Here is a 1153433-nt window from a genome sequence, read left to right as displayed (position 1 = left end):
AAAAGGGGCTGAAACTTTTGACCCTTTTGGCTAGCTACAGGAAAGGGCTGGAGTAAGGAAAGGTGGACCATGGTGATGAGTGTGGGCAATGGGGCCCCTCTTCCTGGGCTCAAATCCCACCCTGCTGCTTGAGCTGTGGGACCTCCAGCAAGTTACTGACTCTCTCAGCCCTCAGTTTCCTGACTGCAAAATAGGGATAATAAAAAAACCCACCTGATAAAGCTTTGGAAGAATTAAATAGAAAGTACAGGTAAAAGGCTTACAACCATGTATAACTCATAATAAGCTTGCACTAAATATTAGCTATTATTATCATCTGCCTCTTGGAAGTTTCTTCTTCCCTGCCCATCCCCCCTCGTTTACATGTGGAATTTCCTAACCGACAACCCCTTCCTCCCAGGTGCAGCATGTAAGCTCAGGTTGATTCTCTCACCGCCCCATGTCTCCATCGGGGTCTGGCTCAGCTAGGCCACGCCCAGTTTCCATCCATCCCAAACACCTGTGTTCACTGCAGACCAGCAGCTCACACATCCTAGTTAGGTAATGTGCTCCCCCAGGCTCCTCGTGAGCAACGCTGAGCCTGGACAACAGAACTGATCTGAATTCTCAGGTTTGGAAACTTGAGCCCAGGGTTTGATTGTCAAAGGGCAAACTCTTGCCAGCTCCCCAGTTCAGGATTATAGCATGTGCTAGGGCATCCCTACGAGACTTAGGGAACACTGGGTCATCTATCGCTTTTAGGATCGCTGCGGGAGGAGGGTTGCTAATGTCCAGGAGAATTTCCTCCGTTTTTTAGCCTTTTTAAAAAAAAAAAAAATCTGCATAGCAATACACATTATCTGAAGTGCACTTGCCAAGATGATTCTCTGACATAAAATCCTTGCACTCTGCCCAGTAACACTGGAAAAAGGAAACCTCCTGGATAGGAGCCTCCTTAGAAGCTCATGAAAATCCTCTTCCAGAAAGCACACGTACAAACGTGGGCTTGAAGTTTTGCATAGAATCTCAGAAGGTTCACATCACCCCTGAAACTGCCCAAGGACCACAGGTTAACTCCTAGTCGTCTGTTAAAAATCGTTTTCTTTTTTATTATCCTCTAATTTTTCTTTCACTTTTCTCCCATCTCAATCACTTATACTTCCTGCCAATTTTGTAATGAGTAGACCACATACAAACATATCTGTACATATTCTGCATCTTGATTTCTAAACAAGTATCAATCCAAGAAATTCTTGAGCATCTAATTGTAGGCTCAATACAGGGCTACTGGACAGATAAAATAGTGAATAAGAAACGTTCCTTGCCATTAAGGAGCTTGCAGAGAATCCTACTTATCAGTAGCAGATATCCCTCTATAAGAAGGGGATTGAGAAGAGATAATAGGTTCAGAAGCATATTCATTTTGGCTGATTAAATGAAACTTGATTTAATGATGAGCAGCAAGGGAAGAACATCTTGAAATGATGCAGATTTCATGTTGGCAACGTTGCTAGTCTGACCTCACTTTGCCTTTGGTTTATGTTAAATTAAAATTAACTTAAGCCAGCATCGATATATTTAAAACTATTGGAGTTTTCCTTTGAGCTGAATCAGTAAAAAGGCCTAATGGCTCTAGAACAAATTGATCAAAATGTTATTTCAAGCCTAACATTAAAGAAGAACATGACAAGTAACTTACTTGCCCTCAAGGAAAACTTAGACATAGAAGTGCTGTAATTTAAACTGTTCTTCCAACAGTGAGAGAGCTTGTTTATTGAAGTAATGATAGTGATGATGACAAGATCTGTCATCCATTGAGCATCACCCATACACCAGACACCATGGTAGGTTCTCCACATGCATTATCTCTAGTCCCTGCAACAACTCGGAAAGGTAAGTCTATTACTTTATTTTATATATGAGAAATCTGAGATCAAGTAATTTGCTTAAAATCACGTAGATAATGTACGGAAGAATGCACATAAATGTGCAGTATTTACATGAAAGATAAAAGTCATTTTGATTTATTCACGTATTTTATACTGTGCATTATAGAAAGGCCACGTATTTCTGTTTTCTCTTACTCTTGCAACTTATATTTTTACTTTTAGATATTAAATCTCTATGTAGTAAAGTTCTGAGAAATGATAGACAACTGTTGTTTTTGCCTACCCACCATTCACACATCCTTCAGATAATAGTACCTCTAACCACTTTCATTCCATGTGATTGGGTGGGCCTGACCCCATCACCTGGCTCCAGATTTAGGCATGTGGGTCATGTCTAGACAATCAAAGCACTGGATTACTGACTACAGGGTGTCTGCTTTTAAGATGGTCATATGACAAAGCAGGGCAACTGAGAATTGTCCTCCAAATGTTTGTTGGAACACTTGAGAAAGAAAACCTTTCTTTCTACTGGCCTTGCTAGAATGATAAGGCAAAAACCTAGAGACAGAGAAACAACCTGCCTGAATTTGAAATTAGCACAGAGGAGTGAAGTGTCATGTGATAAAGGCAAATTCCTGGATCCATCTGTGCCTGAAGCCATCTGAACTTCTCCACTTAACAATTTAATGAATATCTTTTTTCCGCTTTATCTCAATTTCTTAATTCAATCAAAGTCATCTAATACAGAGCATAATTGCCGTCTGTAACTGTCTATTAGACACTAGTCATGTTTTTTGGTAACACTAATACAATAAGAATCAATGAGCAGATTCTGTGGCAAGCAAACTAATGACACCCCCCCAAAGATATGCACGTTCTGATCTGTAGAATGTTGTCTTACAAGGAAAACTATCTTTTGCAGGTGTGATTAAGGATAAGAACCTTGAGATTAGATGGCCCAATCTAATCATGTAAGTTCTTAAATGCAGACGTTGGAAGCAGAAGAAAGGTCAAAAAATGAGATGTAAGAAGAGTAAGGAAAGAATCTAAGCATGAGAGGGACTCCACCTGCCATCATTAGCTTGAAAGACGGAGGTAGCAGGCCATGAGCTAAAGAATGTGGTGTGCTCTAGAAGCTGGAAATGCCCACCAGAAGGCAGCAAGAAAACGAGAACCTCAGTCCTACAACCACAAGGAACTGAATTCTGCCAACAACGTGAGTAGGGAACATAATCTCCCCATAGCCTGCTGGCACCTTGATTTTAGTCTGATGAGACACACACCAGGCTTCTGACCTACAAACTGTAAGATAATAAACTTGTGTTGTTTTAAGTCACCACACTTGTGGTCATTTGTTCCAGCAGGAATAGAAATCTAGTATGGATTCTGATCACTGCTTTTGCCTTGGAGAGTCTGGGGAATCAGACCATAACACGAAAGGTTCTATTAACAGGATCTCCTGGGTTTGGGGGGAGGGAACTTTGGGCCTAATCTTAGCACCCACACAAAGAGGGAGAGTAGGAGGAGAGCCCTCAGAATCAGAACATAGAGAAGGCAGAGATCTTAGGCTGATAAAACACATGCCTCATTTTGTGTAACTCAGCAATCATTGAACAGAAATATATCTGCTGTGCTAACCTTGGGCTTTGGTAATCATATCCCAAATTCCTAATACAGAATTAGTAAGGAAAGAGCAGCCACGTGGAGCCTTGGAGATCTAGAAAGCATTCACCAGCGACAGAGAAACTTCTCTCCATCATTGTTAGTACCAACGTCAGAAGTTTTGACAACAGGGGAAAGTAACAAAAGGAAGAGAAAGCAACAAGAGTATTGAATGGGAGTAGCAATAGCAGCGACACTTACAGGCCTGGAATATCTAGGCATTGGCAGCAGCAAAGTTGTAGCAGCCACTGAGAAAGAATATGAAGTCCCCAGAACCCTGGAAGTGAGAGAGGAAAGAAGAGAAAGGGCGGTGGTTCCCATGAGAATTCTGGGGAGGGAGCAGAGAAATTAAGGAGATACTATTGCGATTATTGTACAAGACCTCAGTGGTCCCAAGACCCCGCAGTCTGACAACATACGGGTTACCGTGCACACAAGTTTATATATTCAGAACCTTCTCAGAATATATGAAATGAACTCATGCCGGCTTTTCCAAGGATGTTGCTGCCTTTGCGACGATGCTTTGGAGACCCTCTCAAGGTCCACCATTCAAGGTGCACCAGTCTGTTCGTGACGGTTTTACGCTGCCATGGCAAAGGTTCCAAGGTTCCAAACTCACGACTCCCTTGTGCTGATTTGACACAATGAAGAGAAGGCTTAGGTACTTAAGGAAGAATGTTCCTTCCATTTCGCAGTTTACCTGCCTCCTGAGGTCTCCTGAAGGGAATTAATCAAGGAGTTCCTTAGTCATAAATCTCTGAAGATAGTACTCAAGAGAAAGAAACAAACCTTAGAAAGGTTTGTTTCTTAGAAAGGAACTCTTAAGAAACATATTTTCTCCAGTCAACGAAAGTAGCACTTATAACTAAAGCATTGAAACCAACTTTCTCTCTTACATAAATCACCATTTTCTTTTCTTTCTTTTTTGTAATGTGCTAGGATTATACTCTTAAAATGAAATGTTGTGTCATATGAAAGATCAGCCTATATTAAAAGAATCCTAAATATTTGAATTATTCATTTCATTTTTCAAAAATATGCAAACACGATTTAAAGACACTTCTAGCTACTTGGACTTTGATATTACGTGGGTCAAGAAAAAAAAACAACCGAGAAAATAACAATAGTAATAGCAGCAAGAATTCATTAGGTCTATGCTTACTTTGTACTGAGGAATTAAGGAATAAACACTATATTTTTTAAAGTTATGGCCAGAAGTTTTATGTGTTCTTTTACTTCTCTGCTCATATATAGCTACAAAGCCTTTATTCATTAATGACTCAGTTGGCTGATCCTAGATAATCTGTTACATGGGGGCCATTGGCTTCTCAAAATACACAACTTGGAAGAAAGGATTCTGGTTCATACTTCTTATAGTGGTCCGAGCTTGGGAAATTTTAAAGAAGACAACTGGAAAGAGTTTTTTCTGTAATACTATATTTAGTTGTATTTGTTTATCTTCCTTGCTGCTTAATTGAAATGTGAACATAAAATAATCTGATTTCTGGTTAACCAATCTACATCTACTGAACAGTAAACAACAGCATGTCCTTTGTAACCTCCAGGATTCTCAGAGTTGGGAAGGGTAATTAACTGTCCTCATACAAGTTACCCAATGGTAAAGAGCAATGCACTGCCTTTCTTTGATAATTAAGATTCATTATTCTTTTTTTTAAAAACATCTTTATTGGAGTATAATTGCTTTACAATGGTGTGTTAATTTCTGCTGTATAACAAAGTGAATCAGCTATACATATACATATATCCCCATATCTCCTCCCTTTTGCATTTCCCCATGATTCTTTGTAATTCTCAGAAATGGCTATCTGTAAGGTTAGTAATATACAGTAGCACCATGTGGATTTTTCTGCTCTTTTTCTTAACAAAAAACATTAAACTCATGCACTGGATGTACTCAAACAGAAAACTATTTTGTGAAACCCTGTTTTTCTATGAATTTTGTTCCTGGGTTTATGAGAAGTCCTTCTCTGTATCAGGAGATTGGATTTTGAAATTATTTTTAGGAACTCTGGGCAAGGAACATGCCTGGCTTTTTCTTCACTGAACTGCATCACAGAAGAGGAAGTTGAGGCCCAGTGACCATTATCACTCCACCAGCCACTAAGAGAGCAGGGCTCCTGACTTCCTGTCCATTTTTTATTTCCTGCATCCAGGGTCCCTGGAGGAAGTGAAAGTTCAGAACAGTAATCAAAATAATGATGCTGATATGATATTAGAGCTGAAGGAAGGTAGTCATCTAGTCTAGCTCCCATATTTTCTAGATGAAAAGTACAAGACCCAGATAGATTGCAATTTGTCTGAGGTCATATGCTTTGTCAGAGGAAAAGCAGAACCCGATGGTGTTGCTTTCTGGCCCCCATCACCATCAGAAGTCAACATGTTCTTTGTAGTGGGACCTGGAAAAGTGAGGCCAATTCCTGGGACCTCGATAGCTCTTTCATCTTTCTGTCTCTCATAGATGAGTCCTGTGTAGGTGACTTTCTCCAAATGGAGTTAGTAAAACTACTTAAAATGCCAAAATAATGAAGAGCCTCAAGACATTCCTAAATACCTTGGGTTAATGATGCCATACAACTGGCCTTTGAAAGGAAACACGTTAACCTGCCTTTCTGTCCACTCTTCTTGTTGTACGTCAAGAACAGAGCCATCTTCTGCCTAATCTGGGGCTGAACATCATAATTACATTCTGGATACGCTAATAGTAAATAGAGGTTTTCAGGTGCCATTGGAGCATAGATCCAACATGTCACTTTTTTGCTAAAAGAGAAAACATGTCTTAGGTGAGGGGTAGTGTTTGATGGATCAAAAGAAGGAGACTTGCTTTTAATTGTACTTTTTACTTAACCTATTATAATGCATTGAATTGTACTTTTTACTTAATCTATTATAATGCGTTGAATATTTGTTTCCCCCCATGGTTCATATGCTGCAACACTAACCCCCAATGTAATAGTACTAAGAGATGGTGCCTTTGGAAACTATTTGGGTCACGGGATAGATCCCTCATGAATGGGATTAGTGCCCTCATACAAGGGACCTCAGAGAGCTCCCTTGCCCCCTTTCCATCATGTGAGGATACAGCAAGAAGACAACTGTCTATGAACCAGGAAGCAAGCTCTCACTAGACATCAAATCTCCTGGCACCTTAATCTTGGACTTCCCAGCCTCAGAACAGTGAGAAATAAATATTTGTCATCTATGCCAGTCTTAGATCTGTATCTTCTTCCACTTACAATGGGATTACATCTGATAAACCCATTGTAAGTTGAAAATATCACAAGTTGAAAATGTATTTAACACACCTAGTGTATAGAACACCGTAGCTTAGCTTAGTCTACCTTAAATGTTCTCAGAACACTTACATTAGCCTACTTTGGGGCAAAATCATCTAACACAAAGCCTATTTTATAATAAAGTGTTGAATATCTCATGCAATTTATTGAATACTGTACTGAAAGTGAAAAACAGAATGGTTGTAAGTGTATTGGTTGTTCACTCTCATGATCTCATGGCTGGCTGAGAGCTGTGGTTCACTGCTACTGCCCAGCATCATGGGAGTATCGTGCTGCATGATGCTAGCCCAGGGAAAGGTCAAAATTCAACATTCAGAGTATAGTTTCTACTGAATGCATATTGCTTTCATACCACCATAAAGTCAAAAAATTGTAAGTTGAACCACTGTAAGTTAGGGACAGTCTGTATTTTTGTTATAGCAACCTATAACTGAGATACCTATTTACGTTTTCAATAGGAAGAACAATGAAGTCCACATTACTAGACTCTCAGACTTGGCAGGTCATTTGGGGACCTTGATGAGGAAAGCATTGAGTGAGTTTATTAGGGATGACTTTCTCATTGGGTGAAGACAAATGTCACAGCCAAGTTCTCTAGACTCCCTCTCTTATTTACTTGATACTCCAGAAGTATGTGTTTGCCACCATGGCTCTGAGAATTTTAACTGTTTCTTAATTCATTTATAAGCCCTGCTCTCTCTGAAGCAAAAAATAATAACAAAAGCTGCCATTAAATGAGCTCTACTTTTGTGTAGGCACTGTGCTATGTGCTATAAATACATTATGCCTGTTCTTACGATCAATTACAAGATAGATCTTACGACTCTCCCTTTACAGATGGTAAGTCTGAGAAGCCCAGAACTTTTTCTTTCTTTTTTTAAATTTATTTATTTATTTTTGGCTGCGTTGGGTCTTCGTCCCTGTGCGTGGGCTTTCTCTAGTTGCAGTGAGTGGGGGCTACTCTTCCTTGCGGTGCGCAGGCTTCTCATTGCGGTGGCTTCTCTTGTTGCAGAGCACGGACTCTAGGCACGCGGGCTGCAGTAGTTGTGGCACGTGGGCTCAGTAGTTGTGGCTCACAGGCTCTAGAGTGCAGGCTTCGTAGTTGTGGCATAAGGGCTTAGTTGCTCCGTGGCATGTGGGATCTTCCCGGTCCAGGGCTCAAACCCGTGTCCCCTGCATTGGCAGGTGGATGCTTAACCACTGCGCCACCAGGAATGCCCCCCAAATTGTTTTCAACAGGTAAGCTAAGGATATAGTTTACTTCCACTTGTGTCTCGCCTGATTCAGGTGTTCTTTACAGATTCCTCTTCTCCTCTAACTTAATTCTAGTTTATAATCTTCTAGATGTATTACACCTAAACTGAAGGTTTGGAAATGATGCCCAGCCTTGGAGAGACTGCCCCTGCTCTGGCTTGCTTGCTTTCTGTTGTTAGGGTCTTAGTAACAAAGAGGAACTGGGGAAGCCCAAAATGAGATTGTTGATTTAGTTGTGCTTTTTACTTAACCTATAGTCTACATTTTCAACAGGAAGAACGGTGAAATCCACATTACTAGACTCTCCAACTCAGCAGGGCATTTAGGGACCCTGGTGAGATAGGATTTGAGTGGGTTTAAAGAGATGTTTGAGCAAAGGAAAATTTGGAGATTGAAGCTTGACACTTCTTAATCAGAATAATATTCAAATCCAAAAAGTGGAGCAAAAATAAGTACTAACTATGGGACAGAGTGGGAGAAGGAAACAATAAGATTAAAAAGGTTTTAGAAATACTCAGTAAGATAGAAGGAATGTAGGAGGTGATGAGGATGATAGTGTGGTTGGCAGGGGTGGAGTTTGGGCATAATTTTCAGTGTATACCTAATAAGATTCAAACGTGAGCTGTCAGAGGAGTAGTTTCTAGCTTAGAACAAGGTATATACAAAGACATGAAGGATCAGAGATTTATTACTGTCTCTTAACTTTTGTAAAATATTACATAATTATGTTGACTCCCCCAGCAATAAAAATTGACCTACCCTTCACATTAACATAGAAGTTCAATCTTGTCCAGAGTTATTCAACAATCTTGTAACATTGAGATATGGCCCAAGAGGACTTAGGCTTTATGTTTTCAGTAAGACTAATGATTGAGTTGTTTTATATATTAAATTTGTGCAAAAATAATTTTCCTGAATCCAGTGTCTTTCTTCTGTTCTAGTGATGAATGGATCTCTCATCTGTACCCAAATAGCAGTGGAATATTTATTCTCAAAGGCAACAGTGGACCATAACTGACTAAAGGTAAAGAGTACATGATTGTAACCCATAAATAAAGAGTGTATTGTCTCTTGTTTCCTAGGACTCAGATAGGAAGCAACATATGAAAGAGGAAATCTTATTACTATTCACCCTAATGTGTACAGGTCTCATGTCTATGGTAATCATATTGCCAAGAACTTCTCTGATCAATAGATATTCTTATAGAGCATCTAATCTATCTATAATCTAATAGGTAGGTAGGTAGATAGATAGACAGAGAAAGATATGCATATGTCTGTGTCTCTGTGTGATGTATGTGTACTTAATTATTTTGATCAAATTTGGTTAATTGAAATATTTCTAGACTTCAAAATTTTTAAATACCCATTACTCAGCTTATATATGACTATTTGTAGTCTCTGGGGGGTTTATTATTAGAATATGTTGTAAATTACAAAATTAACCTATGTTGCCACAATCAGAGAAAACTACAAAAAGAAAAGAAAACAAATACCCTTGCCCCATAGCCCTCCATTCCCATAGACCATCCGTACCCTGGGGTAACCTTCATTGTCTTTTCACCTCTTTGTGTGGTGGTGAGCTCAGGTTTGGGCTGAGTCCATTTATCTCAATGTTCCTGAGAGTTTTTAATGCTATTTTGTAGCCATTGGATGACAGAAATGTGGGCCACGTATCCCCAGGTTTATGTGTGTGCATAAAGTTCCAAAATTTAACATCGAAGAATTCTCTGTACACTTCAGGAAGCTCTATGAAAGCTGAGATTTCTCTGTCATCAGATCACTAGAGTATCTGAGGAATAGTTCATCAATTTTAAGTCTTCCTCCAATGACACCCTAGGGGTTAAGGAGGCCCATCTGGGGAGCCTCCTAAAAAGGAAACATTTTAAAATGTTTGTTCTCATCCATTTCAACCTCTGTGGGTTAGTGATGTCACTCAACCAGTCCAGAGTAAGACATGTCTTTCTCACCATTACTAAGTGAGGTTGTTTTATACCTATTTTTATATTAGCCGTTTATATATTTTTATGTTTTTAGATAAGAGATGGAACATAAAGTGTCACTCCATGTTCCATAGATCTTCCTTTTCTTATTAATGATTTTGTTGCTAGACAGTACACTCTAAAATCATTAAAAGTGCTGTAGAAAACCAGTGGGTATTTTATTCTTATCCCTTCGCCTACTTTTCTGTTTCCCATGATGCCATTTCTGGGCTTTTTGCCCACTCTGAAGACTCTCCTTTAATGAGCCCTGAAGCATTTACTTGTACAGAAGTTGCAGTTAAGATGTAGGTACATATCTTCCAAAGACCTTTACGCTCTACATAAAATACCTACAACAAAGTCTCCAGAGGTCACCTCTGTTATTCTTGATTTACGATGAGTTCAACAAGGTGGCCCTTAGCGTAAGGGAGGATCAAGGATAAGTTGCGGGAGAATCCGTGAGAAAAGTCCATATTTAAGAAAGCGATGTGGACAGAAATCTTTTCCATCCCAAGAGAGAACTCTGCTGGGCATCTTCACCTAAGTCAGCAGTTGGCAAACATCGTCTGTAAAGGCCAGGATGGCAAATATTTCAGGCTGTGCGGGCCACACAGTCTTTCACAGCTACTCAACTCTGCCACGTTCCAATTAAACTTTCAATTTACAAAAATAGGTGGCAGCCAGACTTGGCCTGAGGGCCATAGTTTGTTAACCCCTGATATAAATAATCACAGTTTCAAACTGATATCATTAATAGAGAAGAAAACAGAAGGGAAGATAGATGTCATGAGAAAAAAATATGAGTTTGGTACTAATAAACATTTGATTGAATATGACAAATATTTCCTGAGTACTTACTATATTCTAGGTGTGGTGTTAGGTGTAAGGGTTAAAAAAATGGACCAAATATGAACTCTACTCTCAAGAAACTCACAGTCAATCATACAACGTGATAAGATCATATCATGGAACCGCAACATCAGGGAAGTTCTGTGTCTTGAAATAAGCAAGCCATGTACACGGCCTCAATAAAGGGCCTCTGTTCAAATCACATTAATCCTCAAAACATGCTCGTGGCTCAGTGAGCTGGGCTGAAAAGGGCAAGTTGAAAAATTTGCCAGGGAGTGTTGGCTAAATGAAGATAGGAGTGTTTGATGACTTTTGAATCACGTGGATGGAAATGCGATTTAAAAATTCAGACAGACCAAGCCTAAATTGTTGCTGATAGATGAAGTCATTTTTATTCCTTTAAGAGGAACAGCGGAAGCGGAAACGGAACATGACACTTTAAGTGTAATAATATCATAAGGATACTGACGTGTGATAGGTAAACATATCATCTACTTTAAACAGGATGTGTTCTGTGTACCACAAACCACCATTATAAAAAGAGAAAAGGATGCACCACTGATGTCACCACAGGTTCTGAGTGTTCACTCAGAAGAGTTTGCCTACATGTCAAGTTTGTGGATTTGATGGAGGAAGCAATCCCACTCCTGGAGAAATTGAAAGAAAAAGGGAAGTACCACTATGATTATCTAGTACAATGATTTTTAGTATTTGACAAGTTTACAGACCCTTAGAAAATGTAATAAGAAATAGAGGTAAGATTACCCCTAAAAAAAAAAAAAGTGTGTTTATACATACAAACAAAATCTTGCATGTAGATCCAGAGGGTCAGAGATTCACTGAATCCTATCTGTGGATCCCCTGGAAGTCTGCCTACCATAAGCCTAATGCTTTTCATATTTATCTCAGATGATCCTCAGACAACAGATAACAACACTTGACGAAGGTCCTATTATCACCATTTTACAGAGATGAAAGAACTAAGGACCCCAGACGCTGAGCAATTTGCCCGAGATCACAGGCTAGAAAGTGGTGAGGCTGAGTGTGAACACCCTGCTACCCAGCAAAACGGAACTCACGCGTGCCTTCTTGTTGTAGCAGCCTATCTGCGAATTGGAAGAAAGTAAATGAAATTTTTCTTTTATAAAACAACTTCTACGACACTCCAACTGAAGCTTACCCCACAGGGAAATAAGTTCTTTGCTCTTAAATACTGAAAAAGTGTGACAGGGTGAAAACTTGCTCCCTACCTCCCCCAAAGATATTCACAGCCTAATCCCCAGAACCTGTGAATATGGTCCCTTACGTGGCAAAAGGGATTTTGCAGATGTGATTAAATAAATGATTTTGTGATGGTGAGATTATCCTGGATTATGCTTGTAGGCCCAATAAAATCACAAGAGTCCTAATGAGGGACTCAGGCAGATCAGACAGAGGAGAAGAAACTGTGATGATAGAAACAGAGGGTGGCGTGATTTGGCCACAAGCCAAGGAATGCCAGCAACCTCTGGAAGCTGGAAGAGACAAGAAGCAGATTCTCCCCTAGAGCCTCCAGAAAGAACTAGCCTGCCAATACCTTGATTTTAGCCCCATAATTCTCATTTCAGAACTCTGACCTGCAGAACTAGAAGAGATTACATCTGTGTGGTTTTAAGCCACTAAATTTGTGTTACTTTCTTACCATGGCAACTGGAAACCAGTACCAAAAGTAAAACCAAGCTAAGTTATAATATAATTTCATTTTTTTCCCTGAGCTCCATAAGGGCAGGGAGTTTTCTATCTTAGCACCTAGAACAGTGCCAGAAACAGAGTATATGCTCAATAAAAACACAATGAAGCAATGAATGTTCATAGTGGTATCATGTACACTTTACAAAGATAGGAGAATTAAAAGTGAACCTAGAGGAACATTCCTACAAGGAGAAAAAAAATGTTTAAAACTACTGTTGGAAACTATAGTATAAAAATAACTATATCTTTGCCATGTGTTCGCACCCAAAAGGTACAGGTACAAGAGAATTATTATATAAATTTTAAGGTGAATTGATTAATTATTCAGCCAAATTCCCTAATACACAAGTCCTTTTCTCACATAATCTTTTGTTATTTATGAATGAGGTGGTCCAAACTTCAGTTCTGTTTAGTAAATAATTGTATTTTTCTTTTTCTTCATTCCTGTTCACTCGGACTCTTCTTGGAAGTGGGCAGGGAAAGAATTAGGGAATAATGAATCAGTTAGGAGTTGCTGTAGGGAGGAGGCTGAAGCTGGTGATTCCTACCAGCCTTGAACTTCATGTCCTTACCTCTCAGCATCACTAAGACAAAAGGTGATTATCCCCCTTCTCTTTAAAACAAAAGCTTTCAGATTGATCTTCTGTGGCCATTTTCCTTCTTTAAGGTTTTCCCTCCAAAGGGGGGCTGATTGGCGGGAGGGGGGGAGATATAAGATAAAGAATGAAGCAAAGAAAATGAACTCAAATATCAAATTCAATAGATGCCTCTTTTCAAGCCCTACCTACTAAAAACTTCATTAGAGTCACTGGCTGCTGGCGATGCCTGGAATTGTAGCCATTAGAGGCAGCAGCATTAGATAGACAGTGTAAGTGTGGAAGATTTCCAAGGGCAGGAGAGAAGAGGATGGAAGAGAATAACTCCAGATCTTGTGGCTTAGCATAGTTAACTGTATTTTTTGTTTATACAAAGTACAGAGCAAATGTTCCCTGTCAATGAGCAGTCTTCCGTGTGCTTAGTTAGGGATGCCGGACTGCTCAAGGCCTTGGAGTCCTCCATGAGACTGGAATCAGAGAGAAGCGGGAATCATGCAGAACGTTTATGTGAGTAAGTCTGGGAGTAGTATACAGCATTTTTACCACATCCCAGGGGTTAGAACTCTTTCATATGGCTACGCACCCCTACCTGCAAGGAATTCTGGGAAATAGAGTATGGCTCTGAATGAGAGAAAACAACTTTGGTAGAGATAAGTGTTCCATATAACTGGCCTCTGGCCGCTTCTACCAACTCATTTGCTGTCGTTCTTCCCCTCATTTACTGTACCCCAAACGTTCTGGCCTCCTTGTTGATCTTTAAACATACTAAGGCAAGGTCCCTGTCTCAGAACCTTTGTACAGGCTATTCCTAGTAACTGAAGTGCTGTTCCGCTAGATATTCACACAGCTGGCCCTCTAACTTTATTCCACTCAAAAACACTTCTTCAGAGAGGATTTCCCTGACACCCACCCCCATCTAAAAATAGCACCCTGTCACTCTCTAGTCCCTCACCCTGCTTTTTTCCCTATATGTCATTCATCACGATCTGACATTATAATATATATTTATTTGTTCATTCCATCTTTCCTGTTTTTCTCACTAGAATGTAGCCTCCTGAAAGTCAGAGACTTTTGTCTGTTTTGTTAGCTGCTGTATTTGCAGCACCTAGAACGTTGCCCAATATGTGATAAAACACTCAGGAAGCATTTTATTGAATGAACTGTGTTTCTTAACAAAGACTTCAAATACGTCATAGTGCAATGGCCCTATTTTCTAATGACCCATTTTGAGCACAGCCCAGGATATCCTCTCTCACAGATATCTCCTGTTCATTCCACTTCTTCATCTCATTAACTCCTATCCATCTTGGATTTAACACGTTTCAAGGATCCTCTCTTTTCACAAAACTCCAGCTGCCCTGTACTCCACAGTGCTTCGTGCATAACTCATTCCTATATGGAAATCAGCTGATTATGTGTCTGTCTCCCTTACAGAACAATGAATTCCTCCTGGGCATGGCTGTGTATTATTCAACTTTGTATCCTCGTTGCTTAGGGTAGCATCTGGCATTTGGTAAAATCTTAACAAATATGTGTTCATCAGAACGGTTCAATAATTTTGAAGACTTCTTGCTGCAGGAAAACTTAACAAGAGAAAAAAATATCAACCCCTCAAACTTCCCTAAGCAGTTTTAATAAGGATTTGGCAAAACATTATTCTTCTCAACTCCTTCCAAATTGTAAGATTGCAAACAAAATTGTTCCTTAAATCATATATAATTAATGCAATGGTTATTAGAGCTGGATTGTTCATTTTAGGTAAGTCATTAGGATACAGTACAGTTATAATAGTTTTATTACTATATATGTACTGTAGTACATTGAGATCCCATGAATAATTGATGTACACAACCTATTTATGTCATTTTATAAAATTTAGAACATAATCTTATTTTAAATGACTGTAGAGATTTTAGTAGTTGTTAGTTTTTAACTTTGAGTCGTTTTGTTGTTGAATTCATGATCAGAGAAGCCAGGCCTAATGGTAACATTATTGTTATAGGAAAAAAAGATCCATTTCACACTGACATGCTTTACGATATAGCTTCCAGGAATGTCTTATAGAGAAATGTGGAGCTTGCTTATAGTAAATGGATAATTAGAGAGACAAATTAATCCTGGAAATAACAAGCAGAAATAATAACCCATTAGATGATTAGGAAAATCAAGTATTTTTCTTAACTAGAGAAGTCTTTTTTGGCATTCATCTTTCATGTGCATAAAAGGTTTCCAGAAAATATGGTAACATTTGGAAAAATGTAAATCTTGTCAGAGACACCTTCAATCTATAAAAAATAAAACATTATCTATGTATCTAGACTTTGTGGGTCCCCTATGTACATGTATATATTTTCTGTGATACACACATTTATTCATATACATCTGTATTTGTACATAAAGCATTTTCTTTCTCTCTCTTCATATATATATATATATCTTCTCTCTCTTCATATATATATATATATATATATATATATATATATGGACCTAATATTTAATCTTAATCTTAATAATATTTAGCATGCTTAATAACCATGCCTCTCGGGGTAGGGAATCATGACTTTTAGAAACCCTGTTCCACCATGTTATTTGCACTTCATGGACTGATTAGATGTCTGGTTCTGCTTTCACCCATGCCAGAAGAGCAGGGTTAAGACACAGCAGCCAAATTGGATGTGAGTTTACAAAATGCATTTGTCCCATTTCTATTTTGATACTCACCTAAAAATCAATCATGTCCCGACTACCACCTCGTGGTGAAGACCAGCCATAAGAACTGAGCCAACTGGATGTCATAATATTAACACAGTTATCAATGCCTATGAGTCTATAAGACCATAAACACCAAATATAGCTTAAACTTCTCTGGAATCTTGAGTAGGCATCAACCCCATTAACTCATCAATAATGTGTGCTGTAGTGATTTCAGGTATCAGAAAGTAAAGTGAGATACCTGGTACAATTCTACCCTTGGGTGAAGGAAGAGGAAAGATAGCGTATAAAGAACCACTTTTTCTTTGAGGTTCCAGGTTTTCCTACCATTCTAACAAATCAATCAGATTTTCCATTTTGTTCAAATTTGGAAAACACCATTTACATAGAAAACAAGTTAAGTCGTATTCCTTGGGTTGTGCAATTTCATGATAACTATATAAACTTAACAAATATGGGGCAAACAGGATACATTCGTCAACCTACAAACAATATTCTTATGACATGAGTCTATTCATTCATTAATTCCGTTCTGATGACTGATGTAGTGGTGATGTTGAATGCCAAATCACTGTTTATTCTTGCCATGGTTTCACATCCATTCCAGAAGACAAAATCAAGAACTATATCTTATTTTTCATTTATTTTTGGTTTATTTTTCTTTTGTGATACGATACTGCACATTCCCAGCAGGAATCTTTATAGTTCTGCACTGAAAAATAATATTCCATCTAATTTATTGTAGCTGAGACCTGTCAGAAAGAAAGAGCAAGAGGCCAGCTGGCTTACTGGAGAATGATTTTAGGGAGGGTCTCTTGGGGATTCAGTACCTGTGTGAGGCTGACACAGGCCAGGGGGTTAGCTTTGCGGTTTGCTAAAATTAATTATATCAGTTCATCCCAAGTGTGATCAAACTCTGGGGAAATTATTTGGACTGGAAAAATTCACAAGAGATGGGCATGCAAACCAGAGTATCAGTTTATGTGCATGGTTACATATTTGGCAGGGTAAGTATCACTGATTAGGCTAGAGCACTAAGGAAACTGAATTAGAGGTGAAATCGTCGTTTGTGTGCTCGGCCTTAGAATAATGGGAGTGAAGAATTCTCAGAAAGTATTCCATCAGTCTAAACTAGTTGTTAAAGTAATATTTTTAGACAGCTTTACTGACATATAATTTATATGCCATCCAATTCACCCTTTTAAGTGTACAATTGAATGTTTTTAGTGTATTCACCCCTATCTAATTGTAGAACATTTCCATCACCTCAAAAAGAAATCCCATACCCATTGCTCGTCATTCCCCATTCTCTCCTCCCCTCAGCCCTACATCCCAAGGCAACAACTAATCTACTTTCTGTCTCTATCGATTTGCATATCCTGGACATTTTATATCAGTGGTATCCTACAATATGGGATGTTTTGTGGCTGGCTTCTTCACTTAGCATGTTTTCTAGGTTTATCCATGCTGTAACATGTATCAATACTTTGTTACTTTTTATTTCTGAATAAAATTATATTTTATGGATATACTGTAAATATAGAGTATATGTAAATATACATTTTATTTATCCATTCATCAGTTGATGGATATTCAGGTTAATACTATTTTTTGGCTACTATGAATAATGCTGCTATGAACACTTACATACAAGTTTTTGTGTGAATAGATGTTTTAATTTCTCTTGGGTATACACTTAGGATGGAATTGCTGGGTCATAGGATAACTCTCTGTTTAACTTTTGGGGGACCTGACGAATTCTTTTCCAAAGGAGCTGCACCATATTTAATTCCCATCAGCAATTATAAGCATTCCAATTTCTCCACATCCTCACAAGCACTTGTTATTTTCTGTTGTTTGTTAGTAGACATCCTAATGAGTGTGAGGTAGTTAGTATCTCAGTGAGGTTTTGATTCGCATTTCCCTAATGACTAATGATAGTGAACATGTTTTCATGTGCTTATTGACCATTTTATATCTCCTTTGGAGAAATATCTGTTCAGATCCTTTGCCCACTTTTTAATTGGAGCATGTATGAATATTTCATTCGTTTTATTGATGGGTAATATTATATTGTATGGATATACCACATTCTATGTATCCATTTATCAGTTGATGGACATTGTGGAATAATGTTTGTATTTTTATGGAGAATGTTGGTGATGTCAGCAGGATAGAGAACCAGGGAAATGTGTACTATGGAAATGAATTTGGTTTATAGGCCTAACTCAGAAAAAAGTAATAGTGCCTGCAAAGAACACAGCAAATTTATAACATACAGCCAACATCTTTAAGGTGGGGGGAGGGTGGAGAAGTCTTAGGAGTCTCTGCTCCCCTAAGAAGGTAGAATAGTCTTAGGCAAGGCAGCCAGTTTCTAGAGAGTGGTTATACCTGAAGCCACGTGCTAGTTGCATTCTCTTTCCAGGAGGTCCATCCAATTTAGAGCTGAACTTTACCCAGTTACTGGAGAAAGTTGCACCAAGTACCATTAGCCCATTGCCCTTGGAGAAGGAGTGGCAAGGGATAAGAAGGGTCGGGGTCTTAAATCAGCAGGCTGAAATGCCAGCAAATGAAGCATTACTGAGAAGTCAGGCAGAAGTGGGACCGTATGAACCAAGAGAACATGGTGGAGAACAGAGATGAAGGTTGATCATCATTGTAGACATGGTGGCTCAGGGACCACCTCAGTCGTTTCACGTTCAAGGTGGAAATTTAGTGAGCTTATTTCCATATTCCACCAGCTGGAGAGTGAGAGTCTACTGCCTGTCTTTGTTAGACTTGGCTTTGGATCTGAAAACTTGAGTATACATGGCGAAAAGCCTGAGGTCTGTAGCAACATGGTGCAAGAGAAAGGCAGGGACTTCCAACCTCTGCAATCAAAAGATATATGCAACACTAGCTCATCTATCTGTCTGTCAGTCTGTCTACCTATCAATCATCTATCAATTTTTCTCGGAAGAAAGTAGTATCTCCTCTTTTGAACCCTTTCTTCCAGCATTGGAACAGATTTCTGAACCTTTGGTCTAATACCAAAGCAAGTCGTTGATTGTGTTCAGGGGCCATAATTTATGGGAAAAAAAGGACTTTAAACACCAGAATACTCCCCAGTCTATCAAGAGAACTCTGCTACGAGAACCTTACTGAGGGGACAGCAGGTTTCTGTCTCTTATCTCATGCTAACCCCGGGTCAAATGCTAAATGGTGGAATGTCATGCCCTAATGCCTGTATCATATGAATTGTTATTGCTGTATTTCTCTCACATCCCTCCCTAATACTATGTGTTTATATTTACATAAGTTAAATGGTCATATGAACTTTCAACTCACACTACAGTTTTCTTTACATTCGTTGTATTCCAGTCCTTTTCCCGATGTTACACCTTGAACATGTTGAGTGAACTAATTCTGGAGATCCCTTGCTGTTTTGGTCAATGGTATTTCTGATAGAGACTGGGGAGACACCCTAATCTGTCAATTATTTTATTCAATAGTTAACAAATATTGTTTTTTTGTATCGACTATGTGCTACGTACTATGCCAGGTGCCACTCATAAACCAAGAAAAAAGTCCTGTCCTCGAAGAAATTACAGTCTAGGAGTTGTGGTAAAGAGGCAGACAAATAAATAGGCAATGTAATACCAAGTGATGAACAGGTAGGTGCTTTAGGAACACAGAGGAGAAGTACTTAACCCAATCCCAGAGTCTCAGATAGCCTTTTTAGAGAAAATGGCTTTACCTAAGACTTGAAAGATATATAGACATTAGCCAAAAAAATGGGGGGGGAGGGGCAGATCTGGGGCAGGACATCATGCCAGAGGGAACGACCTACAAGTAAGCACTTCATACATTTTAAGGGAATGTATCAAGTAGTCAATCAGATTCTCTTTCTTGGGAAGCTTGAACGCAAGTTGTGCAGTTGTGCAGAGAAAAAGAAGAATTCAGGGAATAGTGGTATAGACAGGGAAACAGAAAGAAAGACAGTTACAAGGTCCTTTGCAGGCTTCAGAAAAAGAAGCAACAGCAAATGGCTGCTTCTTAAGGAAGAGTGTGATTAAGTCACCAGAGCTTCTTGTTGGACCCTAAGCACCATTGCCAATCACTGCATCTGCTGCTCTATTCTGAGGGACATATGAAGTCTTTCTGTGCAGCTGTTATAAGAGCCTATAAGAACTCTTCCCTTGAAGGAGACAAACCCACCTTGAATATGACTGAGCAGTGTAAAGTTCAACGGTAGAACTTGAATTCAAGGATGGCTGAATGTAGAGGTTTAAATGATATCACCAGAAATAGAACTCTATCTCTTTCTCTCCATCTCCCAGCCCTGCTTTCCTTTCTTTTGTCTTCACGTCTCCCTCATGCAAGCTTCTTGCAAGTGGTCCCCACTAGCAGCCTCAGTTTTACATTTTTCTAGGCAGGAGACCCCATCTTTCCCAAGAGTTCCAGCCATAGTTTGGACCTTGCACATATCTGTGAACCGATCACTATGGCCAGGGACAGGTGGTCCTCCTATTGTTCTGTCCTAGGTCACATATGCACCCTGGATCAAGGTCAGCTCTACCGAATCACATGGACTGAGGTGTGGTTCCTCAGTGGATACTCCTCAGTGGAAGTTTAGAAGACAGAAACAGCTGCTCTCTTCCATAACTGGGTCCCTGTGTGTCCTTCCCTCCCTGCATCTTTCAAACAAGTTCACAGTAGCTGATGTCAACTCAGTATATTTCTGTGTGTGTGTGTGTGTGTGTGTGTGTGTGTGTGTGTGTGTGTGTTTTCTTCTCCTCATACCCTAAAAGTTCCTGGGAAAAATAATCACTTGAAAAAATGGTCCTGTGTGAAATAGATTTTTTACGTGTGTGACATGTAATTTTTAACTGGAAGGTGACGGTTATCCTTAAGAGCATATGGCAAAAATGGCCAAGTACAAACCAAACACTGCCCCACTGTGGAGCCATGACCATGTTGTCAGCACAACCACAGTTTTCAGAGCCTAAAGTAATTCAGGACTCCTCCTCTGTCTTAAAGTTAGCTGGATGTCTTTTGTTGTAAAAGGATCATTCCATCTTCTCTGACTTTAATTGAATAGAGTAATAAACTTTAAAATGCCTGGCACAACAACTGAAGCAGAGTCAGTCCTTTTAAAAATTTAGCCGGCCTGAAATTCTACAAATGTTAACAATCAATAGGCAATGTGCCAAGTTTGACAACAGAAAATAATATAATACAAAGACTTGTCCTCATGGGACTCAAAGTTTATTCAAGGAGAAGAACAAATAAAAACACAAATTCTGGTACAGTGCTTTAACCAGAGCAAAGACTGATACCCGGTGCAGACGTATCACAGAGGAAGAAGTAATTAAATATGGAACTGGGTGGTCTGGGCAAGGGTTCCTGGAGGAGGGGATAGCTAAACTAGATTTTGCCAGCGGAAGAGGAATTTGATAAGTGTCTCTGAGGAAAGGGCGTTTCGGGAGGTGGGTAAGGGGCGGGTAAAAATCAAAACAAAGTCATGGGCTGTGGGAAAATATACTCGTGTGCTTTACAAACTACTGGGGCAGGAATGGAAAGTGTGAGCTCGGGGAGCAGCAAGAGAGACACTGGTGTGACAAGCAGTGATCTGCATGTCTTTTATCCAATCAACTGAACAAGCCTGTCTTAAGACTATTGCAGATGGTGAGAATCTAAACCTTTGACAATAGGGCACTGATTAAATATACAGTAGAATACTAAATATGACTAAAAATGATGCTGCAGAGGCCATTTAGTATTAGAGGAGGGGAGGGAAGGAGGGGTGGGGGGAAAGAAGGAAAAAGAAAGAAGGAAAGAAAGAAGGAAAGAAAGAAAAGAAAGAGGAAAGAAAGAAAAAGAAAGGAAGAAAGAAAGGGGAAAGAAAGGAAGAAAGAAAGGAAAAGAAGAACAAGAAAGGGGGGGAAGGAGTAGGGGCGGGAGAGAGAGAAAGAGAGAGAGAGAGAGAGAGAGAGAGAGGGTGAAGGGAGGAAAATAGGTAAGAGCCTGACTTATATGACTGGCCCTCATTTTCCAGAAATCCAAAGGCAGTTGGGTGACATCAAAATGGACCTTACCGTGAGTCTTCAGTATTTCTATACTGATTCTGTGTGAAAGACACTACTAAGGGCTGATCCTAGAGCCTCCGTTCCTTCTCTCTTAATAACAGAACTTGGTTATGATTGGGGCGCCAGGACAACTAGCCTGGAACAATCAAAGCAAGGCTGTTCCTCCCGGCTAGGGGCTCACTTTCACAGCCTCCTTGGGTGATTTGGTGACTGAATTCTGGCCAATGACTTGGGAATAAGAGAATGGGTTCTGGAAAATATTTTTTTCTTCCATAAAAAGAAGAGGTTCCCTTTTCCACTGGAATTCTTTTCTTCCTATTATATAGGAGAGGAAAAATCCTTTTTCCTCTATCCTCTTAGGGTCTCTAATTGGGGCCCTGAAAATTAGACGGTCAAAATACAGATTAACAGGAGAAAAAGAAACAGAGTTTATTAATACGTATGTACATCAGGCGTAGATGCAGAAGAAACTCAGTGATGAGTAACTCAAAGTGGTGGTTAGAACTTGGGCTTATATAGCATCTTCACAAAAACAGTAAATTTGTATAGAGATAACAAGACAAAGGAAAAAGGGGTTTCGGCTTTTAGGGGCAGCAAACTGCGGGAAGGCAAATATATAGGGGGAAACCTAATTAAAGATGAGTTATTTTAATAAGATTTGTTTGCAGACTTATCTCGGTGCCAGCTTTCTGTTTTCTTCATGACCTTAAAACTTCCCCGGGAGAGGGAATTTATGGTAATCCTCACTTCTCAGAAGTTTCTGGTTTTAGTCAGATAAGGGAAACTCCAAGAAGGCTCCTATCTGCATCTGTTGGTCCTCGTTTTCCTCCAGCTCAAAATAATCCCTATGCCAAAGTGGCATACTTTGCGGTAGCATATTTGAATTCCCTACACTGTCTTGAACGTGGTCTGTAAGGATACGATTTTTAAAGCAGTGGCAGCCATTTTGTAACCATGCAGTGATAAAATCTATTGAGGGTCCAGTACTGGGCAGAATGCATGGATATTAAAAAAAAAAAAAGAAAGAAGTTATAGTCCCTGAGCCCAAAAAGTGTAATACAAAGTGTCAAGACACACATATGAATTAACCAGAGAACAATTACAAAACAACGTACAGTATTACTCAGTGCCAACTAATGCAGGAGTGATGACAGCCCTCCAGAATCTACCACTGCTAACATCGCGCCAATGCCTCTTGCCAATCCAGCTAAACTGATGAAGGTTTTAGGAAAGATGTGACATTTAGAGAAGATTCTCATCGCAAATTCTCATCTTTTTCAAATACAGTGCTGCCCCTGTCTGAACAGCCCTGAGAGCTTTCACTCAGAAAGGAAAGAGACTATCAAAAAGGCATTTGGCTGGATACGGGGCTTCAGTCTTGGTAAAGGAACTGAACAGCTGTGGAGCATAAAGTTTATTTAAACATCTGGGATTTGATTCCCGATTTATAAATTGGGGGTCATGACTCACTCCACTTACTGAGCCCTCACTAAATGGTGTGTACTGTTTTAGGTGATAGGGATTTAGCAGAGAACAAAAGACACAAAGTTCCTGCCCTCATAGACAGCAGACATACAATAAACAAATAAACGCAGAATGCAGTAGGAAGTCTGATGGAAAAACATAAAGCGGGGTAAAGGGGATAGGAAGAATGACAGGTAAGTGGGGAGGGAGCTGCGATTCTATATAGAGCAGTTGAGAACACCTCTTTGATAAGAAGCTTGCACTTCCTTCCCCATGCGATGTGAGGGGTGTATGTGTTCGTGTGAGCATGTTGGCCTGCTTCTCTGGGGGCAGAGGGAGGGAACTCAAATAACTGAAAATATGTAAAAAGCACTTGGTAAATTACGCGGCACTATGTGAACATAAGGTATTATGATTCTTGTTATTATTTCAGGTTAAGTCTAAACTCTGTAACTTGACATTGAAGATCCTTCACAACACACCCTTCTAACCTACCTTTCCAGTTTTATTTCCACTGCCCTGTATAAACCTAACTTCCAAATAAAATATTCACTTTACCTAATTCACTTGGCAGTTAACCATGTACCATCTCACGTTGCTTCTCCTATTTCTTCTGTTTAAATCCTTTATTATTTTCATTTTCCATAAATTCTGTGCTCCTAATGAAATGTTAAACTTGTGCATGTCAGAGTCTTTCTATAAATTCCTTGAGGCGTTCAATAATACGATTTGGCTTTGTTTCACATACTGGTTTAATGTTTATCATCACTCTGATAATTATTACCCTTTGGAATTTAGTGTTATACTCAATTTTGTATGAGTTTTGAATTGCCTTATTCATCATAGAACAATGTACCTTTGAGAAGCAGAATTTTTTTTAAAAATTCTGTATTGCTAAAGTGAGCCTATAACTGTGGTTAGGACTTCCCCTAAGGATTACCTCAGTGCCATTCAGACCAATAAGTATCTCCTAATCTTATGTGTCCACTTCATGGCCACAATCCTAGGCATCCTCATGGCTTTTTCATGGCCTCGGGATATTTCCTGCCAGTATACATTTGTTATTGTCTCTTGAATGACTTTCGAGTGAATATTTCCATTGAAAGAACTTCCTAGCAGTCTGAGAAATCAAACAGAAGAGAAGGATGAGTAAAATACAGTAGAAACTATAGGATAAGCACTAAGTGACGTTTTGGTAGATATAATGACCCTCACAAGGTATCTACATCCTAATCCCTGGAACCTATGTATGTGTTACCTTGCATCGCAAAAGAGCCTTTGCAGATGTGAATAAATGAAGGATTTTGAGCTGGGGATATTATTCTGGGTTATCTGGGTTGAACCAACATAATCACAAGAGTTTTAATAAGAGGGATGCAGGGGGCTGCCCTGGTGGCACAGTGCTTGAGAGTCTGCCTGCCAATGCAGGGGACACGGGTTCGTGTCCCGGTCCGGGAGTATCCCACATGCCGCGGAGCGGCTGGGCCCGTGAGCCATGGCTGCACGTCCGGAGCCTGTGCTCTACAGCGGGAGAGGCCACAGCGGTGAGAGGCCCGCGTACCACAAAAAAAAAAAAAAAAAAAAAGAGGGATACAGGAGGCTCAGAGTCAGAGTAGAGGATAGAAACAGAAGTCTGAGTGATGTGGTCACAAGCCAAGGAATGCAGGCTGCCTCTAGAGGCTGGGAAAGAAGACGAAGGAACAGATTCTCCCCTCAGAGCCTTCAGAAGGAATGCATAGCCCTAATGACCCTTTGATTTTAGCCCTGTAAAACCTATTTTCAGGCTTTGGACCTCAAAAACTATAAAATAATAAATTTTTGTTGTATTAAGCTACTAAATTTGTGGTAATTTGTTACAGCAGCAGTAGGAAACTAATACAGTGGTATAATAAAAAAAAAGTCCTGAGCTAGGGATCTGTCACAATCTAGTCCCCACCACATGTTTATTAATTGTGTAATATCAGGAAAATCACTCTACCTCAGCTTCCTTTCCTGTAAAGTAAAATTATACCTGCCTTACAGCGTCGTTATGAAGACAGATAAAATTATTCATGTGAGCACCGTGCAAAGTGTTTTGTGTTATACAAATGTTAGGTGTAAAACTTTGACTTAATGTTTTCTAAACAAGGGAGAAGACTGGAATGAAGACGTCCATCCTTGAATGTTACATCGTAACCACCCTCAGTAACTGACGTGTTACTTTAGCAGTGGTAGAAGTGGCCACCTGGCACCCTGGTCACAAACTTCCCTCCCTTAACAAAGTTGAACATGGCTAATGGACTGCAACATTCTTTGCCCAAAAGCCAAGACACAGCCTTAGAATCCTTCTTAACCCACCTTTAGGAAGTTGCTGTCAATCACCTAGAGCTGCCGTGAAAGAAGAAACTTATTAAAATCCCTGACCTAGTGGTTTAGAAAGTTTGTCCCTTGGCCAGCATCACGGGCACCCTCTGTGCGCTTGTTAGTAATGCAGATCCTCAGGCCCACTCTGGGCATACTGAATCGGAATCTACATTTTAATAAGATCCCCAGGTGATTCCCATGGGAGAGAGGATATATTTTGCAGCGTTTTGAATCCCAACTGTGCAGGTCACTACTGTGTGACCTCAAGCAAAGTGTCTGAATCATCAAAGCCTCAGTTTTCTCATCAATAAGGTGGAGAATAATACCCACCTCACTGGGTCGTTATGAGAATTACAGAGGTTGCATATAAGGCGTTTCGCACAGTGCCTGCCAACAAATACTGAGTGAATATGATTTCTTTTCATTGACTCATTTGCACCATCTACAGCTGCTAACCATACTACACATCCATTCAGTGTTGCTGGAGCCGTTTTGAGTGGACACTTTCCAAAGCCATCCACGCCCAGGAGAGCGCAGTGGGGCGGGGGGACAGGAACACTAGCAACAATGCCATCTCCAAACACGCAGGTACCGTACGTGTTGCAACACACAGGAAACGTTGGGTGGTCTCCCTGCTTTCAGGTCTCCCCGGCCCGTGGCTTTATGAGAAACCGTCTGCTGGAGTCTAGACACAGCATGGAGTCTGGTGACCTGCGGGAGGGAGCAACAGCCAGAATCCCTGCTGCGTCGCTCTCGGCCCCAGCCCTCTACCTTAATCCTTTTCTTAACTTTCCATCTGCTGCCGGTCCGCCTGCAGGGGCTCCGCAGCCCGCCAGCCCGTGCCCGACTGCCCCCCGGCCCGCCGTAGCAGCCGCCTCAAGCCCCTCCCCAGGGACGAGCGGGCCGGGCGGGGGCGCGGCGGGGGCGGAGCTCGGCGGCCCGCTGCCGCCACCGCCGCCGCCCCCCCCTCCCCGCCCCTTCCTCGGAGTCTCCGGCGGAGCAGCACTGCGGCCGAGGACAGATGGCCGCAGCCCGGGCCTGACGGATGAGCAGTTGGGCACGTGAACTCCCACCTCCAGTTTGGCTCAGTGCCCGGCGGCGGCGGCGGCAGCCCCGCGGTGCCCCCCGCCGTCTCCGCCCGGCTCCTGCGCGCCGCCTCTGCTCTTTGCGTAGTAATTTCAGTTCCTGCTAACACCCAGCTCGCTCCCGGAACGCGTCTGAAGAGGACCGCCGCTGCCGAGCCCGCCCGAGCCATCGGTGTGGCGCCGGGAGCCGCTGCTCGGGATATGCGACGGGAGGCCGCCGGCACAGCGCAGGCAGTGGCCCCGCCGCGCCGGGGAGAGCCGGGCCACAGCAGGTAGGCGACCGGCGGCCGCGGGAGGAGCCGCCCCCCCGAGCCACCTCTGCCCGGCGTCCAGCCCTAGGGGACCGGAGCTTTGCGGTGTGCTCAGTACCGATGGGAGGTGGATTCGGTCCCACATTTTGCCAGGTGGTCCTTTTTGCCTGTTGCTCTCGTCCCCATCCCAGCCTGAGCTCCAGGAGGGGCCGTCTTTCTCGCAGGTGATGAATTTCTCGGCAAGGTCATTGCTCCCTTAGGCTCTGGCTTTGAAGGTAAAAGAGAGAAGACGCCTGCTGTCCTTGTTCTTGGGAGAAGTATTTATAATCAATCAGGTCTGCACACTGTGAATATCCAGATAGGAGTGTGTGTGTGTGTGTGTGTGTGTGTGTGTGTGTGTGTGTGTGTGTGTGCGCGCGCGCGTGTTTGGCAATACTACACAGGCATTTTTCTCATTTTCCTACGCTTATTCCCTTTAAGGGAAACATACTATCGTTATATATAATATACATGCGTTTGTGTGCATGTGTATCCACGCATTTACACATATACAGTTTTTCTTGAGAAAGGCGGAGAGAGAAGGGCGGGCAGAGGTTGATAAAGGGAAATCATTGCAGAGACCTGTTTAGTATCTAGAGGTGAACTTTGGAACCACATTGAATAAGGGTAGAGACTAGAGGCTATAAACAGTTCTTCGGAGATGGATTTTAGAAAAGAAATCACTGCAGAACTCTGTCAGCCAATACACAGACAGATCCTTATGCCAACCAGGCAGATCTACAAGATACAGGCAAAATTTCAGACGCAACAATGGACAGTGAAGGCGGGTCAGGGTGGGGGGGAGAAGAGAGGAATTTAAACACTGGAAAGTGAATTTTGGATGGTGGAAGGCAGCAAAGCCCCAAAGGGTTTCAAGGGCTTTTCGGAGGGGCGTTGGGAGAAATCTCAGCTTGGGGTGTAGGTAGTTCAAGGTTAAGATGATGTGAAGGTCCAGAAAGCAGCACAGGTGGTGGGAAAAAGGCAATGATTTGGAGGAGGGGAGAAACGAAGCTCTGAAAGTCACCAAGAAGCTACCGCCTTTTTTTAAGGTATCCTCTTCTTCCTGTTCAGGCAGTACCTTGGATATGCTCCATGTAAATATTTTTCACAACACATTGGTTAAAGAGCCATTGGACCATGTTTTCATTTTGTTTTTGCAAAGAATCTGGGTCATGGTGGGACTGGAAGAAACTGAAGCGTTTACAGCACCAGCAAGATTTGGAGAGAGAGTTGATTAAGGCTTTAGCTTCACGAAGTATTTACACATCTCTTGCGTGGGCTTTTGTTTGCTCTTGTTGGTACTGCTACATATTTTACTTTGATAATGCTCTGAGTGTCCTTCTCCCGAATGGGCCTATTTTCCAGTTATAAACTATTCGTTCTCTTCCATTGTGTTCACCCCTGGCCTGCCCTGAGTAACAACTGTGGGAATAAAGATACATGAGTCACAGCTTAAACAAGAAAATCTTCTCTGCTGTTATCTGGGAATGGCAGGAATTTATATTAGAGAATATTCTTTTGAAATAGGATCACGAAGAACATTTCTCAAGCTTTTTGGTGCGTTTAGTGGAGGGGATAGGTGGTTGATTCATAAGCGGAAAAAAAAAGTAGTAATTGCCACGGCAAGCCTAGATGTTATATCATCGGAATTTATTTTGGAAACAGTGCAGAGGAACTCCTAGAGATCCCTGTAAAGTGTGTTTTGGTGCGGTGAGCCTTCACCCTCATCACTAATTAGACTTTTATGAAAATGATGAGGGCAAAATTGCAAGTGTATAGCTTCCTATTGGAAACAGAGGACTAAGGCATGATATGAATCAGAAGTGCCTCAATTGGAGGGCAGGGTGGGCTCCAACAAGCAGTTTTAAAATCTGGGTGTTTTTTTTAAAATTGCCCTAAAACAAATACACTTGCCCAATACGCTTAATTATTTGTCCTTTCAACATTTCCTTGGTTGTGCCCTAAATGAACTTGAAAGAATGTATTAGACACAGCTGTCCTTCACTGTATGAATTTCCAGTCACAAAAGCTGCAGCCTTCAGGGAAGCATTGAAATATTGATCATAGAATCACAAAATCATGAATAGGGACCAAAATATACAGAGGCCCAGGAAGAACAAGCAGCTCTAGGTGGTTGAAAAACTGTGAGGATGGAAAGATGGAAAGATGGAAAGATGGCGATGGAGAAGGAAGTGGTTCCACCCTCAAACTGAAGTCCAGAAGAGCTGCTAACTCATCTGGCCAGGAGACCATCTGATCCAGACAAGTTAGGTAAATACATTCATATTGAGGCTCTATGTTGTTCATATTACCCAAGTTTATCTCTTGCAACTATCTAGAAACCATGTTTACCTTAATTTACAATAGCCTGATTAAAAGGGAGATATGTCCTTGAGAAAGTCAGAATTCCCTGTGCCTCAATTTCTTCATCCACAAAATGTCTACCAGCTACTGTGCATATTGTGAAAATAAAAGAGAATGAGGGAATGGAGATTTGAGTATTATAGAAATGCAGGGAATCTTTATGACAGCATTGCTCAGGGCCAAAGAATAGAAAATACTTGTATATTCCAAGCATTTAATTGTCCCAGATGACTCCAAAAGGCAAAAAAAAAAAAAAAAAAAAAAAAAGTACTCAGGAAAAGCCCAAAGGCCACAGATAATTATAAAATTATTTAAAGTGAAGGAAATTATATACAGCAATCCCAGAGTAATCAGTAAGTGCCCTTCTAGAACTGGTCACAACCCGTTGTGAAGTCAGTTTACTGGGTCTGATAGCACTTTTATTTTTGAAAAACAAAATACAGTAAAACAGAATAGGCGAGTAAATAAGTATTGTTCTTGGAACTTTTAAATAGATATCTATATGTATAAACACATCAGACTATGATAAAACGTATATCTTATTATACATCGTTTCAGAAAGTCCAAAAGCTACTGCTTTAAGTGATACAAAGAAGAGATGCTTCCAGTTTGCAAGAACCTGAGAGTCAACTAGAGATCTACTACACAAGCATTTATGCCATATTCTGAATAGCAAACTGGTCTTGAGAAAGGCAAGGGATCATAATTTACCAGTAAATTCATGGCAGTAAAGTCAGAAGAGAAGGAGATCCTTGGGGACTGAATTAGTCTAGAAAAAGTTCAAAGTGGAGGTGGAACTTGAGGTAGTTTCTGAAAGATGGATGGATCTGGGTGGGCAGTGAGCAAGGGGTGGTGATACAGGAGGAGGAAGTAAAGGAGGAGGTGGGGTAATGTGAGGTTTATTTAAGTCACTTAGAAACGAAAAACATGATTATTGAGTTGGGAGGGAGAGAATTACAGCAGAATTTCTGTTTAGACTAAAATATGACTCAAAAATCACTTATTTCTATAATTTATTTTCTATCTAAGATTTCTTTTCCTAATCCTGGTACTTGAGGAAAATCTAGCCAGAAGGGCCACAATGTCAGTCATTAATCTCTTATTTCCTGCCATCTTTTTATTTCTTTTGCAATAATTTAATGGCTAAGGCTTGTTTCAAATGAATTTAATGGTTTAATTATTGAAGTTATGTGATACACCACATTACAGCTTGATTATTTCATTTCTCAGAACACAAGTATAGTCATTGGCACAGAGGGTCAAGGGTGATCAAGTGATTGCCATAAATAGAGCAAACCGCTTCTATCGTTTTCAACAAGTCTTCTTTCTTGAGTGCCTTGTAGGTGTAACACCCCGTGCTAGGCACTGGCAGCTCTGTGAAGATGAATCAGACCACTTGGTGCTCAGAATCCCAAAAGGAAGGGCAGAAACTGCCAGATTTTCGCCTTCAGTTGCTCTATGACTTGTCCATCATTTTAGCTAAATATGTAAATACGTTTACATGCATTTTGAGAAATTAACATTAGAATGTTTTGCTATAGCGAAATAGTTATTTTGAGGAGGTAGAATCAGAGAAAAAAGTCATTACTTGTGTTTCTGAAAACTTTTGGGGGGCTACTCTCAGCTCATGCCGTCCTTCCTAAGCAATAAAACAATCTTATGATACTGATATCCTCTCGAATAAAGCTGTACCTTTAAGCAGGAGAACCACTGCCAGTTAAAACAGAGACTCATGTGCGTCGATTAATTGATTTGAAAGGCAGTCAAATATGGAAATTCACTTTTTTGTAAAGATGTCCTGGACTCCTCTTTCATCTTTCTCCACATCAGAATGTTTAGACTAGCGATAATCTAACTTTTTTGCATGAGTCAAGTGTGGAATAATAAAAACATTGAGAGGCTGCATTTGAATTGAAAAGGCATTTGTTGAATTTCATGGAGGAAGATGTATATACATATATATACAATCTCTTACAATTCAGATTACAGTCTGGAATGCCGGTGAGAAAAATTTTCACAGCCTTTTATCTGGGCATGTTAGAGTTGGCAATACAGTAGCAGCGTTCTAATTTTTCATGTCTGTAATTAGACTGTCAGCTTTACTTTGAAGCTAGCAGTGTAACTGAGGGCCCGAATTATTATTTTCAGTCAGTAATAACTGACCCTTAGCTGGAGGGTTAAATGCTATGACCTGTGGAATCTGAATCCAAATCTGTAGGTAGGGCTTGAAATCTGTATTCTATGATGGTCTCCAAAGGATGTCAATAGCCAGCCTTGGACACCCCTGTTTAGTCCTGCTTTTATATACAAGGAAGTAGACAGATTACAGGTGAGTCCCAGACAAGTTAATAAATTGTCCTAAATCACTCTTAGAACTGGGGCAAAACAATCTAGACCTCCTCTTTCTAATTCTCCACTAACGGGAGGAGGGACAGACCTGAAGTGAGGGTCTGGGGGCTCCTCAGTGGTAGGGGGAGGGAAGTCAAATTTCTCCTGCAGTCCTTCCTCCCAAATTGCGAGTCAATGCAGTGAGCTCTGTCTCAGGGGTCTGATGTGGCAGAAAAATTGTGGCGATCAGCTGTGTGATCTGAGGCCAGGTGCTTTCTTGGCCTTACACACCAGATTCCATTTTAAAATATTAATTCTTGGGTCCTAAACCCAGTGGGTACCCAAGCCATCCCTAGGAAGACTGCTTGAGTCAGTAGTCACAGCCTGTGACACTGGCAGAAGCAAGCAATCCCTGAAAAAAACTCAAGGCCAGAGAGTAAAAATCCACAAAGTAACAAGTGCCTCTAGGGACCTCAGGACTGTTGCTAATTCAGTAACAGCTGGACAGAGAGCTCCAGAGCTCCTTAAAAAATCTAATTGCGCCTACTAATTTTCTGAAGGCATAGGAGTTGCAGAGAATCCTTTTTTTTTTACGGTACGCGGGCCTCTCACTGTTGTGGCCTCTCCTGTTGCGGAGCACAGGCTCCGGACGCACAGGCTCAGTGGCCATGGCTCACGGGCCCAGCCGCTCCGCGGCATGTGGGATCTTCCTGGACCGGGGCACGAACCCGCGTCCCCTGCATCGGCAGGCGGACTCTCAACCACTGCGCCACCAGGGAGGCCCCGAGAATTTTTTTTTTTTTTTTTTTTTAAAGCCTGAATTGCAAATGGTCCAACAAAGTGAGAGATCTAGTTTAGGGGGGAATACTCAAGATGTTTTATGTGGACAGATTCTTGATTGTTTTTTCAAGATACTGACTTCTAAGTAGACTCAAATTAAACTAACCATATTGTGTCTATGGGAGACTCTTTATAACATAAAACTTTGGGTAAATGAAATGCTTGAGGGAGTTAAATGTTTGTGTTCAGTATATTTTCTGAGGAATCAGAGAATCTTTTTGTTTCAATTCTTGTTGACAATCTTTCTAAAATCTAACACCCTGTGCCTGTATGTCTGCCTTAATAAGGACAATATGGCAAATACCAGGATTCAGAATTTTGCCTCGCCTCTGGGTGTTTGTTCTGAATTACACCTCTGTAGGACAGGGCTGCCGAATATAATATAGAATTTTTAAACTGCTTTTCTTGTTTTTTCACTCAGTTGCGAATGTGCCTTCTCATGAGACACGTTTAAAAAATTTGTTATTGTTCAAAAATGCAAAAGATATTTGAATCATTGTGGGTTCCGCTTTGTTGGACTTTGGTCTTTGCCTTTGCCATTGCCTCACTTTGGAATGCTTATTTCTTCATCTGAAATTAGTTTCTCAATCCCCTCAAAAGATGGTTTAAAGCTCAGTTATTTCAGAAACGCTCCATGCTTCTTTAGACCTGTATCTAACTACTGTTTTATACACAGCATGAATTTTAAAAAAAAACAAATTATTTATTTGGTTGCACCAGGTCTAAGTTGAGGCAGGCCGGCTCCTCAGCCAGGGCTCCCAGGCTCCCCAGTTGCGGCATGTGAACTCCTAGCTGTGGCATGCGTGTGGGATTTAGTTCCCCGACCAGGGATCGAACCCAGGCTCCCTTCATTGGGAGCACAGAGTCTTATCCGCTGCGCCACCAGGGAAGTCCCCATGGCGTGAATTTTTAATTTATCCTTACTTGTGTTGTTTTCTAAGCATGCCTTTCCTTGAATCCTATACATTATTTCTCCTTGAAATATGCAGGCAAGAATGAAGTGACTAGAATTTTAATGCTAATGAGAATCTTAACCAGAGCTAAGGTTAATAAACAGATGTACATTTCCCCCTGCATCCTTGAATATGTAAAAATTGCTTATGACAAATGGGTGTGGAGGATTGGTTTTGTTTTTCATGTTGAACAAGTTCTGAAAGCCGTCAGAGAGCAAAAATCTGCCAATGTCAGGGTCAGGGGCTAAGCTCCGACTGAGTGAAAATGGCTATGCCTTCTCCTTTCACATGGGGGATGATCTCTTGTCTACATATGTAGATTCTCAGAGCAAAAGAACGCTTTGCCGTGAGCATCTGAGGGATCTGCTGCACTTCACTTAAACTGCCCAGACAGGTTTGAGGATGCATGCTACAGATCAGAAGTTGAAAACTGGCAGTCTGTGGGCCCAGCAGGAGGATCATGTTCTACTTGGCCTGCAGGTATTTCTTTTTAATTAAGCCAATATTTAAAAATCAGAAGATCTATTATAAAAATGAAACACCAACCCACATTTTCTAAGCTGGAATTGAATAACCGTATGTGCTACCTCTTTATTACACTTCAGACCCCACTACTCCCTATTGTCTCCCTGACATTGAGACTTCATATAAGTCCCTTGTACTCAACAGCTTCCCTTAACTGTGAGAGCTACCTAGAAGCCGTAGATACTGAGTTCACGAAGCCTGGACTAGATGTTTTCTAAGTACCACTGAGCTCTCCGGTGCTCTGAGTGTACTCATGAAATTGATGGGACTCTACACAGTAGAGAGATCATTGTGCTGAATGTAGTTAACCCCCATAAACTGAACAGTTTTCATCATCAAAATATGTAGCTTCTGTGAAAGGGTAATGAATACAAACTGAGTTGACCTGGTCTGTTAAGAAGAGAATAGTGGAAATTTTTGTTTGCTTGCTTTTTACTCTCCCACGTGTTGCAAAAAGCAAAACAAACAAACGAAAAGTTTGATCAATTATCTATTCTTTAACTTGACCAATGATTACAGTTTTACATTGGATTGCTTTTTTTTAAAATTGAGGTATAGTTGATTTACAATATAGTATTAGTTTCAGGTGTACAGTAAAGTGATTCAGTTATATATATGTGTGTGTGTGTATATATCTGTACATATATGTATATATATATTCCTTTTCAGATTCTTTTCGCTTATAGGTTATTGCAAAATATTCAGTATAGTTCCCTGTGCTCTACAGTAGGCCCCTGTTGTCTAGCTTTATATATTTTTAAATGCACCATATCTGTTTTACGTACAACTCTTTCCATAGACACTACACGTGCATAGCCTCCTGAAAGCCCAAAGCATATCTCGAGCTTTCGGTAGATGGTACATGCTGTTTGGTAGGCAGGGCAGTTGAGAATAAACGGTCAGGGCTGGTATCGACTCGTATCCCAGTCTGTAGCTGTGGTCTGCACACCTGAGGAAGGGTCACCTGACGATGGTAGCTGGCTGTGCTTCCAGCCCGTGGCTGCCGCTGCCGAGCTCCCTGTGCAGTCTGCCTACTTGATTGTGTGGAACTGCTCTGTTCATGTGGCTGAAAATGAGGTGACTCTGTCAGGGTTGATGTATTCGTGTTGTAAATAAAAACAAATGCCCTTCGGAGACAACAAGATGGAAAACGCAGGCAGATCCCTAAAGTAGAGAAGGCGCTTCCCAGCTCTGACATCTCTCCCACTTTCTCAACTCCCGCTGCCACTCTCCTTCCTCGTGCACACTTCATGCCTGCCACCTCCACATCGTGCCTCCCACTTTACTTCTAAAAGCGTCGTCGCACCTAATTATTAAGCCCAAAGTATCAGTGCTTCAGCAGCTTCACTCCAAGAAGACAGTGCTGAGAATAGTATCAGTGGAAGCCAGCGGAGGACACAGTGCTACATCGACTCCGTGCTTTCTCGGGACAGAGTGTATTTCCTTCTAGAATAATGTCCAAATCTTTAAGCAGTAGGCATCACCTGAAGTGTATTGATAATATATACAAAACCAGAGGTGTTCAAATTCTTTAGGGATAAACTTATTTTTTTCTTAGCGATTTTCAGTACCTTAAATTTTGTTACACTGAAACTTTTATGCTCTCTTATGAAACTATTCTCCTATTCCCCTGATGGTTGTTTTGATGTTTAAAATTGCAGTGATGGGTTTTTAAAGATCATCCCTCTGGGGTTTGTGGCTTTTGAGTGGTGAGTCCAAGTCTCAGGAAGGGATGATCAAAGTTAATAACCTGAACTGGACTGGGTTGAGGGTACATCAGTACTTCTGCCTGGTAAATCAAATAAAAGCATTCCTCAAACTGGAAGTAGGAATTTATTTAGGAGTTGAAGGATAGAATGTGAGAGAGGGCTGGCAGAAGGCCCTGATTTAAGGAGGATGGATGCTTGGATCGTTTAATAAGTTGGTGTTGAGTACTTTATATCTTAGACCCTGTGCTATGTGCTAGGGATTCAAAGTTGAATAAAACATAATCTGAACTTTCAAAATAATTCCCAGACTACTGGATTAGATAAACTTATTGATAAATGTGGCTCAGCAAAGTTACAGTGGACTCTTCTCCTGGTCAGGATCTCTGGGATTTCCCCAGCAGCCTAACGACCAGGCTCCTTTCTCAGTCCCAACCAAGCAACCCCTGTACCTCCCTCTTCCTTCCTCAGGCCCTAGCAATTCAGCTCAATTTCCGTCCGTCTTCACAGCTTCACCACCTTCTCGCCACACATGGGTTCCTTTTTTCCTAGCCAGGCCAACATGAAAACTAGAAGAAGTCTTTCCCACACTGTACTTCCTTCATGCCATCAAAAATAAAAACATAGACACATGTATTTTCAACTTCATCCTGCTAAAAACAACTAAGAAACAGAGGGTCCCAAGAGTGACTAAGATGGGGCAAATACAAGATTAAGAAATCTAAGTTTCTGCTGGTGGCTAGTCTGAATACTATAGGACGTTTCCTCCCCATGAGTATACCAGAAACTCTGTGTAACTTCATCCCCTCTCTTTCTTTTCTATTCAAGAAAACATCTACAAATGCAAGTGAGATGAATGAGAGTAACATTATTATAGAAATGAGTATTATCGAGATTGGCATAGCTGACATTAGAGAAAACTGCTCTAAATTATTCTTTTAATAAATCATTTGTTGTCACTGGTACTTTATCATTGCTCATAAACAGTTTGTGCTACACTAGTGTATTATTAGATGGTTTAAAGGTCAGGGTTTTACACCATTACTTAGACTCTCAGGGATAACCTCCACCCTAGGGGGGATGATCTTGAGTCAGATCATTATTGGGTAATGTACCCATTTCAGGGTACTGAAAATACCTGGCTGTTTTCATAGTTGCTCAGTGAAATGCCCCATGCCCTCATACTATCTCTTTTTTTCTAAGGTGGTGCTCATCACTTTACCCTGGTTTTCCTCTCCAGGGTTAGGACCCTGAAAGTTCAAATGGTAATTCATGTCTCTGCAAAGCCCTGGTGAATGACTGCATCTCTGTGTGTTCACCCCTACTTAGAGGAGAACTTCCTAGCCTTGCTGCCCAGAAGGTCGTGGCAGAGGGAGAAGGGGGGAGGGTACCTGGATTACAGAACTAATGATGATGAGTGGGAAAGAACAAAAGACCAGCCAGACACATGAGGGAAGAGGAAGTAAAGCGGGGTAAATGGGTGCAAGAGACCAAAGGACCCACTCAGGCCACTTTGCCGTCTTGGTTCTGGGGCGCGAGAGAACGGAATACATGTCTCTTTATCTATCTGCTTTCCACTGTAAGGAAACTGGACATGGGTAGATTATAGGTGTGTATAATTAATGACCTCTGACTCTTTCAAAACTTCATTCTTTAGGCTCCTCTGCCAGTAGCATCTGCTAAACTCATTTCTCATTTAAACAAATCTGTGAGGTTTGTACTATTACTTTCCGCATTTTAGAGAGGAGGAAACAGATTCAGTAACTTGCCCAGAGTCCCTTAGATACTGATTAATAGAGCTGTGTGAGAATCCAGAGTTGTCTACAACTTCAAAGGCACTGGGCTACATACACTGCAATATCTGAACATTACTAACTTCAATACTATGAGTCAAAACATGAGGAATGGGCAGGATTTTACAGACTGCTCTTTCCTATCTCAGATTTCATTTCATGTTGTTTAAAGAGCAAATGTGAAAGCTTCTAGATCAGTGATAAGTCATTCTTTCAGCAAACAGGGGGAGCTCAAGGACAAACATTTTAGGTTGAAACTTTATAAATCTTTGTATAGGTGGTAAACTTGCAAAACAAAACATTTTATCAGAATATCCAGGTGACACATATGTCCTACAAACAACATGTCTGCTTCTTGAAAGAAAAACCAATTTCACCCTGTCACGTGCACACACATGTGCACATTCACACATATAACAAGAAAGAAAACCAGGCATGAGTCTGTGTTTAGCTTTCCCAATGGACTTTGGACCTAGAAACTATTTATAGCACTAGTGTTTCCGTGATTGATGTTTTAATCACAGACATTCATTTACTTATGAAAGTGAGCGATTCCTTATTATAGCTTGCAGCTAAGTGTTCTGGTTGCAAATTGAAGGCTGAACAAAAGGTAATCTAGGTATAGGAGGCCCATTTAAGACAAATTCCTTCTTAAAACTCTATTTCTGACAAACTAATGGTGCTTGACAGGAGGATGGATAGACATATATTTGTCCATTTCAAACATGAAAATCCACTAATTGTTTTCAAGTAGTGACTTCTGCCTTAGTATTTTTAAGTAATAAGTGATTGCTTTTTTTTCTAGTTAAAAAGAAAGAAAACAAAAGCCCCCTACAGGCACTAGGCTTGTCACTGGACTCTTGTCATCAATATGGAATGTCTTTACCACTTTGTGTTGTTTCAAAATACAAACTCTGTTCCAGAGGGTAACACAGTAGAATGCACTGCTTTTCAAAGTGAGGGAGATTTCCATCAGTGACCTGTGAGATGATCTTAGGTCGTATACGGATTTACTTTGTATTGAATAGTTATGAATTTCTTTTAATATAAAAATACTTAGAATAAATTTTAAAGTATATATTTTAAAATATGCTATATGAAAAATATATCACTGGCACAACAAACCTGTGATCTTACAGGTATCATTTCTTAAGGCTAGGCTAATATTTTTAACTAGTGCACCAGTTACAGTCAATTGAATGAAAAATAGTAAGTCAAAAATCATTTAGAGGGGGCTTCCCTGGTGACGCAGTGGTTGAGAGTCCGCCTGCCGACGCAGGGGACACGGGTTCGTGCCCCGGTCCGGGAAGATCCCACATGCCGCGGAGCGGCTGGGCCCGTGAGCCATGGCCACTGAGCCTGCGCGTCCGGAGCCTGTGCTCCGCAACGGGAGAGGCCACAACAGTGAGAGGCCCGTGTACCGCAAAAAAAAAAAAAAAAATCATTTAGATAAGAAGTACATAAGACAGAAATCATGAGAGAGGTACACAGGTGTCACAATCTGTGAAAGTGGTACATGAAATCATGTCATTGCCCAAGGCTCCTCAGGTTCTCTCTAGAAATGAGGTTAGTCCAGGAATCCCTAAGATCAATTCTAGCTCTAATGTCCAATTATTTTTAACAGTCTATTCTTGGGCCTGTTTTCTAAATTTGGGTTCTCTTCAGCCTTTTCTGGACTTTAAAGATACCCTTCTTATCTTCCCCCTCCGTCAGCAGGCCTTCATTCATTTACGCCACATACTCCTGAAACAAACATTCTGTGGAGAACTTACAAACTAGGTAATGTGGGCAAACAAGAAAGCTACAGAATTGTGTACCCCTGACTTCAGTTTTCAATGAGTATACAAGTCCGTTATTCCCATTGAAGTTAAAGCCCTCGAAAGCCCTGGACTTCCGCCATCATCTTTTTTTTGTACTTCCTGAACAACTAAAAGATCTTCAGTGGAAAGTCCCTTCATTGATAAAAACACATTATCAAGGCTCACGTTACAAATTTAAAACATGTGTTGTGCAAACCCTGAATAGGATTACACATGAGAATGGACAAAAAGGCCTTTCTGTATTTCACAGCTAGAGTGGCCTAATGCTTGGGATCTTTTGAACACAAAGGGGGAAAAAAACAGTACTTTCTTGATTTTTGAGTTGAGAGCAATGCAGTTGGTCAGCTAGAAATTTTTACAGGTCTGAGTGAAATGAGGCTTACCTCAGGTGTTTTTTTTGAACTCAGTTACATTGAGGGAGGAATTGAGTTTCAGTGGTGTTTATTGTTTTTCTATATAATTTACCCCCAAACACATGGTTAAGGTATAACTATCATTATGACTATATTTCTTTGGGAATTTGTCCTTGAGAAACATTGCAAAAATGTTGTAAAGCACCTGAGTGTTGTAAGTAGAAATTGTCACAAACATCTGTGTAATGTCAATTGAGCTCTTTTATGCTTGCCAGCAATTCATAAGATTCTCCTATACTGGCAAAAAGGATATAGCTGTGGTTTCCTGCTGGAGTTTCTGTATAATAGTGAGAAAAGCATCAGAGGATGCAGTTGCTTGTGGTCGTTCGTTCATGCACTGCTGTTCTTTTCTTTCTTGTAAAAAACAGGAAGCTGAAGTTTGTTTTTTACTCAGTTCAATTGATGTTTAATAAGGACGTATCCGTGTACCGCTATGGGAGGATGTAAAGATGAAAAATGCATCCCTGCCTTAAAAGACCATAAAATCTTAACATTAAGAATAAGAGGTTGAAACATTCAGGGCAGTATTTATCTACTTTCAGTGCACATACATTGTGATAAAAATTAATTGAAATTGTTTTCAAAATGTTAATGTTTATGTTTTCTCATAGCAGGTATAACATTCCAAGTGTCACATTAAAACATATTTTGAAGAAACAGCTAGTTAGTGCGGGTGGTTTTTCATGCTAGTAATTGCACCAAAGTTCAAATTAGTTTGTTAGTTTTTCTGTATTCTCTGGTGATGCATCAAACTTCTAATTCCCCAGCCCAGTAGTTCTGAGGGGAATCGGGCAAAAGAGCATATTCCAAGTCCCGTTCTCAAACAGAAGGTAAAATAAAATGATATACTTAGGCTTAATAAATCAGGACGATTGCATTTGACACTATCATACATTTCAAAGAAAGAAAGCCATGCACAAAAAGAATATTTGTAACCAAGTGTGTATTCTGAATAGAAATGATTTAATGGAAGCCATATCAGGAAAGCAGAACCACTATGGTGATATGGAATAATGGATTTATTATAAGTTTTAGACCTTGCACAGTTGTGGGAGCTTATAGAAAAGTTTATGAGCAGTGGTTGCTTTTGCATCTGGTATTGGGTCTGAAGTCATCATAGGTTAGCAGAGCTGGCAGTGGAAAGAAAAGCTGGATGTGAAGTGGAGACAAGGACAGACTAGAGCCTATGTTGGACTCCTGTCTCCTCCAGCCTCAGTGACCTGGGAGAACTGTGGAAGGAGCTGGCACTCTGCACTGCAAAGCTGTTTGTGCACCTGGGCCAAAAGGTGACGATGGGGATCTGGTGGGAGGCAAAGGACCAAAGCCTGGCTGCTGCCCGACTCCACCAAAGTGAACCGGAAGATCAGCGCCCAGCACCTGTTGCACCACACTGCCCTTCTGAAAGTAGAAACACTGCCGCTTCACTTCTGCCTTCCAAACCTCACCTAGGTTTCCCTTGTTACCAATTGTAACGAAGAGCCATTTAGAGAAGGGAATTCTGGGAATGGATTTCCATCTGAGCTAAACTGACAGCTGGTACAAAATCATCACAGAAACTAGCCACTAGGAAGAGAAATGTCTCAGGTCAGACAGTCCCTTGTTTTTGAATTCTGCAAGAATCCTTCCTGCTAAAGGACTCAGAATCCAATCTGCTCGTGGATTACGTTGCAGACATTTTATTCTATTTTATACAAATTTTCTTCTATATACAACTATAAGTTGTTGGTTTACTTACACTAAAGCTTCAGAAGGAGTATTTATAAAAAAAAGTTCCAAGATTTATGTCATTTAAGCCATTGAGCTCATCTCTTCAAAATATATATCATCTTGCAATATAAAAGTTAATGAGATTAACTCAGCACATGTCTGGGTGATATAACGATAAACATATTTTCTGCCATAGTAGATTCCAAACTCCATTTTTAGATTTCTGTAGGTGCTACAGAAGGTTCGTATAATATCATGTTACAGAAAAGCAAAAGCTTGTTTAGAGAGAGAAGCTGCCTTCCCGATGTTTCTTTTATTTATTTTTTGTTTTTCTTTGAGACTCTTTTTTCTTTTTTAACATCTTTATTGGAGTATAATTGCTTTACAGTGGTGTGTTAGTTTCTGCTTTATAACAAAGTGAATCAGTTATACATATACGTATGTCCCCATATCTCTTCCCTCTCGCATCTCCCTCCCTCCCACCCTCCCTATCTTTGAGACTCTTTTGCTTGTAAGGATGTATACAGTGGTGCTATATGAAGTGGTGAGCTTATTAATGGTAGAAGGATTCAACCAGCTGCTATAGCCAGAATTCCTGCAATGACTGGGAGGTTGGCCTTCAGAGCTTCTGAGACTCATTCCACTTTTGAGATTCTTTGAGTCATTATCAGTGACTCTCAACCCCTTTTTTTTGGCCCCCAACTCACTTGATAAATGATGTCTACCGTTGGGTACCCCTTGTAATTCCAACTTTTTCTCTCTCACTTAAAAAACACATTAAAATGCAAGTAAGTGATCTAACTCAAAAAATAAATTATAAATAAATATGCATTGTCCCTTACTTAAGTACTAGGAAGAAAAATCTTGTCTTTCATGTACGCACGAGAAATCCGTCAAAAAACAGATCACAACCATATTTTGCCATGCTAACCATATTTTCTGATTTACTGCTTAGTAAAGCAAGAAAACAAAAATCTATAGTTTACACAAATAAAAATGGAAATATCCATAACAAGGAAGAAAAATGCATAGTTTTATAAAAATTCCTGTAGTATACAACAACTGATGAAATGAGGCAATACTATCTTACGTTTTGGATGCATTAGTTGTGTTGTTGTGTGTGTTGATCTGATCTGAGCATAGAGATGCATTTATTGAAGAAGCATGTGGTATTGGCCTATTGTTGCAAATCTCTGCACTTGGGCTAGGGTAACGGTGCATCATACGTACACAGGTGGCTAGGATTTACTCCTTATCCACTAATGAATCTGCAGTCTAGTAGGAGAGAGAACACAGAGGTTCAAGCAAAGGGAGAGGAGGAAGTGTTAAGTGTGTGCTTACTATGGAAATGGAAATATTATGGTTCTAAAAAGATGAAGTTTTACAATTCTGGTCCACACTATACATCTAGAATGACAAAGACAAAACAAACAAAAAAACTTGACAATACCAAGGGTTGGCAAGAATGTGAAGCAGCTGGGGCTCTCGTATGCTGCTAGTAGGAATACAAAATGGTACAGCTACTATGGAAAAGTTGGCAATTACTTATAAAGCTAAACATTCATTTACCATTTGACCTGGCAATTCCACTCCTATTTACTTAAGTGAAATAAAAACCTATGGTAACACAAAGACCTATTTCTATGTCATAATCACCCAAACCAGGAAATACTGAAAATATCCCTCAACTAGAGAATGAGTAAACAGACAGTGGCACACCTGTGCAATGGAATACTATCCAGCAGTGGAAAGGAACAAAACTATTGATATACACAACACAGATGAACCTCACATATATTATGCCAAATAAAGAAGGCAGCGGGAACAGTTCTATACTTTTATCGTCACATGACAATCGGGAAAAAGCAAAACCAGGAGTAGAGCACAGATGAGTGGGGGACAGTTTGACTACAGTGGAAGAGTCAATTCCCAAAGGAATTTCTTTGGGGGATGATAGGATAGTTTTATATCTTGATTGTGGTGGTGGTCATACAACTCTGTATTTGTCAAAACTCATAGAACTGTATACCAAAAAAAGAAAATCTTACTGTACATAATTTTTTTTTAATTCTTAAAAAATAAATTTAGCCTTGAATCATGGTCCAGATCTTAGCATCTTCCTGGTTCTGAAATCAGAAAAGCAGGCCATATGGAGAAGATGCTAATCCTATTCTCTGTTTATTGACACAGAAAAATGTGCAAACTGAACAGATTTGTGCTCTGATGTCCAGAAATCTTGGGTTAGTTTAGATCTCAAAACTCTCTTTAAATGGATGGAGGCCCTGGATATCCGTTGACAGTTCTGTTGCTTAAAATGATGTTATGTTAACCATGCGGTGGGTGTGTGTGGGAGGAGTGTGAGCTTTCGGTGTCATCTACTGTCTGTGTGTCAATGGGCTTGCGCCCCCCTCTTTCCCCAATCTCATATTCACAGACCCTGAAAGTAATTATTTACAATCTGATTTGTTAAGGTCTTATAATATGAGCAGTGCTGCTCTACATGCTGTGAGCACTAATACCAAGCTACTTAGAATCTGTGTCAAAGATGGAGCCTACAACCTAGGGTGAGAGATAAGGCATGTGACTCAATAACTATAATTCAATCAGATTATGATAAATCCTATAATAGAGGTTTTCTCACTGTACTATGGCTGTTGAGAGGAGGAAGTCGTCACTTCCTGCCAGGAAACATCAGGAAGGGTTATTTTGCGGAGAGGGTGGCGTTTGTCCTGAACTTTAGGATTCTTAGTTCCTAAGCTCTTTGAGAAATGGGTCTTTTCTGTCTTGTTTACTAGTTTTCCCCCATATCTAGTCCAGTCCCTGATACACTACTGATACATCAATATTTCTGAATTAATTAATAAGAGAAAGAAAAACCAGAGACAGAGAACACACTCCATGGGTACATGGCCTGAGCACAGGAATGCAGGCAAATGCTTGAGAAATGCATGTTTGAGAAACTGAGACTTGTTCAGTGTGGCTGGAGTGTAGGGTGCTTGGGGGAAGCAATGTTCCAAAAAGGTGTTGAAATCAAACCGGAAGTGTTCTTCTGCACATTTTTCAGTATAGGAAGCCACTGAAGGATTTTGAGCTGAGAATGATATGATCAGTCTGTTTTAAAACAATGTCATTTGACAGTGATTACGAGACAGTGACTATTAGTGATTATATAAGCTCTACTGGAGCAAAGCAGAAAGACCACACCTGAGGCACCTACACCAGCTCAAGCAGGACTTGGAGAAGGCAGGGGTTGGAAGAGTGCAGAAATCAGAAGCCCTGGGATCAAGTCCTAACTCTGCTACTAAGCTATGGGACAAATCACATATGTTTCTGAAGCCTCAGTCTTTGTATCTAGGAGGTTAATGTGGAAGTTATAAGAAAGAACATCTGTGGGAGCTTTGTATATTTTAAAGAGCTATATAAATGTGAGTCTCGGCTATCGGAAAGAAAGTTGCAAATATTTCTGGCAGAGATGTGACACGAATTGGTGACCGCATGATTATAGGAGATAAGGGAGCTGAAACTGTCAAATCACTACAGGATTTTAAGCCAGACCTGGGTGGGAGACCGTTGGTGCCATTAACAGAAACAGAGCTGTCAAGAGGGAAAGTGCATTTTGGCATTGATTGACTGATGTCCAATCCTAGGTTGGATGTTAAGTTTGGGATACTGGCATGACATGCAGGTGCACAGCTATAAAATGGAGAAGGACGGCGATGTTGGGGGGAAAAGCGGTACCTGAAATTACAGCCATTAGGTCAGCACCGTTAGATACCCTAAGTGTGAAAGAGATTTCCAAGGACAGGAAAGAAGAGGACTGAGAGAAGAATTCCTAGTAAAACCCAGGTACAGGGGTCAGAAAAGGAAAAAGTTTGATCTAAGGCTACAAAGGGACCATCCAAAGCGGAAATGAAAGTCAACAAGGAACAGGGGCAGGAAGAGGCGGGCGTCAGCAGGGAAAACCATCCTCCAGACAGATGAGGAATAAAATTCAGTTTCCTCACTTTGAACTTAATATAATACTTTAAAATAATTAAAATTTTAAATTTTAAAATTTTAAATTTAAAATTTTAAAATTAAAATTTTAAAATAATACTTTAAAAAATAAAATTAAAAAAAGAAAGAAAATACTACTTTCTTTGCTGGCTTGTTGTGGAGAATAAATAAGAAACAGTATGTAGTGCAATATACATAACAGGCTTAAAACAGGAGCTCTTATTAGCATTGCTACTGGAAATTAATTCCCGTTTTCGATATCCTTTAGGGATTTAAAAAAATGTAAACCAGGCCTTGTGAATTTGGCATATGTGTGATGTTCCTTTCTTAAAAGTAAGTCATAGGCTAAATTTGCTGCATAATAACATCTCCCACCCTTTAAAGTGTAAAACCTAGTTCCACCCCGGTTTCAGAAGAGCTCCATACTGTTCTGACAAGAGCATATTGTTTTTCAGTAACTCATGAAAGTGCCCTGCATGAAAAACATTTCTCCCATCCCTGCCAAAGTTAAATCATAGCAAAGGTACCCAGGGTAAGAAGAGCTTTCCCATCTGCTTCCCGCTGCCCTAATGTGGAAGGTATCATTTATACGCCATTAATGCAACCTTTCAATCCTGAAGGTGGCAATGGAGAATAAACTTAGTTGACCCAGAAAGTCACTAGTGAAGGTAAAAAAATTAAAAGAATATTGGTTTGATGTATACACTTTTACTTTGTCTTAATGAATAAGTGATCAGGACAGCATAGACCAGTCATAAAATCTATCTGTGCCATGCCAATTATTTTTTAAATGTTTATCTAAGAGGCTGAGCATCTCTGCTTTGAGTCAGGTGAAAACCAGTTTGCTTTTAAAACAGGAAAACAAAAACAAAAAACAAAACAAAGAAACCCCTGTCTTCCAGGATCACATCTTGCATCTCATCTCAAACCAGCCACCCTGAAAATGTACAAATGTACACATTTAAGGAAACGTAGTGAGAAAGCAGAAAAGGCTCAGGGACATCTGCAGTAACTCTGGGGAAAGCTATCCAAGGCAAGGCGCAGGATGCTGTGGTCTTTCAAGATCCTTGTGGCTCTGAAATTCAGTGGCACATTATTCCATGTGTTCAAATGATTAATCAAAAACTGTAGAGGGAAGGTGGCCAAGATGGCAGAGCAGGAAGACCCTGAACCCGCCTCCTCCCACAGACACACCAAACTTACAGCTACTTACAGAGCAACTATGTATGAGAACTACCTGAAGACTAACAGAAAAAAAAATTTCACAACTAAAGACACAAAGAAGGAACCACAGCAAAATGGGTAGGACAGGTAGACACACAGTGTAGTCAGAACTCACATCCCTGGACTAATGACCCACAAATGGAAGGCATATAACAATCATAGGGGTCCCCCCCAAGGAGCAAAGGGTCCAAGCCCTACAATGGGCTGAGCTTGAGGGTCCTGCACCAGGAAGACAAGCCCCCAGAACATCTGGCTTTGAAAACCAGGGGGCTTATGTTCAGGAGAGCCCAAGGGCCATAGGAAACAAGAGACTTTGCTCGTAAAGGGTGTGCCCAAAATCTCATACTCTTGAGTCCCGACACAGAAGCAGTAGTTTGAAAGGAGCCAGGGTCAGACCCACTTGCTGATCTTGGAGAGCCTCCTGGAGAAACAGGAGGCAACTGGGACTCCCCCTGGTATGAAGACGCTGGCAGCAGCCATTTTTGGGATCTCATTCTACCGAGATAACACCAGTGCTGGCCAGCACTATTTTGGAATTCTCCCTATAACCTATTAATACTAGGGACACAGCCCTGCCCATCAGCAGGCCAGTGTCAGCCCTGAGCACCATGGGGTCATGCAGACAGCTGCATAGGGACCCAACTCCACCCTCCAGCAGGCCAGCACCAACCCCATGGCCCCCTGTGCCGTGTAGCCAACTGCACAGGAAGCCTACCCCACCTACCAGTGTGCCCACAGTAGTCAGTTCTGCCATAACAGGAAGGAGCACACATTCCACATAGGGAGCACCCCTAGAGCATATGGCTCTGGTGGCCAGAGTGGAGCAGGCTGCAGGATCCCATAGGACATCTCCTACATAAGGCTGCTTCTCCAGGATCAGTAAATATAGCCCACCTACCTAACACGTAGAAATAATCACAGAGAATTGGGCGAGATGAGGAGACAGAGGAATATGTTCCAAATGAAGGAACAAGACATAACTTCAGAAAAAGAACTAAACAAGTAGAGGTAAGAAATCTGCCTGATAAGTAGTTCAAGGTAATGATCACAAAGATGCTAACAGTCATGGGAGAAGAATGGATGAACACAGTGAAATTTCAAGAAAGAGTTACAAAACGTAAAGAGCCAAACAGAACTGAAGAATACAACAACGGAAATAAAAAATACACTAGAAGGAATCAACAGTAAATCAGATGATACAGAGGAACGTATTAGCAAACCAGAAGACAGAGCAGTGGAAATCACGGAAATCAAACAGAAAGAAACAAGAAACTAGGACAGTTCAAGAGAACTGTAGTGGAAAACACAGAAACCAAACAGAAAAAAGCAAGAAGCTAGGACACTTCAAGAGACCTCTGGGACAACATCAAGTGTACTAACGTTCGCATTATAGGTGCTGGTAAGAGAAGAGAGAGAGAAATGGGTGGAGAACATATTTGAAAATATAATAGCTGAAAACTTCCCCAACCTGAAAAAGGAAACAGACATCCAGGTCCGGGAAGTACAGAGTCCTAAACAGGGTCAACCCAAAGAGGACCACAACAAGACAGTCATTAAAACAGTATGTTACTGGCCTAAAAACAGGCACATAGATCAGTAGAACAGAATAGAGAGTTCAGAAATGAACCCACACTTATATGGGCAATAACTCCACAACAAAGGAGGCAAGAATATACAATGGGGGAAAGACAGCCTCTTCAATGAATTGTGTTAGGAAAACTGAATAGCTACATGCAAAAGAATCAAACCGGACTGCTCTCTCACACCATGCATGAAAATTCAAATTGGATTAAAGACTTAAATGTAAAACCTGAAACCATAAAATTCCTAGAAGAAAACATAGGCCGAACACTCTGACATAAATCATAGCAATATTTTTTTGGATCTGTTCTCAGGGAAACAAAAGCAAAAATAAACAGATGAGACTACATCAAACTTAAGAGCTTTTGCACAGTGAAGGAAACTATCAACAACACGAAAAGGCAGCCTACCAACTGAGAGAAATTATTTGCAAACGATACATCTGATAAGAGGTTATTATCCAAAATATACAAAGAACTCATACAACTCAGCATCAACAAACAAACACAAATGACAAATGGACAGATGACTTGAATAGACATTTTCCCAAAGACAACGTACAGTTGGCCAACGGACACAAATCATTAGGGAAATGCAAATCAAAACCACAGTGCGATCACACCTGTAAGAATGGCCATCATCCAAAAAACAACAAGTAACAAATGTTGAGGAGGATGTGGAGAAAAGGGAGCTCTTGTGCACTGTTGGTGGGAGTGTAAATGGGTGCAGCCTCTATGGAGAACAGTACAGAGGTTCCTCAAAAAATTAAAAATAGAATTTCCGTATGATCCAGCAATTTCACTTCTGGGTATTTACGCAAAGAAAATGAAACACTGATTTCAAAAGGTAAATGAACCTCAATGTTTTTTGCAGCATAACTTACAATATCTAAGGTAGCAACCTAAGTGTCCATCAGTACATGGATGGATAAAGAAGATGTTATATATACAGTTGACCCTTGAACAAAATGAGAGTTAGAAGGCTGACCTCCCCACCCCCGTGCTGTTGAAAATCTGCATATAACTTTATGGTCAGCCCTCCTTTGCTTCAAGTTGTACATCTGTGAATTCAACCAAACAGATTGTGTAGCACTTTATTTAATGAAAAAAATCTGCATGTAAGTGGACCTGAGCAGTTCAAAGCAATGTTGTTCAAGAGTCAACTGAATATACAATGGAGTATTAGTCAGCCATAAAAAATGAAAGCTTGGCATTTTTGACAGCATCGATAGATCTAGAGGGTATTTTGCTAAGTGAAAAAAGTCAGAGAAAGACAGATACCAAATGATCTCACTTATATGTGGGAACCTAAAAAGCAAAACAAAAGGAAATGAAAACACTCATAGATACAGAGAACAAATGGGTGGTTTTTAGAGGGGAAGGATGGGGGGGGAATAGGTTAAGGAGATTAAGAGGTACAAACCTCCAGTTATAAAATAAATAAGCCACTGGATGTAATATACAGCATAAGAATATGGTCGATAATATTGTAATAACTTTAGTGACAGATGGTTATTGGACTGGTGGTGATCATTTTATAATGTATGCAAATGTCGAATCACTGTGTCGTATACCTGAAACTAACATAATATTGTAGGTCAGCTATATGTCAATTAAAAAAATTGTGGGACCTCCCAAGGAAATTGATAACACCTTTTTGTCATCATTTGATATAAGTTGCTGTCCCAACACTGAAACCAAGGCAAATTTTCTTCTATCTTTACAGTAATCAGTAAAAATCAGTATTATCATGGAATCGGCCCATCAATCTTTCTTAACTTTAGGATTTATTATGATTTTCTAAATTTTCAAACATTTCTAAACATACACATTTCTTTCTCTACTTTCGTTCCACATTTCAGTTAATGGAGTCATTTATTTTTCACTTACTCCAAAGTATGGAACTTTGAAGTAATTCCTAGAATAAAATTCAGTTTCTTAACTGGCATTGAAGTCTATTCGTAATAGACTTGGGCCTAGAGCCATGTCTCCCAATGAGTATCCCAACCCATACCCTGTTTATACACTACTCCCAGCTCTCCTCTTTCATATACTCTTAAGTTCCAGGCATAATGGACCACAGTAAGTCTGTAATTTCCCATCTTTGAATCTTTGCTTAGGCTTTCCCTTTTTGGCCCCAAAGCTCAACTTTAAAAGCCCAGCTCAGATCTTTACCATGTGCTAGGAAATAGCACACAGTCCAATTTAGTCAGTTTAAATATATAAGCCAGAGTAGACTAACTTCTAATAACATATAACCCCAAAATGTCAAGGCTTAAGGAAATAACATTATATGTATGTACTTTAAAAAATCTTACCCAGCACTTCCAAAAAGCCTTTGAAGTTCACTCTCGTGTCAATTGAACATTTGCCCTCCTGTACTCCCACAGCACTTTCCTTTACATGCCTAGTATTATAGTTGTCCTTAGGGGTATATCTTCCCTAAAATGGTCAGTTGTGGAGCATATCAGCCAGCTTTTCTATATCTTTCTATATCTTTGCATGGCCCCCCAACTTAACATAATGCCCTATACACAGGAATCCCCAGTAAATGTTTATTAAATTCAGTTCAGTTTTCCATTGAGTTCAGTACCGAATTCTTCAGGAATTTGAGACAAGAGTAGTAGATTAAAAAAATAATAATTTGCTTTGTAAGTATTTTTGTGGTACTACCATTCAAATCCTTATAAAATTAACAGTTGAGTTTTTTTTTTAAGTGGCTTTATTGTATCTAAGGTTTTTACTGTATTTAAGGTATCTTTAATGAGATAAAGCATATATTTCCCTGTCAGTACTTGGTGATATTTCTTCCTTGAGATTTTTGTTTTCTACTCATTATGAAAGTAAAAAAGCTCCTGGAACCAATGATAAGGGATAAAATAAAAATAGGAAATTAATGTAGAAGAGGAGATGTACATAGGAAATGGAAATACATTTAAATCGGACCCACACTTCTAAAACATGAAAAAAAAGACAAAAGAACGTTAGTATTTTTTAAAGTAAGCTTTCCAAATATGAGGTAGATTCTCAGTTGAAAAGAAAGTATATCCCATGTGATAAAGACAGAATATAGAAAAGCACCAATGAAAGGTGAATTTGGCTGAAACAGAAATATCAAAGCTGTTCTGAAGCCAGCCCCAGCCAGAGCACGAGGAGTCAAAACGTTGAGGGCAAGATTTTTGGGATCATCATTATACAGTGGTTATAATGAGCATGACCCACCCGATACTATCATCTGTATAACTTTAACAAGATGATCAGCAAAAACCAGACTTTTGTTGAAGCAAGTTCAGCTTTTGAAATGAACATCTTCATATTTTGCAAACTGGTGTCCTTCCTGACTTCTCCTTCTTTTCATTGCTCTTGTTCAAACATTCCGAGAATACGACAGCTACTCAAGCATCATGTCCTCTTAACTGTTATGTATATTTACATAAGGAAAACATATTCCTTCTATTCAAAAACATGACTGTAATTGAGCAACCTCAACCACAAAGTAAAATGGACCTCGTACGGCATTTCCCATGTGATAAAGACAGAATATAGGAAAGCACCAGTGAAAGGTGAATTTGGCTGAAAGAGAAATATCAAAGCTGTTCTGAAGCCAGCCCCAGCCGGAGCCCAAGGAATCAAAGTAAAATGTCTAAAAGTTAAGGAAAAAGATATATTTTGCAAAAGGAAAAGGGAGAGAGCTGAAAAGATAAGCGACTGATGAAGTCAAGCTAGAAAATGATGAATCTAAATGGCGAACCAATGCATGACCTCCTTTTCCACTGAGGGTAAATTAAGCAGTTGGAGCATCAGAGTTAGAGATTTAGGCAAAGAGTGGATGTTCTAACAGGCTACCTGTTCATAGTGTTTCCCTCTCAAGCACCAGTTCCTCCGCCAATTCTTGGATGTTGACTTACTTTCAGTTTATGTACAGGGAATCTTGAGTAATTTCTTTTAGGAATAATTATGGAGAAAGGACATAGTAAGATCTGAGAAAAGTAAAAAGAAGTGCATCGGATAACAGAGTAGAGAACTGAGGTCTTTGCAATGCAGCCTGAGGTTGCCAACGCATTTTCATAATTAAAATGTCAAGTTATGGACCATGATCTTTCTGTTGTTCTGTGATTATGGAGTGGATGGAGTGAGAGAAGGGAGGTGGGGAACGGGCAGTGGACATGGAAGGTCACCTGGCAGTGAGTTTACATTAGTAAGAAAGTACAAGCAATTGTACTATGACCATCACTAGTACTACTTATGCTGCTGCTAGCCAACGCTGTGTGCCAAGCTGTCTTCTAAGAGCTCACAACAGCCTCTCTTTCCATCCCTGTGTTATAAGCCTCAGGTACAGAGGAGTTAAGTCATTTTTACCCAAAGCCATGCAGCTCCTAAGTGGCAAGCTGGGTGTGAATCCAAATCATCTGATTCTGGAAGCACACTCTAAACTACTGTGCTAATGTAGGCTCTCACACAGAGAAACGTTTCCTGCAGGTAAGGGACACAGGAACTCCGACCTGCTAGTACGTTCTCTAATGTGTTGTGTTCAGTCTCCTGCCTCTGCTTATGCTGTTTCCTGGCCTTGCGTGACCTCCTTCCATCCATCCTTTCCTTCACACGGCTAACGCTTCACCCTTCAGGTCTCAGCTCAGGGGCCATCCTGCTCAGCACAGCTTTCCAGAGCCCTCCTCAAGGTGGGTGGGGTCCCTTCCCTCACAGACGTATGTGGTACCCTATGAGTACATCCATAGTAGCATTTACCATAGCATCCTGATAGCACCCTTCTGCCGCATCTTGACACCTTGGATCCCCCTGCTAATTTGTCCTTCACCACATCTAGTCGATCATGGTGCACAGGAGATTTCACCTCTTCTAGTATTTCTAGACCAATCCCTTCCCCTCTATTCCTGTGACCACTACCCTGGTTCTCTCAGTACCTCCTGCAGTTGCCTTCTGAGAGGTTCTTCTGCCTCCAGTCTCCACACACCTGTCCCGTCAAGCCCTCTGTGACCTGGGGAAATGCCGTACGAGGCCCAGAGCAGTCTTGTTTTGTTCCTGCCTTTAGCCTCCTCTCTTGACAGATGGCTGCTTTGTGCTATCGGCCTTGGATCTGGAGCTCCAGCAATGCTCAACTACAAGTTGTTCCAACCCCATCCCGCCCTCAATCACTCCTCCCAACAGACTGTCTCGCTTCTGTCCATCTGTCTACATGTTGTTGTTCATGTGCACATGAAATGCCCTCTCCCCTTCACTGACAACTCCTGTTCAACTTCCTTTTTTTTAAAATTGAGATACAGTTGATTTACAATATTATATTAATTTCAGGTATACAGCATAGTGATTCAGTACTTTTTACAGATTATACTCCATTAAAAGTTACTACAAGGCAATGGCTATAATTCCCTGTGCTATATAGTCTATCTTTGCTGCTCATCTATTTTATACATAGTAGTTTGTATCTGTTGATCCCATACCCCTAATTTCCCCCGCTTCCCTCTCCCGAATAGTAACCACTAATTTCTTTTCTATATCTGTGAGTCTGTTTCTGTTTTGCTACTTATATTCATTTGTTTAATTCTTTAGATTCCACATATAAGTGATAACATATAATATTTGCTTTTCTTGTCTGACTTATTTCACTAAGCATAATATTCTCTAGGTCCATCCATGTTGCTGCAAATGGCAGAATTTCATTGTTTTCTGTGCTGAGCAATATTCCATTATATATTTTATATATATATATACACACCACATCTTCTTTATCTATTCATCTGTTGATGGATCCTTGGGTTGCTTCCATATCTTGACTATTGTAAACAGTGCTGCTATGAACATTGTGGTGCATATATATTTTCGATTTAGTGGTTTTGGTTTTTTTTTTTTTTTTGGATATATACCCAGAGTGGAATTACAGGATCACATGGTAGCTCTATTTTTAGTTTTTTGAGGAACCTCCATACTGTTTTCCTTAGTGGCTTCACCAATTTATATCCCCACCAACAATGTACATGGGTTCCCTTTTCTCCATATCCTCACCAATATTTGTTATTTGTAGACATTTTGATGATAGCCATTCTGACAGGTGTGAGACGATATCTCATTGTAGTTTTGATTTGCATTTCTCTAATAATTATCTGTTTTGATCATCTTTTCATGTGCCTGTTAGCCATCTGCTTGTCTTATTTGCAAAAATGTCTATTGAGGTCTTCTGCCCATTTTTTGATTGGGTCGTTTGGGTTTTTTTGATATTGAATTGTATGAGCTATTTATATATTTTGGATATTAACACCTTGTCAGTCATATCATTTGCAAATTTTCTCCCAGTTTGTAGGTTGTCTTTTTGTTTTGCTGATGGTTTCCTTTGCTTTGCAAAACTTTTTAAGTTTAATTAGGTTCCGTTTGTTTATTGTTGCTTTTATTTCTTTTGCCTTAGGAGACAGATCAAAAAAACTATTGCTATGATTAATGTCAAAGAGTGCTCTGCCTAATGTCACTTCCAGGAGTTTGATGGCTTATGGTCTTACATTTAGGTCTTTAATCCATTTTGAGTTATTTTTGTATATGGTGTGAGGAAATGTTCTAATCTCATGGTTTTACTTGTAACTGTCTAGTTTTCCCAGCACCACTTGCTGAAGAGACTGCCTTTTCTCCATTGTATATTCTTGCCTCTTTTGCCCTAGATTAATTGACCATAGGTGCATGGGTTTATTTCTGGGCTCTCTATTCTGTTCCATTGGTCTATTTGTCTGTTTTTGTTCCAGTACAAAAACACTGTTTTGATTACTGTACCACACTGTTTTGATTACTGTAGCTTTGTAGTATAGTCTGAAGCCTGGGCGGGTGATACCTTCAGCTTTGTTCTTCTTTTCCAAGAGTGTTTTGGCAATTCAGGGTCTTTTGTGATTCCATATGAATTTTAGGATTATTTGTTCTAGTTCTATGAGAAATGTCATGGGTATTTTGATAGGGATTGCATTAAATCTGTATATTGTTTTGAGTAATTTTAACAATATTAATTCTTCTACTTCAAGAGCATGCGAGATCTTTCCATTTCTTTGTACCATCTTCGATTTCCTTCATCAGTGTACAATTTTCAGAATATAGGTCTTTCACCTCCTTGGTTAAGTTTATTCCTAGGTATTTTATTCTTTTTGATGCAATTTTAAACAGATTTTTTTTTTACTTTTTCCTTCTGATAATTCATTAATGGTTTATAGAAAAGCCGCAGATTTCTGTATGTTAATCTTGTATCCTGCAACTTTTCTAAATTCATTTATAAGTTCTAATAGTTTTTGGGTGGAGACTTTAGGGTTTTCTATATAAAGTATCATGTCATCTGCAAATAATGACAGTTTTACTTCTTCCCTTCCAATTTATCCATATTTTATTATTATATTATTATTATTATTACTTTTATTTCTTTTTCTTGTCTAATTGCCATGGCTAGGACTTCCAATACTATGTTAAATAGAAGTGGAGAAAGTGGACATCCTGGTCTTATTCCTCAATTTAGAGGAAAGGCTTTCAGTTTTTTACCACTGAGTATGCTGTTAGCTATGGTTTGTCATAAATGGCCTTAATTATGTTGAGATATGTTCCCTCTATATCTACCATGATGAGAGTCTTTATCATGAATGGATGTTGAATTTTGTCAGATGCCTTTTCTGTTTCTATTGAGATGCACATGTGATTTTTATCCCTCCATTTGTTAATGTGGTGTATCACATTGATTGATTTGCAAATATTGAACCATCCTTGTGTCCCTGGAATAAGTCCAACTTGATCATGGTGTATGATCTCTTTTATGTATTGTTGGATTCAGTTTGTTAATATTTTTTGAGGATTCCTGCTTGACTTTCAAGGCAACTTTGCTGTCACTTACACTCAGAATCCCTAGGTAGGCCCTCACTCAGTTGCACCAACAGTGTGCTCTCTTCATGCCCTGTACCTTATTCTTGCATGGAGCTCATTACTTTATATTCCAATCATCCCTTTGTGTTTCTGACTCCCCCCACTAGAGAGGAACTTCTTGAAAGTGAGGACTGGTATATACTTATCATGACATTGTCAGTGCCTGGGACATAGCAAAAGCTTGATAAATGTTTGATGAATTAATTAATGAGTTAATATACATGTTTAAATGTCACATATATAAATAACATTATTTCCACCTTTTATGCCTCATGCCTTACTATTTCTCCTTCCCCCTCACTGCTCATTAAACTTGGAGCTGTCCTTGTGTGTAGCATGATCTGTGTGGTTATTTACACTGTTCCTGATGTTCCTCTTGGGCGGGCTCCTGTTGACATCTCTGGCACTGAAATTGCCTCTCTCCCCAGCAGATGCCAACCCCTATAGGCAGGGATGGAGTTTTGCTCATTTTTGTGTCTCTCTAGTACCTACCAGAGGCTCAGCACTAGTATATGCTAAACAGTTTGGAATAGCTAAAAAGAAGTAATATGCGGCTTCCCTGGTGGTGCAGTGATTGAGAGTCTGCCTGCCGATGCAGGGGACACGGGTTCGTGCCCCAGTCTGGGAAGATCCCACATGACGCGGAGCGGCTGGGCCCGTGAGCCACGGCCGCTGAGCCTGCACGTCCGGAGCCTGTGCTCCGCAACGGGACAGGCCACAGCAGTGAGAGGCCCACGTACCGCAAACAAAACAAAACAAAACAAAACAAAAGTAATATGTTTCATGTTTAGTACTTCAGGCCCTTTATTTAGCTGTGTTGAGTTGAGTGAATACAAAAAATAATTACTGTGAAGGCCCTGCTTTAATCTCATCTCATAGCCTTCAATTAAGCAAGAGGTTTTACAAGCAACACACTAAGGCCCTTGGCAAGCTTTGCTAATCTTAATAACAGGTGGTCTTATTAGGCCTGAACAGATGTAGGTGATGTTTTTCTCACTTTTAGAAAAACAATGGCCTCCATTACCATCCGAGAGTAATATAATTGCATAGATGACAAATAATCAGATTAGTGAATTCTTAAAAGTAAACAAGTCCAGCTTGTTATATCTTTTATTAGGCGAATTTCCACAGATTTGTGGGATCTTTGATGTAAATTCATAGTTCCCATGATAACCAAGTGGGAATAACCCACTAAGCCACTTCAGGCCATGAAGAGGTCATTTTTAATTAAAAGTGCCAGCACATCTGACAGGTAAGTTCTCAGGCTAGCACCCTACACACTTTGGATTGATCCTTTCTTGATGAACTCTCATAAACCTGTGGGTTTATCCCAGTGAAGGATGCACACTGCTGAAGCCAGAGAGAGACTGCAACTGCTCATGGTCAGGCTGACAAGGCGTGATGTAAACTTTCCTGGCTTCCATTTATTTTATTGTTTAAAAAGCATATTTCTATTACCTAGATAATCATATAATATTTATTTTTGTTATAAACTGCTAGTCAAAGCAGTAAAAAAAATGCAAAGCAAACAATTCATGATTTGAGATAGCATGGACATAATTCTCATCATTGCTAGTGAATAAAATTAACTTCAATAATAGAAACAGCTCTTCCTTTATGCTAAAGTAATTTTGTTGGCAATACATTGCACATGGTTGGTCTTATGTGAGATCTTATTTTTCCCATTAATTTATATCCACTCTACTTGATGATTTGTAACTTTCTATTTGAAGGAAATAAAATCACACTTCTTTTGAGGCACGTTAACTTTTACCAATATTAACTGCATGTATTGTTTCTCTTGTTAGTGCCATGCAGGATACTGGAGCTGCCATGTAGGCACGCTCTCTATACTCTCTCAGAGCTTACTGCCTAACAAAGAAACACAAAGGAAAAAAACAACAACAACAATGATGGACAGCATAGCCATGCATTATAATGGAGATATGCACAGATGCAATGAGAGAACAGAGGGGAGATATCTAAAGCAGGGACTGGGAAAGGCTTAGGGTGGGAGAGTTCCAAGAAGGCTTCCCAGGGGAGGAGGTGCTGAGCTGAGCTGAGGTTCACAAAGGAGTAGAGTTAGGAACAGTTAGCTTCCTAGAGCTGTCGTAACAAAATACCACAAACTGGGTGGTTTGAAACGACAGGAATTTGTTCTCTCACTGTTCCGTAGGCTAGAATCCAAGGTCAAGGTGTCAGCAGGGTTGGTTCCTTCCAGTGGCTCTGAGGGAGAATCTGTTCCATGTCCCTCTCCTAGCTTCTGGTGGTTGCCAGCAGTCCTTGCTCTGTAAATACATCATTCCAATCTCTGCTCCTATCTCTTCACGGGACATTCTCCCCTGTATTTGTGTCTTTGTTCCTATTTCCCTCTTCTTATAACACATCCTAACTTGATTCTATCTATTAAGACCCCAGTTGAGAATTAAGGTCACAGTCACAGGTTCTGGGTGGACCTGAATTTTAGGGGACAGTATTCAGCTACTATAGAGGGCATTCGAGAAACAGGAAGCAGCATGGATAAAGCCACGTGGAGACCTTGACATGTTGGAGCAACCGCGGATGCTTGTCAATGGTTGGATTGAAAGGCTCTGGGAATCCTAACAAGTTATGAGGCTTAAGAAGTCACAGGAGCTTCATCACAAAGAGTTTTGTGTGCCAAGCTCAGGAATTTGAATTTCCTCATGAAATGTGTGGGTGTCACAGAAGGATTTTAATTCTGGAAGGTACATGATCATATTTGCATTTTAGAAAATCTCTCTGGCAGCAGTGTGGAGAATAGAAGAAGGTACAGGTTGCAGGCAGAGAGATTATATAGGAAGTCCTTGAAATAACTCTGGCAAGAAATGATAAGCGCCTACGTTACATCAGCAGCAGGGAGACTAGAGAAGAGGTGGTTCATAGAGGAGATATGCAGAAAGAAGGACCTCTGAGACAGGGTGGCTAGTTAGATGTGAAGGAGGGGAAGAGAAAGACAAGCATGGCTTTGAAGTTTCTGGCTTACGTGAGGAGTTGGAGCTGACATTCGCTGAGATAATTAAGGAGGAGGAACATGCTTAGAGGTAAAGGTGGATGAGTTTGGGGACCTATTTGAGGTACCAATAACACTGCTAAGTGGACAGCTGCTATTTTGGCGATCAATAGGCAGTTCTGGCTTGAGATTCGAGGTTCACGAACATATACGTAATCGCGTCCCTCAAGTTGAGTGCAAACAGTGAGAGGAGCAGAAGGTCTGGGAAGTGACAACATTTAGGACATTAACTGAGGAAAACAGAACCGAAGCATGCATTACAGAGGCGATTCCTGTAGAAAAAGAGGAAAACCCAGGGAGAGCATACCACAGATAAGAGAGCTTCCAGAAGGACACGGTGCTCAGACTGTCACATGCTACTGAGAAGCCAGCAAAGATAAGGAGAGGAAAGTGTTCGTTCTGGCGGAATCCAATCATTGATGGCTTTAGCAAGGCCAGTTTCAGTGGAGTGGCAGTAATGACAGAGGAAGAAGCACGACCATAGTAGATCTGGGAAAAGGGAGGCGCGTAAGGATTGTGGACTGTCTTTTCAAGAAGTTGGATTGTGAGGGAATCGAAGATCTATTGGAGTCAGTAGCTCCGTGGGGTTAGGGAAGAGGTTTCCCCTAATGATGGGGATTTAAGCATGCTGTGATCCAACTCAAGTGGGAAAATATGGGTTCTACAGGGTGGCCTTGGGAAGAGGTGGAAGGTGGAAAAGTGTAGGGGTATCTCTTACAAATAAAGGAGTCTATGAGGACATGTTCTTAAGGCAGTTGAGGGGTTTCTCATACAGTTGCTATGTGGACATCTTGTTAATAGGAATAAAAATCTTTCCTTCATTCTCCATGAAATGGGCATTTTTTGCTGGCTACCTTTCCCAACTCCATTCCCTGTCCTTTTGGAACAACGCTCCCATTTCCTCTTGGGGAATTGATTGTTCTGCTGTGTTTGCAGCCTTAGAACTCTTAGACAAGATACCCTGTCCTCTCCAGGCAAGGGTCAATTGTGCCTCTCTCCTAGGGCTTTGAATCTGGTGCCTTAACTGGTACAGGGGGTTGGGGGATGGGGGAGGGGGTGATTAGAGTTAACTTATCCCAGTGACAGTTCTTTACCAAACCCTGGCTTCTACCCTCTTCTACCTTGCTTCTGTAGCCTCTCCTTCAATTCTATGACTACGCCATATCCTTTGATAGGCTATAGTGCCAAAGACTGTGAAGCCACATGGCTTGGGTTCAAATCCACATCCTACCTGCGTGACCTGGAGCAAGTTATCACTTAGCTCCTCTGTGCCTTGGTTTCCCTATCTGTGGGACTAGTAATGGTGCCTATATACAGGGTTCTCTAGGAATTCATGAGTTTAATGCTTAGAATGGTGCCTACTCAAAGTAAGTGCTATAGGTGTTTGCTATTATTATTCCAATAAATCCCCCTTCTCTGTAAGCTAACCAGGATCATCTGTTGCTATGTGGCACGAAAGAATCTTAATGGATACCTCTTTCATTCCAAAGGCGTAACATTATATTATACTGAACTTGAAAATCACATGTAATTAATACTTTCATAGGGATTGACCATTCACAATGGTTTAGAGAGAAAGAGAATTTGAATATGATAGTATAGTTGTGCAAATGGATGAAAGCTCTCATTTAAGTATCAAATAAAGGAGGTTAACAAGAGACATTAATGGCATGTTTGTACAGCGTTTTGGAGAACAAATATGGGTGAGTTTTAAAAAATTATTTTGAAATGTGGTAACTCCACACTGGCTGTTGGTAGAAATGAGATGGATATGATTGTTCCTTTCTTTCTAAATTCATAATACGGTAGAAAATGCAGCGATCCAAGAATCAGATTTGAAGGCTTATGTCCCTTATGTCCCCGAAAGGTAACATTTCTCAATGAGTCTCAATTTCCTCATGAAGAAAATGCTCACTGCTGTCCGACACTGAGCTCTGGCGTAGTTTGTTACCCAGCAATACTGCAGCTAAAAGTAACTGATAAGATGGGTTATAAAGCTGTGGGATTAGGTAAGATCCCCTTTAAGGAGAAGGGGGAAAAGGCCGAGGAATAAATCTAACAAACTCTGGCAGTTAGAACTAAGGAGGAAAAGCTACCCAAGGCAGACTGCAGAGAAATACAGAAGAAAACGAATAAACTGCGGGTCATGGAGGCCAAGAGAGGCACACATTTCAAAGAAGAAATAGTCACGTGTTGAATGTGGCTAAGAGGTCAACTAAGATGAAGGATTCATCCACATCGAGGTCACCAGTGATGGCAGCGTGAGGCTGGGTGGAATGCAGTGCTGAAGGTTGGGCTTTATGGGTCAAGTAATGAGCAACTAGTGACAAGAAATTATACCCAGGAGCCTCAGACACCCAAGGACAGAGGACGGAAAAAAGGAGTTTGGAATGACTAAGGCCCAGCAAGTGGCCCAGCAGTGAAACATGCCAATTTCCTCTCTGCAGACAAGTAATCTAAGGTCACCGTTGTGGACTGACTCTCCAAGGTCCCATGACACAAGGGGAAAAGCCAAGTTGTAGATCTGATAGGTGGAGCGGTAATGGGCAGGCAGCCACGTAGAGCAACATCTGGGTCAGCACGAGAAAGCACAGTGGTTTGAAAGTAGAATATAGTTCAGCCTGTGTTCCCTGGGGTTCCTGGTCCCTCCCTGGCATGCACAGTGTGTGGACTACAGACTGCCCCTTGCAGACAGATGTTCTGCCCTTGCAAGTCTCTTGCGTCTTCCCCTGGGATCATCTCGCCTCCCACCTAGACATAGGCCCCACAAGGGCGGGATCTGCCACTTCTCCTGAGAAGTTAGCCCACAAATAGAGGTAACACTGGCTACTCTTTTCACCGTCTGGGCTGGAATCTACAATTCCTAAGCCATTTTAAGAATTCAGCTGTAACCTCAAAAGCCACTGTGATGGAGAATGGACACTTCTGAGGTCATAACACTCCCCAACTTAAATGGTTTTAGGAGAAAAATTCTTTGTTTGGGCTGAAGGCCCTTCCCAAAATGTGTGAGAAGCTAATGAATCAGAATGAACTGTTGAAAAGGAAAAAAAGACATTAAAAAAGCGTTATATTTAGGTCTGCCCAAACAAGCATACTTGACCCATATCCTTTTTTTTCTTTTTTTTTAAGTGATTCAGTTATACATATACACACACATATATATTCCTTTTCAGATTCCTTCCCATTTAGGCTATTACATGATACTGAATATAGTTCCCTGTGTGATACAGTAGGAACTTGTTGTTTATCTGTCTTATATACAGTGGTGTATATCTGTTAATCCCAAACTCCTAATTTATCCCTCCCTGCCCATCCCCCTTTGGTAACCATAAGTTTGTTTTCTATGTTTGAGTCTATTTCTGTTCTGTAAATAAGTTCATTTGTATCATCTTTTTAGATTCCACATATAAATGATATCATAGGATATTTGTCTTTGTCTGATTTATTTCACTTAGTATGATAATCTGTAGGTCCATCCATATTGTTGCAAATGGTATTATTTCATTCTTTTTTATGGCTGAGTAATATTCCTGTGTGTGTGTGTGTGTGTGTGTGTGTGTGTGTGTGTATGCCACATCTTTATCCTTTCATCTCTTGATGAACACTTAGGTTGCTTCCATGTCTTGACTGTGTACACCATGAACACTGGGGTGCACATATCTTTTCTAATATTAGAGTTTCATCTTTTCCAGGTATATGCCCAGGAGTGGGATTGCTGGATCCTATGATAACTCTATTTTTAGTTTTTTAAGGAAGCTCCAGACTGTTCTCCATAGTGGCTGCACCAATTTACATTCCCAGCAACAGTGTAGGAAGGTTCCGTTTTCTCCACACCCTCACCAGCATTTATTATTTGTAGACTTTTTGATGATGGCCATTCTGACTGGTAGGAGGTGATATCTTACCAGTAGTCACAAAACCATGTATTTTTGACATGCATTTCTCTAATAATTAGCAATGTTAAGCACCTTTTCATGTGTCTGTTGGCCATCTGTATGTCTTCTTTGGAGAAATGTCTATTGAGGTCTTCTGCCTATTTTTTGATTGGGTTGTTTGGATTTTTTTGTTATTGAGCTGCATGAGCTGTTTGTGTGTTTTGCGAATTAATCCCTTGTCAGTTGCATTAATTGCAAATATTTTCTTCCATTCCATAGGTTGTCTTTTTGTTTTGTTTATGGTTTCCTTTGCTGTGCAAAACCTTTTAAGTTTGATTAGGTCCCATTTGTTTACTTTTGCTTTTATTTCCATTACTCTAGGAGACGATCCAAAAAAATATTGCTGCGATTTATGTCAAAGAATGTTCTGCCTATGTTTTTCTCCAGGAGCTTTGTAGTGTCCAGTCTTACATTATAGTATCCAGTCTTACATTTGACATGTATTATTATAACCTATCATTTTATGAATGTATCCCTCCTCTCCCCATTATGGGAATATTACGTATATGTTCAGACTAATGCTGCAGGAGCCAAACTCCTCCTGCTGGATTCTTGGCAGGCAACCAACATACCCAGCCAACGTACCCACTCTACAAATGAGAGTAGGAGAAATGATGATACCACCACCTTTGAATTCCCGTCATGTGGGTAATAGAGAAAAGGCTGGGAAACACTGCCAATATGCCTGACAATAATAATAATCTGAAACTGTTCTTTCCCTGTTTCTTTACAGATTGCAGTGCACTCACATTATTTTCTAATACATTTATGTTTCTTCTCTTTTAGTTTTAGAGACTTTGGGATGAGTGAGGGGAGGATATACTTCTCATGTGTAACAGATTATTTCTGTAGAGAAACATAAGAGTGATGTCTAGTTTTTCAAAAGAAACTAACCACCATTTATGTTAGCACCCCCCAAATGAAATATTTAGGTATAAATCTAACAAAATATGTACAAAATCTATGAGGAAACCTACAGGACTCTGGTGAATGAAATCAAAGAAGTAAATAAAGAAGAGATATTCCATGTTCATGGATAGGAAGAGTCAGTAATGGCAAAATGTCAGTTCTTCCCAACTTGATCTATAAGTTTAATGAAAAACCAATTGAAATCTCAGCAAGTTGTTTTGTGATCTTGACACTGATTCTAAAGTTTATGTGGAGAGGCAAAAGACCTAGAATAGCCAACACAATATTGAAGAAGAACAAAGTTGAAGGACTGATGCTACCGAACTTCAAGGCTTACTATAAAGCTACAGTAATCAAGGCAGTCTGGTATTGGTGAAAGAACAAATAAATCAACGGAACACTGAAATGTCATTAGAGCCAGATATAGGCCCACATAAATATAGTCAACTGATCATGAAGAAAAGAGCAAAGGCACTACAATGAAGCAAAGATAGTCTTTTCAGCAAATGGTACTGGAACAACTGGACATCCACATGCAAAAAAGTTAGTCTAGGTACAGATCTTACACTCTTCACAAAAATTAATTCAAAATGGATCATAGACCTAAATGTAAAATGCAAAAGTATAAAACTCCTAGAAGATCACATAGGAGAAAACCAAGATGACCTTGGATATGGTGGTGACCTTTTAGATACAACACTAAAGGCACAATCCATGAAAGGAAAAATTGATAAACTGAACTTTACTAAAATTAAAAACTTACGCTCTATGAAAGATGATGTCAAGAGAATGAGAAGGCAAAGTACAGATTGGAAGAAAATATTTTCATAAGACAAACCTGAAAAAGGACTCTTAATTCAAATATGCAAAGAACTCAAAACTCAATAAGAAAAAAAACAACCTGATTTTAAAATGGGCCAAAAATCTTTAACAGATATTTCACCAAAGAAGATACACAGATAGCAGATTAGCATGTGAGAAGATGCTGCACATCATATGTCATCAGAGAAATGCAAATTAAAACAACAACAGGATATCACTACACACCAGTTAGAATGACTAAAATCCAAAAAAATAATAACACCAAATGCTGAGGAGGATGTGGAGCAACAGGAACTCTCATTCATTGCTGGTGGGAATGCAAAATGGTACAGCCACTTTGGACAACAGTTTGGCAGTTTCTTACAAAGCTAAACATACTCTTAACATACAGTCCAGCAGTTGCACTCTTTGGTATTTACCCAGATAAGCTGAAAACTGATAGTCACATAAAAACCTGTACATGGATGCTCACAGCAGCTTTATTAGTAATTACCAAAACTTGGAAACAACCAAGATGTCTTTCAGTAGATGAATGAATAAGTAAGCAATGGTTTATCTGGACAATGGAACATTATTCAATGCTAAGAAGAAAAGAGAAAACATGGAAGAACCTTAAATGCATATTACTAAATGAAAGAAGCCAATCTGAAATGGCTACATCCTGTATAATTCCAACTGCATGACATTCTGGAAAAGGCGAAACTATGGAGACAGTAAAAAGATCACTGTTTTGCAAACTATAAGACACTGATGAAAGAAATCAAGGATGACACAAACAGATGGAGAGATATACCATGTTCTTGGATTGGAAGAATCAATATTGTGAAAATGACTATACTACCCAAAGCAATCTACAGATTCAGTGCAATCCCTATCAAATTACCAGTGACATTTTTCACAGTACTAGAACAAAAAAATCTTAACATTTGTATGGAGACACAAAAGACCCTGAATAGCAAAAGCAGTCTTGAGGGAAAAAAAACAGAGCTGGAGCAATCAGACTTCCTGACTTCAGACTATATTACAAAGCTACAGTAATCAAGATAATATGGTACTGGCACAAAAACAGAAATATAGATCAGTGGAACACAATAGAAAGCCCAGAGATAAACCCACACACCTGTGGTCAACTAATCTATGACAAAGGAGGCAAGGATGTACAATGGAGAAAAGACAGTCTCTTCAATAAGTGGTGCTGGGAAAACTGGACAGCTACATGTAAAAGAATGAAATTAGAACACTCCCTAACACCACACACCAAAATAAACTCAAAATGGATTAGAGACCTAGATGTAAGACAGGACACTATAAAACTCTTAGAGGAAAACATAGACAGAACACTCTATGATATAAATCACAGCAAAATCTTTTTTGATCCACCTCCTAGAGTAATGGAAATAAAAACAAAAATAAACAAATGGGACCTAATGAAACTTAAAAGCTTTTGCAAAGCAAAGGAAACTACAAACAAGACGAAAAGACAACCCTCAGAATGGGAGAAAATATTTTCAAATGAATCAACAGACAAAAGGATTAATCTCCAAAATATATAAAAGCTCAAGCAGCTCAATAGTAAAAAAACAAACAACCCAATCAAATAATGGGCAGAAGACCTAAATAGACATTTCTCCAAAGAAGACATACAGATGGCAGAGAGGCATACGAAAGGATGCTCAACATCACTAATTATTAGAGAAATGCAAATCAAAACTACAGTGAGGTATCACCTCACAGCGGTTAGAATGGGCATCATCAGAAAATGTACAAACAACAAATGCTGGAGAGGGTGTGGTGAAAAGGGAACCCTCTTGCACTGTTGGTGGGAATGTAAATCGATACAGCCACTATGGAGAACAGTATGGAGGTTCCTTAAAAAACTAAAAATAGAATTACCATATGACCCAGCAATCCCACTACTGGGCGTATACCCAGAGAAAACCATAATTCAAAACACACATGCACCCCAATATTCATTCCAGCAGTATTTACAATAGCCAGGTCACGGAAGCAACCTAAATGCCCATCAACAGACGAATGGATAAAGAAGATGTGATACATATATACAATGGCATATTACTCAGCCATAAAAAGGAACGAAATTGGGTCATTTGTAGAGACATGGATGGATCTAGAAACTGTCATACAGAGAGAAGTAAGTCAGAAAGAGAAAACAAATATTGTATATTAACGCATGTATATGGAATCTAGAAAATGGTACAGATGAAATGGTTTACCGAGCAGAAATTGAGACACAGAAGTAGAGAAAAAACGAATGGACACCAAGGGGGAAAGCAGCAGGGGGTGGCGGTGGTGGTGGGATGAATTGGGCGATTGGGATTGACATGGATACACTAAAATGTATCAAATAGATAACTAATAAGAACCTGCTGTATAGAAAATAAATTTAATTTAATTTAATTTAAAAAAGAGAAAACACAGACATCAAAAAAAATTTTTTTAAAAAGGATCAGTGTTTTCCAGGGATTTAAAGGGCAGGGAGGGTGCTCACTCAGGCAGCACATGTACTAAAAAAGAAGGGCAGGGAGGGGAGGGGTGAATAGGTGGAGCACAGAGTGAAATAGAACGCTGAAACTACTCTGTATGGTACCATAATGATGGGAACACGTTAGCATACATTTGTCCAAACCCACAGAATGTACAACACCAAGAATGAACCCTAATGTAAACTGTGGACGTTGGGTGATAATGCTGTGTCCATGTTGGTTCATCAGTTGTAACAGATACACCACTCTGCTGGGGGACGTTAATGGCGGGGGCTATGCATGTGTGGGGTTAGGGGTATATAAAAAATGTCTCTATCTTCCTATCAGTTTTGCTATAAACCTTAAACTGCTTTTTAAAAATAAAGTCTTAATTTAAAAAAAAAGTTTAATGGTATTTCCAGAGTGACATTAGGAATTTTTAAGTTTCTTCTTTAAATTTTTTATATTCTAAAATTTACTTATAGTTATGGTTGGTGGTTGCATTAATCATATTTCTCAACTCAGTTTATGAGCACTGGTCTGTAAAGGACACTATCTTGTTTAATTATTTAAATAATTAATTGATTTCTCTTTATCCTTTTCCCCATGGGTCACCGAGGCCTGTCATGCCATTTTTATATGTTCTTATAAAAAGGATATTATATCAATATGTCTATTTCTATTGTATAAAATTTTTTTAAAAGAAACTACTGAGGGTATCTTTTTCAGCTAGTCTTTTACATGTATAAATAAGGAAAAGGAAAATCTAAATTCTAGGCAATAACAGAAGTGTCTAGTGCAATAGTAAGTAATGAAAGGGATCTATAATTAAGAAAGATTACATTAAAATGTGAATTAGAATATCATTAGCAAAACTATAATAATTAAATTAAAATAAATATTCTGAAAGGGACCTAAAGATCAGTGTATATTTTAACTTATATGTGGAATCTAAAAGACAAATAAATGTAACAAAACAGAAACAAGAATAGAACAAAGTGGTGGTTGCCCTCTGAGGGGAGGGGGGTCAGGGGATGGGCGGAATAGGTGAAGGGAATTAAGAGGTACAAACTACCAGTTCTAAAATTAAAAAGTCATTGGGATGTAATGTACAGCACAGGGAATATAGTCAGTAATATTGCAATAACTTTGTATGGTGTGTAAGCTATAAAAATAATTGAATCACTATGTTGTATACCTGAAACTAATGTAATATTGTACGTCAACTATACTTGGATAAAATTTTTTTAATTAATTTTTAAAGGATCAGTGTATAGACAGTTGACAGAATAAATTAGAGGAGTAAAAACTGTATAAAATACAATTATACATGTTTATACCTGGTGCACAGTAGGTGATCAATAAATATTTATGAAAGAATGGTTGGTAATTCATTGTTAGTATCAAGAAATACTCTATATTATTTGCTATACGGCAGAGGGACAAGATAGCTCTGAGCTCCAAAACAGGTAATTCTGTTTTCAAGCAGTAATTTCCTGGAATTCAAGTCTCTTGAGACAGGTAAGGCTCAGAGGAACTTCCCTTGAAATTAAGTCTGCCTGGCCTAAGTAAATTGTAGACATTATTTATTATGGAACTGAGAGAACCACATGAAACTGACCCACTGTTAAGATCACTTAGGCAGATTAGGATTTTGTTTTCCTTTTTTTCTTTATGAAATGTGTGGGCAAATATTAACCAGTCTGATTAGGATCCCAGATTGCATTATGGTGACGACATTACAGTTCGTCATTACTGGTGACGTTGACAAGGGAGGCAAACAAAGGTCTATTTCATTAAGGAAGAAATAAATAACAGCCAATGAAGGAGTTGCGCAATCATTTTCCTAGGGCTCTTTGCAGGGCTGGCCGGAAATGAGTGAGGACTTAGAAGGGCTGCATTCTGCCCCTCCTCCAAGGATGGACGCAATTCTCAGCATGTCAGCAGGGGCACAGAGCTGCCAGAGCAAATCTAGTCCAACTGTTGGGGAATCCGAATCTGTTCTGAAGAAGGAACAAGAAAGCTATCCTGTTGTCTTTTATCTCTGTTTTGATTCCTTTTTTTCCGACTGATTCCAAAATACTCAAATACCACCTGAGGTCCAAGAATGTGCTAACCCCGTCTAGCATGGAGTGGCTGCTGACTGTAGGCAGGTTGCTATTATTTTATTATTGATGAGAATATCTTGAAATGGGACTTCCCTGGCAGTCCAGTGGTTAAGACTTCGCCTTCCAGTGCAGGGGATGTGTGTTCCATCCCTGGTCGGGGAGCTAAGATCCCACATGGCTTGGGGCCAAAAAACCAAAACATAAAACAGAAGCAAGACTGTAACAAATTCAAGAAAGACTTTAAAAATGGTCCACATCAAAAACACTTCAAAAAAAAAAGTATCTTCAATAATACAATGTAAACATCATTGGTAAAACTTTAAAGTTAGATATCTAGCTTTTGTTCTATTACTCAAATCACGGGGCCAAACCTGTCTTCTATTTGAGTTCTCTTCTCAGACAAAGGCACTGCTTTACTCTTAGGTTAGTTGGTTTCCTCCCCCTACACCCATGCGTGAGTGTACCCACTGCACGCACACACACGGACACACACAGTTTGCCTGGCCCCTTCTTGGAAAATGCAAAAGTCACCAGGACACAGTGCTTGCCAAAGAGGCTGCAGCTCCTTTTGCCACACCTATAGCTCCTATGCCTGTCCATGACCTTCAGAAGATTTAAGCTCCAATTTGTTGTAGCTGTTAGATTAATGCTATAGTTGGGATTATCTGGGACTTGGGAACACATTTACTAAATTTGCAGGTGGCATAAACAGAGATGGTCATGCAATGAATTTACCAGATATTTCTTAAGAGAAATAAATGATCTACCAAAAAGATGTGATACCTTCCCTCTTTCTTGTCTGCAACATTTCTAAAGCTCTACGTGTTAGATTCTGTGCCGGGCACCAGAGGCCCAAGCTGAACACGTGGTTACCTCTTATTTGGCGCTCTGAGTTAAACTCTCTGTTTTTCAATCTTTGGGTCACTACAGATATCAATTTGGTAGGTTTTAGTCAGCATTTTTTTTTTAATTTACTTTATTGAAGTATAGCTGATTTACAACATTGTGTTAGTTTCTGGTGTACAGCAAAGTGATTCAGTTATATGTGTATGTATATTCTTTTTCCTATTCTTTTCCATTATGGTTTATTACAGGATATTGAATATAGTTCCTGTGCTATACAGTATGACCTTGTTGCTTATCCATTCTATATATAATAGTTTGCACCTAGTCAGCATTTTTAAATGGAATGGAATTGAATAGAAATATCAGAACTATTGTTTTTAGTACCATTTTATTTTAGTGGACTAAACAGTTGGCTACAAATGTGTGTACTGGATTGTGAGGTATTTTTTTAAGCTGGATTGTGTCAAAATTTGAAATCCACTGGTATAGCTAATATATCGACAGAGAAAAATTTGTCGTAGCCCGAGTATTCCACCGAAGCAAAAATCCCATTAACCACACTTCTTTTCAAACAATTAGAAACATGCCATCAGAAGAGTACCAGGGGCAATGGAAGCTTGAGTTTAACGCCCAAAGAGTGATTGAGAATGTGAAAAGAAAATGTTCTTTTTATAAATCTTAAAATAGGAAGTGCTAATATAATCATGACTGCCATAATGGTATGATTGAACATAAAACTCTGCAAGGAAACTCCTTATGGGATTAGCAGAGCTCTGTGTGCTGTGGTAAAGTGTAACTCGTCCAATACCCAACACCAGCAATCGCCACGCTGTGACTGCACCGCCTTCCCCTTTCCATCCACTCCCTGCAGGCTTATATTAAAGACCTAATTTTTACAGCCTTCCCACCAACACGTAGGCCCAGTCTCCAGGTTCTTGTTTCCTCCATCATCCCCTCTAACCAGTTAGAGTTTCAAGTCCTGGTAATTCTTCCATCAAAAGATGTATTGCATCCATGATGTCTTTCTCTTTCCACTTTCCTTCTCACTGCTTGTCCAGACTGTTGTTTTAACCACCTGTCCATTGCCTCTACTCCACTCCCCCCAGCGTTCCCATATACCCACGTACTGCCCACTGCCCTTTGATGCCACCACCCCTGTCCTGTGTGCTCCACTCCTAGTCCAAGCACTTCAATGAGCTGAAAGAATCTGAACTCTGAACCCAGCGGTATCGCTTGTTAGCTATTGACTTTGGGTAAGTTAATTAAATTTTATGAGCTTCAGTTTCATCAACTATAAAATGTGAGTTAAATGAGTACTACCTCATAGGGTTATTTAAATGAGATCATGCTTAGGAAGTCTTTAGGACATAAGAACACCTAGAGCATAGTATGTGCTCAACAAAATACGTTTCCACATCATGACATATTGCTAACCTGTATGATGGGGTGCACACTCTTCAAAACAATACTCAATTTTCCTTAGTCTGACATTGTATTCATAGTGTCAAATCCTTCTGATTCACAGACTCACCACTGTAGCTGTCCTTCAGCATTGTAGCCTCCCTCAATTGCCACTTCCCCAATGCGCTCTTATCCTTCTCTGCTGTGCCACATTCCAGCATCTGCATCATGCTGCCTCTTGTGTTCTGTCATTCACTTGGCCCTTAGCAACATATGTGATGAGTTATTGTTTCTCCTATGTGTATCTCCGTGCATGGGATTTATAGGAAAGATGCCCTAGCAAACGAAAACGTAAAAATGCCAAATATGTTATAATACGTATAAGAACAAAATGTGTTTGAAAGAGTAAGAAATAGGTGAACCATTTGTATTTCAGTGTACACTCAGTGAGGCCTACCTTTGTCTGGCAACTTTGATAAGTTAATTTGATTCTAGTTAACTGACCTTTGTTTTCTTAGCATCAAAGCAAATTGCGAGGTGACTGACTTAGTCACAAAGATTTGATGTAGACCCCAGAGGTTATCAGTGTTAAGCTCCTTCTTCATCCCTGAGAAGCTGTACTAAGACCACCAGATTATCTTTTTTTCTCCCACTCCTTTTGTCCTTTTTATGGTCAATCAATTTATCATATCCCTCTCCTCACCTCCTTTATGTTTTTCCATGTCACTATGTACTCTGCTTTGGTAACTTTAAAATGGTAATTAATCAGCAGGTCTCGTGTAATAGTTTTCTCCCCGAATGAGAATTAAAGATACTCAGGTTGACTAAGAGAATAAATAAATGCTCAAGATTTACATGCTATTGGTTGGCTAAATTAAGCTGACAGTTCTAAAAGTGTTTTAAGTGAAAGGGACACGTATTACCTTAGTTCCTCAAATATTTGATTTAAAGCTTAGTGCAATGAGAATCCTACCGCTACAGAAAAATATTCCTGTCTCTCCACAACTATTTTTGATCACCAATTATGTATCAAACCACATAGCAAAAGGTTGGATTCTTTGATAGTGCCTAATCATTGCCTTGAAAACGGGAATCCCTGTTGCTTAATCTGTAGTTTTTTCAACACCTGAGTAGGCTTGAAGAACTGTGTTTTGTCCTGTATGGGAGAATATGGTTCTAAATAATGGGTATCTTAAGCTTAATCCAACCAAAATGTCATTTAGGCATAATCACCTCTTGTATCCTGCCTGCTCTGGTTAACAATTTCTGTAATAAATTTCACAGTTGAGGGATTAAGCCTTAGAAATGATTCATTATGAAAAGAGTGAATACCAACGACACTAGCCTTTTGGAGGAGGGAGGAGAAAGGCCAGGCTGATGTGCTTGCAGAGAGATGGGGTGGACATTTCAACACAGACCTACTTCCAGAAAGGTACCCTCAAAGAGAAGTCTAGTGATATACTATTGAGGTGAACTGTTATCTTTTTAAACACTGCTACACGTTAAGCACCCTAGCCCACTGAAAAAAGTCATTGTTGCTCAGCTGAATAATTAACCAAATTTGCAGAGGAAATCCAGCAGCACCACTGCCACAGGAAGGATGAGAAGCAGGTCCCACCTACAATGGCCATCTTTTTTTTTTTCTTTTTTTTTTTGCGGTACGCGGGCCTCTCGCTGCTGTGGCCTCTCCCGTTGCGGAGCACAGGCTCCGGACGCGCAGGCTCAGCGGCCATGGCTCACGGGCCCAGCCGCTCCGCGGCATGTGGGATCTTCCCGGACCGGGGCAGGAACCCGCGTCCCCTGCATCGGCAGGCGGACTCTCAACCACTGCGCCACCAGGGAAGCCCTACAATGGCCGTCTTTGAAAAACATAATTTGTACTGAGGTCTGAACTATTGTCTTAAAAATCAGAAGAAATTTTTCTCTCGAGAAACTAAGAACTAACTGAGCAATGGTTAGGGATTCCTTCCAGGTGGGAATAAATCCTGCCATCCCACCTTCCGTGTATATCCAGCATACCTCAAAATCGTATGCTTCTCCCTTCCGCCTTCCAACTTATTTGCCTTACAATCGTTCAAGAGCTTCACTGTTTTCCTTACTTCCATAGCCAGCTTCTCAAGAATGGTATAAATATTTAACAACTGGCTCTCTGGGAGAAAAATACCCCTCAGGTTTGGAGTTTGCCGGTGATGTCACTGATTACAGAGATCCGGCACACGACTGCTTGTAGACCTGCTGGTCCCACCTTTCACCACTTGGGTACCTTAGTAGTGGCTCCAGAGTTTCTATAAAAGGGAATTGCAGGGCCATTGTAACTGCAAAGGGAGGCTGCATAGTAAGTGCACTGTTTTTATTGGATTATATGGTTTGGAGTGAATTCAGGGGCATAGAGAGAGCAGTGGGGAGTAGCTAAAGCCCCAACCCCCAGTTCATGCCGTTCACCCACCTTTGGCAACAGTCACCCATTAAAAGTCTTCCGGTCCAGCCTTGGTCCCTGTTCTTTAACCGTCTTGTCAACCTTCCCGACATCCTCCCAGTCACTCTGATTGGAGATCTTGGAATCATCCTTCATTCCGTCCCTCACCTTGCTTCCCACATGCCACCTCTGCCATAGTTTTCTCATCTCTTTTCTCTTACTACCAACGACATCGATGGGCTGCTCCCCTACCTCTGACGTGGCGGTAGCCTTGTAATTGATCTCCCTAATTGTGGATTCTTTCCGACTAGTCAGTGCAACTCGAAACCTGCTTCCTTTGTAAACTTTCTAATTGTCTCACTGGCCTGTTGGAAAAGCTCTGGTAGCTTCCTACTGCCCACCAAAAAAACCCCAAATATGTCAACAAAGCCATTAAAGGTTTTCCAGTCTCACCTGATCTACCACATCAGCTTTTAGCTCCCGATGGCCACCTTAGTATTGGTTGTTTTACAGATAGCATCCCATCTGACAAGTCAGGTCCACGCAGGCGTGTACTGGCTGGTAAACATTCTTAGTGACACTCCTGCACATGAGTACACTATGTTTAAATTTTCAGGACAACCCACTCTTCCTCGAATAACTCGTATATTTTCCCCATGCCTGCGTCTTTCTTTTTGTGTCTGTGTCTTTGCCCTTTGTACAGTTGAAATCTTCCCTGTCATTCAAGGTCTGACTCAAATTCATGTAGCACGTTCAGACGTTAACAAACAGAAAGAGGAGGTAATACATCTTAGAACAAGAGGAGAGAAATGACTGTGGCATGTAAGTGGCTTAAAGCAGAAGCCAGAGACTGGCTGGAGCCCAGGCAGGAAAGAAGGTCCAGGACTGCACAGGAGCAGCGATAAGCAACTCCTAGGAAAGGCGTGTAAATGCTGTTGAACCAGAGACGTCAGGGCGACCGTAATCCTTCTAAGGCAGCAACATAGAAGACTACCTCAGTGGGGCAGGTTTAACCCCAGATTTCTTCCCAGGTATCTAGTGGAGTCTAATTGTATACTGGGGACTCGCGTGCAGAACTGGTTTAGACAAAGTAAAGAGCTGGTGTAATATCTGAAAACCCGGAGAGTGCATCAGGATAACACAAGGTCTGAGAGTGCAATGTACGAGAAAAACATCCTTCCCGTTTTTACACCATGAATACTCTTAGCAACGGGAAACCCAAGATTTTCTCATAGGAAGAAAGGGCCATAGGAAGCCTCAGGGCTATGGAGTTTGATTCGGCAGTAATCGTGTTTCTCCATTCTTACTCTTATTTACATGTTTTGCTAAGGTTTACACAGCTGAGCTAAGACTATGTTTACAGGGACTTAAAAGTACAAAAGAATAAAGTTTTAAAAATCACCCATAAAACTACTATATATTGACTCACCATTTTACACATTTCCTTCTAATATTTTTTTCTACATATGTATTTTCTCTACATAGTATATTAGATATAAATTTCTCGCAGCCTGTAGCATCACAACTTACTGATACAATTGATCAAAATTAGAGAAAATGAGGAATTATGAAAATGATACATATATTCCTAAGATTTTTTTTCCTTCCAGCTAAAACGTTTGAATTCGCATCATTCACTAGCCTTTTGATACAGGGCAGATGTTTTCTTTGAGAACAGAACCACTGGTTGGAATTTTGTAACCTCTTTCTTATGTAAACCTATAATGGACGCTCAATATTTTTCTACTTCAGTTTTGTTAAAGTGAAGCAAAGCATTTCTAATTAAGAATGTTAAGTGTTTACAATTATTTTCCCCTTTTATAGCTGTCTCACCCATTCCTAATTCAATCGCTCCTTTTTTATAGTCACCCACCTTTGTCAAGTCTTACCAAAGCATTCAACTTAGTTTCCAGGAAGCAAAACCACCTTTTCCCTCAAGTTATCCTTTTAAGGCAATACAGTTGTAGTCAAATGATGGGGTGACAAGAACAAGGGCAACTGGCACGGGCAAGTTCAGGAAGAACCGCTGACTCTCGGTCTTAATACGATGTAAGTGATAGAAGCAGAACCCGGCAGGACCACCAGAGAGAGGGCTACCAGCTACAAGGTTCCATCACCAGTAAAGCCTGTGTTCAGAGTGGAAAGCTCTTTAGCTGGGCGGGGTTATGCAGAGAGCTTCTGATGTATAACCCTCCAGTGAGCTTCGCGGTTCACAAACACTTACCAGTCATTTTGTTTACTTCCTTAGGCTCAGGTCCCAGAAGTAGAATTATAAGTAAGCTTAGTAGGACTTCAGAAGTGACAGAGAGTGGAAGTCAGAGGATTGGCGATTTAATAATAGGCTGGTCTGGAGGGACCTCATTGGGAAGGCGACCCATGAGCAAAGACCTACAGAGGCCCTGTGCGATCCCTCCACCTGCTGTCACTCCCCTGCCCTCCTACTCAGCTCCCACTGCCACGCTAAGCTCGTCGCTCTTCCCCACAGGCTCCTGCCTCTGCACTAGTTGTGCCCTCTGCACCTGGAGGACAAAGGATGAGGCACAATGTACAAGGTGCCGTTGGTACAACAATGAACAATCTACTGCCAGAGACGAGAGGTGGGACAATCACTTTGGGTTGATGTGATCAGAAGAGGTCTTAGGGAGATATTATCTTTCCAAAATGCTTTGCAGATTCCCCCCCGCTTGCTGTCTTTAATGTGCACGCAGCATGAATTCATTTTTACCTCACATTTTGTGCTCTTGGACGCAGTAGAGTGTGGGTTCAGACTCACCTGGATTTGAATTCCAACTATGCCACTTACTGAATGTGCAACTTTGGTGAGCTGGATTTCTCTGAGCCCCAGTTTTCTCATCTGTAAAATAAAGATAATAACCCTCTTTGAAGCTGGCTGGAAGAAAAGTAAGTAACCTACAAGGTCTGACAGATGATGAGAGAGGATATCACTGTTACAAGAGAAATGGATCAGATAGTGAAGGACATTTTTTAAACGGCGCTGAGGAGCATGTGTCTTATTTTATAGGTAATGGGGAACCATTAAAATTGTTTTGCACAGAGACGTGACATAGTATATGTTTGTTTTAGAACGACAACATGAACAGCTAGTGCAGGGTGCGTTTTTCAGAACTGGCTCAGTGAGACCAAGGAGTGGGATATGGCACTGTTGTGAGATGTGATAAATTCAGTTAAGCCTGGTAGAGATAGAAGAGGTGGATTTGATAACTGGTAATTAAAATGTTTTCTAAACTTTATGTCTTAACATGTAGTCGATTCTCAAAATATCGGCAAAATAAATAAATTTTCCTTAATCATTTTCATTGATGGTTTGACCCAGTTTCCCAGAGTTTGGCTTTAGGTCATCCTTGGATTTATTGTTTGAGGTATATATGATTTGAGGACCAACTGCTCAAGCTACCAAGAATAGGAAAGGAGGGAAAAAAAAGAAATCAACTGATAAAAAGGAGTCAGAGAGTCTGGGAAAAGAAACTTAAGTAAACTTTATTTTGTGGCCCAACAGACATCGCTTTAAAAAGCATTTGTCAGCTCTTGACTTTGAAAAATAATTACATCATCTAGCTTGAAGCTTGTAGATAACAAAAATGGATAAAGAAATTATGGTTTCTTTTTAACTGGTTGCGTTCTGGGCTGATCTCCTTGCAGAGCAAAGAGCAGATGGAAAGAGTGTGGAAGGACAGATCGGCACAAATCCATCAGCAACAATAGAAAAGCTTCAGGGCGCAGGCTTGTTCAGTTTTGCCAGGCAGCGGGACACCAGCTTGTAAATTTTCAATTATTTTTGAATAGGTAATACATTCATATAGTTTAAAATTCAAAAAGTACCAAAGGATATAGAATGAAAAGTCTTCCACCCATCCTACCCCCCAGGCACCCAGTTACCCTCCTCTGATAGCAATTTCTTACTTATCCTTGCAGAGATATTTTATGTATATACAAGCAAAAGATATTCCTTTTCCCCTTTTTAATACAGTTGGTAGCACAGTAAACATACTGCTCTGTATCTTAGGGTTTTTTCTAACTATGATTGTGTTTTTGTTTTGTTTTATTTGTTGTTTTACTTAACAATATATTTTGGAGGCTATTCCATATCAATACATAAAGAGTTTCGTTGTTATTAAATCGGGCTGCTTGTATATCGTTATATGGAAGCACCATAATTTTTGTAACTAACCACTCCCTATTCATGGACATTTACATTGCTTCTAATCTTTTGTTATTTCATGCAGTGAATAACCTTGTACCTATATCAATTAGTACACTTATTTATTTATTTTACTCATAAGGTTACCTAGGTAGTACCTAAGGTGGAATTGTTGAGTCAAAGTGTATTTGACCTTGTATTTTTGACCCATAGTGCCAAATTGTTCTCTATAAAAGTTGTATAAATTTACATTCTCAAAACAACATTTGCATTCTCACAGGTAGAGTCTGAAGAACACTATCTTTAACTTGAGAGCAGAAAACTGTATCGTTAATTCATGTGTACCTGGAGTAAATTCAAAGGGTCTCACATCAACTCACAGGTGTCCATCCGGAAGATGTTGCTTTCTATCCAAGGTGATAAGTTTGTCTCCTAGATCAGTGGTTCTCAACTGGGGACAGTTTAGCCTCCCAGGAGACATTTGGCAATGTCTGGAGACATTTTTGATTGTCACCACTAGGAGGTGGAGGTGCTGCTGGGATCTAGTGGGTAGAGGCCAGGGATGCTGGGAAACATCCTAGAGGCACAGGACAGTCACCTGTCTTTCCTGCCCCACAAAGAGTTATCTGGTCCAAAATGGCGGTAGCACAGAGTAAGGACATCTGCCCTCGATCAATGTCTACATCCCGCTGATGGTATTAAATACATCTTTTACAAAGCTGAGGATCCCTGACCCTGAGACCTAAGGTCTGTGCCAAATAAAATAACGAGTCCTCTGTGCTTCTATAGTACATTTGGTTTTTGTTTCTTCTCCAACATTTATATTGTATTGAAATTAATGATTTATAGGAACTGTGAGCTCCTCAAAAACACGAATGTATCTTATTTATATCTATATCCTGAATATCTGGCACAGAGAAAGCACTCAGCTTATTAAATGAATGAATGGATGTTAACAGTACTTTCTAGTTGTCTCAGTGTGACTTAAGGGATTATTTTATTTTTCTCTCGTTTCTTTTTTTTTATTAATTAATTAATTTATTTATTTTTGGCTGCGTTGGGTCTTTGTTGCTGCACGCGGGCTTTCTCTAGTTGCAGTGAGCGGGGGCTACTCTTCGTTGCAGTGCGCGGGCCTCTCATAGCAGTGGCTTCTCTTGTTGCAGAGCACGGTCTCTAGGCACACGGGCTTTTGTGACACGCAGGCTCAGTAGTTGTGGCTCGCGGGCTCTAGAGCACAGGCTCAGTAGTTGTGGCGCACGGGCTTAGTTGCTCCACGGCATGTGGGGTATTCCTGGACCAGGGCTCGAACCGTGTTCCCTGCATTGGCAGGAGGATTCTTAACCTCTGTGCCACCAGGGAAGCCCTATTTTATTTTTAATCAAAGGGCATTTTTTTTGCTCACGTTCTCCTAATTTCAAATGTCCACTTTTCTTTAGACTTAACGCAAGTAATATTTTCTGGCTGACAGAGGAATTGTACCAGGAAGTGTCAGCTGAATAAGAAACATGGGCCTCTCCCCTGACTTAAACTTCTGTAAACCGTGGTTTATTACCACAGCATTAGTCACTTCATTATACACTAGCTTGCTCATTTATACCTTCTGACTGAATTTGTCTCGTCTCCTCCCATAGATTGAAATCTCCTGAAGGGCAAGAATCAAAATCTGTAAGAACTCAGTGAGGCCTAACGCAATACTTTACAGTGTAGAAAGCAGGAGAGCGACGGGCTGTTTAAATCTCTGTCTCTTTTGTTAATCACAACTCGGACCAAACCCAGAGAAGATCCTGACCTCAGCAAAGAAACTCTTCCATGCCTCTCTCTCGCCCTGTCCCAGCTCACCCTTCCCCCTCCCCGTATCCTCAGGTCCGTTCTCTAGTAGGGCTGTGTCTTTATTCCCGTCTTACCCCTAGGTTCCTCACGACATTTTTTTTTTCTTAGATCCCATATATATGTGTTAGCATACGGTATTTGTTTTTCTCTTTCTGACTGACTTCACTCTGTATGACAGACTCTAGGTCCATCCACCTCACTACAGACAGCTCAATTTCGTTTCTTTTTATGGCTGCGTAATATTCCATTGTATATATGTGCCACATCTTCTTTATCCCTTCATCCGATGATGGGCACTTAGGTTGTCTCCATCTCCAGGCTACCAAACATAAGGTAGATAGCTAGTGGGAAGCAGCCGCATAGCACAGGGAGATGAGCTCGGTGCTTTGTGACCACCTGGAGGGGTGGGATCGGGAGGGTGGGAGGGAGGGAGACGCAAGAGGGAAGAGATATGGGAACATACGTATATGTATAACTGATTCACTTTGTTGTAAAGCAGAAACTAACACACCATTGTAAAGCAATTATACGCCAATAAAGATGTTAAAAAATTTAAAAGAAAAAAAAAAAAGAAACTCTTCCTTCTCAAGAGCAGAGCACCCCAGATTCTCCCAGACACTCGGGTCCTCCTTCCTTACCAACAGCAGAAGAGCCAGGCGCAGGGCCCTGAGGGGTCCGTCTGCTTCCTGACTTAGCGTTCTCCCACCTCCCCACCTTGTTCTCTAGGAGAGAAGAGCCCCGACTGACCTGTTCGTGCACAGCTCTCTTTTCACATCTGTGTCCATCACTGCACATGCTGCTACCAGACACTTTCCCAACTCAGCAGGACTAAAGGCCCCAGTGTGACTTGAGCTAAACACAGAAATCACTCAAGCTTTCCTCCCACTGCCCGCTAGCAGGGGTCCGCGCTTAGCGGCTCCTTCCTCCCACTGCCCGCTAGCAGGGGTCCGCGCTTAGCAGCTCCTTCCTCCCACTGCCCGCTAGCAGGGGTCCGCGCTTAGCGGCTCCTTCCTCCCACTGCCCGCTAGCAGGGGTCTGCGCTTAGCGGCTCCCTCCAGGCCCACCACACCTGGGCAGGCACGGGGCTTGAAGGACAGCGGGTGGAGCGAGGCCTTGATTTTAATGAGAAGCCCCAGGTGTGGGTGGGGAAAAGGCATCAGCGGACCAGCAAGGTCGGAGAGAACTAAGCAAAGGCAAGAATCCTTGTTTGTAAGGCTCCGTGGCGCTAATTAGATCCTGCAGAAAATTGGGTTGCGGGCAGCTTTGATCCTAGCTGAGTTTAAAATGCAAATACAAAAACAATGCAAAAGCCAATCTGCTGGGTTTATTTCCAGTAGCTTATTGTTTAACTACCATTTAGCCCTGAGATCCTGTTGCTTTCTCTTTCCAATTAAAATAAGCTTGCAGTTGAAAACGTTCAAAGCTGAATTGTGAGAGAAAAGGAAAGCATTCAGATTTGAATATCTATCAGGCAAACCGAGTAAATGATAAGAGACAGCTTGATGAGGGAAGGTAAAGAAATAGCAAAACTTAAATATTTTAATCATCTCTTCCCTAGAAGAGTTCAAGTTTAAAATATACCGATTTCAAGGCCTTTTTAAAACAGCAACTTTGATATCTAGCTATGAATTATCTCCACAGGTAGGAAAGTGGAGCTCTTGAGGGGTTAATTTTTGAAGATTACTAAAACCTGAGTCGACTTTGCTGCCAAAGAACCCAAAAGGTCACCTTTCCCACGTGATCTAAAAAGAATAGAGCTCATTATTGTGTTTATTTTCAAGTTAGCTAAAACTTTCCTCTTCAAATGACAGTCTTTGGGCAGGGGTTTGGGAGAACGTATAGTAAACTTATTTAAGCGTTAGAACGTTTAATTTGGACTCTCTAGAAAGAGGTTGCGTAGTTTCTACCTTCTTAGGTAAATGAGGCCAAAATAATAATTTTTAAGTAATAATTCCCGATTGTGTATCTGTTATTTTCCAAGAACCATGCAGAGTATTTAACTTACTTAAGCTCTATAACAACTCTTTGAGGCAGGTACGTTCCATTTTGTGACATTTTCCAATGCCTTAGACGAAAGGATACTAACGTGCAGTCTTGGAAATGTTTCCAGACATGAACCTCCTGAAATGATCTGCAAACATGTATGTGTGTGTGCACATGTGCGTTTCTATCAAGAGTCCATGGTTTTCATCAGCTTCTCAGAAAACTCTGTGGCCCTTAAAACATCCAAATTGGATTAATCGTTATGAAGAGCAGGCACTCCTGTGTTGCCTAGTCTGCCTCTATTAGCGTGAACAAGTAAATGGTTCCAAGGCTATGTTTTCTGAGTTTTCTCTTGTTTCCTTCATTGTCTGATGATGCTTCTTGCCCAGGTCCCTGAGTTTGCCTCCAGAAAAAAATGCCCGTCTCTGCCCTGTGTACAATTGGTCAACAACTTGGACTCTGGAACCAGATGGTCTGGATTTAAATCTGGTCTCTCCCACTTACTACTTGCATGACTTTGCCTCAGTTTCCAGCTCTGCAAGGTGGAACTCAGAGTAGGACCATGCCCCTAAAGTTGTTCTGAGGGTTAAAGAAGTTCATATAAAGAACAGTGTTTGGAATATAGAAAGCAATAAGTGCTTGCTGTACTGTGTGCTTCTAATCTGTTGTGAATTTAGAATATTTGACGAAAAGGGAGGATATATTTGGGGTCTTCATGCTTCTTAAGGCCCTTTTTACTTCTTGGTTTGTGTCCAGCCCTGCTTACCATGGAATTCAGTGAGATAGCAAGCCATGTATATGTTTTTCCAAAACACTGTGGAACAAAAGAAGAACTGAATAGGGAAGGGATGCAGTGTGTTTCTCACAAGCCTTTACTAAAGTAGTCGTTATAACTGAAAGTCCACGACACTGTTGTTGGCACTAAGCAAAGCAGCCCGCCTGTCTCTTCAGCCCTTCTGATTCGCTTCAGATGCAGTTCGAAGGGAAGAACCAGTGTCTCAGCTGGCGTCTTTGAAGAGTGCATCTGAGGCAGCTATTCGCATGAGGGTATGATTTTTTTTAAAGAAAGAAGAAGCAACTGCTCTTCCCAGCCTGTGGGTGTTTCCTGGGATTGAATCACCTCCCCTTAGGACTGAACTGGCAGGATCTGCTGGGTTCAGAATGCAAATGATCCAGGCAAACGTTCCCCATTAAAGGAGGCAAACAAAATTGGATTAAATAGGATAGCAGGTGACATTTTTTTCTTTATCCTTTTCTCGAGGATTAATAGTCTCTTATGTTTCACCTCACTCTTTTCTAAGGGTCTTTGTACCATCCATCTGAAGGCTGCTGTCCGATGATGGGTGGAGACGGGGATACCAAGGTCCCTAGAACACTTGCCTAATATGACTAAAGCGTTCTGATGGCATCCTGGAGCCAGGGCAGCCGTTGTGAAGTGGGCGAAGGTAGCTGCTACCCTCTGGATCATCACCATCACCTGCAGGGTATCAGCATCTTGCTGGTCTGGAACTGCCAAGCCTCTCTCCATCCTTTCTGTCTAATGCTCTTCCCACCGGAGCAGCTTTGGAGAAAGACACAAAGGGCTGAGATTCCCCGCTACCTGTCTTATTAATCAAGGGTGTCTGTTATGAAAATAGGTAGCGTGGCAGCCTAGTGGAACCTACTGTTTTCAGAATGAGCAGAGGTGATGTCAGCTTTCAACAAGCCGGGCTTTTCATAAAGTGACCAGTTACGAATGCCATTGTAGTCGGTGTTAGTACCATCCAGGCTGCTGCTAAGTTGCAAACGACTTACAAAAAGAAGTTTCCCTCTCCTTTGAAGATAGATGGATGATAGGTGATAGACAGATAGATAGATAGATAGATATACTATTTTTTCTTTCCATTTTCTTTGCAGAGTTACAGATAACATGGAAGGGGCCCAGGCATTACCGTTCATTAGAATTCAGTTCAGCTGGAATTAGATGTATTCAGCCTTGAGTAGGTGACTTAATCTCTGAACCTCAATTTCCTTCCCTGTAAAAAGTCGTTAATGTGTACCCTGCAGCCTTGCTGCATTGCTGGAACAAGCTTTAAATCTTTGCTCACAATTTTAAAGGCAAAAGCGCCGAAGGGACCTGCTGTCAAGCATCCAGTTCCCATCAGACTTAAAGACAAACTCATTTAGAGATACCATGAGCTTCTATGGGATCCGTGCCCAATTCAGAAAGAAGTCATAATGCTCCAGAGACTCTTATAAGAAATTCCATATTTGCTGGTGCTGATGAGAAGATGAGGACTCCTTCCTTTACCGAACTTCAGTCAGTCTCTTCTGAGCCCACTTCTTAATCAGGCTTCAGTCTTGGGCTTCCCTGTCTGTCCTTGCAGAGCAAGAATCCTGCTAAGCCAGTTTAGAGACAATACTCCTACCCATCGTATCTGATCATTTTCAATATCCAATCAAATTCCTCCTCCTTCACCATCCCGCAGGTGATATCTGATCACCTGACCTGCCTTCAGCAATAATCCCCCTATCCTTGATGTCTGTTCTTTTTTTTTTTTTTTTGCGGTACGCGGGCCTCTCACTGCCGTGGCCTCTCCCGCTGCGGAGCACAGGCTCCGGACGCGCAGGCTCAGCGGCCATGGCTCACGGGCCCAGCCGCTCCGCGGCACGTGGGATCTTCCCGGACCGGGGCACGAACCCGCGTCCGCCGCATCGGCAGGCGGACTCTCAACCACTGCACCACCAGGGAAGCCCTTGATGTCTGTTCTTAATCATTTTCCATCCACTGACAAACCTCCCCAACACAAACCTACCCCTTGGTTGTAAATCCCCACACATTCTTGTGTATGTATGTGGAGTTGAGCTCAATCTTTCTGAATCTTCCTTATCAATTTTAACAAGTATAAGAATAATTTTTTCTTTTAACAGAGATCAAAGCTTAAATATGAGGTTTCTTAAAGAGGCTAACACAGTGCCAAACTGTCCTCAGAGGACTGAAAATTAGGTTGGGAAGTCCACTGTGTCAGTGCACTTACAACAGAGCTCTCAAACTGAGCTGCGCATTGGAGCCAGGGTAAGTTATGTAAAGGAGTGAAGCGGGCTAGGTGAGAAATGGGCAGTCTGGAGTCGGGAGCGTCCCTGCCCTCTAGAGGGACTGCCCTTATCTGCGCCACCTAGTGTTGCTACCTGGAAATGACCTTCTGAGTGGTTTTTTTTTTTTAAGAGAAGCAAGAGAGAAATCTGGATTTTTATGAAAGATCAATTCAATGGACAAAGAAAGAAAAGAAAGGAAAGGAAAGAGGAAAAGGGCAAGGAGAGAGGGGGAAGAGGCAGGGGAGGGAAGGGAAGGGAAAATCACACAGGACACACACACAGACCTGCAGAAGGAATTTATTCAGTCTGTGGATCACCTGTTTGCAAGCTCATTTTTAGGTGTTATTAAATCTTATCACAGTGGACTCCCATTGCTTTTAAAGACTTTTACTCCTCACTCTAAACCACCAAGTAATTACATTTTTTAAATGACCTATTTGTCCAACCCATTAGAGGCTGTAGATTTCTGCTGTTTGGCCGGAGAGGCGAGGGGCAGATGAGGGAGGGCTGCTTCCTGAGCTCTAGCAGTCTTTCCGGGGCTCCTGGAGGTGCTGTGACAATTACAATAGCAGATATGTTTTGAGTAGTGTTGATTTCCTATCTACCCTTGAATCAAGAGATTTCGAATTACAGGTGATAGCCAAGCAATCTGGGCTTTTCTTCTTGATTTTTTTAAAAAATAAATTTATTTATTTATTTATTTATTATTTATTTTTGGCTGCGTTGGGTCTTTGTTGCTGTGCACGGGCTTTCTCTAGTTGCGGCGAGCCGGGGCTACTCTTCGTTGCGGTGCACGGGTTTCTCATTGCGGTGGCTTCTCTTGTTGCAGAGCACGGGCTCCAGGCACGTGGACTCGGTAGTTGTGGCTCGCGGGCTCTAGAGCGCAGGCGCAGTAGTTGTGGCATACGGGCTTAGTTGCTCCGCGGCATGTGGGATCTTCCCGGACCAGGGCTCGAACCCGTGTCCCCTGCATTGGCAGGCGGATTTTTAACCACTGCACCACCAGGGAAGTCCGTCTTCTTGATTCTTGAATTGATGGATAATTTAGCCACTATTCACAAAGCAAACAAAAGAAAACATCCTTTCCAAAATAAACCAGTCCAATCAGCTCTCTGTGGGAAATGGGGGTAAACTCAGTGACTCCTGAGAGTTTAATGGAGTCCCTCGTCTTTTCTAAGTCTTTCAACTTTCAGCTGCTGAACTCTGAGGTGCTCGTGTTTTACAGTCGCCTTTGGCAAGCCAGGCTTCTTGGCTCCAGCCGAGTAACACGGGAGATGTTCTGTCCTCCTGGGTTTATTAGACCTTCCAGCGTTCTGTAGCAGGTGGCCAATGTACTTGTTTTTAATTGTCTAAACCTGGGTTACAGATACATAAAAATCTCAAAAATAAGATACAACCATGTTCTTATTTTTAAAAATAGCACTCTTTTAAATTGTGTTTTCATTAATATTTCATGCCATGGGTTAAATTTTTTTATTATTTTGAAGTTCGGCAGGGCTTAATAATGGCCATTTTGGAGGGAAATGGAATCAATGAACACCTTTTTTGTGCGCAGGACCCTGCACTGTGTCCTGTGGAGTGAAGAGAAAAGAATCAATAAGCTAGTTCCCTTCCCTCCTGAGACTTGAAGGACTTTGGGAGAAATGAGGCATTTATACAAGTAACAGCGGTACAAAAACAGTAAAAAGCACAATACAAAGGACGCAGATGACCATAGCTGTAGGATTTTGAAAAGAGAGACTTTATGACTTGAAAGGCCTCAGAAGGCTTTCAGAAAGGATATGGGATTTAAGTGGGGCTTTGAAGAATGGGTAGGCTGTTTGAGGATGAGGGGCTCAGAGAGAGGACTAAAGGTATAATAAAGACAGGTACGAAAGAGCGAGAGGAAAGATGGGCTGGCGCCAGAACAAGTGATTGCGATAGAAAACTCCAGAAAGGAAGAAATGGAGTATAAACCTGGGGACATGGTTTGAATGAGCAGAAAGCTGTCAAGACCAAGCACATTTAACCCATTAATATAAATAATGAAGTTAGAAGGAAGAGCTGGTTTGGGGAAGAAGATAAGTTGGATTTATTGTTAGATGTCATATGATAGATCAGCCAAATAACATTGAACCAAAATATAAAATTATTTATTTTCAAAATCTGGGCTCAACCAGATTTGCCTTTGCCTTACTTTGACCCTAAAGCTGAAGTTAAGATTGTGCTGTTTGATTTATTATCCAACACATGCAAAACAGTAGGATCTTTGATTTTTGGATCTGGAAGAGTCCTCAGAAATCACATAATTCATTTCACCGATGAGTTAATTTGGGGTGCAGAAAGATTAAGTGATTCCCATGAGGTCACAGAACCTATGAGTGATAGAGGTAATATTAAAACAGTCATCTACTAATTTCTGAACCATTGCTGGAGTCTGGTTTTCCTTTCTAAAAAATGTTTATGCATAAACTCACATGAATAAATTTTCATAAATACTTAAAAAATTCAGATATACTTTTTAAAATGTACTTTTAAAATCCAAAATACTTTTGGATACCTCCATCTCTTTTTCCCTGTTTCCAAAGTCATCACACTCCCTCCATTTACCACCTAGTATGTCTCATTCTGTATATTTTTAGAATTTACATAATCATACACAAACACATCTGTACACACCCACATAACACATACATATGTAGTGTTTTAGGTCATTGTTTTACAGAAATGAAAACATATATATTCTTCTCTGTACCTTGCTTTTCTCATTCAGCCATACCTTGGGGAAATTTCTCCGAAGTGAAAAGCTATAGTCTAATTAACTGTTTATTTTAATGGTTGTATAATGCTGTACCGTAGAGCTTTGTCATGATTTATTCTGCCTTCCCACCTAATCAAGGAGATCAGTTTATTTTGAATTTTTTGTCTCTACAAATAGTACTTCATCAAGGAGATCAGTTTATTTTGAATTTCTTGTCTCTACAAATAGTACTTCAATAAACATACTTGTACGTATATCTACATATGCTGGTATTTTATTTCTATGGATAGGATCACTGAGTCAAGGACGTGTGTATTTTTAGTTTTAAAAGCAAAACTGATTCCCTAAGAAAGCTGCAACAATACACATTTGCACATACAATTAATGAAAATACTTCCCTTCACTAGATCTCCCCAGGCCATGGTGTTATAACATTGTTTTTTTAAGTTTTTGCAAGTGCAATTGGTGTAGAGTAAAATCTCGTTGTTACTTTATTTGCATTTCTTTGAGTACAAATGAATTTGATCGTCTTTTCATAAGACTGTTGGCTATTGGATTTCCTATCTTGCACACTGTTCCTTCATATTCTTTATCCATTTTTCCAGTGAATTATTTTGTCTCCTTGTACGTTTTTAAGAGCTTCTGCTATATTACAGATATTTTTGCCTGTCCTCCAGGGTTGCAAACGTTTTTAAACCTATCGTATCTGTTCGTCATCTTTTGCCATATGCAAAAATTTTGTCATTTTTAAGTCACCTATGCTGATGTTTTCTCTCATAGATTTTGTATTTTCTGCCTTTGCCAGAAGAAGCCTTCCTACCCTGCCCCTGGGTTATATTTATGATCCTACATGTTCTTAACAGGATTATTTCTTTATTTATTTTCCATTTTAACCTTCAATCTCTCTAAGTCCATCTAAGATTTATTTTTGGAATTGGTGTAAGATAAAGATCTGGTTTTCTTTTCTTCTGGTTGAATAGTTTGCCAGCCCCTTATATTAAATAACGCATCCTTTTGTCACCAAATTGAAACGCCTTTTTTATCATGTATTGAATCCTCATTTATATCTGGATCTATTTCGAGATATTCTATTCCACATATCTGTTTAGGCCCATTTCAATACTTATTCATTTGATTACAGTAGCTTTATAGGATTTTCTGATACCTGGTAAATCGGATTACTCAAATGAGGTAGTTTTCAAGTGCGTAGGTAAATACGTTAAAAACCTATTCACTAGACAGCGATGGGATGCAAGCAGAAACTAATATATCAAAATAATACCTGTATAATTAAAATAATTTTTCCAGAATCTTTCTTCCCAAGATCTATTTTTATATCAAGAGATATGGGAAGAGAAGTTTTCATGGGCTTATGAGATCTCATACAAGTGACAATTTGGTGTAGTTTCAATCCGCAAATACTGTATTAATGGTACTGTTTCCTTGATTCACAGATTGGTCCTTCAGAGGAATCATCTCTGACTGCATCTTCACTGTGAGCTACGACTGCTTCCCAGTGGGAGCGCTGCTCAGGGGAGAGCTCTGAGATTTTCCCAAAGAGAAGTTCCATGGGGACTGTACCTGACCCTCTGAGATCGGCTAAAACTTCCCTGATTGCAGCTTCTGGAAAAGAAGAGGACCTGGGAGAGGTTCAGGCTGCTTCACCTCAGCCTCAACCAGCCGTCCTGGGTAGGAACACCAATGGCCTTTCTGGCACTCCTGCAGAGCCAGACCTCAGTCCCAGGACAGCTGCTGAGGCCCTGATGCAGGCCAGTGAGGATGAGGCCGCGCAGCCAGCCATGTCGTCTGCTGGCATTGTCAATGAGGTGGGGAAAGCATCTCCCACGTTCAACTCTCCTGGCAATACCCAGCTGCCAGGGAGCAGGGAGCCCGCAGCGCCAGCCCCGTGTTCTGCGGCAGGAAAGGATCTGATACACGTAGCATTCACCATACCAGCCAATCAGCACACCCACCCGGCCATCCCAGGGGACCAGCCCAACTCCAGCCTCCCATCAGGACCTGAAGACACCCTGGTGAAATCACAGAGAACTGCAGACGGAGAGCAAGCTGAGAAGTCAAGTTGTCCGGTGGGAGGGATCCGTGGCAAAGATCAGGTGCCCCCTTATTCTCCTTCTCAAGAAACAATCCAGGGAATGCTGCAACCTGCAGATACAGCACCCAAGGCGTTCAGTCCCGCCTCCGCTCCTGTAGGTGGACCTGAAGGGGCAAGGCAGCAAGCCGTCTGCGATTCCCAGACAAGGTCCTGTGAATCTCCAGCCAGAGAAGTTAGATGTTCGGAGAACAGACCACCCTCTCCCACGACCTCAGACCCCCAGGCCGTGACTTCGGTGGCACCCCAATCATCCCACCTCCCTAGCGAAGGGTCGGTGTTTCCTCCGGATCCAGAGAAGATGCTGCCGCCAGCACAGCCTCAGGGGGCAAGGTTCAGAGAAGTGAGTACGATGACCAGCCAAGCTGAAAATGAGATCAAGGAGGTTCCCCCCAGGGCTCAGCAAGATGCTGAGGTGCAGGCAGTGGCCAGTGTGGAGAGCAGATCGGTGTCTACCAGCCCCAGCATTCTCACTGCGTTCTTAAAGGAAACCCCCGCTCCAGAGCAGTTCGAACAGGAGCAGCTGCGTGTCGTCTGCCGCGGCAGCGGCCGCGTAAGCCACACGTTGGAGCTGTCTGCAAGCACCCCAGCCCCCCGGGAGGCGGGTCAGTGCCTTGGCATCATGCCAGAGGTGCACATCCAGTCAGCTGCAGCTGTTTCTGCAGCTTTCCGGGGGGAAGGTAAATCAGTGAGCCTACCGGCTGAGGTCCTCAAAACCTCATCAATCCACGTGGCATCCAGTAACGCTCAGGCTACATGTAAAGAAGATGGGAGGGCAGCGGGAATGACCCAGGTGGGGCAAGAGCCCGCCTCTAGACAGCTTTTAGGTACTAATTCTACCTCCCTGAAAGCTAGCCTCAGTGACCAGATTTCTATCAGTGCAGGATGTCAAGCGGAAACAAGTCACGGATTAGGGAAATTTGAAACGAAGCCATCTGAGTTTGCAGCGGAAGCCACCAATGGCCACAAACCGGACCCAGACTGGAAACTCTCCAATTCTTGTGGCCCTGCCAGCAGAGCTGACCAGTCCGGGAACTCGGATCTCACGAATCAAGGGGACACAAGAGAGAAGAAGCTTGCATCTCCTCAGATAGTAAGAGAACAAGAATCTTCTGTCACCGATATCCTGGATCCGAGGGCAAGGGCAGAGGCCAAAACTGTTCTGCTCAATCCTAAATCTCAAGAAAGTAGAGGCACCGCCTCAGCTGCCAGCCCTACACCCTCCCCAGTTAGGAGGAGCCAGGAGGGCGGCGTGGAAGAAAACAGACAGCCCAAGACAGCCACCAGCCTAAGCCTGCCGTCTGATTCCATGGGGGACTCCAGTCCCGGTTCCGGCAAGAGAACCCCTTCTCGCTCCGTCAAAGCCAGTCCCCGCCGGGCCAGCCGGGTCAGCGAGTTCCTCAAGGAGCAGAAGTTAAACGTGACGGCAGCGGCCGCCCAGGTGGGACTCACTCCGGGAGAGAAGAAAAAGCACCTGGGTGCTGACGCCAGGCTGCAGTTGAAACAGTCCAAGCGTGTCCGGGACGTGGTGTGGGACGAGCAGGGCATGACCTGGGAGGTGTACGGCGCTTCCCTGGACCCAGAGTCCCTGGGCGTCGCCATCCAGAACCATTTACAACGACAAATCAGGGAACACGAGAAATTAATCAAATCTCAAAGCAGCCAGAGCCGGAGATCCATCTCCTCGGATACTTCTTCCAATAAAAAGCTCAAAGGCAGGCAGCCCAGTGTTTTCCAGTCCATGTTGCAGAACTTCCGACGGCCCAACTGCTGCATTCGTCCTGCTCCTTCTTCTGTATTAGATTGAAAAGGAACATGTACGGGAGCCCTTGTATGCTTTCACGGTCTTCATAGATAGCCCTCTGTCTATGTCAAAGCTTAGTGTTTTCTGAGAGACCAGGAAGAGAAAGCATTAACTTGAGGAAACTGCTATTAAGGATTGTGGCGTCCTTGGATTGGGGGTCCATAAATAATACATCATTTCAGTTTGAAAGAAAGAAAAGAAGCAAACTTCACCGAAGGTTTACGACCTTAATTAAGAGGAAATAACATTCAGTGGGTTTTTTACTATGATGTTGCTTATAGAATAACATGATCATTACCCGTGTCATTTTGTATTACTCAATTTATCACACTGTGGTATTTCCATTAAAATCCCTGCTTTATATTAAAAATAGCAAAAACACTCTTAGTGAAAACACGGTTATGCTTTCTAGTCCATTGCAATAAGAATGCTGATACCACACAAAACTCAAGTAGGTGATGAGAAATACCACGTAAAAAATGGAAACAGGGCTTCCCTGGTGGCGCAGTGGTTGAGAGTCCGCCTGCCGATGCAGGGGACTCGGGTTCGTGCCCCGGTCCGGGAAGATCCCACATGCCGCGGAGCGGCTGGGCCCGTGAGCCATGGCCGCTGAGCCTGCGCGTCCGGAGCCTGCGCTCCGCAACGGGAGAGGCCACAATGGTGAGAGGCCCACGTACCGCAAAAAAAAAAAAAAAAGAAAAAAGAAACAAATTTGACTCATTCCTCGGCCAGAAGATATTAAATAAAAGCATTTAAATGCATAAAATGCCAAATATGAAGTAATATTTGTAAACATCTGCAGATTACCCTTTTGATGAACCTTGTTATACCCGTTAATAAACGTAAGAAAGTCATATTAGGAAAAAAATTAGCACAGCATTTGACTATGATTACTGCCCACATAAAACATGAATTTATATCTACACATTTTCCTGCACTGAAGGAAAGAGTCATCTCTGTGATTGTAACTAGATTAAATTCATATTTCCTTACCCTAGAGGAAGGACGTGCGACTGAATTCTTGAAGAGAGTCCTCAAATTATTGATAATGTTAAATCGTATGTTGTTCAGGTGTTCTCCGATGACATTCTACTGAGAAAGTTACGGTTCTGGTAAGGAATTAGAAATAGCCAATTACCAAACACTTTTTTCTGTGTTGAAAAAAAGAAAGCCTCCTGAGTAACAAAAACAACAGGTTTAACTGAAACTCCTGTAAACAGGATGCGTTTTTTTGTTTTGTTTTGATTTGGTTCGGTAGCTTCTCATAGAAAATGGAGTCAAATAGAAATGAGCTCGCTTACTGTTTTTGTATGTAGACTGATATCGTCTAATTACTTACGTCTAATCTGTGGTAAAAAGGTAACCTCTGCAAGCCTCTTGATTTTAAGAGAAATACCATCATATCTCGTCCTTCAAACCCAATAAAAGAAGCCGCCTTTACAAAAACATGCTTTGAGCTTTGGGTGGGCTTGGTCCTTGAGAACACAGGCACCTGTTTGAGCTGAGCCCTCTCCTGTCTCCATAAGGGGAGCGTGTCCCTGGGGCCCATGAGTGCTGTGCAGGGCACTGGGCTGGGGTGACCAACAGTGGCTTGAGTCAGGGTAGTGAGGAAGAGGGGAGTGAGCGAGGGTCCTTGAAAGGCTTCCCCTCCTGGACTTGCAGGGAGGTTGCTGGTTTCCACCTTGCTTCTAGAAAATCACTGTTAGAGGTTGGAGGGACATTGGCTGCCTTCTCTAAATGCACTGCCCTTGATGAGCAGTATTCTCTCTCCAGAGATTCATAAATTCCATTTGTGCAGTAAATGCACAGTTTCTGTTTCGGCTTTTTTTTTTAATTCTCTTTTGAAGATTCTGAATATATGGTGGTGCTTGGATCTCATACGTAAGCTTTAACACCACAAGCTACACTGGACATAACCTAAATTAGTAAATAGACATTGATTCCTTTCAAAGCCATTGGACTGTCGATGAAGCCTGTATAAGTGGACCAGTCACAGCATTCTCAGAGCCGGAGAATGGCAATTAGAGTTGTTAGACTTGAAACTTACAATGAATTTTTTAATAAAGCACATGTTTCAGTTTCTCACCGATTGGCCTCTAGTAAAAAGGCTATCTAAAGTAGAAATTACCATCAAATTAGCAGCCAAATTATTATTAATGAATTGAGTCTAAAACTCTCTCTTTGGGCCTTAAATACCCATGTGTCGTGGTGTTCATGTCACTTCTGTAGAAGATGCCTTTGCCAGTATGTAACCTCCCCCTGTCTCGCTCACTGGCTGTCTCCCTCACACGTGCTGTGTACACACGGAGAACACCTTCTGTACACAGTGGCAGCTGTCAGCAGTACCCATTCCAGATGGGCGGGCCCCAGGTCACCCTCTGCTCTGAACTGGCTGGAACAGGCTGTTCCCTGCATTAAAATAGGAGGAGAAAAGGAAGAATTCAGCATCTGGTAATAATATTTGTTTTCATGAGTTTGGAGTAACCACATGATTTATATAAATAGTAAAAGGAAACAGAGGCTGAAGAGACTTGTAGGCACTGGTCACACATGAAAAATAAATTAAGAAAATTCAATAAATTAAAACTGAATTTGGTGTTGTAGTTATACCCCTCAAATGAAAGCTTAATGGGTGATGGAGTCACTGTAGCTGGTTTTCTTTGGGACTGAAACTAACCTTGACTTCTTCACCTTTAATTTTTTACTTTCGATCTTTACCACGCTCTAAAGACTGTCACAAAATGTTATAAAAGCTCTCTTCTCGCTTACTGAATCTTATAGAAGGGACAGCTTTGAAAAACAAGTCACAGAAGTAGCTCTTCCAGTGAACAGGAGCCCATTTAAGACGGCAGCGTTTCCGCATTATGATCCCCTAAGGACCCTCAGGACAAAACCTTGATTTGAAAACGTTCTTTCACTTCCATCTGTGACACAGCGTACACATTCAGGACATCATTTGTGGTTCCTTAGTTTCATTCAACAAATGAAGTTTCAAAATAATTTTCATGGCACAGTCTTTGAACTTGCTCTTCTTTTGCTTACCTGCATGACACACATTGGGTTAAAAGCTGTTTCTCTCCTTAATTTCTTTTAGTTATGTTTTGGTCCTTTTAAATGCATTTTAGTTGTTGATATAAATGGAGGAGATATTTTATTAAGTAAATAAGTATAAGATATTTTTTAAACCAGTAGCAAAAGAGAGATGAGTTCGAACATCTAAATGTTTAAAATGTGAAGATGCTTACCCAGTGAATATTAGAATTTTTAATTTAAATATTGATTTTTCTATCTTTATGACTATACGAAAAATGTGATCCCTTCAACTGTCATATCTATGTATCTTCAGTACTTTTCTAATTATGTCTTTCTGGATTATTACCCGTGATGCCACAGACCAACTACTTTCTATACAGTAAAATCCTAATTAAGCTTTGTGTTTTGAATCAGTGGTATAAGTTACACATTTTGTTAACCAGAAAGTTAACCAGAAACCTTTTTGTTTGCATCCAAAATTTATAAAAATATTTATAAAAATTATTACTGTGTTTTCCTACCTTGACAAGTCAGCTATATTGACTACAATTTGATTTTTGATGATGTTTAATCTATAGAATTGTCTAATATTTATTATTTTGGATACCATTGTTTTCCATGTTATAGGTTAAATATCATAATTGAAGTAAATTGGACCAAATATGCATGTGTAACGTATACCTAGAGGTTGAATTTTGGAACCAAATTCTTAATAAGAGCTTATCTGAAAGTAGACAGCAGAAGAGGAAAACAGCTTTGGGTTGCATTTCAGAGTATTAAGGTTTTATAGTTCCTAGCTTATTCTAATGTTCTTCCTCTCATCTCTAGGAGTTCCTATCATTCGGGGAATACCTGTATATATACCACGTGAAGACTAGAATACGATGTGACTTTAAAATTTGTTTACAGAGGACATATATGAGTATGCTGTTAATGTAAATTGTTTGGTTCTGTTGTATCCACTTCGTTACCGTTTTGCTGCCAAAATGTGAGAAATTGTCTTCTCTTCCTCCTACATATTGTGCAAGTGTTAAAAAATGTGTCCATTTCTAGTACCACATAATTTACCACATCCCTTGTCTACTTTTTAAGAATCAGTATAAAGAAAAACAATACATTAGGGTAAGATTTGCATAAATGTGTTTTTACTGAAAATTGGGCCCTTGTAGCCTTGTGTAGGCCTCTACCTGTCTGACTTACTAATCGTCTACAATGCTGCCATGGAGATGGCGCTGTTTACTCTCTCCAGCTTTGTCCTAAGTGGTATTTGAGAAATGAAGCCTGTGAACTTCCCTTTGTGATAGTAATACAATGAACTCAGCAGTATCTCGGATAACTGAGCTGACCGTCTTGTCTCTACCCCTGTTTTGTCTACACCGTGACTCGGAAGTCTTGCCCACGTCTGCCTTAGTGTTTGCTATTTTATATTCATATCTGAGCATTTTGTTTTCTGTTAGCAATGTTCTTTGATTCCATGTATGGCCCCTTTGGTTGAATCTCTCCACAGGTGGGTCAGCTGCTGCCACCTGCAAATAACAGGTGATATGCCGAATCTCCTGTCCATCTCTGTAACTATATCCTTCTTAATGAAATTCTGCAACCGGCTGAGTAATTATAAATGTCATCTGTGCAGACACATGGGCTTAACGATGTCTACAAAATTTTAGACATTTTTGCAAAAGGGAAAAAAATAGTCTAGGAAAGACTGAAACAGATTTCCTTAAACTTTGTCCTATGCTTGGAAACAGCAAATTCTCCTTGGCTACAGAAATAAACTTGATTTGCAATAGCCAAGGACATAAATGAAGTTGGATGGAGGTGGAAAAATTCTGTCTCGCAATCAGTGACATCTGCCCGAGGTCATTACAGCTGCTCTTAACTGTGAACATTCACCAGCTAAACTACTCACTAGCCACAACCAGTTAACCTCTCTCAAAGCAAATCCAATACATCTGTATATATGTGTAGATTAAAAACAACAACAACAAACCCTGAAAAATTACTGTTAGCTATTAGGTAAATCAAGGTGATAATTACAAAGGACATTGAAATAACAGCAGGCCTTGGTGAAATGACTGTGGAGGCCAGAATGGTGCAACAAGATGTTATTCCCAAGTTTGGTGTGTTTTTTTTTGAGACCCAGATATCTCAGTTACTCATCATGAGAATAAAGACTGTTGATAATGAAATTAAAGCCAAGCAATAATGTGCCCAAAAGAGGCAGTTATACCAGCAAGTGCATCTATCATGGGCGCACCATTATATAATTATGGTTTGCTCCATTAAGACTGACCGTAACCCACAGGGTAACATAAGAAAAGGCATAATGTCTGCTTTCTTGCCGGAAAAACTCGTTTAGGAGCTCCATAAAGAGGTACAGCACTCGTGAGCGTTAGATTTTATGGTTAACAGCTCTGTCTTAACACGAGCCAAGACCGAAGGAATCACCAAGAATCTTGCTAGCTTAAAACTCAAGACAGCTCCAACCTGAAACTTGGTTGAAATGGAGGGTTAAGTGTCTGGTAATTACTCTTCCTGGACACTAGCCTGTAGGAAAGGAATTCAGTTAACTCTGCCTAGAGGATTACCAGCCTTAGCTATGGGAAAAAAAAAAAAAAAAAGTGTTCTCAAATGCAAAATAACTAAAATGAGAGTACTCATATCAGAAGGGGCCTGAAATAATGCCTTACAGAAAATGAAGTTCCAGATGGGCGTTTCTAGATACTAATTCTTCATCAAGTATCCTTTTGGGTTCAAGCTCAAAATCGATTGGCTGGAATAAAGATCACATATTTTACACTTCAGGAAAAGATACTGATGATCAACCGGCCTGGTGATAATTACGACGAGAGATACCCTGGTGACTTAAGCATGTTGAGGAGAATTAAATGTGGGAGAGATGCTAACTTCTCTCTCAGTCTCTTAAGATGTGGGTAGGTCATCGTCTTACTTCAGGGTGAAAATGATAGCTTGATTTTTAACATTGCTGCTAGCGTGACCCTTTGTTCCTCTGAAAATCAAATTATTCTTCAGCAAAACTTCTGAGCAGTTAAACTTTTTTTTTTTCTGGTTCATATTGCTTTTGTGTTATGTAACAGAGCAAACTATGAAATGAGCAAAGGGGGCTTACCCATGTTTATCAGTATCTCTTAATGATTTCAGTTTAGACTTCTTGGCATTTATTTTAACCACAGCTTTGAGTAAATTATTTTCCATAATGCTTTCTGTCATGTCTTAAGATGATGTTGGTAGATCAGGAGATTGCAGTATTACAATCATACTCCTCAGTCCCTACAGGGGAGGAAAGACTAATTCTTGTTTTTAAGGGCATCTGGAAATACCTTTGCCTGAGGTCGAGAAAGGTCAACAGGGCCTGAAAACTCAAGAAGGAAATATACTAACAATTACTACTACATTTCTAAATGTATTTATCTCTGCTGTACTAACGTGCGAACGCTATGTTGTGCATTATTACACTGCAGTGGTTGTGGTACGTCAGTACATTCTGTAAGTGTGTACAGTCTGTAAGTCGTTGGTTTTCTATTTTTATGTGTAGAAAACAATAACATACTGTATCCCATTTTAAGGCCAAGCTCTGTCATTAGGTAGGCACACAGCTGAAAGTGAATAAAACCAACAAAAGTGTGTGTGTGTGTAGGTGTGGGTGTGTGTGGGTGTGTGTTAAGTAACAGAATTTGTCCTTTCATTTTTGAAGGTCAGAAATGGCTGTTGTTTTTTTCTTTGAATCCTCCCCAAGAGTAGATAACATAATTATCACAAAGGTTGAACGTAGTCATCATTTCATTGGCATGTTACTAAATATGCCAGGGCTAAGTCCCCACCATTAGTCACAGGTAAGGTCAGTTCTTTGACCACTGGGTTGATTTACATTGCTCACACATCTTCTCTGTGTTAAGTGTGTGATTAGGGTGTACATACTATGGGTGTGATTGTGTACATACCTTGTATGAATTAACTAAATCTTCAAAGCAGTGCAGGAAAGCAGGAAGAAGAAACAGTTGTTCAAAAGCCTCAAAAGGGCTAATCAATGTGTATTTTCATTTTCTACACATAAAAATGTATACGTAACAACTGTAAATAGCTTACCCACATATACATGCACACATAAATGCATTTTATTCATACTGGTATATTTAAATCAATCACGAATTAAAACAACTAATTGAAAACTGCATCTTTTCATGACTGTTCTGTTTTACATATATTAACATCAGATCAGATCATTAAATGGTGTTACTCCCTGGTAGCAGATTTGGCGCTTAGGAAAGCCCAGACCCACTGAGTCACGAAAATCTAGTTGGTATCTTACTGAGGCACAGACAGGTACTTGAGCGGCTTCAAAGATTGAATGCTGTTCTTTAAGCACCTAATTTTATATGTGGAAATGTCAAACACCAGGGAAAACCAATTATGTTTCATAGACTTCATTTGTGCATTTATTAGTATGTTTATTTGCACAGGCTGATAAAAGCCCTACATTTTAGAGACGTATCCCTAGATTTCAAGAGCGTATAATCGAAGTGAAGCATGGTTGCAGGCGTTACTCTCTTGAGATCAGCAAAACAACGTTTAGCAACGCCAAAGAGAAGTCATAGAGTAAAAATTTTATTTTTTTAAATTATAGATGATGCTGGTAGAATAACAGGATACTAGCAATTAGGATTTCCTTAAGATGGACTCAAATGAATTACTATTATTGACAACAGGTGATACTGTATGGACTGGATAACAAGATTAGAGTCATTAGCCAGCAAATGCCAACACTGGATGACGTTTGTCAATTTATCATAATTCCCATCAGTGAATCGATGTTGTTTTAGCTTCTCTCATTTCTTTGAAAAGGAAGTACTCTACTAGACATCAAAAAGTCTGATCTGGTTCCTAAAACCTAATACGATTTGACCCTGATCCCTTGACACTAAAAATTATGTTGGCTGGATATTAGGTTGAAGTTATGAATAGAAATATCAGAATTGCCCATTAATAGAAAATTCTGTGTGGCAAAGTACAAATATAACCACTTCTCAGTAGAAAGTTAATAATACCATTTAATACATATTCATATTTTAAAGACTGAATGTGCCATCTTTATATCTTAGATTTAAAAAAAAAAGGTTAACAACCATAAGGACACTACGTTTACAACTATAGCTAGCTGTGTTTTTTAACTACTAAAAACATTCTTCTTTATAAGAGCAGCATACATGAAATCTTGATGTCAATATCTACTGTTGCTTAAAAGATAAATTTATGTAATTATTTTGGAAGATAGGTATTAATTTAAGTGCCAACCAGAAAAATTATAGCTGTCAATATAAGAATCATTTATGTGTGTAAATACTCAAAAGAGAAAGACCAAAACTGTAGTGTGATGTTAAATCACTGAAGAAACGGTAATATTTAAAATGAAATTCCATTTATGAATGTATCAATATTAGAATCTAAAGTTATGTCTTTTCATGATGTTGCTATACAAAGGTCGTTAAATTGCTTATTTAAGAAAGCCCCCATCTCCAGAAGGAAATTGACCTACCAATAAAATTTCATTTGCTAGAAAAGTTGGAATGTTATGATAGATCAAGATTTTGAAATTACACATCCACCCTCATTTTGGATTTGATTTTTGAATAGATGAATGAATGAAATTCAAGTGATGACTTAGTTTTACCCTTGAAAAAAATGTCAAATATGATTTTTTTGCATTTTACTTTCCAAAATAAATGTAATATAGATAAAAAGTTACAGTCTTTGTTTTTTGTTGTTATTGTTTCTGCCACTGCTGTCAAAATTGTTCTCTTAGCCCTAGATGTTTAGAATCAGTTGATTTTCAGTGTGACACACTTCTGCTAGGTATCTGCAGTGGAGCTGCAAGTATTTACAATGAACGGGTTTATTCCTTTGATTAAAATAGAATTCCTATGGAATTAACAGTGCCTGCAGGTCATCAGAGGCAGTGGTTTTCCCTGCTCTCAATGGCACGGTGGTGTGTGTGTGTGTGTGCACGTATGAACTTTTGCTTTTGCTCCGTGAGAGGTGATGAGAGGTTGACATCCATGGAAATACGGGGGCGGGGGGGTGGGGGTGTTACAGGGTACATCTACTCCTGTGGAGGCATGGAAACCTATATTCAGGCTTATATGGTCTCATGCCTCTGCCCATGGCCGCCCAGGTGTGTTGCTGTGTGATTTCAGCTTTTTCTGCCCACTCCTGGGTAAATAAATCTGGATCCCACAGTTTAGGTTCCTAGAAGGAGACAGAAAACCTAGCCATGGCCTCCAATCCAGATTAGTCATTAATAAAACTAATAATATATTTAGATCCCCTTTTGCCTCCTTGAATCTGTGTTCAATTCACTGAATAACTGGACAGCTGTATAGATATAAAATTTATTAACCCCAAATCTCAAAAAATGATGTAGTGAATTTTCCATGAACTTTAAACAGTGACTGTTTCCAAACTTCCAAGGGCCATGCTCTCCCTCCAACAACTCTATATGGATACATACAGACCATTTCAGCCTAAAACAATGTCCTGAAGCTGCCATTACCTGACTCTTGCCTACTTAGACATTCATTCTGGCAAATTCAACTTCGTGCATTTCCAAAGATATAAATGCTATTCGCGGAGACGTCAGATGACGCAAGGGTCCTCAGGGGAGCTGAGATGGTTTGTCTTATGCCTCTAGCTGTTTATGTCCCACCAGCAGGCACTCCTATCATTAGGTGCTATTTCCAGCCAACGGTTCTCACTCACCCACATCTTTAATGTTAAGTAGTAAACACAAGAACAGCCTTAGCATAATCCAGTTTCACTGGACTGATTGTGAACTCAAAATACCTCTTATTTCTTGTGAAGCCTATGCCTTTTGTAAACCATATAGGATCGCTTTCAGTCTAGCATATATTCTTAATGAACTCATGAACACCAACATTGTTTGATTTTCCTCCACACCATTCTAGACCATCAGTGGGCTAAGTTACAGAGTTCTAAATTGTTTAGACCCTTTGAATTATCTTAATGTCCCGCAGCCGGTTTTTCTAAATATATCATGCAGGACTAACATAGTAGAAATTCGTATTATCAGGATGAAAGCTGCAAGCGCTCAGAGATTTCTGGTGGGAGTATTAGCTTCCAAGAGAGGATATCTTCCTACGCCTTTTTTTTTTCATTCCCACTTGACACCTCTCAATCAAACTGCACAGGAACCTTGGCCTGTCATTCAAAAAGAAAAAAAGAAAAAAAACTAAGCAGAATGTCATTGTCGACGATATTCTAGGTGTTTCGAAGCAAGATAAGACTTCTTAACATGTTGGAAAGAATTTGCTTATTATCCGTGTTCTTTTTGCCTAAAGTCAATACAAAGAGGAATGGCCAAGGGCTAAGTATTCTGTTGGGCACTTCCACATATATCTCAACCCTGGGAGGTATTGTATATAAATGCACGTTTTTTTCAGGCAATAGTTTTTCAGTGTTGACTTGAGACGGAGTCTCAAAAAGATGTAGTGGTAATTACCCGGGCTTAGAACTGAAGAATCCTGGGTTCAAATTTCAGCTTTAAAGCTAAATTCCTTGGCCCAGGCCCTTAATCGTTTTGAGGCTCAGTGCATTCACCTGTGAATTGAGGCTAAACAACACATACTTTGCAAATCTGTGAGGATTAACTGCCACAGGTAAAACAGATTTTAGTTCCTTCCCCTATTCCTTTGAGCTTTGTGTTCTTTGCTTGAACGTTACCGTTCTATTATAAAAAGGCTGGCATTTTGCTATTTTCTTCTATTTAGTAAGCTTTTTATAAATCTAGAAAAGTACTAAGAATGGTTTTAAACATGACTATGACATACCTAAATTGTCACTTTAAGCATATTTCCCTTTTTTGTTTAAAACAGAAGGATAACACTATTCAAACGTTTAGCGTTATCAGATCCTTAAGAATTAGTAAAAGATTTTAACTTTGTCACATCAAGTATGATTTTTTAAATATAAAGTTAAATGCTAATTAAAATATTACCAATTCAAAAAAGGAGGGAAAAAATGGGGAACAACTGGTAACTTTACTCAAATATTTAAAACTGAGAGATGATAAAAGATTCCATATGCAAATTAAAAGAGAAGTGATATAACTGACAAAATATTGGAATCTAGAAAAATAGGAAGAACACCTACAAATCAGTTACAAAAAGATGAATACAACAGAGAGATTTGTCAAACTGCACAAGCGAGCATCAGAAACGTATGAAAATATGCTCGACTCCACTAACGAATCTCTGTCCACCACAGCTGCATGCTGTTGGAGGAGACAACAGGTTCAGATTCACAGGGTTTGAGTTAGGAGCTTTACATCCAAGAGTTGGAAGAGAGTACTTCACCTGCCTAAAAAAATATGCAAGTTGGAGATCCCTGGTGAGGTGTGCGTGGGCAGAAGGGAGCCAGGGTGTGTGCGCATGCGCCCAGGAGCAGCGCGTGTTTGCACGCAGGGGAGGCGGAGGTGGGCTCTCTAAAGAATCCACAGAACGCACGTGAGGGCGGGTTCGATGTAACCCTTGCGAGAGAGTGCAACGCTCGGGAAAGTATGACCTTTCCAGATCCCATCCTTTCCTGTCTCTCCCTGGTCTTCATCCAGATTCTCTGGCAGAAACAGAATCTTTAAGGGGTGGAAAGAAACAAGAATCCAAATCACAGCCGCCTTCTTCATGTGGGTCTGTGGGTCTGGCTGATAAGGAGAGAACTTTCAATTGTAAACAGAATAGTGCTTATCCCATGAGACTGCGCATTTGAAATTTGCGTTGAGACTGCATTTGCAATTTGAATGGCCTGTGCCTGCTGAATCAAGGAGGGCTCCCCAAATTGAAATAGACGATATCACCAATGATGACCTTGCCACCTGACATAAAGCTTTGTGTGCACAGAAAATACTGGAAGTTCATGTGACTGAGCCCTGCTTCCTGCTTGGCCCCTGAGAGCATCTGCATTTGCATTTGCAGCTAGTCCAGAGGCCCCAAAGCTCCCCAGGTTTTAGAGGTCAGCAACCACACCAGACCTTCCACGGCTTTTGGAGACAGAGTCCCAGGTAATTCCTCTTCCATTTATTCAGACCCACTGAGGCAGGCAGAATTCTCAGATGGCCTTGGAGATTCCTGGCCTCTGATACTCACGCACCTTCCCCCAGTTATTCAATCAAGCACTGCTGTGGGGTGATTTTGTAGATGTAATTCAGGTGCCAAGTCAACTGACCTTAAAATAGATTATCTGCCTGGGCCAGACCTAATCACGTGAGCCCTTTAAAAGATACCTCCCCCCCTCGCCCTACGCCGGTCCCAGAAGTCGGAGAGACGCATTCCATCTGGCCTGGGAGAAAGCAAGCATCCCGTTTGGCTGGCAAGGAGGAGGCCACGTGGCAAGGAAGTGGGATACCCTCGAGGGGCTGAGAGGAGCCGCCGTGGGATGACTGGAAGAAAACAGCGACTCAGCCTTATGCCGGCAAGGAAATGGATTCTGCCAACAGCCAGTGAGCTTGGAAGGGGACTCCCAAACTCAGGTGAGAACTGCGACACCTTGATTTCAGTCAGACAAGACTTGGAGGAGAATCCAGACACGCTAGGCCTATACTTCTGACCTACAGAAATTGTTAAGATAACAAATGTGTACGGTTTTAAGTGGTTGAGACCCTGGTAACTTGTTACATAGCAATGGAAAACGAACACAGCTCTCACTTAGGGATTCGAAATTGCCAAAGATGAGTTGCTCAATCAAGGGTTTGTTTCTTTCTTTGCTATCCAAACCAGGAAACAGGAAGCCTTCCATGCTGAAGTATCAATTTTCCTGAAACATCTGATGGTAGCTTTAATGGGTGAGTACCTGAGTCACTTTAACACTGAAGCGAACATAGATGTTTGTAGTTACGCTGGATATCTCCCCTCTGCTCTTACCCATCCACGATTCACCCTCACTCGTCCCGTTCTGTGCACTTGGAGGCTGACTTGGAGGGGTGGGTACCACAAGCCCCCTTGCCGTGCTTCTACCCACTGCTTTCAGCCTGTCCACTTGCTGGCTGGAGATGGGTGGCAGGGAGAAGAGACAGTAAGGCTGGGACGTTTATTTCCCGGCTTGGCCCCATTGGTAGGCCTTGTGTTGGCTGTGTCACGCTCAACCAAGCTGAAACCCCTGCCAGACAGACCTCTCCGTTAGGCGGGCTCCTGGTCATCGCTCCTGCCCTTGACCTCAGGCCTAAGAGGGATGTCCTGGACCCTACCCCGTGTCGAGACCCCTGGTACTGCACAACTGTTTTGCGATTGCCCTAAAACCTACCTACATCCGTGTAAATCTCTTTATGGAATTCTCCTCAATTACCCAATTTGAAAATGCCAACTGTTTCCTACCAGAATTTGACTGTTTGAGGAATCAAAGGACAGAGTGCCCATTTTTAAATGATAAAACATGGGACTTAAGATAAATTTCTTTCTCTTTTGGCTGGCTACATCCAGCTGTGCTGCCTCACCTTCCAGTATTATTAGTTTATTATTCTCACCTCCCTTTAGGGAGGATACTCCATAAAATTGGAAAACCATTTGTTGGTGTAAATAATGTAGCTCATAGGCAGGTAGGATTTTCTATACTGTATGATAAAGTGTCATTTTAGTAAAGAAGCTTCCTGGTATGAAATAGGCACTAGGTTGTTACAAGATGTCTTCAGGTACCCGTGCTTCCCAGGGCTCTTAGGATAAAGGTTTAATGAAATTATGTGCCTCATCTTCCCCATTCACAAAATGGGACAATTAGTATTATTTGTCCCTTGCTCACAACTAAATTTATATATACATGATTATACTTTAGTGTGTTTTTTCCAGACTGTTGCTGTTAATAATAATAGCTCAGGTATATTGAGTGTTTACTGCATACTGGTCATTATTCTAAGTTTCTTATATACATTTCTTATTACTCTTCACAATAACTCTGTGATGTAAGTAGTAGTGTTACGTTGCTCATTTTACCTATGAAAGCTGAAATGCAATTTACAGATGAAATGAAATGCAGGGAGATAAAGTGCATATAGCTAGTTGGTGTTGGCACCAAGATTCAAACCCACTCAAGCTCAGTGTTATCATCTACTTACGTAACTAGTTCACTAAGGCTGCCTTACTGTACACAAAATGCTGATGACAAAAAAAATAGGAATTACCAGGATGTTAGATACTACTTCAATAAAACCTAGTGGTTTTCTCATTATGACCTAACTCATTCTTCTATTACCCCTTACAAAGTTTTATTAACTCAGGCTTCTGAAGTGTTATGTGATACATCCCTCATAAAGGTAACAAATCTTCTCAAACCAAGGGTGGAGTATTAAAAAAAAAAAGGGGGGGGACAATTATTTCTAGAAGACAATGAGGGTCACTTAAATATATTTCCTCCAAGTAGTGTGGAAAATAGGAGGAAGAAAAAAACAGGTTAAGTTACCAAAATATCCATTCATACTCTATGCAAATCTCATATTCACAATCACAATGAGTAATTTTATGCCAAGACTGCAAAAAAAAAATAGAATACTTACTGAAACTGTACAAAATTACTTGCCCTTTTCTGGGAAAAGGGGAAAAAATAGATCTGGGTGTATGAAGGCATTCTCTGTGCAATCTGAATTACAGTTACACAAATTGACCAAAAGTTATTTCTTGTCTCCTAGCAAGTGAGATTGCTTTCTACCCTCACAAGTGTTTGTAATAATTAAGTTAAATTTTTATGAGCTTTATAAACGTAACTCATGAAATATATGAACAAGCCTTGAGCACATTTTGAAATAATTAATATAATTATTGGAAGGTATAAATTTTAAATTACATCCTCCATTATGACAGAACCAAGGCCTGGTACAACTTCTTTTTTCACTTGAAGGTGAAACGTTCATGTAAAGATACTAATCCTAATAGCATTGGCCAAATGTGGGCTGAGACATTTAAAGTAATTACGAATTCGTACGTGATATAATCATTTCATTTTGAGGTTTTTGATTTATCTTCCAAGGCTGTATATTGCAACAGAACAGAAACCATCGGCATTTTTGATGTGCCGAAAGAAAGAAAGGAAGGCAGACACAGTGTATTAATACTTCCTCTCTGGGAAAAACATTAGAAATACTAAAGAGATAAGCACAGGGACACAAATGACTTGGCAGGTAAATTCTCAATTTTAAAAAAGCAGAAACAGGCCATATCTCCTTCTGAGAACTTTCCAGGGCATAATAACCAACTCTGTCCATAATTGGGGGACTTTTTCTCCACTAAGTCAAATGTCAACCAGAATCTTAACCTAAGAAACCGTAATAGATTTTTTTCAAATGACATCAGAAGAGCCACCCTTTCAGTAAACATAAATTAGGCACCTGAACCAACCACATATGTGACACGCAGGTGTTGAAAATGTGAATGGACCCACACTCTAACCTTTAATAGGTTCCCAGATATATAAACCACAAAACACAACAGTATCAAAAAGGCCACAGTGGAGCTATTATCAGTTAATATAGGAGCCCAGAAGATGAAGCTCTGACCCTGTTTCTAGAGTTCAAGCTAGAAGTTAGAGGATGGAAACAGGAAAACGCAGTGCCTAGAATGTCACAGTGTATATTTGCACTCCTACGTATTTATAGTATCTTGTATTATGTCACAAATTATTTGTCACTAGACTATCACAATATTGGTAAACTTGAATGTACATTTTCACACATTCATTGATGAGATGTGAAAGTTTTAAGTGGGTAGTACCATGACAAATAATTGAGTGAATGAACACTGAAAAGAAAAATAGTAAAATATATAGTATATAAAATCTGTATATACAACATGAGGAGATGATATATGGTGAGATACGATATATAGAAATGAACCTCCTCCTTTATCCAAAACCCCTAAATCATGTTTGGAACCAATAGTTGAGGGAAGTACAAGAAAATGCTTTTTTTCCTATGAAACATGGCAGGCTGTTGTTTCCTTTCACTTTGACCTATTGTGTTTGTGATTTCTGCAACATGAGCATGACAAAGAATACCAGATGTCAGTGCAGGATAAAAAATAAGTCTACCAGTGTTCAATGTTTATCAATACAAAACAATAGGTCACATGATATTCTTGGCTGGAGAAGTCATGTGGGTCCAAATGGGTGTGAAACAGGAGTGTCAACTGCTCGTTGAGCTCAGCTTGGGGTTCTCTGATGTAATTCATCCTGAGGTGCTCAGATTGCCCCCTAGGAGTTACAGTATGGGGGGAGAGGGCGTCCTCACACAACCATCAGGAATTCAGTATGTGAGGATTGGAGGTGGAAGCAACTTAATGGCTGCGCTCCTGTGATAGACAACACTGGTGCCTTTCAGCAGTCGGTTCAGACCACAGGGCTCTTCACTGTCCGTATCTTGCCTGGTGTTGATGACCCTCAAAATGAGATGCCAAAGGCAACAGGAGTAAATCAGAAATTATTCCATTAATCAAAAACTCTCATACACATCCTTTCACGTTGAAAGACAGTTATTTTCCAACCTGGAACTAAAGGGTCAGAGGTTGCCTGGTTCTATCTCATGATATTATCTCACCTGTAAAGCATGTCTTAGTCACGGAGAAAGGTAAGGTTACTGTGGTCTGGGTTTTCCTTCTGTCTCTACTTCCACTCTTGGGATATTGGAGAGTCTTCAAAATGAAAACTCTCTCAGTTTAGTTTAAAAAGGTCAGGGAGACGCAAACCTCCTCTTTTCACTATTGACTATTCAGTCTACAGATTTCAGAGTTTCTGTTCCCATTACATGAATAGGATTAAAATCTAAGTTCTCTGAGCCCACATGCTGCCTGTAGTATAAGACGGCACCTCAAAAATGTTGGAGTTTGTAGCTGTCAACACCACTTCACCCTCAGTGCCCCCTCCATCTGAAAACACAACCCTATATTCCTTCAGGATAAGAGTGAGAGGCAGAAACTGCATCCTTTTTATGATTTAGCATTGGCAATCACATAGCATCACGTCTGAGATCTCCATTAGTCAAGGCCCAGATTCTAGGGAGAGAACATAAACCCCATTGAGAGGAGTGTCAATCATCTGGTAAGAAAAGCATATGAGATTGAATAAACATATTGATGCAGCCATCATTAGAGCATGTAATCTTCAATCTGTCACACCCTCCCTCCAAGGTAAGGAGGGCCCAGGCCTTAGAAATATAACGGCCTTTCTCTCCTGCTCAAGGATAGGGAAAATAATTTTATTCATTCTCTTGCAAGAATGGACAAAATATTTCCTCTAAAAAAATGAAAATTATATATTCATGTCCAGTTGGGTGTATATAAATGTGTTTCTGCCAAATAAATCCATCAGTAGGAATCTGTAAACCAAGGTTCATGTCACGAATTGTCAGGAGAGAGATTGTGGACTCAAGTTTCTGACTGGGTTATTGTGATCTGTAATAAGAAGTATATGTTTGGTCTTGATCCTGTTTCTAGCATAGAGCTAATACTGTTGGCGTTTCCTAAGTGATGAGAGCTATAAATGTGTCTTTTATTATGTTACTGAGTGAGTTTTGGACCAAAACCTAAGAATGGGGGCTGGTTGCCAGGGGAACTAATTGTGTAATTAGGGATTTCCTCAGGTGAAGGAAGAGGGGCTGGAAGTTGGATCAATCGCCAATAGCTAATGATTTAATCAGTCATGCCTTTGTAATGAAGCCTCCATAAAAGTCCCAAAGGATGGGAGTCAGAGAGCTTCCAGGTTGGTGAACACATGGAGTTTCAAGGAGATTGGTGCATTTGGAGAGGGCGTGGACACTTTGTGCCCTTTCCCCATACCCTGCCCTATGCATCTGTTCCATTTGGCTATCCCAAATTATATCCTTTTATGATAAACCAGTGATCTAGTCAAGTAAAATGTTCTCTGAGTTCTGTGAGCTGCTCTAGCAAATTAATCAGGAGGGGGTCATTGGAACCTCTGACCTGTAGCCAGTTGGTCAGAAACACAGGTGGCAACCAGGACTTGGTGCCCGAAGGAGGGGTGAGGTGGGGCAGTCTTGTAGGACTGAGCCCTTAAGCCCCTAACCTGTGAGATCTGACACTATCTCCAGGGAGAGAGTGTCAGAACTGAGTTGAATTGTAGGTCACCAGCTGGAGTCCCAGAATTGTTTGGTGATGTGGGGAATTGTGCCCCCCGACGCCCGCCCGCCAACACACACACACACACACACACACACACACACACACGAACTGGATGTCGACCCTTTGAATTAAAATATATTACAATATGGAACCAAAGAGTTACTTTACTAAGTTGTAACATCAGTAACTAGTAACTTTATATTCATCGTGAAAATATGGCAAAAAAGTACACAGTTAAGAATGCAATAGGTAACACAACATTGTAAATCAACTGTACTTCAATTTACATAAAAGAATGCAGTAGGTAAAACTTTATTATAAACTACTTGGCAGTTTATTGGAAGGTGAGTCTCTTGAATTCACGTCCCTGTAGGAACAGAAAAATAGTTTAGATGATTTGGCTAAATATACTTTGAATCCCAAATTCAAATGAAAGAAGAGAAAGAAACAACGCTTAATTTAAAACATTTGTAGCACATATGATCTAAGACTTGGTTGTTAGTAAGAACAGCATAGCATTCCATTTTCCTATTTTTAAATACAGAATTAACAGAGTTGTAGACTATGGACTTGAATAAATTATTGTAGAGGAGGAAAAATAATTTTTCCTCTACCTTTCTGAGTTCTTAGCTTAGACCCCTTTAGTAAAAATACAGATTAACAAGAAAAAACAAGCAGAAGGTTATTAACATGTATACCTCATGTGCACACGGGAGAAACCCAGGAAAAAATTACGCCACTCTCTGAGGTGGCTTAGAATTCAGGCTTAAATATCATCTTAATAGGGAAAGGGGAGAGGGAATGTAGGCCTTTTAGGGGAGAGTAAATGATTTTTAGGAAAGATGAATCATCCCGTAGAAGAATAGATAGGAGGTATGATAGTTTGTGATGGAGTTTGTCTGGGTGTCAAACAGTCCCCTCTCCTGTAATGAGACTCCTGGGGAGAGGATTTACGACAGTTGAGTTTCTTTTGGAGGATCTGTCTTTAGGCAGATAAGGAGAGTTCAGAGAAAGCCTTTCTCTGCATTTGCTGCTTTTCAAGTGCCTACAGTTCAAAATAATCAATATACTAAAGAGCGTATTTTGAGGTGGTGTATTCTACCCTTCGTTATCAAGAATCACTAGTAAAATAATTATTTGAATATAAGTACCTGTCTTCAAGATGTTTGAGGTCCCTTAAATAGGTGGGTTTCTTTTTTCCTCATACATTTCTGAAGTCTGTTAAATACTTTAGATTTTCCACCTTCAATCTTCTATATTTTTTTCTCTTTGGCAAGAAACTTTCAGTTAAGCAACAATAACTTCAGTCAAGCCTTTTTTTTTTAAATTTATTTTTTGGCTGCACTGGGTCTTCGTTGCTGTGCGCAGGCTTTCTCTAGTTACTGCGAGCAGGGCTACTCTTCGTTGCGGTGCGCGGGCTTCTCACTGCGGTGGCTTCTCTTGTTGCAGAGCACGGGCTCTAGGCGCGCGGGCTTCAGTAGTTGTGGCATGTGGGCTCAGTAGTTGTGGCTCGCGGCTCCAGAGCACAGGGTCAGTTTCTCCATGGCATGTGAGATCTTCCCGGACCAGGGCTCGAACCCGTGTCCCCTGCATTGGCAGGTGGATTCTTAACCACTGCACTACCAGGGAAGTCCCCTTCAGTCAAGCCTCCGTCTAAATCATATTCTGAACAGATATATGCTAAAGAGAGAACTGATCAGACTTGAGAGCAGGGAAACAAAAAGAAAATCTATGTGGATGGACCCTCAGGTCTGTGCCCTGAAGGAGAAAATGTAGCTAGATTTCCAAGGTCCCCTCTGGAATTTGAGACCTCAGTAAATTTTCCCTTTCTACAGATTGGGGAAGACTTCCCCTGCAGAAGAGAGGGAGCTGTCCTACCCCATGCTTGGGACCCCAGAGTTAGCTCAGACCTGGCAGGGAAACCCAAGGAGTGAAAGCATGGATCGCCTGAGAAAAACCAAGCTGTGACTGCCCTCTGCTGGAGAGGCCTAGATGACCAGCCTCTCTGAGGCTCCTCCGTAGGACCCAGACGCCAGTTCCCCTTGATACTCTCCTGACAGCTAAGCTCATGAATACTCTCTCTAGGCTAGTTGCTACAGCCTCCACTGTCCCTGCTCCAGCTCGCCGCCATGCTGGTTCTTTCTCCTCCTGAGCTCTGTACTGTGGCCTCTTACGTAGTGCTAAGTAAGTAGGCCTTGTATTTTTGCTTTCCCCAATGATTAACCAAGGTGACATTCTGCCACAAGCCTGAGACATCTTTCCCTTCCCGGTTCCACCCAAAACACCAGAGTGTTAACCGACCAGGGTTCTTGGTCTTCCGCAATCAACAGAAACTGACTAGAGGCCAGACAAGAAATTCAGCTGCAGCACGGGGGAGCGAGAAAGCAAGGTTCCCTTGCTTGCCCACTGCCTGAGGAGGGGCAAGCTTGTTCCTAATATGGGGTGAGGGTACGGGTGTGTCCATAGGGGCGGCTTAGGTATTTTGCAAACCCCTTAGGTGGTGGTGTGTGCGGGGAGCACGCTCAATACCCTGCTTTTGCTCCCGGCATCCTGTTTTGGCTCCAGGCTCTTCAAAAGTGGCAGTTGGGGGCTTCCCTGGTGGTGCAGTGTTTGAGAGTCCGCCTGCCGATGCAGGGGACACGGGTTCGTGCCCCGGTCCGGGAAGATCCCACATGCCGCGGAGCGGCTGGGCCCGTGAGCCATGGCCGCTGAGCCTGCGCGTCCGGAGCGTGTGCTCCGCAAACGGGAGAGGCCACAACAGTGAGAGGCCCGCCTACCGCAAAAAAAAAAGTGGCAGCTGTTTTTTTTTTGGTCTCTTTGTATCTTTTGGGTCCAGAATTTGCCCCAACTGCTGCATGCACGCAGCTATTTTAGTCCCATAGGGTTTCTTTGTATTTTGTTGCTTGAGGAGAGATGTGTCTAGGTGCGAGCATTGCCGCACTGCAGCAAAGGGTCCCGGGACCCAGATACCAGCCTGTGTCAAAAGTACTTTATCTCTAGAGTGAAATGGACTCCCAGCATGTGTGAGCACTTTATGATTCTCTAATTGCTCTGTATGTTTGCTGAGTTCCCTTCTTGTATGTAACACACGACTATGGGCTAGTGATATTTAAAGTGACTAGGGGGGACAGAGGATAAGAATAGAAAAACACTGAGTTAGAAAAAGAGAGCTGAGTTCTAATACTAACTTTGTCACTCCAGCCCTTATTTATCCCTATATGGATGGAAAAAGATGAACTATAGCACTGTTCCCAATTTAAGGTCCTTAGACCCCTAGAGAGTCTAGAATGTAATCGAAAGGATCTGTGAACTACAAGGGGCCTATGCATGAAGGACAACACACATGTTAGCTAAAACATCACATTTCTAAAGACATATAATTATTAGTAAAAATATATAATTATAATAATTATTACTTTGGTCCTAGATTAATACGTTTGGTTGGTTAGTTTTGCTTTAATTTGTAAATCATTATCTACATAATTCAAAAATCTTGGGACCTCTCTGTGGATTTAAATGACTTTATGTTATCATTTAAGCCAAAATTTATCTGATTCATCACCCTTATCTGTATAACTATCAGGTAGCTCCTTAATCATTTCTCCCATAGTTTGTTCTGAGACTACCTGGGAAGTTACACAGATGCCCATAGATCAGTGAAATCCTGTTTTTGCCCTCCTGTCAGCTAGATGGTAACTGTCCTCTGCAAATCCGAGATTGTAAACACCATCACCTTGGTTGCAGACACTGTCTACGGAGGTCTCCCAAGCCCATGAGGTTGTCTCCTTGACTTTCCAGTGCTGTGGGACCCTTGAGTTACTGACAAGCTCATGTACCCTATAGTTTCTGCTACACTTGGCTAAGCCAGATTCAGCGCAGAATGAGGGAGGTTAGCTTCTCTATATAAAGCCCAGTTACAGCCATGGACCCTAGCCAGGTTGAGAGCTAGGGAAGGGTCCACGTGCTGTCAGCCACTATCTTACGATCTCTGAAGACCCACCCCACCCCCTCTTCATTATCTCAGAGAGGAAAAAGGGGGAAGAATCATTCTCTTCTCCAGACTCTGTTCTCCCAAACAATAGTTCATTCATGGGACATCAGGTCTTTTGGTGAACAGATTAAGTCAATGGAGGAAAAAGTAATAAAAGAACATCTTAGTGGTGATAAAATTTAAGAACTCTGAGCTACGTAATGCTTAAGTCCCCTTTCAGGACTCTCTTGATGGTACACCCCTTCTGGCGTCAACTTGTCTCAACAGGAATGTGGGAGTTTTCCTTGTAGGCGTTCCTGGAATACTTCCTCCCTGTCACCGTCTTCACCACTACCACCTCCCACCCATCCAATACTGGTTCTCAATTCTTTCCTCCCTTGTCCTAACAAGCCTTACATATCTTATATAAGACGTACAGTCTTTCTTGTCGGTACTGTTTTTATTTTTACTACTCTCGGATGTCACCAAAGAACAGTTGGAGACCTTGATATTGACACGCCATATTATGAAAAAGACAGGATCCACACATCTGAATGCTTCGAGATAGATGCTTTACACACATCATCTTATCTTGTGCTATCATATTATATATGTGATAAAGGCATTCCTCCCCATTTAGAGAATAAAGAACATGGAGTATTGTGTTCATAGCCAATAAAATGGCAAAGCAAAGATGCAAAACCAGATCCGTCTTTAAACCCATACTCTTAAATCTCCGCTCAGAAAAAAGCTAAGAGAAAAGAAGGAAACAAAAAAAGGCCTCTGCAATCAAAATAAATTTCACATAATCCATACTCTAAAGCTTATTAACTCATCTCCAAGGGAATCCCTCAGGCTCTTAATCAGAACCTAAATCAGTCACTCTAATCCTAACCACAATTCTAGATGATCTGTTTTCTATGTCTGTGTCAGATAGAAAACAACCTGTTGAAAGAAGTGAGAGTAGTAAAAGATGTAATTACCAGATTCAGAGAAAAAAAGAGACAGGAAAGTTATCAAAATTAGTCTCACAAACTGAAAAATTCCCAGGAGGATAGGACTACTTAGAGGCAAATAGCTCTGCGTTCTAATATCAGATTAGTGCAATAGTTGATGTTCATAAATTCTGGGGGCTTTTTGTCACCCTTATACCCTATTTATAGTAACTCCATTAAATTTTCCAAAAGACAAGAATCAGCAGCTGCATGTTCTCATTTACACACTTTATTTTTAAACTTAAAGATAACTTTCTGCATTAAGTATTCTAGCACCACTGTTGGAAAACAATTGATTTTATCCAACATGAAAATTGGATTTTTGAGAATATTCAAGATTCTATTGATGGAGACTGCATACAATATAAATCCATTTTTGTAAAGATCGAGAAGAAACAAAACAAAACGATGTTTTGTTTAGGGACATGTGATAAAATTAATTTTTAAAGCCATACATTATTAAAACAATTTTTTACACAAAGGAATAATGGTCCTAAAATTTGAGATAGCGCTTTACTTCAGGATGAGACAAGAAAATGGAATAAGCAAGTAACCCAACTCAAAAATGGACTAAAGATTTGCATACACATTTATCCAAAGAAACTATACCAATAAACAGAACCAATAAGCCAATAAGAATATGAAAAGATACTCAACATCATTACTCATTAGGGAAATGCATATCAAAACCACTATAAGAGGGCTTCCCTGGTGGCGCAGTGGTTAAGAATCCACCTGCCAATGCAGGGGGCACGGGTTCGATCCCTGGCCCGGGAAGATCCCACATGCCACAGAGCAACTAAGCCTGTGTGCCACAACTACTGAGCTTGCACTCTAGAGCCCGCGTGCCACAACTACTGAGCCTGCGAGCCATAACTACTGAAGCCCGTGCGCCTAGAGCCCGTGCTCCGCAACAAGAGAAACCACTGCAATGAGAAGCCCACGCACCGCAATGAAGAGTAGCCCCTGCTCGCCGCAACTAGAGAAAGCCCGCGCACAGCAACGAAGACCCAACACAGCCAAAATAAAAACAAACAAATAAATAAATTTATATTAAAAAAAAACATGATAAGATACCATTTCTTACCCACTAAGATGGGTATATAAAAAAGACAAACAATAACAAATGTTGCCAAAAATGTGCAGAAACTGGCACTCACACATTGCTGGTGAGAATGTAAAGTAACACAGTCATATTAGAAAACAGATTAGCAGTTTCTTTAAAAGAGTTAAACAGACTTACCATGTGACCTAGCAATGCCACTCTTGCGTATCTACCCAAGAGAATTAAAAATATACGTCCACACAAATGTGTGAATGCAAATGTTCAGAGCAGCATTGTGCACAATAGCCAGAAAGGTGGGCATGGCTCAAACGTCCATCAACTGGTGAAAAGCTAAAATGTTGTATATCCATAGAATGGATAACTTCAGCAACGAAAAGGAACGAAGTACTGATACAGGCTACAACACGGGTGAACCTCCAAAATGTGCTCAGTGAGAGAAGCCAGACACGAAGGGACACCTATTGTGTGACTCTATTTATATGAAAAAGAATCCTAAAAGGCAAATATATAGGGAAGGAAAGAAAATCAGTAGTTGCCTAGGGCTGGAGTGACGAAATGGGCACAGATTTCTTTCTAGAGGGATGGAGATGTTGTAAACTTAGATTCCAGTAGATGATTGTATCACTTTGTAAATATACTAAAATTCATTGACTTGTACACTTAAAATGGGTCAATTCTATGATATATATAAATCTCAAAAATATAAAAATCTCAATAAAACTTTTGAAAAGCATAACAGATTTCAACTTTTTCCCCTAACATTTTAATAGACTACCCACATTGTTCAAAGTCCCCATGAAATTGTTCTTAATTGAAGCAACACATGACTATGCTGTTCATCTTCTAGTTTGCGTAACTGACAGGTGGAAAGGAGAGGCTTAATTACCCCCAAATTACTCTCATTATCATTCCTTCCAATTTAAACAACCAAAGCACGGTTATGAGTAATGGCACTAAGAATGTGCCAGTTTGCAGTCCCGACAACAGCAGGAAGTATTGACGACTGGTGACCTTTGAGTCACTGTCGGTGATGACGTGGGCACAGCCAGCTTGCAGCCCTACCTCTGCCTTGGATCGGCCAGAATATGTCCCATGTTTTACCTCAAAGTCAAAGAAAGGGAGATGATAGTGACTTTTATTTTTTTAAAAAATGATTCACCTTTCTTGAGTCACCTTTAAAATTATATATGCAGTTGATTATCTGGAGGGCAAAATAGAAAAGTAGATGTACATGAACATGGCTGAAATGCATCAAATCCAATAAGCAAAAAAGAAAATTAACTTGGAGACATGTTTGCTATTCCTCTGAGAAAGTATTCTTTTGGTTCTTCACATAGAACTTGGCAAGGTTCAACATTTCCTATCATTCATATTTCCCCAGAGACTCAGGTAAATGTTTCTGTGATGGTTGTTTTTAATGGAGACATAGTGTTTAAATTTATGTCTAGTGTCTTGTTGCTCTATGGGGTTTATGGTGGTTGTTTTTTTAATATGGCTGTTCTAAAAGCCTTTTAGAAGAAGGCGTAGGATGAACTTAATGGCTTTGTTTATGCTTTTTTGGAGAGCAGGTTCTTTCTACCCTGCAAAATGAAAAAGTTATTTCGGGAAATACAGAATAGACTGGCATATTTTTCTCAGATCTGTGGTATGTCACAATGAGGCCAGAACTGTCAGACCAAGACGGCAAAGCCATTGAGAGTGCATTAGCACTGAAATGCACACAGCCTAATGTTCTATTACTGGTGCTGCAAAAGGAAAATACGTCAGAGCAAGAAGAGAATAACAGGAATTATTTCCCTTTTTGTTTATCACTATATGTTCAGCCAGACAGAGCTGAAAATTCTCCATTTGCTAATAAAGCGATTTAGATTCCTTAAACATCATTGGTCATCTCAGAAGAAGTATCCTGGGCTTAGAATTTGTTTTCACTGTTCAGGGACTTCCCTTTTTCTGGAATATATTCCTCTTCGATCTTCTCCTGATAAAATTCATTACATGAGCCTGGAACAAGGACATGTGGGAAAAATGGGGAAAATCTGAGTAAACCTGTCATTTAGTGAATAGTATTGTATCAACATTAATTTACTAGTTTTGCTTCTTGTGCCATGAGTATGTAAGATGTTAACCTGAAGGGAAGCTGGGTGAAGGGTACAAGGGGACACCCTGTGCTATTTTTGCAACTCTTCTGTAAACCCAAATATATTTCATAATAAAACCACTAGAGAAAACAAGGAGAGTTACTAAACTTAAGGAGAGTTACGAGAGCTGGATCAGATATCTTCCCCATTATGTCTGCTTTTATCCGTCCCCAGTGAGAAGGAAAACTTTATATTACATGCTCTCATGGCCTTTTGTTCGTTTGCAGCATATATCACATTCTGACTTTTGTAATTGATGTACATATTTAATCTCCCCTGCTAGGAAAGCAGAATGGTTTATAACCAAAAAAAATATGAGTTTAAATCCTAGTTTTATCAACCTTGGGCAAATGACTTAATCTCCCTAAGTCTCAGTTTCTTCATCTGAAAAAGTGAGAATAACAAGTTAACCATAGATTCGCTGACCTTATATGTGTAAAGATCTTTGGACAGAGCCTGGCACCTAGTAGATGCTCAAAATATGTCTTTACGTCATTGATCCCATCACCCTTATTATTAGACCAAGTTTCTTGGTATCAGAGACTTTCCTGCTCCAGTTCACAGAGACTTGAAATGTGGGTGCTCAGAACTGGGTTAGTGAATTGCAATGATTCCAGAATATGTTTTTTCAGGTTGGCATGTATGTCAAACATTCTCATTGAATCCAGTATTCTAATAATTGAATTCTCTAAATTATTATTTCCCTCTTTACGGTGTTCTAAATTCTCAAAAGTACACATTTATATTTTATTTTCTCATGAAACTACAATAGGAGAAAAGGGTTTTTTTCCCTGTAAAGTGACTGAGTAAACCCTAAACGTTTCACTTTTCTGTTTCTCTCTCTGAAGCAAGAATTTACCTCTCGCTACAGCTCGGTAGCCCATCTCACATTCTTGGGCCTGTTCGTGCCTCCTTGAGTGGACCCTGCTCAAAATCTGCAGTGCTTGCCCTGGTCTGTTAATATCTTCGTTTCCAATCATAAAGCAAACTCTACGTATTCTAACCCTTACTCGTACCTATGTGCTTTGGGACTTACCAGAAATGAATAGTGCTGGCGTAAAATAGGATGACATTTCATTTACTTTTTATATGAATATTCTGAAGACGTTTATTAGCGTAAGTTGTGTTGTTTTCTCCTTCAGTCTCTTTCATGAAGGGTGATTGATTGTTTAGTACCTACCAGCCACCAAGCAAAATACTGAAAATACAAATTTGGAAAAAGTTCTTACCCTAAATAAGTTCCTATCCTCTAGAGAGACAGACTCGTAAATGGCTCATATAATGCATTGTGGACTTGCAATAAAACAGATGCTACAGAACATTATGGGATTATAAAGGAGCATTTCAACCTGGAGAGAAAAGGAGCATCGTGACTCCAAAGCATCATTCTCAGCCTGAGCTGCCATGGAAATCACCTGAGCAGCTTTAAAAATACTAAATCAAGACTACAATGAGGGAGCACCTCACACCAGTCAGAACGGGCGTCATCAAAAAATCTACAAACAACAGATGCTGGAGAGGGTGTGGAGAAAAGGGAACCCTCTTGCACTGCTGGTGGGAATGTAAATTGATACAGCCACTATGGAGAACAGTATGGAGGTTCCTTAAAAAACTACAAATAGAACTACCATATGACCCAGCAATCCCACTACTAGGCATATACCCTGAGAAAACCGTAATTCAAAAAGAGTCATGTACCAAAATGTTCATTGCAGCTCTATTTACAATAGCCTGGAGATGGAAACAAATCTAAGTGTCCATCATCGGATGAATGGATAAAGAAGATGTGGCACATATATACAATGGAATATTACTCAGCCATAAAAGGAAATGAAAGTGAGCTATTTGTAATGAGGTGGATAGACCTAGAGTCTGTCATACAGAGTGAAGTAAGTCAGAAAGAGAGACAAATACCGTATGCTAACACATATATATGGAATTTAAGAAAAAAAAATGTCATGAAGAACCTAGGGGTAAGACAGGAATAAAGACACAGACCTACTAGAGAATGGACTTGAGGATATGGGGAGGGGGAAGGGTGAGCTGTGACAGGGCGAGAGAGAGGCATGGACATATATACACTACCAAACATAACGTAGATAGCTAGTGGGAAACAGCCGCACAGCACAGGGAGATCAGCTTGGTGCTTTGTGACCGCCTGGAGGGGTGGGATAGGGAGGGTGGGAGGGAGGGAGATGCAAGGGGGAGGAGATGTGGGAATATATGTATCTGTATAGCTGATTCACTTTGTTATAAAGCAGAAACTAATACACCATTGTAAAGCAATTATACTCCAGTAAAGATGTTAAAAAAAAAAAAAACAACTGAATCCTGGGAGCCACTTGCCTAAATTCTGTTGTAATTGGCCTGGGGTGTTTCTTAGGGAACAGGGTCTTTTCAAGCTCTACTGTTCTAAAGAATGAGAAGAAACTAGTCAGGCTGAGGAGTGGGAAGATGGGGAAGGGCATGGGGAGATGATATGTCAAGCAGAGCGGCACGAGCAAAGGCACTGAGGTAGGAAAGCTCGGTGTTTGACAAGTGTTTCAGTTTTGTGAGAGGGCAGTGTTCTTAAGAAGGCCTTCAGCGTTCTGAGAGCAGTGGTGGGACATGAGACAGGAGAGGAGAGCGAAGAAGCCATGTGCTGCTTTCAGGATAACAGATTTGGGGCAAAGAAACGGCACGGTCAGATTTACGTTGTAGATAGCTTCCTTTGCTCGCTGAGTAGAGGGGGGGATGTTTAGATGGACAAGACTGGAAGCAGGGAGATGAATCAGGATGTCCAAATGAGACATGATGAATCCTGAAGCAGCATTCGGAAGAGATTCCTAAAAATTGTTCAGGAAGTCATATTAACTGGCCTCAGATATTTTTGGGGTGTGGTGAAAGAGGTGGAAGAAATCTGGTGAACGGGTGGATGGAGATTAACACCTACTGAGACAGAGAAGGTGGTAATGGCAGTAGGTTTGGGAGGAAGTAGGATCTGCTCAGCTTGGAGCACAGTACATTTGAGATGCCTGTGGAGGCTTGGGGTGGAGATATTGTACAAGGCCACCTGTGCCAGGTTTCAGGATGGATAAGAATATGGACTTGGACTCATTCAAGCTTGCTTTTGCTTTGGCGGGTTCCTGAAGCAGCAAACAAGCAATGCGAAGATAGGGATGTGAAGGGCTGACATAGGTCCTCATTGCCTCCCTTTTATCTTAAGGAGACACGTTGCAAATGTGGTGTCTAGGCAACGTATATGAACAATTTGTCCACGGGGACAGAAGGATTACAGATCTATGGGCTTTCCTGACTTTTATACTCTCAGTCAGTATGGTACCATTTGAAGCTATAGTTCTGTTATTCAGCAAACCACATTACACAGGCCTACTATCTGGGTTCTGAGCCTCGAAATTCTTGTTCTGTTAGTACCGGGGGAAATGCCTTATCTCCCCAAGTCAGTTTGGTCACATGTAACTCATAGGTTCTTTTTGTTATATCTCAGTAGGCAACAGTATTTGGAGGTGGGTAGATAAGGGATAAGCTTCAATAAGCTACAACTTCAATACCAGGTTATAAAGAAAGCAAGTTGCGGACCAAATTCTGCCGTAAGCACAGGCATTTATTAGTGTTCTGCTATCTATCCTCATAACAAACCACCCTAAAACTTAGTAGACTGTGTCAATGAAAAATTAATCAGTCAATCTAAGAAAGAAATGGAAAACTTTCTTCGAGCCAAATTTGAGGATTATAACCCAGGAAGAGCATTTCAGAAAGCTCTGAGAACCGCTCCGCCCTTTAGAAATCAAGGTGCAGTTATACAAGTTTTTTGAGGCAGAGGGCTGTACATTAGATGACATATTATTGACAGTTGACATAATCCAAATCTAAGTGTCATGTGAACCCTTCCGAGATCAAGAAGGAATGCTGTCTTTAAGGAGCTGTCTTGATGCTAGGAGAACTGTGCTCTCTACGGTTGAGCAGGTATTCCTGCCGATGGGGAAGGATATACAGTGCACAGTGAGGGGAGAGAGGAGGCCGAAGGGCAGAGAAAAGTTTTGTTTAAAACTTTTCTTGTCTTGCCCTAAAATACAAATTTTGTTTCACAGCTGAAATAACGATCTTATTGTCAATCTCGCACAGTTCTGAGGTATAACTGATCTCAGCTGGGTGGTTTCTTTCCCTTGGGATCTCTCAGTTGTCATGTCTGCCGGGGTTCTGGAGGACAGATGGATTGAACGTCCATGGCGGCTACTCACAGGGCTGGTTTGTATGCTGCTTTGGTCGGGAGCTCAGCCGTAACACCTGTGCATATCCTCTTTATGTGGCTTGGGCTTCCCGCAGCATGGTGGCTGGAAGAAGGACAGTTAAGGGCTATACCCAGAACTGGCAGAGTCATTTTGGTTATACTCTGTCACCAGTGCAGCCACAGGGCCTATCCATATTCAATGGAATGAAGAAACTAGCTCCTATAGCTTGATGGGAGGGTGACAAGGTTACCTTGCAGAAGATCCTTTAGTCTGTGAAAATACAATCTGCCACAGTTAGAAAACTGGCACAACACGGTCGTGCAACCTGTTCGTTAAAGATGGTGAAGCCTCAGCTTTTCGTCCTTTTTGTTGCTCCAAAAATACTTTTCATAAAAAGTGTCGCCTTAGGCAAGTGTAATACCATGCCACAGACAGGGTTTGACTGCCCCCTTTTCTTAATATATGGCATTAGAGAATCTGGACTACTTGAGGCCCGTGGGACGCTTCAGGGATTAAGCTCAGCACGCTATCCCCAAGGTTACAGTCTACAGGGCTCATTACATTCATGTTCTCTATGTATCTGAGGGTGGTGGAATGTCTAAAATATTCAGCACATGTATACTTCCACACTATTAATGAGATTGTGAGACCAATGAATATTTTTAAGTAATATGTGAGTGTCGTCACAAGGCCCTGGGAATCTGCCACATGTGTCTACATAGAGGTTTTTTTTTTTCTTTTTTTTTTTTTTTGCGGTATGCGGGCCTCTCACTGTTGTGGCTTCTCCCGTTGCGGAGCACAGGCTCAGTGGCCATGGCTCACGGGCCCAGCTGCTCCGCGGCATGTGGGATCTTCCCGGACCAGGGCACGAACCCGTGTCCCCTGCATCGGCAGGCGGACTCTCAACCACTGCGCCACCAGGGAAGCCCCTACATAGAGGTTTCTGAGAGTAAGTTTGTTCCTCACCCAACATAAATGCCCAGCAGACCATTAGATACGGAAGTCTGAGCATTTGAAGAGACCTCAGGGTTGGAGATTTTAGTTTAGGAGACATCAGATACAAATTTTTAAGCCTTTTTTTTAAGCTATTAAAAAAAATATGAGGGTGGATGAAATCACCCAGGAAGGGTGAGTACAATGAGAAAAGTAGTGATTCTTGGTCAGTTGCTGGGAATCAGCAACATGTTCGGGTCCCCAGAGGAAGACGAGCCCTCACAGGGCCCAGAGGAAGATTGTGGGTATCAGGAAAAACAGTTTAGGCAATTTCCAGAAAGAATGCAAATCAGCAATTTAAAATGCAGTGAGGAGGTCTGACAAAATCAGAATTAAAATCTCTTCACTGGCATTGGCAACTGGAAGTCACAAGTGACCTTAGCAACTGTAGTTTCAGTGAATTGTGGTCAGAAGACAGATAGCTGGGGCTTGAGGAGTGAATGCAAGATGAGGAAGCGAAGACTGACTCCTTTGAGGGTGTTTGGCTCTGAAAGAGAAGAGAGATGGACAGTACTCAAGAGTGACACAGGGTTGAGCTTCCCAGGTGGCGCAGTGGTTAAGAAGCTGCCTGCCAGTGCAGGGGACACAGGTTCAAGCCCTGGTCCAGGAAGATCCCACATGCCGCGGAGCAACTAAGCCCGTGCTCCATAACCACTGAGCCTGTGCTCTAGAGCCTGCGAGCCACAACTACTGAGCCCGTGCGCCACAACTACTGAAGCCCGCGCTCCTAGAGCGCGTGCTGCGCAACAAGAGAAGCCACCGTGATGAGAAGCCCGCGCACCGCAACTAGAGAAAGCCTGCACGCACAGCAGCGAAGACCCAATACAGCCAATAATAATTAATTAATTAATTAGCTAAAAAATAGAGTGGTACAGGGTTGAAGGACAATTTGCAGATAGGGAGAGACTGACGCATGTTTCTAGGGTGAGCAACACTGAAGATGCTGTAAAAAGAAAAGTCATTCCTGATCAAGGTTTCAGAGGAGAAGAAACAGAATAGATGAAAGTCAGGGTTAAGGAATTACCTTAAACCTAAAAAAAGGAAGGATGTATATAGATGCAATTAAGAGTGACAACATAAGCAACTAAGTTATAAATTTGTGTTTTGTTCATATTAAAATTTCTCCTTTCCAAGGGGGTGACCAGGCATTTGTGTCCCATTCCTCAGGGCATTTGCTTAGTGGAAGCAGAGAGCAGAAGTATTTTATATATATATATATATATATATATATATATACACACACACACACACACACACACACACACACACACACACACACACACATATTTATTTTTTTGCTTTTGAATGTAATCAATTTATTTTGTTTTTGAAAGTCTCATAATTTTAAAATTTGAAATAGTCTTGTTAAGAAAACCGTACAATGTGGTGAATAATAGTGGAATATAAATGTGTGGCCTCACAATGAATTTGCAACCAAGAATAGAGAACAACATATTTTTCTAATACTCATAAGTTAAACTTTCACGCTTACTAAAAAATGATTCATATAAATGGATGACATGAGTTAGTTAGGTTTTAATCTAAGCTGTGATAACAAAAAGGCCCTAAAGTCAAGTGGCTTAAACCAAGGGCACACTAATCTTTCTACTTTTTAATTGAGATATAAATGACATAGAGCATTACATTCGTTTCAGGTGTCCAACATAATGATTCAACATTTGTATATGTGACATGATCACCACATTAAGTCTAGTTAACATCCATCATCACACATAGTCACGAATGTTTTTTCTCACGATGAGGACTTTTAAGATCTACTCGCTTAGCAACTTTTAAATATACAATACAGTATTACTAACTATAGTCACCATGCTGTACATTACGTCCCCAGGACTTACTTATTTTATAACTGGAGGTCTGTACCTTTTGCCCCCTTCACCCATTTCAGCCACTCCCCACCCCCTGCCTCTGGAAACACCAATTTGTTCTTTGTATTTATGAGTTCCAGTTTTGTTTTGGGGCGGGGGGCTTCCACATAAGTGTGATCGTATGGTATTTGTCTTTTTCTGTTTGACTTATTTCACTCCGAGTAATTCCCTCAAGGTCCACCCATGTTGTTGCAAATGGAAAGATTTCCTTCTTTTTGATGGTTAAATAACATTCCATTGTATGTATATGTGTGTGTGTATAAATATATATATCATATCTTTATCCATTCATCCATCCGTTGATGAATGAAACACTTAAGTTTTCTTCTATGTCTTGGCTACTATAATAATGCTACAGTGAACATGAAGGTACATATATCTTTTCAAGTTAATGTTTCTCTTTTCCTCAGATAGTTACCCAGAAATGAAATTGCTGGATCATGTGGGAGTTCTATTTTTAATTTTGGGGGGAATCTCCGTACTGTTTTCCATAACGGCTGCACCAATTTATATTCCCACCAACAGCATGAGGGGCTCCCTTTTCACCACATCCTCGCCAGCATGTTATTTCTTCTCTTTTTGGTAATAGCCATTCTGACAGGTGCGAGGTGATCTCGTACTCTTGATCTGCTCGATCTGCATTTCCCTGATGATTAGTAACGTTGAGCATCTTTTCATGTGCCTGTTTGCCATCTGTATGTCTTCTCTGGATAAATGTCTATTCAGATCTGCTACCCATTTTTTAATTGGATTTTTTTGCTCTTGAGTTGTATGAGTTCTTTATATATGTTGATTATTAACCCCTTATCAGATATTTGATTTATAAATATTTTCTCCCATTTTGTAGGTTGTCTTTTCTTTTTGTTGATGGCTTCCTTTGATGTACAAGAGCTTTTTAGTTTTATGTAATCCCACTTGTTCATTTTCGCTTTTGTTGCCTTTGCTATTGGTTTCAGATTCAAAAAATTATTGTCAAGACCAATGTCGAGGAGTATACTGCCTGTTTTCTTCTAGGAGTTTTATGGTTTCAGGTCTTACTTTCAAGCCTTTAATCCATTTCAAGTTATTTTCTGTGTATGGTGTAAGATAGTGGTCCAGGTTCATTCTTTTCCATGTGGCTGTCCAGTTCTCCCAACACCATTTATTGAAGAGACTGTCCTTTCCTCATTGTATATTCTTGCCTCCTTTGTCTTAAATTAATTAACACGTGTGAGGTTTTTTTTGACTGTGTATACACTTTTTATTTTAAAATTGTTATTGAAGTATAGCATACATTCAGAAAAGTACACAAACCCTAGGCTTATAACTTGATGAATTTTCCCAATGTAAACACAACCGTGTAACCAGCACCCACATGAAGATACAGGACATTAGAAGCCCCTCAAAGCCCTTCTTGTGTTCCCTCTCAGTGAGCTCCATCAAGGGTAACACTACCCTGACCTCTAACACCATAGATTAATTATGTCTGGTTTTGAACTTAGGTGTCTGGCTCTTCCACTCAACACTACCCTTGTGAGAATCATCTATACGGTGTAAGAACTGTCATTCATTCTTTTTTTTTTGCTGCGTCACGCGGCATGTGGGATCTTAGTTCCCCGACCAGGGATCAAACCCGCACCCCCTGCACTGGAAGCACGGAATCTTAACCACTGGACAGCCAGGGAAGTCCTATAATTCATTCATTCTTTCTCTCTGTAATATTCCATTGTGTAATACATCACAGTTTATCCATATCACTCTTGAGGTACATGCATTCTTAATTTTAATGGATATCGTCTGCTCTCCATAGTTTAGAATCCTACCATTACTAAATGGAAGTAGCTATTTCTCTACATCTTAGCTACATTAATCAAACTTTTTTTCTCTTTGCCAATCATATATATTAAAAATGCTTTCAATATACTTTCAATTTGCTTTTCTCTTATTATGATTGAAACTGGGGATCATTTCCTGTTTAAAATTATTTGTTTTTACTTTCAACTGTCTTTGAATGTCCTGTCCCACTTGTCTATTGAGTTGTTAGTCTTTTCTGAATTGATTTAAAAGGACTCCCAGGGGGCTTCCCTGGTGGCGCAGTGGTTGAGAGTCCGCCTGCCGATGCAGGAGACACGGGTTTGTGCCCCGGTCCGGGAAGATCCCACATGCCGTGGAGCGGCTGGGCCCGTGAGCCATGGCCGCTGAGCCTGCGCGTCAGAGTCTGTGCTCCGCAACGGGAGAGACCACAACAGTGAGAGGCCCGCATACCGCAAAAAAACAAACAAAAAAAAAAACACAAAAAATCAAAAAAAGGACTCCCAGGTCTTTGTTTGTTTTTCTTTTTAAGGAAAATTAGCTCCTTAAATATGATGCATAGCAAATTTTTTTTCCCAGTTTATCTTTGGAGTTCCAACTTTGTTTTATGCTAGTTATTGCCACGCATAGGTTTTGTCTGTCTTTATGTGAATTCATTAACTTTTTTTCTTTATGGTTTCTGGGGTTCTGCAACACTTAGGGCAACTGGAACTGTCATATGTTGCTGATGGGTATAAGCTGGTACAGTCACTCTGGAAAACTGTTTGGCAATATATACTAAAATTAAACATACACATATCCTATGACCCAGCATTTCCACTCAATTCCAACAGAAAATGAGCACTTGTGCTCCCCCCACAAACATGTACAAGAATGTTCTCAGCAGTTTTATTCATTTTACCCCCCAAAATAGAAACAACCAAAATTTCTATCAACAGTAGAATAGATAAAGTGTGGCATATGTGTGAGTTTATTTCTGGGCTCTCTGTCTGTTCCACTGATCTATTTGTCTGTTTTTATGCCAGTGCAATACTGTTTTGATTATGATAGCTTTGTAATATAGTTTGAAATCAGGAAGTGTGCTGCCTACAGCTTTGTTTCACTTTCTCAAGATTGCTTGTCTATTTGGGGTCTTTTGTGGTTCCATATAAATTTTAGGATTGTTTTTTCTATTTCTGAGAAAAATGCCATTGGAATTTTGATAGGTATTGCATTGAATCTATAGATATCTTAGGGTAGTATGGACATTTTAACAATACTAATTCTTCCAGTCCATGAGCATCAAATGTCTTCCCATTTATTTGTGTCTTCTTCAGTTTCTTTCATCAATGTCCCATAGTTTTCAGTGTGCAGGTCTTTCACCTCCTTGGTTAAATTTATTACTAGCTGTTTTATTATTTTTGATGCAATTGTAAACGGGATTGTTTTCTTAATTTCTCTTTCTGATAGTTCATTATTAGTGTATAAAATCACAACAGATTTTTGTGTATTAATTTTGTATTCTGCTACTTTACTGAATTTGTTTACTCTAACATTTTGATGGAGTTTTTAAGGTTTTTCTATATATACTATCATGTCATCTGTAAATAGTAACCATTTTACTTCTTCCTCTCCAATTTGAATTAATTTTATTTCTTTTTTTTTTTCTAATTGTTCTGACTAGGATTTCCAATACTATGTTGAATAAAAGTGGCAAGAGTGGGCACCCTTGTCTTGTACCTGATCTTAGAGGAAAAGCTTTCAGCTTTTCACAGTTGAGTCTGAAGTTGGCTGTGGGCTTCTCGTATATGGTCTTTTATTATGTTGAGATATGTTCCCTATTTACCTACTTTGTTGAGAGTTTTTATCTTAATTGGATGTTGAATTTTCTCAAATGATTTTTATGCATCTATTGAGATGATTGTATAATTTTTACTCTTCATTTTGTTAATGTGGTGTATCACAGTTATTGATTTGTAAGTGTTAAGTCATCCTTGCATCCCTGAAATAAATTCCACTTGAACGTGGTATATGCTTTTTTTAATGTATTGTTGAATTTGGTTTACTAATATTTTGATGAAGATTTTTGCATCTATGTTCATCAGGGATATTGGCCTTGTAAATGAGTTTCTTTTCTTGTGGTGTCCTTGTCTGGTCTTGGTATCAGGGTAATATTGGCCTTGTAAATGAGTTTGGAGGTGTTCCCTACTCTTCTATTTTTTGGAAGAGTTTGAGAAGGATTGGTATTAATTCCTTTTTAAATGTTTGGTAAAATTCACCAGTGAAGTCATCTGGTCCTAGACTTTTGTTTGTTGGGAGGTTTTTGAGTACTGGTTCAATCTCCTTATAAGTAATCTGTCTGTTCATATTTTCTATTTCTTCATGACTCAGTCTTTCTTGGTTGTATGTTCCTAGGAATTTATCCATTGCTTATAGATTGTCAAGCAGAAGTTTCTTGAAGACAGACTGCCCCCAAGTTTTTGTGTTTATAAGCTGAAAGTCACTGAGAGGGTTATGCTAGCTCATCCCTTTGGGGAGTGGAGTGAGAGTTGAATAACTTTAAGAGGAGAAGCTGAAATAGTCATAGAAGAAAGGACATGGAATTCCCTTCAACTAGGAAGGCGTAGAGGTCTTGACATGTCCTGTGAGAAGCAGAGACTAGTGTCTCCAGTCTCTGAAAGCATCTCAAGAGATAACCAAACTCAAAGAGGAATTAGATGTGAACCATACAGGAATGCCAGACAGCAGGCAGAGTGGTACCCCACCTCAGAGAAAATAAGCAGAAAATAGGCACTGCATAGTAGAGCTGCCAGTCTTTGGGTGGGCCCACAGGTTTGGACCCTGAAGTATCAACATTATCCCATAAGAGGTGGGGGTCGAGAGGCCTTTTCCCCATGTATCAGGCCCCACACAAGCTCCCTAGATCCTGTACAACTTCAAAACAAGGAGGAAATTGAATTTCTTACAACCCTGGTGGTGAGGACTCAAAGGTGGGCTTAATTTCTAAGGTAATTATCTAAGGTAATTTAATTCAGAAAAACAAAGGAGAAAAAATGTAAAGGATGTCAACTGGAAAAAATGCACAGCCTAAGAGTTGAGAGTTATGTTTTGTTCAGCAGACAAAACTGAGGACTTCAAGCCCAGGAGACAGGACTCTTGGGTCACTCCTAGGGACTGCTCCAAAGAGGCAAGGAGGGGAGCCAGGATATATAGGAGTTCATGCAACAAAGGCCAAGTAGTCAGAACATCAAAAGAGTACTGTTAATTAAAGAAAACCAGACATCTCAAGGAATTTAGCACTTTTCTATGTGTGGGAAGATGCAAGAGTCCGGGCTCACTGAAATCACTCCTTTGATAGGCACCTCAGCTATCTAGGGCCAGTATCCTGTGCTTTCTCTCCCTGAGTCTCCTCAGGGTGCACAGTCAGGGGTGGCTGCAGCAGTTCACTGCTAGATGGCAGGCATCCTGTTTGAGTTCCCTCAGGGCTCACCATTGGGGCAGCTGTAATGTGATGGCTTGATGGCTGTACAACGTCCTTTGTTTACTGGAAGAAAACATTTTTCATTCACAAGGGGAAAAATTATCCCTTCAGCTCTCTTGAGTACTACCCAAAGTTGTATAATTATAAAGTTGGAGGCAGGTTCTGTCTATAGTTTTTTTGTTTTGTTTTCTGGAAGAAATAAGTTTCCTGCTAAGATTAGGATAAGGACTGAGTAGAGAACACGTAGAAACAGGTGAGTCTGGGAAGGGTTGTTGAGGTGATCAAGGAGGGTTCTGAGCCAGAACTTCCAGGAAATGCTAAAGACCTAGCTGAGAATGGAAATCTGACTTTGGGGTGGTATTAGTCAGACAAGTGGTTGTGATTGTCTCCAGCAGTACTGAGCCATTCTAGTCTAGGAGAGGAAAAAATGGATTGCTGAATTTCTCTGGAGTTGAGGGTTGGCTGAAAGGGCACAGCAGGAGAAAAGTGTGCAAAGCAAATAAAGGTGTAGGTGAAAGATTGTTTCTCACGATCAACTGTGAGTTGCAGATTGGCTTGGGAAGGCAGATGGCTAAGAGAGGCTGAGAGTCTGGAAGAAAAGCAGAAATTAAGAGCCTGAAGTTGATGTTTTTTGTTCTTTGTTTTTTTTGAAGTGGAAGAGCAGTGTTTTAGTCACTGTCATCACAGTGGTAGAGGCAGCTGTCTCTGAAAGATCTACTCCAAAGATGACTCACAGACCAAGGCAGCTTCTATCCTGTAACTCTGCCATCTCAGAGATCTTTACATCCAACCTATAGAAAATAAAAAGAGAGTGTGAGAACCCACATCCATCCTTAATTGTCTCAGATAGGAAGTGGCACACTATATCCATTCACACTTCTGTTGACAGGGACTCAGTTTCAACTTAAATACGTGGGAAAGATAGTCTTTCTTTGTCCCAAGAAAGAGAAAATTGTGTGATGAACGTATTGAGTCAGCCACAGCAGTAGGAGTGAGAACACGACGATGTCTAAGGTAAAGCAAGTCCACACAAGGACAAAATGCCCAGGAATGTTTTGAGGTTATTAGAAGAATGACGTCTGAAGAGCTAAGGGCAAAATGGTTGAACGGGTAGCTGTAGTGGATGCTGTGGTGTGCCACCCAGATTCCCCCAGCTGCTGAGAGATGGCCCTCAGCTGTAAGCTCTCTTTGGAATTTCCTTGGATGAAAAGAATCAGCTCTCCGAGCTGTACTCCCCTCTCGACAGTTAATGCAAAGCCTGGCTTTCTTGCCTTCACACAGAACGACTCTAAAGACCACGCTAGTATCAGAGCTCCCCATGGACTTGGAGAGGTCTTCGCTGAGACTGCGTCAGAACTCAGCTTCTCGCCCTGCCCAGTACTCCTTCCTTTTTCCCACTTCCACAGGTGGTGATACCAACAATCTCCAATAAACATCCTCTCCGCTAATCTCCATCTCAGCATCTGCTTCTTGGGAAACCTAACTTATAACAAAATCAGGTCTGCCTAGAAAATTTGCGAGGCCTGTTGTAGAATAAAACTTGTTCAGAAACTGAGGACTTCAAAATGTCAAAAGCAGAATATTTAACCAACTGTTGGGCCCTTTTAATTGTGGAGCTCTGTGTGACAGCATAGATCACATGCCCTGAAGCTGGCCATACAACAGTCTACATATTCCTTGAAATTTCCAGTGGCGGAATGGGGGTGGATGGGTCAGCTAGGTCCCAAGATGTTGGATAAACAAGGGGAAGGGGTGAGAAGGTCAGGTCATTGACAGAAAAGGGATTTTGAAGACTCTAGCTAGACACCTAAACTGCACAAAGGTTGGGTTGCCAAGGTCTGGAAGCAACGGACAGCCAGTGCTTCGGCACATGACAGCTGGAAGAACAAGTTCCTGCATAGAGAGTAGCATCGTCAGGAAGCAAACTCTAGTCAAGACAACGAGGGAGAAAGAGCACTGTAATAGTTACATGTATTTTTAAAACATGTATAGACATTATCTCAGAAGATAACTGGCTAAAGCATGCTTAATTTTGTCCAGCTCCATGGTGTCTGTTTTTGACACTGATATCAGTGTAATAATTGCAATGCCATCCTCCCAAAGACTTAACTATGAGACTGTCTACTCTAATAGCCTCAGATCTATTCATCTTATAAACCACTCTTATCCAAAAGACCTGTTAATTTTTCTTAATAAAAAGGGACTTCATTTTATTTTATTTTATTTTATTTTTTTGCGGTACGCGGGCCTCTCACCGCTGTGGCCTCTCCCGGTGCGGAGCACAGGCTCCGGACGCGCAGGCTCAGCGGCCATGGCTCACGGGCCCAGCCGCTCCGCGGCATGTGGGATCTTCTCGGACCGGGGCACGAACCCGTGTCCCCTGCATTGGCAGGCGGACTCTCAACCACTGTGCCACCAGGGAAGCCCGGGACTTCATTTTAATTACAGGATTGTATTTCATTGTTAGGGGAGTTTTTAGAGATCAGTGTTTTATCAGTTCCTTCCAATATGGTTGTCCTAGCCTCATCTGTTGTTTACTTTTTAGGAAATGTACAATATATTAAAATTGCCGCTTCCAAGGACTGCTGTTAAGTTAATTATGAAAACAGTCTGTATAATACTAGAGCGTTGCCTCTCTGTGTGTCTTTCATTTAAATTACAAAATTGGTACTCCCTTGAGTGCCTTTGCTTGGGCTAGACCACCAGTGCCTTTGTGAGAGACATTAGGTGAGCAGTAAGCATGATTTTCCATCATTTTGAAGATGAAACAAGGTGATCAACAACTAAATGACTTGTCTGAGGACAATTTATGACAAGAACTCCCGCAGTGCTCAGAATCTCAAATTTCTAATTCCTTTAGCCAACATTTACAGCGTCTGCTTGGCAAACTTTTCCATTTCTCCTCTACCAGAAGGAAGGGGAAAAAATTGACTTCCCTTTTTTCCCAAAGAAAAGATCTATTTGCTGAATATGCTACCTAAAATTCATGCAATTTTTTTATTTGCTAATAAGGACAACATGGGTGAAATTTGTACACAGCAGTGCATGAGTGTCTATAGACTGCACTCTCGCTAAGCCTGGGGTCTATTTAATTTTTACATTTGGGACAAACTGACATTATGTACCCCTCATAGGATGCTCTAAGGATATAATACAATTAGGTAATATTTCTGCAAAAATGATTGCAATGGACTGAATGTGACCTCCAAAATTCATATGTTGAAATCTTAACTTCAGTGTGATGGTATTTGGAGGTGGGGCCTTTGGGCAGTGATTAAGTCATGAGGACAGAGCCCTCGTGAATGGAAACAGGCCCCAGAGAGCTCCCTCGTCCCTTCTGTCACGTGAGAACACAGTGGGAGAACAGCTACAAAGGCACTAGGGGGCAGTAGTAAGTAGGTCCTCAGTAGATTCGAATCTGCCAGCATCTTGTTTTTGGGCTTCTAGCCTCCAAAACTATGAGAAATAAATTTCTATCATTTATAAGCCACCCAGTCTATGGTGTTTTGTTATAGCTGCCCATATGCAATGGACTGTTATTACAGCCTTGAGAATGAAGGAAATCCTGTCACGTGTAACACCACGGATGCCCCTCAAAAACGTTACGCTAAGCGTAATAATCCAATCACAATGGATAAATCCTATATAATTCCACTGATGTGAAGTATCTAAAGTAGTCAAAATCCTGGAAACAGAAAGTGGAAAGGTAGTTGCCAAGGACTGGAGGGAGGGGAAATTAATGTTTACTGGGGATAGAGTTTCAGTTTTGTAAGATGAAAAAGTTCTAGACAACTTTTCTGTTTTTCTGTGTCTGTCGTTACAACAATGTGAATATACTTGATGCTACTGAAATGTTCTCTTAAAAATGGTTAAGATGGTAACCAAAAAAAAGAGAGACAGAAAAAAAAAGAATATCAGATGGTAGTAAGTGGTACAGAGGAAAATAAAACCAGTAGGAAGGGCTTCCCTGGTGGCACAGTGGTTGAGAGTCCACCTGCCGATGCAGGGGACACGGGTTCATGCCCTGGTCCGGGAGGATCCCACATGCCGCGGAGCGGCTGGGCCCGTGAGCCATGGCCGCTGAGCCTGCGCGTCCGGAGCCTGTGCTCCGCAACGGAAGAGGCCACAACAGTGAAAGGCCCGTGTACCACCAAAAAAAAAAAAAAAAAAAAACCAGTAGGAAGTTCTAGGAAGTACCCACTGGGAGGTGGATGGAAGTTATGTGGTCCAGAGGACGGGGCTGTGGAGGAAAAGGCTTGCTAGACTCAAGGCGTCAGCGACGTCCTCACTGACATTTGAGTGACATTCAACTCACATGGATAAATGAGGGGAGAGTGTTGCAAATAGAGGGAACAGCAAATGGAAGGCCCTGAGGTAGGTCATGTCTGATTTGTTCTAGAAACGTCAAGGAAGTCAGTGTGGCTGGAACAGAATGAGTGCTGGGTGAGGGGTCAGTGATGAGGTAGCAGAGGGTTGAGAAGAGAGAATGGCACAGATCATGTAAAACCTGGAAGCCATTTTGAGAAGTTGGCTTTATCTGAGTGTCACAGGAAACCATGAGCAAAGACAGAAACAGGCAGAACAGTCCAAGGCTATTAAATAAACCAGGAGAGAAAAATGGATTTAGGGTTTATTTTGGGATTTTTGTTGTTTGTTTGTTTGTTCTTTTCCGGTACGCGGGCCTCTCACTGTTGTGGCCTCTCCCGTTGCGGAGCACAGGCTCCGGACGCGCAGGCTCAGCGGCCATGGCTCACGGGCCCAGCCGCTCTGCGGCATGTGGGATCTTCCCGGACCGGGGCAAGAACCCGTGTCCCCTGCATCGGCAGGCAGACTCTCAGCCACTGCGCCACCAGGGAAGCCCTGTGTATATCTTTTTAATATTCTTTGGCAGTCATACTGAGGTGATACTAAACGCTACATGGAGAGCAAGTGGAGATGCACCACTGCTATAGACTGGCCTTTCTCTTATTATTTCTAGCTATTCCACTTGGCCCCAAACTAACATAGCCCACTCAGCACAAAATAAAATCTTTCGTGCTACCAGGACCACCCTTCTGAAAGGCAGCCTGGCACGTGCAACTATGCATTGCTCCTGGACAGTGTAATAGCAAAGTATTCCTTCCAGTTGCATACAGAACACTCCCAGGAAGAATTCTGATAAATATCATGAGTATCATTTTCTCCATTTCATTATATTTCTGGGGAAATTTCATTGCATCAGTGATAGTGCATTGTCCATGATAAGCTGGCATTCTAGTCAGAACCTTAATCCCAATTTGAGTTAAATAATCAAAGTTTGTATGAGGAAGCGCAAAAATGGTGCAAGAAACCAAAAAAAAAAAAAAAAATAAGTGAACAGAGGGAGACCTTAGGCTGCCATTTTCTGGTGATCTTGCTGAGCTACCTGGTAAGTTTGTTGCACATGCGGGTCTACTGTTTGCAGAAGTATTAGCAAAACCTAAATGGAAAGATCTCCTTACTCCAAACGTGCTTAAAGCAAATATGCAGAAGCACCTATGTTTTATTATAAGCAAACATGCATCAGGGACTTATATTTTACTAACACTATTGGAAGCCATAGTAACCCAGATTTCTGCATCTAAAAATGCAAAATAGGTAGGAGGCACAGAATGCTTGATCAAGTGGTTGCCTTGTCAAAGGCTCCCTTTATTCTCTTTTCATATGCACAGACACCCATTTTATATCCGCTTTTCAGCATGAGCAGATAATACTGTAACATATTTTCCTTCAGGCCAAATAACTTATTTAAGGAGACAGACATCTACTGGCAGATCACTGAAAGTCACACCAGCTTAGCTATATTGCAAGAATCCTGTTTTTACAAATACAAGCTTCACTCTTGATAGGAAACGATTTAAGCAGATGCAGAGCAGAGTCAGAAGGAAGTACTTTTTTCCTACAGATACCATTCTGACTCAGCTGCCTAAAGACTAAAACATACCCTCTTTCCCTCAAACCATTTGCCTTTGATGGTGTCTTTGGAAAGAAGGGAGGAACATGGATGAAGCCAGTGCCCTTACAGTGTCCTTCTATGCAGCAGTGTTTCTTGATAAGGGGAGGAGTTGAGGAAGCTGTTTCTCTTGGACGAGTTTCAAGTTCAAAAAGTTCTACTCAGATGTGAAGGATACCAAGGTGAAGGGGAGGAAAAAGTTTTCCTCGGCCCTCTTAGGGTCTCTGGCTATGTCTGAAAATGAAACTGACAAAAACAGATTAACAGGCAAAAAGTATACACATTTATTTAATTTGGGAGCATTCTTGAGGAAACAAAGACAAAGACACTTTAGCTTTGATGAGTGAACGGTCGTGGAGGAGTTTGAGAGGCTAAAGATTATGAGTAAGTATAGTAAACTGGGGAAATTTGCAAGGCCTGTTTGTTCAGATTCTTCTTGGCATCCTTTGTCTTCAAAGGTAAGGATGCTCCTATCTCCAGATATAGGCAAGACAACTCTCACATGAGGGTTTTATGATCTGTTTTAGGGAAGAGGGTAGGGGCAAAACCAGAGTGTCCTTGCTTCTGCTGTTTTCTCCAGCTCCTGCAGCTGAAAATATTTAATATGCCAAGGTGCCATATTTTGGAGTGGCATGTCCTGAACCCCATCAAAGGGAATCCTGCAATGTAAACTGACACGTGCAAGCCACCAAGCTACTGGTCCTCCTCTTGTCTCCTACAGATCTTCCTAAGATTGAGTTTCTTTCTGCAAGGTACTACATCCCCAGCATTCTCTCTCCACTGAGGGAAGACTGCTTGGGCTCACAGAGGTGGAGCCCTGAAAACCCCGATCTGGGGCCACAGTCATGGCCTCATCAGGGCTCATGAGGACGCTTTCAGGGTGGTGTAAGCGGCCCCTCCTTCTCCATTGACATCATTCTGTGCTAGACCAACTCCAGATTTACAACAGCAATCAATGAGGAAATGAAATTTCATTGGGAGGAAAAGGAATATGGAGTTAAATGTGGTTTCATATCATTTCTTTTTCAGAGTGTTATGTTGTTTTCACTTTTATCTCAGAAGGGTATACACTTTGCTTCTTTAGTTTGCTTAGGTGGTCGTAACAAAGTACTTCAGACTGGGTGGCTTAAACAACAGAAGTTTATTTTCTCACAGTCCCGAAGTCTGGAAAGTCCAAGGTCAACGGGTTGACTAGGCTGGTTTCTTCTGAGGCCTCTGTCCTTGGCTTGCAAAGGGCCGTCTTCTGTCTCTTATCCTCGTATGGTCTGCCCTCTGTGCATGTCTGTGTCCAAGTCCCCTCTCCTTTTAAGGAAACCAGTTATATTGGATTAGGACCCACTTGAATGATTCCAGTTGATCTAGTCACCTCGTTAAAGGCCCCGTCTCCAAATGCAGTCACATTCTGAGGTACTGGGCATTAGGGCTTCAACAAACGAATTTGTGACGAATACAGTTCAGCCCATAACAATTTCCAACAACTGATGTCTAAAATACTTTCATGTGCTTTAAAGCAATGAGTTTAGATGTTCTCTCTGTTGTTATCCTCCTTCCTCTTACTTTTCTGACATTTTTGCCTTCCTCTTCAAATTTTTTTATTATTCTGTCAACTAAAGTTATACTGATACCATCACACTAGGAGATCATAACCCCACCCTCCCGTCGTGCTAGGAGGAAACCACATGTACCTCCTTATTTTTCTAACTGAAATAAATGCACTTTAAATGCTGACTGTGAGCCTTTTACCCCCAACTTCCGTAAACGCATATCCGTCAATCAAAATACCGTAAACGCTCTGTTGTTTGGCATGATGGCGCTGATTATCAAAATTTTCAGGAAATTAAATGAACTGAAGTAGACTCTTCCAGATTTTTTTTTCTTCTTCCAGGGTTTATAACTAGATGAAAGGGCAGCCATTAATCAAAAAACCCAGAAATGTATCCATTTATCTGGAAATTGTCAATTTTCTGAGAAGTCGAGCTCTAAGTATTCCTTGACGTAATCCACTTCTTCACCCTCTCACCCCTTCTCCTCCCCAAGAGAAAGTAAACAACAGTCATCTGGCTACTTCCTATAACGGAATGCAATGGTCTGAATGTTTATGTTCCCCCCAAATCCACATGTCGAAATTCTAATCCCCAAAGTGATAGTATTAGAAGGTGGTGCTTTGGGGAGGTAACTAGGAGATTGGGATTAGTGACCTTATAAAAGAGGTCCCACGGATCCCCCCAGCCCCTTCCACCACGTGAGGATACAGGGAAAGGATGGCCATCTCGGAACCAGGAAGAGGGCTCTCATCAGACACAGAACCTGACCACGCAGGCCCCCTGATCTTGGACTCCCAGCATCCAGATCTGTAAGAAATAAATTTCTGTTGCTTATAAGCCACCCAGTCTGTGGTATTTTGTAGCAGCCGGAATGGATTAAAACACTGAATAATCTGACAACTGTATTGCAGCTAGTCTCACTAACATAGATAACTAAACTAGACTTAGAATTGGAATGAGCCGTCAGTAAAAGACAACCACGGGCGGTGTCTTGGAAAGTGCTGGCTAACTCAGCCTTTATTATGTCAAGGTAACAGACAGCTTGCCTGACAGAATGACTGATTTAAACTTCAAGCAACAGTTAAGAGGATTGAAGACGTCCATGAAATTTTCATTTCTCCAAGCGAATACTACACTTTGTTTTCATTTTCTTTATAAAACATGATTCTTGCTGGAAAAAAGCAGTTTTCACTGTGTTTGTTGTTCTGTAGGTTGAAGACTTAGTAAGCTCAACCGTTTTAAATTTCTGGGTGCTTTGTTTTAAAGGCCCATCCAAGTGCTTGTCTCAGGAAATTAGCCCCCAGATAGTTACATTCAAAGCTATTCAATACATAGAAAACGTATATAGCTCAGATTTTTGTAAGTCAGATTTCCTATTTCACTTATAATTTCAGAATATCTGTCTTTTCCTTCTAATTGATCAAAAATTAACTCTAAATATATAATCAATTATTTAAATCACTTTACCTGAAACTATTTTGTTAAGAGGTTTATGATTTTTTACATGTTAAAAGGAGCTACAGGAAATTTTTTTCTTTAAAACCCTTGGACTTCCCTGGCGGTGCAGTGGTTAAGAATCTGCCTGCCAGTGCAGGGGACACGGGTTCAAGCCATGGTCTGGGAAGATCCCACATGCCACGGAGCAACTAAGCCCACGAGCCACAACTACTGAGCCCGCGTGCCACAACTACTGAAGCCTGCGCACCTAGAGCCACCGCAACGAGTAGCCCACGCACCACAACGAAGAGTAGCCCCTGCTCGCCACAACTAGAGAAAGCCTGCGCAGCAACAAAGACCCAACTCAACCAAAAATAAATAAATAAATTTATTAAAAAAAGAAAAAAGGTTTAAATAAAATAAAATAAAACCCTTAAGTCTCACAGTATATTAAAAGAACAATATATCTTGTCAATGTGGGGTTCATTCTAGTAATGTGATAGTTCAAGATTATAAGATATATTAATATTACTTACTAGACTTTTCAAAATACCAAAAGATTCAGCAGATGAACAACTGGAATCATGCAGTGGTGAACAGCTGAAAAGTGATTCTTAACCACAGCCTCCCAGCTGCCAGAGTCTTTATGATGGGGGTGGAGTCGGAAGGGAAAGTGACATCGTTTGAAAAAATATGTATGCAGTCGATTGTTTTGTTTGGGTTTTGGGGTTTTTTTGCCTGTGCTGCGCAGCCTGTGGGATCTTAGTTCTCTGACCAGGCATTGAACCTGGGCCCTAGGCAGTGAGAGCACAGAGTCCTAACCACTGGACCGCCAGGGAACTCCCTATTTTCATACTCTTAAAAAAAGCACCAGTGATAAAGAAAGGAGGAGAGGAAGGAAAGAAGGAAGGAAGGAACTTATAAAAGCAAAAGTTAAATATGCTTTTTAGTGTGTCAAAGGCTGATAGATATTGACTTAAATATTTTTAAATAACAAAAAATTTTTAAAACCTTCAAAACACATAAACAACGTAGAAGATAAAGAACAAACTGGGGCAAATGTTTGCAACAAATATACGTCAAAGGTTTAACGTTCCGGGAACTTTACATATTTCTGAGGACATGAGAACAATGGGGAAAGGACACGAATAAGCAACTCAGAAAAGTGAAACACAGGTAACAGTCAGCTCTGGTTGAGATCAGACCTCTGGAGACAGAGCTTTGCCAGGTTTAACCATGTGACCTTAAGCAAGTTACCTCTCTGTGCATCTGTTTTCCCGTTTGTTTATTAGTTCAGATTTTTCCATGCTGGACTTTGTTAAATTAAGAAGCAGTTCTATGGAAGAAAGAAGAGATTTTACTTTAACATGAAGCTTTTTGTATGTTCATTTCAGAACACTTAATAACTTTGAAACATTCGGTAAAGTGACATTTCTTGGTACTTTAATCAGGTCCAATAAGGACACAGAAAAGTGTTCAAAAATAGTAGTTTGAGCATTATTGGGGATAGAGCTCTTAAATTTTTCTTTTTGAGAATTTGGATGTTCGAACTGTTGGTAATTCCATGTTAGCAGTGCCAGAGCCACTTAATTTCACTTCTTTGTTTCTCTTCCTTGGGCACCTGGGTGAGGGTGAGAGATGAGTGCTGACCGTACAGTCTTCAGAAGGGAAGAGCTTGTCAGAATCTAACGTTAATGAACTCAAGGCTGGCTGCTCGCTGCTCAGAAGTCAGTGTGAGAGACAGATGTTGGTAGGAATGGAAAAATTTGCTTTAATCAGAAAGCTGACAATCTGGGGAGAAGGCAGACTCGTGTCCCAAATCCAACTCTGAAGATTCTGTCCAGCCGTGAAAGTTTTTCAAGGGAAAATGGAGAAGTAATCTCAGTTAATCAATGAGATAGCGGTCAGATTTGTCACCATCTCCCATTGCATGAAGGCTTGTTGATTCCTTGTGATTTTTCTTTGGATGTTATATTGTTCACACAGTTTGTGAGATTACTGAAGGGAAGGTTGGGGAAAAGATCTGGTCATCTGTTAATTACTTATTCTTAATTCTTATTTCTTTGATCTGAGGAAAGAACCAACAGGTTTCGCAAGGCTTTGTGTGATCAAAAGATTTGAAAGTTGTGCTTGGGCCAGAAGTTAGTTAAAATAGAGCTTTGCTAAAGTGACAAGACAAGAGGGGCCTCCTGCAGAGAGCTCTTTCCTGCAAAAGCTGCTCACTAATGCAAAGATCTGCAAGTTAACTGAGTTGTTCTGTAGCTGAATTAGACTTGGACTTGGTTAGAACCTCTGTGGATTTATTCCATTCCCCCCAGATAATAATTTTTGTGCCAGCCTCAGGCCTCAGAGCTCAGTTATATGGCCGGAAAGACTGGAGAAACACAGATCTTATAACTGCTTTGTCTGGAAATTTTCAGAACGCTGACTCATTAACATCAGCACATGAACAGGAATCTTAGCTGACAATGAGGTGATAGCTCCAGATATCTGACAATTCCCATTCCATATCATAATTTTTTTTTTTTTTTTTTTTTTTGCGGTACGCGGGCCTCTCACTGTTGTGGCCTCTCCCGTTGCGGAGCACAGGCTCCGGACGCGCAGGCTCAGCGGCCATGGCTCACGGGCCCAGCCGCTCCGCAGCATGCGGGATCCTCCCGGACCGGGGCACGAACCCGTGTCCCCTGCATCGGCAGGCGGACTCACAACCACTGCGCCACCAGGGAAGCCCCCCATTCCATATCTTAATGTACACTCTTGCTGTGCTACAACCTGGATGTTACATCCATTCTACAATACATCAAAGCACATGAACTACTCAGATGTTGGTGGTTAACGTAGTAAAGAAAACTTAGCAAGCTTTCTAAACAGCTAGTACTTTAGAAGGACTAAAGTAATAAGAATGTTTTCTACAGAGATTAGAGATGCCATAATAGTAAGTATTATTAAGTGCTTACTATTTGCCAGGCACTGTGTCGAATGCTCTATATACATGAACCTGATTTAAAAAAAAAAAAAAGTTGTGTATCTTTATCACCTTTAAATCACATTAAATTATATACCAAACCCAATCCTGTCAAACTGGCTAAGAAATTCAGTCTCAGTTATTATTCCTTGCTGGAGTCACCTAAAAGCATGTGAGGTTTATGTGCTTTCGGAAAATAGGGAATAGCCTCTTTGTTCTTTGGTCCCCTTTTATTGCCGCTATCATAAACTCTCATAAAGTTGCCAAACAGGCAGTCTTAGCATTTTTGTGCCAGGCCTGATTGTGGAGATATTTCAAGGCTGGAAGTCTGGGTGGCTGGATCCAGCCTATGGGGAACACCATAAAAGTACCTCCCAAGACCATGTCACCTCTGGCCACGGCCATGGATCTGGGCTCAGGTTCCTGCTCCTCTTGGAACCCACAATCTCTGGGCCCTTCCAGCCTGGGAAAAAAATCTCTCTCCTTCTTGCTACCACTGTTTTCCCTTTCTCTAGTATATTTCCAGCAATGAGCTAAAGTTTACACACATACAGAAAAGGCAAAAAAGTTTTTATCAACCCTCTTGGGGTCAGTCGCTGGCTGGGTCTGAAAATTGAATGGACAAAGATTAATAGGAAAAAAGCATACAGATTTACTTAATATAAGTTTTACATTACACCGGAGCCTTTGTAAGGAAATGAAGTCCCTAAGAAAGAGTTACTCATTTTTCTTTTCGGTGCGCGGGCCTCTCACCGTTGTGGCCTCTTCCGTTGCGGAGCACAGGCTCCGGACGCGCAGGCTCAGCGGCCATGGCTCACAGGCCCAGCCGCTCCGCGGCATGTGGGATTTTCGCGGACCGGGGCACGAACCCGTGTCCTCTGAATCGGCAGATGGACTCTCAACCACTGCGCCACCAGGGAAGCCCACCAGAGAAAGAGTTAGACCTGAGTATTGTGTGCTAGGTTTGATGAAAAGTGCATAGTCATGGAGGAGTACGCTAAGTTAAGAAGGTGAGTGTGGTAACTGAGGGAAACTTGACAAGGCCTGTTTGTCCAGGTTCTTCCTTGGCATCCCTTTGTCTTCAGAGATGAAGATGTGCCTTCCCTCCGGGTACAGGAAGGGCACCTCTCACGTGAGGGTTTTTTGACCTGTTTCAGAGGAGAAGGGTTGGGGAGAGTTCGGCGTGGCCTACCATTTTCTCCAACTCCTTCAGCTTAAAATATTCATTATGCCTAGGTACCATATTTGGGGTAGTGTGTCCTGAGCCCCAACACCGTAAAAGGAAATTGTCTTCATACCCCATCTCACCCTCTCCACAGAAATAGAGGGATTCGATTCAGGCTACCTTGGAGAGGAAGAGGAAAGGGGAAGAGGAGAGGGAAGGAGGGGCAAAGGAGGAAGAAAGGAAGGAAATAAAACAGTTACAGTCCCATTCCTGCTGATTTCTATACCATAAGGAAAATAAAATATAAATTAGTATCTTTATGCCGCATATATTATCTCATTTAAACCTCACAATAACCTTATGAGACAAGTGCAATTTTAATTCTCACTTTACAAATGAGCCAACTGAGGCTTAAACAGTTTGTGTCCTGCTCTAGGATGTACAGCTGGTAAATGATGAAGCCTGAATTAAAAATCAGATCCACCTGACCCTAGAACCCATTTTATTAACCACCACAAACACACCTCTCTAGCAGAAACACCATATCATTCTTTGAATTCAGCGGTGTATTTAACAACACGCCCAGCTCCTAGAAGGGACTAAATAAATATTTACCGAGTAAGCCATAGTTTCTTAACACAGTTTTATTTTCCTCAGATGTATTTGTCCTCAGTATGATTTCCAAGAAGAATGCACCCAAAATAATATTTTGTCAGAGAACAACCTGACAATATAAAATGTATGTAAAACACCTTTTCCTAAAATTTGAGCACTTTTTAAACCATCAACTAAGGGTCAAAAGATTGTCCTGTAAATTCATTTTAGCTGTTAAAAAGCGTACAAAAAAAGTAATCATTTGCCAAAGGTCACTGCAAGGTTGACCAGAATGAAATCAGAATTGAGTTCAAGGCTATATTTACCTGTGCACAATGCAATAAAGGGAGGATTTTGTTTATTCGAGGAGAGAGGAAAAGATATGGAATGGTTCCAGGCTTGTGGTAGCTGTTCCCTTTCTTCCTTCTTTAATTAATAAGTACTCATCTTTTGACTTGATAATTTTATATATTAAAAAGGTAAGGATTGACAAGAAAAGTAGAACCCTGCTCTTTGAATTTTCTGTTCATTTGTCCTGTCTTGGGAGAATGCCAGCAAGTAACAAATATATGCTGTTCATTGGTTGTTACTCCTTTCTATAAATCGGGTTTCTGACCTAGCAGGAAAACTCCTTCTCCCTTGGCTCTGCTGAGACCGCTAAAGTCCAGGTGACCCTGGGGACGGCTTATCGTTCAGCTGCTTCTGACTGATGAGCAAAGACCGAAATTGTTACTGTTGGTAATTTACAAGGCATGGCCTACAGATTTCTCAGAAATTCTCAGTACCTATTCCAAGAGTTGTGTGTCAAACACATCCCGAACATCAAATGTGTTCCTGCTGATACCATGCAGCACTTAAACCAAAGTGCCTAGCAACTTCTGTAGCACCTTTTTAATTTTAATCTTGCTTTTCACATTCTCAGAGATGGAAGCCAAGTACAAAATGTTAATAAGAGCTCACTTGCTTTCAAGACTACTCTTGGGCTAAAGCCTAAATTTATGCCAAGAAAGGAATTAGTAATAATCTACCCTTTGCGCAAGGAGTTTAGGGGCTTTGCTGTTGCTTGTTGTGTTGGATGCCTAGATTGAGAGAATTCATTCTAAATTTTTTGGAATCAATACTTACCACATACTTAACACACCAACAGTAACACAGTTTGTAGAGCTGCCGCATTCAGTTAGTTACAGCCAGAGCTAATATTTATCTTTAATTAATCTGACACTCTTTAACTCAGGTTACTATAAAAACAAAAAATTTAGAGGAGAATGACCATTAGTTAAGAATTGACCATGACCTTTATGCAACTGTTTATTATATTAATTTTAGAATATATATATGTGTGTATATATATACACATATGTATGTAACAAAGAACAAAGAATATAGTATAATTCTGGAATTAATTTCCAATCTTGTATCGTAAGGATGGTAGAGAAATCCTTTGAGACCAAGGTTAGGAGAAAGATTCATTTATGTCTATGTCTGATTCATGTATTCATCCATGTAGACATAGATCCAGATCCAGATATATAGACACAGCTGTTGGTGGTGTTTTTTGTTTTACTGTCCTGTAGTATTTTGCCCATCTTCTCATGACTCTTGTTCATAGACCCTAATGCCTATTGTTGAGATATTAATTCTTTGCATCTCTCTGATTGCAGTTTCTCAAAGTTCACTTATCACCCTCACTTCCAGTGGCATTTGATGTCCTTTTCCGAAATAGTCTGGTTGTGACTGCTACCCAGAAATTCTCGCTCTCTCTTTCTCAGCTGTGATGAAGTTATAAGTGGCCTACACGGAGAGTATAGTAATTATCCAAACACCAAAGAATTATGCCTACTACCCAAAATCATTGGAGTCTAACTTATACTATTAAAAAGTTAGATTGGTTGAAGATCCTGGGTTTTTATTACTTGAATATTTCATATTCACTTTTGTAGGCTGAATGTGTTAACATATATTTTAATTGTTATTTAAGATTAAAAAAACAAAATTAAGAATTACTCCATTTCCTTCCATGCATACTGGGACTCCTCTAATTGACAATTGTTCTCCCAGTTCCAAGAAAATGGTAAAATTGGGGATTCATGAAATATGGTTTATAGAGAGTATTAAAGAAACAAGTAGAAGAAAAATGACAGTAGTTTGTTTTCCTTCTGCTAACTAAAATCCCATTGCTAGAAATCTCACAAGCTGTTTCTAACCATATCTTATTAAACAATTCAATTCCCATTTTCCAAATATTGTACCAAGGACAGTACTAAGGGCTTGGAAAAGAAAGATGAATAAGACTCAGTTCTTTTCCTCAAGGAGATGAGATTCTAACAGAAGAGAAAACAAATAAATACTAAAAGATAATTAACTCATTTAGAAAACTTAATGTGTAAGGGAGTATTTAATAGAAATAAAGGCTATATTTTATTATGTATGATCATATTTATAAAACAAAAATAACTTACTTTCAATTTCTTCAAAGCTTTGCTCAAATGAGGCCTGCACTGGCCACTCTGTTTAAGAACTGTAATCTACTTCATCCTTTATGCTGCCCTACTTTTTCTTCTATCCATTAGTAATTGTTACCTTCTACCATACTATGTAATTTGGTTCTTCGTTATGCTTATTGTGTATTGTCTCCTTCTGCTAAAATGCAAGCTCCACTAAGACAAGGATTTTTATTTGTTCACTGATGCATCACAAGAGCCTAGACACTGCCTGTATTTTGTAGGTTTTAAATAAGTGTTTGTTGAATGACTAAGTGCATGAATGCTTTGTGTTTTGGATTACACTATATATATATATACATATACCTATAATTCAAGTATATATAAATATATATATGATTGCTTTGTGATTTGGATTAGATGATACATCTATTATATATATTATATATTAATTGTCTAAGATTCATCATAAATTCTTATATGATTCTATATTATAAAACCAGTTTGTTTCCTGGTTGAGATTTTCTCAGGAATTAGAAGACTGAGGAAAGCTATATCAGAAGGATAAAAATGAAATGTATGTATTTTAAGGCAATTAAAGTCCCAATTCTTCATGTATTAAATGGAATCAGGATATTAGGTTCAAATTATTGCAAATTTGACTAGATAGCAAGATTAATTTTAATGTGAATAGAGCTAGGTATCCATTGCTGCTGATAGTAATAATAATCTTATGAAATAATTAATCAGTTAGTAGTTGAGATTCTTTAGGAAGAATTTAAGATATCCACTAAAATATTGTACCTTGGAGTTTCTTTCTTTATAACAAAGTTGAATTATTGAATTTTAGAGTTACTGTGTAGCCTGGGATATTTGTAACTTAGTCAAATTTTCAGAAGCCAAATGTCTAAGTTGTATATCACATATTACTCTTTAAATATATCACCAACCTGAAGAAGCTTTGTCATCTTTTTCTCCCTGAATCATCCTTTTTTGTTTTGTTTTGTTTTGTTATAATAAGAATGAGACAAATAAATGTATTTTTAGGAATTTTTCAAACACAGTAGAAGACATAGCCTATATAAACAAATAGTTTCATAAACCTGATGATTGAAAGGAGTATGTAAGAAGCATATTGGGAAATGTGAGATATCATATATGATGTAAGAAATAAACTAGAGAAATATGAAAACCTTCAGTCTTTAAGATCATGTAACATAACCAAAGGCTTTAAAAATAACCATTCATGGGCTTCCCTGGTGGCGCAGTGGTTGGGAGTCCGCCTGCCGATGCAGGGGACACGGGTTCGTGCCCCGGTCCGGGAAGATCCCACATCCCGCACGCTGCGGAGCGTCTGGGCCCATGAGCCATGGCCGCTGAGCTTGCGCGTCCAGAGCCTGTGCTCCGCAACGGGAGAGGCCATGACAGTGAGAGGCCCGCGTACTACAAAAATAAAAAATAACCATTCATACTGAGAAAAAAATTTTTGAGATAATATAAAAGTGTTTGAAGTACATGAAGATAGAATGTTAAAGATTTAACATTTGAACTTTCCTAGTTCTTTCTTTTTTACATAGTGTTTTGATATTTCTGTACATCACAAAATGATCACCAAGATAATCTGGTTACCATCTGTCACCATACAAAGATGTTACGATACGATTGACTGCGCTCCTCATGCTGTACGTTTCCTCCCCGTGACTCATTTATTTTGTAACTAGAAGTTTGTACCACGTAATCTCCTTCACCGATTTTATTCGTTTCCCTATTCCCCTTCCCTCTGGCAACCACCTGTTTGTTCTCTGTAGTTAATGTTTCTTCACTTGTTTTGTTTTTGTAGATTCCACATATAAGTGAAATCCTATGGTATTTTTCTTTGGCTTTATTATCTCTGAACTAAGGTTCTATACAGAAAAGAGTAGGTTGTTTGGGTTTGGTGGGTGTAGACAGGGATTGTGGGTTTATTTTTTCTCCTTTGGTCAATTTGTTTTGTTTTCCTTTTTGAAGGAAAATTATTTTAGAATAACTCTTGGTAAGAGAGTTAGTATGACCAAATACAGAACTACTTTAAGTTTGTCAAACATTAATGTGCCTAAGAATCTACTGTGGAGCTTGTTTCAAATGCAGATTCCCAGGCATTGCTCCTAGAGACTCTTACTAAGGCTGTCTGAAGTGAGGCCTGTTTAACTTCCTAACAAACTCCCCAAATGATTCAGAGAACATGCTGAGAAATATTGGTTCAGTAAAAAAAAAACCAAAAAAAAACCCACATAAACCTGAGACCAAATATCATGAATCTATATTGGTTTTGTCTAGTTTAGATTAAGCAAATTATATTTTTAATTGATATAGCCCAAATTCTTAATATTTAGTATACATACTAAACATATAATATATATACTATTTATAAATATATGGTCCCATATTTATGTTGATTGGCGTATTTCATTTATTTAATGGTTATTTAATCATTTTTATATCTGAAGTAGTGGAAAGGCCAGGGGAGTCTGGGAGAGCTTGGCTCAAATCTTGGTTCTGTTGCTTAATTAACTAAATTTTGGGAAAATTACTTAATCTCTCTGATCCTTACATTTTCTGTTTTGTATGAATAATAGTGCCTAAATCCTTGCTGAGATTAAAAGAATTAGAGGATGTAAGGTACTTAACTCAATATCTAATGCAATAAAATCCTGGAAGACACTCAACTGGGCTATGATACTTCTGCTTTATGAAGTGTTTCATTGAATACACCTACTCTGGCTTAGTAAGCGAGTGTTTTTGCACATACAAGAACTATTTTGCATTTTTTCAGCTTTATTTAGGTGAAATTTACAGATAAATTGTAAGATATTTAAAGTGCACCCTGTGGGCAATTTGCTATACGTATACACTGTGAAAGGGTCCCCCGGCTGGTTAATCAACACATCCTTCACCTCACATGGTTACCTTTGCGTGTGTCTGTGTGTGAGAACATTTAAGTTCTACACTCTTAGCACATTTCAATTATAAAATACAGTGTTATCAGCTATAGTCGCCATGCTTTACATTAGATCCTCAGAGCTTATTTATCTTAGAGCCAAAAGTTTGTGCCATTTTACCAACCTCTCCCTATTTTCCCCACCCTACCATACGATCCAGCAATCCCACTTCTGGGTATGTATATCCAAAGGGAATGAAAACAGGATATCAAAGAGATACGTGCACTCCCACGTTCATTGCAAAGTTATTCACAATAGCCAAGATATAGAAACAACCTAAGTGTTCTGATACCAATGGACAGATGAGTAAAGAAGTTGTGGTGCATGCAATGGAATATTATTCAGCCATGAGAAAGGAAATCCTGCCATTTGCAACAAATGGATGGGTCCTGAAGGCATTATGTTAAGTGAAATAAGCCAGACAGAGAAAGACAAACACTGCGTGGTATCACTTGTGTCTGGAATCTGGGGAAAAATATCAAATTCGTAGAAACAGACTAATTTATGTGTTTCAACTGGGAAACTGCTTTGTTCTATGACTGTGCCAGTCACACCTATTTGCTCTCAGATCCGTTTGCCTTCCCCCCCAGCTCTGCTCTGCCCACAGGCAGCAAACTCCTGCTAACTATTTCCCAGACTCCCTTGCCACCTGGCTTCTGCAGACTGTGAGAGGCACTAAAGGCAGATTAAAAGGTGAGAGGAGGAGAGAAAGGGATGTGACCATTCTAGCAGGATATCCCCTGGGCTCCATCTGCTGGGTTCTGGTAAAACACCTCTTCCCTATGTCCCCCAACCCTTGGGCTAATAACAGCTTCTTACATGTTGCCTCACCTTTCCCTGTGTGCTCTTTCTACTTGAATGGACTATAGTTTTTCTAGTATAAGTTCTGATCTGGGGACTGAGAAATACATTTAAAAATTTTATAGTAACTTTTTAATAGTAATTAAGTTTCCAACTTATAATATTTTGTCCTATTAAGGGGGTTTCAAAAACAAATTACTCTCATAAGGCAGAGAAAGTTTATAGAGTAAGAATTCAGGAAATGTTAGTTTCTTCTTTTTCTCGAAACAAAAAAAAACAATGGCACAGTCACTCCACTCTCTAAAATCAAAGTTTGTTTTTCGATCACATGAGAGAGTATGTTTTTTGTTATAATGTAGAAATAAAAAACAATTTTCTAACTTCGTATTATATAATCTTTGAAGCATATGGGGGGGTGTTAAAAAGACATGAAATTGAATAGATAGATCATCATAATATTAATTAGATTATGGTGACTTTTTCCAAATTGTACTCTCGGTACAATCTTGGACATTTTTAAATCACTTTCTGGCTTGCTGGACTTAGCTTAGAGATTGTGGACTGAACCTCAGTCAAGGTTGATATCTGCTGGGTTGTCTTACAGTTGTGGCATCCAACCATTCACAGTTTGATCCTTGCATTAGCCCAATTTTAACTGAAATTGCTACTATCTAGGTTTGAGATGAAATTTCTAATATTTTAGAACATTTTGAAAAGTAACCCAACACATTCAAGAAGTACAGTATGTACTTCCTATAAAATCGTCCTGCAAATAAACCATACAGATTCCATACCAATACTTCTGATAAATTTTTCATAAATTTTCATAATTCTAAGTATTTTAAGAAAAACATCAAAACTACAGTAGGCATTTATACTATCCTAAGAGCTTAAAAACCTATGAACTTACATAACTTCATGAAGGTAGGTATTCTTACTCTCATTTTTTTCTTTTTTTTTTTTTTTTTTTTTTTTTTGCGGTACGCAGGCCTCTCACTGCTGTGGCCTCTCCCGTTGCGGAGCACAGGCTCCGGACGCACAGGCTCAGCGGCCATGGCTCACGGGCCCAGCCGCTCCGCGGCATGTGGGATCCTCCCGGACCGGGGCACGAACCCGTGTCCTCTGCATCGGCAGGCGGACTCTCAACCACTGCGCCACCAGGGAAGCCCCTTATTCTCATTTTTAAATGAAGAAATAGCTTAGAAATTTTAACTTGTTTGTTGCACTGGTTGTAAAAAGGGGAGTAAGGATTCAAACTCACATCTCTGAAGTGGTTCCAGAGTTCACGCTTTTTATCACTGTATGGCTTCTGGCTACAGTAAGTGCCCTTAAGAAAATACTTCAGCATTGCCCAAGTCAGTGTCATCCACTACCGTCCTGGTATCACCAGGGTGTTCACTGAAGGCTGTAATAGACTGGGTTTTCTCCGAGCTCAGACCTCCTACTTGTCTTTCTTCCAACATTTTCACTATAATTTCCATTTCCCTGCAACTTATGAGGTTTAGCATCTTTACGTATATTTTTTGGCCAATTGGATTTGTTCTTCTGTTAATTGTTTTATATATCCTTTGTCCATTTTTCAATTTAGTTTTTATCTTTTTCTTATTAATTTATAAGAGCTCACGGTATATTATAGCAAACCTTTTACCTATCATGTAAATTACAAATATATTTCCTCAACAGTTGCTATATCCTCACTGGACCAAAGTTCTTAATTATTATTATATAGTCAAATATGTTTGATTTTCCTATTTTGGATTTAAAATTCTTTTTCAACTTCTGCATTATGCATATAATCTCATAAATTCTCTTTTAAGATTTTTATTCTCTTAATTTTTTACATACAAGTTTTTAATTGATCTGGTGTTTACTTCTGTATATGGTAGGAGATATAAGTCCAATTTTACTTTCTTCCAGATGGATAAACAATTATGCTAAAAAGAAAACAATTATTCATTAACTATATATCACTGCCCCTACAGAGGAAGACCCACCTACATACAAGCTTTTGAATGGCATTGTTCTCATAGAAAGCAGCTAGTCCATCGGGTATCATGTAGCTAAACTTAACTCTAAAACACTAGGGTTTAGAAAGGAGACAGTTGTTGAGTAGGGACCTGGTTTTCTTGGCCAGCAGAATCTGGTATTCAAGTGACTCTGTTGAGTAATATTAAGTGACACTTCTATCTCTCCTTAATTTATCAATTCAATCCATTGATTTATATAAGAGCCCAGAGGCCTCCTGGAGAAACAGACTTTAACTCTGCCCTCCCAAGAGTTCAAGCACTTACACGATTATGTTTGAAACAATAATGAGACACCACTATACATCTATTAGAGCATCGAAAATCCAAAACAATAACACCACCAAATGCTGGCAAGAATGTGGAACCACAGCAACTCATTCATTGCCGGTAGAAATGTAAAACGGTGCAGCCACCTAGGAAGACAATTTGTCAAATTCTTACCAAATGAAACATACTTTTACCGTATAATCCAGGAATCACACTCCTTGGTATTTACCCGAGTTGAAACTTTTTATCTCCACAAAAACCTGCACATGGATGTTTATAGCAGCTTTGTTCATAATTGCCAGAACTTGGAAGCAACCAAGACACCCTTAGTGCGTATCAATAAGTGAAAGAGGCAAATCTGAAAAGGCTGCATGCGGTATGATTGCAGCGATACGGCATTCTGAAGGCAAAACTATGGAGACAGTAGAAAGGTCACTGGTGGCAGGGGGGCGGGGAGGAAAGAAGGAAGAAAAGGTGGAGCACAGAGGATTTCTGGGGCAGCACAGCTACTCCATATGATATTATAACTGTGGATACATGTGAAAACCCAGAAAATGGGCAGCACCAAGAGTAAACCTTAATGTAAAATAAGGACTCTGAGTGATAATGATGTGTCCATTTAGAATCATCGATGATAACAAATGTACCACTCTGGTGGGAGATACTGATAGTGGGAGAGGCTGTGCATGCATGGGGACCGGGGGTATGTGGGAGCTCTCTGTACCTTCGCTCAGTTTTGCCGTCAACCTAAAACTGCCCTAAAAACTAAATTCTATTGATTAAAAAATATATATAGGGCTTCCCTGGTGGCGCAGTGGTTGGGAGTCCGCCTGCCGATGCAGGGGACACGGGTTCGTGCCCCGGTCCGGGAGGATCCCACATGCCGCGGAGCGGCTGGGCCCGTGAGCCATGGCCGCTGGGCCTGCGCGTCCAGAGCCTGTGCTCCGCAACGGGAGAGGCCACAACAGTGAGAGGCCCGCGTACCGCAAAAAAAAAAAAAAAAAAAATATATATATGTGTGTGTGTGTGTGTGTGTGTGTGTGTGTGTGTGTATTTGATTACTAGAGAGGCCAAATCAGAGGAAATATTTGAAGCTCTTCGTTTTGAAATAGAAAAACGTAGACCAAATTTATGTTGCGTTGGAAGAGAAGGAAATTAACACTTGTTAAAACCTGTTTACACAGTAACTGTACTATTTTTACAACCTTTCTATAAGTCTGAAATTCAAAATAAAAAGTCTTCAAAATCTGTATGCTGGGAAATGCACGTAATAACCCTATGGTATAAATATTATTCCCATTTACAAAGACAGATATGGAGGCCCAGCAGGTTAATTATCGCGTCTGAGGCCTCCTGGAAAATGGTTGGGGCAGAACTGCAGCTATTAGGTCTGCTGCTGAAGCTCCTATTCTCTCCCCTAGACTACACGGTGTCCTTAGGGCAGCATTATACACGCAGCACTGGGGTGGGAGCCTGGGAAAGCAGTAAGGGAATTTCTCTTTTCTTGTTTGTCTTTTTTTTCATTCAGATAGCTGAGCAATAGAAAAAAAAAGCTTCGCGAAGTATTCCTAGAACTTCATCCTCTGTTGAGTAGATATCATGAAAAGATGGTCACTGCACCTTGAATCTCAGAAAGTACCATATCAAGGGCATTTCATATGAGTGAAAATTAGGATGTTCTCTAAAGATAAAACAGATTTATGTTTCTTTTCAGAAACATGGAGCCCAAAGGTAGATATGTGAAAGATACAAAATTAATATTAAAATCTTCCATTTATTTTATCTGTAAAGCAAAAGCATCTACTTTCATTTTCAATACTTTTTAACCTACTTATGCAGAATTCAGGTGTATATTAATTACAGCCTCTTTATTAAAATGTGTCCCATTTGAAGTGTCTTTCATGGCAACCATTAACCGTGAATACTCCTCCTTTAGTATCTCAAATGATACCTTTTACCTAGTGCAGTAATTTTTTCCCCTATTACCCATAAGCTCATTCCTAGGTCTGTCAAACTTTCACGAATTCATTCAAATATTATTCTGTGAGCACTGCTGAGGGCCAAGCATGGTATGTTTCATACAACCATGGTATGTTTCATCCTTCTTAAAATAACCACCAAGCTACTTCCTGTATCTGACAGTTTGAATGATGTCAAGCCCTCTCTGAATTTTTAGGTGTTTGCTATTAAAGCAGATACAAGAAAAGGATTCAACAAAAGGGGCTCTCCCAAGATTTGTAAATGTTAAAAGGATTGGCAGTTGAGTATTTCAAGAAATCTTCATTTCAGTAGCAACTGCATAATAGAAGAGTCATGTGTCTTTGAAGGCACAATGGGTTACTCGGAGAATTCTCCGGTGGTTGGAGAGTGTACGTTCTCATGTGGAGGGAGGTCCCTGGGGAAATTCTGGAGCCTGTTTCAGCATTTGGTATAAAAGCCAATATCTGGTATAGTGCCTTCCACCACGTGGGTGTTCAGTAATCAGAGTCAGAATCTTACAGATAAAAAGGACCTTTGAGATCAAAGTAACTGATTGTGATTGACATTATTCCCTCCTGAAAACATACTGAGAGCATATATTAGCAAAGTGAATTTTCACACATTTTTACCATCACAGTAAAATCTGCTTTGGGGCATAGAGCAGTGGTTTTCATGATACTCCTATAATTCAAACAATAAAGCCTCATCATTTCATGGTCCATTAACTGGAAGCTATTTTGCACAAGTCCAGCATCACTTTCTACAACTTTAGATGAATGCATTCAAATAAGTTATATCACAAAAGATACTTGACTTATTAATCCATACTGTGAATCTCCATCTCCCTGAAATCACTGTTAAAATCTCTTTTATTTCACTAATCAGTGATACTTGAATTTAATGTTCTTCACCAAAAGCTTTATATTGTACTAAAATAGACCTAACATATTGTTCTAACTCAACCGTAAAACAAGATCAGATAATGAGGTATAGAGCTCTGCTGGCTTGTGTGAGTCACGTATTTTCCAATAGATGGAAAATCAAGAGCATTTCTGAAGAGATGCAAAAGGGAAAGGGCAGAGCTTCATTATAGAAGCCCTGAGCCCAAAGACTATATGAGAAATGTCACAAAATCCATTTGCTATGATATTTCATTTATTTTTTTTGTAGCACAAAGGCAGCTAATTTCATCTCATGGTTTCTAATGTTATGCTGGAAAGAATGCATACGTATCAGAGATTAAATTCACCAGCCAGGAGTTTAGAACCAGTTCCCACCGACTCCGTTAGAGGATGAAGTGTCTAAGGAGACACCATTGCTCCCACCCACAATCCTGACGGAGTTTGAATGCCTCTAAAAGACAGATACTTGCGTGAAAGAGTTTAAGCAGGAGGTGCCTAAAGTAATTACACTTTAGGCTGCTAATTTTTGTTTTTTGTTTTTTTGCGGTACGCAGGCCTCTCACTGTTGTGGCCTCTCCCGTTGCGGAGCACAGGCTCCAGACGCGCAGGCTCAGCGGCCACGGCTCACGGGCCCAGCCGCTCCGTGGCACGTGGGATCCTCCCGGACCGGGGCACGAGCCCACGTCCCCTGCATCGGCATGCGGACTCTCAACCACTGTGCCACCAGGGAAGCCCTGCTAATTTTTTTTTTTTAAAGTGGGTTTTTTTGTTTAAATATGTTCTGGGATCCAGCCTCTAATTAAAAGTTGATCTGATCATTTTATTTAGCATCCCACCCCAGCTAGATACTGTTCTAAGTGTTTTAATATTAACTCATTCACACCTCCCAATGACCCAATTTGCTAAATACTGTTATCATGATCCCCAAGTTACAAATGAAGAAATTGAGCCACTGACAGTTTAAGTAATCTGCCCAAGACCACATGGCTAAGAAATGACAGAGAAGAATTTGAACCCAGGAAGTCTGGCCCATGTGCTTACCCATTATGTTGTGCTGACTCTCTCAAACACTTTCCATATTATAGATGCAACATACAGTTTATAATATATCACTTCTGTACTCACTGGGTGTCAGATGCTATGCTGAGCTCTTTATGTGATTAATGCCATTTTTTTCCTATCAATCCTACGAGATAAGACGACATTTAACTGAGGAAGCAGGCTCGGAGAGGCATGGTCCTTTGTTCTTCATCACACTACTAGGAACTGACAAAGATGAGACCTATCCCAGGTCGGGCTGTGGCCAAAGACCACAGTATAACAACTCCACTCACGAGGTTTGCTAATCACCTTTAAGAAAGAGGCCAAAGAATCCTTTGATGAAGTATGGAGAGACAGGACAAATGCCCGAACTTTAGGCTAATTGTGCTCTTACAATGCTTTCTCTATAAATCTTGACGATGAAGTAATTCTAGGGCAGGAAGGACCTTGACACTGTCTAAGCCCTAGCCCCCTCCTTCTCTTGCTGAGGGCCTGAGGCCCAGAGAGGCTTAAGAGCTCTCTAAAAGTCACAGAGATACAAAGCCAGAACCCTGCCAGGTCAAGCTTTGTTCCAGAGCTCCGTGACACTTTTTGGGCAAGGTGCTTCCCAATTCATATAGCAATTTGGATTGTAAGTGTATACAGCTGTATCTATTTCTAAGCTACTTTTGTTACCAGTATGGAGCTCAGTAAGTCTCTTTCCTTTGCTGAAATGGTCCTTTTTGGCTGTATTAGCATAGCTTACAGGTCACTTTATTCATGCTTGCTGAAACATTTTCAGTGACTGGGCAAAAATGTTTATGTTTATATGGTTTCCTGCCTTTTAATGTATCCTTCTGGGTTTTAAAAGAAATTCATTTGCCAGTCCTATTCATCTTTAAAGATACTGTTTTACTGAAGCAAAAAAAGATACCTCCTTAAACAAAAGCCTATAAATCCTCCATGCTTTTAGTTGTGATTATTAATTTAACAAAAGAAAGAAAAGAGCTTTTAACTTGAGACAGTTACCTTTTCTTTTTTCCTATTCATTGTGTGACCCAAGTTCGTTTCTGTGCCAATTCCCCGCATACCTCTCAAGTCTCTACTTCCTGCTTATATCCTTTGTGAGTCTGAGGTTGTCACCTCCTTGTCAATCGTTTCTGGGCCATCTGCCATGTTCTTCCTTACCTTGACCCAGCGTTCTTGCCTAGGTGGGGAGAGTGGATGTGGGGAGCAGCCTGCCCCTTTCCTCAGCATGGAGATTTCTGGAATCCTTCAGCAGTAAACAGAGATGGGAACAGCAACGATAGCCAAGCTATGGCAACTGTAACAAGGAGAGACAGAATTCTCCCAGGTCAACTACCTGACCACTTACCTGATTTTCTTTCTTAAGATTTAAGAATATAGACCAGTGTTCCCTTCATGGAAGTTTGGTTTATTATGACTGGAGCAGTAGAGTTTATGTTTATAGAGTGAAGAAGTCCAGTTTGAGCCCAGGTTGTATATCACCCTTTGAATCCCCAGGTGTCAGAATGACAGAGAGACACCTGGAGGCAGGTGGGGAGATGAGGTTGGATAAAAGGGTCAGTGGATAAACAGGAGGAATGTCTCAGGGCAAAGGACTCAGTTCTTAAGGCCTCCAGAAGTTTTGTGGACAGATGGTGGTGGATAGAAAAGAGAGAAAATGAAGGAGTGGTTGCTCAAGAAGGAGGTGGGGTGGGGATAGAGGGTACCATATCACTACTTGAGGCTAACGTGGTCCCTAGGGAGCTCGCTGCTCCCTTTCAGTGTCTCCCATCACTGGGCCAGTCTTAGTGAGAGGATGCTTCTCCCCCTGGGCCCCTTACAGTGCCAGGACGAGGGGCGTTGGAGGGCGTGGGAGGTTCTGTTCCCTTTGGTATTTTATAAGTAAACTTGGATTTGGATGACTCTGTCTTCAGTATGTCTCTGACTGCCTAAAGTGGGATAGGCAGGGCCGTCAATCAGGTGGCATTTGTCATCGTCACAAATTACCAGCACAGTGCCTCACAAGTGGAGCCTCGTGTTCCCTCTGCAGAGGTGTCCCTGTTTGGGAAATGTGAACTGAAGTAACCTTGTAAGATAAAGTTCTGACATACAACAGATATTTGATCCTTTTTTTGCTTTTTAAAACTTCAGGGATTTTTTTTTCTCCTTCTTCACATGTTCTTGCCTATCACTAAGTAACTGAGACTTTTGAAATGTCATTGTCAGCATTTTCAGACTATGATTTTCCTGTCTGATTAACAAAGGCCTCTTGTACTTTCTCTCCCCGCTTTCAGCAAGGTGAGTGCGCTTGACTTATTCTCGATGTTCGCATAGAGCTTCCAATCTCAACCTCCCACTGCTGACTTTCTGAACTTGACCTTGGGATGGTCCAGAAATGGAATGTGTCTATTTAGATAAGCTAGTGATAAGTTCCTTTTTTGTGGTATTGGTCCTATTGAGAGCATTCATATACAAGGTGGATAATTTCTCCTACATCCCTAATTTTTTTTTTTTTAATTTTGAATGCAACTCTCCTTCACCCTTCAGAATTGGCATTTATTGACATTCACCAAATGGTCTTCTTGCTTTAGTTTGGAACTAAAGCACTGTCAAAGAATAGCCAACAACTGGAAATTTTGACTAAAGCTAATGTCTGGAATACTTTAGGATAATAACAGCTCACTTCTTGGCATACTTACTATTCAAAGTCAATGAGATGAAGTTTTACGTATATTATCTCATTTAATCATCACAGCACCATGAGGTGGGTATCCCATTTTACAGATGAAAAACTAAGGCTTACACAAGTAACATGTGAGGGAATAAGATTCAAATATAGAACTGATTCCAAAGTTTTTCACTGCAGAGCACATGATTCTGCCTCAATTAGAATGTGGATAAATAACATTTTAGGACTATAAAAAGGGAATTCCATAGTAAAATGTGTCCTTTCCTCACACAGCAATGCTCCCTTTCAGAGGAGAGAAATTAAAATGTGAATTGGCAAGATTTCCCAATTTGCTGAATAAGACGCTCCGATTAAAGAACTGTATAAAGTCGTGTTGGAAGTTCAGTCTCTTCTTGGTATTATATAGATATTCCAGAGCAACTTCAAGAGCCGTGGGAACTGAAGGCTTTTCTGTTTAAATACTTCCTTTTTCTGCCTGGCTTGATTTAGCCTGTGTCGAAAATGCAGAACCTGAAGGAAAGGCACTTGCTCCCCTTAAGCAGCCTTTTCTCCTTTGCTTTTCTTCCCGTCGGTTTCTAAAAACACCTGTGTACGTGTGTCTGGTGAGGGTGAGTGTGAGTGTGCCCCTGGAATGGGAGGAGAAAGGGCAAGTAGGGTTGTACCCAGCACTGTGCTTTCCCACGTTCTCTCAATTACACTCCGCATCAACCCCATGAGTTAAGGGATGTTGTCCCCATTTTACAGCTGAAGAAACCCAGGCTCAGAGAAGGCAAGTAGCTGCTAAGTGGCAGCCGTGGAAACCAAACCGAGGCTTATCTGTTGTTGATCAGATAAATAAGTAAATATAAAATGTGGCTCAGAACGTATGATTTTAGATCAGTATTTACACAAGGGTTTCAGAATGCAAGATCTATAACCTCAGGCAATACGTCATAGACTTTGATTTATTTGACATAAGGAGGCCATACTAAATTAATGTTTTAGAATTCATTACCTGGTTTTCTAATATAATGCTTTGCTGTTAAGGCTCTGGAGACCCTTGTTTAAGCTTTAATTAAACAGTTTACTTGAAACATGAATATAGGACATTAAACTTGGCACGGAATATTACAAATGGAAACACCACTAACTATGTTGTTTTAAACCAGGCTGTTTGTTTTGGGGTGATGTTAACATTTGTCAACCATTTGCTGATAAAAAGAAACACCGTTTTATGTGACAACATTGAAATATGTGCAGTCGAGATTTCCACTTTGTCTGTTTCCAGTAATTGAAGGCCACTGTTCATTCATGCGGTGGTTGATAGTTGAGAAAAAATCTTTCCCATCCAAGCCTCAAGTGCACAGGGACAAAATAATTGCAGTTTCAAGAACGAAAGAGCAGTTTGAAACTATCTGAGAGTGGACTTGTTACATCAAAGAGTTCCTACTGGACAAATTTCTAGACGAGACAAAGGCTTCAAAAGGAGATAGAAAGTATCTTTTTTAAACATCTTTATTGGAGTGTAATTGCTCTACAATACTGTGTTAGTTGCTGCTGTATAACAAAGTGAATCACCTATATGTATACATATATCCCCATGTCTCCTCCCTCTTGCATCTCCCTCCCACCCTCCCTAAATAGACATTTCTCCAAAGAAGATATACAGATGGCCAGCAAACACATGAAAGGATGCTCAACATCACTAATCATTATTGAAATGCAAATCAAAACCACAATGAGGTATTACCTCATACCCATACCAGTTAGAATGGCCATCATCAAAAAATCTACAAACAATAAATGCTGGAGAGGGTGTGGAGAAAAGGGAACCTTCTTGCTCTGTTGCTGGGAATGTAAATTGATACAGCCACTGTGGAGAACAATATGGAGGTTCCTTAAAAAACTACAGATAGAACTACCATACTACCCAGCAATCCCACTACAGGGCATATACCCTGAGAAAACCATAATTCAAAAAGAGCCATGTACCACAATGTTCATTGCAGCTCTATTTACGATAGCCAGGACATGGAAGCAACCTAAGTGTCCATTGACAGATGAATGGATAAAGATGTGGCACATATATACAATGGAATATTACGCAGCCATAAAAATAAATGAAATTGAGTTATTTGTAGTGAGGTGGATGGACCTAGAGTCTGTGATACAGAGTGAAGTAAGTCAGAAAGAGAAAAACAAATACCATATGCTAACACATATATATGGAATCTAAAAAAAAAAACGATTCCGACGAACCTAGGGGCAGGACAGGAATAAAGATGCAGACATAGAGAATGGACTTGAGGACATGGGGAGGGGGAAGGGTAAGCTGGGACGAAGTGAGAGAGTGGCATGGACATACATACACTACCAAATGTAAAATCAATGACTAGTGGGAAGCAGCCGCATAGCACAGGGAGATCAGCTCGGTGCTTTGTGACCACCTAGAGGGGTGGGATAGGGAGGGTGGGAGGGAGACACAAGAGGGAGGAGATACGGGGATATATGTATACGTATAGCTGATTCACTTTGTTATACAGCAGAAACTAACACAACATTGTAAAGCAATTATAGTCCAAAAAAGATGTTAAAAAATTTTTTAATAACTCTCCAGAAGTGTTCTCTTAAATGAGCTATTCAAGACAGCCAATTAAGGAAGATAGGGTAAATATCTGTTACTGAAAAGACTATACATAAATAGGGAGAAATGAAAGAAGGGGGAAATGTACAGAAAAGTGGATTCCTTTGTTCTTGTATAGAACTTCGGTGTGTCACAGTATGGATTTTTCTAGATGTTTGGTGAACTGAGGATATGCAGTGTAAAGGGTCTTTTTTTAAGTTGTCTCAGTGGGTGGCTTATATGAGTAGATTAGAATTCATGTAGAAAATCTTTACATGAGGCTCGCTCTCTCTCCCCTTTCACTTTGGCACAGACAAGAACAATGGTATGTTGTTTACGTGCACAGGGACTTCACTTTCTGGTATAATTGTCTTCAGCCTAAGTTTCAAAGTCGAGCTTCTGTACACATACTGAGCTTCTAGTTACACAAAAGTGCCATTGGTAGGTTGATAATAAATTGTATGAATACCTTCATTCTTTATTCTTTCAGGATCATACAGTTAAGGAATCTATAGTCCAGTTAACGTCAACAAGGAAAACTTGGTTATTGAAGTCACTTATATAGGATCACAGGTAGTTAGTGGCAAAGTGGGACTGGAACCCACATATCTTAACACCTGACCAAACTCCATTCAAACCTTCTCTCTCCACCTACTCCTCTGTGTGAACTTACTCAAATCATTTAGCTTCTCTGAACCCGTTTCTTTATATGTGTCATTATAAATGATAAAAATATTGACCTTCTCATATTTCACGATGCTACATAACTTAGAGGGGTTATGGTAAATGCTTATACTGTGCCCAGCACAAATTTGGCACTCAACCAGTAACGGTAGCCAGTGTGATTTTATCGTTATTATTATTCTCAGTCTAACAAGAATAAAATGTTAATAGTTGTATAGGATTTTTATTTCAGAATCGTATTTTGAAGCAATAACTAACACTTTTCAAAGTTACGTAACAGTCCTATAAAAAGGTCGTGGTAGCCAGCCTCCAAAATGATCCCCAAGGACCCCAACCTCCTCATATTCACAGCCGTTAAGTAGTCCCCTCCTGCCTTGTACCGGGGTTGGTCTGTGTGATGAGTATAATATAGCAAAAGTGACGGTGTGTGTGGTAGGAGGATAGTAACTCCCAAAATATGTCTACATCCTTATCTCCACATCCTAAAGCTATGAATATGTTGAATAAATTACATGGCCAAAGGGACTTCGCAGATATGATTAAATTAAAGACCTTACAGTGGGGAGATTATCCTGAATTATCTGGGTGGGTCCAATGTAATCAAAAGGGCTCTTAAAAGATGGGAGGGGCTTCCCTGGTGGCGCAGTGCTTGAGAGTCCGCCTGCCGATGCAGGGAATATGGGTTCGTGCCCCGGTCGGGGAAGATCCCACATGCCGCGGAGCGGCTGGGCCCGTGAGCCATGGCCGCTGAGCCTGCGCGTCCGGAGCCTGTGCTCCGCAGTGGGACAGGCCACAGCAGTGAGAGGCCCGCGTACCGTAAAAAAAAAAAAAAACAAAACATGGGAGAGAGTCAGAGTCAGAGAGACTTAAGAATGCTACACTGACAACTTTGAAGATAGAGAAAAGGCCGTGAGCTATAGAATGCAGATGGCCTCTAGAAGCTGGAAAAAGGCAAGGAAATGGATTCTCCTCTAAAGTCCATGCAAGAAACACAGGTCTGTCAGCACCTTGATTTTAGCTCAGAGAAACTCATTTTGGACATCTGGTCTCTAGAACTGTAAGATAATAAATTTGCGTTGTGTAAGCCACTAAGTTTGTGGTAATTTGTCACAGCAACAAGAGGAAACTAATACCGTATGTCACTTCCAAGATCAGGTCATAAAAGACTGTGGCTTCTGTCTTGGGCTCTGTCTTTTGCATGGCTCACTCTGGGGGAAGCCAGTGTAATGTCGTAAGGACACCTAGGCAGCCTCAGGAGAGGCCCACACGGCAAGGCACTGAAGTCTACCAGCAAACGAGGGAGCTCAGAAGCAGATTCTTCAGCCCTAGTTGAACCTCAGATGACTGCAGCCCCAGCAGACAGCTTCATGAGAGACTCTGAGTCACAACCATCCAGTTCAACTGCTTCTGTATTCCTGATCCACAGAAACTGTGAATAATAAATGTTTATTGCTTTAAACTGCTAAGTTTCAGGGTAATTTTTAGTACTGCAGGAGATAACTAATACAGTCCCCTGTGTAGTTTCCTCCCGCGCACAGTCAGGCTGCCCTGTGTGACCAGTAGAATACTGCACAAGTGATGGTGTGAGACTTCTGAAGATAGGTCCCCAAATCTAGGGCAACTTCCTTAAACCCGTGGAGAGTCCACTCTGGGGAAAGAGAGCTGCCGCGTCACGAGGACGCTCACGCAGCCCTTGGAGGCATCAACTCTCCCCGTACCATGTTGCCCCCACGTGAGAGCCACCTTGGAAGTATATCCTCCAGCTCGAGTCAGGCTTTCCATGCTTCTAGCTCTTCCGCCTTCAAGTCTTCGATCTGAGGCCCCAGACATTGCAGAGCAGAGACCAGCCATGCCAACTGTGCCCTCACTGAACTCTGCACCCACAGAAACCATGAGATAATAAATGTTGTTTTAACCCACTTCGTTTTAAGTGCTTTGTTATGTAGCAATAGATAACTAGTACAAATGTATTAAATATTTACTATCTTCCCACTGCATTTTAGAAAAATACTTTTCATGTCTACAATGTAAGTGTATGAGTACCTTTTCAATATGTCGATTTAGATGTGCGAACGACTATTTTCACACTCCTTTCCCTGTGACCCGTTGATATCGCGTAATGCGGATATCAGAGAGAATTTGTAGCAACAGACAAATGTTGCCGCGTATGCAGGTACGGCTAATGTGTAGCAGACTCTGGATTCTTGGAAAGAAAGTAGCTTGTGTTTTAGACGTGTAGCAGCTTTATTTTTATAGTTGCCGCTCATGAAGGTAGAAATCTCTAGTTTATAACTGAGCTCACTTTGCACACACATTCCTTATGTCACTCGGTTGGACGCGGGGATGGGAGGCAGGGCGTGAGACGTCTTGACAGTAGCTAATTAAAACAATGTAATCACATCCGGCATAACTCCTGGTCTCTTGGGAATTCAGTTGGTCTATTCAAACTCCAAACTTATTTCTGGACGGCGGCCCCTCTGATCTGTTCTTCTCTTCCCTCTCCCTCATTCTCCCCAGACGAGAGGCTGGATCCGGGAAGAATTTTACGTATCGTCTTAAAATGGGGAGGAGGGCGCCCAGCTGATCTGTGCACTGGCCTCTCGTCTTTACTGATCTTCTTGAAGCTGCAGCTCGACCAGCCTCATGTTGGGACATTCTCTGTTCTCACCGCACTGGCTGCTGAGGCTGATGTAACTAGAGGAATCTGTTCTCTTTCACGGTCAGGTCATGGTCTCCCCACCTTCTTCATTGCCTCCACCTTGCTCTTGCCCTTGACTGTCAGTCCCTGAAACTTTGCCATATTATCAAGTCACCCTGGAGCCTCACAACATTATCCACTCTCTCTAAAATAGAAACCCTCGGGCAGGCACAGTGGCTCTCAATTCTCAGACCCCCCCCCCCACACGCATCTCAATGAGCATGGAAATTGTCTTGCTTCCCTTCTGTATGCTCTGGGACTGAGGGGAACTTGGAGGATGGGGACTAATTTTCTCAGTGAGCCTGGCTTCTCCAGCTGGTCTGTCAGAATGCTGCAGAATTTTACAATACCTTCCTGCTATGAAGACAGGAACAACTCCTTCTCTGGCCAAGAGGAAGCCTGGGAAAACTTTTTTTTTTTTTCATATTTCAGCTGTCCTATGTAACCAGTTAAGTATGGGAGACTGAGGGCTTCCCTGGTGGTGCAGTGGTTAAGAATCTGCCTGCCAATGCAGGAGACGTGGGTTCGAGCCCTGGTCTGGGAAGATCCCACATGCCGCAGAGCAACTAAGCCCGTGCGCCACAACTACTGAGCCTGAGCTCCAGAGCCTGCGAGCCACAACTACTGAGCCCATGTGCCTAGAGCCTGTGCTTCTCAACAAGAGAAGCCACCGCAGTGAGAAGCCCACGCACCGCAACAAAGAGTAGCCCCTACTCGCTGCAACTAGAGGAAGTCCGTGCACGGCAGCGAAGACCCAACGCAGCCAAAAATAAATAAATAAAAAGAAATTTATTTTAAAAATATATATGGGAGACCTAATCATCAACAAGTTAATCTTGTACCTTTCAGGTAGAATTAACGTGAGCAATTTGTAACTTCATCCTATATGTATTCAGTGTGGAGCAATGCTAGATAAATGCTTTTAAATACCTTCTTGTTCATGCCTCCAAGTGTACATAGAATTTTGTTTTATGATAGTAAACATGCCTATTCATATCTTCACCAGAACAGCATGCTGCATGTGGCAGTGTGTCATCACGTACCAGACTACACAGCATATACCATCAAGTCTAGCAAGGCTGACGTGATCCTGTTTCTACCCAAAGACAGCTTTTGGGGGTGGGGGCCCAGGGGTCCTGAAACAATTTAGCAATTCGGTCCATGAAAACAATGGAAGAAGAGAATGGAGACCATATTTCAAAGTCCCGTGCAGATCTCCACAGACAAGGTGTCACAGTGCGCTGGGCCTCCAGGGACACCCAGCTTGGAGATGTATCCCTCAGGAGTAAACTCTGAGTCAGGGAAAGCTGGCCTGGGAGACGACAACAGATTCTGATCACCAGCCCTGGGCTCATCCTATAAACCACTTTCTCTTTCCTCTCTCTTTCCCCACCTTCATTTGCCAGTATAAAGTACCAATTAAGAGCACAGCTTCTAGAGACAGACGTCCTGATTCCAATTCCAACTCGGCCACTTACTAACCATGAGAACTTGGTCATGTTACTTAGCCTTTCTTTGTCTTAGTTTTCTGATCTGTGAATAAAATGAGGATGCTAGCAATAGTATCCCCCCCAGTGGGCTGTGGTGGGAGACTAAATAAAATTATATTTGTTAAGTCGTCGGAATGCTGGGAAACCATAATTACGAGTCATCATGACTTTCCCTCTATTTTGTCTTCCCACTTTCTGTTAGTCAACGGAGCTGCCATAACAAAATACCACAGGCTGGGCGGCTTAAACGACAGACGTTTATTTCTCACGGTCTGGGAGGCTGGGAAGTCTAAGATCGTGGTACCAGCAAGGTAGGTTTCGTTCCGAGGCATGTTTTGTAAGCAGCTGGCCTTGCGTTCTCACATGACTCTTCTTTGTGTGCACACAGGGCTTGAGAGAGAAAGAGATTGATCTCTGATATTCCTTCTTACGAAGACAATTCTATGAGAGCACCACCCTTATGATTTTATTTAACCTTAATTGGTTCCTTAGAGCCCTTATCTCCAAATACAGACCCACTGGGGGGTAGGGTTTCAACATATGAGTTTTGCGGGGGACACAAACATTCATATATAACAGTTCCTCCCCATGCCCATACTCAATTTCTTCTTTCACCCCCAGTTCCTGTACCTAGAGTCAAAACTAGGTTTACTAAATGGCTAGAGGCTCTCAGGAAACATCACACAGGCCAAAATAGCTGATGCAATAGAATGCTAGGTATTTCATAGTTTCTACATTTTGTTAAAACGTATCACCTGGGTTGGGCATGCGCTCATGTTCAGTTAGTAATAAAGAATAGTTTGTAACACTTACCTATTCTACAAACAGTTCTGCCTAAAACACTACCCTAAAACTCAGTGGCTAAAAAGAATAAGCGTTTATTGCTCATACAGCTAGAATCAGGTACAGCTCAGAGACTAAGGCTGTGTGATTCTCCCGGCCTCAACTGGCCTCTCTTGTCTGTCTGGGAGCAGACTGGCTGAGTCCTCATTTTCCTGGGCTCTATCCGGCCGGGGCAACTCAGCTTTCCAGGTCTCGTTCTCATGACTCTCACATCCTTCCAGAAGGCTCTTCCAGGCACGTTATTCCCTGAGGTGCCCACGTGAGCTCCATGCCCAGTCCTGAAAAAAGGAAAGCAAAAGGAAACACTGGAGGTATCATGGGAGAAATGAGGCATCACAGCCAATTTTCAACCTATTCCACCCAAGAGCATTTTACCACATCTACCTCCCTGCTCCTTTTGTTTTCACTTAAAAAAAAACTCATAAGTTTAAACCAGAGAGGCTATGTGATTACAAATGGTGTATGCCGGTGGAAAAAGTTTTATGTAATTCACCAATTACCCGTTGGGCACATAGAACATATTAGTGTAAATGAAACCATGGTGCCTATACTAAGAAAAAAGTCTTTCTTCATAAGAGTAGTGTCTTTTTTGGTTCTTTGAATTTTGCTGGGGTTTTTCGTTTTGTTTTTAGGAAACATTTAGAGAAAATCCTGAAAATAATTTAACATCATTTCTTATTCTGTTTCTCAAACTGAGAAACTTTTTTTTAATGTGTGCAATATACCACACACACAAAAAGAGCATACCAATATACATTAGAAGGCTGAAAGTATCAAAGGCTATTTTTTGAAAATGTATTACATCCTAGTCATCTCCTTGTTTACACTGAAGCATCCAGATACCGCCGAGAATGAGGGGATTTGATTTGGGGAAATTAAACTGTGATGTGCTGCCACCTTGTGTACTACGCCTGTAATCACCATTATTTTCCATTCTCATCTCTAGAATACTAACCAGAAAAAAATACTGCAATGAAGGAGACATTTTGTCCTTGCAAAAGGCAGGGTTTCTTAATCCTTTTTGTGCACATGGGACTCTTTGGCAACCTATGTACCCCTTTTGTAATAATGTTTTTAAGTGTATGGAATAAAACACTAGAATTAGAAACTATATTGAAATATAGTTACCAAAAGATTTAAAATGACAAATGTGAAATAGACTAACATGTATGCTTCTTCATCAACACATCAAGGAACAACATCTAGTGGCCAGTCTAATAACTACTAGGATCTCAAATTAGTAAATAGAGTCAACATATTTGAGATATTGACAACATGTGATGTGATTTGAAAATGTGTGTCACAGGCTAATGTTATTGTTTGCTGCCTCCATTCATACTTGAAGGACATGCTAAACTACAGCTAGAAATTATTGGAAAAAATTGTTATTTTTTCCTGTCTAAGTTGACAGACCACTTGAGTTCGAGCCACAGGCCCCTTGGGATTCAGAGACTCCAAAATAATCATTCCTGACCGTTAATATAGTTTATGTTTGATCACTAAACAAGGAAATATTAGACATCAAAACTTCTAAAAATAAATCTTCGTTAAGACCCTACCAATCTGTAGAAATCTTCTTTGTATAAGGTATTTTTAAAGAATAAAACACTATTTTTCTCTCATAACTATTATTTTTCTACATCATGCTATAATGAACATTTATATGATACAGAATATTTCTACTACTTTTATAATCATGGATTAAAGTATAGGTCTACAAAATATATGCTTAGTTTTATTTGATTTCTCAAGGAACTGACTAGATTACCTGGAATCTGGGCCAGGACTTGTCTTTAATTGGTTCAATGAACTTGCACATTTTTTCCCTTTTGCCTCCCTCTCTCTTTCCTTCCTCCTTTCCTCCCTTTCTTTTTCTTTGCTATCTTCCTTCCTTTTTTCTTCCCTTTTCCCTGCTCCCTTGCTCTTCTCCCCCTCTCCCCCTTCTCTCTTCCTCTTTCTTTCTCTCTCCCCTTTATTTTATTTTGCCTTCCACAAATTTTAATAAGAGACAAACATGTGCTAAGAGCTGTGCTAAGCGGTGTGGGTGATGATCTCAGGGACTTCACAGTTAATCATAATAAAGCATGAGCCAGAGGCAGATTGACCACAGACCTAAAGAAGCTTAAGCTTCTGTGTACAGCTGCTCGCCTCCATATCCACAGGGGCCGCGTCTATCGATTTAACTAACAGCAGATGGAAAATATTCAGGAAAAAAATTTTCAGAAAGTTCCAAAAAGCACAACTTGAATTTACCATATTCCAGCAGCTATTTACATAGCATTTGCATTCTATTTACAGCTATTTACATAGCATTTCTATTTCATTAGGTATTATAAGTAATCTAGAGATGATTTAAAGTATACAGGAGGATGTGTGCAGGTTATATTGCAAATACTACACCATTTTGGATAAAGGACTTGAACATCCGTGGATTTTGGCATCTTCTAGGGGTCCTGGAACCCATCCCTCTCAGACACAGAAGGATGACTGTACTTCACTTTCATGGTTCCCAAGAGACTTGGTAATGATTTTACATGTTTAGATAGTTTTATAAAGTTTACAAAGTGAGAAATTTAAACCACAATCAGTTAAGACCACTGTCTCTTTCAGTTCCTACTTCCCTTCAGGTTCATTGCTTTTAGAGTGCCTAGGCATTTTGAGATCCAGCTAAGCAGAGGCTGAGTAGGGGATACATTTAGTTTGAGTTTAGTGAGATATAGTTATGTGGTTCATACTAATTTTCATGCACAGGGAAGTCTCCCAACGTCACGGGTACCTGTCAATAAATACCTAAGAATTTTATCTAGGCATTTTCTCCTACTTAGTTAATTTTGCATACTTATGAAGAAATCTACATATGATTTGTAATTTTAGCCATCACAAGGAAAGTAGCCAAGTCTATGTGGCTGTGAAGGTCAACATTCCAAAGGCCTTTCCTCACCAAGTTAAAATCATCTAAGAAGTGATATTTATCTGGTTTTGCCCACTTGGAGCACCAGACTCAAGTAGAATCGTCAGAATCTACTCCATTTAAGTATTTCTCTCTATAAATACCTAAAGCAGTCTTTGGTTGTTTTAACACATGGCTCTATGAAGTTAACCAGAGATTGTTGCCTGTGACCGAAACACCGTCCCCTAAGGAGATGCTGACTTTGCAAAGTGTCAGCTTGGCCGGGCTGAACTGCATTTCCTAGAGCTCTCTTCCCTGTGTATCTCTGGTTAGGCCCAGGAGAGATTATTGCGTGAGATTTGGAGGATGGAGGTGAAGCCGCAGCTATTTTTGTAGCTCACACACGTTGTCATTTATCTGCTTTCTTACCTCGGTGGTGGAAAGTAGCTGCTTCATCTTTCCCAGGACCCTCTTCCTTACTTCCAGCTCCTGGGCCTGGAGTGTGTTTAGCGACATGACGGAGGCTCCCAGCTTCTGCAAGACACCCATTCCCTCAGCATCAGACACAGAACTGACACAAGGTTCAGTCCCTCCTCCTGAGCTCCCAGCTCCCACAATTGCATAAAATCCAGTCCCTATGACAAATCTCTGATTGTTACAGATATAGTTCCTAATGGTTCTGCTTCTCTGATTGGACCCTGACTGATACAAAGACATATACCAATCTATAGACAACATACTACAATGGCTAAATAACTTCCAGTCTTTCTCGCTGAAGGAACTGGTGATGTGTTTAACCAGCATAGTAAAGTCTCTGTTCTGCTACTACCTGGACCCCTTACCCACCTCCAGGATTCCCACCTGCCCTACTACGTTCGTGCGGGAAGGCCATCAGAGAGTGCCCTCAGCCTGAGCCCCCACTCGTTTATTCTCCCAGTGCACAGTCCCTGGGGTGTTATCTGCATCCCCCCAAGCTGTGATGGTGGGAGGGACACGTACAAACCTAGAAGAGTCCCGCTGAGAATGGAGCCACCTGCTCTGCAGCCCTGCCACATTCCCCAGGTTATACCACTCATCGTGGCCTGGCAGCAGGAGCTCGGGAGTGTGCAGGCTCTACTGTTTAATCCCTTCATGTCTATCACACTGTGGGTTGTAGCAGCTCTAGTTGTTAGCCTGGGATTTCCCAAAAAAACCTGTACATTAGGCCGAGTCATATCCCTAAAACCTGGTATGTGGCTCTAGAATGGTATTCAGTGGATATAGATTCCCAAGTGCAGGCTACAAAATGTGGTGGAGTGTCCTGCCTCAGGTTCAGGGCTAGTCCCAAATGTACCTATACAGACATCAAGAAAGATGAAGCCTTTTATTTCGTATTCCTAGTTCACATCCTTTAAAAATAGCTTTTTAATATAATAGCTCAACTATCATCTCCTATTTGAGTTCTTCCTCAATTCCTCCAGACAGAGCTAATATCTTCTTTGTTTAGTGTATAATCTCATTAGAGCCAAACTCACATTATATAGTGATTGGATACTTGTCCAGCTTATCCACAAGACTGTAATCACTCAGGGTTAAAAAAACAATCACACTTCATTCACTTTTGCCTAACCTAGTGCCTAGCATATTAATGAACTTTTATTAAAATTTTGATAAATGAATTTGTAAGTTATTTTTGTCAGCTCTAAATTTCTTGGGAAAAATAACTCATAGTTCCTTTTATGTGTTACCAAATATCTGGATGTATACTGATAAGCTGTCTAACAACTAAAATATTTACTACCATTTCTGACTCTCTGCAACAGTGTTATCCGGTAGAACTTTCTGCAGTGGTGGCAGAAATTTCTCTCTGCAATTAGGAACTTGAAATGTGGTCAGCACAGCTCTAGATGTTGGATAATATGTAGACATTTCCACAAGGATAATCTATATTATGACTTTGAGTCTTTTAAAAATGCCACAAACAAAGCTCTCTCAGTTTCCTCCCTCTGAAAGTCAGTTTTCTGAACTTGAACTGACTATAGATACAGAGGGAAAATATCTCATTCAAGAACAGATATTGATAAGACAATATTTTCCCCCCAAAATGGTCTTGGAGTTGAATAACATCATTGATTTTTGGCTGTTATTAATAACCTTCAAATGTTTCCCATTCACTAATTATATGTTCTATTTTTAAAGTATTAAAAAAATTTTTTTTAATAATCTAACAAAATGGGATAAAAGATAAGCCTGTTAGACCAATGTTACCTATCGCATAAGCTCATAGTAGTTTTTCAAGCAAGGTTATGACTCTGAGTAGAGAGCCGTTTTATGCACTATAATATATTTTTACTGTAAAATGAACTACTACTGTTGGCTAATAATCTTCATTTTAATCTCTCCTTAAAAAACGTTTTCCTGAGATTCTAGAGCCATTGTGTTAAAAGAACTATGCACAGTTTACTAAACACATTTATACACAGCTGTCTATTAAACATAAATATTGAGTTCTGAGGTCAATGCCAGTTTTGTTTTGGGGTTAGGAAGAGGGGCATTTTTGCCCTTTTCCTCAAAAAGAGACAATAGGTAAAAACAAATCTATAAAACTTATTAATTTATTCAGTATTCCTGGATTGAATACATCCAAAAAACACTCAGCAGTAGTAAGAACATTTCAACTGGTAAAGTTTATAAGAGAGGACTGTAAAATGGATGGTATATCTGACGTTTTATCACATATGTGTTATGCACTTGCATTTATCAAAGAACCCAGGAGACAAGTGGCAAGTGTACATTTTTAAGAAGAGTTTACATTCGGAGATACTAATTTAAACCAAGGATCTCAAAAGAATTAGCTAACCAGCTAGCCTCACGATGACTAAATTAAAAAAGCCACACTAACAAAGCATTTCATCTATTATTTAACTGTAGAATTTTTTTAAGTAAAATGAGATCCATTTTTCCAAAGCATCGGGTGATACTGCGAGTGTGAAAGCGAATTAAGATCCAGAGGAATTGCAGGATAAAAAATACAGAAAATGAAATTTGTTCTTTACATAATATTCAAGATATGTGTTCATATACCACATTTTTGAAAATCTGCTGAATGCATTTGTTTATACAGAGCTGGGTTTGAATCTTAGGCCCATCACTTACTAGTATTCTTGGGCAGATTCTGTGCCTCAATTTCTCCATCGGTAAAGTGTAGATAATCATCATCATGGCTTTTTATATAAGAAGCATTTAGAACTTGAAGTGCTCCATAAATACTAGTCTCAGTAAAGGCAAAGTTGGCTAATAGGAGGGCGTTTTCTGAAATTCCTCATATTCAGGTCTCTTGTCTTTAGTTATTTCTTAAGATGTAAATCTCGATAATATAATCTTCAATAATGTCTTTTAGTGTCTCTCAAGTATAAGCTATAGCAAGATAAATCAGGACAGTTGTACGCCTGCAGAAAGAGCAAGGTTATGAAATTGTAATTGAGTCAAACTAAAATTCTACTTATTGCCTTATAAGTGTCTAAGAACATATGCAAAAATAATTATGAACAGTAAATTTAACATCAGTAGCAAAAGTAACCTTTTGCTAGTGAAGCACAGAAGCAATTGTAATATCATTATATTGCAACTTGAAGTTGCTAGTGAGATTCTCCTTAAAAATTTGAAGCTTTTTTTTTTAATCAGAAATAACAGAAAGAGAGAAAAAAAAGGGAATCTGTATTCTGTTCCAGAATTCTAGTAGGAGATGAATCACAGGAGGGAGAATCAGTGACAGCTGGAAAAAAGAAAAGTAAGCAGACCAAATCCCTAAGGCCTGAAAGAAGAAAGGATTATATTGAAAACTGACCTCAGATGAAGAGAATGACCCAAGTGCTTAACCAGCAGGAGGGCCCATATGTTACCTAACAGCAGGGAGACGGAAAGATGCCCAGTCAGGGATTCTATCAACCTTCTGATTAGATCATGAATGCAAGTGTCATTGGAGTTAGATCTAAGTCTAAATCTTGGCCCAATCATTTGCTAAGAATGCAACATAAAGCAAGTTGTTTAAACTCTCTTAGCTTCATTTTCATTCTTGTAAAAATGAGGATAATATTTGTAGTTTCTTACAGTTTTGTGGCATTAAAAAAGACATCTGTAAGGTAATTAGCATGATTTCTGGCAGAAAGTAAGTTTAATAATATTTGAAGCAAATATTTGAAGATGAGAGGTCCCTAAGTAACTGTAGATTAGTAGATATTAATTAAACTGTTAATTACCAGGTTGAGTCTTCGAGCTATGAATTGACTAATAGCTCTAGACAAAGTCATTTATTAAAGCTGTTATGCCTTTTCTCTTTTTTTTTTTGATCTTGGTAGTTTTACTTAGATTCTCTTTTATTTTGGTTTGTTGATCTTTCTCATGACCTCCTCACCCAGTGCCTCCGAAGTCAGCTATGATGGGATATGAGGTCGTACTAAAAATGTCTGCATGCTTCCGAAACTCAGGACCAGTCTTTACTTGATGCCCCATTTAGAAATATTCCTACTGACTTAACCACCCTAAGGAAGGCTTCTGCCTTTAGAAAACAGTGTAGACTTCACATGCACTGGCTTCGACGTGTTATGGCTATCACAAGGACAGGGAAGTCATATATACCCACATATATACCCACATTCTACTCAACTATTAATAGCAAGTTTGTTTACAGATTCAAGATAACTGGCAAACAAGCATTCTCCCCAATAAACAGTTATCACTTCCCCTTGGTAGGCCACTAATACTACAAGCTATGAAGAGGATATAAAAAAGATCCAGAAGAATCTGATCTTTTAAATGTGATTTAACTTACGTTTAAGTCCTTAGTGATGTGATGCAGAAAAAAAGGTTATAATAAGTAGAGCCTCTAGACTGTGCATCACAAGTCCGAGTTACTTAACCTCTCTTGACTTCAGTTTCCTCCTGTGAGAAGTAAAGCAGTTCAACTACCTGATCTATTAATTCCCTGCTAAATCAATCTATCAGTGTGATGGGTACTTAAGGAGCTAAGGACAGTTTATTTAACAGGTACATTTGTCTCCCAGAATATAAAAGTAGATCATTTGAGAAGATAGCAGTGGTAGTTTTTAAAAAAACATTAATAAAGGTATCCCTTGGAAAGTATATCAGTAGAAAATGGAAATAAATCTAGGCCCAATCACGTTGCTGTGACACTGTTCAGTCACTCACCATCTTGTTTTCCACTCACTGATCAAAAATAATTGCATTAGTTCATTTACACCTAGAAATTAAGGATTTATTTCTTCAAATCCATACTTCATGACCCTTAAGGAAAAAAATGAGGGAATGATTAATTGCAGCCTCCTCAGTGTCTAGTTAGAAAGTAGATAAATCTATATGATACCTGTATTTGTCTCCTAGGGCTGCTCTAACAAAGTACCAAAAGCTAGGTGGCTGAAAACAACAGAAGTTTATTGTCTCACTCTTCTGGAGGCTAAAAATCTGAAATCAAGGTGTCCCAGGACCTTGATTCTCTCTGACAGGAGAAAATCCTTCCTTGCCTCTTCCTAGCTTGTAGTGTTTTCCAACAATCCTTAGCTTTCCTTGGCTTGTAGGTGTGCCACTCTAGGCACATGGCCATCTTCACATCTGCTTCCTTCTATGTGTTTGTATCCAAATTTCCCCTTTTTATAAGGACGCCAGTCATATTGGATTAGGGCCCACCCTCATGAACTCCTCTTAACCTGATTAAATTTGCAAAGACCCTATTTGCAGACAAGGTAATATTCTGAGGTACTGGGGGTTAGAACTTCAGTGCGTCTTTGGAAGAGGACAGAATTCACCCCATGACAATATATATTCCCTTGTAAAAAAAAATCAGTGAATACACAAGATGTAGTTTTGTCAAGGACCAGGAACTGAAAGAAATGTCACACAGGGCATTTATCACATGTATAAACAAGATACAGCTCACCAAAACTATCAGGAAATGTAGAGATACTGACTAAGATGGATTTTTACCTAGCTGACTGAGACAGTATCTTGGCAATAAAATATTGTAAGAATAAATATTCATATTCATAATAGCTTGGATTTTTTTTTAGATCTTACTAGTTTCCAGACACTGTTCTAAATGTTTGACCTGTATTAATACATTTAATTCCTTCTATAACACTACAAGGTAAGAATTATTATCAATATTATCCCCATTTTATAGCTGAGAAAATTGAGGCATAAAGAGATTAAGTAATTGATCAAAGCCACACAACTATTAAGTAGCAAAACTAGGATTTGAACTCAAGGAGTCTGGCTGCAGAAGGTTTGCTGTTAATCACTGTGAATGGTCCCCTCATTTACAGTTTAGTAGTGAAGTAAGTCTTATCACCATGAAATGACTTAAAAACAAATACAGTTGATCCTTGAACAACACAGGGGTTAGGGATGCCTACCCTCCACGCAGTCAAATATTCTGAGTATATCTTTACAGTTGGCCCTCCTGTCCATGGTTCCACACCAGTGGATTCAACTAACTGCAGGTTGTGTTGTCCTGTAGTACCTATTTATGAGAAAAAATCACCATATAAGTGGACCTGAGCTGTTCAAACCCATGTTAATCAAGGGTCCACTATAGTCTTTTGTGCATATCAGAGATCAAAATGTTAAATAAAAAAAGTGATGGACCATAAAGGTTATTTTTTAAGTCTGACCAGCTTTTTATATCAAAGATATTAAAAGATCATTATGTTATAAAAGGATGCTAATTAGAAATAAGGATACCAAGCACCTGAGAAATGACTAATAAGCTGTTGATATGTTAATATAAGGCTATCTAATACCCAATTTTCATAGAATCTCTGGGTATAAACCATGTTTTTCAAGTAGAAAAACTTAACATGCATTTGCTTTAATAAGATGAAGAAATGAATTTCTCAAAAATGCTAAGTGAATGTCTTTTTTCTTTGGTGGATTTTTTTATCCTAAAGGACACAGTCCTTTTGACCAAAAATTTCCATCTAGTCCTCTTGATAAGATTAAATTATTTAATTTAGGAACAAGTTTAACCAAGGAGATGAAAGACCTGTACGCTGAAACCTATAGGACATTGTTGAAAGTAATTGAAGGAGACACAAAGAAATGGAAAGATATTTTGTGATCATTAATTGGAAGAATTAACATCATTAAAATGTCCATATTACCTAAAGCAATCTACAGATTCAATGCAGTTGCTCTCAAAACCTCAGTGACATTTTTTCACAGAAATAAAACAAAAATCCTAAAATTTATATGGAACCACAAAAGACCCTGAATAGCCAAAGCAATCCTGAGGCGGGGGGAACAAGCTGGAGGTATCACACTCCCTGATTTCAAATTATAACTACAAAGCTATAGTAATCAAAATATCATGCCATTGGCAGAAAAACAGACACACAGATCAATGAAACAGAACTGAGAGCCCAGAAGTAAACCCACACATATATGGACAATTAATTTTGACAAAGGAGCAAAGAACATACAATAGAGAAAGGAAAGTCTCTTCAATAAATAGTGTGGGAAAACTAGACAGCCACATGCAAAAGAATGAAACCAGACCACTCTCTTACAACATACACAAAAATCAATTCAAAATGGATTAAAGATTTGAATGTAAGACCTGAAACCATAAAACTTCTAGAAGAAGCATAGCAGCATGGCCTTTGACACAGACATCAGTTTATGCAATATCAATGCTCAAGACACTTGTCTTAGCAATATCTTTCTGGATATGTCTCCTCAGGCCAGGGAAACAAAAGTGAAATAAACAAATGGGACTACATAAACTAAAAAAATACTTCTGCATGGCAAAGGAAGCCGTCAACAAAACGAAAAGACAACCTATCAAGTGGGGGAAGATATTTGCAAAACATATGTATGAAAAGGGGTTACTATTCAAAATACATAAAGAACACAAACAACTCAACCACAGAAAAACAAACAACCTGATGGGCAGAGGATCTAAATAGACGTTTTTCCAAAGAAGACATACAGATGGCCAACAGGCACATGAAAGATATTCAACATTATTGATTATTAGGGAAATGCAAATCAAAACCACAAGGAGTCATCACCTAACACCTGTTAGAATGGTTATTATCAAAAAGACAAGGATTAACAAATGTTGATGAGGGTGTGGAGAAAAGTGAACCCTCCTACACTGTTGGTGGGAATGTAAGTCAGGGCAGCCACTGTGGAAAATAGTATGGAGATTCCTTGAAAAGTTAAGAATAGAGCTACCATGTGGTCCAGCTATTCCACTTCTGGGTATTTATTCAAAGAACACAGAAACACTAATTTGAAAAGATACATGCACCCCTATGTTCATCACAGCATTATTTACAATAGCCAGGTTATGGAAACAACCTAAGTGTCCATCAGCAGATGAATGGATAAAGAAGATGTGGTATATGTATACAGTAGAATACTACTTAGCCATAAAAAAGAAGAAATCTTGCCTTTTGCAACAACATAGATAGACCTTGAGAGTATTATGCTAAGTGAAATAAGTCAGATGGAGAAATACAAATACTATATGATTTCACTCATACGTAGAATATAAATAAATAAATAAATAGGAAGTGAACAAACCAACCAAACAGTAACAAACACATAGAGAACAGAGTAATGGTTACAAAGGGGAAGGGGGGTTGGGGGGAGGGCAAAATACGTAAATGGGGTCACCTATATGGTGACAAACGGAAACGAAACTTTTGGAGGTGAGCACGCTGTAGTGTATAATGAAGTTGAAATATACACATGAAACTTATATAAAGTTATAAACCAATGTTACCTCAATGAAAAATTTTAACTAAATTATTTTTTAAATTGTATGTACTTTTAGCATATAGGCACAATTACACATAAACATCACCATTTATTGATTTAAATATTCCTTTTAAGTGGCCTTTAAAAATGGATGTGTCATTATAACATCAATGCTTTAAACAATTATCAAATCTTAAAATTGCAATCATAACTCGGGCTTGTTTGTTTACAATTGGGCCATTATTTTAAAACTAAAAAAAAATGTTAAGATATATAAAGCCTTAGCACAGATCATCTTAGGGAAAATTTTTAGACTGTATGTTTAAAGGTTGTATCTGTGACTGGAACTGAGAGTCCCAAAGGCGTTGGATTGCACGTATTCTCCTTGTAATCAACAGTTTATGTCTAGTTTCTTGGTTTTGTTTTATACATATATTGCCAAACTGCTTTGCAAAGTGCTGTGTTTTAAGACCTACTTAGATTAAATTTAATTGTACTAATCTTTTAGCTTCATTGTTTATTCTATGATAAGTGGTATATTTTCACTTTAATGCAATCTTTTCCCAGAAATGTTTTATGAGCAATTATAATTCATGCTTAAAAAGTAATATTCATAAGTGGATGGTAGTTAAATTTCACATGCAATGCTATAGGTAAAAAGAAAAATCTTCGATGACTGTTGTCCTTGAAAGCACCAGGACATTACTGACAGATACTATTTTTAGCAATGGCAACATGTCAAAGTCACCAAACTTTTCATAATATATTTTTCTAACCGAATGCACATAATAAGGAATATTTCTAAAGAAGCCATATTTTAAGCCCACAAGTGCTTTCTGAATTATGCTCAGTATTAAGGATATACTTAATACTGTACTCTGCAGATTTCCTCCAGTAGTTCATTATAATTATTTTATTATTACATTTCTGATTTTTCAAAACACGTAGATGTGTCAAGAAAGTATCATATAATGAAACTGATCATTGTAATACTATTACACACCCAGTTAAGCCAGTTAGTGATTTTCTGAGTGAAATAGCTTTATTACTTGATACCAAATATTATTTTATTTTATATCAGAAAAAATCTTTGTTTCATTAATGCTAAATGCATGAGATAATCACATCAAAGGCTTATTATGGAAACCTTTATGTAGATTCAAAATGATTTTTAACTATTTATGCTTTTGTTCATAAAACAGTTATCTGTCAACTAGAAGTATAAAAAGGCCAGCTTATAAAAGTGTGTTCATTACATATGACAGCTGGCGTGGATATCACTTGAGGTTTTGGGTCATTTTTCTATATCTGATAGCAGATGTAGGCTGAAAATATGAATTGAAATAAATCTTAAAGTTGGACCAGAAGGGGGAGAAGGGAAGGGGAGGCTATTATTTTAAGTGAGAAAATTAATTAATGATGCTGTTACCATCATTGGCAGATTTGGCATTTTTAGATAGTTTTAGAATAGATTATCAGTATATAAAAAGATTTTCATTAGTATGGATAAATCTGATACACTATAAAGTTGAAATATAACTGGACACCTTAAAAAAACAAGTAGTTCTAATGGCTACTTCTTTAAGTTTCTGTCTAGAAAACAACACTGTCAGATCAGTGTGATTCTGAGTCCAGCTATATTTTGAGAAAAATTCTTACCTTGATGTTCAAAAATCTTTGTGAGTTCACTGTCACCATAATCTCCTATTTTTGATGAGTCAGTGGCAAGTCCAGAATATTCTTTCCTCCAGACCCTCTCCTTTTTGCCCCTAAAATTTTGTCTGTTCCAAGAGGTACGAACTTACTGTACTTTTAAAGGCAGTTGGAGATTAAGTATTGGTCATTATGATCATATTCTGTTAAGTGTTTGAGTTTAAATAAACAGAGATTCCCCCCATTTCAGAGGACAGTGGTGATAAAAGTCACAGAATCCTGTCCTGCCACTGTATGACCTGAAGAAAGTCTTCAACCCCTTTAAGCCCTAGTTTACTCATCAGTAAAATTAGGGTAATAACAATGCTTATGTTACTGAATTATTGTGAGGACTAAATGAGGTAAAGAAACTGAATCAATCAAAACATAAAGTGCTTATACAATACAATTATCTCATTTTAAATGTCTTATTTCAAATTATATAAATAAAAATGCAAAGTACAATTCATTTGCATTATTAAGCATGCACTGGAAAACCAAAACAACCCTTGCTCAAAGTCTTTCCCCAATTTTAATTTGATTCTAAACTCTGAAGTGGGGGCCACGGGGTAGAAAGAGTCCACGATTCCAGTTCAGGCACCGTCACTTTGTAGCTCTTGGTCTTTAGCTGGCACCTACCAACTCACCATCCCCGTGTAAGACTTTTTAACCTTGCCTATGTGTTCAGCTTAGAATCTCTTGTACCAAACTGTCTCTTTAAAGAGAGGTTTAAGAATCTATAGCAGAGTTAATTTTATCATCTTGCACACATTTTATTTATGCAAAGGCTTAGAAGTTCAGGGAAAAAAGCACAAGCATAAAAATTAACAAATAGTATGGGTAATTCCACTTGCCATGCCCATATACAAAATTATGTTTCCACAGGTGTATAAAATGGGAGTACTACCCCTGTGCCTAAGGTCCCATGTGCCTCTCAGAGTAAAAACATCTCACCAGGCTGACTAGGATTCTAATTTTTTTTTTGCGGTATGCGGGCCTCTCACTGCTGTGGCCTCTCCCGTTGCGGAGCACAGGCTCCGGACGCGCAGGCTCAGCGGCCATGGCTCACGGGCCCAGCCGCTCCGTGGCACGTGGGATCTTCCCGGACCGGGGCACGAACCCGTGTCCCCTGCATCGCCAGGCGGACTCTCAACCACTGCGCCACCAGGGGAGCCCGGGATCCTAACATTTAAAGATACTTTTCTTTCCATACTATACGAGTTCAAGATTAATTTTGTCTAAATGCAACTTTCACCTTATGAACTGATCTTAGAATCTGGCATCTACTTCAAGTTTAAAAAGAATGATTGCCACATGTGTTTATCTTCTCTCCCAGTCCTTCAATTCTTCCTGAAATGATAGGTCAGGAATTTTTTTAAAAAGTATTAACACACAAGGACCAAAAGAATGGTAGGGAAAACTACAGAAAACAGTATATTGCAACAGATTTTCAGAAGATGCCAAGTAGGTGGAGGAACAGTAATAAATTTACCAGAGTGGAAGAAGTGACCACCTGAAAGTTGGCAGAAGGGATTATCCCGGACGAGAAGTGAGTGCATCGCCCTGTGCAAGCGGAAGCACCATCTACTTCAGAAGGGCGTGAGGTCCAGGTCTGGAAATGGAGGAATGACTGAAAGCATCTGAAATGCTTGGATGGCCGGGGCCCCTCTCCTATCCAAGCAAGGCAGCAGCTCCCCTAGTTCCCAGCAACCTCCTATCCCTTCCCCTCCTGCCCAACAACTATTCCCTGGAGAAGATGGGTGGAGAAGCTCCAAGCTTAAGGACACCATGGAGAACTGGAGTGAGATGGTGGACATCAAGGATGGGCGTTAAGTGAAAGTGTACGTGCTGAACTGTGGGAACCTCATCACCCTTGATTTGTTTTGTACTTTCCTGTACTTCTTTTATAACAATAAAAGTTAATTTACCAAAAGAATTTGATCTCAATGCAAGATGCATAGTGCCTAGATAGTATAGCACTCAGATGAAAAATTGTACAAGTATCCTTACTAGTGATGAAAACCACCCTTTATTGAGTGGTTACACTGCGTCAGGTACAGTGCTAGGCACTTTACCTATATTTTTGCATTTGATTCTTCTACGCACGTTTTATCATTCCGATTTTCGTAGATAAGGAAACTAGAGAGGTAACGTGACTTGCCAAACATCCTATGGTTAGTCAGTGATAGAGCCAGGTTTCAAGCAGCTTGATAGCAATACGGGATATTCTTAAATACTACACTTTGCTCTCCTGTACCTGATCTTGAGTGCCAGTTATAACAATTGGGATTTTTGCCATGTTTAATACCCAAATTTTGATGTTTTTTCTCCCCCTAATCTGTGAACTCTAGTCCTATAACGCCCCTGTACATAAATTTTGTCTTAATAACCTTGTAAAATTGTGTAATCCCCCTAGGACTAGAGTCTAGCCTTTTAACTCTGCCATACAGCTAGACGCTATCGGAGACTCCATAAATCACATCAAGAGGGAGGAAACAGGAGATGGCTTTTAGGATGGGCTTCTGTGTTGGCAAGAATTGGACTCAGCTACTTTGAGCTGCCAGGTGAGAGCAAAATATTTCAGTTTCAACACAAAATACAACACCCAGAGGATCAAGGAACGAAATGAGAGTTGAAGCCTGTCAGAAATAGGCTTGAGTACTCGTTTTGAATCTTTTTACCCTAGAGGAATTCTTGAAATAATTTTCAAGTCTCAAGGTATTCCTACATAAATATTCTTATAGCTACAAATCCCAGAATGTTAATGGGATCACTAAGTTACAGACATAATAATCCAGTAACAAGTGTCAATCATTGTCATAGAAAAAGAGAATGATATTTTTCTGTGAATCTTGGGGATAAAGTATTGATGTGTTTCTCTCTCCCCACAAAAGACACCAGCTCTAACATAAGTTGGTAGTGTAGGTAGAGAAAATTTAGTTTTCCTTTTTTATTTCCTACTTGACTTTTTAACCACATCTGGTGTGTTAGTGCAATTCCTGCAAGACACCAAGACAGGATTAAACACGCAAGGATTTTATGAGGGAAATACATTCGAGAGAAAGAGACTGGGAACACTGGTAGAGCCATTGGACCATGAAGCACGCATGACTCTGGATGAAGGAGAGGGGAAAGAAGGTTAGGTGGAAATAGTCTCCATTGCTGTGGAGTCTGAGAAAAGGTCTGCAGTGCTGTCAGGGAGTCTTCGAATCAAAGGTGGCCATCAAAAGGGTCTGATGAGGGCTTCCCTGGTGGCGCAGTGGTTGAGAGTCCGCCTGCCGATGCAGGGGACACGAGTTTGTGCCCCGGTCCGGGAAGATCCCACATGCCGCAGAGCGGCTGGGCCCGTGAGCCATGGCCGCTGAGCCTGCGGATCTGGAGCCTGTGCTCCACAACGGGAGAGGCCGCGGCAGTGGGAGGCCTGCGTACCGCAAAACATAAATAAATAAATAAAGATAAAAAAACACTTTTCAGACATACAAAAGCCAAACGATTTCATCAGCAACAGGCCCACATTACAAGAAACGATAAGGAAGTTCTTTGGTCAGAAGGAAAATGATACCAGATAGACATATGAATCTATACAAAGAAATAAAGATTATTAGAAATTGTAACTCTGTGGTTAAACATAAGAATTTTTTCTTTTAAATTTCTTACTATTAAAATCTGTAGTTAAACAAAACGAATTACAAGGTAGTATGTGGTTTATAACATGTAAAAGTAAAATGTATTACAACAATAAGTGCAAAGGTAGAGAACGGAGAAATGGAAGTAAACTATTGAAATGTTCTTATACTATACATGAGGTGGTATAATATCATTTGAAGATATACTGTGCTAAATTAAAAATATACATGAGCACCCTAAAACGACTAAACTAAAAGAGAGTTATAGCTAATAAGCAACCAATAAGATAAAATAGAATCAGAAAATATCTAATCCAAAAAAGTCAGGAAAGTAGAAAATGTAAACAAAAAAACAGGCTGTCTCCTATTAGAGAACAAATTGCAAGATTATATATTTAAACTTAACCATATTAATAAATACACTGAATGGAAATTATCTAAATACCCCGATTTAAAAACATAGATGGTCAGATTGATTTCAAAAATAAGATCCAATTACATGCTGCATACAAAGAAGCCCACTTCAAATATAGAGACAAATAGGTCAAAAGTGAAAGTATGGGGGCTTCCCTGGTGGCGCAGTGGTTGAGAGTCCTCCTGCCGATGCAGGGGACACTGGTTCGTGCCCCGGGCCAGGAAGATCCCACACGCCACGGAGCGGCTGGGCCCGTGAGCCATGGCCGCTGAGCCTGCGCGTCTGGAGCCTGTGCTCCGCAACGGGAGAGGCCACAACGGTGAGAGGCCACAACGGTGAGAGGCCTGCGTACTACAAAAAAAAAAAAAAAAGTGAAAGTATGGAAAAAGGTATACTATGCTAATACTAATCGAAAGAAAGTTGGAGTGGCTATATTAAAATCAGAGAAAACGAATTTAAGAGCAGAGAATAATACCAGGGATAAAGAGTCATTTCCTATGGATAATGGGGTCAATTCGTCCCGATGACATAACAATCCTAAATATTTATGTACCTAAAAACAGAACTTTAATACGCATGGTGCAGAAAGCTGACAGAACTGAACAGATAAGTCAACAAATCTAGAATTATTGGGGGAGATTTCAGTATGTCTATTTCAATTATTGATAGAACAAGTAGACAGAAAGTCAGTAAAGGTACAGAAGATGTGAATAAATCTATCAAACAACTTAGTGACATTTATAAAACACTCCACCTAACAGCAGAATATACATTATTTTCAAGTACACACAGAACATTTACCAAGATAGACCATATTCTAGGCCAGAAAACAAGTCTCAATAATGTTAAGATGAATCAATGCGTACAAAGTAAGTTTTTTTGAACAAAATAGAATTAAATTAGAAGTCAATAACAGAAAGATCTCTGCAAAAGCACCAAATATTTGGAAACTAAGTAATACACTCCTAGATAACTCATGGATCATGGATAAAAATCAAAAGTGAAATCAGGAAGTATTTTGAATGGAATGAAAATTGAAAAACATCAAAGTTTCTGGGATGCCACTGAAGCAGTACCTAGTGCCATCTAGCAGTGCTAAATGCATATATGAGAAAAAGAAGCTTTCAAATCAATAATCTCAGCTTCCACACTAAGAAAATAGAAAAAGAAGAGCAAATTAAGTCCCAGCTAAGTAGAAGAAAGGAAATAATAAAGACCGAGGTGGAAATCAATGAAGTAGAAAATAGAAAAACAATAGAAAAAAATCGGTGAGACTAAAAGCTAGTTCTTTGAGAAGATCAGTAAAATTGATAAGCCTCTAACCAGACTCATAAGGACAAAAAGAAAGAAAGAAAGCACAAATTGGTGATATCAGGAATGGGAGGAGGGACATTGTTAGAGATTTTACAGATATTAAAAGGAAAATGAGAGAATATTATTAACAACTTTATGCCAGTGAATTTAACACATTAGATAAAACTTGCAAGACATAAATTACAAAGCTCAGTCAAAAAGAAATAGATAAGTTGAATGGCCATATATCTACTTTTTAAATTAAATTTCTAGTTAAAAACCTTCCCGCAAAGAAAATCCCAGGCCCAGATGGCTTCTCCAGTGAATTCTACTGAATGTTTAAGGAAGAAATAATACCTTAGTCTACACAAATTCTTCCAGAAAATTTAAAAGTAGGGACTATTTTCCAATTCATTCTGTGAGGCCAGCATTGACCTGATATAAAAACCAGACACAGACATTAGAAGAAAACAAAACTACAGACCAATGTTCCTCGTGAACATAGGTACAAAAATTCTAAACAAAATCTTAGCAAATCAAATACAACAGTGTATAAAAAGGATACTACATCATGACCAAATGGGGCTTATCTCAGAAATGTAAGGTTGTTTTAATATTTGAAATCTTTCAATGTAAATCACCATATAAACAAACTAGAAAACAAAAACCATATAATAATTTCAATAGATTCAGCAAAACCATTTGACAAAATCTAACATTCATTCCTGATTTTTTAAAAAAAGTTCTCAGCAATCTAGGAGAGAGAGAAAATTCCTCAACCTGATAAAGGGCACTAATAAAATCCTACCATTAATATCATACCTTAATGGAAAGAGACAGTTTGCTTTCCCTTTTAGCTCAGAAATAACACAAACGTCCACTCTCACCATTTCCATTCAACATTGTACTGGAGGTTTTAGCCAGTGCAGTCAGGTAAGGAAAAGAAATAAAAGGCATTCAGATTGGAAACGAAGAAGTAAAACTGTCTCTATTCACAAATGATGTGATTGTCTATGTGGACAGTCCAAAGGAACTGACAGAAAAGCTAACAGTACTAAAAAATGAGTTTAGAAAGGTTTGTATGATACAAGATCAATATACAAAATCAATAGCATAACATATAAAACATTTAAGAATAAATTGACGAAAGATGTGAAAGATCTGGACACTAAAAAATAAACACTGCAGAGTGAGATTAAAGGGGACCTAAATTAATGGAGAGATATACTGTGCTCATGAGTCAGAAGACTCAGTATTGCTAAGATGTCAGTTCTCCACAAATTGGTCTATAGATCCAATGCAATCCAAATCAAAATCTCAGCAGCCCTTGTTTTTAGAAGTTGGCAGACTGATTCTAAAATACATATATGAAAATGCAAAGGACCTATAATAGCCAAATCAATGATGACAAATAAGAACAAATTTGGGGAACGAGGACTACCTGATTTCAAGATTTATCACAAAGATACAGTATTGGTGTCAAGATACACAAACAGATCAGTGGAATGGAACAATCAAGTTCTAATTTCTTTCCATGCCTCCAATTGAATGGTCGGTCTATATCCAGTGCCCCTGGATTCAGGTGGGCATATGACCTCCTCAACCTATAGAATGAAGAGGAATAACATTGCACAAGTTCTGAAGGTTGGTTGGAAGAGGTCACGAAAGATCCACCTCGTTCTCTTGGGATGCTTGCTCTGGGATCTAGAGGAAGCCAATCACCATGTAAGAAGTTTGACTACTTGACACTGTCATGTCCTAATGGTCACATGCAGACGATCCAGCTGACAGACCACCAGAGCACCTAGCCAGTGGCCAACATCAACGGTCAGCCAAGGGAGTGAGCTATTTTAGACTCCAGCCCAAATAAGCCAGATTATAACTCCAACTCCAACTGATATCTAACTGCAAATGGAGGAGATAACCCATTTGAGAACTGCCCGGCTGAGCCTATCCTGAATCTTGACCCACAAAAGTGCTAAGCAAAATAAAATAATCATTTTAACCCACAAAACTTTAGGGTAACTTATTGTGAAGCAACAGTAACAGAAACAGGGGGCTTTCAGTGAAATAGCCATATGCCCACCAATTACATTTTATATATAGTAAAGTTCTCCTTGGGATAAACCTGCTCACTTAAACAACGCTTCCTCACAGATTTTTAGGATTTCACTCTCAAATATAAGTGGCTAGCCAAAGATAGTAAAACAATAAAATGAGGAAAACCAGAAAAGAGAACCCCCCAAAATCAGAGACAATGTGCAGAATAAGAGGTAACTTAATTTATAAAAAATACCCTCAGAGAGATGGGAAGATATACTGCACATTAAAAAAAACAAACAACCCAGAGTTCTATGAAAAAATAACAGGCTGTATTAGTTTCCTATTGCTGCTATAACAAATTATCACCCACTTAGTGGTGGAAAACAACACAAACGTATTATCTCATAGTTCTGGAGGTCAGAAGTCCGAAATCAGTCTAACTGGGCTGAAGTCAAGGTGTCAGCAGGGCTGAATCTTCCTGGAGGCTGTATGTGGAGAACCCATTTCCTTGCCTTTTTCACCTTCTAAAGGCCACTGCATTCTCTGGCTCATGACCCCTTCCTTGCATCACTCCAACCTCTTGCTTTTTTCATTGCATTTCCTACTACTGACTCTGATCCTCCTACCTTGTAGATAGATAGATAGGTAGGTAGATAGATGGATATATGGATATAGATATATATGTGTGTATATATATATATATATGGATATATATGGATATATATATGGATATATATGAATGATGTTACAGAAAAATCCCGAACGAACTTTTTGGCCAACCCAATATGAGGCCCACTCAGATAACCCAGGACAATTTTCCTATCCGAAGAGCCTAAACTTAGAATCTGAAAGTCCCTTTTACCATGTAAGGTAACATATTCACAAGTTCCAGGAATTAGGATGTGGATATCTTTGAATGTGGAGACAGTATTGGAAACCACCTAAAAAGTGTTGAAAATAATTGTTGGATCTGGGGATAGGGACTAAAGGATAGGAAAGGGAGGGGATTGCTCTTATAAATCTTGTAGTACTCTTTGATTTTAAAATGATGCCCTTTTTACTTTGCATAAATATATGTTAATTTAATTAATTTTCATGAAAAGTTTAAAACATTATATATACCAAAATGTTAACTATGGTTTTCTTTACATATTTTTCTTAATTTTACCTTCATTATTATCCAAGTTTTTATAATAAGCACACAATCATTTTATAATGGGAAAAATTAACCAGTTTTAAAATATATGATTTTTAACTTTTCAAAGTGAATTGTTTATGATGTAAATGAACAGCCACATGTTCATATCTGTCATATAAAAGGTACTTTAAAAGCTGAGGTAGTGGGCTTCCCTGGTGGCGCAGTGGTTGGGAGTCCGCCTGCCGATGCAGGGGACACGGGTTCGTGCCCCGGTCCGGGAAGATCCCACATGTCGCGGAGCGGCTGGGCCCGTGAGCCATGGCCGCTAGGCCTGCGCGTCCGGAGCCTGTGCTCCGCAACGCGAGGGGCCACAGCAGTGAGAGGTCCGCGTACCGAAAAAAAAAAAAAAAAAAAAAAGTAATTTATTTTCCTACAAAGTAAACAAAGCAAATGAAAAACCCTTCCATGAGTCCTTTTATCTCTTATGGAAAGTGTATATTTAAACAGTAACATGGATACAAAAGGCCACTGGAGGATGAAGAAATGATTTTACTTATTTTGATTAATTTGCCACAAACACTTACTTTGTGGTTGTAGTAGTACCAGTTGGGAGCTTAAAAATTTAGGGAATTTTTTTAAGAAATCTGTTTTGGATCAGAGTTTGCCAACTGTTATTCACTAATGGCTTTGATACATTTTATTCTGGGTCACAAAATGAAACTGCAAAGCTAGGACAGATTAGTGAATCTGATAGGACAGATTAGTGAATCTGTCAGAAAGGATTGAATGTGTGCAGAGCACTTACAGCACCTCTCTTGACTCAAAATGGATAAAATATTTTCTCAAGGAACCTGGTCTCAGAAGCATTTATCAACCCCATTTTCACACAGAAGCTTGCATAATATTAACAACCAACTTGTTTTAGGAGGAAAAATATTATGTGGAAAGCTTTTCATCCTGAGTTTTAGCAAAGCAAAGCAAAGAGTATATTGTATTAGATTTCTTTCTTAACATCAATGTTTAATAAAATGTTCACTTTATATAGAATGAGCCTAGATACAAAATAAAAATAAGTAGTTACATAATAAAAATGAAAGAACTATAGGTGCTCACAATGTAAATGTAAAGAATATGCCATACATCAGGTAACCCTTTATTAGAAGTTACAGATTTAACATAATAACTTTGGGTGAGTTATAGTTACTATTATGTTGAAGATACAAACACTAAAATTGATCAACTCCAAGTATGTTCAGAATTTGCTGATAAGTTGCCTTTATAAAGGAGATCATTAGCCTTGCTTGTTAAATAGGCCTTTTCTTATCATGTACATTATTTAATATTTAGTTATGAAAAGAAGAAATATGATAATGTTAATTATAACTATTTTTGGAATCAGGTTGCTCTTTGGGCCTTGAATAGGAACAAATTGAAATATAATACAAGATCTATCAAATCAGAGAATAGTAATATTTTCACATTAAATATTGAATTCAAGTTAAATTTTTTTACTCCAGTTAAAACTAAATATTTTTGTTAAAGACTTCTTGGAATATTTACAGGATAATATTTGCACACAGTCGTGGCTTCAGATGGATTGACATCAATGTCACCTGGAGAGGATATTACTGAAAAGTAAAGTTATTGCTAAACAGGAAAACAAAATAATTATCTTTAGTCTTTTAAAGAAATAGTGGTGAAATGGGCTTCTACTATTACATTTATAAGAGAGGATGAACTTCAGAGTGATTCCAGGACTCCCACAAGGTCAGGTAGCTAGTTGAGGGTTAAAGCAGGTCCACAACATACGTCTCCCGTTTCCAGGCCAGAGCTGTTTCTCTGAACATTCTTTGTGAGCATCAGTACGGGAAGGTCAGGTGCTATTGGCGTTCTGAGCGTTTGAATTTTTATTCTGCAGGACTCTCCCACTCTCTGCAAGACATCTAGCATTCCTATGCCAAACCTATTAAATCTTAGTAGCACCTGCACATTCCCTCCAGCTTTATAGGTATAATTGACAAATGACATTGTGTTGTTTATAGCATCCGTACATTCTTAAACGCCTCTAGGAAGACAGTACTGCCTTAGTGAAGAAATATATATATATTTCAGAATTTCGTGTATTAGGAGGAAGTGATAAAGAAGGAGAGTCCCAGATGTCTCATGAAATTCTTTTACTTTCATTCCTTAATTTCCTAAGTATGCAGTGGCTCTTCCTGAAGCCTAGTGGAAGAGCTTCCTTCTGGTCTTTATACTCCCATTGCCAGTGTGTCCAGAAATGAACAATGAACCCCACTGGGAAGCTGTAACTAGAAATGAAACCTTTTTACTCCCCTTTGTTTTTATGCTACTTGTGCATTTTTTATACCCATTGTGGATTTGTTGAGGAACACACACAAATATGACATTATGTATCACCTATTAAATGTAAGTACACTTAATGGTTCTGGTAGACATCTTAAGCGGAAGAGTTAGAAAATTCACTTGTATGTTAGATATCCAGTCTTATCCTTTAAGTTTGAATAGTCCTCAGTGAATAAGCTAAGTCAAATAAGAAAATATTCCTTTATAGTTAAATAAGGGTATCATAAAGTAATAATCCCAGTTTGACTACACGAAATGCGAGAAATTACTGTATATGTGTGTGTGTTGATTTAACCAAACACATATTATTTACTACGTGCCAGGCATTGTTCTAAGCATTTTACACATATTTATTCAGGTAATCCTCATAGCAATCCTAAGGTAGATCTTATTTTATCCTCATTTTATAGATGAGGAAACAGAGGTGGAGAGTAAAATGACACAGCCAGCGTACCGCAGAATGAGAATTCCCACCCAGGCAGGCAGGACCCATAGTCATTTTCTTCACCACCTCACTATTCTGCCTCTCTACAACACAAGGATTACATGGGAACACAACACTGTGAAAACCAAGTTTAGGATTCCAGCCAAGCAGAAGAAAACCCAAAGTAACCACTTGCAAATCAGATGTTGTTTTGCTGCATTTGAAACAACAAGTCTTCTAGCTATCATTTTCTAGGAATTTCATTAAAATCTGGTTTTCCCAGGCCCTGGTTTTGTAACCTCAAAAATCCAAGGGAAAAAAATAGATTAGTGAAAAGAACTATATATTTGCTTGCTCGTTTGTATTAATATAAAATGGTCTCACATATGTGAATTTTAATTTTTAACAGTTAAGCTTGAACAAGAGATAATAGCAGAGTTATAATTCTCTTCTCCTTAAACAAACCTGTTCCACATTCTAGGAAAACCCTGTTTAGATGCTCCACATCCTTTTTCTGTCAACTACTGGTTTGAGCAGTCTCCACCAGGGATAGAGAATGGTGATGGAAAAAACCTTGAGCACAATTCTGGTCCCAAACAGAGAAACTTTTCTTTCACATTGAGATTTTATGTGTCTAAATAAAAACTAGTTCTTCCTCCTGGGAGCCAGAATATTATACTTGCTACACTGGAAATTATAACAATTTTATATTCATTTACATATATATGGTTCCTCTTTAATTATAATCCATCAAAACAAAATTATCTTTATTGTGGGTATATGATTGGGATTCCACTGTGAGTGATATAATAAAGCATTCGTCTTATATTCCCAACTCCTAAAAGAGTACCTGGAATAGAGGAGGTACTTAGTAATTGCTGAATGAATTAATTATAGGAGAATGGCAAAGGGAAGGGAGAAATGTGTCTTTATCAAAATACACAATATGCTTGCATACTTTTCTTATGTTTATCGTTTAAATGGGCTTATATAAAAATAAAATTCTTGTTGGTGACACTAGATTTCAAATGTCTATTTTCTACCTTCTGGGACAGGAATGAGGATGAAAGATCATATAAATCTGTGATAACTGATGAATAGTGAAAGCTTTTTTGTTCTCCAACAGTTTATTAAGTAACACTTCACTTTACATTAAAGAAATGCTCTTTTCTTCTGAAATTTCAGGGTCAATATAAACTGTTAAAGTGAGAAACCAGTTCTTGGTGCTTATAGATTTTTCACTGACTGACAATGTACTAGCCATTGTGGGTTGGAGCCAAATATACATTAATAATGACCCTCGCCTTAGAAAGCAAGGGTCTTGCTATGCGAGAGTAACATAGAAACTGAACATGGAGGGGGAAAGGTGTGAGAGTGGAAGATCTCGAAGTGAGAGAAAATACCAAAGTTTACTTCTTCGGTATTTTTTCTAGAGCCAACTTTGGCCACTACTTACCCCAGCGATCTGGTTTCCTTGTTGCCAAGCATCCATTCCTCCTCCTAAAATATCAGGTGATCGTTGCTTCAGTTTTATTTGAAAACCACTCTTAGCAATACTGTTTGGAAGGGACAGTCCCTGCCGTAAGCTTGAGAGCTCCGGGCCCTGATTGGATTAAGCCAGGCAGTGGGACTCCTCCACAGTCCAGGCCTAGACGCACACGTCAGCTCTCAGAGACAATAAGAGATGAGAAGACATTTGCTGGGGGTGGATTTGGTGCTAGAACATGGGTCTTGGAGCTCACCAGTACCTTTCTGTGATGAAAGAAGCCAGCCTGGGGGCGAAGCTGACTTACAGGGATGCTGGTAACAAAGATGGACCCTGTGAGCACAGGTAGAGTCCTTAATCAAGCTATACCTAAAGCCATGCTTCCCTCTGGACTTTCGAATCAGTACCTAATAGCCTATCACATTCATTCTGGAAAACCAGTATAACACTTGCTTTATAGAGTCATAATGAATACAACATCCCCAGTCAGGCTACTTTTCAAACAGAAGCAGGAAACGGAGAAAATGTGATGGTCATTCTCAAGTACTTTGTAAAATAAAGTGGGAGAATAATTTACCCAAATTGAGAAATATTGCTTCTAATTATGTAATTATGCTGTTATTTTTTTATTTGCAAAATGCTTTGACTTGCTGTTTTATAAAGAACTGAACATATCTGATTTGTCTAAAACTTATACTGTGCTTTTTCAATATTACCTGACTTTAAACTACATTCAAAGTGTAACAGTTGGACAGAAAAAATGTTTAATCCTTTGCCCTACAAAATCAAGGAGATGAATTCTTTTCTGTTGACCTATGAACCGCAACAGTGGGCTTCTTCTGCTTCCCCTCGCCCTGGCTCTCTGAGAGGCCTAGACTATGTTTTTCTAAAACAAGGAAAAGGAATTCATGATGACAACTGAAAGTCCTACTTTACACTTTTTATTTTTAAGAGGTAGTGATGTTTCAGGGTTTGTAGAGTGGAGCCTGTCACTTTTGGTTAGGTTCGAATCCAGTTCCATAGGTTGAAAATGAAATTAGAGAGGATTAGTTGAGCGTTAAAAGTTTTTTAAGTGAAATTTATGATTTAGAGTGGAAAAAAATTATCTTAATGTTAATTTTCAAGGCAGTTGATTTAGAATGTGCTTCACATGTTCCCCCATTTCTCTCCCACAACTTTTTCTCTGTTGCCATGAAGTCCAGCACAGGGACAAGAGGCTCACTCAATACAGCCATGTGGGCTTCCCCTCCCTCCTTAACCCCTTCAATTCCCCTTTGTTTAATCCTATAGGCATGGTTGGTAAAATCAATGGCCATTGATGATTAACTCAATCTCCACCCCCTTCCTTTACCCCGAGGTTGGGAGGTGGGTCTGAAAGTTCCAAGCTTCTAGTCAAAGCAACCAGCCCCACTCCTGAAGCTATCTGGGGGCCCCCAAAGAGTCATCTCTTTAGAATATCACCCTTAGCACTCAGGAAATTATTTTTTAATTTTTAAAGAGAAAAAATTGAGAAGACACACGAAAGGGGAGAAGCAAAACATACATGTTTGAAGTAAGACTAAAAGAGGGGGACTGGAATGCAGAGAGCGATGAGCAGGTCCCCATCTTTTGAGGGAGAAGCTTAGAGAAGGAGGAGGTACCCTCTATTCTTTTTTCCCCTTTCCTTCATCTTCCCACTCCCCCTCCCTTTTCTCTATCTCCCATTTTCTTTTAGTTAAAGAGAAGGAAGTAGACTTGGCATCTGGGAGTAATGAGATACACTGATGGAGGAAAGGATTCCCTCTGTCCTCATCACCATCACCGTTTTATCACCACTGAAAGGTACTAGAATCAGTTCGCACTTACCAGTCTTATTTATTTCATCTCTCATTATCTTCTATTTAACATTTTTAAATTGTGAAGTATCACGTGCATACAGAAAATCACGGAGCGTGTATTGCACGGTTTATTTACTGCCATTAACTCTTCAACTGCCTGGTACTGGACCCTGCCCTTCATCCCTCAGTGACCCTGCTCCCATAAGGGTCACAGTGACTCACCTGCAATGATTATATTGACAAGTATATTTTATTTTTCAAAGTTCTGTTTAGTTCCTTCTCAAATCTGCTTGATCTTTAAGTCTATTTCTTGCTTATATTTGAAACCTTCTCTTTGTAGAAGCTAAACTTTGCTATGTTTGCATGCTATAGTAATTGCAATAAGTAGAGTCTGAGTGGGTCTGAGGCTGCTTTCAGTTGTTTCTGCTGGCTCTTACGGCGCGTCGTGAGCTCTTTTTCTTTGGAACTTTATCCATGGAATTTTTTGAGGACTATGTTGAAGTTGTATTCCTTCAGAGAGAATTTGTGTCTATTCCTACCAGTCTTCTGCAAGCACAACCATCTTAAATTAAATTGTTGGCTGAATGGTCTGGGGATAGACAGTAAATTCGTATTGCAAACCTCTAAGGAGTCAGGCTCGTGTTTACAAATTCTGAGGAGAGATATTTCTATTCCTCCCACCCAATGCCAGGGTCAAAATGGGAGTTTTCTTGCTGCCCCTCCTGTGCCACAAGTTTATTCTGATTCCTTTTCACTGAAGATGTAAGTCTTTTGTGATCCCAACTTTATGGGAGATTTTCTCCTATCTCTCTGACTTTTATTAAATAATTCTTTCCTGTAATTATTTGCGTAAACAATGCTGTCCACTCCTTTACTGTAAAATGCTTGAGAATAAAACTTTTATCTTAATCAAGAATATAGTGTTCCATATGGCACTGATTCGTTCTGTCAACCAATATTTATTTTATTTATTTATTTATTTATTTTTTTGCGGTACGCGGGCCTCTCACTGCTGTGGCCTCTCCTGTTGCAGAGCACAGGCTCCGGACGCGCAGGCTCAGCGGCCATGGCTCACGGGCCCAGCCACTCCGCGGCATGTGGGGTCTTCCCGGACCGGGGCACGAACCCATGTCCCCTGCATCGGCAGGTGGACTCCCAACCACTGCGCCACCAGGGAAGCCCAACCAATATTTATTGAACATGTTTGTCCCAGGACTATTTTGTATTCTGGATATACAAAAATCATCAAGGCATTTAAAGTCCCTGCTATCCTGGGGCTCAAATTTGTAAGTGTACATCGTAGGTGTTCAAAAAAGTATTAGTGAAATAAATGAATTATCCAGTGATGAGTAACAAGAGAAAAGAAAAAAAGAGAATTGTCAGCCACAAAAGAGAGGAAGGTTACATTTACAGAAGTGTCGGCAAAAAGGACCGAGAGAGTTAAAATTAGCTGTCTAAGGAGGCATTCCAGAACCAAATCTAGGTTGAGTGTCAGATAGGGCCCAAGATGAGAATAAACTGGCTTAACTGGAATAGGAAAGTCTAGAAATAGAAAGCTAAACAATAACCCAACAAACTTGTAGTGTTCTTGAATATCTTGCTTTTTATCACAGCTCTGCTATGTGTACATATGTCATTTAAGAGCACTGGCAAATAAGATGATGACAGTGGCTCTGAGGGGTACCTCCTCCTTCTCCAAGCTTCTCCCTCAAAAGATGGGGACCTGCTCATCTCTCTCTGCATTCCAGTCCCCCTCTTTTAGTCTTACTTCTTCAAACATCTACACTTCTGCTTCTCCACTTTCGTGTGTCTTCTCAATTTTTTCTCTTTAAAAATTAAAAAAAAATTTCCTGAGTGCTAAGGGTGATATTCTAAAGAGATGACTCTTTGGGGGCCCCCAGATAGCTTCAGGAGTGGGGCTGGTTGCTTTGACTAGAAGCTTGGAACTTTCAGACCCACCTCCCAACCTCGGGGTAAAGGAAGGGGGTGGAGATTGAGTTTGTCATCAATGGCCATTGATTTTACCAACCATGCCTACAGGATTAAACCTCCATTAAAGCCCCTAACCACAGGATTCAGGAAGCTTGCAAGTTGGCAAAAACATCCATGTGCCAGGAGGGTGGCCCACCCAAATCTACAGGGACAGAGGCTCCTGTGCTCAGGACCTTTCTGGACCTCACCCTACATGTCACTACATCTGACCATTTGTATCCTTTATAATAAACTATAATAGTAACTGGGGGGTTGTGGGAACCCCCAGCTTTGCAGTCAAGACAGAGAGAAGTGAGGGTAACCTGGGAACCTGATACGTGCCACTGACATGTGAAGTGAGGTCAGTCTTATGGAACAGCCCTTAAACCTGTGCGGTCTAACCCTGACAGTGTCAGAACTGTAGGACACCTCGTTGGTGTCAGCGTTGGAGAAGCTGTGTTGGAAAAGACACCGTGTATTTTGGTGTCAGGAGGGGAAAAATCCTTCAGGCCCCTACCAAACTTGACACCAACACTTGTAATTACACTTTTAATAAACTTCATGTTGAAATCATATTAGTTTGTGACTAGAAGATGACCTGCATTCCTCACAGTCATTCCCCCCATCACACCGCAGACTCTACCAGTTGCTTCAAGGGCAAGAAGCCTTCCGGATCCTCATCAAAATTTACCTCTCTCTCTCTCTCATACTTTTATTTCTTTATAATGTATCTTTTTTTTTTTTTTTTTTTTCGGTACGCGGGCCTCTCACTGTCGTGGCCTCTCCCGTTGCGGAGCACAGGCTCTGGACGCGCAGGCTCAGCGGCCATGGCTCACGGGCCCAGCCGCTCCGCGGCATGTGGGATCTTCCCGGACCGGGGCACGAACCCGTGTCCCCTGCATCGGCAGGCGGACTCCCAACCACTGCACCGCCAGGGAAGCCCGATAATGTATCTTTAATCGTGGCACTTTCACAATCTGCTTTGTGTTAGAGTAGGCAAGGGATGCACAAAGAACAACAACAAATTGTGGTAGAGGTACAGGGTATAGGGACATTGTACAAAATACCTGACCGGTACTCCTCAAAACTGTCAAGGTCATCAAAACAAGTACATTCTGAGAAACTGTTACAGCCAAGAGGAGCCTAAGGAGATATGAAAACTAAATGTAATGTGATGAGATCCGGGAACAAAAAAAAAGATATTAGGTTAAAACTAAGGAAATATGAATAAATTATAGAAAAACAAAAACCTATTATGGTAAGTTACATGGATAGAACATATAAACAAAGAAAACATGCTATTCTTGAACAATCTAGAAACTTCTTAACAGATTAATTCACATACAAATCATTAGAAGTGTGGCCAATAAAAAGCCACTATTTGTCTACACTTCAGTTGCTCTACAATTTATTTTATATATTTAAATGAAATAAAGCAGCATGTCTTTAAAAGACATGCAGTAGTTAAAAGGATTACCCTATCTTTACTCCTAAATTAGTAAAATATAAGTGTGTGTGCAAGAGCAATTAATAGTATCATGAAATAGCACTTCTTAGATTATCTTGTAAATATCTGATTTTTGTATATTCATATGTAACATAATTATAAATGTATATATACTAAATGGAAATTTTTTATGTATGCCATTACTTCTAGTTCTATTTTCAAAAGAAAGGCAAGATTTACAAAAAAATTTATATTTCACAGAACCTAAAAGATATAATTATTTTACATACCATGAAGAAAGACAAAAATGCTGTCAACTATAATTGTAAGATGCTGTTGATTGCAAGAAGTATCCCAATTTCACAGGTATTAAAATGTGTATCTTTAGAATCAATCAAATACAGTAGTTTTTCTCATGGTAGAAACATTTTTAATTATACATTGTGCTAATTTAATTGGTGAGTATAATTTACAGTACTGAATATTTGTACAGTGCAGGAGAAAACCCTTCGTTCTCTAGTTTTTTTAGAAAAGCAACTTAGGTATTTTATGTACTATAGGCTAAGTATCTTATTAATACAATTAGGAGACAAAGACTCCCCCAAATACTAAAGTAAATCAGCAAATGGCCCCCAAAAGCTGATTAACAGAAAATGGAAATACTATTCCCTATATATTGTCCAACTATAACAGTAATTTTAAAAAATACAACCATACTTTGGGAGTCAGCTTTGTGTTGTGATTATTAAATTGAAACAGCTTAAAATATGTTCGTTTGGATTAGATCACATTGATTATCAAGACTCCTATTGAATTCATCTTTTAAGTTACATTTTTAAAGCCAAAAAGGGGGAAAAAATCTGGGTTCTCTGTCATCTTAAATTAACATACCAAGGCTATGTGTATAACCTCAGACATTTCTCATTAAGAAAAAAGAGTATCTTTGTAACTTTATTCTGTTATATGACTTTAAAAAAAATGCTTCAGTGGATGAGGAAAACTGTTTTCCTTAAGTTTACTTTGCCTTTTTTTAGGGTCAAAGGTAATTATGTTTTCTTGGTAATAAGTTCCAGACGATCAACATATTCTGAAATATAGTAAAGAACTGGGTAACATTTTTGTTGGTTTTAGAAGAAATTAGATGTGACTTGGTCGTAAGTTCAGCTATTAAGGTTCCTCTGGAGAACAAAGCACTTTGGGTAGTTACTTCATAGGTTAATGAGGCTGAGTCTTACAATTTTTCTCTTCTAATTTAAGAAAAAAAAGTTAAATGTTCCAAAACCTCACTGATTCCTTTAATATCTGTAGAGTAACTCTAATCTATCATGTCCCCCAGTGATTTAATTAGTTACAGTGGTATTAGCTAATAATCTCATTACCGAGTCACTATGAACATACAAAAACCCAAAGGTCTATGTCTGAAGTTCTAGGGAGAGTCATAAATTACACCTAAAGTTCTATAAAGGAACTACACTAAATATTTTCATATCCATCTTTAGGTTGACCCAAAAATGTGAAAGACAGTATGTATGCCTTACACATGTCATCATACATCTATAGCACCTTTTGTTTCTCACTTTCCAAATTATACTAAACAAGTATGTTCCTGACATGGGTCTGCAACCCAGGCAGGCTTGGTTCTTGGGGCAACCTAGACCAGGAGGAAGAGTGAAGAGCTAGGAACAAGGATAAGCAACCCCCCACCCGCCCAGGGATTTCCATGTAGAAAGGATGTCGGCCACCCCCATAACCTGTGGAGACATGGCTGGATCTACCCTCTAGCCCCGGGCCTGATCTTCTGATCAGAAGGAGATTTCAAAGATGCCCTCGTGATGACTGCATCTGTCTGTTGCATGGAGCTTCACTGAAGGATTTCCTGAGCCTGGTGGATTTACAATGATACTCAGGTGCCTGGGGAACAGCCCTGGTGGAAGCATTCTCTGGAATTGCACACACCCAGCTAACAGTGGTTTTAAGGAAGGTTTTGGCTGACAGCCTCATGGATTCCTGCAGTCTGGATGCCCGTGGGGGAACGGAGGACGGCAGCTTCCTGCAAGGGCTGCAACCTCTGTCCTTGTCTCAGACAGGAGTGTTCGGTTGGTCTCTGCCAGCTCCCTTTGGGAACTCCTTCTCAGACGGGTATCATACTTCACAGGATTGGTGTTGAGGATCACAAAATAGACTTTGCTTTGGGGAACGCCCAGCGTCAGGCCTGGCACATAGCAGACATCCAGCACGTGAACTGGGCGCACCCCCTGTCCTCCAGGAGAGAATTTCACTAAGGGACTTCCCACCTGTGTCGAACAGGCAGGCCTGTGTTGGACTCCAGGACTGCAGTCCGGCCCTGGGAGGCGCGGCCTGGAGGGAGCCCCTACCCTTGGCCACTAGGCCACCACTGTCCGGAGCTGAGAGAAGCAGCTTCTACTCCCTTCTTGGCCCCTAGCGACTATGTGACCTTAGGCAGATCAACTCCCTTCTCTGGGTCAGTGGTAGGGAAACCGCCTAATTTCTCTTCTAAGCTGGGACACATGAGAGTAAAAAGGGCTCTGCAACACTTACTCTGAACAACCAGCGTAAATCAGGATGCTGCTGGGTAAGCCAGGCCCAGTGACCCCTGGACTCATCTGTTAGACGGGGGACCGCACTGATGGCGCTGCGTCCTGGCTGGGCCCGTCTGCTCCTCCAGTTTCCCCTGTGTTTGCACCGGCAGTTTGCATTTCTGCCTTTAGCATAAGAGCGCATCACCTCACAAGGATGCCTTCAGCTGCCTGGAAGAACCCATTTCTCTTTGAGCCCCGTTATCCCAGACTACAGCTAAAGCAGGCCCCACCTGTGCTTGTCTGTCTGTTTACTGATGGGCCCCTGTAATGACTGACAGCACACACTGTAGTCTTAAGGGCCTGAGGGACTCAGCACTGCCCTCTTACCTGTGGCAGCGACCCCAGCCAGCATTCCCAGTGACGAGGCAGTGCCCTAGACCTCAACAAGGGTGCCCAGGCCTCCCGGAGTTCTGCACAGAGTCACCATGAGAGAAGGACTGTGATTCATTCTCCAGCCTAAGCCTGGAGGCCAGGGATTCTCAGTGAACAGCCATAGGGTTGCTTAATAGCTGGTGTTTATGAACACTTGGAGTGTGCCCGTTTAACCTGCCACCCTTTTACACATGAAGAAACTTGAGGTTCAGAGAGGTCCGGAAAGCTGTCAAGGTTATCTAGGGAGAAAGCAGAGAAGCTGGTGTTTGTACTCTAATCCATTACCCTTCCACAACCCCACTCCTTCTTCTGAGCCAGAGTTTCACAAAATGTGCCAATGAGATATACAAGGTAATTTGGGGTTACAGATTGTCAAGTTATAAAAAAAAAAAAGTTTTCTATTTACTTTAACTTGGACTAGAAAGAGACCGCAGTCAGCACACAAGACCTGTGATTTTGCTTAGGGTGGAGATAAAGTATATGTTTAAATAAGACCAGGTGAACTTTGTGAAAATACTAGTAAGTAGACACAGCCGTCCTGAAGGAGGGCTGCATTTGTAGTGCAGGTCCTGGCTTTGATTTGTAAAACGCTGGGGGGCTTTGGCCACATCACTGGAGGCAGAGTGTCTCTGAGATCATGACCTAACTAGCTGTCTCCTGCTTCATGTCAACTGTGCCACTGAGTCCACCACGCGCTTCCTTAAATGCAGAAAATTCATGATGAAGGGACCACAGAGCTCAGTCTGAAGCTAGACTGAAAACAAAGAGAGTCCCAGAACAAGAGCACCATTATAATCCTCTAATCCTACTTGAATTGACTGTGCCTACTATCTGGGCCCTGCCGACTCTGTTGTATTTACTGAGCATTCAAGGTTCTCCAGTCAACCCCGATATTACTCTCTGAAATTAAATTATGAAATAGTAAATATTCCCACTACACAAGTTTTTTTAAAGTATGCTCTCAGTTGCCAAACACTTCCCATTTGGTCTGAGTTGTTTGTCTTTCAAATCCTCTAAAAAATAGGCACTTTTATAAATGGAAAATTTAATAATTTCCATTTATAAATTTATTTAAAAATACATGTGTGGATACTTTCTTTAAGGTGCACAAAGTCAAATGAGAGCACATTATTTTCTGTGCTGCTCAAACTAGGGTACATACAAGGAGCATGGGGTTAACCAAGATAACACAATGCATCTTCCTAGAGGATATAATTAATATAACAATACCTGGAAAAGGAAAAAGATTTTGGTATTACAGTTAATTATGGAATTAGAATGCACAGTTTATATCGGCCTTTATGATAAAACAGGATTAAACCATTTCAACGTCATGACTGAAAGAAGTTTGAGAAGTTTTTGTTAGCAGAAAGCTCTGTGAAAAATGCAAAGCAGTATTCAAATATGTCATTACCATTTCCAGGCTTCAGAATCCCTTTGCCTCCAAGAAGCCAAATAGTTTCAGGACTTATCTGCACAAAGTTTCATTTCCTCAGGCCTCTCTAGTAAGTGAAATTGTGTAAACTGCGAGAGGTGTGTTAATAATAAGGTATGAATCCTTCCAAAGAAAATATTCTTAGAGGTTTTCCGAAAAGGCCTTTCTCGAACTCAAAGCCTCTGCTTTGTCAAAAGGCAGAATTCTGAGCTTAACAGTCCTCGTGAAGGACTGTCAGAGCTTCTAAAATCTCAGGTCAGTCACAACAAAGCTCCCAGTATATGGCTGGACCTAATTACTGTAACCAGTCTCCTGTGATATTTCTTTTACTCTAATTTTCTACTGATCCTGTGTTACTTTAGTTTGGTCCTCCTAACTGCTACCTTGTCTGCTTTAAAGGTATTTTATTACTTCAGTAAACGAGGCCAATATCAGTAACAGATTCTGTGAACAAAGCCAACATCTATGTATTTTATTTGCAGGCCTGGAGCAAAGAAACTACAATCCCATTCCCATTTCCTTTTATAATTCAAACTAAGATGTCTTAAACGTGCCGGCATGCCTCACTGTGCCTAGCAGTAGATGGTCGGGAAATGATTTCTGAATTGGATTAACCTTCCAGTTTTCTTTGAAGTAAATTATTGTTATATTTCAGCTGAATCTAGTCACTTGCATCTCTTTTATCTCACCTCCCTCTAAAGGGTTTTCCCAGTGCAGCAACGTCAGGGATGATTCACACACTGGATCTGTTGAGCACACTTCTGAAACATCGTTTCTGCAACTCGGTAACAGGAGCTAACACTCAGAGGACTTTTTCTGAGCCAGGTCCTGTTCTAAGCCTGTATTACTTAAAATCCATATAGTAACTCATGTACTCCTCAAAACACTCTCAGAGGCAGGTATTATTCCTGTTTTACAGATGGGTCAAGTAACTTGCCCGTGGTCACGCAGCAGCCTATGCTATCCTATAGGGCCTTTCTCATGTTCAATTTAATGTCAGTTCACGTGGTGGCTCCACAAACGCACTGTATGCTTATATTCTCGGTATTAGTTCTCAAGAAAAATACGCTATTATGAAAGCAAATGACGTACTTTAAAGCTTTGAAGTGTTACATCAAATAGCTTATTAAAGAGAAAAAACTACTTACATATCTCTACTAATAAAGGATCAAAATGACAGATAACACAGTTTAATCCTTATTCTCTTCTAATAGCAATGATTTGGAAAATGAAATCTGTTTTTCTGGAACAATGATGGCATTCTTTCCACAACTCTGAAGGAACTCTCCCTACTGCCAGATGAAATAAAAGTGAAGTGCAAGTCCTTTGCCTGGGGACGTTTTAACCTTATTTCTTCTTACTTCATTATACAGAGACAGCCAATCTGAATTTCTGATTGTCCAAATACTATTGGTATAGAAATGCCATATTTCAGGCTTCAGAGTATTTTCCTTCAGTTCTCTGCTTTCACAGTGAAATACATGTACTTCAAGTATAATCTCTGCTGAGTTCTAAAATTTTCGGCAGGTGGAAAAAAACCGCGGTAGAAAGGCAAACTTACCCTCCACGTATTTCAGTTTGGAAACTGAAGTTCAGAGAAAGCCATAAAAATTCAATTTAAGAAAGATTTATTGATTGCCTAGAGTGTGCATGGTACTCTATTAGACAATGAAATTCAGGCACAAAACAGACACAGGATCCCTGGCCTCAGGTACCTTATGATGTAAATTAGTATAATACAGATTAGAAACAGACAAGATACATGTCAATGCTCACTTCCTAGGATGCACATTCAAGCACAGTCATTGAAGTAATCCAAAACAGCATCTACTCCTAAATTCATTAATAAAATATATTTGGCCCTGAAATCCACAGCACTGCAAACACAGTAATTAAGTTCCACTGCAGATAAAGTCACAAAGATGCAAACACACTGAAACCCTTATGAGGATTATTAATGACTTTTGTTATTCTGGGTCTTCTGTTTTCTTCTTATTATTGTTCGAAGCCTCCGCAACACCAGTTTATCAGACAGAAGCATGTCATCCTGTTGTTCTAGATAATCCAGTAAATTTTCGGTCCATTCGAGTGCAGCTTTGTGGCTAATATGCTTCTCCGGGTTCAGTTCTGTTTTTCTAGTCTTATTGGAAGGCTTGTGCTCGGCAGGCTTGGCCCGGTCCTCGGCACCTTCACTGTCAGTCAGCACTGGACAGTTTGAGTCGTTACTCCGAGAGTCAAACCACTGATCAATGTTCTCAAGGTCAACATGTTCACAGTCTTCTGTATTCTGTAAAACTGTTGCTAAGTTAGCTGCTAAAATGGCTCCTTCATCAATATTCATGCCTGAATTCTCTTCATTGCCAGGGAAAAGTTTTTTCCATGCTTTGGTTATGGTACTTGATTTTACCATGTTCCAAGCTCTCGACACTTCATAAATTGCATCTAACACTGTCAAGTTCTTCCAGAACATTTTGGGGTCAATTCCTTCATCCACGTACTTCTGGAGAAGTCCTGCTCGGTAGTATCTTTTTACTGTGGCTAGAACTCCTTGGCTCATAGGTTGAATGAGACTTGTGACATTTGGTGGTAGATATTTCACAATTATTCTACCATCATCTGAACTCAACAGTTCTTCATTTGGATGGGCTGGGGGAAAATCCAAAAGGAGCACTGCTTTCTCTAGAAGCCCCTTGGATTTCAAATGCTTCTGGACCTGTGGCACAAAGTACTTTTCAAACCACTGTCTGAAAACAGAATGTTCTATCCATGCACTTTTTTGACTGAAATAAGTGACAGGAAGGTTCGAGAGGTCAGCTCCTTTGAATGCACGAGGCTTTTTTGCTTTCCCCACAACACAAAGATTAAGTTTGTGTAAACCTGTGGCATTTGCACAACACATGATAATGATTCTCTCTCTGCTTGACCTATAACCAGAAGTACTCCGCTCAGTTTCAAGAGCTAATGTCCTTGACGGTAGACATTTCCAGAACAATCCAGTTTGATCAGCACCATAAATTTGTTCTGGCTGTAGATTCTCTCGCTCAACGAATTCCTGAAAGTTACCACAAAACTCACTGGCGGCAGTTTCATCTCCTTTCAGTTTTGTTCCTTTACCAGCAGCCTTTGGAATACCGTGGCGCTGCTTAAATCGAGTCAGCCAGCCAGACGATGCATTAAAATCACCTTCCATCCCCAGGGCGTCAAAAAAGAACTTGGCTTGCTTTGCACAAATCGTTCCAGACACTGGAATCCCCTCTGTTTTCTGTTGGTTAAACCACTCTATCATAACTCTATCCAGTTCCTCATATGTTGATGACTTCATAGATTTACGTTTGGATACCCCACTTGTAGGATCTGAACTGTTTGCATAGTTTATTATCCTTTCTTTGTTTTTTTTAATATCACGCACTGTGGATTCACCAATTCCATACACCACAGAAAGTTTTTTGAAAGAGATGCCTTCCTCAAGTTTCTTAATAATGTCAAGCTTGTCCTTAATTGTCAACACCACACGCTTTCGTTTCCCCAACATTGTATCTAATATTTTAGACGATTACTAGAACAAGATACGTAACAACTTAGATTTGGACACAATGAGACTAGAAAATGGGGTTTTAAGGTCCCTTTCCTGCCCCCCCTAGGACCTAGATGGACAGTGTGCTGGCCAATTTCCAGACAAGGCCTACATGACTCTCTTCGCTTTGCTGTTTTGAAACTTACAAACTTCAAACAACAAGGACTGGCTCCACTTAATCCTACCTTCTGTCTTGCCTCCTCCTCCCTTAGTTTAAGATCTTTTCATGAACTGCGATCTCAGTGGCAATGACAACCAATATTGTACCAGCAAGGTCTCTAAAACAGTCACATTACATACTTGATTCTTGCCATCCTTATGGGCGAAGCTCTATGTTAAAGAAACTAAGACTCTGGTGGGAGTATTTGGGGCACTGTGCTAGGGAACAAAGAGTTGGAAGAAGGGCTTGCAAACCTGATAGGAAAATACAACGGGAAAACTCGCCCCCTGACTGCTGTCCTTGTCAGGCAGTGCGCTGTATGGAATGCTACCTCCCCAGGCAAGGGCTGCTACACGATGTGCAAGTGAGTGGTTATGGAAATCGTAAGCAATCAGGGTAAGGCAAGCTGAACAGAAGGGAGCGGTGCAAATCAGGTGAAAGGGGACAGGCAGGAAACTGTGTACTTTAACATGACACAAACCTCCACCTCATGTGTTTGGCAACTGAAAAGGAAAAAGGTGGACAAGAAGTGGTGTCACATGATTAAAGAAAGCATCAAAAAACTTCATTGGCAGAAATCAGGACTCATGGTAGAGGGTATGGGGTGGGGGAAGGCTCAGTGAAGATGTTACGATAATCCTGGTGAAAGATGATCCTCGATGGGCCAACAGAAGTAGTTCCTGTCGGGGGCTGTATAGGCACTCGGAGCCTCCGAAACCTAAAGGAAGATACCAAAAACATTTTTCTTTCAATATCAGGGTCTGTGGCATTACCCACATCTATCCTGCGACTGTGTTGAGAAAATTAACGCCTCCTAGGAATGTGATGGCTAAATACGACACAGACTGCTTTCAGGCATTATCTAGAGTGTCAGGGAATGGGACCTGCATTGCCTACCTCCTGAAATTAAGCGGTCAGAGAGGAGCCGCGTTAGCGAGGGCCTCTCCCCGCACGGAGAGCTCCGGAACGCCGGACGTCTTTGCTCCGTGGGAGCCCGGATTCCTCCGTGGACGCCAGCGACCAGGATGTCACCGCCGCAGCCAGCCAGCGAGCGGGCGGGCGCTTGGCCCAGGGGACGCCAGTCCGCGGGCCGGGGGCATCGCTCTCCGCCTGCCTTCGCGGCGGCCAAACCAACCTGAGAGCAAATGGAGTCTCCCGAGGGAGGCTGACACCGGCGGCGGCGGCGGCGGCGGCGGCGCGGCGGCGGCGGCAGCAGCAGAAGACAGCAGGCAGCAAGCGTCGCCGCCGGAGCCGGAAGGCGGGGGATTAGGGGGCACGCGCGCGCCCCCGCAGGAACGTTGTGTCGGCGAGGGGGCGGGGCCTCCGCGGGCGAGCGCGCGGCCCGGGGGCGGGGTCTCCGGCGAGCGGGCGGGAGGGGGCGGGCGCAGCCGCCGCGGAGTCTCTGGGCGCCGCGTGGGTTCTACTAAGGGCCCTGCTGCTCCAACCTGCAGACTGCTTCGCCGGCCAGCAGGGAGCGGTACAAGCTCACCTTGTCTCAGCCCTTTTCCCAGTGTCCCGGTTCCGTGGGCAAGGCTTCCTCCGCTCTCAGGTGCAATAAAAATCGCACCTTAGGAGGGCTCGCGAGAAAGCTGCGCATCCTCAGGTGTCCCGAGCGGGATGCGAATGGGGCAGGGCGAGCGCACGTGGAGCGTGTTTACAAATAGCGGCCCCGGCGTCCGCCCCTCCCAGCGCCGACTCCCGGGTATCCCCAGTCCGCCCGCCGCGGCACGACGAGCCGGAGCAAGGACCGCGAGCCAAGGTAGGAGAGAGCGGACGCGGGTCCTGGCCGAAGGCAGGGAGGCTGGCTCCCCTTGGAGACTGGGGGGAGAGGAGAGGACGTGGGGCTTACAGTCTGCAGCACCCATCCGAGCGAGCCCTGGACAGGTGGGGCGCAGCGGAGGGCGGTCAAACTGGATATCAGGTCTCTCCTCCCTGGTGGGTTGCTCGAGGGTGTGAGTCACGCTTTCCGTAGAAGCTGCTCTGTGCAGAGCTGCCTGTGCCCGAGTCTGTGGGAAGCTCCCTCGTGACTTTCCTGCCGCTCCTTCACTGCCTCTGCTTGTAGGTAGTAGTAGTAAGAGAATTGCAGTTTGACAGAGGCTCCCTTGGTTTGTTTGAAACGGAGATACTGTACGTTTCTATCTTGGCATTTTAAATGGAGGGAATGCGGGCACCTGTGTGCTAATTACCCTGCGTTGAACCGTGTCTTCTCCGCGTTCCCGGACTCGCTTCCCCGCTGGGCCCTCGGAGCCTTCCCTGGAGAAGGGAGCTCCGCCTTCCTCCTGTAGCACCTGTTTACCGAGGAAACGCTTTTCGTCTTTCCTTTATTACCCTTTCTTTTCTGTATAATTTGAAAAAATGGAGAAGCCTTCAGTTAAGTTTCTCTAATTTCTGAACATAAATGTCTAACCTTTTTCGTTAACATAAAGTAGCGTAGTAATTCCTCATTTATTTGCAAAGGCCACGTTGTTGCTACAATGTTTCAAAAGGGAACTGACCTGAGCATTCTTAATGCAGAAAAGATGTTGATTTTAAGGCTTCTAATTATCTGACTTCCTTGCCCAGACTGCTCAATTGCCTTCCTCAAAATCGTAGCTTTCCCCTGTCTGACGTGTTGGAGAATCTTTGATCTCCTAGATACACTGTGAAGTTCTAGTGGTTTTTGACAAATGTCTGCTTTTCCTGAAGGTAATCTCCGCCCTCCCCCCCCCCCCATCAACCACTCAGTCTTGGTTGACTATTTTGGATAAAGTGCAACTTCATGCTAGTTTTGTATCATTTTTTAAAGTTTGCCTCTTTTCTCTGATAGTTGTAACAAGCGTGAAAACAGTTGTATCCGAGGTATGAAACGTTATTCTTTCCTCAGAAGGGAAGAGAACTGACATTTACTGACTGCCAATCAAAAGACACTGGCAGAAGTTGGCAACCTGATTTTCCCCCTACTGGGGTCACTGGTCCCATGATATTTAAATGAAATGAACTCTGCCTCTTACCTCCCTCCTCCACTATCTCTGGGGTTTAATTTTCTTCCAGACACCACTTGGTCCTTTCTGTTTCTGAATCCTCCAGCTTGCTTGTGTCTTACCACTTAGAACTGTTCCCTTTTCATCACCTTGTGTAAGTTCAAATCTGGAACACAGCCCACATTCCTTGATTTCCTCAAAACACCACTTGGTAGGAGGCAGTTGTATTTAGCCAACTTTTAATGAGACTTTACCCAAGGGGGCTTCCCTGGTGGCACAGTGGATGGGAATCTGCCTGCCAATGCAGAGGACACGGGTTCGAGCCCTAGTCCAGGAAGATCCCACATGCCGTGGAGCAGCTAAGCCCGTGTGCTGCAACTACTGAGGCTGCATGCCACAACTACTGAAGCCCGCGCACCTAGAGCTGCGCTCCGCAACAAGAGAAGCCACTGCAATGAGAAGCCCACGCACCGTGGCGAGAAGTAGCCCCCGCTCACCACAAGCAACGAAGATCCAATGCAGCCAAAAATAAATTAAATTAAATCTTAAAAAAAAAGACTTTACCCAAGACAGCTTTACGCGAGATCCTTTCCTCTAACAGACTTGTTCCTTTTTGTTGGGGCGGGGGAGGGGTTGCTAATTGCAGCAGATATACATTAGAGTACAAGGGGGGGATCCTTAATATAGAATGTCTGTCAGTCTTGTTTTATTAAGAGCCTAGCTGGCCACAGGAAACTTCTTATTGCCAATTCTTTTCTTTGGGTCACAGTCTTGCCTCCATCTTGCTTTGCTGTCCTCTCCCTTCTCTCTCCAGCATTTTTCTCAAGGCCCCTTCTCTCCTTCCCTCTCAGCTGCTTGTGAAATCTTAAGATTCTTTTTCCTTTATTACGCAGAGTCATTTCGTATACTGTTCTGTTTTCTAGTTGTCCCTTACCATTCACTGTGGTTTATTCTCTAATCAAAAGACACTTCACTCCTGTGGAGTTCTGCCACCAGTATTTCTTTCCTTCTACATATACACAGTCTCTCTTAATCCTTGTAATAATACTATGAGGCTGATGTTACCTCATTTATGTACAGGGGGAAAAAGGCTAGAAAAGCGTAGGAATCTATCAAACATAGCTTGTAGAATGGAGTTTTATTTGGCTTTAAAACAACATTCTCTGCCCACGCTATCACAATCGAAGTATTTAACTCAAAGACATGAAAAGAAGAAAGTGTATCATGATTACTTTTTTGCAAAATTAAAGTTGCCCTTTATTAAAATGGAACTTTTGACATTAACCTACCAAGAAGGCATTCTAGTTGTGAGAGCCCTTCGAGTCTGCAGCTGTGTTCATCAGACATAGCATTTAATTTATTAAATGGGAGTTTTCTTAAAATTACTCCAAATCACCTGAAAATGGCTCATGTTTCTCACCATTACAAGCTCTAAATTCCTTTTCTGCTGAGATAATATCAGTGCAAGTACATTCTGTGCCTCATTTTCAGTGGTATCCTTTATTCATAATAGTTTTGTAGCAGAATAGAAAACCTCTAGGCAGAGTAAATTTTTAATTTTAAAGGAACTGCTTCTTTGCTTTTGGGGTTCCATTTAGTTTATCATTGACCATCATCTACTTGGAGATTTTTGTTTGATACCTGAATTAGCTACTCCAATAGGCTTAGGATGAGGACATGATAACATTATTCCATATGTATTAAACTGATTTAATATCAAATAGTATTTCTCTGTTAATTGAAAATTTTACTGCCAATGGAAAATCAATGGTTTTCACAAAAAAGGTTTACTGTTAACTATTTTATGGGGCATAAAATATAGAGGGGAATTTTCAGCTAAAATATAATTTTGGGGGTGTGTTTTATGGCAAATAAGCTGTGAAACAGCTGTGATCAGTAAAATGAAAGTTTGTACTTTGAAGTCTCTTTCAGCTGTAAAGTTATTTATATTGTAGACAAAAGCTCAAATTATTCACTTTTAATATAAACATTTTTCTTTTAAATGGTTAAAGGTAGGAACACTTTTCCGCTTAAATTTCTTGACACAAGTAAGAGATCAGATTACTCATTGGAAAGTCCCATTCCTTTAAAAAAAAAAGTTAACATGATGTGGAAAGATACTGATGACTTACACTCTTGTGTCATAGAATCAGGTAGATGCTCAGCAGGGAACTTTTAAACTTAATTTTGTTTTCCATGTTTCTTTGTTGGCTGGCAGCGTAAGTAAAGAGGAGAGAATGAGTTCCTGGAGGGTAGAAAAGATTTAATAGGGTTGGAAGAAGGAAGATTGCTAGTGGAAATGTTAAAGAAAAGTTAGAAAAACGTGTGGATATAAATCGAAGAAACCTGTGAATTGTTGATTGATGTCAGCAATGTGGGTGGGAAACTTGAGTGAACTTTACATAGTACCCACCTTACCTTTCCAAACCTGCTCAGTTTCCAACTGTTCTCTAGAGGAGCCTGCAGTTCCATCAGATGGGTCAAATCAGGTTAATGAGAGCCTGCGGGGCATTACTCTCCCTGTTCCAGGCACATGCAGCTGCATGGTTTCAGGCTACTCATTCTTCTCCTTTAGCCTAAAAAGTCCTCTGCTTCTGCTGTTAATCTGTACATCTTTCAAGTTCTAGTTTGTCCCCAAAGCTGCATATTCAAGGTTCCTCAGACTTTATGGGTTTGTATCTCCTGGGGTCCAACATCCAGATTCTGGGGTCTACCCCAGGGATGAAGCCCAGGAATCCTTATTTTCAGCAAGTATCCCAAGTGATTCTAATATGCTAAAGGTTGAAACCTTTATACATGGACAATCATTGTGAATGAGATTCTTCTCTTAAAACATATTCTTTGGGGAGGGTTTTTTTTGTCTCTTCCCCTCCTCCCTTCTTAAATTATATATGATATTTGAAGGAAAATATGAAATCCAGAAAAACGAAAAGGGAAAACAATCATACCAACATTCAGAGATAACTACTCTTAATAGTTTGGTGTGTATCCATGTTCTTTCTTGTATCAGTGTAACTGTTATATATGTAATGTGTGTGATTTTTATATGCGGATTTCAATAGGAACATGAAGTTATAATATACATAAAATTTTATACATGCTTTTATTAACAACATATGATAAATATTTTAGGTGTTGTTGGTTCCCATCAGCCAGACACCGGCAAGAACACACCCTTGCCCAATTAGGCTTACTACTGCAGCAACGGTGATCCGTACCTTGGAAAACCATGGCCTGTCTCAAAAAGAAGGGTCAGGTGAAGCTTATTATAGGATTTGGATAAGGTGGTTTTTAGAGAAGTTTAATGAAAGTGAAGGGTCTGTTCTGGGCTGCGTGCTGTCAAAGAGCAGAGGCAATGTGACTGTTAGGTATCTTAATTTTTATCCAGGAAGCTAGAGGAACAGGCTAGAGTCATCACTGGAGAAGAAGCAGTAGTCACTCCTGCTAACCAGAAGAGGGGGATGCTTGGTCATTTTTGTGACGGCACAGCATTCGCTTCTTTCCTGGTTACACTTTCAGTTCAGGCAAGATTAGAGAATGCTCTTGTTTTTGTCTTGTTTCACTACAGTCATGGAGCGTCCTCTTCCAATGTCTGAAGTTAATTACATTCCTCAGGGTAACACCATGCCTACCTTGTTCAAAGCTTTCAACCCATACTCAAAGGGTCCAGGATCCAAAAAAGTTTAAATAATAATCATTGATAAATTTAAATAATAATCACCAGCTCATTCAGCCTTGAAGGTATCCCTAACGCAACTAGCTGGTCATAGTATGATGCAATTCTACCTTATGAGACTCCCTTATGCTTGAAGATGACAGTTATTAACACCTGCTGCAATGCTTCTAGATTAAAAAGACCTCATGATAGTGTTTCTGAAACTCAATTTGGATCAACTGTAGAAATTCTCATCACCCAAAAAGAAATACCATACCATTAGTGGTCATTCCACATTCCCTCTAACACTCTTTTTCCTCAGCCGGCAACCACTCATCTAGACTTTTCATATAAATGGAATCATACAGTATATGTCCATGGTGACTGGCTTCTTTCACTTAACAAAATGTTTGCAAGCTTCAGCCTGTTGTAGCATGCGTCGTACATTGTTTCCTTTTATTGCTAAATAATTGTTGTATGGATATACTATATATCCATGTGTTGCTGGTGAATTTCAGGTTCTTTCTTTGTCGTGAAAGAATTCGGAGACGAAGTGATTGGTAAGAACCAGATTTATTTAGAGAGAAACATAGTCCACTGACAGAGTATGGGCCATCTCAGAAGGCAAGAAGCAAGAAGCCTCAAAATATGGTGTGGTTAGTTTTTCTGGGCTGGTAAGTTCATAGGCTAATGAGTGGGAGGAGTATTCTAACTATTTTGGGGAAGGGGCGGGCATTTCCAGGAAATGGGCCACCTCCCACTTTCTGGCCTTTTATGGTTAGCTTCAGTGTTGTCATGGTGATGGTGGGTGTGTCATTTAGCATGCTAATATATTACAATGAGCGTATAATAAGGCTCAAGGTCTGTTGGAAGTCAAATCTTCCGCCGTCTTGGACCTAGTTGATTCTCACTAGTTTTCGTCATGTACTATGGCCGTATCATTCTTTTAAAGGTTGTGCCTTGCCCCCTTCCCTCCTGTTTCACATGTGTCAGTTGGTGGACATTTAGGTTGTTTCCACTGTTCGGCTATTATGCGTAATGCTGCTGTGAACATCCATGCACAAGTTTTTGTGTGGACATATGTGTTCATTTCCCTGAGGTATACAGCAGATTGGAATTGCTGGTTCATGTGATAACTGTGTATAACCTTTTGAGGAGCTGCTTTCTAAAGCCCTTTACAGTCTTACAGTGTGTGAGGACCCCGTCTTATCCAGACTGCTGTAACGAAATACCACAGACTGGGTGGCTTATGAACAACAAATTTATTTCTCACGTTCTGGAGGCTGGGAAGTCTAGAACCATGGTGCCCTCAGATTCAGCGTGATGGCTGGCTAGGACCCACTTCCTGGTTGATAGATGCCTTCTTGCTGGGTCCCCACATGGTGGAAGGGGTGAGGGATCTCTGTGGGTCTCTTTTATAAGAATCTGTTAATGAAGGCTCCACCCTCATGACCTAAGCACCTCCCCAAGGCCTCTCCACCTCATGCCATCACAACCGGCATTAGGATTTCAACATAGGAATTTTGGAGGGACGTGAACATTCAGACCACAGCGGCTCCAGGGTCTCTGCATCCTCACCCACACTTGTTATTACCTGTCTTTTTTTGTTTAGAGCATCCCATTGGGTGTGAAGTGGTATCCCATTGTCGTTTGCCTTTCATTTCTCTAACGGCTCATTGGATCATCGCTTGAGGTGCTTATTTACCATTTGCATATCTTTTTTGGAACTGCATCTATTCAGATCCTGAACTCACTTTATAATTAAGCCATAACAGAGTTACAATGTTAAGTGTCAAGTGTTCCAATTGACTGTTCCTCCACTGGCTTTCCTAGAGGGAAGATATAAGAATAAGAACCTTCTGAGGAATAGCTCTGTATTTAGCCCAACTGATGTTGAAAATACTTCTCATGATATACTGTCACTTGACTTAAGGAGTCATGTAATAAATTCTGGCTATCTTTAATGTCAGAAGAAAAGATTATGACTTCCAAAAGAAATGTGGCTTCGTTTTATGTGACAGAAGAACTAGGTATGTCCATTTCAGCACTGACTTACACAAATCTATCAGCTTTGGTTGGTGCTCAATTGCTATAGCTAACTCCTTTTGAATTCCTGGTACTTTTCTTTTTCTTATCCATTGGTTGTGTTCTTTTTTAGTCTTAATGTTTTAGTGGTAACTCTCTTTTTATATTACAGTTACCTCAACCATTGTTTTAGAAGCATGTAAACAAATTAAGAGACCAGACAGGCAGTACATCTTAGCGATAAACCTTATGAGTTCTAGAAACGCAGTCTCTGATTTGTACATCTGACTGCCACCCACCAGCCCTGGAATCTCCAGCTGGTTTTATAGAATCTTTCACATATCAAAAACGGGAATAAAAATCATACAGATTTTGGTTTTGTTGTAAGGATGAACTGAAATAGAAATTGCTTTGCAAAGTACCACACTCTCCTAGCAAGTAAATACTAGCTGTGATTTTATTATTTCCTACATCTTTTTTTTTTGCGGTACGTGGGCCTCTCGCTGCTGTGGCCTCTCCCGCTGCGGAGCACAGGCTCCAGATGCGCAGGCTCAGCGGCCATGGCTCACGGGCCTAGCTGCTCCGCAGCACGTGGGATCTTCCCGGACCGGGAGCACGAACCCGTGTCCCCTGCATCGGCAGGCGGACTCTCAACCATTGCGCCACCAGGGAAGCCCTCCTACATCTTTTGACTAGAAGGAAACACTTGCATTCTCTCAACTTTTTAAGAAAAGAGACTTTGAAAGGAGCTAAAAGACAGTAGTGCAAAAGGCCAAATGAATTCATACAGATATAATGATATTGTAGAGTATTTGCAAGAGGGGATTGTGTACCTGTGGTTGTCATTATAAGGGGAATTCACAGACCTACCTCAGGATTATTTATTAAAAATTCTCATCTCATTAATTCAAAACAGTTGCACATTTTCTTTCCTTGCTTTAATCCTAAATCACAGCACATTACGTATACTATGTTTCGGACAGATTTTTAGCCTGATTTTAGGTATCTGAAAGGAATAGTAAACATATAAAACGTGGGTATGATGCAATTGACAGTCTTCAGATGGTCATACTTTGGAAATATGTTTGAAATATACCTTATTATCTTTGTCCTCCTTTATAAGGTTTGAAAACCAAAACTGGAGAGAAAGTTTTTAAAATGGAGAGAGGGAAGTCTAACTCTAGTCTTTATAGTTGCATTTATTGTATCTCTCAACCTAAACCCTGACACTGAAATTCTGAAAGGTGGTGGTAGGTGATAATTATCTTTTTTCCTTGGCTTTTCATATTTTTTCCTCCTTTGCTTCGTTTCGTATGTGTGTGTGTATACATATATCATTTTATATGTATGTATAAGTATGTATATATTTTCCCCTACCCTTTTCTCTTTATAATTAAGCTTATAGATCTCACAAATTTCTGTTTTCCCCCTCTTCCTTTTACATTGTGTTATTTTCCTTTGGGGATATAATAGTGGAACTAGCTAGCAATTTGGAAAGTCCCTGTCAACAGTGTGCTGAAATTGATGTGCAATTATGTGATTGCTTATTTAGGAGAAATTTATGGATTCATTAAATCCATCATTTTAATGCTGATTGGACTTTTAAAATTTCTCACTTCAATCGGTAGTTTGTTTCCAGTTGTGTTAAACAGAAACAAACAGAGTGATTTATTTAACAATGATCTCTGTTACTTCAACACAGGAATTAATTTTGCACTGACCTTGTTTGTTCTGAAGTTGTTGGATTTTTTTTGTAACCAGTAGGTGATTTTAATTTATCATTGCTACAGTCACTGAAGAGAAAGTTTTTAGTTTTATTTTTTTCTGACATATCTTTTATATGCAGTATTGGGACTTTAACCAACCTCCCTCCCTCCCTCCCTCCCTCCTTCCTTTCCTTCCTTGCATTTTTTAACTTTTAACTTTTGAGCTGAAGGATTCTCTCCCTTTTGTGTACTTTGAGACTCTCTTTGATGTGCATGACTATGAAATTGATTTATCTCAGGCTGCAGTAGTTAATTGCTTGACCACTAGGTGTTTTACCATACTCCAGCGAAGGGGAGCACACATTGTTATACATAAAATGGGGATTTAATAGAAATGCATATCTGTAAATAATCATTAAACTATTACAGCTATAGTAATGTGAGATATTGCTACTGAACAGTTAGCTGCCGCATGAATACACAAGAATCCTGTAGTAATGCACCTTCCATCTTCCCAAGCAGTCGATGATAGTCTAGCATATTATAACTCATGAATTTTAATGCTTTTACAATTACAAGTTATATCCATAGAAAATCCACTGTTTGCAATAGTACATGGCACATGGTATTCTCTTAGTAATTATTTTATTGTTAAATAAATACATGACATCTTGAGTTTCATTCTGTTTGTACATCTTTCCAGCAGTGGTTGGGCAAGTAAATTGACTTCTGAGTTTCAAATAGTTTTTCATTATAAAATGGGAATGATGGCATTTACATTCTAGGTTTTTTCATGTTGATTGAATGAGATATAATACAGGTAAAAATGCTTAGTAATTAATTTTTCAAAAGATCTCTTCTGCTTTAATTCTCAGTTGTTATTGGTTTACTATTTATATCTTGTAGTTAGCAATGATGTTCATAATATGTCTTTACACTTGATCTTGTCACAATTGGAAATCAGATGTGTTACAAAAAGAGGGATTTACTGATTGTAATTTAATGCATTTGTGAGAACATAGATCTCAGAGAAGCCTGGGTTTGAAACCTAGCGTTGTCCATTGTTGGCTGTGCGAATCTGAACCTTTTCTTGAGTCTCAGTCTCTCATTTGATAAACGTGAATAATACCTATACTGTGGAATTGTTGCAGTAACTAAATGAGAGCATTTGTGAAACACTTTGGCAATAAACAAATGTTAGTGATTATTTCGTATACACCATCACAAGTAAAAAACAACTTTTAATTCCAGTTCTGGGAATTATTCAGTAAATAAGATTTTTGTTTTATTTGCTCATGACTTGTTTTTTCACTTTTTGGATTTTTTTAAAGAATATGAAGCATGTTATTACAGTCTCTCAATGGGTCAGGCACTGTGCCAGCCACAGGTCATATATTTTAAAATAACTTTTTTTTTCATTTCTTTTTGGCTGTGTTGGGTCTTCGTTGCTGCGCTCAGGCTTTCTCTAGTTGCTGCGAGTGGGGGCTACTCTTCGCTGCGGTGTGTGGGCTTCTCATTGCGGTGGCTTCTCTTGTTGCAGAGCACGGGCTCTAGGTGCATGGGCTTCAGTAGTTGTGGCTCACGGGCTCAGTAGTTGTGGCTCGTGGGCTCTAGAGCGCAGGCTTGGTAGTTGTGGCGCATGGGCTTAGTTGCTCCGCGGTATGTGGGATCTCCCTGGACCAGGGCTTGAACCCGTGTCCCCTGCATTGGCAGGCGGATTCTTAACCACTGCGCCACCAGGGAAGTCCCTAAAAAATTTTTTTTAATAAAATTTAACGAACTGGATTCTTATTAAAAAAAAATCAAAAGTAATTGCTTCAAGAATTTTAACTTAACCTTTATTCAGAGTTAAGACTTGAAAAAGTTCAGTGGACTCTTCCTGATAGAGGTTGAAAATGAAGAACTCGGATATTAATGGCCACGAACATATGTTCCCATGAGCACTACACTCCTCCTTGTTTTTTTGTCTTAGAGATTTTATATGCTTGCACAATATAATTACAGAATATAATTTTATATTAATTTCTTACAGAAATATAAATCTTTGTTATTTTTCCAGTTGTCTTAAAATATAAATGGCATATAAACATTGCGTAAGTTTAAAATACACATGATGATTTGATATAGGTAATATTGTAAAATGATCACCACAGTAAGTTTAGTTACATCATCACCTCACATAGTTATACTTTTTTTTCTTGTGGTGAGAACTTTTAAGATCGTAGCAGCTTTCCAATATACAACAGTATTATTAACTATAGTCACCATGCTGTACGTTATATTCCCAGGACTTATTTATCTTACCCCTGGAAGTTTCTACCTTTGGACCACCTGTTTCCCTCATCCTGTATTTATTATTCTTGACTCTTTTTCCTCTTTCAAATCTCTGAACCTTTTTCTCCCAAATCCCTTCGAAATTATATGCGTGCTCACACTTTTCAGTTCTTTGTCTGGTACGCTCGTGCAATCTCTATTTCTTGTCCTCCTTTTAAATGAGTCCCAAAGCACTTCCAGGAGCAACCCAAGATTTATCACCACACATTTAATGTGTTACTTGTGCAAATATCTATGTTATGAAGCTTATAAGGAAATTGAATATGATAATGCCCTATCCCTCAAGGAGTTCTCAATCTAGAAAGATAGGTTTGCAAACAATAGCAATGCCATGTGTAAATATTATACTAGTGGTTTAAACCAGACATGTGTGCACAGAGACAACCCGTCAGGCATGCTAGTGACATTGGTGCTGGACATTGAAGTGTGTGTATTAGTTCCCTAAGTGGGAAGAGGAGACAAGGACATTTCTGGCAAATACAAGACCATGAACAAAAAGGAAAATGTAAGCCTCACTTGATTTCTGGAATGACAATGTATTCGTTTCCTATTGCTGCTGTAACAAATTACCACCAATTGAGTGACTTAAAACAACATAATTTTATTATTTTACCGTTCAGGAGGTCAGAAGTCTGCCATCGGTTTCACTGGGTTAAAATCGGGGTCCTCCTTGCCCCTCTAGAGGCCAGCTTCCTTCCCTGGCTGTGGCTTCCTTCTCTCTCTCCAAGCCATTCGCCCTGAACCTTCAAATCTCTCTGACTACAGTTGCTGTCTCCATCATCACAGCTCCTCCAACTCTGACCCTCCTGCCTTCTTGTAAGGATGCTTGTGATTAGATTGGGCCCACCTTGAGATTAGATTTTGCAGGCCAGTCTTCCCATCTCAATTTGCATCTTAATTTGCATCTGCAAAATCCTTTTGCCATGCAAAGTTACATATTCACAAGTTCTGGGCATTCGGATGTGGACACGTTTGGGTGGTTATTTTCCAGCCTACCACGAGCAAGATATTAGAGTTTAAGGTATACGATGGAAATAAGGCTAGTACAGAATTTGATTTTGAAAAACCTTGAAGCCACGTTAAAGGAGTTTGGAATTTCATCTAGGCCTACAGTTTTTATTCTCATAAAAGGTTAAAAATATTACAACGGATGCTCACTTCAGTGTGAGCATCAGAATCCAAATACAATTAAATGGGTGACCACGGATCCCTCGAGCCTCATCTGTGGAGCCCTTAGACCTAAAGAGAATAAGCAGGAAAGGAACACAGTCAGACCTAGTTCAGAAACGAAGGGGTGCAGTTGTACCAAAGGGACGCTGATGAGGTCTGCATTTAACATGTTTTCATTTTAAAAATGGCTGTGGGAACAGAGAGGAAATTGATTTGAAAAACTTTTATGAGGTAGAGAGAATAGGCTGTGATGATTTTCTAGGCAGGGATTAAAGAATCCAGAGGAGGCCGCAGCAGGCTTTGAGATGTTTACGAAAATGACCCTAACGTACACGTGCTACTGAAATTTTCTCCCACTTCGTGACTGATTTCTAGAGTCTACCTGAAACCAACCGTAACTTTCTGTTCAAACACGTTGCTTGCCAACTAATTAATTTCTTCTATTAGGGTTACCATATAATACGTAGTCCCAACTAGGACAATGATTTCTAGAACCATTTTTTTAATATTTAAATCAAACTTACTTGTAAAACACTAAGGTAAAAATTTTGTGCCTTTAAAGCTTCCGTTGTCAAAGGTACAATCGCTTAAGTAATAGTTTCTTTCTTCCTTTTTTTTTTTTTTCTTGAGGTGGGGGGGGGTCGCTTGACTTGTGAGATCTTGGTTCCCCAACCAGGGATTGAATCCGGGCCCTCGGCAGTGAAAGCGCGGAGTCCTAACCACTGGACCGCCAGGGAGTTCCCAAGTAATACAGTCTCTTAAATCAAAGGTGAAAAAGAATTCAAAATCACTTTTGAAGAGTGACAAAAAGCCTCAAGTGTCTTGTGGTTCTGGATTTATGCAGCAAATTTGTTTGAAGATTGAATCAGTGCTGGCAGTACCTCACTATTGTTTTCAGTGTGTGGGGATGACAGAAGAAAATTCAGCATGGGAGAAGAAGACAAGAAACCCCCCTTGGTGGACAGACATTTTTGATTGCTACTTAAGACTGTGGTGGTCCAGAAAACCCCCAGGGGGAGTGGGTTGCGGTGGTCCACATAGGCCTCCTCGGCCCGCAGCTCATGAACGGGTCCACGGGACCTTGCACTGGAGTTAGTGTAGAGGGGAGTGAAAAGATCTTCCCAGTGCAAGGCAGACATTTGGTGATTCTGGGTTCTTAAGATCCTGGTGGAGAGGGTCCTTCTGACACCCTGGCAATAGCCTTTGCTGGTACCTCGCTTAACCCTAGCTTTCCCAGAACACTTTTAAGAGTCAAGGGGGACCTTATTCGTAAGTCAACAAGCATAAATCGAAACTTTACTCCAGGCAGACTGGAGTTTAAAGTGCCCTAGTTATCAGGCACTGCTCCAGTGTCCTGGAAAACCAGCTCCAGAGCCATCTTGCATGCCTCTCTCACCTTGACCAGTATCGCACGCCTTTTGCCTCTCATGTAAAGTCAGTTATCCATCTTATGAGTTCTTTCTACAGAATTCACGTGATTTTTCCTTCACTACATACATTCAAGACCTGTTCGTCTCAGCTGGATTATTATTGACAGAGTCCATTTGTGTATAATGAGTCTCCTTCCCATCCTAGCACCTTCTGCTTAGACTTCCAGATGAATCTGGCACTAGTTTTCTCAAGCTTTTCATTCTCCTTAAGAACCCACCATAGTTCCTGACTTGCCTAGGTTTCTTTCTTTGCTCTTTAAAACCCCTTGCTTTTGCCGCTGGTATCTGTCTCCGTGCTCATCACACAGACCCACGTTAGATGCCCTTTCCTTCCTCTGTTGTCCTAATCAATGACTTCTGTATGAGTCAGCTCAACACTAGCCTCCTTGCAGCTCTAGCTGCAGTCACTCCTGTCCATCCCATCTTTTCCTGTCTTCTAATTTTAGAATTTTCTCAACTACTAAGGGCACACATTTCAAATTTGATTTTACAGTTGAGTGTATTGTATTTTCTACTTGAGGGATTAAGACTCAAGTGCCTTCAGGGGCCATGGGGTAATTGTAGACTGTGAAGCTGGCAGAATGACGAACAGTAGGTATCAAGTGTTTGTGTTGATTGCTAGCAATAGTAATTCCCATCTCGTACAGGTACATGGTCTTTCAAATCACTCTGCAGGTGAGACAAAATGGTCAAACGGTATACCTTCACAAGATGTGCAACTGATGTCCTTAATATTTTTACATATACTTCATAGTTCAAGTGATACACCATTTCCCGTACCTCTCCTTAGCCATGATTCCTAGAATATTAATAGGTACACATTGTGCATTGTATAAGTGCTAGTGAAATTAAAAAGTTAATTATGGCTTTAGCAAGCTTGTCGGGAAAATGACTAAAACTTTTCAAAAGAAAATCCAGTATAAAATAAATAAGCTACGAGGATATATTGTACAGCACAGGGAATATAGCCAGTATTTCCTAATAACTCTAAATGGAGTATAATCTTTAAAATCGTGAAGCACTATGTTGTACACCTGAAACTTATATAATGTTGTAAATCAACTTTACCTCAATTTTAAAAAAAGAAAATGTAGCTCCTCTCTTGCTTCCCATCTGGGGGATTACCATGGATGTCCATTGCTTCCGATTCCCAAGTCAGCCCTCTTGCCCAGTTCATCGTGGGCTGGGCCCTGCTTTTCTCCTGCCGTGGCGTGGTGTAGTGGATCTGCTTTGGCTTCCGGGGGAAGAGGGAAGGTTAGCAAGCAGTCTAGCCTCAGCCAGGGGGCATGCTGAGCGTTAACATGGAAACTGTAAAGGGGGCTAGAAGGAGGGGCAGCAGGCAAGCTGGTGAGGAAGCAGTAGAAATGCAGGTCAACCACTGTGGCTTGAAAATGACCCACGGAGGGCTTCCGTGGCGGCGCAGTGGTTGAGAGTCCGCCTGCCGATGCAGGGCACGCGGGTTCGTGCCCCGGTCCGGGAAGATCCCACATGCCGCGGAGCGGCTGGGCCCGTGAGCCATGGCCGCTGAGCCTGCGCGTCCGGATCCTGTGCTCCGCAACGGGAGAGGCCACAACAGTGAGAGGCCCGCGTACCGCAAAAAAAAAAAAAAAAACCCCAAACGGAAAAATGACCCATGGAATTGGGGTTTCTAAACTTTGGGTTGCATCAAAGAATGATGAGACCAATACTCAGTACCTGAAATAAAAAGACAGCTGAATTTTTGGTTATTGTGGTAAGGGAAAGCTATGCTGGGCAGGAAGGCTTTCTGAGCAGAGCGGACTGCTGTCTCATACGGGAAGTGTGGAATTAGGATTGGTGGGCTTTCAGGAGGTGCTGACATCATCTGAAGGAGAGCGGTTATTCAAATAAGGTGCTTATCGACTGCTTGGCGCTCAGAGACATGTTTACTAGAGCATTGCTCATTGGCCAGAAGCGATGGGTTGTCATTTATGGGCTGGCTTGCAAAACCAGGTGGTTTACTGAGGCAAGGTGACGATTGAACAGGTTTAAGTTAGTTATTTTGGCTGTTGGTTTCCATGGCTACAAAGAAATTGATCTTTTCCTAGGACTGTGGTCATTTTTTTTTTTTTCCTGAAGTGGGATGGGAAGGTATCTAGAATTCAGAGCAGAGATGAGATCATCAGATTTAAACTGGACCCTTTTCAGGGAAATCTTTCAGAAAATACTCAGGAGAAGGTAAGAATAGGCCTGACCCCACAGAATGGGGCTGTTTTAACGAAGCAGATTCACAAACCAAAGAAAGACTTAGTTCCTCCTATTTTCTAAGGAGCCAAAGCCCATAGACTAGTCTTTCTCTGGTTATATGAGGACTCTCATGCCCAGTAATGTTACTGAATAGTCTAGAGCAAGGGTCAGTAAGCTTTATAAAGGATCAGGTGGTTAATATTTTAGGCTTTCGGGCCACGGGTTCCGTCTGCTGCAGCTACTCATCTCTTCCCTGGTACTGCCACAGTAGCTATATGCATCCTGTAAACAGATGGGTGTGACCAGACGTCATCTAGGGTAGCTGCGTTCGGCACACAGGCTAGTTTGCTGACCCTGGACTAGCACAAGGAATCTTTCAGGTGCGTCTACCGTGAGGGATTCAAACACCAAAGTATCGGAACTCTTCTGACTGAGAGAGAGTATATAAATGCGAAATAGTTGCTGACTAGCTGACTTCTGATATCCTATCTGATTGGAGGTCATTGATTCTGGGCCAGGTTGGGATTCTCATTGAGAAATAGCTGGGAGAGGGCAGGAGCTGGAGTAAAGACTGTGACTGAGTTTGGACCAAAAAAAAGCCTCCACTGTCCCATTTCTAATGGGCCTCAGGTGGTTCATTCTATAGTTGCCGCCCACTGCCACTACCCGCCCTGATACTCGCTGGTGCCTGCTACATGGCTAACAGTATTATATCTAAAGGTACTGCCAACTGTTCTCCTGGCAACTGTTATATCTACCCCAGCTAAAGAGATTTTTTTCCCTTTGAGAGCTCTGCCAGCTGGCATCAGAGGGCTTTGCTTTGAAGCATTTTTTAGCTTTTCTGGAGGCTAGAGGGTAAACCTGGTCCTTTTAGCTTCCTTTGTCAGGCTTCCCCAGGTCAAAGGGTGATTTTGAATGACAGTGTCTTAGGGACCTTGACCACCCATTGTGAAGTAACCTTGGCACCTTCCTCCAGGGTGCCCAGGGATCTTCTTGAAAATAGGACATCCTTTGTCCTGCCGTGGTATTTCAGCATTTCTGGAAGTAGTCATCGAATTAGCCCACCATAGCGGACTATTCAGAAAAGCGCTTTTTAAAACTCCTTGATTATCCTTTCTGGGGGAAAAGCAATAGCTCATATAAGCAAATCTCCTGGCTGTGGCTTGTATGCCTTAAGGTTCTTTGTAAATCAGTACTCAGGGATGTACATGTGTGACAGTTCAGAGACCTTTCTGGAATTAATTGGACTCTACTATCACTTTCATCCATTCGAGGGTCAGGAAAATATAATATTTCAGACTCCAATTATAGATACATTCCATGGAGAAACAAACTTTGTTTGTAGTGAAGAGGGTCTTCTGGTGCTTTTTGTTAAAGGGCCTATTCAGGGTTTCTTTTTTGCACGTGAAATCTAGCCATCACAGAAAAATAACTAAGGATAAAAATTTTAGGTACAGTACTAATTTTACTTTATAATGGTGTATAAAAAGTCACGGAGATTCCTTATGTCATCTTTATATAGTAATATCCAAATCAGAAATAAGATAAACATATATCTATTAGAAACAATAACAAGAGGTATAATTTTTTGGTTCTCTAACTTGTGACATTACTGAATGTTTTTGAAATTCATCGTTAGGACTTGATTAGACAGAAGAGCAACACGGTCTTGAAAGAGATGGATAATGAAAAACTATCTTTGTTAGATATTTAAATGAATATTATAGTTATAGTTGTTCAAATATTATGAAAGTGATATAAAACTAGGAAGAAAAACTAGATAGAATATTTTAGCCTGAAAAATACCCTGGTGTGTGCATGTGTGTGTATGTGTGTGTATGTGTGAATTTAATATATAGTATGGATAGTGTCACAAGTGGGAAATGAAAAATTTGCTCAGTAAATGGGGCTGAGTCTTTTTGTTGAGTATATGAGTTAGGCTAAAGACAGAGTTGTTTTATATACATAACATATATTTACATATAGGCCCTTCAAATATAGTAGCTTATTGGGAGATTTATTTCATCGCCACATAAAAGTTTCCTTGGTCTAGGCTTGTAGGACGCTGTACTCCTCAAGGTCATTCAGAGGTCTAGGTTCCTTCCATCTAGTTACTCCATCATCCTCTGGGACATTGTCCCTCTTCTGCATGGTTGAAGCTAGGTTTCCGGTGCATCCTCATTCCAGCTTGTGATGAAGGGCAAGGAGAGTAAATGTGGAGCAAGGGATTTCCTATTAAGCACATGACACAGAATACTATTGCACATATATTATTGGTACACATTCTGTAATGCAAATCTGGTCACATGGCCCTGTCTGCCTGTGTGAAAGGTTGGGAAATGTAGTCTCCAGCTCGATAACTGTGGGCTCAGCCAACTAAGGGGGAGAAAGAGCTCTAATGTTATCAGAAAGAGATTCCATACTGGAGAGTGTTAACAGTCTGGGCCACAGTAGTTTTATGAAAATAAAGCATCAAGTTAGATCCTCATCTTTTATTATATTTTGAATAATACCAGGTAGATGTATGGTCAAACCATGTGATAAGCATCGAAAGTTGTTAGCATAGCACCTGGCAAATGGTAATAACAATAAATGCCTTTTATGGATTATATCATTTGATCTTTACAATGACCCTATAAAAGAGACTGCAACTGATAGGACCGCAGTTGGTAAATGGACAAAGAAAATGGATCAAAGACAGTTCACAGAACAGAAAATACCAATGACTAATAAGGATTTTCATCTCTTTAATGTTATGATAAAAAAAGAGGTGTAAGTTTTAAGATGAGAAATCGTTTTCACTAATTACCTTAGGAAATGTTTTACAAAATATTCAGACTTGGGTCGGGTGGGTTGTAGAATAGAAACCGCCGAAGCCAGTGTATGTCAGGAGCCTTCGCACAGGTTCATATTCTGTGATCCAGAACTTTCACTTTCAGGAGTCTTTACTAGGAAAGAAAATTAGAATGAGGACAGAGCATTACTTAAAATCATACATACATAAAATCAGAAACCGTGTAAATGTCTAAAAATGGGAGAATGACTCAATGGTTATGTATACAGAATGTAGTACTGCACATGATTAAAATTGTTTATGATGCTGAGAATGTGGGATCCGGCCTCTGATGCAATGTTAAGTGAAAAACATTAGGATTTAAAATGATCAGAAATTAGATTTAAATTATGGTTTTTAAAAAGCATAGAAAAGATCCTGGAAGTAGATCTGTTAAATGTTTCTGGGTGACCTCTGGTATTCTTTTACCACATCTTGGCTTCTTTATTAGCGTCTCGACACTTACTAATGAAAAAAGTTTATTTACTTATTCCTCCCTCTCCCCATTGGATGATCCGGGAATGAAGGTACATACATTGTCAGTAAGGTGTGTAGCATAGGACCTGGCCCAGCGTAGTTAATACATATTGATTGGGTGATGTTGCATGATGGGCCTCGAGGTGACCTAATCTTTTTATTTTTCACCATGGACCAGCAATATTTATATAATCAGAAAAAGACAAATTTAAGTATGAGAAACAGTTTTATTTTATGATTTTCTTTCGTAATCAGCCTAGTTTTCTCATGGGTGAACGAGAAGCAGAAGTGATACAAATCTAGATTAAGGTGGAAGTAGAAAAAGTTTCCTTTTCGCAATAGAGAAGATTCTGTCCATTATCCCATGTCCATTCCCTTGTATGGCCTTGGGATTGTGTTATTCTGTCTCTTGGAAGTAGAGTCTGTGCAGGGTTACGTGTGCACGTATAGACATAAAACGTACGCTGTCACGTTCTGTGGCTTAATACGATCTGCTCTCTTGGGTCTGCTGCAGGTAGCATTGGTTGGCTATCGTTGCGCAAAGAATACTAGATTTGAAGAAAAGTATTGAAATGGGAGATGAGTTCGTTTTTCCCTTTTCCTCCCACCTCGTCCCCTTAAGATATAACATTATTAATATGTTTTGTGATTGGGGACAATTTAAGTCTTTTAAAGTTGGGTCAGGTGAAACTTCCCACGTAATATTCGTCAGCATTCTCTTAAATGTGCCAGTGAAGAAGATTTGACAGAAAAAGTGGTATTAAAAAAATAGGATAGTTTCCTTCTGCCTTGAATGACATGGATATTTTAGCTCTCCGTTTAAATGTTTGGAAATCGTTAAATCAGATTTTCTGATGACACAGCATATGGAGTAGAAAATTCTGGAAAGGTCAGCTGGAGGCTAATTTTCCAGACAGTAAATCACACACGTAGAATTGTGGCTGTCTAGAAACATGTTTTATGTTTATCACCAGTGTATGTAAGATAATTTGAAAATAATTAGAAGCGTTCAGTAACAGCTACACAAAATAGAGCATTTCATTGAGAACAGTGCTGATAGAATAAAGGCGGAAGGAAGAAAATCCTGGTAGAATGTAACTGATTTTTAGGGGGGCAATAGAAGTGAAAACTGCCTCAGAAAAGTGGGAGAGATGCCTGCAGACTTAAACCTGGGTGTAAGTACGTGCATTTTTCTTGGAGATGAGGAGCCACGGGAAGCAGGTATGTTTTCGCTTTGTGCACTTAGTTAAGTCCTGTTAACGAGCACCACCAGGTGATAGGCATTTTCTGAACTGAAGAAGCCTGTGTGTGGCCTCTGACAAGTCAGGTTTAAGGAAAAGATGTCAGCGACTTAAGACCCAGGTCACATGACTCGGTCTGCTTGCCAGTCCTAGACGCTCTGGATCAGGTTTCAACTCCAGGCAGCCCTCCCAGCCATGTGGGTTTAGCCAAATCAGAAGCAAAACCACACTTCCGAAAATGTTGGGAGCCGCTCTCCGCTCACCGTGGGGCCTCTGGATCTGGAGCTGGGTTTCACATCGGAGCATATCGACCGAATGGAATTCTAGCGTTTTGCTGTCATTTTGATGTTTTCCTCCAGTCTTCATCAGATCTACTGGGTACTTCCTGCGAGATGGGAGCTGGAGCTCTCACCATCTGTGTGAGTACAGGCCGCCTCTGTCTCCGTGGACACTGCCAGGGCCCAGGAGAGGCCTCTGCCCCCCCCCGCCCCCCGGACTTCTGAGGAGATGTTTGTGTGACTCTGTTTTTCCTTCTTGGGAGGTGGCGGGAGATGTGCTAACTTAAATTCCTATCTATTCAAATGGACATTAAGCAGTATTTGGGGTGGCATTCCGTATTTTTGTCCACTTTCCTTTTCCAAAAAAAGGTGAAGGAAGATGCGTGCCGAGTTGATTCAGTTAAGTGAACTTGATATCCTGTAGATCACTCTTGAGCGTTTTAGACTCTCTTGTTCTGAAAGAGTTAAATATAAGCTAAATTGTAGTTGTTGGAAATACCTTGTGCCTAGATTGAGAACAAATTAAAAGAACTAAAATAACCATTAATTTATTTGCTTCCGAGAATATATATAGCATTTTTCTATTTCATATTCTTGTTTTCATTTAGTAATTTCTAGAATTTTTATTTCAGCGTGGTTGCTAAAAGTAATGGTGAAAGAGCTAAGTGGATAAATGAATGTGAATCCTTCTGGAAACTTCTGGTTATAATGCAGTGGCAGCAATAAATAACACCGATGTAAAATCCATGGGGAAATTATATTTCTAGGGCTGAAATTCATGAATTTCAAAAGCAGTTCTGTTGGTGCTTACATGTAATCTTTTGCAATAACCGAATATATCTTCAATTGTATAACTTACAGGATAGTGTAATTAAATTTTTTATCTCAATATACAGAAAATGCATAAAGAAATCTCAAGTTGGTATTGTATTCCAAGGGGCATTTTTTTTTTTGTCCCTGGAGGTACTAAATGAGAAATATCTTATTCTGTATTATTAACTGCTCCCTAGTGTTTCATCACATTTAGATCAGATCCTATTTATTAAGTTTCAGAATGAGCTGTATTTTGTTGTAGCTATGATGGCATCCTAAAATATCTAGAAATATCTGGGTAATTTTTGACACATAGGCCCTGAATGGCCACCAGATGGCGCATTAGCCCCACAGGTTGAATCTTAGTAAAACTGCAGGGTGACTCCCTCATTTTCAGCTCAGAACATCTCAGCATCTTGTGTGCAAGTCTTCCCGACTCTCGTCTCTTTTCTGTTCAGCCCCGATGCTTGGGTGCTCGTAGCATCCAGGTGTGCAGTTGGTGATCTTTTTATCACTCCAAAGAGCTTCCTTCAAAATCTGACTTTTCTATGTGGAAATACTGGGTTTTTAATTTTACTGCAGACACAGGTGTGCATTCTTTCAGCTTTATAAAAGAAATACTTTAGAGCTGGAAATGTGTAAAGATTGATCTACTTGTCCTGAGATTTGCAGACATCTGATTGATTGGATCTCTACTACTTGCCCTTGGCCTGCATATATTGATCACTACCTTGACTAAAAAGCAGACTAGCCCATGTATGAAATTCCATCTTTTTCCTTAAGTTATATCCAAAGCACATACAGAATTTCATTTAATGTTGACATAAAAATCATACCATTTAAGAGATCATTCACTCCAATGGATGAGTACTTCTGAATCATTCTTACCCTTCGACTCCAGCTTGGCCTTTGATTGTGCTGTGTCCCAGTTTTACTATAGGAGGAAACACATTTTTAGGAAGCGTAGCATAGTATTTCTGGAAAAAGAGCTATTGAAGAACAAAACACTTTATGTTTGTGGCAGAAAAGTGAGAACTAATTCACACATAAATGAATGCATAGGGGCTCCTATGCTTTTTTGAGTTTGGGACTTTTCTACTTAGACATAGAGGTAGTACTTGCTGAGTATCCTGCTACTGAAGATAGTCATTCTCCAGACAAAATAATCGAGTACCAGGTATTTTTAGAGTGTGTGTATGGCTGTGTGTGTTTATGGATTCTTGAAGTGGGACAGACAGGTTTAAAGATTTTCATTTCCTACTTCCATTGACTAACCAACTTTCTCTTCCTCATTCCTTTTGTTTTTTTCTCTTTCCCAAATTGCTAGTGCTGTGAGTACAACTGCAGTGGACTCACAAATTTACTTACGTTACAAAGAAGAGGTAGGTTCTTTACTGTAACATACCTATTTTTCCTCAGTACATCACCCCCAGGCAGAACAGAAAACTTAAACTTGCCAACCGATGTTATCTTAGTCTCTTCTCGTGGATGACTCAAGCTTTCTCAGGTGAATCCTGAGTCTTTCCGATTCCCTGCCCCTCCAGCTGTTCTGTCCAAGGTGGTGTGTGGTCATTTTGAGGAGAGGTGGGCTGAGAATGGGGCGTTTGCATATTCTGGTGGACGAAGGAAGGGGAGCCTAGAGCGCTTATGTGTATGTTCTTATAGCATACTCTGAACGTCCTGCTGTGTGAGTGAGTTCAGGTAGCAAGTCTGTGACTGGTAAATTTGTGGATCAGTTCTCCTGGTATTGTCGGGACCCAGCGGGCCCCCTGTCCTGACTTAGCCCCAACTCTTGCTGGTGCTGGCAACAATTCCAGGGGTATCCCAGGCTTTGTAGCCTTTGTCCCTAACTTGGGCACCTCCTGGCCTTACCCTCTGGTACCATCAGCTACCTTACACATATCTCATGGTGTAGGCAGGTCACAGTACAGAAAGGCTCACACACCAAATCAAGATACTCTAGTCGCAGATTTATTGAATCAGCCTAAAACATAGCATGAAGCAAGGGGGAAAAAATAGGGGTAGGTTTACCTACTTAGAAGGGTTTAAGTGGGACTGAAGGACCACACTCCCTGAATCCTGTGTTACGTAATATTCATCCTTCCTATCTTTCTTGCCATCAACCTTCCCTGATCATACTGCATTTCATTTTTTTTTTTTGGGTGTGAACTTATTAGGTGAGCTCTTTAAAACACAATGAATCAGAGAGGTGCTCTCCTGCTTTTTTTTTTAAATTTATTTTTTTATATTTATTTTTGGCTGTGTTCGTTTCAGTGCGAGGGCTTTCTCTAGTTGTGGCAAGTGGGGGCCACTCTTTATCGCGGTGCGCGGGCCTCTCACTATCGCGGCCTCTCTTGTTGTGGAGCACAGGCTCCAGACGCGCAGGCTCAGTAGTTGTGGCTCACGGGCCCAGTTGCTCCGCAGCATGTGGGATCTTCCCAGACCAGGGCTCGAACCTGTGTCCCCTGCATTGGCAAGCGGATTCTCAACCACTGCGCCACCAGGAAAGCCCTGTGGCGCATTTCTGAAGACCAGTATTGAGCGTGAGCTGGCTCAGCTGATGGAGTGCATCTGGAGCCAACACAGCTTGCTCTATCATCAGGGGCAAGTGTGCCTAGGTATAATTGTAGCTTGCTAAGACACTGCTGACCAGCTATGGATTTTTATGTGTATATCTCAGGCAGAGAGCACATGGGGCCAGAATGGGTACAATCAATGGGCGACCCACTAAAGACATGAATATTTGGTGTTTCATAAACGTTGGGTGCTTAACTTGGTTCTTCCATCTCTTCTTAATTATCGTTCATCTCTTCTTTTTTTTTTTTTTTTTTTTTTTAAACGGTACACATGCATCTCACTGCTGTGGCCTCTCCTGTTGCGGAGCACAGGCTCCGGACGTGCAGGGTCAGCGGCCATGGCTCACGGGCCCAGCTGCTCCGCGGCGTGTGGGATCTTCCCGGACCGGGGCACGAACCCGTGTCCCCTGCATCGGCAGGCGGACTCTCAACCACTGCGCCACCAGGGAAGCCCTCGTTCATCTCTTCTTAATTATCTATGTTGAATATATCTACCAAGCTGTCCTATATCCTTACATGTTGTCAATACTTCGTTGTATCTGTTCTCCTTATTGTTTCTCTTGTTATCAATTTAACTGAACCAAACTTTCTTTAATACAACAAACAACATGTAAGGTCAAGTTTCAAGGCCATCGCAATTATCCTTTTTGTAGTTTCTAGATTTTTGGTACCAGCTTCCTCCCACAAAGGCTATATTTAGGTTTCTTAAATGTCATGATGAATTTCTTAATTTTTTTAAATCCGTATTTTATTGGGGTTTTAGAGAAACATGGGCCTTGTTTGGAGCTTGGAGTACCTGAGCTTAAATCCTGGTTATGTTAGTTACTACACTCTGATCTTATACGTTATTGAGCAGTGTGGTGTCTTGATAGTAGATTTTAGGGAGTATTTGGCCATCTGTTCAACTTCTTGCCGTAATTTGTCTGTCTGCCTTCTAGTAGCCTATAGTTTTGACAGAGGGGTCATATCTTATTCACATTACTTGCTTCTTGCTCAGGGCTAGGCAATAGTAGTTGTTCAATAAATGTTTGCACAGAACAGCTCAGTCATTCCCTAGGTTTTGCAGTGTCACCTGCTTGTATTTTATTTTTAAAAGGATTTTTGAAGACCTTCAAGAATCTAAAGGTATGTCTGCAAAGGCATTCTATCTTTTTGATGGTGCTTTTCGTGAAAATGGCACAATTTTCCATTTAGCAAAAACTAGCAGGATAATTATAAATATTTTGTACTTTTAATCATTTGAGTTTCCAACCGAATAGCACAGGAATTATTACTATAAAATTGCATATAGTCAAAAGACTCTGCACGCCCATTCCATCTCAGATGATGTTTAGTCTGGTCAGTGCATAGCTTTCCCTCAGGTGGGCGTGTAATCTGCATGGATCAAGGTAATTAACGCTGGATGTCCCAACAGACAGATCCTGAAATCTCAGTAGCTCAAGGAGACAAAAATTAATTTGTAGATTACTCAGAGTCTGATGCAGGTTATCAGAATCTCTCTTCCATCTGGTGGCTGTGGTATCCAGGCTTCCTCCATTCTGTGATCTATTTGCTAGTTTAACATATTACCGTGTATTCCGTCGGTTACATCAGGGAAAGAAAGAAATGGAGGAGGCACACATGCTATTATCTGCCTCATTCTGGAAGTGACTCATTTCTCTTCTCATGGTTCATTGCTTTGAACTAGTCACATGTTCCCACCTAAATGCCAAGGTAGTGGGGAAATGTGTAAACAAACACTGTCTCTGGCCATAACCTAACTTGCTCAAATCACACAAAGAGAAGGACATATGTTCCATGATTACGGTAGCAGTCTGTCTCCCACTCCCCTACTGAATGTAAGCAAGGAATTAAATACCCCAGATGCTGCTGGCAGGCATCTAATCTATGGATGGAGAGGGAAGGCAGCCTAAAGATCTGCCTTCAGTTAATTGATCAATAAATGGCAAAGTAGTGGTGACATTGACGAGCCATTGCATCTACCAACTTAGTCTTTCATTCCCCTGAACTCCTTTGTATTATTATAATGTGTTAATAAATGTCCTTTATTATTTTAGCTAGTTTGAGCTGAAATTTCAATTACTTGCGGTCCAAAACATCTTAACCGATATACCGCATCACGCAGTGGCTTACTGTTCTGTGGTTTGGGGAAGCTTGTCATGCATTAGAATGAGGCAGGATTTGAAGGCAGGAGGCAAGGCTTTGAGTCTTGGGTCAGCCAGTTCCTGGCTCTGTGACCTGGGGCAAGATGTTTAACCTCTCACTTCCTCATCTATCAAATGGGGACAATAGCAGCCTAAATTGTTTGAGATTGTTGTGAGAATCAAATCAAACACTAATGTGAAAATACGTTGTAAATTATAAAGCATCATAAAACACTACCTTTGTCATATGGCTCGCTACTTGCCTTAAGGTGGTTTCCTTAATACTATATCTGTTTTAAATAAAAAAAGGAACTCTATAATCTGAATGGAATGTTTATATTATTAGATTTAGACCAAATTTTAAACAGGATTAAACATTTCATTTTGCCTTGCTTTCTTTTACAGTAAACCAATGATGAGATATGAGAAGACTAGATTAATAGTCAAAGGCATGTCTATCTTCTTCACATTTGAATTGTGTTGCAAGAAGAATTTTCATCTTTGCCATAGAGAATTCAAACATCAAACAAATCGTCCGTAACACAGGAATAGATGAGTGTTTAGAAGCTGAGTTGGGGGTAAAGTCACTTGTATCTAGGTTACTTATTCTACGGTTCATTTTTTTTGAAGCATGGTTGGTTGTGTGGATGGATTTAATTTTAATTCCTGTACAGATTTTGAGGAAGTTTTAGTGACAGTGCTGGAAAGTGCAAACCAGCATGAAGTAGCATATAAAGTGAAAGAATGAGGCAACTGAGTAGGGAAGACCATGCTAAAATGATAAGTTAGATTAATTCTGATCCATATCTTAACGCTGACTTAGGGAAACTAAATTTCAAAGACATAGAAGAAGCTTGGCGTCCAGTAGTTTGTGAAACAGAGACCGTAAGAGAGCATATTTGAGCTGTTCTCTGTAACCACGAATTAGCAATGGTTTATGAAGAGATACTGCAGCAAGCCATAGCGTAATTAAGTTTATATGTTATATAATTATATAAATAACAGGAAGTTTGGAGATTTTAAAAAATTTATCCAAAATGAGTGGTTTATGGGAAAATAATCTATATGATATTATTTTATGACAGCTCTAAATTATTATAGCTACTCCTTTAAGACTAAGTTTGGAGAATTTAGCATATCAGATAGTAAAATGACAGGAATTAAAACAGTTTAATAATGGCTAGCTACTTGAAGGAAAATAATTGCTGGATTTCTTCCTAACTCTTTAAAACTAGAGATGGATCAAAGATATAAATATCAAAGTAAAATCATAAAAATACTAGAAGAACATGTGTGAATTTAAAAATTAATTTTGGATCGAGGAATGTGTTTCAAAGGAGACCCAAGCCGCAGGCCCTAAAGAAAAGGATGGGTAAAGTTTTCTGACAACCAAAATGTCTGCACAACCACAAGTATCATAAACAAATTAAAATGCCAAAAGAAAACTAGGACAGATATTTACAACACACATGACTAAACAAGATTAATTTTTTTTAATATACAAAAAAATTCCTATAAATCAGTAAGAAAAACTACCCAATTAAAATTAGGCAAAGCTTATGAATAGAAGGTTCACGCACAAATAAGAAACGTAAGTGCTAATACACAAAATTGCTCAATCTCATCCACAGTTAAATTTTGGCAAAATTTAAAATTTTTTCATGCTCGGGGATGGTAGAATGGGAAACAGGCACTCTCACGTGCTATCACTCAAGCTGTAACCCACGAAGCGTTTTTGTAGGGCAACGTGGTAATATGTATCCAAATTTATAATTTATATAGTAACAAGTAAAATGAAAATTTATTTTGCTTTCATATATAAGTCTAGTGTCGAGACTACTCATTTAACTCTTGGAATTAGCGGAAAAAAAGTACGATTTATAAACCTGTTGATCTAGCAATCTCACCTCTAGGAACTTACCTTACAGGTGTGTGTACAATTAACGTAGAAATGTTTGCAAGAATGCTTATTGCGGAAATATTTGTAATATCAAGGACTATAAATAACCTAAACATTAGTAAATAAGATTGGTTAAGTCGATTATAGTGTCTTTATAATGTAATATTAACAGGTATATGTGCTACTATGGAAAGACCTCCGAAATAGATTAAGTAGCAAAAGCAAGTGTAAGTATACAAATAGTTACATTTGCCTTTTTCAGAAGAGTATGCATATATATGCTTAATGATGCATACAGAATTTCTGCAAGAAAATATAAGAACTGTTGGAGCTGGGATAAGAAGACTTTTCGGGTTAAACTCCTGTATGTTGTTTGGGTTTTGATCAAGTGCATGTGTTACTTTTATTACATTTAAATTATTAAAAATAAAAGCTGCTCAGAGAGTAGGGAATGGTAGCTCTGTCTGGAAGAAACAGATTGGTTTATAATCATAAAGGCAATGATTATTAAATTTGAATGTGTACAGTACTCTTACAGATATATATTGAAATATATGAATTACTTGAGAAATTGTCTAATATGTGAAAGGAAGTGTACTTTCCCTGTAAATTTCATAAAGCAGACCTAGAGCTGGGTAGAAGGTAATGATGCAGTGTCAAACCAGTAGAAAGAAGCATCTGAAGATTGTCTAAAAATTGAGCTGGTTGCCTTATGAGGTAGTCAGTGCCCCATCACTAAAAGTAAGAAAAGGAAAGCTGAGTGGTCATGGGTCGACTAGTCATAGCCGTTCCACGATGGAATTAGAGTTAATGAGGTGAGATACCCTAGAAGTGTTCAAGGATTCTGTGAGCCATTGTGTATATCCCAGAATTTGTAGTTCTCAGCCAATTATACGTTTTCATTTGTTAGGCTGTTGGGAGTTTAGCATAAACACTCCCCTCCCCCCATCCTCCCTTCATGAGGGCCTCCTTTGTAAGAACGATGGGATGATTAGCCTAAGCTGAAGGCAAGATTCCATGATTTTAAGAATACAAAACTAGGTCCCTAGGGATGGGGTGAGGGTAACTAACGTTTGAATTAGTCTCATTAGCTGTAAAAACAGATTTTCTAAATGAAGGAATTAGAGAGTATTACTACAGGCTTGCTAAATTTTTACTCCATTTCACTGTATGAAAAATGTATGTCACTTAAAATTATACGGTGGAACTCAGTCAAATAGTGTTCATTCTGGGAAAAGTGTAGAGAGTAGAAAAGGTATGCTGGAAGTAAGAGAATTTTGATATAAAATCGTCTTAGCAATTAATTTACTTTTGGTCTTAATTTCCAGCCATTCTTTTAATACTGAAGAAACTAGTTTTAGTCAAAATGTAACTAAATCATCTCATAGAAATGTTTATTTCTGTGGTTTACACTGTAAGTAAATCACGTCAGCCTGCAAGTACTTACATGCAGCATTAGTTTTAAGCACATTTGGCTTTTCTGAAGCTATGCCTTTTAGAATCTTTTGTTTTAACACTCTAGTTCTTACTGTATTAGGTCATTGACCTTAAATGAGTCTTTCTTTTTAAAAAAACGTCCTTCTGTTTCTGACTTCACATTTTGCTAAACTTGTTGAGAACCAATGGTCTTTCCAGGAGTATTTTTCAAATTTGATGACAGCCTCTCTTCCATTTAAATCCTCCTTGACTCTATAAGACTGCCGGCAATGATGAACAGAAGGTTCAACACTAGTGGCTTTAAGAGCTTGTACCCCTTTTCCCAAAATAACCAAGGGATTCTAAGCACACGGACATTTCTGTGCTTTCAGGTTTTTATACATTGGTATAGCAGCAGTCACTTAATAGGGAGCCACCCCAGAATTTACCTATTTCATCTAGAGTTATTGAAGGTGGACAAAGTGTGCAGTTATAATGAAGAATGTGGAATGTTTCTAAAAGCAAATTATTATTCAGTGTATTCTTTCTACTGACGGTCTGGCAGGAAATTACCAAGCACTAGTTGACTTTCTGTTTTTTTAAACCGGTCTTTGAGATGTAATTTACATACCATAAAATACGCATTGAAAATGTACAATATAATTTTTAGTAAATTTACCAGTTGCGCAAACAGCACTACAGTGTAGTTCTAGAACATTCTGTCACTTCAGTAAGATCCCTTGTGCCCATTTACAGTTAGTTCCCACTTGCACCACCACCCCCAACCATAGACAACCACAAATTTACTTTATATTTCTATACATTTGCCTTTTTTTGGACTTTTGCTATAAATGGACTCATACAATATATGTTCTGTGGCGACTGGCTTCTTTACTAGCATAATATTTTTGAGGTTCATCAAAAATATGTATCAATTTTCATTGCTTTTTATTATAATAGAATACCATTCTTTTATATGCTGTATCACATTTTATCCATTCACTAGTTGATGGACATTTGGTTGGTTTTCAATTTTGACTATTGTGAATAATGCTGCTATGAACATTCATATCCAAGTCTCTGTGTGAACTTGTATCTTCATTTCTCTTAGGTAGGTACCTAGGAGTGGAATTGCTGGATCATAGGGTAAATTTATGTTTAACATTTTTAAAAACTGCCAAACTGTTGTCCAAAATGATTGCACCACTTTACATCCCCATCATGGATGTATGAGAGTTCCAGGTTCTCCATATCCTTGCCAGCCGATGGTCTTGTCAGACCATTTTTTTTTTTTTTTTTTTTTTTTACTGTAGCCCATCTAGTGAATTTGTAGTGCTATCTCAGTTTCTGAAAGACTAATGATGTTGGGCTTATTTTCATGTGCATATTATCCATTTGTATATCATCTTTGGTTAAAATGTTCATATCTTTTGCCCATTTCTATATTGAGTTGTTTGTTCTTATTGAGTTGTAGGGTTTTTTTTTTTTATATATATTCTGGATGTAAGTTCATTTTCAGATACATGAACCGCTGGGTGTGGGGTTTTGTCCTGTCTTCTAAATCAGTTCAGCCCAAACCCAAGCTGCTGGTTTTCAGGGCTCTACCAGCCCAGCCTGGAGGGCGGAGGGATTGGAAGCAGGCCCAGGCAGCGTGTCACAAGCTCACACGATTCTCAACTAAACTTCATGAGTTTTTCATCAATAAGTGTTTCTCAGTGTTTTTTGCCTTCAGTCAGTTTCCAAAGCTCTGAAACGGTCATTTTGACAATTTTGTCCAGTCTCTGTGTTGTTTTTTGAGAAGAGGATTTGCAGACCTTTTATTCTACCGTCACTGGAAGTCAGCAGTAGGTCCTGAGTTCTTTTATATAGAGAATGTAGCTTTTTATAATAACCTTTTAATTTTTCTTGGTATAATAGTGATATATGTCTAACATATAAAATTATGAAATACAAATAAGAGGAGAAAATAAGAATCATCTAAGATTCCATAACCCAGAAACATGTACTATATATATTTGCTTATATTCTATAGTTCTTTCTATGAGCATATAAAGTTATAAAAAGAGATTATACTTGACCTTAATTTCATAGCCTTCTTTTTTTTCCCAATTAACAGTATATTGTGACTATCTTGAGTTCCCATTTGCATAAGACACAAGTCATGCACACTGTTACCTCCCCTTCTCCCCTGTTTGGAGACCTGGCTAGAGGCAGGACGGCCTAGAGAGAGGATGAGTACAGCGTTTCTTGGACGTTGCCAAATTGCCCTCCAGATATAAACCACTTTACATTCCACCTTTTTTCTTCTTACCAACATTTTCTTTTAAGGAAAATTTCCATGAGTAGAAGGGATGACAAGTGGTATCACATTATTGTTTTTGCCTATCTTTGATTACTAGGAACTTCACCACCTTCTGAGAAAATCTATTCCATCTTTAGAAGTGACCATTATTTCTTTATACGTCTTAAAATCTGTCTCCAGATAAATACCATTCACTTTCTGGTTTTGTCCTCTGAATCACATGGCAGCTTTTCTAAAATCTGGAAGTGTTTTAACCCGAGTCTTCTCTTTTGAGTGTAATTGTTCCAGGTTCTTCATTCCATCCTCGCATAACATGGTTATACTTTAAAATTTTTACTTTATTTTATTTTTACTTAATTTTCTTAAATTAAAAATTTGAATTTCCTTTTAAAATTTCTTTGCCAGTCCTTTCATCAGAGTCTCCTCAGTCATCTATTAATTGGTTAAAATTTGTGCGCTGGTAGTTTTCTCAAGGAAGTTCATGCGTACAGTATTCTCTTAGCCTATTATTCAAGCTGTAGCTTTTACAGTTGGAGGACAGTTTGATTGGTTATTAGATTCGGCTCATGTGTTCTTAACTATCTTGTGAGCCTTATTCCATTGTCTTCCTATGTTAAACACTGCAGTCAGTAAATTTGAGGCCACTCATGTTTTCTTTCCTCATTATGACATACTTTTTGCCTGGCTGCCCAAAGGATTATTTCTTTATTGGTAGCCTAATAATTTCCTTAGAATGTATCTTTGTGTAGACTGTTCTGGGTATGTTGTGCCATTTCAATTTGTAGATTCAAGGCTTCTATTTAAAGAAAGTTTTTGTGAATTACATCTTTACATATTCTACTTCACTGAATATTCTACTCCAAGATATTATTTGGTTTTCTTCTTTGGGGACTTCAATAACACATATATTGGAGCTCACTTAACTGCTTTCTGTAGCTATCACCTCCTTGTGATTTTGAAAAATGTTTGATTGTGTCTACTTTCTCATTTATGTCTTCCATGTCCCTTACTGGGCTGTCCGTGGTTTCTGTTCTCCCTTGTACTCATCAGAATTGAGGCTTCACTTCTGAAAATGTTCTGTCTTTTCCTCTCCTTCCATTGCTGATTTCTGCCGGTCTCCATTTCACTGTCTCCTTTTGACTGGTTATCTCTCCCCTATATTTCTGTATTTCTGCTTTGTGGTATCCGTTCATCATTGTGATCGATTCATTAACTTCTTAAAAAGTTGTGGTAAAATATATGTAACATAAAATTTACCATTTTAACTATTTTTAGGCTTACAATTTAGTGACATTCGTACATTCACAGTGTTGTGTGACCATTACCATTATCCATTTCCAGAACTTTTTCCTCATCTCCAACTCTGTACCCATTAAAAAATAACTCCCCATTACCCCCCTCCCTCCAGCCCCTGGAACCATTGTTCTGCCTTCTGTCTCTATGAGTTTGCCTATTCTAGGTATCTCATATAAATAGAATCATACAATTTTGGGGTTTTTTGTGTATCTGGCTTATTTTACTTTGCATAATATTTTCAAGGTTTATCTATGTTATTTCATGGTATGAGAATTTCATTCCTTTATGAGAATGAATAGTATTATGTTGTATATATATATATACCACATTTTGTTTATTCATCTGTTGATGGGCACCTGGGTTGTTTCTACTTTTTGACTACTGTGAATAAAGCTGCTGTGAACATTGGTGTACAGATACCTCTTTGAGTTCCTGATTTTAGGGTACATACTCAGAAGTGTAATTGATGGATCATATGGTAATTCTATTTTTAAACTTTTTGAGGAACCACCTGTTTGCCAAAGTGCTGTATCATTTTACATCATCACCAGCAATGCATAAGGGTTCCAGTTTTTCCACATCCTATCCAGCACTTTCTGATTTTTTTTATAATAACTATCTTAATGGGTGTGAAGTGTATCTAATTGTGGTTCTGATTTGCATACCCTTAATGACTAGTGAAATTGAGCATCTTTTTGTGTGCTTATTAGCCATTCGTATATCTTCTTTGGAGAAGCATCTATTCATTTTTGAAATGGGTTTTGTTGTAGTTATTGAATTGTAGGAGTTCTTAAACATATTCTGGATCTTAAACCTATGTCAGGTATATGACTTGCAAATCCTTTCTCCTGTTCTATGCATCGTCTTTCCACTCTGTTGATAATCTCTGCTGATGCGCAGAAGTTTTTCATTTTAATGAAATATGGTTTATCTTTGTCATTGTGGCATGTGTTTTTGGTATCACTTCCTTCTTAACTTTCCTTAGTTATTTTTGTTAGGCTAAGTTACAGTTTTCATTTGTTTCCTGGCAGCATTTTTCTAATGAGTTATTTCAAGAAAGTCGTGGTGCTCTTTTATACTTAAAAAGAAATACTGTCTCTGTCTAGTTGCTGGCTGTGTTCCTTTTTTCTTACTCACATTTCAATGAGATGGCTTTTTGTGGTATCAGTATCAAGAGACGTTCCTGTGAGGTATAGTGATGAGAGGCCAAGGTAGCTTTTCAAGTTTTACAGCCCTGGAACTCCCTGCTCTGTTGCTACCAAAGGACTGTTCTCTTAAGTGTGGCCCTTCTGTTTGCCCATCTCTCCTTCTTCTCTCAGAAGCTCGCCCGGGTCAGGAACGCTCTACTGCCTTTTCTTCAAAAACTTGCCCTCCCAGGTCATAAACTCACTATTAGGTGGTGGATTCTTCTGGTGCTTCCTGATATCTGCCTCTTGGGGTCCCTTGTAGGTACTTTTTGTACCTTCTTTCTCTTCTTCCTCTAAGCAGTTGAGCCCTGTTCAGCTCCTTGCCAAAGTGTGCTCTATCTCGGGCTTCCCTGGTGGCGCAGTGGTTGAGAGTCCGCCTGCCGATGCAGGGGACACGGGTTTGTGCCCCGGTCCGGGAGGATCCCACATGCCGCGGAGCGGCTGGGTCCGTGAGCTGTGGCCGCTGAGCCTGCACGTCCGGAGCCTGTGCTCCGCAATGGGAGAGGCCACAACAGTGAGAGGCCCGCGTACAGCAAAAAACAAACAAACAAAAGTGTGCTCTATCTTTAAAATAATAAATATTTGTAGGAGATTTTAAAGAACATCCACTGCTGGGTCCCTAGTGACTCTCTCCAGACCCCTCATAGTGCTGGTGTGACGTCTGCCGTAAGTGTCCTGCCCCGTCTTTACCTTTAGCAGCCATAATACACAAATTGGAGTTCATAGCTTTTCTGTCTTCTGTTGATTTACTTTCATCTTCTTAATCTGTATGGTTTCAAAAAGAAAGGTGATAAGATTCACAAGATTTTTATTGGATTTGTTTTTAATACTTTCTTTAACATTTCAGTAATACCAGGTAACATAAGGACTCTTTAATAAATGTTTTCTAATCTAAGTGGTGGAAATCAGTTGAACTTATTTGTGAGATAGTCAGTGATCCGAGATATTTTAAGTATATGTTTATTTGGATAGAGAAATCAGTTCTGCTTTTACATCTTAATTAAACCTAACTTTTCTATGCATGTCTAAAGATCCTTAGATCTTAACTTTTCAGATCATAGACCTCTGAGAATATGTTTTCTCAGAGTGAATCAGCTATACATATATCCCCATATCTCTTCCCTCTTGCGTCTCCCTCCCACCCTCCCTATCCACCCCTCTAGGTGGTCACAAAGCACCGAGCTGATCTCCCTGTGCTATGCGGCTGCTTCCCACTAGCTATCTATTTTACATTTGGTAGTGTATATATGTCCATGCCACTCTCTCACTTCGTCCCAGCTTACCCTTCCCCCCTCCCCGTGTCCTCAAATCCATTCTCTACATCTGCATCTTTATTCCTGTCCTGCCCCTAGGTTCTTCAGAACCTTTTTTTTTTTTTTTTTAGGTTCCATATATATGTGTTAGCATACAGTATTTATCTTTCTCTTTCTTACTTCACTCTGACTCTAGGTCTATCCACCTCATTACAAATAGCTCAATTTCGTTTCTTTTTATGGCTGAGTAATATTCCATTGTATATATGTGCATCATCTTCTTTATCCATTCATCTGTCAGTGGACACTTAGGTTGCTTCCACATCCTGGCTATTGTAAATAGAGCTGCAATGAACATTGTGGTACGTTTCATGTAGTTTTAAGGACTCATGATCCTTGGATTTCAGGTTAAGAAACATTGTTTGGATCTACAATACACACTGATAATATATGCTCTAAAGCATAACTATTAAGGATAACTAATAAGAAATCCAGAAAATTCTTTGGGCTTTTAAAATTAATGAGCTAGATTTGGAAAAATTGAGTTATAGAAAGTTTCTGATTTTCTTGACTTAACGATACATTTAGTAAATACTTGTTGACATTCTAACAGAGCATTATTTGAAACTGATTTTTTTTTCATCTCATGTAAAAGAAGCCCATAGATAGGTATTCTGTGATGTCATCATGATGCAAGTCTCTCTCTCTTTTTTTTTTTTTTTTCTATTTTATTGTCCTTAGAGCTTAGCTTCTAGCTTCTGGGTTGCTGCGTAGTCACAGGATGGCTATCAGGCATTGCAGCTGTGATCTAAGCAGAAAACAGGGGTATTGGAAAAAGACTGAGTTGGCCTCCCTTTTAAGGAGTCTTTCTGGTGGTCCTGTTAACAACTTCTGTTTATATCTCATTGGCCAAGCTTAGATATGTGATCATCCATGTCCACAAAGATATGCTGCTACAGAGAAGATGGGGTATATTTTAACTGGGCAATTTGCTCCCCACCCTCTCCAACAAAATCAGAGTTCTGTCAAGAGAAAAGAGAGAAATTACCCATCAATAGGCAACTGTAAGCTCTGTCACAGTGTCCTTTTAAAGAATTGGTTACCACAGAGAAATTCTTAGTGTTTTTCAGTATTGACTGTCTTCTGGTTGTATAATAGATGCTTTTACATATCTTCTACGTTATCTTATTAAACTCTCATAACACTTCAAAGTAGGTAGTGTTATTGTAGCTCAACAGATGAGGACCCAGCGTTGTTGTAGATGAAAACCTGTATAAGGTCAGCAGGCTGAATGTGAGGGGCATCTGGCTGCAGTATTGTCCTCCTGGTGATACATAAGCTTGACTTAGCTCTTGTGGCTGGACAGAGAGCATGGGTCATCCTTCTTTAGGGGTGCATTTGCCCCCCTCCTAAGCTCACACTCAACCAAAGAGGCTGACATTCCCAGGGAAAATACCCAGTGGCGTAACCGTGTGGTTTAAACCCAGGTACCCTAATTTCCGGCAGAGTGCTTTCCCAGTGATGCAACCCTATCCAAGCTGATAGGATGGTCCACGTCTCTGTGTAAGAATATCCCCACAGTTGTTGTTGTTAATCTTTAAATTGCAATTTGAAGAGAACATATTCCTTTCCCTCCTAATTCTGCTGTCAAAAAATGGTATTACTCTTTCTTAGGCATGGAATCTCTTTGAGAGGTCTCTATTCCCCCCCCCACTTTTTTTTTTTTTTTTTTTTGCGGTACGCGGGCCTCTCACTGCTGTGGCCTCTCCCGTTGCGGAGCACAGGCTCCGGACACGCAGGCTCAGCGGCCATGGCTCACGGGCCCAGCCGCTCCGCGGCATGTGGGATCTTCCCGGACTGGGGCACGAACCCGTGTCCCCTGCATCGGCAGGCGGACTCTCAGCCACTGCGCCACCAGGGAAGCCCTCCCCAATTTTTTATGTTATTACTTTGTTAAAGTATAGTTAATTTACAATATTGCATTAGATTCAGATGTATAGCTTAGTGATTCAGTTTTCTTTTTGCAGATTATATTCCATTATAGGTTATTACAAGATATTGAATATAATTCCCTATGCTATACAGTAAATCCCTGTTCCTTATGTATATTAAGTATAGTAGTTTGTATGTTAATCCCATACTCCTAATTTGTCCCCCCCCCCCATGCTCCCTCTCCCCTTTGGTAACCATACGTTTGTTCTCTATGTCTGAGTCTGTTTCTCTTTTGTAAATAAGTTCACTTGTATCATTTTTTAGATTCCATTTATAAATGTTATCACATAATATTTGTATTTGTCTGACTTCTTAGTATGTTAATCTTTAGGTCCATCCATGTTGCTGCAAATGACAATATTTCATTCTTTCTATAGCTGAGTAATATTCCATGGTGTATATATATACCACATCTTTATGTATTCATCTGTTGATGGACAATTAGGTTGCCTCCATGTCTTGGCTATTGTAAATAGTGCTGCTATGAACATTGGAGTGCATGTATCTTTTCAAATTAAAGTTTTCATCTTTTCCGGATATATGCCCAAGAGCGGGATTGCTGGATCATGTGGTAACTCTATTTTTAATTTTTTAAGAAACCTCCACACTGTTCTCCATAATGACTACACCAATGTATTTTCCCACCAACAGTGTGGAAGGGTTTCCTTTTTTCCACACGCTCTCCAGCATTTATTATTTGTAGACTTTTTGATGATGGCCATTCTAACTGGTGTGAGGTGATACCTTATTGTAGTTTAGATGTGCATTTCTCTAATAATTAGCTACGTGGAACATCTTTTCATGTGCCTGTTGGCCATCTGTATGTTGTCTTTGGAGAAGTGTCTTTTTAGGTCTTCTCATTTGATTGGATTGTTTTTTTGATATTGAGCTGTATGAGCTGTTTGTATATTTTGGCAATTAAGCCCTTGTTGTTATTGTTTACAGATATTTTCTCACATTCTGTGGGTTGTCTTTTTGTTTATGGTTTCCATGGCTGTGCAAAGTTTAATAAAGTCACTCGTTTATTTTTGCTTTTGTGTCTTTTGCCTTGGAAAACTGATCTAAAAAAGTATTTCTGCAATTAATGTCAGAGAACATTTTGCCTGTGTTCTCTTCCAGGAGTTTTATGGTGCCATGTCTTAAGTCTTTAAGCCATTTTGAATTGATTTTTGTGTATGGCATGAGGGAACATTCTAGCTTCATTGATTTACATGTGTCTATCCAGCTTTTCCAACACCACTTGCTGAAGAGGCTATCTTCTGATGTTTCACTGTTAGTGTAATGAAACATAACAGATTTCTGTATATTAATCTTATATCCTACTACCTTGCTGCATTATTAGTTCTAATAGTTTTTGTGGAGACTTTAGGTTTCTCAATATAGAGTGTCATGTCATCTGCAAACAGTAAGTTTTATCCCTTCCCTTAGAATTTGGATACCTTTAATTTCTTTTTCTTGTCTGATTGCTGTGGCTAAGATTTCAAATACTATGTTGAATGGAAATGGCAAGAGTAGGCATCCTTGTCTTGTTCCTGAGTTTAGTGGGAAGGCTTTCAGCTTTCACCCTTGAGTATTAGGATTGGCTGTGGGTTTGTCATAAATGGCCTTTGTTATGTTGAGATGTTCCCTCCGACAACTACTTGAATGAGAGATTTTATCATGAATGGCTGTTGAAATTTGCCAAATGCTTTTCCTGTGTCTGTTGAGATGATCATGTGATTTTTGTCTTTCCTTTTGTTAATGTGGTGTATCACCTTGATTTGTGTATGTTGAACCATCCTTGTGACCCTGGTATGAATCCAACTTGATCATGATGTATGACCCTTTATTGTTGGATTCAGTTTGCTAATATTTTGTTGAGGATATTTGCATCTGTATTCATCAAAGATGCTGGCCTATAATTTTCTTTTTTTATAGTGACTTTGTCTGGCTTTGGTATCAGGGTGTTCATTTCTTCTTTTTTGTTTTTCCTTTTGTGATTTGGTGATTTTCTTTTGTAGTACGCTTGAGTTCCTTTCTTTTTGGTTTTTGTGAATCTCTTGTATGTTTTTGACTTGTGGTGACCATGGAGTTCAAGCATGTTGACCCATAACGATATCTACTTGCTTTAAACTGATAGTCATACAGACTCAAACACATTCTAAAAGATCTATATTTTTATACTTTCCTCCCTCCTCATTTTGTGATTTTGATGTCCTATTTTACATTTTTATGCTTATACTTTTACTGTTTATTGTAGTTAAAATTGCTTTTACAATTTTTTAAATTGTCTTTTTATCTACATACTGGCTTTAGTGTTCTTTAATCCTTAGAAATATTTGCCTTTCCTATAGATTCTTGCTACTTTTCTATTTAAAGAAGACCTTTCAATATTCTCTTAGGGTTGGTTTAATATTGCTGAATTCTTTTAGTTTTTGCTTGTCTGAGAAATTCTTTCTCTCCTTCCATTCTAAGTGATAATCTTGCTAGGTAGAGTATCCTAGGTTGCAGGTTTTTCCCTTTCAGGATTTTGAATATAGCATGCCACTTCCTTCTGGCCTGCAAAGTTTCTGCAGAGACATAAGCTGATAGTCTTATGGGGATTCCATTATAAATGACTTTGTTTTTTTTCTCTTGCTGCCTTTATTATTATTTTTTTAACATCTTTATTGGGTATAATTGCTTTACAATGTTCTGTTAGTTTCTGCTGTATAACAAAGTGAATCAGCTATATGTATACCTATATCCCCATATCCTCTCCCTCTTGTGCCTCCCTCCCACCCTCCCTATCCCACCCCTCTAGGCGATCACAAAGCACCGAGCTGATCTCCCTGTGCTATGTATCTTGCTGCCTTTAGAATCCTCTCTTTAACTTTTGTCATTTTAATTATGATATGTCTTGGTGTGGGTCTCTTTGTGTTCATCTTGTCAGGAACCCTGTGTGCTTCCTTGTACCTGGATATCTGTTTCCTTCTTTAGGTTTAGGAAGTTTTCAGCCATTATTTCTTCAAATACATTTTCGATTGCCCTTTCTCTGTCTTCTCCTTCTGGAATCTCTATTACATGTATGTTGGCATGTTTTATATTATCCCATAGCTCTCGTTTGTTGCCTTCATTTTTTTTTTTTCATTCGTCTTTCTGTCTGCTGTTCTGATTGGGTGATTTCCATTATTCAGTCTTCCAGGTCACATATTCATTTTTCTGCATTATTTAGTCTGCTGTTGATTGCATTTAGTTCAGTTTTTATCTCAGCAGTTGAGTTGTCTAATTTTGATTGGCTCCTCTTTATAGTTTCGAGTTCCTTTTTACAGTGATCTGCATTTCTACCCATAGTCTTAATTCCTTTAGCATTTTTACTACCTCCATTTTTTTTTTTTCTCCTTGCGGTACGCGGGCCTCTCACTGTTGCAGTCTCTCCCGTTGCGGAGCACAGGCTACGGACTAACAGGCTCAGGGGCCGTAGCTCATGGGCCCAGCCGCTCCGCAGCATGTGGGATCTTCCCAGACCGGGGCACGAACCCGTATCCCCTGCATTGGCAGGTGGACTCTCAACCACTGCGCCACCAGGGAAGCCCACTACCTCCTTTTTGAACTCAGGCTCTGGTAGACTGGAGAGGTCTGTTTCACTGTTTGCCTTTCAGAGGATTTTTCTTGTTCTTTTAATTGGGAGTAGTTCCTGTGCTTTTTCATTTTACTTATTTCTCTTACTCTCTGAATTTAGGAGAAACAGTTACCCACTGTGGTCTTGAAGGGCTGTTTTTATGTGGGAGTATCCCTGTGCAGACTGTGTGAGTCCAGTATTTCTGGTGCAAGGGCTGTTTTTGGTATGGATGCCTGCCGTGTCTTTCCTCAGGGTGTGCTGGCTGTTGTCCCCTTGATAGGGGTGTGTTTGGTGTTGTGGTGACCAGGGCCTGCACTGGATGTTGAGTGGGGCCTCCTCTGTGCTCTGTGGTTGTCACAGACCTGTTGGGGGCAGACTGTGCTCCCTAGTTGTTGGCGTAGAAGCCCCCAGATCCCATGCTAAGCTGTAGTGTGAGGTGGGTGGGACTGGAGCACTCCCTCTGGGGAAGGAGCCTCTGCATATTCCTCCCCGGGAGCTGTCAGCCGGGACCTATGGCTCTGTGACACCACCTGCCACCCGGTGTGCAGGCCCACAAGGAGCACTGCCCCGACCGCCTCCGCTGTGACAGCTCCGATAATCCGCTTGGATGTCAGTTCTGCCTCCTGTGTATGCATGCTCCCAGAGCGTGAGCTCCCAAAGCCCACCAAAGCTGTGCCCACTGTGAGATCACCAACGCTAGGCTCAGGGGTCGGCCCCACCTCTGCGTGTGCACACCCTCAAATCCCGCCGCTGTGGAATTACACCGAATAACCTTTACAATGATTTCATCTAACATCCAACACATTTACATTTCCCTAGTTGTCTCAGAGACAGTTGGCTAGTTTTTGGTTTTGTTTTTTCAGTCAGGAACCAATCAGTATTCACAGACTACATTTGAACTTTGTATAATTTCTTTAAAATCTGGAGCCGATCTTTCCCTTATGACACTGATGTTTTGAAGAGTGCAGGCCAGTTGCCTGTTAGAATGTCCCTGATTCTGAATTTGTTCGTTTCCTCACAGTCTCTTTTAACTTGTTCTTTTAGCTCCTGTTCTACCCGTAAACTATGAGATTGAGAGGCTAGATTAGCAGCAGCTTAAACATTTTTGGCAAGAATGTAAATGATGTGCTCTGCATGTTGCATCACATCAGGAGCACGTAGTGTCAGCTCTTCGTGATGAGCGGTGATAAATTTAATCTTTTGAGTTAAGCTGAGTACAGCCAGATATCAATTGTAAAGGTAATCTTTTTTTCCTTTGCAAATATCGTGTGATCTTTGACACTGAAAATCCTGTTCTCAGACAACTTTTCACCTGATGTTTTAGCATCTGCTGTCAAATCTTTGACAAAACTCTTTGTGCAATGATTTGTGGGAAAAAGGTGATTTTCTAATTCTGTCGTTCCTTGTGTATTTAGCTGCAGCGTGTTCTGTAAAGCAGCCTTTTACTTGGGTAAGCCCATGCTTCCACTCTTCTTAGTATCACTGTTGATTCAGGGAATTTTATTTACATAATATTTTAGAATCGTTGATAGTTCTTAGTCCTGGTGCTCCAGCTGTCCGGAACTTGGCCAGTAGGAGCCCAGGTAAGATGGCCCACAGGTCTTCTTGACACGCCCCATCGATCCTTGAGCATTTCCACGCCTTCGGGAACAAGCTGTCTCAGGCTCACCTTGTGCTTTCCTCGCACCCGTTTTACGTGGTGGTGAAGTGGCTTTCTAGCCTGCACGTTCCTGCTTGGATGGATCAGTGCTAGCCCCAGCTGCAAAGAGTTTTCAGGTGCGCAGTTCTGAATGTAACCAGTAGTATAACCTGATTGTCCTTCAAAGTACCTTAAATTCATGGTACTTAAATTTCTGGAGGATTGCCTTAAGGAAATACAGCCGTTGAATTCAGTAATCTAAAATAATTTTGCTTTAAACTCTGTAAAGAAAGTGCTGCATGTAGTTTTGTCCCCTTTGGGGGCTCATAGAACCACCAATATTAAAGGTTCTGGAAATACGACAGTCTGTCATGGTTAAGAGCTCATGCGTTAGAGCCAGAGCACCTGGGGGTTACATTCTAGCTATAAAACTTTCTTAGGCAAGTTTCTTTTACTTTGTGCCTTAGTTTTTGTGTCCAAATGGGAATAGTTAAGAGTACCTACTAAAAAGTTAGTTTTGAAATTTAGAGATGTTAATTTTTTTTTTTTTTTGCGGTACGCGAGCCTCTCACTGTTGTGGTCTCTCCCGTTGCGGAGCGTAGGCTCCGGACGCGCAGGCTCAGCGGCCATGGCTCATGGGCCCAGCCACTCCGCGGCATGGGGGAATCTTCCTGGACCGGGGCACGAACCCGTGTCCCCTGCATCGGCAGATGGACTCTCAACCACTGCGCCACCAGGGAAGCCCTAGAGATGTTAATTTTAAAGCACTTAACCACAGAGTCTGGCACAAAATCGACACTTAATAAATGTTAGCTGTGGTAAAAACTCAAGGCTTCTGAAGCTCATCCTGTTTACTAGATTGATGAAAACCTTTTCTATGCAGGTTCTAGTATCAAATATTGTTGTCGCTTCTGAGCATATCTAACTTTATTTTAAGGAGACCAAGAAGCTCAAATAATCCTATTTTCCTCAGCTGCAAGAATAGGAATTTTGTTTTATATTTAGCACGTGGACTGGACTTCCCAGCACATGCTTCTTGAGTATCACTACATCCTTCGTGGAGACAGCATTAATCATGTGTCCTCTGGACTCTGATGGCCTGAGTGTGACTGCTGGCCACACCATATCCTTGATGGGACCTGGAGCACATTACTTGGCTGCTCTGTAAAATGAGGGTCACAAAAGTATCTTCCTTCCTCATGTCACTTTATCAGGATTTAAAGAGTGAAGCCATCTAAGGTATTTGGAAGTGTGACTGACATACTCTATAAACATTCCATAAAAGTTAGCTGTCATTATCATTCTGATTTTCTCATTATCTAAAACCCTGGTTTTCTGTTTGCTCTGATTAGTCTTTTATTGTTTTTTTTGGAGTACTTTTATCAGTTGGGGTGTGTGTGTATGTGTGTGTGTGTGTGTGTGTACACAGAACAGAAATGGGTTCTGGCTAACTTAAGCCCAAAGAAACTTTACTGGAAAGTTACAGAGTGGCCCACCATGTAGAAGGAACAGCTGAAGGACCGGTGTCAGAAAGGGGCAGCTGAAGGCCCACGGCAGCTCCAGTGATGCAGGTGGCAAGAGGTACATCATGGTTAGTTAATCTAAGCATCTTGTGAGAGCACTGCAGCTGGAATAAATTAGCTCCATCCATTTTTCTCAAGCTTCAGTGACAGTCCACTCAAGCTTCAGTGGCCTGCAGGACAAAGGGTCTGATTGACCTGTGAGGGCGCCAGAGCCCAGCTCTTGCTAAAGGCAGGGCAGCGGTTGTAAGTGTCAGACTCATCAAGGATGTTCACGGTGAGGGTGCGGTCATTCCCCCAAAGGCAGTCAGGATTTGTCACTAGACAAAAGGGGAAGTGAAGACTAAGTGGTCCCCACCTTTGTTCACAGTAGTGAACAAATATTCACTACTGTCCTGGTGCATGCATTTTGTGAGCTATCTTAACTATTTTTTATCACAGATAAATATAGAAAAACAAGGTCCCAGCATGCAATTATAAAAATGAATATTGACATAAAATTCAGGTGACATGGGCTCTAGGCTCAACCCTTTCTCTTTGAGTTCACCACAAGTTTTGGGGTCCTGTTTCCTTATTCCTAAGGTGATATTATAAGCACTAACCCCTACAGATTGTTCTAGCAGTAAACCCCAAGGTTCCCTGTCTGTCTTTTTTAATGTGGGAACCTATATTACTTTTACACACACACACACACACACACACACACACACACACACACACACACACACGAGTCCAGTTTCCAAACTCAAGTGATGTATGGCATTGTATGCAAACAAAGGTTTAAACAGTTAAGTTTGACTTAGAATACCTCAATTAGTAACTTTCTTTTTCAACTTATATTAGGTCAAGAAAGGTAAAATGTGTGTTTGAAGGGAAGCTGAAATTCCACAGATATTGACATTTATAAAGAGATAGTGATGTTATCATCGTATAAAGGAAAGTAATTTCAATTTAAATGGAATTAATCATAAATGGCTTTCCACTACCTCAGTTATTTTATTTCTTCTGTGAGTAGGGAACTATAGAATATTTCTTATAACCTCCCAGAAAGGATATTTTTTTAATATTTGTTCTAAGCCCATCAGTGAAGGACTGATTTGGATGTCTCTAAAAATATAGCTGTATTTTTTCCATTGTAGTTGTCTTTAAACAATATTTACGGGCTTCCCTGGTGGCGCAGTGGTTGAGAGTCCGCCTGCCGATGCAGGGGACACAGGTTCGTGCCCCGGTCCGGGAAGATCCCACATGCCGTGGAGCGGCTGGGCCCGTGAGCCATGGCCGCTGAGCCTGCGCGTCCGGAGCCTGTGCTCCGCAACGGGAGAGGCCACAACAGTGAGAGGCCCGCGTACCGCAAAAAAAACCCAAAAAAACAAACAAACAAAACAATATTTACCTTTTTAAAAGTATTAACGTAAATTAGATTACCAATTAATAATCAGATGTTCCTTTATTACTATAATTACGTATAAACTTGCTTTGTAGTACGGCTCTGTACTGAGTAAACAGTTTAATTTGTAATCAGTTCAAAATGTGTGAGGTTAATTACATGTCTCATCCTTGAAAATATTGAGCCATAATGCCAAGGTTGCTTATTTATGCTATTAATAGGAGACACAACAGAGTGACTGTACTTGAGTAAAGGACAGAACATAAAACAGGGCTATTAGCTGAAAGAATGGCACAGGGAGACAGGATTTCTAAGAAAACCTTGAATTTCTAATAAAAACTTGAGAAATTCTGATACTGACATGCAAAATGATTTTATGTTTATCTTTCAAAAGTCATACATATATATTTTAAGAGATTGAGATACACGGAGAATAATTAGGTCATCAGACTATCTACCAACCACGGGCCTAGACCACGGTGGCTTCTTCAACAGCAATCTTTAGTCCACGAAAACATTTGAGTACCTGAGTGGTTAAGTATCTCTCAATTGTTTTGAGAAGAAATCAGAATAATTTCCTGGAAGAACGATGATGATGATGATGATTATAATAACGATCAGTACTTGCTGAGTATGCCAGACACCCTTCTCATTCTTCTATGTATATGAGCTCCTTCCAACCTTATATATTCCTATGAGCTAGGGACTCCTGGTATCCCCATTTCGTAGATGGGGAAACTGGGTGTAAGTGACTTGTCCAAGGTTGCACAGCTAGTGAGATCAGAATGGGATTCGAAATGGAGTCTGGTTCCACAGTCCACGCTCTAAACCAGCAGTCCCCAACCTTTTTGGCACCAGGGACTAGTTTCATGGAAGACAGTTTTTCCACGGGGCGGGCGGTGGCGGGGGGCATGGGGGGGTGATGGTTCAGGAGGTGATGCGAGCTATGGGGAGCGGCAGATAAAGCTTCGCTCACTCACCTCCTGCTTTGTGGCCCGGTTCCTAACAGGCCTCAGGCTGGTAATGGTCCGCGGCCCGGGTGGTTGGGGACCCCTGCTCTAAACGACTCTGCTATATTGTGTCTGTAAGAAAATAAGAAGATAAAACATGTAGGATTTAATCTCATTGTCAGCTCTTTCTGATGCAACATTTGAGACTATTTTCAAGTTTTCATTATTAAAGGTTACTTTTTGGCTGCCTACTCACCAGATAGACCTGGTTGACTGAAATTTCCCATGTGTTCTTTTGAAAGGTATTGATAGGTTTTTAAACTTACACACACAAAAATACTAGTGGTTACAGATTTGACTTAGTTAAGTAAACTTCCTTGGTAACAGAGATGATAGTTCTTGCCCGTACTACTCTGCAGTAGCTAACACTATGCCTTATTTATAATATGAATAGATAACTAAATCTATAACTTTATACATTTGCTGAATTGTCACTAGGGAAATCTGGCTTTCAGATATGACCTATTAAAAGATGAAGAGATGTCCATGAAAGTTGGCCTGATTCTACAGATTGTAAGATTCAAAATCAAATTGAAACTACAGGGAACCTACTAAAAATCACAACTGTAGAATTATCTTCATGTAATTGTCATGTGTCACATGTAGAATTTATCAGTTTGTGTTATACACAAATTGCACTTTAACATTAATATAAATTTAAATTAAGGAAAGGAGCATGGACTTAGAGTATGATGAAACTCTTACCAGTTCCATGACTTTTACCGAATTATTTCTTAACTCTTTGATCTTTCTTTCCTCATCTCTACAGTGGAGATAATGTTTCTTCTTTTAGATTATAACAGCTACATGAGCCTACACTTATAATATTGACACTTAGGTTAGTTGCTGCATTCATTCTCAAAAAGGGTGTGTTTCCCCTAATCTGCTTCCTCTGTCCTCAAATAAAATTTTTGCTTTTCGCCATCTTTTCAGTGTTTAAAGTTACAGATACATACATTTATGTAGGACACATGCTGTTTTTTTTAAAAAAAATCCCTCATTTAGTTTTATTAAACCATATTAAAATTTATCTTTTAAAATACTTCCTTGGGGAAAAATTTTCTATTAAAAGGAAGAAACAAATTTGTATGAAGTTTTCAGCGTGGTGGTAACTTGAATTGATTGACTGTAAATTACATTTCTTATTTATAATATGTACAGTCTCATTGAAATTTTAAAAATTGTGATTACCTGAAACATTGCTATTTCGGAGATTGTAGCATTTTGAACTTCAAAGAAAATTGAGTTGATTTTTATGTGCCAAAATATTCCTGACATATTCAGATATAATCAAATCAGAGAAAGAAATGTTCATTCTACACATACGTATTTTTTTTCTAATCCTTCAAATTAAAGCTCCCTTAAGATGACATTGAGATAAATTTTCGTCTTCAGTAACACCTTACTATTTCAGGATCTGCATGGGGTTTCGGCGTTCTGATAAGTGTCTTATTCTCCTGTTAACGAGGTACTTGTGAGTCACACCCTGGTTACTGTAGTAATATATCTTAGATACTGCAGTGTATTGTTCCCTCTCTTAGCTACGCTGAAGTTGTGGCTTTATGTTCCTCATTATTTTTCACTCCTTTTAACCGTTGTGTCAGTGTGCACCATTCCTAACACTGAGCAGCACGTGAGAGATGTTAGGGATTTGGGTTTGAGCTGAAGTAAAAATAAGTGAAGACCACTACTCTGCAGCCTCCGAACGCGTACCCTTTGATTCAGGTGATTCTGTAGTGACCATGCAGCCTCCTGTGGTAAACATGACTGACTGCTCTTTTTTCTTCTGCTATTTCAAGCAAAGTAACTCAGCAGTTCGGCTGAAAGAAGACATGAAAAAGATTGTGACAGTGCCACTCAACGAGCAGAGGAATTCCACCTACACAAAGTTATTTGGAGTCAGTCTCCAAGACCTCCACCAGCAGGGGCTGACGGAGAACGGCGTTCCAGCCATCGTGGGGCGCCTAGTGGAGTACTTGACCATGCATGGTAAGTCCAGCTGAGTTGCAATTCTGTTGCTTTGTGTGAATCAGTCCCTAAAACACCTTAATTAGAATATTGAATTACGGCATAATACACTTTGCCCCTAGAAAAGGATGTCAAGGGCATTATGACTGCTTAACATTCTTTTGAAAATACTTAATTCAACTTACCATCGAGAAATCACTTTAATTCTTGAGGTTTCTAGTTTGGAATGACTCCTAGTTTGAAGTGCTAAATACACTGTTTTAATATTAACAGTGAGTTCTCTTGATGCACTAAACTCCCACTGAGAGTCAATAATTTTTAATGTCACAGAATACGTTTTGAGTATCTCTTTCAGCTTGAGGTCAGTCATGAACTTACTGAATGCCTTAATTGCCTTCAAAGCTCAGTGAGAATACCAAAAAAAAAAAGTATGATATGTAACCTAGTATGGTGTTGGGGGGGACATTAACTTTGGGAATGATACAATCAATTGTGTCAAATAATTGCAGAGTGCCACAGTACATTGCACGATAAAAAGATGAATTATACCTCTCTTAGTTGCTGAGAACGATTATGTTTTATAGCTTTTTAAATTATTTTATTTAAAATGGAACTTAGAAACCTGGATAATTTGAGACAATGAGGCTTATCAAACTAGGGCAGTATCGTGGGAGAACTCCAAACTATATAATAAATATCAATAAACTTTAAGAGATTTGTGAAGAAGGTATTCAAGGGGAAGAGCTTGGAATTTACATTTTCTATGCTGAAACACCATTTCTATACTAAAACAAGACTCACTGCAGAGTAGAATATAACATTTGCGGGCATTTTTAAACGTGAAACTTGAGACCTGGAAGAAGGTCCGTACTTTGCACAGTTTGCTTCCGCCCCTCAATCTTGCCGTGATTCCGAGTCCGTTCTTCCTGCTGAGAAGGTGGCTGCGTGGGAAATGCCTGAGAGGCATGGTACCGCCTTTCTTCTGTAGGAACATGTGTCTGCTTGTGACAGGGACCATATGGCAAGACAGTTCAGACCTCAGAAGGTTGTCAGGTGTTTTGTGTTAGTTGAAAAACAGCTGTTTTTTCAGGTTACTTGGTATGTAGATGACAAAATGGTATTTTGTTCTGAAAACTGAAGAGCCAGGTTTACATTCTTAACCCGTAGGCGTTGTCTCCTTGTTTTTGGAGGAAGATAGCTGCAGCGGGGTGAGATTCTTAGCGAACAGCTCTGAGTTTGTTCAAATACTTTAAACAGGTTAAATACAAAGGTGTTATATGCAGCATGGCAGGAAGATGGGCCCTTGGCCTAGAAGATCCTGCAGCCAGATGTTGCTGAGATAGAGCTTTGACAGGACTCATTTACACACTCAGTATTGAGTAAAACTGTATCCTACTGACTCAGCTACAAACGGATCTCTAGGTAATGCATTTAATACCTTAAATAGGGTCGTTCAGTATTACTCATTTGGGTGCCAAAGTGTGACCACCTAAAGTAATATTTTGGTTTTAGCATCATTAGTATTCTGACCTTTTATGCAGCAATGATTGAATAATAGCCTTTTGAGGTTACTCTTATGTAAAATCATTTTCACTTTTAACCTTTTTAAAAGTATTGCATATTAATATATTTATGTGGTTCAAAGTTCAGAAGGGTATATAGTGAAAAGTCTCTCCCTCCAAACCCTGTCCCCTGACCATTCATTTCCCCTCCCAGAAACAATAGTACTATACTATTTTTTGCTTTGTTCTTACAAAGATATTTGAATATATAAGCAGATATGTGTATTTTTTCCCTCTTTTAACATAGCACACAGTGTACACCATTTGTGAATCCTCTAAAAAAGAAAAAAACAGAAAAAAACACTTGGGACCTCCCTGGCGGTCCAGGGGTTAAGACTCTGCAATTCTACTTTTTAGGGGGCATGGGTTCGATCCCTGGTCGGGTAACTAAGATCCCACATGCTGCACAGCACGGCCAAAACAAATCACTCTACAGTATATTTTGGAGACTGTTTAATTTTACATAAAGAGCTTTCCTCATTTAATTCTTTTTTTCCCCTGCACGCTATTCCACTTTATGTTTGTATGTGTCACTGCTTTAACCAGTTACATCCTGATCAGCATTGAATTGTTTCCAGTCTTTTGATGTCTACAAACAATGATTCAGTGACTGACCTTTAACACGTATCAAGTACTGTGATGTGTCCGTAGACTTACCTTTTGAAGTGGACTGCTGGGTCAAAAGATAATGTGCATTTACAATCAACCCCAGAAGTTAAAATAAACCAGTTTTTTATAGTCACACCATCAATGTATGAAAATCTGGAAAAAATTTGAATTAGAGATTGCTTTTCTTCTGCCTCTCCTTGGCATACCCTTAGGTGTACTTTAATAGGGTGTGTTCAGGTTATGCAAAACTAAATGTCTTAGTGGGCTCAGTCAGTCATTCTTAACCAGGGATGTGAAATGGTCACTAGCGGAATCTTTTCAGAATACCCATGCAATTGGCAGTACCTCAGATCTACTGAATCAGGACCTTTTTTGAAACTTTATTTATTTATTTATTTTTGGCTGCGTTGGGTCTTTGTCGTTGTGTGTGGGCTTTCTCTAGTTGCGGCGAGCAGGGGCTACTCTTCGTTGCGGTGCGCGGGCTTCTCACTGCAGTGGCTTCTCTTGTCGCGGAGCACGGGCTCTAGGCATGTGGGCTCCGTAGTTGTATTGTAGTGCATGGGCTCAGTAGTTGTGGCTCGTAGGCTCTAGACCACAGGCTCAGTAGTTGTGGCGCACGGGCTTAGTTCCTCCACGGCATGTGGGAATCTTCCCGGAGCAGGGCTCGAACTAATCTTGATGACAGTGTTACTGGATTCCTTCTACTTTATCATTAAGATGCTGTGGGATATTTAAATAGTGTAGGTTTCTCCACTTACCACTAGATGTCAGAATATGCTTACATATTGTCACATGACTGTCAGGGCCAGTGTGCCAATAAGACAAATTCTGACCTCTGGCATATTTCATTTTTGTTGATGTATTCATACATTCATAGATGTGCTCATCAGACTTTGAAATAAATACTTCAGTTGTACAAGAAAGTAGTTGTCAGTGTTATATATTATTTTTTGATATTACTAAACCATTTATAAGTTGCTGTTTTGTGATGATTAACCCATATCTCATGAAATCAAATATGACAGAATCTTAAATGTATGGCAGTAACTCCATAAAGCTTTCTAAACATCTCCTCCCTCTAACGTTTCTGTTATAATCATTTCCTAAGAATTTAGAGTAGGAAAGATTAGAGATTATATAATCTGGTAAACCTCACATGGGTATTGTATATATTATAAGTTCGTAAGGGACTTTTAAAAGCTATGTGGATTCTTTTTGCCAGAGTGTAATATAGCCATGTCCAGAAGTAAACTTCTCCGGATTGAAAAATCACTAAGTATCCTAAGAGTTCTTTTTTTTTTTTTTTTTTCCGCGGTACGCGTACCTCTCACTGTTGTGGCCTCTCCCATTGCGGAGCACAGGCTCCAGACGCGCAGGCTCAGCGGCCATGGCTCACGGGCCCAGCCGCTCTGTGGCATGTGGGATCCTCCTGGACCGGGGCACGAACCCGTGTCCCCTGCATCGGCAGGCGGACTCTCAACCACTGCGCCACCAGGGAAGCCCCTAAGAGTTCTTTGGGTGAGAGATGTTCCTGAGGGAAGAGAGTTGTGCAAATAAATGGCCACGAGGGCAGAAAAAATGGTCGAGAAGCACTGACTTTAATGATTTCCATTTATAGCTTCTCTTTCCTCTAGTAAGGTCTGGGGGGATCAGGAACTTCAAGACCAAAGCCAGTTCTTGGAGATGGGTAGCTCTTTTCGAATAACTGGAAGTATATTTATTTGAGGAAAAGGTCAAAAAACCTTGTTGGAAGAGGGAACCTCAGGTCAAAGCTAGAAAAACACTGTGAAATCAGATCCAGGGGCATCTGCTGGTCCAAAAACAGGCTCTGGAGCTGGGTAAGATACAGGACTATGTCGTAAAATTCTGTATCTTCAGGATCTGGGCCTTGACCAGGAATGGGATTCTCTTTTACTGGATGCTGTCTGCTTGATGCCAGTATATGTCTCTGAAGTTACAGATGAAGCTTTGTAGAGTAGAGGAAACAGAACTTGAAAGCTTTAAAAACGACTGAGGTGAAGTCTCTTGATAGTAACCGATGTTCTGCAGTATTAAAGGGAATGGCATATCACATCAGTTATCTCTTGCTACAAAACGGATGACCCCAAAGCATAGTAGATTAAAGCAGTGTTTATTGTCTCACAGTTTCTGTGGTTCAGAAATCTGAGCACAGCTTAGTTATGTCTTTTGTCTTTAGGGACTCTTTAAGGCTGCAGTCATACCAGGACGTGACTGGGGAAAGGTTCACTTCCAAGCTCATTCATGTGCTTGTTGGCAGGATTCAGATCCTTGCGGGCTGTTGACCTGAGGGTCTCGGTTACTCATTGGCTGTTGTCCAGAAACTGCCCTCAGTTCCTTGCCACGTGGACCTTTTTATAAGGGAGCTTACAAAATAGTAGCTGATTCATCACAGTGAGCAAAGCAAGAAGAGCCAGAGAGAGAGAGAAAACACAAGGAAACAAAGTAGGCATCACAGTCTTTTATAACCCGATCTCAGAAGTGAGTTTGGAACCCAATCACGTTCTCTTGGTTAGAAGCAAGTCACTAGGTCCAGACTGCACTCAAGCGGGGAGAGGATTATACATGATATGGTTACCAAGAGGTGGGGATCATTGGGGCCAGTTGAGAAGCTGCCTAGCACACAAACTGACTGGTGTCTTCTCTGATTACATGGTGCTGTGGCCATACTGGTTGTTAACTATTTTTAATAGCATCTCTGGTTTCACAGATTTTTGTCAAAATTGGAGCTAAAATTCAGGTCAATTTTTTTTTTGTTTTTTTGGGTTTTTTTTTGCGATACGCAGGCCTCTTACTGTTGTGGCCTCTCTCACTGCGGAGCGCAGGCTCAGCGGCCATGGCTCACGGGCCCAGCCGCTCTGCGGCATGTGGGATCCTCCCGGACCGGGGCACGAACCCGCGTCCCTTGCATCAGCAGGCGGACTCTCAACCACTGCGCCACCAGGGAAGCCCAGGTCACTCTCTTCTTAGAATGTGTCTTACACCTTGAGCATCGCTCTGTGGTCTGACTCACTGCTTTTGTGGTGCTCTGTCTCTTTGAATCCAGCACACTGAGCTGGAAATCATTATCCTCTACCTTAAAGCAGCTGCCGCCCTTCCCCCTCAGTTCACCTTATCTTTTACCATGCTTTCTCCTGGATTTCTAGTTTTCAAACCTTAAAGTTATGTTTCAACCCTTCGTCTTCCCTATTTTCTTTTTGTACTAAGTTACCAAATCATCTTCATTCTCTCCTTTTCACTTCCTTCCCACCATAATCTGTCTTACAGTTGACTGTAGTCCCCCTAAGGCAAGCTCTCTGCCTTCTCCATTCTCTGCTTCTTTGCTAACTAGGTCTTCCTTAATCTACGATTATGTTGTGTCTCTCCCCTGCCCGCCCCCAACTCACACACATTTAATGCCCCAGTGATAAATAATGATAAAGTCTTCACTCTTTCCCTTGACACTCATGACCCTCTACTTAGCATTTCTTCCATCTTAGTACCCTATCACTCTTTGACCTAAACACCCCATATTTTCATCTGCCTGCCTTTCTTTACACGCTCCTCTCTCTGCTTCTCTGTTCATACATTTGTTTCTCTTTGTCAGGGGTAGATCAAGTTTTTGTGGGTCTGATGGTTAGTCCTTCTGGGGCCCTCTTTAAGAAAAAGAACACAAAATTAAGAGTATAGAATTAGGGACAGAGCATTGGAAAGGGCCCCAATAAATGAGAGACCCTGAAGCTTAAATTTCATTAGCTTCGCGGTACATCAGCCTCGGTTCCCCAGTCATGCCTGTGCTTTAGCCAGAGATTATGCGGCAGCGCCATGGCTCCTCCGTGAAGCCTTCTCTGCGGACCCCAGCCAACACTAGTAATCACAAATCAATCGGCTAAAGGCAAGGATCTCGTCTTCCGCTACTTTACAGTCTCTGAGTCTTATAATTTGAATTTATTAATTACTAAAGAAGTAATAGTTCTTTATCAAATTATTACAAAGGTCATCACATATAGTTAACATTTTTTACGTACATGTTAGTTTTTTCTTAAATAGTTGTTCTCAAAATGCTAAGCTGCTTTCGGAGCCCAGGGTAAGTTTCTGTTATACACTGTAGAAAATTATATGAATGAAATTTCTTTATAGAGTAGTACGTGTTCTGTGTCTGTATGTGTCCTAACCTTAGTTTTAGACGTCAGCTTTTATAACCACTTAGGATCTTTGTAGTTGCTGTGTAATAGATGGGAAGATGTATTATTCTAAGGAAACATTTTTATAGGACGTGAAAGTTTTCCAGTGCTTGATAATTCTTCAGAAAATTCTATACTGAGATCTATTTACGTCGCTGTTCTTTAGAGTTTGTACCTGTTTGTGAGAGACCTCTGTTATTTTCTGTGCATGTACTTTGCTGTTCCAGGACTCACCCAGGAAGGCCTTTTTCGGGTGAATGGCAACGTCAGGGTGGTAGAACAGCTTCGATGGAAGTTTGAGAGTGGGGTGCCCGTGGAGCTGGGGAGGGACGGCGACGTCTGCGCGGCGGCCAGCCTGTTAAAGCTCTTCCTGAGGGAGCTGCCGGAGGGCGTGATCACCTCGGCACTGCAGCCTCGGTTCATTCAGCTCTTTCAGGGTCAGTACACGGAATCCTTCTAGGAATGAAAGCAGTTTTATTTTTCAGCTAACACTAAGGTTTTAAATATTAAATATTTAAATTCTAAATGTTAAAATAGGATTTTAAATATTTGTGGTCTCTCCATAACCATCGTCTTGCTATTTCACTCTAGATCTTCATCTTCAACCTTAAGATAATGCTAAACTGATGATGAAGTACCATTATATTAAATGTAATTTCTAAGACTATTGGCATTGAAAAGCCCTGATGCTTTGGGACCAAAGAAATTCTTTTCTGACTGGTTAGTGACTGCCATGGAAGTATTGATACTAAGACTAACGCATTAAATTCTATGTAGGAAATATTAATTAATTAAATTGTGTTTGGTTAGTGGCCTTTGAGACCGAGAAGTCACAGGTGGGCTTTCCTTTTCTTACAAGCAAGACTGATCCTAAAACAGTAGTTGTTTTACATAACTGAGGTTAAAATTGATTTTTTAAATGTTCTTAAGCATCTTTTTTTCACTGCAGTCTAGTTCATTTGCAATATTATATTAGTTTCAGGTGTACAACATAGTGATTCAAAATGTTTATATGTTATACTCTATTTAAAGTTATCATAAAATATTGGCTGTATTCCCTGTGCTGTACAATATATCCTTGTAGCTTATTTATTTGATAAATAGTAGCTTGTACCTCTTAATCCTCTACCCCAACCTATCTTGCCCCTTCCCTCTTCCTTTTCCTTACTGGTAACCACTAGTATGTTCTCTATATCTGTGAGTCCGTTTCTGTTTTGTTATGTGTATTCATTTGTTTTATTATTTTAGATTCCACATTTAAGTGATAAGACAGTGTTTGTCCTTCTCTGTCTGACTCATTTCACTAAGCATAATACCCTCTAGGTCCATCCATGTTGCTGTCAAGGCAAAATTTCATTCTTATTTTATGGCTGAGTACTATTCCATTGTATATGTGTATATATGAAATATATATACCACATCTTCTAATCCATTCATCTATTGATGGACACTTAGTTTGCTTCCATATTTTGGCTATTGTAAATAATGCCACTATGAACATTGGGGTGCATATATCTTTTCAAATTAGTGTTTTCATTTTCTTTGGATATATACCCAGGAGTGGAATTGCTGGATCATATGGTAGTTCTATTTTTAGTTTTTTGGGAACCCTCCATACTGTTTTCCATAGTGGCTGCACTAATTTACATTCCCCCAACATTGTACAAGGGTTCCCTTTTCTCCACATCCTCACCAACCTATGTTATTTGTGTTCTTTTTGATAATGGCCATTCTGACAGGTATGAGGTGATAGCTTGTTGTGGTTTTGATTTGCACTTCTCTAATGATAAGCGATGTTGAGTATCTTTTCATATGCCTGTTTGGTGATGTGTATGTCTTTGGAAAAATGTCTATTCAGGTCTTTGAGCCATTTTTTAATTGGTTTGTTTTTTTGATGTTGAATTATATGAACTATTTATATATTTTGGATATTAGTCCCTTATTGGTCATATCTTTTGCAAATATTTTGTCCCATTTAATAGGTTGTCTTTTCATTTTGTCAATGGTTTCCTTTGCTGTGCTGAAGCTTTTAAGTTTAATTAGGTCCCAGTTGTTTATTTTTGCTTTTGTTTCCTTTGCTTTAGGAGACAGATCAAAACAATATTGCTGCAATTTATGTTCGTGTTTTGCCTGTGTTTTCTTCTAGGAGTTTTATGGTTTTGGTCTTACATTTAGGTCTTTAATCAGTTTGAGTTTATTTTTTATATGGTGTGAGAAAATGGTCTCATTTCATTCTTTTACATATAGCTGTCTAGTTTTCTCAGCACCACTTCTTGAAGAAACTCTCCTTTCCCCATTATACTGTCCTTTCCCCTTGCCTCTTTTGTCATATTAATTGATAATAAGTATGTGGGTTTGTTTCTGGGCTCTCTATTCTGTTCCGTTGATCTATATGTCTCTTTTTGTGCCACTACCATACTATTTTGATGACTATAGCTTTGTAGTATAGTCCGACATCAGGGAGTGTGATGCCTCCAACTCTATTCTTCTTTCTCAAGATTGCTTTGGCTATTCAGGATATTTTGTTTTTCCATACAATTTAGAAGTCTTCTAGTTCTGTGAAAACACCCATTGGTATTTTAATATGGATTGCTTTGAATCTTTAGATTGCTTTGGGTAGTATAGTCATTTTAACAATGTTAATTCTTCCAATCCATGAACACTGTATATCTTTTCATCTGTTTGTGTCATCTTCCATTTCTTTCATCACTGTCTTACAGTTTTCCAAGTACAGGTCTTTTACCTCCTTAGTTAGATTTAGTCCTAGATATATATATATTTTTGAAGCATTGGTAAATGGGGTTGTTAACTTCTCTTTCTGATTGTTGTTAGTGTACAGAAATGCAACAGATTTCTGTATATTAATTTTGTGTCCTGAAACTTTACCAAATTCGTTGATGAACTCTAGTAGTTTTTGGTGGCATATTTAGGATTTTTAGTATCAGGTCATCTGCAGATAGTGACAGCTTTACTTCTTCCTTTCCAATTTGGATTCTTTTTATTTCCTTTTCTTGACTGATTGCTGTGACTAGGACTTCCAATACTGCGCTGAATAAAAGTTGTAAAAGTGTGCATCTTTGTCCTGTTCCTGATCTTAGAGGAAATGCTTTCAGCTTTTCACTGAGTGTGATGTTAGTTATGGGCTTTTTGTATACAGTCTTCATTATGTTGAGATTCATTTCCTCTATATCCACTTTGTGGAGAATTTTTATCATAAATGGATGTTGAATTTTGTCAAAAGGTTTTTCTGCATCTATTGAGATATCATATGATTTTTATTCAATTTGTTAATGTGGTGTATAACATTGATTGTGTTATAAAGTGGTTTTAAATGAAGAATCTTCATTTTTAAAGGTACTAATTTTAGACATAATCATTATTGAGTTCTCCCCCCTAAATATAGGAAGAAAAATGATTTAGCTTTGAAAAGCCATTTCTTTCCCTGTTTTTGACAAGTTAGGGTGAAAATGGGAAAATGTATTTATAAGAGTGTTAGATACCAGATTAAGAAGGATGTTACTTAAAGCCACATTCCTTTAAAGCAGTGGTATAACTATTCACATGTAGTATGCTAAAGAATGAGTAAGTGAGAAGGCCATATTGTATTCTATTGAAAAACAGGAATAAAATATGAAAGCAAAAATTGCAGAACTATTTGTCTGTTATGGTTTTCTTCAGTGCTTTTAAGTTTTTTATCAGTAAGCTACATTTTAAAGTAATTGCTACAAAAGCAAGTTGAAGATTTACAATGTTGTGTGCCTAATACAAAATATTTAGTATTACAAAGAATCTTTGTTACTCTTAAAATTATACCTTATAATTTATAATACTATAATTATATATTATTATAACTTATAATACTATAATCATAATATTATCTTACTGTACTACTACTACTTGTGAATACTTGTGAATTTTAAAAGTGTATCACATTTCCTAGAATAGCTTTCATTTGATAATGAGAATGCACTCTTTTATTTTTTTGTTAATTTTTACATTATAGTAATGTGTTATAATTCAAGTTTTCTTTGTAAATCATCATTCATGACATGTTTTCTTTGTGGCTAAAAAAGTTGATACGCATCAGAAAAAGCAAGGGGTATCATTCTAATAGAAGTAAGACTGCTTATTTAGTCAGCCTTGGGGGTTGTGTGATTGTGCACAAATAAATTCTGAATGGGGCAGAAACACTAATTTTTGCTTTATTGGTAGTATTCTCTCATTGCTTGAAAACCTCTGAGGTTAGATCTGAGAACTTCGAATAAGGAAGTACTAATGAAGTACTTACAAGTTAGGTCAGCTGCTAAGTAGAGGGAATAAAGTATGTCTTAGGTGCCAGACAGTATAGCCTTTATAAAATAAACTTCTCTCTTTAATAGTCCAGGTAGAAAATATGCAAGTAGGGCTCCTGTGCTTCTGCTGGTTCACCCTGCACACAGTACTCTCACAGTAGAGGGTACCCACTGCCACTGGTCACTCCAAAGCCAGAGGTTGAAGGCTCTTTGCAGACTCACTAAGGAGATATTACACTTGGCCTGTTATAATATTCTCATCTCTTTTCTGTTAGACAATAATATATAACAAAATTTTTTGATACAGTTTCCCTAGTAAAGACTACACTAGTTTTATATTTCAATCCTTATGACACCAGATTAGTTTTTTTGATAGTCTGTCACAAATCAATGCCAGATTTCTTTTTTTTTTAAATGTTGTGGGCCTTCGAATTGTATCCTGTATAAAGGGCAAGCTATTTGTAATTGAATATGACTTAAAATTTTTCAGCTCAAGCTCATCTCTTCCATACTTTAGAGGATGGAATTCTGGAGCCCCAACTTAATATATTTTTAGACATTTGAGCTAAACCACAGCCCCGAAGGACAGCATGGCTGCCGCCTGTGAGCATACCCATGCTCTAGACCACCCTTTGATCTTGTAGATCAACAGTGGCCCCTTGTGTGCATGGACATTTAGATTCTTTCCTTTTTATAAAAAATCATCAGCTTTAGATAATTATCAACTTTAGACTTTGTCTAGTGTCTAAAGCTCTGAGACTGTGTATATTTTTAGTTAGCAAACCAATACATCTGCATACCACATGTTTATCAAAAAGTTCTATATAGAGTTGATTTCTGCCAGAGCCTTTTGCTTCTGTCAGATGCCTGCTTTAGACAATTCATCTTAAGAGAGAGACTCTAAAGGATCTTCAGTGATTGTCCTTTTCTGTTGTCATGTTAAACCTATCTCTGATTGTACCAACTTGCCTTCCTTAATTTAGGTTTCCAGTATAATTGTCTCAGTTTGGCTATATTCCATGACTTGTGATATTATTTTATCCTTATCTTGGTGGGCCAGTAACATATCTATTTTTTATTTTAATAATTTCAGATGTGTTTGGGGAATAAATATGAATGGCAAGCAATAAAATGATTTTAGGATAGGATTCATTTAATTTAGAATTAACTAGAAACCCCTTTACAGTATTTGAATGCTCTCTATTGAAAAATCTTCTATAATGTAAATACAAGTATTTCTGCCTCATCGTGGAATATTCTTCTTGTTGTTTGAGTTGGATCAATCCATCAATATTTATTTAATACCATCTACTTATACACTGGATGGTCCCAAGAAATAAAAGATTAAACTTCTTGACTTCGAGGAGTGTGCTGATTAATTGAGGAGGTAGAATGTATGTTGTACACCTTCTGTAGTCCTTCAGATGAGCAAGTGCGTTCAGCTGGTGTTCACAAGGAGAGGAGGAAGCCAGTCTGGTTTATGGTAATCAGAGAATGCTTGGTGAAAAAAGTGAAACTGGGGTATGTAAAATTAATTTCAATGGAGAGGAAAATCTTCTAGGTGAGGAAAGGGCGTGAGTAAAGACACTGTCAGTGTAAGACAGGAATGTCTGACAGAGTTGTCCATAGCTAAAGGAAATTTGCCAAATATATAATTTTAAAAGTAGGTTGAGACTAGGTGGTAGAGGGTCTTGAACGTTAGGCTAAAGGAACTAATATTTATCTGTAAGTAGTAAATACTTGAAGAAAGAAGTCATATGATGGAAGCAGTATTTCAGGCTGTGCTGTGTAAGATGGTTGGGTGGGGAGATGCTGGGTGCAGGGGGACTATCTAGAGTACTCGCAGAAATCTTGATCCTAACGACCTGTATCTGATAAGTAATAGGCAATGGAATATTTTTTTAAATCTGGGGTAAATATACATAATGTAAAATTGATCATTTTAACCATTTTAAAGTGTACGATTCAGTGACATTAAGTGCATTCCCAATGTTGTACAGCTATCACTACTACCCATTACCAGAACTTTCTCATCATCCCAAACAGAAACTGGTATTGGAATTTTAAAGGAAGGTTGCCAGAGACAGAAATATGAGAGAGAAAACATGGGCAGAAACATGATAGCTGATAATTAGAGGGTGAGCATAAGAAAGGAATGAAAAACTGTGGGACGAGTAGCGTGGTGGCCTGACTCTGGTGGCCATAACTTTGGTGAAGCCCACAGAAATGGGCCCTGGGAAGGCCACAGCAGCAGAGGGCATTTATTAAACTTTTGTGAATGGAAACAATTAAATTGGGAAGGAAATTTCTGAGGCAAGGTTGACATAGCACTGGGGAGAGCTCCCTGCCAACTCCTGTGCTTTGACAAGGCTTAAAGCAACTAACGTTGTTTTGTCTTCAGTAATTCAAATCTTTTCTATCTCTACCTACGGTGGATCTTAACATTTTATAAAATGCTTCAATCTGTTAGACTTGATCTTTTGTCCTGAAATGAAGAAGCTCAGTCTTCAACTTTCTAGGAACCTTCTGTGGCTGACTAATTCTCCTTCTCTACCTTCAGGTGAAGTTGGGACTTAGCCCAAAGGCTCAGATGCTTGGTAGGATCTGACGATCTCTTTGTGGGGACTTTATTGTCTGTCTCCTATCTCAGAGATCCAGCTGTTGTTATTGAAGAAAGAGGAGAGATCCTGATGTGGCATCGTGGTAATTGGTCTATTAATAACAATAATGGAAGTCAAGAAAGGAAGATGATGGGGCCATGATGAGGAGCTCATTTTATTTTATTTATTATTATGTTTTTGCGGTACGCGGGCCTCTCACGGTCGCGGCCTCTCCCGTTGCGGAGCACAGGCTCCGGACGCGCAGGCTCAGCGGCCATGGCTCACGGGCCCAGCTGCTCCGCGGCATGTGGGATCTTCCCGGACTGGGGCACGAACCCGTGTCCCCTGCATCAGCAGGCGGACTCTCAACCACTGCGCCACCTGGGAAGCCCGAGGAGCTCATTTTAAATGAATAAAATGAACATTAGTGCTTGGGAGAGGGGTATCAGGCTGAAGATGTGAACTTTCTAGTCATCTTTGTAGACTTAATCGTGTTCATACTTAGAACCCTGAGCATCACTTATGTGTGGACAGTAGTGTAGCTGTAAACTGATGAGAGCAAGGGGATTTTATATACCTTTCTTCATGACTTAAGTACCTTTTCTGTGCCAAGATTTTGCCTAGAGGCTTTACATATGTGTGCCTTCCAAACTCCATTACAGCTACTCCTACAAATATTTCATAGATAAGAAAAGTGAAGTTTGGGGAGGGTAAGTTACTTGCCAAAGAGCAAGCAGCTAGAATGTGCAGAGCTAGGACCTGCCTCACTCCGAAGCCCAAGCTTTTTCCATCATACGGTGCATATAAGTCAGCTCAGGCCGCCATAAAAGAATACCACAGACTGGGAGACTTAACCAACAGAAATGTATTTTCTCACCGTTCTGGAGACTGGAAGCCCAACATCAAGGTGCTGGCCAGGGTAATTTTTGGAGCTCTCCTGAGCTTGCAAGGGTACCTTCTCACTGCTGCCTCCCATGGCCTTGCCTGTGTGTGTGCTCTCCTGCCTCTTCCCCTTCTTGTAAGGACATCAGTTCTTTTGGATTAGAGCTTCAGCTATATGACCTTACGCAACCTTAATTACCTTTGTAAAAGCCCCGCCTCTACATACAGCACGTTGGGGGTTAGGGCTTCAGCCTATGAATTTTGTAGGGACGAAATTCAGTCCATAATACTAGTTTTAAAAACTTATCACAGTTTGGTATATGTATGATTAAAAATTAATTAGTAAAATGCCTACAGTGGATGCTAACTAGGTGGTCTCTGGAATAGAAATCATGACTACAGAATTGATGTTTTTTTCTTGGAAATCTTTAAAGATGACTAGCAGAGCTAGGAGTAAGGAATGAGTTTAAAACAAACAAGCTGTGGAAAAAAATGTTACTGGGGTGTGTTTTCAGTTTTTGTATAGATAATTTTCTGTATTTTTGTTTGTATTTTAATATTGATTCTCTTTAAGAATTTATCCCTTTTAGTGATAATAGGTGCTAGTGACTCCTCACTGCATAATACCTAGAAGATATTTTATTTATGTAACCTCTTTTGATCCCAGCATCAACTCTGATGAGGTACAGATAGGATAATCTTCATTCTGAAGAAAGAAATTATAGCATGTGGCTTAGAGCATAGGCTCTGGGTCCGTTCTGACTAGTTACAAATCTGTTTGCCCACTGCCCGCTGCTTTGGTATGGACAGGCTCTTAACCTTTCTGTGCCTTAGTATGTTAGGTATCTATTGTTACGTAACAATTTTCTTAAAACTACTCTAAACGTGTATTTTCTGTCATGGTTTCTGTGGGCTAGGCATTCAGGTGTGGTTTAGTTAGGCAGTACTGGTTCAGAGTCTGTCAGGGAGTTGCTTTCAATTTAGTGCTGGCTCTTGGGGAGAAGCCTCAGTTCCTTTCTCTATGGGCCTCTCCCGATGGCCGCTTGAGTGTTCTCATAACATGTCGCTGGCTTCCCCCAGAGTGAGCACGTCAAGAGAGATGGAAGCTATCTTTTCAATGACCTAGCCCCAGAAGTCAAATAGCATCATTTGCCCCACATTGTGTTCATTAGGAGCAAGTCCTTAATCTGGCCCATATTCAAGAGGAGAGGAATTAGGCACCATCTTTTGAAGGAAGAAGTGTCAGACTTTGTGGACGTTGTGAAACCACCACACTTAGTTTCCCTAACTGTTGTAGTAGTTTGTTCATAGTAGTGTTTACTTCCTGAGTTTGTTGTGGATAAGTTTATCCATTAAAGCGCTTAAAACAGTGTCAGTCATATATGTTTAATAAATGTTAAGTTAGTGCTTCTCAACTGTGGAAGCCCAGAAGAATTATCTGGGAAGCTTTGAAAAATCCCAGAGATCATTACATCCTACGCCAATTAAGTCATCATCTCTAGAGATGAGACACAGGCATCCATTGTTCGAATGCAGTCTTCCTTCCCTGTGCTTATGTCCCAATTTATCCTCAACCCTCACTTCCACCCCTTAGTTTCTTAGTTATACGAAGACAAACCATTTAGTGTGATTTCCCTCAAGTTTTCCACTTTTAAGCTTAAAATTGATTTCTTTATCCTTTCTGTATCCTAACTTTCCTGTCTCTTAAAAAAAAATTACAGAAGAATAAGTGCACCTACCTGCCTAATGATTAAGGAGGAGGAAGGAAAAGGGACACAATGAGTTCCAGTTTGGAGTTAAATGAAGATTTCAAAATTCTTGCCCAAGTTAATTGAAACTACCTGATCTTTTGATTGTTGGTTGAGCTGGTAAATCACACAATATGGACAATATCTTCCAGAAATTCATTTGGGAATATTTTTGGAATGGCTACCAGTTATCAATTTTTATTTTTTAAAATATTTTATATAATTTTAATGAAAGCATAAGCCTGCAAATATGGCCTGTTATATAGAGTGCAGGACTTTTTTTATATTAAATCAGTGATTGGAAATTTTTCAATTATTAAATTGAGGTGAAGGCATTGTTTGGTATTTTATTGATCACATAGAAAAGTAGGATACTGTCCTGCCAACAGTGGGCTTACAGTTTTAGTAGGGAACTAGAACATGTACACAGAGAGCCAGGATACACAGAATAAAGTGGGGTTGACAGCGAGGAATCATTTCTAAGTCAGATGATAAGGAGGGTTTATGGAAGAAGGAATTAGTACCTGAACTGGGCTTTGGAGGGCTGGTAGAATTCCCACAGATGGTGTTCGTTTTAGGAAGAAAGGATTACAGGAGCAAAGGTGTTTGGAAAACAGAGGTACGTGATTTCAGCAGTGAGCATAGAGTGTATGTTCAGGAAGGTGGGGGGAATGGGTGGTTAATATAATTGGGTTTGGTAGTTTGTCAGTAACATTATTAATCAAACACTGAAGAGGCACATTGTTAAGTGATGTTATTACTCTTAATAAAATTCATCATCTTATTGCTTTTGACATATTTTCCTTTATTTAAAGAAATATTTTTGTCAAACTAATACATGCATACGGTTTTATTAAAAAAATCAAATAAAATTAAAAGATTTTTATAGAAAACCCCTACACACCCTTTGGCAGCCCTTAATTTTCTTTCCCAGAGCAAATCAGTTTTCACTTACCTAGCTGTTCTTTTGGTATTTGCTTCCATTTGATAATATAATGTTTTATCTTGATCTCTCACTTTCAGACATTATCTCATTGCCTCCACTTACGAAATATGCAGAATTAGCTATTACATTGTTACTTACTCCAGTATTGTTTTATCATAATTTTAGCTGAATTCGTAATTAATTTTTACCTTGTTAAGACTGTGTGAGGGTGTGTGCCTGTGTGAGGTGCATTGCCTGATGTTAATATTTGTCTTAGGTTTATAGAAAATTATGTGAATGAAAACATATCTGCAATTTTTTTCATATTGCTCCAACAAATCCACCATTACCTATTTTTTTCAAAACATCAAATAATTTATCAATTCTTTATTTCTGGGGTGATTCCTCTTTGGCCCTTTTGCTTCTTCTCCCCAAGTAGTAGGTGTCACCCTGAGCCTCCCACACCAGTCTTCCTGGACCTGCTGTTCCCTGCAGTCCCTTCTCGTCTATTGTGTTGGACACACAGCAGATCCCTTCAACCTGGAAAATATTGTCTTTTGGTCTTGGAAATGTACCTGTCTTATCTTTTATTGTGCCTTTAGAGGTTTAATAATTTTCTTTTAAATCTGTTCTCTGTGAAATTTAGTCAACTTTATTTTCCAACCTTGTTTGTTTGAATTTTAGCTTTTCGATTTTAATAGCCAACATATTTATGCTCTGTTTCAAAGTACTCTGTTTTATAGCATTCTATTCTTATTCTTTCTGAGATACAAATAAGGCTTTTGGTGGTATGTGCTTGTTTGTTTTTGGTTTGGTTTTCTCCCCCTTCTATTTCCTTTTGTATCTCTTTACTCAAACATAGGAGCATCTTTGGCTGCTGTGATTTAGGAATTACATTTTGTATGTGGGCCGCTGGGCTTGTCTACTGGTGTACCTCACTTCAGGAAGATTAGATAGTGGGGATATAGGGAAATCTAGCTGTTTCATTGGGGACCCACAAATGTCAATGTGTGGACATATTTTTCTCTTCAACCATTGAGTTCCTCAAGGGCAGGAGTGGGAGGGACGTGGGAAATAAGCTAATGGACCCGTTAGTTCTCAGCACATTTTCACTAATCTTTACATTTGCAGCTGTGTTCCTTGCTCTAGCCCTTAGCTATCTCAGATGTCCAAGAATTCACTGACATTATGAAGCGCCTAAACGTCAGCACTTCTGCCTGCCCGCACGCTTGCCTGGGTGCTCGGGGTGGCGGAAGCTCCCTGGAGCCTGCCGGGCTTTCAAACAGCCTGTCTGTTTTCAGTCACTTGCATTCACTTCCAAATGGCTTTGAAATCTCATCCCCTTCTGTCTTCTCTGCTGTTCTTTTTTTGCTTGCGGGTGCTTATACTTTTTAAACATCATTTTACCGTCATTTTAGTGGGGTCTTGGGAAGAATATGTGATCAGTTCGTCTCTTTAAATGGACATTCTCCTTTGCCTCCCCCCGCATACTTGATTTTAAATGGGATAGAATTTTACAATAGCAGCTGTTCAAACACTATGTGAGAGTTAAGTACCTGTGAATTTTAGCTTATGAGCATTGGATAATGTAGACAGCATCTGTTTTTCTTAAGAAAACCACCCTAGTAATGCCATTTTAATCAGTACAGAGCCTAATGGTAAAGAAACCTAATTTCGTACACTGACTTGTGCTTGAGCCTTGTGCTGGGTTTCTTCATTACGTGAGGTATTCACTAGATAAGTCTGAGTTAAGGCTGTCTTTTATCTATTCTATTGATATATATCATAATGCCACTTGTATTGTTTGACGTTAGCTGAGTGGTTTGGCCTTGCAAATTTTAAAGTGCTATGCAGATGTTGGCTAGTTATAATACTAGTTCCTTTATTTTTTTTTACATCTTTATTGGAGTATAACTGCTTTACAATGGTGTGTTAGTTTCTGCTTTATAACAAAGTGAATCAGTTATACATATATATATGTTCCCATATCTCTTCCCTCTTGCGTCTCCCTCCCTCCCACCCTCCCTATCCCACCCCTACAAATAGAACTACCATATGACCCCGCAATCCCACTACTGGGCATATACCCTGAGAAAACCGTAATACAAAAAGACTCATATACCAAAATGTTCATTGCAGCTCTATTTACAATAGCCAGGAGATGGAAACAACCTAGGTGTCCATCATCGGATGAATGGATAAAGAAGATGTGGCACATATATACAATGGAATATTACTCAGCCATAAAAAGAAACGAAACTGAGTTATTTGTAATGAGGTGGATGGACCTAGAGTCTGTCATACAGAGTGAAAGTCAGAAAGAGAAAGACAAATATCGTATGCTAACACATATATATGGAATTTAAGAAAAAAAAATGTCATGAGGAACCTAGGGGTAAGACAGGAATAAAGACACAGACCTACTAGAGAATGGACTTGAGGATATGGGGAGGGGGAAGGGTGAGCTGTGACAAAGCGAGAGAGAGGCATGGACATATATACACTACCAAACGTAAGGTAGATAGCTAGTGGGAAGCAGCCGCATAGCACAGGGAGATCAGCTCGGTGCTTTATAATACTAGTTCTTAAGTCATTACTCCTTTGGTCGTGTGAGCTCCAGAGGAAGCATATCCCTAGGTTCATTCCTTCTTACTGAGTTCCTTTTCTTTCAAAATTATTCAACCCTCACAAATTTGTTTCTATGAAAAAGAGAATCATTATATTAAACTCCAAGTTTAAGCCCTTTCCATTTTCAGTATATGCCTTTTAGGTTTTCTGTAAGCAATGCCAAATATTTAAATTATGCATTTTTTCTGGGTAAAGACCTAAACTCAGAGCAGAAAGCATTGCCATTTGCATATCTGTCCCAGCTGCCTGTCAGTCAGATGTGTGAACCCTCCACTGGAATAAATGAGAAACGTGGCGTCAGGAGACCCAGGTTTCCACACATGACTTTATACATTTTGATGACATTCCAGTTTGGTTCTGCTTCCATCCAGATCCATGTGACAGGAAAAGCCTCATTCTTGTTTATAATCCCCTCTAATCTCTAAGATTGTAGATCCTGAGAGCTAGATGATCGTTTGTTTGCTGAGTACACATTTAAATATTTTCCTCTTAATGACCTTTGACACTGTGAGGTAGTATTAGGTAGTGAGTGGGATTATGCAAATTTGGGAAGAGAGGTCATGACTGAGCAAAGTTATTCTGCATTAGAGCAACTGGTCTTGAGGTACGTGTGTGAATATGTGTGTATGTAAACCTACACACATTATGTGTGTATGTAAACTTACACACACTAAAATCTTCCACCTACCTTGTCTTTTCAACCGTGTTCTCTTTATCCTTGATTGATGGCTTATACCTTAAATTCTTGTCATTTTAGTGAGTTATTAAGAGGAAAAGTAGATAAACTCATTTTTTTTTTGGTACATGATAAATGACTGGTATGTATTATTATTGAGGTGATTGTTTAAAAATAGTATATGTGGATGGGTACATGTTTCTGGAAGTACATTTCACTTTTTACTATATATACTTTTTTTTTTAAACAAATGAAAATCTATTCAACATCATTAGTCATTAGGGAAGTACAAATTAAAACCACCATGCGCTACCACTTACACATTATCAGAATGACTAAAATTAAGACTGACCATACAAGTGTTGGTGATGATATAAAGGAATTAGAGCTCTCACACACTGCTAGTATGAATGTAAAAATGGTACAGCACTTTGGAAAACAGTTTGACAGTTTCGTTTCTTTTTTTAAAATGTATCTACTTTTTAAAATTGAGGTATATTTGATTCGCAAAATTATATTAGTTTCATGTGTACAACATAGTGATTCAAAATTTTTATAGCTTATACTCCATCAAGTTATTATAAAATATTGGCTATATTCCCTGTGCTGTACAATATATCCTTGTAGCTTATTTTATTTTATTTTTATTGGAGTATAGCTGCTTTACACTGCTGTGTCACTTTCTGCTGTACAGCAAAGTGATTCATACATATACATATATCCCTTCTTTTTTGGATTTCCTCCCCATTTAGTAGATAAACTCATCTTTAACTGAAAGTTCTCATCTAACTTTTTCCTACACTGGATTTTAGAGCCAACAGAATTTCCTTATTTATTGAGATACGATTTATACAACATAAGATTGACCCTTTTAAAGTGTACAATTCAGTGGTTTTTGTGTATTCATAGAGGGCAGTCATCACTACTATCTGGTTTTTGAACAGTCTTGTCGCTCTGAAAAGAAACTCCAAGGCCATTAGTAGGCACTCCCCATTCCTTCCCCACTTCCCCCCTCCACTGCCACCAGCCCTGGAGAAACACTAATCTACTTTCCACCTATACAGGTTTCCTATCATGGCCATTTCTTATAAATGGAATCACACAATACGTGGTCTTTTGTGACTGTCTTCTTTCACTTAGCATAAATGTCAAGGTTCGTCCATGCTGGAACATACATCAGTACTTCATTCGTTTTATGGCTAGGTAATAGTCCATTGTATGACTATACTACATTGTGTTTATCCACTCATCCATTGATGGACATTTGGGTTGTTTTCACCCGTTGGCTAACAGGAATAATGCTGCTATGAACATTTATGTACAAGTTCTTGTGTGGACATATGTATTCATTTCTCTTGGGTGTCTACTTAGGAGTGGAATTGCTGAGTCAAATGGTGACTTTAACATTTTAAGGAACAGTTTTCCAAAGTAGTTGCACTATTTTATGTTTTCATCAACAATGAATGGAAGTTTTAATTTCTCTACATTGTTGATAATACCTGTTATTGTCTGTGTTTTTTTATTTTCATTATCCTCATAGTACCGACAGTAGAGTTTCGTAATAGCATGAAGATTATGGGCTTGAAGAGGGAAAAAAGAGACCCAGCAGCTCCAAGTCCAAGAAGATAATGTCTGTTGGGGAGTTTTGGAACAAATTATTGCAAACCGAGTGAAATCCTCAGTAAATTCTGCATTTTGCATGAATGCTTTTGTGAGGAGGTCCTGTTTAGATTGAGCTGGAAGAGGGAAAGAGAGAACAGCCCACAAATGAGTTATTTAAAAAAGAAGAAAAACAACTTGTATCAGTAGAATCAGCTCAGATAAAATATTGAAAATTTGTGTAAAGAGTATCAGTTTGAAGGGATGCCAAGTGACGAGCTTGCTAGACACCTGCATCTCTACCTGAACTGAGTTAAGCTGTGTCCTGAACATATGTCCTGAAGCCCTGCTTTGCTGAGCCCATGGGCATAGTCAAGTTTTACACTGAGTCCATAAACAATTTGAAGACTTAAGGGGAAGGAGAAGACATCCAGAACAGTCTTAAATAGCTCTGGGCTTGATGGTTTGGTGTCCTGTGACTTAAACCGATCCAGTCCACTTACAGCTGAGCACAAGTGTCAGCTGGATCAGTGGTGGAGGGTGGATAGAATAGAAGTGGTATGATTTGCACTGAAACTACATATTTACTGTACTTTGCTCGCTTAATATAGCACTAGATTTATGGAGAAAGCCAAGTTTTATTGGCTGGGATATTGCCAGTGCTGTTGAAGGTTAGCATCATTGTGGGAGGCTCCCCCTACTATATGCTATGACGTTTTTTCCCATGCTCCTGTGTACAGACATTCCCACATTATAAACAGGTTCTTCAGCTGTTACATGCTTGTGTCTAACATTTAGCCTAGATGTGAGCTCTTAGTTTTGATATTTAGATAGAATATTTTACATGCTTGTTTTATATATATATATATATATATATATATTTTTTTTTTTTTTTTTTGCGGTACGCGGGCCTCTCACCACTGCGGCCTCTCCCGTTGTGGAGCACAGGCTCCGGACACACGGGCTCAGCGGCCATGGCTCACGGGCCCAGCCGCTCCGCGGCATGTGGGATCTTCCCGGACCGGGGCACGAACCCGCGTCCCCTGCATCGGCAGGCTGACTCTCAACCACTGCGCCACCAGGGAAGCCCGCTTGTTATATTTTTAAACTATGTCTTTGTCCCCACTGACAGGCATGCAGCCCTCAGTGGATGCCCACAGAAAAGATACGCTGATCTACTACTTAGGTGTCATGGAGAGTTAGGTTTTGGCTATAGGACTGAAATGTGAACCTAACTCTTTGCTCTTCTGTGCCCTTTGCCTTTGCTTTAACTTGTGGGTTCCTTCTGGGAGTGGGAGTGTCAGTGTAGATACCAGCTAATTTGGCAATAAACACACCTCTGCATCTTGCAGAAGCTAATCAGCATGATAAGATTTGTCGTTTCATTAATAGCTTCTAAGAATAGGCTGTAATTTATTAATTTTTATTAGTCACTTTATCATCCTGCCCTTTGAGAAATTTGCGTGAGGCTTCTGAGAACGTTGTCAAGGGCAAGGGTTGCGAGAGAGCTGTAAAAATATAACCTTTCCCTTTACGTGGAAAAATACCAATTCCATTAACCGTAAGATATAATTATGTATATAAACTTCTCGTCACTCTAAAGAAGCGATTCCACTCCTGAGGAATGAAATGCGGGGGTAAGATTCAGGCCAATCCAGGGTAGCTGGTGTTTTATGATTATTTTTCCCATTCTTCTGTAAATGCGTATTTAGAAAGAAATATAGTTCGTGTTTTGTTTATTCTTACATGTTGTATAAAACATTCTGTGACCTGACACTCTTGTAGGCTTTTATTAATATGCTGTTCCCCGCATACTCCCCAGCATCTAAGAAGCTATAATTGATTGTAAATGAAGGAAGATTCCCACCCCCGACTGCTCACCAATTTTGCTTGTTTATTTGTTGACTCAAGAAACATTTCTTAAATATTTACGTGTCTGAGACAGTGTGCTAGGTGCTGTGTAATAATGATGCTAGTAACGGCGAGCTTTGTTGGAGCGCACCGATCAGATCATGTGCTCTTGAGGTCAGACTGCCGGCATCTGAGTTGCAGCTCAGTCACGTGGTAGCAGTGTGAACATGGAAGAGTTAATTAATCTCTCTCTTTCAGTCTAGTCATCTCTAGCTGGGGGTGCCTAAGATTCCTATTGCTGCTGTGACAGATTACCAGAAATGTAGTGGCTTAGAACATCACACGTTTACCGTCTTGTTGTTCTATGGGAAGTGTGTAAGCTCAGCTGGGTTTCTCTCCCCAGGTCTCACAGGTCAAAACCGACGTGTCAGTCAGCCTGAGTTCTTGCTGCTTCCAGGCTCATTCGGGTTCGGGGGAGTTTTCAGTTCCGTGTGGTTGTGAGGCCACGGCCCCTGTTTCCCTGCTGGCTTCTCCACTTTTGGAGGCTGTCCATATTCTCAGGCTTGTGACCTTCCTCCGTCTTCAGGGTCAGCAGCAGCTCACTATTCTATCGGATAGATTAGCAAGTTTTCAGAAATCCTTGTGTGAGATTTAATGAGGAAATAAAAAGCTACTTCAGTGAATCTGGCGCCATGAAGCTAAATATTTTGGTTCTTTTCATGGCTGACCTTCTCACGGCCCTGAGATACATCGTAGTAGAGATTAGCGTTTTGCCAGTTGTTGTTTTTTTTCTCCTTGAGGCTAAGATTGTGTGTATAGTAATGCAGTATCACTTCATGGCCACTGAAAAGTCACAGCACATGACAAGCGCTAGGATAAATGTCCAGATTAGAGTTAGGTGCCATCCCGTGATGTGGGTCCAGCGTTACTGATGATGATCCTAATCTCTTTTTAATGAGAGCAAATACTTGTCACATGGTTCAGCGTTTGCTACCTAATCTGGAGCAAAAGTTCTTACGGTACAATCTTCTTCAACTGCTGAGTAGTTTACCTGTATACCACATGTACTGTGTGCTAGTTTCTTGTTTGCGGTTTAGCTTAAAAAATGGGTCAAATTCAGCCAACAGTGAAAATCTTTTAAGAAACATGAATAATTTGAAGTGGCCCTTTTCACTAATGGAAAAAAGTTAGTTCTTGTCCTAGGAAAAGATTGATGTTGAGGAAAATGATGACTGTTTCAATTATTAAACCATTATTCCATCTGCAAAGTTTTCTTAAGCCTTTTGGATTAATAAATTATACACATCCTAATTTTTTATTCCAATTTAATTCTAGAAGTAACCTCAAGTTTAAAACAGTTAAAATATTCTAATACATCCGCAGAGGCGCACTTCACTACTGCTGAGGCCTTTCTGTGGAATTTTATTGCTGAATATCCTTCCTCTCTGACCACCAAAGGATTTCTTATCATTTAAATACTCCCTGTAGTATAATTCCTATGTAACACCCTGACCCAGCTAGTTCTGTAAATGGACTAAATTAGTCCACATCTCTCTTAGACATATTTGATATATAGATGTCTCTTTATTCCTATAGTATTAGGTCTTACTGGGTGGCTTAAAAGTGTGCCTTAAATGTGTATCGATCTATTAAAACTACTTCTTGATCACTTTTTATATGCCAGGCATTGAGGGGCTTTAAAAGATGTTTAAAACTCGATCTCCAACTCTGAAAGAGCTTACATTTGCTAGTTTGTGGATTTTTTTTTTTTTTTTTTTACTTTAACTTCCTCCAAACATCAAATGCATTGTCAACTAGGCCTTCCTGACAATCTTATTTATAATTACAGTCACCACGCCTCACCCTGGCCGGTACTCCCAGTTTCTTCTAGCCCTATCACTATATTTATTTTTTAATGTCTCATCCACGAGCATGTAAGTTCCATCAAGGCAGGGATTTCTGTTTTGTTTACTGATGTATCCCAAATGCTTAGAACTGTGCCTGACATAGAGTAGTTAACTCAATAGCTACCTGTTGAATGACTGGATAACTATTCCATACACATAGTTTTCATGTGTAAAACAAACAGGACACACTGAAACTCTATCCAGAATCTGCCCATGTCTCACCATCTTACCACTGGCAACCTGGTCCAGGCCAACTGGCCTTTCTCCTCTGGGAGTGTCACAGTGGTCCTCTAACCAGAGTCTCCCTGCGTTCAGCTATGCCTCCCACAGTTGGGATTCAGTACGGCAGCCAGAGTGGTCCTTTCAAGTCTCCCCACAGCTCAGAACCCTGACATAGGGGGAGAAAAAAACCCCCATGACTTATAAGACTGTAATGATCTGCTCTCACCATCCCCTGATTTCATGTCCTACCACTCTCCCACCTTCCACCCCTTGGCCCCAGCCCCAGGACCCACTTCGGGCCCTAGCACTTGCTGTGTCCACTGCTTAGAATGCTCTTGGCTCTTTCCTTCAGCTCTGCTCGGTTGTCGCCACAGCCGAGAGGCCTTCTCGACTTCGATAAGGTAAACACAATCACTACCTCATCAAGAGGCCTTCCCCGCCATCCCTCACTCCTGCGTCACTCTGCTTTAGTCCCCCCGACCCTGCTCTATGTTTCTTCGTAGCATTTCATAGCATAAATCCAAAACATTGATTTGATTTTTGTCTGTCTCCCCCCCAAGTAGAATATGCTTAATAAAAGCGTGATGTTTATTTCGTTCAGTGCTATATTCCTGGTGTTAGAGACAGTCAGACACGCAGACGGCATGTGATCAACATCACACGTAGTGTGCCGTAAGTATACGTTAGGAATCAACGTGCCCAAGAGAGAAGCACGGCTGACGCTTGTTCATGATGTGAGACGTTGAGGGAGACATTGTCATGACCGATATAAAGGCAAGAACACGAATGAACACGGCACTGTTTATTATATTTAGGTACCAGTGAATCAAAAAGTAATGCAAGTAATAATAATTATTATGAATTTTGCTTCTGGAAAGCATCAGAAGGCATCTCCTTAGGCACATTCACACCCACACTCCCCCACGGAGTGCTACGCTAGGCATTCTTCCACAGTCCCCCTCTAAACGTGTGGAGCAGTTATTAATCTTACGTGTAGGAGATCTCGTCTGTGGGGTTGCTGTAGTCGGACAATAATGGTGATATTTACCCCATATTTCTGGAAACGCAGTGCACGTGGTAGATTCTCAGTATTACGGTAGCACGTAATTAATCGGTATGGAAAGAGGCCAGTAGAAATGTCATGCTAATAAAGTAAGGTCTTGACAGCCCTGTCGATGTATTTGAACAAATTCAGGAGGTAAATTATAAATATTTAAGGTCCAAACGTGATGTGCTGCTGTCAGAGCCGCCCAAGTAGAGGCCACTCGTGTCCTCACCCAGCGAGTGAACCAGTGAATCTGTCTTCCATCAGAGGCAGCAGAAATGCTCTTGGGTAGAAGGAGATAGATATATTTTTTCCCGCATATTTATTTTTGCTTTTGGAAAACATATCTAGCGATTCTTTCATTCATGCCATAAAGGATTTCATGGTATTTTGTTAAGTTGGAGATTCTCTGAATAGATGTCTCCCTTCCTATTTTTTATTGGTTTTATTTCCTGGGAAATTATTCACTGTATTTCAGAATATTAGAAGTATGATCAAAGTACTGCTTCTTTTTCAAAGATGTCATAAATTCCTAACTATTCTGAATATATTTTTTTGATCTGGTGTCTTCACGCATTGCCTGCTGTAGGATTTGAGGTTTCATTTCAGAGCCAGAAAGAAGGGCAGGGGTGCATTGTCAAGGCTGTTGGAAAGCTGTTGCTTGTACCCTGAAATGCTGGGAATTAATCCACAATTTTAGAATGAGAGCACACACCCATGAAGACATCCAGACTCACTTTGGATTAGTCACCATAAAAAAAGAAACAAAAAAACCAAATAGGAGTACATTTTCTCTTAGTTCATATTTATATGATATAAAGGCATGAGAAATGGGTAGTCTTCAGTTCATTTTTAATCACTCCAAACTTAATTATTTCCATTTCTTACGTATTCCTGGTAGGCAAGGTCATAGTACAGTGGAAAATAATGCCATCATACACAACATGCCACACATGTCTTTATGGATTATCAAAGTATTCGGATATGATTTCTTTTTTAAATGTAACTTAATATGAAAAACTTCTAGAATCAAGAAATCTATTTTGCCCTAAACATTATAGTTTATTGAATCACATTGTTTGTGATCAGTAAGAAATACTTATTCTAATCATAAATAGAATGTTCTCCAATATGATTCTACCAAAGATTGAAATCTACACATTTTTGGCATTGCTATTTTTTTATATATATTTTTTAATTTTTTAATTTATTTATTTTTGGCTGTGTTGGGTCTTCGTTTCTGTGCGAGGGCTTTCTCTAGTTGTGGCAAACGGGGGCCACTCTTCATTGCGGTGCGCGGACCTCTCACTATCGCGGCCTCTCTTGTTGCGGAGCACAGGCTCCAGACGCGCAGGCTCAGTAGTTGTGGCTCACAGGCCTAGTTGCTCTGCGGCATGTGGGATCTTCCCAGACCGGGGCTTGAACCCGTGTCCCCTGCATTGGCAGGCAGATTCTCAACCACCGCGCCACCAGGGAAGCCCGGCATTGCTATTTTTGACAGCATCACTTATTCTCATATTCATAAAGGTTAGGTTTGGATTAGGGTTTATATTAAAAGACATTTCACTAAAACCTCAGTGTGCTCATAAAACCAAATTAATGAAGGTAAAGCAAAACGTTATTTTGTTTGTGTAACAAATACTTAACATAGCACTTAGTATGTGTCAACTACTCTGTTTTAAGTACTCTACGACTGTCAACTCATTTAATCCTCATCACTACCCTACTGGATAGTTACTGTTACCACTTACAGATAAGGAAACAGTTTAGTGAAGAGTCCGAGGCCACACAGGTAGTAGGTGGCTAAAGCAGGATCCTAACCCAGAAAGTGGCTCCCAAGCCTGCATTCTTATCCTGTGCTCTGCAGACACTCAGTAGCAGTCTGTGACTTTCTGTGTCTTTTCTGTGTTTTTGTTTCCTGTGATGGCACGTTGCCTATGTATCTTGTAACGCTGACTAATCAGTGTTAACCATCAGCCCTCTTCCTTTGCATCTTATTTGCTTCACTTTTCTGTTTCTTATACTCTTGACTGGCTAAAGCAGCTGGCCTATCTCAATTAAAGAATCCAATGTGCGTTAAATATAACTGGGTTAAATTTTCATTCTCTTACACATCCGTCTAAAGGATGGATTGTCATTATTCTGCTTAAGTATTTGCTATAAAAGATTTGTATTTTCCTCTGATAGAAAGTAGTATACAAAATTACTTAAGATAGCAACTTCACTGTATTTAAATATTGACAAAACAAACAAATCTTTGAGAACTGAGGAGAACTTTTCACACGTCTGCCTGTGAATTTGGGCACATCGTTGGATACTTTTGGCTTTATACAAGGTTATTAGGCTTTTGTGTGAGGCACATAGCAAATTCTAAACTATATGATGTGGGCGATTAAAAAGCTGTGTAAAAATTAAAAGTTTCCTTCAGTTTTCTCTGTGCACAGATTCCTGATTACTAAGTTTGGTGTCACTCATGGTAATCCTGGAAGGTCTCTTGTATCAAATTTTATTCAACCAAGAGATTCTTGTTTTTAACAGACTGGAAGACAAAAGTCAAATGGAAGATTCCACTATGAATAAAAACCCAACCATTATCTTAATATGTGTCATGAAAACACAGAATTGAAATAGTAACCTATTTTATGCACTGAATAAAAAGCTTGTGGTTTTCAGGATGTCTTGAATAAGTTAGTTATTCTTTAAAGTCAAATGCTTGAGGATCAAAAAAAAAGGCAAAAATGCCTCTTTATAATGCTGTATCTCAGTCCCTGGGAATGATTTTCTGAATTAAGTGTTATAATGTATTGTACCGGTGTATCTTTGTTATTGTTACTGTAAAATATGCCTGAGAACATTTTTCGTTCTTTTTTCTTTCCAGATGACAGAAATGATGCTCAGGAGAGTCGCTTAAGAGCCTTAATAAAAGAGCTGCCAGACACCCACTACTGCCTCCTCAAGTACCTTTGCCAGTTCTTGACAAAAGTAGCCAAGCACCATGGGCAGAACCGCATGAATGTTCACAATCTCGCCACTGTATTTGGGCCAAATTGCTTTCAGTAAGTTAGTGAAGTTTTGCTGTTAATATCATCACATATCGCCTTTTCCTTTACAACTGCCTGAAATCACTGCAATGTAGAAACATATTTCAGACTAAAAAGTCAACCAGTTTATGTTGGAGAAGTTCCATTTTTGGTATTGGGCATTTTAGCCTTTTTTTTCATCCCAATTTTGAAGAAGGAAGCTATGCCTTTTTATGAAACTGTAATTTGTAATGTTCCAAACAACCTTATTTAAAATTCTGGAAATGAGTTTTACTTTCATTAAAATGGACATTTAAATAAATCTAATCTTAAACATTGATTAGAAAAAAGGGAAGGAGTTTGATATAGTATGTAATTTTTTTAATAGTGATAAAGTTCAAATCATTGCTAATAGATGGAAAATAACAAGCAGAATATGTCAGTGAGAGAAAAATGTAACCTCAGCTACATTTATTTACTTTCTAGGAATAGACCAGAAATAAACTAGTCTCCTTGGTAGGTGCTATATTTCTAGACACAGAACTTTGGTAAAACTTTATATTTTCCCTGTTATTCCTTAAAGCTCTTTAATCATTGATACATGAACTATGATTTTGTAAACCAGAGACTTTGCTTTTAACTCTCCTATTAATACTTCTGATATCGGACATGTTCCTTCTACTTATAAGGAGAGAGAAAGAAAGACCACTGACACTTTAAAGCTCTCAGAAGTTCTCAGCAAGTTTTTTTGTTGTTTTGTTTTGTTTTGTTTTTAAATAGTATATCTGCTTATCCACTCCATTTATCTACAGACTCATTCAGCTGCCCGGAACTAGTAATATTACAGTCGTCAGAATGACTCTAAATATAAACTCTGGCTTAGATCGTAGTGACTGTGGAGAGAAATTCTACCTTGAATAACTAATCCCCCTTGTAACCTTAGAGATTTACATTTTAAATAATGGCATAGGATATGTTAGGGTCTTGTGAGTAGCTATCTCAGACACGGGCTCCACTAACATCTTATTCAGGAGCTCTGTGATAGTAAAAAGACTGTATTTGTTCTTTTTTACACTTATCTGCAGAGTAAACCTTGGGTGACCTATGTGTAAGAAATAAAGGTAAGTAGAAAACTGTTCAGTAATTTTGAAACCCTAGATTCTAGAAGAGGTGAAAATGAATTTGTAAATAGAATGCTGATCGAATGACATACAGATCATACTTCCTTGCTGACTTGTATTGGGCTTGATCTGGAATTTCTGCTTCAATTAGTCAATCATAATATCCAGTAAGAAATGAGTTATATGGTCTTTTAATCAATATAGCTTTTCAAATTTTTTTTATTGTGGTAAAATAAACATAATATAAAGTTTACCGTTTTGAGTATGCAGTTCAATGGCATTAAGTACATTCACATTGGTGTGATCTACTAACTGATGTGGATTTCTAAACTTTTGGATTTTGAAGTCACTATTAGGTACTTTTCTCACTGACATAGAGTATAATAGTTATAGCAGGTAGTGTTTATTAAGAACTTACTAAGTACTGTACTCATTTATCTGATTGAGTCCAAAGAGGGAGAGATGGTTTATTTCGAACTTGAAGTTCGCCGATTTAGGACAAGAAAATAGTTACTTCAGTTCCTGTGACCACAGTTAGGTCAATGACCACAGTTAGTCCATAACTGTTACAAAAATCATCAGTAGAAAGCCTGCCATTTAAGGACAGTTCTCTCACCATGAACCACTGAAAGACAAATGAAATACTTTTCAATAACTTAGGTGAATACAATGTATACATTATATGGTCAGTAGAGGAGGATTTTTTTCTGAAAAGGGGAAATCCTCATGAAATGTTATTTTTTTAAAGGCTATAAATTTTAGATACAGAATGATATTGTTATGAGGTATACAATAATAAAACTGGAAGGAAAATACCAATAATCTATGGTTGGTATTCTGGAAGCTGGACTTCTTGGTGACTCTTAATTACCAGGTTTTCAACATGTACTTCCAGTTATGGGTTATTAAATTTAGATGATTGGGGAATATTATCACTGTAAAATATTCAAACAGTGTAGAGGCATATAGAATAAAAATATCGTCCGTTAGTTCCTCCCATTTCAACCGCTTCTCTTTGGAGATAAAATCAGTAAAATACATACCGGTAGATACGTATCCTTTTTTTGGGGGGTGGGCACACTGTGCAGCATGCGGGATCTTAGTTCCCCCAAGAGGGATGGAACCCGTGCCCCCTGCAGTAGAAGCACCTAGTCCTAACCACTGCACCACCAGGGAAGTGTCCCCTGCTTCTTCTTTTTGAACATAGCCATAAATCTTTTTTTTTTTTGGCCATGCTGCATGGCATGCGGGATCTTAGTTCCCTAACCAGGGTTTGAATCCGCCCTCTGCCGTGGAAGGGCGGAGTCCTAACCACTGGACTGAGGGGGGAGTCCCGTAAATCTATTTTTAAATATAAATGAGATTAAGATTCATATATTGTGAAGCTTGATGGTTTTTATGGTAACACTAGAACTTTTAATGACAAAATATTTATATACCTCATTCTTTTAGCTATTAAAAGTGTGAATTTATTCTAACTTAACTATCCCTCAGTTGATGAGCACTGAGGTTGTCGATTTTTTGTTATTAAAACAGTTGCAGTGCACATCTGACTCTTTAGGTACCCTGCCTTATTGCTTTGTAGAAGTTCTTTAGGTCTCTTGTCCGTTATAAAGATTACAAACATTTTCTCCCATTCTGTTGTTTGCCTTTTAGCTTTATTTATGGTGCTTTATAAATTTTTTTGATTTTAATTTACTTAATGTGTCAACTCTTCCTCTTTTTATCAGAATTTAGATCTTTAATATTAATAATGTCTTGCTTAATACTAATAATATCATAAAGGTTTTACAAAACATTTTTCTTTTGTCATATTTATAGGCTTTCATGATTAGGTTTTTACTTTATCTAGAATTTATTTTTTATTTATTTTTTAATTAACTATTTATCTATTTTTGGCTGCGTTGGGTCTTTGTTGCTGCGTGTGGGCTTTCTCTAGTTGCAGTGAGCGGGGGCTACTCTGCCTTGTGGTGCGCGGGCTTCTCACTGCTGTGCCTTCTCTTGTTGCAGAGCACGAGCTCTAGGTACATGAGCTTCAGTACTTGTGGCATGTGGGATCAGTAGTTGTGGCTCGCGGGCTCTAGAGCACAGGCTCAGTAGTTGTGGTGCACCGGCGTAGTTGTCCGCGGCATGTGGGATCTTCCCAGACCAGGGCTCAGACCCGTGTCCCCTGCATTGGCAGGCGGATTCTCAACCACTGCGCCACCAGGGAGGTCCTAGAATTTATTTTTGTATCTATCACATATGGATCCAGTTTGATTTTTCTTCAAGTAGATAGCTAATTGTTACCAAATCATTCATTGAGCAGTACATCTCTTTGCTAATTTACAATGCCAACTCAGTCACATATTAACTTCCTACACATACATGAGTTTGTTTCTGGTGTTTGTATGGCTTCTTTCTGTTTTCCATATTTCTATTATATTTACCCTTTCAGAGGAAGTTTAGAGTCTCCACGGTAAGTGGTATCTCATTGTGGTTTTGATTTGCATCTCCCTGATAACTAATGTCATTGAATGTCTTTTCATGTGCTTATTGGCCATTTGTGTATCTTTGGAAAAATGTCCATTCAGGTCATCTGCCCATTTTTAGTTGGATTTTTTGTCTTTATTATTGAGTTGTAAGAGTCTTTTCTATATTTTGGATATAAGTCCCTTATCAGATGCAGGATTTGCATATATTTTCTCCTATTCTATGAGTTGTCTTTTCATTTTCTTGATTGTGCCCTTTCAAACACAAAATTTTGAATTTTGATAAAGCCCAATGTATCTAGTTTTTTCTTTTGTCACTAATGCTTTTGGTGTTGTATCTAAGACGATTTTGCCTAACCCATGAAGACTTTTTTAACAGCTTTGTTGTTTTAACTCTTACACGTAAGTCTGTGGAGTTAATTTGAAGTTAATTTTTGTGTGATGTAAGGAAGGAGTGCAACTCCATTCCTTTGGGTGCAGTTGTCCCAGTACCATTTGTTGAAAAGACTGTTTTTCTCCATTGAATTGTCTTGGCACTGTTGTCAGAAATTGGTTAACCATACGGTTAGGGTTTATTTATGGACTTTCAGTTTTATTCCATTGATCTATTATATATCTGTCCTTACGCGGTTACCACACTGTCTTGATTCCTATGGCTTCTGAGTAAGTTTTGAAATCAAGAAATGTCCATCTTCCAACTTTGTTCTTCTTTTTCAAGATTGCCTCTTGCATTTCCATATAAATCTTAGGATCATATTGTAAATTTCTGCGAAAGAAAGCCAGCTGGTATTTTGATAGGAATTCTCTTGAATATGTAGGTCAATTTTGGGAGTATTGCCAGCTTAACAATATTGAATCTTCCATTCTATGAACATGGGATGTCTTTCTACATACTTATGTCTTCTTTCATTTCTTTCGACAATGTTTTATTGTTTCCTGAGCACAAATTTCATACTCTTTTGTTAAATCTATTCTTCAATGTCTATTCTTTTAGATGCTATTCTAAATATGTTTTCTTAATTTTATTTTCAGATTGTTCATGGCTAGTGCTAACATAGTTTTAAGTTAATAAAAAATATTAACATATTTTATTATAAATGAAGTGGAACGTCTTATATTTAAGGGCCATTTGTGTATCTTTCTCTCGACGTGTTTGTTCGTGTTTTTGCCCATTTTCCTATCAGGTCCTCAGGGTTTTGTTTTTTTTTTCCTCTTGTTGGATATTTATTTATTTTGCTCTCTTTTTTCCCCTAGTAAACACATTTAAAACTCTGATTATCTCTCAGTCTCATTTTGTCACATCACATTCAATATTGTTGTATCTCTTCTTGTCATAGTTTGGATTGTCCAAGTTCTAAGCCCTGAGACTGAGGTTTCAAGCAGGAGTTTTATTGGGTAGTGCTCTTTGGAACCATACCTGTAAGGAATAGAGGGAAGAAGGATTAGGCAGAAGTTGAACTGCTATACAGTGGTAACAAAGGCCTCACTCAGTCCCAGCATTACTTAGAAGCTGGAATGGCTTTTCAGAGATACCCTAAATTGAGTCAAGGAGGTTGGTCCATTTACCCCATCTCCATCAGTCACTGGAAGTGAGCTGTACCCAGGGAGGTGGTGTAATCTTAGGGGAGGGACTTGGCTATGAGCCATAAGTAGGCGACACTCTCGGCACCTGGGGTAATGAATATTTCTGGTGTGAAGGAGCACGTGAGGCCCACAAAGTTCACTATATTTGTATAATAATGTTATAATAATGTTTTTATAATATACTACGGTACAGTAATACATATTTTTCTATGAAAAATTCAGCAAACTCTGGACTGTAAGTTGTATATGGTTTTTCTAGGGAGATCCCTAATATTCTAGTTTCTAAGACAAGTACACGTCCTCCCAAAGAATGTTATTCTTAGAGATTAGAAGCAATTGCTTTCCTAAGTTTTGATAATTATTAAAATGGGTACTGGATTTTCAGTGGTTTGGATAGCATGACATAATAAAAGAATGTTATTCTAGTCCTTGTTCTGTCATTTGATAGGTGCAACCTTCTGTGTTATTTATTTTTCTGTTAAGTTTTCTGTAAAATGGGACCTATAGAGTTTGCTTTGAAGCTTAAGTGAGACTATAAGAGAAAGCCCTGGTGCATAGTAGACAATTGGTAAAGTGGTGTTGAAATGTGTGTACATTTAACTGAACACATTTACAATTGCATTAAGGGAAAGATCAGGTTTTATACATTTTTGCCCATCATACCGCTTAATGAAGTGAGCTCCTTAGAAATGTGAGATGAGAGACATGACATTTTGTTTACCTCAGTTGTCTTCGTTTTCACTTTCTTCTTACATGTATTATGATCATACAGTATTGAGTATGCCTTTTAATATTTAAAGAAGATATTTTTTCTTGTCCAGTAAAACTTCTAAATACAAACCGACTTCTTCAAATTATCAGACACACATCTTGTGATGTGTGTCTCCCCAGATTGCCTTGGCACTATCCACCTCCCAGACGAATCTGCCACCAGGGGTAGACTGTTCAGCTGCCTTGGGAATGCTGGATCCTTCTCCTTGGCTGCTGCCTTGCAGCTGGGCCAGCCAGCCGCCTGCCCAGAGCTTCCCCCATCACTTTTGGACTCTGGACTAGAATTTGAATTCCTGATGGCTGCCAGAGGGGCTGAATAAGGCAACCTGAAAGTCTAGAACAGTTAAGTCCCTCTGAGTGAACCGTAGCGATGCAGAACAGGAGTTGGGAGGAAACCAGCTAGATCTCTTCTTTCACCCTCCCATGGAATACTGCATGCCATGGCTTCTCTCTCCTTGCAGCCCACCTGCTGGATTCCAGGCCATCAAACAGCGTCTTTCAAACAAACTGTTGTGTGTCTTGGTGTTCTTTGCAAAATAGCTATGCACACTATTCATTGTTTCACATCCCCACTTGCCTCTTTTCCTCGCCCATGTTGACCTGTCCCCTACTTCCAAAGTTATGCACCAACATCCCCATCCTTGCCACAGTCTCTGGTTTTTGTTTCTGTTTTTTGAGCATCTGCTCTAAGGCACTGTGCACCTAAGGACTCAGCAGGCTGCTCCAATACAGGAAGAAATCTAGTTTCTTAAGTTATGGTGAGAGTGTTGTACTTTAAGAATTTTAAAGAATAATGTTGGCTATGCATGATTTTTTTTTTTTACATGCTGACTTTGGAACCTAATTTCCTCATAAACAGCAACTTCACTGTAAACATTTTACCTCCCCGGTATTATTATAGGAGTCCTTTGAGTTTGAAGTTTCCTTTGAGAAAAAGTATTCAAAGCTGAGAATGATGTTAGAAAAAGCTAAATATTTGTATTTACTCTTATTATTAATTAAAAAATCTATTTGTTAAATAGACATTGATGAAGAGACCAAAGACCCCCTAATGATGCTTTAGCTGAGTTTTTTTTTTTTTTGGTTGTTTAATATTCTTGACACTCTGCATTAAACTCATTGTGTAGACTCAGTTTCCATCATTTAATAATATCAATCACATCAAAATTTAATATCCAGTAATTAAAACAAATCTGCTAATTGCTACGGATGAGTAAGCCATTTTGATCAAACTCTGCTTCATCCCTATGCTTCCTTTGCCTTTTGTCTATAGATCAGGAAGTTAATCCTATCCCTTAAAACAGATGTTTCAGTGTTAATAAGGTAATCAGTAATATGGGTATTTCTGAAGCTTAAAGAGATCAATCAATTTTAGATTTTGAATGATAAGGCCTTCCACATGTGCTTCTATCGGAAATATTATGTTTTTGCTTAGAGATACCATAAAAATGGTTTTAAAGCTGCTATTGGCCTCTTTCAAACGTTGAAAACAAAATAATACAGTAAGTGAATGGTACCAAGTCACTGACTTATAACCTGTGGTTACATGATCTGTGTGTGTGTGTGTGTGTGTGTGTGTGTGTGTGTATAATTAGGTATTTGGACATCAGTTAATATTAGATGAGATCAGCTAAATTTGTAGACATAAACAGGATGTGTAACCAGATAAGCCTACAATGTTGCTGTCATCTTACCTGCTAACTGCTACTAAGAAGCTTTGTTTGGTTTGTAGCCCAAACGTTACTTTTGGGAAATTGGTCATTTGGATTGAAAAATGTAGATGGTTGATCTTTTAAAAAAATTAAGCCCAAGCCCTAGTCTCACATACTTATATATTTATAACCTGTTGACGTATCTATTTATAAACTGCAAGTTGTTCAAGTCATTTTTAGCACAATTGTATATATTATCGTCATCCTCCATAAACATGTTTTTGGCAATTAAAGAATGGGTGAGTGGAAAGTTTGGTCTTTCTCTGCTGAAACCCGGACCAGCCCTTTCCCGTGGTTACTTCATTGCCTGTACTTCTGCGTTATCAATCACCCATCACTTCTAATTGTGTTAATTGACTTTCCAGTTGCCTTTTTTTCAAAATGGGTATAAGTTTATTTTTTATTATAAAAATAACATTAATTTAAAAAGAAAAGGTTTTTTCGTACCAAAAAACCGCAAGTATAAGGATGAAAATGAAAATCATCCGTAATTCTACACCCACATTCAGTCATTGTTTGTACTTCGGCTTATGTGCTTCCGTATTCTTTGCTCTGAATGCTCACATATATATTTATATCTGTTCGATTAAAGATGAGGTAGTAAAGTATTCCTGCTTTGTAACCCTTATTTAAAAACTTAATGTCATCTACGGTGGTATTTTTCCATGCTTATAATTTTACCTCATCATTTCTAATGACCTCATAGTGTTCTGATCTTTTGATCAATATCCTTCACTTAAGCCATCCCTATAAATGGCATTTCACAATTTTTTTCTCAGCAATGATAATAGGTAACATTTATTGAGTGCTTACTAAGCTCCTCGCAATGTTCTGGGTGCTTTTCATTTATTTGCCAATTTTATCCTTAAAACCCTATGAGGCAAATACTATTATTGTCTGAACTTTCCTCATGAAGAAACTGAAGCACAGAAAGTTAAACTTGCTGCAGGTCACATGGGTAGGAAGAGGTTAGCATCAGGAATCTGAATCCAGACAGCCTAGTTCCTCAGCTCCAAGCTGTTAATCACCACTCAGTAACTGTTTCCCCTATAAACAGCATTGCAGAGACTATTACTGAACATACATTTTTCACACATCACTGATTATTTTCTTTGGATGTACTTTTAGAAGTAGACTTGACTAGTCAAAGGATATTTGTAGCATCAAATTTTTTCTTCATCGAGAGGTTGTACCAGTTCATGCTGGAGTGTCCACCTCTGAATGTCTCCCCTTTCCCACACCTTCTCCAGTACTGATGTTATTATTTTTCATATTTGCCAATATAATTGAATATCATTTCTTGTTAAAAAATGTTGCTTATTTGATTATTGTGAGGTTCAAAATATTTAAAAACCTGTTTTCCCATATAGTTTTTCTTTTGTAAATTGCCTTTTTACTTTTTTCAGTCTTTCTAAGCTGGTGGGTTTTGTTTTTGTTTTTTTTTGGTAATCAATTTGTAAGAGTTCCCTTTGTAGTACAACTATTAATCTACTGTTATATATTAGAAATACTCGCAGCTTATATATAATTCACATTTAAACCTCATAATTCTTTTTGCCATAAAGAAGTTTAAAATTTTTATTAATCCTGTATATCAGTTTGTGTTGTTTGTGTTTGATGTTATCCATAAAAGACCTTCTACTTCAAGGCTGTAAGAATATTTACTTATATTGTCTCAATATTTTTGCAGTTTCATATTTTGATAATTAAATCTTGAGTATACGTGAATATTAGAAAAGGTATATGGGAATCTAAAAGTTATTAAATATTCTCCTATATTTTATCATAGCATATTTATAATTTTTAAAATAGTTACTGAATTCTAGTGAAATTTACTTTGGAATAAGGTATGCTTTAAGAATGTAATTTTTAAAAAAAATGTAATTTTTCACTGAAATAATTAGCCTGCTAACCAAACACCTAGAGAGTAATTCATACTTTGCCAAGTGATTCAAAAAGTCACTTTTGTCATTACTATATCAAATTTTTAGATATATTTTGGCCTTATCTGGGCTCTCTTCCCCTACATGAATGTACCTGCCTCTCTGGTGCTAGTATCATACCCTTTCTATTTTAATGTCATGAGTGGTATTCTTCCACTTAATTCTTCTTTTTCAGGATTTTCCTGGATAATTATGTGCATATATTCTCCCAGAACATCAGAATATTCTTCTAGATTGAAAAATTCCCATTGAGTTTTAATTTTAATCAGGTAGAGTTTGAAATATTTAATATTGAGTCATTCATTTAGTAAAATGACATATTTCCCCATTTAGTCCAATTTTTACTTACAGATTTTTTCCCTAAAATTGTAGACGTTTGAAAAAAACATGTAAAGTTGTCAAGTATACAGTGAAAAATCATCCAGCAATCCTAGGTAATATCAGAAATACTAACTTAAAATGATTTGTCTATTCCTTTCAGCTTTCTTTTTATGTATATGTTCTTTGGTAAATTTTATGTTTTACATTTTATATACCTTTTTAATCCTTTTTTTGTACAAAACATTAAATTATGTTTCCCATGTCATTTAAATCCTTTAGTTTTACATCTTTTTTGTTTGCTCATAGCCAAGATTTTTTTGTATAGAAGATGACAGACTTGTATATTAAATTCTGTGTGTATACAAAAAGTATATTCCTCAATTATGTATTTCTCAGGGTGAATCCATAAGCATAGTTGGTACTCTCATACTTTTATGGATAAAAAGCTGAAGTGTGCAAAGTATCGATCTTTAGGATTACAGAAGCTAAAATAGAACTGAAATTTATTTTATTTGAAACTCTGAACTAGGCAAGAGAGTAATCGATTGCTTTTCAGAGAGAAAGAAACCACATTGGTGCAGAAAGATTTCTACATTATCATTGTCCCTTGCTCAGCTGAATAGAGGTATAGGTCGAACCATATAAAACTGCCATTTTTCTAGTTCAAAATGGCCAAATATTGCAATTACATATAATTAAATCTAATAGTAAGGTCAAGTCTGTTATTCCCTTTATTATCAGCTAAGAACATGAGTTTGAATCGTAAGAAATCAAATATACATGTTGAAGATGATACTACAAATTCTGTTAGCTGTTCTCTTACGTTTTTCCAGGAACAATGATGGTGTACAATTTTATATGACCCATACATAGTGTTCCTCCCAATATTCTGTGTGAAGGTAGAGTAAAGTTTATTACTCTGGTTAATGGTAATAATGATGGGTCAAGCCTTGATTTTTTTAAACATAAGCAATTAGAAAGGGTGCTTTTTGACCTTGGTCTCACTCAAGAGATGACCATGTACTAACCTTAGATCTGCAAGTGGTTGCAAAGATAGAAATAGATTGCTTGTTTGTAGTATATGAGATAAACAACCAATAGTACTGAAACATGTCCAGGGTAATTTACATCTTTTCTTATGTGAAATAAGAATTTACTTTTATATTGCAAGGAGCAGAAATTTTTTTTTCCCCCCTAGTACTCTTAGGTCAATACATTTAAGGTCAGTGCTGACGTGAGAAAAAGGGTAAAGTAGATGGCTTGTGGGTCTCTTACCCCATCAGTGTGATGCAGTGTTTTTAAAATGTGTGAACCCTTCTCTGGAATATACCTCTTTAGAGAATAACCAGTCTCAGTACTTGAACATTACTGATTGGAGCCAGAGCAAAGAAATTTCTCATCCTTTTTTTTTTTTTAACATCTTTATTGGAGTATAATTGCTTTACAATGGTGTGTTAGTTTCTGTTTTACAACAAAATGAATCAGTTATATACATATACATATGTTCCCGTATCTCCTCCCTCTTGCGTCTCCCTCCCTCCCACCCTGCCTATCCCACCCCTCCAGGCGGTCACAAAGCACCGAGCTGATCTCCCTGTGCTATGCGGCTACTTCCTTAAGCTATCTACCTTAAGTTTGGTAGTGTATATGTGTCCATGCCTCTCTCTCGCTATGTCTCATCCTTTTAAAAATAGTACCTTGAGTCCTTCCGTCTCTGTGGGAATGCAGTAAATAAGCAATAACGTCTGCCTGACCGTTAACGATCAGCTGGGAAAATATATGGTCCAGGGTAAATTCAAGGTCCTTTAAGTCAGTCAGTTATTTCTTAAAGAGAAATGTTCAGCCAGAAGTCATCAACACTACTCTGTTAAATACTGATCTAAAAAATGAAATTGCATGTTTCCCTTCAAAAATACCTTCAGAGGACTTCTACATGCATGACCTTGCTTATTCCTTGTATCAGTATTAGGAAGAGAGAAGGCCGGTTGATTTTATTTCACAAAGGCTGACTTGAGGCTCCATCAGGTGGCTGGAGGCTGAGTGTCAATGATTGGCTTCAAGTTATATAACTTGTAGGCAGGAAGACTAAGAATAGGATGTCTTCTGATTCCTGGCCTGCTGGGTTTTCCACTACATCACATATTTTCTCAGCTACAGAAGTTGTTATGTACCGCACCGTGCTTTATCTCAGCAGTCATGGGTTACGTGCGGGATTAATAACCTTCATTGTATTCTTTGCCTTGACGTCCATACGTGTATAGTCAGTTTTTAAATATAACTTTAAAAAATTGAAGAAAGAATTTAAAATGAATATTCTTCTCTTCGGGAGGAAAAAAACAAACGCAGACTCTAATAATTCTGCTTTCTCATTTCATACCTCTAAAAGAAAATTCAAGTGAAAGCAAGGTCAAACTGCTAATGTAATGGCTGCTGCCTGTAAGATTTCAGGTAAAAACTAGTGCCATATGTCTTGTTCAAGGGTAATCTTAAAAATAGCTATTGACCTTTTAAACTTTTTGACATCATCATCCAGTAATGACAAGCAGCAAATTTAGGCATACGTGCAAAAGTATATAGATTTATACATTGAGGCATGTTACCTCACCGTTGACAAAATCCAGGGACAAGTTTATATTCTCAACATGACATGTGGGCGTGTATGTACACTTATGTAATAATCTCCAGAATTATCTTACACCCCCATATCTGCCTTCTACATTTGCCGTTTCTTTTATTTTCCTCTAGTCTTGGAGGAGCAGAATTCTACTCCCCCCTCTGTTATTAACTAGCTTTGCGACTTGAAGCAAGTCATTTAATTTTTCTAACCTTCTATTTGCTACTAGTTGATCCGTGAATTTCTTTTCTGCATTGATTTTGTTGTGACTTTAGTTTTCTAGAACTTTAATTTGTTTGGCAAATTTATTCATTTAGCAGGTATTTTTTGAGTACATACTGTATGCCAGCAGACAGTGTGCCAGCTCTTGGCCAAACAACATTGTTCAGACCCTCAGGGAGCCCATACTTGTTGGGGGAACAGGGAGATTCCTTAAATAATTACTGAATTACTGTTGAGATCAGCGTTGCGGTGGGGTTTATAGTAGAGATCCCAATCATGTGAATATATGAGTGTGTATGCCAGGGAAGTGGCTTGTGACTCATTCAAATTTAGCTGATGTATAGTTCTCCCTCCCTTTTAATGTACTCAGCATCCCCCGAGTTCTCTTCATTTCCTCTTTGGCTGATTTTGGTAACTTCTTAACTGGTTTTCCTTTTTGCTCTCAAGTACTTCAAATCCACACCGTTGCTAGATTACCTATTTAAAATATAAATCAGATCTTCTCTCTTGTTTCCAAGACTTTCATTCAGGGATGTTTCTTTTCTCCACCATGATATTCAAAGCCTTATAATGACTTGGTCCCTAATTTCTTGTGTAGCCTCACTTGTTCTCCTGCTACTTCCTAAGAATTGTCCACCAGGGATCTACAGCTAGGCAACTGTAACTAGATTAGAGAAAAATCTGGCTGAGCTAGAGTTTGAAAGTCATTCATTCTAATTTACTTCTTGAAGACAAAATGGACAAACTCTCCAAGAACAGTGGCATCTGGGAAATGTCTATACTAAGTAATGAGAAAAAACATTTGGAGAGATCAGAGGAATATAAACTAGTGTAGCATCACCAAAGCCAAAGAAAATGGAATTTCAAGAAAGCGTGAACTATAGAGAGGGATCAAGGAGAAAGAGAACTGAGAAAAGTATCCTGGATTTGTAGATATAGAGATTTTTTTAATCATTAATTGCAGGCACATAATGACACTTTATACTGTTTCCAAAAGAACAGTCATCTGAATAACACTCATTAAGAAAACATTATGAGAGGCATAATGTTACATGGGGAAAAAATAACTACCTCTGAGATTAGGGGAAAAACCCTCTGTTTCTAGAATGAGTAGTCATTTTAAGATGTATTAATATAAATAACGACTGACTCAGTTTTTTTTTTTTTTGCGGTACACGGGCCTCTCACTGTTGTGGCCTCTCCCGTTGCAGAGCACAGGCTCCGGACGTGCAGGCTCAGCGAGCATGGCTCATGGGCCCAGCCGCTCCGCGGCATGTGGGATCTTCCCGGACCGGGGCACGAACCCGTGTCCCCTGCATCGGCAGGTGGACTCTCAACCACTGTGCCACCAGGGAAGCCCCTGACTCAGTTTTTAAACTTGAGAACTTGGAAGTTCTCAATTTTATACCATCACGTACAGTCTTTGTTAAATTTGTCGTGCCTCCTCTAAATTTTCTATTAGATAACAAAAGGGGAAAAATGCACGTAGGTTTGTTCCCAAAGTATCAATAGAATGTAAATGATGGAGGACTTAGTTTTTGATGAGTTCTATAGAATCTGTGATCGAATAATATGTTTGCTATATACACAGTTGATTGGAATGTTTTTGTGTTAGACTGGGCTCAGGTAGAAGGTCATATCCCTTTGGTTTTTAAAGATTTAACTGTTACAATTAGAAAAAACTGAGACCCCCCCCCTTCATTCATAATTAAAGACTAATAGAATATTAAAAGGCAGACTGATCATATGGTATCTCGTTCTCCTTAATGTGGCTAATAAGGGAAAATTTGCCCCCCCGATGAGCCTAGAGAATTACCTTGGTGGGTCATGGGAACAATTCTGTGATAAATCAAAATGAAATGAGACATGGTTCAGGTTTTATATAATTTGGTATCGAAAGACGGCGTAGCCAGACTGTCTTGGTTTAAACTTGGTTTCATTACTCTCTAAGAGTAGGATCTTGGACAAATTATTTAACCTCTCATTTCTTCAGTTACAAAGGAGAGATAATAATATTAGCTATCTTATATAGTGGTTGTTAGTATATATGAATATATATATATGTAAGTGTATATATAGCTATATATCAGTATATATATATTTATATAATATATATGAAGCTTAGAATAGTTCCTGGGACATATTAATATTATATATGATTACAGTTTAGTGATTTTCTAGAAAAGCAGATTCACCGCAGTTTGTAAATTTCCCCATCATGGGGCTTCAACTCAGTTGACAGTATTGCGGCCACGGATTTGTCCTTAAAATAGGAAACAAGTGTATGTCTTGGAAGAAAGACGTCCAGGGACATGTAAAAGGTTAGGCACTATTATTTCCTAGATATAATTATGGTATTCATTTCTAATATAGATCAATGTAACTTCCTTGTGCATGGATTAATCTAGGGGATTAATCTTGCTTGTAGATGTACTTTTAAACATAGATGGCAAATATTCCTTGCATTTATTTCAGTGTATTGCTTTTCTAGGCGTTTTTTGTTTTCAAAGAATTTCCTAGGTTTTTTAAACTCTCTTCTTTTGACAGCCTCGCACTGCATCACATCAAAAGTGTTAAAATGTACCCACAACCCGTAACGTTATAATTTATTTTTAAAATTGATTTCTGTTGAGCTGTAATTGAATAATTAATATATTTTGTCGAGTTTTCTTTTTGGATTTTGGAATCCTGAGATCTCATACTTTTTCATTGTTTTGTAAAAACTCGTCAGCCATAGGCTATCTATCTTTATCCGTTTAGTGGAAATAATGGCCCTGTTTCACATTTTATAAAAATCAAGATGGCTCAAATAGCAGTTCATCTTCAGCTCCGCCTTGACGTCACCCTTCTTTATGCTATGTGGTCAGTCGGGTACTCACTCTAGTTCTCTATGAAAACAGCTTTGCCCAAAGAAATTAAAGGCAGCGGTAGTACTTTTCTTATTAGGAGAATTCACGCGCACCCTGAGACATGGCGGGGTCAGATTAAGTTAGAGGAATATACTGATAATCCTGGACGTGCGAAGCCTAGTCTGCAGTGTTTAGCTTGAGTTTTGCTTAGCTGTACGTACAAGCTGGACGACAGGGACATGGGGTGGACTGGGAGTGTGAAGACTGGCATTTATTTTAAGTAAATATTAAAGCAGAGGAACAAAGTTATGGTTTTGCAACGTTAGCAACTTTTCTCTTGGCAATAACTTCAAAGAGCGATAAAATACCATTGTAGTTATTCAGTCATTTATGTTAATCAGTTTCACTCACTCAAAGACATAAACCTACACATAAAATGAGCAGTTTTTCTGTATCCATGGGTTTTAGTTTCTTGAGTCTTTCCCTTAATTAAGCATAAAACATGGCTTCTATCATCACAGATGTGCTGTCAAAAGTCTCTTAAATTTGGAAGCCAAATAGTAAGATTAGCACAGAACTGGTTGTTAAGAGCACCACACTCAAGTCCTTGCTTTACCACTGCATGCCTCACTTCTTTAGGCAAGTCACTATGTCTCTTTAATAGCTCTTCTCAGGTGTGAAAGAGGAAGTTGAAACATATTATTTCAAAGGTACCTTACGGCTCCAAAATTCTAGTAATTGTAACAAACTTTTCTTAATCCTTGTTCATTCAGCAAATATTTATTGTGCTGCTCTGTGACAGGCACTGTTTCATGGCTAAGGAGAGGGTGATATAACAGCAAGGGACTGGATGGCTACTTTTGATTAGGGAATCAGAGATGGCCATTCTGTTGAGGTGACATTTACGCTGAGATCCGAAGTACGAGAATTCATCCCAGCAAAGAAAAAAATCACGAACAGGTTAGAAAGTACTTCAGAGCGTAAACTCCAGTGCCAGACGGACTGGATTTAGATCCAAGCTCTGCCATTTACTGACTGTAGGGCCCTAGGGAAGTTTCCTTAACTTTTCTGAGTCTGTTTCCCCATCTGTAAAATGGGCTTTATTTGTGGTTTTATATATATATATATATATATATATATATATATATATATATATATATATATATTCTTTCTAATTTTATTGAAGTATAGTTGATTTACAGTGTTAATTTCTGCTGTATAGCAAAGTGATTTATATACACACACACATTCTTTTTCATGTTCATTTCCATTATGGTTTATTGCAGGATATTGAATATAGTTCTCTGTGCTACACAGTAAGACCTTGATGTTTATCCATCCTGTATATAATAGTTTGCGTCTGCTAATCCCAAACTCCCAGTCCATCCCTCCCCACCCCCTTTCCCCCTTGCCAACCACAAGTCTGTTTTCTGTGTCCGTGAGTCTGTTTCTGTTTCATAGAATATGCTCATTTGTGTTGTATTTTATGTTCCGTATAGGTGATGTATGATATTTGTCTTTCTCTTTCTGACTTACTTCACTTAACATGATAATCTCTAGGTCCATCCATGTTGCTTCAAGTGGCATGATTTCATTCCTTTTTATGGCTAATATTCCATTGTATATATGTACCATATCTTTTTTTTCTGAACAATTTTCTTTAACTTTATAACAGATGTAATCATATATGTACACAGATGAAGACAGTATTAATGCATTAAACAATCCAGTATGGTTGGATTTTTTAGAGCTCTTTACAGTCATTGTGCGAAGACCTGGAAGTTCACATCAGTGGAAAAAAACTAGTCTTTCTTTTTTTTTCCTTCTTTTTCCTTTTTTTAATTTTATTGAAGTATAGTTGATTTACAATGTTGTGTTAGTCTCAGGTGTACAGCGAAGTGATTCAGTTATACATGTACATTTATTCATTCTTTTTTAGATTTTTTCTCATATAGGTTATCAGAGAATATTGAGTAGAATTTCCTCTGCTATACAGTATGTCCTTGTTGGTTATCTATCTTATATAGGTAGTGTGTGTCTATTCATCCCAAGCTCCTGATTTATCCCCTCCCCTCGCCCCCACGTTTCCCCTTTGGTAACCGTAAGTTTGTTTTCCATATCTGTAAGTCCGTTTCTCTTGTATAAATAAGTTCATTTGTATCATCATTTTTTAAAATTAGATTCTACACATGAATGATATCATATGATATTTGTCTTTGTCTGACTTAGTATGATAATCTCTAGGTCCATCCATGTTGCTGCAAATAGCATTATTTCATTCTTTTTTATGACTGAGTGATATCCCATTGTATATATGTACCACATCTCCTTTATCCATTCCTCTCTCAATGGACATTTAGGCTGCTTCCATGTCCTGGCTATTGTGAATAGTGCTGCAGAGAACATTGGGGTGTGTGTATCTTTTTGGATTATGGTTTATTCCAGGTATATGCCCAGGAGTGGGATTGCAGGATCATATGGTAGCTCTATTTTTAGTTTTTTAAGGAAGCTCCGTACTGTTCTCCGTAGTGGCTGTACCAATTTACATTCCCACCAGCAGTGTAGGAGGGTTCCCTTTTCTCCACACCCTCTCCAGCATTTATTGTTTGTAGATTTTTTGATGATGGCCATTCTGACTGGTGTGAGGTGATACCTCATTGTAGTTTTGATTTGCATTTCTCTAATAATTAGCAATGATGAACATCTTTTCATGTGCTTTTTGGCCATATGTATGTCTTCTTTGGAGACATGTCTATTTAGATCTTCTTCCCATTTTTTGATTGGGTTGTTTGGTTTGTTTGTTTTTTTTTGACACAGGGCTGCATGAGCTGTTTGTATATTTGTATTTTTTGAAAAGGGCAGGAACATGAGGTAAGAAATATGAAAAAAAATGGGAAGAGGTTGGGACAGGATTAAAACCTCCAAAATACCTTTGGAAATTAAGTCAGTGATTCACCTGCTGTTAAGAAAAGAACTGTATATCCTCTGATGCACATCAGGCAGAAAAAAAAAGACTGAGAACAACTGCCAAGTGAATGAATCAACTCAAAACAAAATGTTTCATTGTGGAATAAGTAATTACTGTATCCTCACTTCATCACGGCTTGATTCTAGGTCAGAGCCAAGAGAAAATTTGAAAGCTTTTTCAAAGAATCAGATTTACGTTGCTTCTGACCCTGGTATTTTTATACTTGCTATGTTGGGGACGCTGGTTGTCTGCCCCCTGCTTCCCGATTGTTTAGAAGTGGTGTGAAGTTGAAACTTTAGAAAGGTGTGTCCTGTATGTGTGTTGTATCAGATGCTGCAGGTAATTCTCACTATCAGCCCTTCTGGGCCATTGGACCCAGACAACCTCCCACCTTGAGTCAACAAACCTTTAGTCAATAGCACAGGCATAATGGCCCCTCCTCTGAAAGGAATGAACAGGAAAAGTAAGTATGCAGTGGACTTAATTGTGGAGAGCAAAGACCTACACCGCCATGGACTCTGTCACTCAGCCAATCCCCTCCATGTGGCAGCGTAAAACTCTTGGTAACAACTGAGTATCAACTGATTTGCAGTCTCTAAAAGAATCTTCCTTCCCTTCACCCCGCTTACCCACCTCCTGCCCATAGTGGGACTAACTGACTGTTGGTTGGAGTTTGGTTTGCTCTTCCTAAAGTTGTGTCGGCCCAACGCTTGTCCCACTGATTTTTCTTTCCATTATTCTTTCCCACGTTACAAGTCAGATGGAAATGTCTCTCATTTCTATAATGAGCAGAGATAAGGCACGCCACTTAGACATCATCTCACAGAGGGCTCATGCTATAAATTAAGATAAATGTGAAGACTTGACAGTATTCGTAGCTAACCCTCTAGAATAGTTAAAATGTTAACATAGAACTTACTGATAAAAGCTCTAATAAGGGAATTTGGTACAGTCTGTCTAAACTGGAGATGGTTACATAGGAAATACTGGTGGTATTGGAGGAAGTGCCTATAAAAAAAAATCAAGTAGATTTTGGAAAGGAATGAGATTATATTCATTCACTGACTTTTATTGAGCACATCCTGTCATAGGCATGTACTGTGCATCAGATATATAGTGGATGAACCGGAGAGACATGCTGCCTACCCTCAGTGAGCTTATGTTTTTGTGGAAGGAAACAGACAAAAACACTGTGCAAATAAATAATAATTACAATAATAGTCACAGGTAACAGTGTTTCTTAGGTGTCAGGCACTGTTCTAACCAAATTACATATATTCATCTAATCCTAACAACAACCCCATAAATTGGGTAATGTTATCCCAAATTTACAAATGAGGAAAGAGACACACGTAGGTTAAGTAACTTATACAATGTCATGCAGCTAGTAATATAGAGAGCCAAGATTTAAACCTGGATACAAGGCTCAGAGTTTGAATTCTTGACTTCTACACTGTAATTAGAAAACACAACAAGGGCCCTAGAGTGAAAAACAAGGTACTGAGTTGGAGAATACTGAAGAGAAAGGATGATGATTTTCTAGTAGGTTAAAAGTTTAGGTTCTACTTTAGTAACTGCAGTGTTTTGTTTTGCATGTATTAGAGATAGGCCCATGATGCTTAATTCAATGTAACATTTCTGATTAACTTTATAAGCATTTTTTTTTTCTTTGTAGTTCATTGGAAGAAGCACTAATGTGATTCCTTTTAACATAGAATATCACAAGTCAGGATGGACTAAAAATAACGAATATTGTAACTGAATGTCGGGGATTCAACTTTAGTTGAACCTACATCCTATAATTAGTAATAAAGCAGATAATAAATTAGATGGAAAAATAAATAGCTTTTTTGTTGGGCATATGAAGATATAGCTCAACCTCTAGGCAGAAGGATCACTGATGGTCCCCCTAATGCTGTAATTCTTTGACTGTTGCAGGAAAAAGGCCAGATGTGAGAGGGGACAGGTGAAAACTTCACTTTTGTCTTGTTTGGTGCCAATGCCTAGCACACAATGCCCAGCACATAATAGACCCCCAGTGCGTATTTGTTGAGTGAATGAATATGAAGGATGAATTCTGTTTCTAATAATCTAGGTAAAGGAGGGGAGGGATGATGGAGCCCACACGAGTTTAATGCTTAATTATTTGAGGAAAAGCAATTACCCAGAATTAATCTAAACTGCACTAATAATCTATTTAATTTGGTTTTAATAAATAGCAGTCCAGTTTGGAAACCACCTAAATCAGAGTGCATGTTAGTTTTGTAACTCACTATGCTTACTAGCTGGTGTGCTCTGTAAAAGAGGTTCTGGAAGAATGTAGTTGTACTAATGATGTTATCCAGACTTAAGTCCTATATCAAATGCCACTTCCCCTAGAAGACCTTTCCTAATGATAATACTTTTTAGCTCCTAAACAGACAAATCACTCGCCAAAACACATAATGCTTAACTCTTGTTCGTACCTTGTGTCAGCTTGTACCAGTCTGTACGTATCTTATGAAAATACTCTGGTAATTATGCCGGTTTGTACCTTTCCTATGGAAATAGTCTATTAATTATGATACATAATTTTCTTCCCCTTCACGCTATTATATAAGCTCCTTTAGGGCAGGGACTATCTTGCCTTTTATCTTGGCATTGTCTGAAGCACTTCCCACTGACAAAGAAAACAGTAAGTGCTTAGTAAATATTTGTTGGATCGAACTGACTGTTTACATATTCATTCAATTAACTGTTCTAGTTGTTCTCTAGCTGGAAGATATGCAAGTGCAGTCCCTCACTACATCCTGTTGCCTAACTAGGTAGACAGGTTGCAGCTACTTTCATTTCTTGTTGACCGTTCAGGAAGTTTTTGTTTGTGTTGAATGCAAGTCAAACCTACTGAGTTTTCTGGCGAAGGGGAAGTTGTTTACAGCTTCTCTTCTTCATTGGTGCTACTGTTCAATGGGACCTGCCCGAGGATTGTACTGTACACCAAACAGTTTAAACTCAGCCCTCATTTATTCATTGGCTCGCCATCAGATCACTCATCTACTGCTTGTCCCTATTAAGTAAATGTGGGTGTCTGCATGCTTGAAATACCCTTCATGTCGGTGCGATCTGTTTCAAACGATAAGTATCCTACCATCTCATCTATACATTTTAGCACCAACTAACAAGACTGTTTGGTCCCTCAAACAGATAAACAAGGAACTATGAAATATAATTATGTTTTTTAAAAGAAAACTTTTGAAAAGAAACCCTGGTCATCGTCTTATTATTCTAGGGAAATTTGCTATCACCCTGTGGAGGTAGAAAGGATACACTCACCCATCAACATTACTTATTCAGTAAAGGCATATATTTTTTAAGGTTAAACATACTGTGTAATGAAACTTTGGTATATAATTAATTTTCAGGGGACTGATTTTAATTTAGTCGAGCTAAGAGTATACTGGTTAAATACATTCCAAAAGAGTCACCTGAAGGAATTCCGCTTGTTACTCACAGGTAGAAGAGGCTTTCTTATCTTTCACATAGTATGTTGTTTACTTTTTCATAGAAATTATTTATGTAAAGTATATAGTTTGATGTTTAGTAATGGCTTTTTACTAATGAAAATTGTTTTTCTAGGTGTCAGCACTGAGGTGAAATTATCCTCTCATCTCTAAGAAAAAGGTTTCAAATGAAACTGTTAAGAGTATTAGTAATCTCTCTCTGGGTGGCCAACGTGTTGCTGTAGAATAAAACCAGCTTATTAAATGTTGTTTGTTTGGTCTGGGTGAGGAAATGATACTGCTATCAGATTGCTAAGCTTCACAGAAGCATATACTCTCATCACTCTAAAATGTTTTTAAGTAACATTATTCCATTAAAATGATACTCTCTCCTTGTTAGGTAACTAAAATACTACCCAAAAGGGCAAAAAGAAAAAGCAAAAATTACCCAGTGACCCATTGCTCTTCACATTTTTCTGAACATCCTTTTAGAAATCTCTACACAGAAATTTAAAGGCATTTGACATAAAAGAACTAGTCATGCTTGCTATTCTGTTACTAACTGTATCATCTAGATGATAAAGATGCCATGAACATCTTTCCATGTCAGCAAACATTAATCTATACACCAGTTGTAACAGTTATTGTAGTATTCCTTTATGCTTTATAATTTGCTGTATTCGCTTTTGATGAATATTTAGGTGGTTTTCAATTTTAGAACGTTACCACTCACACTTCAGTGGCCAGAAAGGTCCAGAAAGGCTGATTGCTATGAGTGAATGGTGTATATCCCATAAATGTTCCAGTGACTGCTAGTTATGTCATAAAATTAAAATCTACATAGTTTTTAGATGACTCTTTCATGATTGACACATATATAGACATATGTATTTATGTACACACACTCAAATAGCAACGACTCCTTGGTGATACAGCCCAGTAACCCCTTGTTCCCGCCACCCTGAAGCCTCCCCCAGCAGCCCACTCCTTACGCAGTTTGCATTTAAACTCCCAATCTTGGAAACTCTGATTCCCAGTGTTTTTCCCACCTCCTTTCTTTCCCCTCTGGAAAACTGTGCAAATGCTGAATTTTTTTTTTTTTTTTTTTTGCTGCGTTGGGTCTTCGTTGATGCGCGCGGGCTTTCTCTAGTTGCTACGAGCGGCGGCTACTCTTCGTTGCAGTGCGCGGGCTTCTCATCGTAGTGGCTTCTCTTGTTGCGGAGTACGGGCTCTGGGTGCACAGGCTTCAGTAGTTGTGGCTCGTGGGCTTAGTTGCTCCTCCGCCTGTGGGATCTTCCTGGACCAGGGCTTGAACCTGTGTCCCCTGCACTGGCAGGCAGATACCTAACCACTGCGCCACCAGGGAAGCCCAATAATTTGTTTTGATGTTTCCCCATTCTTGGCAGATGTAGGTATTGACATTACATGTTAAATGAATGAATGCGTTTTAGGTAAAACATAACTGCTCTTTTATTTTTAAAACGGGTGTTTTGTTTCAAAATGTTCATTCCAACTATATTATTTTCTATTTTTTGGTTTTTCTATTTCAAAAATTCTTTGGGTTATATCAGTTGCTCTAGGCTAATTTGGAGTTAAATCACCAGTTGATCACTGTGTTTATCAGAAAGCGTATTCTGAATTCTAAAACTGACTTAAAGTGAACTTTGGAATACAACTGTAAGAGGGGGGCCTCCTTAAAGAAGTTTTAATAATTAGTACAGATGTACTTTTTGTGCTACTTAACGAGGAAGTTCATCAATTTCCATAAGAAGTACAGTTTTGTTCAAGTTTCTTCATAAAGTTTCTTCTCACTAGCATTTGTGTTCTTCAGTTAGTAACTGTTCCTTGTGTTACAACTTGCACACTTCTGGTTTACAATGTAAATTGTTACATATGTGTTCCACAATAATCCTGTAAATTTTTTCAGGAAGCAGTTTTACAAGAGACAATGCCTACACTTAGCAAGAAACCCTACATTTGGGTTGTAGGTTAAAAAGGGAATTGGGAAAGCCATGTTGAAAAAAAAAATTCAGAAAATCAGCAATAGAGGATTAGAGATAGGTCTGGCCAGGCAACTGATTAAAGAATGTGATAATATATCAAGGTGTATCAAGATGAGTATTCTACTTTTAAAATGTTCTAATAATCATGATAAGGAAGTTATTATTAAAGAAAATAAAATTAAATGTATTGGGGATACCTCTGTATGTTTCTTCCTACCTGCTACTTCCTTCATTCTTCTCTCTCCATGAGAGTACTCAAGTTAGTCATCTTAATACCTTTGTTGTTGTAGAAAAGGAATCGTTTACTGTTTTGCTCTTTTGTGTATATTGTCTTCCTTTGAAGCAGGTGATATTCAGGGAACAAAACCAAAGGATTTTTTCTGATCATTTGGGCAGGCTGGCTTTTATCCCTCTGTTTTTCTCTCTCTATTGTTTTATAGTTGAACTGAATCATCAGTTTTTTTAATATCTTCAGGTACACTTCCACTCAGAACTAGGATACAAATTTTTAAACTGTCTCTCTCACTCAAAAATCAAACAGGCCTTGGGATGTTGAAAATTGTGTTGTTTATTAAAAAAAAAAAAAATAAAGCAAGAGAGGCAGAAAGACAATAACTGATAGTTTATTTTCCTAAAGGACTTCCTGCAGCATTTTCACTTATGTCCTGCAGGGAGGTGGGAGATTGCTCTTGTCTTGTGTAGGTATTTCCATGCATATGAATTGCCAACCACTTAGTATTTGAGATGACTGCCCCTAGAACTCTGGAATGTGAGATGTGTTTTTAAGACCCCAGAATCCTTTCTTTCTCAGTGTCTAGGGTATTTGGGGAAGACATTTCCAGAGCTGTCCCGGGGCCTTCTTGCTGTGGGCCTGGCGGCTTCTACTGTGTACAGTGGGGCGTAGGAATATGGTGCTCCAGCAAGGGACTCAGATGCCTGGGTTTGGATTTGGTTTTAAACCTGCCTAGAGAAGTGACTGCAGTGGAGAGAAGAATTTGCCGTCACAGTTGTCCATATGCTAGTCCTGGAACCAGTGAATATGTTACTTTATATGGGGAAAGGGACTTTGCAGCTATGGTTAAGGAAAAGATCTTACGATGGGAAGATTTGCTGGGTTGCCTGGGTTGGCCCAGTGCAATCACAAAGGCCCTTAGAAGAGGGAGGCAGGAGGGTCAGAGAAGGAGCTGTCATGACAGAAGGAGAGGTCAGAGTAATGCAAGAAGAGGCCCCCAGCTGAGGGATACAAGTGGCCTCTAGAAGCCAGAAGGGTGAGGAAGCTGATTCTGTCCCGGAGGGAATGCAGCCTTGCTGACCCCTTGATTTTACCCCAGTGAGACCCACTTTGGACTTCTGGCCTCCAGAGCTGTAGGATAAGAAATTTGTGTTGTTTTAAGCCACTAAGTTTGTGGTAATTGGTTACAGCAGTAGGAAACTTATGTAGTGACCTTGGGTAAATTCCTTAAACTTTAAGCCTATGTTTCTCCATCTTTTTTTTTTTAATAATAGCTTCTTTGAGATATATTTTTGCATATCATAAAATTCCCCCATTTCAAGTGTACAATTGAGTGATGCTTGGTAACTTTTCTGAGTGGTGTAACCGTCACCAAATCAGTTTTGGAACGTGTTTTTACACCTCCCATAAGACCCCTCATGTCTACTTTACCGTTAACCCAACCTCCAGGCAGCCATTAATCTACCGTCTTTATAAATCTTCCTTTTTTGGATATTGTGTAGAAATAGAATCATACAGTATGTGGTGTCCTGTGTCTTTTTTTTTCCCACTTTGACTAATATTCCGTTATGTCTAACAGACGTTATAGCAACACCCTCCTCCTAAGATTGTTGTGAGGATTAAATCAGATCGTGAATTCAAAGTGCTTTGCATAGTGTCCAACACATAGTAAGTGTTCAATAAAAGTTCTTTTTCTACCACTTCTACTACTTATTATTCTTTCTGTTGCTTTTTTCAGGTTCCTGAAAAAATTCACAAAAATATATTTTGACACACAGTGCTACTGTTGCTTTTCTACTCTTGTTTATGTTGTGAGTAATGTAAATCTTATTTATGTGTTAAATTGATTTTGGAGGGTGACGTCAGAACCTAAATACCATGCTTACTTTTTTTTTTTAATAGGTTGAATATTTTATTATTAAACCGTTTATTTTCCTGCAGGACTGTTGCTTCACTGTATAAAAAGAACACCGGCAAACACAGTATATTGCAAAATTAAGGTAGTAATGGTCTTCATCGGACACTATACAACTAACAAACTTTCCTCCACTGCCACTCATTTCCAGCGGGAGGATCGTTGAGTATTTTGACCCAAACCAGGGGTGGCTGTAAGCAAATTACAATATTATATAAGGCAATGTTATCCTTGAATTACATAATTTTTATAACTAGTTTTACCACAGATAATTTCAGGAATTCTGAATATTATAACTGGAGACTAGCCTGAAAATCATAGGGTGCTGTGAAAAAGATGCATAGTGTTTACCTGAAGTCATTAGGAAGTTAAGGGGTATTTTCTTCAGGAATCATGGTTGCAAGTAGTTTCTTTTGCCAAAAGTTGCTTTTTAAAAATCTATCCACCCCTAACTTAAGATAACTATGCTAGGTTAAGTTGTTTCAAAGTAGTTTATTCAGGGGTTCCATTTTCACTCCTCAATAGATGTTAAATGTTTCTCATATGCTTCTTCACTCATTCGTTCATCTCGTTCTGAAGGGTTCCTCCGTGTCATCTTGATCAGCCAACCCTCTGCATAACAAGATTTGTTGACAAGTCCTGGATTTTCTGCTAGAGCTTCATAAATTTCAGTTACTTCTGTTAGAGGAGAATAGAGTTCACTAGACGCTTCCACACTTTCCAAAGCACCAGATTCCTCTTGTTTGTTCAATTCTGTCCCAACTACAGGCAGACTACAGTAAACAACATCTCCCAAAGCTTCCGTGCAAAATTGCTGGTGTGCACGGTTCCAGCACCGCTTTCTGTTGTTACGCGTTCGTGCTGGTCTGAATTTCCGCAGCGACAGCAGAGCGGGGCCGGTGCACAGCCCCCAAGGCCGCCGGGCAGGGTGCCGCTGGCTCGCGGCGCCCTGTTCTCCGGGCCACGCTTCCTCTCTCCTTTCCTTATGAGAGAATATGTTCTGTATTCTAGCTGACTGATTTGCAACGCGAATTTTTAGAGCACAGTTGTGTACTACTTGGGAACTGCCTGTATGCAGATAGATTATGTGCGTGTTCTGAACTTGCCTTGAACTTAAGAGAGGGCTTTTACCTGCTGCTCTGCTGCCACCAGCATTGAAAGGAAAAAGACTGAGCAGCATCCAGTCTTCAGAAACTCTTTGTGAAAGTCACAAATCTGTGAGGGGTATTAAAGAAGCACTTTGGAGTTTCTTTAATTTTGACTGGCAGACCGGTATCCTGATGGGATCTGAATCAAGAAAATCAGAGCCAGAAAAGAAGAAAATGGTGGTGATGGGAAGAACGAGTAACAACTGCTATGCTTACAGCTGTCGTAGCATTTTGAACATGCTTCTGCTTTGCGGCCCCTCTTGGATAGCTGTTTAAGCCTGTTGACATTTGCTTCTTCCCGACTCCTCCCGAGATTCCACTTGTAAACTTCTTTAGGGCAGGAATCCCATCTCCCCATCTCAGAAGTGTCAGTGCCTTGCCTAGCTTCCCATACTTTGGTGGATGGATGAATGGTTGGATTTACGGATGGATGGATAGCTGACAGTTTAGTGCTTAGAAAAAGTATGGTAGCTCTTTTTGAACACTAGCGTTCTCCTGTGTTCCTCTGGACTGCCCAAAAGAAACAGATAAGAGGAGTTAAGTTAGTTCATGGTCGTGAATCAGTTTTCATTTTTGCTACTCATAAAGTATTTACCTTTTCTGAAAATCAACAAAATGCTTTGGCTGTAGTATAAGAAATATAGTACCTCATAAGGTTTTATGTGTCGTACGAACTGAGTTGTCTTGTTTTGGCTTCTCTTAAGCCCCACTTTGGCTTAGTTGTAGGTAGGTCAGATAAATCCAGCAAGTCTAACATTTTATTTTTTAACTTTTGTGTTTATGTCATTTCCAGACATTTTGGCTCCCTTTGGTTGGGTTAAGGCTGACTTCAGAATTTGTGCGTTATTCTTATTCCGTTCTTTCTTGTCCCGCTGTTTAAACCCTTGGTTGCTGTTTAACACTTCTGTGTAGAAAGAGGCAAGGCACGCTAGCCAAGAGGCAGAAGCAACCCAAGCGTCCTTCAGTGGATGAATGGATAAACAAAATGTGGCATATACATACAAGGGAATACGCAACCTTAAAAAGGAAGGATGTTCTGTCGTTTGTGACAACATGAGTGAACTTAAAGGACATGATGCCCATGTGAATACATACCTTAAAGGACATTATGCCCATGTGAAATAAGCCCACAGAAAGATAAATACTTGTATGATTACACTTACATGAGGTATTTAAAATAGTCAAATTCATAGAAACAAAGTAGAATGTTGGTTGCTAGGGGCTGGGGGGACAGGAAGAGGGGAGTTGTTTAATGGCTATAGAGTTTCAGTTTTGCAAGGTGAAAGTTTTGGAGATCTGTTTCACAACAATGTGGGTATACTTATACTGAACCTCTACACTTAAAAATGCTTAAGGCGGTCAATTTTACGTTATGTGCCTTTACGACAATTTTTAAAAAAGGAGGAAACAAGGAGTTAAGATTTGAGTTAGTCACGTTTGCTACTTGAAGAAACTTCTGAAGTATTCAGTGGGCTAAAGGCTTAGACTAAAGCACACGTGTCTACACGTAGCACAGAATAAAACAAGGATAAGATGGTCATCTTCTTTACATTTTCACCATGTTTTAGCTAGGATTCATGAGACTCTTGTCAGGTAATAGCTAGACTGCTGTCAGATACCATGAAGCTGGGCATAATATTGAAACAGTTCCTTTCAAACTATTATAAGGATGATTTTGAGACTCTGAGAGGTTTTCGTACTCTTTTGATAACCAGTGTTATGTACCCCTACTGGGTCCTGAAACGGGATTGATACTGGAGTAATGAAGGATTCAAGTTTTACTTTTATTTTCAGTACCATTACAGGATGAGCTCTTGGTAAGGACCATATGTTTCTTGGTATTTAGTTCCCTGAAGGCCTTGCCAGTGTTTCATTAGCCCATTTGGAAGCATTCCAGTTGTTCCAACCCAGGCATTATCTAGATTGAAAATGGCTGCTTTTGCCTGTAACTTGCTGATTTGGGGAGTGTCTCTTCCCATTGGAGATGAGATGCATCCTAAATGCTATTTATTCTGATGCTGACAGTAACAACATTTGGGTATATTCTTTACACTATATTTTATACTATACACTACAAGCATATGTGGTACATTTATATACAAAGAGGAAATTAATTTTTTTTGGTGCCATTGACACTTAATTTTTTCCCAGCTATATTGAGATGTAATTGGCATATAACATTTGTAAATTTAAGGTGTACAATGTGTTGATATATTTAAATTTTTCAAAATCATTACCACCATAGCGTTAGTTAACACCTCCATCACGTCACATAATTACCATTTTTTTTGTGGTGAGAACAGGTAAGATCTACTTTCTCAGCAACTGTCAAGTATAAAATACAGTATTTTTAACTATAATCACCAAGCTGTCCATTAGATCCCCAGAACTTATTCACCTTATAACTGAAAAGTGGAAAGTAACTTTTAATTAAATTGAAAGTGAACTGTAAAGACCAATTCTGCTTCTTGGAGTATGCAGATTTTTTAGTTCTTAGCCGTGTGTAGTAGCAGCCTCTGTTGGAAATTCAAGATGATTTGGACAGACTGCCTGCCCTTAAGATACTTACAGTGTAATGCAGAGAAATACCTTCATAGCAAATTATGATACAAAACAGACACTTATAAATGCTATGATAGAAGATGAAATGAATTTCGTGAGGATAAGGAAGAGGCAGTTAATTTTGATGGAGGTGGAGGCCACAGCTTAGTTGAACCCTAGAAGATAAATAGACTTTACTAAGTGAAGAAAGAGAGGAAAGACTTTCCAGAAAAAATCATACATCATGAGTAGAAGCTCTGAGGTTGAAGATGTGTTGTTATGTCACAGGACCTGAAGGAGCAGGGGAGGAAATGATGAAAAATGACTAAAAGTGACATGAGCCATGCAAGTTGCTACCATTCTGATCCTAATCACTTTCGGTGGGTATAAAGTTTATAACCAAGCCTAGGACCAGGAGTGATAGTTCCTGCTCAATGAGAAGTTTCTGTAGGTAAGGCCCTGAAATTAACCCTTTAAATGAAAAATGAGATTTCTCCCCTCCTGCTTTAAAACGAGAACTGGTGGTAAAGTTGAGTGTCTACAAAATCCCCCATGTTTTGTTAATGTTGGTAGAACTCACATGCATACCTGCTCTTCTGTCCAGTCACTGGTGCTCTAAAGCCAACGGGAGTCTACACTCACCTCACCTCATCAGTATACTTCTTCGGAAAAGTACAATTACAGAAATGGAAGAGATCCAAGATACCATTCAGGACAAAACTCAGATTTTGAAAATGAGAAAGTTTCCAGAGAGGTTCAGTGCCCAGGTGACAAGTGTAATAAGTGGCAGCAGCAGCTCAGGGGCACCGTTGCTCTGGCTCTCAGCCCATGGTCCCTGCCACTTTCCAGCACAGCAGAGGAACGGGCAGAGGGCTTCCACCTCTGTGCGTGAGCCCCGCTTCCCTCTGTGTGTCTTGTCATGTTTTAGCTCTTCTGTCTAAAGCAGGTTATCTGAAATGCCGTAGATACCCTAGCTGCTTCTGGGTCTAACAATTTAACAACAGCTGAAGAGCGTTATTAACCCATTGCTATTAATATGCTATTGTAACATCAGCCGCATCCTTGTATAAAAATGGGAGTCATGGAAAATTTCAGTGAGATTTTGAACTGGGGCACTGCTCTTCACCCAGAATCTGTTAGAGCCTTTCTGATCGTAAGCCTTTCAGACAAACAATATCTTTGAGACACCAACACTTAATCTCTGTTAATTCTGGTAGTGGTTTGCCTATACCATCTACCTTTCCCTATACCTCAGTTTTCTCCTCACCTCTAGACTACTGACAGATTTTCTATAAGATACTTAAGGACATATTTTGTTTTAATATAACACGGAAAATTTTTTGAAAACTCTTGGAAATGACAATAACAATATCCCGATCTTCATTTTAAGGATATCAATTTCCATCTGATATTTATCATTGTAGGTTTAATAATAACTATCCTTAATAACAGTCAGTTGTTACTTTTTCACTATTTTGGTTGAAACCATGTATCTAAAATAGATCGAAACATATCGAGTAATCCATTATAAATTTTTAAAAAATTAGTTATCCGACTAAATGATTGGGAACTCAGTTACCAATCGATCATCTGGATATTTTAAAACCTCTAAATAATTGATGTAAATTTTTCTAATTTATTTAAAACATTGATTATTATATAGACATGGTTGGGTAATTGTTGATATAGTAGACTAGAACTTTCATTTAGGAAGTTTTATGTTCTATTAGTGCTTTTAAGTAGAAAAGATTAACTCATCAATTGAATTAATAGTAAATGGTATTGTTTATAAAATCTGCAATATGAGAAGGAAAAAATGGAAGCTGAGATACATACTATAAATTGAATACCTGGAAACACCAACATCTTAGTTCTTAAGAAGGGAAGCATTGCCAGGGAGGTGGGTGGAAGGGCTGCAGGTACAAAAACGATTCTGGAAAATTTTGTTTCCATTGCCTCACCTCAAGCATTAGGAGCTTTATTATTATTATTTTGATTATGGCCATTCTGACTGGTGTGACGCGGTACCTCACTGTAGTTTTGATTTGCATTTCTCTAATGATTAGTGATGTTGAACATCCTTTCATGTGTTTGTTGGCAATCTGTAAACCTTCTTTGAAGAAATGTCTATTTAGTCTTCTGCCCATTTTTGGAGTGGGTTGTTTGTTTTTTTGATACTGAGCTGCATGATCTGCTTGTACATTTTGGAGATTAATCCTTTGTCAGTTTCTTCATTTGCAAATATTTTCTCCCATTCTGAGGGTTGTCTTTTGGCCTTGTTTATGTTTTCCTTTGCTGTGCAAAAGCTTTTAAGTTTCATTAGGTCCCATTTGTTTATTTTTATTTTTATTTCCATTACTCTAGGAGGTGGGTCAAAAAGGATCTTGCTGTGATGTATGTCACAGTGTTCTGCCTATGTTTTCCTCTAAGAGTTTGATAGTGTCTGCCTTAAATTTAGGTCTTTAACCCATTTTGAGTTTATTTTTGTGTATGGTGTTAGGGAGTGTTCTCATTTCATTCTTTTACATGTAGCTGTCCACTTTTCCCAGCACCACTTATTGAAGAGGCTGTCTTTTCTCCATTGTATATTTTTGCCTCCCTTATCAAAAATAAGGTGACCATATGTGCGTGGGTTTATCTCTGGGCTTTCTCTCCTGTTCCATTTTTCTATATTTCTGTTTTTGTGCCAGCACCATGCTGTCTTGATTACTGTAGCTTTGTAGTATAGTCTGAAGTCAGGGAGCCTGATTCCTCCAGTTCCTTTTTTCTTTCTCAAGGTTGCTTTGGCTATTTGGGCCCTTTTGTGTTTCCATGCAAATTGTGAAAATTTTTTTCTAGTTCTGAGGAAAATGCCATTGGTAGTTTGATAGAGATTGCATCGAATCTGTAGATTGCTTTGGGTCATATAGTCATTTTCACAATGTTGATTCTTCCAGTCCAAGAACATGGTATATCTCTCCATCTGTTTGTATCATCTTTAATTTCTTTCATCAGTGTCTTATAGTTTTCTACATACAGGTCTTTTGTCTCCTTAGGTAAGTTTATTCCTAGGTATTTTATTCTTTTTGTTGCAGTGGTAAATGGGAGTGTTTCCTTAATTTCTCTTTCAGATTTTTCATCATTAGTGTATAGGAATGCAACAGATTTCTGTGCATTAATGTTGTATCCTGCTACTTTACCAAATTCATTGATTAGCTCAAGTAGTTTGCTGGTAGCATCTTTAGGATTTCCTATGTATAGTATCATGTCATCTGCAAACAGTGACAGCTTTACTTCTTTTCCGACTTGGATTCCGTTTATATCATTTTCTTCTCTGATTTCTGTGGCTAAAACTTCCTAAACTATGTTGAATAGTAGTGGTGAGAATGGGCAACCTTGTCTTGTTCCTCATCTTAGTGGAAATGCTTTCAGTTTTTTTCACCATTGAGAACGAAGGTGGCTGTGGGTTTGTCATATATGGCCTTTATTATGTTGAGGAAAGTTCCCTCTATGCCTATCTTCTGGAGCGTCTTTATCATAAATGGGTGTTGAATTTTGTCAAAAGCTTTTTCTCCACCTATTGAGATTTTCATATGGATTTTATCCTTCAATTTGTTAATATGGTGTATCACATTGATTGATTTGCATATTTTGAAGAATCCTTGCAGTCCTGGGATAAACCCCACTTGATCATGGTGTATGATCCTTTTAATGTGCTGTTGGATTCAGTTTGCTAGTATTTTGTTGAGGATTTTTGCATCTATGCTCATCAGTGATACTGGCTTGTAGTTTTCTTTCTTTGTGACATCTTTGTCTGGTTTTGGTATCAGGGTGATGGTGGCCTCATAGAATGAGTTTGGGAGTGTTCCTCCCTCTGCTATATTTTGGAAGAGTTTGAGAAGGATAGGCGTTAGCTCTTCTCTAAGTGTTTGATAGAATTCGCTTGTGAAGCCATCTGGTCCTGGGCTCTTGTTTGTTGGAAGATTTTTAATCACAGTCTCAATTTCAGTGCTTGTGATTGGTCTGTTCATATTTTTTATTTCTTCTTGGTTCCGTCTCGGAAGGTTGTGCTTTTCTAAGGGTTTGTCCATTTCTTTCAGGTTGTCCATTTTATTGGCATATAGTTGTTTGTAGTAATCTCTCATGATCCTTTGTATTTCTGCAGGGTCAGTTATTACTTCTCCTTTTTCATTTCTAATTCTATTGTTTTGAGTCTTCTCCCTTTTTTTCTTGATGAGCTGGCTAAAGATTTATCACTTTTGTTAATCTTCTCAAAGAAACAGCTTTTAGTTTTATTGATCTTTGCTATTGTTTCCTTCATTTCTTTTTCATTTATTTCTGACCTGATCTTTATGATTTCTTTCCTTCTGCTAACTTTGGGGTTTTTTGGTTCTTCTTTCTCTAATTGCTTTAGGTGTAAGGTTAGGTTTTATTTGAGATGTTTCTTGTTTCTTGAGGTAGGATTGTATTGCTGTAAACCTCCCTCTTAGAACTGCTCTTTCTGCATCCCATAGGTTTTGGGTCATTGTGTTTTCATTGTCATTTGTTTCTAGGTATTTCTTGATTTCCTCTTCAATTTCTTCAGTGATCTCTTGGTTATTAAGGAGTGCATTGTTTAGCCCCTATGTGTTTATATTTTTTACAGATTTTCCCCTGTAATTGATATCTAGTCTCATAGTTTTGTGGTCAGAAAAGATACTTGATATTATCTCAATTTTCTTAAATTTACCAAGGCTTGATTTCTGACCCAAGATATGATCTATCCTAGAGAATGTTCCATGAGCACTTGAGAAGAATGTGTATTCTGTTGTTTTTGGATGGAATATCCTATAAATATCAATTAAGTCCATCTTGTTTAATGTATCACTTAAAGCTTGTGTTTCCTTTTTTTATTTTCATTTTGAATGATCTGTCCATTGTTGAAAGTGGGGTGTTAAAGTCCCCTACTATGATTGTGTTACTGTCGATTTCCCCTTTTATGGCTGTTAGCATTTACCTTATGTATTGAAGTGCTCCTGTGTTCGGTTCATAAAAATTTACATTGTTATATCTTCTTCTTGGACTGATCCCTTGATCATTATGTAGTGTCCTTCTTTGTCTCTTGTAATAGTCTTTATTTTAAAGTCCATTTTGTCTGATACGAGAATTGCTACTCCAGCTTTCTTTTGATTTCTATTTGCATGAAATATCTTTTTCCATCCCCTCACTTTCAGTCTGTGTGTGTCCCTAGGTCTGAAGTGGGTCTCTTGTAGACAGCATATTTACTGGTCTTGTTTTTGTATACATTCAGCCTGTATGTCTTTTGGTTGGAGTATTTAGTCCATTTACATTTAAGGTAATTATTGATATGTATGTTCCTGTTACCATTTTCTTAATTGTTTCGGATTTCTTATTGTAGGTCTTTTACTTCTCTTGTGTTTCCTACGTAGAGAAGTTCCTTTAGCATTTGTTATAAAGCTGGTTTGGTGGTGCTGAATTCTGTTAACTTTTGCTTGTCTGTAAAGGTTTAAATTTCTCTGTCGTATCTGAATGAGATCCTTGCTGGGTAGAGTAATCTTGGTTGTAGGTTTTTTCATTTCATCACTTTAAATATGTCCTGCCACTTCCTTCTGGCTTGCAGAGTTTCTGCTGAAGGATCAGCTGTTAACTTTATGAGGATTCCCTTGTATGTTATTTGTTGCTTTTCCCTTGCTGCTTTTAATATTTTTTCTTTGTATTGAATTTTTGATTGTTTGATTAATATGTGTCTTGGAGTGTTTCTCCTTGGATTTATCCTGTATGGGACTCTGTGCTTCCTGGACTTGATTGACTGTTTCCTTTCCCATATTATGGAAGTTTTCAATTATAATTTATTTTTTTAACATCTTTATTGGAGTATAATTGCTTTACAATGGTGTGTTAGTTTCTGCTTTATAACAAAGTGAATCAGTTATACATATACATATGTTCCCATATCTCTTCCCTCTTTTGTCTCCCTCCCTCCCACCCCTATAATTTCAGATATTTTCTCAGTCCCTTTCTTTTTCTCTTCTTCTTCTGGGACCCCTATAATTCAAATGTTGGTGCATTTAATGTTGTCCCAGAGGTCTCTGAGACTGCCCTCAGTTCTTTTTGTTCTTTTTTCTTTATTCTGCTCTGTGGTAATTATTTCCACTATTTTATCTTCCAGGTCACTTATCCATTCTTCTGCCTCAGTTATTCTGCTATTGATTCATTATAGAGAATTTTAAATTTCATTTATTGTGTAGTTCATCATTGTTTGTTTGTTCTTCTAGGTCCTTGTTAAATGTTTCTTGTATATTGTCCATTCTATTTCCAATATTTTGGAACATCTTTACTATCATTACTCTGAATTCTTTTTCAGGTAGACCGCCTATATCCTCTTCATTTGTTTGGTCTGGTGGGTTTTTGCATTGCTCTTTCATCCTCTGTTTTTCTCTGTGTTCTCATTTTGCTTAACTTACTGTGTTTGGGGTCTCCTTTTCACAGGCTGCAGGTTCATATTTCCCATTGTTTTTGGTGTCTGCCCCTACCCCTAGTGACTAAGTTTGGTTCAGTGGCTTGTGTAGGCTTCCTGGTGGAGGGGACTGGTGCCTGTGTTCTGGTGGATGAGGCTGGATCTTGTCTTTCTGGTGGGCAGGACCACGTCCGGTGTTGTGTTTTGGCGTGTGTGTGACCTTATGATTTTAGGCAGCCTCTCTGCTAATGGTTGGGGTTGTGTTCCTGTCCTGCTCGTTGTTTGGCATAGGGTGTCCAGCACTGTAGCTTGCTGGTCGTTGAGTGGAGCTGGGTCTTAATGTTGAGATGGAGATCTCTGGGAGCGCTTTCACCGTTTGATATTGTGTGGAGCCAGGAGGTCTCTGGTTGTCCAATGTCCTGTACTCAGCTCTCCCCCCTCAGAGGCACAGGCCTGAAACCCAGCCGGAGCACCAAGACCCTGTCAGACACATGGCTCAGAAGAAAAGGGAGAAAAAAAGAAAGAAAAAAGAAACAAATAAAATAAAGTTATTAAAATAAAATTTTTTTAACTTAAAAGTAATTTAAGAGAAAGAGTGAAAGAAAGAATAGAGCAGCCAAACCAGAAAAATCCACCAGTGATAACAAGCGCTACAAACTATACTAAAAGAAAAAAAATGGAGAGACAGAACCCTAAGACAAATGGTAAAAGCAACGCTATACAGACAAAATCACACAAAGAAGCATACACATACACACTCACAAAAAGAGAAAAAGGAAAAAATATATATATTAATTTAAAAAAAGGAAAAGGAAGAGAGCAACCAAATCAATAAACAAATCTACCAATGATAATAAACTCTAAATACTAAACTAAGATAAACATTAAACCAGAAACAAGTTAGATGCAGAAAGGAAACCCCAAGTCTACAGTTGCTCCCAAAGTCCACCACCTCAATTTTGGGATGATTCTTTGTCTATTCAGGTATTCCAGAGATGCAGGGTACATCAAGATGATTGTGGAGATTTAATCTGCTCCTGAGGCTTTTGGGAAGTCTGAGGTCTTCTGCAAGCATTCAGTAGGTGTTCTGTAGGATTTGTTCCACATGTAGATGTATTTCTGATGTATTTGTGGGGAGGAAGGTGATCTCCACGTCTTACTCCTCCACCATCTTGAAGGACCACCAGGAGCTTTATTATTGAATGTTATCTTTTAAAACAATCTTCCAACTCTTCATTTGTACTAATATTTTATTTATAACATATAAATAAATATAGGTCAATCACAATAGATTCGTTAATAGAACAGAATACATTTGGAAGTTTTTACACCTTTTAAAATGGTTATTAAACCTGGCCTCCAGTGATTGCTTTCAATAAAAATTTTTTTTCCTAAGAACTAAATAAGGGGGAATGTTTCATCATGTCAGGATTTTTTTATTGCGAAATAATTAGTTGAGGACGTACTATTTGCACATAATGTATGTGGACAAGATTGGGCAATGTGATATAAAGATAATGAACTTAGGTACATTCAGGCCTCGGTGAACAAGCGTATTCTAAGGGTATTGATGAATCAGATGATGACAGTCCAAAAAGAGTTTGCAGTTGAAGTATCTCATCATTCTCTACCTACTTAAGCCTTTTGTTAATGATTTAGATTAAGATATAGAAGACTTTATGCATATGAAAGTAGTGAATGAAACAAAGCTGAGAAGGATAACTAATATGCCACATAGCAAGGTTAGAATAAAAGATCTGAAGACCACTACGAAAATGTTAGTTGTTTCTTTTTATCTTATCATAGATGGAAAAAATGGATGGAGACTTAGCAGATTGATGTTTCCAGTAAATAAATGTTTAGTCTTGAACGTTGATTCTCAAGAGAGATCAGAAGTAGAAAGACCTAGTTTAATAGCAATTCCAAAGAAAAGGCTAGAGAATTTTAGGCAATTGCAAGTTCAGTGTAGGCCAACAGTGTTACTTCGAAAGCTAGAATCTTACTCTTCATAATAGAAAGCACTGGCATGATTATTTATCGTTTGCAAGGCACTTTTTTTTTTAAAGTTGGGATATGGAGGTACAATTTACATAGTGTAAAACACATCCATTGTAGTATAGTGTTCTGAGTTTCAACAAAGTCATACTGTCATATTACCACCCCCGCAACTTAGATTGTAGACCATTTCCTTCATTCCCAACAGTTCCCTTATGTCCCTTTTAGTCAGCTATTCCGTTTATCCAATCCCCTCGTAACCCCTGATCATTTTCTAGCCCCATAGTTTTGCAAAGCATTTTTCACATAACTTTTTGCATTCTTATAAGATCTCTACAGCATCTAATATTAGCAATATCTGTTATATAAATGAAGTAACCAGGGTTCAGTTAAGGAACTTTCTGAAAGCTACACTATATAAATAGTGGATCCAGGACTTGAACCTTCATTTTTCTAATTCAGAATCCCAAACACTTCCTTGATCTTTCCATCTAGCCCCTTGCTCCAAGAGCCCCAGCTTCTTTGCATTGTTCATTCACCTGCAGGTGGATCCTATATTAGGAGCCAGCATTCAACATTCACAGTAAGAATGGAAGGGCCAGAGCAGCATTTCTCAACCTTTCTTTCATTATCATTCCCATAAGGATCCTTTTTAGAATTTTTTTCCTAATCGCATACCCTCCCCAATTAAACTTTAACACCATAGATATACTATATTTCTGTGTGTGTACTGTAAATATCTGTGCTTTATATATAAAAAGAGTAGTTTTTTTTCACCCATCCCGCAAGAACCAATATGCCCCACTGGGGGCAATATATCCCTCACTGAGAATGCTTAGAGTAGAACTAGACCAGAATGATCTTCAACCATTGTCCCAACTGACATGCATGACGCATGACCCTTGAGTGAGTATGAGACACATTCAAGGTCACACCCAAATTTTCATAACACTGAAAGTTTAGAAGATAGCACAGCAGACTTTAGGCAAGATGTTTATGAAAGCATCTTAAGAACATGTAGGTAAGTAAAATCAGCCATTAGACATAATCTTCAAATATTATTTAACAGGGGAAGTTAAAATATGGCTAATTTTTAAAAGTAATTTTTTAAAAGTTGGCTTTTAATCTAAATCCTGACTTTAACATATAATAAGGTGAACAGACTAGTTCTATTGAAGAGTAAACATTAGTGTTACTATTGTTAAGTGCTGCAATGGATATAATGTATAGCTTTAATATGTTGTTAATGTGAATATGATTATTGCAAGTGTATCTTGCCTCATCACTTTATCTGCCTTTCATTAAGCAGTCATCACTGAAGGGTCATGATAACCAGATGTCAATGTCCCCAATTGCCTTATATGCAGTACAGAGGAAGAAGCATTCCTTACGTTCCTTTTTTTTTTAACTGTATTTTTATTGTGCTAAAATACACATGACATAAATCTTACTGCCATAACCATTGTTAAGTGTACAGTTCAGTGGTCTTAAAAACATTCACATTGTTGTGCAAGCATCCATCCCCATAACTCTTCAGTGTAAAACTGAAACTCTGTACCCATTAAACACTAACTCCCACCCTCCCCCACAGCCCTTGGCAACCACCATTATACTTTCTGTCTTTATGATTTTGACCATCTTATTAAGTACCTCATGTAAGTGGAATCATACAGTATTTGTCTTTTTATGATTGGCTTATTTTACTTAATATCCTCAAGGTTCAACTATGTTGTAGCATGTAGTAGAATTTCCTTCTATTTTAAGGCTGAATAATATTTCGTTGTATGTATATATAGTTGAAACTTGAACAACCTGGGTTTGAACTCTGCAGATCCATTTATACAGTACCTGGATTTTTTTTTTTTCCCCAATAAATGCTATGGTATTACACCACATGAGTTTCATTGAATCCACAAATGCAGAACCATGGGTTTGGAGGGCCGGCTCTAAAGTTACATGCAGATTTTGAACTACACAGGGGTCCCTGTCTCTAACCCCTTTGATTGTTCAAGGGTCCACTGTATGACATGTTGCTTATCTGTTCATCCATCCATGGACATTTGGGTTGCTTCCACGTTTTAGCCATCGTGAATAATGCTGCTATGAACATTAGTGTACAAATATTCTTCTAAACCCTGCTTTTAATTCTTTGGGGTATATACCCAGAAGTGGAATTGGTGCATCATACGGTAATTCTATTTTTAATTTTTTGAGGAACCACCATACTATTTCACATAGTGGCTATACCAGTTTACATTCCCAACAACAATGCACAAGTATTCCAATTTCTCTGCATCCTGACCAGCACTTATTATTTTCTGGTTTGTTTTTTTTGATATTAGGCATTCCAATGGGTATGAGGTGATGTCTCATTGCAGTGTTGATTGCAATTACTCTAATGATTAGTGATGTTGAGCATCATTTATATGCTTATTGGCCATTTGTATGTCTTCTTCAGAGAAATGTCTATTCCAATCCTTTGCTCTTTTTGAATCAGGTTGGTTGTTTTTTGTTGTTGTTGAGTTTTAGGAGTTCTCTATATATTCTGGTTATTAACTCCTTATCAGATACATGATTTACAAATATTTTCTCCCACTCTGGGTGTCTTTTTACTCTGTTGATAGTGTATTTTGGTGCACAAAATTTTTAAATTTTCATTAAGTCCAGTTTGTCTGTTATTCTCTTGTTGCCTGTGTCTCTGGCATCATATCCAAGAAATCATTGCCAAATCCAATGTCATGAAGCTTTTGTCCTTTGTTTTCTTCCAAAAGTTTTATTGTTTTAGATCCTTGATCCATTTTGAGTTAATTTTTATATATGGTGCTGGGTAAGGGGCCAACTTCATTCTTTTGCATGTGGATATCCAATTTTCCCAGTACCATTTGTTGAAAAGACTCTCCATTTCCCATTGAATTGTGTTGGCATCCTTGTCAAAAAACCATTTGAGCATATATGCTAGGGTTCATTTCTAGCTCTGTGTTCTATTGGTCTGTATGTCTGTCCTTATGCTAATACCACACTGTTTTGATTACTGTAGCCTTCAGTAAGTTAAGTGTGAGTCTTCTATTTTTCTTCTTTTTTTTTTTGAGTTTGTTTAGGCTGTTAGGTGTCTCTTAAGATTCTGTATGAATTTTAGGATGGATTTTTCTATTTCTGTGAAAAATGCCATTGAAATTTTGATAAGTATTGCATCAAATCTGTAGGTTATTTTGGGTAGTAGTCACATTTTAACAATATTAAGCCTTCTAATCCATGAACATTTGGTATGTTTTCATTTATTTATGTCTTCTTTAATTTCTTTCACCAATGTTTTGTGGTTTTCATTGTATAAGTCTTTCACCTCCTTGGTAAATTTATTCCTAAGTATTTTATTCTGTTTGATGCTATTGTAAATGGAATTGTTTTCGTAATTTCCTTTTCACATTGTTCATTGTGTATAAAAATACAATTGAGTTTTGTGTGTTGACTTTGTATCCTGCTACTTTGCTGAATTCATTTGTTATACAGTTTTTTGTGTGATCTTTAGCATTTCCTTACATATATATATATATTTTTTTACTGAAGTATAGTTGATTTACCATATTGTGTTAGTTTCAGGTGTCTAGCACAGTGATTCATTATTTTTGCGGATCATACTCCATTATAGCTTATTACAAGATAATGGGTATAATTCCCTGAGCTGTACAGTATATCCTTGTTGCTTATCTATTTTGTATACTGTTGTTTGTATCTGTTAATCCCATACCCCTAATTTGTTCCTGCACCTTCTCTCTCCCCTTTGGTAACCACAAGTTTATTTTCTATATTTGTAAGTCTGTTACTGTTTTGCATATACACTCATTTGTATTGTTTTTTTAGATTCCACATGTAAGTGATATACAGTATTTGTCTCTTCTGACTTGTTTTATTATGCATAATATTCTCTAGGTTCATCCAGGTTGCTGCATATGGCAGTATTTCATTGTTTTTTTAACGGCTGCATAATATTCCATTGTGTGTGTGTGTGTGTGTGTGTGTGTGTGTGTGTGTGTGTATGTGTGAGTGTGTGTGTATTTGTTGATCATTTCAAAGAACCATCTTTTGGTTTCATTTACTTTTTTGTTTTTCTGTTCACTAGTTCATTTATCTCTGCTCCAAACTTTATTATTTCCTTCCTTCTGCTAGCTTTGGATTTTTTAAAAATTCTTTTTCTATTTCCTTAAGATGTAAAGTTAGGTTTTGGATTTGAGATCTTTTTTGTTTTTTAATGTGTTTATAACTATAAGCTTATTCCTTAGCTCCACTTTGCTACATCCCATAAGTTTTGGTTTGTTGTGGTTTATTTTCATTCATCTGTAAGTATCAATATTTTCTAATTTGCCTTGACAATTTTTCTTTGATCCATTGACTGCTTAAACATGTGTTATTTAATCCCACAATTTTGTGAATTTTCCAATTTTCTTAATGTTATTGATTTCTAACTTTGTCCCATTATGGTCAGAAAAGATACATTGTATGATATCTGTCTTTTAAAATGTGTTGTGACTTAATTTGTGGCCTAACACATGGTCTATTCAGGGAAATGTCACATGTACACTTGAGAAGAGTGGGCTTTCTGTTGTTGTTGGGTAGAATATTCTGTATATGTTGATGGATCTATTTGGTTTGTTGTTTTTTAAGTCCTGTGTTTCCTCATTTATCTTCTCTCTGGTTGTTCTTTCTGTTGTTCTGTGTAGGGCATTGAACTCTCTCCAACTCCTATTGAATGGTCTGTTTTTCCCTTCAGTTCTGTCCATTTGTCTTTCACATACTTTGATGGTCTGTCATTAGATACATAAATATTTGTAATTATAATATCTTCTTGCTGTATTGAAATTTTGGTTAATATATGATGACCATCTTTGTCTCTTGAAACCTTTTTTGATTTAAAGTCTGTTATGTCTGATATTAGAATACCCACCTCTGCTCTCTTTTGCTTACTATAAGAATGGAATATCTTTTTCCATCCTTTTACTTCTAACCTGTTTGTGTCTTTGAATCTCAAGTCTCTTGTAGATAGCATATGGTTGGATCATGTATTTTTATCCATTCTCTGTCTTTTGATTGGAGAGTTCAGTCCATTTACATTTAAAGTAATTACTGATAAGTAGGGTTTTCTGTTGGAGAGTTCAGTCCATTTACATTTAAAGTAATTACTGATAAGTAGGGATTTCTGTCATTGTGTTATTTGTTTTCTATATGCCTTATAGCTTTTTTCTTCTTCTAGTGTTATTGAGATGTAATTGACATATAGCACTGTATAAGTTTAAGGTGTACGGCATAATGGTTTGACTTATATACATCATGATTGCCACAGTAAGTTTAGTGAACATCCATCATCTCATATAGGCACAAAGTAAAAGAAAAATAATTTTTTCCTTGTGATAAGAACTCTTAGGATTTATTCTGTTAAATATATTCTTATAAAACATACAGCAGTGTTAATATTTCTCATGTTGTACATTACATCCCAAGTACTTATGTATCTTATATAATTGGAAGCCTTATAGCTTCTTTGTAGCTCAGTTCCTGCATTAGTATTCTCTCTTGTGTTAAGTTGATTTTTTTGTACTGAAATGTTTAAATTCCTTTCTCATTTCCTTTTTTGTCCATTCTATGGCTATTTTCTTTGTGGTTACCATGGGGATTACATTTACTCTCCTAAAGTTTTAATACTCTAATTTGAATAAATACCAGCTTTACTCCAGTAACATACAAAAACTTTGCTCCTTTACAGCTCCAGTTTTGGTGGAGTCTTCCGGGTTTTCTATATTTGACATCATGTCATCTGCAAAGAGTGACAGTTTTACTTCATCTCTTCCAGTTTGAATGTCTTTTCTTTTCTTGCCTAATGGCTCTGGCTATGACTTCCAATACTATGTTGAATAAAAGTGTTGAGAGTGGGCATCCTTTCTTGTTCCTGTTATTACAGGAAAATCTTTCAGCTTTTCCCCATTGAGTATGGTGTTAACTGCAGGCTTGTCATATATGGCAGTGGTCGCCAACCTTTTTGGCACCAGGGACCAGTTTCGTGGAAGACATTTTTTCCATGGACGGGGGGCTGGTGGTTCAGGAGGTAATGAGAATGATGGGGGGTGATGGGGAGCGGCAGATGAAACTTTGCTTACTCGCCAACTGCTCACCTCCTGCTGTGTGGCCCGGTTCCCAACAGGAACTGGGGTTTGGGGACCCCTGATATATGGCCTATATTGTGGTATGTTCCCTGTATACCCACTTTGATGTGAGCTTTTATTGTAAATGAATATTGAATTTTGTCAAATGCTTTTTCTGCATCTGTTGAAATGATCATATGATTTTTGTCTTTCATTCTGTTAATGACACATTATCACATTGATTTGCAGGTGTTGTACCATCTTTGCATCCCTAGACTAAATCCCATAGTGTATGATCCTTTTAATGTATTGTTGAATTTGGCTTGCTAGTATTTTGTTGAAGATTTTTGCATTTATGTTAATCAAGGATATTGGCCTGTAATTTGTTTTCCTGTAGTGTCCTTGTCTGGTTTTGATATTGGGGTTACTAATAATTCTTTTGAATCACTAGTCTCTTAGATTTGGAGCTACAAGTCAAAGTTATAGTACTACTGGCTTTTAAACTAATATTTTTTTTGTATTTTAAGTGTATTATTCTCTTAAATTAGGTAGAAAACAAAGTGTAGTTACCATTGTTACAGTAACACAAGTTTTTATAATTCCCCATGTATTTACCTTTATTGAAATATTTATTTCTCCATTCAGCTTCAGTTTACTGCCTATTGTCCTTTCATTTCACTGTGCAGGATTCCCTTGAGCATTTCTTGCAGGGCAGGGGTGTTGGTCACTGACTCCCTCAGCTTTTGTTTATCTGAGAATATCTTAATTTCTCCCTCACTTTTGAAGGACATTTTTGCCATAGATATAATTATTGGTTGACAGTTTCTCTCTTTTAGCATTTTGAGTATATCAGTCTCTGGCCTCCAAAGTTCTGATGAGAAATCTGTTGATAATCTAATTGAGGATCCCTTGTATGTGATGATTCACTTCTCTCTTTTCAAAGTTTGATTATAATGTGTCTTAGTGTAGGTCTTTGAGTCCTTTGAGCTTCTTGGATATTCATACTCATATCTTTCATCTTGAAGTTTTCATTAATTATCTTTTCAGATATTTTCTCTGCCCTTTTCTCTTTCTCTTCTCCTTCTGGGACTCTTATGATGTGTAGGTTGGTACTTGCTGGTGTCCCACAGGTTCTGTTTGCTTTTCTTAGATCTTTTTTTCTTCCTTTTCCTCAGACTCAATAATTTCCACTGTCCTATCTTCATGTTCACTGATTCTTTCTTCTGCCTGCTGAAATCTGTCTTTGAATCCTTCCAGTGAATTTCTCATTGCAGTTACTGTACTTTTCATCTCCAGAATTTCTTTTGGCTTCCTTTTTGGGTTTTCTTTCTCTTTATTGATACTTCCATTTTGTTCACACATTATTTTCTTGACTTTTCGACAGCTTCCTTTAGTTTTTTGAGCATCTTTAAGACATTTGTTTTAAAGTCTTTATCTAGTATACCTTCCATCAAATCTTTTTCTAGGACAGTTTCTGTTGATTTATATTTTTCCCTGAATGAGCCATATTTTCCTGTCTCTGTATGCCTTGTGATTTTTTTGTTGAACAAAAGACATGTAAATCTAATAATGTAGTAACTCTGGAAATCAGATTTTCCTCCTTGCCTGGGGTATGCTGTTGATTGGTTTTGGTTTTTGATTTTGATTGTTGTAGACTTTTTTTGTACCAACATCAGCCTTAAGTATGAACTTAAGGTCTTCTCAGGTCTTTTTTGAGCCTTTCCCTGGATATGCACAGTCACTTTCTAATTTTCCCCATATATGCAGTTGTTTTTGAATGTCCTAGTCTTGAATGTCTGACTCCCAAAAGAGGAAAGTGGAAAAAAGTCAAAGTGGCATAAAAAAGGGTGTCAGCCCTTTAAATCCCCAAGAAGTCACTTCAGCTAAGAGGGAGGGGCTTTCAACAAGGAAGGGAGGTGCAGCAGCAATGGCTGCCCACCTTTTTGCACCTGAGAAGCAGCAGTCAGCGTTCAGAGCACAGCTCCCCAATATTTGAAAGACAGGGTCCGTTTTGCTTATGCTGGCTCCCACAAGCTGTGTGCAAGCTGCTCAAGGAACCTGAGAATAGCTTCCCTGCCACATGGCTGGGGTGGGGGATGAGTGGCTACTGTGCTAAGAGCTAAAATTGACCAAACTTAAGCACGGCTTACTGTCTGAGCCTTCCCTGGATGTTACTGAGCTCCAAAATATTTAATCAGACAAATTCTGCTGGTGTAATTGTTACCTGGGTAGGGGTAGAGATGTCTGGTGCTTCCTACTCCACTATCTTCCCAGAATCCTCTCCTTATATTGTTTCTCATTTGTTTTGTCTTGGATATTTAAAAAGTGGTAAATTTAAAATTGACAAGCTTTTCTGAATGGAAATAACCCTATGGCAGAAAGTTATAATTGCCACAGCAATTTCCAGCAGACTGCTGCAGAATTGCTGCAAAAGGTCTTAAGTGATAGGATCCATGCATTCCTTAACTGAAGCTTTACCCTTACATCTGACTAAAGAAACATACTATAATAAAAACGATTGAGAGTAAGCGTATTATATAGAATACGTTGAATCTAATTTAGTTTCAGAATAAGGCAGAAGTGTCTACTTTGTTACAACAGATAGCTGGCAACATCTCAAAACTGGCTGTTATTCTGTGGTTTGAGAAAGGCATCCTTAGAGGTTGAAACTAAAGAGAGAAGTTATTTGCTGCAACACACGTAACATATATTGCTGGAACAAACATAGGATAACCACAATAGATGTTCTGGTTCAAACAGGAAGAAATTCAAGATAAAAAAATAAAGTCACTGGCTAGTGACATTTCTGATATCCAGCCCAGCAAATGTTGCAAATCTGTTGACTAGGTTTCAAAGCCTGGGAATACTTGTCCACACTTTTCAACTTCACCCTCCTGGTTCTTGGTTCTGCCCTCTGAGTCATCCTTCATTTTTGATGGAAGGCAGCACATTTGCAGCTGAGTGGCTTTATCAGCCTGCTTCCTGCCAATAGAATTTTGGAAATCTAATGGCCTCCTTTCATTTTGTACACTTGTTGTCCCTTGCATTCCAAGTTGGCAGTGTTTCTGCTGAAATAAATTTCTCAAAAACTTACTAGTCTTCTGTGAATTTCACTGGGATTCACTCCAGTAGAGAAAAAAGACACATCCCCTCAGATCTTTCCAAGATAATCTTTTCTGTATTTCAGGCTCGTGCTAAAATGGCTGATGGGCAGTGCCTTTAAGTTCCTAGAGGCTCTCTGGTTTAATTGAAAGGATCTGTGAGACACACCCTTAATCACCTGAAAGGGACCTTTGTCTAACTGCATAGTCTGAGGTTTTGATCTTTCTGTGGTTTTAGCAAAAGGTTATATCATCACAGTCTCAACCTTTTCTGTGGAGCTTGCTTTCCTGACAGTGAATCTCTTAATTTCAGCGTCTTTTGCCATCTGTAGAGTCAACTTTTAAATCAAGTCCTATTTCCTGTTTACTTAAGTTTTAACCTCAGTTTCTCTCTCTCTCTCCCCTTCCCTCCCTCTACCTCTCTCCCTCCCTCTCTCTTCCCTCTCCTTTCCTCTGTCTCTCTCTGTCTCTGTCTCACTCTCAGCTTTTACCATAAGTGGCAAGGAGGAATCAGGTGGTACTTTCAAAATATTGCTTGGAAATTTCTTGCACTGTATATACAAGCTTGTTGCTTACACATGCTGCTTCCCACATAATGCAGGATACAGTTTCACTAAGCTTTCTGCCAACAAAGCAAGGATCTCCCTTCCTCCAGTTTCCAATAACGTGTTTCTTATTTTCTTCTGTTACTGGGCATAATGCGTCCATCACTTGGGGTGCTTCGCCAAATGAACACACCAAGTACTTTTGATTAAAGCAGAAGCATTTATTCCTTGCGACAAGTAAGGAGACAGGGAGATAGCTCTCAAAGCCTTGTCTCCCAGCACAGCAGGATCAGGGAAGTTTAAGCTATGGGTGCATGCATCTTCCTGAAGGGGCAAGTGTGATTTTCCATGTAGAGGTGGAGTTCCAGATGGGCTTGCACAGTGCGACAACATGCTCAAACACAGTTGCAGGTTCAGAAATAGTGGTAATCCCCCACCCTTGGGGTGGAGATTTTAGCTTTAAAATGAGGCAAAGGTCACTCTAGGTTGACAAAATCCAGGTACCTTCCACTGTAGGGGGGTGTGGGTTCGATCCCTGGTTGAGGCCAAAAAAAAAAGAATGTGCTTTAGACTGATCCGTACCTTTGGAACGGAACCTGGGAGTCATTATGACTGATTTATTATGTTTGCTATGGTTACTTCTCCTTCCTGATAAGTCATTTGTTTCTGCATTCTTTGTTCTAAATACCGAGACCTATGCTTTGTTTCCACATGAAGACCCAGGAGGCCATAATTCATCTTTTTCCGAGTCATCGGTAAACAGGACACAAGAGAGTTCTAAAATTCACGCTCTGGGTCTCAACCTAAGTTTGTCTAGTGCGTGTTACACCTTCTCTCATTGCCTATTATTTTCCTTCTGTAAGATATGACATACTCTGGTTTGACCTCACCCCTTCCTTATTACTGCCCTGGCTAGCACTTCTGAGCTCTCACCAGCGGTGTCCTTTTTTTTTGGGGGGGGGCACACTGCATGGCATGCAGGATCTTAGTTCCCCGACCAGGGATCAAATCCATGCCCCCTGCAGTGAAAGCGTGGATTCTTAACCACTGGACTGCCACGGAAGTCCACCAGTGGTGTCCTTAAAATCCAGATGTCAACTAAAAATACGTTGAAGGCACTTTAGGCTTTCTCTGTCATGCTACCCAAATTCTTCCTGTCTCCTCTCACTGTCCAGTTCCAAAGACATTTCCACATTTTAGATATTTGTTAGAGCAGTAACCCACTTCCAGATACCACACTCTGTATTAGTTTTCAATTGTTGTGTAACAGATCACCACAAATGTAGTGCCTTAAAACAACAAAAGTTTGCTATCTCATGCTGTCCATGGCTCAGGTGTCCAGGCACAACTTAGCTGGGTCCTCTCTCTCTGGTCTTACAAAGCTGAAATCAAGGTAACAGCTGGGCTGCATTTTCATAAGGAGGCTCAAGTTTGGAACAGAATCTGCTTTCAAGCTCATGAGAGTTGTTGGTAGACTCATTTCCTTGCAGCTGCATAAGGACCCCAGCTTCTTACTGGCTGTGACCTAGAGGCCTCAGGTACACATTAGTCCCCTACCATGTGGCGGTCTCGTGGGTCCTCTCCGAACATGGCAGCTTATTTCATCAAGACCAGCAGCAGTATCCTCACTCCAGTCTGCTGAGATTATGTTACATTATATAAGACTCAAGCATGGGAGTGACATTATATAACCTTTGCCATATTCTCTTGATCAGAGGCAAGTCACAGGTTCTGCCTACCCCCGAGGTGAGCACAGGAGTGTGACTCATTGGGAGTCACCTTAGGATATGTACCCCAAAGATGGTGTAGTAGGGTGAACAATGTCCCCCAGAGAAATCAAGTTAGAATCCTTGGAAACTGTAAATATTACCCTATTTGGTGAAAAAGGGGGACTTTACAGTTGTAATTAAGATAGAGATCTTCAGATAAAGGGATTGTCTTAGATTATTTCAGTGGGTACTAAATGCAATCACATGTATTCTTATAGGAAGGGGGCAGAAGGGGCTTGGCCATGTACACAGAGGAGAAAACCATGTGAACATGGAGTAGAGAGAAATTTAAGGTGTCGGCCTTGATTGAAGATTGAAGTGATGCAGCCACAGCTAAGTAATGCTGTCGCCATAATCTCCCCCTTGAGCCTCTGTGGAGTGTGCGGCCTTTTGCTCACCTTAATTTCTGTTACTCTTCTGGCCTCCAGAACTGTGATAGAATAAATTTCTGTTTCAAGCCACCCAATTTGTCCCAGTTTTGTTGCATCAGCCATAGGAAACGAATACAGATGGATATTCATTGATACATCATTGTTGCTTTTTTAATGCATTTCACTGATTACTCAGTCAGATTAAGTATCTTTTCATAAGATTCTTGACTGTCCAAGTGTTTTCTTCTGAGTTTTTCAATTTGTCTTTTGTCTCTTTTTAAAAAAAAAAAAGATAAGAAAATTACTCAGTTTCTTATTGATTAGTAAACATACTTTAGATACTCGGATCACTAATGCTATGTCAGTTGTCCATGTTACTGAAGAGATATTTCTTTTCTTCCAATCTATAGCTTGTCTTTCTACCTTATATAGAGTATCTTCTGCATTCAGAAGCTTTTTATACCGTTTTTTTTAAATTATGGAAACTTTTAAACATACCCAAAAGAAGAGAGACTAGTATAATGCATCTTCAATGTACATAATCTTCAACAATTATCAGCATTTTTTCCCAGAATTATTTATCTTTTCCTTTAGGTTGTGTGCCTTTTGTGCATTACCTAAGAAATCCTTAAATAAAGACTGTGTTGCTGTTATTTGTGTAACTGAGTATTTCTGTCCTGGTAAAACACTCATTCTTTTTGTGATAACACTTGTTCTTTCTAGCTTTTTCTTTTTTCTTTTAACACCTTTATTGGAGTGTAACTGCTTTACAATGGTGCATTAGTTTCTGCTTTATAACAAAGTGAATCAGCTATACACATATATATATATATATATCCCCATATCTCCTCTATTTTGCATCTCCCTCCCACCCTCCCTATCCCACCCCTGTAGGTGGTCACAAAGCACAGAGCTGATCTTCTTGTGCTATGCGGCTGCTTCCCACTAACTATCTACCTTACGTTTGCTAGTGTATATATGTCCATGCCACTCTCTCACTTCATCCCAGTTTATCTTTCCCCGGCCCCATGTCCTCAAGTCCATTCTCTACATCTTTGTCTTTATTCCTGTCCTGCCCCTAGGTTCCTCAGAAACTTTTTTTTTTTTTAGATTCCATATATATGTGTTAGCATATGGTATATGTTTTTCTCTTTCTGACTTACTCCACTCTGTATGACAGACTCTAGGTCCATCCAGCTCACTACAAATAATTCAATTTTGTTTCTTTTTATGGCTGAGTAATATTCCATTGTATATATGTGCCACATCTACTTTATCCATTCATCTGTCGATGGACACTTAGGTTGCTTCCATGTCCTGGCTATTGTACATAGAGCTGCAATGAACATTGTGGTACATGACTCTTTTTGAATTATGGTTTTCTCAGGGTATATGCCCAGTAGTGGGATTGCTGGGTCATATGGTAGTTCTATTTGTAGTTTTTTAAGGAACCTCCATACTGTTCTCCATAGTGGCTGTATCAATTTACATTCCCACCAACAGTGCAAGAGGCTTCCCTTTTCTCCACATGCTCTCCAGCATTTATTGTTGGTAGATTTCTTGATGATGGCCATTCTGACTGGTGTGAGGTGACACCTCATTGTAGTTTTGATTTGCATCTCTCTAATGATTACTGATGTTGAGCATCCTTTCATGTGTCTGTTGGCAATCTGTATATCTTCTTTGGAGAAATGTCTATTTTGGCCTTCTGCCAATTTTTGGATTGGATTGTTTGGTTTTTTTTGATATTGAGCTGTATGAGCTTCTTATAAATTTTGGAGATTAATCCTTTGCCAGTTGCTTCATTTGCAAATATTTTCTCCCAGTCTGAGGGTTGTCTTTTCGTCTTGTTTATGTGTTCCTTTGCTGTGCAAAAGCTTTTAAGTTTCATTAGGTCCCATTTGTTTATTTTTGTTTTTATTTCCATTACTCTAGGAGGTGAGTCAAAAAGGATCTTGCTGTGATGTATGTCACAGTGTTCTGCCTATGTTTTCCTCTAAGAGTTTGATAGTGTCTGGCCTTACATTTAGGTCTTTAATCCATTTTGAGTTTATTTTTGTGTATGGTGTTAGGGAGTGTTCTAATTTCATTCTTTTACATGTAGCTGTCCAGTTTTCCCAGCACCACTTATTGAAGAGGCTGTCTTTTCTCCATTGTATATTCTTGCCTCCTTAATCAAAGATGAGGTGACCATATGTGTGTGGGTTTATCTCTGGGCTTTCTCTCCTGTTCCATTGATCTATATTTCTGTTTTTGTGCCAGTACCATACTGTCTTGATTACTGTAGCTTTGCAGTATAGTCTGAAGTCAGGGAGCCTGATTCCTCCAGCTCCGTTTTTCTTCCTCAAGATTGCTTTGGCTATTCGGGGTCTTTTGTGTTTCCATACACATTGTGAAATTTTTTTTCTAGTTCTGTGAATAATAATGCCATTTGTAGTTTGATACAGATTGCATTTAATCTGTAGATTGCTTTGGGTAGTATAGCCATTCTCACAATGTTGATTCTTCCAATTCAAGAACATGGTATATCTCTCCATCTGTTTGTATCATCTTTAATTTCTTTCATCAGTGTCTTATAGTTTTCTACCTACAGGTCTTTTGTCTCCTTAGGTAGGATTATTCCTAGGTATTTTATTCTTTTTGTTGCAATGATAAATGAAAGTGTTTCCTTAATTTCGCCTTCAGATTTTTCATCATTATTGTATAGGAATGCAAGAGATTTCTGTGCATTAATGTATCCTGCTACTTTACCAAATTCATTGATTAGCTCAAGTAGTTTGCTGGTAGCATCTTTAGGATTCTCTATTTATAGTATTATGTCATCTGCAAACAGTGACAGCTTTACTTCTTCTTTTCCAATTTGGATTCCTTTTCTTTATTTTTCTTCTCTGATTGCTGTTGCTAAAACTTCCAAAACTATGTTGAATAATAGTGGTGAGAGTGGACAACGTTGTCGTCTTCCTGATCTTAGAGGCAATGGTTTCAGTTTTTCACCATTGAGAGCGATGTTGGCTGTGGGTTTGTCATATATGGCCTTTATTATGTTGAAGTAAGTTCCCTCTATGCCTACTTTCTGGAGTGTTTTCATCATCAGTGGGTGTTGAATTTTGTCAAACGCTTTTTCTCCATCTATTGAGATGATCATATGGTTCAATTTGTTAATATGGTTTATCACTTTGAGTAATTTGCGTGTACTGAAGAATTCTTGCATTCGTGCGGTAAACCCTACTTGGCCGTGATATATGATCCTTGTAATGTGCTGTTGGATTCAGTTTTCTAGTATTTTGTTGAGAATTTTTGCATCTATGTTCATCAGTGATATTGGGCTGTAGTTTTCTTTCTTTGTGACATCTTTGTTTGGTTTTGGTATCAGGGTGATGGTGGCCTCGTAGAATGAGTTTGGCAGTGTTTCTCCCTCTGCTATATTTTGGAAAAGTTTGAGAAGGATAGGTGTTAGATCTTCTCTAAATGTTTGATAGAAATCACCTGTGAAGCCATCTGGTCCTGGGCTTTTGTTTGTTGGAAGATTTTTAATCACAGTCTCAATTTCAGTGCTTCTGATTGGTCTGTTTACATTTTCTATATCTTCCTAGTTCAGTCTCAAAAGGTTGTACGTTTCTAAGAATTTGTCCATTTCTTTCAGGTTGTCCATTTTATTGGCATATAGTTGCTTGTAAGAATTTCTCATGATCCTTTGTATTTCTGCATTGCCTGTTGTTACTTCACCTTCTTCACTTGTAATTTCACTGATTTCAGTCTTCTCCATTGTTTCTTGATGAGTCTGCTAAAGGTTTCTCACCTTTGTTTATCTTCTCAAAGAACCAGCTTTTAGTATTATTCATCTTTGCTGTTGTTTCCTTCATTTATTTTGATCTGATCTTTATAATTTCTTTCCTTCTGCTAACTTTGGGGTTTTTTAGTTCTTCTTTCTCTAATTGCTTTAGGTGTAATGTTAGATTGTTAATTTGAGATGTTTCTTGTTTCTTGAGGTAGGATTGTATTGCTATAAACTTCCCTCTTAGAACTGCTTTTGCTGCATCCCATAGGTTTTGGGTCATCATGTTTTCATTGTCATTTGTTCCTAGGTATTTTTTGATATTCTCTATGATTTCTTCAGTGATCTCTTGGTTATTTAGTAGTGTATTGTTTAGCCTCCATGTGTTTGTATTTTTTATAGACTTTTTCCTGTTACTGATATCTGGTCTCCTAGTGTTGTGGTCAGAAAAGATACTTGATAAGATTTCAATTTTGTTAAATTTACCAAGGCTTGATTTGTGACCCAGGATATGATCTATCCTGGAGAATGTTCCATGAGCACTTGAGAAGAAAGTGTATTCTGTTGTTTGTGGATGGAATGTCCTATAAATATCAATTAAGTCCATCTTGTTTAGTGTATCATTTAAAGCTTGTGTTTCCTTATTTATTTTCATTTTGGATGATCTGTCCATTGGTGAAAGTGGGGTGTTAAAGTCCCCTACTATGATTGTGTTACTGTCATTTTCACCTTTTATGGCTGTTAGCATTTGCCATATTTATTGAGGTACTCCTATGTTGGGTGCATAAATATTTAAAATTGTTATATCGTCTTCTTGGATTGATCCCTTGATCATTATGTAGTGTCCTTCTTTGTCTCTTGTATAGTCTATATTTTAAAGACCATTTTGTCTTTAAAACAAAATATGAGAATTGCTACTCCAGCTTTCTTTTGATTTCCATGTGCATGGAATATCTTTTTCCATCCCCTCACTTTCAGTCTGTATGTGTCCCTAGTTTTGAAGTGGGTCTCTGGTAGACTGCATATATACGGGTCTTGTTTTTTTATCCATTCAGCCAGTCTGTGTCTTTTGTTTGGAGCACTTAATCCATTTACATTTAAGGTAGTTATCGATATGTATGTTCCTGTTACCGTTTTTTTAATTGTTTTGGGTTTGTCATTGTAGGTCTTTTCCTTTTCTTGTGTTTCCTACCTAGAGAAGTTCCTATAGCATTTGTTTTAAAGCTGGTTTGTTGGTGCTGAATTCTCTTAGCTTCTGCTTGTCTGTAAAGGTTTAAATTTCTCCGTCTAATCTGAATGAGATCCTTGCTGGGTAGAGTAATCTTGGTTGCAGGTTTTCCCCTTTCATCACTTTAAATTTGTCCTGCCACTCCCTTCTGGCTTGCAGAGTTTCTGCTGGAAGATCAGCTGTTAACCTTACGGCAGTTCCCTTGTATGTTATTTTTCCCTTGCTGCTTTTAATAATTTTTCTTCGTATTAGATTTTTGATAGTTTGATTAATATATGTCTTGACATGTTTCTCCTTGGATTTATCCTGTATGGGACTCTCTGCACTTCCTGGACCTGATTGACTATTTCCTTTCCCATATCAGGGAAGTTTTCAACTAATTTCTTCAAATATTTTCTGTCCCTTTTTCTCTTCTTCTTCTGGGGCCCCTAGAATTCGAATGTTGGTGCGTTTAATGTTGTCCCGGAGGTCTCTGAGACTGTCCTCAATTCTTTTCATTCTTTTTTCTTCATTCTGCTCTGCAGTAGTTATTTCCACTATTTTATCTTCCAGGTCACTTATCCGTTCTTCTGCCTCAGTTATTCTGCTATTGATTCCTTCTAGAGAATTTTTAAGTTAATTTATTGTGTTGGTCATCATTGTTTGTTTGCTCTTTAGTTCTTCTAGGTTCTTGTTAAATGTTTCTTGTATTTTCTCCATTCTATTTCCAAGATTTTGGATCATCTTTACTATCATTACTCTGAATTCATTTTCAGGTAGACTGCCTGTATCCTCTTCATTTGTTTGGTCTGATGGGGTTTTACCTTGTTCCTTCATCAGCTGTGTGTTTCTCTGTGTTCTCATTTTGCTTAACTTAGTGTGTTTGGGGTCTCCTTTTTGCAGGCTGCAAGTTCGTAGTTCCCGTTGTTTTTGGTATCTCCCCCTTAGTGGCTAAGGTTGGTTCAGTGGGTTGTGTAGGCTTCCTGGTGGAGGGGACTTGTGCTTGTGTTCTGGTGGATGAGGCTGGATCTTGTCTTTCTGGTGGGGAGGATCACGTCTGGTGGTGTGTTTTGGGGTGCCTGTGGCCTTATGATTTTAGGCAACCTCTGTGCTAATGGGTGTGGTTGGGGTGCTGTCTTGCTCATTGTTTAGCATAGGGTGTCCTGCACTGTAGCTTGCTGGTTGTTGAGTGGAGCTGGGTCTTAGTGTTGAGCTGGATATCTCTGGGAGAGCTTTCACTGTTTGATATTACGTGGAGCCAGGAGGTCTCTGGTGGACCAGTGTCCTGATCTTGGCTCTCCCAACTCAGAGGCACAGGCCTGACACCCGGCTGAAGACCCTGTCAGCCACATGGCTCAGAAGAAAAGGGAGGAAAAAGGAAAGAAAGAAAAATAAAAACTAAATATTATTAAAAATTAAAAAAAATTTTTAAGTAGTAAAGGAAAGAAAAAGAGAGCCACCAAACCAAAAAACAAATCCACCAATGATAACAAGCGCTAAAAACTCTACTAAAGAAAAGAAAAGAAAAAGGACAGACAGAACCCTAGGACAAATAGTAAAAGCAAAGCTGTACAGACAAAATTACACAAAGAAGCATACACATACACACTCACAAAAAGAGAAATAGGTAAATTATATATACATATCTATATATTAAAAGAAAAAAAGGAAGAGAGCAACCAAATCAATAACCAAATCTACCAATGATGATAAACTCTAAATACTAAACTAAGATAAACGTAAGACTAGAAACAAATTAGATGCCAAAAGGAAACCCCAAGTCTACAGTTGCTCCCAAAGTCCACCTCCTGAATTTGGGTTGCCTCGTTGTCTATTCATGTATTCCACAGATGCAGGGTACATGAAGTTGATTGTGGAGATTTAATCTGCTGCTGCTGAGGCTGTTGGGAGAGATTTCCCTTTCTTTGTTTGCACAGTTCTTGGGGTTCAACTTTGGATTTGGCCTTGCGTCTACGTGTAGGTCGCCGGAGGGCGTCTGTTCTTTGCTCAGACAGGACGGGGTTAAAGGAGCTGCTGATTCGGGGGCTCTGGCTCACTCAGGCCGGTGGGAGGGAGGGGCACGGAGGGCGGGGCGAGCCTGCAGCGGCAGAGGCCGGCGTGACGTTGCACCAGTGTAAGGCGCGTCGTGTGTTCTCCCGGGGAAGTTGTCCTTGGATCCTGGGACCCTGGCAGTGGCGGGCTGCACAGGCTCTTGGAAGGGGGTTGTGGATAGTGACCTGTGCTCCCACACAGGCTTCTTGGTGGCGGCAGTAGCAGTCTTAGCGTCTCATGCCCGTCTCTGGGGTCCGCGCTGTTAGCCGCGACTCGCGCCCATGTGTGGAGATCCTTTAAGCGCTGCTCTTAATCCCCTCTCCTCGCGCACCAGGAAACAGAGGCAAGAAAAAGTCTCTCGCCTCTTCGGCAGGTCCAGACTTTTCCCCGGACTCCCTCCCGGCTAGCCGTGGCGCATTAACCCCCTGCAGGCTGTGCTCACGCCGCCAACCCCAGTCCTCTCCTGGTGCTCCAACCGAAGCCCGAGCCTCAGCTCCCAGCCCCGCCCGCCCCGGCAGGTGAGCAGACAAGCCTCTCGGGCTGGTGAGTGCCGGTCGGCACCGATCCTCTGTGCGGGAATCTCCCCGCTTTGCCCTCCGCACCCCTGTGGCTGCGCTGTCCTCCGCGGCTTCGAAGCTTCCCCCCTCCACCACCCTAAGTCTCCGCCCGCGAAGGGGCTTCTAGTGTGTGGAAACTTTTCCTCCTTCACAGCTCCCCCCCGCAACTGGTGCGGGTCCCGTCCCTATTCTTTTGTCTCTGTGTTTTATTTTATCTTTCGCGCTACGCAGGTACGTGGTGAGTTTCTTGCCTTTTGGGAGGTCTGAGGTCTTCTGCCGGTGTTCAGTAGGGGTTCTGTAGGAGCTGTTCCACGTGTAGATGTATTTCTGATGTATTTGTGGGGAGGAAGGTGACCTCCGTGTCTTACTCCTCCGCCATCTTGAAGGTCTCTCTCTAGCTTTTACTTTTTTATAAATGTTACTTTATATGCAGCACTTTTAATATGTATAAAGCATTATCGATTGCACTCATGTTAACCTGTGCCCTCTTCCTGAGCAACATGTACTTTTCTTATTCAGCACAAGTTATTAATTCAGATCTTGGGAACTTGCCAGTTGTCCCAGCAACATCCTGTGTGTCACCATAGAACTTACTTAAAATCCTGTGTGTATTTATAGGAAGGCTGATCCATCGTTCAGGAAAGGTCAAAGTATAAACCTGAGTCGGCTGTGCTGCCAGTTGTGTTTTTACAAAGTAATTTCTCTCAATTTTTTCCCCTTATTTCTAGTGTGTCTCCTGGGCTTGAAGGCATGAAAGAGCAGGACCTCTGCAACAAGATAATGGCTAAAATATTAGAAAATTATAATACCCTGTTTGAAGTGGAGTATGTAGAAAATGATAACCAGAGGTGTGAAAACCGAGCGAGGCTTATCATAGTAAAAGTAAGTAACTGTGGTGTTTAATTTTCAGTATTGCTCTATTTTTAATGGAAGGTATTTTATTTAATCATTCTCTGTTATAAATATTCCTTATGGATATACCTTCAGATTAGTATTCCTACGTTGAATTCTTTTTACGAAATCTATTCTCTGTATCAAGTGTGTGTTAAACTGATATATATTCTTCTAAGATTGGAGAATGATTGTGGATTGATGTTTCCTTACTGCTATAAAATCATCTCAAAAGCACTTACATGAGCCCAGAGGTACGGTCAGTTGGGTGCACCTGGTGTTAATAGCAGGGATACGTGCTGAGGTCTGTGTCCAGCAGTGTTAGGTTACCAAGTAGACTGTGGATTCCTGCAGACAGTATTACTATGTCTTTTTGTCTCTTTTGTTCCTGGCACACTTCCAAGTTCAACTTGCGACTGTAAGTCCCCTATATGTGGTCCTTGGTAACTGTCACCAGTAAAGGAGGCTAGTTTTAAAACCTATAGAGGAATCTTGACAATACTATCTAAATCTTTTTATCATTGGCTGATAATTTATAACATATCTTTTACACATTAGGTTAATGCATGTCGTTCTCTAAAGATTTACAACCGAGAGTCAGAGGATAAACATCCAAAGCCAGTCCTTCAGGTAGGGACTAGAGGGAAGGCGTCTTATTTCTTTCTCATTCATATTGAGGTGAATCTTGATGGAACTGATATGGGAGGTTCCTTCAGGAGGTTTCCTGAGACTTATCACATTGACAGACCACACTATACTCTTGTTGATTCATATGGCATTTGGTTTGGGCACTGAAGGGCTATTTTCATTTCTTCTTCCAGTTGAGGCATGACTTTGAAGAAGAAATGAAAGGTAAGCGCTATCGTGTAGCACCCAACCAAAACGGCAAAGACCGAAATGAGGTTTTCTTAACTAGGGCTCATGTGTGAATACAACAGACTCCCTATAGGGGACAGCGTACTATGAGAGGAATGCATTTGACAAGAATCTTGCCAACCTGATAAAGAGAACTTTAAACTGAACTCTGAGGAAAAGGAAGAACAATGCTCAGATAAAATGAGCTACTTTGGAGAATATCAAGTGTAGCATAAAGTGGAGGTAATGTGGTAGCTGAGAAAATATCAGTGATTCACAAGAGAATATTAAAACAAAGTAACTTGTATCAGTTTTTCTGTGAAAAATTAAAATAAGTTTCTAAATAGAAAAAAATCTACCTTAAATATGTTTATCTGACTCCTATAGTGCTTTGCAAAGGGTCTCTTTTTAAAATATTAAAAAGTGACTGACTTTGTTTCAGCTCTATCACGGATAAACGCTTTTTAACACATATACGTTTTAACTAGGGCTGATAAGATAATATGGTAAACCTAAAATAGAATGAAAATAGATAAATATCATCTCCTAAGCAAGACAGACTTGCTGAGATACACATAATCACTAGAATACACCAACAGGAGCTTACATGCTGTACAAATAAACACCTGTTGAGATCTGTGGAAGCGTGCCCTGCATGGAAATCCTTGAGCTACTAGGTTTAAGCATGAGAGTACAAGATACATAAACTGAAAACACTGAGGGAGTCAAATGCAGATGTCTTAGGTGGATGAATATGACTGCTGCTCTCATAATGCAAGTTTCAAATCTGGCCTAGAGGCAGATAAATGTCATCATTGGGAACTCCATGTCTATACTCTGAAGCATCTTTCTGTTAAAGCAGAATACTTAATGCGGTTGTCTTTTTTTGTGTGTGGTGCGCGGGCCTCTCACTGTTGTGGCCTCTCCCGTTGCGGAGCACAGGCTCCGGACGCGCAGGCTCAGCGGCCATGGCTCACGGGCCCAGCCGCTCCACGGCATGTGGGATCTTCCCGGACCGGGGCACGAACCCGTGTCCCCTGCATTGGCAGGCGGACTCTCAACCACTGCGCCACCAGGGAAGCCCTTAATGCGGTTTTTTTACTGATCTTGCTGATAGTCTTACCTCTGAGATGCTAAATAATGCAACAAGGAAGCATGGTTTTCTGGACCTAATTATAACCAATAAGGATTGAATGGAAGTTATGGAAATTAGTTTAATGGGATGTACCAGGGCCATTTTAAGATCCATAACAATAAAGAATGTGCTAGCCATGGTTAGATATGTAAACCTGGACATTGTTTAGAAAGATTTTTCTAAAATTCCTAAGATCGTAGAAACATTAGAGATAAGCCAAAAGGAAGCTGGATTGAAAAGGGATTGGGAGGTTCACTAGGATATCATTAACATACTGAAAAATAGGAAGAATGGAAGAGCAGCTAAGAAAAACAAGGTGTCATTCTTGTGAGCTCAGCTTTTAGAAGGATGTATACAGAAAGAGTCAACAGGCACGGAAGAAGTGATAAATAACTACAGTGACAGAGACTCGAAATATCTGAGCTGAGAATAATCTGAGGCTCGTAAAACGTACTGAGACAGAGAAAAGGGCTTTTAAAGGGAAAAAGTACTAAACCTATCCACTGACACACCTCTGTGTGCCCCAGTGTAGGAGCCCAAGTGTTGGATGACATTCTCATGATACCCTTGTGGGCTAAATGAAACTTGGAGACCCAGACAAATACAGATTTGGTTGCATTTGGACCAGGATGAAGAACTTTGACCGGAGTGTTGGAACATAGATTGCTGTTCAGTTCAGGGGAGGTCTCTACATTGGTTTGTGTCATTCTCAGTATTTTAATCATTGGCTTGAACGAGCACATACTTAGCACTGTTGTGAGTGAAATAAAGCTGGAAGAATAGGTCAGATACTGGATGGCTGGATACGTAGACCAACAAAATGGTGTGTGTGTATATAGCCCTTTCCCTATTCTTTCTTGCTGTAAAAAAACTCCCAAAACCCAGTTGTATTTGGGTCTGCAGCAGTGTGCTTAGGTCAGACGGGCCCCAACAGATGGATGAGTCATAAATGGTCTATAATACTGTCCTCTTTAGTCAGTGATTGACTTAAAGGTCGGCTGTGACCCAGTTCGGGCCAAGGAGATGTAAGGGAAAGTGTGCTGGGGGCAGAGGGCTCTGGGAAATATTTTCATTCCTGATTACCAAAAAGAGAATGATTTAAGAGATCAGAGCTGTGGTTGCCTCTGGGTGGGGTTCGGGGTGGCAGCAGTGGTGATGACTGACGAAGAAAGTACCCCAGGGGGCCCTCTGGGGTGATGAAAATGTTCTCAATAGGGAAGTGGGTTATATGGGTGTATGCATTTGTCAAAACTCTTTCAACTGTACACCTAAAATTTATGCATTTTACTGTAGGTAAATTATTATTTAAATTTTAATAAAAAAGAGAGTAGGCCTCTGGGTCAACATGCCCCTGCTCCCATCCTGCTATCAGATGTTCTCATATGAAAGCAGAATGTGGGGCGCTGCCACCATCACCTTTTGCCCTTGATGAATGTACCACTGACACACTGAGGTTGGCAGCTAAAGGAGGAGAAAGACTCAGTTCCTCATCGTTGCTCATCTGCTGAGCCAACCCTCAACACACATACCTCTGGACTTATAGTTATGAGAGGGAAATAAATGTCATCATAGGATAAACTACTTTTAGTGCAGTAGTCTGTTTCTTGCAACAAAAGCATCACGTCTGATGGAATCAGTATAATTGGAAAGTCCTCTACTTAGGTCCATGGTCAAGAGAAGACCAAAATTAATTAATAATAGTTCAATTAAAATATGCATGGATTTTAGTTAACTTCTAACACAGTATGAAATGTCAGTGTGATGTGATTGCCAAAAAAACAAACTGATTGATTCACTGAGTATACTGAGTAATATTTAGAATAAAGAATGTATGTCTCCCTGTACTTGGTGTAGATCAGGCAGCATCTGTAGCATTAGATCTGATTCTGAGTACTACGTTCACCCTTTCCTGACAATCACCACTGGTCGTCACTTATTCTCACTAAATATGTATCTGCCTGGGTGACTGTCTTTTACTTCAGTTCCCATACTGCTGATGACTTCTAACTCATAACTCCTAGCCTCAACCTACTGGCAGAGCAATAGAGCCATATTTCTCACTACCCATGAAAAACCATGTGGTGCCTGAAATTGCTCACGCTTACAACATCATCACCAAAACTTTGTCTACGTTCTACCCTCTCCAACCTTAGTTTGCCGGCCACCGGTCTGCCAAGCTGGAAGCCTTAGTTTGCCCTTAACTCCTCCACCTTTACCATTCCCGCTGGGACTCACATTCTGCCTTAGACATCGCTCTTGAAACGGGTGTCTTGTGTCCACCCCACCCCCCAATGCTTTAGATTAGGCCCTTATGACAGCCACACAATTTCAAGCTGTTCTCCCACCTCTAGACTCACCCTCTCTCCATCTCCTTTCTACCAGTGATAGAATGATGTTCCCCCAAAACAAACCTGATCATAGCATAGTCTTGACTCAAGTAAGCAAACCGTTTGCTGTTATTGTTTTGCTCTCCCCCACTTTTGCTGACAATATACAATCAAAACTTATTTTCTTGGAATTTAGGCCCCTTATGCTCTGTCCACAAGCCAAACTTTCCCCATTACATGCTTGAATAAATTTTGAATTGTTCTTATCTTCCTATTTCTCTGGCCTCTCTTCCATCTCCTTTGAGGTCTCTTCCTTCTGAGTCAGATTTAAACATTATTTCCTAGGTTCATTCTTAGGCCTTCAGTCTAGAGCTCTCCCTGGCAAACCCTACATCTATATCTAACTACCTAATACTCACCTGTACCTGCATGTCCTGTGGATTGTCTCATCATCTTTCCTTGCCCTTGAAGATCACCTGTTCATTCTGCTGCTTAGGTATCTCATAAATCTCTCCCACCCTCACTGGTGCTTCCTCATAGCCTCTCATTCAGGCAGGAGAATTCTACACCTGGCCCATTATCACATGTACCTGGTAACCCAGACGGAGTCAGAAAACTCAAGGCAGGGCTCTAAAACCTGTATTTTAAAAGGCTTCCTTGGAGATTGGTTCAAGATGGTGGAGTAGAAGGACATGCTCTCACTCCCTCTTTCGAGAACACCAGAATCACAACTAACTGCTGAACAATCATCAACAGGAAGACACTGGAACTCACCATAAAGCCACCCCACATGCAAAGACAAAGAAGCCGCAATGAGATGGTAGGAGCGGTGCTATCACAATAAAATCAAATCCCATAATCGTTGTGTGTGTGACTCACAAACTGGAGAACACTTATACCACAGAAATCCACCCAGTGGAGTGAAGGTTCTGAGCCACACGTCAGGCTCCCCAACCTGGGGGTCTGACAACGGGAGGAGGAATTCCTAGGGAATCAGACTTTGAAGGCTAGCGGGATTTGATTGCAGGACTTCGGCAGGACTGGGGGAAACAGAGACTCCACTCTTGGAGGGCACACACAAAGTAGTGTGCACATGGGGACCCAGGGGAAGGAGCAGTGACCCCGTAGGAGACTGAACCAGACCTACCTGCTAGTGTTGGAGGGTCTCCTGCAGAAGCAGGGTGCAGCTGTTGCTCACCTTGGGGACAAGGACACTGACAGCAGAAGTTCTGGGAAGTACACCTTGGTGTGAGCCCTCCCAGAGTCTGCCATTAGCCCCACCAAAGAGCCCGGGTATGCTCCAGTGTTAGGTTGCCTCAGGCCAAACAACCAACAGGGAGGGAACCCAGCCCCACCCATCAGCAGACAGGCTGATTAAAGTTTTACTGAGCTCTGCCCACCAGAGCAACAGCCAGCTCTACCCACCACCATTCCCTCCCATCAGGAAACTTCCACAAGCCTCTTAGATAGCCTCATCCACCAGAGGGCAGACAGCAGAAGCGAGAAGAACTACAATCCTGCAGCCTGTGGAGCAAAAACCACATTCACTGAAAAATAGACAAGATGAAAAGGCAGAGGGCTATGTACCAGATGAAGAAACAAGATAAAACCCTAGAAGAACAACTTAATGAAGTGGAGATAGGCAACCTTCCATAAAAAGAATTCAGAATAATGATAGTGAAGATGATCCAGGACCTCGGAAAAAGAATGGAGGCAAAGATTGAGAAGATGAAAGAAATATTTAACAAAGACCTAGAAGAATTAAAGAACAAACAAACAGAGATGAACAATACAATAACTGAAAAAAAAAACTACACTAGAAGGAATCAATAGCAGAATAACTGAGGCAGAAAAATGGATAACTGACCTGGAAGACAGAATGGTGGAATTCACTGCCGCAGAACAGAATAAAGTAAAAAGAATGAAAAGAAATGAACACAGCCTAAGGGACCTCTGGGACAACATTAAACACACCAATATTCACATTATAGGGGTCCCAGAAGGAGAACAGAGAGATAAAGGACCTGAGAAAATATTTGAAGAGATTATAGTCAAAAACTTCCCTAACGTGGGAAAGAAAATAGCCACCCAAGTCCAGGAAGCCCAGAGAGTCCCATACTGGATAAACCCAAGGAGAAACACGCCAAGACACATAGTAATCAAACTGGCAAAAATTAAAGACAAAGAAAAAGTATTGAAAGCAGCAAGGGAAAAATGAAAAATAACATACAAGGGAACTCCCATAAGGTTAACACCTGATTTCTCAGCAGAAACTCTACAAGCCAGAAGGGAGTGGCATGATATACTTAAAGTGATGAAAGGGAAGAACCTACAACCAAGATTACTCTACCCAGCAAGGATCTCATTCAGATTCCATGGAGAAATCAAAAGTTTTACAGACAAGCAAAAGCTAAGAGAATTCAGCACCACCAAACCAGCTCTACAACAAATGCTACAGGAACTTCTCTAAGTGGGAAACACAAGAGAAGAAAAGGACCTACAAAAACAAACCCAAAACAATTAAGAAAATGGTCATAGGAACATACATATCGATAATTAGCTTAAACGTGAATGGATTAAATGCTCCAACCAAAAGACACAGGCTTGCTGAATGGTTACAAAAACAAGACCCATATATATGCTATCTACAAGAGACCCACTTCAGACCTAGGGACACACAGAGACTGAAAATGAGGGGATGGAAAAAGATATTCCATGCAAATGGAAATCAAAAGAAAGCTGGAGTAGCAATACTCATATCAGATAAAATAGACTTTAAAATAAAGAATGTTACAAGAGAAAAGGAAGGCCACTACATAATGATCAAGGGATGAATCCAAGAAGAAGATATAACAATTATAAATATATATGCACCCAACATAGGAGCACCTCAATATATAAGGCAGAAGCAGGGTGCAGCTGTTGCTCACCTTGGGGACAAGGACACTGACAGCAGAAGTTCTGGGAAGTACACCAGCTATAAAAGAGGAAATCAACAGTAACACAATAATAGTGGGGGACTTTAACACCTCACTTACACCAATGGACAGATCATGCAAACAGAAAATTAATAAGGAAACAAGCTTTAAATGATACAATAGACCAGATAGATTTAATTGATATTTATAGGACATTCCATCCCCAAACAGCAGATTACACTTTCTTCTCAAGTGTGCACAGAACATTCTCCAGGATAGATCACATCTTGGGTCACATATCAAGCCGCAGTAAATTGAAGAAAATTGAAATCATACCAAGCATCTTTTCTGACCACAACGCTATGAGATTAGAAATGAATTACAGGGAAAAAAATGTAAAAAAAAAAACCACACATGGAGGTTAAACAATATGTTACTAAATAACCAAGAGATCGCTGAAGAAATAAAAGAGGAAATTAAAAAATACCTAGGGACAAATGACAATGAAAACACGATGATCCAAAACCTATGGGATGCAACAAAAGCAGTTCTAAGAGGGAAGTTTATAGCAATACAAGCCTACCTCAAGAAACAAGAAAAATCTCAAATTAACAATCTAACCTTACACCTAAAGGAACTAGAGAAAGAAGAACAGACAAAACCCAAAGTTAGCAGAAGGAAATAAATCATAAAGATCAGAGCAGAAATAAATGAAACAGAAACAAAGAAAACAGTAGCAAGGATCAATAAAAGTAAAAGCTGGTTCTTTGAGAAGATAAACAAAATTGATAAACCATTAGCCAGACTCATCAAGAAAAAGAAGGAGAGGACTCAAATCAATAAAAGTAGAAATGAAAAAGGAGAAGTTACAACAGACACTGCAGAAATACAAAGCGTCCTAAGAGACTACTACAAGCAACTCTATGCCAATAAAATGGACAACCTGGAAGAAATGGACAAATTTTTAGAAAGGTATAAACTTCCAAGACTGAATCAGGAAGAAATAGAAAATATGAATAGACCAATCACAAGTAATGAAATTGAAACTGTGATTAAAAATCTTCCAACAAACAAAAGTCCAGGACCAGATGCCTTCACAGGTGAACTCTATCACACATTTAGAGAAGAGCTAACGCCCAACCTTCTCAAACTCTTCCAAAAAATTGCAGAGGAAGGAACACTCCCACACTCATTCAACGAGGCTACCATCACCTTGATACCAAAACCAGACAGATACTACAAAAAAAGAAAATTACAGACCAATATCACTGATGAATACAGATGCAAAAATCATTAACAAAATACTAGCAAAGAGAATCCAACAACACATTAAAAGGATCATGCACCATAATCAAATGGGATTAATCCCAGAGATGCAAGGATTCTTCAGTGTACACAAATCAGTCAATGTGATACACCATATTAACAAATTGAAGAATAAAAACCATATGATCATCTCAGTAGATGCAGAAAAAGCTTTTGACAAAATTCAACATCCATTTATGATAAAAACTCTCCAGAAGGTAGGCATAGAGGGAACCTACTTCAACATAATAAAGGCCATATATGACAAATCCACAGCAAACATCATTCTCAATGGCGAATAACTGAAAGCATTTCTCCTAAGATCAGGAACAAGACAAGGATGTCCACTCTCACCACTATTATTCAACATAGTTTTGGGAGTCCTGGCCACGGCAGTCAGAGAAGAAAAAGAAATAAAAGGAATACAATTGGAAAAGAAGAAGTAAAACTGTCACTGTTTGCAGATTACATGATACTATACATAGAGAATCCTAAAGATACCACCAGAAAACTACTAGAGCTAATCAATGAATTTGGTAACGTTGCAGGATACAAAATTAATGCAAAGAAATATCTTGTATTACTATACACTAATGATGAAAAATCTGAAAGAGAAATTAAGGAAACTCTCCCATTTACCATTGCAATAAAAAGAATAAAATACCTAGGAATAAACCTACCTAGGGAGACAAAAGACCTGTATGCAGAAAACTATAAGACACTGATGAAAGAAATTAAAGATGATACCAACAGATGGAGAAATATACCATGTTCTTGGATTGGAAGAATCAATATTGTGAAAATGACTATACTACCCAAAGCAATCTACAGATTCAATGCAATCCCTATCAAAGTACCAATGGAATTTTTTACAGAGGTAGAACAAAATGTCTTAAAATTTGTATGGAGACACAAAAGACCCAGAATAGCCAAAGCAGTCTTGAGGGAAAAAAATGGAGCTGGAGGAATCAGATTCCCTGACTTCAGAGTATACTGCAAAGCTACAGTAATCAAGACTATGTTACTGGCACAAAAACAGAAATATAGATCAATGGAACAGGAGAGAAAGCCCAGAGATAAACCCACGCACCTATGACCAACTAATCTATGACAAAGGAGGCAAGGATATACAATGGAGAAAAGACAGTCTTTTCAATAAGTGCTGCTGGGAAAACTGGACAGCTCCATGTAAAAGAATGAAATTAGAGCACTCCCTAACACCATACACAAAAATAAACTCAAAATGGATTAAAGACCTAAAGGTAAGACTGGGCACTACAAAACTCTTAGAGGAAAACATAGGAATAACACCCTTTGACATAAATCACAGCAAGATCTTTTTTGATCCACCTCCTAGAGTAATGGAAATAAAAACAAAAATAAACAAATGGGACCTAATGAAACTTCAAAGCTTTTGCACAGCAATGGAAACCATAAACAAGACAAAAAGACAACCCTCAGAATGGGAGAAAATATTTGCAAGTGAATCATCGGACAAAGGATTAATCTCCAAAATATATAAACAGCTCATGCAGCTCAATATTAAACAAACAAACCAATCCATATATAGGCTGAAGACCTAAATAGATATTTTTCCAAAGAAGACATACAGATGGCCAAAAGAACATGAAAAGCTGCTCAACATCACTAATTATTAGAGAAATGCAAATCAAAACTACAATGAGGTGTCACCTCACACCAGTTAGAATGGGCATCATCAGAAAATCTACAAACAATAAATGCTGGAGAGGGTGTGGAGAAAAGGGAACCCTCTTGCATTGCTGGTGGGAATGTAAATTGATACAGCCGCTATGGAGAACAGTATGGAGGTTCCTTAAAGAAGTACCATATGACCCAGCAATCCCACTGCTGGGCATATACCCAGAGAAAACCATAATTCAAAAAGACACATGCACCCCGGGCTTCCCTAGTGGCACAGTGGTTGAGAGTCCACCTGCCGATGCAGGGGACGCAGTTTTGTGCCCTGGTCCGGGAGGATCCCACATGCTGCAGAGCGGCTGGGCCCGTGAGCCATGGCCGCTGAGCCTGCGCGTCCGGAGCCTGTGCTCCGCAACAGGGAGGCCACAACAGTGAAAGGCCCGCGTACCGCAAAAAAAAAAAAAAAAAAAAAAAATTCACATGCACCCCAGTGTTCATTGCAGCAGTATTTACAATAGCCAGGTCATGGAAGCAACCTAAGTGCCCATCGACAGATGAATGGATAAAGAAAATGTGGTACATATATACAATGGAATATTACTCAGTCATAAAAAGGAACGAAATTGGGTCATTTGTAGAGACGTGGATGGATCTAGAGACTGTCATACAGAGTGAAGTAAGTCAGAAAGAGAAAACAAATATTGTATATTAACGCGTGTACATGGAATCTAGAAAATGGTACAGATGAAACAGTTTACTGAGCAGAAATTGAGACAGAGAAGTAGAGAAAAAACGAATGGACACCAAGGGTGCAAAGCAGCAGTGGGTGGTGGTGGTGGTGGGATGAATTGGGCGATTGGGATTGACATGGATACACTGATGTGTATAAAATGGATGACTAATATGAAAAAAAAAAGTTTGTTAATGGAATGTACTTGGAATCTTTGATCACCTAAGGCAGTTCCTTGAACGTTGTAGGTGTCTAAAATAATATTCAGTAATTCTTTGCCAATTGTTGATCTTAGTGAACTAAATAAGGCTTTTGTGTTAGCTTTCTTAATAAGTTATAACACAGAGAAAAGTGCATAAGTCATAAGTTTAACTATAATCTTATGACTTATGTGAGTTATGTGAACTCCTACTAGCATAAGCACTACTCAGATCAAGAAACAGAACTTTCCCAGCACCTCGGAAGCCTTCCTCATACCATTTCCTGGTCATGGCCCCTCCTTTCTGCCCCCAAAGTAACCATTATCTTCGCCATAAATTGGTTTTGCCCAGTTTTGAATTTTTTAAAAAGAAACCATACAATATATATCATTTTATGTCTGCTTTGTTTTGCTGAATATTGCTCATGAATTTTATTTCTGTTGTTGCTTGTAGCAATGCTCACTTATTTTTGTCTTCTATATTATATAAATGCAAAATATATTCTAATGATGAAAAAAAATAAAAGGCTTCCTTGGTAATTTCAAATAATCAGCCACATTTGGGAATTGACTGTGCCTTAGGAGACTATTACAGTAGCATTTTTACTGGCTTCCCTGACTCTGCTCTGGCCCTTGACACCATCTTCCATCTTCTACTGCCTAAGTTACTTCCTGTCATGCAAATATGAACGTACTACTTCCCATATCAAAATTCTTCAGTGGATCCTCTTCACCTATCCTTATATCTCAGTCTTGGCATGATAAACAAGGCTTTCCATGATTTGAACTCACCCTACCTATTCACACTTCTTTCGCACCACTCCTGCCCATACATTTGGTGTTCTAGCAGTCATTGATGGAAACCTATCACAGTATGGTTTCTATCCATTGAAATTGTAGAAACCATGCCATTTCAGGCCTCGTGCTTGTCAAGCTGGTGAACATATTGCCTGACACTGAAAATTCCTTGAGTAATGACTGGACTCATTATATTACTGAAAATATGTCTATGATCATAATTTCTACAGAGTATAAAAGTAATAACAATGAATGTCTTCAAATTAATTGAGTGGAACTGGGAAACATGACAATTCACTGAATACTTCATGACTTCCATATCTAAGGAAAGGTATCAGATACTTCTAAAGTGTTTAACTGTTCTGGAAAGAGCACTGATATTAGGTTAAGAAGGTTGTGTCTGTATCCTGGCTACTCAGCAGTGTGACTGGGTAATTTATAATATCTCTGTTCCTCTTTCCTGCTATATAAAATAGTGAAAGTCCTATAGATTTGTTGTGGGATTTAAACCATTAATACTTGTGGAAGTATTTTCAAAGCCAGTTAAGTAGTATAGAAATGTAAAGTATTGCAACTTTTTTGGGGGTGGGGTGGGATGATAATATAGGGTGAAGAGTAACTGATGAAGCCTTTGGCTTACTTTTGAAACCATCTGGTCAGAGATACTTTAGTAAATATATTAATAAGCTTAGAGCGCAGAGTTAAGAATTCTAGTTCTAGAATCAGATTGGCTTAGAACTTATAATTTGTGTGACTCTGGGCAAATTATTCAATCTCTCCTTCAACCTTGACTTCCTCATCTGTAAAATAAGAAAAATATCTGTAACTAATTTGGTTTGTTATGATTAAATGAGATAATGATGGCCAGTTTTCAATAAATTTTAGCTTTTAAATAAAGAAATTATTAGGGTCACATCACCTTTATGATATCACCTTACTTCCCTTTACCTTAAAGGGTATCAGGCTTGATAACAGAAGGAAAACAGTCAAAAGCAGAAAAATAACGTTGCCAATCAGATGTGTTACTCATGATGGAACACCTGCTACTTATAGACATTTTTTACTATTCAGTATTCTAGTTTTCTCAGTATAGTTAAATTAAGCATCTTTTTATCTTTGGGAAGCAACAATCTGATTGCATCCTCAATGGACAGAAGAGTGTAATTTTAGTATTTAATGTATCTCGCCAGTTCTGCTTTTTAAAAATGAATTAATTCATAAACCATAAAACTCTTTGAAGTGGAAGTTTTATGGATGAATGGGGTATTAAGTGGCTCTGTGAAAAATGACTGGGATTTCAGCAAGTTGCTGGGGAGAGGAAGGGAGCTGTGGGGAACAGAAACCCTTCTAGGTAGAAAGGATGTTGTAGGACATGGAGGGTTCATGTAGTGGTGACTGAACATTTCTGGCTGGACCATAGGAAGTAGCAGGAGAAAGTTAGATACTAGAGTTAAGTTAGGATGGAGTTTAACTAAGTAACTAAAACTTATAGGAATAGGAAAATGACGAAAGGTTTTAAGAACAGGATGGATTTGATTTAAACTATACTTTAGATTTTTACTTTATCCCTTTGGCACGAGCAGGAAGTTGATGTGATCGGTAAAGTATATTTGTAGCAAGCTGTCAGTCTATTTCTGCTCAGCTGACTCTGGTCAGGGCTGCAAAACTGATTGTGGCTTCTGTAACACACTCATCGGCCTCCCTTCCAGACAGGCTTCCTCTACCAGGAGGTCAAAGCAAAGATAAGGACAAAGGTGTACCTGCATGCTTCCTCCTGCAGCTCCGTTTCCCTGCCATTCTCTGTGTGTGAACCTCGGGCCCTGCAGGGTTTTTCCAGATTTTGCAGTGGTTTGGCCATGTCTACCACATCTAGCAACTTCAGTCATAGGAATTTTGGGTAGACCTCTCAGGACTGTGACATTTGGGGAAATCTGTGGTCTGCTGGAGGTCTGAGAATGTGTATGTTGGCTATTGGGCTTTTGGTCCACATTTTGTTGAATTTGACAAGTAGTATTCACAGTTGGTTGTCTACAGTTATGGCCATTTCTTACTCAAGGTGAAGCTTTCCTTTTTCTTTTTCATTATTTTTATTGTAGGTTTCAAAAAAGAGCATAAGTGGAAGTGCCTTTATTTTGTCAAACTGGAAAGTCAAAGCTATATTTCTGAATAAATGGGTTAAGAGAATCACATCTTTCAAGTAGGCATCTAACAGCCATAGTTTCATTTCTCCAGCTTCAGAATAATTTTAGAGTTTTTCTCATAAGATGACTGAAGTTCAAACTTTAGTGAAGCTTTTCCCTTATCTGCACTCAAGAATTAACTTAATCACCTAAATACTTATATACACAAAGTTTGGTGGCAAAAATATGGTTGAAATAATGGACCGTGAAATCTAAGCTGCTTTCATTAAATAATCATCAGGTGCCTACCATGTGCAAAGCATTGTTCTAGGAACAGGGACTACATCAGTGAGTGATAGACAGAAGTCTCTGCCCTTTTGAAGCTTATATTCTAATGAGGATACAGTAAACGACAGGCAATAAACAAAGGATTAAGGAAATGGGTACTTTGTCAGGTGGTGATATGTTCTATGGAGAGAAAGCAGGGGAGGACAGAAGTAGTGCTGGTAAATGTCATTTGCTGATTTAAATAAGATGAACAAAATGTTTCATCGACGAGGGACGTCTGAGCAGAGACTTGAAGGAGGTAAAGGAGCAAACCTTGAAGACCCTTGAGAGAGAAGCACTGCTGGTGGGGGAGAAGAGCTATACAGAGGGCTGAGATGAAAGTATAGCTGGTCTGTGTGCTGAGCAGAGTTGCAAAGGCTGGTGTGGTTGGATTACAGTGAGCAAGGGGGAAGGTGAGAAGAAAAGGGGTCACATAGACAACAAGGGACCAGATCGTGTATGCTCTTACAGGTCATTGTAAGGACCTGCATTTTTATCCTGGCACTTTTTAATTAGTATCCATCAGAAGAGTGCCGTGATAGGACTTATCTACTCCAAGGATTACTCTAACTGCTAGGCTGACAATAGACTTTTGAGAGGGACAGGCAGAAACAGGGAGACCCACTGGGAGTTTATCACAGTAGTCACCTTAAGATACAATGGCAGCTTGGACCCAGGTGGTGGCAGTGAAGATGGTGAGAGGACCTGCAGTGTAAGTTAGGATATGAAAGAGCAACACTGTAGAAGGCCCTGGAGACTCCAGGTAGGCTGGAGAATGTTTGAGATGAGAGTGGGTGAGGAGGCCAGCTAGAAGAGTAGGGGGCTGTGAACAGAGAGTGGGATGTTTGCAGTAGTCATTTTGGAGGTGGAACTGTCTGGAGGGATGATGAGGTTTAAGTTGTGTTTATGAGAAAGAGTGACTGACATGGAAGAAAAAAAGAAAATCATTGGAAAAGAGATGGTTAAAGGATGACAAAGATGATGGTTTGTCCATATTGGTCCTGAATTTACCCAAGAGGGTAGCAGATACTGAGGCGTACAGGAAGGCTGTGCGTTTGGTCTACCTAGTATATCCACGCTATTTATATGCTTTGTGCATAAATTACAAGTATATATACCATATATATAGGGTTAATGTAGAGCCTCATATATATGTACATACACAAAATAATGTGATTAATATGTTACTAAATATCTATCTAGAAGTATCTAGATGAGTCTGTATTCCAAACAAACATTTTGTGAGACTGTCTTTACTAGGCAGTGTGTCGCTATCGCTTAGCATATCTTTGTGAATTTATTTAGAAATTGTCTTCAAATATATGTCATTCCTGTGTCCTATTTTTTTATACATTATTGGACTGGGAAATCCTTGTACTTTAATGATTTATTTGATTACAAAAAGTAGTCAATAATCATTTTGAGCCACAGCAGTTCACTACGTTGGGGACTAGTGATTAAATATTAACATTTGGTTTTAAAATTGAAATCTGGTTGTAAAATAATTATGCTGATTTTCCTGTGTGACTCACATGCAAACTCTCAAAACAGTTACTTTAAAATGTTTTGAACAGAAGAAAAATCTTAGAACAGTGATTAGTTAAGAGACGTGCTCACATCAATATATGTTTTGGCAAGTCTGATTACAAAGTTTATTCCATTCCTGTAGAGTCATTTATCATATAAACTGGTGTATCACATAAATTTCCTAGAACATTTCTCATGTCTTTTTCATGCTCAAAAACATTGCATGTGTCTCCATTTTTTCATTTAGAGCTATAATCTAAAATTAATTTCAACACGTTCACTTTTTTTTTTTTTTTCATTTAATGCCTGCTCTGTGTACAGATCTGGACTAAGTGCTGGACCTCTTCAGAAAATGAGACATGTGTCTGTCACTAAGGGAATTTGCAGTCTACAACACACAGACAAAATCAGTGCAGGAACCGAGGGGTGAAAAGGAGAAGGGGGACTTTATGCAGATACTGTGCTGAGTTCTTCTATTCCTATGGTCTCATTTACTTCTCAAAGTAATCCTGGAAAGTAAGTGACCTTAATTCTGTTTTGCAGATGAGGAAATCTAAGGAGTAAATTATTCCAGGTCAGTAGCAGTAAATGACAGCTGGGTTTTGAATTCAAAGCACTGACTACAGGTGAAGTACAGAAATAACCCAAATTATTCATTCTGTATCTATTATAGCAGTTTAGTATCAGGGAAGGACTTGAATTCTGTTGTTCTGACTCTAGTCCTACATGTTGTTACTACTACTAGTCTTTTTTTAGCCCTTCAAGAATACTCCAAACTGGGTAGCAGTGGAGTCATAATGGAAAATAAAAAATGCTTTGGTTTTTATGTTGTTGTTTGATAGTTGTGATTAGCTGTGGTGTCTCTCTGTGTGGGTGAACTTACATAGCAAGAATGACTAACTTGTATGCACCAAAATCTGTAGGTTATCGTTTTGAGCACCGAGGAACTCAGAGGTGACACTAAATTCATCTGCTCGTTTTGTCAGATCAAACCGTTCTTTGGATCCTGAGCTGTGCCTTTTAGATTGCTTCTAAGTTTGAAGGTTAAAAAATATTCAATGATGGTTAATACACGCAAAGGTAAAATAGCAAGATAGGATGTTGTTTGCTTGCATGACTCAAATGGGCACCTTCCAGTAGTGGAAACTGATTAGATTATCAATAAGTATAAAGTATTAGGTAATAAAAGTAGTTTTAAAACTTATTACTTACCTTGGGGTCACATAGTTACAATTCAGATTACTAATTTTTTCTCCCTAGACATTTTGTTTTGTAGAGTACTTACAGATAAACATTAGAAGGTCATGTCTGCTCAGAAATCATTGGAATAGATTAGATATATACGTGCCAGGTGTTAAATTCCTTCTTTCCTATTGTGAGGAATGTTGAACAGAAGATAGACTAAATTGCTCTTGCTTGTGAATACATTATTATACTGTATAACCTTTAAACTACTTACAGTGAGAAAGCAATACTTTGGGACTGACACCTCAGAAATTGCCTGCTTTAAATCATTATATTGTGTATATTTGGCAAATAGGGACACTCAGTAAATAGCAAGAGAATATTTGAAGATTTTCAAAGATGACTTGTATTTGCTTTAGAACTGAATTTCTGCTACTTTCATCAGTTGGCCTCGTAGGGATAGAGGTTATACTTCTGTGGACCAGAAGTGCCTAGAAAGTAGTATCCCTCCAGGAGCAGCCTTTAACCAGTGACTGAGGAGTATGGAGGTATAAATTCCCAACCTTACTCCTTGGGTGGAATAATTCTGGGGTGTGTATTTTATAGAGTTTCCCAGAGCTTCCCCCTAGGTTGACGCTTTAGAACCACTGAAAAAGCTCTAGTAGCTTAATAATGACACCCCTTACTAACTACCTTCTCCCTCCATTATTGTCCCATTCCCCTGCTGAACTACCCATGTCAACTACCTGCCATCGATCCTTGTTGCAGGGTCTACTTCTGGTTGGGAGAGTGGAAGTCCAACTAGGACATCTCAAATTCTCTTCCCCCCCTAGGAAGCCCTCTCTCATTCTCCAGGTACAGTTAATCCCCATCTCCTGTGTTGTCTTAGGGTGCTCTCTCTCTCCTTCTATGAGAACAAGTCTCACCTTCTGCCTGGGAAAGTTGGTTTTTTCTCTTGTATTACATTATAAGTTCTTCAAAGTTGAGAAAAATATCTCATATTTACATGTACTTTGGGTTTTCTCTAAAAGTTGTGGAATCACTCATACGTTATGTCTTCCAAAGCACTTATTCTAGTTCCTTATATTTACTCAGAAATATCAATTGAATTGCACCATGTATGTATAAATAAAAGTTGACTCAAATTTATTTCAGGAAAGTCATAGTAACTCTTTGGCGCATTAGTAATCATTCACATTTATAGAGTATACAATAAAAGTTTGCTTAACGGAACTCCACCTAACTAATTTGCTAGATTAATCAATTCTCTGCATTTGTTTTCAAAGCACAGTGACTGCTTTCCATTGGCAACTCTGAAGGCTTGTGGCTAACAGACTATTCTCTTATATACTTTAAAATATATAAATATATATATATCTTTATTGTAGTATAACTGCTTCACAATACTGAGCTAGTCTCTGTCGCACAACAAAGTGAATCAGCCATATGCCTACATACCTCCCCATATCCCCTCCCTCTTGAGCCTCCCTCCCACCCTCCCTATCCCACCCCTCTAGGTGGTCACAAAGCGCCGAGCTGATCTCCCCGTGCTATGCAGCTGCTTCCCACTAGCTATCTATTTTACATTTGGTAGTGTATATATGTCCATGCCACTCTCTCACTTCGTCCCAGTTTACCCTTCCCCCTCCCAGTGTCCTCAAGTCCATTCTCTGTCTGCATCTTTATTCCTACCCTGCCACTAGGTTCATCAGTACCAATTTTTTTTTTTTTTTTTAGTTTCCATATACATGCGTTAGCATACGGTATTTGTTTTTCTCTTTCTGACTTACTTCACTCTGTATGACAGACTCTAGGTCCATCCACCTCACTAGAAATAACTCAATTCGTTTCTTTTTATGACTGAGTAATATTCCATTGTCTATATGTGCCACATCTTCTTTATCCATTCATCTGTTGATGGACATTTAGGTTGCTTCCATGTCTTGGCTGTAGTAAATAACGCTGCAATGAACATTGGGGTGCTTGTATCTTTTTGAATTATCTCCTGAGCAGATATATGCCCAGTAGTGGGATTGCTGGGTCATGTGGTAGTTCTATTTGTAGTTTTTTAAGGAACCTCCATAGTGTTCTACATAGTGGCTGTACCAATTTACGTTCCCACCAACAGTGTATGAGGGTTCCATTTTCTCCACACCCCCTTCAGCATTTGTTATTTGTAGACTTTTTTTTTTTTTTTTTTTTTTGCTGTACGCGGGCCTCTCACTGCTGTGGCCTCTCCCGTTGTGGAGCACAGGCTCTGGACGCACAGGCTCAGCGGCCATGGCTCACGGGCCCAGCTGCCTGTGGGGTCCTCCCGGACTGGGGCACGAACCAGTGTCCCCTGCATTGGCAGGCGGACTCTCAACCACTGTGCCACCAGGGAAGCCCTATTTGTAGACTTTTAAAAAATTTTTTATTTTATTTTCTGCTGCGTTGGTTCTTCATTTCTGTGTGCAGGCTTTCTCTAGTTGCTGCAAGCGGGCCTACTCTTCATTGTGGTGCACGGGCTTCTCATTGCGGTAACTTCTCTTGTTGCAGAGCACGGGCTCTAGGCACGCAGGCTTCAGTAGTTGCAGCACGTGGGCTCAGTAGTTGCGGCACACAGACCCTAGAGCATGCAGGATTCAGTAGTTTAGCACGTGGGCTCAGTAGTTGTGCATGGGCTTAGTTGCTCCACAGCATGTGGGATCTTCCTGGACCAGGGATTGAATGTGTGCCCCCTACATTGGCAGTCAGATTCTTAACTGCTACGCCACCAGGGAAGTCCTGTAGACTTTTTAGTGACAGGCATTCTGACCAGTGTGAGATGGTACCTCATTGTAGTTTTTATTTGCATTTCTTTAATGATGTTGAGCATCTTTTCATTTGCCTTTTGGTCATCTGTATGTCCTCTTTGGAGAAATGTCTGTTCAGGTCTTCTGCCCATTTTTTGATTGGGTTTTTTTGTTTTATTGTTGTTGAGTTGTGTGAGCTGTTTGTATATTTTGGAAATTAATCCCTTGTCAGTTGCATCATTTGCAAATATTTTCACCCAGTCTGTAGGTTGTCTTTTTTCTTTTTTTTAATGGTTTCTTTTGCTGTGCAAAAGCTTATAAGTTTGATTAGGTCCCATTTGTTTATTTGTGCTTTTATTTCTATTGCCTTGGAAGACTGACCTAAGAAAATATTTTTACGACTTATGTCAGAGAATGTTTTGCCTGTATTCTCTTCTAAGAGTTTTATGGTGTCATGTCTTATGTCTAAGTCTTTAAGCCATTATGAATTTATTTTTGTGTATGCTGTGAGGGTGTGTTCTAACTTCCTTGATTTGCTTGCAGCTGTCTGACTTTCCCAACACTACTTTCTAAAGAGACTATCTTTTCCCCATTGTATATTGTTGCCTTCTTTGTCGAAGATTAATTGACTGTAGGTGTATGGGTTTATTTCTGGGCTCTCTATTCCATTCCATTGATCCATATGTCTGTTTTTGTGCCAGTACCATGCTGTTTCGATTACTGCAGCTTTGTAGTATTGTCTGAAGTCTGAGAGCATTATACCTCCAGATTTGTTCTTTTTTCTCAGGATTGCTTTGGCGATTCTGGGTCTTTTATGGTTCCATATAAATTTTAGGATTATTTGTTCTAGTTCTGTGAAAAATGTCATGGGTAATTTGATAGGGATCACATTAAATCTGTAGATTGCTTTGGGTAGCATGGCCATTTTAACAATATCAATTCTTCCAGTCCAAGAGCATGGGGTATCTTTCCATTTCTTTGAATCACCTTCAGTTTCCTTTATTACTGTTTTGTAGTTCTCAGCATATGTCTTTCACCTCCTTGGTGAGGTTTATTCCTAAGTATTTTTTTTTTATGAGATTTTTAAAAGGATTGTTTATTTACGTTCCCTTTTTGATATTTCATTGTTAGTGTAAAGAAATGAAACTGATTTCTGTGTGTTCATCTTGTATCCTGCTACATTGCTGAATTCATTTATCAGTTCTAGTAGTTTTTGTGTGGAGTCTTAGGGTTATCCATATTAATATAGCATCATGTCATCAGCATATAATGATAATTTTACCTCTTCCCTACCAATCTGAATACCTTTTATTTCTTCTTCTTGTCTGATTGCTGTGGATAGGACTTCCAGTACTATGTTGAATAGAAGTGGTGAGAATGGGCATCCTTGTCTTATTCCAGATTTTAGCAGGAACACTTTCAGCTTTTCACCATTGAGAATTATATTGGCTGTGGGTTTGTCATAAATAGCTTTTATTTTGTTGAAATATATTCCCTCTATACTCACTTTCATAAGGATTTTTATCATGAATGAATGTTGAATTTTATCAAATTTTTTTCTGCATCTATTGACATCCTGTGGTTTTTGTCTTTTCTTTTGTTGATGTGGTGTATCACATTGATTGATTTGCATATGTTGAACTATCCTTGTGACCCTGGGATGAATCCAGTTAGGTCATGGTGTATGATCTTTTTTATGTGTTGTTGGATTTGGTTTGGTAATATTTTCTTGAGAATTTTTGCATCTATATTCATCAAAGATATTGGCCTGTAATTTTCTTTTTTGGTGGTATCTTTGTCTGGTTTTGGTATCAGGGTGATGGTGGCTTCATAGAATGTCTTTAGGAGTATTCCTTCCCCTTCAATCTTTTGGAAGAGTTTGAGAAGGATCAGTATAAGTTCTTCTTTGTATGTTTGGTTGAATTCACCTGTGAAACCATCTGTTCCTGGATTATTGTTTGTAGAGAGTTTTTTTTATTACAGATTCTATTTCACTACCAGTGATCAGTCTGTTCAAGTTATCTATTTCTTCTTGATTCAGTTTTGGTGGTACGTATATTTCTAGAAACTTGTCCATTTTTTTCTAGGTTGTCGAATTTGTTGGCATATAATTGTACAGTTTCTCTTATGTTTTGTGTGTGTGTGTGTGTTTCTGTGGTATCGGCTGTGATTTCTCCTCTTTCACTTATTATTTTGTTCACTTGGGTCTTTTCTCTTTTCTTCTTTGTGAGCCTGGCCAGAGGTTTGTCAATTTTGTTTACTCTTTCAAAGAACCAGCTCTTGGTTTTATTCATTTTTCTATTTTTTTATCTCTATTTTATTTCCTCTCTGATCTTTATTATTTCCTTCCTTCTGCTGACTTTAGGTTTTCTTTGTTTTTCTTCTAATTCTTGTAGGTGGTGGGTTAGGCTGTTTATTTGAGATTTTTCTTTTTTCTTGAAGAAGGCATGTATTGCTATGAACTTCCCTCTAAGAACTGCTTTTGCTGCATCCCATAGATTTGTTATGGTTCTGTTTTCATTGTCATTTGACTCAAGGTATTTTTTAATTTCTTCTTTGATTTCATCATTGACCTATTGTTTTTTTAGTAGCATGTTGTTTAGTCTCTATGTAATCACTTTTTTCTTGTTTCTTTTTCTGTGGTTTATTTCTAGTTTCATGCCATTGTGGTCAGAAAAGATGCTTGAAATAATTCTATACTTCTAAATTTGTTGAGGCTTGTTTTGTGCCCTAATATGTGGTCAATCCTAGAGAATGTTCCATGTGCACATGAAAAAAAAAAGTTTTCTGCTTTTTTTGGATGTAATATCCTGAAAATAGCAATAAAGTCTAATTTGAACCACCATTTATTAAACACCTACTGTGTAGCAGTTAGTATTCTGTGAACTGGAGCTATAGCATTTAAGTTTTTAAAAAAAATCTCTGCCTTCGTGGACTTTGCCTCTTTAGGAGGGGGACACAGACAGTAAACAATTAAGAAAATTAATATGACATTTGATGATACATTCTGTGAAGAAAATTAAAACCGTGATAAGGATTTGAGATTAATGGTATATGAGAGGAGAGAGGGAAGTTGGCATCACTATTTTCTATAGAAAATTGAGGGAAGCCCCTCTGAGATGAGGAGATCACAGTGCTGTGGTGGAGCAAGCCATATAGACATGAGGAGGAAGAGCATCCCAGGCAGAGGGACCAGCAGATACAAAGGCCTGAGTCTGGCACTCGCTCACTCGCCTCTGACAACAGATTCAAACCCCTGTGCAAATCAGTAAAAAGTAGAGCTTCTTCCAGACTGTGAAACAAGAAAGCATGGTGGGCTAATATGCACATATATTAAGAATAGATCTGAGATCACCAGCACAACATATGGACACCTAAACCAATGTTAAACCAGTTGTGACTGTTACAGGAGTAAACGAGTTGAGAGTAACTAGGGAGAGCTGATTCTGATGAGGTTGTTACAGAAAGCTTCTCCAAAGAGCTGACAGAGGAGCTGAAGGAAGAGAAAACTATAATGGATTGTAATGATGAGATCAGAAGTCTAGATTCTAATGTTTGATGATGCTTAAATCTTTAACCATCTCTTGCTATATTCATTCTCATTCCTTTTTCTTTAATCAGAAATGACTGGTTGCCATTCTCTGGAAAACAATTTTCAACATTCTCTGTAAAGCAATTTTAAAAGACAATTAAGGTGGTACTTGTGACTAGTGTAGTTGCAGTTTATAAAGTAAAAGTAATGAGTCCAAAATATATCTGAAACTTAACTACTTCTCACCTCTTCCCTTTATATTTCCCTGGTCCAAGCCCAAGAACTACAGATTTCTTCCCAAAAGTTTACATAATGAAAATCTGTTAAATGCTATTTTAATTCAATTTGTTCCCTTTATTTATGTAAAGATAACATCGTATTACTTTTGAGTTTTTTTTTTTTTTTTTTTTTTTTGCGGTACGTGGGCCTCTCACTGTTGTGGCCTCTCCCGTTGCGGAGCACAGGCTCCGGACGCGCAGGCTCAGCAGCCATGGCTCATGGGCCCAGCCGGTCCACGGCATGTGGGATCTTCCCGGACCGGGACACGAACCCGTGTCCCCTGCATCAGCAGACAGACTCTCAACCGCTGCGCCACCAGGGAAGCCCTACTTTTGAGTTTTAAGAAAACATCCTTTTCATTTGTTATAGTCAGCCAAATTAAGATTCATTTTGCAGATACAGTTGAATTAAAGTGGAGACTTTTATGGTATTGTAAGGAGTGGTCTGCAATCTGCCAATGACATTTATTGGATCCTGGTTGTGTGCAAAGTAGCAGTGTGTTGTGTAGCTTTTTCCTGTAGGAGGCCTTAGGCTTGGGCTGTTACACCCACTTGTAATCATATCAGCATTGCTCTCTGTCATGTCTCCAACTCACTAAATTCGATCAAATCACTTGTGTGGTTTGATTCCAGCATACCAATTGCAGCTCTCTGACAACTTCTGCCTGTCATAATAACAGCTTCTTTGCCACCTACCCTCACCCATTATTATATTACCCAGGTAGTAAGAAAATGTATTATTATCTGATTCTCAATATCATGGAGATCCATCACGTTTCTTTAGTGGTTGGAAATTAATACTAAAGGCAAGGGAAATGTAAGAGTTGACATTATTTTCTTTATTCATTCAAAAAACGCTTATTAAATACCTACAGAATGCTGGGGGTACACTGAGCAAATCCTTACCCACATGAACCTTAAAGTCTACTGGAGGTGATGTACAATAAATAAAATGTAAAACAAAACTGTGAATTACAAATTAGAATAAGTACTGTGTTTGAAGTAAAGCAGGTTAATAAGGGAAGAGAGTAATCAGGGGAGCCACTTTAGATGGGGTTGTTAAAGAAGGCCTCTCGGAGGAGGTGACATAGGAGCTGAAGGAGGAGAATATACCGGCCATGCTAAAGAAATGGTGGAGAGGCATTCCAGGGAGAGGGAATATGAAGGACGAATACTTGAAGGCAGGAAAGGGCTTGGAGTGTTTGAAGGCAGAAAAGGCGGCCATTGTGTCTAAGGCATAGTAAGGGAGCGGGCAAGTGGTGTGAGATGAGGTTAGACAAGAAGGCAAGGGCTAGATCATGTGAGGCTATGTAGGTTATGGTAAATAGTTTGGATTTTATTCCGGGAGTAATGATGAGACATTGCTTGAGGAATGACATCATCTGATTTACGTATACAAAGCTTATAGAAAGCAGGATGATTGAAGTAATTTAGGTGAAAAATGATGGCTGTGACTGGGTTGGCTGTGTACATAGAGAGAAGTGAATGAATCCCAGTTTACTTTGGAGAGTGCTGACTGGACTTGATGATAGGTTTGGTGGTGGGAGGTATGGGAAAGGGAGGAATCAAGGTTGATACCTAAGGCATTGGCTTGAGCAACTGGGTACCATTTGCTAATCTGGGGAAGAAACTCCAGGACTGCCATAAATTATTTTGCTGACAAATCAAAAGCTCAGGTTTGGACATAAATTGAGGTGCTTATTAGACAGCAAGGTAGAGTTGCCAAGTAAGCAGTTGACTTAAGTAGCTTAGGAGAAATGTCAAAGATAGTGATACAGATTTGGAAGTCATTAGGATATTGGTTGTATTTAAAAGAAATGAAAGTGTTCTGAGATCCTTGTATCCTTTGGGAAAAGAAGAATTCTCTACATCAACCCTTGAGTCACTCCAATTTCATTCAACTATTTATTCAACACGTATTTATTGAGCTCCTACTACACAAGGCACTTTTCAGTGGCACTGTAGTTTTAGTCATGAGTAAGGGACACCAATTATTTACCTTCATAGAACTTGTATTTAGTAGGGGATACACAAAACAAACCAATAACCGATAGATATGTAACTTTATTGTATAGAGGAGAAGCAGTGCCCAAGCAGATCCTGTGGAGCTGGTTAATGAGGTGGGCAGCTTCCCCCCATCAGTGACGATGTGGCAGCTATTAGAAGGTATCACCTGGGTCAGGTGTTGCTAACTGAGTAAGATGGAAACCAAGCTGTGACTGTTTTCAGCACTTTCTGTGGCTAGTGACCAAACAAACAAACAAACGAAAAACACAGATTTGGGGGCACTGAAGATGAAGAAGTAGATACGGTGAAGACAGCTGCTTTGGAGGAGTGCGCTATAAAGGAAAGCAAACAATGTGGGACCACAGCTAGTGAGAGAACTAGGATTAAGGAAGTTGTTTTTTTGGTTGGTGTTTTCTGTTCTTAAAGATAATTACAGAGCATGCGTGTGATTATGGGAATGATCTAGTGGAGAGGGAGTGGGAGGGGAGAATTGAAAGAGTGACATCCTTGAGAAGGTGAGAGGAGATGGGCTCAAAGGTGGCGTGGAGGGAATGGCTGATTAGGACCAGAATCTTCCATGGTAACTGGAGGGACATAGAGTGGTTTGTAAATTTGATGGTGGGGTAATGAGAAGCTTCTCTGTTGCTTCTTTTTTCCAATGAAGCAAGAATGGAAGGAAAAGGGTTTGAGAAGAGAGGAGGAGACATGAAGTATCATCTTGGAGAGTGGAAAATCATGTTACTAAAGAAGTATAGCAGGATTGCTGTGGATTAGACAGGGTTCATTCAAGATTTATGGTAATAAATTTAACATGACACAGTCAACCAATTCTCTCTCTCTATTTTTTTTTTTCTTTTTTGCGGTACGCGCGCCTTTCACTGTTGCGGCCTCTCCCATTGCGGAGCACAGGCTCCGGACGTGCAGACTCAGCGGCCGTGGCTCACGGGCGCAGCTGCTCCGCGGCATGTGGGGTCTTCCCAGACCGGGGCACGAACCCGTGTCCCCTGCATCAGCAGGTGGACTCTCAACCACTGCACCACCAGGGAAGCCCCAGTTTTATAATTTTTTTCCAGCCACTTTCAGTTGCTCCATTCCCAGCACAGAGAAGGCATATAACCGGATTCATCCAAGGTTGTCCTTTTGTGAAATAAATGCAGTGATTGACGACAAGAGGAAGAAAACGAAGGGCATTAGCAAAGGAATGAAAGGTCGTGAAGTATAAGCTGATTAAGGAGAGAATTAAAAACAGGAGGAATGCACAAAGGGATTGTGAAAGGTTAGAAAAGGGATATTGTTCATTGATTTGGTTTACTCATTCACCACAACAGTTGAGCTTCTGCTGTGTGCCGAACACTGTTCTAGGCCTTGGGGATGTATCTGTGAGTGATACAGGTCTTCTCACAGAGCAGGGTGAGATGGACAGTGAAGAATTAAAACCACTAAATATTAAAGGGAGATATTGCTGAGCGCTCTGAAGAAATAGAGAGCGCCCCAGTGGGAGGGGAGAGCAGTGGTGATTCAGATAAGGTGTTCCAGGAAGGGAGTCCTCTCCAGCAAATCTGAACAGAGACCTGGATGAAGTGTGGGCACACAATGTGAATAGCTGGGAGCAGCGGGCTAGGCGGAGGGAACGGCAGGTGCTTTTCTATTTTTTATTGTCATTAGCAAGTGAATGGAAAGGCCAACAAAGCAGGGACAAACAAGGTATTTTTTCTTTCCCTATTGTATTTTTAAATGGTGTTTTCATGATACAGCGGGTTTAAGCAATTGGATGTTACTCAAGTCTTTGGAGTGGGCAGTCAGTTCAGTCAGAAGTCTCGTTCAAGTAGAAATGTTTAAAATAAATATAAGTATACCCTATGTAATATATTCGTTTCTAATTTATCATTCCATTCTCCAGTGACCAGCATTGCAATGCCACACATAATAATAGGGTTCAGTTAATATTTGAGAGAATTTCCATGCTCACATAATACTTACAAACACGAAACATTCCCCCTTCAAACCTTTGCAAAGAAGTTCTTCTAAGGGGAGAGTTCAAACGCAAACCTGAGGTCTCTTCCCTTTGCCCTGGGAATGTGGGGATTTGCTTTAAAAGGCTTTTTAAAAAATGTAGACATAATTCATGTACCATAAAATTCACCTGTTTACAATATGCAGTTTATTGGGTTTTAGCATGTTCACCAAGTTGTACGACCATTAATTACCATTACCTAACTCCGGAACATTTTTGTCACCCCAAAAGAAACCCCATGCAGACTGGAGCTATGAGACGTGACTGTACGTTCCCTCCTCCTCCCAGGCCCTGGCTACCACTAATCTACTTCCTGTCATTATGTGCCTGTTCTGGACATTTCGTACACATGGAATCACACAATATATGTCCTTTTGTGCTTGGCTTCTTTCACTTAGCCTAGTGTTTTCAAGGTGAATCTATGTGGTTAGCAGGTATCAGTACTTCATTCCTTTTTATAGCTGGACAATATTCCATTGTGTGTATACACCATATTTTTTTTATCTGAACAACAGTTGATGGACATTTGTGTTTCCACTTTTTGGCCATTATGAATAATGCTACAGTGAGCACTTATGTAAAAGTTTTTGTGTGGATGTATGTTTTTAATTCTCAGGTATATACCTACAAGCATATACCTACAAACATAAATGCTACAGTGAGCACTTACGTAAAAGTTTCTGTGTGGACATATGTTTTTGATTCTCAGGTATATACCTACAAGCATAAATGGTTTTTTAAAAGCACAACTTTAAAAAGGTTTTATCTTTAAAATATTTCTCATAATATATTATGGAGTTACCATACTATATCTGTTTTAAAACAATACATTAAGTTATTACCAGTTACTTATTTAAGGTACTAGTTGAATTACTGAATTTCCCTCCAGAAATCTGAGTAACACTTGGCCCTGCAGGAAGTGTGGCCTGTGTTCTATAGTTCACTGCTATTGCATGGGTGCCAGTACTCCAGCAGCGTTCGGATGGGGGCATTGGGAATGCAACCCTCAACAGGATGTGGCTTAACTTTTTTGTCAATAAATATTGCTTCCTGAAAGAATCATAAGGTCATAAAGTCTTGAAATTTAAGAGCTAGCTATGATTCTTGGAGCTCACCTAATCCAGTCCCTTTGTTGTATAGATCTTTAAACTGAGGGAGAGGTCCAAGAGGTTAAAATGCTTGCCTGGGGCTTCCCTGGTGGCGCAGTGGTTGAGAGTCCGCCTGCCAATGCAGGGGACACGGGTTCGTGCCCCGGTCCGGGAAGATCCCACATGCCGCAGAGCGGCTGGGCCCGTGAGCCATGGCCGCTGAGCCTGCGTGTCCGGAGCCTGTGCTCCGCAACGGGAGAGGCCACAACAGTGAGATGCCCACGTACCGCAAAAAAAAAAAAAAAAAAAATGCTTGCCTGACTTCCTAGAGCTGGTTAGAGAGTTAGGATGGTGCTGTGACTACTGAACTGCACTTTGACTCCACTCTCTGAATTTAAAGTCATAAAACAAAAAATAAACGTAATTTATGTAGGTGGCATTTTCAGTTAAAAGTTTACAGAAAATGCTTTCAGAGTCTTTTAGGGAAAAGCTGGCTATCAGCCTTATACTTATTAATTCACAGGGACAGGGAGGCAAATTAGGAGTGATACTGTCACTTTTAAAGAAAACACGGCCACTTTTAGTTTATGCATAAGGAAGAAAGAATTATAGGCATTTATAAGCTCAGACAGACATAAACAAAGGTCACCTATTCCTATTCACTTCCCTTAAGAGTTGGCCTTTTTTCTTCTCATCACATTCTAACATTTACTTACCAGTAGTTTAAAAAGAGGTATAAGGATTATACCTAATTATATTATCCAAGGGTAGCCAAATTACGCAACGGACTATGCAGTTAATCACTTAAACCTTTTAAATGTCATGCTGGATATAGTTTATCCCTCTCACAGTGAGTCAGAAGCGGGAATGGGTTCATTCACTATTTCCAGTAAACAGCTTCCCAACAGCAGGTGGTGTGACTGGTGGGAAAGGGTAGGACTGGAATGCACACTTATTTGGAGAGCTCAGAAATGTACCCTTGGTCCTTACACAGGGCTGTGCATGAGGCCACAGGCAGCTGAGAGTGTTGGCCGCGCTGCAGCTACCCCTGCCCCCAGCTCACAAGAGGTTCATGATCCCCTCCGAGTCTGGGAATATTGCTCCCTAGCACAAAGTGGAGGACAGGTAGCCTGTACAGCCCTGTGGTCCAGGCATGGGTCTCGACTCTGCCACTCTCTCTGTGATTTTGGGCACATCACCTCAGGATGCACACCCCTCATCTGTAAAATTAGGGGCGTGGATAGAGTAGTTGATCATTAAAAAATCTCTTGGCTTTAAAATGCTGTGGTTCTACAACCTGGTCATTTAAGCTGTCAAGTATATTGGATGAGAAGTAGTATATAAAGATGATAAGAGCTCAGGCCTTAAAGTTATTCAGAACCATCTTTGAGTCCTGTGTGACATTAGGCAATTTACTTAACTTCTGTATGCTTTTGTTGTGTAATACTTAAAAGGGGAATGATAATACGATATAATAATAGTACCTAACTCATAGGGCTGTTGAGGGGGACATGGCATTATGAATGCAAAGTCTTTAGCACAGTGCCAGAAACATCCTATGATTTAGTAATTATTTATTAGTAGTAAGTAGTAGTGTTATTTTCTTTAGGGACATTTTGTCCTGATAATATACTGTTCCCTTTAAAAATATAAGAATGTAATTCCAGGAAATTTTAGTAATATTATAAAATGTGTAGAATACAGTTTTGTTTAAAAGATGATAATTAACCCTAAAGTAAATTGGAAAAAAAACTCATTATTTAGATGAGTGAATGGTAGACATGATAGGGGAAGAAATGGGCTGCAGAGGTGAAGGTTTTGGAGCAGGTAAAAGAAGTCTGACTTATTTACTCCTTAGCTTTATTGTTGACTATAATCTTCCTCTTACGTATTTTCGTTCTGTCTTAATTTGGAGATAGAATCATCTATGGAAAACTGACTCAAGTTAATGGCTATTCAGAAGTGAGGCCCTACATTATTTTGTAAAAAACAACAAGATTGTTGTTTTTATTTACCATGTAGAAATAAATAGTAAATCTATCCAACCGCAAGTAAGCTGCTGCCTCGTAATCTCTGCTCTTACTTTTGCATGTACTGTTGTGGCGTGAACCGACGACTTAGAAGCTTAATAATTTTGTAAACAGATACTCAGATATTTTTTCTCGGGATATTGATATGCAGCTGTCACTATTCGATACGGATTATGAACAATGTGAAGGAATTTGTTTATGATAAAACATTTACAGAATCAGAACCCATTTGTAAAATACTTGGGGAAAGTTGGAAACTTCAAGTTTGGTGTTGATATCTTGGAGAATTACTCAATTCTCCAAAGAAGAGGTGAGATGTCTGTGGATATGTAAATGACATGATAGCGTAGATGAGATTTTTAATACTCATCTCTGAATATATATGTCCTGTAAGTCCCACACCTACTCCATCACTGTCTTACTTTACTTCACTGATGTATGTGACAAAGAAGAAAGGAAACGTTTTGACTGCTCTCTGCAGTCTCACTAGCTTCTGATATGAACAACTCAATCCAGAAATGCTTTTCACTACATTGTAATTTCTCGTTAGGGTAGTGTTCTTTGGTCTCTAATGTTCCTTTTATACTTCTTTTATAGGAGGCCAATTGTAAGAACATCCTTCTAACAAAAGACTTCGTGAGAGACACACAAAAGCCATCTCCAAAAACCAAGGTAGGTTATGTCTGCTCTTTAGGCTATTGTGTGAAACCTTTAGAAAGACTCTTTATCTTCTTGGGTTTCCACGCTCTGTGGCTTGCATTTCCCTCGGCACCGCACCCCCTGTTTTTTTGGACCTAGTGGTCTTAAATATACTTCTTTTTAGCTTATTTAATCCAAGGTTATATTCATCCAAAAATGCTCAGGACACTCTTATTATTTAATGGACAGTGATATTTTTTATGTTTTTATTTATTTTACCCACTAACTTTTTAAAAATTTTATATTGGAGTAGAGTTGATTTACAACGTTTTGTTAGTTTCAGCTGTACAGCAAAGTGATTCAGTTATACATATACATATATCTATTCTTTCTCAGATTCTTTTCCCATATACGTTATTACAGAGTATAGAGTTCCCTGTGCTATAGAGTAGGTCCTGGTTGATTGCCTATTTTATATATAGTAGTGTGTATATATTAACCCCAACCTCCTAATTTATCCCTCCCACCCCATACCTTTCCCCTTTGGTAACCATAAGTTTGTTTTCTAAGTCTGTGAGTCTGTTTCTGTTTTGTAAATAAGTTCATTTGTATCATTTTTTAGATGCCACATATAAGTGATATCATATGATATTTGTCCTTCTCTGTTTGACTTACTTCACTTAGTATGATAGTCTCTAGGTCCATCCATGTTCCTGTAAATGGCCTTATTTCATTCTTTTTTATGGCTAAGTAATAGTTCATTGTATATATGTGCCACATCTTCTTTATCCACTCCTCTGTCGATGGACATTTAAGTTGCTTCCATGTCTTGGTTGTAGTAAATAATGCTGCAGTGAACATTGGGGTGCTTGTATGTTTTTGAATTATGGTTTTCTCCAGATATATGCCCAGGAGTAGGATTGCTGGGTCATATGTTAGCTATATTTTTAGTTTTTTTAAGGAACCTCCATACTGTTCTCCATAGTGGCTGTACCAATTTACATTCCCACCAACAGTGTAGGAGGGTTCCTTTTTCTCCACACCCTCTCCAGCATTTATTATTTGTAGACTTTTTAATGATGGCCATTCTGACTGGTGTGAGGTGATACCTCATTGTAGTTTTGCTTTGCATTTCTCTAATAATTAGCAGTGTTGAGCCTCTTCATGTGCTTTTTGGCCATCTGTATGTCTTCTTTGTAGAAATGTCTGTTTAGGTTTTCTGCCCATTTTTTGATTGGGTTTTTTTTTTGTTTTTTTTAATATTGAGCTGCACGAGCTGTTTGTATACTCTGGAGATTAATCCCTTGTTGGTTGCTTCATTTGCAAATATTTTCTCCCATTCTGAGGGTTGTCTTTTTGTTTTGTTTATGGTTTCCTTTGCTGTGCAAAAGCTTTGAAGTTTCATTAGGTCCCATTTGTTTATTTTTGTTTTTATGTTCATTACTCTAGGAGGTGGGTGCAAAAAGGTATTGCTGCAATTTATGTCAAAGAATGTTGTGCCTATGTTTTCCTCTTAAGAGTTTTATAGTATCCAGTCTTATAATTTATATGGAAACACAAAAGACCTCGAATAGCCAAAACAATCTTGAGAAAGAAAAATGGAGCTGGAGGAATCAGGCTCCCTAACTCCAGACTATGCTATAAAGATACAGCAATCAAAACAGTATGGTACTGGCCTAAAGACAGACTTAGAGATCAATGGAGCAGGATAGAAAGCCCAGAAATAAAACCACACACCTACGGTCAATTAATCTATGACAAAGGAGACAAGCATATACAATGGAGAAAAGACAGTCTCTTCAGTAAGTGGTGCTGGGAAAATTGGACAGCCACATGTAGAAGAAGAAAATCAAAACATTCTCTAACACCATACACAAAAATAAGCTCAAAATGGATTAAAGACTAATGGATACTATAAAACTCTTAGTGATATTTTTTAATAGACAGTTTTACTTCTGCTCAATCAGAATTGTTTCCATTGTATTCCCTATAATATAGAGAACACTCAAGTATAATGGAAGGTTACTTCTGGGGGTAAAATAAAATGTGCAACTGTAATTTTTCTTTCGCAAAATAGAAATCACTTTATTGATTTTTTCATAATTATAAAAATAACACATGGTCAGTGGAAAGTATGTAAGCAAATTTTAACAAGAAAAATAAGAACTATCATACATATGACAGAATAAAGGGTCTAATGTGTAAAATTTTGTTTTCTTTATTAAGAGAATTCCAAAATGCACATAGTTGTTTTGCTAGTGAAAAGAAAAAACTCCATTAACCTAAAATATATCGTGAGAATTTATTTGATCATTTGTCCAACCAGAAGAGTGATCGCATTAATTTTAGAGCCCCTTTCCAAGTCTTAAATCTTTTGAGTAGAACTTCTCCTATTTACTAGGTGTATATAATATTCCTAACTTACCACTATGATATTTATATAGCTACTTTTTTTTCCCGTTCTAAGGCAGAATGTTCTCCAAACTTTCTTGTGTTCATTGTAGGCAAAATTTTAAAGGATTCTTATCTCTGGTTTTAATTGAAGGTTATTATAAAAATAATTGTGGCTTTCTTTTTAAAGTTAAATCAAGTGAAGTAATGAGTCATTACTTAATACTTAGGGTAAGAGACTACAGTTTATTTTTAAAAGAAATACAAACATCTTTTTTTATAAAACTTGTTCCACCTTAATTTTTTTTTTTTGGAAAAATTTTTTAACTACTATGCATTCCTTTCCAGATTCAAACTATCTTCTGTATCTTCTTCACTGAAATATTTGTGTGTACAAGCTTACAGAAAACTAATTCAAATATATAGTAGAAATTTTGTTTACTGTGAATTAATAAAAATTCAGTGTCAAAAATATACTCACCAAGTAAATGCATTTAAAAATATAGGATTTGAGGAACATTTTTAGGTAACATTTGCTCATTAACTCCATTTATATTGGAATATACCTACTTTTAGGTGAAGAGACTTAGATGAATCACTTCATAAATGAAAGATAATCTTGAAACCTGTCATAAAAACTGTTTGAAGAGATTCTATTACTATTATGAAATTAATCCCATTTGGAATATTTCAGGCATATAGAGAATCAATAATTAATGTATATTGATTATCCTCTATCAGTCTCACTGTATGGTTCATGACCAAGCTAACTCAATAGAGAAATTGGTTAATCCGTAGTTTGTAACTTTAGCTTCTCTGTGGTCTTGCATGAGCAAGTTTAAATTTACATGAGCAAACTAATCTTTGCTTAGCTCTGCTTAGTTTAGAGGTGATTAAAATCCTCGTTATTTCAAATCCCCAGAAATGAGGCAGAGCATGTGAGTTGCAAGAGATTATAAGGCACTAACTCTTTCACCAAGATTGTATCTTAAGATCTTTTTTTCCACCAGTTGATCTTTGAAAACTGAAGCTGAAAACGCTTTCAAATATAGTTGGTATAGAACAGACAAACAAACAAAATGTGGTTGGTGTGTCCTTTCTAGAATGACTTAGTGAGCTGTGAGAATGATGTCTATCCTTGGTACTAATGTTACTTCATTTGGCCTCCGTAGCTATCTTTCTCAGACATCTCTAGTTACAGCTGTATGTGTCTTGAACAGCTAAGCATTTCTGATCCCTGTATGTAAAATGGTAATCCAGAAATGGCATTTGTCCACTGGCTCTGGAGATGTCTCTCTAGTCTAAGCCATCTGTCCCCATCTGTGTTCTCTCTGCTAGCTGTTTTCTCTGCTCTTAGGCAATGGGGAGAATTGTATTTCTGTCCCTTATATAGGAAAGCCTCTTCTTGATCTGAGTCCAAGCTGGAAAAAAAAAATGATACCTCCATTACACAGTGCCATGACACTTCCTGGATGAGCAATGATCACCAGCCCAGCTAGCTCAAGGGCATGCTCATATAACCATTTCATGGTCAATAACTGGGTAGACTACATATGCAAACAAATAAATGGAATAGATGATACAGAAGGGAACATCAAATAGATTTTTACAGAGGTGTAGAACATAGGCACAGCTCCTTGTAACCTAGTATAATAATGATTAGAGGAGAGGAGACAAAGTCTTTTTCTACCTAACACAAGTGCAAATGGCTCTAAATAAGCCTCACAACCCATGTTCGTTGGTCACAGTATAAACCCTAAAGAAGATCCAGGAACTAAGGGAAGAAAACTCTTTCTTCTCTCTCCCCTTGGGGTATGACCTAGACTTCCCACTGAATTTGCTGTGTTCTTGTTGACGACGGTAAAAAAAAACACCTCAGGTTCGGGCCATTGTATAAAAATAAATGTCAGATTCATTCAGTGCTGGAGTGAAAGTATAAAATAGAAGATAATCTCTTTCCTTCCTGACTTTTCTCAGTGGATAAAACTGTACTGATAAAAATTAAAATTACAAGCACATAAGAGGTTTAGTCATTGCATTCTCCTACTGCTTTTATAGATGTTTCCTTTAGTAAACCAAGTCATATTAACTAAAAAACGTGTGATAAAAATAATGCAGTTATGTAGTAGAAAACTGTGAAATTATTTTTGTTTTCAGAAGTTAATGATTTCAGGGGCCATGCATCATTTATGAAGGAGATTTTCTTCAATAATGAAACTAGTTGTCACAGATATATTTTCTTAAATGGTTTTAAAAATGCCTATGCCTGGGCTTCCCTGGTGGCACAGTGGTTGAGAGTCCGCCTGCACATGCAGGGGACACGGGTTCGTGCCCCGGTCCGGGAAGATCCCACACGCCGCGGAGTGGCTGGGCCCGTGAGCCATGGCCGCTGAGCCTGCGCGTCCAGAGCCTGTGCTCTGCAACGGGAGAGGCCACAACAGTGAGAGGCCCCCGTACTGCAAAAAAATAAATAAAATAAAATAAAAAATAAAATAAATGCCTATGCCTATTAGCATAGTGAACTAGAAATTTAAACTAATGTAAGGTTTTGAGAAAATTGAGTGACAGTATAATTTCATTTTCAATATGCAAATTAATAGTCATTTAATAAGCATTAAATTTTACTAAAATGCTAAGTTATTTTAAAATCATTGTTAATGGATGTGAATATAGTTTATGGTGCTTTAATTAATGTATACAAACATTCTAATTAGTATTCCACTTTTTCCAGTTGACATTGTTTCACTATTGTTTCCACACATCAGCCTACTTTGCGTACTTATTCCTTTAATAAAGGTAAATAATAGTAGTAGCAGTAACAGTGATGAGGATGACGGTAGCTACTGTTGATCAAGTTCCAGTCACTATACTACTTAATATATATATTTCTAATAATCATAGTGTTTCATATGTCGTCATCCATATTTAACTGTTTTGAAAACATGGAGCTGCTTCTAATTATCATTAATATAAAAAGCCTTACTAGGTAAGTGTTAACAAAGAATAACTTGTGACTGTTAAGCAGTATTATTTTCTTAGGTTTTATTACCTATAGTAGAATCACCAGATATGAATTGTTTTATGAATAGTGTAGCCTAACATACCGTCTCTCCTCCCCATTTTGAAATTGTTTATAATTTATGCACATTATTATAGGCTAACCACGTACCTGTATCTACACACAATATATATGATAACTTTGCAGGTTTTACAACTTTATATTAATAAAGTGTACAGTATATCACCTTCTGCAACTTTTTTTCCTGTTCAGTATGCTCTATCAATATTCACTTTCAGTAAGAATAAAATACAGTTTAGGTATTCTAGGTTTTTCTAATATTTAGGTTGTCTCCAACATTCAGTTGATTTCCAATATTTTGCTATTACAAACCAACTTTAAGTGAATAATTTTCACATGACACCTTTTATGCACCTGTAGAGTAGGGTCGTAAGTAGGTACACCTTTGTCCCGGTATTGCAGATGTTCTTAAAATGTGCTAATTTACATATTCAACAGCTGTGTGTGACTTTCGTTTTTCACATCCTCACAAATCGTTGGTAATATCAGAGTTCTCATGGTTGTTCCCCCGAATCTAATGAGTGTGGGAAGCATCTTGCTATTGCCTTAGTTTGGATTTCTCTAATTGCTACTCATCACAGAGACATTTATTTTTCACTGAATGTCCAAGTGTCTCTCCAACGTTTCCCAGCCCCATTGCAGGTAGGTGAGGCCAGTCAACTACTTTTGGCCAGTAGGCTGTGAGCAGAAGCGACAACTGTCATGTCAGAGGTAGAGATTCAAAACTTTTCCAGCCCTTTCTTACAGTACATTAACTGGACAGTGAAGCATGGGTCCTCAGAGCGGCCTGTCAGCTTGCATTGGATCTGTGTCATGACTGAAAAACAAACCTGTTTTGTTACGCCACTGAGATTTCTGAGTTAATTTGTACCTTCCCTATAATGTAGCCTACCACGCGGGCAGCGTGTATTTCATGTGTTTGTTTTCATATGTTTATTAAACTTTGGTCATATCTGTGTTTATTACTCTGTGTACTGCTTTCTCCTACTGTTGCAAATTTTGCTATTGGGTTGTTTGCTTTTTTCTTAATGATTTGTAAGAGTTTGCTAGCTATTGTCAGCTATATGTGTTCCAAATACTTTCACCCAATTTTCTGGGTTTTTTTTTTCATATAGAATACAGTGTCTTTTAATGTTTGAAAGTTTTTTACTTCAGTGAAGTCTTTAGTGTTTGTGCTTTTTTACATCTTAAGAAATCCTCACCTACTTTGAGATCACTTAGAAAGTCTTTTTTATTATTTTCCAAAAGTTTTAAAGTTTGCTTTGTATATATATATATAGGTCTTAATCATTCAAAATTGAATTTTATGTAAAACATAATGTAATCTCATTTTATATGTGAAAATCAATCAACTCAGCATATTTGTTCAATAGTTCGTCTTTCCCCCACTTTTTGAAATAGCATTTCCATTGTATATCAGATGTTTTTATGTCTCTTTCTGGACTGTACTATTTGTTGCTTTTTCTGTGTGTTTATCTTATGTCATTACCACAGTGTCTTAATTAGTGTTATCTGGTAGAATAAGTTTCTTCAACTTTGTTTTTCTTCTTGAAAATTATCTTGGCCATTCTTGGTCCTTTGCTTTTGCAGTTCAATATTATCAAGTTTCATGAGAAATTTTATTTAGAATTTAAATTGAATTGATAGATTAATTTCATGAGCATTGGTATTTTATCCATGACCATCATGTAACTTTCCATTTACTCAGGTCCTCTTTAATGTCTTTTGATTTTTAAAAAATTATCATTTTCTCCTAGATCTCCATTTTGTAGATATTATAAATGGAGTACTTACTATGTCTTCAAACTTTGTTGCTGACGTTTAATGTTGAAACTGACTTTTACCATTGACTTTATATCTGAAAACCTTGCCAAATTCTCATAATATTTTGGAAGCAATTCTGTTTGACTTCATTTGGAGACAGTCATATCGTGGAAATAATGAGCATCATTTATTCCTTTTCAAGCCTTTTATCACTTGATATCTTTTTTTCTTGTGCTACGTTCCAGGACTCCCAGTATAAGGTTAAATAGAAATGATGATAGCATGCCTTCTTGAGTTGCTTCCTGATTTTAAGGGAAGTTTTCTACATTTTACTTTTACATATTATAATTGCATTTATCTTCTTTCTTTCTTTCCTTTTTTTGGGGAGGGGGCGGGTAATTCTTTTGAAATGCCAAGCACATAGCCGACCTCCAATAAAATCTTGAAAATGAACACATAAATATTTGCTTCTTGTTTTTTTGTTTCGTATGAAAGTAGTTAGTGTCAGTATGTTTTCATGCATTTTTTCTTCACACATACACTCATTAAGTTTATGGTGTTTACTTTAGGTCTTTGGTAGGTATGTTTTATAAATTTGTATTTTGCTAAGAATTTTTATTTTGAGTGAATGTTAAACTTTAGCAAATATTCCTTTGATTTCTGTTAAGATAATTGCATGGTTTTTCTCCCATTTTCTTTTATTGTGGAGAGTCATATTCATAGATTTTCTAACCTTAGACCAACAGTGCATCACTGGAATAAGCCAGTTCTGAACCTGGTCCTGATACCTATTTTTAAACACCTTGAAAGTTTTGGATAGCTGATATTTTGTTTAGCATTTTTGCATCTAGGTTAATAATTTTTTTTGTTTTGTCTACTTGTGGTATAAAGGTTGTGCTATGTTAATAAAATGAAATGAGGAGAGCCTTTTGTAATCTGTGAAACAGTTTAAGAGGAGGATTATCACTTCCTGCAATATTTGGCAGAATGTGTCTAGATCTAGTGAGGTTTATTGATTTATTTGTTTTTAATTTTGTTTTGTTTTTTGAATTTGTTTTGGTAAGTTGATCTTTACTGATTCAGTTTATTTTGTGACTATAGTCCTATTCATGTTTTTAATTTATTTTATTTTTTATTTTATTTTTTTTGTCTGTGTTGGGTCTTCATTGCTGCATGCAGGCTTTCTCTAGCTGCAGCGAGTGGGGGCTACTCTTCCTTGCGGTGCACGGGCTTCTCATTGCGGAACTTTCGTTGCGAAGCATGGGTTCTAGGTGCACGGGCTTCAGTAGTTGCAGCAAGCAGACTCAGTAGTTGCAGCACACAGGCCCTAGAGCGTGCAGGCTTCAGTAGTTGTGGCATGTGGGCTCAGTAGTTGCGGCACCAAGGCTCTAGGGCATGCGGGCTTCAGTAGTTGTGACACACAGGCTCAGTAGTTGTGGCTCGCAAGCTCTAGAGCACAGGCTCAGTAGTTGTGGTACCCGGGCTTAGTTGGTCCGTGGCATGTGGGCTTTTCCTGGACCAGAGATTGAACCCGTGTCCCCTGCATTGGCAGTTGGATTCTTAACCACTGTGCCACCGGGAAAGTCCCTCATATTTTTTATTTATTTTGAATTATTAGTTTTTAATTGAAGTATAGTTGATTTACAATATTATATTACTTTCAGGTGTACAGCATAGTGATTTGATATTTTTATAGATTATACTCCATTTAAAGTTATTATAAAATATTGGCTGTATTCCCTGTGCTGTACAGTATGTCCTTGTAGCATATTTATTTTATACACAGTAGTTTGTACCTCCTAATCCCCTACCCATAGCTTTCCCCTCACCCTTTCCCTCTCCCTACTGGTAACCATTGGTTTGTTCTCCATATCTATAAGTCTGTTTCTGTTTTGTTAATTCATTTGGTTTATTTTTTATATTCTACAAGTAAGTCGTAACAGAGTATTTGTCCTTCTCTATGTGACTTACTTCACTAAGCATAATACACTTTAGGTCCATCCATGTTGTTACAAATGGCAGAATTTCATTCTTTTTTAAGGCTGAATACTATTCCATTATCGATATACATATATGTGTGTGCGTGTGTGCGTGTGTGTGCGTGCACACACATCTTTATCCATTCATCTGTTGATGGACTCTCAGGTTGTTTCCATGTCTTGGCTATTGTAAATAATGCTGCTATGAACATTGGGGGGCATGTACCTTTTCAAATTAATGTTTTTATTTTCTTTGGGTATATACCCAGGAGTGGAATTCCTGGATCATATAGTAGTTCTGTTTTTAGTTTTTTGATGTTATATTTTCTAGGAAATTGTCTATTTTAATTAATTAATCAGCATAAAATATTTTAATGTTTCCTCTTATTTTTGAAATCAATATTTCATCTATAGTTACAGTCTTTTTTTCATTTTTAATATTTTGGGACATGTTCTTTTTTGCTTTTGATTAGGCTTGCTAGATATTTGTCTATTAGTCTTTGCAGCTTTCAGTTTTACAGATTCTCTACTGTAGCTATTTCCTGTTTCATCGATCTCTGCTATTATTTCCTATTTTCTCTATATCTATTATTCATGCGGTAGATTTTTTTTCCTAATGTCTGTCACCTTTTCCTCCATAGACATATATTTTAATACATTTTCCATGTGATGTGATACTGAAACTCGATAACCAGTTCTTTTAAGTGTATTTGCTCTGTTTATTGACAGCCTCTTCTGATGTGTTGAGTGTCTTTATTACATTAGAGAGCTCTTTTAGAATCATGTCATTTTCTTCCTTCCTTTTTTTTTTTTTTTTGGGTAATACTTTCACAATGTCAGGCACATATTCAATGCTCAGTAAATACTTGAGAAAGAACAAATAAATAAATCAATTTTTTCTCTTATTTTATATGAAAGCAGTGAGTGTCAGTGTGTGTGTTTTTTGGGGGGAGGTTAAAGAGAATTTGCTCTTGTAAAAATCTAGTAAAATTCAGTACATTTTTCCTTTGGAAAGGGTTCAATAACCATTAAATACATAATTATTTCTGGAATTTAAGAATCTGGGTTTTATGTGTTTCTTTTCCTGATTTGTCTCTTTAGAGCTTTTCTTATAATAATTTCCCATCTGCTTTCTCTGCCCCCATATGTTTGTATATATGAATGTATGTTTACTTCACTAGATAGAAAATGTTCTGTATTTTTCTGTCTCCCCTATAGGTGCTGGGTGATAAAATCCTCTTCCTTTTTTGCCTCTTTCATTATCTTGGGAAATCACTTTTCAAAGCTGCCTGTTCAGTGTTAAGAGGCATAAAAATTGTAAAAGTGAATAACTTTGTTCATTTATTACTACAGTTATATCTATGACTAAATCTTTTATTTTTTACAAGCATATTCTTTCTTTAATCTCTCTAGAATTAATGACATGTAGATTCAGTTATTTGGATAGTGTTTCCTATGTTCTGTGATATTTTATAACATATATATATATATACTATTGAGTAAAAAATAATACAGAGTTAAATAGTTATTTTAAATAATAATGCAAATATGATGGTATTTCTGGGTGTACCTGCCTAATCTCTTAATCTAATAACTTGGCTCATTTAACCTCTATATTTAGCCTCTTTCCAGATGCTATAAGCTGAAGTGACCCCAGGCCAAGGAATGCAAGGACCTCTATGAAGTACCTCTAGACTAGCACTGCTGTGGCACACAGGGCATAGCTGACCTGGACCCACTGGTCCTGAGTACCCAGCTTCCTAAGACTGGGTATAGAAACCTGATCCCTGACTTTCCCCAGCCAAAATCATGTCCTCTTGCATATCTGACCTGCTTTGATAAACACCCTGAAGCTTATGCTCAGTTTGGACATTTTATCCCATCTGTCCTGCACCAGGTGCTAGGGGTGCAAAGTTGAAAAGTCACTGTCTCTTACCGGAAGGAACTGGAGCCCAGACAGACATACATACAAGCAGCAAAATTAAGACATCACACGTGCTAGACTGATTTTCTGATCTCAGATCTACCTTTGGGTTCACTGTCCTGTTTTGAAAACAACCAAATCTTAGCCTGGTTGCCATGATTTCTCACTAACCCTAAAGTTCTGACTGACCTTTTTGTTCCAGTCTCCCCTGGTTTGTCCTGTTCAATCATTATGACCAGTCTAATCACGATTATTAATGTCAACTTTTGTGACAGTTAGCCCCGTGATATTATTGGCTTCATTCACAGTCTGATGCAGGTGGGGTGGGATTCATAGGTAACGAGCCTCCAAGCAGTGGTTCAGATGGCAAGCTGCTTCCGTCTTTCAACTGTGTCGTCTAAAAAGGTGGCTTCTAATATCAGGAGTGAAAAAGAAAAGAAGTGTGTGCAAAGTTCATAGGTACTTAACCGCCTTAGTACAGAAGCAACTCTTGACCCTTCTACTCACATTCCAGGACTCAGTAACCTTTGTGGGAGTCTGGAAATGTAGTTTTCCAGTGTGCCCAGGAAGAGGACAATGAACTAGGAATTGACGAGTACATATATTGTTGCTGCCGCAACTTGTCCTTCTGTTTGCCAGATACATTTTTTCTCTTACCCTGCAGAAAATACACCCAGTCCTTTTGCCAGGATAAAAATCCGAAGAACCAACCAGTCATTACAACCAACTCAATCTCCGAAATATCTGGGAGACCTGTCAGTGCTCCATCAGGTCTAGACGTGGTTCCTCTTGTTCTGAGAATCTATAAAATTAGAAGACAAATTGTCCCTCCCTCCACACACAGCCACCCCATATACAAATGGGACACTAAACAATCCCATTCACACTCTAGCACACACACACACACACGTGCACATAAGCAGTGGAGGCACTTCCTGCGAGGAACTCCATTGTCCTTTTTCTCTGACAGGTGCCTTCACCTTTTAGAGTTGCCTCTTTGTCATTATTCCCCTTGAAGTGTGTATAGCGAGTATGTCTTCTTTAAGCTACAGCTTGCCTCCCATTCATGGAAGTTTGGTGTCTCAGGGATTGTTTAACCTCTTGAACAGCAAAGACTTCTTTAGTGTGGGCTGACGTTTTTTCGTGGTGGTGGCGGTGGTTTGTTGATTCGTTTGCTGTTGTGTAAAGGGGGTTTACAGTAAACTCCCTCAAAATGTAAAAACGTAATTAGTGTCTGATCTGTTTGCTTTCAGTCAGTTCCATGAGGCAGTTAAAATCCTCAAAGCATGTTGTTTCCTCCTCTACCTTCAGATCTCGTAAGAATTCGTCATAGGAAGAAATTAACCAGAACTCTACTGGCAAGGGATTCTGGGCACTGCAGTTTCCATGCTTTATACCCCTGCAATACACAGCTGTCTTACAGAATCACATGAAATTATGTTTCAAATAAGCAGGATGGACCATCTGTGCTCTTAAATTGTGATTAGAGTTGACTTTGTGGAAGAAATAGAGTTTAAGTCCAATTTTTAAAAAGAAGAATCAGAAACTGGACAGAAGAAGAATTTCAGTTAGAATGGCATAAGCAAAGACTAGAAGGAGAAAATGAGCATTTCATATTTTGATCAGCGTTTATAGACCAGACTAGCATGGGTAGAAGTAGAAGATAAATTCTGAAAGGTAAGCTACAGCCAAATTGTAGGGGGGTGTGATTGTTAAATCTTGCATAAAGATTGCCATGCTGTGTGACAAACTTTATTAAACAAAATAAACAGCAAACACACAGAAAAAAATCAGAGAATAAAAAGAAATTAATTTTTGTGCAACAGAGAGAGGGTTTGAGAACAGCAACAAAAAAAACCCATATATGAACAAAAAGATAATGACTGTTAGAAGGTTGGGGGTTTTTTTGGCCAGGTTAGATGACTAAGGGAGGGTGGCTTTAATGAACAGATCTTTGGCTTTACAGTGTTACAGAAGCAACTCTGTCTCTTGATAGCAGTGTGTCCTGAGGCACATTATGGAATATTTTGCAATCTCAGTATTCTAATTTATAAAAGATAATAACATAATAGTAATCATCGATGTCGATTGAGTACTGTTTGCTAGAGACTTTGAAAAATATTTCTAATATTACTTTATTAAATCCTCATAACTCTATAGGAGAGAAATGACCTTTATCAGTTCATATTGCCTTGGTTACACTTACGATAAAGCAATCCCCGAATCTTAGTGGCTTAAAGCTACATTTATCTCTTGCTCATGCTACCCGTCTGATCTAGATTGACAAGGGGGCGCTGCTTACGATGGTTTCTTGAGGACCCGTTCTGACAGAGCAACCCATCTTAAATGTGGCCAGTTACAGGGCTAGAGGAAAAAGAAAGAGCTCTGTAGGATCTTGCATTGGCAATTAAATGCCCTGGCTCAGAAGTAACTGGATCACTTCTGGTCATAACTCGTTAGCCAGAAGTAATCCTATTGCCTCACCCAGCCACAGTGGAAACAGGAAATACAACCCTACAATACGCCTGGAAGAAACTTTACCAATACCTTAATTTTCCTTCTTTCTTTTTTTTTTTTTTAACATCTTTATTGGAGTATAATTGCTTTACAATGGTGTGCTACTTTCTGCTTTATAACAGTGACTCAGCTATACATATATCCCCATATCTCCTCCCTCTTGGGTCTCCCTCCCTCCCACCCTCCCTATCCCACCCCTCTAGGTGGTCACAAAGCACTGAGCTGATCTCCCTGTGCTATGCGGCTGCTTCCCACTATCTATTTTACATTTGGTAGTGTATATGTGTCCATGCCACTCTCTCACTTCGTCCCAGCTTACCATTCCCCCTCCCCGTGTCCTCAAGTCCATTCTCTGCGTCTGCATCATCCTTCTTTATAGATGAGAAAATGGAGGCTTAGAGAAGCTAGTTAATTTTCTCAAGGTTGTATGGATAATAAGTTCCAGATATATTTGATCCTAAAGCTCAAACTCTTTACCCTCATAGCGCCTCTCGCATTTCTGTGGCCCTACATGGTGTATTGTGTTATACTGTCTCCTTTGCAGAGAAGTTGTGAGAATTAAACATAATTAAGTAATTGTTATACTGCCTGGGACATGGAGTGAGCCTGCAGGGCCTAGTGATGTTATCTTTTGTCTTCTTTTACTTCTTAACCCATAACTCAGAGTCTTTCTTAAGTACAAAAGCTCTGAACTGTTTTTGTAGTGACTGTGTTTTCTCTGTGATGACAGCAGCTCTTCTCAGTTACCAGCATGACACATGTCCTGTTTGTAAAGGCAGCCGATTGCACAGGACTTCTTATTCTTATCACCCATTCTGAACACCATTTTATATGTCAACTAAGGTTTTGGGGTATCAGATTCCCTCAGGCTATCTTACCAAACTCTCAGTATAATAAGGTAAATAGATTTTAGGGGGGTGTCCTAGGAATCCAACGCCTTACCAATAATGTGGCTATTGCTATGGAATATTACAGGTTAAGTTTCATATCAGGCCATAAAGTTTGGACTTTTTCCTCAGTGTGATAAATGTTTGTTTATTGTTTCACACTGTCATATGCAGCTGTAAAATGTACTTCTTTGTTAAGGCCTCTCATACCCAGAATTTATAGGCATTAAATAGCTTTATAAATGCTAAAGAAGATTCTTAAAGCCATCACTAAATACTGCCTTAGTTCTTATAATCCTAAATCATTAGCTTTACCTAGTAATTTTATTGAAAACCAATATTGAGAGAATGTTTATGTTTATTTTTGTATCTGACATGTTAATGGAATAAATTTTAAATAAGAGAACAAAATTCTAGATGTGGAATATAACTTGACTCCTTTAAATCCATTTATTGAAGCAACTGTGCTTCCTATTTTGAGACATATGGTATGCAGAAAATAAAGTCAATTACTGTATGTCTACAAAAGAAAAAAATTACTGGTACAGTGTCCCGATTGACTTTATCTGATGCCTATTTCCAAATTAAATAGGTTACTGATGCCTATTTCCAAATTAAATAGGTTACTGCTTTTATAAACAGTCTTTTTATGGAAATAGAATTTCTCTGAAAAGTACCAAATTGCTTTAACTAAAATATATCTCTCTCCAGCAGGGAGTGGGTCAGGAAATGTTCCAAAAGAGAAAAGATTTGTCTATTCAACTAAGTAAACTTGGAATGAGTACCACCACTGGGCCCACTGGAAGGGGACTTGTTAAGGGATGGATACAGTGTAGGGAATAAGAAGTCTAAGATAAGATTCAAGAGAAAGCAGAGGTGAACTGAGGACTTTGAATAGGAAATTCGTACTCATAAATTTAAACCGACAGTGGGGAGCCATTGAAGATTTTGTTGCTGTTGTTAACTTTATTATAAATGTCAAATGACATTGAAAAAAAGACAGTAAAGGAAAACAGCAAAAATTTGCCTCCTTCCTTTCTACCTCTATTAATATAATCACTATTAGAATTTTGATGTATAATATTATTGCCTCTTTGCCTACATGTATGTGGATGTATTTGAAAGATATACTCATATAAACAATTTTATTTTCTCCTATTTTCCCTTAATATATTATTATAAGCATTTTCTATGTTAGTACAAGCTTCATAATAACAATGATCATTCTCATTATCGTACCTCAGGTTTTCAGTGATTCAATATTATAAATACTGAGTGGTTAAACATTTTTCAGCATGAGGTTTATTTCTTAGCTAGAATTATTTCCTCAGGATAGATTGCTGTAAGTGGATTTGCCAGTTCAAAAGGTCTAAGTATTTTTATGGCCCTTAAAGCCTATTGCTAAGTTAAATTTTTACTACAGTTATAAAAATTTACACAGCCACTGGAAAATATGAGAGTGCCAATTGCATACATCCTTATCAACAGTAGGTATTTAATCCTTGTATATGAGCCAAAAGGACTAAAAATAAGACCCTGTTCTAAATTTCATACTTTGTGATATATTGCTAATGAAATTCCACATATTTCTGTATACAGGCTTACTATTATTTACATTTCCTCTTTCGTGGAGTATCTTTCAATTCAACATACTTCTCCATTTAGCTCGTGCAATCTTGGTGTTTTTCTTAAGAAGCTGTATGATTTAATTCTGTATTAAAAATACTGGCAGTGAAGGTCTGTGAGTGAAGAAGTATGGGACCAGACATAAGTGTATATTAAGATTAATCTGCCTATTGTCTATTGAATAGATTTTAGAACAGAATCACCAGTAAGAAAAATGCTGTATTACGTTATTTTTTATGATAATGTTGCTCTGATGTTGGGCAGAGTTTTTTTAATTCCCCTATTGCATTCACACTACAGAATGATAATAGTGTACTTTTCAAACTGTTTTCCCCTTAAGTTTAAAATTTCATCAGTACAGTTCATTTTCGTAGCAGAAATGTTACCTGTTCTTAAGAAGGAAGCACAGAGAAGTAATTTGCTTTAGATAACAGGCTCAGGATAGAAACATAAACCTAGACCACCGAAGTCTCAGTTTAGAGTTAATCTTGGGTTTTGAAAATTGGCATGATTAGAAAGGATGTAAATAAATGAATTACTGTAAGTAGTTCTAATTCATCTGGGCCTGTAGTGACTTTGCTGACATATTCTGAATGTTGTGCACCTTCCAATGTTAGTCCTTTTGGTCATTTCATGCTGAGTCGTATCTGTTTTGATTATTTCTTCTCTTTGTCTTACCATGCATTTAACCTATATTATTTTAGCCTGCAGTATTTACTTATTTCTTCAGAATACTAATTGTCTGTCATATGACAGGCATTGAACTAGAGCTAAGCACTTAGATATTAAACTTGGTAGGAGAAGTTTTCAAGCCAGTGAGGAGCAGAGGCTAACATGCACATATTTAGTTGCAAATTGTATAAATTGCTAGGATGGAAAGTAGAATGCGCTGGCAGCATATAACAGTGGTACCTGATTTAAACTGATACATCCAGGAAGGAACTTGTAAAGGAGGTTACATTTCTTTTGAGACCAAAGATGAGGGAGAATAGGTGAGGAAGGGGTGGGAGGGGTAGAGGATTTCCAAACATTGTAACATGTAACAAGGGCCTGAGGCAGACAGCTGAACAGAGGCCCCTGGGAGGAGGCGGAAGCCCAGTGAGAGTGCAGAGAGCACGTCCAGTGAGGCCGGAAAAGGGCTTTTCAGGCTCTTCAGAATTGGGGCGTTTTGCCAAAACAAAATGAGAAACCATTGATAAACTTTAAATAAGGAAAACTCTAACAAAATTTCTGTTTAGAACATATAGATCTGGCTCAGATGTAGTGAATAAAGTCAGGAGAGAGCAAAAATGAAAGTAGGAAACCAATCAGGAAGCAATTGCGGTTGTCAGAGCAATAACGTGTCGAAGCCTGGAATGGGTGGAGGTGAGCAGAGGTAGGCTGACTTGGGATCTTTATTAATGAACTAGAACTGGGTGATGGAGGTGAGACGTAAAGGAAAAGGAAGTGTCAAAGATGACCTGGTCTGGGGACCAGGTTCAAAGGAACAAAGGTTCCTGGTCTGGGGACCAAGCTGGTTGGAGACCAGGTACCTGATGGTTTGAACCCCAGCCCTGCTGCGTGCTCTGCAAGCTCTGTGTTAGCCTCGCGATCTTCCAAATGGAGATGTTAACTGAAGATCAAGATTGGATATAGGTTTGCAGCTTGAGAGCGAGGTCTTGACAGAGGTGCAGATTTAAGAATCATTAGCATATTGATGGAATTTGGTGCCTAAATGAACTGTCATAATCTTCTCTGTATTATAATATGAAAACTAAGGCAAGGCAGGTGATTAGTGCTATGCCTGTGTTGAAGTCTTAGGGAATTTATGTATATACCGAGCAGCCAGGATAGAACTTGTATTGTAAGAGGGTGTGCTGCAGAGGGAACGGCATGAACAGAGGGAACGAGAGAGCATGCGTGTTTATAGACTTGCAAAAATATTGGTCTTAGAGTAGAGTGTGTCTTGGGAAGTGGCAGGAGATGGACATGCAGAAATAGTCTGGTGCAATTTATGCAATGCCAAAGAGTTTGGATTATAGACTATAGGAAGTGGAGAGCCATTGAACAATTTTCATCAGGGAATAAGGTCATATCACCCCTATCAACAGAGAGCGTGGATTACAAAGGCGGAGACTCCGAAGGAAGCTGTAGTCCAGAAGAGAACGGGGAAGGCCCCACCTACAGTGATAGGTAAGGGAGGCGAGTATACAGATAAAAGCCTCGGGACTTGGTACCTGGCAAGGAAATGGAGGAATGCCTTCCAGATCGAACCAGGTGGATGTTTGCTGCCTTCTTCAGGGCGAGAAGTTTAAAAAAGAAAAAAAAGAGAGGAGCTTACTTGAGGGCTGGGAAGAGGATGAGTTTAGTTTGGGCCTTGGGGAGTTTGGGATACTTGGGGAAAAGGTAGAGGGGTTCTCTCATAAAATGCTGAGACGAACATAAAAATATTTTGACTGAACATTCATTATAGGCTTTGACAGGGCAGATACAAGCACAGCATCATGGGTATTGATTAGGCCTTAGCCACAATTAACAGCTGCCCGTGGATCATTATTTTTTCAAGATCGGGAAATGGAGACAAGACAACCAGTTGGGTGTTGGCATCTTAACATCCTTGGCAAAATCTGTCTTACTTTCTATGTTTGGAAACTTTTGAAGTGATTCTTGGTACAATAAAATGTAACTATATTCCTTAAAGTTTCAAAAACTAGTTACAGTTTTCAAGAAAGTCTCCGTTATGTGTTACCCTTTGAGACATCATTTTTTTTTTAAATTCTTTTTTATTGGAGTATAGTTGCTTTACAGTGTTGTGTTAGTTTCTGCTGTACAGCAAAGTGAATCTGCTATATGTATACATATATCCCCTCTTTTTTGGATTTCCTTCCCATTTAGGTCACCGCAGAGCACTGAGTAGAGTTCCCTGTGCTCTACAGTAGGTTCTCATTAGTTATCTAGTTTATACATAGTAGTATATATAGAGACATCGGTTTTCTTTTCAGTGAACTGTTGTGGTTTCTTTTTCTCCGACATACGCATTTTATTGTTGGACACAGATTAGCAGATAGCTTACTTTGTTTTTAACATTTTGCCACATATTTACTTCTGCTTTTTGAAAGTAATTTTCAGGCATCATGTTTTTGGCATATATCTAATAAAAACAAAGGCATTTTCTCGATCCTGTTATCACACTGAAGAAATTTTAACGTTGATACACAATAAATAGTGTATAATTTTTCGTCCTTATTCAAATTGCTTCATTTGTACCCCAAAAGTCTTTAAAGTCCAGCACCTGATCAAGGATCAAACATTGTTTTACTGTCGTAATAGCATCAGATCCCTTTAATCTAGAATAGTCATCCTGCCTTTTTCTTTTGTTTTTCTTTCATGATATTGGCGTTTTTTGAAGACTCTTGGACAGTTGTCAGGGGACAGAACAAAGGTGGGCAAACTGCAGCTCTATGGCTAAGACATGCTACCTGTTTTTGTAAGTAAAGTTGTGTTGTAACATGGCCACACCCATTCATAAAACAGAAAGGTGCATAGCTGCAACAGAGACTTTACAATAGGCAAAGCCTAAAATATTTACTGCCTGGGCCTGTGCAGAAAAAGTTTGCCAACCCTTGTTGTGGAATGGTCCACAGTCTAGATCTAGCTGATTGTTTCTTCTCATAGATTGAGGGTAACCTTTTTGTTGTGTGCTCTCTATCAGCAAGCATACGTCTACTTATTTCATTATTTGGTGATGCTAAGTGTGATCATTTAGTTGAGCTGGGGTCCTGCCAGATCCCTCCATTGTAAAATTACCTTTCTCCTTGAGTAACCGATAAGTAATCTTCGACCCCAAGTGAATATCCTGTTCCCCAACACCTCTCACATAGTAATGTTGTAAGCATACATAGATGATCCTTGTCTGAATCAATTAATTTGCTCAAGTGCAAAATAGTAATTTTCTAAGTCTAGCATTCCTCCTATATGAACTGGCATTTTTCTGTAGAGAAGAGTGTCCTGTTCATACCACCCCCGTCTTCTTTTCACTATCATCATGGACTCACAGATTCCGTTATAATTCAATGAAATTATAAGCCTTTTTAAAATCTATTCTTTGCTTTAAATGTCCCACACTGGCCAGTGGAGACTTTTCAGACTGGCTCCTGTGTACTTTTAATATGTGTTCGTTCATCTTGAGCTTACATTTTACCTTTCCTGTCATGGACCTGGAATGAGCCATTTCTCCAAGGACCCCTGGTTCCTTTCAGCAGGGAATATGTTTTTAGAAAACAAGATCAGGTATATTAGATGTGTTTTCAATGTGATTAAAACTACATCAAGGGCTTCCCTGGTGATGCAGTGGTTGGGAGTCCGCCTGCCGATGCAGGGGACACGGGTTCGTGCCCTGGTTCAGGAAGATCCCACATGCCGCGGAGCGGCTGGGCCCGTGAGCCATGGCCACTGAGCGTGCACGTCCGGAGCCTGTGCCCCACAACGGGAGAGGCCACAACAGTAAGAGGCCCGCTTACTGCAAAAAAACCCCAAAAAACAAAAAACTACATCGATTTCTGACTTATATATTTCTCCCAACATTTAATATGAAAATATTAAGAAAGAAAGTAGAGAGAACTTTACAATGAACAAACATATACTTACCAACCAGATTATAGAATTATAATTTTTATAATAATATTATATAATTTTATATAATAATATTACAAAATTATATATATTAATATATATAATAATAGTATAAAATTGTATAATTTTACTCCATGTACTTTATTACATATGGATCTATTGGTCCATCTTTGATCCATCTTTCATTCCATCTTATTTTTTTATGTATTTTAATGTAAATTGCATATGTCCATACACTTTACCTCTAAATACTTGAGCATGCAGTTTATTAGAGTTTAATTATTTGTAGAACACCTCCAACAGCTCAGAAAGTTCCCAGATGCCCTTCCCCACTTGAACGCCATTCCTACCATTCCAGAAGGAATAGCTTTCTTGATTTGATTTTGATTTTTTTTCTCTGCTTTAATTAGGTGTTCCTGTTTCAAGACTTCCATCTTTTTAAACTTAGTCATTCTGGAGAATATATAGTGGTATCTTACTTGATGTTTTCAAATTTTTATTTTATACATATTAATGTCTATATGTCAATCCCAATCTCCAAATTCATCACACGACCAACAACAACACCCCTGCTTTCCCCCCTTGGTGTCCATACGTTTGTTCTCTACATCTGCGTCTCTGTTTCTGCCCTGCAAACCGGTTCATCTGTACCATTTTTCTACATTCCACATATATGTGTTAATATACGATATTTGTTTTTCTCTTTCTGACTTACTTCACTCTGTATGAGTCTCTAGATCCATCCACATCTCTACAAATGACCCAATTTCACTCCCTTTTATGGCTGAGTAATATTCCATTATATATGTACCACATCTTCTTTATCCATTAACCTGTCAATGAGCATTTAGGTTGCTTCCACGACCTGGCTATTGTAAATAGTGCTGCAGTGAACACTAGGGTGCATGTGTCTTTTTGAATTATGGTTTTCTCTGGGTATATGCCCAGTAGTGGGATTGCTGGGTCATATGGTAGTTCTATTTTTAGTTTTTTAAGGAACCTCTATTGTTCCCCATAGTGGCTGTATCAATGTACATTCCCACCAACAGTGCAAAAGAGTTCCCTTTTCTCCACACCCTCTCTAGCATTTGTTGTTTGGAGATTTTCTGAAGATGCCCATTCTAACCCGGGTGAGGTGATACCTCATTGTAGTTTTGATTTGCATTTCTCTAATAATTAGTGATGTTGAGCAGCTTTTCATGTGTTTCTTGGCCATCTGTATGTCTTCTTTGGAGAAATATCTATATAGGTCTTCTGCCCATTTTTTCATTGGGTTGTTTGTTTTTTTAATATTGAGCTGCATGAGCTGTTTATATATTCTGGTGATTAATCCTTTGTCCATTGATTCGTTTGCAAATATTTTCTACCATTCTGAGGGTTGTCTTTCGTCTTGTTTATGGTTTCCTTTGCTGTGCAAAGGCTTTAAGTTTCATTAGGTCCCATTTGTTTATTTTTGTTTTTTTCCCCATTACTCTGGGAGGTGGGTCAAAAAAGATCTTGCTGTGATTTATGTCAAAGAGTGTTCTTCCTATGTTTTCCTCTAAGAGTTTTATAGTGTCTGGTCTTACATTTAGGTCTTTAATCCATTTTGAGTTTATTTTTGTGTATGGTGTTAGGGAGCGTTCTAATTTCACTCTTCTCCATGTAGCTGTTCAGTTTTCCCAGCACCACTTATTGAAGAGACTGTCTTTTCTCCATTGTATATCCTTGCCTCCTTTGTCATAGATTAGTTGACCATAGGTGTGTGGGTTTATCTCTGGGCTTTCTATCCTGTTCCATTGATCTATATTTCTGTTCTTGTGGCAGTACCATATTGTCTTGATTACTGTAGCTTTGTAGTATAGTCTGAAGTCAGGGAGTCTTATTCCTCCAGCTCTGTTTTTCTCCCCTCAAGATTGCTTTGGCTATTCAGGGTCTTTTGTGTCTCCACACAAATGTTAAGATTTTTTGTTCTAGTTCTGTAAAAAATGCCGCTGGTAATTTGATAGGGATTGCACTGAATCTGGAAATTGCTTTGGGTAGTATAGTCATTTTCACAATATTGATTCTTCCAATCCAAGAACATGGTATATCTCTCCATCTGTTGGCATCATCTTTGATTTCTTTCTTCAGTGTCTTATAGTTTTCTGAGTACAGGTTTTTTACCTCCTTAGATAGGCTTATTCCTAGGTATTTTATTCTTTTTGTTACAATGCTGAATGGGATTGTTTCCTTAATTTCTCGTTCTGAGCTTTTGTTGTTAGTGTATAGGAATGCAAGAGATTTCTGTGCATTAATTTTGTATCCTGTAACTTTACCAAATTCATTGATTAGCTCTAGTAGTTTTCTGGTGACATATTTAGCATTCTCTATGTAGTGTCATGTCATCTGCAAAGAGTGACAGTTTTACTTTTTCTTGACCAGTTTGGATTCCTTTTATTTCTTTTTCTTCTGTGATCACCATGGCTAGGACTTCCAAAACTATGTTGAATAATAGTGGTGAGAGTGGACATCCTTGTCTTGTTTCTGATCTTAGAGGAAATGCTTTCAGTTTTTCACCATTGAGAACGATGTTTGCTGTGGGTTTGTCACATATGGCCTTTATTATGTTGAGGTAGGTTCCCTCTATGCCCACTTTCTGGAGAGTGTTTATAATGAATGGTTGTTGAATTTTGTCAAAAGCTTTTTCTACATCTATTGAGATGATCATATGGTTTTTCTTCTTCAATTTGGTATATTACATTGATTGATTTGCATATATTGAAGGATCCTTGCATCCCTGGGATAAATCCCACTTGATCATGGTGTATGATCCTTGTAATGTGTTGTTGGGTTCTGTTTGTTAGTATTTTGCTGAGGATTTTTGCATCTATATTCATCAGTGATATTGTTCTATAATTTTCTTTTTTTGTCGTATCTTTGTCTGGTTTTGGTATCAGGGTGATGGTGGCCTCGTAGAATGAGTTTGGGAGTGTTCCTTCCTCTGCACTTTTTTGGACGAGTTTGAGAAGGATGGGTATTAGCTCTTCTCTAAATGTTTGGTAGACTTCACCTGTGAAGCCATCTGATGCTGGACTTTTGTTTGTTGGGAGATTTTTAATCACAGTTTCAATTTCATTACCTGTGATTGGTCTGTTCATATTTTCTATTTCTTCCTGGTTCAGTCTTGGAAGGTTATACTTCTCTAAGAATTTGTCTATTTCTTCCAGGTTGTCCATTTTAATGGCATAGAGTTGCTTGTAGTGGTCTCTTATGATGCTTTGTATTTCTGCAGTATCTGTTGTAGCTTCTCCTTTTTCATTTCTAATTTTGTTCAGTTGAGTCCTCTCCCTCTTTTTCTTTTTGAGTTTTTGCATTTTATTTTATTTATATTTTTATACAACAGGTTCTTATTAGTTATCCATTTTATACATATTAGTGTGTACATGTCAATCCCAATCTCCCAATTCTTCCCACCACCACCCCCCGCCACTTCCCCCGCTTGGCGTCCATACGTTTGTTCTGTATATCTGTGTCTCAGTTTCTGCCCTGCAAACCGTTTCATCTGTACCATTTTTCTAGGTTCCACATATATGCGTTAATATACGATATTTATTTTTCTCTTTCTGACTTACTTCACTCTGTATGACAGTCTCTAGATCTATCCATGTACTCCCTCTTCTTGATGAGTCTGGCGAAAGGTTTATCAATTTTGTTTATCTTCTCAAAGAACCAGCTTTTAGTTTTATTGATCTTCGCTATTGTATTCTTTGTTTCTATTTCATTTATTTCTGCTCTGATCTTTACGATTTCTTCTACTATCTTTGGGTTTCGTTGTTCTTTCTCTAGTTCCTTTAGGTGTAAGGTTACATTGTTTATTTGAAATTTTTCTTGTTTCTTGAGGTAGGATTGTATTGCTATAAATTTCCCTCTTAGAACTGCTTTTGCTGCATCCCATAGGTTTTGGATCGTCGTGTTTTCATTGTCATTTGTCCCTAGGTATTTTTTTATTTCTTCTTTGATTTCCTCAGTGATCTCTTGGTTATTTAGTAATGTATTGTTTAGCCTCCATGTGTTTGTGTTTTTTACGTTTTTTTCCCTGCAGTTGATTTCTAATCTCATAACGTTGTGATCCGAAAAGATGCTTGATATGATTTTAATTTTCTTAAATTTACCGAGGCTTGATATGTGACCCAAGATGTGATCTATCCTGGAGAACGTTCCATGTGCACTTGAGAAGAAAAACTAATCTGCTGTTTTTGGATGGAATGTACTGTAAACATCAATTAAATCTACCTGGTCTGTTGTGTCATTTAAAGCTTGTGTTTCCTTATTAATTTTCTGTCTGGATGATATGTCCTTTGGTGTAAGTGAGGTGTTAAAGTCCTTCACTATTATTGTGTTACTATTGATTTCCTGTTCTATGCTGTTAGCATTTGCCTTATATATTGAGGTGCTCCTATGTTGGGTGCATATATATTTATAATTGTTATATCTTCTTCTTGGATTGATCCCTTGATCATTATGTAGTGTCTTTCCTTGTCTCTTGTAACATTCTTTATTTTAAAGTCTATTTTATCTGATATGAGTATTGCTACTCCAGCTTTCTTTTGATTTCCATTTGCATGGAATATTTTTTTCCATCCCCTCACTTTCAGTCTCTATGTGTACCTAGGTCTGAAGTGGGTCTCTTGTAGACAGCATATATATGAGTCTTGTTTTTGTATCCATTCAGCGAGCCTGTGTCTTTTGGTTAGAGCATTTAATCCATTCGCGTTTAAGGTAATTATCGATATGTATGTTCCTATGACCATTTTCTTAATTGTTTTGGGTTTGTTTTTGTAGGTCCTTTGCTTCTCTTGTGTTTCCCACTTAGAGAAGTTCCTGTAGCATTTGTTGTAGAGCTGGTTTGGTGGTGCTGAATTCACTTAGCTTTTGCTTGTCTGTAAAGCTTTTGATTTCTCCATCGAATCTGAATGAGATCCTTCCTGGGTAGAGAAATCTTGGTTGTAGGTTCTTCCCTTTCATCACTTTAAATATATCATGCCACTCCCTTCTGGCTTGTAGAGTTTCTGCTGAGAAATCAGCTGTTAACCTTATGGGAGTTCCCTTGTATGTTATTTTCATTTTTCCCTTGTTGCTTTTAATAATTTTTCTTTGCCTTTAATTTTTGTCAATTTGATTACTACGTGTCTTGGTGTGTTTCTCCTTGGGTTTATCCTGCCTGGGACTCTCTGTGCTTCCTAGATTTGGGTGGCTCTTTTCCTTCCCCTGTTAGGGATCTTTTCGAATATAATCTCTTCAGATATTTTCTCGGGTCCTTTCTCTCTCTCTTCTCCTTCTGGCACCCCTATAGTGCAAATGTTGGTGTGTTTAATGTTGTCCCAGTGGTCTCTTAGGCTGTCTTTATTTCTTTTCATTCTTTTTTCTTTATTCTCTTCCGTGGCAGTGAATTCCACCATTCTGTCTTCCAGGTCACTTATCCATTCTTCTACCTCTGGTAGATGAGGCTATCTAAGTGGCTTGTCAGGTTTACAGATCTTCATCAGAGTCAGCATCATCTTCAGTGTGCTGGGGGAAAGGAAAGCAGTTGGTAATTTCAAGCTGGTCTTCTACAACAAGGCCCCAAAGCACTCCTTGAACCCTCTCAGTTCCCTGTCCTTCTTGGTAATGTTTGATAATCTTTAATACCACGAAGCCATCTATCTGCACTTGCTTCACAGCTGACTCTCCAGAACCCCCCTTTGCCTTTGCCTTTCCCTGCAGTGCCTGTGGTGGAGCTGGAAGAGGTGGCAGCAGCTTACTTGATTTTAATCCAGATTTTTTGATGACTAATAATTTGGGGCACTTTTTTATGTGTGTATTGGCCATTCATGTATGTGTTTATATATATTTTTTGAAGTGTCTATTCTCATCTTTTGCCCAGTTTGTCTACTGGGTTTTTTGTCTTTTTATTTTTTTGTAGGAGTGCATTATATTCTGATATAAATAATTTGTCAGATATATGTTTTGTGACTATTTTCCCCTTCCTGAAGCTTAACTATTCATTTTCTTAATAGTGTTATCTTTTGATTAAAAGATTTTGATTTTGATGGTCTAATTTATTGATTATTTTCTTTTATGCCTAGTGCTGTCCCTGTCCTGTTTAAGAAAGCTTTGCCTACCTCCCAGTTACAAAGATATTCTCCTGTTTTCTTCTAGAAGCTTTATAGTTTCAGCTTTTATCTATGGGTTTACGTAGCACTTCATTTTGTTGCTTCTTAAGGTAAAACATTGGGACAATACATTTTTTTTCTCTTCTTCACTAATACAAGCATTTCCTTAGCTGCATCACAAAAATTTTAAAATAGTTTCATTATCATTCCGTTTTGAATGACCTATGGATTATTTAGAAGTACAAATATTTAATTTTGAAACATTTGGGGAGTTTCTAGATGTTTTATTAATATTTCTAATTTAATTCTGTTGTGATCAGAGAACATACTCTGTATGATTTCCTTCCTTTTAAATTTACTGAGACTTATTTTATGACTCACATATGATCCATCTTGGTGAATGTAGCATGTGCACTAGAAAAAGTGTGTATCTTACAATTTTTTATTACAGTGTTCTACCATTATCAGTGAAGTCACAGTGGTTCATTGTGTTTTAGATATTGTCTTCACAATCCTGATATCTTTACAGATATTTCTGTCACATTTTATCAAATTCCTAGAAAGCGGTGTTAAAATCTCCAACTAGTTAATTACCTATTTTTTCCATTACTCCTGTCACGTTTTACTTCTTTTATTTTGATATTCTGTTTTAAAGCACATAAGCGTTTGTGATTCCTGTATATTCCCAATAAATTGACCTTTTATCATAATGATATGCTTACCTTTATCATTGGTAATACTCTTTGTCTCCAAGTCTACATCATCTTTTATTAATAAAACCTCTTCTTATGCTTCCTTTTACATAAATACATCTTTTTCTATTTACTTTCAAACTCTGTGTCTTTATATTTAGAGTACATGTAATATAGACAGCATATAATCAAATTTTTATTGTCTTTATTTTTTTATTCATTTGATTGATCTCTGCCTTTCAGTAAAGCAGTTATTGATATGGTTAGATTTAAGGCCTACCATTTTATTATTTGTTTTCTGTATGTTCTTTCTTGTTTTGTTTCTGTTTCCCTGGTTTTGTTTGCTGTTATTTTTATGTGTTTTGGGGAGTTACTGAGCTTTTTAAAAATTTTCATTTTAATTTATCTGTTGGCTTTTTAGCTATAGCTCTTTGCATTATTGCTTATTTGTTACAGTTTGCATCCTCAACATTTCACCATCTACTCAGAATTAATGTTTTACTACTTATGTAAAATATGAGAACCTTGTAGTCTAGATCCATTTTGCTCCTTTCACTTCTTTTTTTTCTTAATTTTATTTATTGATTGATTTTTGGCTGCGTTGGGTCTTCATTGCTGTGTGTGGGCTTTCTCTAGTTGCGGTGAGCGGGAGCTACTATTTGCTGCAGTACGTGGGCTTCTTATTGCTGTGGCTCCTCCTGTTGTGGGGCACAGGCTCGGTAGTTGTGTCTCGAGGGCTCTAGAGCACAGGCTCAGTAGTTGTAGTGCACGGGCTTAGTTGCTCTGCGACACGTGGGATCTTCCTGGACCAGGGATCAAACCCGTGTCCTTTGCGTTGGCAGGTGGATTCTTAACCACTGCACCACCAGGGAAGTCCCTCCTTTCACTTCTTTATGCTCTAATTGTCAGATGTATTCTCTCTTTATAACTCTATAACGCAATGTTAAAATTCTCGCTTTAAAGTCATGTGTGTTTCAAATAAATGAGGAGAAGCACAATTTTTATATTTACAACATGTATAGTTACCATTTCTGGTGCTCGTTATTCTTTCCTGAAGCTGTCAGTTTCTGTTATCATTTCTGTTCAACAGACTCTCCTTTAGCGTTTTTTTTATAGGGTGACTCTGCTGGTAATGAAATATTAGTTTTGTTTATCCAAAGATGACTTTGTTTAGCTTTCAATCCTGAAGAATATTTTTGACAAATAGAGTTCTATGTGTATGGTTGTTCGATTTTTTTTTTTCTTTCAGCCATTTAAAACTGTCATTCCATTGTCTTCTGGTCTCTTTTTGTTTTATTTTTTCTCGTGGTAAGTTCTGAATCGTGTCACTGTTCCTGTATACATGAAATATCATTTGTCTCTGGCCGCTTAAAATATTCCACTTTATTAGTGGCTTTCAGCACTTTGACTGTGATGTGCTTAAATGGGTTTTCTTTTCTCCTGCTTGAGATTTGCTTCAATTTTTTTCTAACGGTGAATTCTGTCTTTCATCAAATTTGGAAAGTTTTAAACTATTATTTCTTTTGAAGTATTTTCTTTTGTCTCAGCCTCTCTTTTCTCCTTATGGGGTTCTTAGTAGCTTTATGTTAGACCTTATATTATTGTCCTACAAGTGCTGTTAAATACTTAATTTTTTTTCTGTTCTTCTGATTGGATAATACCTAATGTTTTGTCTTAAGTTTAATGACTTCTGTTATCGCAAATCTGAGGGAAGCCTACGTTGTGAATTTTTCTCTCAGATAGTTTTTAAAATTTATTTATAGAAATTCTGTTTGATGCTTTTATTTTATAGATTCTGTTTCCCTGTTGACAGTTCCTATTTGAACATAGTGATTCTGAGCATATTTTCCTTTAAGTCCTTGAGTTTGTACAGTTATACTACAGTGGAACTTATAAAGTTGTAGTAGCTTATGAAAATATCTTACTTGCTAAATCCTGTACCTGGATACTCCCAGATCAGACTCCCTCAGTTTCCTGTTTCTTGTATATGAGAAACATTTTTCTGTGTCTCCACATGTCTAATAATTTATTTTTCTATCCTGGATCTCGTTAATAGTATTTTGTAAAGTTGCTTGATTTTGTTGTATTTGCTGGATGAAATCTCCAAGCTCTTAGTGTTCTCAAGCAGAAGAAGGCTGTGATGTGCTTTACAGAGAATATGTGTGTTCATAAGCATTGTTCAGGCATGAGTTATAGTGCTGTTTGCTGTGAGTTCAGTGTTAATAAATCAACAGGTATATTAAATAAGGTGTCTTTAAACATAAACACATATAAAAGAAGGTTCTATATTGATTAGTTGACAAAAAATGGAATCAGAGGCCCATAGGAACCAAACTCTGTATTTCCTCTGGGAGCAGTGGTGCAGTATTCTCTAATTCAGTGTTCATAGCAACTTTAAAGAACATAACTATCACAGATAATGAGAACCAGCTATATATCTGACTGCTTTGAGATAGTCTGTGGTATGACCATGACACATTTTAATGATCCCTTGTCTTATTTTCAACTTGTTAATTATAAAAAATGCTACAGAAACATTTTATATTAATATATTTCGTCAGGATTTGTAGCCAGCAGTGAAATACTAAGGTGTCTACACATTTTTAGTAAGTCTGGATGTTGCCATATTACTCTCTAAGATGGTTGTACCAGTTGGTATTTCTACCAACAGTATATGGGAGTTCCAGCGCTCTATAAACTGTGAGCATGGGATATTATCAGTCTTATATGTTTACCAACATGATAGATGTGAATTAGTATCTCTCTGATTGGAATGTAAAATGTCATTTTCCTAATATCCAGTGGGATTGAGAATGTTTGCTGAATTCTGGACTATTCATAATTACATTTTAAAGGTTAATGTGAAAAAAAAAGTTTGGTCAAATTTAATTAATTTCAAATAACTCAATATAAAATTGTATGTACAATGCTGAACCTTTCATGAATGTGTGGACACTTTAAAAAAACAGAGAAGAAAGAAAAAGGTGAAAGAAATGAATGATATAGAATGTGGGTCAGCAAATTATGGCCTACAGGCCAACACTACGCCAGTACCTGTTTTTCTAAATAACATTTTATTAGAACACAGCCGTGCTTGTCTTTACATATTGTCAGTGGCTGCTTTCACGTTGTTTTTCAGTGTGAAAAACTGTTTTTCACCAACAGAGTTGAATAGTTTCAACAGGGACCCTATAACCCATAAAGCCATGACTACTTTCTGGCCTTTTACAGATAATGTTTGCCACCTCCTAACAGAGAGGCATAATTGCTATAGACCAAGGTAAATACCTGAATTATTATAACTAATCACTTTTCTCATTTGCTATTACCACACCAGATACTAAAACTCAGAATTTATATGGTTGAAATTTTTTTGTATTCTCTTGGGCCTATTTTACAACTGTATTGTCATTTTAAAACTTATATAATTGCTATAAAGTATAAATTATTTATTAGCTGCAAGCAGATGAATTTATTATTTTACTTTAAAATCACATTCCATCTCATTTTTAAATTAATTATGAGAAATCACACTGGTTTCTCCTTTACTTTTCCATCTGATGAGTCACTTTTAGAGTGAATTGTTTCTCTGGCTTCTACTGACATACTGGCTAGGACAAAAATAATAATAGGCAATATGGATTGAGTAAATACATTTTCAAAAACTTATTATAATCTTGATCATACTTCAGCTTTTACTTTGCTTCTCACTTCTGTTTTCTGAAGTCAGGGTAAGCATCTAATTAAAGAGTTTGAACGTGAACCAGAGAACAAGGTCAAGTACAAATTTTCATGATATTCTCAGATCCCATTGTGTGAATCTGAAGAAGAGAATCATTTAGGGTTTCATTTAAGATCAAGAAGTAAACAAAAAATTGGAATACATTGGGCTAACAGAATTAGAGAGGGAGAATAAATCATTCATTCATTCATTCACCAAGCATTTATTTAGTGTCTATACCAAGCAGTGCATCAGACCCAATTATGTATTGATATGGCCCAAGGAACTCAATTATATGCCTAGGCAGATATTTGGTTTTTCTCTCTGGGTGGCTATATATGAAGATTTTTTCTGATGTTTATCACAAGTTGCTACTTCTTTGAAATACCCTGTGATGCTCTGCAGTCATGGAATATATAGGGATGTTTGCACCTCTATGTATATTATTTATTTCCTCATAGGTTTTATGTCTGGAGTTTTCATAGATATCACCTTTCACTTTGATTCCTTAGTTATAGCCATGAATGACAGAGAAAACAACATTTCAGTTTTTTCTATTTCTTAGAGAAATACTGTAAAAAAAATCCCACAGCAATGCTCTTCATAAAGGAAATCAATTAGCACATAAACATAGGTAAATCCTTGTTAAAATATCACAAATACAAGGAAATTCTAGCAGTTTTCTTGATTTAGGAACTCCTACGGAAAGGTATGATTCAGGGGAAAGTTTAAAGGAATGTGTTTTTATAAATCAAGAAGTGTTTTAACCTCTTCCAACACCTACTTCTGCCCATCAAATAAATACTAACTTGTCTTGCAAGTGACTCTTCTTTGCAGCCTTTCCTGGTATCATTCTCCCTGATGGAAATCATCACACCTATTGGGTTCCATGTCAGTATGGCATTTTTTTGACTACTACTCTGTCTACCTTTCAGTAGAATACAAGCTCTTTTCAGAATAAGGCTGTATGGTATTCATCCTTGTGTATATAGAATCTGACATATTGCCTAGCATAGACATTCAGTAAATGCTTCTTGTTTGAATAAATGATTTATTCTCCCTCTCTAATTCTGTTATCACAATTTACTCCCATTTTTTGTTTACTTCTTGATCTTAAATGCAACACTATTTGATTCTCTTTTTCATATATACACGTTGGGACCTGAGAACATCATGAAAATTTGTACTTGACCTTGTCCTCTGCTTCCTGTTAAAGCTCTTTAATCATTTGCTTACTCTGATAACTTTAATCAGTCCTTTATTTACTCATTCTGTTAATAGGGGCCTCACATCCCTTTATCTTATTCTTTTCTATTTTTCTAAATGAGGGAAGAGAAAAAGGAAAAAAAAATAACCTAGTTATTTATGCCCATCATGCCCCCAAGTCAGAAGTCTCTCTTTGTGACCATATTATATTGCATAGAATGATAAAGACTGGTAAGTAGCCTAGCAATTCTTAAATCTACCCAGACCTCTTAAATGGGATCCTTATATACTGCTGGACCTGCTAAACAATTGAAAACAGAGTAGGAGAGTTCAATATTTTAAACTACTACTTTTGACTAGTAGTATTCTCGCGTCCCAAAAACGTTTTCTGAGTCCCTTTTTACTTAGGGCTTTCATGGGAAGTGATCTTGTCAATACCGGTTCCGCCAAGCACTCCAATTAATCAGTGGCCTTTAAATTGATAATGCTATCGCTTTCAGCAGCAGAGTAACGTGATCATTCCAGAGTTAATGTGGCTTGCATTTAAATCAGATGTATTTTCAAATTAAGAATAACATTCAGGTGGAACCAGTAAGAATACTTTTGGTTTCAAATAGCAGACAAACACAATCCCAACTTCCTTAAGCCAGAAAGAGAATTTATTGACTCATATACCAAAAATCTTAGAAATACTGTGAGTTCTGTCAAAGCTTTACTGTATAGCTTAATAATGTCTACTGAGGACCTGATTTCTTTCCATGTTTTTGAATTCCACAGTGTCAACTTCACATTAGAGCCAACCCCTCTTATAGCCCCAAGATGGCTGCCAGTGGCTTCCAGGGCTATATGCTACCAACTGAGAACTGTGAGGGTCTGAGATTTTAGCCTTTCTGCAAGCTGACAAGTTAATCTGCCAGTTTCATGGATGCTACTAGAAGACATGAGACTCCTAGGTCTGAGATGAAGGACGCTTTCTTACTCCCAGCAGTAGCGATAGCCAGCATTTTTTCATGCTGGTTACGTAAACCCCAGTTCCCACACAATGATGCAAAGAGGTTCAGTTGATACCTTAGCAGTCAATTGTGCTACCAGAGAGGTATTCTGAATTTAGGGAACCTGACTCTTTTATAACAAGCAGTAAGCATGACTGCCCTTTGCTCCAGAGGGAGAAGCTATCTCTGTCTTCCAAGGCTGTAAGGAGACCAGCCTTTGCTCCAGATGCAAAATCTATCTAATCTTCCAAGACAGTTCATTATACAAACGTTTTGAAAAGATAATCCAGAATAAAGGCAGTGAATGCTTCTGTTTAAGACATGCAGGAACATAAGAGACCTATAGAGAATTCTCTCCTAACACTACCATGTTCACTGAAATGAGAGAACCTTCTGTCCCAGCATTCCCAGGAGAATCCCTGAGAGTCACCTTCCTGAACAAATGACTGTGGCTAGGAGATAGGAGTGTACTAACTGGCTCAGGCTAGGTCACATGATTCGCCCCTGAGCCAGGAGAGGAGTCACCTTGGGAACGCCATGGCACACCAATAGAAATTGGGGACATTGGCAGAGGACAAGGAGAGATAAGAGCACTGGGGAGGCAACCCAAAATTGTCCATTCGACATGCTCTATTTACTGAATATCAAAGTGAAAAAGTGAAAAGGGGGGCTTCCCTGGTGGCGCAGTGGTTGGGAGTCCGCCTGCCCATGAAGGGGACGCGGGTTCATGTCCCGGTCCGGGAAGATCCCACATGGTGCGGAGCGGCTGGGCCTGTGAGCCATGGCCGCTGAGCCTGCGCGTCCGGAGCCTGTGCTCCGCAACGGGGAGAGGCCACAGCAGTGAGAGGCCTGCGGACCGCAAAAAAAAAAGAAAAAAGTGAGAAAGTTATGAATGTAATCTAGGGCATTCTATTATCAATAAAGGTTAGTGTCTGGGGGTGTTTCAGTCCAAAACTGTGTTAGTATCACCCTAGTCTTTCCTCCACCACTGTAGCCGGAGTAAGTATTATAAAACGCTTTGTTCACCGCTGAATACTGAATAAAAGTCAGACTCTTTAGCACAGTACACGTGCCTTTAACAGTGTGATTCCAGCCCAGTCCTTCAGCCTCAGCCCTTGCCCCCATCGCTCTAGTCCCTCTGTGCCCAGTCATGTCAGCTTTCTTATTTTGTACCTTTCTTCCTGTTCTTATTACCTTGTGAGAGCCCTTCCCTCCTCACCTGTATCTGCCTCAGGCAGAATTAACTGTGTGCCCTGTATATATTCGCAAATAGCATTGCATACATTATACATTCTTTACCTAATACAGTTTTTTCTGGCATTTATCACAGTTCATATGTATATATTTATGTAGCTAGGTGATGAACATGTGTCTTCCCTACTGTATCGCGTGCGCCACGGGGCAGAAATCAGGTCCGATTTATTCTCCCTCATGCCTTACAGGTGGTAAATGCTCAGTAAATGTCTGTTGCTGTTGAATGTTTTTTAAAATATAAGAGGCAAGGTGGCATAAAGTTAAAGCTGCTGGCTCCTTCGTGAGGTTGCCAGAAATCTAAATCCTAGATTTGTCACTTACCAGCTAGGTGACCTTGGGCTAGTTTAAGTTCGCTGTGTCTCTGTTCTCACATTGATAAAATGAGAATCATAGTACCTATTTCACAGGGTTGTTTTTAATTGAGAATGAGAAAATATACATGCAGTGCTTAAACATTATGCCTACTTTTCAGTGAACACCCAACAGTTGCTGCAGGAGGTAGGAGTCTGTGTGTCTGTCTCCCTACTAGACTCTCCACTTCTTTAAGACGGCAGCCTGCATCACTAATGATGCCAGGACTTAGCCTGTGGCCCAGCATGTCATAATTTTTCAATAAATGCTCGTTGAATTACATTGTTGTCAAATTTGAAGAATGCTGTCTAAGATTAAATCACTGGGTTAATTTGGTAATAGTGACATGTTGTCCCAACTTCTGCAGTCCTTTATTATGTTTGTTAATTGTTAAAATTAGTAGCTCTCATTTCTATCATTTATTATATGCTTACTCTGTTCCCGGCGCTAATGGAACATGAATTATCTCATTTAATTTCCATCACGTCTTATGAGGTGTAGGTTTTTAATTATACAGATGAGACAGTGCAGCTTTAGAGAAGTTAGAAGACTTGCCCAAAATCGTGCAGCCAGCAATAGAAAGAAATACGTAGAGTTCAAAGCCAGTTTCTTCCCCAGAAATGAATATGTTATAAAATACTCACTTATATTTATGACAGTGAAAATGGCTTTTACCCTATTTTTTAATTAATTAATTATTTATTTATGACTGCATTGGGTCTTCTTTGCTGTACGCAGGCTTTCTCTAGTTGTGGTGAGCGGCGGCTACTCTTCATTGCGGTGCGTGGGCTTCTCTTGTTGCGGAGCACGGGCTCTAGGCGTGGGCTTCAGTAGTTGTAGCGCATGGGCTCAGTAGCTGTGGCTTGCAGGCTCTAGAGCGCAGGCTTAGTAGTTGTGGCACACGGGCTTAGTTACTCCACAGCATGTGGGATCTTCCCTGATCAGGGCTGGAACCCTTGTGCCCCGCATTGGCAGGTGGATTCTTAACCACTGAGCCACCAGGGAAGCCCAAAAATGGCTTTTACTCTATTGAGAATGGGTATTTTACCAAAACCAAACAACCTAGTAATGCCTCATAGTTTGTTACATTGAGCAGTGCCCTAATGGAGACTTCCTCCAAAATGAAAGAGACCCCACTGACTCTAGATCTTGTAATTCCCAGGTGGCTTTGTGGCCGAGGGTTCGTTAGTTTCAGAGTTTGGCAAAAGGAGTGCAAAACATTCCATCAGCTTTCCTTGTTTATGGTAAGAACTATGTTAAAAGAAAGCTTGGACTACAAATAGCATTTTTTTTATCCCTTTAATCATTTTTTGGCAGTCATGCTCACAACACACATTGACAAACAGATGCGGACTGAAATGTGCTGCCCTGCTCACCAAAACAGCACCTTCAGAAGGAGCCTTAAATGCAGTATTCCTTCACTGTTTTTTGTTTCGTTTTGTTTTTTGTTTCTGGCCACACCGCATAGCATGTGGGATCTTAGTTCCCCATTTCGATGTGGGAGGTGCTTTTCCCTTCCCTGACAAATGTACCTTTACTTACGGATTTATCATAGAAACACAAACAGATCACTAGATAATAGTGCTGGTTACTGTTCACAGACATGGAAGAAAGAATGCTACTAGAAGTTTTCCAGAGGGAGAAGCTCAACTATTTCTGGACAGTATGAGAAGTCTTACAGCGAGGAATCCTGCAAATATTGGGTTGGCCCAAAAGTTCGTTCGTGTTTTTCCATAACATCCTATGGAGAACCCAAACAAACTTTTGGGCCAACCCAATACTTATCTTTCCCTGAGGAGTTAACTCTCATCTTTTGGAGAAACCTATGTTGCATTACACTGCCCCCCCCCCCGCCATGTTTGTACTTAGAAGATTAAGATAATATTTTTTAAAACTCACCCATTATCAAAGGACGTTTTCACGTTTGATTAACACTTTGATGAACTCATTTGATTAGTTCTCAGAAAAGGGAATATAACTACTTTCTGAAAATATCAATTCAACATTTAAATATAAAGAACTGGTAGGGAAAACCTGACTGTAGTCTTATATAATTTATAAGTAAATCATCTCGCTTGATTCATCAGCTACGTTTTGGGGAGGTAGCATAACCAACGAAGTAATTCCTAAATCTGTTTTCAGAAAGGAAATATTATATTAAACATTTATTATTCACCTCTTATATGTCAAAGAGTTATAGGCAGGGGAGACAACAATGAGAAAGACATATACTCGGGCATCACTCAAACTAATGAGGCTGACGGCAGGTAAACAAGCATTTACAACACAGGAATGAAGAAGCTAATATCTGCTACCTTAAAATCTCAACCCGCTCTAAAACCAACATGCTACTTACTCCTTGCCTACCCCAGCAGCTGAATGGAGCTGGAGAAACCCACAACACTACACTGATACCTCACTTTATTTTTTTGTTGAGATATAGTTGACATATAACACTGTTATTAGTTTTAGGTGTACAACACAATGATTTGAGAGATATGCAGTTTGACACTTGATCAGCACAAGTTTGAACTACTCAGGTTCACTTATACGTAGATTTTTTTCCGTAAATACGTACTACAGTACTACATGGATCAAATCGCTAATGTAGAACCACAGATATGGAGGGCCCACAGGAAAGTTAAACTCGAATTTTCATCAGCATCCCTAACCTCTGCATTATTCAGGGGTCACCTGTATATGTTGTGAGATGATTACCGCAATAAGTTTAATTAACATCCAATCATCACACAGTTACAATTTTTTAAAAATTTCTTATGATGAAAACTTTTTAAATCTACTTTTTAGCAACATTCAAACATACAACACAGTATTATTAACAGTAGTCACCATGTTGTACATTACATCCTCAGGACTTACTTATGGTATACCTGGAAGTTTGTATCTTTCGACCACCTCCATCAATTTTACCTACTTCACCCACCTCCTACCCCCTGCCTCTGACAACCACCAGTCTGTTCTCTATATCTGTGGGTTCTTTTTTTTTTTTTTTAGATTCCACATGTAAATGAGATCATACAGTATTTGTCTTTCTCTGTCTGATCGATTTCACTTAGCATAATGCTCTCAAGGTCCATCCATGTTGGTGCAAATGGCAGGATTTCCTTTTCTATGGCTGAATAGCTTTCATTGTGTGTGTGTGTGTGTGTGTGTGTGTGTGTGTGTGTGTGTATGTATATATATCACATTTTATTTCTGCATTTATTTGTCTTTGGACACTTAGATTGTTTCCATATCTCAACTATTGTAAATAATGCTACAATGAATATGGGTTTGCAGATATCTTTTTGAGATAGTGATTTCATTCTCTTTGGATAGGTACTCAGCAGTGGAATTGCTGGATCATATAGTAATTCTATTTTTAATTTTTTGAGGAACCTCCATACTGTTTTCCATAGTGGTTGCACCAATTTACATTCCCACCAACAGTGCACAAGGGTTCCCTTTTCTCCAGATCCTTGGCAACACTTATTTCTTGTTTCTTGATGATAGCCATTCTAAGAGATGTGAGATGATATCTCAGTTGTGATTTTGATTTGTATTTCCCTGATGGTTATTCATGTTGAACACCTTTTCATGTACCTGTTGACCATCTTTGGAAAAATGCAGATACTCTGCCCATTTTCTATTTGGACTTTTTTTCTATTGAGTTGTATGCGTTCTTTATATATTTTGGATATTAATGCTTTATCAGATACATGATTTGCAAATATTTTTCCTATTCAGTAGGTTACTTTTTAATTTTGTTGGTTTCCTGTGCTGTTCAGAAGCTTTTTAGGTTGATATAGTCCTAGTTGTCTATTTTTTCTTTTGTTGCCTTTGCTTTTGATGTCAAATCCAAAAACCATTTTCAAGACTGATGTTAAGGTGCTTAACACCTTAAGGTGTTTTCTTCTGGGATTTTTATGGTTTCAGGTCTTACATTCAACTCTTTGATCTGTTTTGAATTCATTTTTGTGTATGGTGTAAGGTAGTGGTCCAGTTTCTTTCTTTTCCATGTGGCTATTCGGTTTTCCCAACACCACTTATTGAAGATATTTTTCTTTTCCCATTGTATATTCTTGTCTTCTTTGTTGTAAGTTAATTGAGTAGATATGCATGGGTTTATTTCTGAGCTCTCTATTCTGTTCCATTGATTTCTGAGTCTGTTTTTATGCTAATACCATACTGTTTTGTTTACTATAGTTTTGTAATGTAGTTTGAGATCAGGAAGTGTGGTGCCTCCAGCTTTGTTCTTCTTTCTTAAGATTGCTTTGGCTATTTTGGAGTCTTTTGTGTTTTCATAAATATTTTAGGACTATTTGCTCTATTTCTGTGGAAAATGCCAGTGAAATTTTGATAATAATTGCATTGAATCTATAGATTGCTTTGGGTAGTATGGAAATTTTAACAATATTCATTCTTCCAATCCATGAGCAAGAAATATCTTTCCATATGTTTCTTCTTCAGTTCCTTTCATTACTGTCCTGTAATTTCCAGTGTACAGATCTTTCACTTCCTTGGTTAAATTTATTCCTAGGTATTTTATTCTTTTGATGAAGTTATAAATGGAATTGTTTTCTTAATTTCTCTGATAGTTTATTATTAGTTATAGAAATACAACAGATTTTTGTATATTGATTTTGTACCCTGCAACTTTACTGAATCCATTTATTCTAATGGTTTTTTTGGTGGTGTCTTCGGAGTTTTCTGTACACAAGATCATGTCATTTGCAAACAGAGACAATTGTACTCTTCCTTTCTAATTTGGATACTTTTAACTTTTTTCCTTGTCTAATTGCTCTGGCTAGGACTTCCAGCCCTGTGTTGAATAAAAGTCACAAGAGTGGGCATCATTGTCTTATTCCTGATCTCAGAGGAAAAACTTTCAGCTTTTCACTGTTGAATATGGTGTTAACTGTGGGCTTGTCATATAGCCTTTATTAGGTTGAAGTGCATTCTCTCCATACCCATTTTGTTGAGAGTTTTTGTCATGAATATATGTTGAATTTTTGACAAATGCTTTTTCTTTATTGAGAATATTATATGAATTTTGTCTTTCCTTTTGTTAATATAGTGTATCACATTGATTGATTTGCTGATGTTGAACCATCACTGCATCCATGGAATAAATCCCATTTGATCATGGTGTATGATCCCTTTAATGTATTGTTGAATTTAATGTATTGTTGCTAATACTTTGTTGAGAATTTTTACATGTATGTTCATTAAGGATACTGGCCTGTAATTTTCTTTTCTTGTAGTGTTCTTGTGTGATTTTGGTATCAGGGTTTGCTGTCCTTGTAAAATGAACTTGGAAGTGTTGGCTCCTCTTTTATTCTTTGTAAGAGTTTGAGAAGGTTTGGTATTAATTCTTTAAATGTTTAGTAGAATTCACCAGTGAAACCATCTGGTCCCGGACTTTTGTTTGAATCAGTAATCAAAATCCTCTGAACAATCTCTTTACTAGTAACTGGTCTCTTCAGACTTTCTGTTTCTTCGTGATTCAATCTTGGTAGATTGTATGTTTCTAGGAATTTACCTATTTCTTCTAGGTTATCCAATTTGTTGGCATATAATTTTTCCTAGTAGTCTCTTATGACCATTTGTATTTCTGTGGGATCGGTTGTAACATCTGCTCTTTCACTTCTGTTTATTTGAATCTTCTCTCTTTTTTTCTTTGTGAGTCTAGCTAAAAATTTGTCTGTTCTGCTTATCTTTTCCAAAATCTACCTCTTAGTTTCATTGATCTTTTCAGTTATCTTTTTAGTCTGGTTTAATTCTACCCTGATCATTCTTATTTCCTTCCATCTGCTAACTTTGGGCTTGATGTCTCACTTTAAATGTGTGATTACCATCCTCAAGTGGTCCTCATTTCGCTGGCAGTCCTACTCCTCTCCCCAGTTTTTTCACTCTTCCCTCTCTTTTAAACTCTGTTTCATACCATTTCCTTGGTCCTTAACCTCCAACATCCCCCTTTGCAACATTCATGACCTGATTTTCATTTGACTAAGAAAATCCAGAGAGACTCTCCACCTGTCCTCACATTCATCCAGTATCTGCCCCTGCACCGTGTTCTCTCCTTCTTTCCAGTCGCACGAGATGTGCTGTGTTTGCTCCTCTCCCAGAGAAGCCTTCCACTGTGGACAAGATCCCATACCCTCTGACCCCCTCAAGAACTTTGCTCCCTGAATTCTCTACCCCTTCCTTCTCTCCTGGGTCATCAGGGCTTTTTTTGTCTGTCCACTGAATCAGTCCCACTAGCATAGAAATATACTATATTTCCCATCTTACCAGAAAAAAACAAAACAAAACAAAACAACCTCTCCCTTGACTCCAACACCCCGCCTCTACACCACAGTTAGCCTTCACCCATTTCCTTTGCTATTCCTTACAACAGAACTCCTCAATGAATTATATAAGCTTGCTGTTTCACTTCTTCTCTATTCTCTTTGGGACCGCTCTAATCCATCCTACTACAGAGTGAAACAGTTTTTGTCAAATGATGCCACTTTGCCACAGTCAGTGGTCAGGTCTTAATTTTCATCTTATTCACCCTGTTGGCAGCATTTGACACACTGGGTCACTCCTTCCTTTTTTAAAAAGCTTTATTGAGATATAATTTGCATACCATAAAATTCACTGCTTTAAAATTACAATTCAATGATTTTTAGTATATTCACATAGTTGTGCAGCCATCATCACTATCTAATTCCCAAACATTCCATCACCTCAGAAAGAAACCCCACACTCGTTTGCAGTCACTTCCCGTCACTCAGTCCCTGGTAGCCAATGATTTACTTTTTGTCTTTGTAGATGTATGTGTTCTGGACATTTTATATAAGTGGAATAATACCGTATGTTTCCGTTGTGTCTGCCTTCTTTCACGCAGTGTAATGTTTTCAAGATTCAGCTCTGTTGAATCAGTGCTTCATCCCTTTTTATTACTGAATAACATTCCATTGTATGAATATACACATTTTACTTATCCTTTCATCGGTTGATGGACATTTGAGTTATTTCCAGTCTTTGGCTATAATGAATAATGCTGCTATGAACACTCATGTACAAGTCTTTATGTGGACATATGTTTTGGAATTGCTGGGTTATATGGTAACTGTATTTATTCCTTCCTTGTTGAAACCCTTTCCCCTTGCCTTTCAGTACACTCTCTTGGTTTTTGCCTCCACCTAACTGTCCACTTCTCAGTCACGCTGAGTCTTGCCTCTCTAACCTTGAGTGCTCTGGGGATTAGTTCTTAATCCTCTTCCCTTCTCTATCTAGATTCACTCCCTAGGTGATCTCTTCCAATTACGTGGTTTTTAAATACCATCTACGTATAGATGACTTGCAAATTGGTATTTTCAGTTCATGCCTCTCAACTCCAACTCCTATATCCAACTGTCTACATGACATCTCCACTTGTCTGTCTTATGTGCATCTCAAATTTAGCATGTCCAGAGCAATAAACTCCTGATTTACTGGCCAAAATCTGTACCTCCTGCTGTCTTTTCCAACTCCATGATACAGTTCATTCTTTCAGTGCTCAGGCCAAAAACTTTGGAGTCATCCTTGACTCCTTCCTCCTGTCCAGTGCATCAGCAAATCCCGTTGGCTTCACCTTCAAAATATATACAGAATCTGGTGTCATCTCATCGTTTCCCTGATCCAAGCCCACGAGCATCTCAGTTACTTCCAACTTCCTAGTTGGTCTCCTTTAATCACTCTGACCCTTCAACAGTCTTCTCGCTGTAGCAGTAAGGATCCTTTCAAAATAAAAGTCAGGCATGTTTCTTCTCTGTCTAACACCTTCTAAAAGTACCCCCCCACCCCCGCAGGGTAAAAGCCAACGTCCTTAAAATGCCTGAAGGTCTCCGTGATCTGGGCCCTCTTGCTACTTCAGTGACCTCACCTCCTGCCACTGTTCTCACTCATTTGTCTCCAGCCAGCCGCAGTGGCCTCCTTGCTGTTCCTCAGCCTTGGAAATCATGCTTCCTCCTCAGGACCTCTGCACTGCTCTCCAGCTGGAATGCTGCTCCCCAGACATTCTTCTGAGACACTCCTTTATTTCTTTAGGTCTGTGGTCAAGACTGCTAGTGGCCTCCCGGGATCTAGTCTCCTTCTCTTCCTTGGCCGCGTACACGGATGCACAGCTATAAGACCACTTTCCCTAACTTCCCTGGCAACTGTGTGTCACCATGTGACTAAATTTTGACCAACAAAAGTAAGCAGTTGGATTTCCCTTTAAGAGTGAGGCGTGCCCTTTCTTCACCCTCCCCCCATCCCACAGTGTTTGCAACACCAACCAAAGTTCCTGCCCTCGTGGAACTTACATCTGGTTGGGGGAAAAGACAACAAATAAATACACGTAAGTAGATATACAGTGTGTTTGATGGTATTGGGTGCAATGGAAATAAATAAAGCAGGGTCAGGCAGATGGGGAGTGGGGCATAAGGGAGAATTTTGCTATTTATTCTGTAATGACAGAGAAGGCTTCACTGATAAGACAGCATTTGAGCAAAATCTTACATCAGTTTGGATTAGGTGTTCTTGCATATAAATAAACCTCAAACAACATTGGCTTAAACAAGATAGAAATATATTTCCTTCAAATGAACAAAACCTGTAAGTCAGGCCAGGACTGGTAATGAGGCTCTACGAGGTCACCACAGACCCAGGACGCTTCAGCTTACGGCTCCCCACGGCTGCAGTGCGGGCCTCCCAGCCTAGGTGTTGCCATCTGCTTTCCTTCCAGGCCACAGGAGGTGTGTTGCTGCCCTGCACTACCATTAATTGTTAGTTTGCCCTGGATTTTACAGTTTATTACTTTATTTCTCACCTTCACTTCGGTCAGGAGAAGGGGATTTTAATAGCCAAGTTTCCCACTCTCTGTACAACTCTGGACAAATCATGTCAGTTCTCTGGGCCCCTGGATTTCATTTCTGAGATGAAGGGATTGGAGTAGACCTCTCGTCAACTCTAAAACTGAGTGGTTCTAAAATAATCATTTAATTTCTGAATTTTCCACCTAATTTTTCTTGCATAACCATGACCAGCTGTGATCAAGCAATTCAGTTATTTAATGTTAAGTTTATTTTTTCATCTTAACTCTAATTTTTAAAAACCTCAAAGAGAAATTATTTACTTGACAAATTTTTCAACTCTGAATCAGCAGCACACATTATTCTAAGGATTTTTAAAAAATTCACCTGCCCAGGATGAAACTCAGATATATTCCCTGGGAATGGGAAGTGAGGTGATGGGATGAATTTTAGCAAGTGTACCACTTTTTTTAAATCTCCAAAGGATGTTCCAGTGTGCACCCCTGGGTAAGAAGCACTGCTTACGGCATTCCAGCTAGTGTCAGTAGTGTCCCTTTGGAACAAGCTTCCAGAGAACATCTTGTTTTAAGGCCCCATCACCCCGTGTAATCATGTCCTCTAAGTTAGCAAGAACTTTTGAGGCCAAAGGATCGCATTTGGGATTGGATGGCAAACATTCCCATTGATTGATCATTGGTTTTGATCATCAGAGATAAATGATCAAAATTTTCAAAGCAAATTTTTATGTTATTAATAGCATGAAAATCTGTAGAAATCTTCTATTTAATTTCTAAACTGCTCAGTTTACACAGTTACTTTTGGCCTGAATTGTTTTCTGATGAAAGACCTGAAGTCAGGAACTTGAACAAGTGACTTTGTAACATAGCAGATGGGACCGTGTTGATGTTTCTAAGAGGCCTCACCTTACTGCCATGTACAGATTTATCTATGAGCAGCTTCTAAAAGGTGAGACTTACTTGAGCCTAAGTCCCAGGACAGATGGCTCTACCATGGGGCCACTTAGTCCAAGTAAATGTATTGACAGGTTCCAGCCCCTGATCTTGCGTTAACAATCCCTATGCTCTGTAAATTCAGATTCTTCCCATTTCTGTACCATAGCTGTTTTTGAAAACTGACTTAGAGATTTTGAAACTGAATATAGACGAAACTTTTAGAATAAGAATAATGCTTACACGGTGGAATTAATGTGCTTCATGGCATCGGTATTTCTGCAAGGAAGGTAGAATCTATCAGTTAGTTTGTTCGGTTATTCATTTGTTCGTTTATTCATTATAGGAACATGTAATGGTCCCCTACTATTTTGCTAGGTACAGCTCTAGGAGGCGGGGCTACAGCGGTTAACAAAACAGACAAAAACTTCTGCTCCGATGGCATTTAGCTTTTGCAGAGGAGTGAGGAGGCGAGAAGGAAAGAGTTGAGGAGCGTCAGATGCTAAGAGGTTTGTCACTTGCTTGAGCCACACTGTGAAACCATAATTAATCGGATCTATTCTATTTCAAGATCAACTTTTTTTTTAATTGTGAAATTTTTGTCTTTTCACCTGTGAGTCATTTTTCTAACAAACTTAGTTAAAATGATTTTATGCTAAGTACAGATCCACTCTAAAATTTAGATCAAGATGAGATTTTAATTAGTTACAACTAATTTCCTAAAGCATGTTAATAACTTGCTCAAAAAAAAAAACAACCCACTGGGCCATTAATTAGCTAGCACTGTGGCTGGCACATAATAGATGGGCCAAGTTATTTATGAGGAGAATTGATTGCTCCCATTGAGTAAACAAGCCTCACTTTTGAAAAGCAAAATGTAAAGATTTTTGAGCAAAAACAATGGCCTTTTTAAAATTTTTCTTATTTCAATTTTTTCTAATTTAGAGAGGTTTTTGTTTTTTCTCTAATTTTTTAAGCTAGAAATGCCTGTCTTCTTTAAAAAAAAAAATCAGAGCTAAACATCTGTTTTCTGGTACTTAGTTATCTCACCATTTCTTTTTATGAAGATGTTGAGTTTAATGAGCGTGAAGAAAAAGCAAGAGGCTGTGTCCTCTTCCGTGCAAATGACAAATGGAAGACAGAAAAGGCCAAGGATATTGAGGAGGTCTAGTGAACTTTATTTAGGAAGTCTAAATGTTAGAAATGAACTTCTCTGCTTTCATCCTGCTATCACAATTTTCCTTCATCATTGAGCCTTGGATATAATTTTCTGCCCTGTTCTAATCTTCTCCCAAAGTACCTGATGATGAAAAGAACAGACGTACAGTTTTTGTCATTTCAAAATGCAAGCACAGCACCTGGCCGGTGGTTAGGGTGACTCCTAAGACCAAAACATTAAAGTTTGTTTCGCTTAAACTTTTAAAAATTAAGTATTAACAATACTATTTCATAATAGTATGCTAAATTACTGTTATAAATTTTCCTGCAGTTGATTCACATGCACATCACTTTTCTAGGAAGAATCTTACAATAATCAGGAAACATTCACCTACACAAAGGAAAGGGAGCTACGAATTTCAGAGAGATTGGTCCCCGTCCAGTAAACTGAGTCCCTCCGGCTTCTGACTCACCTGCCATTCCTCTGTTTCAGTCCTGCAGGGCAGACAGCTCCCACCCAACACTTGCCCATGGGACAGAGGGCACTGTTGTGCCCTCGCCGTGACAGATTTATATGGATAAATTTTAAGGCACACATTATTTTCTTTATGTCTTATTTTCTTACGTCTTTTATTTTTAGTCAGATCATTGTATCAGGGTAAATCAGTCTGGTATCATAAGCATGTTTTTCAAGTGCTGGATTCTTTGTTCAGTTTTTAAAGATGAGACCTTGTTAAAACCTTTATAGCGTTGACTGTGGCAGAATTTGATTTTTGGCCTTTGAAATTTATTCATGTATGTTTTATTTTTGATTTATTTTTAATTTTTTAAATTGAAGTACAGTTGATTTACAATGTTGTGTTAGTTTCAGGTGTACAGCAAAGTGATTCAGGTATAAACATATATATAATGTATATATATTCTTTTTCAGGTTCTTTTCCCTTATAGGTTATTACAAAATATTGAGTTCCCTGTTTCATACAGCAGGTCTTTTTTGGTTATCTATTTTATATATAGTAGTGTGTGTATGTTAACCCCGAAGTCCTAATTTATCCCTACCTTTCCCCTTTGGTAACCATGAGTTTGTTTCACGTATATTTCAAGTATGGTGATGTTCCAAGCATTACTGGAGACATATACATCTATATATATATATACATACACATATATATATGTGTGTGTGTATAACTATGACTGTACATTTATATTTGCTAACTGAGCTCATTCTATATTATATATCATAAAATTATTTCACAGTCCTGTTAAAAACTTTGTAGATATTTTAATGACTGAATATTCTTTCATCATATACATGTGCCATGATTACCTTATAGTAATTTAGCTGTTTAGAATAGTTACCTTTGGGGCCTATTATAAATAAACTACAATGAACACATTTCCCATATAGTTTCCTCATACTCAGTTTCTTCCCCCTAAAATTATATTGCTAGAATGCTTCAGTGGGTGCCAGAGAGATAAATTTAAAGAAAGTTTTAATTACTAATGCCCCCCCCAAAAGAAGAAAATGGGTTGCATTATGGGATATAATGTGACTTTTATCCAAAACTGCCTTTTCTTCTTGCAATTCTAACGTTTAACATACGACCAACTATAGAGAGTAGTGGTAAGCACAGGTCCCGTGGCCTGGCTCCCTGGGGTGTAACTGTGTCTCTGCCACTGCCTCACTGGACAGACAACTTGAACTATGCCTCAGTTTCCTCAGCTGTGAAATGCTAATAATCGTAGTCCCTGCCTCTTCAGGTTGTTGTAAGAATTAAACGGGTTAATTTATGTAAATCTGTTGGAACCGTGCTAGCACAGAGTAGATGCTCACTCACTAAATGTTTGTTCATAACAGTCACAGCAACGGCATCTAAGAGACTATTTCCTAATTTTACATTTTCAAAGACTATTCTTCTGTTTCTATTCCTCTGGCACCTCGAATACTGAAGTATCTCAAATTACTTCTTAGGCTCTTCCATACCTGCAAATACATGCACGGAATGTGCTTTAAGATTCCTGGGATTGCTAGTATTTGAGTTGTACACATAAATCACACAGCATGTGCATAGATCCTTATCTGAAAGAGCCAATGGCAGAATTCTTAGCAAAATGTTTTCACAGATGGTTGGGGTGCTTTCATAGTTTTCACCTTCGAGTCCAAAAGTTATCATGAAGATCACTCAAATAAAAGAGCAAAGCGTGGTGTAAACTCCTGCATATCTCCAGTAGAAAGGGAAAGCTGCCTACCCCAGTCAGTGTCCCAAACCCTTGGCCGTCTTCCTACCGTAGCCACACGTTATGAGGCTGCAGATGGGTCTCTCTAAGGACATTCACTCCATTTGTTACAGTAAGGTTTTTATTTTTATTACAGTAAATTCTTACCCCACAGAGCTTGGCTGGACCTCATGGAGTCACTAGCAGCTCTTGTGTAGACAGGGCAGGCCTGCTGGGCCTTCTTGGCCCATTCCTGCTCAACTCAGAGCTGATGTGGGCCTGTTATATGTTTACATGCCAATGACAAATGAAAAGTGTATACAGAGAGAGGAGCTGCCTCCGTACAGATTTCTTCTCCCCATTCCCTTTAAAGCAAGGTTTCTCAGAGTCAGCTGTACTGACAGTTGGACCAGATGACTCTCTTTCATGGCAGGCTGTCCTATGCATTATAGAATATTTAGTCACATCTCTGGCCTCTACCCGCTAGATTCTAATATCACATACCCTCACCCCTGTTCATGGCAACCGAAAATGTCTCTAGACAAAATTGGCTCTGGGTGAGAACCCCTGCTCTAAGGCCACAGTGTAGTAACATGTCTCTTTGTACCCTTGGCTTTGTACCCTTGGCTTTGGCCGACTGGTGTCATATTCCTCAGAGAGTTCAAGGGGCCTTGAACACCGTCTCAAAGTCCACCACTGAACTATATACAATCCGAAATAGACACCTGGAAGCACAGAAATAAAACCACTCCTCTACCAACATTAGAATGCCAAGGCTTAAACTCTGTGTTCCTAAAAAGCTCAATTCCAGCTAAAGTAAAGAAAGGGATCTCTTCCTTTTTCTCAAAGTTAATACATTTGTACTAAAATTAATTACATCAGTAAAACGGCAGGTTTTAAAATTTTATCACTCTCTTAATTTTTCCTGTAGTCATCATCTCTATAGTGAAAATGTATAGTCTTCAAGGTACATCTTCAAGAAGATATCATTAATCACCTTGAAAAATTGTGCATTCCTTTTAAAAATGTGTATATATTCCACAGTTCTAGTCATCTTAGACTTACTGAGCCACTTGTTTTCTAACAATTTTGTTCTCATAAACTTCATGCAGTATTTTCGTGTTCTGTGCACGAGCTGAATTCTTTGCACTCCTTTGGTATAAATAATGAGTTTATATTTTAAAGTTAATGGTTAATGACAATCATGTCTGTTATTTCTATAGAAATTAAATCATTGGGAAATACACGTAGATAAATGTAGCTGATGTAGTTGCTGGTATGTGAATTCTATTATGGTGTTATGGAGTCTATTTTAATATAAACTGGCAGGATGGAATAAGCTACATATTACCTTTTTTTTTTACTTGAGAATATTTTTTTACGTAAATTGTTGAGTCAAATTTAGAACCCAAATTGTCACTGAACCTAAAATGTCCTGTCATTATTTTAACACCATGAAATATTGCCAAACAACTGTTCTTAGTTTTCTCTCAATATTAAAACAAATATGTGTGGATGTGAGATTTTTTTAGCTAACTAATTGGAAGTCGTACTGCTTTTTGAGTGGTTTGTATTGATTTTTCATGTCTGTTTTGATGAAAAATTACATGCCGGAGGAGTCCCTTTATGAAATATGTAATAGCAGATGCTTACACTTTTCATGTTGTGTTGCTGTTTATCTGAGTATTTCTTTTAGAAGTATTCTTGGCAGATATAGCTATGAGCTATAGTTATTTCATAATTAAAAAAAAATTTCCCTGTGATTTTCATGAGCTTACGAATGCTCTACAGAGAAATGCAACTGAACAATTAATTGGCATTCATCAGACTTGGGCAAATTTTACATAACAACAATATTAATAAAAGCTAGCTTTGATTTAGTGTTTATTTTGTGTTAAATGTAACTCTTTGCTAAATTAGTTTCATGTAATCCTCACAGTGGTATGAACTTATTAAATATTTATGTCCATAATTGTCTGTGTTCCTCTTTTTAATTGTCCATTATCCTAGCCTCTTGGTCAGTCAGTGTCCTGGGAATATCTTGTAGTTGAAGAGTGTTTGTCTGACAATAAGTATTTATTAATGGGTTCAAAACTTTGCTAGACTTCCTGGTAACAATGTTACAAATAATATAAAGAAGAAGAAGAGAAGGGCGAGGTAGGAGGAGCGATCTGGTTGAGGCCACGTGACCTAGAAACGTGCGATAACTAAGATTACGGTATCAGATGACATGCAGTCAAGTGTAGATTGTGTGGTGGTGAGTTACAGGAATTCAGAGTTGGGAAAGGTTATTTAGACCTAAGGGTAGTTAGTGAAGCTCTGTGGCCAGTGGATTCTTATCTCGACCTCAAAGGAGTTTAGGATTTGGTTGGGTTGGTGACTGGCCAGTGATCAACACATGACATTGTAGATGAAAGGACAAGCAAGAGAAAAGTCCTAGAGATGAGGAAAAGCTTCCAGTGTAATGAATACTTTTGATCCAAGGGTTTGAAACTTTCCTGAAATTCTGCCATGATTTTTACCCATTTTTAGGAAAAGAATATAGGTGGTTTTCTCATTTTTTCTGACCTAAAATAAGAGAGCATGAAAGTATTTCTGGGGTCAGAGAGCCCTCAGATATGAAAAGTGAACATACCCAGTATTCATTTGGCACTTGGGCTGCCCATGATTCCAGAGATAGAAGAAAAGTTAAAAAGTTGTGTTTTTCCTATTTATTTCCTTAATTCAAAATTTATTACACCATACGTTGCCCTACAACAGAGGATTACAGTAGAAACTTGCCAACTGGTGTGTATTTCGCTTGTTGGTAGTAAATATTTCCGGACACCTTTCTCACATTGGCATTCTCTATTTCAGTGGTTCTCAGCCGTTTTTATTTTTTTTCTGCGTCTTTCTGACTATTTCTTCTCTCCTTCTAGGTTGCAGTCTGATATACTCTCTTAATCTCTCATTATATAGAATAATTATTCTAAGGAGAGGTTAGGCCTGCGGAAGATTTGTATGAGAATCCAGGAGAGGGGTATGGGCCATAATGGTTTGAAAGTTCCCCTCAGCAATATTGGTATCTCCCCTTCACTGTGCCCTTTGCTATATAAGAATTTTTAATATGCATTTTCAGTTTTCTACCTCGGTTGATATTTTTCTGGAGTGTGATTAATCCATTCGATTATTAATAAATTCGAATAAATTATCTTCAATAACTTAATTGGAAAGACTTTTAAAAATGCTTCTCTTTTTTATTTTATTTTTTAGATCCCAAAATCTAGGAGTGAGGGATCTATTCAGGCCCACAGGGTACCGCAACCAGAGCTGTCTGATGGCGTTCCTCAGGTCAGCCTGCAGCGAAGTCAGAGAAATTCCTGCTGGGATGACATGAGTTCAGCAGAGGATGCTAATGCTGTCAAATTGCTCTCCAGGTTAGCATGTTTCCTTTGTTTACACATCATGGATTGCATCATCTGTGCTGATACACAGGCCCGCATATGCAGGTATGTTTGCACGTATCTACCACCGGGGTCATCGGGATACAGATCAGTACAGCTATTTAAAACCTACTGTAACTTTTGAAAAATTTCTGACTGGTAATTCTTATCACACAAGCATTCTTATCACACAAGCATTCCTAGTTTGTTATATTTTATTTTATGGATTAAAACAAATTATTTAGTCAGTCGGACTGTGCTAGGCTCACAGTAAAAGTTGGAAGAGTTATTTTTTAGATGGCTTTTCATAGTATGTTCAGTGGTCAATATTATTTGCAATGAAAGTGGACATCACAGGTGTTACTAGAACCAATTCTCACTCACAGATTTTGAAGGTTGCCCTTTAACCTTTAGGTTGCACGTTAAACCTGAAAGCAAACTTCTTTGGTGTACTTGAGGAGAAAGGCATACAATTTTCTTAAAATAGGTAAAATGGGGTCTGAACCTTATTTACTCCTCACATACAGAATTTTTCCTTTTAAAGGTTTTTCATCTTTTATTATAACTGACAGCCTATTTCTATAATTTAAAAAATGTCATCACAAGTATAAGACAGAGAGCTCTAAAGAATGGAAAGATTTTAAGGCATTATGGAAATAATGCAGTTAAAGAGCTTGCCACTTTGGATTGCCTTATAGAAAAGATGGAGTTTGAGCTGGATTTTTAAAATGAAGGTAATTTAAATATGAAGAAAAAGAAGGCAAGGCTCTCGTAGATGGGCCCAGTTAGGAGGCAAGAGTAGGTGCAGCGTATTTGGGACACACCAAACAGAAGTCCTGTGAGGAATCAGTGCGGAAAAGGCTGGGGAGGTGGGGTGAGGCCAAGCCACTGAGGACCTCGAATGCCAGCCTGCAGTTATTTCTTGTTCAGTCTTGCCCCTCACTGAACAGATGTTCAGCACTTGACCTCTGCTTCCAGGAGGTGCTTTAGGACAGAGGGTGCAGCAGTGAACCAAGCCGACCAGACCCTGGAGTTCATGGACCTTATGTTCTAGTGAGGGAGGCAGTAGCAAGACACACAGGGGAAAAAAAAAAAAAAAAAAAGCCTGTGAAGACCGTTTCAGCTCATTAATAAATGGGGGAGTTAAGAAACAAGTAGGTTAACGTAGTAGACGGACCCAAAGACCATTTTAGTTCGCATTTTAGTTCGCATTTTAGTTCGCTTAGGCAGGGGAAGCCTGAATTGAGACAAGAAGGCGGGAGAGAAGAGAGCCTGCAAGGCAAGCGCATTTCTGTGCAGAAGAACTGAGGTCGGGAAGCTTTGCTTCCTGCTACAGGTAACAGGAAACCAGGGAGAGTTCCAGCTGGGTAGGGTTAGGTGATGGGAGCCACGGTAAGTTGGCATGTTGGAAAAGGAATCTTCCATCAGCATGCAGGCTAGATTGCGAGAGGAGAGCTTGGAGGCTGGTACAGTGTTGGTTCCTTCAACAGTTATTCATTTTCACTGAGATCTAGTTGTGTGGCATTTACTTGCTGGGCGCTGGGGATTCAGAGAATGAGAGACATATGCCTTGCACTTGGGGAGGCAGAGGATAAGTGAGTAAAAATTCCATAATTATCATTAAATAGACATTCGCTAAGTGCCTGTTACATACCAGGCACTGTGAAATGGGCTGGTGATAAAGTCATTCAAGTGCCTCTCTTAAGGCTCTTCGAAAACCGTCCGCAGGTTGCCGTGTGAGAGGTGGGGACCCGGAGTTCAGAAGTTTCAGAAAGAGGGTGATTTTTTGTTTGTTTGTTTGTTTGTTTGCGGTACGCGGGCCTCTCACTGTTGTGGCCTCTCCCGTTGCGGAGCACGGGCTCCGGACGCGCAGGCTCAGCGGCCATGGCTCACGGGCCCAGCCGCTCCGCGCCATGTGGGATCTTCCCGGACCGGGGAACGAACCCGTGTCCCCTGCATCGGCAGGCGGACTCTCAACCACTGCGCCACCAGGGAAGCCCATGAAGGGTGATTTTTGAACTGAGGCTAGTGGGATTCGTGGAGGTACTGGGCAGGGAAACCAAGAGAAGGGTGCTTCTGGAAGAAAAAAAGCGCATGTGCAAGGACACGTAGGGCGGTGAGGACAGCTTGGAGGAGAGCTGTGAGTGCGGCGGGGAGACAGGACATCTGGATTTTGGAACTGAGACTGGCAGAGGGGCTAAAGGTGGGGTAAGAGACGAAGATGAATAGGTCAGGGCGTGAGCAGCTGTACCCCATATTAAGGAGCTTGGATTTTTCTCTTAGAAGTGACAGAGGGTGATTACAGGAATATAAGCAGGAAAACGATAGAAACAGACTTACATTTTATAAATTCCTGTGTGTTTCTGAGACACAAATCAAGAAGTGAGATTATGGAGAGAAGGCACAGCTAACATTGCTCTGGCCTCCGTTTGTCCCTCTGGTTAGCGTACCTCCAGTTAAAACAAATGCATATTAGTATTTTTTAATTTCTTCTGTACCTTCCAATTGTTTTTTTAAGGACGGTCTTAAAGAACTAACTTCTTCCCGCTGGGCAACCGTAAAGATTTAGATAGGACAACACCTCCCTGTCAAACCTTGCAACCCACCATCGTGCAGAAGCTCATTCAGTCTCTTGTCTCTATCCATAAATCTGGAGCGTCTGTGCAGAGATTTTTACTTTTTTCTTTTTATATACCTCTTAATAGATTGACAAATTATCAAAAGACAAATGGAGATCATTAAAATGAATTTAAGTAAAAATAACTTTTAAATCCTTTATATGTCTTTGAAGTAGCAGAATAGGTCTTGTGCCAATTTTTATTTCAAAAAGGAACTTACGAAGATGTTTTCATTTGCAGTTGCTTTCTAAAACAAGTTATTGGTTAGTTCATAAATTTGAGCTAGAAAAAAAGAAGTGTGCCTGTGTTTGGTACACACACTCAACTTTCTCTAAATCTTTTCTTAGGGAAGTTTCCATTTTTCTCTTTAACAGTTTATTGGTTGCCTCAGTCTTAACCACAGAGGTTGACAGTGTTGTATTAAGTATTTTGCTATGCCCTTGTTCTCTAAATATAGTTACTTTGGCTTACCAACACTTTTCCAAGGAATTGGCAAGAAGCATTCATCTGAGCTTTTCATAGTATTGATTTATTTTTTAGTTGCTCCTATTAAAAGAAAAAAAAACAATTCAGCAAAATCTGTTCTTGTTTGACCTATGATCTGGTAAGTTTGATTTACTTTACACAACAAAAAATAAAGCAATTCTCTTTGCACCTCTTAATAAAATCATTGCAGCACATTTATACATAACAGTTTGATTTTCAGCGGAGCTACCATATCAGTTAACAACAAAGATAAAACCAAGAAAGAACCTTTGGTATGAAATGTCCAGAATGATGACGTGTCCTATGATTTTTCAACAACAGGTTTGATATCTAGGGCTTTGAGAAGTGATTTTGGCTAACAGTGTGTTCTTGATAACTTGGAATTATTAGAGTTTAGACCTTGTTCCGTATTTTTTCCCAGGTTGGCTGACTTTGATCTTTTTTCTTCTTAGTTTCAAATCTTAAACATAGTCCCATTGCTTCTTGAGATGTAATAGAAATGTGAATTTTTATCAGCAAGTGTTCATTGTTTTTCTGCTCTTCAGATAGTGGCAGTAGAAATAAAAGCATAAAGGAGTAACACATTTTAAAATGAGCATTCAGAGAGGAGCTCAGTATCATGTATTGCTTACTGGCTGACTTCTATCTTGGAACATTATTTATTTATGTGAATAACTTTTTTCTGTATTTCTGTAATTGTCTAAAATTGGCTTTGAGGATGTAATCATATAAACAATCATTTTTCTAGTCTTCATAGAATCTTTCTCTCATAATTAAAATGGCTTCATGAGAAAAGCTTAGGAATAACTATCTCTTGATTTTGTTAGAGCTCAGTGGAGCTGTTTTATGCTGGATTCGCAGGCAAGGACAGAAGTGCTTAGTGAGAGGTTCACTTCATTCAATAAAGGCATTTAGCTAATCCATTTATATCATCTAAATCTGACATCAGCAATTTCCAGAATATTGTCAATAATTCTTTTTTGTAATCCAGCTGCTGGCATTACCAAAACTCACAGTAGACTGAAAGGCATAACTCCTAATCTGACATGCTGACTTCAAAGGAGTAAAGGCCTGTCCTTCTCCGCCGTGTAACTACAGTGCACAAGTTTGGTGGGTTAGAGGCACGCACAGAAATGAGGATATTCTTGGACAGATGCATCCCTTAGGCAAGGCTGGAACATTCCAGTCCCTCTCCCTACACATGATAACCTTATCTTGCTGCTTTTAAAAATACTGAGGAGAATATTTGTTTTGTCACTTACACAAGAACTAAACTGTAGGTGTTAACTCGGTTAGTAAACAGGCCACTTAAAAATTTTCCTGGAAGGGAAAGTTACACATCCATCCTAAAAAAGTAAAAGGAAAAGATCTGTATGTAAAGCTTAAGATGTTAAAATGATCTGAGGCTTCAAGGATAGCTATATTATTATCTATTTCAACCTGTGAAATAGATAAATGATTATTTTTTCATGTTACTGGCACTATACTCTATTATTACTTTCAGGATTTAATTTTAGAGCTTAAAGAAGAGGATTAATATTTTTAGTCTTTTAGGTGTTAAACAATATTTATTGTAATGTTTTATTTGAAAGGTTATGCATTTCCTTAAATATGTGATTTTCTTAAAGGCCAAAGGAAAATTTCTACTTTTGTTCTATGAAGTCAGAGTGAAGACTCAAGAAAAACTGTATGTTGTGTGATTCCATTTCTATGAAATGTCCAGAAAAGGCAAATTTATAGAAACAGAAAGTAGAGTTGTGATTGTCAGGGGGTGGGGAGCCAGGAAGGGACTGTATATGTACAGGAGATTAACTGTACATGCCTGGAGGGACCTTATTTAGGGGAATGAAAATATTCTAAACTGATTTATCGTGATAGTTAACACCACTTGGTAAAGTTACTAAAAATCACTGAACTGTGTACCTGAAAACGTGGATTTTATGATATGTAAAATACACGTCAATAACACTGTTTAAAAAAATACAAACACAAAAAAAGTTGGAGTAAGGAGAAGTGCATATGCTTTACCAAGAAAGTCACTTGAGTGCAAATTGCTGAGATACCACTATTGTTATAAGTAAATGCTCTCTGCAGAGAATTGTGATTGCTACATTTTAAGAGAATTTGTTCCTTTGTACTTTCCATTGACTATGCCAGCATGGTGGCAGGAATAAAGGTCAGGTCCTCTTGAAATGCAATTCATAAGGAAAGAAAGGTAGAGAGGGGAAAAAGCTCTTTGTTTTTTCATCCCTGGAATGATTCCAGGTTGTGGTTTACTGTGCTATAATCAAAAGTTATTCAAGTGATCAGTATTTCAGGGAGACATAGAAACAGAAAGGAAAAGCTCCAACATCTTGGGAGTTCCACAAAGAAAATCATAGGTCCATTGTTCATAAAGCAGAAAAGTTACCCAGTATGCTTCTGTCAACAGAAGTTCATGGTCTCCTTTCCTGTAGGTGACTGTCCTATAGACACATTGACAATGAAAATAAGTTTTGTACTTGGCTCTCACATAAAGAGATAACGCAAATAAGAGTGATTAAAATGCTTTCATTTTCTGTAATAGGAATAAATAAATAGCTACCACTATGCCAATCATTTACTTAAAATAATATGAAGAATATAGAATTAAAATGTATTTGCTTATGTTACAGAGGTGTTCTTAATTTGATAGATAAATGAGGGAAACGACAATAAAACTCTTTTCAATGTGTATTAAAAACAAATCGTTCCCTGGGATATTCCCAGCATATTCTGCCTGAAAGCACTGTTGTATTCTGAAAGTCTTGTCTATGTATTCCATTTTTCAATACTTTAGAATTGCATGAGGAATACGTTCTTCTTAGAAAAGTTTCAAATACCACCGATAAGACTAAAGTTCCCCTTGACTGTCTTGCTCTACAATTCAAATTCCCTCCCCTCTCCTCCAGGAGATAACTGTTATTATGGGTTCAATTATATATTCTTCCAGACTTCTTTCAGCGTATTTACACAGGAGTACAGTTTGCACACTTTTCCACTTTTTAGGAAACAATTTTCATGATACTGAACGTATCGTGACGCTTCACGTGTTCCTGAAGTTTTCCAGTTTCCTGTATCGTTTCCTCCTCTTGTGTCATTCCTTCCCTTTCCTTCCCACCTTGCTATTCAGTGGTGCTCCCTCCTCTGTCTGTTGTCTCTTCCACAGCTAATCTAGTCACAGAATGATAATACTCAAATCAGTATCTTGGACCTAACTCAGTTCTAAGTTCCCAGGGCCTGCAGCCATCTCTACTTCAGCCTTTACCATAAACTCACTGTGCCCAGACAGAACTCACGTGTTCATCTTTCCCTCCAGCTTTGCTATGTGTTGCATCCTCTCAGCCACTAGGCTCAAACCTTTTATATAATAAGTCACCAAATCTTGTCAGTATTTCCTTTTCAGTATCTCCGACATCCTTTTCCCCATTTTCTCCCCCATGATCTCAACTGTAATTTAGGCCTCCCTCACCTTGTGCTTAGATAATAATTACTACATCTTCTGCACTCCTCTAACCTACTGGATTTATTTTCTTCATACAAGTTGGTCCTATGCCTCTGTTTTCAACTGCTAACTCTATACAGTGATTTCTGGATCTATATCTCCCATTCAGAATCCCGCATTGTATGTCACTCTTAACTAGCAGACGTGTCAACTTGTCCATAAGATACCACAGACCCTTCCCTCGCCCCCTACCCCATCCATAGCCAGCCAATCCCAGAATGCTCTTGGACAGTCTCACTGTCTATATTTGCCTCACTACTACCCTACTCCTTACCACGTCTGCAAATGCAAATGCAGATCATGCTCCTTCTCAGAACTATTTAGTGCCTTACACGTGCCCAGCCTACAAGAAAATCCTTTCTCTGTTCTCTACCTGTCTTTCCAGCCCCTTCTCCCTCCTCTATGGCTGCCTTTTTCTCATACTTACAGCCACCATATGACCCATACTTTCCATGACTATCTTGGTTTCAGATGTATCCTCTTCAAGATTAAATCATGTGTCAGACTTTGTCTTGATATTTGCTTTAAAAATTTGTACAGCAAGATGACAGAATAGGCGGTGCCCCGCCCATGCCCCCCACAGCAACAATAACTTGGCAGCCGTCCGCAGACAAAAGTGCCTTTGTGGGAGTTTTGGGATCCAAGTAAGAGGTTGCAAAACTCCAGCATAGCCCAAGCCTAAGGAAGGTCATTTTGAGAAAACCTACCCTCACCCAGGTGACAGGCTCACAAACCATGGTTCCATGATTGTGGCTACAGGCCTGGGAAAAGGCCCATTCCCCTGTGGACTCAGCTGTAGGCCCCTTTGGCCTTGGTTCCACCACCAGTACCACACAAGGGACCAGGGAGGAAACACGCCCACCCATGCCTTGGGTAACAGGTCCATGACCTCAGTCCCAACTGTAGACCTGAAGCAGCCTGTGACCTGGCTCCAGCCACTCTCAGCCTTAATCTGGAAGTAATCCCTCCCACCCAGGGGTCCAGCAAGAGTGACACTTGTCCATTTCCCCAAAGGCAGGCCTGCCAACCTCGGTCTGACTGAGGATTCTGAAGTAGCACTGTGACTCGCCCCAGCTCCTACCAGCTGTGCTCCAAGACTAGTCCTGCCTACCCAGGGACCTGGCAGCAGACATGCTTCTCCAAGCCCCCAGAGGCAGGCCTGTTTAGCTTAGTCCAACTGTGGATTCTGAAGCAGCACTATGACCAGCTAGCACCAGCGGCACTCAGCCATGGGCCAGCGGCAGTCCTACCCACCTAGGAACCTGGCAAGAGGCACATCCATCCATATACCCAGAGGCAGGGATACAGACCTCAGACTTGGTTGTGGACCTCAAAGCAGTCCCGTGACTCAGTTCCAGCCTTTCTCAGCAATGGTCAGGGGCAGTCCTGCCCACCCAGGACTTGGCAGGAACCCTCCCATAGACCTGGCAGGAGCCACACATCTGGTAACAGGCCACTGTCTGAGGACCCTAAGGCAGACCCTTGTCCCAGTGCCAGCTCTACTAACCAAGGTCCTGGAGGCAGTTGCACCATCCCAGAGAGCAGATAGGATCCACACCTGCCTAAGTCCACCAACCACAGACCCAGCAGCAGCCCTATGACATGGCTTTAATCCTGCTTAACTGGGATCCCAGAGGCAATTCCATCAGCTCAGGGACCTAAAAGAAGAATGTCTCTTCCTGCCGAAAACAGTCTGTAAAGATCAGAAGTGTTTGCGCCTTCAAATGCACAGATACAAGTACAAGGCTACACATATCATAAAGAATCAGACAAACATGACACCACAAAAGGAAACCAGTAAAGCTCCAATAACCAAACCTAATAAGTGGAGATAGACATATTTCCTGAAAAGTATTTTTTTAAATCGTGTTTTAAAAGCTCATCGTGGGACTTCCCTGGTGGCGCGGTGGTTAAGAATCCACCTGCCAATGCAGGGGACATGGGTTCGAGCCCTGGTCTGGGAAGATCCCACATGCCGCAAATCAATTAAGCCCATGCACCACAACTACTGAACCTGCGCTCTAGAGCCCGCGAGACACAACTACTGAGCCCGCATGCCACAGCTGCTGAAGCCCACACGCTTAGAGCCCATGCTCAGCAACAGCAGAAGCCACCACAATGAGAAGCCCGCGCACCGCCATGAAGAGTAGCCCCCGCTTGCCGCAACTAGAGAAAGCCCGCGCACAGCAACGAAGACCCAATGCAGCCAAAAGTAAATAAATTCATTTTTAAAAAAAAGCTTATTGAGATGCAAGAGAACATAGATAGCTAAATAAAATCAGGAAAACAGTACATAACAGATCAAGACATATAATAGAGAAATAGAAACCATAAACGCACTCAAACAGAAATCCTGGAGCTGAAGAATACAGTGACAGAACTGAAAATTCAATAGAGACCTTCAACAGTGCAGAGTTGATCACGAAGGAGAAAGAATCAGCCAACTTGAAGACAGGTCATTTAGCATTAGCTGGAGGAACAAAAAAATAAAATGAAAAAGGGTGACAAAATTGTGCAAGACCTAGAGGACACCATTAAGCAAATGAATGTACACAACGTAGAAGTTCAAGCAGGAGAGAGAGAGAAAGGAGAAGAAAACTGATTTTAAAAAGTCATGGCTGAAAACTTCCTGAATCTTAAAAGGGATATGAACATTCCAGGTGAAGCTCAGAGGACCCCAAGCAAGATTACTCTGAGACATGTTATACAGATTGTCAAAGGTCAAAGACCAAGAGAGACTCCTGAAAGCAGCAAGAGAAAATACAATTCGTCACCTACAAGGGAACCCTCATGAGGCTCTAAGTGGATTTTGGGGCATGATCCTTGTAGGTCAGGAGGAAATGGGATGATATATTCAAAGTGTGAAAGAAAAAACTGCCAACCAGGAGTACTATATCTGACAAAGCTGTCCTTCAGAAATGAAGGGGAGATGAATACATTCCCAGACAAACAAAAGCTCAGGGAATTCATCGCCACAAGACCTGCCTTACAAGAAAGGCCTAAGAGCGTTATTCAAATTGAAAGAAAAGGAAGCTAAGTAACCACATGAAAACGTACTACCCGGAGTTCCCTGGTGGCGCAGTGGTTAAGAATCCGCCTGCCAATGCAGGGGACACAGGTTCAAGCCCTGGTCTGGGAGGATCCCACATGCCATAGAACAACTAAGTCCGTGTGCCACAACCACTGAGCCTGTGCTCAAGAGCCCACAAACCACAACTACTGAAGCCCGCGTGCCTAGAGCCTATGCTCCGCAACAAGAGAAGCCACCGCAATGAGAAGCCCACGCACCACAATGAAGAGTAGCCGCTGCTCACTGCAACTAGAGAAAGCCCTCACACGGCAATGAAAACCCAGTGCAGCTCCCAAAGTTAATTAATTAATTAATAATAATTTAAAAATACTACCCAAAGAGATCCACAGATTCAGTGTAATTCCTATCGAAATTCCAGTGGTATTTTTCACAGATTAAAAAAAAAAAATCCTGAATTTTATATGGAACCACAAAAGACCCCAAAGAGTGAAAGCTATCTTGAGAAAGAAAAGCTGGAGGCATCATATTCCTGATTTCAAACTATGTTACAAAGGAATAGTAATCAAAACGGTATGCTATTGGTATGAAAACAGAGACATACCAATGGAGCAGAATAGTCAACCTAGAAATAAACCTAAGCATATACAGTCAACTAATCTTTGACAAGGGTGCTAAGAATACACAGTGGAGAAAGGATAGGCTCTTCAATAAATGGTGTTAGGAAAACTGGATATCTACATGCAAAAGAATGAAACTGGACCCGTATCTTACACCACACTTGAAAATTAGCTCAAAATGGATTAAACACCTAAATATAAAACCTGAAACTGTAGAACTGCTAGAAGAAAACACTGGGGAAAAGCTCCTTGACGTTGGTTTTGGCAGTGATTTTTTTGCTACAACTCTAAAAGCACAGGCAACAAAAACAAAAATCAACAGGTGGGACTACATCAAACTAAAAAGCTTCTGCACAGTCAAGGAAACCACCAACAAAAAAGGCAAACTGTGGAATGGCAGAAAATATCAATATTTCAATCTATATACCTGAGAAAGGGTTAATATCCAAAATATATAAGGAACTCATATAACTCAATAGCAAAAAAAAAAAAAATCCAGTTAACCCAATTAAACTGGGCAAAGGACTTGAATAGACATTTTTTCAAAGAAGACACAGGAATGGTCAGCAGGTATATGAAAAAGTGCTCAACATCACTAATCATCAAGGAAATGTAAAATAGAACCACAATGAGCTATTGCCTCACACCTGTTAGGATAACTGTCGTCAGGAAGACAAGAGAGAGCAAGCATTGATGAGGATGTGGAGGAAAAGGAACCCTTGTGTGTTGTTTGTAGGTATGTAAGTTGGTATAGCCACATGGGAAAGAGTGTGGTGCTTCCTCAAAAAATTTAAAAATAGAATTAACATGTAATCTAGCAATCCCACTTCTGGGTATGTATTTGAAGGAAATGAAATTGGTATCTCAAAGAGATATCTGCACTCCCATGTTCATTGTAGCATTATTTATAATAGCCAATATATGGAACCACCTAAGTGTCTGTCAGTGGATGAAGAGATAAAGTCAACATGGTATAAATAATATGCCATTGTGTGTGTGTGTGTGTATGTGTATATACATTGCTTGTATATTTGTGTGTGTGTGTGTGTGTGTGTGTATATATATATATATATGGTATATGTATACACATATACACTCACACAGACGAGGGAAATTCTGCCACTTGAGACAACTTGGATGAACCTGACAGACGTTATGCTAAGTGAAATAAGACAGAGCAAGACGAATACTGTATGATTTCACTTACATGTGGAATCTAAAAAGGTTGAACTCATAAAAGCAGAGTAGAACAGTGGTTGCCAGGGATTTGAGGTGTTGGGGAAAAGGAGAGGTGTTGGTCAAAGGATAAAAATATTCAGTTATAAGATGAATAAGTTCTGAGGATCTAATGTTTTGCATGATGACTATAATTAACAATACTGTGTTGTATACTTGAAATTTGCTAAGACAGTCAGCCTTAATTGGTCTTACCAGAAAAACAAAACTGTAGCTGTGAGGTGACGGATGTGTTAATTTGCGTGATTGTGGTAATCATTTTACAATGTATACACATATGAAATCATCACATTTTATACCTTAAATATATGCAATTTGTATTTGTCAATTATATCTCAGTAATGCGAGAAAAAACTAAATAACCCTACGTGTAACATTTTTGTTTACATCACAGTTTTGTCAGGTGACCCTGTGAAAGGATTTTCAGAGCTGAAAAGTAATCTTGGATGAAGAAACTATGATTCTGCGAAGGTTATGCATTTCACAGATATTGATTGAGTTAGGTGAATTATCTAAGATTACATAGTTAATTGGCAGGCTGAGATTAATGTATGTCTTCTGATTATTTTACAATTATTTCCTGCCTGTCTTCTACCTTGATTTACTTCACCCTTTCATGTCTTTATACTTCTCTCTTCAACCTGATTGTGACTTCCTGAACTAGAGGGACTGCATCTTATGTGGTGTTTTTGTATCCATGACAGTACCTAGTAGGTGTATACTTAGCTGCTCCTGCCATAGTCATTATTCTTGTAATATTATTACACGTGCTCAATTTGAATTTCTACTCTCGTCCTCTTAGCTGACGTTGAGGTCTGATTCTAAAATGGTAGAATTTTATGTGTTAATTCTGTTTTTTGTGGTCCTTGGAAAGTGCTCCTTGGGTATTTTGCACTGGCCACCCTGGAAAATGCCACAGAATTCCAGGCAGCTGTGCCCTCTCATCATCCCCAATTAATCTCTGTGCCTTCTCCCTACGGGGGCTCTGGCCCTGATGTTGCATTTCTATCAGTAATGTGCTGCTTATTTATGTAGGAGAAGTTCGTTGTTTTATGTGGCTCATAACATCTCTGTGCAACTCTCTGCCCTTGTAGCAGAAATCGTGTCTTGTGATGTTTGCCAAGTGACACGTCATATTTTAGTCACATTACAACAGTAAATCTCATAAGATTCAGGCTTCCAATGATATTAATAATGAATCAATATTCAACAATATTAACTGTACCCATTGTATTTCAAGATATCTAATCTGTTAACTCCGGCAATCAACTATGACTTTCTGAAGTCAAGCCAGCAACAGAAAGCAGCCATAATTATCCTGTGTTTGTACTTCATAAAGGGCACTCCAGTTACTTCCTGAACATCTGTTTGTTCCCCATAGTGTCTCACTCTCTGCTACTTGGAAAAAGGTTTCAGAACTTTTAACTGAGTAGTGAAGCTGAAATGAAATTAGGATTCTTAGCTACAAGATTCATAACCATGTCATGTACAGTATAATTTGAAAAATTACCAAATGTAAATGTGCTGCTGAGTCTTTAAGGTTTCCTCCAATAAGTCCCACATGAGGAAAGGAAAGTTTAAAACCACCTTGTGAAAAGCATAGTGGTAAGTCTCACCACACAGTTCACGTACAGAGCTATTATTTTCTGAGGTATTTACGCTCCCTGGCCTTCGTAACAAAGATTAATAGAAAACTAGGTTTGAAAAAGTCCCCAGGGTCCCAGGCTGGGTTAGAAAAAATATCGAATTCCATTTCTACAGATAGTTTTCTAATCTATTCTTAACACCACTAGCTCCCATGATAAATATTCCAGGGTCATCTTAGATAAACTGTTTCATATACGTTGAATAACTATTAAACATATTTTCTAGTGTTTAATTTCAATCTCCCTTTATTCCTGTAATTTAAAATGAAAGTCCCTGATATTTCTCCAATTATTTTGATTATTAAAAAAACAATTTACCTATTCACCAAGGTCTGCCACTCAATACAATTGCTCTCCTCAAATTTTGGCATTTCACTGGAATGCAAATTTCAATTTAAAAGTTTTTTCTAAATTCCATTTATAGTATGAGCAGTTGGTAAGGGAAGGTAAGTCATGGTAAAGAAATTTATTATCATGTTTGCAGATCTTTTTTTTTTTACACAAATTTAAGGAGTCATTTTTTATCATTAACTTGGAAGTATTTTTGATACCAGTTTTATTTTTTTAATATTTACTTATTTGGTTGCACCAGGTCTTAGTAGCAGCAGGCTGGCTCCTTAGTTGTGGCTCGCCAGCTCCTTAGTTGCAGCACATGGGCACCTTCGTTGTGGCATGCAAACTCTTAGTTGCAGCATGCATCTGGGATCTAGTTCCCTGACCAGGGATCAAACCCGGGCCCACCGCGTTGGGACTGTGGAGTCTTATACACTGTGCCACCAGGGAACTCCCTGCAGATCATTGCTAGTAACATGTAAATCACCAGAGTATATCTGGACGACTGTGGTCTTAACTGAATTTATTTTAGTAATTCAAAGTCAACAGATGCTTATTGGGCACATTCTTTGTACTGCACATTTTGCACTGGGCCCTGAGAAGGCAAACAGAACTAAGGCACCATCTCTAATCTTTAGGGGTCTCCTAGTCCATTAAGTGAGGCAAACTTATACATGGTTGAAAATGATAAAAAATGCAGAAGGTTTTATTTTTTATTTATTTTTTTGTCACTATAACTTTTTTTAATATCTTTATTGGAGTATAATTGCTTTATAATGGTGTGTTAGTTTCTGCTTTATAACAGGGTGAATCAGTTATACATATACATAAGTTCCTATATCCCCTCCCTCTTGCGTCTCCCTCCCACCCTCCCTATCCCACCCCTCTAGGTGGTCACAAAGCACCGAGCTGATCTCCCTGTGCTATGCAGCTGCTTCCCACTGGCTATATGTTTTATGTTAGGTAGTGTATATATGTCCATGCCACTCTCTCACTTTGTCACAGCTTACCCTTACCCCTCCCCGTATCCTCAAGTCCATTCTCTAGTAGGTCTGTGTCTTTATTCCCGTCTGGCCCCTAGGTTCTTTACGACCTTTTTTTTTTTTTTTTTTAGATTCCATATATATGTGTTAGCATACGGTATTTGTTTTTCTCTTTCTGACTTACTTCACTCTGTATGACAGACTCTAGGTCCATCCACCTCACTACAAATAACTCAATTTCGTTTCTTTTTATGGGTAATATTCCATTGTATATATCTGCCACTTCTTCTTTAAACATTCATCTGTCGATGGACACTTAGGTTGCTTCCACGTCCTGGCTATTGTAAATAGAGCTGCAATGAACATTGTGGTGCATGACTCTTTTTGAATTATGGTTTTCTCAGGGTATATGCCCAGTAGTGGGATTGCTGGGTCATATCGTAGTTCTATTTTTAGTTTTTTAAGGAACCTCCATACTGTTCTCCATAGTGACTGTGTCAATTTACATTCCCACCAACAGTGCAAGAGGGTTCCCTTTTCTCCACACCCTCTCCAGCATTTATTGTTTGTAGAGTTTTGGATGATGGCCATTCTGACCGGTACGAGATGCTATATCATTGTAGTTTTGATTTGCATTTCTCTAATGATTAGTGATGTTGAGCATTCTTTCATGTGTTTGTTGGCAATCTGTATATCTTCGTTGGAGAAGTGTCTATTTAGGGCTTCTGCCCATTTTTGGATTGGGTTGTTTGTTTTCTTGATATTGAGCTGCATGAGCTGCTTGTAAATTTTGGAGATTAATCCTTTGTCAGTTGCTTCATTTGCAAATATTTTCTCTGATTCTGAGCGTTGTCTTTTCGTCTTGTTTATGGTTTCCTTTGCTGTGCAAAAGCTTTTAAGTTTCATTAGGTCCCATTTGTTTATTTTTGGTTTTATTTCCATTTTCATAGGAGGTGGGTCAAAAAGGATCTTGCTGTGATTTATGTCATAGAGTTCTGCCTATGTTTTCCTCTATGAGTTTGATAGTGTCTGGCTTTACATTTAGGTCTTTAATCCATTTTGAGTTTATTTTTGTGTATGGTGTTAGGGTGTGTTCTAATTTCTTTTACATGTACCTGTGCAGTTTTTCCAGCACCACCTATTGAAGAGGCTGTCTTTTCTCTACTGTATATTCTTGCCTCCTTTATCAAAGATAAGATGACCATATGTGTGTGGGTTTATCTCTGGGCTTTCTGTCCTGTTCCATTGATCTGTATTTCTGTTTCTGTGCCAGTACCATACTGTCTTGATTACTGTAGCTTTGTAGTATAGTCTGAAGTCAGGGACCCTGATTCCTCCAGCTCCATTTTTCTTCCTCAAGATTGCTTTGGCTATTCGGGGTCTTTTGCATTTCCATACAAATTGTGAAACTTTTTGTTCTAATTCTGTGAAAAATGCCAGTGGTAGTTTGATAGGGATTGCACTGAATCTTTAGATTGCTTTGGGTAGTAGAGTCATTTTTTCACAATATTGATCCTTCCAATCCAAGAATATGGTATATCTATCCATCTGTTTGTATCATCTTCCATTTCTTTCATCAGTGTCTTATAATTTTCTGCATACAGGTGTTTTGTCTCCTTAGTTAGGTTTATTCCTAGATATTTTATTCTTTTTGCTGCAGTGGTAAATGGGACTGTCTTCTTAATTTCACTTTCAGATTTTTCAGCATTAGTGTATAGGAGTGCTAGAGATTTCTGTGCATTAATTTTGTATCCTGCTACTTTACCAAATTCATTGATTAGCTCTAGTAGTTTTCTGGGAGCATCCTTAGGATTCTCTATGTATAGTATCATGTCATCTGCAGACAGTGACAGCTTTACTTCTTCTTTTCTGATTTGGATTCCTTTTATTTCTTTTTCTTCTCTGATTGCTGTGGCTAAAACTTCCAAAATTATGTTGAATAATAGTGGTGAGAGAGGGCAGCCTTGTCTTGTTCCTGATCTTAGTGGAAATGGTTTCAGTTTTTCATCATTGAGGATGATGTTGGCTGTGGGTTTGTCATATATGGACTTTATTATGTTGAGGAAAGTTCCCGCTATGCCTACTTTCTGGAGTGTTTTTATCATAAATGGATGTTGAATTTTGTCGAAAGCTTTCTCTGCATCTATTGAGATGATCATATGGTTTTTCTCCTTCAGTTTGTTAATATGGTGTATCACATTGATTGATTTGCATATATTGAAGAATCCTTGCATTCCTGGAATAAACCTCACTTGATCATGGTGTGTGATCCTTTTACTGTGCTGTTGAATTCTGTTTGCTAGTATTTTGTTGAGGATTTTTGCATCTATGCTCATCAGTGATACTGGCTTGTAGTTTTCTTTCTTTGTGACATCTTTGTCTGGTTTTGGTATGAGGGTGATGGTGGCCTCGTTCAATGAGTTTTGGAGTGTTCCTCCCTCTGCTATATTTTGGAAGAGTTTGAGAAGGATAGGTGTTAGCTCTTCTCTAAATGTTTGGTAGAATTCGTCTGTGAAGCCATCTGTTGCTGGACTTTTGTTTGTTGGGAGATTTTTAATCACAGTTTCAATTTCAGTGCTTGTGATTGGTCTGTCCATATTTTCTATTTCTTCCTGGTTCAGTCTCAGAAGGTTGTGCATTTCTAAGAATTTGTCCATTTCTTCCAGGTTGTCCATTTTATTGGCTTGTAGTTAGAGTTGCTTGTAGTAATCTCTCATGATCTTTTGTATTTCTGCAGTGTCAGTTGTTACTTCTCCTTTTTCATTTCTAATTCTATTGATTTGAGTCTTCTCCCTTTTTTTCTTGATGAGTGTGGCTAATGGTTTATCGATTTTGTTTATCTTCTCAAAGAACCGACTTTTAGTTTTATTGATCTTTGCTATCATTTCCTTCATTTCTTTTTCACGTATTTCTGATCTGATACTTATGATTTCTTTCCTTCTGCTAACTTTGGGGTTTTTTTGTTCTTCTTTCTCTAATTGCTTTAGGTGTAAGGTTAGGTTTTTATTTGAGATGTTTCTTGTTTCTTAAGGTAGGATTGTATTGCTATAAACTTCCCTCTTAGAACTGCTCTTGCTGCATCCCATAGGTTTTGGGTCGTTGTGTTTTCATTGTTGTTTGTTTCTAGGTATTTTTTGATTTCCTCTTTGATTTCTTCAGTGATCTCTTGGTTATTAAGTAGTGTATTGTTTAGCCTCCATGTGCTTGTATTTTTTACAGATATTTTCCTGTAATTGATATCTAGTCTCATAGCATTGTGGTCAGAAAAGATACTTGATACGATTTCAATTTTCTTAAATTTATCAAGTCTTGATCTGTGACCCAAGATATGATCTCTCCTGGAGAATGTTCCATGAGCATTTGAGAAGAATGTGTATTCTGTTGTTTTTGGATGGAATGTCCTATAAATATCAATTAAGTACATCTTGTTTAATGTGTCATTTAAAGCTTGTGTTTCCTTATTTATTTTCATTTTGGATGATCTGGCCATGGTGAAAGTGGGGTGTTAAAGTCCCTTACTATGATTATGTTACTGTCGATTTCTCCTTTTATGGCTGTTAGCATTTGCCTTATGCATTGAGGTGCTCCTATGTTGGGAGCACAAATATTTACAATTTTTATATCTTCTTCTTGGATCGATCCCTCGATCATTATGTAGTGCCCTTCTTTGTCTCTTGTAATAGTCTTTATTTTAAAGTCTATTTTGTCTGATATGAGAATTGCTACTCCAGCTTTCTTTCGATTTCCATGTGCATGGAATATCTTTTTCCATCCCCTCACTTTCAGTCTCTATATGTCCCTAGGTCTGAAGGTGGGTCTCTTGTAGACAGCATATGTACGGGTCTTTTTTTTGCATCCATTCATCCAATTTATGTCTTTTGGTTGGAGCATTTAATCCATTTACATTTAAGGTAATTATCAGTATGTATCTTCCTATTACCATTTTCTTAATTGTTTTTGGTTTGTTATTGTAGGTATTTTCCTTCTCTTGTGTTTCCTGCCTAGATAAGTTCGTTTAGCATTTGTTGTAAAGCTGGTTTGGCGGTGCTGAATTCTCTTCGCTTTTGCTTTTCTGTAAAGGTTTTAAGTTCTCCGTCAAATCTGAACGAGATACTTGCTGGGTAGAGTAATCTTGGTTGTAGGTTTTTCTCCTTCATCACTTTAAATATGTCCCGCCGCTCCCTTCTGGCTTGCAGAGTTTCTGCTGAAAGATCAGCTGTTAACCTTATGGGGATTCCCTTGTGTGTTATTTGTTGTTTTCCTCTTGCTGCTTTTAATATTTTTTCTTTGTATTTAATGTTTGATAGTTTGATTAATATGTGTCTTGGTGTGTTTCTCCTTGGATTTATCCTTCACGGTACTCTCTGTGCTTCCTGGACCTGATTGACTATTTCCTTTGCCATATTAGGGAAGTTTTCAACTCTAATCTCTTCAAATATTTTCTCAGTCCCTTTCTTTTTCTCTTCTTCTTCTGGGAACCCTATAATTCAAGTGTTGGTACGTTTAATGTTGAACCAGTGGTCTCTGAGACTGGCCTCAATTCTTTTCATTCTTTTTTCTTTATTCTGCTCTGCGGTAGGTACTTCCACTATTTTTCTTCCAGTTCACTTATCCGTTATTCTGCCTCAGTTATTCTGCTATTGATTCCTTCTAGAGAATTTTTTATTTTGTTTATTTTGTTGTTCATCATTGTTTGTTTGCTCTTTAGTTCTTGTAGGTCCTTGTTAAATGTTTCTTATATTTTCTCCATTCTCTTTCCAAGGTTTTGGATCATCTTTACTATCTTTATTCTGAATTCTTTTTCAGGTAGACTGCCTATTTCCTCTTCATTTGTTAGGTCTGGTGGGTTTTTATCTTGCTCCTTCATCTGCTGTGTGTTTTTCTGTCTTCTCATTTTGCTTATCTTACTGTGTTTGGGGTCTCGTTTTTGCAGGCTGCAGGTTCGTAGTTCCCGTTGTTTTTGGTGTCTGTCCCCAGTGGCTAAGGTTGGTTCAGTGGGTTGTGTAGGCTTCCTGGTGGAGGGGACTAGTGCCTGTGTTCTGGTGGATGAGGCTGTGTCTTGGCTTTCTGGTGGGCAGGTCTGCCTTCGGTGGTGTGTTTTGGGGTGTCTGTGACCTTATTATGATTTTAGGCAGCCTCTCTGCTAATGGGTGGGGTTGTGTTCCTGTCTTGCTGATTGTTTGGCATAGGGTGTCCAGCAGTGTAACTTGCTGGTCGTTGAGGGAAGCTGGGTGCTGGTGTTGAGATGGAGATCTCTGGGAGATTTTCGCCGTTTGATATTATGTGGAGCTGGGAGGTCTCTTGTGGACCAGTGTTCTGAAGTTGGCTCTCCCACCTCAGAGGCACAGCCCTGACACCTGGCTGGAGCACCAAGAGCCTTTCATCCACACGGCTCGGAATAAAAGGGAGAAAAAGTAGAGGGAATTAGTAGAAGTATGAGGAAAGAAAGAAAGAAAGGAGGGAAGGAAGAAAGGAAGGAAGAAAGAAAAGGAAGGAAGGAAGGAAGGAAGGGAAATAAAATAAAATAAAGTGAAATAATATAAAATAGTTATTAAAATAAAAAATAATTATTAAGAAAAATATTTTAAAAAGTAAAAAAAAAAAACCAGATGGACAGAACCCTAGGACAAATGGTAAAAGCAAAGCTATACAGACAAAATCACACGCAGAAGCACACACACACACACTCACAAAAAGAGAAAAAGCGAAAAATATATGTACCTTTGCTCCCAAAGTCCACCTCCTCAATTTGGGATGAGTCATTGTCTATTCAGGTATTCCACAGATGAAGGGTACATCAGGTTGATTGTGGAGATTCAATCCGCTGCTCCTGAGGCTGCTGGGAGAGATTTCCCTTTCTCTTCTTTGTTCGCACAGCTCCCGGGGTTCAGCTTTGGATTTGGACCCGCTTCTGCGTGTAGGTCTCCTGAGGGCGTCTGTTCTTAGCTCAGACAGGACTGGGTTAAAGGAGCAGCTGATTTGGGGGCTCTGGCTCACTCAGGCCGGGGGGAGGGAGAGGTACGGATGCGGGGCGAGCCTGCGACAGCAGAGGCCAGCGTGACGTTGCACCAGCATGAGGCGCGCCGTGCGTTCTCCCGGGGAAGTTGTCCCTGGATCCCGGGACCCTGGCAGTGGCGGGCTGCACAGGCTCCCCGGGAGGGGGGTGTGGATAGTGACCTGTGCTCGCACACAGGCTTCTTGGTGGCGGCAGCAGCAGCCTTAGCGTCTCAAGCCCGTCTCTGGGGTCTGCGCTTTTGGCCGCGGCTCGTGCCCGTCTCTGGAGCTCCTTTAAGCAGCGCTCTGAATCCCCTCTCCTTGCGCACCAGGAAACAAAGAGGTAAGAAAAAGTCTCTCGCCTCTTCGGCAGCTCCAGACTTTCCTGGACTCCCTTCTGGCTATCTGTGGCGCACTAGCCCCCTTCAGGCTGTGTTCACGCCGCCAGTCCTCTCCCTGCGCTCCGACCGAAGCCCGAGCCTTAGCTCCCAGCCCCGCCTGCCCCGGCGGGTGAGCAGACAAGCCTCTCGGGCTGGTGAGTGCCGGTCGGCACCGATCCTCTGTGTGGGAATCCCTCTGCTTTGCCCTCTGCACCCCTGTAGCTGAGCTCTCCTTCGTGGATCTGAAGCTCCCGCCTCTGCCACCCTCAGTCCTTGCCCGCGAAGGGGCTCCTGGTGTGTGGAAACCTTTCATCCTTCACAGCTCCCTCCCACTGGTTCAGGTCCCATCCCTATTCTTTTCTCTCTGTTTTTTCTTTTTTCTTTTGCCCTACCCAGGTACGTGGGGGGTTTCTTGCCTTTTGTGAGGTCTGAGGTCTTCTGCCAGCGTTCAGTAGGTGTTCTGTAGGAGTTGTTCCACGTGTAGATGTATTTCTGATGTATCTGTGGGGAGGAAGGTGATCTCCGCGTCTTACTCTTCCGCCATCTTGAAGCTCCTCCTGCAGAAGGTTTTAAAGTGACGTAATAGATGTGCTGTAAAACCAAAGAGGACTTCTCATTGAATGAATTTCAAGTCATTCAAGGCCTTTAAAAATCTGGCTCATCCTACATTCTTGACTTACTTTTCCACAGTTCTTTATTGTATACCCAGGCTACATTGCAACGACATTGTTCAAATATCCCAGTGGTGTTTCACATGTCTGTATCTCTGCTAACGTGTGCCCTTTATCCAGAGTGTCCTTGTTCCACCGTTTCCATGGTCAGTTTTCATCTCCTCTAGGAAGCTTCCACTAACTCTTGCCATTTCATATAATTGGAATCACAGAATATGTGTCCTTTCGGGTCTGCCTTCTTTCACTTAGCATCTAATTTGGAGGTTCATCCACATCATATCATGTATCAGTATTTCATTCCTTTTCATGACTGAATAATGTCCCATTGTATATATACACCACGTTTTTTTATTCATCAGTTGATGGACATTTGGGTTGTTTTTACTTTTGGCCTATTACAAATAATGCTAGTATCAATGTTTGTGTGCAAGTCTTTCTATGGACATGTTTTCAGTTCTCTTGGGTAAACGTCTAAGGGTGGAATTTCTGGATCATAAGGTAACTCTATGTTTGACTTTTTGAAGAACTGATAAGCTGTTTCTCAAAGTGGCTGCTTCATTTTGCATTCCACCAGCAATGTATGATGTTTCCAGTTTCTCCACAACCTTACCAACACCTGTTATTGTCTTTTTTATTAAAATCATCCTGCTGGGTGTAGAAGAATGGTATCTCATTGTGGTTTTGCTTTGTATTTCCCTAATGAGTAATGATAGTGAGCATCTTTTCATGTGTTTGTTAGTCATTTGTATATCTTCTTTGGAGAAATGTCCATTCAAATCCTTTGTCCATTTTCAAAAGTTGGATTGTTTGTCATTTTACTGTTGAGTTGGAAGAGTTCTTTATATGTTCTTGATACTAACCCTTATCAGATATATGATTTTCAAATATTTTCTCATTCTGTGGGTTGTCTTTTCACTTTTTTGATAGTGTCATTTGAAGCACAGAAGTTTCTTATTTTTATGAAGTCCAGTTAATCTGTTTTTTTCTTTTGTTTATGATTTTGATGTCCTATCTAAGAAACCATTGCCTAATCCAGGGCCATGAAGATTTACGTCTATGTTTTCTTGTAACCGTTTTATAGTTTTGCCCTTGTGTTTAGGTACTTCATCCATTTTGAATTAATTTTTATATATGGTGTGAGGTACAGGTCCATCTTCATTCTTTTGCATGTGGACATTCATTTGTTCCAGCACCATTTGCTGAAAAGATTATTCCTTTCCCATTAAACTGTCTTTTTGGTTTCCTTGTCAAACATCTGAGTCTGATGTTAGAAAAACAAAGCTAAACCTACTGGCTCTTTTCTTCTCTCACCACCTTTGTTTTCTAAAAACAGGAACTTCAGTTTAGTAGAGAAATACGCATGGCTTAGATTTATAAAATCTTACAGCACAATCCAAAGATTTTATCCTGTTTCACACAGTGATCAGGAATGCCTATTAGCCTCCTACCTCCCAAATCTACCAGTGTATCTGTACCTGTTACCCTTACACTCTGCCTTCTCTCCTGTCTCAATGGATGAACCAAATTTGTACCTCTCTGGGGTCAACCCTTGTGCTGGTACTCTGAACCCCATTCTCACTCACTCAAGGACTAAGTGAAAATAATCCCTTCCTTCCCCTATGACATCAATTTTGCCCTTCCAGATTCTTCCCATCAGCATAGCAACATTTTATAATAGCTCTCAATATTTTTGAATCCTGCCTAGAAACAATATCCCTCTTCTCTTTTAGAGCTCTGGGAAAGGATTATATGTACTTGCTGTCGTTATAGGCTTTCTTCGCATTCTTTCTTCACCCCACACGCCACTGAAATTGTTCTTGTCACGGGCACCAGCAGTCCCCATCTTGCCAAATCTAAAGGTCAGTCTCCTGTTCTCATCTTACTCTTATCTCTCAGCAGGACTTGACCCAACTAATGACTCTGTTTTGAAGCACTTTCTTCACTTGGCTTCTGTAATACTACACTCTCCCGGTTTTCCTCTTGTCTTATTGGACACCCTTTATTAGTCCTATTTGCAAAATCTGTCTTCTTTTCCAAGACCTCTCAGAGTTAGAGCACCAGAAGGCTCAGTCCTGTGACCTCATCTCAAGCCGTGCTCATCTTGCGTGCTTTCATCCAGGTCCACGGTTTTGAATACCATCTTTATTCCTATGACCTCCAAAATTATACCTCCAGCTCCAGCCTCTCTGTTATATTAGAAATTATTATATCCAGTTGGTAGGACAAGTTACTTAACTTTGGGGTGCCCCCCAATGCAACGTGAAAATGTGGAGCCCTCTGTTAAAAATTACTGAGAATTTCAAGATGACAACAGCAGAGCGTTAAACCAAACGTGGGGCTTTCTGAGTGTGGGCCCTGTGAAACTGCAAATTTCATATACCTATGAGGCCAGCCCTGCCTATTGGCTACCTGACAAGTATACTTGGATATTTAATGAGCATATCACACTCAATCTATATAAAACAAAACTCCTAGTTTACACTTCTGCCTAAAAAAAGACAATCCCATTTCTACTCAGGTTTTCCCCCATCTCAGTAATTTGTACCATTCACCCAGTTACTCAGGCCAAAAATCTGTGATTCCTCCACTTTTCTCAGCCAGTCCATAAGCAAGTCCTATTGGCTCTGCCTTCAAAATCTATGCTCAAACATCTGGAATCTAAATTTTTCCACAGTCTCAAATCATCATCTCACAGATAATTTTTCATTACAAAGAGGAAAGGTTCTTTTATAATGGAGAAATCTCACAGTCCCTGCTTGAGCCAAATGATTAAACTTATCATCGTGGATAAAAAATAATAAGATAAGCATAAAAGTATTTTTGAGGATTAGAAATGTCACAGAAATATATTACTGATTATTAAATGAAAATTAATGTTATAAAACAGTATGTTGTAACAGTATGTTATACTGCATGGTCCTATATTTTTTGTTGTGGTAAGATATACATAACATAAAATTTACCATTGCAGCCATTTTTAAGTTTATGGTTCAGTGGCATTAAGCACCTTCACCTTGTCCCATCTTTATACATAATTATACATATTGTATATAAATAGAGAAGAATGGAAGAACATAGAATCGTATTAAATACCGGTTATGTAAGTGATGAGATTGTGCTTGACTTTTACATTCTTTTTCTCTGTATTTTCTAAATTTTCTGGGTGAGCATAGATTGCATAGTTTGCAGTAAGAAAAATGTTTTTTTCTGTCTTTTAATTAAAGGATGACATATGTCTCAAGGAAGACATAGTAATTTTCAGATTTTAGAGAAATCATATAGAGTGACAACTGAACTGCTTTTGGACCTGACAGTTATGGTTTCACTCATTCAAGAGCATAAAATCCCCTGAGTAGGGGAATCCGAAAGGGCAGCGTATGAGTAGCCCAGAAAGGCTGAGTTTTTTGGTTTGTTTTAATTTATTTATTTAATTTATTCATTTTTGGCTGCATTGGGTCTTAATTGCCGTGCGCGGGCTTTCTCTAGTTGCGGTGAGCGGGGGCTACTCTTCGTTGTGGTGCGTGGGCTTCTCATCACGGTGGCTTCTCTTGTTGCAGAGCACGGGCCCTAGGCACGTGGGCTTCAGTAGTTGTAGCACGCGGGCTCAGGTTGTGGCTCGTGGGCTCTAGAGCGCAGGCTCAGTAGTTGTGGCGCACGGGCTTAGCTGCTCCGCGGCATGTGGGATCTTCCCGGACCAGGGCTCGAACCCATGTTGCCTGCATTGGCAGGCGGATTCTTAACCACTGCGCCACCAGGGAAGCCCAGAAAGCCTGAGTTTTGTTTGGACGACTGGGTATGGGTTCAGGAGGGGGATTCCAGGCTAGGAGAAATGCCTGAACAGGAAAAAAGTGGACAGCAGAGCCTGACAGTGGGCAAGCACAGCTCAGCCTGCCTGGACCTCCAGTTCGTGTGAAGGAGAGTGATAGTGTGTGTGGATATGGAGGAGTAGAAGGGCCCTGTCTGTGTAGATTTATGTGCCATTTATGTGCCATAAATTACAGCTAATTGTCTTCCCTGTGTAGAGTTTGAATTTTACTTTGTTAAGCTATGAATAGCAATCAGAGCTTTCTGATATTATTAAAGCGGCGTTTTGGGAAGGTCACTTCTATACAGTTTGGATTTGTGGTGAGAAAGACCAAAGACCAAACCTAATATGAAAGCTATCATCTAGAGGTTGAGTAATAAAAATTTTAACTAGGGGGAAGGGTGAAGGAAATGGAAAAGGATAGGTGGTGGTAGTGAGCTCACTGAGGGTAAGAGAGGCAATATTATCTCATTTAAGCTTCTCTTAGTAACAGAGTATCCATTCAGCTATCACTTGGTTTGGCCAAACTCAGTACCATCTATCTGTTTTACATAGAGTGATCTGAAGTCTAGGCTGACGTTATTTCTAGTGTTACTCATATTTGTCCAAAAATATTTCACTAGGTTTTTTCCAGACTCTTCGAATTGGATTGACTTACATTTCAGTGTTGTCTTCCTGAAGCAGCATTTTGGAAACTTATTATGGAATTATAACTCACTTTTCAATGTATTTTTTCACCTATTTAAATAATGAATGAACTGCGTTGCCTATTTGGAGGGGACCATTGCTTTTATTAGCTTTACGTATTTATTTATAAGTCTAGTTTATTTCCTAATTTATTTGAAATTTCTTTGTCCAATTTGTATATCTCCTCACTAAAATTCAATGAGGAAAAGGTTTTCGGATTCATTTATGAATTCTAATATCTACACATGAATTGCACTAGAGAAAGAAGATGTAACACATATGCAGTTATTTAATGCAGTGGGTCCAATTCTCTGAAACATTGAATTTAAAATGGTTTTTTATTTTTTTTATTGCGGTACGCGGGCCTCTCACTGCTGTGGCCTCTCCCGTTGTGGAGCACAGGCTCCGGACGCGCAGGCTCAGCGGCCATGGCTCACGGGCCCAGCCGCTCCACGGCATGTGGGATCCTCCTGGACCGGGGCACGAACCCGCGTCCCCTGCATCGGCAGGCGGACTGTCAACCACTGCGCCACCAGGGAAGCCCTAAAATGGTTTTTTAAATCAAATCATTTAAAATGCTCTAGAGATGTTGACACTTTAAGGGACCGTTACTCTGATTTTTTTAATTTAATTTTTTTATTGAGCTATAGTTGATTTACAGTGTTATATAGTTCAGGTGTACAACATAGCAGTTCAAAATTTTTATAGATTATACTCCATTTAAAGTTATTGTAAAATAGTGACTATATTCCCTGTGCTGTATAATAATATATCCTTATAGCTTATTTTATACATAGCAGTTTGTACCTCTTAATCCCCTACCCCTATCATGCCCTTCCCCCTCCCCTCTCCCCACAGGTAACCACTAATTTGTTCTCTATGTCTGTGAGTCTGTTTCTGTTTTGTTATATTAATTTGTTTGTTTTATTTGTGTGATTTTTTTAATGTGACCTATTTTTGGTGATACAAATAATCCCTTTCCTTTCACTTTCCTTCTTAATATATTTCCACTTATTCATTTATCGAGTTGCTTGAAAGCAAAGCATGCCACTTGAAAGTAAATTAATTTTATCAGGCAGTGTATTGCCATTGAGGGATTTTGTGCTCATGCTAAGTATTTCGTATCTCAGAAATTTGAAGAGTTTATTTTATGTTTGCGGGATACAGAGTCAGCTGTGATTACCAGTCGGTTACCATCTCACACTAACCCGTTTTGACATTTCTCTAAGGAAGCCCCGCTGAAGCCTGCTTCTCCCCTGCCAGGAAATACCATTTAACAGGGTGAAAGGTCACTGGGACAGTCGAAGGCAGCTGATCTCAGGTGTGGTAGCAGCTGTTGTGTGGGACATGACTTATTTTGTGAGAACAGAAACACTATTATCTGGGCTCCTGAGGGAGATTTGGAGAAAGTCATGCCCAGGGAGTCCCATTCCAGGAAAATGTGCTCAAGCATTTATTTATTGGCAGTGATCACTAACTGAGATTCCATCTGGCAAAAATGTGGATTTTTCACTGTCCCAGAAAGTTGGAGAACAATTATGTAAGTTGTTTCAAAGAATTTATTTTTAACCATTTTTTATGAAGAACTTGCAGTCCCTCTGTTGTTAGAAGCAATTCACTTTTTTAAGAAAAAAAATAGAGCTTCTGTATGAATTTCTATATAACTGTATTTATGTGCCATAAATTACAGCTAATTGTCTTTTTTATTAATTTTTATACAGTTTTAATGATCACATTCCATTTACAATTTTTATAGAATATTGGCCATATCCCCCGTGAGTATGTACTGTAATTACTTGTCTTTTGATTTGAAATCATTACTCAGTCTTTCTGGCGAAGGTTTCGACTCATATTGGGAACACTGGAATCAGTTAGTGAAATCGAGGAGTCAGTGGGGTGGAAAGAGGAACCCTGAGTAGTGCCTCTCCAGCTCTGGAGGACTTTCAGCCTTGCCTCACTGTTTGCCACCTTCTCCTCTGCCCCCAACGGCGGCTCTGCAGGATTTTAGAACCTGAGTAAGTGAACCCTGTGTGCCATTGTAGGCTCCACCAAGGCCAGTCAGATACGTTTTAATGAAATAACCGCATACACCGTTTTAAAAGCAAGATCCGTCATTAGAATTAAAGAGGCGTGTCTTTGGAAAAACAGTTATATAATTTCTATCCCCATGGGATTTTTTCCAGTAGTCTTCTAACATACACTAAATAAGCCTAATAAATAAGTGAGGAAAGATGTTAATTATGTTGATTTTATTCGTTAGTTTTATTTGGGCCTTCAGTAAAGCAAGCATCTGCATTTCTGCTGTGACTGAAGAAAAATCGTTTACCTAACTAGAAATTCCGTATTCCTATTAGCATGAACCTGTTTTAAATGTCACAGTTTTGCTTTATAAAATAAATCTTTAATGAGGTTTTATAATAATTCTTTGAGTTAAGAAATGCTGTAGGTTTGTGTTTTTTTTACGTAAAAACAACTGACAGCCTACCTGTCAGTTCCATATGTTCTTAGAGGAATACAATTAAGAATACAATTGAAAACTTGATTTTCCATCTTTTCTATTTCTTCCTCTTTCCTTCAACACCCCATGGCAACCACTTCTTCCCCCGCTGCAACTACAGCTGGCTTCTACCGTTACACAGCACACACACTACACACAACACACACACACACTCTCTGACTGTTGGCTCAGAGTAGCAAAAGAGGTTTGTTCTGGTCCACTGTATGTCTTTGGTTCAGACAGCCATTATTAGACTGTATAGACCTTATTTAATATATATGCACTCATCAAAATGTAAAACTCAGACCAAAAGAAAGGATTCTTTGTTTCCTATAGTCAGTTGATAATGTGTGTTATTGATGGGTGAGTATAATACTTTATCATCTTTAAAAGCTTTCGTATGGTGGAAATGCTGTGGCGTTCAGATACTGGCTTCATGTCATCCACTTATTAGCTGCGTGCTCAAGTTAATTTTTCATTTCCACATCTATGAAAATGAACACAGCATAACTTCTCAAGCACAGGCGCGGCATGTGGGATCCTCCCGGACCGGGGCACGAACCCGCGTCCCCTGCAACAGCAGGCAGACTCTCAACCACTGCGCCACCAGGGAAGCCCCCCCACCCCGACTCTTTTATTTTTGACGTTTGCTGCTGTCAGTGATGATGATGTCCCCTGATGAGCCCTGAAATTCACTAGTGTTCTAACCCAGATTGCCAGAGAGCAAGTTTAGTCAGGACCTTTGCAGCAGTACCAGGATATCTAAATTATATGTGCCCTGAAAATCCTGGCTCTGTGGTTATGAAAATCCTGTCCGATTTATTCATTACCATTTATGAATACTATGCGAGCATCTTGTGGAAGGTTTTGTTTCTTAGTGCAATTTATAGAGATTGATAAAAAATATGAGGAAGAAACCTTGCCTGAGAAGCACCTTCTTACCAAACTTGTAAGAAAGAAATTATTGCAGCATACTTTTTCTTAGGAAACAAATCGATCTGATGTTAAAACGATATATGAAAACAAGTTAATGTGGCCAAGAAATGTTCTTGGTTCTGTGGTTGCTTCAAGTTGATGTTGAAATTAAAACAAATGAAGCCACATCATTTTTGGAGCAGTTGTTGCTCTTGATAGCACAAGTGTAAACTCATATTGCCAAACACTTGGAATCTGCTGAAGAAGTTATGTAAGAAAATTAGAAGTCTGCAAGCCAGCTGAAGTGTAGAAAAGGAAATAAACTAGGAGAAATTGGATAATGTAAAATGCTTAAAAGATCTTGAAAGTTTTGGATAGCATCTTACTTTTTGCGTCTCTGTGGTTGCACATCAACGTATAACCCCAATAGTTTATTTCTCTAGTCAGTTGTTGGTTATCATTATCCTTCATTTGAAACTCCAAGAGGTGTCTACTTTATCTTTAGTGTAGACCTGCAATGGGAAATATTAAAAAGTGGGTAGAAATGTTGCTTGATAAGTTAAAATCTAATTAAAGGAACTATGTTTCAGTCTCCGGTAAAGAGTGATTGATGTATCAATTCATTCAATCAGCACTTATTGAGGGTCTGTTCTGTGTAATGGCTGCAGGAAAAATACAATTCTTGTCCTGGAGAACTTACATTCTAATAGGGAGATAATATTTAGATTCAAATAATAATAAAATAATATTCTGGGAAGAAGAGATAAATATCATAAGAGCTGCAAGGGGCCATCTGAGTTGAAAGGGCCAAGAGATTTGTTCCATCTGGCCTAAGCCTGAGTATGCATAGAATTTTGCCAGGAGAAAATGGGATGAGAAAATACTCCAGACAAAAGGTAAATGTTTGGGGTAGAAGAGTTCAGAGCAGATTTGAAAAAAGTGTCCAGGTACATCCGGAGTGGCTTCCTTAGGAGGTATAAGCGGCTGAACTAGAGACGGACACTGGGCTTCGTTTAAGAGGTAGCTGAGAGCTACTGAAGCTTTTGAGAAAGAGGAGTGAGTGACCAGATCACAACCACAGCAGAAAATTCACTCTCACAGTGAAATGTATTCACTGGGGGTAGAGCGAATAGAGGCAGAAAGATCGTTTTGAAGGTTATCATGATACTGCAGATGACCAAGGCCTACTGATTAAAGAGACGTGACAGGGCAATCAACAGATTTGGTTAAGGAGAGGAAAGGGAAGAGTAAAGATGACTCATGCTTTGAATCTGATTCATAAAGAGAACAATAACATCATTAACACGAGGGACCAGGAGAGGAGGAGAATTTTAAGAATCAGATAATATGAGGCTTTGAAAGTGTTGATTAGGGCGATAATACTCATAATTATTGAGCACTTACTTGCCAGGAACTATCCTATGTGTTTTACATGCATGATTTCATTTATTCCTCAGAGCCGTTTCAGAGCTTTTAAACAGCTCACCCAAGTTTACGCTGCCTGTCTGTGGCAGAGTCAGAAACCAATCCCTAGGAGCGTAATTCCAGAGCGCAATTTATTAAGCCCTAATAGAATGCCTGTATTGAAAGATGTGGGGCTGGAAGGTGAGGCAGGAAGGGCGTAAGACAGGCGGAAAGACAGATGAAATAAAAGGAGGATGGAGTGACTGGGGACACTTGGAGAATTCCCAGGAAAGATCACAGAGAGTGAAAGACTTTCGGGAAACTGAAGGTGGGTGTTTCTGCAAAGTTGAGAGTAAAACGGCATCTAAGACAAAGCGTTTAGATTTAGTGACCAAGAGAGCATTGGTGGCCTTAAAAGCAGTTTCAGAAACGTGGTGGAGTCTGAAGTCCATTGGCATGGGGCGGAGGAGTAATTTCTGAGGCAGTGGGAGCAGCAGAGGTGGGCTTTGGGGAGCCTGTCAGGGGGAAGGGGAGGGAAATGGCGCTGCGTCACCAGAGGGTAGGACTGCTTTCAAGGCTGGGGGGCACTTATTCGGGTGCCTGTCGGAAGGGGGACAGATTTAAGGTGGAGGAGAGATGAGGCTTCTTCCTGAGGAAAGATAAAATGATGAGATCCAATACATGGATAAGAAATTTGAGTCCTATGAGTGGGGACATGTTCCCCTAGCCTAGGAAGAAGTCAAAAAGGAGGAGGCAAGGTGTGTGTGTGTTTGGAGGGGGCCGGGGGCGGTGGTTGTACTTCAACCCCTAATGCAAAGACGATCAAAGGCACTCACTCATATCTGATGATCTGGACTTTCTTAGTAAATTTAGGAGGCAGGGTAATTAGTGACCGAGAGAGATTGAGATTTGTGCCACTGGAGAAGGTCAGCAGTAGTTTCTGTGGGAAAGTGGTCAAAAACCAGTCAAAGACAACTACAAAGTTTGCCCCCAGAGTACTGAGGTTCAGGCCAAGATTAAATAACAGGAACTTTTAATCTACCCAGTCGCCAGGGTTCTGTGACTTCCTTTCGCAGTGTCTTAGCAGCCTGGCAGTAGGGCATGCAGCTGGCAGGATGCATACAGGGTGGAGAAGCAGAGGATGTTAGTGAACCTGTTTTGAGAAATAACTGAATGCTGAGGGAAGCCAGGAATGCACCTTTTTTAAAGTTGCACATTAGTTGGTCTGGGTGCAGGCTGTCTCTCTGCAGACAGGGACGGTCGGAGCTGAGTAGCTGAGGAGGGGGAATGGGGGAGGCAGGGGCAGGGCGGTTATGAGGGATGCACATCCGGGGGCTCGCGCGGAGGAAATGCAGGCAGGGGATCAGAGTCTGAGAAGCTGGAACCAGCAGGATTCAGGGAGTGGTGCTCTGCTGCCTGACAGTGAAGAACTGACGTGAGGATGTGGGACGTAGAGTAATAAAGCTATTCCAGTGATCGAGGACTCTGGCAGAGGGTGTAGTTGAAAGGAGGAGCTGCGGTCCAGGTACAAATTCAAAAATGATCATCAAGTCATGCCCCCCAAATCGACCAAAAACCAGAAAAAGGAGGAATTGTTACAAATAAATAATAGAGACTTGAAAAGGCAGCTAATTACTGAGTTCTAGTGTTAGGCGATTTTCAAAAATGACCACTGACATCTAACTACTAATATGGCATGTTAGAGGGATGTTGATAGCAAGACTAAAATTATCAGGAAATATATGTGGAATCAGATTTTAAATTTGAATGCCCCTGTTCATCAGTATTTTACCTCTAGTATGTATTGAATGTAAATTATAGTTTGGTTTAACGTATGTCTGAAATGCTGGGTCCCTTATTGTTGAACTCATATGTCTATTTTAGCCATGTCGTATTGTTGTGTTCATAAAATTAGAAAAGACAAAATATTATTTCTGTCATTTGAATTTTAACTATTTCTAAAAATACTTGTGAAATATTTAAAAAACTCATGTAGAATAGAATAAGCACTATGCTATATAGCAGAGTTCTGAAGCAGACCTGAGAAATTCTGAATCCAGTTTCTGTTCTGCCACTGACTTTCCATGTGAATTTGAACAAATTACTTAATTTTCTAGTACCAAGTTTACTCATCAATAAAATAGATATTATGATATATAATAGTGATTTCCTAACTCAAGAAGTTAATTGAAGTGTTAAGCAAGATGTAAAGTTGCATTTTTGAAAGATAAAAAACTTAAGCAAATATACAGAATTAAGTTACTGTTGCTGGAGAATCCAAGTAGTATTTCTAAATCTGGAATCAAAACAAAAGAATATATTGGCAACTTCGATTAAAGTAAGTTCTGGACTTAACTTCCATTGTTTTAAAAGGCTGATTTTAGTTACTGATATTCTATCATAATGTCTGAATATAAGTTTCAGGATGACTAATCCATTTTCATAAATATGATAGAGGATTTAGTCAGACAATGAAATATTTTTATTAGCATGTATAGCAAAGGAGAGCAGACGCTTACAAAAGGACTTTTTGTGTTCTAAGTTCAGAATTATGAGTGATCTGTAAGAAATCTGGGAAAAAATACAGGGGAGAAGGATACTTTTCTGGTGGTACCAGCCCCCTCTGTTTCTGAACAGCATGGACTCTAGCTTTCTGCCCTTTCTTCTACTAAAAGCTGTGCTCTGGGCTTTGTTGTAACTCTCGGCAAATCCTATGATATGAAAGAAATCTTATTAAAATATATTTTTACTATTGTTGTTGCAATGTTTGAAACCTCTGAATGAACAATTATGTTCCTAAAATAACACTTTAGTATTCCACACTGAAGAGGAAACTAAGGGAGAGCTGGATAATTAACAGGCATTTAGCAGACCTTATGAGAAATTGATTTGGTGTTACCTGTAAAAAAAAAAAAAGAGAGAGAGAAATAAATAACCAACCAACCAAAAAAAAATGCTGGTGATGTTCTTAGAGGAAAATGACTCTTTAAATAAACACATTCAATTTTATAAGGATAAACAGAAATAATCAGTTGAAATACTTCCGTGGGAATAGCCGTTTTGATCCCTTGAGACAGTGGGCAGTCTTAGGACGTGTGTTCTCCCCAGAAACGAGAGCTATGTGCCTTGGGAGATGTCACCAGTGACTAGTAACCACCGCAATGTAAACAGACATCAGCAGGAAATAAATACGGGTAGGGCGGGAGTCTAGAAGAATGCCTGTGTGCCTTCTAGAAAAGTGTCACGCCTTCCAATGCTAGTGGTTTGATTTTTTCTTTTTTTTAAGGAAGAAAGGAGACTGAGCATAGCTCATGCCTTCTGTCACGGAAACCTTTCGTTTCGGAGGCAGTGTCTTTCCTTGACAAATGGATTTCCTTGCTGGCAGTCTCTGTGACGTTGAGAAGTGAAGGGACCCTTTGCTCTTGCTGCTGTTATTGGTTGCTTTCCCCAGACGGACAAGCCCGTCTGTGGAAGGGCTCAGAGGAGAGTTTCGAGTTACCAGAATTAGGCAAGCCCGCGAGGAGCTGCAGCAGCAGCAAAAGCAGCAGCGCCTTTAAGCCCTGCAGCAGCTGGTCCTCTGATTGGCTGGCTGCTTCAGCTGCTTCCCTGGAACAAAGGTCAGAGTGGACTGCGGTGGAAATGTGGAGAGGCAGCGATCGAATAGCACTGTAGCTCCGCTCGGAGAAGTTTGGAGGCTGGGAACAGCAGAACGCTGGCTGACTGCAGGGCAAGTTGCTTCTCCAGCGGTGAGCTGCAGCCTCACGCCCCCAGCCCAGCTCAGCCACTGCAGCCTGGCCCCCCTTATACAGACGCCCAGCTGGGCGCGGAAGAGACAGTTGTGAGGGTCCCTTGCAAATTTCCAGACAAGGATGGCTTGTGAAATCATGCCCCTGCAAAGGTAGTATGCTTTCCTATTTGGTTTCGTTCTTCTCTTCTGTATTTTCTGAATGTTCCAAAACCGTGTAACTTTGCCAATCCTTGGCATCTTTCAGTCGTGTGCTGCAAACTGTGTAGAGTTCCTTGGACGCAATGTGCTGCCCCAAGACCAGAGAAATGTAGCTATTTGATCGCTTCTTTTGCTGACACTTATGCCCAGCATGTCATCTTCTTCACTTGATTAGTCTGTTCAGTTATTGCCTTCCTCGAATGAAAATAAATAGAAGAAAACAGCTTTGACAGCTGAAGAAAAACAGAAAGTGAAGAATATATCGAGCAGGTTTAAAATAAAACTGAGTCAGCTTGTTAGCAATGTTGTGAAGCTGCGGTGAGCTCTGAGCTCATTTTGAAGGATGTCGACAGGCTAAAGACCTTTTAAAAATGCATCTTAGGAGCCCTGTCTGCTGGAGCTCAGATCTAGGCAAGGATTTTCTATCAATAAGTACTTTATAATACATGGACATAAACGTTAAGGTTATTATTTCCCCATAAATAATTCTAGATGGGTTTATTACACAGATGACATCTTTAAACCAAAAAAACTGCTCTGTAAGAATGATTAAGCGCAGGGCGTTTTTCTGTTCATTAATGATTGTAATATGGATTGTGGAGGGCGAGGTGGAAGAGTTATTATACCAATGCAGAAAAAGGTAAATTTAAACAAAGGGCTTGTTAAAAAGAACACTGCTGGTGAACTAATATGTGAGTAAGGTGTCCCGGAATGTTGAAGCTGGGAGTCACCTCCGTGGTGATGGAGTCCAGCCCTCCAGTTTCACAGCAGGAAAACTGAGGCTTGAAGGAAGTCTGAGTTTCCTAGGGTCATGTTTTAGGATTTTTAGAATTACTTTTGCCAATCCTATTATCCTGTTTCAGCTGCACGTGCTCTACATGCAGTGACATTTGATTCCATGTAAATGCTTCCTTTAAGAAAACTGTTAGTGGAAGTGATTTTAAAAGTCAGATGGTGAATGTGGTTTATCTATAAGATTGAAAAAAACCTAGACAAAAAACGAATTTTATTTTGAAAAAACATGCCGCCAATATTTTACTGGATGTTCATGTTTTAACATGAAAATAAGGTATACAGAAATTGAGTGTTCGTTTGGAAAATGGTTCCTGCAGATGTACCCTGTGAGATAAAACAGTGTAGTTGTTTTCCTTTCACTGTAAGGACAAATGCACTGTAATGGGAACTTGATGGGGGTGTCCCTAGAATTCCTTTTCTAAAATTGATAACCCAACCCAAGGGAGCACAGAGTGATTTATGGATAGATCTGAAATTTGTCTATATTAATTCAGTGGAAATGTCCACATGCTTGAAACTTGCGAGAGACTAAAAACTAATGTACACTTTTCGGAGTCTTCATTTGGTTTCCAGCTTTAAAGTTGGGACCCTGTTTTATCTTATAATGGTGTCAGTTCTTAAGTGTCTTAAGCAAGTCCTTTCTAGATAAGCATATTGGCTATTACTGAACTCTGTAATAAGCTGCTCTGTGATATAATCACTGTTAAGAAGCAAACAGATCTTTGTTCAGCTAAAATATTGTTTAGAGAGTTAAGTTGATGAAAGCTATAATAGAATCAGCGTCATTTCCTCCAAAATTATTTTGCTCTGTTAGTCCTTACTAATAAACCTACGTAAGAGGCATCATTTGAATTTGCATTCACGACTGCTGATCAGTGCATTCACTGTCCCCCTGTTTCTGAGAGCTTCATTTGATGGGTCACCCTGCAATCCTTAACTTCCAGCCTGTGCTTGCCTGTGATTATGTACCTCTTGAAGGCAAGGAACCGGTAGGTTTGTGGTGTTCACTTCGTTACGGATCTCTTGTGAATTTAAGCGCTTATGCAGAGCACTTTCCTGTTCCTATGTATGATTGCTGCTTCCGAGCCCAATTCAACATTTTTGGCTAAGGATTTCTGTGACCCTCTAGTAAAGATGACTGTTGCCAACCGCCCGCACTGTTATCCCGCCCGGAACAGGAAAGTTGCAGAGCCTCGTGGTGCACATGCCGGCTGATGGGATGAGCGCTTTGCTCCATTCTCTTTAGGAGCACCGAGGGGCTAGAAACTGAATTAAAAGAGGGTGAGGGAAAGAATAGCTTTAAATACCAGTTAGAGAAACTCATGCTCACTCATGTTTGTATTGAGCAGAGAGGCCAGTGCCTCTCATTCTTTAGGTGCATGAGAATTACCTAGAGACCTTATTTTTAAAAATCCGCTTCTTCCTGCTGCCTTCCTTCCCTAGACTTACTGAGTCTGAATCTGGGTGTGACAGGGAAAGTATCAACATTTTAACAAGCTTCCTGAAAGCAAATCTGGTACCAATGGTCCACGCAGAGAAACACTGATCTAAACTCCGGTTAATGAGTATAGCTTGTATAAAGCCATTGACAGCAGGTGTTAGGATGTAAGATGCTAACACTCTACTATTCAACATCCCCAAATAACATATTTAATGTCAGGACCTTACGTGAGGTGTCTCTGTCATAATTGGTGCTTTCATTTACTAGACGGTCGGTGTTACCTATTAGAACAAAACATACTTACAGTGTTTTTTAATATTTTCTTTATGACCGAACACTACCCTGTACTGCCAGTAAATTAAGACACAACTCTGCTTCAGAGAGGTCACATGCTAGTGAGGATGCAGACACGTTACCAGACAGTTACAATTACATTACTGTGGTGAATCCGGTAATGGAGGGTATAATTAGCATAATAATAGAGAAACACCTGCGTGGATAATATTACCCTCTGCAACTCCATATAAGCATATGATCTTATTAGATGGCACGTTTGCATCTCATTGTCTACTTAGCTTATATTTCCCATGAGTGACTTTTTAGCCTTTCTTAGCATGTTGTGAAAGTATGTAGAAGATAAATCTGCTACTGCTTATCTGTAACTAAGACGAGACTAACAGATGAGGTCGAAGGCTAAGAATGAAATAAGGACCTGGGTTCGCTTTAATGTATTTTGCTATCTGTTTACAACTTAATATAATTTGCAGACTTTCCCGGGTGGGAGTAACTATGCAGAAACTCATGATCTGTAGAAAAACTGCAGAGGCTGAATATTGAAAATGTGACCCTCTATAGAGTGAAGGACTCAGTTCTTAAAGTTCACTTCAAATGGCTTAAATTAACGGTGGATCCTATATGTCTTTTGAGATGGTTCAATTATCCCAAATATTTTTAGAAATACTAAAATATTTGCACTGTATAGCATTATATGGATATTCTTGCCAACTGAAAAAGTTCTTCCAAAGAAATAAAATAATACCATAAATAAGTAGAGAAACTATATTAAGAATTGAAATAAACATTTTTTCCTCAGGTATTAAATTTACCCTGTGTCACTAAAGAGATAGTATGTTTTATCAGACTCTAGGCTTTACTTAGACCTCAGACTCTTTGCATGATTCATATTCCATTGGCTTTTTTTTCCTTAGAGATTATGGATCTGTAGGTAAGGATCTCCATTTTATGTATAGAAAGACTTCAGTAGGCTGAGAAAGAAAGTCTTCACTCACTCTTATGTCCATGACAAAACTCTCAACTTCACAGCAGGATTTTGATTTGCTAGAATAACTTTCAAATAGTCACTAACTCATCTTCTATCCACAAAGACTAATGATGGAGGATGACGTTAAGAGCACTAGTGATTAACCTAGATTCCTTTGGTTTTAATGCATTGCCATCTGTTTTCACATGTTTAGCATCCCTTTTTTCCCTTGGTTTATTTATCAAAGTGGGAAACTGAGATGAACAATGTCAGTGTAACTCTCTTTTTCATTACTCTCCCTAGAAAATTATGATATTCAACATACATTATTGAATATTCATTTTATGATGGTGAAACACACCATACTTCTAAACTGCAATGGCTCTTTCAGAAGGTTTATGGCAACAGGATTAGTTAACGTGTATTAGGGATCCAGCATGGGAAAATTTCACGGAATCTTCTCATCAGCAGAATTCATCTGGTCTTTCTCAGCACGGGTTTTTAGAATGTCCTTCAGCAAACAAGTGAACACTGGGAACATGGGGATGATGTGGGATTTGACCAGGGAACAGCCCAGGCAGTGATGGTCCTGCTTGTGAGTCTTCTGGGTGATGTTAGAGAGCCCTCTACTGCTTGTGGTGGTGATGCCTTCAGTTCATTTAGCTCTTAAACCCGCGTTATTCCGAACTTGTTGGCACTTTGATGGCACTCCCTGCCCTCCCCCCCTCCACAAACACAGTCTAAAAGGGAGTGAAAAGCTGCCTCGCCTCAAGTCTGGGTTAACCCTTCTGGGGTTGAATATCTGAACTTAGACTCATCACCAGTGTGGTCTGTATTTGGTAGTAACAAGAATCATTGAGAACAAGACAGACCTCTGTGGGCTCTACTCTCACGTGATGGTGGCAGTACCTCTGGAGTTGAAATATTTGCTAATTACTCCAGATAAAGAAGATAGTATGAACTAAGGTTCATACCTCAGTTAAGGATACCTTCATACCTTACTTAAGGATATTCTTAAATTTTACAGAGATCACCCTGTCTAAGCCACTGAAAGAAGGAGAGACGTTAGAGAGTCTGCACTAAACAGTGGGGAAAGCGATGGAAAGATAATAAACTTGCCGTCGAGAAACATATCCAGACGCTGACAGCTAATTAGCCATGTGAATTTGGGCAGGTCGTTTTCCTCACCTATAAAAGGGGATGATAATACCTACTACACTTACTTAGAGGAGAAATTCTGTAGTTAAAGAATATTATAGTTCTTTGTAAGTGATGGCTCTTCACATGGAACGAGTAGTAGCATATTGCTTTCCTTCTGATTTTGTTACTCTTACCCCTGCATTATCTTTCAGTTCCTTGAAGCAAGAGTGCTTTACACTTACGGTGATGCTCTACCGTTGCATTGTATTGGGTGAATAGTAGAAAACGACCTAAAGCATGATTTGTGGGAAGTGCCGCTGCAAATATCATAGAATCAAATTCCTTGAAACTCTCAAAACTTTTTACCCTGTTTTTCCTGTAATACTTATATATTTATGTGATGATAGAATGAACTGCCAAAAAATAGTTTGTACTATATGAAACCTTTTAAAAGCACGATTTATTCTTCCCTTAACAAGAACCAGAAATAACTTTTTCAGTAATAGCTTTATTGATATAATTTACATACCGGGCACCTCACCTACTTAAAGTATACAATTCAATGGTTATTAGTATAGTCACAAGGTTATGCAACCATCACTGACAGTCAGTTTTAGAATATTTTTGTCACCCAAAAAGAAACCCTGTGCTCTTTAGCTCTCAATCCCTACTGTGGGCTGAATGTTTGTGCCCCTCAAAATTCATATGCTGAAGCTTTAATCCCCAGTGTGATGGTATTTGGAGGTGGGACCTTTGGGAGGTAAGTAGATTTGGATGAGGCCGTAGAGGTGGAGCTCCCACGATAGGATTGGTGCCCTTACAAGGAGACGAAAGGACCGGAGCACAATCTCCCCACCCACCCCCATCCATGGAGGTACAGCAAGAAGGTGGAAATCTGCAAGCCAGGGAGAGCTCTCACCAGAACCTGCCATGCTGGCACCCTGATCTCAGACTTCCAATCTTTGGAACTGTGAGAAGTAAATGTTTCTGTTGTTGAAGCCACTCAACCTGTGGTATGTTGTTATAGCAGCCCAGACTGACCAAAGCCACCCTCAAGCCCCCTATCCCAGCTCTAGGCAACCACGAATCTACTTTCTGTCTCTATAGACTCGCCTTTTCTAGATACTACATTATAACAGATCATCAAGAAGCCAGATGTGGAAACTGATTTTATTTCTTGCATAAAAAAGATATATTGATGGGAAATAGTGGGGACGCGGGTAGTAAAAAGAAATAGTAGGAAGCCCTAGAAGTTGATTTTTTAAAGTAAGTGACCCCAGTAAAAGAAATAAAAATACTGGGTGAGGGGAGAGGGAAGGGACACAGGATACATTCTATGAAAACCTTTTAAGGTTTGGGGTCAGGAAAACATGGCATCTTCTCATCAAATATAAGAATAAAAATCAGAACACTTGAACTTCATAGAAATAAAAATGAAGAACTGAACTGCTTTTCTCAGATCACATTGAATGGAACCAAAACACTAGAAAAAGTTAAGTAGGGTTCAGGAAAAGCTTAAGATGATACCTCAGTAGTTTTGCTGTCAGCAAAATGACGATGGGAAGAAACGTAACTTCGCTGTCTAGGTTAAAATGGCCCCTGAAACTAAAATTAGGAACCAAAAGCCAGCCAGAGGAGACCATTGATAAACTCTGCTGTGTTTTTGTAAGGGACTCTCCTTCATTTTCAACTCCTTGACTTGGTGAAAACTCAAGTGCCTGCCTCTGTGTGCGTGCGTGCGTGCGTGCATGTGTGTGTGCGTGTGTTGTCTGTCTCTGTGTCTGTCTCAGTTCCTCTAGTGCCGCCGCCTGGCACACCCCTGCAGTGCTTCCTCACGCCTTCACACATCCTCTGCCTTTGTTGGAGAACTTTTCTCCGGTCCATTATCTTTTTCCAGTGTGACCCGCACAATTCACTCCCAGTGTCACTTACGTCCCCTAAGCTCCCCTAACTTGCGGGTCTGCACCGAGCTTCTGACTTCAAGGTCTGGAGCTCTGGCTTCCACAGACCCGAGATTCAGGATGTGAATCTCAGCCCCACGTGGCTCCGTGACCTTCCACCAGTTGCTTAACCTTTCTAAAACTTACTTTTCTTCTTTGAAAAAGCTGGTGAGTAATACCTTCCTCCAAAGATGTCACTGAGGATTGAGTGAGATGATGTACATGAAGTTCTCAGCCCAAAGCCTGGCTTATTAGGGAGAGCTCTCAGTACGCGGTAGCTCTGGATCCCTTTTCTTATGAAAATGGTCAAATGTCAAGTTTCTGTTTCTCGGCTGGCCTATAAATTCTGGGAAGGTTGAGCCCATATCTTAATAGCCTGTGTATCTCCAGCCCCTCTCATAGGCTCTGATAAGTAAGTAGTAGACACTCAAAAAAGGCTGAATGAGCACTGGCCCGTGGTTTGGGAAGCTCACAGAGCTCAAGCCTGGGTGGACATCAACCTTTGTACACTTGCCGGTCACTCGTCCTCCTGCAAACCAGTGTAAAATCATGGCAGTGTAGATACATGTCCTTGACTCCTCGTTCTGTGCAGAGCCCTCCTGTGGCAGGGGGAGGGTTCACTGGCTGGAAGGTGACAGGCGAATTCGCATTGCTTTCCGCACAGTTCTGTCTGCCTCAAGAAATCCACATTCAGAGTTAACGACTGGGGAAATTATATACCTGCCATTAAGAATGTTATAATAAAGGGAATAATTGAAAGAATTTAGTAAAAAAACAGTTTCCTGTTTCCTTCTTCCCTTCTGCACGTATCCCCCTGTTCTTTTGCTTTTGTTTCAGTATCTGAAGATTAGAAAGCATTTTAACTGACTTGCTAATGTTCCAAAAATATTCTCTTATCCACTCATATCAACCCCCTCAAAAAGAAAGTTACTGTGTTCTTACATTCTAAACTGCTGCCTCCCCGAGGCGGTATTGCTGTGTCTATAATAATGATACACATCAGTTTGCTGAACAAGAATCTCAAAAGCAAATCAGAGCTTCCAGCTGCATTGAAAATAGTTTTGTGACTAAACCAAAAATTTCTCTAAGCTCCACCCAAACCTCTGGGTTTGCAATGAGGTAAAAAAAACTTTCTTTTCCTGCTCTCAAGCCAGAACAAACAGATAGAGTGTGTGGCAAGGCCATATGCAAACACTGCCTTGCCTGAACAAATCCTTTTCTGGGCACACTGTACCCTACGGAAAGCACAGGGTTTAGATTACTGGCACAATGGCGGAGCTGCCCCTCTGTGCGGTGGGAGAAAATTAATTTTCTTTTCTCAATAAGGGTGGGAGAAAACCCATGGCACAGTTGCACTTCCATTAAGTTTGGAATCGCAGGGAAGAAGATAACTTAAACTAATCAACGTACAACTCTCTGAGAATGCTTCCAGCTGGCAAAATTAATTTTACAAATTATATGTTTTAAAAATATGCAGTCACACGGTAGTGTCAGCGCTCAGCATGGTCTTGATGGTGCTAACTATTCCACAGCCACTGACTGAGCACCCGGAATGTACCTTGCTAGGTGCTGGTGGGACAAACATAAAGACAAATCCAGGAGGTGAGGCAAGCATCCGAACTCAGGAGCTTCAGCGTCTCTTGCTAAGCGCTGGCTCATGGCTGTGAACAGTGTCCGGGAGCCTGGAGGGAGGAGCCACTCCCCTCTCCAGGGTGATGGAGATGGCATCCCAGATTAGATGACATTTGAGCTGAGAGATGAAGTATTTACCAGGCAGAGAGAGGTGGTGAAAGCATTTAAGATAGAGGGAACAGCACGTACAGACAGAGTTATGAAAGTGCAGTGAGAGGTCGACAGAGGCTCACTGCCCTGAGATTGGGAGGACTCTTGTGCGCCAGGTTCAGACATCTGGATTTTACCCCAAAGACAAAGGGGAAGCAGGGAGGCTTTCAGGTTAGGGGGATAAATCTGGTCGGGGTATTAAGGGTAAACTGCTCTGGATGGCAGGGAAAAAGAGTACTGCCCCTCTGAAAGACTACGGCAGTGGAAATGGAAAGGAAAGATCAGATTCAGAAGACTTGCCTCTTTCTGAGATGAAATCAACACAGTCTGGTGATTGACCACGTGGGGGGGTAAGGGATAAACTTTTTTTTTTTTTAAGGAGAGCAGTTGGCCTGTTAATACAACTTAAATATTGTAACGGGCATGAGGATTCTGTCCTCTGACTTCTAAACACATCTCCAGCCAGGATCCCCTGTAAAGTGGAATGTGAGGCTCTTGGCTGTGTCAGCCAGTCCACAGGTAGTAATAGTTTCCTGTTGACCTTCTCACTGTAGGGAAAGATACACAAGAGGTAGAAGGTGAAGCAATCCCACCCCTCCCTGCTTCAAACTTTACTCCCCTTCCCTGACAAGCGCACACCCTCACCACCCCCTCCAACTCCCTAGAGATTGAAAGGTGGTCATCAGAAGGGCATCCACGGGTAGATCTAGCTGGGTAGAGGGACTGAATTAGAATGAGATGGTCCCTGGTTCCCTCCAAGTATAATAGTTCTTTGACTTGAAGAGACCAAAATATAGGTGATAAAGAATGCTGTGGTCACAACGTAAGGAGGAATCGAAAAAAACAAAAACAAAAACAGGGGTCCCTGAGTCTCCTTGACACCATCCTGTGGTATAAGCAGGAAAAGAATATTTTAAAGAGACTTGGATAGAGACACAGATGTACAGAACAGAAGTATGGACACCAAGGGGGGAAAGCGGGGATGGGGCTGGTGGTGGGATGAATTGGGAGATTGGGATTGACATGTATACACTGATGTGTATAAAATGGATGACTACTAAGAACCTGCTGTATAAAAAATAAATAACATTCAAAAAATATATAAATAAATAAATGAAATGAAATAAAATTTAAAAAAAGAGAGACCTGGAAATCCTCTGTCAGCTCCACCACGGTCATCTAGAACGACATTCTCACGCGCATCGCTGGGCATATCTGGACCCGCTTCCTCTCTGATTTTCTGTGCCATCCACGCTCAACAAAATCTGTACTTCTTTGGCCCAGAGCTCATTCTGGCAGTGGGGCAGAGAAGAAAAGTGTTTGTTCTCTGTCCTATGAGAACATAGATCTTAATTCAGCAACATTCACTGAGTATTAATTACACATCAAGCCAGGGAGATGTGTTTTTAGCATAGCGTTTTTCACCTGTGGGTCATGACCTGTTGGTGGTCATAAAACCAATTGAGCAGGTTGTGACCAGTGTTTCATATAAAGCGAAGTATAACAAAATAGAAAACATCCAAAGTAAGAATAATTTTATGAAATGTGTCCCTTCTATGTGTCTGTGTACTACATATCATGATGTAAAATGTGTTTCTAACTGGATCGTGGCCAACGTTTTTCAAAACACTGACTCTGGACTGCTTACTGACGATAGTTTATTTGAACAAGAGGTTAGTACAGGCCTGGAAATCGAATCCTCGTGTCAGTGTGGGAAATCCGTTCTAGTCTTAGCATCGCTACAAATGAATTTCCAGAGCACAACCTTTACATAAGATGGAGACACTTTTGTCAGGTTTTAATTCCGGATTTGGGAAAAAAACATTTTTTTAGTAGATATATTAGTTTCCTAGCACAGCTGTGACGAAGTACCACAAACAGGGTAGCCCAGAAAACCAGCAATTTCTTTTTTTTTTTTTTTTTTTTTTTTTTTTTTGCGGTATGTGGGCCTCTCACTGTTGCAGCCTCTCCCGTTGCGGAGCACAGGCTCCGGACGCGCAGGCTCAGCGGCCATGGCTCACGGGCCCAGCCGCTCCGCGGCATGTGGGATCTTCCCGGACCGGGGCACGAACCCGTGTCCCCTGCGTCGGCAGGCGGACTCTCAACCACTGCGCCACCAGGGAAGCCCAACCAGCAATTTCTTGTCTCACGGTTCTGGAGGCCAGAAGTCCCAAATTTACACGTTGGCTAGGGCTGTGCTCCCTCTAAAAACCCTGGGGAATGAGTTGTCCCCTGCCTCTCTCCTCGCTTCCTGGAGATCTTGGCTTGTGGCAACACAATTCCAGTCTTCACAACTTGTGCTCCCTGTGTGCAAATATCCTGTTGATAAGAGCGCTGGTCATATTGAATTAGGGCCCACTACGGTAACTTCACTTTAACTTGGTCACCTCTATAAAGGCTGTATTTGCAAATAAGATCACATCCTGAGTTTCTGGGGGTCAGGGCTTCAGCGCGTCTTTTTGCAGGGACACAATTCATCCCCTAACAATATATTTCAAATTTCTACTAAGCAATCAGGAAAATGGTAGAAATACTTTCCTGTCTTACTGGGGGGAAAGCTGTAAATGTTTGGAAGTCTTCTGATTGGTTTTGCTTCCGAAGTGTAATACCTCTTGGTGTTAGCTAAACTTTCTAGTCCTGTGAACATTAACATTTCAGCTTATTGCATTACCCTTTGGTCAGGAAAACATATTTGCTCTTGAACTTCAATGGTTTGTTTTTATTTCTACTGACAGCTAGGTGTTGCATTCTTAGTTACAACATACAAATAATAAAACTGGAAACAAAGTTGCTTGGGTTTATAGTAAAGAAGTATACATCCATCTACAAAAATGCCCCCTGAAATTACAGGGGCAAACACTTAGCTGTGAACTGATCTGTTTTCCAAAACTGAGTTGTTTTCCAAAAGGAACAGGGAGATTGTTTTCTCCCGTGTTCCTGAATGGAGCTGAACCAAAAATCTGAACAGCAGAACGCCAGCTGCTACATCACACCCCAAATGGAGCGGTATAAATGCTATAAATGGAGGGTTATGAATGTTAGTGCCTGAGACTGTGGATAAATCAAAAGGCTCCAGTGTGGTACTTTATAGTTTGCAGAGGAAGGAAGGAAAGAAAATGTGCTAATTCCACTCACCTCGTCGTCCTCCAAGAAAATTCATCTATGAAAATTCTTCCACTTAGTACATTCTGTTGCAACGTGAGGGAGAAACCTGAATTCCAGAGAAGATGTTTACTTAATACTTTAAATTTTGTCCTTTCACTTGGCCCTCCCTTTCTCTCTCCCCTTGGCTGTTTGTGGTTTTTTTGTTTGTTTGTTTGTATTTAAGCCCCAGTAGATGTTTTTTCGAGTTTCTTCAATGAATGGAACCTAATCCTTAGCCTTTCCCTATTTTGCTGTACTTTTCAGTACCCAAGGAACGCTTACAAACTATTTCTCCTAGCTCAGATCACTTGAAAATGTAAAGTATGTAGCCCAATATGCAGATTATGTTAATTTGCGGGTAGCCAGCCGCATTAACCAATTAGAAAGTTGGACTAATTGGAACATTTATCAGGACAGTTCAAAAGGGAATTGAATGGAATGGTGGTTTGATCCAGTAACTGAGCGTCCGTTCTGAATACCTCAGGCTGGGAATTCTCCCAAGAGTATTTGGTTTTTCTTAGACACAGAAAACGCCATGCTTTTCACAATTTCGGTGAGCTTGCTGTGTAATTAAATTGATAGGGATTGCATTCTGTGGCTTCAGTTTAGACACGAGTGCAGCTCAGGAAGAGATTGTGAGTCTAGGTGTCATCCATTCCTGTGCCTTTATGTTCAACCAATGTTGAACCACATAAAAAGATAAGTTAGTGTAGCACAGGGAATGGCACTCAATATTCTGTAATAACCTATATGGGAAAAGAATCTGAAAAAGAATGAATATATGTATATGTGTAACTGAATTACTTTGCCGTAGGCCTGAAGCTAACACAACATTGTAAATCAATTAAACGCCAATATAAAATAAAAATTAAATTTTAAAAAAAGGTAAGTTAGGCCCCCACTAAAACCCTCCAGTCTGTTATTGCCCTTCTCAGTTGTAGCTTCTTAGATTTGGACTGTTACTTGGGTCTATTTGATAAATGTCCTTCCCACAGGTAGCTGTTTTGAGAGCCTATAACACCCCATGTCTGAGGACATTAGGCACCCAGTGGCCTGACATACATGAGGTGATTGCCCAAATCTCTCAGTGTATTTAAATTAAAAAAAAAAGGCAAACTAATTAGCTGCTTAAACTTGGCTATTATTCTGAGTCAGCAAACAGGAAATAATTAAAACATTGGGTTTATACTAGTAACCACCAAGGAGGAAACTGAATGAATTCCAGGTTGTTACGGTTTGTCATTGGCTTCATTTCATGACACGCACTCCCCTCTTCATTCACAGTACATGTGCTTATTTTTAAAAATTGAAAGTAAATCTGAATTAATTCTCAATTTAAAATTTAGGGAAAAAATTACAACTCAGTTAATATCATTGGACATGTCTGAGATTGATGTAAAGCTAGGAACAGGCATAAATACCTCTATAAATAAGTGTTTGGGGACATATAATAATAGTCCAATATTCATTTTGCACAGAGGTAGACATGGTGATATTTTCAAATGTTTTGCATTCCAGTGTGTAAATTTTATGGAAAAGTTTCTTTTCTCTGTTCTATTTGGAAGAATTGTCCTTGGCCATTTTTTCCTTCACATTGCCTGTAAAGTCAATGCATAAAATTGATTTTTAGAATTAATTGACTTAATCAATTTGAAATCAATGCTTTAGTTGTTTCATAATTTATGCTGTTGTTAGGATTACATTACTAAACCCCGGGCAAGGGTACTTTTATGAAAGGGAAAAAAGAAATCGGCTAATTAAGTGTCAAAATTAATTATTTATCCTCGTTTTCTTTTCCAATTATATTGTTCTTCTTGGGTACTGTGCGTGGATTGCTGCCCTGTTGACCGCTACTGAGTAAGCAAATCTGCTGAGTCTGTTTCATTTCATTTAAATAACAGTGCTTACATTTTCTTTTTTGGAACACTTATAACTGCTCAGAATTCAGGGACATATCCCAATTAAGAATTTCTGATTTTTGTCTTTCATTGACAAATTTACCTTATACAAATGCAGCCTGAAAAATATTTGCTCATGATTAAAAACTTGTGTTTCTATCGAGACATTCTTGACATAGTGCCAATACATGTTAATAAATTAATCACCTTGTACACACCATCAGGCATAATGCATTGTGAATGGACTTTGACTAAGGTCGGTGTAGAGTTGCCATAATCAGAAGCATGACATGGAGCTTATAAATTATAAAGTCCACAAGATCTTGTGCCAGAATGAGGACATTCACTCCAGAATATTTTGATAAGTTAAAATTGAAGGCAAGGTAGTAAACAACAAAAGTGTGTTTGTTGTCTGCACATCACTAGCTGTGTGACCTGGTTAAGTTGTGTGCCCTCTCTGAGCCTGCTGCTCTCAAGGGAGGGGCAAGTACCAGGGAGGGTTTTTATGAGGATTTACATCAGATAATTAATGTCAAGCACCCGATGGTACCTGGCTGATGAATAACTGTCTGAGGGAGAGAAGGTGTAAAGAGAGAAAAGATTGATTTTGATTGCCTCTGTTGGCTACAAGGAAATTTTCAGGCACACACAAAAAGTGTTAGCCAAAGCACATGAACAGCTGTGTTCAGAACTCTGTACCCTTAAATCATCTCCCAAAGCACTCCTGATTTCTAAGAAAACCAACCATATTGCTAATTGAACGTTCACTAAAGTACCCTTGTTAATTTTCATTATAATTTGTTACGTGTTAGAGTTAAGGATCTGTTCTGGGCAAAAAAAGTATTTAGTGCGGTGCTCATTTTATAACACTCGTGTGGCCCAAATCTTGGCTCCCTGTACACCGATGCCGAAATGAGATACAGAGAGTTTTGGAGGAGAAAGAAAGGGTGGGTTTATTCTTTGCCAGGCAAAGAGGGGAACACAGCAGGCTAGCACCTCAAGAACTGTGCCCCCTCCCTGGGGCATAGGGAGAGGTCAGGGCTCGTGGTCGGGGGGTGTGCAATAAGGATGGAGGCAGTAACAGTCCTGCATTCTTCTTTCTTCTGCAGAGTTTCGAAAGGGTGGGGTTGCTGACAGGATTAGGGTGTGTGCAGGGTCTCAGGTGGTCCGTCTGCTGATCTTGATGAGTTTCTCTGGTCCCTTTAATCTCGCCTCACGTGGTTTCGTGGCAGCTCCTCCCTTGATTTGCAACTGTTCGAATCTGCCCTTTGGAACTCAGGGAAGGTCATGGAGGCTGGAGTCTTGCCTACAAGGAATGGGGAACAGAAAGGCCTCTGTGCCTGGGAGCCCCATGGGCTCCGCTCGGTTTCACATGGAGGCAATGTTCCCATAAAGTAAAATCATTATAGGTTTTTTGTTGCAGCCTCTTTGCACAGTGTTGGTCACACTTAGTACTCTTCGACACTGAACCCTCGATTAGGAAACAAACCCAATTCTAACATGTTTATAATTTGTTCAGAGTTTTCAAGGACTGTGTTGAAGTCAAATGTGTAAGCCCCTTGTATCAGTCTGGCTTAAAGTAGTCACTACTGTAATAGCGCTGCTCTAGGTGGTTTCTTCCCAAGACACGTGGACAGTTCCCAGGTGTTAATGCCTGTAACTTGTCAAGCTTTGCCTTCAGCCCATTAACATTATAGAGTCAAGAATAAAACTGATCTGTCACTTACCTTTCACTTGGGAAGAATTGGCACAATCAGTTACAAACAAAATCTTTGGCAAGATAAACACTAGAATAGTTAAGCGATATTGACATTGGAAACCAAAATCATGAGAGAGTGACAAATAGTATGCCGTATTTTTTTTTTTTTTTTTTTTTTTTTTTTGCGGTACACGGGCCTCTCACTGTTGTGGCCTCTCCCATTGCAGAGCACAGGCTCTGGACGCGCAGGCTCAGCGGCCATGGCTCACGGGCCCAGCTGCTCCGCGGCATGTGGGATCTTCCCGGATCGGGGCACGAACCCGTGTCCCCTGCATCGGCAGGCAGACTCTCAACCACTGCGCCACCAGGGAAGCCCCAGTATGCCATATTTTATGTGCCGTCTTGCAACTAAAATGTTAAGACCTTTTCAACTTCCAGGACAGGGTTGTGCGCGCGCGCGCGTGTGTGTGTGTGTGTGTGTGTGTGTGTGTGTATGTGTGTGTATGTGTTTTACACTATAACTTGTAATAAGATTTTTGGTGATTGCCAGGATAATATTACCAACTGAAGCAAATTTTTCTCTTTTCATCAATGTTGCTTGTGGTATACCACAGGGGTACAAGAAGAAAATATTAGCGCTTCTTAATTTTATCTGATACTTCACATTTCTACTTTTATCTGTTTAATGATGCACATAATTAACATAAATAGATACTCAGTCATATATTAAGGGGAGTAGCTGCTTAAAAGCAAATTTTTATATGAGTGTGTAATCAAAAATGTTCAAAGACCACTCCAGTAGACACTGAAGGGGAGAGACTCATTCATTGATTCGAGGTCATTTATCAGAAGAAAAAAACATGTAGAAGAAAGGAAAAATATTTTACTATAGTATATATTTTATATTTTTAATTAAATAGTTTTATATTAAGCTTCATATTGCTTCAGTGCTGTTTGAGGAACTTAAACTATTTTTTTTTTGGCTGCGTTGCGTCTTCATTGCTGTACACGAGCTTTCTCTAGTTGAGGCGAGCGGGGGCTACTCTTCATTTTGGTATGCGGGCTTCTCATTGCGGTGGTTTCTCTTGTTGTGGAGCACAGGCTTCAGTAGTTGCAGCATGTGGGCTCAGTAGCTGTGGCTGAGGGGCTCTAAAGCGCAGGCTCAGTAGTTGTGGCGCGCAGGCTCAGTAGTTGTGGCGCACAGGCTTCATTGCTCCGCGGCACGTGGGATCTTCCTGGACCGGGTATTGAACCCATGTCCCCTGCATTGGCAGGCGGATTCTTAAGCACTGCGCCACCAGGGAAGTCCCTTAAACTATTCTTTATAGTTTCATTTGTGTCCTTTCATGTTATTCACCCTCATTAATACTGTGCGTAACTATAGACAACAAAGAGCGTGAGTGTTGCTTACTGATGCCCTAGCATTTCATTGCTAGGGCAGCATACACTTACCAGGAGTATTTTGTTGGCTGTCTTACTTTCATCACCATGTTAATGAGTTGTAATTAGCTTTATTGAGATAATTGAGTATGTAATCATTTTAAGGGTTTATGTGTAATATATGAATACTTGGATTGGGCTTGTAGAATAAGGCAGTAAAAAACTTCCTCTTCAAAGGGTGATGTGAACTACTTTTGCCTTAGGCTAATCTTGAAAGAAACCTCTCTTGATGGTCTCCCTTGAAGAAGTGATTGACCTTGGCTAGGTCCAAGGTAGCGTATATTTTACTAACCTTACTCCATAGTGAGATTAGCTCTAATGTGTCAAAAGAAAAATTGTGATAGGTGGAACAGAGTTTTAGTAAAATTGAGATGTTATGATAGTAACAGGACTTATATTAATTCAAGTTTTCTTTTCCTCTCAGTTCGCAGGAAGATGAAAGACCTATGTCACCTTTCTATTTGAGGTACTTATTTGATTTGTATTGGTCTGTTACAGGGAATGGGGGAGGGTTAAGGCTTCTTTGGGTTTATTTGCCCACGTTAATTCTTTTCAATAGAATATTCTGTGCTGTGGCCAGGCTAAGCTTATTGGAATCCCTCACCATAATGTTCATGCTCTATTTTTCTTCTCTTTTGTTTAAGAAATCTTAGAACAAATTTTCACGTAGTTGAAAAGACTAAAATAAGATATTTGGTTTTAAATTCAAAGATATCAGGCTCTCCATTTGAATTTCAAAATCTGCCTAATGATTAGGCTGTCACCTAAATTTTAAAATCGCTCTTCTACACATACATGCTGGTGGGGCGGGTTCTGGGCCCAAGGCTCACTTGCTGAAGGAGTCTGGGGTTACGTTAGGTCATTTTCTAGATAGTAGTGAAGTGTGAAACGAATGTTCAGCAAGTCCTTAGAGTTCAGGATTATTTTCTAAAGTTTATAAAGCCAGAATGGCAACTCTTAAAACAGGTAAGTTTACATCAAAGTAGATGTTAGATGAGATCACTTCCCTCCAGACTAAGAAGTTGTTGTATTGATGTGATTTTTCAGTGAACCATCCCACTTAGGTATCAGTAAGAACCTGGAACCAGGCTTTTTTCTTACTTGCTGCATTTCTTTCCTCACTACCTACCCACTTCAGAGGCTTAGAAACTATATTTGAAAGTAATATGACCATATAAATTCAAGTTTAAATTGCTGAAGTTTTTTTTTTGTTTTTCTTTTAACCTTTCCTCAATTTTGAATTCTACTTTTTAAAAAGCAGTGTCGGGTGTGGAGAAAAGGGAGCCCTCTTGCACTGTTGGTGGGAATGTAAATTGATACAGCCACTATGAGAACAGTATGGAGGTTCCTTAAAAAACTACAAATAGAACTACCATACCACCCAGCAATCCCACTACTGGGCATATACCCTGAGAAAACTGTAATTCAAAAAGAGTCATGTACCACAATGTTCATTGCAGCTCTATTTACAATAGCCAGGACATGGAAGCAACCTAAGTGTCCATCGACAGATGAATGGATAAAGAAGATGTGGCACATATATGCAATGGAATATTACTCAGCCATAAAAAGAAACAAAATTGAGTTATTTGTAGTGAGGTGGATGGACCTAGAGTCTGTCATACAGAGTGAAGTAAGCCAGAAAAAAACAAATACCGTATGCTAACACATATATATGGAATCTAAGGAAAAAAAAAAAAAGGTCATGAAGAACCTAGGGGCAGGACGGGAATAAAGACACAGACCTACTAGAGAATGGACTTGAGGACACAGGGAGGGGGAAGGGTAAGCTGGGACAAAGTGAGAGAGTGGCATGGACATATATACACTACCAAATGTAAAATAGACAGCTAGTGGGAAGCAGCCACATAGCACAGGGAGATCAGCTCAGTGCTTTGTGACCACCTAGAGGGGTGGGGTAGGGAGCGTGGGAGGGAGACGCAAGAGGGAGGAGATATGGGGACATATGTATATGTATAGCTGATTCACTTTGTTATACAGCAGAAACTAACACACCATTGTAAAGCAATTATACTCCAATAAAGATGTAAAAAAAGCAGTGTCAGGGTATCACATAAATACTTTCTTTGTTTCTGAGTCTGATTTGTTGCAATAGTCTCATTGTTAGATTTAGACTTTAATTCAACCACCACAGTTCCGAAATGTGTCATAGGGAGTCAGGCTTGGCCAAGTAACTGGTTTGCAGTAGTGCTCTGCCCTTTAGCTACTTGAAGCTTGTTGCGTAATCACTTTGTGGCAAGGCAGGGAACATCTGAGGTTTCAGTTTGAGACAACATGGTGGTCCATTTGATTCGTCCTGGTTTCCTGCCAACCAATAAAATTACATGATGATTTAAAAATTATGTAAGAATTAGGTTGGTACAAGTTAATTTAGCTTTTTTCTTACCCACTTGACATGAAATAGGGAGAATCTATTGATAAAACATGAACTGTTTTTATTTTAATTATTTGCATGGCTGGTTTGAGATTGACTTTTCTTGAGTTAATCTAGTATACAGAATTCAAGTAGAAAAAGGAAAACATGATTGTTAATTATGACTAAGTTCTAGATTTTGGGACTAGAATCAGAAACATGTCCACTGATAATTTAATGTATAAATCAGTGCGCTTTTTTTTTTTGCACTACCTCTAGTAAGAGCAAATGAGTGCTTAAACATTTTAAATAAATTTTTGTAATGTCCTTGTCTTCTATTCCTTTCCCTCCAACTTTATTACAATTCCTTTGCTGCAGTGTTAGAAAAGGGGAGTCATTACATGACTAATGAATTTCATAATGATTTATTAACATGATGAAAAACTAAATTGGCTCTTTTAAATCCAAAATAATTTTTTCTGTGCCTTTGAAAAGTAAAAAATGATGGGTAGTGACAAAATGGTATCTTCCCTGGCTAAGGATGTTGAATACTAAATATTATGTATCGACAGTGTTAATTGGTCAGGTTTTTCAGGGGAGGAAAGGCCCAGTCAAGAGATGAGACCCATCTGAGGTGGGTATTCACCAGAAGTAGGTTCAACCACAGGCAGCCAGGCGGAGGAGATGGGGTATTGAACGGAGGGGCATTCCGTTTTGTGGTTTATTCTGAGAGGTCCGACATAAGGTAGGATGGCAGATCTCAGAGGCTGCAAGTTTGGGAGTGGGCAGTCTTCATGTAGACCAAATCAAAACAGAGAGAGGATGAGGGCAAAGCAGGCCTCCCATTTCAGAGGAAGGAGAATAGCTGCTCTATAAAGGAACTCAGATACAGTAGATCAGACAGGCATCGAGCAATTGGAGTGGAGACAAGGTGCATTATTTATAACAGCAAGAGAGGGTCTGTGTCTGGAGTAGAGATGCAGAGCATACCGAGAGGCTGCAGTGCACTAGTGGAGGTTCCAGGACCTTCCTGTGGCTGGGGGTAGGGAGGTCGGTTACAGGAACAGAGACCGAGAGGGGCCATTTCGGTCATTACCTTGCTCCACCGTTCACCCTGTAGAATTGCGGTTTCTGTGATTGCTATTCTAACATCTACGGCTGAACCACGTGTTGGTCTACTGTACGTTTCCACTGCCTTCAGGCTTTTCTGTAGTAAGGTAGGCCTCTTATAAATAGACATGCACTCAGATGTTCTCATTCTAGATGAATAGTTTTCTGTGATAAGAACTCTGTCTTCTTTAATTCCAGTACTTCTCCAACCTAACCTAATTCACCATAGAGCCATTTGTCCTTTTTTGCAAAGGAAAGAAATAGTAGCTACAAATCTACACCTGCCACCATCCCATGTGGCAAGTTTATTGCAGCTACAGTAGCTCAAACAGTAGGTGTCATTGTTCCCCAGATGCTCATTAGAGATTACCCACCCTGTTGAAGTGATTAAGGGAATGAAAGGGAAGGACCGATTATACCAAACCCTTAGTGAGATTGCCGCAAACAAACACGAACCTGCGTGCTAAGGGTGCAGAACATGCTTGGCAAAGATGCCCACACCCTGGCCTCTTTCCTAGGCTAGACTGGAATCCCAGAAAAGGAGCCCCTACCTCAGTTGCTCAGATTAGTGTGAAAGCAGCTTGCAGTAGGTCTTCTTCTGTGCCACATGCAGCCTGTTGTCTGAATTCTTTTGGTGGCATCCAGTCAGATCTGGTTGGGATCTGTTGCTAGTTCTACTTCTATTTATCTAAGTCTTCGGTGTTGCCAAGCCCAGGTTTTGATTTCTGTGGTTATTTCCACTGGGAGTAGGGTTTTTTGTTTTTTGTTTTTTTTGCGGTACGCGGGCCTCTCACTGGTGTGGCCTCTCCCATTGCGGAGCACAGGCTCCAGACACGCAGGCTCAGCGGCCATGGCTCACGGGCCCAGCCGCTCTGCAGCGTGTGGGATCTTCCCGGACCGGGTCACGAACCCATGTCCCCTGCATCGGCAGGCGGACTCTCAACCACTGCACCACCAGGGAAGCCCCCAGCCAGGTTTTTGATAATGGCTCTGCCTGAATTGATCCCCCTGACGAACCCCTAAACACAAAGAACTATTTTGGACCTATAAAGAGAAATTACAAGCTAGGGGAAAGGATGACTTGCTCTGAGGACTCAGAGTAGAAACAGTTTCAGAAAACTGTTTTTTGTATGATTCAGAAGAAAACTTGAGAAGTAATATGTACTAATCTTCTCCAAAAATGCTCAAGGACATAACCAGCCTCTTTGAAATATGAGTAGGAACCTGTAAGGAGAGAATAAGTTGAGAATTAAAAGGCTAGAGACACACAAGAACAGCTGAAATGAGGGAAAGAGAAGCCTAGAAACGTATTTGCAGAGATTTTTTAAACTTTGGAAAGCAGTAAAGAGCAGAAAGTATTTAAAATAAATCAAGTACATGATGAGAGAGAAACTTGAGAAGCTCTTCCAAAATATAAAGGGTAAAGAAAAAGCTGTGAGAGAAATAATGTTAGATATGAAAGTCAGAGATCAGAAAGCCAACCTGAAAATTATGATTCTAAGGAGAAAACCATACTAATAGAAATAGAAGTAGAAATCAGTGTTAATATATACCCAGCTAATTGAGAGGTGAATCCCCCAAAATATTTTTTTAATTAAGAAGTAGAAACCTGATTATAATTATTAGTGGCAAGCCAAAGAAAGTAATGAAATTCTAAATTTCTTATCTTGCAGGGAAGGTAGGAGAGTAGAAGCAGGCATCAAGTGTTTCAGGGTTTTTTTTTTTTTTGGTGGTTTGTTTTTTGGGTTTTTGTTTCAGTTTTAATAGTCACAGATGTATGGGTTGTAGAGGCAACAACTAGTAGAATTGTGCATAGGACTCATATATCCCAAATCACCTCAGAAGATAAGAGCAAAGACAGAAATCAAAGGAAAAGGAAGCTCCAAAATTATAAAACATAAAGCAAAAACATAAAACTAGAAAAAATGTATCAGCTATGACAATAAGTGTAAATGGATTAAATTCTTTGATAAAAGCTAAAAGTAATTTTTTTTAAATGACTGCTTGAACTATGTTTTGCTCAAAAGAGCTATGCCTAAAACAAAATAGCACAGAAAGGTTAATAATATAGGATTTATCTCTGATAAATATGAACAGAAAGAAAGCAGAGATAGCAATATCAATACCAGAACAACTAGAGTTTAAAGCCAAATCCATTAAACAGGACAAACCTAGACTTTATTGGGTAAAATCCATACTAAAAATATAAAGGTTAAAATAATAAGTATGTATAAACTAGCATTGTATCAAATCATATAAATTTAAACCCTTAAGTTAACGAGGATAAACATGCAAACACATTTGAAGTATAGAACTTATATATACCACAATATGTCTATAACAAAAATTTATAAATAGTGCTGAGAATTTAATAAAATTAATAAGATTTAAAATATAGGAGCATCACATACACTAAACTTTACAATCTACAAATAGGGCTTAAGCATTCCTGCTACTTTCTAAAAGATTACTCAGCTGTCTCTAAAAGTTCTTGAAGAGTAGAAATGTTAAGTTGTGTCTTCTAACCACAATGTAATTAATAACAAAAAATTTCCAATCAACCAACGAAAACTCTCCTAAAGGGAAGAAGATATTCAAATAGGAAATAAAAACAGACTATTTGGAAGAAAAAGAGGAAAAGTACATATAAAAATTTGTGGAATGAGATCTAAACTCTTTTTAAGAGGTAACTTCACCTTCTTAAAAAGATTGAAAGTAAACGAGCCACACATTCAGAATAAGAAGTTACAAAAAGGAAGAAAAGCAACTTCTTGGAAACCCAAAAGGATTTAATAATAATAAGTGAAAACATAAAAATAGCAGAACTCATGTTTGAATCCAGGAACTCATTCTCTGAGAGTAAAAATGAAAATAAAAAAGAAAACCTTTGGTAAACTTAAGGAAAAAAAAAAGGGACAATACTAATAATCAGAAGTGAAGTTTGCTGTGAGGGGTATAGTAGTTTTTAAAAGGTTATAGAATACTTCATGCAATTTTATGCTAATAAACATGAAAACCTAGATGAAATAAAAGGTTTTCTGGAAAGCATAAATTTTGAGAAGAAATTTCCATGTGAATGCAAAAAATACTTTTAATAATCTGTTCTAATTCTAAGAAAAGAAATAGATGTGTAGCCAAAGATTTATGTGAATAGCAGCATTATTTGAGAATAAGGATTATGTTTTTATTAAGGACATATCTGAAGCCAGATTACGTGAGATGGAATCAGAGCTGTGTAAACTTGAGTGAGATACTAAACCTCTCGGAACCTCAATTTCCTCATCTGTAAATGGGTATAGTATATATAGTCACCTCTCCATTTCATTTCTCAATTTTGCTTTATAAAGACCTTAGTCTAAAAACTAAAAAAAAGCTCTGAATGTCTTTTTATGCAAAACATTCTAAATATATGAAACTGATAACTCCCATAATTAGGGCCCTAAAGAAGCTGTACAAAATGTATTTTGACATTTTGATGGGCTCAGTTTAATTTGTTAGAAAATATTTAATACAGTATCAAGATATAGGAATGAAGAATAATTCATTTCTTCAAATCAGTCCTAATACTTAAAGGAATAGTATGTGTGAGTTTTGATAAAAATATGTGGGGATAAATATTTTTTGTCAAAATCTAAATACCTATAAATGCTCCCTAAAATTTCTGCATGTGGTAATCGTATGTAAAAGTTAAAGCAAAGTGAATAAATATTGAGGACTGAGTGTATTTGTTTTATGGCACTGTAGAGAATTGAACTAAAATCATGAAAATGTTTTCATTTACAAATTCATTATACAGTTACAAGGAAATAGTGGTACAATCATCTTATAATGTTGACACTGTGTATCAACTTTTAGTATTTTAAGATGATACTAAAAATACCGTATTCTGTTAAATAGACAAATTAAGAGTTTCATTCTGGTTTGATGATTAGTTACTGGATCCTCATCCTGAGGCTTAAACAAACATCACGTAATTGTCTTTTAAATTCTTACTCATTAAAAAAATTGAATGTAAATACTATCTTCTAGAGAAAAAGGATAATTCTGTTAGACCTAATGGTTCCTACTGAAACAATATTTTACGGGCAGCATGTTATACACCACTGAAAAGAGAATATACTGAAGTAAGAGGACAGAAAAAAGAGAACACATCCTTCTTCAAGATGTCTGGTTTCAGTAGATTTGAAAGGCTTCTTTATTTCAAATCAAGAGATCTAATAAGAGAATCACTCGTCAACAGGCACTCTGTGCATCTTATCACATGCACATTTTATAGACTAACATTGCTGAGCATAATCCCTTTATGGAAATGTTTTGCTAATAGAAATAAAGACTAAATATATTTAACTGTATCATAGAATATATTTCAGAGTAGGCTTAGAATCTGTTTTGAATGACCGTACCAGGAGAACATTCATTTGCATCATCACTTAAGTAGGCTTGGGTAATGAAATTGACCATGATGCTGAGTCTGCTTATTCATTTTAGTTTTGAATACTTGCTTTATCAACATTAGGAAATGAATTCTTCCATATTCAGGTGTTTATGCTGCATAAGTAAGAGATTTTCTTAGCAAATCAGTCAAGTGCTCTGAAAAAAATTCATTATTCTTAGCCCTCTGCAGGGGATAGAAAACAAGCTACGTGTAGATGAAGAAAATCATTATCTTTCACTTTAGCTTATTTGCTTATTGTCTTTTTGTGAGTGTCTTAACATTACCTCCATAAGCTGATTATAGCAACGGAAGCAGGCCCTATTTCTGACATTAAATATTCTTAGAAATCTTGTTATTGATGAAGTGTTAAGCACATCCCACAGGAACTATGGAGGTGATTGGATACCTGACCAAAGCTATTTTGGTATCTGATAAACCCTAACTATGACGGACACTGTCATACAACTAAATATGCAGTTATAACCTTTTGTAATGAATTAAACTTTAGGGCAATAAACTTGAAACTGAGATAGTCATAAACTTTTAGAGCTAAAAGAAAATCACAGAGATCATGAACCAAGGCTTTCATTTTCTGTATGAAGAAACCAGCCCAAAGCAGCCAAGCTAACCAACAATCTGACTGTGATTGCAGCTAATTAACTGCAGAGCCAAGACCAGAACGTCACTTTTCTGATTCCCAACGCAAAATGCTCTCTTTTCAGAACACTTTCTTTAGGCCCCTCGGAGCTGGAAATGCAACTGTTGGGAGCTTCGGAGGCTGCAGAGCCGTAGGCGGCGGTGGCTTGGGAGGTCCGGGCGCTGTGACCAGGCTGCGGTCACTCGTCTCTTCCTCTCTCTGGCCACCTCCTGTCTCGAAAATAACTTTTTTACTATAAAGAAAGGAGAAAAATTGTAGCCGTCCGCCCCTCCCTCCCTCCCTCCCTCCCTCCCTCTCTCTCAGCCCTCTGACCTGTGAGGTAGCCCGGACCAACCCCGCGCATCCCTTCTACACCCGGACCAACACCGTGATAGGCAAGATGGCCGCCAACGAGGCCTTCATCTCCAAGTTCCTCCGCATCAAGGGGCTCACGAGCGAGCGACAGCTGCAGTCCTTCCGCCAGAGCCTGCAGGAGTTGCTGGCAGAACATTAGAAACATCACTGGTTCCCAGAAAAGCCCTGCAAGGGATCGGGTTACCGTTGTATTCCCATCAACCATAAAATGGATCCTCTCACTGGACAGGCAGCACAGCTGATTGGACTGAGCGGTCAGGAGCTGTTCAGGCTTCTCCCAAGTGAACTCACACTCTGGGTTGACCCTTACGAAGTGTCCTGCAGAACTGGAGAGGATGGATGGCTCCATCTGTGTGCTGTACGAAGCCTCACCAGCAGGAGGCAGCACCCGCAACAGCACCAACGTGCCAACGGTAGACAGCAGAATCAGCTGTAAGGAGGAACTTCTCTTGGACAGAACAAGCCCTTCCCAACGCTACAATATAATGACTGTATCAGGTTAAGATATAGTCTACGGACGGGTCATCTTATAATGGATGGATACATTTGATACTTGCTTTGGGTGGGCGCCTCTTGGGGGATGGATTATGGAATTTAAACCATGTCACAGCTGTGAAGATGTGGCACAAAACAGAGTGCTAAAAAAATTTGTAAGTGACAGTGCTATAGTTTGGACAGTCCCTTTCAATGATTTAACAGCCTGTGAGTCCAAGTAAATGATCACCTTATTCGCAAGGGAGAGAAGTCCTAGGGTGGTTTCAGTTTCTCCCAGACATGATGCCTAAATTTTTACATCAGTCCCTTTAACGCAAATCTGTATTTCAAAGAACCTTTCTCTGCAGTAGAACTTGCAGAGAACATTTGCACTATGACACTTAAAGTTGGTATCCATTTTGGCAGCTCAACCTTTAAAACGTGGTAGTACTGGAAATTTTATGACAAGACTTGTACCTAGCTCTTAAATATAAATGTACATAAGACAAACTAGTAAGGATGACCTGGGGAAATGGTCAGACCTTGTATTGTGTTTTTGGCCTTGAAAGTAGCAAGTGACCAGAATCTGCAGTGGCAACAGCCTTTGAAGAAGACCCTTAAAAAGACACTTTCTCAAGTGTGGTGTTAGCACCAGCGAGCTCTCTGTACATTTGCTAGCTTGTAGTTTTCTAAGACTGAGTATACTTATTATTTTTAGAAAGTGGAGGTCTGGTTTGTAACTTTTCTTGTACTTAATTGGGTAAAAGTCTTTTCCATAAACCACGATCTATTTTGTGAACCTTGTTAGTCATAGTTTTTTTGGTAAATTATGAACTGGTGTGAATTTGTACAGTTCATGTGTATTGATTGTGGCAGAGTTGTACAGATTTCTGTATTTTGGATGAGAGATTTTTCTCCTCTCTATAATAAATTGTTTCTTGGCATTTAAAAAAAAAAGAATACTTCCTTTAGGAAATTCTGTTTTAAAAGCATGGAAGTATGGACACATTAAGTAATACCAAAAATTCCAAAGGCCTATTACAAAAACACAAAAATATAAATTTATCATAAATTTGACCTAAGATATATGTATTAACAAAAATCAATATGGTTTAATTACTTAGTCTTATTACTGATTTTTTCATTTATTTTGCATTCTGAGAAAGGCTCTTTAAGACTGATTTCGATGGCTCAGGTCATTTTTCTTTAAGCTCTGAGGGAAATGTTGATGTATTGCCTTTTATTCATTCCAATTAGCATAGGTTTTCCAAATCATACCTTCATAACTTAGAATCTTTCAAAACAGCAATTGTGATATCTAAGTCACTGAAGTCTAAAAGAATTTCAGTTGCAGGAATTTGGAACCTTGCTAAACAATGTCCTCCACAAATCAACAGCATCAGAATCACTGGGGAATGTGTTAGAAATACAAAATCTCAGGTCCCCTTTCCTAGACCTAGACCTACTGTATCAGAATCTGTGTGAACAAGATCCCGGGTGATTCTGGCGCACATTAGAGTTTGAGAGAGAGTTAGGAGTCTCAGAACCTGGTCCCATTTGTTGTCATTTCCGTGTCTCTTTCTTCCTCGCCTTTTTTCATCTTCTCCTCCCTACGCCCCACCCCACCCCAAAAGGAACATAAAAATATCAGTGTGTGCTTTTTAATAAGCAAAAAGAAGTTCAGGTCAAAAGTGTGTAGAAGGGAGGAGAGGAAATGTATCTCTTCATTCTGAGATGACATGGCTGACTGACTGGCTGATTATATTTCTGTGTCTTTGGAATGTTTTTAGGATCTAGCAGCTCTGTATTCTTTTCCCGCCTGTATGTTCTCCCGGAGTCATTATTCAAATTGGCCCCTGCCCCCAAAACCAAGGTTGTGTAACTGCGTAAGACATGGAGCGCCGGAGTTAATTATACAGTGTTGAATTTACAGAGAGTGAGCCACAGGCATCGAAAGCAGGGACTGCCTGTTCCAGCTCAGGACAGAGAGCCGCAAAGGATTTATTGTTGGTTATGTAACCTGGGAACCTCTATGAATAGCAGGTATTGTGAGGCAGAAATGGTTGTAATTAAAAGCAAAGTTAAATACCTGAGTCCAGGCCTCCATATGGGAAGATGACTCTGGTGAGTGTTTCTTCTAGTGAGTGATGGGTTCAAAAAGTCGAGTGTAGTGATTAGGAGCTGAGACTCCAAGCTAAAACTTTCTTGGTTCCAATCTCAGCTCATCTGCTTCTTGGCTCTATGACTGTGAGTTACTTAACCTCTCTAACCTCTTCATTTGAAAATAGGGAAAAGAAAACAATGGTACCTACTTCATGGGGTTCTTGTAAACAGTAAATGAGAAAAGCTATGTAAGCAATACTAAGCACAATGTCTGAAACACGGCACTCAGTAAGCATTCGGGTTTATTTATTTGTTCATTCATTTATTAATGAGGATTCTTCTCGTACGTTTCCCTTGTGAACAACAGCACCCTTTTATGCAGTTTTTCTGGGACTTGGCTGTGGTTTGTGACCATGACAAAGAGCTACAGCTTTAGCTAAAGGAATTCTCTGGGGTTAAAGAGTGAGTGTCTGTTGATCACCTTTGGGATAATGAGTATGTGCTGGTGGTATTCGTAGGTATTGCCATGAAAGAAAATGAGGAATATTATACAATCCCTTGAAGCACTTAGGTTCTAAATGGAAAGGGATGAGATACACATATACACATACATGGAAGAAAAGCTCGACAGATGATTCCAAAGCAACACATTCACATGCTGAAAATTCTGTAGTATAAATGAGGATGCTTGGAGTGATTGAAAGGCAACCAGCAGTATTGGTCATTAACAGCTTTTCTGTTCTTCAGGTGTCTTCTACACAGAAGAAAGTAAAAATGGGAGAACTGTTAGATTAGGCAAAAGTGTAGTTTGACATGCACTGAAGATTTTGTTTTAATCTCATTTTCAACATAGATACTTTTGAATCTTGACTTAGAAGCCAATTGAGCAGTACAGGGCAGAATGTAAGAAAGTACTCACACCGATATGGTTAAGACAGATGCCAGCCTCGACCCACACTGTGCTTATATGAAAGTAGAACGGGGGCAAAAGGGTGAAGTTCTGAAGCGTGCTAATCAGATAGTGTTCTCTCATTTCACCATTCCGTTTTATATGGACTACTTTTTTTTTTTTTTTACTGACTACTTTTTAATACTTTCGAAGGAATTCAGGCTTTGGAGAAAATGGGAAAGTTAGAGGAAGTTTATAAATGCTCAATAAAAGGGCTATAAATTAGGTGTTAAGATGAAACATTATAGAGCTTGAGGTATTTTCCATCTTGAGGAACTTAGGCAGAAAATGTGGCTCAGATAGAGTCGTGTAGAAAACAGTGTTTGTTCCTTGTTCTCTGTCCCCTACGGCCCCCGCTCCATGTTCAGAGCAGTTTTAGGAAGATGCTTCTGTCTGCAGGTCCGGAGGGAGTGGGGCAGGAGGGAACAGACTTGGGCTGCAGAGAGCAGAGACAGGGCAGTTGGTAGCAGGAAAGCAGTGGGCAGCAATCGTATTAACATTTGGGGAAAATTCAAAGACCCCAGACTAGGGCCATGGCAATAGTCTGAGAGGCAGAAATGGTTTTCAGGGGTCACCTTTGAAACTATCCGTCATGGTCATCTTAACATGGAGAAAAGAAGCTGTTTGGGAATGTGCTCCCAGGGCCATCTCTAATCTAGAGACAGGTAAAAATCAGCATCAGTCAGTGGGGAATTAAATGTCATGTGAGGGTCATTCAGGGCTAATACTTTCAGCCCGGGATGCCGTCACATGTTGGATTCGCACTCTCTGGTCCTCTGTCTAACCTGGCTTCCTTTCTTTTGCTTCTTTTCTGCAGTGCCCACGTATCCCAAGTCAGCAATGTGTCGGCAACGGGAGAGTAAGTGATCCGGATTTTGGGCTTTTTTCCCCCTCCTCTCATGTATTAAACAGTAAAAAAGCTTTTCTAATGGTGTATAGCATTGGAAGGTTAATATAATAAGCAACAAATGATGATTTTTAAAACCACCCAGAGGAGAAGACCAAATAAGAAGTGTTCCCGTTTGAGCTTCTGTGTGGGTGTGTGACTGGAGACCTCTCAGCCGTGTGAACATATGAGATTTTCTGTTTATTTTAGTCAAAATCGTGCCAGTTAGTACGTGCAAAGCAGTCTGTGTGCCTTGGGAGGTGTCTTGCCATTAAAGGTGGAAACATGAACCGTGTGTTTTACTTCTTCCTTTGTTCGTTTGAATCGGCCTCCGTTTTACGGAGTGCCTGCTATATGCCAAGCATAGTGTTAGGTGTCTAATGTCAAAGAAGCCTTGTGCTCTGCCTTTGGGGCCTTTACAGTCTGATAGGACACAGAAAAGGAGGCAAGTTAGTGATGGAAGCAAGTCCTTCTTCCACAGGGCAGTGGCAGTGCTCTGTTAATTATGTCCATCGCATGTCTTTTTCCTCCTAAGACGACCAACCGCACTTAGACTAAAATCTAAACTGCAACTATCTCCCCCTGCCTGTTCGTTGTGCTTCACCCGTATGACATTGCTGGGACCCGGGTGGGCCTTTGGGAGCATCTTCCATGAGCAGGGATCAGGCGGCTGACAAGGGGCGGATGTGTGATAAGGAGGAAGAGAAAAGCATTAGAAGGAACACACATTGGTATGAATGTGGCTCTAATAGGATGAGTTGGGATTTTTTTTTTTTTTCCCCTTCCTTGTTATGGGAGGAAGCACTCCGAGGGCAGATTTGATGTCTTTTATCTTTGAGAATTTTAAAGAGATTCCAGAATTACAGCAAGACTGATGTGTTCTTGTCTGTTTCCTAATGACCTTTACTTCTTATATGTCTTGTATAACGTTTGGAAAAGGTGTGGCTTTGGTATGTATGTATATATTAATTTATTCACTTTCCTATATACCACTATGAGGTAATCTCAGATCGTTGGGTTGTAGAGTTCTAGATATTAAAGTCCTAATGCCTAGTCATTCTGTACTTGCTCATTGTTGTAAAATAGTTTTAATGAAATTACTATGAGTCTATTATAAAACTACATTTGGAAAATGTAAAGTTCTTAAATTTTCAAAACTCATTTTATTTAACTGAATGTGTTTCTCAATCTGACCACTTTTAAAATATATATGTGGTTTTTAAAAATTTTAACAGCTTTTTTGAGGTGTATGTACACAAAACTATACACATACTTAATGTATTGTATACTTAATGTATACAATTTGATGAGTTTGGATGTGATTCTTTTTTCAAGTGAAGGAAAACATGCTTTGAGGAGTGTCAGTTTAGAATTTTTCATGCCTGCTTATTCAGAATTAAATAATGAAGTGATAAAAATGGGTTTAGACACATTGAAAGATTATATAGCTTTAAAAATGATACGTCATCTGTCTTATCATGCACTCTTTTTAGCCCCTGAGCTTACCTGTTTTCTTCAGAAATCTATCCTTCCATCTCCAGTAATATACATTGGGGTGTTTGCATGAATACAGCTTCAATCATGTATATTACAATTGGATTGAATAAAGGTTCAGAAAGATTTTACCATTCTGTTATGAGGAGTAATTGCTCTGGTAAGGTGTTCTTTTTTAATAGCATTATTGCCTATATAATTTTATCTTAAAGGGATTCCAAAGAGATAATAAGCATCATAAAATCATTTGTGCCAATTTGCTTTGTAAATCATACTGTATTCCTCTGCAGAACTGGTATAAATCTGGAAGAAACTCACCTTTGTAAGAATAGGTCCATTATTATTCTATGAGGAAAAAATCTTTCCTCATTCTGCCTTATATTAAATGATCTGTATTTCCTGAATGCCTCCTACAATTGTTGCTAGACCTGCCGTGAGAGTTTCAGTAATCCAGGATAGAAAACACAATTATCACATTGGTGGAATTTGTTCTGTGTACCTTTGTTTTTAATACACAGCGCAAATATTTGGGGATTAATGCCTCATACTGTCTTTGCTCATGAAGCTGTAGTAGATGTTCCATGGAAAATACTGATATTTCCAATATTACGGGAACTTTTTTTTATTGAAGTATAGTTGATTTACAATGTTGTGTTAATTTCTGCTGTAGAGCAAAGTGATTCCATTATACATATATATATATATATATATATATATATATATATATATACACACACACAGATTCTTTTTTCATATTCTTTTCCATTATGGCTTATCATAGGCTACTGAATATAGTTCTCTGTGCTCTACCGTAGGACCTTGTTGTTTCTCCATTCTATATATAAAAGCTTACATCTGCTGACCCCAGCCTCCCACGCCATCCCTCCCCCAGCCTCTTCCCCCTTGGCGACCACCAGTGTGTTTTCCATGTACGGGGACATATTTTTAAACGCAGTTATTGATAAGTTTCATTGCTTGATTGACTCTGCATTCTTTTTTACCAGACTCTTAGAAAGAACCATCCGGTCAGCTGTAGAACAACATCTTTTGGATGTTAATAGCTCTGGAGGGCAAAGTTCAGAGGACTCAGAATCTGGAACATCATCAGCATCTTTCTCCACATCCACCAAACAGCGACGACGCCAGTCCAAGGAGCAGGATGAAGTTCGACATGGCAGCGACATGTGAGTCGGCCTTGGTACTTCTTGTTTGCATTTGCTCTTCTTCTTTTAAAAATATACACCCGGGGGCTTCCCTGCCGGCGCAGTGGTTGAGAGTCCGCCTGCTGATGCAGGGGACACGGGTTCGTGCCCCGGTCCGGGAAGATCCCACATGCCGCGGAGCGGCTGGGCCCGTGAGCCATGGCCACTGAGCCTGCGCGTCCGGAGCCTGTGCTCCACAACGGGAGAGGCCACAGCAGCGAGAGGCCCGCGTACCGCAAACAAACAAACAAACAAACAAAAACCCCCTTCGGGCTTCCCTGGTGGCACAGTGGTTGAGATTCCGCCTGCCAATGCAAGGGACACGGGTTCGAGCCCTGGTCTGGGAGGATCCCACATGCCGTGGAGCAACTGGGCCCGTGAGCCACAACTACTGAGCCTGCGCGTCTGGAGACTGTGCTCGGCAACAAGAGAGGCCGCGACAGTGAGAGGCCCGCGAACCGCAATGAAGAGTGGCCCCCACTTGCCACAACTAGAGAAAGCCCTCGCACAGAAACGAAGACCCAACACGGACAAAAATAATATAAATAAATAGATAAAAATTAAAAAAAAAAAATATATATATATACATACACCCGAATTAGTGACTGTGTTATAGACACTCTCATTTCAGTACTCAGGTTAACATTTTAAGTTTTCATTTTGACCCTTCTAAACTTGGCTGGCATTTAGAAATTCATAAGTGATTGAATAAACATTTCCTTTTCATCTAGATGTTTTGTATGTTATGGGAAGCCACCTCTGATTTAATGCATTTCATGGCTTCCTCATGAATATCTTGTCCATATTTAGAGAGATCCTGAAGCATTGGAGGAGAAAATTGCCACATTCCTGTCCAGAGACGGTTTTTTCCTTGTTGGACGACATTCAGTTGGCTATTAGACTTGCTTATGAGCCAGTAGATTTCCCTACTATTTTGACCTGATTAAATACCAGATTACTGTAATGCTCTGACAGTTGATGATGTTTTAGTAGAAGAAAGATTGAGCTTAAGTCTAACAAAAGAGGAAATGCTTGAGTTCTTTATTATTATAATGACTAATTTTAAGGCATTCTCTCAGCATGAATTTCAAGAAGAGTATTACAACAAATTTTATTCTCCGTTAAAAGATTTGATAAAATACAAATGACTAATTACCATTCATCTTATTGAATAATCATGATTTAAATTGTCAAGGAAAATACATTTATATATAATAGACTATAGTCCCATATTTTTCCTGAAAGTTTTATCTACTGTAGCATTTCGTCTCTATAAAGTTATTATTTTGAAATTCTTATTAAATGATAAAGACTAAACCAAGCCCTAGTTTGCCTCTTTCCTTTTCACCTGGACTCAGAATCTACATCAAAATGTTGATGGAAAAAAAGCAACTTCTCTTTGCGTAAAGAAACTACAAAAGATAAATAGTGTAAATAAATTCCATGCTGCACATTATAAAGGTGTTTAAGAGCTATATTAACAAATGTAATTTTAGAAATTAAAAAGTATCCGTATTATAACCCACTGACTTTTCAAGTGGTATAAGCAGCACGTTTTAAAAAATATTTGTCTTAGAGCTGGTGGATAGGAGGGGGTGCTGTAGTATTTCCTTTAGAAAACAGGAAAATTATAATACGGGACATATTTACATGTAAAATTAGCTACTGACTAAGCTTTATAGAAGGTGTTTAGGTATATAATTAGTCTGTGTGGCCTATATTGTGTTATACAGCGAGTACCAATTATTCATCTAACACTGTTCTTAGCCTCTGCCTCATTTTTCTGCCACACAGTATGTAGCAACACTGCATTTTTAAAAGCCTTAGTGTGTCGCGACATCGTGCTTTCCACCCTCGTTGTTTGGACAGAGGGATAGCAAGCAGAGGCTGGAAGCGATAGTGAGCGTGGTAGAACAAAGCTGGACAGTGGTCCTGGTGGTGGTGGGTACCTGGGGCAGGCCAGGGAGGAGCACGGCAGGGTAAGGTCAAAAGTGAACAGGGGCTACACAGATAAACCCACGCACCTATGGTCACCTAATCTATGACGAAGGAGGCAAGACTATACAGTGGAGAAAAGACAGCCTCTTCAATAAGTGAGGCTGGGAAAACTGGACAGCTACATGTAAAAGAATGAAATTAGAACACTCCCTAACACCATACACAAAAATAAACTCAAAATGGATTAAAGACCTAAATGTAAAGCCAGATATTGTAAAACTCTTAGAGGAAAATATAGGCAGAACACTCTCTGACATAAATCACAGCAAGGTCTTTTTCCATCCACTGCCTAGAGTAATGAAAATAAAAACAAAAATAAACGGGACCTAATGAAACTTAAAAGCTTTTGCACAGCAAAGGAAACCATAAACAAGACGAAAAGACAACCCTCAGAATAGGAGAAAATGTTTGCAAATGAAGCAACTGACAAAGGATTAATCTCCAAAATATACAAACAGCTCATGCAGCTCAATATCAAAAAAACAACCCAATCCAAAAAATGGGCAGAAGATCTAAATAGACATTTCTCCAGAGAAGACATACAGATGGCCAAGAGACACATGAAAGGATGGTCAACATCACTGATTATTAGAGAAATGCAAATCAAAACTACAATGAGGTATCACCTCACACCGGTCAGAATGGCCATCATCAGAAATTCTACAAACAGGGCTTTCCTGGTGGCGCAGTGGTTGAGACTCCGCCTGCCGATGCAGGGGACATGGGTTTGTGCCCTGGTCTGGGAAGATCCCACATGGCACGGAGCGGCTGGGCCCATAAGTCATGGCCGCTGAGCCTGCACGTCCGGAGCCTGTGCTCCGCAACGAGAGAGGCCACAATAGTGAGAGGCCCGCATACCACACAAGAAAAAATTTCTACGAACAGTAAGTGCTGGAGAGGGTGTGGAGAAAAGGGAACCCTCTTGCACTGCTGGTGGGAGCATAAATTGATACAGCCACTATGGAGAACAGTATGGAAGTTCCTTAAAAAGCTAAAAATAGAACTACCATATGACCCAGCAATCCCATTACTGGGCATATACACAGAGAAAACCATAGTTCAAAAAGATACATGTACCCCAGTGTTCATTGAAGCACTATTTACAATAGCCAGAACATGGAAGCAACCTAAATGTTCATCAACAGAGGAATAGGTAAAGAAGATGTGGTACATATATACAATGGAATATTACTCAGCCATTAAAAGGAACAAAACTGGGTACTTTGTAGAGACAGGGATGGACCTAGAGACTGTCATGCAGAGTGAAGTAAGTCAGAAAGAGAAAAACAAGTATCATACACTAACATGTATATGTGGGATCTTAAAAAATGGTATAGATGATCTTATTTACAAAGCAGAAATAGAGACACAGACATAGAGAGCAGATGTATGGATACCAAGGGGGAAGGAGGGGGTGGGATGAATTGGGAGATGGAGACTGACATATATACATTGTTGATACTATGTATAAAATAGATAACTAATGAGAACCTACTGTGTAGCACAGGGACCTGTACTCAATGCTCTGTGGTGACCTAAATGGGAAGGAAATCCAAAAAACAGGGGATATATGTATACATATAACTGATTCACTTTGCTGTACAGTAGAACCATTGTAAAGCAGCTCTACTCCAATAAAAACTTTTTTGAAAAAAGTGAACAGGGGCTAGACAGGGAGAGAAATATGAAACACAGAGTAACCACTCCTGCAGAATTTAAATACAGTTTCCTACACCTGGGGATATTTCTAGTATAAGTTACCTTGATTGTTTTTCAGTATCAACATCAGGGGAACAAAAGGTGGTGGGGAATGGTAGAGTCTAATCATCTAAAGAGGTATCCATGAAGCTCTAGCCTTTCCCTTCATTTCTCTTGTCTGATGTCCCTTCACCGCTCATTCTGGCCACTCACTGTGGTCAAACCACAGCTGTGCATTGAGTGAAAAAATCTTGGGGTGTAAACTATTTATAGCAGAAGTAACTCACAGTCTCACCTGACACTTTTCCTTAGCGTGTAGTCTGGGCGTTCAGAAGTCCCTTTCACATGGTCCTTGTTGGCTTCACCTTCCTGGTCATACGGCCCCTCCTCACCTGACACTATTGTGTCTTGATAGTCCGTCTTCTTGAACTCTCAGCCCATACTGAATGGCTGCTCTAAGCTCTCCACAGCTTTGGAGGAACAAGGACCTTATCTCTCAGAGCTCTAGATCTGCTCCTTCTGCCCCCATGAAGGTCCTCTTCAGTATGTCCCCAGGAGATGCACTGACATGGTGTCAGTTGTAAAAAGGTTAAGAATCATTACTATAGCCTAAAGTAAGTATGTTTTTCTCAGTGTTTGCTTATACGTAATTGACTCGTCACCTAAGATTTCCAACAGATTTTGCTTAAAAAATAAGGAAAGATTAAAGCTAGACTTTACTGTAGTCAAAGCTATTAGCCATATGGAGTGGTTTTAAAGTGTTTTGAAAAATAAAAATCTATGATCTATTATTTCGCCTTTAACAACTTAGAGCTGCAACTATTTACGAAAATGTCCTTTAAGCCAACAGTCACCACATTTCAAGGTGAGATTAAAGAGTCAATAAAGTCTGTCGTAATATCATCACGGCAGATTTTTTAAATAAGCAATGTAGAGGGCAAAGATTATAAATACTTCATTTTAGTGCACATGATTTCCTATTTGTCTAAATTCATAAGGAAACATTATCAGGCTTATATTATTATTTGTTACAATAAAAATGTGAAAGTTTAAGGAATGTATTCATTATGTAAAAGGGTTCAGTTTAATTCTTACTAAAAAATTAACCATCTGTCAGGAGCATGGAAATGTTGAATCTTGGTGATGGATATAAGGAAATTCATGGTGATATTCCCTCTATTTTCCTATGTTTGTAAATTTCGTAATAAACTTTTGTTTAAAAAGAAAGGCAAGGCATGACAGGTGAAAATGGTTTCAATCTTCCAAAACACAGTGAACTAGAAAATTATGCATATCTTTTGTTATATAAATATTATATTAAATTCCTACTGCAAAGTAAAAAGAAAAGCGTGCTATCTTAGAATAATGAAGAGTTCAGTATTGCTAGAACATTACGTGTGTATGTAGGGGTGAGGAGGAAACTCGCAAAAGAAGAAAAACTAAGATCTAGATGGTGAAAGTGAGAGGCCACCGAGATCTAAGTTCAGGCCAAATCACAGTGTTTCGGGTGTGACTGAGCCTGTCACCATGTCATGGGAAGGAGTCATGCACCTGTGCTCCTGGTCACATGGGCACCGCAGTGAGAGGCACTCACCCACACGAGAGCAAAGAGTTTCCTTTGAGGAGAACAGGATTTCCACCTGCACACAACTGCACGATCAGATTTTCGTATATTTATTTGGACAGGATTTATTCCAGTGATTCATTCACTATTCACAAAGATTAGAAAATAAACTTGGTCTTTTAATTTCTAAAAATAATTTTTAGCTTTTGTATTCATCTGCTCAGGCTGCCATAACAAAGTACCCCAGACTAGGGGGCTTAAGCACCAGAAATGTATTTTCTCACAGTTCAGAGAGGCTGGAAGTCCAAGAGCAAGGTGCTGACAGGGTTGGTTTTTGTTGAGACCTCTCTGACGTGCTGACGGTGCCCGCTCAGTGAGTGTGTCCTCACATGGCCTTTCCACTGTGTTCTCTGGTGTCTCTGCCTCTTCTTTTAAGAACACCAGTCCTCTTGAATTATGTTCCCACCTTTATGACCTCACGTAACCTTAATTACCTCCTCAGAGGTCCTGTCTCTAAATACAGTCACCTTGGCGGCAGGGCTTCAACATATGAATTTGGGGGGAATACAATTTAGTCCATGACAACTTTCAAACCTAAAAACTCCTCCATTAAAAAATTACAGTTGGATTTATACCCCGGGAGTTAGGGAAAATATGAAGAGAAAGAAGAAGACAGATTTAAATAGTAAAACAAATGATTGTGAATTTGAGACCAAACTCATCTAGCCATCCACAGAAGGCACTGCTCCCAGTGGAGGGAGGGGAGAGATTTAAGCGTGTGTGTATATGTGCCGGCATGTGAGTCCTTATCAACTTTTCCTCATGTCTTCAATTATTTTATACTTAGGATATTTCTTATAAATGTTACATACATCTTTTATATAATTTTACTAAATCTACATATTTGTACATTAAAAGTTGTATAAAATAAGACTAAATTAAATATGGAGTATTAAAAATCACCAAAGATAGTATAACTTTGAAAATATTATGATAATATTTAATTCATAATGTTGCCTCCATGATAGCCTATCTAAGATAGGATATGAATTTAAATTGCAGAATAAATATTTAATGTTATCTTTCACTTGGGGATATGATTGAACTGATAGTAAAATATGGTCATCTATTTTTACTCTTTGGAGCTCATTTATTGCAAGATAACAGCTTTGGGTGTTTAGGGAGATTCCTTTATATATTTTTCTTAAATTGAAGTATAGTTGATTTACAATATTGTATTTCTGCTGTACGGCAAAGTGACTCAGTTATACACATATATACATTCTTTTTTGTATTCTTTTCCATTATGGTTTATATGAAGATACTGAATGTAGTTCCCGGTGCTATACAGTAGGACCTTGTTGTTTATCCATTCAGTGTGTAGTACTTTGCATCTACTAACCCCAAACTCCCAGTCCATCCCTCACCTCCCCCCTTCTCCCTTGGCAACCACAAGTCTGTTCTCTATGTCTGTGAGTCTGTTTCTGTTTTGTAGGTAGGTTCATTAGTACCATACTTTAGATTCCACATATAAGTGATATCATACGGTATTTGTCTTTCTAACTTACTTCACTTAGTATGAAAACCTTTAGCTGCAGGGAGATACCTTTAAGGTCACGCCATGAGGGAGCGTATAAAGTCTCATTCATTTGTACCTGACCAAGCCATGGTGCTGCACTGATGGTTTAATTTGTTCTGTGGTGTAGTAAAGGATAAACATTTTTCTAAGTAATTTAATTTTGTGAAAACCTCTTAAAAGGGAATGTTAAAATACTTAAGGAAAACTATTTCAAGAGCATTAAATGAATTAAATTCTATAATTAAAATGTCTAAAACTAAGTCATGAGGAACTCTAGTTATAAGCTTACATCCAGAAACTTGTACTGGGAAGTAATGAATCCATATTTCAGTTAAAATGCTTTGTATTCCATAGTTTTTATTATACTATTTCTACCAAGATTATCTAATGCAGTCAGATTTAGGTATTAATGCATTTCTACTGTGCTTAAAATGTCTTTCGCAGTTGGGAGAATCAGTGTTCCATTCTGGAGAAAAAGACATATTTCCTTTTCAGATTTTTCTTCATACATTATATTACTTTATAAGATTTATGTGTGTTTGTGTGTGTGTGTGTGTATTTATATAAAACCTATGAATTATGGGAAATGTCTTTGTAAGTTTGCACTGTTCTCCTGATTTGAATACAGATTACTTTTGGTACAAATACAAAAGCTGTTCCTTGGTAGAAACACAGCCCTTGCCGATTTGCCTCTGAGAATGATTTCTCTTTGAATGTGATATAGTTGGCACCAAGTGCTCTCAGGAGTGGCACTCTGCTCAGATTTTGATCAAAAATGCAACCTGGAATTTCTAAGCACTCTTCTGACTTTCTGTGTGATGCAGTGGCAATGTCATTTAAATGTCCCTTTTACCTTTTAAAGTAAAATTAAGCTAAATCTCTTTTCAATTCAAGGGGACTTATCAACAAAGAAAATATTCCTTCTGGGTTCAACAACCTTGATGAATGTATTTTGAATGCTCATCATGAAGTGGAAAAATTACATGAAAATACTTCTGGTTATCTTGGAGAAAGGGGCAAACCGAAACGTCAGAAATCCAGTTCCGGACTTTCTGAGCTCAGTGAACATCAAGATAGTCTTGTGGTAAGTGCATACTTCCGTAAAATCTTTACTTGTGGTCAGTTAGGGAATATCACACCTCTTTTCCTTGCTTTGTAAAAAAATATCAATGTGGAGTTTCACAGAATTATAGAGCATGAGTTCTGAAAAAGACCTGAAGAGCTACTAAGTATACACACGTATTTCTCTCTGATAAATATAAGAAGCAAGTCCAAGGTAGATTACACTTTGCCAAAGGAAAACAAGGGGCAACACATGCCTCGGTTTCCATGTTATTGAAATCGGTCTGAGTTTCCTCTCATTCTTTTGAGCATTTTTAAATTTTATTTTTGGAATAAAATTGTCACAGCAGTTTTCCTTCTGTTCCCCCATTTTATTTGTTCCTGTCTATATGAATATGTAAAAAAAAAATTAATAAATGAACTTAAAGTAAGGTGAAAGAAGAATACATACAGGACGAGGATCAATTGTCTTTGTGTTCAGAAATCTCTTTGTGTTCAGAAATTTAATTTCAAAGCTGTACACTATAAATAGTTTCTTTCCTCTATGTCTCAGGAACAAAAAAATTAATCTCCTACACGGTTACCTCAGACCTGAACTCTGGGTCATTAATTTGATACATAAGCTATAGCAGGTGGTTTTAGTCAATAACTAAATATTTATTCAGTTTAACTCTAAACATATGTCATCCTTTTTTGTGTATGCTTCAGTTTCTCTGAAAAGTGAGGACAAAAGTCTGTCTTCTAATTCCCTGTAGTTAGAAGAAATGTAACCAAAAAAAAAAAAAGAAAAGAAAAACCTGAAGATGAATTTTATAATATAACATGAACTAGCGTCCCTAATAAAAATAGGTAATAGGTAATATCCATTCTTACAATGCATAAAGCCTCTGTTCTGCTTTATCTCTGAGCAGTTTTTACCTCCATGCTGGGTTTTCTGTAAGTTTAGCAAAACTTATGGGCCACTCATTTTCCCATTGTCAGTTTCTGCATGTGCTCAGAGAAGCTTCCCAATTTTATTCCCTAAATAAAATATGCATAAATGCAAATCTGGGGAAAACATGTTTATTCCATTTTCTTCCAAATGTCTCGGTACCCTGTTTCTAGAAATAAATTGATCAGCCAGAATGGACAGAGACATCCACCTCAGACCCGTGTCTGACACAGTTCTCCCAATACAGAATGTAAGCTTTGGAACCATTGCACATTAAATGGTTTTTAACACTAACTTAATTCTTAATTGGGGGAAAAGTAACATTTTTAGTAAACTAAATGATACTAACTCCATTAGCTCTTTATTTGGCCCATGATTTGTTTATGTGCCGAAGAGAATTACAGTGACTAGAAGTCTGACACTTGGCTTCTCAGAGAAGAATGTACTTCTCTGAATCCCTTTTAAAATGAACTTAACTCATCAATATTTTTTTTTCCACCAGAAATAGTATCTTAACTAGCTAGGTGGTAATAGCTAATAAAAGTGGGAAAGTACATTTATTCCTTAGAATATGTGTGTGATTGCTAAAACTATGGACATCGTGTTTGTTTAAAAACATTTGGAGCAGAGAGCCTAATCCCATTGTGGTCTTTTTTCTGTGAAAGGGGTTTGTCTCCACCTTAGCCACCAGTTTCTGCATTCCAGGATTATGCAGGTCACATGTTAACATAAGTGAGCTAGGTGGACCGTGTCTTTGTTGCAATGAATAATTTAAAACCCTGTCAACACAACTGAGACAGAAGCAAAACTTCCTCGTCTGTGAAGTGAGGGTATTCTCAAAGATCTTTTCTGACTCATATTCCATTAATTTTAAATCTCATCTTCACAGGTCACCACAAAGCGAAGAGCTAAGGAACATAACAATGACTAGTATTTAGACTAGTCCTGAAAGTGCAGCTGTGCATCTCAACTTCCCACTTACTTTTAACCTTCTATTTTTACTTTACCCCACTCTCCTCCAGAACCTTCTCCCACTTCAAGTTCTTTATACACTGACTAAACTTCTGTTTCTGTAGCTGGAAGAACATACCTAATTATATGCCTTCTGTGTGCCAGGAAATATTTCAGAATCTAGGGATACAGCTGTGAGACAAACAAGCAAAAAATCACTGCCCTCACGGAGCCTACATTCCAGTAGGGGAAACAGACAAAATCTAGATAAAAAAAGTAAACCATAAAATACATTAGATAGTGATAACTATTAAGCAAGAAATAAAGCAAGAGATGAGGATAGGAATTGTGAGAGGGCAGGGGATACAATTTTAAGGAGAGTGGTCAGAGGAGACCTCCCAGGAATTTGACACTTGAGTGCAAAGACCTAGAGGAAGTAAGGAAACGAGCCATACTATCACAGCAGGTTGCAGAGACCCCGAGACAGTCACTTATCTGGAATGTTCAAGAAACCACAGAGATACTGTTAGGGTTAGAAGAGAATGAGGAAAGTGAAAGAGGTAGTTGGAGGGGGGAGAGAACAGATTAAGTAGGGCCTCCTAGATTATTGTTAAGGACTCTGCCTTTACTCCAGGTGAGATGAGAATCCGTGTGAGGGTTCCAGGTAGAACGGTGATGTGACTTACTGAAATTCGGTTTGACTGCTGTGTTGGAAATAGACAGTAAGCAGACAAGGGCAAGAAACAGGAAAACCCGTTAGGAAACTCTTGCAATAATCTAGGTTTGCGCTGATGATGGTGTGAACTAAGGTGATACCGGAGCCCGCACGTATTGCCTTGCAGGCTGCACAGTGCAGTACTCTAGGGGGCGTTGTTCATATTGACTAACATGTGCATGGGTCCTCCTGGAGGAGTGTATTGCTGTAGTCAGGAGGTAATAGGTGGATTCTGGATATATTTTTGAACATAGAATTGACAGGGTTTCCTGACATTACGTAACTGTGGGGTGTGAAAGTAATAGAGGAGTCGAAGATGACTCCGAGGTTTTTGGCAACTAGAAGATCTGTGTGGCCAGTTTACCGAGATGGAGAAGACAGAAGTTTGGGTGATGATGTCATGGTTCAGTGTTGGACATGTTAAGATTGAGCTGCACATCAAATATCTAAGAGGAGATAGCAGGAAAGCAGCTGGATTTCTGTGAGTTTAGGGAGGGTATCCTGGCTGGAGGTGCATCGTGGGAGCCAGCAGCAGATAGAGGCTATCTGAAGTCAGCGTACTGGATGAGATAACCGAGGGAGTGAGGATGGACAGAAAAGGGAAGTGGCCTCAGGGACCGTGAGCCCTGAGGCATACGATCGTGTAAAGGATGGGGAGATGACAAGGTCCCAGTAGAGGAGACTCAAGAAGGAGACCCCAGCAAAGGAGAAAAAAATGAAGTGTGTTTGGTGTCCTGGATGCCAAGTGAACCACGTATCTCAAGTTGGAAAGAAGGTCAGATGATTGGCCGAGTAGAAGACTGAGAGCTTAGCCACTGGGATTACCAAGCTGGAGATCACTCAGTAAGAGCAGTTTTGATGGAGAGATGGGAGCAAACCATCTTCCAGAGAAAATGAGAAGAGAGTGACTGAAGAGTTTGAGTGATAATATCACAGTGATCTCACCAGCCCACAACACAGCCACAGTGACCTATAAAAACATCTTGCAAATTTGGAATCTCTAAAGTGGGAACTGTCTGCGTACTTTCCCTTATCCTTTTTCCTCTCGGGGCTGTCATGACCAGCAGAGACTAAGAGACTACAGAAAATTCAGAGCCCAGAAATTAGTGAGTGGCATTCATGTGCTCTGCCTTATCTCTAATTATTGCCGTGGTCCCAACCTTTTCCTCTCTCCTTGCACTGCTAGCTCACACCTGTGCTCTTCAGCCTTTCTCAGAAGGAAACCTTGCCCCCTGGTTTATTTTGAAGAGCTAAGAGAGCCAGCCTGTGTTTCAGCAGCTTCCCTCACTCATGCTTCAAACTTTCTCTAGATCTCCACCCATTTTATTTTCTCACCTGCTCAAATGATAAAGTGGTTTTTCTAAATTCTAAGGTTAACTTTAAGGTTAAGTAGCCTTGGAAATTCTCTTTTCTACATCCATCTCCCCACCCCATGTACGTGTACAAACACATACACAAACTCACTCCCTCACTCATGCAGACACTTTTCATGGCTTCCTCTCCGCTGGCTTATTTCTGTCAGCCTAGAAAATGTCTGTCTCTAAAAACATTCCTTCTAGGGCACAATTTAACAGTTTGAATCAAAAGCTATAACTCAGTCACGCAGTGTATCTAGTAATCCTACCTCTGCCACCCTGCTCTAGAGACATCATTGTAAATATGGAAAGGACTGTAAGTATTAATTTGCTCACCACGTGAGTATCTATAATTATGGAAAATTAGAAGCAATTTAAATGTTCCAAAGTAGGAGACCAGATAAGTAACATTTGCATGTCAGTTCAATAAAATATTATGCGTCGAATAAAAATGATAGTTCTGAAGACTATGGAATAAAGTGAAAATGTTTAGCAAGGTGTATTTTAAGTGCTTTGCATATATTATCAATTTTAATCCTCCAGTAATCCATAAGGTAGTTATTGTTTTTAATATTCTTATTCTAAACATGAGGAGACTGAGGCACAGGAGATTAAACAGCTGCCCAAGGTCACACATAAGGGGTGGAGCTCGGACTCCACGATACTCTCCCTCATATTAAAAGTAGGTTATAGGGCTTCCCTGGTGGTGCAGTGGTTGAGAATCTGCCTGCTAATGCAGGGGACACGGGTTCGAGCCCTGGTCTGGGAGGATCCCACATGCCGCGGGGCAACTAGGCCCGTGAGCCACAACTACGGAGCCTGCGCGTCTGGAGCCTGTGCTCTGCAACAATAGTGAGAGGCCCGCGCACCACGATGAAGAGTGGCCCCCGCTTGCCACAACTAGAGGAAGCCCTCGCACAGAAACGAAGACCCAACACAGCAAAAATAAATAAAGTAATTAATTAAAACTCCTACCCCCAACATCTAAAAAAAAAAAATGAATCCGCCTGCCAATGCAGGGGACAGGTTTGAGCCCTGGTCCGGGAAGATGCCACATGCCGCGGAGCAACTAAGCCCATGCGCCACAACTACTGAGCCTGTGCTCTAGAGCCCGCGAGCCACAACTAAGCCTGCATTCCACAGCTGAAGCCCGCGCGCCTAGAGCCCGTGCTCCACAACAAGAGAAGCCACCACAATGAGAAGCCCGCTCACCGCAACGAAGAGTAGCCTCTGCTCACCGCAACTAGAGAAACCCGCATGTAGCAACGAAGACCCAACGCAGCCAAAAATAAATAAATAGATTTTTTAAATAAAGTAGGTTATGAAGCAGTATATACAGTGCATGCATTTATGCATGAATATGTGTATATAAATATATATTTAAATGTTCATTCCTAGGAAAAAAGACAAATATACCTAAAACGATTGTATGATTGTATTATGGGAGTGGTGGTAGTATTAGAGGCAATCATTACTCCCAAAGAATATTTTCCAAATATTCTTTGTGTGATTATACTAATTCTATAATAAGCCTTACATTTAATATATTAAAAAAAAACATAGTCTAGCAGCTCTCTTATTCATAAACAGCATCTACTTAATGTCACGTATACCCTCTGAAATCATAGGCAGGGTTCAAGGAAGGAGCATAGGTCTTACACTCAGACCTGAATTTCAGTTGTAACTTCATCACTTAATAGCTATGGCAAGTGAGCATGTTACTTAGCCTCAGTTACTTCATCTGTAGCATGGGAATATTAATATCTCTTTCTGGTTTTGTGTGAGATTTGAATGCAATGAAATGTGCTAAAGAGCAGGAAAGACTGACAGCAGTACATATTTAAGTTCGTTTCTACTCCCTCTGCTCTGATGGCCAACCTCTCCCCTTCATTTTGCCATCAAAAATTTTCAACAAGCTGCATTCCCAGTTCTTTCCACACTTGCTCGTCAACCCCTGTAATCTGAATTCTACCCCTCTAAAGACCTCTCTAAGAAACCGCTTTCTCTGTGTCACTGGGTGGACATGTGGTTGGAACTGGTCTTTTAAGACCGCTGTGCTATTGTCTGCTTGGTCCTTGACCTCCCGAAGTCCCTGTGGTGCTTGCTACTCTCATTTTCTCAGAGCTCTTTCTCCCTTGGCCTCCAGGATGTTGACCTCTCTTTGTCCTCTTACCTCAATGACTGTATTCTTCTTTACTGTGTCCTTTACTGGCTGATCTTCCACAAAACATGCTTAGATGTAAATGTTATGCAGGTAATTGCCTTATATCTCTTTTCCATCAGCACTTCACATGAGAGCTTCTCTAATTCCATGTTGTCCGATGTCACCTCTCTACAGATGACTTAGAAATCAACATCTAGGCGATGCTCTCTGCAGCTCACCTTAGATAGTCCTCCCAAGTCAACATGTGAAGATCAAACTCATCTTCTTTCCCTCATTGGTCTCTTTTCACTCAGTATACCGATCTGATTTCATCAGATCATCATCTTCTTAGTCTTTTTGTTGTTGTTGTTGTTAATGCGGTACGCAGGCCTCTCGCCTTTGTGGCCTCTCCCGTTGCGGAGCACAGGCTCCAGACGCACAGGCTCGGCGGCCATGGCTCACGGGCCTAGCCGCTCCGTGACATGTGGGATCTTCCTGGACCGGGGCACGAACCCGTGTCCCCTGCATCGGCAGGTGGACTCTCAACCACTGCACCACCAGGGAAGCCCCCTCAGCTCATGTTTTTAATGCAGTATAACTCAGCAAGAACTCCTGTCCAAAACTACATGACAGTGATTCTCTGAGTGGTGTCAACATAATGTAAAACACCCCACCATTTGAACCACTGATTTAAAAGTTGTCATTCCTTCAATCATACAACAATTAACTATATGACAAGCACTGTTTTAGGCACTAAAGACAAAATGGTGACCAAAACAGACACACTGCCTGCCATCCTGAAGTTTCTATTCCCGAAGGATGAGGCAGATAAGAAACAAGTCAACGTATAGTCAGATGGCAGCACATGCTATAGAGAGAAGTGAAGCAGGATAAATAAGATGGGAAATGGACGGGAGGTTAAGAGTTGGCGTTGCACGGGTTGAGTCCTCAGATCAGGCCACACTGAGAATGTGCTTGTGCAGAAACCTGGACGAGGTGAGAAAGTGAGCCATCAGGATATCTGGGGAGAGACTATCCAGGTGGAGGGAGAACAGCCCTAGCCTTTAGAGGTTGTGCAAGAGGCTACCATGGTTGGAGCAGAGTTGAGGGAGGAGCGTTGTAGGAGATGAGGTCAGAGGCATAGCAAGGGAGCTGATCCCTTAAGGCTTTGTAGCCATCTTTAGATCTCGAGCATTTACCTTGAGTGAGATGAGGAACCATTGGAAGATTAAAGAGAAAAAAAGTCATTTTCTGAAGTACCTTTTGAAAGGGTCCCTCTGGCAACTGTATGGCCCAAGGGTGCTGAGGGCTATTCAGATAGCACCCATCTTAAAAATAAAGATAATATTAACAGTGTAACAAACTACAGTTGGAGCAGTAACCAAAATACATCAGTCACAGTGGCAAGGACCGGTGTCTGTCCGGTTCCCCATCCACCATTGTACGCCAGTGCCCAGCATAGCTCGGCACTCACAAAAAATGAGTTAAAAAAACGGAGCGAATGAATGGTTGCCGTATAGCTTAGAGTAACTTGGGTAACAAAAAGACCCAAGATGCAATGCCTTGAACACCGTAAAAGTTCTTTCTCCCGTGACAATCTAAAGCAGTTTGGGGCTCAGGAGAAGAGTTAGAACACTTGCTCCACGCGATGTTTCAGGGACCCAGGCCAACTGCCTCTCTGCCGTCTTTAGCAGGTAGCTTCCAGAGCATTCGTGGTTTTCATCTCCGTTCCAGCTCCCAAGAGGAGAGAATAAGTGAGTGTCAAGGCATGAACCTGGTGAGGCAGGTTATTAGCCAGGCCTGGAAAACACACATACCCCTTCTCACAGCCTGTCGGAGAGAAGTCAGTCACACGGCCCCATCTACCTGCCGGAGGGGCTGTGGCTGCGCTGTCGCTGGGCGTGTGGCTCCCGCACTGCTGTGCAAGAAAGGTGGAACGGACTTGTGGGGACAGCTAGCCAGCTCTTCCATAGGTGTCCTCTTACAGTACCGGGAATTCTTTTTGAATATGGATTAATTTATGAGTTTTAAGCATAATAAAACATAAAACAGAAGGATACAAAAAGAAATTCAGATTTGCCATGAATCCTTTGTTAATGAGAATATTATCACATACCTTCTCTTAGAGCTCAAGGTTAGAATAATGAACTTGTTTTGACTAGCAGTGTTCATGCAGCCTTCAGACTGAGCTGTTTGTATACTGAGCGAAGGCATTGTTTGAGTGTCCTCTGTAAAGGCTTTGTCAGCATTTTATAGTTTTAGATGACAAATTTGTTTTTGCTCCAGGTGTTTTCAAGTGCTTCAGTGGTCAAACAAGTTTTGAGCCTAGCCGTCAATGCCAAAACAGGGATGGGGCCAGGGGAAAAAATTGAAAGTAAATTCCACAGTCTTAAAGCTAATTTTTTCAAAGCTTTTGCTCTTTATAGATTTGAGGTCATTTTTATGATTGAGGAGAGTGGTTCTTAAAATTGTTTCTTCTGACACCCAAAAATTGTCCAAGTAAATTATATCATAGAAAATCTGTATGTTTTGAAAGTCACTGGTAGGCCTTCTATGAGGCAGAACTAGGCTTTATCTGTCTTTTTTTTTTTTTTTAATATTTATTTATTTAGGCTGCATCGGGTCTTAGTTGCGGCATGTGGGATCTAGTTCCCTGACCGGGGATCGAACCTGGGCCCCCTGCATTGGGAGCGCAGAGTTTTACCCACTGGACCACCCCAGGGAAGTCCTATCTGTCTTTTTTTAATGCAATTCTAAAAGCAAATTTATCACATTCTACATAAAGACGTAATCTGTTCTTTGCTATTTCTTAAAATTACCTATTACCTTTAAAAGATCCTAACTTTAGAAGACTAATTAAAATTAAGTTAATGTAATAAGGCATTATTTTTAATAAGAATTGTACTACTTCAACTTTAGTAAATGAAAACATCGATGACCCACTCTTTTACCACACCTAGAGAAGCGTTTGGGACATAAAACAGTTTAAAACCTTCAAAAGGCATGGAGTCGGCGTTTCTCATAAGACCAGCACTATTAACAACTACAGAGCGTTTGAAAGTCCAGTAGCATACTTCTCTTACAATGGAAGCTTTCTACATTTCAGCCAATATTTTGACCTGTACGTTCCATTTTCCCCTTCCCCCCATCTCAGTGAAGTGGGGAAATTGCTGATCTATTTCTTAACCTTCCCTCCCTAAACCCTTAGGCAAAGGATGCAAGTTAGAATCTATAAAATGCTTTGCAGCCATGGTAATAGGTACTTTTGTTACTCTACTCCTGGATCTTCACTACCTTTATTATTTTCCTTCTAAAAACATTAGAGTAGGTTGCCAGTTGTAACACATTCTTCCCAGATTCCTGTTTCCCAAAGGTATAGGGGCAACCCAACTACCTTAGCAAAGGAACACGGTGTACTTGCATGCTGCTTTGGTGAAAGCAGACTGAATATTCACTAGTCTCAGTCATGTGGAGGACAACATGAAAACTGAAATTATTGTAAAGCTTTAGAGAGGAATACTGAACAATACTGAAAGTCACCCTTTGTCAATTACATGTATTAAAAACTCAGGTCCTTGGAGAGTTATAAAACACACAGATCAAACATTTTTTAAAAAGTGGCGGGGGTGGGGGGCGAGGGAGTTGAAGTTACTGCTTGTTTTAACCGTGGAAATCAGCTAAAATTTCTCACATTTCACACCTGCTTTTCTCAGAGCTTTTTATTGTAAAACATAGCTATCTCTTTTCTATAATTCTCAAAACCTATATTGCTTAAATCTTGGTTCTTTCTGTTTTGGGAAAAAATCAGTCTTCTAACATTTTTCTAACTGAAGTATCTTTAAATTTATATAATATTATGGTTTATTTTTTCTTCCTTCTTTCTGAATACTTCTTAGCCTCAACCTGAAGGTTTTGTTGGTTTTTTTTTTCCTTTTTTGCGGTACACGGGCCTCTCACTGTTGTGGCCTCTCCCGTGGCGGAGCACAGGCTCCGGACGCGCGGGCTCAGCGGCCATGGCTCACGGGCCCAGCCACTCCACGGCATGTGGGATCTTACCGGACCGGGGCACGAACCCGTGTCCCCTGCGTCGGCAGGCGGACTCTCAACCACTGTGCCACCAGGGAAGCCCTGAAGGTTTTTATTTCTGCTGAAATAGTCATTTGTATTTACTGTAATTATAAATGTATTTCATTGATAGTGTTTTAAAGTGATCTGAAGGTAGAGGGTTGTGCTTCCCCTAGGAATTCATGTTTCAGAGCATCAGGAATACCTAATGCTATTGCACTAGATCTTACACTGAAGATTTTGATAATCTATTGAAGATTACCAATGAGAACAAAGATTCTTTGTCATAGATCCCTCTTTATGAAGAAGATCACATTCAGGTAATAAGAGCAGCTACACTTTGGCTTCATGAGAGCCATTGTAGAGAGGCCTCTTCTAACTCAAACTTTAGAGGTATAAAAATGTAAGTATAATTGGATGTGGTTATAATTTTTTTTTTATTTCTCAGATCCATTCTAAAATTATCTAACTGTAAATTATCTAAACATGTAAATTGGTGTGCAGTAATGGCAGACACAATCACTGTCTTACTAGTTCCTAGAACATCATCTTAACTGTGGGTAAATAGAAGCAAAATATTTCCTTGGAGATTTCACAGTTTTAGAAGTCATAATAACATCAACAACAACAGCTACTATTCATTAAAAGTACAAGGTATTATTTTAATGCTTTACGTGTATTATCTCATTTAATCCTATGACCACCCTATGTTTATTGTTGCCATCCCCCTTTTCCAGGTGAGGAAACTGAGAGTCAGGTAGGGTCTTACAGTTGGTAAATGGTGGAGCTAAGATTCCAACTGAAACATCCTGGCTCCAAAGCCACCATTATAGCTATTATGGGATGCTGTCTCCCTTTGTTTTTATTCTTGATGGAGCCTAGGGTTTTTGTTTGTTTTTTGTGGCTGCGTTGGGTCTCTGTTGCTATGTGCGGGCTTTCTCTAGTTGCGGCGAGCGGGGGCTACTCTCCATTGCGGTGCGCGGGCTTCTCATCGCGATGGATCCTCTTGTTGCGGAGCACGGGCTCTAGGCACGCGGGCTTCAGTAGCTGTGGTGCGCAGGCTCAGTAGTTGTGGCTCGCGGGCTCTAGAGCACAGGCTCAGTAGTTGTGGCACATGGGCTTAGTTGCTCCGCAGCACGTGGGATCTCCCTGGACCAGGGATCGAATCCGTGTCCCCTGCATTGGCAGGCGGATTCTTAACCACCGCACCACCAGGGAAGTCCCGAGCCTAGGGTTTTAAACTTTAAGAATTCCAGACAGGTTGGCCACACCACCATAAATGGAAAATATTTACCAAGCCAAAGATTAGTTACCCAGTCTTATTTTGTGAAGATTTTTGTATATGTCAATTTCATGGGATCATTGTGAACCTTAATCAGATATACTTTCCAACGGGCTTTTCACAAGGAGAGATTATAAACATGTAGATGAATACATGTTGCTTCACTATGTGTTCTTTATTTTGATAACACAGAATACATGGATTGTGCTTAATGGTCTTTTAATGCAGATATGAATCTTTGACTTCAACGAAATTCAGTTCCAGATCTCCAAGGCAGCTCTGTATTTGGGTCTCCCGAATGTAAACGAGCTCCTGTTTGCATATTTGTAATCTTCCTGCCTGGGGACGGCTTACTTTGTGCTCAGTCACCCGAGTTGTATTTAGAAACTGTTGGCCGTTTTTACAGAGGCAGTTAGAAAACCTTACAAATATACCTCCCGATAAAGCATTAAGCCCTCTTGGTCAGCCTGAAATACACGCTATTTGAAGTAAGTTTCGTGTTTATATTTTTTGTCCATCTTGGCTAATATGAAGATTAACATTAAATATCACAGAAAGAAAGGTTCTCAAGTTAACTCCATGTCTTTTTATGGCTATTTTATAGCTTAGATACAAGCTACATATTACCCCAGATCATATTGTCAATATAGACTGAAAAGATGTTAAATAGACAATGAATGTTACATTGGCTTCTGATCACATTGGAGGTCAGATTCCTCAAGTCTAGCTCTAATGCCACCCTGGTATTCTGGGAGTCTGGGTTTTGTTTATGCTTAGCTATAAAATGTGGATAATAACTAACAAGAACGTTATAGACCACAGTGACCATTTCTGTGCTGCTATCAGATATCTTTGTTAATGGAATGGTAAAGTTCAGCATATAATTTTATGCCAGCAGTGTCTAATAAACTGTCATAATGAAGATAGGACTCTGATGACTAGAAGTAATATCTGCTTGTTATCCGATGTTCCTCTTTTAAAGAAAGGAGGGTCTGTTGTTGCATACGTCTTACCATTCCTACTGGGCAACAAATGGTTCGTTTTGTTACAGAATATGGAAAGTCTCAATCCCACACCATCTCCTGAAAGGATTGGACCTGATGATGTTGAACTGACGTCTGATGGAAGGTAATTTTAGAGTTTTCTCCTTACACTGTTTATAAGAATGTGAATAGACTTTTTTTTTTCATTTAGTGCAATGTGCATTGTAAGAACTAAAATGAGTAGAATTAAAGGACTATATGTTTACCAACAGTATTTTATAGCGAGGAAAATGTTTAAATGGAAAAATCTACCATGGTGCTGTTAAAGGCAGATAACCATATTCCTGTTTTGTGTTGTTTCTAGTTTTGTTTCGTTTTGATTAATTCTTTTGTTTTGTTTTTGAATTTCATAAGAATTTTATTTAGAGCTACTGAGCTTCTAAAATAAATGAAATCATAATTTCAATGAATGAAAAGCATTGTTATAAAACAGAATGACATCTTATGATATTTTGTTTGTAGCAAAGAAAATGAAAAGGACTGCAGACAGACCCAGCATTCTGAGGTGAGTAGCTAACAAGTAAGATTTTGACTGTGACAGGTCTGTCCCTACATTCTTGAGAGTTAGTGTGAAGTATTATTAGCTTATCAATAAGGGGTGATGACATTCAGTGACGGGATTGTGATTGGTGAGAAAGACAAATGCCAAGACATGAAGATTCCTTGAGAAATCAGAAGAACTCCACTCTTTTGCTTTTGAAATTCTTTCATTTTGCCTGTGAGGATAAACTTTAATAGCATGGAGATTACTCCTTAGGTTTTCCATAACATAAGACAAAACAAATACCAAAGCTACTAGTTTTATTTTCCATGATCTCATGCAGTTTTTAAGTGATTAAAATAAATAGTGAATTTTAGTGGATGTGTCAAAGAGATGATCTCATTAATTTTCAAATTAACATAAAATCAGTTCAAGTTATTAAATCCAATTCATCTTCTGAGTTTTGTGTCTTGTTTTAAGTAGACAACAGAGAAAAAATATCTAACTCCCTTCTGTGGTCTATATCTTAAAGTTTTGGTGATCTTCCTGGCTTCCCTGTTGTCCTCTGGGGGCATAGCCTTGCTGACCCAAGTATTTGGTTTCCTTTGCTCCCAACGCTGGCTTCCATTCAGTGTTCTGAGCTTCATTTTTCATTCATGCATGTGTATGTAATCCAGTACTTCCAAATGCTTCCAGCTGCGCCTTCAATCTTATTAATCAGCTTTCTTTTTGGCAAGAGTTAAAGCGTTTCTCAACCTGTTCTTGGATTCTGACTCTTGATATATTAATTATACATAGAACTTCCCGTCTAACCCAGTGATTGTTCATCTTTTTTATACACTAACCTAACCCACTGATGGATTTATTCAGTAATATATATTGAGTCCTACTATGTGCAGGTGATGTGCTAGGAGCTGGGATTTAATAACAGCTGCGGTTCCTACCTCCATAAAGTTTTCCAGTCTAGCAAATGAAGAATTCAAAAGCTATGGACCCCCTTCTTAGAAAAATGCCCACTCACGTAAAATTTGGCATAAAATTGCTAGAAATGAATGGCCACCTGACAGCCCGCCTCCGCCGTGTCCTAGACGCCTCGTATCTCCTCTGTGCAGTTTCTCACGTGCACTCCTTCACTAACCAGCCAGACGAAGGCTGCTGCTTTTTGACTTGACAGATTCTGAGCCGCTGCTTTCATCTCTTATTTCCAACTCGTTTATGCTTCCTTCCTTGAGACCCAGGCAACAAGCAGCCCTTCTTTCCTTGTCTCTAGTCACCTTTTTTCAGAGCCCAGCATCCCCATGATAGTGTTGTTTTAGTTTCCTTCTGTTTCCTCCTTTCTCTGCTCTCTTCCTCTGCTCACAGCAAGCACCTACTCATCATGCCACTGAACCTCATTTTAAAGAAAATGGCTTTACCAGCCTCCTAGAGAGTTATTCTCAGTTATTCCCTTTTATGCCTCGTATCCTTTAGGAGATAAAAGGGTAGAGAGCGGCCTTTGTGGATGAACTACGTAACTAACTCATAAATTCCAAGTGGCACCCAAACAAAATGGGTGCTGAACTCCGTTTACCTTGGTGTTTTTGTGGACAGCTCCCACAGCAGAGGATGCATCATGGGGAAGGAATCTCAAGTCTTTCTTCCATGGGCCAGGATCTATTCTTACTTGTGTCGTGCATGTGCATTTACCAATCAGCACCTAGCCCACTGTTGGCACTCCTGAAGCACTCACTAGTAATAGTCATTGTAATCATGGTGATTTCAGCTAGGAGATAAAATTAGGCAGTGAGTTAAAATCCAGACTAAGCTCTCTGTGTCATCTTTCTTTCACAACTGCACCAAAGGAGGGAAAAAAGACATCACTCCACAAGATTAGGATTGTGTTTCCACTTGTGACGGCATGTGTCTCCTTCACTGAAAGAAATGTATTTTGTTACTAATGAAGGACTGTGAAAAGATCTGTCTTCCATTTTTAAACCTCTTTCCCTTGTCTACAGTCTATCATAATTTCCTACTTTTTAATATATGGAGCACTTTCTAGAACTTATACAACCCAAATAGTTAATCTGGTTTTCTGAGAATATCGCACTAATTCCTAAATCTCAGAGATGGAAAGGAAGTCTAGAGGTTGGTTGCCCCTAGTAGAATTCTGTTTGTTACTTTTTCCAAGTCTCCTAGAGCATCAGATTGAGATGCTAAAATTTACATGCCCACTGTGAATGGATGTGATAATGTTTCCGATTTCATTTTCCATTAAGGCAGATTTTGTCCTCATTAATATTGCCCTTGAAGTTTTTCCTTATAAACGCCCAGATTCATATACGATAACACGGCAGATGACAGCTGTTGGGGAAAGGTGCTTGGTCTTTCTTCTTTCACTGGTATTTTCATCAGAACGAGGAACACTAACCTTCACCGTCACAGATGCTCCTCCGAGGGATACACAGGCAGAGAGGGGCTGGCTTAGAGTCTGCTGCTCAAAGGCAAATGCCTGCACAGCTGTGACTTCATGTTTTAAATAATCATTTTGCAGCCCTAAGTGTGTTTTTGTTTGAAGGCATGTGTTGAAGAGTAAACATGGGCCTATACTTCGTTGCATGTCTTTTTACTTTCTTTTAATGATACAACTTATCTTATCCAGAAACAGAGTCTGCTGAGATCTCGGCTGGTCAATGAGAGTCATCCATTTCTAGGTCATCTGAATTTCTTAATGTGGTTTGCATTAAAATTCGTCTAGTGACACATTGGCGATGGGGAAAAATGTTAAGAGTCCCTTCAAAATGTCAAAAATTTAAGTATGATTTCTTCAGCTAAGCTTTGGAAAGGCTGACATTTTAATAAAATACCGTTTGGGCTGTGGATGAAATAGGATAGCATGTGCAAGAGCTGAAGCCCCCTGTTCCCTGAGCATGTGGAGTTCAAAGACTTTGTTCTGTTTGTTTTTAAACTCATTTGACAACTGGAAGTATCCAGGAGAGAGGTTGTCCTTCAAACTAGCGATTTCTAGATTCTGAAAGACAGCACTGAAACATTTTCAGAGTTCAGTTTACAGTGGAGTGTATACCTTACGCTTCAATTTGATTCCGTTCAGTAAGTTATTTTCTGTTGTGGAAATATCTTAGGCTTCCGTCTAAAATCCAGACTAGTAAAATTACAACCTTATTCTTAATCTTTTTGTGAAGAAAGCAAAACATGTAAAAATTATTAAGTACATGGATGGGTGTTACATTCCCTGGAAGAGGTCCTTGTAGTCAGAAGTTTACGGTTGATGAAGTGTTAAATTCTTTCAAGATATTTTTACATTCTTTATGCTTTCTAAGCCTACTGTTTTAAAAGAGCTTAGAAGCATACCTTTGATAACAAACAGGACATTCATAATAAACAAAAGACTATTTCCCTTTTTCTTATCCTGCTTCCAAAAAAAAAAAAAAAAAAAAAGTGGGGAGAGAAGATAAGACTTTCTAATCAAGCGTAAGAATTAATATTAATTGTCACAAGAGCTTAAGTGCAGGCTTTTATTTGCCCTGAGAAGGTTTGAGATAACTTCTGAAATATCCCTGTCTACGAGTGTTTATGAAATGGATGACTCTGTTATTTCAGTTTCACTGTATATCACGGAAGCTTTAGGATTTGTTACTGGCTTTAATATCAGAACCAGAAAACATGTAAAAGCTGTATTTGTGTAGATTCCTTTCCAATTCCATCCAGTCTCGAAAGGCTACAGAAGGTTCACGATTCAGATGAATTGGGGGAATTTGTTATGTTCATTTTCCTTTATTGTCAAGCCAAGCAGTAAATGTTTATACTTCCATGTGGCCCTCCTGTTAACTCTGTGTGGTTCCTTCCTGTGCACGCTGCCTTGTGCGGGGCACTGATACTGTCCTGTCCCGCTCTGGTGAGCTAGTAGTTACTGCTGCTTATCCAAATCCTGTGTAGGGAGGGAGAAGGGGTAGAACAAAAATTCACCAGCGATTTGATGCCAGGGCAAGAGCAGGATCAATGAAGTCAGGAGAGAAAAAGCCGGGCCCAGCCAGACAGGGACAAGTCCTAACAGGGATCAGGTGGATGGACTAATAGTTAATGGTTCCTTTCCCTGAATGCGAAATGTCACGTGCGGCCCCAGGCAAAATGAGCTCTCTCTTATTTGCTCCCTAGCACCCTGTGGTTTTCTTTTATAACATGCATGTGACTTGGCACTTATGTGATCAGTGAATCCCTCCCACACCAAATCCCCTATCTTGTTAATCCCTTTAATTCCAGTACCTAGCACATAGTACATGTTCAATAAACACTTGCCCAATGAATGAATGGGAAGGGGAGGTAGCGTATAAATGGAATTAGCATTTCTTCTACAGTTATTACGGGCTGGCTGTTTTTATGCTACATGTTTTTCACTTAATCTTCACAACTTTATGAAGTTTTGTTCCTGTATGAGAGAAAAAGAATCTCAAGTACAAAGAAGTTTACTCATTGAAGATCTTGCAACTGGTCACCTGTATTTGAACTCCAGTCTCTTACTCTAAAACCCATATCTCACATACCCTATTGTCTCTCCAAAGAGCCAGTCCCTCAGTTTATTTCATGACATGAATATTTAGCATGTTTTCGTATGGTACCACATTTTGGACAAGGGTTTAGCGTGTGACATCACAGCACAAGGATCTCTGAGTTGATAAGTGTGAAATGAATGTATTTACCCTGATTTAACTGAAGATACAATCTGTGTAAACAACAAAAGTTGAAACCAAAAATATTTTGGTATTTAAGAACGTCCTTGACATTTTAACAGTAATGATCTAGTCGGAGAAACAGACAAGCAAGTAGACAGGCACGATACTCTACAATAAGCGCTGTTAGAGAGTGGGAAGCAACCTGGTGAGGTGCCTCACCCAGACGAGCCTGACAGACATTTGAAGGACGGGTAGGTTTTTGCCAGTGTATTGCTATAGAGCCTGTGTAGCCTCCGAGCAGTATCCTGAGCTCCACGTGCCTGTAAACCCTGGGACCACACCAGCAGCCCACCCTGCAACCACAGGCAAGGTGACTGTGTCTGGTTCCGAGATCAGAAACTGGGAATCAGGCCTAAAGCTGCAGCAGGCAAGTGAACGAGCAGCCCCGGGGACCGCTCGGAGCACAGCAGCGCAGCACCGCAGCACCGCAGCACCGCAGCACCGCGTGGGCGGATGTGCCGGTGAGTGAGCCCTGCCGAGTGTGTCCGTGGCTGTGCGAGCTCTTGTGGGTTTGCGTAGGACGCATCCCTCCCTTGCTGTGCAGATCAGCCGGGGGGCCCAGAAGCTCATGTGAGTTAATACAGGTCTGCGGTGTGAATGACACCCCGTTGCAGATGGTACAGTGCACGTCCTAAGCACGCATAACTGATGGCCCTGACTGGCCTCTGCTTGACTCCAGATACAGTGACCTCTTTGCTGTTCCTCAACACGTACAAGATGACCGTGCCTCAGGGCCTTTGCACTTGCTTTCCTTCTTCCTGGAATGCTCTTCCCACAGAAGAGCATCTCCTTCGTGTCTCTGCTCACACGTCACCTTACTGGAAAGACTGTCCCTGGCCACCCAAGAAAACCGCAGGCCGTGGCCTGTACCTCCATCATCCTCCTTACCCTGCTATGTTTTCTCCATGTCCATAGCACTACCTGACTTTTTCTTTTTCTTTATTAACTATCCCCTTCTTTAAGATTTATTAGGACAGAGACTTGACTTGGGCCACTGAAATTTCTCCAACATCTAAAAAACTGTCAAGCCCATGGAAGGCCCTCAAAAATTATTTCTTAGATGAATGAGTAACTAAATTTTCTCTTTGTATCTCTAGCACCTGACATATCGTAGACAGCCCTGTTATATGTATATAATATGGGATATATATTCTTATAATTGAATAAACTAGTACAATTTTGACCTGATTCTCTTTGTCAGAATAATAGAGTCCTATCAAGGTTGTCTATCCCAACATCCTACCCAGGGTGGTAATCGCTCCCTCTCCTGCATTTCTAACGCCCAGACTTCACTTGAACACCGTGAAGGGCAGCTCACCGATTCATAAGGTGGACTGCCATGGCCTCACACCAAAATCGAGTTTGCAGAGCTTCCCTGAGCATAGTTGCGTGTCTCACACAGAGCCCGGCACAGAGTGGGTGCGCCAACCCACTGTTGTTGAAGGAGTGAGTAAACCCATACGTTCCGGAGGAAAAAACTAAGGAAGAATTTTCTAATTTTAATTTTCTCACTTTGCGGTTGGTGCTAATCTGGATGTGGCAATCATAAAAAGTACACGTTTTCAATTAGCTTGTGTGTTTGTGGAGCTGGGGGGTTTTATACACGTCCTGTCAAGTACTGCAGGACTCTTGAGTGCCCTGAGGGGACACAGGTACCAGGGGGAGCAGAGCCGGTGACTGGTGTAGCAGGGGGTGCCGGCTGCCTGTGAATCCGGCTTGAGGGCTGTCGGTCTTCCCAGCAGCGTGCATTCCCGTGCCTGAGGCATCAGCCTGGAAAACGCACGTTTCTCCAGGATGAGTCAGTTTTTTAAATCCTTCAGTGACTTTCCATTATCTACCACTGGATAAAATGCAAACTTAGCCCAGTATGCAGGGCGTCTGGCAGCCCAGCCGCTCGTCCGACCCCCTCGTCACGTGTGCTAAGGACCGGCACCCAAGCCTCTCGTCTCCTGTGGTCACTGTCCCCCACTCCTGCCCGCCTCTCTGTGTGAAGTGCTCTCTGGCCCACACAGCCCCCGGACGCTGTTGTTGATCCATGATGGGAACGCAAGTGGCTCTCTTCTCTAATCATTTTTCGTAACGCGTCTAAGACTCTGCCCCGCCCTGTCGTAGCATGTTGCACCTTGAATTACAGTTTATATACCTCCTCTCCCACTCCTCTCTTGAGCATCTTGAGATGTAGCTATATTTTACTCATCTTCCTGTGGTGCCTAATAATAATAAAAAGAGGGATCGCTTCCATTTGTGTGGCTCTGCTCCAGGCACTGTGCTAGAGGCCTTTCATACCTTCTCTCAGATCTTCAAAGGAAGCTTGCCAGGTTAGTGTTTTCAATGCCGTCTTATAGATTAGGAAATGGAGGCTCAGAGGAGTGAAATGGCTCAGCTAGGGCACCGAGCTACTAAACGTCAGTCACACTTCAATCCCAGGTCTGCCCGGAGGGAAAACTCACGTCCGCTCCTCTGCTGGTCAGTGGCTTCAAAGATGTTCCTCGTGAAGAAAGTGCCGTACTTACCACATGGAATCATATCTCATGTTCTTCCCTTTTATCTGTCTCTAAGAGTAACAGTTATTAGAGATCTTTATTGACAAAATGTTTATTTGCGGTATGAGGTTCTAACACGCATACGCGCATGTGCGCGCGCGCGCACACACACACACACACACACACACACACACACACACACACACACACGATAGGTGACTAACTGATGCTGTAACTTTTAAAAAGCTGAGCACCAGATTGGGTCATTCAACTCTGTCTACTTAGGATTCAGCTCAGGGAACAAATGATTTTTGTGACATAAATGCATAATCTGTGTGTTTTTTTCCCTACAATAGACAAGCAGAATGTTTAAAGTGTCTTAAAGCCCCAGATTTACTTAGCATTTGCATCTTTCAGTAGCTTATCATGAACTGATTGGTGATATTTCATTTTATCCCAAATGTAAAGAGAATGCTTCGTTTCATGGAAATATAGTAGTAAAAGCCCTATCTATTCCCCTGGTGATATCAAAGTAGGGTGAATAGCTATTAAAAGGAGGTGGAAGTCTTAGTACTGCTTTATTTTAAGCATCAGAATATTTCTCATACATTAACAGAATCATTTATGATTTCCAGATGTTTGGTTTTTTTTATTTAATGATGGTATATTTGCGAAAATAAATTTCCAGTTATTCTCAAAGAAAATCTGTACAGATCTGTGCTACTTGAGAATTGTGTTTTGAGGCAACACTTTTATTTATAATTTTATGAGAGAGGAGAGTATGGCAGTGGTTGGGTTTTACCCGATGCCAAAGGACAAGGTGAAAAAGACTAAATTTCAATGCAGTTTTTTAAACATAAAATCACTTAGTTAAAAGAGCAGCCTTTGGGGGAGAGTTTTCCCATCCCCCAGTCATCCTAGCCTGGTGTGCGTGCCACCAATAAACAAAACCAAGGAAACAAGCCACAGTTGCATATTTGTAAGGTATAAATTATGCATCTCTGACTTGCCAGCTCTTGCCTTTTTACTTAAAAAAAAAAAAAAAAGTCGTGCTCCCTGTGTGATTTTGGCTCATTTCCAGAATGTGTATTCCTTACCGCTTAGCTGCTAGCTGCGACACCAGACCCCCTTGCTGTCTGAATTTGCGCAACAGTGCATACCCAGAGCTCCTCCATAAATAGTCTGTTCTCCCCACACTCGAGGCAAAAACAACCACAGGAAATCTGGGAATGTGCAGCTAGCCCCGCTTAATGGATCTCAGCCTGCAGGGCCAGCAGGAGAGCACACGTGTACACAGCCTCCGCTCCTGGCCCTGCAGCACTGTTTACCTAAGGGGCAAGGAAGTCTGCGTGCAGGAGACACCATGTTGCTGCTGCAGCCTTGGCAACAGCACTAGCTGAGTTTTGGGTTTTCGTTTACAGTCTGGAGAGCCGTCCTCCTTTAAGGAAACACAAACTCCTTTTCCCTCCTTCCTGGCCCCAGTCAGTAATCATCCAGACTGTCAGCTGCCAGCAGTTATCAGGAAGAGCAGCCGCAGAAAGCATCTTGTCTTTCTTCCAGAAGCAAAGTTAAAGGAGCGCAGACGGATGGTCGCTTTTTGCATGCAAGTGGCCAGCTAGCATCCAGGGGGCATCAACCTATGATTTCGGTTTCCGTGCCGGGGACATCAGCAGCTGTGGCTTGGGAGGTTTCACCCAGCAGGAGTGGAATTGCTGCGGACGTGTGGGGGTTTTGATGAGCAGTAAAGATTTGGGGACGTTGTGCTGTTATTGCAGGACCCCACCATGAAGATCCAGGAGCGTCCCAGCCTACCTGACAGCAAGCTGCAGAGGGCTCCAAATGCTGATGACCAGCAAGAGAGCTTTGTCTCCGGAGTGCCGGAGCTGGACCTGACTGCATTGTGCGATGAGAAGAGCTGGGAAGGTAAGGTCGTCTGCTGTTTGGATGATTTAATAGTGGAAAAGCATATGTAAATTAGCAGAAAGGAGAAGCATGTTGGATGTGTGGGTGAGAGCGAGAGCTGTGTGTGCAGAAGTAAACCACATTTCTAAATGACTGAAAATCCTTCCCCTGACATAGGAATGTGTCACGTTCGGTGTTGCCAAGAGTAACTGCAATCTGTGAAAGAAAATGTGCTTATCCTTTATTATAGTGTCACCTTGCAGTCCTTTTTTTTTTTTTTTTTTTTTTTTCTCATTTTGACTCTCCAGGGGTGCTGATGTGTGAGTGCCTTTTTCCCTCTAGGAGTACAAGCTGAGTAATAGGGAACTGGTGTGCATTTAGGGTTTGCTGTCAGTGTAACTGCTTCCCCCTGCTACATGCCCACCATCCACCTCCTTTGCTAAGTCTCCTCCCCATTTTTCAAGATGATTTTGATCTGCTTTGATTCTATGTTTGTTTTTATGGATAGAATTTTTAAATCCAGGTTAGCAAACAAGGAATTTGCTTATCAGGAAAGCACTGAATAAAAGTGCTTCTTCTTGAAAGCCTGTAATACATTGCTTTAGATTGGTTTTTCTACAGACTTTTGACAAAAACGTTAGAAATTTACTTCTGCAGAAGAAGAGGGTGTCCTCATCTTGTCAAAACTGTATTTCAGGGAGGATCCTGCAGCAGTTCTGTCAAGCTGCTGTTCTTCCATTTTCCATGTGTCTGCATCCAAACATATCAGTGTGTGTCCAAAATAAGTGCCCATCTGCCTCTAGGCCGTATGTGTGCTTGAAGGCTACAGAGAGGGAGAAATTGTGCTCCTGAGTTCAGAACAGCAGCCTGATTTAACACAATGACTTAGCAGAGAATGACAACTATTAAGAAAATCAGTCTTTTTCAAAAGCACCTGAGTTTCTTGTCTTCTGCCCACCCCTTTTTAACCAAAAAGTATTCACTATGTTAACGATCTTAGATGAAGGGCCAAAAGATGATCTAAAAAGAGCACAAGGTGAAAAATAGTGGCGCCCATGATGCTCCTTGCACCGGGCTTTAGGGAAACAAAATCAAACTGGTTTTTTATTCTAATTTTCCCTCCTTGCAATCTCAGAAACGTGTTCCAGTTCCTTTTGTTGTCGTTTTGTTTTGTTTTCCCATGTGATTAAGCAGTGGATCTGGGATTTTGTCAGATCGTCCCAGCCCATAATCTGTCCACTGGGGGAAGAATTCCGGGTTTTTTGTTCTGTTTTTAAGCGATCCGTTCCTGGCTGGTGTTCGTTGTTGTTCTTTTGTGTACTTTGAAATAATCAGGTGTGCTTTCATTCATACATTAAAAACAACCTTACCACCCCACCAGAAAAGTCCCACGGTAGCCACTGTCACCCAGATAAAACAAAAACAGTAGCCAAAATCAGTGCTATATTTGGGTTTCAAGAATATGGTCTCCTCATATCATTAACATACAGCTCTAGATAAAAACTAGGACTTTGGGTCAGAATTCAAATTGGCCATATTATCTTGATGATTTATTGAGGAAAAGGGAAGGTAGATTCTTCCTCCTCCTACTGAAGTGGACTCAGGTGTTGGATTGTTTTTACTTTGGTTAATCATAAATGTATAGTCTCTTCCAGCACACGTAAAGAGGCTAAATATAAAACTGAAAAATCTCTCCAGAGTGGGTGAAAGCTAACTTATTGTTTCCTTAAAACTATTTCATCACTTAACGTAAAGAACTTTCTGCCAGATAAAAAAATAAGATGAAGGGACCAATACTGTATTATATTTTGTATTAGAAAAGTAGATGAAATTTTTTTTTTTTGCGGTACGCAGGCCTCTCACTGTCGTGGCCTCTCCCGTTGCGGAGCACAGGCTCCAGATGCGCAGGCTCAGCGGCCATGGCTCACAGGCCCAGCCGCTCCGCTTCATGTGGGATCTTCCCGGACTGGGGCACGAACCCGTGTCCTCTGCATCGGCAGGCGGACTCTCAACCGCTGTGCCACCAGGGAAGCCCCTAGATGAAATTTTTAAAGCTTATGGAGAGAAAGAAATACATTTTACTGTGCTTGGGAATGTGAATTGTATTATCCATGTAATTTATGAAATAAGTAGTTTTAACGTTTTTGTTTTTGTTTTTGTTTTGCCGATTACTGCATTTGTCATTGAACTTGCATATCTCAGAAATCTACGTGGATTCATTTCAAGGCTGTTTAGATCATTTGGTTACTGCTTTCAGTATATTTATGTATATATTCATTTATTTTAAATGTCCACTTTACATTGTAGCAGTAATATAGCTGTAAGTCTAGTCAAAGGAATTTTTGCATAAAGCGTGGCTAAGATGTGAGCAGTCAGTTCAGTCACTGAACTGAACCACTTTTTCTATAGCTTCAGTAAGAAACAACATGGTGGCTTCCCAGTAAGGAATTAACTTGACACTAATTTAAACGGTGGATGTGAAACCAGTGCAACAAAATACATAAACAAAAGGAGTAGTTACCGAAACCGTATGAGCCAGTGTCCCTCTATAGGTCTCCGTCACTAGTCTCCAGACCACCATGTAGTGTAACCCCCTCTTTTTGGTTTGCTTAGTATCCATCCCCGAACCGTAGTTCATTCTCCTTCACAGAATATCAGGGGAGACAGTACTTAATGAGCAGCCTGCTGGTACTGTTCTCCGCCGTGTATGCTCCCACGTGGAAATGATGCTCTCTGGCTTCTGGGGCATATGGTATCAGGGAAATACAAAGAAAAATGAAACTGATAATAGGTTCCTTAGGCTACATAGAGTGGAACCCTCTCAAAGTGCATGTGGGATCATGGTCTAGTTGTGCTTGTTGACAGATACATAACACATGCTTGATCTTTTTTTTTCTCTACGTGTAGCTATGTATTAGGGCACATTATTTGATCTGTCCGCGTGACAGCAACATCATCATCACTCTTACTAGGGTTTCCGCTCTCCAAAATGAAACGAATACACAAATCAAATGAACTCGTCTTCCTTCTTTAAAGTCCTTGAAAGTTACATAATTAGAATGTTCTAATCAGCCAATTCATGTTGATTTCCACCCCTTGTGGAAGGACTGAGATGTAAACACTCGGTTACTCTATTAGATTTGTCCTGGTGAAATCAGCGTCGAAAGAACGTTTTTTAAAGGACATAAAATACTTCAGATATCTTATTCATCACTTACTGCTTATCAAAAATAACTGTAGAAAGGAAATTCTCTAAAAAAAAATGATAGAGAAGCCAGGGATCTTAAAGATCTTACAGTTGAGCCCTCCCATTATACAGCTAAGAAAGCTGAGGCTAAAAGAGGCAACATGATGATTCAAGATCACTGTCTCCCGACTTCCACCCTCTTTCTGAGCAGTGCCGGTTCAGTATCGCGGCAGGCAGCGGACCATGAGGTTAAGAGGCAGACACATCGAGAGTTCAAATCATGGCTCTACCACTTAATCAGCTTTGTGGACAAGGTAGTCAGCCTGTCTCCGTTTGGGCCTCAGCTTCCCCATCTTGTAATAGGTGACACAGTACCTAATAACGTGTAGTAACTATAGTAGTATCTACTTAGTATGTTTTTGCAGGATTAAATGAGCTAACATATGCAGAGTACTCAGCACAGTCACTTGTTGGGCACTGAGTGAGTGTTAGCTGATGTTGCTTTTTTGTTTGTTTTAACTTCTTATTTTCTCTTGGAGTGTAGCCGATTAACAATGTTGTGATAGTTTCAGGTGCACAGCAAAGGGACTCAGCCATACATATACATGTATCCACTCTCCCCCAAACTCCCCTCCCAGCCAGGCTGCCACATAACATTGAGCAGAGTTCCCTGTGCTATACAGTAGGTCCTTGTTGGTTATTCATTTTAAATATAGCAGTGTATACGTGTCAGTCCCAAACTCCCTAACTATCCCTTCCCCCCATCCTTCCCCCCAGTAACCATAAGTTTGTTCTCTAAGTCTGTGAGTCTGTTTCTGTTTTGTAAATAAGTTCACTTGTATCATTTCTTTTTAGATTCCGCATATAAGGGATGTCATACGATGTTTCTCTTTCTCTGTCTGACCTACTTCACTCAGTAGGACAAACATGCACCCCAATGTTCATTGCAGCTCTATTTACAATAGCCAAGACGTGGAGGCAACCTAAATGTCCATTGACAGAGGAATGGAAAAAGAAGATGTGGTGCATATATATATAATGGAATATTACTCGGCCATTAAAAAGAATAAAATAATGCCATTTGCAGAACACAGATGGCCCTAGTTGATGTTATTTTGGATTGATGGTTACTAAGTTTCCCTCTAACTTTGATAGTTTGCGAGACTATTGGAACAATTTAATAGGACAGCCATTGTTCTAAGATTAAATTTTGGAATTCTAAGGAAAATTTTATGAAAGGCTTCCCCCAGTGAAGACCCCTCACCAGTGGGGCTTCCATGTTTCTGCATCTGGGATGTGCAGGGACCTCCAGTGCTGCCGAGTAGCCTCCTGGGAAGACAGTGCGACATCACGACGAGTAGGAATGGCTCTAAATAGCATATACATAGGTGGTAATGGAAAGCATCAGCTCCCCTAATTCTGTGCAGATTTCTTAGAGATAAATCTTCAGTAGTCAGTTTTCTTTGTGTAGTAAATGGATCCAGCCAGCTGAGCAGAGAGGAGCTATGTCCCAGTGATCACGTTAGCATTAGTCAGGGTTGTATTCCCTCTTCCTGCAGTGAATCTCCTTCATTTCCATGTGTGCTGTAAGTGTCTGAACTGGAACTCCCCCAGGATCTCTTCTTTTTTATTACTTAGGTAGCAAGCATGCAGCTTTTATCTCTGTTATTTCTGACCTGCTGTGATGTCAGCTAACCTGGGCGGATTAATTTTTAATAGACATGCCATACTTAAGTCCAGAGTTCTTTGTGACCAGACACATGGCTAAAACCAAAACCACCGTACCCAGGGAATTCTGCTCCAGATATGAAAACGCTTTTGTTTTATGTGGTCCTTTAAGATGAAAATCCAGTTTGAAGCCTCAACTCTTTTCTCTTTTCCTTTGAATAATTGTCTTGCAATATGTTTGTCTGTTTCATTGCACTAGAATTACTGATTCAAATATAAAATATTTCCCAAGCCCTCAGTAGGGAATGGTCAGTGAACACAGTCTCAAACTCGCTTTCTAAGCAGGTAGGTAATGCACAGGACATGCTATCACGGACTACAGGGCTGTTCTCACTTTGTTCTTGTTATTCTATTTGAGCGCCAACTCTCAAAACATGAGATAGCATTGTATTCTTAGATTGCTTCAAACTAAAACAGAGGAATAGTTGGTCTTACTGATTCTTTAGTTATATTGAACTATGTATTACATGTAATTATATAACTCTTTTGAGTAGGAGCCTTAAATTATAAGACTGTATAGAATGAAAGGAAGAGAAAAAGGAGAGAGAAATCATTTGAGCATTTCATATTGCATAGGTGAGAAACTTTTGTTCTATCTGCAGCTAATGATGAAACATGTCTTTTTATTTTGTTAGGGTTGAAATTTTTTTTCTTTTTTTAACATCTTTATTGGAGTATAATTCCTTTACAATGGTGTGTTAGTTTCTGCTTTATAACAAAGTGAATCAGTTATACATATACATATGTTCCCATATCTCTTCCCTCTTGCGTCTCCCTCCCTCCCACCCTCCCTATCCCACCCCTCTAGGTGGTCACAAAGCACCGAGCTGATCTCCCTGTGCTATGCGGCTGCTTCCCACTAGCTATCTACCTTACGTTTGGTAGTGTATATATGTCCATGCCTCTCTCTCACTTCGTCCCAGCTTATAAGGTTGAAATTCTTAATGGTCTTATATTTCTCCTATTTATTTATTGATTGATTGATTGATTGATTGATTGGTACGCGGGCCTCTCACTGCTGCGGCCCCTCCCGTTGCTGAGCACAGGCTCCAGACGCGCAGGCTCAGCGGCCATGGTCACGGGCCCAGCCGCTCCGCGGCATGTGGGATCTTCCCGGACCGGGGCACGAACCCGTGTCCCCTGCATCGGCAGGCGGACTCCCAACCACTGCGCCACCAGGGAAGCCCTATTTCTCATTTTTAAATAAGTGAATTTCCTAGAGATTATCATACCAAGTGAACTAAGTCAGACAGAGAAAGACAAATGTCGTATGATACCACTAATATGTGGAATCTAGAAAAATGATACAAATGAACTTATTTACAAAACAGAAATAGACTCACAGACATAGAAAACAAACTTATGGTTACCAGAGGGGAAAGGGGATGGGGAGGGATAAATTAGGAGTTGGGGATTAACAGAGACAAACTACTGTATATAAAATAGGTAAACAATTGTAAAGCAATTATACTCCTATAAAGATGTTAAGAAATAATAATAATAAATAAATAAATGAACAAATAAAATAGATAAACAGCTAGGGCCTTCTGTATAGCACAGGAAACTATATTCAATATCTTATAATAACCTATAATGGAAAAGAATCTAAAAAAGAATATGCGTGTGTACGTGTGTGTGTGTGTGTGTGTGTGTGTATGTGTATATATATATATGTATACATATATATCTGAATCACCTTGCTGTACACCTGAAATTAACACAACATTGTAAACCAACTATACTTCAATTAAAAAATAAACAGAATCATACAGTAAAAGGTAAAAATTTAAAAAGTGAATTCAAGAAACAGTGTCACCCATAAGCTACAATTTCTTTAGCCATGTACTTTATATATACCACTGGTGACACTAGGAAAATGACACATTTTGTCTTCTTGTCAGTGAAGCGATGGGTCGGAATGGAGCCCCAGAAGACAGCTGTGTCTGAGGGATGGCCCCATGTTAGTCACAAAGCATCAACAAGCACATGAGTAGTATTTTGTAGTTAACTCAGGATCACTGTATATTTTTTACTGGAGACATGTTTGGTTAATGGTCACAAACACATACTGTCTTTGGAGAAATTTTGGTGCACAGAGACCACAGAGTTCAAGCTCAAAGCAGAGATTAGTTGTAATATTTTTTAAGAGTTATATCTGCTAGATTCAGACAGATTAAAGGGCTTCAGGACCTCAAGTAACACCTTTTCAAACTGAGTTTTGATGAGGAGAAATGTAGACAGCACACGCATGCCAACATCAACATCAGACTTCGTTTAGCCGATGCCCTCTGTCCTCACCAACCACCGAGCCCTTCCCCCAGGGGTTTTGCTCCTTTGCCACTTGGCAGTGAGGTGGTTGCGTGCTGCTTTACTGTTCAAGTCATCTTAACCCTTTCCCTGTCCTGGTTCCATTGATTTTAGTCCTTATAGAAAATTACTCCTGTCTTATGAAATATCATGAAATAGACGATGTCATCTACTCAGCTTAATAGTCCCATCTTCTGCAGCTTTATACTACATTTTTGTTGTTTTTCTAGGAATTGCTTTCCACTCACCTTCTCCTTCCCTCATACCCCCTCACCTCGCAATGCATTTTCACTCTTTCCTGTTGGCATTTCCAGAGCTGCTCGTATCTGAGCTCTGCCACTTGTGGGGGGGCAGCCGACAGCGTCAGTGCAAACAATGAAACAACTTCTGTTCGTCTCCGGCTTTAGCTGTGTCTGTCTACCAGCATATTCTCTGCCACTCTTTAAGACTCGATAGGCAAGACTCTGTCTTTAACATGCTTTCATTTTTCAAAGTATTTATAGTATCATCTGTGTTACCAGATAACTTGGTTGTCTTTAAATTTTGAGAACCTCATCCCACATGAGGTTCATTTTTTTAAATTAATGCACCTAACTCTCCTACTGTACTGTGGGGTTTAAAATATTTTTAAGACAGCCATCCTTGTCCTTGAAGCACCTGGCACATTCTGAATTGAAGCACTGTCCTGGAGGATAGGAGACTGGGTTTCTAGACCCAACTCTTGTCATTGATTAGGTGTTTGCTCTGGAATTCTTTGGGTTTCAGTGTCCTTATGTGTAATCCGTTGGATTGAATCAGTAGTTCTCAAACCTGACTGCATTTTGGAAGACTTGGGAAGCTTTCTAGAGAGTGTGTGTTTGTGTGTGTGTGTCTCACACATATGTGGACCCTCACCTAAAAATTCTGCCTAATTGGGTGGTGTGAGGACCTGTACGGTAGGAGTTATTTATACTTCTCTCTGTGACCCTAATGTGCAGCCAGCTTTGAAAAGTCACCAGGTTAGATGATGTATGAAGTTTCAACCAGCTTTAATGTTCCGTGATTACAGTATGATCTTTTGAAGTAAAATACTGAGTAAGCACTTGTTGAAGATAATTTTGTAGATTTTAGAAATACTTTGATAGCTGAAGGAGCAATTGTTCCATGATTCAAACTGTGGGAATCCCAGAATTTAAGATCATGGCCAAATTCCAGCCTTGTGTAAATCACAGTATCCACAAGTGTATTTAAAGCGTAATCTTTTCTTGTTTTTTTAATGAAGGAGAGGATTACAAATGAAATACCCTACATCATCTGAGATCTATCCCGAAAATATGTCAGATAGGATTTTTTTTAATGAGGAAAGAAATACATTGAGGTGGGTCTTGCAGTGAAGGGAAATCAATATCATCCTGTTGCCTCCCAAAATGACAAATCAGGATTTTGTGCTAAGTCTGTTTTTTTTTCAAGGGTGTCTAAAATAATTCATACTGATTTGTCCTTTGTAAGGCTTTCTTTTTTTCTGACTAATTTTATGCATGTATCTTACTTTAACTGTAGTCTTAAGTAGCCTCTGAGGTTTCAGGTACAGAGCATGTATTTGAAACATGCTAAATCCTAACGTGCTAAGCAGAAGCGCACAAAACAAGCTTATTGAATGACCTCAGCGGAGGCCGTAAACTCCTAAACCGATGGGGTCTCACAGGGTTCACGTGATTCCTTAGTGGTTTCAGTGAGGGATGTCCAGCCATGATGGCAAACCACTCCCTCCCAGGCACACGTGAGTTTCTCTTCCATAACACCCTCCGATGGAGAAGTTATCAACAGGGATCTGTGGGGAAAGTTGGAAGCACACACTGTTCCTCAGGGCAGCCCTAGCACATTCTCTTTTGAAGGCAAGTGAGGGTGGAGACAGAGGGTAGATGATGGCTGTCAGTTAGATTTGCCGATTCCGGTCAGGGCATAGTGTCCCAAGTTACAACCTTCCATCTAAACTGTGAAACTGGGAATTCCCCGGTGGTCCAGTGGTTAGAACTCTGCGCTTCCACTGCAGGGGGCACGGGTTCTATCTCTGGTTGGGGAGCTGAGAACCTGTAAGCCGTGCAGCACAGCCAAACAAAAACTAAACAAATAAATAAAATATGCCTCCCGAGTTCAGTTCCTCCTGATGCATTCAGAAAACAAGTGTGCTCTGAAGAACCATTTGGCCTCTTACCCTTGTTCTTTTCCAGAGCCCACCCCGGCTTTCTCCTCGTGGCAGCAGGAGAGTGTACACGCTGACGAAGCACGCCTCTCCCCGCAGGCAGGGCGCCTGATTCGGCAGCTCCTGGATGAGGACAGCGGCCCCATGCTCTCTCCCCGCTTCTACGCTTACGGGCAGAGCAGGCAGTACCTGGACGACACGGAAGTGCCCCCGTCTCCCCCCAATTCCCATCCTTTCATGAGGTGTGTTTCTTTATGTCGCAGATGCGCAAAGGTACCATCCCTGTAACGTTAGAAGACCTAGGAATGTTGCTGATGGCTAGTAGTTTTTTTAATTAAGTCGTACGTAGATGGAGGAACATATTTGAGACTCTCCATCCTAGTGCACACCCTCTGTTGTAATTTTTCACTTGACCTGTGGCCCAACGACAGCATCATCAGCTGCGTCTCCATCAGCCCCTCCTTTCCAGAGCTCTCTCATATTTAACCGTGAGGTCCACTGTGCACATGTCAGTCCTAGCTTCGCCGAATGTAAAGGTGAGCTGGAGAAGACTGGACCTATGGCAAAGGCAGGACATGCAGAGCTCAAGGTCACAACATGAATTAGCAGTCAGCTTTCTTTTATTCGAGAGGATAAACGCGGTGTGGACGGTCCCGCCCACCCCTGTCTACCCCATCCTTCATCCCTCATCCCCAGAGCCCCTCCCAGCAGGCGGTGACTGTTCCTAGGGAAGCTGACCCCGCCCTGTGTCCCTCACAGGCGACGCAGCTCCTCTCTGGGCTCCTATGACGATGGGCAAGAGGACCTGACACCTGCGCAGCTCACGCGAAGGATTCAGAGCCTGAAAAAGAAGATCCGAAAGTTTGAAGACAGATTCGAAGAAGAGCGGAAGTACAGGGTAAGCATCCTCGCCGGCTTCCCTCCGTCCCCCGCCTCCCTCGACGTGATGTATCTGAGTGTCAGCGAGTCAGAGAAGTGATAAAGAGGAAGGGAAATTTCTAGGGAATCTCAAAACAGAAAGGCACTAAGCACTGGGTAATAAACCCTGATAAACCCCAGACATCATGTATCAGCAAATTCCTTGCACGGGTGTATCCTTACAAAGGAACGGAATGCTTTCCTCAACGTCTTGTAAATTGATCAGTGAACAGGGACGGGAAAAATCATTAAATGAAGTATTTCGCTTGCCTAAAACGTAATTCAAGATTATCTTCTAGAATTTTATTAGTACTGACCTCATTCTACTCTCAGCTCTATCCTTAGTATTTCTCACAAGAGTGGCAAAAAAGGCATTTTTCGTGGTGTTTGTAGTGTAAAATACCGTATACCCCTCTGCTTTCTATCCTGTTAGCCTGACAGGTTGAACCCTACAAATAAAGGAAAAGAGGCCATGGGCCTCATAGAAGTCCATGATCATAAAAATCCAGCATTTTGCCTCTGAGGAATTCTTTGAAAGCATCAAAAATAACCAGATAGGGCTTCCCTGGTGGCACAGTGGTTGAGAGTCCACCTGCCGATGCAGGGGACACGGGTTCGTGCCCCGGTCCGGGAAGATCCCACATGCCGCGGAGCGGCTGGGCCCGTGAGCCATGGCCGCTGGGCCTGCGCGTCCAGAGCCTGTGCTCCGCAACGGGAGAGGCCACAGCAGTGAGAGGCCCGCATACCGCAAAAAAAAAAAAATAACCAGATAGTATTAAAAAATAAATAAACAACAAGATATAAAGAAGGATAATGGAATCGCACCTGTGAAGTTGCTCTGATTAATCACGGTTCATTTATTGTTCCAGTAAACTCAACTTTTCCTTCCTGTTTAAAACAAACTGATTATCAAACTCTTCTTTTTCCTGCCCCAATTCCAAAACATTTACTCAAGATTTCCTTTTCTCAGCCTTCCCACAGCGACAAAGCAGCCAATCCGGAGGTTCTGAAATGGACAAATGACCTTGCCAAATTCCGGAAACAACTTAAAGGTAGGTAAAGCTCTAGACCTATGGTGTGGTCTCCGGAGAACAAGCCAGGTGCAGGAGCTGCGACCTCACCACGTGCTGAGCGCCCCTCGCTGCTAAAATATTCCAGGAAAGACAAGTTCCTTGAAGCTGCTTCCCAGGGCTCTACGTGTTCAGGGCACACTTTCTCCGTGTCTTCCCATGGCCTCAATCACGGGGAAACCCAGATCAGCTAAGATGCAAATTCAGCAGCATAGTTTTTACTTCCCTAAATCACTAATATAAGGATGATGGTTTCAACTCGAAGTGCCTGTTTAATCCAAGGCGTTATTTGCTATGGAATTAAGACATAGAACACAGATGGATATGAGAAGGATTTGGTCCCTGTCCCTCAAAGCGCTTGCTGTCTTTTAGGACACAGAGTCATATACACAATAGAATAGAATACAAAGTGAAAATAATTCCAATGTGAGGTCTATACGTCATACAGAAAAAGTTGGCCAGCACTTGGGCGCTGGATCTGCAAATACCTGTAAACGCTAAGGGAATCAGTGTAGGAAGACATCCGCCTCATTCTGAGAACAGCAAACAGGTTGGTGTGGCTAAGCATGGCTGTTAAAGAACTAAAACTTTCTCAGGAATGAGGGTTAGGAAATCATACCAGAGAATCCAGGAAGACGTTATCATTTTTCTTGGGTTTAACACAATAACCCAGGGATTTCGACTGATATTATAATTAGATACTTTCTGGGGAAAAAAAAAGACAAGGCTAAGCAGTCATTAACAGCACAGAGAAACAATCTGGGTTCAGCAGATGTCAATTCCCATACATCTCCACCCCCAAATCTTTTCTCCTAGAGTCAAAATTGAAGATATCGGAAGAGGACCTAAGCCCCAGGATGCGGCAGCGAAGCAATACTCTCCCCAAGAGTTTTGGCTCCCAGCTTGAGAAAGAAGACGAGAAGAAGCAAGAGCTGGTAGACAAAGCCTTAAAGCCTAGCGTCGAAGCCACGCTGGAGTCCATCCAAAGGAAGCTCCAGGAGAAGCGGGTGGAAACCAGCCGTCCTGAGGACATTAAGGTGTGGTTCTCTGAAGGCCCCGAGCCGACCGCTAATCCTAAAGCATTCCAGTCAGCTGGTGGGATGGCAGGGCCCGTCCCAGGGTCCCAGTGGGAAGGTGGTAGAGCGACACCTTTTTAAACCTCCCGCACTCTGAGACGTCCAGAGAAGCAGATAAAACAAACTCAGAGTGTTTTAACTGTAGGGACTTTGGGTTTGGACTGCAGACTGAAAGCAGGAAACCCTGTTGTACAGATTGAAGAATGGACTTGTTTCAGTTAATAGACAGCGTGGTGACTCTCTGAGGATTAGAGACAAGCCTTTGGGAATGTGTGTCCTGTAACTGTAGTCATTGCCGGAGCCGGTAAGCTGAGCCCCATGTGCCTTGCAGCCTTGTTTACCTCAGTCCAACGTGCCTTTGCCCACGGCATGGGAGATAGGAGTACTCATAGGTGACGATTCTGCTGTGCTGTCTGTGTTTCCAGTAAGACACCAGGAATAGCTAATTCCTAGCTTTGGATCAAGCTAGGGAGGGCTGTTGTATAAACATTCTTTTAACCTTACCGTGGGAAATGTGTTTAACTAAATAAAGAAGTCGGGACGTTCACAAATGTTTTCCCCTTTCTCATTTTCTATCCTTGTGTTTATACAGGATATGACCAAAGACCAGATTGCTAATGAGAAAGTGGCCCTGCAGAAAGCTCTGCTATATTATGAAAGCATTCATGGACGGCCGGTACGTGAATGCACGGAATTTGCTGATTGGGGTAAATTACCTGGCTTTAGAAGGGGATCTTCTACGTTCAGTATTTTGCAGATGAGGTTCCCCGATGTTTAAAATACTCTATTTTCACCAGAAGTAAGCTTTCAGAAGGCTACACCAATGATATGAGTTCCACTCTCTAGTAGGTGCTAAATTTCAAAAAGCTCCAAAGAAAAATCAGTTTGCAACTAAAATGTAGTCACTCATGTCCTGCTTCGAGGGGAAAATGGTGGTGGGGGACATAAATCGGTGCACAGAGCCCTAGAGTGAGGAGACGTGCCTGCCCCTCTCTCTGCCCCCATAAAGCTGTCATCGCCGCCGGCTCTAGGCGTTCTTATCCATAAAAGGAAGGTGCTAAACTAGAATGATCTGCCCTAAAATTCAGTTTCTCTGCAATGCCGTTTGCAACCTGTGTTTGTAGAGAAGTTCTAGCTGCCATCGAGAACCCAAAGTGTGAGGAATCCAAGATGTGTCTTTGGAAGCACTTGAGACCATTTGTTCTTCAGCAAGAGTGTTTATTGAATGTTTGTTGTTAGTCCTGGGGGAGAGAGCGGCATGACAGCTTCTGCTCTATTCCTTAGGGAACTCGTAATCAGATCGCCTAGTCAGTGACTCTTAGTAACCTCCTGTTAAGAATGTTGTCAAGAACCCAGCAAGACGCGTTCTTAAGAGCAGGTGTAAGGCAGCATGAAGTTTATGTTCACAGATGGATTTTTATACCGCCAAAATGCATAGATCTCTTTTCCAGTCTCAGCCATAGCTTTGTAATGGAGAGAGTCTTTTCATCCGAAATATGCTCTTTTAGATGAAGAAACTTAGAGAATAATGCACTAGCCTCTCAGATCTGTGAGGGCAGGGGTTCTGGGTTTTGTTTACCTAATGGTGAACCTGGCCCTCAGCAGCTAGCACAAGACCTGACACGGGGCATGTGCCCAATAAACTATCTGTTGAATGATCCTCCGTGGTATTTTGGTTCTGAATCTATTAGGTTTAAATTACAAACAAAAAACAAAAAAAAAACTGGAGCTGATGATGACTGATGTTGCTGGCCTGTCCCTGCAGTGGAAAAATACTGGTGCTCTGGGATAATGGTCATGTTTCAAGCCAAGTTTTGTTCTGGATCTTTTAAAGGCGTTGAACCAAATAGTCAATGCTCCGGAGCTCTCCTACATCGTGAAACTTTGTCGTTCTCTTCTGGAGTATTCAAAGCTTGTAGAGATGGAACTAAACTTCTTCTAACAGAGAGAAACCCCTTCTCCACTAAAGGGCTGTCCTCACGGCCACCAGGCAGGCCTCCATGAGGGAGGTGGGACTTAGGTATCTTCCTTCTTTCCGTCGTGTGGATTCAGGTTATGACATTGACAGACTCCTTCAAAGACTTCCTTGCCTGAGCCCCGAGATCTCTCCGCTGAACACTGGTCTTTACCTTACTGTCAGTGCAGGGGTTTGTGTGCCATGGTACTTGTTGCTCCGAGCTGGGCACAGAGTCTCTCATTCTGCCTGGACTGTGGCAGCATGCAGGCGGTAGGATCAGCAGACCTAGATGCAAACCTCCGCCCTGCTGACTCCGGCTCCGTGACTCGGCTGCTTAGGTAACTCTCAGAGCCTCGGTGTTTTGTCTTCGTAATAGATGTCTGTTATAGGTTGTCATGGAGATTAAATGACATTACACACACACACACACACATTTACCTGTAGGCTGTCTGGCATTGAGGAAGTAGGGCAGAGTGGCTTTGGGGAGAGATGGGTGGGATTCCTCAGTAAATGATAGGTTTCACTTCTGGTACAATTATATGTTCTGTCTTCTGCTGTCTATTTCTTATTAAATGATTGAGTCAGGAGAAATGCACATGTTTTAGCACTCTTATCGTTAGGAATCTGAACTATTAATTCGTGGTCCTTTCTTTCATCGTTATTTTATTTTATTTTATTTTATTTTGTTTTGTTTTGTTTTGTTTTTTTTGCGGTATGCGGGCCTCTCACTGTCGTGGCCTCTCCCGTTGCAGAGCACAGGCTCCGGACGCACAGGCTCAGCGGCCATGGCTCACGGGCCCAGCCGCTCCACAGCATGGGGGATCTTCCCGACCGGGGCACGAACCCGTGTCCCCTGCATCGGCAGGCGGACTCTTACCACTGCGCCACCAGGGAAGCCCCCATCATTCTTTTAGATGAAGGAAGCACACTTCTGGGATCTGAATTCTAGCATCTCACGGGGCAGGGGACAGATGCTCTAGGAAGTTCAAGTGTCATTGATTCCTGTTCCTGAGTCGGGCTTTCTGCCTGTCTCTGGAACATGATACTCCAGCCTCCTCAGGAAAAGCAGAGTTCACTTGATATCTGGCCAGTCTGAAAATCAAAGAGTGAACTTTTCATTCTTAGATCTGTGATGTTGCCACGGACCCTGGACTTATAAATACGAAAAATACATATACTTCCAGAGCTAAAACATTATTGAATGTTTGTTGTTAGTCCTGGGGGAGAGAGTAGCATGACAGCCTCTGCTCTATTCCTTAGGGAACTCGTAATCAGATCACCTAGTCAGTGACTCTTAGTAACCTTCTGTTAAGAATGTTGTCAAGAACCCAGCAAGACACGTTCTTAAGAGCAGGTGTAAGGAAGCATGAAGTCTATGTTCACAGATGGATTTTTATACCGCCAAAATGCATAGATCTCTTTTCCAGTCTCAGCCATAGCTTTGTAATGGAGAGAGTCTTTTCATCCGAAATATGCTCTTTTAGATGAAGAAACTTCAAGAATAATGCACTAGACTCTCAGATCTGTGAGGGCAGGGATCCCAAACCCCGAGTTTTTTAGAAAAGCAGATGCTTAGAGCCTGATGGTTTTTTGCTGAGTCTACAGATTCTGATATAAAAGGACACTAACAGTCAAAATCACAGGCCACGTGTGCTGCTTCTGTACATGTTTTAACAAGGCTGTTTGCTCTAACGGGACACCCTCCAGACAGACCGACACATGTAAGGAAAACAAAAACACGCTCATCTACACACTGGCACATAATTCCCTATGAATTATTATTGAAGTGTGTCCTTTTCAACATTTGAGGGTCTCATCAGAAGACCACGTCACAGAAGTCCAACAGACAGCTGCAGCTCCCTGTGTTACCTTGTTTACGGACACCGATGATGGTGGAGGGGAGAGACTGGGTGGCTTGCTCACAGCTTCTGGGTTCTCATTGATATATTTTGATCTTTTGTTTAAAAAACTGGGAAACTAACAGGACCCTAAACGCACCATGTTCAAATTTAAATGCAAATTCTAAAGCCACATAAAAATACTATCATTTGTTTATCTGCTGTTTGGGATTATTTGATCTGATCTTTGCCCAGTCAGCCTAGCATTGTCACCTGATAGTAAAGAAGAGAGGGTCACCGTTTTCCGAATCAACGGGCCAAGAATGCGGCCGTTATAAGAATGCATCTCATCTGTCTTCTCCCACTAGCGGTTTTATGACTCAGAGACACCCCTCCACACACAGATTCAGACCATTTTTTGTTTTACTAAGGAGATTTGATATATTTTTCTGAGACTTATAGCGCAAACCAAATAGGATAGTAAGAGACCAGTGGATGGAGATTTCGTTCCATCAAAAGCAAAGGTTGAGTGGAAGGTGCTGCCTTCACCCGTTAGATCTTCATAGCTAGATGTTCATGCTGTCTTGATTTGGGTGTAAACGTGTATCTTAGGCTTAACCCTATTTCCGCACATTGAAAGCCACTCAGAGCTGCCACTTAAATGAAAATTTAAATAAAGGCTTGAAGCAAGAAAAGGGAGGGGCTTCCCTGGTGGCGCAGTGGTTGAGAGTCCGCCTGCCGATGCAGGGGACACGGGTTTGTGCCCCGGTCCGGGAAGATCCCACATGCCAGGGAGCGGCTGGGCCCGTGAGCCATGGCCGCTGAGCCTGCGCGTCCGGAGCCTGTGCTCCACAACGGGAGAGGCCACAACAGTGAGAAGACCGTGTACCACAAAAAAAAAAGAAGAGGGAAAGTATGTTGAAAAGACAATATACTATAAGCTTGGCCTAAAGTCATTTTTAAGCAATTATGGATCATAACGATTTTCTAATTTGAATTCTGCAGTTTACCAGTCAAGAAACCGAGACTCAACCTCACTGGCTCATTCAAAGGGCTATTCTTGGTTAGGAGTGGAATCCCTGAGCAGCTGATGACTCGAGAATAAGAGATGGCAAACTTCCGAACAGTTTGCCCCGGTCGACTTAATATCGGCGGCCCTTTTTTTAACGGTTTAACCAAGGTGCTGCTTTGTTTTTCTAACTCTGGGTTAGATTTTGGCTCTGCTCACAAGTCCAGCAGCGGTAATTACATAAGACGTGGCTTTACGAAGGGTGAAAGTCGTGTTGACCTTTGGTGTCACCAGGCCTTTGGCTTCAGACATTTATCATGGAAATAATCCTGGTATACGTCAAGTAGTACTCTTTCCATCACCTCAGACCTAAAGATCATGGATATTTTTGGTGTTTAGATACTTCCATCACACGCCAGCATTAACTTCGGTCAAATCATGATGAGTTTTGACTCTCCAGAGTCAAACACTGGATCTCATCAGATCTCTCACAGGTGATTAGTTCTGAGGGTCATTCATTCTTAAAATGAGCAATTCATAGAAAGTCTAACTAGCAGCGTTACAAGCCACATGTAAGCCAGCTTATCCTCTTCATCTACTCTAACTAGAAAATTAGGTTTTCCAACAAAGAGTTAGAAAGGACATTGATTCTGTCACATTTGCCACGTCTGGCTGATTTTAGCATTAAGTCTCCTTCCAAAATCCAAAGTCTCCTTTTATAATCCAAAGATGTTTCTACAGTTGACCCTTGAATAATTCGGGAGTTAGGCATTGTTCAACCCTCCGCATAGTCGAAAATCTGAGTATAACTTAGAGCCAGCCCTCTGTATCCATGGTTCCACCATATCTGAGGCTCCGAATCCGTGGAGGCAACCATGTAGTAGACGGTGTAGTAATGTAGTATTTACTATTGAAAAAAAGTCCGCGTGTGAGTGAACCCGTGTAGTTCAAACCCATTTTGTTCTACGGTCAGATGTAGTAATAGGATGCTAGTCTGCAATGGGGAAATGTTGGCTACTTATTACTCTTATTTTTTCACACGTCTTTTGGTCACTAAACATCTGTGACCAAAAGACGTGGTCTTTTATCTTACATAATCTTACATCTTACATAATATTTGTCATGGGTTGAAAATTAGGATGTGCCTTAATCTCATCTGCAATACATGTAATGAATACATCGTGTAGTAAAAAAAAAAAATCATTTCATGTGTTCCAGTACTAAATTTTGTCGTTTTACATGTGAGGTTGTACAAGTCATTTATTTCTATTCCTCACACTTATTTGTGGCTACTGTTGAGCTTCTGTTGAAGTATAACATGAATACAGAAAAGAGCCTGAATTATAAATATATATGTTGATGAGTTTTCACAAAGTAGACAAATCCACGTAACCAACATCCTGATCAAGAAATAAAATGTGGCCTGCCCTCTGGAAGCCCTTCTCATGTCCCCTTCCAGTCAATACCATGACCTTCCACCCCACCCACAAGAGCCATTCTCTTGACTTCTAACGTGATACATTGGATTTGCTTATTTTTGAACTTTGTATAATTAGAACTTTACAGTATGTATTCTCAGGTGTCTGGCTTGTTTTCCTTGGCTTTATTTTTGTGAGGTTAATCCATGATGTTGCCTATAGTTGTGTCCATTCATGTTCATGGCTGTGTAGTATTCAGTTTTGGAACTTACTTGTTCTACTCTTGGGCATATGGATGGTTTCCAGTTTGGGGTTCTTATAAATAGTGCTGTTATGAACATTCTTATGAATGTCTTTTGTTGAACTTAAGACCACACTTGTTTGCTGTGTACTTAAGAGCGGAATTGATGAGTCATATGTTTAGCTTTAGGAGATACTGCCAAATAGTTTTCCAAAGTGTTCCACCCTTGCCAGCACTGAGAGAGAATTCCAGTTTCTCAGCATTCTTTCCGACACTTGACACGGTCTGTCTTTCAGGTCAGCCATTGTGGTAGGTATGTAGTAGTGAGGCCTGTGGTTCTAGCCTCACTCTTTTTTTGTATGAAATAATTCCTGTGTTCCCTTCCAGTTCTGACACTCATCTTTTATGAAATACCAAATTTAAAACTCCTTCCTCTATGGTAGATAGTAAAAGCAAGAAAATGCCCCCTCTTGATATTTTGGTAACAGGAAGAGATAGAAAGAAGTGATTATTGTTATTGCTGATGACAGAAGATAAATCCTCAAGATGTCTTTGCATAATGGCAGTATTCTAACAAGTTTATCCAAAGTTCACTTACTGTTGATCACTTTGGGAAAGGCAAATAAAAAAGGCAACAAAGGATAATCAATTCATGCATAATGTAGACCTGTCTTCAAAGCTGAAGGCCCAAAAGGCCCGTAAGAGAAATGGTCAAAGCGAATACTGTTTGCCCTTCCTTACCTCTGTAACCCTTGCCTTATGTGTACAGTAGAAATAAAATGCAGAAGACCAACAGCAAACTTGAAACAAAGATACTTCATCTCTTACTCCATTTAAGTAAACAAATGCATATTTATGAATTTGGCATACCTATTTATATTTGAAATATTCATTCACTCATTTTACAGATATTTATGGAATACTTTTATCATGTCAGGCACTGAAATAGTTACCAGGGGTACAAAAACACAAACTCCTGGTGTCAAGGGGCTTATAGTCTAAAGAGAAGACAGACGTGTCAACAAGTAGTTACTATAGAGTATAAAGATATATCATCCATTAGGACTGCTGTAATACCATAGACTGGATGGCTTATAAAAGATAGAAATTTACAGTCCTGGAGGCTGGAAGTCCAGGATTAAGGTGCTGGTGTTTAGTGAGGACCGACTTCCCAGTTCATAGACAGCTATCTTTTCACTGTCCTCTCATGGCAGGAGGAGTGAGGGATCTCTCTGGGGTCTCTTTTATAAGGGCACTAATCCCATTCATGAGGGCTCCATCCTCATGAACTAATCGCCTCCCAAAGGCCCCACTTCCAAATACCGTCACATCGGGGATTCCTTTTCAACATATGCATTTGGAGTGGGGACGGGGGAGTGAGTGGACACGAACATTCTGTCTATAGCAAAGCATATGTGAATTACAAGGCACACACAGGTTGTGGTAGGTGACACGCAGGGGAGGATGAGCAGGTCTCCCGGAGAGGCTGGCTCTTGATCTGGAATTTGCTAAACCAAAGAGCAGTGAGGAGGCCATTCCAGGACAGAGGGAACTAGACAAGGAGGTGTGACACAAACTAGTTTCTCTCTGGAGCTTGAGTTATGAGAATGGTGATGAGAAGCAGCCCGTAATGAAGGGCTTCAAATACTATGCCAGGTGTTTGAGCTTGATTTCTCCCCACTGCCTGTACAGTCAGTCCTGTAAACATTTTTGAGCCCTGTGTCAGATTTTAGGGCCACAGAGATGGATCAATCCATGTATTCTATGGGCATATGTGCCTTGAATACCTACTGTTTGCCAGAATTTGTCCCTAAAAACACAACAATTCCAGGGGGAAGAAAGACATTTTGTTTTTTGGTTTTCGTTTTTTTGCGGTACGCGGGCCTCTCACTGTTGTGGCCTCTCCCGTTGCGGAGCACAGGCTCTGGCCGCGCAGGCTCAGCGGCCATGGCTCACGGGCCCAGCTGCTCCGCGGCATGTGGGATCTTCCCGGACCGGGGCACGAACCCGTGTCCCCTGCATCGGCAGGCGGACTCTCAACCACTGCGCCACCAGGGAAGCCCAAGAAAGGCGTATCTTTTTTTAATGATTACAGACCTGCATGGTAAGTAGTATAATAGAAACACATGCTTTCTTCTTCCCTGGACCTAGAAAATAGTGAATCATCTGGGAACTCTCAACCTTCAAGAGTTTTACATAGGGAACTAATAATTAATAGTGATCATAGTTTTGATTGAAGAACAGCAGTACTGCTGAGGGAGTGATTTCCAATGATCTGCAGCTGAAGTAGATATTTTAAATATTCACTGATTCATGTTATCAGTTTAGTAAATTTTGCAAGACTGGCGAGTCTTCAGTTGCATCACCTGTACTTTCTCTCGGCCCAGAGCGTGCTTGGCCAGCCTGGCCACCAGGAGCAGGCTTTTCAGCTCTTCTGTTCTTGCATTTCAGGTGAGCAAGAATGAGCGGCAGATTATGAAGCCGTTGTACGACAGGTACCGCCTGGTCAAACAGATCCTGTCGCGAGCCAGCACTGTCCCCATCATTGTGAGTACACCGCGGCCCGGTTGTCAATTACATGGCTCAATGGGCCCTGGCTATATTACTTGGGCCCCAACTTGCCTTCTCATGAAAGAATAGTCTCTCATAGTTGAACCTGCCATTAATATCCATGGCCTCTAAGCTCGAGGGATGAATAATTTACCAAAGACTTCTGAGGCTACGTTTGCCAAAAATGAGCAAATCTGAGGCTGACAGAAATTTGTTTTCCCCCTTGGGGATATGCCTTGGCCGTGTACCTCCATCTGACACGTGCTGGGCCAGCTTTCCCACGCTTTCCTCAGAGACGGAGCACCGAGAGGATGGGGCTGTGCCCTCGCCAGGGCCCCGCTACAGTCTTAGCGGCTTCTGTTAATAGTCTTCTCTCCACCTCCAAGAGCTGGATCAGCCCTGCTGGGAGAGAGCTTCTAAGGCACTCAGGAGAGGGACCCTCCTCTTTTTGGAGGATGTAGGAAAGTGTGAGGTGGAAGAAAAGGGAGGGCAGCTAACAACTGTGAACTGCGCTCAGTGGCCACCGCCCTTGGACTTCACTGCTTTGGGCCTCTGAATTGGGACTTTGTCAGGAGTAGGGAACAGCGACTGGCCCTCAGCTCGAGGAAACCCTTTCGGGCCCTGGCCAGCCTGCCCCCCACCACCACCCCCGATCCCAGCCCTGCTGTGAGGGCAGTGTTTCTGCCCTGTCCATCTCGTGGGGACCCTTTGCCTCTGTTTTAGCGCCCACCTCGGGGATCCTGAGGGTTCCTCTGCTGGCCTGTAGGCTTTGTAGTAAGCAGGCGTGGCCTCGCTTTTATGTTGTTGGTGAAATGCGTGTTCTTCTCAGCTGCTGCTCTTCTATTCCTCCTTTAAATCTCCTTGTTTATTTCTAGGCCCAAGATGCAGTCTTTCTATGTCTTTTAACAGTATGTTTGTTCATATTTAATGGGGCAGGGTCCAGAGACCTCAGGCAGGTGTGTTTGAAGAAAGCTACCTTTCTAGACGTTTTCTACAGAATAAATCAGTAACCTAACCAACAAAAGGATTAAATCTAAGAAGTCCTTTTTATTCCCCAGTCAGGGGTCCTTAGTGTCTCTCAGTGGGGTGACTGTATAGCCTCTGTTGATAACCTTTGCATCACCCGATGAGCTTACGTTATCGTTAGTTGTTCTGACCAACAAAAGGATTAAATCTAAGAAGTCCTTTTTATTCCCCAGTCAGGGGTCCTTAGTGTCCCTCAGTGGGGTGACCGTATAGCCTCTGTTGATAACCTTTGCGTCACCTGATGAGCTTACGTTATCGTTAGTTGTTCTGGAAGTTATGGTGACTAGGAGGAAAGGCGGGAGGCAGGTGCCCCTCAGGTTTTTTCTGTGTGTGTGGTTAACATACTCGTGTGCCGTCCTTGCTTTCGTGTGGCCTCTGTGGGTGGGGGTCGGGGAGAGCTCCGAAGGGAAGCAGCAACTTGGACAAGAGCTTCAGTTGTGTCTGGTTTTCCTGGGACTTCTTGGCGGGGAGGGGTTCGAGTCTGTAGTTAAAAGGCAGAAGTAAATACTTGCGAGTCAGAAGGGGATGGGGAAAGAAGTTCTCCGTGTAACCTGCCTATTAACGCCTGTCGCAGGGTTCCCCTTCCAGCAAGCGGAGAAGCCCTTTGCTGCAGCCAATTATCGAGGGCGAAACTGCTTCCTTCTTCAAGGAGATAAAGGTGAAGACCCCCAGCTGCTAACCGCTTGCTACCTCCGCAGCAGTGCCTCTCCCTCCTTCCCTCTCTCCCTCTCTCCCTCCCTCCCTCCTGTGGATGGAAAGCCGATGTGATCGGGCCCTTGGGCGATGGCTTCCTGCAGCCGTCCCTAAAAATCAGTAGCAGCCGCATAGCACAGGGAGATCAGCTCGGTGCTTTGTGACCCCCTAGAGGGGTGGGACAGGGAGGGAGGGAGGGAGGGAGACGCAAGAGGGAAGAGATATGGGGAGATAGGTACATGTATAGCGGATTCACTTGTTATACAGCAGAAACTAGCACCCCATTATAAAGCAGTTATACTCCAGTAAAGATGTTAAAAATAAATAAATAACATAGAACTAAATAAATTTAGAAAAAAAATCAGTAGCTGCTTCTAACCAACTTTAAGCAGTCCTCTTTTATTTGTCATAGACCGGCTGATCTCCTTAGTTTCATTTCACTCCCTCGCTGTTGTGTTTTGTTTTGTTTTGTTTGTTGTTGTTTGGTTGGTTTTTACTTCGCTTGCAGGGATTTTTGTTTTGTTTTCAAAATGTTTTTTGTTTTGTTTCTTTCCCCCTATTTGAGGAATGGATTTTCTGTACTCCACAATTTTGTTAAATTAACTCATTGGGTAACTTTAAAAAAAAATCTCATTTACTAAGTTTATAAGCGAAACCAAAATTAACGAAGGCAGTGTACGTAGCACACACAAAAAATTACCATTTTATAGACAAATATCTTAGTTGTCTTTGACAGATATGTGGGTGCAGTTTCATCCACTCTCCTTTCCTCTCACCTTCCCCCTGGCACAGTTAGTCCTTGGTGCTAATTTTATAATCTGTTCTTGATCTGTGAATGTAGCGCTGTGACCAGCAGTCACTAGAACGTGCGCTCTGGCTTTTTCCACCAGGAGTAATCATGGATTTTGTACAGATAATCCTTGTCCTCGGTGGCTACTTCTGCTGAAATGGGAGGAACCATCTGTGCCCATAGATCTGTAGGGACCTAACTGGCCTAGACTAGGATCAGCCTCTTTCATATTTTTATTTCTGGACAACTGAACACACTGACTGCCTCGTACAGGGCTCTAGAAATGAAAAGTCAATCTTTTTAAAAAATTGATGATTGTTATTTAGCAGTTAAGTAAGAAGCGGGAGTAAAACCCCACGTGGAAGTGAGTGTTAAGAGTTTCACTTGTCATATTCCTGTGGCAACCCCAAGCCTGGGGTGTCATTTATTTACTGTAGTTAGGAACGATTATTTCAAAATATGGGGGCCTCGTTGCCACGGAGGGACACCAGTTGAGAACCGCTCCATTTTCTTGCCTGATTGCCTCCACTGTAACTGAGGTAAGGAACCGGTAGCTACAAAGCCGTCTCTTCTCTTCACCCTCTTCCTTTTCTTACCTCCCAAGGGTCTTAACTACTTAATAGACCTCACGTTAAGGTGTTAGGCAGTGATCGTGCTCACTATTCATATTGTTTAAACAGAACTTGTTTTGTAAACATGCTGTAGATGTGAAATGTAGGCAAATATGCTACATTGTATCTTCAAAATTAGAGCTACTTTCTTACAATAAGACTCGATGTTGATGAAAGAAGACAAATTTTATCTAGCTGGTAATTTCACACAAGAATTAAAACACCATAATTGAAGAAATCTGGGCAAGTGTGTGCATGAAAATTAGCATATTTCTCTTAGAAGCGTGCGCTAAAACTATTCCTAGATAAAAATGTGTTCTTAAACACATCCGAAATATGACACTTGATAATTGCCTCATGAAACGAATGGAAGACACAGGAAGGATGCGCTTTTTAAAAGTGTTCCTCCAAATCTTATCCTTTAGCTTAGTTTATTTTTTTCACAATTATGTTTTGGCCACTGGCCCTCACGATGGTCAGAATTTCAGATAATTTTGCAGTTATTACATTGCTCTCACAAATGGTGTTGTCTTTTAGTTCATTTTGTCCCAGTTGGCCAGCTTTATCAGCATGTATTTGGACTGTACTAATTCTCAGAAATTCAGTTAGAATTTAGAATTTGGTGTGTGTGCAGATTGTATCTAAATGGTTTCTTTGAAAACCATCCCCGATTTTTAATGCTTATGGGAAGACACCAGCTGTGTGTGACAGAGAGCCAGCTCAAGTTCTGAAGCCCTAGAACTTCCAGCCCCCAAATCCTACAGATCATCTAGTCCGTTCTCTGATCCAACATAAGAGTTTCCTCTAAAACTTCTCTGACAAAATAGAGACACCGTCCCTAAGAAGTTATTCCACCCTCAAACTTGAGATGTCTACAGCAATGAAGAGAGTAAGGTCGCTCGTTACACGGGCTAAGCATCTACAAGAGCTAAAAATTTATGTTATTAGTTTTGTAGCTTATCATTTGAAAAATTATCTAAAACAATATAGTAATGATATAATTTTAGAATGTATAAGTTTAATAACTATAAAATATAATTAATGAAATAATTAGCCTGTAATATTCACAGTTACGTTTGTATGACTTTCTACTTACAGGCCTAGTTCTGCCTCTGGAGCAGCATGGACTGAGCACACTGCTTTCTCCTTGAGAGCACTTGGCGTATTTACAGTCACCTGCCCTGCCCACTGCCACCCACACCCTGTGAACATTTTTTCTCCAGGTTCCTCTTACTCTTTTCTCATGTGATATGGGCTCCGGACTGTCCAGCAGTGCAGTGCGCTCTACACCAGTCTCTCTATATCCCTCTAAAAAACTGATAGCCAGAACTGAATGTGATTCTAGATGTGGTTTAACCAGCCCGACAGTGGACCGAGGACTAGTCGTGACCTTGCTCTAGATGACCGAGGCCCTTCAGTTCTCGAAGTCTGTGCCTACGTGACTGTCAGTGTGCTGTACGTTCCTCTTAGTCTTTCTAAGGCAGGATGTGTCCACCTCAGCCCTGCAGACATTTGGGCCAGGTAACTCTTTGCTGTGGAGGACTGGCCTCCACCCACGGGGTGCGAGTAGTGCAGTACGACCATCCCTCCCCAGTGTGACGACCAAAAATGCCTTCAGACGTTGCCAAAGGTGCCCCAGGGGGCCGACCTGCCCCCAGCTGAGAGCCACGGCTTGTCGCCCTGCCTCACTGTTGATTTATGCAGCCCCCAGCTTCCTCTTCCAAGAATTGCTTAGTGTCTGCGTCCACTTTTTTTTTCTAATCTAATGATAGGACCTTGAATTTTTCCCGCTTGTTACTTTTCATACTTCTGTGCTAGCCTTATGAAACAGATTACATCTAGCCTTTACATTCCAGCACACCCAGATATCCCTCCCCACTGTGTCAGCTACGCATTGTGTGAATATCCAAGTGACTGCTAGATATTGAGTAAGGATGGGTCAGGTAGAGAGCCTGCTAGAGGCCCCCTGCGGACTCACCTCAGCACTGCAGCCGCACTCTGCGTAAATGTTCGCACAAATCAGCCTGCCTCATTCCTTATTGAAATCCAGGTATTATGCCAATCCTCTCACAAAAGAAGAAGATGGTTAGTTCTCCTGATTTGTGTGCAAGATACCAGTGCTGGTCACCGTTGATCCCTGATTCCTTTTCAGTTGCTCATATGTTATCTGGACACCGGTTCCTTCTAGAAGCCACTCAGTATCCACAACAACCTGATGGTCTTACAATTTGAAGATCTGTTTTGCTGTTTCTTTTCCCCTATGTTTTTCACAGCTTACTGAGAATAGCTTTGTGTAGCTTCGTCTTCAAAAACACTGAGTTCTCAGGATGTGCAAGACACAGTCTCCCGTTCTGAAGTTCTCTCAGGACCTTGGGATATAATTGATAAGGCTTAGACCCCTAACTTCATTGCTTTCTATCTCGGGCTTTAATAACCTCTTAAGAGTCATTTGTATTTCTCTTTTAAAGCTGAATTACTGGACTAAGAGACATTTATTGAACACCTAATATAGGCAGGCATTGGCTGAGCTCCGGGAACAGCAGTGAACAGAGAGGCCCAAATCCATCCCTCTTCCATGGAGTTTATAGTCAGGTGGTCCCACCTGGTCTCCTCATCCAGGAAGGGGAGGTGGGCAGAGGCTGAGTAGCTCTGCCTGTGGGCCCGGTGTACCTGCTCAGGTACTCAACACGCATTCTCTCAATTCTTATGTAAATGACGTAGATGGGACTTGCCACTTCATCTTATAAAAAAAGAGAAACTTTTAAACTATTGAGTTAAAAGCCACTTTTCCTCTGTGAATTTAAAAGTGGTTTTAATTTTTTAAAAATTAATAATGAAGCTTTTACTTCCATGGATCAAGAAAAGAGATTGAAGATCCGAAGTCCCAGCAAAAAGAATCTGGAAAGGTCACCTAGTTTTTTGCCAACTTTACCTTCATGCCTTTGTAACAGTAGTTTCATTGTAGTTATGTACTAGTCCTTTTGTTTTGCCTATTTGTTTGTTTCTTTATTCACATTATTTCTCTTCAGAGGCACCATTATAAACATACCACACTTTATGGTAAGAAAATCCACCACAGACAGTTTGAATCCTGTACTTTACCTGTGAGCAGGGGTTCCTCCTGCCTCCTGAGAGCCATTGGCTGCAGTGGCCCTGAAGCCACTTGGTTGAACTAACAACTGACGTTATAATCCTCTTGTTCATGTAGCTGAACGCCTAACCAATTTTTTAATTTCTCAAGATATTAGGATATTCTTTTCTGGTCTGACTGTACATGTTGGCAGTAAATTACTTTTTTTAAAATCTTTCTTTCAGACTCTGATATCATTTCTTAGAATCACATAGCTTTAAAGTGGCACTAAGACATTCTCTCAGAAAACTAAGTTGACCTCATTTTTCTAATTGCATTTTTATCAAGACAGAGAATATCACACTTTTCTTAGAATCTTGAATGCTGAAAAATACAGCATGTGGTCCTTGGAACCTCTATGAAAAAACATAAGTTTTATGATTCTGGTCATGCAAAGATAAACGTTTTGATCTTCTCAAAAGCTTCCTAAAATTTTGTGCACCAAGCAACCACAAATATTTCATAATCTCAACTTTTAAATAGAAAGGCCGTATTGTTGAATTTCTGAAAAATCTTCACAGCTTAAAAAAATTCTGAGACACATAACTAATAGAATCTTTAAAGCACTGATTTCTGGTGGTGGATTTTTTTTTTAGGTATTGTCACAGAGCTGAGAGTGTTTAAATTCATTTGCTTCTTTTGATTTAGGGTATAAATTGTGATCATTGTTCCTTCCTACCCTCGGCCTTGACAACTGTTAATTGTGCTGTATACTAATTTTTTTTACAGCTTTTTTCCCTATTGAGTAGCTGTGTTTAGTGTTTGTCTTATTTACTGTGTACATATATATATTCAATAATATATCCATCATGTACACGTGTGTTGCTAACTGTAGCTATATAGAAGAAACTATATGGGGTCTGGATAATTAAGTGATCGTGAAGTGATACCTGTAATGAAAGAGGGCCCGAAAAAGTGACCCAATTTTTATTGGGGTTGCTGTGTATCTCCAGGAAGAAGAGGAGGGTTCAGAAGACGATAGCAGCACAAAGCCAGAGTTCACCGTCACCCTGAAGACCGATTTCAGTGCACGTTGCTTTCTGGACCAATTTGAAGATGTCACTGACGGCTTTATTTCCCCGATGGATGATAAAATACCATCAAAATGCAGCCAGGATACCGGACTTTCAAATCTCCATGCTGCTTCGATGTATGTTGTTTTGGTGGTGGTATTGGAATGTTGTGATGAAAATAATTTTCTGAAATATTATTTTAGCCTTTGTACTTAGATTGGCTGCCAAAACGTAAGTGACGTGCCTAGGGTGCATCTGTGTGGATAAAACAGGGTTTGCTTGTTTGTTTAACTTCTGGCTCAGTGTTTCTATATGCTTCATCCCGTGTGATCTGAGGGAGCATCTGAGATCTTGCTTAAACAATCGCAAGGTCTCTGTAATGGCGTTGTGTGGTTCTGTGAGCCACAGCTCGCCATTTAATACATACCGAGGAGAGATGTCATCTCTTTCCTTCTAAGCACAATATGACAAAGCGCCATGGGAGTTCACAAGCCTGAGGAATTCATAAGTAGCAGGAGCCTCGCAGGAGCCCCAGAAGCCGTATCTATCATCAGTGTGCTTTGGCTTCCAGGGGATGGAAAACATCCATTTCTGGTGACCCTCAGCTCCTTGCGCAGTTCCTGCATTTATATGCTTTTCCCTTTCTCCACAACTCCTATCGAGTTGCACATTCCTTACGTTTACAACTATTCAGATTTAACTCAATTTTCTTGAAATACTTCTGCCCCTCTTAGACCAGAACTCTTGGAACACCTTCAGGAAATGAGAGAAGAAAAGAAAAGGGTTCGAAAGAAACTTCGTGATTTTGAAGACAATTTTTTCAGACAAAATGGAAGGTAAGTGCGTGTGCTGTCCTTCCCCTCCCCCACCTCACACACAGCCCTTTTTTCTGTGTCACATCTGTGCAAAGCCTCCCATGTGGGAGCCACCCTACAGCTTTCCTGTAACCTGGCCCTTGGTTTTGTGCCCAGGGCCCCTTTGAGGCTTACTGGAAATGGGGAGGTTTGTGTGGCCCTTCAGGAAGAAGTGCTCCTTGGATGATATCCAAGACCGATACAGATTCAGCTAACATTTACAAAACTCACCTGTCATATCAAATCCTAATCGAAAATGAGCAGCTTAAAGCTGTTTCTAGTGGGCAGCACTGGTTTAGATTTCTGTTTCTGTTTTTTTAATCTTAATAAACTTGAAGGAGAAATAAGGAAAGGGGCACTCTAGGTCTTGCTGGTTTGTAGGCTCCTTTTAAAAGCAGAGTTGTCAAGTCAAATGAGAAATACACAAGAAACAAGAAGCCCTCCTGACTGATAGAGTGCCTTTCACCAGTGAGGTTTTTTTTTTTTTTTAAATACATTTTATCACCTAACATTCTTTTTATTTTTTTTATAAATTTTATTTATTTATTTTTGGCTGCGTTGGTTCTTCGTTGCTGCATGAGGGCTTCTCATTGCAGTGGCTTCTCTTGTTGCGGAGCACAGGCTCTAGGCGCACGGGCTTCAGTAGTTGTGGCTCGCAGGCTCTAGAGCGCAGGCTCAGTAGTTGTGGCGCACAGGCTTAGCTGCTCTGCGGCATGTGGGATCTTCCCGGACCAGGGCTCAAACCCATGTCCCCTGCATTGGCAGGCAGATTCTTAACCACTATGCCACCAGGGAAGCCCCTGTCAGTGAGTTGTAATCATCATCATAGAGCGCTATGCTGAGGGATAGTCTCCCCTGTTAGCAAGTGACCACGCACAGAATGTCCGACTCAAGTCACAGCATGAGACCAGGTTAGAGCAGGGAATAGAGCTCCATCTCTCACATTGGAGTTAAGTTTTATCATTTTAAAATGTTTTAATATAAATTATTTAAACGGTGTAAATACAGTTTCTCTTTAAGTCTCCTTTTATACTTCTCAAAAGTATTGGGAAATAAAAGTACCATAAAGATTAACTTAGGCATTAAAAATGTACTATATTTCAGTTTATTTCAATTATTGTATAAATTTATTTGGGGGATCTCTGATTTGGATCTGTCCTATAATGACTTTCTCAAGATTTATGGGTTTTTTTTTTTGCGGTACGCGGGCCTCTCACTGTTGTGGCCTCTCCCATTGCGGAGCACAGGCTCCGGACGCGCAGGCTCAGCGGCCATGGCTCACGGGCCCAGCCGCTCCGCGGCACGTGGGATCTTCCCGGACCAGGGCACAAACCCGTGTCCCCTGCACTGGCAGGCGGACTCTCAACCACTGCGCCACCAGGGAAGCCCAAGATTTATGAATTTTTATACCTAAATATTTGTTTTTCTTTCTCCATGAACTGTAGGATATTTAGAAAATATAGATAAAAGAAATAATACCCAAAATAATAATAATACCCAAAGAGAAACCAAAGGATTAATGTTTTGATGTGTTTCATTCCAGTCTTCTTCCCAAACATATTTTTGGTTTGTCTGCTCATTTTTTTTCCCATTTGTTTATAGTCACATTATGCACAGATATCCTATAATTATGTAACCTTCACAAGTTTTAAGAAAATACAATTGATGGGAATCAGTAATCATCATACAAGTTTAGAACTGTCAGGGACTTCAGATTTCACAGAATCTGGTTCCATCACTTCGTCCGTGAGGCAAGTGAAGACCCTCAAAGGCACGTCTGGGGCCAGGGTCAGATGCCCCCGTCCCTGCCGTCTCCTGGGAGCATCCAGGGTCCTTTCCTTGAGCAGGCAAAGCAGGAATAAAATTAGTTCATTGAGCAAAATTAAATGAGCCCCAGGCTATCCCATTTCCCATTTTTGCTCTTGAATAAGAAGAAAAGGAAGCCTGGTATTTGAATGTCTGACATGTGCGTTTCCAAGTGAGATGAGAAGCAGGGCAGTACCGGTTGAGGATGCGGGTAACGGCGGCATTTCGTCAGGTTCTCCTGCGGGTTGTATTAGATCGTGGATTCAGAGTACTTAGCATGGTGCTCACCCTATAATCAGCTCTCAAGTATAGTACTTGTGCACATAAAAAGTATACATGTAAAATGACTCAGTAAACTATAAAGGTTTATTAGTATTCTGTGATCCAGTTGCTGAATTCCAAGACTAATTTTTATAGTAAGTAGGAGTATTAACTATTTTTTTAAACCCTGTAAATTATGGGTATACCAATTACTAATCAGAAATGTAATGGTTCATTAGGTGAAGTATATAGAAGTGAGAAAGCATTAAGTGTAAGTAAAGGACTTCAGTGTACGGAGACTTGTAGTATGAATTCATACGTAGCAGCAGCAGAGAGAGAAAGTTTCTACATTTCGTAGTCTTTCCCATCATTCTTCAAGATGCCAGATTAACTCTGAAACTCAGTTGCATGGTGCCTTCTGGGGACACTGTCTTTCACTGCTTGTCTAAACCCAGCTCCAGTCTTGACACCAAGTGATGCTGCAACACTGATTCTATGGGGTGATCAACTGCACATTTCCACGTGATGGTCCTTCACCTGAGGAACAGTATCCTCTGGAAGAGACAGCACGTGATCACCAGCCCCTTTTCCCTTTGTTTCCGTCAGAAACGTCCAGAAGGAAGACCGCACCTCTATGGCTGAAGAGTACAATGAATACAAGCACATCAAGGCAAAACTGAGGCTCCTGGAGGTGCTCATCAGCAAGAGAGACACTGATTCCAAGTCCGTGTGAGGAGGCAGCCCTACCCGAGCCAAGGGGGCTGGGGGTGCAGGGTGAATGTGCCCCCCACCTCCCCTGGCAGATAGCAGCTCTGCAGAAACTGGAAGGCAGCCTTGGAGCTGGACCTACAAAGCGAGTAGCTCTTCTGCCTCTGGGCCCCTGGGATCGTCTCCAGTTTCCACTGCCTGCCTTGGAAACCGCCTAGATGGAAGGAGCGCACCTGCCCCCATGTAGGAGTTGTGTAAGGGAAAGTCGAGATCTCCGTGCACCCGAGCGCTCACACACACACACAGACGCTGTAGCGGAGGCTTCGCTGACAACTGGCAGCGACGAATCACTACATTGAGACACACTCATCTACAGAGGATACACACTGTTCTTCTCTGGATAACTGAGAAGCAGCCTGTTCTCTGTCGGACTGTGACAAAAACAAGCTCAGGACTTCACCCTGTAGAGCGAACTTGCTGTGCACATCCAGTGCAGGTGCCCAAGAGAGCATGGGCCCAGCCCAAGAGAGCACGGGCTCTCTTTGGACCCAGTCAAGTGGGAACCTGCATGGGAGCCCTATTTGCTGCCTTGACCATCCTCGTGACCTTTCCACAGAGCTGCGCCTTTCCCCACTCGTGTGAATCGCTTCCCCTTTAGCTCTCAGGTGGATGGAAGCCGCGTCTGCCCAGAATGGCCGTGCAGTCCTCTATTTGACCGTGTGTTTCTTTTCGACGTCCTCAGCTGATAGAGAGCTGTGATCCCTGACTAGGGCTGGACCATCTGCAGAGGACAGAGGGGATAGAGAAGTAGCTAATATTTGTGCTGATTTTTAAATTAGGCAGCGGTGAAGAGCCTGGAGAATCCTTTCCTGAACGTTGACTGCACTTATTAGCCTCAGATGTTAACGTCAAACACTGAGCGAGGCCAGCAGCCTATTTGGGGCTTAGTTTTGTTTTGGCTCTAGCCGAACGAAAGGGTCTTGCTTCATTCTTAGCTTAAGTGTAGAGGATCGTGAGAGAGAATGAGCCTCCTGAGGACTTACCAGAGTTTTAATTTTTTTTTCTTTTTTTTTAAGTAAACCTGCACTAAAAATCTCCTGAAGGGTAAGTATAGCCCTGAGAGCTCAGCCTAAGACAGAATCGAAATCACACTATTTTCAAGATCATGTATAAAGAGAAAAAAAATAATGGTGTATAGCCAATGATGAGTCTAATTTTTTCAAAGACGGTGTCACAAAACTGTCTATATTAGACATTTCGGAGGGACCAGGGAATTGAAGACACCAGATCATTCATCTCTCCAGTGTGCCGGTGTTATCTTGTGATTTGTTGTTACTTTTTGACTTTCTGTGTTTGCGCTGAGGAAAGTGGGTCCTGGTTCCGCCTGCCCATCCTGGCCCACGTTTCTGCTCTGTGAGGTTGAGCACAGGTGTCTGCCCACCAGCCGCTGGTTGCCAAGAGAAGGTGTTTCAGCAGGCTCTGCCTTTTGAAGATAATGTTGCGGGATGAACGGGACAGCAAAGGGTACCATTTTGTTTTCTTTAATAATAATAACAAGGATAAAACTCCTTCCTGATCGGTTGTCAGTTTCCAAAATGGGTTCTTGAGAAACTGTCTGGTCAGATTGGATTTGTAGCAGCATTTTCCATTGTTGAAGTGAAGTAGCAGCTCTCTGTCGGTTGAAAATCGTTGAAGTCAGGAGTAGGGGAAAAAGAATACCTTTAAATTTGCTCTTAAAAATAATCATCCAAAAGCATGAGCTATATGTTGAAAGTGCCCTGGTTGAATCCACGTACTTAAAGACAGTACATAATCCTGCAATAGAGATATAGCTTGGTATTCTTTGCCTTACTGTTTACATTGCAGATTGCTATAATTTCAAGGAGTTATATTATAAAATGATGCACTTTAGGACGTTTCTATTTTTGAAATCTGAACATGAATCATTCACATGACCAAAAATTGTATTTTTGAAAAGAAATACATGTCTAGTTCGTCCTTTTTAAGTAATCTCTTACATAAGCTATAATGTAAATCACATCATTACCAGTTAACTTTCAAAGCACATCTAAGAGTATTGTTTTGCAAATACTAATATGCTATAGAACTTTAAAAGAGAAAAAGCTATATAAATGAGAAGCTACTAAATGTTTTGAAATCTCTTGTTTCTGCCAAAGGTAAATTAAGTAAAAGATTTATTCAGGAATCCCCATTCAAATTTGTATGATTGAATAAAAGAAGACACCGAGTTATAGTAAAACGTGTATGGAATGTCATGTTTTCCTTTGTAATTTATAATAATATACTTCCTAGAATGGTGCCCAAATTAAGGGAGGGAAGCCCTGTTTACAGGAGATTCTATCTGAAGACAGGTTAGTCCATAGGTTCTGGCTCTGCCAGAAATGCGGAGGTAAATTTGTTTCCATAGCAACCATTTTTTGCAGCCCAGAGTCTCAAGGCCCTAGAGGCAGTGTCTTAATTGGCCTAACACAGAATACTCCGGACTGCGGTTTTTCCTTTGCTCTGTGGGGAATGTGTGTGTGTTTATGAGCACATGCCAACAAAATAAATGTCAAGGGTTATGTAATAACAATGATAAGTAGAAGCAAAGCATGAATAAACTTGGCCGTGTGATTGTAAGAATCAGAGATAGCAGAGGCTTGTCATTTCCCAAGCATTTGCTCTTTATTATGTTTTAGCCTGGAGCAAACCTTGAAATAGATATTTATATTAAGTATGTTATCATTACTGCATTTCATCTTTGAAGCGTTGAGTCCGTATTTTCCTTTTTAGACAGGTATGTGCGAGGTTTAGGATAAGGGCCCGCTGAGAAGTTTTTCAGGACAGCCGAAGTTTGTCTTGGTGCTGGTAGAAGGAAGTCTGCACAATCTCAGTGATCTCCGATTCAGGGAAAAGTCCCATGAAAGAACACATCACATTTCAGGCTGGAGAACTATTTTTTTTAATTGCTAGCTATAATTTATTGTGAGCTAATAAGTAGATGGCTTTCGTTGCTGGTTTGAAGTCAAAAGGTGATTATTCATTGGCAAGGCAGGGATCGGCAATGCCTCTATATATAACATCAGTGTGATTTTTGCTTTCTCTCCTCCTGATGCAACACTTGCGTGGTGCCAGAAGAGCCTGTTATAGGGTGTGCCTGCTCCCAGGTGTGTCATTTCTAGCCCAGGACAAGTGCCTCAGGGTTGTGCCTTGCGCTTAGAATTCCTTATAAGGTGACTGTTAAGTCGATTATCAGAATCAAAGGGCAGCCGTGGTGCCAGTTAAGTTGGTTCCTTCTGGGACTGCCTAATTCTCAGTAGACAGAATTGAGCCCTGTATCCAGAACTGATCACAGATTTATAAGGAAAATCAAAATTTAAAGTTTGTTGATGAATTTTTTAAGAGATTCTTAATCTGATCGTGAAGATGCCATCTTTCTTAAGGGTATATTTCTTAAGGCTGTATACCTCACTACCTTTGATGGTATATTTATAGCTGAACGCCATCATCTCTTTTAACTGCCTTGTGAAAATCTGGTTGTAGTCTAAATTGGTTTTGCTTTCAAGACGGGTCTTCCTGGCACACTGCATCCTGGGGGGGGTTTTCTTCCGAGGTGAGGAGTGGTAGTTTCTGCACCCAGGTCAGCACCTCTGTGGTATTCTTTCGTAGTATGCACTTGGTTAAACCGATAGGGAGGGACAAAACTGGGCTAAAACGTTAAAGCAGTGTTTCCTCGGAAGGCCACGGGTTTAGCAGAAGCCGGAGTGTGCTTACTTTTTCTTTGATTAATTCCCTTCCGTTATATTTTTTTCCCCCACGTGACCCTCAGAATCTACTGAAGAGTACATTTTGTCAAAAGATAGGCTAACCGTGTTTTCGAGTCCGTAGGTACTGAACTTGTGCATACTGGTACTTCTTCACAGGGCAGCTGACACGGCCAAAGCTCCAAGAGATGGTGATCTACGTGTCAGCCGCTGCGCCGTGGCCTCAGCCACTTTCCAGAGTAGAGATCGTGCCCTTGGGGCATCCACACTCTTCCACCGTGATCCTTCATAACAGATGTATGTGGATAAGCTGAGGTCAATTGCAGGTACACACAGATGTGTATTAAAATGAAATCTATACATCTACAACTTCATATTGCTATGAAAGTGCAGGTATGTCTCTAGAGGATCTCATTTTGTCTGGAATCCAGCCAGTCGTGGCCACGTGCGCAGCTTGAGAAATCGATTCGGCAGATCTAGCTCTCAATCTGAAAGCACCTACACAATCATGAAAATCTCCGAGAGTGGATGCAATTTTAGTAAATAACATGGGCCCAGAACAATGTTTACACGACATGTAAGCAGAAAGTATTTGAAATTACAGTTGTTCCTTTTGTAAAATGTAAACTGAATGAAAATGTTATGTACATTTTTGTACATGGCTGTATTTTGTATGAACATAAATAAAATATTTTTAATTGTGAATGTCCTGAATTTTTTGACAGCGTCAGGAACGTGTGACTGAACGCTCTGTGGGGTCTGACCTTTCCCTGTGTAGGGAATCACGCTGCTCCCCTGAGCTCCTCAGAAGCCTCCCCTCCAGGGAGGGCCCTGGAAGGTGAAGCAAACTGGGTACAAGCTAGACATGCCCGTGATGGTCAGTAGGAAAACAGGCTTGTGCTCTCTGCTCGGCTGCCTTTGAAGCAGTTAATGGAAGGGGCTGGAGGGGTGCAGAAAGAAAGGCATTAAGAAAAACAACTGTTTAAGCACATTTCCAAAGTCTCGGAGGCCATCACAGGCAAATATGTGAACCACTCACTACTCTGAAGCTAATGAGGCCACCAGAAAACTGTGACATGGAAGAAAAGGCACGTTGCAGTTGTGTGAGGTGAGTAGCTCGTGGTCGGTGGAGGTTAGGCCCACAGGTGTTCTTTAAGCTGCATGCATTACAGACGCCTGACTGAAGTGACTCAAGTACACATTCAGAGTATACTAAACATGAAATTAAAAAAAAAAAAAAATTAAGGCTTGGAGCAAGGACCCTGTCCCAGGACTGATACCAGGATTTGAACTAAGATGTCTGACTTCGGAGCATGAAGACGCAGCACTGCTGACGGCACAGTGGCCTGGCGTTCTGTCAGAACTGAAGCTCGGGCTTCCCTGGTGGCGCAATGGCTGAGAATCCGCCTACCAATGCAGGGGACATGGGTTTGAGCCCTGGTCCAGGGAGATCCCACATGCCGCAGAGCAACAAAGCCCTTGCGCCACAACTACTGAGCCCGCGATCTGGAGCCGCGAGCCGCAACTACTGAGCCCGCGAGCCGCAACTACTGAGCCTGCGTGCTGCAGCTACTGAGGCCCACGCGCCTAGAGCCCGTGCTCCACAACGGGAGGCGCCGCTGCAGTGAGAAGCCCGCGCGCCACAGGCAAGAGTAGCCCCTGCTCGCAGTAACTGGAGAAAAGCCCACGTGCAGCAACGAGGACCCAACACAGCCAAAAATAAAATAAATGGAATAAATAAATTTAAAAAAAAACACTGAAGCTCGTCTGAGTAACTTACCTTTTGAAACACTGGGTCCAAAGTAATAAAACTGAGGCAGAAGTGGCAAGCAGTACATAGCGACCCTTCATTTTCTTAAGTCCTGTTTTGCTGTCGCCCCTCTGAGTGACCAGAACGTGATGCTGGCCCAAGTACACCAGCTTCTACAGCCTGTTTAAAAGCCTGATGGCCCTCCAGACGGCCTCCCCGACTCCCCTGGAAATGTTTTTGCTCCTCCTCTATCAGTTTGCAGCACCATGGACGAACTGAATGGGAATTTCAGAACAGGGACCGACGGGGGGAGGTTGGGAGAGAAGGACAGTCCTCGTCACGCCTTTCAATGGCCTCATTATTACCCCCTCTAGACATGGATTCTGAATCTTGTAAGACAAAATGTATCGGGGTTATCCCTAAGCTGGGTCAGCTTATCAAGGCTATAAATACACAGTTGGATTTCATATTCAGTAAAAGCTGAAAGTAGAAATTCCCAAATGCGTTTTCAGAATGCTGGCTGGCAGGCCGACAAGTGGGGTTTGGCAGGAGCTGGGCTTGTGGACAGCCTGCTTCTCACTGCTCCTCTCCATCGACAAGGCTTGTACCACAGGGTGGATCCGAGTTGTGCAGCATCTTCCGGGGAACGCGGCCCGGTGCGAAACGCAGCAAGAACCAAATCCGAGACCTCTGGACTTCCATGTCTCAGCTGAGCCTTTGTGTGTATAAATCATGTGTTACTGTGAGTTCTGAAACTCATATCTTCCACACGTTTGAATCTTCCTTTAATTTCTCAAAAGCAATTCAAAGATGCTGAGAAATCCTTGTCATGCTTCTGGTTCTACAGCATTGAGTACTTCTTGGTAAGATATTTTGAGATATTCTTATTTTTCTGTAACTGTTACTTTTTTTAACTGAAGTATAGTTGATTTATAATGTTTTAGGTGTATGGCAAAGTGATTCAGTTATATATATATATATATATATATATATATATATATATATATATATATACTTTTTCAGATTCTTTTCCATTATAGGTTATTACAAGATATTGAATATAGTTCCCTGTGTAGATAGTAGGCCCTTGTTTATCTATTTTACTTTTTTCTTAATTTTTTTTTATAAATTTACTTACTTTTGGCTGTGTTGGGTCTTCGTTGCTGTGCGTGGGCTTTCACTAGTTTTGGCAAGGGGGGGCTACTCTTCGTTGCCGTGTGCGGGCTTCTCATCGCGGTGGCTTCTCTGGTTGCGGAGCATGGGCTCTAGGCATGCAGGCTTCGGTAGTTGTGGCACTTGTGCTCAGTAGCTGTGGTTTGCGGGCTCTAGAGTGCAGGCTCAGTAGTTGCGCTTGGGCTTAGTTGCTCCGCGGCATGTGGGATCCTCCCGGACCGGAGCACTAACCCGCGTCCCCTGCATTGGCAGGAGGACCCTCAACCACTGCGCCACCAGGGAAGCCCTCAGGCTGTATTTTTAAACAACTAAAAATGAAGCGTACCCCAGGGAGAAGAGCTGCTCTGATTTCGGCAGGCCCCTCAGTAGCATCCTGTGTTTCACCAAGCCCGTGGACAAGGCTGAGACTGGGAGGGGGCCTGGGGTCATCCGCCACTCCCTCATCAGCGCCAAGGGGGCAAAGTCGGGGTGCCACTGCTCGGGCCAGCAGCAGAGCAAGCTTTGGGTTCAAATGACCTTCCACTCTCATTGAATGAGGCCCTGCCCCCCATTACCTCATAAATTCAGCAACTCCAGGTCTCTTCTCCGAACAGTCTGCCAAACTTGAACTTGAGAGCCCTTGAGTCTGCTATACCAGCATCTGAGCTCCTGGGAGAGCCCAGGCACGAAAGGTCAGGAGACACGTTTTTAACAACAAGAAGCCTTTGGCAGTGGCAGGCCGGTCCCTGTGGGGCCACGAGCCAGTACCTAGTTGGCGCTCGCTATTGACCTTTGCTCTCAGGAGCCCCGGGCCTCTTATGACACTGTAGGCATTGGGGTTATTTCCAAATCTGCTCTTTGGCTTTCTTTTTCTCCTAATCCTAAAAACAAGGTGACCGTGAAACTAACCTGGTTTAGAGTTTCCCTTCACCTGAGGAGTGTATGTGTGTGAGTTTTAGATCTTATTTAATTTCTCAGGAAGTTCAACACCAATGGGAACTGAATCAATAATAACCAGAGATTGTATCCAGTTCCCCCGGGGTTAGGCCCAGGAAAATCAGCTTTTAAAAGATCTGAAGACCGTATGATTGTGCACCCTGCCAAGCATCCAGCCACTCTTGGAAGAAAAAAAATGCTGACATCTGAACTGATTTTCTCCATGCCACACATAACTCCGTTACTTTTAGAAGGAAATAAAACACTAAAGCCTGGATCAGCTAATCCGTGGGAGAGGCTGTTATTAATACAGATGCACAGAATCTGCCCACAATGGGGTGGACACTTCCTCCAGCACCTATTCTGTTGCATATCCCTGTTTCTCACTCCACGAGGGAAGTTAACCAATCCCTCCTTACCTGGGTTGGAAAGGCGTGGTGGTAGCTTCTGTGTCACATCCAACTGGAGAATTGCCTTGATCTAATCTGCAGGAGAGTTTTCACCTCTTCTGAAGACATGAGGACCTACTGTCTTCCTTATCACAAGCTCCTCTTCAGCTTTGTGAGATACTGTTCCCCAAGATAAGTCTGCAGGTGGAGGCTGCCAGTGCGCCTATCAATGCCCCAAGAAGGCATCTCTTAAAAATGAAGACATTCACAAACCAGAAGACTCGTAACTCAAGCAACCCCAGCTAAGTAGTACGAAGGCAACATGGGCATCATGTTCTTAGATATTCTAGAGATATCTAAGCATATTTTAAAATACGCTTGGCTCCATTTTTAAGAGCCAAAGAAAACTGGAAACGACCAAAGCTTACATTTCTTTTTGAGAGGAAATGATAAAATTCTGCATATTAGCCTTGATTTTATATACTTCCTCTTCTGTGCTTGACCCTAACACAAAACATTCTGTTCATTGGGCTGCACCTCAAATCTGTTTTGACGTTCTGTTGTATGCCCTCCTTCATTCCACCTTTCTCTCCATCATCCAGTTAACAGTGATTTGGCTGTTTTCTCCTTTATTTTTTCTGGTTTTATTGAGATATGATTGACATGTAACATTGTGTAAGTCTAAGGTGTACAACAGGTTGATTTGAACCACTAATATATTGTAAAGCAATTACCATCACAGCATTAGCTAACACCTCCATCATATTACATAATGATCATTCTTTTTTGTAGTTAGAACATTTAAGATCTACTCTGTTAGCAACACTCAAGTATATAGTACAGTATTATTAACTATGATCACCATGCTGTTAATTAGATGCCCAGAATGTATTTATCTTATCACTGGAAGTTTGTATCCTTTGACCAACATCTCCCCATTCTCCCCACTCCCCAGGCCCTGGTAACTACCATTCTACTCTGTTTCTATGAGTTAGGCTTTTTAGATTTCACATATAAGGGAGATCATACAGTATTGGTCTTTCTCTGACTTAATTAGCATAATACTTTCAAGGTCCATCCATGTTGTCACAAATGCAAGATTTCCTTCTCTCTTATGAATAATATTCCATGGTATATATACACCACCATTTCTTTATCCATTCATCCTTTGACAGACCCGTTGTTTCCATATCTTGGCTATTGTAAATAATGCTTCAGTGAACATGGGGGTGCAGACATCTCTTCAAGATCCTGTTTATATTTCCTTTGGATATATATATACCCAGAAGTGGGATTGCTGGATCGTACGATAGTTCTAATTTTATTTTTTTAAGGAACCTTCATAATGTTTTCCATAGTGGCTATACCAGTTTACACTCTTACCAACAATGCACAAGGGTTCCCTTTTCTCCACATCTTCACCAACACTTATCTTTTGTCTTTTTGACAGTAGCCATTTTGACAGGTGTGAGATGAATATCTCCTTGTGGTTTTGATTTGCATTTCCCTGATGTTTAGTGATGCCGAGAACCTCTTCATGTACCTGTTGGCCATTTGTATGTCTTAGTTGAAAATGTATTTATTGAGTTCTCCTGCCCATTTTAAAATCAAATTGTTTGGTTATTTTTGCTATTGAGTTGTATGAGTTATTTACATATTTTGGATACTAACTCCTTATCAGATATATGGTTTGCAAATATTTTCTTCCATTCCATAGTTTGCATTTTTATTTGTTGGTTGTTTCTTTTGCTGTTGCAGAAGCTATTTTAGTTCGATATAATCCCACTTATCAAGTCTTGTCTTTGTTGCTAGAGCTTTTGGTGTTAAATCCAAAAATCATCGCAAAGACCAACGTCAGGAAGCCTTTTCCCTATGTTTTCTTCTAGGAGTTTTAGTTTCAGGTCCTGTGTTTAAGTCTTTCTCTTGAGTTAATTTTTGTGAATAGTGTAAGATAGGGGTCCAATTTCATTCTGCATTTGACTATCCAGTTTTACCAACATCATACATTCATTCATTCATGTATTTATTTTTTTTACATCATTTATTAAAGAGGCTATTCTTTCCCCATTGAGTATTCTTGGCTTCCTGTCAAATATCAGTTAACCATATATGCAAAGGTTTATTTCTAGGCTCTTGATTCTGTTCCGTTGGTCTATTTGTTCTTTTTTATGCCAGTACCATACTATGTTAATTGCTGTAGCTTTGTAGTATAGCTTGAAATAGTTATTACTATAGCTAGAGTAGTATACTTTGAAACAGGAAATGTGATGCCTCCAATTTATACTTTTTTCTCACGATTGCCTTGGCTATTTGGGATCTTTTGTGGTTCCATACAGATTTTAAAATTATTTGTTCTATTTCTGTGAAAAATGCCATTGGGGTTTTGATAGGGATCACACTGAATCTATAGATGGCTTTGGGTAGTATGGCTATCTTAACAATATTAACTCTTCTGATTCATGAACATAGGATCTCTCTCCATTTCTTTGTGTCTTCTTCAGTTTTTGGTGTTTTTTTTTGCCAAAGTCTTGTAGTTTACAGTGTACAGATCTTTCACCTCCTTGGTTAAATTTATTTCTAAATATTTTATTGTTTTTGATATTATTAAAGGGATTGTTTTCTTTTTTTCTTTTTCAGGTATTTCATTGTTAGTATATAGAAACACAACTGATTCTTGTATGTTGATTTTGTGTCCTATAACATTACTGAATTCCTCGAGTAGTTCTAGCTTTTCTTGGTGCAGTCATTAGGATTTTTTATATATAAGATCATATCATCTGCAAACAATGAGTTTTACTTCTTCCTTTCTGATTTAGATGTCTTTTTTTCCTTGCCCGATTTCTCTGGTTAGGATTTCCAGTACTGTGTTGAATAGGAGGGGTGAGAATGGTCACCCTTAACCGGTTCCTGATCTTAAAGGAAAAGCTTTCAACTTTTGAACATTGAGTATAATGTTAGCTGTGGACTTATGATGTTATGTTGAGGTATGTTTCTTCTGTTCCCAATTTGTTGAGAGTTTTTTTTATTATGAAATGATGTTGTCATTTGTCAAATGCTTTTTTTGCATCTATTGAAAGGATCATATGAGTTTATCTTTCCTTCTATTAGTGAGATGTATCACATTTATTGATTTGCATACATTGAATCATTCTTGCATTCCAGGAATAAATCCTGCTTGACCATGGTGTATGACTGTTTTAATGTGCTATTGAATTCAGTTTGCAAATATCGTGTTGAGAATTTTTGCATTTATATTCATCAGGGATATTGGTCTGTAGTTATCTTTCCTTATAGTTTCCTTATCTGGCTTTGGTACCAAGGTTATGCTACCCTCATAAAATGAGTTTTGGAGTGTACCCTGTTTGAGAAGGATTGACATTAATTCTTCTTTAAATGTTTGGTAGAATTCACTGGTGAAACCATCTGGCCTATGGTTTTCTTATTGGGAGGTTTTTGATTATTGATTCAATCTCCTTCCTCATTACTAGTTTGGATTTTCTATTTTTTTCATGATTCAGCCTTGGTAGGTTGTATGTTTCTAAGTTTTGGGTTTTTTTAATTGATGGACATTTGAAGTTTTTTTTTAAGATTCTTTTTGATGTGGACCATTTTTTTAAGTCTTTATTGAATTTGTTACAATGTTGCTTCTGTTTTATGATTTGTTGGGTTTTTTTGGCCATGAGGCATGTGGGATCTTAGCTCCCCAACCAGGGGTTGGACCCACAGCCCCTGCATTCGAAGGCAGAGTCTTAACCATTGGACCACCAGGGAAGTCCCATGAAGTTTTGTTTTTTTTTTTCCACACACATCCTGAGCTTTATTGGGTATTAGTGAACATGATTTCAAAAACATACTTTTTAAGTATGGTTATGAGAACAATAAGTTTTAAAGAACTTAAGCTATTCTTATAAAATATATCATCTGCTCATCTTATGGCCAAATTTTCTCTAAATGATTCAGTTGATTTTTTTTTTATACCTCTGACTTCTACATCTCATTTAAAAACATTTTTTATTGGAGTATAGTTGACTTACAATATTGTGTTAGTTTCAGGTGTACAGCAAGGTGAATCAGTTACACATATACATATATCCATTCTTTTTTTAGATCTTTTTCCTATATAGGTCATTACAGAGTACTGAGTAGAGTTCCCTCGGCTATACAGTAGGTTCTTATTAGTTATCTATTTTATATATAGTAGCGTGTATATGTCAATCCCAGTCTCCCAATTTATCCCTCCCCACTCTTATCCCCTGATAACCATAAGTTTGTTTTCTACATCTGTGACTCTACTTCTGTTTTGTAAATAAGTTAATTTGTACCATTTTTTTAGATTCCACATATAAGCAATATCATATGATATTTGTCTTTCTATGTCTGACTTACTTCACTCACTGACAGTCTCTGGCTCCATCCATGTTGCTGCAAATGGCATTATTTTGTTCTTCTTTATGGCTGAGTAATATCCCATTGTATATATGTACCACATTTTCTTTATCCATTCCTCTGTCAATGGACATTTAGGTTGCTTCCATGTCCTGGCTATTGTAAATAGTGCTGCAGTGAACATTGTGGTGCATTTATCTTTTCGAATTATGGTTTTCTCAGGGTATATGCCCAGTAGTGGGATTGCTGGGTCATATGGTAGTTGTATTTTTAGTTTTTTAAGGAATCTCCATACTGTTCTCCATAGTGGCTGCACCAATTTACATTCCCACCAGCCGTGTAGGAGGGTTCCCTTTTCTCCACACCCTCTCCAGCATTTATTGATTGTAGATTTTTTGATGATGGCCATTCTGACTGGTGTGAGGTGACACCTCATTGTAGTTTTGATTTGCATTTCTCTGATAATTAGTGATGAGCATCTTTTCATGTGCATCTGTATGTCTTCTTTGGAGAAATGTCTGTTTAGATCTTCTGATATTGAGCTTCATGAGCTGCTTGTATATTTTGGAGATTAATCCCTTGTCAGTTGCTTTGTTTCCAAATACTTTCTCCCATTCTGAGGGGTTTTTTTTGGGTTGGTTTTTTTTTTTATGGTTTCCTTTGCTGTGCAAAAGCTTTTAAGTTTAATTAGATCCTATTTGTTTGTTTTTATTTTCATTGCTCTAGGAGGTGGATCAAAAAAGATCTTGTGCGATTTATGTCAAAGAGTGTTCTGTGATTTCCCCTGAGAGTTTTACAGTGTCCTGTTTCTACGTATTTATGTTTCTTCTAGGTTATCTAATTTGCAGGTGTGTGACTGTTCGTAATAGTCTCTTATGATCCTTTGTATTTCTGTGGTATCCATTGCAATGTCTCCTCTTTCATTTATGTTATCTATTTGAGTCTTCTCTTTTTTCCCTTTTTTTAATAAATTTATTTATTTTTGGCTGAGTTGGGTCTTTGTTGCTGCATGCGGGCTTTCTCTAGTTGCGGTGAGTGGGGGCTACTCTTCATTGCAGTGCGCGGGCTTCGCATCGTGGTGGCTCCTCTTGTTGCGAAGCATGGGATCTAGGCACGCGGGCTCAGTAATTGTGGCTCACGGGCTTAGTTGCTCCACGGCATGTGGGATCTTCCCAGACCAGGGATTGAACCCGTGTCCCCTGCATTGGCAGGTGGATTCTCAACCACTGCACCACCAGGGAAGCCCTTCTTTTTTTTTCTTAATCTAGCTAAAAGTTTGTCAGTTTTATCTTTCAAAAACAAGCTCTTAATTTCATTGATCTTTTCTATAATCTTTTGGTCTCTATTTCATTTATTTATATTATCCCCTTCCTTCTGCTAACTTTGGGCTTAGTTTCTTCTTTTTATACTTCCTTAAGGGGTAAAATTAGGTTGTTTGAGATCTTTCTTTTTTCTTAACGTAGACATTTATTTCTCTAAACTTCTCTTAAAACTGCTCTTGATGCATCCCACAGGTTTTGGTATCAAGTGTTTTAATTTTTGTATGATTCAAGGTGTTTTTTAATTTTCCTTTTGATTTTCTCTGTGACCCATTGTTTGTTCAGGAGTGTGTTGATTTCCACATGTATGTGAAATTTTCAGCTTTCTTCTTGTTATTGATTTCTAGTTTCATACCACTGTGGTTGGAAAAGATACTTGGTATGATTCCAATCTTAAATTTGCTAAGACTTGTTTTGTGACCTATGGTATGACCTATTGTGGAGAATGTTCCATGTGCATTTGAGAAGAATGTGTGTTTTGTTTCTGTTGGATGGAATGTTCTGTATATATCTGTTTAACTGATTTGGTCTAAAGTATGGTTCAAGTCCAATGTTTCTTTATTGATTTTCTGTCTGGATGATCTATCCCTTGTTAAAAGTGGGATACTGAAGTCCTTAACTATTATTGTATTGTCATCTATTTCTCCTTTCAGATCTGTTAGTATTTTGTTAATATATTTAGCTCCAACGTTAGGTGATTATATATTTACAACTGTTAAATCTTCTTGATAAATTGACCTCTTTGTCATTATATGATCTTCTTTGTCTCTTGTTACCATTTTTGGCTTTAAGTCTAGTCTGTTGGATGTAAGTATAGCTATCCCTGCTCTCCTGTGGTTTTCACTTGCGTGAATATCTCTTCCCACACCTTCATTTTGAGCTTGTCTGTGTCCTTAAAGCTGAAGGGAGTCTCTTGGAAGCAGCATATAGTTGAGTTTTCTTTTTTTATCCATCCAGCCACTCTCTGTCTTTTGAGAATTTAATACATTTATATTTAAAGAAATTATTAATAGGTAAAGACCTACTAATGCCATCTTTTTGTTTTCTGGCTGTTTTTTAGTCCCTTTGTTACTTTCTTCCTCTCTTTCTGCCTACCTCTGTGAGAAGAATTTCCACAGTGATTATGCTTTAGTTTCCTCTTTATCTTTTATGAATCTACTGTAGGTTTTTGCTTTGTTATTACCATAAGGCTTACATAAAGCAACTTATAATAGTCTATTTTAGGCTGATAATTTAATGTTGATTGCATACAAAACCTCTACCCTTTTACTTTCCCTCTTTTATATTTCTGATGTCACAATTTATATTATGTATTAACAAATTATTGTAGCTATAGTTTTCTGATACTTTTGCCCTTTAACCTTTATACCGGAGTTAAGTAATGAACACACTACCATATTACAGTATTAGAGTATTCTGAATCTGACTACATACTTATCTTAACCAGTATGTTGTATAGTTTTATGTGTTCATGTTACTAACTGGTATCCTTTCATTTCAGCTTGAAGAATTCCTTTCAGCTTTCTTAATAAGTAAGGTCTAGTGGTGGTGAACTCCCTCAATTTTTTTTTTGTTAGGGAGAGTCTTTATCTCACCTTCATATCTGAAGGACAACTTTGCTGGGTAAAGTATTCTTGGTTGGCAGGGTTTTTTTCCTTTCAGTACTTGAATATATTATTCCCATTCTCTCCTGGCCTGCAAGGTCACTACTGGGAAATCTGCTGATTTCCTTATGGGGGGGTTCCCTTGTACGAGATTTTTTCTTCTCTTGCTGCTCTAAAAATTCTCTGGTTTTGATTTTAGACCGTTTTTTTAATGTATCTTGGAGGAGATCATTTTAGATTGAAAATAAACCTATTAGTTTCATGAACTTGGAAGTCCAAATTTCTCCCAGGTTTGAGAGAGAAATTCTCAGCCATTCTTTCTTTAAATAAGCTTTCTACCTCTTTCTCCACCTCTTCTCCTTCTGTAATTCCAGTGATATGTACAGTGTTTCTTTTAATGGTGTCCCCTAAGTCTTATAGGTGTTCTTCAGTCCTTTTCATTCTTTTTTCTTTTTGCTCCTCTGATTGGCTACTTTCAATTGGTCTGTCTCACTGATTCTTTCTTCTTCTTGTTCAGGTCTGATGTTGAAGGTCTCTCTTGAATTCTTCAATTCAATTATTGTATTCTTCAGCTCCACAATTTTTTTTCAGATCTTCTGTCTCTTTGATGTACATCTTATTTGTTCTTGTACTGTTTTCCAGGTATCATTAGAGTGTTTTTCTGTTCTCTTGTAGCTCCCTGAGCATCTTTAGACAATTATTTTAAATTGTTTATCAGGCCATCTCCTGGATCTCCATTTCTTTAGGGCCAGTTCCTGGACGTTTACTGTACTCCTCTGGTGGAGACCTAGTTCCCTGATTCTTCAGGATCCCTCTAGCCTTTCACAGGTGTCTGTGCATTTGAAGCAGCAGTCACCTCTTCCAGACCTTATGGACTGGCTTTGGTAAGTGAAGACTTTCACACCCGCAGGGGTTGGTGGAGCACACTGCAACACGCCGTGACCCCAGGGCACCAAGTGTGGGGTTGTGTGGCGGCAGTGGGTTGGGGGAGGGGCGTGCTCTCTCTATGGCTCAGGTTACTGGGGTCCATAGCGTCAGCAACTGAATGGTCTCTGATGAATGCTGCAGGGAGTCCACAAAGGCTGCAGTGGTGCTTGGGGTCCTCAGCAGCACCCCCTGGTCCAAGGACCAGGACAGGTGGTGTGGTGGACGGGGCCAATGGTGTGTACACACTCCGCTGCAGGGATCAGCTACAGATGCCTATGTAGTGGCAGGGGCCGGTTGCAGACACACACCTAGTGGTGGGTGCCAGGGCAGGCAGCAAGGGCCAGGGCCCACTGTGGGCATGCTGGCAGCTGCCAGGGTCCCTGGCTGTCTGCACGTTCTCCTGTGGCTGCACAGTCTCCCCCTGGGTGTGCACACCACAGCGGAGGCCAGTGTCAGGTGTCAGGCTGGCAGTGTGCAAGTGCGCGGCTGGAGGGGCTAGCCCCAAGTGCACACGTGGCCATGGGGCTTGTAGGCTGGTGTCTTGTGCCCACGCGGAGGCCTGGGCTCTAGCAGGGGCCAGAGTGGGGCAGGCTGGGAAGGAAATAAACAGGTAGGGGCTGAGGTGGCTGATGTCCGTGAATGCAAATACCTGTGGGGCCCATGGTGGTTGTGCTGTCTCTTGGTTTCTTCAGTGGTGAAAGCTGCTGGATTTGTCTGTGGAGCAGGTGTCTCGGAACCACAGCTGCTCCTGCTATGTGCCTGCTTCTGGGAGCCCCTGCTTTTTCTTCCTTGTCCCTTGTCCCCCCCTTTCTATGTGTCTCAGCTTTGCCAATCTCTGAGTGAGTAGGGTGAAACTGAAGGGGGACCTTCATGAGGTGCCCCGAAAGGCAGGGGAAGCTGGTCACTCACCCCACTCCCCCTTTCCTAGTGAAGGGTCCCCCTTTCTAGCTGGGCACTCCCTCTTGGTGGTGAGCACTGCAGCTTTGGGGATGGGATGGTGCAGGCAGAGTGAAGGTGTCGTCCCCTTTTTGTATGGTTATTCTCAGGTTTTATGTTCAACTGCATTACTGAAGTTTCTTAAGTGGACTCCAGAGCTCTCCCAGAGCTGGTTTTGTTCATGGATAGACGGCTAAGTGTTGATCTTTGTGGAAGAATGGAGGCTGGGTATCCTGCACTGCCATTTTGGCAGCATCACCTCCAGTCCTGCAACTCAGGAACAGCCAGATGGAAGGGATACATGGAGCAAGGTATGTGGGCATGGGCACGGAGCTTCGATGCCCCCTCCAGGCACACCGCTCACCTAGCACACCTCCACGTGTTCACCAACTTGGACTCTACTCTTTGACCGTCAGTTCCAAACTATGGTCTGGGAGAAGTCAACAGGTACTAGGCTGACAACTAAATGCCCACAGACACCAGCTCCAGTGAGATCCACAGCAGATGACAGAGAAGCCACACATCTGATCAGTATTTTGGTCTCATGATCATAGAATTGCCTTACTGAACTGCACAGTGGCACGAAAACAAATCTGATTGCACTGTGACCACTTGCAGACAGGTGGTCAGGGAAGTCACCTGCCACATCACAACGTGTCTTTTGATTTGGGCTCTAGGCAAACCTCATCTCTAGCTATCCATCCCTGGTCAAATTTGCTGCCCACCCTAGCAGCTGGGCGTAATATAGAGGAATGGTCAAGTTCACGTCCTACCACTGTGACAGTGAACAAGTTATTTCCTCTAAACATTTATTTCTTCATGCGAAAAACTGGGATAAGAATGAAAATTATAGTTACTGAGGGCTTGTTACATGCTAGGCACTGTTCTATGTGCTTTCCATTAATTAATTCATTTACTTCTCATTACAACTCCATGAGGGAGGCATTATTTTTATTCCCATTTTAAGTAGGAAGAAAATGAGCTACAGAGAGGTTAGCTGTGTGGCCCAAGGCCACACAGCTAGTGAACGGTCGAGCCAGGAGGGCAGTGGTAGCAATGAAACTGAATAGCGCGTAGATAATGCTTGGCGCAGGGTCTGGCCACCGTCATTACCTGGTTGTCACCACACTCGAAACCTTGGTGCCTATTTCTGTGGGTTAATCTTAGACAAAGCTTGCTTTGCTTACCCCTGCGGCAGAAAGGCCCAGACATGTCTCTCTAGGTCAACGTCAGCTATGACCGAGTTCCTCCTGACACTTCAGTAAGTAAGTTACCAACTCTGTTACTGTGATTCCTGCAAGTCTGGTCTCAAAGGGTTGGGGCAAGTCTTTTTCTGTAAAGGGCCGGATGTTAACATGGTTTGTTAGGCTTTATAGACCAGACCCTCTTAAAAATGTAAAACCCATTTTAGCTCACAGGCTGTAGCTGCCAACCCTGCTCTCCGGGATTATTAATAGAGAACCTTTCTGGTCAAGAAGCTTTCAGGCGGAGCGGGAGCTATCACAATTGGCTAAATCGCCTGGTTACACTGTCATTAAACCCCACCCACCACAAGTGGCCTTATTTTAATGAGATTTTTTTCATTAAATAGGTACATTTCTGAAAACTGAAGAAACTTCCGAATGTCTGTCTGCAGGTGAGGGAAGGTAGGTAGGTAGGTAGGTAGGCAGGTAGGTAAATCTAGAAATGCCTACCTGAAGAGTCTTCTAAAGCAATAGTGATAAAGGAAAAAAGAGGAGAATATGCCAGAAAAATCGTTTTTAGAAAAGCAGCACAGAATTTCATTCATGCAAGAAACATTTGGAAGAATTTATTGAGCATCTATCTGTATGTACAGCAGTGTTAGAGCTCAGTGACCTTAGGAATCATCTGGTCCAATCTCCTTATTCCATGCATGAGGATTCTGAAGGACCCCCCCCTCAAATTTAAAATAACTTGGCTATTTTCATTCAAAATTAAAGGTAACAGGCTTTTTTTGTCCTGCAAACTGAGCACTTATGTATGCTCTTAAGTGTTTGTTGAATGGAACTTATTAATGGAAAGCTACTGTTCTCTTTACCACTTTTAAACCATCTATTAAGTCTGGTAAAAACAAACAGTACATGGTAATTTTTAAAACTTACTGAAAATATTTTTTGCTGTGTGTAAGTGGGCTAATTAGCATCAGCCATTAGATTACTAAGTCTTAGATTCACCTTTAATTCCTCCTTTTCCCTGAAGGCTCCCATCGCCTCCCCTCCTCCCGTCCCTCCTGCGCACAGCTCTTCTCTTTCCACTGCTGCCCCCCACCCTACTGCTCTCAGCTGCTGTCCTTCCCACTCCATTCCAACACAAGTACCCTTATCCGCATTTCCTTAAAACCAGGCTCAACTCATATCACTGCCTCCTTCCCCCACCCCAAGGCTCTGAACATTTTGAAGGTCCAAGGCTTAGCCTGGTTCCTCAGCCCCAAACTTACTGTCTTTCTCCCCAGTTGTATTTACCATTATTCTGTTTCCTCTGATGCTCCCTTCGAATTGTTCCTGGCCCTTCCTTAAATACTTCCCCATGTTCAAGCCCTTGCTAAGGCCTTCCCCTCCGTGAGAAATGCCTTTTCACCCACCAGAAGCTTCAGAAATCCCAGCCCTCCTTAATGCCATATGCTCCCCCCCTACCCTGTTTTCCTCTTCATTTTCCCAGCAGTTGGTTCTACTCTCTCTCTTGTGGCAGGAAGCAAGTTTGACCTTCTATTAGATTACTCGGGTAGATGACTTAATTCTTCTACTGAAAGCAAGCTACCCATTCTGCAAGTACAAGAGACAGTTCTGGTTACATTAAAACAGCAAATTTATTGCGTAATATTGAACTATAGGCACACACATAGAAAATAAACATTTCATATAACTATATCTTTTTTAATCTTGTATTATAAAGACTGAAAAACTACCAATTTAGCCATTGGAATAAGTTTTAAAAACAAAAAGCAAAAAATCTACAATCCTTCAGTGAGATTCGATGCTGTCTCACGGTTCATAAATACTTCATTTTATATAAATAAGTCTCTTCTCTAGTGACTAGGAATTTAAAATTAGGCTGACATGGATTCTTTGCTCATGTAGAATTTCCTGATCCCATGATGAAGAAGGGTGAGTGTGTCATGATTTCTGAAATATATGTATTTGCTTCAAACACAATCTCTCCTGAAATCCCACTGTAAACACACATTCCAAATGCAATAAACAAAAGTTCCATAATAAAGAATGTCCTTAAGTCTTAGCAGTTAGGGAAGAGGAAAAAAAAAAAATCTGAGTAGAAATTCTGCAATTTAAATAGAAAAGGAAAATAGACTGCATGCGTCCACCAGGAGGAGAGGAGAGGAAGGGACATTAAGTCAGATAACAGAGAATGGGGTGAAGTGAAGAGAAAAGTAGGAGGGTGGGAGGAGCGATGAAGTGGGAGAGACAGAAAGTGATAGGGAAAAGGATAAGAAATTTATTCTACTTTTCTGGGAGAAAACACTCCTTAGAAGATTAATGCAACCTGCTCCAAAAGCAAAATGATGCCAGAGGGTGAGGGCCTGTTACCTCATCTTGTTGTCAAAAGGGCTTGGCGGGGCCAGCAGACCGAGGTCGGCTCAGCTGCGAAGCTACGCGGCTCTGCACCCCTTTGAGGAGGGCCGGGAATAGGCAGAGCCGTGGGGAGACGGCCAGTCCCTCAAGAACTGTGTTTTTAGGCAAAAGGCAGGTGTATGAAAGGCTCCCGTAAATTCGCAAGAGTTCCGCCAAAGTCATGGACCCGGATTCAGCTTGTTGGGCTTGGGAATTTCTGAAGTAATCCTCTCCTTCTTAGTCCTTAGGGTTGGACGGCAACAAGCCAGGAGCATTTCCAAGGCTGCAGAGAAAGGAGATGTTCTGCACGTGCAGGTGAGAAAGGACAGGTCAGTCAAATCATTCTTGCAGAGGAATGAGAAGTTAGGAAGACAAGGAAGCGTCATGAGGAAAGGTCAGGGCTGAGAGAGACATCTGGGGAATGCGAGTTTAAAAATCCACTGCCCTTTTATCCAGCAGAGTACAGCGTAGTCACAAGTGCAAGGAACAATGGGCAACTGCGTTTAGAAACAAAATCGCTTCTCAGACAAGGGCCAGTTTTTCACCCCATCCCTAACCCCTGATTTTTCAAAAAGGTCACTGCTTACCACCCCAGAAATGCATCAATCGGGTTCAGGATTCAAAAGTTCCAACCCACTTATACAATAAAAAAAAAAACAGAACTCACTCCCCATGGTTTTCTGTATGGGCCTCACTGTGGACGTGGAGGAAGGAAGGGGAATCGGGGGCAAGCTGGGGAGCCTCAGGCCAAGCTGAACCCCTCGTAGTTGTCAAGGGCCTGGGTCAGCCGTGCACACAGGACCTCTTTGCTGCTGTACTTGGGGAGGTCAAGAAGGTTGTAGCAAGTGTGGGCCACGGGCAAGTACTCCTCCCCGCTGGCTGTGGACTGGATGACAATCTGCAGGCTGGCCATGCCGTAGATGGGGATGCGATCGCTGCCCGTCAGGAACACTGCGGAGAGAGAGAACGGGAAACACCAGCGAGGTAAATGGGGAGCGGCTCTCTGCGGCCCAGGGAGGAACAGAAGGGAAGGGGTGACACCCTGTGGCTCATGTGAGAAGTACAACCACTTTTTTGTGCCAATGTGTGTCGTATTAATATTAATAAATGCTCACTTATAAAGCAAGGGATTGCCTTTCAAGCCCTGTGTTTTGGTTTTATATGGATAAAAAGTCTGTACTTTTCATTGGCTCATTTCAGACCCTAATTATACACTGGCACAAAGCATCCATCCAATGGAAAGATGCTCAGAAATGCCCCCGAATAAAAAATGGCCTCAGTGAAACGTGTGGCCTCAAAAATGTCACGAGCTTTCACAAAATCAAAGGGGAAGGGAAATGCTGACCTAGGAAAAGGGCTGACCTCAGAAACCCGGAAGAAAACTGCAGACCATGGGGCCTCAGGGTCTCCCCTCTCCCCTCGAGTATCTGTGATTATACCCCCTTGGCTGGTGAATTTCCATTTGGGATCTGTTTGCTTGCCTTTCCCTGTCTCTCCATTTCTCTTAAACCAGAAGATCTGACACTGACACTATATGAGACATTTCCCTCTTGGGACACACTTGTGACTTGGAGGGGAAAAAAAGACCAACCCAGCTGTCTTTTCCCGTTTTCCAGCACTAGGTAACCTTCTTTGTTGAACTGCTGGAAAATTAACTATCGATACAATGAAATCATTAGTTAAGGAGCACGTTCAGATAACCTGTCACTACCTGAGGCTATGATACATAAACATTCTTGCCAAATCTGTAAAGTTAATAAAAATTTATGGAAGTCCAATGGTCTCTGAACAGAAAAACATCTTTTAAGGAAATCCCCGGACCAAGGGCAAGCGCCTCTTGACTGTCACAGTTCCACAAGACCCACTGGCAAATCTCATCCTGTCATCCTGACTCGTGCCGCTATTTCTCAAGGGCCCATGTAACCGGGCAGGGGGGAGCAGGGCTTTTTTTAGGAATTCTTTTGTAAGCTCTCCGCTTCCTCTCATCCTTACTCCATGGGAGCAGTAGAATCTGGGGGTAAATCTTGCATTAATACTAATATATGCTCATTCTTAAAAAGCAAAAGAGACTGCCTTTCAAACTCTGTTTTTCTCATTTTATATTGATAAAAATGTTATGCTATGCAATGGCTAATTTATGACTCTGATTATACAATGACACAGGATTTCTACTATTTTTAAAAGGGTAATTTGCTCATGTAAACTAGGCTTCATTTTCCTTTGCAAATGTACTACCATTCTCAGACGTCATCCAGCCAGTCACAAAGGACCATTTATCGTACGATTCCATTTATATGAAATACCCAGAACGGGCGAATCCACAGAGACACAGCAGATTGGTAAGCGGTGGGAGGCTGGGAGGCAACGGGGGAAGACTGCTAATGGGCACAGTGTTTCTTCTGGGGGTGATGAACGTGTTCTAAAATTAATCGATAGTTTCACAACTCTGAATATACTAAAAACCACGGAACTGTACACCTTGAATGGCTGAATTGTAACAGTATGTGTGTGTGAATTAAATCTCAATAAAGCTGTTATAAATCACATCTCCCCAGTTACATCTGCAGTAGACACAAATATTTTCAAAAGGCTAGAAAGATAAGGGAGGTTAATCCAAACAATTCGATTTCATCAATGTAATACTTAAAGGAATCCCCTTCATATAAAATAACTAGTATTTTTAGAGCAATTAAAAATCACTGAAATGCTTTTCTTCCTTTCATGCAACCCACCCCGTTACACAACAAATAAGGATTAACCACCTCTGTTGCGCCTCAGATATCACTAAGACAAAAAATGTAAATATATTTCCTTACTTGCCCTTTACCATTTAAAAGAGCTGAACTTCACCACGGAGTATACCATCCTATACCAGATGCAAAACTGAAATGTGGACAGATGCCACACTGATGTTACTTACAGAGAAACTTCTTCTTCTTTTCCAGTGGGAACTCATGAAATGTTTCCCAAAATAGTTTCACAGTGGGATGTGTGGCTGAGTAATCACCCTTGTAGATGGCAGTCTGCCCAAGAAAGACAGACAGAAAGAAAAAAATTATCTTCCAGAAGAATATTACAAATGGACATCTGTATACCATTTGCACTGGAGAGTAAGAAATAACCACTGAGATGCAGGAGGCCCCCAAATCCTACATGACCACAGAATACTTAAGAAAGAGACCGGGGAGGGGGGGGCGCTTCCCTGGTGGCACAGTGGTTGAGAGTCCACCTGCCGATGCAGGGGACATGGGTTCGTGCCCCGGTCCGGGAAGATCCCACATGCCGCGGAGCGGCTGGGCCCGTGAGCCATGGCCGCTGAGCCTGCACGTCCGGAGCCTGTGCTCTGCAACGGGAGAGGCCACGGCAGTGAGAGGCCCGTGTAACGCAAAAAGAAAAAAAAAAGAAAGAGACCGGGTTCTGGGCGCTGTGCCCAGGCCTGTGCTGCTCCCTCAGAGGGGACAGGCCGCACCTTTTAGGCTTACCTCCTCCAGGGCCTCCCAGTTGTAGTTGCTGTTCCCCACCATCATGGCCCTCAGTTCCGAAGGCTGGAAGAGCTCAAGCACTTTGCCACCACACACCTTTAGGAAGCCGCTGGAGAAAGCTGTGTACCATTCATGAACTGAGATTTGGAAGACATAATTCACGTAAGCATCCACAAATTCCTGCCTGCCAGGAGACCAAAGAAATAGAATACGTTTAGCCCAGAGTCTTGTAGAATTTATCAAGTTCCCCTTCTAACAGGCTGAGAGAGATGAAAAATCTCATCAAATGCTCTCACCAGGAGGCATCCTACAGCATCTTGTGGGTTACCACCCAGCCCTAGGATTCCACCAAGGGGGTCTCCGGTGATCTGGGGGCAGGGAGGCAAGAAGGAAGGGGAGGGGGCCAGGTGGCTGGAACCATACTACTGACTTTATTTTACCTGAGGTGTTCCAGTTTTCATCTTGTTTATAATTTAGTTAAGAAAAAAAATAAGACTTTTTCTGCTTAAAAGAAAAAGTCTAAGATAATGGTTCTAGACTACTTCCTTTCTCTTCAAAAATGAATAAAGCTAAACCCATCTGACATTTGTATCCTCCCCTACTTTAAAAGGTAATTTCCTAACACCTTACTATAAATCCCTTAATGACCTCTGGAAAGAACTGTCTTAATACAACTGCTCCATCTCACTAAGGATCAAATGCTAATTACGACAATGGCTTCCGCAGGCCTGACTCAAAGCAAGCTGGCTTCCCGGGCTGCTTACTGTAGATAAGGAGTTGGTATTCTGGGCAGGTTTCTGCAGGTTCCAGGTCAGAGTTCTGGTTTGTTTTTGTTTTTGTTTTGGCCGTTTGTGATTTTTTACCCATGTTTTAAAAAACTGAAGTGTAGTTAATTTTGAATGTTGTGTTTCAGGTGTACAGCAAAGTGATTCAGTTATATATATACGATATATATATGATATATATATATTCTTTTTCAGATTCTTTTCCATTATAAGTTATTACAAGATATATCAGTAGAATATAGTTCCCTGTGCTGTACAGTAGGTCCTTGTTGTTTATCTATTTTATACATAGTAGTGTGTATATGTTAATCCCAAACTCCTAATTTATCTCTCCCCCTACCATCCCCTTTGGTAACCATAAGTTTGTTTTCTATGCCTGTGAGTCTATTTCTGTTTTATAAATAAGTTCATGTATATCATTTTTTTGGTTAGATTCCACATACAAGTGATATCATATGATATTTGTCTTTCTCTGTCAGAGTTCCCTTTTTATATATGGTCTGGCCATTGTCTGTATGTATATTCCATCTCTGACTAGTGGGAATGTAATCTGTGCACTGAGGCATAAACAACTGGGAGGAAAAGTTGCCAATATCTGGAAAAGTTGAAAAAGTAAATACCCTTTTACCCAGCCACTCTACTACCAGCTAGTGCCCCAGAGAGACTCCTCACATGAGTGCACAAGAAGACAAGTACAGGGGTGTTCGTTGCAGCATTCTCTTGTAATACAGAAAATTGGGAGAAACAAAACTAAATATCCATTAATATAAGAATAGACAAAGAAGAGACAGTAAAGTCATATGATGGAAACCATAAAGCACAGCACTTTATGGAATTTTTGTCCAAAGGAATAGAAGAATCTCAAGAACAATGCTGAGTAAAAACCAAGTTTTTGAATATTAAGTCCAATATAATAGCACTTATGTAAGTTGTTTCTTTAACACTTCAAACATTATTATCTATAAGAGACAGCGGCTCCCCCACTTATGGCTTGTGACCCTTGGGCAAGTTATTTAATCTCTCTGTGCCTCACCCTCTTCATCTGTAAAATGGGGAGAATAAGAGTACATAACTTATGGGACTATTATTAAAATTAAATGAGTTAATACATGTGAAGTTCTTAGAACTGAGGCCGCCTTGTAAATGTTAGTGATTATTATTACATTGTTTATGGCTATGAGATTTTGTGTATGAGTATGAAATTATGTATAGGACATATATATAAAATGTGTGTATTTAATAAAAGCATTATGTAAAAAGATCTTTGTCTTAATACACATAAAAATATAAAAACATGAAAGAATATGCATAAAATTCATAAGAGTTTTGTCTATGTAGGAGAAGAGGGTGAGAGGAGAGAAACAGGATTAAGGGGATGTACAGAAAGAATTTCAATGGCTTCAGTAATTCTTTTTTTAAAAAACCTGAAGCAAATACTATCTGTTTAAACTTTGATCATAGATACACAGAAGTTTGTCATATTAGTTTAGTGCTTTTGTGTACTTACTTTTTTTTCTAAAAATTAAAAAAATCAGACACTTTGAAGACAGATACCTTCCACGTATCCTCCGTAACATACTACACTTCATAAAACTACAATGTGAACGTTTTGGGTTTCCTCCAGGCAGATCTGGTCACCAATAATTAACCAATCTACACCGATAACTAACTGTAGTATAAGCCCTGACAGTTTGGGGTTTCTTGTCCTTTTTTTGTAATGCAAGTGCTCTGGCTGTGCAAGCATCCGCTTCGAAGAAGATAGCTGATGGAGAAGAATAAACACCCTACCAGCCACACAGCCAGGCCGCCTCTCCCCGCCGAAGCTCCTTTCAAGGATCTTGGTCGATTTTGATAACTGACCATTCGGGCCACTTGTTTTTTTTCTCTTCCCACGCATTAAATTCCTACTCTTATGTTTTAAATTTACAAAGAGTGAGCCCGTGAAACCCTAGGGCCCCACTGTCAAACCCCCAAAAAAGCAGAACCCCAGACCCTCACTCCCACTCTCTTGCTTTCTCTCCACCACCCTTGACCCAACCTTACTGTGTGGCCCCGGCGTGCCATGTAATTTCCAGGTCTTGTAAGTAACATACCTTTATTTTTTTTCCAAAGTGTCCTGCTGGTTATTTCTGAAGGGCGTCTTGCGATCATATCAGAACCACAAGGACTGGTCCAATCACAACACTGGTTATTGATAGGCTGAGACCAGCATAAAACAATAACCAACAGGCAATGTAATATGGTGGATAGTGAGATAGACAGGGGTTCAAGTCCAGGGTCTGCCATGTCCTGTATCTAAGCCTCTCTTTTCTCATCTTTAAAATGGGGTAAATGTTCAGTTTTAAAAATAAAAGCCACCAATGTAAAAACATTATTGTACATCTTAACTGTAGATGCTGAAAGTTCTCACAGTGCAGACAATATACTGCTTTCCTGAAACCCATTAGACAGAGCCTGCAAAACAAAGAATGTTGCCTGCCATCCGGTTCTATAAGGACCAAGTCATAAGCCACTGCAGTCACTGACCTACGGTACACACTGAAAGGAATTCAGAATGAAAAACAGGATGAAACATTCTGTGTTTTTTGGTACCTAGACAGTTAAGATGCATATTAGGAAGAATTTCAATGACACCAGATTCTTGCATCCTCCCATACATAAATAAGCACTAAAATCATTAACTTGAGATATCTGAGGGTTTTTTTGTGATTAGCAGTAATCTTACCAAGGTGTATGTTTGACTATATGTATTTCCCAGCCCAAACAATTCACGTATACTGGCTCTTTCCCTGCCTCTTCGGAGCAGTTCCTCGGAGCTATCTGAGAGGCTATAGTCCTCAGTAAGGCCCCTGAAGAAACCCCAAAATCACAGCTCTCATGTTGTGCACTTTTATTTCAGTCAAGAGTTTTTTGGCAACCATAAACGGACCCAGAGCAGACTTTTTTCCTTCACCTGAACTCTCCGAGGATCTGGACCTTGGTACCAGCAAGGGCCCTTGTGCCTTCCTGGAGAGTCCAGACGAATCTGGCTGAGTCTCTCCTGGTCTCGGATCTCCTGTCTTGGTTGACAATCCTGAGTTTTTTTCAGTAGTGGGTAAGACTTTTCCTTCGTAAGAGATACTGAGAAAGTGTTCAGTTGTTAAGATTCTGAGAAAGTGCCCAGTTGAGAAAGAATGGGAAGATTTTGTTCATTTGGAAGACACTGGGAAGGTTCAGACTGGGTGATTAGGTAGGAGCCTGACCTGATGTGTTTCCTCAAATCATCTACCTTAACAGGATTTGTCAGAATAAAAGTGAAGATACCGTAGGAGAGCTTTCGGCTCCAAAGAGAAGACACACAGCTCCTCCAGGCCGATGACAGCTTTCTCGGGCAACTGAGGCATTTATGGGAGTGGTGGAGGAAGTCCTCACACTGTGCAGCAGGTTCCTAGGGAAAGCCACTCCTTAAAACCTCATTCAGCCAGGGGCGCACATATAAGAATGGGCCATTCAGTGCTCAGGGCCTCCAGAGCATTTTTAGGCTGCCAGTAAGAGAAACCCAGACACGTAAAAGAGCTAAAACGACTCTAGGGTGACACCGAGAAGAATTAAGCTCACAAACCGCACGTCGGCCCACCACAGTTTTCAGCAGTGATTTTATTCTGACAAACCAATTTAAAAATGAGAAATAGAGTCTCTCGAACGGAAGAAAAAGGGGTGTCAGATAACCCCTGACCAACACCCCAGACAGGTTTACATATTATACAGAACTTACACTTGCAAGTACTTACTTACTTAAGAATTAAGGAAATCCTCCCTGAAATGGCCAAGATGGGGCTCCTTTTTTGGCATTCCCAAACTGGTTTTTGCATAAGCAGTTAGAGAAAGGCAGCTTGATAAAACATCTTGCAAAATTCTGACCCTCGGGGCACAAAGTCCTTCTAGGAGGACCTTGCATTTCTCTCCCTGCATCTTTGAGATATAAATGTCTTACCAGAGCTCTCAAGAACTCTTATCTTACTCTTATCTAGACCATCTTTAATTCCTGGGACTGAGGGAAAAAAGGGAAAAAGAGGCCTTTTAAACCCAAGGGAGTAAACTTAACTTATTCCAACTGTTATTTATAAACTAGTAAGTTTTATATTGTAATACCCGATTCACGACTAAGTTTTACAATGAAGCTATGAGATCTCCGATTACATCTGTCTACATGCCTGTGTGTATGTTATAGATACATGTCTTTACTTCTGAATAGTATTATTGCCAAAATTAATTTGTAAGTGAGCGCTACTAAACTGGCTTAAAGGAAATTAAGCACTTATACACAGTCTCAGAAATATAAAAGAAACTAACCCAAATGAATTTCAGGTTCACATGATCTGGGAAATATTCAGTATTAAATTAATATTTGGTATTAAACTTAGTTTAAGTTTGCTGGTTTAATTAATACAGACTCTTCAGAGTCATCGACATTCAGTATAATACTTTTACTGTACCTAAGTTTGTTGAAAGTCAACTAAGATCTTATTTCTATTACAAAATTTGTCAGCAAGAAAAATAACTTGGTATGATGAAATTTTTATAAGTAAATTAAGTGTAAATGAGATAAGGGTTTTTAGGTGAACCCTTTAGGGATAATTATGTTTTATGGTATGTCTACTTAAAAACAGTTTCTCCAAATATATGGTTACTTGAAACTTTAGAGTTTTGCTAAATTAGGTTAAATGATGGAAGTTTACTGAATATCTAGATCATTCCAAAATAAATATACTGAAACATTAATTACTAAACATAGACTTCCTTTTACAGAGAAAAGAAGATATTCAGGACTATTGATAAATATGTTTGGTGCCACACAGAGAAATTTTCTATAAGAAAGCACATGTTTTTTAGAAATTATAAACAGTATTCATAAGTTTGTCAATCTACAGGATGCTAACATAAAGGAAAGTTTAAAACTGTTTACTTCTTAGTTTTCACTAGAAAGTAAGGTTTTTTAAGAGTTGAGAATTCTAGTTAATATGTGTGATTAAAACTACTAAAATTAATAAGGGAAACATCTTTGTATGCAAGGCAAAAACAAGGTATAAGGAATGAAAATGCATTTTGTTAAGGGAAAAGAAAGTAATTTTGTCCTCAAGAGAGGTTAAAAAGAGGGAAAGAGAAAAAGGAGCATGGAGGTTCCTTAAAAAAACTAAAAATAGAGTTACCATATGATCCAGCAACCCCACTCCTGGGCATATATCTGGAGAAAACCATAATTCAAAAAGATACATGCATCCCAATGTTCACTGCAGCACTATTTACAATAGCCAGCGGTAACCTAAATGTCCAACGACAGAGGAATGGATAAAGAAGATGGGGTACATATATGCAATGGAATATTACTCAGCCATAAAAAAGAACAAAATAATGCCATTTGCAGCCACATGGATGGACCTAGAGATTGTCATACTGAGTGAAGTAAGTCAGACGCAGAAAGAAAACTGTCATATGATATTGCTTATAAGTGGAATCTAAAAAAATGGTACAAATGAACTTATTTACAAACCAGAAATTGAGTCACAGATGTAGAAAACAAACTTACGGTTACCAGGGATGGAAGGGGGAAGGGATAAATTGGGAGACTGGGATTGACATAAACATACTACTGTATATATCGATAAAATAGATAAATAAGGACCTACTGTATAGCATAGGGAACTCTACTCAGTACTCTGTAATGACCTATATGGGAGAAGAATCTAAAAAGGAGTGGATACATGTATAACCGATTCACTTTGCTGTATAGCAGAAACTAACACAACACTGTAAATCAACTATACTCCAATAAAAATTTTTAAAAGACAGAGAACAAGGAAAAACATAGGGGAAAAAATCTAAAGGTAAAAAAGGAAGTTATATCAAAAGAATGATGTGGAAAAGAAATGCTAAGAAAAGAGTTTTGTGCATGGTCTAGACTGGCTAAGATTAGAATAAACTTAATTGAGTAAATGAATTATAATGTTAACGGTAAGATGGTGAAAAACTAGAATTTGGTTCTCTGTTAAGGAGACAAAGTTTTCTTGGAATATTTATATGATTCTGATAACCAATTGTGAAGTTTGTTTTTTTTTTTTTTTTTTACTTTTTAAGTACTTGTTGTAACTTTCTGTATTTGCCTTTGAAATCTTTTATTGTCACTTTGGCTAAGTGAATAAGTATTGTTTCACAGGGACCTATAATCCTATTTGACCAAGTGTTTTTAAAACTCTTGATAACTTTGACAACCTTCCTCAAATCAAATTCTAAATGAAGTTCTTTGACCTCTAACTATCTTTGGGATGCTTCAGAGGGCCCCTGAAACATCTCAAAGAGAAATATTAAACTAATTAGGCTTATTTGATATGTTAAATTACATGGCTAGCATTATCAAACAAGTAGTGATAAACCTTCTTAGGTTATACTGTATGGGTAAATGTTATTAATATAAATGTTCTAAAAATTATATGAAATTCTAAAATTTACATGTGTCCTGGTATAATGTCGTAATTCTAGTTATTTTAATATTGTATTAAATATATTTAACATGGTGGACTTTATAATTTCATTATTTTAATATTTTAATCTTGTATTTAATATCTAAAATTTAATATTGTAATAGTGTATGAAAATAACCAAATTTCTTTGACAAATACATTGTAATCAGGTCTTTAACTGTGCCTTTTTAAGTCTTTTGTCATTTACATACAGTTACTGTTTTACTCTGATGCTTTTACAAAAATGCTTCATCTCCAAGAAGATTCAAAGAAAGGACTTTTTGACAAGCACAGGTTTCTGGTAACTTTCAGATCATACTGCTTAACTGGGTAAGAAATTAAAGAATTCTAATGGAAAACCTGATGGCTTCATAAAACTGTTAACAGAAGATCAAGAATTAATAACATGGGACTGAACGAACTGATGAGGATGATTATAATTTTTATGACTCTTTGAAAAATTTCTGATTCTTTTTAATGTTTTATTTTTCCAGATTTGAGAAAACTTTTGCTCTTTCCTCTTAAGCTAACTATAATTTATAGCAACTTGGTAAATTATACCTTTGTAAGCAGAACTGAAACATTTATCTTTTCTCTCTGATTCCTCCAGAATTTGGAAACTCTTGGTATTCTTATTCTCATGGCAATATTATTATTTGCATAAATTCAGTAAGAATCTGTTCTCCTTATAACAGGAGATAGAATAGGAGATAACTGGAAACATTGGCTACATTAATGACTTTGGATGGAATGTCATATTCGAGACTATGCAAAAATCAGACATGACCAGACAGCTTTAAAGAACTGAGGTGGACTTTATGGAACCATAAAGCCTCTTGGAAAAACAACCTAGTACTTTGCTTACAGGATTCCCGGAAGCCTTATCAGGTGAATAAGGGAGGCCACTTCCTGGCAGGTGCCTGGATCTCAAGGTATTCTGTGGACCTTGAGAGGAACCCACCCAAATCTGTAGGTATTGCAGGCAGAATCTGATGCCAAGTCCTTGGCATGGCTTTTCTGGCCTTGAGAGACCTTTGAAAAGTTCAGTCTGAGATCCCTTATGAAAAGTTCCAGCAAAACCAGTTTCAGAGAGCCTTATGTGATCTTAATTTGGCTCTGTGTGGCAGAAATGAAGGTGATTTTAGAGAGAAAATCTTGTTTCAGTAGGTGTTAATTTCTAGTGTTGTTAACTGTCTTTGTGATTTGTATTTACTGCCTGAGACTCAACTTCCTAGACTCCTTGTTACTATGTTGCATTATTGTAAGATTTAATTGAACTATTACAAAGGACATTCTAAATTTGTTTCTGAAGCTTATCACAGTAATCTATCTTTGAATAAAGACAGATGCCCCCTGACCTGCAACCAAGAGATAATATACTGGAAAGACATCATTTAAAGGACTCTCTCTCCGACCTAGATGAAAGGACCCTTATCAGGTGCTCATAACTAGCTCATGCATGGTGAAACTAAAGGGGACTGATTCTTGGATTCATATTTCCCTCTGAAGAAGGGGCCCTGCACCAGACTGGTCTACAGAGAGGACTGCTGGCCTCAAGATCACCTTAAAACAATGCTCAGAGGAGAAATTACACCCACAGGACAAGACGACAATATCAGAAGTAGACAGCTATGCTACTATGCTATCCTAATATGCCACACCAGACCCGGATGATCATTTATAGTGTTTTCTCGATTTCTTGGACTTCTGCACGTGAATCAAGTGTTTTCTATCATGGCACAATCCTACACAAATTTCAAAAATCAATCTGATGTTTGCGTTTGTGGTCACTTATCTACATCCAGTACTTCAGGTTTACCTTGGTGGATTTCTTATCTCCAAGGCTGTAACTGGATGGCCCTTAGAAAATTTATTTTAGAAGAAAGAAGTTGTACGGCCACTATTGATATTACTACATGGGAACCCCTCACTTGGCCAATCAAGCATACTTTTTCCGGCCCTGGCCATCGACATGAATTCTCTTTTCAAGTTCCTCAAGCTCCATCAGAGCAATGAGCTAAATTTCAGTCAAAGAAAGTAACTTCCCAATTATTAGAAGGGACCCTCCCTCAGGTACAGGACGGATTTATACGGCTAACACTGGGCTACGGTCATTTAAGTTTAAGGGCCCCCCTAGGCTGGGAGCAGTTAAATCATATTAAAGATCAGCCAGATAACACTAGAAAATGAGGCTGACGCCTCATGAAAAATGCCAACAAACCATTTCTCTTAAAGACAGCAACTGGTATGCAAGAGACTGGGGCAGGTGACCAGGATACTGGGTTACACCTCATGGAATTTAATAGCTTTGTGGTACCAATTTCTGTCCCTGGCTTCTGCCAGGATGGACAGGCAGATGTATCCTAGGATTCCCTTGGGCTCAAGGCCGTAAGTGTTCCAATTTAGATATGACTCCAGCAAATCTACAATGCATACAAGGCTGACAGATCAAGAGATCCTGTATCTCACTGGTATGGCCATTTAACAGCTACTTCTGTGGCTTCAGTAGGACTGGAAGATGTAATCACCCACATCAAAGCCTTGACAAAATTCACCCAGTAGGCCTTGAACGATAGTCATCAGGCTATGAGCCTGCTGAATTCTGAGATCTCTATGATGAGAAAAAGCAGTATTACAAAACACATGGCCCTTGATATCTTTACAACATCTCAAAGAGGCAGGCACCTATGCCACAATTCCAACTGAATGCTGCATTTTCATGCCAGATGAATTCTCTAAAGTTACACATTTAATGACTCACATGAAGAATCTGATTTCTGCCTTAATGATCCACTTCCTTGTCTTGGTGATCTTTTGGTTCTGGTTTGGTTCTGGAAGCTCATGCTCAAATCTCTACTTATGATCTTATTAATGTTACTAGCTATATTACTTACACCCTGTATAAGATTGTGGTTTCTTGCATTACCCAATGTGTAACAAGGTCTTGGGCAAAACTAATGATGGCTCAACATCTTGAGGCAATTCATCACATATATAGCCCTATACAAATTTAACTGTAATGGTGCATATCTAGATATGGGAAAAAGGAACAAGGGAAAATACTTCCTGTATCTTAATAGACTGGTAAGACAAATGATCCAGAGAATTTTTAAGTTACTAACAGGGCCTAATCCAGAAATAGCACATTGAGTGGCCTGTCAATGACATCCTCGCCTGACCTAGGAATGAGCCTTCTTAGTGCTGTGGGACAAACTGGTCACGAAATGCCTCCCAAAACTTGGTTAAACTTACGATCAAAAGGGAGGGAGTTGTAAAACAAAGAATGCTGCCTGCCATCCAGTTCTACAAGGATCAAGTTGTCTGCCACTGCAGTCACTGACCTACGGTAAACACTGAAAGGAATTCAGGACAAAAAACAAAATGAAGCATTCTGTGTTTTGAATATATGGGCCCCTAGATAGTTCAGATACGTATCTAAGGAAGAATTTCAATGACCCCAGATCCTTGCACCTTCCCACATAGAGATGAGCAATTTTTTGTGTAATTAGCAGGAATCTTTTACCAAGATGTACGCTTGACTACATGTATCTCCCAGCCAAAAAACTCATATATCCTGGCTCCTCCCCTACTTCTTTACAGCAATTTCTCAGAGTTATCTGAGAAACTGTCTCCAGGGCTAGCATCCTCAGTAAGGTCCCTGAATAAAACTGAAACTCACAGCTCTCACATAGTGCATTTTTGAATTCTCTCAACAGTCAATAACATTTTTCTGGTACAACTGCCTAAGAAAAGCACCATCAGCATGAATTTTTCTACTATAGCCTGTGATAGTTAATTCTGTGTCAATCTGGCTAGGCTACGGTGCCCAGCTGTTTGGTCAAACCTCACTCGAGATGTTGCTGGGAAGGAGTTTTTTAGATGTGATTAACTTTTAAATCAGTAGACACTGAGTAAAGCAGATTAGTCTTCCTCATGTGGGTGGCCTCACCCAGTCAGTTGAAAGCTTTGAAAGACCAAGGTCCTCCAAAGAAGGCATTTGGCCTCCGGACTGCCTTCGGACTCAAGACGGCAACATCAACTCCTGCCAGAATTTTCAGCCTGCCATCCTGCTCTGAAGACTTCTGACCGGCCAGCCCCACCGCTGCACACACCGATTCCTTAAAATCAATCTTCCTCGTGTGTGCGTGTGTGTGTTACTGGTTCTGTTTGTCTGGAGAACCCTAAGACACATTTAGGTACTAGGAAGGGGGGTACTACAGTAGCAAATACCTAAAAATGTAAAAGTGACTTTGGAATTGGGTAATAGGTAGAGGCTGGAAGGGTCCTAAGGCAGTGACAGAAAAAGCTTAAATTGCCTTGAAGAGCCTGTTAATAGAAATATGGACATTAAAGGAGATTCCAAAGAGGGCTCAGAAAGAAAAGAGAGATGTAGAGAAAGCTTCTACTATCTTAGAAAATACATATATTAAATCATAAACAGAATAATGCTAGGAATATGGATATTAAAGCACTCTGGTGAAGTCCCAGATGGAGATGAGGAACACATTATATTTTGGAAATTTGAAAATGGCGATCTTGTTATAACATGGCAGAGAACTTGGCCAAGTTTTGTTCTAGTGTTTTATAGAAAGTAGGACTTCTAAGTGATAAACCTAGTTATTTAGCAGAGGAGATTTCTGAGCCAAGTATTTAAGGTGTGGTCTGGTTTCTTCTTATAGTAAGATGCAAGAGAAAAGAGATAAATTGAAGAGGGAATTGTTAAGCAAAAAAGAACTAGAGAGGAGACCTTCAAGATGGCGGAGGAGTAAGACGCGGAGATCACCTTCCTCCCCACAGATACACCAGAAAGACATCTACACGTGGAACAACTCCTACAGAACACCTACTCAACACTGGCAGAAGACCTCAGACCTCCCAAAAGGCAAGAAACCCCCCACGTACCTGGGTAGGGCAAAAGAAAAAAGAAAAAACAGAGACAAAAGAATAGGGACGGGACCTGAACCAGTGGGAGGGAGCTGTGAAGGACGAAAGGTTTCCACACACCAGGAGCCCCTTCGCAGGCGGGGACTGAGGGTGGCAGAGGGGGGAGCTTCAGAGCCACGGAGGAGAGCGCAGCCACAGGGGTGCGGAGGGCAAAGCAGAGAGATTCCCGCACAGAGGATCGGTGCCGACCGGCACTCACCAGCCCGAGAGGATTGTCTGCTCCCCCGCCGGGGTGGGCGGGGCTGGGAGCTGAGGCTCGGGCTTCAGTCGGAGCGCAGGGAGAGGACTGGGGTTGGCGGCGTTAACACAGCCTGCAGGGGGTTAGTGCGCCACGGCTGGCCGGGAGAGAGTCCGGGGAAAAGTCTGGACCTGCCGAAGAGGCAAGAGACTTTTTCTTGCCTCTTTGTTTCCTGGTGCGCGAGGAGAGGGGATTCAGAGCGCCACCTAAAGGAGCTCCAGAGACGGGCGCGAGCCGCGGCTAAAAGCGCGGACCCCAGAGACGGGCATGAGACGCTAAGGCTGCTGCTGCCGCCACCAAGAAGCCTGTGAGCGAGCACAGGTCACTCTCCACAACCCCCTTCCGGGAGCCTGTGCAGCCCGCCACTGCCAGGGTCCCGGGATCCAGGGACAACTTCCCCGGGAGAACGCACGGCGCGCCTCAGGCTGGTGCAATGTCACGCTGGCCTCTGCCACCGCAAGCTCGCCCCGCAACCGTACCCCTCCCTCCCCCCAGCCTGAGTGAGCCAGAGCCCCCGAATCAGCTGCTCCTTTAACCCCGTCCTGTCTGAGCGAAGAACAGACGCCCTCCTGCGACCTACGCAGAGGCGGGGCCAAATCCAAAGCTGAGCCCCTGGGAGCTGTGCGAACAAAGAAGAGAAAGGGAAATCTCTCCCAGCAGCCTCAGGAGCAGCGGATTAAATCTCCACAATCACCGTGATGTACCTGCATCTGTGGAATACCTAAACAGACAACAAATCATCCCAAAACTGAGGAAGTGGACATTGTGAGGAAAGGTAAACTTTGGGTTTGCTTTCTGTATCTAACTTGTTTCTGGTTTTATGTTTATCTTAGCTTAGTATTTAGAGTTTATTATCATTGGTAGATCTGTTTATTGATTTGGTTGCTCTCTTCCTTTTTTATCTATATATTTTTTTCCTTTTTCTTTTTGTGAGTGTGTGTGTGTATGCTTCTATGTATGATTTTGTCTGTATAGCTTTGCTTTTACCATTTGTCCGAGTGTTCTGTCTTTTTTTTTTTTTTTTGTATAGTTTTTAGGGCTCCTTATCATTGGTGGATTTGTTTTTAGGTTTGGCTGCACTCCTTTCTTTTTTTTATTACTTTTTTATTTTTAATAATTTAAAAAATTTTTTTATTCTTTTCTTTCTTTCTTTTTTTTCTCCCTTTAGTTCTGAGCCATGTGGCTGACAGGGTCTTGGTGCTCTGGGCAGGTGTCAGGCCTGAGCCTCTGAGGTGGGAGAGCTGAGTTCAGGACATTGGTCCACCAGAGACCTCCCAGAGATCTCCATCTCTACACTAAGACCCAGCTCCACTCAATGACCAGCAAGCTCCAGTGCTGGACACCCTACGCCAAACAACTAGCAAGACAGGAACACAACCCCACCCATTAGCAAAGAGGCTGCCTAAAATCATAATAAGGTCACAGACACCCCAAAACACACCACCGGACACAGACCTGCCCACCAGAAAGACAAGATACAGCCTCATCCACCAGAACACAGGCACTAATCCCCTCCACCAGGAAGCCTACACAACCCACTGAACCAACCTTAGCCACTGGGCGCAGACACCAAAAGCAACGGGAACTACGAACCTGCAGCCAGCGAAAAGGAGACCCCAAAAACAGTAAGATAAGCAAAATGAGAAGACAGAGAAACACACAGCTGATGAAGGACCAAGGTAAAAACCCACCAGACCTAACGAAGAGGAAATAGGCAGTCTACCTGAAAAAGAATGCAGAGTAATGACAGTAAATATGATCCAAAACCTTGGAAACAGAATGAAGAAAATACAAGAAACGTTTAACAAAGACCTACAAGAACTAAAGAGCAAACAAACAATGATGAAAAACAAAATAAGTGAAATTGAAAATTCTCTAGAAGGAATCAATAGCAGAATAACTGAGGCAGAAGCACAGATAGGTGACCTGGAAGATAAAATAGTGGAAGTAACTACCACACAGCAGAATAAAGAAAAAAGAATGAAAAGAATTGAGGCCAGTCTCAGAGACCACTAGTTCAATACTAAACGTACCAACATTTGAATTATAGGGGTCCCAGAAGAAGAAGAGAAAAACAAAGGGACTGAGAAAATATTTGAAGAGATTATAGTGGAAAACTTCCCTAATATGGGAAAGGAAATAGTCAATCAAGTCCAGGAAGCACATAGAGTCCTATAAAGGATAAATCCAAGGAGAAACACCCCAAGACATATATTAATCAAATGATCAAAAACTAAATACAAAGAAAAAATATTAAAAGCAGCAAGAGGAAAACAACAAATAACACACAAGGGAATCCCCATAAGGTTAACAGCTGATCTTTCAGCAGAAACTGCAAACCAGAATGGTGTGGCAGGACATATTTAAAGTGATGAAAGGGAAAAAACCTACAACCAAGATTACACAGCAAGGATCTCATTCAGGTTCAACAGAGAAATTAAAACCTTTACAGACAAGCAAAAGCTAAGAGAATTCAGCACCACCAAACCAGCTCTACAACAAATGCTAAACGAACTTCTCTATGCAGGAAACACAAGTGAAGGAAAAGACCTACAGTAACAAACCCAAAACAATTAAGAAAATGGTAACAGGAACATACATATCAATAACTACCTTAAATGTAAATGGATTAAATGGTCCAACCAAAAGACACAGACTGGCTGAATGGATACAAAAACAAGACCCCCCCCCCAAAAACAAACAAACAAAAGACCCATACATATGCTGTCTACAAGAGACCCACTTCAGACGTAGGGACACATACAGACTGAAAGTGAGGGGATGGAAAAAGATATTCCATGCATATGGAAATCAAAAGAAAGCTGGAGTAGCAATTCTCATAATAGACAAAACAGACTTTAAAGACTATCACAAGAGACAAAGGACACTACATAATGATCAAGGGATCGATCCAAGAAGAAGATATAACAATTTTAAATATTTATGCACCCAACAAAGGAACACCTCAATAAATAAGGCAAATGCTAACAGCCATAATAGGGGAAATTGGCAGTAACACAGTCATAGTAGGGGACTTTAACACCCCACTTTCACCAATGGACAGATCATCCAAAATGAAAAGAAAAAAGGAAACACAAGCTTTAAATGACACATTAAACAAGATGGACTTAATTGATATAGTACATTCCATCCAAAAACAACAGAATACAATTTCTTCTCAAGTACTCACAGAACATTCTCCAGGATAGATCATATCTTCGGTCACATATCAAGCCTTGGTAAACTTAACAAAACTGAAATCATATCAAGTATCTTTTCCGACCACAATGCTATGAGACTAGATATCAATTACAGTAAAAAATCTGTAAAAAAATACAAACACATGGGAGCTAAACAATACACTACTTAAAATCAAGACATCACTGAAGAAATCAAAGAGGAAATCAAAAAATACCTAGAAACAAATGACAATGAAAACACGACAACCCAAAACCTATGGAATGCAGGAAAAGCAGTTCTAAGAGGGAAGTTTATAGCAATACAATCCTTCCTCAAGAAACAAGAAACATCTGAAATAAACAACGTAACCTTACACCTAAAGCAATTAGAGAAAGAAGAACAAAAAAACGCTAAAGTTAGCAGAAGGAAAGAAATCATAAAGATCAGATCAGAAATACATGAAAAACAAATGAAGGAAACAATAGCAATGATCAATAAAACTAATACCTGGTTCCTTGAGAAAATAAAGAAAACTGATAAACCATTAGCCAGACTCATCAAGAAAAAAAGACTCAAATCAATAGAATTAGAAATGAAAAAGGAGAAGTAACAACTGACACTGCAGAAATACAAAGGATCATGAGAGATTACTACAAGCAAATCTATGCCAATAAAATGGACAACCTGGAAGAAATGGACAAATGCTTAGAAAAGCACAACATTCCGAGACTGAACCAGGAAGAAATGGAAAATATAAATAGGCCAATCACAAGCACTGAAATTGAGACTGTGATTAAAAATCTTCCAACAAAAGCCCAGAATCAGATGTCTTCACAGGCGAATTCTATCAAACATTTAGAGAAGAGCTAACACCTATCCTTCGCAAAGTCTTCCAAAATATAGCAAAGGGAGGAACACTCCCAAACTCATTCTATGAGGCCACCATCACCCTGATACCAAAACCAGACGAAGAAGTCACAAAAAAGGAGAACTACAGGCCAATATCACTGATGAACATAGATGTAAAAATCCTCAACAAAATACTAGCAAACAGAATCCAACAGGACATTGAAAGGATCATACACCATGATCAAGTGGGGTTTATCCCAGGAATGCAAGGATTCTTCAATATATGCCAATCAATCAATGAGATACACCATATTAACAAATAGAATGAGAAAAAACATATGATCATCTCAATAGATGCAGAAAAATTTTCGACAAAATTCAACACCCATTTATGTTGAAAACCCTCCAGAAAGTTGGCATAGAGGGAACTTACCTCAACATAATAAAGTCCATATATGACAAACCCACAGCCAACATAGTTCTCAATGGTGAAAAACTGAAACCATTTCCACTGAGATCAGGGACAAGCCAAGGTTGCCCACTCTCACCACTATTATTCAACATAGTTTTGGAAGTTTTAGCAACAGCAATCAGAGAAGAAAAAGAAAGAAAAGGAATCCAAATTGGAAAAGAAGAAATAAAGCTGTCACTGTTTGCAGATGACATGATACTATACATAAAGAATCCTGAAGATGCTCCCAGAAAACTACTAGAGCTAATCAATGAATCTGGTAAAGTAGCAGGATACAAAATTAATGCACAGAAATCTCTGGCATTCCTATACACTAATGATGAAAAATCTGAAAGAGAAATTATGGAAACACTCCCATTTACCACTGCAACAAAAAGAATAAAATACCTAGGAATAAACCTATCTAAGGAGACAAAAGACCAGTATGCAAAAAACTATGACACTGATAAAAGAAATTAAAGATGACACAGATGGAGAGATATACCATGTTCTTGGATTGGAAGAATCAACGTGAGAATGACTATACTACCCAACGCAATCTACAGATTCAATGCAATCCCTATCAAACTACCAATGGCATTTTTCACAGAACTAGAACAAAAAATTTCACAGTTTGTATGGAAACACAAAAGACCCCAAATAGCCAAAGCAATCTTGAGAATGAAAAATGGAGCTGGAGGAATCAGGCTCCCTGACTTCAGACTATACGACAAAGGTACAGTAATCAAGACAGTATGGTACTGGCACAAAAACAGAAATATAGATCAATGGAACAGGATAGAAAGCCCAGAGATAAACCCATGCACATATGGTCACCTTATCTTTGATAAAGGAGACAAGAATATACAGTGGAGAAAAGACAGCCTCTTCAAAAAGTGGTGCTGGGAAAACTGGACAGCTACATGTAAAAGAAAGAAATTAGAACACTCCCTAACACTATACACAAAAATAAACTCCAAATGGATTAAAGACGTAAATGTAAGGCCAGACACTATAAAACTGTTAGAGGAGAACATAGGCAGAACACTCTATGACATCCATCACAGCAAGATCCTTTTTGACCCACCTCCTAGAGAAATGGAAATAAACAAATGGGACCTAATGAAATTTAAGAGGTTTTGCACAGCAAAGGAAACCATAAACAAGACAAAAAGACAGCCCTCAGTGTGGGAGAAAATATCTGCAAATGAAGCAACTGACAAAGGATTAATCTCCAAAACATACAAGCAGCTCATGCAGCTCAATGTCAAAAAACAAACAACCCAATCCAAAAATGGGCATAAGACCTAAACAGACATTTCTCCAAAGAAGATATACAGATTGCCAACAAACACGTGAAAGGATGCTCAACATCACTAATCATTAGAGAAATGCAATTCAAAACTACAATGAGGTACCACCTCACACCAGTCAGAATGGCCATCATCCAAAAATCTACAAACAATAAATGCTGGAGAGGGTGTGGAGAAAAGGGACCCCTCTTGCACTGTTGGTGGGAATGTAAATGGATACAGCCACTATGGAGAACAGTATGGAGGTTCCTTAAAAAACTACAAATAGAACTACCATACCACCCAGAGTAATACCACTATTGGGCATATACTCTGAGAAAACCATAATTCAAAAAAAGTCATGTACCACAATGTTCACTGCAGCTCTATTTACAATACCCAGGACATGGAAGCAACCTAAGTGTCGAAGAATGGATAAAGAAGATGTGGCACCTATATACAATGGAATATTACTCAGCCGTAAAAAAGAAACGAAAATGAGTTATTTGTAGTGAGGTGGATGGACCTAGAGTCTGTCATATAGAGCAAAGTAAGTCAGAAAGAGAAAAACGAATACTATGCTAACACATATATATGGAATCCAAAAAAAAAAAAAATGGTTCTCATGAACCTAGGGGCAGGACAGGAATAAAGATGCAGACGTAGAGAATGGACTTGAGGACACGGGGAGGGGGAAGGGTAAACTGGGATGAAGTGAGAGAGTAGCATTGACATATATACACTACCAAATGTAAAACAGATAGCTAGTGGGAAGCAGCCGCATAGAACAGGGACATCAGCTCAGTGCTTTGTGACCACCTAGAGGGGTGGGATAGAGAGGGTGGGAGGGAGACACAAGAGGCAGGAGATATGGGGATATATGTATATGTATAGCTGATTCACTTTGTTATAAGGCAGAAACTAACACACCATTGTAAAGCAGTTATACTCCAATAAAGGTGTTAAACAAAAAACAGACATAGGGAGAGTCAAAAAAAAAAAAAAAAGAACTAGAACTTGAAGGTTTGGAAAATTCTCAGACTATCCATATGTCATGGTCTGGAAAAAAGCCAAGGGTGTGGCTGAACAATGGTTTGCTGAAGAGATCAGGCATGTGGCTCATGGATCAATCATCTCAGCAGAAGCCAGGAACAGAGATGTGGCTCTCCAGGAAAGATATGTGGAGGACCTTCTGGTCTGATGGCTTGGACCCCCATGAATTGCCTGGGAGGCCAACAAGGTTTATGAGAATTTTATACCAGCACTGCCAGCTTGCACTGAAGGGGCAAAGATGGTAAAAAAATGAAGAAAGGCTGTCAGGATTCCACAGGTGTGAAATGAGTCAGTAGAGCTAACTGGCTGTGAACAAGTGTTATCTTTCAAGAAAAGGGAAGAATGACCCCAACGGCAGATAAGAGTCCAGTAGGGCTATCACTACCACCATGGGCACAGGTCCAGGAACAAGGCCGGCACTTCCACGGCTCCAGAAGCCAGGACTACTATCCCAGTGGGCCAGAGGACAGAGCACGGACCCAAAGAGGATTGTTCTCCAAGTCTTAAAATCTAATGAGTAGGGGACTTCCCTGGTGATCCAGTGGTTAAGAATCCGCATTCCAATGCAGGGGACGTGGGTTCAACCCCTGCTCAGGGAACTAAGATCCCACATGCTGCGGAGTAACTAAGATCCCACCTGCTGCAGGGCAACAAAGCCTGCATGCTCTAGAGCCCATGTGCCGCAGCTACTGAGCCCGCACACTCTGCAGCCTGCGTGCCACAACTAGAGAGAAGCCCGCACGCCGCAACAAAAGATCCCACGTGCCGACGCAGCCAAATAAATAATAAATAAGTAAATATTTTAAAAATATCTAATAAACAGAATGGGAGAAAATATTTGCAAACGAAGTGACTGACAAAGGATTAATCTCCAAAATACATAAACAGCTCATGCAGCTCAATATCAAAAAAACCCCCAACAACCCAATCCCAAAATGGGTGGAAGATCTAAATAGACACTTCTCCAAAGAAGAGGTACAGATGCACATGAAAGATGCTCTTCACTACTTATCAGAGACATGCAAATCAAAACTACAACGAGGTGTCACCTCACACCAGTCAGAATGGCCGTCACCAAAAAATCTACAAACAATAAATGCTGGAGAGGGTGTGGAGAAAAGAGAATCCTCCCACACTGTTCGTGGGAATGTAAATCGGTACAGCCACTATGTTCCTTAAAACACTAAAAATAGAGCTACCATATGATCCAGCAATCCTACTCCTGGGCGTATATCCAGAGAAAACCGTAATTCAAAAAGATACACATACCCCAATGTTCACTGCAGCACTATTTACAACAGCCAGGACATGGAAGGAACCTAAATGTCCATCAACAGAGGAATGGATAAAGAAGATGTGGTACATATATACAATGGAATATTACTCAGCCATAAAAAGAATGAAATAATGCTATTTGCAGCAACATGGGTGGACCTAGAGATCGTCATACTGAATGAAGTCAGTCAGAGAAAGACAAATATCATATGATACCACTTATACGAGGAACCTAAAAAAATGGTACAAATTAACTTATTTACAAAGCAGAAATAGAGTTACAGATATAGAAAACAAACTTATGGTTACCAGGGGGGAAGCTGGGGGATAAACTGGGAGACTGGGATTGACATAAACACACTACTGTATGTAAAATAGACAACTAATAAGAACCTACTGTATAGCACAGGGAACTTTACTCAATACTTTGTAATGACCTCTATGGGAAAAGAATCTGAAAAAGAGTGGATGTGTATGTATATGTACAACTGATTCACTTCGCTGTACAGGAGAAACTACACAACACTGTAAATCAACTGTACACCAATAAAATTGTTTTTAAAAATCGAATGACAGAATGGCCATTATCAAAAAAGCTAAAAACAAAAAATGCTGGAAAGGGTGTGGTGAAAAAGGAACCCTCCTACACTCTTGGTGGGAATGTAAACTGATACAACCACTATGGAAAACAGTATGGAGGATCCTTAAAAAACTAAAAATAGAACTACCATATGACCCAGCAATCCCACTACTGGGCATATACCCTGAGAAAACCATAATTCAAAAAGAGTCATGTACCAAAATGTTCGCTGCAGCTCTATTTACAATAGCCAGGAGATGGAAACAACCTAAGTGTCCATCATCGGATGAATGGATAAAGAAGATGTGGTACATATATACAATGGAATATTACTCAGCCATAAAAAGAAATGAAATTGAGCTATTTGTAATGAGGTGGATGGACCTAGAGTCTGTCATACTGAGTGAAGTAAGTCAGAAAGAGAAAAACAAATACCTTATGCTAACACATATATATAGAATCTAAATTAAAAAAAAAATGGTACTGATGAACCTAGTTGCAGGGCAGGAATAAAGAGGTAGACATAGAGAATGGACGTGATGACATGGGGTGGGAGGGCGAAGCTGGGGCGAAGTGAGAGTAGCATTGACATGTATACACTACTGAATGTAAAATAGTTGGCTGGTGGGAAGCAGCAGCTCAGCACAGGGAGATCGGCTCGGTGCTTTGCAATGACCTAGAGGGGTGCGATTGGGAGGGTGGGAGGGAGACGCAGGAGGGAGGGAACTGGGGACATGTGTATGCATATGGCTGGTTCGCTTTGTTGTGCAACAGAAACTAACATGGTACTGTGAAGCAATTATACTCCAATAAAGATGTATTAAAAAAAAAAACTAATGAAATTTGCCCTGCTAGGTTTATAATTTGCTTGGGACCTCTGGCCCCTTTCTTCCTCCTTTTAGAATGAGAATGTCCTTCCAATGCCTGTCCCACCATTGTATTTGGAATAATCTGTCTGGTTTCACAAGTTCACAGGCTATAGAAGAATTCTGTCTCAGGATGAATCAAACCTTAAGTCTCACTCATACCTGACTTAGACGATATTTACATGATATATTAGTCCAGACTCTCCAGGGAAACAGAACCAATAGGAAGTGTGTGGGCATATGGGTATATACATATATAAATAGAGATTATAAAGAATTAGTTCATGCAATTCCAGAGGCTGACAGACCACAAGATCTGCAAGCTGGAGACCCAGGCGAGCAGATGATGTAGCTCTAGTCCAAAGGCAGGCAGGCTCGAGACCCAGGAAGGGCTGATGCTTCTGTCAGAGTCTGAAGGCAGGAAAACACTGATGTCTTGGGGCTTCCCTGGTGGCGCAGTGGTTAAGAATCCGCCTGCCAATGCAGGGGACACGGGTTCGAGCCCTGGTCCGGGAAGATCCCACACTCCGCGGAGCAACTAAGCCCGTGCACCACAACTACTGAGCCTGCGCTCTAGAGCCCGCGAGCCACAACTACTGAAGTGCACGTGCCACAAGTACTGAATCCTGCGCACCTAGATCCCGTGCTCTGCAACGAGAAGCCACCGCAATGAGAAGCCCACGCACCACAATGAAAGAGTAGCCCCCGCTCGCCACAACTAGAGAAAGCCCGTGCACAGCAACGAAGACCCAACACGGCCAAAAATAAATACGTAAATTTATTTTTAAAAAAACCCCAAAACACAAACTCATGTCCCAGCTCAAAGGCAGTCAGGCAGGAGGAGTCCCCCTTACTCAGCCTTTTGCTTCTATTCAGGCCTTCAACTGATTGGATGAGACCCATGCACATCAGGGAAGGCAATCTGCTTTACTCAGTTTCCTGATTCAAACGTTAATCTCGACCAGAGACATCTTCACAGACATACCCAGAGTAACGTCTGACCAAACATCTGGGTACTCCATGGCCCAGCCAAGTAGACACATAAAACTAGCCATTACAGAAGAGACTTTGAGTTGATGCTGGAATAGGGTAAGACTTTGGGGGGTGCTGGAATTGAGTGAATGTATTTTACAGGTGAGAAAGACATGAATTTGGAGGGGGAGGCAGAGAACAGTACGTTATGGGTTGGACTGCGTCTCCCTAAAATTCATATATTAAAGTCCTAACCCCCATTACCTCAGAAGGTGACCTTATTTGGAGATAGGGTCTTTACAAAGGTTATCAAGTTAAAATGAAAGTATTAGGGTGGGTCCTAAGGTAACGACTGCTATCCCTATCAGAAGGGGAAATGTGCACACAGACCTGCACAGAGGGAAGACAATGCGAAGAGACACAGGGAGAAGACAGCTATCCACAAGCCGAGGAGAGAGGTCTGGACTAATTCCTTCCCTCACAGCCCCTGGAAGGATGCAACCCTGCCAACACCTTGGTTTTGGAGTTCTAGCTTCCAGAACCGTGAGACAATAAATTCCTGTTGTTTAAACCACTTAGTCTGTAGTATTTTTTTTACAGCAGCCCTAGCAAATTAATACACAGACTCTAATCTCTATCTGCCAATTAGTACTGCTCTCACCACATGCTTTTCTTTAATAGTGATCATTAACAGTTACGGAGTGTTTACTAGGTGCTAGTCACTGCAATAAGTACTTGGATACACGCTATCTCAGTGAATACTCAAGGCCACCCTTTGGGTAAACTTTACGGTATAAGAATTGTGACTCAATAAATATACAGTCAAGAAAAAACAACTTTTTTGAAGCTGATGTGATCGTTATTCCAATTTCACAACTGAATTCAAGAAAACAACTAGTAGAAGGGCAGGGGCAGAAACTGAAGCCAGATATCTGAGTACAGACCTGTGCTCTCAACCCCACCTCATCGAAGTGCCCTCCCTACCCCACCTTGCTTGCTTCCAATGTGACAGCTGTGTGGGAAATTACAGTACGCCAAGGTAAGGACTTCACAGCGTGACGGCACATCGTGCAATTCACAGCTACGTGTTACCTGCAGCCCCACAGTACACTAGAGTCCACAAAGCCCATAAAATGAGACAACTCTTAATGAGTTAATTTTTAAACACACAGATTTTAAAAAGCAGGTACTATATGCATTGCCATGGGTTTTCAGAAGTCTGAATCCAAACTGTAGTAAGGGTCTTTTTAGAAGCTTGTCAAACCGATTCTGAAATTAATATAGAAAGTCAAAGGACCTAGAAAAGCAAAACAATTTTGAAAAAGAACAGAGTTAGCCAACTTGAATTACCTAATTTCATGACTTATAAAGCTACAGTTATCAAGTGTGGTATTGGTGAAAGGACACATAAATCAGTGCAACAGAACAGAAAGTCCAGAAATGGATCCACAGGTACATGGACAGTTAATTTTTGCCAAATTTGAATGAGCAATTCTGTGGAGAAAGGATAGTATTTTCAATAGAAGTCGTACTGCATCAACAGAATATTCATATGCTAAAGGTATCTACCCCTATACCTGACACCTATTTAAAAGTTAACTCAATACGGATCGGAGTCTAAAAGTGAAACTTTAAGTTGTAAAACTTCCAGAAGAAAACGTAAGACCAAATCTTTACGGCCTTGAAGTTGGCAAAGATTTCTTAAATATGACACCCAAAGCATAATCTATAAAGAAAAAGTTAATAAAATGGATTTATCAAAATTCTAAATATCTGCTTTTTGAAGACACTATTACAAAAATGAAAGACAAGCCCCAGACTGAAAGAACATATTTACAGAACACATATCTTACACAGGACCTGTACCCAGAATATATAAAAACATTAAAAAATTAATGAGCAAAAGTTTCAATTTAGAAAATGGGTGAAAGCTCTAAACAGACATTTTATTAAAGGAGATACATAAGTGACATGTAAGCACGCTGGAAGATAACATCTCTAATCATCATGGACACATACACAGCTCTGAGATGAGGGGACAAAAAACCAACAATACCAAATGCTGGTGAGGGTGCGGAACAGCTGCAACTCTCATGCACTGCTAGTGTGACGGCAAGGGGGACAGCCGCTGTGGAAAACACCGTGAAGTTTCTTATAAAGTTAAACCCACATTTACCGTATGACCCAGCAATTCCACTTCTAGATACTTAGCCAAGAGAAATAAAGACCTCTGTTCACACAGAAACCTGCTGATGAATGTTCACAGCATCATTATCCGTAATCACCAAAAAAAAACCTGGAAATAACTCAAATGGGAATATTACTCAGTAATAAAAAGGAACAAAGTACTAATACAGTATACGGAACACCACTGATGAATCTCAAATTCATATGCCGAGTGAAAAAGGCTACACACATATGATTCCATTTATGTGACGTTCTGGGGAAAAGTCAGAATTACAGAGACAGATCAATGGCTGCCAGGTCGGGCAGGAAGGGAAAGACCACGAGCGTATCTGGGGGGATGAGGTTACTGCTCTGCAGTTCCATTACTGTAGTGTTTACGTGACTCTGTATGTCTGTCAAAGTATCCTAAAAAGGGTAAACTTTATGGTAAACAAATTATATCTCAATACAGACTTTAAAAAAAAAAAAGAGTAGCCTTGAGACTGGCTGGGACCCTTTGCTGCAGTGCTGGCACCTGGACAAACATCTCCTCCAGCAGCAAAATACAAAGAAAGCAGAAGGGACTAAAAATAACCACATGGGTGCCCAGTTGGGGCAAATTACGAACAGGGAACAAGGTACAAAAAGACCAAAAACCCAACGTCACTTCTGAGGAACCAGGAGCAAAAGCAGGGTACCAGGAACAAAAAGCAGGGTACTGCGCACGCTCCCTGCACACAGACCCACCAAGGGGCTGGGCAGACCAGCGAAGCTACCCCTCTGGCCTGACCCCTGGACCCATTCCTACCCTCGCCCCAGATAAGGAACCCGCTCACCTCCCCGCTTAGGGAATGAAAAGGGAAACTGTTAACGTGCTTTAGCTCCCTTGTGCTGTAGCACGAGTCCCAGTAAAGCCTTGCTTGAATTTCTTACGTGGCCTCTTATCAGCTTCTATTGATGAAGGAGTCCAAGAACCCCACAGCTTAAGGCGAAGTTTAAAATTTTTTTTAAAGATGGGAACATAAAAATCCTAAAAGATGGGCACACCCTGGCTGTCTCAAGCAAGTTAAGTTAGTTAAGTAGATTTGAATAAAGTTTGGGTCTTGTTTTGTTTTGTCTTTTTAAAGTATGCCATAGCTTCTGTACTACAGGAGTTTGAAGGCCCGGTTTCTGCCCGATTCTGCCAAGCAGGTGATACATAATTGTAAGAGAATATTTATTTCACTTTCTTTTTCTGCTTCTAAGTTCCTTACTTTTAAAAATGAGAAAAGGCATTCCTAACCTCAAGGTCGCTTTAGCTGGCTGATCCTATACATATTTCATACATGGTATATGGAATATGTATACGATCAGCCAACTAAATATAGATATATCATTACAGCAAATTCAGTCAGAGTTAAGACTGAAATTTAACAAAAAAACCCTCAGTCATTACAAATGCTAACGGGGAAGCAGACAATAAATTATCTGGAACGGAATTAAGAAAGTAAGTAATACGAATCACAAGTACCAAAAAAAAACTAGCATGTTTGCTAATGGGAATATATTGGGCCTTTTATAAATAGTAACTTTCTTTGGGGATGGGCACAAAGATGTCCTTTTGTAAGAGAATTATTATCGCAGGTTATCTTTGTGGATTAATAAATGCAATTTAATTATTTTGCCGACAAAACACTTACCAAGTGCCCACCAAGTGTCAGCACTAAGTGCTTTACATATTATTAACTCATATCCGCAAGAACCAAAAGACGGCACCAAATGTACCTAGGGAAGTAATTTCCTTACAGTCACAGGTTTTATGGAAAAGCTTCAGCAAGTCCCAGTATAACTGATGAAGGAAAAGCATTTGTATCAGTCATGCCGAATTTGAAAGCATTCCTGAAGAACCCCGGTAAAGATCGTGTGCGTTCCATACCTAAAACTATGTGCCCTTATCCTTATTCAAGAAGCTATCGTTCTGATTTAATAAATGAGGAACTAAAGTCTCTACTCACGTGGCTACTAGAGAACAAGAGTTCGGTATTTAATAGCTTTTCTTCATGTTCTCATACAAGAATCACCAGTAAGAGCCATAGCACAGGTGCTGAACGTGCCTCGGGGACAACGCCTGTGCGTGCGTGTGTGTGCCAGCGCGTCCCCAAGGAACGGCAGTCCTAAACACATGCTTCAGGCCCAGGAAGGCAGGGGGCCCTCGGCCTGGGCCTCCGGGCTTACACGGTCTTGCTTTCTGTGGCCCTCCTGCCGCTTCATTCCGAGGACCCTTCGAGAACATTCCAGGATAACGTAGTGCCGAGATTCCCTATCCAAACGGCTCCAAAGCTGCTTCCAGGGTCCGTCTAGCTGAGAGAAGACCCTGCCACCAGTATATATGCTGCTAGGCTGGGAAAGGGCCAAAAGGGGCTGTTGGGGTGGGGGGGCAGGGGTGATGGGGGGCATGTAAACTGCACTATTCCCGCCCCCATCATCACACGCACCCAGGTCGTCAAGTGGGTGGGACGGAGCCCACTCTCCCCGCGCCTCCACTTCCCGGAAAAGAAGCCAGTGAAATCTCAGGTGCTTAAAGACGGCTCCCCAAGAGTAAGCCAGAGACGGCCTGCCAACGGCAGCCCAACGCCAGCTAAAGGGAGATGCAGACAAACGCCAAGCCAGGCGCACTGGCGGATGGAGATGAAGCCCTGGACAGGCTAGAGGAGCACGACGGACAAGGCTGAGCGCTTCCCCACGGCGGATCCCCGCGGCCAGCCGCAGCCCCGCTCTACTGTGGGGGGAGGCGTGCGCAGGCGGACGGGCAGGGTCGCTAAGAAACGGGTCCGGACGTCGTCCGCAGTGCGGGGGGACGGCAGCGCAGCATCGGCGGTCGGCTGGCTGGTGCGGGTCGAGGGCCCGACCATCAGCTGATTCTGGGGAGCCAGTCAAGCGCCCGCGGGGGCAAAGGGCGGGGCCGCGCCAACGTCCCCGCCGCGGCCGACGTCAGTGCCGCTTGCCGCTTGCCGCAGGATCGCCGGGGCGCAGCTCGCGGGCAGCTCTCCGCGGGAGCCAGCGAGACCTCTGCGCTGCTCCGCGAACATGGCCGACTCGGAGAACCAGGGCCCCGCGGAGCCGAGCCAGGCGGCGGCGGCAGCAGCGGCGGCGGCGGAGGAGGAGGTAATGGCGGAAGGCGGTGCGCAGGGGGGAGATTCTGACAGCGCGTCCGGCGACTCCGACGGCGCGGTCGGTCAGACGGCTGAGGAGCCCCAGACGCCTGCAGAGAATGCACCGAAGCCTAGAAATGACTTTATCGAGAGCCTGCCTAACTCGGTGAAATGCCGAGTCCTGGCCCTCAAAAAGCTGCAGAAGCGGTGCGATAAGATAGAAGCCAAATTTGATAAGGAATTCCAGGCTCTGGAGAAGAAGTATAACGACATCTATAAGCCCTTACTCGCTAAGATCCAGGAGCTCACAGGTGAGATGGAGGGGTGTGCGTGGACCTTAGAGGGTGACGACGAGGAGTTGGAGGATGAAGAGTACGAGGAGGAGGAGGGAGAGCCTGCGGCGGAGGCGGCGGCTGCTGCCGCCAGAGATGAGGGTCCCCACTCTGCAGTGTCTGACGACGCCCAGAAATAAGCGGGGGCAGAGATTGCAGAGGAGAATGACGACGCAGATTCAAAACCCCGATTTTTTTTTTCTTTTACACATCGGTGGACTTGAAAAGGCTCAGGTTTTGGACCAAAGTACAATGTGAATCAATTCTGACATTCCTAGAATCATATTAAATCGACGCAATCAGGTCCTGGCCAGCCCGTTTCCAATCTGAACACCAATATACCAAAAGGTGTTGTAAACGAGTTAAATTTAAAATGGCTTTTTCATGATCTCTTCTGCGAGGGCTGGAGTTGAGACTTCCTAAGGGTGTCAAGTAGATGTGAAGTAAAGAACGTCACTTTGAAACCCTTTGATCACACTGTCATCACACTACGCACAGAACACCCAAGCCGAGACCGAACATGTTCTCAATGCCTAATTCTTCAATTTCTTTAGTCTTGCATTTTTCCAGCTCAGAAGCATCAGAACCCAAGAAAAATCTCATCTTTAAGACTTTGCTTTCATAACCCAGACATCAGCTTTACACTTCAGAGAAGCGTGATGGGATGGAGGAAGCCCGTGCCGGAGATCATGACAGTACTGTTAATGAGGCCCAGAAAACTGCCACTTCAAATTCTAAAGACTGTACTGAATATTTGGTTCTGAGAAGGAGGGTGTATAACCTGTACACTATTGTCAACATATGTGTTCATTATTTACAGTCTCGTGTTTATGTGTTTTCCTGGTAGTGTCTATTTACAAAGGTGTTAAAACAATGTTTAAGTATTGATCCCTTTATCTAGCATTTTAGAATTAATTTACTTGAAAAGATGTAGAACCTAGTAAATTCTGTAAAGCATGTGTATCCAATGTTATGTTGGATCCTTGTGATGTCTTTTTGTCTTGTAGCTTTTAGAATGTAGCTGTGAAAATTATCAGAACTCTTCACGGAAGCTGATGTGTGGAAAAAATATACTTGAAGAACCAATCCAACTGTGTGTCCCCATCCCCAGCTCAGAAGTAGAAAGGGTTTAAGTTTGCTTGTGTTAGCTGTGCCTTCCTTATTTTGCTATGTAAATGTGACATATTAAATATAAAATGGTGCATAATCAAATTTTTCTGCTTGAGAACAGACTGTCATACAGTAAAGGATTTTTAGGAGGACACATTTAATGTAAAGACTCTTAGCTTCTTTGTGGGTTTTGAATTGTGTGATCTGTAAAGAAATTTAAGCATAACGTTGTTTACCACTGTGGTGTTAATAAAACAGTATTTTCAAAAAACAGAAGGACTCATACCCTGACTGCCTGGAATCAAATCCCAGCTCTGCCTCCTATTAGCAATGAATCTTGGGCAATTACGTTAATCTGTGTTCAGTTGCTCCTCATCTATAAAAGGGGATAGTAAGTCCCTTCCTCACAGGTTATTATGAAGAACAAACTAGTTAATTTACATAAATCCCACAGACCAGTGTCTGACCCTAAGGGTTCAAGATATTTTAGCTATTATTATTATGGTTATTATTATATGAAAGATAAAGATGATGATTTGAAATTCAATCCTCCTAAATTACGAAAGAAGAAAAAATACATATTATATTCCTAAGTTCATGATATTACTGTTAAAGTGGGCTTTAATTCATAAACACAGGTAGTTCAATAAACTGTCTTGTTTTGTTTTCCTCAGTATAAAAATCAGGTTTTGATTTCTTCCCAGAAAGGACAAAAGACTTTAATGTGACATTATGCATATATTAAAAAGTCTATTTCAGCTTTATATTTGGGCATTCTAAATGAAGTATAAAACTGAGGACCCCCCCCCCAAAATTTTAAACACAGACGTGTTTTCTTCCATTTCCCTTAAGGGTTAAAACTAGAAGCAAAATTAGACTGCTTTACCTTAGGGAACGGAAGGAAGCTCTGACCTGTTGCTAATGGCAATAGTTGAGTGAAACCTTAATGTATTATTAATCTTCCTTAGGGCCAGGACAACAAAAAGAGAAAATCAAAATAATGTATTACGTAAGTCAATGATTATCTTAACCATGATTATCTGAAATAGAAGGGAAAAAATCTAAAAAAATTCAATATTCATTTCTTATCCCTAGGAGTAAGAGACTGTCATTTAATATTTTTCTAGGTCCCACAAAAAAGCAAAACTGAATGAAACAAATAAGGTGTGTAGTTAGTGGGGGGAAAAAAATTTTTTTTTCAGGCATGTGATTACTATACATAGAAAACCCAAGAGAATCAACTGAAAGCTGTCACATTCACAAATTTGAGGAATAGAACAGACATATAAATATATAAAAACCAATAACTATTTCTAGGCACTACTAATGATAAAAATATATGCAAAGGGCGCTCTTTCACAGTAGAAATAAGAAACCAAAATATTTATAAAAACCTCTAATAAAAATGTATATAACCAATGGAAAAAAAACAGTATCCCAAAGAAATGTAAAAGAGGCCTTTGGAAGGTGAGATTGAATATCACAAACGTGTCAATTCTTCCCAAATTAACTTTTAATTTATTACACTTCAAATCAAAACCCAAACTGGATCTGGAACCATATAATTACCCTAATCTTCATCTGTAAGAATAGGAAAACAATTAAGATTTTTACCTTAGACCAGACACAAAAAAATTTTTTTAATTGAAGAAAATATATTATTAAGTATCAACTACTAGACAGGGAAAGGTTACATTTAGAATGATTTAAGACCAAAAGAAATAATCGACAGGCACGACAACACAAAAATTAAGAAGTTTTAGAGATTTAAACAGACTCCACATTTTTAAAAGTAAACAGCAAACTGGGAATAAAATCTGCAATAAATACAAATGGCAAAGGGTTAAAAGTCTTAATATAACACAGAGTTGATACAAATGATATGAAAATCATTTCATCTTAATAGAGAAAAACGTAAAGGACATCAGCAGACGACTTTAAAAAAAGGAAATACTGCAATCCTGTTTGGGGCAGCAAGACACGTCCTGAAAGGGCAATACTAAGTGGACCAGGCCTCCAGCAAGGTCTGGAGGATATGCAGGCCGAGCTGTGTGCTCTGGCCAGCAATCTTTCTTTCACTTACGATAAGACTTTAGCTGTGGGGTTTTCTAGCTACCAGTCATACCACTGTTGGTTACTTTTCCCAGGATAAGGCACATAATGTGCCCTTCACAATGTCAAACAATTTCCACCATTTTCCTAACTGGGTTGATCTTTCCCCTCTGTTTCCTGCACTGCTTATTTGACAGTTCCTCAGGCAGACATAAATCTTGTGTGTTAACATGTAGCAGGATACCCTCCCTTGAAGGCAGGTCAAACGCTCTTACTCATAAACCTTTTTTCATCCATTATAGGCCCAAATTAGTAAGCAACGCACAAAGTAACTGGCAGAAAGAAAGGCAACTGTGCATTACACATTCAGCTCAGTCTCTAAGAGCATTATGCAGAAGACTGCAGCACGCCCACGCTCCCTGCCCGAGCACATCACAGCAGCTCTCCGAGAGTTTACAATTCAGTGTACACAGACGCATTTGCATGTGCACACACGTAGACACAAACCCGTTTTTTTAATTGGGGTGGAATTCACAAAACATAGCCATTTTAAATGAACAATTCAGTGGCAGTTAATACATTAATAATGCTGGGCAATGACGACTTCTATCTCATTCACTTTTTTTAAACAAAAATATTTTAGAGGTAAACATCAGTAAAAAGGATCAATGCTGGGCAGAATATGTCAAGTAGCCTATGCATGGAAGAAATACAAATTTTACAAGCGAGGTCAAGTTTCTTATTAGATTAGATTAAAAAAAAAAAGAACACTCAGTATTTGTAAGGATTCGATGAAATGGGTACTTCTCATACATTGACGGTAATGTATAAGCTGGTATAATTCATTAGCAAAATCAATTTAGTAAAAATATCAACAAATTCAAAATGATATACACTAATCCAATTTCACCCTTGGGACCTTACCATTAAAAAGTAATTTTAAAAACAAACAAAGCTTTATACATAAGATGACTGATACAGTGTTATTAAAAATGGAGGGGAACTAACACACCATTGTAAAGCAATTGTACCCCAATAAAGATGTTAAAAAAAAAAATGGAGGGGGAAGAGAAAGAAAAAAAAGGAAAGAAAAAAAAAAAGAACACAGAAACAAGCCAGATACCCAAAAGGGAAAGAATAGAAAATACACATTTACACAGCAGGCTGTGCAGTCATTATTAAGGGTGTTCATGAGGGCTTTACAATAACATTATATATATAAGCACTGTCTCAACCTAAGTTTAAAAATTCAGACATACACTTTTATACGTACATTGTATGTCTTTAACTATGCCAACTTTGTTTCTAAAAAATTGCATAGTCTGCCTGAAACGAAAACGGCAAACTCTTCGAAGTCATTTATCTTCTAGGGATGAGGGGACCTGGGGACTCTGGAGCCCTGGTCTTGGCCCTCTAAGTGGCAGTGGCAGTCAAACAGAACGGCTCTGAATCCTGGCTCTGGTGTTTGAACACTGGACTTCTGGCTGTGTAACCTTGAACAAGTGACTTTTGTCTCTCTCTGCCTCAGTTTCTTCAGCTGTAAAGTGGGGAGGACTGCATGGGAAGGACTCAGAATAATGCCTGACACAAGGGAAGCACTCGAGAAACGTTACTGGCATTTTAATTATCTGCTATTCCTATAACAGCCCAGTGCGAGTACCACGCAGATCTTAACGATTACACCTCTCATAGACTATCTCAAGAGATCAAGGTGGGAGGAAGACGCAAGAGGGAGGAGATATGGGGATATATGTATATGTATAGCTGATTCACTTTGCTATAAAGCAGAAACTAACACACCACTGTAAAGCAATTATACTCCAATAAAGACGATAAAAAAAAGAGATCAAGTGAAGTCTTTCATTAGTCCTAACTTCAGTAGATCTTAAGGCGCTAGAAAGATTTGTCATGTGTGGGTTTTATTCTCAGGTTCTCTCTATGGAATCTAGGTGCCCTTTGGAGCACTTACCTTAAGCCTGGCATTTCCTTTTCACTATTCCCTCTCCCCACCCCATATGGAAGAAATGAGGGAAGATATTGATTGCATTTGATTTGATTAAATTGAGTTAAACTGGGGGAAATCTAGAATGATATGTAGGGTTTTTAAATTAATGGTAGTAACACCATGCCACAGAGTGTGAGAACTACTTAACCACAAATAGTCATGTAATGCAGTATTATTCAGATGTGACTGCCAGTTGTTCCAAGATGTAGCTAAGATGTGGCCACCAGCAATCACCCATGGATGTTCCTTTACCTGGATGCTTATAATTCAATTGTCTGTCTGCAGCTCTTGTCCAAGGAAAGAAAGCAATTTTAAGTCCAAATGGAATGTAATAAATTATGGATACAGAATTGGTACCCTTCTGACATTTCCCTCCAGGGCAGTGGTGACAGCAAATATCTTACTGTTAACAGAAACAGCTTCAATGCCAGCAGCATCTGTATACACAACGCTCAAGTTAAAAATCCAGCAGGTGTTATTCTTTTGGTTCTTTCATTTAATTTTCTTAGACTAATCTATGAAATACCCAAAAAGGACCCCCGGTGATGAGGTTATGGCATATAAGAGTCAAAAGGAAATAACAGCTGCAATGATTAATCTTTTAGCGTCGTATACAAGCTTTCTTACCGGGATCTCAACATGCTTTAATGTTAAGATTTCTGCTTTTTGCAACATTAAAGATAAAGGAAAAAACATCTGCTTGTCTTCTTCTGGCTGTCCCTAACTCTGACAGCAATACTATGTAATGAGGCAGTAACCACACTAGGTTCTCAGAAGCCTTCCCAACAGGTAACTGTGTCAACAAGGGGGTCTGCTCCTGTCACCGAGTACAGAGTCATGGACAACAGTGCCTAAAGCAGTGGGTGAGCTCCCCACCGTGTGTTCGATGAGTGCTAGCAACACAGAAAAGCCGAAACCCAAACTTGCACCGAACACAGAAGCCATTCCATGTTTAAATTTCAAGCATCGCGTACTGGCAATAAAAATAAGAACCCCCCTCTGCCTGGCAATATTTAAAACGACAGCACATTTTATTGCACAAAGATTTGAAAACTTTTTTTAGAAAGAGAGAAGCTATTTTTTAGAAAGTCATGGTAACATAACAATGGAGTTTTGTAATACAAGTAAAAGAATAATGTAAGTTCCCTTATTACTCCCTTGAAATTATGTACTGTCTTTCTTTTAAGGAACCTGTATGTCATCAGACCATCCTTATGAAAAATGTCTTGTAGAAGCAGCCCTGAGGTCAATTAGGGACAAATAACTGCATAGACAGAGAAAAGGAACCCACATGGCTGTAAACAAAAGCACGCTCTCCACACTGATTCTGAGGACCCCGCATGGGATCAGCAATGTCCAGGAGTGCATATGTGTCAGTGTATGGTCAGGACATTCAAGATGGCTGTTCTCTTGCTCGCTGTACATCCCCTGCTCTACCTGTGCCTGCTTCACCTAGACCTACTCACATGACTGACCTTCCTACATACTTGCCCCAGGCCCTAACTAAATGACCGTTCTAATTTGAGATGAGAACATCTCCGCGAAGATAGATAGCTTATCAAAGGAGTGTTGAGGGGCATGCCCGTCTACTGGTTTCCCTGATAACTGAGAGCCAACCTGACGTTCATTCCCCCTATAACTGGTAACCTCCTCCATCCCCCCGGTAACAAAGACTGCCACCACATCCTGCCTGACCTCGGATGCACACAGTGGTGTGTCGCTCCAAAACCTTGCTTCAGACATGTAAGATCTCCCATCCAGTAAACCACTGATGTCTCTGTTGCTGACTCCAGGCTCTTTCTTCGGTCTTAAGGCTGGGCAAGTACAGAGCTTGTAGGACTGTGGGGTGCAGCCCAAGAGTCAGCAACAAATATAAATAATGGAGAAGGAAAAAAAGAAGACGAAGAAAGAAAGTGTGCCACGGACCCACATCTATCATGCAACTCCTTTGCTCACAAACTTTACAGAGCACCTTTCCCTTTTTATTATATCCTCATCTCTACTTTCTAGTATCCAAATCTTAGGAGTCCTCCCAACAGCTCTAATCCCATATCCATCCTCCCAGATGCATCTGTCCACGTGGATTTCTCTGATCCCCTTCCGATCCAATTAATCAATTTTGTCTTCATACTTCATTTACGGTTACATATGAGAACAGCTTATCACCCTAAACAAACTGTGGTCTCCTTCAGTGTTCCTGCACAAACTATCTCTCAACTATTACGTGAATTCAGTCGCTGATTCAAAGAAACACCTACTGAATAAGGAGAGACAGTGAGAGAGAGAGAGAAGCAGAGAGACAGAAAGAGAAAAACTCAGACCCGGAAAGAGAGAGAGCAAAAAAGGCAGAGACAAAAAGTACTCCAAGAGCAATAATTTTATAAAGATATGAAAAAGAAAAGTCCCAACAACTGCCTCTTCTGAAGACTACATCACAAATCACCTATGCCCACACGACATCGCTCTTGGCCCCACCCGGTGTATCTAACACACAGCGCATTAGGATGACTCACCAGAATGTGAAGAAATTCTGAATATGCCCCTCCTCAGGCTGCTTGCCCAGCCCACCGTTAGCTCCTAACAAATGATGCACACACTGTCGTGTCTGAAATCTGCTGCAAAAGCTCAGACGTCCTTTGAAAGACTAAAGGCTGTAGATGTATCTATGTACACACATACATACATATGTAATAAAGCAATCATCAAAACCAGGAGGGAAGAGAAATCACCTGGACCCACAAAGCCACTTTATGATCTGCCATAAATTCCCCAATGCTAAAAACAGTATCAAGGACTTCCCTGGTGGCGCAGTGGCTGAGACTCCGCGCTCCCAAGGCAGGGAGCCCGGGTTCGATCCCTGGTCAGGGAACTAGATCCCACATGCGGCAACTAAGAGTTCACATGCCGCAACTAAAGATCCCACATGCTGCCGCGAAGATCCCACGTGCCGCAACGAGGACCCATCGCAGCCAAATAAATAAATAAATATTAAAAAATGAAAACTAAATAAAATAAAAACATTATCAGACTCTACGGAATAATGAGACTGTTCTTATTAAACAAATCATTTGCTGTTAACAAAAATACCAACATTATGTAGATAAAGAAAGGACAGTGTTTTCAGCTCCAAAAGATTCTTATTAAGTTAGAGGTTCGATTGAAACACCTACTTGAGACAAGACTAGCCTCTATATTAGATTCCCAGAGTCAAGATAATTTCATCATCTGAAGCCATTCTGTTGGGTACTTAGCAACTTCTGGATTATTTTACTTAATTCTGGTATTAGAGCTCACACTTGCCCCAAAGCTGAGGCTTCCTGGAGAGTCTGGAAGGTTTACATGACAAAAAAGATTACTGAATGTTACATTAGACCACTTGGGCTTCTAGCTATCTTTAAAAGCATAAAAGGATGGAAGAAGAGGCCTGTCAGTTTTTCTATCATTCCTGTTTTCCAAAGGGAAAACTTATGGGAGGAAGCCAATATACATCACTTGGACAGAGTGAATTTCATAGGATCTCTGTTCGCATCTTTGCAACTATTTACAGTAAGAAGCCAACTAGCACCCAGAGTGACTTAGCTTTAATTTCCCAACATGCTTGAAACAGCACACAACTTCTCTTCATCTGTAACTTCTTCCACAGCTTCAACGAACCCTTGCCTCCAGAAGGCTTCCCTCGCTCACAACCCTCCCAAGTGGAGACTGCCACTCCCTCGTCTTTCCTCACCCCTACTGCTTCTTTAAAACAAGAAGTTGTGTCTCTAGCTAATGTGCTAATGGTCCCTAAATCCTCATCTCAAGAGTCTACTTTCTATTCGAATACACACAACTCACCTAAGAACATACATTTTCCCTGTCCTCGTTTTTATTTATTTCACCACTTTTTTCCTTGTGTAGGCAACCTCAAGTTCACTGGTCATTAAGACTGGCATAAGTAAACAAATAAACTACTGATATAAGACTTCTCTTCTAATACAACAAACTAGTGAATATAACAAAAAAGAAGCGGACTCACAGACATAGAGAACAAACTATGGTTACTTGTCGGGGGGAGGGGCAACAGAGAGGGTGGGAAGTGGGAGGTACAAACTACCTGGTGTAAGAGAGGTTCAAGGGTGTACTGTACAATATGGGAATACAGCCAATATTTTGTAATAATTGTAAATGGAAAGTAACCTTTAAAGACTGTATTAAAATTTTAAATGCAAAAAAGAAAAACATCCTACTTAAAAAAAACAACTATGAATTGATTTTAAAAAAAGACCTCTCTTGATGATAGACATAAATTTTCAGCTCTAAACAAAATCACCTAGGTATCACACAGACATGTCAAAATCAACACATACAAAATAGAACTCTTTCCCCTCCACCCTGTGCTACAGATTTTGTTTCCTGTTGGTCAGCTCTCCAAATGAGAAGCCTCAGAGTTGATATCAATACGTGCCTCTCGGGACTTCCCCTGGTGGCGCAGTGGTTAAGAATCTGCCTGCCAATGCAGGGGACAAGGGTGTTCGAGCCCTGGTCCGGGAAGATCCCACATGCCGTGGAGCGACTAAGCACGTGCGCCACAACTACTGAGCCTGCGCTCTAGAGCCCACGAGCCACAACTACTGAGCCCACAAGCCACAACTACTGAGCCCGCGTGCCTAGAGCCCATGCTCCGCAACAAGAAGCCACTGCAGTGAGAAGCCCGCGCTCTGTGACAAAGAGTAGCCCCCGCTCGTCGCAACTAGAGAAAGCCCATGCGCAACAAAGACCCAACGCAGCCATAAACAAATAAATAAATTGATTAAAAAAAATAATACATGACTCTCTAGTACCATCTGTATATAATGCGACACTAGCTCCCGCTGATTACATAAACACGTAGCCAGCTCCGTATCCCTGCTAGCTTCACTTTGGCCCTTACCACCCTGCCCTTGAGCTACCTCAACAGCCTCGTAATGGGCCTCTCCACACGTGGCTGACTTCCATATGGCCACCAGTCATCACTCAAAAAGAGATCAACCATGTCCCACTGCAAACCCATTCCAGGTCTTGACAAGCTCCACCCCAATACCACTGCGCCCACCCTCCATCCGCACCCTAAGCCCTGCCCCACAAATACGCCTCATTCTCTGGCATGTGTTAAATTGGAGAGTCTGACTCATATTATTCCCTGTGTCTGAAATGTTTTCCCTCTTCAGTGTCTGGTCAGCCTCTCCTCCTAGTTCCTTGGCGCTTGGCCTATCACTTTCCTATCACATTCACCATAATCTACTGCAATCATTCATTACACTGCCCCTTCCCAGCTAGTCTTGAGGATAAAAGTTACTTAATTCCTATACTCAGCAACACGCCTGGCGTACAGCAGACACTCAGTGCTTGTAAACTGAATTGATTAATATGCAGATGGCCAACAACCTCACTCATAATTTAATTCAAAAGCAAACAAAATTGAATTTTTTCCTCCTCCAAAGGGATAACACAGAGAAAACCATCCTGAAAAATCAGATATACTTGGATTAATTTTCATGAGGCAGAAAGAATTTAATTTAAAACCTGTATTACAAATTCTTCAGCAACAGAACCACAATAATCGTAAGCGTCTGTACGGCATTCGCTCATTCAACACAGTTTTGGGAGCATTTTTATGCCACTCACTCTGCTGGATACTGGAAACTTTGTGCTAAATGCTGGGAGTTCATTCATTCCAAAATGTTCTCCTATAAATTATCTCACTTTAGTCTCACAACCATTCCATGAAGGAGGCAAGACAGTCATTATAACCCCCATTTGACAGATGAGAAACTGAGATCAGAGAGTTTACGTGATTTGCTCAGGGTCAAAGCCAGTAAGACAGAGATGTAGAACTACAACAGTTATCTCCTGAACCCAGGTCTGCTGCTTCCTCTACTATTAAACCCCTAAAGTTGCCTTAGCACCCTTACTCCCTCTGAAGAAGGGATGAAAATTTAACTTCAGTCTTGGTCTTAAAAGGAAAAGTGCAGAGAAATGAAGTAACGTGTGCACGGTCCAGGGTCAGGACTAACCTGTTCTCCTTGCACACAGCCACTCTGTCTCCCCCAGGTATCAGCTTCTTCTGTTCAATCACGCCATAGCTTTCTCGACAAATCTATATTTAAGGGGGGAAGAAAGAAACATTTCAATTTTGTAGACCACTTATCTTTCTAGACCCCAAATGACTGAGAGAAGCTTTAGGAACAAATGTAGCTTAATGACTACTTATTACCACAGAACATTCTCAGGAGGAGAAAGGGAACCTGAGTCAGAGAACACTGGCACCTTAAAAGATATCTTTTTATTTTCCTTCATTACTGTTTTTTTCAAACATCTTTATTGGAGTATAATTGCTTTACAATGTTGTGTTAGTTTCTGCTGTATAACAAAGTGAATCAGCTATACATATACCTATATCCCCATATCCCCTCCCTCTTGCGTCTCCCTCCCACCCTCCCTATCCTACCCCTCTAGCTGGTCACAAAGCACCGAGCTGATCTCCCTGTGCTATGCAGCTGCTTCCCACTAGCTAGCTATTTTACGTTTGGTAGAGTATATATGCCAAGACATGGAGTTGCCAATAAATGCAATCAAAGAGAAAATGATATGAACTCTAGAAATTATATGTATAGGAGTAAAGAGGAATAATGCTTCAGTAATTTTCTTAATTGTATAGATTAATCATTCATTCATTTATTCAACACATTTACTGAACTCCTGTAACATTCAAGACACTCTGACTACCATATGACCCACCAATTCTACTCCTGAGTATATATCTGAAAAAACCAAAAACAGTAATTCGAAAAAATACATGCACCCCAATATTTACAGCAACATTATTTACAATAGCCAAGATATGGAAGCAACCTAAGTGTCCATCAGCAGATGAATGGGTAAATAAGATGTGACACATGTACACAATGGAATACTACTCAGCCATAAAAAAGAAGGAAATTGTGCCATTTGTAGCAACATGGATGAACTTGGAGGGTTTTATGCTAAATGAAATAAGTCAGACTGAGAAAGACAGATACTGTACGATGTCACTTGTACATAGAATCTAAAAAACACAACAAACTAGTAAATATAACGAAAGAGAAGCAGACTCACAGATTTAGAGAACAAACTAGTGGTTACCAGTGGGGAGAGGGAAGGGGGTAGGGACAGTATAGCGGTAGGGGACTAAGGTGTACAAACTATTAGGTATAAAATAAGCTACAAAGACATACTGTACAACATGAGGAAAATAGCCAATATTTTATAATAACTATAAATGGAGTATAACCTTTAAAAATTGTGAATCACTATACTGTACACCTGTAACTGATATAACATTGTACAGCAACTATAATTTGATTTTTAAAAAGACACTAAAGGGACTTCCCTGGTGGCGCAGTGGCTAAGAATCCGCCTGCCAATGCAAGGAACACAGGTTCAAGCCCTGGTCCGGGAAGATCCCACATGCTGCGGAGCAGCTAAGCCCGTGTGCCACAACTACTTGAGCCCATGTGCCTAAAGCCCGTGCTCCGCAACAAGAGAAGCCACCGCAATGAGAAGCCTGCACACCGCAACGAAGAGTGGCCCCCGCTCGCCACAGCTAGAGAAAGCCCGCACACAGCAACGAAGACCCAATGCAGCCAATAAACAAATAAAATTTAAAAAATAAAAATAAAAAAAGACACTATGACTACAATAATTTGGTTCAGAGAAGTCTCTGAATTTGTTCTTTGATTTGGAGAAAAATTAATGTTAATTGTGACTTGTAAGCATGATGAAAGAGACAGCTACAATCATGAGTAAACTGTGGAAATCCTTACCGTGAAGTTGAGGCAGAAAGTCTCCTCAATATCTTCCCCAGGGTAATCTAAAAGTTCTTGAAGACTCCTGATCACAGATTGACAGAGAAAGGAAATGAGGCAAATCAGACATGGCAATAGTGTTTCTATCTCAGTCACATGCTCACCAGACTGTCTGCAAGGAAACGCTATAAAAGAAGATTCTAGAATGAACATAAATCCAGACTGACAGAAAATCATGTTAACTGCATCTTGAAAAGAAATACGGCAGTTGACTTGTAAGACACTCATTAATCATTCTCTGTTCCTACTGACAAATCTTACTGAATTTATGGAGAAATTCTGATGGAATCATATCTGACACATGTGTTAACTCTGGTATTCCTCAGAAGTAGATACATGAGGAGATGGTCTTGCAGCGGTCCTACAGACTTGCTTTACCCATAGGCATTAGTAGAAAAATCCTCTTACTATAAAAAAAAAAAAAAAAAGCTACTAAGTCACTGTATCCACTTAGGAATCTTAATGGCTTACTTGTTAATGCAAGGGGCTCTGTATGGTAAAGGACCGCCATATTAAAGAACACCGGAACGTGTTTCTGCCAACAATGATCATATCGTATACTCTCACGAGAATACGTTCTTATTACTAGACCTCATTCACACTTTCTTCTTTAGTGATCGCAGAGTCTGGCAGTTCCAGAAAGAAAAGATTGCCCAGAAAGAAAATTCTTAGCGTGGAATTTAAATCTGTTTCCAGTTAACCAGCCAAGAAGATTACTTGAAATGTATCACTCTCAGCCAGGTTGGCAAAGAAAATAGCACACATTTCTGTCATAGTTACCAAAAAAAGCAACACTGCCTGGGTCTCCTCTGTCATTTTTTTATATTCCTTCTAAATTTTCTTTTCCTCTCTCTGTGCACCCTCTCCCCACATCCTTTATGATTTCTCTGTATTGGTGTCCTGTACTGGTGGTGTGACAGTCTCATTTCCAGAGGGCGCCTTAGAGACCACCCTTCCTCTATCGCCATCTTAAAATCAGTCTTCTTTCTCCATAAAAAAGGGATGTTCCAGGCTTCCCTGGTGGTGCAGTGGTTGAGGGTCTGCCTGCCGATGCAGGAGACACAGGTTCGTGCCCCAGTCTGGGAGGATCCCACATGCTGTGGAGTGGCGGGGTCCATGGGCCATGGCCGCTGAGCCTGCGCGTCCGGAGCCTGTGCTCCGCAATGGGAGAGGCCACAGCAGTGAGAGGCCCGCGTACCACAAAAAAAAAAAAAAAAAAGGGATGTTCCTTCCTGTTGAAGTCAAAAGAACTGTACTGTTTAGAGAAAGTCACAGATATGGTGTCTTTTTATATACTTCGCCTTATGCGAAGAGAAACTCAATAAAATCAATTCAGAGGAACTCAGAATAAAAGGAGTTTTTAAGAGCCAGAAAGAATAATAACATAAAAACATGGCTCCACTACGCTGGAAAACCGTCTGGAGGTTCCTCAAAAGGCTAAACACAGTTACCATTTGCCCTAGCAATTCCACTCCCAGGTACATACCCAAGAAAAATGAAAACTTACATCAACACAAAAAGTCTGTAAGAATATCCACAGCAGCACTATTAGTAACAGCCAGAAGGCAGGAGAAAGCCAGACGTCCATCAGCTGATGAATGGATGAACAAAATGTGGCATATATCCACATAACGAAATATGAGTTGGCAGTAAAAAGAAATAAAATACTGATACAAGCTGCAACCTAGATGAACCTTGAAAACGCGCTGTGTGAAAGAAACCAGTCACAAAAAAACACATGTGGAACGATTCTGTTTGTGGGACACATCCAGAAGAGGCCATCAATAGGGACAGAGAGCAGCTCAGTGGTTGCCCAGGGCTTGGGGGATGAGGAAGTTGGGGATGTCGACCGAGGAGGCCCAGGTTTCTTTCTCAGGTGATGAAAAGATTCTAAAATTGATTGTAATAAAGGCTGTACAACTCTGAATATACTAAAAGTCACTGAATTATATACTTCAGCTGGGTGAATTGTGTGGTATGCAAATTATATCTCAAACTACTTTCTTAAAAAGGCTCTGTGGGCTTCCCTGGTGGCGCAGTGGTTGAGAGTCCGCCTGCCGATGCAGGGGACGCGGGTTCGTGCCCCGGTCCGAGAAGATCCCACGTGTCGCAGAGCGGCTGGGCCCGTGAGCCATGGCCGCTGGGCCTGCGCGTCCGGAGCCTGTGCTCCGCAACGGGAGAGGCCACAGCGGTGAGAGGCCCGCGTACCGCAAAAAAAAAAAAAAAAAAAAAGGCTCTGTGACATAACAGAAAATGCATATATTGGTCTCTGTGCCCAGTTCCTGGCACAGGGCTCCCAAAACCCTAAGTGATGAGAGGGTTAGGAGCATCTTTTGTTCTAATGGGGTGATTCTGGGTGGGCTCCTGGGCGGGGGCTGGTCACCCGAAGGACCCAGCCGTGATCTTCAGCTCCACGCCCCCCATTCTCCAGAGAGGGGAGAGGGGCTGGAAATGAAGGTCATAATTGATCACCCCGTAAGGAAGCCTCCTTAAAATCCCAACAGTAGGGGGTTCAGGGAGCTTCCAGGTTGGTGAACACATCCACACACGGGGAGGGTAGTGCACCCCAACTCCATGGGGTCAGAAGCTCCTGCTACACTCAGGACCCCTCCAGGCCTCACCCTCTGTATCTCTTCAACTGGCCGTTCATCTGTATCCTTTATCGTAAACCCTGAATAAACTGGTAAACCTAAGTGTTTCCCTGAATTCTCCGGGCCGCTCTAGGAAATTAATCGCACCCGAGGAGGGGTCACGAGAACCTCTGATTTGTAACCAGATCAGACAGCAGTTGTGGGTAACCTGGGGACCTACTGCTTGCGAGTGGCACCCGAAGTGGGTGAGAGCAGTCTGGAGGGACCGAGCACTGAGCTTGTGGGATCCAGTGCCACCTCTAGGTAGACGGTGTCAGAACTGAGGTGAATCGTAGGACACCAGCTGGCGTCGTGGAGAATCACTTGGCGGTAGGGGGAAACCGCCACACGTTTGGTGACCAGAAGTGCTGTGAGTGTGGCTGCGGTGTGACAGTCAAGGTGACACAGAAGAGAGAAACACAGAAGGACAGGGAGACCTGTAGGTTTTTGCAAAATACAGACTCCCTTTTCAATACTTTCTCCCCTGTACTTATGGACCATGACAAAGCTCGAAGTCCTAATTTTTTGTTCAGGATAAGAAAAGCAGACAGCTGGATTCCTGCGCAGCTACGACTTCCCTTTTCCCCTTTCTCCTTCTGCCCCTAGAGTGACACAGGCACTGCTTCAAGCCAGGAGCTGTGGAGCCACATCTTAAGACAAAGCATACACAGCACAGTCTAATGATAAACTCTTAACTTGTACACGTGGTGTTGTCAACCTTTGGTCCCAGCGCCAGAGCAGTTCTCCACACCAGGCTCCCGTCTTCCAGCTCCGTACCTTCCTTCCGTGGGTGACAGCTCCTTCAAGTCTTCCAGGCCAGGCTTCACGTTCAGTAGCTTCTTATAGAGAGCCAGCGGGAAGTGCAGGTCCACCACGGTGGAGTTGTAGATGGCGAGTCCACAGGTTATGCCAATCAAGTGAAACCAGTTGTGCTCTACAAAACACTTTCACCACATGCGCAAATGTGTTAAAAAGAAAAGCAGGGACTTCCCCGGTGGGCCAGTGGTTAAGAATCCGCCTTGCAATGCAGGGGACGTGGGTTTGATCCGTGGTAGGGGAACGAAGATCCCACATGCCACAGGGCAACTAAGCCCGCGTGCCGCGACTACAGAGCCCACGTGCTCTGGAGCCCGCACGCCGCAACTAAGACCCGACACAGCCAAAAGTAAATAAATAAACATTTAAAAAAAAGAAAAGAAAAGAAAAGCAGTGTTTGTAGCCCTCAAAACAACCTGCCATTTACCTTAAAATATTTTCAGTACGAAAGAATGAAGATCTCGTTAATATTTAGTTACCTTCTGAAGCAGACAAGTACCCCTAACAAAAGTTCAGCTGTCGCCCAAAGATGCAATGCTGTAAGTTAAGCATTTACAGCTCATCCGTGATACAGAGCACAGCTTACCCTCATTTAGAGCAATGCTGTCCAACAGAACTTTCTGCAAGGATGCAAACATTCTATTCTGTGCTGTCCCAGATGGCAGCCACTAACTACGTGTGTCTACTGAGGACTTGAACGGTGGTTAGTACAACTGAGGGAATGACTTTAGTATTACTTAATTTCAAAATAAAATTTAAACTTAAATAGCCACAGGAAGCTAATGGCTGCCTTTCAAGACAGTGCAGATCTCGGGAGAAAACTCTGGTAGAAAAAGAGCTTAACTATAGTCTGCTTGAAATGAGAATGCCTTTTAAAACTTAGCTCTCCAACTGAATTTTCAAAAAGTGTGAGTATGTGTATATCTGTACGAGTATTCATACACGTACTATCACTGTTATTAAAATAAGATATATTAGACAACTACTTTTTATATGTCATAAAACCAATTTCTTTATCATCCCCTACTCTTTCTACCCTCTGAGGATTACAAAACTTGGAGCTGACCTACTAGAAATGGAAATGCGGCTAATGGGTGACAAAACACACTATGACGTCTTAGCAACGGGTGAAACATGAAGATGGGAAACATGATGATAATCATGTTAAATGATTACCTCTGTTATTCTCCCCTCTGTAAACACCAGAAGGCTAGGGATTGGGCTGACAGTTTAATTCAATTCATCTGTTGAAAGGTGGCGTCACTAACTTACCGTATCTGAAAACCACAAGAGATTTGAATCCTGATAGTAGGTAAACATTCCATAGATGGGATTCAACAATTCTTTTAATAGTAAAAGAAAGAACTCCTTTGTGACACCACCAGCATCCACTGCTTCTTCACCATCAAAAATGACCTTGAAATAATGAAAGTAGAATTAGCATTTCAGGGAAATCACTAGCATTTTATGTTTGTTTTTTTGTGTGTTTTTTTTTTTTTTAGCAAATTATTTCCAAAGTCAAGACAAAGAAAGGAAGATGTAACAGAGGATACACTGACGCAATGAAAACTGCAAAGTGTATCTGCTGATTATTAACAAGTCACTTAGAAGCACACAAAACTTTCCCAGGCACTTCATGGGATGCAGAGAAAGTCAGAAGTTTACCATATGTCCACAGGGAGTTTACCATATGTCCACAGGGAGTTTACCATATGTCCACAGGAAGTTTACCATATGTCCACAGGAAGTATACCATTGGGGCAGGGAGGCAAACATAAAAGAACCAATTCGAGAATACATTTTATTTTCAAAGAGTCAGATACACTGAGAGGTAAATGTTCTGGCACGTAGAGAAGAGCAGTGACTAACTTGAATAAAGGAAGAAATCTCTCTCAGCGGAGTTCTTGAACTAACTGATGCATATGAAAGGGAGGAGAGCATTCCGAGCAGACACAGACCTGGGCTCTGTGAGGGCCTATAGAGAGACCCATCGCAACAACAGCGACAGCAAACCAGAGGACGAGATTTACTGAGAGTCTTCTACATGCCAGCCAGCACTTAAACTCTATTAACCTAATCCTCAGAACAGTCTTACGCACTGGAATTACTACTACCATCCCCATTTGACTGGTAAGGGCTCAGGTACAGCACTAAGAACAGCATTTAAGAAAGCTTATCCTGGGAACTTCCCCGGTGGTCCAGTGGTTAAGACTCCACGCTTCCAACGCCGGGGCCACGGGTTTGATCAGAGGACAGGGAACTAAGATCCCGCGTGCTGCATGGTACAGCCAAAAAGAAAAAAAAAAGCAAGCTTATCCCCGTGCCTGTGGTCAAGGTTGCCTAGAGCAGGAGAGTAAAGGTCTCCGATTATACGGATGCCAGCAGAAGACTTCAACATGCTACCAAGCAAGAACTGTACCACCTGAACTACTGATGGAAAACAAGGGGCAAAGAAAGTACCCTCTCTTTGCAATATCAGAAACCTAACCCAGAAGTTCTAGGGAGAACTCCCAGGCAGACTGATGGGACTGATACTACGTACTGGAAATTTTTAAAAGGGTGACAGTATCATGGAGACCATCAGTTTCTTGCCTATTACATTTCAGAAGCTGGAGTTTACAACAGGATTGGAAATAGAGTTAGGAAAGTCTTCTGAAGGGAAAGGGAAATCACTTAAAACTTCACTAATTCACTAAATATTTACCGACCAGCTACTGCGTACCAAGCATTGTGCTAAGCCCCGGGAATACACTAAGCGGTGACACAAACATGCCTAATCTATGAGGAAAGACAATTTCTTAATTTAATCATTTCCAAGTACTGAGAGGGCCTATCCTAACAGGCCACCAGCTGCCCAGACAATTTCACTACCTTTCCGTTCTCTTTTTTTTTTTTTTTTTTACCTTCTTTCTCTCTTAAATCTTTGACATCCAAAGCTTCCTAGATGCTGGCTTGGTGGTTTACCTAGTTGAAGCTTTAGCAGTGCTGCTGTTTGCTTGGTTTTGGTAGAGCTGGAGCAGGTAAACCGAAGAGAGCAGACAAAAAAGGCCCTACATTCCCCTCACGTAATCCACTGGCATTTTTATCTGATGTCACGTTGAGATGTTCTCTTTGGTGACTGGACAGAAGGAAGTGAGTAAATTCTTGTAACATGAATGAAAGAAAGAATGAACGGCTGTACTCCACGATTTTAATAAGATCTCTGCTGCTTCATCAACACTGAGTAAAGAAAACCCAGGAAGGGATTTAGAGGTATATACGGAAGGACTCACTCTGAGAGGCTTTTTCAGATCAATATCAGAATGAATGCTCAGCTCTCTCAGGGCATCTCCAACAAGGCTGCTCCTGCGAACATGAAGGACCAGGAAGGGGCTTCTGGCCAGCAGAGGCTCCAAGGTGAGAAGCATGAAGACGTTCTGCAGGTTGGCCCCGTTGACCGCCACCTGGAACAGCACATCCAAGAGCACAGTTACCACTCAGAGCGCACCTGTGAGTGGGGACAGCAGCCAGCCCTGCCTTTGAACCGGGGGTAGGTCGGGGCCAGGCTGACTGCAGCTCCATTTTGGTCTTTATTTTCCTCCTAACTTTTCCAGTAGATTTTCTCAGTTACTCATGTTTACAAAACACACAAATCTTTCTAATCTGAACCCAAAGAGATTAACTGAAACACTTTATGTAAACCATATGACCCATAACTCATTCCAGGAAAATAATTTAGACTAAGCTGATGAAGACTGAAATACTGTCTTCGTAGAAGAAAGTGATGACGGACAGTGGGTAGAAACTATGAGTTTCAAAGTGGCAGGAAAAGAAGCCTAACAGCCCCTTGCTAAAAATGGTGTTTATTCTTTGAAAAATGTCCATTTTCTCTGGAAAACCTTTAAATTGTCAATATCATGGATATATCACTGTGAAAACATATATATATAGAGAGAGAGATATACAGATAAGAGCTAGAGAGAGACAGACAGATGGGGAAAGGGGGAGGGAGATGAATGAAGTTATATATCCACCAACAATGGGAACTGGTAGATTTGGATTGCTAATTCACAGATGTCTTTGTAGGCCTGTCAAAACCAATTATATTTTACCATAAAAATGGGTGTCTAAAATAAATGAAACAAATCTCTATAACTTGAGTTTTCGCTCAATAAAGAACTGCCAAGCTCCATTTAATTATCTAAATTAAACAATGCAAACAATGGCCCAAGGACTGAATCCAGCCTGCTGCTGGCTTTTGTACAGCTCTTGAGCTAACAGTAGTTTTTACCTTTTTAAATAGTTTTTAAAAAATCAGAAGAAAAATATTTCATTACATGTGAAAATTATATAAAATTCAAATTTCATGCTACGACAGAGCTGAATAACTGAGACAACTGTATGGCCCACAAAGACACGTATTTCCTATGGGGCCCTTTATGAAGACACCTGCCACCCCCGTTTACGTAGATGTGCATTCACGTATATGTGTTATAGTCAATATAAAATTGCTGAAAATTTTTCTAACAGTTCTAAAAGTTACAATGGAACTTCATCCAAACCAACTTTCTCCTATTAGGAAAAATTACAACTGAATGTATAAGATGAAAGAAACCCATAAGAAGGGAAAGTAAGGTTTAAAATACGTGACCTGCATCTGCAGTTCAGCATCGGTCTGTAACATTTTGGTCTTGGCTTGGGCATCAAAGATGAAAGGGTAGGAACACAGTGTTACAGCATCCTAGAATAAAACATATTATTAACAATATTATAGTATCCCACAGAGAATACTGCTGGAAAAATACATAAATAAATTTTACAGAGTCATTTACCTGCATTATAGATGGTCTAGCCTTCTGTGTAAAGAAAAATAAAAAGTCTCTTAGCTGGATTACAAAACTTGAACTTCCTACCTCCCACAAATAACAAAACAACTAACAAAACAGATAACGTATCTGACCATTTGGCCATGGAACTAACACCATTTGAACAGCTGACTGGAGTTCTGATGGATCAGACTAGTTTTTTTTGATGAATACAGGCTGAGAACAACACTAAAAACAATTTAAAAAAAATTTTAAAGGACCTTTACAAACCATTTCACTAACCCCATAATTCACAGTATTAATAGAACTCTCATTTATAAGAAATCTAATTCCCAAACAGGAGCTTTACAAATATGACTTCAGAGGTTAATTTTGTTGGGTAAAGTGGATAATGCAAATTTCATTTGTCAACATGTTAAGTCTCCCTTTTACACACACACACACACACACACACACACACACACAGAGTTCCTCTTGGGAGAAACCAAATATTTAGAAAGCTGTCCCTGGAGGGCTTCCCTGGTGGCGCAGTGGTTAAGAATCCACCTGCCAATGCAGAGGACACGGGTTCGAGCCCTGGTCCGGGAAGATCCCACATGCCGTGGAGCAACTAAGCCCGTGCGCCACAACAACCGAGCCTGCGCTCTAGAGCCCGCGAGCCACAACTGAGCCCGCGTGCTCCAACCAACCACTGAAGCCCGCGTGCCTGGAGCCCGTGCTCCGCAACAAGAGAAGCCACCGCAATGAGAAGCCCGTGCACCACAACGAAGAGTAGCCCCCGCTCGCCGCAACTAGAGAAAGCCCAGGCAGCAACGAAGACCCAACGCAGCCAAAAATAAATTAATTAAAAAAAAAAGATATTTAGAAAGCTGTCCCTGACTAGGCACTTAGACCAGTGCCTGGCCTGCAGAAGACACTCCATCAATATGTGAATAAATCTGAATAAACTTTTGAGGAGGGGAATAACAATACAGACATACCTCGTTTTATTGTGCCTCACTTTATTGTGTTTCACAGATACTGCTTTTTTAAACATTTTTTTACATTATTTATTTTTTATTGGAGTGTAATTGCTTTACAATGTTGTGTTAGTTTCTGCTGTACAGTGAAGTGAATCAGCTATATGTATACCTATATCCCCCCCTCCCTCTTGGACCTCCCTCCCACCCCATCCCACCCCTCTAGGTCATCAGAGCACCAACCTGAGCTCCCTGCTATACAGCAGGTTCCCACTAGCTATCTGTTTTACACATGGTAGTTAGTATATTTATGTCAAACCTAATCTCCCAATTCATCCCACCCTCCCCCCACTTCCCCACAAATTGAATTTTGTGGCAACCCTGAGTCTCTCAAAACTATGGGTGCCATTTTTCCAACAGCATTTGCTCACTTCATGTCTCTGTGTCACATTTTGGTAATTCTAACAATATTTCACAGTTTCTCATTCTTATTTGTTATGGTGACCTGTGATCACTGATCTTTGATGTTACCATTGCAAAAAGATTGCAGCTGGCTGAAGGCTAAAATGACAGCTAACATTTTTTAGCAATGAAGTATTTTTTAATTAAGGTTTGTACATTCATTGTTTTTTTTAAACATAATACTACTGCACACTTAATAGACTACAGTACAATATAAACATAACTTTTATAGGCACTGGGAAACCAAAAAATTTGTGTGACTTGCTTTATTGTGATATTCGCTTTATTGCAGTGGTCTGGAACCAAACCCACAATTTCTCCAAGGTATGCCTATAAATAAATACAACCACAAACCTATCTAAGAGGTATGTTAGTTTCATTTATCAAGAGAAAAAAGGAACTCTCTCCTGAAAGGTTTTGTTAAGTTAATGAATAATGTTTGCTACATAACCTAACAGAAAGAAACAAAAAAAATCAACGGTATAGATCATGTTGACCTGTAGCAGTATTTCTCAAACAGAAAACCATGGATTTATTCCCAGAGATCTGAAAGTGCACTATGAATTTTTTAAATTTTGTGGGGTTTTTTTTAATGATATCCTAAACAAAATAAAAACACATTCTGAATGACCTCTTTATAATGATGTGTTACCATATAATCTGCATTTATTTTAACGATTGCACTGGTGCCATGTTATACTGAATTGTCCAAGGGTAATAAGAAAGAAGAAAAGCAGTCTTCCTTTGTAAGTGATGCATTTGTGCCCAGGAAAAGGCCACTGCAGTCCTGGCTCCCTGCATGAATGAAGGTTTAATAGCCGCTGAAAGGACAAAAGAGAGCTGAGTCATCCCTGGGTGTATAGAACAAGCTGCAGAACTCAAGTCCCCAGGCCTGGCAGCCCGCAGTCCTGATCACAATGCAAGTGGGGTCTGGCTTCAGTAACGCATTTGCTCATCACGTTAAATCCATGAGGCTAATTTGTGTTTTACTGATTTGAGAGTTTTGTTAATATCTAATCTGTAAATGCGCTTTGGTTTTATAACATTTAAATGCTATATGAATAAGAAGTGTATATCTACCTCCTTTTGTATTTGTGTATATTTCAATGAAATCATTGAAAAGCAGTTTTAATTAAAATTCCCCTTGTTTATTCTTTAGAAACACGTTCCTTCAGGGATCTTGGAACACTTCCCTAGCCTGAGAAACACTAATCAGAGAAAGGGTTCCAGTCCAGGGAGACAAGGTACGGAAGCCTGCACACAGCACCCAGAGGGACTTGATTCATTCTCATGCCTACTTCTCTGATTACTTTGAATTTGGGGATTGAAAGCACTAAAATAAACACACACACACCATCAAACAGCACTAGGTACCTACAACGGGTACCAGTATCTCTTGGGATGAGCGTGTTGGGAAAGTGTGTTTAAACCTGGTGCCAATATTCAGAATTTTCTAACCTCCCTCTCAGAGGAGATTTTATTCTAAGCATTACTTGCCTATTCTCAAGGCAAAAGAAAGATCCTTACCATGTGTGTTGGTCTCTGAAGCGAGATAAAGTCTTGAACACTTCAAATTAAAAGTGACTGTGGGAGAAGTGAAAACAGTTACTATAAAAACAGCTGTTGGCTTTGCAGCATTGGCAGTATACAGTCGGCCCTCCCTATCCACGGTTCCACATCTGGAGATTCAACCAACCTCAGGTGGAAAATATGCAGGGGGGAAAAAAAAAAGACAATTCCAGAAGGTTCCAGAAATCAAAACTTGAATTTGCCACACACCGGCAACTATTTACATAGCATTTACACTGTATTATGTAGTATATCGAGAGATGATTTAAAGTCTATGGCAGGATGTGCTTAGGTTATATGCAAATAATATAACATTTTATATGAGGGACTTGAGCATGGTATGGGGATGGGGGCTCCTGGAACCAATCCGCTGTTGATACTGAGGGACAACTATATCTAGTATTTTTACTTTTTTATAAATTTATTTATTATTTATTTGTTATTTTTGGCTGCGTTGGGTCTTCGTTGCTGCGCACGGGCTCTCCCTAAGTTGCGGTGAGCAGGGGCTACACTTCGTTGCAGTGTGCAGGCTTCTCATTGCAGTGGCTTCTCTTGTTGTGGAGCACGGGCTCTAGGCACGCAGGCTTCAGTAGTTGCGGCTCGTGGGCTCAGTAGTTGCGGCACACAGACCCTAGAGCATGCAGGTGTCAGCAGTTGTGGCGCGTGGGCTCAGTAGTTGTGGCTCGCGGGCTCTAGAGCATAGGCTCAGTAGTTGTGGTGCACAGGCTTAGTTGCTCCGCAGCATGTGGGATCTTCCCAGACCAGGGCTCGAACCCATGTCCCCTGCATTGGCAGGCGGACTCTCAACCACTGCGCCACCAGGGAAGCCCAAGTCTATGAATTTTTGTATTTGAAATATAATAATTTCACTGATTTTTATTTTGCAGATGCTGAATATTTTAGAAATGGTATTAGTGCTGGCATTTCCATAGTAAGTGAACGAAATACTGAAACAGCAGTACTACGATTCTGCTTCCTGACTGCTCTCCCTAACCTAGAAGGATGTATATGAACTGGTAAGATATGTGATCCCCTCCTGAGAGGCTGTTTGTCCTGGGCCATCCATTCCCCAAAAGTGAGTCTCACAACCTATAACTGGCAAAGTACACACATGGATCACATTTCAAGTGTTGCTGCTTGAAATGGGGCTGCCCTGCAACCTTCGTTCATGTTTTTTAAGTATATGACAGAGAAGCAATGAATATGTACATGGTACAGAACTAGAGAAGTGGGGAATTGGGAATATCTTTTTCTTTTCTTTTCTTTCTTTTAATTCCAAGTCAACAGTTCCTAAATGTGGCTGTGACTGGGGACAAGAGGCATCACACAAACACCAAGGAGGAAACCCAGGAGCCCTGCCTTCGGGTCTGCCTGACACCACGTGTTCCTGTACCCTCCGTGGGCAATTCTGGCTCCCAGCATCGCCGAATTCTGAGGCACACACAGCTGCCTCATCTCACCACGCACAATACTGCTACCCGGAACCAGACACTGCCCCGGACGACACAGACAGCCGACGTCAGGTTGACTCCTGTCTTTATTTTTGAAGCATTTTCTTTTTTTTTCTCTGTTTTTTTCTAAATTAATTTTTATTGGAGTATGGTTGCTTTACAATGAAGCATTTTCATCATATCACTCACTTTCTCACTTGTGAGGCCCTCTATGGGGCCCACAAAGTCACTCATTCTGTGTGCTATTTGTTTTGCAAGTGTAGATGATGGCTGTGAATAAACGGAAATAAATAAGCCACTACCACCTCTTCTTTAAAATAAGCTGAGGGAGACCTTCAAGATGGCGGAGGAGTAAGACGTGGAGATCACCTTCCTCCCCACAAATCCATCAGAAATACATCTACACGTGGAAAAGCTCCTACAGAAAACCTACTGAACGCTGGCAGAAGACCTCAGACCTCCCAAAAGGCAAGAAACTCCCCACGTACCTGGCCGTGTGGCTGACAGGGCCTTGGTGCTCTGGACAGGTGTCAGGCCTGTGCTTCTGAGGTGGGAGCGCTGAGTTCAGGATACTCGTCCATAAGAAACCTCCCAGCTCCACGTAATACCAAACGGCGAAAATCTCCCAGAGATCCCCATCTCAACACCAGCACCCAGCTTCACTCAACGACCAGCAAGCTACAGTGCTGGACACCCTATGCCAAACAACTAGCAAGACAGGAACACAACCCCACCCATTAGCAGAGAGGCTGCCTAAAATCATAATAAGGTCACAGACACCCCAAAACACACCACTGGATGCAGTCCTACCCAGCAGAAAGACAAGATCCAGACTCATCCACCAGAACACAGGCACCAGTCTCCTCCACCAGGAAGCCTACACAACCCACTGAACCAACCTTGGCCACTGGGGGCAGACACCAAAAACAATGGGAACTACGAACCTGCAGCCTGTGAAAAGGAGACCCCAAACACAGTAAGATAAGCAAAATGAGAAGACAGAGAAACACACAGCAGATGAAAGAGCAAGGTAAGAACCTACCAGACCAAACAAACGAAGAGGAAATAGGCAATCTACCTGAAAAGGAATTCAGAGTAATGATAGTAAAGATGATCCAAAGTCTTGGAAACAGAATGTAGAAAATACAAGAAACGTTTAACAAGGAACTACAAGAACTAAGGAGCAAACAAACACTGATGAACAACACAATAAATGAAATTAAAAATTCTCTAGAAGGAATCAATAGCAGAATAACTGAGGCAGAAGAACGGATAAGTGACCTGGAAGATAAAATAGTGGAAGTAACTACCGCAGAGCAGAATAAAGAAAAAGAATGAAAAGAATTGAGGACAGTCTCAGAGACCACTGGTTCAACATTAAATGCACTAACATTTGAATTATAGGGGTTCCAGAAGAAGAAGAGAAAAACAAAGGGACTGAGAAAATATTTGAAGAGATTATAGTTGAAAACTTCCCTAATATGGCAAAGGAAATAATCAAGTCTAGGAAGCACAGAGAGTCCCATACAGGATAAATCCAAGGAGAAACATACCAAGACACATTAATCAAACTGTCAAAAATTAAATACAAAGAAATTACATATTACATATTAAAAGCAGCAAGGGAAAAACAACAAATAACACACAAGGGAATCCCCATAAGATAAACAGCTGATCTTTAAGCAGAAACTCTGCAAGCCAGAAGGGAGTGGCAGGACATATTTAAAGTGATGAAAGGGAAAAACCTACAACGAAGATTACTCTACCCAGCAAGGATCTCGTTCAGATTCAACAGAGAAATTAAAACCTTTACAGACAAGCAAAAGCTAAGAGAATTCAGCACCACCAAATGAGCTTTACAACAAATGCTAAAGGAATTTCTCTAGGCAGGAAACACAACAGAAGGAAAAGACCTACAATAACAAACCAAAAACACTTAAGAAAATGGTTATATGTACATACATATCGATAATTACCTTAAATGTAAATGGATTAAATGCTCCAACCAAAAGACACAGACTGGCTGAATGGATACAAAAACAAGATCCACATACATGCTGTCTAAAAGAGACCCACTTCAGATCTAGGGACACATACAGACTGAAAGTGAGGGGATGGAAAAAGATATTCCATGGATATGAAAATCAAAAGAAAGCTGGAGTAGTAATTGTCATATCAGACAAAACAGACTTTAAAATAAAGACTATTAGAAGAGACAAAGAAGGACACTACATAATGATCAAGGGATCAGTCCAAGAAGATATAACAAGTGTAAACATTTATGAACCCAACATAGAGCACCTCAAAACATAAGGCAAATGCTAACAGCCATAAAAAGGGAAATTGACAATAATAAAATCATAGTAGGGGACTTTAACACCCCACTTTCCAAGGACAGATCATCCAAAATGAAAAGAAAAAAGGAAACACAAGCTTTACATGATACATTAAACAAGATGGATTTAATTGATATTTATAGAACATTCCACCCAAACACAACAGAATACACCTTCCTCTCAAGTGTTCATGGAACATTTTCCAGGATAGATCATATCTTGGGTCACAAATGAAGCCTTAGAAAATTTAAGAAAATTGAAATCATATGAAGCATCTTTTCTGACCACAACACTATGAGACTAGATATCAATTACAGGAAAAAATCTGTAAAAAAAAAAAAAAAACAAACACATGGAGGCTAAACAATACACTACTTAGTAACCAAGAGATCACTGAAGAAATCAAAAAGGAAATCAAAAAATATCTAGAAAAAAATAACAATGAAAACACAACAACCCAAAACCTATGGGATATAGCAAAAAGCAGTTCCAAGAGGGAAGTTCATAGCAATACAATCCTACCTCAAGCAACAAGAAACATCTCAAATAAAACTTAACCTTACACCTAAAGCAATTACAGAAAGAAGCACCAAAAAACCCCCCAAAGTTAGCAGAAGGAAAGAAATCATAAAGATCAGATCAGAAATAAATGAAAAAGAAATGAAGGAAACAATAGCAACGATCAATAAAACCAAAAGCTGGTTCTTTGAGAAGATAAACAAAATTGATAAACCATTAGCCAGACACAAGAAAAAAAGGGAGAAGACTCAAAGCAATAGACTTAGAAATGAAAAAGAAGTAACAACTGACACTGCCGAAATACAAAAGATCATGAGAGATTACTACAAGCAACTCTATGCCTATAAAATGGACAACCTGGAAGAAATGGACAAATGCTTAGAAAAGCACAACTTTCAGAGACTGAACCAGGAAGAAATAGAAAATATAAACAGGCCAATCACAAGCACTGAAATTCAGACTGTGATTAAAATTCTTCCAACAAACAAAAGCCCAGGACCAGGTGGCTTCACAGGCGAATTCTATCAAACATTTAGAGAAGAGCTGACACCCATCCTTCTCAAACTCTTCCAAAATATAGCAGAGGGAGGAACACTCCCAAACTCATTCTACGAGGCCACCATCACCCTGATACCAAAACCAGACAAAGATGTCACAAAGAAAGAAAACTACAGGCCAATATCACTCACGAACATAGATGCAAAAATCCTCAACAAAATACCAGCAAACAGAATCCAACAGCACATTGAAAGGATCATACACCATGATCAAGTGGGGTTTATCCCAGGAATGCAAGGGCTGCTTCAGTATATGCAAATCAATCAATGTGATACACCATATTAACAAATTGAAGGAGAAAAACCATATCATCTCAATATATGCAGACAAAGCTTTTGACAAAATTCAACATCCATTTATGTTAAAAACCCTCTAGAAAGTAGGCACAGAGGGAACTTAGCTCAACATAATAAAGGCCATATGTGACAAACCCACAGCCAACATCGTTCTCAATGGTGAAAAACTGAAACCATTTCCTCTAAGATCAGGAAGAAGACAAACTTGTCCACTCTCACCAGTATTATTCAACATAGTTTTGGAAGTTTTAGCCACAGCAATCAGAGAAGAAAAAGAAAGAAAAGGAATCCAAATTGGAAAAGAAGAAGCAAAGCTGCCACTGTTTGCAGATGTCATGATACTATACATGGAGAAGATTAAAGATGCTACCAGAAAACTACTGAGGCTAATCAATGAATTTGGTAAAGTAGCATGATACAAAATTAATGCACAGAAATCTCTTGCATTCCTATATAGTAATGATGAAAAATCTGAAAGCAAAATTAAGGAAACACTCCCATTTACCATTGCAACAAAAAGAATAAAATACCTAGGAATAAAACTACCTAAGGAGACAAAAGACCTGCATGCAGAATACTATAAGACACTAATGAAAGAAACTAAAGAGGGCACAAACAGATGGGGAGATATACCATGTTCTCAGATTGGAAGAATCAACATTGTGAGAATGGCTATACTACCCAACGCAATCTACAGATTCAATGCAATCCCTATCAAACTACCAATGGAATTTTTCACAGAACTAGAAAAAAATTTCACAATTTGTATGGAAACACAAAAGACCCTGAATATCCAAAGCAATCTTGAGAAAGAAAAACGGAGCTGGAGCAACCAGGCTCCCTGACTTCAAACTATACTACAAAGCTACAGTAATCAAGACAGTATGGTACTGGCACAAAAACAGAAATATAGATGAATGGAACAGGATATAAAGCCCACAGATGAACCCACACACATATGGTCATCTTAGTTTTGATAAAGGAGGCAAGAATATATAATGGAGAAAAGACAGCCTCTTCAATAAGTGGTGCTGGGAAAACTGGACAGCTACATGGAAAAGAAGGAAATTAGAATACTCCCTAACACCATACACAAAAATAAACTCAAAATGGATTAAAGACCTAAATGTAAGGCCAGACACTATAAAACTCTTAGAGGAAAACACAGGCAGAACACTCCATGACATAAATCACAGCAAGATCCTTTTTGACCCACCTCTTAGAGAAATGGAAATAAAAACAAAAATAAACAAATGGGTCCTAAGGAAACTTCAAAGCTTTTGCACAGCAAAGCAAACCATAAACAAGATGAAAAGACAACCCTCAGAATGGGAGAAAATATTTGCAAATGAAGTAACTGACAAAGGATTAATTTCCAAAATACAAATGCAGCTCATGCAGCTCAATGTCAAAAAAACAAACAACCCAATCCAAAAATGGGCACAAAACCTAAATAGACATTTCCTGAAAGAAGATATACAGACTGCCAACAAACACGTGAAAGGATGCTCAACATCACTAATCATTAGAGAAATGCAATTCAAAACTACAATAAGGTATCACCTCATACCGGTCAGAATGGCCATCATCAAAAAATCTACAAACAATAAATGCTGGAGAGGGTGTGGAGAAAAGGGAACTCTCTTTCACTGTTGGTGGGAACATAAATTGATACAGCCACGATGCAGAACAGTTTGGAGGTTCCTTAAAAAACTAAAAATAGAACTACCATAGGACCCAGCAATCCCACTACTGGGCATATACCCTGAGTAAACCATAATTCAAAAAGAGTCATGTACCAAAATGTTCATTGCAGCTCTATTTACAACAGCCAGGATATGGAAGCAACCTAAGTGTCCATCGATGGATGAATGGATAAAGAAGTGGCACATATACACAATGGAATATTACTCAGCCATAAAAAGAAACGAAATTGAGTTATTTGTAGTGAGGTGGATGGACCTAGAGTCTGTCATACAGAGTGAAGTAAGTCATAAAGGGAAAAACAAATACCACATGCTAACACATATATATGGAATCTAAAATAAAATGGTTCTGAAGAACCTAGTGGCAGGACAGGACTAAAGAGTCAGACATAGAGAATGGACTTGAGGATACGGGAAGGGGGCAGGGTAAGCTGGGACAAAGTAAGAGAGTGGCATGGACATATATACACTACCAAATGTAAAATAGATAGCTAGTGGGAAGCAGCCGCATAGCACAAGGAGATCAGCTCGGTGCTTTGTGACCACCTAGAGGGGTGGGATGGGGAAGGTGGGAGGGAGATCCAAGAGGGAGGAGATATGGGGATATATGTATATGTACAGCTGATTCACTTTGTTAAACAGCAGAAACTAACACACCATTGTAAAGCAATTATACTCCAGTAAAGATGTTAAAAAAATAATAATAAAATAAAATAAGCAAAAAGCAGCCACTTTAGAATGTTGCTTTTATACACCATAGCCCTTTGCCCATACATATTATGTCCCTTGTAATTCCTTTTGCACTACACTGAACACCCCACAGAGGCAGCCACCATGTCCTGTACGTGTCCGCATCCCCAGTGGTAGCCGGCACATGACATACATTAGGTGCCCAAGACTGCTTACTGAAAAACACTTATTAGGGCTTACGATATGCCACGTACTAGGTACTCTGACAAGTAAGGCCTTTCCATGGGTTCTCCCATTTACTTCTCACAGTACTGTTATAATTCACATTTATAAATGAGGATGCTAGGCTTATAGAAATTAAGTAATTTGCCTAAGGTCACATAGGTAGTAGGCCAGAGTTGAGACTTGAACCCAGTTCTTTTTGACTAACGCACGTGCTCGGAACTGTATGCTATACTGCCTCGGCTACTGCCAAGGCAAAAATTTAACACATAAAAACTCATACAGTGTGAGACAGATAGACACACAGACAGACAGACACACACACACACAGGAACATCATTCATCCATAAAAAAGAAGGCAATCCTGCCATTTGCAACTACATGGGCGAAACTAAAGGGCGTTTTACACTAAGTGAAATAAGCCAGACAGAGAGAGACAAACGCTGTATGGTATCATTTATATGTGGAGTCTAAACAAAACAAGAAAGGCAATCTCACAGAAATAATGGCGGTTCCCAGGGGCTAGGGCGGGAACGGGGAGGACACGGGGAGATATAGCTCAAAGGGTACAATCTTTTCAGTTATAAGTAAGCTCTAAGGAGCTAAAGCACAGCATGGTGACTCCAGTTAATAACACAGTATTAAATACTGGGAACTCGATGAGAGCACATCTTAAGCATCTCAAAGCACCCGAAAAAGAAGTTAACTATGCGAGGTAAGGGATGTGTTAAGTAACTTGATCTTTGTAATCATTTCACACTGTATATCAAATCATCATATTGTACACTTTAAATATATACAACAATGTCGATTATCCCTCAGTAAAGCTGGGGGAAAATGCACTCATTGTTCATTACTATGCTTTAAAAGTGGTTAAGCTCAGAAATAAACCCATGCATATACGGCCAATTAATTTATGTAAAGGAGGCAACATCACACAATGGGAAAAGGACAGTCTCTTCAATAAATGGTGTTGAGAAAACTGGACGGGCACATACAAAAGGATAAAACTGGAAATTAACTCAAAATGGATTAAAGACCTGAATGTAAGACCTAAAACCATAAAACTCATAGAAGAAAACGTAGGTAGTAAGCAACTTGACATCAGTCTTGGCAATGATTTTTTGGATCCAACTTCAAAATCAAAGGCAACAAAAGCAAAAATAAACAAATGGAACTACATGAAACTAAAAAGCTTCTGCAGAGCAAAGGAAACCATCAACAAAATGAAAAGGCAGCCTACAGAATGGGAGAGGTATTTGCAAACAATATATCTGACAAGGGGTTAATGTCCAAAATATACAAAGAACTCATACAACTCAATATCAAAACAAAAACAAAACCAAAAAAAACCACCAACCCAATTAAAAAATGGGCAGAGGACTTCAACAGACATTTTTCCAAAGAGGACATACAGATGGCCAACAGGCACATGAAAAGACGCTCAACATCACTAATCAGGGAAATGCAAGTCAAAACCACAGTGAGGTTTCACCTCACACCTGTCAGAATGTCTATCATCAAAAAGACAAAAAATAACAAGGGTGGGCAAGGATGTGGAGAAACGGGAACCCTTGTGCACTGTTGGTGGGAATTTAAACTGGTGCAGCCAGTATGGAAAACTGTATGGAGGTTCCTCAAAAAATTGAAAATAGAACTACCATAGGATCCAGCAGTTCCACTTCTGGGTATTTATCTAAGGAATACAAAAACACTAATTCGAAAAGATTTATGTACCCCCATATCCATAGCAGCCTTATTTACATTAGCCAAGATATGGAAACAACCCAAGCGTCCACAGATGGATGAAGGGATAAAGAAGATGGGGTGTATACACACACAGTGGAATAGTACTCCTGTAACCGAGCAGGACCCTATGGGGCCTTCCCAGGACGGACCCCTCCCCCATACCCTCTGCTGTAGCTCCTCTCTGAAGGACCTAGATAACAGTACCTGCTGCGCATTTCCTGAGCTGTCTTGCAGATACTAAAACCACCACCAAATGGAAGAAACTACCTACCTGATGACCAGGAGCAACACAGCCGCCAGACCTACTGGAGCCTGAGGACTGATAATGTGACACTGCCCTGTTACCTCACCATCAACCAACCAGAGACTTGTGCACAGGCAGATTACATACTCTGCGACTCCCCTCGCTCACCTGGCCTTTAAAGACGCTTTCCTGAAACCCACCGGGGAGTTCAGGTGTTCTGAACACTAGCTTCCCCGGACCCCTTGCTTGTTACCCTGCAGTGAATGCTGCCCTTTCCTTCCCACAACCCGGTGTCAGAAATTGGCTTTACTGAGCGCAGGCAAACGGACCCAAGTTTGGTTCGGTAACACTCAGACATTAAAAAAAAACTGGAATCCTGCCATTTGCAACCACCTGGATGGACCTGGAAGGCACTACGCTAAGTGAAATTAGCCAGACAGAGAGAGACACATGCTGTGCTATTTCACTCACACTTGGAATCTAAACAAACAAAGCAAAGCAAAGCAAAACAACAACAAGCTCACAGGTAAAGAGACAGTTTAGTGGCTGCCAGAGGGGAGAGGGGATAGCGGGTGAGTAAAATGCGTGAGGAGGGTCAAAGGTACAAACTTCCATTATAAAATAAGTAAGTCACAGTGATATAATGCACAGCGTAGTGACTACAGACAGTAAAACTGCGTTGCATATTTTAGTTGCTAAAGCTGCTAAGACGGTAAATCTTAAAAGTTCTCATCACAAGAAGAACAAAATTTGTTAACTGTGTGGTGACGGACAGTGACTAGACTTCCTGTGATGATCATTTCACAGTGTATGTAAGTATCGAGTCATTATGTTATACACCTGAAACTAATATGATGTTACATGTCAATTATACCTTGAAAAAGATGTAGTCAAAAAAACATGAATCAATATATGAAATAGCTTTAGCATTTTACGTTAAAATCCAAGATATGAAGAAATATAAACTTTAATTTCTAATAGCATTGTATTAACAGAAAAAATGCCACAGAAATCACAAAAGGTCGCACAGTAATTTCACCTAATTTTCTATCTTTCTATAATAACTAATTTTTGAAGAGGAGATGAGCAGCTGGTATTTAAGACTTATATTTGCTTATCAAATGTTAAGAGAAAGGAACTATAAAAGTTGCTCACTTCAGTATCTCCATTCAGAGACCACAGTCATGGTAACCTATATTTTAACACCAGCAACTTCTTTTTCAGGGTCAAAAAGAATTAGGGCTCATTAGAATTATTTCACTCAGCAGCAAGAAAGGGTAGATTAGAAGTCAGAAAAGTTGGCTTTTAAGCTAATTGAATTGGTGGAAAAATTGTTTAGCTTCTCTGGGCCTCCAATTTCTCACCTAGAAACAAAGCAGTTGGCTAAATAATTCATAAGGCTTACTTCAGCTCTTAACATTTTATGATTCAAAGAGTATTCACAAACTGATAAAACAGAGAGGCTTATCTTTTTACAATTTCTAAATCAGCAGGTGAAAACACAGTTCACTGCTAGCCTCCGTGTTAAATTTCCACGTAAACCCCGTTTTGAAGACTCATCCACTTTTTGGAAAAGGATTTTGGTTTTTTAAAGTAATCAGAAGTCTTACTAAAAACACAATATTGTGTCTGGCATTGATCATCTGTTATTTAACAAAGAAACAACTCTTCCTTAGTTAAATGAACCAATTTAAATGCCTTGCTTTTGGAAACCGCTACTGACCTCCAAAAGCCCTACAGCGTACAGGGAAATACGGCCTAAATGTCAGTGATGAATCTGCTAAACTGGCAAGGACTCACCTCAAATGTGTCTGCTATGCATGGCTTCACTAAATATCATAACCAAATAATCACTCTGTCTTCTGACATCACTCAAACTCATACATAATCCACAGATGGGGGATCCTAAAAAGCCTTGCATATATCCCAAGCCGGTCTACAATCAAACTGAGAAGTGGTGGCAGGCAGGAACCCGCAGTTCTAACGTATAGTGAGAACCAGGTCAGGGATACGTGACATTTTCACACACGTAATCCCAAGTCAGAGGTAGCCTGTAGGGTTCAGGCAGCTGACATATGATGACTAAAAGCAGGCTAGCTGTTAGATGAAGACAATGAGTAAATGATCGTTTCCTCAGTGTCAAAGTCAAGCTGCAGTGGGGACTCTGGCACGTCTCAGCCTCATCCAAAGAGCCCCCACTGAACTCCAGCCAACTGAAACCATCTGGAAAGACAGGTCACGTTGCCAGAGCTTCCGAGTTTCAAGAAAAGCCAGAAATACATTTTATGTGCCTTGACTCTTTAAAATTGTGGTAAAAGACATATAAAGTTCACCATCTTTTAACATCTTCAAGTGTACAGTTCATTAGCGTTAACTACATTTGCATAATTGTGCAATCCATCTCCAGAACTTTTTCATCATGCAGAACAAAGTCCTAGAGATTCTCATACTAAGTGAAGTAAGCCAGACAAAGACAAAGATCATACGATATCACTTATATGTGGAAGCTAAAACAATGATACACATGAACTTATTTATAAAACAGAAATAGACTCCCAGACATAGAAAACAAACTCATGGTTACCAAAGGGGAAAGATGGGGGGAGGGATAAGTTAGGAGTTGGGGATTAACATATACACACCACTATATACAAAACAGATAAACAACAAGGACCTACTGTACAGCACAGGGAACTCTACTCAATATTCTGTCATACCCTATAAGGGAAAACAATCTGAAAAGGAACATATAGAGATATAGATAGATATATGAATCACTGCGCTGTACACCTGAAGCTAACGCAGTATCGTAAATCAACTATACTTCAATTAAAAAAATAAATAAGTAAAACAAAGTCGATACCCATGAAACAACAACTCTCCATTTTCTCCTTCCCCAGACCCTGGCAACCACCATTCTACTTTCTATGAGTCTGACTACTTTAGATACCTTGATTTTTTTTAATGTTGGCAACTAATTAAAATTTATACCGTTCTGGGCGACTACCCATTTGTGACTGCTTACGATTACTCAAAGCACTTCAGTGTTTCAAAAATGCAAAAGCCAGCTGATCAAACACAGGTATAGCACTAACATCCAAGTCCAGGACGAATTTTAGAGTTCAGATGTGCTTTTCTTGCCCTTACGTGTACTCTGAGAAAAGACGAAAGCTTTGAGATATGCTTTACAGGAATTCTTACCATGCCTGCTTGATGTAAGAACCACATGAGGTAGTCTTCCTGAATGTCCACAAGACTGGAAACCTCAGGAATATAAAATGTATCATATTCCACATGCTTCACTTTAAGATTTACCTGATGAAGAACAAAACAAGGGCAACTAAGACCCAGGCGACTGGTAAGCGGCTTCCCACAGAACATCTCGGTAGATCATTTGATCCTACTATCTCTGCATCCCTCTCCCCTCTGGTTCTTCTCTATGCTCACCTTGTATAACTTCTCCAAGAGCTTGAGCGCTGCTGTAACGTAATTGTTAAACAGTACAGGAATTAAGAATGTCTTTCTTCCTCTCAGTAGATAAACGACTGCACCTTTATAGAGGTTTACCAGCTTCGTGAAATATTTCGGGCATACCTGAGACCACCAGTTATCTTTAGAAAGAAAGGAAAGACATATTTCAACATGTGATCTTCATCAAGTATTGATGTCTTCTGCCTGCTGGCTAAAAACTGCTCCAGCTAGAAGGTAAGCATTAGTCGAAAATACAGTTTCCCAAAACTAACTTTAAAAAGAATCCATTAAAGCACTTCTGGAGAGAGTGGCAGCTGTACGAGAATCCTGGAGCTTTGTTATAAAGCTCTATTTGATTCTTTTCCTCAAGGATTCATCCGGAATGCTAATCTAAAAGGTCAGCTCCAAGGGCACATGTGGACAAGATGCTCAGGCACATATTTCGGGCAGGAGCATTCACATATCCTCGTCCTTTTAGCCCTCTTCTCAGCCACCACCTAAGTCCTGTAAAAAAGAAAACCCCAAACTTTTAAAAGTCAGGTAATATTCCTTCAAAGATCGCTATCTCTACCTCACAGTCTATCAGAACACCTGAGACAATACGCCCCAAAGGGCTTTTGAGCTTAAAAAAATTAAGGACTAACATCTTACTGGTGCTTTCATGATTATCTGTAGAATCGTTCCACCTTCTACAAAAGGTGGAAGCAATATGGAAAAGCCAGTATTCCATCCTGAGCCACACAGGTCTCTTTGCTCATGGGGAGACCACACTCGAGTAACATCCTACTCCATATGGAACTCAGAAGTTACTGAGCTGCAGTGAATATACCTAAAAAAAAGGTACCAGGAAAATATAAAATAAAAGGAAAAAGCCAGGTGCCAGACGTTCTGCATTTGATTAATAAAGACATCTCAGGCTCTACTCCCATGAGAGACACTCTCCAATTCACTGAGGAACGGAAGGTTCTTATCTCAGCAAAGTGTCCGTAGCCTGCAAAAATCAGTGTGGACTCAACTGTCCTAAAAAAGAAAAACAAAACAAACATTTGGTAAGTCTCCACTGGGTCATTTTCTTCCTCTCCTTTTCTGGAGACCTGTGTATCACACCACAACTGTTCATTTCACTCCCACCCCCTAAATTAGGTATAAGAGAAAAAACAACAGATGGACACTAATTCTGAGGCACTATTAACCACTAGCAAGTGTAGGAGGAGAAAAAAATAAAGTCTAATAATCTAACTTTGTGAATATGTAAAAATCAAGATTAGTTTGGTGTAAATCATTTCAAATAACCTAAGTAATGGTTCAATTTGTTCAAACTGCAAATTAGAAATTAACAGCAAAGAAAGAAAAGTTTTAAGTGTTAAGGATATTAAATGGCAACAAATAGATTCTTCAATGTCAATCCACCAGGAGCAAACGGTCACATGAATAAAATAAAAAGCACAAAACCTCTGGTATTCAGTGTAGCAAATCACCTAAGACTTTGCTGGGGTTTGTATCCAGCCGCAGAATGGCCATAGCCAGGGGAATAGTCAACGTTATGTAATACTTAGAATCCTGGAGCAGGGGAAACTCCGGTAGTATTAAGTAGATTCTCATTGCTTCAACATCTGGTGGTGAACTTGACAACTGAGGAATCAGGCAACTTTCAAAGCTATTTAAGATCTGCATGAGAGAAAAGAGTATTGAGAAATTCAAACACATCTGAGATCTAGTTACCTGATCTCTAAATTCATAAACTATTTGAGAGACTCTCAACTCTCATTCATTCAGTATGTACTCAAGACCCTCTATGAGCCAGGCACTTGTCTGGGCACTCAGGATACATCAGTGAAAAGAAAAGCCACAGATCTGTGCCCATGCAGACCTTACACTCTGGGGGAGCATTTCCTTAGAAAAACTTAAGCCAGAGAGAAAGTTCAAGGCAGGTCAAATTCCCAAAGTGAATATTTTACAGAGTTATGATTTATACAAGATTTCTGCCTTTTCATCCTACTTTTTCTTTTTCTCTTGAAAGTCAACTTACCTCAATGCAAAAATGCATTTTTAAGCATGCACTTTGTAAAAGTAAAAAACCATACCTGTTCTAGAATCATGGAGTGCTGAGAGTTCATTAACTTCTCAAATAACACTCTAGTTGAGTTCAGGTCAATCCCAGGGATTTTGGGACTTGTTTTAAAATGCTCGTCAATTCTAAACAAACAAAAACAAAAAATATGTATAGCACAGGGAACTCTACTTAATGCACTGTGGTGACCTAAATGGGAAGGAAATCCAAAACGGAGGGGATATATGTATATATAAAGCTGATTCATCTTGCTGTACAGTAGAAACTAACACAACACCGTAAAGCAACTATACTCCAATAAAAATTAATTTTAAAAAAATATGTAATAGGGGCTTCCCTGGTGGTGCGGTGGTTGAGAGTCCGCCTGACAATGCAGGGGACATGGGTTCGAGCCCTGGTCCAGGAGGATCCCACATGCCGCGGAGCAACTAAGCCCGTGTGCCACAACTACTGAGCCTGCGCTCTGAAGTCCACGAGCCACAACTACTGAGCCCGTGAGCCACAACTACTGAAGCCTGTGCACCTAGAGCCCATGCTCCGCAACAAGAGAAGCCACCACAGTGAGAAGCCTGCGCACCACAGTGAGGAGTAGCCCCTGCTCTCCACAACTAGAGAAAGCCCGTGTGCAGCAACGAAGACCCAACGCAGACAAAAATAAATTAATTAAAAAAAATTTTTTTTCAAGTCTTTTTTCCTTCAAGTCAAAGTACAAGGATCATCATTTCAATTTGAGGCTGTCTTAAAATTTATATGCACAGTGTTCTTTTCCTGATTTACTTTTGTATTTTTGACTCTTTCTGTCATTGTGGTACATTGAACTAGACATAGATGCTATGCCAATGTGCAAAAAACATCCCTTGTGTAAACTGGCCCACTCATCAACAAATGCCAAGTTTAAAGCAAGTATTTTTTTAAAAACTCAGATCTACAATAAATGCAAAGTTAATGCCTCACTCAGTTAACACAAGGGATACAATTACATTCACTCAAGGACTAATTTCACTGCTACTGTTTTTAACCTCCTAGCAACTAATCATTTTTCTAACCTTAAATAAAGTCTTAGTTTTTTAGAGATTTGCAGAATGTCTCTTTTAAATTCCCACTCTTGAACATACCACATCTGCTAACTACAAAAGAACTATCTATTTGCAAAACAGCCTTCTGTTTATGCGTAACAGACACATTCAGATAGTTTTAATACCATCTGACATCATTGTTTTCATCTATAAAAAATAAGTTGAGTTTCTAACATTTGAAAAAAAACATAATTATATGTATTGGAATCTAAGTGGTCAAACAAGAAGAGCTACTTAGGCATTGTTTGTTGGATCTTTTGTTACTGCCGTTCTAAAAATAAATTTGCCCAAAACATAGAAATTAATTCCAATGTCCCATATGTAACCTTCCATATGCTTAGAAGTATCTTCTGCTATGCTGTTAAGAAGAAACAAAATATTTTATCTACATGTATTTATGCTTTGTTAAACTGGATCTTCATCTTCACTGGTTTACTACGATGTAGTTTACATAAAGCAGGAGGAGAACTCCAGAAATAGCACCGAAGTCCATTTAAAAAAAAAAAGATTTATGGGCTTCCCTGGTGGCGCAGTGGTTGAGAGTCCGCCTGCCGATGCAGGGGACACGGGTTCGTGCCCTGGTCCGGGAAGATCCCGCATGCCGCGGGGCGGCTGGGCCCGTGAGCCATGGCCGCTGAGCGTCCAGAGCCTGTGCTCCGCAAGGGGAGAGGCCACAACGGTGAGAGGCCCGCATACTGCAAAAAACTGATAATAATAATAAAAAAGTAAAGGTTTTACCCAGAAATCTACAGAATCCGTGATACTAAGGATGGATAGCCTAAGAAATCCGGCCAAGAGCCATCCCCAACTTTCATAAAAGCTGTCCTTCTAGAATAAGATTTCTCAACCTTGGGACTATTGATTTTTGGGGTCAGATAATTCTTTTCTGGGTTGGTGGAACTGTGAGATACTTGGCAGCATCTCTGGCCTTTGCCCACTAGATGCCAGTAGTATATTCTCCACCACTGTAACAACCAAAAAATGTCAGTAGAGATTGCTGAATGTCCCCTGGGAAGCAAATCAGCCTGGTTGAGAACCACTATTCTAAAAGACCAACATTAGCACAATACAGAATATTTTTCCCTGGAGGGAAAGCCTAAGTATTGACTCTGAAATGAACTGGATGAGCTCATTTCAGTTGTCCTAATGATACAAGTAAATGACTTTGCAATCTTTAACTGTAACTGAACAGAGTTTTTGAAGCAATCACTTGCAACCCAGTTAGGGACAGAATTTGGGGCAGGGATGGAGTGGGACATGAGATTCACACACAGAACTGAAGTCTAAGTCTTCGTGGGATTTCATTAGCATTGTCACTGGCAGGAAAAGGATAGAAAGATGGTCAGGACTTGGGATCACCAACGATCAAAACCTATGACAAGACCCTTCTGCTGCAGCAAGTTCCTGAGGGGGATATTTGCAGAAGGGATAAGGCCTAGCAAAGAAACATTATTTACAACCTGGGAGTTCAGGCCAAATGTAATTTCCTGGTAGGCTGGGCTGGCCCTGAGCCCAAGGAGTCCCTGAAGCGTCTTTGGAACTTTTTCCCTAAATTCACTCTTTCTGAGAAAAGAAAAAACTATGGGAAAGCAAACCAAAGAAACCAAGGAGATTTTTTTTTTTTTTTTTTTTTGCGGTACACGGGCCTCTCACTGCTGTGGCCTCTCCCGTTGCAGAGCACAGGCTCCAGACGCGTAGGCTCAGCGGCCATGGCTCACGGGCCCAGCCGTTCCGCGGCATGTGGGATCTTCCCGGACCGGGGCACGAACCCGCGTCCCCTGCATCGGCAGGCGGACTCTCAACCACTGCGCCACCAGGGAAGCCCCAAGGAGATTATTTAAAGAATTAAGAATTTAAGAATAAATACGACTAACATTTTGGAATACCCTGAAAAATCTTACTTTTGACTACACCAACCCTTTCTGAGATGCCGTGTCTCTCTTTGGTAACCTGCTTCTCTGCCAACCAGGCATGAATCAGCATAGCTCTTCCTGAGGTCCTCTCACTCATCATCATTGGGCGTTCCAATTTCTGTGCAAATCATTGGCTTATCCACTGAATTAAGGCCAACCACCATCAAAGAGAACAGAAGTCTTTCACGGCCTTTGCTGAGTATTTGCATCACATGTGGGTTTTTTGTTGTTTTTAAAGACTCTAAATCACTTACTTTTTCTCAAGAAAACTTCCATTCCAGCAGGCTGCAGAAGATAATATCTGAATGACACCGCTGCTCAGGAAGAAAAAGGGAGGGAAGCCTTTAATAATTACAAATAAATGGTTGTTTAAGCATTAAACAACAGGCTTAGTCCTCTATTCCAGGGTTTCATTGATAGCCGCTTTTTCTTACCCAGGTGAAGCCTTGGAAAATGTACATTGCTTTAGAGAAACATTGTGTCACGTCTCAAAATGGACAAGAGCTTAAGTTTTCCTTAAGTCATGTTAAAGTAAAATAAAAAGACGGTATCAAAGCTACCAAAAGAAAACTCTTGGGCCTAATAATAATGATCTTGAACGTTCTTTTCCCACCAATCATCTAAGACACTCCCCACCTCACCTCCAAAAGTGAACACAAAATAAAACCAAAAAAAGAGAAGCTGAGCTGTTATTTACCAAACACAGAAAGTATCTTTGTGAATTAATAACCAAACAAGTACTTCCTTCTACTTTGTTACCCATCTGAGAAAGAAACTAAAAATAAGTGAAATAAGTGTTTATTCCTATTACCTAGATTACATAGTGTCTGAGGAAACCGCTAGTTTCTGAGGACCCAGGGTGAAACTGCAGGCAGGAACCCCGGACTCTCTTATTTAATATAAGGAAAAGGGAAGGAATAAAACAAATATACGGTTGAGGAGGGGATCACAGCAACTTCTATTAATCAGAGAATCCGGGTCAGGAAAGATCTTTAGAGACCATTTCTTGCATCCTGTCCTTTTGTAAATAAGAAAACTAAGAATTAGGGCTTCCCTGGTGGCACAGCAGTTGAGAATCTGCCTGCCAGTGCAGGGGACACGGCTTCGAGCCTTGGTCTGGGAGGATCCCACATGCCGCGGAGCAACTGGGCCAGTGAGCCACAGCTACTGAGCCTGCGCGTCCGGAGCCTGTGCTCCGCGACAAGAGAGGCCGCGACAGTGAGAGGCCCGCACACCGTGATGAAGCGTGGCCCCCGCTCACCTCAACTAGAGAAAGCCCTCTCACAGAAACGAAGACCCAACACAGCAAAAATTAATTAATTAATTAATTAAAACTCTTACCCCCAACATCTTAAAAAAAAAAAAAGAAAACTAAGAATTAGTGAAGTGTCAAGGTCCCAGCCAAGGAGGTCTCAGTCCCCCCACCCCTCCCACAGTGAGTCTCGTCCCCCAGCCCCTTCCCTGCCACCTTCCAGCCTGAGCGACCCAGCAGAACCGCCCAAAGTTAGAGGGATTCGGAGGACCGCCATGGAGGTGCTCTAGGGCATTCCCAATAATCCTCCACTCAAAAAGCTGCCACCTGGGGCTTCCCTGGTGGCGCAGTGGTTGAGAGTCCGCCTGCCGATGCAGGGGACACGGGTTCGTGCCCAGGTCCGGGAAGATCCCACATGCCGCGGAGCGGCTGGGCCCATGAGCCATGGCCGCTGAGCCTGTGCGTCCGGAGCCTGTGCTCCGCAACGGGAGAGGCCACAACAGTGAGAGGCCCGCGTACAGCAAAAAAAAAAAAAAAAGCTGCCACCTGGTGTGCCCAACGTTTAGGGCCCTGGGCATTTGCTCCACTACGATTTCTATCATAAAGCAAGATGCTTTACACACATTTCTGGGAACCGTCACCACCTAATATTCAGCCTGATTCATTCATTCCCAAGAATTAGACTCTGCAGAAAAATGGAAATGCTGAGGAAAGCCAATAAAATGTGTAAAAATGTAAAAAAAATAAATAAATTCTCTTTTAAGAATGAAATAATCTTGCTGAAAGGCCTCAGTCCTTTAACTGTACTTTTTTCTCTACTGGACACCGAATTACTATCTCCACTGATCATTCTGAATGTGAAAACGCTAAATTACTCAGATGAGGTAAAATAAGCTGTCTTAGATTTGGGATGCGCTTTGCAATATGCATATGAAGAAAGTCTTGGAGTTAAACAATAACACTGAGTTTTCTTAGCAGAAAGGCCAGCTCAGGCCTCCATCGGTCAGGACTGAGATCCAAACAAGGGAGGCTGAGGAACACGTTCTGTGAGAAAACGGGGGAACAACCTATGACGTTATCCGGGTCTAAGGGTACCGAATCCTGAATAAACATGTGCCCAAAAAATGCTTCCCTGAAATGTAAAACTCCATTTATATTCACAACCTCAATCTGGAAGTAGGGAAAAAAGCACTAAGCTAGGAAGTTCCCACACACTCTGAAACAACATGAAAACATGCAACCACATACTTGATTGTATTTGCATTGTTGTGTTCTGAGAGTTTCTGTCTCCAAACTGCTATGGTTTCATCATTGATTAAACTGGTGTAATGTGCTTGGTTCATCATCCTGAAGTCGACGGCCGGAGAAGAATTCTGAAGGATGAAATATAACAATAAAAAAGAGAAACCATGTAACAGCATGGATCTTTCATCTCCCTCTCCCCGCATATTCCCCGCTTTGTGTTGCACTTACATACAGGAGCTGGGGTGCACTGCCAGATCCTCCCACCCTTCAGAATGGAGGCGCTCACTCCCCCAGCTGCCGAGAGTGTACACTCCTGAGGGCTCCCAGCTGTGCTGCCCTGGGCTAGAGCTTCAGTCCTTTCCCACCCAGCAGCAGGTGGGGGCATGGTACGAGGACCCAGTCCCCTTGCCTCCGGCAGGATTTAAACCTGTAAGATTCCTCTGGGAAACAGACTCTGAGCCTGAGATTTACGTTCAGGGGCGGGGGTGGCTTTAGAACCACATTTCCTTAGGGATGGAGGAGGCAGGACTGGGCCGAAGGAGACGTTGAACTGCGGCTCAGTGTAACAGAGGCCTCAGCCAGTCCCACGGGGAGCTCTGAAGTTGGGATGGCCCTTGAGCACACTCCCCAGAGAAACCAAACCAATGTGACTTCTTCTGGCTTCTTTCCCACTGTGCTTTGACTCACCGTAACATCAAGGCTTACACATTACTAATCATTTGCCACAGCTGTTGACCAAACTCCAACAAAATGTATTATCAAAAGTCAGAGTCAGTGACAATCTGTATCGCAAACCATCCTTGAAAACTTAATGCCTCTTAATGCCTTGCTCAGAGTATAGAGCTATAAACTTATAAGAAAGGTAACAGAAAGGACATGTCAATAATGGCCTTGAAAATCCCAAATGCTGCCCAGCACTGTACTGCACGTCCTTTCTTTTAGTGAGATTAAAAAATAATAATAATATAAGCACTTCTATTTCCTAAAATGGCTCTTTTTCACCTTAGTTTCCCCCAATCCTGTTCTCGATCTAGAACTAAGAAGAAGCTGAGAGTGCTTTATGACTCCTGTACTTGTCACTATAAAGGAGGAAAAAAGTAATATGAAAGCATTAACCAGATGATCACTTTTTCTCCTTTGCACCTGCACATAAAAACACAAGTTTCTGAGTAAATTTTCTTGGTTATCTTCTCAGAGTTATGAGTTTAGATATCATTATAAGGGGAAAGGAGAAGGGCACGTAACAAATCAGAGACGCTCGTCAAAGTGTATGATCATCTGTTCTTGATAATTATTTTACGAAAATGACCACAGACATCTATTGAGAGAACAAAAGCCATCTTGGATTACACAGAGAAAACCCATAAGACAGAGCAGACACTTGAGAACACACAAACAAGACTGCCTCTCCACCATGGTCTTGCAACCCACTGTCATTATGTAAATTTTAATTACTTCCCCCATTCAGAGGGGTAGCTGAACACAGACACTAGCACATACTTACAATAAAATATAAACATAGAACTACTCTGTCAGTCTTCATTGCAAGTCCAATAAACCACAGATGCCTTGCATGCAGTGCAACCTCAGAATCACATGAAGACTCAAGAAAAAGCGTCGATTTTCCATACCTTCGAATTACATACAGCCCCAAAAGAAAAAATTGGTCTAGGTCGGTGTTTCCCAACCGTGGCTGCACTTTGGATCACCAGAGCTTTCAAATATCCCAACAGCCAAGTCACACTCTAGACCAGTTAAATCAGAATCTCTAGAGACATCAGCATCTTTTTAAGACTCCTAGGTCTTAGTCAATAATTATGTAATATCTTTGTATGGTGACAGACGGTAACTAGACTTCTTGTGGCGACCATTTTGAAATTATAGAAATATCAAATCACTGTGCTGTGTACCAGGAACTAAAATAGTGTTATAGGTTAATTATACTTCAAAATCAAGCAAACAAACAATACTTTTCTAAGTCATATTCTATTTTTAGTTTCTTTTTTCTTTGTTATCTTACATTTCTAATGCATACAACTCTTGCAGCTGTTTAAAAATTTAACCTGGAAAATTTAATTTTTCCAACAATATGCTTTCACTTCCTTCTCATCAACGTTTTGTTCTCCAGTCCCAACAGTGTTAATTACAGTAAATTTAAAAGCCAAGTACGAATATCACATACCATATTTACAAAAGAAATGAAACAAAGTTTTATGTTGAATTTCACAGGAAAATTGAAGTTGGTTAATCAAGCCAGTTTCATAGGGAAATGAATACTTCAAACTCTACTACTTGTGGACACAAAGTTATCCTGCAGAGATTCAGGGCTTTTCATATTTCGCTCTATTAGCATCTTAAAGGAACAAAGAATAGTCTCAGCTTTTCTCAAGGTTTCTCTGTGAAGCACTGAAGCTGGTCCTAAGATAGGTCTAAAGCAACAGTTCCAAATCACCCCAGATGGCTGCACTCAACAGAACTTTCTCCAGGATCCTGACCTGGAAAAGAGCTAACTGTCAGTTTCAGCTGTCCAACCTGCAGCCTCAGACTCCACCACAACCTTTAATACCAAAGTCACAGAATGATACTGACTAGAAGGCAAGAACATCGCGTACTGAAAGTTGGCGAAGTATCAGAGAGAGGCGGAGAGTTTCCAGCAGCGACAAGGCCCCTTGTGTCCACAGACCCTCATTTTCTTTCCAAACTATTCTGATTCCTTTGTCATCACCAAGGGCCCTTCCCTGCTCCTCCAGCGTAAGATAAGGATCCATGCACTACAGACCGCTAAGTACTTGTTGAATAAAAGCAAGGTGGACAGGGAAGGAGAGGGGTAGGGAGGGAGAGAGGAGAGGAAGCCTGAGAGCAGGGCAGGGGGTGGAAAGCAGGAAACAAATCTGTGCTGATTTCAGACTGACATTTCTCGTCCAGAGAGGGGGGTGAATTAAAGCCCTGTCACAGATACCTGGCCCACGTTCTCCACAACCTTCAGTCCTGAAAGAATGTCATTCTTCCTGACTTACCCACCACAGTGATGCAGGAGACAACCTGAGGGAAATTTTAGCGTGGTGCTACGAGCAGATGATAAATAACAAAGGAGAGCTGAACACCGTGGCATCTCTTATACTTCGTGTAGGCTTGATCACATCAACCAACCCAGAGAGCTCTCAAACACCCAGCATTTGTGGCTACTTAACAGGGAAGCAAAGAATGGAAAGTCAAATAATCCCAAAGTAAGTATGAACTCTCTAAGGTCTCCTTAAATCTCTTTTGGGACAAATCCAGATATAAATAAATAATGTTCAATTATAAATTAGAACTCTGTGATTAAAATACCAAGAAAATTATTGGCACCTCAAGGAAGCAAAATGGAGATGACCTCAAGGTTTAGTTGGCTTATTTTAATATAATAAAATGGATAGAAACAAAGAGTAACGTTGCTCTCATGTAATTATTTATTAAAATAAATATTGGTTCACCATTATTCCACCCCCAAAGTAATAGTCAAAAGAAAAGTTTACCTCATATTTGGAGCAAAGTACAAAAGTCTGGTCTCCTCCAGAGAAGATCTGCTTAACAATATGATATTTAAAGCGATCTGTCAAAAAAATTTTCAAGAGCATAGTTTTCAACAATTAACGTTTTTCCTTGATCCCCTTTTCTAATATTCCAAAATGTGCCTCAGAACGGTTTCCTATCCATTTAATTCTGTCCGAGAAGTAAGAAACCTCCTCCCCCGGCTCTCTTCCCAGGACTGTTTCTACTTCAGTTAAAACTAAACATATAAGACTGTATCTTCCACTCTAACCCTCCCTGCCTCCCTCCCACTGCCAGCTTGTCCTGACCTCGTTTCTGTTTTTCATTCTAAGTCTGTCATGCCACTGCCCTGAAGTTTAAAAGAGTCACTACCATAAACCATAACGTCTGCTAAGAAATCATTCGGCCCCTGAGGGTGGCGGTCTGCAGCCCCTCCGGAGGACCTCCACATCCTACCCCAGCTCTGCCTCCCATCATACTGCGCCCGTGCTGACACACCCCTACCACCACCTTGCTTTTATTTCTAGCGCACCACACTACCTCGTACCTCCACGCCTCTTCCTCTGCCTCCCCCAGTGCACACTGTATTCTCCATGAATGGCGCCTCCTAGAGCATAACTGGAAAGGTGCCCCTGGAATGTGCGATTCCACAGTACTCACCACTGCCCACCCACTCACAATCCTCTACCTGGCTAACTCCAAATCATCCTTTAAGACACAGCTCAGACTTCCTCTAACCGGAATACTCCTTGATGCCTTCCTCTGTGCTCCCACATTACCATGAAAGTTCCTAAAACCACAGCATTTACATAACAAATTGAAATTTACCTACTTTGGCAAACATCCAAGCACAGACTTACGATCACATAAGTTATGCGGTAATTAAACTTCAAAAACTTTGTGGTTTCAAATTAACCTATACAACGTTTGAGTTTTTTACATTGGTGTATTTCTTAAATATATGCATTCCTAACATGCGTACCATGCCTTAGAGAAGAAGAAATTTACAAATGATTCAGAAGAGGACACCAAGCCGTTCTTTCACTTTGGGTGACATCACCTAAACAAAATCTTGTTTAGTTTACATTTTAAGTTCCACTACATTTTTAGATGCTCGTATGTTCCTTCCATAAATATTTATTCAGTGAGAAGTTTGTGCCAGGCCCTGTGCTATATGCCAGGTTTATAAAGAGGAAAAGACGCCATCCCTGTACATAAGTTTCTTATAATCCAGCAGGGAACTTATGATTGTTACTGCTAAAATAAAATTCTGATCAAGCCAGAAATGTGTCATTTTATAGCCTTCAAAATCAAAATTAATTAATTATTAAATCACACTTCTTTCTAATGACTCTCCAGCTGCATTTAAGCTTCTGGATTTATTATTTCAAGTCACTCTTACTGAGTGACTGCCTTATTTTGATTTCTAATGAAATGGAACTATTTTGAAATGAAACAAAATTCCACTATTTTTTAAGAGAAGGAAAAAATGGCATGAAAAGAAATGTCATGTTTTGACCAAAATAGTAATCATAAAGGAAAGGTAACACAGTACAAGCGTTAAGAGCACAGGCTTTAAGACACAGATATAGAGAACGAACTAGTGGTTCGTACGAACTAGTGGTTCGTTCGAACTAGGGCGGGCAATATAGGATTGGGGCAGGGGAGGTACAAACTACTGGGTATAAGATAGGCTACAAGGATGTGTTGTACAACACCGGGAATACAGCCAATATTTTGTAATACCTGTAAATGGAGTGTAATCTTTAAAAACTGCATAACATTTTTAAAAATTAAAAAAAAGAACACAGGGCTTCCCTGGTGGTGCAGTGGTTGGGAGTCCGCCTGGCGATGCAGGGGACACAGGTTCGTGACCCGGTCCGGGAAGATTCCACATGTTGCGGAGCGGCTGGGCCCGCGAGCCATGGCCGCTGAGCCTGCGCGTCCAGAGCCTGTGCTCCACAACGGGAGAGGCCACAGCAGTGAGAGGCCCGCGTACCGCAAAAAAAAAAAAAAAAAAAAAGAACACAGGCTTCAGAATGAGGCAGACCTGGTTTTAAATCCTGTTCCCCGAATCTGTATCATCTTGGGCAAGTTACTTAACCTCCTTAAGACTCAGTTTCCTCATCTCCAACATGGGGATAATGACCACTAGGTTCTTAAGGTTGTTTTCAGGGCTCAGCATGGTTACAGAACTCGGTTAAGCGCTCAATTATCAGCAACAATAATAAAATGTATACGGCACCATCAAGGTCCTTAGGGCCGAAAGGACATGTTTTGCTTTATTCTCTAGGATGTCAACTACAGAGCCTCATGCATAGTGAGTACTCAAATACTTGTTGATTGACGTTCAAAGAAAATATCTCACATTCATTCCTTCCAAAAGACCTCAAGGTAAAAAATAAATACGTGTTCTATAAACAATTGTTTTTAGCATTTAAAAGACCATTAAATTCTAATAAAAAAATCACTCTTACCAGCTCTGGCTGAAAGCTGGCCGCTATGGGCGGCCCAGCAACCTTTCACAGGAGACGGGCACTTGACATTACAAGTGTGTCCAGTTCCTAACTGACCTCTTTCTCCACAACCAAATGCATAGATGAGTCCAGAAGAAGGCACAAAGGCTAGGGTGTGTTGTCTGGGGGAAAAATAATGTAAATTAACGCATCAGTATCCCTTCTGATATGGGTTAATACACACTCTGACTTTTTACTTCCACGTGTGAGCACTGCACATCCTAGGGCTGCCCCTTGTGTTCACATGCGCCTGTTTTTTTGCAGCGCTGGCTCTTTGTAACACCATCTTTCCCTGATAATCTAGGTCATCGGGATGATGGCAAGACTTCTTGGAAAGAGCTGAAGGCCTGCTGCATCTGGGATGAGTGGGAAGAGGCGGGGGGGGGACCAGCAAAATTTCCAAGACATTCTTTGAGGCTCTCTCACTTTCCTTTCTTCACGTCTCCCACACATCGTGCTATTCTTTACCCCAGGAAGCCTACTGGCCCCAGGTGGCTCTGCTTCTCTAAAACCCCTCCTCGCCACACCCTGCTCAGATCGGACTCTCGCCAAACTTTCAGCACAGGTGTGCATGCAGTTAAGATTTCTTAAAAGGATGGTGGCTGGGTCTAACCACATTCTCCATCACTACAAAGACATGATCCATTTCTGGGTCTTAATATCTATGAGGAAGCGCTTAGGACCACTCACCTGCCACAGGCAATCTGAGTGACTTCACTGCCCATCAGCTCCAGAACTCTTCTTGGATTAACCTCATCATTCATGGAATCATGTCCAAGTTGCCCACAGGAACCAGCACCAAAGGTAAACACACCTCCACTCTAACAAGGAGCAAATACCACATGACTGCACTGTGTTTCTGAGTTTGCGTACACTCCTTTAGCCTCTGTACACAGAATTCACATCACAACGGTCTGTGTAAGAACGCTACGCTCGCTTGATACTTAGCCAAATCACTTCTTTGGAATATTGATTAAATGGAAAAATAATTTTAAAAGAACTTAAGACTACACCTTTATGGAATAAAGACAGTACTGCTCAAGGGAACGTGTACCATCTATAAATTCTGAAAGTTGTTTAAAAGTACAACGATGTGTTAATAAGAAGGAAAACAAAAAAAGAAGAAAAAGATAGGTGAAATGAGACGATTTTGCACAATCATTTATATGTAGAAAATTAAATGCTCCACAGATTCCTTGGAAAGTAAGATCTTTTTAGCAGCTGTACTTGAACACATGCTAAGGCATTTTATTAAAGTGAATCTATAGTATTTGTTCGACATGAAAATACCTTTTCATTCTCTCTAGATGTAACTGTTTTAGAAGCAAAAGAAATAGGTAGATAATTTTAAAACATTAATTACATTGTTCTTTTTTACATATATTTAAATGGCTTGTTTTAAAAGAACACAGAAGATTGCTATATATATTTGAAAGTTATATATACACTGAACTATTTTTTTAACACCAAAAATATATATGTATTTTTTTTATTGGAGTATAGTTGCTTTACAATATTGTGTTTGTTTATACTATACAGCAAAGTCAATCAGCTATACGTATACATATATCACCTCTTTTTTGGATTTCCTTCTCACTTACGTCACCACAGAGCACTGGGTAGAGTTCCCTGTGCTACACAGTAGGTTCTCATTAGTTATCTATTTTACACATAGTATCAATAGTGCGTATTTGTCAATCCCAATCTCCCAATTCATCCCACCCCCGTCTTCCCCCTTGGTATCCATACGTTTGTTCTCTATGTCTGTGTCTCTATTTCTGCTTTGAAAACACCAAAATATTAACAGTGATTCTTTTTGAGTTAGAATCCTTCTTTATTTAAGAAGGATTAATCCTTCTTAATCCTTCTTTATTTATGAACAGGAACTACTTCCACAATAGAAAAAAATCACTTTAAGAACAAATTTATGCCAAAGAAATGCCAAAAGGGTCAGGCCAGCTTAGCATTTTCTCTCTCACAGTGGCATTCTAGAATCTTTTCTGAAAGGGCGTATTTTTCCCTGATATCAGTCTCAGGAGGTTGAAGGACATACCCTAAACACCACTAGCTTCCCTTAATAATAACTGATTTGAATGTATTATCCTCATATTTTTATTTTTAAAATTTATTTATTTATTTATTATTTATTTTTGGCTGTGTTGAATCTTCGTCGCGGTGCACAGGCTTCTCATTGCGGTGGCTTCTCTTGTTGCAGAGCACGGGCTCTAGGCGCGCAGGGCTTCAGTAGTTGTGGCGCGCGGTCTTAGTGGCATGTGGGATCTTCCCGGACCAGGGCTTGAACCCGTGTCCCCTGCATTGGCAGGCGGAGTCTTAACCACTGAGCCACCAAGGAAGTCCCTCATATTTTTAGAAATTCTTAAATCTCACTGTGGCTCAACTTGAAGAAAAAGATACTTTTGTGTTGGACTTGCCTGGTGGCACAGTGGTTAAGAATCTGCCAGCCAGGGCAGGGAACACGGGTTCGAGCCCTGGTCCGGGAAGATCCCACAAGCTGCGGAGGAACTAAGCCCACGCGCCACAACTACGGAGCCTGTGCGCCTAGAGCCTGTGCTCCGCCACAAAGAGTAGCCACCGCAATGAGAAGCCCGCACGCCACAACTAACTAACACTGCAACTAAAAGAAAGCCTGCGTGCAGCAACAAAGACCCAACACAGCCAAAAATAAAATAAATAAATTTATTTTAAAAAAAAAATACTTTTGTGCTACTTTAATAAAGGTCTTCAGGGAAGTATGGCTGAATTAATGTCTAACTCCTGTTACTGGGGAGCTTTCATAGGGATACTGGTCATATGCATTTAGCCTGGGAGCAGGTGTCAACTGGAATGGGGCAAGGGTCCATTTTCTTGAGCGCCTGGAGGCTGACCACCACTGGAGGGAGGGAAGAGTGAGAATGCAGATGGTTGCTGAGAAGGGAGACAGCACTGGACTATTTTTAGACACCGTTAACTGCTCTCTCTAAAAGGCCCTATCCAACCAACCAAACCGTGATAAATAGGCATTCACGTCATACCCAGCACCAAGCGCCACGGAACAAACTGGAATACTCCAAGCCCCTTACTTTAGTGAGCACTGCTGTGTGCTCTTCTCCGCAGCTGATATAGACGACTTTCTGTGTTCGTAGGAGCTTCACGTGGCAAGGAGACTCTCGATCTAGAATGAGAGAAATAGCAGTGTCCCTACCATTTGCCTCTGAGACGTACACAGCTGTCTTAGCCTGAATTTTGGGTCCCCCTGGACTCCTGACTCTCATGTTCCGCTTCCTGCCTGAACCTCCACTTGCACGTCTAACAGACGCCTCATTTTTACCGTATTTAGAACTTAACTCATGGGTTCCCTACACTCCCCAGTTCTTCCCACCGCTCCGCCCCACTCCCCATACATAGCTTTCCTCATTTCATAAATGCGACTTCACCCTTCCAGCTTCTCCCCTTTCTTTCAAACTACACATCCAACAATGAGCAAAACCAACTGGCCCACCTTCAAAATATATTCAAGTCCATCTTTATTCCCACTACTTCCAAACTGGTCTTCCAGCTTCCCCCGTGGACCCACTCTAGGCAAAGTTAAACTGGATCACTCTTCTCAACACCTCGGTGTCTTCCCTGATCTCACTGACAGAAGCCAAACTCCTTAGCCTGCCCTTCAGGCCTTACATAATGGGGCCCCCCTAGCTCTCTGAGCTCCCGTCTTCCGGTCACCCCAGCCCTGAGCACACCACAGATCCTCCTGCACCAGAGCTTCTGCACACCCTGTTCCCTCCGACTGGAACAGTCTTCGCCCAGCGTATCTACACGTCTCCTCTCCGACTTGACTTCCTACAGGGCTCTGTTCTCTGTGTTGGTCCCCGCTATACCCTTAGTGCCTGACACGGGGCCAGCACATACAAGCTCCTCAGGAAGCACGTACTAAACAAATGAGGTTAAGAGGCCCACGTGAAGACTTCACCTACCTTTCTCATCACTGAGCCCGAGCTGCCCCGCGTTATTCATCCCCCAGCCGAATACGGCTCCCGAGAGAGACAGGGCAAAGCTGTGGGCCCCTCCTGCAGTCACCTGTGCCAGCGGGATCCCCTCCAGGGACCTCACCCTCTGCGGGCTGGCTTGGGAGGGGAACTCCTTCCCCAGGCCCAGCTGCCCATGGCTGTTCTTCCCCCACGTGAAGAACTGGCCATCTGAAATAAGAAGAGGATAACTGGTATTACCAGAAATGATACAAGTGCCACCCATAAAAATAACCTTGTTAGAACATCAGGGTTGCCCGGTAGGCTCATCTGTTAGTGCCCTCCGGCCGCAACACACACACACCCAAGAGCAAGGGAGCAGACACACTTCAGGCTGCAACCAAAACTCCCACCTGTCATGACAACAGAGATACGCTGAGCCTTATCACCCTTCCAAGGCTATTAACACTTATGCAAAGAAAAAAGTAAATGTGTAAGTCAATTCAGTTTTGAATAGGCGATTACCAGGCTTTGATCCACTAAGCAAGGTGAACGAGTTCTGACCACCCAGGACTTCACGGGGTCCAGCTAGGACCCGGACGGCAGCACAGAGAATCAAGCAGGACCTGTTAGTGCCGACTTCCCCTCAAATGTATCCTAACAAAATGCAGCATTATTTGCTGGCTTAGGTTTTTCTAACTCCATCTTCTTCATTTATGTGGGAGCTTCATGATGGACTATAACGCCATAGTGAGCTCTAGCTGAGAAAAACCAATCTTCTGCTCAAGAACACGACTGACGTACTGTTTCCTCTTCACCTTCCCCCGAGAGACAGTTGGAGCAGCAATGATGACCACCTCCTTCATCATCCAAACCCCGAGAAAAGTATGAGCGACACAAAGGCTGTCTGAGAATTGCTGCTGTCCAACAGGAATGCACAGACCCTGACTAGTTAAAGGTATCCAGTTAGATAACATCACACAAAAATGCAAAGAGAAATGGTTCTCAAATTAACAGAACATTAGCAGAGATGTACGTTACCAGCTGCAAGAGCCAAGCAGTGCCAGTTGCCACAGGAAACTTGCAATATCGTCTGCTGGTTCAGCTTCTGTATTAACCTAAAACAGAAAAGACTCTCCTCTTAAGAAGGGCATTCACGAACAATGACTGGAAATATCCCCAACTAAACAAAACAGCTGTAATAAGTAACATCTTTCACAAAAGACTTCTTAAAATCAAACATATAATCTTACATGATATAATTCTATTAAGTCTTTCACTAACCTCCTGCCTCTTAGGTAGCTACTGTTTAAAAAAAAAAAAAAAAATCTGCACCTAAACCCATTACCAGAGCCCTCTGTTAATTCCCACCTTGTCATCTCCAATTCAGGGACGAAAGGAGTAAACTACAGAAGAAAGATCCCTAAGAACACGGCTAGTATCTAAATGGCTTTCAAATGAGGGCAATGCCATGATTCAGCGATCCCACTTCTGGGTATATATCCAAAAGAACTGAAAGCCGGGATACCGAAGAGATATTTGTATACCCACATTGATAGCAGCATTATTCAAAATGGCCAAAAGGTGGCAGCAACCCAAGTGTCCATCAACAGATGACTAGAAAAACAAATGAGGTATACACATTTGGAATATGTATACAACAGAATATTCATCAGCCTTTAAGAACAAAAACTCTGACACATGCTACAACATGGATGAAACTTGGACATTATGCTAACTGAAATAAGCCAGTAACAAAAAGACAAATACTCCATAATTCCACTTACGTGAGATATCTAGACTAGTCAAATTCATACAAATCAAAGTCTAACAGTGCCTGCCAGTGGCTGGGAGAGGAGAAATGGGGAGTTGTCATTTAATGAGTACAGAGTTAAATTTCTGCAAGAGAAAAAAGTTCTGGAGATTGGTCACACAGCAACGTGAATATACTTAACACTACTGAACTGTACACTCTAAAATGGATAAGATGGTAAATTTTATGTTATGTGTATTTTACCATAATTTAAAAAAATTAAGAAGGGCAATGTCTCCGAAACTCTGATTCTCTAGGATGATAAAGAGGAAGATCATATGATAACTTTTTTTTAGGGTACGCGGGCCTCTCACTGCTGTGGCCTCTCCCGTTGCGGAGCACAGGCTCCGGACGCGCAGGCTCAGCGGCCATGGCTCACGGGCCCAGCCGCTCCGCGGCATGTGGGATCTTCCCGGACCGGGGCACGAACCCATGTCCCCTGCATCGGCAGGCGGACTCTCAACCACTGCGCCACCAAGGAAGCCCCATATGATAACTTTTAAATCCCACTGCTCTGCTTGCTCGTGTCAAAGACAGAGATAAGAACAGTACCCATTCACAGGGTTGTGGTGAGAATTAAAAGAAAAAATTCATGCTTGGCACTGCCCAACAGAGGTGGACAGCCTGAGAATATCTGCTGCTTCCTATTTTAGTAATTCACAAGTTGCCGTCTTCCTCTTCATTAAGTGTATGCCGTGGGAACAAAGGAGTCAGATGGGCACACTTTCGGGAAGGGGCATTTTAGAAGACAGACATCCAATAGGCGAGGAGGGGGTGATTTAGAGTGATAGGTAGATGTTGCTTTTGTTAATGGTTTATTTTCTCGGATCTAAAAAAATTTATAAAATAGAGTTCACATATGCATTTAGTACCAAACAGAACCCAACTATTTTTTATTATAGATTCACATGCAGTTGTAAGAAATAATACAGAGATCCCTTGTACACTTTGTCCAGTTTCCCCCAGTGATGACATTTTGCAAAACTACAGTATAGTATCGTAACAAAGATACTGACATTAATATAACCTACCAATCTCATTTATGTTTGGGTTGGCCAAAAAGTGCATTCAGGTTTTCCCATAGGATGTTCCAGGAAAACCCAAACGAACTTTTTGGCCAGGCCACTATTTCCCGTTTTATTTGTACTCACTTCTGAGTTTGTAGTATTTGTGTCACCTGTGTAGGCTCAGGTATCCAGCACCATACTCAATGGTTCCAACACCACAAGAATTCCTTTTGTTGTACTTTTATAACCACTCCTCCCCTCCCCCATTCGTAACCCCTGGCAACCACTAATCTACCCTCCATTTCCACAATTTTGTCATTTTGAGAATGTTCTATAAATGGAACCATACAGTAGGTAGCCTTTTGGGATTGGCTTCTTTTTCACTCAGAATAATTCCCTGGACGTTTGTCCAAATTGCTGCATGTATCCATAGCTTGTAGAAGCCCACTATTTTTTTAAATTGGAAAATGTAATATTGCCTTGGGTCCCAGTGTCTCAGAACCTTATGCGGCAACAGCCCTTTTTCCTGGCCAGCGTCCACTCAAATTCCCCACACTCCTCCCTTTATGGGTCACCAGTACCCTCCATACAACCTCCACAATCACAGTTACAGAGAGGAAGCAGGTCAAAAGGACAAGACAAACAAGAAGAAGTTAGACCCTTGAGGCGGAGAAAGCGGGATACACATGCACAAGCTATACTGTGTGTTACCTACTCGTCTTACTGCATCCTCCCAATAACTTTGTAAAGGGACACAATACTACGTAACTCCATTCTTAAGTTAGGAAATGGAGGCCTAGGTAAGTTCAACAATTTGCCCAAGGTCATTCACCTAATAAGTAACAGAGCCAGTACTGGAATCTGAGTCCATGTGACCTCGAATCTATGTTACTTTCCACAATACTAAGGTATGAATTCATGAATTTAATTAAGTTATAATATGACATTATATACAAACTAAACCCTCAGAAGTCATCCATAACTTAGACATGACTAATAAAAATAACAACAAACTGCTACTCTAACACAGATTACTCCATTTTTAGAAATGAAATGCCACTAAACAGCTTTTCTTGAGTCTTTGGACATCAACGAATGAAATACTTTTGTCATTAATGTTATAAATCTTTTCCTTAATATTACAATTTCGTAAAATATAACATCCCCCTTTTTTAAATTTCTACTCTCCCTCTTCCCCCCAAATTAATTTTTGGAAGTAATGAACCCAAGACATTACCTGTTCTAAATCAGGAAATGGAATCAAATCATTCTTACCTCCCTGTTCCTCTTTTCCCCAAAACAGCTTTTGATTAAAGAGACAAAAATCTAAGGGGAAAAAAGGAAGAGGAAGAAGAAGGTACTGTCCTTTAAAAGGGACAATAACTGGGCAGGGGAGGAGAAGCATTTAATAAACACACTTGTACTGAGCAATGCGTGCGCTGGAGCACCCTTAGCAATGAGATGCTAAAATAAATGATCCAGGTCTCCTGGCATCAAGGGCTCCCAGCTCTGTACGAAAAATAGTTATCAAATGAAAAATTGCAAAGAATGTGACAAGTACTGCAATACAAGGAATGTTGTACACTTGCAGTATAAAGGAGCAGGAATTAAATGAAGGAAATAAACCAGTGGTCTCTTTGCTCATTAAGAACCCTCAACAAACAGAGATGCCCCCTCTCCAAAACATCCACCTGAAAGTAACTTCAATATTTTAGACATTTACTTAGTGGTGAAGCAGCTGTTACATATTTAGCCAAATCATCTAAGATTCAGAATTAAGTAAATACTTAAGGGACTAAAAACCATTGTATTAGTACTTTTGTGTTAAACAACTTATGTATATTTGGTATTTTAGCTATTGGTAATGCTTAAGGTAATTTGGCCTGTTATTAGAGTATCAGGTCAGCCTTGTGATTCTATTTTAAAGTGACTCATTGAATAACTGTCTTAGGTTTGCAATTTTAAGTTAAAGGTTTGTAAGTCCAGCAATATGAAAAGGTGTTTTTTTATTCGAACATTGTTGAGTTCCAAACACTCTGCCAGCAACTAGGCTACTGGAATAAATAAAGTACAGTTCCTGAACAACTCACATTTTTTAACTGGAGACAGACACTTCTATAAAGAATGACAATTTTTGTGACAAGTGTTATAACAGTATAAGGCATGACAGTGACACAAAGGAAACAGCAATCAAAAGAAGACAGCAGAACCCAAACCAAGGAATCTAACAAAGAAACTAGCAGGAAATCATAGTTACAGCAACTGAGTCTTACCTGGGTACTGCCACAGAGTCCTCGGTAGTCATGAGTCCTAGTTGACCATCGCTCCCTGCGCCCCAAGAAAACAGCTGGCCCCGGTCACTGAGGGCCAGACTGTGGGACTCACCACACGCCACGTGGACAATATGCTGATCTGCCAGAGCTCCAATTTGCTCTAAAGGAAAAGAAAGAAAAACCAAAGGAGGAAAATGTAAAGCCCAGAAACAGGAATTACACAGAGTTAGCTTCCTAGGCAGTTATGTTTTTCAGAGAGAACCACTACATCTGTGTATTTACAAAGATTTTATACGTTTCTAAAAGGTATCCATTGAAACCCAGATATACTGGCTAGCACACATGCCTGGAGCGACACACACACCAGATGTTACCCCCTGTGCCTGCTGCTTCTCCCCAGAAAGATGCCTGAAGGCTTACTATTCGGACATGTGGAACCAGCGAGGCCCCAATGTGAGTGGGAGTGAGGCATGTTCCTAAAAGCAGTGGGATTGAGTGAAATTTTGCCTGGGAACAATGAGACCTCCCCCATCCAGAAAAACACCTTTCTCCCCTTAGTTCCAGAACACAATCTCTCTCTATATACCTATCCAGCCAGAAGACAGAAGGATTTCTCTGAGAAAACTGGCCCAAAAGACAAGACCCATAGCTACTGACGTTTGTGGGTCCCCCAATGAAATGTCCAGCTTCCCGCTAGTTAACAAGACTTGCCCACACACAGCTCCACTCACGTTTCAGTACCTCACTCTTAATATAAAGGACTGGCCAAGGATCAACATATACATGAGGAAATTTTAACATAAAAGTTAAAGAGCAAAGGTAACAGAAGAAAATGAACTCTGAAGAAAAAAAGGTCATGCAGGGAACAGAAAAAAAAAATTAAGTCATTAGAAAAATAAAAGAAGACAAGAAACACTCCAACATTCAAAAAATAAAGTTATCTTGGAAAATGGAAACATATGGCAGCATAAATTTAAAGGAAAAACCTTCAAAAGCAGGATGGGAAGTAAGAACTGAAATTTTCTAAGAAACAGAAAAGGCAAGAAAAGAAAGAAATGAGGGGATTATTCCAAGAGGCCCAACAACGGAAAAATAAGAACTTTAAAAAGAGAATGGAGGGCTTCCCTGGTGGCGCAGTGGTTAAGAATCCACCTGCCAACGCAGGTGACATGGGTTCAAGCCCTGGTCTGGGAAGATCCCACATGCCACAGAGCAACTAAGCCCGTGCACCACAACTACTGAGCCTGCACTCTAGAGCCCGCGAGCCACAACTACTGAGCCCGTGCACCTAGAGCCCGTGCTCTGCAACAAGAGAAGCCACTGCAATGAGAAGCCCGCGCACCGCAAGAGTAGCCCCCACTCGCCGCAACTAGAGAAAGCCTGTGCGCAGCAATGAAGACCCAACGCAGCCAAAAATAAATAAAATAAATAAATTTTTAAAAAGAGAGAATGGAAAAAACACAAAGTAGAAAATTTCAAAGAAGACATGAAGATTGCTCATAACTGAAGGACATGAGTTTCACAGTGAAAGGACCTATTAAAACTTCAGAATAAAGACTGATAAAAACCTACTTTACAGCACTTCAGCTTGAAATTTCAGAACACCGAGAAAAGATTCTAAAAGTTTCTAGAAAGGAAAACAGTTTATATACAACAGAAAAGGGATCAAAATGGCATATTTCTCAGAAGCAATACTGAAAACTAGAAAGACAATAAAGCAATGCCTTCAATTCTGAAGGAAAATGACTTCCAACCGAGAATTCCATATCTAGTCAACCATGAATCAAATGAGAGGAAAGGGGAAAAGAACAATTTTCAGGGATGTAAGGCTCTCAAAATATTTTATCTCCCATGCTGCCTTTCTCAGTTAGTTCCCTAACATCATGGCTCCAAAACAAAGGAAGATTCAGGTTCCAGAAAACAGGAATGTTACATATTAAAAGGTGAAGAATATTCCCAAGACAGCTACGTAGCAGCCTATGAAGCAAAGTTGGAGGGATGTCTCCGAAGTGAAAAATGGCATACAATCTGATGAGTTTATACTATTATGAGTTTTACACCTCTGTCAGAGAAGAGATTACTACACAAATGAAAAAAATGAAATAACTCCAGGAAACACAATGTTTTACAGGAAATAAGAGCGATCATGGTACATAAAGTCATAATAACCAAATAAATATAATTTACATAGTTAAAAACTTAATTGACTTAAAAAATCAACTATTTAGGAAAAGATAAGCATGTAGGGGTGAGAAAGAGGAAAGGGTGGTTGGAGAATATAAAAGCATGTTAATCTTCCCCAGTGGGAAGCCTCTAGGTTATGTCCAACATTGAAAAAAAATCAAGAAATAGCATTATAAGCATGTCATTTAGAAATATAAAGGTAAATGCAGAAACAAAAAGAGCTTCAAACATTGAAAGTGATGGCCTCTACAAGTGAGACAAGGATGGGGACAGGAGAGGTAGGGAGTTGCTATTGGACCTGAACAGAGTTGGTATAAATGTTACTTTAAAAAAAAAAAAATTTTAAGCAGCAGAAAACATGTTCATGTCAGAGAAATCTCCTGAACGACCTGTAACTCCCGCCGTTCCTTTGCACGTCTCCTTTACCCTCTACTCAACATTAGGCCCTAACTCCCAGCTTAGCCTTGCCCCACACACGAAGAACAGTCCTGTCTTTACTTTGGAAAAACTGAGAAACTCTTACCAAAATAGCTCAGGTGAATCAGATTCTTACCCCCCTAACCAAATCTCAAGTGTACCATAGTTCTAGGACTTGGGCAGCTTTTATGTTCTCCTGGGCCTGAGCGCCTGGCCTGATACCTCGGCTAGGACTGACACCTGCCCCCCAATTCCTGACCTATGTCCACCATTTGCCTTTCCTGCCTGGAAGTGAGTGCACCACCTCACATGACACTAATAAGTTTCTCGCCGGTCTGACAGGACACTCTCTGGTCTGCCACCGATTTCCTTACCTCGGTATCTGTCAATACCATCCCTCTTGATCTTTTTTTACCATGGCTGAGCAGTGTCAAAAGGCCACGTCTAGGGCTTCCCCGGTGGCACAGTGGTTGAGAGTCCACCTGCCGATGCAGGGGACACGGGTTCGTGCCCCGGTCCGGGAAGATCCCACATGCCGTGGAGCGGCTGGGCCCGTGAGCCATGGCCGCTGAGCCTGCGCATCCGGAGCCTGTGCTCCGCAACGGGAGAGGCCACAACAATGAGAGGCCCGCGTACCGCAAAAAAAAAAAAAAAAAAAAAAAAAAAAAAAGGCTACGTCTAGATTCCAATTACCATTTACTCCCAGTCTGGTCAAGCCCTAGGCAAACCAATCCCTGTCCCATCACATATCAGCCACCAAAACAGACATGGAACTCCCACTATGATCACAACACAACTTGCAGCCCCAAAGGGAGAGGTACTGTTCAGTAATGCAAAGATTTGTGGAGAATTAAACCAACAGTTGCATCAAGTCCAATTTATTTTATGTCTCCTAGCCAGAAAACCGAGCTCATCTGATTCCTACTAGTGGTCTGCTCCAGTGAAACTTTAATCCCTCTTCTAGAATCTACTCCCTAGGGTCGACTGGGAAGGCAGCATTCACACCTCTCACTGAATACACCCCTGCCCCAGTTGGGAACCTTCAGGCTGCAGTGCACATTTGCACGTGTATTCTCTTCTGATTCATTCTGTCAAGACCGTACACGATATTTTGCAGATCATGGCAGAACCTCAACCCACGCGTTAAAATAATTAAACACGCTAAGGAAATATTTGGCACTTTTTGACGACAAAAGTATATTTTATCTCTGATCCTCTCAGAGAAACACTTTAAGGTCTGTAGAAGTCTTTAAGGTTATCGACTCTGAACAAGCCTAGGTAACGGCAGAAATGCTGCTTACAGCGAGTCAGCAGTTCAACTGCACGTATGTTATCAGGGTTACTGCTACTTGGCTTTTGAGCCCCGTGATAATTTTTGAATGTATTTTCAGGTTAACAGTAAGCTGGGCAGTAAATCATCATAGGGTGGTAACAGAGAAGGATGATATGAGCCTGGAGGGTGGATGGAGTCTGATATGAACTTAATCCTTGCAACGATCCTGTGAGGTGACGGCTCTCTAAGAAGCCCCAGCTGAGAAAAAGTGTGTAGTTTGGCCAAGGTTCACAACAAATGAGTGGTGGAGCTAGGACTGGAGCCTGTCTTTCTGACTTCCAAGCCCATTACACCCACAATCCTGTATCATCTTCCCTCGTGGAAAAGGGCTAGGCGGATTTTAAATCAGTAACAGTAACTACGAAGTGAAGAGTCTAGTTGTGGATAAAGGGAAATAGACTCTTTCCTCTTGCTGTCTGTTCTGATGAGAAATATAGCCAATAGTTTGCAGTTAACAGCATGAGCAGTTGGGTGGAAAGTACACAGCATATACAAAATCAGTGATCAATATTTGGTAGTAAATTTTTCATAAAGCTAAAATCAAATTAAGTGTCAGCAGTTAATATGACAAAGGGGATTAGACTTTCATCACTTAGATGTCTCCTTCTTTTAACTAAACATACATTTTTATTCTTACACTTTTTATCTACATTTTTAAAATTATTTATAAAAATATACACATACACGGATACATGTGCACACATTTAAAAGAAAAAGTCAAAAGGCATATAAGTATCACAGAAACGTGAAAACTTAGAAGTGAGTCAGGACAAGCCTTAGGTAATCCAGCGTAGCTTCCCTCATTTCTTTAACATCTTTGATAGAATATAACCCAAGTTCCCTGCAGATCCCCAAAAGGAGAATTTCCTAGTGCCCAACTTTCCTCTGGGGCCCCTGGCTTCCCACAACTTGGCCAGACTCTCCCTCACTTTCTTTGCTTCTGTGTCTGAAAGGTCCTATTCCCAGGCCATATTCCAACTACTTTCTTATTTGCATCTTAACCATTTTGGGGGATCTGGACTATGCCTAGCAGGATCACAACTCACTTTAAAGTGACCACCCCCTCCCACAAGAGAGCTACTTCCGGGACTTCCCTGGTGGTCTGTTGGTTAAGACTCCGCACTCCCAATGCAGGGGACTCAGGTTCAATCCCTGGTCAGGGAACTAGACCCTGCATGCCGCAACTAAGACGTGGCACAGCCGCGTAAATAAATAAATATATTTTTTTAAATCTAATTAACAAAAAGAGTTACTTCCATGAAAGGAATTCTACCTCATTCCTGAGCCAAAGCACTCAAATCAGTGTCAGCTTTTTAAAAAATTTTTTAAATTATCGTATGGTAAAATTTACCTTTTTTCGTGTACAATTTTAAGAATTTAAGCACATATAACCAGTGACACAATCAAGACACAGAACAGTTCCATCAACCCAGAAAAGTCCCTTGTGTCACACTCTCTCCTCATCCCTAACTCCTGGGGACTACTGGTATGCGTTCTATCCCTACAGTTTTATATTTTCAATACTGTCACATAATGGAATCATATAGTACCTAACCTTTTAAAACTGGATTCTTTCACTCAATATAATGCCTCTGAGGTTCATCCAGGTTGTCATATGTATCAATAGTTTGTTCCTTTTTACTAGTGAGTAGTATTCTATTGTATTATGGATGTACCACAAAGCACCGTTTCCAGTTTTAAGCAATTATAAACAGAGATGCAATAAACATTCTTGTACAGGTTATTGTGTGAGAATAAGTTTTCCTTTCTCTGGAGTAAATACCCAGGACTGGGTAGTTAACCTTCCTGTATACAGTTGGGTTATTTCAAAAATCTAATACGATAATCTCTGCATTGATTGTTTTGTTTGGACTATTTATATTTAATATAATTATTGATACGTTTGGATTCGTGATCTACCTTTTTATTATTTGCTTTGTTTCTTCCCTGCTTTTCATCACTCTTTTTCCTCATTCCTGCCTTCTTCTGCATTAAACATTTTCTACTTTTCCATTTTATTGTACTGTGGTTTTTATTATATCTCCTTGTATAGTTACTTAAGTGAGTGCTCTAGAGATTACAATATATTTAGCTGTTCAAAATCTAATTAAGCCCATCATCGGACGAATGGATAAAGAAGATGTGGCACATATATACAATGGAATATTACTCAGCCATAAGAGGAAACGAAATTGAGCTATTTGTAATGAGGTGGAGAGACCTAGAGTCTGTCATACAGAGTGAGGTAAGTCAGAAAGAAAAAGACAAATACCGTATGCTAACACATATATATGGAATTTAAGAAAAAAATGTCATGAATAACCTAGGGGTAAAGCAGGAATAAAGACGCAGACCTCCTAGAGAACGGACTTGAGGTTATGGGGAGGGGGAAGGGTGAGCTGTGACAGGGCGAGAGGGAGTCATGGGCCTATACACACTAACAAACGTAGTAAGGTAGATAGCTAGTGGGAAGCAGCCGCATGGCACAGGGATATTGGCTCGGTGCTTTGTGACGGCCTGGAGGGGTGGGATAGGGAGGGTGGGAGGGAGGGAGACGCAAGAGGGAAGACATATGGGAACATATGTTTATGTATGACTGATTCACTTTGTTATAAAGCAGAAACTAACACACCATTGTAAAGCAATTATACCCCAATAAAGATGTTAAAAAAAAATCTAATTAAATCAATAATTTACCATTTCAAGTGGAATTTAGAAACTTTCCCATGATATAGGCCTCTTTACCCCTCTCCCCTTTAAGTTATAGTAATCTTAAATATTACACCTGCATACATTGAAAACTCTACCACAATGTTATAATTTTTCATTTCAATCATCAAAATATTTTTAAAGAATTCAAGAAGAGAATAGTCTATTATATTTACCCAGATATCTACTATTTCTGTTGCTCTTCCTTCATTACTGATGTTCCAATATTCCTTCTGGTATAATTTCCCTTCTATCCAAAGAACTTCCTTTAACTATTGTTTAGTACAGGTCTGTTGGCTGTAAATTTTCTGCTGTTTCCTTCATCTGAAAATGACTTTGTTCTACCTTCATTTATGAAGGCTTTTTTTTGTTTGTCTGTCTGTTTTTGCTGAATATAGAATTCTGGGTTGACTTCTTTTCTTTCAGCAATTTAAAAACACTGTGCCACTTATGGCCTCCATAGTTTCTGGGGTGAAATCCACATTCCCCTATAGGTAATATGTTGTTTTTCTTCGGCTGCTTTCAAGTATTTTCTTTGTCTTTAGTTTTTAGAAGTTTGATTATGATCTGTCTTGGTGTAGGTTTCTTTGGATGTATGTTGCTTGGTCTACTGACTTCTTGAATCTGTATATTTATGTCCTTCACCAACTTTGGAAATTTTTCAGCCATTATCATTTTCAGCACCACATTTTTTCTCTTCTCCTGCTAGGACTGACGTGAATGTTAGACCTTCTGTTCTTGTCTCACAAGCCCCTGAAACCCTGTTAATATTTTTCTCAATATTTTTAACCTTTATTACTCAGTTTGCACAATTTCTATTGATTTATCTTCAACTTCACTGATTCTTTCCTCTGTCATCTCCATTCTACTTTGAAACCACCCAGTGAGTTTTTCATTTTGATTATTGTATTGGTTCTTTATATCATCTATTTCTTGGCAAAGAATTTCATTTGTCCATTTGTTTCACAACAGTTTAAGCCAGTTTGTTGGAACATTTGTACAATAGCTGCTTTAAATAAAGTCTTCATCAGATAATCCCAACATCTATGTCATTCCAGCATTAGCATCTGCTGTCTCCCCCCATGCTAGTGGAGATTTCCCTGGGATTTCATATGCTAAGTATGATTGTATCATGAACATTTTGAATATTATACGACTGTGGGTCTTATTTAAATCTTCTGGAGAATGGTAACACTTTTGTTTTATTTTTCAAAGCCTTTGCATGCTATTTGGATTTGTGTCCTGCATGCGCCACACAGTGGCCAGTCTGGAACCTGAGTGGTGGTCTATTAGGTAAATTCTCAAAGTCACTTACATGCTAAGTAGGATTAGATCCACACAAACAGCTCAGGGATGAGCCCAAGAGCTCATAGATAACTATATGGAGTCGCTTTCCCAAGCTCCTCTTTCTCTGAGATCTCTCAGACACTTTCAGATTTCCTGGGGCTCCCTTTTTAGCCTACATACTGTACTTCCACAGCTGTGCTTGCCTCTGGGCCAAATGGCAGGAAGACCAGAAAGGGAAAATGGTAAACTCATCGCCAGTTCAGTGGTACTTCGCATTCTGGTCTTCTGTCCCAATCCACCTGCTATTATTTGCTTTTCAGAGCACTCAAATAGCTGCTCCATGCATTGTATCAAGGTTTTACAGTTGCATTCAGTAGGAGCGACAGGAAGGAATGTGCTTACTCTGTTCTGCCTGGAACTAGAAACCCAGAGTCTGACTTTTAAAGTAACATTTTTTTTTCCTGCTATTTGTGTGTGTTCACAAACTGTCTTTGTTCCACTTGGCTAAATTAAAAAAAAAAATTCAAAAGTGTAGCTTTCCCACAAATGTTCAAACTACAATTGTGTTTAACCTAAGAGCTGGATTCCCGGCTGTGGGCAGTATCTCTGAGCAGCTGATGCTTCATTTTAAGTTACCTGAGCATATCAAACACTTATTTGCTTGATCCTATGCTTGACTGCCCAAGTTTAAACAATCATTAAGCCAAATCTTTTTAACTGAAGAATCAGAGACAAAGATTAATTACAACAAAATTCAGAGTAGTAGTTCTCAGTTCAGGGCCAGGTGACTTTAATATTGGGCGTTAATGTTCACACACAAAGCCTGAAAACACTTATACACTATGAAACATGTTTGAGAATATTTTTTTAAGCCATAAATCTAAATTTACCATGTATGCATTTAGATGCAATAAGCCAAAATCACTAAGTCAATTAAAACATATGGAGGCCTGTCACAGGCAATGGGAAGGGAGAAGACTTTGTGTTTCTGAGTCATTAGCACTTCACTAGTCAGAATAAGATCAGCTGCAGTGACTCAGTTATTTTTAGGAACTCAGAATTGCCAACTATGGCATAATCTAATGCTGTAAAAGGATTTTAATAGAGAAAGATTGTAAATTAGAAAGCTACCTCACAGCTCTGATAGAGGGAACCCTAAAAGCAGAAGGGACCACTGCAGCGGTGATACAGTGGCATATATAACTTGGTATAGTTAAATGCCCAAGTCCACCAGTTGATAATTCAAGACGCCTCCAAGAAGACTGGAATCTTAATCCTCAGCACAAAATATTAACAGTCCCCCAAAGTTCAGCTCACAGGTTACCATGGATGCTTTCTGCTTCACGAAACTTTTGCTTTTTGTACAATGACAGCTCTGGATCACCTGCTTGGGTACCTACAAGAATTGGAGTGTAAGCTCCAGGAAGACTGTCTCTCATTAAAGAAATGCTGGGGAACACCTGTTGAAAATATAAAGTCTCTAGTATCAAAATGCAAAGTCAGGCTTTAAGATGTCTCAAATGACTGCCAAAAAAAAAATTACACATTACGGTGCTATAATTCATAATAAGGAGGGGGAAACAAACTGGTTATTTCAAATCATTGGAGGAGTTCAGGGGTATTTCAAAGCATCATCACCCTTTATGGGGGAATGGAGAAACTAAAACATTTTCGAAAGATACATGAATCAGAGAAGTGACAAAACCAAGACCGATCCATTTAGAAAATAAATTAATCTGCACTGGATTTACTAATACAAATAGAACATTGTTAAGAAAGCCCAGTCCACCCTGCCACACCGCCCCTGCCCCCTGCCCCCTCCTCCCGCAAGCCAGACCTGTATGTCTCCTTTACTACATGAGGCTTCCTCACATAGGCGTGATCAATTATGACCTCCATTTCCAGCCCCTCTCTCCCCTCTGGAGAATGGGGGGGTAGGGCTGAAAATGCCAAGCCTCTAATCATGGCTGGATCTTTCTGGTGACCAGGACCCACCCAGGAGCCCAACAAGAGTCACCTCATTAGAACAAAAGATGGGGCATTCCCTGGTGGCCTAGTGGTTAGGATTTCGAGGGCCCGGGTTCAATCCCTGGTCAGGGAACTGAGATTCTGCAAGCTGCACAGCGTAGCAAAAAAAAAAAAAATGCTGCTAGTACTCGCATCACTTAGAAATTCACAAGGCTTTCAAGAGCCCTGCACCAAGGAACGGGGGGCGCAATATATATATTAACTTAAAACTAGCACTACTTTACCTCCTTAGAGCTCAAATTTTTTAACTTTGGCCTCCTTGCAAGGCAGCGAAAACCCATGCATGACCCAAAAGAGAATAAAAAACCCTCTATATGAAATCACAAAATACACTGAGACGTTGACATGTTTTAACTATGCAATCACAACAAAATACTTTCCACCCCACTTCTTTTCCAAGAGGCTGTGTTAAAAGTATTTTTTGCTCACCATTTAAACTGTAGTAAATGTAAAAATTATCTTTGATTAAATCAAAGTTATAGCAATCACAAGTTGATTAGCTTTTTGAAAAAAATGAAAGCCCAGAAAATTGAAGTTATGATACAAATCCAAACCGTATCTCCCAAAAAAGTAGACACCTGATGTTAGTATACGTCCACTCAGTACAAACTTTAAGGCAAGCGTTTTGACAATATTCCAGAAGCTTTAGAATTCTGCATGTTCCTTGATCCAACAGTCGAATTTCTACAAATGTATCCTAAAGGAATACTATAGGCTGCATTGCTACTAACAGAGACAAAAATTAGAAATTGAGATTATACATTATAAATTGAAATATGCAGCCATTAGAAAGACTGATATAGATCAGTATGAACATCATCATGGAAAAATATTCACGACATATTAAGTGGAAAAGAAAGATACAAAGAAGTATTACAGTGTGACTCCATTTGAAAATTACATTGATGTTTAAAAAATATTGGAAGGATATATTTCAAGGCAATAATGTTTTTTGTTCAGGGTGGTAGAATTAAAGAGTAAAACACTCTTACTTGCTTCTTGCTTATGGGTATTTAAACTGTGAGCAATACACATGTATTACTTTCATAACAGGGAAAATTTTTAAGTTTTTTTAAAAGGACTTTTTACCACTTCCCTCTCTTATTCACATCTTTTTTCAACAACTCAAATTTTTTTCATGTGATGTAGCAACAGGAGACCATTTCCAAGACTGCAGATTGCTTACTGACTATTTTAGACTATATGCTACCTTATAAACAATATCTCTGTGCAATCACAATGCAAGATGAGATGCTTCTGGAGGGGCTTCCTAAAGATAGTTAATCCCACTTGATGTTTACAGATTGGGTAAATTTTTATCAGAGCAGGCAAAACATCCCTGCACTGAGATCTATCTACTTTATCTATGGAACTGTAGTCCTCTGTCCATTTTCTTTTAAAAACGTGTATATATAAACTCTCCAATCAGAATACAGAGACAGTCAGATTGGATTGATGCTCAAGACCAACTCTATGCAGTCTTTTTTCAAAACCTCTTTAAGTATAAACACACAGAAAAATAAAGCACAAATGGATGGAAAATGGTATACCACGCTAACACTAATCAAAAGAAAGGTGAACTTGCTATATTCATGCGAGGCAAGGTAGATTTCAAGACAAAGAATACTATCAGGGATAAAGCATGATATTTCATGATGTTAAAAGGAACAATTCATGACGAAGATCTGACGATCTTAAATATGTACATGCCTAATAATAGAGCTTTAAAATACATATAGCAAAACTGATAGAGCCAGAAGAAATAAGCAAATCAGCAATAATAGTCAAGGATTAGGGATTCCCTGGTGGCGCAGTGGTTGAGAGTCTGCCTGCTGATGCAGGGGACACGGGTTCATGCCCCGGTCCGGGAGGATCCCACATGCCGCGGAGCGGCTGGGCCCGTGAGCCATGGCCACTGAGCCTGCGCGTCCGGAGCCTGGGCTCCGCAACGGGAGGCCACAACAGTGAGAGGCCTGCGTACCGCAAAAAATAAATAAATAAATAAAATAATAAAAAAAAGATTAACACTATTCTCTCAGTAACTAATATAACAAGTAAACAGAAAATCAATAAATATACAGAAGATCTGAACAACACTATCACCCAACTTGTCTAATTGACATTTATAAAACACTCTATCCATCAACAACAAAACACACATCCTTTTCCACTGCACACAGAGTACTTACCAAGATAGACCACGTTCTGGGCCATAAAACAAATCTAAATAAATTTAAAAGGCCTGAAATCATATAAAATATGTACCCTGACCACAGGGTATTAAACTAGAAACCATTAACTGACAAATATCAGTAAAATCCCTATATATTTGGATGTTAAACTACACACTTCTAAATAACCTATGGGTCAAAGAAGAAATCATAAGGGAAATTATTACAAAATATTTTGAACTGAATAAAAATAAAAACATCCAATTACAATTTGTGGAATACAGGTAAAGTGATGCTTAAAGGAAATTTTTAACATGAAATACTTATTAAAATAGAAGTGGCAAATCAGTGGTTTAAATTTTGCATTAATAGAAAAAATACAGTAAATTAAACACAGTAAATAAACAAAAGGAAATAATATAAAAGCACAAATCAATGAAACCAAGAAAACCAAAAAAGATTAAAAATAATCACTAAAACCAAAACTTTTTCTTTGAAAATATTAATAAAACAGATTAACCCCTAGCCAGTCTAACCAGGAAACAGAGAAAACACAAATTACCTATATCAGGAAAAGAAATGTTACAGACATGAAAAGGATAATAAGGGAACATTGTGAACTATTTTTTGCTAATAAATTTGACAACCTAGGTGAAGTAGACAAATTCTGTGAAAGATACAAACTATGAAAACTCACCAAAGATGAAACAGATGATCTAATTAGTCCTACATCTCCTTTAAAAATTGAAATTGTAACTTAAAAATGTCCCCACAAAGAAAACTGTGGCTTTACTGTGAAACTCAGATGGCTTTACTGGTGATCCTACCAACCGTTTAAGTAAAAAAATAATAACCTCTAATAAACCTGTATATAATATAGACAAACTCTTCTAGAAAATAGAAGAGCAAACACTTCCCAACTCATTTTATGAGGCTAGCATTACCCACGTAACAAAACCAAAGGCACTACAAGAAAAGAAAACAATAATCTTTATGAACATAAAATGCACAAATCCTAATAGAAGTTTTAGAAATCAAAAGCAGCAATATATAAAAATTACCAAGTGAGATTTATTCCATGAGTGCAAGGTTGGTTTAATACTCAAAAATAATCAATGTATTTCACCATCTTAACAGACAAAAAGGAAAAGCCCAAAAAGAAAAAAGAAAAGCAATACCATCACTTCAATAGGTTCAGAATAGCATTTAACTAAATTCAACACTCATGATTTTTTGCAAAATGAATAAATATCAGAGAACTTCCTCAACTTGATAAAAGGCATCCAAGAAAAACCCACTGCTAACATCACACTTAATGGTGAAAACTAATGCTTTCTCTCTAAAATCAGGAACAAAGTAAGGATGTCCTTTTTTTTTTTTTTTTACAACCTCTATTCATCATTGTACTAGAGTTCATTCTGCGAAATAAGGCAAAAAATAAAATACAATAAAACAAAAGACATACAGACTGGGAAGGAAGAAATAAAACTGACTTGATTTATAGACATGGTCATTTATGTAGAAATTCCTAAGGAGTCTACAAAAAAGCATAACTGGAACTATTAAGAGAATTTGGCAAAGTGATTCAAGATCAATACACAAAAAATTAACCATATTTCTATAAACAACAAAAAATTAGAAATATCATGTGTAATGACATCAAAAACATAAATTTAGGGACAAACTATGTACAAGACCTGTACACTGAGAAAGTACAAAATATTGCTAAGAAAAATTAAAGAAGACCCAAAAATGGAGAATATACCATGTTCATAAATCACAAGATTCAATATCATTAAGATGTCAATCCTCCCCAAATCGATCTATAGATTCACTGCAATCCTAATAAAAATCCCAGGAGGTTTTTTGATAGAAACTGAAAAGCTGATTCTCAGATATATATGCAAAAGCCAAGGACCCAGCATAGCCAAACAGTTCTGAAAAAGTTAGAGGATTTATACCATTGCTCTGAAGATTCAGTATAAAGCTACAGTAATCTACATAGTGTAGAACTAAAGATAGACACGTGCATTAAAGGCATAGAAGGTCTAGAGATAGACCACCACACATATGACCAATTGGTTTTCAAAGGTGCCAAGGTAAGTCAGCGTGGGATAGTCTTTTCAGCAACTGTACTGAAAACTGGATATCCATACGCAAAACATGAACCCTGTCTAGAGGTAGACCACCACACATATGGTCAACTGGTTTTCAACGGTGCCAAGGTAATTCAGTGGCGGATAAAGTCTTTCCAACAATGGTACTAGAAACTGGATATTCATACACAAATAAATGGATCACAGGTCTACATGTAAGTGCTAAACTATAAAATTTGAAGAAGAAAACTTAGGAGAAAAATCACTGTAATCTTGAGTTAGGTAAAATTCTTAGGACATAGAAAGCATAAGTCATAAAGCTAAAACTGATCATTGGATTTCATCAAAATAAAAAGTTTTGCTCTTCAAAAGACACTTAAGGAAATGAAAAGGAAAACCACTGATTGAAAGAAAATATTTTCAAAATGTATCTCTGATAAAAGACTTGTAATTGTTCTTTATATATTCAAGATGCATCTCACAAATAGGACAAGCAATTTGATTTATTAACAGGCAAAATATCTGAATATATACTTTGCCAAAAATAAGACATATGAATGGCTAAAAATAAGCATGTGAGAAGTTGCTGAAGATCATTAGTCACTAGCAAAACGCAGATTAAAACCCCAAGGAGACTCCATTATATATCAATTTGAATGGCTAAAACTGAAAAGACTTGGGACTTCTCTGGTGGCACAGTGGTTAAGAATCCACCTGCCAATGCAGGGGACACGGGTTCGAGCCCTGGTCCAGGAAGATCCCACATGCCGCGGAGCGACTAAGCCCGTGCACCACAACTACTGAGCCTGCGCTCTAGAGCCCATGAGCCACTACCAAAGCCCGCCCACCTAGAGCCCGTGCTCTGCAACAAGAGAAGCCACCGCAGTGAGGAGCCTGCACACCGCACCGAAGAGTAGCCCCCGCTCACCGCAACTAGAGAAAGCCCGTGCGCAGCAACGAATACCCAATGCAGCCATAAATAAACAAACAAATAAACAAAAGACTGACAATACCAAGTGATGGTGAGAATGGGAAGCAGCCATAACTTTTATAAACTGCCGGTGTAGGTACGGTCGCTGAAAATCTGGAAGTTTCTTATAAAGTCAAACATACACTTACCATATGAACCAGCAATCCCAATTCTAGGATCTGCTGAAGAAAAATGAAAACATATGTCTACACAAGGACTTGTACTCAAATGTTCATAGCAGATTTACTCAAAAAAGCCCAAATCTGGAAAAAAACCCAAATGTCCATCAACTGGTTAACGGATAAACAATGTGGTATATCCATAAAACGGAGTAATACTCAGCAAACCAGCTACTGATGCAACAATACAGGAAGAACCTCAACAGCATTATTCTAAGAAACCAGACACAGGAGGCTACCTCATGCAGGATTCCATTTGTGTAAAATTCTAGAAGTGTCAAAACTATGGTGACAGGAATTCCCTGGCTGTCCAGAGGTTAGGATTCCACGCTTCCACTGCAGGGGGCATGGGTTTGATCCCCGGTCGGGGAACTAAGATCCCACGTGCTGCACAGCGTGGCCAAAGATAAATTTAAAAAACAAAACAAAACAAAAAACTGTGGTGACAAAACATAGACACAGGGAAAGTAGTTGGTGTGGAGATGGAATAGACTACAAAGGGCATAAGAGAAGTTTTGGTGGATGAAAAAATGTTCTCTTTCATGATTGCAGTGGTGGTTACCTGATTCTCTATGACTTCAAAACTCATTAAATTGTACACTTAAAATTGGTGAATCCTACAGTAAGTAAATTATATCTCAATAGCGCTGTTCCAGTGATTTCCAGTGACCGTGCCATTTTACATTCATACCAATAGTTTATAAAAGTTCTAGTTGCCCCCCATTCTCACTATCACTTGGTATTGTCAGTCTTTTTAATGTTAGCCATTCAAATTGATAGATAATGAAACATTAGGGGTCTCAATAGAGCTGTTAAAAATAAAGTACACCAGAAAAAGTATGAGCTTATCATATACAAGATATTTTATTAGGGGTCAAAAAAGAAATTAAGATTAGTTCTGCACTCAAGTTCACTCTGACTGAAGAGGCAACCAAGGCATATGAACTGACGTTATAGCACAGTGTAATGAGATTACAGCACAGTGTAACGAAATTACAGCACAGTGTAATGAAAGACACATGCGCAGACTGCTAAAAGCAGCCCACGTGAGAGGCATCTAATCCAGCCTGTGGTGGAGGGGAGAGAGAGTTAGGAAAGGCTCCTTGGAAGAGGTAACCTCCACGATGTGCCCTGAGTGATAAAGAGCTAGTTCTTCACTCATTCATTCATCCATCCATCCAAAGTGACCCAAAGTCTATAACAGCAGATTTAAAGATTTCTTTATAATGTAGTAAATCCAAAGACAGAAATGGGCAAAGCACATTATGAGAGGACAAAGGATGAGTAACAAAGCCAGCCTGAGAGGGCCTAGGGAAAGCTTCCTAGGAGTAAACACCCAGAGTGGAGTCTCTAGGGCAGTGATTCACAACAGAAAGTGAGCAGCAGAAATCCCTTAGGAAACTTTTTCTAAATACATACACCTGAGTCCGTCCCAGCTTCCAGAATCAGAAAAGTTTAGGGAAGAAGAACAGTAGTTTTTAAGTTGCCAGGTGATTCTGATATTAAGAAACACTGCATTGAAAAGCTTCACAACACTGGATTTGGTAACGATTTCTTGGACACCAAAGGCACAGGCAACCAAAGAAAAAAACAAACAGAACTTCATTAAAATTTAAATATTTTGTTCATCAAAAGATACTATCAACAGAGGAAAAAAGGCAACCCACAGAATGGGAGAAAATATTTCCAACTCACATATCTGGTACGGGAATAATATATAAAGAACTTCTAAAACATAACGAAAAATAAACAACCCAATTCAAAGATTGGCAAAGGACTTAAATAAACATTTCTCCAAAGAACGTATATAAATGGCCAATAAGCACACGAAAAGATTCCCAACATCACTAATCATTAGGGAAATGTAAATCAAAACTACAATGATGGGCTTCCCTGGTGGCGCAGCGGTTGAGAGTCCGCCTGCCGACGCAGGGGACACAGGTTCGTGTCCCGGTCCGGGAAGATCCCACATGCCGCGGAGCGGCTGGGCCCGTGAGCCATGGCCGCTGAGCCTGCGCGTCTGGAGCCTGTGCTCTGCAACGGGAGAGGCCACAACAGTGAGAGGCCCGTGTACCGCCATTAAAAAAAAAAAAACCAACACTACAATGAGATATCACCTCACATTCATGAGGATAGCTACTATCAAAAAAACAGAAAATAACAAGCGATGGTAAGGATGTCCTTGGGCACTGCTGGTGAGAATGTAAAAAGGTACAGCCCCTACAGAAACCAGTATGGCAGTTCCCCCCCCAAAATTAAAAATCTGGCAATTCCACTTCCTGGTATATACCCGAGAAATGAAAGCAGGGTCTCCAAGAGATCTGTATCCACATGCTCTTGGAGGTATTATCCACAACAGCTAAAAAGAGAAAGAAACCCAAATGTCCACTGATGGATGAATGGATTTTAAAAAAATGCAGTATATCATAGATTGGCCTATTGTTCAGCCTTAAAGAGGAACTTCTGACACTTGCTACAAAATGGATTATATGAAGTATGTAGTTAAAGTAGTCAAATTCATAGAGACAGAAAACAGAGTGGTAGTTGGGGGGATGGGGAGGAAATGGGGAGTCATTGTTTCAGTTTTACAAAATGAAGAGTTTTGGAGATAGATGGTGGTGACAGCACAACATTATGAATGTATTTAATACCACCGAACTGTATACTGAGAAATGGCTAAGGTGGTAAAGTCCACGTTAGGTATATTTTACCACAATAAAAAAAAGAAACACTGCATTGATTCTGAACTTGTTATCTACATGCAGTACCCACTGTATCAGTAACAGTAAGATAGCCAACACTTATTGACTGCTTCCTATGTGCCAGGAACTGTTTTAAGTGCTTTATGTTTTATGTCATTTATCTCCACAACAACCCTATGAGGTAGGCACTCTTAGAAACAGATCTGCATTTTTTAAAAAACTCTCAGGCCCTCAAACACTACTAGCAAAAATGTAGAAGGGTGCAACTACTTTGGAAAATAGTTGACAGCTCCTCAAAAAGTTAAACAGAGAGTTACCCTATAACCCAACAATTCCACTCCTAGGTAGGCATCTAAGAGAAATGAAAACATATACCAACACAAAAACCTGTGCACAAATGTCCATAGCATTAATTAACTGAAAGTATAAACAAAATGTGGTATATTTATACAATGGAATATTATCTGGCAAGAAAAAGGAATGAAGTACTGATATATGCTACAACACTGATGAACCTTGTAACGTTATGCTAAGTTAAAAGAAGCCAATCACAAAAGACCACATACTGTACGATTCTTTTTACATGAAAAGTCCAGAAAATCTACAGAGACAGAAAGTAAACTAGCAGTTGCCTAAGGGCTAGGGGTTGGGGGGAAAGAGCTGCATGACTGCTAATGGCTATGGGGTTTCTTTTCAGAGTGATGAAACTGCTCTAAACTTGACTGTACAACTCTGTGAATATAATAAAAAACCACTGAATTGTATGCCTTAAGTGGGTAAGTTGTTTAATATGTGAATTACATCAATAATTATATTTTTTTTTTTTTTTTTTAATTTTTTTTTTGCAGTACGCGGGCCTCTCACTGTTGTGGCCTCTCCCGTTGCGGAGCACAGGCTCCGGACGTGCAGGCTCAGCGGCCATGGCTCACGGGCCCAGCCACCCCGCGGCATGTGGGATCTTCCCGGACCGGGGCATGAACCCGCGTCCCATGCATCGGCAGGCGGACTCTCAACCACTGCACCACCAGGGAAGCCCAATAAAGATATTATTAAAAATCAGAAATATCTCGGGGACGGGGAATGGGTCCACACTTTAGTCAGCAGACTGTCATAGTGCAACTGTCTACTACAGATGTAATCGTATGGCTTCTCATTCTGGAATACTTACAGTTTTAAGGTTACAAAAGAAACTTCATACCTATTTGGGTAAGGGAGCTAACACACTGCAGGATATCTATGCTCAATATATTTAGGTCCCTAGCAGCAACAATACATTTGCAACTGATCCGCAAATACTTCAGACCCCAAAAGCAAATTCGGCAAACCTGATGCAGGAGAGCAGGCAGGATTTCTAGGGGTTACCTTTCTGTCTCAGCTCCTTCACACGTGTAGACATGCAGATCATTACAGCCACCAAGCAAATGCCTGACAGCTGGAGCTGTGTGAGCCCATCTAGAAATGAATTCCACGTAGCAGCCACAGGAAGGAAAAATGAAAGGTACATAGTTCATTAAAACAAAGTTTGGGGGCTTCCCTGGTGGCACAGTGGTTGGGAGTCCGCCTGCCGATGCAGGGGACACGGGTTCGTGCCCCGGTCCGGGAAGATCCCACATGCCGCGGAGCGGCTGGGCCCGTGAGCCACAGCCGCTGAGCCTGCGCGTCCGGAGCCTGTGCTCCACAACGGGAGAGGCCACAACAGTGAGCGGCCCGCGTACCGCAAAAAAAAAAAAACACAACAGAAAAGGATTCATCTGTCTTGAAGTCTTTGGCTTCCTCCAGTCTCTCCCGTCACAAAGCTTTCACTGGTTGGTTCCATCCACACGCACTAAAGCCTGAAGCTCCCCCTGGCTAGACACCTGGGGATCAGTCTTAAGGTCTCAAGACAGCTCTGTTTGGCTGCAACAGGTGTGTCCTCTCTTCACTGCCAAAGTTAACAGTGCCTCTAAACTGTGGACAAACTTGGAATAGCTTTTCTGACACAAAATATCTGAATCAGGGCAGTTAAATGGTACTCATAAAGTGATTTAACAAAGAGGTGGTGCTGGGGTGTCTGTGTGTTTGAGAGAGACAGAGAGAGAAAGAGAGAGAGAGAGAAAGAGAGAGAGAGACAGAGAGAGAGAGAGACAGAGAGAGAGAGAGAGAGAGAGGCAGAGAGAGAGGCAGAGAGAGAGGCAGAGAGAGAGGCAGAGAGACAGAGACAGAGACAGAGAGACAGAGAGAGACAGAGACAGAGAGACAGAGACAGAAGGCGGAGGGAAAGAGAAATACTGCCCATTGTTCTCTGGGCACTGGCCCACCCCTTATCACATTTTGTCAATTTAGATATATACAAAGCAGCTGTCAGGAATTCCCTGGCGGTCCAGTGGTTAGGACTCTGCACTTTCACTGCCGGGGGCCTGGGTTCGATCCCTGGTTGGGGAACTAAGATCCCACAAGCCGCAGAGCACGGCCCCCCGCCCGCCAGAAAAGAGGCAGCTATTTACAAAACCTGTACGAAACCTAAAGATGAGTTCCCCTCCATTTGAGATGCTTTATGATGAATCAGAATAGTAAAGAAGAAAGGAGACAGGTACCCAGTCAGTCTGAATTATACCCTCAGTGACCAATGGAAGAGCATGAAATAGTCAGAATGACTAGATTTTTTTCATCGTGAATGTCTCCATATCGCATATATTAAAGGCATTCACCAAAGCTTTTCTACCTCAAAAGCTACTTTCAGTGAAGAAGGAAAAACAGAAGGATGGGTAAAACATGGGCTGACACAAAACTTCCAAGCTCTCACCCAAGACCAGCTGTTTCAAGGTCTCCCTGTCATATGCTACCTCACGGTAAATAAAAACACAATTACCTCAGCCGTCTCTCCTTCATATGCAGGGAACAGTGTTCAACTTGTGCCTCCGGGTGAGCTCAGCACGAGCGCTGGTCTTCACGGTTCCAACTGTCCCTTCTCTCCTCCGCTTCCCCACATTCTTGCTTTCAGCGGCGCCTAGACGACTGCCTCCACCTCCCTGAAGGAAGCCAGGGGATCTGCTGCCTCAGGGCATCATGGTCCCTACCCTCCCACACTCCTTTTTCTGACTTTGGGCCCAAACAGCCTCGGACTATAGGCAGAATGTGGAACTTGCAGTCCCATCAGCACAATCTATTCGCCCATGATTAGTACTATTCACACAGCACTAGGCCAATTCCAAACCAATAAGTAAAAGATTCCTTTCATGTGATAAAGTACAACCGACCACAAATCTATTTGAAGTGGGAAACAGGTTTTTTCAATTGGTAAGGACTCTCTGCAAGCTAACAGGACTTTGCAATGAGAAAAAGAAGCCTTAAAACTCTCTCCCTAACAGTATGCACAACTCCCCAAAAAAGTTAAAGGGCTGGGCTTCCCTGGCAGCAAAGTGGTTAAGAATCCGCCTGCCAATGCAGGGGACATGGGTTCGAGCCCTGGTCCGGGAAGATCCCACATGCCGTGGAGCAGCTAAGCCCGTGCGCCACAACTACTGAGCCTGCGCTCTAGAGCCCGCGAGCCACAACTAATGAGCCCACGCACCTAGAGCCCATGCCCTGCAATGAAAAGCCACCATGATGAGAAGCCCGCGCACCGCAACAAAGAGTAGCCCGGCTCGCCACAACTAGAGAAAGCCCGCGCAGTTAACGAAGACCCAACGCAGCCATAAATAAATTTATTTTTAAAAAGTTAAAAGGCTGAGATGCTATTGTGACTAGACCTCACTCTGTGCTTCTCAGACACTCAAATTTTAATGAGGTAAATCATATTCCTTTTGAGAGACTGAGTCCATTGCAAATGTTTCCATTTCAATAGCTGATGGTACCAAAGGAGAAAAATATCACAAGAGTGAAAATAACACTTTCAATGTAACAGGCCACTTCTGGCATCAAAACAAACAAACAATAAAACACAGCATAGTGGCATAGCTTTACCTTGTTGGTAGAGCACTCGAAGAATAAATGCAGGCTTTAAACGGGGCCCAGCAAATGTTACAACCTCATTAGTGGGCTAGAGAATTGGCAGGAAGAAGGAATACGCATCACTAGAAAACTCCACTCCCATCCACCCACCCCCGACTTACACATAAACTCACCCTTACATTCTGAAGAGAAAAAGAAGTCTCTGAACACTGGAAGATTCGTGTCCATCACATTAACAGATGGACGTGCATACTCAAATGGAAATTTACTTACTGCTGCAGAAACGTGTGGCAGTAAGGGACGGGAGGGATCATAAAGGGTGTACTTTAGAGTCTGTTTCATTTCATGATTTTAATTAGTTTGACAATTAAATGAGGGACCACTAATAAATGAACGCCCGATTCATGGACCAGGTGATGCCACTTATGAGACCACTCAGTCTTTGCCGTCTTTCTAAAAACGGGTAAAACTGGTAAGGTTTACTGAGCTGAAGCCTGAGTCTACTACAGCTCTCTTTGGAGTTGCTCTGTGCGGCACCAAATCCACTTTTAGTTCTGTGAAGCCTAATAAATGGAAATCTTTACCATTCAAGTCACTCTTTTATCCTTCATCCTTAAAATTCGGTGATTTTCTTTTTTTTTTTTTTTTTTTTTTTTTTGCGGTACGCGGGCCTCTCACTGCTGTGGTCTCTCCCGTTGCGGAGCACAGGCTCTGGACGCGCAGGCTCAGCGGCCATGGCTCACGGGCCCAGCCGCTCCGCGGCATGTGGGATCCTCCCGGACCAGAGCCCGAACCCGCGTCCCCTGCATTGGCAGGCGGACTCTCAACCACTGCGCCACCAGGGAAGCCCCTCAGTGATTTTCTTTAAACACAGATCACTCTAATCTTTGTTGACCTAACCCTAGCAATCTCCCAGAGCCCATATAGAGCATGGCAAAGTAACAAAATAAAAAACCCATGAGACGTTTTATATATTTAACACACTACCTACACTATGTGCCTACCACATCATGCTCAGCACTAAGATACAAAGGTGAATACGACACTAACTCAAGAAATACACAATTCCACATCGTATATCACATAATAAACACTAAAGAAAGTCACTGCCTCATGATAACAGCCATTAGTTTTTTTCTAAAAGCAGACGTGAAGGTGCTGAGTTCCTAAAAGGAACTACAGCTCCTAACATGAAGCAAAATGTAGACTCCACGATTCAAAGGCATTCGCTCGCACACAATATGAAACAAGATGCTACGCGTTGCTTACCTGTCAGCCATCATCCCCTTCTTCCTCGCACCAGAACTCTCAAGGCTGCTGGGCCCCGCCCCAGGCCTAGGAGATAAGTAAGCCCTGACTGTGCTAAGCAGATGATTCTTATTTCACTTATCAGGCACGCCAGTGAGTGGTCTACGGTAGGCATGTAACCCAGGCCTGGCCAATGAGACTAAAGAAGACGTATGCAAGGGGGTTCCTGAGAGTTTCCCCATTGTGAAAGGTGACACAAGACACTACCCTTCCTGTCTGCTTTTGAACACAGCTGTGTGAGGATGTGATGCCGGGAGCTGTGGCAGTCACCTGGTGACCATGAGGGGACAAGCCCAAGTAAGAAAGTCAACAAACTAAAGATGGCAGAATAGAAAGGTGGGAAGCACCTGGGTGCTTGATGGTGTCAGTGTGCCTTTTGGTTTAACCAATCCTAGAAATACCTCTCTATGGGCTTTTTATGTGAGATCAGAAATTTTACTCATTGTTCATGCCACATTTAGCTTAGTATTCTGTTACTTGCAACTGAAAGCATCCTGTTACAGGCCCATTGTATTTTTTAACACCTTTATTGGAGTATAATTGCTTTACAATGGTGTGTTGGTTTCTGCTTTATAACAAAGTGAGTCAGCTATACATATACATATGTTCCCATATCACCTCCCTCTTGCATCTCCCTCCCACCCTCCCTATCCCACCCCTCTAGGTGGTCACAAAGCACCGAGCTGATCTCCCTGTGCTATGCAGCTGCTTCCCACTAGCTATCTCTTTTACATTTGGTAGTGTATATATGTCCATGCCACTCTCTCACTTCGTCCCAGCTTACCCTTCCCCCTCCCCATGTCCTCAAGTCCATTCTCTACATCTGCGTCTTTATTCCTGTCCTGTCCCTAGGTTCTTCATAACCCTTTTTTTTTTTTAGATTCCATACATATGTGTTAGCATATGGTATTTGTTTTTCTCTTTGACTTACTTCACTCTGTATGACAGACTCTGGGTCCATCCACCTCACTACAAATAACTCAATTTCGTTTCTTTTTATGGCTGAGTAATATTCCATTGTATATATGTGCCACATCTTCCTTAACCATTCATCTTTCGACGAACACTAAGATTGCTTCCATGTCCTGGCTATTGTAAATAGAGCTGCAATGAACATTGTGGTACATGACTCTTTTTGAATTATGGTTTTCTCAGGGTATATGCCCTGTAGTGGGATTGCTGGGTCGTATGGTAGTTCTATTGTAGTTTTTTGAGGACCCTCCATACTGTTCTCCATAGCGGCTGGATCAGTTCACATGCCCAGCAGCAGTGCAGGACATTCCCTTCTCCCCACACCCTCTCCTGCATTTACTGTTTGTACATTTTCTGATGATGGCACAGGCCCATTTAAAAAAAAAAAAAAAAAAAACAGGGATCAGACAGGTTCAGACTCCAGAGTAATCTCTTCTTAGGCCATTGCAGAATGCAGAGAGCAAACCACTTACCTTCTTTCAGGTCATGTATAATCCCGTCCGAAGGCCCACCCCCATCAAAGCTTACTGGAAATCTAAAGTAACTGCCTACAAAATGCAGCTGGGCTCGGCATCAGTGGATTGCAGCCTACTTTCTGAACCTGTGGTGAGATCAAATCGCCTGGCCATGTGTTGCCAAACCACTTCGAGTCCTCCAGGAGCATCACGAAGTAGCCCCTGCTGTGCGAAAATACCCACAGTGGCTTCATTTGCTTCCCCTGTCTTTGCAGATTTGGACAGGAATGCTGGGGGCAATCTTAATCACGGTGCAGAGATGTCCCTATGTGCGTAAGCAGCTTTTACAGAGCTCCTAATATATGTGAGGTACTTTTCTCGGGACCAGTAAAGGACCCAAAAAATGGAAAAGAAAGAAAAGACTGTCCTTTAAAACTCAAAACATAAAAATAAGCATAATGTGTGCAGTCTCTCTTAATGCCCCTAGCCTACGTCATTTCCCTCCCCTGGATGTATATACCATTCATCAGACCCTACAGTGTTAAGGGAACCTATAAAAATGATTAACACAATTATTTATATATGTATAAATATAATATATACTTAATGAATTTATTATTTGTTTATATTCTGGAATAGGAGGATCAAAAAATTGTAATGGAAGGTGTTAAGACAAATTACTATTATAAGCAGTAATAATACCTAGCACTAATTGAGTTCTTATTGATACTCTGGGCCAGCATTATTCCAAACACCTGATATACAACTTACTAAATCCTCACAACAACCCTAATAGATAGATATTATTAACAGTATCCACATGTTACAACTAAGGAAACTGAGACACACAGAGGTTAAGCAACCTTCCCAGAGTCACGCAGCCAGTGAGTGGCAGAGCCAGGATTCTAACCCATTAAGTCTGGTTCCAGAGTCCATGCTCTCATTCATTATACTGCCTGCATAATTAGCTAACGCTCTAAATTAAAATCATTCACAATAACGATTTCAATTGCTATGAGTTATTTAATAATTATATATAATAGAAATTGCCAAACATGTCTGAATAATGAGAGAAAAAATGATTTAAAATCTGTAAGGGTATGGGACAGTATCTGTTGGAGAGTTACCACAGATTTCAGCATTACATGCTATTAAAGGGCATTTACTCAGGAAGACGAAGATTCTGGTAGCTCTTGAATCACTGTGAAGTATCAGCTGACTAGATAAACTCCATCCACATTGATAAATTCAGAAACATTTCACTTATCCTTGATCTGTCAAGATCACAGATCACCAAGCTAGACAAGAGTTCATCAAACCGGCCAGACAATGAAATCATTGTCACAACACAAAAATTCAAGGGTGGACTTACTAAAATCATGGAACCTCCCTAGAGACTGACCCCATCACCAAAGCGACCCCTGAACAAACCAACCTAAGATAAACCTGAACTTTCTATGCGTGTGGTGGAAAAGATGACATTTCTTAGAAATCAGAATTCAGCACTCACTGTTGGTGACCTGACTTAGACCTAACTCTCCACCACAACTCTTATTTTGACACGCTTAGGACCTTTATCTCTTGCTCGGCACAAGGTGAACTGCGTTATGTAAACTTCACAGGAACACACCTTATTCCCACCTGGCCTATAACCTCCCAAAGGGCAGCTCTGCACTAAAGGTGTTTTGTCCTGACAGTATCTAGAACAAATGGGGAACCTAGTAGTCTAATCACTCCGTAAATATCTGCTGACTGAATGACTGAATGAGAAGTAAGTAATTCAAGGAAATAAAGGAACAAAGAACATGAGGTAAGTTGCGAGGCAAAAGGTATCCGCCTGAGATGTGAATTATCATGTGCTCTTTTCCCCAGATTCTGTGGTACTCAAAAGAGCATAAAACAAAATGACAGTCATCTAAGATGAAAGGGCACTGTTTCTCTGTACCTTTAATCAAAGCACCTGGATCATATGTGGTATTTAACCAGTAAATTAAAGAATGCAAGCTTCTTGGTGGCCAAGTTTGTATCTTTGTTTCTTTTATAAGGACTGAGTGGAAATTGAATATAAACAAGAAAAACACCTTGAAAATAAAATTCTATTGGCCTTCCCAATCAGTCTGAAGTTGAAAAGATATCCATGGACAAAATTCCCGGATTATTAAAACCAAACTGTCAGTACCCAACCAAAACTCAAACTCAACTCTCTTTCCTCTTCTCCTTTACATACACCTGGGATAATTCTACTGACCTACTTTACAGAACTATCACGAGGATTAATCAGCTTAAAAATGATAAGCACATGGACAGGAAGAGAGCTTGCAGTATCTATAGTTAACCACTTTTACAATTAGCAAATGAACAGAGCCTCTTGTATCACGGCGCAAACCACTGTGCTAATTACTTAAAAGTACACTGCAAATTTTTAAAGCACAAATAACATCTCACATTGAAGAATATGCTCATAAATAAGTATATATTTTATAAGACATTCAAATGTCTTTAAGGAAAGCAGGCTGAGTACTACAGACAGAAAAAAGTTAACTGTTGTTCAACCACACCAGAAAAACAAAATTATTAAATGACATTTGCCCCTGATCCCTAGGCCTCTGGACCAGAAAGCTGTCCACTCAGCCGTCAAAGCCGTCAACACCTCCACGGGGTTTGATGACTACCATTCTCATCATCAGAGCGATGACGAATTTATGTAAGCCCTCTCCCACCCACAATTCCTACTGCAGAGGAGATGGGCCCCCAACAAGCGCAGTGTTGAGATCTGAATATCTGCTATGGTACCTTCTGCCTTTTATATCAGAGTTATGCCCATGGAAGCACGCATTGCAATGTTAGGAAGTCATTACCGGATTTCTTCTGTTTCCTTTCAGCTCAGTTAGTTTGCTTTTCGGCAAAAACCGATTAACGTAACAGAGTTATGGCGTCCTTCAGATGCCCTAGAGCAACCTGATAAGCTGCTTCAAAGTGTTACTTCTACCAGCGTTACCAGCTCTGGGGACTGAGGCTCCTGAGACGTTCTGCTTTATAAACCTCGTTTATCAAACAGCAGGAGAGCTGTTACATATGGTGATGGGCATTACGGAAATACTTAGACTGAATACAAAATGTGAATGTGAATTGGATTAAATTACCTACAAGAAAGAGAGAAACTAACTCAGGAGGAGGCAAAAGGAACCAATCACAGGTGTGAACCGAATAGAGCTGCACAGAAATGTTAGTCTGTTTATAAACTGTTACTCTCGGGGGTTGCCGTGGAAAGGTTTCCTGGGATGTCTAGGCAGAATTTTTATTTACTTATTTATTTTGGCTGAGTTGGGATTCTTAACCACTGTGCCACCAGGGAAGTCCCCAGAATTTTTAAAATTTAACACAGGCTAAACTAAATAATTGCATCTACCACAGTTCCTGCCTCAAGACAGGAAGAAAGGTTAGAGGTTTACATAAATTCAGACCCTCCTGATAACATAAGGATTAGCTTAAGCTGAAATCCCAATATGGGAAATCAGAGTATGGATGGGAAAAGGAGAAGGGTCCCTTCACAAGAAGAGTTGTGTTGACAATGTGGATGGGCGGGAATAAGAGAAGCACGATAAACTGAGGTTAAGTTGTTTGAATTTTTTTCTATGGGCCACTAGTTCCTATTTTAATTTAATAAAATATTTCAAGACTTGCTTAATGTTCAGTTATAGATTAATCACTTATTTAAAAAAATATTTAGAAAAAAACTCATGTTTTGTTTGCTTGCTTTATTTAAAAAAAACCAAGAGGCACACACGTCTTCCTGTAATGCAGCTCTTGAAACTGTATGTTTTAGGAAATTATGAGATGACTTCATGGGCAAAAACATGAAGAAATTAGATAATCCTCCTACATTGTCCTAAGCACTGAAACTATCCCTGATTTGGGGGAGGAGATAAGGTTGATATCACAATGTGAGGGAGAGAATGAAGGAGAAAAATGGGAGAGGAGTATGCATGACAGTGATAATCCAACACCTATTTAAAAAGCTGGACATTGAGTTTAGACGGGGCTTTGATATTCTGCCAATAAAAAATGCTTCTAGGGGGCTTCCCTGGTGATGCAGTGGTTAAGAATCCACCTGCCAATGCAGGGGACACAGGTTCGAGCCCCGGTCCAGGAAGATCCCACATGCCGCGGAGCAACTAAGCCCGTGCACCACAACTACTGAGCCTGCACTCTACAGCCCGTGAGCCACAACTACTGAGCCCACGTGCCACAACTACTGAAGCCCGCGCACCTAGAGCCCGTGCTCCGCAACAAGAGAAGCCACCGCGATGAGAAGCCCACGCACCGCAAAGAGTAGCCCCGGCTCGCCACAACTAGAGAAAGCCCGCGCGCAGCAACGAAGACCCAATGCAGCCAAAAATCATAAATAAATAAAATTTAAAAATGCTTCTAAGGGTCACAGACCTCTCCACGTTTGGCCAAAGCACAAAGGAATGAGTCACGGACACACCTAAGCTAGAACCGGCGGCTGCTGGCGCACCGGGGAACATCTGGGCCTGCGTAACCAGGAGTTTCAGTGCCTGAGGTGTCCTGGAAACATGCTCCCATGCCACACAGAGACACACGCGACGTTGGTCACACAAGGGCAGTGCTGAGAAGGAGAGAAATCCGCGTACAAGGAAAGCACAGTAGCCTCAGAAGCAGCAAACGCAATAGGAAACTATGAGACGTGCTCACGGAGGAAAAACAGAAATCCTTTAAGATCGTCGCCGAGGGCTTTATACCACCGCTCCGTGGCACCTACAGAATTCCCCCCAAAATGAACTCAGGCACCGTGCAACTTTGCCAGCTAGAGACCGAGTGTAGAAAGGGACACTTCACCATCGGCAGGACAGACTCAAGGCACATGTTCAAAGCGAAGAGCTCTGTCCTTGCGCGTCCCCTACGTGACCACCTTCTCCCACCTTTCCTTCCCCCACTCACTCTTTTTAATCCTTCCTACTGCTAAATCCTTTGGTCTGGGCAATGATGTTGTCTTGCAATGGCAGACCTGCCCACTGCCCCCGGAAGCATGCTCTCTGGGGTGGTGGCCTTTTCTCAAGCTCGCTCCCCCAAGACCACAGGGGTTACTCGGGGGTGGCATTCCTGTGGGCCCGGCCATTACAGGCTGCCCGAAACAGGGTCCCTCTGTCACTGACGTCCCCTCCGTGCCTAGCAGCTCCCCAGGTCACAGCTCTCCATAAACACACACAGAAAACAAGCTCACTCTCTTCTTCCCACTCATTAAAACTAAACCCAACTGGCACCCAGATTTAGAACGCACCTACCAATGAGAAAATTAAAGACAGGGAGGCTCCCTCCCGCAGAATCTTCCCATTCAATGAGGCACTATTCCGCAGCTGCTACGCCGTTTGTAATTAACAGGCAAGCTTAACCAGCAACAGAAATTTCTGGACTCCGCTGCAATTTACACTAGAGCCTGGCTCATTCCAAATTTCAATTGCAAGCACCAGCTGGACTGCGTGGTCGAGCCCGAGAGCCTTCTTGGAACATCGCTGGCTGGAGTCGCTCGCCATCACTCGGCCCTGCCTCCCGGGAGGGAGCAACTGTGCGCAGATGCGGGCTGACCGCCCACCCGGCGCCAGGCGCTCTGGCAGGAGGGTCGGCTGGAAGGATGGCAGATGGTACTCAGGCGTATTCACCACGCTGCCATCTGCACATCTTTGCTATCGCTGGCCTGCAAGGGCTTCCTTTTTCACCTGCCATCCCAGGTCCCATCCTCTGGCCCCAGGTCTTAGGACCAAGGTGAGCCCTGAGGCACCTCTGGGCGGCTGGCCCTACCAAGAGGCGGCCTGACAGACGGCAGGGTCACGGAGAAAACAGACAGGAGGGTGGGAGGACGCGGCCTTCACAGACTACAGGTAGCCTTGGGGAGACCTCTTTACCATCTGAATCTCCTTCTTCAAGAACTACAGAACAGCAGGGAGTCACCTTTTCCAGGAAAGGAGCTGAGGTTTGGAAATACCGAGTCAGAGGGGAGGTAACGCCTCCTCCACCAGGTGTGTCTGGCTCCAGAGTCCCCCCCACCGTGGTGTCTCAGCAGGCGTTACCACAAAGATCTCCTGGTCCCCAAAACATTCCCTTCAAAGGCTGGCCAGGGTGGGTACAAGTCCTCCAGGATCACCGGTGTAAAGCGGGCCTTACGGGTCTCTTAAAGTGGGCCTTGAATGTAGACATTCCCCCCAGACAGGAGCACGCCTTGGGCTGGGACCTGCCATCAAGCCCCTGCAGGCATCCGCTGTGAGATGCTGCTCTCAGCTGGGGAACAGGGCGTGCGTAGGCGCGCCACGTAAGACACAAGTGAGGTTTTACAGGAGGCGAAGAAAGACCTCGGTTTTTTCCAATATGAGAAATATTTTTTAAAGTCAAAAACCTTCCTGCCACTTCCATAACAGCTATATATTTTAATTTTGTATTATATTCATTGGTTAAACACATAATGAGTAGGATTTACTAACTCAATTAATGAACTGGTGGCCCTGTGAACTGAATTTTTATTTCAGTGAACAACAGGATCTACTTACATTTGAAAACACGTAGCATGAGGTGCGTCGTACACAGAAAGGTGTACATACCCGTGTGGCCCGTGCTACAGACCCCTTCCTAGAACTCCGCAGAGTCCAGGGCCCACAGCTTAGGAGCCCCTGGCTAGAACACTGGGCACTGCTCCAGGTGGGCAGGCCTGGGGCGGCGGCTTCTCAAGGAGGCTCTCATGAGGGAACCAGGAGGCAAAGAATGGGCCAGGAGCCCACAAATCGTGCTTCACGTACTTCACAATTTAGCCTTAAGACCAGCCCTGCAGCCCTTTATCCAAGGGTCAACATAAAAATTAATGATTACAAGTTAATACTGATACATGCTATGGGAGAGAATAACTATGAGAAAAGAGGGAGGCAGGCACAGGGGGAAAAAGAAAAAAAAAGCTCACCCTAATGCCAAACTGACTTTCCTAAAAGAACACAAAAGAATAAAATTCTCTAGACAAAACCCAGCAAGGCTGTTTTTCCATGAAGCTCTGGCCTCTTGATGTGATTTGGACTGAACAAGAGAGACAGCAAGTGACAAAGAAAACGGCACATGCTAGCGTGAAAAATACTACACAGTCACAATTTCTCACCAAAAGGAGAGCCTCCCTGAAAGGTCAACACTTGGTGAGGAAACCTTCGGCCAGCCTCGCCCGTCATCGAGGCTGCCTAGGTGCACTCACCTGGCTTGTTTCCTTCCCTCTCGTGGCCCAGCTGCCCCTTGGTGTTCAAACCGCACGTGTAAACTTCCCCATCCTCCAGCAGGAACACGGAGTGGCTTCCTCCGCAGGCCACTTCCTTGACGCTTCTGTCGGACACAAATCCACACACCTGTGGCTCGGCCACAATCCCTTGCAGGTTAGTGCTCATCCCAGGTTGGCCCAGAGACCAATATCCCCAACATAACATCGTTCTTGTCCTTCAGGGAGTCATGTAGCCTAGAAGAGAGCTTTGTAAGAAAAAAAAAAAAGGTGCGGGGGAATCAGAAAAAAAAAATCACTTTAAGGAATAAACGTAATCAATTTTTAAGAAGCCCCCCCTTAATATTCTTCAGATACTTTGCATCTCAAAATAAAACATATTAATATTGCTGAAGGTAGTTATAATAATAATGCTATTTTTTTGTTTTAGTAAGAGTTTTAAAAAATGTCTAAAGAGGGCTTCCCTGGTGGCGCAGTGGTTGAGAGTCCGCCTGCCGACGCAGGGGACACGGGTTCGTGCCCCGGTCCGCGAAGATCCCACATGCCGCGGAGCGGCTGGGCCCGTGAGCCATGGCCGCTGAGCCTGCGCGTCCGGAGCCTGTGCTCCGCAACGGGAGAGGCCGCGACAGTGAGAGGCCCGCGTACCGCAAAAAAAAAACGTCTAAATAAATTTTGTGTAAAGGAACAGTGAACACAGACAGAATGTGGCTTCCAGATCACTGATGAAGAACTGAGTCCAGGAGCCTTGCTGAAACAATGTCTGCAAACCATGATGTCAGTACCTGTTTTGAAACTACCCTCATGACTTCAGCTTGTCCCCTCTTGTTGCACCTTTCCTTTGAGTTTTCTGGTTTGGGGTTTTTTTAAACTAACGAATTGTGAACTAACTCACTCCTTTAGGTAGCCAATTGTTAACTTGCATAGTAGTAATTCACTACTCAAAACAAAAATTAGAAACGGAAAACAAAAGCTATCTTCTCTGCCATTCCCTCTTACACATCCTTCAGGATCTGGGTCAAGCTTCAGTTCCTACCTGAGAGCCTCTGGGGACCATGCCAGCCCCAGTCAGCCTGCATCTCTCTGACACATCTACTATACGGCCTTGACTGGAAACTCCCTCTGTCTCTTATAACTTAACATCTCAGCCAAATTCTAATGGCCTCAGGCAGAGACCACAGCACGACACATACCTCTCTGATTTAGCAGGTGCTCAGTCAACCTGTGGCTGATTGATGACAGCTGACTACCCCAAAGTTTCACCACCATTTAAAAATTCATGCTTCCTTTTCATACAAACAACAACTAAAACTAGAACTACCATATGACCCAGCAATCCCACTACTGGGCATATACCCTGAGAAAACCATAATTCAAAAAGAGTCATGTACCACAATGTTCACTGCAGCTCTATTTACAATAGCCAGGACATGGAAGCAACCTAAGTGTCCATCGACAGATGAATGCATAAAGAAGATGTGGCACATATATACAATGGAATATTACTCAGCCATAAAAAGGAACAAAACTGAGTTATTTGTAATGAGGTGGATGGACCTAGAATCTGTCACACAGAGTGAAGTCAGAAAGAGAACAACAAATACCATATGTTAATGCACACATATGGAATTTTAAAAAGCAGTACCGATGAACCTAATGGCGGGGCAGGAATAAAAACACAGATGTAGAGACCGGACTTGAGGGCACAGGGTGGGAAGGGTAAGCTGGGACAAAGTGAGAGAGTGGCATGGACATATACACACTACCAAATGTAAAATAGATAGCTAGTGGGAAGCAGCTGCATAGAACAGGGAGATCAGCTCAGTGCTTTGTGACCACCTAGAGGGGTGGGATAGAGAGGGTGGGAGGGAGATGGAAGAGGGAGGGTATATGGGGATACATGTATATGTATAGCTGATTCACTTTGTTGTACAGCAGAAACTGACACAACATTGTAAAGCATTTATACTCCAATAAAGAACATGAAAAAAAATGTTATTCTGAGTTAAATGCAATCATGGGAAGGAAGGGAGGAGAGATAAGATGCAAACTAGGGATGGGGGGCGGGGGGGCGGGGGGGGCGGGGAACAACAGACATTTAAAAAGAGCAGCAAGATCACAGTCTAGTCATAATTTAATTTCCCCAATTTGCTCAGCTGCTGTATTTGTACTAATTACTTTCTTCATTTTTAATGTTTCATGAGTTTGTCTTATCTCTCCTACCAATAATTACATAAACACCATAGTGCTTACTATACCGCAGTCACTGTACTAATAAGCATTTTGTATCATTGTCTCATTTCATCCTAACAACTCTGTACCCTAAGCACTATTGTTAGCCTCATTTTCAGATAAAGCAAGGCTCAGAGAGATTAAGAAGCATGCTCAAGGTCACAGAGCTGGAAGGCACACAACCAGGCTACGAGTCTAGGCCTGAAGCCAATGTGCATGCTCTTATCCACTGGGCTACACGGCCACCCAAGCAGATCTATACATCACCTACTAGAGCAAGAGCACACACCAAAGAAACGTATGGAGTGATGTAGTCAGTATACAACACAAGAGGTCTTAGAAACTTGAAAATAAAGGTGCCCTCAGAGAGTGAAAGTAGTCAGAATTAAGAGATAAAGGATGAGATTAGGCAGCTGAGGCATTAAGCCATCCTCTTAACCAGACAAATACAATGTGTCTAAAAATATGGCATTAAGAGCTGGACTTCCCTGGTGGCACAGTGGTTAAGAATCCGCCTGCCAATGCAGGGGACACGGGTTCGAGCCCTGGTCCGGGAAGATCCCACATGCTGCGGAGCAACTAAGCCCGTGCGCCACAACTACTGAGCCTGCGCTCTAGAGCCCGCGAGCCACAACTACTGAGCCCACGAGCCACAACTACTGAGCCTGCGCTCTAGAGCCCGCGAGCCACAACTACCGAGCCCACGAGCCACAACTACTGAGCCTGTGCTCTAGAGCTCGCGAGCCACAACTACTGAGCCCACGAGCCACAACTACTGAGCCTGTGCTCTAGAGCCCGCGAGCCACAACTACTGAGCCTGCGCTCTAGAGCCCGCGAGCCACAACTACTGAGCCTGTGCTCTAGAGCCCGCGAGCCACAACTACTGAGCCCACATGCCACAACTACTGAAGCCAATGCGCCTAGAACCCGTGCTCCACAACAAGAGAAGCCACTGCAATGAGGAGCCCTTGCACCGCAACGAAGAGTAGCCCCCACTCGCCGCAACTAGAGAAAGCCCGTGCGCAGCAACGAAGACCCAATGCAGCCAAAAATAAATAATTTATTTTAAAAAAAAAAAAAAGGCCTTTGGGACACAATCAAAGCCTCACTTTAGATAGGACAAAGTATTTCTTTTAAAAAAAATAAAAGAAGCTCTGATTGTATGTTTACATACGCAAAGGTCTATAAACAATGCTGACACCAGCTTTATTCGTACTAAACAAAAATGGCAACAACCCAAATGTCCATCAACATGGACACTACTCATCAATAAAATACAATGGAACACATTCATCAATTAAAAAGGGCCACGACTGAAATGCACTTAATGTAAGAGAAAGCTGCAACCCAATGTGGTATGACCTTTCTGAAGAATGAAGGTTAGTTTAAAATAAATTCCTCAAAGGTGTTAAGGACTGCCCTTTTGTCTAATCTCTCTCCTCAAGTCCCTCTTTATCTGGTAACAAACCCTACGCCCTCCTGCACAAAGGTGAGCGTGACCCTGGCCAAGCCAGTCAGAGAAGGCCACCCCTAAGCCACTGGGATTGGTGCAGGGAGAGGTTCACACTCCCAACTGGGCCAGAGTCCTCCCCCATTAAGTCCCATGGAGCTCTGATGGAAGACTGCCTCTTGCCTCTGAAGGTAACTGTAGCTGCTGGAAGCTCCCTTCCCTGTCACACAGAGGATACCTGTAGGACATTGGGAAGCTACCAGCCAGAAAGGTTCAAAGACAGGAGACAGAGAGAGTCCCACTGATGCTGACTGAGCCTTGGATCTCCTCTTGCCTAGGGCCAGCACCCTGACCTTCACTCTTCCTGAGTACAGTTGTGTTTCATTACTCATGAATTCCATACTTGTGAATTGCCTACTCACCGATATTTACTTGTAACCTCAAAGTCAACACTCGGAGCCTTTTTGCAGTCATTCCCAGACATGTGCAGAGAGGTGAAAAATTTGAGCCACTCTCTGTGCACGTTCCCAGCTGAAGTCAAACAGGATGATGCTCTACCCTCTTGTCTCAACTCTCACGCTGTAAGCAAGTGATCTTTTTGACTCTACTTGGTGCCACAGTTCTCATACTTTTATATTGTTCTGTTGGTGATTTTGCTGTTTAAAATGCCCCCCAAGCATAGGGCTGAAGCACTGTCTAGTGTTCCTAAGGACACGAGGGCTGTGATATGCCGCACAGAGAAAGTACCTGTGATAGATTAGCTGCGTTCATGCGTGAGTTCCAGTGCGGTTGGCTGTGAGTTCAATGCTAATGCAAAAAAGAGGAAATTCACGGATCAGTACATGTGGCCGCTCTGGAAAGTGCTAAAGTAACATCTATAGTGCATAATGAAGCTACAGAAGAGATAGAAAAGCCACTGAATATCTGGAGATTCATGAAATGATGCCTGATTGTAGCGTGTAGTAGACAGCACTGCTGTGAGGCTGAAAGCCAAAGAAACTTGCTGTCACGTTACCCAGGGTCAGGAAAATGTTAAAAAAAAACTCTTCCTGACTAGTGTTTTATGATAAAGAAATACTGTATAGAGTTAATCATTTGTAAGAAATAGGCATCAAATAAGGTGTCTAAAAAGAAACACACTTTTTTCTAGATTTTTTTTTTTCCTTTGGCTCCACCATAAGGCTCGTAGGATCTTAGTTCCCTGACCACGGATCGAACCCGGGCAGTGAAAGCACAGAGTCCTAACCACTGGACCACCAGGAGATTTCCCCCCAGAAACACACTTAAACATATACGAAACAAGGTTACGTATTCATCTGTTGACCAGAGGCTCTTAGCAGGAACCTAACTAACCCTGTGTTTCCCCAGGAGCAATGGCTCAGTCTTTATTAATGTGGTGTTCTCAGCAACTTCATAGAACTTAACTACCACGAAAAATAAGAATCACCTCTATGCAGTCTAAGAAGTCCCTTCTTTGTCTGCTTAAGAAGGAATGTCTGAATTGGATTTGTCACTCGAAATTTAAAAAAAACTCCTACCTGATAATATTAACATTACACTATTGATAACAACAGCAGGTAAGACTTCATTTGAGCTTATACTGAGTGCACTTTTCTACGTGGTTCACAGATACTAAATCATTTAATTTTCTACGAGGTAGGTACGGCTCTTATCAACTCAAATTTGTAGATGAAGAAAGTGAAGACAAAAAAAAAAGAGAATGAAGAAAAAGAAAGTGAGACAGAAAGTGTTGGAGTGACTTGACTGAATCACACAACGAGGCAGTGGCAGAGCTAGGATTTAAGCCCAGAGAATGTGCTCTTGACTAGTGTGCTACACAGTAAGGAGTCTAGAAAAGGGACAGCCAGTCAGAACTTCCCAATACCTCCAGCTCTGTCCAGAGAGAAAGGGTACCATAACCAGTCAAGCTGACTATCTGATCTGCTAAGTAATTACTGCCCAATAATGGAGACGGGGAGATCAGACTTCATAACATTCATCATTACGTTTACCCAGCCACTTGCACTGCTTGGATTCCATGATTAATACGCAATCTTAAGTAACTTGGTTTCCAAGGCAGATACTACTACGGGGAAAGAATACTGTGCCCAGCTGTCCAGCATCCCAGCCTTCTTGGCATTTCTACTTCTCGTTGTTAATTTGGCATCCTGGATCTATCAGTTTCTTATAAGTCTGTTTAACATGATTCAGTCCTTGAGCGTCAGCTGAACTCTGATGCTCTGGCCAACTGCAAGCCTGGGTAAGCAGCCTGAGGTACGGCCTCATCCCTGACTGACTAGTAGAAACCATTTATGAAAAGAGATAAATAGGGCTATTGTTAAAATCCTGCCCACATGAATTACAGTCATGCAATCTTCAAGTAGTCAAATGAAAACTACTTATTCAAAAGACGCAGACATAGAGAACGGACTTGAGAACACGGGGAGGGAGAAGGGTAAGCTGGGACGAAGTAAGAGAGTGGCATGGACTTATATGCACTACCAAACAGTAAAATAGATAGCTAGTGGGAAGCAGCCGCATAGCACAGGGAGATCAGCTCAGTGCTTTGTGACCACCTAGAGGGGTGGGATAGGGAGGGTGGGAGGGAGGGAGATGCAAGAGGGAAGAGATATGGGAACATATGTATATGTATAACTGATTCACTTTGTTATAAAGCAGAAACTAACATACCATTGTAAAGCAATTATACTCCAATAAAGGTGTTAAAAAAAAAAAAACTATTTATTCAGAGGTCACTAAATAGCAACCACAGAGAAGATGTATTCCTATCAAAGAATTATTAACCCTAATTGGAGATATGGTCTAGCTCCTCACGGCGCCCTGCCAAAAGTAGAGGAGGAGGCACCCAAAGCGTCTAGCTTTCAGGAGAGAAGTTCAGTGCATTGAAGAGAAGTCAGATATTAATTCAGCTTTCACTTCAAGTACACTCTGGTGGAACCCCCGAACCTAGGAGCTGCTGGTGTCCGTGAATTTTAAGGTCTGTCTCTGGCAATGTTCTTCATCACTGGGCATCTGGATCTCCTGGGTCCTCTCACCCATTTTTCCTCACTCACCATCTCTCCCTTGCTTCTAGAGGAGTAGAATCTTTCACTTCCCTTCAAAACACACAATTATAAAAGGTGCTACAGGAGAATACAGGACGACACACCGGCTCAGCACCCGCACCCGCCACCTTGGCTGTCCTGGGCCACTTCAGTCCGGCCCCTCCCTTTCCTGCCTCTTATCTCCCCGTCGCAAAACAAAAAGAAGAAAGATGGACCTTCCGTTCCTTCCCTCCATATCACATCTCGTACTTTTCCCAGCCCTTCTCCTCATCTATTTTTGGTAAAAGACACAGGATAATGTTAGCAGGGCTTAAGGGTCAAAAGGACCAAAGTTCAAGCCCCAGAGTGACCACGTGCTAGCTGTGAAACCTTGGGGAAGATATTTAAACACTCGAAGCCTGGTTCCTGTCCCTAAAGTGGCAAGAAGAGCAACAGGGCTGTTGTGAGGACCAGCGACAGGATGTGAGTAACGAGCGCTTAGCACGGGGGCCCGGCACTCAGTGCAGGCGGCCGGTCGCTGTCCACAGCTGCAGCACCTGCTCTAGGTGCAGGACTCTGCTCTGGGTCCTCAGCACGCAGGGAAGCTCCCCAGCGGGCTGGGGTGTGACTCCCTCCTTCCTGTGCTTAGCGTCTGCTGTTCCGCCAGATGTGCGCTAGGGCAAGGCGGCGCTACCCTGGCTGGCATAACTCACACGTAGGAAAGTCGAGGTTGCAAGGACAAAGTGTTTTGTATGTATTTCCTTTTCAATTCTGGGGAGGCCAAGCGGGGAGGGGGGGGTAGATAAATCTCCTTTTATCAGTCCTAGAGAGCTGAATGCTAAAACACAAGCTGCAATTCCTAAACTTTGTCTTACTAATCAGACTGTGCAAACATCAGCCTAACAACTGATTCTTATTTCTCTGAAAGTCACTAAAACCTAACTAACACTCAGGCAGGACTTCTAATCTCATTTACGATAGGGATAAGCTTTGTTTCACATAAGCTCAGAAGCCTTTACCTAAATGGTGTACGGGGAAGGGAGGGTCTTTTCCAACAGCAGGGAAAGAGAATGTCCCAGGCTTCAGTGCTGCGCAGGCACTCCCCAAATCCAAGCTTTGAATAAATCTGGAGCCAAAACTCCAATGCAGAATTAACTCCAGTAACAAAGAAGATGTATTCTCATGACATACTTTATTGCCCAAAGTTTACTACCACAGGCGGAAACGGCACACAAGGCAGAGAGAAGTTTTCAACAGTGTGAATCCACTCCTTGCTGGTTTCTCTCTTTCCCTTCAGCTGGACTTTGGTCCTCTGACCCTTTTAGCCAACACAGGAAACATTCCTACCCCTCCCCTGATGATCCCTGCACAGGTGGGGTCTTCTTTCTTACCTGGTGTTGGGCTTTGTACAACTAGAAGAATGATCTTTCCATTGTCTGCATAAGGCTCCGTCTGCCTTCAGAAAAAGACACCTGACCAGACTGGCAAGAATTAAAAAGTCTGGCGGTGCCGAGTCAAGGATATAGAGCAACCAGGACTCTGACCCGCAGCTGGTGGGAGTGTAAGTTGGCAGAACCACTTTGGAAAACAAGTGGGCATGAGTTCTAGTGAAGATGAAGCTGTAAATACCCCACGGCACAGTAATTCCATTCCTAGGTACACGACCAGCACGGTCCAGCTTATCAAGTATCTACAGTGCTCCTTCGATCTGCTGAGCCCTGGAGATACAGAGATGAGTAAAACCTGGAAACTGAGAACTCTGTGATGGAAATGTTCCATGTCTGTACTGTCCAGTGTGGTGGTCACAAGCAACAGGTGTCTCCTGGGCACCTGAAAGGTGCTTAATGTGACTGAGGAACTGACATTTTCATTTCATTTCATTTTAATTATTTTAATATCAGTAGTCACACATAGCTCGTGGCTATCCTACTGTACAATGCAGCAAGAAACTCAGGAATATATACCCCAAGGTATATGCACGAGAACATTCATTTCAGGATTATCTGAAATATACAGAACAAAAACAACCCAAGCGTCCATCTGTAAGGAAACGGATGAGCTGCAACACATACATAAAACAGAATGCTGTACAGCAGTGGAAGAGCAATGACTTCCATCCACAAACATCAGTGCAGCTAAATCTGAATAATGGCGTTGAGGAGGGGAAAAACTCACAGAAGAATTCAGAACGCGATGCATCTTTACAAAGTCCAAACACAAGTAGAACAAGTATTTGGAGATAAAAACATTAGTGGTGCTAAAGCTATGAAAGAAAAGCAAAAAAAAAATGATCAATACAAAGACTGAGAGAGACCTGTGTATATGTGACAAGGAAGGGGACCTTCTGGAAGGAGCACAAAGGGTGCTTCAGTAGCGCGGCTGATGTTCCGCTTCTGTCCTTTTATTGTCGTTTGGAGAACATGTATTACACATACTGTTTTATGCTTTCAGATACTTCACAGTCTTTTAAAGAACGAAAAGTACTATTGAGGTAAGATCACTGCTTCTTGCATCTCACCCACCAATTCCCCATCCATGAGCAGACTGAGAGCTTCTCCATGTAGGGAACCAGGTTTTACTCATCTGTGTATCTCCCGTCCCCAGCATAACAAAGGAGCGCCGCAGGTGCTTCGTAAGTGCCTAGAAAACTGAACCCGAATCTGAGAAAACCAGATCTCCCACCATCTAAAGTTGTTAACAGTTTTGTTTGCCCGGTTCCGTTAGATACACATTCCCTAAGCAGTAACAAAAAAACAACAATGTATTTCCTCCATTCTCAATGTGCTCTCCCCTCACCACACTTTAGCGGATCTGAAAGCAGAATGCCTTTTACGATCCAAGCTGTCATTAAATAATGGTGTTTCTCAATGCTAGCATCGAGGAACGGAAGCTCCATGAGGGAAGGACTGAGCCTCTTTGTTCATTTCTCTACCCCTAGAGACTAGACTAGTGTCTGGCACAAGGGAGGGCTCAACCGATACTTGTTGAATGAAGAAAAAGTAATAGTTACTATTACTGCAAGCCTACCGTGTGTCTGAATCTGTGCTAAAAACTTTACATAGATTATTTAATTTGCCCTTTACTGTAACCTCAAGACTTAGCAAGGTTAAGTCACTTGACCAAGAGCACGTAAATAAGTACTAGCTGTGGTGGACACTTACTTAGTTTAAGTGGCAAAGGCAGGATTCAAATCTCATCTCCCAGACTCCAAAGTCCACGCTCTTAAACATGATGTTATACCACCACTTAAATAAAACAAAGCCAAGCTATACTCCTTCTCCAATTTTAAAAACAAATGTTAAAAGAAGAATGTTGCACATAGTAAGTGAGCTCTCATTAGCTGAATCACTGGCGATGTTCGTGGGCAACTACAGCTACAACCAACCTGTGTAAGCCAGAGACAGGAGGGATGCGTGAGGCCACCTCAGCAGAGTTAGCCAGGCTTTCCTCCACATTCACCGGAACTTACAGTGAGTCTAGTTCACTTACTGGCTCACACACAGAAACACACGCCCCTGACACCAGCAAGTGCTGTTTCTAAATGTAGTAAATGTCTAAAGGGGTCAGAGTTATATCATCAAAGGGGTCATCTTATTAAAGAGACCTTAAAAATCCATTTGATCCAACCTCCAGGCAAGAGATTGACATTCCTAACCTCATTTTAATGGCAGCTGAAGATAACTTTGGTCCTCTGAGAAGTAACTGGTTGAATCCAAGACCAGAAACTAGGTCTCCTACTTCCTGGGCTCACTTTGTTCTCTTCACTCCGTCACAGTGAAAGAAATCAGTAAGGATTTGTTAAGGTCCCTCTCTAGGCATCTATACTAATCCGAGTCCTTTACGTAGATTATCCTGTTTAATCTTCTTATCTATTCTGTGAGTTAGATATTATTCCCAAGTACAAGATGAGGAACCTGAGGTTCAGAGAAATTAAGTAACTCACCACAGGTCACACACACTTGGCATCTGTACTTAAGCCAGAATGGTTCCACCTCACACTGCAGATCTGCAAGTTAAAGAAAAAACAATTAACATTAATACAGAATGCTACAAAGTGCTTTCATGTTATTGAAAACAAAATGAAAAGCAAACTTCTGAAAATAAGAATATCTTTAAATTATGCAAGCTTGAATATTCCCCCAACATTGTATCTCAGGACTGGAGTTTAAGTTAAACACCAATAAGATAACCACTGACCAACTATGAAGATGTCACCTCTAAACGTGAAGTTAGAGTCAACTGGACAGTCAGCTCAGTTGGTTACAGCATGATGCTAAAAGTGAACTTAGAGACGCACCTTTAAAAATTCCTAGCGTTTGTAGTAGATGTAAAAATAAAGTTATTTTAAAACCTCCCGTTTAGGTTTAAAAAGATGCATTTTTGAAAAGTAATTCACTTTTTTCCTCCATTTTTCCATGTACCACACACATTATAGCTTATTTTGCTACAGCCGTTTTGATGTCTTTCTCGACTTTCCTTCCTTCTCATCACCGCATCCTCTTTCATGCAAAACAAGATGGGACTATCTAACAGGCACCTTAAGTCTCTCAAAAGAAAAGTACAGTACTGCATGACTCTAAGATACTAGCATAATAATTTTATTTCTATGTAAGAAGCTGCCTTTCAATTTGGGGACTATTACTTCTATTTCTGAGACTGCAGCAAAACTATCTTGTATCTCCAGTAGTGGTACAACTCTCATTATGTATTTTTTTAAAGTTTTAAATTATTATGCAAATCTTAAGAAATTTAAATCTGTTACTCGGAATGAAATGCTTTAACCAATGGCTCCAACCACACCATTTGGAACATTTTGGAATCTCTGTTTCTTTTTTCAAAAATAAAATCCCAACTACTAACTGGAAAAGTAAAACTGCCTGCTAACCAACTGTGTTTCTTTTTTTTCATGCCAAGGGAGGAGTTCTGCCAAAGAGATTTCAAGTCTTCCTCCTTGATTCCTGCATCCTTTCTCCAGAAGGTTCCTAGCCTCCACGCGGTCAACGATGTGTAATTCATCGGTTTTGCTTTAAAAGGGCGTTAAGTACACTACTCCTCTTTCCTGGTTTATAATGCCACCCCCTTACCCCCCAGGGTAAAGGAAAGTAGGAAAAGGGAGAGCTACACAGTAATCTGCTACTAAAACAAGACAGCATCTCTCTCCAGAGTCACTGCATTTAAAAAGGGTGTTAATCCTCATTTTATTTCACTTTTCTTTCTCCTCAGTCTGGAGTTAAAAAAGCAGCTCACTCGATGTTATCAAATCATCAGATGAAATGTTCTAGAAATAGCCTCCTATTTGTGGAAAGAGTCAGGAGACACAAAAATGGAAGAGAGCGCTTGAACCGTCTTTCCTAAAGCATTCCGTGCGTAATGAATGCAAAAGCAAAATCCTGGAAGGCTTAGCTCTGAATTTAAGGTACTTCCAGATGGGGCTAATTAAAAAGCTAAAGTAAAACGGAATCACAAAACAACCAGAAACGCTGATACACCAAAAGCAAAGTTCAAATACACATATCCCGGAGCCCGGGGCGCATACCCCGAATCAGTGCACAGCTGCTTTAGGTGCGGTCTCTACAGCCCTCCCCGGCTCGTCTGTTTCAGGTTACACAGGCTAGTCTCGGTCGGCTGCCCGGTGCGCCCACTCCGCACATTCGCAGATGACTCAAAGCGCCACCTGCCCCCGCACGCCCCAGTTCCTGACACCCCCGCGCCCGTCCGCGCACTTACGTGTCCACACACACACACACACACACACACACACACGCACACACACGTGTCCGCACACACCCTCGCCCCGGCTCCGCCCAGGAGGCGGACTCCGGACAGGCAAACCGAGCCCCGCCTCGGTCAGGTGGGTGGCGCTGTCACCGCGGCCGCCGAGCCCCCCGTGTCCCCAGCGCCAACTCCTCGCGGCCGCCGGGGTTCCCCCAAGCGCACAGGCCTCGGCGGCTCCCACTGCGCGGGGCAGAGTCTGCGCCCCTCGCCGCAGCGGTGTCGCCGAAGCCCCGGAATTTAAATAGGGGCGGGCGGGGAGGAAGGGGAGGATCCTCTTTTTGACTTTCGGCGTCGCAGTTCCTCCCCGTCCGCAGGCAGCCGAGTCGGGGTGGGGGGCGCTCCAGTCTCTGGAGCGGCTTCCGGCCTCCCCGGGCGCTAGGGCTCTGTAGGTCACAGGGAGCGCCCCGAGGACGCCGGGGAGGCGCGCGCGAGGCCCCCGCGCGCCCGCGCCCCGCAGGCACTGCAGGCGCCGCGCCCAGACCTCCGCGCGCGCCCTGCCCCGGGCTGTCGCGGGAGGCGCCCCGCAGCCGCAGCGGCAGCCGCCCCTCCGAGAGCCGCGCGCGGACCGCCGTGCCGCGGCGCGGCTCCGCGGTGCCCTCCTTCCTGGAACCCGGCCCCCGCGCCCCGCGCACCTCTGCGGCCGCTGAACCGCCGCGCGGGATTCCGACGGTGACGGCTCCACCGACCCGGCTCAGGGTTTCTCCAATTTCGGCGTCACAATAATAAGGAAGTTTCCCCGCAAGCCTGCGGGCGGCGGAATGTGCCGGGTGAAGGATGGCGCGCACGGCCAATGGGCGCCCTTCTGGGGCGGGCCCGCACCCCCGGCGGCCGCGGCGGAGCCCGAGGCGGGGCGGCGAGGTCCGCGGGCGGGAGGCGGGGAGAGGCCCAGGCCCGGGAGGGCGGAGGGGGCGGGCCGACCTGAGGGCACCGGCGGGCCTGGCGAGAGGACGGCCGGGCAGGTGTGTGTCGGCCAAGAGCCGACTGCAGGATGCAGAGCACCCGCGCCGGAGGCGGACTGCTTTTCACTGGCGGGCAGGGGAACGAGACGGATCCGCGGTTGGCTTTCCCGGTTCTGAGCTCTCAGTCTTATTAAATTTGTGCAGAGGTGACCAAAAGCCTTGGGCACGGCGGGGAAAACCTAGAGGGGGGCAGTTGAGGCGGAGTTCTCAAGCGTCGTATTCCATCCACGGTGAAGGAGTCTTGTTCCACTCGCCTTTGGAGGACTGGAGGAAGCGCCGAGCCGAACGCCGGGCTGCGCGGGAGGAGAAGCGGGAAAGAGGTCGGCGCTTTCCTGGGAACGTCGTGGAGAGCTGGGGTGGAACAGGAGAGCGGCGCCGCGGCAGCGACGGGGGGCTTGGGGAAGACTGGAGCGCGGTGGCGGGGGGAACGTGAATCTTCTCGTCTGAAAGACACCCTGCGGCCTGAAGCCCAGTAACGGATGGAGAAGTTTGTCCTCGCACACTTTCCCTGGCACTGAATGTCAGCGCTTCCTTCTCACCCTCCCCCAGGTTACAGGGCTTTCCGAGCTCCCCTGGTCCATGTCTGATGCAGATAATCTTGTGAAGAAGACATTCTCACAAAGGTGACCTCCTGAGTCTACCCCACCCCACCGCCGCTTCTCCTCTGAAATTTGCAACACAGAAGCAGAATGCTAAGAAAATACTACGTTAACCCAAAGGAATGACTTTACTCGGGGAAGAATGTCTGTAACCGGCCATTTGAGCCGGGAAGGTCCTTCGAGGCCAGATTCTTCCCCAGGAGGCCCGAATCAGGTCAGGTCAGGTCTGCAGTTATCTTCTCTTGAGAATGTAACAGATTGACCAAGCAGAAAAGAAGTTTGGGGAAGTAGTATATCCTGGGGACGGGGCACTGTTGGCTGGCATATGTGTTCTCAGTGACATAAGCAGGTTGTCAGATGCTCCTGAGACAAGAGAAGAAAGCAAAATCTCAGTTACCAGGAAACTGATGGACATATAAGAAAACGATTCCAACCTTTGAAGTCTGAATCACACTGGACCCTTTAGAAACACTGGGGACAACAAGATTAGCACAATTTCCTTATGCTCCAGAGATGTGGCAGTTTCACAAAAGTCCACGTCTCTCACAAAGACATAATCCCAACTCAGAGATGGTATCACCAAAAAGAACTGGAGGAATGGCCAAAGACAAGTCATGGGAAGGGGGGTCCTCTTGGTTGAGAAGGAGTGAGATTCTATTTTCATGTGTCATCAATTTGTATTTTCCCTTGTAATCAGTCAGCATTTAGGTCAATATCTCTGGCCCATGGCTCAGGTGTTTTTCATATGAAATGTTGTCTTGAGGAAAAACTTGCTTATCAAAGACTTAAGTCTGGAGTTGAGATAGGAGTGATGTCTAAATTACAAACTGAGGTACTCTAAGCATCCTTACCAAATAAACAGCCAGAAACCTGGGAACTTACTCCTGTGCAGAACAATCAGTGAAGATACACAGTACTTCATTTTATTTTCTTCATTGAACCAACATAAAACGGCAGTTTCCTTAGCAGGCGTGTCCTGCTCCATTTATCAAAATGGCTTTAAATGGCCCCAGCAACAACAATAGTCATAATAGCAGATATTTTAACTGGCTTGAAGAGGCCATGGTTTACTTTTTCTTTCCATTTCTATAGCTGTCTTCCATCCATTTCTTTCTGACTTCCACATGTTCCCTAACAAATACACTGTATATTGAGCATCTACTATAATACCAAGCCCTGTGGATACGTTGGTGAGCAAAACGGCGCAGTCCCTGTTACCTTGGAGGGGGAGGCAAACATTAACCAAATACCATACCAAGGGTTAGATAGTGGCTAATCACGAGAAATTTTATAAAAGAAAAACATTCATGTTAAAAATAAAATATTTAACCCCAACAAGAACTGTAAACAAAATTGAGCTCCAATTAATGCTATGTATGCTGAAGTATTTAGGAGGAAGTATCTGATGTCAGCAACTTATTTTGAAATGTATACTTTAAAAGATGGATTGGGGCTTCCCTGGTGGCACAGTGGTTGAGAGTCCGCCTGCCGATGCAGGGGACACGGGTTCGTGCCCCGGTCCGGGAAGATCCCACATGCCGCGGAGCGGCTGGGCCCGTGAGCCATGGCCGCTGAGCCTGCGCGTCCGGAGCCTGTGCTCCGCAACGGGAGAGGCCACAGCAGTGAGAGGCCCACGTACCGAAAACAAAACAAACAAACAAAAAAGATGGATTGAAGGATGGATGAAGGGATGGATAGATATGTGATAAATCCAGTACAGCAAAATGTTAAGTATAGGTTCTATGTGGTGGGTAGATGGTGTTCACTGTACCTTATTTCTTACTTTTCTGTGTGTTTGAAAAGTTTACATTAAAAAATGTTGGCAAACCCAAAATAAACAAACAAATAAATAAACAGTGTGATAAATTCTAACCCTAACCCTTGACAGGCAGAAGGGATCCCGTGGTCGTGGTCCAGCACTGGGCAGACGAGGAATCCCCAGCGACAGGGGCTAATTCCCAGGGCTGCTGCACCTCCAGCGGAACAGACGGCGATGTGCTCCCTTCTTCACATCTCCCTTCTTGAAATGCATGTGTCTGTTTTTGAACTGAAAGAAATTCAGTGCAGTAGGAATACTGTTTAATAATTATTGTTCTCTGTGTTTACCTATTTGCACGGCAGACAAACGTCACTTGGTAAATTTACACAGGGACAGACTTCTGGTATCAGATTAAACATGTGGGAAAAAGGGGAATTCCCTGGCGGTCCCGTGGTTAGGACTCAGGACTCAGCCGCTTTCACTGCAGTGACCCAGGCTCAATCCCTGGTCAGGGAACTAAGATCCCGCAAGCCCCACGATGCAGTCAAAAACAAACCAAAAAAACCACCAAAAAACAGGTAGAGAAAAAACCAAGTCAGCCACAACATTCTGTCTTACAGGCATACTTTTGAAGAATAGGTGTCTTCATCTCTAGGAAGGGAAAGCTCTGATTATTTAACAGGTAATGGGTATGCACCCTGTAAAGTTACACAATCACAACAGGGTTTCTTGGTTCCCCCTGGGCCCCCAACAAATTACTCATTGTGTCAGTCAATACTCAAGGGGAAAATTGGTTGTAAAACATTTTCCACATTTTTTTGGTTGCTTCATACACTTTATCTGAGAGGCCTGTATATTCCCAGGATAAACTATCTAAACTTATTGAAAACCGTCCTGTAATACACAGCATTAATTTGTTAATGTGAAAAATAACTTGGAAGAAAGATATGGTAAATCAATATTGCCATCAATCAAATAATCATTAAGTATTTATTGAATGTCTTCTACATGTAGAGCTGCTGGGCAAGAAGCATCATTCCTGACCATAAAGATCTTACAGCCATTATGACTATTCCTTTGTTTTTCTTGAAACTATTCATAGTTTAAGTTTGCATTGGTTTTTCTTATCTTACCGTCTCATTTGGATGAGACACAAGCACCTTACCTTAAATATAAGAAACTCACTAGCATCATATAGGTTGAAATTAATTAACATTAACAAGATTGGATGGTTGAGCATTTCCTAAGAAAGTTTGTAGGGCGGGCTTTGGTTTGTCCTGGAAGACTGCATGAAATAGAGCCTTGTAGCAATGCATAGTTGATGCTGCAATGAGTGTGGTGTGTTAATACAACATTTTCCTTGATCCTAGCAGAGGCATCTGCAGGATGTTGCCTGATTTCTCCCTCTCATTTTTAGTAAGTAAATCTATACTTTTAGCACACTCCAGAAGAAATAAGTAATCAAGGGGGTTCTGTCTGTAGTTGATATATACTATAACATAATGTAATTTACTTAATATGAATCTGTAAAAAAAATGAAACAGTATTGTTTGTGTTTCCAAACTTTACGGCTCCCCTTTATATAAAGGGGAACTTATAACAGTTATTTAACTTTCTATTGGCCTTTGGCATTTTGTTTTCATCCTACATGTGGGTAAAAGTTCAGTGAAATCATTATATTTACTTTCAAGTTGTGGACCAACAAACTGTTCTTGCCTTATACTTATAAGATACTATAGTATCTTATCTTGTAGATACTACAGCTGATTCTGTTTCCCTTTTTCCAATGGCTTTTGAAAGCTTAGAGCAAAATGTATGTCCCATCTGTACAGAATCTTATTGCATGCGTTTTGAGGAGTAACCTCATTTCAAGGTTCATTTTAACTTTGCTATGTCATTTTCCCATTGTACTCATCTTCTTACCTAATTAAAAAAAAACAACCTGTTTTTCTCTTTACAAATGGAATAAATATATACTATATAAGATGTTTAAAATGTGTATAAGAAAAAAGAAAATAAAAACCATCTGGTCTTTCACCACCCATTTTTAGTTCTTAATATTCTGTCATTTCTCCATGCATGTATGCGCATTTCTAAAAGTGGTTCATTTTATACATAATATTTAACGCCATGTTTTCTGAAGTTAACAATATATTAAACATCTTCAATAGATTTAAATACTATTTTACAACCGCATTTTAAACAATTGCAAATATCCACAAAACAGATATACTATAACTTAACCAATTTCCTGCTTATTGCATGTTTAAATTATTTTCAGTCCTTTGCCATTATAAACAATAGTGAAACACAGCCATACATGGTGAACATAGCTAACTGTTTGCCTTCACTCTTGATTACTTCCTTTAGATAAATTCCTGAAAGTGGAATTGCCAGGTTAGGTAGAAGGCAGACTCTTTAAGGCTTTGTAGTGTATTGCCAATTCTTCCTGACAAACAATAACACTAGCTAAATACACACACAATGTCTGAGTGGTCTCTGCTCAATCCCTTCACCAATAATGAGGTTGTTTTGTTTTGTAAGCCACCTTAGGTATCAACTAGAACATGTGGGATATAAATAAAACAAAAAAATCTTCTAGTAAAATCTTAAAATTAGCTTAGCTAAGAATGTTAAAATTACCTTAAAATTAGCTTAGCTGTTTCTAAATACTCATATCAAAAATTACCTACATGCATAAAAATGTATTATTGGAGTTGTTGGTCCTTTGCTGAAATTCTGTTTGATGTCATGTGATTCCCACAGTCCTTCCACACATTTGCCAAAAATAAAAGATTCCAAAAGGAAGTCTTGTACAAACTCACACTGTTGTTAATCTTTTCAATCTTCAGTGCACATGCACAAGCCAATGACAATGAGTTGATGGTTCACCAAGTTTCACAGAAAACTGAAAAGCAGACAGAGTGTCAGAATTTGTGTCATCCCGCAATGGTAGCCAGAGAACGCACTTCACTGTCCATTTCTGAAAAAGAAAACTCAGTGTACTGATTTATAACGTCCACTGTGGTCCGATCACCTGTGCCATTAATCACCTTGTTATGGGTAGCAGTATGTCCCAGGCATTATCAAAGAAATTGTCCGTACTGACCAACCATCAGGTAGGCACGTACTTTGAGTTCTTTTGTCGCCTTTAGGGGTAGGTTTGTACTATTCCATCCAAGTTCTTATCTGGTTCCCTTTTTAATTAACTGGATAAAATATCAAGGTAAGTGTATACCTGTCAGGCTAGAACCAAACAAAATGACCTGCTCTGTACCTGGAGTGAAACATATACCCTGGGTCTTATTAACATTATGTTCTGATGAAATGTACTGATGTTTCTGAGGGTAAATGTTAGGGGGTGTAGTGGATTAAATAGTTTCCCTCCAAAATTCATGTCTACCTATAACTTCAGAATGTGAACGTATTTGGAATAGGGTCTTTACAGGTGTAAATCATTTCATTAAGATGAGGTCATGCTGGATTAGGAAGGCCCTAAATTCAACAACTGGTGTCCCTATAAGAAGGCGGCGTGAACACACAGAGACACACAGGTAAAACCTTGTGAAGATGGAGATAGAGACTGGAGTGATGTATCTACAAGCCAAGGAATGCCAAGTAACCACCAGAAGTGAGAAAAGAGGCATAGAGAAAAGATGCTTCCTCAGAGCTTCCAGGAGGAACCAACTGCTAACACCTTGATTTCAAACTTCAGCCTCCAAAAGTGAGATAATATCAATACATTACTGTTGTTTTAAGCCATCCAGTTTGTGCTACAAAGGTAAGTATGTTGCTACAAAAAGCATCTGTAACAAGCTTTTAATGTAGTCTAGCTATGGCATCTTGTCACCAGGATGGCTGCCAGGACTGACTGACTGACCTGGCATCTTAGACCAGAGTTCCCTTCCTCTGAGAGTTTCACGTGTGTTCTTCCCAAAGTGCCAACTCAATCAAAAAGAATGCCATTTCCAAACTAACAAAGTCTATTCTTTTTTTTTTTTAAGAAGATGTTGCAGGTAGGAGTTTATTAATTTTTGCTGTGTTGGGTCTTCGTTTCTGTGCGAGGGCTTTCTCTAGTTGTGGCAAGCGGGGTCCACTCTTCATCGCGGTGTGCGGGCCTCTCACTATCGCGGCCTCTCTTGTTGCGGAGCACAGGCTCAGTAGTTGTGGCTCACGGGCCTAGCTGCTCCGCGGCATGTGGGATCCTCCCAGACCAGGGCTCAAACCCGTGTCCCCTGTATTAGCAGGCAGATTCTCAACCACTGCGCCACCAGGGAAGCCCACAAAGTCTCTTCTTAGTCAGGATATGTGGGGAGCTGTACTCCCCAGCTAGATTTCCTAACAAGCATTGACATCTCTTTGTGAGCAAATGTTAGCCAAATCTGTTTTACAAAGTGCCTCTTTCCACGTGATATTTTGTTACAATATCAATCAAGTCATAGTTCCATATCAGTTTCACTCAGAAAGCATATAAATTATAGAAGACTGAACTTATACAAGCCTTGACTTTGATGAAATTCTCGTCTTTTCTAAAACAAATGCTTCTATTTTCCTTGATATTGCAGCAAAGCAGGTACCCTTTATGATTCGACTATAATAGTAGAAACTGAAAATTGTTTAAATTTATTTTATTCTCTTATTGAATTAATATTTATCCCATAAAGCAAGGCTCTGAATGTTAAACTTCATGACTATGGAGAGGACCCAGGAAAATCAATCATAACTATAGGAAACTTCATCAACTACAAACCTAGTCCACTCCTTTTTATTATTAAAAGGAAATCTTGACAATAATAATTTTTATTTTTTTTAAAGTCAACATTCTATTGCAAAACAAAATGGAAACTCTTCATTTTTATCTGTGCACAGACGGAAAACCAGTTACCTAAATAAATTGCTTACGAAAGAGACTCTGACCCCAGATCAGCCTCTGAAGCATTCAATGGACTTGGTAAATCTAAGCTACGTTGAGATTTAACTACAGAAACATTTTACTTAGAGATCAACTAGGCAACTCTTGACGATTTATTTCACTGGAAAAAAAAAATAGCTGCTGCTAATTAGAAGCTACCTAACCTGCTGTATAAAAAAATAAATTAAATTAAAAAATCAAAAAAAAACTAATACTAAACCTTCTTTGGGTTATTTGTATGGAAACATGTTAATATAAATGTTTCAGACATTATATGAAATTCCTAAAAATCTTACATGTTCTGGTATAATGTTGTAAGTCATAATTCTAGTTATTATTTTAAAATGTATATCTCAGAAATAAGTAAATTTCCTTGTCAATTGCATTATTATGAACTTTCATCAAATCTTTAACCGTGGGCATTTTTAAGTCTTTTGTCATATACAGACAGTTCTGGGTGTACTCTGATGCTTTCGCAAAAATGTTCCTATAAAAGAGTTTCATCTTCAAGGAATTCATGGAAAAGACTCTGACAAGTACAGGTTTCTGGTAACTGACTCTACTGCTGAACTGAATGAATAAGCATTTTCAGAACTCTAATGGAAAACTGATGAATTCAAAAATGTGCTAACAAAAGATCAAGATAAAAAAAATTAATTACATGGGACTGAGTGAACTGATGAGGATGATTATAATTTTCGTGACTTTCTGTTCGAATTAAAAAAAAAAAAAAGTAATGCCACAATGGAAAAAGAAATGAGATATTTTAAACGATTATTATTCTGTTTGTGTGGACCTTGTGGGTTCGGGATTCATAGGGGTTATAGCGAATAAGAGAAGTGCTTACTTCTCCAAAAAAAAAAAAAAAGCTACCTAAGCTTCCTATGCCTCAGCTTTGAAAAGAGATTACCAATGATAATCATTTATTGAGTTATACTTTAATATTCACTTTGTGGAAATACTAGTATTTGTAACATTAGAAAACCCCTTTAAAAAACACAGATGAGGGACTTCCCTGATGGTCCAGTGTGCTTCCCTGATGGTCCACTGTGCTCCCAATGCAGGGGGCCCGGGTTCGATCGCTGGTCAGGGAACTAGATCCTGCACGCCACAACTAAGAGAGCCTACATGCTGCAGCTAAAGATCCCACGTGCCGCAAGTAAGACCCGGCATAGCCAAATAAGTAAATAAATAAATATTTTTTAAAAAAGAAAACCCAGGGACTTCCCTGGTGGTCCAGTGGGTAAGACTCTGAGTTCCCAATGCAGGGGTTCCGGGTTCAATCCCTGGTTGGGGAACTAGATCCCACATGCATTCCGCAACTAAGAAGCCCGCATGGAGCAACGAAGATCCCATGTGCCGCGATGAAGACCTGGCGCAGCCAAAATAAATTAATTAAATAAATAAATTTTTTTAAAAAAATAAAATAAAATTTCTTCATCCATTTTATAAAAATAGATGAAATATTCTGTAAAACACCAAAAAAAGAATCTTTTAAAGAACACACTGTCAGCAAATAAAATAACCCTCAACAGAACAAAAAAACTCTGCAGCTGCTTTGCAAGCTGGTTCTAGAAGCACAAGAAGCCCTGAAATGGGTCTAGTAAGGGAAAAGAGAGGCATGAATTAGCAGTACTGTGCGGCAGCAAAAGAACGACTGTGGAGTTTTCATGTGTTGCCCTTTCTTTTTTTTTTAATTGAGGTATAGTTAATTTACAATTTAGTGTTAATTTCAAGTGTACAGCAAAGTGATTCAGATATATATACGTACATATGTACATGTACATATATATTCTTTTTCAGATTCTTTTCCCTTATAAGGTTTTACAAGATATTGAGGGTAGTTCCCTGTGCCACTCAGTAGGTCTTTGTTATTTTCCTATTTTATATATAGTAGTGTGTATATGTTAATCCCAAACTTCTAATTCATCTCCCCCTGCCCCTGCTATCCCCTTTGGTAACCATAAGTTTGTTCTCTATGTCTGTGAGTCTATTTCTCATGTGTTGCCTTTTCTGCTTCCTCTTGCCCTTTGCCTGCCCTCTTCCACCCTCTGATATCCCATAGGAGTAGAACATGATTCTTAACTTTCTTTTTTGATCTTCTATCCTTTTGAGAACCTGATGAAACTTATACATTGTCACCACAAAAACGGTGCATATACTCACATAATAACTCACATAAGAGTTATTAACAGGCATATACTCACATAATTAATAACTCACATAAGAGTTAATAATGACTCACTTAAGACTTCTAAGAGTAGCTCGGCAGGCATTCTAAGAGTGTTCATGGACTCTCTGCCTCACCCACTTACCAAATCTAAGAACACGATAAGCACATTCATACTAAAATGCAATAAGGCTTAATACTTGGCCATTCTCTCCCAGAAGGGAGTTTTAAGTGAGGTGACTTCACCTCTGATATAACAGATCTAAGTGATATAAACATCATTGGACAATGTGGGAGCTGCATTTTGCCTCCTAAGGGCCCCTTCCTGAAGCCCCAAAATCAAACCCTCATATAAGGTAAACTTAATTTTGGATGCCCTCCCTGGAACCCAAGCAAAATATATAAAATTGACTCATTTTTCCCCCAGAAATTAATTCCCTTTCCAATGCCTTCGTAATCTAGATTCAGAATCTTGGAATTTCTTTGATTCTCAATTCTTCTCCCCTCATCTAGTCATTCATCAGAAACCACCACTTTTCCTTTGTAATGTCTTTCACATCCATCTCTTCCTCTATATGTTAGTTTCCTATTGCTGCTGTGACAAATTACCACCTACTTAGTGGCTTAAACAACACAAATTTATTCTCTTATAGTTCTGGAAGCCAGAAATCCTAAATGAGTCTTACAGGGATAAAATCAAGACGTTGGCAAGACTGATTCCTTCTGGAAGCTCCAGAGGAGAATCTGTTTCTAACCTCTTCCAGCTTCTAGAAGTTGCTCACATTCCTGAGCTCGTGTCCACATTACTCCAACCTCTATTTCCACAGTAACATCACCTTCTCCTAACGTTGCCCACCCCGCCTCCCTCTTATAAAGACCCTTGTCCTTACATTGGACACACCCAGATAGTCCAGGGTAATTTCCCATCTCAGGATCATTAATCACATCTGCAAAGTCCCTTTCACCATATAAGAGAACATATTCAAACGTTCTGGGCATTAGGACACGGACACCTGTGGCAGGCCATTATTCAGCCTTCCATACTCTACATTACTTCTTTCTCAACCCCAGTTTAGGTCCTTATCTGTATCCCTGGACTACTTCAACATTTCCCTAACTGCCTTTTCTGACCCGCACCTCCCTTTGGTCATTCTAGATCTGACAAATATTCATCAGAACTTAGTTCTTCAACCTGTTCCCCACACCCATCCCAAGGCCCTGACCCTAGCTTACTTTGGCCCAGCACTGAGCGCTTCTGTCAAACTGATCTCTACACTGTCCCCCTACACACACACACACACACACACACACACACACACACACTTTAATGGAGAGACCTACCCAGCATTTTCCGGGAATTCCTCCCTGAAGAGAAAGCCTGTAAGGTTAAATTTTCAGGACGTAAAGAGAGGCCAAGCAGGGTAGTAGCAGCCCTGGCAGAGGGAACGGCATCTGTGAAAGCCGTGAGCCTGAGAAGAGCTTGTCATTGTTACGCACTGAAAGGACAGCCAGTGTGGCTGCAGCAGAGTGAGCGGAGCGGAGGGGCGGGAGAGAACTTCAGAGAGAAAGGCAGGGACGTAGCATGCAGAGCTTTACAGGGGTTTTGATTTTTTTTATACATGCAATGAGGAGGTTTTGAATAGATCACTGGTTCCTTGATGGATGGCAAGGGATGGAAGGGGAACAATAGTAGGATTAGGTAGACCAGTTAGGAGGTTATTGAGGCTCTCACAGTAATCCAGACTAGAAATAGCAGCGGCTTGGGTTCAGACGATGGCAGTAGAGATGAAGAGAAGTGGATGTAGCCAAGATCTATTCTGGAGGTAGCAGAGAAGGGAGCTGGAGGGTTGGGAGAGGAAAAACCAAAGAGAAGTCCTAGATTTCTGGCTTGAGCAGCAGGTTAGATGGCAATGATGCCCTTTACTAAGGTGGAGAAGGTTGAGGCAACGGGTTTTAGAACATAAACAGTGTCCTCTAAAAGTATAAGATCCTTGAGGGAGTGTCTATGTTTAAACCTTGCTTACCAGTATACACAAGCACCTAGCACACTGCCTGACACGGTGAATACTAATTGAACTGGTTTTGATGATAATCCTGTAACATCCTGATGATTCACTGCTTATAAAAGGAGACTCAGCACATTTAAATGAAATATTAAACAGACATGGGATATAGTTAAAAGATTCACATTTCAAATTTGTGAAGTGAGAGTGATAAGTTAATGTCTTCTACACATATAAGCCTTATGCAAAGCAAGGGACTTTTTTTCACAGAATGTCTGGTGTAAAGAAAGTCTGGGAGCTTCCCTGGTGGCGCAGTGGTTGGGGGTCTGCCTGCCAATGCAGAGGACACGGGTTCATGCCCCGGTCCGGGAAGATCCCAGATGCTGCGGAGCAACTAGGCCCGTGAGCCATGGCCACTGAGCCTGCGCGTCCGGAGCCTGTGCTCTGCAACGGGAGAGGCCACAGCAGTGAGAGGCCCGCGTACCGCAAAAAAAAAAAAAAAAAATAGTATAACAGTCTGACAGGATAAGACATTTAAGAGTGGGATCCTGATCGCAACCGTACCTTTGCAACACCTGGCACCGTGGGTATTAGTTCAGAGTAAAGTCAGTTTGAAACAATAATGGGCGAGTGTGGTCACCAAATAGTTTTCATGCCCTATAGAATTATTTTATCCAGAATGAGAAATGGCAGTTCACTTCTCTGCTGAACAGTCCACATCACATTCTGTTCAGCTACAGGGAAACCCTTTCAGAGACTCATAGACAAACTGAAATGGGTTCAGGGAGGAGTAATCAGGAGAGAGAAAGGATCTGAGAAGTCCTTTATGAGAAACTACTGAAGAATGACACACTAGCTGTAATGAAAAAAAGTAATTTTTTTTTTATGAATGGGAAGAATAGAATTAATACCAAATTTTGGAAGCTACACAGTAAGACAGTTTTCAGGTCAGTAGAAGGAAGAAATTTCCAACAGTTTCCATAGCACTTTATCAGTACCTCTCCTGTAGAACTTTCCACTTTCTATCTTTAACTAAATTTACTTCCAGAAATTACCTCAGTGGCCACATAACACCTGATGGTGCCCATATTAGGACCTGAAATACTTGTTTGATGAATTAAAGAGTGTGAGGATGATTAAACAAATGACTGTCTGAACTATAGCCAAAGATGAACCGAGCTGTCCTGTGAGGGAAGGCATTCAAACACAGGCTAGTTAACTACTTGGCAGAGATGTTATGCAGGAGATCCAGGTTTCGTTTACTTGGTTGGATTAGATGACTTTTAAAGGCCTTTCAAGCCCTAAAGATCTATGGTTTCATGACCTGGGTTTAAGCCCTGGCCCCGCCACTTTACTAGCACTGTGGCATTAGGGAAAGTCACTGGGGTGCTTTGCTCAAATGGGATTAAAATATATACCCCGCTTGCTACATAAATTATTTGGAAGATCAAAATAACATTTTAACACAAACAAGCAAAAAAAACCAAAACAGAAGGTTAACTGCCTCCCTCCCTTGACTGGTGAGAAGTCATGAACTTTTAGAAGGCTCCCTAGGGAGGCGGGTGGAAGCCTGGGCTGGGAGGGCGCAGAACCAGAGGAACTGGCTATATTACAGGGCTTATCCCTGAGGGTAAGGCAGTGTTAACCCCAAACACTGTGGACCAAGGGGCATAACCATTTCAGGCCTGATGAAGGTCAGCGTCCATCTACGGCAGGTCAGTCCCACAAGAAAAGCAAGATACGCTTTGTATCTTGCTGTGGGGCACGGGAACAGAAACCACCCACTGGGGCAGGTGTTTCTAGATCAATCAAGGTCTCGGCCAAGTGGATGGGATTCAGGTTAATCAAAACACTTAAGAAGAAAATGGGGCAGAAGCCATGGGTCTAGGCCAACGTGGAGGGAAGTGGAGAAAGGCTGTGGCTCAACCCAGACGCTTCAGAGTCTAACTAAAAGCACTGAAGTGAACGCCAGGCCGCAGCTGATGGGTCAGGTGCCGCAACTGTACCACTGCCTTGATCAAAATAGACTCTTCAGCTGCCTGAGGTTAAAGCTGTAGGAAGAAACCATCAGGTAATATAGGTGAATCAGGGAGAGAGGCAGGATTAAACGGGGAAAGTGCCCTGCAATTTATAAAGGGTTATACAGGTGTACATGTTAATGGCTTAGTGATTAATGTCAGTGATCTGTCAACTATTTTCATTCTTCAGTTGTGTCTTGTTGCTTCACGGATGGTGGAAATTCCTTCTGGTGGACGGTGAAGAGATTCCGAAATTCAACCATTCTGGAGGGGGAGTTTGAGGTTGCCATGGTTTCTGGAACAACACAAGTGTTTTCGCTGACAGCTAGCAAAGGCTGCCAGGGCTGCAAGTCAGGTGTCCTTTAAAATCATTACCTTCTCTTTATGCCTGCTCATTTGTTTTGGAAAGGGCACGGCATCTCCTCTGGGGCGATCAATAAATCTGTAGTGAGGACTTTCCTTTTCTCAGATACTCAGAGTTGTTAGAATTAGATTTCAAATCCATGCAAAGATGTGGGAAGGGAAGCTCTGCACCCTTTGGGTCACCATCCTATCATCCTCTCCCAGAATTGCCCAGAATTCCGGAAATCAGCGTAAGTGCGCGGTCCATGGTTCACAGGTCTTTAGTGATGCTGCCTGGTAGCAGTGTGAATAAATGGTTATATTGTACAAATTTCTAATTTGGGGTCTAAAATAGTCAACTAAAAATGGCATCTAATCCAGAGATTAAGATCAACCTGATGAGATTCATATTCCGTGTGCACACAAAGAATGTTTTCTAACGACGGATGAGTAAGCTAACTTTTCATTTTCTTCCCCAAATGGCTATAGAGTCTCTTCTTCTCAGTGAAGACTGATCTTGAATACACACAAATGCTGAAACCCAGCTGTTTCTCTTTGTGAGCAAAAAGCAGTCTTAAATTAGTTTTCATAACATATACATATCTTTCACTCCAGTAAAGTGCAATACTCAATAAACGATGTTTTAATTAAAATCCGGTGAACACTGTTTCTGTTCTTTTTCTCCCTAAATAGTCCTGCCCCATACTTTTTGCATCCGATGCCCCACAAGTATTGCCAAAATTTAATTGTTCAGAAAACAATATCAAATTACTTTTTTTAAAATATTTACTTATTTATTTGGCTGCACCGGGTGCTCTTTGAGGCATGCAGGATCTTCGTTGCCACGTGCAGGATCTTCAGTTGCAGCATGGGGGACCTAGTTCTCTGACCAGGGGTGGAACCCGGGGCCCCTGCATTGGGAGCACGGAGTCTTAACCGGTGGACCACCAGGGAAGTCCCCCGACCTTATTTCGATTGTAGAGGTTATGGTTAAAATGTCCCCATTTATGTAACTTTAATGACAGGCTTCATGAAGGAGAAGAGCTCTACCACTTTTACATACTGATAAATCAATTTTCGGTTAGAAGATGGCTTGAGGCCACATACACTCCATTAACTGCCGCTAGCTGAACGGCGGCCATAACCCTGAATTTCCGAGCGCTTATTCCTTGGTAGAGTAGAATTGATACTATCAGGAAAACTACATTGTCAAAATCAATTGTTTTGGAGGATTTCTTCTTTGGTGAGGTACTATCTTATCTAAATTGAATGTGTCTAACTGGAAACACAGCCCTTTCAGCACATACTTGGAAACCAACTGTATTAGTTTGCTAGGGCTGCCATAACAACGTACCACAGACAGAGTGGTTTACACAACAAAAATGTGTCTTCTTACAGTTCTGGAGGTTAGAAGTCTGAGACCAAGTTGTTGGCAGGGCTGGTTTCTTCTGACGTCTCTCCGTTTGGCTTGTAGGTGGCTGTCTTATCCCTGTGTCTTCACATGGTCTTCCCTCTCTGTGCATCTCCGTCCCAATTTCCTCTTCTTATGAGGACATGAGTCAGACTGGATTAGGGCCCTCTCTAATGACCGCATTTTAACTCGACTGTCTCTTTAAAGATCCTGTCTCAGGCTTCCCTGGTGGCGCAGTGGTTGAGAGTCCGCCTGCCGATGCAGGGGACACGGGTTCGTGCCCCAGTCCGGGAGGATCCCATGTGCCCCAGAGCGGCTGGGTCCGTGAGTCATGGCCGCTGGACCTGTGGGTCCGGAGCCTGTGCTCCGCAACGGGAGAGGCCACAGCAGTGAGAGGCCCGCGTACCGCAAAAATAAAAAAAAAGATCCTGTCTCCAAATAGAATCACATTCTGAGGTACTAAGAATCAGGGCTTCAACATATAAGTTTTAGAAGGACACAATTCAGCCCATAACACTGTCAAAAATCCAGAAATAGCAAAATTAAAACCACCAGATCAGTAAATAGTATTTAGTAAGAGTTACTGTGCATATAAGAACAGTTTGAGAAGTGGGAGGTTTCAACTTTAAAACTGATATGAAGCTCAAGGATGTGATGTTACAGGATGATTTATAAAATGAAAATAAGGAAGTCGTTTAACTTTTACAATGATTGGTTATTTCAATGGGGGTTTCCAGATGGTAGGGGGTTGGTTAAAAGTGATTATCTGATAACATATTTAGGAAGACAACACATTTCTTTTATGATTATCAAAGGCATTTACAAGAAATAACCTAAGTTCATGAAATAATCTCCATTTAGCTTTTTTTTTTTTTTTTTTTGCGGTACGCGGGCCTCTCACTGCTGTGGCCTCTCCCCGTTACGGAGCACAGGCTCCGGACGCACAGGCTCCGCGGCATGTTGGATCTTCCCGGACCGGGGCACGAACCCGTGTCACCTGTATCGGCAGGCGGATTCTCAACCACTGCGCCACCAGGAAAGCCCTCCATTTAGTTTTGCTTCTGTGGCTTAAATGGTTTTGTCTGCCACGGAAGTTACAAGTCTGGTCTCCATTTTGTATTTAATTTTAACAATACCAGTTCACAGGTTTTTCCGTGTTTTTCATTTGGGTTAGGTGGAATAAAGTAGTCCCAGATAAATATCTCTATACAGAAAAATTGCATCTAACGTATATTCAAACTGGAGCCAGATTACAGCACAAGCATAGGTTGCTGGAGATTCCTAAATGTCATTGTTAAAGATGGCAGATTTGGGGACCAACATAGGTCCCAAGCCTGAGGATGTCAAAGGCCATTAAACACTTGCATGTGTCAAAGCTTTGGTTAGATATATCTGAGACTTCATACCTGAGCCCTCCAGTTTTCACACCAAGGTCATCCTTCCAGGACCTGGGAAAAAACAAAAGAGTGAATGAGAGTTCAGAAGAAACCTTTGGAAAATATTTTCAAACCAAGGTAGTTTCTACGTTTGCTGCTCAGTTTAGAGACAAGGACATTCAAAGTGCACAAAGGCTACCACTGCTCTAAAGAAAACGAAAGCCCTAATGGTTCTCCAGCACCTGCAGGCCTCGGCTTTGCCTCCTTTCCCCTGCCTCTCCGCCACTCTGGAGAGGTGCAATGTGGAGATGGAAAAGTCTAAAGAACAAAATAGCGAGAAGCGGGCACTACACTGGACACAGACGTGTTTCCACCCACTCAAAGTTAAATGAGGGGAGCAGCATGATAGCCGGTAGAGGAACCAGCGGGGAGCTGAACTTCCGCAGCCCCTCGCCACCTGCCGCTTCACCGCACCTGCGTCCTAGACGCATGCGCAGTCCTACAAGCGCAGGACCACCCAATCCCCAAAGGCAAGCAGCGGGGATGCCAACGAGCGCCGCCAGGCCCATCCCCTTCAAAATCCTTCTGGCCAAATCCATAGGGCCGGGAGAACACATGTGCACGGCCTGGAGAGCAGAGAATCAAGGTTCAGGGAACACACACAGTGACTTTCATGTGTTCAGGGATATATGACTGCATCCAGTGGGGACAAATAAATAATGAGAGTAAATTCAAAGTAGTATACTTAGGATGAAAAGTTAAATGCTACAAAGTGCATATATACTGGTGACAAGTGGACATATTCTGGGGTGAAAAATTAAATAAGCATGTAATGTATCAAATATTCAGGTTCCTATTACACACCAGGCCCTAATGCAAGAAATTACCAATGAGCAATACAGAGCCAATTAGAAAATAAGGGTCTTCTTAAATAGTGAGTTCAATTCTCATCTTAATATTCTCAGTGATACCACATGGAATCTCTCAGTGAAAATCTTGAGGGACTTCCCTGGCGGTCCAGTGGTTAAGACTCTGTGCTTCCGGGACATCCCTGGTGGCGCAGTGGTTAAGAATCCGCCTGCCAATGCAGGGGACACGGGTTCAAGCCCTGGTCAGGGAAGATTCCATATGCTGTGGAGCAACTAAGCCCGTGCGCCACAACTACTGAGCCTGAGCTCTAGAGTCTGCGAGCCACAACTACTGAGCCCGCGAGCCAGTACTGAAGACCACGCACCTGGAGCCCGTGCTCCACAACAAGAGAAGCCACCGCAATGAGAAGCCCGCTCACCACAACAAAGAGTAGCCCCCACTCACCGCAACTAGAGAAAGCCTGCATGCAGCAACGAAGACCCAATGCAGCCAAAAATATAAATAAATAAATAAATAAATAAATAAATAAATAAATAAAAGACTCCACGTTTCCACTGCAGGGGGATCAGGTTCGATTCCTGGTTGGGGAACTAAGATCCTGCATACCATGCAGCATGGCCAAAAAAAATCTTGAAAGAAATAAATGAATGATCAGCATAGTGCAGCATAGTGTAGTAGAAAAATCATGGACTTCCGATACCTACAAATGAGAGTTCAAATCCTAGCTCTGCAGCTAAGGCAGCTGTGCCAATGTTTCCTTGTTAAGTGGGAATTATAATATCCACCCTACAGTTTATGCTGAGGATGAAATGAGCTAATGTCTTTAAAGGGTCTAACATAGGTCCTGGCACTGGGGCTCTGAATTATTAGTTCCCTTTCTTCTCTGTTCTTTCCCTGCTCTGGAGTATATCAATGAGACATTTGTTTTAAACTGAAGCATAAAGGAATGAATTTATATAAAGGAACAAATTTCCTGATGGTGTACATTTTCAAATATTAAAGCAGGGAAACCCAGCAACTGGGGGCTTAAGGAATCTCGAGTTTCCTTTAGTAGAGATGAGTTTTTCAAAGGCAGTCATGTGGATAGGAGAATGGAGTGAAGACTTCCTAGAATGAGGGGAGAATAAAAAAGAGAAGTCTCGACATTTGCAACTGAAGGCTTTCAATTTCGAAAAGCTTAATTCATGTCTCAAACAAGGCCTCTCACCGTCCACTCTGTAATTTACAGGCAGTAGAGCCAGGTGGAAAGAGAATGGGCTAGGGAGGCAGACAGACAGAAGCTGGCATCCTAGCCATCTGTGAACTTGGACATACCATTTAACTTCTTTGAGGCTCAGTTTCTCCATGTGCAAGTTGCAGATATTGACACTTGCTGGCAAGATTGTTCTGAGAATTATATGAGGTAACACAGGGCTCATGCTCAGGAAATAAATAAAAGTTTTAATACAACCAACCCTGAACTGAGGGACCTTGAACCACTGGCTGTCACTGAGAAATTTCATTGAGATGATGGAAAGAGAAAGGTGTAAATAAATGAAAGGAATAGAAGATGATTCACAATTAAATTCATTGAAAAGAAAGTGTTCTCTATCTATATAGCTCTGTTCATGACTATTGGTTGCACTGTAATTGAGTGAGATAAATAGAATATGAATTAACTTGTTATATTCTTTACAAGAATCATCATTAACATACTCTCTCTGAGCTCCGGACTTTGATGTGTACTGTAGATTTTGCTGGGAACACTTTTCTCCACCTCCCCCAATCTTAATTCGTCAACCTTACAATCTTGACATAAACATCGCTTCATCATGGAAACTTGTCTTACCCCAGAATAATATAAGAGTCCTGCTACGTGCTTCTGTCAAACTCTTAACTTCCCCATTTGTAGCTCTTTCCACACTTTATTGAAATTGAATGTTCATTTTCTGAGGGACTGTAAACTCCTAGAAAAGCGAGTCAGTGTGTCTGTCTTGGTCAATGTTGTACCCAAGCACCTAAAACAGCGGCTGGAACGTCAAAGCCTTCCATTTTTTTTAACGGAAACATGCATAAATTCTTGAGTGTAAAGTCAGCATATTTTTATCTTTATACTGAGTATTTATTACTTGATATTCTATCATGTCAGTTACATTTTATTTCTTCATATTTAAAAGGGCACAAAGAGCATTTGCAGGATGCTGTGGAAAGTTCTGTGCACTACGTTGGAACTTTGAACCAACAGATGCATAAGGTTACGTCTAGTTCAAATTTCTGGGATCCTGTGACTCTTTGATGTTGAAGCCATCGGAATCAGCTTCCCAGTACTTAAGTCACTCCAAGATAGTAAATCTGGAGCACCAAAGTCATGTTATTTCAGAATATTATGATGACAGCATTATGATAGAGTTCTTTAAAGGCAAAAATGGCATTGGTAGAAGCAGAGAGAAGACTTGGAGGGTTATTTCTCCCAATGGTGATAGCTGGCTGGTGCTGGACCATCTGTACTCCTTTGCACCACCTTCCTTGTCCCTTCGCAGGACCCACATTTCAGATGACTGGTTAGTGTAAGTAGTCTATAACCATGAAGAAAGCAAAACCAGCTGGTTTCCATGAGGCATACCTTGCTGCCTTACTCTTGAAGCTATATAATCTACCAATAAACTCACTAAGCAAAGGATGGTACAGTATGGTGGCAGGGTTGTGAATTGTACCCTTAAACATTAACTACATCTCCTTGAATGTCAATTTCATTATTAAATAGAGATCCGGTACTAAAAACAAACCAGAAATATGTTGGTATCTTGAAATAATTACTGAAGTTTTCTAAACCATATCACTGGCAATCTAGGAGTGTACACTGTGCCTCATACTTTCAGAAAAATATCCTTCACTCATTCCATAAACCTTTACTGAGTAAAGGAACTGTGTTTAGAACTGAGGAGACAAAGTGCTGAGATGAGTAGGATTTAGACACTACGATTCACAGAACTTGGGAAATATAAAGGAAGGGCTATCTTCTGTTATTCCCATTTTGTATAATAATAGTCTTTAAAATGTATTCTTAAAATATATGTTGAAGTCCTAACCCTCCAGTACCTGTGAATGTAACCTTATTCAGAAATAGGGTCTTTTCAGATATTCAAGTTCAGATGAAGTCGTTAGGGTGGGCCCTAATCCAATATGACTGCGTCCTTATAAAAAGGGGAAATTGGGATGCAGAGATATGTACAGAGGGAAGATGACATGAAGACTCAGGGAGAACACCACCTACAAGCCAAGGAATGCTTCAGGCTACGAGAAATCATGTGAGAGGTGTGGAACAGATATTCCTTCACATCCCTCAGAATGAACGAACCCTGCCTACACCCTGATCTTAGACTTCTAGCCTCCAGAACTGTGAGACGGTACACTTCTGTTGTTTGTGTCATTCAGTTTGTGACCCCTTGATACAGTAGCCCTAGGAAACTACAACAAGCACTTTCATCAAAAATCCATTCAGTCAGTGGTGTTCCTGAGTCAGGTATACTCTACTTATTACAATATAAATATTTAATAGAGCCATGAAACAACTGGGCAATTTGATGAATTGCTTGTGGACCCGTGTCCAAAATGTAGGTCTCATATCAATGGGTAAGAAAAATAACTAGAAACATAGTAAAAATAGAAACACTTGCCCATTATATTTAATAAGATGGAAATCAGTACTATTGTATTTTGGTTAAATAAGAACTCAGATCTTCTTGTCCTTTGATTACCAAAAAGTCAGCCAAAGTTAACAGTTTCCACTTAAAAAGAAAACCGTCACTTAATTTGAAATATTGCTACAGATTTTCTGGATAAGCACCAACATCTAATGGAGACTGGCAACTCCTAGCAAAGAAAACTTCCTGTTTAGGACATGGAAGCAGCCTAAATGCCCATCGACAGATGAATGGATAAAGAAGATGTGGCACATCTATACAATGGACTATTACTCAGCCATAAAAAGGAACGAAATTGAGTTGTTTGTAGTGAGGTGGATGGACCTAGAGTTTGTCATACTGAGTGAAGTAAGTCGGAAAGAGAAAAACAAATACCGTATGCTAACACATATATATGGAATCTAAAAAAAAAGAAAAAGAAAAAAAAGGTTATGAAGAACCTAGCGGCAGGACACGAATAAAGACGTAGAGAATGGACTTGAGGACACGGGGAGGGGAGGGTAAGCTGGGATGAAGTGAGAGAGAGGCATGGACATATATACACTACCAAATGTAAAATAGATAGCTAGTGGGAAGCAGCCGCATAGCACAGGGAGACCAGCTCGGTGCTTTGTGACCACCTAGAGGGGTGGGACAGGAAGGGTGAGAGGGAGACGCAAAAGGGAGGGGATATGGGCATATATGTATATGTATAGCTGATTCACTTTGTTGTACAGCAGAAACTAACACAACATTGTAAAGCAATTATACTCCAATAAAGATACTTTTTTAATTTAAAAAAAATTTAAAAAAAGAAAACTTCCTGTTTAAATTTGGTAAGGAAATTATGTAATATTATTATGAAATTTTAAAAAGAAAGAAAGAAAACAACATGTTGGTGATATTACTAAGTAGAAACACAACAGATTAGAAATTAAAGCGCAGAAACAGTCACTGATTTACTGTCGTACTGGCAGGAGGGATCAAAAAGCAGTAACCAGAGGTCACTCCTTTGCTAATGTCATTTAATACTTTTGTGCTGGAACTGAAATAGGGCAATAGCAAGTAGTTAAACACTAGGCTGATAGGGTTGCTAATGTTTTAAACAAAGAAAATCCAAAATCACTATAATAAGTAGATGGTCAGAGGAAGTTTAACAGGAATAATTTCAAGACTGTACAGCTAAGGAAAACAAAATCAACCCTAGCAATATAGTGCGTTAGCTGGCACATAGCCAGTATTCAAAAAATGTTTCCTGGAATGAATATGAATATGACACTTCTGTTCTGAGCTGCTGTTTAACTGAGAGCCAAAAACCCATTGGGAGTTCGTAGACCAACAGAAAGTCTTTTAAAGCAATTATCACTAGAAACGCAGAAGTAAATAAAATTCCAGTTTAATATATCGAGTTGTATCAAATACGCCCTTCACTTACTTGTCTAACAAATATTTATTGATCAGCAATTGGACAAATGAACAGGACAAAATCCCTGTCATTACAGAAGTGTACAGGAGAAAGCCTGGAAGGGCAACCGTTACAGTATGGTACATGGGGACAAGGGTGGATTGCATGCAGCAGCAAGTACTTCTAAAGGGATGTATCTTATAAGGGATGATTAGGGGTTAGCAGTTGTGGGGTGGGAGAAGAGAGCAGTAGTAGAGTTAACCAAGTGTGCAAAGGAACAGAGGCTAGAGAACAAGGCACTTTCGGAGTGCAGCACGTGGCTGGGCTGAGGATGAGTCGGGCTGGATGCTGAGACTCGAAAAGGAGAGAAGACCCCTATCCTGGACCCCTTTAGACGCTTTGCTAAAGAACTGGACTTTATCCGTTTCTGCCCCCAATTTTATCGAAATACAATTGACATATAACACTGTGTATGTTTAAGGTGTAACACGTGTTGTTTTTATACACTTATATATTGCAAAGTGATTACCACCACAGGGTTAGCTAACACCTCCATCATGTCATGTAATTACCATTCTTTTTTTGTAGTGAGATCATTTAAGATTCACTCTCTCAGCAACTTTCAAGTATAAAGTACAGCACTGTTATCTATGATCACAATGTTGTCCATTAGATCCCTAGAACTTATCCATCTTCCAACTGGAAGTTTGTTCTCTGTGATCAACATCTCCCCATTTTCTCCACCGCCCCAACATCTGATAATCACCATTCTACTCTTTGTTTCTATGAGTTTGGCTTTTTTATTTTTTTATTATTTTATTTTATTTATTTTTTTTTTTGAGGTACGCGGGCCTCTCACTGCTGTGGCCTCTCCCGTTGCAGAGCACAGGCTCCGGACGTGCAGGCTCAGCGGCCATGGCTCACGGGCCCAGCCACTCCGCAGCACGTGGGATCTTCCCGGACCGGGGCACGAACCCGTGTCCCCTGCATCGGCAGGCGGACTCTCAACCACTGCGCCACCAGGGAAGCCCGAGTTTGGCTTTTTTAGACTTTATTCTTAATATAATGAGGAGACACAGATACTTCAGTGAAACAATCAGATCTATGTATTCAAAGTATTATGTTAGTAGTGACAGTATGAAGAATTAATTGGCCCTGGGAAGGACTAAAAACAGTGGTGATACAGGTTGTTTTAGGAATCCAGATGACCGACAAGGACCTGAGTTAGGACAATGGCAGCAGAAATGAAGCAGAGAAGACCTATATGAGAGATATTAGGAGGTAGATGTGATTGCATGTATGACCACTGAATGAGTCCATGATATGGGCCAGGCACTCTGCCAACTACTAAGGAAATAGAAAGGAAAGAAATATCTCTTGCGTTTAAGTAACTTCTAGTCCAGTGATCAACGTAAACAGTTAAACCTATTAAAAGTCAATACGGAAAGCATTAAAACAGTGGTATAAACAAGTGCTATGGTTGTCCAGGGAAGATGTGGTTAACTTAGTTTGGGGAAAGAAAGAAAAAGGACCAAAAGGTAAGGATGGGTGGGGAAAAGAAGAGGTGGGCACTTCCCAGATGAAATGAACCTGGAGAGGATACACAGAGGGAAGGGAGAGGTGTAAGGTCATTTTGCAAAACTGCAAATAGCTCGCTATGTGTGATGATGAGTTACCTGAGAACAAGTGGTGAGAACTAAAGCTCGAGAAACTAAGATGAGAATACGTAGGGCTTGTGCCATGTACAGGAGGTTGAAATTAACCCTGGAGGTTCTAGGACACGACTGAAGAAATGTAGACGGGCAGGCAACGTGACACTAACTGGTGTTTTAGAAAGACGGCTGTGGTGGCGGGAGGGAGGATGGACTGCAGAAGGAGGGGCAAGCAAGATCAGTAACGAAGTGGAACTGAGTGCAAGTGAGGATCCAGATCAAGGCTAGGATAAACAGGCAGAAGTTAGAGGATGTGTCACTGATCTAATGGGGAGGTTTTAGAAAAGGAAGTCGTTGAAGAATGTCTGTTCTATAGCTCTCACCACAGTGATTATGCGCATGTAACAGGCACTCATAAATGTTGATAGACTGTAACTAAATTACTTATTTCCTTTGTAAAGGTTGGTCTCAACCAACTAATTCTTCCAAAATATGAGTATTTGGTCCAGTTAATTCTGCAAAAAACTGTGGTTTTAGAGCTATTAGGGTTTAGTACCATTTTATTCATGTTTTAATCCACTACTGCAAATGTTTGCAAAAAGCATCTGGACAGCTAAAGGGTGCTAAAATTCAAAATTATTGCTTTTCACAATGACGCTCGCAGTTTAGAAGTTCTGGGGCACCTCTTATGTAACACAACTGCTGCTACCCAGATCGCTTCATCTTTCATTAAAGAATATTGGAAAATGGCATGATGTTTGATAAGGCTAGAAAGATTGTATGTATCACACCAAGGAGCTGCTGTGCGGAAAGTTTGCATCAACAAAGGAAGAATAACCAGGGTCCTCTGTTCATACTTTCACACCTTCCAATATCATCAGTTTCAAAGCTCCCAGCCTCCCCTTTGACTCTGACTTTGAACTCTCTTCTGACCCATCTCCCCAAATCCAATTCAATTATCAATACAAACTGGGGGCTCCTACTCATATTCACTACATCTAATTTGTCAGCCTACTTTATTTTCTCATCTAGATAAGTTTACCAAACTAGGAGGTGTCCCACTGGAGCTGAACAAGTCACCAATTTCCTACAGAGTAACATTTACTAGAATTCTCCTCTCTCCTTATGCTCATTGATGAAATAAAATTCACATTTTAAGGCGAGACAAGAAAAATTTAAACATAAAATTTTTCTCTGCTCACTTTGGCCTCCACCCTCCCATCTAGCGTGCATCGTGTATCTGTATTATGCATTAACCAGACCTCCCCAGTGGCAGAAATACCTGCTCAACCATAAAGACTGTGTTTTTCTCCTTCTGGCGCAAGCCATGTAACTCCTTAGAAGATAACATTCTTTTTTTGATCCTGTAAGGGGTCATGATGACCCACCACTCATCTTGTACATGCAGACGTCTTTAGTAAACTTTATGTACAATGCCAATATATCATTTTCCTTAAAGATAGCGCTTGGCGTAGAACAGATTAGTCAGATGACCTGGGGAAACACTGGGCCAAACCTAATGGAAGTTCTTAGCTTAAATACTTACTTATGACCTTAGTACTGTCACTAGCTATATTACTTGTATTCTGCCTATTTTACAAGATTATTGTTTCTTGCACTACCAAATGTATCCCTGAGCCTCAGATAAAATTAATGATGACTAGGTGACTTGAAATGATTGAACAAATATATTTCTATAAGATCAATGACTGTAGTAGTGTAGCTCTAATTATGGGAAGAAGCAACAAGACGGAAGCGTGTCCTGGACCATAACAGACACGTAAGACAGGAGGTCCGGAGGCTTTGGGATGCTGTTAACAGGGCCTAGTCCAGTAAGAGCACACCGCATGAGCTACCAAGCAAACGCCTGCCTGACCTGAGAATAAGCCTTCCTAGTGCTCTGGGACAAACTGGTCAGGAAATGCCTCCCAAGCGAAATTAAGACCAAAAGGGAAGGGATTGTAAAATAAAGACTTTGCCCACCATCCAGTTCTACAAGAATCAAGTCATTAGCCACCGCAGTTGTTGACCTGAAAGAAATTCAGGGTGACGATCGGGATGAAACAGTCTCTGCTCTGGGAAAACAGACAGAACTGGCCCTCAGATAGTTAGATATTTTCCGGAGAAATTTTTTATGAACCTGGATTCTTGCATCTTCCCATACTTAGCAAAGCACTAAAACCATTAACTAAAATGTCTGTTCCTCGGGACCAGCAGCTTGATTGCACAGACCCCCTCTTCAGAACAGTTCTCAGAGCTCTCTGAGAGCCTGTCTCCCGAGTTATAATCCCTCAGGTTGGCTCAATGAAATTTCCATTTCTTTCTTTCTTTGATTATTGACTAATTGTTGTCATTGCCATCACCATATCGAACTTAACTAAGGAATATAATATTCCTGCTCAATCCCTGATGACAGGATTTATCTGCATCCTTGTTTAAGAAACATAATCATACCAGAACTGTAAGTAAATTAAAATTATTTCAAGTTATATAAAAGTTCTTCATATCCACCTGAATTTTTTTTTTTTTTTTTTTTTTTTTTTTGTGGTACGCGGGCCTCTCACTGTTGTGGCCTCTCCTGTTGTGGAGCACAAGCTCCGGACGCACAGGCTCAGCGGCCATGGCTCATGGGCCCAGCCGCAACAAGGCATGTGGGATCTTCCCGGACCGGGGCACGAACCCGTGTCCCCTGCACTGGCAGGCGGACTCTCAACCACTGCGCCACCAGGGAAGCCCCCCACCTGAAATATTTTTTAGTAGAATATGGCAATATAATTTTCAGTAAATATACTAAATATAATTTTCAAGAGCATTTTTATATCAAACTCTATCATAATTACCAATAATTAGCCATATAAAAAATATACCATAATTCCATGAGTTTCATTAAATCTCTACTTGTGGCATACCAAATAGTCACTTGTGAACAAAATTTCTCTACCTTAAACAATCATGTGCTTTAAACAAATATCAAACTGCCTCATAATAACATGCATATGTATGACAGTGAATTTTATCTGTCAACTTGACTAGGCTAGGAGATGCCCAGAAAGCTGTGTCTGTAAGGGTGTTTCCAAAAGAGATTAGCATTTCAATAGGTAGTAAATCAGGAGTAAAGAAGATCCCCGTCAGGGCTTCCCCTGGTGGCGCAGTGGTTGAGAGTCCACCTGCCGATGCAGGGACACGTGTTCATGTCACGGCCTGGGAAGATCCCACATGCCGCGGAGCGGCTGGGCCCGTGAGCCATGGCCACTGAGCCTGCGCGTCCGGAGCCTGTGCTCCGCAACGGGAGAGGCCACAGCAGTGAGAGGCCCGTGTACCACAAAAAAAAAAAAAAAAAAAGGTTTATACCATATCATTTCTAAAGTTTGCCTGTGTGATAATTGTTTTATTTAGCTTAATTCTAGAGCCTATGTTTGGCTCTCCATGAACATTAGCTTGAGTAAGCCTGGAAATTAACACCCTACCCAAAATCATTACCCAAAATCAACAAAGGCAGCAGCACGTTTTAGTACACGTATTTGTTATAACAAGGCATGATTACTAACCAATAAATGAATGTACTAACCTCAGTCAACATAATTCTGACTCTATCCACGGAGCTAGGCCTTATCTCTTTCCCGATGAAATGCCAAGGTATCCCATTAACTTCTCCTATGTTCCTCTTACATGTCAAAAATCGCTCCCAATCTCAATTACATACTGACTCTTCCCATCATTAGCTCTTCCTGTCTTCCATGAATTAAAGTCCTTATTGGCAGCTGAGCAGGCTTAATCAAATTCAGCTGGGAAAAATTATCGCCTGCACGTCACTAAATAGCAGTCATTACTGTATAAAGCCCACCTCTAATCTCAGTCATTTTATTTACCTCATCTTCAAAATGACTTTCTTCTTCATCTGACGTCACGTGCCAGCTGCCAGGACGCAGCCTTTCGCCATTCATACCACCTATAACTGGTGTTGCCGTCACACCATTTTACATCCTGAGGGGATATTCCCCATTAACAAGGTTTCTTCCCAAATGCCTTACCCTTGAACCATTTATTAGGCACAGTATTGTCATTTTAACAATATCATTATTAGCACCTTACCAAATATTTCTCCTAAATAAGAATTATTTAGTCAATACTAATCATGTTTCTAACAACCAGTAGCAACAATATTAAGCAACGTGGGTTTTACCCTTTACTACCCCCCGAAATATCAATAATTTCCATTCTCTTTTCCCGTGTCTTTCTCTTTAGAGTTCAGGGCACTTGAGGAACAAAAATATTGTCAAATGTGACGAGTTTATGCTGAATGTTTTTCGTTATTTCGTTCATTTACAAGGAACAAAGACCCTTTCAAATTAGCTCACGTGGAGGAATGAGGAAATTAGGATTTCATGGAAATCCAAGAACTGAAGCAGGGAAATTGGGTTTGGATTCAAGGTCATTCTAGAAACCTTAGATGCAGATGTTCCAGAATCTTTCCTCTACTACTCTACTGTTCGTGTTACTCAGTTCTATTCTACATATATACTTCTTTCTATCTTGCTTTAATAACTGTTTCTTTTTATTTATAATTTCTACTTCCCTATAATTTTAGCTTACATGTGGTCCATTATAGCCTCCCAAGTCCTGATTCTGTCTCACAAATTTTCAGCTAAAGCTTCCACCAGTAACTGAAAAATTCTTTCTTTGTTCCTTAGGTCCAATTCTCACTTGGTTAAATTAATCTTTTTGAATCTGGCCTTAGAGAGTGAAGATTACTGCCTCACCTGAGGATTCACTGTTCTTGGGTCAGATGGTTAGTCCAGTCCAATAAACGGAGTTGAAAGACGGAGAAAGGAGGGAGACATCACCATAATACTATATATGACTCCTGAGACAGCAAGGTCCAATGGTGGATCAGTTTCCTTGGTGGAGGTTGTGGATAGGACAAGCACAAAAATGAAGATGGCCAGTAGTTACGGATAAAACAAGATGTAGCCCTATTCTCACAATATTTACCTCAATTGGGTCTCAATTTTATCAAATTCACTTATGCCATTTTATTTAGGTAATGCGACCATGTAAGAGAAATGTAACAATTATAAATTCTTTAAAAGATCATTACAGCATCTACAAAAAACCCTTAGTTAACATAATACTTAATGGTGAAAGACTGAATGCTTTCCTCCTAAGACCAGAAACAAGGCAAGGATGTCTGCTCTTCTTATTTATGTTCAACGTCATGCTGGAGGTTCTAGAAGGGCAATTAGGTAATAAAATAAAGGCACCTAGTTTGTACATGAAGAATTAAAACGATCTCTATGACAGTTACAATATTGTATATGGAAATGATATTGTATATAGAAAATCCTAAGGAATCTAGTAAAAAACAAAACTAATAAGCAAAGCACATGAAAAGATGTTCTGCATCATTAGCCATCAGAGAAATGCAAATTAAAACCACAATGTGATATCATCTCACATCTCTCAGAATGGCCATCATCAAAAAAAACACAATTAATAAATGTCAGCAAGGATGTGGACAAAAGGGAACTTACACATTGTTGGTGGGAATGTAAATTGGTGCAGCCCCAGTGGAAAACATTATGCAGGTTCCTCAATAAACCAAAAATAGAACTACTGTATGACCCAGCAATTCCACTCCTGGGAATAGAGCTAAAGAAAACAAAAAAATTAATTCGAAAAGATACATGCACCCCAATGTTCACAGCAGCATTATTTACAATTGCTAACATATGGAAGCAAGCTCAGGGTCCATCAGCAGATGAATGGATAAAGAAGATGTGAAATTTTGTGCTTCAAAGCACACCACCAAAGAGTGAAAAGACAATCAACAGAATGAGAGAAAATATTTGCAAATCATGTGACTGATGAGGGACTTGTATCCCGAATATCTACAGAACAATTACGCCACAATAATAAGAAGACTACCCAGCTGAAAAAACTCCAAAGGATCTGAACAGACACTCCTCCAAAAAAGATACACAAAGGACCAATAAACACATGAGAAAAGATGCCCAACATCATTAGCCATCATGGAAACAAAAATCAATACAAGGAGGGAGGACCTTCAAGAAGGCGGAGGAGTAACACATGGAGATCACCTTCCTCCCCACAGATACACCAGAAATCCATCAACACGTGGAACAGCTCCTACAGAACACCTACTGAACGCCGGCAGAAGACGTCAGACCTCCCAAAAGGCAAGAAACCCCCCCCCCCGCCACGTACCTGGGTAGGGCAAAAGAAAAAACAGAGACAAAAGAACAGGGACGGGACCTGCACCAGTGGGAGGGAGCTGTGAAGGAGGAAAGGTTTCCACACACTAGGAAGCCCCTTCGAGGGTGGAGTCTGCAGGTGGCGGAGGGGGGGAGCTTCGGAGCCGCGGAGGAGAGCACAGCAACAGGGGTGCGGAGGGCAAAGCGGGGAGATTCCCGCAAAAAGGATCGGTGCCGACCAGCACTCACCAGCCCGAGAGGCTTGTCTGCTCACCCGCCGGGGCGGGCAGCGCTGGGAGCTGAGGCTCGGGCTTCGATCAGAGCGCAGGGAGAGGACTGGGGTTGGCGGCCTTAACACAGCCTGAAGGGGGCTAGTGCGCCACGGCTGGCCGGGAGGGAGTCTGGGGAAAAGTCTGGACCTGCCGAAGAGGCAAGAGACTTTTTCTTCCCTCTTCGTTACCGGGCATGGGACGCTAAGGCTGCTGCTGCCGCCACCAAGAAGCCTGTGTGCGAGCACAGGTCACTATCCACACCCCGCTTCCGGGGAGCCTGTGCAGCCCGCCACTGCCAGGGTCCCGGGATGCAGGGACAACTTCCCCGGGAGAACGCACAGCGCGCCTCAGGCTGGTGCAACGTCACGCCGGCCTCTGCCGCCACAGGCCCGCCCCGCATCTGTACCCCTCCCTCCACCCGGCCTGAGTGAGCCAGAGCCCCCGAAGCAGCTGCTCCTTTAACCCCGTCCTGTCTGAGCGAAAAACAGACACCCTCCGGCGACCGCAGAGGCGGGTCCAAATCCACAGCTCAGCCCCGGGAGCTGTGCGAACAAAGAAGAGAAAGGGAAATCTCTCCCAGCAGCCTCAGGAGCAGCGGATTAAAGCTCCACAATCAACTTGATGTACCCTGCATCTGTGGAATACCTGAATAGACAACGAATCATCCCAAAACTGAGGTGGTGGATTTTTGGAGCAATTGTAGACTTGGGGTTTGTCTTCTGGGTCTAATTTGTTTCTAGTTTTAGTTTATCTTAGTTTAGTATTTAGAGCTTATTATCACTGGTAGATTTCATTATTGGTTTGGTTGCTCTCTTCCTTTTATATATATATATTTTTTATTTTTCTCTTTTTCTGAGTGTCTGTGTGTATGCTTCTTTGTGTGATTTTGTCTGTATACGTTTGCTTTTACCATTTGTCCTACGGTTCTGTCTGTCAGGTTTTGATAGTATAGTTCCTAGCACTTGTTATCATTAGTGGATTTGTTTATTGGTTTGGTTGCTCTCTCTGTTTTTTTTTTAATTGTTTTATTTTAATAATATTTTTTAATTTTTTACTTTAACAACTTTTATTTACTTATTTTCTTTCTTTCTTTTTTCTTTTCTCCCTTTTCGTCTGAGCCGTGTGGCTGACAGGGTCTTGGTTGCTCCAGCCAGGTGTCAGGCCTGAGCCTCTGAGATGGAAGAGCCGAGTTCAGGACATTGGTCCACCAGACGTCCCTTGTAATATTAATCAGCAAGAGCTCTCCCAGAGATCTCCATCTCAATGCTAAGACTCAGCTCCACTCAATGACCAGCAAGCTACAGTGCTGGACACCTACGCCAAACAACTAGTAAGACAGGAACACAATCCCACCCATTAGCAGAGAGGCTGCCTAAAATCATAATAACTTCACAGACACCACAAAACACACCACCGGAGGCAGTCCTGCCCACCAGAAAGACAAGATACAGCCTCATCCACCAGAACACAGGAACCAGTCCCCTCCACCAGGAAGCCTACACAACCCACTGAACCAACCTTAGCCACTGGGGGCAGACACCACAAACAACACAAGATATGAACCTGCAGCCTGCAAAAAGAAGATCTGAAACACAGTAAGATAAGCAAAATGAGAAGACAGAAAAACACACAGCAGATGAAGGAGCAAGATAAAACCCACCAGACCTAACAAATGAAGAGGAAATAGGCAGTCTACCTGAAAAAGAATTCAGAGAAATGATAGTAAAGATATCCAAAATCTTGGAGATAGAATGGAGAAAATACAAGAAACGTTTAACAAGGACCTAGAAGAACTGAAGAGCTAACAAATAATGATGAACAACACAACAAATGAAATTTTAAATTCTCTAGAAGGAATCAATAGCAGAATAACAGAGGCAGAAGAATGGATAAGTGACCTGGAAGATAAAATAGTGGAAATAACTACCATTGGGCAGAATAAAGAAAAAAGAATGAAACGAATTGAGGACAGTCTCAGAGACCGCTGGGACAACATTAAATGCACCAACATTCAAATTATAGGGGTCTCAGAAGAAGAAGAGAAAAAGAAAGGGACTGAGAAAATATTTAAAGAGATTATAGTTGAAAAGTTCTCTAATATGAGAAAGGAAATAGTCAATCAAGTCCAGGAAATGCAGAGAGTCCCATACAGGACAAATCCAAGGAGAAACACAAGACACCTATTAATCAAACCATCAAAAATTAAACACAAAGAAAAAATATTAAAAGCAGCAAGGGAAAAACAACAAATAACATACAAGGGAATCCCCATAAGGCTAATAGCAGATCTTTCAGCAAAAACTCTGCAGGCCAGAAGCGTATGGCAGGACATATTTAAAGTGATGAAAGGGAAAAACCTACAACCAAGATTACTCTACCCAGCAAGGATCTCATTCAGATTCCACGGAGAACTTAAAACCTTTACAGACAAGCAAAAGCTAAAAGAATTCAACAGCACCAAACCACCTTTACAACAAATGCTAAAGGAACTATTCTAGGCAGGAAACACAACACAAGGAAAAGACCTACAATAACAAACCCAGAACAATTAAGAAAATGGTATAGGAAGATACATGTCGATAATTACCTTAAATGTAAATGGATTAAATGCTCCAACCAAAAGACATAGACCGGCTGAATGGATACAAAAACAAGACCTGTATATAGGCTGTCTACAAGAGACCCACTTCAGACGTAGGGACACATACAGACTGAAAGTGAGGGAATGGAAAAAGATATTCCATGAAAATGGAAATCAAAAGAAAGCTGGAGTAGCAATTCTCATATCAGATAAAATAGACTTTAAAATAAAGACTATTACAAGAGGCAAAGAAGGACACTACATAATGATCAAGAGATCGATCCAAGAAGAAGATATAACAATTGTAAATATTTGTGCACCCAACATAGGAGCACCTCAATACATAAGGGAAATGCTAACAACCATAAAAGGGGAAATTGACAGTAACACAATCATAGTAGGGGACTTTAACACCCCACCCTCACCAATGGACAGATCATCCAAAATGAAAATAAATAAGGAAACACAAGGTTTATATGATACATGAAACAAGATAGACTTAATTGATATTTATAGGACATTCCATCCAAAAACAACAGAATACACTTTCTTCTCAAGTGGTCATGGAACATTCTCCAGGATAGATCATATCTTGGGTCACAAATCAAGCCTTGGTAAATTTAACAAAATTGAAATCATATAAGTATCTTTTCCGACGACAACGCTGTAAGACTAGATATCAATTACAGGAAAAAAACTGTAAAAAAGACAAACACATGGAGGGTAAACAATATGCTACTAAGTAACCAAGAGATCACTGAAGAAATCAAAGAGGAAATCAAAAAATACCTAGAAACAAATGACAATGAAAACATGACGACCCAAAACCTATGGGATGAAGCAAAGACAGTTCTAAGACGGAAGTTTATAGCAATACAATCCTACCTCAAGAAACAAGAAACATCTCAAATAAACAACCTAACCTGACACCTAAAGCAATTAGAGAAGAAGAACAAAAAAAAAAAACCCAAAGTTAGCAGAAGGAAAGAAATCATAACATTCAGATCAGAAATGAAAAAGAAATGAAGGAAATGATAGCAAATATCAATAAAATTAAAAGCTGGTTCTTTGATAAATAAACAAAATTGATAAACCATTGCCAGCCTCATCACAAAAAAAACGGGAAAAGACTCAAATCAATAGAATTAGAAATGGAAAAGGATAACTGACACTGCAGAAATACAAAGGCTCATGAAGGATTAGTACAAGCAACTCTATGCCAATAAAATGGACAACCTGGAAGAAATGGACAAATTCTTAGAAAAGCACAACCTTTTGAGAACTGAACCAGGAAGGGATAGAAAATATATATAAACCAATTACAAGCACTGAAATTGAAACTGTGATTAAAAATCTTCCAACAAACAAAAGCCCAGGACCAGGTGGCTTCACAGGCGAATTCTATCAAACATTTAGAGAAGAGCTAACACCTATCCTTCTCTAACTCTTCCAAAATATAGCAGAGGGAGGAACGCTCCCATACTCATTCCACGAGGCCACCATCACCCTGATATCAAAACCAGACAAAAATGTCACAAAGAAAGAAAACTACGGGAAAGTATCACTGATGAACATAGATGCAAAAATCCTCAACAAAATACTAGCAAACAGAATCCAACAGCACATTAAAAGGATCATACACCATGATCAAGTGGGGTCTATCCCAGGAATGCAAGGATTCTTCAGTATACGCAAATCAATCAATGTGATACACCATATTAACAAATTGAAGTAGAAAAACCATATGATCATCTCAATAGATGCAGAAAAACCTTTCAACAAAATTCAACACCCATTTATGATAAAAAACCTCCAGAAAGTAGGCATAGAGGGAACTTACCTCAACATAATAAAGGTCATATATGACAAACCCACAGCCAACATCATTCTCAATGGTGAAAAACTAAAACCATTTCCACTAAGATCAGGAACAAGACAAGGTTGCACACTCTCACCACTATTATTCAACATAGTTTTGGAAGTTTTAGCCACAGAAATCAGAGAAGAAAAAGAAATAAAAGGAATCCAAATTGGAAAAGAAGAAGTAAAGCTGTCACTGTTTGCAGATGACATGACACTCTATATAGAGAATCCTAAAGATGCTACCAGAAAACTACTAGAGCTAACCAATGAATTTGGTAAAGTAGCAGGATACAAAATTAATGCACAGAAATCTCTTGCATTCCTATACACTAATGATGAGAAATCTGAAAGAGAAATTAAGGAAACACTCCCATTTACCATTGCAACAAAAAGAATAAAATACCTAGGAATAAACCTACCTAGGGAGACAAAAGACCTGTATGCAGGAAACCAAAGACACTGATGAAAGAAATTAAAGATGATACAAACAGATGGAGAGATATTCCATGCTCTTGGACTGGAAGAATCAACATTGTGAAAATGACCATACTACCCAAAGCAATCTACAGCTTCAATGCAATCCCTATGAAACTACCAATGGCATTTTTCACAGAACTAGAACAAAACATTTCACAATTTGTATGGAAACACAAAAGACCCCAAATAGCCAGAGCAATCTTGAGAAAGAAAAATGGAGCTGGAGGAATCAGGCTCCCTGACTTCAAACTATACTACAAAGCTACAGTAGTCAAGACAGTATGGTACTGGCACAAAAACAGAAATATAGATCAATGGAACAGGAGAGAAAGCCCAGAGATAAACCCACACACATATGGTCACCTCATCTTTGATTAAGGAGGCAAGAATATACAATGGAGAAAAGACAGACTCTTCAATAAGTGGTGCTGGGAAAACTGGACAGCTACATGTAAAGGAATGAAATTAGAACACTCCCTAACACCATACACAAAAATAAACTCAAAATGGCTTAAAGATCTACATGTAAGGCCAGACACTATCAAATTCTCAGAGGAAAACATAGGTAGAACACACTATGACATAAATCACAGTAAGATCCTTTTTGACCCACCTCCTAGAGAAAGGAAAATAAAAACAAAAATAAACAAATGGGACCTAATGAAATTTAAAAGCTTTTGCACAGCAAAGGAAACCATAAACAAGACGAAAAGACAACCCTCAGAATGGGAGAAAAGATTTGCAAATGAAGCAACTGACAAAGGATTAATCTCCAAAATATACAAGCAGCTCATGCAGCTCAATATCAAAAAAACAAACAACCCAATTCAAAAATGGGCAAAAGACCTAAATAGACATTTCTCCAAAGAAGATATACAGATTGTCAACAAGCATACGAAAGGATGCTCAACATGACTAATCATTAGAGAAATGCAAATCAAAACTACAATGAGGTATCACCTCACACCGGTCAGAATGGCCATCTACAAAAAGTCTACAAACAGTAAATGCTGGAGAGGGTGTGGAGAAAAGGGAACCCTCTTGCACTGTTGGTGGGAATGTAAATTGATGCAGCCACTATGGAGAACAGTATGGAGATGCCTTAAGAAACTAAAAATAGAATTGCTATATGACCCATCAATCCCACTGCTGGGCATATACCCTGAGAAAACCATAATTCAAAAAGAGTCATGCACCACAATGTTCATTGCAGCACTTTTACAATAGCCAGGATATGGAAGCAACCTAAGTGTCCATCGACAGATGAATGGATAAAGAAGATGTGGCACATATATACAATGGAATATTACTCAGCCATAAAAAGAAATGAAATTGAGTTATTTGTAGTGAGGTGGATGGACCTAGAGTTTGTCATACAGGGCGAAGTAAGTCAGAAAGAGAAAAATAAATACCGTATGTTAACACATATATATGGAGTCTAAAAAAATAAAAATAAAAAGGTTCTGAAGAACGATGGGGCAGGACAGGAATAAAGACGCAGACATAGAGAATGGACTTGAGGACACGGGGAAGGGGAACAGTAAGATGGGACGAAGCGAGAGAGTGGCATGGACATATACACATTAGCAAATGTAAAATAGATAGATAGTGGGAAGCACCCGCAGAGCACAGGGAGATCAGCTCAGTGCTTTGTGACCACCTAGAGTGGTGAGAGGGGGAGGGTGGAAGGAAGACGCAAGAGGGAGGGGATATGGGCATATATGTATATCTGATTCACTTTGTGATACAGCAGAAACTAACACACCATTGTAAAGCAATTATACTCCAATAAAGATGTTAAAAAAAAAAAAACTACATGGAGGGAACTTCCCCAGTGGTCCAGTGGGTGGATCCCGCATACTGCATCTAAGATTTCCTATGCCTCAACTAAGACCGGGTGCAGCCAAAATAAATAAATAAATGTTAAAAAAAAAAAAAAACTACATGGAAATATGACATCACATCCACTAAGATTACTATTGTTGTTATGCTGTCTAACCAAACAATTATAAAACAATTCTTAAACCACTATTTTAGCAAAGAATACAAAATTAGAACTGGTATTTCACTAGGCCAGTAAGCTCTTTTCTGGTTAATAAGACCAACCAGTTTAATAAAGATGTCAGCTCTTTCATTATTAAACATTAAATATCTGAAATATTATAAATATTATATGACAAGTTTGGGATAAGAAAGAAGAAAAGTAAATAAACTATTGAAACATGGTTTCTTCAGTACCTGTTGTGAAATTCCAGTTCTAGATCCAGAAAAAATTGGAAAAAATACCCCTAGCACAGGAATTATATTACACATTATAGAAGAACATGACACAGTATTAAAGAATTACTGGGAGACTACTACTATAACAATAGCAAGGTCCAAAAACTTTCAAAAACTCTGTGACAAAGCTTACTTAAATAACATCAGATTCATCTGAGATTAGCAATGTCCAGGGTGTTTCAATTTTTACGAGGCAAAAAACCAAAAACAATCATAATTGCATAATTAAGCCATGTGACTTTTTAAAAAACAGGTTCTCTAGTGCATGAAAGGACTAGAAATGTATATAAAAGAATCATTATTACTAACTGACATTGACATAAATATTACCAGATTTGGTAGTCACCAATATTTTAGGTTTTCCTTTTTCCATATGGATAGTATTTCCCACCCCATTGAAGTTAAACATAACCTTATGACTTTTTTGATAAATAATATTTGAACGTAAGTGGAATGTACATAATTTTAAGGTTCCTTTCCTTATGCCAAGGTAACCAGCAACATCCTAGCTGGTGAAACCTCTCAAAGACTGTACCCCTCAGTAAAGACAGCAAGAAAGAGAGATCCCAATCGATCTGTGACTGAGATGGACTAGGTTTATCCATACAAACTTGAAGTATCTCTAGTTCAAAAAAGATAAAATACTGGTAATTTCATGTAATTTAACCTAACAACATGAACACAAAATAAACTCATTATTTTAGGCCACTGAGATTTGGGGGTTGTTTTCACTGTACCATATCTAGCCTATCCTAATTGATTTCCCCAAAGGGCAAGGAAGTCCTTTCTAAAGTATTTGGTTCTGGGCTTCCCTGGTGGCGCAGTGGTTGGGAGTCCGCCACTGAGAAGCCACCACAATGAGAAGCCCGAGCACTGCAACGAAGAGTAGCCCGCGCTCTCCGCAACTAGAGAAAGCCTGCAGGCAGCAACAAAGACCCAACGCAGACAAAAATAAATAAAAGTAAAATAAATTAAAAAAAAATAGGCCTGGAAAGCCCAGAATATGCCAGGACTAGAGATTATAAAATTTGAAGAAAAAAAAAAAACAGCAAACCCTCAGAAACCCTCAGCAGCATATTAAAAGGATCATATACCATGATCAAGTGAGACTCACCCTTAGATATAAAGATGATTCAACATACGCTAATCAATAAATGTGATATATTAATAGAATGAAGGATAAAAATCATATGATCATCTCAAGAGATGAAGAAAAAGCATTTGACAAACTTCAACATCCTTGGGGCTTCCCTGATGGCACAGTGGTTGAGAATCTGCCTGCTAATGCAGGGGACATGGGTTCGAGCCCTGGTCTAGGAGGATCCCACTTGCCACAGAGCAACTAGGCCTGTGAGCCACAACTACTGAGCCTGCGTGTCTGGAGCCTGTGCTCCACATCAAGAGAGGCCGCGATAGTGAGAGGCCCGCGCACCGCGATGAAGAGTGGCCCCCACTTGCCACAACTAGAGAAAGCCCTCGCACAGAAACGAAGACCCAACACAGCAAAAATAAATAAATAAAATTGAGTTGTTCATTTAAAAAAAAAAATTCAACATCCTTTCATGATTAAAAAAAAAAACTCTCAACAAATTTGGCATAGAAGAAATGTAGTACTTCAACATATTGGGCTGGCCAAAAAGTTCATTCAGGGTTTTCTGTAAGACGTTATGGGAAAACCCGAACGAACTTTTTGGCCAAATCAATAATAAGTCCATATATGACAAGTCCACAGCTAGCATCATACTTAATGGTGAAAACCTGAAAGCTTTTCCTTTAAGATCAGGATTAAGACAAGGATGCCTACTTTCACCAATTTCATTCAACATTAAGACTGGAAGTCATATATATATATATATATATATATATGAACTGTTTGAAAGCATTCTATTTATTGTGCTAGATTTATAACTCTGGAAAACAAGTAAACATTTAAAGAATAAATGGATCAAATTACCTGTACAGTTTCAGCAGAGTTCTCTCTTAAAGAATATGTGGGTTGAACAAAGAGACTGAAAGTTAGGACTTACCGCTCTGACACCAACATAAATCTGTTCTTTTGATTGTAAATTATGACTCATAGCCTAGGACATTATCTTCCTGTCAGAGGTTTTTAAAGGGTGATCCAACAGTGAGAAAAATGCATACAGCAATATAGAAACAACAGTTCTGCTGCTATTCAAGCTTCATCCCCTTGAGGAGCTGCTGAATGCAGAACTCCCGTTTACTTAAGGCTTTAATATTCAGCCCTGCAGAAATCCGAGCTACATCTTGTTTCCATAAATAATTTTGCTAAAGCACTAAAAGTGTCAGAAGATTGCCACTTTAAATAGTCTTCTAGTTTTTACATGTAATCTCTAGGGAAGTCAAATAACAGAGCTAAATAATTTCCCATTAGATCACTTGGGAAAAATTGCGTTCTCTTTTATTTAGCCTTAAATATAATCTCATCCTTATACAATACTTATTAATTATGTAGTGAAAAACAGTTATTTACGGCAGACACAACTTGCAGACACCACCTTAACAATGCTTAGAGTTAGCATCGCCGGTAATGCTTCTTGGTTGACGCACTGAGAAGGACACAGTAACACTCTGTGGTATCCCCGGCAAAATGTATAACCTGAATCTAATCATGAGGAAATATTAGACAAGTCAAATCGAGGAATAGACTTGCTGTGAATGAACTGGTCTGAATGATTCAAAATGTCAAGATCATGAAAGACAAAAAAAAAAAAAGAACCAAGAAAATACTTCATATTAAAAGAGAGAGAAATGAGACACGACAACGAAAAGCAATGTTTGATCCTCGACTGGATCCTGGAACAGAAATGTTTTTTCTTTTGCTATAATGGAACAACTGGCAAAAATGGTATGAAATCCATACATTATACAATAATATTAAATCAATACTAATTTCCTGGTTTTGATAATTACACCGTGGTGATATAAGATAATGTCTTTTGTTTTGTTTTTGTTTTGAAGTGTTTAAGCCTTAGGTCTGCAAGTTACTCTCAGTTTTTTTAAATGTAGCTATTGAAACATATTAAATTAGGAAATCTAGATGAGCGTATTAAGAATTCTTTGTTCTGTTTTTGTAACTTTTATGTAAGTTTAAAATATACATATAACCTCAAACAAAAAAGAATTTAGAAGACAGGTATCATACAGTACTCCTTCTAGTACGACCACCCTAACTTATGTTGCTCAAAATTATAAAAAACTGGCAAAGAGTCTGTTATGTTATGTGTTTAGAATTTCTGTAAATTGAAAAAGAAAAAATTATGCTGTGCTTTTTGCTGGTAGCAATCTTCCTGGCATGTTTTATGACTGCACAATAATTTTTTCTGCTGGCAAGTTAAGAGGAACAACAAAACATTTGGTACTGGACATGTTACATTCATTTTACGAACATTGATTTAAAACCTGCTATATGCCAGTGACTGTGCTAGATGCAGGGATAAAGAAAAAAATATACATGGCATGTGACCTAAAGGATCTTACGGATCAGCAGGGGAGACAGACGTATAAGTGAATGATTGCAGTGAAGTAGTATAAGTGGCGTGTGTGTGTGTGTGTGTGTGTGTGTGTGTGTGTGTGTGTGTGTGTGTGTGTAATCCACCATGGTACACTGGGATTGGCCAATTCCCAGGGAGCCAAGAAAAGAAGAGGGTTAGAACAATCTTCGCAAGAGAGGTTGTATTAAAATTGGGTCTTAAAAGATGGATAGTGGTTTAGATGGACAAATAGAGGGAAGAGTATTTGGGACATGAGCAAAGGACATGAAGCTATAATACAGCCTAGAGTATTAGTGAGACAGCAAATAATTCAGAACAGCTGAATCCAAGATGGGGCGTGGCCACAGTGAGAAAAGATGCTAGAGAGAGGCAGGGGCCAGTTCCTTGAGGGCAGCATAAGCCATTGTGCCAGGAAACTGCACAGTCCTATGGAAGTGGGGTTGTGAGTTCTTGGCATTTGTCTGCATCTGTGAATATCTAACTTGTTGAACTATCACATACAAAGCGAGGTACATTGAAGTAGGTCATTCCATTCCCGTAAGATGATTTGTGTCAATTATAACAAGGGAATGGAACTGAGAAGGGGATGTTCTGCTATCTTTATATCTTACACTATGACATGAGAAAAATTTGCATTCCTTCTGCTTTGCAATATCAATCTCTGTAAGAGATTGGTGGGGATTCACTTTCAATATGCCAAATGAGAAAGTTTAAGTTGTAATTGAAGGTCATCACTGCATCAATTATCTTGACAGAAATAGTGGCTCAGTCAAGATGACAGCGCTTGACCTTGGGTGCACCTCTCTTCTGTTTGCTTCTCATAAATCAGGGTGACAAGTGGGCAAAAATCTCTGCTCACATCTTTGATAGAGTTTAACAATGAAGGAGACAAACTCTGCAATCAGAAAATTAGGGAATGAGTACAGGAAATAGATGTTGGATACTGAAGATTATTTTGAATAAAAATTAAAGGTCTTCAAAGAAAAAATATTTCTAATTTATATCTGTCTCAGGATTTTGAACTTTTATTTACTCCCATATAAAAAAATACATATGAAAAGAATGAGAAGATGAGCCACAGACTGGGAGGAACTATTTACAAAAGACATATCTGATAGAGGACTGTTATCTATTATAAAATGTTAAAAGGACTCTTAGAGCTCAACAAGAAAATGAACAACCCAATTTATAAACTGAGCAAAAGATCTGAATCGATACCACACCAAAGGTGATATACAGATGGCAAAAAGGCATATGAAAAGACGCTCAATTTCATTCATCACTAGGGAGTTGCAAATTAAAATAATGAAATACCACTACACACCTATAAGAATGGCAAAAATCAAAACCATCAACAACACCAGATGTTGACAAGGATGTAAAATAATGGGGACACTCATTCATTGCTGGTGGGAATGCAAAGTGGTACAGCCACTTTGGAAGACAGTGTGGCTGTTTCTTACAAAACTAAATATACTCTTACCATATGATCCAGCCATCACATTCCTTGGTATTTACCCAAATGAGTTAAAAACGTATGTCCACATAGAAAACTTGCACAAGAATGTTTATAGCAGCTTTATTCATAACTGCCAAAACTTGGAAGCAACCAAGATGATCTTCAATAGGTGACTGAATAAACAAACCGAGGTACATCCAGACAATGAAGTATGACTCAACAGGAAAAAGAAATGAGTTATCAGCTCATGAAAACGGAACCTTAAGTGCATATTGCCAAGTGAAAGAAGCCGATCTGAAAAGGCTACATACAGTATGGTTCCAGCTATATGACATTCAGGAAAAGACAAACTGTGGAGACGTTAAAATAAAAATCAGTGGTTGCCAGGGGTTTGGGGCAGGGATAAGCAAGTGAAACACAGGTGATCTTCAGGGCAGTGAAAATACTTTGTATGATACTATATATAATGGTAGACACTTCTCATTATACATTTGTCCAAACCTATAAAACGTACCACACAAACAGTGAATCCTAATACAAACTATGGATTTGGGGTGAAAATTATGTGTCAGTGTAGGTTCACTGATTCCAACAATTGTACTACTCTGGGGGGGGATATTGATGGCGGAGGAGTTTGAGTGTGTTTGTGGAGGAGGGGATATACAGGAACTCTGTCCTTACCACTCAGGTTGGCTGTGAACCTGAAATTGCTCTAAAAATTAATCTATTAATTTAATATACATATATTAATTATGTAATGACTATATAGATTATATACATAAAAATTCAGAGACCACCAGGAGGATTAAAGCCAAAAATTCCCCTAAAGCGGTTGCATTCAGGAATTTGGAAATTATATTTTAAGCAAAGGCTTTTACTTGTTAAGTTTTGTGACTACTTTTTTTCTTTTTTTTTTGCGGTTCGCGGGCCTCTCACCGTTGTGGCCTCTCCCGTTGCGGAGCACACGCTCCGGACGCGCAGGCTCAGCGGCCATGGCTCACGGGCCCAGCCGCTCCGCGGCACGTGGGATCTTCCCAGACCAGGGCACGAACCCGCGTCCCCTGCATCGGCAGGTGGACTCTCAACCACTGCACCACCAGGGAAGCCCGGGCTAGTAGACTTTTGAAAGAAAAAATTCTTCCTGATATTATGTAAGAAACCCTTTCAGTCACAGGATCTGGCTAAGAAGAGGGAACCTACCAGGCCTCACTGGGAGCAACCTGGAAAGCTTTATCCCACCAACCCCCCAAAATTCAAAAACACCTGTTAGAGTCATAGAAGATACACATCGGGTACTTACAAACTTTAAGATCGTTCTAGAGCAGGGTTCTCAGCCTTGGCACTGTTGACCTCTGGGGCAAGATCGTTCTTTGTTCTGAGGGCTGTCCTGTGCACAGCAAGCTGTTTAGCAGCATCCCTGGCCTCCACCCAGTAGCACAACCCCAGCTGTAACAGTCAAAGATGTCTCCACAACATTGCCAAGTGTTCCCTGGAGGCCAAAATCATTTGTCTGAGAATCACTGCTCTAGAGTCTTGCTACTCAAAGTGTGGTCTGAAACTCAGCAGCATCACCTGGAAGCTTTTAAGAAATGGATTACAAGCTGCCTATTCAGTATGATCTCAGTCATACTGAATTAGAATTTGCATTTTAACAAGATTCCCATGTGACTCATATGCACATTCGAGTTTGCAAAGCACTGTCAGATTATACGGATCATAGTTATCCAGCAGCAGGAAGGAAGTGAGGAAGAAAGAAGTGTGGGGAGGGGGAGGGAGGCGGGAGGATGTAGAAAGAGAGAGAAAAGGAGTAAAAAAAGAAAAGAGGTAAAAGCTAAGAAACTTAGTTAAAACTGAAAACACATAGAACCTTAAAATCAAACATAAAAGTAGGTGGAGCATAGAGGAACTTTAGGGCAGTAAAAATACTCCATATGATACCATAATGGGGGTTACATGCCATTATACCTTTGTCCAAATCCATAGACTGTACACCACCAAGAGTGAACCCTAAGGTAAACTATGGACTTTGGGTGGCTATGATGTGTTAATGAGCCTTTCAAAAAATAATAAATATAAATCAAGCATAAATCATTTTTCTTTTTGTGAAATTTTTGGCAAAGTCGCCAATGAGAAAGAAAAGGAGAAACTTTCCAAATTGGAATTTTATTTTATTTTATTTTATTTATTTATTTATTTTTTTTGACAAAGTGATGCCAAATATATTAATTGGTGAAGAACTTGGTTGTGGGGTATGTTAAGGTGCAGATCATACAAACTACAAAGCGCGGTGGAAATACATAAATAGTACTTGTTAATGACTAAATGAGTAGAAAGGTTCACTTATTTCACAGGGTCTAGTAAAACTGCTTAGAAAACTCCTTATTTACAGTTAAAAGCATGTTTCTGGTAATTTCCTGGTGGTCCAATGGTTAGGCCTCTGTGCTTCCACTGCTGGGGGCCCAGGTTCCACCCCTGGTTGGGGAACTAAGACATAATTTGGATCTGATCCATAATCCACCAGGACATCAACTAATTTTGTAAGGCCTAATAATGCTGCAATAAAAAGCGCTGTCTGGCCCAGGGAGTTAACTGCATCGACATACACGCCCTCTGACGCTTCCTGCAATAACCACCAAAATATGACCAATGTCTATTCATAATACATCATTCAAACCGAAACCACTCAGACTACGTTCATCTCCCTCTTACTCTTCGAAATGAAGAGAAGAACGATCATCAACGGCTAAAGGCAGCTGCAAACACAACACCAAAAGCCAACTTCACGCTCAGGAGAGAACGCTCCTTCTCTTCCTCGTGGGTTCGGGTGCTCTACACGTTCTAGTAACGAACTATAGAAATGATCCCTGAAAGTATAGTCTTCCAAATTGGAATTTTAAATGAGAAAAACTTTAAAAACAAGGAATTTAGGACTATATTCAGTTAACCACAGTTTTAAATTTACTGAGGTCTATATTAGAACGGTGACTATGAAGATCAAAGTGGGTGAATGCCAGAGTATTTATGAAGAAACAAACTGTAAGAACTCACAACCGGCTGGGTGTGAAAGAGGTAACATAGACGTTTATTACGCTGCTTCTCACGTGGTCACTTTCCAAGCTGGGCTGCACGATCCAGAGGAAACCCTTGGGAAATGGCAGGGGTCGTACTGTGAACGCTACCAAATTACTTGCTGAGGCCTCAGGTGATATCGCTTTTGCCTCCTTTTATCCCTCCAATTTTACTGATAAAGTCAGAGTTTTGCACATATAATAAGTATCTTCCCCCGCGCCTCAATGCTCTACTTTGAACCCTTGCAGAAAGAAAACTTCCCAAACTATTTTCCCCAAAAATGACAACTGTGTCAAGGGGATGACTGTTTTCATGAATGCCCTCCAGTCCTTGTACTACTCATTCTTTTTGATAGCTCAGATCAGAGGTAAGCAAATCTTTTCTGTAAAGGGTCAGATAGTAAATAGTGTAGGCTTTGTGGTCTATTCAGTTTCTGTTGCAACTGTGACCTTGGAGAATAACAGCAGCCACAGACAGCATGTAAACAAATGATAGCGGCTGTGTTCCAATAAAACTTTATTTATGAAAACAGGTGGTGGGCTCGATTTGGCCTTTGAACCATAGTTTTCAACCTTGGGCCTAGATTGTTATTTTCAGCCTGAACTCATCTCCCTAATAAAAATTTAAATAACTAGCACGTATTGAGTACAATCGTCAGGTACTATTCTAAGTGATTTACATATATTTTTATATTTTATTCTCATCAACGCTCTAGGATAATTTATCACTCAGGGTTCAGGATAGGAAAAATAAATTATTTTAGGTATTTCCAGTATAAAGGAATTTCATATAGGGAAGTACATGCTTATAAATTCATTGGAAGAGTTGGAACAGCAGAAATAGGGGCCTTGCTCTGGAGTTTTGGTGTGAAGGTCATACCCTCATAGCTGTGATCCACTGGGCAGGAAGCTACTGCTGCTACCACTGCTGCTGCTGCCACAGCTGCCTCATATTTGAGAAGATGTGTCCAGAGGGCAACATAGATCCAACCCATGCAAATCTTGTGTCTGTCAGAGCCTGCTTCTCAGCTCTCCCTGCTGCAGGAAGCTTGTTTCTGTCTCCCTTTCAAATCTCATGTGTGTGCAGAACTTACTGCATATCTACAACCCTAGCTGCAAGAGAGTCTGGAAAATGTACTTTCAGCTTTCCAACTTCTCCACACATATAGGCGGGTGAAATGGCAGTTGAGAGGGCCAAAGTAGCCAGCACAGATGGGTACTACTACCATTCCTATTTAAAGCCAAGTTGGAAAGAACTTCCTGCCATTTCTCCTTGATTTCCTTTATTCTAAATAGACAAGTTAATATTATGGGGAGTTGCTTACCTGGACACTTCCTTTCTGATACACATAGTTTTAATGATTTCTTATTTTTGAAATATGTATAAATAGAACATTTTAAAGAACAAAACAGTGGTGATGAGTCTCTTCAAGAAATACTGTTCCTTGGATAAAGATGTAGTACATATATACAATGGAATATTACTCAGCCATAAAAAGGAATGAAATTGGATCATTTGTAGAAACTTGGATGGAACTAGAGACTGTCATACAGAGTGAAGTCAGAAAGAGAAAAACAAATATCGTATATTAACACATATATGTGGAATCTAGAAAAATGGTATAGATGGTCTTATTTGCAAAGCAGAAATAGAGACACAGACATGGAGAACAAACATATGGATACCGAGGGGGAAGGAGGGGTGGGATGAATTGGGAGATTGGGAGTGACATATATACATTATTGATACTATGTATAAAATAGATAACTAATGATAACATACTGTATAGCACAGGGAACTCTACTCAGTGCTCTGTGGTGAACTAAATGGGAAGGAAATCCAAAAAAGATGGGATATATGTATATGTATAGCTGATTCACTTTGCTGTACAGGAGAAACTAACACAACATTGTAAAGCAACTATACTCCAATAAAAATTAATTTAAAAAAAAGAAATACTATTCCTCATTTCGTATGTTCATATCCTAATTATGCTGAATTTTTAAGCTGAAGATCAAACCTGGCCTTTTTTTTTTCGGCCGCACCTAATGGCTTGCAGGATCCTAGTTCCCTGACCAGGGATCGAACCCGTGCCCCCTGCACTGGAAGCACAGAGTCCTAACCAATGGACCACCAGGGAATTTTCCAAACCTGGCCATTTTTGTAATCAGATTTGAAAGATGGCTCATCATCTCTGCCAGCAAGCTTCTATATCCTCATTGCAAAATTTAAATTTGTTTTCATGGATTGAAAGGGGATTAAACGAGTGTCTCCTGAGACCTAAGTAAATAATTTGACAGTGCTACATGACCCATACTTACTGATACTCCCCCAACCCTTCCATCAGGCACAGGTATCACTCCCTCCTTTGTGTACCCGATGTACAATATAAATTCAACAAATGTTGAATAAATACACAAAAAATGCATCATATATAAACCAGGATTTTTAGTTAACGTTATCCTAGGCTGTTTACTCCATTTAAGATTATGAACTTCGGGGCTTCCCTGGTGGCACAGTGGTTGAGAGTCCGCCTGCCGATGCAGGGGACGCGGGTTCGTGCCCCGGTCCGGGAAGATCCCACATGCCGCGGAGCGGCTGGGCCCGTGAGCCATGGCTGCTGAGCCTGCGCGTCCGGAGCCTGTGCTCCGCAACGGGAGAGGCCACAGCGGTGAGAGGCCCGCATACCGAAAAAAAAAAAAAAAAAAAAGATTATGAACTTCTTGAAAATTGGGATCATATCTTTTACGCTTTTATACCTTTCTTTTTACCTCCTATTGAGAACATAGAAAGTGTTCAATAAATATACTGAATCAGTAGTTTTGAAATAAAATACACATCTATCGATGATTAACCTCAAATATTAACCAGTAATATTTATATTTTAAAACTATTTTATTAAAGAAAAAATTTAAAAGAGAGAAACAATTAAAGAACAAGTCAGTAATATTCCAACCACCTAAAGACAACCAATACTTGGTTTCTTTTTTTGAGAGGCCACATTTACATAACTTTTATTATAGTACATTGCAAAAATTATTCTATTTTATTATTATTGTTATTAATCTCTTACTGTGCCTTAATTTGTACATTAAACTTTATCATAGGCATGATGTATAGGAAAAAGTATAGTGTATATAGGATTCGGTACTATGCAGTGGTTCAGGCCTCCACTGCGTTCTTGGAACGGATCTCCCGAGCCTAAGGGGATGACTGCTATATTGACTTTAGGCCAGGGAACAGTCTGAGCAGATTTGATTTTCAGAAAAATCACACTGGAAAACAATAGGGGGGAATGAATGGAAGGGATGAGTCTGGAGGCAGGAAGGTCAGGCTGGAGGCTACTGGGATACCACAGGGGAGATGTGCTGGTGCCCTAGACCAAGCAGGGTTGATGAGAAGGAAAGAGAGCTCCACAGCTCACACTGTACAGCAGGGCTAGCCAGTGACATTGGTGCCTAGGGCAGTATGACAAAGCAGCATCCCTTCAAACTAATACTTTTTAAATGGACACATCTATTTAGTGGACATGGAAAGAAACAAAGTATCCATTATTAAAAATTGCATGTCCATTTCCTTACTTTTATTATGTGTATCAAAGATAACATTTCAGGGACTTCCCTGGTCGTGCAGTGGTTAAGAATCTGCCTGCCAACACAGGGGACATGGGTTCAAGCCCTGGTCCGGGAAGATCCCACATGCCGTGGAGCAACTAAGCCTGTGCAATACAACTACTGAGCCCGCGTGCTGCAACTACTAAAGCCCACGTGCCTAGAGCCCATGCTCCGCAAGAAAAGAGGCCACCACAATGAGAAGCCCACGCACTGCAACGAAGAGTAGTCCCTGCTCACCACAACTAGAGAAAGCCCTCACGCAGCAACGAAGACCCAATGCAGCCAAAAATAAATAAATAAATAAATTTATTTTTAAAAAAAAAGATAACATTTCAGATCCTCTGGAATCAGAACCTCTCACATGGTGACTCACTTTGTTAACCAGCCGTAAGTGATGGAGAAATTGTGCAATACTTGGTTTTTATTCTTTTTTTTTTTTCCTATTCCTAAGTTTTGGTTTTAAAAATAATTGTACTCATGCATAAAATTTGTGTCCTGCTTTTTTTCACTTATTATATGTGATAACAATTTTGGTATTGTTGTGATGAGTTTTTATTTTTAACACTGTATAATGGTGTGTCCAGAGGATAGCTCCAGCCACTAGGATACTGTGATGTTAACTTTTTGTGTCAACTAGACTGGGCCAAGGGGTGCCCAGATTAAACATTATTTCTGGGTATGTCTGTGAGGGACAGATGAGATTAGCATTTGAATCAGTGGACTCAGTAAAACAACTCACCGCAATGTGGATAGGCATCATCCAATCCACTGAAAGTCTAAATAGAACAAAGAAGTGGAGGAAGGAGAAATTCATGCCTTTTGCCTCCTACCTGACTGCTTGAGCTGGGACATCTGTCTTCTCCTGCCCTTGGACAGGGATTTACACCATGCACTCTGGTCCTCAGGGCTTCGGGGATTCAGATTGGACTTCACCACTGGCTTTCCTGGGTCTCTAGCCTTCAGACAGTAGATCTTAGGACTTCTCAGCTTCCATAATCACGTGAGCCAATTCCTCATAATAAACCCTATATATAGATATATATACATATACACATACAATTAATTGTTTCGCTGGAGAACTCTGACTAATCTAGAAAGTTCCTGCCACATAGTGGGCATTCAATAAATTAATAAATGAATGGCAAATATTAAGAATTATACTTCTAAAATATTTACAATTTTTATAGGTGAGAAATGGAAACTTCTTTGATGTTTGACATTTGCATTACTTTACTATGAAGGATGAATATTTTTATGTGTTTATTGATCAACTGTATTTTCTCTTTTGTGATTTTTTTCATACTTTTTGTGCATTTATCCTTTGGACACTTCATTTTAAGGAACTCATCACAACTTTAATTTACTAATAAAGTTTTGTGACTTTTGTTCCTAAAATAGATGTCATCAAATTAAGGAAACAACTGGCAAAATAAAAGCAAATCTTTGTAATCACAGAAAGAAAAGTACAAGCAGGAATAAATGTTAGTTCAAATATTTGATGACGTCATCTAGTGGAAAAGTGATTTTAATTTCTCTGTCTGAATCAGAGATTCCCAAATTCCAATGCCCCGAATTTGGTATTCATGGGACTTTATTAAAATATATGTTCTAGCCTCCCCTCTACCTGGAGATTTCTAACTCACTTAATGTGTATAATAACCCAAGAGTTGTGTTTCAATATTATCCACATTGGAAACTCTAAAAATTCCATGTCACTTAAAATTAAGGTTTCCAGTGGTACATTGTGCTTTCCTTTTTCATCAGAATTTCCTACAGCTTCACCACAATAAGGAATTTTGCTGCTCTGATAACATTCTTTAAATGTGTACTCTGTGCCAGCCCCTAGGCTAACTGCTTTACTTGTATTATTTGATTTAATCCCTTCAACAACTCTAACAAGGTAGGTACTATTATTATACCATTTTACCCATGAGAAGATTGAGGCAGAGTTTCCCAAGGTCACAGAGCTAATACGGTGTGAGCCCAGAGCTCTGTGATGGGAAAGATCACAGCCCTGCCAACAGTCAAGAAAGGACTAACGGTTTTACAATTCTACCCTGTCACCTACATTCAGCTTCGTATACTACATGCAGAAATGAGTTAGATTTCTAAATTAGCGAGGGCTGTGTAGGGACATTTTGCAACTTCATGCTTATATGGTTTGGACTAATACTTCACACACTCACATGTTCCTTAAAACTTGGATGTTGATTGGGGTGTTATAAATTTGAAGATATTTTCCATATTTTGCTGTTAGTCTCCATTCTTCCCCAATACTAATATAAATTAAACTGATCTGCTTCAAACCTTCTATGTGGATGCAAACTGAAACTAATTTATTTATAACTTGTTAGAAAACCCAGTTGATACCCATCTATCAGCCAGGTGAGGTGAGATGAAGCTAATGAAGCTTGTCTTAAGCATGGGTGTCTGGCCCTACCCACAGGGGTCCAAGGTTCTGGCCTGCACAGCCTGGCCTGGGCCCACTCAGTGCCAGCAGAAGTTCAGCTCTGTGTCCCCATACCTCGCTGAAACTTTCCTACAGTTCACTCCTTCCCTAGGTATCAACTAACTACACCTGAAAAATTAATTCCTACTACTGCCCTAGTAGGAAATAATGTGAAAGTAACGTAGGAACTTTACAACAGGCCCTCTTGAGGCTACATTCCTGACAACTGCCTATGCTGAAATCTTTTCAGCATTAGTAAACAAAAAGCATCAAATAACGTAGTGGATTTTTTTTTAATAGAGTGAACAAACAAAATAAAAGTTTCTCTACTTTTACACTGCTGAGTGCAAGAGAAATTTGAATATATAATCTTGTATTTGTACCTCTATATTCCTCACTCCCATCCCTATCTCCGAGGAACACAAAGTGTGAAATGATAAAGACCAATGACGCGAGAAAAGGTTCAATATTTAGCGAAACAAAGGGAAAAGAATGATGACTAACAAAGAATCTCCTAGTATACTGAACTAGGAAGAACAGAGAAAATAAAAGTAGATAACATTAACTGAGCATTAATTTGTCCCAGGCACTTTTCTAAATGCTCTTTGCATGCATTAGCACATTTTAATCCCCAGGAGGGAATTTCATGGGGTAGGTACAATTATTAATCTTATTACACAGATAAGGAAACTGAGTAGTTAGGTCATTTGCTGGAGTTATGGAACTAGTAAACTACGCACCCCAGAGCCCTAGCACTTAATTTACTACACTATAATAAAGAGATAAAACGTGCATCATTTTCTTGGAGAGTCAGAGGCAAACCGGGGACGAAAAACCCATTGAATGGATCACTCATTTAACTAATAGACGCAGTTATTGAGAGTCCTTGCTGTTTCCAAGCTCATTTATAAAAGCAAATTAGGTGTGCTATTATTATTACGCCATCGAGTTCACGATGAGTCCCACAGGGTAAGAATCTGCACATCTTAGAGGTAAAGAGAACTAAGTCATTCTTTTCAGGTACTTAAATATTTTTAAATGAAAGGAGAAGAAAAAAAAAAGAAAAAGTCCAAACGATGCTACAGGAACTGTGGTAAAGATTTACATAAAACAAAGTAATGTTTTTAACATACCCAACAGGACAGTGTGTTTGAAAGCTCATTTTGGTGATAACCACGTAGGTCCAAGTGTAACACTGTGACTCTGAAGTAGGCCACTGGCTTCCTGGCAACCCTGCGACAGGCTCTGGTGAAAACTCAAGACACCCTGCCCCCCTCCCCGCCTTAAGCACCGGTTTTGTTTGCAACGCAAACGCGCAGGAGAAGGTGCACGCCGCGCTCTCAACTACCGAGCGGTGTCGCAGCAAAAGCAGTCGGGTCCGGAGGGTCCTCGGAACCAAAGTGCTAGCCTCCACCTGTCGGGGGCAGCGTTTCCGGAGCACCGGGGAGGCGGGGCCTGGCCGCTGGGGCTGGACTCCCGGTCAGCGCCTGCAGCGGCGCGGGTGGTCACGGGCGCGCAGTGGCCCGGTCGCGGGCTGCCAGGCCATGCCGCGCGCAGTTTGCGGCCGGCTCGCCTCAGCGCTGCGGGGGACACGCGCACAGCCGCCCGCGGTCGCCCAGAGGTGTGTGCACGCGTCGGTGTCGCGGCCGTCCCCAGACCAGAGCGAGCGGACGCGGAAACCGCCCCACGCCTTCGACCCAGCGCTGCTGGAGTTCCTGGTGTGCCCGCTCTCCAAGAAGCCGCTCCGGTGAGGTTCGCCCGCGGCGGGTTTTGCGTCGCGGCCTCCCGTCGCGGGGAGGGGGGCGGGGGCACCGCCGCCGAGCAGCCCTGGCAGGCCACTCCGGGCATGTTCTTGGCTGCCATTCCTTGGCCCCGGGGTCTCCCGCGGCGTGGGGAGGGGAGGCGGGAGGCGGGCGGGGCGCCGAGTCCCAGGCCTCCCACACCGAACCGCCGACTCGCCGGCGCGGGCCAGAGCGCGTGTCGGTTCTGCCCTGGCCGCGCCTTAGAATCGCCAGGGCCCCTTTTTTAAAATGCAGATTTCCAGGCACCCCAGGGCGGGTCGAATCGTTTGGAAGGCCCGCGGGCGGGGCTTGAGCAATGGCGCATTTTCTTAAAAGGACGCGAAGGGTTTCTCACGGAGAGCCGGGTTTATGAGCTCGTAGGACTCAAGACTAGTCCACGGCGTTCCGATTTTTAAGCCAAGGCGATGAAAAATGCAGTGGCCTCCAGAGTCTTGTGAAAACGCCGTGTACGGCCTTAAGCATGTAAGCGAGGGGTGCCGCCTTTTCTTGGCTTTCAGTTCGTGACTAGATGGCTTTTGTAAAGGCCTTCTTAATCTTTAACGTAGAGTCGTTAGGGTTAACACTCTACCGTGCCAGGCTGCTGACTCGGAACCCTGACACCAGGAAACACCAAAATGGCATCAGCGGTAGTCTTGGGGTGGCAGATTGCTAGTAATCTTTATCTTCATCTTTTTAAATTTCTCTTTCAGGGTTTTTCTCATAACGAACATATGACTCACTCAGTTTCCTTAAACCTTGAAATTACCATTTGATCTCCCTTTTAGCTGTGTAAACAGCTCACTTGCAGATAACGCTGCGTTCCGGAGTTTCCTCATTTCTGCACTCTCATCTCTCTCACACTTCCGTGTGTTTCGAGTTTTCAGTGGTTTCCTTTTAATGGATCCATAAGGCTGCTCTATTAAGCACGTACTATAAAATGAAGAAGTTGAAATTTCCTCTAGGGTCTGTTCCAGTAGTAAATGAAGGGGGATTGTTTGGGGGTTGAAAAAAGTAATGAAGGAAGATTTGGATGGAAAGGGCAAATCTTTTCTGACTGGTATTTTTAAAAACTGAGGCATGGCTTGGGAATAAAGTGAAAATGAGAGAAACTGACTAAAATGGGAACAATTAAGAGATTCATTTTCTAAGAGAAATGGTTCGATGATCTATTACTGCTTTTAGAATGAAAAGCAGTCTAATTCTGCTTTTCTGGGATTAACTCTTACGTTAAGAACTGGATAAACGTTACTGTTTATTGAACATCAAGCTCTTCCAAGCATTTTGTTCTCCACGATTCATTTTGTTTTTCTTTCTCCCCCTCAGATATGAAGCATCGACAAATGAATTGATTAACGAAGAGTTAGGAATAGCCTATCCAATTATTGATGGGATTCCTAATATGATACCACAGGCAGCTAGGATGACACGTCAAAATAAGAAGCAAGAAGAAATGGAGCAGCAGTAGATCATACTTAAAAACGACCACACACACAACTAACTTTTCTAAATACCACCCACCTTTTAAGAAGTCAGAGTGGCGGGTCATAAGTGGAGGAGAAGAATGTTTCTGTCTCTTCCTACGTTGACTGTCCTTATTCCACTGGTCTCGTTAGCAGGGCTGTTATACTCGGCCTCTGTGGAAGACAACTTCCCACAGGGCTGCACCAGCACAACCAGCCTGTGCTTCTACAGTCTGCTCTTGCCGATCACCATACCCGTTTATGTGTTCTTCCACCTGTGGACTTGGATGGGTATTAAACTCTTCAGGCATAATTAATACAGCCAGAGCCAAGATGGTGTATCCTCGTGATATGCTTGAGTGTCTGCCTCTGAAAGCCCAACTACATGGAAATACTGGACACCCACTGAATTTGCACGAAAGATGCTTTGCCTGGCTTCTGTCCGAGGTTTAGGACTAGGGGAGGCTGAAGCTGCAGAGGCTTCTTGATTGTACTTTGGTTCTGCCCTTGTTTTTTGAAGGTTCTTATTTATACCTGGGGTATCAGGAGAAACATTTCAGCAAAGTGTCTCGTCGGAAATTAATAGCCCCAGCCATCATCTGATGACTTTATTTCTTATCCCATTCATAATTAAAAGTTACTAATTTGAAATCTTACAAGTTTATTTTACATTCAGAGTCTGGTAAAGTCACATGTTAAGGATGACTGAAATAATTCCAGAGGCGCTCTGTTGGGGCAGCTGTAGAGAAATGCATTTGAACTAATGTGGTATAAAACTGTCATAAAATGGAAACCATGTATTTGCCAAAATTCGGAGTTTGTAAAATTACCTTCATTTCTTTGGCATCACATGCTTACATTAATAATAATATATTGACATTTCCCATAAAACAATTTGTAGTTTTGTGGGGTTTTTATCCCCTTTGGTCACTAGAGTGTGATTGTAAGGAAGAGAAAATGTAAAATATTCTAAATTTTAAACTTAGAATTTTAGAGAGACACATAATAGCCAAAATAAAATAATTTCCCAGCAAAGTATGTGCCCCTGGAGGTAGAGGTGGGGTTGAAAGATGTGCAAATAGCTGATTATGTCCTACTGAGTTGAGGGCTACGTTTTGAGGCATATTTCAGTTTATTTTCCTGTCACAGGAGACCTATTTAAATAGCACTACTGAGGGCATGAGCATTTTACACATTAATAGTTCCTGATTTTCCAGAACTTTCAACAAGATTGATTAGTACAATAACTCTTTCAGGAGTGTAACATAAATATTTCAGTAGTTACCCTTAAGAAACCTAAGAACTGAATATAACCTTAACTGATTCTTAATAGAACCTTAAAGTAGTTTAACAGAACCTTTAGATAGTGATTCTTCCCCTTCAAAAGACAATTAAAACGAGGTTGGATGTGTTTCCTGTTGCATTAATTCAATGTATATACTGTAGTACAAGTCATGTTTTAAAAACTATGGCAAGGACTTCCCTGGTGGCACAGTGGTTAAGAATCCGCCGGCCAATGCAGGGGACACGGGTTCGAGCCCTGGTCCGGGAAAATCCCACATGCCGCGGGGCAACTAAGCCCGTGCGCCACAACTAGTGAAGCCCACCCACTCTAGGGCCTGCGTGCCACAACTACTGAGCCCACGTGCTGCAACTACTGAAGCCTGCATGCCTAGAGCCCGTGCTCCACAAGAGAAGCCACCGCAATGAGAAGCCTACGCACCGCAACGAAGAGTAGCCCCCGCTCGCTGCAACTAGAGAAGGCCAGTGCGCAGCAATAAAGACCCAATGCAGCCAAAAAAAAAAAAAAACTCTATGGCAATATACAAATAACACGGAAGACAATAGAGATATCCATCATTTCCTGAAATGGCATTATTTTTCTTTTTAATTTGCCCTAAATCTCACTATGGTCAGTGTAAATGAAAGAATTTTGCTGATAAAACAAGCACTGTATTCTGAAATCGACTGTGGCAATGATTGCACGATTCTGTGACTATACTAAATCCATTGAGTTGTACAATGTACATGGCTGAATTATATGTTATGAGACTTGTGTATCAATAAAGCTGTTACCAAAAATAACCCCAGAAAACCAGTATCTGTATGTTCGGCATAAGTAAGGTTCAGTGGTTCCAAGTCACTTGCTGGAGTCAAGCGTTAGAGACACGGACAATAATGGAATATAGGTCTGCTGAATTTTGTCTACCACATGCTGCTGCTTCTAGTGGCCCCCTGAGATATGACACACTTTCTTGGGAATTCTCCAGTTTTCTCACGTTCCTAAGTTCCTCACAAGCACATCATCCTTGCTTTCTGTCCGTTATGGGGATTCCTGCACCAGCTTCCCGTTACAGAATGCCACGCACATCACGACACTGACCTCACCACCTATAGCTGTCGCAGTGTAAACCCACCGTGAGAAATACGGCCTGATTCTTTCACTAACTGGGACTTCTCCCCACTCTTCCTCCCCAATAATTAGCCGACTCCACAGTGGCAGGGGCCTCCTGCCTCCCCAGAGCCTCTCAGCAAGACTACCTTGCCTACTGTCCTCACCGCATCACTGTCGGGGACCATCTTTAGCCACCTTGTGAATAAACTCCTTCCCACCAGCTTTCTAAGTGGGGGTTTTCCACCCTGAGGGAGCAAGAAAGGACTGGTCGCGACCTACTTTCCCTCTTCATTTTCTTCCATTCCTGCAGAGTGGGCTTTTAAGGAAGGCTCTTTGAACTTCAGACTCTGCATCTGTGACATGGAAGTTGTCGCAGACCTGGTGGGAGTTTTACGTGAGGCAGGAAATAAGGAATTACATGGTACAGCCAAGAGCCATAGTAGAGTCTCACTGTGTGTGGAAAGGGGACGGGCGTTTTGTGCCACTTACTGGAATGCTCCATTTGGAAGTGACTGCTATCTTCTGCACCAGCCACTAGGTGGCACTTCCAGCTAACTCCTGGGACCACGGGCAGCTAAGCTCTGGGAAGGAAACTGAAAGAAGACTGTAGTTGGGGAATTCTGAGCTAGGTAGCCATATTCCACAAACTTACTAATTCACTCTCATGGCATCTACTAGACAGGCCTGACAGCTGCAGCGAATCCTGAGAAACGACTGGGAATAACCCAGACAGAGGAGGTGGTGGAACTGAAGACAGGAGGTGAGGAAGCAGGAGGGGTGCAGGTGGGGTGAGCAGAGGGTTCCAGGCAGAAGAAAAACGATGTGTGAAAACACAGGAAGGAGACTGCAGCCTGTTCAGGAAACTGAGCTGGTTGCAAACGACAAGAATGGGGTACACTGTGTATGCAGGGCTGTGGGGGAGACCAGGAGGCACGTCGGGATGGATTTGGGAACTGGAATAACAGTGTTGATGAGATTGGACGTTATTGCTTGATTTGAAAATTGTTTTGATATATGCAGCTGATATGGCTCTTCTTCCCAGAAAAAGGAAAAGAAAAAGCACATGCAAACTTGCAGAGGTTTTGTGTGTCATGGACCCCCGGGGTGGCACGTGCTCAAATCTGCACCAATACCGTAGCCACCAGTCACACGTAGATACTCAGCACTTGAATTTTCAATCTCATTTTAGCTAAATAGCCATACATTGGACAGCACAGTTTTACACTTTTTCTGCCACTACTACCAACAAAAGTTTTCTCTCTTCAAAATTCAACAGCTAAACCTTAACTACAGCAGGGGTCCATCTTATTCAATGGCGCAGATCTAGATTTCTAGCCTCACGGAAAGTTCTACTGGACAGTGTTGGTCTAGATACAAGGAGACCAGTTGAGAGACAACCGCAGCGATGGGAGAGATGGTGAGAGCCTGAACTAAAGCACTGGCAGTGGGCTTAGAGGGAGATGAGAATTAGAATTGTCAAAACCTGACTGATACTTTTAACGTAGGGAGGGAAGGAGAGGGTGGAAAGGAAGATGGCGGTAGGAGGGATCGGTGGTACCATTCCAAGCTGAGTACAGGAAGATGGCCATCTTCTTCTTGAACATGCTGCGATGAAGGAGCTGAGAGGCATGCAGGTAGACACAGGGCACGCAGAACGATGGCTGCAGTGCTGGACTCTTATCAGTTCCTGTCAGGCAAAGAGAGAGAGAGATCTGGGTACCATCAGCATGGAAGTCATAACTGACTCCATGGCGACGACGAGTACGTGCAGACTGGGAAAAGACGCCCACGCTAGCACTTTAGGTCGAGGGAGTGTAAGAGAAACATGCAAAGGAAATGAGGAAGCAGCGAAGAAAAAAGAAAGCCTAGCAGTTCATGAGAGTTTTGAGGAGAAAGCAGTCAACAGTTTCAAATGCAATAAATACCTTTAAGATGGAAATGGGCAAGTTTCCATTGAAATTTGCAACAAGAAAGTCATTTGTGACTTTTACTAGAGCAGTGTGAGAGGGAGAGCCACCACGTCAGCCCCTGGACGCACCACCCAGACGTTTATGAGGTAAAAAAATCCCTTCCGTCTCACCTGATGCACTGGGTTTCAGGGTCACCTTGTTTTAACAGCCTAATCTGTATCACTACTAATACATCTTACATGCAAAAACAGCCATTCTAAAAAAGCAGGTAAACACACTGAACAGTCAGCAAGACTTTTATGTTCATTTCTGAGTTAACTTTATTTTTGAAAGTATCTCCCGAAAGGGGGAAAGAGTGAGAGGTACAGTCAGCCGAACCCTCTGTTGCTGTTGATGGCTACTTGCAGCGCTTCTTCTACTCTTTCCATTGTAGAGTATTTAGGGAGGTAGAGGACACTGAAACACGTCTGTGCCCTTATGGGATCTTTCTCATTCAAATCTTCAGGACAGCGAAATGTTATTTTCATGTTCTTTAAGCCTATTAATTGAATTCTGTCCGTTCCTGTAAGAAACGCTACAAAAGAAGAATCAAAATGAGTCATCTGCTTCACAGAGACCAAAATTTACAGAGGGAAAAATGTGTTTGTTCAGAGACACTAATTGAGGGCCCCTGTGCAGAGTCCTACATTGGACTGCATTGGGGAGAACTGTTAGCACAAAGTCTGACACAGTCACCGCCCTCAAGGAGCTTACAGTCTGGCTGGGAATATCAGATTCTTGAGCAGGAAAAGACAAACGGCAAGAGAAAAATAAAAGGGTGTAAGACAGCAAACAAGGTGGCATGGAGTTAAGTACCTGCTGAGTGTAAATGCTGTGGTTCAGAGCAGGGAGAGAGAATCAGGCTGGGATGACCGGGAAGGCTTCCGAGAGTTCGGAATGAAGTTGAACCTTTAAAGGAGGGAAAGGTTTAGAGAGGCCACAAGGAGGCAGGTGAAGGTTCAAGGAACGGAAGGAGAAAGCTGGAGGTGGGAGGTGCAGAGTAGGCTCTAGAATGTACAGACAAGGGGACTGTTCGGCTGGAACAAAGATTTCCCATAAGCGTTAAGACTGGAGAGTTAGGTTGGGCTTCTGGAGAAGTCTGAATACTTTCCAACACCCATGTTATCCACAGAAGAAAGAATGAGCAGATAAACGTTTCTCAAAAATAAGCTAAGGAAGTTGAGTAAGAAAATGAGAGAGGAAGTCTTTAGACAGGTCTCAGGAAAAGCACCGAGTAGGCATAAAACTGAGCTCAAAGTCTGAAGCTGAGGTAAAGGAGTGGACACAAATGACGGTACACAGCCTGGCTCATCCCACAGGGCCTGGGTAACTGAACGGTGACTCAACTACAGGAGAAGCCTCCATATTTAGCTCAAAGAAAAGAAGAAAAATTTAGAAGCAAGGCAGAATTGAAAATGACAGGAGAAAGACCTATATTAACATTTGTTTTTCGATGTTGGGACAACCTGGCATAAAGGACCTTCCAGTGGGCTAGGAGTGGCTCTGACAGCATGATTTGTTGCAAATGGTACCCATGACACACAAGATTTCCTTACCTCACAGAAAAGACACGAGATTATAGACCTCCTCCTGATGCAATACTCACCAAGGAATTTTTTCTTTTCCTCCGAAGTCAATTTGTGTAAAGCCTTCCAAAACATCACTATGGTGGGATGTGAACTGTCATATCCTTGTTCGTAACGTGCATTCTAGAGAAAATGCAAAAAAAAAAAAAATTCAGGAAACAAACAAAATTGTAATTCAAACCACTTGGCCTTTATGATGTACCTTTTCAAATGTTTCCCAGTCGTAATCTGTATTTCCAATAATCACATCCTTGAGTTCTTCCGGATGGAAAAATTCAATAATCTCCTTGTCGCACACTTTGTAAAATCCTCTTTGAAACTCTTCATAAACCGCCTTTACAGAGATGTTGAAGATGTAACTGACATACTTAGAAACATAGTCTCTCCTTTAATGCAACAAAAGATGATTTCAGGTTACTGCACTATCCTGAACAAAACTGGGGGAGGGGGTGAAAAGGATGATAGAAATAAAGGAAAAGACAGTGGCCCTGGGGTCCTCCTGGCAGCTGCTGCAAAACCTTCCCCAAACAAGGGGAAGGCGGCCACCTGCGCCATCTTTGCACAGTTGCCGGTGTGCAGCCCCCTGATTCTCGAAGGAGGGTCTGCAGTGCCACGAGGGGGCTTGAGACATCCACCGGCGTGTCAGTCTTGAATAAAGCACGAGAGCTTTGGCAGTCCAGCTGGGGCGGTGCCCCTTCACAGAGATTCAGGGCTAGCCTGGTGACTGAAGGCCTAAGGTCTGGAATTCTCCTCTTGGAGAAGTGCTGTTGGGATGGCTGGTGTGCCCGGGCAATGGTTCCTGCCACTACAACAACAGGCTGGGACAAGAAGTGGAGAGCAGCGTGCCTTCTACCTGGGTACTCTGAATTTTGCTGACACAAAGGATGTCCTCCATCTGGTGCTGGACAGATCCTAGGAACTTTACATCTTTCCTGCATGAACCCATGTGAGCAGCTGTCAACCTCTGGGGGATGGGGGGAGGGGACTGCCTAGAAATGTGGGGGCCAAGATGAATTAGGCGGCCTTTACTTGGTCTTATCAAAAGGATACCAATAAAATATTCTAAAGCAGAAAAAAAAAAAGTAAGAGCTAGAACATCTAATAATGGGGTGCTTACCATGTGCCATGAACTGTTAGAGCTGTTTTTTTCATGTATTGTCTAATTTAATCTTCGTAAAACTCTGCAAGGCAGGTTCTTATGGCATTTTGGTAAAGAGGAAAAGAAACTGAGACACAGTGAAGGTACGAGATTGCTCAAAGTCACACAGTTAAGAGAACTGACAGATAAGAAGAGAAAAATTTTGGAAGAATAAAACCATCCCTGTTATCTCTGGAGAATGGGCTAGGGAGACAGGGGAAACTTCCTATTTTATACTCTTTTGTATTGTCTGAATTTGTCAGAGTGAGTAATTATTTGTGCTTACACACAAAGAGGGGATTTATACATCTAGCTATGATGGAGTAGCTTGTAGCAAATGTTCCCAGCGATAAGAACTAGAAAAAACCCAGGTAATATACAAAAGCACATCTAGCTCCAGGTTTCCAAATCTAAGTCAAGATTCAAGAGGGCCTTTGGACTAAGAGACAAGGGAAGCTCCCCGAGGCGAGCCCAGCACTTAGCTTGCAGTTTCTGCCTTTGGGCACATTTGCCAATTCTTTCAGGGAAAGGGGCCAGGCATTCAATAATACTATGGACAAACTGGGGTATCGTCATAAAATACACCACAGAGCTAGAAATGTTCCATTTCTTGATCTGAATGCTTCTAATTTTGAACTTGTCTGTATGTTATAATACCAAGTTTTTTAAAATAAAGAATGCTCACTAGATATTTCTTTGCCACTCTGGCCAACTATCAGGGGAGCGTTCTATAATCGCAAACTCTATGGCTCTAAATGGCATCCCATAAAGTATTGGGAAGTCAAGATACCACAGTAACATCTAATAATATTAACAAAACTAAGCGCCTGCTGTGGACCAGACACCACTGTGGACAACTCCAGGCACTGGATAAACAACGGTGAGCGAGACAGACCAAGACCCTGCCATCACGCAGCTCCTCAGAGCTACGGAAATACTGATAAGGAAACAAGCAAAACTCCTAAAGGTAGGTAACGTGTGACGTGAAAAGGTAAGGGGGTAAAGAGAGAGAGCTCAGTGGTATAATCCTAGACAGGAAGATGAGGGAAGGCCTCTCCAAGAAAGCCATTTCCTTCCCAGCCAGCATACGAACCCTAGGAGACACACACATATATACAACATGAACTGACTCTCCGCCTTTTCGGAAAATGATTGAGAAAGGAAAATAATAATTACAAGGAATTTTTAGAGCCCAGTGAAATAAATGCAGTGTATAAACAAAACAAATACTTCGCTTCTTTGTACCTACTTGTTAGCGTGGTCGACAGTTATGTGACTTCCGTTAGGAATTAAGTCTACATCATTTTTGTCCCAATGCACCTGTAACCACAAATGAACTCAGTATCTCCGAGACAATCCCGAACAATATACTATCAACAAAAACACTCTGGAGCATACCTCTTTTCCTCAAACCAGCAAGGTGGTAAAAAATTACCACCTTTACCATGCAGAACGAAAACTAAGTTTCTAGAAGAACTTGAATTATCTATTTTAACTGATCATATTGAATAAATTAATCGGACAGTTGCCATAGCTCAGCATTCACTTTACACACTACAGACCTAGTATGGTAGATTTGCAAAACGTGGCCAGATTCCTCCCATCCTGCTATTTACGCAACGTGATTGTGCAACACCTCCCATCAAGAGGGCGAGTCTATTCGGCTCCCGAGTCCGAGCGTGGCCACGTGAAGTACTTTAGCCCACGGGACCTGACAGGAGCAAAAGCTTGAAGGGCAGCTGGTGTGCCAGGGCTTGCCATCTCCTACTCACCATGACCCTGCGACCACTCGTGAAGAAGCCTCAGCTAGCCTACTGGAGGATAAAAGGCCACTAGAACAGAGACAGCTGTTCCAGCTGACACCCCCTCAGCCAACCGGCCTGCTGGCCACCAGGTGTGTAAGCAAGGCCACTGTGGGCCAGGCAGCCCGCCAAGTCAGCCCAGCCCTGACACCCACAGAATCGTGTCTGCTGCTTTAACCCACTACGTTTAGGCGTTGTCTGTTACTTGGTAAAATCTAACTGATACACCCAGCTCATGAAAAATGAGGAAGAACACCTTCTGTACTAGCTTAATTCCGTGTGGTTTTTTATTAAAGGTAAGTATAAAAAAGGTTAATCAGATGAAACAGGAGCTGTAATTTGATTTTTACTGTTACTCACATTAAAATGGATGTGGAATACTTCTCCAAGGTCATCGCCTTCATCATCCAGAAGGGTCTGCAAACTCCTGAAGAACAAATGGTTTTATTCTTTACATGTCAATAATCTTGATGGCTAGAAATATCATCTAAAATAAATGTCAAGGGCACGCTTATTCCCAAGGTGGGAGGTCAGGTTCAGTTCACAGAACCTGCTTCTGTGTACTGAGACTCTAACTCGGGCCTGACCTCAGCCGAAAGTGTGACATTTGGAGGTTTATTTGCAATTCTGCAGGCTCCTCACACAATTCCCAGCTCTCTTCCCTCCACCCTATCCGGCTCACCCAGTGACAGCAGGTTCCTAATTCAGAAAAAGATCACTAACATGCTTATTGATTCTGAAACTCATTCACACTGGTGTTACCTTTCTTTAAGCTTTTAATAAACATTACTTACAGAATAATAGATTTCCTTTTAATTATCAGGTATCACTTGAAATTTTTAGGAGTGGGTGGGTCAAAGGGCCTTCTCTATACCTCCTGTCCCAGTATCTTCAAGCTTAAGACAGACCTGAAATTTGACCACCTTAACTGTGTCAAGGCATCTGTGAGAACAGAGGTTACATCAGAATGGAGAGCAGCCTGTCTTTATATTTCCACCTTTATAAATACTTTTATTTTTCTTAATTTTTTATTTTTTAGCCAGGCCACGCAGCATGCGGGATCTTAGTTTCCCCGACCAGGGATCGAACCTGCGTGCCCTGCACTGGAAGCGCGGAGTCTTAGCCACTGGACTGCCAGAGAAGTCCCTATAAATACTTTTAAAGTAATACAAGGCATACTATATTATGTGCTCCCTTACTCATTTATTCATTCAACAAACATTTATTAAGTATCTGGTATGGCAGGGATAAGGGACGTAAAGCTGAGGGTAAGACATTATTATTGATTAAATCCTGAGACTTACAGGTAAGATATGCTGATAAAAATCTTACTACAGTGCTGTCAGCTATGTGCAGCTAGGAACGATGTAAATGGTACAGGTAAAACTTGGGAGAGCTTGGTTAACTCCTTCTGAAGGGATGCGTGTCATCGGGGAAGACCTCTGGGAGAAGGTGGAATCCAAGTTGATTCCTTTTCCCTGCTGGATATTTTATTACCATATTGTGCCAAAATGTTGGATCCTTTTTTCTTTTTTTTTTTGGCCATGCCACGTGCCACATGGCTTGTGAGATCTCAGTTCCCCGACCACGGACTGAACCCAGGCCACGGCGGTGCAAGTGCCAAGTCCTAACCACTGGACCGCCAAGGAATTCTCTAAAATGCTGGATCTTTTATTATGGTATCACGATAAAAACAGACCATGTTTAACTGTGCTTTGGGGGGGTTGAGGGAAAGTAATGGGAACCCAGCTGACAAAACTGGATTCATCATAAACTTGGTTCAAGATACTTTGTCTTTATATGTCCCTGTACAGCTCGTTTGCTTATTTATGGGTATGTTTATGAAGAACACCTGTGAACCTGACTCCCCAAACAAGAACTAAAACATCGCCAGGATCTTATACCTACCTACAGGGGGTACCTCCCTTATCCCATTTTTCTACCACCCCCAAAATGTTATACATGTATCTACAGTTTGAAGAGTATCTTTTCTCTTTGCTAAGGTATCTCTTGATGAACAGAGAACTTCTTTCATCTTATTGCACTGAAATTTATCAATCTTTCCTTTAACGTTGGTATTTTTATGTCTTGCTTGAGAAATCCCAGTGGTGAGAAAGATAACTGTCCATATTTTCATCATCGTTGCATTCAGTATTCAAGTCCCTTATCCACACAGAGTTGATTCTATTATGTGATGTACGGTATCTGTTCTCCTTTTTTTCCCAGGTGCATTAATTGAACAGTACTTCTGTTCCCACTGATCTAATATACTACCTCTAACAAACTTCCATGTGTATAGGGGTCAGGTTCTATGCTCTCCTGTACCATTGGAAAGCTTGCACCAATATCATACTGCCCTAATTAATACAGCTTTCTAATGACTCTTGATATCTGCTAGGCCAAGCTCCCCATCCTTATTCACCTTGCAAATTATTTTTGGCTATTCCTGGCCCCTTGTTCATCCATATACATTTTAAATCAGCCTTTTTTTTTTTTTTAAGCCTGCTGGGATTAAAATAGGAGTTTTGTTGAATATAGAGTTCAGGGATTCTCAAAGCATAACCAAGACCAACAATTTCTGGGAATCCCTGAGGCCTTTACAGGGGGGTCCACAAGGTCAAAACTAATTTCATACTACTACTAAGACGTTACTTGTCTCCTTCACATTCTGTCATGAATACAGAACAGAGTTTTCCAGAGGCTATGTGACAGCTAACAGAATGAGCATGTATTCCTGTATTTAAAACATTTATCACTTTTAATTTCTAATATTATAAATACTGACAAATGTCACCGATATAAGTAAAAGCTCTTTGGGGTCCTCTCTTAATTTTTAAGAGAGTCTTAAGACCTAAAAGTTTGAGAAATGCTAATATGGATTTAGTGGTCTTTATTCAGTTTATGTATATTAAGTTATTTAGTTTATTAAATCTTCTTAGGCATAAGCATCATTTATGTCATTTTCAATGTTTTCACCAAAAAATGACAAACTTATCTACTCCTTTCCAAATCTGGTGCTTTCAATATTTTTGTCCTTATCTTACTAGTTAATAAGTATAACGATTAATAGTTGGATTCTGGAGACAGTGTCTGTGTTCCAACCATAGTTCTGTCACTATGGGATCTGGGGCAAGTTACCTAACTTTCTTCCCTTTCAGTTTCCTCATCTGTAAAATAGGGATAATAATAATAACAGAATCATACTACTGTTCTCATTCTTTTAGAAATCCCCACAGTATTCCATTGCATAAATATACCAAAAACATTAATTCCCTCACTGAAGAGCATTTAGGTAGTCTACATATTATAAACTATCTAATACAATGTGCGTTAGGAGACATATCTGCACGATTGCCTATTTCTAAATGTGAAATGTCTAGAGGTAGAATTGCTGGGTCAAAGCAGCAAACATGTATTTTTTTATTCTAAGCACAGTAGTCCCCTCTTAGCCATGGTTTTGCTCTCCAAAGTTTCAGTTATCTGTGGTCTACTGCAATTTGAAAACATTAAATGGAAAACTGCAGAATAATTCATCAGTTTTAAATTGCAGGCCGTACTGAGTAGTATGATGCAATCTCTCACCATCCCTCTTTGTGCGGTAAATCATCCCTCTGTCCAGCGTATCCCACCTGTTGGGCATTCAGTAGCTGCCTCGTGACCACTGTGGCACCACAGTGCTTGCATCCACGCAACCCTTATTTTACTTAATGACGGCCCCAAAGACCAAGAGTAGTGATGCTGGCAATTCGGATGGGCCCAAGAGAAGCCATAAACTGTATGTTTTAAGTGAAAAGGTGAAAGTTCTCAACTTAATAAGGAAAGAAAAAATCAGACGCTGAGGTGGCTAGGATCTACAGTATGAAAGAATCTTCTATCTGGGAAACGGTAAAGAAGAAAAAAGAAATTCATGCTGGTTTGCTCTTGCACCTCCAACTGCAAAAGTGATGGCCACAGTGCATGGTAAGTGCTTAGTTAGGATGGAAAAGGCATTAGATTTCCTCAGTAAGACATTTTGAGAGAGGGAAACCACATTCACATAACTTTTATTACAGTATATTATTATAATTGTCCTATTTTATCATTAGTTATTGTTAATCTCATAGTGTGCCAAATTTATAAATAAAGTTTTATCCTAAGTATGTACGTATAGGAGAAGACATGGTATATATAGCATTCGGTACTATCTACGGTTTCAGGCATCCACTGGAGGGCTTGGAACGCATCTCCTGCAGATAAGGGGGAATACTGTACTGCCATACTGCTCTCTGACAAGGAGTTACCAATTTACAATTAATTCCACTCATAATTCTTGATATCAGAGTGAACCTTCTCCCAAATCCTTGCTGACACTACACAGCATCAGTATTTCCAAGCACTGTCAATTTGAAGTCCATATTAGCCTCTCACTTTAATATGCATTCCATGATCACTTAATTTATGATTATCCATGATCATCTTAATTTACGAACCATTTCTATTGCTTCTTTTGTAGGTTACTTTCTTGTATACTCTGTCAATTTTTCTTATGGATGTGCAGGAACACTTTATTCAGCAGGGGTATTAACCCTTTCTATTATATGTTACCAATATGTTTTGTGAGGTGGTGGCTTGTCTTTTAACTTAGAAATAAGTTTTCATTTTAAAGATGATGACATAAAACAACTTTTAAAATAAACATCAGGACTTCCCTGGTGGCACAGTGGTTAAGAATCCGCCTGCCAATGCAGGGGACACGGGTTCAAGCCCTGTTCTGGGAAGATCCCACATGCCATGGAGCAACTAAGCCCGTGTGCCACAACTACTGAGCCTCCGTGCCTAGAGCCCGTGCTCTGCAACAAGAGAAGCCACCACAGTGAGAAGCCCGCACACTGCAACGAAGAGTAGCGCCCGCTCGCTGCAACTAGAGAAAGCCCACGCACAGGGACGAAGACCCAACACAGTCAAAAGTAAATAAATTTTTAAAAAAACAAAACAAAAAAACAACTTTGGAAAACATGTCTCTTTAAAATAAATAAGTAAATAAATAAATAAAACGAAATAAAATAAGCATCACTTGCAGGTTTTGCACCAAGGTGTAACCTGTGCTGTCATGACTGTCTCTACTCAAATAAACCAAAGGTTAATGAAAACAGTGAGGACCGACTATACGAAAAACCAACTTTTCTTAATTTTAGAAAGTTAAATTATTATCTAACAATTTGACAAAGTTAGAATCAGTTTAAAACACCCAGAATGCTACTATTGAACATGAAAATACTACTGGAATGTGTGTGTTTAATTATTTATCTAAATATATGTTAGACAGGGTTCTGAAAAAGGAACTATGTTAACTTACTTTCCCAGAACAGGACTGAGTTCTTTCAAGTCTTCTAACGATGGCACTTGGTCCAAAAGTTTCTTAAACAGAGCCAGCGGGAAAGGGATGTTGGCAACATTGCGACTGAACAGGCAGAGTCCACACAGAACCCCAAAGAAGAAATAACTCTTCTTCTCAAATTTAGGCTGAAAAGAGGAAAAAAAAAAAACTTTAACGTATTATGAATTTTTACCAGTACAATGGAATATTTATATTAGGTAAACCATTTCTCCCCTTTCACAAAATCAAATCACAAATTAAAACGAAAAATCTTGAGATAAGAATACTTAGGGTTTATATTCAATTATTAAGTCAATTTAAATCCCTGCCACAGTTTTGGTTACTGAAAGCATCAATAGTATGGGGGTGAGGAGACAGGAGAGATGTTGTTTAGGCGGAAAAGCTGCAATGAGTAGCAAATGAATCCTAGAGTTCAAATGCACAGCACAGTGAGTATGGATAACAATACTGTATTACAATCATCAAACCTGCTATTGTACTAGATCTTAATTATCCACCACTAAAAAGAAATAATTATGAGATGTGATAAAGGTGCTAATTACCACTACAATGGCAATCATACTATAATATAAATATATCAAATCAACATGTGGTACACCTTAAATTTATACAATGCTATATGTCAAATATATTTCAATAAAAAATAAAAGTATTAACAGGAATAGAAACACATTAGGCTCAGTAATCCTTATAAACAAAGTTTTTGCAATTTCTTTTCATAGGCTGTATCTTCAAATTCATTGGGGAAACAGAACAAAGAATGAGTGCCTAAGAAAGGAAGGGTTCATTTTTACCTATACATTCTAGAAATGGTCAATACATATATATTGCTTAAATTCTCTTGTGTGGACTTGGGAACCCAGGGCAAGAGGACCCCCATTTTAGAGAAAATAATCACTTTTTTAGAATTAAAAGTTATCTCCATAATTACATCAATAATTCCTCTCCCATAATACAACAGTCTAGACAACCTAATTTTCTATGGTAAATCCCCATACCTTTTCTCTCAGGAAATACCTACACCAAGAAAAGAGGACTTACCTTGACAGGAAACCACATGTAGGAAGCCTCTTCAGGATATGTGAACATCCCATATTCTGGCCGGGTCATTTCTTCAAAGAGACAACGGAAAAACTCTGCTCTGACTCCTCCAGAGTTATATCCAATTTCTCCACTAAATGAAACCTAAAGAAACAGAGCAAATAATGCATCACTTCCAGAGCTCTGTATCGCTACGCATTAAATCTCATTTAATAACTATTTGTGGACCCAAGTATTTGGGAGGTACTGGGGTAAGCAAATTACTTGTGTTAGCGCATTGAATTTTCTTACTAATTCTAGGAGGCTCATGAGGCTTCAAGAATTTAAATAACTTTCCCAAGGTTATACAGCTGCTAAGACTTTTTTAAAAAATAAATTTATTTATTTTTATTTTTGGCTGTGTTGGGTCTTCGTTGCTGCGCACGGGCTTTCTCTAGTTGCAGCGAGCAGGGGCTACTCTTCGTCGTGCTGCGTGGGCCTCTCATTGCGGTGGCTTCTCTTGTTGCGGAGCACGGGCTCTAGAGCGCAGGCTCAGTAGCTGTGGCTCGCGGGCTTAGTTGCTCCGCGGCATGTGGGATCTTTCTGCACCAGGGCTTAACCCGCGTCCCCTGCATCGGCAGGCGGATTCTTAACCACTGCGCCACCAGGGAAGTCCCCAGCTGCTGAGACTTAATCCTACAGGTGACAAACCTGAGAGCCTGAAGTCTTCACCACTAAACTGACCTCAACTGGCCTCATTTTTATAATCATCAGGTACATTAAGTATAATGAAAATAAACATAAAGAAATCATAAATATCAGAATTTTCAAAAAAACTGAAAAACCAGAGCACATGTATTTACTGGCTTGGCTGTTGATTCCATAAGGAGGCAGCAATCCCACCTGTTGACACCAATCCCTCCTCAAGATGATTCTATTATAACCCATCTTTGCTCCTTCAATTACTTGCTCTGTTCTCCTTTCTGCCTTTCCTTCTTGGAATCCTTCATTTCAGTTTACAAATATGTTAAGGTCTCCCTTATCCTTAAAAGAGAAAAAAATCTCAACACCACTGTTTCCAGTACAGACAATACTGGCTTCCTCTAATCTAGGTTGCCTAATTTTGGGGATTAATGTACACCAACTTCTAAACTCGTTTCTCTACTTAAATGCTTCTCTCCAAGAGGACCAAGAATCTGTGAATCCCCAATTCCAAGGACTTGAGTTTCTCACGTCTCATCCTAATTTTACCCACTCATTTTACACTTCTGGCCACTTCCTCTTTCTTCACACTCTTTTCTCCCTTGCTTTCTCTTATGAAGCACTATTCAAGCTTTCATCTCTCTCTTCTTTTTCGTGCTGCGTTAATACCAGAAATTCCTGCGGCTCTATGCTGGTGCTTCTATCCTTCCTCTTACCCTGCCCCTTTATGTGGGCAAGCTCCTTAACCTCACGAAGTGTGTTTTCCCACGAGATCATCAGAAAGATTAAATGGGATAACGCAGGTAAAGTGTCTCACACAGTCTGGAAAATAGTAGCTGCTTATTCAAATGTTACCTAAATTTTTTAAATGGATGAATGAAATATAAAAGTGGAACTAAAATAACTGAGTGGACTGGCTGGCTGACACAGTTTAGAGTCAAAATGAGTTCACCAGATTTTTTTTTTTTTTTTTTTTTGCGGTACGCGGGCCTCTCTCTCACTGTTGTGGCCTCTCCCGTTGCGGAGCACAGGCTCCGGGCGCGCAGGCTCAGCCACCATGGCTCACGGGCCCAGCCGCTCCGCGGCATGTGGGATCCTCCCGGACCGGGGCACGAACCCGCGTCCCCTGCATCGGCAGGCGGACTCTCAACCACTGCGCCACCAGGGAAGTCTGAGTTCACTAGATTTTTAAAAATTATCTATGTGCAAAAATACACAGAAATGCCAACTCTAACTGCAAACTCCATACTTTTAAAATAGTATCTTGAGTTTGGTCAAGTCAATCATTCTTTAATCTGAGTAGGACAAGTGATAAACTAACGCCTCGAATCAAAAACACTCTAATAAATATTATCAGGAAAATCCTGACTTGTCTTGAGTAATTGGAGAGTCTAGAGCCTGATGGCTGGGCTGAAATCCTGGCTCTGACACTTATCAGTTGTGTCACCCTGGGATAAGTTACCTCATGGTTCTGCACCTCAGTTTCCCCATGTGTAAAAGGAGGGAAAAACAGAACCTTCTACACAGTGTGGGTCAAAGGGTTACAAAAGTGTAAAGCTTTTACAGTAGTTCCTGGCATAAGGAAAACATCATTAGATCTTCTAGTCATTATTATTCTGTGTCAAATATCCATTAGTAAGACAATGTATATAGTAGCTAAACCGAAGATCGTTATTAATGAATACTCAGGACATGGTGATACCTACAATTATACCCTCAAAAAACTATGTAGTCAATAAAGAGAATGTTCTCTCTTCAAGGAAGCAATCTGGGTTCCTGCAGAAGAGCAGAAACAAACTCTCAATTCTCCTCTGGGTCAACCCCATCTCCCTGGAACCTTTAAAAGGTGAGGACCAGCCGGCTTGGTCAAGCCTCATGAGGGGATGCACCTCTTAGGGCTAGTCCTGGGCTAGCTACCTGATCAGGCTGGGGGGAGGACGACCATTCCACCTGCTGCTCGTTAGCCAGACTGTACTGACAGCTCTCACCTGGAATGCACAGGTAACTGGGGAAAACTAGGGGAACTCCAATGCAGATAACCCCAGCGGAAAAGGGAGGTAATTCCCTCTCTGTAAGGCCCGTTATTACATCCTTTTATGTTTTCTGTCTTAGCGGCAAAAACATTAAGTAAGAATTATATTTTACCTGTAACTCCCTCCTCAGATCTTCATTCTCAAACTGATTTAGCTGATTCAAAACATCCTCAATCAAGTGACTCCTTCTGACTGTTAGATTAACGGTGGGCAGTAAGGCAAATTCAGACCTTTCTCGTTCCACGATGCCAGCCAAACTCGCGCAAGCTCGCCATCTCTTCTCCTGGGAAAAGAAAAATGTTTCACTCCATTTCACCGTTTGCTCTAAGTAGAAATTTACAAAGTAGAATAAACTGGTTCAGTTTACTATCCGCGCGTGCCACAAACATTTATGAAAAGGGCCCTACATACACCCCTGGAGACAGGCTATATATTCAGTATTCGCCCCCAGTGAGCAGAAGATACTTGAGACATAGGCAATGAAAAGCTCTGTGGGGCTGATTTGCGTGAGCAGGAAGGTGACCAACCGCGGGCTCCTCTGGACCACTGTATCCTGTAAACACAGCTGTGAACACTTCAGGGACCGACTAACGATTGTCAACAGGCTAAGAGACTGACTAGTGAGGCCGAAGCAGTGAGCTGAAACCTAGTATTCTCATCAGGAAGAGAAGTCCAGACGTTTAGAAAAGAACCCTGCTGCAGGAAAAGCGCAGGATGAAAGACCTCTCTGAAGATATCCTTTTCTAGGAGGAAAACTCAGACAAGAGATTTTAGGGGACAGATAATCTACGAAGTTACCAGGAGAGAGACAGACCCACAGACTGACAGACAGACACACAGACCGTCCACCTGGAACCAAATGGCAATATGGGATCATTAACGTCTATGTCTCTTAGCAAAACAGAGAGAAATCAAATGCCATTTCTATAAAAAAATTACCGGAAGCTTGTTTAGAATCAAGAGAGAATAGTGACAGGGTTGAAGCAAAATCAAGTTCTCGGATCTTTTTTCTTTCCATTTTCCTTTGTTAAATATTTCATTAATGGTCTTACTTGGAACTTATAAATCAATTTCCTAGTTTGTTTTATTATGGCAACTGCATTAGGTAAAGGTATCTACTTTTATGACATAGATTTGAATATTATTCCTGCACATAGATATACAGATGCATATATCAGCATAGAAGTGACAACAAGCGCTAACACTTTCGGGCACTTTGGGAGAGGCACTGTTCTAAATGCTTTACCTATATCAACAAATTTAATCCTTATAATAATGCAATGAGGTGCATTTTCTGAGGCATTTTCAAGCGTACAGTTTTAAGTTCAAAACCCCCTGCTGGATACGCTGACAAACAGCACCAAGTCAGCTGATGACAGTAAGTACATCTGCAAGGGAAATACTTTTCACAAACCTTTATTATGGCATGATCACAGCCAGCCGTTTCTTTGGGTCTGAATTTCAAGAATCCTCTGTCACCTCTATTCCCACTACTATGTTTTCCCATTAGATTAGACCTTCTTATGTACTGGTGCTAATCGCAGTCAAGCCCACGTCTGCCATGCGTCTTTGAGTACCGTTCAGAAGACTACCGGCGCCAACCTCAAGGCAAAAGCCCTACAGCTAGGCCCAAGCTCTGGCCTTTGCTACTGAGGCCCTAATATGCCTCAAGGCCAACCCAACTCAAATTGTGACAGCCTCTCTAGCCTTTTTTTTTTTTTTTGTGGTACGCGGGCCTCTCACTGCTGTGGCCTCTCCCGTTGCAGAGCACAGGCTCCGGACGCGCGGGCCCAGCAGCCATGGCTCACGGGCCCAGCCGCTCCACGGCATGTGGGATCTTCCCAGACCGGGGCACGAACCCGCGTCCCCTGCATCGGCAGGCGGACTCTCAACCGCTGCACCACCAGGGAAGCCCATAGCCTTCTTCACTAGAGTATAAGCTTCTTGAATGCTATGATTTTATGGTTTCACCAGTGGGTGGCTCCCTTACCACTCCTCTATTATACACTGGAAAAGGTACTCATCATTTGATTTGCTAATGAAAACAAAGAAATAGGCATGCATACCTGTATTTTTAAAAGTGAGTCTGCATACAGTAGTTTAACTTTCGACAGAATATTAAAGATAAATGGAAAATGACTGAATATGACAGGATAGTGGATGTCCACTGAAGTGTCCTAAAAATGGAAATGACAACAATTTTGATAAATGAAAGGACAGAGAAATCTTACGCCTTACTTCCTAGCCTTAAAGCCCTGATGGTTTCAGGTCTCAGTACTTATAGCCAAAGCAATCCAAAATGCTGGTCAGTAGGGCTCAGATATATAAAATTCTAAGGAAATGTTTTATATCTATCAGTGAAAGGTATATACACCTAGTGTTTTCAGTACTCATTTAATTTCACCATTAATTATAAACTCTGGACATTTTCCCAAAGAGTCTGTTCTGCTGCCACCTGCACTTCTGAAACGTGAAATTAGTTCAGATGCATTCGGTAAGCAGGGGACTGACAGAATGCAGATGGCTGGTTAGCTCAGACAAGATTCTTCCCAGGCAAAGGATGACGTGCTAGGAGTAGAATTAGAACCTTCAGAGAAAAGGTGAAAAAAATCTCAGATTAGCTGCTGAACTGGCAGCAAGAGCCCTTTAGCTTTATTTTAAGAAAATGAAAAAGGAGTACTTATACCCAGGGAACCCTCCCCAAAGTTACAGCCCTATCCTGCTGGCTCCTGGTGAGTCACCGAGCCTCCTATACCTACCTTAAGAGCAAAGCTCCACTCCCGTAGGTGTTATCTCAGTACCACCGGTCCTCTAACCAGGGTGTGGAGGGATTTCTACCCTTCGGTTTTTGTGCATTTTTCATCTCGCGGCACTGTCCACAGCCGCTTGCCTGGTTGATCTGAGCTATCCCCCCAGGTAGGAAGCACTTTTCTGCCAGTGTTCTGGCTACAAAACTGCATCGGTTTTGAGGGGTCTGCCTTGCTTTTCCCATAAACCCTGCTATTTCTATTGGGCAGCTCTGCAGAGTACAGGAAGTTTTGGAAATTCGTACAAAGTTACAGAACGAGTGCCTGTATTAACTTACCGACGATCAATACCCTCTTTAAATATGCCATACTTACTGCGCCCATTTTCCAGACGGTCCTTCTGTATGCATCTTCATAAAAATCAAGCAAGTGTGTGAGTTCATTTACTTTGAAGATATTTTCAGGCAGCTGACATTTAGTCTGGTTTACCTTAAATAAAACACCACCTGTGAGAAAGTTCTTTATATAAAGACAATTTTGCTTAATGGCTATAAATTAGATTATCAGAATAAACAGCAAGTTAAACATACTTTTAATGACCAGAATTAAGTTCTATCCAATTCCCCCACTGCCAAAGCCCCAAACTTTCAGGAGCATAAAGAATACCTAAGATTTAATAGTAGAAATGGATGGCATGATGAAAAACTTCTACTTTTAATCCATAAAGAAGTTTTAAAGAAACTCAAGTGCAAAGAAAAATACAGTGTAACATGAATCCAAACCACTCTGGGGCCCAATACTTCATGTCACGTTCTTTCTTTCTCTTAATTTGCGGGGGGCGGTTGCCGCACTGTGCAGCTTGCAGGATCTTAGTTCCCCGACCAGTGCCACTGCACGGGGATGCTGTTTCATCCCTGTGACTAGGACCCCGCTGATCTCAGCCTTGCACTGTCAAGAGCCTCAGAAGCCTCAGAGTCATGGAGAAAGAGGTGCGTCGTCTTCGTGGATTCTGCTGGAGGTGTGTGTGGGGGGAGCTTGACAAACATTCTGACGCTGCCTGTTAGAGTCCAAGGGCAAAGCAGGATCCCTTCAAGATTTCTTCTGTTGCTGCTTCAGTATTTCTAGGAATTCTCTTTGTAAGTGGCAAGCTCATCACAATACACTTTCCCTGAGCTCTTCAGTAAACTGCTCAATTTTTCAAGACCTGGAATTATTTTTTTGATTGATCTTTCACTTTTATATAAAACCTTTAAAAACAGCCAGGAACAGGCATCACTTTTCAGCAGTAGGGCAGACCTTTTTTTTAAGCAGTTTGATAGATTAGGCACTTTGATTCACTGAAAACAACCATAAATACAGGATAAACTGTAAACCAACATTTTTGGATGGAATAATCAGGTCAAGAACTAAGGGAAGGTGGTACTTCCCTCGAGAGTATCTGCCAAACCTGGTGAACCTGAACTTCAGTTTCAATGGCTGAGGCTGAGAAAAGGAGACAAAGCCCAGACTCTGTTCAAATTAGGGAACCTTGCTTCATAAATCTGGGACCCAAAAGGGCTACCATTAGAGTGAACCAGGGTAACCTAGAAATGAACAAGCTCTTTCCTCCACTCCTGCATCAACCCATCCCCACCCTAACTCCAAGACCATGAGGCAAACTGTAGTTAAAATGGTGCGCGCGCGCGCACACACACACACACACACACACACACACACAGAGTCACAAAATACATGATAATGAAGGAGCCGTGAGGAAGATTCAGCAGAAACTAAAGACAGCAAAAACTGACCTGCAAAGACTTCAGGTACCCAGAAATTATAAATAATGACCAAGAAAAAAAATTTAAAGAACCAATGAGAACTTCCAGAAGTGAAAAACATACTACTAGAAATAAAACTCAAAAGACAGTTTTTGTTCTTTTTTTTTTTTTTTTTTTTTTTTTGCGGTACATGGGCCTCTCACTGTTGTGGCCTCTCCCGTTGCCGAGCACAGGCTCCAGATGCGCAGGCTCAGCGGCCATGGCTCACGGGCCCAGCCGCTCCGCGGCATGTGGGATCTTCCCAGACCGGGGCACGAACCCGCATCCCCTGCATTGGCAGGCGGACTCTCAACCGCTGCGCCACCAGGGAAGCCCAAAAGACAGTTTTAATAGCAGACAAAAATCACTGAAAAGCTAATTCATGAACAGGAAGATAGGGCTGAAGAAATCATCCAGAATGGGGTAAAAAGAGACAAACAGATGGAAATTATGACAGGACGATTAAGAGACATGGATGACAGAGCGAGAAGATCTAACATACAAAATAAGTAGAATTTCAGGAGGAGAGAGTCAATACTTGTTTTGAATTAAAACGTGTAACAACTTAGAAATGGAGGGAACATCCTTTTACCTAGAAAGATTATTTTACAAAACCCCATAGTAAAAATGTTATTTAATAGTGATATTCAGAATTTTCCTTTAAAATCACCAACAAGATTAGGCACCTACTATCACTATGACTTCTATTCAACATTCCTCTTGAACAACTAGGGGTAGGAAGGCCTAGCCAGTGCAACAAGGCAAAGGAAAATAATAAAATGCCTAAGAATTGGGAAGAAAAAAACATTATGTTTTTCAAAGATATGACTGTCTGCACAGAAAACACAAAAGTATCTACAGTTAAATTACTAGATATAATGCGAGAATTTAGCAAATTCACTGGCTATTAAAAAAATCAACATTCAGGGACTTCCCTGGCGGTCCAGTGGTTTAAGACTCCGAGCTTCCACTGCATGGGGCCTGGGTTCGATCCCTGGGTGGGGAACTAAGATCCCACATGCTGCACAGTACGGCCAAAAAAAAAAAAAAAAAAAGGAAAAAGAAAACAAATCAATATTCAAAAATCAATGCATTCTTACAATGCATTCCTATAATCAATGCATTTATCTGCTGTTAAACCAACAACAGATAATATAGTTTTTAAAAGATACCATTTACAAAAACTTAAAAAAAGTTAAATACCCTGGAATAGATTTGACTAAAGATATCCAAGACTTTCATAGTAAAATAACAAAAACTCATTGAAAAACTTAAAAGATAATCTCATAAGTAGAAGAAATAGATACCATGAAGATTCACAACAGTAAAGATATCAATTCTCCCCAAAGTGAAGTACAGATTAAATGCAATTTCAATCAAATTCCCAGTAAGATCTGTGTATGTGTGTGTAGAACCTGAAAAGCCAATTCCAAAATTTATAGGGAAGAACCAAATGCCAAAAATATCCAAGATTCACTTCAAGAACAAGACAGGAGTGTTTCTTTTAGCAAGTAGAAACAATAGAGAGCCACATAAAATGATTAACAGTACAGAAAAGAGCCTGTATGTGAACCCCGCACACAGAAACTTGTTTTATGACAGTTCACATTACCTATCAGTGCAGAAAGGCCAGAATTTCAGTTAAGCGGTGCTAGGTAACTGTTTTCATATGGAAAATAATAAAAATAAATTTTCAGTTGGATTAAACACCAACGTGTGAAAGGCAAAGCTAACCTCAATACTCCCTTTAGACCTTGGCAGGAGTGACCTCTGCCCTCTGACTTAAAGGTCTTTGCTCTGGGCTTCCTCCAGCCAAGCCCCTTCCCACAAGGGGTCTGCAGGGTCAACAGGGCCTGTCTATATGGAGCCCACTCATCACACATCCCCATGTAGACTGAGCTCCAGAACCCAAGACCCGCAAGTCCCTGCCCAGACGGCTCCAAGCCATCCCCAGGAGCTCCACAGGTTTCTCCCTCCACTTGCCCTTTGGGGAGTGGAAGTGTCACAGGTGACACACCCCAAGGCTCCAGGGCCCCAGGGTTGGCTAAGGAATGGCTATTGTGGGAGGTGGGATGGAACACAGAGACGTGGGCTGAGGTGTCCACACACGGCCACGTGACAGCCCTGGTGTGGGAGAAAACCAAGGAAGGAAGAGAAGCGCAGAGGACCTGGGGTGGGAGCGGGGAGGGTCCGTCGGAGCCTCCCCTTTCGCTGCAGAACTCTGTAAGGAGCCAAGGTTTCGAAATTCAAACCTGGTTTCCCCTGTCATGAGGAAGGTTTATTTGTCAAGGTGGGAAGATAGAGTATATTTTATTTCATTTAACATGTTGTTAGCTAGATTTCTAACCTTTTAAACATTAGACATATGGTGTATAAGCCTCTGTTTGAACTCCTCCTCTGGTCCCAGCTATCATCTCTGTTAGAAGACTATCTAGACTATCTAGAGCAGTCCCCGATGCCAAATCAGGCCCTCTGCTTATTCTGTAAAGTCTCACAGATGCCTGAAATATTTACCATCTGGTCCTTTCCAAAAAGAAGCCCTCCGGATCCCTGATCCGGGTAACAATTTAAAACCTTGAAGGAAAAAAAGTTTAAAACAAAACACATGGAGTAAAGATCATAAAGGAATAGACTGACAAAATTTTTTTTTTTTTTTTTGGCCATGTCGTGTGGCATGCGCAATCTTAGTTCCCTGACTGGGGATCGAACCCGTGCCCCCTGCATTGGCAGCTGGGAGTCTTAACCCCTGGACCGCCAGGGAAGTCCCCAAATTTTATCTACATTAAAATTAAGAACCTGAGTTTCAGACTTCCCTTGTGGTCCAGGGGTTAAGACTCCCCGCTTCCAATGCAGGGGGCTCAAGTGCAATCCCTGGTCGGGGCACTAAGATCCCACATGCTGAGGGGTGTGGCCAACAAGTTAAAAAAAAAAAGAAGTGAGTTCATCAAAAACCACCAAGACAAGCTATAAACTGGGACTTGATATTTGCAACACATATAATTGACAAAGGACTAGTATCCAAACTAAAAAGTACTCCTATAACCAATAAGAAAAAATTGAATACATTTAAATTGAGCAAAAGGACAGGTATTCTATAGAAGAGGAAACAAGTACTGCAATTATAAACATGAAAATATGCTCTAATGCATTAGAACCAGGGAAATACAATTAAAATCATAATTTGGGGCTTCCCTGGTGGCGCAGTGGTTAAGAATCCGCCTGCCAATTCAGGGGACACGGGTTTGAGCCCTGGTCCGGGAAGATCCCACATGCCTCGGAGCAGCTAAGCCCGCGCGCCACGACTACTGAGCCTGTGCTCTAGAGCCCGTGAGCCACAACTACTGAGCCCACGAGCCACAACTACTGAGCTCGTGTTCCGCAACAAGAGAAGCCACCGCAGTGAGAAGCCCACGCACCGCGGCGAAGAGTAGCCCCTGCTCGCTGCAACTAGAGAAAGCCCGCGCGCAGCGACAAAGACCCAATTCGGCAATCAATCAATCAATCAAGTCATAATCTGGCACGATTTCAATATGGCACTAAAAATATTTTCCAAATTTTAAAGTCAGACATGGGGCAACAGAATTCTCACCATTTCCTGGAGAGGATTTAAATTGGTCCAACCACTTCGGAAGACAGTTTGTCACTACCCATAAAGAACAACACAGGCACATCCTCCAACCTATCAATTCCAGAATTAGGGATGGAAACTAAAAACTAACTCTTGACCCATGGACACCGAGAGATAAGTACAAAAACGTTGACAGTAGCATGTTTTCTCATAGAGGAACCCTCCCCCCAAAAAAGAATTGCAAATAGCACATACTGTATATCCATCAATACCGGAATGGATAATTCTGGTAGAGTCACACTATGGTGTGATACAGAAGCGAAAATGAAGTACAGACATAAGTATTAATCTGGATGAGTCTAAAAAAACAGAACGTTGTGTAAGCAGCATGGATTCGATTCATATGAAATTTTGGAAACAGCAAAATTAAACAGCATAGTGTCAAGAGATACTTATGGTTATAAAAAAATAAAGAAGCGTAAGTGAATGATTAACTGAAAATCCAGGATCCTGGCTACCTCCGCGAGGTGAGGGTGTATAATCTGTGAGAGACACACAGGCATTTCTAAAGCACTAGAAATGTTTTCTTTTTTAACATGGGTGGTAGTTACACTGATGTCTGTTTTACTACTTTTCTTTAAAGTGTATACGGATACTAGACACACTCCTTTATATGCATGACTTAATTCACAAAAAACAACATTTTAAACATAACAGTACCGACCTCATGTTTCGTAAGAGTCTGCTTAAGTTTCAAGCCAGGTGAAACCAAGGGAATTTTTATTGCAAAATAAAGATACATGGGTTTCTAAAACAGCACTTACCCTGTGCAGCTTTTTCAACATTTCTAGGAGAGTTTTAATGTGATAGTTATTCTCCGTAGTTCCAGCCCAGTAATTCAGCTGAGCAATGACGGCTGTTTTAAACATCTGCACCAGTCTGATGAAAGCAGCTTCTTGCAGAGATGCCCAATATTCCTCTGAGGGATACGAAGGTAAGTAACTGTCAGCATGTAATATTTCTTGGATTCTTAAAGGTAAAAAGTAGTCAGTATTTTCTGAAACTGGTGGACTATTTTCATATATATTGTAGTCATAAAGACACATTTGTAATAAATTTTTCAGTAAATACAATCGGAATTGAAACTGTAGAATTTAATGTTCTCAAAAAAATGCCTTGACAGTAAGAGAGCCACAGATTGGATCTAATTAATTTGTTGGGGGAAAAAAAAACTAGACAAAATTAATCAGTCACATTTTTTGCCCAGATGAAATAGCATACAGTATTAAAAACCAGATTAAGAACTATTTGTGATTACACGACTCTATTTTGCCCTCTTAGCACGAGTTTTTAACTCTTAAAAACCATCTTTCCGCATTGTATAAAAGAAAAATGCTTTAAACCAGCTTTTCATCGCTTACAATGTGACAAAACATAAGAAAGAATGGACTTTCTTGGGCTGAATATGCTATTTGTGTCAAAAACCTCATTAGAATATCATCAAGCCCCTAGACCTAATTTCCAGTGTACTGGAAATACAGGGACAGGAGGAAACAATCAGACAAACCTAGATGTGAGACACTGAACAGGACTACTGACCCACGCTCTTTAAAAAAAAAAAAGCCCGTACGATACTTTTCGGGACAAGTGCAGAAATCTGAATATGGCCTAGATGTGAGGTAATACTATGGAATCACGGCTAATCTTATTAGCTGTGGTAACCATGTTGAGGTAATACAGGATTCCATATCCTTAGGAGATGCATGCTGAATATTATGGGTAAAATGTCCCGATATCTCCAACTCACTTCCAAATAGTTCAGCAAAAATAAAATGTAAAAAAAATAAAAATAAAAATAAATAAAAATAAAAAATAAAATAAAATAAAATGTAATCTGTACACACACGGCAACATGTTAACTGCTGTTGACTCTCAGGTAGAGAGCATCTGGGATTCACTGTACTAGTCTTTCAACGTCTGTGTATGAAGTTCTTCATAATGAAAAGTAGGGGGCAAAGGACCTCATGACCAAGCCACACAGGTATCATTACAAGAATGCTGAAAAGGGACTAGAACAGTCCATCTTGGATGAACACAGTAATGATTGCAGCATGTTAGAATATGCTAAGACTAGGAACTAAAAACCATGAATGTGTTCACGATCACCTAAGTTTTGCCGTAACTTCACTAGGCACGTGTTTCCATTGAGAAGACAGTCATGTGTTTTCAAATGTAAACCATCAATCTTACCTAGGACCTCTGACGACTGGCCACGCATTTTATAAAGAGTCTCTGCGAAAGGAACCACCAGGCTCTCCCAGTTGTTACAATCATGCATCACAGGACATTCTGGGAGAAGGAAGAAAACTCCTAAAGCTTCTTGATGTGGAGAATGAAATGGAAGATTTTTCAACAGAGTATCCCTGAGACATGTGGTTATCTGTGGTCAAAAAGGATCCAGGAAAAGACACTCAGAACACAGCAATTACTGTAATAAAATAAAGTGTGGAACCCGGAGTTTCATCCCACCATGAAATTGGAGCAATCACGTGGTCTCTCTAAAACCCATGTTCACAACCCATCTCATCTAGCTTCCCCAATACCTAGGTGTGTAAACGTGTGACAAGTATCCTCTCCGTCCAATTGTTGGGGTTCATGAAGGAGATCAAGAAGAAATCACGTGTGCAAGATTATACTGGATGGACTCAGAACTAAAAGGCAGCCCTCCCAATGATGGTCCACATTCTTCCCTCCAGTTCCACTAGCACACCTCATTTTTTAAAGAGGATGTGTCAGAATCTCCCAAAGCAAAACAAAAATAAAAAACAAACAAAAACAACGAAAATCCGCATGGTTTCCTGTTACCTTCTCACAGAATCACCTGTCTCATCACAAACTCTCTCCACCAAACTCTAGTTTCTAGCCCTTCCAATCTTCTTAGTTTCCCCAATTCAGAATGCACGTGTTGAAGAAAAATTCAAATGGAATTCTGAATGTTTATGTGTTCTGTGGGCTCAGATAATGGTAATAATTTGCCTAAAAGCCCGTTAAGAAGATAATCTAGTGTTTACAGGGTTCTTATTATTTGTCTAAGTAATTCACATATATAAGTTCATTTATCCTTGTCGTTTCTCTGTAACATAGATGGTATTATTAACCCCGATTCATAAATGAGAACTCCGCACGTTAGGGAAATTAACCTGCTGAGGGTCACAGAGCTAAGTGAGAATCTCTCCTGGATCTTTCTGACTCCAAAGCTCAAACTCAATCACTAAATTATGAGATACTAGCTAAATGATATCTCTAAATCTACAAAATCTTACAATTATCTATTTTCACATCAAAACATTCTATTGGGCTCCCACCACGAGGTTCAGTCTTCAGAGTCATATGCACAACGGATGGCTGCTCATGCCCCCCTCCTTCCTCTGGGCTCTTCACCATCCACAACCCCAAACCTCCCAGCCCTTTAGAACCACTGTACCGCTCTCAAGCCAGTTATACTGTTTCACAGCTTGTGCCTTGGTGCACACCTTCCTGACTGCCTGGAATGTCCTTCCCCTGTAGGTACCTGGTAAACTCCCCTCACCCTGGGCACCTTGTTTTGAGCACTCTAAACAGAGCTGACCGTTCACTGCCCAGGTAATGAATCCATTCATTCATCTAAAAATATTTATTAAACACCCAGTATGTTCTAAGCTGGGAACTAGGGAAGACAACTGACAGCTGCACATAGGTATCCGTCTCCTTCACTAAACCAGGAGCCTCTAAAGACAGGGGTCTCACCACAGTTCCCTACGCACAGCAGTATTCAAATATTTGCTGAATAAATGAAGGAAGGCCAAGTCTGTGAGTCCATGTCACAGAAATCGCAAAACAGAAACATTACAGGTCTTCTGATCCAACTGTCCCATCTGAACCACTGGGAGACTGCTCTGTGATTATGTCGCTTGCACTGTATATGATACTGTTCTGGCACAGCTAAGGATAATTAGCCTTGGTGATGAACTGGTCCAACCTCTTCCCTTCACAGATGCAGACATGGCTTTCTATTCTTGGTGATCTTTCTACTAACTGCTGCAGAGTCCTGATAAAGGTGCATAATTAAGGATCCATTTTACATCAGACTCCTCATTGGGCAATGGTTCTGCCAAAGTTAACATAGTTAAATTTTCCATCTTCCCTTGAGAAAAGAGTGCGCGAGAGAGAACCTGCAGCTAAGATACAGAATGCTGAGTGTGACAGACAGAGCAAGAGACCAGGTGAGGGAGGTGAGAGCAGGAAGAGAGCAAGCACGAGACACAGAGAGGGAAAGAATAAGAGCCACAGAAGCAGAAGGAAAGACCAAATGGGGGTGGGGGGAGCCAAGAGAAGTGAAGGAGGGGGAGGGAGAGAAGGAGGGAGAGAGAGCGTGCGCAAAAACGAGCCAGAGACCCAGAAAGAAACAGATTGAGAGAACAACATAGACAGTACCACCCCTAGATCAATCAGTACAGTAGAACAGGGAAATAAATTAATAAAAGCTACATTAGGAAAGGCTACGTTCATAAAGGAAGCATGCCTGAAGCATCCCCAAGAGGGAAGCCTAAAGATAGTAGTAACAGTGCTGAAACAAAGAAGCAACAATCCCAGAAAGAACAAGAATATTCTAGAACCTACAGAAAAGGAAGTGCAGACCAGGCAGTCCTTGGTGAGGGGGACATTCATATCAGAAAAAGTGTTTTCATTTCTATACTTATGTTTAAAATAACTGCAAATAAAATGTTCTTATTCTAGTGTACCAGTCTCAACAAATATTTTAATCATCTTCCTAAAGCCCTAAATTGAAAACATTCCCTCTAGGGGAGTGCCTGTACATACACGTGTATGTGTGTGTGGGCACCAATGAACTAGTTAGATTATTTGTAACCTAAGAGCCTCCTCTACCAGCTATTTCACCCTAAGTGGGGAAATTCCTGAATGGCAGCTGAGTTTAACTTAATCTATATATGCCACAGGGTCTCAAAGAGTATCTGAAAACAAGATATTTCTTCTGAAATTTTGAGGTCTTATAAAAATGTTTCAGTGTATTTTCTTTTTCCAAGTAACAATCTGAAGAATACCACCGTGTTAGTAATCCAGTCCTTTTGGGTTAACTCCATAAAGGTGTCCCTTGCTGCATTTAAGTCCAAATGAAGAGACATCGTTTCTTCAGCTATTCTGTGGAAGGAAGGTAAATGAAAAATGGATGAATAAGTAAATGAAAACGGACACTTCAAAATTAAATATTTTATTAGATTATTTATCCAGATGAAAAGTTTCTTCTCAAGCTTGCTTCATTTTAATAAAATTACTTTTTTCCCACCTTTTCAATAACTATAAAAATTTGACTGAATACAAACACAACTGAAAATATAGTTGACAAAATGTGATTATTTCTGAAATGTCAAAAAGTATCAAGGCCGCATTAACTATACGTACACTATCAGACTTTACATCAGATACTGTCTTATCTTAAATGAGTAATCAATAAATATTTATTTTCCAGTACAAAAAAAAAATAGCCACAGGAAAAAGGTAAAGGTATTTCTTGTTTTCCAGTTACATGAACTACAAACAGGGACCAAAAAAGCGGTTTCAGAGCAGTAAATTTTTAGTAATCAAAGAGAAAATTACTAATGAAATGTCTATCTTAACTCAAGAACTACGTTTATACTGGACTGAATATATTGTCTAAAATTAGACCCATTCTTTGTGAAATAATACATATATTTAGTGTCTGAAAACAGAAAAAGTTCTTTTAAATAAATATTATACCAATATTTAGGAAAAGAAGTACAAAGTCATTCTTTCATAATACTTAAAAATTCAAAGAAACCTTAGTATCTAGTAATAAGGAAGTAATCAAATAAATTAAGGTACACTCTTCCCATGGAATACATGCAACCACTAAAATGATGTTATGGGGAAATACTGAATAATATAAAAATGGAATAAAATGGAAAAATGGGCAAATGTATTAAGCATGAAGAAATGTATAAAACAATATAATCCCCTTTTTTGTAAAACTACAGATTTGCATAAAAAATATTTATACAAACACTAGCTATTACGCTTAAGTGGTGAATTTTGGCTGATTTCCATTTTCTTTTTGTTTCATGTCTTTTTTTTGACATTTTCTACAGCAAGCATATATGTGCTTTTGTAGGGGAAAAAAAGGTACTTTTTAAAAAGAGATAAAGACACACATAATTATTTTACCCTCAAACCATTTTCTTTATCATCTATCAGTTTCTTAAATTGAGACATAATGGACACATAACATTATATTAGTTTCAGGTGTGTACAACGTAATGCACTGATATATGTATAGCATATGCTGTGAAATGATCACAAGTCTAGTTAAAATTCATCACCACACACACTCACACATTTTTTTTCTTGTGATGAGAACTTGTAAGATCTATTCTCTCAGCAACTTTCAAACATACAATACAGTATTATTAACATAGTCACCATGCTATCGATACATAGTGTTTTCAACAGAATTTTAAATTTATTATATATATTACCTTTCCCTTAAAAAACTTCCAGCCAGACATGCAGGAGATGAAAATATCTCTCTGATTTCCCTATATTAGGAATAAGATGGTGGTTAAAACAAATCAGAATATGCCTCCTTGTAGCAGGAGACACGACAAATTGTCCTTCAAATTCCTCCCTCCATCTCCCAATTTATTTGCATATTGCCATGGGCATCTGAAAGTCTCATTTGCGAAATCTCAAAGTTTCAGAGGCAAACATGGGAAATAAAAAGATACCTACTCAGGGAAGCCAGAGGGGAAGGGGATAAGGCTTGACCTAGGATATTTTCTTGGACAAATAAAACACTCCCAACACACCCAGCTTTCCAAGCCCTACTTATTTCTATTCCACTGGAGTAGAAACAAAAAAAATTACCAGAAATGAAAGGTGGGGATGTATGTTCAGTTGTGTCATAGAAGTACTTGCACAAATAGCTCTTGACCATTTGTGCTCTGCACGATGCAGCTATTTGGTATAACTACTTTCCAGAATTAGGAAGCCATACCTAAAAATGTCTCTAAAAGGAAATGCCTGTATAAATGAGTATAATTTGTACAGATGGTAGGAGTTCTATCATTGAGAGTAAGGTTGCCTAAGCTGTTCAGCTGTGAATAACAGCTCAACAAACAAGAGGCCCTAAAGTCAACGAGGGTTGAGAAACTGTAGACTCTATTTCCTGCTCAGTGTCACAATTAAACATATCAAAGGCCCAGAGAAGTCCTGCAGTAAAGAAAGACGCCCCCATGGAGCTTACATGCTAAATTGTATGTGTCAACTTGGCTAGGCCATGGTACCCAGAGATTTGATCAGACACCAATCTAGATGTCGCTATGAAGGTATTTTTTAGATGAGATTAACATTCAAATCAGAAAACTGTGAGAAAAGCAGATTACCCTCCATAATGTGGGTGGGCCTCATCCAATCAGTTGAAGGCCTTAAGAGAAAAAGTCTAAGGTCTCCAGAGGAAGAGGGAATTCTGCCTCCAGACTACCTTGGGACTCAAGCTGCAATATCAACTCTTCCCTGGGTCTCCAGCCTGCTGTCCTGCCTCAGAGATTTTGTACTTGCCATCCCCTACAATTGCATGAGCCAATTCCTTAAAATCTCTCCCCACCACCCTCAAACACACCCTATTGGTTCTGTTTCTCTGCAGATCTCTGACTAATGGACCACTAGCAGACCACAAAATCTCACATCTCTGTATCGTGCAGAACCAGTTGGGGAAACACTGCTTTAGAGAGGTATATGAGCAGACAGACACTTAGGGTGCACCTTTTTGTATTCTGCCACTGTTTAGTCCCCACATCAGCAATCCATCTCTTTACAGTGCCTTCATTCAAGGTAGGAATTCTCCTCCTCAGATTAACATAGGAATTCTGTAAACAAACAAAATAGTAAAATACAGTAACTTAGACACCACAGAAATAGGTATCCAACTCTTAGGCACGTTCTAGGGATAGAGAGTAATACTAAGCATGGACAACATAGCTCTGCAAAAATCATCAAGTAAGATTCTACCAAGGAACAATCAATCATTTGTCTGGTTGCCAATTTCTTGTCCAAGGGTGCTTAGATCCAAAGTAAGTTTCTCTGAATGCCCCAACACTGAACACTTTATACGGGTATGATCAGATTAAACTGAACATCAGACAGCTTTGAGTGGAGAGATCCTAAAGGACTGGGTATAGAAGTGGCAGGAACTCAGTTTGCCTTGGTGGAGTAGGATATGGAGGTTACAGACTGAGTATTCATAAGACTATAAACCTCGGGTCTTTTTTAGTATTGGCTGGCAAAGTCACTTCAGAACATCAACCTGCTGGTTCACTAGCACCCTGACCAAAATGCTCTTGGCAAGGAGCCCCCCGAAAGGTAAGCAGAGTCTAAGGAAATCACACGTATTTGACATACACTAAGGGCAAATCTGCTGACTTTTGTGAGTAAATACGTATGTAGTTTAGACAATAAAGGATCGATAATGTCTAACCATTCCCCAAACTCAGCCTGGTAACCTAATGATTTTGGAATTCACCACATCTAGATTCTAGAACCTTCTGTTTTGCTTAAAATACCAAGTTATAAAACTTCTAGAGATCTATTTTTACCTCTTTTTCCACCCAAAGCAAAATGCTTTGATCTCCTCCAGCAATCATTATTAACTCCTTTTCTGAGGTATGGCTTTCTGAAAGGGATTTACAAAAAATAAGAGTTTAGAAACTCATCTGATACAAATATACACACTCGGCCTAAATAATTTCAGATTCTTCTTAAACTGAGTCCTTTTACCTTTCTGACAAAGACTCAGTACATTTCCTACCGATAAAGCAGAAATACATATCTACTTCAGAGTAAAGTCTAGTTAGCAAACATAGATGATTCGCAAGGTCGGCAACGTGCTATCAGTTTAATACACATAATTAACATAAATGCTTATATATACAACACAGTCAAACAAATACTTGATTAGTTAACTGTTCCCTGGTTTAATTCAGCGCCTCTTACTAAAAACCCTATTTATTATTCTACAACTCAAGATTTAATCAACGACTACTGGCTGTGAAGGATGTAAGTACTTCAAGAGCCTATGCAAGTGGTTTTAAGAAATCAGATATAATACTTGATCTGCTTAAGGAAGTAACCCGACTGTTCATTTCCCCAGAAGAACTGAGAGAATTCTGGTACTTCCGGTCACCACTAAGCTTTCAGAAACAAGTGACCCAAGGGCTCCGAGGCACTTCTACAGTGGAACATCTCAGAGCGAAGGCTCTAGAGTTACACAGGGCACAGTTCACGTGTCCAGCCACAACCCTTCCCGGGCTAACCTTCCGCCCTCCGAGTCTCTGCACCCTCCAGCAGAAGACAACTGAGAGTACACATCTCCTGGAACTGTTTAAGGGCCGGTGAGCTAGGCACAGTTTACACTGCCTGACATATGTCAGCTGCTCATCATTCTGAGGGTTTTATACGATTATGAGTCAATTTAATCAGGTAAGAAGAACAATCACTATGGAATTAATAGGTCCCTTGAAAACTGGAATCAGAGGCTGCATAGGCCTCTGAACCCATATAGTCTATTTTATGTTGTATCGTTTTAAATCCACATTAATCTTAACCTGAAGGGCTAAGGGAAAACTAATGGTTGTTTCGACTTGATAAATTAGATTGGCTGTGTTACGCTGGTTACAAGTAAACGAATGAAAGCAATGTTTAGAAAACCTCCCTTCACCGTCAGACATTTCTTTTCTTGCCCACATTACACACTTAGAACAATCAGTTTCTCAACCAAGGTATTCGTGCCGAATCCTGTGCTCCTAAAGAACTTACCAAATGTGAGTTCTTCCTTTGATGACAATTTCATGGGACATGGTATCAGCTGATTATGTGTTCCACCGTTCCCCAGTTGTCCTTCTTTTCCAGAACCAAAAGAAAAGACCTTCCCCAAATCAGAAACATAGGCAAGTGTGTGCTGCCTATTAAATGAAAGCACATATGGTCAATTCTCAATTATCCACAATGACTAGAGTATGCAGCAATCTGGTAAACTGAAGAAATTACGCTACTCGGTCAGGGAAACAGCTAACCAACTTCCAATGGATGACATCAGCCACCTAGAAACTAGGAAACCACTCATGTGTGGCTGAGACGATTTTGGAACCCCTAAGCGTGGTGAAGGCCACGAGGCTGCACCCTGGCAAATGACGTTCCCTTCGTCAGAACAAGCACCACCTCTTGCCTTCTACTCCTTCTTTAGGTCTTGGCTTGAGTCACCACCTTCTGGAAGCCATCTCTGAGTCCCTCCCCGCCCCATCCTAGAAGCTAGCATTAGGTGATCCTCCCCGAGCTTCCGCTCTATTTCCCAAAGACCTTTATCATGCTGATGTTCTTACTGATTTGCCTGATGGCCTCTCCTACTATACAGATGTATAAGGGAAGAATCTGGCCTTACTCTGAGGTCTGGCTTTTGTCCTCACTTCCTGGGAGGTAATGTCTAAAGCCTTAGAATTTTCCAAGTGACAGGAGTGTCTCTGTTATTCATGGTAGGCCCGCCCCTAAGACCACACCTAATAGTTTATCCAGGTGGCTCATGGAAGCCCCTCCAGCTGTATGTAAGCCCAACCTCTCGATACACACAGGCTGGAGGCTGAGTTCAACCACATGGGCAAGAATTCAATCAATCATGACTAAGCAATGAAACCCCAATAACAACCCTGGACTTGGGTGAGCGTCCCTGGTTGGCAATATTCTTCAGTCATGCATCAGGCTGGGAGGAGGTAACACGGCCCATGGCTCCAAGGGGAGTGGACACCAGAAGCTCCTCGTTTGGACCCCTTCTAGACTTAGGACCCCTTCTGTCTTAGGCATCTCTTCCTTTGACTGGTTCTAACTTGTATCCTCCTCTTGTAATAAAAGTGATCATCAGTGTAGGAGCTTTCAGTGAGTCTTGTGTCTTTCCAGTGAATTCTCCTGTGTTAGCAGGGGTACTGCCTGGTTTGCAGTAAGACATTTCTAAGGTGAGGACTCCTTCCGTAACACATGCTACTCGGAGGAATGTATGTTACGAAAAATCCAAAGTGGTGACAATGTTCCTTTGGTCGATGCAGAGATGGCGTGATGATATCAATGGATAAACCTTTCTAACTCATGTTTGTTCATTTTTTTCGAAATAAATAACTTTTTTTTAAGATAAAAGTGCATTCGAACATTTACAAAGGTATTTCACTAAAGGACCAACAGAAAGTAAATATATTTACACATTAAAAAAAAATCAATGAAAGTAAATATCTATAGTAAAATATTTATTATGATTGTCTAATAATGTAAAATTAAGCATCTTCACCTATCTGAAAATGTCTGATACCTTCATTTCAGTCAAAGAAACTCGATGGACATTTTATTAAACTACCTATCTAAATTTACTGTGCACATCTTACCAATTTTCATTGACACTTTACAACTCACCTTCCACAGGCTATCTGGGTCACTCTCTTCCCAACGAGTCCAGTTACCAAACAGGGTCTTAACTCATTCTGTGTTGAATTGTGACCGAGTTGCCCATACTTTCCAGCACCAAAAGTAAACACCAGCCCACCCTAAAGAAAGGGAACTTCGTATCAGATTCTAGAGAAATATGACACAGAAGTAAACACTCACTGATGCAAAGGCGTCGGTGAAAAATCAGTAAGATCACCATCAAAGCAAAGCCCCCCAGTGATCAGGACAGTCCTGCGTGTGGGCAGTGGTGACCTTTCTTCCCTGGGAAACGCCAGCTGCCCACATCTCCAGGTTCTAGTGCTTTCTCCACTACCAAGTGCTCTCCTGGAATTACAGTCAGAGAGACAAGGGTAACGCACCTTTGTTAGCAGGGCAGTGTGAGAGCCACCACAAGCGAGAAATTCAACTTTCTGATTGTCCGGCATTTCAATACGGGAAGGAGAATCTTTATCTAGGCAAGGGAAAGAAGAGTTCAAGTGACCCAAAGGAAATGGTGAATTTCACACTAGAGTTCCACCTACTGATAAAATACCCAGACCACTTCCTCTAGGCCCATCACAACAGCTCCTAACACACTGACAAGAAAGGCTCTGTGTTGGTACATTTAGGTCTAAAAGCAGAGGTGGGCAGTGGTCAAAGGGCCACAGTTGGGGGCCCTCACCTGTGAAAGTGTCACTTTCACTTCCCAGAGCCCCTTCTTCTCTTTTCAACCTGACCTGATTAGCCTTCATTGAAGCATACCTGATTTCCAAGTCCCATCTAGCATTACCCTTTTAATGAACATAAAGCTTCTTTTTTTCTTTCAAAATCTCTACTACACTGTCCTTCCCTTCCACTACCTCTTCTCTCTTTCACGATTATTTTCTTGTCCAAGCACTTAGAGATTCAGCAAAAATAAGTTCAACTGTCCTTTATTCCTTTTCCTCCTCTGAGTATTTTTCTAACACTGACTTATGGGTTCTCCTGACTAACTAGCATTGGACCATGTGAGGCAGAAATGCAGTTATCTGATCAGTAACTCTGGGGGGAACGTGTACATCTCCACAGCTAATGAAGCAGCTGAGTTTGCCACACCTGAAATCTCTAACAAGGTGTTTGGGGTAATCAGAAATATTGCCATCTGCTTTGTAGGGGTAGCTCAATAATGCAAATTGTTGTGTTTTCGTGTGTGTGTACAGATGTAATGAATACCTTATGAGACTAGGACAGGTGAGTTTCTAAATAGAATTTTAGTATCCTTTTGTCCTAATGTAATTGGAATAATAGACATTTAAGTGCACAAGTACCTTGAAGGTCACTTCATCCAAACTCATCACTTTACAGAAAAAGAAAATAAGACCTAGAGAAAAGTAAGTGACTTGCGTAGGTCCTGAAATTAGTTAACTTCAAGTGGGAATCAAAGCCCAGGTATTCTGATCCCCAGTCCAATGCTCTTTCCCTTTTTCCCACTTGGCCCTGACACACGTCTCAATTACAGCCATGACCGGCACACTGCACATGCATGTCGTTTAGACCGATTCTGCCCTGAAGACAAGAGAGATAACTGGAGAGTTCAGTGCTAATGAAAGTGGGGATCTGAATCATTTTTGCCAGGGAAGTCTGTGGTACATTCATCTCTTATATGACAAATATATATTTGTTTAGAATATGAATTTGAAAATATGTTTCCATACTGTCGGTGTGGCCCAGGCCCAGCTGTCCACAATCATTTCTCCCCCATGAGTAAATGTTTCCCGACATGGATAAGGCCATGCTGTGGGCTTCTCCTGCAGAAATCTGAACCAAGGGGACTCCTGAGAGGTGCTCCACGATCTGCGGTGTAGGGACCGAGGCAAATCCTCTTCCAACTCCAAGCTGGCCGTCTGAGTTCTGTCCCCATGCAAAAAGCTCACCACCTTGACGTAAACAGAGAAAACGCTGTCTTAGTTAAGTTTAAAATGCAGCAGACATCACCCTAGGACATTATGTGCTATCCATACTATACCATCATGATCTCCTCCATTCAAACTGACAAGACTGCCCAGGTCCTCTCATGTCTGGGTCAGAAAAACCAGAACCTTCTCTTTAGCAATGACAGTTACAATTCCTTACCTCTTACCTCAAAGGGTAGTGCCATGAACTGAATGTCTGTGTCCCCCCAAAACTCCTACGTTGAAATCCTAACCCTCAGTGTGACGGTATTAGGAGGTGAGGCCTTTGGGCGGTGACTAGAATTAGATGAGATGGCGAGGTGGGGGGCACTCATGAATGGGGTTAACGCCCTCACAAATGGGTCCCCAGAGAGCTCCCTCGTCCTCTCCACCTGTTAGAAAACTGGCCCTCAGTAGACACCGAACCTGCTGGAACCCTGACTTTGGACTTCTACCTCCAGAACCGTGAGAAACAAATTTCTGTTGTTTAAGCCACCCAGTCTATTTTTGTTATAGCAGCCCGAACGGACAAAGAATAAAGCTATCTGAATATATTATAATCAAATTCAAGAAACACTTATGTTAAAAATCCCACAGGATGGGCCCACGAAAGATAGAAACATTCTACATTTGGGAAAATAAAACCTAAAACTACTTTTCTTTCTTTCCCTCTCCCAAGTGCCTTAAGATGCCAAATAAATACCTTAAAAATACATTGAAAACTGCAGCACAGTATTTTGAAAGAGTGAGCATCTTCTTCCATTAATTGAATATATGGTACATATTTTTATTTTACTTATTTTAAAAATTTTTATTGGAGTATAGTTGATTCACAATGTTGTGTTAGTTTCAGGTGTACAGCAAAGTGAATCAGTCATACCCATACACATTGGATCATATTTTTAAAGAAAAGTTCTTAGATATTATCTAATAGAGATGACAGTATCTAATGGCGTCTAAAAGAATATATCGGAGATTTAATGTTTACTGAGCAGGACCTGGTGGGAGACAGAGGTTTTCCTTCAAACGTAATTATCACATGCTATCAGCCACCAGGAATATTATGATACGACTAAGAACGATCAGTAGTTCCCTTTCTTGCTTTCCCAACTTTCATTCTTCCTAGATTGTGATTTACCGATTACAAACCCTGAACAACCCCTTCGCCCCACATCCCTAGATCCTGGGCTTCTTGAAGGCACAGTGTGTCTGTCTCATCTTCACAACCTCAACATGGTAGATACTCAAAATAAAAGATCTGTTCATAAATGGATGAACTCAAACAACCAGTTTTTTCCAATACAAGTTTTATACACTCAAACCTTAACAGGGCCTTCAGTACAGGTCAAATACTTGATTACTTACTTCCCTTGAATTCCAGCTTTCATTCAGTTTATGTTTATATCTGTCCTATGTATTTAAAACATTTCCTTCATCCTGAATTCCCCCCTCTATCGCCTTCCTGTCTTAATTAGGTCAAGTTTCTTCAGGAACTACTCCATATTCACTACTTCCCTTCCCTACCATTATGGTATCTGATAAGAAACAGGAAGTAATAAAGGGCTGGGGAGAATCTCTGAATTCAAAATGTAATGTTAAAACACGTCAGAGGCCTGCAAACTGGTCATAAAAGCAGACACAAGGGATTCTGAGCTCCTATCATGGGAGCTAGAAGAGCACTAGGAAAAGGGAAGAAAGTTCTGGAAAAGGGTGGACCATGCCTGGTCCTGCTTCCAGAGAGGAGATTTTGATTATTCAGAATATTTTCACTGTTTCATATTTGAAAAATAAAAAAACATGGAACTTCTGAAATAAAGCTCTAGGCCCAAGAGGTAGCCCAGGTTCCATGTCACCAAACCAAACTTTCATGCCCCTGTAAATGCTCCGCTTGACCAGAAACACAGCATATGCAGTCAGCCAATCCCCAAGCACCAAGTCGACGCTGCGCTCTACACTGATTTCCTTGTTCCTTGATCTTTCTAAATGTCAGCCACGCAACCTTAGCCAATCACGCCCGGTTTCCGCGTTGAGGCTTCTGACACTAAACTCGCCCTTGCCCGAAACCCCTCGGGAAGACTGTTCCACTGCCTGTGAAGCCCTATACACTCTCAATCCATGGGTTCTTTTCCCTTAAATAAAGGACATCAAACTCGTTACCAAATTGTTTTAGTTTTGTCATTTGACAGAAGAAAAGGTAGGAATAGTAATTATGAAAACCTGAAGATTTTATAGGTTCAAGAATTCTAATTTTGTATCTCCTTTAGTAGTGCTCTAGACCATATCACACTCAAAACCATACTTCTGTCCTCTTACAAAGTGAAGCACATACATGCTACTAGTTCTATACACACACACATTTGCTCCCTCTAAGAAACAATTAATATTCCAGAAAAGTACCTTTTGAGAGTGCAAGCGAATGATAATCTCCGCATGTGATCTGAATTATATTATTTTTTTCTTGTAAAATGCACTGAAACCTGATGAAAGAAAATGTTTTATATTGATCACATAATGGAAGTCACAACATTGATGTAAGAATTATTAACTGTATTTAATTAGGATTGAAGCTCAAAACATTAAATTTACTGCTTCACATTCAGCACATCTAAAATTATTATAATAATAACATGCTTTAATTAGTGGCTTAAAAAGAAAATAATGTGCATTACAAAACTGTGGTAAGATGATTCTAAGACACTTTTGCAAACAATAATTTTATGATGCAGGAATAATACAAGATGAAAATAACTTCTAATTCACATGATCTACTAGTAAAAAGTCTCACAAATCATTCCATGATAATTCATTTTTTCCCAAGGTTGAAAACTATTTCTGTAAATATAACTTATAGTATTATTATGAGGGTTAAATGAGTTAATGAATGTGCAAGTCCAGTTTGGGGCTACGTGGACTAAGCAATCATTTCCTTTAAATGCCAAAGCAACACATGGTGCATGCAATGGGAGACATAAATTGATTTCTAGTTCATTGACAGAATTCACTTGTCCAGAATTCATCATTTACTTAAGATGTCACTGTATAAAGCAGGCGACAAGGATCATATAAAGTAACATCTTCCAACAAAAATTATGATTGCCTTTTGAGTAAAATTTAAATAATTTTAATAAAAGAAAAAACCTTCCTTACCTTGCATGTTTTATGTTATAGTTGTACTCAAATGGTTTTCCATCTGAGGAGAGAACCAGCATGTGCTCTGCTCCTTGGTCCATGGAATGTATCTTCATTTTTTTCCCTAACTTAATGCACTCTGCAGAGCAAATCCAACCAGGAGCTGTCACCATTCTGTTACCCACTATTATTATGCATTTCATCATAATACACTTAAAACACCTGGAAAAAGTTTGCTTTTAGATTCCTGTTCAAGAAGTTCAGAAAGAGAAACTAAATTTGAAGAGCTAGAAATGAAAAAGCTGTAAGAAAATATATCTTAATTTTTGGACAACACAACTCTTTTTTTTTTTTTTTTGCGGTACGCGGGCCTCTCACTGCTGTGGCCTCTCCCGTTGCGGGAGAGGACGTTGCTCGGGACGCGCAGGATCAGCGGCCATGGCTCACGTGCCCAGCCGCTCCGCGGCATGTGGGATCTTCCCGGACCGGGGCACGAACCCGTGTCCCCTGCATCGGCAGGTGGACTCCCAACCACTGCGCCACCAGGGAAGCCCCCACAACTAATTTAAAAAGTAAATATATTGTGTATTCTGAGATACACTCTTTCCAAAAACAAAACAAATAACAATAATAAACCCCTCCTGACGCTCCATCTAGAAGCCAAGGCCTATATTCTTAAAAGGAGACATTTGGTTTGGGGGGACGATTTTTAAAAAGGATGTTGTTAAAAGAATTGTTATTGGCATTAGTGCATATTTAGCCCTTTATAAAAGTTAAAGATTTAAAATTGTCCACTATGCCATTTACTCTTATTTAATTTGTTCACAAAAAGTAGGACAGATTTGGGACCCTGTTTCAGTTTTCAGTTCTAAGGAAAAAAAATTTATTCATGTAAAAATATCAAAGCACAAACGACTTCATAATAAAAATGCCAAGAGAACCAAAACAGTTTGGTAATAAAGAAGAAATCGCCCAACAGACTAAAGTTTTTTAGAGACCCAGCATTTCAAATCAGTTGAAAAAAAGGAGGGTTTATTCAAAAAAAGGTATTGGGACATCCGGCTAGCCAGTTTGGAGAAACAAATCAATCTAGATCCCCCTACTTCATTCCTTAAGTCAAAATAATTTCCAAGTGTATCAAAAATTTTAGGTTTAAAAGTAAAATCTTAAAATTTGTATAAAGATGAGAACATTAAAAAAAGAAATTGGATTGTGAATGGCTTTCTAACATAACACAAAATGCATAAGCCTCCGTAAAAGATTGATGAAGTAGACAATAAAATAACCTTAGCTAAAAGCAAGTCGGGGAAAATTTTACAACATATATGACTGACAAAAGGCTCCTCTAACTCAATATTCAAAAACTCTTCGAAATAAATACGAAAAAGATGACAACTCAATATTTTCTTTTTTTTTTTTTTTGTGGTACGCGGGCCTCTCACTGCTGTGGCCTCTCCCGTTGCGGAGCACAGGCTCCGGACGCGCAGGCTCAGCGGCCATGGCTCACGGGCCCAGCCGCTCCGCGGCATGTGGGATCCTCCCGGACCGGGGCACGAACCCGTGTCCCCTGCATCGGCAGGCGGACTCTCAACCACTGCGCCACCAGGGAAGCCCGACAACTCAATTTTTTAAAAAGCCAGGCAAAGATATGAATGAACAGGCAGTTCACCAAAAAGAAATAAGAATGATCCACAGAAAAAAAAACCTCGACTCCGCTCAAGTTAAAAGTAAAACGAACAAAAGTAAAATATCATGTTCTTCACTCAACAGAAGGGCAAATTTTTCAGTTAAGTGTGTGGCCATTTGCTTTCCCGCCCACCTGTAGAATGGGAGCTACGGACACCGGACCTAATCTCTACAGAGTTTACCACGGAGAAGTGCAACTGAAAGCACTCTTTAAAATGCCTGCAAACATCGTCACTGAGAACAAGATAACGCGAAAGAGGTTCTCCAAAGACTCCAAATAGGAACGGACCGAAAAAGGGGTCAGTGAGAAACACACTTGGAACAGAAACCAACGACAGAGGAGGGCTGGCTGAGATTAAGATGCTGCCGGTACACTCCCTCCGTGCGGTTGGCGGACGCAGCCGACTACTCCTCGCCACCACCCCGCCAAACTCCACGCCCACCGGGCTCGGGGCGGGGAGAGCTCAGGGATGCTGCACGAGCCAAGCGCGAAAAGCCCCCGGGCCGAAGCGCGTCTGCGGCCTCCGCCGACCGCTGCGGCGTCGGGTCCCCTTCTGAATGTCTTTCGCGGTGAGAGAAGGACTGCACACCCACAAGTCGGGCCACTCTTTAGAGAAGTGTCCCTGCTGGCCCCGACCGCGACTCCGACCCCGCAGGCGCCGACCCCGGCAGCCCACCGCACTCACACCCCCAACCCGCGGCGGGAGGGCCGAGCGGGCGCTGCGCCGCCCCACTCACTCGGCTTCCTGGCGCCGTCGCTCCCCGCCGGCAGCTGGTGGACCTCGACGCCGGCGCCGCCGCGCTCCAGCACAGCCAGGCGTTCGCGCGTGCAGCACATCTGGCGCGTCGCCTCGGTCCTCCGGGACAGCGCGCTGCGGAGCGGGTCGGCGCTGGGGAAGAGCCAGAGCTTCGCACCCCGCAGCTCCGCGGGCCGGGACGCGGGGACTAGCCCGGGCGCCAAGCGCGCGCCGCCGCCCCGCGACCTCCTCGGTGGCCTCCGCTCCATCACCGTTTTCCCGGGCTCCACGGCAGTGCCTCCGCTCTCCAGACCTTCGGAAGAGACCGAGCTGTGGCGAGGCAAGGAAAGGGGGAGACGGCCGCTGCGAGAGCGCCCACGGGCCACGAGGCGTCGCGGTGCGGAGGCGGAACGAGCGCAACGCACGACGGCGTCGAGGACCCGCAGCCTCCCTACCCCGCCCCTGCCCCGACGCCGGGCTTCCAATGTGCTGTTTGGGGGCGGAGCCGGCAGTGTCAGAGAGAATCGAAACTGCCTTTTTTTTTTTTTTAAGTGGGCGGAATCGAAAAGGAAAAGTTAAAGGGAAACTCTATGACTCACGACTGGCTTGGACGGTGGCCAGAGTAAACAGGAAGCTGGCCGGTGAAGAGGTGGGTGGGCAGGGCTGAGAAGGTGTCCCCGGGCGGGCAGTAGCCACCTGAACTGGACAAGGTGGCCTTCGAAGAAACACTGCAATTCCACTAGGAGGAGCCCTGACACAGACGGACGTGCAGAATTTCCAGAAACTATGGTGGCCCGGAGAGCTGAAATTTGTTAAGCATTCTGTTGGGGGCTCTGCCGCAGTCTCGTGGTGAATCTAGTGCCGTACCACGGCCCACGCTGCGATCCCTGCAACCACTGATCTGCTGTCAATAAATCTTTGCCTTTTCTAGAGTTTCTTAGGAATGGACTCAAACTTGTGCAGTCTTTTGTGTCTGACTTTTTGCACTTAGCATAAGGCTTTTGAGATTCATCCTGTAGTGTTTCATCAGTAGTTCCCTCTTTGTTATTGAGTGGTATTCTATTATATGGATATACCACAATTTCTTTATCCATTGACCAATAGGCAGGCTTTTCAGTCCTTTCCGGTTTGTGCCCACAGAGAATAGAAGTGCTGTGAATACTGTGAACAAGTCTTTGAGTGGATAAATGTTTTCATTTCTTTGGGGTAAATACCTAAAAATGGAATTGCTGTGTCATATGGTAAGTACATGAATATCATTTTAAGAAACTACCAAACTTTTCTAAAGTGCTATACTATTTTGCATTCCATCCAGCAGTTTATGGGAGCTCCAGTCCCTCTGTATCCTTGCCGACATTTGGTTTGGTCAGTCTTTTTAATTTTAGCAATTCAGGTAGTCTAGAGTACTATCTTATCGCAGTTTTAATTTCCATTTCCCTAACGATTAATGATATTTAGCATTTTTTCAGGTGCTTATTAGTGCTGATCTCTGTCTCTTATTTGGTGGTCTGTTCATATCTTTTGCCCATTTATTCGATTGCTTATTATCTAAGGGTTTTTTATATGTATAACAGAGTTCTTTTTTAATATTTATTTATTATTTTATTTGGCTGTGCTGGGTCTTAGTTGCTGCACATGGGATCTTCCTTGCAGCTTGCAGGATCTTCAGTTGCAGCATGTGGGATCTAGTTCCCTGACCAGGGATCAAACCAGGGCCCCCTGCATTGGGAGCGTGGAGTCTTAACCACTGGACCATCAGGGAAGTCCCTGTAATACAACTCTTTATGTTACATATAAAGTCCTTTATTAGACATATGTTTTGAAATGTTTCCTACCAGTCTGCGGCTTGCCTTTTGATTTTATTAAAAATGTCATTTGAACTAACACAATATTGTAAAGCAACTATACTTCAATTTTAAAAAAGCTATGATAAAACTAAAACAAAAAAATAAAATTACATGAAAAAATGTCATTTGAAGAGCTTAGGTTTTAATTTTGATGCAGTTTATTCATTTTTTCTTCTTTATCCATTTTTGTTTTTCTCTTACATAGTTCATGCCTTTTTTGTCTTACTTAAGAAATCTTTGCTTGACCCAAGGTAACAAAGATTTTCTTATATGTTATCTTCTAGAAGTTTTATAGCTTTAGGTCTTTGTTACATTTCAAATGAATTATTCTTTATGATGTGAGGTAAGGGAAGAGGTTCATTTTTTTATTCTTATGGATTTCCAACTGTTCCAGTTTGGAACAGTTCCACTGAATTGCCTTGGCGTCTTTGTCAAAACTGTTGGCTATATGTGATTTGATTTACTTCTGGACTTTTTATTGTGTTCCATTATCTGTATGTTCATTTTTTAAAAAAATAAATTTATTTATTTTTGACAGTGTTGGGTCTTTGTTGCTGCATGCAGCCTTTCTCTAGTTGCGACGAGCGGGGGCTACTCTTCGTTGTGGTGCGTGAGCTTCTCATTGCGGTGGCTTCTCTTATTGAGGAGCACGGGCTCTAGGTGCGTGGGCTTCAGTAGTGGTGGCACGCGGGCTTCAGTAGTTGTGGTTTGCGGGCTCTAGAGCGCAGGCTCAGTAGTCGTGGTGCACGGGTTTAGTTGCTCCGTGGCATGTGGGATCTTCCCAGACCAGGGCTCGAATCCATGTACTCCGCATTGGCAGGTGGATTCTTAACCACTGCACCACCAGGGAAGTCCTGTATGTCCATTTTTACTCCAGTACCACACTACCTTGATTACTGTAGATTCTAATTAAGTCTCAAAATCGGTTCACTCAACTGTTCCACCATGGTCCTTCTTCAATGCTGTTTTGCCTATTTTAGGTCCTTTGCATTTCCATATACACTTTAAGATCAGTTTATCAATTTCTACAAAACAGACTGCAAGGATTTTGAAATTGCACTAAATTAGATCAGTTTCAGAAGAACTGACATGCTGATAATATTGATTCTTCTGTCCATGAGCATGTCTCTCTCCATTAATTTAAAGCTTCTTTAATCTCATTCAGCAATATTTTCAAGTTTTCAGGGAACAGTCAAACATATTTTATTAAATTTATCCTTAGTATTTCTTATTTTTTGATGATATTGCAAATGGTACTTTAAAAAAATTCAGTGTATGATTGTTGTGAGTATATATAAATGCAATTAATTTTTACATTGACCTTGAATCCTGATACCTTTCTATATTTACTTAATAGTTCTAGTAGTTTTTTTGTATGGATCCCTTTGAATAGCCTACGGATACCCATGTAATTTATAAATAAGATAGCTTTACTGTTTCCTTTCTAATCATTATGCCCTTTCTGTTTTTTAGTTTGCCTTATTGTGTGGACTAGTACATCTAGTACAATGTTGAACAGAAGCGATGACAGACATCTTGGCCTTGTTCCCAATTTTAGTAGGAAAGCATTTGGTCTTTCATCATTAAGTATGAAGTAATCAGGTTGAGGAAGTTCCTAGTTTTCCAAGAGTATTCATCCTGCACGAGTGGCTGTTGAATTTTGTCAGTATTATTCTACCTCTATTGAGGTAATGATGTGATTGTTTTTTCTATTATAGTGAAATATAATGGATTTTCAAATGCATTTCTGGACTAAATCCCAGTTGGTCACAAGGTAGTATCCTTTTTATATTTTATCAGGTGTTTGACACGTTAAAACTTTGTAGAAGATTTTTGTATCTGTTCATATGAGAGATACATGTAGTTTTCTTTGCCTGTAATGTCTTTATCTGGTTTTGGTATTAGGGTAACGCTGGCAACAGAGAATTAATTGGGAAGTGTTCTCACTACCTTTATTTTCTGAAAGAGTATATAAAGAATTGGTACTATCTCTTCTTAATATGTTTAGTACAGTTGACCCATTTGCACAGAAAAAGTAATGTTGGAGTTGAAAGGCCTGAAAAACACAACCCAAAAGTCAGGGGCCTAAGGATCCCTAAGATTTAGAAGTTACCTTTTCCCTTAAAATTCACATAGAATACATCTGGGCCTTCCTTCCATTTACTGTAGAAACTAGATCTATCCAAAATAGCTATGGGGATTTGCTGGGGGCTTATGTTTCCACTAACCACCTTACATTCTAGTGTCCTTGGTGCAGTCTCTATGTCTGTTCTGTCTGTCCTCAGATGCCTGCCCTCTTTCCACGTCAGCACCCCAGTAGGAACTTCACCCCATAGCTTCCTTTCCCAAAGTACCACTGACACAAGGCTTCTGTGTGTGGTTTGGGATGACAATAGGCATTTATAGAATAGCTTACAGTTTAAAATTTAATATGAGATAGAAATGGCCCACAAAATTCATTTCCACCATACTTATATCTCTCCTTTAATTCATTCTATACCATGATGCTGAAAACATATTTCATGTTCTTCATTTTTGTCCAACTGTAATTAAATGGGAGTTCCTTGTTGGGCTTATTAGCCTTTAACCAAAATAAAGAATGCTTCTTGGAACACAGCAATGAGCATAAGTCATTATTCATTAAATTAATAAATCCCTTAACATTTAGATTTTTCAAATAGATTGTTTGGCTAAAATCAAAACTCTGGAGACATTCCAGAATATAAAAATATATATCTATGTGCCTCAAAAACATGTTGAATTAGTTTATAGTTTTATTTTTTTGAACTTCAGCATGTCTTTCATATTTGCAGACAGTGTTTATTAGATGTACAATTTTTTTTTTTTTTTTTAAGGCGGGCCTCTCACTGTTGTGGCCTCTCCTGCTGCGGATCACAGGCTCCGGACGCGCAGGCTCAGCGGCCATGGCTCACGGGCCCAGCTGCTCCACGGCATGTGGGATCCTCCCGGACCGGGGCACGAACCCGCGTCCCCTGCATCAGCAGGCGGACTCTCAACCACTGCGCCACCAGGGAAGCCCCCTAGATGTACAGTTTTTAAAAAATATCTGTTAGCTTTTAACATTTAGTATATTTTTAAATGATAATTATTGTTCAGGAAATACTTCAGTAAAAAGCAAGCATTCTCATAGCAAGTTTAAGGATCAGGAAATGTTGATTCATTAAAAATGTTATCCTTGACTCATCATGTTATTGTTTATCCCAGCATTTGTCAACTTATTCTAACTAAAATCCGTCAACACTTTGTACTAAGAAGAACAGAAGGATCGAAGGGTGAGAGAACCTGAGATCTGAGCCTCTCAAAGGTCACTATCACTCTGTGACCGTGGGTGACATAAATCCTTCGTTGCTGTTGATGGCTACTTGAAGTGCTTCCTCCATTCTTTCCATTGTAGAATATTTAGGGAGGTCCAGAATATTATGACATGTCAGTGATATTGAGAAATCTCTTTCACTGAAAGTTTCAGGACAGCGAAATAGGATTCCCACCTTCTGTATGCTTTTTACATGCAGCCTTTCATTTCCTGTAAGAAAAACTAAAAAGAAATAAACTTTGGTTAAGAGAGTTCACAGGAAGAGCAAAACTTAAAATGAAAAGGAAGAAATCAGTCACTTCACTCAACAAATATGTATTGGATCCCCTTGTGCAAAGAGAACTACATGGGACCCTGTGGAGTGAAAAAAAATCATGACATTTGGTCTTGGTCCTTGATCTAGTGAGTTCATGATCTAGTTGAGGGGAAATTATATACCTGAAAATATAACAGCAAGATACAAGGAAGTTTAGTTTAGCTCAGCTAGGAAGTATGAGGAGCTAACTCAAGGCAGGGAGAGAGGCTGGGGTGACAGGGAAGCTTCAGAGGTCACAGCTGGCTAGTCAGTTCTCAAGGAGATGAGCTGGGTGACCATTCTAGGCAGGGGGGAAAGCCCAAGAAAAAGCCAGGGGTAGGAAAATGTAAGTGAACTCACTGAACGTACAGCCAACAGAACCACTGGACTGGGCTTCCCTGGTAGCACAGTGGTTAAGAATCCACCTGCCAATGCAGAGGACACACGTTCGAGCCCTGGTCTGGGAAGATCCCACATGCCACGGAACAACTAAGCCTGTGCACCACAACTACTGAGCCTGCACTCTAGAGCCCACGAGCCACAACTACTGAGCCCGTGTGCCACAACTACTGAAGCCCACGCGCCTAGAGCCCATGCTCCACAGCAAAAAGAAGCCACCGCAATGAGAAGCCCATGCACTGCAACGAAGAGTAGTCCCTGCTCGCCACAACTAGAGAAAGCCTGCGCGCAGCAACGAAGACCTAACACAGCCAAAAATAAATAAATTAAATAAATTAAAAAAAAAAAGAACCACTGGACTGAAGCAAAAGTTTCCCGTTAAGAGAGAAGATTGGGGCTTCCCTGGTGGTGCAGTGGTTGAGAGTCCGCCTGCCGATGCGGGGGACACGGGTTCGTGCCCCAGTCTGGGAAGATCCCACGTGCCGCGGAGCGACTGGGCCCGTGAGCCATGGCCGCTGGGCCTGCGCGTCCGGAGCCTGTGCTCCGCAACGAGAGAGGCCACAACAGTGAGGGGCCCGTGTACCGCAAAAAACAAAAAAAACAAAAAAAACCATTAAATCTAAACTATAATCTGGCTTTCATTAGTACTCACAGAAAAACGTATGCCAAGTACTTCTTTAATGTCATCAGCTTCATCATTTAGAACTTATTTGGTTTAAAACATTATATTTATTATTCTTGTAAAATTTCAAAAGAAATAAATGTTCAATGGAAAAAGTTGTGGACAACTTAGAAATGTATAAAATGCCACGTAAATTTCTTCTCCTCCACCTACTCACTCCCTCTTCCTGGAATTAACCTCTATTTATGGTTTAATTGGTAGACCCACTGCTAACACAGACACTGCTGCCCCTGGTGGAAATTATAAGAAGGAGCCCCTTCCTCTAGACCAGTCATTCTCAACCAGGGGTGGTTTTGTCCCCCAGGGAACATTTGGCAAAATCTGGAGACATCTTTGGTTGTTACGACTGAAGGGAGTTTTGCGACTGGCATCTAGTGGGTAGCAACCCCATAGGCTGCTAAACATCCCTACGATGTCCAGGTCAGCGCTCCACAACAAAGAATTATCCAGCCCAAAATATCAGTATTGCCAGGGTTGAAAAACCCTGCTCTACACTGTCAGAGCACATGGTGTAAATCTAGCCAGTTTATTCTTCCGCTAACAGTACATGAGAAGAGAATACTTCCCCCCATCTGCTGCCAACTCTACATTTTATAAGAAACTTTTAACAGTTGTCAATCTGTAAGCAGAAAAATATCTCATTTTCATTTGCATTTTCTTGATTACTAGAGAGGTTGAGCATATTTTCATTTTTTTATATATACACACACATATAGCCATATCTATATCTATATCTATGTCTATGCATCAGAGATATTGTCTGTCTGTCATATGTGTTGCCAGTATTTTCCTCACAGGATATAGTTTGCCTTTTAACTTAGAACAAGCATTTTTCAAACCTTAAAAAATAAAGTTGATGACACGCTGATTTATTCAAATAAATGAAATGATTAACTAGGATTTATTTAAAACAAATATAGCATGCATGATTCTCATTAAGAATATCATGTACTATCCAAAGCAACTGTTTCCATCTGGATAAATTCAAGAGACCAGGCCAGAGCTCCGTTTATTGTGCTGGTTGATAATTAAGGGGCATTTGGCTTTTCTCCATTTCTAAATGTTTACTTGATTACAAGTCATGCCAAAATTCAAATTCATCTAAAGAGCGTGCACAATTATTGAAACTGAAGACCTTGTCTGTGTGTATAACATTATTTATATTTAAACTACTGAGACTGACTCCATATATAGTCCTAGAAAAGCAATTATATTTACTTACTTCCCCAAAAGAGGACTGAGTTCTTCTAAATCTTCTAATGATGGCTCTTGGTCCAGAAGTTTCTTAAACAGACCCAGTGGGAAAGGGAGGTTGACAACGTTAAAATTGTACAATAGAGTCCACACAGCATCCCAAAGAGGAAATATCTCTTCTTCTCAAATTCAGGGGGGAAAAGGAGAAGGAAAAAAATCCTTAATGTATTATAAATAATCAATAATCCAAAGGGATAATTAGATTAGTAAAAAAAGGTTTGCTTCCCTTTTCTAAAAGTCAGAAATTAGAAACAAAATGGGCTTCAGGAAAATCAAAATTTGAGGTTCTTACACAGGCTATAATACAAAGTAAATTTCTTCCATAAGTTAAAATACAAATTTTAACAGTTCAGGACACTGAATAAATGAATTTGCATTTTGTTACTAATAGCACATCTGGAATATGAAAAAACATGCTCAGATAGCCTTATAAACCAAGGTTTTCACTATTTAATTTTACAGTCTTTGTCTTCAAATTCATGTACAAAAATGACACCAGGAAGAAAGGGTACACTTTATCTGCACCTGCAGTGGGCACCAGGCATGTCAGGTGTGTGTCAGAGGACTGTTCCCCTGTGATGCAGCCTCGACCTAGACGTGCTTACAGGGATAAGCATATGGGTCAGGGAAGGTGACCGAGGCCGTCGACTGTGAGGGTCTGTGGAAAGGAAGGAAAAAGTCCTGATGAAATCTCTTAAATTTGTATAGTGCCCTAAAGTTTTCATGGTGCTTCACACTTTGATATACCTTGTTTTAATCTCACAACAGCTCTGGAAAGCAGGCAGAACAGAAATTATGACAGCTGTTTTATAGGTGAGGAAACTGAAAACTCAGAGAGGCTAAATTACACAGCCATCAGCACTCAAGACTAGAACTCTGGGCTTCTAATCCCACATGACTGCTTCCTTCCCTATCCTACCGTGTTTCTCAACAACTATTACACTTAAAATCAGCAGCCTATAATTTCAAAAAATTGCTGAAGTTCCTGGTGTTTTAGTCTTATCGCTCCATCTACATATATAAAAAGTTTCAAGAGGAAAGAGACTGTGTTACACACTAACTTGAATCTTCTACAATATTTAATACAATGTGGGAACCTCAAGAAACAGTCAGCAAAAGCTTGTTGATTGATAAAAATCCTACCACTGGCACACCTTGGCCATTCCTATCTTTTAGAGGTTCATTCTTTCTCAGAAAGATACAAAACACGGCTTCCCTGGTGGCGCAGTGGTTGAGAGTCCACCTGCCGATGCAGGGGACACAGGTTCGTGCCCCGGTCCGGGAGGATCCCGCATGCCGTGGAGCGGCTGGGCCCGTGAGCCATGGCCGCTGAGCCTGCGCGTCCAGAGCCTGTGCTCCGCAACAGAAGAGGCCACAGCAGTGAGAGGCCCGCGTACCGCAAAAAAAAAAAAAAAAAAATACACGTTCTGATCTGGGCCTGAGATTCTGCTTTTCTAACAGCTCCAGGTAACACTGGAGTTCTGCGCTGTGCAGAGTGTTTTGAGTAGCAAGGCTTTATGTGACCTAATTTCACATTAGTATATGTTGTGTTCGTGTTACAGTATATGGTATATTTTTCTGTTCTGAAAAACCATAAGAAAACAAATAAAAAACTTACATTGACAGGAAACTGCACGTAGGAACCCTCTTCAGGATATATGAACATCCCATATTCTTTCTTGGTCATATCTTCAAACATACGGTGGAAGAACTCGGACTTCACCCCTTCTCCCACAGAACGAATTCCTTTAATAAATTCAACCTGAGGAAAGAGAACACAGTCCCAGGTCCAGATTTAAAATATAATGCCTTGACCTTTACGGAAAAGTTTCAAACCTGCCATCACCAGGATTCCCAGAATCTGCTCTCCTTACCTAACCGTACTCTGCTCTCCCTCAATCTGCTTCTGAGCAGCAGATGCCATGAACCTATTTACTGTCAGATTACTGTATAGTGAGTGCATGGGTCCCTTCCACGGCTACGTGAACCAAGTGAAGCGGGATTCTGGCGAGGCTCAGCATTCTCCAGTTATGTTGACCAGTGTCTTGAACCAAATTTTGATGTGCTTCAAACCCCTGGGCCACTAAGTTCCTCAATTCTTCTATCTTGTTTATCTTCCTCTCATCATTCAGGCTTTAAAACTTGGGCTCCAGTCAACAATTATTTGGTTTCTCCTGCCTCTCGCCTCATTAGGACTTCAGATAAACAGCCCTCCCCATCAGCCTGGGCATGACACCTTGGTAGGAACCTTCAGAGCTGACTGCCCAGAATGCTCTTGTGGGCGTCAATAAGAACAGGTCCCTCGTTTCTAAAGTCTGCCTCTGGGCTTTGTAGTTGAGTGCTGTCCTGGGTTTCCTACTACCTCTCTAACTACTCCTTCCATCCTTCCCTTTCTGTCTGTTTCTTTTTATCTTTTTAATACAAGTCTCAGCAAGCTTCACTAAGAGTTCTCTTTCTCTTCTGTTTGCCTAGAAGATCTTACTTACTGGCACTGTGATCAACCAACTCCTTGGCCATTGTCCATCATCTCCAAGGGTCTGCCTCACATTCCATCCAGAGATCCCAATAATAAGTTAAACTTGCTTTTGATTTTCCTATTTCTGCTCATTTACACTAGCAAGTCCGCCTTTGCCACGGTCAGGACCTGCTCATAAAGGGCCTTGACAACCTTGCCTTGTTCAGAGGCTATAGTTTGATTGGATTTGTCTTGAAGTTTGCCTTCTTACCTCTTTGTCATCTCCTGCAGGCAGAATCATTTTCTATTGATTTCCTCATAATGAAGATTTGAAGGAAAATAGGTACAGAGGGAGACAACAACTAGAGAGTCTGGCTTATAAAATAGTTTCTGTGTTTTCCATTAGAGTCCCATGCTGGGGAGCATACCTCTCCTCTCTGAGGCCCACCCTCAGGTTCTGACTTCTCTGTGAACTTAACTCTTCCCCTCATGGCTGATATTAGGAAAAGTCCCTCCCTTCTAGACAGATGCCAGCCCTCACCTACAAAGTTAGTCATTATTCTGTGGGCAAATGATCTGAGGTACCGCACAGTGAAAACCCTACAGATGCCCACAAAGGGTGAAGTGAAGGATGCCGAGAACTGGAACCAATATACTGGAAAGTCTACGACTAAAACTAGAGCCAAAAGGTAGGATAAGTACCTGTTGCACCTGCTGCTTGCTGACTGCAGTCACAGCCCCAATTCTTCACCCCTCCCTGACCCAGGTCTCTTGTGTGTGACTTTGCAGCTCCCCTCATTAAAGAGGCTGAGTATATTTTGGCAGCCCTTGACCTGAGTTCAGCCATGTGACTTGCTTTGACTAAAGCAATGTTTGTCATGTGACTGGGCTTCCTGTCTTGTACCTCTGACAATGCTGTGAGAACACGTCTGCGGGTCCCAGGAAGAAGATGGAAGACGTAGGAACCAGGGCCCCGGGCCAAACTGCCGCAGCCGGGCCTAGCCTAGATCAGCCAATCCGTAGCTAACTCGCAGACATGTACACAAGTATAGACAAAACCTGCAAAGCCACCCAGATGAGCTCAACTTAGATTAGCAGAGCCTCAGCTGAATCGCAGATCTATACAATTATTATTTTAAGTCACTGTGCTTGGGATGGTTCATTAAGCAGCATTTCTGTAGCCATAGGTAACTAATAGTTAACTCATAACCCCCGGGTTCAGTTAAACACCCCATAGCTTTTCTCTGAAGGGGAAGCAAGGAATCCTGGAAACCATTAGGCTGATAACTCTAGTTGCAAACACAGGCTCTTCCTGTGCTACGTTATATAAACGTTTCCCTCCCACATTGGTAAAAATATCCAAGGAGGCTTTTTACTGCATCACTAATGTTTTCCGGAGGTCAGTGACTTCAGCTTGGCTCAACTGACGCAGAGCATCTTCAACTAGGTGACTCTGTCTGACTCCAAGTGTAAATGGAGGGGATTCATCCTTTCCTCGCAGAATTATTTGCCCAAAATCCATGCAGTCTATCCCTTCTGATTCCTAGAAAAAGAAATATTTTAGGAATCCTCATAGGAATACTAGGAATTGTTTAATATTTCAAATAAACATATTTTATATAGCACACATGTATGCCTACCATTGCTATATACACTCATATTGTAATTATTTAAGGAAAAGAACATCGTATCTATATTATGGGAGATAAAGAGATGGCAGGATCTGTGGCATCTAGGAACTGTATATAGGGGATTACTCACCATGGATGTACAGCTAAGTAGTCTCAGATCACTTATCATAGGAAACATAATCCTTACAGGCAACAGTGGTATTAAACATGCTGAAGCATTCATCCGGTGTCATCCACTTCGCAGTCTTGCCACCATAATCCTCAAAAATATAAGGGCAGTGGAGGAGCTCAGACGTGTCAGCTGTAGCAAGAAGACTAGAGGAAAGGCTTTCCCAGAGAAAATCCACTCCGCTACTTCAAATACCTGTGATCCATCTACTGAATTTGCATGGGAACTCCCTAAAAAGATGTCACTGATGGCCTCATTTTGTAGCTAGCATTCTTCTTGGCCACGCAGTACAGTACTTCCATGTAGCTTTTCTGAATTCTCAACATTTCCTTACCAATTTAGTCCCATAATCTTGCTTCTGCTGAACTCCCTTGGATTAGAAATCAGGTGCTGGACTTGCTATCCTTGCTTTGACCTCAACACTCCTCTAGGGCGTCTGCTTTATCCCAAGGACAGTAAAGGAGTATTTAGGATTTATAAACCAATGCAACCCTCTTGGGGCCTGTCCTGCAATAGTGACAGCAAGACAGGTGGATAACAGCTGTGCTATCCCAGGTTTCCAGGCTGAGTGTGGTTGCCCATATAAGCCCTCTACCAGCATCTGAGACAAGTGTGCCTGTGGCTCTAGGCTAGGGAAAGCCCTGGCCCAGACCTCTGCCACCACTAAGTACTGGGAATGTGATATATGATGCTCCTAGATTCTTCTGCTTGTTCTTTAAAATGTTTGTTGTAAAGAAATTCCAAGTTTGCAGGGAAATGGAAAAGTGCCATTTCTGGTCCTTCCTGGTGGTGGGTCTTCTCTTCCTTTGGTCCGGGAGTCTGCAGCTCTGGGATGCGTCGTGATTCTGACTGCCGAGCAACGTGTCCTGTGGCTCTGAGTGACAGGGAGTGTCCAGCAAAGCCCTCCACTGACTATAGCAGGGAGAGGTGTATGTGGCCTGTTGTAGGCCCCTCTTCTGTCACCTAGCCAAGAACTGGACTGGAAACCTGCAGCTTAACCTATTTTCCAGTTCCTCTACTCCCATTCTCCATGTACTGGTTTCCCCTCTCTACATTTATGCATTTGAATTGGTAATACAGTTCGGAGCTTACAATTTTGACTACATCCATCATCTCTCCCTTGGAAGACAGGATTCTGGCGTATGCTTTCTAACTTCACCCTTGACAACTACAACTAGAGTTTTCTTGTCCTCAAGTCTTCCCTAATGCTTCATAATATGCAACCTGCCTGGGTCCACTGTCCACTCAACCCTCATTAACACAGTAGATAGGTTAGATAGAGCGCTGCTGTAGAAGAAAGTACCAAGTAGGGAAGGACTTGTTTAAAGGACACTTACGGGGCAGTTAGGCTTCTCAAGGAAAGACAATCTATTTTCTCTCATTACCAGGGATGTTAGGAAAATTTTTAAAAGGGGTAGCTGGGAAACAAAAGAGGAGATGATTCAGTCAAAGCTCCTTGTAAACATGCTGATGACAGACACTAATAACCTCAACTAAAGGAAGAGTCCTCATCTACAGAACGCTTTTAGCAGGATGGACCTTGTCCATCTAGGTTGCTTATTATAAAGAAACATGGAATTTATAGATTTATGGGGCATGGCTCACTGGAAAATGTCATGTAAGCTATATAATTAATAGGGTATATAAAGGAAATGTTTGATAACTGAAATGGCTCAATTTGTACATGGGATGTCCCAGACCTCTCCACGTCTCACCGTGTGAGTCTTTAAAGTACGAATATCATAGATAAACAGATACAAACCTTTCCTGAGGAATGGCCTAGAAAACAAGCCTCAGCAATAAAGAAAATGTTTGGGAAATCTTCAGCATAATGTCTGGGGGTAGGGGCTGGGATGAGGATTATAGATACATAACTGAAAGCTCAGGCTGATGGCGATAAGAGACATAAAACAGCATGCAAATGTGTCGAACAATACAGCTACGAGAGAAGCAGCAGAGGGGAGAGTAAGTGGGAAGCAGAATAAACTCACTGAATAAAGAAGATGTGGCACATATATACAATGGAATATTACTCAGCCAAAAAAAGAAACGAAATTGAGCTACCTGTAATGAGGTGGATGGACCTAGAGTCTGTCATACAGAGTGAAGTAAGTCAGAAAGAGAAAGACAAATACCGTATGCTAACACATATATATGGAATTTAAGGGAAAAAAATGTCATGAAGAACCTAGGGGTAAGACAGGAATAAAGACACAGACCTACTAGAGAATGGACTTGAGGATATGGGGAGGGGGAAGGGTAGGCTGGGGTGAAGGGAGAGAGTGGCAAGGACATATATACACTACCAAACGTAAGGTAGATAGCTAGTGGGAAGCAGCCGCATAGCACAGGGAGATCAGCTCGGTGCTTTGTGACCGCCTGGAGGGGTGGGATAGGGAGGGTGGGAGGGAGGGAGACGCAAGAGGGAAGAGATATGGGGACATATGTATATGTATAACTGATTCACTTTGTTAAAAAGCAGAAACTAACACACCATTGTAAAGCAATTATACTCCAATAAAGATGTAAAACAAACAAAAGCATAAACTCACTGAATGACTCACAGGCACTATCCGGGAAGAAAAGATACCACTTGCAGCTTACAAATCAAGCTCCAAGACTCTTAAGCAAATACGAAAATCGAAAGACTAACACTAAGAACAGAGTAGTAACTAAAACTAGATTGAGGAAGAGAATGAAGGGAGTGGGAAAGAACAGTTACTAGATAATTTCAGTATTCCTCATAGTAGAAGAACAATGAATATTAGCTAAAGAGTATGAGGATTCAGGGACTTCCCTGGTGGTCCAGCGGTTAAGAATCCACCTCCCAATGCCGGGGACGCGGGTTCGAGTCCTCTTCGGGGAACTGGGATTCCCACATGCCGCGGGGCATCTAAGCCTGCATGCTGCAACTACTGAGCCCATGCACCACAACTAGAGAGCCCACGTGCTGCAACTACAGAGCCCATGCACTCTGGAGCCCGCGCCACAACTACAGAGCCCACCTGCTCTGCAGCCTGCACGCCACAACTTGAGAGAAGCCCGCAGGCCACAACTAGACAGAAGCCCACGCGCTGCAACGAAGAGCCCACATGCCGCAACTAAGACCTGACGCGGCCATAACTAAATAAATAAATAAAAAGAGTATAGGATTCAGGCATTATGTAATAATAAGAAACATAATTAAAATTAAACTGAAATGTCATGATTAAGCCGTCACATCTGGAAAAGATCACAAAGCTTAGCAACACTGCATCGGTGAGAGTGTGTGAAAGAGGCTTTTCATACGTTGCTGGTGGCAACATAAGTTGGTACAACCACTACATACAGTCATTTGGCAACATTTAATTATTAAAGGAAAAAGATTAAGCATCATTCTACCTTCATATATGACTGATATTTTTCAGGGTAACTAAATGGCCCTGATTGACAAGGAAAAGTTCTTTACAGAATTCCAGTTAATAATTTTGGAAGGAATGATAAGATCAGAAATATCACCATTTTTCAAACTTTAACAATGCAATGGATGAAATTATTCATTAAAGGTTGGTGGAATGCATGTATCTTTTCAAATTCAACTATATTCACAGAAGTGGAATTTCTGGGTCATATGGCAATCTCCCAATTCATCCCAACCCCACCTTTCTCCCTTGGTATCCATATGTTTGTTCTCTACCTCTGTGTCTTTTTTTTGCTTTGTAAATAAGATCGTCTATACCACTTTTTTCAGATTCCACATATATGCATTAATATACGATATTTCTTTTTCTCTTTCTGAGTACTTCACTCTGTATGACAGTCTCTAGGTCCATCCATGTCTCTACAAATGACCCAATTTCAGTCCTTTTTATGGCTGAGTAATACTCCATTGTACATATGTACCACATCTTCTTCATCCATTCCTCTGTTGATGGACATTTACGTTGCTTCCATGCCCTGGCTACTGTGAATAGTGCTGCAATGAACACTGGGGTGCATGTGTCTTTTTGAATTCTGGTTTTCTCTGGATATATGCCCAATAGTGGGACTGCTGGGTCATATGGTAGTTCTATTTTTAGTTTTTTAAGGAATCTCCATACTGTTCTCCATAATGGCTGTATCAATTTACACTCCCACCAACAACGCATGAGGGTTCCCTTTTCTCCACAGCCTCTCCAGCATTTACTGTTTGTAGATTTTTTTGATTATGGTCATTCTGACTGGTGTGAGATGATACCTCATTGTAGTTTTGATTTGCATTTCTCTAATAATTAGTGACATTGAGCAGCTTTTCATGTGTTTGTCAGCCATCTGTATGTCTTCTTTGGAGAAATGTCTATTTAGGTCTTCCAACCATTTTTTGATTGGGTTTTCTTTTTTTTGATATTGAGCTGCATGAGCTGTTTGCATATTTTGGAGATTAATCCTTTGTCAGTTGTTTTGTTTGCAAATATTTTCTCCCATTCTGAGGGCTGTCTTTTCATCTTGTTTATGGTTTCCTTTGCTGTGCAAAAGCTTTTAAGTTTAATTAGGTCCCATTTGTTTATTTTTGTTTTTATTCTCATTACTCTAGGAGGTGGGTCAAAAAATATCTTGCTGTGATTTATGTCAAAGAGTGTTCTTCCTATGTTTTCCTCTAAGAGTTTTATAGTGTCTGGCCTTACATTTAGGTCTTTAATTCACTTTGCGTTTATTTTTGTGTATGGTGTTAGGGAGTGTTCTAATTTCATTCTTTTACATATAGTTGTCCAGTTTTCCCAGCACTACTTATTAAAGAGACTGTCTTTTCTCCATTGTATACTCTTGCCTCCTTTGTCATAAATTAACTGACCATAAGTGTGTGAGTTTATTTCTGAGCTCTCTATTTGGTTCCATTGAGCTATGTGTCTGTTTTTGTGCCAGTACCATACTGGTTTGATTACTGTAGCTTTGTAGAATAGTCTGAAGTCAGGAAGCATGATTCCTCCAGCTCTGTTCTTCTTTCTCAAGATTGTTTGGGCTATTAGGGGTCTTTTGTGTTTCCATACAAATTTTAAAATTACTTGTTTTAGTTCTGTGGAAAATGCCATTGGTATTTTGATAAGGGTTGCATTAAATCTGTAGATTGCCTTGGTTAGTATGGTCATTTTAACAATATTGATTTTCTTCCAATCCAAGAACACAGTGTATCTTTCCATCTGTTTGTGACATCTTTGATTTCTTTCATCAACGTCTTACACTTTTCAGAGTATAGGTATTTTGCTTCCTTAGGTAGGTTTATTCCTAGCTTTTTATTCTTTTTGATGTAAATGGGATTCTTCCCTTAATTTCTCTTTCTGATAGTTCGTTGTTAGTGTATAAAAATGCAACAGATTACTGTATATTAATTTTGTATCCTGCAACCTTACTGAATTCATTGATGAGCTCTAATAGTTTTTTGGTGGCATCTTTAGGATTTTCTATGTATAGCATCATGTCATGCGCGAACAGTGACAGTTTTACTTATTCCTTTCCAAAGGAATTTGGATTCCTTTTATTTCTTTTTCTTCTCTGATGCTGCTGCTGGGACTTCCAAAATGATATTGAATAAAAGTAGTGAGAGTGGGCATCCTTGCCTTGTTCCTGTTCTTAAAGAGAATGCATTCAGCTTTTCACCATTGGGTATGACGTTAGCTGTCGGTTTTTCATATATGGCCTTTATTAAGTTGAGGTGGGTTCCCTCTATGCCCACTTTCTGGAGAGTTTTTATGATAAATGGATGTCGAATTTTATCAAAAGCTCTTTCTGCATCTATTGAGATGACCAGATGGCTTTTATTCTTCAATTTGTTAATGTGGTATATCACACTGATTAATTTGTGTATACTGAAAAATCCTTGCATCCCTGGGATAAATCCCACTTGATCGTGGTGTATGATCCTTTTAATATATTGTTGGATTTGGTTTGCTAGTATTTTGTTGAGGATTTTTGCATGTATGTTCATCAGTGATATTGGCCTGTAATTTTCTTTTTTTGTGGTATCTTTGTCTGGTTTTGGTATCAAGGTGATGATGGCTTCATAGAATAAGTTCAGAAGTGTTCCTTACTCTGCAATTTTTTGGAGTAGTTTGAGAAGGACAGGTGTTAACTCTTCTCATAGCAGCATTATTTACAATTGCCAATATATGAAAGCAACCTGTGTCCATCAATGGATGAATGGATAAGAAAGATGTGGTATATATATACAAAGGAATACTAATGAGCCATAAAAAAGAACGAAATCTTGCCATTTGCAGCAACATGGATGGACTTGGAGGGCATTATGCTAAGTGAAGGAAGTCAGACAGAGAAAGACAAATACTGAATGATATCACTTATATATGGAATCTAAAAAATACAACAAACTAGTGAATAAAACAGAAAAGAAGCAGACTCACAGATAGAGAGAACAAACTAGTGGTTACCAGTGGGGAGAGGGAAGCAGGGAGGGGTAATATAGGGGTAGGGGAGTAAGGGGCACAAATCATTAGATATAAAATAAGCTACAAGCATATACTGTACAACATGGGGAATATAGCCAATAGTTTATAAGAACTATAAATAAAGTATAACCTTTAAAAATTGTGAATCATTATATTGTATGCCTGTAACTTATATAATATTGTACACCAACTGTGATTTAATTATTTATAAAAAGGTTGATGGGAAATATTACAGTGGAAGAATGTGTTCACTACCTGAACCCACTGATTAATCTCAGCAGGAACAAAAGTGAAGCAACAATAATGTACTGAAGTATGGCGAGGTGAAAAGAAATTGGGCCTGGGATTTGCTTTAAAATATTATACTTTAGCAAAAATAGTAACAATTACAAAAATAACAAAAATGATAAATGAAGAAAGTATGGCAAAATGTTAATGATGGCTGAAAATTTGTGCTGTGGTTTAATACAGCATTATCTATATTTTGTATATGTTTGAACATTTTACATAATAAAAAAGTAAGACATACATACCAGCATTTTTATATGGGAATCAGCTTGCAATAATTTAATTTTGGAGAGCAAATTAAAGACAGATGGAGGGCTTCCCTGGTGGCGCAGTGGTTGAGAGTCCACCTGCTGATGCAGGGGACACGGGTTCGTGCCCCGGTCCGGGAAGATCCCACATGCCGCAGAGCGGCTGGGCCCGTGAGCCACAGCTGCTGAGCCTGCCTGTCTGGAGCCTGTGCTCCGCAACGGGAGAGGCCACAACAGTGAGAGGCCCACACACCGCCAAAAACAAAAAACAAAAAACAAAAACAAAAAAACACAAAAGACAAATGGAAAATCACTGAAAATAATGGGACTGAGGTTTTCTGTAGGTATCTAATAATTAAAAAAAGATAACAGTTTTTATAATCGAAAGAAAAGGAAAACTTCATTCATTCCTTTACCTCACCACCTTTAATTATTTACTTCCACACTTTTTAGAATTTGTAAGAATCTATATTAACTAGAAACAAATTTCTAGGAAAATGCATTTGTTTTGTGACTGAAAGGTGTTTAAGTTTTCCATGATCATCTACTTTAGCAAATTCAGCACTGCAATGAGGAAATTTTCAAATATTAATTTATCAAAAAAGATACCTACCTAGCTACTAATGTGTTCCCCCTTTAAAGTATGAAAAACTTCAGAAAGTAAAAATGATATTCTTACCAGGTTTTTATCCCTACAGATCACTCTTCTTCTCTCTTCATAAAAGTTCAACAAAATGGATAGTTCATTTATGTTGAAAGTATTTCTGGTAGTTGACAATTAGCTTTGTTTACCTTAAAGAGAATATGACCTGTGATTTTCATTTTCTATCAATAAGTGATTTCATCTATTTTTATATATGGCTAGCATATAGATAATTAGAATAGAGCTCTATAAACCCAATACATTGGTCAATGATGAAATAGAGTTCTAGAAAACTTCCATGTTTTGATCCATAATTTCTCCAATTTTTACAAATATTGTAAAAGATGTAAAACATTGCCAGTGGAGATTAGTAAACCAATTCCCAGGGCACAGGTTCACTAGAAACAGTTTCTAGATACTGAGGATAAAAGCACAAAACAATCTAAGGTACTTTTGACAAATTCATCCCTTTCTCTATGAATTAATGAATATTAATTTAGCACACACTATTTATCAGTCATGAGACAAAACATATGCTAAAAGTTGTCGTGGTTTATACATCGCTTACTGTCTAGAAGAGTAGTCAGCAAACTCTTAAATTCAGATAGTAAATATTTTGAGCTTGGGATCATACAGTTTCTGGTGCAACTATTCAACCCTGCCATTTTGTAACACGAAACACCCTTAGACAATAAGTAAATAAGTGAGTACAGATGTGCCTCAATAAAATTTTCTGTATAAAAACAGGAGGCAGGCTTCCCTGGTGGCGCAGTAGTTGAGAGTCCGCCTGCCAATGCAGGGGATGTGGGTTCGTGCCCCGGTCCGGGAAGATCCCACATGCCGCGGAGCGGCTGGGCTGTGAGCCATAGCCGCTGAGCCTGCACGTCTGGAGCCTGTGCTCCGCAACGTGAGAGGCCCGCGTACAGAAAAAGAAAAACAAACAAACAGGAGGCTGCCCGTGGGCATAGATTGCCAACCCATGATCTAGTAGGTACAAACAAGTAATCAGGCACCTAGGATACAGTTTTGATTGGAGAAGGACTTAAGGCGCTCAAGAAGGCTTCCCAGAAGAAGCAATGCTAGAAAATCAATGTTATAAATAAGCCTCCATCACATCCAATTAATCCAAATTAATCCAAGAGATAGAAGGCAGGAAATAAGAAATCTACAAATGTAAATTAAGGAAATAAAAAGCAGATATATAGGAGAGAAGATCAACAAATTAAAAGGTTGGGTCTTACAAAAAACCTTCTTGGTAAGACTGAACCAAAAAAAAAAAAAAGATATATATAACTAATATCAAGAATGAAAAATATGATGAAACTACAAATTGTAATGTCCACTTTTTCTAAACAAAAGGAGTCCATTACCAAACATCTTTTTAAGTCTTCTCTCCAATTATTTTATGTCAAACATTTCCCTTTTACTTTTAAAAATATTTGACTCCTCAGGATTCTTATTTGTCTTCTTAAAACTCTAACTGGCCATTCACAAAAGCATCAAAAACAATGAAATACTTAGGAAAAAATTTAACCAAGGAGGTGAAAGATCTGTACACTGAAAGCTATAAGATTATGATGAAAGAAATTGAAGAAAACACAAATAAATGAAAAGATATCCAATGTTCATGGATTGGGAGAGCATTGTTAAAATGTCCATACTACCTAAAGCCATCTATAAACACAATGCAATCTCTCTCACAATTCTAATGGCATTTTTCACAAAATAGAAAAAAAAAATCCTAAAATCTGTATGAGACCACAAAAGACCCTGAATAAACAAATCAATCCTGAAAAGAAGAACAAAGCTGGAAGTATCACATGTTCTGATTTACAGCTATACTACAAAGCTATAATAATCAAAACAGTATGGTACTGGCAGAAAAACAAACAAATAGACCTATGGAACAGAAACAAGAGCCCAGAAATAAACTCTTACATATTTGATTGACTAGTATTTGACAATGGAGCCAAGAATACTCTCTGTGGAAAGAATAATCTCTTCCATAAATGCAACTGGCATAACTGGATAACCACACGCAGAAGAATGAAATTGAACCCCAATCTTACACCACTCAGAAAAATTATCTTGAAATGGATTAAAGACTTAAGCAGAAGACCTAAATCCATAAAACTCCTAGAAGAAAACATCAGGGGAAAGCTCCTTGACATTGGTCTTGGCAATGATTTTTTTGGATATGACACCAAAAGCACAAACAACAAAAACAATAATTAATAAATGAGACTACATCAAACTGAAAAGTTTCTGCACAGCAAAAGAAACAATCAACAAAATGAAAAGGCAACCTATGGAACGGGAGAAACAATTTGCAAACCATATATTTGATAAAGGATTGATATCCAAAATATATACAGAAGTCATATAACAGGGAAAAAAATCAAACAATCCAATTAAAAAATGGGCAGAGGAACTGAACAGATATTTTTTCAAAAAAGACATACAGATGGCTAACAAGTACATGAAAAGGTGCTCAACATCACGAATCATCAGGGAAGTGCAAATCAAATCCACAATATGGTATCACCTCATACCTGTTAGAATGCCTATCATTAAAAAGACAAAAGATAAGTGCTGGTGAGGATGTGGAGAAAAGGGAACCTTTGTGCACTGTTAGTGGGAATGTAAATTGGTGCAGCCACTATGGAAAACAGTATGGAGCTTCCTTAAAAAATTAAAACTAGAACTACCATATGATCCAGCAATCCCACTTTTGAGTATATATCCAAAGGAAATGAAATCACAATCTCAAAGAGATACCTACAGCCCATGTTCATTGCAGCATTATTTAGAATAGTCAAGACAGGGAAACAACCTAAGTGTCCATGGACAGATGAATGGATAAAGAAGATATGGTGTACACACACACACTGGAATATTATTCAGCCATGAGAAACAAGGAAATCCTGCCATTTGCAACAACATGGACGGAACGTGAGGACATTATGCTAAGTGAAATAAGTCAAACAGAGAAAGACAAATACAGTAGGTTATCACTTATACATGGAATCTAAAAAAGCTAAACTCAGAGAAACAGAGTAGATTGGTAGTTTCCAGAGTTGTGGGGGGGGATGGAGAAATGTTGGTCAAAGGGTACAAACTTCCAGTTATAAGATGAATAAGTTCTGTGGATCTAATGTACAGCATGGTGATTATATTGTAGTTAACAATACTGTACTATATAGTTGAAAGTTGCTAAGAGAGTAGATCTTAAGTGTTCTCACCACAGTAAAAAATGGTAACTATATGAGGTGATGGAGGTATTAGCTAAAGCTATGGTGGTAATCATTTTGTAATGTCTAAGCATTTTATAATACATAAGTGTATCAAATCAACACGTTGTACACCTTAAACTTACACAATGTTCTATATCAGTTATATCTCAGTAAAGATGGGAAGAAATACACTACTTTAGAAATATCAGTGCATTATTACTTCTGAAAAGCACTAACTTCTTTTTTTAATAAATGTATTTATTTATTTGGGGCTGTGTTGGGTCTTCGTTGCTGCGCACGGGCTTTTCTCTAGTTGCAGTGAGCAGGGGCTACTCTTCGTTGCGGTGCACGGGCTTCTCATTGAGGTGGTGTCTCTTGTGGAGCACAGGCTCTAGGCACGTGGGCTTCAGTAGTTGTGGCACGTGGGCTCAGTAGTTGTGGCTCGCGGGCTCTAGAGCCCAGGCTCAGTAGTTGTGGCGCACGGGCTTAGTTGCTCCACAGCATGTGGGATCTTCCCGGATCAGGGATCAAACCCGTGTCCCCTGCATTGGCAGGCGGATTCTAAACCACTGCGCCACCAGGGAAGTCCCAGCACTAACTTTTGTACATATTTTCTCCTATTGAGATTGATATTTTGTGGTGAAATTTGCTTTGATTGCCAATTGAGCAATTTATATTTATAAAAGCATCTTACTTTAGCTAATTATTTTTCAACTGAACAATATCAATTTAATTATTTTATTTAAAATGCTCTGGCTCCTCCCTATCCTCCAATAACCATCAGGTTTATTAGTAGCTTTAGGTTACTTCTGGATTATGTTCTATTATGAAAATGCTGAATCATTCTCCTGAGTATTTGTGCCTCTAATATATTATATATAATATGTAACATATTCCACCAGAGTTTATCCAGTTAGCAAAACAAGCAAAATTCTGAATTATTAAGGGCTAAATAAAATATTTTCGTTCTTGATGTGCAAAATAAAACAAAACAAGCCTCCAAATGACTAACAACTAAGGGATCTTGATTTAGTTAAATGGCATATACAGTCCTTTAAATGAACCCTTACCTTATACACTTCTTTCATCACTTCTAGAAGAGCTTTAACATTGTGGTGACTGAATGGTTTCAGTCCAACAAAACAGGTGAGAGGCGATGGCAGTTTTAAGCATCTGGACCAGCGTGTTGAGAGAGGATGCTTGCAAAGATGCCCAACACTGCTCTGAGGGGTGTAAAATCAGCCATGATAAATATGCACCCCCCCAAAAAACTCCCTCAGCTTCTAAGTTCTTTAATGTAAAAAATAGATCATATTTTCCATTTCTGATGGCATAATCCATAAAATATCTTTGAGAAGGATAACATCCTGGACAACATTTATTACTCACAGATCTGGAGAAAAATTTTTTTTCCCTGATTAAGTATCTTTGGAATTAAAAGCTCAAATCCAGGTTTCTGAAAAAATTTGTTGATAGTTCATATTTATGCTTGATTACTTGATTGACTTCATGATTTTCAAACTGAAACTTCCATAGTGTATCTATAAAGTCTGAAAACATACATAGGTGAATAAACAAATACAAACACATACACACACACACATACACTCAAGACATATAATGTCATCAAGGACATTTTTAATCTGTAAAAAATAAAATAATATTATCTATGTTTTCAGACTGTATGAGCACCTTGTATAGATGGATATATTTTTAAATTACCTCAGCAACAATATTTTAATATCACTGAGGTTACAAACTGAATTTTTGTACCTTTAAAAGACAATTCTCAAAAACAAATATATCAAGTGTTAAAATATATTTTCAAACTAATGTAACTAAAATAGTATGACCCAGATGCATGAAAGGGAGATTAATTTAGCAGAGACTTCACAAATGGACCCAAATACACATGAGACTTTAGTATATGATGAAGGTGGCATTGCATATGAGTGGGGAATGAAACAGATCATTTAATAAATGTGTGACAACTGGAAACTGATCTGAAAAAAATGAAGTTTAATCAAGATAAACTCCATATAGTTCAAAGATTTAAACATAAAAATGAAACAATGTGGGGGAGGGATAAATTGGGAGATTGGGATTGACTCATACACACTACTATATATAAAATAGATAACTAATAAGGACCTACTGGATAGCACAGGGAACTGTACTCAGTACTCTGAATGACCTGTATTGGAAAAGAATCTAAAAAAGAGTGGATATATGTATATATATATAACTGATTCACTTTGCTGTACAGCAGAAACTAACACAACATTATAAATCAGCTATACTCCAATAAAAATCAACTTAAAAAATGAAACAATAAAAATTCTAATAGGAGCACGGGAAATCTTTAAATTTCATCATGAGGTAAACTTTTTGAGGTAGGACCCAAATTCAGAAACCATAAAAGAAAATGTTAATATAGTAGGCTGCATAAAAATGTTTAAAAATAATTATGCATTGCAAAAATACAACAAAATAAAAAAATTTTAGTAACCTAAAGAAAAAAATTGCAACTCATACTATGGATAAAGAATTGTCGTATATGTATAGCTGATTCATTTTTCTGTATAGCAGAAACTAACACAACATTGTAAAGCAACTATACTCCAATAAAAATTAATTTAAAAAATTAAATAAATAAGTGATATGGGAAGATGTGGCAAAAAAAAAAGAATTGTCTTAGTAGTTTAAAAGCTTCTAAATAAAAAAGAAAGATACTAACAACAAATGGAAAACTAGGTAAGGGGGAGAACAGACAGTTTCTAGAATATGATGTACAAATGGAACTGAATATAGGAAAACCAGCACAACTTCATTCATAATGAGAAAATTCAAATTAAGAGATTCTTGGGGACTTCCCTGGTGGCATAGTGGTTAAGAATCCACCTGCCAATGCAAGGGACACAGGTTTGATCCCTGGTCTGGGAAGATCCCATATGCTGCGGAGCAACTAAGCCCATGTGCCACAACTACTGAGCCTGTGCTCTAGAGCCCATGAGCCACAACTACTGAGCCTGCGTGCCACAGCTACTGAAGCCCACATGCCTAAGGCCCGTGCTCCACAACAAGAGAAGCCACTGCAATGAGAAGCCCGTGCACCGCAACAAAGAGTAGCCCCTGCTTGCCGCAACTAGAGAAAGCCCACGGGCAGCAATGAAGACACAATGCAGCAAAAGAAAATAAATTTAAAAAAAAAAAAAAAGAGAGAGAGATTCTTGGGAAATCCCTGGCTGTCCAGTGATTAGGACTCCACACTTCCACTGCAGAGGGCCCAGGTTTGATCCCTGGTCGGGGAACTAAGATCCCACAAGGAGCGTGGCCTGCCCAAGAAAAAAGAGAGAGATTCTTCTTTTCAGAATGGTATAGACCAAAGTTTGGTTCACACTGTGGAGAAGTGTGTGGGCTGATGCTCTCATATTTATTGATTAAGTGTAAACTGGTACATCTTCTGTCAGAGCTATGTTGCCCAATTCCAAGGGTGACAATGTGAATGGTAACCACTTAAAGCTGGACAACATGGTGGCCCTGACTTCTGTGGAGGGTCATTTGGCAAAATCTCTCAAGATTTAAAACGCACATACAATTTGACCCAGTAATTCTGCTTTCTGGACATTTCCCTGCCCGTGTAAATTTATGTACATACAAAGAAATGCATGTTAGAACTGTTATAATAGCAAAAATTTATGTATATCCTCCCAATAGAATACTACTCAACCATTAAATGGAATGAGGCAGTCGTATAGGTCCTGTAACATGATGATCTCCAAGATATACGGTTTAGTGAAAAAAAGCAAGTTGCCAAAGAATGTATGCTACCATTTTTAAAAAGAATTATTGTTTCTATATGTTTTATAGAGAGAGAATATCTTTCAAAGGTTACACAAGAAACTCTACTCTGTAACTGCTTTCTGGGAGGGGAACTAGGTAGCTTATGATTCACCATACATTTCACCTTCACACCTTTTAAGCTTTGGACCTTGAACATTAGCTCAAAGTTGTAAAAGGATCACCCATGGCATTGAATAAAATAAAAAACAAGAACACAAAGTTAAACATTTTTTTCCTCACCTCTGGTCAAAATGTCTAAAGTTTTAAAACAACATAAAGTTTTAAAGTATGGATTTATCTTGACTGGATACTCTATGGTTATTAAATTCTGATGTCAAGGCCATGACCAAGTCTAAGAATTACACATGCTTTGTGATGATAGAGTAATGATTATAATAGCTTTGAAACCGAGCAGGACCCTGTGGGGCGCTCCCAGGTACAAAAGGCTTTCCCGTGCCTCCTGTTTCTTGATTGTAGGAAAAAGGCTTCAACCTCCGAGACCTTCCCTGGGTTCCAAAGGGCAGATTCACACTGTTACTAATTAGGAAGTAAGAGAATGCAGAAAGGAAGGAAAGCCAGTCCGGAAACAATAGTGCAGAGATGGGGCAGGGTCCTGGTTCCTCCTCGAGGGATATACAAGACAGTCTGACACATATCTCTGAGTGCTTCTACAGGAACTAAGACCCCACCCCAGGTGGAGGATGGTAACTTCAGGCTGACCATAAGCACTGGAACCCCAGACTGGTTACAACCAGAAAGCTGATGACTGAGATTCCCAGAGCACCATCCTGTTACCTCACCACCAACCAGTCAGAAGAAAGTCACACCCTCTGCAGCCCTCCCTGAAAATTTGCCTTTAGAAACTCTTCCCTGAGACCCATCAGGGAGTTCAGGTCTTCTGAGCATAAACTGCCCGTTCTCCTTGTTTGGCACTTGAAATAAACCTTCCTCTGCCCCAAACTCCAGTGCTTCAGTTTGTTTGGCCTCACTGTGCGTCAGGCACACAAACTTGGATTTGACGATAGCTTTAGGTTAATCTTTTCAATAATGCACATACCACATATTCAAACATTTGTGTAGTATTTTGCAGTCTATCTAAACTTTGCTACAACTTCTACTTTAGACAGTGACTCTCTATTGAGAATACGGATAAAGTGACATAAAGGTAATCACACTTACTCAGGACTTGTGAAGATTGGCCAGTCATGTTATGAACAGCCTCTGCGAACGGGACCACCAGAGTCATCCAGTTCTTAGGATCATGCATGACAGGACACTCTGGGAGCAGAAGGAAGACCGATAAAGTTTCTTGGTGTGGAGAACAATATGGAAGAGTGTTGAGCAGAGGATCCCTGAGACGTGTTGTTATCTGTGGTTGAAACAGGATCAGGGAGAGGCCCAGGATATATTAGACACAGAGTATTGCAAGAAAGAAGCTATGGGACCAGAGGTGTCATGTCCACTATGTTCCAAATGGAATAATCATTTAGTTTTCCCGAAACCTACTATTCAAACTCCATCACTCCTTGTTTCCCAAATGCCCCTGAAGTAGTATGTGAGAACCATCCACCCTATTTTATATTGGGGTGAATGAAAGAAATAAAGTGAAATCACACGCCGGGACCTACTGAATGAATCATAACGAACGGTTGCTCAATCAGAAGGGATCCATATCTAGATCTCTCTGACCTAAAATTCTACTGTGGCAGAGAAAATGCCATACGTTCACCTCGCCAACCCTATGTCATCTTCCTCCGGGGCTCGCGGGCAGATGGCATTGCCCAGCCTCCCCTGCAGTTAGGTGGGCCCATGCAACCGGGTTCTAGCTAACAGAATGTGAGGGAAGGCGATGTGTGACACTTCCAGGCTTGGCCCCTAAAGCCCCCCATGTGACCTTTCATACCCTCTTTCCCCATCTGCCAACCAACACAAAAGACCTACTGGAGAATTTCGTGGCCCTGGGGCCTAGAATGACAGAAAGGAGCCTGAGTCAGCCCGGAATGAACCTGGGCAGAGGGGGGGAAGGGTGGTAGAATTTGCCACCCCCAGATATGCCACTCCAACACGAGGGTTATTTTAAGCTGAAGGCAAGGGAGAAAAAGCAGACGTGGAATGAGCTCTCTGGCCTCTCCCATCTACCTGAAAACAGAACATAAATTCCCCTTGTGAAGGTGCCCTCCTGTCCCCAGCTTCCCATCCCAGGAAGGGGATAACAACCTGACTAGCAGAGATGAGCTGGCGCTGAGGAAGGCTCTACACCGCAAACCTCACTAACTAGCCCTTAGCCACCATTGCTTTCTTCATGTATTTTCCTTCCCACCATTTGCCAACCCAGAAGCTCAAAGTCCATATCTTTTGTCTTCTCGCTTCTCTACAAAATTACTGTTCTTCACTAAGATGCTTTAGAAGCCCAAGTTCTAACCAGTCCTTAAAGTTACTCATCACTGAGTATTTCCATGTATAAGTGGGATGCACATGTTAATAAACCTGTTTTTCTCTTGTTCTTCTGTATTTTCTCAGTGTAATCTGTGAGGCCCCAGCCAATGAAACTAAGGTAAGGAGAGCAAAAGTAATTTTTTTCCTTCCCTACAGGTGCCTCCTATAGCAACCCTCTTTGGACTTTGGTGTGAGGAAAAAAAAAAAAATCTTCACTGTGTGAATCGGCCATTGAGATTTGGAAGTTGTCTGGAGAAGCTTATGTTTGGAGGAGGTAATCAAGAGGATGTTGACCCTCAAGCTGGACCTGGGCAATCACATGGTCCTCACCCACTCCCGTCTGTTTGGAATGCCTGCTCTGCCCACTGTTCCCATAGTGGGAGCTGTTCCAAGGATGCAGCCTTGAGAGAGTAAGGTGTTGCCGAGACTATGTGGACAGTATACGTGACTGAACCCAGCAGTTAATGCCTCTATATGAACTTCAGGATTCGGGCGGGCGGGTGCAGATCTACTCATCTTGCGGCCACCCAAGACAAGCCTTGTAAGTTCCCTTGCTTATTAAACCTGCTACCTTCCAATCTGGAGGGGCTGCCTCTTTCTTCAGTCCTTCCTTGTCCTCTGAGCACAGGGGGTGGTTTCTGAACCAACAGCTTATGTATTCTCTCTAACAGACCTTAGATACTCTTAACTGTGAGTATCTGCCTCCACATGTCCTAAGCATTGTTAGATGATACATGCAACGATAAACTGTGAAGTACTGTATACTAGTATTACACTGATGTTCTTACAATTTGTTTCTTCATATATCCAGAAGAACATGACTTCTGCGGAATGCTAGTAGGTGTACATGGGAAAATAGCGTCACAAAGTCAAATAACTTTGAGAAAAATAGGGTCAAAAAAGCTAGATTTCTTTCAGTATATGACATCATAGAGTCTTTGATTTACTTACGTGCATCACGACTCCCTAATAGTATGCGGTGTTCCTAAAGCTGCTTCACTAAGAACCCCTCTTCATAGAGCATTCTGTGAAACTAATGTTTCTTAGAACTCACACTGGGAATAGCACCCCAAGTGATCTCCCACATAACCTAAATATTTATTTTAAAAATATACCTGATCACATTTACTATTCTTACTTTTTCATCTTTAAAATAAAAATAGGGACTTCCCTGGTGGCCCCATGGGTAAGACTAAGCGCTCCCAATGCAGGGGGCCCAGGTTTGATCCCTGTTCAGGGAACTGGATCCCACATGCCGCAACTAAGACCTGACGCAGACAAATAAAATATAAATAAATAAATAAATATTTTTAAAAGTAAATAAATAAAAAGTTTCTACTGCATATTAAGGAACACTCTCCCCCTTTCCCTTCCAAATGTAGGGACCCCAAACGGTATAAAGATGATTTTCAACTGAAGACGTCAGAGATACAGCTGTTGTGGAAAGAAGCCTTCAGAGCTTTTCTCATCTAACTAAAGGCAGAGGCTTCGAAGACTGAAGCAGCTATAAATCCTCTCCTGGGTGGGCAGGCGAGCGAGCTTCACTGCCAGGAAAAAGACCCCGCACTTGCACTTGGATGAGAAATTGCAGAAACAAACCTTATCACAAGCTATCCTATCTTCCATGTGTCCCCCTAAATGCCCATCTGTCTCCCAATGGAAATTGTTTCATTTATTTCTCCCCCTTCCCTAAAGTTGGTATATAAACCCTCATTCCTAGCTGCTCTTCACAAGTAGAACTTCTCTTTTCTGTTAATCTGTCTATTCTTAATCGGTAGGTCCCAAAACATATGAATCCCAAGCTAGTACTCTTTTCATAAGTTATGCCTCTCAAGCACTGTTTTTCTCATATTGAAAATAAAAACACTGTATCTACTGTACATTTAAGCATGCACAGCGCCTAATACAGTGTCTGGCATATAGTAACCTCATATTAAACACTAGCCCCTCCCCTATCACACTTCCATCTCACTCAACTCCTAACAAAAGTAAACTGTAATCATATCGGTTCCTGTAAAGAAATTCTATTGATCTATTTCTCAAGTGAATATTGGTTATTACCAAAGAAGAAATCCATTCTTTTTTTGTTAACTTCTCGCCACTTCTAAGTCCACATCAATGGACATAGTTTCTCCAGATTCTCTTTGGATGCAAGAAATGCAAAAAAAAAACACATAAACAGATGTAAAGGAATATTCCTAACTTCATATACCATTAGGTATAATTTTACTTTACTACATATCATATATTATCTTTTTTCTTAAAGCTTGCATTCTTTCAAAATAATCAATTTACTTGGCACAAAAAAAAGTTATAAAATCTATGTTCTCCTAATAGAGAATAGGTAACAATTTATTATCTCAAGTTTGGGCTGCAAGAATAGCAAAAATTTACATGCTGCGTCTGAGTGCTGAAACCGTTTACCCTCACACTCAGCCTGCGCACTGAGAACTGAAACTCCCTAACCCCACCTATCTTACCATCTATATTTATATTACTTTGGGATTCCACTGTTCCATTAGCATGACTTTACTATTCCAAGACACCCTTGCCCAAGCAAATGGCTTGATTGTTCATTTTAGGAACTTCCTGAAAAGACCCATTAACTCTACCACGGAAAGCAATCAACAGTTTAAGCCCTCAAATTCTTCGCATCTCTTGTCTCAAAATCCTTGCCTTGGGCTTCCCTGGTGGTGCAGTGGTTGAGAGTCCGCCTGCCGATGCAGGGGACACGGGTTCGTGCCCCGGTCCGGGAAGATCCCACATGCCGCGGAGCGGCTGGGCCCGTGAGCCATGGCCGCTGAGCCTGCGCGTCCGGAGCCTGTGCTCCGCACCGGGAGAGGCCACAACAGTGAGAGGCCCGTGTACCGCAAAAAAAAAAAAAAAAAAATCATCCTTTCCTTGCTGTTTCCAACCGTCCTGGATTGTAGTATCTTTCCTCAATCCTGATGAAGTCCCCAATCCTCCCCTCCCACACTGAAAGACCTGCCTTAATCCAAACTGTTGATTTAAAAAAATTCAGACCTGGCCATTCTCCTCAGAAATACTACCAAGGCTTTCTTTGCCTAGGTGTGGCGTTTCCCTGGGTTGTGTTGGTATTATTTGAGGAGCTTGCACTCTGTAGGACGATTTGTCTTTATAATGTACTATTAAATATTTCATGCTTGCTAGATTAACCAATCAATTGTAATACTAGGCCTAAAACATTTATGCAAGTACCAAAACAGAGTACTGTAAATTTCCCTGTAAAATAAATTCTCCTTTGCAGCCTTTGGCGTCTTAAGATCAAACCTTTAGGTTTATCACTCCTGGGAAGGGGACATGGAGACACTTTAGAAAGATAATTTTCTTAGTGTAGAAAAGATTCTCCTCTAGGTAATGAGAATTAGCTTGAGGCTACAGTGGGGAAGAAACAGGATACATTACATGGTAAAGTCCCCTCCTTTCTAGGCTAGAAGGATGGCAAGAAGAGGATGGCAAATGGGAGAGAAAGCCGGCAGAGGGAAGCAGTGTCTTGATTTCTCATCTCCTGCCTTTGGCCGGGATGTGTAGAGATGAATAGGGATGCCTCTGGGGACTCTAGAATGATAACTGCCTCGTGAGCTGCAGTGGGCAGGCATCACACTCATCTTCCCTGGGCTTCTCTGGTTCCCAGGTGAAGCTGTTGGACCCAACAGTTCCTCCAGTCTCCCTGAGGAATGGCTGGGAATGCAGCTGGGTTAAGAACCAAAGGGACAATGGCGGGGGGCGGGGGGAAAGGGAGGGCAGGTTACTTAGAGGCAAGAAGTACCTGCAACAGGGGTTAAGTGAATAGTGAGTACCGCCTAGCGGCGGATGTGTACAGCTATCTTCTGAGGCCAAGTCAACAAGGGAGGGACAGGACCTGACCTAGCGAAGGAGGACAGAGACGAGTGACACCAGCTGCGGACAGACCTGCAGGGCACCGGCCTCCGGAGAAGACAGAGGGCAACCTAAGGGCCCCTTTATGCTACTATTCCCCCTCCCCTCCCACGTTACTGCTAAAGTAATTAAACAACGAGGTCATTACACTGCAGTGGCTCCAGTGCCATGGCGGCCTATAAAAGCAACCCAAAATCTAAGCCTGTAAATGCCTCAAAGTTATGAATCAAAAGCTAAGGGCAGCCAATCACAAAAAGCCCAGTAGGCTTTGAGTTACAGACAATCAAATAGCTTCCTTTCTTTGTTTCTGTACCTTCTCTGTATGTCTCTCCCTGAGCTCCTCTCGCTGGTGCACTCTTAGGCAATTCTGAATTGGTGCTGCGTGATTCAAATTGATGTGCGCTCAAACAAACTTACAATTTTTAATATGCCTCACTTTATCCTTCAGTAGTTACAGGTACAGTATTGGAGCGCATAGAGGGAGGCGAAGAAACAGAAGACCAAACATTGAGCGATTTAAGAGAGGACTTGTTTAAACTACTGAATCAGACCAAGTGTCAAACCAAGTAGGAGAGAACTTAGATTCTCCTCTGTGGTAGTAAGACTAGTTAAAGATAAAATAAATAGAATCTGTTTTCCTTATTGATCTCAAAATAAGAGCTTCAGAGCACAGGCCTGGCCTCTAAGTACAAAAGCAATGTTCGAATGAACTGATCGCTCCTAGATGCAAAGATTCTGAAAAAAACACCATTCCTGCCAATCAGACAGCAGAGAAGGGCAGGGCAGAGGCAGTGAACAATGTAAATTAGAAATTACAACTTGCAGTGGTCCAATAGGAAACTACTTTACAAAAATGGGAGAATTCTGTAACAACCTATGGAGTTTTCAATGTTGGATTCTTTTTTGTTCATAGATAACAAAATGCACATATTAAAATGACTGAGTCGAAACATTTCATTTTAAATATCCCCCAGTGTTTTAAATAAAGTTAAGTCTCATGTAAATGTTACCTTTTCTTTAAAAACTTGCAGTCAGACAAGCAGGAGATGAAAATATCACTCTAATTTCCCTGCAAACATAATAAGACAAGGTTAAGTCACAACATACTATAAGCATGTCCCTTTTATCTTACCGAATACTGTATGTAACTGATGACGTGGAACCATTGTTAACGAAAATAACTGCTCTCTTAAGAGTCCTCCAAATTCTGGGTATACTTTGTGCATGTGACTGCTAAATCTCACCAAAACCCTTCATAGTTGATTTGATCAAGTCATCTAGATTTAAATAAAATGCATCCTTCTGAAAACAGAAACTTCTGGAGCTCCAGAGAATAAACTATGAAGCTATAAAAACAGTCTGCCCTGGGGAAGGCTTTGTGGCACAGAAAGCATTTTTGATTCACTCCTGCATCTTTCTCACCTATCAAAGTGCCTGGCATATTGTACATCCTCAATATACCTCTGTTAAAGAAATGATGAATGAATGAATAAAATGACTTCTTCAAACTAAGAGATGGTAGAAGAGAATCATGATTAAAATGCAAATGCCTTCATGACAAAGCCAAATCCTCTCTCTTATGTCTAGGATAAAATGACCAAGGCTTCAGAACCAAATAAAAGTGGTTTCTCCTTTTTTTTTGGGCTGTGCCACACGGCTTGCAGGGTCTTAGTTCCCCAAACAGGGATCGAACCTGGGCCCCCAGCAGTGAAAGTGCAGAGGCCTAACCCCTGGACCGCCAGGAAATTCCCAGTTTCTACTTCATCAGACAGAGCCACCTCTCAGTCACTTACTTCATGCTCTGCACTTCCTCCTGCCACTGCCATCCATTTTTCTGTCAGCGACTGGTTAATTCGGCTTATTTCTGGCAGGGTTTTCCTGGAAACGCTGGTGGAACTAGTATCCTTCTAGGAAGAAAGAAAAGAATGATCAGGAAAATACACACACATTAAGTAGTGAGTAAAACACAGGTGGGAGATGGGCCCCCATCCTCTCAGACAGTGGGGTTTTGTGGGAGGAGCCAGAGCATCAGACTGGCCTGGCTCTTCCATTTTCTAGCCTTGGCCACTTTGCTTGGTCCAAGCCTTAGCTTTGTTATTTAAAAAATGAGATAACACAAAAGAACTGAAGACAGGGACTCAAACAGATACTGTATGTCAATATTCATTGCAGCATTATCCACAATAGCCAAAAAGATGGGAACAACCCACGTCCAGCAACAGCATCAACAGATGAATATGGTACATCCATACAATGGAATATTACTCGGCCATGAAAAGGAAGGAAGTTCTGACACATGCTGCAACATGGATGAACTGTGAAAACGCTATGCGGAGTGAAATAACCCTGATACAAAAGGACAAATATTGTACAATTCCACTTATATGAAACAGGCTAATTCATAGACAGAAAGGGTATTAGAGGTTACCTGGGGTTACAGGTAGTGGGGAATGGGGAGTTGTTATTTAATGGTTCAAAGTTTCTGCTTGGGGAGAAAAAAGAGTTTCTGCTTGGGGTAATGAAAACAGTTTTAGAGGTAGATAGCGGTGAAGGTTTTACCACAATTAAAAAATGAGATTAAAAGATACTAGGTATACAAAGCCTTTGGATTATAGTAAGTACTCAGTAAACACTAGTTTCTTTCTGCCCTTTAATCATCCACAGGTTTTTGCTTTTATATCCGTGGTTTTCAAACTGATAACAGGATCACCTAGTGGTCTTGTTAAAGCCTAGACTGCTGGGCCCATCTCCACAGTTTTCGATTCAACAGGTCAGGCATGGAGCTCAAGAATCTGCATCTAGCAAATTCCCAGGTGATGCTGAGGCTGCCGATCTGGGGACCACATTTTTGAGAACCATCGTTCTACATAATATTTGAAACCAAATGGCTCAACCAGAGGTGTCAGAAATCACTGTCTGGAGAGAAAAACCTGTCTTTAATATATTTTTCCAAGGACATTAGCGCTCTGCTCTGTAATATACCTCTGCTTCCACTAACTTATAGTAAATCAGGGAATTCTGCATCACTTTTGTTTAATGCTTAGCTAAAGACCTTTTGAAAAAGATGTATTACCGTGACTCCCAAAGTTCCCTTCCACTGTCTTGATCTGAGTCCTGGGTGTTCCCTGGAGTTCAACCATGAGGAAGCTTTTTTCCCTCCACCATCCCAGGGACCTTAGGACGATGAGGCGCTCCCTACTGGCATTTACAGACCATTTCTTCTACTTTCTTCTTCAAAATCCCAGCTCCTCTGAAGCACATAACAACAGACTATATCACCTGCCAAAGTCCTAGTCACGACCCTTTAATCACTGGAAACTTTAGCACCTTGCTGCCTGTCTTCCTCAGCACATCCACGCCTGTCATCATTCTTCCTGTCCTCCTTGGCAACTTCGTGCTTCGTGAACCCAGTTTATTTCCCCTCTTGGTCTCTCAGTTCTTTATCTTGTCTCCACTCTCTTCCTCTGCTCCACTGCAGCCACCCAGGCCCTGGGTCGGGGCTTCTAAACTGCTCCGCCTGGCATTTTGCATCCGACAATTCTCTGTTGTGAGTGGCTGTCTTGCGCGTTGCAGGATGTTTAGCAGTAGCCCTGGCCTCTACCCACCTGATGCCAGTAGCAGCCACCCCGACATACATGCCCCTCCCTCAGGACAACCTCAGCTGAGCACAGACATTGCCAGGTGTTTCCAGGGGCGCAAAACCACTCCTAGTTGAAAACTATTGCCCTAGATAAAGGTGATATTCTGTACTTTATAATCACCAGTCATTGTTCCAGGGACTTCCCTGGTGGTGCAGTGGTTAAGAATCCGCCTGCCAATGCAGGGGACACGGGTTCGAACCCTGGTCCAGGAAGATCCCCCATGCCGCAGAGCGACTAATCCCGTGTAGCACAACTACTGAGCCTGCGCTCTAGAGCTCGTGCTCCGCAACAAGAGAAGCCACCGCAGTGAGAACCCTGTAGAGAAAGCCCACATGCAGCAACAAAGACCCAACACAGCCAAACAAACAGACAAAAATTGTTCCACCTTCTAAATTTCCATTAGAAACATTCTCCTCTCTGATCATCATACACCATCCTTCTAATTCACTGACTTCAGAGTGGAACTCCCAGGCTAACATTCTTTGATGCTGGAATGAGTTAAGACTTGGGGGCTGTTGGGATGAAATGAATGTATTATGCATGCAAGAAGGACATGAATTTGAGGGGGGCAGTGGCAGAACGTTATGGACTGAGTGTTTTCCCCCCAAATTCATATATTGGAATCCTAACCCCCAATGTGATGGTATTAGGAGGTAGGGCCTTTGGAAAGTGATTGGGTCATGAGGGTGGAGCCCTCAGGAATGGAACTAGTGCCCTTTATAACAGACCCCAGAGAGCTCTTTCACCCCTGTTCCTTCTGCCACATGAGGATACAGTGAGAAGACAGCCATCTGTAAACCAGGAAGCAGGCCCTTGCCAGACATCAAATCTGCCATCATCTTTTTTTTTTTTTTTTTTGGCCACACTGTGCAGCTTGCGGGATCTTAGTTCCCAGACCAGACCAGGGATCGAGCCCCGGGCCACAGCAGTGAAAGTGTCAAGTCCTAACCACTGGACCACCAGGGAATTCCCAAATGTTCTGTCATCTTAATCCCAGACTTCCCAGCCTCCAAAACTGTGAGAAATAAACTTCTGTTTATAAACCACTCAATCTATGGTATTTTGTTATAGCAGCCCGAAGAGACGAAGACACTTTAGAGTGGAATCCACTCCAACATTCTTTGAGGCCACTGGGCTCTCCAATCCATCAACCCTATTGTTTGTTCATTATCTATCCTACCCAGCTTAGGTTCTATGGTCAGCAGCGTAATCAGTCCTTTGCAAATACCTCCAAGTCTTCTGTCCCTTTCCTATTGTACTTACCTAGCAAAAGTCCACCTGTAGTTAACCTCCAATCTGAATTACTCCAAAGGAATCCAAGCAGCTTAACATCAATGGAGAAAAACAAACAACTGTGCTGACTGATTTCACCTTATGCCCCACGACCACAGATTTCAAATGGTTACTCTATACTGTCTCGTAATCTCCCACGATGTTCACTGTCTCACTCTGAGTCACTATTGCACACTTTCCGTTTATTCCTAAACCTGTAGCAATCTTCCTCTGCTTCACTAAGTTTCAAATAAGGACCGTGCCTTGTGCATCACTGAGAAAACTGAAACAATCAGGGAAGAACTAATCACCTTCCCACAAGCAACCTACCCTCACCTCCACTGTTCCTCATCTGAACAGAATAAAAATTTCTGCCCAAAGCCCTACGTGCCACACTGGACCCTTGGCCTTGCTTCCTGGCTCCTATTCTGGGACAGTATTACCTCTACAATTATTCCCTCTTTCTCGTGCATCATCACTTTCTCCTCCTGAACGGGATCATTCTCACTGGCATACAAACATACCTTAATATCACCCATCCAAACAACAACAGAACTTCTCTAAGTGGGAAACACAAGAGAAGAGAAGGACCTACAAAAACAAACCCAAAACAATTAAGAAAATTGTACTAGGAACATACATATCGATAATTACCTTAAACGTGAATGGATTAAATGCTCCAACCAAAAGACACAGGCTTGCTGAATGGATACAAAAACAAGACCCATATATATGCTGTCTACAAGAGACCTACTGCAGACCTAGGGACACATACAGGCTGAAAGTGAGGGGATGGAAAAAGATATTCCATGCAAATGGAAATCAAAAGAAAGCTGGAGTAGCAATACTCATATCAGACAAAATAGACTTTAAAATAAAGAATGCTACAAGAGACAAGGAAGTACACTACATAATCATCAAGGGATCAATCCAAGAAGAAGATATAACAATTATAAATATATATGCACGCAACATAGGAGCACCTCAATATATAAGGCAACTGCTAACAGCTATAAAAGAGGAAATAGACAGTAACACAATAATAGTGGAAGACTTTAACACCTCACTTATGCCAATGGACAGATCATCGAAAATGAAAATAAATAAGGAAACAGAAGCTTTAAATGACACAATAGACCAGATAGATTTAATTGATATTTATGGGACATTCCACCCAAAAACAACAGATTACACATTCTTCTCAAGTGCGCACAGAAATTCTCCAGGATAGATCACAACTTGGGTCACAAATCAAGCCTCAGTAACTTTAAGAAAATTGAAATCATATCAAGCATCTTTTCTGACCCCAACGCTAAGAGATTAGAAATGAATTACAGGGAAAAAAACGTAAAAAACACAAACACGTGGAGGCTAAACAATACGTTACTAAATAACCAAGAGATCACTGAAGAAATCAAAGAGGAAATCAAAAAATACCTAGAGACAAACGACAATGAAACACGATGATCCATAACCTATGGGATGAAGCAAAAGCAGTTCTAAGAGGGAAGTTTATAGCTATACAAGTCTACCTAAAGAAACAAGAAACATCTCAAATAAACAATCTAACCTTACACCTAAAGGAACTAGAGAAAGAAGAACAAACAAAACCCAAAGTTAGCAGAAGGAAAGAAATCATAAAGATCAGAGCAGAAATAAATGAAATAGCAACAAAGAAAACAATAGCAAAGATCAATAAAACTAAAAGCTGGTTCTTTGAGAAGATAAAAAAATGTATAAACCATCAGCCAGACTCATCAAGAAAAAGAGGGAGAGGACTCAAATTAATAAAATTAGAAATAAAAAAGGAGAAGTTACAACAGACACTGCTGAAATACAAAGCATCCTAAGAGACTAGTACAAGGAACTCTATGCCAATAAAATGGACAACATGGAAGAAATGGACAAATTCTTAGAAAGGTATAGCCTTCCAAGACTGAACCAGGAAGAAACAGAAAATATGAACAGACCAACCACAAGTAATGAAATTGAAACTGTGATTAAAAATCTTCCAACAAACAAAAGTCCAGGACCACATGGCTTGACAGGTGAATTCTATCAAACATTTAGAGAAGAGCTAACACGTATCCTTCTCAAACTCTTCCAAAAAACTGCGGAGGAAGGAACACTCTCAAACTCATTCTCTGAGGCCACCATCACCCTGATACCAAAACCAGACAAAGATACTACAAAAAAAGAAAGTTACAGAAAAAAATCACTGATGAATATAGATGCAAAAATCCTCAACAAAATACTAGCAAACAGAATCCAACAACACATTAAAAGGATCATACACCATGATCAAGTGGGATTTATCCCAGGGATGGATGTATTCTTCAGTATATGCAAATCAATCAATGTGATACACCATATTAACAAATTGAAGAAAAAAACCATATGATCATCTCAATAGATGCAGAAAAGGCTTTTGACAAAATTCAAGACCCATTTATGATAAAAACTCTTCAGAACGTGGGCATAGATGGAACCTACCTCAACATAATAAAGGCCATATATGACAAACCCACAGCAAACATCATTCTCAATGGTGAAAAGCTGAAAGCATTTCCTCTAAGATCAGGAACAAGACAAGGATGTCCACTCTTGCCACTATTATTCAACATAGTTTTGGAAGTCCTAGCCATGACAATCAGAGAAGAAAAAGAAATAAAAGGAATCCAAATCGGAAAAGAAGAAGTAAAACTGTAACTGTTTGCATATGACATGACACTATACATAGAAAATCCTAAAGATGCCACCAGAAAACTACTAGAGCTAATCAATGAATTTGGTAAAGCTGCAGGATACAAAATAACGTACAGAAATCTCTTGCATTCCTATACACTAATGATGAGAAATCTGAAAGAGAAATTAAGGAAACACTCCCATTTACCATTGCAACAAAAAGAATAAAATACCTAGGAATAAACCTACCTAGGGAGACAAAAGACCTGTATGCAGAAAACTATAAGACACTGATGAAAGAAATTAAAGATGATACAAACAGATGGAGAGATATACCATGTTCTTGGATTGGAAGAATCAACGTTGTGAAAATGACTACTACCCAAAGCAATCTACAGATTCAATGCAATCCCTATCAAACTACCAATGGCATTTTTCACAGAAGTAGAACAAAAAATTTCACAATTTGTATGGAAACACAAAAGACCCTGAATATCCAAAGCAGTCCTGAGAAAGGAAAATGGAGCTGGAGGAATCAGGCTCCCTGACTTCAGACTATACTACAAAGCTACAGTAATCAAGACAGTATGGTACTGGCACAAAAACAGAAATATAGATCAATGGAACAGGATAGAAAGTCCAGAGATAAATCCATGCACATATGGTCACCTTATCTTTGATAAAGGAGGCAAGAATATACAGTGGAGAAAAGACAGCCTCTTCGAAAAGTGGTGCTGGGAAAACGGGACAGGTACATGTAAAAGTATGAAATTAGAACACTCCCTAACACCATACACAAAAATAAACTCAAAATGGATTAAAGACCTAATTGTAAGGCCAGACACTATAAAACTCTTAGAGGAAAACATAGGTAGAACACTCTATGACATAAATCACAGCAAGATCCTTTTTGACCCACCTCCTAGAGAAATGGAAATAAAAATAAACAAATGGGACCTAATGAAACTTCAAAGCTTTTGCACAGCAAAGGAAACCATAAACAAGACCAAAAGACAACCCTCAGAATGGGAGAAAATATTTGCAAATGAAGCAACTGCCAAAGCAGTCTTGAGGGAAAAAAACAGAGCTGGAGGAATCAGACTCCCTGACTTCAGACTATACTACAAAGCTACAATAATCAAGACAATATGGTACTGGCACAAAAACAGAAACATAGCTCAATGGAACAAGATAGAAAGCCCAGAGATAAACCCACGCACCTATGGTCAACTAATCTATGACAAAGGAGGCAAGGATATACAATGGAGAAAGGACAGTCTCTTCAATAAGTGTGCTGGACAGCTACATGTAAAAGAATGAAATTAGAACACTCCCTAACACCATACACAAAAATAAACTCAAAATGGATTAGAGACCTAAATGTATGACCGGACACTATAAAACTCTTATAGAGGAAACCATACATAGGAAGAACACTCTGTGACATAAATCACCACAAGATCTTTTTTGATCCACCTCCTAGAGTAATGGAAATAAAAACAAAAATAAACAAATGGGACCTAATGAAACTTAAAAGCTTTTGCACAGCAAAGGAAACCATAAACAAGACGAAAAGACAACCCTCAGAATGGGAGAAAATATTTGCAAATAAATCAACAGACAAGAGATTAATCCAAAATATATAAACAGCTCATGCAGCTCAATATTAAAAAAACAAACAACTCAATCCAAAAATGGGCAGAAGACCTAATAGACATTTCTCCAAAGAAGACATACAGATGGCCAAGAAGCACATGAAAAGCTGCTCAACATCACTAATTATTAGAGAAATGCAAGTCAAAACTACAATGCGGTATCACCTAACACCAGTTAGAATGGGCACCATCAGAAAATGTACAAACAACAAACGCTGGAGAGGGTGTGGAGAAAAGGGAACCCTCTTGCACTGTTGGTGGGAATGTAAATTGATCCAGCCACTATGGAGAACAGTATGGAGGTTCCTTAAAAAACTAAAAATAGAATTACCATATGATCCAGTAATCCCACTACTGGGCATATACCCAGAGAAAACCATAATTCAAAAAGACACATGCACCCCAATGTTCACTGCAGCACTATTTACAATAGCCAAGTCACAGAAGCAACCTAAATGCCCATCGACAGATGAATGGATAAAGAAGATGTGGTACATATATACAATGGAATATTACTCAGCCATAAAAAGGAACATAATTCGGTCATTTGTTGAGACGTGGATGAATCTAGAGACTGTCATACAGAGTGAAGTAAGTCAGAAAGAGAAAAACAAATATCATATATTAACGCATATATGTGGAACCTAGAAAAATGGTACAGATGAACCGGTTTGCAGGGCAGAAATAGAGACACAGATGTAGAGAGAACGTATGGACACCAAGGGACAAAAGCGGCAGGGGATGGGAGTGGCAGTGTGATGAATTGGGAAACTGGGATTGACATGTATACACTGATGTGTATAAAATGGATGACTAATAAGAACCTGCTGTATAAAAAAAGAATTAAGAGAGATATTAAAAAAAAAAGAATGCAAAAAAGCTTTAGGAAAAGCTTTACCAGTTTGGTTGGTGCACATTTTCCTTTTTATGTTTGCAAAAGCCTGATGCATGATAAACATATATGATCAATTAAGTCTAAAAAAAAAAAAATACAAATAGGGCTTCCCTGGTGGCACAGTGGTTGAGAGTCCGCCTGCCGATGCAGGGGACATGGGTTTGTGCCCCGGTCCGGGAGGATCCCACATGCCGCGGAGCGGCTGGGCCCGTGAGCCATGGCCGCTGAACCTGCGCGTCCGGAGCCTGTGCTCCGCAACGGGAAAGGCCACAGCGGTGAGAGGCCTGCGTACCGCAAAAAAGGAAAAAAAAAAAAAAGTCAAGTTCTTCTGATGCTATTCAGAGAAATGCCAACACATGTCAGATTTCTGTAAGTTATTACATCTAAGTTTTCTTTTTAACTTTAAATGCATTAAAATGAACCCCAGTGCATTAAACTCAACAGGTATCATTCTTTTTTTTTAAATATCTTTATTGGAGTATAATTGCTTTACAGTGGTGTGTTAGTTTCTGCCTTATAAAAAAGTGAATCAGCTATACATATACATATATCCTCTCCTCTCTCTTGTATCTCCTTCCCATCCTCTCTATCCCACCCCTCTACGTGGTCGCAAAGCACCGAGCTGATCTACCTGTGCTATGCGGCTGCTTCCCACTAGCTATCTATTTTACATTTGGTAGTATATATTACTCCATGCCACTCTCTCACTTCGTCCCAGCTTACCCTTCCCCCTCCCCGGTCCTCAAGTCCATTCTCTACATCTGCGTCTTTATTCCCGTCTTGTCCCTAGGTTCTTCAGAACCTTTTTTTTTTTTTTCCAGATTCCACATATATATGTGTGTTAACATACGGTATTTGTTTTTCTCTTTCTGACTTACTTCACTCTGTATGACAGACTCGAGGAACAGGTATCATTCTTATTCAAAAAATTACTTCCTGATGACACATAGGAGATCCAGGAAGACGTTTTTTACCTTCTGATAATGCCAGGAAGTGGTAGCATCCACGGGAGACTTGTATAATTTTCATACCAGTCAGAGTTTCTATCTTCCTATAATAAAAATGATACAAAATCTATTAATCCTTCTTCAGATTGGGTCACCAAGTGGACTACAGATATTTTAACTTATTTTCTTGTATTTCTGTACTATTGGGTTGGCCAAAAAGTTCGTTCGGGGGTTTCCATAACATTTTATGGAAAAACCCGAACGAACTTTTTATTCCAAAGCCTTCAAGCTATTTTAACATGTCATCAACATGTACAAAGGTGCAGGGCAGAATCCAGAACAATATATAATTCAAAAGTGAATTGGGCTTTTCACACATTGTATAATGTACTAACTTTTATGCTATACTTATCAACCTAAAAGAAAACTAAATTTCTTCACACACATATAGTCCAGGGCTTTAGAATTTATAGAGCACTGTCACCTACAACACCTATCTCACCCTGTGAGATAAAGATACCACTAGGTTGATTCCTATTAAATTGCCACTTTTGTGGATCAAAAACATAACTATCGGCAATTTCACACGGCTCAACCTAGGAAAACTCAAAGAGGTGAACTGGTATCAGTTGTAGAACAGACTCAAACCTTGGGCTTTTCATTCCAAGTTCAGTGCTCATTCCCCCAAGCCACAGCAATCTCTTTTTTTTTTTTTTTTTTTGGCTTTTTTTTGCGGTATGCGGGCCTCTCACTGTTGTGGCCTCTCCCGTTGCGGAGCACAGGCTCCGGACGCGCAGGCCCAGCAGCCATGGCTCACGGGCCCAGCCGCTCTGCGGCATGTGGGATCCTTCCGGACCGGGGCACGAACCTGTGTCCCCTGCATCGGCAGGCGGACTCCCAACCACTGCGCCACCAGGGAAGCCCCTACAGCAATCTCTTATAGAATTTAATGAGCAGAGAAAGTAACAAAGGTAACTTCCTAGCATTAAAAAACATGCTTTTGAAAATTCCCAATGCACGTAATTCATGCACACACAGTTCAGACTGCTTGTCATATCATTTGGCCTAGGAAGCTGTGTGTGAGGATGTGATTTTTTACCCCGATTTTACTAAGGAAAATATTAGGATCCAGTGGCTTATGACAAGCCAAAAGGTTATGTTGGGAGGAAAACCTTTCCTCTTCCAACTTGTGTCCCGTGATTGGGGACCTGCAAATTAACTGAGTATATACAGATTAACAGGAGAAAAGGCAAAGTTTATCTACATGTACAGACAGGAGCTCCCGTAATGGAAAATTTGTACGATAGCCTGAGTAGAGGTGTACATATATTAACTTAGCAAAAGGGATTTATTTAGGGCTTCAGTGGGAGAGGATGGAAGGTTCAATTGGGTTTTTGATGTTGATCAGGCGCTTTGTCTTTACAACAGCTGAATTCATAGGAAACTCCCTCAAAGGACGGTTAATGGCAGCTGTATTTACAACAGGTAAAACTAAATCTTACCTGTTTTAGTCAGGTAAGATGTCTCTCTGTGAACTTTCTGTAGCTCAAAGATTTTCGCTTTAAAATAATCTTTACACCAACTCTGGAGGTCCAAGTGGGTCCCACAGTTATTTCCAGTACCTAAGATTAAAATCACAGGGTCACAGGTTCTCACTTCATGCTGCCCTGCTCTTTCATAGACTCTAATTAAATAACAGCTGGTGTTATACCTTGTCTTCCCCCCTCCTTCCCTCACTACACTGTAACCTGTGAGGTTAGGGACTGTGTTTGTTATAGTCATCTTTGGACCCTGGCATCTTGCATGGTGCCTGTCCCATGAAACTCAAAAATACTGAATGAATAAATGAATGAATTAAAATACGTACTTAGGCATAAAATTTATTTCCTTAAATTCTCCAATTCCCAGCTGTCCTTCAGAACCAGATCCCCACGCGAAGACCCTTCCTTTCTGACAGCCAGCCAGGGAATGCTCCTTTCCACAGCTCACCGGACCAACATGTGGAGTCTCCAATGCCGGAATTCGTTCTTTAGGAACAAAATCAAAACCAAACCTCCCATAAGATTGTTCATATAATACCAAGTTTAACAAAGTACTTTTCTTCAAAAGGAAGGGTCACTGGGATTTCCCATCTCTTCCAATGGCTTTTCAATCAAGGCCTAAGGTCCACCTTAAAGGTGTGAAGGAAACAGGCTCAGTGTGTGGCACTGTCCTTATGGGAATACGGCTGCTATTTAAAAGGGTGGGCACGTGGAGGAGGGAACCTGTAAGGACTTGCTGCCCTAACATTTCTCTATGAGGGTGGAGTCAAAACCCAGCCAGATAAAGGAGAGAAGATGGGATCACCCCTCCTCCATTCCTCTGACTTTCCAGCCCTGAAGAGTGAGAACAGTGCATCCTTTGCTAAGGGCAGGGAGCCTGCCTGAGTGTGAGAGGCAGATGCCAGAGGCACTCACAGTGAAGAGTGCAGTAGCATGCCTCCCAATGGGCCAGATGTGCCCACAGATGAAAACCTGAGCACATTTCCCTACAAGACAATCCAAGCTGTTCTCCCAAAGCGTTTGTCTCTGAATTATCGGAGGTTTGAAGTTAAGCACATCATTACCGGTAAAGTTTTTCTTAACACTTAAGTTTTCTTTTTTAATCTTGTGATCTTATCCTTTTCAATGATTTACTTTGCAAACTATGCAACGATAAAAAAATTCCCAAAGATTCATATACTCATGGAGGTGGAAACTGGTACCTTCTTCCTGGAGAAGAATTTGGCTTTAAGTGTCACGTTGTCCCTAATTTCCACCTGAAGGGGATCAGAATATGCCACCCCAAAATATGCCACTTTGGCCTAAGGATGACTTTGAGATGAAGGCAACTGAGAATCAACAGATGCAGAAAGAGTTCTCTGCCTTCCCCTTATCAACTTAAAAGCATAAATTTGTGAAGTTGGCATGAATTTCTCCTGTGAAGGTGCACCCCCCTTCCATACCAGGAAGAAAAGAATGCCTCTTATCACCAGAGCTGGCACTGAGATGAGTCTGCATAAACAGCCCTTAGTAAAGTAACACTTATCTTCCATTAGTTTCCCTCATATACTTCTTTTTTTTTTTTAAGATGTTCATTACTTTTATCTTTTTTTTTTAAGTTGTTTTATTTTTGGCTGCGTTGGGTCTTCATTGCTGCACACGGGCTTTCTCTAGTTGCGGCGTGCAGGGGCTACTCTTCGTTGCAGTGCGCGGGCTTCTCATTGCCGTGCCTTCTCTTGCTGAGGAGCATGGGCTCTAGGTGCGTGGGCTCAGTAGTTGTGGCGCACGGGCTTAGCTGCTCCGCGGCATGTGGGATCTTCCCGGACCAGGACTCGAACCCGTGTCCCCTGCACTGGCAGGTGGACTCTCAACCACTGTGCCACCAGGGAAGCCCCTCCCTAATATATTTCAAAGACACTTCTCCACAATTGATCATCCCTCAAAACCCAAACCCCCTGTTCTTTGTTAAATGGCATATAAGCTCCTAAGGCTAACCACTTCTTGAGTTTCACTTTTCTGTGAACTCCTGTGCACATAAAATATTCATAAAGTTGGAAGGTTTTTTTCTCGTTAATCTGTCTTTGTCAGTTTAGTTCACAGGCCCTCAGTATAAGAACTAAGAGGGGAGAGGAGAAGTTTTTCCTCCAGACACATCTTTTGGAATTTATTTTAAGTAATCAGAAATTTGGTCAAATATTTACTTACAATAATGTCAATCATACTATTATTTATAAAAGGCCCTGATGAGATAAAAACAAACTTCCACAAGAGGAGAATAACTGAATTGTACTGTCAGAACCTGTAACGTTACACAATTTAAAATTTATTTTAAAAAATATATAATAAAAGGGCAATATGTTCATGATATTATGTTTGACGAAAACGCAATTTAGAGTTAAATTCTGCATATATAAAACTGTATAATGACATGATTTTATAAAGATTAAATGTATAATAGGAAAAAAAGGCCAAAAAAATGCATCAAAATATTAGTTGTCTTTGGGTGTTAGAATCATAAGCGATTTCTTTCCCTGTGTCTCTATTGATATAATAATCAATAATAGCAAAATGCTATTATACATGTTTTTAATCTGAAGAAAAAAGACGCCCTAGGGTATTTCTGAGGGAGTTTCAGGTGTCCAAACCACAAACCACGTTTGCAAGGTCACTCTGTTCCAGACAGATTCGCAGAGGTAAGGACTGGTGCCAAAAGGCATCTCCGTCCAAGGGAACGCTGCGCAGTTTAGCGCAACTTTCAGTTTCGTTTTGAAGACGGAACAACTGGAAACCGAAACAAAGCCGAGGCGCCTCGGGAAAACGAAACGGGAGGCGTTGCGCTCAGGCTGCGCGGGGCTCGGTTCTCCCGTCTCCGGCGACCCGCGACCCAGCAGAAGTACGGGCCGCTCCCGCGCCCAGCCGCCTGTCCGAATCTGTGCGCTCTGCCAGCTGCGGCACCCAAAGGCTAGGGACGGGTGCGCGCTGACTTCCCAGGAAACGGGAGGCTGAGTGAGCCGCGCCCTCGCTGGCGTCCCCCTGACGTCCAGCTCGTCCCCCGCGAACGGCTTTCGGGTGTCGGACCTGAGCGCCAAGTGTTGAGGAGCAGAGGGACCCCGGAGGAAGAGCGCCTCAATGTGCATCCTAGCTAAGCCACTTGAAAGCACTGTGACTCTGGGCAAGTCACTTCCCGATTCTGTGCCTCGGCTACCACGTCTGTGAAATGTGGACAGTAATACAGCGAATCTAATGTGTTAGGATAATGTAACTGATAATAAATTGTGTTAGAATAATGCCTAGAGTACTTAATAAAAGCATCTGCGTGCCAGCCCTTTTTTAGGCGGTTTTTGGCACTGGAAATACAAAATCCTCATGGTGCTTACATTCTCCTATTTATAAACAGATAAATAAATATTTTGTATGATGTCAAGTGGCAACGTGAAGAAAAATAAAACAGTAAAGGAATGGAGGGCGAGGGCAGAAGGAACTAACTTTTTTTTTTTTTTTTTTTTTTTTGCGGTACGCGGACCTCTCACTGTTGTGGCCTCTCCCGTTGTGGAGCACACGCTCCGGACGCGCAGGCTCCGGACACGCAGGCTCAGCGGCCATGGCTCACGGGCCCAGCCGCTCCGGGGCACGAACCCGCGTCCCCTGCATCGGCAGGCGGACTCTCAACCACTGTGCCACCAGGGAAGCCCGGAACTAGCATTTTTTGGTAAGGTATCAGGGAAGACCTCTCTGATGAAGTGACATTTGAGCTGAGAGCCAATGGGACCCGGGAAATGAGGGAATGAGTCATTCTCATATCTAAGCGTGCAGGGTGAAGTGCAGCATTTGGAGGCTTTTGAAAAGAGAAGTGATATGATCTGACTTTAGTTTTAAAAGAATTATTCTGGCTGCCATGTAGAAAATAACAGAACAAAGACGGAAGCAGAAAAGCCAATTAGGAGAAGCTGCTGGAAGAGCCCAGGATAGAAGGATGATGCTGAGTCCGGGACTGAGGTGATATCCTAGAGGGGGAGAGAGAAGAAATGATCACATTCAACATGTTTTAAAAGTCAAGAGTCCACAGATTGGCTGATGAATTGGAAGTGGGAGGAAAGAAGGAAAGGGATTAGGATTACTCCGAGGTTGGCCTGAGCAACTGGGGTGAAAGGTGGTACCCTTTACTGGAGTGGGAACCCCGAGAGAGCCACCAGTTTGGGGCTGATGGATCAGCAGTCCAGTCTGGTGATAACTGTGAGACGCTTATTATACAAGGAGGCAATAAGATCAATCATTCTGGAGTTGGGGAGAGACACTGAGGCAGTCATCAAACTGGGAATCATCAGTGTAGAGATGATACTTAAAGCCAGAAGACTGAATGAGATCACCTACGGGGTAAGTGTGTTAAGCATGTAACAGAGGACTGATCTTAGGAGGAAAACCAGGAAGGGCGGTGTGCGTAAGCAAGTGAAGAATAAGGGAATGATTAACTCTTGTCAGTTGCTTGTGGAGCAAGGTTGAGTGTTGATCTTTAGGTTTGGCCAAATGGAGGTTATTGGTGACTGACAGCATTAGCCATCACCAGCATTTTTGTTTTATTTTTCTTATTATAGCGTCCATTTATATACTCTCAGCTCACCTCTCCTTACTACTATATTTTAAGTAAAGACAAGAATAAATGTCATTTGCTTTTCTACCTCAAGAAGGTTTAGCTCGTGGTAGAGGCTAATAAGTATGTATTGGACAAATGGGTTGATGAGTGGTGAGTAAATGAGTATCGGTCATACTTCTGGTTCCATTTCATTAGGTACCATAGGTAACCTTTTTCTCAATACTAATTTCCTAAATGTTTTTCACTTTCCTTAGGCATGACACCGAGCCCTCACATTAAGTTATTTCTTTAACATGAAATCTGCTGGAGAACTAAACTGTAAATGTACTGTATCATTTTGTGTCCCCACCACCTAGCACAGAGTGTGTCACATAAAAAGAACTCAATAAATGTTAGTGAGAGAGTGAATAAATTAAAGAAATTGAGAACATTTGAGAAAGATGTAATCCTCGATTCATCTGTGTTCATGCGCTTGGAAATAGTAGCTCCCAGTTACTGAACGTCTACCATGTGTTGACTATTGTATGTAAAATTTCTAATTTAATTCTTTCAACAGCTTTTCTCAGTTAAGGTTCTTTTGGCTGCAAGTGACAGAAAATATGACCTCAGCTCGCTTAAGCAAAAGGGAAATTTACTGGTAGATTGCATTATTATTATTCAGAAATATTTGCTGCCCCTTTCCACCCTATGGCATGAAGCTTGAGTATGTGAATTTGTTCTGGCCAATGGCATGCAAGCAGGAAGCATCCTCCAGGGAGATGGTTTAGGAGCTAGTACTTATTTTCCCTACTACTCCCTTTTCCCTCTATTACAACTGGTGATTTTCCAAACAGAGCTTGCGCCATCATCCTGGGTCCCAGATCAAAAACAACCTAGCAGAGTTGCAGCCATCCTGTGTAACTAAGTGAGAACTAAATCTTTGTTGTTGTAAGCCCCTGAGCTTTGGGGTGTTTGTTATCACACAGCATAACTTAGCCTCTTCGGACAGTCACATAACTGAAAAGTCCATCGTCATGGCTGATATTGGGAAGTGCTGTCAACAAGGGCTTATACAATGTCCGAGTGACTCCACTTCTCTGTATCTCTTCATTCTGCCTCTTGCTAACGGGACTTCATCTTCAGGCTCCAAGCAGTGTAACTGCACAATTCCAGAATCTCCTCTGAAGTGGCAAGAGGGTTACAGCAGCTCTAACCTTTATATCCAGCTCTCAGCTTCACAGCCTGCGGACAATCTGCTCACAAACAAAAGCCATGGTGTTTAGCCATGATGCTCTCAATGGCCCAATTTGGGTCACATGTCCACTCCTGAGCCCATCAGATCTGCCTGCAAGAATCTCTCATGAGCACACGTTCTGAGAGTGCAGAGTAAGCAGATTCCCCAGTGAAAGCTGGGCATATTGCTGGAAGAAGTGGGGGATGGATGCCAAGGAGATAAGCAAGGATCCTCTACATCCATCACAGAAACGAAGCAGTATTATCATTCCCATTTTGTAGGTGAGGAATCAAGGCTCAGAGAGTTTTGCTAACTTGTTTGACGATACGTGCATATAAGTGGCAGGATTTTAACATTGACTAATTTGACTAGAAAGCCTATTTAATTTCTACTATAACATACCTGTTGACCTTTAACAAATAGAATGCCATATATTTCTCCAGCAAAGGTGGGTTTGTTTGGGATCAGTGAAGAATTGCAGTCTGGGGTCTGCAATCATGGTGAGCCATGTGCAAATCCCCCCATGGCAAGAGAAGGAGAACACTTTTATAGAGGGAAAAGGAAGTTGGGAGGACCGTAGTAAGCTAAGAGTCCATGGCTTTTCATTGGCTGAGTCCTTGCCAGAGAAGTCCTTTTTCTTCCTGCTGGGCTCTGCTATTGTCCAGGGCTTGAGAGCTCCCCCTTCTGGTATCACAAGTCCATTTAATTGAGGTTTGTTATAATAATTTTTGCACACTTTTGAGCCCCTGACCTCTCCTCTCGGGCCCCCTTTGGGTTAATGGCGCATCCTCACAACCCTTCCATCTAGATAATTCCAATTCATCGTATATTCTCTCCCCATTGCAAAATCCTCCCCGAATCAATTAGTCGCTGAAGGATGTAAGCTCATATCAGAGTCATATTTTCTATCCACTTTATATCTCCACCACTCCTACCCTGGTTCAGTTCTTTTGCAATAACATCTCACATGTCTGTATCTCTAATATCTGGCATCTCTAATCAATCTTTTACTTTCTCCTAAGAGTTATCTGCAGAAAACACAGTTCTGATCATGTCACTTAACTGTTCTAATCGTTGTTGGCCTATTGCTACAGAAATAGTACACACAAAATCCTTTGTGTATAATTTAAGGCCCTCCATGATCTGCTTGTTTGATGTTTCCAGCTGCATTTCAGCAGCAATTACAGACATATCTTGTTCTCTCTCTCTCTCTGTCTACTGTCACAACGAACAACTTGCCTTTTCCTCCCTGATTTTTTCCAAATCCATCCCTTTGTTCACTTGAGAAGAGGAATTTCCTCCTCTCCATTTGTTTACAGAAATAGTATGTCTTAAATGCTTCATCTCTGTGAAGTTCTTCTTGGACTCCACAACATCAAATACCCCCTTCTGGGCTCCCACAACAAATGATGACCTCAGTATGTACACACTCCCATGATTTCACTCTGTATGGCTATGTTATTTCACCTTTGCCCAACCTTTGCCTCCTTCTCCACCCTCTTTCCACCAAACAGCACTGACTCAGAGTGACGTGAGAAGGATGTTAGGAAGGGGAAGAAAGAGAGGATGAGCTTACAAAAGGTCATCATGGAACACATGGGGTTGAGGGAAGCAGAATAAACCAGGTAGGAGGAGGGGAAATGGGCCTGAGGTCAATCCTTGAGGATCAGCTGGAAGGACATCTGAGAAGAGGGAAGGGTATAGCATTTCCATTGCTATCCTCTGCCATCGTCTTCCTAGACCCACTTCTGTTTAACCCACAATGCTTCTGAGTTCAAAGCCCATCTCCATGCTACTTAGCCAGGACAGCCCTTAGACGGGACAGATAAATGGAAAATGGACTGCACCCCATGTATTAGCTTGGTTTATGATCACACTCTAGCTGCCATCCCAGCTACCTCCGGGAGGCTCCCTGGAAAATGTCATCCAGTGACTCTTCACAAATGGACAAGACAATTAGGAGAGCCAGTACTAGTCAGTGGGAGAAGAAACCGCCTGCTCAAACCCTAACCTTTCAGGCTCCTTAGAGATAAGAGGTAGTAGTTTTGAATTTTATCTCTAGGTGGCAGTATTAGCCAACCTGATCCTCTACTCTTGGGCAACACGTTCATCTATTTTTTATGGTTGGCAAAGTAATAACGGTTGACATCTCTTTTCTATAGGTAATCTTATAAATATCCACAAGGATGTTTATAATTTTCTTTCCCATGCTCATTGTAAGGTGTTGGTATTTAAATTACTAGAAAAAAAATGACAAAACCCTACTCTCACGTATATCACTGCCATAATGCCTTACATTGTAACACTGCGTTTATCTGGAGTCTACCTGCAATCTCAGAGCTCCAAAACAGTCCTGAACTGGGAAGAAAGAGGAAAAGTGCCTCTGAATCCTAGAAATCGTTGCCACTCAAGCCAGGGTATTCTAAACATGTTACGCAATAACAAATTGAGGACTGCCCTAGGTTTGTCTTTAAAACACTGCTTAACTTAATTGGTTAACCTATGAGAACCAGTGAAGCTTTCCTTGTAAATTAGGATTAGTTTCGCCTGCATATAATTAAAATGCCAAATAACAGTGATGTAACAAGATACAAGTTTATTTCTCTCACACATAAAAAGTCCTGAGATATGCAGCCAAGGGCTCCTGTGGCACTCCATGGTTTTTCAGGGACTCAGGCACCTTCTATGCGTTTCATCTGCGAACCCAACTTCCACCTTCAAGGTCGCCTCATGTTCCAAGGTGACTGCTGGAGTTCTAGCTATCACAACTCTATTCTAAGCAGCTGGAAAGTAGGAAGGAGACTGCTATCCCCCAAATCCCATGCAAGACTTCTGCATACATCTGATTAACCAAAACTTGTTTATAAATAGATGCATAAGATGCTGGAAAATGTAGTTTTTAGCTGAGCATCTTACAACTCCAAATAAAATTGGCATTTTGTTACCAAGGAGGAAGGAGAGGATTATTAGGTGGCAATGAGCAGTCTCTCTACAACCAGCAAGGAATTTGAGATGTTTGGTCCAAACATATACAGCAGACAAGGCAGCTTCATGGGTGTGTGACCAGTGTTGTACACTGAGAGGGTCCTGCTCTCAGAAGGCCCTGCACTTAGTTTAATGTTCTGTCTTAAAAATTTTAACAACTTTACCTTTGAACTTGTGTTTTATAAGTGCAGTCTGATGTAACACTGGAATATGCAAGTGAGCAGGGGAGATACATGCAATAGGTCTGCTATTTCTTGCCACCCTGTTCACATATAGTGTTCAAGATGCCCCATGAGCACAAAATCCCATTGGGTCCGTGATGTGCGGGAGTTCAATGAGACTCAAAGCTAGTATAAGGTAAGCATGTTACATCTACGACTGAGTAATAAGTAGGGACACTGATAGCCCCTAGAGCCCACACTTTCTTTTTGAACAAGAACTGGGCTTCCAACACAGAAGGAAGGCAATGGCATTCGAAGAAACACAAAGGAGCAAGAAACCCTACCACACCATTCCTCACTCCCATTAGTTCTCAGTGTTAGGCAACCACTTATGCTGAAAATGCTGATATAGAAAGAAAAGGAGTCACTGTGGAGAACAGTATGGAAGTTCCTTAAAAAACTAAAAATAGAGCTACCATGTGATCCTGCAATCCTACTCCTGTGCATATATCTGGAGAAAACCATAATTTGAAAAGGTACATGTATACCCCAGTGTTCACTGCAGCACTGTTTACAATAGCCAAGACATGGAAGCAACCTAAATGTCCATCAACAGAGGAATGGATAAAGAAGATGTTTTATACACACACACACACACACGCACACACACACACAGTGTAATATTACTCAGCCATGAAAAATGAAATAATGCCATTTGCAGCAACATGGATGGATCTAGAGATTATCATATTAAGTGAAGTAAGCCAGACAGAGAAAGACAACTATTGTATGATATTGCTTATGTATGGAATCTAAAAAAAAACCATACAAATGAACTTATTTCCAAAACAGAAAGAAACTCACAACATAGAAAACTAACTTATGGTTACTAAAGGGGAAAGGGGTGTGAGGAGAGGGATAAATTAGGAGTTTGGGATTAACATATACATACTACTATATATAAAATAGATAACCAACAAGGACCTACTGTATAGCACAGGGAATTATATTCAATATTTTATAATAATCTATAAGGGAAAATATTCTGAAAAAATATATATGTATGCATATATATATACACATATATATGTATGTATAACTGAATCGCTGTGTTGTAAACCTGAAATTAACACAGTACTGTAAATCAATTATACTTCAATAACAAATTTTTTTAATTAAAAAAATGTGAAAAGTCCAACAAAATTTGATTTTCCCCATAATGAATACTTTAATACTTTCACTGAAATATCAAATATTATATTCTTTCAAAACTAAAAAAAAAGGTTTCCAGTATAATTTTGAGGGTCACTTTGTTAAGCTGGTTAAGTTGTGAATATGTTAAGCTTCCATCTAGTCTCAAGAGTGGTAGAGGAGGAAGTTTATTATTTTTAGAGATTCTCAGTGACTAATTTTTTCATTTATAGCCCTAATTTATTTAGATAAACTTCAGCTCATAAAGTCTTTCCTGGGATTTGAGGGTTCACTTGAAAGCTAAGTAACTGGGGAAACTAATAAATTAAGAAAAGAGTCAATGTGGGGAAAGTGAAACTGCATTATTTAATAAAGCGTTTAAATTATGAAAGAAAAGAAAAGATAGGGCAACCCATAATTCCTTTTCCTTCCAGTCCTTCCTTATCATTAGGCCAAAATTAGAGTGTTGGTAGAACACGTGGGAATCAAGAAGTGGAATAAAACAGTTGAGTTAATTTGGGGCAGTGTTTCCACTATTCTGATAAGGATGAAACACACTTATAAATAAGAGCTACAAAATATAAAGTGCATAATTTTTATGATTTTGCATACAAGTTAAATGTTTGTATTTGCATTTAAAACTGGTGTTGCACAATGTAAAGGTGAACGGTAGAATTCATGCTAATAATTTAAAATTATATATATATATTTTTTTGAATAACATTAAGCAAATAAAAACACCATGACAAAATGAAAAAGACTGTGGAAGATGACCTCACCAACACCAAACAACCAAGCAATAATGTGGAAGACTAATCACCAAGATGTGGATGTTAGAATGTTTACTATTATTCTTCACCAAACAAACAACTACAAAAGGAAAATGTCAGCAAATTTCTTCCAGCAAGCTGAGACACTGGGAGTGTCTGCACAGACCAAGAGAGCAACCTCGTCGGTTTCAGCAAAAACCACTAGGTTTGGGCTTCCCTGGTGGTGCAGTGGTTGAGAGTCCACCTGCCGATGCAGGGGACATGGGTTCGTGCCCCGGTCCGGGAAGATCCCACATGCCGTGGAGCAGCTAGGCCCGTGAGCCATGGCCGCTGAGCCTACGTGTCCGGAGCCTGTGCTCCACAATGGGAGAGGCCACAACAGTGAGAGGCCCGCGTACCGCCAAAAAAACCCCAAAAAACAAAACCACTAGGTTTCTATTTTTTCCTGCTTTTACTATTTTGGTAATAGGAACTGAAAGAAGTATTAATACCACATGGGAAGACCTCCCCCACCAAAGAAATCTGAAATACATAGTAAATGTTTTTTCTCTCTTTTGTTCATTTTAGATGCTGGTGGTAAACTTCCAACAGTTGTGATTTTTCTTTCAAAAAAACGTATGCCCTTCTTATTAATTTCTAGGATGAAGGGAGAACAATATTTTGCTTTCTAATGTGACTCTGAAAATGAGCAGTATGAAGTTCCTCAAAAATTAAAATTTTTACCCTTGAAAGGAAAAGATACTTTATACCTTTAATTAACCTTTTTTTCCTAGTCTTTGAACAAGTGGCTCTGAATTTTCATTTTGCACTAGGCCCCACAAATTATGAAGTTGGCACTGGTGTCACCGTTTAATAACTCAGACTATTCAAAAACATTTATTTTCTAGAACTTATATAAACTTATTCTCCAGCCTTTGTGCTACAGAGTGGGCAGTGATCTTAAGTTTATCATTTAACTATCTCCATCTCTTCTTGTTTGAAATGTTGCTTTTCAGGTAAATACTCCATTTTCAGACATTTTCTTCCTTCCCACTCCCTCCAGCCCTGTGTCAATAATGAAAGTTTGGAAGGAAAAGATAAAGTAATATAGCCAAGTCAAAATAGAACGCTGTTCCCATTATAGATTTCATCAGGAGAGCTCATCATTGTGTCATGAAAGTTTTATGAGAATTTTTTCACACTAGTGTCCTTAACTATTACTAGTTTATAATATGCAGGAAAAGTCAAATCAGAATATAGAAATTCAGTAAAATATGATGTCAGAAATAGTAATCATAAGGAAAGGAGAGTAAAAATGAAGAGTTTTTAAAATTAGAAATTAAGATATCAGCAACTTAAAATAATCACATATAGATAGATTACTAATAATCACATATATATAAATTACTATATGACCACAAAACAAAAACATCTATAATAGACACACACACAAAAAAAGAGAAAGGAATCCAAACATAACACTGAAGATAATCATCAAATCACAGGGGAAGAGAAAAAAAGAAGAAAGGAGCAAAAAAGAACTACAAAACCAATTAACAAAATGCCAATAAGTACACACATATCAACAATTACTTTAAATGTAAATGGACTAAAGGCTCCAATCAAAAGACACAGAGTGGCTGAATGGATACAAAAACAAGACCCATATTTATGCTGCCCACAAGAGACTCACTTCAGATCTAAAGACACACACAGACTGAGTGTGAGGGGATTGGACAAAAGGTAGTCTATGCAAATGGAAATAAAGAGAAAGCCAGGGTAGCAATACTTACATGAGACAAACAGACGTTAAAATAAGGAATGTTACAAAAGACAAAGAAGGATATTATATAATGATCAAGGAATCAATCCAAGAAGAAGATAAAACAATTGTAAATACATATGGACCCAACATAGGAGCACTTAAATTTATAAAGCAAATATTAACAGACATAAAAGGAAAAATTGACAGTAACACAATAATAGTAGGGGACTTTAATACCCCACTTACATCAATGCACATATCATCCAGATATAAAATCAATAATGAAATACAGGCCTTAAATGACACATTAAACCAAATGGACTTAATTGATATATAGAACATTCCATCCAAAAACAGCAGAATACACATTCTTTGTGAGTGCACATGGAACATTCTCCAGGATAGATCACATACTAGGCTATAAAACAAGTCTCGGTAAATTTAAGGAAATTGAAATCATATCAAGCATCTTTTCCGACCACAGATTATGAGACTAGAAATCAACTACTAGGAAAAAACTGAAAAAAACACAAACTCGTGGAGTCTAAGCAAGAAGCTACTAAACAACCAACGGATCACTGAAGAAATCGAGGAAAAAACTTAAAAATACCTGGAGATGAAAGGAAACAAATACACAATGATCCAAAAACTATGGGACACAGCAAAAGTTGTCCTAAGAGGAAAGTTTAAAGTGATATAAGCCTACCTCAGGAAACAAGAAAAAAATCTCAAAGAAACAACCTAACCTTACATCTAAAGGAATTAGAAAAAGAAGAACAAACAAAACCCAAAATTAGTAGAAGGAAAGAAATCATAAATTTCAGAGCAGAGGGACTTCACGGTGATCCAGTGGTTAACACTCCATGCTCCCAATGAAGGGTGCCCAGGGTCGATCCCTGGTCAGGGAACTAGATCCCACATGTCACAACTAAAAGATCCCACATGCCACAATTAAAACAATTAAAAGAATAAAATACCTAAGGCAAAAGACCTGTGCTCAGAAAACTATAAAACACTGATGAAAGAAATCAAAGATGAATCAACATTGTGAAAATGACTATACTACACAAAGCAATCTACAGATTTAATGCAATCTCTATCAAATTACCAATGGCATTTTCCATAGAACTAGAAAAAAAATTTTACAATTTGTATGGAAACACAAAAAACCCCGAATAGCCAAAGCAGTCCTGAGAAAGAAAAATGGAGCTGGAGCAATCAGGCTCGCAGACTTCAGACTATACTAAAAAGCTACAATAATCAAGGCAGTACGGTACTGGCACAAAAACAGAAATATAGATCATTGGAACAGGATAGAAAACCCAGAGATAAACCCACGCACCTATGGTCACCTAATCTATGACAAAGGAGGCAAAAATACACAATGCAGAAAATACAGGCTCTTCAATAAGTGGTGCTGGGAAAACTGAACAGCTACATGTAAAAGAATGAAATTAGAACACTCCCTAACACCATACACAAAAATAAACTCAAAATGGATTAAAAACCAAAATGTAAGACTAGACACTATAAAACTCTTAGAGGAAAACACAGGAAGAACACTCTTTGACATAAATCACAGCAAGATCTTTTTTGACCCACCTCCTAGAGTAATAGAAATAAAAACAAAAATAAGCAAATGGGTGCTCACTTCAGCAGCACATACACTAAAATTGGAATGATACAGAGAAGATTAGCATGGCCCCTGCACAAGGATGACATGCAAATTCATGAATCATTCCATATTTTTAAAGCTGGGACAAAGTGAGAGAGTAGCACTGACATATATACACTACCAAATATAAAATAAATAGCTAGTGGGAAGCAGCTGCATCACATAGGGAGATCATCTCAGTGCTCTGTGACCAGCTAGAGGAGTGGGATAGGGAGGATGGGAGGGAGACGCAAGAGGGAAGGGATATGGGGATATATGTATACATATAGCTGATTCACTTTGTTATACAGCAGAAACTAACACAGCATTGTAAAGCAATTATACTCCAATAAAGGTGTTAAAAAATAAAAAAGATTTTAAAAAATGGTGAGTAAAATTGCTATTGCCTTACCACAAATCAAGATGATAATACCCAACTGTACTAGTTTTTATCACTATGTTTTTGATGAAGCAATAAAAGTAATAAAGTTTTAAGTTTCTACCCTTAAGTAAATTTAAAAAAAAATTCTGTGTCATAAAATGATAAGTACAATTAAAAACATTTCTTGGATACCCAAGTTTGAAGACTGTCTTGAGGAACAGCAATTAAGCAACTGTATGATGTGCAAACTGAATTAACTACTTTATTCATGGAATATTTTTACTTGAAAGAAGAACTGACTTATAAACCATGGTTATTCAAAATCAGGCTTGTGGCAGATATTGTTTTGAAAATAAACAAAGTGAGACTGTCACTTCAGGGAAAACCATGGACAGTATTTGTTGTCAGTGATAAAATTAGAGTTTCAAGCAAAAATTAGAATATTGGAAAAACTGTGAGCTTGGTACCTTCTCAATAAAGATTTTTCTGATGAGATAAAAATAAATAAATAAACAAATGGGACCTACTGAAACTTAAAACCTTTTGCACAGCAAATGAAACCATAAACAAGACAAAAAGACAACCCTCAGAATGGGAGAAAATATTTTCAAATGAAGCAGCTGACAAAGGATTAATCTCCAAAATATACAAGCAGCTCATACAGCTCAATATCAAGAAAACAAACAACCCAATCAGAGAAAGGGTGGAAGACCTACATAGACATTTCTCCAAAGAAGACATACAGATGGCCAACAAACACATGAAAAGATGTTCACCATCACTAATTATTAGAGAAATGAAAATCAAAACTACAATGAGGTATCATTTCACACCAGTCAGAATGGCTATCATCAAAAAATATAAATGTGGGAGAGGGTGTGGAGAAAAGGGAACCCTCATACACTGCTGGTGGGAATGTAAGTTGATTCAGCCACTAAGGAAAACAGTATGGAGGTTCCTTAAAAAACTAAAAATAGAACTACCATATGACCCAACGATCCCACTACTGGGCATATACGCAGAGAAAAGCATAATTCAAAAAAACACATGCACCCCAATGTTCATAGCAGCACTATTTACAACAGCCAGGACATGGAAGCAACCTAAATGTCCATCGACATTTAGGAATGGGTAAAGAAGATTTGGTACATATATACAATGGAATATTACTCAGCCATAAAAAGGAACGAAATTGGATCATTTGTAGAGATGTGGATGGACCTAGAGACTATCATACAGAGTGAAGTAAGTCAGAAAGAGATAAGCAAATATCGTATAATAACGCATATATGTGGAATCCAGAAAAATGGTATAGATGATATTATTTGTAAAGCAGAAATAGAGGCACAAATGTCGAGAACAAATGTATGGATACCAAGGGGGAAAGGGGTGGGGTGGGAGGAACTGGGAGACTGGGGTTCACACATAAACATTATTGATACTATGTATAAAATAGACAACTGATGGGAACATACTGCATAACACAGGGAACTCTACCTAATGCACTATGGTAACCTAAATGGGAGGGAAGTCCAAAAGGGAGGGGATATCTGTATGTGTATGGCTGATTCATTTTGTTGTGCAGTGGAGGCTAACACAACATTGTAAAGCAACCATATGCCAATAAAAATTAATAAAAAATAAAATGAAAGTTCCCGCATGCTGCCATTAAAGATCCCACATGCTGCACCTAAGACCCAGTGCAGCCAAATAAATAAATATTTTAAAAAAAAAGGTCAGAGCAGAAATAAATGAAATAGAGACTTAAAAAAATAGAAAAGGTCAATGAAACTAAGAACTAGTTCTTTTAAAAGATAAAAAAAAAAATGTTAAACCTTTAGCCAGAATCCTCAAAAAAAAAAAGATTTCAATAAAATCAAATGAAAAAGGAGAAGTTACAACCAACATCACAGAAATACAAAGGATCATAAGAGATTATGATGAACAATTATATGCCAATAAAATGGATAACCTAGAAGAAATGGACAAATTCCTAGAAATGTACAGTCTCCCAAGAACTAACCAGGAAGAAATACAAAGTATAAAAAGACCAATTACCAGCAATGCAATTGAATCAGTAATTTTAAAACTCCGAACAAACAGAAGTCGAGGACCAGATACCCTCACAGGTGAATTCTACCAAACATTTAGAGAAGAGTTAACACCTACCCTTTTCAAACTATTCCAAAAAATTGCAGAGGAAGGAATACTTCTGAACTCATGCCATGAGGCCAGTAGCACCCTGATATCGAAACCAGACAAAGATACCACAAAAAAAGAAAATTACAGGCCAACATGACTGATGAACCTAGATGCAAAAATCTTCAACAAAAACAAATACATTAAAAGGATTATAGGAATTCCCTGGCGGTCCAGTGTTTAGGACTCGGCATTTTCACTGCCGTGGCCCAGGTTCAATCCTTGGTCAGGGAACTAAGATCCTGCAAGCCACGTGGCACGGCCAAAATAAAATAAAATAAAAATAAAAGGATTATACACCATGATCAAGTGGGATTTATCCCAGGGATATAAGGATGGTTCAATATCTGCAAATCAATCAATGTGATACATCAAATTAACAAGTTGAAGAATAACAACCATATGATCATCTCCACAGAGCAGAAAAAGCTTATGACAAAATTCAACATCCATTTATGATTTAAAAAAACTCTCAACAAAGAGTTAGGAACTCATCTCATCATAATAAAGGCCATATATGATAAGCCCACAGCTAACAACATACTTAATGGTGAAAAGCTGAAAGCTTTTCCTCTAAGATCAGGAACAGGACAAGGATGCCCACTCTCATCACTTTTATTCAGCTTAGTATTGGAAGTCCTAGCCACAGCAATCAGAGAAGAAAAAGAAATAAAAGGAATCCAAAATGAAAAGGAAGAAGTAAAACTGTCACTGCCTGGAGATGATATGATTCTATAGAAAATCCTAATGGCACCACCAAAAAACTACAAAAGCTCATCAATGAATTTGGTAAAGCTTCAGGATACAAAATTAATATACAGAAATCTGTTGCATTTCTACACACTAACAATGAACTATCAGAAAGAGAAATTAAGAAAATAATCCCATTTACCATCACATCAAAAAGAATAAAACACCTAAGAATAAATCTAACTAAGGAGGTAAAAGACCTGTACTCAGAAAACCATAAGACACTGATGAAACAAATTAAAGACAACACAAACAAATGGAAAGTTATACTGTGTCCATGGATTGGAAGAGTTAATATTGTTAAAATTACTATACTACCCAAGGCAATTTATAGATTAAATATGATCCCTATCAAAATATTAATGGCATTTTTCACAGAACTAGAATAAATAATTCTAAAATTTGTGTGGAAACAAAAAAGACCTGTAATAGTCAAAGCAATCTTGAGAAAGAAGAACAGAGCTGCAGGGGTCATGCTCCCTGACTTCAGACTGTACTACAAAGCTACAGTAATCAAAACAGCATGGTACTGGGATGAAAACAAATAAATCAATGGAGCAGAATAGAGAGCCCAGAAATAAATCCACACACTTATGGTTAATTAATCTATGACAAAGGAGGCAAGAATATACAACGGAGAAAAGACAGTCTCTTCAATAAGTGGTGCCAGGAAAACTGGACAGCTACAGGTACAGGATGAAATTAGAACATTTTCTAACACGATATATATACAAAAATAAACTCAAAATGGATTAAAGACCTAAATGTAAGACCAGAAACCATAAAAATTCTAGAAGAAAACATAGGAAGAACACTCTTTTTTTTTTTTGCGGTACGCGGGCCTCTCACTGTTGTGGCTTCTCCCATTGCGGAGCACAGGCTCCGGACGTGCAGGCTCAGTGGTCATGGCTCACAGGCCTAGCCGCTCCGCGGCATGTGGGATCTTCCTGGACCAGGGCACGAACCCGTGTCCCCTGCATCGGCAGGCGGACTCTCAACCACTGAGCCACCAGGGAAGCCCTTTTTTTTTTAAAATTAATTAATTGATTGATTGATTGAGTTTTGGCTGCATTGGGTCTTCATTGCTTTGCGTGGGCTTTCTCTAGTTGTGGTGAGTGGGGGCTATTCCTCATTGTGGTGTGTGGGCTTCTCATTGTTGTGGCTTCTCTTGTTGTGGAGCACGGGCTCTAGGCACGTGGGCTTCAGTAGTTGAGGCACATGGGCTCAGTAGTTGTGGCTCGCAGGCTCTAGAGCACAGGCTCAGTAGTTGTGGCGCACGGGCTTAGTTGCTCCGAGGCATGTGGGATCTTCCCAGACCAGGGCTTGAACCTGTGTCCCCTGCATTGGCAGGCGGATTTTTAAGCACTGCGCCACCAGGGAAGTCCCGGAAGAACACTCTTTGACATAAATTGTAGCAATATTTTTTTGGATCTGTCTCCTAAGGTAAATGAAACAAAAGCAAAAATAAACAAATGGGACCTGTTTGAATTAAAAGTTTTTGCACAGAAAAGGAAACCATGAACAAAACAAAAAGACAACCTACTGAATGGAAGAAGATATTTGTAAATGATATATCTGATATATTTGCAAATGAAAATCTGATAGTATTCAAAATATACAAACACATACAAAGCAATATCAAAAAAACAAACAACCTGATTAAAAAATGGGCAGAGGGACTTCCCTGGTGGCGCAGTGGTTAAGAATCCGCCTGCCAATGCAGGGGACACGGGTTCGAGCCCTGGTCTGGGAAGATCCCACATGCCGCGGGGCAACTAAGCCCATGTGCCACAACTACTGAACCTCACCTCTGGAGCCCGTGAGCCACAACTACTGAGCCCGTGTGCCACAACTACTGAAGCCCGCGTGCCGAGAGCCCATGCTCCTCAACAAGAGAAGCCACCGCAAGGAGAAGCCCGGGCACCGCAACGAAGAGTAGCCCCCGCTTGCCACAACTAGAGAAATCCCATGCGCAGCAATGAAGACCCAACACAGCCAAAAATAAATAAGTAAATAAATAAATTTATTAAAAAAAGAATGTGCAGAGGATCTGAACAGATATTTTTCCAAGAAGACATAGAGATGGCTAACACACACACACAAAGATGCTCAAAATCACTAATCATCAGGGGAATGCAAACCAAAACCACAATGAGCTATCACCTCACACTTGTCAGAATGGCCATTATCCAAAAGACAACAAATAGTCAGAGTTGGAGAGAATGTAGAGAAAAGGGATGTCTTGTGCATGTTGGTGGGAATGTAAATTGGTACAGCCACCATGGAAAACAGTATGGAGATATCTCAAAAAATTAAAAAGCGGGAATTCCCCGGCATTCCAGTGGTTAGGACTCCATGCTTCCACTGCAAGGGGCATGGGCTTGATCCCTGGTGGGGGAACTAAGACTCCATAAGCAAGTGGCACAGCCAAAAAAAATTTAATTAAAATAAATTAAAAATAGAACTACCATATGATCCAACATATCTACTCCTGGATATTTATCCAAATAAAACAAAAGCACTAATTCCAAAAAAAAAAAAGCACTAATTCCAAAAGATATATGTACCCCTATGTTCACTGCAGCATTCTTTATAACAGCCAAGATATGGAATCAACCACAGTACCCATCAATAGATGAATGGATCAAGAAGATGCGTTACACTGGAATACAATAGAATATTACTCAACCATTCAAAAGAATGAAATCTTGACATCTGTGACAAGATGCATGGACCTGGAGGATATTATGCTACATGAAATAAGACAGAGAAAGAAAAATGCTGTATGATTTCACTTATATGTGGAATCAAAAAAACAAAACAAAACAAATGAACAAACATAACAAAGCAGAAATAGAGATAGATAAAGAGAACAAACAGGTGGTTACTAGAGGGGAAGGTGGTTGGAGGAGGAAAGAAATAGGTGAGAGAGATTATGACGTACGAACTTCCAGCTGCAAAATAAACGAGTCTTGGGTACGAAATGTGCAAGGGACTATAGTCAGTAACTATGTAATATCTTTGTACAGGGACATACTATAACTAGTCTTATTGTGGTGATCTGTTTGAAATGTATAGAAACATCAAATCACTACGTTGTAATAACAGGAACTAACATAGTAGTGTAGGTCAACTGTACTTCAAAAACAAACAAATAAACAATCTCATAGTAAAAGAGATCAGGGCTTCCCTGGTGGCGCAGGGGTTGGGAGTCTGCCTGCCGATGCAGGGGACGAGGGTTTGTGCCCCGGTCCGGGAAGATCCCACATGCCGCAGAGTGGCTGGGCCCTTGAGCCATGGCCGCTGAGCCTGCGCGTCCGGAACCTGTGCTCTGCAACGGGAGAGGCCACAACAGTGAGAGGCCCGCGTACCACAAAAAAAAAAAAAAAAAAAAGAGATCAGATTTGTGGTTACCAGAGGCAGGGAGTAGTCAGGGAGAACTGGATGAAGGCAGTCGAAAGGTACAAATTTCCAGTTATAAGATAAATAAGTACTAGGAATGTACTTATTTACAACATGTACAACATGATAAATATAATTAACACTGCTGTACATTATATATGAAAATTCTTAAGAGTAAATCCTAAGAGTTCTCAGCACAAGAAAAACAATTTTTTTAATTAAAAAATTATTTTTCTATTTCTTTAATTTGTATCTATATGAGATAATGGTTGTTCTCTAAACTTATTGTGATAATCACTTCATGATGTATGTAAATCAAATCATTATGCTGGGGCTTCCCTGGTGGCGCAGTAGTTAAGAATCCACCTCCCAATGCAGGGGACACGGGTTCGAGCGCTGGTCCGGGAAGATCCCACATGCTGTGGAGCAACTAAGCCCCTGCACCACAACTACTGAGCCTGCGCTCTAGAGACCGTGAGCCACAACTACTGAAGCCTGCATGCCTAGAGCCCGTGCTCCGGCACAAGAGGAGCCACCGCAATGAGAAGAATAGCCCCTGCTCGCCACAACTAGAGAAAGCCCACGTGCAGCAATGAAGACCCAATGCAGCCAAAAATAAATAAATAAATAAATTTTAAAAAATAGTTTAAAAATAGAGATTTAAAAATAATCATTATGCTGTACACCTTAAACGTATACAGTGTTGTATGTCAATGATATCTCAATAAAACTGGAAGAAACAATGAATACATACATTTTTTAAAAAGAGATATGTAACCACTGTTGCCCACCTTGTGATCAGAGCTCAGTTTACTTAAAATATTTTCCCCCATGCCCTTGGCATCAGAAGTAGGTTTGTATCTCCTTAGGTTGCTACATCAGAAGCTGAGGATTATTTCTTCTAAGACCCACAAGTTTGAAGCAGGTGCCTCGTTATTATTTATGCATCACTTTCTTCTCTTTTAGGCGTAGTGATATGAATTAAAATATTCTTGTGGTGGATGAGTTGACAATACAATGGTATAACTTTGCTTTCTTATTGCAACACTTCCAGTAATAAACACATTGACACTTCTCATTTTCTCAACTCCCAAGTAGAACTTTAAAATATTTCCTTCCAAATTTCACACTCCATCGAAAAGAAATTGTTTCCTACCTAATGAGAAAAAAAAAAAAAAAACACTCTCTAGTTAAGGAAGTATTCGTTATAAGTGGTTGATAAAGTCCTAAAAGGAGGGCGGACTCCCTACATTGTTCTTGTGTTCACTTTCCATTCATTCATTTAATTTCCATTTACTGAGTACCCCACTTATACAACGCACCACTTGAGAAACTTCATGGAATTTGTGCCCCAAGATGATTAACTGTCACAGACCAGATGAGACATGTACATTAGTAACTATAATAAAGGGTATATATGAAGAGAATCATGGTTGGGAGCAGACAAAGGGTTATAGGCACTCAGAGAGGGAAAGGATCTCTTTGGCCAAGGAAGTCAGGGTGAGTTTCATGGAGGATGTTGCCACTGCATAGTACCATAAAGAATGTGGAGAATTTCAACTTATAGAAATGGATGCAAAGGAGTCTGAAGTGGAGACTTGGCATGAACAAAGAGACACAGGTAAGGTGAAATATGTAGAGTGGTTTCCTAAATAACAGTCAAGTTTTAAAGTCAAAAATGCCAGAGATCTTTAAACCCATCTGTCTGAGGAGTTTGACTAGGCCAATTTGCCTGGGGCCTGGAATGGATATGGAAGTACAGGTAACCGGGTAGAAAGACAGGAGACCACGGCAGGCTTGGGAGGCCAGGCCCTCAAAATGAATTCTACTAAGCAATGGGGAACCATTGAAAGGAATGGAACACAGGAGCACCAAGATTTCAGCCAAATGTGTGACCTGATTATTTTATATTTAAATCTAGAGAAATTACTCCAATGTCAATTTAGGTCAACAAGAATTTGCCACGCACTGACCACAAATACCAGGTCCTAGGTTACATGCTCTGGAGTTCAGGCGTTTGAATATTTACCTTTCTGATTTCCTACCTTAATGTAATTTGATAAATCATAAAATGAAATACAATGTAGGTATAGATATACAATAGCCATTCAATTTTAAAGTGGCCTGTAGAGGTTGGGGGATAGAAGTAGAAGAGATTTAAGAGAAAGAAAACAGAACACCTTTGGAGTGAGTGTCATGTGTCAGACGCTGCTATGAGCTTTACACATTATCTCATCAATGCAGCATGAATATTAGACAGTTTGGGAGGAGTGAGGGTGGGAAGGTGAGATACAGAGATGAGGCAAGTACAGAAAGAGAGCTGATGCCTCAGTCTTTTTTTAAAATATTTATTTATTTGGTTGCAGCAGGTCTTAGTTGCAGCTCACCGGCTCCTTAGTTGTAGTACGTGGGCTCCTTAGTTGTGGCAGGTGGGCTCCTTAGTTGTGGCAGGCGGGCTCCTTAGTTGTGGAATGCAAACTCTTAGTTGCGGCATGCACGTGGGATCTAGTTGCCTAACCAGAGATTGAACCCGGGGCCCCTGCATTGGGAGCACGGAGTCTTATCCACTGCGCCACCAGGGAAGTCCCTGATGCCTCAGTCTTACCAATGAGGTTAAACTCCTATAAATTCCTTTCCAGTTACCTCCTGTATGTTTCGTTTTATTTCCACCACTTAGGCTCAGATGAGTTTGTGAACTTTTCTGAAGCTCAGTCCCCTCATCTGAAAATCACAAGAGTCTTATGTAAGATCCCTAGCAGACTGCTTGCTACCTTAGTAGGTGTTTAATCAATGACCATTCCTTTTTCCTCTTCTATTAATGGAAAGAGGTCAAACAGGTCTCTGTTTAACCCGAGGGTTTCTTCTAGTAAATTGATGAATCAGGAAAAAGTAGGGGGTATGACGGAAGTACATGCAAAGGCAGTGGGATAACAATCTTAGCAATCACGTGGCACAAAAATGCCGCTAATCACAGGGTAAAGGAGGCAAGAGAGCATAGATAATCTGTACATCCCATCAAAACGATTACCTCCCTCAGGTTCAGGGGGCCCGTCCTAAGAATGTCATCAGTCCTGTTTGACTATTTGAAGGCTGATTGTAAGAGAAGACATACTCATACTAGATAGAGTTAGTCAGTTCCTGAGTATGAAGCTTCCATCATATTCTCAGCTCTGGACTAGGCACTCGGAAGGATTTACAGAGGATAAGGAATATCATCTGCAACAGAATACGTACACATATAAAACAGAGAAAAACAAGGAGAAGCTAGAATTAAAAACTAAAAGGGTTATTACTGACACCTGTGGTAGGAATTCAGAGGAAAAGAGGAGGCCACACCTGGCCAGTGGAGTCAGGAAGGAAGAATGACCTTGCAGGGATGCTGGAGAGAGAAGGTAGGGCAGATTCTAGACAGAAAAAGAAACAAGGTCAAAAGCAGGTAGCGGGCTTCCCTGGTGGCGCAGTGGTTGAGAGTCTGCCTGCTAATGCAGGGGACACGGGTTCGAGCCCTGGTCTGGGAGGATCCCACATGCTGCGGAGCAACTGAGCCCGTGAGCCACAGCTACTGAGCCTGCGTGTCTGGAGCCCGTGCTCCGTAACAAGAGAGGCCGCGATAGTGAGAGGCCCGCGCACCCCGATGAAGAGTGGACCCCGCTTGCCACAACTAGAGAAAGCCCTCGCACAGAAACGAAGACCCAACACAGCAAAAATTAATTAATTAATTAATAAACTCCTACCCCCAACATCTTAAAAAAAAAAAGCAAGTAGCTAACGATGAACCTGGTGTGTTTAGGGGACGGTGAGTCTGTGCATATTTGTGGGAGGAGAGGAAAACAAGTTTCAGCAGAAAGCGTGGGCCAAACACAGAGGCCCTGAAAGTCTACACTGAATGTAGTAAACCTGGAGGTGCTTGAGCAACCACAAGAGGTGAGAAAACAGTACTTTTATTTTTTATTTTATTTTACTTTTTTGGCCAAGCCACATCTGGGATCTTAGTTCCCCAACCAGGGATCAAACTCATGCTCCCTGCATTGGAAGCACAGAGTCTTAACCACTGGACCACCAGGGAAGTCCTGAGAAAACAGTACTTTTAAAAGAGCCTCCTCAGGGCATCGACCCTACAGTTCAAGGCTTCCCAACCTGCTCTGCCCCCTGTTTTTGTACGGCCTGTGAGCTGAGAATGAATTTTACATTTTTAAATGATTGGGGGGGAAAAAAATCTAAGGAAGAATAATATTTTGTGACATATGAAAATTATATGAAATTAAATCAACTATATTTCAATTAAAATTTTTAAAAAATTAAAATTAAAAATAAGTAAAATAATAATTATAACTTAAGAAAATTTAACTTAAATCTGATCAAGCTTCTAGATTAAGTAAAACAGATGAGATAAAACACAAAAAAGGAAATTATATGAAATTCAAATTTCAGTGTCTATTAATAAAGTTTTATTGGAACATCATCACTCTCACTTGTTTGCTTATTGTCTATGGCTGCTTTTGTGTTCCAGTGGCAGAGTGTGACAGAGACTGTATAGCTTGAAAAGGCTACGACATTTACTGTCTAGCCATAGCCGAAACTGTTTGCAAACCCCTGGTTTAGACTGACACTGGGGAAACAGGGATAAGAGAGAGCATCAGGGTGGGGACTAGGACAAGGTGCGTGAGGCACTCTCTTTGGCCACAACATTTAAGGGGAAGGGGTGCCGAAAACACTCAGCCAATCAAATAACATTTTAATGCAGTATTTTTAAAAATCAAAAATAATGACAAAGACCCATGACAGAGCAGAAGCAAGAATAACTATAATCCTGCAGCCTGTGGAATGAAAACCATTGATAAAGGTTTATCAATTTTGTTTATCTTCTGTGCGCACAGAAATCTCTTTCATTCCTATACACTAACAACGAAAGATCAGAAAGAGAAATTAAGGAAACAATCCCATTCACCACTGCAACAAAAAGAATAAAATACCTAGGAATAAACCTACCAAGGAGGTAAAAGACCTGTACTCAGAAAACTATAGGACACTGAAAAAAAGAAATCAAAGATGACACAAACAGATGGAGAGACAGACCATGTTCTTGGATCGGAAGAATCAATATTGTGAAAATGACTCTTCTACCCAAAGCAATCTACAGATTCAATGCAGTCCCTATGAAATTACCAATGGCATTTTTCACAGAAATAGAACAAAAAATTCTTAAAATTTGTATGGAGACACAAAAGACCCCAAATAGACAAGGCAATATTGAGGGAAAAAACAGAGCTGGAGGAATCAGACTCCCTGACTTCAGACTATACTACAAAGCTACAGTAATCAAGACAATATGGTACTGGCACAAAAAACAGAAATGTAGATAAATGGAACAGGATAGAAAGCCCAGCGATAAACCCATGCACCTATGGTCAACTAATCTATGACAAAGGAGGCAAGGATATACAATGGAGAAAAGACAACCTCTTCAATAAGTGGTGCTGGAAAAACTGGACAGCTACATGTAAAAGAATGAAATTAGAACACTTCCTAACACCATACACAAAAATAAACTCAAAATGGATTACAGACCTAAATGTAAGACCGGACACTATATAACTCTCAGAGGAAAACATAGGAAAACAGTCTTTGACATAAACCACAGCAAGATCTTTTTTGATCCACCTCCCAGAGTAATGGAAGTAAAACCAAAAATAAACAAATGGGACCTAATGAAACTTAAAAGCTTTTGCACAGCAAAGGAAACTATAAACAAGAGAAAAAGACAACCCTCAGAATGGGAGAAAATACTTGCAAATGAGTCAACGGACAAAGGATTAATCTCTAAAATGTATAAACAGCTCTTGCAGCTCAATATCAGATAAACAAACAGCCCAATCCAAAAATGGGCAGAAGACCTAAACAGACGTTTCTCCAAAGAAGATATACAGATAGCCAAGAGGCACATGAAAAGCTGCTCAACATCACTAATTATTAGAGAAATGCCAATCAAAACTACAATGAGGTATCACCTCACACCTTTTAGAATGGGCATCATCAGAAAATCTACAAACAATAAATGCTGGAGAGGGTGTGGAGAAAAGGGAACCCTCTTGCACTGTTGGTGGGAATGTAAATTGATACAGCCACTATGGAGAACAGTATGGAGGTTCCTTAAAAAACTAAAACTAGAATTACCATATGACCCAGCAATCCCACTACTGGGCATATACCCAGAGAAAACTATAATTCAAAAAGACACATGCACCCCAATGTTCATTGCAGCACTATTTACACCAGCCAGGTCATGGAAGCAACCTAAATGCCCATCAACAGACGAATGGATAAAGAAAATGTGGTACATATATACAATGGAATATTACTCAGCCATAAAAAGGAACGAAATTGGGTCATTTGTAGAGATGTGGATGGATCTAGAGACTCTCATGCAGAGTGACGTAAGTCAGAAAGAGAAAAACGAATACCGCATGTTGATGCATATATGTGGAATCTAGAAAAATGGTACAGATGAACTGGTTTGCAAGGTAGAAATAGAGACACAGATGTGGAGAACAAACGTATGGACACCAAGGGGGGAAAGTGGGGGGGTTGAGGGGAGTGGGATGAATTGGGAGATTGGGATTGATGTATATACACCAATATGTATAAAATAGATAACTGATAAAAACCTGCTGTATAAAAAATAAAACTCAAAAAAAAATGTTAATCTCATCCAAAAACAGCCTCGCAGAAGTGCCTAGATTAACGTTTGATCAACGTCTGGGCACCGTGGCCCAGCCAAGTTGACACATAAATTTAAACATCACACAAGATAATAAAATTAATTTACAATCTTAAAAAAGAAAACAAAATGACTCACGACGAACAAAATAACAATATTTATATAAAGATAGGATCAATAACAGTGGTGCATTGTACCATATCAGAGACTCAGGCAGAAGGAAAATTAGTAAGTATTGAGAGAGCTGGTGCCCCCTTAAACTTTACATGGGGAGCAAGTGCTTCCCTCATCCCTAACCTTGGCCCTGGGGTCACGGTGATATTCTGGAGAGGGTTGGGATGGTTAGGGACGAAACAGGGTGGCAGAACGTATGGAGACTTAGGAGTAGATTTCAGATCTGAGGTCTCAGATCTCCACTTTAAAGAAGAGAATTTCACCCATTTCACCCAAAGTTAAAGCCAAAACTTATAAGGCTCTACAGTCCAGCCACCAGCCCCTCAACTCTCAAATACTATTCCTAACTGCTTCCTTGCTTGCTTCCCTGAAACCACTGGGATTCCTTACAGTCCCTTCACAATGCCAAGCACGCATCATCTCAGAATCTTTGCACCCTCGGTCCCTCTGCCTGGAGTCCTTGTCCCTGACATGCACGGGGCTCGTGTCTCGCCTCCTTCGAGACTTTGCTCACGTGTCACCTTCTCAGAGTGGCCTCTCCTGACCACACTTTTTAAGGCTAGACCCACCCTTTCACCCCAACCCCTCCCTGCTTTATTTTTTACATTGCATCTCTCGGCCTCTAAATATTATAGAATATAATGATTTTCTGGGTTTATGGTGTCCTCGTCTCCCGCGCAATTGCACGCTCCACAAAAGCAGGATTTCTGTCTGCTTTGCTACTGAGGATGCTCAGCGCTTAGGTGAGAACGGGCACCGCATCCCTACCCAATGGCTGACTGAACAGATCCAGTAGAATGCATGGTGCAAAGGGAAAGGAGGATTGCTCTCTTTTACATCTAGGGCATTACTGCTACTAACAGTGAGTAAAGAAACTTCTCCCTTAAACGAAAAGGACACTGTCCAAAATGTGAAAATTCTCACAGCTGCTCCCCTTGACCTGTTGATTGGTCTTCCTGTACACTCAGTTTTCCTTCCTCTTGAAATTCTTTATTTCCTGCAAAATCCTAAGTTAACTGCTCTCTTCTTTCAAGGGTAACTTTAATCACAACAGCCAACTCTAGAGACACAGAAAAGGCAATCGATTATTTGTCTGTTTAGCTGTAAAACTGTCTTTTCTTCTTTGACATTTTCCTTGATTCTGTTATCACGCGTGCCTTTCTGTTCAGGGCTGAGGCAATCCGTCTGCAATCCAGTACCCTCTTGCTGATTCTGCCAAGAATGAGTCATAAGTCAGTCGGCTTGCTCACTTACACCAGATAACCCTCCTTCTCAGAGTCCCTGCTTCTTTTAGCCTGGTATGCAAAGTAGCAGCTAGTCGCCTGGCGATCCCCAGGCAGCTGAAAGCCCTGTGGGTAGGGGAGACACGAAGAAGGAAGGAGTAAGCTGAACTTGACTCGAAGGTTTCCGTCCTTAGTCTTAAAGAAACAAAGGTTTTTTTTCCTAACTGCAACCTGTCCAAAGAACCTATCTTCCCATCACCCCGCATATTATAGCTATGCTGATAGTTATTAAAATTGGAACATCAAATTTATTTTTATACAGAGGGAGTAATCAATACATGTACTTTTCTAATACGGCCTTCAATGCTACCCCAAATTTCTTAGCTATTGATTTTTTTCCCTCTCCTACCCTAAAATATATGTATTTTCTAATAGTTACCTGTCCATTTAATAGCAATAAGAGTACATCAATTGCCTAGGTCAGGTGTCAGTAAACTTCTGTGTATTGAGGGGCCAGATAGTAGATGTTTCAGGCTTTGCAGGCCATACAGAGGTCCTATGATGGAAGGAAGTACGGCACCCTTGAGAAAAAACATTAGAGGGACTGAAGAGAGCTAAGACGTGCTAATGAGAGCTAACATTTGTGGAGTACCTATTAGTAATATCTAAGCACTTTACATCGGTCCGCACAACAGTCCCAAGTGAAAGATACTACCATTATTCCCATTTCAGAGATGAAAAAACTGAGGCACCGAGAAGGAACCAATCCAAGGTTACAGAGTTAGTAAGTGGTAGAGCAGAAATAAGATTAGTTTGGAGAAGTAGGATAGGACCAGACATGCAGTGATGCACAGGCCTAGTTAAATTTTTTTATTTTTATGATAAGAGAAAAAAGAAGTCACTGAAGTGTTATTGAAGGAGGAAAGCTGTGTGTGTGTGTGTGTGTGTGTGTGTGGTAATGTGAATGTATTTGCATTTCAAAACAATCACTTGAACTGTAGCATGAGAACTAGTTGAAAGGATGGGAAGAGTGGCTACTGAGAAACCAGTTAGGACATAAATGCTGTTGTCTGGGCAAGAGCAAGACGTGATGGTAGCAAGACTGGGGAGATGGCCCTGGAGGAGGACAGAGTGGATGTGTCTGAGATACACTTTGGAGAGAAAGTGGGTGAGAAGTGATAAGAAGGTACGAAGAGTCACGTGTCAAGGACGATCCACAGGTGCCTGGCTTGTGTAACTGGATGGATGATCGTGTCATTCTCTGACGCAGAGAACACAGGAAGAGGAGCCAACCTGGGCTTGGGAAAGAAGGCCACGAATTTAAGGTATTCTGAGACATCTCCACTTGGCGATGTTAAGAAGTCAGTTGTATTTGTGGGTCTGGAGCTCAGAGAGGTCTGTGCCAGAGATCTGAATTTGGCAGCCGTCTGTGACAAGCAGGAAACATGGAAATGGATGAGAGCAAGTAAGGAAAGTGAGGAGTAGTGAGGAAACCCGAGTTTTCCTTGGCCTGGATTCAGCTCTTCACACCTCTTTCCCCTTACTGATACACACCCCCGCTTCTGAAAGAGCAAAACACGTCCAACCGTTAATCAGGAGGAGAAACATCTCAAGAAAACTTAGACGGAGAACACCCGGAAAGCACCTTGCCAAAGAGCGTCCCCAGAAGCTTGGAAGAATTACTTCAGCTTCTGCAGGAGCTTGTGGTACAGATACGGAATAACCTGAGCATTCAGGGATGTGGACTCTTTTTTCAAGTTATGATTCCCAGAGCTATTATTTCATCCATAGCCTGCTACGCATTGCACATTCACCAAGGAAAAATACACATCTAGCCCTTACACCATCTATTCGTGCTATCATTAAAATAGCTCTGGGGCAGACACTTATCTATCATGAGAATTTTCATGAGATAAAAATCTGAACTTTAAAAAAGAGCAAAACAAACTCTTAGTTCATAAGCCAGTGAGGATGAATGTTTCCATCTAAGTTCATTAGTGAAGTTTCTTTCTCGTTCTGATAGGGAGTTGTGAAGTAACTGAGAAATGCGGTGATGAATAAGAGAGGGGAGCTGGATCAGCCATGCCAGTATTTCTGGACTGTTCAGTCAGCAGTATCAATAGAGCAAATTATTACAACTCCAGTTTTGTGACAATCTGGTCACGTCTGTTAAGAGTGTATGTAGGGTTTCCCTGGTGGCGCAGTGGTTAAGAATCCGCCTGCCAATGCAGGGGACACGGGTTCGAACCCTGAGCCACCGGGGAAGCCCCCAACACCATTTTTTGAGACTAACTCCTTACAACCGATCAACCACAAGCTCCTAGATTCGTCAAAATTATTCCACCAAGGTGGAGGCCACTGTCCCCGGCGTGGTCAACATACATCTGCAAGCCTCTGACACCTACCTCGCTCTGGGCTTCTATTTTCAACCACGACGATGTGGCTCCGGAGGGCTTGGGCCGCTTTTTCCGTGAATAGGCTGAGGAGAAGTGCGGGGGCCTAAGCGTCTCTTGAAAATGCAAAAACAGCATGGCGGCTGTGCCCTCTTCCAGGACGTGCAGAAGCCGTCTCAAGATGAATGGGGTAAAACCCAGGACGCTGTGGAGGCTGCCATTCTCGGAGAGAAGAACCTGAACCAGGCCCTTTCCCACCTGCAGGCCCTGGGTTCTGCCCCTGCAGATCCCACCTCTGTGACTTCCTGGAGAGCCGCTTCCTAGAAGAGCATGTAAAGCTCATCAAGAACGTGGGCAAGACCTTCTGTAGTGGCGCAGTGGTTGAGAGTCCGCCTGCCGATGCAGGGGACACGGGTTCGTGCCCCGGTCTGGGAAGATCCCACATGCCGCGGAGCGGCTGGGCCCGTGAGCCATGGCCGCTGAGCCTGCGCGTCCGGAGCCTGTGCTCCGCAACGGGCGGGGCCCCAACAGTGAGAGGCCCGCTTACCGCAAAAAAAAAAAAAAAAAAAAGAAGAAGAAGATGGGCAAGCACCTCTGCAGGCTGGCTGGTCCCCGGGCTGGGCTGGGCCAGTATCTTTGAAAGGCTCACCCTCAAGCACGACTAGGCGCTTCCAGAGCCCCTCTGGTGTCAGGGCTTCTGCCTGAAGCCCCTCTCTGCAGCCACTAGACAGCTTTTTAAACACCCTGGAGCCCTCTCCCAAGTCTTGGACCAAATAGAATCAATAAAGCTTTTTGCAGGAAAAGAAAAGCGCAGGATTTGAAGTTTTATAATACTCTGCTCACAATTTTTAAAAAATATATGAAAAGAATCTTGAATGAAATTACCAAAAATTAAAATAGTTTTATGAAGGTGGTAAAACAATGGATGGCGATCCTTCTTATTTTCCAAGTTTTCTGTAATGTATGATCACATTTAATTTAAAATACTTTATTCAGTATTGTTATGTCAAATACTTAAATATGTTTCATTTTTTTTATTTAAAAAATTCGTTTAGTTGTTTATTTTGGCCACGCCAAGCGGCTTGCAGGATCTTAGTTCCCCGACCAGGGATCAAACCCATGCCCCCTGCAGTGGAAGTGCAGAGTCCTAACCACTGGACAGCCAGGGAATTCCCTGTTTCATTTATTTTAATTACAATTTAAATATATTATTTTAAAATGCAATAAAAGTTGTACTTTATGGAGGGCTGAAATTTTTCTACATCTTCATCTGGATGGAGGTTACCTGAGTAATAATACCTAATAAAATACCTAATAAAAATACTTGTGTTATTTATGACTGACACAAGTTATGCATATTTATATATGTATATCTGTTATACCTCAGTAAAAGAGTTTTTTAAATTGTAATCCACAACACATTATCTAAGGTATACCGGATAAATGAGGCTGACTGTAATTCCTTCTATATTTAACTTCATTTTATCAATACGACACTGTATGATATTCCTGATTTTTAACCTCAAAGACAAAAAAATCTTATAGCATTCCTACTTATCATTGTCTGTTTACTGGAAAACCCTTGTCTCTGGATATAGTACCAAGCTGTCTTGATTGACAAATTGGAAGTGAGGACAACAGGATGGTAGGTAATCCCTCAACCCATAAGATTTCTAGTAATAATAATAGAAATAAAGAGAGAAAACACAGATTGAGACTGGGGATGAACTGCTATTTGAAAACATAAGAAAAATGATCTCTATTTATATTACCACTTGTCATTTTCTTGGTACTTTTTATTCGGAAATTCCTCACAGTGGGAACCTATAGGACACAGACACAAAATGTAGTAAGGTCAAATCTTTGTCAGAAGTGGTGCTGGGAAAACTGGACAGCTACGTGTAAAAGAATGAAACTGGAACATTCTCTAACACCATACACAAAAATAAACCCAAAATGGATTAAAGACCTAAATGTAAGACCAGACACTATAAAACTCTTAAAGGAAAACATAGGCAGAACACTCTTTGACATAAATTGCAGCAGTATCTTTTTTGACCCACCTCCTAGAGTAATGAAAATAAAAACAAAAATAAACAAAAGGGACCTAATTAAGCTCAAAAACTTTTGCACAGCAAAGGAATCCATAAACAAAACAAAAAGACAACCCACAGAATGGGAAAAAGATATTTGCAAACAAAACGACCGACAAGGGATTAACCTCCAAAATATACAAACAGCTCATGTAGCTCAATGTCAAAAAAACAAACAACCCAATCAAAAAATGGGCAGAAGACCTCAATAGACATTTCGCCAAAGAAAGATATACAGATGGCCAAAAAGGACATGAAAAGATGCTCAACATCACTAACTATTAGAGAAGTTCAAATCAAAACTACAATGAGGTAACCTCACACCACTCAGAACGGCCATCATCAAAAAGTCTACAAACAGTAAATGCTGGAGACGGTTCGGAGAAAAGGGAACAATTCTACACTGTTGGTGGGAATGTAAATTGGTATAGCCACTGTGGAGAACAGTATGGAGATTCCTAAAAAACTAAAAATAGAGCTATCATATGATCCAGCAATCCCACTCCTGGGCATATATCCAGAGAAAACCAAAATTTGAGAAGATACATGCACCCCAATGTTCACTGCAGCACTATTTACAATAACCAAGACATGGAAGCAACCTAAATGTCCATCAACAGAGGAATGGATAAGGAAGATCTGGTACATATGTACTCAGCCATAAAAAAGAATGAAATAACGCCATTTTCAGCAGCATGGATGGACATAGAGATTATCATACTAAGTGAAGTAAGTCAGACAGAGAAAGACAAATATATGATATCACTTATATGTGGAATCTAAAAAAATGATACAAATGAAGTTATTTATAAAACAGAAACAGACTCACAGACATAGAAAACAAACTTTTGCTTTCCAAAGGGGAATGGTCGGGGGAGGGATAAATTCGGAGTTTGGGATTAACATATATATGCTACTATACATAAAATAGATAATCAACAAGGACCTACTGTATAGCACAGGGAACTCTACTCAATAATCTGTAATAAACTATATGGCAAAAAGAATCTAAAAAAGAATGGATATATGTATATGTATAACTGAATCACTTTGCTGTACACCTGAAAATAACACAACAATGTAAATCAACTCTACTCTAATATAAACTAAAAATTAAATGTAAAAAATCTTTGTCAGAAATTAGCAATCAGAGCCAGAGCTAGAACATGAGAGTTTTCGAAACACAGTCCTGAGATTCAGATGTGCTTCTTTAAAAGGTCAGATCCCGAAAATATCAGTCTTCTCAGTGGAAGCTATCGTTTTATTAAAGTTGGTGTCCATTTAAATGTAAATTTTTGAGTTATTACTAGAAAGAGTATGTCTAATATCTCAGACTGTAGGGAGCAATCTCTCCCCAAAGCTACCTGACTGGGGATACTTCCTGATGAACAGGGATATGCTAATTCAAACAATTTGTAAATTTCAGGAACTGTTTTCAGGAACAGCCTAGCTTACTCTCTGTGACCTGGAACAATGCCCATTTGGAGATGTCAGCATAAAATGAGAAGTATTATATCACTTTCCCCTGTACCTCTGGCTCGCGTATGCACGTGACTTTTTCACTATAAGCCTGTAAAGAAGGTCACTTACTTTCCCGTGTTTCTCATTCTTCACGATTATCACATAAGATGTTTGAAAATATTAAGTCATAATATTATTTGAAGACTCTAAATGCCAAGTGCCCAAATTTACCCTATTTCTTTTTTTCCCCAGCCCTATTGAGATATTATTGACATATAAGCTTAAGCTATACAACATGATGATTTGATACCTGTATAAATTGCAAAATGTTTATCATACTAAGGTTGGTTAACACTTCTGTACCCTCCCATAATTACCATTTTTTTGTGTGTGATCCCTGATTTTTTATTTTTTTAATTATTTTATTATTTTTATTTTATTTTTTTAAATTTTTTGCTAGCAGAGTTGCAGTCCTTTCAGGAGGCTCCAGCAGAGAATCTGTTCCCTTGCCTTTTCAGCTTCAGAAAAGAGCTTACTGGAATCAAGCGCTAGGATGGACTCCCCTGTCTCAGCTTGGATTGTATGCACACCTATGAACAAATCATTGTACCCAGGAGAAACTGTTACTCTTCCAAGGCTGGCATGGCTAACGTTTCTACTTCTGGAACCAGGGAGTAGTTTTAACTCCATCTGAACTACATAATGTAATACTTGAAGGGACTAGTTCTCCAGCGCAAACAAGGAAAATGAGGTGCTTTTACTGGTCGTGCAAGAACAAGCAAACACAAAAAACCAGTTGTCAGATTCACAGAGATTCAGAGAAAACACATTCACATTTTTGCTATACAGTCAACCAGGCTGCTCGATCCAAGGGTTACTGAGTACTGAGCACTGGGTGCTGCGAAAGATGCAAAGATAAGCGAGACAAAGCCCTACTCTCCAGGAGCAATCGTCCAAAGCTTTGCTTTCAAACTTTAGTGGGAATAAGGTTCCTTAGGGAACTTGTTTAAAATGCGGGTTCTGGGCTCTCCTCCAGACTTGTTAAATGAATTTTGGGCCCTGGGGACTGAGAATCTTCATTGTCTTAAAGCAGGTGATTCTGATACAGGTGATCTCTGAACAATACTTTGAGAAACGCGTGTATAGGAGGTGTCAGCACATACACATACACACAAAAAATGATGATACAAGGAAGAAGTGGAAATTCTCGAGAGTTTCAGATTGTGTGCTCCAAGGGTAAAGCAAGCAGGGCTTAGTCTCAGCTGTGAGAGATGAATGAAGATTTGGTGGCCATAAAGAGATACATTTTGGTTTTTAATAAGCAGATGAAAGAGCAAGGCATTCTAAGTGAAGCAGTGTGAGTCAAAGCACAGACCCCTAGGGCCCTCAGTCATCCTTTTTAGAGAGTGGTCTGAATAGGATAAAAATTGCATTCTTGGTAGTAGGCTGTAAAAATAACTTAATGCCACCGAATTTGTATACTTAGAAATGGTTAAATGGTAAATTTTGTTATGTATATTTGACTTTTTTTTTTTTTAAGTAACTTAAGACCTATTGGTGGAGGGATTCTATCTCTGATAGAAATTTGGCTTGCGTCTGGAAGCCCTGATGGTTGGAATCCTCTCAACACTTAAAACACAGCAAATGATCATGGCCTTTTTTTTCTGTTTTAAGTATTAATTTATTTATTTGGCTGCGCCAGGTCTTAGTTGCGGCATGCAGGTTCTTCAATGCAGCATGTGGGATCTAGTTCCTTGACCAGGGATCGAACCCAGACCCCCTGCATTGGGAGCACGGAGTCTTAACTGCTGGGCCACCAGGGAAGTCCCCAGGGTCATGGTCTTTATCAGCAGGAACGTTGTGCAAATATTTGCTCCCTGCTTAGGCTCAGTCATCAGAAAGGATGGGGGGCCCTGGCACTGGGGCAGGATTCTGGAGGCTCCTGCTCTGCCAGCTGCAGACCTTCTGGCAGAGGTCCCGGGGGAGGGGCAGGGCATCCAGGGCAGTGAAAGGCACTTGGGGTTTCAGGGAAGCCACTGCGTTACCAACTGAAGTGGAAGTGTTTCAATATTTTCAGAACTGGTCTGACTGTATCAGTGTAAACTGGCTGAACACCAACAATATTCCTGGGTGTTTGGGGCATTGTGTTCTATTTCCACCACCTGTTTAGCTGCAGGAAAGCTTAAAAAGAAGGCTGGATTTGTCTTCCTAGCATATCTTACCGAAACGGATCCTCCTCTACAGTTTCACTTTTCCTCTTCTCCAACCTTTCTACCTGCAGTGATCCCCATACACACACTCCCAGGCGCCCAGTTCCCAAGAGTATACCTCAACACCAACACCTGAATGTGCTTCAGGTGCTTCCCAAGTCCCCACATCAGTCCTTCAGCATCTCCCTTACACACCTACCCAAGGTCTTCCCTTATAGCAACTTGCCTGACACCCCACCCAAGAAACAGACCTGATAAATCAAGATGAAGACTTGTACTTCTAATGATGACCTGTGAAGGCCTCTGTTGTCCAGAGGGGTAGACACACCCCTGTTGCTGTATTCCAGGAGAATGGTTGCTGGAGTTAGGAGCTATTTTTGAGAATAGAGTCGTGTGACATCGCTCATCTCTTAAAGCACATCGTGAGGATTTCCACTCGCAGATGACATTTAGTACAGCCGCCCCTCAAATATCTTTGCCCAAAGGAGGCAGGATGACTAAGTAAAATAACATTCACCAAGAATCCCAGAACTCCAGTGACTGCAACCTCATTTTACATGATCTCAAATGTGTCAGTACGTGTTCTGTCTCTAACCCCTTTCCTTTCCCACACTCTCTCTTAGGCAATGAAACAATGGAATTAAAAAGGTGAAGTAGGGCTTCTCTGGTGGCACAGTGGTTGAGAGTCCGCCTGCTGATGCAGGGGACACGGGTTCGTGCCCCGGTCCGGGAAGATCCCACATACCACAGAGCGGCTGGGCCCGTGAGCCGTGGCCACTGAGCCTGCGCGTCCGGAGCCTGTGCTCCGCAACGGGAGAGGCCACAACAGTGAGAGGCCCGTGTACCACCAAAAAAAAAAAAAAAAAAAGGTGAAGTAACCAGATGCAATCAGGTATCCTGAATTGGATCTTGGAACAGAAAAAGGATATTAGTGGGAAAACTGGTAAAATGCAAATAGATTTCTGTAGTTAATAGTATTGTACCAATGTTAATTTTTTAGCTTTGACAAACATAGTATGTTATATAAGATACTAACATTAAGGGGAAGCTGGGCGAAGTGTACATAGGAACTCTCTGTACTATCTTTGCAACCTTTTTGTCAATCTAAAATTATTCCAAAATAAATTTTTTTATTTTATTTATTTATTTTTGGCTGCATTGGGTCTTCGTTGCTGCACACTGTCATTCTCTAGTTGCAGGGAGCGGGGGCTACTCTTCATTGTGGTGTGCGGGCTTCTGATTGCGGTGGCTTTTCTTGTTGCAGAGCACGGGTTCTAGGCGCACAGGCTCAGTAGTTGTGGCTCGTGGGCTCTAGAGCACAGGCTCGGTAGTTGTGGCGCACGGGCTTACTTGCTCCGTGGCATGTGGGATCTTCCCGGACCAGGGTTTGAACCCGTGTTCCCCGCATTGGCAGGCGGATTCTTAACCACTGCACCACCAGGGAAGCCCCCAAAATAAGTTTATTTTTAAGAAAGGTCAAGAAGGAAGAGAATCTAGTCCATAATTAGATTCTATTCAAAGAATGACTGCATTCCAATGATACCACTAACACCCTCGGTGTAAAATCTTCCTCCAGGTCATTCAAAGCAAGGCAAACTGGCATTCTGGTGTTTTAGCAACAGTCCACAATGCATAATTGTTAAAAACATTACACAAAAAAAGCAGTCCAAAAAACAATTAGAACAAAACACTAAAACATTTTAAAGAAAATATGTTTATATTGATTTAGATTACAGATATGAAGAGAAAAATTAACCCCAATAGTTGATTTACTTTTGAGAATACCTGTGGATTTCATCAAACTGTTGCTTGAAGTACCTCCAGGAATGAGACCAGGGAAAGGAGGGGAAATGTATACGTTTGACTCTATATACCTTTTTTTTTTTTTTTTTGCAGTACGTGGGCCTCTCACCGCTGTGGCCTCTCCCGCTGCGGAGCACAGGCTCCGGACGCGCAGTCTCAGCGGCCATGGCTCACGGGCCCAGCCGCTCCGCGGCATGTGGGATCTTCTCTGACCGGGGCACGAACCCGTGTCCCCTGCATTGGCAGGCAGACTCTCAACCACTGCGCCACCAGGGAAGCCCGACTCTATATACTTTTGTACTTCATGACTTTGAATTTTCATTTTCTTTTTTTTACAATGAAAATGTATTACTTTTATAATTGTTTAAACAAAGATTTTTTTTTCCACTAGCAGGTTATGTATCATGTGGAAGAGATAGCTATGTTTGAAATGGAACACCAGCAATAATTACAACTATAAAATAAGAGAAATGCAGTAATCAAAAAGAAAGCAAAAGAGGGAAGGAAGCTTGCTAGAGAACACATCCAAGATGTTCATGGCGCTTATTACATATAAGATGGAGTTTTTCACTTCTGTATTTTGTTTTCTATGATCAATATGTGTTTTTTCATAACTAGTAATATTTTTTAAATTAAAATTACAACCTATACATACATGTATTTATCAAATTTTGGTACATGTATTATGACACATGCTCCTACGTGGCTCTTTACACCTGAGTAAATGGCAAATTTCATAATATGAATCATAAACTAGCTTCAGAAAAAATTCCTATATCAAAAAAAAAAAATAGGCCTCAAGACCTTGGCCATTGATGCCTAATTGGTTTAGTTTCCTTTTCGAAGTTATTTAGAAAAAATATTTAGCTGTGTACAAGGGCTGCTTTCCAAAATTCTAGAAGTAATGCTCAGGGAGATGCTGTTTGGATATTTCTGTGAAGTGTCTGAAACCAAACATTTGCGAAATATTTTCGAAAGAAGAACTTCAAACCTCTGGTTTTCTCTCCCTGTGGTTTCTGTTCTCGTCTCCCCTTGAACATCCTTGAGGCACCGCAAACAAAACAAGCCCCAAGTCACATCCAACCTCTTAGCTCCTTCCCAGTCCCAAAATTCTCCTCTTCCAACCTTGCCCTGGAATAGACAGCTAGTGGGAAGCAGCCGCATAGCACAAGGGAGATCAGCTCGGTGCTCTGTAACCACCTAGAGGGGTGGGATAGGGAGGGTGGGAGGGAGACGCAAGAGGGAGGGGATATGGGGATATATGTATACGTACAGCTGATTCACTTTGTCATACAGCAGAAACTAGCACACCACTGTAAAGCAATTATACTCCAATAAAGATGTTTAAAAAAAATTTTATGTTGTATATATTTCAAATATTAATAAAGCAGTTTCATTGGAAAAATTAAAAAAAAACAGGGCTTGATTCTCTCCAAAAATAACTGATTCTCTCCAGTTAGATCTGGAGGGGATTTTGCTTCCCCCACCCTAGGAAAGCACTGGAGCAAGCGGGTCGCATTCTCAGAGGTAAGGGGAACATAAACGCCAGGCAGAGGAGGACGCTCTCAGGGAAAGCGGTGTGGCAGCACTAGACCCCTGGAGCAGAGGAGAGAGAGATTAGCAGCTGAAGTGAGTGTAAACTTTGGAAGGATATTTAAAGGGGATTTTTAGGAAAGTCTGCCTTGGAATGTGCTGCATCCCCCAGCCCTACCCCAGCACAGGCACTCCACCCTTAGTCCCAATGTCTCTAAAAAACCTGAGTCCTCCATTTATTGCCTGTATGGCCCTGGGCAAATCAATGTACCTCTCTGTTTATTGATCTCCTCATCTGTAAAATGGGGATATGACTGCACCTACTTTATAAGGGTTGTTGTCAGGATGACCTGAACTAATCCTATTCCATAACTCAGACAACACCTGACTACACTGTAAGAGCTACATAGCTATGTATGAGTCAGCTACTGTTTTTCTGGGCCCTTATAGTTCAACTAAAGCTGCTTTTAATGTACCCTGAGCAGACTGGCTCAAAAGTAACCCTGTAGGGCTTCCCTGGTGGCGCAGTGGTTGGGAGTCCGCCTGCCGATGCAGGGGACGTGGGTTCGTGCCCCGGTCCGGGAAGATCCCACATGCCGTGGAGCGGCTGGGCCCGTGAGCCATGGCCGCTGAGCCTGCGCGTCCGGAGCCTGTGCTCCACAACAGGAGAGGCCACAGTGGTGAGAGGCCCACGTACCGCAAAAAAAATAAATAAATAAAAAATCAAACTCTAAGTACGTGCATGCCTGCCTGCAACCAGGCTATGCGATCGTGACTTCAACAATCACTTGTCACCTGCGTTGCAGGAACAAAGTCAAAATGTAAGGGTGTTGTCTCAGTTTACACTACTATACCAAATCACCATAGACTGGGTGGTTTAACAACAGAAATTTCTTTCTCACAGTTCTAGAGGCTGGAAGTCTGAGATCAGCCCAGCATGGTTAGGCTCCGGGGAGAACCCTCTTCTGGGTTACAGACTGTTGTCTTCTCATCATATCTTCATACGGCAGGAAGAAAGCCAGCTGGCCTCTTCTTATACAAGAAGAGCCTTCGTCATGAGGGTTCCACCCTTATGACCTAATTGCATCCCAAAGGCCCTACCTCCAAAACTATCACATTGTTATCAGGGTTTCAATATATGAGCTGGGGTGGGAGGTAGATGTAAATGTTCAGTCCATTGAAGGTGATTTGTTTCTTTATGTGTGGAGAGGAGGGGCAAAACTTCATCTCTCCCCATCTTAGGTTCTTAGGTTTCCGGCTGGGGCTCTTTAGCAAAAAGACAGATGAATAAGGGAAAAACAGTTTATTCATGTGTGCAGTACACATCATGTGGGGAAAAACTTAACATGAAGAGTAACTCAAAGTGGTGGCTGAGAAGTCTGGCTTTTCTATAACACAGTCAACAAAGAACAGTACATTTGTAGCAAAGTCACAGGACAAAGGAACCTAGTTTTAGGCTTCCAAGTGCAGCAAACTGTGGGAACGTAAATATATGGGAGGAAGCTAATGAAGTCAGGTCTGTCTGTGGATTCCTCTGCTGCCGTCTCTGGGTTCATAGAATTTATCTCCAGGAAAAGGGGAATTTATATCTTGCCTATAGGCGGAAAAGGGAGCAACTAGGGAGAGCCTTTCCTGTGTTCATTGCTTCTCAACTGCCTTAAGCTCAAAAAAATGTTTAGGTCAAAGAGGTTTATTTTGTGGTGATGTATTCTGGTCTCCTTCATTTACTACCCAAAAAGGCCAAGAGAAGGAGAAAAATAAATGGGAAGAATTACTCTGTCTCAGTCCACTAGTTTGAACCCCAAACTAGCAAAAGAAAGGCAAGGGAGAAAGTATAACCAGATTATAAACTCCATGAGGAGACTGTCAAAGGATAAGTTTCAAAAAGTTAAAAATACCATTTTCATAAAAATATATAATGAGCACATGTCAAAGATTTTATTCAACTAATTAATAGGGGGCCAGCAAGACGGTTAAGACTGGTTCCTACTTAATGAAAGAATGTTAGCATAAGATTGCTACACTAGATATAAAACTGGTTCATGTTCTTCAAGGCAATTAATTGTAGCCTTTGGAGTTATCTTTTCTAATGGACAAAAATTATTTGCATCTTTATGGGAAAAAACATGTAACTTCACTATGATTGGGCCCTTTAATCAAGAGTAAACAGTGGACTTCCCTGGTGGTGCAGTGGTTAAGAATCCCCCTGCCAATGCAGGGGACACGGGTTTGAGCCATGGTCCGGGGCCGCAGAGCAACTAAGCCCATGAGCCACAACTACTGAAGCCCACGTGCCTAGAGCCGTGCTCCGCAACAAGAGAAGCCACCGCAATGAGAAGCCCGCGTGGGAATGAACAGTAAGCCCCTGCGCGCAGCAACTAGAGAAAGCCTGTGCACAGCAACAAAGGCCCAACGCAGCCAAAAATAAATTAATTAATTAATTAACTTAAAAAAAGTAAACAGTGATTTGAACAAGGTATATTCCCCCTAGATTATGAAATATTCCTTGGGTGTACCTGATAAACAATGCCCTCCCATGACATTGAAAGTACACTCATGTTTTTGCTTTATTTCCAAGGTTTAAATAATGTTTCTTAATAGAAAGGATTTTATTCTATTTTCTTCACTGCTGTGTTACTAGCACCTAGAAGTAGTGCTCATAGAAAGGAATAAAGTAATGCCATTTGCAGCAACGTGGATGGACATGGAGATCATCATACGAAGCAAAGTAAGTCAAAAAGAGAAAGATAAATACCATATGATATCACTTACATGTGGCATCTAAAATATGACACAAATGAACTTATCTACAAAACAGAAACAGACTCAGAGTCATAGAGAACAGACTTGTGGTTGCCAAGGGGGAGGGTTGGGGGAGGGTTGGATTGGGAGTTTGGGATTAGCAGATGCAAGCTATTATATATAGACTGGATAAACAACAAGGTCCTATTGTATAGCACCGGCAATTGTATTCAATATCCTGTAATAAACCGTACTGCAAAAGAATATGAAAAAGAATATGTATACATATATATAACTGAATCACTTTGCTGTTCACCAGAAACTAACACACCATTGTAAATCAACTCTACTTCAATAAAAAACAAAAAAAAGAAAGAAACTAGTAGGCTCTTGATAAATACTTGTTGAATGAATGTTCTAAGAAAGCTTTTGTTAGTTGGTTGTTTATAACGCAGAATGCATTTTCCTCTAACGTAATGTTAGAAATTATGGTGGTTAGGTCTCTGGTCAGCCCACAAATCTTTCTATCCTGCAATGGCACCAAGAGAGCCTGCTGCCAAGGGCAGGAATGTTTTCATGAGAAATACATTCATCTATTCAAAATGGAGAAACAGGGAGTTACCTGGCCGTCCAGTGGTTAGGAGTCCACGCTTCTACTGCAGGGGGCACGGCTTCGATCCCATGTCTGGGAACTGAGATCCCACAGGCCACGCAGAACGGCCAAAAAAAAAAAAAAAATTGAGAACCATGGCCACATCTCTCCCACCTCCACACTTACATCCCCTCCAGCCCACCCACCAATCCCTACCCGAGAGACCTTTCTGAGACCTCAAGGTCTCTATTGCTGGACAATGGTATGGGGAATTTCCCCAGCGATGCTGGCCGCTTTGTGCGTGGGCCTGCAGCAGGCTGTGGTTGAAGGAAAAGAAGGAGCAGGGAGCAGGTGGCCTTGGCTTTGAGGATGAGGTGCTGCGAGGCCTGGAACTCTGATTGTGTGACTCCCAGTATTGCTCTCGGTCATGTGCTTTTAACTCCCTTTCTTTTCTTCTGTAGGTTCCAACATGGACTTGCCTGCTTCCCTTTTACTATCACCATCTTATGTTCTGACCAGAGTCTGTCTCTTCTGTGAACCACTGAAGGACAGAATGAGGTAACGGGGTGGGCCTCAAAGTTCCAACCCTCTAATGACGCCTTGGTCTTTATGGCGATCAGCCCCCATCCTGAATCCACCAAGAGTGGCCTCATGGATTTAGATACTGTGTACCAGGAACCAAGGACAAAGACCAAGTATATATTTATCACATACCCAGCTTCAACACATGGGAATTCATCTGCTTCATCTATACCTCCGCCCACTTTTCCCCAGCCCTCACCAGACTATTTTGAAGCAATCCATATTATAGAATTTCATTCATAATATTTCAATGTTTGGGACTTCCCTGGTGGTGCAGTGGTTAAGAATCCGCCTGCCAATGCAGGGGACACGGGTTCGAGCCCTGGTCCGGGAAGATCCCACGTGCCGCGGAGCAACTAAGCCTTTGCGCCACAACTACTGAGCCTGCGATCTAGATCCCGCGAGCCACAACTACTGAGCCCGCGTGCTACAACTACTGAAGCCTGTGTGCCCTAGAGCCCGTGCTCTGCAACGAGAAGCCACCGCAATGAGAAGCCCGTGCACCGCAACGAAGAGTAGCCCCTGCTCTCCACAACTAGAGAAAGCCTGAGTGCAGCAACGAAGACCCAACACGGCCAAAAATAAATAAAATAAAATTTTTTTAAAAAAATTTCAATGTTTGTCTTTAGAAGATAAGAACTATAACAATAATACTATTACCACAGGTTTTGAAAGGTTAAAAATAATCCAAAAGATCTGTGCATTGTAACTGTGGTTACATATTGCTAACTTGCCCTCTTAGAAGGGTGCAAGGGGACTTCCCTGGTGGTCCAGTGGTTAAGAATCTGCCTTCCAATGCAGGGGATGCGGGTTTGATCCCTAGTCGGGGAACTGAGATCCCACATGCCACGGGGCAACTAAGCCCGCGTGCTGCAACTCCTGAGCCCACGCACTCAGAAGCCCGAGCACGCAACTAGAGAGAAGTCCGCATGCCGCAGTGAAGATCCTGCATGCTGTAACTAAGATCTGACGCAGCTAAATAAATATAAATAAATAAAAAATAAATAAATAAAAGAAAAGCTCATGAAGGTGACCAGATATAAAATAAATATTGAAAAAAAAAAGAAGAAGAAGGGTGCCAAGATTTACCCTTCCACCCCCAGTTTACAGCAGGGCCAGTCCCGATATTATCAATCTTTTTCATCTCCACCAATCTATGTCTCTCGAAAAGGATGTCTTTTTCTAAATCTCATTTCTTTGATTGTTAATGCGATTGAGCAACTTCTCATTTCGTACTGTCCATTTATATTTCTTCTTTTATAAAATGACTATTCATGTCCTCTGTTGATTTTTCTATGCATCAATCTTATATTGATTGATAAGTTAAAATAGCAAGGATTTTAACACACATTGCATCACCTATATTGTATATAGTAGAAAAAATTTTCAAATGAACTTCATTTTCAAATAATTGTTTAAACTATTCATGGTAGATCATACCATGGTACTCCATGTGGCCATTAAAAAGTATATATTTGTCAAAACCCACAGAATGTACAACACCAAGAGTGAACCATAATGTAAACCATGGACTTTGAGCGACAGCGATGTGTCAAGTCAATTGTGACAAATCGATTGTGACAAATGTAACACTCTGGTGGGGGGATGTTGATAGTGGAGGGGCTGTGCATGGGCGAGGGGGGCAGGGATATGTGAGAACTCTCTTACCTCCTACTCAATGCTGAGAACCTGAAACTGCTCTGCAAAGTAAAGTCTACTTTTTTAAAAGTATATATTGGTATGGACAGCTATTACCTAAAATTATGTATTAAATGTTCATATTGAGATCATTTCTCTCACTGAGTATACTATTTAAATACAAAAATATTAATTTGCACATATAATCTAACATAGTACAATCCTAGATTCAATAACGATTAACCATGAAATTCTATTAACATGCATTTTAAATTCCTCAATCATTTTGTTGAATCCACTTTAAGTTTTTTTTAAAAAAATAGGCTATTATTAAGAGCAGAGTTTGGTGCACCACAAAATTGAGTGGAAGGTACAGAGATTTCCCTTTTACCCCCTGCCCTACCACATTCATGACAGCCATTAACTTTATCTATATTGACATGGACAGCCATTCATTATATATATGCGTGTGTGTGTGTATATGTGTATATATAGATATATATATAAAGTAAAAACAAAATTAACAGAAGAATATGCATAATAAATAGGATACAATTTGAGCTTCAATATGTACATTTGTAATTGCATAGAAAATACTTAGGATAGCTAACATATTTTATTGTTATCTCTTTTTCATGTAGAAAAACAGAAGCTCTGAGAAGTTAAATGACTTAACTAGGAACAATCAGCCGTAAAGAATGATGCCAGGAGAGAAAACCAAGTCTTTCTGGCATGAAACCTGGCTTAGTCCATTTTAACATTAGGCGGGATGGTCTGAGGGAATGCCAGGAGCCACTGGCAGAATGATGCAAAAACTGGGGTTGTGGGTACATCTGTTTTAAGGAAAGTTTAAGGGAACCATGTACATAGCTGGGCTAGTAGGAAAGCTGAGGGACATACCAAGAGCCATTGTGGAATCAATGGTTCAACCTCAGTTCAGAGCAAAACCAACCATTTTCCATTTCAGAGAGCCAAGGTTTAAATCCTGTTTTGGAGGAACCAGGCCTGGCTACTGACCCTTAAAATAGTCAAGAAGTTAGGTTGCCTCAGGATTCAGCCATAATCTTGCAACCTCTTTTATCTTATTGATAGAATTGTTTTGGCTTATCTAGCTCTAGGCCATCTGATACAGTCTCCTATCCAAGGCAGAAATCCCTCCTACAGACTTACTGATGGTTAATTTTTCATCTTTACTAGCTCTATAAATTCTGACCTTTTTTTTTTGGCCAGGCTGTGTGGCATGTGGGATCTTAGTTCCCCGACCAGATATTGGCCGTGCCCCCTGCAGTGGAAGCACGGAGACCTAACCACTGGACCGCCAGTGAATTCCCTGTGTGCACATTTTTATCGTATGGAAACAGTATTAAATATCTCCATCCAGTGTTTATATTTTTCCACTCAGCACTATATATTTGAGTCATCCATGCAGCTTTGCCCACATCTAACCTGATGCTACTCACAGAGCCATTAGACTCAAGCATGTGCATCACATTTAACCTGTCTACTCACCCAGGAATGAGCACCCACATAGACTCCAGCCCCTTTCACCCTGGGCTGTGATGCCAGGAACATCGTCACACATGTTCCCACACAGACCCGTGTGAAAATTTCTTTGGAATATATACCAGGAGCAGAATTGCTGGGCCACAGAATACGTGTCTTCTTCACAAGACTAAATTATGACAGATTATTTCTCCAGAATGGCTGCACTAGGTTAGATGCCCCTCAGCAGGGGAGGAGAGTATGTTCCTCTTTTCCCACATCTCTTCCAACCCTCGACAGGATCCACATTTCTAATTTTTTGTCAGCCTGAAAGGTGTGAAGTGATATCCTTGTGAATGTTTCAGTTTGCATTTCTCTGACTACTAGTGATTCTTGTTTATATTAAGTGACTAACCCATGGTGAAGTCCGTGAACTGAGAAGGGTCAGATCAAACCTGCCATTTCAGGTGCATACCTTGTGCTGTTCCCGGGGGAGGCCGACGCCAGTTTTTAAACAGCCTGATTGCGATATAATTCACATACCACTTAATTCGTCCATTTAAAGGGCACGATTCAGAGTTGTGCCACCATCACCACCGTCACTTTTAGAGCACTTTTATCACCCCAAAGAAACCCTGTACCCATTAGCATTCATTCTCCATTGCTCCCCCAAACTCTCACAGCCCTCAGCTTTTGCAACCATGAGGCTACTTGTCTATACAGATTTGCCTCTTCTGGACATTTCATATAAATGGAATCCCACAATGTGTGGTATTTCGAGACTGGCTTCTTTCACTAAGCATAATGTTTTCGAGGTTCATCTGTGTCATAGCATGTATCCGTACGTCATTTCTTTTTACTGCTAAATAACACCCCCATTGTATGGATGTACCACATTTTCTTTATCTACTCATCAGCTGATGGACACTTGGGTTATCCCTGCTTTTTGGCTATTATGAAAAATGCTTCTATGTACATGCCTGCACATACTTTTGTGTGGTTGTGTCTTTTTTTTTTTTTTCTGTGTCTGTGTCTTAATTTCTCTTGGGTATATACTAGGAACTGCCGGGTCAAGTGGTAACTCCATGTCTGACACTTCTAGAAATTGCCATATTGCTTTCCACAGTAGCTGCACAATTTTATATTCTCACCAGCAATGTACGAAGGTTCAAAGTTCTCCACATCCTTGTCTATAATACTCGTTATTGCCTATCTTTTTTTATTATAACCATCCTCATGGGTGGGAAGTAGCATTTTATTGTGGCTTTGATTTGCATTTCCCTAATGACTAATGACGTTGGACATCTTTTCATGTGCTTGTGGACTATTTGTATATCTTCTTTGGAGAAATACATATTCAGATCTTTTGCCCACTTTTAAATTGGGTTGTCTTCTTATTACTGAGTTGCAAGAGTTCTTTATATATTCTGAATGCAAAAGATCCAGCAGTTCCTAGGTATATATACCCAAGAGTTTGTTCTCACAATACTTCTGACACCGAATGTGGGGCTTTTTTTCCCCCACACCAACCAATTCTCCAACTCTCTGGACACCAAACAGGTGTCCCACACTTCAATTCAATTCTGATACTAATAATTACCTGGTGTAAGTGCAGTCTCACTTCAGGTTGTCACCTGTACTCCTAACCCACCAGCTAGAAATCAAAGTTCCCATGACCCACCCTCCCAGGTTTGGTAATTTGTTGGAATGGCTCCTGGAACCCAGGAAGGTAGTTTAGTTACTGCTATTGATTTATTATAAGGATACAACTCAGGAATAGGCAAATAGAAGAGGTGCATAGAGCAAGGCAGGGGGGATGGAGTGCAGAGCTTTTCGCCCTCTGTGGATTATGCCACCCTCCCAGCACCTCCATGTGTTCACCAACCCAGAAGCTCCCGGAACCTCATCGTTTAGGGGTGTTCGTGGACATTTCATTATGCAGGTATGACTGATTAAGTCATGGTCATCGGTGATGAGCTCAATCTCCAGCCCCTCTCCCCTCCCTGGAAGCTGGAAGTAGGACTCAAAGTTGTAAACTTCTAATCAAGTCTTGGCCTTTCTGGCAACCAGCCCCCATCGTGAAGCTATCTAGAGGCCCAGCAAGAGTCACCTCATTAGAACAGAAGACGTTCCTCTCACTCAGGAAATTCCAAGGGATTTAGGAGCTCTGTGTCAGGAACTGGGGACAAAGACCCAATATGTGTGTATTTTTGTGTCACAGGTCGACATAGATTGGATTGAAGAGGAGTAAAACAAAGAAATCAAATTCCAGGTTGGTTATCAATTCAGTTTAATTCATTTCCCACACTAATAAACATTACCTATGTGTAAGCTATTCTGAGCCCTTCAAGAAGCTTACAATCCTAACACAAATGAATGGACTGGAGACTCTTAAAACTGCGAAATAGCAGAAGCAGGAATTGTTTGATAATTTCGGTGTCTCCAAGGCTTAGCAAGCGTCCTGCACAGTAGCTACTCCACAAACATTTGTTCAATATAACTGAACTGAGATAAGGAAGTAACTAAAAGATGTGGCAGAAAATATTAAGCGACACAAAAGTACAGGCCTCCCCCGGTACAGCTGTCTACACTAGTCTTTGAGTTTTAATAGGAGCAGAAGACGGAAAAAGCGGGGACAAATGTGAAAGAAATGAAGAGAGATGAAAGGAAGGACTTTAAAAGCAGATCGACGACACCAGTGGTCAGCTGAAGCAAATACGGAGGGGAAAGCCGGGTGGACCCTTGCCCTCAGGGACTTAGGACTTTTAAAAGGACTCTTGTAGAGATAATCAGGCTGAGCTCTATCTGCACCAGTAATTACGGCCTCTGCCCATCTCAGGTGTTTTTAATCAGCCCTACTGTTCTGTGCCACACAGGTGTGACGTAAACAACAGCAAACACTGAAAGGTATAAAAGGCCAAAATTGCTGAAGAGGAAGGCGGCAGAAACCATGTCATGAAGTGAGAACAGGAGTATTTAGGTTAATTTTATGTTCTGTTCTGCTTCCACGACTCACATGTGAACTGACTAATGGCCCTTGGAATTTTCTGACGGTGGCCAACTTCACATGGTATTTGTTTGATGCAGTTTCCCACAGAACAGTCCTCGATGCAGCAAAGGCTTTGCAAGGTAGACATACAGACGGCCAAAAGGCACAGGAAAAGATGCTCAACATTGTTAATTATTAGAGAAATGCAACTCAAAACTACAATGAGGTATCACCTCACACCAGTCAGAACGGCCATATCAAAAAGTCTACAAACAACAAATGCTGGAGAGGGTGGGGAGGAAAGGGAACCCTCCTGCACTGCTGGTGGGAATGTAAATTGATACAGCCACTATGGAGAACAGTATGGAGGTTCGTTAAAAAACTAAAAATAGAATTACCATACGACCCAGCAATCCCACTACTGGGCATAAACCCTGAGAAAACCATAATTCAAAAAGAGTCATGTACCACAATGTTCATTGCAGCAGTATTTACAATAGCCAGGGCACGGAAGCAACCTAAGTGTCCATTGACAGATGAATGGATAAAGAAGATGTGGTATATATACACAATGGAATACTACTCAGCTATAAAAAAAGAATGAAGTAACGCCATTTGTAACAACATGGATGGACCCAGAGATTATCATACTAAGTGTACTAAGTGAAGTACGTCAGACAGAGAAAGACAAATATCATATGATATCGCTTGTATGTGGAATCTAAAAAAATGATACAAATGAACTTACTTACAAAAGAGAAATCAACTCACAGACTTTGAAAACAAACTTTTGATTACCAAAGGGGAAAGGTCGGGGGAGGGATAACTTAGGAGTTTGGGATTAAAATGTACACATTACTATACATAAAATAGATAACCAACAAGGACCTGCTGTATAGCACAGGGAACTCTACTCAATATCTTGTAATAAGTTATAATGGAAGATGATGTAAAGATAAGAATATATATATATATATATATACACATATATACATATATATGTATAATTGAATCACTTTGTTGTACATCTGAAACTAACACAACAGTGTAAATCAACTATATTTCAATAAATTTTTTTTAAAAGAAAAAAAGGCTTTGCAAGGAATGGAAGGATTTATTCGTTCATTCATTCACCCATTCATTTAACAAATATACTTTGAGCAGTGGGCTCTGTTTTGATGTGGGGGATATTACAATTTAAATGAATATCCACTTCTCACAGAGCTCACAGTCTGGGGAGTGACAGACACAAATAAATGAATGAACGAGTAAACATCTGAGGTGCTGATAAATGCTCTGAATGTGGGGATCGGCAAGGGGATAGATGGTGAGGGACAGGTATTTTAGGTAGGTGATCAAGGAAGACCCCTCTAATACACTGCTGAGTGATCAGACAGCTGACGAGGCGAGAGAGTGGTCCGTTGAGCTGTCTCCTGGGGAGGGCCAGGGTGGCAGAACGGAGCTGCCCCCGGGAGAGGGGAAGATGGGCTCAGATCGGGAGCCAGGAATAAGTATACGACGTCATTTATATTAACACACACACTTTATATTCCTGGCTTCCTTCCTGTTTTATTTTATGCTGTACATGATCAGCCTGAGCTTTTTAACCATGTTATGCTATATTTGTAATTCCTCTCCAACACGCTGTATTTTAAAAAGTTCACTTGCATTTTCCAAGGATGTCTGGCCCTCTAAATTCTGTCACAGATTCAGATTTTTACAAAATGTATTCCTTTAGGAAAAGAGATTCAAAGGTATGTAGCTACCATATGGCCTAGCAACTCCACTCATATGCAGAATAATGAAAACGTGTCCACACAAAAACCTGCACATGAATGTTTACACAGCAGCATTATTCATAATTCCCCCAAAGTGGAAACCACCTAAATGTCTATCACCTGATGAGGGAATAAACAAAATGTGGTGTCTGTCATCTTAAAAATTTGAAAATGCAAACCAGACCTTACAAAACATATGTGTAAGGGATCATCGGTCTGCAACAAACGTCAAAAACTTGCCTTCTCTCAGCAGAGTTGCCTCGGCACTTGTACTTCTTACAAGGCGGCAGGACATGGAAGCTGCCAGGCCTCTAAAAGGCTAGGAGTTGAGACAGTGTTTCTTCTCTGTATTTTATTGGTCAAAGCAGTCCCAGGCCAGCCCAGATTCAAGGGTGTGCAGAAATAGACTCCATCTCATGACTGGGCAGTAGCATGTGAGTACAGGAAGGGAAGAATTGGAGATAAACTAGCATGAAGACAGAATAGGTTGGGGAGCAAGAAACCAGATTTAAAATGTCAGAAGCCACTAACAACTAAAGGTCAAACTATATTTAAAATAGTTAAGTCAGATATTATACACCATAGTGGATTGATTTGTGGGTCTCAATTCTTTACCCCTCCCTGTACCCACACACTTACTTGATGCAGACTATACTTCCCTGTCGCTTGACTTTGGTCTTAGGTATAAGTGTTATTTATCGATTGTTGCATACCAAACCCTTCCCAAACTTAGTGGCTTAAAATAGCTATGTCACAATTCTACGGTTTGGATGGGGGTTCTGTTGCTGTTCCGACCTGGGCTCATTCGTGAAGTTACATTCAGCTAAATAGGCAGCTTGGGGGCTGAGCTAGGACAGCTGGGATGGCCAGGCCTCTCTCCACGTGGGCTTTCATCCATGAAGAGGCTCAACTGAGTTGGGTTTCCTCATCCTCATGTGGTGACCACAGCATCCCAAGAGGGTGAGGGTGGAAATACAAGGCCGTTTTAGGCTAGGGCTCACTGAGTCACAAAACTTCACTTCTATCACACTCTACTGGTCAAAGCAAGTCACAAGCCCATCTTCAAGAGGTAAAGAATATGTCTGGGAAATAAACTACCTCTTGATGGGAGGAGGCGAAAAGAGGTTATGGCCATATTGAGTCTACGAGAGCATGTGACTTGCTTTGGCCAATGGCATGGACACTGCAGTGACTATGCGCCAGTTCAAGTCTAGGCCTAGAAGATCCTTGAGTGTTTCCTTTTCTTGTGCTTCTGCCGTCATCATGTGAAGAAGTGCGTGGGGTAGCCCACTTGCCCAAGAATGAGAGACGCTCTGGGGAGAGCTGATCCGGCCAGTCTGTAGCCCTGCAGTGAGATGCAGAGCTGCCCAGCTGAGCCAAACTTAGGTCGGCTGAACCCCAGCCAGGCCGCAGAAGCAAGAACAGGATAAATGATTATTGTTCTCAGCCAATGAGTATTTGGGTGATTCGTCGCACAGCAATAACTAATACATAGGGCAATTTTTAAGAGCAAATATTTTGCAAATATTTGTGAATAAAATTTATATCCTGTCTTATATTTGCTTCTAACTGCATAAACTGTATATATATATATATATATATATATATATATATATATGTCACTTTCAGAGGCTCCTCTAGTTAAAGGCAATAGAAGAAAAAACTGCTATATTTGGGGAAACATCATTAGAGTTTCCACTACAACAGCACTTTCAGAAGCAAAACCCCCATCACAAATAATTGTATTTATTCATCAAATATTTACTGAGTGACCAGTATGTGTAAAATACTATACCTGCGACTGTGGTATCTACAGTGATGAATGTGTGTGTGTGTTACGATCAGGTTGGGCAGCTCTTAACAGCAATGGTTGTTATGGTTGCCCCATAGACCGGTTCCCCAAAGATCTGACCTCCTCTCTTACTGCTCTGCCATCTCTACCATGTCATATTATGACCCAAGATGATTCTTAAGTTCCAGCCGTCATATCCACAGTCCAGGAAAGGAGAATGACAGAAGGGCATGCCTCCTTCCTTTGTATTGTAACTTTCTGGAAGTCCATGTGTTTCTAATTACATCTCACGGCACGAATTTAACAGCAAGACCACACTAATTATACGGGAGGCTAGGAAATGATCTTTTCTTTTTGCCAGCAGTATGCCCAGACGAAAATCAGGGGTCTGTTACTAAGGAGGAAGGGAAGAATGTACACTGAATCGGGCATCTAGCTGTCTCTACCACAATACATAATGGATTTTACTTCCTGGGAGCAACCATATTAATTTCTCAGTAATGACTATACTAGTAAATCTATTGATTTTTCAGTCCTGATCTATCCATTCCTATTGTCAGCATTCTCATTAACATTTTTGGTATTTCTTATATATATCCTATCATTATTCATGTTCACTCACGTTCAGTACCTATACACCTAGGATTTATAAATTCCTTAAAGACAGAGAATATCTATCTATCTCTATATCTCCACAGAACTCACTGCGGCTGCTAAATGGTGACTGAAGTCAGTTATTAAGACAGTCCACCTTCCCCTCATGTTCCTTTTCTGGAATAAAGAAGTCTGTAATATAAATTCCAGTCCTGTATTATTTATATAACACGTCTTGATCTTTCAAGATCAAGTGGATCTCCGCTTCATCTCGTTAGACTTCTGGTTGATGAATAACTCACTTTTGATACAGAGAAAGCAGTGGGTCACCACGTATTCTGGACCCCATGCAGTTAGGTCAAATGGGGAAGTCCTTAACTTATATTATTGAGGCTCTTTCCTTCAATATTCTCCCATTATTCTGTCAAATGCCCCTAGAATTTGCCCATTAGAAATTAATTTCTTTGTGTTAAGAAGTATCTATTTTGTCATTAAATGCATGGAAGGTTATCTTTATAAGCTATTCACCAGTCATTCACATTTTAGAGTATTTTGGAAAAAAAAGACATTGTCCTGGGTTTGTACAACGGCCAGTATCTCCAAGTGACTGACCCTTGCCGGCTTTTTAATTTCCACGGCGCCACTCATGCCCTCTCTTCTCTGTTTATCCAGTTGGGATTCCATGGTCCATTGTTATAGTTTCTCACCTCCCTGCTTTGTTATATCCATGTAGCTAAAGCTTAACCTGTTCAAATCTAACCCTTCACCTAATCTGCCTCTGCACCCAAGTAGCTGAATGTGGCTGGAGAAAGACATTAACACACACTAACTGGTCTCACACCAAATCATGAACCTAGCCTCAAGTGGGTCCTTAGATCTGTCCAGCTACCCTGCCAGCTCACCTGGGTCCTCCAACGCCTCCCCCATCCCAGATGACTAATGTGCTCCTTTTCTTGCAAGTCAGTCTTTCATTCCCTTCAAATTATTCTCATCAGCATGCATACATGCTAAAATATTTTCCATCTTAAAAAAATACCCCTCTGTTACTGCCTCGTTCCTATGTCCCACCTTAACATCAAACTCCTCAAGTACTTTTAGAGTGTTTGCTCCCTTACTTCTCATTCTCTCTTGAACTCATGACAATCACGTTTATGTGCCCTCACTGCACTGACACTGACCTTGTCTGGGTCTTCAATGACCTTTACATGGTCAAGCCTAATCATCAAACAGCTGCTTACACTCTCCTTGAAATTTTCTTTATTGCCTTTCTCTCACTTTTTATTGGATTTCCTCCTAGCTCATTACTATTCCTTCTTAGTCACCTTTGCCTGGATCTCTTCCTTTTGCCAACTTCTAAATTCTGCAAAATCCCAGTGCTTTGACCTCCAGCCTCCTCTCCTCTCCATCCATCTCACTCCCTAGGTGGTCTCATCCTCGTGGTTTTAAATTCTATCTGCACACTGGTGACTCCTGAATGCATGTCTTTCGCCTTGACTTCTCCCTGGAACTGACACAGGAGGGAAGGGGTCAGGGTACGACCTTTAAAAGAATGACATAGCCATAGGGCATGACAAAAACTGGTTAGAACCAACTAGGTCCAAGGTGGCAGAAGATCTGACTTCCAGTGGACTTTGAGTCTCATTATACGCTCACTGTAATACATTAGCATATGCTAAATGACACATCACCAGCACCACGACAGTTCTGAGGCCAACCATAAAAGCTCAAAAAGTGGGTGGTGGCCCAATTCCTGGAAATCTCTAACCCTTCTCCAAAATAGTTGGAATAATCCTCCCAGTCATTAGACTATGCAATTATCCAGCCCGTAAAAACTAACCACTCCATATTTGGGGGCCTCTGAGCCTTCCGAGATGGCTCACTTCTGTCTCTGTAGTGTGTTTCTCCCAAGGCCGTTCTCACCTTTTGAAATGGACCGCCTTCTGTCTATGGAATGTGTATCTCTCTAAATAAATCCACTTCTTACCTATCACTTTGCCTCTCACTGAATTCTTTCGGCGATGAGACATAAAGAACATGAGCTTCCTTAAGTCCTGGGATCAGCTGTGTGACCTCAATTAAAAGACAGTGGGTTCAAGTCCCAACCTGAATTTTGACTGGGTTCGAGTCCAGGTCCGTGGGTTGAAGTCCTATCTGAGTTGTGTGATTTCAGAACCACAGATGAATATATCTAAGTCCTATGCAAAAGCTTTATTGTATGTTTACAGGACGTCACAAAGTTAACATCCTCAAGGTGAAACTCTCCATTCTCCTCCAACAACTTTCTACCTGGTCTCCTAGTTGCTACTTTTGCCTCTCCCAGGGTTCATTCCCTGCACAGCAACATGAGTGATCCTTTTCATCACAAATCAGTTCACAACCCTCACCTACTCTCTCTCCCCAGGTCTTCTCAACAAAGAGAATCAAGTCTAAATTCCTTTTCTTTTCTGTCCTTTCTTTTCCCTATCTTATCTTATCTCGGTCTACAACCTCTTACAGACTGGTTTCTCTCTGACCTCACTTCTGCTTAATTTCACTCATTATCTATGTTCCCGTCCTGCAGGCTTCCTTGCCACTCTGCTGCAGCACCTTTGTGCGTGCCCCTTCCTCTGCCTGGAATATTTTTCCTCCAAATATATGCAGGGTCTGTTCCCTCCCTTCCTTCATTATGGTTCCTGCCCCCCAATGCCAGGCTTTTCCCTCACTTCCACACCTCAAATAGCACATACTCCTTTCTCTATCCCATTATTCATCATTTATTTTTCTACAGACCATTCATCGTTACAGATATCAAAGAATATATTTATCTGTTTGGTTTTCTGTTCCTTCCTCTAGAGTGTATGTTCCATGAGGACAGAAATTTTGTGTGTTTAGTTCACTGCTACATCCCCAGCTCCTAGAATAGTTTCTAGTACATAGGAGGATGCATTAAATAAATATTATTTGAGTGAAGGGTGAACAGCCATTTATTAAGCAAACAAAAGAGTTTTAATAGAGGAGAGGAGAAAGAAGAAAGAAGTTTTGTAAGCAGGAAACTGTGTCAGAGACCAGTGAGCTCAGGACCAGTTAGGGTGTTCTAGGCAAGGACAGGGAATAATAAAAATTCCTAACATTAACTAGGTTGTCTAAAGTCAAGAATGACTCTGATCACACACAGTATGAAGAGGCTGGATTAGTACTCGCCCGGGATACTAAAAATTTGGCCTATAATTCTAGCCTGTAGTTACCAGCTCTGTGGTGTTGGGCAAATCTCTTCACCTCTCAGGGTTTGCATTTAATTTTCTGAAAAATAAAGGGGAGACGAAGAGGAGGAAAATAGTTCAAAGGTACCTCCCGGCTCTAAAATTCTTTGGTCATATACTGACTTCCGGACAGGCCGAAAAACTTCTGGGGCCTTTCCTCTCCCAGGCTACAGATTTAGTTCAGTGAGTTAAGAAGACAGAGGTGAAAGATCCCTGGTGGCAACCACTACTCCATTAAGATCCTTACCAACAGTAAACAGTATCCTCTGCCTTCTCGTGGGCCCCACTGGGAAACCAAAACTCCTTCTGGAATAAAACTTTCTACATCAGTCCCTTAAAAACAGACAGTAGATTCACCTAATTCCAGCTTAGCAAGCAACACTGCAAAACCGGCGATGTCTGATGTGTTTCCCCACCCACTGAAGTCCTTGCCAGCGGGCTAGGCTTAGGTGAAGTCTCTCCTCAGGTTCGATCTCTATTCTACTCTAGCTGGTCATTTTCTCCCGCTTCAGTGCTTCCCAGTGATGTGTTTGCCCCTTGCTCTTTCTCTAAATGCAGCGGGCCTCCAGGAGATGATACTAGCTAATCCCTACCTGGTAAAACAGGAAATGCTCTTTCTTTTTTTTCTTTCCACTTAGCTACAATCTATGTTCTTTACTTACAATCTATGTTCTTTTCTGGTGCATGAATTAGTCAGAAATTTAGGCTTATGTGTACAGTGTTTTTCACTTGTGGAACACATCGAAACAGAAAGCCAATTTTTGTTAATCTGCAAAGCCAACTTTGGTTAAAGTAATTTAAAGTCTTCAAAACAGAGATGAGTAGGAACATCTTGAACATACAGAGAGATACTGTGGTCAGCGGATGTGCTTGGGAGACTGAGCGTCCTAGGCTAATGCCTGCTTTCCACTCACTACTTCGTGGCCTGGGGCAAATCATTAACTTCTCTGTGCCTCAAATTTTCCTCGTCTGTAAAAGAGGGATAACACTACCTACATCAAAGAGCTGTTGTGTGGACATACATCAGGTTTCTGTAAAAAGTTGATTTCCAACAGATGTTAATGGCAGGCAAAGATATTTATGGAGGCAGCGGGAAGAACATATAAGGTATCAGTGAGTTCAGCTTTCACTTTTTTTTCTTGAGAGGTGAAGAGCACAGCAGTTAAGAACACAGACTCTGGGGCCAGGCTGCAAAAATTCAAGTCCTGGCAAGTCATCATTTATAAGCTATATGACCTCAGGCAAATTACTTAATCTATCTGTGTGCCTCATCTGTAAAATGGGGAAGATAATAATAACCTTATCTCATTGGGTTGTTAGAGTTAAATGAGTTAATACACATCAAGAATTTAGAACCGTGCCTGGACAGAATAAGCATTTGTATGGGTTAGTGTGATGGTTAAGTTTATGTGTCAATTTGACTAGGCCAAGGTACCCAGATGTTTAGTCAAACATAAATCTCGATGTCTCTGTGAAGGTATTTGTAGATGGAATTCACATTTAAATCAGTAGGTTGGGTAAAGCAGATTTTACCCCCATAATGTGGATGGGCCTCATCCGGTCAGTTAAAGGCCTTAAGAGAAAGACTGACATCCCCCAAGGAAGAAGGCGATCTGCCTCCAGACTGTCTTGGGACGTGAGTGCGGCAGTGTGTCTTCCCTGGGTCTCCAGCCTGCGACTCTGCTGCAGGGCCTCTGTGTGTGCCCTCTCTTTTGCCTAGAATACTTTTCCTCCAAATATATGCAGGGTCTGTTCTCTCTCTTCAGATTTGGACTTGCCGGCTCTCACATCCCATGAGCCAATTCCTTAAATCTCAGTCTCTCTCTCTCAGCCCCCGCCCACACACCCACACACACATACATACACACCCTATTGCTTGTTTCTCTGGAGAACCCTAACAGTTAGCAATTATTATTTTTGTTTGCAGCACAAAGTGATACTCTATTCTGCTTCTTCTCTAAGAGTACAAGCAATCAGTAATCACATGGCAAACGTTCACTTTAATCCTTCCGTTTCTGAAGATTTAAGAAAACTAAGAGGAGAAAATTAAGGTTTGCCTAAGCAGAGGCAAGGGAGCAAGGGGGTCAGAACCCTCACGGCAGGTTTAGGAAATGATGAGTTTGGGTGGAATGAGTGTCCGTTTAGGGAAGTAGTGGATCAGAAGGTTGCTGAAGGGCAGGAACAAGCTCATGGAGAAGTGTGAATACTAGCCTTAGAAGCTTAGAATTTTTTTTTAAACACTGTTGGAAATGGGGAGCTACTGAAGCTTCGTGAAACCGTGCTGTAAGATGAAAAATAGTACCAGGATGAATTAGGAGGGAGAAGCCACAGAACGAGGGAACGTGTAGAAAATATTATGTAACCTTGCATTCACCAGTTACATACAGTTCAAAGAGCACTAAGCATCTATTTCTACACTATTTTCATCGGGTCACATTTCAGGCCATATGACAGTCCCTCATGTGGGCAGGCTGACGTCCCTCTCTTGGTCCCCTTCCCTTTCTTCCCTTTGCTGTAACTCTGCCCTCTTCCCGAATCTCAGCGTTCTGCCTCTTCCCTGTGGTCTATGCAAAGGTGGGGTGGCGGCAGGGAACACCATTTCTGTTGTCCTTTGCAACCCGGGGATATCTTTCCTGGTTTCATTCTGGGAAGATGATTGTCGATTCTTATTTTATGGGAAGGTATCTTCAAGAGAACCAGTGTCACACTTGCTAACTTCTCATAGCATAATCATTATGTGCTATTAGTTTATTTGAATTTTCACAACTTTTTCTGGAGTATTCTTGTATATAAAATCTAGAACACCCAAAGCCAAAGTAACATTTAAATGGTAAATGCTAAAGGCTGGTTTTCGAGTCTATATTTAGCACTACCAGGGTTAAGAAACACAGTCCGGTACTTCCCCAGAGTATGCTAATTAACTGGGGGAAAAATACTGTCTCTTCTGTCATTGGAAGGGAAACTGACCAATAGAAAAGCAGTTCAGCACCTACACCCACTCTGTATACCTAATGAGGTGTGTTTGTACATGCCAATAACTCATGCTTTGGGTTGCCTGACAACCAGTGACAAATGTGCCTTTCATCATCTCTTACAATGTTACTTTGGGATTCTGAACTCTAATCTAAATGAGACTTAGGAATGAGTTTAGAAAATTAGGTATTTCCAACAAGTTATAAGCGTACATACTTCTGAAGTTACAGATCTCAAAGACAATGGTAGTTTCTATTAACACTGCATGCATTTTTCTGTTGTTTATCCACTTGTATAAAACTACTTATTCGAACATTCCCTTCATTCTACTGACAAGAAAAGTACTGAATATTCCTTATGAAGATTACAGGGAATTTTTGGCTTGTTTCAGCCATATCCTAATAGCAGTACATTAGCAGATATGACTTGGCAATAAATACGCAGTTTACATTCTTGAAGGTACAACTCTGACCGTGTCATTCTGTATCATTTCCCACAGCTGGAAGGGTACAATTTTGATTTTAATTTGTTTATATGTTGCTTTATAGATGGACCGAACTTTTTTTTTAAAAAACTAGCTATTTATTGGCTCCTCCAGTTCACTTCAAGTAAAATCTTCAAAGAATAATAACACTGGTTTTTTATATGGGACATTTAATTCTCTGCTTAATTGAATTCTTGTAGCAGTTATGAAAGTCAGCCAAGGCAGGTTATATTTAGTGTTATTTTACATCTGATAAAAAAGGGGCACAGCAAAGCTAGCTACTTGTCTGAGGCCGCCCATTGGTCAAAAGCAATGTTGGCATTCCAGACTCAGGCGAGGTATATTTTCTGTGAGTCCAAGATACTTCTCAAGAGTTAGAAACTTGTTTTTTCTTTCTCATTCTTTCTAGGTAGGCTTGTATAATATTCAGCAACTGAATAATCCCTAACTTAAGAGAAAGACAGAGACAGAAAGGGGAAGAGGGGCCACAACACTCCAAGAATAATACTTAGAGAAAGCCATACTTTTCCAGTTATAGCATCCACCATACCTAGATAAATGCCTACCATCTCCTCTGCCCCCTTCCAATTTTCATGAGAACAGAGACATTTATATTTTTCATTCGTTGCTATAAACCCAGTAGAAACTTCATGAAAAGTTATTGAAAAAATGAATGAAAATCTCTTTTTGAATAAAACTGCCCCAAGAAAACCTCAACCAAATGATTTTAAGTTGGAGCTACTAACTGTAGGAGTCAGGATAGGCTAGGTTAAGTTAGCTCAAGATGTAGCAGCAAACAGTATCAGTGGCTCAAAACCACAAAGGTTTGTTTCCTGCTCAGCTATCTGGCCAGGATGGGTTGGCAGCAGGGTTCTGTTCTCCACAGTTAGTTACTCAGGAACCGGAGGGAAGGAGAAGCAGTGATCTGGAACTTCGTTAGTTGTAATGGCAGAGGAAAATAAGCCCTGAAGGGTCTTGCTCCAACTCAGAAACTCTGTCACCTCCACGCCCAATTCACTGACCTAAACTAGTCACAGGCTCCCTACCTTCCCACAGCACCACCCATGAAGGGGCCAGAAACTGCCTGGGAGGTGGAGAGCAGGAACTATTTGGCAAATGGAGCTAATGACTATCATATTCCATTTCCTTGATTTTGAGCTTTTGCAATTTAAGTAACAAAATGCAATTTTGTTTATAACTTTTTCTACACTTATAAAATATGATTTTCCTCATAACAGCCCTATATGAGAATGATGCATAATGAGATTAAATACTTGAATAGGGCCAAATAGAAAAGTCAGAGGTGGAAATGGAAAGATAATTCAGAGCTCTATAACACTGGTACTGGATGAAGCTCATTTATTCCATATTTATGGGAAAAAAAGCAACAGTTACATTCTAAAATAAAATCAGTGCTACAAGTTTTAATAGGGTTCAAAGACAAGATGTAAAAATTGTTTGTGTCAGGGTTTGGCAATTATTCTGGTGACACACAGAAGGGACATCTGGGCTAGCAATTCTAGATAGAAAACCACCTGAACTGTGGAAAACTACAAGCTAATATCTCACACTTTAGGCATGAGGTCAGAAGTAGCATCCGGAGTCTTACCTGGAGAACTGCTGATTCTAACAGAGGAAAAGAAAAAATGTTTCCTTTTACCATCTTATGTTCTCTGGCTGGGACCCTGGAAATTAAATTGACAAAAGACAAATAAAGAAGAGAAAAAACAGTTTTAATCCTGTAAGTATGAATGGAAATTTCATAAAGAAATGAGACTCTAGGAGACCAGATGATTGAGGTTTATATACTATTTTAGGCTAAACAAAGGAAAAGGGGCTTTGGAGTAGGGGAGGCAAGTTACAGGAATGCAAGGGGAGGAAGCGTGTATTAAGTAAGGGTTGTCTTGTTATGTAGAAAGGAGTCTGTCAGGCGGTAACAGTTATCTCTGGGAGTAGCGCTCTTTCTGGTACTTCCAGGAGCCACCATGAAAGATGGAAATTTCCTTTATAAATGTAAATTTCCTTTACTAAAGGGAAAATTTATACTCTATTTTTAGGCAGGGGGAGGTGAAGAGCTTTTTCTGCATCTCCTGGTCCTCAGTTGCCTTTAGCTCAAAATAATCCAAAGAGGGCTTCTCTGGTGGCGCAGTGGTTGAGAGTCCGCCTGCTGATGCAGGGGACACGGGTTCGTGCCCTGGTCTGGGAGGATCCCACATGCCGCGGAGCGGCTGGGCCCGTGAGCCATGGCCGCTGAGCCTGCGCGTCCAGAGCCTGTGCTCCACAACGGGAGAGGCCACAACAGTGAGAGGCCCACGTACCGCAAAAAATAATAATAATAATAACAATCCAAAGAGGTGTATTTTGGGGGTCACATATTCTGGTACCCTTCACTGACTATACAAAAATACCATCTCTAATGTTTTAACAAGAAAAAAAATTGGTTATTCATTAGTGAATATTAATAAAATTATCAATTCATTATTCCACAGTATTTGGCCCCCAGGAGCATTAGCAACTAATCAGGAAAATGGGTAGTGTTAAATTAATTAAACAAGGAGGTCCTTAGACTGAGGTGGTTTTAACGCCTTAGTAGCTTAAGTAAACAAACCAAAACCTAAATCTATAGCGCCCTAAGGTTAAGAAATGAAAATCTAAGGACAACCAACCACAAAGCCAAACAGACTTCCCCAAATAAGGTACCTGTTTAACCTGTAGCCAATCCAATCATTTTCTTGCTTGGCTTTCACATCTTCTCTATAAAATCTTGCCTCTAGCTGCACTCCTAACCAATTCCGGTTTGGTGCTGAACAATTCCAATCAGTTTTGGCTCAAACTCTTAAAATGTGTAATACGCCTCAATTCATCTTGTAACAGTTCCAGTCCAGTGGTTCATTAGCCTAAATCTCAAATGGTTTATGTCCTCACTTTATATTTTATAAGGCCTCCTGCGACCTGTCCACCCACAGCCTTGTGACCCGTCTTGAGTATAATTTCCCAATAGTGACTACTATCAAATAGTTCAAGTCTTTAAAATATAATGTGAAATAAAAAGGAGCTCAACTTAATGAAGCATGGAGTGTTGCATCCACTTGATTCTTTTGGACATTATGCAGTGATCCCGCATGTTGAGTATATGTACATTTGTACTACATTTAGCCATGCTTCAGAGATGCAAAAAGCAAAAATAAATAATTCTAAAGAAGTAAACTGCTGGCTTTATTCCTAATCAACTGTGGTAGAATGTGGAATGGTATGGTTTTCAAATATAACTCCAAGGACTGTATTAGCACCAAACATATGCATATTCTTCAGGTCAGCCTAACTGACCTTGTTTATCATAGGCCTGTGAATTACAGTCTTTTATAATAAAAGGATGTAGCAAAGTCATGATGTTCTCAAATCCTGGACATGCAGTTTGCAACTGCTTAAAAAGAAGGTCAAAATGCCATACATAATTACAAGTGTTTTAGACTTCCAAACTTAAAATTTCTCATGTCAACAGTTCTTGTTGCCAAAAGTTTTCACATTTGTGAGAGCAAAGCCCTTGATGATCTGGGGTCTGTATGTTTGAGATACTGCAATACATGGTACTATATTACTGATGAACAGATTCAAAAATAACTTAATTGTATTTAAAACTCAGCCACCAGATCTCTCCATCAAAAGAAAAGGCCAAAAGACACGTACTAGAATGTTTATAGTAGCACTATCTGTAATAGCTCCAAACTGAAAACTACCCTAATGTTCATCAGAAGGATGAATTCAAAGGAATATTTACAGAATGAAATAACATGAATAATCTACAACTATATGCAACAGTATGGAAGAATCTCATAAGTATAAAGTTGAATAAAGGGCCAAACACAAAAGAGTGTATACTTCGTGATTCTATATATATCAAGTCCAAAGACAGGCAAAACTAATCTATGTTGTTGAAAGTCATGATAGGCAATGACTGGAAGGCAGTATGATGGAGTCCCTGGGTGTTTATAATGTTCTGTTTCTTGATCTGGGTGGTGGATACACAGGTGTGTTCAGATTGTGAAAATTCACTGAGCTGTATACACTTGGGATATATGCACTTATATAGAGAGAGACACACACACACATAACAGGGTGGGAGAGGGCTTTCTGTAAATAAGATTGCCTTGTCTGATGGTTCAGATATGCATGTGTAGGTGTGCGTGTGTGTATATATATATATATATATATGGCTTCAATAAAATGATTAAAGAACAGAAAATTCCAGGAAGCCCATGAAAATTGAATCACTCTCTAAACAGAATGCTCAATGAACTGGTTTCAGAACAGTTGTCCGGGGAATGGGATACCTAATATGTCAAAACAAGCTAATAATTTATCTTTAAAATCTCTGCTTTTCTCTACCTCCAGTGATATCACCATAGTTTAAAACAGGTCATCTCCCACCTTGGAGTTCCTCTGATTTAGTCTCCTAACCAGTCTCCCAATAACCTGTTCTACCTATTCACTTACACATTAACCAAAGCAGTTTAAAGTCTAAACCAGATCCTTTTTCTCCTTTGCATAAAATGCCTCAATAGAGTCTCATTATATTTAAAATGTAAAGCAAATTCCAAGTCTTGGCTACATCCTCTGGCCTCTGTCTACCTCATCTCCTTCTGTCATGCTGCTCTCTCCCTCCCTCTAAACTAGACCCACACTGGCCTTTCTGTTCTTCCAAAATGTCAAGCTGTCCCACCTCAGGACATTTGCTCTGCTGTCCCCACTGCCCAGAACAATCACTTTCCAGGTGCCGTGGCTGACTGATCTTCTCACTCTTTGTTTAAACGTTATTAAGTTCTTATAGAACAACCCTCTCTATCTAACCTCAACCTCCTATTATCCTCTGTATCCACATCTGTTTATTTCCTTCCTTGACATGATTTGTTATTATGTCATTTGCTTGTTTACCTCTTTCTGTTCTCCCTCTTCCTCCTCTTTAGACTGGAAGCTTTATGAAGGCATCTATCATGTCTATTTGTGTCGAGATTTATCTCCAGTGCCTGGCACACAAAAGGTCCTCCCTAAACACACAGAAATACTTGTGGAATAAATGAATCAACATTCTCAAGGGGAGTCTCCTGGCTGTCCACTGATTAGGACTCCGCGCTTCCACTGCAGGGGGCAGGGGTTCCATCCCTGGTGGGGGAACTAAGAGCTCGCATGCCACGCGGTGCAGCCCAACCCCCCCCTCAAAATAAATAAATAAAAAGTGAAAAAAAACCCACACATTCTCAAGGGATCACGAGATGCCTGTTCAGTCACGAAGAACGGTGCACTGTTGAGTTTTTCAAAGAACAGCAATGAAACCAGATGTCTTTCATTACCTCCGCCCAGGCAAAGTGTTGGCATTCCGTTCTGGCTTTCCTAGTTGTCACTACCGCTCCACTGCCTCAAGCGACACACTGCCTCTCCTCAACGCCCTGGCGAGGTACCAAATTTCTCGACCTCACCCACCGCAGAGGCGCTCCCTCATTGGCCAGAGAGCCACGGCCTTCGGAAGGGCGGACATCCCCGCGAGCCACCACTGGCCCAAGTTGACGTCGCTCTGCGGTGCACTGCTGAAAGTCAGCCAAGTCCAACGGCCCTTGCGGGGAGGCTCGGTCCCGTCAGAACCTGTGATTGGCTGCGACCGAGAGCCCGGGAGGCGTGCGCGCCTCGCCGCTGAGCGCGGATTGGTCGGAGCTGCCATCAGTCAGCGGGAACAGACGTGCCCCTCTCCATCTGGCAGCTGCCCGAGAAAAATTCTCGAGAATTTCCAGCAGTTGAGCCAGTGGGTGTTCTAACTGCTTGCTCCAGAGACTGGAAACATCGGAGAAGGCAGTCTTATTTACAGAAAACCCCTCTCCCGCCCTCCGTTAGCTAATTAGAATTTTTCCAGGGACATTGCCATCACGAGGTAAGAGCCTGGAGAGTGTACTTCATTTATTTAACCGTTTATGATACTTACGGATGGGGCACAGCCCACTGCTCCCGGTCCGCGGAATGGAGGGTAAACGGAGGAGGGTTCCCCAGGGAGGGGAGGGGAGGGGAGGGGAATATCTGTTTAGTTCCCCAGCCCCTTCAGTCCGAGCCCGGCGGCCGGTGCCTGGGTTCTCTGTGCGCAGCTTGCTTTCTTTTCGAGTTCTGGAGCAGCATGTCCGGGCGGGGCCCACCTTGGTGGCTGAGCCACCGGCTGCCGGCATTTCCTGCGGAGCCTTCGCGCTCGGCCTGAACTTGACTGCGAGCTGGAGGCTCCTGCCGAGCGAGGGTGGTGGGCCGGGCTGGAAGGAGGGAGGGGACCATGGAAGGGTCGACGGACGGGAAGAAGGGGCCGCCCGCCCTCGCTTCCCTTTAGCGAGGCCCCGAGTCGCCTAGCCCCAACCCCCGGACGCGAGGATGCTGCGGGGGTCAGCGCCTTGTCGCCGCTGCAGCTGCGACCGGGCCGAGGGAGACGTGGCGGTGGCCGGAATCTGTCCGCGGAGACTGCGGTTGGGAGGCGGGGTCTGGGCGGCGGAAGGTGCGCGAGGGAACCCAGCCGGCAGCATTGCCGCGCGCTGCGCCGGTGGGAGGCTGCGCTTGCTGCGGTGTATCGCCCTGGGTCGCTCAGCTGTCCCGGCCAGCGAGCCAAGCCCAGGATCCCGAACTGTCCAAGGGTGAGCTTTTCAGGGGCTCGGAAGAGAGAAGGATGCAGATCGACCTGAGGACGTGGGTCTTGCTTTGCCAAGAGCGCACTATAATCTCAAGGCCTTGTGGCTGCTGACGTCTTCTTTCGCAGCCGCCGTCTGTAGGTTAGAGATTTCCCAGGAGGTGACAAAGGCGAGACTCCGGGTGGCAACAGCCAGGGAATTTGGAGTCTCTAAAGCTCCACCGGCCTTTCTGAGCTTCAGACTGGAAATGTGCAGCAAGGCCTCTCCGGTCCTTGCACGCTCCACCAGTGCGGAGGAAAGAAGGAGGTGGTCGGCGCTTTAGAACTGGGCAGCTAAGGTGACAGATTATGTTGGTCTTGAAAGACAGCAATAGTGTCGTAGTCTAGGGGAAAAAAAGTCTCAGTTATAATTTTTCAGGATTTTTTTCTCGGAACCTTAGTCGGTTTCTGTTGGTCACCAACACAGGCACCTGCTTCCCTTGACTGGAATCTTAGAGAAGACGAAGAGTGGGAGAGGTGCTGGTGATAGAACGTAAAGGAAAATTCTTCTTCTTTTTTTAAAAAATTTACTGAAAATTTAATGTGTAGCTCTCAACGTTGTATTAGGTGCTCTAGAGGAAATGAAAAAGGATAAAATACACACTTTATACTCAGTTGTTCTGGAAAATTCTTAAATGAAGGTTTGGAATATGGTCTGTATCCACATTAACTGAAATGTTTTACCAGATATTTATGGAATCAGAATGATGAATACTTTTCATTGCTCCCATGTTCTTTTCTCTATTCACACATCTAAATACATATGTTCACATCAAACCTAAGAGGAGTCATTGGAGGTTTCTGTTGTTTTTGTTTTCTCCCTCATGTAGACTAGTAGATTTTCTTTCCTTCCTCCTAGCAGGGTACTGGTAAAGAGGATATTGGAGCCCAAATTTCCTGAAATACATTTTGGAGGTTTCCATAATATTTGAATCGATTGGGATGATTTTTTCTTTTTTCTAGAGTGCTTAAAGAATTATTTTAAGAATATTAAAATTACCTGTGTTTCCATTGTGTAAGTTACTGATATAAAGATACCTGAGTGCCACTTTATAATGGGCAAATGTGAATACTTCGTTAAATATTTTTGCTAGAGGTATAAATCTAAGCAAGTTTCAGTAGTACTGATCCCTAGAACTCCTGAGTAATTTTGGCATGTGCTTAACATGACAGCAATAAACTGCACTTTTTACCTGCTTTCAACAGTCAAGAGCAGTTTAACTCAAGTCCCAAGTGCACGCTGCTGCCAGAGACCGGGAGCGCCTCCCTTTTCCAAAAGCACATTTGGACAGCTCCAAGGTGTTTAAATCATTGCGGGATTATAAAATTGGAATAAGATGAAGATGTAAACTAGGCACAGCAATCTTGTAGCTGTGGCTTTCTTCATCACTCCCCCCCCTTTCATTTTTAAACAAGTGTATACTTCAAAAGTTTACTAGAAACCAAATGTCTTTTTTTTTTTTTCCCTTTCTGATGCTTTTCACCTGAGATTTCCTACTCTCAGGATGTGGCTTTTCACCAGCGCTCTACTGTGGAATCTCTATGCCTCCTCTCGTGGACTCACAACTTATTTCATTTAACCCTCTTTGCTGAGAATCCCTCCTGCTAGTCAGCGTTGTTCAATCAGGGGTCAACTTTGTTCAACTTGTCAGAGTTCTGTGTCAGGACTGTAAAGTATGAGATTAACCAAAAGCATTGAGGAGGAGGAAGATGGAGGCCTGGTCACACAAATGAATGTTAAAATGATGAAAATGGAAAGTATTTTCAGTGTTTATTTATTGTCAGTATGTAGACTATATGCAGGCTCACACTGACACGTTTTAAAAAATTCATGTGATTAAAGTAAATCATGAGCCATACATTCTGTGTTGATTGGGGAGTAAAAACAGTTTTGGTTTTGAATAACATATAACCTTCAAATAGAAGCAAAGGAGTAAACACCTCTTTTTTTGGTAATGGGATGTGGTTTCCCTTTGATAACCGGAGGTGCTATGTCTCCCCCGACCCCAGTATCGTCATAAAAGAAGTGAGTTTCAGACTTTAGTACATGATATCAGCTAAAAGCCCAAGAGGGAACGGCCTGCTAAGTCTTTTGTGACCCATTAATAGTTTGGGAGGCCATCTTCATTCTAGATTCTGAGAAGGCAGGGCTCAGAGGTCTTCCATTGCTTAGGTATCCAAGGGCGTTCTTTGGAACCTCATCCTTTCCTTCTACTGCTTTACTTACTGAAAGGAGTAATGGTCCTTCCTACGCACAGCTAGACTGATTTCCAAAAACTTATTGAAAATGATTGTTTCAAATCTGTAATGCATTTTCTTGTAGATGAATTCAAGCTGGGCTTCTTGTGTGTGTTCATGTGTGCCTTTTGGGGAGATACATTTTTTTCAAATTCATTTTTTTATTGTGAAACAATTCAGACGTGCAGTTGAGAATAATATAACACCTGTATACCCTCCGCCGGCATTATCAAATCGTAACATTGTGCTATTTTTTACAGCTGGTTTTTAATTCATAAAGGAACAGAACGAAACACTGTGGAGACGAATTTCTGCTTAGAACCTTATTTGTATGGCAAACTGCCAGAAACACAGCCCTTCCCGCAGGGGTGTAGGAATTCCCCCTGCCAACGCCCTGGGGCGGCTTTCGGAGGAGCTGCAGCTGTTAATGTAGATGCATAGCTCAGTGGCTCATAAATCGGGGCTGCTTGTCACAGTGCAGTTGCCCCCAGTTTCTGAGATCACACACACGACCCAATTTACATTAACCAGAATAATAAAGTTTAGTAAGTTGAGAAATCTTAAACTGAACTGAGATCCTAGGTTGTATCTTTGCTAAAACTTGGGCACTCTCTGAGTACAGAGCTATCATAAATATTCTATTAACCCGTTTTCTTTTTTTTAAATTTCTAACTCTTGTAAGAGACTTTGTTACTGTTAATATTTTTCCCCACCTTTTCTTCAGAGCAGTGGAGTTAATGAAGGGAAGACTATTTAGTTACACCTGTTTTCCATATTCTCGCTACTCAAAGTGTGGGCCTGCCCGACCAGCAACTTGTTTGCAGGACCAGGGAGCTGGTTGGAAATACGGCATCTCAGGCCTCACCTGACAGACTGAATCAGAATTTACATTTTAGCAAGATCCCCAAGTGATTGTAGGTTAAAGTTGGAGAAGCACTTGTTCTATGTGAGCTGTGCACATTGTCAGATTTTTATAGAATTTAAACCCTGTGAATGGGGTAGGTAAATCAATTCATTTTTTTTTCTTTTTTCTTTTTTTTTTTTTTTTCAATTCATTTTTGATCCACTATTCTTAGAAGTAGGCTGTTAAGTGCCACCTCCTTTACAGACTTCATTCTTGGTACTATCTAATGATATATCAGTTATATTTGAAATCATTGATGGAGTCTCTCTCTCTCTCTCTCTCTCTCTCTCCCTCCCTCTCCCTTTCTCTTTCTCTGTTTCTTTCTACTCAGTTGCATCGTTTCTCTGGAAGACAGCCCATTGTTGTTCCATTGACGGTTCCCTAATTCCTGAGTCCTCTGGAGTTATGTCCACAGCTGCCTTACTTACTTTGGTTAGAAGTGCTGGAAACCAGGTGAGGAGGAAAGCGCTACTCGGCGCCCGCCTGCTGCAGGACGACAGGTGGGTGACGCCCACGTGCCACAGCTCCACTTCAGAGGCCCGGTGTTCTCGGTTTGACCCTGATGGTAGCGGACGGCCAGCCACCTGGGATAATTTTGGCATCTGGGATAACCGCATCGATGAGCCGATTCTGCTGCCGCCCAGCATTAAGTATGGCAAGCCGATTCCCAAAGTCAGCTTGGCGAACGTGGGCTGCGCCTCGCAGATTGGCAAACGAAAAGAGAACGAAGATCGGTTTGGCTTCGCTCAGCTGACAGACGAAGTCCTGTACTTTGCGGTGTATGATGGCCATGGCGGACCGTCGGCGGCCGATTTCTGTCACACCCACATGGAGAAATGCATCCTGTACGTACAAATGATACAATGGCTTTCACTCTCTGCAGTGTGCCTTCTGCTTCCTGTTTAAACTTCACCTTTTGGCTGAGACATTCACTGCTTTTTTTTGTTTGTTTTTCTATGTATGTATGGCTGCATTGGTCTTCGTTGCTGCTGTGCGCGGGCTTTACTCTGGCTGCGGTGAGCGGGGCTTACTCTTCGTTGCGGTGCCGGGCTTCTCACTGCGGTGGCTTCTCTTGTTGCAGAGCACGGGCTCCAGGCGCACAGGCTTCAGTAGTTGTGGCTCGTGGGCTCAGTTGTGGCTCGTGGGCTCTAGAGCACAGGCGCAGTAGTTGTGGCGCACGGGCTTAGTTACTCCGCGGCATATGGGATCTTCCCGGACCAGGGCTCGAACCCGTGTCCCCTGCGTTGGCAGGCAGATTCTTAACCACTGTACCACCAGGGAAGTCCCAAGGTTCACTGTTAAGGTAGTTATTTGAGTGCTTTCACACTATTGTTTTATGAACAAGCAGTTGCTCAAGCATGCCAGTTATTACAGATGATTATTACCACTTCAGAAATATGTATGTTTTAACAACTCCCTTGGTGAGAGCATTGACCAGAATCTGCAGCCCTTGACTTGTGATCATTTCAAGTGAATTAACATAATAAAGTACATGATCTCATGTACTCTGAGAATCTATAAGTAACATTTACTCCTATCAGTGCAGGGCACACAGTGCTTCAGTAAGTGGTAATTATTCCTTCAAGTGGTATGAATAGCTTGGAATACTTGTTGAAAATAGCTTTAGATGATTGGCATTAGAATAGGGAAAATGCTTTTAATGAGGGTGCTTTGGAGCTCTTTAAAAAGTTTATTTACCGCAATTATTATTAATTATTATTATTATTAATTATTCTACTGCTAGAATTAAAAGAGGGGGAGAACATGTGACAGTTATGACCACGTGACTCTTCTTCCCAAGCATAGTTATTCATACCGTTCATCAGTTGATTTATATATATTTTGCCTTATTCCACAAAGGAACTCAGTGGCTTAAATTTAATATAAAGGAACTCTTGACTTCTCAGGGTTGTGATAGCGAGGATTAATTTTTTAAGGATGGAGACTTGGGCTTTTATTTGACTGTTTTTAAAGGCTTATCTCTGTGCCTGATTCTTTCTCAATTTGATTCGTTAATATGTGGATCTGAAGCCTCTGAAAGGCAAGCCACGGAGGTCCATTGTATGGAATGACTCTGCTAGCTGGAGGGACCAAGAGGAAGGCTAGAAACCTGTAGTCAAATGACTGTTTGGGGCTCTTTTTTCCTCTCCATGAAGGGATTTGCTTCCTAAGGAGGAGAACTTGGAAACTGTGTTGACCTTGGCTTTTCTAGAAATAGATAAAGCCTTTGCAAGGCACGCCCACCTGTCTGCTGATGGTAAGTAAAGCAATCTCTTTCTTTACTGTCCTGGGGCATTTCAGGGAAAAAGGAAACACTTTAAGCCCTTTAGGGGTGGGAGTTTTAATGTAAGTTTATTTGTAAGGATGCTTATGTTGAAAATGATTTTTTAAATGAAGAATCACTTTAAATGTTATTTGGAATCCAAACGAAATCCACTTTTAAATGAACTATATTGGAGATTGTTTTAGAAATTGGAGCTCCAAAATGGCTCTGATATTGAATTTCAATTTTACAAAGATTAAAAAACATTTTTTAATCTGTTTGATTGCTTGTTTTATGGGCAAGAGGTCCGTACTATGAGAGGGTTTATTATTTTGGGTTTTTTTTTTTTAAGAGGAATCTGACAAGCAAGTACTGAAATTCACTACAGGGTAATCTAATCTAGCCAGAGAGTAAATGTCCACATCAGAAGAAAATTGCTAATTGGTCCTCAATAGAAAAGGACAATGGCTAATATGCACTACTCTGTAAAATTAGAAGGAAGATCTTTTTTCTTCCATTTCTTAAAAAAGCTTGATCTTGCAGCTTTCCCGTGGTAACTAGTTGACATTTTTTTTTATTTGTTAAACACAAGGCCATGGCAGCTGAATTTTAGAATTTGTGTACTGTGTGACCTTACATTTTGAAAGTAAAATGTTTCTGATTTTGACTAAATTTATCAAAACCATTTCAGGAGAATGTAGCTGATGTTTTTTGGTTAGCTGGCCCCCCAGTTTATTGCTCATAAAGTTAACCTTGAAAACTTCTGCAGCAACCATTTAAATGTATGCATATAGACCTCATAACCGATTTGAAAACGAATCATGCAGTAACATTAATCTGTGTTTTGTTAGTCCTTTTGTTTAAAGGAGGTCAAAGTGTACCACAGCAATGTTATTTTTGTAATTTTCAGTTGGAGGGCATAGGGCTGGAAATTCTTGCTATTTCACAGATGAGGAAGTGAAACTCAGAGAGAGGTAGAAGGTCAATTGCAGAGTTAGGCCTGAGATGTTCCTGGCACCCACCGTGGCCTCTCTCATGGGCGTATTTAAAGATGAGTATTAGAGAGGATGATTCTAGGATGGCTCTATTTGCCATTTTAAGAAGTTTTTCCTCCTCTTTTTCGAGAACCTTATCATCATCATACTTCTCCGAAAAGCATTAGAGTCCACTCTCTTTGTTCAGTTCAGGGATTTATTTTCTCGTTTGTAGATTATTCAGGCCCATTTTCTCTTCTCCGTTCCTTAGGACTTTTCTTCCGCCTTCCAGCTGGCCCCTCACCTTGTGAAAATAAGGGTTGAGAGACGGTAGATTTTAGCATAAGATTCTGTACTTGTTCCTCGTGGGGAAAACATACAAAAGTGAAGAGATTCTGTACTGGTTCCTCGTGGGTAAAACATACGAAAGTGAAGAGGACATCAAAACACTTTCTTATAGCTGTATTTTTATAACTCTGAATATTGCTATGCTTTTATCTCATCCATAAGCAGGTCGGCTGTGTATCACACCACGAAGTTTATTGGCTGTAGTGCAGGTGGTGTGCCCCAGCTGTTGCGTAAATAGGTAGAGCTCACTGGGCAAGGTTTTCAGAAAGGAATGTTCAACTTTACCATGGAAATGTGGCCAACAATCAAAAACCAGTAACCCTTCATGGGTGCAGTTAGCCCTTTTGTAAAGGATCTACTTGACGAAGATGCTTAAAACAGTGATAGATTTGGTATAAAATGTGAGAGTACTCCTTTCATTTATTAAATAATAAATTACAGTTAAAGGGAATTTTGAACTTAGGGAGAGAATTGACTTAACTTGCCTACCTTAAAAGAACCTTTCTAAAGATACCTTTCTCACATCAATTCAGTTGTGCAAAAACATTAATCATAAAAATGTACTTCATCTCTAATAATGAAGTGAAAATTTATTTATTTAACTTAGTTCCTGTCACATACTTTGAGTTAATGATCTCAGACCTTTCATAAGATAATTCTAGAATTTATTTTTCATTTGCTTGCGAGTATAATGGAGCATGACAGAATGATGCTTAGAGTACTACTAAAAGAAAAAGAAAGGGTCTGTTATGACATTGTTGTTCTTAAGTCTTATTTTCGATGTATTCTTATAGATCAGTTAGTCTGTGTGGTTTTTTTTTTTAAGTAAGTATTTTGAGAACAGCTTTAAATTTATTCTTAATCGGTTGCCAAGGCTTCCAAAGGTGGCAAAAATTGCCTTTTGATTTTTGGGGGCTATTTTATCAAATATATTAAAGCCACTAAAGATAGGATGCTGTACGTCGTTTAACCTTTCAATATGCGGATTTTTTAAAAAAAAAAGCGTACCACTTCAGATTTCAAAGTGATTATTTAAATTAAAAAACATTTTTTAGTTTTTAGTAAGAACTGAAGCAGTATCAGTATTATAAGAGCGAATAATATTCTTTTTGGCATAGCTGTGAGTAGGACCCATGCTAGTTAAATAAAATTGTGAAGTAAGTGCAGTTTGCCCTCTCCAATTTCTTTCACCTTTTCTTTCAGCATCAGCTCCATTTTCCCTCCTTGAACCCTTTCTGTGATCAGCTTGAGGGTAGGGGCCATGGCTTATTCAGTTTTGAATCTCTAGGGTTCAGCACCCTGTAGAGAGTCTGGAAGGTACTCAATAATTATTTGGACTAAACTGATCTCCACTGCCTACGCTTTCTTACCAAAGTTATTATAACTTATCCCTTGATTATCCTATAGCTGATTTAACCAAATTATTAACATAATGTATATAGTTTAATGAGTTATCACTTCTAGGGGGGATCTGAGTTTTGAGTAAGGAAAGCTGAAAAGAGATTGGTTAAACCATAGGAATGAATCACTAATGCTGGAATTTCAGGTAGGGAAGAGTGCCCCACGTCATACTATTAGCTTTCTCAAAAGAAAGTGAAAATAATAAAGTGAAAATAAAACACTCTCTTTTTAAGACTTTCATCCAATATCTGCATAAAATACTTCCAATTACCTCATTAGCATTTAAAATATTTACTATTTCAGTTTAAAATGGGGGTAGTTTGAGGAGAATAAAATCAGAATGCCACTTATCAAGAAACAGACCTTAAGAAATTGCTAGCTATTTTTATTGATTTGTTGTAGATGCATTTTCAATTTACCCTTATTTACAACTAGCTAATTTCATCATCATCTTTGAATATTTTGTATTCATTTTATACCAGTCATGTGTATTTTTACAATTAATGAAACCAGCCAGTAAGTTCAAGTGATGTCCCATTAGTCTATTGTTTAATGAACAAATTGTCACTCAAACCAGATGGTAGAAAACTTAGATGATATCCTCTATATCCGATAAACTCTTCGAAGTGTTTCTAGATTGCTTAAGATTTGAAAGCAACAAAGCTCCCCAAGAGACAAATGGATCAAAAAGAGAAGACTTGCTCTGACGTTCAGAGTGGGAGACGTTGGTGGCAGCATTGTGAGTCTCATTGGAAACTTCCATGCTCTTCATGTTCCTTGATCTCTTTATGGAAGAATTACACTAAAAAATAACCAGTGTGAGAAATGCCATGTTTTTGATTTCCCTTCTTATGTTGGAGGCAGCCAAAAGCAAAAAAAATAGGGACAGCATTGAAGAGATATTCTTATTGTGCTGTTACTGCTTCAACTTGTTACTGATTTAGTGTTTATGATCATACATGTCTAGAATGCCCATTTTTGATAAACACTGAAACTGTATTGGTTTATACATATTATTTTTTACACAGTTGAATAATTACCGGGGGCGGGGGGGGTTATACTTTGAAAAGTACAGCTTTACTCTTTATGTTGCCATTCAAAATCTTGATCATTTTTCTTTTGATATATTGACCTGCGACACTGGAGGAAAGAGAGAGCTGCAGAAACTCCTATTTTATGAATTACATAAAATTGTAAACATTCATTAGAGCTCAAGAGCCTTGCTAGCCTTTATTTAAACAATTAATCTTCTACTCAAAAAATGCCTTATAGATACTAAAATCCTTGCATTTAGCACCATTAACAAATAAGTCACTCCTTGTATCTGGTATAGGAGGTGCTTTGATTCCTTCTTGATTTATATTTAAATCCCAGTAATTTGGTGGTATACTGTAGTTTACATCCTCTCTGGTATGCTTGTCAGATAGGAACTATTCAGTGCTCTACCCATGAATTCCCAGGAATTTTCCCTTTTGTAACTGGGACAGTTCTGATATTGATACCAAACAAATTTACGGTGCATTTTTTTCAACTCAATAAACGTACTGATTTACTCTTCAAGACTGACTGACTATGTGTGTGTGCATGAGTATATAGATGTGTGTCTGTGTTACCACAATATGTGTCTTGGTACACATACATTTGAATATAGGTTTTCCTGCCTTGGGAAGCCATAAAACCAAGAAGTGTTGCTCTGTGATGAAAAACAGACTCAACTACAAAATACCATCAACTTGGGCAAACTGAGTTTTGGAATCATTGATTTGGCATCTCCTGGAATATTATATAATTTGCTAGTGAAATTTTCACCAAAATAAAACCCTTCCCCTTATTTTGCAGCTCTTTCTCTACCCTCCCCTGTGTTGCAGGTTTGTAATGTTTGAGCACAATTCCTGGGTGAATTTCCTATTTGCCTCTGTGCGTGTTATTTGTGGCAGAGAACTGTGCCTGGTCAGCAGCTCTAGACCTGGAGCCCGTGGACACTATATGCTGGGCTTCAGTGGAAAGAGAGATCTGCTTAATTTTGTCCCAGGTGAAGGAGTCCAGCGGTTCCTAGCCTGGACTACTGGAAGGTTCCCACATCCTCTTTGTCCCATTAGTTGAGATGACTTGCAGTAGAAAATGTCCAGTGAGTGTTAAGAACTTATTGAAAGATGTCTTAGTTTTATAGTTTTGTTGTTAGGGAAAAAAGTGAGAATTTTTACTTCCATGTTAAATGTTAAATGAAAATAAATGCTGATTTAATATTTATATTCTTAGATGCTTAGCAAACCAGAATCAACAGTTTTGAAAACTTTCCCATAAATCCTGGGATTTTGGAACTGTGAAGTTAGGTTGGTTAAAAACTCAAGCTCTTTTAAATTCCCAAATGGCAGAGCCATGAATTATAATCCTAAGCAGCTAAACTTGAAGTTTTCATTTATGAGGTTTTAACTCTTGATGTAGCCAATTAAAAACCACTTTTAAGAAAAAGCTGCTCCTGGGACTTCCCTGGTGGTTAAGACTCCGAGCTTGCACTACAGGGGGCAGCAGTTCGATCCCTGGTTGGGGAACTCAGATCCCGCGTGCTGCTGTGTAGCGCGGCCAAAAAAAAAAAAAAAAAAAAAAAGAGAGAGAGAAAAGCTGCTCCTGTCAGTTTAAACAAAGGAGAATACTAAACTCCCTGGACAGGTAGCATCTGAGTAAATGCCTGTGTTTTCTCGCCTGGCTGTTCTCATCATTTGAAAAGATTACAGAGGTTCAACTGTAAAGCTTCCCTTGTATAATGTTTTAGGACACTCACAAGTTGACATTTGTAATATAAACATCACGGATACACTAAAACGTTTGTGTTGTACGACTATGATATGTTATATATTTTAGTTTTGCCAAGATGACACTACTTTGGCACAGCAGTTCCAAAATCAAAAGAGATAAATGGGAAGATAGTGCAACCATATACGCTCTCTCTCCATAAAGTAAATCCGGCACGGATATAGAAGATTAAGCAGGGTTTATTCATGTTTTTTTCCATTTTCCTCTTCTGATTAAAGCAGGCATTTTAATATACTGATTGGAAAATACTTGCATATATATCTTTCCAAAATGCATTACTGCTGTTTTGAAAATTGTCTTTAAAAAAAAAAAAAGGGAAAGACTGAGCTTCAGTCAGTCAATAGCACTTCATTTTTCCTAAATCTGCCTTTGAAGTCAAAATCATCTTTAGATGATCACCTGAATATTTTACTTAGATGCTTTAAAGAATTAACCGTGTTACTGAAGATAATACCTGCTTTAAATGCTATCTTTTTTGATTTTTTCAATTTGCTTTCCTTTTTAGCCCATAATTTCACCGTACTCTGACTTTGACAAGGCTCAATGCACCCTCAAAACTTTTAACAAGTAGTAAAGACCTCAGGGCAGACACTGTTAGAATACACACCAAAGAAAGATGCAAAAATGTCCTCTGGATTGGATGGAGGAAATAGCGGTGACCTCCAGCCAAGCAACGTATAATTTTGTTATTGGTTGGAGGAAATTAATATTCTTGGAGTGCTCTGGGCCCAGGGCTTGACCACAGGATTAGCACTTGGCAGCACTGTCCGGCATCTGGGGACAGACTGATTGTTCGCTGGAACTACAAGCGTGAACTATACCAAGTTTATGGGAAACTAGAATGAATTTCATTCCCTGCTCTCCAGATTTACTCCTAATATAATGATGGCTGTACCTTTGTTTCATGTCTGGGGAGGACAAAGATGAGAAAAGAATGTGACCCTTTAACCGTTTTAGGATTTTTTTTGGTGAACATTTGTAAAATTAAAACAGGTGTAGAAGGAAAGAATATAAAATACAGTGCTTGAAGAGCCAATGAGGCACTTGGCATATCTTGCTTAGCCTATTAACTGATGATAATTTCACAGGACAGGGGTAAGAAATGGAAGAAAAAAGCTGAGTGCATAGATTTTAGAAAAGTTGGCTTGCCTGAATGGGCTCTGTAGACCTAAATCATCCTGCCATATTAGCCAATCTAATTAAAATGTAATACTCTTAATCCCAACACCTGATGCACACACAAAGGTGTAATAATGATCCATTCAAGTGAACCCTACTGCGTATAAATAGAAACCATTTGGAGACAGTGATGCATTTTTTACCAAATTAGGTTAGCAACCTTTTCTGTTTGCATGGAGCCTTGTTACTGAATTAAATACCTCTTTCTCTGCATGCTCTTACTTACATAGTTCATTTGCATTTTATTTGCATAGCTCTAGTTAAATTAGAATGATACATTTCAGCATTAGTTTAACATGCCTATGTTTTATCTTGTAATAAAAATTCCACATCCAATCATTTGACCGTCACTGACTTGTTCTCTTTTTCATCGTGTCTGCAGCGACCCTTCTGACCTCTGGGACTACTGCAACGGTAGCCCTTTTGAGAGACGGTATTGAACTGGTTGTAGCCAGTGTTGGCGATAGCCGAGCTATTTTGTGCAGAAAAGGAAAACCCATGAAGCTGACAATTGACCATACTCCAGAAAGAAAAGATGAAAAAGAAAGGTACCACCTCCACTCATCAATCTTTCTATAAGGATAGTATTTATATAGTTCAAGACAGAAATAAAACCTTGCATTTTAAACTGATTTTATGCTTAAGTTTAACGGAGCCTTGGTTTTCTGGGTATCACAATGTAGTCTTTTAACATTTTTTTGACCAGGATTAAGAAATGTGGCGGTTTTATAGCTTGGAATAGTTTGGGACAGCCTCACGTGAACGGCAGACTCGCGATGACCAGGAGTCTTGGAGATCTGGATCTTAAAACGAGTGGTGTGATAGCAGAACCGGAAACAAAGAGGATTAAGGTAAGAAAGGACTTGCAAACCCTTGATACACAGGCAAGGAAGGAATGCAGGATTGTCTCCAGCCGCAGGCTTTCTTGGAAGCCTTAATTGAAGCCAGAGTGACTTTTATTCTTAGTTTTTGAAAAAATACTCATTTTATTTATTTATTTATTGGTTTTGGGCTGCATCGGGTCTTACTTGTGGCACATGGCATCTTTTTGTTGTGGCACTCAGGCTCTTCCTCGCGGTGCGTGGGCTCCTCTCTCGTTGTGTCACTCGGGCTCCAGAGAGCATGGTCTCAGTAGTTGCGGCACACGGGCTTAGTTGCCCTGTGGCATGCGGGATCTCAGTTCCCCGCCCAGGGATTGAACCCGCGTCCCCTGAACTGGAAGGCGGATTCTTAACCACTGCACCACCAGGGAAGTCCCCAGAATGGCTTTTAAACAGAAGTTATTAATGGAAGGATAGATAAACTTTTCAGATAAAATAGGATAGTGCTTTCCTGGCCTAATGTATGAGGAAGTGTTGGCTTTGTGTCACCCTGCTGTGGAATTTGCCTGGAAGCATCACTGTACTGCCCTCGCTCACCTGCACCTCATCATTCAGCATCCCTCTCCCTTGGAAGCTGAGCCTGACTTCCTTTTTCCACCAAGCTAAATAATTGTCCCACCTCTCTTTTTGTGACATCTTCTGCTTGCTACTAATCATTGCCCCCATTACGCTACGCTTCCCCCAGCATACACCCAGTGGTGAGCCGACACTTCACCTGTGCAACCCCCAGCCTGCTCTAGTACCTGGCACATTAGAGTGTAGGCTCCCAGTAACGGCAGCAAATGACTGTTAATTTATTGAACGATTTTATGTCTTATAGATATCCCACTTATATTCATTTCGTCTAACAAATACTTACATAGCAGTTTACTATGTGCCAGGCTCTGTTCAAAATAGCTACTCCTACCCCATTTTACAGAGAAAACAATTCTGGAGCACATACACTTCAACCTACCTATGTTTGCCCAGTTGAAAAACAGAGGTGGGTTTCACACCCAGGGAGCCTGGCTCCAGAGACAGTGCTCTCAGCCATTACATCAAGCTGCCCGGTAGCATTTAGCTACCTGGCTTCTTCCTCCACGGTGTTACTAAGTAAATGTTAGGTTTGTCCTCAGTGATTGATGCTACATGTTGCCACTTTTGCCCTAAATGCAGGCCTTCCATTTTCACTCTGTTTGCCTACAAGCTCTGACACACGGCTGACCACCTGGAAAACAGATAAAATTGTTGCATTATGAAGATTATCCTCAGGCTGTCTGGTTTATAACCCTGTGCGTTTGCTTCTGACCGCAGCTACATCATGCTGATGACAGCTTCCTGGTCCTCACTACAGATGGCATTAACTTCATGGTAAACAGCCAAGAGATCTGTGACTTCGTCAATCAGTGCCACGATCCCAGTGAAGCCGCCCATGCAGTTACTGAACAGGTGACACAGCAGAGCTTCCGCTAGAGAAGTCCCAGGGCGGGGAGGAGAGCACAAAGCCAGGTGCAGGTTTCGCTGCAGCCTGCAGGGGCCACCACTGACTGCAGATTTCTTTGAAATCTTGTGTTTTAGCTTTAGTATTACATGGAATTTTACACTTGACTCCATAATATTTCCAATTAAAAATGTTTTTCCAATTCTTCCAAGTAGTTAAGTAAAATCAATATGCCAAGGAAATGAGCCATGTTTCTTTTTTGGCTTTGTACACATCTTGAAATGACAGTAACAGCATTGGTAAATTATAACATTAGCAAATACTCATGTCACCGTGTGTCAGGCACTTTTCTATTCATATGTATTTAACTCATGTAATCATCATGATAACCCTCTGGGGCTGGAGGTAGGATTATCCCTTCTTCACAGAGGAAGAGAGCAGGGGCACAGAGGCCGAGACATTAAGTAACTTATTCAAGATGGCAAGATTGTCACATTGCAGAACTGGTCTTCAAACCCAGACAGCCGAGCTCCTGAATCCAGCCACTGGACCATTTCAAACTAGACTGCTCCACATGAACATCCAATGTAGAAACACTATAGCATAGTCAATTTCTGGTTTTGAAAGATGGGTGTGTAAAAACAAACAAATACAAAAAGCTATATGGGTGAGTCGTATGTTGGTGTGCCAGTCAGAGCTAAAATTTGGAAGCTGGATAATATCCAGTAAAAAAAAAATGTAAAATTTCCATGTGTTAATACTCTGTTTGGATAGATAGCTCTCTTTTTTTTTTTTACTTTATTTATTTATTTTTGGCTGCATTGGGTCTTCATTGCTGCATGCAGGCTTTCTCCAGTTGCGGCGAGCAGGGTCTACCCTTTGCTGCAGTGTGCGGGCTTCTCATTGTGGTGGCTTCTCTTTGTTGCAGAGCATGGGTTCTAGGCGTGCGGGCGTCAGTAGTTGTGGCTCACAGGCTCTATAGAGCAGGCTCAGTAGTTGTGGCTCGTGGGCTCACTATTTGTGGCTCACAGGCTCTAGAGCACAGGCTCAGTAGTTGTGGTGCACGGGCTTAGTTGCTCCATGGCATGTGGGATCTTCCCGGACCAGGGCTCGAACCCATGTTCCCTGCATTGGCAGGTGGATTCCCAACCACTGCGCCACCAGGGAAGCCCCTATATCATATATTTTTTATCAATCTTTTTCTTCAGAGTTTTGACCTCAGGCTCTGAGGTATTTTCTTTTTTTTTTAATAAATAAATTTATTTATTTTTGGCTGCGTTGGGTCTTCGTTGCTGTGCGTGGGCTTTCTCTAGTTGTGGCGAGCAGGGACTACTTCCCGTTGTGGTGCGCAGGCTTCTCTTGTTGAGGAGCATGGGCTCTAGGCACGCGGGCTTCAGTAGTGTGGCTCGTGGGCTCTAGAGCGCAGGCTCAGTAGTTGTGGCTCGCGGGCTCAAGCGCAGGCTCAATAGTTGTGGCACATGGGCTTAGTTGCTCTACGGCATGTGGGATCTTCCCAGACCAGGGATCGAACCCAGGAAGTCCCAGGCTCTGAGGTCTTTTGAAGTACATTTGCTGTAATCCCAAGCACTTATTAATGCTGACTATATAATTTGCTCTTTGCATTAGTTCCTAAAATTGATTTATAATTCCACTGTAGGAAGTTTAGTTTATGCCAGTTTTCTATTTTGTATAGACTGTAATAAACTTTCTTACAGTTTTATATCTTTATACACATCCACTTCCTTAGGTTATTATTTCTTTAAGCTAAATTCCTAGGAGCAGAATTGCTAGGTAAGAGCTAACACTGAATCCTTAACCCTGCATTATTCCCTATGCTAAATGCTTTACGTGTGTTTTCTTCTTCAGGAGCTACGTATCTTGTACCTTAGTCCACTGGTGTATTTATTGCCAAAACCGCTACAGTGGCATATAGTTAATATAGTTGTTTGGGACATCAGTTATCCTATATGCAATTGATACAAACCACTGTGAAATAACTGCGTTAGTAACTGTGTTTTAAGCCAGTTTGGCCTTCCAGAGAAAGGCCATTTCTTTTTGTACAGACTCTGATTTCCATTGTTCATCTCTTCCTTCCTGCCGTAATTTGCAGGCAATACAGTATGGTACTGAAGACAACACTACTGCAGTAGTAGTGCCTTTTGGTGCTTGGGGAAAATACAAGACCTCTGAAATCAACTTCTCGTTCAGCAGAAGCTTTGCCTCCAGTGGACGATGGGCCTGATCACTTGCTGGGACTTGGAGTTTCTGTGCAGTTTTTCACTGATTGTGTCAAGAAACTGATAAGATTTTAAAAAGCTGACTGTACCAAGGTGACCCTAGGACTCACTAGATCAGTACACACATCACTATAAACTTAGTAACCATCTACATAGTAGTTTTTCACAAATACCTGTCATATTTATGTTCAACTAACTGTACATACTCAGTATAAATACGTGTAATTCAGCTATTGTGAATGAGTCTCTGAGTGAGCAAATGAAAAATGGTTTTGATGCACTTGCTGAGTGTTACATTTCTATATGAATTTCTTTTGACCATTTCTGATCTTTATTCATTTGACCAGGTTCTTGCCTTCAAGTTCTTCAAAACTAGTCAGTATTTTGACAGCTACTCAATGGTTATCTGCAAGTGTTTATTTTTAATAACTGTACCAAGCATTAAGGATGAAAACTGAGTTCTCTGTTACTATATTTTGTACTCTGGATCACCTACTGGTGAACGTAACAATGCAAAAGAAATTAATTCAGCTGACATGACACTGCTAAGCTGTATACATATGTACAACAGTGCACTTACGTATTTCCACTGTGTCACCAGGTCTCTCCTGCCACCAGTCAATTCATTCCTGTTTTTCTGTAGGTAAGAATGCTGTATAGCTATGACTATTCCTTCATATCAGAAAAGAATGTCCAGGCTAAGAGTTCTTTGGTCAAAGCTATACAGAGTTATATACTGACAGTATCAAGTATTTTGTATAACGTTTCCATTTGTTATTCGAATTCTATGTTTTGTGTTTTGTATACGGAATGTTTATATTATCGCTTTTTGTATAGAGTAAGCAAGTCGGATAATTTGTCAGTAAAAATAATCCCACATTGACTGATAACTGCTACAGACATAGCTTGAGGTTTATGTCTCCTTTTTCTAAGACTCCTAAGAAAGACTAAATCTAAAAAAAAAGCCTTATCTATTCCAGCTTGCTATGTAATTTAGGAGTATAAAACTATATTTCCTTATATCTGTGTGTAAGTTTGCTGTTAAAATGTGAATCTCTAAATGTGTGTATGGAATTACATCTGCAGTTTATTTCTGCAGACAGTGTAAATTTGTTGTATGTGTAGGTGTATGTACATATGTATATTTTAGACTAATGGAAAATGAAAGGGAACAATCCTGCATAGCTCCTTCACCAGTTAGCTTTCAATTATTGATATGTTTATCTCTAAGAACACTTGACAAACTGAGGGAAGTTTCAGAGTGGAGAACCAATGGTTACTGGGAGATAAGGAAATAGATTAAAAATGGCTGTAGGAGATATTCTGTGGTGGGTAACTTCTGTGGAAAAACCTAGGAACAGAACAGCATTTGAAGCTACGTTGCTGTATTGTAATTTGCATATAAAATAATAGGATGTGAGAAAAATACTGAAGTGTTAAGAATGACATGGAGTTCTGTGGAAACGAAAGAAAAACCAAAACGATAAAGTTGATGTACCTTCAACTCTTAGTTTTCAGGTTGACTTTTCTTTAAGTTTTACTCAAGGCTTATTAGAAGGAAGAGGGCACAACATCGATATTCACATCTCACCTTTTTGGGAATGGAAGGAAAGAAATCTTGAGTTTTCCTGCCTGTATTCATCAGGAATTATCCTTTGGGAAAAAGTGGTATGGAAATATTTCAAGGTGTTTTTTTTTTTTCAAGGAAGTTTGGTAAAAGAAAGAAAAACATTACAAGAAAGGATATGGTCTCCTATTCATTGCCTGGGAAGTGAGGAACCAAAGGTAGGCCTGGAGAAGTTTCTCCCTCTTCCTGAGTAGGGTCTTGGGACATAAACATGGAAGCTGCAGTTAGGAGTATGGAGAGTTTCCAAACTAACAAGCAAACAGAAACTCTAAAGCACAAGATGACCTGCTCAAAATGTAGGTTTTATTTTTGTTTTGAATTCTTCACATTGCTATTCCTCTCTTTTCCTTTAAAAAACCAGCGTGGGAGCGATGTCGTTGACTTCAGAGGTTTAAGAGCCACTGATGCGTTGGGTGGATTGCCATCTGTGACAAAGAAGAATTTGTAGGACATGTAGGCCTTGGTCTGGAGTGGATTTTGCTCTGCTCAACCTGAAAGTTTTTAAAACCTGAAACTAGTCAGCTTTGACTAAAGCATGAAAACACACTAGTGTCTGTTTTTCAAGCCACGACGTTGAAGTATAACTTATAGATTATTATAATCCATAAAAGATAAGCATACGTGTATTAGGCTTTTAAGTCTATTACTGGGAATTATGCAAATAGTAATGGAACAGAAGGACTGTTCTAAATAGATTTTTGGCTATAACTGTGAATTTGCCATGTGGCTATTACCATGTGGGTACAGGTATGGTGTAAATTATATTAATGTAATTAAACTTAAATCAACTGTATTTATGTTTGCCTTTCATTTATATGTAGTATATAAATCATCTTTCTAAAATAAGTTGCCTAACTTTATTTGCCATCATTGATTTGGCAAAATATTCTTAAAATCATTGTGATTTTTCACAAGTATAAATTCTTAGGTACCTTATATATTCAAGTGTAAATGCAGTCCTGCTTTCCATCAACCATTTATTTGTCACAGACCCTTGTGTTAAGTGCATCAAAGTTGTATGCACTTTTTCTGAAAAAAAAAAAAATAAAGTTTTGGCAGGATCAGTTTTGAATTTCAGTACTCTATGATGGGAAATTACTTACTTGGAAGAATTCTTAGCATGTCATTTAAATAGAAATTATTTTTTCTAAGTGGAACTGAATTTTTTTTAAACAAATCTTGGCAGAGAATGAGTAGGCCTCTGCTAACTCTTCAGTATCAGACAGGACGTTTAGTTTTCTTTCTAAGAACAGACAAGGATTTAATTTCACAGTAATATTATAATAAGAAAATGCTTCAAGGTGCAGTGGGGGAAGGGATGGTTAAAGTTTAGCATTGAACCCTTAAACACAAACATATATTTGTATTTTCCTTTAGCACTTCAGTTCACATACCTGCGTCTGTGCAAAGTGACATAAAATTCTGGTTGGGTTACGTTTTACTGCATTTATTATATTCACTTACCTGGATGACTTCAGCAGAAATAAAAAGTCATGTCTTTAGAAGCCAAACTGTGATGACCTGCCTGTTGCTTTTGGCATCTGGAATGAGACTGCTTGACTCTCTGGCAGCTCCCCTTGGTTGTTAGATGGTTGAAACGGTCCACTGATGGTCCTATTGCGCATTCGAGGCTGTGAAGTCGTGGGGTTGTTCCATCTCCAAGAACGACTCCTCTTCCACTGGATTCCTGTACAGAATTGAGTGGTTTGCTGTCTCCCAAATTAGTTTCTGCTAAAGTGCTCTTGTGTACATTTGTTTTATAATTTACCAAAGTACTAATTGGGTGTATAGCACTTCTGTAGTGGGCTGATGTAATTGCTGCTTTGACCGTTGTTTTAAAAGTATGTATTAGAGTAAGTGTAAGCATACTAAAATCATATCTCAGTGTTCAAAGCAACATTTAAATAAAGTATGTGCATTAAACACTTTAAAATCAAATTGTGTTTATTTGGCATCCAGACTTTCCAATATTTATTATGTGACCCTGTGAACACTGATGTAAAGGAGTCAGTGAATGTTTGGAAATTTTTTAGCAGCCAAATCCTGGCTGTTTGCAAAATTAATGTGAAGAATCTTTGAAAACATTATATACACACTTATCTATTCAAATCTTTTCGATTGGATTGAAAACAAGATTTATCTCTCATTTCCCTCTTCCAAAATATTTGTTGGTACATAAGAAGAAAATGGTTGTGATTTCTACAATATGTTGCCTGTGGTATATTTTACTGCAGCATTTCCATGTATTAAAAATTAGAAACAAGTGTTCAGTGGGAACTCAGCAATATGCAGTTAATGTAAGCAATTTTTAATGTCCTGCCATTGATTGAACAAAATGTCATAGTTGCAATCTTTCAGCACAAGGATCTCTTCTAGAGTATCCCCTGAAGGTAACTTGGTAAACTCCATGGTGGCAGAGATCTATTTCATTTTGTTCAGACTCCTGACCTAGCACTTTTTATAAGTTCAGCAATGAGGATAAAATGTTTGCTAAATCAGTGAGTCAATGCATTCATTGAATTACATTTTTATTAATGTTAATGTTAGTGGGGAAATGGGCATTAGATATTTTAAATAATAAGCCAAACATAGTATTTAATCGTGAAGGAATAGTATTTAACCTCTTTTGGTGTTTCCTTAAGACAATGATCAGTTATGCCTTGTAAAGTATAAGTTAGTATAAATATGGTTCAGAATCTTGTTCTGAACAAAACCTAAAGAGCAGTGCTGCATGGATGACTATAATCTTGTTTCTTTAAAAGGTGGAGAAAGGGATATGAATATTAAGGGTCTTTTATGTGCTATGCTCTTTTACATATATTATCTCATTTAATCTTAACAACCATACAGGGAAGTCTTTCTAATTATCATTTTTATAGATGAAGAAATAAAGCCTTTAAGTAGCTAATAATAGCAAGGTCCAATCCAGACTCCTTTGACTTCAAAGTCTGTTTCTTCTCTTACCATACCTCCTTTATACACTAGCAAAAGCAAAACCAATTCACTACTATCAAACAGCTATTAACATCCATCTGCAGAAGGCTCTCTGGTGGACATGAAAAAGAGTGGCATGGACACGATCCAGAAACTAACTCAGTGGATGAATGAACATAATAGAGGCAGTAATTGAGCATTTGTCACCTAAAACTAGAGTAGAGAACTAAATTATGTTCCAGCAAACAGTATAACTGGGGAGCAAGTGAAGAATGAACAGAATAATGCTTTAAACAGTAACAGGGTTTAGATGGTCACTTACGGAAGTCCAATAAGTCAGTTTACCAACGGTAAGCATTTTTTGAGAACATACTGCATATGTCTAAATGACACTAGGGTGGGTCTAGCAGGGCTTGGGGCTAGTGGTTGATAATATCCCTAGAACTCTGTCCGGAGACCGACAAGTGAGGAAAGTGAGTTATACCAGAAGGATATCAGTGTTCACCTGGACAGGTGAAGCCAGGATGTTTGGAGCCGAGAGAGATCTAACCAGTGAAGTCACTGAGCCTTTGTTCACATGTCAAGGGTAGGTTCTTTCAAGGGCCAGGAGACTTAACGTCATGTCTTAAGAGGCAGGCGGCCAAAGGCAGGACCGGTAACATATTTCGTGCCAAATGACAATGCCAGGTCCTTATTCAAGACAGCAACTGCAGAGCACTAAACCAAGTAGGGGGCCCCTCTAACAGCTGGATCCTGTGCAGGTCGTGCACCCATAACCAGAAGGAAAATACTCTGTAAGAGCAAATGCAGCAAAAGAAGGGAGCACATTCATTGCACACCCACGGCCTTTCGCCAGTGCGCGGGCACTCACCGGACAAGATGCACTGTGGTGCTTGGCCCCAGGCGGCGACTACGGCTGCTGCCCGGGATCCCTGGTTTCTGCCCGCCGAACCAGGCAAAGCCCGAGCAGCTTGGCGCCCTGACTCCACAGGCAGAGATGAGAAACAGCGGTGGGCGGCGCTCTCCTCGCTCTCGGGAGCGGGAGGGGGGACTGCGCCGAGTCCCTGCATCCCCCGCCCGGCATCCTCGCCCCACGCCCCTGCATGCCCGCGCCCCGGCTCCACTGGTCTGGCGGCTGCGCCTCGGGAGGGCCTGGCGGAGACCCGGACCTGCGGCGCCTGAAAGCGGGTCCGAACAGCTAGCTGCCCTTCCCGTCCCCCTTTGTCGCTCACTTCCTCCTCCCGTTCCTTCCTTCGTCCCTTGCTTTTCCCCCTGCGGCGGCTGCGCCGGCCGGACAGCGAATCTGCCTCAAATACCGAAGCTGAGCGAACCGCCCGCCGAGCCGCCCGGCGGCCCCGCCTCCTCCCGGCTCTTCCTCAGTGCGCGCCCGGCGGGTCTAGCGGAACTGGCCGCGGCCCCCCGAACTGAACTCACCGGCGATGGGAGGCCGGCCGTTCGGGAAGAGGACGTGACTGTCGGCGGCGAGGAGGCGCTCTTCTGCCCGGGGAAGCGCCTGGAGCGGAGAGCGGGTGAGAGCTGTCCCCGGGCGGTGTCCCCGCAGCCAGGGGGCTACTGTAGTTCCTCAGTCCTGGTGGTCGGTTCTGGGCAGCACAACACAGCGTTTGCTAGGTACTAACTCCGCTTTGCAGGGAAAACTGAAGAGATCGAGGGATTGGTCTGAGGTTCCGTCGGCCTTTCTGTCCAGCCCAAACCCTCATTCCCAGGCACTGCCCTATTCGTAGCTCTTGCTTAAATGTTCGGCCTGGTGGCCATGTGTGTCCCAACTGACACTTCTTGCTGTTTGGGCGACAGGATCCTGAATGGAGCCAATCCTTAGCTCTAGTCAACAACCAGTGAGATTCCTTCAAAAGTCTATACTAAGGGATGGACCGGCTCTCTAGCTGTATAATGGGAGGAGCTAGGTTTGAGAGGACTTGTCAACTGGCAGGGCCATTTCTAGATAATGCGCACACTTTTGACTTTGCAGAGAGGAGCTACTTCCCCAGAGGGGGACGGACGAGTGGAGGGAAGAGCTACCTCCATCCCAGCCGAGTCTCAATTCCAAACCATGGCCAGTTTGAGAGGATTTCTGTACAGGCCCAAACTCCTACAGATAACAAAATACAAAAAGCAGGTACCAGAGGGTGCTGGCTAGGAATTCAAACCCAGCCCTGTTTCATCCCAAAGTTAATTATTTTCCACTACCAAAGTCAGGTAAGGTTAATAAGTACTTACGTATTAATAATTATGTGGAAAAAAATTACAGAAGGGACCTGAGAACGCTGCAGCTGTTCATTGGAAACCAGGAGGGATAGAATAATTGGAAAATGTGTCAGGGGAAGAAGGAGAGGACATAGTAAAAGCACATCAAGACTAAGACCAAGGGCTTCCCTGGTGGCGCAGTGGTTGAGAGTCTACCTGCTGATACAGGGGATACGGGTTCGTGCCCCGGTCCGGGAAGATCCCACGTGCCGCGGAGCGGCTGGGCCCGTGAGCCATGGCCGCTGAGCCTGCGCGTCTGGAACCTGTGCTCCACAACGGGAGAGGCCACAACGGTGAGAGGCCGCATACCGCAAAAAAAAGACCAAGGCAAAAGGTAACCAAACTCTTAGACCACATTCCTGACTACATTTGAGGCTGCTGCTTCCCCATCTCTCATTTACTGCATCCTGCCTTCAACTCTACCACACCAATGAAACATCTGTCTCAGAGGTCCACAGTCACCTCTTACTGGATAAACATAGTGATTCATTTTAGTTTTTATTTTATTTGACATCTCTTCCACATTCAACATGCCTGGCTACTTCCGTCTCATTGAATCAGTCTCCTCTCAAGGCTTTTCTGTCACCACTTTTCTGTCTAAATATCTAGCAGCTGCTGTGATTGTCTCCTGCCCTTTGATTGTTGGTGTTCCCCAGGTTTACCTTATTAAACCCATTAAACCTGTGTGGAGGGGAAACAACTAATTCAGGTTGCAACTGAAACAATAACCACCTGCCCCCTTCACTGGTGCTTTTCCTAACAACAACCATCATAGCTGGGCAGCAGAAGTGCTTTATGAATAATTGCCGTTTCTTCACACGGAATATTGAAAAACATATACTCTGGGGTCACAATTTAATCAAATCAGGAGTTTTTACTGCTTCATCAAGGACAAAAAATCCACCCTCTTCTCATGGTGTACTCTGCTTGTGTGAGCCAATGCATTCTCATGACGTCACCCATCACGTGCATACTGATAACTTCCAACTGTTTTCCCAGCCCAGATTTCTCTCCTGAGTTCCACGCTCAGATGTCCAGATATGGGCCGGAAATGTCTGCTCAGAGGTCCTATAGGCGCCGCAGTTCAACATATGCAAGATGGAATTCCCACCCAAACCACTCCTTCTAGTCTGCCCATCTTGATGAATGGCAGTGCCTCTCACTCAGACCTTCACATCTGTAATTTTCTCCTCCGCTCCATCCTCACTGCCATTTCCTTAGATCCAGCTGATGCTGTGGCTTCCCAACTGATTGCCCTGCCTTCAGGGTCACCCCTTGTCCATTCTCCACTTGGTCATCACACACACTCGTGTTTGCGTTTTTTCATCTCACCACCCAGATAAAGTAAAAGTCGTTAGCATTGCATAAAAGACCCTACCTATGGGGCTTCCATGGTGGTGCAGTGGTTGAGTGTCCGCCTGCCGATGCAGGGGACAAGGGTTCATGCTCTGGTCCGGGAAGATCCCACATGCCGCGGAGCAGCTGGGCCTGTGAGCCGTGGCCGCTGAGCCCGCGCGTCCGGAGCCTGTGCTCCGCAACGGGAGAGGCCACAACAGTGAGAGGCCCGCGTACTGCAAAAAAAAAAAAAAGACCCTTCCCTCCCGGTCTGTTCCCTGCCCAGGCTGCCCAGGCTCTGGACGGGCAGGCCCAGCAGCCACGGCTTATGTGCCCAGCCGCTCCGCATGTGGGATCCTCCCGGACGGGGGCACGAACCTGCGTCCCCTATTCCGGCAGGCGGACGCTCAACCACTGCGCCACCAGGGAAGCCCTCTCTGTGGGTTTTTGTTTTGTCCGTCCCGTTCTGTGCCTTCTTTCCCCTTTCACTACCTTTCTACTTTTTTTTTTTTTTTTTTTTTTTTTGCGGTACGCGGGCCTCTCACTGCTGTGGCCTCTCCCATCGCGGAGCACAGGCTCCGGACGCGCAGGCTCAGCGGCTATGGCTCACGGGCCCAGCCGCTCCGCGCCACGTGGGATCTTCCCGGACCGGGGCACGAACCCGTGTCACCTGCATTGGCAGGCGGACTCTCAACCAGTGCGCCACCAGGGAAGACCCTCTACTACTTTTTTTTAAACTATCTCTCTCCCTGCCTGACTGAATTTCTTCTTAATATTCTCATACTTCTCCCTCACTCACCTAAAAAATGACTGATGGCTATGAACTTTAATAAACTTACAGAATAAGAAACTTAATAATGACTATTAAAGCCCTATTTTCTTTTTCCCAAACTGGTTTCTGATCTCTGCCATGTTTTGGCATACTTTTTTTTATATTTAAAAATCAGTGAAAACATTCATGTTAATTTAGTTCTGATTTTCATCACCTAATATAACTTTATACCGAAGGGGATCAGGATATGCCCCCTTACCCCCAATATGCCCCTTTGGCATGAGGATTAATTTGAGCTGAAGGCAATTAAGAATCAACGGATTGCAGAAAGAAGCCTTCTCAGCATTTCCCTTATCTAAGAGCAGAAACTTCTGAGAAATGAGGCTGTCATAAGTTCCCTCTTCAGGATGAGCTTACTCCTAGAAGAGAGATCAAAAGTAAATAGGCCGTAAATCTCCTCTCTGGGAGTTTCGTGGCTGTGAAGGAGATGGAAAAGCCCACTTGCATATTCATAAATATTATCACAGGCTTTCTTATCTCCAGTTTATTCTCCTAAAAATCCTTTTCTTTCCTATGGAAACCTACTTGTTTTTTTCATAGATTTTTCTCCATCTCCCTCTTTCCCCTACTAAGTTAGGTAGATAAGCCTCTGTCTTTAACCAGTTAGCTAGCTACTAGCTGCTTCCATGTGAATAAGGCTTTTTTCTCCTGTTGTCTTTTGTCAGTTTAATTCAGAGGTCCCCAAGAGCTCAACCTAAGGGTACAGTAAAAGTTTTTTCCTCCTCAAATACTTCATATGCCATGATCAATATAGACCATATACTTGTTAATTTTTATGATTATGGTATCATATACCACAGTTTGTCACATTCTCCTCTTGTGGGGCACATTGATGTTTCTGATTTTTTAGTCTTTTTAAGTATCTCCTTCCTTTAGGACACTTCCCTTGCGTTCTCTGCTACATAAGATATATACAAACGTACAAATGCATAATTATGGAAATACATAAAATTTGCTGCGTTTGTTGTGTAGATCTTCAGTCTTGTGAAAAAAAGTAAAACTGAGACAGGCTGGGACCCAGGACACTTAGCTGCAGTGCTGCATTCTCGCACCTGGACACACTTCTCATCCAGCAACAAAATACAAAGAAACTCTACAGGACTAAAAATAACTGCGTGCATGTGCAGTTGGGGCAGATTCTGGCCCCAAAAGATACAAAGAGACCAAAAAAAACCCAACTGCCACTTCTGAAGAGCTGGGACCAAAAACAGGGTGTTGGGGGCAACAGCACGGTAGTGAGCGTGCCCTGTGCGCTCAGCACCACCAGAGGGGTGGGCAAAACACCTAAGCTACCCCTCTGGCCGGACCCCTGGTCACAGCACTACCCTCACGCCGTTTAAGGAGCCAGCTCGCTCCCCATCAGGGAACAAGCAAGCAAGGGAACCTGTTCCTTGTTCTCACTCCCCCGTGTGCTGCTACAGGGGCCCCCATAAAGCCTTGCGTCTGGCCTCTAGTCAATTTCTATTGATTGCCGAAGGCCAAGAGCCCTGGTCGGTATCAAAGCCAGGCCTCCTGAGAGTTTCTCTTCTCTATAGAGCTGATCACGGTACCAGTCCTGAACTACTGTACCTAGATTGCTTCAACACTAAACATTTATCAGCAGTTGCACAAACTTGCGAGGCAATAAAGAGGTGAGGTTGGTCTGCCCAGTAAAAAATGGTTGCTTTGGTTTGAGCTTCCCTCTCCTAGAGCTTCTTGTGTAGCCAGTTCAGTACATAACAAGTTCGAAGAGTTCACAAGGAGAGTGTGTCACGATGACTGCTTTTCTGTTGTAGCTTTTGGCTTTTAAAATGCAGAAGCACCGTGGAAGCAGGTTTGGTGTTTCCAAGTTCTGCCAGAAGTGTGATTTTATTTTAAGTAATGTTCATAGCCTCAGTTTATGTTGTCATTTGTTCACAATGATGACTGTAAACCTTGGTTAAATGATTACTGTGTGAACAGTACCATACTATAGGACTACAAAAGCCTAAGATATGGCCCTTAACTCTGAGTAGTTGATAATTGGCAAAGTGAGAAACCCAAACTGTGAGTGCTGAGGGACTTGTACATAACCATTGAGAGTCTTGATAATAAAAGCATGCAACATAGGATTTTTGACTCTTTGTAAACAATTCCTAAGTCTTGAGTTTGCTTCTGAATCTTAAAGAAAATTTGGAGCAACTTTTCCATACCCTGGAACACAGGAATAGATTATCATAAATTTACATGAATGCATTCTAGTGAATTCTGCAGACTCCATCATAAGCCAACATAGGCTGGGAAACAAAACAAAAAGTTTGGGATAATATCAAAGGCCCTTCCATCATTTTCAAATGCTTAGCTAAGGACTGCTCTCTGTGACTGCCTCTCAGAGCACTGAGGAACGGTTAAAGCCGGGGGAAAAACAGGACTGGCAAAATACTTGCCTGGGTATCACCTTCCCAACCTCCCCTCCCTCATAATTTGGATTGGCTTCCTCCCCACGCCATACTACGGATTCTGATAAAAGTCTTCTCTAGCTAAAGGACTTTACTGTTCTCTGAATTAGAGGATGAAGCTGGCTGTTTGAAACCTTTCTCACTTTCCCTATTCCAAAGGCTTCAATATCTGCTCAAACAAGATCAGGAATTCAAGTCCATCTACACCCTTAGGGATATACATATTTTTGAAAGATAAAGGAGGCCTCCAAGAATTAGACATGATTTTTGCTACAACTCTTCACTTTTGCACAGTGCTTCCTTTATAAGAAATAAGGGATCTTCACTGGTTCTTTGCCTTTGGAAAGAAAGAGCTGGGGATTTCACAGAAATCCCTAGGAGTGGTTGATTTATTCCTAGTTGTCTGAAAAATAGGTGTTCCAGGGTAAGATAATATGCACTGTTAGATAGTGTGCCTAAGTCAGTAGAAGGGCTTCCATTTAAAAAGCTTCCTTCCCATAAGTTTTATCTTATTTAAGAGGTTTAAACCAGAGGTTTTCAAAACTTGTTCCACAGAACCCGGGCGGGGGGTCCTTAAACATTTTATTCTGACTTTTTCTTTGTGAGATTGTGGATATCTTTGATTTTAAAAATACATGAATATATTCTTGTGAAGATTTGTGAATTGATTAATATATTTTATCAAGTACCTACTGGTATACCAGGCACAATTCTGGGGACTAAGGCTATATCAATGAACAAAGCAAATAAAAATTCATGCCCACATAGAGCGTAATTCTAGTGGAAGGAGAAAAACAAACATAATAAGTAAAGAAATTACATAATATGTTAGAAGGTGATAAGTGCTATTAACAAAAATAAGATATGGTAGATCAAGAATGCTAGTAGGAGGAACTGCAATTTTTTTTTTTGAATTCTCATAGTTGACTTTATTTTTTAAACATCTTCATTGGAGTATAATTGCTTTACAATGGTGTGTCAGTTTCTGCTTTATAACAAAGTGAATCAGTTATACATATACATATATCCCCATAGTTCTTCCCTCTTGCGTCTCCCTCCCTCCCACTCTCCCTATCCCACCCGTCTATGTGGTCACAAAGCACCGAGCTGATCTCCCTGTGCTATGCGGCTGCTTCCCACTAGCTAGCTATTTTACATTTGGTAGTGTGTATATGTCCATGCCACTCTCTCACTTCTTCCCAGCTTACCCTTCCCCCTCCCCGTGTCCTCAAGTCCATTCTCTAGTAGGTCTGCGTCTTTATTCCCATCCTGCCCCTAGGTTCTTCAGAACCTTTTTTTTTTTTTTTAGATTCCATATATATGCATTAGCATACGGTATTTGTTTTTCTCTTTCTGACTTACTTCACTCTGTATGACAGACTCTAGGTCCATCCACCTCACTACAAATAACTCAATTTCGTTTCTTTTTATGGCTGAGTAATATTCCATTGTATATATGTACCACATCTTCTTTATCCATTCATCTGTTGATGGGCATTTAGGTTGCTTCCGTGACCTGGCTCTTGTAAATAGCGCTGCAATGAACATTGGGGTGCATGTGTCTTTTTGAATTATGGTTTTCTCAGGGTATATGCCCAGGAGTGGGATTGCTGGGTCATATGGTAGTTCTATTTTTAGTTTTTTAAGGAACATCCATACTGTTCTCCACAGTGGCTGTATCAACTTACATTCCCACCAACAGTGCAAGAGGGGAACTGCAATTTTATGTTGGGAGGTCAGGTAGGCCTCATGAGAAGTTACCATTTGAAGAAAAACTTGAAGGAAGTGAAAGAATGAGCCAAATAGATAAATAGGGGAAGAACTTTCTAGGGAAAAGGAGCAGCTAGGGCAGCGGCCATGAGGTGGGTCTGTGTATCTATATTTGAGGTATAACAGGGAGATATGTCTCACTACATTGCAATCGGTAAAGGGGAACATGAGTTGAGAGGGATAGGGGTGGAAGATACAGATTACATGTAAAGGTCTTTGGCTTTTAATCTAAGAAAAATAGGAAAATAGATGCATACGTGGTGGGAAATCTTTAAACAACAGAGATGTATATGTTCAAAAAAGTATCCCCGCCTCCTAACCCCATACTTTCCAGACATTGCTGCCATTTTGAGTCATATCTTTCCAAAGGTTTTTCTATGTGATTACATACATAGATGGGTACATATAGAAATACATAGTTTTGTTTTGTGAGGGCATGTGTGTGTGTCTGTCTACATGGGTGCATTTTAACATAAGTGAACTTATATGCCCTGTGTTTATTAGCAACTTGCTTTTTGTAATTAATATGTCTTGGAGATCTTTCTTTGTCAAGACAGTACATAAATTTCTATCTCATTCTTTTTTGTATAATATTCTGTTGTATGCATGCGCTCCGTTTTGTTTAACCATATACCTTTATAGGTAAATATTTAGGTTCAAATTTCTCCCCTTTCCTCCCTTCCTGCCTTCCTCCTTTCCTCCTCATATTGAATAACTATTGTCTTGATATTACATTTAATAACATAAAATTACATGTTACATGAAACATGGGAGGAATTTGAAAATTAAAGTTTGTGTTACCTTCTTTCAGAAAAGCAATATGTGTTTCCTAAATTGGGAGCACTTAGATTTACCTCAATGGAAAAAAGGCCTCAGTTACTTCTTAAGCAAGGACTTATCTAATGTTTATTGTTTGGAATAAATGGGTATCATGAGAATTTGAGCCCAGGTACTCTGAGCTTTGCTAAGAGTATACTCAGTCAGCTTACCTTAGTCGACCATGGGTCTATATCAGTTAGGAAGCAAGTGAGAGGCCCATGTACCGCAAAAAAAATAATAATAATAAAAAAAATAAAAGAACCCTGGAGGAGTTATTTCTTCATTATCAGAGTTTCTATTTGGGGTGATGAAAAAGTTTTGGAAATGGTTAGTGGTGATGGTTACATAACATTGTAAATGTAATTAATGCCACTGAATTAGACACTTAAAAATGGCTAAAATTTTATGTTATATGTATTTTACCACATTAAAAATGATAAAAAGAAATAGATGGGACTTCCCTGGTGGCACAGTGGTTAAGAATCCGCCTGCCAATGCAGGGGACACGGGTTCGAACCCTGGTCCGGAAAGATCCCACATGCCAGGGAGCAACTAAGCCCGTGCATCACAGCTACAGAAGCCCACATGCCCTAGAGCCCGTTCTCCGCAACAAGAGAAGCCACCGCAATGAGAAGCCCGTGCACTGCAATGAAGAGTAGCCCCCGCTCGCCGCAACTAGAGAAAGCCCGCGCGCAGCAACGATGACCCAATGCAGCCAAAAGAATTTTTAAATATAAATAAATAAATTTTAAAAAGAAAAGAAAAAAAGAAATAGATGGAATTTCTTAACAGCTTGCATTTCATTTCAATAAATATTTATTGACTGCCTGAGCTGTGCTTAGGTATGCACAGTAGAGAGGAAAATCAGGATAGTGACTTGACTATAAAGAGGACGTCCAGCAAGGCGAGTTCAGTAATCGGCGTTTCACGTATCTCGTGATATTGTTATGCCGGCTCTCTAAGGAAAGCACTATTGTTACCACCATTTTATGTTGAGAAGCCTTGGATCAAAAAACTGGTCACGGGTGGTAAAGGGTGGAGCCAGAAGCTCTTAGTATGTGTCAGATTTTGTCACTTGACATCCTTCATGTTTTCGGAATCTGAAATGCCTATTTAATACAACCTTAACTTCCTGTTATACTTCTGGTTTAGAAAAGAACATTAGAAGGATAGCGGGTTCCAAATATAGTTCTTCTCTTCAAATCTCTAGTGGGCCTTTGCACTGAAACCTAATGCCGGCTGTGCTTTGGTTTCTTTCACTTCCTTTCCAAATCTGTGTTATCTTCCTGCTTGTATTCTTTTGCTAGAAGACAGAGCTTGTGAAAGGAGGCCCCTGTTACGTCACATCTAGCAAAAGACAGGAAGTTTACACAGAGCAAAACTATTTGCTAGAATCGGTTTTTATCCTTGCTAAAGTTGCCATGAGTGTCGGAGATACTGTCGTCAGGATTCTCTTGCACAAAGGAAAAGATATAAAAATATCTCTCTGACACGTGAATTTCTGCCTTTTTTATCCCCTTGCCAGGAACGTTGGAAAAGGATCCCAGGCTGGTTAGAGGCATTAGGTTGTCTGTTTGAATCCCAGTGATTGAGAAGGAAATGTGGTTAATAACCAGCTAACAGTGGAGAAAAAAGGAACTCAAGGAGATAGGAGAACTGGACATTATCCCACGGCTAGCTTATTTGGAAAGCCTCAGTCTTTCTGGTAGTTGGAAGACCTAGCCGGGGGCTGGTAAGTTTCCTCTCTGGTGCTTCCTCTTGCACCTTGAGAGCTGGAAGGAAGGGAAGCTCCTGGACTTTAATAGACGCGGACCTTGGTTGAAGTCTCTGTGGGAAAGCCAACAAGAGTCCAGATCTTCTCAGTATCACCACTGCCTCTCTACCAAGGTGCTTTCCTTCCAGCATCACAGATCATAACGGAGGTGAGTTGTTTGTTTTTGTTTTTTTCACATGTTCACACTGAGTGGAGAATCTTGATTCTTTTTTGGTATGTGCTTTTAACAAGTGTGTCAATTAAACCAGTACTTCTCATACTTGAATGTGTGTATGAATCACCTGGAGATGTTGTTAAAAAGCAGCAGAATTCAGTGGGCCTGAGACTCTGCATATCTGACACGTTCCCAGGTGACCTCGGTGCTGCGGGCCCATGAACCACGGGTAACAACGGCTAACACCCTCTCGGTCTGTTGCTTTTGGGGGAAAGGGGTTGGGAGATGCTGGCAGAGTGAAGGCATTCAGCTGAGCACATGATTTATGTAGAGCGCCTGGGAGGAAAATCAGACACCATTGTGCCCAGGTTGTACCTGCTTTGATGGACAGTCTCAGAGTTTGGGGGGTTGTGTTAAATAGTTCCTAGATGTGGTAAGCCACGTCCCCTCAAGTGAGAGACGATGTTGGTCTGCTCCTTAGACCGCATGGGCCACTTTGAGCAGAGCCAGAAACATTTTTGCAATTTTGGGGAATAAGTATCCACATCGTGCCTTAACTGGGGTACCTAGTGGTCGTTTGACCGTTTCAGCTTCAGTTGAAAATTGCACATCTAGAAAAATAACCGGTGTCTTCCTCCTACCATTTGGAGGTGAAGATCGTACAGCGTGCGAATCTGTGATGCAGTTTAAAGTCAGTTGGAGTATGGAATGTGATTGATGTGTTTTCTCTTCTTGTGAGAGTATTCCTCTTTAAATCGAGCAGCCCCCTGTCCTAAATGATACATATTTATCAGAAAGTTGCTTTTAATCCGAAAGCCACAAGCCAAGACGGCAAAAAACAAATAACAGGGAGGGTACCTATTCTGTGCCTCTTGAGGGGAGAAGCAAACAATGGGAGAAGAAAAGGGAAAGAAAGGCAAGTTGTGGCCAGGGAAGTCAGATGTGCAAAGTGAACACAAGAAACCCCAGCGTGATAATAGAATTCTTTCCCTCACATGCATGGGAGTTTTTCTAGAGCAGTAGCTCGTGTCTTCCTCAGCTAGAAAAATGTGCTTGAGACAGAATAGGTAAATTTTAAATTGCATTTTTTTTTGTTTTGGTTTTTTTTTGCGGTACACGGGCCTCTCACTGTTGTGGCCTCTCCTGTTGCGGAGCACAGGCTCCGGACACGCAGGCTCAGCGGCCATGGCTCACGGGCCCAGCCGCTCTGCGGCATGTGGGATCTTCCCAGACCGGGGCACGAACCCGTGTCCCCTGCATCAGCAGGTGGACTCTCAACCACTGCGCCACCAGGGAAGCCCTAAAATTGCATTGTTTTAATGAACATGCTGGAACTATTTGTCATTGAGTCAAGGACAGTCAATGGAATCAAAGGTCAGTGGCATGAACAGGCCTGGTGAGGCTCAGTATGAATCCATTAAACCATCCCAGACCGAGGGGAGTTGCTTCTGTTTGAAATAAACGTCAAATAACATTCCTTTCCATTATGGAGCATAACACGGGTGTTACTTAAAAATTTAACAACTTACTTGGCACAAACGCTGCCTAATCAAAACAGAAGCTGCTGTAAAGAGCCCACACCAAAGCAGGCCACACTGACAGGCAGTAAGAAGCGCACAGGGCTGTGTATCAGCCTCAGCTAAGCCTGCATGAACTTCTATGGGGGGAGAAATTGTAAAGCTACAGATGAGTTTAGAGACGTATGATCACAGTCCTACCACCATCTGTCAGCGCTTTGGCCCCATTCTCTCAGGTGAGGCCACTTCCCTGACTTTCCGAGCCTGGAGCAACCCCTCATTCCGGCTGTGTTATCTCCTGCAACCTTCACTAAAGAAAGGAGGGATCTCTTCAGTCACTGCAAGTGACCCAAAATCCTATCCATTTCCTGAGTACAAGGGAAAATGCGTATATTCTTTTGTAAACAGATACGGCAGAAAAGGAAACTTGATCAGCACGCTATCCTTCCATACAAAGCATTGTCACATATCTCACCCTGCTTGATTTCTCACAGCCATCATGGGGTACACGTCAAGGGGATTATTATTTTTACCTGTCAGTGAAGAAACTGAGGCTCCAGTTAAGCAATTTCTGAAAAGTCACACAGCTGGTTAGTAGGTGTGTTGGTTTGAAACTTGGCCGTTTGCTGTAAGTTCAGGTTTATCCTGTACTTTTCTTCATCCTGTCAAACATCCTCTCAAAACCTATGACAACCATTATTGTTCTCTGCTAGGATTTGTTGACTTTTAATGTCAAAATTTGAAACGTTTGTGCATTAAAAAGAATCCTATTTCTAGGATTGTCAAAATTACCCACGTTTGTCATAACCTTTGCATCCATTAGCGCCTCTACTCCCTAGGAATAAGCATTTTAGAGCAGGGCTTCGCAGACTTTATTGTGATTGAAAATCACCTGGGGAGCTTGCTAAAACTCAGATTCCTGGGCCCTAACTTCAGAGATCTTATTCAGTAGGTCAGGGCCCAGGCCTGAGAATTCGCATGTCTGATAGCTCCCGGGTGATTTGAATGCTGCCATCCAGAGACCATGCTTTTAGTCTACAGGCATAGCTTCGGTCAGTATTTTTAAAGAACATATTTATGGTTTAATGAGGAGGCTTTGTGTGCTTAACAACAGAGATGATAGAGTCAGAATTCCTGGGTTTGAATATTGATGCCATCACACTTACAAGCTGTGCGATCCTGGGGGACTTAACCATTCTGTGCCTCAGTTTCCTAATCTGTAAAATGGAGACAATGATACCACCTACCTCATATGGTGCTTGTGAGGATTAAATGACTTAACAGTGCCAGGCACAGACTATCTCTATGTGTGTTTGCTCTTATTATTTCTAAGTCTTGCTCAATTCATAATTATACTTTATAGTAGAAACACCAACAGCAAGAAGATATTGCGTGAGCAGGTATCAAATGCTGTTCTTTGATGTAGATGTTACCCCAGGACTTAATCATGAGTTACACATGTTCTTACGCGTGTATAAGTAGATGTCCTGAGCTGTCAGCTAGCGCTTCCCACTGAGGGGGTAGAGAGCAGATGATGATGATAAGTTGGCAAGGGCCCGATCATGCAAGGCTTTACATGTCATCTTAAAAGCTTGAACTTAACTCTGACAGCAATGGAAGACATCAATGTAGTTTGAAGCTGGGGAGTGCAATCAGAATTGCATTTTAGAAGTGTCTCCTGCTGCAGCATGGAGGCCAGTTTGGGAAAAGGTTAGACTACAGGCAGAGAGCTGTTTAAATAGACTGTTGCAACCATCATGGAGAGAATTAATAAAGGCTCAGACGAAGGCAGTAGAGTAAAGCTCAGAGCAGGAATCCCATGGTTCAGGTGATGGAATGGAGCGTACGCCATGACTCAGAAAGGAAATGGGATACTGTGTTAAAACTCCTTCGCTTCGCTTATGCCTCTTCTCTCCATCGAAGCTCCAGGAGGCTGAGGACTGAGCCTAACTTCTGTGTAGTCCCAGCCCCTAACTCCTAGTAGGTCTTTGATGGATGTTGGGTAGGTGAATGGATGAGGGGGAATGAATCAAATCCTCCTTGTGGTCAACAAGCGTCTATGTGATCTGGCCCCCGTATATCTCTCCAACCTCATCTCCCTTCTCTCTCATCTTTGTTCTTATCACGCTGGCCTTCCTTAAGGCCTTTGAAAATGCCCAGCTGTGACCGCCAGTCCAGAGGGTATCAAACTACTGCCCTTGGGGCAAATTTGTCTTGCCACTTATTTTTTTAATTGAATGAAGTATTCTTTAAATTCTATAGTGCTTCACATCTTTTGAAAGTTTCACACAGATGATTTCATATATCCCATAATAACCCCCCTTTCTGTAACCTCCTCCTCCTATATTGCCCCCCCCTTCCCTCTCCCCACTGGTAACCACTAGTTCTCTGTACCTGTTAGTCTGCTTCTTTTTTGTTGTACTCACTAGTTTGTTGCATTGTTTGGACTCCACATAGAAGTGACATCAGGCAGTGTTTGTCTTTCCCTGTCTGACTTATTTCACTTAGCAAAATGCCCTCCAAGTCCATCCATGTTGCTGCAAATGGCAAAATTTCATTCTTTTTAATGACTGAATAGTATTCCATTGTACATATATACACCACATCTTCTTTTTCCATCCATCTGTTGAGGGACACTTAGATTGCTTCTATACGTTGGCAATTGTACATAATGCTGCTATGAACCCTGGGGTGCATGTATCGGTTTTTGTGTTTTTTTTGTTTTTTTGCATGTATCGTTTTGAATTAGGGTTTTGGGGTTTTTTTGCATATATACCCATCAGTGGAATTGCTGGGTCATATGATAGTTCTATTTTTAGTTTTTTGAGAACTCTCCATACTGTTCTGCACAGTGACTGCACCAATTTACATTCCCACCAACAGTGAAGGAGGGTTCCCTTTTCTCTTAGAACTGCCATTTAATCTTCTATTTTCTGTTTGCTCTATATCTCCATTGTTTCTTTTTTCTTGTGTTTCTGTCTGCCATTTTAGTTGGGTGGTTTTCTATGATATTCTTCTGAGTTTTCTCTTTTTCTATGTTTCGTGTCTCTGCTCTATGTTTATGTTTTGTGGTTACCCTGAGGTTTGTATAAAAAGTCTCATAGATAAAGTAGTGCTTTTTCCGCTGCAAGCATTTTGTTTTCATTTACCTTTATGTTTTTGTTATTTCAAATTATAGCTTTTTATGTTGTGTTTGTCACCATACTGAGATAGCTAGTGATTTTTCTGCTTTCTTTTTTTCTCCCTTTAACCCTTTTACCATAATTAAGTGCTTTAAAACCTTTTCTGATAAAGAGTTACAATCTTCTAGTTCTGTTTCACCTTGCTTAAAATTTTGTGTATTTCTGCCATTTTGTTTCTGGTAGAAAAGCTTCTTTCAACATTTCTTGTAAGGCAGTCTACTGATGATGAACTCCATCAAATTTGTCTGGGAAATTATTTCTTCTTCATATACGAAAGGTAAGTGCTGGGTGGAGCATTCTTGACTGACAGCTTTTATCTTTCAGTATCTGAGAATGTTGCACTCCTTCCTGGCCTGTAGGTTTTCTGCTGAGAGATCTGCTGATAGCATAATAGGGGTTCCTTTGTAGGTTACCATCCTTTTTCCTCTGGTTGTCCTTAAAATTCCTTTTTTTTTTAATCATTGACTTTTGACAGTTTTAATATAATGTGTCTTGAAGAAGGTCTTTTGCATTGAGGTACTCAGGTATTTTCTTAGCTTCATAGATATGTATGTCCAGTTCCTTTACCATGTTTGGGAAGTCCTTACCTATTATATCTTTAAATAATTTCTCTGCTCCCTTCTCTCTCTTTTCTCCTTCTGGGGTGCCCATTATCCTAATGTTGCCTTTCCCAAAAGAGTTGGATATCTCTCAAAGAATTTCCTAATATTTTTATCTTATTTCTCTCTCTTCTTCTGCTTGTATGATTTCCAGATTTCTATCTGTAAGCTCACTAATTCCCTCTTCCATATGATCTGCTTAATTTCCAGTACTTTCTAATACGTTCTTCATCTCGTTTATTGTGTTCTTCAGCCCCAGAATTTTTTGGTTCTCTTTAGAGGTTCAGTTTCTTTGGTAAAATATTCATTCTGTTCATTAATTTTATTCCTGAGCTCATTAAACTGCCTTTCTGAGTTTTCTTGTACCTTGTTGAGTCTCTTCAAGACAGCTAGTTCAAATTCTCTATCAGTTAGATCACAATATTCATGACTTTAAGTTTGGTTTCTGGAAAATTGTCATTTTCTTTTCATGGTACAGTGTTACTGTGGTTCTTCATGTTGCTTGGTGAAGTATTCCTCTTCTGGTGCATTTGAAGTTAAATGACAGGTTAGCTGTTAGAGTCCTTTCTTTTGTTTTCCAGTAGATGGTGGTATCATACAAGTTTATGGTTTCTTTCACCTGAGCTGCCTCTGGTCATATGTGAGATTCAGCACTTTCCATTCTCAGCTGTCTCTGTAAGAGGTGTGGCTCCATGCCTTTGTTGTCACTTCTTGTTCCTCTGGGGTGGTTATTGCCTTGTTTCTGCTAGAACTGCTCTTGTCACTGGGATGGTGGGCTCTTTCCTTGCATCCAGGATCCCTTGAGACACAGGCTGCCCAGTGGGGGGAGGGAGACATTGGGAGGGGAGCTGGGGTCAAGCAGGTATCCCTACCATGTCTGGTGTTGTAAGGTTTGCAGGCTATACCACTGCTGATGATGGGTGCAAGGGCTGGGGTCATGAGTACCTCAACCAGTGGAGGAACGGTGTCCCAGGCCCCATTGCTGCTGCTGCCCAGTTACCTGTGGCCAGGGCGCTAGTGCAGTTGGGAGGCCGAGTCATGTGTGCCACTTCCCCTTCTGCTACTAGGTTCTCTGAAGCTATGGGCTCTGAGTGTGAGCTGCTAGAGTCCATTCAGAGTCCCAGCATTAAGATTCATTATCATGAATTTGAAATCAGACAGTCATAATTTTTATGTGTTTTTCTCCATCCATATTCAGGGGCAGGGGTGCAGGCACAGAGTGGGGGAGGTTTGAATTTAACTAGAGATTCTGGTTTTGCCAAGCAAGTGGCAACACAAAAGAGGAACAAGGGAGTTGAGGATGTTTGCAAGGGTATTATCATAATGAACGATCATGGAATTTCAGCTGGTATGGAGATTAAAGATACCAGTAGGGATGAGGCAGAGTGAAATATTTGTGAAGTTAATGATTATAGGTCCTTGTGGGGGGTGTGTTAGAGTTGGGTTACTAGAAGGAGCTAGGTGGAGAGGTGGTCAGAGGGCAAGACACATAAAATGAGATTGCGAATGACTGTGTCCATGGCACGCCCTGGAGGTGTATAGCTGAAGCAGGGTGGAGAACAAGAACACTGGAGGAAAGAGGTTCAAGGTGGGCAGAGGCCAGCATGCTAGAAAAATCACTTATGCGTATGTTGCATTCACCAAGAGGTAAGACAGAAAGTGTTAGAGAGACTGACAGGGCGCCCGTTACTGATTAATGGGGGAAGAGGTCCTGGAGTCCAGAGAAAGCAGCAGCCGTGGAGAGCAGTCAGTGATAAAGTCTGGTGACATGAAATTCAAAGCTGAGATGTGGAGGGAAGTTAGTAGATGACCCACTTTGGGATGTTCGCATTTTGCAGTGGTTTCTTCTTGCAGAAGAAAGCTCTTTGGTTTCTGTAATGACTTTTTAAAAATAATTAATTAATCAATCAATGAATTAATTTCCGGCTGTGTTGGGTCTTCGTTGCTGCGTGTGGGCTTTCTCTAGCTGCGGTGAGGGGGGCTATTCTTCATTGCAGTGAGCGGGCTTCTCACTGCGGTGGCTTCTCTTGTTGCGGAGCACGGGCTCTAGGCACACAGGCTCAGTAGTTGTGGCGCACGGGCTTAGTTGCTCCGCGGCATGTGGGATCTTCCAGGGCCAGGGGTTGAACCTGGGTCCCCTGCATTGGCAGGCAGATTCTCAATGACTGCGCCACCAGGGGAGCCCCTGTAATGACTTTTTATGCTTTCATCACAAGAGGGCACCAGAGTCCAGTGAAGGATTATTTTTGTTCTTATCTAAAGCTAGGGCAACCACATTTACTTTGAGTGAGGGGGGCACGATTAATAATCACTTGGGGCTACATGTGTAAACTGGGACTTTCCTATGCAAACTGGGACATAAGCCCTGCACAGTATGAACATGGCCAAGTTAATTATGAACTAGCTCTACACTAAAGGTTCTCATTCCCAAAGATCACTACACTACTTATGACACACAGGCAGATTAGAAAAAGTGACCAAACTTGCTCTTATCTTGAAGAGAAGATCAAGAAAGACTTTCCTCTGCATCCCACCTCCCTAATTATATTTATTTCCTATCCCATTTTTCCCCTCAGTGCGATCTTAGTTTGACTGTATCTTCAAGTAAGAGAATTGCTCTATCCCAAATTATCTTGGTCATTTGAAAGTAGTCTAAAGTGTTCTCTAACTTCCCATACTTCTTGGGACTTCCCTGGTGGCACAGTGGTTAAGAATCCACCTGCCAATTCAGGGGACACAGGTTTGATCCCTGGTTTAGGAAGATCCCACATGCTGCGGAGCACCTAAGCCCGTGTGCCACAACTACTGAGCCTGCACTCTAGAGCCTGCATGCCACAACTACTGAAGCCCGCGCACCTAGAGCCCGTGCTCCGCAACAAGAGAAGCCACCGCAATAAGAAGTCCATGCACCACAACAAGGAGTAGCCCCCAGCTTGATGCAACTAGAGAAAGCCCACATACAGCAACGAAGACCCAGCACAACCAAAAATAAATTAAAAACAAATAAAAAGAAAACCAAAAGGAGAGCAGATGTTAAAAACAAAAAACAAACAAAAATTCTCATGGTTCTTTTCTGAATATCTTTTATCTTCTATATTACACGGTAATTATTTCTATACGTGTTTTATTTCTTCTTTTAAACATGACTTACATGCTGAGGACAGTAAAGAACAGATGTTGAAAATGGCTCTTTTTTTTTCCTTCCAGTTTTATTGAGATATAATTGACATCCAGCACTGTATAAGTTTGAGGTTTACAGCATTTGATGTACATGTATTATGAAGTGATTATCACAGTAAGTTTAGTCAACATTCCATCATCTCATATAGATACAAAATTAAAAGTCATCTTATGAACATAAATTCAAGTATGGTTGAAAGGGGATTGTTGTGAATAACAAAAGATGCTCCCATGACTCCTATCACTCAGTAAATTACCAGAGTTTTAGAAGCTGTGTCAGGAACCGAGGACAAAGACCAAATATATATTTCTTACTGGATGTCACACGTCCCTCTTGAAAACGTACCATCAGCTTCCCCTGGTGGGCACCTAGAGAATTTGAGGATGGGGGCTGGTTGCCTGAGAAACCAACTATGTGATTAAAGAATTTCAACCTCATCCCCCAACCTCCAGGGAGGAGAGGAGGCTGAAAGTTGGGTTCATCAGTCACCACTGACCAGTGATTTAATCAATCATGACTACATCATGGAACCTCCAAAAAACCCCTAACTGAAGGGGTTCAGAGAGTTTTAGAGCTGGTGAACACATCAAGGTGCTGAGAAGGGGGTGTATCCAGAGAGGCCATGGAACTGCGCGCTGCCTCTCCCATCCTGGCCCTAGGCATCTCTTCTTTTGGCTGTTACCGAGTTGTATCTTTCATACTAAACCAGTACCAATAAGTAAACTGTTTTCCCAAGTTCTGTGTGCTGTTCTAGCAAATTATCGAACTTGAGGAGGGGCCTGTGGGAACACCTGATGTCTTTTCACTTCACACTGGCAAACGCCTTGGGGAATTACACCTGGGTCTTTGGGTCTAGCCAAAGGGCACACTAACGAGGCTTAAATACATATGACTCTTACGGCAACATAATAGTTGGCCTTCCTCTACAGATTTTTTTTTAAGTGTTTCATTTCTCTTTTTTTAAAATATGTATTTATTGTGTTTATTTATTTTCTTTATTGTTTTTGGCTGCGTTGGGTCTTAGTTGCGGCCTGTGGGATCTTTTGTTGCAGCACATGGGCTCTTCTTTGTAGCGCACAGGTTTCTGTCTAGTTGTGGCGCGCGGGCTTCTCTCCAGTTGTGGTGTGCGGGTTTTCCTCTCTCTAGTTGAGGCGCGTGAGCTCAGTAGTTGCGTGGGCTTAGTTGCCCCACGGCATGTGGGATCTTAGTTCCCCGACCAGGGATCGAACCTGTGTCCCCTGCATTGGAAGGTAGATTCTTTATCACCGGACCACCAGGGAAGTCCCTCAGCTACAGATTAAAGCATGACCTACTGCATTATTTCTGCTTCCCATCTCTACCTTTTCTTGACCAGTACAGAGATTTCTTTCTCTTCATTCATTCCAGTGAAGAGGAGATGTAAGTTCTCCCATGTAGGCCACAAATAGTCACCGTTTAGTGTTGAAGTCCTTTTATGGATGTTAAGATGAGCAGCCCTTACAAGGCAAAGCCAGGTATTTTCTTAGGAATAAATTTTGGTCCATTTTATCACATTAAAAGTGGGGGGGAAAACAAATTGATCAAATCTAATCTTGTCTCATCTCAAACATTGTTTCTCAGAGTGTGGTCCACAGTCTACCTGCGTCAGAGTCAGAATCACCTGGTAATGTTCTTTTAAAGTCTAGATTCCTGGCTTCTTATCTACTGAATCAAAATCTTGTTTGTGTGTGTATTTTATAAGAGTCTTTATTTATGAAAAGCACCAAAGTGATTCTGATGTATTCTAAGCCAGCTGTCATGGTTTTATAACTAGTTGAATCAGCTTAACTTTCGTTAGTGTGCCTATAGCTATATTCAAGACCTGCTAGGGACTTCCCTGGTGGCATAGTGGTTAAGAATCCACCTGCCAATACAGGGGACACGGGCTTGAGCCCTGGTCTGTGAAGATCCCACATGCTGTGGAGTCACTAAGCCCATGTGCCACAACTACTGAGCCTGCGCTCTAGAGCCTGTGAGCCACAACTACTGAGCCTGTGTGCCACAACTACTGAAACCCACGTGCCTAGAGCCCGTGCTCCGCAACAAGAGAAGCCACCGCAATGAGAAGCCCGCGCACCGCAATGAAGAGTAGCCCCCACTCACCGCAACTAGAGAAAGCCGCGCGCAGCAACGAAGACCCAACACCGCCATAAATAAATAAATAAATTTATTAAAAAAATAAAACGAATTCCTCCTGATAACCAGTAGATAGCAAGACTATCTATTGATGCCACTCAAAGCAATAAAATTATCTTTTTTTAAAAAAAAAAAAGACCTAATAGACAACTTGAATAGACCTATATCTTAAAGTACTTGAATCAATAATTAATAACCTTCCAAAACAGAAAGCACCAGATCGAGATGGGTTCAATGGGAAATTCCACCAAACATTTAAGGGAAAATTCTACCAATACTCTACCATCTCTTTCAGAAGATAGAAGCCAAGGGGATACTTCCTAACTCACTCTATGAGCATTATCCTTACAGCAAAACCAGATAATGACATTACAAGAAAAGAAAACAAAGGACAGACCAATATCTCTTGTGACATAGATACAAAAATCCTCCATAAAATATTAGCAGATTGAATCCAATAGTGTATGAAAAGAATTATATACTATGTGGGATTACACACCCCAAATTTTACACAGCATGGCATATATTTCAGGTAGGCAAGGCTGGCTGAATATTTGAACTAAATTATTGTAATCAGTCACATCAACAGGCTAAACAAGAAAAATCACATGATCATATCAAAAGATGATAAAAAGCATTTGATAAGATGGAATACTCATTCATGGTAAAAACTCTCATCAATCCAGGAAGAGAGGAGAACTCCCTCAGCTTGATAAAGAACATCTACAAAAAGCCTACAGTCAACATCACACTTAATGGTGGGAAGCTAGACGCTTCTCAGGAACAAGGAACAAGGCAGGAACAAGGCAATGATGCTATCTCTCAACACTCTTTTTCAGTTATCGCACTGGGAGTCCTAGCAATGCAATAAGACAAGACGTTATGGCAATTGGGAAGGAAGAAATAAAACTGTTTTGGGCTGCAGATGACATGCTTGTCTATGTAAAAAATCCAAACAAATCATGAACAACAAAAACAGTAACAGCAACAAAATGGGAAAAGAATTTGAAAATGAATAGATACATGTGTATGTATAACTGAATCACTTTGCTGTACACCTGACGCTAACACAACATTGTTAATCAACTATACTCCAATATAAAATAAAAATTAAAAAAAAGCAATAACAACAACAAAAACTCCTGGAACTAATAAATGATATAGCAAGGTTGCAGGATGCAAGGTTAATAAGCAAAAAGTCAACCACTTTTCTATATACTAGCAATGAACAAGTGTAATTTGAAATTAAAAATACAATACCGTTTACATTAGATCCTCAAAAGTGAAATACTTAGGTATAAATCTAACAAAATATGAACAAGATCTGTGTAATGAAAGCTACAAAACTCTGATGAAAGAAATCTACGAATAACTAAATACAGAGATATTCCATATTCATGGGTAGGAAGATTCAATATTGTCAAGATGTCAGTTCTTCCCAACTTGATCTATAGATTTAATGCAATCCCAATAAAAAAGTCAGCAAGTTATTTTATAGATATTGACAAACTGATCCTAAAATTTATATGGAGAGGCAGAAAAACCTGGTATAGCCATAGCCAACGTAATACTGAAGGAGAAGAACAAAGTTGGAGGGCTGAGACTACCTGACTTCAAGACTTACTATAAAGCTACAGTAAGTAAGACAGTCTGATATTGGTGCAAGAATAGGCAAATAGATGATGGAGCAGAATAAAGCCCAGAAAAAGACACACGTGAATATAGTCCACTGATTTTTGACAAAGGAGCAAAGGCAATGCAAATGGCATAAAAATAGTCTTCAACAAATGGTGCTAGAACAAATGGACAGCCACAGGGAGGACAAAAAAAAGAATTGAAGCACAAACCTTACCCCCTTCACAAAAATTAAAGTGCATCATAGACCTAAATGGAAAATGCAAAGCTATAAAACTCCAAGAAAATAACATAGCAGAAAATCTAGGTGATCTTGGACACGATGATGACTTTTTAGATACAACACCAAAGACAGGACCCATGAAAGAAATTATCGATAGGCTAGGCTTCGTTAAAATTAAAAGCTTCTGGGGCTTCCCTGGTGGCGCAGTGGTTGGGAGTGCGCCTGCCGATGCAGGGGAAACGGGTTCGTGCCCCGGTCCGGGAAGATCCCACGTGCCGCGGAGCGGCTGGGCCCATGAACCATGGCCGCTGAGCCTGCGTGTCCAGAGCCTGTGCTCCGCAACGGGAGAGGCCACAACAGTGAGAGGCCTGCGTAACGCCAAAAAAAAAAAAAAAAAATTAAAAGCTTCTGGTCTGTGAAAGACAATGTCAAGGGAATAAGGAGACAAGCCACAGACTGGGAGAAAATATCTACCAAACACATATCTGATAAAGGACTGTTATCCAAAATATACGAAGAACTCTCAAAACTCAACACTAAGAAAACAAACAACCCCATTAGAAAATGCCAAGCACCATGTGTTTACACGGTGTTCAACACAGTGTTCAAGTACCTCACCAAAGAAGATATATAGATGGCAAATAAGCACATGAAAAGATGCTCCACAACATGTCATTATGGAATTGCAAATTAAAACAGGAATAAGATACCACTACACACCTATCAAAAAGGCAAAACTCTAAAACACTGACAGGGATTTCCCTGGTGGTGCAGTGGTTAGGAATCCGCCTGCCAATGCAGGGGACACGGGTTCGAGCCCTAGTCTGTGAAGATCCTACATGCCGTGGAGCAACTAAGCCCGTGCGCCACAACTACTGAGCCTGCGCTGTAGAGTCCATGAGCCATAACTACTGAAGCCTGCGCGCCTAGAGCCCGTGCTCCGCAACAAGAGAAGCCACTGCAGTGAGAAGCCCGCACACTGCAACGAAGAGTAGACCCCACTCGCCACAACTAGAGAAAGCCCGCGTGCAGCAGTGAAGACCCAACGCAGCCAAAAAATTTTAAAATAAATTTATTTTTAAAAATTCTTTAAAAAAAACAAACACTGACAACATCAAATGCTGTCCAAGAACTTTCATTCATTGCTGGTGGGAATTCAAATTGGTACAGCTACTTTGGAAGACAGTTTCCCAGTTTCTTACAAAACTAAACATACACTTACCACGGGATGTGGCAATCATGTTCCTCAGGATTTACCCAAATGAGTCGAAAACAAAGGTCCTCACCAAAACCTGAACACAGATGTTCATAGCAGCTCTAGTCATAACTGCCAGAACTTGGAAGCAACCAAGACATCCTTCAGTAGGTGGATGGATAAATAAACTGTGGTACATCCAGACAGTGGAATATTATTCAGTGTCAAAAAGAAATGAGCTATCAAGCCGTGAAAAGACATGGAGGAAACAAATGCCTGTTACTAAGTGAAAGAAGCCATTCTGGGAAGGCCACATGCTGTATGCTTCCAACTACGTGACCTTCAGGGAAAGGCAGAAGTATGCAGACAGTAAAAAGTCAGCGGTTGCCGGGGGCAGCAGGACAGCAAGGAATGTGGAGCACAGAGGATTTTTAGGGCAGTGCCACTCTTCTGTGTGACAACACAGTGGTGGATATCTTTGTCGAAGTCCATGTGCACCACCAAGAGTAAACCCTAATGTAAACTATGGACTTGGGTGATAATGATACGTCTGTGTCTGCTCATCACTTGTAAGGAATGTTCCACTCTGGAGTATTATGTTGATTTGGGAGAGGCTGTGCTTATAGAGGGCAAGGGGTATATGGGAACTCTGTACTCTCTTCTGTCTTGCTGTGAACCTAAAACTGCTCCAAAAATTAAAGTCTATTTAAAAGGAAAAAGAAAACATATAAGTATTTAATGAAGAGGCATGTATGTGTAAACAACACCACCGAAACCAGCGTGACACGGAAATTATTCACTTAATGCCGGGCTTTTTGGATCCCAGTTCTACTGCATCCTAATCTGTCACCTTGGCCACCTTCCTGCTTCCTCATCTGTCACAAAGGAGACCCCTATCTCCTAGGTTGCTGAGAGGACAAAACCAATTAAACCATATTAAGTGTTTAGAAAAGTGTCTGGTAGTTAGTAAGTATACAATAAATGTTAGCTATTATTATTAATATTAAGCAACACAACATTTTAGAATTGTATCATGCCAGGAGATGTCATGTCTGTCGGGAAAAAAAAGGTACACATTTTCTTAATATAAGTATATGCCCTAAAATATGGTAGAAAATAGCATAATATGACAACATATGATCCATAGACCAGATAGTCTCTTTTGATATTCTTAATTAAAAGCAGCTATTTGGTGACCCTGTTATAATGTTAAGCAGAGCGATCATTAAAATATGCAAAAACATCGTACGTAAGTATGAGATTCAGGTTGAGGAGGTGCACAATTATGAAAATTGAGGGAGATAAAGATTATTGGATGACATGAGTCAAAGTGAGATTTTGCAAATAAAATGTCCAATATCATGTTAGTCCAGAGATTCTTGAAGTGGGTTGTTAGGCAGGACGTATCTGCCCCAGGAACTGTTCTTTTTTTTTTTTTTTTAATTGAGTAATGTATTTCATACAACCAATGTTAAACTACATTAAGACTCTATTCTTTTGATTTTTTAGTTTCTTCTGATATGTATATTCTAGGAATTCAGAAGATACAGAAAAGGCAATGAGAGGCAGCAAGAAAGCTACAACGGACAGGGCAGAGTGATTAGAGGGTCTAGTCCCGTGGTTCTTGTGTCTTGATATGTCAGAGTCACCTGGAAGCTACTTAGAAACACAAGTGCCCAGGTTCACTGAAACAGGAATGGGTCTGGGTCTTTGTATTTTTACCAGATTTCCCAGGCGATTGTGGTAGGGACCAAGGTTTGATCTAGACTGTCTATCTAACTAATCTCTTCCTTACTGCTCAAGGCCCAGGAAGGCGCAGCATGGACATCGGCTGAGCGCCAGCTAGAAATGCAGACTCTTGCGCCCCATCTCAGACCTACAGAGTCAGAATCTGCCTTTTCAGCCAGATCCTCGGGTGGTTCCAAATGCACATTAGGGGTGGAGCAGCCTTGGAGTTCAACCTGTCTGCAGGTTAGAATCCTCTGGGAGAGATTCCGATTTAATTGTGTGGGGTTGTCCTGGACTCTGGAGTTTTTAAAAGCTCCCCAGGCTATTTAAATTTCAGCCGTGTTTGAAAAGAGATCATAGTAGCCAAAATCACAGCACGAATATAGGTGCAGTACTATCATGTTTAGCTCAAAGGGTCTTTTTTTTTTAAAATAAATTTATTTATTTATGCCTTCATTGGATCTTTGCTGCTGTGCGCAGGCTTCCTCTAGTTGCGGCAAGCAGGGGCTACTCTTCGTTGCGGTGCGCGGGCTTCTCATCGCGGTGGCTTCTCGTTGCGGAGCACGGGCTCTAGGCGCACAGGCTTCAGTAGTTGTGGCTTGAGGGCTCAGTAGTTGTGACTCCCGGGCTCTAGAGCACAGGCTCAGTAGTTGTGGTGCACGGGCTTAGTTGCTCTGCAGCATGTGGGATCTTCCCGGACCAGGGCTCGAACCCGTGTCCCATGCGTTGGCAGGTAGATTCTCAACCACTGCACCACCAGGGAAGTCCCGCTCAAAGGGTCTTTAACAACTGCAGTATTCTGTGGGCTGCCCCCAGCATGGTACTCATGGGACAATATCCATTAATGCCCCTCAACAATTTAGAGAGATTATATTTGTAGAATTATTTGTTTGAATAGTTTAGTAACATAAAACTCTCCTTAGTTTCTCTTTTCTCTTTCACTCCCACCCAGATTCCTTACCCTAGCAGAGTAGGTTTCCATTCAAATATATCTTTTTTTCTTTAAGATTTTTTTTTTGGATACGGACCATTTTTTAAAAGTCTTTGTTGAATTCGTTACAATATTGTTTCTGTTTTATCTTTTTGGGGGTTTTTTGGCTGTGAGGCATGTGGGATTTTAGCTCCCCGACCAGGGGACGGACCCACACCCCCTGCATTGGAAGGTGAAGTCTTAACCACTGGACAGCCAGGGAAGTCCCCTGTTCAACTATATATTTAATAAAACTGTTTGGCGTTCAGCAAAGTATCAGTAAAATTAGACTCCGTTCATAACCATTGAAAACACTGAGGATGATACAGAAGACTGTACTGCAGCTTATTCAGGGACTGGAGAGGTGAGGACAGAAAGGCGGATGGATCTGAGGAGGAGGTACAAAGATGAAAGAACTGAGGGAAAGCAGAGAGAGTGAATACTTGCTTGTTCTTTTTGGTTTTGTAAACTCTTAATGACAACTGGATTCTAGCCACTGGATTCAATGACCCAAAGCTGCAGCCAGCTGGCAACCATGGCTTGTTTACAAAGAAAGTCATAGTTAACAAATTGTGGGATGATTTCTTCCACGTGGTTTAATTAGAGTGTTCCAATATTGAGGCTCCAAGATGACATGACAGCTACACCCGAGGAACTAGGTTTTCTTTAAACCTCATAAAGAAAAAGCGCAGCTGAATGTTATTGATGGTATCAAAGTAAAATTTTGATCCCAGTGGCACAAGGCTAATCTTTATAGATGACCCAGAGATACTGACTTTCTGTTTTTGCACCAGAAAGTCTTAAAGCAGCAGCCAGACTAAAGGTGTCTCTGTTCCTGAAAAGAGAAGATAACCCTCTAAATATAATTACATACCTCCTTTTAATCACTTTGCAGAGCTTCTATTTTTCTCTAGTTTTCTTCTCTTCAAGTAGGAAAGAATTTTGTTGGCTTCGGAAGGAGCCAACATACTCTACCTAGAAAGAACTCAGGCAAGTCAGTCCCCGACTGCAAGAATAACAGGTATGGGATATTGGTTATATTTGCTTAGTGTACCATTTGGGTGCAAAGGATGACTTTACTATAGACGTTCAGTAATCAACAGCGTGGGCGTAAAGTTGCTCACCCCCAGTGGCCACATGTGTCTCTGTGTATGTAATAGTTTTGTACCTCTTCAGCGGATTTCAGGTTCTGGATCAGCTGGCCTCATTTGGCACAGTAAGAAAACTCCATTTTCTTTTATTTGTTTTGTTGCCTACAATAAAGGGGGTCGTTGACAGTGTTTTGAAGGAATGGAGGACTTCGGTTGCTTTTGATGAAAAGAGATTGGTGATTCTCTCCGTCATAGAATGATTAATTGCATGGTTTTGGAGGATTCGGATACTGATAGGAGTATTTGATTTCATAATTTTAAGAATAGTTGGTTCTGCATGGAACTAGACTTGAGGTCTTCAGCTGCTGCAGTATTTGTCAGTGAAATACAAAATATGTTTGTGATTCCACAGACCAGGAAGGCCAGGCTGGCCCGAACAGTGCTACTCAGCTTCCTAAGAGTGGTGCCAATTCTTTGCTTTGGCTTTGCCTTCCTAAAGCTGCTTCCCCCTCGGCCAGGAGCTGTTCACCCTTTCCCGAAGCACGTCTACCAGCTGGGGCGCATTAGGAAATGGCCAAACAATTCCTTTAGTTCTGTTTCCTTCAACTTCCACTGGCAGAGAACTTGACAGCCTGTCGTCTTTCCTGAAGCACAATCACCTAAGCTGTTGGCGTCTCGGGCTCTTCTCTATAAAATGATTGCAAAGTCTTCCAAAGACCCGGCAGACCGCAGCATGCCAGCTCACCACTGCGCACATTACCCCTCAAGATATGGGTTGCTTGACTTTCTCTCCGTTTATTTGGTAAAGCCAGGATTCTAGTCTTAAAAATACGTAAGCATTAAACCCCTTGGGCGTGTGTTTCAGTTACATTTTCAGTTGCAAAAATTCTTTTCTGTCTTGGAAAAGTAGGGGTCTAAACTTTTTTCACACTGCCTTCTGATATACACACTGATTCCAACTCACTTGGTGTAAAATATATATATATATATATATGAAAATATATAAACAACCCACAGATGCATACTTCATTCTGAAAATTTACTCTCTTCCTTCACTTTCACCAACATACTTTTATCTCCCCTTTCAATGTGGTAACCTGTCCCATCACTTCTTCCTTTACAGTGCTTCAGAAATGTATGTCTTTCTAAAACCTGTGAACTTAGTTTACCTTTTATTCCTTTATATCTGGACTGTTTTCTAACTACTGTATTCTCTGCCAACAGTGCTCACTTCTTTAGTCTAACTTAAACCATCCTCCACCTTGTCCCTAGTATAATCTTTATTCTAAAGCCACTAAACTCTTTCATCTATCCTTACTGTTGAAAACCCATTCATTCTTCTCCCTATGGAAAGAATCAGGTCCAAACCAAACTCCTGAGCCTGGGAAAAACAACCGTCACAGCCTGGAGCTAAGAGGCCTTTCCTCACTCTTCTTTTGTAAACAGCTGGGCTGCAGTGTGAGAGGATCCAGGGGCATCTTAAAATCACATCTGTTATTTTCTCACTTCCATCCCTTTGGCACACACAGGCTTCTGTCTGCTTCTCAGACCTTTCCCCATTCTTACATCTTCAAACCTAATATGTTTTTCAAGGCCAAGGTCCTTAAAGACCAGCCTCCTCCTTAAAGGCTTTTTGACCCCTGTAGCCTACAGCAGTCTCCTACTTTGAGCTCTTAACACTTATTCTCACTTAGTGGCAACTTATCACTTACTGCCTCTTGTATGTCTTCAAAACGACTGTCTCCTATTATCATTTAACTTTGGGATGTTTATAACTTATCCCCTCAACTAAATCATGAACGCCTTCATTCATTTATTAATGTTAACTGGGTTTACCAAGTGCCAGGTACTGTGCTATAGCTGTGGGGAGAAAGTTTGTTTTCTCCTTACAGTGCAGTTCTCAAAGCAGAATTTTTTTTAATGTGTAACAAGTAGGTTTCAGGCATGATGCTCTAGCAGAGACTTCTGCTACACTCCTCAGTGTCCGGTGGAGAAATCTGTCAAAGGTACTGAAGTATATTAAAAGGATAATTTTTATTAACTCTTCCTGGGTCTTCAACACTATGGACTTCCCAGTTATTGCATGAGTTCAGTTAGACTCCCTACCTACTGGTGCTTTTATAAAAATTGTATTTTAACATCACCATTAGAAGCAGATTCTGTAAGATGGTGTGATATGGTTAACTATTAAGTGGTATAAACAGGGATGGATCCTAGGCTCCTTTTTTTTTTTGGTATGCGGGCCTCTCACTGCTGTGGCCTCTCCCGTTGCGGAGCACAGGCTCCAGACGCGCAGGCTCAGCGACTATGGCTCACGGGCCCAGCCACTCCAAGGCATGTGGGATCTTCCCGGACCGGGGCACGAACCCGCGTTCCCTGCATCGGCAGGCGGACTCTCAACCACTGCGCCACCAGGGAAGCCCCTAGGCTCCTTTTTAACTGAAATCTTAGTGATAAGGAACTGTGATCAGTTTGAAAAAATACCCTTCTTCCACTGAGACTAGAGACAAGCAGGCTGCTATGGGCTGATGAGATATACTAAATTTGAGCTTTTTTGATCCTCTCAAGGGATGTTTTGGGGGGCTGAAAAGCCTATTCAGAAGTCTACTTGAATTTTAGAAATTAATATTTGGAGATCAAAGTTATAAATTCAAGGCTCTAGTTTTCCTCAAGTCTGTAAATTCAGTTTACTGATGCGATTGCTCTGTTTAGAAGTCTAACACATTTTATTATTCACTTCTAAGAGCCCTTTCAGTAATGTTTGGTCTAATTTATAAACTCATTTAATTTAACACTTCCAAACACTTCGTATGTGGAAGAAGGAAATTCAGTTTCCCTAGTGTGTTGGGGGACCCCTAGACCACCCCGACCTTCAGATTCACTGGAAGGATTTACAGACCTCAGCGTGTAGGTCTACTCATAGCTAAGGTTTATTATAGCAACACAGTAAGAATACACAGGCAGATTGTAAGGGAAAGACAAAGGCAGAGTCTGGAGGACTCCATCTGTAAGCTTCCCTGTGCTCTTTCCCTCTCACAAGGGGTCACACAGAACATGCTCTTTCCCCAGCAGTGGAAACTCAACAACATGTGTGCAGTATATTGTTTTAAATTTAATGTTTATTTTATTTTGGAGTATAGTTGATTTACAATGTTGTGTTAGTTTCAGGTGTACAGCAGAGTGATTCAGTTACTCATATACATATATCCATTCTTTTTCAAATTCTTTTCCCGTATAGGTTATTACAGAGTATTGAGTAGAGTTCCCTGTGCTATCCAGTAGGTCCTTGTTGACGTGTGCAGTATGTTGGCCTGGGGAAGCCACTCGAGAGTTAGAGCCCAAGGTTTTTATTGGGTGCTGAGTATGTAGACGCGCTCTGCCTAGCATGCGCCAAAATTCCAGACTCCCCAAATGCGAGCAGGCATTCAGCCTAAACCATAGTGTTTGCACAAGCAGTCTAGGCAAAGTGAACCATCCTTATCAGTTAACTACTGCATAGGAACACTCCGTGACTCAACTTCCAGGTGCCAACCAAGGGCCAGTCTCCAGAGCAGACGTTTCTAAGGATAGCAGTCTCAGACCTGCTGTGTGAACTCTTTTCTGCACACTTAGGTACTCCTATTTTCTAATTGAACAAAATAAGCTTTCCCAATTGCTCAAATAATGCATATGAAGAAAATAATTGAAATGATAATTCTGGTAAACCCTAGTTCTTTTAATTTTATTTATTTATTTTTATTTTTTGAATATTTATTTATTTTGGCCGTGCCGAGTCTTGTGGCACATGGGATCTTCATTGCGTTGTGCGGGATCTTTAGTTGTGGCATGCGGGGTCTTTAGTTGCAGCATGCGGACTTCTTAGTTGCGGCATGCAGACTCTCAGTTGCAGCATGCGGGATCTTTAGTTGTAGCATGCGGACTCTTAGTTGCAGCATGCATGTGGGATCTAGTTCCCCAACCAGGGATTGAACCCAGGCCCCCTGCGTTGGGAGCACAGAGTCTTATCCACTGGACCACCAGGGAAGTCCCCAACGCTAGTTCTTTTAAATGTCCTGTTATTTACTACAAATTTAGTAGGATTTCAACTTTAAATCAAAAGCCTAAATCACTTATTTAATTACACATTTGAAATTGGACTAATGGACCAAATTCTATTAAATAACGTAAATTTATAAAATAGCAAATAGATAAAAATTCTTTAATATCAAAGTATTAACATGTATTTGATTATCTTAAACATTTCTAGGATTAATTCCAGTTCTTCCTAGAATGAAAGATGCTTTAACACTAAGGAAACTATGTCACCCCTAACACTGCTGGCAGATATCTTAGCTGGTATGGTAGCGTGACCTGGAACTGGAGATTTCTGCAGAGGTTGAGTTCTTGCCCTGACCTTGAATTGTGGTTGATTAGGTAACTTAAAGGTGAGTTATTGTGATATCCCTGCATTTAGGTTACATATTAGCTAATTCTTCTGACTGCTGACTGAAGTCTGCAATTTACGCTAGTTTAAACATTGACAGGACGATGCTTTTTTTTTTTTTGAATTGTGGCAGAGGGACCTTAATCTAATTGTTTATTTTGGTCTAAATTTAAAGCTTTTTGGACTTAATGAAATTCTTCATTCTTTCATATTCTTGCTATCTTTTAGGACCATACATTTTTAGAATATTTATTATTCTAAATATTATTAGATTATTAATATTATTATATTATTAGAATATTGGGTATGCATTTATGGTTTTACCTGTGTGATCACAACTTTCAAAGTAATTTATCCCCTTACGTGGTTTTTTTTAAAAATAGATTCTTTAAAGGAGCAGTTTTAGGTTTATAGCAAAATTGGGTGGAAGGTACAGAGATTTTCCGTATGTCCTCTGCTCGCTACCCCGAACACACTCTCCTCCATTAGTGATATTCCCCATCAGAGTGGTGCATTTGTTCCAGTCAGTGAACCTACATTGAGACATCATCACCCCAAGTCCATAGTTTACATCAGGGTTTACTCTTGGTGGTGCACATGGACTTCGACAAAGATATCCACCACTGTGTTGTCACACAGAAGAGTGGCACTGCCCTAAAAATCCTCTGTGCTCCACATTCCATGCTGTCCTGCTGCCCCCGGCAACCACTGACTTTTTTTTTTTTTTTTTTTTTTTGCGGTACGCGGGCCTCTCACTGTTGAGACCTCTCCCGCTGCGGAGCACAGGCTCCGGACGCGCAGGCTCAGCGGCCATGGCTCACGGGCCTAGCCGCTCCGCAGCATGTGGGATCTTCCCGGACCGGGGCGCAAACCCGTGTCCCCTGCATCGGCAGGCCGACTCTCAACCACTGCGCCACCAGGGAAGCCCAACCACTGACTTTTTACTGTCTGCATACTTCTGCCTTTCCCTGAAGGTCACGTAGTTGGAAGCATACAGCATGTGGCCTTCCCAGAGTGGCTTCTTTCACTTAGTAACATGCATTTGTTTCCTCCATGTCTCTTCATGGCTTGATAGCTCATTTCTTTTTGACACTGAATAATATTCCATTGACTGGATGTACCACAGTTTATTTATCCATCCACCTAGTGAAGGACGTCTTGGTTGCTTCCAAGTTCTGGCAGTTATGACTAGAGCTGCTATGAACATCTGTGTTCAGGTTTTGGTGAGGACCTATGTTTTCGACTCATTTGGGTAAATCCTGAGGAACATGATTGCCACATCCCGTGGTAAGTGTATGTTTAGTTTTGTAAGAAACTGGGAAACTGTCTTCCAAAGTAGCTGTACCAATTTGAATTCCCACCAGCAATGAATGAAAGTTCTTGGACAGCATTTGATGTTGTCAGTGTTTTAGAGTTTGGAATTTTTTTTTTTTTTGGTTGTGCCACGCAGCGTGCAGGATCTTAGTTCCCTGACCAGGGATTGAATCCAGGCCCTGGGAGTGAATGTGCAGTGTCCTAACCACTGGACCACCAGGGAATTCCCTAGAGTTTGGCCTTTTTAACAGGTGTGTAGTGGTACCCCATTCTTGTTTTAATTTGCAGTTCCATAATAACATGTTATGGAACATCTTTTCATATGCTTATTTGCCATCTGCATATCTTCTTTGGTGAGGTATTTGTTCAGGTGTTTGGCCCATTTTTTAATGGAGTCGTTTGTCCTCTTAGTATTGAGTTTTAAGAGTTCTTTGCATATTTTGTTTAATAATCCTCTGTTAGATATGTCTTTTGTAGGTATTTTCTTCCAGTATGTGCCTTGGTTCTTCATTGATTTTCTCTGTTGATTTCCTGTTTTCAACTTCATTATTTCTGCTCTAATTTTACTTTTTCTTTCTTTTTTTTTGGCCACCCTGTGGCACGTGGGATCTTAGTTCCCTGACCAGGGATCGAACCTGGACCCCCTGCATTGGAAGCACAGAGTCTTAACCCCTGGATGGCCAGAGAAGTCCTGAATTTTACTTTTTCCTTTTCTCTGCTTTGTATTTAATTTTCTCTTCTTTTTCTCATTTCCTAAGGTTGAAACTCAGATGACCCATTTTAGATCTTTCTTCCTTGCTAAAATTAGTACATTCAATGCTATAAATTCTCCTCTAAGCTCTGCTTTTGCTGCATTCCACAGGTTTTGATAAGTTGTATTTTCCTTTTCATTTAGTTCAGAATCTTTTTAATTTCTCTTGAGATTTCTTCTTTACCTATATGTTATTTAAAGCGTATTGTTTAATACAAACAGAAGAAAAACAGACTCATCGATACAGAGAAGAAACAGGTGGTTGCCAGAGGAAAGGGTGCTGGATGGTGAGAAATTGGTGAAGGGGATTAAGAGGTACAAACTTCCAGTCATAAAATGAATAAACCATGGGGATGTAATATACAGCGTAAAGAATATGGTCAATAATATTGTAATAACTTCGAATGGGGACAGCTGGTTACTAGACTTATTGTGGTGACCATTTCATAATGTATGCAAATGTCAAATCACCATGTAGTACACCTGAAACTAGCAAAATATTGCATGCCAACTATATTTTAATTAAACTAAATAAAATAAGACTGCGTTGTTTAATTTCCAAATATTTTCAGATTTTGTAGCTGTCTTTCTGTTATTGACTTCTAGTTTAAATTCATTGTGGTCTGAGTGCAGGCATTGTATGATTTCTATTCTTTTAAAATTATTAAAGTGTGTTTTATGGCCCAGAATGTGATCTGTCTTGGTAAGTGTTCCATGTAAGCTTGAGAAGAATGTGTGATCTGCTACTTCTGGAGGAAGCAGTCTCTAGATGTCGATTATATCCAGTTGATTGATGGTGCTCTTGCATTCAACTATGATCTTTCTTAATTTTTGACTGCTGGAAATGTCCATTCTGACAGGGGTATTAAAGTCTTCAACTACAATTGTGTTTTTATCTGTTTCTCCTTGCAGTTCTATCAGCTTTGCTTCGTGTGTTTTGATTCTCTGTTGTTAGGTACATACGCATTAAAGATTGTTATGACTTCTTGGAGAATTGACCCCGTTATCATTATGGAGCGTCACGTTTTATCCCTGGTAATTTTCCTTGCTTTGAAGTCAGCTCTGTCTGAAATTAATATAGGTACTCCTACTTTCCTTGATTAGTGTTAGCATGGTATATCTTTCTTTATCCATTTATTTTTATTTATTTATTTATTTTTTTTTGCGGTACGCGGGCCTCTCACTGTTGTAGCCTCTCCCGTTGTGGAGCACAGGCTCCGGACGCACAGCCTCAGCAGCCATGGCTCACGGGCCCAGCCGCTTCACGGCATGTGGGATCTTCCCGGACCGGGGCATGAACCCGTGTCCCCTGCATTGGCAGGCGGGCTCTCAACCACTGCGCCACCAGGGAAGCCCCCCATTTATTTTAAAATATATATGCATGTATATATTTAAAGTGGGTTTTTTTTAAGGCAGCATGTAGTTGAATCTTATTGTTTGATACATTTTGACTATTTCTGTCTTAATTGTTGTGTTTAGACCATTGATGTTTGAAGCAATTATTAATATATTTTGATTAGTATATACCACTTTTATTATTGTTTTCTATTCATTACCCTTGTTCTTTGTTACTGTTTTCGTCTTCCACTCTTTTTCTGCAACTTGTGGTCTTAGTTGAGTGTTTTATATGATTCCATTTTCTCTCCTTTCTTAGCATATCAATTACAGTCTTTTTAAAACTTTTTTTAGTGGTTGTCCTCAAATTTGCCATATACATTGCAATATACAACTAATCCTAGTTCACTTTCGGATAACACTGTACCACTTCTTGGGTTGTGTAAGTACCTTATAATAACAAAATATTCCTGATTCCTCCCTCCCATCCCTTGTATCATTGCTGATATTCTGTTATCTGTTAGACTATTAAGAATAAGAAAGATAAAAGGTTTTTTTGTTTTTATTCACATCTTTATTGGAGTATAATTGCTTTACAATGGTGTGTTAGTTTCTGCTGTATAACAAAGTGAAGCCACTATACACATACATATATCCCCGTATCTCCTCCCTCTTGTGTCTCCCTCCCACCCCCCCATCCTACCCTTCTAGGTGGACACAAAGCACCTAGCTGATCTCCCTGTGCTATGTGCTGCTTCCCACTAGCTATCGATTTTACATTTGGTAGTGTATATATGTCCATGCCACTCTCTCACTTCGTCCCAGCTTCCCCTCCCCCTCCGTGCCCTGAAGTCTGTTCTCTACGTCTGCATCTTTATTCCTGCCCTGCCACTAGGTTCATCAGTACCTCTTTTTAAAATTCCATATATATGCGTTAGCATACTGTATTTTTCTCTCTTTTTTTTTCTTTGATAAAAGGTTTTTATTTACCTTCACTTATTCTTTCTCTAATGTTCTTTCTTTATGTAGGTCCAAGTTTCTGACCTATATCAATTTCCTTCTCTCTAAAGAACTTCTTTTTAACATTTCCTGCAAGGCAGATGTACTGGCCACAACTTCCCTCAGTGTTTGTCTAAGAAAGTCTTCATTTCTTCTTCGTTTTTGAAGGATAATTTTGCAGGGTACAGAATTTTAGGTTGGTTTCTTTTCTCTCTCAACATTTTAAATATTTTCCTGTACGTTCTTCTGGTTTACATGGTTTCTGAGGAGCAGTAGGAGGTAATTCTTTGCTTCTCTATGGGTAAGAGGCTCTTTTCCTATGGCTTCGTTCAAGATGTTTTTCTTTGTCTTTGATTTTCTGCAGTTTGGATATGATATGCCTAGGTGTAGTTTATTTGGCATTCAGCCTGCCTAGTGTTCTCTGAGCTTCCCGTGGTTTTGTGCTGTTATGGACTAAATGTTTGTGTCCCCCCAAAAAATTCATATGTTGAAATCCTAACCCACTTGTGATGGTATTAAGAGGTGGTGGTGGGGCACCTTTGAGAAGTAATTAGGTCATGAGGGTGGAGCCTTCATAAGTGGGATTAGTGCTCTTATAACAAGAGCTATGAGAGCTTGCTCTCACTCTCTTTACTGTCTGCCATGGGAGGATACAGCAAACCAGGACACAGTTTTTCATTGGAACCGAATCTCCTGGCACCTTGATCTTGTACTTCTCAGCCTCCAGAACTGTGAAAAATAAATGTTTATTGTTTAATTAAGTCATCCAGTCTATAGTAACTTGTTATAGCAGCCCAAGCTGACTAAGACATGTGGTCCTACCCTGGCACTGGTTCCCACAGAGGTTCTTGTTTGTGGGTTTCTGCTCTAAGTGCAATTTTAGGGAAGCAGTTTGTCCCATGGACTCACTTCTCTGACAGATCTAAGAAAAGTTATTGAATTTTCAATCTCTTCAGCTGTTTTATTTGTTGTTAGGAAAGAGTGATGCCTTCCAAGGTCCTTACATATCTGACTGAAAATTGGGAGTCTGCTTGAATGGTTTTAAATGCCAATTTCTGTCCTCAACAGTGATGGCCGACACACTTTTTTGTATGTTTCTATGTCTGAATTAGTTGTCAAATGATTAATTGCTCAAGCAGCCAAAATTAGTACTTGGTAGTGTGGGGAAGGGGAAATTTCCCCCTTAACCCCTCTTGAGTTCTTTTGGCTGGTCTAATAATTGAATTAACACAAGACAAATTAACAGGAAAATAATTTAATTTGTACACACAAAGGTCTCATAGAAATAGGACTCCCCCTCCCCCAAGCAACCAAGCAGACTGTTTATATATTATTTTTAGACAAAGAAACAATTATTTGCAAAGATTTAACAAAACAAAAGGGGCTTGTTCTTGGGGTAGCCGACTAATGAAGAAGTAACAAAGTTAGTTTATATAGCTTTCTCAGCCTTGGATTCCCTAACTCTGTTGATAAGGATGCTCTCTATCCTCCTGGTATAGGGAGAGTACCTTCACACACTCAATTTATTTCCCACTTGCACAGGGAAAGAGAGGAGTCAGAGTGTTAGTTTTCTTTTCTTTTTTTTTAATATTGTTTTTTTCACCAGCTGTTTCTCAAGTAACATTCAAGATAATTAGAATTCCACTGAGGCATTTTTTGGGATGTCCTGTGGCTGGGCCCCAATAGTTCCCTCCTCTGAAACTTCCCTGGAAGTTTTACATATTAAAAATTGAGCTGTTCCGTTTCAAAGTCTCTTAGTCTTGACAATAGGTCACTTCCGTTAAACTCATTCAGGAGGTGGCAGTGCAGTTGGGTTCCCGAAGTTAGGCCTAGGGTGCAAGCAGGTATTTAATAAGAGGCATTTCTATGGAGACAAAAGAAAAACAGTGGTTAATAATTGGATCAAATTATAGATAAGTTTTTGAGTTCTCAGGGTAGCCAGGTGAGAAGATTTCTGGATTTCAGGGTTGAAGCAGCTTTTGTAGTTTGAATGTCTTTGATGATGTCATCCGACGTTCAGGTAAACTTTCTGAGTGGCCCATATAGCAACAGGCATGAGGAAGATTGTCTAAACGTGAGTTATTGTGGTGATTTTTCCAAAATTTATTTTAAAACATCTAGCTTCAGTTTCTAGGACTTTAGGAAAAAGGACAGTTTTAGTTTTCAATGATTCCAAGTTAAAAGGGAGGGAGAAAATTAAAAGTGCTAGCCTGGGGACTTCCCTGGTGGCACAGTGGTTAAGTATCCGCCTGCCAATGAAGGGGACACGGGTTCGAGCCCTGGTGCGGGAAGATCCCACATGCCACGGAGCAACTAAGCCCGTGCACCACAACTACTGAGCCAGCGCTCTAGAGCCCACGAGCCACAACTACTGAAGCCTGCATGCCTAGAGCCCGTGCTCCGCAACAAGAGAAGCCACTGCAATGAGAAGCCCGTGCACTGCAACGAAGAGCAGCCCCTGCTCGCCCACGGACAGCAACAAAGACACAGCACAGCCAAAAAAATAAATAAATAATGTTAGTTTGGAGAGTTGTAGCCAAATATTGGAGGAAACTAGAAAAATTCAGGGTTCAGTCCAGTTTTCAGAAAATAACAAAACCTCAAGGGAAATTAATAGCACCAGAATCTAAGATCCACAAGTGTGTATTTTAGTTCCTGCTGAAGCTTATTTTTTCTTTAAAATCACCCTCATTTTTACCAAAGATAGCCACACTAAGGCTAATTTGTTTGCAAAATAAGTCTAGATTCAACAAACTTGGCCTGCTTATTTACAGAAGTGCAGCAAGAATAGTGGTTGACCATATAGGCTCTTTTAAATCTGCTTCGCTGGAATTTTTCATAAGGAATCTCCAGACTGAACTTTTTTTTTTTTAATCTTTTGGCTGCACTGCCCGGCATGTGGGATCTTAGTTCCCCAACTAGGGATTGAACCTGTGCCCCCTGCATTGGGAGCACAGAGTCTTAACCACTGGACTGCCAGGGAAGGCCCCTCCAGATTGAACTTTTAACAGCCTCTTGAGGCTAAGAAGCCAAGTCAAACGTTCGTCATCAGAATTTGCCTGCAGTACCCATAGATTTGGGTGAATTCCTCTCTTCTTGAGGTCCCTAAAATATCCTGAGGTTCCTGGGCCTGCCAGAAAGTGTGACCTTCCTTACTCACCTGGTAAGGCACAGGGAACCCTGTAAGCAAGGTACCAGGCTGTTTCTCCAAAGGGCTTTGTTGCCTCCATAGAGTCAATCTTATTTTGTTAAAGTTGTCTGGTCATAGCTGAGTCTGTATATGTCTCTCTCAAATATGCTCTTCCAGTCAAAACTTTAGTAATATAATCATTTTCCAACTGTGTCCTGTTATAAGGAGAACAAATTTTTTTTTTTTTTGTGGTACGCGGGCCTCTCACTGTTGTGGCCTCTCCCGTTGCGGAGCACAGACTCCGGACGTGCAGGCTCAGCGGCCATGGCTCACGGGACCAGCCGCTCCACGGCATGTGGGATCTTCCCGGACCGGGGCACGAACCCATGTCCCCTGCATCGGCAGGCGGACTCTCAACCACTGCGCCACCAGGGAAGCCCAAGAAGAACAGATTCTTATTGAACATATGCAAATAACTATATTGCCAAGAAAAGAATGTTCACTGAGAATTTCTGAATTCTGGAGGGATCAGGTAGGGAGGAAAAAGATAAATGTTTCAATTCTGCTTACAAAGGTATAATTTACCAAATTGCTCTAAGTCATAATTAGCTTGAAAGAAAAGAGAAAAAATTTTCTTAAATTTGAAGAAACAAAATGTTAAAAAAATCTGCAATGTTTCAAGTTCTTAAAAATCATAAAAAATTATGATCATTTTCCTCATTTCATTTAGTCCTTTGTGATTCTTGTTCGGCTTAATCTTTTGCTAGAAGTTTTATGAAGTCATCAGTTTCTCCATTCTGTAAATTTTTTATCCAGTTCAATGATATAATTTGAAAGTCACCAGAAACTTGTATTCTAGAGTACTTAGCTTCCTGTCCATGAATTTCTCTGAAGGTGAAACACACTTGCAGGAAGTTTTTGTAAAAGCATCTGAATGAAACACTAATTGTCTGTAAATGATAAAAGACTTTAAAATGTCCTTTATTTAAGATCTGATTCATTATAATAGAATTGACAAGGAAATTTGGTTATCTCTGTGACACAACATTTTAAGACAATAACTAGAATCATGACTGATAACATTAATTAGGACATGTCCAAATTTTAGGAATTTCTTAAAATTTTAGAGCATTTATATTAATAACATTTACCCAAACAATATAACCTAAGAAGTTTAACATCATTTATTTGACAATGCTTCCTATGTAATTTAACCTACCCAATTAACCTAATTAGTTTAAATCTCTCTTTTATAAGAAGAGAAAACAAATCTTTTCACGTGTTCCAGGAGCTCAGAAAACTCCACAGTGATTTCTAGGTCAATAAGACTTCATTTAGAGTTATGATATTTGGGAAGATTGTCAAAAATATCAAAAAGCTTTTAAAACACTTGGTCAAATAGGGTCATAGGTCACTGTGAAACCATACTTAGTTATCCATTTAATCAGAGCGACAAAGACTTCTCAGGCAAACACGTAAAGTTAAATAGTTGTAAAAGGCCTTAGCTCTTTTAATACTGAAAAGACTCGGTTCTTTTTTTTAATTAAGTAATCAGAGACCTGATAAAGACAAAATATAGAATCTATATTTTTCTAGATAGATTACATTAAAGGTAAAGAAAACCTTTGTTTGCAGTTTCTCATTGAAAGTAGACCAATGACCTAAAAAAAGACTCTGTCCTACTTTAAAAAAATATTTATTTATTTATGTATTTATTTATTTATTTGGTTGTGCCAGGTCTTAGTTGCAGCACATGGGATCTTTAGTTGTGCATGTGGGATCTTTTAGTTGCAGCATGTGGAATCTAGTTCCCTGACCAGGAATTGAACCTGGGCCCCCTACATTGGGAGCACGGAGTCTTAGCCACTGGACCACTAGGGGAAAAAGGCCTCTTTCCCTCTGTTTTTTCTCTTTTATTTCAGTTGGTAGAACTGAATTAATCCAGGCTCAGTCTCAGGTGATTGAGGGCTATGTTTACATTTCAAAGATAAGATTTTAAGGGACAGAGAATGAAAATATAAGTTTTCTCCTAGGAGTTTTGGAGTATATTTGTCTATTGTCATAAGTCTTAGAGTAATTATTATTAACTTTTTTCCTTAAATACAGGGCAATTTTGCTCCAATATCCTGATCTTTTTATAGTATCCACAAGCATTTTGAGAGAAATAGGCAAGGTTTGGGGATTGGTAAAGATAGACGGGCCTTAACTTGTTTCTAAAGTTGCATTTCTGGTTTTCGTAGAGATTTACAAGACAAAGATAGTTGTTTCTGTTAGCCCTTGGCTATTAGCTTCCAGCTATCTATTTCTCGGTTATTTGTAGGAGGGCCTGGGGAATTGCTAAGAAGATGGGGTGATTTTTTTTCTTATTATTGAAGTATAGTTGATTTATCATTTTATATTAGTTTCAGGTATACAGCATACGGATTCAGCATTTTTATAGGTTATACTCCATTAAAAGTTATTATAATGCTATAATTCCCTTTGCTGTACAATATATCCTTGTTCCTTATCTATTTTATGCATAGTAGTTTGTATCTCTTAATCCCATACCCCTAATTTGCTTCTCCTCCCTCCCTCTCCCCTTTGGTAACCACAGCTTTGTTTTCTATATCTATGAGTCTGTTTCTGTTTTGCATATACATTCATTTGTATTATATTTTAGATTCCCCATATAAGTGATATCATACGGTATTTGATTTATTTCACTAAAGATGATATTCTCTAGGTCCATCCACTTTGCTGCAAATGGCAGAATTCCATTCTTTTTTATGGCTGAATAATATTCCATTACACACACACACACACACACACACACACACACACACACCCCACTTCTTTTTTATCTGTCTGTTGATAGGCATTTGGGTTGCTTCCATACTTTGTCTATTGTAAATAGTGCTGCTGTGAACATTGGGGTACATGTATCTTTTCAAACTGTATTTTCACCTTTTTTCCAGATATATACCCAGGAGTGGGATTGCTTGATCATGTGGTCGTTCTACTTTTAGTTTTTTGAGGAACCTCCATACTGTTCTCCATAGTGGCTGTATCAATTTACATTCCCACCAACAATGCAAGAGGGTTCCCTTTCTCCACATGAACAGCTTTTGTTATTTATACACTTTTTTTTTTTTTTTTTTTCCGGTACGCGGGCCTCTCACTGCTGTGGCCTCTCCCGCTGCGGAGCACAGGCTCCGGACGTGCAGGCTCAGCGGCCATGGCTCACGGGCCCAGCCGCTCCACGGCATGTGGGATCTTCCCGGACCGGGGCACGAACCCGTGTCCGCTGCATCGGCAGGCGGACTCTCAACCACTGCGCCACCAGGGAAGCCCTTATTTATACACTTTTTGATGATGGGCATTCTTACAGGTGTGAGGTGATATCTCGTTGTTTTGATTTGCATTTCTTTACTAATCAGTGATGTTTAGCATCTCTTCATGTGCTTGTTAGACATCTGTATGTCTTCTTTGAAAAAAACGTCTGTTCAGGTCTTCTGCCCAGTGATTTTTTTTAAAGAAGGGGAATTCATGCTGGATCTTTGTTTTAGGTCTGACTTCTGTTCTTTCATCTTTTTTTTTTTTTAATATTTATTTATTTATTTGGTTGCACTGGGTCTTAGTCTTGGCAGTCTGACTCCTTAGCTGTGGCATGCGAACTCTTAGTTGTGGCATGCATATGGGATCTCGTTCCTTGAACAGGGATCAAACCTGGGTCCCCTGCGTTGGGAGCACAGAATCTTAACCACTGTGCCACCAGGGAAGTCCCTGTTCTTTCATCTTAATAAGAGATTCCCTAAGGCTAGCTGTTACACTTTGTGTGTGTGTGTGTGTGTGTGTGTTGTCCTTTCACTTTGATCTTCCCATAAATACCAATATGACAGTTGTTTATGATGAGAGCGCTAATATTTTTCCTTTTAAATATAGCCAATTTAAAGGATTCATTGCTTGGCCACTGGTGAGTAGAATCTTATGTTTCAAACAGTGACTGAAACCAATAAGCCTTTTTTAATGGCTTAACCAGAGATGCAAGAGGCATCTCATAAGAAAGTATGTAGCCCTCACAAGATCCACAAAGTTCATTCCCAGAGTTAATCTGAGAAAGTAAAAGCCTTTTCATCGCTACAGTTGGTAAGAATGGTGTAGTGAAAATAGTGTCCCTGGTTTCCCACAAGAACATGGGATGCCTCCAGTTATAGGCCTACTGATCTGTGACACTGGGCAGGTGCTACTGGATCGGGACTTTTCTAGCATTAACAAGTGAAGGTTGAGCCAACAAAGACCCTTTATGGACTAGGATCCCTTGTGATAAATTCCCCTGAGAGCTGGCATGGCTGGACAAGGAAAGTGCTGTTTATGACTTTGTGTCTCGGAATCCCAGTCTATTCCGCTGGCCACCAGACGCACCCCAGTAAGTACTACTTTCAGATGGTGGAGACCAGAGAGAACATTCTCACTGGTCATAAAGCCAAGCTCTCAAGACATAGAACAAGATGGAAGAAAGCCTCGTCCAGTTTTTACATAGGGGACCTACAGCAAAGTTTGTCTGAATAGATACTGGTCTGGTGAGAACTGTTAACTCACCTGTCTGTGAGGCCATCTCAAACGGCTGGCTATATAAAGGGCCTCTGCCTGCTATTCTGCCTATGGCTTTTCCTCCTTATGAGAAATTGCACAACAGAGACAAAGAAAAACAGTGGCCACCTCTGGGAGGAAACGATTAATAAGGATCAAAGTACTCCTTCACCAAATACCAGCACTGCTATTTCCCAAGGAAGCCGTTCCACGAATATCTCCTCTTAATCTAGGTTTAGAAAGGGAGAAAAAGGACTCTCACCACTTCTTCCTTCCATTGGACCCCGCAGGCAGAGATCTGGGAGACTGATGTGGTGAGAACCCTTACCTTCTGCTGACCTTTGTCAGAGGTCCCTGGATTTCTCTGCTGCAGCCTTGGGGTGGGGGTAGAGGATCCAGCAGAATGCAGCCAGTGTCCTGCCAACTACGCCAGCTGTTGGGAAGGGGAGATTTCCCCCTTACCCCTCTTGAGTTCTTTTGTCTGATCTAATAATTTAATTGACACAAGACAGATTAACAGGAGAAAAAAACAATTTAATTCATAGGCATGAATGTCTCTAGGAATGGGACCCGTGAAGTAACCAAAGCAGGCTGTTTATATATCATACTCAGACCAAGAAACAACTCTTTGCAAAGGTTTGACAAAACGAAGGGGCTTGTGCTGGGGGTAGCAGACTAATGAAGAAGTAACAAAGTTTACACAGCTTTCTCAGACTTGAATTCCCTAACTCTGTGGATAAGGATGCTTTCTGTCCTCCTGGTATAGGGAGGATACCTTCACGTAGGAGATTTATTTCCCACTTTTAGGGAGAAAGAGGAGGATCTGAGTGGGTTGTTTTTTTTTTTAATATCATTTTTTCCCCACCAGCTATTTTTCATGTAACTTTAATTTAAAATAATCATTATGCCATTGAGGCATATTTTGAGGTAGCCTGCCCTGGGCCCCAACAGTAAGCAGTACTGAGGTAAGATCAACTTAGTTAGGAGGCTGGCCTCACTTATGTGGGCCCAGAAACTGGATCTTTTCACTGTATACTTGTGCTGTTGGAGCTCATAGTTGCCAATTCACGACAATTAAACTCAAGAAATCGAGGTGTGAATCAGAAGGATAATTAATTGATTTTCTTACGGGACATTCCTTCCAATGACTGAAGTACTCAAGTCACCTACTTCTGTGTATCAGAGTAAAGATAAGTGTATATACTTGAGAGCTTTTCCATCCAAGTAATGGAAAATGCTTGTGTGAGCTGTCTCAACCCATAACGGAGAAAAACATCTTTAGGGGCTGGAAGTTTCATATTGCCCTGATCCAGTGTTAAAAGTGTAGTTAAGGATTCTCAAACTCTAATAATTGTGGCTAGTAATAATAAAGACATGATTTACGGGATGGTTCTCATGTGCCAGGAACTCGGCTAAGCACTTAATCCTCACAGAATCTTCAGAGATAAAGATGATGACACTTTGGGAGATTAGGAATGTTAAATCCCGTTCATCCTGCAGTGCCAGCTCTGCTTTACCAAAAGTGGCCCACTAGGCACTCGAATTCCACAAATCAAGCTCACCCACACCATTAGTAAAACCCAGAGGCAGGATTCAGAGGTAGTACTCTCTGAGCTCACCAGATACTATCTTGGACTGTTTTCAGTTTCTATATAGACCACATCCTTGTGTTAACACATTAGTTTTTCTGATAGGCTACTCTAAAACTAGTTACAAAGGATTCAGTTTTAGCTTTGGCCAGTTAATAAAGGTGATTGTGAAAAGTTTTCCACGAAATTTTATAACCTAGTATGAAAATTAATAAAGTGAAACCTCACTAAAATGAAGTAGGGAGACCAGAAGAGGGAGCTCTCACCCAGTACAACTCCACATCAATTACAGGAAGACTTGTCAAGTACAGAGCCCAAAAGAAGAGTCAACAGAAAACAATCATCATTTACAGCCCCCAACAGGAAAAGGTGTACAGTGCACCTCCAGGAAAAGTTGTGCATTGCACCTCCTAGAAGAAATCCACTACTGGCAACTCAGCCAATGAGAAACCGTCATTACCCCGAACTGTCACTTTTCTCCCGTGGACTTTCATTCAAAACAACCTTTCCCAACTTCCCCTCTTTTCTTTATAAAATAATGTTCCTCTCCTTTGTTCACTGGACTTGCCTATGGTTTTCGCCATGGCATGTTTGTCGCAAATTGTAATTTTCTGCTATCCCCAGATAAACCCATTTTTGTCAGTGAAATAACTGACTTCGATCTTTAAGATCAATACTAGGATATTTTAAACATATAAAATAGTAGAGACTATTGGACTTCCCTGGTGGCGCAGTGGTTGAGAATCCGCCTGCCAACGTAGAGGACACGGGCTCGAGCCCTGGTCCGGGAAGATCCCACATGCCGTGAAGCAACTAAGCCCATGCACCAGAACGACTGAGCCTGCGCTCTAGAGCCCGTGAGCCACAACTACTGAAGCCCGTGTGCCTAGAGCCCGTGCTCCACAAGAGAAGCCACTGCAATGAGAAGCATGCGCACCGCAACAAAGAGTAGCCCCGCTCGCTGCAACTAGAGAAAGCCCGCGCGCAGCAACAAAGACCAAAAAATATATATATATACATACATATATATATATCTATCTCAATCAAGTCACCTTTCGTCTCAAAACCCTCCACTGGTTTTCTACATTTAAACAAAAGCTCAAAGAACCGATGAGCCACTAGGCCCTATACCATCTGCCTCCCCATTAGCCATCCCTCCATCTCCCTCCCTTTACCAGTACCCTAGCCCGTTTATATTGTGCCTTGAAGATGCCAAGCACTTCCAACCTGAGAGCCTGGGGCCTGCTGCCCCCTCTATAGCACCGCTCTGATCTCGGTATTTTCCTTAGAATTAAGTTTAGTCATAAGGCTGTGGTATAAAACAATATAGATGTCTACCTCTCATGTTCAAGAAATCCAGAGGTAGGCATTCCAGAGAGAGTATAACAATCCCCTGGTTTCAAGAACTCTCATTCCTTCTATCTTGTTGCTTTGCCATATGTAGCTTCTGTTCTCAGTCATCTCATGGTCCAAGATAGCTACAGGAACTCTGGTATGTTTGGACTCCAGCCCACAGGAAAGGGGAAGCAGGAAAGAGGACTCTATGTTTCTAAGAAATGTTGGATAAAGGAGGACATGGAACACCTGATTTTTTTTTTTTTTTTTTTTTTGCGGTACACGGGTCTCTCACTGTTGTGGCCTCTCCCGTTGCGGAGCACAGGCTCCAGACGCACAGGCTCAGCGGCCGTGGCTCATGGGCCCAGCCGCTCCGCGGCATGTGGGATCTTCCCGGACCGGGGCACGAACCCGCATCCCCTGCATCGGCAGGCGGACTCTCAACCACTGCGCCACCAGGAAAGCCCTGGAACACCTGAGTTTTTAAAATGTTTTTTGAAGTTAAACCTTTGCTGTCTAAGTAGAATCCCATCGCCCTTCATGGGAGCCTCAGAGGACAATAATAAAGTATTCTTTTGAACTGAACTTATTTCTTTTAACTTTTTTTTAAATAGATTTTATTTATTCATTTGTTTGTTTGTTTAAGGCTGCTTTGAGTCTCCATTGCTGCACACGGGCTTTCTCTAGTTGCGGCGAGCAGGGGCTACTCTTTGTTGTGGTGCACGGGCTTCTCATTGCGGTGGCTTCTCTTGTTGTGGAGCTCTAGGTGTGTGGGCTTCAGTAGTTGTGGCACATGGGCTTCAGTAGTTGTGGCTCCCGGGCTCTAGAGCGCAGGCTCAGTAGTTGTGGCGCACGGACTTAGTTGCTCTGCGGCATGTGGATCTTCCCGCACCAGGGCTCGAACCCGTGTCCCCTGCATTGGCAGGTGGATTCTTAACCACTGCGCCACCAGGGAAGCTCTGAACTTATTTCTAATCACTCCACTCGTAAAAATGTAGTTAAGCTTGATCTTTTTGTACCACCTGTGGCCGAGGAGAATTTAGATCTTTTTTTTTGTTTTAGCAACAGAAATGTTTTTTAAACTTAAAAATAAATGCACAACTCCAATATATTAAAAATATATTTATTATTATTTATATGTTAACATTTATACATTTACTTATTAGGAAGTAAGTCAATAAAAGCAGTATTTTTTTAAATTAATTAATTAATTTATTTATGCTGTGTTGGGTCTTTGTTTCTGTGCGAGGGCTTTCTCTAGTTGCGGCGAGCGGGAGCCACTCTTCATCGCGGTGCGTGGGCCTCTTACTATCGCGGCCTCTCTTGCCACGGAGCACAGGCTCCAGACGCGCAGGCTCAGTAGCTGTGGCTCACGGGCTCAGTTGCTCCGCGGCATGTGGGATCTTCCCACACCAGGGCTCAAACCCGTGTCCCCTGTATTGGCAGGCAGATTCTCAACCACTGCGCCACCAGGGAAGCCCTAAAAGCAGTATTTTTGATGAGCGCAAAGATGTTGTGGAAAGTATTTATTATAGTTGCAGAAAGCCTCCAAAATAAATTTATTTCTGCATTTGGTTGTAAAGTATCAAGAAAAATCTGATTCACAGACTGTTAGTCGGAAATGGCTTTTGTATTGTTTTGTTCATCTTACAATTTTATGATTTTCTCTGATTATAAACAGAGATGACCAGAGAAGATATATTCTGAGATACATATAAAAATGACACAAGTTAACACATAGGCTCCCAGTGTGGTAGATAGTACACGAGAGGATACAGTAAGTATGTTTATATACAATTTCTTAAATGTCTTAAATGAATAGATAAATACATATATACACATACGTATTTAGGATGAACATATTGTTGTTTATTGGCTTTAAACTGCTTTAAAACTGCTTTATTGAAATTTAGATACTATACATTTTAAATGTACAATTCAATGAATTATAGTAAATTAATAGAGTTGTGTAACCATTACTGATCTAATTTTAGAACCTTTCTATCACCTCAAAAACTTATGCTTGGGCTTCCCTGGTGGCGCAGTGGTTGAGAGTCCACCTGCCGATGCAGGGGACGTGGGTTCGTGCCCCGGTCCGGGAAGATCCCACATGCCGCGGAGCAGATAGGCCCGTGAGCTATGGCAGCTGAGCCTGCGTGTCCGGAGCCTGTGCTCCGCAACGGGAGAGGCCACAACAGTGAGAGGCCCGCGTACCGCAAAAAAAACAAAAAAACAAAAAAACAAAACTTATGCTTACTGGTGCCAGTTGCACCCCAAAATATAAACAGCTCATGCAGCTCAATATCAAAAAAACAAACAGCCCAATCAAAAAATGGGCAGAAGACCTAAATAGACATTTCGCCAGAGAAGACATACAGATGGCCAAGAGGCACATGAAAAGCTACTCAACATCACTATTACAGAAATGAAAATCAAAACTACAATGAGGTATCACCTCACACTGGTTAGAATGGGCATCATCAGAAAATCTACAAACAGTAAATGCTGGAGAGGGTGGGGAGGAAAGGGAACCCTCCTGCACTGTTGGTGGGAACGTAAATTGATAACAGCCACTATGGAGAACAGTATGGAGGTTTCTTAAAAAACTAAAAATAGAACTACCATATGACCCAGCAATCCCACTCCTGGGCATATACCCAGAGAAAACCATAATTCAAAAAGACGCATGCACCCCAATGTTCATTGCAGCGCTATTTACAATAGCCAGGTCATGGAAGCAACCTAAATGCCCATTGACAGACTAATGGATAAAGAAGATGTGGTACATATATACAATGGAATATTACTCAGCCATAAAAAGGAATGAAATTGGGTCATTTGCAGAGATGTGGATGGACCTAGAGTCTGTCATACAGAGTGAAGTAAGTCAGAAAGAGTAAAACAAATATCGTATATTAACGCGTATATGTGGAATCTAGAAAAATGGTACAGATGAACCAGTTTGCAAGGCAGAAGTGGAGACACAGATGTAGAGAACAAACGTATGGACGCCAAGCAGGGAAAGTGGTGGGGTGGTGGTGGTGGTATGAATTGGGAGATTGGGATTGACATGTATACACTGATGTGTATAAAATAGATAACTAATTAAAAAAAAAATACAGGTGATACATACCTGGTGGACTAAGCAGGTATGGAACAGGCCCTGGAAGGTAGCAGACCTCATTGATAAAGTGGAGACAAGGGACAGTCAGTTATATCATAATGTACTAAGGTCTATTCCTACACTAAGCTGGAAAGAAGTGATACAAAGGAGGGGTTTGGGCAAGAGCCCAATGAGACTATAGAGGTTTCTTCCTTGACTAGCAGAGGAGGTCGCCCTGCCAGCTGTGTGGGCGAGCCAGGAGTGGAACCCACGCGGTTCTCTATGGCTGACCCTACTGCTGCAGCAGGAGGAGGGCCAAGAGAACCAAGGTTCCCTTGCGGAGATCCGTGCAGTTTGGATTGATGTGTACCTAATGCCTTCAGCACCACCTCCTAGGCCTTTCTCCTTTTAAGAAGAAGCAGGCCTAAGACAGGGGTTGAGGCTCCTCTGTTTCTATCTGGGACTGGAAGATTTATGCACTGGTTAAAGTGTGTTGGGAACTTGATGGCATTCAAAGTTGTCAAACCTGGGACTTCCCTGGTGGTCCAGTGGTTAAGACTCTGTGCTTCCACTGCAGGGGGCACAGGTTCGATCCCTGGTTGGGGAACTAAGATCCTGCATGCGGCATGGTGTGGCTATAATAAAATAAAAATAAAGTTGTCAAACCTGTCAGCCCCTTGTGACAGTGGGGCGCCAGCCAATGCCGTGCCTAGAATCCCCCATCAGCATAGTCAAAAAGTTACTTTGGATGTGGAAACAAATCTCTAATTGGACTATGGACTGATTCCAGTATATGGGTGGGCTCTTTTGAGCCAGTCACGCAAGATGCTGTAACTGATAACTGCTGAATGCACTATAGGAAGAGTTGTGTTGAAAAAAAGTTTTTTCTTGCCTGTCTGTAGCATTCCTCTTCCCCACCCCAAACACTAAGTTAGCTTCTGACGCTATAGCTTTGCTTTCTCTGGGCATCTCATTAAGTTGAATCCTGTAATCTTTTTGTCTGGCTTCTTTCCCTTAGCACGTTCTTGAAGTTCGCCCATCTTATAGCATGAATTATTAATTTTTATTGCTGAACACTATTCTACTGTATGGAGATACCAACTTTTGTTTATCTATACTCACCAGTTGGTGCACATTCAGGTGTTTTCCAATTTTTGGTTATTAGGAATAACGCTACATTTGCTTACAGGCCTTTGTGTGAATATATGTTGTTATTTCTCTTGGATAGATTGCTAGGAGTGAATTTCCTGAGTCACGTGGTAAATTCATGTTTAACTTTTAAAGAAACTGCCACATTGTTTTCCAAAGTAATTGTATCCCTTTACATTCCCACCAGCAATGTGTGAGGGTTTCAGTTTCTTCAGATTCTCTCACCAGGAGTTGTTATTGTGTCTTTTTGCATATAGCCATTCTAGTGGTGTGAAGTGGTATCTCACTGTGATTTTAATTTGTATTTCCCTAATGACCATCACGCATATTTTCATGTGCTTATTGGCCATTCATAGATCTTTGATGAAATGTCTATTTAAATTTTTTGCCCATTTTAAAACTGGGTTATTTATCTTCTTGGTATTGAGTTGTAAGTGTTTTTTATATATTCTGAATACAAGTTGTCCCTCTATCCTATACATTTTTTTAAAGGCATGTGCAATATTTACATTTTTAATTTCATTTACAGAATGGAACCCAAATGCATAAATGTTATTTGTGTTGGGGGGGAATCCATGTTATGAATAGAAGTTGTTTATGAGATATATGATTTGCAAATATTTTCTCTCAGTCTGTGACTTGTCCATTCATTTTCTTAATGGTGAAAATAGTTTGAAAACAATATTTGCATAAAAACAATATTTGCATAAAATAGTTTAAAAACAATATTTGCATATTTGTGGAGTCCTGAAGCCTCTCCATGGTACCCCAGGATTATCAGACCATAATTTGAAACCTACCGCTAGGAAGCATTTCAGGGCATTTAAACTCAGCGAGCTGTGTAACTCATCTTCAGCAGAATCATGGACTGATGGAGTTGGAAGGGGCCTTGCAATTAACCAAATGCCCTTCTAATTTTGTAAATAAACTCCTGAATGTTTGAATGACTTAATGGCAACGCCTGTGTGCAAGGTTTTATGGAACCCTGGAGGTACAGCTTGGATTTGAGGACAAACAAACACATCAGGGGTCAAGAGTTCAGCTAAGGCCAGAGTACAAAGTGAAAAAAAATCAGCATTTCCTGATAAGACTAGGGACTTATTCGCTGGCTCATGATAAAAAAGTTTAAGCATCAAAGAAGGGTAAGGAAGAACTCTAAACTCTGTAGAAACCAGGCTTTAAAAATAGAAATCCACCTCAATAACTGTTGTAAATACTAAGAAAAAAACAAAATTCATGCGGTTAAGGGAACTGTATGGTGTTCAGTATTTTAGGGTGAACTTTGCACATTTATCTCAGACTACCGATTGCCTCCTTTGCATTTATGATTTATGTACATTTCTTTCTGTATACCCCTTTAAACTTATTCATTCATTTAACAATGAATTTATTGAGTACCTATTATAAAGCGACAAACTGGCCTTAAAAATTAATTCTCACTCTTATAAGGAAAATACATAAGTAAGCAGTTATAAAATTATGGACTAAGTATATATTTTATAAGTAGGTGTATTTTTGAGTATAAGAATGCCATGAAACACAAATCTTTAGCTACATTGACTAAGGAAAGAGAGAAATTACTAATAATATAAAAGAATACTACACGGGCTTCCCTGGTGGCACAGTGGTTGAGAGTCCGCCTGCCGATGCAGGGGACATGGGTTTGTGCCCTGGTCCAGGAGGATCCCACATGCTGCGGAGCGGCTGGGCCCGTGAGCCGTGGCCACTGGGCCTGCGCGTCCGGAGCCTGTGCTCCGCAACGCGAGAGGCTGCAACAGTGAGAAGCCCGCGTACCGCAAAAAAAAAAACACACAAAAAAAACAAGGCCCAAAACTATATGCTGCCTCTGTGAGACTCATCTCAGCTCTCAACACAAACATCGGCCCCAGGTGAAGAAGTGGAAGATGACCCTCCAAGAAAATGGCAGCCAAAGGAAAGCAAGTGTGGCAATTCTCAAATCAGTCAAAATAGACTTCAAGACAAAAAAGGCAATAAGAAACAAATATAGACATTAAATAATGATAAAAGCGACAGTCCATCAAGAAAACATTTATTAATATATATGCATCTAACATAGGAGCACCAAAATATATAAAAGCAATTATTAAGAAACCTAAAGGGAGAACTTGACAGCAACATAATAATAGTAGGGGGCTTTAACACCCCACTTACATCAATAGATATGCCATCTAGACAGAAAGTCAACAAGGAATCATCAGCCTTAAAGGAAACATTGGACCAGATAAACTTAATAGATATATAAAGAATATTTCATCCGAAAGCAAGAGAATACACACTCTTCACAAGTGCACGTGGAACATTCCTAAGGATAGACCCTATGTGGGGACACAAAACAAGTCTCAGTAAATTCAAGAAGATTAAAATCATGTCAGGCTTCTTTTCTGATCTTAATGGAATGAAACTAGAAATCAGCTACAAGAAGAAAGCTGGAAAAATCACAGATGTGTGGAGTCTAAAAAGCATTGCCACTGAACAACTGTTGGGTCAACAAAGAAATCAAAGTAGAAATTTTAAAAACCTGAAGAAAAATGAAAATGAAAATATAACATATCAAAAGTTATGAGATTCAGCAAAATTGATACTAAGAGAGAAGTTTATAGCATACAAGCCTACCTCAAGAAACAAGAAAAATCTCAAACAATTTAACCTGACACCTAAAGGAGCTAGAAAAAGAACAAATGAAGCCCAAAGTCAGTAGAAAGAGGGAAATAATAAAAATCAGAGTAGAAATAAATGCAATAGAGACTAAAATGACAGTAGAAAAGATCAGTGAAACTAAGAGCTGGTTCTTTGAAGAGATATAACAAAATGGAGAAACCTTTAGCTAGACTCAGTAAGAAAGAAGAGAGAAGGCTCAAATAAAATCAGAAATGAGGGGCTTCCCTGGTGGCGCAGTGGTTGGGAGTCCGCCTGCCGATGCAGGGGACACGGGTTCCTGTCCCGGTCCGGGAGGATCCCGCATGCCGCAGAGCGGCTGGGCCCGTGAGCCATGGCCGCTGAGCCTGTGCCTCCGGAGCCTGTGCTCCACAACGGGAGTGGCCACAACAGTGAGAGGCCTGCGTACCGCAAAGAAAAAAAAGAAAAATCAGAAATGAAAAAGGAGAAGTTCCAATGAAGACCACCGAAATACAAAGGATTATAAGTGACTACCATGAACAGCTATCCATCAACAAATTGGACAACCTAGAAGAAATGGATAAATTCTTAGAATTATACAACCTTCCAAGACTGAATCATGAAGAAATAAAAAATCTGAATAGACCAATCACCAGTAAGGAGATTGAAACAGTAATCAAAAACGTCCCCCCAAATAAGAGTACAGGATCAGACAGCTTCATTGGTAAATTCTACCAAATATTCAAAGAATATTTGATACCTATCCTTCTCAAACTCTTCCAAAAATTTGAAGAGGAGGGAACACTACCTAACACATTTTATGAGGCCAACATCACCCTGATGCCAAATCTAGACAAGGACAACACAACAAAAGAAAATTACAGACCAGTATTTCTGATGAACATAGATGCAAAAATCCTCAACCAAATTATTAGCAAACCAAATTTAATTTGTGTAGCCTCTATGGAAAACAATATGGAGGTTCCTCAAAAAATTAAGAATAGACCTGTCATGTGATCCAGCTATTCCACTTCTGGGAATTTATGCAAAGAATATGAAAACACTAATTCTAAAAGATATATGCACCCCCATCCCTGTGTTCATTGCAGCATTATTTACAATAGTGAAGATATGGAAACAACCTAAGTGCCCATTGATAAATGAATGGATAGAGAAGATGTGGTGTATATATATAAAGGAATACTACTCAGCCATAAAAAAGATGAAATCTTGCCATTTGTGACAATATGGTTGAATGTTGAGGGTATTACGCTAAATGAAATAAGTGAGACAAACACCGTATGATTTCACTCATCTGTGGAATCTAAAAAGTAAAACAAATGAACAATTATAACAAAACAGAAACAAACTAACAGATGCAGAGAACAAACTAGTGGTTACCAGAGGGGAGAGGAGTGGTGAGAGGGGCAAACAGGTAAAGGTGACCAACAGGTACAAACTACTGGGTATAAAGTAAATAAATTACAAGGATGTAATGTACAGCACAGGGAATAGTGTCAATATTTTATAATAACATTGTATGGCGTATAATCTATAAAAATATTAAATTACCATGTTGTACACTTAATATAATATTGTAAGTCAACTATACTTTGATTAAAAATTTTTAAAAATATATAGAAACTATATTATTATTGTCTTAATGTCTAAAAGGATCAAATAAAATAATTTGTAATATAGTTAAAAAAACAAAACATTGCAGTACTGGCATAAGAAGAGACATATAGACCAATAGAATAGACTAGAGAGCCCAAGAATAAACACGTGTATGGTCGTTTGATTTTCAACAAAGGTACCAAGATCACTCAATGGGAAAAGGACAGTCTTTTTCAAGAAATGGTGTTGGGTCCTGATTTCAAAGTATACTACAAAGCTACAGTAATCAAAACAGTATGGTACTGGCACAAAAACAGACACATAGATCAGTGGAACAGAATAGAGAGCCCAAAAATAAATCCATAAATAAATATGGTGAATTAGTCTATGACAAAGGAGGCAAGAATATACAATGGGGAAAAGACAGCCTCTTCAATAAATGATGTTGGGCAAACTGGACAGCTACATGCAAAAGAATTAAACTAGACTACTTTCTCACACTATGTAGAAAAATAAACTCAAAATGGATTAAAGACTTCAATATAAGACCTGAAACTATACAACTCCTGGAAGAAAACAGGGGGTATGCTTTTTGACATCAGTCTTAGCAATAGTTTTTTGGATCTGTCTCCTCAAGCAAGGGAAACAAAAGCAAAAATAAACAAATAGGACCACATCAAACTAAAAAGCTTTTGCACAGCAAAAGAAACTCTCAACAAAATGAAAAGGTAGCCTACTGAACAGGAGAAGATACTTGCAAACAATATATCTGGTAAGGGGTTAATATCCAAAATATACAAAGAGGGACTTCCCTGGTTAGGACTCTGCGCTTCCACTGCAAGGGGTGAGGGTTCGATCCCTGGTCAGGGAACTGGGATCTGCATGCCACACTGCACAGCCAAACAAAAACAAAAACAAACACTTAGGCAGTTCAACAACAAAAAAAACAAACAACCTGATTAAAAAAATGGGCAGACATTTGCAGCAACATGGATGAACCTGGAGATTATCATATTAAGTGAAGTAAGCCAGACAGAGAAAGAGAAAGACAAGTATCATATGGTATTGCTTATATGCAGAATCCAAAAAAAAAAAAAAAAGATACAAATGAACGGAATGGAATCCACCTGCCAATGCAGGGGACACAGTTTTGATCCCTGGTCCGGGAAGATCCCACATGCCGCGGAGTAACTAGGCCTGTGCACCACAACTACTGAGGCCCGCGCACCCTAGCACTGGCACACCACAACTACTGAAGCCCATGTGCTCTAGGGCCCACATGCCGCAGCTACTGAGCCCACGTGCTACAACTACTGAAGCCCGCACACCTAGAGCCTGTGCTCCTCAACAAGAGAAGCCACCGCAGTGAGAAGCCCACGCGCCGCAACAAGAAGAGTAGCCCGTGCTCGCCGCAACTAGAGAAAGCCTGCACACAGCAACGAAGACCCAGTGCAGCCAAAAAAACGTATCAGTTGGTTTCCTGCTTTGAAAGATGAGAATGACTCATGTTTCTTTCCACCTCCTTTCACCTCCCCCTTAGCTTTTAAGATTTGTAAATTTTTATGTTTATAATAGTTACATTATGTGTATAAACATAATTTCCATGGTGAGAAGTATTATTTTCTATATAAATGTATTTTAATGCATATTACCAATCTTTTTACTTATTTTTTTCCAGAGTTCTTTATTTTTATTTTGTCTTGTTGTTAATTGGTTTTTTCTTCCATCTAGAGTTCATGGATGCTCTCTGCTCTGACTTCTTTAATGGTCAAGGATATTTGTCATCACTTGGCATGGTGGATAAGGCACATGGAGAAATACTATGACTCCAAGGAAATTAGGCATAAGATAAGTACATTTCATTATTAGGGAAAGTGTGACATTTAAAATTAAATTTACTTTAAGCGTTGTAGCCTACTCTTTGATTTAATTATTATATTTATAATCTGCCTATAAAAAGGAAGTAAATAGCTTAAATTAAAAGAGTTGGTGAGGGACTTCCCTGGTGGTCCAGTGGTTAAGAATCTGCCTTCCAATGCAGAGACGCGGGTTTGATCCCTGGTCGGGGAACTAAGATCCCACATGCCGTGGGACAGCTAAGCCTGCGCGCCACAACTACTGAGCCCTCACACCACAACTAGAGAGGAGCCGGCGCTCTGCAACAAAGATCCCACGTGCCGCAACTAAGACTAAATGCAGCCAAATAAATAAATATTAGAAAAAAAGAGTTGGTGAAAGATGATATATGAGATAAATATGAAAATTACTAAGATAGAGTCCATATCTTTGGACATATGAAAATATGTATGAAATACATATGAAAATATTTATGAATAAAATTATTTGGCCTCTGAAATTTGTTTCAAAATAATCTGTGGGAGAGGGAGAAAAGAGAAGTATCAATGAAACAAAGAGAGGCTACTAGCTGAGATCAGCACATAGGCGTTCATCGTACTGTTCTACTTGTGAAATGCTTGGAAATTTCCATAGTAGGAAGAAAAAGTGAAGAAGATGACAGATACATTTGAGGACTTCTATCTTCAGTGATATTGCAGTTAGAGACCCTGAAACTACCCAGCTACATGATATCTAAAAATGCTTGGTAAAATTTTAAAACCACTCTTAAATGACTAGATGAGTCCACTAAGATCAGAATGGAGTAAACTAAATTTTAGAGCCTTGGATACCCTGAGGCCTACAGTCGTTTTTATTGAGACTCTGAACTGCATTGCACAGAGGGGACAGGGACAAAGCCTGAATTCACATAAAATAGAAGCATAATGCCTGGGCCCGGGAGAGGTGCACCCTCAGAAAGGGTGAACTAAAATGGAAACCCACCCTGCAAAGGTGAACCACAAGAACACATTTCTATCTTGGGCTGGGCTATGAATGAAAGTTAAAAAAAAAAAAAAAAAAAAAAAAATCACGTCCTTTGAGAACTTGTAGCCACTGGCCAGACCTCAGGTAGTTTGGGACCCAGTCCACCTTCTTTGTATGATCCCAAAACACAAGCCTATAATTTAAAGAATATCAGGCCCCAGGTGTCTAAGAGAAGCAAAAACAGACTTTCCCAGATGAGCATACCCTCAACCAGGCCTCAAGGAATTTCCTAGAGACAGGTAACAAAAAACTCACAATAAAATATTATAAAACAGAAATCCAGCAAGCCACAGATAACAGAACTAGAACCACAGAGAGGTCAGCTTTTATAATTAATTATCAGAATTAAAATTTAAAAATAAGTCTGCTTGAAATGTTTTCAGATTTAAAAAGGGCATTGAAAACATGAGCGAGAGAATAGGAGACTAATAATTAGGCCAATTTGAAGAAGAACAAAATATTACTTTTAGAAATTAAAAAAAAGAAACTTACTAAAATTAAGAATTCAAATGGATAGAAAGTTAAACGAAAGATTAATAGAAATGTATACGCGATAGTGAGAGGCCCCACACACCGCGATGAAGAGTGGCCCCCGCTCGCCGCAACTAGAGAAAGCCCTCGCACAGAAACGAAGACCCAACGCAGCCAAAAATAAAATAAATAAATAAATATTTAACTGTATAGAGTATTAGTGACCAGGAAGATATATCTGAGGAAATTATCCAAAGTATAGCCACGGGGAGGTAAGATGTGGACATCGTAAGGGGGATTAAGAGCCACAGAGGAGCAGGAAGAAGGCCCAACAGACTGCATCTGTGTCTTCCTGTTTCCTACAAATGGAGCAGCCCACTGGCTACATCCCTAGCCGGAACTTAAAAGCACTTTTTTTTTTTTTTTTAAGGATCAACATAATTTTTTTCATTATCAGTCTTACAAATTACTGAGGTGGGGCAAGGCTAGAATTGTAGCTTGAATCTCACTTTTTTTTTTTTCTTTTTTTTGCGGTACGCGGGCCTCTCACTGTTGTGGCCTCTCCCGTTGCGGAGCACAGGCTCCGGACGCGCAGGCCCAGTGGCCATGGCTCACGGGACCAGCCGCTCCGCGGCATGTGGGATCTTCGCGGACCGGGGCACGAACCCGCGTCTCCTGCATCGGCAGGCGTTATCTCAACCACTGCGCCACCAGGGAAGCCCGAATCTCACATTTTTGTTGAGAAACAATCTGATTGGGGAAGCCGTGTCACTGAGCAGAGGGCCGTGGAGGCGTCCCAGGTTACGAGCCGTGTTAGAGACCTTCCCAGAGGCAACAGGGGAGACCAGGCGCTTCACAGTCAGAGGTCTACTCCAGGGGCTCTCGGTGTCCACTGTCCCCCTTTAGGGAGGCGCGGGGAGGCACGATGGGCTTCGGGAGCTTCACCCCGCAGGTGCTTTGTCTCTGTCTTTAACATTCCCATCCACATCACACAGCCCCAGGCAGAGTTGGGCGGTGCTTTGTCCCAGAACCTCCACCCTTTTATAAGTGGGTAGACCCTTCACTGCTCTAGGCTTCAAGCAGAGAGCCTGGCTCCAGTCCCCTGCTTTGTGTCATTGGAGTTCCCTTTATTCAGCCAAACTGCTTACCACCATTACCTGCTTCTAGACTCAAGGCCTTCAACCCACAAGCTTGGTAATTAACATTCTGGGTTCCTTTCACGGAGATACTCATCTTGGTTTTGCAACCGACTGGACTTTTTTGTTTTTCTTCTTTTACTTTGATCCATTGTGACTGAGGGGGATTTTGAAGGGTGAATGAATTTATTCTACATTCTCTCTTCAAAGAAATTTTTGAGCAGTTTTTACAGGAAATAATAGTGTCCTTATTTCTTATATCTGCAATAATGAGCATAAGTCATTTACTGTCTGACCTAGGGCAAGTTGCATAATCTCACTATGCTTCAGTTTCATCATCTGCAAGATAGAGATTTTAATAGAACCCACTAAGGACATTGTTGTGAAGATGAGATGAGGTTTTAAAAAAAAAATGCACAAAACCCAAAGGCACTTAGAACACTGTCTGGCAAGCAGCAAGTACTCAGTAAACATTAGCTGTTATTATTGGTACTGGGTAGAAAGCGAGGTTACCTTATGTTTTCCAAATATACATTATTTTATTTTTATTTTTATTCAACCCAGTGACATAGGTATTATCACCCTTAATTTGAGGTAAGAAAGTGAGGCACCCAAGGGTCAAATAGCAAAAATTGTAGCGGTGAGATGAACCTTGGGTACATCTAGATTGGCTGTTGGCTTTGTTACACAGAGAATGATTAATGTATGTTTCTTGGTCTAATATGGGTGATGACATAGAGAAGACTAAGATGTCGTTCTGGGTGAGGCTGTAAGGTTTTGGCGCTGTTGATATTAACTATTATAATAGATGGCATGACAGCCAGCAGTGAAAAAAGTCTAAGGCATTATATAATGAATCGTGTGTCATTTAATGCTCATTACACTTTAACTTCAGTTGCTCCCAGGCTCCCACGAATGAACTCTTATCTCTACAGGCAATAAAATGTTTATAGCAGTCAGTAATGTATCAAATGAAAAAGGTCAGTCTCAATGAAACCCTCTTCCATTTTTACAACATTCAGGTAAGGGTAGATACACCCCTGCGTTACGTAAGATAAACTCACTTTTATTTTTCAGTCAATAAATATCAAGTATTTGTCTGTTCAAGGCCCTGAGAAAGGCAACACCGAGGAAATACACTTAGGTGGAAGACATGCTTTCTATCTTAGTAATTCCCATTAACGATCCACAAGGTATTCAGCTTCTTGGGTTTGAGATCTTAAAGTCAGCTCCGGCTTCTTTTGTCTCTCACTTTCAATATTTTATCCATTACCAGGAACTGTAAATTCTTACTTTATGATGTTTCTTTTGTGTCTCTTTCCTCACAAATTTTTTCCACCGTTGCTCTAGTTCAGTCTTTATTTTTTTCATTTCCAGACTGATCACTGCCTTCCCACATTCCCCCAACTATTCTACACATGAACAGATTAATCTTCCTAAAACACCACTTTGACAATGGCATCCCTCTACACTAAACTTTCAGTGTTTTCTCACTCTCAAGGTAAGTCTACATTCCTTGGTTTGGCATTCAAGCCTTTCATAATTTGGCCCCAGAAGATACTCTCCCATTTCTATTAGTACATTACCGAGAATGGAGCCTTTGAACTGCTCTTTGATGGAGAGTTTCCATGAACAAATGTTGTATGCATGTTCTGCAATGATGAAACCTACTTAATCAACTTGTTTTAATCTAGCATCTCCCCATCTTTTTTTTTCACATATCCATAAAGTCCTATGTTTAAGTAAACTTTTAAATTGCATTATAACATAATACAGAAAAAGTAAAGAAAATCTAAGTAAACAATTTGATGTATATTTACAAAGTGAACATACCTGTATATCTGCCACCCAGACCCCCATATATATATTTTTGTTTGTTTGTTCATTATCAGTATCCCAGGAGTCTCCCTTATGATCCACCCTAGTCATTGCCCTTTTCAAAGGTAACTACTCATCTTACTTTTATCATTGTACATGAATTTTGTCTATTTTGGTTTCTTTTTTTGGCTTGTTTGCTTATTTTTATTGAAATATAATTGACATATAACATACACAAATATGTATGTGTGTATATATATATATATATTTGATCTGAGTAACAGATATACAAGTGTGTTTACTTTGTAAATACACGTCAAGCTGTTTACCTAGATTTTCTGTACTTTTTCTATATGTGTGTTATACTTCCATTAAAAAGTTTACTTCAGCTAAAGACTTTATAGATATGTGAGATTTACTTCGGTGGACTCTCAACATCTAAACTTTCAGTCTGTTTTGCAGGGACAAATGTTACAACCTCTGTCCCACTTTGAAACTCTGCAGGTTAATTATCTGTACCTACCTAATTATATACATTTTTTCCTCTGCTATGCTCATTTTTTTAGGGCTTGACTACCTCTGTGAACTTTACAACCAAATGGGTTATTTGGTCTCTTGTCTGCTATATAAAGAAAATTATATGAATCAAGGTGGTCCGGCTGCACATCTGGCCTCAACACCTCCACCATCCCCTGCTGCCCGCCCCCCGCCCACCTTATGTTGTCTCTCTCTGTATTAATGCCACCTTCTCTTCTCTTTTCTCTTCTCTTCTCTTCTCCGTACCTATAAAAACATTGACCAAAAAAAAAAAAGGGCTTCCCTGGTGGCGCAGTGGTTGGGAGTCCGCCTGCCGATGCAGGAGACATGGGTTCGTGCCCCGGTGCCGGAAGATCCCACATGCCGCGGAGCGGCTGGGCCCGTGAGCCATGGCCGCTGAGCCTGCGTGTCCGGAGCCTGTGCTCCGCAACGGGAGAGGCCACAGCAGTGAGAGGCCCGCGTACCGCAAAAAAAAAAAAAAAAAAAACATTGACAACCGGTTTTGGTATTTCTCCTCTTTCCAAGATGTCACTACTTTGGCAGAGTCTGTGTTTATTTAGATGACCAACCCATCACCCTAGCTTCTGTGCTATCTGATCTTCTCAACTTAATCTTCAGTGTAGGCAGAATTCTAAAGATCCCCTTCTCCCCCAGGGTCCAAGATTCCACTGGTATGTAACCAAACATTAATCTGGGTACTGCTCTGAGTAAATGTGAAGTTGTGATTGAAGTCCAAATGAGTTCACCCCAAAATATCTAGATTATAGTGAGATTATCTAGATGGGCCTGATGTAATCACACAAGCCCTTCAAAAGGAGGAAGGCGAAATCCAAGAGATTAGAAGTTTGAGAGCCTGCTTTGAAGATGGAGGGGAGTCACATGAGAAGGAATGTGGGCAGCCTGAAGCAGCTGGTTTACTGACAGCAAGGAAACGAGGACCTCAGTCCTAAAACTGCAAGGAATTGGATTCTGCCAACAACCTGTCCTTGGAAGTAGATTCTTCAGATAAGAGTCTTCAGATAAGGGCCCGGCTGGCTCATGCTTCGATTTGGCCCCATGATACCCTAAGGGGAGCCATGCCTAGCCCGCCTAGATTCCTGACCTCCAGAATTTTGAAATAATTAATGAGTATTGTTTTAAGATGGTAAACTGATGGCAGGTTCTCAGCACTAGAAGGTAAATACACCTTCCTTCCATTTCCAGAATTTTACTGTCACGTTGATACCATGGGACCTTGTCAAATCCTGGAGTGCCAATATTCTATGCCAGCTTCCTATTCAGTGACTTCACCGTCCAGTTTCAGCTCTTCAGCCTGCAAGCGACCCCGCTATAGGCTCCCTTTCTACCTGTCTCTTCCTGGATTCACTTTCCTAGGATGAATCACTTCACCCGCTCAAACTCATGCTCCATTTTTCTATTGCCTTACCCACCCAGCAAAACCACATCCTCGAATTAATTCAACCTTCTAACCCGCTCTATCTTTACTTCTTTGTGATTGGGAAAGCCATGCCCATTTGTGGCTTTGAGAGCACCACTTTTATAGAGTCCAGTCTTAGGGGTCCTTGGTGTTGCTCTGTAGTCTCTCTCTGGGTCCCTTGGAAGAAAAACTTTTCCTCTGCCAATAGGTCTAGTGGGGCTGGGGGAGGAATGAAAGTTAATTGACCACAAACCGATTAAAGGAGAAAAGATCAGGTTCTGGGGCTTACAGACCAGCTTAATAGGGGAAAGGAGGGTGGAGAGAAAGGGATTCTATGGGAAAACAAAGGACTTTTAGGAAAGACAAGTAGGCTTTTAGGGAAAGAAAGAAGTATGACAGTTTGTGATGTTGCTTTATGCAATTTCTTATCCAGGTATGCGTGGTTGGTCTTCTACCAGGCACTGAAGCTCCTCTGAGGGGGTTTATAGCAGCTTCACTCTCTGAAGGCTCTGCTTTTAGTCAGGTAAGGTAGCTTCAAAAAACAAAAAAAAAGCTTCTTTCTGCAACAGCTGTATCTCATATGGCTTCAGTTTAAATAGTCCTCATAAGAGCTCTGTGGGTCCCCACATGTGCATCTTCTTTGTTTCCTTAGGGCCGTGTGGTAAGGAGAATAATGACCTGCCAAAGATGTCCATGTCCTAATACCCAGAAGGTGATTGTGCTGAGTTACCGAATCAGATGACTTTAAAATAAGGAGATTACCCTGGTTTATCTGGTGGGTCTAATGTCATTATAAGGGTCCTTAAAGGTAGAAGAGGGAGGTAGAAGATGAGAGTCAGAGAAAGAGATGTGATGACAGAAGCAGGGTCCGAGAGATGCTGTGTTGTTGGCTGGAGGACGGGGCCATAGCCCAGGAACTCAGGAAGCCTCTGAAACCTGGAAGAGTTTCCAGAAAGGAACCCAGAACTGCTAACAGCTTTGGTTTTAGCCCAGTGAAGCCCACGTTGGACTTCTGATCTACAGAAATGCCAGGTAATACGTTTTCGTTGCTTTAAAGCCACCAGTTTTGTGGTAGTGTTACTGCCGCCAAAGGAAATGAATACAGGCCTACTCCAGTATTCATCATTTTTTCAGATCCCTGATCTTCTCATTCGTGCCCATACTCTCAGCAGATCCCCCAACTTCAGAAAGAAGGTGGAGTTGTAGGCCATACATTTCTTTCAATTTTCTCTCTTTTCCCTTCTTAAAACAATTATTACATGAGGACACCCCCTGACTCCCTTCCCCTTTGCCACAATTAAAAAAAGATGTAGGGCTTCCCTGGTGGCGCAGTGGCCTGCCGATGCAGGGGACACGGGTTCGTGCCCCGGTCCGGGAAGATCCCACTTGCCGCGGAGCGGCTGGGCCCGTGAGCCATGGCCGCTGAGCCTGCACGTCCGGAGTCTGTGCTCCGCAACGGGAGAGGCCACAGCAGTGAGAGGCCCGCGTACCGCAAAAAAAAAAAAAAAAAAAAAAAAAAATATATTTTTGGCTTTTCTAACACTAATTCGTCTGAATTCTAATTCCATTCTGCTTTCTAAGGTACCTGATTATAGCAGTTAACCACCTTTTCTTCTTTATGGCTTGTCCTCTTGGCATGGACACATATTCTGGCCTGTAATTTAAACCAAACAAGAAATATTTTCTCTGAACCCCAAGATAGTCTTTAGGTATACTCCTTTCTCTCACCTTCCTTTTATAGTGAGACCTTTGGGAAGAGTTGTCTATACCCTGTTCCTGTTTTATCCCTTACTCGTCAGTGCTCAAGCAGCTACAGACTGAACAGTCTCTCACGGAGTGAGTCAAAGGCGCCTGGTAGCTGTAAGCAGAGCCATGGGGGGTCATGGTGCATACGGCCTCTTGCACCGTTTTTTATTTGCTTCAACTTAAGTAGTAATGAAAATAAATACACTGGGATCCAGTACAAACATTATATACATAACCCAAATGCCCCCAGGCCCATAATAAGCCCTGCCTGAAACCTGAACTTGCTAAGGGGGAACTGACCCTGAGTTCACCGCTTGGAGTGAGCACTGAGGAATGGACTGGTTCCTTACCAGCTCCTTGCACTTGGTGGCCAGGCAGGCAGATAGACTGAGAGCTCAGGGCGGCTCAGAGAGCTTTGGAGGATATTAAGAATCCTATGAGAAGGATGAAGAGAGCTTCTCATAGGTCCATATAAGAGCTTTGGTAGTAGAGTGCCTGATTGATGGAGTTCTAGGCCCAGGAAGTTTGTTCCTTTAATGAGAAGACTTTTTGATTTTGCTTTGGTTGCCATTCTATATAATATATAAATCATATCCTTTATCAACGTTAAACAAATTTGTAACCATCTGTTGCTGACATTCCGTCAAGCACTGATACCCCTGTTAGAACCATACAAGCAAACACCCCTCACTGGTGTGATGATTGGAAAGTACTATGCTTCCCCTCTCCCCGACAAGTCTCCCAGTTATTTTTGGAGTTTTCAAAAGGGAGACTCAAATGACTTCATGAATGAGACTATCGGCTCCCTTTACCTGAAGGCATCTTTTTTGAATCATCTAGTTATGTCCCTGCGCACTACCTACAAAAACACATGGTGACACCTCAGGCCTTCCAGCGCCCATTTAAGATCTCCAATGTGTGCGTCAAGGGTGTGGACTCCAGACGGCCCCAAAGCTTTCCAGTTGAGACTGTAAAGAAATCCTAACTTTGATAATTCTGTGGCTTGACTGCAAGGCACATAAAATGTGACAGTGACTTCAACCAGCTTGGAGATGGTCCAGCAGGTCAGTGATATCATCAGAGATCCAGGCTCTTTCTGTTTACTTATTATGTCATCTAAGAAATTAATAGAAAGAAATGGGGGGCTTCCCTGGTGGTGCAGTGGTTGAGAATCTGCCTGTCAATGCAGGGGACACGGGTTTGAGCCCTGGTCTGGGAAGATCCCACATGCCACGGAGCAACTGGGCCCGTGAGCCACAACTACTGAGCCTGCGTGTCTGGAGCCTGTGCTCCGCAACAAGAGAGGGCTGCGCACTGCGATGAAGAGGGGCCCCCGCTCGCTGCAACTAGTGAAAGCCCTCGCACAGAAACGAAGACCCAACACAGCCAAAAAATAAATAAATAAATAAATTTTAAAAAAAGAAAAAAGAAAGAAAGAAATGGGGGAAAACTTTACATTGAAAATTTACAAATAAACCACAAACGATCATTAAACATTAAAAAAGCTTATTCTAAGTCAACATAATATAAATTAAAACACTGATATGACATTTGTTACCTATCAAATTAAAAAAAATTATTATTCTGTCTAGTATTTGTGAGAATTTAGGGCAACAAGCAATCTTTAAATTGTTAGGAGACTGAATTTGGCACAAACTTTTTGTGGGAAATTTAGCTGTATGTCTTAAAATTTTTCAAATGAGCATACTTTTGCCTCAGCAATTCCCTGTCTGGAATTTACCTGAGTGTGCCATGACACAGCTGCAGAGATGTTTTGTGAATAATAGGAAGATTGGTTAAATTAATTATGGTACATAACAAGAGGACTGAATACCACGTGCCTGCAGGGAACCATGTTTGCAATATAGCAGTTTTACAAAATGATAACAGCTACTGCTATCGAGTGCTATCTAATGACTTTGCACACATTGTCCCATTTAATCTTTGTAACTACCCTGAGAGATCCTTTCCCCTGATTACCAATAACCACTTCAAGACTAAGTAACTAGTTCAAGTCTCCAGGGTTTGGGAAAGCCAGGATTCAGACACAGGCTATCTGACTCCAGAGATGATGACGTTCATCCCTGTACTTTGTATATAAACCCAATTTTGTTTTTTCAAAAAAAAAATGTATGCAGAGAAAAAGACTAAAAGCAGATGGTATGTGGCTGATGGGTTACAGGGGATTTTCATTTTCTTACTTGATACGTAATAAGAGAGAAAAAATTTAGTTAAATGGAAAAGAAAAAGTGCCAGATTAGGAACACGTTCAGGGACTTCCCGGATGGTCCAGTGTTTAAGACTCTGCAGTCCCACTGCAGGGATTAGGGGTTGCATGCCGCGCCGTGCGGCAGGGAGGAAAAAAAAGAAGAACCAGGCTCTATGAATACTGGGCACTCTATTCAGAGAGGTTGTGAGGTGGAGAGCAGGGAGAACAGAGGGCAATGGTCTGAGAAACTGAGTCACCCATTTAGCCTAACTTTTGACCTTGTGTAAAATGGCCTCCTTTGGACCAGGTGACTCATATGTAAAATTAGGACCATCGTCTTCAGGTTCCCCCCTCCCTAATATTGTTACCTAAAATACCCAAACACAAAATGAGAAGACAGGGCATTTGAAAATAGTTAGCCCGAAGTAAGATGCTAATTTATAAGTTAAAATGACTCTTTATAATGCCATACATTTATGAAATGCTGGCTTTAATCTGAATTTCTCAAACAATTTGATGGCAGTGATCAGCTTAAGAACGTATTGGGATGAGGTTAGGAACTCTCTTCCTGAATCTGCACACTTTCCAGCTTTTCTACACCATCAGTGTATTGAACAGAAGTACTGATATTTATTACAGGAGTGTGAGGGACACATTTAAACTGTTCATAGTACTATTTTCATTCAGCAAGTTTTGTCTCCTCCACCCCTAGATTCAGTTCCTGATTTTATTGGCCCTGGGGCGCGCGCACCTGATTTCTCAGAAGCTCATTCATTAGAGACCGCCTACTTGCTCTGGGGGTGGACAACGTGAGACAGAAAAATAAAATCCGAAAAACAAAACTCGGTGTCCGCTTCCCCTGGTGCTTAGGAGCGTGGGACACCGGCAGTGGCCAAATCCATCCAGGTCAGACCAGGTATTGATCGGCCCGGGGAGCGTCCTGGGGCTTCCAGGGCCAATCGCCCCAGTCCGTTTCGTGCGAGCCCCGGAGGACAGGAGCTGTGGCTTTGTCCCTGCGGGCTCCGGGATAGTCATCTCCGTCAGCCGGTCCCCGCAGGCAGGTGACGGTGTGGTCCAGCGCCAGGCTGGATGCGCTCACACAGCCCTCGCCCGCGTTCCGCCCGAGCGCCGGGCCCTTATCAGCGGCTAGGTAGGCGGCGCCACACCTCCCGCCGGCCTTCGGGCACCGACCCCGAGGGAGCCGGGGTGCGAGAGAGGGGCCCCGCCCTGCGCTCTTTCCGCTCGTCGCCCGCTTCCCCTTGACAGTGACAGTCATCCGGGCCAGCGCCTTCCCAGGCCGGCCCGCGGCGCCGGTGAGTGCGGGGCTCGCGGGGAGCGCGCGGGCGCGGCGCCTGGGCTGCCTGCCGGGGCGTGGGCGTCGGTCGGAGAACGTCGCCCCCCCGGCGGGCGCGGCCTTGGTCCTGGGTCCTGGGTCCTGTGCCGCTACGCGCCAGGTCCCGAGCGCGCGCGCCAGGCGCAGGAGGGGGCCAGACTGGGCGGACGCTGGAAGGGGGCCGCCTGGAAAGGGGCGCGTAGTGCGGGCGCTTGCTCTCCTTGTTGAGTGGGAGCTGCTTCGGTCGGGTATGTTTGGAAGGTCCAGCTGACTCAGCTTAGCGTTTATGTAAATGATTGTTAGTGCTCTGCCTCTGAGCATCACAGCACCGGAGACGGAAGCCCTTGGTTAAATTAAACTGAACCACTGTTTAACTGAGCGAGTAAACTGAAAGCCGTTTGGGATGTGTGTGCCGTGAAAGGTCCGTGGCTGTTGCGTGTATACATTTGGTAGAGAATAGAAAACTGTACAACTGAGATGACTAGGTTTTAATTAGTCCCTCCCAGCCAGTTTCATTAGAAAGTAAGTATGAAACAGACTGAAAATATAGACTCTTTTTTTTTTTTTTTTAACCAGAAAACAGTGTCTTGGTGCACCCGATTCCGTGTCTGGTAGTGTGTGTTAGCCGGTTGGTAAAACTCTTGCCTTTCCCCGAATGTATGAAGCTAGAGTTGATACTGGGTGGATTAAAACTTATTGAGTATGGGAATAGGAGAGAAATGTGTTAATATTGGTGCTTTTAAAGGGATTAGCCAATATATTCTATGCCTTTTTCTCCCCAGGACATAAAATGTGTCCACAACTTTGGATGGTTTGCCAAAGAGTTATATTGAGCTGCCTTTTGTAATTTTTCTGTGGGTAGTTGACTTTTAATGATTAACTTCAAAAAATTAACCAGCTTATTTCAATACTTATTAAAAATAATACTGGAGAAGTTAGAACAATACAGAGAAACATATGACCAAAAAATTAGATTGTAAATCTAGCCAACATGTAAAAAAATACCTGTAATGTTGCCTCATTTTATTTTCTTGCCCAATAGTAGAAATATAAAAGCTCATTACACTTTCAGAAAAAAAAAAAAAGATTCATAGTAACAAATGTATACTGGTCATCTTTGTTCCAGACCCTGGGCATTCAGCAAGAGCTCCCATAGGAGACATTGTGTTGCATCAAAATGGTATGAAAATACACTGAACAGCCAAAATCAATTTCTGCATTATTTTTATTAAGCATTCAAGAACATTTGAGGCAAGCATAAGTGTTACAGATGGAAAGTAAAATGCACCAAGAGTCACCATGGGGGAGCACATTAGAATGGATGTGGACAGCAAATTAAAGTGACGCCTTGGAAGCTAAAATAAGAAGGGACCGATCAGTCACACAATTCAGTGAGGATAAAGACAGGAAATGTATGAGATCCTTAGAGAAGATTTTCCTGGCATCTGCTTCTGAGGCAAATGTCTTGTGTCACAGAAGGATGCAGAGGAGACTGAAGGATGGCGGTGGGAGAGTCGGGGTGCCCATCCCATAGTACATGCCAATAATGCCTTTTCTAGGACTGCTTGCTGTAGTTGTCATTTTCCTTGCCGTAAGTATTATGAGAAACGCTTGTAGGTTCCTAAGCCCCTATGGTCACAAATGCTGCAGTTTGATAGTTTGGGCTTATTTGGGGGTAAATCTAGATTTTATAGAGGGATAGATGGACCTCATGTCTTCAGATACTCTGTATTTCTCTCTCTAGCTTTTTAAAAAATTTAATTAATTAATTTTTGGCTGCGTTGGGTCTCCGTCGCTGCGTGTTGGCTTTCTCTAGCTGCGGTGCACAGGCTTCTCATTGCGGTGGCTTCTCTTGTTGCAGAGCACGGGCTCTAGGCACGTGGGCTTCAGTAGTTGTGGCTCGCGGGCTAAGCTGCTCCACGGCATGTGGGATCTTCCTGGACCAGGGATCTTCCCGGACCAGGGATCCCCTGCTTTGGCAGGCAGATTCTTAACCGCTGCTCCATGAGGGAAGCCCCCTCTCTAGCGTTTCTGACAGCAGTTTGGCAGCAGTCGATATCAAGTGGGAAGTTTTATTCTCTGTTGCTTATTGGGGTTATAAGTTAGGGTTGAGATTTTTTAGTGAAAATTAAAGAACTTGAATGGCCATCCTCTCTATAGGATATAGGATATTATAGGTCTACAGGAAGCTAAAGTTTATCCTTTAAAAAATCAGTTCCCACTTCACTCCAGGATGTGAACCAAGAAACTGTCTAGCTGAATTGGGCCTCATAGTTTTGTGTTATTTTCCCAACAGCAGTTTTATGAGTTCTAATTTATGAGAACATATCATTGAGTTCACGCCTATGTAAAGTGTACAGTCTGTGCAGTCATCACATTTTCATCATCCTCTCCCCTAAAAACCCATTAACACTCACTCCCCTTTCTCACCGCAGCCCCCTCGCCCCCTCTTGTTTTTTGGAAGCCGGTATTCTCCTTCACTAGGAGACTGTTAGAAAGTGGACATCTAATTTTTGAGCCACACAGTTAGCTTGTTTATAGAAATAAATAAAACGTCCAGAGAATCGTAGCATTGAAAGTAGTGTTCTGTCGTTTAAACTGGGGTTGGTGGGTGTGGGTAAAGCAGAAGTGCTGCCCTTATCCCAGTTTCAAGGAAGAAGTTTTGTTTTCGGCAAGAAGGGTGGAATGAAATCTTGGCAAGGTCAGAAACCCCGTTGAAAACGCTGCTCACTAGCTCAGTCCCTTTGGGCTTGCAACTGAAAAGACCTGTTACTCTTTTTTTTTTTAATTTTTTTTAGAGAGTTTTTTTTCTTTTCTTTAATTTTATTTATTGATGGCTGCGTTGGGTCCTCAGTTCTGCGCGCGGGTTTTCTCTAGCTGCGGCAAGCGGGGCTACGGTGCGCGGGCTTCTTATCGCGGTGGCTCCTCCTGTTGCGGAGCACGGGCTCTAGGCACGTGGGATCACTAGTTGTGGCTCGAGGGGTCTAGGGCGGAGGCTCAGTAGTTGTGGTGCATGGGCGACCAGGGCTCAAAACCCGTGTCCTCTGCATTGGCAGGTGGATTCTTAACCACTGTGCCACCAGGGGAGTCCAGACCTGTTACTCTTTAGAACAAGGTTTGGCTGGAAATTCGTGCTTAGGCCCAGGTAGCATTAGGTAGTTCTCTGTCATTTCACAGGCTTTGAGTTTTTACCCAGAGGCATAAAAATGGAAGTCTCTAGGAAGCAGCAGGCCCTATGATCTCTCTCTGAAGACACTTGAGCTGAGTGTCTCACAAGGAAAGAGTAATAAAGACTGCCTGAGAGGTACCCACACCTCGGATGCCTTTGCACAGGAGGTCTGCCTCTTCTTTTCCCGTCCTGCACAGCCCTACCCTGGCCGCACCCTGAGCCCACCCTGGGGGAAGGGAAAGAGGGATAGAAAAGTTAGAGGGACAACAGGATCCTTAGAAAGGGAGAAGAAGGTATTTCATTTTACTCCTTTTCCTCCATCATCCCACATTAGTTTGGAATGCCTTAAGACAAGATTATCAGGTCCTCAGAATCAATAAAAGCGGCCGTTAACTGTGGTGAGTGCTTGCGGTCTGCAGGTGGTTTTTACATTCATTCTCATTTTTTTGCTCACACCAAACTTTTCAGGGAGATATTGGAGTTTCATATTTATAGAGATGGAGGCTGAGAATTCACAGGGTCATTTATAGCTGGGACAAAAAGACTGTGTTGAACTTTATTAAAGTTCACCAATCCTTCCTTTCTTTTTTCTTTTAAACTTAGCCTGGTCATCTGTTTCTGTTTCCTTCCATGTTCACAGAGCAGCTCATTTTAAAGGCATGCAGGGACGTGAAAAGAGCCTGTGATCTGGTGGGAGTAGGGAGGCCCAGACCTAACTTAGGTCTAATCAACTGTGCCATTTCTTCATTTTCTACTTTTGATGAAGTCTTGTCATCTCTCTGGGCCACAGTTTCTTCATGGGACCAGAGACTATATGAGTTTGAATGGGAGAGGTCTGATTTTCTTTGAGTCCACAAGTGGAATATGGGTTAGTTGAAAATGCCAGATTAGTTCTACAGACTGTCAGGTGTACTGAGAACACCTGAGAACACTCAGTATTCTTATCTGACCCATCAGTGAAGGGTTCTGCAAACCAGCCATGTACCTTGTTTTAGAAATCTTTCTGATTCACCTTTCTCCTGTTTCATAACACAGGGAGACTGTTATATGTCTTTCCAGGGTATCTCATATGATAGTTACCTCAAATAGAACACGTGTACTTCAGAAACCATAAAGCCATGGGCTAACTGTAGTTAAAAACCTAATTTAAGTCGTACCTTAAATCTGATAGTACTGTTATTATCATGCCAAACCGTTCACTGCTTCCATCGGAATCTAAGCTATGAGTACAATATGTTTGACATGTGCAATGTTGATTTACGCCCAGTTATTACCAGCAGCCTAGGGCCAGGTGACTCATTCCAGTTGCTCCAGTGTAGATCCATCCTTGCTACTTTTAGCTCTTTCCTGGAGCTACAAACCCCTCATTGTGTTCTGATTTCATCCTTAGATATATACCTTCCCTCTCCCCCAGTGAGGTGTGTTCTATCTTGCTTCCTAAGTGGAAGCAAGCAAAAATTCAAGTGGTTTGAATTTTTCAACAAAAATCAAATTGCTGTTCTCCTCTCCCTCCATATGTTATGAGAAACAAGGGAAAGAGATCTTTGATGTGTTAGTCTTTATAAAACAATGCTTTTCGGAATAGATACAGTCGTGGCTGGGTTGGTTTTAAAGAGCAAAGATAGCAATTTAAGTCTAGTATTACACTTGCGTTATAAACATTGAAAAATATTGGGGTTATTTCATTATTTATTTTGGAATTATTTTTAGACTTGTTGCAAAAAAAATGGTACAGCGAGTTCCTATAGCATCTTACGTAAACTGCAGTACCATTGTCGGAACTAATGGATTAACATTGGTAAGTGCTATTAACTAAACTATAGACTTACTTGGATCTCATCGGCTTTTCACTCTCCTTTTTCTGTTCAGGATCCAGCCTAGGAGTTAACATTGCGTTTGATTGTTGTGTATCATTAGTTTCCTCCAAACTATGACAACTCATCAACCTTCTGTTCTGTGGTTTTTCCTGACCTTGACACTTCTGAAGCGTACTGTTCAGTTATTTTTTAGAATGTCCCTCAGTTAGTACTCAGTATTTTCTCATGACTAGATTGAAGCTATCCATTTTGGGCAGAAATATTAGAAGGAATCCCAGTGCATCATAGCAGAGGTACATGGTGTCTTATGACTTTTGTAGACCTTGGTTAAGTGCTGTTTGTCAGGTCTCCGATGGAAAGTTATCATTTTTCCTTTTGTATTTAGTAGATATCTTGGGAGAGAAACTTGGACCATGCAAATATCTTGTTTCTCCTTAAATCTTTTTTTTTTTTAATTTATTTTATTTATTTTTGGCTGCATTGGGTCTTCATTGCTGTGAGCAGGCTTTCTCTAGTTGCGGTGCATGGGCTTCACATTGCAGTTGCGTGTAGAGCACGGGCTCTAGGCACACGAGCTTCAGTAGTTTTGGCACATGGGCTCAGTAGTTGTGGCTTATGGGCTCTAGAGCGCAGGCTCAGTAGTTGTGGCACACAGGCTTAGTTGCTCTGCAGCATGTGGGGTCTTCCTGGACCAGGGCTCGAACCCACGTCCCCTGAGTTGGCAGGCGGATTCTTAACCACTGAGCCACCAGGGAAGCCCCTCTCCTTAAATCTTTATTCACTAGTTTTAGCATCCATTGGTGGAACTTGATGTACATGGTACTGTGTTGTTCTAAGGGTGATTTAAAAATTGTTTTTCTCATTCCTTCGATGTTTATTAAAGAGAATTCTTCTGTAAGGAAGAGCTTTTCCTTCACCATTTATTTATTCAACTATTTGTATCAGTACAGACTCATGGATATTTATTTTATTATATAGGTTATAATCCGATACTGTCATTATTTAATTTGCTGCTCAAATTGTTCCATCTTTAGCCACTGGGAGCTCTTTTTTCAGGTTGGCCCCTGTGCCCTTTTGACATACCACCTCCCTATCCCCGTTTTTTAAAAAGCATTTCCTTACTTTCTGGTATCATGAAATGCTCCAGGCTCATTTTTGTATTTTCCATGCCCCAACCCTGGCATCAACCATTTCTCCAAGGCACTCTGCTTCCTTGTTTTGGAGGCTGTGATAAGAAACTAAGATGTGGGTACTAGGTGTGTTGCTGGGAGTTGCTTTGCTATTTTTAAGTTTCATAGATTTGTGACCTAGCAAATGCATCTCTACAAGGCAAGTAATGCCTTAAATTTCAAACACTCTAGAGGCCCTGATTGTATTTGCCAATTTGGGTTCAGTCTCTTGTGGGAAAGAAATGAAATTGGCAGAGTTTAGAGCGTTAAAATTTCCCACTTTTTCCCAAATGATGACCCATAAGTGCTTATAAAACAATGAACACATTAATTTTTATTTTTTCAGGCTCTGATAAGGAAGTAGGATTGTTTTTAGCTTATTAACTTATTTAAACTATGTCCCGACCAATGGCTCAATATATGTGAAGGGCAGATATGTACAGATCGTATCTTTTTTTTTTTTAATTTTATTGAAGTTTAGATTGTGTTAATTTCTTAGGTACAGCAAAATGACTCAGTTGTGTGTGTGTATATGTATATATATATTCTTTTTCATATTCTTTTTTCCATTATGGTGTGTCACAGAATATTGAATATAGTTCCCTGTGCTATACAATAAGACCTTGTTGTTTATCCATCTTATGTATAATAGTTTGCCTCTGCTAATCCCAAAGTCCCATTCCTTCCCTCCGCTATGCCCCCTCCCCCTTGGCAGCCACAGGTCTGTTCTCTATATCTGTGAGTCTGTTTCTGTTTCATAGATATGTTGATTTGTATTGTATTTTAGGTTCCACATATAAGTGGTATCACATGGTATTTATCTTTCCCTTTCTGACTTACTTCGCTTAGTATGAAAATCTCTAGGTCCATCCATGTTGCTGCAGATGGCATTATTTCATGCTTTTTGATGGCTAATATTCCACTGGATACATATACCATTTTATCTTCTTTATCCATTCATCTGTTGATGGACGTTGAAGTTGTTTCCATGTCTTGGCTGTTGTAAATAGTGCTGCTATGAACATAGGGGTACATGTGTCTTTTTGAATTATAGTCTTGTCTGGATGTATACCCAGGAGTGGGATTGCTGGATCATATGGCAACCCTATTTTTAATTTTTTGAGGAACCTCCATACTGTTTTCCATAGTGGCTGCACCGAAAAAATTTCTTTTTAACTTTCAGTAATCATATTAGTGATGGTAGTATTAATATTTTATTACTCTGTAATTATTATGCATGTAATGTACAATAAAACAAAGAAATAATTATGAGATATTCAGATTCTATCATCTCCCGAGTATTGAGAATCATTCTTCTTTGTGTGGAAGAAAGAAGACACAGATGTAATATAAAAGTGGTTATGTGCAAACCCCATAGTCTTGAATTCAGATCAGAAGTACCAGTCAGTGTATATTCATGGTATGGACAATCTGTTCATATCACTTTTTTTTGGCAGAAGTTAAATTCCTTTATTTATTTTTAACACAAATGAACCATATGCTCTAGAAGCCAGGTTGGGTGACAGAGTGAAATAAGATATCTCTCTTTTTTTTTTTTAAGGGCAAAGATTTTATTTATTTATTTATTTGTCTTTAAGGGTTTCATGCCCTTTTTTTTTTTTAAACATCTTTATTGGAGTATAATTGCTTTACAATAGTGTGTTGAGATCATCTCTTTCAGATGTGCAAAATGTCTTCAAATGAATTGTGAGGTCCTGGCCCCCACCTCCTGCCTCCCCCAATCTTGGGGCAAGCCGTTGAGCCTACTTTCTCATTCTGAAAAGAAGGGTTTTAGGCAAGATCTTCATTTCTCTTGTCTTTTTGTGTGCTCGGAGGGCCCCTTAATATCCAGAGGATTTGGACACTCTCCCTATATTTTAGTTATAATTTTAGTGTCTGTTGATTGAGTTCAGTGATGAAAAGATTCAGTTAAATTTCAGATCCATATTTATGTTAATCATGCTAGCTTACTTTTGATATTGAAATTTATTTACTCAATTAAACTTTATTTTAATCTTAGCCAGTCCTGACCATGTACAGAACTCTTTTCTCAGGGTTCCATTTCCACATACCTTCTGTAACTTTCTTTTTACTTTCAGATTTTGTCCTACGCTTTTCCTTTCTTTCTCTCTCTCCAGGACAAAATTACTTTCTTTTCCCGCAACAAAATGTGTTTCCACTTTATATACCTTTTTTCCTTTCATACAAAGATGTTTTCCTTACCAATTTTAGTTGTCTCAATTACATATATTAACCAGAATTCTAATCTTTTAAAAACCTTAATTTCTAGTGAAAACTAAGAAGTAAGCAATTATAAACTGTCTTCCACATTATTATTCTGTAGATTGGCAAAATCACAAATACTCCTTATGATTTCTAAAAAATAGGTGCTTTTTTTAATAGAAAATTTTTCAGTGTGACATCAAACATTTTTATTAATAAACCGAAGTATCTTTAGTTTCTCCGTAAAAGGCAGCCTATGTTGAGTAATGTTTCAGTATCTTATTTTATTTGGGAAGGATCTGGACATTTAATAAATTTCCATCATTTAACTTAGCAAAACTCTGAAGTTTTAAGTCACCAAAAATCTGGAGAAACTATTTTTTAAGTAGACATACCATAAAACATAATTATTCTTAAAGAATTTACCTAAAAGCTCTTACCCCATTTATATCTATTGAATTAGTTGTGTTTAGATTACCCATGAAAACTTCGTGAGACATTAGACCAAGTCAGCCATCATTTCAAGAGATTTTTCTTGATGAATTTAACAGAGATAATATGACTATTTAACTTTTAGTAAACCTAGGTGTAATAAAAGTAAGACATGTCTGTATTAATTAAACCAACAAATTTAAACTTTAAAACTGGATATTAACTTAATATTTCCCAGATCACATGAACTTGAAATTTGGGTTCGTTTTTTATTATATTTAAAGATACTCAATTTGTAAGTGCTTACTTTTAAGTCAGTTAAATACAGGTCTTTTATAAAGTTAATTTTGATAATATTATCTGGAGGTATGGACATATCATATGTATAATGTACACATGGACATATAAACAGATATAAATAGAGATCTTGTAGCTTCATTTCAAAACTTAGTCATGAATCAGTTATTACATTATAAACTTACTAGTCTATAAGTAATATTTGGAATAAGTTAAATTTATTTGCTCAGATGACTAAAGCTTTTCACTATTGTCGAAAAGATTTTTAAGATTTGTATCTGTCCTTGATAAATCCTGAAGGAGGCTGTGAATTAGATTTGGTGAGGGAGCCTTTCCAGCAGTTTGAGTTTAACAAGGCCTCCCTCTTTTTCCCTTTTTTTTTTTGTTTGGTGGAGGGAAGGGGGTTCAGGTTCTACCTGATTGAGCTAATTAGGCTCAGTCTCAGGTCCTTGTGGGCTGTACTTACATTTCTGATTTCTAGAGATTTGCAAGACAAAGACAGTTGCTTTTAATTCCCCAGAGAACTAGTCTGCCACCTAAATGGTATTGAAAGATTGATTTGCCCAACTACATTTTCTTTAATTTGCTTTTTGATATCAGTAAGATTTCCAACTACACTGAAAATCAAGAGTTCTATGTTCTATATATGGAATTTAAGAAAAAAATGTCATGAAGAACCTAGGGGTAAAGCAGGAATAAAGACGCAGACCTCTTAGAGAACGGACTTGAGGTTATGGGGAGGGGGAAGGGTGAGCTGTGACAGGGCGAGAGAGAGTCATGGGCATATACACACTAACAAACGCAGTAAGGTAGATAGCTAGTGGGAAGCAGCCGCATGGCACAGGGATATTGGCTCGGTGCTTTGTGACAGCCTGGAGGGGTGGGATGGGGAGGGTGGGAGGGAGGGAGACGCAACAGGGAAGACATATGGGAACATATGTTTATGTATGACTGATTCACTTTGTTATAAAGCAGAAACTAACACACCATTGTAAAGCAATTATACCCCAATAAAGATGTTAAAAAAAAAAAAAAAAGAATGTTGTTCAGGGTCATACTGCTGGTGGCTCTAAAAAAAAAAAAAAAAAAAGAGTTCTATGTTCTAGAACTTTAGGGTTCAATCTATCATGCCTTCCAAACTTTGCACAGGGCATTCAACAAAGGCCCTCAGATTCTAAGTGTACAAATTAAACCCAGAGCAATTTACCCTAGGGGCAAAAAAAAAAAAAGTCTCCATTATTGTTTTTATTAGTCCCTGAATATTAGCTCCCAGTTCTATTTCATATTGTGTGGGCTCAGATAACCTTATTGATTTTCCTTAGTACTTTTAAGCAATATTGCCTGAGGGGCCGATTTATGCGCCCTATCTTATACCAGGCAAGGGAAGCATTCCCCAGTGAGACCTAATGTTTATCCCATAATATAACTGGTAGAAGAGATGTAACCATCTTATATAAAGTCCATTCAAATATACCAACTTTTATAAAGGTTCATCTCAATTCTATCAACTCTTATATCTTTAATTTTAGCCTCCATTAAGACCCCATCAACTAGGCTTGGTCTTACTAGGAGTCCCAGTGTCTACTTAAAAAAAACGCACAACATGAGTGTTGCGAGTTAAGTTTTATTTGGGGCAAAATGAGGACTGCAGCCCCGTAGACGGCATTTCATAGAGCTCTGAGAAACTGCTCCAAAGAGGCGGGGGTGGGGGGGAGGTCAGTATATACGGGATTTTGGTGAAGGGGGAGTACATGCAGTCAAGCACATATTTTCTGCAGGTTTCTGCTAGTCACGAGGAGCAGATGTCACCATGAAGGATTTTGGTGCTTTTCTAGATATGAGGAGATACAAGAATTGTGCTCATAAAATTGGCTGCTGAAAATATCCAACTCTCTGAAGACCTGTGCTGCCAGCTGTTCCCAGAGCACAGAGGGCTTCATTTCTGCTCTCTGCCCTGAACTCCTTTCAGGTGGTGTTGAAAATCAGCAGCTCCAGCAGCACATGACTTAATCCTTGTAGAGGTAGTTGGCAAGTGCCAATTTGTTGTTGACCCTAGAAACCTTTCTTTGTATCCCCCAACCCTTTTATCTATGTTTGTGTAAAAGGCTTTGGGGTCCCCAGTTGAGGGGTTGAGCCAACTTGATTAATTGGCCTGTTGCCCCAAACAATTGCTGGTCAGGTATCTCAGTGTAATTTTCTAGCAGACTTTTTTTTTTTTTTTTGATGTGGACCATTTTATTTTTAAGTCTTTATTGAATTTGTTACAATATTGCTTCTGTTTTGTGTTTTGGTTTTTTGGCCTTGAGGTATGGGGGATCCTAGCTCCTTGACCAGGGATTGAACCTGGGATGGAACCCGCAACGCCTGCATTAGAAGGCCAAGTCTTAACCACTGGAACACCAGGGAAGTCGCCAGCAGCCTTTTAAATACATGTATGTTGTAAACTGGGGTAGAGTAGACTTGTTTGGGGCTCTTTAGTATCGGGGACCAATGGAGGTCCCTTTGGCCATCCAACCTTAGTGTTGTATCAAAACATTGATTTTAATCCCATTAATGTCTGTTTTATTTATCCCATTTCTTAACCATCTAAAAAGATTTTTATCCTTTTAGGGTAAGTCCCTTTAAAATTTGCACCTTGTTGGGAAGACATCTCTAGACTTTCCCTTCAGTTTCTTATTCCCTTGTTAATCAACCTGATTAACAATTAATCTAATGTTTTTATTAGCATCTGTAAGACCCATTGAGGGGAAACTGACCACAGATGCAGCTTCCCAAACTGTTTTTTTGTTGTTGCTGTTTATTTGTTTTAAACTAAGGGAGTTGTTAAGCTTAGCCGTTACATTTTTTTGTATTTACTTTCTGCTTTGGTCTTTTCATCGGTACCAATAAAACAGTTGTTTATAGTGAGAGCCCTCTAAAAATTTACTAATTCAGAAGTCTCTCCAATTTAAAAGATCCATTGTCTGGCCATTGTCAGAGCTCTCAAAACACGGGGGGCAGAGCGGGGGGGGCGGGGGGAGGAAAAAAGGCATAAGATCAGGTAGAACATTTACATCTCAAAGACCCAGGGAGAGAAATGCAAGCTCCTCCTAGAAGGGCTTTTGTTCCTTTAAGGTCGGAATTCTGAAAAGGTGTTTTACCAAGCTGGCTTTTTGTAGCTGCGCACACAGCTAGAATGTTTTTAGTTAATTAATTTTGGAATGTTAAAAGAATTAATTGGGGTTCTTTTAACATTCATTTTGGAATGTTAGAATAATCCCAATTTGGCCATTTTTAGGGTGAGATTTCCTTTAATTCCCAACTAAGGAGGTATTTGTAGGAATAAATTCTGTATGTGTATGTTGCAGCAAAAATAGAAAAGAAGTTTTTCCTCTCCTGAGAACAAGGAAAGTAAAGGGGACAGTGAACAGGCTAGAGAAGAAACATAACCTGGCCTGAAAGAGTTAATCACTCCTTGTTTTATTTTAACTGTTACTAATCTGTAGTGTCTGTAGCTAGATTGGTACTTCACAAAGCTAACCTCTCACTCTCTGACCCTATGTCAGTTACATCCTGCCCCTGTCACCCCTGACTCTGTGTGCGTTACATCCTGCGCCTGTCACTGCCTAACTTTATGTAAATTCCCTCTGCTCCCTGGCGGCAAACCACCCCCTGTAGCTTTTGCATTTCAGAAAGAAGTTCTCGCAGGCCAATAAACCAGAGACAGACGGACCCAATTACCGGGCCGCCTGACGCCACGATGACTGTTTTGAAATAATGCAAGGAGAAAAAGAATGCAAGACCTTCACTACTTTGATCCTTATCATATACCACAGACTGCGAGCCCCGCATATAAAATCTTCTCCGATTCCCCAGTGGTGGTGGAGGGGAGGAGGGGCACAGTTTTTGGAGGCACTAGCCCACTGTGTCCCCTCTTGACTTAGCAAAGAAATAAAACCACTTTTTTCTCATTTCTCCTAAATTCTGTCTCCGTATTTCTATTCGGCGCTGGCGTACAGAAGCCGAGATTTCGGCCACAAATACATAATAAAATCTTCCCAGTGTCTCTCAACTGTGGTAACCCGCTCACGTCTTTAAACTGAGCAGAATCTTCCCAGTGTCATTCATCTGGGGTAACCCAGGTACCTCTTCTTGAAAGTAAGTTCGAGGAAAGTCTACTCTTCCAACGAGGAGTTTATCCACCACCAAATAAAGCTTAGGATCATCAGCCAGTAGTGGGAAATCCAAGACCCAGAAGAGACTTACCTAAATTCGTCTGGAGGCGGCCGGGCACAAGAGGCCTTTGCTGGTACCAAGGCTCCAGAGCCTCCTAGAGTTCAGGCGAAGGAGAGAAGTCTGCTCTGGGTCCCTTCGTTGTTCACTAAAACGGTCAGCTGAAGAAAAACGCACAACCTAAAAGTTGCAAGTTAAGTTTTATTTGAGGACCTTACTGAAGACTGAAGCTCAGGAGACAGCCTCTTGGAGAGCTCTGAGGAACTGCTCCAAAGAATAAGGGACTACCCAGGATATTTAGGAGTTTTTGCTGAACAACAACAACAACAAAAAAAACAAAAACAAAAAACAAACCGTGTAGTCAGACATCGAAGACAACTGATACTCACAAGAGACAGACATCACAGGTTAATGATTTTAGTGCTTTTCGATGTATGGGAAGACACCAGCATCTGGGCTCATTGTAGTAATTTCTTAGATATGCATATGAACGATCTAGGGCCAGTGCCCAGAACACATAGTGCTTCCTCTTTTTCTCTAACTTCCCCTCGGTGTGCACCATGGGGGCTTGGTGGAGGGGCATCGGGAGGTATGGGGATGGTGGCTGCAGGGCGGGTGGCCAGAGCCTGGTTTGCTGCAATGACGGGCAGCACTTCTTGTTTCCTGGGACGGCAGGCAGCATTCCCTGTCCACGTCTGTCAGTTCCCTTTTAAGCGTAAGTGAGTGTGAGTGTAAACGTAAATGTAAAATGAGTGTAAAACGTAAACATAAGTGGGTTTCCGTGGGCCTGAGGCTGGACCATTGTACTTGCCCCTGCTTTTCCCTGCCTGGGCAGCGTCGGGGGAGGTGGGGTTCTTTTGGAATGGGCTTTACAGCAGAGACTCACTATAAAACCTCCACTGGCCGTGACCTTGCTGTGGCAGTAGGTGCCTTTTGCCTGCTGGAGTCCTTCCTCCCAGCCCCACCTTCTTGTGGGCAAAGGGCTGCAGACCGGGGATACTCCTGGCATCCTAAGGTATATATCTGAATACACTCTTCCTTAGAAACCAGGTACGTAGAGTTTCTGAGTGCTTGTCTCGTGTCTGGTAGTGTCTCTAGGGCAAAACATACCCAGCTGTCATAGGCTGGGAGGAGGGGTGCAGGACGGTGTTCCCATCTGGGCTCTTGGATGGCTGCAGTAGCCTCTAGGTGGTCTCGCTGCTCTGTTCCCCCGCCCCCCCATTCCCAAGTCAGCGTGATCTTTTTAAACATAGTTCGATTTTGTCATTGCGCCACCCAGAACTTTTTGGTGACTTCCAGTCTCATTTGGAGCCAAGTCCAAAGTTCTTGCAGTGGCCTGAGGCGCGGGTGCTGCGAGAGCTGACCTGAACCTCTGATTTCCTATCCTACGCTCTCCCTCCCTCTGCCTCAGCCCCGCTGGCCTTGCAGTTCCTTAGACTGACACTTGGACTTGGTGTCACGCCTCCAGAGAGCCACCCTCAGGTTTCTGCTCAAAGGCCTCATTGGAAAGGCCTCCCCTGACCACTTTTTCTCTTCTGCTTTAATTTTTTCTCTTTTGCACCGTTGACCCTGACATTTTTCATACATAACCTCATTGATGGCAGGGATGTTTGTATGTTTTTGTTTTGTTCACTCCTGTATCCCCAGTGCCTGTCACGTAGTAGAAGTCTAATGAGTATTAGTGAATGAATTTTAATTCAGCAGATGAGAAACAGGCTTAGAGAGGCTAAGCAATGCCTCCAAGGTTACTGGCTAGTACGTTTAAGGGCTGGAGAAACTCGAATCCCATACGTTTGATGATGGGTGTTAGGTAGCATTTTACAAGCAGCCTTTGGAGGGAACATCACAATTTCATCCGGGAAACTGCTGATCCAAAGATTAAGAAACTTTGGGATGTAACATATATGTAAGTTACACTTAGTCTAACTCTTCATTTTTACTCGCAATTTGACTAAATATTTTCTAGAAGTTTCAGTTTTCTGTCGCAGATTAAGACAAATTTGGGCAGAATCCTTGCAAATTTTGTCAGAATGCAAAAGAAAAATGAATAGCAGGGGTTAGGGACGCACCCCCGTACAGTCAGAAATCCATGTATAACTTTTGACTCCTCCAAAACTTAACACATATTTTGTATGTTACACGTATCTCTACATATATTTTATGCATTCATGACATACCTAACTTCCTTCTTTTTTTTCAATATTTCTAGGCTACATAGTTTGTAAGTCTTTTCAAATTGTTGCAAATCTTAAAAAAAAAATTTCTTACATAGTTATGGAAAAGAAATCCACATATAAGTGACCTTCACAGTTCAAACCTGTGTTGTTTAAGGTGTTGCCAAATGCAAGTTCAGGTGCCCAACGTACAGTGACGTCAAACAAACTGAAACATCGGAGTTTGGAGCAGAGGAAGGTTTATTGCAAGGGCCAAGCAAGGAGAATGGCCATTTTGTGCTCAAAAGACCAGAACTCCCTGATGGTTTTTGGAGAAGTGTTTTTATAGGCAAAATTTGGGGTGAGGGCTGCAGGGTGTGTGACTTTCTTCTGATTGGTTGGTGGTGAGGTAACAGGGCGGTGCTCCAGGAATCTAGTGCTCAGCCTGAAGTTACCTCAGTTCCTGTAGAAGAGCTCAAAGATATATATCCCTTGAGGAGGAACCAGGACCCTGCCCCCAGGGTTGCACTATTGTTCCTTTTTTTTAAATAAATTTATTTATTCATTTATTTATTTTTGGCTGTGTTGGGTCTTCGTTGCTGCACGTGGGCTTTCTCTGGTTGCGGGGAGCAGGGGCTACTCTTCATTGAGGTGCGCAGGCTTCTCACTGCGGTGGCTTCTCTTGTTGCGGAGCACGGGCTCTAGGCACACGGGCTCTAGAGCGCAGGCTCAGTAGTTGTGATGCACGGGCTTAGTTGCACTACCGCATGTGGGATCTTCCCAGACCAGGGCCCAAACCTGTGTCCCCTGCACTGGCAGGAGGATTCTCAACCACTGTGCCACCAGGGAAGTCCCTGCACTATTATTTCTTTACTGCCTTTCCATTGTTTCTGGTTCCTTCACTCTTCTAATTAGTAACTGTTTGAATCTGCCTTTTGGAACTCAGGGAAGGTCTAGGAGACTGAAGCCTTTTCCTACATATAAGAAACCACGGGCACAGAAAGGCTTTTGTTCCCAGGAGGACCCCACAGGGTGCTGCTGGGTTTCAAAGGGTCAGCTGTATTTACTTTATGTGCACTTGTATCTATTTAAAGGGAGGATTAAGATTAAATTGAAAAAGGGACAGAAAACAGATCTGTGGTTGTCAGGGACTTGGGGGGAGGGAGAGGGAATTTGTTTGGGATGATGGAAATGGTCTGTGTCTTAATTTTGGTGGTAACATGACTGTATACATATATATATATTTATTTATAAATAATTATTTGGCTGTGCCAGGTCTTAGTTGCAGCACCCAGGATCTTTGTTGCGGCACGTGGGAATCTCTAGTTGCGGCATGCGAACTCTTAGTTGCATCATGTGGGATCTACTTCCCTGACCAGGGATGGAACCTGGGGCCCCCTACACTGGGAGCGTGGAGTCTTAGCCGCTGGACCACCAGGGAAGTCCCATGACTGTATACATCTTCAAAGTCCAAAAACTGTACTTAAGGAGGATAAGTTTTACTGTTTACAACACTGTTTACTGTTGACGTGTTTTTAATAAACATGACAAAAAACAAAGATTAGGCTGAACCATGAGTATAGTTGGCATTATATTGGAAGGAATGTTCCCCCAGTTTTTGTTACCTGTACCTTTTTTCCATAAGTCACTAGTTCCCTGCAGATCCCTCACTGGCCTTACGGAGTATCTCCTCTGTGCTGGAAGGATGGGGATGTGTAGGACGAGTGAGAGGAGGGCTGCAGGGACCTGCGGAGCTTCCAGAGTCAAGTCTTCACTCCCTGCAGGGCGTATGTCACCCTTTGATGGTCTTTGCTTACTTTTTCAGCCTCTTTTTCTTAACTGCCCCGTCCCCAGAGCTGCACTCTAGTATAACGGACAGCATGCATTTCCCAGCACAATCTCTTTCAATTTAATGGTGTTACTTTCCTTTACTAGGACAACTTTCTTCTCTTTTCTCTTCTTCCCGTACAACTGGTTAGTCTCCTCTAGGAGGCCATGTGCTGCTTCATGAAGGATGGAACTGGTCGTAATCTGTCAAGTGAATTTGAGGCTGTAGGCAAAGGAATGGGGAAGGACATTGCTGGCCGGAAGAATGTTCTGCCTTGAAACGGGATAATTATTTTTTCTGTGAACTCCAGCTGTGTTGATATATTGAGTTCTTAGGTGGTGTTCGTTAAGATTTGTCCTTACCTTTCATAGATTCCAGGCAGAATCTTCTGTGGTGTGTCTTTTCGTTCTTTCTAATTTGTACATGTAGTTTACTAATGCTACCAGAACCTAACTTCTCTAAACAGAATGCTTAGTGACTTCCTGTTGTTAGAATATCTTTATGAAACCACTTTGCTTAATACAGGGATGTGGCATCTTGCGATTTAGTCTTTCATTCAGTGGGAATAATCGAGAACAGGGTATGAAGAGCTCCAGAGGATACAAAGATAATGGATGTTAGGTCCCTGCTTTTACAACAGCCTGTGTGGGCAAATTTTTAGCTTGCAAATGCAAATGTGGCTCTCTGAAGTGGCAGGTTTCCAGTAAAGTCTAAAGGAGATACTTTGAAATATCATTCTTTTACTTGTAATTTGGGAGATGGCTGAAGGCCAAAAGGGCGCGAGAGGAAGGTTCCTACACTATGAGCTGGGGCTAGAAGAACATTTTAGTGCTAGTTTGTTTGGTGAGCTGTGATCCACGTACTGGTCATACACTGTTAGATCTTTGTGACTCTTAGAGGAAAGCCCTGGAGGGTGGCTGGCAGGGTTATATTTTATTTAAATTAATTATTTTTCTTTCATTAGCCTACCTTTGGTGTTTGAAATTCTGAATAAAGCAGTATGAAATTCACCATGAGAATGTTATGAAATTTCTGTTATTGTTAGGGAACTGTGGATCGAAACCACCAGCCTTGGCCAAGCACAAGCAGGATAACTGCTTGCCAGAGTTGTCTCACAGCAGGGGGTCCTGATAAAGAATGAGGTGTTGCCTCCAAAAGCTAACTGGGAGAATCTGGGAGGGGCCAAAAGGAGGAGGGAGGAGACGATACGTCCTGCCAACCTCCCAGAAGCCTCCTCGCTGGAATCCATCTTGGCTGAGAGACGCGCACGCCCCCAGGGAGGACCCTGAGTCAGAGTGATGGGCCAGAGACAACCCAGAAACTACCCCCGTTCCCATGAAGCCTGAGACCGTGAGCCACGTGGCAGAGCAGTTCTCCTGGGGTCCCTTACCCTGCCGCTCTCCACCTGGCACCCCTAATAAAGTCTTGTCAGCATGTGTGTCTCTTTGGACAATTCATTTCCGAGTGTTAGAGCAGAGCCCACTCTCGGGCCCTGGAAGGGGTCCCCCTTTCTGCAGAAACATGGTCAAAAATGTTTTGGTAAAATGTGAATTCTGTTTGGGGATCAGATTTAATTCCTTAGGGATTCACCTCATTTGTTTTCGCTTGAGGCAAGTGATGTAATTCAATTTAGCAGTTGTTCAGAAGACAGCTCTAAAATAAGCATTGCCTTTTTTCAGCCATTGTATACTTAATCATTTTATAGACTTGTTATTCTCAACCTGAAATATATAGCACTCTCCTGTTTTTGAAATAAAAACAGTACAGTTTTGTGCTGTTTTAAAACTCAGGAATGAATTTATTTGATAACAGCATATAGCAAGTATATGCATCTTTTTCTAGTCTTCTTTTCTTTGATGCAGGATGGATATGAGAGTGGGTGGGGTGACCTCAGTGTTCAAGTGTATGTATCTTTTATGGGGTTATAAAACTGGTTATTTATCAAGTAACCCAAGAATGAGGAAATACATTTTTAAGAAGTAAACAGTCTAGACCTGTGTTGTCCAGTATGGTAACTGTTAGCCACTTGTGGCTATTTAAATTTAAGTGAATAAGTTAAATAACATAAAACATTCACCAGCTACATTTCAAGTGTTGAGTAGCAGTAGCCACGTGTGTCCAGGGGACAGCACTATTTTATTTTCCCTGTGCATATTACTATAGAATGTGGAAAGAGGCATAGGTGCTTTTCCATCTGACCTCCAATTATCTTGAACACAAGAGAATCACTTCCTTGGGCCTTATTTATAGCATTTTTACACATCAAGAACCAGATTATCATCTATAAAATCAGTGATTTGTTGTGTAATTTGTGAGAATAAATGGAGTGGGTAATTTTTTTTTTTTTTTTTTTTTTTTTTTTTGCTGCACTGCATGGCATGCGGGATCTTAGTTCCCCAACCAGGGATCACACCCGAGCCCCCTGCAGTGGAAGCACAGAGTCCTAACCAAGGACTGCCAGGGCATTCCAGGGAGTTGGTAATTTTTAACTTTGTCAAATTATGTACCTCTCGGCTGGTGCTTCCTAATCGCCACTATTGTAAACATATCCTTAGGACTTAGTCCTTGGAGTCCTTGGTGTTCCTCTCTTAGGTGCAGAGGAGGGGAGGAAAAACTTTTCCTCTACGCTTTTAGGTTCTGTTGTTGGGGACCTGCAAATTAAACCAACAAAAGACAGATTAACGAGAGAGAAAGGCAGGTTAGATTCAATCATGTGGAAAGGGAGTTCACAGAAAAATGTAACTCAAAGGAGTGGTTAGAATTTGAGCTTAAATGCCATCTTCATAGAAGGAGAGGGGGAGAAGGGCACTTATGGGAACACAAATGACTTTCAGGAAAGATAACTGGGCCTTTAGGAGAATCGATGGGAAATAGATAAGTTTTTGACAGGTCTGTTTAGGTGTGGTACAGATTTCTCTTTGTCTCAGGTGGTAAGAGTCAGTTTTCCCTGGTTGCTTCTGGGGAGAGGACTTATGACAATTTGCGTGAGGGCGTGCTCTGCTTCTAGGCAGATAAGGGATTTCAGGAACTCAAATGCCTTCAGCTCAAAATAACTTTTATGCCACAGTGGTGTTTCAACAGCCACTCCCCTTCTGATTCAGTTTCAGGGTCTTCATACCACTTGGTGTGTATCTCTAGGTCCTCTCCTGTCAGCATCCAACCGTCCACTGTATCTCTGCTTGAATGTCTCGAAAGCATATGTCCTAAACCGAGCTTCCTGATCTTGTCCTGAAATCAAAGTGAAGAAAATGTTTCCAGGAGAGAGTATTCAGCTTTCAGTGTTGCTGGTGGTTTGACTAAGAATTGATCATTAATACATTCAAAATCACGTAATTAGCCATACTTTCAAAGGGTGAATTTTATGGTCGGTGAATTACATTTTAATCAGAAAAGTCACTGGATATGTCACTTTGGCAGTCACCTAATATTGTCAGCAGTGGTTTTGGTGTGAGGGTGAGGTGGGATGGAAGCCTGATTGGAGTGGTTTTAAGAGGGACTTAGGAGGGAGAGGGTAACGGATGGACAGGAGCTATGGGAGTTTGTTGTTTTTTTTTTTTAAAGAAAAAGAAAGTGACACCAAGGGGCTGTTAGAATTTGGGACTTATATACCGTCTTCATAGAAGGGGAGGGGGAGAAGGGAGAAGAATTACAGAATTTTATAATCAGGAGAGAAGGAAAAATTGATGCAGGGGAGAATAAGTGAGGGGTAGTGGAAGATAACTGGGTAGGTGTCCTTGAGTAAGCAACAGGGAATGAAAAGCAGAGCATAAGTAGAAGGTTAACTTAGGTAGGAACTGTGGGAGTCCTAGGGGAGCTGTCCTCTGATAAGTAGAGGGAGTGGGCTGGAAAGATAGATGGATAAAAGATGGGAGAGTTAAGTGGGTGAGAAGACACCGTCTTGATTCACAATGCCAAGGTGGGCAGCGTGTATGGCTGAGCTAGTAGGGAGGCACCGTCCTTCCAGGAGAGAAGGCCAAGGGGCTGGTAAGCCAGGGACAACGGATCTTCTCATGGATTTTGACACTTACTGCACCTGCCAAAATCCTAAACCTTACAGTTGTGTATGACAGTGTAAATCCCTTGACGCCTCTTGAAAAGCAGTTCACAGTTAATCAAATGTGGGTCTGTAGCATGTTTTAAAAATCAGAGAGCAATACATTATTGACTGCTGAAGACCCCCAAGAAGGCTTTGTGGTCTGTCATCCACGAGCGTCTTGTTTATGCTTCTCAGTTTTTAACCAAAGATCTGTCTCTCTCTCGGATGTCTCACAGGCATCTAAACCTTACTGCGTGGGAACAGAGCTCTGGAACTTTTGAGGTCCCCTCTGTCATTATCCAGGCCCATCCCTTTGTCCAAGCGTGTCTCACCTGGTTTTCTGCAGGAGCCTCCTGACTGGGCCTTGCTTCCACACTTGGCACACAGCAGCCAGAGTGGTGGGGTCTTTTTTGTTTGTCTGTTTTATAGATTTAATTAATTAATTTTTGGCTGCCTTGCGTCTTTGTCGCTGCGCGCAGGCTTTCTCTAGTTGCGGCGAGCGGGGGCTACTCTTCGTTGCGGTGCACAGGCTTCAGCAGTTGTGGCATGCGGGCTCAGTAGGTGTGGCTCGCAGGCTCTTAGAGCGCAGGCTCAGTAGCTGTGGCGCACGGGCTTAGTTGCTCCGCGGCATGTGGGATCTTCCCGGAGCGGGGCTCGAACTGTGTCCCCTGCTTTGGCAGGTGGATTCTTAACCACTGTGCCGCCAGGGAAGCCCTGAGACATTGTATTTTTTAAATTTTGTAATCATTACTGTAACTTTTTTGTTTCATCATGGAGTAATATATTGTTCCATATTGGTGTCAGAAATAAGTTTGTTTTTTGGTATAATGTGCTTCAGCTTAGTTATGCCTGCTAATCTCTTGAGTTGTGACACATGAAAAACTAAGACCCTGTTGTCTTCCTGAGGAAGATGATTAGAATCCTGGTGAGGAATCCAGCACCTCCTAGCAGTGTGAATCACACACTTAAGCCCAGCACAGTGAAGGCAAGCTCGGTATGCACACACTTCTAAAATTGTGATTGTACTTATAAGCTTTAGCCCTGTATCTTGGATGGATGGATAGATGGACGGGCATGGATAATCTTTCTTGGGTACTTTAGTTCCAGTTGGTGCCTTTTATTAGCAGAAGATCTCACAAAAATTTTGTATGAATGTCTATCTTGAGCCAGTGACCTATTTACATTCAAGTGGTACGTTATTTGATTCTCTTAATGAGCCTCGGGAGAGGGTTAGAAGGTGTCTTCGGTGGCTGAACATCAAATGGGGATGGAGGCCGGAGAAGCAATTGCTCGTATCAGACTGGCATAGTTTGGCTTTTGAAGGCCTGGGGTCTGGCTGAAGAAGTCCATAGAGTCAAGAGGTAAGGTCTCTAGATTACTTGGACCTTGAGTCTTCTCTTTCACTGCTTTAAGAGAGTAGGATTTTAGCTGATTATTACCATTCATTGTGTTCACAGATTAAAACCAAGCTCTTCTAATTTCCTGGGACCAGTCTCTAAGTGGTTTCCTACTTTTGCAGTTTCCAAGATTGAATAGTGTTTTAAGTGTGACAACAATAGAGCAGTTTGGGGGTACAGGAACCATTACAGATTATTTTGGTGTGGGGGCAGTTCTACTATGATATTCTCAGGCATGGTTTTCTTGTATGTATCCTGCTTTGGTGTTCCTAGAGCTTTTTCAGTCTGTGGCTTGATACCTCTTTTATGTAGTAAAAAAGCCTACTTTTTCAGTCTGGAGTTTTTTTGTTTTTGTTTTCTTTTCCACGGTGATACGTGGAATTTTCATACACTCTTCAATCTGTATGTTTTCTACATACCAGCCTACCAGTTCACTAATTCTTTCCTAATCTGTGTCTAAACTGCTAATAAACTCATCTATTGATTTTAAAAAAAAAATACAGATTCTGGTTCTTTGATGGTAGTCTATCTTTTCATTTATTTTCTTAGACGTATCCCTCAGTTATTTTAACGCAGATGTCTGATGACTCCAATCTGCAATATCTATGGGTCTATTTCTATTTTCTTCTTTTGGAACATTAGGTCTTATTTGCTGGCATGCTTGGTAATTTTTGATTGAAAATTTGGATGATAATAAGTTTCAGAGTGATTTAAGTTTCTTATAGCAAAGTATGAGTGGATCACTTTGGTTGAGTGGAAGCTGGTCTATTTCTGGGTTGCCCATATTTCCAGGTCATAGGCCTAGTGGGATCTCAAAAACTTCAGGTTTTCAACTGGTAGGCTCACAGCTCCAAACTTGGTCTCCCTAACACTGAGAGGCTACTTAAATATTTGTTCAGCTTTCTGGCCTCTAGCAGCTTCCGTCTGCCTGGTTTTCCTGAGTTTCGCCCCACGTATGTGCACTTTGCCTCGAGGGGAAAAGGGCACAGAGTGCTGGCTGTGCCTTCAGCCTCCCTCCTTTCCAGGAACTTGGCAGCTCCAGTCCTGGCTGCCTTGCTTGCTCTCATTAAAGAGCGCTCTTCAAAGAGCTGCATCTTATATTGTGTCTACTTCTACAGTTGTTCTTAGGAGAATGATTGGTTTGGACCAGCGACTCTACCATAGCCAGAGAGAAGGTTCTTCATGGATTGTTTTGATTTTTAAAAATTAAAACTAGTTTTATGGAAGTTTCACATTTCAAACCTGTTTCACAAGCTGTTAAGTTCACTTTAAGGTCTTACTCTAAATCCTTTAAAGGGGCCTTTTTAAATTTGTTTACTGAAATATTTTCAACTTCATTTATACATTTAATCCTCACTTTTTGTTTTAAATTCTTTAACTGCTTAACTACTGGTTTGATTTTCTCCATTATTTTTGTACATAATTCGAAACCTTCCTAGAATTTAAGTGTGTTTGCTCATTAAGGGAATGATTTTGTCATTCCAAAGAAGTTTGGAGTTTATCTTCCTAGTTGATTGAAGGAGCATATAAAGTCTGGAGCTTTTTTTTTTTAATGCAATTAATTTTATTGTAAATGTACCGGTAAATGTTCTATTAGAATTTTGGTAGATATTTTCGTAAATGAAGAACCTCTGTCACATGAAGAATCTTTGCCATGTGCGTAATCATTCTTTCATTACATATTACAAATCTATTTTATTAAATATACGGATTAAAGTACGAGTACTAAATCTGACCTTTCCTGTACATTCTTCCCATTCAACAGCACGCTTCACTATAACAGATTACACCCAAGACCTCTCAAACAGTTCAGACATTCCTAACCTTACAGTCCAATACTGAACCTAATAAACTGAGCTTAACTTGCAAAAGTGAGAGGTGGTCTGCGGCCCATGCCTGGCGTCTTACCAAGTCGGCCAGCCTGCACAAGGAGTCCGAGAGCTCATCAAAGATGAGCACGGTCTGGGGCCCTGGCGGCGCGGAGCACACGTGGCCCACCAGCTGCTCTGTTTTCCTCAAGGCCTTCTCCTGGGCGACACGGAATCCTTCTGGGGCGCTGAGCTTAGGAACTCCAAACAGGCCCTGAAACCCAAAGAACAGTTCCCACTGATAACTAAAAACATGACCTGGGGGTATTGAATACAAATACTTTCTTCATAAAGAAAATCTTGGTTTTCGTTGATGTTTCATATCATCATGACACCTGTCATCACAGGTATCACTTTCACATTCCCCGCGACATTCCACATATATATCACTAAAAATGTTTTAGAATGTAATTTTTTTTCAATTTTTAATATTTTAGAAAAAAACAAAAATAGAATGATAAGGGTTCAAAATGCAGCTTGGTCACTACCATGAAACCTAACTCACAGAGTAGCAAGGATTAAATGATACACGTTTTAAAAAAAAACATTTTAACAGTGCCTGGCACACAGAAAGCATTTAACAGATGTCAGCTGTAACCGCCATCACCTATGTGACCCTGGTCGTGTTCTCTCCCCTCCTTGGCCTAATTTCTTCATCAGGCCTGAAGGGATGACAGTATGTGCTGTGTCTCACGGCACGGACACAGGAACGAGGTTAGTAAGTTCTCAGGACCCTGCCCGGCACTGAGTGAGGTCCAGGGCACAGTATCAAGCGCTCCACAGAGTATAAAATAGGGACGGTGAGTTGATTTCTGAGCACATATATATTTTAGGAAGATTCAGTAAACAGGCTAAACCAAGTCATAGACTGAAACTGGCAGCAAATTTTATACCTTCCCAAAGCATTTCAACACCTTGATAAAGATAAAAATCACTAATCTGATGGGAAGGAAGGACCGTCTTCTTGTACCGGTTCGACTGCACTTGTTTTGATGCCCAGGAAGGCAGACAGAAACCCCAAACACAGCACATCCCCGGCATGCCAGAAGTGTACCATGTACTTTACACAGGTCCTCTCATGTAAATCACACAATCCTAGAGCACAAACAACTGTCAATCTCCTTTTCACGGATAAGGTAACACTTTCAGAGGTTAAACGAACGTGTCTGTGGTCACTAGCGACCAGTGGGAAACCCGCAACTTGAACTCGCTGCAAGCATCCCTAAAGCCCACACGTTCTCCACGCTCGTGGACTGCAGCTGGCGTTGGAAAGTCTTGCCTCTGCAGAAGGCCATCTCCGGGGACTGGGAACCCTGCTCTTCACCGTTTTAACCAGCTGCCCAACGCAGCGCCTAACACAGGCGGGAACTCACGAATGAGGCAGATTACCAGGGCCAGACCCACTGTGTAGACAGCTTTGCATCAACAGGTGCTTCACGTGGCGATTGCGGGAAATACCAAGAGGTGAAGCGTTCTGGCCTGACAGGGCCCACTGTTTCCGGCGCTCACCCAACAGGTCCAGGCGGCGGCGCCCACCGGGCATCAGCTGGTGCTGACCCACCGGACCCGGAGCCCGGACCCGAGGCCGCCTGAAGTCTGGAGCTTGCTTTATTTATTTATTTATTTTTTTACATCTTTATTGGAGTATAATTGCTTTACAATTGTGTATTAGCTTCTGCTTTATAACAAAGTGAATCAGCTATACATATACCTGTATCCCTATATCCCCTCTCTCTTGCGTCTCCCTCCCACCCTCCCTATCCCACCCCTCTAGGTGGTCACAAAGCACCGAGCTGATCTCCCTGTGCTATGCGGCTGCTTCCCACTAGCTATCTATTTTATGCTTGGTAGTGTATATATGTCCATGCCACTCTCTCACTTTGTCCCAGCTTCCCCTTCCCCCTCCCCGTGTCCTTAAGTCCATTCTCTAGTAGGTCCGCATCTTTATTCCCATCTTGCCCAAGTCTGGAGCTTTAAATTCAAATAAATCTCTCTTATCCCTGATTGCCTGGCCATCCCCCTTTTTGTAATAACTGTGTCATAGACTTAAACAAAAACGGGGTGATGGTGATCATGTGGTCTGTCCCTGATCTTGAGTCGTATCGTAATACACTTTTCAAGTCAGATCTAACTCCCGTTCATCTTTTTTCTGCTTCGTGAGTTTTGAGAGATGTTCATACTCTCCCTATTTACTTATTAGATGTTTAATTGACACCTAATTGGAGTGTATGTATTCAGAGTTGTGTCTGCCTCCCTAATATAGGTTTCAAGGTTGTTCTTATTGCTGTGATGTGGCCTATTTATTGGAAATGGAGCTATTTATTGCATTGAGGTTTACAATGGACTTGTTTAAAATTTTTAAAAATATATTTCATTGAATCCTGTATATGCAAAATATTTTTACTTAAACATGTAATCAATATAAAAATGACCATTGAGGCATTTTACATTAAAATTTTTTTGGTGTCTATTTAAAATTTAAATTGAGATATAATTGATACATAATATTATATTAGTTTCAGGCATACAACATAATGACTTAAAATTTGTATATACTATGAAATGATCACCACAGTAAGTCTACTGAATGTCCATCGCACACCAAAGTCACAAATTTTTTCTTCTTATGATGAGAACTTTTAAGATCTCTCTTAGCAACTTTCAGATATACAGTACGGTATTATTAGCTAGAGTCACCATGCTGCAGATTATATCCTCAGGACTTAACTTATTTTATAACTGGAAGTTTGTACCAAAACCGAATTGTTTTAAGTGTACTCTTAACTACTGTTTACCGTCTCATTTACTGTCAACTTACTGTTGCTTTTCCCTCTCCAGAGAGGCAGAAACACTCCAGATGTCTTCCAGGAGTTACCAAGTTTCTGTCCCAATGTCCAAAAGAAACACCAATTGCATCCCGGAGACAACCTCCAATGACCTGAAGACGTTTACTGGAGGAGCTGTGTTAAGTTTTCATAACATCTGCTATCGAGTAACAGTGAAGAGTGGCTTTCTACTTCGTCGGAAAACAGTTGAGAAAGAAATACTAAAGAATATCAAGTATGTGCATGAACTTTTATTTAAATAGGTTCATTGACATGCAGTGAACCTGGCAGGTTTTGCTTATTGCAGATAAAGGTGTACAAGTCTATACAGATATACGGACACATGCTTTCATTTCATTTGGCTAAACTAGCAGTGAAACAGTTGGATCACATGTTAGGTGTATGTAAATGTAAGACAACTATAGCTTAGCTTAAGTTATGCTGTTGAAGTCCAAAGTGATAAGAGAATTTAGGATCCAAATTAATACACTTATTCATATTTTAGAATCCAAGTCAACATAAAACTATGATTTTTATTCTCCTCATCCAGTAACTAATTCATCACATGGTGGTGGAGTGGGCTGTAGAGTGGGGAGAGAAATGGGCATTCAGATAGAATCTACTGGGTCCCAGGTATCTCTCTTTCCTATATTATAGCCTTTAGGGTTTTCATGTTTTTCTGATTTCCAGAGAATTGAGCTGGATTCTACCTCTCTGTGGAGTAGGGAGTGAATCTAGGTTTGCTTAGGTAGCGTGGCCTATGTGTTTTGTTAATTTTTTTTGTTTAATTGGGGAAATAATTATTCCTAGACAAAGGAAGCAACTTTTTTGGCTTTCCAAGCCTGGAGGAGTGGTTTTATAAGAGCCCTTTGGCCAGGTATGGCTACAAACCTATATGGAATCAGCCATTTCTCATATCATCTAGATGCATTATATGGGACTGTGGTCTTTTCTGTTACTGGCAGCCAGCTGCTTCCAGAGGGCTGGGAGATGACAAATAGGGGAGAAAATTTTTGGATGTGGGTGGGGAAGAAACAATGGGGATCTGAGACTGGGTTGCTGGAAGCCAGGTGCTGTGTAGAACGAGATAGTATTTTCTCCATGCAGTAACAGACTGTCATGCCTGCTTCCTTGATGCTTTCTTGCGTAAAGAAACCCTGAGTATGAGAATAAGGAGAGGAATGGTAGATGAAAAGCTTTTATCTTTTGCCACATGCCTAGACTGGAGTCAACTGACCTTTCTGAAAAGCTGACAGGTTTTTTGTGGAGCATACTAATCAAGAAAAATGCTGGTCACTTCAGATTTTGTGCTGATAAGTGGAGGGTAACAGGCGATTTGAGTATGTGCAGATTGAATAAATTTAAAATATGTGCTGCTCGAGGGTTCGTTTACCTTGCTTATGTTTTAAAGCTAGTAATTAGTAACTTGATACAGTAACAGTGTCGTCTGCTGAAGGCTTCGTAATGTTTTTATGGTTCAGTGGTGTGTGTTTCAGCAACAGATGAGTTCACCCTTACATGCATTCCTAGGTTCATAAAAACTCAGTCAAATCTTGTAATCCTTTCAAATTTTACAGTTAAAAGGATACCAGGGGTCGTTTTTCTTGCTTACTCACATTTCTTATTTAGGCAGTAATGTTTCTTGTCTTTTCCCCCATCTGCGGGCTTCAACTAAGTAGAGTTTCTGGGATGGGGAAAAGGGTGCTCTCATTTATCTTTTTTTTAAAAAATTAATTAGTTAATTAATTAATTTTTGGCTGTGTTGGGTCTTCATTGCTGTGCGGGGGCTACTCTTTGTTATGGTGTGCGGGCTACTCACCGCGGTGGCTTCTCTTGTTGTGGAGCATGGGCTCTAGGCACACGGGCTTCAGTAGTTGTGGCTCACGGGCTCTAGAGAACAGGCTCAGTAGTTGTGACGCATGGGCTCTAGAGTGCAGGCTCAATAGTTATGGCTCACGGGCTTAGTTGCTCCGCAGCATGTGGGAATCTTCCCAGACCAGGACTCGAACCCATGTCCCTTGCATTGGCAGGCGGATTCTTAACCACTGCGCCACCAGGGAAGCCCTGTCTTCTTTTTGATTCATGTTTGATAACGCCATCAGCATTCAAAATAATAACTGTGGGGTTTCCCTGGTGGTCCAGTGGTCAAGACTCTGTGCTTCCACCGCAGGGGTTTCGGGTTCGGTCCCTGGTCGGGGAATTAAGATCCTGCGTGATGAGCAGTGTGGCCAAAAACAAACAAATGCTCATAAATTGTTAATTATTTTTAAAAAATAGTAACTGTATTCCAGAAAAGCTGATGAGAATCTTGATTTTTGTTTTTCCTTTGGACAGTTTATAATCTCATTTGTAGAATGAATGTAGCATCTCATTTCCCTCTATGGGGGAAGAAGCTAGAACAAAATCTGACTATGAGAATTCATAAGGGCGAGGTTTTGCTCCCTTATAAAAACTTCCTGTTATGCTTCGTTTGTCTCCATACCCAGCAGTTGAACTTTTTCTCACCAAAGCTGAAGATTTATAGAAAAAACGATCCATGCCAGTAGATGTGTGGATATCTTGACCTCTTCAGGGAAACTCATTATACTATTGGGGGATTTTTTTAATTAATAATTTATCGTGAGATAATTTCAGATGTAAGCCTCGCAGGAACCTAACCCATTCACCTGTCAACATTTCACTGCATTTGTTCATCACTCTGTTGCTTTATATACCCATTGTCGTCAACGTTTTTCTGAACCAGGTGAGAGCCAGCTGTCCGTACGGTGCTCCAGTATTCCTGACTCCTCCAATGCCTATTGTCTAGAAATAGGGACCCTCTCTCACATAGCCACTCAGTCATTGTCTGGGAGCAGCTCAGGGGAAGCGTAGCTTCGTGATGAGTGCGGTGGTGGGTCCTGTGAGCCCTTGGTCGGCCATGCTCTGCACAGAGCTGGCTGATCGTCACATGGTGTCTCTGCAGTCTCATCCAAGCTGGCTTATTTCTGTCCCACCCCCTAATCTCGGTCACCTGGTCATGTTGGTGTCTACCAGGCTTCTTTGCCATAATGGCACCATCTTCCCCTTTGTAAGTGATAAACAATGAGAGGAGAGATACTATGACATTATTCCGAAATCCCATTTCTCATTAAATTTCAACTGACCAGCTTGAGCTGCCATTGATGAGCCCTGCCTGAATCAGCAGGAACAATCTGATCTGGTAGTTAGTTGTTCACTATTTACCAGAAGGTGATTTTCTGTTTTCATCCATCTCTTCTATATGTATTAGTTTGCATGCTAATAAAAGGAAAAACTTTATTCATCATCTCTGTGTTCATTTATTTATATCAGTATAGACCCATGGATTTGTATTTTATTCAATAGCCTTCAACAGCAGTGGATTACTGTCATTATTTATCTTTTTTTCTTAAACTTATTTTATTTTATTTATTTATTTTTGGCTGCGTTGGGTCTTCATTACCGCACACAGGCTTTCTCTAGTTGTGGCGAGCGGGGGCTACTCTTCGTTGCGGTGCATGGGATTCTCATTGTGGTGGCTTCTCTTGTTGCGGAGCACGGGCTCTAGGCACGCGGGCTTCAGTAGTTGTGGCTCGTGGGCCCTAGAGCGCAGGCTCAGGAGTTGTGGCGCACGGGCTTAGTTGCTCCGCGGCATGTGGGATATTCCCGGACCAGGGCTCGAACCCGTGTCCCGTGCATTGACAGGAGGATTCTTAACCACTGCGCCACCAGGGAAGTCCTGTCATTATTCATCTTGATCTTTCTCTTGTTCCTGACTTGGTCAGTGGGAGACTTTCAAGGTAGGTTCTGTATTTTGTTTTGTGTTTTAACTGATTCTTTTGACACATACTCTCATTCTTTGAATATTTTGTCGGCACAGCAAGAATTTTCGGACTCACTGTGTACTCACCCTGCGTCAGACCTGGGATCAGCTGATGTTCCTTTGTGTAGAGGATGGTATTTACAAACCAAGATCTGGGTGTTGGGAATGTTGGTTGCTATTAGGATCTTATAGCTTCTAGTCTTTCTCAGTGGACAGACCTAGGTAGGGACTGGACTATATGTGTGTTTCAATATACGCACATGTGTGCTTATACACATATCTAAAACTTTCTGTATCTGTGTATGTAGATGAAAACCCATGACTTCTCATTAATACGTCCTCCAATTTATATCTAACACTCCAAGGTTCTTTCCACATTTCCATGTTTGTAAAACATCTTCTCAAAAAGTAAAGAACCTGGTTCTCGTTGTCTTTAATGTACTCATTGGTTTGCTCAGTCAGTCTTCTTATTCCTCAGTATACGCAGTCTCCTGCCCTTCCACCTGTTTCCTCTCCTCCTCCTACCTCCCTTTGCAGCCTGTGTTCTTGGGTGCTGGCATTGCTGCACCTCTACCCACTTTCATCACCTTCGCACTAAGAAGGGAAGCGGAAGTCTAATAGAAATGATGGACGTATTTGAACGTAAAATAACGAGTAGGGAATGTCACTAAGTTTTCTTTCTAGTCAGACTGTACCTATTTTCCATACACTTTTCCTACTTCTTAACACTTGTTTTTACTGAAAACATTTCTTTTGGTTTTCCTATAAGTAATTGTCATTTATGGAAATGTTGAGACTCACTTATTCAACAATTGTCCAGTGCCTATGGGGTGCTCGACCTTGTGCAAGATGCTAGTGACACAGATATGTCCTCTGTCCTGAGAAACCTTCGAGTCTAATGGGGGATTCAGACAACTAGAGTACCTCACTGTGTCATTCGACTGTGGTAGAAGGGTTAGGAGACACAGTGGACATCCCTAACCCTAAATCAGAGATTCAGGGGTGTGGGGAGAGAGAAGGTGAAGATTGTGTGCACGAGTGTGTGTGTGTGTGTGTGTGTAGGGGACAGTAGGGTAGGGTAGGGAGAGGCCATGCTCCGAGCATTGGGAATGGCATTGACTGCTCCTTTATAAACCGAGACCAAAGGATTGACCATCATCCACTAAAAAAGTAATACATGTGATGTGACTCCTTTAGCTAGGTTTCACTTCGTGTGTCCAGTATTCAGGGGTCTTCCCTTGTAGACCACTGTGCTACATACTTTTGGGTGGAGGCTTAACACAAGATGACATAACTCTTGTTGGCAGGGTTTTACAGTCTAGCGAGGGGGACTTTGTTGCGTGTAAATGCTATAAAGCAGTATATAAGGGTGGGAAATCGGTTTTGAGGGATGATAGTAGGACGGGGGGTAGGGTGGGAAGACAAGGGAATTGTAGACCATCGACTGCTTTTTCTGTGAAGGGCCTGGCCTGATGGTAGATATCTTCAGCTTTATGGGCCATCCATCTGTGTTACAACTACTCATCCCTGTCGTTGTAGCATGAAAGCAGCCGCAGACAATAACGCAAATGAAGGAGTATAGCTCTGTTCCAGTAACACTTTGTTTATGAAAACAGAAGACGGGTGACCAGCTGTAGTTTACTGATCCCTGGTCTTGAATGTAAATTCCACAAGGGCTAGGACTTCGTTTTATTCTCAGCTCAGTCTCATGTCCTAGAAGAGTAATCTTGTTATACATAGTAGACATGAGATAACTGCGTTTAATGAATGAAGGGAGAATTAACCGCTGCTCCAAACTGGAACTGTTGCAGCTGTAATTCTACACTGCTGTCGTTTTCTGTCATGCTAGGGCTTAGTGCCAAAGTAAACCCAGCTGAGGGACCTGTAAAATTCTTTGTCTTAGAACGTTTACATTCAGTTTGGGATTAGTTATTTCGGATTGCTTGGTCTCGATTTGAGGAGATATTTCTAAAACCTGGAAAGGTTTTCTGACAGCAGAGTTTTAGTGAATAACAAGCTTGTATCTCGTGATTTTAGAAGCTGTTACTAGATAGCTACTGATAAAGAAAGTGCATCAAGAGCTATTGATAGATGCATCTTGAAAGTTCACCCAGCCATTAGCATGTCTTTTTTACATCTGTGGGGAAAGTCACTGAAAGAATAAGAGATTTTTCTGTTTTACACCTTGTTCCTGGTTTACCTAATTCATTTATTTTTGTTCAGTGTTTCAGCTAATGAGCAACGCGAAAGGTACATGTCACCCTAGCACCAGCCATTTCACAGTTGTGACGATGCAAACACAATAGTCAGTAAGTGCTGAGGTCCTCCTGGATGGAAGCACCGGGGGTACTTTGTAAAGTTCATCACTTACAACAATTGTGTAATCATAGAATTGGCGTCTGTGAAAATCATGATCTGGGAATGGAATAGCCTTTGGCTTTGGACCATCCACTTGGAATAGATACCATTTTCTCTGTGGAATAAATTTTGATTTACCTTCCAGTTCCAAAGAGAGATTGGATTTAGTCACCAGGGTTTTGAAAGAGCTTTTCAGGCCTCTATTTCATCACGCCTACATAACTGCGGAGGCCTTGCCCTTAATTTTCCTTTCTCCAGTCCATCCTCCTTAGTCATTCTACTGGCTACCGTTAGGATAAGTATTTGCTTTCTTCTTGAGACTCAACACAGTCAAAACTGCCTTAATTTTTTCTACCCTTCTGCTTTCTTATTGTATTTTTTTTGTGTGTGTGTGGCATGCGGGCCTCTCACTGCTGTGGCCTCTCTCGTTGCGGAGCACAGGCTCCGGACGTGCAGGCTCAGCGGCCATGGCTCACGGGCCCAGCCGCTCCGCGGCATGTGGGATCTTCCCGGACCGGGGCACGAACCTGTGTCCCCTGCATCGGCAGGCGGACTCTCAACCACTGCGCCACCAGGGAAGCCCAGCCCTTCTGCTTTCTATCTGAACTTTCACCACCCTCAAACATCTGCTTAGTCTGTTTGGAAGCATGCTGTGTGTACACCATGTCTATATATCCTTAAAGGTTGTCTCCTTTAGAAAGTGGCATCTACCACTTCTAAACGGAGAATTTTCCAGTCCACTTATCTCATACTTTACAAGGAAGAAGACGATATATCTTGAGAGTGTATGTTTTACTTTTCTGATTTGATTAAGAATTTTAGGGGTAAGACTTGGTGATATTTTCTTTTTAACCCCCTGAGGTGCTTTATTCCAGCCATTGAATTTCTATTTCAGATATACTGTTTCTTTGTCTGACTAGATTTGTACAGTGAGAACACTTCTACTGGTGATTCTAGAAGTCCATTGACTTACTAACTGTGTAGACCGAGGTAGCAAGTCAGGTGACATGAAGATACTAGTCATCTGGTGTCACTCAGAACTTGTTAATGCACTTTACACCGTGAAAGAGGAGTAAGTGTAGCAGAGGTGCTTCACCAGAGTCAGTTACATCAGGGAACCAGTGCGGAGAATAAGGGAAGGGAATTTAGAGGGACCCAAGTCATTTTTCTTATAAGTCCTGACTTGTGGGTAACATTCTTTGCTAGATTTTTGTTAATCGACATTTCGGTTTCTTTTTCCTTTAACGGTTGATTTGTGGGGTTTTTTTCCCCTGTCTATAATTTTATCAGCCTTCATTGAGTGTATTAAATGCAAACCCTAAATTAATAGAACTGCTTGTAAAGTGGTCCAATAACTTGATATATTTCTGTATTTACAGTGGGATCATGAAACCTGGCCTCAATGCCATTCTGGGACCCACAGGTGGAGGCAAATCTTCGTGAGTATAACAGTATAAGTAAGCTTTTTCTTTGTAGTTTTACTGTGTGGTTTTTAATAAATTGGATTATGGTTGCCATAAATATTATGTCAGTTTCAGGTGTACTACATAGTGTTTTTTTTTTTTAACATCTTTATTGGAGTATACTTGCTTTACAATGGTGTGTTAGTTTCTGCTTTATAACAAGGTGAATCAGTTATACATATACATATGTCCCCATATCTCCTCCCTCTTGCGTCTCCCTCCCACCCTCCCTATCCCACCCCTCTAGGTGGTCACAAAGCACCGAGCTGATCTCCCTGTGCTATGCGGCTGCTTCCCACTAGCTATCTACTTTACGTTTGGTAGTGTATATATGTCCATGCCACTCTCTCACTTCATCCCAGCTTACCCTTCCCCCTCCCCATATCCTCAAGTCCATTCTCTAGTAGGTCTGTGTCTTTATTCCTGTCTTACCCCTAGGTTCTTCATGACATTCTTTTTTTTTAAATTCCATATATATGTGTTAGCATACAGTATTTGTCTTTCTCTTTCTGACTTACTTCACTCTGTATGACAGACTCTAGGTCCATCCACCTCACTACAAATAGCTCAGTTTCGTTTCTTTTTATGGGTGAGTAATATTCCATTGTATATATGTGCCACATCTTCTTTATCCATTCGTCCGATGATGGACACTTAGGTTGTTTCCATCTCCTGGCTATTGTAAATAGAGCTGCAATGAACATTTTGGTACATGACTCTTTTTGAATTTTGGTTTTCTCAGGGTATATGCCCAGTAGTGGGATTGCTGGGTCATATGGTAGTTCTATTTGTAGTTTTTTAAGGAACCTCCATACTGTTCTCCATAGTGGCTGTACCAGTTCACATTCCCACCAGCAGTGCAAGAGGGTTCCCTTTTCTCCACACCCTCTCCAGCATTTATTGTTTCTAGATTTTTTGATGATGGCCATTCTGACTGGTGTGAGATGATATCTCATTGTAGTTTTGATTTGCATTTCTCTGATGATTAATGATGTTGAGCATTCTTTCATGTGTTTGTTGGCAATCTGTATATCTTCTCTGGAGAAATGTCTATTTAGGTCTTCTGCCCATTTTTGGATTGGGTTGTTTGTTTTTTTGTTATTGAGCTGCATGAGCTGCTTGTAAATTTTGGAGATTAATCCTTTTTGACATTTGACGTTTGCATTCCTTATGAATGATCACCATGATAAGTCTAGACATCTGTCCCCATATAAAGTTATTACAGTATTATTGGCCCTGTTCCTTATGCTGTATGTTACATCCCCATGGCTTATTTATTTTATAACTGGAGGATTGTACCTCTTAAATCTCCTTCACCTATTCTTTTTTTTTTTAATTTTATTTATTTATTTTTGGCTACATTGGGTCTTCGTTGCTGTGCTCGGGCTTTCTCTAGTTGCGTCGAGCAGGGGCTACTCTTCATGGCGGTGTGCGGGCTTCTCATTGCGGTAGCTTCTTTTGTTGCAGAGCACGGGCTCTAGGTGTGCGGGCTTCAGTAGTTGTGGCTCGCGGGCTCAGTAGTTGTGGCTCGCGGGCTGTAGAGCGCAGGCTTAGTAGCTGTGGCGCACAGGCTTAGTTGCTCCACGGCATGTGGGATCTTCCCGGACCAGGGCTCAAACCCTTGTCCCCTGCATTGGCAGGTGGACTCCTAACTACTGCGCCACCAGGGAAGCCCCCCACCTCCAGTTTTAGTGTGCTTTTAAAGATCACTCTTATGTGAGCAGGTATTTCTTGAACATTTTCTGCATGTCTTGTCTGGTTCTAGTTGCTGTGGATAATGTGCAGTTGTGCTAGTTTGGGGTTCTGTCCTAAGGGCCAGGAAGGTCTTACTAGGTCAGCTTTACTAAGAGGACATGATAAGGTGATTGGCATATAGCTGTCAGCTATGAGTTGAGCTATGGAGAGGAAAAGGAAGGGGATACAATTGAAAGTCGGGACACGGAGCCAAAGGCATAAGTGAAGGCTTGTGTCTTAGACAAAGGAGCACATTACCTGCCTGGAACGCCAGAGGTCCGACAGCCTGGAGGGCAGCTTGGGTAGTCTGTGCTGGATCAGCCAGCAGTGCTTTGCTTTCATGGTTTTGGGCTTTACTGCAGCATATAGTAAAAAAGAAGGAAGGTGAGATTCAAAATATATCTATATGTTTAGTTGAACCATATAACTTCTTGGTCAGTTAATTTTCGAACTTGAGCAGAATTTGGATTCAGATTAGCTGAGAGGTAAAGCCTGAGTTGGAGGGAATAAATAACGATAACATATGTCTTTTTATAGGTTGTTAGATGTCTTAGCTGCAAGGAAGGATCCACATGGGTTATCTGGAGATGTTTTGATCAACGGAGCACCTCGACCTGCCAATTTTAAATGTAACTCAGGTTACGTGGTACAAGTAAGTATTTGTGGATTTGCATTTTAGATTTCTTCTGTTTCTGTATTGGCAAGTGCCTTGGCTAATGGTTGAGTGTGCTTCCAGTTGACTACGGGACATACTCGTAGAAACAACTTCTCTTCACACCAGCTTTTCATGATCTCCCGTAAAATTCAGGACAGTGTTAAATGAAAAGTCAGGGAGAATCTGGAATATGATCCTTGTGAGGGCAATGATATCAATTCTTGTTATCATATCATTTCTAAAAAACATTACTGTTCTACTTTTTTCCTTTACCTTCACCTCTCTCCTTCACCTAGCTTAGAACAGTATTTTGGCAAATCCTGGTATCAAGCAGTGTAGAAATGTTTGCTAGTAATAATCACAATTACCTGTGTTCTCTTTGGGTGTACAGGTAGGGAATGAAAATGATTTCATCAGGCTTGGCAGCTGTTAGGTGGAGTTAGTTGTAACTTGTATAATTGCAAGTATAATTCATTATTAGCTAGAACTTTCCTTGGGTATGTTATTTTTGTGGGTAAGTTACATATACCAAAGAGTGAGGGTATTAGAAAAGACCTGCTATGTCTTGTTAAAACGCCATTTTGCTTTAAGGATGATGTCGTGATGGGAACTCTGACAGTGAGAGAAAATCTACAGTTCTCAGCAGCTCTTCGGCTTCCAACAACTATGACAAATCATGAAAAAAATGAACGGATTAACATGGTCATTCAAGAGTTAGGTCTGGATAAAGTGGCAGACTCCAAGGTAATGTGGAAAATGTGTCATAGCCCGCAAATCGGACTCACCTGTGTGGATAGTATAACTTGTTCAGAAGTTTTCTATAACATGTATAGTAAAGAGTGGCTGCTTTCTGTAACCATGAGAAAAGTGACTACTTACTTGATATGAAGATGGAAGTTAACCAGGTTAAAAAACCTAAAAATGATTGAATCCTGGAAATGAAGTGTGGCCGTGTGGTCTAGTATGTGGAAGTGTTCTTTGCAAAGAACACATGGCCCTTTCTGTGTGATTACAGCCCTTGGTCTTCTCCCACCCTGATTGTTCGTCACGTCTCATTCCATGTCTTCACGCTAACTTTCCTTCTTCCTTTTTTCTCTTCCCCTTTTAGCTGTCCTCCTTCTGTTCCTCCAGGGGACTTTGTTCCATTGCCTTTGAGAGGTATATTTCTGGAATTGGTACATGATGAAAATCCAAGGGTTCCTGCTCTGTATGTTTCACTTTGCTGCAGTTTGGCTTCCAAAGTTATATCCAGTCAAATTAGGGTTTATTTCTAATTTGTGTGGCATCCAAGTTGTTTTTCTAGAGCCTTTCTTTTGGCACTTTTGGCTTCCCTTCCTCCCTCCCTCCCTCCCTCACTGTCCCTCCCCCTTTCTTCTGCCAATATTTACTTACAGACTGGTATGTGCTGGGCTCTTTTAGATTTTTGAGATAAAAGTCGTGGGCAAGAGAGAAAAGTAATTCCCTTTGTGGGTTATACAGGATCGGGAAGAAGAAATGAAATGAACGAGTGAACTTTACAGTCGGTGACTAGGTATGAAAGCTTTGCTGGGAGAACACCTGAAGCTTTCCGTGAAGATGAGCTTTTTAGATTGTGATGGCCCTAGTCTAGTCCCCCCGTGATATCCTTTACGTAGATGTAACAAAGAATGGGGGCATCCTGCTGGCTGCTGTTTCATATGATACTTTCTGACATTATTTAATGTAAAGTATATTTTGCTGTAGTTTGTTTGGAAAAATAACTCTGAGATGCCACCAGTTTCCACTAAATTCTTCCTGTAAGCGACTGGGTTTTCCTTTGTGTTAGCTCTGCTTATTGCTTGATTTTCTTCCCAATAAGGTATTTACCATTCTTTACCCTTAGGTAAAAGTTCTCTACCAACAGGCAGTTATCGCCCTAAGTTCCTTGCGTGGATTTCCAGAGAAAAATAAGCTGAAGGGAGTTGTTGACTTAGAATGTATTTATCTAATTCATTGAAGTACTTCATTTAAATTTTTTTACTTTTTATGAAATTTTAAGCATAACAAATGTAGAGAGTATAGTCTGATTACTCAGTTGTTACGGAGTCCAAGCTCGAACAGCTTGCTGTGTGACAGATCAGTAAATTGAGAGATGAGTTGTTGGGACAAGGAATAGCGACTTTATTTGGAAAGCCAGCAGACCAAGAGGATGGTGGACTCTTGTCCCAAAGAACCATCTTACCTAAGTTAGAATTCAGGCTTCTTTTATACTAAAAGGGGAGGGAGTTGGTTGGTTGGTTGCTGTTGCAGACTTCTTCCCGTAGGAATCCTTTGTTCTTGCAGCTGTCCATGTGGATCTGGTCACAATGTTCCCATAAACGTCCAACAAGACAAATGTTATTCTCTGCCCTGTAACTTTTTATCTCTATGTAAATGGAAAAGTGGTACACCTTGAAAGGTCAGAGCCTTGACAATGGGCTATCCTGTATATTTCAGGCTTTAGGCAACATTCTTTCATAAAAGGTGCAGAGCCAGCATGACTAAGCACGGGCAGCAGAGCACAAAGGTTAGAGCTAAAGGAATAGATTCAATATGGAGTCAGGTTTGTTTTTCTCCGTTACATAGTGATGATATGATCGTAGTATACTTAATATAATGGCACAATTACTCATAACATTTACCTAGATTTCCCAGTTGTTAATCTTTTCCCATAATGACTTCAGCTTCTTTTCTCTGAAGTATTTTAAAGAAAGTTGTAAATTTCATGACATTTCACTCTTGAATACTGATTATGCGTCTTAAAAAAAAAGATATTTACCTACATTACCACAATACCGTTATCAACTAACAGAATTGACGGTGTGTTAATCTCAGCTCTGTGGAGCCATATTCACTCACATTTCCCCGTGTCGCCTCCAGAATGTCTGGCACAGCTCAGTTGTTAGAGGGTCCAGTCAACGGCATGAACAGCACTTACTTACTATCTCTTTGAAGACTCTTAATGTAAGGATTATTTCCTATCTCCTTTCTCCCCCAAAACCTTTCTGGTCCCCTACCACACGGTGACACTGACTAGTTGAAAGGCCCAGCCAGTTACCCTGTAGAATAGTCTACCTTCTGAATTTGTCTGAAAGAATGAGCCGGGAATTCTGCAGCAAGTTAGGGTACGGGAGGGCTCAATTTGGTAAACCTCATGGTGATTTAAGAGATGCTAATGTGGTGTGATAGAAAGTGAACTTTCCTAGCTGCCCAGCTGCACTGAGGACTTTGGGCGGGGCGGGGGCAGGGAAGGGGGCGTCAGGAGGCTGTAAGAAAGACTAACAAATTATAGATGCTTTCAGCAGCTTTTCTACTCCTATCTTCAGCTCCCGTTTTGGTCTGTGACTTCACTCCGTCAGGGCCATATCTTTTAGTGTTCTGGCTTAACTGTCTTAAAATGAAATATATGGCTTGATGAGAAACATATAGAACTGTTAAAAGCATGGGTTTCATATCAGGCTTAGCCACTTACCAGCTCTGACCTGAGCCTCAGTTTACTCTTCAAATTAAAGAGAAACCTACCTCTTTGCCCACATAGTCGTTTATTTGCTGTTCAGAATAAATGAGGATAATGAGATAAAGTGCCTCTTATAGGGTTGGCACATACATGTCGGGAGCTCAACAAACGATACTGGCTGTGGTTTTTATTGTTAATAACAATAATATCTGTGTGTTAGGTTGGAACTCAGTTTATCCGTGGTGTGTCTGGAGGAGAAAGAAAAAGGACTAGTATTGCAATGGAGCTCATTACTGATCCCTCCATCTTGTTCCTGGATGAGCCCACAACTGGCTTAGATTCCAGCACAGCAAATGCTGTCCTTTTGCTTCTGAAGAGGTAAACGCTAGGGGAACATTATTCTTTCATTCATCCAATATATGGTGACCTACTGTGTACCAGGTATTATTCTTGGTGCAAGGGACTCAGCAGTAAGCACCACAGACAAAAATTTCTTCCCTCTTTGTTGGAGGGAAACAGTCAATGAACAAATGGAAGTGTTGTATGAAAAATGAAGCAGGCTAAGAGAGTAGCAAAAGATGGCTGTGGTGGGATAGAGGTGCTGTATCACATATAGGATGGTCAGGGAAGACCTCAACGAGGTGACGCTTGAGTTGGGAGCAAGGGAGCGAGACCTGGATATATGGGAGAAGAGAGTTCTAGTGGAAGGGAACAGCTGTGGCCCTGCGGCAGAGTGTGCCTGCTGATGTGTTTGGAACCCAGTGACCTCAGGAGGGGTGGGGACTCTTACTGATGACTTTGCTCAAGCTGCCATAACCTAGTACTGCAGACTGGGTGGTTAGCTTAAAACAGAAGTTTAGTTTTACAAATTTTTGGAGGCTGTATGTCTAAGATCAGGGAGTCAGCAGGATTGTTTCTTCTGAGGCCTCTCTCCTTGGCTTGTAGATAGCTGTCTTCTCTCTGTGTCCTTACTGTATCTTCCCGTGGTGTGTCTGTGTCCCAGTCTCTTCTTCCTTTAAGGACACTGGTCCTTATTGGATTGCGGCACCCACATGACCTTATTTAACCAAAATTACCTCTTTAAAGACCCTGTCTCCAAATACAGTTATATTCTGAAGTGCTGGGGGTTAGGACTTCAACATGAATTTTGGGGACACACAGTTCAGTCCATAACAGTTAGAACGGGACATGAGATGGAATTGAGTGGGTGGCAGATTATATAGACTGTAGGCCGCTATAAGAGCTATGGCTTTTAATGTCTCTAGGGGACATGGGAAGCTTTCAGAGAGTTTTAGAACGGAGGACTGGCACCTGTCTGGAGAAAAGGCTGTATAATTGGGCAAGGGTGAGTTGCAGCAGTCCGGTCAGGAGGCTGTTTGTATTAGCTCGTTTGAGGGCACCCTCAGCTACTTCTATTCCACTTTGTATTGAAATGATTGGTCTGTTGGCCTGTCATCTTTGAGGCAGAACAAACTTTCTTGGCTAGCATATAGTAAGTGCTTAGAAAATGCTTGCATTGATGTGATTCTTCTCATAAAGTGTTTTCAATAATACCAGATTTTGAATAGTGATTTTGCCTTTGTTTCTTCTACCCATAAGTAGTAACTCCTGTATAAAGATAGGAGTTACCGTCTTTTGGCCACGGTATTAGACCAGGGATCAAATCCCAGCCCTGCTCCTTCTAACAGTGACACTTGGAGCCATTGCTTAATTCTCTAAACCTTATCTGATATAGAACAGTAATAATTATTATTGGTACTGCCTCATAACAATATTGTGTAAATTTAGATGAGGTCATCTATAAAGCATTTAGCAAAGATCTAGTCAGTACTCAGTAATGTTAATTGTATTATTAGGGCAGAAGAATGAAAACCAGTTCCTAAAGAGCCAGAAGTCTTAAATGATCAATGAGGATGGGGCATATGACCATTGTTTTAATATTTAGTTCATAATAAGTTTTAAAACTTGAGTGTACTTACAAATTACCCGGGTGTTAGTTAAAAATAGGGTTCCATAGACCCAATAGATCTGAGTAGACTGTCCAGGGATCTGTATTTTTTTTTTTTTTGCGGTACGCGGGCCTCTCACTGTTGTGGCCTCTCCCATTGCGGAGCACAGGCTCTGGACGCACACGCTCAGTGGCCATGGCTCACGGGCCCAGCCGCTCTGCGGCATGTGGGATCTTCCCGGACCGGGGCACGAACCCGTGTTCCCTGCATCGGCAGGCGGACTCTCAACCACTGCGCCACCAGGGAAACCCAGGGATCTGTATTTTTAATTAATATTATGATTGATTCTAGACTGCCCATGGAACACACTTTAGAAACCGTAGTGTTTCATGAAAGCACTGAATTTACGTTCTCTACCTATCAGACAGATAATATGAGATGAGAATTTAGTAAGAGAAAATCAAGTTGGAAGAGGAACAAATGATCTAAAGGCAGGAATAATAAAATATGTTGCCAAGAAACGCAAGTTTCAGATGTTTAATGACTCGTTATCTCCTCACTTTTAATTCAGGATGTCTAAACAAGGACGGACCATCATCTTCTCCATTCATCAGCCTCGTTATTCCATCTTCAAGTTGTTTGATAGCCTTACCTTGTTGGCCTCAGGAAGATTAATGTTCCACGGGCCTGCTCAGGAGGCCTTGGGTTACTTTGCGTCCACTGGTACGGTTGACTTCTTTATGAAGTAAGATCCTTCATTAATAGTATCCTAAAGGAGAACAAAGGGGTCACCTGGAGTGCTGTTTCATCTTTGAGTAGATACACCATGGTTTCCACTACTCCGAAACATCTTCAGTTAGTTTAGTGCTAGTTCTTCACTCTGCAGTGCCAGCTTGTTGTTTAGGTATCTTTTTCTGTCCTGTTTGAGTGTGTGTGTGAGTGTGAGTGTGTGTGTATTTCTGCTGGGTCTGTATCTGTTCTCCTTCTCAGTTCTGGTGACCTTTCCCTAACAGTTCAATAAATAGATTGGTCTCATAGCCGGTTATCTGTCAGTTGAATATTCTTGGAAAGGCCTCATGTCCCTACAGTATTTGTCTTCTTGACCATGATAGAGATTAGGCTTTATCATGTTTTTCCCTTACATGGGATGTTGATCTACCTTGACTGGGGGTTCGTGGAGATGCTACTTAATTTTCTAGTAACATTAGGTTGCGGATTTAGCGTGTGTGTGAATTAATTACCTGTCGATATAATGGCTAGTCGTAAGTCTGACTTCAACGGGCCAACATTCTGATGGCTCTGGACTGCCCGGTTCTGTTTAAATGGAAATATGTCATTTTTTGGTGACTTATGCAACCTGCTTCATCTTAGAGATCCTTGGACATGATTATAGATGATGCTCCATGAACTCAGATATAGTTTTAAGTATTTGCTAACCACATTTTAAAATGTTTTGGTTTAATCTCTATCATTTAAAACTAAGAAGCCTTGCATGGGTCTAGGGAGTTTAGGGGGGCTGAACCTAAGGATCAGACTACAGGCCAAGCTGAGTTCAGATAATCGTGTCGCTTCTGAGTCTGAGCTCACGCTGCTTGCTGCACGACAGGCCGGTATAGCAGGAGATGAGTTGTTGGGACAAGGAATAGAGACTTTATTCGGAAAGCCAGCAGACCGAGAAGGTGGTGGACTACTGTCCCAAAGAACTATCTTCCCCATGTTAGAATTCAGGCTTATTTTATACTAAAAGGGAAGGGGGTGTGGCTGGTTGTTGAAAACTTCTTAGTGTCGGAATCCTCTGTTCTTGCAGCTGTCCATGTAGGTCTGGTCGTGGTGTTCCTGTAAACCTCCAACAAGACACACGTTATTCTCTGTTCTGCAACTTTTTATCTCTATATGAATGGAAAAGTGTTCCACCTTTAAAGATCAGACCCTTGAGAATGGGCTATCCTGAATATTTCAAGCTATAGGCAACATTCTTAACTTGTAGCAGAAGCAATAGAATACAAAGGTTAAAGTAAAAGAAACAGATCCAATATGGAGTCAGATTTGCTCTTCCCTATTACAGTGCCACAAGAAGTCAAGGTAAGCATTCAGCTACGCTGTGCCAGCCACATTCTCTTGAGAATGATGTTCTGGTGATTTGTTCTCTATATTGGAATTACAGGAGCATAGCAGAGGCCCATTTGGACCTGAGTTTAATAGGGGCAAAAGCAATCATTGCTAAAGTGGGTACTGGCATTCTAGCAGTCCCCAGGTGAACTTGGAGAGCAGAACATACCCCAGGCCTCTCCCAAACACCGTCCTGCTATGCCTTAGCTGGCTTTAAGGAACGTTAGTTCTTCTATAGCTTTTTTTTTTTCTTCTTGGACTTATATCTAGATTTCTGAAGAAGTTCTGATTAGCACCAGAGCATATTGATAGCTGTTTCAGGTCTCCTGAATTGTAATGCGTAAGGACCAAGCACTAACAGAAGACTTGCTAAGAGTCCAAGGTTGGTGTGGAGTGTGCTGTTTTGTGAAGAGTCAGAAAACTGCTGAAATACTGTGCGATTAAAAGGAAGCGGTAAATTAATGAGGGGAGAAGAGAGAAGAAAAGAGGGAGAAATTGTTAGATCCTGTCTCTCCCAGCAACGCCTCCCTCACCCACTGAGTCTTTATTTCCCAAGACTGTCACGTTTGTGTACCTGAGTTACCTTCTCTTGCAGGTTACCACTGTGAGCCGTATAATAACCCTGCAGACTTCTTCCTGGACGTCATTAATGGAGACTCCTGTGCTGTGGTGTTAAACAGAGAAGACACAGACGGTGAAGGTAAGCAGACGTGTTGAGAGTCACAGATTATTGCCTAATTGAGTTGGATGAAGCTTAGCCACGTGGTAGCTCACTAAAACGTGGCTGTGTGAATTTACATCAGTGCTGTCCTCTGATACTGGTTGTCCCAGTTTGTTTGGCTGCTGTAACAAAAATACCATAGACTGGGTGGTTTAAACAATAAACATTTATTTCTCACAGTTCCGGAGGCTGGGAGTCCAAGATCAAGGTGCCAGCAGATTCGGTGTCTGTTGAGGACCTGCTTCCTGGTTCATAGATGAGCGACCATATTATTGCCTCCTCATGTGGTGGGAGTGCGGAGGGAGCCCTCTGGGGCCTCTTTCATAAGGGTACTAATCCCACTCCTGAGGGGTCCACCCTCAGGACCTAATCATCCCTCAAAGGCCTTGCCTTCAGATACCATCACACTGGGGATTGGGTTTCAGCATTTGAAGTCTGGGGGCACACAGACGTTCAATCTCATAGCATCAGTCAACACAGATTTTGTTGTCTGTGAGAGTGCTGTTTTTGATTTAATCTGTAAATGAGCATTTATAGGATGGTGTCAGTTCTAAGGGCAGTTCCCATTTTTTAAAAAGTGCCCGTTGTTTACATAGTGGCCCCTTGGTATCCATGGGGGATTGGTTTCAGAACTCCCCCTCCCCCCCTCCGCAGATAACAGAATCCAAGCGTGCTCAGGTCCCTTACAGTAGGCCCTCCCTATCCCCTGGGTTCAACGTCTGTGGATACCGAGGGCCAACTGTATAGTGTTTTGAAATAAGAAACTTGACAGTTTATGCATTTGCACATTGTAAAAAGCGAAGACCAGGTTTTTTATTAGGAATTATAACTCCATATGGTGAGAAGTCTACTTTAAAAGATTTAGGGTCCAAATGTTATAATTAGGAAAAGATCAGTGAGTTTGCTGTATCCGTAAGTTGACGGAAGTAGGCCAATTTACTCTGTTTTTCTACTTTGTAAAGCAGTGACAGCTCTCATAACTTTTTATACTCAAGCTTTAGAATTAAGGTACTAGGGAAGACTCTAAGAAAGGGGTTACAGAAAAATGGACTAAATCAGCTGTTATTTTGTTAAGAATGTTTCCCTTCTTTATCCACTTTTATTCCAAAGCCAAGGAGACTGAAGAGGCTTCCAAGACAGATACTCCACTCATAGGAAAATTAACTGAGTTTTATGCCAACTCCTCCTTCTTCAAGGAAACAAAAGCTGAGTTAGAGCAACTCTCAGGGGGTCAGAGAAAGAAGAAGATTTCAGTCTACAAGGAGATCACCTATGCCACCTCCTTCTGTCATCAGCTTAGATGGATTTCCAGGCGTTCATTCAAAAACTTACTGGGTAATCCCCAGGCTTCTATAGCTCAGGTAACGTGGCAGAGTCTTCTAATTATGCTGTAAAATACTCATTTGGGGGCGTTAGGTTCTGATACAATCTATTTTAGGATATGCTTACCTTCTACCCACACTTTTATGTATTTATTTATCCCCATTCCATTTGGGGTATAGAAACAAGTAAAACCCAATTAAGTTTTTACTTACAGAAGATTTATTTTTTTTTAATCTTTTTTTTTTTTTTTTTTTTTTTGCGGTACGCGGGCCTCTCACCGCTGTGGCCTCTCCCGTTGCGGAGCACAGGCTCCGGACGCATAGGCTCAGCGGCCATGGCTCACGGGCCCAGCCGCTCTGCGGCATGTGGGATCCTCCCGGACCGGGGCACGAACCCACGTCCCCTGCATCGGCAGGCAGACTCTCAACCACTGTGCCACCAGGGAAGCCCAGAAGATTTCTTTTTTAATGGGTTGTTTTCTTTGGACTGTCTAATTCAGAATTTTGGACAATTTAGACAAGCTGTAATGGATCATCTTTGTAGAAAAATTTTTTTTTTCATAAATTGTGAAGTAAAGGAAACGTTTGACCACATCTGGGGTTTTCTGGTGGCCGCACATGTTCATTTCCTGATGCATTCAACAAGTTCTTAACTGATCACGTGCTGCATCTTGGAGCTTGTACACAGCAGTGAACAAAGTGGGCGAAAATAAAATCCCTGCTCTCGTGGAGCTTGTTTCCTTATGAGGAGAGACGGAGGATAAATTCATGTAGCAATAAGATATATAGCATGTCAGGTGGTAAAAAGGGCTAGGAAGAGAGTTTAAGCAGAGAAGTGGAGAAAGGAAGAGAAAGAGAGAAGGAAGGGAAGGGCGGGGAGAGGAAGAGCAAGGGAAGGGGTTGGTTTGCATCTTACGTCAGGTGGAAAGTGGCCAGGGAAGCTTTCAGCTCAGTGTCATGTCCCTGAGGGCTGTAGGGCTGACCACTGTCTGCGCAAGGAGCCCGTGTGCAAATGCTGTTCCTTATGAGCGACCTTCCTCGTGGAGGACTTCTGATCTTAGGAGAGCGCTGGACACCTAAAACAGCGTGAGGTTAACGCAGAGGTAGCAAGCCGGCTTGAATTCTGTTCAGTAAGGCTCCACTGTCAGACTGACTTTCTCTTAAGCTGAAATCATGTTCTTTTTCTCTTTCGGCTGACTCCGTTGATAGTTGTTGAGAATTACTCCTTCATGATTCTTCCGTTATTCTTAAGCCCTCTGTCATCCAAAATCCTCATGTTCCCAGTTCATTGGTCCGTCCTTTCTAAGGAAGTCAGTTTAGCCAGTTATTTTGGGGTTGGCCGATTTTATTATCACTGAACTTCTGCCAAGTGCTAAAAGATGGCATGTTGTCATCTCCAGTGAAACATCACTGACTTCTTACCACACGTGCACCATCATTTTCGTACCGCAGTACTGTCGCCTCCTAAGTATTAATGCCGAGAGCCTATATCCCTCTTTGAGACATACTGCTAATTGCTCCAAACAGTTTTGTACTTGTTATTTGGCATTTCTGGCAGAACATGAACACTTCTATGTACTTTCAATCAAGGGTATGTTTTTATCCTTTTGGAGTAGATTTGATGTCATTTGGGAACAAATTCTGTTAAGTAAGGTCAACCCGGTTATCCATTGTTCAACTGTGAGATGATATACGGAGGTGATTCTTAGTTTGATTTATGCATTAGATTTTTTTATTTGGAAAATAAATTTCTCTTGCCTCTAAAAGTGGTTTCTAAATGCCTTGTCCAAGTCACATACTGTCGGCCCTCAGTATCCCGGGTTCCACGTACGCTGAGGTTGGAGGAACCCATGGGTGCGGAGGACTGACTGTACGACTCCATTTTATGTAAGGGGTTGGATCATCTGTGGATTTTGATATCCACGAGGATCCTGGAGCCAGTCCCCTGCCGCTACCAAGGGGTGACTCCCTATGGCAGTTCTGGGCAGGGGTGATTGGAATGTGGGGCTCTCTGTAATAGTACACCAAGTTTCTGCACCTTCTGGTACTAAGCTTTCTTCAGATGCAAACCCCATGCCTAGTGCCTCCAAGCTGCACATTCAGCCTACTTACCTCCTCAGTGACCTCAGTTCCACAAAAGAAATCCCAACAATGTTCAGAGCAGTGGCAACCTTGCAGAACAGGGATAGAACCTCGCATCTCCCTGCGCATCTGCTTGGGGTGGGGAGGACTCTTCTTCAGATGTGTCAATGCTGGAGTGCTAGCTTAAGACAGGAGTAGGCAAACCTTTTTTCTAAAGGGTCACAGGGTAAATACTTTTGGCTCTGCAGCTCACATGGTCTTTACCTCAAGTAGTCAAGTCTGCCGTTTTAGCAAGAAAGCAGCCATAAATACATTTAAAAAAATGAACATGGCTGTGTTCCAATCAAACTTTATTCATGGACACTGAAATATGAATTGTATGTAAATTTCATGTGGCAAGAAATATTCTTTTTTTTCTTTCAACCATGAATACAATGGTAAAAAACTATGCTTGCTCGTGGACTGAACGAGGCCTGGGGGCCATAGCTCGCTGACTTCCGGTTTAGGGTTTTTTATAATCTTGCGAGTGTGTCTTTTATTTCTCTAAGTGTTTGAATGTGGAGCTATTAAAATGTTTTATGGCTTCCTGTTGATAAATCTGGCATGGGTCGTCTTACAGCCATACTTGGGTTTGAACGAGTCATTTACACGAGTTAGACTTTGCTTCTGGTAATGCATTTAACCAAAGGTTGTCTTTGGAAGATATTGGAATGAACAGATTATCTGTGTGAGAAGATTTAATGTTCATTTAATGTGCCAAAGGTTTCCTGATCACATCAACTTGGAAAATACTATCGTATCTCTTGGAGATTCATTGTTTCTATTAGCACATTTAACATTTGGCCATGGGTTAATTTTTTCACCGACAGCCATAAACATCCCTTAGAATCCACCTTGAGAAATGTTGACAAACACATCTGAACAAAGATCAAATAACACATTTAGGAAATTTCTTTTCAAAAGAGGCCAGCTGCACAGAACTCATAGGATAGAATTTCTTTGCTCCATTAAGCCATGTTTAGTTTTCCTGTTTATCTTCTTTTCCTTAATGTAAGAAGGAAAAACATAGACACACCTTGTAAAACCATGACAGAATTATGAGATTAATCATTTTGTCAATATGTTTGAAGAGTTTCCTTGAAAATACTTTTAGAATTTTGAAACCTTTAGGAAACATCCAAAGGATAAAACTGACAGTCTGTTAACATAAGTTACTAAGGTTGAATATAGAAGAAACAAAGCATGTGGAGTGTCCAGTTTTAAAAATCTGACTATTCTTATAGTTATACAAGGTGAAAGTATAGACTTTGTGTACATGTGCATGCACACATGCTGATGGGGTTATTCTTATTTATTTTGGAAGCTTGATCTGTTGACGTGAAGTATAGTGTATATATATATTTTTATAAATTTATTTATTTTTATTTATTTATTTTTGGCTGTGTTGGGTCTTCGCTGCTGCGTGCGGGCTTTCTCTAGTTGCGGCGAGCGGGGGCTACTCTTCGTTGCGGTGCGCGGGCTTCTCATTGCGGTGGCTTCTCTTGTTGCGGAGCACAGGCTCTAGGCACGCGGGCTCCAGTAGTGGCTCGTGGGCTCTAGAGCGCAGGCTCAGTAGTTGTGGTGCATGGGCTTAGTTGCTCTGCGGCACGTGGGATCTTTCCGGACCAGGGCTTGAACCTGTGTCCCTTACATTGGCAGGCAGATTCTTAACCACTGCGCCACCAGGGAAGCCCAAACTATAGTATATTTTGAAGGTAATTAAAATATGCCAGGGTAATAGATTTTTTTGTTTCAAATTTCTGACTGTCTTTTTTAGCAAAGCAATTTTTAAGGGCATCTCAAATCATATTCTTTCCAGACTGGTCTTCATGAGCTAGTCTTCACAGGTCATGATCCTGTTTTGCAATTTTGTTTGCTTCATGCCAAAAGTGTCTTGACAAGTTACTTCAAGTCTTGATACTACTGCACTGTTGTAGTACTGAGGTGTTTTTTTGTTTTGTTTTGTTTTTAAACTTTGAAGGTTCTAAGGGACATCGTGCAATATTTTGTTTTCTTTAGGTTATCATTTACTATATTTTTAAATTCATTTAATTAAATTTAATTCAAAAGTACAATAAGTAGAATTTCCTTAAATAAATTATAATGTAACCCTTAACCCTTCGCTTATAGAAGTGTCCTTAAGAGACAGTGTGTCAGTCTTAAAAACCAAAGTGATGTTTATCCAGTCTTCTTAGGAGTCATCAAACAAGAGTGAGTGGGTGAAGGTAGGTAAGAGTGGCAAAGCACTGGCAGCTTAGTCCTGCTGTTGGCTGTAGGCCCTCCGGGCTGAGGTTGCTGGAGAAGCAGTGACAGGAGGGTGGGTAATGGATGCACTCGGGTGCCCTCAGAGAAAGCTGGCTGAATGCTTTGGTGACAGTGACAGTGCACTTTTCCAGTGCAGGCGGGGACTCTCCCGACCCCTACTTCCTTATTTTGCCAAATTACATTGTTAGAATTTTTTTCATGTGTGCTTTAAAATTTTTGTTCATTTTTATTTATTTTTTCATGTTAAGAGTAAAGGTATCCTGTTTTTATTGGAGCCTCTTGAAATATCACACTATGCATGTTCACTAGCACAAAGGTTGAGAGTTCAGGCCACCACTCTTAGCCACTCGGACTTTAGTTTACCCCCCAGACTATTTTGCTAGGTGCTTGCCTGGTTCTGCTACACTCTATGGCATTCCCAGGCCCAGTAGCCTGAACTGGACCATGAACTGGCAGGGCCTGGTAAGCACTGGGAGAAATCTTAGCTTTTCTACTGTGTCGCCTGTCAGTCTCCCTGGCACACAGATAAATTATTTTTATTTCAATTTAAAAAGTAGTCTAATAACATACACTGTTTTATATTTTCCCAAGGACTGTTATGGCCAAGCCATTTAAAATACCTATATCAATGGAGAGTTTCATTATGTAGCCAGATATATTTTAATAATAATGTGTTAAGTTTTTACCTTTAATTGAAATTCTTTTTTTTTCTTTTTGAAAAGATAATTGTAACAATCGTTCTGGGACTGGTTATAGGTGCCATTTTCTACGATCTAAAGAATGATCCTGCGGGAATCCAGAACAGGTGAGTAAGTCTGGACCTTGACTTTGAGAATGTGCTGTTACTTGTCTTTCAAGCTTATGAAAATCCATTAGGAATTTGAATGTGAGATAAGCAAAGGGTAAATTGAGGAGTAGGATAAGTCAGAGAATTGAAAGCTGAATGGAAGAATCAATTATTTAGTGCTAAAATGTACAGAACATAAAATGTACCCTCTTAACCAATTTTCAGTGTCCAGTTCAGTGGCATTAATTACATTCATGTTATTGTTCAGCCCTCCCCACCTTCCAACTCCAGAACTTTTTCATCTTCCCAAACTGTGTCTCTGTACCCACTGAGCAGCAGTTCCCCATTCTCCCTTTCCCCAGCCCCTGGAAATCACCATTATACTTTCTGTCTCTGATTTTAACTAGTCTAAGTACCTCATGTAAGTGGAATCATGGAGTATCTGTCTTTTTGGTGACTGGCTTTATTGCCCCTAGCATAATATCTTCAGGGTCCATTTATGGTGTAGCATGTGTCAGAACTTCTTTCTTTTTAAAGACTGAATAATACTCCATTGTATGGATATACCACATTTTGTGTATCGATTTATCTGTCCATGGACACTGGTTTGTTTCCACTTTTTGGCTGTTGTGTATGATGCTGCTATGAACATGGATGTACAAATAAATATCTCTTTGAGTCTCTGCTTTAAATTCTTTTGGGCATGTATGCAGAAGTGGAATTACTGGATCATTTGGTAATTCCATTAATTTTTTGAAGAACTGCTATCCTGTCTTCTACAGTAGCTACCTGTGTTGCGTTTCTACCAGTAGTGCACAGGGTTTCAGTTTCTCCCCAACCTTACCAACACTTATTTTTTCTTTTGTTTTCTTTTTTTTTTTAATAGCTACCCTCATTAGTGGACAGTGGTATCTCATTGTGGTTTTGATTTGCATTTCCTTAATGATTATTGTATTGTTGAGCACCTTTTCATGTGCATATTGGCCATTTGTGTTTCTTCTTTGGAAGCATGTCTATTGAAGTTCTTTAACCATCTTTTTTTTTTTTTTTTTTTTTTGCGGTACGCGGGCCTCTCACTGTTGTGGCCCCCCCACCCCGCCGTTGCGGAGCACAGGCTCCGGACGCGCAGGCCCAGCGGCCATGGCTCACGGGCCCAGCCGCTCCGCGGCATGTAGGATCTTCCCGGACCGGGCACAAACCCACATCCCCTGCATCGGTAGGCGGATGCTCAACCACTGCGCCACCAGGGAAGCCCTAACCATCTTTTAATTGGATTTTTTGAAGATTGTTGAGCTGTTAAATTCCTTATATGTTCTGGATATGAACCCCTTATCAGATATAAATTTGCAAGTATTTTCTGCCATTCTGTGTGTTGTCTTTTCATTCTGTTGGTGTGTCCTTTTTTAAAAAAATACATTTATTTCTTAATTTAATTATTTATTTTGGCTGCGCCGGATCGTAGTTACGGTACGCGGGATCATTTAGTTGTGGCATGAGGACTTCTTAGTTGTGGTGTGCAGCCTCCTGAGTTGCGGCATGCATGCGGGATCTAGTTCTCCCACCAGGGATTGAACCTGGGCCCTCTGCATTGGGAGCGCAGAGTCTGACCCACTGGACCACCAGGGAAGTCCCTGTTGGTGTGTCCTTTGATGCACAAAAGTTTTAAAATTTGACATAGTTCAGTGTATCTGATGTTTTCTTTTGTTGCCTGTGAGTTAATTTCCTTTTAAGGTTTTGATTTGTTTGACATGGGGTGGTGGTGGGGACTCAGGTTTTTCTGTTGTAGGGTTAGTACTTACGTTAGTTTACCTTACCTGGTTTCGGTCATAACGTGCCCTTAAAGCTGTGTTTCCTGAGGAGACTTTGTAATGGAACACAACATGCGGTGAATAGAGGTGCTGAGCAGAGTGGAAGACCGCAGAGTTCTTCTTGGCTTTATTTATTGAGAGCCGCCCTGGGCCTGGCACTGTCCTCCGGGCTTTACATCCAGGGTCTCAGGTTACCCTCCCAGCCAAAGAAGTGGATGGTTTTATCCCCATTTCACTATTGAGCAAAGTGGTAGTAGCTTAAGTTGAATCTGTTTTGATATCTGGAAAAGGATGATTGTTTATGAAGGGAAGAACGAGCATAAAAGTCAATTCTTCACTCGGGTAAAGTAAGCTATCTCCTGTGGGGCATCAGATAGTGAGATAATTACTGGAGCTTCTTTCCAGAGTTATGTTGTTTTTCTTTTTATCTTCCCCGAGGGCTGTGTTCTTCTCTGGTTTATTTGAAACTTGCTAGTAATTGATGGTTTGTACCCTTTGTAGATGCCATATTTTCGTGAAGCACAGAGTATATAACACAGGAATCCAGAGCCTGTGGGTCTTTTGTGTTGTGCAATGGGAAGCATTTGGAAACAGATACTGGGGAGCCTGTCCGCAACTGGAATTTAAGACAGGAACTGGAAATCTAGTCATTAAAGCTCTTGGTAGAAGGATCCAGAGAAATTTAGAAGAGTGTTAACTGTTTCTTCAAGTGTTTTCTGGAAAAATAGAGCTTTGGAGCTATTTTAATTTGTATTTTTGACTTAAGCTTACTGCCACTTTTTATCATTTGAAATTGCCCTGGAGGCCAGTGTGGTTTGGTTCTCTTTTCGTGGGAATGAATTATTCCAGGGAGATGCTCTCTTTGTTCTTTCTCTAACCTGTATAATGATGTGTGGAATATGAGCTTCTTTGACCTAACAACTACCTTACAGAGTTGTGGAGATAGCTAAACAAATAAATGTATATTAAGGGAAGAGATATTTTAAGAATATTTGCATCAATAAGCAGATATTACAGACATGAATTGCCACCTTGAAAAGAACTAGAATACATTAAATTCTTTAACAATAAAATCTGTTTAGTGTAAAATAAATTATCTTATGATTTAGGAGGAATTTCACTATGTACTAGTTCAAAATCTTTATGAACGTTATTGTACCGTTAGATGTAACACTTAACAAATTGAGCTGAATTGTTGCCATGTCCTGTGTTTCTGAAATTAGCTTTTATGTTGATATTAGGCTTATTTGTGTGCAGAAAGTAGCATAGTTGCTTGCATTATAGGCCTGGCTTTTTTCCATTTATTTATTGTATAAACATTTACTTATTTACTTATTTATTTGGCTGCGTCGGGTCTTAGTTGTGGCATGCGGGATCTTTAGTTGCGGTGCACGGACTCTTCATTGTGGTGCATGGGCTTCCCTCGAGTTGTGGTGTGCAGGTTCCAGAGCACACGGGCTCAGTAGTTACAGTGCACGAGCTTCTCTTTAGTTGTGGTGCGTGGGCTCCAGGGCACGCGGGCCCAGTAGTTGCAGCGCACAAACTTAGTTGCCCTGAGACATGTGGGATCTTAGTTCCTCGACCAGGGATTGAACCCGCGTCCCCTGCATTGGAAGGTGGATTCTTTTTTTTTTCTTTTCTTTTAATAAATAAATAAATTTTTGGCTGCATTAGATCTTCGTTGCTGCACACGGGCTTTCTCTAGTTGCGGCGAGTGGGGGCTACTCTTCCTTGCGGTGCGTGGGCTTCTCATTGCAGTGGCTTCTCTTGTTGCAGAGCACGGGCTCTAGGCACGCAGGCTCAGTAGTTGTGGCACACAGGATTAGCTGCTCTGCGCCATGTGGGATCTTGCCAGACCAGGGCTCGAACCCGTGTCCCCTGCACTGGCAGGCGGATTCTTAACCACTGTGCCACCAGGGAAGTCCCTAAACATTTACTTTTAAAACAGCCTGTTCCTTAAGTTCTTTATTTTGGGAGGAGGGAGTGTTAAAACCAATTACTGAGTGTCTGTGGACTCTTTTTTTTAGAGGGTTATACACTTGGGTTTACATTTTTAAAAATTCTCTTATTTGTGTGTCATTTAAGTGATGTGCTGCCTCATCTCTTTTCGTTTCAACTCACATCCTCAATGTCAATTAAATCATTAGGTTAGGAAGGAAAGCCCAACAGTGTTTCAGGACTGTGGGCATGCTTTCATGAAATTCATATTTCTGTCGAAGTGTAGATTAACTGAGTACTTTCCTTTTTAAACTTCAGTTATTTTACTGAGAGAGAAGCATTAATAGTCTTCCTTTTCTCATAGGTGCACAAATTAGTTTTTCCTTTATGAGCATTATTTTGGGGTGTTTTTTTTTTGAGCCCATTGGAAAGAAACCCCATTGGCAGTGGGTGGTCAAGGAGACTATCAAGGCTGTGCTGGTGGTGGTGAGGCGGATGTATACAATAAGATGTCCCTCCACAGTCTTTCATTTTGCCTCGTCGTAGTTTCTGCTTTACTCCACTTTTGAAGAAGTGGCTAATAGCGGCTTTTAACCTTTGCAAGCTGTATTTGGCTCCCTGTTTCTCTGTTCACACATTAGGAGCTGCAGTTGGCATTTTGTTAGTTAAAATCCAGAGTGATAGTATTTTTGTGGCCTATGTAATTGTCAGCTTGGCTGCCATAGACGGGGCCAAGGACCCACAGACTGGGTGGCTTGAACCACAGAAATTCATTTCTCGCAGTTCTGGGAATCAGGTTGCCAGCATGGTCGGGTTCTGAAGAGGGCCCTCTTCTGATCTGCTGCCTTCTGGCTGTGTCCTTGCATGGCAGAGAGCAAGCTCTGATGTCTCTCCCTTTTCTTCTAAGGGCACTAATCCATTGCGAGGGCCCTACCCTGATGACCTCGTCTAAACCGGACCACCTCCCAAAGTCACCATCTCTAAATGCCGTCACGCTGAGGGTTAGGGCTTCGGCACAGGAATTTGGGGAGCACGCAATTCAGTCCGTAGCAAACTGGGTCATGAATTTCAAACTGTGCTATATGGAGTCCCAGGGGTATCACTGTGGAGACACAGGGGTGAGGGAGTGGCCTGATGGGGCTCATGCTTCCCTCTCAGTTTCGACCAGAAGAGTCGTCTGTTTAATGTGCTAAGATATCATTCGAGGGAAGAGTTTTGCAGGTAGGAAAAGGACCTAAGAATGTTTAATTGACTGCAGTGCTTTCGTTCCCTCTCTCTCATCACAGAGCCGGGGTACTCTTCTTCCTGACCACCAACCAGTGTTTCAGCAGTGTGTCGGCCGTGGAGCTCCTGGTGGTCGAGAAGAAGCTCTTTATGTGAGTAGGTCTCTGTTTCAGGAAGGGGGCTACTGGTCAAACTGGTCATATCCAGAATCAGGCCATGGCTTGGTTCTTGGGGATTACCAGTGTTCACTCAGAGGCTGGGAGGAGAATCACGAGCACATGGGGCCCGATACCAAGGGAAAAAGGAGTTTCGAGTTCAGGGCCTAGCCCGCAAATCCACTGCTGCAGAGAAAGCAGGGAATAAAGCGGCTGAAAAGGAAGAAGTCATGATGACTGTCACAAGGTAAGTTGGAGGGGCTTGGTAGAGGGAAGGTAGTGAGCTGAACAGTAAATTCAAGGTGAGGAGTAAAGTTGACCGAGAATGTAGACCGAGCCCTCAGTGGAAAGGAGAACGGAAGGGCCAGAGGACAGCCTTAAAATAAAGGTGGGCTGTTTCGTTTCTTGTTTTTTTCCAAGTTGGAAGAGATTTGCGTGTTTACATGTCGCATAAAGGAATCATTAGAGAGGGGAAGAATGAAGATCTTGGTGGAATAGTTTGGATTTACAGGAGGAAGCTGTCAGGAAGAGGAGGGATCTAGAACTTCAGAGGGAAGAAAAGAGGATTTGAGAGCTGACAGGGGTGTGTGGTGGGCAGGCATGATCATGGAAGGAAGTACCGTTTTCTTTTTTTTATCATGATAGTGGAAGAAGTAAAAACAGATTAGTGACCCAAAGCTGCATTTGAGGCTCGGAGAATAGCAACACCACCTTCTTCATAATTAGAAGCAGGGAAAAAGAAAAGCCTCTGTGACCTCTGAGATCAGCTTCAGACATGCTGGCCTTCAAGGAGAGCCACTGTCGGAAGAGAGGGAGGCGATGCAGGTCCCGTCCCCCTGGCGTGTGTGTTAGGAGGGCGAACTGGCCGGCATTTGGAGGGAGTTACGCAATGAGAAGAGGGGTCACTGCACAGAGCCTTGGGGGGTGATGTCCCAGGGGAGGCGCACACGTGAGATGCGCCTGGCGCTGACGGGGATGAAGGGTGGTGGGTTAGCCTCGAGGACGTGGAAGCTGTAGTTCTTAGATCCAGGGTGGCAGCGGAAATAGGTATAGCCAAGTGGTCTAATCTTCTGGTCTTTGCCTTCTTCAACTAACGTAGGATGTGTGATGTGAATCTTTGTTTTTAGACATGAATATATCAGTGGATATTACAGAGTGTCATCTTACTTCTTTGGAAAACTGTTATCTGATTTACTCCCCATGAGGATGTTACCAAGTATTATATTTACTAGTATAACATACTTCCTGTTAGGTAAGCCGTGAAACGAAAGGTATGTGTTTTTAGTCTTGGATGTGAGGGGACTTTTTGCAGGCGTGCCTTGGTTCTCAAAGCTGTAAATCAAGTCCTGAGATAAGGAAGCATCTGTTCATTACGTATGCTCTGGAATAACTCTTCTCTGAGGAGATTTTTGCAAGACTTTTTCCAAAGTAATTTTAAAACTATTTATAAAACTATATTTTATAAACAGAGATACTCTGTGTCATATACAAACATGGAAATAATTCCTAAAACTATTTGACACTATGTTGGAGGAGCTGGAGCTGGGATATTTATTACTTATCTATTTATATTTTTATGTGTGTGTGTGTGTGTGTGTGTGTGTGTGTGTGTATGAAGATAATGAAAGATAGTGACTTCTGGTAATAAAAATATTTGTTCGATAGATGTAGACACATTGATTTTTTTATGCCTTGTGTTTAGATTACACCCCAGGCTCATTGTATCAGAATTTCCATATATTTCTCACATACACACGCACCAGAAATATTTCTTTTCTGACAAAGCATTACTCATTGAGTGTAAAATTCCATTTTACAAATAAGAGGTGTGTCGTAAAGAATTAGGCATAGATCCTACATCCTCAGACTCCTAACTGGTGTTCTTATGGCTGTTCCAAAATCTTCAGATTTTTGTATGACCCACAGTATGAGCCTATTTTCGTTGACAGAGCAGTTTTATGAAACTTAATTTAACCCCGTCCTCAATCCCAGAGTTACAGGGTGATTTGTCTTGGGAGACTTGGATTATGGACACATCCCCCAGATTTTAAAACCACTGGGAAGGCGTGTAATCCTGACCTTCCCAGTATCTTCACTAATACATTTACAACAAACAGTGAGTAATGTGGTGATGTCTAGGTAAAATGAATGTGGTCTTGGCAAGTTTCCTTCTTAGAAGAGAAGGCAGTAGAATGCTGGCCAGTTGTGTTGCCTGCAGCTCTCCACCTCAGGCACTCAGAAATTGTTAATAATTACAAATAAAGAAGCATGAGTGTTACGTGCAAAAGTGCTCATGCAGCGAGCCTGTAAAAGAAAACTGCAGGACTTCCACGGTGGTGCAGTGGTTAAGAATCCACCTGCCGATGCAGGAGATACAGGTTCGATCCCTGGTCTGGGAAGATCCCACATGCCATGGAGCAACTAAGCCCGTGCACCACAAGTACTGAGCCCGTGCACCACAACTACTGAAGCCTGCACACCTAAAGCCCGTGCTCCGCAACAAGAGAAGTCACCGCAATGAGAGGCCCGTGCACTGCAACCAAGAGTAGCCCCTGCTCGCCGCAACTAGAGGAAGCCTGCGTGCAGCAACGAAGATGCAACACAGCCAAAAATAAAATAAATAAATTTTTTTAAAAAAAAGAAAACTGCATATAGCATATAGCTTCCTACAGTTATATCGGGGGAACAATGAAAGTGGTGACCCAGGGTAGTTGGATAGAGGATGGACTTTTTCCATCTGATACTAGTTTCTCAAAATATTATAGTGTTATTTGCACAATAACAGTACACCGTGACGTAGACAGTTGGATTAACCCCCTCTTTGCTCCCTAAGGATTGAAACCACAGGTGGAGGCCTTCTTCGTCATGATGTTTACCCTGATGATGGTGGCTTATTCAGCCAGTTCAATGGCACTGGCCATAGCAGCAGGTCAGAGCGTGGTATCCATAGCAACGCTTCTCATGACCATCTCTTTTGTGTTTATGATGGTGAGTATGAACTGTGCTTCCCTGAGACGTAATTATTTCCCTTTGTTCTCCCCCCGGATTCACCTGTCCTGTAAAACCTGCTTGAGGATTCTGTAAATCCTTTTGCTTTAAGGAGGCCGTATATTGAAGTATAGCTTATATCATTAGAGAACGTACCAGCTTTTTCTTCACCTTACCCAGCCTTTTTTGCTACTGTTCTAAGATAGTTGTTATGACCTTAGTTAACACGTTGTTACCGATGAGCTTTAAAAAGATGCCTCTTGGTGACATATCGTGAAAGCTTGATCGACTGGAACTTTAAAAACCAGAAAAGTTTTGATGTTTCAAATTTAAAAAAATTGTAGAAATGACAGGCTCATTGTTTGACTTCCCTGCTGGTGTGAGAGAACTGCTGGCTTGTTTAACTGGCCGCTGAGATGGTTTGGTTGGAGGAACTACTCTCCAAGCAAGGGAGGAACTTAGTTCCATGAAAACAGCAGCATGTGTCATGGGCCTATCTTGTGTCCCTCCAGTATTTTGAAAAGGAGTGTTTTAAAAATACTGAACAATTCCAGTACTAGGTCCCCTCCTTTCTGGGTTCCTGACATTCCTTTATGTCAATATATTTCTGTTTACCTTTTTTAAACAGCTATTTAATCCTAACCTCACGTGGCCCTACGTTTTTTTAAATTAATTAATTAATTTTTGGCTGCATTGGGTCTTTGTCGCTGTGCGCAGGCTTTCTCTAGTTGCGGCGAGTGGGGGCTACTCTTCGTTGCGGTGCGCGGGCTTCTCATTGCGGTGGCTTCTCTTGTTGCGGAGCACGGGCTCCAGGTGCGGCAGGCTTCAGTAGTTGTGGCACGCGGGCTCAGTAGTTGTGGCTTGCGGGCTGTAGAGCGCAGGCTCAGTAGTTGTGGCACACGGGCTTAGTTGCTCCGCGGCATGTGGGATCTTCCCGGACCAGGGCTCGAACCTGTGTCTCCTGCATTGGCAGGCGGATTCTTAACCACTGCGCCACCAGGGAAGTCCCCACAGCCCTACATTTTGCACGCACAAAGGTGATTCAATAGGTGAAGGGAACCAGTTATCACATTTCCCCACTAACATCAAGTAAACAGGAATGTGTAGCCTATTTACTTAATCCACATGCCCTTTCTGCTAGAGTAGCAGTACCTGTCTTTAAAAGGTAGGTAATTAGCACCAACTCTTGTCAAAGTTTAATTCTTCCATTTCTGAGTTTGAAAAGTACCAATCTAAACAGTATTGAGAAAGTGATCAATTTTATGTGTATTTTCTATAATGTCATCTAATAAATAAGATGTTCTTCAAATATAAAAATGTTTCATTTGATATATTAGATGCTTTGATTTGTTTTTATTTAAGGGTTTGTGTATAGAACTTTATAAACCAGTCATAAGACCGTATTTTACTCAGAGATGCTGTCTTATGTTTTGAGCACTTGGTTAAGTCAAGTTTAAAACTATGTAGTCACACCAGGAACACTGTCATTGTTATGCCCGTCCCAGCGTGCCTTGTGCCAGTTAGGAGATGTTTTACGTGAACCTCTTCTCATGTAGCCATCTCTTGATGGAGCAGACCCTCCTGGAATTTCCATTGTAATACTGCTTTTTGGTAGCTTTAAATGAAGGTATTGACCATATTTTATGCTGTGCTTTACCATATTATGCTGTGTACCAGTTCCAGTCTTTGGGTTATTTTAAGCATGCATTTTGAACCCAAAATTATTCCTAAAGTCATACAGAGATAGAATGCAAACCCTTGTAAATATTACTGTGTTAATGGAAATAGGGGCATGAGGTGCTCAGGATATGTTTGGGTGTGTTTATTGGTGGGAACATATAGTTGGTTGTATCATTAGAGCAGTCAGTACTTACTGACCTTCCACCGTGTGCAGTTACAGAGAAAGTAAAAGCCTCAACAATTAAAAATCTTCCAGTTAAATAAAATGTATATTGTTATTCCTTTAGAACCCTAAACAGCCTCAGCTCTAGAGAGATACACATATACAAAGAGGATAAGGTAAGTCTTCAGAGTAGTGGGAGGGATTTCAAGGCAGAAGTGTTCACAAGGCCGTCGGGGACTTAAGGAGGGTATCTGCTAGAATTCTTCATGAAATCACTCCACCAGTTCTGATTCTTGGTACTTGTTTTTTGTAGATATTTTCAGGGCTGTTGGTAAATCTCAGAACCATCGTGCCTTGGCTCTCATGGCTTCAGTACTTCAGCATTCCTCGATATGGCTTTGCGGTATGTTCTCCTTGTCTGTCGCTTTGACTGGCTCATTGTTCCCATTGCTGGGAACAACCAGAGTAACGCCTAAGCATCTCATGTCCCCAGCCATGGGCTGTGCAAGTTTTAGGACAATGAAGGAGAGCTTCCTGTTAAGCCTTGGGTCACCTTGATAATCACCTGGGGTTTCTCCAGTCGCCCTGTTGTTTGAGGGAGGTGAAGAATGGGGAGATAACTCAGAGTAAAGGACAAAGATTACTAATTGATATAAAAAAATACAGTGTTTCAGTTCATTAAAGAAATTAATGAGAGGATGGGAGCCTAGAATACATTTTTTTTTTTTTGCGGTACGCGGGCCTCTCACTGTTGTGGCCTCTCCCGTTGCGGAGCACAGGCTTCGGACGTTCAGGCTCAGCGGCCATGGCTCACGGGCCCAGCCGCTCTGCGGCATGCGGGATCCTCCCGGACCAGGGCACGAACCCGTGTGCCCTGTATCGGCAGGCGGACTCTCAACTACTGCGCCACCAGGGAAGCCCTAGAATACATATTTTAACTTGAAAGGGAAATTAGAAGAAAAACAAAGACCATACAATACAGCCACTACTGGCTTTAGAAAGCTAATCAACTCCAGAGAAAACTGTGCCTTAATATAATATAATTAAGTTTCTAATTCCCAAGAATTATAAGTGGTTTGGATGAGAACAAACCGGAACAATACAAAAGATTGTTACTATAAATTAACAATAGTCATTGAGTACCACTGTATCATTTTTTTTTTTTGCGGTACGTGGGCCTCTCACTGTTGTGGCCTCTCCCGTTGCGGAGCACAGGCTCCGGACGCACAGGCTCGGCGGCCATGGCTCACGGGCCCAGCCGCTCCGCGGCATGTGGGAATTCCCGGACCGGGGCACGAACCCGTGTCCCCTGCATCGGCAGGCGGACTTTCAACCACTGCGCCACCAGGGAAGCCCCCACTGTATCATTTTAATTATAGTGTTTATGGAGTTATAAAATTGGGGAGAGAAGAAGGAAAGAACTGTGGGATAATATAGCCAGAGATCTCTCCTCTTGGCTTTTGTATTAGAGCCAGAATCCCAACCCTTGGCCTCTTGATTGCCAGGAAAAATAATTTTACTTACTTTGGTGTGACAAAGACTGTGAACGTGAAGCTTGGTTTGTTTTTAGAAATAGCAACAGAGATTAAACTCAGAGGATGTGATTGTGATAATTCTTTGGAAACTTTCTGAAATTTAAAACTATTTTCCTTGCCCTGTTCCCACTTGTGTTACAGGCTTTGCAGCATAATGAATTTTTGGGACAAAACTTCTGCCCAGGACTCAATGTAACAACAAACAGTACCTGTAGCTATGCAATGTGAGTTTGCGTTCATTGTCTTAATGGGTTTGCTTACTGTTGTGGTGTGATGCAGAAACACCACTGGGCTTAGAGCTGGGGAGTCCTTTCAGGGACACTGACTTCTCTGAGCCTGGATGTTCTCATCTATAAAGTGGGTTGTACGCTAATGCACGTGAAAGTGCTCTACAACTCCTAGGTATTCTATTACGGTCAAAATCGTATTTCAGTTGGAGAAATGTTTCTTACGTGTTGTTTGTTTGGGGCACTTTGAAAAGATCCTTCTGCAGTTTGGATTGTGGGTTTGAGTTTTTATTTTTTAGAACATTTGAGTTTGAAATGAGCTGCTTTGATATTTGTAGCACGGCCTTAACAGTATCAGACTGTACGGATTATACGAAGTGTACGCCATGAACTTACAATTCCTGTGAGCTCAACCCATGGCAGTAAGAGCTGAAAGGGCAGCAGGGGTTGGGGAGAGTGAACATTTTCCTGCACAGTCCTGACTCATGCCTCTTCCTCCTGCAGTTAGGAGACAACATGAAATCAAAGTCTGCACAGGTTTTTTTTGTTTCTTTTTTTAACTGACTTGGAATACTCCCTATTAAAGGATGTCTCCTCTAAAGAAAGAACCACATATTTCAGTAAGCAGAGAAGGAAATCCCATTTTTTGTATAATAAACAAAAATGCAGAATTTAATCAAATTAGAGGTGTTGTTTTCAAATTGAGCAACACTTTCGTTTTCAGTGATGGTTGTTAATGGTGTGATGTTGATACATTGATTAATGAGAGGAAAGAGAATGCTGGTAGCCTAACTCTCATGAATATTCAAGTAGAACAGAAGTAATTCTTAATAATAGGACAAATTGGTACTTAGAAGTATTACCAGAAAACCTCTGTGAAGAGAAGCTCCCTTCATCCTGCCCACTCCCTTTCTTTTGGTCTGGGTATAACTTTTTTTTTTTTAACTGCCAAATTCCAAGAGTTGCACAAAAATGGTACCAGGCGATAGTTACGCTTGTGCCGGGTATTTTTAGTACCAGGTCCTTTTCGAATCTGTGTCAGGGCTACTCCATCCTGCTCTGCTCCAGCCCCACTAAGGCTTTTTCCCTGGTTTTAGAACTCTCGGCCTGTGTTTCTTTCGTACGGCTGATCTGTGGATAATAGGCTCTATAAAGAGCTTTGATCATCTTTGGAAGGGCCGTAGATACCATCTGCTGAAGCTGAGACTTTCCCCATCAGGTGTTCAGTGAAAAATTCCCTGATTTTTGCCCTTTGAGGAGAGCAGCATCATAGACTTGGAAACAAGCGAACTCGGGGAGGCTGGCAACTTGGTTCAAAGTACGAGTCTGTAAATTTCGCCAAGTTCCTTAAACTTTAGTCTCCTCACCTTTTAAATTTGGGTTGTTTTAGGGCTTACCTAAACTATTATAGGCTTCACAGTATCTAGCAGAATCTAGCAGTAAGCACTCAACGCCTGTTTTCTGTATATTTTTACAATGCATATGGCTGACCTGTGGGCCCCCGTCACATCCCAATAAAACAGAATTATAAAGCTAAAACACAGACACCCACCCACCCACCAAAAAACCCGCCCAAACTGTTTTCTGTTGTAAACGAAGGGATGGCTATTTAAGACGTGGTAACCTGTAGGCTTTTTAAAGGAACAGTGAATATATTGAGTGAAATTTGAAAGATGCTAAGAATGAAGTCATATTCTTTTTCTGTTGAATTCCAGATGTACTGGCGAAGAATTTCTGGAAAGCCAGGGCATCGATCTCTCACCTTGGGGCCTGTGGAGGAATCACGTGGCCTTGGCATGCATGATCGTGATCTTCCTTACAATTGCCTACCTGAAACTGTTACTCCTTAAAAAATTCTCCTAAGTTCCTCTTTAACTTACATGATTTACCCCACATTAAAAAGGGAGCACCTTGAGTTCAGTATTCACTGACTTTTTGGTTGTCTTCTTTTCACTTGCCATCATACTGTTTTTCAGCAAGGATTATTTTCAACAGAAACATTTATAGAAATTACAGTGAACTGAATTATACTTGAAAGAACCCAAGTCATAAACTAGTGACATTATGTACCTCATATTAGTTCATCTAGTCAGACAGTAACCACGGGGAAGAAATCTCTTTTAATTTACTGACCTTAAAAAAATCGAGTTCTAGAAACTTGTGACAAGTTACTAATATTTCTGGTACTGGTTTCTTCCTCCCCTTTAAAATGAATAGCTTCAATATTATATGAATCTATGATCTTCCATTATTTAATAAATAATAAATAACAAATACATTGATGCTGCAGTAGAAGTATGAAATCCAAACCTTGTTGGCAAAACCCAGTGTCATTTGTGGGGTAAAAAAGCCTTTATGATAGAAAAAGCTTTTTTTTTTTTTTTTAAAGGAGATGTTGGGGGTAGGCGTTTATTAATTAATTAATTTATTTTTGCTGTGTTGCGTCTTCGTTTCTGTGCGAGGGCTTTCTCTAGTTGCGTTGAGCGGGGACCACTCTTCATCGCGGTGCGCGGGCCTCTCACTATCGCGGCCTCTCTTGTTGCGGAGCACAGGCTCCAGATGCGCAGGCTCAGTAGTTGCGGTTCACGGGCCTAGTTGCTCCGCGGCATGTGGGATCCTCCCAGACCAGGGCTCGAACCCGTGTCCCCTGTATTGGCATGCAGATTCTCAACCACTGTGCCACCAGGGGAGCCCGATAGAAAAAGCTTTGATGAGCCTTCTAATGTTGTTAAAACTTACTGAAGTTTCCCTCTAGTGGAATTAGAATATCTCAGGGGTCTCAGCTGGGTTTTGGACTACAGGTGTAGAGGGCCAGCTGGGTTTTGTACAGCTGGGTTTTGGTGACTTACCCTCCTGGGGGTAGTTCAGTGGTTTGTGATCTCGGTGTGCATGATAATCTCTTGAGGAATTTTGCTCCAATACAGACGTCTGGGCTCCGCGAGCCGCACTGCATTATGGTCTCCAGGGCTACCTGCATAAAGAACTGTCCACGGCAGGATTGGTGATTTCTATGATCCTTCCCAGCTCTGAAAATTTTAGACTTACGATAGAATAACTGGGCTTATACAGGTTTTTCCCTTCCTTACATATACATCTCATTTACTTACACATCTTCTTTTCATTCTGACCTTTCCCAGTAATAGGGAAGTGTTTTTAAACTTTTTTACTGAAGGGTAACATAGGGAAAAGTACAATCCAGTGAGGAGGAACACACCTGTGCAACCAACAGTGTCAAGAAATAGGACATGACCAGTGCACAGAAGCCCCCCCCCCCCCCCCCGGAGCTCCCCTTCCAGTACTGCTTCCTCTCTTCTGAGTTAGTTTTGAAATGACACTTGTATACTCCCCTCTGTTGCTATTATCAGAACGTCACTGCAGCTCACTTTTGTGTTCCTGTGTGTATAGATACATCCTTAATTAAGCCTCCCACTCCCGTTAATAAACTATTCATTTTGGAATAATTTTAGATTTATTAGAAGAGTTGCAAAAATTACGCAGAAAGTTCCTGTATACCCTTTGCCCAGCTTCCTTTAATGTTAACATTTTATGTACCATGATGCATGTCAAAACTGAGAAATTGGGACTTCCCTGGCAGTCCAGTGGTTAAGACTCTGCCCTTCCAATGCAGGGGTGTGGGTTTGATCCCTGGTTGAGGAACTAAGATCTCACATGCCATGGGACGCGGCCTAAAAAAAAACAAAAGTAGAAACTAAGAAGTAGGGACTTCCCTGGTGGCGCAGTGGTTAAGAATCTGCCTGCCAGTGCAGGGGACACGGGTTCGATCCCTGCTCTGGGAAGATCTCACATGCCACGCAGCAACTAACCCCGTGTGCCACAACTACTGAGCCTGTGCTCTAGAGCCCACGTGCCACAACTACTGAGCTCGTGAGCCACAACTACTGAGCTCATGAGCCACAACTACTGAAGCCCACGTGCCTAGAGCCATTGTGCCACAAGAAGAGAAGCCACCGCAATGAGAAGCCCGCGCACCGCAACAAAGAGTAGCCCCCACTCGCCGCAACTAGAGAAAGCCCGTGCGCAGCAACAAAGACCCAACGCAGCCAATAAATAAATAAATATTTTTAAAAATAGTTTTTTTAGAAAAAAGACCATCTGGCATACTTATGTAAGGAAGGAAGAAAGGAAGGAAAGACTTATTTTTTTTCCCCCTGTTGACTTAGAACCTCTGAGGAGTGGAACTGGAAATCCAGGTGATTCTTTGGGAAATACTGAGGGTTGTAATAAGGAGTTAAGACCATTTAACGTACATTTCTTATTATTCGATCTTGATCCAATCACAACTGTGCAACAGTTGTGTTCAAAGCCATCTATTTTGTATCCACCTAAATATCAGAATCACATTTAGAACTAAGTGAGCGCGTTAACATCACCGGATCTCCAAACATTTTTTAACCTGCAGAATCATTCTTATACCCGGCAACCCCACAGAACAGCCTTTCAGTCATGACGGTTGAAAGCGGTGTTGCTCGGATCCAAGTGAGGACGTGGCCTCTTGGTTTGGCCCCGTTTCTTTGCCAAGCAGGAAAGCTGAGGCATTGTCTCAGTGATTGAAAGGCTTGACTGTGTACTGTTTGGAAAATCTCAAGCTGTCTCATCTTCATTTTGCAGATGAGGAAACTTGGGTTTCAGAGACTGTGACTAGCCAAATACTCTGTGACAGGTTATTTCCTTGCTGAGATCTGGAACGTACTGCAGTAGTACCTGTGCCCAATCTGTGGGAGTCACTTTTGTAAACATGTGCAGAAGCCAGGATGGGGACAGTGGCTTCAATATAAGCTAGAAAGTTGTACCTAAAAGAAGTTCAGGATCTGTGACGTGAATACAGGGTCTGTTTATCTCTACAGTTAGGCAAAAGTTCCCCCACTTCCCACTTTGTCATTCTCCATTTCCCAGGTCTGTGGACTTGATTAACTTACTCTGTATCTTTCTTATCCACAAAATAGGGATCCTCATAGTATCTGCCTCCACAGAGGCGTGAAGATTAAATAAGGTGATGCATGTGGTGCATGTAAAGTGGCTAGAAGCACCTGCCTCATAGGATGCGCTCCGTACATCTTAGCAATTACTGTTACATCCCACAGGACATCACAGTGGTTACTGGCATCATGCCAGTTCATGCATGACCCCCTTGGCAGGGACTGGAGTAGTGCCGTCCTCCAGGATCGTCCTGTGCATCAAACCAGGGCTTGTGGGCCAAATCCACCCCACTGCCTATTTATTGTAAATAAAACTCTACTGGAACGTAGCTATGCTCATGCCTATTTGTATGATCTGTGGCTGCTTTTGCACCATGATGGCAAAGCAGTTGCAACAGAGACCATTACGGCCCGTAAAGCCTAAAATATTCACTATCGGGCCTTTTATGGAAAGTTTGCAGACCCTCGCATTAAACCAAGAGCGCCTGTTCCCAACAGTTAGAACACACAGGTCCATGTGCCAAATGACAGTGGCCTCTCTCAGTAACATTCCCATTAAACCCATTTGCAGAATTTATGCTTCCTGTCTCTGTAGCTTGAGGCACTGCTGTACTGGAGTTCCTGAATCCTCAAGAGTGAGGGTACATTTTCACCTGGGAATACAGCAGGGGCTCCACTAAACCTGAAACTAGCAGTATGTCTGCCACTTATTCACTTTGAGATCCTCACACCGGTGGAACAGCAGGCAGAGGAAGCAGTTACTGCATTGTCATCTCTGTCAGGAGGGGCTAGACTTCACAGCTACCTAATGGGGCAGGGAATTCACAGAGGGAACTTGGTGTTTCCATGCTAGGTGGTCACAGTTAACAGGCAGTCTGGTAAAGGACTAGGGAACCAAGGGCTCTGTGCCCTTAGCGATGAAGGTGTGAATCATTGTAACAGGCAAGCAACCTAGTACAACTGAAGTTCTGGCCACGAATGAGGAACCTCTAAAAAGGACGGTAGAGGAGAGAAGTAAGAAGTAATTCTGGGCTTGTGACCAGCGGCAGCAGTGAGGACTAGCTAGCTCCACTGCCCCTCCTGTATTGTGTTTTCTAGAGATTCTTGCTGACCTCCCTCAAGAAGTCCAGAGTGCACTTAATGTGGGCATGCGTGCGTCGGCATGGCGCTGGTGCTGTGTCTTAGCTCCTCTGCACCTCTGTTGGGTCGCGGCTGTGGTGGACGGCTCCGCGTGAGCTCAGATCATGTTGACATCAATTACCCCTCCTCCAGCCTGCACCACAAATCTCTTCACTTTTCTGCGCTAGGGCCTTCTCCAAAGCTGAAGGAAAGTGCTCAGCCCGCGTGCAAGTGTAGCCTGAAACTGCAGGGGTGTTCACACCCCAGGAGCACCGCTCAACCAGCAGGGATCAGAGCCAGTGGACAAATGCCCCAGGCTTATGTTCTTCAGATAAGGAATTACAGGAGGCATTCCGCAGCCTTCTCAGAGGTGGAGTTGGGCTTCTGTGCCTACAGAGTCAACTGCAATGACACACCTGTGTATGAATTTCCTCCTTTCCTGGCTCACTCTCGTTTCCTACTCCAGTTTCCTAGTATCACCTGAACTCAAGTCCTTGCCTTGGTTTTCTTTTAGAGGATCACAAGCTAAAACATATTCCTATTAAGACCAGAAACAAGACAAGCATGTCTACTATTATTGCTAGCCTCTAACATGGTACTGTCCGTATTTACAAATGAGCTGGTCTTCTACATAGAAAACCCAAAGAATCAATGCAGAATCTATTAGAGGTAGTATAGGAGTTCAACAAGTCTGATATATGTAAGATTTATAAAAAAAGTAGTAATTTTCCTTTATGTCAGCAATAACGAACTAGAAAATATAATGGAAGACAGGATACTGTTCATAGTAGCAATAAAACCATATTAAAGAATGCATAAAATCTTTAAGAAATTTAAAGAAACAGGGCATTAAGGAAGTTCTGAATAGATGAAGACTTATGTTTCTGATATTGTTAAGACGTCAGTTCTCCCCAAACTAATGAATAAATTCAATGCAATTCCAACTAAATTTCATTAGGACTTTCTGCTCTCTTTCCTCCTCCCCTACCCTCATGCCCCGGGACCCATCAAACTTGTTCTGACATTTATATGGAAAAATAACAGTACACAAAAATAGCCTAGTCAATAAAAGGAGGGCCAAAGAGGAGAACACATATGAAGACCTTAGCACGTACGAAGGAGGACATACTACAAAGTCGTAATAAAACTTATTGTGCGGGAACATTCAGAGATGGGTGCAAGAGGCTAAAGGATTCAAAAATAGACACATACATACATGAACCTGAAATATATCAGTGATGCCATGAACTAGTAAAGAAAATGACCTATTTAATAGAGAGTACTGATATAACTGGCTCAATTCTATGGAGAAAAATACCTATGGACCTTATGCAAAGTTACTCTTAAGATGTATTCAAAGTGAAATAAAACTGTAAGTTTAATAAACAGAAGTTTGTGACCTTACAAAGGTCTCTTTAAAACCCCCAAAACAATACAGGGAAAAAAAAGTACTGATGGATATTACTATTAATACATGAACACCAAGGAAACATTGACAAAATTACCAGTCTGATGAGAGATACTAACAGTCCAAAACTGATAAGGGATTACTATTTAAATCACACAAGGAACTTATGCAAATCAACAAAATAGACTATGACCCAGTGGAAAAATAGACAATGAACAGAAACACACCTGTTTCCCATTAGATCAAAGTGTACTATTTTAAAGATTTGAATGGGCAATTTACAGAAAGGAAACCCAAATGTTGAACAACTATATAAGGCAACGTTCAACCTTATTAGGAATCAGAGAAATGCAAATAAAATGACACCTTATTTCAAAACCATTCAATTACAAAGATTAGGAAGCTGGATGGTACCAATGCTGGTGAGGGTCTGGGTAGAACTGGTACTTTCATGCATGTAGTGAAATTGTAGACTGCTGCCGTTATTCTGGAGGGCAACCTGCCAGTTCTGGGTGAAATTAAATGTTTATATACCTGGGACTCAGCATTCCACCTCTTGTAACGTACCCACGGAGGAACTCATGAAAAGTCAACAGGGGAATCCTGTATGAAGGTTTTGAAACAGCAGAAATATTAGAGCCAACCATTCACTATAGGAATGCGTAAGTACAATGCAGTGGCTGTACATTAGGAAACACTAATATAATCATCAGAATAACTTACTAGAGGTACCTACTGCAGAAGAAGTAATGTGTCAATCGTAGTTTCTGAACATAGAAAGATGCCTTTTTCAAAGTCTAAGCCTTTACTATTAGTCTCATGATACAAGACAAATTACCCAACTGCTTTTACTTAAGAAACAGACAACTCTTAATATCTGCTATTAAGTCTTTATTAGGAAGTAAAGTGCTCAGTATTACACATTAATGAAATTCTTGATTGTTGAGAGACTTGCATATGTAACAACTTCTTAATGATACCAATATAGAGGGGAAGATGATAGGGGAGGGAGAAGGAGGTAATTCTCCGTGACTAAAGGAGAAAAAACAATATGTAACTTATGAGTAAAGAGAAAGAACTCTGCAAAATTTTACAGGTGAAATGAAAAACAGTATGATACTAAGTATCATACAGACTTTCTAGTGACCATAATTGATATATGGCACCTGGTCAGTACACATGGATGCCACATCATGGCTGCACTTCAAATTGAAGTTTGTTTACATGTAACAACATGGTACACATACATAAATACGTACACTCAATATCCCTGGAATGCAAACTTTAGTACCTAGTAATAAAGAACTTTGTGTAGCATATTCAAAAGAAAGCAAAGATGGAGATGAGCCGTGGGAAATAACTGTTAAAGAAACCCAATCTGTATCACTTCTGTAGAAGCCAGCTAAAAAAGGTTGGTTTGCTCACGTTCTCTTTGAAGATTTGACTGGCATATTCTACCAGTTAAATAAACAATGATGTGAGTTTAAACTACAGTATTAGAAACAGGCCTCTCTGCTATTCTCCAGGTGAGAGTTATTCACCAGCACTGCATTCTCTCTTGCTCTCAAAGGTCAGCTTACTCAGTTTTGAAAAATAAGATTTTCAGTTTTTGTTGAGAAATAGGTTTCTTCCCCATAAATTTGGGGAGGCCCTCTCCTATTAAAAAAAAAACAACAAAAAAAACAAAAAAACTGCTGCAAACTCAAAAACTTTAGTTTATACCTTCTGATAATGGTTGAACTTCCAGTAACCAAAACTCCTTTTCATTAAATTAAGCTCCACTTGGGTTATAAATTCTAGTTTTGAAACGCAGGATCAAGAGAATTTGAGTTCTGTGTTCTTAAAATGGTATAAAACTCAAACCTGATTTTTATAATATTTTATATGAATTTCAAAAGTCCTTAATATTTTGTGTAAAATGAACATATTTACTCAGTTAAAACGTTCAGTACATCCTAAAAGATTTAGTAAGTTGACCTTCCTAGATTAGTTACAACATTAAATTCAGTTGCAAGTAAGTTGAGCCACATGGGAAAAGACATAAGGATGAATCTTTATATTAAACTAATTATTAGAAAAAAATCAAATTTAGTGATTTGGCTCCTTCCAATTCTACTGTGCTATGGTCAGAGATGACACTGTAACCCACAATTGGTCTTTAGTGGTTTCATGCAGCTCATTTCAAATGAGAGTGAAAACAGTGTAAAAATTAAGAGAAATGGTTAGTCCCCCAGGCATTAGATATGATAAAATAACAAAAAAGCATAGTGTTCAACAACATTTATCGTAACCATTCATACAAATTCTAGCATAATGACTACATACCCATTCTATGGTTTGGGGTTCTTCTCTAGCTCTTTTAGAAAAGTGTACCCCAGGAAGGTAGTTGAAATAAAAGGCTCCTTTCTTAAAAGAAAGCTATGTATTAAGCCCATGAGCGAAGCCTCAGTGGAAAGGAATGCCCCTATTTTCCCTTCACACACTCGGCAAAAATGACAATACTGATTTTTGTGATTGGAAACAAAAAACTCAGAAGCCTTTTCACAGTTCTTTTTTTAGCTTTAAAAGGCTACTTCATTGTCAACTGAGGAGACTCAGTTATGGTACCAAGTGGGCATACCACTCAATATACTTTACAAAGATTTTCTTTTCTGTACTCAATATTTACACCTGGATTTCTTATATGAGAAAAAGAAAAAACATCTTCTTTGATCCATGGGCAAAGTTTATCTAAAATAAATTAAAGTGCAGAAGAATTAACGATTGGTCACAAAGACCAGCATCATATATGGTGGTCAGGGCATATAAATAGTGTACCGGTCACGGCAACTCAGGACAGTCACCTTCTCACCTATGAAGAACACATATAGTAGCACATGTCCTACACGTGGATATTGGAACTCCCGTTTCCACCTCCACCTTCCATTCCTTCTGCAGATTGGGAGGAAGAAGGGCGGGAGCTCCTGGGGCGAGGCTGACCATTTAGTCCCACCGGTGTGCCTACACCATGACTTATTTGGGAAGCTGCATCATCGGATTCCCAGCGTTCCAACTCTTCCCGCACCAATCGTTCCATCTGTTCCCTGTGGATTTCACTGTCACGACCCAGCCTTTCATCCTAATCAAGGAAAGAGAAACCAAGATGTTGAGGCAGAGTGATGCATCCTCTCGTACTTAGAAATTGCCTTAGGAAATTTGGGGACCCAATCATCTGTACTTAGGTAAGGCTGGAGCAATAACACCAGCCTTAATAGCGATTCTGAGAATCAATGGAGTAATTTATAGTAATAAATTTATAGTAATTTATAGTAATTCTACAGTCCAGTTAAGGCAGTTAGCATCAGTGTGAGGAGTATTAAGAAAGCAACACCTCTGGGTTATCATTTTATCTGCACTGATCTGCAGGTATGGGGAAAAAACATCCTCTCAGATTAAGGGTTACAAACTATGACCCTGATACTTTATAGCATCAGGGTGTTTCTGTTTCAGACGACCACTGACCTCAGCCACTCCATCCAGCAGCCTTCCCAGCACCTCCCTTCTCTTCAGTTTGGCCCGCTCCATGATCTCCAGCTTCACTATCACAGCATCAATCTTGGACACAATGCTGCCGATGGAGTGTTCCATTCGGTCCACCCGTCTCACTAGGCTGCAGGAAACGTGGTTGAGAGGGGCAAAGCCACTGGCTTTTCGGCCCAGTTGGTTTGTCAAATGGAAATGCTAAGATTTTTTTTTTTTCTTAAACAAGATTATGATCTAAACCACTCTCTAAATAGTCTCAAACTTTAGAGAGAAACTCTTATACACTGCTGGTGGGAACGCTAAACGGCACAACCTTTTCGCAAGTCAACACTGTATCAGAAGTATGCCTATCAGAAAAAGGTATGCCTGTTCTTTCTTTCAGATATTCCAGTTTTTGAAAAGTTTTAAAGGACATAAGTATGTGTGTAATTTTTGGCTACAGGGATATTCCCCAGGGTTCTGCTTATTAATAGTGGGTCACTGAAAAATGGTTACTTTAAAAATTAATAGAAGATTGCTTAAATATATTATTCTTCATCTACACAACAGAATTCTAAGAAGACACCAGAAATTATACTGTGACAGTATTTAATGCAATAGGATGATGTTCACATTCTAATGGTGAAATAGAAGGGTGTCAGCTATAATGTAAATAAAGAAGTTAGAAAATAGTATGCTCACTTATGATCCTATTATTTTGAATAAACAAAATGTTATATAAACACTTTAAAAACATTTAATAGGAGACAAAACTTCTGGAATGGTGGCATGAGAGCCCTGGAGGCCCTCTCCCCATCGAAACAACCATAACTTCTGAGAATTATTCTTTTTTTTTTAATTTCTGGAAATTTTCTTAAGGGCATACAACAAACGAAGAAGCGTTTATTTAAGAAAATCCACTAAAGCAGCTGCACAGCACAGGGGATCTGCTCGGTGCTCTGTGACCACCTAGAGGGGTGGGACAGGGAGGGTGGGAGGGAGACGCAAGAGGGAGGGGATATGGGGATATATGTATACGTACAGCTGATTCCCTTTGTTATACAGCAGAAACTAACACAACATTGTAAAGCAATTATACTCCAATAAAGATGTTAAAAAAAAAAAAAAGAAAATCCACTAAATTTCAGTAAGAATAAGAGTGATACTGGAGCCGCCATCCGCCCTCTCTCTTGCTCCCTAGGTCAGTGTGACAGAGCTCCACTGGGGGTGGGCGTGGCCAAGAACACCCAGCCCTATCCCGTCAGCCCCTAGAGGGGGGAGGGAGGGGCAGGCTGCCAGCATCTCTCATCCCTATGCCTCCACCTCCAAATCCACAATGCAGAGGCTCTAATCCAGGCAAGAGTGGATGAGAGGCAGAAGGCTCTTTTCTTCCACTCAGCTTCCAACGGTAGGGTGGATTTTCCATGTTGGGAGAGGTGAGCTGAGAACGCCAAAGGCTGCCATCCCAGCCCAGCGCCTTATTCATGAAGCAGGGGTGTCACTGTGAGAGAGATGGGCCAGCCGCTAGTTCTGGAGCAGTGGCACAGAAGTTTTGTCTAGGGGGAGAATCAGGCCATAGGACAGAGCTCCAAAGCTTCCCCAAGTGAACTTGCTTTAATTTGGAACAAACTGTGGGTAAAGTCAAGCCTAAGAATGCTCTCGAAAACAGTGGAGACTGTAGTGATAAGCAGTTAAGAGGAGGCCGGTCACTTCATGAGATCATCAGGTTACACTGTTTACCGGCAAGTTCACCAGAAAGAACCAGGGAAAGAGATAGCTAAGAAGACAGCTAAAGACTGGCTTCAAAACCTACCCCTGCAAAGGGACCTGAGTTTCACTGCATCACACTGTGAAGAAATTTGTATCCCAAGACATTATTGAAAACAATAGGCCGATCAACCAACAATTAGCAGAACTGAAGGGGCAGACGTAATATCAACAGAGGCAGAAGGCGTAACGGAGAGAAGAGGAAAAGGGAAAAGACAATGCAAGCCCTGCTAAAACCTCTGTCTTCCCAGGATGACGGTGTGCACGGTCAGGGTGTGACCTCTAAGAGGTGACATCAGCAGCTTCACAATGTGGGGGAAACGGACTTCACTAAAAAACAAACGCGCAAACGACAACAAAAACAAGCTCTGGGGGGAAGGGGAATTTATACATATATACAATGTTATTTAACGTTTCCAGGTTTCAAAAAAAAAAATTACGAGACACAAAGAAAAAGGAAAATGTGACCCATACACAGGAAAGAAAAGCAGGCAACAGAAAGTGCCTTTGAGAAGGCCCAGATGCAGACAGACTCAGCGGACAAAGAAGCCCAAGCAGCTGTTCTAAATATATTCAAAGAACTAAAGGAAATCATGCATAAAGGAAAATAAAGGACAGTATGATGGTGTTGCCTCATCAGATACAGAATATCAATAAAGGGAGAGAGACTGTTAAAAAGAACCAAAGAGAAATTCTGGAGTTGAAAAGAATAAGAAATGAAATGAAAAATTCACTAGAGGGTCTCAAGACTACATATGAGGCAGCAGAAGAAAAACCAGCAGACTTGAAGACAGATGGGCAGAAACTATGCAATCTAAAGAAAGAACAGAGAGAAAAAAGAATGAAGAAAAATGAACAGAGCCTAAGAGAAACATGGGATATCATTAAGACCCCAACTACACATAATGGGAGTCCCAGAAGAAAAGGAGAGAAAGGAGCAGAAAAACATATGAAGACACAGTGGTTGAAAACTTCCTATATCTGATGAACATATTATACATCCAAGAAGTTTAATAAACTCCAAGTAGGATAATGCAAAGAGATCCACACTCAGATATATAGGAAAAATACTGAAAGACAAAGGCGGAGAAAAAAATCTTGAAAGCAGCAAGAGAAAAATGACTCGTCACGTACAAGGGAACCTCAGTAAGACTAACATCTGTCTTCTCGTTAGAGACAGTGGGGGCCGGAAGGTAATGAAGGTGAAATAAAAATATCCCAGATAAAGAAAAACTGAGAGAATTCATGCTAGCAGGCCTGCCTTAGAAAAGATACTAAAGGAAGCTCTTCAGGCTAATAGCAAGTGATTCCAGATAGTCATTAGAATCCACATAAAAAAACAAAGAGCACTGGTAATGGTAATTATTTAACTATAAAGGATAGTATCAATGCATATTTCTTCTTTTTTCTCTTAACTGATTTAAAAAGCAATTGTAGAAGACAATATGTACATACTTATATTATTGGGTCTATAACATATAAAAATGTAATAGTATATTTGATAATAACAGGACAAATGAGGTAGGTAAGAGCAAAGTTGCATTGGAATACAGAAATGATATCAGATAGTAACTTGAATCCACAGGAACGAATGAAGAGAACCAGGAATGGTAAGTAAGAAGGTTAATACAACAAACTCTATATACTTATCTCTTGTTTCTTGTCTCAGCTCCTTTAAGAGACATAAAATTATATAAAGTGATAATTATAAGAATGCAATGTTGGGTTTGTAATACACATAAGTAAATGTGTATAATAATGGCACAAAAAGGGAGAGGAGTTGATAGTTATATAGAAATGATATTTCTATACCTCATTGGATTAATTAACTTAGTATAAATATGAAGTAGATTCTGATAAGTTGATTTGTATATGTTAAGTCCTAGAGCAGCCACTAAGAAAATAACTAAAAAATATTGTGAAAAAAATCATTAAAGGAATTAAAATGTTACACCAGAAAATATTCACTTTATGTAAAAGAAAGCAGCAAAGAAGGAAAAGAGGAACAAAAAAGACCTATAGAAAACAAAAAATAAAATGGCAAAACTAAATCCAATTATAGCAATAATAACATTAAATATAAATGGAGTAAACATTCTAATTAAAAGGCAGAGATTTTCAGACTGGATAAAAAGACCAGATCCAACTATATGCTGTGTAAAGGAGACACACTTTTAGATTCCAAGATACAAACAGGTTGAAAGTAAAAGGATGGAAAAAGATATATCATGCAAAAAGCAACCATAAGAAAGTTGGAGTTGCTATAGTAATGTCAGATAAAAAAGACTTTAAAACAAAAAAATTTACTAGAGATAAAGTAGGACATTTTATAATGAAAACAGGGTCAATCAATTAGGAAGACACACCAATTATAAACACGTATGCATATAACAACAGAATTCAAAATATACAAAGTAAAACCTCACAGAAATGAAGTCGACAATTTAATAATAACAGTTGGGGAATTTAATACCCCACTTTCAAAAAGTGGATAAAACTAGGCAGAACAAGGAAATAAAAGAACTGAATAACACTAAAAACCAAGTAGACCTAAAAAAACATCTATAGAATATTCCACTCAACAACAACAGAACATACCTCAAACGCACATGGAAAATTCTTCAGGATATACCATACGCTAGGCCATAAAAACATTAAAAAATAAACACATGTAAATGGAGACACAAACACCAAAATGTTAACTGACATTTTTGGTTGCTGGGAATATGAGAGATTTTAATATTTTCTTTTGTTTTTCTTTATTTGCTAATTTTCCTATAAAGAACATATTACTTTTATAAAAAGAAAAAACACCAATAAAAGTTATAAAAAAGAACCGATGATTAGTAATGGAAAAGACAAATTGAGAGAGGTGGCAGGAACTACCTAGTGTCATTTTGATTCCTGTCAACTCAAATTCTGCCAATTCCTTTATACTTACACTTGAAACTCTTCATAAGAAACCCCACTGGAGATGCTTCCCCTCCTTCTGGAGCTATGCCCACTGTCTTCATCATCATCCTCCTCAGAGTCATCCAGGCTTCGAGGGAAACTTCGGCTGCTCATGGGGCGTGGTAAAGAGCTGTGATCCAAGTCCAGGTCCTCCTGGAGAACACGGTATCACTGAGTGATGCGCAGGAACCCCCAGACTCCACAGAAGCTTCACTGAGGGCATGGGCAAATGGGAAATGGGTGTGTGCCATTTACCCAGGATTTCTGTGAGGTTAACACCAGACTGTGATTCTCATACTTTTCAATTTTAGATTGGCAAATTTTCAAAACAGATTTTAATGACCAGCAAGAAGTTGCTAACTTTTTGTTTGGACAAGAAAGGACAGTAAAAACAGAGCAAAGCAGAGAAAAAAGTAAATGAAGAAATATATTATCATCTTTTCATAAAAGTTAACATAGGTAATAGCTACAAAGTAAGGAAGGATGCAGTCTTAGAATAAGAATTGTATTAAATACAGCTGTGTGAAAATATTACTCATTGTCTTCTTGTTCATGTTTCACTATGACTGAAGTTCTTCACCTGTTGGCACTGTTCGGTGGAGCAGCATTTGGAAACCACTGTTCTGTACCGTCTCCTCATAGGAAACGAGCTTTTTTGTGTGACGTTAATTTGTATTCTCTGTACCTCAATTACCATGATTTTTTGTTTGTTTGTTTAACCGTTTATTTATTTATTTAATAAGTGTATTTAGTTTTATTTATTTATTTTTGGTTGCATTGGGTCTTTGTTGCTGGGCGTGGGGCTTTCTCTAGCTGCAGCGAGCGGGGGCTACTCTCCAGTGTGGTGCACGGGCTTCTCACTGTGGTGGCTTCTCTCGTGGAGCACGGGCTCTAGGTGCGAAGGCTTCAGTAGTTGTGGCATGCGGGCTCAGTAGTTTCGGCTCACGGGCTCTAGAGCGCAGGCTCAGTAGTTGTGGTGCACGGGCTTAGTTACTCTGTGGCATGTGGGGTCTTCCTGGACCAGGGCTCGAACCCGAGTCCCCTGCACTGGCAGGCGGATTCTTAACCACTGCGCCACCAGGGAAGCCCTTAACCATCTATTTTTAAAGTTAAAGCTTTAAATTATTTTTTCTGATTATAAAAGCTCGTGTAAGTTTATTTTTAACAGTTTCATAGTAAGTATTCAAATGGAAGGCAGCTGTTAGTTTTATTTTATTATAAATGATAATTTAAAGAACAACTAATTAATTGTATCTCTCCTGAGAAATCTTTTTTTCCCATTCTCATGGACATTGTGAAGTATACAACTACTCAGGTTTCCCCTCAAGTGGCTTTACTAGAAAGCTTAGGGCTAAATTTGTTGCTCAATCTTATTAAGCATATGTATTTTTGTGGAATGCATTTTTTTTTAGTTTCATTCACATTCAGTTTTATATCTGTTTTGTTTTGCTTCACTCTTCTTTTTACATTTATGCTAACATTGCATTTTAATATATATATTTTTAAACTTTTTATTTTATATTGGAGTATAGCCAATTAGCAATGTTGTGACAGTTTCAGGTGCACAGCAAAGCAACTCAGCCATACATATACATGTATCCATTCTCCCCCAAACTCCCATCCTTTTTGGAGTAAGCAGGGTACTACTACATCAATTGAGAGAGAGAGAGAGAGAGAGAGAGAGAGAGAGAGAGAAGGAAAAAGAGAAGACACACACACACACGCTCTCAGTAATCCACTACTTAGTAAGGTGTGTGAAACATGGTAGGTAATGAATCAATCATGTGCTCCTAAAGTAGACCCACCCTCTCTTTTTCCAGGTCGTCTCTCATCTGCTGGTGCTCACGTTCTGTCAGTTCTTGGTCTCCATCCTGGTCGTACTTTGTGAATATTGCCTCAATCTCTGCATCAGTATGGCCCTTCCTGAAATTAGTGAGAGGTTACAGATGAACTCAATCATGTACATGGTCCAGCCCAAACACAGAGACATCCACATGCAGGAGGAAAGGAGAAACTGCTGAGTCAGGGCCAGTCCTCCTCTTACAATACATTCCAGAAAGACACCCACCTCTGAAAAAGAAGTGTCTTCATGAGCACTTGGGTCAGCCTATCACCAAGGATTTACCTTTACATAAGGACTTTCCCAGGGCCACAGAAATTGTGATTCTTACCCTTTGAGATCTTGTCGAAGTTCATCAAAGTTTAACTTGCCTCCCCCTTGCCGCAGACTCTCTGAAATGTCATCCACGGTATTTTTCTTCAGTTTTAGTTTGACCAAGGCTTTATGGTAGCCCTGTTGGAAAGAAAAGACTTGATTTAGTTTACCCTCCTTTTGCATTTGCTCTGCCTTTCAATTGCAGTGGTAACTACTGTAAACCAGTGACAAGAACAGTGCCTGATGTAAGCGGGCCACAAAACAAGTATGTGTTGGATGAATGGTGGATGCATCCCGAGTTGTCTGTGAAGCTCTTGTGGGAGAGTTATATGGGAAGAGTCAGGGTCTTTCCATAAATCAAGAACTAGGGGCCTTTTGGTTTGTATTCACGTTTAGGTTACAGGAATGAAAATCACTGTGTTCCACAGCTGTCTGTCTCAGAATATGTAGGAATGTGCAACAGGTCTTCAGAAAACTAAGAAACCTGAGTCATGGATTAATTATTTTCTATATTATTTCATAGTTGGTAATTTCCTTACATATGTCACGTGTGTAAAAAAATTTCGGTGACATGGAGATGAGGATCTTTCACTAATACATTGCAGGCAGACCTTGCTATGCATGGCAGCACGGGGCTGTGCAAACCCCCAGGCAACTGTGTGAAGCGATGCAAATGATCAATAGGAAAAATTATGATTGTTCTGTGACCTTTAAAACTTCTGTCAAAATGTTAAAACCTCCCTTGGTGTTGGTTATAAATTTTAGGGAAATTTAAAAAATAGTAAAATGAATATTTTAGTACGTTGACATTTTAAACAGTAGAAACATCGAAAATTAAAGTTTTACTTCTTTGTTAAAAAACTTATCCAGAGCAGTCTGAACAGTGCTGGCACTCTTCTTGTTGTTGTGTAACTTACAATATAGAGCGATCATCTTTTCTACATCTTGATGAGTTATCATAATCCTTTCTTAACCTGTACCAGCTTCCAACATTTTATCCCTTGCACTTTCAAAGTTGTGAAATATCTCCAAGAGCTCCTTTAATGTGAAATTTGTTGCCAGTGTGATTTCCTCTGAGACACCTTTATCCTACTCATCACAGTCACTTTCCTCATTTATGTTGATAAATTTGCCTTCACTGAGTTCTTCTGGCTGCCGTCTAGCTCTCGAATGGTGGCAGTGTCAACGCTCCCCTGGCCAGCTACGTATTTCTTCTGTAAATCCATTACATTTGTTTTTAATTTCACTTCCAGTGTTATCATTCCTTGTTTCTTTCCTATACTTTCTTCTTTGCTGGCCTATTCTCTATTTTAATTATGCATATTTGTAAAATGTCACACGGTTTATCACTGGGAGATGAGGGCACAACACAACTACAAGTTTTGTACGTAAACTGAAGAGCAGATGCTCAGTGACCATCCTTGACTTTGAAAGAAGTGACATTATTAGTCACTGATTATGATGCACATCTGTTATTTATGTAACGACCTGAAGAGCTAGTAGTGAAGTTTGTCCTTCGTGCTATTACTCACAGTCAGTATACTGTAATAACTGAAATTTGAACTATGTTGAGAGGCTCGTATTACTTAACTGAAATCACTGATACTGTGCACATCAGAACCAAAGTACAAAGTGAGGACTGCTTGTATTACCCCGGGGATTTGCTAGAATGTAATCGACTATTATGCAAAATTCAGGGTAACACAAATGTTAGGTCCTGTCCAAGGGACTTTGTTTGACAAAGCGGAAGTTCTCTGTTTCAACATGATTCACAGACAACATTGTCCTGTGGTTTGAACCAAACGGAAAAATATTATGGTTAAGGAGCCACTGTGCGTTAGCTGAACGATGACAGGGAACAAGCTGTGTACTTCAGATGTAGTTATTTGTTGTTGTTTAAGTTTTGTATTTTAAATCAAGCATAGAAGTCACATGGAGAAGAACAAAGCTGCCCAGCTTTCCTGCCCTGCCCTTCCATGAACAATTAAACGCTTCCTGAGAAGGTGCGTAAGTGAAAGTTCTCAGGCCCTTAGGTCGTGGCCTTGCTCCAAGGACTTTTTCCTTTGACTATTTTAACACTTCCCTGGAAGGTCAGGGTAAAGAGTGAACAACAAAATATTTGCCTCTAAAACATCTTTCCCTTTTTTTTTTTTCAAATCGTAATTAAGATAGACGAAGGGAAAATGTCTTTATATAATCTTCCCTTCCCGTTTATTCTGAACTCTGGATCTGAAAGTGAGAGCCGACTAGAGGAGATATCAAAATAAATAAAGGGGATGAACCCAGGAGCTCAGCTCTTAAGAGGCAAAAGAGATTATTGAGAATTTAATTCTAGGGCACTAAAGGATTCCCAGAATTTAAGTTCAAGCTAGCATTATATCCATCTCTATCTCCGACGTAGAGAACATTTAAATTATTCCTGGAACACAGCAATCTACACTTTCAGTGGTGTCAATGGATCAATGTTGATTTGGCAATCTGGCTGAAACAATGTTCATTTTATATAGAAAATAAAACGATTCTGAGAATTAGGGCTTGTCATACCTTTCTGACAAGATCCGAGAGTTCCATTTCCGCTTTCTGCTGGGCCAAATCAGATTTAACTTCAGAGTAGGTATCATTGATGATGGCCAAAAACATGTTCTGTTTGTAAATCAAAGGAAGGTAGAGATTAAAGAAGAAACCTAAATATATTTTGTTAACATCAATCTAAAATTTGACATGTCTTTTTCTTTTTTTAACAATTTGAGTATTTTATGAAGTCATCAATTAATAGTTTTGCTACCAAATTCTTTGGGAAAATTAGTTTTTCCATTGTCATGGCAAGGGAAAATGCAATATATATTCTTACTTACAAAACCATACATTGATATATTTTGCAAAAAGAGACAATAATGAAATAGAACAAAATATTAATGTATTTACCTATGAATGGTGGGATTATTTTATTATTTTTGCTTATCTGTTCTCTACATTTTTTCATCTGACAAAAATTATTAGAGGTGTAGAACTCTAAAGAGCTCCTCAAATTTCAACAGTCAACACAGACAAGTGGAATTCTATGCTCATTCCAAGTATTGTTATAATAGTTGAGATTCCAGAACATATTTTAAGGAGATAAAAAGACCTCTGCAAACAGAAACATGGCAGGCCTAGTAGAAAGAGAGTCAAGAAAAGCTTAATGCTAAAGACAGAGACTTTGGAGTCAAGCAAACTTGGGTTTCTGTCTTGGCGCTGCAAGACTATATTGTGTAACTCTTCTACTCCTAATTTGAAATTTTGTTTGTTTTTACATTTATAAAATGGGAGAAATAGTAGTACCTCCCCTACAGATTTGTTGTAAGGATTAATGAGTTCATCTACGTAAAGTGCTTAGGACAGGGCCTAACGGATGGCAAGTGCTACATAATTTATAGCTACTATTATTATTCAGTGGTGGTTAGTTCATTTTCCTGACTTGTCCCTTCCCCACTATAATGGGTTGTATTTCTAACACCTATTTCCAACGGGTTTCTCAAAGCACCACACCCACTGATCAGGCCCTTCTTTAACATGCCCTTCCATTGTTTTTCCTTTTTAGCGTGTAACTATGGTTTGTGACTGTACAGTTGTGTACTACGTCTGTTCTCCCCACAGGTCTGTGGAATCTTCATGAGGGGAGGGTTGGTATCTATTTTCCTTACCACTTGCATCCCCAGTACCCAGCACACTGCCCGGAATATAGTGGCTCAGTAAATATTTATTGAATGACTGATGAATGAACACATGAGAGCTCTATTATTTTGATGAGCTACTAAATCTCTATGAATTAAGGAGGAATACCGTTTAAGATTCTGTAGCAGAAATGAGAACAGAGTATAAAATACACGTAAGTTCCTGGCTTAATGCTTGATTCTAAGGGTGGACAGTTGCAGTCAGTGGACCATGTCCCACCTTCGCCCATCCAACACAGGCATCTAGTGTTCCATTTCTGTTTCCAAATGATGGTTAGCTAACGCCTGCAAGTGTCTTAGTTGAAATGGATTAAAGTGTGTGTCCTCTGAAGAGATTTCAAAAAATGGAAAGTGACTGAGAATGGCTCTTGAAGGTGTGAGGAGAGGAAGTTCACCTCGTCTCCATCCTGTCTCACAAGCTTCACTTAATTGTGGGATGGACTTTGCAACAGGAGGTCTTTCCCTGTTGATGCCAGGGCTTTTGCTTCCTGACTCAGCTGAGCCTCCGCATGCCACTGTGGCTTTTTAAGTGGCGGCAATACGTTAACACCCAGCAGTCATCTCAGAACAGTGGCCAGCCCTGCACTTGGCTTGGCATTAAAAAAAAAACAAAAAACAAAAAAATCTGTATTGACAGTAGCTTCCTCTCTCTCTGGAGGGTACAGGGAGAACAGTTCCTTTTTGTTCAGTGGTACAAATAAATATTTCAGTATAAACACAAAAACTAAGAGCTTTTCATGTTCTAGTGATTGATCTGATAAAATAACTGAATAACGTAGGTGCACTGCCTACTAGAGGACAACATTCAAACAAGCCCACACTGGAGCATTTCCAATTGCCACCATCATGTCCCTCACTTGGCAGACTGATGTACAAAGAACACTTAGGTGGCCTGAGATTTTTATTCTTTTAGTAGACATTCAGGGATTCAGCTGCTCCAGAATTCAAAGTACTACCAATGTTAGAGAGTAACAAAGGCTTACTCTTCCCTCTTTTTTTTTCTTTAATACATAACAGGAAAGAGAAACTTTTTTTTTTTTTTTTTTTGCGATAAGCGGGCCTCTCACTGTTATGGCCTCTCCCGTTGCGGAGCACAGGCTCCGGACGCGCAGGCTCAGCGGCCATGGCTCACGGGCCCAGCCGCTCTGCGGCATGTGGGATCTTCCCGGACCGGGGCACGAACCCGCGTCCCCTGCATCGGCAGGCGGACTCTCAACCACTGCGCCACCAGGGAAGCCCTAAAACTAATAATGATACATGCATACAGCAAGATATAAATGGATTTGCATGCTATTCCTGACTCTTTCAGTACCATTAAAGTACATCTAATTCTCAATCAGTGAATACATATATGTAAGCACGAAATACCTGGACCAGCTCTGGAGCTCTTACAACTGAATTAATGAACTTGATACAAAGGATCTTTAGAAAATCCATTAAAAATGGAAACAATGTTTTTTTCTTCAAATGGTTAAGATTTTATTTTCTTAAGGAAAATCTTAAGTGTTAGTGTTTAAATGAAAAATACCCATGCCTAGGTTAAGCTCACTTAATTAATACTTTCTTAGTGGAGTGGACAAATAAATGTATAAATGTTAACATGAAGAAAAAAAATGCCTTTAAAAAAATCTTAATTAATTTAAGGCCAAAATGTTAAAAATGTGCATCTGTACCAAATCAAAAGCATAAAAGAATTATTTTTGAAAATAATTCCATTCATTGTGAGATTTAGTTTAAATTAAAATTTGAATACTTTTTGTAGGCAGTCTCTAGATATATTAAATATGAGTAAGTTAAAACAACCTATCTTGATCTTGAGACGCAATAATTCACTCAAATGTTACTCCTGGCACCCTGCATCTGGCTGGCTTTGTCAGTTTCTATTTTTAAAAAAGAAAAGAAGAAGGAGAGAAATGAAAAGTCACTCAAGCAAGTGACCACGAAAGTGCTGACACTCGTGTTAAAAAAAAGCATGTAAGCGTATTCTACTTCTTAAAGGGCAAAGCACTATTTTAGGAAACTATACATTTGCACTTGATCTACTTCTTTTTTTTGTACTGAGTACATATATAAATGAAAGATCATGGGAAAAAATACTTGGTGAAGACTTAAAACTGTGAATGAATGAGAAGTAAAATAAAATATGTTTCCTAATATCTACGTTTTTTACTATTCCTGAGTCTTTAAAAAATTGATAGGGAATAAAGTGCGAGAGAAAAGAAGAGATGATGATTTATGATGGTGATACGTGAAGTCTAAAGCACCTCGGTATAAACAACAGTGTACATACCAACAGGATGAAGAACATAAAGAACACAAACGTAGTGAAATAGATTGGTCCCAAAACTCGATTAGCTTCCTCCATCTCTGCGAAGTTGACGTCACCCAAAATGATACGGAATTGAGTGAAGCTACAAAAACAAAACAAAGCACAACACCACAGTACGAAAACAAAGCATGTCCGGCATTCTTCTGACATAACTTTTCTTAAAAGATGATTTCATACTTTTGGACCTTTTGTTTTTTAATCAGCATGGAAAGCTACCAAATAACAGAAACGTGTCAACCCCTTTGGAAAACTCTTGTTACTCATATGAGCAGCTAGAGCCTTCCAAAATCAAAAGAATATGCTTTCGTGCTATGTTATTTCCGTTTGGTAAAAAGAAAATATATTATTAGATGGCTTATAAAGCAATAGGCTCGAAGAAAGTAAAATGTAATCTGGGTAAAATATAATAACCCTAAACCTTCACAATGGTCACCCTGAGTCTGAGTTTAAAATCTCGTAAGAAAGAAAGATTTTTGAAGGATAGTCAAAATTGTATGTGTATGAAGATGCACTATTTCAATGCACTTAGAGTGGGGTTGAGAATTGCACGTTGCCAGATGCTGGGTCTCTATCAGTACAGTTGTTTCCATTCCTGACTTTCATCAGACAGCAACGTGAATTAGGGGTCCTCGTGCACAAAGCCCCATTAACTCCTATTATCACGATCATCTTATTTCCTAACTAACTCCTTTCTAAGTGACATGGAAGTCTGAAATGGTTTTTCATAGCCTATTTGAGAACTCTGGAAAAAGACGGAAAATTCCTGTATTGGTTTGAGCTTCTCCTAGAATATTAGAAATACCCTTTTCTTCTTAGAAAATAGGCTGAAGTTTGAAGTTTATGGCAACATTATTTAATAGGAATAAAAGTATAGGCAAAGGTCTCTCTTAAATGCTACCATCTGCATTTGGTGCTAAGAAGACCTCAGTCTTTGGAACAGAGTTGGCTTACTATAGCTATTCTTCTATATCTTACTACTTTCGGGCTCTGTCTTAAACATTAGTGTTTCAGAAGGTATTGTCATCTTTGCATTGATGGGTCAATGTTTCTGGGAAAGAGAATCAATTCTCTTTTTTGTTGTTGTTTTTTTATTTTGTTTTGTTTTTTTGCAGTACATGGGCCTCTCACTGTTGTGGCCTCTCCCGTTGCGGAGCACAGGCTCCGGACGCGCAGGCTCAGTGGCCATGGTTCACGGGCCCAGCTGCTCCGCGGCATGTGGGATCTTTCCGGACCGGGGCATGAACACTTGTCCCCTGCATCGGCAGGCGGACTCTCAACCACTGCACCACTAGGGAAGCCCTAATTCTCATTTTAAACAACTGCTTTTAAGTACTTGGTAGTTAAATAGCCACCGTGAAGATTTCTTTAACCTTGAGAAGGCAGCACTGTCTATGATTAAATTTTTCTTCTTAATTTCATACATACTTACATACACTCTTGGAAAGTACTGAAGTCATCAACCTGAGTGCCAAAGACAAGGTATGCCAACTGAGCGTATGCTAAGAAAATAATGAAGAACATAATTGCAAAGCCAAAGAGGTCTTTGGCACACCGAGACATGGTTGTGGAGAGCTGACTCATGGTCCTGTTAAAGTTGATGAATTTGAAGAGCTGTAAAAGAGAGGGGAGATGAGATACGAGGATGAATGAGTAAACAAACTGCGGTATATACATGGGATGGGTCATTATTCAGCCCTATGAAGGAAGGAAATTTTGATTCATGCTACAACACGAATGAAACTTGAAAGCACTGCGCTAAGTGAAATAAGCCAGACACGAAAAGGCAAATATTGCATGATTCCACTTACGCGAGGTACCTAGAGTAGGGAAATTCACAGAGACAGGAGAACAGAAGTCACCAGGGGCTGCGGGGAGGGGGAAATGGAGAGTTAGTGTGGAATGGATAAAGAAGTTGCAGCTGGGATGATGAAAAAGTCCTGGACACGCACAGTGGTGATGGTTGCACAACACTGTGAAGGTACTGAATGCCATTGAGTTGTACACTTAAAAGTAGTTAAAATGGAAAATTCTGTTATGTATATTTTACAACAGAAAGAAAGAGAGGACAAAAATGACTTGCTTTTTTTCAAATCCAGCCACTTATATTTTCTCATTTATAGTGAAAACAAGTTTAATTATAATTAAAATGACCATTGATATTTTTCTCCTAGAAAGATTAAAACAAAGGAGGAAAAACCCCACAAATGAAAACTAGCTAGATAAATGACAAGGACCTACTGTGTAGCACAGGGAACTATACTCAACATCTTGTAATAACCTATAATGGAAAAGAATCTGAAAAAGAATATATGTACGTACATAGGTATGTAACTGAATCCCTTTGCTGTACACCTGAAACTAACACAACGTTGCAAATTAACTGTACTTCAATAAGAACAAAAAGAGTTAACATAAAAAAACACTAGTTAAGGGACTTCCCTGGCGGTCCAGGGGTTAAGACTTCACCTTCCAATACAGGGGCTGTGGGTTTGATCCCTGGTTGGGGAGCTAAGATCCCACATGCCTGGCGGCCAAACAAAACCAAAACATAAAACAGAAGCAATATTGTAACAAATTCAACAAAGACTTTAAAATTGGTCCACGTCAAAAAAAAAAAAAAAATCTTTAAAAAGAAGACACTAGTTAAAAAAACCTCCAGAAAATACTTATTGTATATTAACAGTCACTTATTGTGCATCAGCTTTGTGCCAGGCATTGGCCAGGGCTTGGAGTGAGGATTTGAACCGGGCTCTATCTGACTGCACAGCCACACGGCGCATTTCTGTAGACAGGCACAGAGGGTACTGCCCAGGTTCGGCAGCTCGAGCCCAGAGGGCAGGACACACCGCACGGCTCTAGCTAGGAGTCTCGGCGGAAGGAAGTGGGCAGATCCGTTAGAAGCTGAGCTCCAATCTCTGCCTTAAAGAACCTAATGGTTCACAAGGTCTCGGGGCCAAGATATTTACAGGCGAAGCACTAAATGAGACGAACACCCTGAGGCACACACTGAAAGGAAATCTCTAGAATTAAAGACCTCTTATAAAGCGCATCTGGCACAACAAAATGTTTCTGACGGTTGTTGTAATCACATTACTTGATACAATTCCTCGTAGTATTTCTATGAGATCTTGATTGTTGTTCTGTTTTGTGATAAAGGTACGGTACGTTAGTGATGGTTTCTCTTGAACGAACATGTAACTGAATAAATGGCACGAGAGATACAGGACGAGGTCTAAGCCCTCTGATAAATCTCAGGCCTTCCAGATGTGAATAACAATTCGGGAAAACAAGTAACTGTTTGGAAAGTACCTTCTAGAACGGTGCTCTTCAACAGAATTTTCTCTGATGATGGAAATGCTCTGTATTTCCGCTATCTAATACCGTAGCCACTAGCCACATATAGACACCGAACACTGAAAATGCGGCCAGAGGGACTGAGGAACTGAATGTTTAATTGCACGTCATTTTAATTAATTTAAATTAAAATCTAAATGGTTACTTGTGGCTGACAGCTCCTATCTGGATGGCGCAATCGTAGAACTTAAGTGGTGACAAGCCGGCAGCTGGCCTCAAAACAATGACATTTCCTCAACCTGCAGAATCGAGGCTCATCGTGTATGAAGTGACCTGAGCTTTCACGCACGAGGAAAGGCACGTGATGCCTTGGGAGAAGGAGGAAATGAGTCGGGAAGGAACTACTCGGAGGACCTGTCTGTCCCAATCTCAGTTCTAGGTAAAGCTTCTCCGGCCTCCACCTGGAAAGGAGGCAATCCTTCCGGAGAACATTTCCAGGGCAGGATCTCTCCCCTTCCTTTCCCCACCCCTTCCCCTCCTTTCTCTTAGTTCCTTTTCCTTCACCTGGTCACCCCACTTACGGTGAAACTTGAACCTGTCTCTGGGTTAGCACAGCCAGGGGCCCCCAGGCCCAGGTGACACTCAAAGGTCTCTTAATGCATTTGTTAAATGAAACCTCCAAAGCCAGGTCTTCCAAGAGTGCAGGTAGCAGGCAGACAGTGAGATGGACGGTCACGTGAGTCCTGCGGGCTGACTTTACTTGTAAACGTGGGGCTGGCTGCCTAAACTTGGCCACAGAAACCAATTCAAGTCCTTCAGCATTTTGTGTGACTCACGTTAATAAAAAGATGAAAACGATATTAAAGATCTGAACCTGAAATTTATAAATTACCTTAATCCAGACAAAAAATACTATGACAGCAGCTATGTTGTTGAACTGTATTTGCCAGTATGCCAGATTCTCAAAGTTGGGGAAAGCATTTTGATCTTCTAGAAACTGGAGGAGCACCTCCACATTCGACGTTCTGTGTATGTTGATTCCTGCAGCTACCACTGACAGCTGGAAGACAAAAGATTTAGCTATTAGTGCAGTGTTCTAGAAATATATAACTCACCTTAAAATGACTCGTTTATCTTCCTTCACAAATGTATTAATTCTAGGGCTCACCATTCTACTCACCCAACGGCATGCATAAATTAAGTCACTCACACGGAGGGAAAGTGTTGAGCACTGCCGTAAAAAAGTAAAAGAATATATTGCTCGCACTTCCTTGGTTAGGAACAGAAACCCAGTGAGCGCACGTGTGCACGCATGTGCCTGCACACGCGCGTGCACACACCCGAGAGATGTCACTTTATTACAAAAGGAAACTTAAACAGGAACGCCTTCTGTTCTGTTCTGCCACCTTCACGTAAATCACTTTCCAGCCTTGTGCTTTCCCAGGCCTCGTCTCGCTCTGTTTTTACTTGCGGGGCTTCTTTTTTTTCATCTTCCAGCCATCTATTCTTTCCTTTATTCAACAAACACATGGTGGATATCTGTGTACACAGCACCGTGCGAAGGCTCAAGAGGAACAAATACAGGTGAAAAGTACAAACCTCGTCCTCGAGAAGCTTATACTCTGGTTCAAGAGCAGATAAACACCCAGAGACAAAGAGCACAAAAACCTAAGAAGCTGGCATCACACCACACAGGGGAAGGGGGCAACAAGACATGCTCAAAGGAGCGCCCGTGACAGGGAAGAATGAGCTTGGTCTTAGACGGTGGGAACGAAGGGCACAGAGGGCTCGACAAGGCTCGCAGTGGGTACATGTGAGCCAAGGGTTCCCCACTTGCTTGCTTCTGTCCTTTAACTCATGACCATACAACTCTTCACATCTGCTTTGGTTCTGGCCTATAAAAATCCGAGGGGAACGCTGGGCCCGCCTCGCACCCATCACCACTGGATGAACGTGTATGTGTGTAAAGAGCTAGGGGTCAGCCATAACCACCGGGCCCCCACATGGACCCCCAGTCCACGGCATGCGGGCTACGGCAGGTGCCGTGACCTCTGCGGTCCATCTCTCTCTTCTCACGGATGATGGCCGAGGACCACTGCATCAGCCCTTCTTGAGATGCCTGTCTGGTGATTATCAGAGTCAGGGTCTGCCTGCCTGCCAGCCTCGGCTGCAAAAGCCAACCTCACCACCTTCCTTGTCTTCCCTGTGAAGGGTTCCCAGACTTAGTCTAGTATTTTTGCACTGGTGGTAGGAATACTTCCCTTGAGCTCTCTGGAATACCCTGATAAGTGTTTTTCTGCATGGACTTCACTGAGAAAAAAGGGCTGACTGACTGAATCTAAAAATAGCCCTTTACCGACTCTCACTAGGTACCCTTTGTTTTTGCTCTGCCCAGGGAAAGTGTTTATAAAAATATGGAATATGGGGTCATTTATACAATGCCATAGAAATACACTGAATTTCCTGAGCCTCTTCCTTCAACATAGAGAATGAGAGAGAAGAAGAGAGGAGAGAGGTTCGGTGGGCATTGGGTCGTTACGCGGCTCTGAGTTTTCTTGGAGATTCTCATCTCTTATCTACAAAAGAACTTTCTTCCCTTGGCATAAGCTTCACGGAAAGCGTGCCCTATTTCTAAAGGGTCAGAGAAGCTTTCAAAGGAGAAGTAGGATTCCAGTAGCCGTTCCTTGTTCTCATAAAAGCACACTGCCTGAACGGTTGTCTTGTCAGCACTGAGAGTTAAAAAAAATAAGAGCGCAGGGAAGCAAGTTTTCAAAGAAACACTTGCAAAATTCTGCAGCTGCTTAGCCAAGAAACTAGCCTCACTTTCCATGATGTCATCAGCTATTTTTCCAGTGGTCTCCAAGGCGGGTACGAGGCAATTCACTGGGGTGTGAGATGAAAACATTAAAATGTACAGGCAGGTGATAATAAAGTGTTAGACTTCTACTTGTATTTATTTTTATCCAAATATTTCAAATTCTATGCTGTGTATTTTTTTTTTTTTTTTTTTGGTTTTTTTTTTTTTTTTTGCGGTACGTGGGCCTCTCACTGTTGTGGCCTCTCCCGTTGTGGAGCACAGGCTCTGGATGCGCAGGCTCAGCGGCCATGGCTCACGGGCCTAGCTGCTCCGCGGCATGTGGGATCTTCCCGGACCGGGGCACGAACCCGTGTCCCCTACATCGGCAGGCGGACTCTCAACCACTGCGCCACCAGGGAATCCCGCTGTGTATGTTTTTACAAATGTAATTATACCACTACACACACACATACACACATACTTTATAAATAAAAATACACTAGGGTGTGGCACTTCACTGATATGTTACATAATCAAAAAGCTGAATGCCGCGGACTAGTCCTTTGCTCACACTGAAGGTATTTGGTTAAAAAAAAAAAGAAAACATTAATTAGCATAATATCACACCCACTTTTTTACCATTATTCTCAATGACAGAAACATAAACGTATCCATGTAAACTAAAAAAGCAAAGTTTGCATCCTTAGGGCTCCAAATAATAATTGTTTTCCAGAACGATTTTCAGTGTATATGAACGGCACTCTGCCATCGTGCAGTACAGAAATATTTTGAAAAATTATTTCCCGTATCATCGCCTTTCCTGCCTCCTTAAGTACGGAAATTCTTTTGTAATTCTGTTCATTATTAATATGTTGAGAATTTGGGAATCAAGAGTTTAGCTGCAGGAATTGTGATGTTACACAGCCATCGTGAAAGAAGGGGTGCACTTCTAACTGCATCAGGATCAGATGGGTTCCATGCTGTATCCTACAGGAACATGTATTTTATGTAAAAGTTATTTCTGAAGTACACATGTGTGTGGCGTGAGGGCGGTGGCAGAGTGGCTAAGAGGGTTATCGTGAGGACTAAATGGACGTGCCGTAGAGGAAAAGCACGAGGAACTGTGCCTAGCACAGACAGCTTCTAAATGTTAGCAATGACTGTTATCATTGCTCCTATTAATACCATTACTGCCACGCAATACACACATATAGCTTGTTTATGTCTTAAGGCTCCTTTTACTTACATATGAATAACATTTTTTCTATATTTAATAGCATATTAAGATACATTAAGTAACATACTTTCTATATATTCCCAACTAACTCTAGTGATGATTTGATAATGACTTGATGTAAATGTTTCACAAAGCCAAATGAACTTTTGGTTGGGGAGGAACAACACTGGTTAAGAAGCAGGATATCAGAACAGAGAATGCTAACGGGATAACGCATCACTGACTAAGATTTCAGAGGCGCAGCTCTGTCGCTGCACAGTGGAAAGGATGGACTTTTAAGCACGTAACCATTAAGCATGTTGTTATATGCTCTAATGTGTAACAGACTAGCAGAAGATTATGTGTTATTGCTGAAGGGAGAAAAGCTTGCAAAAATACATCTTGCACTAAGGCTTCTGGGAGGAAGTGATTAAGATGATGCTGAAGAGAACCGTCTTGAACAAGTGTTGGAATTTGTAACAGAGTCACGGGCAGGCAAGGGCTCCACAAGGGGTCCCAGTCTTAACTCAACCATAACTCTGCCTTATGGTTTCCTGCACCTCCTACAGAAAACGCTGATGGCCATCATTTACATTTTGTACACTGTGGACTATCTGCAGGACATCTGAACCTGCAGGGAGGTTTTCTCTGCCACCTCCAAAGTTTCCTGGATGTTTCTTTATGCCGTAACTTTACACATGCGCAGAAAGATATAAACTGATTTTTGCTGTAGTTGAAGAAAAGTATCATTAGCCAAAGCAGAATAAACAAAACTGCTTTCTCCCCACATCTCGTGTGGCATGCCAAAGCCAAATACGAACTACTAACCCATTCTTGTTATTAGTCTGGCCAAGTGAGAGCTTACTGCAAGTGCCTCTCCACTTCCATACGCAGAAGGGTCACTCATGCGACGTGAGAAGGTTAGTAACAGTGACGCTGATATTACAGAGGAGAACCTTTAGATTCTCCTTCGGGAAGGTCAAGACGCACAGCGCTGAGGGGAGCGAAGACTCTAACGCATTTTTATAACAGGGTAGGGGATTTGGTGTGGTGCTCAAACCTACCACAATGATCACAACATCCAGACAATTCCAGAAACTCCGGAAATAGTGCAGCTTGTGAATGCGGATTTCCAGTATCTCTTCCACCACGTAGTAAAGGATAAAGAAACAAAAGATAATCTCACAGGCTGCCAGGAAGAAATCGAAAGTCGTGACGTATCGGATCAGTTTTACAGGCTGAAACCGCCAAGACGGAATCACACCGCCTGTTGCCGGGAATTCGACCAGTAACCTGCGTTGCAATAAGAACAGTTAACACGACGAACGACGTCAACAGTAACAACAACACAGGGATGCAGCCGGGAAAAAACATCGCCTATTCTGTCCCTGCTTTAAGTAAAACTGAGACCACACGTCACTCCAAACCAGTGGCAAAATGTTTTTTATCACAGCCGGGAACTCCATCCTTGTAGAATTTTGTGTTACAAAAAGAACAAGCCTTCCCAAGGCCTCCCAGACCAAAGAGGTTATTCGTCCTCAGTCTCCCATTTACGCTTCTGGTATTGAGACCACTCAAAATGCTATACGCTTATTTTTAAATGTAGAAGTTAATCAACGAACAAGACTTTATAGGACTTTGATTAAATGCAAGTCCTTCAACTGGGTAATAAAGAACGTAAGAAATATATGTCATCAATCAAGACATGTATGGCCTGGTTGAGAAGCAGGATGTCTCTTTCATATACAAATAAAGACAGGGAATGAGTTTCTCGTTCATGCATTTGGTGACACCTAACCAGAATCAAATAATTTGCCTACAGGGACCATTTTGCTATCGGAACTGCTCAGAGCCTTATAGTGGATTGGTGCCCAGTAAATGCCTGACTGTCTGCAACACTGACATACGCTCTTACGTTCACAGTGATGGTACTGATCTTTAGTGCTTTCTAATAACTGAAGTGAAGATGCTTCTTGCCAAATTCCCCTTTGTAGGTGTCACACTGAGAAGGTTAAACGATTCACTTAATGGTACAATTTCCCTTCACACTAGAAACAGACTCTCTAGATCCTTAACTTGAAGGCTTTTAAAAGATCTCCAGTCAGCGATCAGGTGTAACCATCTCTCCCGTTACAGGATGGACAGGACAGGTGGCCACTCCTAGAACCTAAGTATCTAGGGCTCGAGCATGAGCAATAATCAGGTATAGGCAAGGACTATAGCAAATCAGAATTGGTCAAAGATGTGTGAAACATCTTCCTTCCCTGGCACTGTCAACCTCCTGTTTTCTTCCTATTCAATACGCTGGAGCGTAGGGGTGAGAACCAGAAACTCAGGAGGGCAATACTGAGACAAAGAGCCTTGTGGCAGCCTCAGTGTGAACTCACAAGGGCAGGAAGTGGCCTCTGTGTGCTGAGTCATCTCTCTCTGCCTGTCCTGGTCCTGCATCGTCAACCCCTCCAGAAATTGAGACAACAATGTAGAGAAATGAAGCAACCGCCTTGACAATATTCACTCTTAAAGTATGGGGGGGACGTGGGAGACATACTCATTTATACCTTCTATAAATAGATATTTCCTTAAACGTCAGTCAGAGTTGCCTGCCTGCGTGTATCCTCTTTCTGTGCTCACTGGAATCATTAGCAGGAGTTCAACAATAATTGCAATAGATTTTCATTCATTTCTAGTCATAACTGTTACTTGATTTAATGTGATACTGTTTTCTGCAAAAGTTATTAGATATAAAGACTGGGAAAATCCAAATGGCTATGTAAAGCACAGCTGAGTTTAGCCTCAAAAATAATCCCAGAATAAGGCTATTATGAGAATGCAGCCCTCTTATTTGGTGGGTAAATATATGTGCAAGTAATTCATGTCAGCAACGTCTGCACGTTGCTGCCACATTCACCAGGAGGATTAAAGCGGGTGAAGCCTGGACCCCCTTGCCTTGTTCTCCGTGTTTTATAGCACCTATTACCTTCTAACATGCTATCTAATTAATTTGTTTCCTTTGCTTATCGTTTATCATCTAATATCTCCTCCTGGTGGAATGTGAGCTCTACAAGGGCAGAGATCTTTCTGATGATTCCCAAGAGCCTTGAACAGTGCCTGGCACATATTAAGTGCCCAATAAATGTTTGCTGAATGAATGAATGAACAAGAGGTCCCAGACAAGCCGGTGGGATCTCTGTCAGTTTCCTCCCTGTCACCAGAATGGTCATGATGACAAACCTCACAGAATCTGCAGAAGGAACTTTATGTGCCTTTGGTAATTCTTGAGTGTAAGCAGGTACCGGGGCACCCTACTGAGCACAGGCATAGCCCCTGACTACTGTGCTCGTGTTCTAATTGCGTGCGCATCATTGGAGAACGGGAAACTCAGGGAAATGAGTCAAGATACGATGCCTGGGGGCCTTGGTAGCAGACCATGGAGCAATGGTCATCCTCGTGATGGGAAAGGACTGATGTCAGCAAAACACGGTGCTTTGTCTGGGACGGTTCCAGCCTTGGGATGAACTTGGACCAGACTTAAGGTTCTTCCTAACTCATAATATCCCCGGATCCTCACTCCCTTCCTCCAGAAACCCCTATCCCAGGAAGCTTTTTGGTTTTCACCCCTCCTTGCTGTCAGCTCTGATCCTTGAAACTCTCATTTAGCCAACTGCAGGCAATGATTTTCTGGTCTAACTGCAGACTAGGATGTATATACAAACACACAGAAGTGGGAGGCATGAGTGCCCTTTATACACACCTGATCACACAGAACAGATTGATGTTGGCATTGTACACTGAAAAGTCAATAAAAGTTGCCCGGGTTCCCCGGTCCAGCCAGCCGTTTTTCTTGAGGTTAGCAATCTGAGTGGCTGTTTCCTCTCTTGTTCTCGACAGATCCAGGTAATAACCAGCTCCGCTGTAAGTTGCGATCATTCCCCAGTGGCTGCTCCCATTCAAGTCTTTTTCACTTGTGTAGATCCAACTAATTCAAAGACAAAACGAACAGGTGAAAATCAGTGGAACACCCGGGGCAATTACGAAGACAGAGTACGTAACAAATAACGGTGAGTCCCATCGAGCTGGGTGATGTGCTTGCCACGGTGCTTTGTGTTTTCTGACATCATCCTCATAGAGCTATTATGCCCATTTTAGGAATAAGGGCCCTGAGGCTTAGTGAGGCCAAGTCAGCCTCAGATCTTTTGAAGGTAGAGTCAGGAACCTGCCCCAGGACAGTCTGCCTGCAGAGGCCTGTGCTATTAGCCCTCAGTTTATATGGTTGCCTTTCAGGGTGACTTACTTAGGGACTAGCTGACCCTAGGCCCCCCAAAAACTGCAGCCAAGAGAGGTACGAGTTCATCAAATGCCACGGTGTCAACTAAATAAGACTCCACACGGCATTTGGGAGCTTAACCCACAAACGTTTACAGGCTCTCAGGAACCAGATGCGTCTTTGGTATTAATGAGGACAGAAAGATGAACTAAGATCCTTTCTCTCCCAAATTTATAATAAGTGGGGAGAGGAAAGTTGTAATTAAACACCGAAAATACAAGGTAGGTGATAAGAAGAACCAAAAAAGAATCATAGAAAAATTGCTCGGGCCAAGCAGAGGGAAGCTAGCCTTCTTTGGAGGTTCAGCAATGATGGGAAAGGTGAACCAGAGAAGGCTTTGGAAGAAGCCACGTTGAACCTAGGCTGTGAAAGGTAAGCGGGATTCAGACTTAGGCAGGTGGATGGGGAGGGTGTTTTTAAGCCTGAGCCAGGCGGGGCCGGAGACGTACAAGGCATCCGCCAGTAGTTCGGTTTGGCGCCCATATGATGAAGGAGAGAAGGCTGAAAGGGGGACTCTGGTCAGATGGTGAGGGGGCAGGCGTGAAGGGGTCACCGAAGGGAAGGTCTCTGGGAGGCACAGAACGGGGTTACCTGGAGTGGTGAGGAAAGAGAGAGGACGCATGTGTGGAAGAGAGTTAACACAGCGGGTCCGAGACCGCCTTTCCTTAAAGCATTCAGGTGGGACTCGGCTGGCATCTGGAATTTCAGTGATAAACGGCTCCCTACACTGATATAAAACTTCCTCTGACCAGAAGGAGAGGCTCACAGTGCCTAGGCTTCTGTACAAACAAGGTGGCTCATGCCCACGCCTGCTCCCCTTCTGGGAGTCTGAGATTTGGGGATGTGCTGGCCAGAGCCTGCCTATGTAACCAGCACCCGGAAACACATGGGAGGCGCCAAGTCTCTGCTGAGCTTCTCGGACAGACAATGCTTCCTACATGTTGTCACAACTCGTTACTGGAGGAAGACGCGTGTCTTGTGTGGCTCCACTGGGAGAGGACCTTTACAACCCGGCACCTGGTTCCCTCCAGACGTTGCCCCATGAGCCTGTCCCTTCCGCTGCTTTTGCGTATTTCCTTTCACTGTAGTAAAGCTCGGCCATGAATATATGCTGAATCCGGGGAGCCCTTCCAGAGAATCGCTGAACTCCGTGAGGCTGGTCCCAGGGACCCCGACACAGCTGAGTCAGCTGTCCTTGCAAGAACCGATGAGGCCTGAACTAGAGCAGTGAGCTGGGAAGGACAAGGGAGGGCCGAGACAGGGCCACGGAGGTGACTGTCAACAGAGCCTGGCACTGATCTGGAAGCTGGGGCAAGGGAGAGGGGGCTTCTGAAGAAAGACTCCAGTCTCTTTTTGGGTAATGCTAAGATGGTGGTGCCGTGAACAGGAGGAAGGACAATTCGACAAGAAAGTGATGAGTTCCGGGACTTCCCTGGGGGTCCCGTGGCTAAGACTCCGCGCTCCCAATGCAGGGGGCCCGGGTTCGATCCCTGGTCAGGGAACTAGATCCCACATGCCTCAACTAAGAGTTCGCATGCCGCAACTAATGATCCTGCACGTGGCAACGAAGATCCCGCGTGCTGCAACTAAGACCTGTCGCAGCAAAAAAAAAAAAAAGACTCCGCGCTCCCAATGCAGGGGGCACGGGTTCGATCCCTGGTCAGGGAACTAGATCCCACATGCCTCAACTAAGAGTTCGCATGCCGCAACTAATGATCCTGCACGTGGCAACAAAGATCCCGCGTGCTGCAACTAAGACCTGTCGCAGCAAAAAAAAAAAAAAAGACTCCACGCTCCCAATGCAGGGGGCACGGGTTCGATCCCTGGTTGGGGAAACTAAGATCCCGCATGCCGCATGGCATGGCCAAAAATAAACAAACAAATAAATAAATAATGAATGATAAAAAGTGACGAGCTCAGTTTGGGGCATATTGAATTATCGGAGCTGGTGGGACATACAGGTAGCATACACACTCATCTTCTATCAGACTCTGGCAGGACCTGGGATGGTTTAAATACACACAAGAAGGATCCCTTCAGTAGCCTACCCTGTAGTGAAAATCACTTACAAGCGTCTTGGATGTTCTAGGCACTGTTCAAAGCTCTGGAAATACAGCAGTGAACAAAACAGAGTCCCTGCCCTCAAGAAGCTTGAATTCTGACGGGGAACTGAGGGCAGCAGGCAGCCACTCTAGCAACGTAATTAATATGGAAGAAGCAACGTGGCGTCATAAAAGAAACATGGGTTTTGGAGTCAAGCTGGTCCCATTTACTAGCGGTGATGTGTTTTCATCTATAAAATGGAGCTGATACCTATTTCAGAGTTGTTCTGTGAAAAGTAGATGAGATAATGCATGAATTCACTTCTTAGACAGCGTCTAGCATGGAATAGAGGCTGCATGAATCTCTCTTACCGATGGCATGAGATGAGATAAAATATTAGACAAGGTACCATAGTTCAAGTGCAAACTTACGCTTTGCAGGAACTGGAAAAAGGAGCATTAGTGAGCAAAATCACTATCACAACCTGGAAAACATGTCTTTTGAGATTCAGTCTTTTTACTCTAAATCTTCGGATGTTTAGTAAGTTTGTTCCTTATGGGTCCAGGTACTAAAGAGGGTGTGTGCTGGACGACAGACGAAGAATCTGGTTATGGAAAAGGTGTTCGTCCTCATTGCGTATTAACTAATCTGGATTCTGGTGTCTCAGTTCTCAAGAAAGGGATCTAGATGAACTGAAAGAATTAGTTTAGTGAAACTTAGAAGACAATTCTGTCCACAGTGACTCACCCAGGGCCCGTGCCCCAAGATGTCCACCTTGGGACAACCTGAGAACTCTTCTCACTTTTTGTAATAATTCTAGAAATAAGGACTGTCCTCCCTTAATACACAGGATGTTTTAAGTATGTTGACAAAGAGCACCCAAAATCCCTGCAAATACACACGATGCAGACACGTACTCAAAATCAAAAACACACATTTGAGAAGGACAGGCTTTAAACCAGACAGAAGAACTGCCTCATGAGCTTATGATACACTTTAAGCAATTGTAGTGTGAACACAAATTTATTTCTAAGAGCTAATACAAAAGAATTTCTGTACCAAAAACCTTCCTAGTAACAACCTAGTGAACCATGTTACTGGATTTATAAAAATAGGATCCAGGCACCTTAAAAGAAACCCCTGAAGGTGAAGGTAGCTTCTTTCCTGTGGGGATATGGTCAGCCATTTAGCCTTCTGAAAAATAAGTATGCAGAAGCTGAAAGGGGGTAAAAAGTACAGAAAACTTGAGAAGCCAAAGTTTGGCCACGGCCTTAAATACAAGCATTGAAGGCATCTTCTCCTTGGTGAAGGGGTTAGAGAACGAATGAATGGATGTCCGTGACAGCCCAGGGCCCCGAGCCACAGACACTTACGCGGTTCCATTTCTCGGACCGAATGGAGCCCTGTCTTCACTGCTGACAGAGTAGACATCATAGCACTCTTTAATCTCATCTCTCAAGTCCAGGGGGATGGAACAGGATCCATTTCTGACTCTGAGTTGCCGTATACGTGGTACCCCTAAGAGTAGGTTCTCGTAGTAGATGAAGCTTCGGTCGTCGCCTTCCGTTCTGTTGCTGGGTTGCATCTTCCAGTAGAGCCCATCCAACAAAGCGCCTTCTGCAAACTGAAAGCAAAGGCACCATTTTGAAAAACTCTCAGCTCAGAGGCTGCCTTACTCCTTCCTGGGATGTTTGTGTGACCAACAGTTTGGCAACTCTGTGAACAGGGTAGAGTGACAAGGGTGGGTTTTGTTGTCAGAGAGGCTGGACCCTGCTCCAGTCCTGCTCCGTCATCTCCTTGCTGGCTGTGAGGCCTCGAGCGCCTGTAATGCCTATCTTTTGTATGGTGGCTACACCTGGCACAGAATGGGCACTTCATACGTGGCGACTCTTGATTTCTACTCCAGGACTAAAGGCTGGGGAGAGGGTGCAGTTTGCAACGAATCCTTAACCATGATCAATTCCACTTTCCCTTATTACAACAGCATCCCACATAATCATGGTTCACCATCACTGGAGAGGAAAAGATGCTAGTTTTGAAAACCAGTCTGCTATCTGATGGATTGTCTGGATTATTTTGTCATAGGGTGAATGAACTCTCTAACTTCCCATCCCCCCCCCCCCATTTTTAGACTGTGGCATTCATTATCACAGAACTGTACACATGTGAGAAGTTTCTCATTAGTTTGCCTGTAGGAAAGACAGACCCAGCCGTTTCTCAGGGTCTTATCCTTATCAGACAATCAATAGAGGTGGAGTGATTTGCCTCCTTGAGGTGGAAAAGATTCATATTATACAAGTGTGGTTTTGGATGTCAAGTATTTTTAGGCATTATTTAGTATATTTAGGTTCTTGTGACCCAGTTCCTCTATCTCTAAAATCAACAGCTCTGACCCCAGGGTTTACTAAGAATTTTAGCAAGTATTTCCCCAGAAGGAAGTAATCATTTCCTTTCCAATTTCCCTCCCCATTCTCTTAGATTCTGAACACATCTCCCAGATCAGTTTCGTATTTTTCCTGTGGTATCCCTCATTGCTTATCCTCTAACACTAATGTTGGAATTTGTGACAAGTTGGGGAGGGCTGGGTTGAATTTTACATTAGAGATCTTTGAAAGAATGTGCCTGCCTTGTATCAGGCACGGTTCTGGGGTACATTCCAACACCAGCAAAGAGACAAAAACAAAAAACGAAGCAAGACAACACAATGAAATTCCGCCCTCGTGGGCCTGAACTGAATTTACGAAGCTAAATGCACAATTTTCAAGAGCAAGAGGTCATCTGCAAATACCTTCCAGAAGTCTTCCACTGAAGAAAGAGTTTTAAAGTTAGTTTTCTCTGTTTTGGACACCGGGGTGTCCAGGAAGAGCTGGGACATGATCCGGGTATAGTAGTACACACTGGAGCTCATCATCCCATAGGTCACTGGAAGACAGAAAGGGCCAAATGAACTCTGCCAGGGATCCTGCACACGCACTCACACGATCCCGGCGGACGGGCAGACAGCCATCCCGCCTCCCTTCCCTGCATCGTTGTTCCAGGATCCCTCCCCAGCTCTCTGGCTTACACAAGAAATGAATTAACACTGGCTTCCACGAAACAAAACTGGCTTACCGCTGAGCACCGGATTAAGATCAGGTGCCCCCTCCTTGCCACTTGGGACCTCCAAGACGCCCTTCGACTTCGCCTCCCACTACCTCCCGGAGCACCCTCCCTGCCCGAGCCCTACGCCCCAGCAGACGCCACGCCGAGCCCCACATTCTCCGGCTGTGCGCCTGCCGCCCCCTCTGCCTACGACGGCGCGGGCAGCCCACTCTCGTCTTGTTCCCACATCAACTCCCCATTCTCGTGTGCCCTGCTCTGCACCCTGAGGCTGACCGCTGCAGACCGACTGGACTCCCCTGTCTTCTGGTTTCCGGTGCATTCAGCCCACAGGAGGCCACACAGGAGACCTGGCGGCCCGAGGAGAGAGAGAGCTGGGTTTGTTCTCCCTGCTCCCACGCCCTCGCTGCCTGGGTGCAGTTTGCTGGGGACCCTCTAACGGTGGCCACCGCTGCTGGGGGCATCTCTTCTCCCCCAGCCACACCAGGTTCACACCACGCCATTCCCTGCCCTTGTCCCTCCAGGCCCGGAGGTGGGAACCTTGCCCAAGAGCCTCGTGTCCCCTCGTTGGCTCCTATAACCCTGCCGCCACACCTCCGTAAACGGTCCTTTCGCTGAACTCCCACAATTGCCGCTGTGAGTCTCCCATCTCTTTCCTTCTGGGATGCTGACTAACAGGCGCATCTGCCTCCCAGCCACCTACCAGCTATTGCGTGGCACACTCTAAACTCAAGCCACACCCCTGACGTGAAGACCTGCCGATCTCACCAGCCCATTCTGAATGGTCCCGGAGAAAGTGGGGCGATCGCGTACAGGCTCAGCAGGTCACAGGAGATCAGGCTTTGAGTCTGGGTCATGCCTCTTACTTGCTGTATGAGCTGTACAAGTTGCTCAGACCCTCTAAGCTTTAGTTGCCCCTTCTGTAAGGAGTAATTAGCTATCTCATGGGAGTTTTTGGTGTTTAAAAAAATATATAAATGGGACTTCCCTGGTGGTTCAGTGGTTAAGAATCCGCCTTCCAACGCAGGGGAGGCAGGTTCGAACCCTGGTCGGGGAACTAAGATCCCACATGCCGCGGGGCAACGAAGCCCGCACGCTGCAACCACTGAGCCCGCGTGCTCCGGAACCTGTGTGCCACAACTAGAGAGCCCGTGTGCCACAAAGCAGAGCCCACACACCGCAACAAAGACCCAGCACAGCCAAAATTAAAAATAAATAAAGGGAAAGAAGAGGCAGAACAGCATTTCTTAAAAAAAAAAAAAAAACTAAAAATTATCCAATACAGTGGCTGACACTTAAATGTCCAATAATGGTGGTTCTTTCTCCTTAACCAGATCGCTACAACGTTATCTATTAAAACTTTCAGCACTTTAACGAGTGCTGTCTTATGCCGAACTCTAATGATTGCAGGTATCATACGCTTTGATACCTACAATTAGATGACAAAACACTTCAAGAGGAAGGAAATACTTCCTTTTATGCTTCTTTTGACCACAGAGGTTTTATAGGTCTTTCGACCACAGTTCTCAACACCCAGCAAGCAATGACTACTTAGCTGATTCTGTAATAATCTTCAGGCAGCATACAATGCATTTTAAAACCTCATAATAAGTGATTTGGAGATTACATCTTTCCTTCACCTAGTCCCCTTCCCTACCCAAACATCATAGAGAATTAAGATTAAAAGAGAGGAGTGGATAATAGTGATCCAAACACAAGTGTGTCTGCGAGGCATCTCAAGCAGTCAGTCAGTGAAGCAATAAACACACACGACCACGTGGCTCGTGTGCCGCATCTAGAGGGGAAGGGACCTCTTCCAGTCCTCACAGTTAGGTTCCATCACCTGTCATCCTATGACCCACTAATTAGGACAACAACACTCCTCTTCCAGTGTTACCTAACCTGTCACCTCTTAAGCCTGCATCGGACTGGAGTTCAGGGTTTGGACTTTTAATCCATTGATGGGACAAGGTGTTGGACATGAAGATGCGCAAGATATGATCTCTGGGGCTTCCCTGGTGGCGCAGTGGTTGAGAGTCCGCCTGCCGATGCAGGGGACGCGGGTTCGTGCCCCGGTCCGGGAAGATCCCACGTGCCGCGGAGCAGCTGGGCCCGTGAGCCATGGCCGCTGAGCCTGCGCGTCCGGAGCCTGTGCTCCGCAGCAGGAGAGGCCGCAACAGTGAGAGGCCCATGGACCGCAAAAAAAAAAAAAAAAAAAAAGATGTGATCTCTGTCCTCAAGAAGAGGTGCTCACGGTGTCCCCAGGGGGAGCACTGCCTACCAGCTCCCACAGAGGGGTGGACAAGGTACGATGTGTTCTGCAAAGGCCTTCTTCAGATCCAAAGTTGATATCATGCTAAAGAGGGGTCGTGAAGGCTCCCCAAAGCCGACTAAATGATTATTACATTGATTTTTGGAATTAATTTGAAATTAGAATTTTCTTTGGATTGGCTGGTTAATGTAGATCACTCTTAAATTTTTTTACCTGTGGGGTTTTTTTGGTTGTTGAAAAAGAATTATGACAAATTATTTAAATTTTTTGATTTATAAATATGCAATATGTATGTATTTTAGCCACTGATTTAAAAATGCATCTCCTTTATTGTCCTGTACTTTTAATACTGATTGCTTTTGAAATTCTCAGGACCTGTATGGAATTTGAGAACTTCACTGAAAGGGAAGGGGTACATCCTCTTGGCTATGCAGTGCCACCTGCTGGACATCCAGAGAAACAATGCCACCTAGTGGTTGAAGAGGATGACGATTCTAACACATTCAGTCAGCTAACGTTAACTCCGCCCCTCCCTTGTGCCAGGCAGTGGGCTGGTCCAAGGGATAGCTTCAAGTGACAGCTCCACACACTCCAGGGGTCAGCTGCATCATGAGTCCAGCTAGGCTGGAGCTAAAGGACCCCCCGGGATTTGAAATCAGAACGATTTGGGTTTGAGTTTAAGATTTCCTTCACCCTTAAGTCAGCCTCCGTGTTCATAATTGTGGGTCTCGGTATCTTGGGATCTTGGACAAGTATTTAATTTTTCTGAGCCTGAGTTTCACTATCTAGAAAATGGGAATAATAACATCTAAGGCTTTTGTGTAGTTCACTGGGAGAAATGTTATGTGAACACAGATTTTGCATACTGTTAAATGCAATAGAAATGTAAGACTGTTACATCGTTTCTCCTTTCGGTCCCTGATGGGCAAAGCCCACTTGGAAGGTAACATACACTCTTTAAATGAACTGAATTGTAAAGAAGAAAGTTACATCAAGAAATAACCATAAACGAGGATCAGAAAATATTTTAAAAATATAAGGTAAAGGACACATATATCCTATGTGCATATATTCTTTTTCTGCTATTTAGTCCTCGTCTTAACTCTCAGATTCGATTTTCTATGAAATAAGCCAGAAAAGAAAACATTATCACAGCATCACCAACTAATCAGCATGTAAACTAACTAAAGCTGTCTTAAAACATGGTCTCGGGCTTCCCTGGTGGCGCAGTGGTTAAGAGTCCGCCTGCCGATGCAGGGGACACGGGTTCGTGCCCCGGTCCGGGAAGATCCCACATGCTGCGGAGCGGCTGAGCCCGTGAGCCATGGCCGCTGAGCCTGCGCGTCCGGAGCCTGTGCTCCGCAACGGGCGAGGCCACAACAGTGAGAGGCCCACGTACCACAAAAAAAAACCAAAAAAAACCAAAAACAAACCAAAAAACATGGTCTCATTTAAAAATAGGCTACAGACACCATTTTCTTCTTAATATGGCTGAAAAAATATAGGCTTAAATACTAAAAACTATATAAAGGGGACTGCGCTGTATAAACGCCAGATCAGTGGAATAAAAAGCAAAGAAAAAATTTCCAATGTAACAAAAAGAAGAAGAGAAATAAAAAATACCAAGAAAGTGTAAAAGAGAGGAAAAAATAAGATGGCAGAAATCTGACAAAAGCATGAAATGTAGAGCTTAAACTTACTAGATCATAGTCTTAAATATTGGTTAAAAAATTAAAAAAGGTATCTTTAGAATTTTTATGAGACCCATTCAAAATGAAGTTAAAAATAAAGGAATGAGAAGATATATATTAGATATACAAAAGGTGTTAAGTGGTATTGCAATCATCTGACAAAGGAGATTATAAGGTGAGTACCGAGTTAAAGAAAAAGATGATCTTTTATTGATAAATGATACTTTACACAATGATATAACTAGAATGAACTTTTATGTATTGAATAACAATATCAAGATATATAAAGCAACGTCTTCTAGTAATAGAAGGAGAATTACCAAAACCACAATAACACTTAGAAACAAATTTACATCTCTCAATCTTTGACAGAGAAAGAAGATAAAAATGATCTCGGGACATTAGGGGTTTTATAATAGAACATACGACTTAATGTATTACATAGATATCAAACTTTATACTGTATCAGAAGAGATCACTCACATTCTTTTTCAAGGTTTGGGGAGAGGCATTCATGGGGGTGATATTAATAGTAAACCAGATAGAGAACGTGAGCAAAGCATGTTTGGATGGACAGGGTGAGTCCAGGTTGAGAAATGTTAAGGATGCCCCTGAGATGCACCGGTGGAGAGGTCCAGTAAAAGCTGGCACAAGATTCGTGGTCCATGAGAGGTCGAGAGGAACTTGGGAGCGCCAGCGTACAGGACCAGCTGAAGCTGCAGGGAAGATCCCTTGAAGAGAAAGGCAAAGACCCAGTCACAGAAAATCGTCTGTCTAAACACATCTCAGAAAGAAAAAAATGAAGAAAGTGAATAGAGTAAGGAGGGATACAGGAAGAGAGGGAGTCACAGAAGCCAAAGAGGGAAGTTTGTGGAATGCCAAATGTCTCATTTGGGACCAAATGAGAGAGAAAGGCTAAAAGGAGCCCATAAACTTTGGCAATTAAGACGTCCCTGGTGACCTGGGTGAGGGCCTTTCAGGAGGCAGAGTGAGGCTGCAGAATAAACCAGAGAGGTGCATTAAAATTATTAACACGCCCAAATATTTTAATGCAGTTTGGGTTAAAATTCAAAGGTAAGTGACAAGTTGTGATGGAAATCTTTGAGGGGTAGAGGTTGTCAACACAAGTGCTTTTGTGAATGCCTGCCTGTATTAAGTAGTGTAATTTTTTTTTTTAAAACAAGAGAGAAAAGCATGTAATATTTACATAGAAGTTACCACGAAGAAATAAAGAGAAAGCTATGCACGTGGAGTAAAGGCCATGTTTAAAGTAATATTTATATATGAATATACATTTCTTATTGTAGTGTTTTTTTTTGTTTGTTTGTTTTTTTGCGGTACGCGGGCCTCTCACCGCTGTGGCCCCTCCCGTTGCGGAGCACAGGCTCCAGACGTGCAGGCCCAGCAGCCATGGCTCACGGGCCCAGCCGCTCCGCGGCACGTGGGATCCTCCCAGACCGGGGCATGAACCTGCGTCCCCTGCATCAGCAGGTGGACTCCCAATCACTGCGCCACCAGGGAAGCCCGTTATTGTAGTTTTTGTCCAGTACTGAAAAGGTCAGAGAGCTTTCCAGCCATAGTTGGTCTTTAGCAGTTACTTCCCATGGACTGTAGCCTGTGAACTTAAGACTGCACGTGAATTCAAAAAGAGTCATGTACCAAAATGTTCATTGCAGCTCTATTTACAACAGCCAGGAGATGGAAGCAACCTAAGTGTCCATCATCGGATGAACGGATAAAGAAGATGTGGCATATATATACAATGGAATATTACTCAGCCATAAAAAGAAACGAAATTGAGTTATTTGTAGTGAGGTGGATGGACCTAGAGTCTGTCATACAGAATGAAGTCAGAAAGAGAAAGACAAATACCGTATGCTAACACATATATATGGAAGCTAAAAAACAAAACAAACAAACAAACAAAAATGGTCATGAAGAACCTAGGGGCAAGACGGGAATAAAGACGCAGCTTAGGTGTACTGATATTTATGAGAATATCAGAACCAGTTTATGTTTGTGGTTTTGGGAAAAATTATTTGTGCTGGGGAGAATGTTGTGGAGGTGAGGGGAATTGAGTTGGGGGTTATTTTCTCATTTTTTGGGTACATTTGGAAGAGTGACAATAAATGCATCCCCTTAAAAAAAAAGGGGGGGGACTCTGATAAACTGGAGGGAGTTTCTATCAGGTGGGTTGTTCAAAGGCATGTCTCCGATCACATGATCAACAGCTAAGGGAACTGGAAAGGTTTAACCTAGAGAAGACTTGGAGGAGATTGAACGTCTGTCTCCAAACTTCTGACACGCTAAGCTGGAGGAGAGACATGGGAAAGGCCCCTGGTATGAGGCTGGCTTAGAGAGTAAAACTAAGACGGGAAGGTAGATGAGGACAGACTTTGGTTTTGCATAAGGAAGAACTTGCTAACACAGCCATAGAAAAATAAAATAAAAATAAAAATAAAACTTTTTAAAATAAAATAAATAAATAAATAAATAAATAAATAAAATAAAAATAAAAATAAACTTCGAACTATTTCGAAGGAGTCAGTCCCTTAACCTGGAACTCTTGCCCAACTGGAGGCAGGATGACTGACCTTTTGGGAAGGATGTTGCAGGGGGGAGTTTTAGCATTCAGTGGAGGTTTGATCCACGACTGCCAAGATTCCTTCTTACCCAGAGATTCTACAATATTTTGAAAAAAAAAACTTTGCCTATGTAAAAAATGTAGCTGATATAAGAAGCAAAAATGTGATTAGTGTGAAAAAGAACAAAAAGCATAAAAATTCTAAAATAAACAAGAAAACGCTAGTTAGTTATGTGACAAGCTTGTTTCCTAAAACTCTAGCTACTCAGTTTATCTGGCCTAGTTCCCAAAGCTGGTCAGTGCATCTGAAAATTCACTTCTCTGGGCCACATCTGGAAGGCTTTGATTTAGTAGATCCAGGCAAACTACAATTATAAAAGAAATTCTCTTGGTGATTCTGATGTTTAGGCAATTTTGGGGAACAATGAAATTTTAGACATATAGGAGCACCTATATTTTGCATAAAATCTGTGTATGAATGTATGTGTCATGCTTGAAAAAAATTAGTAATAATAATGATTCTAATCTACCTGTTAAAATTTAAGGCCACTGAAGTTTAATATTTAAGCACCATTTCTACACTGGAAGCAAACTTCACTTCAGCATTTACTCTAAGTTCTAACAGCTCAGAACATAAAAGTTAAAAAATATCACATCTCTTGCTTAATAACTTTTAATGTACTGAATAGATCATTTCTAGGTTTTCAGCATTTCTTAGATAACATGCTTTTAAAGGTAATGAGAGAGATTCCTTCCTAAACAAACAACAGAAAAGTTCAGAAAATTAGGAAGAAAAAAGCAAGAAAACGAATGTTGTTCATACATATATACTTTTTTTCTTTTTTACTTTTTTTCTCTTTTTCTTAAGTTCCCACTTGGATAGTCAAATTCTCAGAAAATGTGAGAAGTCATGCCCTGTTTGAGTCTCATTAAGAGCTTACTAGTATTAGTAAAAACCAGTGTGGGGATATTACATAAATCAATATTCAATTTCTTAAAATTACAAATATCAAAAGCTTAAATGTTTCCTTAATCTTTTATGTTCAACTTACACATCTTCTTATAAATCTAGTAAACAAAAAACATTTTTAAAGGAAGCTTTTAGCGCTTAGTCAATTAAATTCAAGGTGGTCAATTTTAATGTAATAAGAATGGCATTATTAAAGTATTGATTAAATCAGGACTCTCTCCATTTACAAAGAAGAGAACTCTTTCCACAGTTGATGTTGGTTTTTAAGCATTTCTAAGTGTACACTGTAAGAACAAACTCCTTTCCCTGAGGAATATGCTAAGAGGTCCTGGTGGTCATAAATCTGCTTCCTGTCTGTTCTCATAAAGGGCTTTAGAGAGGACACGACAGAACTCCATCAACAGATATCCTTTGATTCAGAGGATAAGTCCTTTGCCCGTGACCTTCTGGACTTGGAGGCAAACGGTTTCTAAGAGTTGTTTCTGGCTAAGGCATCCCTCCCCTCCCAGACAATGTAGGAATGTATTGAAAGAAGAAAGAGATGAGTCTGCAGTAAGTTTCCTATGGAGTAAAAATCTACAATTATTGAAGATTTGGAAGAAATGATTAGTTAGAGTGAAGGCATCCACACAACACATCCGAATCCAAAAAAAGGGGACTTTTAAATATAAATAGACATAAAAGCAATATTAGGTGACATTATTTGTATTTTCTGAAAGTTAAACTTGGAAAATAATTCCTGTGTACACTTTACATTACTTGATGTAATAACAGTAATGCTGTAATTATTGTTAAGAATCTAATACAAAAATCCCTTTACTTGGTTACTTGGTGTCTGGCAGGTCGCCCTGTGCATCTCATAGGGAAAATGGTCACAACTGACAACAAACCGGCCAATCAAATAATGCCGCCTTTTGACCAGTGTTTACCAGAGGAGAGAGGAGAGCTTTACCAAACTGTAAATTGGAATTGATGACAGAGGAGAGAACTTCTGAATTAACCGTTACTGGTGCATCTACAGTTCCTCTTAATCATGAGTTTGACAGGTCAAATATTTCCAAAACTTTTCCTCTAGCGGAAGAAAATGTTCTACTTACGGATGCACAAGACTATGAGAAAAAGGAGATATGTGGCCAGTTCCCGTAAAACACTTTTCAGGTGTTTCTCTCGGTCAGCGCTGCTTTCCTCCATGAGCCTTGTTCCCCAGAGACCTTTAAAACAGTAATAAAGGAAGTCGTTTTATTTTTTAAAAATCTCATGAATGGCAAAAGGAAAAACACATAAAAAACAGTATACCTTTAAGGGAGATGCTCCTGGATTTTTTTTAGCATGCTCTAAAGGCAACCGAGAAATGGTTTTAGCAGGAATACCTTTAATTTAGGAATACATCAGCCGCTACTATCCCCCCAGATGTGCAAAACACAAGGCAATGATCTGATCATTGTCTAAACTCCCAACCTCATTAGAAAATATCTTAGTAAAAATTTACAAAGAGAAGAGGAATTTTAGGTTTAATAATTATGCATACACATCAGTCCTTCCTATATGCGGGAGGAATTACCGTGTTACTAAATTAATTATCCTCGTTAGTACATGATGTAACATTGCAAACAATACTTTTTAGGTCACCCCTGATGAAAAGAGGTCCTGGTCGGAGCACCATTTCATTATGGAAACATCTATCAAGCTTCTAACACACCGGTGCAAAATCTCTGCTCTGTACCCATTTTTGCCTTTTAAGAAATTCAGTGCTGACTGATTACACTAAACACGCTTAGCTGAACAGTTTTTAAAAAATGCCAATTAACGTATGATTTTTAAATGAAAAGCAACAAACTCATCTGCCTTCCCTCTCTCTTTGGAGAAAGGGTAAAAGCAGCACCCGTGCTCCATATTTTAGCAGATGGAAAAAGCGTTGGGCCGGCTGAGCGAAGATGACATAAGCCATGGTGAGCTGCCTGGAGAGAGATCCCACAGTTGTGGACGCAGCCAGCAGACAGACATGGTGGCCGTCCAAACCCCAGCTAGTGAGCAGTGTGGTCAAGTCACACTGCTGGTTACTTGGAAGAGCCTTAGTGTTTTCCAAAAAAGACAAACCTCTCAATTCTTTCTGTTAGATTAGGTCAGCTCTTAATGGCAAATTGCCTCACACTTCTATCCCACAGACTTTAACCCCTTCCATCACAGAAACTCACCGAGCCACTGATGCCACAATCCAGCCACACAGAGAACAAGGGGAAAATGGTATATGGTCTTGCACTTGGAAGAAATGACTTCATTGCTAGTGTTTATGTACTTTTTAAGTCTTATAATCATACATTAGTTCTACTCCTAAATTGGTGTATTTCGTTTCCTTTTCTCCCAAATTTCCTTTAGGAAAAATCAGCAACTGCTCTCAAAGACACTGGGTTACGCGTCCTAGGTTTCGCCACGCCGGAAGGGGAGCATGACTTATGACCAGGTTTGCTTCTGCCAACACCTGGTGGTTGTGTCAGGGGATTACTCACTCAGAAGAAATGCACCAAGCAGAATGTTTGCTCGCTGAAACTCCATCATAGTAAAGAATTATTACGAACTTAGATGACATGGAAAATTACAGCTCAGAATAACACAGAGGCAGCCAAATATTAGGCTCAGTAGCCCTGGATAAAACCACACCATTTCTCTGGGCGTATTTCTTTTGGAGGCCAGGCCTAAAATATACGCATAAGTGGAAATTGCTAGTCCCTTGACCATCCGCAGAGACTGCTGCCTTGTCTCACTTGGTCAGTGATTTCACTCTTTCCCATGGTTTACAAACAATTACGCAATAAGGAAAAGTCATGGTTCTTACTATTTGCAAATGGTTTTGCTTGACCTACAAACAGAAAACACCAAACTCCTATCGAATTTTCTTCAGGCTAAATTTGCAATGGTCTACGGCAATTTAATTCTAGCCCTTGAATGAAACATTTCAAATGAAAAGAAACAAGCCCTTTTATTTATATTTTATGTGAGTATATTTCTATGCATTTACTTTTTTCTAAATTTCTCTAGCTACCTCCTCAAATACTTATTGCTTTACAAATGTCATCCAGTTTCCCCACTGGGTGTGTATGTAGTAGGGTCAGTCTTAGGATACGGGGATCCCTTCACATCCTGATGGGTGAGAAATGCTGCATCCACAAATGGAAAAAACAGCTGTCCTGTAGCCAACTACTTCCCATGTTTAGTTATCATCAGAGATGATAAAATAAGAATGGTGAAGGGCAGCGTTCATGTCCAAAATGGGAGCGTTCTTCAAAAACAACTGTTGTCTTTTCCCGCCATCATCCCAGCTGCGGAGGGAGTGCCTCCAGGCACTCACGTTCAGTACATAACATGTCTCCATCTGTTAGGAGAACACGATTATGAGGGGACACGGGACAATATGCCATTTCCTTCCTGTGTAAGAAGGTGATTAGTCAATGCCAGAGCCCAAAGTCGGAGCACATCACCTCAACAATAAGTGTTACTTATTAATATGCATATCAACTAACATGCAATTTATTTGCAATTAATATGCATAAACTCTGAGATGGGTAATCCAAAACACCAAAAAGGTCTCCAACATAAATAACTGACTTTAGTAAAAATGCCATTCTGCAACTCTTTCATCCAAATGCTTCCAAACCCTTTTTATTTTGCAATATATAAAAAAAAAATCACAAAGAGAGAGCAATATAATGAACTCCCATGTACCCCTCACCCAGCTTCAACAGTTATCAACTCAACACCAACCTGGATTCATGGAAACCCTCACCCACTCGTCAATTATTTTGAAGCTAATTCCAGCGACTGTATCATTTCACCTGTAAATATCTCAGTTCCATGGTAAAAACAATTCAGTGTGGCTCTTTTGCCTCACATTAACCCTGTCCCATCTGAAATACATTAACCCACTGTGACTCACTGATCGTGACAAGGTGCAGTGTGGAGGTCTGGAATCCAAGCTGTGTTCAAATGAAGGGTCAGCCACTTAGGAGCTGTGAGCCTTGCCTAACGCCATGAGCCTCTACTTCCTCATTTGGAAATGAGGTAAGAGTACCTCTCTGTGGGGTTGTTCTGGGGATTAGAAATATTATGTGTACAGCAATAGAGTGGTGGCAAGAGGCCCTTTTATGGCTTCAGAAACAGGTCCAAATCTGAAATGTCCTACTTCTGACGCCTAGTTGGTCCAGATTTGAGAATGGTGTGGAGACCCAAATCCATATGGACTTTGAAGTCATTGTGAATTGCCTGACCAAATTCTCATTGCACTCACATGATAAAAGAATCCTGTTTTGGGGCTTAGACACATGTGGGCCTTGCTTAGGAAGATATATACAATCCTTCTTCACAGTGATTTGAATTGCAGGGACACCTTCAGAAAGGGAAGTGACTTTTTACTATTGGTCCGGTTTTCTACAGAATAGTCAGTTGCTACCTTACGATACTGACGCTTGAATCTCAAATTTCTTAGGCAGCCCTCTCCTGAGATGCAGACAGGTGTGTGCCACAGCTAATGGCGTGATCTACCTGCATATTCCACAGACAGCTCACACTCACATGCCCCAAACTGAGATTTCTCTTCTGTTCCTTTCTCTAGAAACCTATTTGCCCTGTGTGGGTTAATGGTACCAACCCAGAAACATGGGTTTCATCCTGGAACAGGCCCTTTTCATAACCCTCACATGGAGGTGGTCCACAATTCTGATGGTTTCTCTCTTTCATCTAGCGCTCTTCCATCCCAGCTCACAATCCTCAGTGCAACTGACACTTTATCACTGTATCACCTTTGTCACTTTATCCTGACCTATTCTCCCAGCATTTGGTGCTATGCACCTCACCCCATTCTCTACATTCTTGCTAGAATCATCTTCAGATTGGCATGATATCATATCAGCCCCCTGCTTGAAGCCCTCACTGACTCTGCCTACAGGAAAAAGTACCAATGAGCTACAAGCTTGCTTGGTCTTCTCTATTTTTCCCTCCTCCAGCTCCCCCCTGAATCCTTCAAAACATAACTCAAGATTCACTTCTTCTAACCTCCCCAGGTAGAGCAGGTCCTTTCTTCTTTGGGTCCCTCCCACAACTGGGACCTGGCGTTGCAATGATTTACCTACACTTCTCACCCCCCTACTAAACTCTAAACTCCTTGGGAGTTGGGATCTTGTATTATTCATCTCTGTATCCCTAGTACCTACCACAAGGGAGATGCTCAATAAATGTCTGTTGACTGCACAAACTGTGTTACTAGCATAGCCTTATCACACCCTGCAGAGTAGCAACCCTCCCTCAAAAAAAAATCCCCATGCGATGAAAATACAACATCTCACTTGTTCACAATTATAGTGCAAATAAAAAGGGAAAAGGAAGCAATTATGGAGTGAGGGTTCAATTAAAAATAAAGGGAAAGTCACAATAGCCAAAAGGTAGAAACAACCCCAGTGTTCATCAACTGATGAATGGATAAACAAAATGTGGTATATACATACAAGGGAATACTATTCAGTCATCAAAAATGAATGAAGTTCAGATACATGCTACAACTTGGATAAACCTCGAAAACGTTATACTAAGTGAAATAAGCCAGATATGAAAGGACAAATACTGTGTGATTCCACTAATATGAGGTACCCAGTAAAGAAAAATTCATAGAGTCAGAAAGAGGAAGAGAGGCTGGGGGGTGCGGGGAAGAGGAGGGGAAGTTATTGTTTAATGGGCAGACCTTCTATTTGGGATGATAAAAAAGATCTGGATATGGACAGTGATGATACAATATAGTGAGTGGGAGAGGAGGTATCTATTTTTTAGAGCAGCTTAGCCCACCCTGACCAATACAGCTAGTTCTTTATGATTTCTCCAGGAAAACAAACAAAAAACCAACCAAGCATATATGTCTGAAATAACAGAAAGTGACTTTAGTACCCGGATATATCCATAAAACACATTCAACTTTGGAAATTCAGAAAATATGATAACTCATGTAGAGTCTTAAATTTTATCTCTGCATTAAGAAGCGTTTGCTAAGAGAAAAGTAAACGAGATCATTGGGTTGGGGAAATCTTTTAGTCTGGAGCAGTCTTTCCATCTTTCAGCCTTCCTTTGCTTCCTTCGGGGCAGGCCTCCGTCAGCCCTTCACTGGCGGCCTCCTACCTGGTCCTCCTGCTTCCCTGTCTCCTTCTGCAAAGCTCTCCTGCCCAGCACACTGCTTGACTCGTATTCGCTTTCAACGTGCTCTGCCCCTGCTCAAAACTTTCCAACTGCTTCCTAATATTTAAGGGTAAATTCTTAATTCCTTAGCTAGACACAATTTCCTCCCATCCTCAGGCCTCAAACATTTCTTCATTGCTATCTTACTCCTGCTAAGAGGATAGATCTATTTAGTGTCCAAGGAGAGAAATGACCATTTGCTGTCCAGCTCAGATTCATGTCATTTAACAACAACACAGGATATGCTGAAGCTAGAAGGGACCTTGAAGATTGGGTTCAACTCTTCCATTTTATACATGAGGAACAGAGGCCAGGAAGTCTGAGTGAGTTATGGAAAGTCACAAAAGGTTGGAGACCTCCAGGGAAGCTCCTGACCACTCCAATTTGAGTAATTGCTCCTACCTTTAGAAATTCCAAGTCACTCTCTCTTCTGACTCTGAGCACTACTTATACAATGTATATAAGATTTTTTGTCATCGGTATCCCAAGAGGGGGGAAAAAAAAATCACAACTCATTCATGGTTATTCATTTCACTTTTCTGGGTTTCTGTCCATAGGAAAATGGTGATGTGCTATATATATATTTTTTTTTGGTAGCACCTAGTATAGTCACTAATTATTTAACAAATGTTACTTAATAAGTGACAAGAGTATCAACTATATTTCTTCATAAAAGAAATAAAATTTATTCTAAATTTTTCTGTAAAAAAGATTTTCATGATTCTATTCTACTAATTAGACCACTGATAAGGTTTGACTAGAAGTTTTACTGTTACCTTATTCATTGTAAATTTTCTGAAACTTTTCTTTAAAAGAAATGAACTTATACATACACTCATATATTTCATTTCATTATATTCCATTATTGAGTTTATCCAAAGAACATTAAGTGTTATCAAATACTTAAGCTGAATTAACAGGATCATGACTTTCCATTATTTATTAACTTATAAGAAACTCCTCTCACTTCAGTGAATACTTTAAAAAGCACAATTAAAACAATTAAACAACCTGAAAAGAGTATGAGAGTTTCTTACTAATCTACTCACACAGGTTATCCAAAAAGGATCTTTTGGTCCCCACCATGCTCTGAATCAAATTAACTAGCATAATCACTGTGTAAGAGTACCCAAATGTACACTTTTAGAATCTATGATTTAATTTCTATTTATGAAGCACTCACAACATGGCAGAGACTTGCTACATGTTTTATGTTTCACCTCATTTAATCCTCCCAAGTCAAGAACTAAGTATTATGATTATCTCTTTAAAAAAAAAATTCAAAAACTGGGGATCAGAGAGGTTAGGCAATTTGCTCGAGGTCATGTAGCCAATGTGTGGTAGAACTGGGGTTCGGGTGTAGGCCTGACTTGGTGTTGATCACGTTGCTGTAAAAACACCTGGATAGCTTTTTGTGCAAGATTTTCAAAACTGACAGGAAGAGAAGGGAAAGGAAATTTTCAAAAGAACTGAGAATGGAAAACTCTTAAAAGTAGAGGTTAAAGTCACTTGGATGGCAAGAGCCAATGCAACTCTTTTCCAAAGATGCCTCTGACAAAACTTTGCAAAAACAGGATCCCATTTGCTCTTGGAAAATTTGTGTCCTCTTAATAGGCACTGGCAATTTTGAAAATTCCTTTCCTGCCTTTTGGAGAGCTGGGTGCACCGAACTCTGACACATTTCCACACAGCTGGTATCTGATGACCTCACTGTCTCATTGGAACTTCAAAGAACATTAACTTAGTTATTTAAAAACATACTTTCAACTTTTTTAAACAACATTAGCATTTACTTTGCAACTGTTTTAGAAAAATACCTAGACTTAGAAATGGCCGAATAACTGTTTTGCTAGACAGTTTATTCTATTCGTGGCGTTCTTAACAGCTCCCTCTCCCCCAAACAACCAGACACCGCCAAAACAACATCAATGACTATGCAGTGACACCCTTCCACAACTAGGACACTGTACTGCGTACCCATTGCGGAAAGGGGTAAGGGGCAATAGGGCATCCAGGACAGTGAAAGGCCATGGGTACTAGCACATAAGTTTCGTTTTCATTTAGTGAAATTCGCAAATATGCAGTTGCAACCACCATTCGTTGCCTTAGAATACTTTTTTCCCTACAAGGAAAAAAACCCCCCAAACTCCAGATGTACCCCTTCGCTCTAATACGGCTTTCACTTATTTCCAAAGGTAAACATAAGCTGACACATCTTTTAGAAGAAGGAGGTATCCAATAAATTTGCACCAACAAGGGCGCAGTGGAATTCCGTGCTGGGTACCGGAAATAGAACGGAATTAGCAGAGGTGCGGAAGACGCTTCTTAGGGAGGCGGGGACGCAATGGGAACGCGAGCGGGAGCCCTGGAGAGCTGCCCTCCGCGGGCGATGGCTCTGGCGGCGCCCGCACTTCTGGTTTGTGCATCAGCCGCCGAGGGTCGCGCTCTTACCTCGCAGCCCGCGAACCAGCCTCTCGGCCCAGGCCACTCGCGGCAGCTGCCCGTCCAGGGGGAGGTGGCGATGCAGCGGGTCCCCGCCGCCGCCGCCGCCGCCAGCCGGGCTGGGGCTCGGCGGGCCCTGGTCCTCTCGCTGGCGCCGCCTCCCGTTCGGAGGGCCCGCACCGTGGTAGCCCCCCAGCCCCCTGCCCCTGGCGCACACAGAGCTCACAGCTGAGGAGGCGACCGACCTCCGGCTGCCCGGGCGCCACTCTACGTCCATCTCCACCACCATTCCCCCTTCTTCTCCCTCCACCTCCTCTTCCTCCTCCTCCTCGGCCTCGAAGCCCGGGTTGTCGCGGCTCCACGCCTGCCGCGAGCACGACGAGAGCGGAGGAGATGGGGAAGCCGAGGCTCCGGCCGGGGGGTCCCGCGCGGCCGCCTGCCGGATGCGCTCCATCTCGATCTCCAGGCCCCTCTGCTCGCGGAGGCCGCCCGGGCCGGCGAAGCCGGCGCCCGCGGCCCGCCCGCCAGCCATCAGCCGGCCCGGGCCCGCCGCTCGGGGCGCCGGCGTCCGCTTCGCGTCCCCGGGCTGCTGCGGCTGCACGCGGCTCGAGTTCACCATCGTGGTCACTGGCGCCCGGCGCGCCGTCGCCCCGTGCCGCGCTCGGCGCTGTCCGCCGCAGGAGCCATGTTCCTTTCTTCCCGGGGCCCGCCGCCTCCTGCTCTCCGCCCCCGAGCTCCCCAGAGTCCCGCGTCCCTCGCCCGCCCCCTCGGCCCGCCTCCCCCCGCCTCGCCTCGCCTCGCCTCGCCTCGCCTCGCCCAGCGGCCGCGGCGCGCTGCAGGGGGAGGCGCGAGGCAGCCGCCCCCGCGGCCGGCGCGCTGGGCGAGCGGCGCCTGGGCCCGTGTCCCAAGTGCAGCCGGGGCCCGGGCGTCCCCATTGCGTTCGGGTGGGAGGGCTTCCGGAGTTGGCACTGCCTGCGTCACCCAGAGTGGTGCTTGGGTCCCTGCTAGCCGCCAGCCACTTCTGCCTCGGTTGACCGCGGTGCAGGGAGCGAGGGAAACCCCTTTGTGCGACGGCGTGAACAAGCGAGATCCAGCCCGAGCCGGTCTGCAGCAGGGTCAAAGGTCGTTCCTCCGTTTGAAAACTGCCAGCAAACTCCTAACAGAGCCCTATCGCTGACTTCCTTGGCCTTTGGCGCGCTCACCCCCCGCCCCAATCCAGCAGCTTTTTGGAGGGTTTCCTGACTCTGGTTAGCTCCTCTGTCCACGCGTTGCGGGGACCCCGAGGATTCGGCCGCGGGGCTCTTGGATCGCTGATGCTCCGCAGAGCTCGACCGCCCCCTTCCCACCATCTCCCCGTCTGTGAGTCACGGAATCCCGCCTCAGGCCGCAGGTCCAGAGCTTTATTCCCGCTCTCCGGAGCACATCCAGCTGGACGCTCTGCAGTTGTCACAAACTTCACCCATCCCAAGGGAAGTTTGTTATCTTTTCCCTTCTTCTTTTAAGCCTGCTTCACCTCCTGTATCCCCAGTTGAGATCTGAGGCATCGTCACTCCCCAAAGTACACTTCATGATAACCTCATCTGTCTGCTCTTCGCCTCCAACACCTCATTTCCCCCAAATTGTGTTACTTTTGCCCCACAAAGGTCTCTCTGATTAGGACCTCTGTTATTCATTCCCCTTGTCAATGATTTAGTCCAGGGCCCTTACGGCTTGTTTTATGCTGCGTTGGAACAATGGATCTGTCAACTCCACCATCATTTTTCACTTCTGGGTACCCGCTGTTTCCAAATTGGGTTCGGAACCAAACCTGCTCATGTCGCATTGATGCTTAGACACCCGTGGAGGCTTCTGACAGCTTAAAAGGTAAAAATTTAATTTCTGTAGTTTGGCTTGGTAAATTTTCATAATCTGCTGCTATATTTTTTTTTGCTGGGGCTGTTGTAACAAAGTACCACAGACTGGGTGTCTCAAACGACAGACGTTTATTTTCTCACAGTTCTAGAGGCTGGAAGTCTAAGGTCAAGGTGTTGGCAGGGCTGGTTTCTTCTGAGGTCTCTGTCCTTGGCTTGTAGGTGGCCGTCTTCGCCCTGTGTCTTCACATGGTTGTCCCTCTGTATGTGTCTATGCCTCCATTTCCTCTTCTGAGGACACCAGCCAGATTGGATTAGGGCCCACTCTAACGATCGCATTTTAACTTAATTACCTTTTAAAAGACCCAGTCTCCAAATACGGTCACATTCTGAGGTACTCTGGTTGGAGGGGTTAGGGTTAGACTTCAACACAGGAATTTCTGAGGGGGACACAATTCAGCCCATTACAGCTCCCAACCTGCTTTTCCAGCATGGGTTCCCACCTGTGCAGCACGCTTTGCTGCTTCCCTGTGCCCTCACAGCATGCTGCTCGTATTTAGGTAATCACGGCCACCCATCACCTAATCCCGTAGTTTATCTATCCAGGTATCTGTGTCCTTCACTTAACTATGAGCTTCTCAAGGGCAGGGCTGATGCAGTCCATCCAGTCTCCTTCAGAAGACATTTCCTGCACACTGAATTAGGAGCTGGCGTGTAGAGCACAGTATGACACAGCCCCTGCTCTCAAGAGGAGACAGACAAATAAACCGGAAATAACTGTCCTGGGTGAGGGCTGTGATGCCTGTCGTCTGAGGAGCCTCTACAGGTGCCGGTGCGCCTAACAGAGCACTGCCAGATTGCATCTTCAAAGGATGCCCAACAGACACCTGGCCGGAGGAGAGCCAGGCCTGAGAAAAAAGAGCAGAATCTCAGCCCAAGTGTTCTGCTGGAGAATAGGTCTAGTTTAGTATTCTTAAAGCATGATTCTCGACATCAGTGTGGCACTTGTTAAAAATACACATTCCACGTCCCCACTCCAACCTTATGGATTCAGAAACTGCAGGATTTCAGGCCTGAAATTCTGAATCTTCTCTGAGGATTCTGGAGCATCCTAAGTTTGAGAAGCACCAACATGGTCCACATGCGTGGGGTTTCATGAAACATTTCCCTCGTGTTCCTAGCGCTTCATTGTCACCGGTGGTGCCCTCTTCTGCGATCCCAGGCCTAGAAGAAACTTCAGTGGTCTTTGAGTCAGACTAACTCTTTGTCTTGTGCCTACACTGTGCTACTTCTGAACCCTGGTTCAGTTCCTGCGCTGCCACTTCCTAGCTGTGTGACCTTGGGCAAGTGGCTTTACCTCGTTGTGCCGGAAAATGGAAATAATAATAGTGTTTGCCTCACGGGGTTGTTGTGAAGATTAGGTGAATTAATACATGTAAGGCATGGGGAACACTTCCTGGCACACGGTAAATGCTCAAGTGTTAGCGTTATGAGCTCTTATAGCTTACTTAGGATAAGTATTTTCATCTATCAGAATTGCATATTTGGAAGTCTTTGTCCTAACCAGACTATGAGCTTCTTGAGGATGGACACTCCATGACCAAGACAGAGGATTCCATAACAAATATTTATTGAGCACCTAGTAGGAGCCAGGCACAACGCCAGGACAGAGTGCAAGCAATGACACTAGTGAAAAGCCCCGCCATTAAAGAGCTTGCATTCCCCGCGGATTGGTTGGGGAAATGAATGAATCTAGTCAGGTACAGTCATTTTAAGGCACACAGCTAGACCTCTGGCTATGACAGGGGTTCCTAATTCTTCTTGTAGAGGTCTTTTTAACTTTCGCATACCACCACTTCTCCTGCAGGCTCCAAGGGCCCTTGGAATAGCTTATGCCCACTTGAAGCTATTATGTTCCCTGCTCAAAATGCTGGTTTTAGTTTTGTGATATTTGTCTCCCAAGGATATTTTGATTTTCCAGAGTTCAAGGTTTAGAAGACAATAGACTTCTGCTTGTTCATTTCTTGTTTGTTCTTCCTGTTTGCTGCTAGCAGGCCTAGAGTCCAGAGACATAAGGAGACTGAACGGAGAAACAATAATGTCAAGGAATGATAAACAAATTAATTCAAGTGCTATCCATGTATTCAGTGCAAATTCTGTGCATTTACTATACATAGTAAATAACATTATTATTTTAGTCAGAATATGCAAAACAAAATACTCTTTGGACACATCCTTCAGGGAGTTATAATCTCACAGGAGAGATACACACACTGAGTAAATAACAATAGACGGGAGAATATGATTTAGTGTCAAGTCAGTAGTGAAGGTTTTCAGCATGGGAGGGGTTGAGAGGAGAGACTGCCCATCCTCAGGCTGGCATGGGAAGCGCAGGTAGGCAGGCCAGATCGTGGAAGGCTTCAGATGCATCGTTAGGAGTACAGGCTTTATTCTGTAATTGATGATAACATGCCCCCTTTCTGTAGTGTCAACTATTTAAATCAAAATCTGAAATATTCTTTCTAAGACTATACCCCGTCCCTCAAAGAATACAGATTGATTGAAAACGTGTCCGCACGTACATAGTTCAGATTTAGATGTGTGCTTACCTGAAACTCAAATCACAAATCGTTGAAAGAAATACGCTTTTTTAAAATGCACAGCGATATTTGTGTAATAATGACTTAGATAGTATTTGATCCACAGCGTCTTTAAATCCTACATTGTAGGAGTTTCTCTACTAATTTCAGTCTTAGACTTCATAAACCCTTCCCCAGCTGTCCAATATATTTCCTGCTCAAATATTTATTTATTCATTCTTTCTGGCTGACCAATATTCTCTTTCCTGCTTTTACCTTGACTCTTTTTGCCCCTTCAGAGCTCCTAGCTTTTGCTCAAGCAGGCCCTGAGGTTGTAAATTTCTCTCCCTTCCCACAGAATTCCTTCCTTTAGTACCCATCGTAAAACTCTATTTCTCATAAGAAGTTATCCCTTATTAAATAAGTGAGATACACAAACATATTTTTCTTCATCTGGTTGCTACATCCTATTGCCATATTACAAATTTCAGTAATCTATAGGGCCTGAAATACTGTGTGGGATAGATAATGTAGCTTGGATACTATTTGGTTTTGTTTCATCTGTGTGGTCGATTCTTCTGGGGACACACTTATAAAACCTCACCTATTAGTGTTAGTGCCACTGAAGACCTTCAGAGAAGTCATTTAAAAGGCGACTAGGCTAATTTAATACTTAGCATTCTCTACACTTCTGACTTCTGTACTTTAGAATTGCCTGTTTGTTTCCTGTTTTGCTTTTATTTTCCAATTTGAACTGATGAAGCAGATGCAAGCTGAAGTACCCATTGGTCCCACAGATTCCACCTTCAAAAGGAAATCCAAAAGGAGCCTCTGGTATGTGCGGTGTTGCTTAGCAAGCCACCCAAACAAACACGTTTCTCTCTCAATTTTTTTCTCAGCCCTTATTTATTCAAGAACATTGTAAAATAAGTTTTTAATCACTTGACATCTGAAATCAGAAGAAAATTTGGTGTTTGGGGCTTTATAAGAACTGCCAACCATGGTAAAATGTTTACTTTATTTCTCACTTTACTGCTCTAATAATGCAAGGCTGGGATTTGTGGTATTCCTCTAAATGCCTGGAGTTTGGTTTGGATATATCCCTGCCTCTGCGGGGGTAACCTTGGAGCCATCGTTGGTTGGCACTGTGATTTTTGATGATCTAATCTCTCTCAGTTTTCTTCTCTGAATAATATGGTTAAATACCAACCTTACAAATTCCTGCAGAATTTTCGTTGAAGACATAATGAGGGAGTATTAATAAATTCATCAAACACATATAGAATATCCACTAGACGCCAGGTACCATGTGGAATTCTGGCGAGGCAAAGATAAGACATGACTCCTACCTTCAAGGGGATCAAGTCTTACATGTCAACAATGCCACTTACACTGTAAATTAATATAATATTGTAAATTAACAATACCTCAGTAAAAAACAAAAAAGGGTGCCTGGAAACATTTTTACATCACTCCCAAGCTCTCTTCTACATTGAAAAGACTTATGAATCTTTCTAGACTCAGGCATCATTTCCTTTTGGAAACTTCCTTAGCCACAAACCTGGCCCCCCTGCTTGAATTTTTTTTTCTTGTTTTTTTTTAACTTTTTATTTTATATTGGAGTATAGTTGATTAACAATGTTGTGTTCGTTTCAGGTATACAGCAAAGTGATTCAGTTATACATATACATGTATCCGTTCTTTTTCAAATTCCTTTCCCATGTAGGTTGTTACGTAATATTGAGCAGAGTTCCCTGTCCCATACAATAGGTCTTTGTTAGTTATCCATTTTACATATCTCCCTGCTTGAATTTACTTGCCATCTACCTTGCAAACCTTTATCACAGCATTTACCACCTTATATTGAAAATGTCTATTAACATAGTCTTCCTGAGTAGGACTGTAAAGTCCTGGAGAGCGGAGACCCTGCCTCATTTCGTTTGTAGTTCAGCAGCCCAGCAACCATTTCCCTTTCTTATTATAACGGTAATCAGTTTTTCTCGGGAAACAATCCTCTCCGTTCTGAGTCCCTGAGTGCCTCAGGTGTGGCTGACACCACTGCTAAGCTCCCAAGTGGTGGGTGTGGATCTCAGGCTTGGCCAACCAGCATATCATGTCCCCTTGACACCTGGGAATGGTATTTAAGAACAGGCATGGGAGCTGGTTCTATCCAATGGAAATGAGAACAGATTTTTTTTTTTGTTTTGAATTCTTGGAAAAGAAAAGCTTTTCTTCCCACCAGATTTGGAGTTGTAAGGATGTAAGTCTAGACAAGCTGGCAGCCAAAATGTTTATGCTAGAGGAATAATGGAACAATATATATACATGAAAATATGTATAATGTGAAGACTGGAAGAATACCAAAATGGAATTAGTGATAATGTTTGAGTGGCCATGCTATTCAAGAACATTGTAAAATACATTTTTATAATTTGCCATATTCTAGTTTTGTCAGATGCAGATATATGTCTTTAGCCACATTCAAAAGAATTTTGAAGAATATAGGGCCAAGAATAGAGCTCTTTGGAATATTGTGTGAGGCTTTTCTCTTTACCAACTCAAACTTATTCATTATTACCATTTGGGTGTAGTTATTCAAAAATTTTGAATACAACTCTACTTTCACTAGCCCAGATTTCCAAAAGGATGTCAGAATTTTTTCCAAAGCCTTTCGATGCCAACATGGGTGATGCTTACAGCTTTCCCAGATCTACCAGACTTTACAGAATGTCTGCTTTATAACCACCTAGCATAATCTTAGATATGATTAGGGTGCAAAAGAAGTTGTCTTTGCCTTCAAGGCCTGTATAATTAGCTTGCAAATACAAGCTATACACAGATAAAGCAATTACCCGGTGAGTGCTGTATGGTTGCTGGGAAGGTTTTTATTGTTGTTGTTTTTGTTGTTATTGTTTTGGAGTCTAGCTCCTAGGTGAGTCCTAGGAGATGGAGAATATTACCAGGTTCTGATGACATCATTTGAGCCCCTGAAACCAGCACTAATTGAAGTTAGATCTAACCCTGGACTTCGATAGCCAAGAATTTCTTTTTTGCTTAATTTAAGTTTGGGTTTCTGTCTCTTGCAACTGGAGTAGTACTAACTAATAGATTTGAATAGAAGTGGATCATACAGACTGGTAAGAGTTGTGTCAATGATATGCATAAGATGCTATATGAACACACAATTGGGCCCTCTCATCTGAGCTAAGTGGGCTCAATAGGGCGTATAGGGTGGCTAGTAGGCTAACCCACTCTGCAAGCGTTAAGAGATTAGAGATTTGGGGGATGCCGAACCATACTTTTCTTTCTTAGTGTCTTTGACATCTTTACTATAAATACTATTCCAAAGGACCTTTTAAAGATGTCTTTTCATTCTTATAGTATTTTTTAATAGCATAAGTTCATAATTTTGATAATGTCCAATTTGTGAATTTTTTTCTTTGGATTGTACCTTTGGTATCATATTTAAGAAATCTTTGCTTCACTTAAGGTCATGAACATTTTCTCCCATATTTTCTTCTAGAAGATTTATAATTTCAGGTTTTACATTTCAGCACATAATCCATTTAAAGATAACTTTTGTTTATGGTGTGAGGTATGAATAGAGGGTTGTTTTTTGTTTTTTTTTTGCATATGGATATCCAATCGTTGCAGCACTATTAGTTGAAAAGACTATCCTTTCTCTACCGAATCACCTTTGCACCATTATTGAGAATCAATTGACCGTATATGAGTGTTTATTTCTAGATGATCTGTTCTGTTCTTTTGATTTATGTGCTTAACCTTTTAGTAATACCTTCCTGCTTTGGTTACAGTAGCTTCCCTCACTCTTCCTCACAGGCTATATAAGGGCTTTTAAATTTGTAAATTTTGATGGTTTAATTGTATTGAATGACTCTTTCTGGTTCCAGTCCCTACTTTGGTATGACCCAAAAGGGCTGTTGCTCATCAGTTGATCATAGAGCATTAGTGAGCTATGTTGGGTTTCTGTCTGAATGATATTTTGAAATTACTTACAAATGTAAATTTTAATGTCAATCATCAATTCTTTAAATGAATCAAGCAATTATTTTATTAATTCATCAATGTTTGTTCAGTAGCCTTTGACTCTTCTTCTGAAAGATAAGGACATTAGCAAATGTATACTGTCCACAAACAAACACTTTTTAAAATTAACAATAACTTTTATGTAGCCAAAGTCTATAAACTTTCATTTTTAACCTAAAATAATAAAGATAATATTTACTTTATACATTTAAGTGTATTCAGTACTCATTACCAGTACTTTTTTTTTTTTTTTTGCGGTACGCAGGCCTCTCACTGCTGTGGCCTCTTCTGTTGCGGAGCACAGGCTGCAGACGCGCAGGCTCAGCGGCCATGGCTCACGGGCCCAGCCGCTCCGCGGCACGTGGGATCCTCCCAGACCGGGGTACGAACCCGTGTCCCCTGCATCGGCAGGCGGACTCTCAACCACTGCGCCACCAGGGAAGCTTCTACCAGTACTTTTAAAATATGAGTTCCCTTTCCTTGAGTTCCTTCTCTCTACTTAGTTTTTTGGGATAGATTTTTATCAAGCAGTCCTTTTTTTGTTGTTTTTTTTAAGGTGGACGCATTAAAGCTTCATTGTTCCAGAATACGTACAAAATTGAGAATGCCTTTCCGTTGCCATAAACATAAAACAAACGGGCTGGGCACAATATTTTTGGCTCAATCTTTTTTTTCCTGTTTGCAGGATTCTGGAAACATTTCTCCACCTTCCTCTGTCATTAAATGTTGCTGTGGAGAAGTAAGGTCTGATTAAACCCACATTTTTTTCTCTCAGCCCTAGCAGGTGACTTGATTTTTCTTTGCAAAAGTTACCTGTTTAGTGAGTTTTTTAAAGGTACACATTTGGATCGATCATTCTGCATAATTGTTTTTCTGGGAAATACTGTACAGGTTTAATCAGTAAATTAAAATTTTCATTTATTTTAGGAAAGCTTTCTACTTTTATAATTTTGAAATATTCTGTTTCATTTGTTTTCTTCCCTTAATCCAAGGGTACCAATAATGCATATGTTG

General features: G+C 40.7%; 12 protein-coding genes, 3 long non-coding RNA genes, 1 other non-coding gene and 3 pseudogenes across 48 annotated transcripts; 9 read left to right on the top strand and 10 right to left on the bottom strand.

Annotated features, from left to right (window-relative positions):
* The first annotated feature begins 26871 nt into the window (after positions 1-26871).
* Positions 26872-98161, top strand: GPRIN3 (GPRIN family member 3). Its single transcript, XM_004276968.3, has 2 exons — positions 26872-27200; positions 89556-98161. The coding sequence occupies exon 2, from the start codon at positions 89670-89672 to the stop codon at positions 92016-92018; it is 2349 nt and encodes a 782-aa protein (XP_004277016.1). The 5' UTR covers positions 26872-27200; positions 89556-89669; the 3' UTR covers positions 92019-98161.
* Positions 98162-167223: 69062 nt separating this feature from the next.
* On the bottom strand, positions 167224-168034 carry LOC125964212 (uncharacterized). The gene is made up of 2 exons (XR_007476971.1): positions 167797-168034; positions 167224-167373 (listed from the first exon to the last, which is right to left on the bottom strand). It is a non-coding gene; the product is annotated as an uncharacterized LOC125964212 (long non-coding RNA).
* Positions 168035-168068: 34 nt separating this feature from the next.
* LOC117195552 (uncharacterized) lies at positions 168069-180597 on the bottom strand. Its single transcript, XR_004475277.2, has 4 exons — positions 175904-180597; positions 173852-174144; positions 171146-171250; positions 168069-168104 (listed from the first exon to the last, which is right to left on the bottom strand). It is a non-coding gene; the product is annotated as an uncharacterized LOC117195552 (long non-coding RNA).
* A 24610-nt stretch (positions 180598-205207) lies between these two features.
* TIGD2 (tigger transposable element derived 2) lies at positions 205208-208585 on the bottom strand. 2 transcript variants are annotated; one of them, XM_033400353.2, is made up of 2 exons: positions 208466-208585; positions 205208-208048 (listed from the first exon to the last, which is right to left on the bottom strand). In XM_033400353.2, the coding sequence occupies exon 2, from the start codon at positions 207126-207128 to the stop codon at positions 205551-205553; it is 1578 nt and encodes a 525-aa protein (XP_033256244.2). In that variant the 5' UTR covers positions 207129-208048; positions 208466-208585; the 3' UTR covers positions 205208-205550. The 2 variants fall into 2 exon arrangements, with proteins under 2 accessions (XP_033256244.2, XP_004277015.2); XM_004276967.4 differs by lacking the exon at positions 208466-208585 and adding an exon at positions 208228-208367.
* Positions 208586-208957: 372 nt separating this feature from the next.
* FAM13A (family with sequence similarity 13 member A) lies at positions 208958-563393 on the top strand. Of its 3 annotated transcripts, none has more exons than XM_049709015.1 (24): positions 208958-209089; positions 257459-257648; positions 264207-264416; positions 287233-287410; positions 345936-346089; positions 377504-377578; positions 429052-429215; positions 480958-480999; positions 493808-493849; positions 496375-496554; positions 504306-504495; positions 516967-517043; positions 517421-517463; positions 526425-526572; positions 535984-536197; positions 536715-536853; positions 537844-537925; positions 538760-538980; positions 539612-539695; positions 547934-548029; positions 549633-549716; positions 555236-555432; positions 556030-556131; positions 562848-563393. In XM_049709015.1, the coding sequence occupies exons 2-24, from the start codon at positions 257492-257494 to the stop codon at positions 562978-562980; spliced, it is 3012 nt and encodes a 1003-aa protein (XP_049564972.1). In that variant the 5' UTR covers positions 208958-209089; positions 257459-257491; the 3' UTR covers positions 562981-563393. The 3 variants fall into 3 exon arrangements, with proteins under 3 accessions (XP_049564972.1, XP_004277046.3, XP_033256243.1); XM_004276998.4 differs by lacking the exon at positions 208958-209089 and adding an exon at positions 229475-229785 and having other exon boundaries at positions 558823-562900; XM_033400352.2 differs by lacking the exons at positions 208958-209089; positions 549633-549716 and adding an exon at positions 229545-229785 and having other exon boundaries at positions 558823-562900.
* LOC105748358 (glycine cleavage system H protein, mitochondrial-like) lies at positions 314091-314759 on the bottom strand (annotated as a pseudogene).
* On the top strand, positions 482478-491362 carry LOC125964208 (protein BTG1-like; annotated as a pseudogene).
* A 13595-nt stretch (positions 563394-576988) lies between the features above and the next one.
* Positions 576989-717209, bottom strand: HERC3 (HECT and RLD domain containing E3 ubiquitin protein ligase 3). 15 transcript variants are annotated; one of them, XR_004475272.2, is made up of 28 exons: positions 717074-717209; positions 714610-714672; positions 708370-708429; positions 703926-704191; positions 671939-672098; positions 667887-667963; positions 666855-667076; positions 665964-666055; positions 663574-663704; positions 662845-663005; positions 660352-660428; positions 656840-656964; positions 654594-654653; positions 651364-651475; positions 650758-650947; positions 649256-649419; positions 649010-649123; positions 633054-633077; positions 632873-632962; positions 631515-631685; positions 629515-629658; positions 628204-628370; positions 624755-624821; positions 622967-623049; positions 583157-583340; positions 582595-582697; positions 580342-580625; positions 576989-578870 (listed from the first exon to the last, which is right to left on the bottom strand). XR_004475272.2 is itself a non-coding variant. In XM_033400341.2 (27 exons), the coding sequence occupies exons 4-27, from the start codon at positions 704149-704151 to the stop codon at positions 580417-580419; spliced, it is 3153 nt and encodes a 1050-aa protein (XP_033256232.1). In that variant the 5' UTR covers positions 704152-704191; positions 708370-708429; positions 714610-714672; positions 717074-717209; the 3' UTR covers positions 578896-580416. The 15 variants fall into 15 exon arrangements, 13 of the variants coding, with proteins under 13 accessions (XP_033256232.1, XP_049564967.1, XP_033256233.1 ...); XM_033400341.2 differs by lacking the exon at positions 576989-578870 and having other exon boundaries at positions 578896-580625; XM_049709010.1 differs by lacking the exons at positions 576989-578870; positions 717074-717209 and adding an exon at positions 716412-716621 and having other exon boundaries at positions 578896-580625.
* On the top strand, positions 610779-612641 carry NAP1L5 (nucleosome assembly protein 1 like 5). The gene has a single exon (XM_004276966.4). It carries the CDS (start codon positions 611371-611373, stop codon positions 611905-611907), a length of 537 nt encoding a protein of 178 aa, XP_004277014.1. The 5' UTR covers positions 610779-611370; the 3' UTR covers positions 611908-612641.
* A 16806-nt stretch (positions 717210-734015) lies between the features above and the next one.
* On the bottom strand, positions 734016-770697 carry LOC117200026 (uncharacterized). The gene is made up of 3 exons (XR_004481435.2): positions 770504-770697; positions 767752-767946; positions 734016-734062 (listed from the first exon to the last, which is right to left on the bottom strand). It is a non-coding gene; the product is annotated as an uncharacterized LOC117200026 (long non-coding RNA).
* On the bottom strand, positions 762917-763118 carry LOC117199263 (uncharacterized; annotated as a pseudogene).
* A 65-nt stretch (positions 770698-770762) lies between the features above and the next one.
* Positions 770763-772616, top strand: PYURF (PIGY upstream open reading frame). Its single transcript, XM_004266126.4, has 2 exons — positions 770763-771117; positions 772475-772616. Exons 1-2 carry the CDS (start codon positions 770915-770917, stop codon positions 772614-772616), a joined length of 345 nt encoding a protein of 114 aa, XP_004266174.1. The 5' UTR covers positions 770763-770914.
* Positions 772617-772712: 96 nt separating this feature from the next.
* Positions 772713-774693, top strand: PIGY (phosphatidylinositol glycan anchor biosynthesis class Y). The gene has a single exon (XM_012531698.3). It carries the CDS (start codon positions 772713-772715, stop codon positions 772926-772928), a length of 216 nt encoding a protein of 71 aa, XP_012387152.1. The 3' UTR covers positions 772929-774693.
* Positions 774005-818213, bottom strand: HERC5 (HECT and RLD domain containing E3 ubiquitin protein ligase 5). Of its 3 annotated transcripts, none has more exons than XM_033421494.2 (23): positions 817744-818212; positions 815338-815458; positions 814588-814667; positions 811954-812175; positions 810640-810731; positions 810248-810378; positions 808613-808758; positions 807394-807470; positions 806564-806667; positions 805279-805338; positions 803830-803926; positions 800978-801167; positions 799552-799706; positions 793736-793849; positions 792680-792790; positions 790726-790896; positions 787900-788043; positions 786817-786983; positions 781842-781908; positions 780929-780999; positions 778744-778927; positions 778562-778664; positions 774005-777490 (listed from the first exon to the last, which is right to left on the bottom strand). In XM_033421494.2, the coding sequence occupies exons 1-23, from the start codon at positions 818009-818011 to the stop codon at positions 777285-777287; spliced, it is 3081 nt and encodes a 1026-aa protein (XP_033277385.1). In that variant the 5' UTR covers positions 818012-818212; the 3' UTR covers positions 774005-777284. The 3 variants fall into 3 exon arrangements, with proteins under 3 accessions (XP_033277385.1, XP_004266176.1, XP_033277386.1); XM_004266128.4 differs by having other exon boundaries at positions 803833-803926; XM_033421495.2 differs by lacking the exon at positions 792680-792790 and having other exon boundaries at positions 817744-818213.
* A 3018-nt stretch (positions 818214-821231) lies between these two features.
* LOC101283563 (probable E3 ubiquitin-protein ligase HERC6) lies at positions 821232-866570 on the bottom strand. Its single transcript, XM_049709343.1, is given in 23 exon segments — positions 821232-823145; positions 824254-824325; positions 824620-824630; positions 825522-825636; positions 825639-825688; positions 827173-827315; positions 828219-828221; positions 829393-829551; positions 836761-836835; positions 837064-837111; positions 837443-837525; positions 837528-837555; positions 841710-841755; positions 841757-841862; positions 845662-845851; positions 848980-849014; positions 849017-849058; positions 851829-851887; positions 852589-852725; positions 861900-862017; positions 863781-863940; positions 864635-864710; positions 866103-866570. Coding segments are annotated over 23 exon segments (2448 nt in total). The 3' UTR covers positions 821232-822921.
* Positions 866571-877731: 11161 nt separating this feature from the next.
* On the top strand, positions 877732-877838 carry LOC117200052 (U6 spliceosomal RNA). Its single transcript, XR_004481481.1, has one exon. It is a non-coding gene; the product is annotated as a U6 spliceosomal RNA (small nuclear RNA).
* Positions 877839-930718: 52880 nt separating this feature from the next.
* On the top strand, positions 930719-950044 carry PPM1K (protein phosphatase, Mg2+/Mn2+ dependent 1K). 2 transcript variants are annotated; one of them, XM_004266131.3, is made up of 7 exons: positions 930719-930888; positions 935130-935643; positions 936955-937055; positions 944160-944325; positions 944484-944628; positions 945952-946086; positions 948189-950044. In XM_004266131.3, the coding sequence occupies exons 2-7, from the start codon at positions 935204-935206 to the stop codon at positions 948318-948320; spliced, it is 1119 nt and encodes a 372-aa protein (XP_004266179.1). In that variant the 5' UTR covers positions 930719-930888; positions 935130-935203; the 3' UTR covers positions 948321-950044. The 2 variants fall into 2 exon arrangements, with proteins under 2 accessions (XP_004266179.1, XP_049564994.1); XM_049709037.1 differs by lacking the exon at positions 930719-930888 and adding an exon at positions 931502-931624.
* A 13644-nt stretch (positions 950045-963688) lies between these two features.
* On the top strand, positions 963689-1089048 carry ABCG2 (ATP binding cassette subfamily G member 2 (Junior blood group)). Of its 12 annotated transcripts, XM_033421497.2 has the most exons (17): positions 963691-964233; positions 1015533-1015656; positions 1050655-1050876; positions 1058199-1058258; positions 1060554-1060668; positions 1061263-1061415; positions 1064346-1064503; positions 1066646-1066797; positions 1068779-1068883; positions 1070015-1070265; positions 1075335-1075417; positions 1080432-1080521; positions 1081652-1081776; positions 1083358-1083512; positions 1085669-1085758; positions 1087032-1087114; positions 1088833-1089048. In XM_033421497.2, exons 3-17 carry the CDS (start codon positions 1050674-1050676, stop codon positions 1088978-1088980), a joined length of 1971 nt encoding a protein of 656 aa, XP_033277388.1. In that variant the 5' UTR covers positions 963691-964233; positions 1015533-1015656; positions 1050655-1050673; the 3' UTR covers positions 1088981-1089048. The 12 variants fall into 12 exon arrangements, 11 of the variants coding, with proteins under 11 accessions (XP_033277388.1, XP_049564983.1, XP_033277391.1 ...); XM_049709026.1 differs by lacking the exon at positions 1015533-1015656; XM_033421500.2 differs by lacking the exons at positions 963691-964233; positions 1015533-1015656 and adding an exon at positions 1018320-1018450.
* Positions 1089049-1095459: 6411 nt separating this feature from the next.
* On the bottom strand, positions 1095460-1144693 carry PKD2 (polycystin 2, transient receptor potential cation channel). 2 transcript variants are annotated; one of them, XM_004266134.3, is made up of 15 exons: positions 1143953-1144693; positions 1136386-1136499; positions 1127461-1127594; positions 1126046-1126296; positions 1122057-1122281; positions 1119370-1119598; positions 1115185-1115352; positions 1112428-1112609; positions 1110960-1111080; positions 1107501-1107599; positions 1104973-1105094; positions 1104607-1104724; positions 1102791-1102954; positions 1098083-1098230; positions 1095460-1097699 (listed from the first exon to the last, which is right to left on the bottom strand). In XM_004266134.3, the coding sequence occupies exons 1-15, from the start codon at positions 1144560-1144562 to the stop codon at positions 1097463-1097465; spliced, it is 2922 nt and encodes a 973-aa protein (XP_004266182.1). In that variant the 5' UTR covers positions 1144563-1144693; the 3' UTR covers positions 1095460-1097462. The 2 variants fall into 2 exon arrangements, with proteins under 2 accessions (XP_004266182.1, XP_049564973.1); XM_049709016.1 differs by lacking the exons at positions 1110960-1111080; positions 1112428-1112609.
* Between the last annotated feature and the right edge of the window lie 8740 nt (positions 1144694-1153433).

This window comes from Orcinus orca, chromosome 4, assembly GCF_937001465.1.
Source record: "Orcinus orca chromosome 4, mOrcOrc1.1, whole genome shotgun sequence".
In the NCBI taxonomy this organism is placed as follows: Eukaryota; Metazoa; Chordata; class Mammalia; order Artiodactyla; family Delphinidae; genus Orcinus; species Orcinus orca.
The sequence above is the reverse complement of the archived record's forward strand: the minus strand, read 5'-3'. Positions and strand labels throughout refer to the sequence as shown.

Bases quoted from the DNA above. Each gene is read 5' to 3' on its own strand.
- GPRIN3 (XM_004276968.3), top strand. From the start codon at position 89,670: ATGGGGACTGTACCTGACCCTCTGAGATCGGCTAAAACTTCCCTGATT.
- TIGD2 (XM_033400353.2), bottom strand. From the start codon at position 207,128: ATGTTGGGGAAACGAAAGCGTGTGGTGTTGACAATTAAGGACAAGCTT.
- FAM13A (XM_004276998.4), top strand. From the start codon at position 229,759: ATGGGAGCTGGAGCTCTCACCATCTGT. The intron at 287,411-345,935 runs GTAAGTTAGTGA...CCTTATTTCTAG, and splicing joins TTTGGGCCAAATTGCTTTCA to TGTGTCTCCTGGGCTTGAAG. The intron at 429,216-480,957 runs GTTAGCATGTTT...TTTTCCTCTCAG, and splicing joins GCTGTCAAATTGCTCTCCAG to TTCGCAGGAAGATGAAAGAC.
- NAP1L5 (XM_004276966.4), top strand. From the start codon at position 611,371: ATGGCCGACTCGGAGAACCAGGGCCCCGCGGAGCCGAGCCAGGCGGCG.
- HERC3 (XM_033400341.2), bottom strand. From the start codon at position 704,151: ATGTTATGTTGGGGATATTGGTCTCTGGGCCAACCTGGGATGAGCACT. The intron at 656,965-660,351 runs GTAAACTTTTCT...TTCATCCTTCAG, and splicing joins TACTTTGCTCCAAATATGAG to AATTCTTCTCCGGCCGTCGA. The intron at 624,822-628,203 runs GTACGGAGCTGG...ATCTGTGATCAG, and splicing joins CTGTCACCCACGGAAGGAAG to GAGTCTTCAAGAACTTTTAG.
- PYURF (XM_004266126.4), top strand. From the start codon at position 770,915: ATGCCGCGCGCAGTTTGCGGCCGGCTCGCCTCAGCGCTGCGGGGGACA. The intron at 771,118-772,474 runs GTGAGGTTCGCC...TCTCCCCCTCAG, and splicing joins CTCTCCAAGAAGCCGCTCCG to ATATGAAGCATCGACAAATG.
- PIGY (XM_012531698.3), top strand. From the start codon at position 772,713: ATGTTTCTGTCTCTTCCTACGTTGACTGTCCTTATTCCACTGGTCTCG.
- HERC5 (XM_033421494.2), bottom strand. From the start codon at position 818,011: ATGGAGCGGAGGCCACCGAGGAGGTCGCGGGGCGGCGGCGCGCGCTTG. The intron at 807,471-808,612 runs GTAAGTTCTTTA...AATCCCTTTCAG, and splicing joins AAAGGAAGAACTCACATTTG to AAAGCCATACCTCAGAAAAG. The intron at 801,168-803,829 runs GTATTCTTCAGA...TTTTGACCACAG, and splicing joins ACTGGATTACTAACACGGTG to ATAACCACATGTCTCAGGGA.
- PPM1K (XM_004266131.3), top strand. From the start codon at position 935,204: ATGTCCACAGCTGCCTTACTTACTTTGGTTAGAAGTGCTGGAAACCAG. The intron at 937,056-944,159 runs GTAAGTAAAGCA...TCGTGTCTGCAG, and splicing joins CGCCCACCTGTCTGCTGATG to CGACCCTTCTGACCTCTGGG. The intron at 944,326-944,483 runs GTACCACCTCCA...TTTTTTGACCAG, and splicing joins AGAAAAGATGAAAAAGAAAG to GATTAAGAAATGTGGCGGTT.
- ABCG2 (XM_049709026.1), top strand. From the start codon at position 1,050,674: ATGTCTTCCAGGAGTTACCAAGTTTCTGTCCCAATGTCCAAAAGAAAC. The intron at 1,058,259-1,060,553 runs GTGAGTATAACA...GTCTTTTTATAG, and splicing joins ACAGGTGGAGGCAAATCTTC to GTTGTTAGATGTCTTAGCTG. The intron at 1,081,777-1,083,357 runs GTAAGCCGTGAA...TTGCTCCCTAAG, and splicing joins TATAACATACTTCCTGTTAG to GATTGAAACCACAGGTGGAG.
- PKD2 (XM_004266134.3), bottom strand. From the start codon at position 1,144,562: ATGGTGAACTCGAGCCGCGTGCAGCCGCAGCAGCCCGGGGACGCGAAG. The intron at 1,136,500-1,143,952 runs GTAAGAGCGCGA...ACTGTTTTAAAG, and splicing joins GCTGGTTCGCGGGCTGCGAG to GTCTCTGGGGAACAAGGCTC. The intron at 1,102,955-1,104,606 runs GTGGGTCTACTT...CGTGTTCTCCAG, and splicing joins ACGACCTGGAAAAAGAGAGG to GAGGACCTGGACTTGGATCA.